This window comes from Cucurbita pepo, chromosome 3, assembly GCF_057944985.1.
Source record: "Cucurbita pepo subsp. pepo isolate OVF chromosome 3, ASM5794498v1, whole genome shotgun sequence".
Classification (NCBI taxonomy): Eukaryota; Viridiplantae; Streptophyta; class Magnoliopsida; order Cucurbitales; family Cucurbitaceae; genus Cucurbita; species Cucurbita pepo.
Window position 1 is genome coordinate 14,398,650 of NC_141800.1, and position 1,089,216 is coordinate 15,487,865.

Genomic DNA, 1,089,216 nt, shown 5'->3' on the forward strand with positions numbered 1-1,089,216 from the left:
AGGGTGCGCTTGGTTTTGCATGCATGCTAGAGCAAATTACCGTAGGTGGCTAGTTCTAATGATCCTCTGTACTTGGGGAATTAAATATATATATGTTGGACTTGCTGTCCCAGTGAGATTTTGTACTCGTTGTTTGTATGCTTGCTGGACTATCTTACTACTGCTTTTATCTGTTCATACTATGTTGGCGGACGGGAGAATTTGTGTATCTGCGCTCCCGGTGTTGATGGATGTTACTGCCACGTTGAGCTTGTATGGTTGTATGCATTGTTAATCATACATAAACTTCTCTTGAATGATTGTGTGAACTTATGATAAGATTGATATGCCTAGGGTGAACTCATGTAGGGATTGAGTTTGGTTAGTTAGGGGACCCCTCTGATATTACGGTCTATGGTGTCGTGAGCTACGCTTAGAGGGAGAGACCCTTTAATCCTGGACTGTTATGGACTTGGGAGTCTTGATTGAGTGAATCTGGAAGCCAGGGCCCCTAACTCAATAGTGTCAACTACCCCTATACTCTAGTGTGGTACCGTTGAGCTAGGCGAGACGCCAGTTAGGGAGATGTTTCCCTCCCCTTCCTACTCCGGTGTGGTACCGTTGAGCTAGGCAAGACACCAGTTAGGGAGATGTTACTCTTCCTTTTCTACTTTGGGGTACCAGTTGAGCTAGGCGAGACACCAATTAGGGAGGTGGTACTCTTCCCTTCCTACTGTGGTGTGGTATTGTTGAGCTTGGCGAGACGCCTGTTAGGGAAGTGTTACTCAGTGGTAGATCGACTACTCTGCATGGAGATCCATTTTATGGTAAGATGTTGATCACGCTAGTGGGGTCAAGGTCGCCTACATGATGGGTCCGTCCTGTGGAAGGACGTTGACCATGCAGTGACTAATTCTAGCTGGGTTGTACGAGTGGTACATGTAGTTATGAGGGAACACCTCATCCTCAAACGTTGAATACCGCTTCAAAGTTTAAGTCCTTCCACCCTGAACTGTGTACTGAAATACTGAGACTCTAGCGTCTAGAATAAAGTTCGTGGTTCTCTCCTAAACTTGGATGCGATTAAAAGCCTACAAGTAGGTTGCTTACTGAATGTATTTTTATACTCACCTTGTTTCCCCTTTTTTTTTTTCAGGTACCGATCGAGGTGGAGAGAGCTGCACTGTCACAAAGGGGTGTCATTCCGGAGCGTCAGTCCCTTGTCGGCCTTTTAGAGTTTTTTATATTTTTCTTTCATAATTATAGTCCCTTGTCGGCCTTTTAGAGTTTTTTATATTTTTCTTTCATAATTATATTTCCCGTTCTTGACTTTAATTTTGTATTTAATTTTGGTGTCGTTGACTCTTTTTAGTCACGATTTAATTTTTTCAAAGCCTCGAAATTCGGGTTGTAATAATATAACACTTTTTGGGTAGTGAGAATTTGACATCTCTCTGTAAGAGATTCTAGACGTAAACATGATTTTGTTGCAACCTCTCTTAAAAAAAAGCAAAAAAGAAAATTATACCAAAACAATAAAGTAGTAAAAGGCAAGGATTTCAACCCGAACAATATGGCTTAGACAAACATAACACTATGCATCATACATGCTTAGACAAACTGTATGATTAGACAAACATGAAACATGACACTACGCATCATATATGTATATACAACCATTACATCATATAATCAAACACAAAACAATAAATCATAGCAAATCATACCTATCCAACCTTAACTCTAACTCTAACTCTAAGGTAGGTTAAAAGAGTCGACTTACTCGTCGTTTTGTGTTCAAATAAGTTCAAAATTGCATAACTAGTCTCTTTGGACTACGGGAAATCTAACTTGGGTCATTCGGGTTATGGGTCACAAACGAAACACCTCAGTCTAGACATAAAAGAGAGCTATCCCGGGCATGCCATTAACTTCACTACAAAAGGCACCAATTCAATCAGAATTGCACGCCTATTGTAGATCTGTCGATTACCAAATAGCACGCTAGCAAAGGGGAGACGTTCGCCACTCCGATACCAACGGAGCTTCCTTACGCAGTCAAGGAGCTTAGCTTTCAATCAATTGTTGTGACTTCTCCAAATTAATAATATAGTTCTAAGGAAAACAATTTCCCCCACAAAACCATACAACCTTAAAAGAAACAAATATAAAAAAAAAAAACACACACACATGAAGAACAAGGGCTATTAGGTTTGGAGTTGAGAGAGAAGTGAATGCCTTACAACTCTAATCATGTCTGATAGGGAGACAACACCAAGAAGCAAACCATGTTCATCAATTACCCAAATTCTATGCACATGTTTTGACACCACCTTCTCCATCACTTCCTCCAACCAACTTTCCGGCCGACATGTAACCAGTTCTCTCCCGACCGCCACACTCCCCTCAAACAACGAGCTGTTTCGAACTGCATCGGTGAAGTCTAGCACCGACCGATGCAGCCACGTCTGCAACGTCGCGAGCTGACACCCCCTCAGATCGGTTGCCGAAAACGTCCCAACTAGCTTCCTTCCTCTTCCCTGAAAGAGACTTAAACTATCAATTTGATCCCAAAAGAAGCAATTGAAATGAAGGGAAAGTGATAGGCATACAATGATAAGCTGTGTGTGGACATGGTCGCCGCCAACAATGGGGACTGCATTGAGGAAGCTAGATTTCATGCACTTAATTGCTTCTATAAGTTTGGTTTTATCTGTAATGGCCATAACATTCTCATTAATCCCTTCCATTTCCTTCACACTTCGTCTCAAAATCTCTTTAATTTCTGGTGCTTTTTCTCTAAGGAATCTCAACACATCCATTTGGGTCACCATCATGTAACTCGTTGCCGACTCGACAAGCTTCACGCCCACGGCCTCCTCGGCCTGCCCATCGAAGGGAACCAATGCCCTGTGGATCCCCTTGCTGAATATCTCCATACAATCTAATATGCTATGAGACCGGACAATGAATCAGCCTTCACTTACTACTACACCTAAAAACTTACATTCAATTTAATCCCTAAATTTCAATATTTATTGCGTAGTAGACTGAGTAGAATAAATTATCGACCAAGTTTTGAGCTTGTCGTGTTTTTAATTTGAGCTAAGTGCTTAAAATTTGAATTGAAAAGCTACGTGCTTAAAGTTTCTCCAGAAGATCTCCCCTTTTAGTTTTTTTCGACATATTTCGATCATAGATCAATTCAACTTAAATGTAAAAAAAAAATGTTGTTCAAATTATCCGAGATAAATTCAAGTTCCAATTAATGTCAATTTAACTAAAATAGATTCAAGCTAGGATTCATTTATTCTTAGATGGTTACACGTTCTAGCACGTGGAGGGTGATATCACTACCTCAGGGCTATTTACGGTCATAAAGTATTGAGGTTATAGCTCTTAAAATGTGTTCGTGATCAAAAGTTTCATTTTAAGGCTAAAAAATTATTGAGAATTACCATTTTCATGTATTATCTATTCACCTACCTGGTGTTAGGATTCAAAGTCCAGAGACTCAACCCTTCAACACTATGTCCAATTATCGACGATACGGGAACCGCCATCTTCTGATCGAGATCGAGCAGATCACCAGTAGTATCATGAGCATCCTCCCTGCCAGCAATATGAGCCAAGATATCAAGCATGGTGACCATCCCAATATAATGCTTTCTTACCACCCCAGTGCTCTTATCAGCCTCCATGATCATGGAACCGCCAGCGCCGATCCAGTGGCCAGGCGGCGCAGCCACGGGAACAGCCACGACGCAGTTGGCTACGAGAACGTTCATTGTGTGAGCTAGAGAGGCGGTGTAAGGCACCTCCACCAGCCGCCTCCAATCCCTCATCAGATCTTTCACCTTCTTGTCCACCACCGCCTGAGTGGTGTCGGGTTTCTTGGCCGTCGGTTGTTGCATTTTTGTTTGGTTGTTTTTGTGATTTTAGGATTTGAGGGATTTATTTATTTGGAGAGGGTTTTGTAGGTGTCGAGCTCTGGAGGGGATTCGTTTGCATGGGGTGGTTTTGTTGACACGTACCAAAGCTTGGCATTAGCATTTGAGATCAAAAGGTCCGGCCATTACATCAGAGCCAGACTCGGGGCGATGTGCCAACAACGAGGCTGAGCCCCAAAGGAGTAGACATGAGGTGGTATGCCAGCAAGAACGCTAGGTCCCAAAAAGGGTGGATTTAGTGGGGTTCCACATCGATTGGAGAAAGGAACGAGTGTCTGTGAGGACACTGGCCCCGAATGGGATGGATTGTGAGATCCCACCTTAGTTGGAGAGGAGAACCAAGCATTCTTTATAAGGGTGTAAAAACCTTTTCTTAGCAAACTCGTTTTAAAAACCTTGAGAAAAATCCCGAAAGAAAAAACCCAAATAGTACAATATCTACCGTAATAATTTAAGTCTCGATGACTATATATTACTAAACCAATTTCATTGTGGAAGGCAATGTGATATGAACTAAGAGACATCAATCATACAATATACTTCAACGAAGATGTGTAGAAAAGATTGTCAAAATTATCAAAAGATGTTTCAATTCATGCTACATTGAAGAAGAATGAAGTTTGATTGTTGTAAATTTTAGGTGGGTTATAATTTAATTTAGAGTTATTGTATTTTAAGACTTTTTATTTAATTTCGGTTACATTTACATAATGGCTAATTATGGCCATAAAGTAGGGATGTTACCACTCTTGTAATACCTTCAGTAGTTTCAGTTTTTAGGTTATATACAGCCTTATATATGTTGTATTTGTGAGCAGACTTGGAAAATATAGAAAGAAGCATTTGTGCTTTTCTTTAGTCAATGGCTAAGTTTCTTTTCAATTCTATGTAGTTTAGATGACATGTAGAATCATTCAAGTGGTATTGACCAAACCTCTTGTGGAGTGATTCGAATCCCGAATTTAGAAACGAGTTTTCTTTACTCTTGATCTTGATCATCAAGGTAATCTGTTTCATACTTTCCCTCTGGTTGATTTCCATATCACTATGATATGGAGAATGAAGCAGAAGCTTATATTATAATTAACTTAGGATTATGCTACTGATATCTCAAGCTCACTGTATAATATTAGTAAAAACCCGTGTAACACCTTTTTACTCAAATTGTAGAAAATGTTACTTGTAGCTTAGGAAAATGTAGCTAAAACTAGCATAGATGCATGGCATAGCATAGGATAGTTTCGATCGATATTAATTATCAAAATAAGATTTAAATATTTCACTAAAGCTAAATAATTATAAATAAAATAAACTTTAAATCAGGAGGCAAATGGCGCCCTACAAAGCCGCCGCGAGAAGAGACAAACGTCAAATGCTATATTTTTAATCTCTTCAAAATTAAACTATTTAAATTAATAATTCAAAATTAAACAAAATAGGATATTAAAAAGCCCTCGTATTTAGGCCCATTAAACTTTGTCACGTGGGCCTGGCCCACTTAGTGGTAAGCTGTGTTGACAGGATTGGAATCACTTGATTGGTGGTATTTGATTTCCAAATATTCCTTTTCTTTTATTTAAAAATATAATCCAAAACGGTTATTCCACATTAAAGTTAAGGTAATACATACGTCCAAATAATACACTCTAATTTATCACCATAAAATTCATACTTGAAATTTACGTCACTATAATACTCATGCGTGAAACTTACGTCATAATAAAGTTCATACTTGAAATTCACTCCAAATTAATAGCACTGGTACTGTAACATCTCATGCCCAAGATTCGGATCAGAATTTAGAATCTAGATTCGACAACTGATTGCCGCACCATTCTCCCTGCGACATGGTTACATTACTTACATCTTGCTTCTTAAGAGTGAAAACTATCCTCACATACTAACACGAGTCCTTCCAACATGTTGATACAGATTCGACACCTAATTGCTCTAACGTCTTTGCTGGTACACTTCAAGAGTATAGAAACTTCTCTCTAGTAGACTTGTTTTAAAACTTTGAAGGGAAGCCTAAAGAAAATAATATTTGCTAGCGGTGGGCTTGAACTTGGGCTATTACAAGTGATATTAGAGTCAGACACCGAGCGATGTGCCAGTGAGAACACTGGCCCCTAAGGAAGTGAATTATAAGATCTTTCGTCATTGGGAAAGGACATTCGCGTGCAATATGGCTGCTTTATTTATTTAATTTTCACCTCATTTGTAATTTCTTAATCAAGTCATGTCATTGGTATTATTAAATATTAAAGCTCACTAATGAGTTAAAAATACATTATGCTAAGTTTAAACTAATCTCATATTTTGATTTAATATAATTAAAAAGTTGTCCACTTCACTTATATAATTATATAATTATACACTTAAATGATTTCACAAAAATTAATATTTGATTGAGCAATTACCTCACTTTCTCTCTCCTAATATCCAATCATTAAACAGAACTTTAAGCTAATTTCATCATTTTAATTATTAATGAGGTAACCCAACACGATGTAATATATCGATCAAACGGATCTCTTACTCTCAAATAAGTGTACAAATTGAAATATAATTTTTTTTTCAAAAAAATTGTTTCCATGGTTCAGTTGAAGCAGCCTTGAGACACCGTCCCAAGACACACTTTTTTTCTCAAAGATGACAGGATATCGTTAAGATGCTACACACAAAAAAGGGCACGAGGGAACGCCTACCACTTTAATTTTCTTAGGGTCGAGAAGCTAAAATGCCCTTCGAACAATATTGATTTGAATGTGGTATTTTGAACGTCGGTGGTTTTTTCAATTTTTTCTCAAATGATGTCTTTTTTATTATAACGTTGATAGCTTGATTTAATATTAAATGCTCAATTCCTATATATATATATATATATATTAAAAAATCATCCTTTAAACAGAGATTTATATATTTTAATAAATAAATATTTTTTAAACATTAAGTTGTAATATTAAATTATATTAAATATTATGTCATATTTTTTTTAGAAAACATTTATAGACTTGTGGCAGTGTTTTTGGGTGGAGGGGCGGCGAATGGAACTTCCATAGTGGCCATGACGGTGTGTCGTCGGAGAGAAGGGGCGGAGAGGAATCCGGTGCGGAGGAGAGGATGAGGGAGAGAGAGGAGAGAGAGAAATTATTTTCATAAATATATTTTTTTGAGTAACCAAACGCACCGAAAACATGGAGATTAAAAATATTATTTTCCCATATTATTTGAAAATAAAAAAATGAAATTGTTCTCGAGTCGAGCTGGAAATTTGAAAATCACAAACCAAAAAAGAAAAGAAAAAAAAAAGAAAAAAAGAGAGAGAAAGTCAGACATGGAGGCGTGAAGAAGACTACAGGAGGCCATCGCTCTCTCTCTCTCTCTCTCTCCTCGTTTCTCTCTCTATAAATCGCTCTGGATCGCCCCTGTCTCAATCTCTCTGTCTCCAAAGCCTTACATTCGGCGAACTTTTTGACACCCAAAATCAAAATCAAAACCCCATTTCTTTTTTCCTCTTTTTTTCAAATGATTGTTTCTTCCTCCTTCGCATCTCTCTCTTCTCTGTTGTTCAGACTGTGAGCAAATTAAGAAAGCGGTAGCTTAGTTTATTTACAGAGTAAGTGGGTTTCATTTGGCTCCGTTTTGATGGCCTTTCGCCTAATGTTCTGCTGTGGAATTGGTTCGGATCGGTACGTTTACTTGATCGATATATTTAGCTTCTGGGTTGAGCTTAGAATCTGTTTTTGTCTCTTTTTTTATTCCTGAAAATCTGATGTGTATTGTATTGGATTCCAATTGTGGGCTCGGGCTGACTTTGAGCTTGTGAGAGATTGTTCAAACTTCATTGGGGAATTTTATCAAACACTTTGTGGGCATGATGTCTTTGGGGGAATGAGTGATGAGTTTCTACATGTTCAACTTGAATTTGGGATAACATAAAAAGTTTAAATGAATTTTACTTCATTTTGTTGATCTGATTCCGAAACTGTATGATTTGCTTTGGTTTTTCTGTTTGTTTCCCTGATCCTGGCTGGTATGATTGAAAGATTTTGTAACTTTCTAGGATGTTTTTGTTTGTTGACTGTTCTTATTCTGCAGGAAAGAAAGAGGGAAGAAACAGCAAACATGGAGGGTGTTTTCATTGAAGGAATTACACTCAGCCACAAATAATTTTAACTACGATAACAAGCTTGGAGAAGGAGGATTTGGTAGCGTTTATTGGGGTCAGCTGTGGGATGGATCACAAGTAAATATGCCTTCATTTTTCTTGTTCTATCCTATCAATTCATATGGCGTAGACTTGTTTTAAATTTGGGATGTTCTTTTTCAATTTGTTTCAAGGAAATTGTGCTACCATTCTTGGTTGTTTCGAACTTACCGAGTCGTTTTAGCTCTGTTTAAATGCTTGTTTCGTTAGTTTTAAATTACTAGTACGCCGATCGATCAAGTTAAGAGTTTGCTTGTGCTGAATAATCTATTGAATGTACTAGAATCTTTTGAACTTCATATATGTTCTTTGTATCATGTTCATCTTCGAAATGTTCATCTTATGATTGTGAAAGGACGGTGACCGAGGCTGTTTGGTACGGTTTCTGTCAATAAGATTCTTCTCTTTTTCTGTTTCGTTACCTTACCATGCCAGTAGAATGTTACCATGGCGGTTTGGGACTTAGAGAGTGAGTTCAAGTTATAATGACCACCTACGAAAGATTTAATATCCTATATTGGGAACCAAATGTAGTAGGGTCATCTAGTTGTCTTGTGAGAATAGTTGACGTGTACGTAAGCTGACTTGGCAATCATCTATGACGGGCTCTAAAGGTTTAGAATTTTGAATTTGTTGAAGCTAGGATTGCAATAAGTTGTTGTGAGCTACGTATACTTTAGCTTGAGACACTCGAGCGTTCGTGATAAGAAGTTAATACCATAAAGTTCAAAGAAGGAATATTGTTTGCATAATTCAAGGATTGAAATACCGTATACCATGTTGACTGTGAGAGCCCACATCCGTTGGAGAGGGGAACGAAGCATTCTTTATAAAGGTGTGGAGAAGACACGCTTTAAAACCTTGAGGGGATAGCAGACACGCTTTAAAACCTTGAGGGGATAGCAGACATGCTTTAAAACCTCGAGGGGAAACCCGAAAGAGAAAGTCTAAAGAGGACAATATCTCATATACCATGTTGACTGTAAGATCCCACAACGGTTGAAGAGAGGAACGAAGCATTCTTTATAGGGGTGTGGAAACCTCTCCCTAACAGACGCATTTTAAAACCTTGAGGGGAAGCTCAGTAGGGAAAGTCCAAAGAGGACAATATCTGCTAGCGGTGGACTTGGGCGGTTACATTGACATTAATTGTATTTTAGAATTTTAGAAACAGCAACCTATTCTGAAATCTGAATGGCATGTCTTCGCAGATTGCAGTTAAGAGGTTGAAGGCTTGGAGCAACAAGGCAGACATGGAATTCTCTGTGGAAGTCGAGATACTGGCTCGAGTTAGGCACAAGAATCTATTGAGTTTACGTGGCTACTGTGCCGAAGGGCAAGAACGTTTGATCGTGTACGACTACATGCCCAATCTAAGTCTACTCTCCCATTTACATGGACATCACGCATCAGAATGCCATCTCGATTGGAAACGTCGCATGAAAATCGCGGTTGGATCTGCCGAGGGAATTGCGTACGTAAAACCATCTCTATTTAATCTCAACATTCTCTTATGCATTTTGATCACTCCTCATTTTGTTTGATTCAGTTATCTTCACCACCAAGCAACTCCCCACATCATTCATCGAGATATCAAAGCTAGTAATGTTTTGTTAGATCCAGATTTCCAAGCTCGTGTCGCCGACTTTGGATTCGCAAAACTCATCCCCGACGGTGCAACACATGTAACTACAAGAGTCAAGGGCACACTCGGATACCTCGCACCTGAATATGCTATGTTAGGTAAGGCATCAGAGAGTTGTGACGTATACAGCTTCGGCATTCTCCTTCTTGAGCTAGCCACTGGCAAGAGACCTCTTGAGAAGTCAAGTGCAACAACAAAACGCACAATCGTAGATTGGGCGTTACCGTTAGTAGTTGAGAAAAAGATTAACGAACTTGCAGACCCAAAGCTAAATGGAGATTACAACGCAGACGAGCTAAAGAGAGTCGTCCTTGTTGCACTCAGATGCTCCCATTCACGGCCAGAGAAACGACCGATCATGGTCGAGGTGGTAGAGCTGCTAAAAGGAGAATCAAAAGAGAAGGTAGCTAAATTAGAAGATGATGAACTGTTCAAGAGCCATGAAGTAGACGCACAATCTACAGAAATAGCAGCTGGTGAAGATAGCTCAGAGTTCATATCAGAAGAAAAGGATTCAACACAGAACCCCACATGAGAATAGTAGGTAAGTCTACTTAGCTTAGCTCTGGCTGTTGTTTACAAAAGCATGGCAAGGTGTGTTCATTTGGGTATTGATTCTCAAGCATTGTTTTATGAGTGCAGCTGAGATTTGTATGATTTGTGGTTACCCTTTTAGACTTTATTTTTGGGGATTCAAATTGATGTTTTGATATATATAAATATATATTGTAAGTGGCATCAATCTGTATCCAACCTGGTGCTTCTCACTTTTTCTTGTTTCCATTTTGTTTGTTTTGTTGCTTTATTAGGAGGGAGAAGATTCTCTACACCACCTAGTTTTTATTTTATTTTATTTTACACGTGCGCACTCGATTAGTGAGTTATTACGCATTCTTTCAAGGTCGAATTACTTGATGAGATTTGGGAGGCTGACCATTTTGCTTTTGATTTTGGGGGAAAGTGAGTCGTTGCTAGTTTCGATGAGAATGGAAAGAATTCAGCCACCTTCGACCTTTCTGTTCCTCCTCCTAAACTTGGAACCTTGGTGGGTGCGATTGCTTACACTAGCATTTTAGAATATTTCATCGCCAGAGATGACTTAGGAACTAATTGTTCATTATCTAATTCAGAAGTTATTAGTATGATTATCAAATTTTATTCCTATCTAAACAAATACTTGTGGAGCAAGTAACAAATATTTGTTGAGATAAGTTGCTTTTTCTTGGGCTACACGCAAGCTTCCGAAGAGGAAAGCTCAAATAAAAGGTAGATTCGTGTAACAAAAGAAAGGTTTTCGATTTCGTAGTTGAGAACAATAAGTATTGTAGTGAAACTAATTGCAAAACAGCGTAGAATGGAGAATGTTAAAAAGTACAAATATATGCAACGTAATTTAAACTATATACAGACATATTCATACAACTCTAAAACCTCAAAGCTTAAGTTCGTCGCCAGCCACATTCGCACAACTCAATTATCATCTAAAAAATAAAAGTAGCAAGAATAAGTTCGTTTGTTCAGTTCAACAATCATTTGAAACATGATTTCTACCAAGTTCATCGTTGTTACTGCCTCAACTAACCCAAAATTACTTCAATTCTTTCAGACATCGATTAAAAATTTTATTAGATATTTTAAAATTTTAAGAACTCAACAAATAAACTTAAAATTTGAAATTTACTAAAAAAAGAAAAAAATTACCGTTGGATATATATTTTTTAAAGTATATATATATATATTGATAATTTAACCTAATTAGTAAAAGAGAGATAACCTCTGAAGCTGCCGTTTGATATTTAATTTTATTTTTTTTCTGTTAATTAATTAATTATATGTAAATAAGCCGTTAAACGCTCCTTTCCGTTAATGCATTAGAAGAGGGGGGAAACGGAGAGTTACAAAAACCTAACCCCCAAACAAATCAAATTCTTTCATTCCCTTTCTTCTTCCTTCCTTCCCTAACCTCTCTGCTTTCCCTTTCTGTTCGTCGTCTCCGATTTCAATTCCTGTGTTGCTCCGGCGACGAAGGTGGTCTTAGTCATTAGTTTCTGCAACCGACTACCCGGAGACGATGTCTGCTGTGGTGTGCGGAACCAAGAGATCCTTCTTTGAAGAACTCCCCCCTTCGCCTCCCATTTCCAAGCGCCTCCGCTGCTCCTCTTCTACTTCTCCCATTACTTTCCCTGCGCCCTCCTCTCTTATTGACCACCTCCACCATTTGTTTCCCCACATGGACCATCAGGTTTCTTCTTACTTCCCTTTTTTCTTTCACTTCGATTTTAATTCCTGTTTTTTACTCCCTGCTTCTGTGTAATCTCATATTTCTTGATGCCATTATAGCCTGAATCTTGATGGCCTTGGGGGACTCTTGTTATTCTCTTCTTGTATGTATTGCTTAAATATGCCTCTGGATTGTGCAATATCAACTAATTCGACTTACTTGCGGCATGGAATTTTAGTCGTTCTATTCAGTTTTATTTTGCAATGCAATGCATCTCTTTCGTTGACTTGTTTCATAATTGCTGCATGTATGCTATAATTAATATTATCCCCCAGGGTTTTCTTGATCGTAATTTGATTTTTCCTTCCAGCTTCTTGTAAGAGCCCTTGAAGAATGTGGCAACGACTTGGATGCTGCCATCAAAAGTTTGAGTGACCTGTGTTTGGGGTCTGCTGTTGAGAATCCTGTTGCTACTGCAGAACCAGAGCCAAATTTGGATCAAGGTATCACAAAATTCTAAGCAATAAAGGACATGCTTCATATGTAGTTTTTTTGTTTCTATGCGCTCAAGATTTTAATTATATTATGATGATGAATTCATCTCATTCAAGATTAATTCCCTGTTCAAGAACTTGATGCATGCTTATTTCATGGAAGTGATCCAATGGGTCCCCCTAACTTGCTGTCCCTAGTTTGGAATCCTAATTATACCCTTGCCATGTGCAGATTAGAGGACGGTTTAGGTTTTGATTTAAGATTTGAAAAACAAGAAACGGAGTTCTCATTCAGAGTACTATGAATCCATTTTCTTAGAATAAGATGTATTCTTTTCTCATGTAAGAGACTCAATGGTTTGCTACCTTAGTTCTGAAATGCTGGAGGTTAAGCTGTATGAGGAACGATAATCTTCCTTAATTCATTTGTGGTTGATGCTTGTGTTGCCCCTGATCGTTTTATAATGTGTTTTTTTTTTTTTCTAGTCTTTGACATTTATTTCCATGCCTCTCAGCACTGTCTATTGTTAAAACGATATTAATGTTGGACTTATCGTACATGTTTCTGCAGAAAGCACTTTAATTAACCTTTTGTAATCCTTGAAATTTTATCTTATTTCTTCTCTATAAAGATCAATATTTCAGTGCATGCCTAAAAAATTCTCAGGTTCATTTGCTAATGATGGAGAGGCTGCTGCTTCTGAGAATTGTTCAGTACCGAGCAGTGTTTCTCTCGATGGTAGAAAATGGATTGACTTGTTTGTTGTGGAAATGGTGAGTGCTATTGACGTAGCTGATGCTAGGAGTCGTGCAGCAAGGGCATTGGAGGCTTTAGAGAACTCAATTAGTGCAAGTGCTGGTGTTGATGCTGCACAAAATTTCCACAAGGTACTAAACTTTTAATGGCCACTACAAATAATTTTCCACATCCTTGGGTTACAATTCTGGGATACTGGTAGGGTTTTTGGAGCATTAGAATGCAGTTAGAATTGGTTTGGGGTTATTTGCTTGTTAAACATGCTATTTGCTTGTTAAACATGCTATTTGCTTGTAAACTTATGTTCTTTTCACTGTCTCCCAGGAAAATATGCAACTGAAGGAACAAATTGAAGTACTTCTACGAGAAAATACGATTCTTAAGCGGGCGGTCGCCATTCAGCATGAACGTCAGAAGGAATTTGAGGGTAAGAATATAGAGTTGCAGCATCTCAAACAGTTGGTATGTCAATATCAGGAGCAGCTCAGAACCCTAGAGGTGAGAATAAATGTACAACTTTTCTAAGTTTCTTCCCAATTATCAACTGTCCTGGTTTAAGTTCTTAAACATGTTTGTGTTGATACAACTTTTTCTGACCAGTTGAAAAAAAAAATCCTGTTGGTTTTGTTATACAGATAAACAATTATGCCTTGACAATGCATTTGAAGCAGACTGAACAAAGCAGCTCGATTCCGGGACGCTTCCATCCCGATGTGTTCTAGCAAAGAGAAATTTAATTGATCTAAATTATTGGTTGCAGAAAGAAACTAGTTGAGCGTGAGTGAGGGGAGGAAAGGAAGAGCAGGGAGGAACGGAGCATATTCATTAGCATCATATCAGTTTCCCATGAATAGAGGTACTGCTAGTCAGTTTGGTTGTTTTTTTAGTTTGAGTCTGGTCATACCATCAACCTGGATTGGTGACTGTCATACCATCAACTATTGTTTCCCCCATAGATTTCAATAAAAGTCCTTGTTTAGCTCGAATCACGATCACGATGAAATTATTGTCATTTTGATTATAACCCATTTTCAGAGCGATTTCATGGTTTTCATCACGATCTGGATAACAAAACAATTCAATTTCCAGTGTTTTTAACAAGCAATTCCTTATAAAAAACGAAAGAAGTAGTTGATTGTTGTTAGCTTTGTCTGTCTTGACGACTTTGGTTGATCAAGAGCCATATGGCTACAACCACAGGAGTTGATACCATAATAAGAGCTTGTACAATATTGGGTTTGGTCATCTCCGGAAAGATTATGCTTCCATACTTTATTCCACCGCCCACTGCTATGGAACCTGCTGCCATTTTCAACACAAACTGCACATCCTCCTGCATTATAGTACACAGTAAGTGAAGAAATTGTTGCTATATATCCTCATATCATCCTCCTTTAGATCTTACCCTATACTTATTGATTATAATCATTCTGAATTTACTGAACTATGATGATAATCGTGAAAGGAAATTGTCTAAAAATGAATTGGATACATATCAGAGTTGAGAATGCATTGGATAAATGTGAGATTTCACATCGGTTGGGAAGGAGAACAAAACACCCTTTATAATAAAGGGTGTGGAAACCTCTCCCTAGCACATGTTTTAAAAACCTTTGAGGGTAGGTCCGAAAGGAAAAGCTAAAGTAGGACACTATTTGTTAGCGGTGGGCTTGGACCGTTACAAATGGTATTAGAGCCAGACACGGAGTGATGTGCCGGTGAGGAGGTTAAGCCTCAAAAGGGGGTGAACACAAGGCGATGTGTTAGCAAGGAGGCTGAGCCTCAAAGACAGTGGACATGAGGCGATGTGCAAGCAATGACACTGGATTTCGAAGGGAGTGGATTTGGGGGTCTCACATCGATTGGAGAAGAGAACGAGTGCCAACGAGGACGCTGAGACTTGAAAGGGGATGGATTGTGAGATCCCACGTCGGCTGGGGAGGAGAACGAAACATCGAGGACAATATCTACTAGCAGTGGGCTTGTACCGTTACAATAAATGATCCCACATCGGTGGGGGAGGAGAACGAAAGATCGAGAATAGTATTTGCTAGCAGTGGGCTTGTACCGTTACAAAAAATCATCGTGAACATGAAATCCATTCTTTTTCCAAGTTTGATTATTGAAAAGACGAGAGGAACGAATACTCAACCTAACAAGAACCTGATGCAGCTGGTTTACTCAATTCCAGATTTCCTCGTCAAATACAGTAGAAGTGGTCAATTATAGAATTCTATCGATTTCTCCCGCATTCAGCCTAGATTCAGCTAATTAGCCCTAGAATTAGCAGGTGGTAACAGAAATATGCAATGCGTATGAGCTAGAAGACAATTAGAAAGAAACACACACATGACTGATGCCGGTGTCGTCGTCGCCGCCGCTCGAATTCCCTTCTTGTCCAAGTGCTCGAATGGCAGGAACTTTCGGCCGCGTATTGAGAAAGCAATTTGGATAGCGAACTGTGAGCCTCGTGAAGTTCGTCGGCGGCTTCTTTTCAGATTTGACCGGAGACAGAACGCCGATCTTCAAAGCTCCGGTTGCTGCCGCCGTCGCTGCCATTTTCTCTCTTATCCTCTTCTCTTTTAACGGCCACCGCAAAATTATCTTTGCTCCTTCACTCTGCGCCCGTAGTTGTTGGCCACGTCCGCAAAGTTCTGTTTGGTTCATTCTTTTTCCATTTAATCAGATATTTAATTTTAATGAAAAAAAAATCATTTTTTATCCATTTTGCAGCCTTATTTCAATTTTTCAAATCATATTGTTTAAATAAATATGACATGAATTAATTAATTAATTAATTAATTATATATATATTGTATTTATCCAACTTGTTGAATTTTGATAGACTTTTACATTATATATTTTTAAAAATTTTATTTTATTTTTATATATAAAAAATGTCAATAGTGAATGTGAGGAATTTAAATAAAGAAAGTAAAAATTAACACAATTTTATAAAATAATTAAAATTTAAAAAATAAAATTGAAGATTTAGAACAAAGAGCAACCTAATTTATCATTAAAATAACAATGAATGTTAATTATTGTTTGTATATTTAACGTAATGTATTTATTCACTCACGTTTTTTCTGAACCAAGGATCAAGTATATGTGAACATTGTCTGTGGAGTCCAAATTTTACACGACTAATTTTTAACTGGTTTGATTTAAAACAAGTGATGCATTGTTGTCTCGTTACTACAAGAGCGTGATTGTGACAAGTAATATCATCAGAAGAAAAAAAAATATAAATATGGGCGAGAATTTCAACTCTTATAACATCATGAAGATCATATTGAGGGTAATTTTTATTTTGGATTTATTTTTATAATATTGGGTTGATCTTAATAATGATCCAATTTTAAAATTAATGGATAATAAGAGGAAAATGAAATCTAATTAAAAGTAAATAAAACAAAAAAACAAAAAAACGGCCCAGAGCTGGGATCTCCTGTGGCAGGCTCATAATAATAAGATAGCCATTTAGTTTTCTAATCGGATTTTTGATATTACCACTCCGCGTTAGCCTCTGAAAGGCGAAGAAGAAGGTTTGTTAAATTTTCAGAAACCCCCAAATCGGAACCCTATTCTAAAACCTCTCTGAATCGACCAACAATTCGAATCCAGATTTCGAAGAGTCAGCGAAGATGGTGTTAGCACAGCTTGGGGGGAGCATTTCTCGTGCTCTCCAGCAGATGAGCAATGCGACGGTGATCGACGAGAAGGTTTTGAATGAATGTCTCAACGAGATCACCCGCGCTCTTCTTCAATCCGATGTTCAATTCAAGCTCGTCCGTGATATGCAGACCAATATTAAGAAAATTGTCAATCTGGATGACCTCGCCGCTGGTCACAATAAGCGCAAGATCATTCAACAGGTATGTTTTGTTTCGTTTCGTTTTGTATTTCATTTTCCTTTTCCGTATTCTCGTCGTGAGCGATGAGTTCTTTTATTGTTTGTTTTTTATGATTTGGTGTTGCCGAGGTAATTTATGAAACTAAAGTTGATTGTGATAGCTGTAGCTGAATGTGGAACTAGTTTCTTGTTTCTCTATCTCAGCGCTCAACGACTTTTTAATTTCCCGTCCATATAGTGGATTACATACTACGAGAATTTAAGTGCAATGCAAAATCTTTCTAAGCGTTATTAATTGTGTGTGTGTGTGTGTATATATATATATACATATATATATATATATATATGTACTTGACGAAGTTTATAAATGTACCATGTTTTGGGATTTGTATACTTCAGGATTATTGTTGCAATTGCTACTTGGCATTCCAATTTTTCGAAATGAAATAAAATGCTGTTGTAGAGATAACCGGCCAGAGTTGGTTGGTACTTCCATTGGCTTCATTGTTCTATGGGACCCGAGTTTTGTTCTATTTTAGAGCTGTTTCACCTTATCCATTCACTTTTCCTGCTTGGTTGACCGGTCTGTTTGGTTTAGTGGTGTTCATGGCCTTGCCACCTACAGGATGAGAGATGCATTTTGGGATGAGTTCTGTTTAGATAAGAAACGCAATAGGATTAAACAAGAGAAATAGAGAACAACCTAAGGGCCAGGGGTAGAGAGAAACCTTGGGATGTGTTGGGCCTTTTTGATTTTCGTGGCCATTTTTTGGATTTGGCTGGGGATTCCAAAGTTATTTGGCTCTGTTTTGTTGGGGGGATAGAACCACTAAGTCCATGAGGTCTCTCAATAGGAATATTGTAGACTGGTTCATCCTCACCTGAATGGGTCTATCACTTTGTCTAGTCTTTCTGCTCAATGTTGACGAGCTGTAGGGTAGACCTGTTCTTGCTTTCTAGATGTTGAATGGATGTTTTTTTAGAACGTTAAACAATCTTAAAATCCTAGATCAACTTCAGATCTTTGGCCCATCTCTTTATGGACTTGTTTTATTAAATGTGGTCCTCCACCCTTTGGATGACTTGGATGAAATAAGCGCTCTTTTAAAAAGCTTACGAAAGAGAGGTTAGCCTCAAGAGTGTGACCTTGTGATAAAAAGGAAGAAACAAGTTGAAGGTAGTAAAAGCAAAACTGAAGTGGATAAACGAAGGTGATTGGAGTACATTCTTCTTTTCACAGAGTGTGTGATATTTATAACCAACCAAGGTTCATTTCCAGCAGTAAGTAATTGAAGATGCTATATCCCTCATCATTTTTAAAACTATTTATGATATTAAAACCATGACGAACAACTTTACTCATTTTATTGGTTACTTTTGCCATTCTATAACTGTACCCTTCTTAGATATTATATTTCTTTTGATGGGAATCTTTAGAACTTGCGCTACATGATCCATCTAATGCAACTCTTTAACTCACCTATTTGTACTATTTATTGGTAATCTAGGTTTTAAGAGGTTTTCTCTTCTCCCTCTGTAGGCTGTATTTAATGAACTGTGCAAAATGCTAGATCCTGGGAAGCCTTCTTTTACACCAAAGAAAGGAAAACCAAGTGTTGTCATGTTTGTTGGTTTGCAAGGTATGTAACAGCTGTAAGATTGTTGCCTTCAGTACTTGTTTAATGATCCACTTAAATGTGGTGTGCTACAATTTAGAACGATAAGGGCTCATTGCTCTTATCATTTTTCGTCACTATTTGAATCTGTCAAGAAGAAATTTAAAGCTACTATCTGGAGTTTTTTAATCATGATTGAGCATCGGAAAGATTTCTAGTTATATTTTGATTAAGGATTTCTCTCATACATAATACATTCCTGTTGAATTATATTGCCCAAGCATGGAATCTATGTTTTCTTTTTACTCTCTCAGTTTTTTCTGCGTGTTATTGATTATTATATACTTTTTTAAATATCTAAAACTCAGGGTCTGGGAAAACCACAACATGTACGAAGTATGCATATTATCATCAGAAGAAAGGCTGGAAGCCTGCTTTGGTCTGTGCAGATACATTCAGAGCTGGTGCTTTTGATCAATTGAAGCAGAATGCAACGAAAGCAAAGATTCCCTTTTATGGAAGGTAGATAGTGCATATGTATTATTGAGTTGACTATGCATTTCTGTGTTCATGGAAGTTACTTTTATTTTAAATAATAGTAACTATATATGACGGGCGGTTTTACCAAATTAGTGATTTATACCTTCCATATCTCACCCTCCCCCAATCCCCAACCACATCACAAATGTGCTGTGCTAAAAGAAAGAAAGCTTAAAACTCCAATACTGTCAAACACAAGGATCGATGCCGGAAAGTAGTTTCCTCTTAGCAAGAAGAGTTCTAAAGAGGACAACACCGTAAAAGAACTGGGACACATGTTTCCTTCCTAGTTTATGATTCCAGGCGTATTTAGACCATAAAAATGTGTGCGCATTTCCTCATTTTTTATTCCTTTGCTTTGTATTTCTTACGTTTATACGTAAAATTTTTCTTTCTGTCTGCAGTGTGCTTGATTTATTCATCAAGGTGTTATTCAGTATTTCAATTATTCTCTATTTCCCCTTTTGTAGTTACATGGAATCAGATCCTGTAAAAATTGCGGAGGAAGGTGTGGAAAGATTCAAGAAAGAAAATTGTGATCTCATAATTGTTGATACCAGTGGGCGTCACAAACAGGAAGCTGCTCTTTTTGAAGAAATGCGTCAAGTTTCTGAAGCTACGGTATTTTTCTTGTACTTATTTTTTTATGGCCATTCGATGATGACTTGTTAAAATTACTTACCGTTCTTTGCCTTGTCCAGAAACCGGATCTTGTTATATTTGTCATGGATAGCAGTATTGGTCAAGCAGCATTTGACCAAGCTCAAGCATTCAAACAAAGTGTTGCAGTTGGCGCTGTGATTGTGACCAAAATGGATGGTCACGCAAAGGGAGGTGGTGCTCTTAGTGCGTAAGTTTTCAAAGCTGTTTTTTCTCCTTTATTATTATTATTTTTTTGGGATGAAAAATCATACTGTGCAGATTGTTTTGCAAAAAACCGTGCTTTGTAGTTTGTGAGCCTTATGAAAATTTTCTGTTGAAATTCTTCAGATTTATTGTTTGATTAAGTTCCTGATCAAATGACTTCATCAATTGATGCGTAGAAAGATATTTTGTCAAATTTTGTTTTGCATTTATGGTTCTCTTTTCCAGGATACACTGTGTGCATATTTGTCTGTGAACAATATATAGATGACCAGAGTATCATTGAGCTAAATCTCTTTCTTCATGTTCTACTTATTGTTGCAGTGTTGCAGCAACAAAGAGTCCAGTCATTTTCATAGGGACAGGAGAACACATGGATGAGTTTGAAGTTTTTGATGTTAAGCCATTTGTCAGCCGTCTCCTAGGTGATTTTTCTATTAAATCTGACGTTGTTCACGTCAGTTGCCGTAATGTTTCCTGTTCATTAAGCAGACTGTGTCATTTATTTAGGCATGGGAGACTGGTCTGGATTCATGGATAAAATTCATGAAGTCGTGCCAATGGATCAGCAACCCGAGCTTTTACAAAAGCTTTCAGAAGGAAATTTTACTTTGAGAATTATGTACGAGCAGTTTCAGAAATTACTTAAGATGGGTCCAATTAGCCAGGTATTATTCATACCCGATACAATGCACTGTAATTTTGAAGAACAAGTAGGTTGACCTTTTGAAATTTCTGAGGGACATTTGTGGGTAGTAGTGTGGCTTAAAGGTTCACAATAGTAAGAGCTTTTTCCTCTGGTTCTAATCTTTACACTACTAAGATGAATGAATTTGAATCTTAGAAATACCTTCTGTTTCTTGCAATACGACACTTTATGGGGGAAGACAAAGGTGTATTGTAATATTGATTAATCACGTTAACAATATGTTTTCCTACACATTTTTATTTACAGAAGCGTTTCTTCTACAACTTTCATAGCAAATAGGTTTTTTAATTGGTAAGATTGAGACATTGGGGTCCAGAGCATTATAAGTGCTAGCTACCCCAGTTCACAGGATAAAAAATGCGTGTTTTTCTGTAATTTGAACATAGGCCTGCTCTAAATACTTGGTATACTGTGATTGCTTATTCTGAAAAGTAGGCGGTTGAGCTTGTTATTCTCTTGTTGCAGTTTTTCTTTATATCAATGTATAAGCATTACTCTAAGAACTGGTCTGTTTAGGTATTTTCAATGCTTCCTGGATTTAGTGATGAATTGATGCCGAAAGGACGTGAAAAGGAAAGCCAGGCGAAACTAAAGCGTTACATGACCATGATGGACTCAATGACAGATGAAGGCAAGTTGAAATTATCCATATATCCTTTCCTTCTTTTCTTGCTATGAATACTCTGGTTCCTTTTGAATTATTTGTTAATGATCCTCATGCATGGATTTCATATTTTAAACAGAATTGGATAGCTCAAACCCAAAGCTCATGAATGAGTCACGAATGATGCGGATAGCACGAGGTTCAGGTCGCCGTGTTCAGGAAGTAATGGAAATGATGGAAGAGTACAAGCGTCTTGCCAAGGTATGGAGCAAGATGAAAGGGCTCAAGATCCCAAAGAAGGGCGAAATGAGCGCGCTATCTCGAAATATGAATGCACAGCACATGAGTAAGGTCCTTCCTCCCCAGATTTTGAAGCAAATTGGCGGGATGGGTGGCCTACAGAGCTTGATGAAGCAAATGGGTTCGAATAAAGATATGATGGGGATGTTTGGAGGTGGAGACAAGTAGAGCTTTGATTGGAAGTTTGGTTTAAATTCTCATGTTGCAACAATTGGATCGTCATGCAGAACGTAGAACGTAGAACGTAGAACGCAGAACGTAGAACGCAGAACGTAGAACGCGTGGCAATACTGATTTTCTAGAGGGAAGAAGACGATGACATTGACGATTTTACTGGATTGATTAAGTCATAGGACAAATATGTATACTTGATTTATTCTCTAGCATGGTTGCAGTCGGGACAGTTGGAGCTAATTGTTTTTACCCCTTTTTGACTCCGGAATTTCGCCCTCCCCACATCCCCCCATTGTTCTTTGTTCAAGATGTTTAAAATATTTAGAAGAGAATATAGATTCTTAATGCTTTCTCTGTCAAATTCTCTGTCAAATCATAAATAGAGTTTAAAAAAAATTATTGATGGACCCTTTGTATTTGTTATTAGTGATTTGATTTAAATCGTTTATGTACGAAACATGTGAATGTGATATAATGTGTCTTTATAAGACCGAACCATGAAATATTTAAAGATTAATATTTCATAGAATGATCGTATATAACTCGATTTTAATAATGAGTTATGAACTTTTACATTTTGATTTACATGAGTGAAAATGATTCTTGTAGTTGATTGGTTATATCAATCATTTTGGGGACGTGACCAAATAAGGAGATAAAATATAATTTGTCGGGATGAAATTCACTCATTCCCGGTACATAGATAAGTAAATGAGTAATTCTCTAAAACTCTAATGAGTAATTCTTATGTCTGATCTCACTACTTGAACTAGAACTCTAACCCTACTCTCTCACTAGTAACTCTACTCCCTCACTAGTTCAAAAGGGACGGACTTAATTTAATTTATGAGTGGATTATAACCAAATTGCTTGATCCACTAGTCCAAATTAGAGAGCTTTTAGAGTTTTATATCTTAGTTTTTGCTATAATTAGCTAGCAAAAGTAAAGTAAGTGTCGAATAGTGTTGGATGAAATTGAAAATTTACGATAAAAATTGATATAAACTCAAAGATATAAATTTTGAACCTTTTACCCCGTGTAATAAATACTATAAATGAGATGAGAGAAAGGAATGGAACACTAAAATAGATTTGGTGGCTAAAATTCTCTCTTTTATTAGAAAGAGAATTTGGTTTTATGAGTTCAACAAGGAACGGATCGAAAGTATGACTACTAAATCAATTGAACTATGTTCAAAGTGGACAGAGATACTTACGACCATAAGAATATGCGAAAGAGAATTTGGTTTTATGAGTTCAACAAGGAACGGATCGAAAGTATGACTACTAAATGAATTGAACTATGTTCAAAGTGGACAGAGATACTTACGACCATAAGAATATGCGAATATGCAGCACTTTCTTTTCAGTTTCAGTATCCATCTCAACGCATTGGCACAGAGACATAATTGGAGAACCCAACCACATCAAAAGCCTAACAGATCATAGATGTTCTAATACAAAATTGAACAACGTAAATAAAGCAGAACCCATTGATAACAGTTTTATTTTTCCTTTTCTGTTTATAAAAACTAAAAAATAAGGTCTATATACAAGCTTAATCTTAAAAACTGAAAAGTCAAAACGAAACTCAATCTAATCTTCAGAGACATGGTTGAACTAATGAGATATAATGTACACAAAAATGTCAGGTTATTTACAGGATTGGTATAGCCATTTTATACATGCCTATCAGGAACGAGACGCACCTTATTCAAGGACTCCTTAAGTGCTTGCCAAGCAACCATATAATGGTCTTGAGATGTCATGCCTTCTTGAACAACTTGCGTTGCTCTTCTGTGTAAGTGATCAAACCACTGAACTGGGTTTGTAATGTCTATGTTATTGCAGCCAAGATCTGGGACATAAACGCGCTTCAAATCCTTCCTCCACCGCGATAGAATATACTGATATGGGATTTCGTCTATGCCATTGTAACTTAGGATGAACAATGCGTGTCGGCATAGATAGCCTTTGAAGTTGAAGCAGTTGCAAATGCAGCGGACTTCTCCTCCTGCTTTATCATACATAACCTCGTAAGCCCTTCCATCTTGGGGAATCTCCTCCCCTCCACGTTCTTTGACCACAAACGTCATGATCGGTCCACCGCTCGTCTCGACTTGAGGAAGGCTAAAACAAGAAGACATCATTACTGTTTCATCTTGGAATTTGCTGAATATCTCCTTTGTATATAGTTTAGCAAGCTGCAATTCGAAGGGGCATCTCGACTTCAGCAGGGGGCTCAATTCACTGGACTCTTGGTCCTGGAGAGTTTCTCTGTCTTGCTTTTTCAGAAGAACTAATTCGTATATGTCAAAGAATTCTTTCAAAGAAGTTTGTTGATGCACATAGCCATGAAAGAAAGGAATTATCCAGTCGCCTTTCTGGCAATTATACATTCCAGCAAAGAATGTCTCCTTTGAGAAAACAGGAGCCCAGCGCTCTTTCTCGTCGTACAAACTTCGGAGCCACTCGTTATTTTTTATCCCAAAATGCTGGATCATATCTTCCCAAGCCATTTCGAAATCTTCCACTCTCACACAATCATATATTGTCCTACTTAGCACTGCATGAAATGTTTCGGACTCCTGCAACTCTCCCACATTCTCAAGAATGCTTTGCATAACATATGATAGACAAAGCCGATGATGAGCCCTCGGAAAAACCTCAGCTATTGCATTTTGCAAAGCCTTGCATCGGTTTGTGATGACAGTGTGTGGGGGACGACCAGACATACATGTAAGCCACACCCTTAATAACCAAATATATGTTTCTAGCGTCTCATCCGCAAGTAATCCACAGCCAAGTAAGATAGATTGGCCATGATGATTTATTCCAACAAACGCAAATAGTGGAATCTCAAAGTTGCTAGACAAGCATGTAGTGTCAAATGCTATCACATCATTGAAATAACTGTATGCAGCTCTACACCTGGAATTGATCCATAAAACATTTCTCAAAAGACCTTCTTCATAAAAATCCATCACATAGAAAAAATTTGGATCAGTAAGCTGAACTCGACGAAAAAAATCATGAATGACTTGGGCATCACCTTTCTTGAGCAGCAGGCACCTAGGCTTGTAGACATGTGCTTTAGATTCTCCATTTGAATTTAAGCCTTCATGGCCCATTGCATCCAATGCAGAACTCCGATATAGCTTGATTGTTCGAACCTCTACATCAATAGTTGGTTCAACCTTTCTTTTAGTCCCAGTAGTATCCATCTTTTTGTGTGACTTGGAGTTCTGAGCTCTTTCAGGATCAAAAGAATGGTTATGCTCAAGTTTTACCTCATCAACTCGCCATCGGTTATATTCTACCAACCTCAACCTAATCATTGCCAAACACCCTGTCCTAGTTTCTTTTCTTCTACTGTTAACTTCTTTAAGGGTTTTGAACCCCTCACAGTTGCAACAGAGAACCGCCCCACGTTTCTCTTTGCTATTACGTTTAGTCCATGAGGACTTCACTCGAATAGCAAAGCCAAGTTCCTTAGCATAGCAATTATAATAATTATAGGCATCATCATATGAGTCGAATTCCATCCCGGCAACTGGAGAGGGATAATTCTTATCTCTAGATAAATCAATTTGGCAATCAAGCAGAGGACTTTCATCTCTGTCATGCTCATGGTCAGCATTTATGCTTATATCACCATCAAAGCTTTCATTACCATCACTTATGCTTAAATCATTTCCATGATTTCGATGACCATCTAACAGGACTTTTTCATCTCTATCATCAAGATCATCATCATCCATCCGAAATAATTGCTCACAATCATTTTCAAGATTATTTCCTTCTTCCTCGAGCAATTCTCCACTGCTTTGACAGCCTTCTTCTATCTATATATTTAAAAAAAAAACAAAAAAAAAACAAAAAAACAGAGACATGAAGAACACTGAAATTCTACACATTGTTAAGAGGAAAAGTTCAAAAAAAAAAAACATATCCAGACAGGTAGAAAATTTCTGAGCATCAACTGACATTGAAGCCTATGAAAGGACTCCATATCCGTACATCCTTCACTTTAATAACAATAGCTTACAGAATCTCCTCGCCGCCACATATAAAGTTGTATTAATTTCAGAAACCAGAGAACAAAATCACCCTTAATTTATCGGATTTTTTTTGAAGTTTCTAAGTAAAAAACCACTCAGTTTCCTTAATGCGCCTTCTAAAGGGATAGGTAACAAATTTCGGAAAATAAATTCAGGCCTTAAAACCCTACCAATGACAGTGACAGAAGGGAGGAACTCTAATCTCACAGGAAAACAAAGAGCTCAAGAACAAAGATGGAGAGCGAAATAACTTACGGAGATATCGACGTTAGGGTTCGCCGCGAAGGCGTCGTCGTTCAGAGAAAACGAGTCATCGGCGGTCATGGTGGGTGCACAGCGTTCAGCTTCGGTGCGTCAAAGTCTGATACATTAGCCTTTCCTTCAAGCCACTCACTGGGCTTGGGCTTGGGCTTGGGCTGATATATATATATATTTTTTAATAAATTTCTCCCGTACCAACGACATGTCGTATCACTGGTTGACCGACAGGCATGAAGGTTGTAAAAGACTAAAAGGAGCAAACCGTGCCTTAAACGACATGTCGTCTAGACGTTCACTGGTTGACCGACCCAATATCTGATCCACGACCCGACCTAGCAACCCGTGCCTTCACCTGATCCAACCCCAATCTAACAAGCGCACAGCTTGGCCCCGTTGTTCTCCTTGCATGTGGCTCAGCCCCGACTCTATCCAACCAACTCCGACTCGACTCGATGACTCCTAACAGTTCTAGTTCAACTTCTTAGTTTATCCGAGACATTTTCATACCATTTCTTATCATTCTAGAGTTGTTTTTTTCTTTTACACTTTCAGAGGCATTTAAGATCAATACAACTTGTGTTTAGCCAATTTATAGTATTTTTAGCCAAAAGTTGAATTTATGGATGTTGTTAGGTTAGTTAGATCATTAATTGTCTTCACCAGCTTGGTCCAACTCCTAAGAACCAAAAGTTAAATCTATGGATGTTGTTAGGTTAATTAGGTTATTACGTATGTCTTAATCCATTGTCATCGAACTCTTAAGGAAAATATGGATTTCAAGGAGCATATTCAAACCTAGTATTACAAAAGTACAGTAACTTCGGCTTAGAACAATCAAGTAAGTGATTTTACTGTTAGATATTCATAAATTTGGTTGGATGACTTGTATGTTGTATAAATGACACGTACCCTTGTGACCCTTGAATATGTCACAAAAGTTAAATTTATGTGACATGTTCAAGGGTCACAAACTTCATGTCATATATTTTATATTATGATATGAATATTAGCATTACATGTCACATAGTCACATATTTATTGTGCAAATTATGTCTAGAGACATTTATATATATATATTATATATAAACATAATTTGTTTTTAAAAGGATATATTTTAATGTTTTTTAATAATTAAATCAAACTAAATTAAAATATTATGAAATTACGTTAATACCCCCGAACTAACTATTTATATTCAGGACTTTTCCGTAATTATAACCAATAACAAGGTTAAAAATTAATGTTATCGATTTTCAATTTTATAGTTTCTTTTCTTAATTCCTTTAAATATGTGGAGGAAAAGCCAGTCGTGCATTTCCACCGACTCCAATGGCGCTTCCACTATCCGGCAGAGTTCCGGCACGTTTTGTCCTGCCGTCAATGGCGCACGTTAGACCACGACAGCCAGTGGCTTTTGTCTCTTTATCTTCTGCAACCAATGACGGAACGATAGATTGGGTCGAAGCAACTTCTGACTTCTTCGAGAAAGATACAAGACCAATAATGCTATTTGACGGTACGATATTCATTTAGTGTATCGATTGCTACTATTTTTGAATTCGTTAACCTCTAATTCTTCTCTATGTCATGAAATTTTTGGTTTATTGATATAATTGAATGAAAGTGAAGTAGTTGTGTAGGGTTTTTATGTGTTTTTCGAATTCGCGGTGAAAGTGAAGTATCGATGATTTTATTAATCTCGCAGGTGTGTGCAATTTGTGCAATGGAGGTGTGAGATTTGTTCGTGCTAATGATCGAAACAGGTGTGTCTTCCTGTTCTTTTCATTTTTGATTTCTAAGGAAATTCTTGGAAAGATAATGAAATTTGAAGCTGATTTAGAGGCCCCGTATAGCTCCCCTGTAATATGGTGAAATTGCCGTTGCATCTTCAAGATCCATGGTTTATATGATTTCATACCTTCATAATATTGTTGCCATGATTGAGTTGCAGCCTAAATAGATTTACGATTGTGTGTTTATGTAAATGGGCGATCATTGTTCTTGAGGAGAGGTTAAAATTATTTATAGCTGTACCTTGAAACACTATGCTCCCTGTCTTTGTGGATTTACCATTGACATTGACAGAAGAATACGACTAGAGGCTCTCCAAAGTGAAGCTGGGAAGAAGCTGTTAAGAAGATCAGGAAGAGCACCGGATGATATTTCGAGTGTTGTTCTTGTTGAAAAGGACAGGTATATGCTTGCATCTCGTCATTTTGAAGGTTATGATTGTTGTAAGTTGTCATGAAAATGTATTATTCTAACTCTCGTTTAGTTCATAACCCTTAATGATCATATTCTCATTTTGATACATGAATCATTTATGCCTATATAAAGGGTTGTCTAGGATGGTTGAGATGTATTGAGTTTAATTGAGTTTGAGTGTCATTTTGTATTTGTTGAGTGACATTTGGGAAGAACTTTGTTGAAGGACTTTGTAGGGTGAGAATATGAGATATACACTTTGTAAACATTTTGATTATCGAGATTGGTTGCTACCCGTGGATGTAGGGGAATTTCTTCTCTCCGAACCACGTAAATCTTTGTGTCTCTTTGTTTAATTTCTGTTTGTGACTGTGTGAGTGCGTTTGATCTTGCTTCTGCTTCCGCTACAACAATGATGAGCTATATTTGCCTATCTTATTCATGATAGGGCGTCTCCAATCTTTCTTGAAGACATAAAAGTCATAATCACATGACAATAGATTTCTCTAATGTATTGATTTCCTGTCTTTTCTGGGAAAAATTCTCTCAACTTGGATGATAAATTCTATGTATTGGACTGCAGATCTTATATCAAGTCTGAAGCTGTTCTAAGAATAATGGAACATTTAGAGTTACCCTTTCCTCAGCTTGCACTTTTTCTCAAGTTTGTGCCACTGTAAGTCCTTCCTTACTATCATGTAAAGTTCTTCAAGTTTTGAGCATTATCTTTCAAATTCTGAATATTGATTGTGTTGCTGCAGGTTTGTTAGAAACATTGCCTACGACAATATTGCTGATAATCGCTATACGCTATTTGGGCGCTCGGAGTCGTGTGAAATATAGAATTTAGTCCTATCATTGTAGAATTTGTATAGAATGATACTTGGGATTTGGGAATTAGAAATTAAGATGATCTTTGTTTGGTGAATAATAATTTCAGGAATTGGAGCTGATAAGCGTCGCCTGTCACGGTTATGCTTGAAAGGCGATTGTGACAACAAGCATAATTGACTTGCGTAATATCTCGGTATAAATATTTCTTCCCTTCATTTACCAAAGCACATGCATGGTCTTGGTTGAAAAATTAGCTCTTTCACCAAACTATTGCTAATATATATATATATATATATATATATATATATATATATATGAGGATTGTACTCTCGGTTGCAAATTAATAATTTATTAGATATAAAATTGAAAGTTGAAAGGGTTACTCGAAAAAAAGAAAAAAAAAAACTGCATGAATTTTTTTAAAGTTTTGAGGTCCGGAGATGTTCAATGAATGAAATTGATAATAATTTATTAGATATAAAATTGAAAGTTGAAAGGATTGTCCGAAAAAAGAAAAAAAAACTGAAAAAAGAAAAAAAAAACTGCTAGAATTTTGTTAAAGTTTTGAGCTCTGGAGATATTAAATGAATGGAATTGAGATATAGATGGAATATACTGAAATAGCCATAAGGTATGGAATGGAGCCACAAGTTCCGGGAGTGTTCCGGGAGTTACGAAGGAAACCTCAAACTCATATTGGTCATGGTTAGCAGCTCAGTGGTAAAGCGATTGACGGTTAACCGATTAGTTGTAGGTTTGAATCCTACTTGGGGCTTTGAAGATCAACTGTTAACCGGTTGTAGGTTTGAATCCTACTTGACCGTTAAGTGTAGGTAGCGGGAAATTTTATTAGGTCTTGCACAAAAATTTTAACTATTAAGAAAGTTTTTTTATTTTATTTTTAACTTTTTGATGCACGTGTAAATGCTTAAGGGTAATTTTTTTCCCTTTTAAATAAAATAAAAAAACGTAAAGAAAATAAAAGAAAAATTACAATTTTAAAACCCTAAGGCAGCATCTAAGCGTTCTCGCAAAGCCCACGCCCGCGCGATTCACTAACGGCCACCACACCGCACGCGATTCCCTTCATCATCTCTCCCCTGTCCTCCTTAATCGTTCGCCGCCGCTGTTCATGGTTTGTTTCTTTTTCTTCTTAAATCTCCTGAAATTTGTTTAGTTTCAAATCTTATTTTGGTGTTAAATTGAAATTAGATTTCATAGTCTGTTCCACTGAATTAGATAGAGAATTCTGTTCAACTAATTTCACATTTTATGGTTTATGATCTCAGAAATACCATAATTTCAGGCAAGGAGCTCTGTAATGGCAATCAGAGCATTCTCCTCCAAATTCCAGGTCTCCATTTCACTTTTATGCCCTTTCTTAAGAATCGGTATTTTCGTTCACCAACGCCCATTCAGTTCTCTCGCTACAGCAACAACCGCAGGATTAGACTCACCACTTCCATTTCTCGTCAGTGAGATATCTCGCATCCTCAGCGATCGCAGAAGCCCTCACCATGACTTGGAGTTCGCTCTCTCCTCTTTCTCCTCCAATGTATCGTCCGATCTCGTCGAGCAGGTTCTCAAAAGGTGCAAGAATATCGGATTCTCTGCTCACAGATTCTTCCTCTGGGCTAAAAGAATTCCGGGTTTCGAACCCAGCGCCGATAGCTATCGCATTCTCGTTGACATCTTGGGAAGCAGTGGGCAATTTGCTATTTTGTGGGATTTTCTTATAGAAATAAGGGAGACTCAATGTGCTGTAATCAATCGGGAACTTTTCTGGCTTGTTTTCAGAGCTTATAGTAGAGCTGACTTGCCTGAAGATGCTGTTCGAGCTTTCAATCGAATGGTAGAGTTTGGGATAAGACCTGGAGTTGATGATCTTGATCAGCTCTTGTATGTTCTATGTAAGAGGAAACACGTTGCTCATGCCCAGCAGTTTTTTGATAAAGTTAAGAGTGAGTTCAATCCGAGTGTGAAAACGTATAGCATTTTGACAAGGGGGTGGGGAGATGTGGGTGACTCAGGCAATGCCCAGAAGGTGTTTGATGAAATGCGGGAACGAGGTTGTTTGATAGATGTGCTTGCTTACAATAGTCTCTTGGAAGCTCTGTGCAAAGCTGGGAAAAGGGATGAAGCGCACAAAATGTTTCAAGAAATGGGTTCAAATGGCGTCACCCCGGATGCAGGTACGTATTCGATTTTCATCCGCTCGAGCTGTCAAGAGAACGATTTGCATACGGCTTATAGGGCCTTAGAAAGAATGAAGAAACACAACCTTTTCCCTAATGTGTTTACTTACAACTGGGTCATCAAGAAGCTTTGTAAAGATCAAAAGGTGGAACAAGCCTACGAACTTTTGGATGAAATGATTGAGAGTGGAGTTACGCCAGATACATGGTCCTACAATGTAATCCTAGCATATCATTGTGATCATAACGAAGTCAATGGTGCTCTTAAGTTGATCAAAAGAATGGATAGACACAATTGTGTTCCTGATAGACACACTTACAATATGGCTTTGAAGTTGCTGATAAGAGTGGGAAGATTTGACAGAGCCAATGAAGTGTGGGAGAGTATGGGAGATAGAGGATTTTACCCTTCTGTTTCAACTTATGCTGTCATGATTCATGGCCTCTGCAAGAAAAAATGGAAGTTAGAAGAAGCGTGCAAGTACTTTGAGATGATGATTGACGAGGGAATACCTCCATATATTGCTACTGTGGAGTTGTTGAAGAATCGGCTTCTGGGGATAGGCTTAAAGGATCAGGTCGAGATACTCGGTGATAAGATGAGACGGAGCACTTCTTGCTCCATACAAGAGCTGGCTAACGCGATGAGTGGCCGCAAATATCATGAGGTTCATACCATGTCGTCTAAGAGTGAAGACACAGAGCTTGAAAGTGACTGAAGAAAGAAGAAATGATTTTGGTGGAGGAAGTAATTGTTTGGTGAGTTGAGTATTGCCGGTACTGTTCTGTTCTTCATCTGAAAAAATGTGTATAACATGCAACAAAATGGTTTTGGGGGCTGCAAGTTTGCAACTGTGCCCAATCTAATTGAACTTTCTGACGATGAAAGTTCCAGAAAGTCCAACATCGACTAATTTAGAGAATGATCATGGGTTTATAATAAAGGAATACTCGAATGAGGCATTTTGAAAAAGTACACAGCAATGCCCTGAGAGCTTGTGCCCAAAGTGGACAATATCATACTATTGTGGAGAGTCCCGTTCGTGTTCGTCTAGCAGAAACTACAATCAAACGGTGGACCAAAATCAGGAAATCACGAGCGCTGTACTTCTGCTGTGAGATCAATATTCTGAGGGCAAAGTTGCTCGACTGTAAAGGAGAGAGGCGAAGGCGAAGCTGCCCGACTGAGGAAAAAAAAAAAAAAAAAAAAACTACCAACTTCTCATGGTAGGGACTGCCAATTGCTTTGCTTGGCAGATGTTTTTTTTTTCCCTTCAAAATCTATCTATGATAACAAGCAATTGTAGGAAATATATATTTTAGTCATTTCAATTCAATTAAGTTTGGAAGTAAATTCATAGCAAATATGTAGTAACGACTAAACCGTTGATATCAAAACTCGAGGTTATAGGAGGTTATAAGCTCTATAGATTTGCTTACGTTGTAAGCCGTAAGTGTCCTAATGACCAAACAATAACCATCTTGTCAGCTATGTCATTGTTTCAAAATGTTTAGTTTAAAAACTCTTACAAAATGTTTGGTTGTCCCGGATAATAAGTGAATTTCATTTCGTAAGACTATGTTCTCAACTCGTTATTTCAAAATATTTGGCATATTGAATCAGAAGTTAACTCACTCAAAACTAAAACTAATTTATAATATCATCTTATGAAATATTAATTTTTTAAATTTATAAATTTATAAATATAAATTAAATATTTTGTAGTTCAGTTCTATACGAACTCATTATATAGGACACTCTAACTCACATGTTTCCACATCAACGATTTGAATCAAATCATAACTACATGAATAATGTTATCATTTATAACAATTACAAGGCTAACTATATGAATAATGTTTTCCGGATAAAACATTATTAACCGAACATAATCTTTCCATATATCAATAACATTTGGTGAAAAATTACAACAATAACCTTAGATTTTTCATAGAATGGATATGGTTAATTGGTACTAAAATAATCAAAATCATTATAAAGATTAAACAATTAAGAATGAGACTTTATGACACAAATTTCAACACATGCAAACACAACAATTTCACCCTACCAACCCGTAAGTATGTCAACGGTGGTTCACTTCCAGTTTCAAATTCAAATTGATGCTATTGAAATCAGCCTAGCCGATCGTTTCTATGTTCAACTCAATCAGATTTCAATTGCATCAATGATATTTCATTCATTCAGAAACAAAGCTTAAAGCCTGTTCATTGAGTCATCAACGATGCTTAATATTATTTATCGTCTAAAAATGGTAGCTATATTGATCTTAAATAGGTCATAAATGATTTCAAGATGGTTTAAGTGGTTGAAACGAGCCAAGTATCACGATCATGCTCGTCCAAGGCGTGTTGCCCATGGCCGCATGCCCATGACATGCCCAACCCTTTATGTCTTTTCATATTCTAGTGTTTTACTTTTGTATTTTTTAGGAAGTATGACGTTTCAGAAATATCATGTCTAGACTTGTCAGACATGAAATGCCTTAGAATGTACTATAGGGGATACGACTAGTTGTCAACTTCTCCCTACCCAAGGTTATATATTGTGAGCCGTTGTTATTTCTCTCTTGCTTGCTTATATAATGTCTCTTTCAAAAATCTCTCTTGCGAAAATCTCTCTCTGCCCTCGTTTTCTAAAACCTTCCCTTAAAATCGAGGCCAGAGGCTCGAGCATATGTCGCTTGGCCGTAGGCGACCCAAGAACGAATTGGCTTAGCTCACTTGTAATTGGAAAGTGAGTGTAGCACAATAGCAAGTTCCTTGCCATCAAAAGTGTGATTGTGACACCAAGTAGACCTATTAGAGATCTATTTTTAAATTATTATTATTTTTATTTTTATTTGACTAATACTATTTTAGTGCAAATTCTCATATACATATGGAGTCTGAGTTTGAATCGAGCTCCATTTCCAGGCCCTAAATCCATCTCTCTCGTTCTCACCCAAAATGCTACCTCGCCTGGCTGCCAATCGTCTAGCCGGAATCCGTCAAAGTTTCCGTCAGGTTTTATCTCACTTTCTCTTTCACTCTCTTCCATTCCCCGATTGCCTTCCCTAATTTGAGTTTTTGTCTGCTGCAGACTTCGCGATGCTTCTCAACTGCCCTTAACTATGTGAGTTCATGACTGTTGTGCTTTGTTTTCTTGATTTCTTCGCTGTGTTGTGTGAATTGAGTGAAATGTACAATTTTTGTGTTGAGATAATGAATTTTAACGTGTTGCAGCATATAGATACGCCGGATAACAATTCCGATCTTCCCTGGGAATTCTCCGAGACGAACAAAAACAAGGTTGGTGTTTTGAATGCTCTCGGAATTTGAGGATTTCTGGCGTTTTTGTTCCAAGACGGGAATGTTTTAACCTTTATTGATCTAGGAAATCTGGATGCCTTCTAGATCGATATTCTTCTGTATTTGGCTTGTCTTTTGACAAATTTTTTTATAAAAAAAGATAGAGGATTATTCTGCTAATTTGATTGAACAACCGGAAAGGATGTAGGAGACTTGCTACGATATGTTGTTTATAGCCATGTTTTGCTTCGAGCCCATCAATTTTATGGCACATCCTCTTATCTAAACAAGAAAGGAAAGAGCAATGCAAGTGTGAGACCAATGTATGTAACTAGGATGATGCAATGGATACCTCCGCATATCTTTTTGGGATCTTTGATGGTTAGAATGTTGCTGTGGAGGATTTAACCAAAATAATAGACAATAGACATGATTCCACAAAAGGATTGATAGATAGTGCTTAAAAGTCTTCTTTCCCCACCCGGACATGAAACCGCAATATCCTATCATCGTGGGTTCTGTATTTGATGATTGATACAATGAAGTAGTGTCTGCATCGTTGTTTTCATCACATGCTGTGCTTTTAGAAACTGATTCTAGAAAACCTTATTATCACAAAAATGTGATGAAGATTTAAAATCATCTTTGACATTGTGTCATGGACAGAAGCTTAACTCTCTTTTTTGTTTGTAAAGAGAGATTTTCTAGTGGGCTTAATATTCATTGGGACGTTTCTATACTGGGTTTTACAACCATTCCTACTGATTTTTGCTTGATTTTTTATTTTTAGTTTTATGGTTTAATATTGTTGTACAGAATAGGGATAGATGTTCGCTTTAACTTCATATCATCAAAGAAATTATATGGTTTAGTTTACCGTATTCATGTGCAGGTTGCAGAGATATTATCCCACTACCCCTCCAACTATAAACAATCTGCTGTCATTCCTTTGTTAGATCTTGCACAACAGCAGCATGGAGGATGGCTTCCTGTTTCTGCAATGAATGCAGTATGTTGGCCTATACTTTGAAGTTTCTCTTTAATTTGACGTCGTGTCAGTAATTTGGAGCATTCCCAAAAATGAATGAATGCTTTAATATTGATAGAGGAAAATGCAGGAGAAAACCTTTTGATATTAAAATTACTATTGCACTCAAACAATACAGAAAAAGTCCAATATATAGACAGGAACTTGGTAGAAAACTCCTGCTGCTACAGAAAACATGAAAACAGAGGAACCTTTTGTCTTGCTGCACACAAATAGTCGTGTTGTGCATAGCATCCAAAAGTTATCTTGAATATAGCTCCCAGTCCCAAGGAACCTTTTGTCTCCCCAGGTTTTGTTCAGCTTCTGTTGAAATAACAACTACCTTTTAGGTCAAGGATATAAAGGCATCCCAGATCTTAATTATAAATTAGAAAAAGATATCCCTGAGCTTGGCTAATTTGAACTACTTTTCCCAACTTCACCCTTTGGAACAAGACAAGCGCATCTCAAAATTGGGAGCGTCTTCAAAAGAAAATAATCTAAAAAACTAAATAAGGCGATTTTTTACTGAGGAAATTCATGCTCTCCAAATTCTTAAATTATACAATTGCTTCTTTTTCTATATTTAAATTTGTCATGTACAGCTATTTACAATTCATTTGCTTTCCATTATTTGGGAGACTCGTAATAAGACGAAGCCTCTTCAAATCTATTTGTTCTTAATCACAAAGGAATGCACTTTCGGTTGGTTGGAAGTTTATTGTATTAATAGGAAACTTATTTAAGTCTTTGGTTATGATGAATGTTATGTTCATATTTCATTGTAAAGGTACTTTTATGATTGACTCAGGTAGCTAAGGTTGTAGAGGTTGCTCCCGTCCGTGTATATGAAGTTGCAACATTTTATTCAATGTTTAATCGAGCAAAGGTGAGAGAATAAAATAAGTCTATATTGTTTCTTCATTTATATTTGGATTTCTAGTATATAAATTTAAAAATTGTGTGGCTACCAACAAACCTGCTGAACTTCATCAATTGATTTTCAGGTAGGCAAGTACCACTTATTAGTTTGTGGCACTACTCCATGTATGATTCGTGGCTCTCGGGAAATAGAAGAGGCTTTACTGAAGCACTTGGGAGTGAAGCGCAACGGTGAGTGTTATGTAGCTGTTTGCTCATGAAAGGCCATGGTAGAATTCATAATTATTGCAAGCGATTAGAAGTCTAGAGTTGAACTTAATCAACTTATTACTGTTCAGCTGGTCCCTATATGTTCAAAATATTTGATCCACATGAACATCAATCCAAATTTTTACAACAAAGCTTTTAGAATAATAATCACGACTATGTTGTTGATACAAAGTTATTTACTTTTTCTTATTTTGCAATTTATACATTAAAACCTCGAAGGTATATAGATCTGAAGATAGCCCATAATATGTTTGTGATGTGCAGAAGTAACAAAGGATGGTCTGTTCTCTGTTGGAGAAATGGAATGCATGGTGCGATTACTCTTTTCTCTTATTCTATTTCCTTGGCATCATCCCCGACCTTCTTATATACTTTTCTAATGAATAACCAAATTTTCATTGAGAAAAAATGAAAGAAAACGAGGTCATACAAAAAGAAAGCCCACAAATGGTGGAGACAAACTACCAAGAGGGCCGATTATTAGTACTTCAGCTTGATTTGTCTTTTGGCCTGTTTGTTTTTGGTATTTATGTCTGGCAATGTGTTGAGTTATCTACGTTAATGATGATCTGCTATCTGCTTATTTTCTGTAGGGATGTTGTGTTAATGCTCCAATGATCACAGTCGCCGATTACTCGAACGGATCTGAAGGATACACATACAATTACTATGTGGGTGCAGCATAATATTTTCATTTATCCAACGCAAAATAGACTCATTGTGCTGAAATCACAAGTATTATCTTGAATTCATGTGTTTTTCTTCATTTTCAGGAAGATGTCACTCCTAAACGGGTCGTTGAGATAGTGGAGATGTTGAGAAGAGGGGAGAAACCACCGGTAAGGAAATTAACTAGCTAGCCTAGCTGATGTCGATGTCGAAATGTCGAGTTCCCTTTCTAGTTATCAGATTTCCTTCATGATGTCTTGCATGATCTAATATGTAACATCCATACCCCATATTCAGCACGGAACACAAAACCCAGGACGCATACGTTGTGGACCAGAAGGAGGAAACACGACTTTGTTAAGCGACCCAAAACCGCCTCCGTGCCGGGATCTTGATGCTTGCTGAAAAGCCTCTATTTATTTCATCCAATAATATGCAAATCTGGGATGTTTTCAATCAATCAAGCTGCCATAGATTGTTGGTTTGATTAATAGCTATTTTGTCAAATCTCATCCACCTTCCAGAAAGGAAAAGTTCATATTTTCTACCACCAGAATGGATTCCGGTGGACTTTTCAATAACACGCAACGGTTTCATGTCCTGTTGTCCAAGCTATGCATGCTTCATTTTTTGGAATATTGTATAAACTACAGACGACTTCAGCTGTTTTTATGCATATCAAATTTAGATAATTCTCTAGAAATATAGGTAAAAATGTTTAACTATGATTCTATAAGTTTAAATTTAAATATTAGTCCAAACATATATATTAACTATGGTTAGGATCACTCTCATTCAGATATGGTTGCATTTACATATGTCCACCAACTTCCACATTGGCCATCTCTAAACCACATCCTATTGAAAGAGATTTCGCTATTTTGTATTCAAATTCGTGAAGGCCTCTTTCAATATTTTGTAACATCGCATGACCCGAATTTGGACCATGATTTAGAATTTAGATTGGGCACCTAGTCCAAATCGGTCATGAGTGTTACAGTGTTACAAATGGTATCTCCAAGGAGGTGTTACAAATGGTATCTTCAAGGAGGTGTAGTGTTGAGATATAATATTTGGAGAATATATTATTTATGGAATATATCTTAGATATTATATCTTAATATTTTTTCTTTTATGATTTGATTTATAGTATATTTTATTTTATTCTCACTATTTAATTAGTTTATATTTTCTTAGTGACAGGTATTAATTGCTAATTTGTATCTTATTTAAAGCTTATGAATATTAATGAGAACACACACCTTCTATCCTATTTCTATTTCTCGTTCTTAACATGTAGTCTCGAGAAGAACAATGTCCGAGTAAAAGAAAGAATACATGAATTAATTGATATTACATTTGGGTTTAGGGGTGATTTTGTGAGTGGTATTTTTGTTTTGTTTATAATTTTTGTTATTGTGTTTTGTTTGTGATTTGAGTTCCCATCTCTTTCTTTGCAAAATAAAATAAAATAAAATAAAATAAATAAACACTTTGAAGACATTTATAACAATTTCAATAAATACTAAACATGTTTTTAAAAAATTAATTATAATACTTTCAGAATAATTTCTGAACATGTCCTGAAATCGAACAAAAGCAGCCGAATTCGGAGTTCTCCGCCCCAGATCGGCCACTACTCGGATCCTTTTACCATTTCTGATCACTTTCTGTTTGGGTTCGTGGAAAATTTTCTGATCAATCAACGAATTACTCCACAGAATTCAATAAGTTCGTTCTCTGAAGTTTGACGAGTTTCTGATCCTCGGTGATTTCCACAGTTGTTTTGATTTCGCCTCTTTCTGTAGCAAATTCTAGGCAATCTTCCTCCGTACAAATTGCCTACATTTTGCTACTTCTTCCTCGAGGTGAGAACGTAGATTTTGATTTGCGTTCATTGAATCTCAGCGACGAACAATGGGAAATTCCTCCTCGATGCTCACTCAATATGATATTGAAGAAGTTCAACAGCACTGCGATAATCTGTGTGAGTGTTTTCGATTTCTGTTCTTTGTTCTTTCTTTGGATACTCTACGCTTCTAATTTTTCTCGGTTCTCGTTCATTTTGGGTCTGCAATTCAGTTACGCAACAAGAAATAGTGTCACTGTATCAGAGATTTTGTCAACTCGATCGAAACTCAAAGGGATACATCTTGTCCGACGAGTTCTTATCAGTCCCAGAATTCGCTATGAATCCTCTTTCTCAGGTTATTTGAACGATGTCTATGATTAATTTCTTGAAATAGTTAGATTCTGAGCCTGAGTTTGCGAAGTTCGTGTACTAAAATTGGTGAATGATAGTTTATCCTTTTCTTTTGGTATTCCCCAGAGGGTGCTGAAGATGGTTGATGGTTTGAACTTCAAAGATTTCGTGGCATTTTTGTCTGCATTTAGTGCTAAAGCTAGCATCCAACGTAAAATTGAATGTACGTATAAAATGCAGTCTTCCAATTGTTTAGATCCTGTCTGATAACACTCGACATTGGCTTGTTTGATAGTGTTCTCTTGTAATTCAAAAGTCATTTTCAAAGTTTGGAGCAGAATTTTGGTTTATATTTCCGACTTTCCATACTTGATTGTACACCCTTTATCACATGATTTAGACATTCTAATATTTAAACAGAATGTTTAAGATCATTTTTTCCCCTTTTGCACTTCTGTCAAAACAATGCTAGTATTCTTATGTTTTCGATTCGATGGTGTTAGGAATTGGGAAATAACTATCCAATTTGATTGTAGTGTTCTTCCAGAAGTATGAAACAGTGAGAAAAAGTTGTCAAATGGGATTCTATTGAGGAGTTTTCAAATTCAACGTATTGTAATTGACTCATTAGGGCCTAGGAAGATAGAGTAACGTAGTGAATTTGGTTTTTTTTCTTAGTTAATGTACGGTTTTTGATCCTAAAAGTTATGTGCATGATTTTGAGTAGCCATTTTGATATTTTCTTGGATAGTGTAAGAGTATTGGGTCAAAGTGTATATCTTCGAACTTTTTGATCAATTAGGTGCGGGAAGGTATTTCACCAAGTTGGACTATAAACTTCTCTCTTAAATAGCATTCTTTCTTTCTAGTGGAGGGGGGCTGCCTTTAGTAGTTATATCTCCTTCAGGGCACTCTTTCATTGTTTTTTTCTTTTCTTGTTCTTTATTACAGCCACTAACATTATACTCTTTTAACGTATTACAAATTTGAGTAGCTAAAATCTTTTCTTTATAATTTGTTCTTGTTTCACTAGTTATGTTCAAAGTGTACGATGTGGACTTTAATGGGAAGGTGTCTTTCAATGACATAATAGAAGTGCTACAGGATTTGTCTGGTCCCTTCATGTCTGATGACCAAAGAAAGGTACTCAAGACGCTGCACTAAATCTTAGGAGGCACTCACTGGGAGATTTGTATATATTTTCCATAGCTCATGATATGGCATGTTCTAAAGTTTTGCCCTTTTATCTCTTCTGCAGCAAGTCTTGAGCCAACTTCTGGAGGAAGCAGGTTACTCAAAGGAATCCCAGTTAACTCAGGAGGATTTCGTTATGGTTTGTTCTTACTAGCATAAATCTCACTGTGTTTCATTTGGACCAACGAGGCATAGTGACATGCTTATCTGACACTATACAAACACAAAAATAATTGATACTTATTTGAAACTTGGATTAATCAAATTGAAAAAATGTGTACATAAATCGCCTAAAATTAACCAAATATCACCACAAAGATAAAGTAGCTGAAATGTCGAGGAAACACATGAATAGTAATTAACATTCACAATCATATTTGAAGTCTTATTATCAATAACAGTAGCTCGTTGCTGAAGTTTAGTCCTTTCAAATCTAAACTTGCTGATTCTTCAGCATCTGAACAAACACGTTCCACCTAATCATGGTCGAGTTGCTTCTTTTCTACACTTTAGAAGAACTACTTCATTGTTCACCACATGGTCTCTAACTCTATGTCAACTATTCCATGAATTTTGAGATCCCGTATAAACTATTATTGTACGGCCTTCTGTCATCTGAACTTGCTGAGAATCATTCATAATTTGCTTGATTCATATATTTCTTGTGCTGCAATATATATGTTATATGTATTTTTGTTCTTTTGCAGATTCTTGGCAATTCTGGCCTGAAAATGGAGGTTGAGGTGCCTGTCGATTAAGATGGTGAAGTTTGGAAACGATAGATTACTAGCTGAAGCATCATATGTCAATGTCTTTCTCAAGCAATGTTCATTGTCGATGGACAACTTCAATTCCTCAAACATGTTCATTTATGCAATTATTTACTCAACTTAAGCCTGTGGCTCGTCTTTTTGTAGACAGATATTGATCTCAAAGATTACGAACTATCTTAATGAAAATCTCCCTAAAACCAATTATTTCTTGTCAAATTTGCATCAACTACCGTCTCTAACTTCGACTGATCTCAGAAGATCGAGCGATTGAGACATGATAAGTAGGAGAAATCTATTATCATAAACTGAGGGAATCTGATTAGCCATTTAGATTGTCTTAGATGTATGTATGTATGTATGAGGATCATCTGAATTGGTTCTGGGTATTCATTATACAATATACTTCCTAAGACCATCATATTTGGCTTATATGGTGAAGATAAGGTTGATGGTTTTAATATGCTGCAGGGTTTTGATGACGCCAAAGCTTCTGTAGAAATGGAGCCAAAACCTGCCAGCGTGTAGCGACAATCCTCCAAAAGCCGCCATTAGAGACGCATGGTATCCACCGACTTACCATCTTCATCCCGATGACAGGTTTTACTCTAAACGCTTCATCTTGAGAAATGTGCAGCAAATTTTGGTATGTTCTCTTGAGTCTATTTCTTGTATCATTGAAGCTTGGTTACTTGCCACTGCAACCCTCTCAGATAAGCAACATTCATTCACATGTCACAATCATGTCTCCTACCCAACCGCTTCATTTTTTTCCTTTTTTCTTTTTTTTCTTTTCCTCCCTTAATCTCTCGTTTGTTGAGAACATGAAAAGTATAAAGCTTTTCGACGTGTTTTATTTTTCCAATACTGTTGAAGCTAAACTTTATTATCATCCACTTCACATTCTCCATAGGCACTGTTTCCCAAGGACAACCTCCTCTCCCTCCCTCTCTCTCTCTCTCTCTCTCTCTCTCTCTCTCTCTCTCCCCGAAGCCCAAGTAAGAAAAAGTCTTCTTGTGTTCCACCTTCACACCACAACCGAGAGAGCTTACGAACTGGCCTCAGAAATTGGTGAAGCTGACTGTTTTCTAAGGCAGCTACAATGGCAGAACACCAAAAACGCCCTGTTGGGCATGGATTGGAAGTAGTAGATGATTCACGCCATGAGAAGGCTTTATTAAGAGCATTTGATCAAAATGGGGTTTCGAGAAACTCATCAAAAGACGGTCCCAGTTGGAGAGTTGAACCTTGTGAAGTTGAGAAGATCAGTAGAAGACTGAGCCTTCTTGAAGAAGATACTAGAGCTATGAAGAAAGCTTTGTTTGAGAGTTTGGAGGAAAGAAGAAATCTGGTGTATGAGATAAACCAGCAATTTCAGAGCATAAGCAAACACCATCAACTCTGTAACGAGGTAGCTGAAGATCATGATGAGACACTCCAACTCCCTGAGGTAAAATGCTTTGAATCTTCTGATATACTTCAAATCTCTTGAATTCATACTTCGAATGGAATATAGAATATAGATTGTCTGAACATTGTTTGCAGAACAAAGAGAGCTTGTTTTTGTTTTGTTTTACATGAATTCCATAGCCTCGCTGTGGATGAAAGAATAGGATTAGGAACTGAAATTCATAGATACACATTAAGGTTTGCATCATTTTGTTTCATTACTTACTTAAAGCCCTCAGCTCCTATATGACTGATCGATCTTATGTGGTATGGTGGAGAAAACAGGAATGGAGAAGTGGTGTTGGCCTATCACAAATCTTTCACCACCAACCAAATATATCTCTCGTCTTCAAACATTTCAAACCAAATTTGTTGGCATTCACTGATTATCTTCCAACAGAAAAATGATCTATTTGGAGAGACTCGAAGAATGTAAGTATTCCGAGTTCGTCTTTTAACCAATTGAGCTATATTTAGGCTGGCTATTACAGTGAAATGAATTCATCTTCATCTTTGATGTAATTTTTCATCTTCATCTTTGATGTAATTTTACGGCACGTGATCTTTAAAAATTCTAATTCTGATTCGAGAACTTTTAGTTTTAGTTTTTTTTTTTTTTTTTTTTTTTGTTTATAACTTAACTTTAATCCTTCGACTTTTAATAACAATTGCTTGATTATAAAGAATTTAAACGAGAAAGGCATGCACACCCGCCTACCTGATGGCCCTAACTAAACTCAAATTTGGGTTCTTTTCGATTAATAAATTGATGTGCCAAGAACATCGAATAAATCTTTGTTACATCCAAACCTATAAGTTACGATATAGCATCTGTTAAGTTCCCAATAATTTTTTTAAAAAAATAACTTGAGGATACTTTTAAAAATATTTAATAGAAATGTTTGTTACTCTCAATATTATTATTTTTTTTTTTTTTAAAAGGGCTATTTAATTTAATTTAATTTTTTTAAAAAAATAATAATAAAATGATTTTTGAGTGGGAAATCCAAAAGAAGAGTTTAGGAAGCAAAGAGGATGATGATATGATCGGAAGTGGTTCAAATTGAAAGCCTAATCCAATTATTTTCTCCGCCCAAAACCTCTTAACAATGAGTCTCCGATTGATTCCGAATTCCGGCCACTCCTTCCATCTCCGCCGCCCCACATTCCTCCGCTTCAACAACCATCGCCTGAGAGTTTTCTCACCGCCCAAACACAATCCCTCTCTTTCACTCCGCGCAGAATCCAGCGCCAGAGAGCGTTTCTCCAACCTAAATGAACCACCAATGGAGGTCGAAGTAAAGCTCCGCCTTCCAGATTCTTCATCTCACCAGAAACTCTCCGATCTTCTCTCTCCTCACCACATCAAGACGCACAATCAACAGAACATCTTCTTCGACGGCGCCAACGCCGAGCTCTCCTCCAGCCTCGCCGTTCTCCGCATCCGATTCTACGATGATGACAGCCACTGCATCCTCTCTCTCAAAGCGAAACCTGTAATCTCCGGCGGAATCAGCCGCATCGAAGAACATGAAGAACCGCTGGAGCCGTCGATCGGCCGCGCCTGCGTGGAGGAACCAAATCGTATGCAGTTGATGGAATGGTCGAAGATTTTGGAGAGAGTGAAAAAGGAGTACGGGATTGGGAGAGAGGGATTCGTGTGCTTGGGAGGATTCAGGAACGTGAGAAGAGTTTATGAATGGAAGGGATTGAAATTGGAATTGGATGAAACTATTTTCGATTTCGGAAGGAATTATGAGATGGAATGCGAGAGTGAGGAACCGGAACGAGTTATGGATTTGTTGGAAGGGTTTTTGAAGGAGAACGGGATCGATTATTCGTATTCGGAGGCTTCCAAGTTCGCAATTTTTCGATCCGGGAAGTTGCCAACCTTCTGAAACTTTTCTGTTTCCATTTGTTTGGTTTCTTTTCCCACATAATCAAGTTGTACTTTTTCAATCAAAACATGATTAACCATCGCCCGACACCGACACGTTCACGATAAGTCTTCAACAAACTCAAACTTCATTTTTATTTTTCGCCCACTTTTGCAACTTGATCAAATGTTCGGCCACATGCCATCCATACATGCAAGTTTGCTCGCTACGTTCTAGCTAATTTACCTCTATTCTATGCCAAATCATGTAGCTCACTCGAGCCAAAGTCCTTCGAATGTAATATCATACTATCATCCCATCATTGTGATTCTCAACAATACTATTACACCTCTCTATTACACCTCTCGATGATCGATCACCTACCTTTTGAATGGATTGATTCGATTCATCAATGTATTTGATAATATTGATAATATTAGTTATTGCTATCATTAAAATGGAGGAGAACAAACAAAAAACTCTATTAATGGTTCAAATGCAATATTTTTTCCAAAATCATGTTATGTTTCCATAAATAATCAGGTTATCACAGTAAACAAGCTTTGAAGCCTTTCTCCAACTCTTCTGCATCCAAGTTTTTTCCTATAAACACAATCTTGTTGATTCTCGGCTCGTCTGGACCCCATAATCGATCGGGCGAACCTTGGAATATATCATGAACACCCTGTCACACCCAACAGAAAGAACACATTACCGAACTCGAACTCGAAAAACATTCTGACGTGAAAACGAAGAGAAAGGAATTAATACCATAAATCTTCTAAAATTGACACCATGAACTAGAAAACTAAAGATGACCTAAGTTATGTTTGATGGTTTAGTGAAGCATAGATTTGTTCACAGTCATGGAACGGGAAAACATCATTAGTCATTAGTTTCATTGATTTTTCTCACTCACCTGAAACACGAATCGCTCATCCATACCCTGAACTGATAGGAGACCTTTCATCCGGTATATGTCATCACTACGGTCTAACAATAACGTACCGAGCCACATGTTTGCCTGATCGATACCAACAAAATGGTGAAAATCTTTCAGTTGAGCAAAACAAGCTAGTATTTATCGATTTTATCGATACCCATCGACATCGTATATGAAGAAACAATAGTTAAAGAAAATACTCATGAAACATTCTTAAGACGGGAAGGCATGAAAATATTATTAATCCAATGAAAAGAATACTAGAGTTCATTTTGATGACAAAAAAAAAAAAAAAAAAAAAAAAAAAAAAAAAAAAAAAAAAAAAAAAACCATCTCGACACCAACCTTCTCAAGATCCAAGATTCCTTCACAGACAATACTGACAGAAGAAACGCCAGGGTCGTGCGTGTGATCGTGCGAATGATGATCTGCAGTGAACAGTTGAAAAAATGACGCTAGATCAGAAAACTAAGGATGTGCAAAGACTTAGTACTACACTTCCATGATCAAGATGCTGAGCAATCTATTCAAGCATTGCATTTTGAGTAATGTGTTATAAAGTCGTAAGCAAGTTTAATTCACCAATAGGGACGTTATAAATGAGAACAAAATACGCAAGTTCTTTGTAAATTCTTGCTGTAAAATGAACTTGATTCGGTAAAACGTCAATAAAAATCTGGATGATGTTCACAGAATAGAAGGCAAAATTCATGAGGCTACCCATGTATGAACGAATCTCCAAAAGACAATTTGATTGAAGACTAGCAGGGCTGAATATAAAATGTATCAGTCAAATAATGCAGAATGGATGTGACATGATTATATGAGCGCATAATTTTACCGTGCTTGTGGTCATGTTCATGATTGTGGTGGTGATGGTCATGATCATGGTCATGGTCGTGCTCGTGCTCGTGCTCGTCATGGTGACTATGACTGGCATGGTCTTCCTTCGATTCAGTATCAATGGCACTATCTATCCTGAAAAGATGAAAAGAGGATGAGGAGAAGATCCAAACTTAACCATTCAAAATTAAGCAGGAATGGTAAGTATGAACAAATTAATTAGTACCAGGACGATAAAAAATGGCAATAAGACAAATGTAACTAACACAATAAATGGAATATAAAGGTGAATAAAAATGAATACTTGTATCCAACAAGATGTTAGCATTCAGAAAGAGTGATGACAAAAGAATCAGAGTTCTTTCAATGACGATGGAAATAATTTTAGATGGGATGAAAGTACCTCTCCAAATCAAAGCCTCCTATCCCAAGAACATAATCCAAGTCAACCTTGCCATACTTTGTCCTCTTCAGTTCAGCCATCCGGTTTATTTTCTACCATCAGAAGAAAAAAAAAACATAAATGACGTATTCGGAAGCTAATGAATCAATATACAAAAAGAAGTGTCGAGTATTACTAACCTTTATCCGTTGGACCAGATCAGCAATTTGTGGCTCGCCAACAAGATCAGTCTAGTGGTATACAGTTCATGAATTAGCCCAGCATTTTGCCCAAAAACTAAAAATTACTTCAATTAAAAATGTTAAGGTTTCTATTCTACTTTCCTTGTTTAATTCATATAGTTAGATCAGTACCATTTTTGTTCGTTCACCAAAATCATGTCCACATCTACCAAGGCTGAAATGACTCAAAATGAAATATAAAGGGATATGACTAGCTGTAAATTCTTCCAACTCGGGTTATATGCTATCTAAGTCGTGGTTGTTACTTAATTGCTTGCTAACCTATAACATGCATTCTAAAATCAATTTCCAAACGTTTTCTAAAACTTTCTGTTTCCCCATTTGCTAAAACCTTTTCTTAAGAACAGGGCTAGAGGCCGGAGACCCAAATTCTAGTTTGTTAACTTACTCGAGGGTGAGAGTAAAGGTAAGTGCTGCACAATGGCGTTGCAAGTCTTGACTGAGAGCGATTGTGACACCTAGTTAAGAGTACCACAACCAAATTTTCTAAATTACATTATCAGTTGGGCAGACATTGACATTAACTTGAATGCACAGTCCTTACAATCAGAATAACAAGCAGACTTTCTATCAAAATTGCCACGGGATTAAAAAAACTTATGGCACTAAATTTAGTGAATAAAATTGTGAGCATGCTTGGGTTTGGGGAAAAACCCAATCGCAATTTAATTTGACTTGTTTGAACATTATATCTCGAGGGGCTAAAACAGTCATCTATCATGAATACCTTGTTTACTATGATTCGATCAGCATAAGCAATTTGTTCTATAGCCTCGTTGACAATTCCTTCCGGCTTAACTTCGTCCAAGTGAAATGCTGCATGTTTGGCATCAACTAACGTGACAACACCATCCAACTTCACATCGTTAAAAACCGAGTCCTCGGCATAAAATGTCTGAATGATTGGTGATGGATTTGCCAATCCTACATATTCCAATGATGTAATAGAATATATAAGAAGACGTCACATGAAATTATCATAAATAAATACGACAGACGTGCGTTCGTTGCTACACAACGAATCCATTCTCGTGATTGAGAGACTCTTCATACCTGTAGTCTCGATCACAATATGGTCAAATTTTCCTTTCTTCTTATTAACCAGCTCTGATATCATCCGGACAAGATCACCCCTCACAGTGCAGCAAAGACATCCGTTATTCAACATAACAATATCCTCAGCACCAGTTGTTTTTGCAGCAACCAAAGAACCATCGATATCTACTTCTCCAAACTGTAGTTTTAAGACATGACACAAAGTTAAATATATAATTCAGAAGACGGAGTCGTGCGATCATGCACAGAAAGTTTTATCTCGTACCTCATTTTCAATAACCGCAATTCGCTTCCCATGCTCTGCTGTTAATATATGGTTAAGTAATGTTGTCTGCAAGATCCAAAATTTTTCTTATATTTTCCAAATAATAACCCAATGCACTGTCCACTGTTAGAAACTTAACGAAATAATCCCTCATTTTGTCCCGAAGTAGTTGACGAATAATTGCAATTCTTCTAAGCCACTTCTTTGCTTCAAAGACTCAAATTCAATCATAATCATAGTTCAACTAGCATAAACATATATCAAAGGGTTAAAGGTTCGACTCCTCTGCCCCTCATATTGTTTAACTCAAAGGGCGACAAGTAAACAAACAGCAGGATTGGAAATTTCATGGAAATGAAAAAAAAAAAAAAAAAACCCAAAACAAGGATCTATAAGATGTAAATGGAAACAAACAAAAGCCCCTAGAATTCAGAGTGAAATTCATTTAATCAATAACCTCTCTATTTTTAGGATTTGAACTATATTTTCGGAACTGATTTAGGGAAACACTCCCTTAATCCCAATCCAAACAGCATAAGACACCAAAACAACACTCCGAAGTCTACTCCGATAGTTCATAGAGAACTAAAACGGTCCAACACACAGAAACGCACGCAACCGTAGAAGAGAGAGAGAGAGAGAGAGAGAGAGAGAGAGAGAGAGTTCATACCTTCCCAGAACCCAAAAATCCAGTGATAATCGTAGCTGGAATCCGGTCATCGGGGGGAATCTTCGTCAATACATCGGATTCATCGCTCTCCGATGTGGGAGTAGCTGTGGAGGCGACCGAGAATCTTCGAGAGGTTCGTTTGGACGCGAGAGAGAAGTGGAGGGGGGCGAGAGGTGGTGATTGAAAAGACGTGAGAGTGAAGGTGAAAGGGCGAAAAGGGAGAAAAGCAGAAGGAAGGCGGGTAGAAATATGGTTGGAGCGGGTAGAAGTGAGGGTCATAAAAGCGGCGGAAGCAATGTCCAGAGAAATGGAAGCCATTGCCGGGGAAGTGAAGAAGATAAGAAAATGGTATCTGTATCAGAATTCAAAAGGAAGAGGAAGAAGATGAAGGATGAAGATTATTTTGAGGATGCTTCCCGATGTCGCATGCGTGCAACCCTTCTTCCTCGCCTCTAGATATTTCATTACATTTTCTTTTTTTTTTATTATTATTATTATTTATTTTTCATTTGATCTCAAAATGCAAAATTTAGCTTTTTTTTTTTTTAGTAAAAAATGCTAAATTATTTTTTTAATATATTTGATATTAAAATATATTATTTTAAATATGGTAAGACTTTATCTCCAACTTCCAGGCATAAGACTTGCTAACGAGAATGAATCGTTCATTTCCTTGAGTAATGCATATCTCAAATTCTTACAAAAATTCATTCTAACATTCTAACAAATTTCTAGTTTAAACATAGTTTTTACCTCGTTTGTACGGGTCCTAGTCACTGCGACCGCCTTTGTGAGAGCTGTCTCGCACCCCTAGGTATTCTCTACCTACCCACCTGTATCGGTTTCGGGTACAAGTACCCTTTTGTTGAAGGTAGTTCCAGCTTTTCTTGAGAGTATGGCATGAGTTACTTCAGCGCCGTATCGCTTAGTACACCTAGTACTCTGATACCTGAAAATAATGCCACAAACCCCATCTATTGGACTTTGGATTTAGAACCAATTGACAATGAGTCATTCCACTGTCAAAATATCACCATTAGCGAAGCAAACGCTCCTCAATCTTAATAGATGCAGAGCTTCCACATCCCCCTCCTCCCCATTTATTCAAGGCGAAATCCTATGCCTTTGTACTCAATGAGGAAGTAGGTACTAAGGTTATTGTCCATGACCACACGACCGAACCGAACCATGATTGTCACCGGGAATCAGCTATATATGACCGAATTTATTGAGCTTGTTGAGGCAATAGCTCATACACCATGGTATCACCAAAGTTGTTGAACCAAGAAATCTTCTCCTCCTCCAAACTGAAATTAAGTCTCCAATCTTTAGAAATCTTTCGACTGATAGAACCTAACTATGCAAATGAACTCCAATTTAAGTTGAGCAAATATGCAATCAACCAGTACACAACTCAAGCAATGAACAGCAAGATCAGAAAGTAAAAATGGAGTCAAGGGGGGCACCATGGGGAGCTAATAACAGTATAGGTTTATGAAAGGAAGAGAAGAAAAATTGACAAAGAATTATGAGTAAGAAGGTCACTTTGACAATTAGTAATACTCCTGCAGAATGTTAACTTACACAGAATCAGAGGAAAGAAGATAAAATCTACATCTTTTTGCTGTTTCCTTGAGTAAAACTACATATCATGAACAACAAACTGGGGGAAATGAAAAATCAACCATAAAAAAAAAAAAAAAAAAAAAAAAAAATTACAAAATACAACCAACATGGCGCTAACAAATGTTCCCAGGAGGAAGAAAAAAAAAAGGTCAACCAGTTAAAATCTGAAGTATACCTAAAGTTGGAGAGCCAGCAACCAAGCATGTAAAAGTACTCGTGCTAGCTGGCTCGATCATCTTGGGGCTTGATCTGAACCTGAAGCTCCAACTGATGGAGTCGTCGGCACACTTGATGCTGATCCATTTTCGATGGGAGGAGGCACACCCCATTTTCCTTCGGACTCGAGGGGTTCGAAGACATGAACCCCGCCATCTGACAGCCCTAAAGCAAATTGGTTTGCTTCTTGGGGATGTGCTGCAATCACTAGTGGTTGTACGGAAGCATTGCTGAAAAGAATGATAGAATGAAAGGTAAGAAAAAATGGACATGGTGAGTTTGAACTTTGAACGAGTAAGAACCGCCGAGCAGAAAATTCTCATCGTGTTTAGCTGAAGCTAACATTGTGTTTTCCATTCGCAGCACACAATTTGTATCCTTTTAACTCATCCTATGCTTTTTAAAATAAAAAAGATGACGAACAGGTGACAGAATAAACCAACAGATCAAGTCAACAAGCCCATTCCAAGAGAGCTCATTACAGCAAAACTTTACCCACTTATGCATACCCTTAAAGCGGGAGCATTACCTAAACTGCAAAGTGGAGTGAGAGAAATACCTCACACTAGCAGGAAGATAAGCTGAAGGACTAATTCGACAACGTAATCTGAGATTAGCAACGGTAAACACGCAGACAGTTGCATCCAAGAAGCTGGCATATATCATTTGACTGTCGCAAGAGAATGTTGCATGAGAGATTGGTGCACCAGATTCCCGTGGCGTCCACTAAAATGTAAATTAACAACAGAGAAGTGGGTAAGGCGTTGTTTCAAAAAACAAAGAACAGATGAACGAACAGGAGAGGGGTAAAAGAAGGACCTGCTTTACACACTCAAGCTTTGTAGTCTCGTATATTGCAATCTGAGTCTCGTGCACGACAAGAAAGTGCGCCTGGTCCTGATGAAACTGTACACGAGTGTCAGACTGGGAGGATAATGGCCTCCCATTTGGAAGTTGTAAGACTCTTGTTCTCTGCTTCTCCCACCCATCAGAGCTCCACACACAGAGCTGGATGAGCAACAAATAAATAAGTGGCTCAAATGTAAGAATTCGCCAAACATCGATAGGCCCAAACACGGGCAAAGTGTGTTCACTAAGAAGTTGAGATAAATGGTGCAGAGCTCAAATTACAAGAATCTTTATACTGGGTCAGTCTTCAGTCAACCCGTGCAATTCGACACATAATTAGATTGCTACATATCTGAATAAGGTGAAACCATACAACAAAAAGAATTCACAGACCCAACGATATGGCATAGTCAAATACCTGTGCATCAGCTCCGGATGAAACTAGCACATTCAGTAAGTGAGAGAAGGCCAAGCCAGTTATTCTTTTAGAGTGGCCTTTAAGCTTGCTCTTTACCTGCAGCATCCAAAGATTTGATTGCATAATGATTGCCACAAGGTTTAATTAGAGAATTAGGTGGGTTCCAGAGGATATTATACCTCATCCACGCGGACATTATAAATTTGAATTGTGGAATCATCCATGCCAATGGCAATTATATTGTTATCTTGTGGGTGAAAGGCAAGGAATGTGGCAGCAGGTGGTGGCGGCATGAAAGTCGTCATTGTCTGCAGTTGCAAGGAAGGTTGACATAGGTATAACTCACCGGAAAATAATTGCAATGACCGATCGAAAGGTAATATAAGTTACCTTAAATGTCATCATATTGAAGAGGGATATCTTTCCACCAGAAGCTGACATGACGTAAGAATCGTTTTTAGATAAAGCGAAGCAGGGCACAGCCTCTTCAGAACTAGTGTCAGCAACATCGTTGGTCATTAGAATGCCACTTGATGGTTGCCATAATTGCGGCAAAACATTTGCAGTTGCCTGCAAGATAGGAAAGTGTTGATTATGCCGAATGAAAGAGGCTCCAGATAGCAAACAGAAAACTGACAACATAATATCTTATGATACCTTGCCAGTTGAATTACGATCGCTTCGCGTCCATTTCCATAGCAGATGAATTGCATTTGATGCTAATGCCAAGATTGCACTTCCAGAATTTGTGTAGATCAACCTAGATATCTGAGTACATCAAGAACAAGGCATAGTCAGAGAAGAGATAACAAAGGATCCCCAGAAAATCTCAAGCTACCGATGCTCAGACTAAACCCAAAAAACACTCTATAACACAATTTAGAGAAGCCATATGAACAGGAATGAAAGCTAAATTTCAACGTATAGCGTGAATGACTTACCTTGTTTACTCGTACGTTCTCAGGCAGCCTCAAGGATCTACATTGAGATGGTTCGTTAATTTCAGTGAGCTTCCAAATCTTTGACTTGTCATTTGAATCTTCAGGAATTCTAGGTTTCACATCCCCCAAACTTCGGGTATCCCCAGCCTGGCAGATTTATAGGCTTGATGTTAAATGAATTGGTAAGAAAAAGTGTGAATTAATGTTATCATGATTTATTCATACATGCATGGAGACATAAAAATAAACAAGCTCCTACTAAAAACATTAATTTTCTAGTAAGCAACACCAACCACTCCAGCCATGGTGACGACAGAGGCGCCTCTATCGGAGGCACTACCAGCTGCGGCTGCTGCTGCCACAGCTGCAGCAGCTGAGATTGGATTTATTGTGGGCTGAAAATTCAAACAAGGTAAATTAGATATTTAGCAGAAGAGTTAACAATATGGTGAAGGGTCACATTAATTAAAACATACAATCAATCTACCTTTGTCCCAGCCTCTGACGTTCTAGATGCATCATATGAAAGATTTTCAAATGTTCTTAGTAGCCGGACTCCATCCACATTAGCCAAGATTTTAATTCCATTCTCATTGCCAGAAACAGCTAAAAGGGTGCCATCCTTGTTAAAGCGGATGCGTGGACTTGCCTATGATATTGAGAGGAATGAAAAGAAAACAGTAAGAAATAAGCAACTGTCAACTATAGTAGTTTTCAATTTTCCAGTTTACTTGCATGAAAACTTACCGGCAGCCCGCCATCAGCATCAACAGTCGTTAGAAGTTGAACATTGTCCATGTCCCAAAATTTAATGGAGAAATCATCACCAGCAGCCAAAAACCGATTTTTCGTCGTATCAAATTGTACAACACCTAGAGACCGCTTGCGGAACCCTTGATAAGTTCTCTTAACAGCTCCTTCACTCTCATTCCATTCAACAATATAGGACTCTCCATCTTTACTTGTCCCACATGAGAAGAGCCTAAAACACCCATGACCAAACGAAAAAGTGAGATAGAAATAACAATTCTTTAAACTTCTATACTATGGACCAAAAAAAAGGCAAGTCCAAGCAACCCCCAATACAACTGAGTAAGTATGACACACCTAGTACCATCTGCACTGTATGCCATTGTTGTGCACCAACGTCCAGGAGCATCATAATCAACTCGTGAGCCCATATTATCATATAGCCACGCCTTTATCTTTCCATCCAGTGCTGTTGAAAAGATGAACTAAGAGAGACAAAAACATACATGTAGCAGATTAGGCAGAATAAGCATCAAGCAGCCTCACAAAAACTTGGGTTGCACATCAAGGGCAAACCTGAATGCTTTCCTTGTAGTGAGGGCAAACAGAGTAAACAGGAGCCTCATGGCCTTCAAATGTAAATTGTCTTGCACCATTTCCAGCATCCCAGACCTAACAACATCCAAAGAGAAGAGAATTGTCAACAAACGGAATCCCTTTTCCCTTCATTTAATGACCCAAATAAGAAATAAGACTTACTTTAATCGTCTTGTCATCCCCGCATGTTATGACGCAAAGTTGTTTATTGGGGTTAGAGAATGCTAGATCATTAACTCCACCGACATGAGCATCAATCTGATTTACAAATTTCAGTGTCATTCTACAAAACGGGAAGAGTAAACAAACGATACGATACACTTAATCATACACACCTCCAGGTGCTGTCGCATGTCATCACCACCATGATAGGAGTATATTTGAACAATGTGCCTCGAATAGGCAACACCTATACCAGATTGGCATTTATTCAACAACCAACGCTCACTTTGATAACATAAAATTTACAAGGAAACATACTATCTTACCAAATAAAGAACCATCGGGGCTCCAAATAACACGGTTCACTGATACATCAGGCTCTTTAAGTAGAGCTGCCTGGAAATCATCAAGATAAACTCAGATTTCACTAATTGTGATAAGATGTAATCTGCAACATTAGTATACACAGAATACCTGTAAAGGCATTGAACATGCATTGAGATCCCAGACTTTAAAACTCTTTGAAATAAGTCGCTCCCTAGATCCAACTTCCCATAAGCCTATTTCACCCACATTTGTGCCAACTGAAAAGAGATTTTTCTTCATATTTGTCAATTTTGATAGGAATGCCCAAATAAAGATATCATCTACAGATACATTATTATATTGATAGTTTAAAAGTTAGATAATACCAAATAAATTTAAATATACCAAGAAGCAGAGTTTGTTGGACAGGATGGAAATCCATGCTCATAGGAGATGACCCTTGATTCAGTGTTCGCACAACGTTCTTCGGCAAATCATCTGGAGCATTAAAAGCTTGTGCATGACCATGACCAGCAAATGATACTGGCAGAACATTAACTGGTAGATTTACCTTCATTATATGGAAAAAAGAGGCAGTATGAACAAAACATAAGTTGTGCACAGGTCTGACATTCCTGGAATTGATCTAGAATCATGAGAACATAAAATGAAGGAAAAACTAAATTACCTCATCAGACATCCCCATAGGTTTTGGCCTTTTAGAAACATGTTCAGAATCAGCAGAAGGGTATTCTACAGAAGGATTAGTTGGAGGAGTCCGTGGATGTTTCAAAGCAGCTACAAATAAATTTTTTATAAAAAAAAAAAACTCTCAATCATACAAGACCCTTACAGTAGCTTACATCAGCATGATAAGTCAATAACTATAAGCACTTAAAAACATAGGAAATCAACTTACCCGGGATAGATGGAGCACCAAGACCAATGGCACCTCCACCAGAAACGGCAGGATGAGTAACAGCTGAGGGATTGGACATCCAACCAGCAAGAGGTGCTGGAACTGGTGCTGCCGTGGGCTGAAAAGGCTGAACAGAAAAACACAGTTTTTTAAGGTGCATGTTAAGTCAATGAGATTAACAGTTACAACAGATAACCCACCCCATGCGCTCCAAGAGGAGGAAAACCTCCTGGTTTGGGTAAGGATCCAAGAAGTGGATTGTTTGCAGGCGAAGGAGCCCGAGCACCATTTGGTTGTCCACAAGAATGATCCACAAAAAGGGTTTTAATATCTGGATTTGGTCTAGGGTTTTTACAAAGTTGATGCTGCCAATTTAAGCTGCAATTAACAATTTGACTTAGTGTTTCATTTATACAATAAATTCGTTAAGTACAAATGAATGCTTCGAGTTTCTAGAACAAGAAAACGTCAGTAAGTAATGACATATGTTAACAATCAACACTTTGAATCACAGGTAAATAAATTTTCATTAAGCAAAAAAACTGTGTTTGTATTGGAATGAGATAATTGTTAGAATGTGAATGATTCGTGGAATAAAAACTAGAAATGCAGGATAAATCACCTTTGATTAATAAGAGTACGCAATCTTGAGTTCTTAAGGTGAGGAAACTGCAATTTATCCCGGAACAAAGGATTTGCTTCAATTAGCTTCTTCAACTCGACCAACATAATTGCTCGTGCAGACTTCGTATCGCCATACTTAGATAGTTGTTCATTTTCCCTATTAATAAGGCAGTGCATTAACAACTAGCTGTTCTAAAAATCATATCCAATGAATGTAATGCCATACCTAAAATTCTCCAGCGTCAATAGCTGAGTAATCTCCTTGAAAAGTTCTTCATTAAACGTGGAAAAAACTTTTAAGTCCTTTACTAAAATATCTACAGCCTTGGAGCGATCATGCCTGATACAATTGCAAAAGAAGTTTTAAAAACAAATTTGCAAACAGAGAACAGCATCAAAATGGAAAATGTGCGCTTACTTGTCCAATGCCTCGAGATACTTCTGCTTCCTAATCTCAAAAAATATTTTCATTGAATAGCGATTGTCATCAACTTTGGTAAAACCAGAGAGGTATTTCTCAACTTCATCCCAGTTCCCATTGTGCACCTCGTCCTCAAAATATTTCATATTGAAGAAAAATCCAGATTCCTGCTCAAGCCTATTATGGAAAACAAAGCAATTAATGCTGCAAATTTAAGCACCAAATTCTGAAAAACAAACTAATCCACAGAAAAAGCACCCAAAATAAAAGACTAAAATATCCCACTTGTGAACTGTCTCCTTAAATTTTTCCTCATCGAGAAACTGTAAGATCAAGAACACCAGCTCCCTACTGAGGGACGACATCACTACCGCCTCCGTTTTTATCAGTATTAGCAGAAAAAACCGCTAGATCTGGAAAATAAGAATCAAACACAGATATGTAAGAGATCGAGCAAAATACCTAAAGAATCAAACAGAAAATTAAAAGGAGCACTGAAATTTTGTTCCTCAGACCGAAAATCAGAACACGATGGAAACAAAATTGGGTTCAGCAACCAACAAAATAGATACAAAATCGAAGGAATAGATAAAATTACGACAAAAAGAAATTAGCAGAGAGGCATATTACTTCGACTAAAATTGGTTGAAAAGTCAAAAATAATTTTAGGGTTTTCTATATACAGAGAGAGAAAGCGGCTTTAAACCCTACGGGAATCGAAGATGCAAAAGAACAAATAATGGAGAGAGAAAGGATGGTTAATAGTTCAACCATATAAATAAATTAAAAAAATTACAAATCCAGAAAAGAAAGATTATCTTAAAGTGATAGATTCGTCGAACAGAGCGAGAAATCGAGAAACTGAGAGAGAGAGAGAGAGAGAGAGAGAGAGGCTCTCCTCATACCTTGAAAGCAAAACGAGAAGGGTTGGTTCAGAGAACAAAAAAACAGAAACTCAGAACAGAGAGAGAGCTAAGAGAAGCTTTCTCTCTCTCACTTTCTCTCTCTCTCTCTCTCTCTCTCTCTCTCTCTAAGAATGAAGACTTTCACTCTCTCTTCTCTCTTCTTTCTTCTTCTTCTTCTTCTTCTTCTTCTCTCTCTCCTAAGCTTATCTCTCTCTCTTTCTCTCTCTTTCTCTCTCTTTCTCTCTCTTTCTCTCTCTAGAGAAAAATTCATGAAGTTGCAGAATGGTGATTTTTATATAGGGACCAGAAGACAGCTAAAGCAGATGATAAGCGAACCTACTTATCAACGGATAAAATAACAAAAAATATTAAAAATATAATAAGCTATCATTATAACTACAGTCCCGATTCGTAATAAGTGCAGTTTCAGTGGGCCCCGCTTAGCCGGCTTCAGTTTGTCGACTTCATCGGCGCGGAATCTGCAAGCTAAGAATAGGAAAGGAAAAAAAAAAATTAAATAAATAAAATATTTTATTTACCTCCGTGGTTAAAATACGGTTCCAAATCTTTTAAATAATTCCCATTTTATTTTTCTTTTATTAATTTATTCTTAAAATGTTGTTTTTCTTTTTCTTTTTCTTTTTTACCGCAATTATCTAATCTAGGCTTTTCCTTTTTAGTAAAATAAGAGAACAAAAATATAGAACTCTCAAACATGATCTATATATTTCCATTTTTTAAATAAAATTTTAAACTTTTTTAGAATAAAATTAAAATTTTAAATTTTAAATTGTAAATTCTCATTTTTTTTTTTAAGAATAAGTCAACGTATTTAAATAAAAACATATTTTTACTAATTACTCACAAAACAAATTATAAAATATTGTGAACATAAAAAATTCAAATAAATATTTAAAATAACAGATAACCTTTTTTGCCATTAATTGGTATTTAATGGGTTAGTTATGCTTTAAAATTTTCTTTTTTTATATATATTCATATATTTTTCTATATATAATTCAACCAATTTTTTTAAATAATGTTTGCTTATTAACGGAAAATTAGTATATTAAACGATTTAATTAAGCTTATTAATAATTTGATTATTAAGATGGATCTGGTCGGATGTGAAACGGATCCACAGCTCTAAGTATCCAAACCGTTGGATTAAAATGTCAACCATGTTAGATCAACTCTCCGCCGCATCAGACGGTGGCGGCGAGTTCCACAATGGCTTCCCGGCTTCCTAAATTCAGAAAATAAATTAATTAATTAATTAATTAATTTAATTAGTCGCTCAGATCCCCCAATAAACGACAAGATTTATCGGGAGAGGGACCCGCAAAATTTGGCCCCCAGATTTGTCAAAATTTACACAGCCGTGGGACCCACTCCAAAGAGATGCGTTACTCATTATATCACGTGATACAGTTTTACGGTTCATCATTTGCGAGACGAGAAGGATAAATACGATATATCACGACTTTTCGTGAGAAACTTGTTTCAAATCAAGATCAATACGTGTGTGGCAAAATCGTAATTAATAAACATGTGTAGGGACTGTTTGGTAAGAGAGGTGAGCGTGGGCCCCTTGTCCCTTTCCAGCAGTACGTATATTTTCATGGCTTTTTGAGTTTAGCGCCCCATCTTTTGAATTCTGATTGGCTAACCATTATTTTTTTTTATTATTTAAATTTTAAATATTAATATTTTCCAAATTTAAGCTTTAAAATATTTTTAAAATATCCACTAAATAACTCGAATGTTAACGATAAAAAAAATACAAACACATACCGACTTTGACCATCACTTCTATTTTCGGTATAATTAAATGTGCATTACTCATCTGATCATTAACACGTGCACATTAGACCTACCATACGAGTATCTCTACAGACACTATGTCTGCATACACTCACACAAGCCTACAGAAGTAACTAACCACTAAATACGAAGCAATAAGTTCATTAGATCGAACCTTGCGTCGAACTTTGGTCAACCTATTGAATACTAACTGCTTTTAATAAGTTTACTTTTGTATAAAATGTTATATATACACGTGCCTATTAAGTTAATTCAATGATAAGTTCACACGGATCGGTCGATATGGTCTAAATAGGCCAACTCATTGACTAAATGAATAAGATCGAGCTATACCAATTGAACTTTAATTCTAGACCGAACGTAGATAGAATTGGACCGTCCTCGGGACCCCGGGCTATTAATGAGAATTAGGTAGCGGGACCATTTTCTTCTCTTTTCTTGTTCTTTTTTTTTCCCCCCATTTTTAGTTGGAGATAAAACAATAACAATGAAAATCCATTTCCATAAATGATGAAATAATAATATTATTTATTTATTTATTATTATTATTAGACATTCCTGCCGAACAGACAACATTAAAAAGAGAGGACGACTTGTACTCATAAAAAAAGCCGACAAAGTCATAACGCGCCTTGGAAGCGCGTGATTGCACGGATTTGACTGACAGGTGAACAAAAATGACCGGAGGACTTTGTGCCAGGTGGGACCCAGACTGTTTTTTGCCCCCCGAAAAAAATTGGTAAAAGTAGAAAAAAAATAATTTAAAATTAAAATAATCCGGTGTGGGCGTAAGCAGATTTGATACCGTCGGGGGTAAGTTAGAACCGTACGATTGTATGTAATACTGATCTCTCTCCGTGTGACTGTTGGATCTTTTTTAGTCAGTCAGTCAGCGCGTGTGATTTTTTTAATCTATCTGGTGGGTCCCACATGTTCTATCTCAACCCTAGTGGTTATAATTGTTATGATTTTTATTATTTATTTATAATAATCTAAAGTAATTTTTTATATTTTGAACAAATCTTAAATGAAAATCTATCATTAATTTATTAAAAAAATTAATTTCAAACCACTAATTTCTGATTAAAAATTAATTGTTATAGTATACGAATAAGCCTACGTCTAATAATTTGAACTTTTTTTATTCAATTTCGTTCTCGGGACTGAAATTCGTGAATTTTAATAGTTCTTACCATTAATAAATATTGAAAAAAATTATTGAATATGAGTATCACATCAACGTACGTTTATGTCGTGCCACGCATTTGATATCACCTATTGATAGGGAGCAATAATTTGTACTATATATGTAGACCGGTAAATGAATTTGTTTATTGGTTTTATGATTGAGACATTATTTGTAAAAAATCAATTTTAAAATTAAAAAAAAAAAAGTACATTTTTCAAACTTGTAAGATGTCAATTAGAGCCCAACTCAATAAATTAAATACCCGTTAATTTTCTTTATAATTGAAATCAAAGGTCGAATCTCACTGTAAAAAAAATATGTATTTAAAAAGATTTACAAAAATCAATCCGACCCAACTAATCTAAATAGTCAAACGTCAACTAAACTACAGTTTCAACTAGTTGATCAAATATTTAAATTTCTGCCCACATGTTACTGATCTCGAAAAAAAATCATGTTCGTTAGATAAGGGAGAGTTCTATGGTATATATAAGTAATGACTCTTATTCAGTGATACGGGCCTTTCAGAATAGATCTAATATCAAAACCACGAGACGTTATGCTCACAATGAATATGCAGAGGCTCGTTGTCGGTATCAACTCGTATCGAAGTTATGAACGTGAGTCTATTAGGTCGGGTTCTCCAAAATTTTCCTTTTTATTGTTTATTAGGTGAATCAATACTTTACAAGAACAAACATTTGCTAAACAAAGAAAAGTCCTTTACAAAAAAGCAAAAAAATAAAGTAAAAAATAAAAATAATAATAATAAAGAAACTAATCGTGTGGATTTTTTTATTGGTTTTATTTTTTATTTTTTTCAGCTCAATTATTATCTCACTATTCTCAACATAATTACAATAAATAAAATAATTTAATGTCGTAATTTTAGAAATTATAATTGACCCACGAATTATTGAATAATACATTATTAGTTATTATTAACAAAGTATTAAATCGCTACAATTCACATAAAATAAATAAAAAGTATATATTAAAAAAAATAAAAAGTAGGTAAATTAATAATTGAATATAAAGTTTGAAAAGATGAATTATTAAATCAAATATTTAAATGAAATTAAAAAAATATATTCTTCTAGAAAAAAGAAAGAATTAGGAAGTAGTAGGGCATGGTGGTCCTATTAAAGAACTAATAATTACCTTCCCTAACAAAGAGATCAAGCAAAAGATATTCCTAGTTTTTTTTTTTTTTTTTTTTTAATCAATTATTTTAGGATTCATAAATTATTAAATGAAAATAAAATTATTTATTTATTTAAGAGTTAAAAATTTCGATAAAATTATTGATAGTTAATTTGTATATGGAAACTTTATTATATAAAAATTACCGAGTAAATGAATAATAAAAAACGAACTAAATAACTATACAATTTAAATTGATACGACCCGATAATTTTAGGGTCAAATTTAATTTTTTTAAAAAATATTTTTATTTAAAATATAAAATAAAGGAGATTATGATAAGTGTAGTTATATAAATGGGATAAAAAATAATCAAATTTTGGAAAATAAACAAATTTGAGAATAAAATCACTCATGAGAATATTTGTTAGCTTCCCTTATTTATCAAATCCAATTTTTTTTTTTAATTAATTAAGATAGTATAATAGAGTGAGTATTAAATTTGAATTGACTTAAATAATGCCAAATAAATCATCGTTCTATACTGTACACGTTCACTTGATTTTTTTAAAGTTCGTGTTTTTTTTTTATAAAATATTATAAACTAAATTTATTCTTTACCCGCTTCGACAAATACGGTATGAATATAATTTAAAACTTAATTTGGGAAATAAAAAATAATAATGAATTAAAATATTAAAAGAAAAAAGAAATTAAGAAAATTTGATTACATGATTAAATTAAGTGTTGGGAGATAAAAGTTGATGCACAAATGGACAAGAGGATTGATGAGATGGGATATCACTTTCGGCAATATCTTTTTTTTTTTTTTTTTTTTAAATTATATATATATTTATTTATTCTTGTAATATAAATTTTATTTTAATTAATGCAGTGAATGTTTCGGGAGGAGATATTGGCGTGTAGTGAGTATATCGCGATATATCGTAAATATCATTTCTCGTTGTGAAGAGATGTCAGTTGTCAGACAGTGGGTCTATTTTTCTTTTATTTGGAAAGCAACCTCTCCCTATCAATGACCCCTTCTACTTTTTTTTTTTTTTTTTTTTTTTTTTAAATTCTAATTTTAATTTTAATTTTCTCTCTCCTCTATGAAAATGAAGTAATTTAAAAAAATTATAATTTTAATTATCATACTACTTTCAGATCTGATATTCTAAAAAAAAAAAAAAAAAAAAAGGTTTTTATATTTATTTTTCAAGTTAAAATACCATTTATTTTGAGTTTATTTTTATTTTAATTTAGGATTGTGTCTTAAAAAAAATTCAATTTACCCGTTTATGTCTAATTTTTTAAATATAATAATAATATTAATTTAAATTTTTTTATTTGTTGATGTAATAAAAATTAATTTAGAAAAATCCAAGGGATTTTTCAACAACAAAACAAAAGGAATTGGACCCACCGGAATTTTCGCAAAATATAATATTTATTCGTTTTTTTTTTTTTTTTTTTTTTTGTTCCGTCTTTTAAAATAATTGGAGTTTGATGTGATTTTTATTTACAAAAAAATAAAAAATAAAAAATTTAATTTTCTTTTCTTTTTAAAGATAAAGATGTGCATTTTAAAACTAAATAAGCTCTTTTGTAGAAAATAAATTTAAATATTAAATATTTAAGAATTAATATCTAAAAATTCAATATTTATTTATCCCAAACTTAAATAATGAAAATTTGTAGTAAAATTATTTAAAAATAAATAAATTTGAAAATGTTTTTATTGTCAATCAACATCAGTGTAATATGGACTCCACATGATGCAAACGTGGTCAAAAGAAGGCCATTGGTTTGCAATAATTTAATTATTTTTTTAATAAATATTTAATTTATGTGTGGCAAAATAAAAGATAATGATGGCTATGAATATACATATACCAAATAAATATTTTTTATTAAATATAATTTGATTTTTTTTTTATTCTTAAAATTTGGACTTTCCATATTGCATTAAATGCTTCAAATTCACATTATTCATAGGACATTTTTTTTGGGTGAATATGATTGATGTATTAAATAAAGGTGGATGAAGCTTTATGTCATTATAGTTTATTATTATGTTGGATTTAATTATTATAATTATAAAAATAATTATGCCAAACACTAATATTTATTAAATATTCTCGTAGCCTTGAGTTGGATTATAAACCTATTTTTTGGGTTGTTCGGATTGACCCAACTAAAAAAATGTCAACTCGTAAATTTGTCTTAACAGAATCTAAATTAAAAAAGACAAAAAAAAAAAAACCAACAGAATCTTTATATTTCAGATTGAATAGTCTGAATTCATAAAATATCAGACGATGTTAACACCATACTTTAAAAGTAATTAGACAAAACATGAATGGGACCACTTAGATACCTTAATTAGTGGAAGTTTAGGACATTTATTTATTTATTTATTATTATTATTATTATTATTATTTAGCTCATTTATTCTGTCTTGTACGTTTTCCTTTCCTTTTATTTTTATTTATTCCATATTAATCTGTATATATCTAATATAATATATTTGCACAAAAATATAATTTGACTTTAAATCAAAATTCTACAACGTTTTTAATTAAAATATTTTTTATTATTTAAATTTTTGCGTTGACTTAGAATTTACATCTTTTATTCACGAGCTAATTTTATAATTTAAATTATATTTTAAAATTTACGAGTTTAAATAGTAAAATATTAATATTAATATTAAATTCTTAAAAAAGGAATTAATAAGCACAAGAATTTAACCGTAATTAGTAAAGTGATTAATGGGTTTGGTGTGGAGAATTTCAAATATTAAAATATAATAAAATTTAATGAATGAAAAATAAAACGTATCTTTCGATTTACTTTCTTTATTTGCCCCTTAAGTTTCATCTATTTACCGGTGGACTACCTACCCCTCCGTCAACGTCTAAAAACCCCCCATTGAGTTAGACCTCACTCACGCGCTCCGTCTTCGAAGTCATGCTCACGCGCGCTCACCCGATTTGGTAAAGCGACACGTCACCTTCTTCTCCCTTTTCCTTTTCAGTTGACATCGATAAACTCTTAAAAAAGGAAAAAAGTTTTTAAAAAATAAAAAGATATTTGTTTTCTATTTTGATTTTGATATTGACAAATCATACTTTTTTTTTTTTTTAATCTTTAAATGTGCTCAAACTTTTATGTTTGTAAACTTATTTCAATGTAATAAAATAATATAATTTAAATATAAAAGTAAAAGGATTATATATATCAACCTAAGTATAATGCAATTGAATATTTTTAATTGGGTTGAAAAAGGTGAGGTTGTATGTATAGAGAATGACGACAGGTGATTTGGGAGGTCAATAGGGTGGAGCTGAAGAGTAATCAATCGGCTCCGCCTGCAGCGTGAAAGCCAGTAGTGGTGGTGGAGAAGAATAGTAGAGCATTCAGAAGCCATTGAAAGAAAGGATCAGTGTTATTAAATCAAAAAGACTCTGATACCATGACAATGTTTGCTTAATCCACCATACCTAAATGGTGCGTGAAAATTCTCTATTTATAATTCAAATAAATTACAATGATATAGATATTTGTCTTATAATAATATATCAAATATGATTTAGATGGTAAACTATAATTTAGTATTAAATATCCTTAACAACTACCAAACATATTATACCCTCGACGAGAGACGTGCACGCCCGCATTCTCAAGGGGTTAAGATCGATGATGAGCTTATTTCTTCACGTGCATCATCATCCTATGCATTTTTATCACTTCCTGAGAATAAATAATATTGACATTAAAACGCGATCGAAAATGCTATATTAATTTTTTATTTTATAAAACTATTTGTAATTTTGTATTCATGTATTTATATATTTGACTATATTTTTATTTTAAAAGAAGTTAGGAGAAATAATAAACAAAACCCTAATGGGCCAATATATATAACAAAATTTAAAAATAAATTAGTTTATAATTAATCTCCTTGCCGTACAATACTCTCATAATAAATTTATACTTTTAATTTGAGAAGAAAAAAAATATATTAAAATGTCCTTTATATGACGTCAGTGTTTCGAATTTATATTTTTCGAAAAATAATAATATTGTTACATAATTCGTTTTGATGCGACTTGTGGCGCGATTGCAAGAGAGCGCGATAAACCATCGTGTCGTGAATATTTTCGCGATAAATTGATATTGGCGAGAAGTTGACTGAGGAAAATATGGGTGGGAAGTTGAGGATTCGACACGGTTTGTGAGTGACTTGAGACCAATAGGAAAGGTTTAGGTAGGGACCACAACTACTACTTTGTTGGGAAAGAAATTATACCAAAAAAAAAAAAAAAAAAACCGCTCAGTTCGGTAAACCGGTTGTCACCGACGAAATAATGCAACAAATCCAAATAAACCTTTTTTTTTTTTTCTTCTGTAAAATAAAACATATTTAATCCATCAAATTTAATTTTATAAATATACGTTTATTATCCATAATAAATTCATAGTCAAAATTTAAGTAGTTTTTTGAATTTTGAAGACTTTAAATTTAATTTTAAAAAGTTAAATATTACTAAATATGATCTTAATCATTATATTTTTAAAATTAAATTTATTTATTTTCTTTATACAATAACCTCGTCACAATCCTACCATCAAAAAATTTCTCGAAACACACTTTATTATTAATTTTAAATTAAAATATTTATGTTCAAACAAATCAAACAATTTAATATTATGAATAAATTTTTTGAACACATAAAGAGAGAGGAATAAAAGGAAGGGTAGGTTTGGATTCATTTAATATTTAGCATTCTTTAATATTCTAAAGTAACTTTTCTTTTTAATTAAACAATTTCTTACCACAAAAATAAAAAAATAAAACAATTTATCGTGAGAAATACAATATATCGCGATATATTGGATATCATTGGGAAATACAAAATGTCACTTTCATTACTTTAATCTCTCCTTATTGTGATTGACAATTCATATTAATTCCCACTTTGACTAAATTTTAACTCTTCTTATATTATTATTATTATTAATCATATTTCATCAATCTTAGTTTCCCATATATTAACCTTCTTATAAATAAATAAATAAATAAAGAGTAATTTCATCAACTTTTAAACTCTACCTCCAGTTAAATTTTAATTGACTATGAAATTAAATTTATATATATAAAAAATAATTTATTATAAAACTATTTCAAGAAAGAGAAGGAATATATATATATATATAAATAAAAAGAATTGATGTATATTTGTCAAAATCTGATTGGACCAAAATTCCACCTCATCTCAACCACTAAAATATTATTAATTCATTTTAGCATCACTAATTTTCGTTTTATATATAAATATTTATAAGTAATTAAAAAGAGAGAAAAAAAAAAGAAATTGAGAATCACGTGAAAATGAAATGAATCGCCTCCAATAACGAGACAGCATGTGGTTGGATTGATAATTTGTCCACTGAGAAAATAATATAAAATAAACATTTTTTAAAAAATTAAAAAAGGAATTAATTTAAAAATTAATAAAAAAAAAAGAATATTCTTGACTTTATGTTCCCATTCAGTTCAGTCCCAATAATTAAGAACTAAAATACCTTTATTCATTTGTTTGTCTCTTTCTTATCCCAGCATTGTTTTAATATAAATTAAAATTAAAAAAATAAAATAAAAGCAATGTGGGCCATCCTGTTACCCACCATACCCCATGCACTTAATTTCAAATTAATTAAATAAATCAATATATTTATTTAACATATTATATTCTTCAGATTTGAATATCCACTTATTTTCTGAAAATTAAAAATAAAACAAAAAAAAGAGAAAAGAATTTATTAGGAGGATCTAGATTTGGAAAAATAATGGAGTGAAAGGAAGGTAATATGGGGAAATTTGTGAGGACAAAAATGGAATTTCCCGCTTTTCTTTTTGTAGTCACTTTTAAAAAGGGAAAGAAAAATAAAATAAAATAAAGGGAGGGGTAGGAAAGTCCGAGAAGAAGATATGAAAACGATATATCGCGATATGATATAAATTTATTTATTTATTTATTTATTGAATTAAAATAAGGGATTGATTTAGATCTCAAAATAATAATAAAAAAAATAAGAGAGTGGGATGGGACTTTGAAGTTGGACGGAGGACGGGATACCCTTTGTGGTGGGACCCACTCATTTAGTATATATTTATAATTATTTTATTTTTTTAAAAACTTTATTTTACCTTTTTGTACCTCGCCATTATCAAAATAAGGTCAAATTAATAAAATTATACACCAACTTTTTTACCTTTTTACTTTTACATTTTAGGTCAATTTCAACCCAAATTTTACTTATGAATGATGTATGTTTTAATCCATTAAATTAAATTGATTATAAAAAAAAACGTTCTAACTAATTTAAAATGAAGTATCATTAGTTTAGTTTGATCTTCTGTTGATTGGACGAACAACTGGACTAACTATGTTAAACATAATTCGTTAAGGACATCGTTGCAAACAAAGGAAACCTATTCATAAATTCAATTATAAGTTAAGTTTTTCCTCCCGACTTACGTAGTCCTACCCTTCCTCATTTCTATAAATTAAGTAATTTAATATTTCCTGTTTCTTGAGCAGGTTAAACGAGACAACATTGGTTCGTTCGTTCGTTCAAGTTTGTTGGATGGGATAAGTAAAGTCAACTTATCTCCCTTCTGCTTTTATTCTCGAGAGTTAATCTTTGTCTGGTTCGTGTTGAATTTTTGATATTACAAAGCGTTCACCTTTTTATTTTATTTTTATTTTTATTTAAAAAGTATCAATTATGTGGACCTTAAATTCAAGAAAATTCAGTTTCTGGTATTTAAATATTTAAATATTTAAATTATGTGGATGGTGACATATATAATTTTAATTGCCTAAATATTATTTTAAAATAAAGTTTCCGGACGAATAAGATAGATGTCATTTTCTACCACAGAATTTTCAAATTTCAAACAACTTGGATCCACTGGGGACACTTTTGTAATTTCACTAGCTTCCAAATAATTGACTTTTTATGATTGATAACGACATAAAATTATATATTTAATTCAATACTTATTATTGCTAAATTAAGCAAAGCTAATAATAAATCAAATTTCTTAAAGGAAAAAAAAAAGGAATATTTTAATTCCCCATGATATTGTACAACACGAGTAAAAAGACCATTTTCTCCTTCATATCCACGACATTTTTCTTTAGTTTTTTAATTAAAAAATATAAAAGTTTATCCTAAATATTACATAAATCCTACGTCCTAAACAAACTATTCATTTGTTTAAAGTCGAACGTTAGTTCCTAAAGGTTCTATGAGGATGATACGTACCATAACGACCATCTCACCCAAACAATGTAAGGTTAGACGGGTTATCCAATAAGATTCGCCGAAGTAAGCGTAAGCTGATTCAGACATCTACGGATGTCAACGAGCATAATAGATACCAGTCAAAGGGACGTAATATAAACAACAACTCTCGAGTTCAACGTCAAGAGAATAACAAACACTTGAAAAGGATATTGCCAGGAAGAATCATGCACCGACGAGCGTTTTCTTGAAAAGCAAGCGCGTAGAGAAAGCGGGTGTGGGGTAAATTTCTAGAAGGAAAGGGAATATAGTAAAAGGTAAAAAAAGTGAAAAAGGGTAGGGAGAATCGAGAAGGGTAAAAGAAAAGAAAGGTTCTTTCAAAAAAGAATCCTCCTTTATTTTCTTTATTTTCTTTATTTTCTTTATTTTCTTTATTTTCTTTATTTTCTTTATTTTCTTTTAGGTACAGAGCCAAATAAATAAATAATATTTGTAAATTTAATTGATATAATTATAAATATCATTTTTTTATAAATAAATCTAATTTATTTTTTTCATTGTGACAAGGCCCAAAAGCCCAAGCCCAGGCCCAGTTCAGATAGGCTCACCCTCCAAACCCATTTCTTTTAAAGGCCAAGCCCATTACATAAATCACATTTAAATTATCATCACAAATATTTATTTAATTTAGTGTGGAAAATTTCTATTTATCTTGGGCTAATGATGGTTCGTGTTTGAACGTGCTCGAACTTGTAGATATGACCTCTACGAGCTATGGGCACTCAAGTTCGATATGATTCAAAATATGCATCGTAGTCGAACATTGTCGTTGCCATTCAAGACGTGTTGTCATAGTTGCTAGTTGGGAAGGGGAACTTGACCCATTTGAGGGCAGTGTGCTTATCATTGCTTATTTTAGTTTGGTACATGGTCTAAGGGAGACATCAACCTGCTCGAAATTGCGTTGTTCAAGTTATTGTCGTGCAAAAAAAAAGTTTCACACGTGGGTCATATAGAAGTCTTGTCAAAGGTGTTGTTATTCGAAGGAGACCCACGAGTCTTGTTAATCTACTCACATTGAAGACTAGAGATTCTATTTAAGGAGACGTAGACATATCTAAAACCACTTAAAAATAATTGTCGCCCAATATGTTATAATTTGATAGTGGGCAAGGGAGTTTGCGAGAGTAAGGAGCATTTGACGGTGGGGGTGGGGGCGTGGGCTAGGGCATCTAAAAGAAGGGTCTTGCAAGCTAGGGTTTGTGTTTTACTGTATCCCATGAACTTGAAATTCGATTAGAGCCAATTTGGTTTCAGAAAATTTACCATACCTAACCCAAACCCAACCTAACTCTTATGATTCAAGTTGAGCTGATCCAATTTGTTATGTTTTCGGGTTCAATGTATATTCCTATTTGCGTCTATAAATTATAAAAAAAAAATATAAAATATTAATTTTAAACTAATTTAAAAGTACAAATAAATAAATAAAACTTATTCACACTAATTGTTGCCAAACAAGTTAAAAATCAAAACTAAGCAATCATGGTTGCTTTTAGTTCAACCAACCCAATTTTTTTTTTCTCTCCTTGATTGATGGGAAAATTTAAAAAAAAAATATATATATATATATATATATATATATATATATATATCACTTTTGACAATTTAATTGATTTAAGAATTTAATTGATTTAAGCGTATATTAAAATATTTATGTTCAATAATCACAATTTATCGATCAAACTGTATTTGGTTCAATTCATATTTTCTCTGTCTGTATTATTTGTGTTTTTTTTTTAAGAAAAAAAAAAAAAGTAAAAACTTCACCTAACCCCATTTTTAACCATTAAAATGGGTCATACTTTATTGTAATGATGACAAATAACAATAATAGAAAATTAAATATTTTTATCTTAATTTCATTTTTGTTTCTTAAAAAAAAATAAAAATAATTTTATGTTAGTTAGTTGGAACAGTTAAATTAACGTAGTGAGAACTCCACCTTTGTTATAATAATAATAAAAAGTTAAAAACTAAATATATTATTCAAATTATGATTTAATAATAACCTAAAATATCAAAACAATGAATAATATTCCATTTGAAAGAAGATATTTACATTTTATTTGAATTAAAATTACAATATATATATAATTTTGATTTTTCAATATTATAAAAAATGGGATAGGGTCGGGGGAGTGAGGATGAAAATATAATTCTCGTCTCCGGGTCCGTTTAGCTAGTTAAAAGAAATTTATCTTAATTTTTGAATTTAAACGATGATTCTTGTTTCGGTTTGGAGAGCGGGTCCAGATAAACAAACATCTAATGAAAATATAGCAACAATATATAAATTATGGTTTTTAAAAATTGAAATTTAGTTTTTTGGTGAGGAAAAAAAGGTTGGTTTATGTATAAATATGGTGATGTCTTCTTCTCCAAGTGTAAATCATTCACCACAGAGAAACAAGAAGAAGAAGAAGAAGAAGAAGAAGAAGAAGACATGGATTGGTTCTTATGGCTTTCAAGAACAGCTTTACATCCTGCTCTGGTCTACGAGTACGGCCTTGCCCTAGCCCATAACCAGCTTGAGCGAGAAGATATCCGCTATTTCAACCACGAATTTCTTCAGAGTATCGGAATCTCCATTGCCAAGCACCGTCTCGAGATCCTCAAGCTCGCTCGCAAGGACACCGCACTTCGTCCCCGTCCGATTACTCGCCTTCTTCTCGCTGTTAAGAGTACCAAGCGCCGTTTTGCTAATCTAATTCGTAGTTTCACTTATCGGGATCAAGACGACTCCAAAGCCCTAGTTCTTGTTCCGAAATCTACTTACGCGGGTAAATTCCTCAAACCGAATAGGAATTTGGCTGTCGCTAAACAGCAGGGGAAGTTTCTTCTCACTAATCGAAGTCCGGATACTTCTGGTCTGTTGCCGCGTGTTCACAGCTTTTCCGGTCCGATTCTGTACGGTCTCCGGCCGGAGGAGAGGAAGAGGAAGAAGAAGCAGAATGGTTACTGGAGGAATGGCGTCCAGGAGATCAGGTGGGATACAATGTTTAAGAATTTGAAACCTACTTGAATTAATTCGTGGATTGATTTTCTGAAGAGATCTAATGTGTTGTAACAATTCCATTACTGGAATCCATTGTGTTTTGTTTTGAATTGAGTTGATTCTGATGGTGAGAGATAGGTTTTTGGGATCTTCCACCAAAAGATGGATAGATTTTAGTACATTACATTACATTACATTATATTACAGTGGATGCTGCTGTGTATGGGAATTGGGAATGCTTCACTGTTTCTTTCTCAGTAGCAGAAGACAAGCTTTAGGAAGAAGAAGGGTGTGATGATTCTCCCTTTACCATGTTTGTTTCTCTGTTTCTGGAGTATGATTCGTTGGTTCATGCCTTTTAGCTCTCTGTTCTAACAGGCTCAATGAATGGGATGTTGATTTGTTGAGTAGATATCATAATCTGTGCCAAACCCAGCTTTTGTGCTTGTGGTTCGAGGCTTGTAATCTCATAATGATTTGTTTGAATCTCACTTATTTATTACAATTTTCACTCTCTTTTGCATTTGATTCCCATCTTTTCTGTTTGTTTCCTCGCATGGTGATGATTTAATTTGTTTCTTATTGAGAAAGCAAGTTTGATGTTCTTTGATTGAAGGCTGCCTTGGGGTTGGGGAAACCATTTATTTGCTTTATATTATAATGTTGACCATGTTGGCTATTTTATTATAAAAAATAAAAGGGTAATAATTTAATGAGATATAACGGAGAAGATTCATCGTTAAACTATATTCAAATTTACGTATATCACAAATATAATAAGTTAAATTATAAGTTTAGTTATTGAGCGTTTTATAGTCTAATATTTTCTTGAAACTTTATGTGAGATCCCATGAGGGAAATGAAGCATTGCTCGTAAGGGTACGGAGACCATTTCTCTAGCAGACGCGTTTTAAAACATTGAGAGGGGAAATCTCATCAGAGAAAGCTTAAAAAGTACAATATTTGTCGGCGGTGAACTTGGGGTGTTAGAAATGGTATTAGAGTCAATTATCAGACAATGGTTGGAGTAGAGCTAGACCGTTTCTATAGTAGACGCGTTTTAAAATCGTGAGGCTGACGACAATATTTAACGGGGCAAAGCAGACAATATCTACTAGCAGTGGGCTTGAGCTGTTACAAATGCTATCAGAGCCAGACATCGGACGATGTGCCAGTGAGGTTGCTGGCCCTTAAGGGAATGGATTGTGCCAGTGAGGATGCTGGCCTTAAGGGAATGGATTGTGAGATCCCACCTCAGTTGGGGAGGGGATTGAAACATTCATTATAAGGGTGTGGAAACCTCTTCCTAACATACACGTTTCAAAGTCGTGAAGCTGAGGGGAATGAAAATCATTACCATGGCGTAGAAACTTTTCCCTAATAGACACGTTTCAAAATCGAGAAGTAGACATCGATTTGTAAGGAGCTAAAGCGGACAATATCTGGAAAAAGCATTCATAAATAAATTATTAAAGGAAAACGAAAAGCATTGATAAATAGTTAAAAGTAATTTATTGAATAAAGCATGATGATGAAGTTCTTAATACCAAAAAAAAAAAAGAGAGGCATATTTCACATGGTGTTCATCAATGCACAACACTAACGAACACATACACAACAAACCCTAATACAACACACACATCCATTTTTAACTCACCCAATACAAGTTTGGCCAAACCCAACCACAAAATCTATCAACTTTTGGTTAGCCACTGCCCCGACCAACCGAACCCAATCTAGCATCAATGACCTGAATTCTGAGGCAACCGGAACGAGCCACCCGCGTACAGCATTTGATACACTGGCCTTAATCTAACAGTCAGAATGATGCACAAGATCGAGCCTAACCCGGCAACGCCTGAGAGGACGAAGAACGTTACCCTGAAGCACTCTTGGCCTATGCAGGTTATCGAACCTTGCTTAGCAGCTTCATTGTCGTATAAAGTACTCGCGAGTAGAACCGAGAAAAGGACTGCTCCTATCGGATTCCCCAGCTGCATGAAGTTGAAGATTACTCCGAAATTCTTTAGGCCGAAAATCTCGGATGCGAGAGGGACCATCATAGCATATAGAACTCCGTAGCTGATTCCCATGAGACCAGTGGCGACATAGAGAGTAACCGTGTGGGCGGACGCATACAGTAGGAATGCTACAGACATAAGCATAAGTGCAAACATCATCCACAACGACCGAGGTATCATTCTCGACCTGCATCGACCAATGAATGTGAGCAACTCATACACAGATTTGGAAGCATAATGATATCCCCGAAATCTGGGAACGAAAGCGAGCTGTTTCTGAGATAACTCATACACAAAAGTTGGAACAAATTATTAATTCGATTCGTAATAGCGTTTACCTGACAAAGTGTTCGGAAATAACGCCAGATCCTAGACGACCAACGAAATTGCAGAAGCTGAAAAGAGCCAACAGCAATGTTGTGTCATCAACACCCAATGAAATCCCAATTTGAGACAAATTGTTGAGAACCGTTATTCCCGGACCGACCCCGAGGAAGTACAAGAACCAAAGCAACCAAAAATCAGCTTTGATCACGGCTTCACGGAGCTTGAAATCTTCCCCTCGTTTCGGTTTTCTTTTCTTCTTATGAATCGCCCCTTCTCCCACAGCAAGAAGTGTTTCTACATCCGATGATTCGTCGTTCTCGTAGAAACTTCCAAGATTTGTAGCAGAGGAAGATGGGGTCAACAAAGGTTCTATTTGGGAAGAATCGCTTTCTCCAGAAGCCAAAGGTTCGGTAGAGTCGACTCGAGGGCCAAGTTTTTTCGTTTTAACAGAACAAATGGTCATTTTTATGGGAACAGCAAGAGGAGACATTAAAAGGACAACCATGATGGCAACTAAGGTGTACGCAACAGCATTGCTAGGGGTCGTCGTTGCATCTAGGATTGTGGTCGAGACTAAAAAAACAGCTAGCAAAACACAAGCAGCTTGCGTGAAAAGAAAATGATTACGCTCAGAAGGGTCCTCCGTTGAAGCCGGAGTACAAGGTCGAACAAAGTACATCAAGGCTAAACACAAAATCGGTATCCCGATCGCAAGAAACAACAGTAAATCCAAAGCAGACTTTCTGAGCACCATACTGTATATCACCGTATATACAGCTGCGCTAAGCCCGACATAACCTTTAAGAATGCCAGCAACGGTACCTCTGCTGAGAGGGAAGTTCCTCATGTTCGTAACGAGCACGGCTGTTCCAAACCATGCATTGCTATTTGTGGCAATACAATGTGTGAGCCATAGCTGCCATGACATTCAGGATGCTTAAACCACATGAACTATAAACGAAAGAATACAAGATCAAGAAGCAAGCTAAGAAAAGTGCTGAAAAGACAAATTATTGGTAGTTTAAGCTTGAGAGACCCCTCTAAAGGGGGTGTGTTCAAGTTCCTCTACTTACACAGGTATTCCTATTCCGTTCTCCGAGTTATCGATACAGCTTTTATTTCAATTCTCCCGTTTCAATAAAAAACGATAATCAAATATCAAGCAATCAACCAAGTGAGATATCAAAAGGGGTGTAGTAGAGTTGGTAGATAATAGAATGGTACAAATGGGAAAATCTGTTCGGTGAGATCCCACAACGATTGGAGAGAGGAACGAGTGCCAACGAAGACACTGTGCCCCCAAAGTGGATGAATTGTGAGATCCCACATCAGTTGGGTAGGAGAACGAAACATTCTTTATAAGGGTGTGGAAACCTCTCCTTAGTAGATGCGATCTAAAAACCTTAAGGGGAAGCTCGAAAGGGAAAGCACAAAGAGGACAATATCAACTAACGGGGCGGATTGTGAGATCCCACATCGGTTGTAGAAGAGAACGAAGCATTCTTTACAAGGGTGTGGAAACCTTTCGTAGCAGACGCGTTCTAAACACCTTGACGAAAAGTTTAAAGAGGACAATATCTACTAGCGGTGAGCTTGGACTCTTACATGTTGGGAATAACAGAGTAGAACGGAAAGTAGATGAAAGGAACTTGAGAATCAACGAAACCGAGAGTTTCGAAATCGCTCGAATGCGAAAGTAGGATTCATCTCGAAATCAACTTCAACCTTATCCATTGAATATCTATGGATTTCATCTAACTGATTGTGCTTGTGAGTTACATAAGATGGATAGTATGAGCATATCAGCATCAATATACTAGCTTAGTATCATTCAGATCATCTGAAGAACACAAAGCTTGCTCAAATTAATGTTTTATTATCTACTTTTTAGGAGTGTTCTAAAAAAACCAAGCAAGTTTTGAAAGCAGCTTTGATTTCAGATCTCCCAGAAACCAATAAATAAGCAAAACCACCTCCATTAACAGAGAAACATCAAGGTTTATAAGAACAAAGCAAACAAAGGAACTAATCTGTACAATTCATCAAGATCAGCAAACAAAAACCAGGAAAAACCCAACAAGTTCTTGAAAAGATGAACATTAGACTCACCAGCCAATAAGGCAGATTGGGGACAGTCCTGCTAACAGCAAGCCAAATAGCTCCATAACCCACAAAGCAACACACAGCACCGACCAAAAGAACAGCCCATGGGGGAAATCTGTTACAAGCAAGGCCAGGGAGCAAACCCACACTCTCCCCAATGTCATTAGCCACTCCAAGAACCGTAAGCTGCTGCTGATTCAAACCCAGAACAGATTTAAGCAAGTGTGAGTAAAGAGAGAAGTTATAAGAAGAACCAGCAGCTATTTGAACCCAAACAGCAGCAGCCAAGCCCACCCATGGTGGCCTACTTCCCCCTTTCAAAACAAGCTTCGACATACCCTTAAGATCAGGCGATTACCCTTAAACGAACAACAAAACCCCAGATGGGAAATGGGTTTGGATCCCTAAATTTGAGGGTTCAAAAGGGTTTAAGAAGAAATAAGAACAAACTCAAATTGGGTTTGATTTTGTTTGCGTAAAGCAGTAGGAGAAGTTGGTGATTTAAGGTATGGAGAGGTTTAGGTGTCGAATTGAATACAAAAAAAGGGGTGTAGCCTGACAGGCGAGCCGGCTCCCAACACACGCAGTAATAAGAAGTTAAGAATCAATTTTTTTTTTTTCTTTTTTCCTTCAAAATTGTGCATCATGTTCATACTTGTCGGTTGATCCTGCTTATGCACCAGATTCAATGGTGGTATTAAAAAAAAAAGTAAAAATGTAACACATGAGGTTAGGGTTTTCAATTTTTAATACCCATGTGATTGTCGAGATGAACCTTCAATGGAATCATTCATGATTTTCATCATTGAATATAAGCTCGTAAAAAAAAAAAAAAAAAAAAAGCATTCCACTAATTATTTTAATTAAAAGTTAGCACTTTTCTAATTGGTTAATACTTTTTTTAAATATTATTTTGGTCATCATATTAAATTATTATTAATTTTCTTTTTTTTTGAAAGAGGAGCTGTTTGAAATGATTAATGGTTAAATATTTTGAAAAATATATAATTTATTTAAAACGGTTATATTTTAGCATTTTGGAAGTTATTTTAAATAACTCTAATTATTAAACTTATTGCAAACGTGTCTAACATGCTTATAAAAAGAAAATTTTTAAATGGTTTAATAATAATTATTTTTTATATATAAATTTGAATTTAATAGGAAGCTATAATTTTTTTAAAAAAATTTTATATGGTTAATTTCTTTTTTAAAAAAACCCTATAAAAAACCAAATTTATAATTGGGAAGTATATAAGCAAGCTATTATTTCATATAATTTTGTTTTAATATTACTTAAATATTTTCAAATATTTAAAAATATATATATATATATTTTTTTTTTTTTAAATAAGCTAAACATCTCAAAATTATTATTATTATTTTTCAAATATGGCAGTAGAAAAATATTCTTTTTAATATATATAGGAGTTATTTTAAATTTACTACGAATTTTAAATTCAAAAATATTCTTCTTTTGCACGGAAACTCATAAAATAAATAAATCAATTAATTACAGATAAATACAAATATTGGGTAACGACTAAAGTTTGGATATTTTGTTCGGCAGATATAGTCTTGTTCGAAAAATTGTTAAATGGATGTGATGTCGAATTCATACAAAGTAAGCATCATTCTCATCCATTTACAACCCATCAAATATACCCAACTACTTTTGTGTTACGTATTTATTATTTTTTTTTCAAAGGTGCGAACTTTATTCCTTACACGAACTTTATATGAAAATGAGGCGTGGGCCATAACCGTCTAATACCTACTTTTTTATAACGGTGACATTTGACCTTTCATTCGCTAATCTTTATCATTTGATCTGTTCTTAACATACGTGTTTGAAAATCTGAAAGGGAAAGTTAAAAAAGTACAGTATCGGCTAGTGTGGTTTGAATTGTTATAGTTGGTCGGTGTGAGAACAAAGATGCTCGCTCCAAAGAGAGTGGATTGAAGGTCTCACATCAATTGAAGGTCTCACATCAATTGGAGAAGGAAACGAGTGCCACCGAGGACACTGACCTCGAAAGGACACCAATTATGAGATCTTAATAAATACAATATGATTTTTTTTTGTTAAATTAGATTACCTAAAACATATTATTATAAATGATGTGATACTATATAAACTTTTTAAATAGAACATACTCCTAAATTAATAAATAATACCACGTTTAAATTAAAATAGAATTTACCAATTAAATTTGTTATCAAATATATATCTTAAAATTTGTTTAATCCAATTTTTTTTTTTCAAATACATTTAATTTAAAATTGTTATTACATCTCTATCTTAAAATTTATTTAATTGATTTTTTTTTTCAAATTATTTACGGGGAGGGACATTTAATTATTTGATGAATTTTTTTAAAGAGAGAGAGAGGTATATTGATCAATAATATATAAAAAAAAATTGACTGGTGAAAAAAATATGATAATCAATTTCTAATTAAATGTTAATTAATTAGATATAATTATTGTATTAATCTTCCTAGAAAGAGTATATATATCTTAATCTTAATCTACATATTTCAATCTTAGTCTTGATCCGAAAGAATATATATGTTTCAATTTTGATAGATATATTTCCACCTAAATAGATTAAGCTATCAAATGAAATCTAAATAGACCGAGTGAAAAGAATATATATATATATATATATACATATATATTTCAATTTAAATTAAGTATTTCAATCTAAATTAAAATTAAGATTTTATGAGCAGTGACCAAGGCCAAACAAAACAAAATTAAATAAACTCTCCAATTAAAGAAGCCAAAATTCATCCCAATTCAAATCGGTTGAAACACGTCCAAAAAAAATTTACAAAGAATTGTTGGTCGAATTAAGGATAAACCGACGTCCAGAAAAAAAAAGAAAAAAAAAAGAGAATGATTAGGGCTGGAAAATGTGTCGCTACTCCTCCTCCTTCTCCTCCTCTGCTTTTGACATGACTGATAGACGGCTAGGCCTAGGTTGAAACGCTGATCGCCGCCGCACCTGATGCGAAGAAGGTCTAACCAAAGCCGCTAAAGCTGTTTTCACGAGATCAGTACCTTCCACGCCTCCAATTCTCACAATCGAATTCGCCATTGCCGATCTACGGAAATTCAACGATCCGTTCGAGAACTCGCTGCGATTCACGACATTAACAGAGTGCCTCGAATTCTTCTTGTGCAGCGAACACCTGAAAGAGCCTGGATGAGTAGACGGAGAACACATGCACCATTTCTTCTTATTCGACGACACCGCATTCGCATTTCTCTCGCGATTCTTCTGAACCGAAATCGAACGGCCGGGAGACGCCGGCCTTCCATCAATCTGAAATCTCACTGACGCCTCTGACGACGAACGCGGATACTTTCCGGACCTTGCCGCGGGCTTCGTAGACAACGGCCGAGACAAGAAAGCCGTAGTCGACGAAGCAAATGGCGACGGAGATGAAATTTGAGGAGATTTGGGTCCGATCAGCGAAGCCATGATGTTGCAGGCAGGGGAGTGAGGGAGAGAGGCGAAGGGTTTGGTATTTCTGGAAGCGCCAAAGTTTTCAGATGAAAATTAAATTGAGTCAGAGATGAAAATTATTTTTCTGTTCAAGTCCAATCGTGTATCAGTATATATCTTAATCACTTTATTTATTTTTTTAATTACGCTTTTGAAAATATCCGATCTCTCCTACATATAGGGGAGTAGTTACGAATTTTGAAGTTTTAAAATGAATAAAATACTCTTTTAAAATAATTTTGTAAGTATTTTTAAAATATAGGAGACTAATTTAAATAAATAGTTGAATAAAATAAAAGTTAAAAATTAGTTTGTATTATGAAATTTAATTTAAGACGTAAAGTTAGCCGTGGAATATTATATATATATGGTTCGATTTTTTTTTATTATTTTTAAGAAATGATTGGTAATATATTTTATATTATTTTAAAAAATGGGTCAGAAATTATTTTCTTTATTATTTATAATAATAAAGATTTAGTTGGTAGTTTACATCTATTTTTTTCTAAAATTCGTGCTTTTCCATTCTTAACGGACTCTCTAATTCCTGTAAACTAAAAGTTTTCTGACACAATTTAAATTAATAAAAAAATTAAATGCAGAAATATTGTATGGGTCAAATAAACTATCATATGGTTAATCAAACGAAATGGAGGGATGGAGGAACTTTAGTGGTTAATTACCCAAACACATACCTAGAGCACATATAATTTTCTCCCTAAAACTATTTTCAGCAATCATTCTTCATAGTGACAGTAGTGCTTGGTTACCCATTCACAAAACCCTTACTACACGAAAATTTGGTTACCCATTCACTCATCCCTTGCACATGAAAATCAACATCCACCCTTACGTCTTAAAATGAATATCAATGGTTGGTTACTCGATTTACACAGCTTGTACAATTAGCCTGTAGAGTGACCATGTTACTCGATTAACACAACGTGTAACCTTACTTTGATAACAATTTTCTACAATTAATCCGTAGAGTGACCATGTTACTCGATCCACACAACGTAACCTTACCTTGATGACCATTTTCTACAATTAGCCCAGAGTGAGCATGAGTGGGAATGGTTACCTATTCTCATGTAATCCTTACCACATGAAAATCAACATCCCTCTTATCCCTTAAAATCTTTTTTACAATAACCCTACAAGTGATCAATAGTGGTTGGTTACTCGATTCACACCCTGTGTGTAATGCTACTAATTTTCTTACCCTAAAGTAGTAATATCTCTACATGCATACTTTAATCGCACATATTTTTGAAATAAGGTCATTGAATATTTGAATAAAAGGAGGACCAAATTTGCAATAAATAGATTTGGGGATTTGAACGAGGGAGGCAGCAGGGGCCCATATTTTTCAAGGGCGCTTGGGAGGCAGCAGGGGCCCATATTTTTCAAGGGCGCTTGGGAGGCAGCAGGGGCCCATATTTTTCAAGGGCGCTTGGGAGGCAGCAGGGGCCCATATTTTTCAAGGGCGCTTGGGAGGCAGCAGGGGCCCATATTTTTCAAGGGCGCTTGGGAGGCAGCAGGGGCCCATATTTTTCAAGGGCGCTTGGGAGGCAGCAGGGGCCCATATTTTTCAAGGGCGCTTGGGAGGAAGGGCGCGAAAGCAACCAAACAGAGAGCAAAAAGCTTGCAGGGCGATCAAGAACAGAACCCAAGCCACCGCCATTAGAGCAAGCAAAGGCCAAGAGCTGTAAATATATGCCTCCACAAATCTTCCCATTTTCACTCTCCACAATCCATCGTAGTACTCATTCACCTCTTCGATCACCTTGTCCAACTCCAAAACTCTGCTCAATCTCATCGATTTGCTCATTCCATTCCACATCGCAGCGCCCTCTTCGTCGCTCTTCAGATGGTTCAGAATCACTCCTCCTTCTCTCAGCAATCTCACGTCTTCGTCGGAATCCACGATTCCGTTCATCAATTCCGTGTATCTTGTTAAAACCAGCGGCCCTAATCCGCTCGACGCTTCGTATGCTACTAAGTTTCTCAGCGTCGCTTGTGTGTTCACGTCTAGCCTCACCGTTGGAAGGTAGAGCGTTCCGGTATTTCTGTCGAAGGTAATCGTTGAGATTCCACCATGGGAGGGTGAGAAGCGGATTCCGGCTTTGAAGAGCTCTGAAACGGAGGGGATTGTTATTTCCTCCGTTAATGGCGGTCTGTTTGCGTTCGGATTTGAATCAGGGTTTTGAGGTTCTGTTTCTTGCTCTCTGAAGAATAGAATCTCAGCAGGTTGTTTTAAGATCGCGAATGGAGGGATCGAGGAGAGGATCGCCCATGGCAGCCGCGCTATCGTTTTCACATGTTGAGATTGCATCGCTCGCTTTGTGAAACGAATTAGGTTTTCGATTGATCTCAAGAGACATTGCTTGGATCTGTGTGCGACTTGTTGTCTGTAACTCAAAATTTGAGGAGATTGTTCGATCTCGTTAGGGTTTTCGGTAATTTCTGATGGTTCTTTCAATTTGGGAGTGATCATTTGGTATAAAAAGTCCAGCAAATGAGCGCAATCTGAAATTTGAATCTCTGGAATTTCATCCGTGGTGTTGAATGGAGAAAGCTCTGCGAACAATCCGATCAACATGGAGAGCAAAGTCTCGTCGGATTGTTCAGTGGATTCGAATTGGAATTCCATCATCTTCCTCAATACGAACAATGGAATCTGATTTTCGAGCATGATTATATCTCTGAGAACGGCGTTGTGCGCTGGCTTCGTCCCAGCGTAATCCATCAAATGCGACATTCTCGAAGAAACTCGCCGGAGAATCTTCAATTGTTGGGCGTAGACATTGAGAAACTCGAGCAAGAAACAGGCGTCAATGGCCATCATCCAGGCTAGAGTTTCGCTATTAAGATCCAAGTAACCGTGGTAATACGCTCGAATCTTATGCTCGAGCTTCGCCAATTGTTCAACGAGATCATGAAATTGGAGATCTCTCGGGCTGAATTTCTTAGCCCTTTTTGCAGCGGAGAGCTTGATTCTCTCCATCTCATGGAGCTCTGGGCGCCAACAATGGTAAGGACCCAACGCAACCAATTGCGGAGTGTAGGAATCTGGATCGGACGCCATTAGAGATTTAGGGACCTTGAAGATCGACACGGGAATCCCATCGTCGTCATCGAGTTCTTCTTCGAGGGTCCGACGAATTTGAATGACCCAGTTGCATTCGTCGAAGGTGGAAGAGAAAGAATTGGAGGCCATTGTGGAGTGCAGAGGAAGCTTTGTTCCATGATGGGTGAAGAAGGTTTGGTTTCAGTGATGGATTTGCGTTCTTTGTCTTTGGGCATTAATGTGGAAAGGGAGTTTGCAGAAGCACAGTTAATTAGAGCAAGATCAGAAACAGATTGAACAGCATAATGAAGGATGAGATTACGTTTATGAGGATGTATGTTTCTTATTTATTAAGCGTGAAGAACCACAAATTATTCCATCTCTTTAGATCCAACATCGGGTGAATGAGCATTATTTACAAGGGTGTGGAAATTTCTCATTAGCATACGCGTTTTAAAAACATTGAAGGGAAGCACCAACGAGAAGGGTGTGGAAACCTGTTCATTGCAGACACGTTTTCAAAACCTTAAGGGGAAGCGCTGACGAGGACATTGAGCTCTGAAGGGAGCTGGACACCGGGTGATGTATCAATGAGGATGCTGAGCCTCGAAGGGAGCTGGACACTGGGTAGTGTATCAACGAGGACACTAATCCCCTAAGGGGCTGGATTGACCACATTGATTGGAGAGAAGAACGAGTGCTTGCGAGGACACTGGGCTTGAAGGGGTAGATTGTGATATCTCTGGAGAGGGGAACGAAGCAGAACGCCGGGCCTCAAAGGAGGTTGGATTGACCACATCGATTGGAGAGAGGAACGAATGCTTGCAAGGACGTTGACCCCGAAGTGGTGGATTATGAGATCTCAGATCAGTTGGAGCGGGAACGAAGCAGGATGCTAGGCCTCGAAGGGAGTTGGATTGACCACATCGATTGGAGAGAGGAATGAGTGACCGCGACGATGTTAGCCCCAAAAGGGTGGATTGTAAGATTTCTTGGAGAGGGGAACGAAGCACGACGCTGGGCCCTGAAGGAGGTGGATTGACCACATCGATGGGAGATAGCAAGGACACTGTGCCCAAAAGGGGTGCACTGAGTGATCCCACCTCAACTGAAAAGGGGAACGAAACATTCTTGTGTGGAAACCTTTCTCACTCGTTTTAAAAATCTTGGAAGAAGTCGGAACACGAAAGCCCAAAGACCACGGTAAACATTCCATCAAAATTTCAGTTTAAAATCGACTCAAGCACGCTCATTAATTAGGCCAGATTACAATTTTAGGTGAAGTTTTGAATGTTTGTAATGGGTCACTTAGGGTAAATGGTGGTTGCAGTAATTGATTGAGAATGAACATGCACGTAAAGAGTTGCGAAAAGTTGTTGAATAGAGTAGTTGTGTTGTTGAGTAGATATCTGAGGTAAGAAGTAGTTGTCCTTCAATCTATGAAAATCCCAGTGGAATCCTAAAGAAAAGTGAACTGAGCTTTCAGTTGGCGTCATCCATGGCGGCGCCTCTGCATCTCAACGCAAAGCCTTTCAAAGGCATGGCCGTTCAATTGGCAGATGAGACTCTTTCAGCAGCAAAGCCATATCAGTGTTATATGTACCATTCCTTACTCCTTCACTTGCTGGTCGTGGTGAAGGGACCAAACGAACGCGTCGGAGTAGATCGTGGTGGCAGTGAAGGAACTTCTCTCGCTCTCGCTCTCTGTGTGCTATTTATTGGTCTTGGTCAAGAGAGAGCTTTGAGTCTTTTATCCCTTTAGTCATCTAATAGTAGACGTCAATCCTAATAAAGAACGCAAGAAATTAGAGATGTTGAACATGAATGACAATTTCTTCTATTTCAATCTGAAAGAAAATTTTCTCATTTTTATATAATTTAAAAGAAAAGATAATTTTCATTCTTCAATACAATTTATATTAAAAAAAAAAATAAAAAATACAGCACTTAATAATTTTGATAATATTTCATAAAAGAATAATATAAAGTTGAAATTAATTTCTAGAAATTTAAATTTAATAGTACAACAAAGTCATACACAGGCATATATATATATATATATATATATATATATATATGAATGACAGGGGCGACCGAAGCCCTGGTGAACGGCGGCCGTAACTATAACGGTCCTAAGGTAGTGAAATTCCTTGTCGGATAAGTACTCGCACGACAGGCGTAATGATCTGGGCACTGTCTTGGAGAGAGGCTCGGTGAAATAGACATGTCTGTGAAGATGCGGAATACCTACATCTGGACAGAAAGACCCTGTGAAGCTTCACTATTCCTTGGGGTTGGCTTTTTGCACCTGGACAAAAAGACCCTATGACAAGACCCTATGACAGAAAGACCCTATGAAGCTTCACTATTCCTTGGGATTGGCTTTTGGCCTGTGCAGCTTAGGCGGAGGGCGAAGAAGGCCCCCTCCCAGAGGGACCTGAGCCATCAGTGAGATACCACTCTGGAAGAGCTAAAATTCTAAAATTGTGTCAGGACCTCAGTCTCAGGTACACAGTTTCTATGGGGCATAGGCCTCAGGTAACGGAGGCGCATATATACATAACTAAACGTTTTTTTATATGAAAAAAATAGAAACAAATGCTCGGAGGAATCCACACATTTATTGATTCCAAAATATGACGTGTGTACTTAATTTATATATACTTTATTATCAACGCATGACATTTCATTAATGAGGACCTTGCTTTAACGTATTGAAACCAACTAACGAATCTATTTCCTAACTTTTAGTTGTAAAGTGACGTGACATCGTCTTACAAGCCATTTGTCAAAGGCGGGGGGTCATGGTCGCTTGATCCCTCTTTTTAAAGCATATTTTTTCATCTTTCGTTGGCACGGTACGTTTCAAAATCTTCTTTTAACCTGAATTTGATGATCCCGACAACTCCAATTAATTTAAATCGGTTACGCTCCTACCAAGTAAGAACTATATTCTAAAATTTAATTATTTTAATTAGAATTTACTCAAATGATATTTATCAGAAGAAAATTGGATGGATAAATGCATTTTAAAAATAATAGTTCCTAATTTTATTAGAAGAGTATCATTCTTAATATAATTTCATATATATTAGTTTTTGTTAATTTAATTAAATAATTAATACATATTATTTAAAGCAAATTCTAAATATAGCAACCAAAACATATTCTTCTACGCATGGCTTACAAATCCGCAGCAGTAGAGTGACTTTAAACCAGAGAGAAGAAGATGATGATGAAGAAGAAGATGATGAACAAGAGTTTATTCTGAAGAGGTCGCTTTCAGAGCACAGATTCTAGACGCCTATGTTGTTTTTCTACTTTTCGAAAGAGAACAGTTCTGATTAATGTTTACTATTATTATGCTTCTGTTGCTTTGAATTCTCTGTTTTCTGATTTTGCTCTGTGAAATTGATGTTTCAGACAGTACACTACAGAGAGATCGTCGGAGAAGAGCGGAAGAATCGAGAAAATCAGATGGAGAACACTCCTTCCTGTCCTCGAAGTGTGAATGTCAATCTCAAAAATCTTCCTCCAATTCATAATCCGTGTACTGGAAATGCAAATCACTCCTCGATTCCGGTAACATGCGGTTGATTGTATTCAATTTTCTTTGAAGTTCGAAGGAATTTGAGTTTTATCTGAATTGTTTTAGGCTAAATTTGAGAAATCGAGGTATATTGGGCGCGTTCCTCAGTTTATGCCACCTAATCACTCGCCGGATATAAGGCCGAACGAATATGATGGCTTGCCGTTGAACACGGCGTGTTTTGATTCTGCTCGTTCTCCTAATGCGAGGACGACTCCGGAGGAAAGGAAAGAGAATTTCGGGGATTCAGCTTCGAGGTCCAGTGGTTGCAGTCATGACTCGACCAAAGAAGGTACCGGTTTAAACCTAATTCCTTGAACTTGATTGCTGCTTAGGATTCGAGATAGATGACTCCTGTTATGTTTCATCATCTTCATGGATCGTTCTTCTCTTTGTGATTTTACTGTGTGAATGTTTGCTGAATCACCACACCTAAATGGGGGTGAGAGTTCTCTTATTTATAATCATTTTCAGGATACAGAAATATGGTAAATTACAAATAATATGGAAATAGTAATAAAAGGAAAGTATAATAAATGAATGCAATATATTTGCCTTTAATAAGAGGGCAAATATGGTAAAGGCAAATATCTAGTGAACGGTCAACTATCCTTAACACCCCCCCGCAAGCTGAGCGTCGGATTTGAACGAACGTAAAGCTTGGATCTAAAAAATTCAAAGAGAGGTCGAGAAATACTCTTTGTGAAGATGTCAGCAACTTGGAGATGAGAGGGTACATATTGTGTGTGAAGTTTGCCAGCGATAACAAGTTCTCGAAGAAAATGATAATCTAGTTCAACATGTTTGGCCCGCTTGTGAGAAACGGGATTAGAGCTCAAAAAAATAGCACTTTTGTTGTCACATAAGAGTAAGGGCTGCTGTGAAATAGGGACCTTGAGGTCATGCAAAAGATGCATAACCCAAAGAAGTTCAGCAGCGGTTGTGGCAAGAGCACGATACTCAGATTCACAGCTGGAGCGTGAGACAGTAGGTTGCTTTTTGGCACTCCAAGAAACCAGATTGTTACCAAGATAAATAGAATAGCCGGATGTAGAACGACGAGTATCGGGACAACCAGCCCAGTCAGCATCCGAATAAGCGACTAGCGTACTAGGAACAGTGGATGGACGAAAGGTAAGACCAAAGTGGAGTGTTCCTTTGACATAGCGAAGAATACGTTTGACAGCAAGAAAGTGATCTGCAGTAGGGGCATGCAAGAATTGACTGACAGAATTGACAGCATAGGCAATATCTGGACGCGTAATAGTCAAGTACTGAAGGGCGCCAACAAGAGATCTGTAGAGAGTAGGATCAGAGAAAGGAGAACCATCAGCAGTCAGGTGTTGAGAAACAACCATGGGAGTGTGAACTGGTTTGCTATCGAGCAACTGAGCACGAGTAAGAATATCTCGAGCATATTTTAACTGACTAATAAAGAGACCATCAGGAGTGGGTGAAGCTTCAAGACCAAGAAAGTAACTGAGAGAACCCAAATCTTTGGTAGCAAACTCAGAATGAAGCTTGCGAGTAAAGCTGTCAATAAGAGATGAGTTGTTGCCGGTAACAATAATGTCATCAACATAAAGAAGCAAATAGATAATGTTAGATTGCTGATGAAAGACAAAAAGGGACGTGTCAGCGCGACTGCAAGAAAACCCAAGTGTGAGAAGAAATGAGCTAAAACGCTGAAACCAAGCACGAGGAGCTTGCTTTAAACCATAGAGGGCTTTCTTTAATAGACAAACATGAGTGGGAAATCGATGATCAATATACCCAGGAGGTTGTTCCATATGAACACGTTCAATAAGAGTTCCATTGAGAAAAGCATTCTTGACATCAAGTTGTCGAAGAGGCCATTTATTTGTGACTGCAATAGAAAGCACAACACGGACAGTGGTAGCTTTGACAACCGGACTAAAAGTGTCAGTGTAGTCAAGACCAGGAACCTGAGTATAACCTTTGGCAACAAGACGAGCCTTGAAACGCTCGACAGATCCATCAGGCAAATATTTAATACGAAACACCCATTTAGAGCCCACGATGTTGGTGTTGGCAGGGCGAGGAACCAAAGTCCAAGTATCATTTTGTTGTAATGCTCGAATTTCTTCATCCATGGCAGCCACCCAAGCAGGATTCTTAGCCGCAGATTTGAATCCTTTTGGCTCAGTGGATGCAAGAAGAGCAGAAAGAAGTCCAGATGAGCCCAAAATACCAAGATTTGCTGGATGACGAGTCTTGAATATACCAGCTTTGGCTCGTGTGATCATAGGATGAGTGCCCAAAGAAGAGAAATCAACAGGAGGTTCAATAGAGGTCGAATTAGAAGTCGAGGGTGGCAAAGTGGAACCTGCAAGAGAAGTATCAACCTGCACAGACTCATCTACAAGGTCAGAACAAATATCACATGGGGATGAACTGGATCGAGGAGTTTGCGGTGATGAAGTGGTAGGGGGGGATGAATCAATATGATGAAAATGTGGTTCTAAGAAATTTGAAATAGGAATAGAGGAAAGAGGTTGGGTCTGGGAGCTAGGGATAGCAGGAAAGTGGGTTTCATCAAATTGAGCATGACAGGTGATATATAGCTTAGTGGTGGCCGGATCAAGACAGCGGAACCCTTTATGAGCAGGACTATAACCCAAAAAAATACAAGGAATGCTGCGGGGAGAAAGCTTGTTAGGCACATAATCACGCAAATAAGGATAAACACGACAACCAAAGGGATGAAAATTGTCATAATGTGGAGTGTAGCCATAAAGGAGTTCAAAGGGTGACTTACCTCCAAGAAGTGGAGTAGGCAACCGGTTGATAATATAAGCTGCAGTGCTGAAGGCGTCAACCCAAAAACGAGAAGAAAGATGAGAGTGAAAGAGAAGGGCCAAGCCAGTCTCAGTCACATGACGATGTTTTCTCTCAGCACGACCATTTTGAGCAGGTGTATATGGACAAGAGAGTTGATGGTGGATGCCAGAATTACGTAAATGAGTTTTGAAACAAGTACTAGTAAATTCGGTACCACCATCGCTTTGAAATACCTTGATACGAGAAGAATATTGATTTTCCACAAATTTTTGAAATTGAAGAAAAATATCAAAAAAATCAGATTTAAATTTTAAAGGGTAAAACCAAGTGAATCGAGAATAATCATCAATAAAAATAACATAATAAAGGAAACCCGAATTTGATTTGACGGGAGAAGGACCCCAAAGATCACAATGAATAAGATCTAACACATGAGACGACCTACGTTCATTGCGGGAATAAGGCAATCGATGACTTTTCGCAAGCTGACAAGTATTACATAATGATGGAGAAGGCAATAAAGACGTAAGAGAAAGATGACCTTTTCTATTTAAAAAAGAAATAACAGAATGATTCACATGACCTAGACGAGCATGCCATAAATCATATGAGGCACGTAAAGATTTGTTTCTAAGGGCTGAAATAAAAGCAGAGTTGCCGCGCTCCAGCACATATAGCCCTCCATCTCTTTTACCGGTTGCCACCACCCTTCCTGTTTGACGATTCTGGATAGTAATAAGATTATTAGTAAATGTAACGGAGAGAGGAAAATCAGACGTTAATTTACTTATGGAAAGAAGATTTTTAGTGAGGTGAGGGACAACCAAGACATCTAACAAGTGAATATTTGGAACAGGAGAAAGAGTACCGGTGTGGGTAATGGGTAGGGATGCACCGTTTCCTACAATCACAGAGTCCTTACCCGTGTAATTTTTAGACTGATCCAAAATAGATGGGTCGGCAGTCATATGGGCCGAAGCTCCAGTGTCCAGAAACCAATCAGCAGTATCGGGTCCAGCAATAGAACATGACGTGTTAAAGGCTTCAGCAAGGTGAGCATGAGAAGAATCAGGTCGAACATACCGTTGGTTGCAGCGGTCAGCATAATGGCCCTCTTTGCGGCATATTTGGCAGTGAGGTGGTCGACGACCTTGACTTGAGTGGGTTCGTCCTCGATTAAAAGAGTTGTTTTTGTGAGAATAAGAACGACCTCGCTGGTTGGTAAAGGAAGCAGGGTGGCTTCCATGGGTGCGACCACGATTAGTGACTGTGAATGCTGTAGGAGTGGAGTTAGAGGACTTAAGGGAGAGCTGAAACAACTCAAAACTTTCAGCTTTAGAGACTAAATCTGCAAAACAGGGGATAGAGGTGAGAGCCATCTGAGCAGTAGAAAAAGCTGAAAATTCGGTGCCGAGTCCACGAAGGAACCAGTGCACTTTATCAATGTCCTCGACCGGTCTGCCGATGGCATGAAGTTGGTCACAAATTTTTTTGAAGGCACGGGCATACTCAGCAACAGGTTTGGTGCCACGTTTCATCAACTGCAAGTCATCCTTGAGTCTCAATTCACGAGCTTTCGACTGATGGCTGAACGTAGTTTCCAACGCAAGCCAAACATCACGTGCAGTAGAGAGACCAACGACAACAGCCATGGCTTCCTCAGTGAGAGAGGAGAGCAGGAGACAGAGAAGTCGTTGATCGGCTGCTCTCCATGCCAAATATTTGGGGTTGAGTGTTGAAGAGGTTTCTGGTTCAAAGCGAGGTGGTGGAACCATAGTTCCATCGACATAGCCCAGCATGTCTTGACTCTCAAGGAGAGGGAGAAGTTGGCTTTTCCAAAGAAGATAATTGGAGGAAGAAAGTTTGATGGTGATCATATGGATTAGAGTATTGAAAGGAAGAAGATGATAAGAAGATTCGGAAGCCATAGAGAAGAAAGGATCAGGTTGTTAAACCGAAAGGGCTCTGATACCATGTGAATGTTTGCTGAATCACCACACCTAAATGGGGGTGAGAGTTCTCTTATTTATAATCATTTTCAGGATACAGAAATATGGTAAATTACAAATAATATGGAAATAGTAATAAAAGGAAAGTATAATAAATGAATGCAATATATTTGCCTTTAATAAGAGGGCAAATATGGTAAAGGCAAATATCTAGTGAACGGTCAACTATCCTTAACATACTGGTTTTCTTCCAACGATTGATTTCCAAATGCGATTTATTGTTCATCTCACAAGCCACAATCACTCTCCGACTTCGTCCCTAGCACGCATCCATTAATTTCAAAGTTCAGTTGTGTTTTTGTTTTTTTTCCTTTTTTTATTAAAGAAAACGTTGTCTACAGTAAGCATCTGGTCTCTAACATTTCCAAAACAGAACTCTGCATGAGGATCATTTTTCGAGTTGTGTTTGAACATTATCATTACTTTCCTATTTTTCATTTCTTGTTTTTTTTTTTTTTTCTCCCCATTCTTCTAAGGATGACTTGTTTTAAAAAATGAATGAAGTTGTGCATTCAATAACGACAACATTAAGATTTTTAAATTACTCGATCACAATCTTTAATGGCTGAAAGTTGTGAGAATAGTTTTCTAATCTGCCCTGCTCGTGAGAGCTGGTATCTCAAAATCCCACTTCTTATATGTAAATAGGAAACCAAATAATTTAAAATTTTTGTTCTTTCAAACTTGACTTTGGAGCTGAGCTCTCTAGAAAAAACTAACTGAGATATCAGTTAGTCAAACATGTTTATACATTTTTTAAACGAAAAATTGAATACAATTTTGCAACTCAAGTAGAAAAATCACAAAGCTCTTGCACTTTGATGGCGTACTTGATCTTTGTTAAAGTTGGATAAGGAAGATAGCCGACTTTCTGCTTTCTCTATTACAGCTTGAGTTTATTGCCTTTCTGATTCCCATAAGAATTACCATGGCGTTTCTGAAAAGCACTGTTAATGCACCATTTTGGGTACTGAAAGTTGGCTTAAATGGTGTTAGCTTCACCTTTTTTCCATTTTAGGTACTTCAGTAAAGAAATCGGCGAAGTCCCTTCTGTATGAGATATGCACTGCAAATCACTGGAAGCCTCCTCTGTTTGAATGCTGCGAGGAAGAAGGTCCAAGCCACGCAAAAAAGTAAGCTCATTGAGACTATCATCAACATGAGTTATGAACTTACAAACACTTTATTCTAGTAACTTGTCAGCTCAAAACTTTCAACGCCCTGATATTTCTAAGAGTACTTAACTAAAGATGTAAGTAATCCTTTTTCTGCTTTTGGGTGTGGATTACGCGTTAAAACTCAAGAAATTGCCCTTGGAACAACTACTTTTGAAACCTCTTTAAAACCCTGAAAGGGAAAGTTCATATGGTCATCTGTGTGCAAACATGAGGAAGAATATTGATGGAAATTTAAGTTGGATGCAGGTACACATTCAAGGTTATTGTAGAGATGAAGGGAGATTGTGGAGAAGATTTGGAATGCTATGGAAAACCTCAAACAAGAAAGAAAGTAGCAGCAGAGGATGCGGCAGAAGGAGCAGTATGGTATTTAAAGCATTTGGGGTATGGTATTTAAGAATAATTAATTAAGGGAATTGTAAAGAGCTAGAAATGGGAAATGAGTGATCATTTTGAACCCAAGACTCTTTTTCAGGGCATAAAATTATTTTCCAATTGCTAGAAAAGAATTCCATATTCTATATCCAATCTCCTCATATCTTTTTGTCACCCCCTAATCAAGTAAGTGGGTTGGTAGCAAGGATCATGACTATGAGCCATGTTCATTTATTATCACGTCTGCCTTAGTTTTCCTTGTGGCTGGATCAGGGGTGACAACCTGTACTATGAGTGCTTGTAGCTCTGCTCGAACCGCTTGTAGCGTCCTCTAAAGTTTTGCTCGAAGCGCTTGTAGCCTCCCCTCAAGTTTTGCGTGGAATCGATTGTTCTCACACCCAGGTTTGCACCTTATGATCACAATTTTTTTTTTTTTTTTTTTTTTTTTTTTTTTTTATAAAATATCATTTAAAATAAATTTATTTATTTCATACTTTTTTTGTATCATAATAAAATTTGATATCTAATTTTATGAGATTTTTTTAATAATAGAGATTAAATGTTACTAAACTATCATGAATGGTATGAAATTTATTTCAAATTTTAGGGTTTTATATCTTAAATTTAAATTAAAAAGTTGAAATATAATTAAATTCAAAATTATTTATTTTATTAATAATAAGACCCTATCCGTTCACACGTGTCGGGTTAATTGACCAGCATAGGATTACAGCAAATCACAATCACACGTGCTGGCGACTTATTGCCATCATCCTACTTTCCTACTACAAAAATCAAACAACAAGACAGCCTCAATAATGAACGAAACCAAAATCTCAATTTTCTGATTTCTTTGTCTGCTTGCTGTCGCCGGCGGCCTCCTTTCCGGCGCCGGTATCTCTCTCTCTGTCTTCTTCTTCAAACAGTGTAGTGTTGTTGGATGGTTTCAATGTCCAGTCCCTTTAGCTTCACCACCGATTCAACATGTCCCTTCAATGTGTGAAGCTCTCTCAACCTTCACAATCAATATCAAAATCATCATTATTCATAACACTAAAGAGAAAAGAAAATATCGGATTGAACACTAAAGAAAGTATTCGTAACAGTTCACGCCTACCACTAGTAGATAATGTCAGTTTTGGCTCACTACGTATAGCAGTAGGCCTCACGGTTTCTACAGTTTTAGAAAGCTTAAGTTGATAGGGGTTATACCTTGCGACCTCAGCACGCTTCTTGGCTTGCTCAGCGATTTCAGACAGCTCCCTGTAATTGTTCTTGTCATGGAAGAGGTCAGATACTTCTGGAGGCTGCAGGCCATGAAGGGTACGTTGAGCTGCAGCCCATTGAGCCTCCCTCTCGCCAATGCCATAATCCTTCTTTGATGTGAAAGCAGTCCTGTTTTGGAGCATATTATCCCAAGCCTTGCCGCTCAATGCATATCGAGTGGCAAACTTGAAAACATCCAGAGGAATGTAGAAGACTATGCTGTAGATCCAGATCACTCCAGCCCATCCCCATCCAATCCCTTTCATGTCAGCAAAGGCCCAGTTCGCATACACAGCAATCAGGGTAGCCACCTTAACAAAATCAGCCATGGAAAATCGTAAGCTTAAACTTTCATGGGCTCATTTCATGTCTTTATATTCCAAGTGTTCTTACCAGCTGTGCTACGAAGAAAGCAAACACTAGGAGAAGACCAGGGCGTTCTACAAAGGACCAGCTTCGAGATCTTGTCACAAAGATGAGTGCCTGACTGACCGTGCTAACTTGAAGATAGACAGCTGCTGTGAGCTCGCCGCTGCTTTCTCTGATGGAACGCACACCAAATTTGTCCTGCACGAAGAAAAATATGAACACAGAAGCAGAATCATTAACTAAAGCAACAACCCAATTGCTTGGAATTTTCCCTACCGAAAAGAAATCGGTAGTGTGAGCGATCCAGAAGAACACAACAGTCATAACGGCTAAGTATGAACCCAAAACAACGCCGGTGGCAAAGATCTCGCGGAGCTTCCATGAATCCGGGAGAGGAGAGGGTTTTACTCTGTCTTTAGAGATGGTCATGATGGTGCCATCATTGAGTATGGCTATGATCAAAACCATGAAAGGGGAGAAGTCAAATTTCCAAATGAGAGCTATAAGCATAAATCCCACAACAATACGGATGGTTATGGAGACTGCGTAGATGGTGTAGTTCTTCATTCTTTGGAAAATGGCTCTGCTTGTTAGAACAGCACTGACGATCACGCTCAGTCCTGGCTCTGTCAGGACAATATCAGAAGCGCTTCTTGCAGCATCAGTTGCATCGGCCACTGCAATTCCTATGTCGGCCTTCTTCAATGCTGGCGCATCATTCACACCATCTCCTGTCATACCACAAATATGCTTCCTCTCTTGAAGCCTCCTTACAATTTCATATTTATGCTCTGCATTTAACAACAACAACGGACATTCAGGCACAAACATAACTAAAAGAAAGCCTAGGATCGATCGATCGGTTTAGTAATTCGACTCACCAGGGAAGACTCCTGCAAATCCATCAGCCTTCTCAATAAGCTCATCAATAGGTAAAGAAGAAATGGACTCGTCCTTGCTTTGTCCAAGAAGTGAGGAAGATGGGTACATGTTCGTGCCCATTCCAAGCCTGCGGCCAGTTTCCTTGCCAATGGCCAGTTGGTCGCCAGTGATCATCTTGACGTTGACACCAAGATGAAGTGCCCTTCGGATTGTCTCTGCACTATCATGCCTTGGAGGATCAAAGAGAGGCAAGAGACCAACAAATTGCCATGGCCCTCCTGCACCTTCTTTGGTCTTTTCTGGAACGGTCTGCAGCAACAAAGAGATTTCATCATCATAAATGTCATTCACTTATAGATTATGGGATTTCGAGGCCAAACCAAACAATTACCTGTCGGCCAACAGCGAGAGAACGAAGGCCACGATCGGCGAATTTGTCAATGATTGAATGAGCCTTCTTCTTGACATCATCACGAAGGTCACAAAGTTCAATGATCTGCTCTGGTGCTCCTTTGCTAACACGGTGCCAATTGCCATCATTGTCAATATAAGTAATAGCTGTGCGCTTCTCAACTGGGTTAAAGGGCAAGAAATGGACCTCCCTTATGCCTTCTCTGGCCTCCTTAGGATCACCAAGCATCCCAACAATGCAAGCATCAATGGCGTCTTGATTCTCAACCCTGGAAGCTCTAGCTCCAAGCAAAATCACAGTATCTTTGTCCACATCTCTAACAAACACCTCAATCATGGATTTGTCAACTGTAAGCTTATTGAGAGTTAGAGTTCCTGTCTTATCACTGCAGAGGACATCCATTCCAGCCATTTCTTCAATGGCTGTCATTCTCTTTGTGATAGCACCCTGCTGGGATAGCCTATGAGAACCAATAGCCATAGTGACTGATAAAACAGTGGGCATGGCAATTGGGATACCCCCAATGAGTAGCACCAAGAGATTGTTAATACCATCTCGATATCTACGATGTTGAATTGGGTACATCACTACTATTTCTATCACCATCCCTACGGCGATGGAGCAAATGCAGAAGTTTCCAATGGCAGTCAACACCTTTTGGAAATGACCCACTTGATTTGTGCTATCAACCAAGTGAGCAGCCTTCCCAAAGAAGGTGTGGACACCAGTGGCAATTACAACAGCCTCGATCTCCCCTTGCTTTACAGTGGAACCAGAAAACACTTCATCACCAGAGCTCCTTGTCACTGGTAAAGACTCACCGGTAAGTGCCGACTGATCAATCTTCAGCGGATCGCCTTCCAACAAACGAGCATCGGCTGGAATGATATCTCCTAACTTAACGCTGATCACATCTCCTGGAACTAAGATTGCAGCCTCTTCCTCACACCATCTTCCATCACGAAGAACCTAACATGAACAACAAAGTCAGAGATGATTTCGATTCCATTAGTAATGGGGATTCGGAATATCACACATGTATCAATCAACTCTTTACCTTGGTTTTTGGTGCAAGTCCTGCCATGAGTGCAGCTGCAGCATTGCCTGCATTGTTTTCCTCTATAAAGCTGATTGTGGAATTGATAATAAGCAATGCAGTAATACCCACAAAATCTTGCCAGTCGGGTGGTTGCCCCTGCAATTTAGCCATTAAAATCATATGACTATCTCAGCAAGAGCTTATCCTTTTCCTTATAGAATACAGAGAGAAAGAGAGACGTTACCCCTCCATTGGCAAGAACAATCGCCATGATAGCAGCAGCTTCCATAACCCACGAAAGTGGATTCCACATAAACCCCAGAAACTTGAGAAATTTACTTTCCTGTTCATGAAGAGTTTAAAAACCATTAGAATTTTCTTTCAATTGATAGCAAAAGTGGAGAAAACTACATCTGATCATTAAGCTATTAAGTGACCTTCTTCTCTTCAAGCTTATTTGGGCCAAAGAGTTGAAGCCTTTGGCGCCCCTCCTCTGAGGACAAACCCTCTCGGGTACATTTCAGTTGTTCAAACACTTCCTCAACGGGTATACGCTCCTGTAAATCACAGATTGCCAAAATTTTAAGTTCCATCAACAAAAGCTTCCTTCGAAAACTGAAACCAAATCTTCCAATACGTTCATCGTTTCTCAAACAGAAACATAAACAAGATGAGAAGAACTTACAAGATCGACGTTCTCATTCTTGATCTCCTCTAAGCTGATGTCGGTCATTTTGAGATATATAAAGAAGGAAACAGAAGAAAATATATATGATTATAGCAACGAAAAAGAAAACGGAGAGAGTTTTTGGTGAAATCAGTGTTTTCGATTTTCCATAAGTATAGATTAATGAAGCGCCATCAGGTTCCTTCAAATCGAGGTTGGGCGGGGGGGGGAAAATGGTTAATGGTTTTATTCTTTTTTTGGTTTTTCTTGTTGTGTTGAAGTGAGGAGGAGTAAGGTGCTTTTATAGGGATGTTTTTGAGAGATCTTGATCGGAATGAGCGGAGGAGCGGAGGAGCGAGATTCTTGGTTCTCCTGCAGGCCCGGTCTTCCGCCATTGCTGCTACTTTCTGTTTCCTTCTCCTTCAGTCTAGCGCCATCTGTTGCAACTGGAACGGAAGTGGCTATTTACGTTTATACCCTCGTTTATTTTCTTTTTAATTCAAATTCAAAACAAAATGATTATAATTATTTATTTACGAAGATTTTAATTTGAAAAACAATATATATCATTTAACCCAAGTTTTTACCAATCCTTCACTTTAATTAAAAAAAATTCAAACCTATTCAAATCCTAAAAATTAATAGAATATATATAATTATTAGATCGAGATCTTAATTTATCTTGAATAATTGTTACAATTTTTATATGTTCAATTTTTGTTACATTTCTTCGATAATTTTATAAGAATAATATACATATTTCTTTTGCACGCTTGAAATATTTACTAAAGATTTTGTTGAAATTTTTAGAAAAGAAAAATATAGAATATTAAAAATGATTTAGTTTGTGGTTTAGATTATCTAAAATGGTTGAATTTATAAAATATTTTTCAACTTTGTATTTTAAAATACTTTCGAATATTAAAAAATTTCAATAATATATTTTAAACTATATATATAAGTTAAAAACTCTTTAAACATTATTATAAATTTTCAAATAAATATTCAAAATGTTTTTATCACTAATATATGAACGGACATTATTTGTACCTCATTTTTAAAATAAGTTTCAACGTTTAAATAGTTGTATTAATATCCTTAATCTTATAAAAAGTTAAAAAATTTGTCATTAATACCCTTCCCTCCGTGGTATAACGATAGCGTGAGTGTAAACTAACTAAAGACTAAGTTTACAGGTACGTAAACAAACTCGTCTGGGGTTTATGTGCGCGTGCGTGAGCTATGTATGTAGAGGAGTATTACACATCCAATACTGCCCCGGACTTGAAGTTGAGATCAAGGTCATGAAATGATGTTTAATGATAGGTCTCAAACAAAATTTAATGTGATTGCATTTCTTGGTCGTGTATGTAGAGGAGTATTATACATCCAATACAGCCCGAACTTGAAGTTGAGACTAAAGCCATGAAATGATGTTTAATGATAGGTCTTATACACGATTGCATGTGATTGCATTTCTTGACCTAGCAATAGAGTCACTGTGAAGTCATTTACTGAGCATTTCTTAAAATACCAAAACCACATTCAACTCTTACTTTTCGAGTAAAAAAGCAAAGTACTTCTACATGGACTGTGATGGTTATGAGACTAAAGTTAGAGTAGAAGCATCCATGTTATTTGTAGCCCTTAGGGTTATGAGCATACAAGTCCATGATATTATTTTGAAATGTTTTAAAAGACTCGCATATTGTATGTTTAAATGCATCGGAATACTTCCCTGTTATGATTAGTACGAGCACGTACACTACGATAATATGATATGATATTATGTACACCATGATGCTATGTGCCCTCCCTTCCCACCATAGTATAACGGTAGCATGAATGTAAGCCAACTAAAGACAAGTTTCAAGGGTACGTAAACAAACTCGCCTGAGGGTTCATGTGTGCGAGCATGGGCCGTGTTTGTAGAGGAGTACTACATATCCAATACCGCCCAGACTTGAAGTTGAGACCAAAGCCATGAAATGATGTTTAATGATAGGTCCCAAACACGATTGCATGTGATTGCATGTGATTGCATGTGATTGCATGTGATTGCATGTGATTGCATTTCTTAACTCCAATAGTGAGACATTTACCCAAGCCGTGTGCTACTCTAATATTTTAGGTGAGAATAACTTTAGACTTTATTTATAGTTTCTACTATTTTTCGGCACGGTACACCTCTCATAGTCTCTAATACTTTCAACTTCATGATTGTATATCATCCAATTGAACAAAGACTTTTAATTGAAATCTATGAGGGAAACAATAGAAGTTCAAAAAAGCTACAGTAGCAGTCACGATTCAAGTTTGAAACTCGAGCTACAAAAAAAAACAAACACACTGATTAGCAGTACCTCTATTCATAGGAGACTGATATGCTAATGAATATGCTCCCCATTCCTCCTCTCACTCACGCTCTCTACTAGTTTCTTTCTGCAACCAATAATTTAGATCAATTAAATTTCTCTTTGCTAGAACACATCGGGATGGAAGCGTCCCGGAATCGAGCTGCTCTGTTCAGTCTGCTTCAAATGCATTGTCAAAGCATAATTGTTTATCTGTATAACAAAACCAACAGGATTTTTTTTTTTCAACTGGTCAGAAAAAGTTGCATCAACACAAACATGTTTAAGAACTTAAATTAAACCAGGACTGTTGATAATTGGGAAGAAACTTAGAAAAGTTGTACATTTATTCCCCTCACCTCTAGGGTTCTGAGCTGCTCCTGATATTGACATACCAACTGTTTAAGATGTTGCAACTCTATATTTTTACCCTCAAATTCCTTCTGACGTTCATGCTGAATCGCAACCGCTCGCTTAAGAATTGTATTTTCTCGTAGAAGTACTTCAATTTGTTCCTTCAGTTGCATATTCTCCTGGGTGACAGTGAAAAGAACATAAGTTTACAAGCCTGGCTCCTTACTTTATGGCAATAGCATGTTTAACAAGCAAGTAACCCAAACCAGAAAGCCTACCAGTATCCCAAAATTGTAACCCAATGATGTGGAAAGTTATTTGTAGTGGCCATTAAAACTGAAGTACCTTGTGGAAATTTTGTGCAGCATCAACACCAGCACGTGCACTAATTGAGTTCTCTAAAGCCTCCAATGCTCTTGCTGCACGACTCCTAGCATCAGCTACGTCGATAGCGCTCGCCATTTCCACAACAAACAAGTCAATCCATTTTCTACCATCAAGAGAAACGCTGCTCGGTACTGAACAATTCTCAGAAGCTGCAGCCTCTCCATTGTTAGCAATCGAACCTGAGAAATTTTTAGGCATGCACTGAATTATTGATCTTTATAGAAAAAGAAAAAAAAAAAGATAAAATTGCAAGGATAACAAAAGGTTAATTAAAGTTCTTTCTGCAGAAACATGCACGATAGAAATAAATGTCAAGACTAGCAAAAAAAAAAAAAAAAAAAACACATTATAAATCGATTAGGGGCAACATAAGCATCAACCACAAATGAATGAAGGAAGATTATCGTTGCTCATACAGCTTAATCTCCAGCAATTCAGAACTAAGGTAGCAAACCATTGAGTCTCTTACATGAGAAAAGAATACATCTTATTCTAAGAAAATGGATTCATAGTACTCTGAATGAGAACTCCGTTTCTTGTTTTTCAAATCTTAATCAAAACCTAAACCCTCCTCTAATCTGCACAAGGCAAGGGTATAATTAGGATTCCAAACTAGGGACAGCAAGTTAGGGGGACCCATTGGATCACTTCCATGAAAAAAGCATGCATCAAATTCTTGAACAGGGGATTTAATCTTGAATGTGATGAATTCATCATAATAATATAATTAAAATCTTGAGCGAATAGAAATAAAGAAACAACATATGAAGCATGTCCTTCATTGCTTAGAATTTTGTGATACCTTGATCCAAATTTGGCTCTGGTTCTGCAGTAGCAACAGGATTCTCAACAGCAGACCCCAAACACAGGTCACTCAGACTTTTGATGGCAGCATCCAAGTCATTGCCACATTCTTCAAGGGCTCTTACAAGAAGCTGGAAGGAAAAATCAAAGCACGATCAAGAAAACCCTGGGGGATAGTATTAATTATAACATACATGCAGCAGTTATGAAACAAGTCACCGAAAGAGATGCATTGCGAAATAAAACTGAATCGAACCACTAAAATTCCATTCCGCAAGTAAGTCGAATTAGTTGATATTGCACAATCCAGAGGCATATTTAAGCAATACATACAAGAAGAGAATAACAAGAGTCCCCCAAGGCCATCAAGATTCAGGCTATAATGGCATCAAGAAATATGAGATTACACAGAAGCAGGGAGTAAAAAACAGGAATTAAAATCGGAGTGAAAGAAGAAAGGGAAGTAAGAAGAAACCTGATGGTCCATGTGGGGAAACAAATGGTGGAGGTGGTCAATAAGAGAGGAGGGCGCAGGGAAAGTAATGGGAGAAGTAGAAGAGGAGCAGCGGAGGCGCTTGGAAATGGGAGGCGAAGGGGGGAGTTCTTCAAAGAAGGATCTCTTGGTTCCGCACACCACAGCAGACATCGTCTCCGGGTAGTCGGTTGCAGAAACTAATGACTAAGACCACCTTCGTCGCCGGAGCAACACAGGAATTGAAATCGGAGACGACGAACAGAAAGGGAAAGCAGAGAGGTTAGGGAAGGAAGGAAGAAGAAAGGGAATGAAAGAATTTGATTTGTTTGGGGGTTAGGTTTTTGTAACTCTCCGTTTCCCCCCTCTTCTAATGCATTAACGGAAAGGAGCGTTTAACGGCTTATTTACATATAATTAATTAATCAACGGAAAAAAAAAAACAAAATTAAATATCAAACGGTAGAGTCAAAGGATAGCTTTCTTATAATAATTAGGTTAAACTAAAAAATATCCGTTTAAAAACTTTCATTTGAACCAGTTTGTTCAAAACAATTCTACTTAAAAAAGGGTTTTAGGTTCATGAACTCCATCCAAAAAGTCTTACCAAATTACTCGTTCCTATTTAATTCTTCAATTTCATAACTCAAAGATCTACAAAATTTTAAAAAATGTTACATAAATCTCTAAACTTCATTTGTATATTTAATATATATCTTAAGCGTTTGAAATATTTATTGGGCGCTATCATGTAAGAGATCATGATTGATATTACGAAAACAAGTTATTTTGTGCATAGGTCGAAAACAAGTTATTTTGTGCATAGGTTGAAAGGATTAAGTTTGATCGAGTAAAAACTTATATAACCAATAGAACTAATCAAAATCGCTAAACTTGGCTTCAGAAATATTATAAAAATCCTATCAATCAACCAATTGGGTCATCAAAATTCGGCAGTGTGCTTCAAATTAAAACTGTTCAACCTCACTAAAAACATCACCACTGGTTATCAACTTGGTAAAAATTACAGTTTCTTAGCCGAAGGAAAACAACGGCAGTAGATCTATTATGTATTTGAAAATTCAGTATTTCCAATCATACAAAAAGCCATACATGACGTTCTAAACTAGAAATATATTCAAGATTTTTGCAAACCTAGTTTTAACCTATTAGTAATTTGACATTAAAGAATAAAGATACATTCGAAGGGGGGAAATGTAATCGATTTTACAGTGACTACTTTCTTCCGCTGCCCCCAACCCGAGGCTTGCCTTTAACCTCGGACTCCTACAACGAAAAGGCAAATTTCTCAGTCAGTTTTCAACGATATTCCAAATAAGAACAGAGAAAAAAAGGTAATAAAAAGATTATGTACACCAAGTACCTGTGGAAGGTGCAAGTAAATGCAAGTCTTTGCTGTTGCTGGGTTGTGATTTTCTGCCCCTTTACTCCAATCATAGCACACCTATAGAAATCCCACATGTCGAGTTCAGCTCACGTCAAATAATATCTTTCTAGCGTTCTTTAAAACTATGAACAGAAGTATTCCCGCTGTTTGCTAGAAAGAGATTTCAGTCTCAAGGAGTACGGGTACCATATCATGTGTATAACGTTAATACAACTTGCACATATTGGGGTCTGAAAGCTTTTCAATTACAACTGGTTGAAACATTATAGTTTAAAGAGAAACATTGTAGGAATAAAGAAAAGGCTTAAAGGATAATAAGAAATTCAAGAGCCCTCCCTTAGGCCCCACTTCCGAGCTATTTCGAATGCTTATCTACTATTTTCTAAACACTCGATCCATCAAGTCTATTTGCAACGAACCTATTATCTAACGATCGCTATATCTCTAATGAAATGCACGTTGCTATAGCTGCTGCTGGAAATAATGGATTATGATGGGTGCTCGTGTAACATTTGAGGGAAAGGTGGTGTAACTTAAAGAAGCAAGCATCAACAATTGATAAAAAGAATTAAAAGATTAATAATTAAGTTGATACGTACTGAGTATGCAAATATTGACCCATCCTGGTTGAAAGTGCTACTACTTATGGGCTGACTGCACCGTAACATAGCCTGGAAGCAAAAAAGATAACCATTCACCATTCGTTCATTAAGAAGAATACTCTAAATATTTTCTAGATGTTAATAAATTGAAGGAAAAGGTAGTGACTTGACACATAAAAGTCATACACTTAAGAGTTCTGTGTTGATTAATAGAACAGAACAGATAATTTGTTATAGAAGGAACTAATTGTAAAACTAGAACAAGTTGTATGCAGACATGTTCTTGCAGTTTTTTTCCCCTTTTCCCTGCTCTCAAGTTATTATAGATCTCTACAACCTGCACTACCTCCCAAAAAAATATTTAGATGTTGGAGGTATTGCACAGGTTCATTTAATTCAAGTACATAGGTGAATATTAAGTTTCACGTTAGTTTTTTACTCAATTTAATCTTCTAAAAAATGAATATACTGATTGTTCTTAAAGCTAACAACTGGAAATGAAGTTAAATTATGAAAATATTAATTGAGCCAAAAACTTGTTAGCAACTTGTTTTTGAGCATTATTCCCACCTAACAAGTTTTCTAAATGTAGTTCCGATGCAACCATAAGCTATTTTATACAGATGGAAGAAGACTGAGAAAAGAGGATTATGTAGCTGTAAGTATAATAAAGATATTGAAGGCACCTTCAGCCTCTGTTTGCTATCCTTGTCCCAGAAATTAAAAGCACCATCTGACCCTGCAGTTGCAAAAGTGTGATGCACCTGAAAGAAAGTTCCGGTCAATAAATAGCAAGATTTAAAGAACCATTAATCAAGATGCTGCAAATTATGGCGAATTGGTAGCAGATAATCACTTATGAGCGCACCAATCAGGAAAAATCCTTGTCATCTTAAAAAATAGCCAACAACAGTACACTATCCTAGGTGAGAATGCCTTCCTTTTTCATATGTCTTTGGGGGTAAATTAAATAAAAATGGAGGTCCAACTTCCTACTATAGAAAAACCACAAGGAAAAGTTGACAGATGAAAAAAAAAATTTGCTCGTCTAGGGTGGAAGGATATTATTACGTAATGCAGTACCTTCTAACCTCCCTGAGTACTACAATTCGATTTTCCAAATGCCAATATGGATTGGGTGTATTTATTTGGAGTGGAAATGAAGAGAAGAGGTCAATTAATTAGTTGGTTGGAACATGATTGCTAAGCTTGTGTGTAGTGACAGTTAAGGAGTCAGGAGCTTAAAAAATAAGAATCCAAACGGTGTAGAGATTTCCAGAGAGCCAAATAAGCAAAGGCACAAAGTGATGGTTAGAAATAATGGAAAAGAAGATTTTGGGAAGTATACTAGAACTAAAAGATCAGGAGGTGCCAGCTATCCATGGTGGATGATCATCACTGGAGTACAAGTTTGAGATGAGGAAGGGAAGTAAGCTTGAAATCTTTTGCAGCTAATTGATGGCACTCGACTTGATTGGAGGAGGTAGAAAATTCCAGAATTTGATCTTGAAGGAGGTAGTAAATGTATTGTGTAAAATGAAAAGCCCCAATTTGGGTTTCTGAAGGGCGAAGACATATACAATAGGCTTCAATACATGTGCCTTCATTTAACGAATTTTACATTCAAATGAGTGCAGTGCTCAAAAGCTGGAGAAGACTTCTCCCCTCTGATTTTCCAAAGTTCTTCTAGAAAGAAAAAAATTGGGAATTTGTGTAGTTTTGAAGTTTCTTGGATTTATTTATGCTTCAAAAAATAAATAATTTAATACAAACTTACGGGATGAAAGTTCAAGGAGTTGACAGAATATATCTCAGATCCATCCCTGTGGCACTTAAAAGTGAAGTTCTTATTCGCCAAAGACTCATCAAGGTGATGAACACCAACCCTTCCCTCAATTGAACCAACCTGGAATTGTTAATGAACTCAAATTAAGCAATTTCACATTAAGATCAACCTGTAAAGAAATAAGAATCTGGAAGTAGATTCTTATTCTGGAAGTAGTAGTAACTAAAATATCATCAAGACAGTCTCTTATCAAAAAAAATATATATATATCATCAAGACATAATATAAGAATTATACTTGAAAGCAAGCAACATCTAAACAAAGGAATATAAGGGATGGAAATATTACCAAAAAACCTTGCTGATCAGGAAAGGCAGCTACACATCTTGTTTGATACTTCAAGGGTGAAACAATTCTCTTAAATTCATTCTGTCACAGAAAGACCCCACAAGCAGATGTCAAAAACTGAAATTTAAAGAATATTATACACAACTTCATATATTACATTGTAGAAGAAATGATAGGAAAAAAGAAAAAAACAATACCTGAGGATTTTGCAAGTTAAACACTATCAGATTTCTGTCTGCAGTACCAACTACCATTAGTGGATATCTCACTGTCATTGAATAACAGCGATCAGGAAGTTGTTGAGTATGCACTGGGTTTGGCTGCCTTGTATCCCAATACCTGAGAATTTATAGAACCCCATCAAATCTTTTCATCATAACTAGAAAACATAGGTAATCTACCACAATCTACAATTACACTTCCACATGGTAGAAAAACAAAAGGCAAAGGGTGAACATGTAGACCAGAAAAGGGCAAATTGTCTACCTTTGCAGGGCGCATTTGCTATTTTTCATCATATTAACTAGGGACTGCAGTGATGCAAGTTCTAGAATATCAAAACAAGAGAAAATGCTAAGAGAGAGAGAGAGACGGAGAGTCAGGTGCTTAGTGGATATGAACCCACTTATTTTCAGCAACATCTTTCATTTTAACCTGACTAATTGAAATGGTTCAACATGTAATTTTATGTTAAAACAAAATACACACTCATATTCATAATTAATCTTAGGAAGAAACATAAAACAGTGAAACCATTTGAGGAAAAAATTAAGGAGCAATACTACATCAACTCATGCCATAGAAAGGCAGAGGCCAGAGCCACATGTCTTGCTTACACGTGCCTTAGTTTGAACAAACAAGATGCCCACATCATAGATGGATGAACCGACATCAAAACAGGCTAGTGAGACAAATTGTTTGAAACTGACTCCTAGAATGTTTTTCATGTTCCACAATAATGAACTGAGCTCTAATAGTGAAACTGTGCTACTCATATTGAAAAGAATATATGGATGTCACAGAACGCATGTTTTAATTACTTAAAGATAATTAAGAATCAACAGATTGGTGCTTACTTCAATGTCTTGTCCCAGCTTCCAGAGACTAATAGGCTCATCTCAGGGATCCACGCAACTTCTTTGACAGGTGCTTCATGCATGGCTACAGTCATGGCTTGGCCACCGGACAACAAGGGCCACATTTTAACTTGTTTGTCGCAGCCTCCAGAAAACACAGTTGTTCCATCGTCCTTCCACGCTGAGCATAAAACCTAAGCCAAAAAGTAATGTGCAAGATAACTTAGCAACGTTTTGGATCTTACAGCAACAAAATTCTAATCAAACCACAAAACCAAAACTAAATTGTTATATACCGGTTGATCGTGAGATATAGAAGCCTTAGGCGTACTGGCAACATTACTTGCATTTTGCATTATTTCCCAACAACGAACCTGCAGAGCCATTACAATTAAATTATAGAATAAACTCGCAAACCTCGAAGACTATACATCAATTGACATTCTCTTAGCTAATTTGGATAGAACACCTCGAAGAAAAGTAAAAATAGCAAGCAAAACTTTCTTATTCGCATAAAAGTAAACCCTAATCTGGATAGAAAATAAACAAAACGGTTAAATAAGCAAGTAAAAGCACAAAAAGAGTTGAAAAGAAGAGGAAAAAGAAAAGGACCTGATTATCCCATGAAGTGGCAACCAAGTGATTGGCCTTTGGACTAAAACTAAGGCTCGACACAGAATCACTCGGAGGCTGAGCAACCTAAAAACAGGCATTAAAAAAGAAACACAACAATTAAGTTTAAACCAGACCAAACTAGGCATCGAACTGATTTACAAATGAAATCGAGTTCCAAAATCTTACGCACGTTGCACACATCGATAATTACTTACCTCGACGGATTTATTAGGGTTAGGATTCGCAAATGCAGACATTAGGAGCTACCTGCAAGTATCACAACGCGAACCATCAAGAGATTTGAAGAAATATACTGACATCATTCTACGTTAACAGAATTAAACAAAAGAGAGAGATTTCGAGAGCGAATTACCTTCACCGTGTTTCCGAGGGGAAAAAAACAGAGATAAGCAACTCTGATTGCTCGGAGAGACAGCGATTTCGTCGGAAGGCTGAGACTGCGGCAGCTGAGAGTGCAGCGTGCGCGGGTGAAGTGGCTGGCAACGAGAGAGAGAGGAATGGCTGAACGTCAAAATAGGGCTTAGAAAACACGATGGCTATTAACACAAAATTTAAAGAGACGGAAAATTAATCTTACAAATATAATTTTTTATTTATTTATATATAAACACATCTGAAAAAATTAATAATTTAAAGTATATTTGTGAATTTTATTTAATGAAAATCAAAATAGATAGTTTCAATTTTAAAACTTTTATCTATTTGAACAAAAACTGAATTATAAAAATAAAAAATAAAAAATAAAAATATAATTTTATAATGCGAAATTTCCAAGATAAATATATTATGATAAATAAAAACATATTTATAATTGATAAAAATATTTTTAAATTGATTCCAATCAAACATATTCATCATTTAAAATAATTTCCAAAAAAAATATAAAATATAATAATTGTTCCTTTCAAAGTGCTTAAATTGGAAGCTATTAAAAACTGACCCTAAAATGCTTAAATTAGAAGCTATTCATAATTGACCTTAATAATATTAAAAATAAATAAATCAAAATTTTAAAACTAAAATAATAGTTTTTAGAATTTGACTTAAAAAATGTGAAAACTATGGTAAAAAAATTAGGAGTAAGTCACGTAAAATTTAAAAGTTAAAAATGTAATTTATATTACACCCAAAATAGGTCTGATAAATGATATCCAAATGGCCGAGTGTATTAAAAACGAGCTTTACCTTGGCGTTAATCCTGATTGATTATGTACAAGAACGGATCAAATAAGTCTAACATAATTTTTTTTTTCAATATAATTTCTGTTATAATATGATGTTCGGTCAACATAATTTTTAAAAATTCAAATTAAGAAATATATATATTATAATCGAGGTTGAAGAGGCAAGTAAGGAGCTGCCTCTTAGAGATTATGTTCGGACAAAGAACAAAAGTTGTTCGAGGGAAATTTTCTATTTTTTTTTTTAGATTTATTGCTTTTAATATTACACTACACATATAAATATATAAATCAAACCCTACACTCGAGTTAGGTACATTAATACATTGTCATATTATTAATTTAAATTAATGATAAAAACATATATTAATACATCGAGACCAATTACAAGTTTACACTTGTCTTCAAATTAAATAAAAATATGTGGAATTTTGATAGATCAATTAATGACATTTAGATCGATCTATTGTGAACTTCAATGATGTCCAATCAAATTATGCTCCACAACATCTGGTCCCGAGACTAAGTTAGCCCAAACTAGCTACAAATTGGTTAACCAAACTTATTAATATCGTTGAGTAGAGTCTAAATGAGCTCAAGCTCAGTCTTAAAGTGAACCAAACCTAAACCAACATTTAGTTATTGATCGGTCCGCTCGAAGCTAGAATTCAAAAGGAAAGTGGAAGACATTTGAAGCACACAACGTATCAAGAAGATCAATGAATCCAAACTAATTAACCCGCCAATGATTAATACAAATAGATCTACAAGTCAGTCAATTAACAGTCCAAAAGTCAATCCAAGACGATCAACAAACTTGGTTGATTATAGATCAACAAGTTAGGGGTTTATTCTAATCGGTCACCAAGCTAAAAGGATTATTCAAGTCGATCAACAAACTAGGAGCTGATACAAACAAATCAACAAGTCGATGTTCATCCAAAACGATCAACTAGCCTACGACACATCCAAGACAATCAACAAGCAAAATGATATGAAAACCATAATTTATTAATATCATTAATATCTCTAATTTTTTTTTAAAAAAAATTATTTATTTTGACTATGAAAAAAAAAAAATCTAAAGATGTTATTAAAGTTCTAAAATTTTTTATTTTTAAAATACTTTTAAAATTAAAAATATATTTTTAAAATTCCCTGTTTAAGCAAAATATTAAAATAATGGTAAATATATTTATTATTATTATTTAAATTTAATGATATTATTAATTATTATTTTTTAAAATTTAAGAATACTTAGAAGTATTATTTATTTATTTATTAATTTAGTGTATTAAATAAATGTATATTTATTTAATTCCACAAAAAATGAAAGAAAAGGAAATTAGATTTGTTGTTAGTCGTTGTTTCTGTGTTCTCCAATTTGGTGCGACAAAAATCAATCTTCTTCTTTGCTTTCTCTTCTTATCTTCTCCTTCCCAATCCAATTGCACTCGAAGAAGAAGAAGATGCGGCGCTCTGCTACAAGGAAGACCGGTCAACCCAATTCAGCTTCCGTTAATTCTTCCGCCGTCGATCTCTTTCGTTCCGGTATTTGATCCTTTGTTTTTTCCACAATTCTAATTCTTCTACTTGTAATTCTCGCCATGGGAATCGATCATCCTGTTGTTATATACTCTGGTTAATTGTGTGTTCTGGTCATGGACATGGTTTTGTCTTTGATTGATTGATTGATTATACTCCTACGATGCCTTTGTCTCGGGAGATTTTTACGTTCTCGATGTTGTGTGTGCATCTTGCTATGTTGATGATTTAGTTTGTGTTTAAATAGAGTGAGGTTTCAGTGGGGTGAATAGCTCTTGTAGTTAGCTAATTGTGTTACGGCTATCAAATTTGGGAATTTCAAGCTTATATTACAGATTGTTTTGTGCATGTACCTGAGCACCTGTAAGAGCTAATCCGAGATGACATGGAGTGAGTTGGTTTCATTAGAAAGTGAGAGTTGTATACTTGGGAATTGAAAGAAAAAGAATCTGAACATGCAAACTACTTTTATTCATTGTCTCGAGATTTTTTTTTTTTTTTTCAAATTTAATTGAGTAATGAACTCTGTATGGTGGTCTGCTGGCTGTTCTTAAGCGAAACTACGTGGTAGGTGGCTTTCTCGGTTATATCGTAATAATTATCATGCCCATGTTGATGTATACTCTTTTGTTCTTATGAGGTGATTTATGTGTGAGTATCTTATTTTTTGGATTTCTTCCACCATGCTAATAGGGGGTTCTTCTTGGCCGGATTTTAGATTCTTATCTTTGCTTTTCTGATCTAATTAAATAAAACATTTCAATGTAAAATTCATTGACCATGGTCAAGGATTTATGTTGTTGTTGACTCCCAACTTATGTACTTTAAATTTGCCTGAATGATTAATCAGTGATCTACGGTATCGAAAAGTATCTTGACAAATAGAATAAGTAGGAACTTGGCTGTAGAAATTCGTTGAAATGGTCCGAGTAGAAATTTGAAGGCGTACGTTTATTAACAAAAAAAGATAATTTCTCAATTCTTATGAACTTAAGATTGTCAATGTATCCAGCTTCAAGTCGAGCAAGCTCAAAAGAGTTGGAACGGATCGATAGCCTATTTTACTCATATGCCAATGGCTCTTCTGGTTTGATCGAGTAAGTCAACTTTGGTCCATTGAAATATCTCGTTTTCAGCATTGCTAGTTAGCTTTGCCTTGTACCTGTATTTTTATTTTATTTTTTGTTTATTCAGTATTGTACTGTTTAAATGCATAGCAATATTCCAATCATAAACTCTTTTTTTGTGGTTGATTTCTTATGCTTGAACAATATTATCTTTCTTCATCAAAACTTCCCATCCATGTTATTTTAATGATCAAGGATGTTCTTCACCTTATCTTTAAGGAGACTTCTGAGTACTTGTATGAATGAGGTCCGTTTGATATGCAATACTGACTATTGTTTTAACAGTCCAGAAGGAATTGAAAGTCTTTGTTCAGACATGGAAGTGAATCCCACTGATGTAAGAATCTTGATGCTTGCGTGGTAAGTTGTACCTCGACTGATATGATAGTTGAACTTTTTTTTGTTTGTGTGACCTTATTGCCTAGAAACTAATGGATTACACATACCAGGAAAATGCAATCTGAAAAACAAGGATACTTTACCCTGGTAAGAATATTTACTCTTTTGTTGGCCTTCAAAATTAGAAATTATACAGCAGATCTTCTTTCTAGTATTGTTGTCCTTTTATTTACTGCAATATGCTTCCACATCATTTAATCCTTTCTCATTCATTTTCTTGATGTATAGTGATCTATGAAGGGTATATTTTATTTTATTCAAGTGGAGAGTTTTTAGTAACTGCTTTGGAGAGGAGTTCTTCCCCTTTCTTTTGTAATTTCATACCCTCAATGAATTTGATTTGATTTTTTTAAAAAAGAATCATCAATTTTATCTGTGTTAAGCACTGGCTTATAAGGAAAACCCTGTCATTTATATTCTCAGCTTCGACTTAAAATTTTTTGCTGTCAAGATCTATAAATTCATTTGATGGAACCTTAACCTATTGTATATCTGTTAGGAAGAATGGCGCACAGGCCTCAAGTCCCTGAGGGCAGACACTGTTAGTAAATTAAAGAAGGCTCTACCAGATCTTGAGAAAGAGGTTCAATACTTGTCTTGTTAAAAGTTTCAAACTAAATTAGTACATATAGTTAGCGCATTGCTTAATTATTGCGCATAAAGTTTTTAATTATCGATTCCTCACATTTTGAAAAGGTAAGGAGGCTGTCAAACTTTGTGGACTTCTATTCTTATGCATTTCGGTATTGTTTAACAGGTTTGTTTTGTATTTTTAATCTTCAAGTTTGGTTCATTTTCTTCTACTCTATATTGCAATTTGATCTTTATGTTATCTTTATTCCATGGACATTTTCTTAGAGGATAAGCAAAAGAGTATTGACATAGAGAGTATATGCGAGTTGCTGGATCTTGTTTTAGGGTCCGAGTTTCATGCCCAAGTCCATGCATTTATCGAATACTTGAAGGTGAGTGCCACATCATGTTTTTTTTTGCTTTTAATTTGCCACCTTTATCCACAGGCATGGTTTATTTGGCACTGCAGTTAACTCCAGCACTGCCTTAGAGGACTTCTAGATATTTAATATAATGCACTTAGTCTTAGAGAGGTACATTCTTGAGTTATAGCCTCTCTCTAGCATACCTAGTGGATGATAAAATGGACTTCACCATATTACTACTGATAGTCAGCTCTAGCCACCTAGTTAATCTGCGTGAGGAGAACCTTCAGAAATGGTTGATGATTCATGAATGGTGGTTCTGTGAAAGACATGTTGTAGAGTAACAAATTTTCTTTCATAGGGGTTTCAACATTTTGGGTTATTGATCGATTAATCACATTTTTACTGTCTTCCCCCTCATCAAGAAGGCAGAATAAAAATTTCTTATTTGCTCGTATTATGTATGCAGATACAAAGTGACTATAAGGTTATTAACATGGATCAATGGATGGGCTTCTTTCGATTCTGCAATGAGGTACTTTCATTCTCTCCCAAAGCACATGAACATGACACATTTCATTATATTTGCTTGCATCTATCGCACTACTGGTGGAATACAGTAAGAAAAATTGAGAGGCAGATAGTTTTTGGAATCTACTATAAATTTGCCCTGAATTTTACTAGAGAGTCACTGCCAATTCAATGATCTTCTCATCCCTTGAATTCAGCAAAACAATGTAGATATTTAAGTTTGTGAATTAACTGAATTCTTTTCTTTTCCAATTGGGTTAACTAATTTCAAGAATTTTTCTTGCTACTTTAACTCGTACAATAATTCCCATTTGTATTGAAAATCAGTCTGAAGGAGAAGTGTAATATTTATGAAAGATTAACTTATCTATCCACCTCCAATTGATTTGTTTGTATCATCACCATATGGTATTGATGTCCTCAATTCAAGCTGTGACACATATTGATCATTATGCAGATAAGTTTTCCAGACCTGAGCAATTACGACTCAGAACTCGCTTGGCCGTTGATCCTCGACAATTTCGTCGAATGGTTACAAGCAAAACAGAGCTAAAAAACCTGATGTCTTCATCATACAATGTATTTGATGTATACGCCATAGTTATTGAAGCAAGTATCCAATTTCTCTTACCGCTTCAGATTCAATCTATTTCATCCTTTCAAAGGGGCTTCGCTTCTAACCATAGCTACCAACATTTCTCTTTCTGCAGGCTCATCTTCGATTACACATTTGCATAGCAGCAGGATTTTCACTCATTATTCCTTTACTCTCTCAACTTCTTTGAAATCAATGGTAATCCCCATTATGTTAAAATTATCATTTCAAACATTCATGGATTATTCTTCTGCTAATTTACTACAGTTTCTTCCCATTCTTCATCATCACGTTAGCCATTCAATTGACTGACTACTTTGCAGACTTTTTGTGTATCCTTTAAAACAATTTAAACCAAACCCTTTGAATGAACGAAAGCAAAAGGCTTTATCACATGGATTATATTTGTATAGCTTGAAAGTGAATGAATGGTATGATAGGCTTCATGAATGTCTAAAAAAATGGTTAATTTTTATAACCTTTTGACCATATCTTATGGCCTAAAGCATTCAAAAAAGGGCCAAAGTATGAAACACCAATGTCACAAAAGTATGGGCGCAACACAACTTTCCACCTTTTTTTAGGCCATTTTGCCCTTTCCTTTCAAAATACTCTTAGCCAAATCCCAAGGCTAATACTAAGCCCTATTTTACTTGATTCAAGGCACTTTTCCAGAAGGGTTTATATATATATAATAATTATTATTATATTATAGTAGTAAATTTGATATTTAATAAAATTTTCTGCCAGTTTGGAGTGATTTTCTTAGTATTCTTAAATTTTAAGAAACACAAGATTGAAAGATTGAAATTTCAATAAATTATTGATACAAATTTAAAAATTCAGATACTAAATATGTATTTTAATCTCCGTAAAATTATAAGATGATCGATACAGAACAAATATCAAAGTAACGATCAAAATGGGAAAAAAATGTCGACTCTATAGAGCATTCCGGAGGTCATATTTGCTACTAAGAAAATGAATATGCCCCATTAAGCAATTTCATCAAAATTTGAATTCCAATCCACATCTCACCTGGAAATTAAACCCAGCCTGTAAGAACTTCAATGGGAGCTCAAGAAAATCCAAGAAAATGGGAATCATTACAGAGAGAGAACAAACAGCCCACTTTGCCTAATAATACACAATTTACATAATCACTGATATACCCCCCCAAGAATGCCTTTTTTTTAGAGAGAGAAATATAATTTAGAGGGGGAATTAGTAAAATAACAATCTTCAAGAACTTTAAGTGGGTATCAATGGTGAAGCTGGAAGACGAGGACGTCTGGTTCTGCTTCTTCCTCTGCGGAGAGTAGTAGTTGAAGAAGATGAAGAAGATGAAGATGAAGAATTAGAAGCTGAAATTTCAGCTGTTTGGATTCTTCTTGCCAATTCCTTCTTCTTCTCTTCTTCTTCTTCTTCTTCTTCTTGTTTTTCTTCACCTCTCTTCTTTTGCGCTCTGTTTTGTCCAAATTTCGTGGAGTTTAAGGTTGCTGGTAAAACACAGTTGCATATCCACCCTGCATCCAAAACCCCTCATCTCAGAAGTTCTTCACAAACACAAACATTCAACACAATCCATGACACATACTTATTAGAAGATTCGAATTTGTAATAGCCCAACCTACCACTAGTAAGTGTTAGTCTTTGTTGAACTTTCACTCAAAGTTTTAAAACGCGTCAGTTAAGGAGAGGTTTTCACACCATTATAAAAAAGGTTTCGTTCCCCTCTCCAACCTATGTGGGTTGACACACAGCCCGGTGTCTGGCTTTGATACCATTTGTAATGGTCCAAGCCCACCGCTAACCGATACGGTCCTCTTTAAACTTCTACTCCTAGGCTTCCCCTCAAGGTTTTAAAATGCATCTGTTAGGGAGAGGTTCTGCACCCTTATAAGAAATGCGTTCCCTTCTTCAACTGACATGACATGGGTTATCACATAATCTATTTACGATCATTTTGGTTTAATTTTCATACCAAAAAATGTAAACTTGTTTTTGAAATTTGGTCGCAGGAAACCATTGAGCAAACCAACAAAATTTTCAAAAAGAAAGAAAAAAAAAAAAAAAAAAAAAAAAAAAAAACTAAATGATATCAAGCCACCTACCACTTAAATTTGTTATGAAACTCTATACCTACCACTTAAATGAGTAGAGAATATTTCAAGCAACTTTTTGTAAACTAGTTCAAGAAAAAAAGGATCAAAATAATTTTCTTTTTACAAAAGTAGTCAAGTTCATCATCAGCATTCAAAGAGAAACAGTAACAGCAAGAACTAGAAAAGGAGAAGTAAATTTAGATCAAAATTTACCAATTCTAGCAAGGCGATTGACCCAATTTGGGATGGGATTTCCAGTGAGTTTGATGCAAACACGGTTGCAAAAATGGTTGCAATTTTTGGTGATGAGATTATAAGCATTTCCTCTGTAATCTTTACCAAGTTCCTCCATTAATGACCTCACTTCTGCTTCACTCATATCTGTTTTCCCAATCAAAATTGATTCTCTGAACTTGAATCCATCACATTGCTTTGGTTCCCCTTCAAATATCCCTGTACTTGGATATTCATGAGCCCCAAATGCAAATTCAATTCCATGAACTGCATCAGAATCCCATAGATTTCTCAGTTTCAGATCAAAAATGGCAGAATAGATTTTCCTAGACCAAACTTCATTCAATTTTCCTTCATTTTCTCAGCAGCCAAACACAACAATGAAGGTCCAGAAAACACCAGGAAAGATTGTCCAAAAGTAAGTTATAGTTCAAGAACAATCAACAAGTGAACTAAAAGTAAAATCCTCCATGTTCATCCAATTTTCCTCCATTTTCTCACCATCCAAACAGATTCCGTCAAAATGGAGGTCACAAACAGATCAAATTATACTTCAAGACAACAAACAAGAGTACTAAATGTAAGAAGTTCGTCTAATTTTCCGTCATTTTCTCACCATCCAAACAGAATCCACCAAAATGGAGGCCACAAACAGATCAAATTATTCTTTAAGACAACAAACAAGAGTACTAAATGTAAGAACCTAGGAGTTCGTCTAATTTTCCATCATAATCTCACCATCCAAACAGAATCCATCAAAATGCAGGTCCAGAAAACATCGGGAAAGTTTTCACAGGAGTAAAATCCGACTTACAAGAACAATAAACAAGTATACAGAAAGCAAAAACCTAGAAGGTTCAATCAATTTCCCCCCATTTTCACACTAACCAAACAGAAACAGAACTCATCAAAAGTGGATTCCAGCAGATTAAGCATCAGAAATGCAGATCTAACAGCCAATTCCAGCAGATAAACCGATGAATTAGACGAAGCAGAATTGAAAAGCTCGAATTAGAACGAACCTTGTACACCAGAATGATAAACTCCGAGGCCGAGCCAATATGCGTAGCCATTAATGTGCGTCAGGTCGTACACATTGAGGTACACTGGCACCGATCCAGAGTCGCCATTGCAGGAGATTCTTCTGCACCACATTTCGATCTCACTCCCAATGGCTTACTGCGATTAATAACAACTCCATTGCTATATATCTTCGAACCAAATAGAAAATTAACATCGGAAACATAAACAAAAAAGGGGCGGAAAAAAGTGTTGAGAGTGAAAAAAGAATTAACGGGTAATCATAACTTTCTTGATTATTAACAAAGTTCATAGTTTTTTAAAGCGGGATTGGGAATCGGGAATCTTTTAAAGCGGGCTTGGGAATCGAGAAACTCATCCTTTTTTAAAAAAATAATAATAATTAAATTATCCAAAATACCCAAATTCTATGGGTAGATTTATAGTGGCTTAAGGAACAATCTATCTTCTTTCATTTTGGTTGTTAGTTCTTATACCAGTTGTTAGGATCGCTCAACAACGCACACAATCAAGATGAGCACACAGAAGAGATAAAATACAAAAGAGAAATATTGGCTATACAAGAACAGGAGAGAGAAAATACACTGAGAGAGAAATATTTGCTATACAAGAACAGGAGAGAGAAAATACACTGAGAGAGAAATATTGGCTGTTCTGAACAGGAGAGAAAATACACTGAGAGAGAAATATTGGCTATACAAGAACAGGAGAGAGAAAATACACTGAGAGAGAAATATTGGCTATACAAGAACAGGAGAGAGAGAAAATACACTGAGGGAGAAATATTGGCTATACAAGAACAGGAGAGAGAAAATACACTGAGGGAGAAATATTGGCTATACAAGAACAGGAGAGAGAAAATACACTGAGGAATATTGATGATGACTTCATATACAACGAGAGAAAGAAGAGAAGTAAAGAACAGAAGAGATAAAATGCAGGGAGAAATATTGGCTCGAATAGGAGAGAAAAAATACACGGATGAATATTAGCTAAACCTTATGTATTGATGACTTCACTGGAACAGGATAGAGAAAATACACTGAGGAATATTGGCTAAACCTTATGTATTGATGACTTCACTGGAACAGGATAGAGAAAATACACTGAGCAATATTGGCTAAACGTTCTGTATTGATGACTTCACTCAAACGAGAAAATAAGGAATATTGGCTTTATAAATGATTTCAATTTATAAAATTAGCTTTCACAGATTTAAACGAATCTAATCTAACAAATATATCTTTATTAAGTCTTTACCAAATATTTGCCATATATATTTCTATCAAATCTCTACAAAATATTTTTCAAATATATATATATATATCTTTACGAAATATCTTCCAAATATAGATTGCATCAGGCTACATATCTCAACAAAAGTATGTTACTGAGAACAAAACATCATAAAATAGTTTATATTTGTAACGTGAGGATACTGTTCACTAGTTAATTTAAATTTTAAATCTTCTTTTAAATTATCAACATCAAATTCTTGTGTTTAACAGGTTATTTAAATAAAAATGAGTTAATTACCAATAATAATAATGAGAAAATAAATGGTTTGTTCTTTATTATTTTTTTAAGAATTAAATATATTTTGATCTTTTTTCTTTCTCAACCTTTTATCATATATTAATTTTTTTAAAATTGAATATAAATTTATTAATCAACATATTTTTTTTAAATTAAAAGTAAATATAATTTTTAATTGTCAATATATAAATATAAATACGTAAAAAGTTATCATAAAGTGGGACATGGATTGTAATTAGAATTGGTGATTGAAATTAGGTATTTAATTAATGGAAAATAAAAAAGTGAGGGAATATAATGATTAGCCTTCTAGGTTGGTCACTGATGGCCTTTAAATAACGTTTTTTTTTTAATTTGAAAAAAAGAAATTAATATTTTTACTTCATAAAATTTAAATTCGACATTTTTAGAATAATCTCGTATTTAAATTGGTAAATAATAGTAAATAATGTTTTTTTTTTGTCTGGTTAATAACTTAAAAAAATACAAAATTAATATATTTAAGTCATGTCAAATTAAATTAATAATAATAATAAATAAATAAATAAATAAGATTAACCCGAATTAGAGCTAAAATATCAAAATTTAAAAATTCGAGGACCCAAATTCAATTTAAGTCAAACTTTATAGACCAAAAATAAAATTTTGTTTTGATGAAGTACATTATATTATCGTTCAACCACGAGCTTAGTCTTGTTGAAAAAACTCTTCGAACACTTGGGGGTGACTGTGACGATGATGACACTAAGGGCCGATAAAAAGTGTTCTTCCTCACAAAATACTCAACTCTCGACCTATAGTTCAAATAACACAGTAGAAGAGAGACGATTTCCTTGCAGATCGAAAAAGGGATACTGATTCTAAAATATTTATTATTATTTTTTTTGTTTGTTTTCGTTTTGTGTGTACATACATATATGTTAAGAATGAGAAATAAAATAGGAATCGAAGGTTTGTTCTCATTAATATTCATAAGCTTTAAATATGATACAAGCTAGCAACTAATACTTACCAATAACGAAAATATAAATTAATTAAATATTGAGAATAAAATAAAATATACTATAAATCAAATTATAAAAAAAAATTAAAATATAATATCTAAAAACGATGGGCTGGAGGCCCAAACATTGACACATTAATGGGCCTGGTAAATGAAGACTCGTCGGCCCATCAGAATTAGTTACCTCTGACCTGTATATTCGTTGTTCTTTCCCTCACAGGCATCGATCGAGGGCAATGTTTCGCGCCAGAGCCAGTTTTAGCCGATTTTCAAAGCGATTGAAGCAATTCCAGACCAGTCCATTTTGCTCCAAATCTCGCATTGGGACCAACAAGAACAGCAACAACGGCGAGATCAATGGGATCAACAAGGTGGAGTCGGATTTCAGCAGCTACAAGGAGGCGTACAAGCAGCTGGATAACTTGGACTTCATGACCGCCTCCAAAATCCTCTTCACTGAACCTCCCAAGAAAAAGGAATTTGGGTATCATTTTCTGTTCTCTATCTTCGTCTTACATGACTGTTTGATCAATTCTAATTTTCGAGTGGCTTTTGGTTCTTCAAGTTCTTTGGGGCATTTTATCGAGCACGTTGTGTTCATGTCTGTAGTATGTGATTGAATCAAGCGGGTTTCGTTGTATGATAGTGTATATTTCAACGGTGTAGTGAAATTTGAATCTTCAATAGTAATGCATCATATTGTTTGTTTTCAAAGCTTAATTATATAAAAATTATATCAAATGACCCATCAGTATAAGATTCGTGTGATTTGTCCTTTTACGATTAAAAGTTTGTTCAAAATCCATGTATGTCTGCCGATTTTATCTTCTTGATACGATGATTACTTAACTTCTTTCTTTCACGCTCAGGATTGATTTCCATCTGGTTCAGCTCTTCTTTGTTTGCATGCCGTCTTTGGGTCGGTACCTTTAACTGTCTCTCTCTCTATTAATTCTATGTTCGGCTAGAGACATTAGTTGTATCTTAATTATTTTCCTAAATGCACTTATTTCCTGAAGCAGCTGTTTATCTGGTGGCCCAGTATGCTCGTTATGAAATGAGGAAGATGGAAGCGGTAACTAAATTTCAGGGCCTTATTTTAAAGTTTCCTAAGTTGTTCTGTGTTTACTGCTTTATGTTTTCTCTAGTCATTATTTTCTGAAGACATTTGTGCTCCTTGATTTCATAATTTAACGTTTTCACATGATACTCTTTTCTTAGTTTGCTCTGTCTTCCATTTTCTGGTTTATTTTCCCTGTATTCTAAGATTATCATGTTTAGAGGACACATTTAGGTAACTACGATAGTTTTCTCAATATGGTTCATCATTGCATTACCAAACTTAAAATTATTTGACATAAAACACTTATGTAGCGCTCTGCACAATATGTAGTTCACAGTTGTTAACTTGGTGCTCACACACACACACACACATAAATATATATTTGTAGTTATGGATGCAAAACATTACATTGAGGATCATAATTATTGTCGTCTCTCTGCACAATATGTAGTTCACAGTTGTTAACTTGGTGTTCACACACACACACACACACACAAATATATGTAGTTATTGATGCAAAACATTACATTGAGGATCATAATTATTGTCGTTGTTATAATAGTTCCAGAGTCTTAATAGTTGGAACCCATTTTCCTACCTGTTGTACAAGTTTTTGTTTAGGTTCGTTTTATTGGGCAGTTGGCTTGCCTTCTTGTAGGCTGTTCACATTCCTTCATTTTCTTCTTCTCAAGGGAAGTTTGGTTTTTATAGAAAAGTAATCAGTCAATTAAACACGTAGCTTAGTCAGCCTCTTTGATCCCCCTCATCCAGCCCTGCAGAAAAAACTGTGTACCTTTATGCAACGTGAAGTTTCAAGAGGTCATTGTGTCAAGTATTAGCGTGTTGTAGAAATATTTGATTTTGTAAAATTTAGATTACCATAGAATTTATCGCTAAATTACCATAATTTCAGTTTAAGAGACTGTTTTAGGTACATTCTTCTGAAATTTGTTCCCAAAACTCATTTTCTAACTTCGCGCCGGAAAAGAAAAAGACTGTCTTTTTTTTTTTTCCCCAGTTGTTTCTGAATTAAGATAAAAAACTGTTGGATCTTTTTTATTATTTATATTTATCTATATGAATGTGAAAATGGAATATATTTATATAAGTTTACACGAGTAGCATGGTAAAGTTCATATATAAATTGTAACTTACAAAAACAGTAAAGAAACACATGAAGTTAGAAAAAAATGGTTCTATGCTCTGTTTTACTTAACTGTTGAAAAGCCATCTTACCGAATAAGTTCTCCTACTCAGAAAATTATTATTTATTTTTAAAGATAGATGATGGTTTTCAAAATATGGCTTTGAAACAATCCTTTAAGTTTTCATGATTAGTAATTCTTTAATTAGATATGAATGTAAGAGTTGAAATGACTGCATCATCATCCTGTCTCTTAAATCAAGATTAGTAGCCTATATTTTCATGTTTGGCATCATATACTTTATTTTAGAAGTTCAACCTTTTGAGATTCGGTGTTAGATTATGAATTATGATAACTAGTAGCCGTCTCAAAATTAAACTTGTGGTTTCCATACTGTTTGGTCAGTAATTGTAACAATTTCAATGGGATCAACATTTGACACACCTGGTGAATAAATTTGAGAATGTGGTAAGCTGGAAAGCCTTATTTGTTGCTTTATATTTTTGTCGATCTTATACACTTGTATTAGTTCATTGCGTATTGTTTTTAACTTCTATTGAAAATACTCGAAAGGTTATTAGAACTAACCTTTAATAATCAAGTATCATCCTCTGGCTTCTAGATACTCTATCGTTTGCAGAAGGGTCATGAGGAACCTCTTTCTGTATAAAATGGCAAGCATAGAACTCTTTCTTTTAACAGAAAAAATATATAATCATCTGTTGAGAAAGGATAGAGTTAAAGCGTGTTCAATAATTAGAGAAGAAGGAAGAAGTTAGAAGATTAAATGAAATATTACTTGAAAATTTTGAACATTCGAACTTATAGATGTTAACCAACCTAGAAATAGGTCATATCATTTTTTTTTTTTTTTGTTTTAAGTAGATATCAATGTAAGAGATGAAATGACTGCATCATCATTTTGTCTCCTAGATCAAGATGAGTAGTCTATATGTTCATGTTTGTCTACATAAACTTTAATTGAGGAGTTTAACCTTTTAAGACTCTGATAAATTATGACTTATGATAACTAGTAATTGTCCAAGAAATTAAAGTTACAGTACCTAGTGTTTTCAAGGATGATTTGGGGTCAGAAAATGTAACAACAACATCTGTGAACAGCATTTGCTAGACCTAGTAAATGAATGGGAGAATATGGAGGTTATCGTCCTGGCTTCTCGTTAAGTAATCTATTGTTTGTAAAGTGGTCATGAGGAATCTGTTTCTGTATAAAACTGCAAGAAAATAACTGTATATATATATATATATATATATCCATATACTTTTTTAAATATTTGGCAAAGAAAGATAACAATGTTATCCATGGGAATTTGGATACTTAAGTTTTCCTTTGGTTCTTTGAGTCGGTCCCTTAACAATGTTTTTCTGTGATTTTCAGTTATTCAATGGTTTTCTTAACCAAAGTCACCATATCAGGACCTGGAGCTGAAAAAGAAGAAAGAAGAAGAGACAGCTAAACAAATAAAGTTAGAAGAACGTGAAGAAATTCATGATAAGAACCAGGAGCTTCAAGAGGTAAAAACAAGACTTTATAAACTTGAGGAGACTATAAAAGAAATTGCTGTTGAATCCAGAAAACAATCAGGGAGTGGTATTGTCACAAAGAACTCTGAAAAGGCTCAAGGCGTTGATAAAACCAAACATGGGGCAAATATTGATCCTAGCAAGTCTATGGATGACCATCTTGGTGGACAAAAGATAGTACCGGCTCCAGTTTTGCCCAAAAGTCGTGCATCTACAACAGGAGAAGATAGTAAGCATCAAAACCAAGGTGGAGCATCTTCTCCAGATTCCAAGAGTTGAGGAAGACGTCTCTTAATATTACTGCAATATCCTGCGCATGGTACTTTTACTTTTTGGTGAAGCTAGAGAAAATAAGTGAACCATGTTGCCAAGAATCCAATGGTTCCAGGTTTTGTTTAATAACTATATTTCTTGATGCGGTGGGTTTGATCATCACCAATGTAAATGGTTAATAGGCAAAGGATTGATGCCCATTTTGTTACGAAAATTAATGACCTGATTAGCAATCAATTTCTGTTTGTGTCATGGAAATGTACTTAGATACAGAGAATTTTTACTCTCTTCGTCTATCGAGGCTGCTACAGTGTGGTTGACAATTTTTCATGGTTGGATATATGAAAAAAACTGTAAAAATATCTCAATTTATCTACTAGTTGTTAAAAAACATGCAAATTCATTCAAAAGATACTATTTTGAAGTAAATACGTTGTAGTGGTTTCATTTGAATAACTTCTTCTTTTTCCCCTTTTCCATCAGAAGTATACAGTAGGCGGTGGAATGGGATTGAACTAGTAGGCAGTGGAATGGGATTGAACTAGATGACAAGTCATTGTCATCAAGTGGGCAGCTTAGTGGTTGTCTTCCTGCTCATCATCATGCAGTATTGCAGACCCAAAGGTCAGAACAAATCTAACCCTACCTTGCCCCAGGTCTCCTTACTTTCAGATGTAGCTTGAATTCAACTCTGTACAATAAATTGATGATATACAAACGATTTGTTGGACCAGAGAAGTGGTTTATTTTTGGATTCGATCCTCTGACACATTAGAGCATTAACTTGATATTTTGAAGGTTGGATATTTAAGAAAGGATGCTTTATCCATGTTATATACCTCCTTTTTCATAAAGTAAAGTAGTCTAATTAAATGTATTGGAGGGGACCTTTAATGATGACTAGTTATCCTGAGAGAAAGACACTGATTGGTTTAAACTTCACCTGATGCTATGTGATCATAGCTCCACAATTTTTTTGGTGCATTCTCTGGCTTCTTTTGCTGTGTATCTGAAGAATTATTGTATGGTGTTTAGTCATGTTTCCTTCGAGCACCCAATCACTGTTTCAATTTGTTTCTCAGTAAATATTTAACATATTACTCGATTTGATGAAACTTGATTCATTACTCAACCTCTGATAAATTACTACTTGTGGCTTTAGTTGAGGTGCATAATCAAAGGCTATGATTCTTCAATGTTGCAGAATGGGCAGTCTAACCCAAATAATGGACATCCCAACTGATGAAGTAACAAAGCAACAGATGGCCAAAACCCAAAGTTTGCTCAGTCCTTTTCAGAAAGGTTGTGTGGTATGTATGATAAAGTAGGAGATTTTTTAGTCATCAAATTGTCTTAATAGCAGGATTTCTGTTACTTTTACATCTTGATACTAGAAGAAATTAGCTCCATTATTATGACTAATGATCATGAGTTAGATATATGATTAAGATGAACATGATTTGTTTGGGATATGAACCCCACCACTGGTTTGGCCTTATTAGGAGATCCTTTAGGTTAGAAATCAAGACAATGAAGATTTACCCACAATTTAATAATGTGGGAAAAATGATGATGGTGATGGAATAGCTGAGGGGGAGGAGGGAGGAGGAAAGGTCATTATGTACCTTCATTACTTTTTCACAAGGTTTTGTATATCTATATCTACCTCTGTATGGTGGTCTCATTAAATGAAAACTACAACCATCCAAATTTGTGCTCATTTCATGGACCACACCATCATACTCTTTAGTCTTTGAATTTAGGACCCTTTTATCCAACAATTTCATATTGGGGCCTTCCTGAATCTTCTCTCTCTCTTTCTCACACACACAATTTGATTGACAAGAAGCCTAAAATATAATGTTGGATCTTGAATCATGACATAGCTCCATGTTTGTCTGTGAAGTTTATTTATTTCAATCTTTTTTTATCATATTTTTTTTAAGGATCTTGTTCTTTTTATTATCTATACTATTTTTCATGATATATATGATGGCAAGGTGTGAGATTCCACATCGGTTGGAGAGGGGAATGAAACATTCCTTATAATTGTGTGGAAACCTCTATCTAGCATACACATTTAAAAACCTTGAGAGGAAGTTTAGAAGGGAAAGCCCAAAGAGACAATATCGGGTAGAAGTGGACTTGCACTATTACAAATGGTATCAAATCCAGTCATCGAGTGGTGTGTTAGTGAGGACGCTGGCCCCCAAGGGGGGTGGATTGTCAGATCTCACTTCGGTTGGAGAGGGGAATGAAACATTCCTTATAAGAGTGTGGAAACCTTTACCTAACCGATGCGTTTAAAATTCTTGAGGAGAAGTTCAGAGAGGAAAGCCCAAAGAGAACAATATTGGCTAGCGGTTGGCTTCGAAGAGGATTTTAACAAAAATCTCATGTCTTTCTTGCTTGAGGTACAACTCCAATTCTCTGTTCGTTTCTAGATTCTTTTTTAATCTTTCGATTAGTTTCATTATTCTCCGAATTAGATCAAAAGTCCAAGTTGGATTGAAACTCTTGTCCAAATTAAATGGTTAATACTTTTATGCTTCCATAGAATTTGGAAATCAATAAATAATATAGGCACAGTATTGATTAGTCGCCCATATTTCTCAGTGTATGCGTGTGGTATCAATCTTAATTATAAAGGGTCATAAAAACATGAATAAGAAATCTTCCTCTACGCCTACACTTGAAAGTTTAGCCACTTTTACTAGTGGAAACTTGCATCTCTATCTATCACTACTTTTTTGTTTTCTAGAGAGAGAATGAAAAAGATTGAGAGAGAAAGTGTATTACTTTCTCAAATTCCAATGTAATTTCAACAGATACATTGGGTTTTTTTTTTCCTTCCATGTAATGAATGGGAATTTTCTTTTAAGGATTACCCTTTCGACAGGTTTACTTTTGTGTTCTTCTTCTGTTGCCAAAATGGATTATTTACAGAGACAATCTTCTCAAGTATTGGAAACAGGAAATGAAAAAAAAAAGAAAAAAACAAGAAGGATCTAAATCAATTCCCATCTTAGAACAAAGCATCAAATTTTAAAAAAATGGAAAAAGAAGTTGATGGAAAAAATTGAAGAAAGTTCCCTTTCTGATTAGAGCTTTAGGGACAAGTCAAGCTTTAAGAGTTCATCTTGTTTAGGCTTCATCTTCAGATGATTAAAACCACCGCCCCCACCGCCACTGCCCCACCAGAACCCTCCGTGCGGCGGCGGAGCCTCTGTGACCGCCGCCGGAGACAATTTCCCCACACCCTCGAACCTTGCAGCTCCGGTGTCTGACGAAATGCCTCTGAAACTTCCGACATGGGAATTTCCCTGCATCAGCCGGCCAATCGCCGGGTGTTGATCGAGCGGCTTCCTTGACCACTCACTATGACCATAGATTCCAGCTGACCCAATTGCCGAAACATGAAGAGAAGGCTTATGAACCATGGAATGAGCTTGAATTCCAAGCGACCTACTTAACGACCCATGAAGAGGAAGCGAAGCTAAACTCGAATACCGATGAGGAAGCCCGAAGTTAGAACCCGTCCCGATCCGTTGAGTCCTCTTTGCCAAAGTTCTCTCTCGCTTGTGGGCATTTTGGTGACCCCCAAGAGCTTGAGAACTGTAAAATTTCCTCTGGCAATAGTTACAAGAGAAAACCCTCGGCTCTGTTTCCCCATCTGTGGGTTCTGTTGCCAAATTCGCATCGAAACTGTGGATTAGATTGAGTTCTGGGTTCGACCCATGATCGGAATCGTTGTTAGAAAGGGTGAGATCCAAACCCAGGTGGGAATTGAGGTTAATTTGGTCAGTTGTTGGATCCCCCTTTGGACATGATGGAGAAGACTCTGAAGCAGAGATGATTGTTGAGGTTTCAGAAGGGGATGGCTCTGATATTGGAAGATTCATTGAAGGAGGAAGAAGAAGAAGAAGAAGAAAAAGCACAGTAGAGAGAGAAAGGGAGGAGGGAGAGAGAGAGAGAGGGGGCTTATTGATATGGTAATAAGTGCAGTGGTTTATTGTCGTATGTATAGCAGAGAAATGACACTGTTTTACAGTTAAAGGGTCTTCATATAGGAAGTCAAACGAATGAGAAGAAGAAGAGTCGTTCTGATGTGTTTTGTTTTGGCGTCTCTGTGTGATCCAGTTTTCTCACATATAGCTTCTCTGTCCCCATTTGTTCTTTTTGCTCTTTTCATAGAACTCGAATGGAATCTATTTGTATTTATTTAGTCTATGAACTTTTACATAGGTGAAAATATAAACTACTACTAAAATTTAACTTATTTCGAGAAATTTTTTGAATGATGAAGACTCTTAAAGTATAATTTCAAAAGTTTGATTTATTTTTGAATGATGAAGACTCTTAAAGTATAATTTCAAAAGTTTAAAAATCAAAGAATAATTTGATCGATGTTGGATCTCACAATTCACCTCCCTTCGAGGTCCAGCGTCTTTGTTAGCATTCATTCTCCTTTTCAATCGATGTGAGATCTCACAATTCACTCCTCTCGTTGACACTCGTTCAATCCACCCCGTTTTGGGATTCAATGTCCTTGCTGGCACACCGTCCGATATCCACTCCCTTTAGGGCTTAGCGTCCTTGCTGGCACACCGCGATGTTTGGCTCTATACCATTTGTAACTGTCTAGTAAATATTGTCCTATTTGGGTTTTCACGGTTAGGCTTCCCCTCAAAGTTATTAAAACGCAAAAGAAAGTTTGTTTCCTCTTTAGGTTTTTACTTTCGTGCTTCCCCTTAAAGTTTTTGAAACGTTTCATTGTAAAGAATATTTCGTTCTCCTCTCTAACGGACGTGGGACCTCACATAATGACTTTTAATTTATTTGAATCTTAATTTTCGTCCCCCGTAAATTTGACATAAAATTCTATTTTAGCCTTTAAAAGAAATGTTATAGAAATACATTTAACTACAAAATATATATTTAACATAAACAAATACTTAAAAATATATAATTATTGTTGAAAGGTAAAACAAGAATTAAAACTTATTTTTCACTTTCCTTTTGTTTTTCTATCAATCTTTTGGTGTCTCCTTAAAGTTATTAGTTTTAGAAAATTAACCAAAAAAACATGATGAAATTTGAGAACCTTTTTGCAAAAATAAGAGATAAAAGAGAGAATATGCTGTGCCGCCCTAGTTTTTACTAAATATGACATAGCTATCAATATCCTCCATCATCAATTTAATGCAAATGTTGTGAAAATCCATATTTCTTTTTTGTTTCTAAATGTGAAATTAAAAAAATAAATAATAATAAATAAATATGAAAATCTATTAAACAATTTCATCAATCCTTAAATTTCCAAGTAAATTGCTGATCGGTAATTTTAGATAAACTCAGTAAAATATCGTTTTTCGATTAAAATAAAATTTGAGTCAAGATAAAAAAAATTCTATATATAATATAAAGACGACAATAATAGTTCAAGAAAGAATAACTGTTTAAATAAATTTTAATGGTTCATGTTGATGGGTTAGTTGGTAAGTATTATCCACTACCAGAATTAAAAAAAAAAAAAAAAAAAAAATTATCTTTCTATTTTCAAACGTATTTTAATGACATTATAACATAGTCCATACAAAAAGTTATTACTTCATTGTCAAACGTATTTAATGACATGATAACACCGTCAATACAAATTATCTAAATGAAACTACAAATGTTGAGTTAAGTTGAATGTTCTTTTTCTCTCTTCAGATTAAGTTAGGTTAAATTTTTTAAAACTCGAAAATTTGAATCGGTTCCCGAGTTGACATCTTTTCATTAGGTTAACTCAACTAATCAAAAAATAGAGTTACAACCGTCTCATATTTTTAATATTATTATGAAAATTAAAAATATTTAATATTTGCCACTGATATCATTGATGTGTTGTGACTTGTAAATGTTTAGTGTTTGAGAGGTTTATCAAATTTTAGTTATTAACGTAATATACATTGTGGATAAATGTAATTTTTTTAAATAATTAAAAAAAAAGATGAATTATGTGTTCGAATCTTGCTCGTAATTTATGATATAATATTAAGGAAAAAAAAGTTAAAATTAAACGAAAAATCTAAGTTAATTACAGATAATTAATTAAGTATTTTTTTTTAAAAATAATAGTAAAAAGACTAAATTATTCTTATACGACAAATTGATTGTAGCTTTTTTTATTTTTTTTTATTTTTATAATTCATTAAAGTCTAACCCACCTCACTCCTAAGTTTTAAAAATTAAAAAAAAAAAAAATACAACATCTTTTTATTATCAATTATAATATATATGAAAAAATGACGTGGCACCTATATAAATAATAATAAATAAAAAATGATGTGCTCAAGTTACTTTTATTTAATTTTTTAAAAATTAATTATTTGATCTTCAATATTGATCCACCAGCTACTTTTATTCCTATGTTGTAGTTGTTGATGATTCAAATTACAGTTCGAAAATTAAATTTGATATCTGATGTCCTCGACATTTTCTTATATTCTATGCAATATGATCATTTAATTGTAATGTCCCGTACTCAAAATTCAAATTATGATTCAAAATCTAAATTCGACACATGATGAGCTCGGTATTCTCCTACTCCTCCTACGATATGGTCACTTTACTTACTCCTTTCTTCTAAGAGTGAATTCCATCCCCACAGACCGACACAAGTTGTTTTAGTATCTCTATAAAATTCCTAAGAGGTAGTAAAGCATCCTGAATCATAAAGTTCTTAAGATTGAGCCACCGAAAATGAGGTACACATTTCTGGTATAGATAGTAACTTTCAATTCTTTCAAGTATTTCTCAGCTATCCTATTGTCAGAATCTCTCTCATTCAGATATGGTCTCGGTTCATTTATGTACAATTATTTTTACTCTGGTGTCACAATAACCTACATGACTAGAACTACTCCCAAGACTGAATAATACCCACAAATCAACATGTCTGACATGTTCTCTAAGGAAATTATTATACGATCACTCAGCATAAAATCAATGTCACCGAAATAAAATATACATCTTGTTAGTATAGACAGTAACTATCTATTATTATTTTGATTAATAATATATAATCGTAAAACAATGATGAGTGAGTGGGAGAAGAAGAATAAGATTGTGAGTTGAAATACATAGTTATAAATATATATATATATATATATATATATATGCTTATCTATGTGTGTCCACTCAAACTACTAACCATCTACATCCAATTTTTTAAAGGGTTAGGTAAGCCTCCACAACTTGAGTTCATCATCCAATCAATTTTATTTCAATTATAATTTTCATTTTTTTTATTATTATTTTTAAACTAAATTTTAAAAATTAAAAGATTCATTTCAAAATGTTTTATTTATTTATTTATTTTTAAATTTCATTGATTTTTAGAAAACTTTTAAAATGGAATTTATTATGAGATTGAGTTCAAATTGTTTCGTAACAATAAATAAATAAATAAATAAATAAATAAATAAATAAATATATATATATATATATAGGCAATTTAAACCTAATTTAATAGGTAAAATACTAATTATCATATAATTCAATTTCACTTTGTGAATTTATAATTTAAATAATTATTTTTTATGAAATAATTTATAAATTCATACGTGCAAATCTCATTTCAAATAAGCCCATAGTTGAGAAGCCAATGGGAGCTCCCCACGTGTGAATACCAACTCTTCTTTGTCTTTTATGCGTTCTTCCCCATATGAGACAAATGGCCGACAATTCGATTCACCAATTGATATCACGTCCCCTTCATCGTGTCGCCATTCCTATTCGTGTTTCTAACATCTTTCTCGTTTCATTACTATTTTGTTTGTTTCGATTTTATTTTAACCGAACATCAATATCGATCATTCGGTCTTTTTTTTATTCTTCCAAAAATTGTAACAAAATATACATTCTTACGTCGCTTTTCGTAATCCTAGTGTATTGAACCGATAAACATCTCGCTTGTGTTTCATCATAGTTTCGTCTCCTTCCGTTTTAAAAGTGCACGGACCTATTAATCAAAGTCATTTTTAAGCTCAAGTTTATATTTTTTTACGATAAAATTAAAAAAAAAATCAATTAGAAAGAAATTTTTTAGAGATCCCACCGAAGAAGAAAACTAAGCAAACCTCTCCCAAGCACACATGTTTTAAAACTGTGAGACTAATGACATGACAAGCCAAAACAGACAATATCTGCTAGTAGTGAACTTCAAATGATATCAGAGCCAGACACCGAGCACAACGATATGCTAGCGAAAACGCTAGGTCTCCAAAGGGGTAGATGACGGAAAATCCCACATCGATCGATTGACAAGAAAGAAGATGCTATTGGGTAAGTGTGCACTTAATAAAAGCCTTTTTTCTTCTTAAATTTCATCCATTTCTTTTGGTTTATTATACCAAATGGATAGAAAGTCCAATGTTCATCATTTCCTTTTTGTTTAGGTTTCTTCAATCTTCTTCCCAAAATCTTTTTCTAGATTTTCTTTACTCCACTTTTTATCGTAACTTGGTTCGATTCATTTCGGTTTATAATAAAGCAAAATATTTGTTAAGATTCTGTTGAATTTGGACAAATTCAGCCTAATAGAACGACAAATCTCTTAAACCAATGAAATAATGTCGTGTTTCTAGTAAATTAATCGAACCTCTAATCTGATCGAGCTAGAACAGTTTGATATTATATTTGATACGATGCTCGTTTTTTAAGATTTGATTTTCGTATCGACCCAGTTAGAAAAATATTTGTTACTATTCAAATTTGGCAACCATCTTTTCCAAACAGTGGTTGCAAGGAAAAGGAACAGGAAAGCTTGGTTTTGTTGACTTGCATGTAGAATAAGTATCGCTTTGTAAAGTTTAATTTGAGGAAGCAAGCAAAGCATAAAGGCCAAATTACAACTAAACTAAAAGTGATATTTCAGAATAATGTGGGTTCGAGATATCGACCCTTCGTATATCTTTACAATTATATGACATTATCTACTTTAGGCTTAAATCCGTCATGATTTTTGGGTTGGTCGGGTTGGTTACCTGAACAATTCGAATAAAGTTTACAACCGAATCTTTTATACTCAATTGGATTGAGTTGGGTTGTCGGGTTATTTTCTTAATTATTTTTAAACATTCTACTTATCTATAATAATTATTACAGTAATCACTGAAGTCTCGTAAAACTCAAATATTCTTAATTTTCATAATAATCTTAAGGTTTGGGTTATGTTATAATCGTATTTTCGAGTTGGTCGAGTTGACCTGACAAAAAAAATGTCATCTTTTAAACTGATGTAGAGTTTCGATTTTCCAAAAATTTAACCCAATCCATATTGAAAAAAATATAATCCGACCCAACGTTAATAATTTGGATTGGGTAATCTGAGATGGTCGGATTTTTGAATCATTTGAACACTCCTAATTTAAAACTTTTAGTCATGAGTTTTTCTTGAAATTATTTTGTTTAGTTTCCTCCACTCTAGAATCTTAAACGTTGTATAACTCACCACTGTAGGTTGTCTTAGCCTTCCTTGACTAGGATTGCTCCCACAGTGGTAGCATTCGTGATTGACCTACTTAACTGTGTATCGATCGTAAAACCAGGGGCACAACTCCCAACCAAGGGAGTGCTTACGTCCAGTATGTCTCTCCTTATTTTCGATATGCTATGGTACCCCGAGATGGGTAGGAGTGGATCGAGTTTGTATCGCCGCGGAGTGCTTCGTTTACGGTTGACGAAGGGTCTACTATTGATTGTTGATCGAGCCGTTGATCGAAGCCAAGTTGTGGACTGAGCCGATGATCCAGTGGCATGCGTCACTAAGCCAAGCCATGCGACTACTGGGCTGAATTTGATCAATTGGGCTGTATGTGGGCTTCACTTGTGCTAGGTTGGGTTGAAAGCTGAAGTTGGGCTTGATGTGGGTTGAAGTTGGGCTTGGTTTGATTGGGCTGAAGTGGTGATGACCCGATCCAACCTGACTCGTTTGATCCGACCCAATGGTAACCTTGGGCTTCGTATACATCTTGATGGCCCAATATAAACTTGTTGGACCAAACACGGCCCAAAGTTTGATTTCTTGAGAATAGTGGGCCTAAACAAAATCCAGACAAAAAGTGAGCCCAGCCCAGATGAGAAAACCCACGCAGGTGACAGCGAACCGGCAACCGTATTTAACGACGTCGTTTCTTAGAGCTTTGACTTCGAGCGATTTTAAGAAACAAAATCAAAACGAAAAATTTCAGCCGTTTACATTAATACAGTGGGACCCACCAAAGCTAATTAATACAGAGGCTTAAAATGAGAACGGCGTAGAGGATTATGACTTTTTTATTTTTATTTTTTATTTTTTGTTAAGAGGATTAAGGCTTACGCAAAAGTGCATTTATTTTCGCTTCGCCTAAACTCTTACGGGTTAGATTTGCAGACGACCTGTCTCGTCTCTGAGCGAACCCATTTCTTCGTCCTCTGAACCGGAAATTTCATCAATTCGTAAAGAAGAGGAGGAGGAGGAATTGGAGAGATTCGAGGACACAGGATTCGATTCATAGAAATTGGCCACTCTTTGTGTTTCTGATCAATAATTGATGTCCATTTCCATGGAGGTTCCTAGCTCGTGGGATGCTCTTCGAAAACAGGTTTCAATCCTCCCATTAATTCTTGGTTTATTTTGCTTGTTGGATTCTATTTGGCTTACTTATCTCATTTTTCTCGATTTGATTGTGTTTTTGGCTCTATTTTTTATTGTCGGTGACCGTGAATCTTGTCGTTTGGAAAACGGTGAATATGAGCCGTTTTCGTTGTGTGTAAGTCGAAGAATTAAGAAAGATCGGCGGTTTTACTTTTAGCTCGTGATCTGAAGCTTTTAGTTTTTGGCTCTATTTTTTAATTGTCGGTTACCTTGAATCTTGTCGCTTGAAAAACTGTGAATATGAGCCGTTTTCGTTGAGTGTAATTCGAAGAATTAAGAAAGATCGACGGTTTGATTTTTAGCTCGTGATCTAAAGCTTTTTGTTTTGGCGATTGGCGAGTTCTTAATTTGGAGGATTGGGATTTTGGTATATGAGATGTAATTGTGGTCCTGTTCTGTTATGATAATATTTTTGAAGCTGTTAATTTCAGGATTGCAATTCTCGGCATAATTCTTTTATGCTTCTTTGTGCTATCTGTTTTTCTGGAAATGATAAGCACAAATTTTACACTTGGATAAGCTTTTCTAAAGAATTGATAGTCCTCTATCGCATAATCTGCCTCTGCCCTTCGAATTTTTTTTCAAATTATGGTGTTTTGTAATAAGATCACAAAATTGATTTATTATTTATACTGAAGAACATTTCTCAAGGATTTTTGTTCGCTGTATCTCCGGGAAGTAGGACACTGTTCTATTTCGATTATTTTGCATGTCTGAGAAAGTATACTTTTTCTTTCAATATTTTCTCATCTCTGCTGTTTGATATGTTGATGTTGTTGTTGTTTTTTCTTTTTGTAATGATAAATGTTTCTTATGCCTCTACAGGCAAGGAAACTTGAAGCTCAGTTGGATGAGCAGATGAATTCTTTTCGAAAACTGGTTTCCACAAAGGGTTCGACAAATGATGATACTGCAGGAAGTGATGTTGAATCCGGGATAGAACGTCTGTTAAATCAGCTACAACAAGTGAATTCACAGATGCAAGCTTGGGTCTCATCAGGTGGTTCTGAAATGGTATCCCATACCTTGACTAGACATCAAGAAATTCTTCAAGATCTTACGCAGGTACTCTGTCTTTAAAATTTGTACAGTAGCGATGTTTGTCTTTTCACATTGGAAGGGAATAAATGCTACTAGATGCTTGGCTTTGTTTGTTTTTTTAGTCTCCTCCCTATTCATTCTATTGACTTCTTTTAGATCACCAGTACATTTTTAAGAATTTCCTTGCGCACAATTACACAACTGTGAACTCATGAATTTAGTTGGCGTTCTTGTAATGGTAGCATTGGAACCTAAGAAGCATGGATACAGATATGATACATAGATATGACATGATAAGAACATGGTGATTCATCATTCTTTTAAAATTAGAATACAGATATGACAAAAACACGTTTATTAAAATATAGACTTTTTAAAATATATATTATATTTATACAAGAAATTCATTATTGTGTGTCTATTTAGTATATTGAATAAGTGTTCAATATGTGCTAAAGAATGTTGGACCTATATTGACTTCGTATGATTAGTGTTTAACACATACCTATTATGCTAACATGTGTCCAATAACTGTCGGAGTGTCCAAATGTTCGACACGTGTTGACATGGACTAGCTAAACAAAAGTGTCCATGCTTCTTAGTCGAACAAAGTTTTAGGGTGTGATTGGTAGGTAATTCAAGAACAAGAATTTAGAGTACTAGGGATTTAATGGAAAATATAGTTAGAATTCTATACCTTCACTGTTATTGAATGTGGCATGGTAGCAAATTTATACTTAAAATAAACACTAAAAATAGATACATGTTTCCAAAATTCAGTTTCTAGGTCACAGGATCGAAATACAGTCCAATTTTGATTTCTGTGAATTTAATAAATTTGAAAACAAGAAATTGAATTCAGATAAGAGACCGAACAAGCTCTTATTTTCCCTTGTTGATAATCTCTTTCCCGTCTAATTAATGATATTTTTGTGAGGATGATTATGAGGGTAACCATTGGAACTCTTGGCCTGGTCTATAATTATTCTTTAGGAAGTACCAAGCTAAGCAGATAGTCATAGTCCAGCTTCCGCAAGTTCCTTCATTTTCTCTTGAATTTTTTGGTCGTCATCGCTTTGCCAGAAGTCTTGTGATTATGTGTCATATGGAATCTAAGACCAAGTTTTGTTGATTTAGTGCAGGAGTTTTATCGTCTTCGCTCTAGCCTCCGAGCCAAGCAAGAACACGCTTCACTTCTAGATGACTTCAGGGAGTTCGATCGATCAAGACTTGAATTGGAAGATGGTCTGGGAACTGCAGAACAAACCCTTATAAAGGAGCACGCATCTATCAGCCGTAACACAGGACAGGTATCTTTTACCTATCACAATTATTTGCATAGACTACATTTCATTAATATTCTACTTGAAGGTTTGTTTTATGGATATCTGTGATGGAGTTTTCTTATGGGTTTATCAACATTATTACCGTATTAGTTACCGTAGGAATGAGAAACTCATGTAGACGTTATCATGTTCTGCAACGAGTCGTTTATTCACTTTGTAACCAGCTACCTACATATTGGAATACAGCATGTGGGTTTTTACTGAACTATTCGTGTCATAGGTGGATAATGTGATTTCACAAGCTCAAGCAACCCTAGGTGCACTTGTCTTCCAGCGGTCAACCTTCGGTGGGATCAACTCGAAGCTTAGTAACGTTAGCAGTCGCCTCCCATCTGTAAGTCATTACAGTTACTCTTTAGTCTTCAACTCAACTAATTTATATGCAATCTTCATGAGCATGATGTGCATATGCATAGATCTTTGTTGTGTTGGGTCCAAATGATGAACGCATTTGGATGGTCTGCAGGTAAATCATATTCTTGGAGCAATAAAGAGGAAAAAGTCAATGGACACAATCATACTCTCCCTTGTTGCGTCCATTTGCACATTTCTGATCTTCATCTACTGGTTGACCAAGTGAGTTGTGATTATGTTCTAGGCAACTGGGTTGATTATGTTGCAGCTCATCCTTTCTTACCTACTCTATTTGTAAACAAAATTTCCCAGTAATTCATTAAATATTTTTCGTAATGTCACTGAACTTCAATCCCTTGTTCGGGGCGGGGTGGCGTGAGAGGGTGCAGCTTAAGTAATCTATCTATACCTGGCTGGGGAATGAAGTTGGTCCTATAACTACAACCACTGTCATTTATATTTAGTCATCTGCAATGTTGCTTCTGAAACACCTCATTCTATTGTAGATTTAAATTTTGTTGTTGAAATTTGGTTCGTAAGTTGTAAGAAATTTTGTCCCATCGAGTCGAGTCGGAATTCATGGGGATAGTTCATCGAAATAGAAATAGTGAATTAGTTTGTGTGTATTGAGACTTCGAGTTTCTCTCTCTCTCTAGAACTTCTTCTTGTGTGTTAAGCTGAGACTAGCTTTGTGCATAAAACACTTGTTCTTTTGCTTGATGTCGAGGTTCGGTCTTCTGTTTTATGTTTGTTTCTTCAACTAAAAGAAAATTACAGCAAATTCAATGAAATTTTAAGAATTTAAAATTGAAATTTGAATGTTGGAAGTTCAAATTTCTGGAAGCGTAATTCTTTGTCAATATTAATTTTTAACTTTGATTTTCGTATCATAAGAGATTCAACTATACCATTTTGATTAACTTGAACACAATGAGTTGATTAACAAGTACGGACTTTTTAATGGTTAAGAATTTCAAATTTATTTACACTTAAGTGATTGAATTCATGAGATTAACTCGATCATAACTACTTAATGGTTAAGAATTTCAAATTTATTTACACTTAAGTGATTGAATTCATGAGATTAACTCGATCATAACTACTTAAGGCATTAACGCATCATATATTTGTTATGAAGGTCAATTGTTTACGTCTTAATTAATAAACTAAAAAATTGATAATTCATTGAATTCGATAACCCATTTCTAGTGTGTATATATATATATCATTGTCCTAACTAGCTTCTTTAAGAAAATAAATAATCTCCCGTTAATTTTTTAATGTGCTATCAATATAATTTCTAAAAATTCAAATGTTAATATTGCACTCAATACTTAAAAAAAAAAAAAAAAATTTAACGCATAAAAAAATATTCAACATACTTACTCTAACGAATGAAAACAAACAATGGTATATGTTCTATATATATGTAAAACGGGTAGAGATGGTGATGAAAATGAGGAATTCCCGTCTTCGTTTAGTTAATGATAAGAAATCTCTCCTCACTCCCTTCCCCATTTTCCGGCTCAATCATTTCCCGCCTCAATCCTGTGGATGAGATGAAAACCTCTATCTACACTTCTCAATACACAAGAAGATTGAACTAGGAAGGTCAAATTATATCAAATTAGATGAAGTATATCATAAAATTTGATACACCTAACATTTTCTTGCTTTTTATACTAACTTACCAAAAAAAAAAAAAAAAAAAAAAGAGGAAAATTATGAGAGCAGTATAAGACAAGTGTTAAACATTGGTTTACATACAGGATTTAAGGCATCATAACATGGAAACACAGTCTAGAGCAAATGAATGTTTCATTTAATATGAAAAAGAAAGATGAAAAGATCCAGTCTCCCTCAAATCCCCACTTTATCAGAAAACTTGCCTTATTTATTTTCCAGAACAAGCAGGTGATGAGTCTTACACTGAAGACCACATAAACCACACTGCTAAGAGTTCAGTGATAAACAAACTGCAAGAACCCAGAAGAAGATCACGTAAATACAACAAAGCACAGCCAAAATCAAAATGACTGCTCACTGCTGTTCCTTCCCTAAAAGAAGCTAACAATTTCTACCTCTCAGTACACATAAAGATGGAACTTCTTGTTGAAATGGTTAAACAAAATCCACCCAAATCTAGACTACTTCCTGCCTTGTAACAGTAACATTATAATTAGGAGCAAGGGAGATCAAAGATGAAAAAATGGCTAAGAAGAGACCTATTATATTAGAGAGATGTCAGCGGATCACGCCGCTCAAGAACTTCTTGTTGTATTGATCTGCAACTTTGGACAATGATTGTATCGTAACGGGGAATCCAGGACCCATCTGCACATTACAACAATACTGAATTACTTCACCATTTAGTAGAAACCCAGCAGTTGCAACCTAAGAGGAGATAAGATCTCATATAGAAGAGATATGTATCACAAAACTCAGCAACCATAACTTCCATTTATGAACGGTGTGATCCCACATCGGTTGGGGAGGAGAACGAAACACCCTTTATATAAGGGTGTATAAACCTCTCCCTAGCAGACGCATTTTAAAAATCTTGAGGGTAAGCCCGAAAGGGAAAGCCCAAAGAGGATAATATTTGCTAGCGGTGGGCTTGAGCGGTTACGTGCAACATGTAGCAATAAATATCTCGACTTTCTAAACATCAAATAAAATACTAACGTTGCATGAATAAAAGGCTGTGATCAAATCAAATCGCAATTTTTGTAACCCAAAGACCCTCCATGATCATCAAGTTGGAAATAGAAACTAATGTATGCTTACTATTGCACAATCCAAGTAGATCCCTGAGGGATATTGACACAATCATTTTAGTTCAACTCAACGGTTTATCACTATGCCTCATGAAATTCGGATATTACAATGAACGGAACAAGATAGATAAGAATTACCGTGCTACATATGTGGAAGGAATTTACGTATCCAGCGTATTTCGAGGCTGCAAGTAATAACATGTAATTTCAGTCAGGGAGACCAAAGAACTATGATGACTGGTAGCAGTAAAATAGCTTGAATAATTATAACATCCCCCCCCCCCCCCCCCCCCCCCCCCCCGTAAAAGTAATAGAAGCACTTAAATTCAATGATGAATGAACTGGCATTGATATTACTTGCCTTTTTTCAAGCCGACAGGCTTTGCAAGCAAAAGAGCATTTACAAATGCACCGATATTTTCTCGTAAGGACTCTTCCGAATGACTCACCTACAAGAAAGAGTTTATGCTGTTTAGAAGGAGGATATGTTCCTGGAAACTTTCATTCAGATTCAGCATGTGCATTCCTTAAAACACCAAGTGATATGCTTTAAACTAAAGTGATTTTACCTTCCCAAGCCCCACATGCACAATGGATGTGGAATCCATTTTAAAGTGCATGTGACCTTCTCTTGCTTTCTTTAAGGCCCCTTTGATATCACTGGTCACAGTACCTAGCTATATAATACATCAAAGTTGATTTTTAATCTATAATCAAATAAACACTATAGAAACAGAGGATTATGCGCTCACCTTAGGATCTGGGAGCAATCCACGCTGCCTCAAAATCTTTGAAATCTAAACAGCAAAAACTAACTTTGAGTAAAAGTTTTTTAAAAAATATTAATGTTGAATAAGCAGCCATCAACATTGAACAACAGTACAATGCACAAAAAGTTAAATCCATTAACCTTGCCAATGCGCCTCATCATTTCAGGGGTTGAGAAACACTTATCAACATTGAATTTCCGACTGGCTGCATAATGAAGTCCCAAACATTGATTAGTTTCTAATTCAAGTTCGTTTAACCAACAGGACTAGCTTGATCTTGAAAAGCTTTTGATAATTTTCCCTGGGCTTGTTTGAACTAGATTATATTATGTTAAGGATCATCCAAGAAGAAGAATCGCTCCGTGTTCCACAAAACTTCTTAAACTTTTATTTTCTCAACGAGTCAAGTACAAGTACATAAATGAAAATGAAATTTTCCCAACTAATAAAAAGGAAAAACAATAGGGTCAATTCTTACTCGCAATTTCCTCGATAAGTTCAACACCACCTACAATATCAGCTCCAGCAGCCCTTGCTTCCTCAGCGTCAGCCCCTTCAGCAAAGAAAGCCACTTTGACAGTCTGAAAAGTAATATATATTTTATCAACACATTAACTATAATATCGAGTTCCAATGCGACATGCTCGTTCAAACAGGGTCAGCTGCATACCTTCCCAATGGAATGGGGCAGAGTCATGTTACCCAGAACTTGCTGCATTTCAGAAAAAGAAAGCCATGAGTGCAAAAAATATTGTAGTGGATAATAATTTTGTAAGAACTACGTAGAATACCAAAGAAGGAAAGGGCACATCATTGTCCACAGAATCAGCAGGAGAACTGAAGGAATCATTTTTATCGCGTGTTCCAAAAAAAAAAAAAACGAAGGATGTGATAGCTTTCCGCAGTTATATAACATGGGTAACGGATAAACAACTGATCATTAAAACTTTTAACAAATTTCAATCATCAATGAAATTGTCTCTTTTCAATATATATATATATATAAAAATAAGGGCCTAAGTCTACGCTAGCAGATATTGTCCTCTTTGGGCTTTCCCTTTCGATCCCTTCAAGGTTTTTAAAACACATCTACTAGGGAGAGGTTTCCACACCCGTATAAAGAATGCTTCGTTCTCCTCCCCAACTCATGTGGGATCTCACAATCCACCCCCCTTCGGGGCTCAGCTCCTTGCTGACACTCGTTCCTTTCTCCAATCGATGTGGGATCCCCCAATCCACCCCTTCAAGACCCAACATCCTTGCTGACACACCACCTCATGTCCACCCCCTTCGGAGCTCAGCCTCCTCGCTGGCACATTGCCCAGTGGGCCGTTACAATATATATGCCCTCTGATAAGCTACTTTGAGAACTCTATTGCGCACACTAGTGCAGCTGCAAGGCCAGGTTATATTGAACCATCAATAGGCACCATACCACATTCCAATCAACCAGTGAGTAAGAAAATTCTCAGTTTTCCTTCCTCCCCTAAAATTTCATTGTTACTAGGCTAATAACAGAACCATTCAAACTTGATTCCCAATCCTACTGAGAAAGAACAATCCACAGAGTACAAAAATAATAGAAACATTACCATTTTCCTAGCATCAACCCCCAATCTTGCATGTGCTTCAACAGTCTCATCAAAAGTTGACTTGGAACTAGCCTGAACTTGAATTAAGAAATCATAATAATAAGATTAAATAACCACAAGAAAGCACATTCATTTTACAACTCCAGAGATCATGTCTCATGAAAAATTCTAAATCCACAACTTTCTACACTGACCTTCACTTGCCGGATGGCGTCCATCAAATCAAGAACAACCTTCGGCTCCTTCTTGTCGACCTTGATCACCATTGGAAATGGAGCAGTAACTTTATCCTCTTCCGCAACCCTAAAAACCCTCCTCCTCCACATTTTCTCCGCCTCAATTTTCTTCCTCTCTTCCTCCATTTGCTCGCTCTCCACACCCTCCTCTCCTCCGCCCGAAGCCGAAACCCTATCTTCCGGGAGCGGAGCAACACGCGATGGATAAGATACCGGAGCTATAGTTGGAGTATCCTTCATATAGCGAATATCTTCACGAGTCCACGTCCTCCGACCTTCGGGGCTTGGCGGCGGCGGCCGCCGCGGAGCTGACGGAGGTTGAGGCGATTCTGGAGAATCGTGGTCCTGATCGGATTGTGGCTTGGGCTTGATGGCGTAGGAGACGGGCTGAATGGGAGCGGGACGAGGGGTCCTAGAGGATTCATTGGGGGGAGAATCGGGATCTGGGTTGGATTCGGATTGAGAGGAGGAGAGTGATCTTCGAAATTGAAGAAACTGGGGAGTTGAAAGAGAAGGGGATTTGGCGAGGCAGTGGCGGCGAGATTGAGTGAGGATGAGCTTGAACATTGCCATTGCTGGACTGGAGCTCGAGAGGGAGAAGAAGGGGCTGTGGTTTTAGAGGTTTAAGTCCGGAGGAGATCGCAGTGTCGCCTCTTAGGAAAAAATGGGTCCGGTCCGGTCCGGTTCGGTGGTAATGACCGTCATCTTTTACAAATAATGTTCTAGGCCCGGTTCAGACATTTTTAGTCCGAACTAAATTATTTGGAGTTGAAATTTCTTCAACTAAAATAGTATTTTATGAATTCAAACTAATTCAATCATAATTTTTTTTTATCATCTATTTATTTATTTTTAAATATTTAATTAAAACAACTTAATTTCAATATATTCTGAGTTATTTTTTAAGAAAGATGGAAGAATAAATGAAATTAATTAAAAACAAAAATAAAAATATGTATATAAAATTGTATCTTATATACAAATGTATATTTAAAAAATAATAATAAATTGAGTCAATTCAACTCATGTTTATGAGCAAAAATGTTAGTCATGTCTAGTGCATTTCACGTTCTACTTTACCTCACTAGGTTGGCTATGGTGTGTTTTAGATCGCAACTCTTCATTATTTCAAGAGGAATGAAAGGTTGGCATTGCACCTCGAAAGCAAACGTTTGAAAGGGTTGTGCTTATTTGCTCTCACATCCAAACTAAAGGTGTCGTGCTGATGATGTTAGGAGTATATAGTAGTAGCTTTCTTTCTTAACATTCCAATAAGCCCCTAAACTTAATAGAACAAGAAATTTGTTCATACTTCAAATGACTTTGTATCTGTCCAAACAAATACAGAAAACAATCATGTAATTCAATACTACGATCCTTATATTAAAAGATCTACTACTAACGACACTCCTACAACCACTTGGTACCTTCTCTACTCATATAGAGTACACTCGATGGATACAAGCATACAGTTCTTCTGCAAAACAAATTTGGCATACAATAGCAAAGATCTAAGAAATGCTTTACCTTTACGCTAAAAAGATGATGAAATAACCTACAACAAACTCGAATCGACATCGTCAATTTAACACCTCAAGAAAGCATAATCAACAAACCCAAACTTCATGTAAATGTTCAAATTTCACGAGTGTCTCGTTTTTTGAATGTCACGCGACAATAACTTAGATTACAATACAACAACAATCTTGTATACTATCTAATCTATTATTTTCCATGGATCCAAAGGGGTAGACGTCATAATATGGATCACTTCTTAGGGAACTTTGGTTTTCTTGTGGCTTTCACTGCTCATAGCAATACAAATTTTCTTCCAACACCGGATAGCGATAAGCGAAGGAATAAGAATCCAGAAGGAATTTAACAATACGTAGTATAAATAGTAATAAATTGGGGATGAAGAAAAATTATCACCATCCAACAGAGCAGTTATGTAGTACATGAAAGTTCCATATAGCTGTCCCAATGATATGGCGAACTGCAGTACGTAACTGTACGACTTGTCTGTAGCTATTGCATACCTGCGAATTATACACAGCCCAACAAATTTGTTGATGAATGGCTAATTATGAACAGAAAGTTCAAATGTAATTCCTTATATGTATAGCATTTCAAAATTCTTTAGTTTAGATTTTATTAGCTAGTTACCTCTTTTGTATTTTCTTTGTATCATAACTTCTTGTATCTTAGTTATTTAGAAATTGATTAACTATTCTCTCCCAAAACCACAGAGATGATAAATTCTTACACTGCTAAGATGCAAGCTGGACCCTCTAAAACAGCAGTCAGTCCTTCAAGACTGACAATCGCAGAGTCCCGAGTTGCGTATCGAGAATCTCCCTTGCTGTATTCTTTCCCTGGTAAGTAGTGCACATGAACATTATTAGAGGAGCATCCATACAGCCCTTCCAGTACCACAGCTAGGGTAACAAAGAAAGTGAATTAAATTAACTTACAAACTTCAGCAAGGTAAGAACTGTCCTTGTAAAATTCTGGAGAGAAAACAAAGTAACCCTCGAGAACAATGTGGGTAAGGCCCGTAAATATCCACCAGCACATGAGCAGCCTCTCAATCTTTGTTTTTTTGGGAAGTCGTCCTGTTATAAGGGGGCAATGAAGATAAAGCAACAAGCATAGAACCTTTTCGAAACAGCTCTAAGAACTACAGTTTTTTCCATTACTAAATTCAGATAAAAAGAAATAGATAAAGATGGAGAGAACAAGTGTACAAACACCACGGAAGGGAACATGAAAAAAACACAGGGTGCAATAGGAAAGCAAAATATGTCATAGCTTGCAACACAAGTGCTTGTACAACACTCTACCTACACTAAGTGTTTGAATATAGTGCCCATTATCAGGTGTTTCATACTTCAATAGGAAAAAAACACAGGGTGTGCAATAGGAAAGCAAAATATGTCATAGCTTGCAACATAAGTGCTTGTACAACACTCTACCTACACTAAGTGTTCGAATATAGTGCCCATTATCAGGTGTTTCATACTTCAATCATGGTGTTAGGATCTAGTGTTTGTACAACACTCTACCTACACTAAGGAAAAAAGTGGAACCATTGGAGAGGGATTGCTCAAGCTACAAAAAAAAAAAAAACACTTCGAAGGACAAGGACCCCAAAATGAGCATCCTTACTATCTGCACTAAAAAGAAAAAGATCCATTTGTGGACAACATCTTCATCAATATTCTTCTAGACTTGAAAAGATTCAATTTTGAGCACAAATGTAGTGGAACTAATTTGATAGGAACCAAAAATTGGACAGGTTAATTGAAATATTATATTGATATTAGACAAATTACAAGGTTCCAAGTTCTACGAGAGGCCTAGGACTCTTTCCAAAACTATACAAATCTGCCTCTCTCTCACTCTCTCACTCTCAACCCACTATATCCATAACCACTCAACACAAACAAACTTACAAGCTAATCACGAATATCCAAATAGTAATCTTAGCATTAACATTTCATCCTCATAGCATTTCTGAAATCTAGATAAATTTATGTTCATCATTAGTAGAAAGTGTATGGATGAATGATTGTTTAGAGAAAGGGGAGTATGCATAACCAAAGGAAATATCAAGAGTTTAAATCTAAAATAGATATTGTATCGTATCAAAATTAACCAATCAAATGAAGTCAAACGCGGATTGACAGAACCATAAATGGCCAAATAGATTTCAGTTTGCTACATGTTTCATTCTTTCACACTCAGGTATAATCAAAGACATCCTCGCTTAGTCCGTCCCATCAGTATTCCCTTTCTAAAGCAATCATCTAAACCAAAAGACAATAGCACAAGTTAAGGAGTAGGAAGGCAAGGCGTCTATCCGTTTAACAGATCTCGATCCTCTCGAAAAGAATAATTGAACGAGACACAGATTTGAATTTTTACATCGGTTTCACCGCCAGCCTTCGGATTCAGCAAAGACATTCAATAGAATTCTTGGAGGACACGAAAAACATAGAATATTTGAAATTGTTTGATTTTGCTTCCAATTACTTCACTCAACAAGTGACCTCTAACAAGTGGACAGAAATCCAATACAACAACAAACTACGGATTATGAAAACCATCGGTCTTCTTCTCCAGCAAGAAATCAAGCAGAATTCGCAGCGCATAAAACATAATCCAAAAAACGACAGTAAATATCAAAGTAAGAGATGAAAGCATACCGGAAAGAGTCCAGAGCAGCAAAGTGATAAAGAGAGAAGAAAGGAGATAAACGCCGAGAATAGTAGTGAGGGGTAGTGAAATAGGAACATATCCGGGGAGTTCCAGATCTGTGGGTGCGTAGGGATGCCGAGCAGCTTCAGATTCCCCCGCCATTGGCGACTTTCTTTTTCCTCTGGTTTCAAGTTTGACCAAATGAACTCCCTGTCCAGTCTGAAACCACTCCCACCATTATATATATATATATACCTGGAACCTGATAGATGATTTTTAAGTAAATAACTTTTTTTTTTTATTATTATTATTATTATTATTTAAGGAAATTATTATTTATTTATTAGCTAAAAAATTTAAAATGAATAAAACTTTGAAAATTTAGGAATTATTTAGTATAATCTCTTAAGCTATATCATTAATTTATTAAAATAAAAATAAAAGTGAAGACCAATTTTTATTTATTTTTAAGTTTGAAGCGTAAAATATAAAATTTTAAAATTTGTGGATAAAATAGAATGAATTGGAGAGTTAATAAAATAAATTCACCAAAAAAAAAAAATAAATTAAACTTTAATATCATTTAATAAAATATTAACATAATTAATTAAACATAGAATAATAGTTTTTTTTTCTTTCTAGAAGTGTCCTATTTTTAGGCATGATTAATTTCATTAAATTACATTTATACTGTATTATTTTTTAATTAAAATTATTGCGTAGTTTTCAAAAGTTTTGTTCATCTCTCTAACTGATGTGGGATCTAACAATCCACCACTCATCGTCCTCGCTGACACATTGCTCAGTATCTGGCTTTGATACCATTTGTAACAAGCCCACCGCTAGTAAATATTGTCCACTTTGGCCTATTGTCTTCAGCCTCACGATATTAAAATGCGTCAACTAGGGAGATGTTTTCACACCCTTATAATAAATGTTTCGTTCTTCTCTCTAATTGATATGGGATCTCATAGAATTGTTATTTAACTTTAGAATAAAACTCGACTTAATTGGTGAAAAAGTAGATCCATTAGTATTCATTTGATGTAGTTAAATTATGATAAATATTATTAATGGAAGTAACCAAATCATTTAGTGTTCATAAATGGGTTCAATTAGTCATTAATGTATTTTTTTTAAAATTAAATATATTATTAAATGAATATAGGTAATTTAGGTATGGGATGTGAAAAGAAGTTGAGCGACTACCATCATGTTTGGTTTATTTATGAACAGGAAGATATGAGCGATCTTGATAATATGATGACTAAAATGCGTATGAACCTTTCTTTTTCAATTGAGCATTTTGGGAATTTTACTGAACATGCATATGAAGCATGTCAAAAGGACTCGTGTTAGTTTATGAGGATAGTTTTCATTCTTAGATGCCTCACATAAGTAATCTAACCATGTTGTAGGGAAATGTCGGGGTCATTAAGTGTCTAAGTGTCGCACTCTTATATGTCTCACGTAAGTAATGTAACCATATCGTGGGAAAATGTCGGGGCCATTAGATGTCTAGGTGTCACACTCTTAGATGCCTCACGTAAGTAATGTAACCATGTCGTAGGAAAATATTAGGGTTATTAGGTGTCGCACTCTTATCCTCACGTAAGTAACATAACCGTGTACCAGGAAAATGTCGGGTCATTAGGTGTCACTCTTTTAGATGCCTCACACACAAATGTCGGGATCATTAGGTATCGAACCCAAATTTTGAATCCTTATTTAAATCTGATATACATGAAACAATTAGTACTACATATATAAATTATCCTTGATGGGTACTCATCGATTCGAGAACTCTTCTCAATTAAAGCAGAAGAAAACCAAGATAGGTACTCATCGTCTCGAGAGTCTGTTTCTTATGAACAACCGACCAACAATCCAACCGTACCATAAAAACTTTTTTCAACACACACAAGTACAACGTAATATACATATATTCCAACAAAAAACCAACTTAAAACCTTAAAACATACGAACAACACACTGTTCTTGTCATATTTCATAAGTCATTCCAACCCTTAGAAGCCTGGTACGAGGAATCTCAAGAATATTCTCCCCTTGCCTAAAGTTCTTCCTCAAGAAACTATAGGCATAATTCACCACTATCTTCTTAAACAGTGAAGATTCTGGCTCAGCCACCACCTCTGCTTCTCCCAACAGATAAACCACGCCTTTCTCCATTGCTTTCTCTACGAACTGCATCTCTTCTTCTACTGCCCCTCCCGCAGCTATGGCGTTCGATGAGTGCCTCGATTTTGAAGCGTTGAACGACTGAATGGACCCCGATGAGCGCTGTGACTGGCTCGCTACTTCCGCTGCAGTTCCTTCGACGTGCACTGTTGCTGCAGATGAAGAAGAGGGTTTTGCTTTTGTTGGTTCTATTTTGCCTGAGTGGCTCTGGTTTGAGGTTGGCTCTAATGGGATCCCTTCCAGCATTATGTGTTCTTGGCGTATGAATTCTTTCAAACTGTCCACCAGCTGCCGCTCGAACTCGGCTGATCCGGTGATCACGTCTTTGTATCCATATCTGCATCGCAATTTAGGAATCAAAACCCGAATGCTACGAACGGATGAATTTAAGTTTAATGATAATTTTGTTGAGGATTGTTGGTGGGAAGTCTCAGGTTGGCTAATTAAGGGGTTGATCATGGGTAAAGAGGACAATATCTGTTAGCGGTGGGCAGTGGGCTTGAGCTGTTACAAATGGTATTAGAGTCAGACACGGGACAGTGTGCCAACGAGAACACTGGCCCCTAAGGGGGTGGATTATGAGATCCCATATCGTTTGGAGAGGGGAACCAAACATTGTTTATAAAGGTGTGAAAACCTCTCCCTGGCTAACGCGTTTTAAAACCTTGAGGATAAGCCCGAAAGAAAAAACTGAAAGAGACACTGTTAGCGGTGGGCCTGAGCTATGAGTCTAAGGAATACATCTCCATTAGTATGAGGTATTTTGGGAAGTCCAAAGCAAAGTCATAAGAGCTTATGATCAAAGTGAACAATATCATACCATTACGGAGAGTCGTGGTTCCTAACACGATATCAGAGCCATATCAATAAAATCCTCAAATGTTGAACAAAGAAGTTGGGACCCTCAAAAGTGTAGTGAAAAGTGACTCAAGTGTCGAACAAAGGGTGTACTTTGTTCGAGGGCTCCAGAGAAAGGAGTCGAACCTCAATTAAGGAGAGACTGTTCGAGGGCTCCATTGGTCTCAGGGGAGGCTCTATGGTGTATTTTGTTCGAGAGGAGGATTATTGAGGATTGATGGTGAGGAGTCCCGTATTTGCTAATTCAGGGGTTGATCATGGGTTTATAAGTAAGCATTAGCATAACATACCTGACCACACACCGAAACATTCGATACTCCCTCGGCTCCACGTGCCGAAACAAAAACCGCTCCTTGGGCTCGACTTTGCTGATCGGAATGGACTTGATGGAGACGAAGACGATGACAGAATGAACCGAGGGAATGCTGGAAATGAAGTGAGGGAAGATAGGAGGAATACCCTGAACCAACTCGGAGTAGAGAAGGCCAATTCCAGGAATTCGGTTGACATTAGGGTTACAAGCCAACTCGGTTATGTAGCCAGAGGAGACCTTGTTTTTGAGCTCGAAAACGTATCTCTCCCTATGAACATAGTGCCAAACGATCATGACAGCCATGAGGAAAAGAGCAAGGACGAGGGGGAGAAACCCTCCTTGAGTGAACTTATAGAGGACGGATGAGAAGTAGAGAAGCTCGATGGAGCCGAAGACGAGAAGGAACAAAGCGATCCACCAAATGCTGGTTTTCCAAATGACGATCATGATGAGAGAAACCATGCCAGTGGTCATGATCATGACGGTGACGACGGCGATGCCGTAAGCGTGGCCGATGTTCTCCGTGGTTTGGAAGGCAGCGCTGACGATGACACAAGCCAACATTAGAAGGTAATTGATCTCCGGGATGTAGACTTGGCCTTCGTACTTGTGTGAAGTATGGACGACTTTAACTCTGGGGAAGCAGCCTAAAGACAAGGACTGTGATATTATTGCAAATGCTCCTGAGATCATTGCTTGGCTTGCTATGATTGATGCCGCCACCGCAACTACGAACGTTGGCCAGTACAAAGGACCTACAGCCATTCAGAGGAATTAGTTGAGAAATTAGTAGGGTTTAGGGTTTACAGGTTTAGGGTTTAGGGTTTCCCTCAAGGTTTTCACACCCTTGTAAACAATATCGGTGTCCACCCCTTTCGGGGTTCAGCGTACTCACTAGCACATCATTCAGTGTCTGGCTCTGGTGCCATTTGAAATAGTACAAGCACACTTCACTCAAGATTTTTAAAATGGGTCGGCTAGGAAAATGTTTTCACACCCTTGTAAAAAATGCTTTTCGTTTCGTTCTCCAACCAATGTAGGATCTCACGTGTTATCTCGTCATTTTATTAACCATTTATGATTACAAAGATTAAAAAAAAAAAAAAAAAAAAAAAAAACTTAAATGAAGTAAGCAGCTGACCTGGAATTGAATCATAGAAAGTATTGCCGACGTGGCCCGGGAATTTTCTTAGATATGCAGCTTGCCCACTGTAGGCAGCTATCAAAGCAGGGAATACGATAGAACCGAAACTAATCTGCAAAATTGTAAATTACAAGTTTAATTTAGATCTGATCTTTCGAATCAATTCGGACTACACAACACAAACCATAAATATTGGGTTGAATTATATATTTTTTCAGTTGGTTGAATTTTCGAAAAACCCAGAATTCGGGTCAATTCACGGGTTGACTTTTTTCTTTTTTGCCAGGTCAACCTAGAAACACAGTTTACAACCCAACCCTATTTTTGACATTTGTCACACTAACGTGTTATGACTTGTAATTTTAGTTATTAATATACAAATAATTAAAAGAAAAAGAACAACCAGACAATCTAACTCAACACAACCCAAAACAGAGAGTTGGGTTGTGAACTCTATTTGGTTTCTTCGGGTCATCAACACAATCAATCCAAAAATTCGAGTTTGTCTAACAGATTTCTCAAACCCAACCCAACCCAACCCAACTCAATCTGTACAGCCCTGATCTAGTCGCTTACCTGAATAGCCCGGACATTAAAGTGACCCAAATCGGCAAACATGGCTTCAGTTCCTATACACCATATGAACATGAATTCAAAACTTAGGAAAATTAGTCAAAGGAGTGACAAAAAAGTCAACAAAAGTAGAGAGAGAGAGAGAGAGAGAGAGAGAGAGAGAGAGAGAGAGAGAGAGAGAGAGAGAGAAGGACCTGTAATGCAAAGAAAAACTCCACCAAGGGAAACCCAAGCTTGGCTGCCATTTCTTTTGAAGTAATCAAAGATATATTTAGGGTTAAAAGCTTTGAGAACGGCAGGGTCATGCTTGAACAAGTTGAAGAGGCCAATGCCACCAATGAATGAAAACCATATAAAGATTATTGGGGCAAACGAGAACCCCACTTTGTCTGTTCCAAATCGTTGAATGCTGAACAGGATCACAAGAATTGCTACTGATATCCCCACAACCGCATCTGTGTACGATTTTAATTCGTCACTTTCCCGAACGATCAAGTTAGCAATATTCATTCGTCGTCGGGTATGTTAAGATACCATCTATTCTTAAAATTAGTTAGCTTTGGACGACTTTTATACTCAAAAGTTTAACGTGATGACATTTTAAATTTATGATTAAATTTGATACTCGACAAACATTAAAAAAAAAAAAAAAAATGGTTTGTACCTGTCCCTAGTGATTTGATTCCACTCACGGCCGAGAGCACTGCACAAATCAAAGAATATTGTTAATTATAGTTAGAATATAGTTAATTATAATTATGTAACGGTTTGCTAATCATTTTGAAATGTCTATGGGACGAGGTGAGATAGAGAATTCTTCCCCGTCAACTTCCTTGTTTCAATCTTTGTTTCTGCAAAATTCTCTATTTATTTTTATAAATAAAATGAAATATTTTTCTCAATTTTTTTCTAATATAAATTTTATTAAAAAAATAAATAAAATATCAGATGTAATAATATTTTGTAATAAAAAATATTATGTATATGTTGTACAGCCCCTGATGGATCCAAATCCAATAAAAAAAAAACATCAATTCATCTCTTTCTTTCCTGTGAGAGAGAACAAATAACATAACTGTTATAAGGGGTGATTTGACAACAAAAGCAACAAAAAATCCGATATAAATATTATTTCCAGTGCTATAGGATACGATTGATTAGTCGATGTTTCAAAATTTAAAGTTGTTCATTAGAACCATATACCGATACCCAAAACTCCCCGAAATGCGTTGAGGCGCAGCAGTTGACTGGACATCCATCTAGGGGTTCGATGCGCGCCGCCACCATAAATTTTAAAATTTTAAAATTTAATATTACAATATAGTCTTAAACCCTAAAATTGAACAAATTTATTCAAATAAACCGAAACTATAAGGACGGGATAAGATGAGATGAGGCAACAAATTGGGTGGAAGATTGGAATATAATCTAATCTCTGGCCTAACTCACGAAAAGAAATCTCTCTCAGATCCAGCTCCTATTCTCTACTCGGAGGCCATGATCAGTAAACATCTCTATTTACAGTTAAAATAAAAAATTTAATTTTTTAATATATACCTCGTTATAACACATATATCTTTAACAAAGAAATGAAAAATTTGAATTCGGGAACAAGAACTAGAACCAGAACAAGAACAAGAACAAAAAGAGTATAACGGATACCTGAGATAGCGGGAGTGAGAACCCCATCTCCAATAACCATGGAAGTCCCAGCAATGGTGAGAAGAAAAAGGGCAACCTTTGCAAACATACTGTTCTCAAGCTTCTCCTTCACTTTCTGAGACCGTCTCAGGTTGGAAGGCACGACCAGCTGGTAATTGGACAGTTCCCTGTCCTCTGGCTGGTCATTTGGAATCAATCCCACTTTCACGTAGCGGCACAGCAGCGAATATAGAGCGAACGTCCCACCGTCGCCGTTGTCATTCGCCCACAACACAATCAAAACGTACTTCAATAATGGAACCAACGCTATGGTGTAGATTATAAGCGACAGAACTCCGATCACGTCCTCCGTGTTGTCGATGCCGTTGCTGAAAGTGCTCGCAAACACGTACAACGGTGATGTTCCGATGTCGCCGTACACTACTCCCATGCTCTGAAATGCCAAGCTCAAAGTCCTTTGCCAATTCACCTAATACCCATAATAATAGATTATCGGGACGATCATGGGTTTATAAACAAGAATTATTATCTTTATTGGTAACGAGACATTTTGACAAAACCAAAAGTAAAGCCATGAAAATTTATACTATTGTTGAGGTTCGTGATTTCTAACATGATATCAAAATCATGCCCTTAACTTAGTCATGTGAATAGAATCTTCAAGTATCGAACAAATGATGTACTTTGTTCGAACGCTCTAGAGAAACGAGTCGAGCCTCAATTGAGGTGAGATTGTTCGTGGGCTCCATAGGCCTCAAAGGAGCTCTATGATACCCTTTGTAGAAGGTTATGCTTAAAATGGACAATATTATACTATTGTGGAGATTCGTGATTCTTAACACTAAATTTAATCTTTTATCTTTAAATTCGTTACCCTATAAGGTTGATGAGCGGTGGCGACCGGAATCCTTCCGGCCTCGAGATTGAGGGAGTCGACACGGCGGAGGGTGGCCCATGAAGGCTTTCGGCTACCCAAGTTGTTGTTGCCTACGCCCACTTTGTCGTCGGCCATTGTCTTTCACTGGCTTGTGTGTGGCTTCTTGTTGTTGGCATTCAAATTTATAATGAACAGAATCAGCTGGAAAAGGCCAAAAAGGCAGTTTTTAGGATTAGTTTAGTAGCAATTATTAGGTTGGATTAGTCATATATTATATGATCATCCAATGAAATTGAAAGTCAACTATATGATTTGATAGATACGTGTTAATTACTCTAATATAAATCTTTGACTTAAAAGGGTTGTGATTCATGGGATGACCTTTGACATACTAGGATTAATAAGTTAAGACATCATTAATTAATCATAAATCATTCTAGGATTCAACGAACTTGCACGAATTTTAAGAAATTATTTGCTTATTTTATTCAAATATATTTTTTTAAAATATTTGTTTTCATGTACCTCCAAAATAAGCGTCCCGAAATGATATTTAACTCCGTTTCTAAAAAATGAAGTTTTCCTAACTCTTTTTAAACTTTTTTTAATATTTTTTTTCTAACTTTTGCTCTTTTCCCTCCCGGGACACTCCATCATGCCTTATTCCTCTTGGTGATGACAATGATGACAAGAACGAGCGAAGTTAGTTCTTGTTCCTTCGAGAAATGTTGTCTGGTGGCAATGTGTGACGTTTTTCCAAACATAGAACGAATTTGGTATAGAGGAAGTGAGACAGTGAGAGAGAACGAGAGTGTGAGGGAATGAGATGAAAAACTCGTGAGAGAGACGTGCATAGAGAGCAAGAGCGAGAAAAGCAAAAATTAACGTGGATCCCCTATATTCTCCATTCCTCCTACCTCATCGTCTCATCCCGTTCCATTTTCCCCATCTACTAGGATTTATCTCCGTGGATTTACAAAGTTGACTTTTTTTTTCTTGCATTCAACAATTATAGGGTGAGAGATCAAATCTTGATACTCTAATCATTGAGCTATGCTCGAGTTAACTCAAAATTGACGATTCTCTACTTGGAAAGATTCTATAATAGCCCAAGCTCACCATTAACAAATATTGTCTGTTTTGGTCCGTTACGTATGGTCGTTAGTCTCGAGGTTTTAAAACGCGTCCACTAGGGAGAGGTTTCTACACCCTTATAAGGAATGTGTTTTCCCCTCTCCAACCTATGTAGGATCTCACAATCCACTCCCTTTGGGAGACCAACGTCTTTTAAAACCGTGAGGTTAACGACGATACGTAACGGACAAAGCGAACAATATCTGCTAGAGGTAGGCTTGAACCGTTACAAATGGTATAAGAGCTAGCTATCAGGCAATGCGAGACACTGATCGGAGTAGCGCTAGACTCTCTCTATAGGAAAAACGTTTTAAAACGGTGAGGTTGACGACGATATATAATAAGTCAAAACAGACAATATGTACATATTTATGTTAAAATTAGAGGAAAAAATATATATTATTTAGTAAAATTTGAAAATGGTATAAAATAAATATAAAAATAGAAAATATAAAAGAAAAACAGACTTGATAAAATAATTTATTTAAAATGTAAAAGTCAAATATGAGAAACATGGAGTCCCCATTTGCTCGCTTTCAAAGCCTCAACGATACGGACAGCAAAAATCATTACCATTAAATTATCATTAAATAATGACAATTATTAACAATAATGCATTTAATTATAACATTTTAATTGGGATTGGAATCTTAAATCCAATTAATATGAAATAAATCAGCCACCTAAACTCACCTAAAATTATACCATTTAATTTTCAAAATATTTTTAAAATATCTTTAAATTTTAAATTCTCATTAATATTTTCAAATTATTTTAATTTTTTTATAAAAAAAATACATTTATCATTAATATACACCGCTTGATCATAATATTTTTTGTGACCATTCAACATGTTAGAAGGACTCGTGTTTGTTTATGGGAATAATTTTCAGTCTTAGAAGCAATGAGTAAGTAATGTCGGACCATCAGATGCCGAATCTAGATTTCAAAAATTAAACCGAACGCAGGAGAATGTCGAAGTCATCGTGTACCGAATTAAACTGAACAAAATATACAAATACATGGATTTAATTAGATATTTTGAAATTAAATTAACTAAATTATACGAAATTAAACAAATTAAACGAATTTAAATTCAAACCTACAAAATAAATATTAAAGTAAAAGTCATGATTGTTGGATGTTGGACATGGACAACAAAATTGATTATCATTTATTTTTTTATTAAATTACGCCAATTATTAACAATAATGCATCAATTTGGTAATTTAAATTGGGATTTGGAATGTAATTGGACAAGGGAGTTGAATAATTTAAATATTTATTTAATTTATTTGGTAATTCTTGTTCAACAAATGATATATTATTTGTTTTTAAACAATAATTGCACATTTGTATGAATAAAATATTTAATATTATTGCATAATTAATGATGTCATAAAAACAATTTGTTTAATAATATATGCGGAGAAAGTTAATAATAAAGGCATGGATTTATATGTTCAATTTAGAATAAGAAATGACAACAATGTTGTAACGAAACATCGATGTAAATTTAAGTACGGGAATGAAAACTCTAAACTACATATAGACTACGAAACAGTGCATACTGCTATTTAAGCTTAGTTTTTATGGCTATTCCAGCATCACCGCCATTCGTGCAGAAGTGCTTTACTTTGAACTGAAATATAAAAGTAGCACGTGGTTTGAGTATTTTAAGAAATATTTAGAAGTAACCCTACTATTGAGGTTAGGCAATGCAATCACACACAAACATGATGGATCATATCCGTTTTAAAATAACATAACATGACCTTAAGCTCTTTCTAGTTCGAGCAGGGTTGAATGTGTGGTACTTCTCTACACAGCCCGTGCATGTGGATCTACCAGGCGGCTCATTTACATACCCGTGAACCTGGCTTGTTATATATATATATATGGGTTGAATTGGGAATTTCACCTTCTAGGAACATGCTTAGCATATGCAACCAATTATTAAGGTTATTATATAGAACTATATATATAGTCAACATAATCTAAGTTATTTATTTTATTTATCTCAAAATATAAACAAATAAATACTAAAAAAAAAAAAAAAAAAAGAGAAAAAGGGGGAAAAAGAGTTTACTTTCTTATATAATTATTTAATAAATGGACAGGTACGGAAGTTGATCCTAGGATGTCCTGTGGTGTGTACCTAAAAACTTGTTGGTTTTATGTATTTTTTATATTTATTTAAGGAATAAATTCCGAATATCAGCAATATAATCTTTAATTGTAAATAAAAAAATAAATTAAAAAAAAAGTCAATATGTTTTTGTTTCTTTTGTAGACATTTACTCAAAAACCCATGGGTATTCATGGGTATTCGGGTTCGGACTCGGATCAGACCCAAAAATCCAGTCTTGAGCCCACCTTGCCTCTTCCAGTGCCTCTGGCCCACAATCTTGTTTTCGGCCCATTGGCTTCCTTGAGCCCAGAATGCGAGCCCACACCACCATTCCTTTGGGTCGCATGCATCTTCAAGTCTACGTACAAGCTCGGCCCAACCTCAGACGCTCAGCGCTCAAGTCACCCGCGCGCTCCATCAGTATACCCGACCTGCGCACACGCTTGCCCCGTAATTGATCCGTCTACCCCCAACGACCCAACGACCCACGACCCTCAGTCTAAGGCTCGATGTGGCTCCAACTCGGCTCCGACGGTTTATTCGGCTCGGGTTACATGTTTTAAGCCCCGTTCGACATTTTTAGACCATTTCCTACTGCCACATTATATAGCGTATACTTCCGTTCTTATATTTTGCTTTTAGTAGATCTAAGCTTAACCCTATTGATTTCTCGTTTGCTCGAGATTTGAACCGCAATTAAATTTATATGGGTAAGAGTGAATCTTATCTTATGAAATTATGTTCTCAACTTATTACTTGGTCGAATCATTCTACTTGGTAAATCGAGTCTTTCAAATTCATTGTATATGATATCAACTCGAATGTCTCCACATGAATCATGTGGATCAAATCATTCGAACTAGGTCATATCAATAGTATAATCCAACAATTCCAGAGTTTGGTGGTAGGATATATATTATATTAATAACTAAAATCTCATAAACTTCAAATATCAAATACTTACCCGTCACAACACATCAAACATCTGTTACAAACGTTAAACATTCTTAATTTTTTTTTAAAAAATAGGGTAGAGTCGGGTTGCAACTCAATTTTCAAGTGGGTCGGATTAACCCCACAAAAAAAAAAAAAAAAAAAAAAAACCCGCAAACCAAATTGAATTTTCGTCTTTCTAAAAATTCAATTCTAACCCAAACCGGAAAAAAAAAATCTAATCTTACTCCATTTTTACAATTTAGGTTGGATAGATTGAATTAGTCGGATTATCAGATCATATGTACACTCCGAACCTCGAATATGAAGTTTATTCGAATATATTATTATTATTATTATTGGGATAAGTCTTAATATAGGAACCAATAAAGTGTATAAATCCAAATATGAAAAAAGAAAAAAAAAAAAATGAGAACGTGTGAGAGATAATTGAAGTAATTGTTTAATCACAATCTTGAACAATTGTTACAAGCACACACACAGAGTGAGCAGTAGCCATAGATTACTATACTGATAACCTCCAAAAATAAATATATTTATATATATATAATATATATATAACACGTCATCAGACAGTTTCTGAGCTTGAGTGCCGCCATTCCATTCAAAAAGGAAAAACAAAAACACACAAACCTCTTGTACCTTAAACAACATTAAACTCACAAATTAGAAAATCATGACATTTATTCAGCTCAGTAGAAGTAATTGGACGATGAACCGAATCCAAACGCGTCGTTATTGGTGTCGGGGAAGGGCGGCAAAGGCGTGTTCGAATCGAAGCCGATAAAAGAGGAAGAAGATGAAGAGGACCAATCAATCATGGTGGCACAATCGTTATAGGAAGAAGAAGCGTCGGGTGGAAGCGGGGGGAGCTCGGCGTTGTGGTGTGGGATACCGGTGTCCATGAAGGCGGTGACGGGTTGATAAGAGTCGGTGTCGGGGAGCCAGTCGTTTCCGGGGAATGAGGTGGCAGTGAACGGGTCGTCGTGAAGGGTGAAGCAAAGGTGGTTGGGTTGGGTTTGGGGGAGGGAGGTTGGGGTTGGGGTTGGGGTTGGAGGGAAGAGTTGGGAGTCATCAGGGGAGATAATGGTGGTGACGGATGAGCCATGAGGCATGTCGGAGTAGACAAAGTTGGTGCGAGCTTTGGAGCCACGCATGGAGCGAGCGGCACGGTCGTAGGCCAAGGCAGCCTCCTCGGCAGTGTCAAAGGTGCCAAGCCAATGCCTTTCTTTGGTAGATGGGTCTCGAATTTCAGCGGCGTATCGGCCCCATGGGCGTCGTCGAACGCCTAGAAACCTTGTGGGCTCTTGTGGGTGTGGGTGCTGTGAGTGTTGGTCATGGTGCTTTCTTCTTGGCTTGGATGGGGAAGGGGAGTTGGTGTTGGAGTTCTTGAAGTCCATGGAAAAAGGTGAGAAAGGGAGAGAGAGAGAAGGGAATGAGTGTTGTAGGGCTTGTTTTAGGGGAGTTGCATGTTGGTGTGGGTATAAATAACCCAAATTTGTGGAATAATATATTATATCATGTTTTATTACCCAAAATGAATGAGGAAAACTCCATAGGAGTAGGGGCCCTACTAACTTTGCATCATAATTGGTTCTCTATAAATCAAACATATGTAAAAAGGGGTTTGCATGTGATACTCTCAAAAGTTCCTTTTTTTTAAATGTGTATACCTTTCTCTTTTTGCATTCTCTATAGGGGAGAGGTAGAACAACATGAAGAGATTGATATATGAACATGAACCCTAAAATATTACACCATAAGGAAGGTATTTGATTTTAAGGTCAATTACCCTTTTAACTCCAACTTCATTATGTGAGATCCCATGTCAATTGGAGAGAGGAACGAGTGTCAACGAGGATGTTGGCCTTGAAGGGAGTGGATTGTGAGATCTCACATCAATTAGAGAAAGGAACGAGATATTGGGCCCCGAAGGGGGGTGGATTTTGAGATCCCACATTGATTGGAGAAGAACGAGTGTCAGTGAGGATGTTGGGTCTCGAAGGGAGTGGATTCTAAGATCCCACATCGATTGGAGAAGAACGAGTGTCAGTGAGGATGTTGGGTCCCGAAAGGGGGTGGATTGTGAGATCCCATATTGATTAGAGAGAGGAATAAGTGTTAGTGAGGACGCTGGGCTGGGCGTCAAATGGAGGTGGATTGTGAGATCGCACATCAATTGGAGAGAGGAACGAGTGTCAACAAGGATCCTAGATCCTGAAGAGAGGTGGATTGTGAGATCCCACATTAATTGGAGAGGGAAACGAATGCCAACAAGTACACTAAGCCCCCTGAAGGAGGGTGGATTGTGAGATCCCACATCGGTTGGAGAGGGGAACGAAACATTCTTTATAAGGGTGTGAAAATCTCTCCCTAACGCATTTTAAAAACCTCAAGGGATAACTCGAAAGGAAAAACTAAAAGAAGACAATATCTGCTAGCGGTGAGCTTGGGCTGTTACATATTCACTCTATCCTACAAGCACAAATTCTCGATGCATTGCTTGTCTTCTAGTTACAAGAAAAAAGAGTTATGGTCACCTCGATGAGTAAAAACAGTTGAAGACCCTAAAAAAATGAAAATCACATATTACCTATCCCATAATGAAATGGTGCAAAGAAGGAAATCACATATTAATAACAAACAGTCACTCGTATAACCAATGTTGCACTCTAGAGAAAAGTGAGTCTTCCACGAATACTCGATTTAAGGAAATTTTAACTCATACCTTCTAAACCGCTATCGTAATAAGTGCTTTGTTTAAAAAAAACCAAATCATTTGATAAACTATCCTAAAAAAAACATGGATGTATATGAGGAAACATGAACCCTAAATCACTTATTTAGCTCAAAATCAATTAAAATTTATTCAACCAACATCTAAACATGATTGATTAACTCAGAATCGCTCAATTAACTTGACTCATGATGAATGTTTGTTGTTAATTTGTTCATAATTTAAAAAGAAGAAGAGAAGTTATAATTAGAAGCAAAGAAAAAGGAAGAACAGAATATAATTTGGAGCAGTCAATGATTTATGTATATAGTCAACCATGAATGAGGAAATGATCTGATCCACTTGATACCCATCATAATTGCATGTTCTCCATCAATCACCTCATTATTAACAAAATATGACATTTATTTTAATTTAAAAATAAAATAAAATAATAATTAAATTGAAATCTCTGAATTAAGGTTAATTAATTAAAAACAAAAAGAGTGTTAATCATGATTTGTGTACTAACCAAATCGTTAAACCTCACAGAACTATACGCATGCAAAGGGTGGAAGGAACTTTAATCAAAATTATATTTAATTAATTTGGTTTAAGAAGAAAAACATGACGCACCTTATGATTGCCTAAGCCTAAGAGAGATGAATCTATTCAAATCTCATCATCATTTCCTTCATCATTCTAAAATCTCCCCACCTTTTACCTTTTTGCATGCTCATCATTTTCATTATTGGGTTCGATTTATTTCCTTTCGCGCTCGGGATTTGATGTCTGAATTCAGCACCTGATAGCTCTAGGGGTTCCCTGTAACATGGTCATTAGAATGAACATTGTCCCCACAAACTAACACGAGCCGTTCTAGTATGTTTTGTCCTCACTCACAACCCGCTTAACATAAAACTGCTCCAAGTAAAACATGTTTAACTATGAAGTTCTTATGATTGAGCTATCGAAAAAGAAAGGTGCACCTTGTTCCATTCATATATTTATGATTACTCTCGGTTCATTCATATACTCCCTCTATATTCAGTTGTCACAACAATAAACCCAGTACAGGAGTTTGTCCACACGACCTTCTACTTTGATGTCATGTTAAATCATCAAGGAAGTCAAAAGTTTAAGATGGTAGGTTACAATAAACCCAATACAAGACTTCGAACACAAAACCCTCTACTTCGATGTCATGTTAGATCACTAACAAACTCAAAAGTTTAAGTTGATAGAAGTTCGAACATAGGACTTTCTGCTCTAATATTGTAACGGCCCAGATCTACCGCTAGAAGATATTATCATCTTTGGGCTTTCCCTTTCAGGCTTTAAAACGCGTCTACTAGGGGAAGGTTTCCACACCCTTATAAATGGCGGTTTGTTCTCCTCTCCAACCAATGTGTGACATCACAATCCCCCCCCCCTTCGGAGAACAGCGAGAAGGTTGGCACATCGTCCGGTGTCTGCCTCTAATACCATTTGTAACAGCCCAGATCCACCGCTAGCAAATATTCTCCTCTTTGGGCTTTCACTTTCGGGCTTCCCCTCAAGGCTTTAAAACGCGTCTACTAGGGGAAGATTTCCACACCCTTATAAATGGTGATTTGTTTTCCTCCCCAACCAACGTGGGACATCACAAATATCATGCTAAATTACTGTTGAATTCAAAACGAACATAATTATATCAATATTTTTAGTCGAAAAGAAACAATTTTTTAGATGAAATAGAAGCGTCTCCAAGAAAAAAGAAGTACTAAATAAAAAAATTGAGTTTTTGACAAGATCATGTTACCCTCTACATGTTACATGAGAGAGAGAGAGAGAATATAATTATCTCAGCCATGTGCTTCCATTTTGTGCTAAATACAATGATACACTCCACAATCATCTCATAAATTTTGAAATTTTGATTGGCTTTTTTGTCCTTTAATTAATTAAATTTATTAAATTGATTGGTTTAATTAATGAATTAATGAGGGGTAGTTTAGAGAAATACCCGATTGCTAATTAAGTTGTATGAACTCCCTTTGTTGCCTTGCATGTGACAACGACAAGACACACATTTGCTCTTTTGTTTCTATTTTTTTCCGAAAAAACATCTCAACCATGGTCGGTTCTTCACCTAATTCACCTCATCCTAACTCAACCACTCATCCATTATCCTTTCTTTTATTTTATTTCTTATAATTTTAGCGTCGATCTTGTGCAAAAACCGAGAATTATCAATATCTACCAGAGAAGAAATGACAGTAGATAAAGATTTGATATGTTAAATCATCGCTAACTTCGAAAGCTCGAGTTGGTCGTTAAGTTAGAGGTATATTTGCTTTTAAGTGATAATATATTCGTAACAGTCTTCGCTTCATCTCGGGATAATATCGTGAATATTTATAAAAGCGAAGTCGTCATTATTTAATGGATTAATAATTATCCAAATCCAAGAGCATATTAGGTTTAAGATTTGTTTAAAGACTTTGGCAGCTTTTGAGTATTGTATTGGTTTGGGATTGCCGGAAGATTTTGACTTTTATATGAGCCCCTTGGTATGTATATGTAGCTGGTGGTAAACCACCACCTTCCTAGAAACTCGTTCGTCAATCGGTCATGGCCCTCAATCTTAATTTAAAGAGCGTCGGTTAGTGAAAGATTTTCATACCCTTATAAGAAATGTTTCGTTCTTCTCTCCGACTGATGGATGTGAGATCTCACAGTCCACCCACTTAGGACCCAGTGCCCTCGTTGGCACACCTCTCAGTGTTTGGCTCTGATACCATTTGTAACAGCCAATACGTGAAAGGTTTTCATACCCTTATAAGGAATGTTTCGTTCTCCTCTCCAACCGATGGATGTGGGATCTCATAGTCCACCCACTTGGGACCCAGAGCCCTCGTTGGCACATCGCTCAGTGTTTGACTCTGATACCATTTGTAACAGCCAAAACGTGAAAGGTTTCGTTCTCCACTCCAATTGATCGATGTGGGATCTCACAGTCCACCCTCCTGGAGCCCCATGTCCTCTTTGGCACACTGCTCAGTGTTGACTCTGATACTATTTGTAACAGCCAAAACCTCTCTCGAGTAGACTACTAGGGGTGAGTTTGGGCTATTACAAAAAAGGTTAGAAGGGTAGTAATTTTTACTCATAAATGATTATTTAAGTCGGGTTTTGAGTATAATGATTCTATTGACCTATAAAAACGGGTCCTAATTCTCGAAGTAAAGGCATGAGGAACGTATAAGGTATTTAAACGAGTCAAAAAGGGAAAGTATATGTTGAAAATATGAAATGAAAGGGAGGGGGCAAGTGGACATAAAATCCAAAGAAAAATATATATGTAGAGGTTGAATTAAGAAGACACATTTATCAATGAGCTAAAAGGAATAATTTAGGGCAATTGGTCTATATGTCACCCTAATGGCATCTAAAACGCCTTTCTTCACCTCATCTCATACTCAATCTTTTGGCTCTTCTTACTCTTCTTCAAAATCCCCTTATTTATGCACATAGAATAGCCTACAAGACCTCTCGGAATTGATGATATTGTGTGTTGTAATGTCTGATATTCAAGATTTGGATCAAGATTTTTTTAGTAAAAGAACGTAATGCATAGGAAATTAAGATAAAACAGTAATATCCATAAATGACATCTCGTAATTGATGATGTTGTGTACTGTAACGTCTCATGCCCATGATTTAAATTAGGGTTTGAAATTCGGATGATGACCCTGATATTCATTTGCATCTCCCGTGACATAGTCATGTTACTTACTCTTTGCTTCTTAGAGTTACGACTATCCCCACAAATGAATACGAGTCATTTCAGCATGTTTTGTTCTCACTTGCTCAGTCAACGTAAAATTGCTCTAAACTTTAAAGTTCTTATGATTGAGCCACTGAACACGAAGATGTCCCTGGTAGTGACTTTCAACTCTTTTAAGCTTTTTTTAGTAATTCTATTCTCAAGATCGCTAGCATTCGGATGTGGGCTCAGTTAATCTATATACCGCTTCATTACTCGAATGTCACATATTCCCACATAAAATTTCATTTTTTTCAACGAATCGGAAAAAACCCTAAAAAGATTAGCCGAGAACAGAGCAGAAGATTTGAGTGATTTAGTATTAAAAAAATTAGGAAAGAAAGAAATAATGGAGGAAGCAAAGCGTCAAAGAAGAGGGGAAAGAGGGACAAGGTGGTTTGAAAATCCCATGAATCTCCGTTCCCAATAAACGAATAAAACAGATTGAACAGTGAAAACGATGGTCAAAAGGAAGCTTTCCCACCCGTAGAACATGGGGGAGCCTAAAAAATACACAAAAAAAGACAAATCTATTAGAAAAGGTTTTGACTGTTCGACACTTTTGAAATTAGGGGAGTTTAAGATTTCGAGGGAAGGAGTAGGTTTCGGGTTTGAATGGAATTCATGCTCGTCCTATTCTAAGATATTGTGTAGACTCTTCAAAGTCTTTATAAGCGTTTAAATCTAATGAATCTATGTATTTGTCTTTGCATCTATTAGTTTTAATCCGTTCACTGAGTTAGAAATGCATGTGGTCGTGCTTAGCACTTTCAACGCAGTCTTCTAGTTAATTACGACCTTGAATGTCTACTATGAAACGAAATTAGGGGAAACGTCGTGGTTATGATGTTGAATGTCTGCATTTCAAAAGTTTAAGGGGAAATGATGTCCTAATCTAACTTAAGGCTACAAAATAAACAAAACCTTGACACTGGTTCCATGGTCTCTATCGCGACGTTGCCGTTATTCGTACAGGAGTGGCTTAACTTTATATGAAATATAAGAGCAGCACATGACTTAAGTATTTCTAATATTTTATAAGTAACTTCACTATTAGAGCATACAACATAGAGGGATCTGTCCTTTTAACATACCATAGCATGGTCTTAGGCAGCTTTCCATTTCGGGCAATGTTGGATATGTAGTACTTCTCTGCATACGTGCATGTAAGCATGAGCTCGCACAACTCCTGAATCTGGCTCGTCGAGTTAACACTCGTTAACAGGCTCTTGTCGAATATCACAAAGGGAAAAGACCTATATAACATCAAGTCAAAAATCATAAGTCGTAACATACGCGTCCGTACTCATCATATTGGGAAGTATCCTAATGCTTTGGGTCAGTCGTAAAATCGTGTCTTCTTCTTGTGAAGACACGGTTTTGAGTTAGGTTCGTGAGTGAAAGTTGGGCCATAGACACATCTAGATCGACTAGGTCGAGCACGGTACGTTGGATCTCCTCCAAATTTGGATCCGCACTCATTTTATTGGGTTGGTAGACAAGTCCACAATTTGAATGAAGCCCAAAATAGGCTTAAAATGGCTTAGGCTCTCAATCATCCATCATCACATACGAACATTAGCGACTAAATCTTGAAAGTACAAGAACAAAAAATAATTATTAATTACGTGCGTGTGCGTGTGGGTGCGCGCGCGTGCACGTGTGGGTCGAGATCGGGTCAAAGTTAATAATTAAACTATTTGGAAAAATAAAAAAAAAAAAAGGAAAAAAAAGGAAGGGGAAAGGGAAAGGAGGGATGGTAGGGAAGGGAAGGAATTAATAGTCCGAAGGTTGTGGAGGCAAAGGATACCCCATTTATGAATGTCCTTTCACTTTCTTTACATGGCGAAAACGAAACCTTATCCTCAACAACCCTCACAAACAAACACCCATATACAATCGGCCCACCTCCACGGCCCACCATCACGGCCCAACACGCTTTTACTTTTCTTTTTTATTTTAACTTAAAATTAATAAATATATTTTCTTTATTTCATTCTTTTTCGATACCAAATTTTTTTTTTTTTAATATTTTAAAAATACGCGTGAATTTTCAAAAATAATGTTAAAAAGTTTAGAATAATCTATCTGTGTTGATAGACAGTTTTTGTCAATATATCGACCCTAAAAGAGTGAATTACCGTAATAAATTTTTTTAAAGTCTAAGGGTATTTTTGAAATACGGTTAAAAGTTCAAAAATATTCTTGAAATAAAGTACTAACCGGTTTTATCCAAAATTAACTGTAAAAGATATTTATATATATATATATATATATATATTTTAAGTTTAATGTTTTTATTGAATCTTTTAAAAGTTTAGGTGTTTTTTTAGACAAAATATAAGGTTTAATAATATAATTCAATTGGGTTGTCAGATTGTTTTTTTTAATTATTTAAAAATACATACTGCTACATTAATAACTAAAATTTCATAAAATTCATATATCAAACATTCACGAGTCACAAGTCAAAATACATTATTAACATTGATGACAGACGTCAAATATTGTTAAAATTCATAATAATCTTAAAAGTAGGCACGTTACATCGAATTGTAACCCTATTTTTTTCAGGTTGACAAAAAAAAAAAAAGCCAACTCACAATGAATTCGAATTTTAGATATTTTTTAAAATTCAACTCAATCAAAATCGAAAAAATAATCTACAAGTCAAAATAAGTTATTAACATTGATTACAGACGTCAAATATTGTTAAAATTCATAATAATCTTAAAAGTAGGCAGGGTTAGATCGACCTGTAACCCTATTTTTTCAGGTTGACCAAAAAAAAAGTCAACTCACAAACGGATTCAAATTTTAAATATTTTTTAAAATTCAACTCAACCCAAATCGAAAAAATAATCTAACCCAACTCAACGGTCCTAGATTGAATTGAGTGACGGGTTGGGTCGAGTTATCGAGTTATATAAAGCCGGAAGAGAGAAGGAAGGGTGAGGTGGGGGCATGTAAGGATTGAAAAGGCAAACAGCTACATTTTTGGCATTGTAGTTTTTAACACAACAAACATTACAGCTACAGAACTTGTCTTTTTCTCCTTAACATCAATCCAACGCACACGTGTGTCCTATTCACTCCTATGCTCCCCATTTTCATTTTTCCTTAATATTATTATGCATTTTCCCCAATTATTTTCTTCTTTGACCTTTCAATCACATTGCACCACGTGTTCTCGAGATTTTGAATTGCTATTCTTCGAAGGGTTGACACGGTTAGCTACAACTAGTTCATTGTATTTATGGGTGTCGAACATATTTTAATCTAGCTCGAACTCTTTACCATTAAAGTCGACAAAACTGCTATGGTTGTCATTGTCTGGATCTTTCTCACACTTGTTGTTGCTCGTTATAGCACTGATAGCAAGGAGGAATAGACAAGTCCGTTTGTTTTCATGTGGGTCCTACTTTCCAGAGCTAAGGTCGTAGTTTTCATAACGGTGACCACCCAATTAAAATGATCTTAAAAATTTCTTTGGCCCATGCTCGTAATTTAGATCAAGATTTGGAATCCTCGTGATGACCTTAGTATCTCAAGATTCAGATCAAGATTTGAACCTTGAATGTAGTACCTGATAGCCCTGATATTCTCTTGTATGCAAATGAATATATAGACCTATGGCTTAACCAACAACCTTCCTCGTCCCACCTTTGTTACGCCCTTGCCTTTTTCTTGAAAAAAAAAAGTTTTTAAATAATAAGTATTTAAAATACTCAGTAAAACATGTGTTCTATAATTTTTTACTATAAATTTAAGAGTAACACTAGTTTTCATAAATATAAATGAAATATAATTTCTTTCCATTTGAAAGTCGTAACCCAAAATTTTTATAAATATAATTGAAATGATTTTATAATTCAAATACTTTTGAAAACTTTTATATAAATGTAATTGAAAACTCCACCCTGTGTTACTCTATCAAATTTATAAATGTCATACTTCGATTGGTCTATAATGTCAATTTTGCCGTTGGTCCATGATGTCAATTTTGTCACCACATCATCGTATCTTGTTTTGAATTTGATTGGTCCATGATGTCAATTTTGCCTCCACATCCTCACGTCGGGTATCTTGTTTTGACTGAAACTTCTTCGTTTTATCTCTAATTTGAGTGAATAAAAAAAAGACGTTGAAATCGTTATTCTCAACCTTGCACTGTGGACAAAATACTGAGAATAGTTAATTAATTTGAGATTAAGGGCCAAAAAGCCAACAAACTTGACCCTAAAGAAACTATATAGACCTTGATCATCTACTATAAGCTTGTGATGAATGCATGCAAAAGGTCTCAGAAAAACGACCACTGAATGTGAATCTATGATTACATCAAGAGAGACAAAGAGCATCAGTGAAAGGCTAGACCAAACCCGAGAAGAGAATCGTACCTCGACGTGAAAGTTGAGCATTGCATCAACGACAAGGCGGTGGAGTAGAGTACGTTAGAGGTGTACGAAACGCGATCCCCTCTCGAACGATTTGAGAAAAAGGGTGTACTTGAAAAAAAACAAAGAGGGGGGGAAATGGGTGGAGGGAGCCACAAGTAATAAAAGGAGGAGGAGGAGGAGGCAGCGATGGGGGGGTGGGTGGGCTAAGCCTAAGCCCACGTGCTCCACATAAATGCCCTTCAGACAGCCCCAATCCCACACTGCCCCTTTGCTTCTATCCCTCCTTCCCCCTATTGTCTTCTCCTCCCAATCTTCTTCCCCTTTCCCTCTACAGTTCTTGCTGTCTCCTTTGGGTTCCTCTCCTTGTCCCCTTCCCCCCCTCCCCCGCCGTGGCCTCTCCTCTGCCTCCATCTTCTCTGTGGGTCTCCTTCCTTTTCCACCACACTGTTCTTGTAGGCCTCCCTCCTTTCATTCATGTCTTAATGACTTCCATTCGTAGCCCGAGCATTTCCGTCGTTCGGTTTCCACAATTCTTTCCCATCATTTCGAGTGTTTTATTACTCCATTTTTGTATCCTTTTTCGTTGACTTTTACAACTGTCTTCATTCTAAATGTATGAAATGACCTCTAAACTACAAACTATACACCGCAGTTACTGTTGTGTTGTCATAATTCTCATTTAGTTCATAACCCATTATCCAGAATGGTTCATATTCTCATCTTGAATCATGTAAAAGCTTGTTTAGTCTTGTTTTGAGACGTGGAATCATTGTCATTTTGTATTTGTCTAGAGGTAATTGAGAGGCTCTTTGTGTGAGATAGGGGAATTTCTTCCCTTCAAACCACGTAAACCTTTATGGCTCTTTGTTTATTTTTTGTTTCTGGGTGCGTGAGTGTAATCGATCTTACTTTCGCTTCCACTACAATAATTGGGTATCAAAACGATTTTAGTTGTGCAATTAAAGTACAACAAGTGGTATCAGAACATTAAAGGTCGTGTCATTACGACAAGATTTCAACATAAATGATGCTAAAAAAAAACTGCTACTTTGTAGTTTGTCCAAATAATTCCCACACATATCAGGAAAAAAAAAAACCACACAGTTTCTAAAAAAAACAGAGGAGGAGAAGAAAACGACATAAATACACTAAAACAATGGTGGTCATTGAGAATACTGAGCTCTAAACGGCTCCCAAAATGGCGTTTTCCGGCTGAAAAATCTCCCCACCGCCCTCGAATCAAGAATCCTAATGGCCTCCTCCGACTTAATACATCTGGGTGTCTTGTATTGATTCACAGAAGAGCCTTGCGACACACAAAAATCCATTAGTGCATCAAAAGCTCCATGTTTCACAACCCTGATCTCCAATGGCCCAATGGATTTATCTTTGCTTCGGCACCTTCTATACACAGAATCCAGTGATTGTTCAACACTTGAACAACATTCTTCCATTAAACTCGATTCCAGCTCTCCCAAACTCTCGCACCCTCCTCTGTTTTTCAGCTCCCAAAACAGAACATAATGTCCTGGAATCGACCCTGTATCGGCATAGCTTGTGTACTCTGTTAACAAAACACCAAGCGGCTCAAGCAGCAATTTCGCCTTTGTGATTGCGTTCAATAAGTCATCTTCGTTTGTCTTGTCGGTGTCTATACTTAACACGACGTTCCGGCGATGAACGAATCGGAATTGAGGGGCGGAGTTGTGGAAGCCAGTTACCATTAGAATGTCACCTACTCTGTATCTGTATAGCCCTGAAACCACCAAGAACAGAACAATGAACTTAACAAAAAAAAAAAAAAAAAAAATGTGGGTCAGATCCAAAAAAGAAGAAGAATTAAAAGATGGGTTTGTTTTTTCACCTGTGAAAGTTGTGACAACCAGCTCGTAATAATGACCGAGCTTCACATCGACAAGATCCACCGTTTCAAATTCATCAGTTGGTGGAACAGAGCCGCCATTACAATGGCTCAATTCACCATTGTTCTTCTCCACTGGTAAGAACTCGAAGAACGCCATATTTGGAAGAAGGGTATAAGAAACATCAGAGGGTTTACTCAAAGGATTGAAATTGATACCAAAATAACACTCAGAGGAAGCATACATAGTGGAAACTAAAGGAAGCCCACCACTGTAAAATTCAAGAGTGGGTATATACTGAGCCATGGACCCTGTTACAATAACTTCAATGTATTTCGTTTTAGGCCAAATCTTCTTGATTATACCTTCCCATAACTTCTCCCCGCACATGGCGTCGATCAAATCAGCCAAAGCAGCGTTGGGTTTGGTGAGGAGTAAAGAAACAGAGGCTCTGCAATTTGGGTCAGTGATCCAATCACTGACATACCCATGTCTTATGTTATCGCTCATCTCTTTCCAGTGATCTTCCAAGAATTTGATAGCACGAAGAAAAGCGGACGCAAAAACTGCACCAACTCGAAGAACATCATCCCTTTGAACTAACCCACAAAGCAATTGACAGTACATGCTCTGCCTACTGTCTGCGCACAGAATCGTTTCATCTGGGCTTGTGTAAACATTGTACCGATTGAACGGGCGGTTTCTGAAGTTCTTGCTTTTGTAATAGCTTGTAAGAACAGGCCTTGCCATTAACCCAGATGGGGTGCTGATTTCTGGCTTGATAAACAAAAGATACATCCCTTTTCCTTGTTCTAAACCATCCACATACCTGAATTCGACAGCCAAGAACAAAAACAGAGGAATTTGAACACAAAAACAATAACAATGATGGTAATGATAATAAAGCAGGCACTGTTTTATTCATCATACTTGTTCATCACAGGAACGAGGAGATTATAAAAGAATGTCTTTCTATCCAAATCTTCAGCAGTTGAAGGCATCATTTTGGGGTGTCCACCAGAAGTTCCAGAGCTGCATGTTCATTATTGATATCAATAACCAGAGCTTCTGCTACCCATTTGAATTGATTCAAAGATGAATTAGTTACCTGGTGAGTAGCTCAGTGATGGGTTGAGCTGAAATTATATTGGAAGGTTCTCCATTAGCAATTCTCTCAATATAAGGCTTGATATCTTCGTAGTTCACCACAGGGACAGTGTTCTTGAAAAGATGAACATCAGGAGAGTGGCAGCCATTGATGAAGCTTTTGAGATATTCAGTATTGGCATTTTGTGTAAGAATCTTCTCAATCACTTGTTCTTGTATTTGCCTTGCATTTTGTGTCAGATCCTCGAGCAACTTCAACCCGCCTTCATCGTCGTTCGGATCAAAACTCGGCAACATCGTATCAATCAACGAACAACAACAACAACAACAAGAACAAGAACGAGAAAAAGGGTACCGAAGAGATCGGGATTTGGACAGAAAGTACTCAAGTTTTGAGTTCAAAACATCGCATCAAAAGGATTCCCAATGAATGTAACAGCCAAAGTTTCCCTTTTTTTTTTCTTTTTTTTTTTTTCTCAATCAGTTCATAACTATAACTATAAACTGACAAATTGACTGTGCAAATCCTTTTCTTTGTGAAGGTATTCTGTTTTCCAGGTATCTGTAATGGCAGGGAGGCAGAAGGGGAAAGGATTAAATAACAGATTCTCAAGGGGATTTTTTCAAATTAAAAAAAAAAAAAAAAAAAAAAACAAAAACAAAAACAAAAAACAAAAAGAAGGAAATGTAAGGGAAGTAGAGGCTATGGAGGTCCTACACATGTGGCCTTGTCTGGTAAACTGTGAATTATTATAATATATATATAAACCTATACATATAGAGAGAGAAAGAGAAACTACACGGTCAAAACAACTCCGCTATATTTGCATATAGCTTCAAGTTTTAGTGATTCACTATAAGAAATAATAGATACGATAGCTTACGAAGAACGCTCGTTACAAGAAATAACCGATACGATTGTTTACGAATAACGCTATTATAGGCTTTTGAATATAGCGGTTTTCGAGCGAGGAACGAGGCCGAGATTGGAAGGCATTGAAGAGGGTTTTGTTGTTGAATTTATATATGTGGAGAGAGAGATGAGGAAAGGAGGAGAAAAGGACATGATTAAGAACTGTCTTTTCAAGCAAAATAATCCAAGAAAATATTGGCAATCATGGACATATCACTTTACAGCTCTCTTATGCTTCAATAAAGATACCACTTTTTAAGTTTCCCTCTTTTTTTTTATATGTTTTTCGATAAAAATATGGCTAATGTTTCTTACGTTTTGTCACGTTTTACGTAAAGTTTCGTAATCAAGATTTAGATTAGGGTTTGGAATCTGGGTTTTGCTCGTAATGACTTTAGAATTTGTAATCTAGATTTAGTAGGTAAGACACCGACATTCTCTTGCAGCTCTTATGATATGACCATGTTACGTACTTGACATGAGCTACTTTTAAGAGTGAAGAGTATCCTAACGAGTCATCTATGATCTGCTATGTTCTCACTCACGTGTTTCTATAATTGAGCTGCCCAGTTTGTTGGTACCATATGACCACATTACTTGCTTGGTTTGAACTACTTGTAAGAAATGTATCGTGACAAACCATCAGGGGCATTATAGTCATTTAAGCATGTTAAGTTCTCACCACGTGTTTCTATAATTGAGCTGCTCAGTTTGTTGGTACGACATGACCACATTACTTGCTTGATTTGAACTACTTGTAAGAAGTGTATCGTGACAAACCATCAGGGGCATTATAGTCATTTAAGCATGTTAAGTTCTCACTCACGTGTTTTTATAATTGAGCTGCCTATTTTATTGGTACGACATGACCACATTACTGGTGACAAACCGTCAAGGGCATTATAGTCACACGAAGATATTATTGAATTGGTTAAAAGTGGTTAATTTGAAGATATATAAATACTAGGTTGGGTTGGGTAGGGGTATGGGTTGTAATCAGTGTAACAGTATGAGTATGTTCCAAATCTATATTTAATTCCAAAACTGAACCAATTATGATTAACTCATAATAATGTTTCCACCAAAATATGCAAACCATCAGACAGACAACCTGTGGTTCTCATTAATACTCTGTTCTTCTTCAACCCAACCCTTTTTTCAACCTCTAATTAGGATATACATTTATGTCCAATAAATTAGGACACACTATGCTCTAATCTTAAGCCTTTTTGACTAATCGATCGAGCCGTTCGGCTCCTAAATTGTACTGCAAGAAAATGAGTTGGGTTATTATAACATCAGGTGGTGTGCCAACGAGAACGTTGAGTCCTTATAGAGGGTAAATTGTGAAATCACACGTCAGTTGAAGAGGGGAACGAAACATTACTTATTATTTTCTGGAAACCTCTGCATAGTAAACACGTTTTAAAATCGTGGGGTTGACGGCGATACCTAACGAGCTAAAACGAACAATATTTTCTAGTGATGGGTTCGAGCGGTTACGTATATCTTGATTATTATTTCTCGAGAAAAGTAGAATTTATAAGGGTTTTTATGGGGATTGTTGTTGTGAAGGGAAATGGAGGCTTGACATGAAAGTAAAGGAAAAGAGGTTAATTTTGAGCATGAAAAGAAGAGAGATAGAATTTGTGTGATTTGGAGTTAGTTTACATTCTAAGAAATGTTATATACTTTTGATAATTACTAGAAAGATTTATTGCGTCATAAATAAACTCAAATACGTAATTTTTTTTTTCTTTTTTCTGGAAAAAATATATAATAAATTGGAATTATCAACTTAAGAGAGAAAGTCCAAAATGTAGTGCAATGTACGGCAAAGGATGATTATTAGAATATGGAAATAGGAAAATTTCCAAATTTCTCACCTTTTTTTTTTTTTTAATTTTTTTAATTTTTTATATATCATTCTATTACGACGATTCAAATGACACGAATATCCGACTGAAAAATCGAAAAATTCAGTTTTTTTGGTTGGGTCAACTCAAAATTAGGGTTACAGCTCAATCCAACTCAACCTTACTTAAATATTTAACGTTTGTAGCCTATGTTAATGATGTTTATACCTTGTAAAAATGTTTTTATTGATATAACACTGTAGATAAATAGAATTTTTTAAAATAATTAAGAAAATAACAGTCCAACAACCCATCCCAACCGATTAGGTTAGATTGAGCTGCGAATTCTATTTGGATTACTCAAGGGACTAACGAAGAGGAGGTAGGATGGGCAGTTAGTTAGATCTAGTATGGATTATATATGGACGGTAGTTGGAGTCAGTGGCTCTCATAGGGTTCCCTCATTTGAGATCCCTGAGGAAGAAGATCATCGTCTGCTCAACGCTCGTATTTCTGGAGCCCAATCTATTCGAAATTTTGAGTTGGTCAAAAATATTTTCCAAACCCAACTCGTGTACATCCTGTTAGATGAACACGACTCTCCACAATGGTATGATATTGTCCACTTTGAGCAATAGCTCTCATGGCTTTGCTTTGGGCTTCCCCAAAATGCCTCAAACCAATGGAGTTAGTATTCTTTGTTTATAAACCAATGATCATTCCCTAAATTAGCAGACGTGGGACTTTCATCATCCAACACATCCCTATCCTCCCATTTCAAAGATTTTGCATTTTTATCAAGAAGTTTTTGTACTTACATTCCAAAAAACATTATAAATTTACCTTAATTTTGAGTTCAGTTTCTACATTAATTTTTACGCCACAGTTAGAATTAATTAAAATATCCAGATCAGAAACAAACATGAGTATAGAAATTAGAAATCTCGAGATCAAATCGAAACTATACCGAAATATAAAAACGAGTTGATATTAAAAAAAAAAAAAGGGGGGGGTGGGGGGTTATGTGCTGTCATGATAGGAAGGCAGAGGGGCATGGTGGTGTTTGGTTGGTTAAAGGTGGGAATGAAAATAGGCGTATGGGAGAGGGGAAATTAAGAAGGTTAAACAACAAATTAAATTGGATATTATAATTAAATTTCATCATTCAAAACGGGATTTGCTAGATTTTGTTGCTTTTTATTTTATTAATCACATAAAAACAAACTTAGAGTCTTCCAAATTTTGGATTAATTACCCCTTCAAATCTGCAGAGAAGAAGGAGCAAAACAAGGGTGTATATATATATATATATGAATATATTAGTGAGCATTAAATAAGATCTCCCATGGAGTTGACCCATAAGAATATAATAGAAAGGAAACAAACAAAAAGAAGTTAATGATAATATACTTCTTTCATCTTCTCTTCCAACCCACCATGCTCTGTGATCTATGTATTTTAAATACTTTTTTCTTTTTTTAATAAAAATACCCGAGTATATGAACGATACATGAATAAACTGATACTGCATTTAGACGAGAGTGATTTTGGAGGTATGATGACTTAAACAGACTTCTTTTGAGTCTGTGTAATTGAGACATTGTGTTTTTTTTAGGAAACATGAGAGTGTGGACAAAACATGTTGAGCTGTATCTTTGTGTTTTCTTAGGAAACATGAGACTGAAGACAAAACATGTTGAAATGACTCGTGTTGGTCTGTGAAAATAGTTTTTTGGTCTTAGAAGCGAAGAGTAGGTGACTTAACCATCTCGAAAGGGATTTAGATGAATGTTTGAGTCATTAGATGTCGAATCTGGAATTCGAATTGTTAAGATGGTTCGTTACATTTTTTTGTGAGATCTCATATTGATTGGGGAGGAGAATCTCTCTCTAGTAGACACGTTTTAAAAATTTTGAGGGACAATATCTAGGATTCTTGCGGTTTTGATATGACTCGTTGCAGATTTTGTAAACATAAGCACCAACAATTTAGGGTTCTTGTAATCTCTATTTATATCACTAATTTTTTCTTTAATTTGGTTTCTTTTCATTTTAATTAAAGTAATAAATGTAATTATATTAGTTAGTGTCTCCTCTCGTAACTATTTTGTTTTTATGAACCAAGTCAAATTTGAAGATGAAAAAAATTGTGTAATAGCTCGAGCCCACCGCTAACAGATGTTATTTGCTTTGTCCGTTATGTATCATCGTCATCCTCACGATTTTAAAACGTATCTGTTAGGTCGAAACCCTTGGGTATAAAGGGTGCTTCATTCATCTCTCCAACCGATGTAAGATCTCACAATCCACTCTCCTTAGGGTCAGCGTTCTCGCTGGCACACCGCCCAATGTCTACCTCTGATACCATTTATAACAACCCAAACCCACCGTTAACATATATTATCTGTTCTGGCCCGTTACGTATCGTCGTTAGCATCATGATTTTAAAACGTGTCTGTTAGAGAGAGGGTTTATAAGAAATCTTTCGTTCCTCTTTTCCAACTCATCTCACAATTTGTATGTTTTTTAAATTTGCTTTAGAATTCAAATGCGTTGTTGATCAATTGGGAAGAAATAAACACAATTTTTAAAATCTGAAAAATTAAAAATAGATGTCTAATAAGTTTTTGAACGTAATTAAAATGATATATTAATTTTAAAAAATGTTAAATAGGTTGAGCACTGGTTTGTGTCAAATAAAACAGTCGAATTTAAAGTTTTTGAATTTGTTAGAAACTTATTTGATACAAAATAGAAACTTGGATCGATCAGATAAATTTAAAAATTTCATAAATGAATTTAGCTACATATGTTTATGAAATATGCCTAAACCCTCGAGCTAAAATCCATAATAAAGTTACGAGAAAAAGGGTAAGAAGACAAATCAAGTTTGGCGTGGCGATATCTAATCCACGACGTTATTTCAACAATCTCTTCATGCTATGCTATGGATAGACAAATAAAAACAGAACCTAAAGTTGGCTTTTCTTGCTATAGAACCAAGCTTTGACCATGACTACTCGTTGCTTATGGTCTCGTTATTTCATGGGAGTCGTTTGGGTAGTATGCCATGAAGTCCCTCTAATAACAACGTCCAGACGCTTCTTCTATGAGTGCAATGGTTGGGTTCTCAATAGCGCCTAAGGGCTGAGACGTGGTACCATCCCCTCAAGCCTTCTTGTATGTTTTGGAGTCCATTATGTTAGCAAGTGTAGAATGAGTACTCGTGATGTATTGCATTATGAGTGGAAGTTGTTACAATTATTGCGTTAGTACCATCGATCTCTTCCAAGTATCTACGATACATCACATCAACCGTTTTGAATATCTATGTACTCGAATCTCCACTATAGCTTCGCACCATCAACTAGATGCATTGTTCCCAACGTAACCTTTTCTTCCTCTTCTACGATACTTGTGACATGAAAACACTGTTCAAGGTCAAAGATAAAGTTTTGTAGAGTCTTGCCATCTCCAACCAACCTCAAGAAAGGCCAAGGCTTCGGGATTCATCTCTAATTAGTCGTTAACAAGTTTACCAATTATCCCGTAAAGTCAAGTAAGACATACAATGAAAGTAAAGTAAAAGGGTTTAGAACAGGCATACAGTCACAGACAACACGTCCTAGATAAACATCACAGTGTCACAATGTACCTAGTCATTACTAGTTAAAACTAAATAGTAACTCAGAGACAACACGTACTAGACAAGCATTACAGTGACACAAAGCCGTTATCATTTAAAAAAATAGGATTATCCATTTAATTTGGATAATTAAATAAGGATTATTAAAGCCTAATCACATGGCGGAAGGCAAGAAAGAGGCCTGAAGTCAATAATACATGACAACATAAATAATTTCTCTTCTTCAAATTTTGTGACAAATGATGAGTGTGGTCCAATTGTATGTATATATATATATATATATATATATATATATATATATATATATATATTTATTTATATATATTAAAACTTGCATCCAAAGTTCAAGACATTGACAAAATTCTCTAGATCCAAGATCCGAATACTTATGGTTTATATATATATATATATTATATAATATGATTTAATGAATTAAAATTACTGCATTTATGGCAACATAGGATAAAAAAAATAACCCTAAGTGGCCATCTATATAATATGTATTTGAGGAATCCATATAAATTTATGTAAGCGCATCCGATCACATGAAACTAAGACTCCTTTAGACTAAAGATAGTCGCTCCTGTTTTCTAATTATTCATCTAATATTAATAAGAATAATATTTGCTTTAACAAAATAAGATTCCACGTCGATTGGAGAGGAGAACGAAACATTTCTTATAAGGGTGTAGAAACTTCTCCCTAGTAGTGCGTTTTAACATTGTGAGGCTAACGGCGATATGTAACAGACCCGTTTTAACAAATGGTATCAGAGCTAGTCATTAAACGGTGTGAGACATGAGTCGGAGTAGACCCTCTCTATAGTAGATCCATTTTAAAATCGTGAAACTGACGTCGATACGTAACAGGTCAATACCATTATAAATGGTGAAATTTATGAACTAAAATACCGTTAAAGTTTGCACCTTATTGCAAAAAAAATATGCTTTAACTTTTTCATAAATTTTAATAAGGTCTATTCTTTAACATTATTAAAAATTTTATGGGTCGACTATTTTTTTAGACCAAATTTAATGGTATTTTTATTAATTTAGCGGAATTTTTTTAAATGGGTGTTTGAGGAGACATGTTATATTATATATTATTAATTAAGTAAAAATAATAATTAAATATAACAAAAATTCTAAATATTTGAGGGGTTATTTAAATAATGAGGTATGATGGGAAGGGAGTCAAAATTGTCTATGGCTGCATGTGATTGATACAATGATAGATCTCTCATGGTTTGTAAGATAAGTCAAAAGGGGTTGTGAAAAATAATTATAATTAGTTTAATTAAAGAAATTATTATTTATTTATTTATTTATTTATTGGTTTAGGTTCGATTAATTATTTAATGTGTTGGGTTGACAATATAAAAATAAATTTAGGTAATCTCATCCATTTGGCATATACGCATGTTCTCTTTCTTTATCAAACCCTAATTCAGCAATCCCATATGTGCGAAAAATCCTCTCTCGAGGAGCCAGCATTTCGGAACCGCCCCAGAACGTGGTTGAAAACACATCGGTGTAACAAATTCAGCTCCCGACCATCGAATTGGAGCATTCCCCACCACAATGCCAAAAAATCCACTCCTGGGAAACTGGCATTTTGGAACCGTCCCACAATGCATACATACATATATATATATATATATAAATATAATATTAAAGAGTTAATTTTAGGAGAGTGAAGGGATAATGGATTCACATGCTTTAATACAAGATTTATTTCAACCTAAATATTAAATTCGGGTTACTCACATGGAATTTATTATAAGATTACTCTTTTTTATGGTCATATAATATGGAGTATTATATATATTTTTTTTTTTTTTGTCAAAAATAAAAAATAAAAAGAAAAGCTAAATTATTTTAGTCATAATTTATTTAAAATAAAATTTATCCTTTTTCAAAATTAATATCCTCGTTATGGATCCTAAAGATGGGCCTAGGCCCATGAGCCCAATACACCTTTTTGGGCTAGATCTATACATTCCATAATGCCCAATTGTAAAAGAAGACTGATATATATATATATATATATATATATATATATATATATATATATATATATAAATGTGTATTAAAATTTTCATCTATTTTATTGAAAATAGAAACTCATATTCACAATTAAAACCATGAGTCTTTAGGACCATAAATGAAAAAAAGTGTTCTTAACGACTTCGTACATTGAAAATTTAGATGCACTGAATTATAGTGCCCATGTCATATGGAAAAATTTTAAGAAACCAAGATCGGTAACATAGGATAGTCTGACATGACTACTGAGTTTCTATCGTGTGTAGAAACAGGTCAAAGGCAGAGGTCGTGATTTCGTAACTGGTTATGAGAGGAGACTAGGAACTATATGGGTAGTTACCTCATGATGAGTGCTTTTATCGTGTGTGGAAATGGTCAGGAGCCCCCTAAATAGGTTTCCTGCACTGTAAACCATACAGGTAAATTGAGTAGATGGTCGGGACGTAAGATCACTCCTCAACATTGACTTTATGGTGGTTTCTACAGAGGGATTGTCGGTTAACCTTTTACATTGATGTTTAGAAAGTGACACCGTATTGTCTTTTGAGATATGACAATGTTGCGCTTCAATTAAGGATGCCAATTATTCACTTTTATGCTTACTAAAAGTATGAAAATAGAAAAGTCAGCTCACTTAGAGACACTTAGAGATGAGATACGTCGTCTGGTAAATTCGTAACACTGAAACTCGATGAACAACTTCTAGACCCTTATTTGGTCAGTGACAAGTAAGATAACCGCTCAGAAATTCAAAGAATTTAGAGAAAAGCACATGAAAATTTACTAGGAATATGGAGGTGATGAGATCTTATAATTAGACTGTTTAATGAGGATGCAAACCGAGCTCCGATGGATGCAAACTTTGTTGATATGAGATTCTACATTGATTAGAGACAGAAATGAGGGTTAGTGAGGATGTTGGGCTCCAAAAGGGGTAGATTGTGAGATCCCACATCAGTTGGAGAGGAGAACGAAACATTCCTTATAAATGTGTGGAAACCACTCCGTAGCACACGCGTTTTCAAAAACCGAAAGTAAAAGTTCAAAGAGGACAATATCTGCCGGTGGTGAGCTTGGGCCTTGGGCTATTACTGTTGGAGTCCCACATTGGCTAATTTTCGAAAAAATCATGATATTAGTAAAGGACACTATCTCGATAAGCCATAAAAGTTTATGTTTAAACTAGACAATTTTATACCATTTTGGAGGGTCGGTTCTTCCTACCATGCTTAAAATAGTTATGACCTGACATAGGTATAGCCAATGTCTATTTCTTAAGGGAGGAACATGAAGCTATATACAAGCTAATGAGATCATGAGCAATTTTGTGGCTAATAACTGGATTCTCTCCTAAATATTCAAGGTTCGAAAAAAATGAAACAGAAATTTAACACGTTGATGCAATTTAACGTTGAACACAAACAAAAACAATTAATTACTGATGAAGTTTAACGTTCATCATTCATTAATTAATTAGTGTTGTGCAAAAAGCCCTACAAAAGGAGCTTGAAGCCATCGAGAAGAACAAGACGTGCCCTACAAAAGGAGCTTGAAGCCATCGAGAAGAACAAGACGTGGGCACTCATTGACTTACCATTTGGTCACAAGTCCATTAGTTTGAAGTGGGTGTTTAAGTAAACAAAGAACAGTGAAGAAAGCGTCATCAAGCACAAAGCAAAACTCGTGGCAAAAGGTTACGTGCAACGACAATAAGTTGATTTTGAGGAGGTATTTACACTAGTGGATACACTCGACACTGTGAGGTTAATTTCCTTCACAGCTCAACAAAGAGGGTAATTCATCACTTGGACATTAAATCAAATTCCTAAATGGCGACTCCAAGAAGAAGTGTACATTATCCAAATTGAAGGTTTGGTCATCAAAACCGAAGAGCACAAAGTGGACAAATTTTTAAAGGCCCTCTACGATTTATGATAAACATTGAGAACGTGGAACATATGCTTGTACAATAGCTTGAAGTGTTGCTCGAAGGAGCAAATAGTGTATACAAGAAGTCATGGAGCTGAAGTACTCATAGTTGGCATGTACGTTGACAACTTGATCATTACTGGTACAAGTGTAGAGCATCAACGAGTTCAAGCAACAAATCGTGACAGAATTTGTGATGACTTACCTCTGGTTACTCATGTACTACTTCGATATTGAGGGGGACAAGAAAAAAGATTGCATCATGTTAAAGCAATCGACCTATGCTGAAAGGTGCTGCAAAAATTTAAGATGGTAGAGTGCAACTCGGCCAAGTAGCACATGGAAACAAAGTTACAGCTCGAGAAAGACGCTGAAAGAAGCTTAGTGAACTCCACCAAGTATAGATACGTCATCAGAAGTTTGAGGTACTTGATTCATACTCGTCCAAATCTTTCATATGTTGTAAGAATGGTGAGTAGATACATAGAGAAATATGCTATGATGCGTTATCAAGTGGTCAAACACATTCTCTGCTATGTGAAGAGAACCACAAGCTACAGACTAAAGTATCAGAGAGGGCGAGGACTTGATGAACTCGTCGGTTTTACCAAAAGTGATTTAGCCGGAGACATCGACAATGGGAAAAACACCAAAGGAATGATGTTGTATCTCGATAAAAACTTGGGACTTGACAATCTAAAAAACAACCAGTTGTGACACTATCTTCCTATGAGACCGAGTTCATGGCAACAATTGTGGCGTTGTGTTAAGCATTGTGGCTGAGAAACATGTTGAGCCAAGTGACCAGAAGTGAACTAAAGTTAGTAATTCACTATGTCAATAACAAATTTGTTATTGCATTGACAAAGAATCCAGTATTTCACGAACGCAACAAACACATAAGAAATGTTTCGTTTTCCTATCTAATTGATGTGAGATTTTACAATCCACCCCCTTGGGGGCCAGCGTTCTCGCTGACACACCGTCTAGTGTCTAACTCTAATACTATTTGTAATAACCAAAACCGAACCTTGAGGGGAAGCCAAAGAAGAACAATATATCGGTAGGCTTAGAGAAGTTAAAATTAGATATGTCTATAATTCAACCGGAAGTGTTATGTTATAGATTGAAGTAGACGAGAAAAAAGAAACGAAAGAGAGAAGTGACGAGACAGAGTTAGGGTATTAATGTAATTTTACGAATATTTAATAATATTAAATTAAACAAGTTACAAATAATTATATCTTATATACCAACCGTAATAATATTTTTTTAATATTTTTCCAAGCTTAAAGGTAATTAGAGGTATTACTTAAAAAAAAAAAAAAAAAAAAAAAAAAAAAAAAAAAATATATATATTTTTAATCCAAAAGACTGAAGTCCACAGGAAACAGGTGGCCCCACTGGAAAAGAGATCGGACGGATGCAATTCGTCCGAACACGTCAGGTTTAGACAGAATTAATCCTCCAACGAAGGCAACGTCCGTCTTCCGTTGGCGCTGACGCGCACTTCGGGGCTCTCTCACAAACTCTCCCGACGCTCCTCCTCCGCCTCCTCCTCCTCCTCCTCCTCCTCCTCCTCCTCCGTCTGTCAAAATGATACCACCGGAGCTTCAGTCCCGCTCGTATCGCCCTTACATCTCCGCCTCTACTAGCGCCCCTTCCTTCTCCTCCATCAGCAATGGCAGCCCCTACGACCAAAACCCTAGTGTTTTCGATCGTCACGCTTCTTCTTCTTCCTCTTCAGCTTCCTCTTCCTCCAGATCTTTCAAGAATTCTCGATTCACCCCTTCTTCCTTCATCTACAACTCTCGAATTGCCATTGCGCTTGTCCCTTCTGCTCTCTTCCTTCTCGACCTTGGCGGCACCCCCGTTATTGCGACATTGACTCTTGGCCTTATGATTTCTTATATCCTTGATTCTCTCAATTTCAAGCCTGGTGCGTTTTTTGGTGTTTGGTTTTCTCTTATTTTTTCCCAGATTGCATTCTTCTTCAGCTCCTCTCTTAATCTCACTTTTAACTCTATTCCTCTCACAATCCTCGCGGCTTTCCTTTGCGCCGAGACCAATTTCTTGATTGGCGCCTGGGCCTCGCTTCAGTTTAAGTGGATTCAGATCGAAAACCCTTCTATCGTTCTTGCTCTCGAACGCCTCTTGTTTGCTTGTGTGCCGTTTGCTGCTTCGGCTCTGTTTACTTGGGCGACCATTTCGGCCGTTGGTATGCTCAATGCTTCTTATTATTATATGATCTTCAATTGTATCTTCTACTGGCTTTATTCCATTCCTCGCCTTTCGTCATTCAAGAACAAGCAAGAAGCGAAGTTTCATGGTGGAGAGATCCCTGATGATAATTTGATACTTGGTCCTTTGGAGAGCTGCGTTCAGACCTTGAATCTTTTGTTTCTCCCTCTGCTTTTCCACATTGCATCTCATCATTCGGTGGTTCTTTCTTCCGCTGCTTCCATTTGTGATTTGCTGCTTCTATTTTTCATTCCATTTGTCTTTCAATTGTATGCGTCGACGAGGGGTGCACTTTGGTGGGTCTCTAAAAATGCCAATCAAATACACAGTATTCGGGTTGTCAATGGCGCGGTTGCTTTAGTTGTTGTAGTTGTCTGTTTGGAAATTAGAGTTGTTTTCCACTCCTTTGGGCGATATATTCAGGTGCCACCGCCGTTTAATTACCTTCTTGTTACTATAACAATGCTCGGAGGGGCAGGTGGAGCAGGTGCTTACGTTATGGGTATGATTTCGGATGCTTTTAGTACGGTGGTGTTCACTGCTTTGGCTGTGATAGTTAGTGCTGCCGGAGCAATTGTAGTGGGATTTCCAGTAATGGTACGTCATTAACTTTCTATGATTTGAATATGTTGCATTTTTGTAAACTGGATACTGGGATGAATTATATTGCACGTTTTGTGGTTTCAGTGCATATATTGCTCCATCTTGTTATGTAAACTCTACTCGGCAGTATGTTTGTTATGTAGATTTTTGGTCGAGATATATCAGTTCGATGGTGGATATAGTTCTTCTTATCCTTTGCCTGATAAGTTGAGCTGTCGTTTCTTGAGGCAGGAAGCAGGAATTGATCTAGTATTGTTATTGTTTTTACTTTTTTGTAAGAATCAAACCGAGCAGGGGGTTCTTCAAATATTTCTCTCAGGGGATACAATGTATCAGTGAATGAGTTGAGCCATTACATTCTCAAATTTGAGAGCTTTTTATAACTATGCGAGGATAAGTCAGTTAGATCCTACCTCGTGTCATGTTGTTTTAGTATAGGGCAATGGATTTATACTGTTGTTTATTGGTTTTTTCAGAGGGCATGTTTCCATTCAAAAATTTATGACAATCGTATGAGTCAAGTTACTGGACAAATTCTATCCCTTTATGAGTAATTGTGGATTACTTATCTATCATGTTTCTTATCCAAAAAAAAAAAAAACCATCATTATTTCATTCATCACCTGGTTTAAGGCTGGTCTCTCCATAATAGTGGTCACATTTTTTGTCAATTCCCTGGTTCCAGCTCTGTCGATTAATCATGCCCCCTTTGACTCCCTTTTGACCCAAATTTGGTTTACATCATTTGGAAAGTTCAGATGCTATCGAAGGTGTGAAAGCTTCTTTTTGGGTGTGCATTCAAGGGAAGTTGAATAACGAACCTGTGCCTCTTCTTTTCTCCTAGCTGGTGTGTTGTGTGTAAAGGAGGTTTGGAAAATAAAGTTCATCTCCTTCTCCATTGTGCCTTCTCTCGAGACATTTGGGCCAGATTATTTTAGCCCTTTGGCATTCATTTGAGTTTTCCGAATAGAAACAACAGGGGTCTTTTCCAGCTAGTCTACGGGAACCCAAGAGCAAGCTTGTGTTTTGTGGTTTAATGTTATGTTTACATTTTGGAGGATTTGGTTCTAGAGAAATTATAGGGTCTTCAAAGAGAGAGTCTGGAAGAGTTTGAGGTTCAATGTATCTGTTTGTCCCCATTTGGTGTTGTCTTTCAATTTTTTTTTTTTTTTTTTTCATATTTATGACGGCATACATATCATGATCAATTGGGCCTCTATTGTAAACCCCTTTGATCTTATGGGGATATCTCATGTTCCTCTTTTTTTGCAAGGCCTCTTTCTTCAATATAGTCTCCATTTCTTATCACAAAAAAAAAAAAAAAAAAAAAAAAAAAAAACATAGGAATATTTCTCTTATTGCTAAGTAGGTTTCCAATTACTAACAATCATGAGAAGGGTATGTTTACAAAAGAATTTCTTCCCAAAGTGGGGGTGGTCTAAGGCATATGAATATTTCTCTTTTTGCTAAGTATGTTTGGAAATTCTTCAATAATTCTTATTCTTTATGGAGAAGGTTGGTAGTTAGTATTCCTGGCCCAAGTGTTTTTGGTTGGCATACTACTGGAAGAAAAAAATTTATCTTAGAATGTCTTGCATCCAATGTGGAATCTCTTGCGTGCTTCAAATTATGGAATGGTAAAAGGATTCGTTTTTAGCATGATCCTTGGTTAAGAGATTCCCCTTTGAAGTCTTGCTTCCCTCGGTTATTTAATTTCTCTTCATTTCCTAATGGCTCAGCTTTGGAGTTTTGTGTTATTCAATATCTTTCCATGGAACATAGTTAATAGAAGGCTAGTAAAGGACGAGGAAATAGATGATTTGGGATCTCTATTGGAAGAACTATGTACACAAATATTGGGAGCATTGAATATACCGACGTTTTTTCAGTTAAATCATTGACAAGACAATTGATTCATCTTTTCCGATGCAAAATCTATTTTCAGCAATATGGAAATCCAAAAGTCCTAAATGCTGCTGAGGTGCTTCAATGGAAACTTCCCTCTACACTGCTTATGCCTTGTTTTCTCCTTGCTATGTGGATGGTAGTTGATTAATCACGTCTTCTTTGGGTGTTGTTAGTCTTTGGAATGCTGGTATAAACTCTTCAATCTGTTCAAATTGTAGTGTGCGTTCTCTAATAACACCAAGAATAATGTTATTCAACTTCTCATTGGGTTATTTCTTGGAACAAAAAAAGAAAAAAGAAAAAAACCTTAAAAGAGAAAGTAAAGTCCAAAAAAGATTATGCTTTTGCGTGACAAGTTTTACTTTGGAGAGTTAATAGCTTGGATCATGTTCAAAGACTCTTTTCCTTCATCTTGCTCCTACAATGGTGCATTTTCTGCAGGAGGATCTGAATCATTTGCTGTGGGATTGCCAGTTTGCGAACTATGTTTGGGTCGTTGGTAAAGGTCATTTGGTGTGAGTGGGGCTCACAAATAGAAATGGGTGGTCTTTGGTGGAGGAGGTGCTTTTGTATCCTCCCTTTAGGGAGACGAGCAAAGTGTTATTCCAAGCTAATTTATTTGCTATGTAGTGGAGTATTTGTCTTGAGTAAAGCAATAGGATGTTCAAAGAGGTTGAGAAATTGGGGGAGGAGGTTTGCTAGGAGAAGTTTAAGGCTTCTCTGTGCGTTAGTCACTAAACTGTTTTGTAATTATGACATTTTTCTCGTTCTTTTGGATTGGATTGTTTTCCATATTTCGTGTTGGACTCTACTATTTTTTAGGGTTTTTTTTTTTGTATGACCTTGTATTCTTTCATTCTTTTTTATGAAAATTCAGTTTCTTGTTTTAAAAAAAAACTGAAAAGTAAAAGATGAATGAAGGAAAATGTGACGTGAGGATTCACCATCCATCCCACAAAAGCATCAAACCTATGGGGATAAGATCGAGTAAGAGAACGTTTTCTGTAGTTTATAGGTAGTATTGAGACTTCTATAGGAAAGCGATCAAATAAACATCTCAACTTCCTTAGGGTTTTTGAGTTTCCAAATAAGGTTCACCAAGGGGGTTCTGAAATGGAGTTTAGACTTAGTGAGGTGCATGAAAGTTGAACTGGAGGAGAATGTATCTTTAGACTCTAAGAACTGAATAATCTTGTCTTGGCCCTCTTTTAGTCTGAGCAAATCATGCTTTTCAATAAACATGACCAACTGGCTAGTTCTCCATCAAAAAATCTTATTCTCACCCCAAATCCTGAACTTGGTGCTCAACATTCCCACTCGATGCTATGAAGGAGCTGTTTAGACGAAGGAGCATAGATATCGAGGAACAGTGAGGAGAAAGGGGCTGAATCAGCCCAGGCATTTTCCATTGAAGTTTGTAATATTGAAGAATTGTGGGTATTGTTGTTATTCGTTCAAAGAATTCTTTTATCTTTTTTGGCATTACCTTGAAACATTGGAACTCATCCTATGAGTTTTCTCCATTCTTTTTCCTTGCATTTGGTGTTTGATTACCAAACTTATGCTTTTTTCCTTCTTATTCTATAGCAGCGCCCCTGGATTTTTTCCCTCCTGCAATGTGTGAAACTTCTATTCTGTTGTCACTCTCATGAGATATTGTGTATTTGACATACATTCCTTGTTTGTTACCCGTTTATCTTGCAGTTCCTCCCACTACCATCTGTGGCTGGCTTTTATCTGGCTCGGTTCTTTACAAGGAAGAGCTTGCCATCTTACTTTGCTTTTGTTGTGCTGGGGAGCTTGATGATCATGTGGTTTGTGATGCATAATTACTGGGATCTAAATATTTGGCTGGCTGGCATGTCCCTCAAGTCTTTCTGTAAACTCATTGTTGCTGATGTGGTCCTCGCCTTGGCTGTTCCTGGTCTAGCTATATTACCGTCAAAACTTCAGTTTTTGACGGAAGCCTGTTTGATTGGACATGCCGTACTACTATGTCATATTGAGAACCGTTTTCTAAGTTACACCAGCATATATTATTATGGTCTTGAGGATGATGTGGTTTATCCAAGCTATATGGTTATTATGACCACATTCGTTGGCTTGGTCCTGGTACGCAGGCTATCTGTTGATAACAGAATTGGGCCAAAGGCAGTTTGGGTTCTCACTTGCCTGTATGCTTCAAAGCTGGCAATGCTGTTTATTGCTTCCAAATCTGTTGTATGGGTGTCAGCTATTCTCTTACTGTCTGTTTCACCCCCATTGCTCCTTTACAAGTAATATAACGAACTTGTTCTTACAGATTTTTTTCTAGATTCCATTAACCTTCATACTATTAAGACTTCAACTTTCAATCGGGATCTTACAGGGATAAATCAAGAACATCCTCCAAAATGAAGGCTTGGCAAGGTTATGCACATGCTGGAGTGGTTGCTTTATCGGTGTGGTTTTTCCGTGAAACAATATTTGAAGTCCTGCAGTGGTTCATCGGTAGGCCCCCATCAGATGGTTTGCTTTTAGGGTGCTGTATTTTTATGGCAGGGTTGGCTTGCATACCAATAGTTGCTCTCCACTTTCCCCATGTCCTGGTATTTATGTCTTATTTATTACCTTCTTTTCTGTTTACTTTGTTGTCAACTTGAACTTTTAAATTTCAAATGTCTAAACAATGACTCAGTTTGATGTTCCTGAAGAACATCAATCAATCAAATAATTATGTTCTTAACTTGCAATCGTAAGACTGTTATTACTGGGTATGAGTTCAACAACCATATTCTCCAAAGTCCCACTAGTTAATTCTATCATAATCATTTTTGTTGTGCTTTGCTATTTGTGTAAACCATTTGTGAGTTTCTTCAAAGCTCTCTGAAGTTTCATAATTGGAAAAGAACCGTTTCCTTTATTAGGGGAAAAAAAAAACTTTTTACTTTCTCTTGAGCTGTTTGCCAATTTATTTTTCTAGGATTTGACATACACTAGTGAACTAATGGCCATTTTCTACTTATCTTTTGCAGTTAGCAAAGAGATGCTTAGTGCTAGTTGTGGCAACTGGTTTGCTATTTATCATGATGCAGCCACCAATTCCCTTGTCTTGGACATACCGTTCTGAACTTATTAAAGCCGCCCGCCAGTCTTCTGATGATATTTCCATCTATGGGTTTGTTGCCTCAAAACCTACCTGGCCATCTTGGCTGCTTATTTTAGCAATTCTGCTCACTCTTTCAGCTATTACATCCATAATACCCATTAAATATATTGCCGAGTTGAGAGTATTTTACTCCATAGCTATGGGTATTGCACTTGGCATTTACATATCTGCCGAGTACTTCCTTCAGGCAGCGGTCCTTCATATCCTTATAGTTGTCACCATGGTTTGTGCTTCGGTGTTTGTGGTGTTCACTCATTTTCCATCTGCTTCAAGCACCAGGGTCTTACCTTGGGTGTTTGCGTTGCTTGTTGCATTATTCCCTGTGACATATCTTTTGGAAGGGCAAGTAAGGTTAAAAAGCCTTTTAGGAGATGACAGCGTTAGTGATATGGGAGAGGAAGAGCAGATGATCACAACACTATTAGCAGTTGAAGGAGCAAGGACATCGCTGCTTGGCCTTTATGCAGCAATCTTTATGCTAATTGCATTGGAGATAAAGTTCGAACTTGCGTCTCTCATGCGAGAGAAAACTTCTGAAAGGGGTGGAATGAGGCACACACGATCTGGTGAAAGTAGCATTGGTAGTCTTAACACAAGAACAAGATTTATGCAACAACGGCGGGCTTCTTCATTGTCAACATTCACCATCAAGCGAATGACGGCTGAAGGAGCATGGATGCCAGCAGTTGGCAATGTTGCTACAGTTATGTGTTTTGCTATATGCTTAATTTTGAATGTTAATCTCACAGGTGGTTCAAACTACGCTATATTTTTTCTCGCTCCGATCCTACTGCTTTTGAACCAGGACTCAGATTTTGTTGCTGGATTTGGGGACAAGCAAAGATATTTCCCTGTTACCATAGTGATATCAGCATACTTGGTCCTCACTGCAATGTACAACATAGGGGAAGATGTTTGGCATGGAAATGCTGGATGGGGTCTGGATATTGGTGGACCAGATTGGATATTTGCTGTTAAAAACTTGGCCCTTCTCGTCCTTACATTCCCAAGTCAGATCCTTTTCAACAGATTTGTATGGAGCTTTTCGAAGCATTCGGACTCGACGCCACTGCTAACATTGCCCCTTAATCTACCATCTGCCATCATGACAGATGTGCTTAAGGTTAGAATATTGGGGATTTTAGGAATTATTTATTCCTTGGCCCAATATATAATCTCCAGACAACAGTATATGTCTGGATTAAAGTATATTTAGCAGACTGTACTCTGTAGATTATGCGGTGCTTTTTTTCAAACAAGCGGTGCAATTAAGGTTTGTTCCTTCAGCCTTTGCTGCTTGTGGTATTTACTATTGCTTTTCCAAGTCCTTAATGATTTTATCTTTTTTCATTCTATAGGAGGCTAGTGATTTAGGAATATTCCCAATTGTCTAACCTCCTTGACGAATCAATGGTATCTGTTACGTTTATCGGCGCAGCGACATGTTTCAATTTTGATTGAGCATGTTGTATGATAACAACGTACTAGAATCTGGCCATGCATATTATGTCGGGGAATTTTGACGTGGAGCTCCACTAGGTTCTCGATTTATCACCTTGACCTCTGGTGATTGATCGATCGATCCTTATCATGGGAAACTGAATTTTGTTTCATGTAGAACACATACGATGCCATCTTACTGCATGTTTATTTGCATTAGAATTGTTCGCTCAGCACACATGGTTCAATTCACCATGTTCTTTCTTCTTGGTTAGTTCTAGGATGATGACCCTACATTTTTCAAGGAATAGTGACCAAACTCTTGCAATTTTCCTTTCAGTTGCCTTGCAAAAGAAAATAATAAATATAGTAATGTAATTTGTATTACTGTAGCCGCTGTTTAAGAAAGGAGGCACCCTTTGTTTTGGTTTGTTTTTCTTATTTCAACTCTTCTTCCAATAGAATGCAAGAGAGCGATGCACGTCGTATGCACGTGTTCGATGCCTTCGTAGTAGTAATGTTCATGTAGTTTAGCCGTAGTGTGAGGCCATTATAACCTGCTTTAAGGATTTGCATCTGGATTATGAGTAATATAAGAAATGACCTGAGGAATAATTCATACGATCTTCTTTGATTTGATAGCTTTATTATGTTTATCCCCCGTTTGATTTGTTTTCATATTATGGACACTTGGTGGGATAAATACTTTACTGATTCTTTGCTGCACCTCTTATATCTAAGTACAACTATAGAAGTATACTTTTAATTATTACTTTGAAACTGTAATCGAATCTAATTTCAATCTCTGCCAGGAAATTTATAATACTTTAATTTTCTGTCTTTGATTAACATTTTCAAGAAGTCATATAATGTATTTTTTAATATAAGAAGGAATGTATGCAAGCGGTTACATATGCATCGTAGTGAAGTTTATGTTTACTATATTTTGATCCATGAGCAATGTTTAGGGTCGATTAAATCATGTGGGTTGACTGGTACTACATAAAAACAATTAGAAAGAGTTAAGCTAGTATAGGGGAATATGAAGTTGCCCACCTAAGAACTTACCTCAACAATTAGAAAGAGTTAAGCTAGTATAGGGGAATATGAAGTTGCCCACCTAAGATTCCTGGTGAAGTAGAGGGTACCACCTAGGGAGCTTTGGATTGCGCTTAGTGGAGAGCCTAACTTGTGAGGCTTATTAGGGAGTCTGTTAGGACCATTGAAGGTGCACCAACCAACGCTCAATAATAAACATTATGAAATCTATTGAGTTGACCGTAGAAAGGCTGCTAATAAGAAGACTTGATTTATATATGTTAGATGACTCTAGAGACTTGGTTTAGATATGTTAGATGACTCTAGAGATCAAGACTTGATGAGAGCACCCCGTTCACCTATGTATAACATGTAAGAACTAAGATGAACTAAGGAGATTAGTAAAGTGGGTAAGTGCATCTAGAACTCTAAATAATCCCAAATTTAGAGTGACGATGTTTGTGTCACCACCCAATTTTAAAATTAAAATGCATGTAGAATAACATTTACGTCATCTTTTACATAAATTAATGTGACAACTAACATCTAAAATTGATTATATAAATAATATTAACAATGTCTTTTATTTGATAAGAATAAGTTAATTTTTTTATATAGTTATAAATAATATCATATACATCATCTAACGTTTACATTCTTTTTAAGTACAACAAAACAAGTAAATTTGAACATTAGACTTATGCCAATTACAATAAGCTCGTGTTGGCAGCAATCATATCAATTTTTATCATATATATTTCCTTAAACAAATAAAGTTGAAAGATACTTTTTAGAACAAATTGCAAAATTTACGTGTAGATGAACGGATAAAAAATATATTAAGATAAGAATCATATCTCAAACGCGAGTTACTTCTTGTAACCCAGCTATATTTTGACCATAATTCGTAAGAACATGAAGATAAGTAATCTTCTAATTCAGTAACATGGGCAGGAGGAGTCTGATTTCTACCACAGAACTTCTCTAAGAGAGTTATTTCCCTGTAAAAGCTTATACCACTAACCTTATTGAATATTGCGTTACCAGCAACTAGAAAACCAGTAAAAGAAAGGTAGAGCGAGAAGAGGAGGGGTACGAGTATTAACCGTGTGATGGATATTTCAGATACATCTCTGAAGAGATTTAGCAGTCTTGGATTGGAACTAACGAAAGTTTGCCCCCATACGCATCAGGGAGCTGGCTCTCATCAATGTCGTCAAGCAGCGTGGATTTCAGCTTTTTGTCCTCCACAAAGCTTATCTACAAACAGGAAGTATAACTCTGTAGTTTTGAGTAATTAGTAAAACTACATTTTAACCACAGTCAAAGTTAGGATGGATGATCAAATTGATAGTAAATGATGTCCCCACTTATGCACACAAGAATCTGTTTCAGTAGAAATGCTATAGAAATTTTACCTTGCTCTTGGTTTTCTTGTCAATAAATGGGTAAACCATCTTCCATGCTGTCATGAATATGTAAGGGACGTGGACAATGTATAGCTTGCCCAGTCTCTCTGGGTAGCAGTCCTGTGATCAAAACAATCAAACTACTGTTACACTATTTGGTATGCAATTCTAATTCTATAATCTTACAGTTACAGTCTAAGTCCGCCGCTAGCCGATATTGTATTTTTTGAGCTTTTCCTTTTGAGCTTCTCCTCAAGGTTTTTAAAATGCGTTTGCTAGGGAGAGGTTTCCACACCCTTATAAAGAATGTTTCATCCCCTCCCCAACTGATGTGAGATCTAACAATCCACCTCCCTTCGAGGCCTAGCGTCCTCGCTGGCACACGTTCTCTTCTCCAGTCGATGTGGGACCACCAATCCACCTACCTTCGGGGCCAGCGTCTTTGCTGGCACACTGCTTCATGTCCACCCCATTCGGGGCTCAACCTCCTCACTGGCACATCACTCGGTGTCTAGCTCTGATATCATTTGTAACAGCTCAAGTTCACTGCTAACAGATATTATCCTGTTTGGGCTTTTCTTTTCGGGCTTCCCCTCAAGGTTTTTAACGCATGTACTAGGGAGAGGTTTCCACACCCTTATCCTCAAGGTTTTTAAAACGCATGTACTAGGGAGAGGTTTCCACACCCTTATAAAGAATGCTTCGTTCTCCTCTCCAACCGATGTGAGATCTCACACTTACTAACAGTGACACTATGTAAAGGATTCCTGAATGTTCAAATGTCAAACCTGCAAGATTGATAGAGCTGCTCGATATCCACGAATATCGCTATTAGAGTATCCCCATCCCTGAAGGTCACCAATACACACAAACTTTTCCTGCCCTCTTGGAATCCTGAAAGATAGAACAAATATGCCATAAATTATTTTCAACCTTTTTTTCTCACAAAATGAAAGAAAAATAACAATAATTCGTCATTGACTCTGGAATCTATGTTGTTAGAAGAAGTTAGGGGATAATCATAGTGAATGAAGACTTAAGCTTCTTCAAGATTTCCCCTTAAGTTACTTCAAGATACTATTTTCCATTGGAACCAACTAAAATGCAGGCAACTGAAGTGATAGAGGAGCATAAATTACCTGGAACATATTTTCTCTAAAGCAAAGATTACGAAACCTGCAAAAGGTTAAGATGATAAACTGAGAACCCTCATCTGTGATTTTAAATTAAATAAACATCATCAAATTTGGATTCACATCACATGAGTTCAGATTCATAACATACGAATAAACTCTTCTAAATTTCCTTGTTTGTGCCTGTTACCAAAGCCAACTACAATTGGACGTCCCTTCTTATCAACACCTTGCATGAACAACTTGTTGTGAGCGAGATTGGTTGATAGCTCAGACACTGATATAAATCCGTCAGGAATAGCTGATCTTCTCCAGCTCAAGTACTTCAGAAACATGGCAGAAGCCTTCTCTATATCCAAATCCCGAGCTCGTAAAAACCTTCGTAGCATGAAATCATCTACATCCTGCAAACATGATGCACAATGTCCAACATCCTTAAATAACAAAATCATCAAGGGTTATTCGCATGCACAAACTGTTCTTAAGTTATAGTAAATGGTAAAAAACAACATTAGCAAATACTCATCCACTGTGCAGCTTGAAACCAGCGACAATTGCAATTCATTCGATTATCCTTACATGTTCTTCAATGCCAAGAACAAATGGCTTGTTATTTTAGGTGGTATGCGTCTGGTAAAATTTACCCTCTCAATTCTCATAACAAATATCCCTACAAATGAATTACACACCACAGTTTCCATTTCACAGGATTTTTTTATTCTAATTGCTCTTGCTTTTCAGTGGGCCGATTCTAGTAAAAACAATGGCCAAATTAGTTGAAGAATAAAAGGAGGATTCAACCTCATGATTTAAAAAATACTTCATACGATGCAATAGCATGAGTTGCAGATTTGACGAATACATGAGCGCAAAAATATTGATCCAGTGGAAAGGTTGGACGGGGACCTGATGAGCAAAATCAATGTAGAATAACAGGAAAACAGACAAGATCGAATCCGACCACTGTATACAAGATGTAGTAAAAAATTTCTCGAGAAAAACAATCCTCCAGATCTTTCCATTAAGAACCAAAATTTTCAAAAGCAGCAAAAGCAACTGATTCTCAATGACAAAGCATCAATCGCAACAAAAGAAACGCAGGAAAGCGAAGTTCTCTCGATCTTATTCATACGAGTAAACTAAAAAGAAGTACGTAACCTTAGCAGAGGAATCTTCTCCTTCAACAAAAGCTCTCATGATCGCAAGCTTCTGTTTCTCAAGCTCATTGCTCTCCAAGCTATCATCAATCACAGGCGTCAGAGAACCAATTGGTTCTTCCACACACTCCTTGAACTCCTTTTCTTCCTCCTCCTCCTCCTCCTCCGTCCATTCCGACTTTTCCTTCGGCGTTGCGTTACGCTCTACAGACCTCGAAAGCCAAGTCGCCATGAAGGAAGGCAGAGTGCTGAGGGAGGAAAGAATGAGACTCTGTACTACAAGATCTCTCTCCTTCTGTCCGTCTCCATTTACAGTGGTTGAAGAAGAAGAAGAGAGCGAAAGGACAACTTTATTAAATGCGTGTTGTTACACGCGCCGCCTCCACCGTTTTAAGTTTTAACCGATTTTGCATCTTACAATCGCAGGGAATCGTCAACATGGTTCACTTTCATCCGACCTCTCCCCCACTCAAATAAAGTGCCCCTCCCTTAATTGAAGCTGACTCCTTTTCTTTTGGAGTCGATTCTATGACATAGCTAAGTTTAGGTGATATGGGAAAATCACTACCAGTGTAGCAAGATTAGGATTACCTTGTTGATCAAATATCTCAAGGCAAAAACATTGTTTGAGATTCAAATCACTCCACAAGTAAGATCGATCATATCTAACTTGAATGATTCTTGTTGTCAAATATCTCAAGGAAGGAACACTTGATTGAGATTCGAATCATTCCACAACCAAGATTGATCATGTCGAGCTTGAATGATTCTACATGTAATCTAAACTCTAGAATTGCAAAGAAACTTAGTCATTGGCGAAAGAGAGCACAAATGTTTCTTTTATTGAAAATATTTTCAAGTCTGCTGACAAATAGAACATACACGTTTTATATAGCCTAAAAAAATGAAACTATTAAAGACATTCAAAGAATTGTAACCTAAAGTAAATAAAAAGCCTTACAAAATAACTCTAAATTGTAATCCACCTAAAATTTATAACAACCAAACTTCGTTCTTCTTCAATGTGACATAAATTGAAACATGTTTTGATAATTTTGACAACCTTTTCTTCACATCTTAATTAAAGTAGATTGTATGATTGATGTCTTTTGGTTCATATCATTAGGGTTTGGCTCTGATACTATGTTAGTTGAACGCAACTACATGGTATTATGATATTGTCCAATTTCAATATAAGCCCTCCTAGTTTTGCTTTAAGCTCCCCAAATATTAGATATTATAATAGTAATATAAAATTAATAAATTTAAATTCCTTTTCTACCGATTTAAAATTCCTAATAGTTATAGATGAATTTTTTTTTAAAGAACTTCTGAATTAAAATATATATTTTTATATTTTTTAAGAAATGTGTAAATGATAGTAAAAAAAAATGAAAAAACCTTTTTTATTTATGTTTTAAACTAATTTTAAATGTGGCAAATAATTTAAAATATTTAATATTTATAATTAATATGCATATTAGGTGAGACTTTTTAAAATAATATAAAAAAAAATTGAAAATAAGTTGAGTTGGGTTGACTCTATTCGAATGGCTCGAGATAATCAATTCAATTAGTTCGACGTTTCGAATTAGACCTGACCAAATTTAACGTGCATACGGCCGTAAACATTAAATATTGATTTTGGATTATATTAAAATTAAAATAACCAGAAAATATTCCGAATTTGGTGGGGGGTTTTGGCCACATGTATGTATGTGGCATCCGTACCCTAAGGTCATCCTTCAAATCTTCAATTTGTGGCACACGTCCACTTCATTCCTTCATATCCCTCACATATTTTAATTATATAATTTTATAATTTTCTCATTAATTTTTACATTTTAATGTAAAAAATTGGACAAAAATAAATAAATGAATGTTTCTAAATTAAAATTTGAAAATAATAAAAAAGAACGGAGATGATGTCATATATGTCTATTATAGTCATTTGATTAAATAAAATGAGTCGGTTCAAAATTAGGTCAATAATAATTGGGCTCGAGATTCAATAATTTTAATTTTTCATTAAATGGCAGTTTGGCTCGTACCCCAAATCCAAATAGTTAGACGTAAAGTTTATTAATCTCAAGCTCATGTAATCTTCATCCAAAACGGTGTAAATAGAAGAATTTAGAAAATAATTTAAATTCAAAACGATTTATGTTAATTTAAAATAAGAAGAAAACTCGTATTTTAAAATAAATAAATAAATAAGAAGAAACCTAATTTATTAAACTACAATAAAATATAAAATTGTGGAAATGATGGGTGTTACATTTTTAGCAATTTTTTGAAGTTAAAATATTAAAAGTGGGAAATTCCTCTTTTAGCCCTATCAGGAATGGATACTGACCTTGGGCTTTTTTAATACCCATTATACAGCCCAACATTGTAAAGCCCATTAAAGCAGCCCATTAGAAAGTGAGAGGGCGTGGCGGGAAGAGGAAGGAAACAAAACGACAAAAAGGCAACAAATGAGGTTATCGAAAGGAGATCGAATAACTAAAAAAAATATTATTACCTTTTTTTAATAAAATAGTTAAATTAATAAAAATATTTATAAATTTTATATTTTATCTTTAAAATATTTTTAAACTTTAAAATCTCAATATTACATTTTACTGGAAATAGATATTATTTTATTTCACAGTATTTTAAAAATTTTAAAATATTACCGTTCTTTTTGTAATATGTCTATAAAAATCTAAAATAGCATTAATATTCAAAAAAAATTATTACTATCAATACGACCAAAATTATCTCTTAACACTTCATAAATTCTAAAAAATAACGAGTATTTTTTTTATTAATTTTATATTTGATTTTTAAAAAAAATACTATTGTACTCTAAAACTATTAAAATAAATAAATAAATAAATATTTATTTATTTATTTATTTTTGGAATGGGATCTCTTAAAAACCCATTTTTCTAAATTTGGCGGGGAGATGATACAGAAAGCAGACCTGCCGAAGGTTGAGGGACCATTTTCTGAGAGCAGGAAAATGGGTTTCGCTCTTAAGCCATCTTCAATGGCTTGCGAGAGATTTGGACTTCGTAGCGACCAACGCGCCTCCAACTTTATTACTTTCTTCAACTCTTTTCCATGGATGATTCTCCATTCTTGCTGTAATTTCACTGTTCTTCACCAAATCAACATATTCCTTCTCTGTTTCTTCAAGCAATTCCCTCTCTCTCTCTCTCTCCCCGTGTGTTTTTAAAGCTTCAAATCTCCCATTCCCTCTCTAAACCTAATTTCTAAGAAACCCTTCTTCTCCAACAACCCCTCTTTCGACGTTTCAACCATTGGGGTCTCCTTGTTCTTCAAATACACTCTGCTTCTCTGCTTATCAATCGGAATACCCGAAACCCATTTCGGTTTTTGCTTGTTTTGTTACTCCAACGCTCTGATTTGGGTTCTTGAAGTCAGCAATGATGGAGCTCTGGTTTTGGGTTTTTGCTGTTTCTTTAGTTTCGAGGATTGCCGCTGTCCCCAATGCTGTCCCCACCGAACGGATTTCAGGTTTTCCATTGTTCTCTATGCTTTTGTTTTAACATTAAGTGATTTTTGTAATGAATGATCCTCTCGGTTTTGTTATTGTTATCTTGATATCCTCATTTCTGATGCGTATTGCTTTCGTTTACTACATAATTATGCTCTAGTTGTGAGCTAGTTGAGTTCTTGTGAGTCAGATTCTGCTCCTGTTCGTTGATTACATTGGACTTTCGAAGTTAAAAGAAAATGAACATTGCAGGATTGTTGGGAGGGAGTCCTATCTCCATTGGTATGAGGTTTTTTAGGGAAACCAAAAGTAAAGTCATGAGAATTTATGCTCAAAGTGGACAATATCATACCATTGTAGAGGTTCGTAGTACCTAACATGGTATAAGAGTCATGCCTTTAACTTGGTCATGTCAATAGAATCCTCCAGTGTCTAACAAAAAAGTTGTGAGCCTCGAAGGTGTAGTCAAAAGTAACTCAAGTGTCGAACAAAAGGTGTACTTTGTTCGAGGGCTCCAGAGAAATGAGTCGAACCTCGATTAAGGAAAGACTGTTCGAGGGCAACATAGGCCTTAGGGGAGGCTCTATGATGTACTTTGTTCGAGAGAAGGATAGTTGGGAGGGAGTCCCACATTGGCTTATTAAGGGGATGTCATGGATTTATAAGTAAGGGAATACTATCTCCATTGGTATGAGGCCTTTTGGGGAACCATGAGAGTTTATGCTCAAAGTCGACAATATTGTACCTTTGTGAAAGTCCGTGGTTCCTAACATTATATGCCTCGAGTAACATAGCTAGAACTGAGTTCATATTCAGCAAGTCTTTATCAACTTTAAGCTCTGAACTTCATTTTGGTTAAATTGATCCAAAGTGTTGGCATATTTGGTAATGTGCTTTGTTTATTGGATGCAGGAAGTGCTGGGGATGTGTTAGAAGATAACCCAGTTGGAAGACTAAAGGTGTATGTTTATGATCTTCCAAGCAAATACAATAAGAAAACTCTTCAAAAGGATCCAAGATGTCTCACTCATATGTTTGCTGCTGAGATATACATGCATAGGTTCTTGTTGAACAGCCCTGTTAGAACACTCAACCCTGATGAAGCTGATTGGTTTTATACTCCAATTTATGTGACCTGTGACCTCACCCCCAATGGCTTGCCATTGCCCTTCAAATCCCCACGAATGATGCGAAGCGCCATTCAGCTTATCTCTTCCAATTGGCCTTATTGGAATAGAACCGAGGGCGCTGATCACTTCTTTGTTGTTCCTCATGACTTTGGTGCCTGCTTTCATTATCAGGTAATCTAACATACTTTCTCCACTAATATGCGAAAATTTAGATCAAGTATGGCATGATCTATCAAACTTCTGGGTTTAGGATATGAGATCCTATGTTGAAATCCATTTCTTCCGCATTTAGTATTGATATCACTTGTTGGGTCTTGTGCTAATTTTCAACTTTGTTGATTTATGGTGATCGAATACTTGCCTTGACTACATTTATAGTGGACATCGAGCATTTTGAGCTATAAAATTTGGTGTGTTAGCGTATCTATGAGATCCCACATCGGTTGGAGAGGAGAACGGAACATCCTTTATAAGGGTGTGGAAACCTCTCCCTAGCGGACGCGTTTTAAAAGCCTTGAGGGGAGGCCCGAGAGGGAAAGTTCAAAGAGGACAATATCTGCTAGCAGTGAGTTTGGGCTATAACAAATGGTACCAGAGCCAGACATTGGGTGATGTGCCAGCGAGGAGGCTAAGCCTCGAAGGGAGGTGGACACAAGGCGGTGTACCAGCAAGGACGCTGGGCTCCGAAATGGGGTGGATTGGGGGGTCCTACACCGATTGGAGAATGGAACGAGTGCCAACGAGGATGCCGGGCCTTGAAGGGGGGTGGATTGTGAGATCCCACATTTGTTCGGGAGGAGAACGAAACATTTTTTATAAGGGTGTGGAAACCTCTCCCAGGGGACGCGTTTTAAAAACTTTGAGGGGAAGCCCGAAAGGGAAAACCCAAAGAGGATAATATCTGTTAGCGGTGGGCTTGGGATATTACAAATGGTATTAGAGCTAGACACCGGGCAATGTGCCAAAGAGGAGGCTAAGCCCCAAAGCGAGGTGGACACAAGGTGGTATGCTTGCAAGGACATTGGGCCCCGAAAGGGGGGTGGATCGAGGGTCCCACATCGATTGGAGAATGGAACGAGTGCCAGCGAGGACGCTAAGCCCTGAAGGGAGTGGATTGTGAGATCCCACATCGGTTAGGGAGGAGAACGAAGCATCTTTTATAATGGTGTGAAAAGTTCTCCCTAGCAGACGCGTTTTAAAAATCTTGAGGAAAAGTCCGAAAGAGAAATCTCAAAGAGGAGAATATCTGCTAACGGTGGGCTTGAACTATTACCGTATCCGTTCATGAGCATGCTTCTTCAAGTACTGAATCATCTGTTGTTGTGGCTGAGAGTCACAAATGCAATAACCTTTGCTCTTGATTGTTGTATGGTGTAGGAAGAGAAGGCCATTGATCGTGGAATTCTTCCCTTACTCCAGCGTGCAACTTTGGTTCAAACTTTTGGACAAAGGCACCATGTTTGCTTGAATGAGGGTTCCATCACTATTCCTCCATATTGTCCTCCCCAGAAAATGAAAACTCACCTGATTCCCCCCGATACTCCTCGTTCGATCTTCGTCTATTTCCGGGGATTGTTTTACGATGTTAACAATGACCCAGAGGGAGGTTATTACGCAAGGTGCGTGTCTGTTCTGTTCTGCCATTCTTAACTTTTACATTCGTCCCTGTGTTTGACACTTTAATATAACCTACAGAGGTGCAAGAGCAGCAGTATGGGAGAACTTCAAAAACAATCCTCTCTTCGACATCTCGACCGACCATCCCACGACATATTACGAAGATATGCAGCGAGCAATATTCTGTTTATGTCCTCTTGGGTGGGCACCGTGGAGTCCGAGGCTGGTGGAAGCAGTGGTGTTTGGTTGCATACCTGTTATCATAGCCGATGACATTGTCTTGCCTTTCGCTGATGCCATTCCATGGGAAGAGATTGGCGTGTTTGTAGATGAAAAGGACGTGTCGAACCTCGACACGATCCTGACATCAATACCGCCTGATGTGATATTAAGGAAGCAACGACTGCTGGCGAACCCATCGATGAAACGAGCAATGATGTTCCCTCAACCAGCGCAATCGGGCGACGCTTTCCATCAGATTCTGAATGGCTTGGCTAGAAAACTGCCACACAGTAAGAGTGTTTACTTGAAGCCTGATGAGAAGGTTTTGAATTGGACTGCAGGACCTGTGGGGGACCTGAAGCCTTGGTAGATAAATGGTTCAACTTTTTGGCTGTTGTGTCTTAGTTCATACCTTCCTCTATACTCCTTGCCTGAAGTTTTGATTGATTTTGAGTACACAGCTTTTAGAGGTGTCTCTTAGCTCTGTGGTATAGCGGACTCATTTGATTGAAAAGGTATAAGAATCCGAGCTAAATATTGAATCAGTGATGAAGAGAATTATTGCAAATTATCCTATGCATGCGTCATGGTCTTCTGAGTTGTAATGTTACCATCAGCCGTACACGGGAGTCTTGTTTTTACCTGAAAAATAAGAGCAGCAAGTGACTTGAATATTTTAAGAAATATCAGTAGTGACGTAAGAAATACTCGGTAAGTAATCATGAGCGAGACCTATCATTTAAATTCGTATTCCCTTAGATACCAATGGTAAATAAAACTCTCATTAGAGCTAAGGATTTTTCTGTTATCCTCCATATTAATTATGCGTCATTTTTTAGCATGAATGACGCACATGACAATTTCTGATCATCTGGGCATTCCATTAATAGAAATATCGTCTCTATTGACGAAACCCAGGTCTGAGCTTCCGTTGGGTCTCCCGCAGTTTCACTGAAAGTGTACCGATCATACCGCTTGAAGTCCGGTAAATATCTCGCTCGTCTTAAATTATTGAATATACAAATATACATTTGGTATGAAAATTAATAAAATTTAAGAGAATATTTTATTAGTTCAACAAGGAGGAATTCAAATTGCAATTTTTCAATTTAGGTAAGAAATTATAATTTTTGCTAAGTCATCAAAATTGATTTTTTTTTCCCTATATATATATACACATATTATGTTGGTGGGCAGCTTAATTTCTCAGTACACATCCACCAAACCTTTTGGTTGTGAGTTGACCTACGCCGACAAAGATTGCCAAATAAATGTTTGTTTTTTTTTTTTTGACTTCAAATGAAAGAATTATCTAATTTTGTTAGTTCATCTTATATATTCAAAAAGTGTAGTCGTGGCCAACAACCATCAGTTGTCGACTCGTTGGTAGGGTAAGAGATTCAAGCCCGATTTTTTGTAGCACACCCCACACATAAGCACTTCTCGATGAAGGGCGAATGAAAGCTACAGACCCAAAACCTTCGAACCTTCTTTTTAAATGGGGGTGTTTGATCGTTTTTTTAGTTCATCAGTGAAACGAAAAATTCAACCTTAGACCTGTTGATTAAATCTATATATTTTGTACCATGTCTGTATTTGTAACTTTTTCAGTCAAATTATCATATATGCTAGCATATTTTTATTTTTATTTTTTTACAAATTTTCCTTGTTTTTTTATATGTTTTCTATTATTATTACTAATTACTAATAAAAATATAAATAATAACTAAGAGAACATTTGTAATTTTATCGGATATTTAAATTTAAAAAAATTAACAAAAATATTTTCTTTATATCCTATAATTTTATTTTTTTAAAATAATATAAGTTATATATAAAATTTCCAAGCATTTGTCACAAATAATAATCTTATCTATTTTATAAGCTTCTTCAAAATATAATATTATGACAATGACACATTTTCATTTTTTCTTAATAATTTTTTAAGATTCAATGCATTTGTCTCTTTCCTACAAAATATATATATATATATATATATATATATATATATATATATATACATTTAATTTATACTATTTAAATTAAAATTTAAAATAATTAACAAAAAAAAGTTTATTTTATTAAAAAAATATGGTTAAAATAATTAGAATAAATAGAAAAAAAAATTTGATGTTAATACCACATTTGAATGAGAGTGATCGTTCATGGTTATTACCTATAACAACAAAGTTTCTCTAACTTTATCGTGCATCTTTAAAATTGGAAGTTAAGATTTCTCTCTTTTTCGTGCATTTCATATATAGTAGGATATGAATACTTTTAATCTTCCTACCTGTAATTATCTCCTTTATCGATGTAGATTATATTAATTTGAAATTTATTTTACTTACTATATATATATATTTATTTATTTAAGTTACTGCACTGTAGATAAAGGTACAAAATACCATTTTAAGAGTCGATAATTTAATATAATAAACAATTTGAAAAAGGAATATTGCTTTTTTTTTGTTTTTTTTTTAAAGTTCAAATAAATTAATTAATAATACTTTATTGAATATTTCTTTTGAGTTACCTACCAAATTATATTTAAAATTAAATATATTTGAAAAACTAAATTTAAATAAAATTGGGGGAGTTGGTTGTCACCTACCGACCGCCACAAAAGAAAAACTCAAAACCGAATATATATATATTTTTTTTTTAATCTTTATCTGTTCCTTTTCTTAAAAAAAATAAATAAATTATTTATTTTCAGAGCTTAAAACCCTGTACCCTTTTCATCGTTTATTACGAGTCTTCCTTCTTTGGGCGAACCCACCTACTCCACCAACCTTCTTCTCCCTCGCCTTGGCGGCTCTTCCTTCGTTCTCTCGCTCGCATGGCTTCCATTTCCAACCTCTCCACTTCCATCTCTGCACCTTCTCTATCCTCTTCTGTTAACCCTCGATCTTCTATCTCCTCCAAGTCCTTCATCGCCTTCCGCCCCTCTTCCGATTTCTTCATCAAGGTCTCTGCGTCTAGATTGTCCGTTCGGAGAGGCTCCGATCTGAGGGGCTCCTTGGTGTACGTTTCTTTTTTTATGCGTTCGTGTGATTTTGATCGGTGGTTTGGTGATTTTTTTTTTTTTTTTTTTTTCATTCTGGGATGATCTGTTTGATGTTTATGTTTTTGTCCGCTTCTGCTTCGGTTTTGTTTTTGTGGCGATGAGTTATTTACTATCTTGTTTCAATTTCGTGTTCTTTCTTTTCTCGGATGATTCATTTCTTGCTGTTTGAAACAGTGGTGCTGTAGAACTGCATTAGTAGGATCTGTAGATATTTGCGGATTCTTAGATCTTAGTGTGTTATCGTTTTGAGTTGTTGGTTTGCTTTTCAAATTGATCAATCTAGCATAGAATAGGATTGTTTGATCCTTTGATATATAAGTTGCCTCTGAGTTACTATTGTATTTTTTCCCAGATTCTAATCAAAGTTGGATTTCTAGTTAGTTTCTTACTGCGGTTCAGTGCTTAATTCTTGGACATGATAATAATTTAAGAGACATAAGCAGTGATGTATTTCATTTTGGAACTCATTCAAGTACTCGGAAGTTTCTGATAACAGGGATTCGGTGTTGACTTTGAAGATGAAAAGAAACCTTTAGTTTTTCTAATTTATAATGATTAGTTCGTTTGCATTAATGCTGTATAAATTGCTCTGGGATTGTTCTAAGCGATCTGTGGACAATCCGTGCTCCCGGTGTCTGTCTGAATGTTCAAGATGCATTGAATAGCCACACACCAACCTTTGTAGGATTATCCATGTTGAACATATGTTTATGCTATGCTTGTTTGGTAACTAATGTGATAGTATGAATTTCATGTTATTATTACAGTGTTAGGTGTTCCCAAGGGGATGGAAATGGAATCCCAATTAAGAGAACGGTGCTTCATGATCTCTATGAAAAGGAAGGCCAGTCTCCATGGTATGATAACCTCTGCCGCCCGGTCACCGACTTGCTTCCCCTTATTTCCAAGGGTGTCAGAGGTGTAACTAGCAACCCAGCAGTAAGTACTCAGATCCTATACTTTTCATGAAAATAAACAATATGATTATGTAATTTTGTGTCCAGCATTCCATTTTCTTGTGGTCTAATGGACAAATAACGTTAACTCTTTGCTTTTATTGTCGAACAGATTTTCCAGAAAGCAATTTCATCTTCAAATGCTTATAATGACCAATTCAGGTATTTTTGTTATAACAAGAGTTGTCTGAATCTTTCTGACTTTAGTACACTACGAATGGATGGTGATCTTGTTCGTGAAATTTTCAGAGAACTTGTTCAGTCGGGAAAAGATATTGAAAGTGCATATTGGGAACTTGTGGTGAAAGATATTCAAGATGCATGCAAACTTTTTGAGCCTATCTATGATCAAACGGATGGTGGTGATGGCTATGTTTCAGTTGAAGTGTCTCCAATGCTTGCTGATGATACTGAAGGAACCGTTGAGGCTGCTAAGTGGCTCCACAAAGTCGTTAGCCGCCCAAATGTGTACATCAAGATCCCTGCTACTGCTGCTTGCATCCCATCAATTAGGGATACTATTGCTAATGGCATAAGTGTCAATGTGACTGTAAGTTCTTTCTCTATGTATCCTTGGTTCTTTTTATGATGACTGTTGCATACTTCGATGCGTTTATCATCACTGCATTGACCATTGGCATTCAAATTAGAATTTTAGTCTTGTTGCAACCTCCGGGAATTGGTAGCCTAACATTCGTTTCATGATTCTCTGTACAGCTCATATTCTCCATTGCTCGATATGAGGCTGTCATTGATGCTTACTTGGATGGACTTGAAGCCTCAGGTCTAAGCGACCTTTCTAGAGTCACAAGTGTTGCTTCCTTCTTTGTAAGTCGGGTTGACACCCTTGTCGACAAATTGCTTGAGAAAATTGGAACGCCAGAGGCCCTCGATCTGCGAGGAAAGGTAACTGCATCATTGTTTCCAGAGCTTAATTTTTTTCACATATGCAAACTTACTGTGAAGGTTATCTGACTGATATATGAAATGATGAATATTTTAGGCTGCAGTCGCTCAAGCCGCCCTTGCTTATCAGCTCTACCAGAAGAAGTTCTCAGGCCCAAGATGGGAGGCTCTCGTGAAGAAGGGAGCAAAGAAGCAAAGGTTGCTCTGGGCATCTACAAGCGTTAAGAACCCGGCATACCCCGACACCTTATACGTTGCCCCACTCATTGGACCCGACACTGTAAGTGACTAACATCACATATCTCATCTATCAAATTGATCAAACACGCATTCTCTTTCATTATCCAAATTGTAACGCTTCGATCTCAGGTTTCAACCATGCCCGACCAAGCTCTCGAAGCATTCGTTGACCATGGAACTGTGTCAAGGACCATCGATTCGAACGTATCGGAGGCGGAAGGAATATACAGTGCACTTGAGAAGCTGGGAATCGACTGGAATGAAGTTGGGAATCAGCTTGAAGTTGAAGGAGTGGATTCATTCAAGAAGAGCTTTGAAAGCCTGCTGAATACTCTGCAAGACAAGGCCAACTCTCTTAAATTGGTGAGCCATTAAATCAAATCAAAGTGCGATGATGGGTGAGAAGAAAGTTAATAAAAACTGGCGGGACCCTTTTTCTTGGTGTAAAATGCCTTTGTTCAGTGTCTTCAAAGACCTTATCTTCTAATGTAATATAGGTTGGTTAGGGCAAGTTCTTAGGGATTGAAAATTTGAGGGTTCCTTCAGTAAAATTGTTGTGTTTTTCTGTTCAGTTCTTCAGAAATATGTCTGTTATCGCCATTTTTCTTTATTCTTTTTCTTTGTAACGTTTTAAATTGTAAAGTTTGGAAAAGGTTTTCATAACTTTAAAGGGGAGTTCTTTTTTTTTTTTTTTTTTTTTTTTTTTTTTTTTTTTTTTTTGAAAGTATGAATTTCAATTATATATTATTAATATAATATGAATAATGTTACTTTTCCCCGCCAATGTTTTTTGTGGAATAAATCCAAAATTTGAAGAAAATAAATTGTAACTTTTTAAATCTAAGTTGGCATAATTTTAGGGTTTTGTTTAATATAATATTTATTGTTTTAAATATTGAAAATTTTGGATATATAATTTGAAAAATTACATTCGTGATAGAGATTAAATAATATAAAAAATATAAAAAATTATAAATTAAATAATATATATATATATATAATTGTATAAAAAAAATTTGGATCGATTTAGCTTTAACTTAAATTAATTAATGAACTTTCCATCGATCTAACCCAAATAAAATTAAAATGGGACGATAACAAAGTTATTTGAATACTACTTTGATCCATGTATTTACAAAATGTTTATCTTTATTTATAATTTGAAAAGAGACCAATATAAGTACATTTCGAAAATAGAATGATCAAAATAATCTACTATAGAGATCAAAATAAACCATTTTATTTATATAAAAAGAGAAGTCTCGAGCATAAACAAGTTTAGTGGTTGCGAAATGCAATTTTAACGAGTCCACTCTTTTTGACCTGATGCTCAAGGTCAATGTCCTTTGGGACACACATTGCATAGCCAAGTAATTTTGACTTTTTTGAAAAGTCAAACATATTAATTAAATTTTAATGTTTCTATTTAAATCTTAATAGCAAGTGTATTTTGAATTTTATTTTTATTTAATTGAAAAGGCGCATAAATTAGAGATAAAAGGTGGAGGGGGCAGTTTGGTACAAACGTGAGGCCGTTATCTTCCCGCGGAGCGCTTTACTGTTGAGACCTTCGTTCAGTGTTCAGCCATGGCGTCCATTTCCGCTACTGGTTCTCTTCTCAGATTCCCCACTCTCAGGAAGTCTCTCAACACGGTACGATTCCCTTTCTCAATTTCTTTCCGGATTTTCCCTCTTTAACACTCCGGTTCCACCGTTTTGCTGTTCTTGATTTAGAGCTGGAGCGGACCTCATTTTGTTCACTTTCCCCACGATTCTCATCTTTCTTCATCTTCCGGTATTTATTTCATTTCGAACTTTATCGGCCGACTGATGTTTCTGGCTTCGGGATTTCAAAGTTTCATTTCTTATATAGGTGACAGTACTGAGGGATGTTTCAAGCTAGTATTTGATCGGAGGGCTGTAGTTTTCTCATCCTTTGGCCTACTCGCTGGAGCCTTTTTGAAGAACGCAGATGATGGACTAGCTGTGGCATCTGAGTTTGCTGATAGTAATTTTCTGCACTCTACCACTCGTTCATTTCTGTTGAGAATTAGAGACAATGGTAGTTTGAGTTATCTGTTGCCTGTTCCTTCACATTTTAGTTGTTGATTTTGATTTTAGATATGGCTGTCCAAGGACCACTGTTCTTGCATGATTGGACACACAAGGCCGCTGCATATCTACCACATTTATCCTTATATATTCAGTCTCACGGCCTAGTTAATATAGTTTTTACCTCGAACTGTGCATCACACCTTTTACTTGCTATGGCGTCCAATATCCATTGTTGTGCATACGATAGTTGCATTATAATTTCAATTAACATCCAACTGCTATACAACAAAGTCTGAACCGAAATAGTCACAATGAATGAAACAAGATAAGCACTTATATGAGGAAGGTGTCTCTCTGCCATACAACCCCTAAAGGGCAACCTTCAAAGTCAAGTGAAAAGAAGTTCTGTAACTATCCTCATTGTGAAGGCTTGGAGCAAGAAAATCAATGCAAATAAGTCTCTGAGCATTGATTGACAGCCTTGTCTATCCACCACTTTTAGGATGATAAGCAGTACTGTGTAGCTGAGTTCCTCGTAGCTTGAATAGATTAATCCAGAGCAATGAGGTAAATTTTTTGGAAATTATTATCTTTATTAGAAACAAAGCTCCATTAAATGTCATGCAACCTCACCACCTCTTTAACTGTAGCAACCTTATCACCATGTAGTTCATCCAGCAGCTCCTCTTCTATCAGATGAGGAAACTTATCAGGGATTGTTTCCTTATTGAGGAGACCAATAATCTATACAGAAATTCCATCTACCATTTTCTTCTTTCCCAACAACACAGACTAGAAAATAGGCTCGTACTTGATCGAGTGATCTCATTTGGAAGCCTATCCCTCAGCCAAATCTATCACATTCTTTTTGAAACTGAGGAAATAATGCACCGCACTACCCTGTGTCGAACAACTGTATACTCCCTCCTTCAGGTTGGTGGAAATCCAGACATTGGCTGGAACATGGGAAAATTGCTGTAGGATAGGTAAAATTTCATCTGGTACTCCCTCATTCCTGTTGCTAGACTTGTCTAGGGACAGGGTTTGCATTAGCAGTGCATGAAGATCCATTATAATACCCTATCCTTCCGTTTCCATCATCTACTATCAATACCTCCTTACATCTTGAAACTTCACGATCAACTTTCCCCAGTCCACACTCATTGATCCCATGACAACTTCTGGACTCTTAGGATAAAAAAAAGTCCTTCAATATTGAAAGTTTGTGCAGCACGGCACCAACATCACCCCTTTGGCACATACCCCTTCCTTTAACCAAAAGTCTCGGGTCCTCGTGATCACTCCATAATGAATGGTCTAAGTTGGTAGTTGAAAATTCTACATTTGCAGATATGAATTTGCGAAGTGTCCCACTCGTTAGTCTAGACAACGCCCTTCAAATTTAGTCTTTATGATGCACACTGAACCCAATCCAGCTAAGCTTAAAGGCCGGTGATTCTTATTTGAGTGAAACCAAAAGTCTGAGTCTACTGACCAGTGTAATAGGTGAGTTGTAAACATGGAAAGCTATCAGAGACTTGCTGGGTAATTTGGTTTTTTTGGTTCATGCAAACTTGATATTACTCTTGCCTTAGGATAGTGATTTAATAGACGCATAGTTCAAAGAAAGGTTTTACGGATGTTTTCTATAGAATGTTCAAGTATATGAAAGGGATAGGAATAGTGGGGACGTGTATTCTTCCTTGTAAAGGTAATAATCTTGATATTTCTATTACTGATTGAGTAAGTCTAATTAGGGGTAGAAGATGAATATCTAGTTACTTGCGTTCTTCCTACAAAATTTAGTGACTTCAAGGAGGAGTTTGTGGCAGCAAGACCAAATCTAGGGACAGAGTTCTAGGTCGTTTGACTTAGGTATTATTGAACTACATTTATCTCAAATATGATGTACAGCAAAGGGAACTCGTTAAAGTCCTACACAACTATAATATTATAACAAAATTACTATTATTGTTAGCTGTTACTTTGTGCAGTATGATAGAACATGTGTGGGAAATTAGACAGCTTGTCAAAGAAAAATCTGATAATGCTATTAGCCTATTATTTAGTGAGAACAAAACCTTCACTTTAAAAAACTAAGACTGAGTTAGGAAAATTTTTGTAGGACAGAAACTGGGCACAAGATTGTAATGAGGAATGTATTTGAGCTTGTTCAGACTTGAGAGTATAGAAATATTTCTTTCTGATATTTTCTCTTTTACTTGTTAAGTTTTGTTATTTACTGTATCTTTTTTCTTTATCTGGTTACTTGTCAGTTAATTTTTATCTTCTATGTATCCTCTAGTTTAGTATGCTCTAAAGTTTGAAGTAGAGGTTAGTTCCTTATCTATTAGATTTGAACAATTTATGTTGCTAAAAAAGTACAGTATTCATCTATGAATAATACGCCATTATGGCTGCACAAAGTCTAAGTGGAGGTTTTTTTGTGATTGTTAAAGTGTAGGCTCTTTTTTTAGTGGACTTTTTTATTCTCTGTTCATTTTCTTTTTTGCAACGGCCATTTATCTTGATGCAGACTTGGTTTTCCATTTTTTTTAAGTTCTTTAGAATACTTGGGATGGCCATCTTTTCATAAGATAGAAATCTGTAGGTACTTTACCCTGGTATCCTTACTGATATTATGCACCTTGATGCATATTTTGGCGTCAAGTCTTCGTCTCATTCCCTTTTGGTATATTTGATAAGATTAAAATTTTGTTAAGGATAAGGTTTGAGGCAGCTGGTTATGTTAACAGTTGGCATTTTTGAACACATACAGTGCCAGCTCTTAGAGGGAAGGACTATGGCAAGACTAAAATGAAATATCCGGACTATACCGAGACAGAATCAGGTCTTCAATATAAGGTCACCCATTACGAAGTTATAGTAAAATACTCATTTATATTTCTGTTCATGCTCTCACTTATCTTATTTGTGTTTATTTTACTTGACAAGGCTGCAGGATCTGAGAATGGGGGAAGGTCCCTCACCAAAAGTGGGAGATACCGTTGTGGTAAGATCGTGCAGTTTATGGATAACAAGATAATATGGGAAGAAATTATTTATCAAATATGCCAAGTTGAACGACTGTCATTACTTGTTCAAAGCCTAATGGAGTTATACTTATCTAGATTCTTAATATTATATTTTTTTTATTTCAAATTAAATATTTCTCATAAACTTAAAATTGATATGTTTATTCTTGATATGTTACATTTTGAGTGGGATTTTCCAATTGAGGATTAAACAAGAAGTGCAGCCAAACTGAAAATTGATGTTGCCTGCACCTTTTCAAGGTTTATATGTTTATTTTAGGTTGATTGGGATGGCTATACAATTGGGTATTACGGCCGCATATTTGAAGCCAGAAATAAGACAAAGGGTGGTTCGTTCGAGGTAGGCAATGCTTTGGCTTCTCAGATTTTGAGTTAAAGGATGTTCTCAAGCATTTAATTGAATCTTAATATATTATTGCACAGGGTGATGACAAAGACTTCTTCAAATTTAGGTTAGGATCTCAAGAGGTGAGGGATTTGTTATAATTTGGAACGATGCATCTTTCTTAATTATGATGAATCGGAAATTTACGCTACTGTTTCCAAGACATATATTCTATTTATTGGTGTGCTAAATTGAACTATAGCTATTGTCTTTTTCGTGAGAAGTCTAATTGTTATTTGTTTGTTCAATATGTTAAAAAAATTGGCTGTTGTTAAAGTACATGGTGCTATCATTGGTCATACTAATTTTTGTGAACAGGTTATGATTTAGCTTCAAATCTTAGTGACTTATTTCTTTGGAAATTTAAGCTCTTCCTCAATATCAGGTGATTCAAGCATTTGAGGAAGCTGTTGCGGGCATGGCTTTGGGTGGCATTAGAAGGTGCTGTATTTTCTTTTCCTAACCTTGGATTTGTCTTTCTAGTGTGGATAGCTTAATTTAATAATGGTTATATTCATAGCTTATCAATTGGTAAAATGCTTGATGTAGTTTTTCTTTACTGAGATAAGATTGCGTGGTCTCTGACATGTTGAATCAGTTATGTACAACTTGATCCAAAGCAAGTTGTTAATAAATTTTAAAGAAACGAACTGTGCATAAATCCCAAATGCATGTGCACTTTTTTTTCTTTGTTTCTTGAACGTATGTGCGATATTTAAACTATTTAGTGTCCGAGCAGGATTGTAGTACCACCAGAATTGGGATATCCTGAGAATGACTTTAATAAAAAGGGTCCAAGACCCACGACGTTCTCGGTAACATTTCATTTTTCCTTACTAAACCTATATACATTTGCATGAATACATACGGAGGATTTTAAATTTTTTATTGCAACACTCTCAGGGCCAACGAGCATTGGATTTTGTTCTGAGGAACCAAGGATTGATAGACAAGACTCTTTTGTTTGACATTGAGCTTCTGAAAGTCATACCAAACTCATCAGTCTAAGGTTGGTTGGCGTGTCCCAAATTCTGCTCAGTATACACGAAGGTTTCTTTTTGGTTTTTGTGGGTATATACTTGTCGTATCACAATTAGCCTTCTCATTTACTGGGTTCCTTACATTTTGCAGGGGTAAAATTGTTAACAGGAAGCTGTGAAATTCTTCGCCTATGGTATTATAGTTTATTGCCCTTAAAAATGTATAGAGGAATCTGGTGTACTTGGTCTGTATTATCACAATTTTCAATGTACTCAGTTTTCTGATATGATCTCGGTCTCACTCTTCTTTTAACAGGAAAAATGAAGAAAGATGGAAAAAAATAGGTACTTCCAATGGAGTATGATCTTGTTCTATCCATCAAATTGGTTCTGAATGGCAATGAAAATTAAAATTTATTGACAGAGTTACTCAGAGTCCTAGAAGTGTGAATTGATTGAATTATGTTCTCTGAGCTGAACAACATGCAACAAACCTGTATTTTTAGCTTAGGGCATGGATAAACGTGGAATTTCTAATCAACTTAGAATGCAGAAACACCCATTTGAACTGGTTCCAACAATAACAAAACTTGATATTACAAACTAACATGAATTAGATTAAACACTGAACGGGACCTGAGGCCAAACTCGATGATAAAAACCTCCTAGAAGCACAAATAGTTGAAGTATTGAAAAAATAAAGTTGGTGCAGGCGGGGGAAAACAAACAGCAATAATTAGATACTGTTAAGCTTAGAAAGACTTGAACGTTCTTCCAATTAATTAACTGAAAGCTTCCTCCTCTTGTACCTGACCATAACTTTCCCCTTGACACCCACAACCATGGCATTCCAATCAATTTCAGGAAAAGGAGATATTAGCTCCAACTCGAAATTTCTTAGCAACTGACTCCATATTGCTTTTATCTGTAGATAAGCGAAGGGTTCACCGAGGCACCCGTGCCTACCGCCTCCGAACGAGATGTAGGAGAATGGCCCGGCCGCCTTGTCTTCATCTCTCCCAGGAGCAAACCTGTCTGGATCATACCTGTCTGGATCCTTATAGACATGAGGAAGTCGATTAGCAAAAGCTGGAGATGTGGCAATTATATGACCCTTTGGTATGTCATATTCTTTCCCCTCTCTAGTTGTCACACTAAAATCAGTATGTGAACTGCGCATCAACATAATCAATGGAGGGTGAAGTCTGAGAGCTTCTTTAATGCACCTATAGAGGTTATCCATTTCAGACAAGATATCATGATCAATCTTATCACCATGCTTTCCCATCAGCCTTTGCTGCTCCTCTAAAACAGCAGACATGTACTCTTTATGGCGTAGGAGATAAGCCCCAGTCCAAGTAGAGGTAATAGAACTAGTATGTTGGCCTGCAAAAAGAGCAGCTATGAGCAAACCAGTGACCTCAGAATCTGTCGTTGGTCGACCATCTTTGTACTTTGAGTCGATAAAACATTGCAACATGTCATTCTCTGAACTGCCACTGCTTTTTCTGGAAGCTATGATTTTGGCGAAGATATCTGCAAGCTTGCTGCGGGCTCTGTCACGGCGACGATGAGCTGGGATAGGAAGGTAGGGGAACATCACACTGATTGGGAGCATCCCATTGTCAAGGTCATGAAACAAAGCGGATACATCCGCGAATAGCTTATCACGAACCTCACTACCCAGTAAGCATCTACTAGCTGTTAAGATGATAAGATGCTCCAATTCATACTTGAGATCCACCTCCCCACTGTCACCCCACTTAGAGAAGAAGTCCTGCCCAAACACCCCACCACATCCCAAGGTTACACAGATTCAGGAACTAGATGTTTCAAGAGATACATAAATGGATGTTTAAGGAGATAAAATTCTCAGAGGCTGCATTAAATGAATATAGTCCTTTATGAATTTAGATGATTGAAGAAGGGGAGTAATAATACTGACCTCTGCTTCTGTAACCATCTGATCCACATAGCCTTTCAATTTGGTGACTCTGAGAGCCTCAGTGAAGAATCTGAACTGTTCTTGGCGGATGGAGTAATCCACATCGAACACAACGCCAGGGCCGAAAGTTGGGACATTAAACTGGTAAACTTCCTGTTGGCTAAGATCAGACTCAGATGCCTTGAAGAAATGTGCAGAAACCTCAGGGCCAATCAGGAAAGTGATTTTCTTATGCAATAAGTTCAAGGTGAAGACAGCTCCAAGCTTAGGGTACTCCTTCCTCAACATCACGATTGGACCCTTGAGGAAACGGACCAACCCCCCAACCAGAGGGAAGCCCTTGACAGTGGGAGGAGCCCGTTTGTTAGATCTGGAATTTAGAACAGCAGAAATGACCTTGGCGAGGAGTAAAGTGGCCACCACGAGAAGACCCACATTGAGGAATTTGTTGTCGGGTTCCATCAAAGATTCAAGAACTGGGATTGAGATTCAACGAGAAACGGAAACGGAGAATTGAACACAGAAATGGCGGATGAAGGAGACAACAAAACAAAAAGAAGAAACTCCGATCGATCGTAAATGGGCTGCTGCTGGGTGTTGGGAGGAAGAACAGGAATCGGAGACGAAAGGGAGTGATAATTGGGGGACTGAGAGGCCCTGAATTGTGAGATTTTGAAGGTGGTGGCGATCAGGAAGGCATTTGAGGACGAAGAAGAAGACAGAAACGGACAGCGGAGAGAGAGAGAGAGAGAGAGAGAGAGAGAGAGAGAGAGAGTGAGTGGAAGAGATTTAATTAAAGAGAGTGAGAATATTAAGACTAAGAGGGGGGGGGGGGGGGAGGGTTAAGGGTTTATCACAATGCCTTTGCTTCACATCTCTAAAAACAGTGGGTCCAGTGGTTTCCTCACCTTTTTTTTAACCTTTTTTCAGATCTTGTTTGATTTTTTTAACTTTAATGGGTCCAAATTTTAAATAATTTGCTTCACAAAATATAGCCATGGGCCCAACTTGGATAAAACATATGAGAAGGATCCCACCTTCGATCTCCCTTTGGAGCCTAGCTTCCTCGTTGACACTCGATTCTGTCTCTAATCGAAATTAGATTTTATAATTCATCCCCCTTCGGAGTTCAACATCTTCGTTGACACTTGTTATTCTTTCCAATCAATGTCGGATCTCACAATTCATCTCTATTAGAGCTCATCATTCTTGCTGACACTCGTTTCTCTCTCCAATCGATGTGAGATTTCAAAATTCATCTGTCTTTGGGGCCAACGTCATCACTGGCATACTACCTAATGTTTGGCTGGCTCTTATACCATTTTAAGAGCTCAACCCCACCGCTAGTGGATATTGTCCTCTTTCGAATTTCCTTTCCAGGCTTTTTCTCAAGGTTTTTAAAACGTATCTGCCACGAAGAGGTTTTCCACGCGGTTAAAGAATGTTTTGTTCTCCTCTGGAACGGAGGAGGAGGTATCTCACACTATTATTAATTTTACTTTTATCTATTTTCAAATTTTTAGTCTAAATTGACTTTTTTTTTTTTTTTTTTTTTTTTGGTTAATAGGGAAAAGTAAGTATTTAAAAATTTATTTTCAAAAAAAAAAAAAAGTAAATGATTATTGGTAATAGTTAAGATATGTAAGGTTTGTAAAGCTTAATTAAATTTAAATGACGTGTTGAATAAACTTGTACTTATTATTATTATTAACATTTAAAGAAAAGTTGGTTATCAGTCATCTTTTTTAATTATGGAGAGGAAAAACAAATTAGGCATAACTTATAAAAAGTAAAATAATTGGATAATATATTAGCATAGTATAGGCATTTGAACTTTTAAAGTAATTAAATCCCAATTAAGAACATTAGGGTATTTATGGTATTTAAGATAAAAGGGGTCCATATATATTTATATCTTAATTAATGAAATAGTTAATTTCTTTTAAAACTAAATCAAATAAAAAATGATTTGTTCTCTCTCTCACCAATGTAGAACCTCATAATCTACTCATCTTCGGAGCCCAACATCCTAAACAACACACCGCCCGTGTCTGGCTCTGATACCATTTATAATAGTTCAAGCCCATTGTTGGTAGATATTGTCCACTTTGCCTCGTAACGTATCGTCGTCAGCCTCACGGTGTTAAAATGTGTCTATTAGGGAGAGGGATTCGTTCACTTCTCCAACCAATGTAGGATCTCACAATAAAAATAAGAATTGGCCTATTAGCTTAGTTGGTTAGAGGGTCGTGTTAATAACCTTCTTGTTTTGATTGTGAGATCTCATATCGGTTGGAGAGAGGTCCCCTCTCTCTAGTAGTATATGTCATGGGCTTGAGCTCATACTGGCCCTAAGAGGAGTGGATTTGAGGTTGACGAGTAATGAGCAAAAGTGGCGAACTTAGGCACCTGTTACAAGCTTGGACGAGGATGTTGGCCTCAATGTTGGTGGATTTGAAGCTGATGGCTTAACGGGCCAAAGCGAACAATATTCGATGGTGGACTTTGGATTGTAAAATCGTGAGGCTAACTGTATAACGAGCTAGACAATATCTACTAACGATGGACTTGAGTTTTAATCTATCTTGGATTGGTGTTGTATTTTGAATTTGGAGCAGACCACCTAACGAGTCGTTTGGGCTTGCAACTTTTGAAGGTCGAGAAAGGGATTGGTGCCCTTGCGCCCATTCTATTAGGCTCAAAAGTGGTAAAGCCATAAGAGGTTGGAGGCATAGAAATTGATGATTTGGGTACTTCAACAGACGTGGTTGGAGCATTTGTTGTTGTGAACGAGGCTTTGGAAGGTACTAAACTAGACCCTTTTAACAAGAAGGGTTGGAGAATGGATGCACTAGAAGTAGGCATTGTGGCTTCTAATGTTGTTGGAGCTTGTACCGAATCGAGCATGGCTCTAGAAGTCGCCACGAGCGAAGAGGAAGAAGAAAGTGAAGAATAAAGTAACTAACTTGACTCTCTCATTAAGCACAACCAAAACTACTTCAATAACGTACCATCTACGACTCCTGTAACTCACTAAGGGTGGCAACTGAGCTATATATACCAAATAGATCTTAACCCGTCTTGGCTAGTTTGCGAATAGGGGTTGCGCTCTAATCGTCCCTACAAGGTACTTGGTCAACCTAAAGGAAACAGTGAGACCTGTAACTAAGTTCTGATACCTTAATAACGTAAAACAATGGTTCATAATCTATAAATAACGCACATAGCAATCATCAAAAGCATAACTGGGCAACATGCATCTAAGAACAATCATAACATACATCATGCTCAACGTACTCAATACACGGAATAAAATCAGCTTAAGCATGTTGGAAAGCTCATAAACATGTTAAGACTATCATAGTTCTCAAACATGCAAGCGGAAACTATAAAGCTATAAAATATGGTAAATCGTAAACTATACACGTTTCTAGGTTTAGCTATCATGATACTAGGTCAATTAGGTTGTTCGATGTGATTCCTAATCACACACCCTTTGTCCTGATTGGCTCCTACAAGTACTAATTGATACTTACTCCATATGGCTATTCACTTGCTCGTGTGTGTTTGAGTTCTTGATTCTCAGCCTTTTAAAAGTCGTTTTCCTTCTAAATTTTACGAGAGTCGGTCTAAACAGGGGTGAACCGGGCCAAACAGTGAGTAAATGTCATCAATTGAGAAAGCCGAGATTATTATTATTATTATAATATTATTGTTATATTTAGATTGTGTGTAATAGATAAAGTTGGGTATAAAATCCATTTTTCATCTTGGAAACAAAACACGATTGAGATTGAGATTTGAGATTCAGATATTTCAGATATTCAGAATTTTGAGTTTTGAGTTTCACCATAGTTGACCCTTTTCATCTTCTTCTGCAGCCCTAATCCGTCTCCCCAGCGTCCTCTCCGCTTTCTTTCTCATTCATTTCCATTCGATCGATTCCTCCATTTTCACTGACGCCAACAATGGTTTTCTCGCTCATCCATGGCGGTTACTTGCCTTTGCTCTTTTAGTATATGCTTCCGCCAATCAGTGAGCAGTGAGCGTCCTTCATTGCCCTCATTTTCTTCAATTTTCGTCATCTCTTCTGCCTCTTAATCTTGTAAGATTCTTTCTCTTTTTCTTTTGTATTTGATCGTTGCTTAGAGTACTTTCTTTGGATCATTATCGGATCTGGATTCTGATTAAGCGGTATCAGTGTGGGTGGACTTAACTTTGGAATGTGTGCATCGCTTTCTTGGGTCTAGTTTTTGTGTCTACGAGTTTATATGCTTACCGAATTGGTTCATGGAATTTAATTTTTCCTTCTCAATCAATTTCGAATTAATGATTTTTGTACTTTCATTTCCAAGATTGGGGATATTAAAGAAGTGCTTTTAAGGTCCTGTTGTTTACGCTAATTAAGATCCTCGATCTAATCACTAATGCACAGTGAGAAGTAATGATCAAGATTCGAAGGTTCTTTCTTGTTGTTATTTTCACTTGATGAGCGCAGTGGAACCTGACTTTTTTCCCTCCGTTTAAATTACGAACACTTTCTTGTTGTTCAGTGGTATAGCTTACTTTCTTGCAACATGTTCTTTAAGAACTCTGGCTTAGAAATTGGATGTCGATCATACAAGGTTTTTAAACATTGGAGCGATAGATGGGCTTGTTGAAAGTGTGGAATAAGTATTGCGCTGATTTGGTTTTGATATGCAATATTTTTTCAATTGCTACCATGGTCTATATTTACTGGCATTCGATTACCCGTATCAATGGTTGTTACCAGATAATGTTTTTACAAACGCTCAGCAGGTGGTCTCCAAGCAGGCAAGTTTATGAGCTGGTTGGATCATCACAGTGAAGCTCCAAGGGAAATTCTTGAATAGGTTTTTCATACCCGGCTTCACTTACTGCGGAAACAAAGTATTCCCTTTTTAAGAATGCAGAATCAGGAAAATCTTGATGCAGATAGCAACGTGGAGTCTGTAATATCTATTCAAACATCAGATTACGATTGTTGGGGCAATTTGGGTGATGATGATATCCTGCAGCAGCAATCTGCAATTTTTGTTGAGGAAGCTGAGAAAGTTCCATTTGTTGGTGACAAGGCATGTTCACACAACTGAGTTTTTAATCTCCTGCATTTTTCTGTCTTCCATCTGTTTGTGTTATCTTGCATATAGGCAATCAAGTTTTATTCTTTATTCTTTCCTTCTTTTCCCATAAAGTACGCTATGAAGTAGATGCACTTATTTTATTAGTTGTAACGTGTATGGAAAATTCTTTAAACTTTGTCTAGCAACACAGTTGATAATGTCTAGAATAGGTCTGAAAATTGTTCTGAACTTAGAAATGTTGGACGTATTCTGCATCGCCATTTGCTTCAAAAGCCACCAATTATGCATGTTTAATGGCATTTTTTGGTGTCTAACCCTAGGGCTTATGTATCTAACCCTTTTGTAATGTTATTTGTTTTTTATTCTTATCTTAACAATTGGGGCTTCATCTTATTAGTTCTTCTTGCCCCTACTTTATTTTGGCTTGGCTTGGCTACTTTTGCATTTTCATTCATCGAAAGTGACTCTCATTGAAAACTGCATTTTTTTTTTTTGTCTTTTGTTTATTTTATGTTTTGAATGCTCTACAATTGTGCTTCATAGCTCTAAGATGCTTTATCAATTGATTTTTCTTTTACTCCGTAATGAACCTTAATTGCAATGGTGTTGCAGGAACCACTCACTTCTTTAGAAGCTGAATATAAATCTGGAAGTCCCATTTTGCTGGAGAAAATTAAGGTTCTATTTGTTTCTTATTGTTATTTTAGCAGAGTTGTTTTTCTTAGAATAATTATTTATGTTACATTTTATGCAGGTGCTCAGTGGCCAATATATTGCCATTCGTCGAACACGTGGTGATGGGAACTGCTTTTTCCGCAGCTTCATGTTTTCGTATCTCGTAAGTCTAATTCTTTTAATTTATCTCCACAGCTTGATTATTGTACATCTTGTGCATCATCGAGCTTGACTGGTATTGACTTGGACTCTCAAATCAGGAACATATTTTAGAGTCGCAAGACAAAACTGAAGTTGATCGCATCAGAACAAATGTGGAAAATTGTAGGAAAACACTTCGAAGTTTGGGATATACAGAATTTACTTTTGAAGATTTTTTTGCGGTAAATTGTTTCCATTCTGTTTTTAAGTTAATTTATCAGACACCATCATCCCCTGCTTTAAGCGTTATGGCTTATTTCTCCCATTTAATTCAAGTTAGTGGAAGTTGAGAAACAACTATTCTTACTAATCTCAAATGCGTTATTGAACATACCAGATAAAATAGCGCTATATCACTTTTATTGTTGCTGAGGTGTTTTCTTTGCAAATTGTGATGCTATGGTTTGCTTCTTTCTGAGTTAGTTTGTGGCTTAAATATGAGCGACTTGTGAAGGAGTTATATTGATGCAGATATGTATAATTTTGCCAATAGGGAGTCCTTTTCTAAGGTTGACCTTATTGGGATACCACATTTTGCCTTCTTTTGAATTGGGTTTCATATTAATATAATTCTCATCTTCCCATGAAATACTAGTATTGTTCACGTTTCTACTTGTACGTGTGAGGTACAAGATTGATGTCTCAAAACAAGCTCTTAGCTAGGTTAAGCACCTTGCCTTAATGACTTTGTTTCAAAAAACCCAATTGGCTTATAATTATTATTATTTTAATTATTCTATGGCCAAATCAAGTAAATAAAGAAAACTCAAACAAAACATTTTTTGTTCTCCTTTATTGAACCTCTTCATCTAATCATGTCCTCTTTCTCTCCAATTGATGGATAGGAATGAGGAAATTAGATCAAACTAAAGAGGAAAATATTGAGGGTTGCAAGTTTAATGATGTAAAAAAAGGTTGTGATGAGAATCTATTTTTGTGACGACAGATTTAACTTTTGTGTCTTTACCGACATTATGTAGTTTTCCTAAATGAATTTGTTTGCTTATGTTCTCTATCTCATAGTTCATGCTAATTTTTAATAAGAACACTTTATATACCGTCTTCACCTCATGGAAGTCCTCAACCTTCTTCGTGACTCCCATAGAAACTTTAAAGAGCTATTCTGCTCCAGTGCGTTGCCCACTTCTTAAAACATTGTCCCAGATTTATACCACCTTAAGGATGTCTAGAGTCTAGACTCATCCTTCTTTATTATTGCCTTTATTTCATTTTGGTATAAACTAGATAGATATCCCTTGTGTTTAATGATGGATGTCTTGAATATTTTTCTTTTTAATTATTAATAGATATGTTTAAAATATCTTCACAGCTATTCCTTGAGCAGCTGGAAAGTGCTCTTCAAGGAAATGAAACTTCTATAAGGTGTCAATGCCCTGCCCTTCTACATTGGAATATCAATTTCCGAAGTTTTATTTTATGATGGAATGTTTTGTTGTCATCAATTATGAAAATGGCCATTCATGACTGCATTTGACTCTTAATTCTTCTTGGATGCAGTCATGATGAACTTGTAATTAGGAGTCGGGACCAGTCTATCTCCGATTATGGTTGGTGATGTTTGTATATTCAATGTCCGATTGCCTGCCTCTTTCTGTTTCTACTGACAAATTTGTTTCGGTAGTTGTTATGTTTTTCAGGTTTGTTACATCAGGTGAGATACAAAAGCGTTCAGAATTTTTTGAGCCTTTTATTATGGGATTGACTAATGGAACGGTTGAACAGGTTTGTTAAATTTAGAACCCAAGTTTAGGATTATGTGTTGACTTTTGTCCTTAGATTTATGCTGCTTATTTAACCATTCAAGATATTTGAAATCTAAGATGATTTGGTTAGGATAACCCTTTTACAAGTGTAGTTTCGTGCAGAAGCAGTTAATAGATAATATGCAATAATGATGATTTTAGACCAGGAACACCTTGGACAAGGATAAGAATGGATCATCCCGATTTCCATTCTTGTTGTTTACTTCGTTCTGGGGAATAGAGTTAGTGCGACCCGCTTAAAAATGGACAACCGTGCTCTTATTTTGGGGCAACATCTTACTTCATAAAGGATGATCATTCTCCTATTGCTGTTCTCTATGGGTTCAGTTTCTTTTTAAAAAAATATCTCTACTTTTTGGTGGGTTTTGCATCTGTTGAACTTTACTCATTCTAAGATTCTAAATATTATCCACAATTTTCTTCTTCCTGATCCAGATTTCATAGTAATTTTAGCAAACCAAGTTTTAGAAATTTTATTTCAATTCCATAATTCTTCTGTCCAATTAGTCATGACAGTTCTCACACGGTTTTATTCCCATCAAATCAACTAGGCCTCGGGCTCGTTATTTTATCCTGGCATTTATGTTCAAATGAAATTGCTTTAGGCTTATTATTTCCCCTTTTTTGAGTTCACACCATGGGGGTAATATGAACCTCTGACCTCTTGGTCCTCTTGGTCGATTGTATATGTCACCGGCTATTATTTCCCTTTTTTGTGAATCAGAATCCCAAACAAATAGTAAGCCTTAGTCTTTGCGTTTGGGCGTTAAATTTTCCAAGGGTGGTCACTTTTTATTTTTTATTTTTTATTTTTTGGTGGGGAAATTAGAGCTGAAGTGGTTATGCTTATATTAGCTTTGTAAGAAGTCAATGAGCATTTAGTTTATTATTTAAGAAGAAAGAGAACCTGTTTATCCTGACTTCCAAACTCATTCTCTTCGGCACAGTTCTGCAAATCGGCAGTTGAACCAATGGGTGAAGAGAGTGATCATGTACACATAATTGCCTTATCTGATGCCTTGGGTGTGCCGATCCGCGTTCTTTACCTTGATCGGAGCTCTTGTGATTCCGGTGGTGTCAGCGTAAATCACCATGATTTTGTTCCTGCTGTTAGTGATGTCTCAAGTGACAGTGCTGGCTCTGAGACTAAGATCCCTTTCATTACTTTGCTCTATCGTCCCGGTCATTATGATATCCTCTATCCAAAGTAATGGTAAGCTGCTTTCATCAACTTATTGGAAAAATTACCACAGAAATGTTTCTTCCTCTCCACCTTTTATATGCAACAGATGAACTTTTTTTTCCAGCTTGAAGTTTATGTCATGTATTTCAGGCCATTGGCAAAACCTGGTCGGGCTCTTAGTTTGAACTGCATCGACATTTGACACGACAGTCGTTGATCCAAGTTTCGACAAGATGAAGGTTGAATCTTCATAACTGATGCTTGCCAAATGTTCTGTACTGATTTTAAATATACTGTTGAGCTGCTTGAGTAAAAAAAACAATTATATTCACCAGTTAACTGAAATTGGAAATATATGTGATCAGTCATTGAGATTTTCAGCCATCGTACACTCGAAACCCGACAAAAATATTTCCTTTTTTTTCATTGAATTAGAATTCTAATACCCTAGTTTAACCTTTACATATATGTTATATTGAATGTAATCACTTCCATTTGTGATGAAAGTGACTATGCATGCATGGAGTCTAGAAAGGAAGAGAGTAGAAGGGTGGTGAGCCTAAAAAAGTAAAAGCTTTGATCCAAATTTGATAGAAAGAGATGCAAATGGTCAAAAAAGTGGAAGGAAATAGGCCATAGTCTTCATCATAAAGTTCCTCTCCCATTCTTCTTTCTCCTCATTTTCTTATAACTTTACATCTAATCCCCACTCTTCTCTCTGCTTTGATCCAAAAAAAAAAAACAGGTAACAACCCGTCATTTCGTATTTGAATATTTGAATAAAGGAGGTAACAACCCGTCATTTCGTATTTGAATATTTGAATAAAGGAGTTATAACTAGTTGATAACCTTCTAAAGTCCCATTAAAGTAGTATCATGACCTATCATAATACGAGGGACATGTGAGCTAACCACAAATGACTACCACTATAAGCGATTGACAAAACGTGTTGTGACATACACATAGTCATAAATATGAGAGAGCGACCTTGTGCATATATTTCAACTAAAATACATATGATGCATTTGATAACTTTCTAGAGTCCCATCATAATCATAAACATAGACATATAAATATGACAATCTCACCGTAATGAACATAAAACAATAGGTTGGTACTATAGACAAATTAAGTTCTAAGTCTTATATATAGTTAGTCTTGTGTCCTGCTTAGTTTTCTTTCATATTCCTTTCATTCATGGAACAAAATGGGTTTGCTTTATGGTTAGCCTAAAGCCATGATTGGTACAGAAATGTTCCTCAATCATGTTGAAGAGTCGATGAAATTAAGGATTCGTCCCCACAATTATTATAAATAAAAATATAATTTATTTGAACGTTATCTCAACTAAAATAAGTTAATAACTTAACCCAAACGGTAGAGGTTGTGTCGAGTTGATATAAATTTTAGGTTCTCACATTTTTCAAATACTCTCTGTGTATCATATATTCAATACATTAAACAAATAACAACATTACGATAGGTGAAGATGGATATGAATATGGACGGAACCTCAAATTTCTCGTCTTTGATGATTGTTTGATTTTCTCTCTCTTACTTTGTGAGTTAAAAGTACGAAACTCTGTCTTCCATCACCATTGAAATTGAAGCTTTTAGGCATTGTTGATGGAATTTTTACAACAAAAGCAAAAACGAATATACTTTTGTGTATATTTTCTTCTTCTTCTTTTGCAACTCCATCAACGGTGGAGATCGTTTTCAATTTTTTTATTTTTATTTTTGTTTTTTTCCCTTTATAATTTGTCCTCTCTCTCTCTCTCTGAATTTTATTTTATTTTATTTAAAATGGACCCCACATTAGGAGTGCATAGAATGTGTGCCACATTAGATCATAATCTCCAAATATTTCCACGCCCTTCCACTTCTATTTCATTTTATTTTATCAAAAACTAAATCGTAAATTTCACCGATGATTGAGAAATGTAATTTGTTCAAGGACTTCAAAGAAGATAAGAGGAGTCGTCGAGGGTGGCTCCATGGTGGTGTGTAATGACCCATGTTAATATTCAGATAAGGATTCAAAATCTAGATTCGACACCCGATGATAATAACATTCTCCTACATCCCTCGCGACTTAGTCACGTTGTTTACTCATCGCTTCTAAGAGTTTATGCTTTGTTCTCATTCACATGCTTCCTATAATTACATATTTAATATTACAACGTGGTATTTCGATATTTACATATTTATATTCATATATACAAAGTAAATGAGATAGAGTTAGAGAAGTAGAATATAATTATGCTCCTTTAACGTATATTTTTCTCTTATTCTCCATTTAAGACCGGAATTCTCCACCTCATTCATCATTTCTATTTACTAAATAATTATTAAAACTTAAAAAAAATTAAAATTTTAGAAATTTATTAATACCAAATTTAAAATTTAGAATTGAAATAAATATAAATCTAAAATAAATAAATAAAGAAAATAAAGAAAAATAAATAAAAAATGGGGTTTTGTTTTTTGTTTTTTTTATGGGTATGTTTCAAAAGACAGCGCCGCGGCTGTAACGCTGTCGTTCGGGTTTGATGGACACGCGCCCCTACAAGGCGGTGGGATACTTTAACTGTCCGTTTATTTTATTTATTTATTTATTTTATTTTTTTCCCACTTCTCGAAACCCTCTAAACCCCTCCTCTCTCACTGTAGGATAGTCTTCTGATCCGTCCATTCTCAAACCCAACGACGTCGTTCCATTTCTGCTTTTTTTTTTTTTTTTTTTTTTTTTTTTTTATAATAAAAAAAATCCTATTTTGGCCCATTATTTTTAATTTCATATATTTTACCCCTAAACTTAAAAAAATATAAATTATTTTAGTTTTCCTTCTATTTATTATTCTTGCATTTTTTTGACGAAAATATTTATTGCTTTAATCTTTTAATCGATAAGATATATATTAAATCATTAACTAATGTTTGTATTAATTATACATATTTTAAAGTTTTAAAGTTTAAATATGAAAATAAATATGTATATATTTTTTTTTTAGAGTTGATGGAAGTAAAAATAAATATAATAATTTTACAAAAGTTGATTTAGAAAAAAAAAAAAAGAAAAAAAAAAAGAAGAGAGAGAAAGAGAGGGAAGAAAAGAGAGGGGCAAAGGCAGAGGAAAAAGCTCTGTTTTTTCGCTTTAATCAATGACTGTGCTCTGTCTCTCAAAACACACATGGTTTCCCCCTTCGACATTTTCAGGTTTAATGTGAAGACACACAAACATATTAGAGATTGTGAATCAAAATTCCATTCCCAATTACAATATTGTTATTATTATTATTAGCATAACCCACTTCCATTAATCTTCTAATCTCCCTCTCCCTCTCCCTCTCCCTCTCCCTCTCCCTCCCCCCCCCCCTTTTTCGTTTTCTTCTCCACTTCCCTCTCAAATCCCCGTTTCCCCGTTTCCCCTTTCCCTTTTCTTCTTCCCATTTCTCAATCCACTTCTAGGGTTTTGAATCCAGATCATCCCTAATCATTCAATTCCCCTTCTCTTAATCTTCTCTCTTTCTGGGAGCTCTTCAAAATCTCCCCCTTCTTCTCTACTTTCCTCTGGATCAATATTTCTTCCCTTTTAATTTCTGGGTTTTCTTTCTTTTTCTTGTTTGCTTGTGTTCTTCTCGTTCTTCTTAGGTTTCTTTTTCTGGGTTTGTTCATAGCCTCCGTCTTCTGTGTTCCTTCATTCTTGCCTTTCCTTTTCTGGGGTTTTCTCGTTGTTGATCATGGACTAAAATGTGGAAGATCTGATTCTGTTTCTCGCCATTCTTGGGGGATTCATGTCTTGGCTTACTCCCCTTTACCCTGATCGTGTTTTGATGGCGCCTTGTTATTGACATTCGTTTTCACCCCCCCTTGGGCTGCAAGTTCATTAGTTTTCTCTCAAAATGCAATTCGCCAAGCTTGATGATTCTCCTATGTTCCGCAAGCAGGTCAGCTCTCTTTTTCCCCTTCACTTCATATTTAATGTATGTGTTTTTAATTTATGTTCTCTATGGAGCTTAATTTTGATGGGTATTAATTGTTATTGGGTTTCTGTGACATTCAAGGAAACTGGTTTAAGAAGTTTTAGTTGGATTTATGGCAAATTGTGGAGGAGACTGCTAGGATAATTGACGTTTATTCTTCTACTTGAGCGCATTCCTTACACTACATTATGTTTATGAATTTATGCATTGCCCGTTCCTATTACGATTTTGAAGTTTCTGTATGTTTATATATGGTGTGTGTGTGTGTGTGCCTGGCTATATATTTATATTTGGAAGAAGAGTTCCTTTGATATAATCGCTCGAGTTCTTATCCCGAGCTATGTTTTTCGTGAGAAAGCTTTCCAGGTTGCAAATTTTGTTTATGCCAGAGCTTCAAAAACTTTAATTATTTTGATCTGTTAGGGAATTGATAAGAGAATATGAACAAATAGGTGTAGAGGATAATGGCCGCCACCATTTCTAAGCCCCATACCTTGGAAGATTACCAAAAAAAAAAAAAAAGAAAAGCCAAGCAGTCGTGTTGAATAAGTAACGACGTCGTTGCTTTATACGTAATAATTGACCAGAGAGATACCATAAACATTACTCTCTCTATTGTGCCTGAAATTGTTAAGATAAAGCCATACCGTACTATTACTGTTTTTTTCCTTAAACTGAGTTATGGACTTCTAGCGAACTGATCTTAAAACATTTCCTGCCAAGAATGAGCTGTTCAAGATAGATAGTGAACACTCAGGAAAAAAAGAAATGAAGCTGGCAGTGATTTTGGCAGGCTTAGCACAAATGAATTGTGCTTGGGCTTTTCCTTGTCAATTATATTGTTTTTTTCAAGAATTTAATGAATTTTCTTTGAGAAAAAGTGAATGAAAACACGGGCATAAAAAAGAGCCCACAAAAGGGAATGAGCATAATCCAAGGGTTTTTTTCGGACAAAGAACACAATTTTGAAGTGTTCTTCGATCTTTACTATGGTATCTCTTGGCGCAAATTGTCTAGCATCCAATCGTGTAAGGAGCAACCCTTCGATGATCCGAAGGTAGTAAGGAGCAAGCCTCCGTGAAAAATTATATATAAAAAAAAATAATAGAACAGATCAACTATGGAAGTACAATGGATACAAGAGGGCTTTGAAGCTTGTTACTGGAAGAAGTTAGAACCAACACCTTTAGATTTTTAAGCATAACCTGATAAACGATTTAATTGCAGCCAAAAGAGGAAATGAGGAGATGCCATTGTAAATTCTGATATCGGCTCTGAAAGCCGCTAAATACATCTTGAGATTGATTTCTCTTCAAATATGCATGTTTTTCTAGGTTTCTCTTACACTAATTCTAAAGATGGGCTTACTCTTGTGGCACCATTGAATGAAAAGATTGCATGCTTGTTGCATGTTCGTACCAGCTGGAGTATTTTTTGTATGAACATTGTTTAATTGTAGGTATTTTTGTTGTTAATGTCCTTTGTGATACAGATACAAGGCTTGGAGGAAAGTGCTGAATTATTGAGGGAGAGGAGTTTGAAGTTTTATAAAGGATGCCGAAAATACACGTACGTTTATTTTGGCATTTTTGATTCTTTATTTTGTTTGTTGTTTAAAAAATACATGTACATGCTTTTATGGTCATTCGATGTTTTATGTGTAGACTTCTTGAGTTTATGATTTGTACGGTACACCTGCGACATTAATTTTCTTCTTTTACACTTATTCATGTAGACTTTCTAAAAATTTCATTGCTTAACCATAGCTACTCCCTCCAGGATTTTCTTGGATATTCAATTCAGTTCTGGTTAGATTGGTTTGGTCAACTTTTACTCTCAAGGTCGAGATTTGGCAAGAATTTTCTAAGTGCCATTTCTTTTTCTTTCTTGCAGTGAAGGACTTGGTGAGGGATATGATGGTGATATTGCCTTTGCAAGTTCCTTGGAAACTTTTGGGGGAGGGCATAATGACCCAATCAGTGTTGCCTTTGGAGGTATGCTTGTTTATTTTGAAATTTATTATACACAAGCTCGAGACATTAGGCCACATGATTTTGTTTAACACTTGCATTGAAAGTTGTGATTGTTTAGTGGCGTTTTGTTGCTTGCTTTGTTGAGTGAAGTCGCATCGATATCTCTTTATTTGCAACAACTCTTGCTTTATCTCCATTATTTTTTCAAATGACGATTGCATGTACGACTTCTAGTCGAGCAGTGGTTCGATTTTTCTCGGTCAATTGACCTGCCGATGATATTTCAGGACCTGTCATGACCAAATTTACAATTGCATTGAGGGAAATTGGGACATACAAGGAAGTTCTTCGCTCCCAGGTATAGTTTGTCTCATGAGTCTTCTGTTATCTTTTCTTTTATCACCGTTCACGAGTGTAGTTTTTATCCATTTTTCTTTTCTGCAAATAGTTTTGTCTTGGGAAAGCTGGATGTAATTTATATTTCGCTTCATTGAGTCACCGATCCATTTCCATGATTAATTTTTTCGTTCATATGATATTCTTCTCTGTAAATTCAAGTTCGTTAAGTAGGGGACACGAAAAATATTATTGGATGTTGAGTATTCTGTTAGAAAACATTTTATATCTTTCTTCGTTTTCTATTCATCAGGTGGAGCATATGCTTAACGACAGATTACTGCAGTTTGTCAATATTGATTTGCTTGAAGTCAAGGTACTACAATTTACACTCAAAACACTTTTGTAATTAGCACTCAAAACGGACAATACGTATAAGGAACAAATATGCACCTCTTTTAAGGGATCTATTGTTAGTGCAGGAAGCAAGGAAGCGCTTTGACAAGGCTAGTCTTCTCTATGATCAGGTGTGTGATTGTTGTAACGTCTGTATGAAATATATATCTACAGTACCGCGATGCTTCGTTTATTTTTATTGGATTTACGTATCCCAAAACTTAGATTCTTTTATTAATATGTAAAAGAATTAACAAAAATTTAAGAATTGGAGATTTCTCGAAAGTGATTATTTAGAGAATATAATAATAATAATAATAATAATAATAATAAAGTGAAGTTGAAAAACACGAAAAAGTGAAACCCACAAAAAAGGAGCCAAGTAAAATGAGATCTAACGAATAATTACATAAAGCACTAGAACGTGGCCGAAAGGAAAATTGAGAATTTAACAAGGGATCAAACATCATAGGAAGAACTTTCTCTCTGTGAAGACCATTATTTTTCTTAGCTCATAGACCCCACAAAATAGCACAAATCCTAGCCTGCCACTAAACAACCCTTTTTCATTATCATTAAATAGAAAATTGGATAGAGTACGTGTCCCCCATAGAACTGTAATAAAGGAGGAGATATATATAACTATATATATATCTGCACATGTTTATTATATTAATAATCTCACGAAATAACCGATGGTGGAGAAGTTCCTCGATCAAGCCCTTGCTACCATGAGAGCTAGCGAGGGTAAAGACGAACACTTCGTGAGCTAGTGAGGGTAAAGACAAACACTTCGAAGAAGCCATGCCAAACGGCCTTAAAAGTTAGACCCCCAGAGGATATGATCCAAGTCCTAAGCCACCTTCTTGCAAAGAATACAACAATGTGGCTCGACTAAAAAGGCCCTTCGGCCGAAATCTGATCCAAGGTGCTAACTTGTCTATGCAAAACTTGCCTTAAAAAAGAACTTGACCTTCAGAATTTTCACCTTCGACACGGAAACAAAAAAAAAAAAAAAAGTATTCACAGGCAAGGAATCCATTGGTGAACACCCCCCTCTCAAGCAAAAACCAAAGAACCAAGGCGTCCGTCATTTTTCTATGGGTCAATGAATGATGGAAACCCAAAATAGGAAAAAGCAGAGACTCTGCTGAGAGAGCATAGCCTCAACGTAATCCTTTTTGGAGGAGAGTAATTGGAAAAAATGATGAAACAAAGAACAAAGGGGTCTGTCCCCCAACCACTTATCCTCTAAAAAACATAAGTATCACTCCCATCTCCTACCTCATCATATGATTAAACTGGGAAAACAAAGGAAACTCAAGTGATTGTAGGACGGAGAGGCTCAATATGATTGTAGGTTCTCTTTTGGATATTCGGGCTCAATATGATTGTAGGACGGAGACGCTATTATTAAATTTATGGTGCTATTGCAGAAGTTACTGAAGAACTGAAACATCTTGGTTTTAGTAGCTTTAGTTGTCTTGAAGTTATTTTAGTATGTTCTAATGTTTAAGTGTCATATCTTCTTTAGTTTTTCATTAGTTAACTGTAGAAAAATATGACATTTCAGGCTCGTGAGAAATTCCTGTCACTTAGAAAAGGGACTAAAAGCGACGTTGCTAGTCTTTTGGAAGAGGTATTATGCTCAACCCAAATTTTAAAATGTTCTCATCCTATTTTTTATAGAATAGATTTTGTGGTATTGAATTCACTCACTAGATCTAATTTGGTCTTACATGCTCCAGGAACTTCATAACGCGAGATCTGCATTTGAGCAGGCGCGCTTTAGTCTAGTAATTTCCGCACTCTCTTTTGATTATTGATACATGATTCAAATTATATTTCATAATAATTCAACTCATCGTATTTTATACTTTTATCCATCTTTGTAGGTGACTGCTCTTTCTAATGTTGAGGCCAAAAAAAGGTTCGAATTTTTAGAGGCAGTGAGTGGGACGATGGATGCACATCTTCGTTACTTCAAACAGGTGAGTTCTTGAATTAACTTCGGCTTATCTGTTAACTGTATCTACGTCTTTGTACTCATCTTTTACATCTGCCCTGCAGGGTTACGAATTGTTGCATCAGATGGAGCCGTATATTAATCAGGTTATCTTCTATTTGTTTTGAGCTAAATCGAACATATTCATTAATGAGACAAGAAAGTTTTGTGATGAATGTTTAATAAATTTAGCTTCAATTCCAGGATACTGAAAAAAAGGGCCGTTTCTGAATTCGGGTTCCTAACAACATTAAATTGTGGGAGACTCGACTTGGCTCTGATCAACTGTGTATTTATATAAAAGTGGTGTTAAAATAACTGATGCGCTTTTGTTTTGCAGGTGTTGACCTATGCCCAGCAATCAAGAGAAAGGTCCAACTATGAGCAGGCTGCTCTTAGTGAACGGATGCAAGAGTACAAGAGGCAGGTCGATCGGGAGAGTAAGTGGGCATCCAATGGTTCTAATGGATCCCCTAATGGAGACGGTATTCAAGCGATCGGTAGAAGTTCACATAAAATGATTGAGGAAGTTATGCAATCTGCTGCAAAAGGAAAGGTTCGGAAACATTGCATATTTTTGCATGTCCAATTGCATTAGATCTCCAAAGGTGCAAGATGCAGTAATTTTATGTTCATCCATAATTTAGGTTCAAACCATTCGACAAGGTTATCTCTCAAAGCGTTCTTCGAACTTGAGAGGCGACTGGAAAAGAAGATTTTTTGTTCTTGATAGTCGGGGATTGCTGTATTATTATCGCAAGCAGTGCAGCAAACCATCTGTGAGTAATTAAATCATGTTTTTCATGAGCGGGACGTCTTTTTCCCCTCTGTTACGCAGTAGATTCTGAATTTGCTTCGTGTGTATATGGCGTTTATTTTAGGCATCTTTAGGACAACTAGCTGGTCAGAGGAATAGTTCAGAGCTTGGTTCTGGCCTTTTGAGCCGCTGGCTTTCTTCCCATTATCAGGGTGGGGTGCATGATGAGAAATCTGTAGCTCATCATACAGTTAACCTGCTCACTTCGACGATCAAAGTCGATGCAGACCAGTCCGATCTTCGGTTTTGCTTTCGCATCATTTCACCAACCAAGAGTTATACTTTGCAGGTTCGATTTAGGGGCTAGTTTGGGCTGTAGATTGATGCTTCACTTCTAGATTTTTTGTATGAAAGAATATTCTATAAATCTATTTCTGCATGTTAGTGCAGGCAGAGAGTGCACTTGATCAAATGGATTGGATTGAAAAAATAACTGGAGTTATTGCTTCATTACTAAGTTCTCAGGCTCCAGAGAGGGTATTTACTCTGCCTTTTTCGTGTTTGACTCGAGTTTTTCAAATATTAATGTTAACAATTATTCGTATAATTTTTGTTCGGCCTATCAGTGTCTTGCGGCGGGTAGTCCCATGGGAAGTTTTCATAACAGATCTACCAGCGAGAGTAGTTCGTTTGAAAGTTCAGACTTCGATCAGATAGCGGTTGAAGAATATGCATCTGAAAGAAGCCTTAATTCTTCTCATATGGAACGCCCTTCAAGAAATTTGCAACAGCAACGATCAGCGATGAGAATTGAGAAGCCAATAGACGTACTTCGTAAAGTATGCGGTAATGATAAGTGTGCGGATTGTGGGGCTCCTGAACCCGACTGGGCATCTTTGAATCTCGGGGTTCTTGTTTGTATTGAATGTTCTGGTGTTCATCGTAATCTTGGTGTTCATATATCAAAGGTATCTCGAACCTGTTTTTCTTGCATTTTATCCTGTTGTAGTGTATTCTTTGGGTGCTCTTCTACTGAAAAGGAAGCATGATGCCATTATAAAGGGTAATTTACGTGAGATCCCACGTCGGTTGGAGAGGGGAACGAAACATTCTTTATAAGGGTGTGGAAACCTCTCCCTAGCAGCCGCGTTTTAAAACCTTGAGGGAAAAACTCGGAAGGGGAAGCCCGAAGAGGACAATAGCTGCTAGTGGTGGGCTTGGGCCGTTACAAATGGCATCAGAGCCAAACACCGGGCAGTGTGCCAGCGAGGAGATTGAGCCCCAAAGGAAGGTGGACACGAGGTGGTGTGCTAGTAAGAACGTTAGGCCTCGAAGGGGGGTGGCTTGTGGGATCCCACATCAATTGGAGAAGGGAACGAGTGCCAGCGAGGACGCTGGGGCCCGTAGGGGGACGGATTGTGAGATCCCACGTTGGTTGGGGAGGAGAACAAAACATTCTTTATAAGGGTGTGGAGACCTCTCCCTAGCAGACGCGTTTTAAAACCTTGAGAGGAAGCCCAAAGAGGATAATATCTGCTAGCGGTGGGCTTGTTAGAGTAATTCACATGTATACCTATAATCCATGTAATCAGGAGCTAATAACTGTGTAGGTGAGATCCCTTACATTGGATGTCAAAGTGTGGGAACCTTCAGTTATCAGTTTGTTTCAATCCCTCGGAAATACCTTTGCGAACTCGGTTTGGGAGGAGATGCTGCAATCCAGAAGTGCCGTTCCGGTCGATCCTGTAACGACAGGGTAAATGAACTACGATATTAAGTCATACGTTTGTCAAGACAACGTTCGATATATATAGTTTTCTTTAATTTGGTTGTGCTAACATTTAGCTGTTCTTTTTGTGATGAAGCTTGTACAAGTCTGATAAACAGCATATGCTTTCTATCAGCAAACCTAATCATTCTGATCCAATATCAGTGAAGGAGAAGTTCATTCATGCAAAGGTGTGATCACTCTTCTAGTTTTTGCTTAGGTCTTCAAATTTACTATTACTTATTTGATACTTTTGATTCGAACCAATCCGTACCCCGAAAATTATAGACTAAAAGAACTAGTTTTTATAAGAATCTGTTTAAGACCTCTAAGTATAGATGTAACGGCCCAAGCCTACCACCAGCCGATATTGTCCTCTTTGGGCTTCCCCTCAAGGGAGAGGTCTCCACACCCTAATAAAGAATGCTTTGTTCTTCTCCCCAACCAATGTGGGATTTCACAATCTGCCCCCCTACTGGGCCAAGCGTCCTCGCTGGCACTTGTTCCCTTCTCCAATCGATGTGGGATCCCACAATCTACTCCCCCTTTGGGGCTCTAGCGTCCTTACTAGCACACTGCCTCGTGTCCATCTCCCTTTGGAGTTCAGTCTCCTCACTAGCACATCGCCCGGTGTCTGGCTCTGATACCATTTGTAACGGTTCAAGCCCACCGCTAGTAGATATTGTTCTCTTTGGGCTTCTCCTTCTGGGCTTCCCCTCAAGGTTTTAAAATGCGTCTGCTAGGGAGAGGTCTCCACACCCTTATAAAGAATGCTTTGTTCTCCTCCCCAACGAATGTGGGGATCTCACAATCCGCCCCCCTATAGGGCCTAGTGTCCTCGCTGGCACTCGTTCTCTTCTCCAATCGATGTGGGATCCCACAATCCACACCCCCTTCGGGGCCCAACGTTCTTGCTGGCATACCGCCTCGTGTCCACCTCCTTTCGGGGCTCAGTTTCCTCGCTGGCACATCGCTTGATGTCTGACTCTAATACCATTTGTAACGGCCCAAGCCTACCGCTAGCAGATATTGTCCTCTTTGGGCTTTCCCTTTCAGGCTTCCCCTCAAAGTTTTTAAAATGCATATGCTAGGGAGAGGTTTCCACGCCCTTATAAAGAATGCTTCATTCTCCTCCCCAACCGACGTGGGATCTCACAAGTTATGAATAATAGGGGCTCTAGTATTTTGGTCGGGAGTTAAAGCAGAAGTTCTTCCTTAGTTTCAGATTTTCAAAACTTTGATTTTAGGCAAGGGCACTTGGCATCTCCTTGTTCTTGATAATAAATGATGTTGCAATGCTTTTATTACATCACATGTATTGATGCTTTTTTGTGTCTTGAAGTTAAATGTACTCATGTTTGTCACTTCTCTTCGGATGGCAGTATGCTGAAAAGGCTTTCGTTCGGAAACCAAAGGAAAATCAATATCCTCATTTAGTCATGCAACAGATATGGGACAGTGTACACTCGAACGACAAGAAAGCCGTTTATCGTCTCATTATAAACTCGGAAGCAGATGTAAATGCAGTGTACACGCAACTGCCTTGTGGCTCTTTGACTCTTGCTAAAGTAATGTTACTGCAGGAGTCGACTGGACTCGAACAACATAATTACAAAGCCAGTGATTTCGTTGAAAGATCTACGAGCTCTTCCAACTTGGGAGGTACAGGTGGTGATGGGCAACCAATGGAGGATCTAGAAGGCTGCACACTCCTGCATCTCGCTTGCAAAACTGGAGACATTGGTATGCTCGAGCTCCTTTTACAATGCGGTGCAAACGTTAATGCCATCGACTCTCGACGTCAATCGGCACTCCATCATTGTATCGTTAAAGGCAAAACTGGGTTTGCGAAATTGCTTCTTTCCAGGTTAGATAGTGATTCCTTACCTTAAATATTTCCACTCCTTTGATTTACTTACTTCCCACCATAATGGTTGAAAACGTTACAGGGGAGCCGATCCACGGGCGGTGAACGGAGACGGTAAAACCCCTCTCGAGTTGGCAGTAGAGCTAAAACTTAATGATGTTGAGGTTCTTGCTATACTGGCTGATGCAAATGGATGACATTGTTGTGGTCAAAGTCCTGAAAAAGGAGGAAGAAGGAATATAAGATCATGGAATTTGTAAGATAGATCTGTATTTATATGCTTTGGAGAGGTGGTGGCTGTTTTTTTTTTTTTTGGTTTTTTTTTTGGTTTTTTTTTTTTTGGTTTTTTTAAGGAATCCAGTGGGAAGTGAAGCAGAGTGTTCTTGAGAAGGTTAAAGAGAGTGGTAGGTTATAAATAGCTTGCCTGCCCCCTTGGGCAATCTTTGCAAGTTAGTCCAACAGAGTTGTATTATTGTAAAATGGCCCAGTTTGGCTGTTGTCTGAGTGAATAGCAGCAGCTTGAACTTGAAGACGAGCCAAGCCGAGCCGAGCCAAGCCAAGGGGCTCTCCCTTTTGTTTCTTCTTTGATTTTATTTTCCTTTTGCTTCCATTTCTTGGTGAAGCTTTTGATAATTATTATTAATCTCTAGGGCATTTGTGTATTTGTACATTTTTTTTAATTATTATTATTATTATTTTTTACTTTTAATATTATTATTATTAATCTCTTCTTATATTATTATTGCTGTTACATAGTTATGGGCTTTTCTGAAAGCATGGGCCCAGATGTCATATGGGCCTGTATGGGCCCAATCCAACAAATTCCATTATTTTTTCGGTGAAATTATTTTTCATTTTGTAGTAAATATTTAAATATTATTGTCCTTGGTTCTATTGGCCACTTGTCGATCTACCATTGGTTCGAGGTAAGAAAAAAAAATTAAAAAGGAAAAAGGAGGATAAGATAAATAAAATAATAAAAAGGAAAAAAGGAATTGTATAATAATTATCTATAATTGCAATAAAAATAGAAAAAAGAAGGAACAATTATTGGAGAGTAAAGAAAAAAAAAATATAAAGAAAAAAGCAATGCGTAATTATATAGTGAGATGAGCAAAGCGCAAACTCCAAAGGGTTGGGAAACGAACGGTCAGGATGTGTTGCAGACAGAAACCAACGGAGGAGATCCAAATGGATATGGGCCCACTGAACATCTCTCAAAAGGCGGGAAGGGGTGCTCTGTTCTGTTCTGTCTCCGAGGACTGCTGCTGATGGGGTCCTTCCCTTCGCCCTAGCAGTTGCACTCTCAACTTTCGCTCTCTGTCTCATACAACCCTTTTGTTTTTGGGCGCTCTCTCTGTTTTTGACTGTTTCCCTTCATTGGGTATGCATATCCAATCCATGTTTCTTTGAATTTCTTTCAAAACATTACAATTTTTTTCTTTTCGATCGTAGGGAACTACTTGTCGGGCTGGTTTTTGTGTTCGTTTGTCTGTGTTAATGGAGCTTTGGACTCCATTTTTCCATATGGGTATCTGAAACCCTTCAATTTTTACCATATTTTCCCTCCTGTTCGTTGTTTTGCTCTCTGTATCTCTCGCTTTTGTAGTTGAAAAAAGCTATGGAAAAGTGTGAGTGTTGTTTATTCAATGGCGAGGAGTAGCGGATTCTCATTTGAATGGTCTCTCATTCCCATTACGAACCAAATTCTTTAGTTAGTTGTTGCTTCCCATTTGTGATTCTTTTGCGTCTTCCCACTGAAGATTTCCTCCCACTGAAACCTCCTCCAATGAATCCATGGCCACGCATCCTTCCACTTGAGGAATTTCTTCAATAGCTTCTTCTTCTTCTAGCTTCGAGATTCGAATATTTCTCAAACGGGGCTGATAAGTTTTAATCGCAAAATTTGTAGGAATTGAATGAAGCCCTGTTTCGAATTTTGTTCTTCGAATGGGGAAGAAAAGACATAGCGTTAAGGTTATGATTATACTGCTATTCATGTTCTCCTTGCACTATTTCTCCAACGCTAAATGTCAGGAAAGAACAAGCCAACACCTCGCCTCTTCGGGACCGCCATTACCAACAAACTCTCCACGGTTAAAACATGGCGTCCGAAGAATCATTTTCAGTGTGCTGTTGGGGTTAGTTACAGGGTTAATGGGTTCGATTCTTTTCGCTTGTTTAATCCGCAGCTTCGTTCGATACCTAAACAAAACCCCAATTCTGAAAGGCCCCGTGATATTTTCCCCCATAATCGACCCCAAAACCCTCCATCATGCCCTCAAAAACGAAAATCAGCTTTTGGGTTCCAACCCACATGGGAAGTACTACAGAACCGTTCTGGACAATGGGTTAACCATCGCCGTGAAGCGGCTAGAAGGGTACGAGAACACGGCAGCTGCGGTGGCGAGGAAGTCGGAGAAGAGGCGGACGCAGCAACAGCTTGAGAGGCTGGCCAAGCTGAGGCATAGGAATCTGATGAGCTTAAGAGCTTATGTTGGGGACGGGGAAGGGATGTGGTTGGTTTATGATTATGTGGGAACAGGGAGCCTTGAGGATGTGATGAACAGAGCGAGGGGGAATGAGGTGAGGTTGGCGTGGGAAGCAAGGCTTGGGATTGCTGTTGGGATTATAAAGGGTCTTCAGTATCTTCATTTTGAGTGTGATCCTCAGATTCTTCACTATAATTTGAAGCCTTCGAATGTCATGTTGGATGCTGAGTTTGAGCCAAGGCTAGCTGATTGTGGCTTGTTTAAGTTGTTCTCTAACTTGGACATGGCTGCTACCTCTGCCTATGCCTCCCCTGAGTGCTTACAGGATTGCAGGTTTGGATTCTATAACCAACCTATACGTTTGATAATGATTTGGTTTCGATGTCGTTTTGTTCATGTCTTTTGATACTTAGATGTTGAAAATGTTGAACTGCTGCTAAATCTTGTGATGATGTCGTAGAAATTTGAGCATTGAACGTCCTGTTTTGATACTAAGTCCAAGTAGTATTGAATCCAAAGGGTTTAAGTTGAGATACTTGATCTGTTCTTAGTAAGAAAATGAGCTTACTAGTTAGGGATATCTTATGGTGCTTGAGCTAAAGCTTACGAAACTAAATGTAACAGCTCAAGCACACCGCTAGTAGATATTGTCCTCTTTGAGCTTTCCTTTTCAGGGCTTTTTCTCAAGGTTTTTAAAACGCATCTCCCCGGGAGAGGTTTCTACACCTTTATAAATAATGTTTCATTTTCTTCTCCAACCGATGTAGGATCTCACAATCTACTCTTCTTGGAGGCCCAACGTCCTTGTTGGCACATTACCCTATGTATGTCTGGCTCTGATACCATTTGTAACAGCACAAGCCTAATGTTAGCGGTGGGTTTGGGATGTTACAAATTGTACTAGAGGCAGACACCGGGTGGTGTACCAGCAAGGATGTTGGGCCCCAAGGAGGTGGATTGTGAGATCCATGTCGGTTGGAGAGGGGAACAAAACATTTCTTATAAGGGTATGGAAACCTCTCTCTAGCAAACATGTTTTAAAAACCTTGAGCGGAAGTCCAAAAGGGAAAGCCCAAAGAGGATAATATCTGCTAGCGGTGGGCTTGGACTGTTACACTAAATGATAAGAGGAGTTCAAACCGGCTAAATGACTTTGAACTCAAAAGCTTATTCTGTATTTAGTTTTGTATATATTTTCTTAAGAAAGAAAACGGTTTAAACCATAATGAACCAATAACATTCCGATGTTGATACATAAGTCGGGATATCGTCGAGCATTTGCCTCGAGAAGTAGTCGTAATCCGATTCGATGTTTGCTGTTTCCAGTTTTAACAGGTATACCGACAAGAGTGACATCTTCAGCTTTGGGATGATTTTGGCTGTTCTACTAACAGGTAGAGATCCAACAGATCCGTTCTTCGGAGAAGCAGCTAGCGGAGGAAGCTTAGGTCAGTGGCTACGACACTTGCAGCTCGCCGGGGAGGCTCGAGAAGCTCTGGATAAGAACATCATAGGGGAAGAAGGGGAAGAAGATGAAATGATAATGGCTGTGAAGATAGCTGTTGTGTGCTTATCAGATCAGCCAGCAGACAGGCCTTCCAGTGATGAGTTGGTACACATGCTAACCCAATTGCACAGTTTCTGAACACTCCAAGTACTTATTACTGTAAAGTGGTGTGATCTGTCTGTTAATGATGTAAAGAAGCTTTTGTGCAAAGGAAATTCCATTTGAGAGTATGATTGTTTGATGAACTATAGATCCTACCTTGTGGCATACAACTGAAATCGAAACGATTCCTACTAGATAGCCTTCCCGTTCTCTCTTTTATAGCCTCGGGGATGGACGAAAGAAAGGAAGTTATAGAACGGGACTGCAAAGGTTCGTGAAGTAGACAACAAATAACTTTTCAACCTTTAACTTGGTATATTATTCTAGCACTAGAGTTTCGTGCTTCTTTCTCTAATAAGGTCAACTTTTAGGCTTTTTTGTCGACAAGTTTGGAATTTGCGATATTCGAAAGATTATTGTAAGTTTATGAACGAGGTGTAGGCCCGGTTGAGACTTATAAGAAATGTGTAACTGTCCAAATCCATCGTTAGCAAATATTATTTGCTTTGGCCCGTTATGTATCGCTGTCACCTTCACGGTTTTAAAACGCGCCTACTAGTGCGATGTTTCATGCCCTTGTAAAGAATGTGTGTCGTTTCCCTCTCCAACCAATGTGGGATCTCACAATTCACTCCCGTTGGGGGCCAGTGTTTGACTTTGATATCATTTGTAACAGCACAAGCCCACCACTAGCAAATATTGTCCGCTTTAGTCTGTTACGTATCGCCATCAGTCTCATAATCTTAAAATGCTTTTTACTAGAGAGAAGTTTTCACACCCTTATAAGAAATATTTCGTTCTCACATTATTGAATCAACTACAAATATCATTCTCACTCGTGTTAAAGGAATAACCCAAACTAGTCTTAGAAGAAAAATGAGAGATCAAAGAGAGAATGGTAGTTACAAAGGTCCTCACATGTGACATATAAAAACAAAAGAATGGGTAATGAGGGAGACGAGTGCATATGACGTTAAAGTATACCTAATAAATGTCGGCCAACGGTACAAGTTGTGAGGCGTATCAAAATAATATCGAGCCTCTTGTTCTAACTTATAAAAATTGTGAAACCAAGTCAAACTTCAACAGAACGAGTCAACTAATCTCTCGTAGTTGAATGAAATTTTGTAAAATTGTAAAAACAAAAAAGCCAGTTGGTTTGAAAGTGAACGGGCATAAGAGTTACAACTTTTCAATTCACCACTAGTCGCTCTAACATTCATGTTGTTGCTTGAGTAAGAACATTCTTTATATGGTTTTGATAAAATTATCTTATGAAATTATTCGAATCACGAGTTTTCTTTACAATTTTTACATTTTTGGAGTTCTTTAAAAAATTTAGATCTAAACTTCTTGTTCTTCAATAAGGTTGTTAGATGAGATCCCAAGAGTTTCATGACAATTATAGTCCGATTTTATCATCTATGACTCGACACGATAACATAAAGAACAAAAACATTAATTAATTAAGATAGCTACAACTAACCAATTTTGTCTCCTTCGTTTCCAAAAATCTATCATGCAAGCTATGTAAGATGGAAAAGTCACGCAACGCACGCACCCACATGAGCCAACTCCTCGCTACTAATATCAATCATTCCAATTAAATGAAATGAGTTGTTTCCAACCCGAGCCTCTATTAGTAGATATTGTCTGTTTTGACTCATTACGTATCACCGTCAAACACACAGTTCTAAAACGTGTCTATTATATAAAGGTTTCCACGTTCTTATAAAAAATATTTCGTTTCTCTTTTCAACCAAGGTGCGATCTCACGTATAAACATAATATTTGATATATCAAAAATTTATTAAACACTTCTTAATTTCATAAACGGAATAGATAAAAATTTAAAAGTCTTAAATTCTGAACTTGTAATTTAAAAGTTTAGATGGGATGTCCCAAAACTATATATATATTAAATATTAACTTGAACTATTTAAATTAAATATATATATTTTATTTACATTAAATACATCAAATATATAGATGGAGGTATTTTAAAATTTTCTTTTAAATAAATTGATTAGGTACTACGAACTAACCCGAGAACACTTTAGATGCAAAATTAATTAATTAAACTTTTTAATTAATCGATTTCATTTATTAAATTTGGAGTTGAATCATGACAAGTTGTGTATTTATATATATTTATGAATTAATTAAAAAATTTAATTAATCAATTTCCATGAGAGTTGAACATGTGTCTATATATATATATTAATTGATTAAACTTTTTAAATAAAAATGTAATATATGACAACTTTGTGTCTATATAAATTAATTAATCAAATTTTATTTATTAAATAATTATATTATATATATATATATTATACCCAACTATGATTAATATACATTTAAACTTTTTTTTTAAGTTGAAAAATATCCTTAAAACGGGTGTATGAACAAAAAATGATTTATTTATATTCAAAATCGACAATTTCTTTAAATTTATCTTCAAAAAGATATATTTTTTTTAATGATATTAATGATAAAAAAAGATTTTAAAGAATGTTCGAAGATATTAATGATAAAAAAGATTTGAAAGAATGTTCGAAGATATTAATATTTTTTTAATAGTTCAGAAGTATTATTTTTAAAATTTAAAAAAAAAATTTAAAAGTATTATTGAAAATAACATTTTTGATGAAACTATAATTTCAAACTTTCTTTAATTTTAAAAGAATATTTAAAAAAAAAAAATTGAAAAGTTCATCGTATTTTATTATTTATTAATTTAACTAAATAAAATCTAATTCCATCAAGATAAAAGGAAAATAAACAAGTTTTGTTTTTAACTATACATGGTAATATGGATCAAATGATGACTTTTAACAATATATAATTATAGAATTGTGTTGAAAAAACTGCTAAAATCTGCCAAAAAGTTGGGGTAGAAAACGAAGGGTGTGCTGAGTTGGACAACCATGTTGCTCAAAATGCTGCCACGTGTATCACTTTTTTCATTGAAATCCGCCATCCATTGCCACCTCGACATCTTATCCTTCAAATTGGATATCCATTCCCCCTCTTCCTCTTCCAACGAACACGCCGAAAACACCTCCATGGAAAATGGAGAGAAGAAACGCTCAACGGGTTACGGCAGGCCGCCATGGACATTCAGAGGAAGGTTATTGAAGAGCTCCGTTTACTTTTTTGTCTTCATTGCTTTCCATTTCTCTGATTTGACAGTCCCCATTGTTCAGGGCTCTGTATCAACTGCATCTTGTTAAGGCTAAAACTGCTCGAAAGTGTATTCCAAAGGAGTTGAGACTCGTTGAAGCATTTGGGTATTGTTTAATCATTGAGATTAGTTTAATCGCTGTGGATTATACTGATTAATGGGTGTTTTTTGGTTCAATGCATATTTAAAAGGGTTGTTGTTGCTCTGTTTCTGCCTCTCCAGTTATACTCTTGGTGGGTTTTTTCTTGCGAACTATGATGATAGTCCAGCAGGAAGTTTTGATGAGGTCTGGATTTTGGCTCCCTTGCTTTTTGTCTTTGAAGCTAAACAATGGAGATTTGGTGATGAACCCATGTTTTGGTTTTGGTTTTTGGTTGATTTTGATATGGCAGCTTGTGGTAATTGCTGGAATTGTTTGGAATCGTCCAACATCCTGCGCGTATGCTTTTCTATTACCCTTTTTGAAAGAGATGGCTAGATTGTTGAGGCTTACCTGGTTTTGTTTTTCTGAAAGCAGATGGGCAGCTAAGGTTCTAGTGAACAGTGATGAAGCTTGTGATCATGGACGAAAGGTATCGCATTTGAAGGATTGTTGTTGATTTCTGAGGCTTGATTTGTATGGTTATTTGTGAACTTGTTTGAAGACTATGAATCTGTGTTGTTGGCCTCTTCTATGACTGAATTTTCTGGTTTTCTTTACTCGTATAAAATGAATGGAGGGCATATATATCAGAGCCCAGTAGAAAGGGTACTTATAATGTATTGCTTCACCAAGACACTCGTTCTTTCACTGTTCCAACATCTTAGGTGTGAGATCTCACATCAGTTGGGGAGGAGAAAGAAATATTTTTTATGAGGGTGTGTAAATCTCTCCCTAGCAGATACGTTTAGAACTTTGAGGGGAAAGCTAAAAGGAAAAGCCTAAAGAGAACAATATTAGCTAGTGGTGGGTTTGGGCTGTTACAAATGGTATGGAGCTTGACACCGAGCGATGTGCCAGCGAGGAGGCTGAGCCCCGAGAGGGGGTGAACATCAGGCGGTGTGTAAGCAAGGATGTTGGGCCCTGAATAGGGGTGGATTGAGGGGTATCACATCAATTGGAGAGGAATCGAGTACCAGTGAGAATGTTGGGCCCTAAAGGAGGGTGGATTGTGAGATCCCACATCAATTGGGGAGGGAGGGAGTGCCAGTGAGGACGTTGGGCCCTAAAGGAGGGTGGATTGTGAGATCTCACGTCAGTTGGGAAGGGAGTGAGTGCCAGTGAGGACGTTGGGCCCTAAAAGCGGGTGAATTGTGAGATCCCACATCAGTTAAGGAGGAGAACGAAACATTCTTTATAAGGGTGTAGAAACGCCTCTCGAGGAAACGCATTTTAAAACCTTAAAAGGAAGCCCATAAGGGGTAGATTGGAGAGTCCCACATCGTTTTAAAACCTTGAAGGGAAAGCCTAAACAGGAGAGTATCTACTAGGATTTGGGCTATTACATTATTTAAGCCATTAGTCATTCCAAATAGGACCTTAATTGTCTTAGGAAAGGTGGGATCTAACTGATAACCCAGCCCCTAGAAGAGGATCTTAATAGCAAAGCGGTGGGCAACTTGGTTAAGCAGTCCAGCACCATCAGCATAGTGTCCTTTCTCTTTCATTTAGAACTTCTTTCAATGAAATTCAATCCATTTCCTGTTGGAGTTTGAGTGTCCTATCAGTTTAGTATCCATTTTGATCTTTGGTAATGGATGATGTTTCAATTGCATTCTCTCTCTCTTGCAGGAAGTGGGGCTTCCAAGTCAGGTTGCAAGGTTTGCAAAAGTAAGCTACAGTTCTGTATCTTATGGTTTTTCAATATGGAATTCATGGATACATGTTTGTTCAATGTTATCATCCGACCTCCAAACGATATTCTTGTGTTAAAAAGCACTGCAACAGCCAATCCAAACGATGTTTTGAGCAATATCGACTCGTAATGTATTGAATGGAAATGGTTTCTATCATGAAAACAGAGGATCGAGGCAGTTCCGAAGAAGCATCGGAGTGAAAGAGGACTTATCAACTCCTTTCGTGGAAGTAGTGATTTCTGCAACCAAAAGAATCAGGAGCATGTTCAAGTGACTGAAGTGAAGGATCCTACTTCAATAGATGTCTGCAATATCAACCTTTCAATTTCTGGTGAGCTGCTAATTATGGAGGCAATATTGCTTTATACTTCTTTTGAAAGAGAAAAATAGTCCTGCTCATCTCATCTACAACCGTATGTTCGTTTTGGAAACACGTCTTCCTATTCCATCTTTTCGCAAATCTCCTACTAGGTCTGGGAATGGCATCAGGCGAGGGCGCCGCTATCCCCCTCTGTTATGACTTGAATTTGATTCCGACCGTTGGCATAGAAGTGACCTTTTGGATTAGAAAAATGACCTATGAGACCCGAACATGCGTTGATCGAAGAGCGGTGGTACGAAGAGGGAATTGGCTCAAAAATTGGATAGGGGTCAAGACGCAGTCGGGTGCCGGAGGCGGACTCAAGTGCCCCCCGAACCGCGCAAAATGGTCGCCTATCACACGTCTCACTAACTCTGCCTAGGATGGGGGTACCTATTGTTGAGGATTCTTGAGAGGAGTTGGCTAATTTAGGGAATGATCATGGGTTTATAAGGAATACATCTCCATTGATATGAGGCCTTTTGGGGAAGTTCAAAGTAAACCCATGAGAGCTTATGCTCAAAGTGGACAATATCATACCATTGTGGAGAATCGTGATTCCTAACTTGGTATCAGAGTCATGCCCTTAACTTAGTCATGTCAATAGAATCCTTAAATGTCAAACAAAGAAGTTGTGAGCCTCAAAGGTGTAGTCAAAAGTGACTCGAGTGTCGAATAAAGGTGTACTTTGTTTGAAGACTCTAGAGAAGGAGTTGAGCCCCGATTAAGGGGAGGCTGTTCGAGGGCTCCATAGGTCTCAGGGGAGGCGCTATAGTGTACTTTGTTCAAGAAGAGGATTGTTGGGAGGGAGTTGGCTAATTTAGGGAATGATCATGGGTTTATATAGATCATGAGTTTATAAGTAAAGAATACATTTCTATTTGTACGAGACATTTTGGGGAAGCCCAACGCAAAGCCATGAGAGCTTATGCTCAAAATGGACAATATCATACCATTGTGGAGATCCGTGATCCCTAACACCTACCTATTATTCATCGACGGTTCAGCGCACCCCTATTGCTTTATACTTCTTTTGAAAGAGAAAAATAGTCCTGCTCATCTCATCCACTGTTCACCAATGCCATCATATCTTTGATGCGTTCCTCACATTTCTTCTGCATTGACTTCATGTTCTTATCATCTGATGGAGACATTCATGGGGTCGGAAACTTTCCACAAAATGATTCTACTAGCTTAACTCTCTTTGTCCCCCAACTACATACTTCTTTCGACCAACTAGTAGCATCGGTCCCACTGCAGACACGTTCATGTGTATGGGTGGACGGTCGAGTCTTTCTCGGTCGTTTATGAACTTTTCTTTTCCTGGTTCCAATATTCAAGGAGCAGTGACTAACTCTTACTTGGATTGTTCTGTTCAAATAGAATGTCCCTTATGTTTCTGATAACAAGCTGATGTTGGCAGTTCCTTCAAGCAAATGGATGGGACCAGCTATCAAAATGTCTCTCCCAAGTTACAGGTAACCGTATCTACAGTTTACAAACGTTTGTGTCTGCCAAATTCACACTTCAAGGCTTACGACAGTTTCATTGTTCTAAAATATCAGTGGGCACACAGAAAATACTCCTGAACTACTCAAATATTCCTGCCAAATTCAATGCCGGTTTGTGTTCCTGTCTTCTGATGTTTAACTATTTGGTTCGTTTGGTGGTGGGTTTATTTGAATTCGAGCACTCGAATATCATTTTCATTTAGGGTGCGAGCAGTAAAGCCAGCAGTGGTCGCAATCGAACGAGCTGGAGAAGATGAACAACATGAACATGAACAAAGCCTCAGCACAACTGTACTGTTGTCTAAGCCCATCCTGGCTTTAGAGTTTAGCTGCATGGAAATGCAAGTCCAAGCTCCCACTGTTGTTTCTCAATATTTTAAACACTCTCTTAGAACAACACCATGAACGAACACATTCCATCCCATTCTATTCACAGTTCAAATATTTTGAAAATTGTTTGGCAGAACTCTCTTCTCCCAAAGTTTCAACAGATTCTCATTTTGTCTGAACTGAGCTTTCACAATAAGATGACTTCTAAGATGTAGAATTTACAAAATTCATGAAAGATGACAAAAAGAGCTCTGTTCCCCCCTCTTTTTCAATATGATTTTCTCCTTTTTACTGGTGACCTTTACAAAAACCTTCCATTCCACAGCTTTGTTGATGACAATGAAGGATAAACATGGGAAAGAAATCTTTACTCTCAGATTATTAGGGTTTAGCAATCAAACTCCGTTCTCTCAATCACAAACTCGGCCTGACTTATCAATCAGAAAGCTTCAGGAAGTGGCTGACTTTGTAAAAATGACTTAAACAACACCAGTGATCTTTCAGGTTGTGAAAATGGTGCTTCATGTGATGCCCCTCTGATTGTGGCAAAGGAAAGAATATTGCCGTAAACTTGAGTCCACCCACCAACCTGAAATGCAAAAGCCATCCAAATTTGTGTCAAACCCAACAAGAGATTTTTGTGAAACAATTTCTGGGGTTGATATGCATCAAGATGTACCTGCTGTCCCTCGAACCAGACACGGTAAGGTACGGTTGTTTCTAGACCCAACTCTTTTGCAAGTTTGTGAACAAGAGTTCTACTTCCTGTGAGTGGAATGACGGAATCTTGATCTCCACTGCAAATTCAAGATTGATGTAATCAGTTTAAACAGCTTTAGGATTGAAGAGTGTTATGATGTGAACTCAATAGGCGTTTCACTTACCTATAGACCAACACTTGAATTCCTGCTTTGACCAGTTTCCCCACGATGTTAATAGTCGGTATCTCTAGGTCCAGCAGTTTGTAATCCAGAACGCTATCAATAGCAAAAGAAAACTGTCAATCTGAAAGAACATCAAGCTTTTCGGTTTTGAATATTGCTAGTAGTATGAAGAAGTTTGTACCTGCTGCAAACAGCCCATTGTCGCACTCCCACGAGGCGCGCACGAAGAGCCTTGTGGACATCTTTCCTATTGAGATAGTTAACTGTTTCGTCCTCCACGCAGACATCAACGGACTCGGTTACTTGCTACACAGGATATAAAGAAATAGGAGTCGAAGAATTGTGAGATTCTGAGATTCTGAGAAAGGGAATGAGAAGTGAATTAACTGGTTCACTACTCACTTGAGGGTTGAGGATTTTGGACTGAGAGAACACAGATGATATGCATACGTCAAGAGTAACGTCATACTTGTCAACAAATCTACTGGTTTCTTTGCTCACTTGGCTCATCACCCTTGAGCAAATGGGTGAAACAGACCCCCTGTAGTACTCACCTACATACCGAGAGTAGTTGCACATCGATGTGAACATTTTAAACGTCGAATCCGATATTAATCCGTGCGACCAAAGAAACTCAGCCCTCGAGTTGAAGTCAGTAGCAAAATCTAGAACGGGATTTCCAATCTGCAAATGAAGTGATTTTAGAACAGATCTCATGTATTTGAGCTCATTTGATATCAATAGTGTTTGAATTCTCTTTTACTCACAGCAATGCCTCTGAGGTTGAATGAGGTTTTGTTAGATTGGAGCATGAGCTCAGCCAGTTGGGGTACATAATGACCTACAAAAAATCAAGAAAGTGATTATGGGTCTGCTTTTTTTCTTTCTTTTATATCCATGGAAGGTGTAATCTTGAGAAATGGTACACCATACCAGCATAGCTTTCTCCTGTAATGAACAAGCTTCTGTTTCTGTAATGTGGGAATCTGACAAACCATCTCTCCAAGAACTCCAGATTGTCCCTTGCTGCAGATATATCAAACATAAACATCACCCCTCAGCCACTTAGAGACAAAAATATATTAAAGAAAGGTAGCTTTTCTCCTTTTTCTTTTAAAGAAACATTACAAATCCCACCTCCCACTAGCCTTAAACTTTCCATTTGGATAAATACACTCCAAAACTTATCAAATCCTTGTCTTTATAGCTCCTTTACAAAGCACTAAGAATGAAAGTCAGTACGGTGATTTTTGTTATTGCCCTTCTCCTACTATGAACAGACACTGAAAATGGCATCACTCAAGACTGCAGCTAAAAAAAAGAAGAAGGAAAAGAAAAGGCAGAAAAGGCAAGGAGGCATTTTCCACTTACTGTCGAACAAAAGAAGAAAGGGACAGAGCAATTAGGAAGAGGAGAAGTTGACCTTAAGCAGTGCTCTTTTCTTAATGGGATAGGAAGTTATTTTCAACAATGTGGAAACCATCATGATCTCACTTTAGAAAAAACAAAATTGCAGAACAAAAGATGAAAACAACTTCATGATTCACATATACCCACCTGTGATTTTGTCTCCCACTGCCTCATACGAAGAAGTATCAGTTGAATACGAAAATCCAACTCCCACTGGCGTCTCCAAATACAACATATTCGCTTCTAAAGATCAAAACAATCAAAGAAACAAACCAAGAAAACAACCCATCAACACCAACACCAACACCCACACCCACAAAATCTTCAAATACAAACCCAACGCATTTCATCAAACACCTAGCAGGCATTATAATCCAAACCTGTATTCCAACTGTGTTCATTCCTGATTAGAACCTGCCCTTTAGGCCGAAACGGTCCATTTTCAGAGAATGCCCCAACCCCCAAAGAAGAACACCCAGGACCTGTAAAGAACACATCAAAACCCAATTCACACAAACGAACAAAAAAGAAACCCAAATCCCCAAAAATTTAAAAGGGAAATACCTCCATTAAGCCAAAGAACAAGCGGCCTAGAAGCAGAGTTGATTTGAGCTTCAGCAAAATAATAAAACAGAGCCTTCTGATTACGGTCACCCACATTGACATACCCAGAGTAATGTCGAAATCCAACGAGGGGTTGACCAGGCAACGAAGAAATCTTGTCTAGAAGATAAGGGGAAGGCTCAGATTTAGGAAGAAAGTGGAAGAAAAGCAGAAAAACAAAGGGAAGGATTGCAGACATGGCGAGGCGAGAGGAAGAAATCAAGAAAATGAGAGAAAGTGGGGGAATGGGGGGGTGGAAGAAGAAGTGGGAAGGGTATTAAAAGAAGAGGGGGAGTTGTTTTTTGTAATGATGATTATTCGAAAGATTGGGACCCCATTTTTGCAAAGAGTGAGAGAACATGAGGACTGTTCAACTCCAGGTCTCTCTCTCTCTCTCTCTCTCCTCTTCCGCCGTGTCTGTGTGGGAATGGTGCGGACTGCTGTGGGTCTGTTCTTGTGAAAATGACAAGAGAGAATGATATTCAAAAGCCCCTTCGTTTGCATTTGTTTGTAAGTTTGTAACCCAATGAAACAACCAAAAGGAGTACTGTTTTGTTCCTTTGTCCTGTTTTCACTCTCTTCTCTCTTCTCTATTCTCTGTAATTTCTAAAAATTTTAAAAAATGTGGCCTTATGCATAGTGATGCTCTTTGTAGGCTTCTTTCATTTGAATTCATCTTTCTTGTCTTATATTCTCTCCCTATATATTCTACCCTTACAACAATTATAGCTTTCTTCTTTTTACTTTCATTTTTTAACACATGTAAACTCCCAACACCCGAAATTAAATTAGGGGCCTTGAGAAAATCTTTTAGATCCACCCAAAATTTCAGATTAATTGGATTGACCCTGTTACTTGAACACAACCCTCCACGATAATATGATATACTATTCTTTGGGTTGGTTCACTGTTTCAATCAACCCAAATAAAGTTCACTGTCCAATTGCTAAAATTTCATAAATTTCAACTCAACCCAGATCAAAAAAAAAATATATTTCAAGTTGGGTTACTCGGATCGGTCGAATTCTCGAGGTATATGGGAGTTGATAGAAAAAAAAAAGGATTTTAAAAGGGAAAAGATGGAATGGTGGAGAGCAATAATGAGACTTTAGAAATGTACACAAAAGTGTGGTATTAAACCGAGGAAAAAGTATGATACATCATGACACCACACCAATTTTGTCAGCAGTCTCACCCCCTTCTCCTCCACATTTTAGCTTTCTTTTTTGTTTTCCCATGTGATTTTTTCCCATCATTCTTTCCCTTTTTATTTTTTTTTTTTAATTTACACTTTAATTTCATAATTACTTTCAAATTGAATTAACATCCATCATTTCAAGGTTGTAATTTTTATATTTTTATGACCATAATTAGCCATTAGACAAGTGCAACTGCTCAGATCCACCGCTAGCAGATATTGTCTTCTTTGTACTTTCCTTTTCAGGCTTCCCCTCAAACTTTAAAACACCCCTGCTAGAGGAAAGTTTCCACACAGTGGTTTGTTCTCCTCCTCAACCAATGTGGGACATCAGAACAAGAATATTTCTTAAAGTTCATATCTGACGATTGAGATTTCTTAGTTTATATCATATGTCAATTGAAGTATGCTCGTATTAACAAATTCATTCAATTTTAATTTATCAATAAATCTTTAATTAGTCTTTTGATAATATGAAAATCACATTATATATATATAAATTGATTTTAAATTATTGAAGATATATTTATGAATTATTTTTTAAAAAAAAAAAATCATAAATATCGATAATGTAAATACGCTATAATATTTTAAATATTTTTTAAAAAAAAGTGACCTGTCCCTATTTCCCCTTTATCCTCCTCAATTTCACCCTCCCTCCCTCACAGTAAATGAGAGAAAAGACAGTTGTTCAACTACATTCATTTGTCAACACAAATAATAATGTATTCTTTGAAATTAAACAACACAATTCAAATATTCCTTTTATTTTATTCTTTTCTTTTTAATTTCTTTAATCAAATTTCATAAATCTCTTAACTACAACATGACTTTCAAATCTTTCCTTTTTTTTCTTTCTCCATTCCCAATTAATTATCCGCTAAGCGTTGTAATAAAGAGGAGAAAACACTATACAAACATATCACCGAGTGTCTAGATATATAAATCCATGCTAGCTCCAAGACCGTGCACGAATTTAGCTAATTACCAATTACATACGGTAATAATAAGTTAGGTTTTCTCGATGGTTCCCTATCACGGAAAAAAAATGTTAAAACTTTTTTTTTTTTTTTTAAAAAAAATAAAAAAGTACAGGTACAGCTTGCAGCCAAGACCCACCCATTTGATTGTACAAAAAAGGAAAATAAATAAATAAATAAAAGAAAAAAGAAAGATCCCATCAGCTCCTCTAACATAAATCTACTTATTTTGTTCCAAATTTGTAAAATACACATAAATAATAAAAACAAAAAATCTTAATTTAATTTTGTTTATTTTAATATTATATTCAAAGAAAATTTTAAAATATATAAAAAATAATAACAAAAAAAATTTCAACCAATTATATATATATATATATATATATATATATATATATAAATTTTTGTTTTAGTATGAACATTATTATTATTATATTATAAATGACAAAATTGATAGATGGATAATAAATGTTAAATTTTTAATTTGAAGATTTATTGAAAAATAGTAATATATAATAATTATTACAGCCCAATCCAATTATTTCTAATATAGAAAATTCAATTTAATTTAATTATAAAAATTAAATTACAAGAATTTATAAGTTTTTAAAAGATTAATTGATAAAGTTAAAAACAGGTGAAAGTTGTTGAGAGAGTAGGAAATGGAAATGATTTGGACATGAGGGAGTTTGACTGTGGAAAACACTGAATTCAAACTGAGCCATAATAATAATAATAATAATAATAAATAAAATAAATAAATAATAATAATAATAATAAATAAAATAAATAAATAATAATAATAATAATAAATAAAATAAATAAATAATAATAATAATAATAATAAAGTAATAATAATAGCTGTGGGGATTGGCCTGCAAACTACAATGCACCAAAATTAATGCATTTATTTATTTATTTATTTTTATATATATTTGGGTTTAAAGTGTGAAGCAAAGGTTATAGTAATATTATAATAATAGAAAGATCTATGATGTCTCTTTTTGCCCTTTTTTTGTGAATATAAGTTGTGGAAAGGCTTTGGTGCTTTGCTTTCCTTACAAGTATTATATATATATAGATTTATATATATATAGTTGCAATTTAATTAAAATAGTTCCTCTTCTTAATAGATGCTTTTTAAAATCATGAGCTTAATGACGATACGTAACGGGTCAAAACGGACAATATTCATTAGTGATGGGCTTGAACTGTTACAAATGGTATCAAAGCTAGACATTGGGTGGTGAGCCAACGAGGACGTTGAGCCCCCAAAGAGGGTGGATTGTGAGATCTCATATTGGTTAGAGAGCGAAGACGACGTTGGGTCCCCAAAGAGGGTGGGTTGTGAGACCCCACGTTGGTTGGAGAGCGAGGAAACTAAGTCCTCAAGGAGAGTGGATTGTGAGATCTCATATTTGTTAGAGAGCCAGGACGCTGGTCCCCAAAGAGGGTGGATTGTGAGACCATGGTTGGAGAGCGAGGACGCTAGGTCACCAAAGAGGGTGGATTGTGAGATCCCATATTGGTTGGAGAAAAGAACAAAATATTTCTTATAATGGGTATCACCGGGATGTGTGTCAACGAGAACGTTGGGCCCTAAAGGAGGTGGATTGTGAGATCTCACATCAGTTGTAGAGTGGAAGGAAGTGCCAACAAGGATGTTGGGCTTCCTAAGCGTCTGAGGGGTATGGATTGTGAGATCCCATATTGGTTTACAAGAATGTGAAAACCTCTCCCTAACAGAAGAGGTTTAAAATCATGAGGTTAACCACTGTACATAACAAACTAAAACAGACAATATCTATAAGCAGTGAGCTTAAGTTCTTACAATAAAACCAAAACATATATGTACAACACACTCTCGAACAGGACTATTGCAATTAGAGTGTTGTGTTACTCACGAGACGAGTCGGGGTGGCAGAAAAGAAAAAAGTAAAATAATGAGATGGACGAAAATGTAGGGACGGCGTGGTGGAAGATGGGGTCGAATGGGTGCATGATTGGCACTCGAGCGTGTTAGAGAAAACCCATTTAAATCCAAGGAGGATAGGACATAGAGATACTCAAACATTGGCCCCATCTCCCCCTCCTCCTTTTCTCATAGTGTGCCCTACCCATCTCATACCAATGCCTTCTACAATGTAATGCGTAAAAGGTGCCCTTTTCTCATCAATTCAGATATATTAGGGGATCCTTGCGACCTTTAAAAGTACAATATCGTCGGTGGACCATATATATCTACTCGATTCCACCACTATAATTAGGTCGGAAACCGTAAATATAAGTGACACTATAAACCAAACGTGCCTTATATGTCTCAACATTATTACACCTAGACTAGGTGGCTTGTATACCAGTCTTGGACGAAACATACTCGATATCAACTTGGGTACTAAACGTCAGACGATTACGTTTACGATTACGATTATTCTCGAGTAGAAGAGACGAAAAAGTAAGCAGATTTTGAACCGTGTTAAAATTTTATCGAAATTTACGCTCAAAACTAATCAGAGCGATTTTGAAAAATTAAAAAAAAGGTAATAATGAAGAGAAACAAAAAGAAAAAGGTGAAGAAGGAGAAGAAGAATGTGTATTTGTGGTTCCATTTCTTAACTTTACAAGGTGAAAGTGACATGAATTTTAGCAAATAATAATAATAAAAAAAAAAAACATAACTTTTTATTTTATTTTTTATTTTTTATTTTTTAAAAAATGATGAATACGAACAAAAGTGTTCTAAGTTTGTCTCTTCAATTATATATATACAAAAAGAAAATTTAAAAAGAAATTATTTTGGTTTTTAAGATGGGAGGAAAGTTGCACATGGTGGGCCAATTCTTGGAGACATTTTTTAAAAGTATTTGTGTTTCTTTTTAAGTAAATACGCCACCAACTACTCGTTGTTGTTTGGGCGTTATTTTGAATATGGAAAAGCGTGATTCTCGCTCGAATGAATGAAAATTTGAACAACTCAACCCGTACCATTTGAGTTGGGTTGGATTAAGTTCAATAAATGAAAATTTTATGTATTGAGTTAGTTCATATTGTTACACGAACACCGACTCTCCACAATAATATGATATTGTCCACTTTGACTTTGCTTTAATGTTATTTTAAAAAAATATATGATTAAATGGTATGAATTACATGTTATATCAAAATTGTTGCTATTATTTTAAAATTTAAATTATTAATTTATCCATATTTATCCCTTTTTCTCTAAAGTAAAAATATTTAATTAAATAGAAATAAAAAGCTGACAATACTTCCATGTGGCAGGTGAAGTGTTTAGTCTATGATAAATTAAAGAAAATTAATTTTATTTATTTATTATTATTATTTTGTATTTAATATGAAAATTTAAACTATACTTCCAATTTTGTAATAAATAAATATAAAGTTAAAAGAATATAAATTTAGCCCGTCAATTTTAAAGTCTATAATGGTATGGTTTCAGAACTTTCAAAACTATAAATTTAGTCCCTAAAATATATATATATATATTTTGAAAATTGACTCGTTTATTAACTCGACGTAAAATTTAAATTTTAAAGGTAATTAATTTTTAAAATTTAGGGATTTAATAAAAAAAAATTAATTAAAAATGTAAACGTGGAGTGGTGATTGAGGAAGATGGGCCAGGCGCATGCTTACACAGTTTCCAGTGGAGAGGACTTTAATTTTATGGTTGTTTGTGTTAATTAATTAATTAATTAATTAATTAATTTAATTGAAATTTGGAACCAACCTGCCATGGCGCGTGCTGTGCGCCATTAACTGCGCAAATCAAACCCATTACTACCAAACTCGATTTTATTTATTTAGTTTATTTTATTTTATTTTTTATATATTTGGTTTAGGCTAAAAAGCTGAGAAAACAACTAACCTAAGACTATGGCTTACAATATTGATGGCTTAAAAAACGCCACCCACCTAAATTCCAATTGTACTAAGGACAAACATATATCAACCAACCGCCACGCGTCAAAAGAAAATCGAAAAGTCGAGTCAACCGAACAAAAATTGAGTCGAATGAACCAACTCGGTCGATTGGTTTGGTGATATGAAGTTTGTTTCGTGCATAGAAAAATTGATTAGTTAGTCGGTTGACAAGTCCAAAGTTACTCAAACCGACCAATACACTAATATATGTTTACAAAAGTTTGGTACATTTGACCAATAGGTCATTCAATAAGTCCAAAGGTCGCTCAAACCGACCGATATACTGATATATGTTTGCATAGAAAAATTAACTAGTCAATCAATCGACAAGTACACGTCGCTCAAACCATGGACTTTTGCAATTATTTTCTCATTTTAAACTTTTTATAAAAAATAAAAATAGAAATATTTATATAAAAGTATTTGAACTAAATTAGAAGCATTAAAATTACTGAAATAAAACTCAAATTTTTTGCTACTGAGTTTCTGCAATGTATTATTGTAATGAATTTACAGAAACTAAAGTGGGAGATGATTCAGATCAAATAAACTCCCAATTCAATCCACTTCCCCTCCGTGCACATTCCCAAACTTCAACGGCCTTTGCATCTGCTGCAGTATTTTTATGCCTAGAAGATCGAAATCGGTCATCCGTATCGACAAGTTATGTGATTACCGATAAACTTAATATCGGTCATCTCTTCGTGTTGCCATATTGCACAAACAAAGATTCAGATATGAGCGTAACCTGTTCACCTCTCGGTTGATTCGACATTATTAATCTGTCTATTTTGGTTTCGAGGGTAAACCGTCTCGAAAACAATCCTAGCAAAAACATGTCGAACCTCCGATAAGTTGCCCAAAGCCAAGGAATCGTGGTTAATTGTTCTACTTCTTTTTGGAATCGGTCGCCTTTCCTTGCCCCTTCTAACACATTCAAAAATTTTACATACCCTCATTGACAAAGCTTGTGGAATAAAAACCTGCAAACAACAAGAGTATTAGAACATTAAAGATGTTAGCAATAATGGAAGGCATTGAGGAAGATAAGCTTATCTCCTACATTACACATTCCCTCGATTCAGGACCATACTCAACAAATAGTAATATAAACAGAAATGGTGTCATAAATTCTGTGCCAATAGAATAAAATGGCTGCGCATGTATCAATTAAAGATCAATATCTTTAAGGATTTCGAACGCAGAAGCTTATCAGAAGATACGACGAAACTGATATCAGTTGACAGAATCCGCATTTCTAGCTCGATATCCAGAAACCCATAAATTTTCAATCTTCTAATTACTAACTTCTAATTACTAACCAGAAGCATGGACTATGGAGTTTCACTGATGCATTAACAAAAGCAGAAACTTCAATTAAGGTGCGTTGGAGAATTATAACAGACAACCTCCGCTACCAGATATTGTCCTATTTGAGCTTTTCCTTCTGGGCTTCCCTTAAGGTTTTAAAATGCGTCTGCTAGGGAGAGATTTCCACATCCTTACGAGGAATGCTTCGTTCTCCTCCGCAACCGATGTGAGATCTCACAATCCAACCCCCATTTGGGGCCCAGCGTCCTCGCTGGCACTTGTTCCCTTCTCCAATTGATGTGGGAACCCCCCAATCCACGCCCTTCGGGGCCTAGCGTCCTTCTCGACACACCACCTCGTGTCCACCCCCTTCGGGCTCAGTTTCCTCACTGGCACATCACTCTATGTCTGGCTCTAATACCATTTGTAACAGCCTAAGCCCACCGCTACCAGATATTGTCCTCTTTGGTCTTTTCCTTCCAGGCTTCCCCTCAAGGTTTTAAAACACGTGTCCACCCCTCTTCGGGACTCAGCCTCCTCACTGGCACATCGCTCGGTGTCTGGCTTTGATACCACTTGTAACAGTCCAAGCCCGCCGCTAGCAGATATTGTCCTCTTTGGGTTTTTCCTTTCGGGCTTCCTCTCAAAGTTTTAAAACGCATATGCTAAGGAGAGGTTTTTACACTCTTATAAAGAATGTTCCATTCTCCTCCCCAACCGATGTGGGATCTCATAAGAATACTCCAAAAATAATTGCTTTTCGCAAAGTAATTTAAATTTAATCATAGGACCTTGGTATAAACGGCCTAATATTAGATTACTTTGATGTTTTGTTTTAGACTCTTTAAAAGTGTTTTCTATGTTACTCCCAAACATAAAAGCACCGCAAGCATAGCCTTGAAAATATAACATTTCTAACTTGAGATCACCAAAAACCGGAATCAAAATATGGATAAAATATTTTGACCCTCACCAGATCTGACCAAGGAGCTTGAGGATAGTTGATCATGGCTTGCGAAACATACTGGTGATCGGTCATCTTCCACAACACGGCATTCACTGAAACAGCAAGATCAACGACCTGGTCCATCAGTGCATAATTTGATTCTTTATGGTTACTTTCTATTATTTCAGGGAATGATGCGTGTGGCTGCGAGATACTTTGGGCTATTTCAATTGCTTCATACAAGGATCCATCACTATGGACAGCAAGGCTAAACGCAGCAACAACCAATGGATCTTGAGGCTGGTCAACCAGAGCTTTGTGAAATGCTAAGAGAGCAATCCTGAAATAAAGCACAAAATCTTGGAGATGATCCAGAAAACCTCATTTGACAAGTACAGGCAAATAATAATCGAACATAAGAGCTTCCATTTTGTATTGTTGAGTAAACTAATCTTGGCTCATAACGCAATAGATTTTGAAGGATTTTTTTTATGCATCAAATCACATCTAGCTCATATCACCTACGAAAAAATTTAAAATTGAAAACTTCATTACCATTAAACAGTGATTTAGAACTTGATTTCCATTTTTTCGACATTATCATTGGGTTCAAAGAGGGGCAGTTACCCGTTAGCCAAAATTTCAAGCATGAGCTAGCTATTTTGGTTTCTCCAGCAAACCCATTTATTGCGTAATTCAACTATAGATTCTACCAAGTATTAAAATGCCAAACTAACTTGTTAGCGAAATTTATAGAATAATAAAAACAACTCTATATTTCAATGACTTAACATTACATTGATAACACATTAAATAAATTTCCAATAATCTAAAAGTAATGACAGCATTCAAAAGATTGATTGTACCATAAGCTGCTATGGCATGGTTGATTGGGTGCCACAAATTTATCAAGGTTGGAAAGTAAAACCTGCATGATTGCAAAGAAAGGGAATTGGTTTCATGTATATATGTTTTTTTTTTTTTTTTTTTTTTTTTTTTTTTTTGCCAGAAAATAAAAATTACTGTGTTTATACTCATTGCCGATAAAGCAGTATCTTTGACAACCAGGTCAGTCGCTAAGCATGTCAGCCAATCTTGGCTAGTAGGGAAACGAAAGCAAGAAAAATGTAATTAAATTTAAGGATTCTGATAGGGTAGAGAAACTGACAAAAACATCCCTAGTAATAAAACCTAGCCGATAATGCTGGAAAACAAATGCCCAAATAGAGGCGTTAAACCTTGCAAGAGACGAAACCTTTTCCCATGGCCCCTCCACATCCTTAAGGACAAGAGAGAAGCCAGCCTACCACAAAATTCAACCCTCGTCATGAAAGGGTGAATGCAAGAGTATCTCCACCATCATAGATCTACACTCCCTGGTACTCACAAGGATAACACTAAACACTTGAAGATAGATATCCTAATGAACCAACAATCCCAAAGAAAATAATTCAGGTCTTCAGACACACTCTAGCAAGGAATGCATCACTCCCCTAGGAAAGGAAGAATGCCTCAAAATCCAATCTATAGTGTTCACCTACCAAGCAAGACTAGCCAACTAAAGAACCTTCTTTAGAATTGTAACTTCCACAACGAGGAGAAAGAGGGCTAAGCTGAGGAAGAGGGATTCCTCAGAATAGGAGAAAAGAGCTACAGGAGACCCCCCAAAACAAATCAAGAGTCCAAAACGACAATCCTTTCCTCTAAAGAAAAACACAAACCCATCAAGCAAAGAAAGAAGCTTCACAAGATTCATTGCTTTTTACCATACTGTCAACGGTAAGTTTCTCGACCTACACAGTGAAGACGTTAAGTCACAGTTTGGCTATCACTAGGGACAGTTATGAGCACATAGCTTAAGTTTCCGTGTATAGAATTAAGTCCAACAAGAGTCTACAAGTAGGTTGCTTACTAAATATTTTATACTGGTCCCATGTTATTCTATTTTTTTTCAAATGGAGTGTAGACCACTATTGATGGTGGGAGCGTGTGGAGTCGTGCAGCTGCAGGGGGTGCCCTTTAGATCGAGTTGTTTTTCTTCTTGTAATTTTATTATTATTTTAAATGCTACTTCTCGAAACTTGTGTATTTTTTAAACCGTTTTGACTTGGCTCCGCGGATATTACCTTTAAACTACTTCTATGTCGATTTTGAATGCATATTTAAATTTTAAATTCCTTGGGTATCTTGTTTTATAAAAGAAAATTTTACTACCCTTTTTACCCTCGAGTGTATGTGGCGACCTATGATTCGAGATACTGAAAATTGGGTCGTTACAAGATGAATAATGGATGCAATTTTTAGAGAACCCAATTGGACTTTAAGAAGAAGAGCCACACCAACTTAGACAAAAGGGCTTCGTTCTGACGCCTAAGTTACCCACTCCTAGTCCCTTGAAATTCAATGGTCTAGAAACCACAATCCCAACTCACAAGGTTAGACTTTTCGCCTTGTCAACCCCTTAGAAAAGATAGTCTCTCATCAACCTCTCCAACTTCTTATTAACTGATACCGAGGTATACAAAAATAGGAAACAAGTCAGAATCCCACTTAAGACTAACTGAATAAGGACCATCCTTCCTCCTTTAGAGAAAAAGACATTTTCAAGAGGAAAACCATTTTCGAATCTTCTTGAAGACAGGGTTCCAAAAATCCACACCTAGGGTTATGCACTAGAAAGCCCCAAATATGACGAGGAGTCCACCTAGATGGCTTACAATTGTTAAACGAACACGACTCTCCACAATGGTATGATATTTTCCCTTTGAGCATAAGCTCTCATGGCTTTGCTTTGGGCTTCCCCAAAAGGCCTCATACCAATGGAGTTAGTATTCCTCACTTATAAACCCATGATCAATTAGCCGATGTGGGACTTCCATCATCCAACAACAATAATTGCAGGTACAAGGGAAACAAGAGCAAGAAAAATGTACTTAAATCTAAGGATTCTGATAGGAAGAAGAAACCCAGATAAACAGCCAGCGCTCTTCACACGTTCTATAAGGAATAAGGAAATATACAAAGTAAGTCGGAAATTTTGTGCGGGGAGAGGATGTGATCTATTGTAAGATTCTACTTGGTCAATAGTCTGTTAGAAAGTTACAGAAATGAATTTTAGTTTTTCCTTCTATAGAGTAGGAAGATAGGCAAGATTTGTGGTAGGAAAAGGAGACTCCCAGACCTCGTGAAAGTCCGTAGAGCTTGGCTGTTTTCTCTCTTTTATCAGTTAATCGACATTTCCCTTGGAGGGTTTATACCAGATTCATTCTGTTCAACATTTTTTTTTTTTTTTTCTAGAAGGAAAAGATTGGGTTATTCTCATAGATAGAACATGGCATAATAAATTGTAATAACGAACAATATGGCAGCCCTAACCAGAAGCATATTTGAGCTTGCATCACGCCTCCTGAATCCTTGGGAAACAAAATATGATGCCTACAAGATACAATAACTAATTAGGTTAAGGGGGAAAAAGAAAAGAAAAGAAAAAATTGCAGCACTAAATTTGCGTTTAACATCAAAAAGAAATTGTAGAACAAGAATTATATACTTGGATGGGAAGAAGTATCTCGAGAAGTCCAAATCTCCACAATAATCTCAAAGAAGCCTCTGCAGACCCAAATGCTAGCATATAATTCATTTCCATAAGTATTCTCCCCTGTAACATTAAAAAAAATAAATTGAAAAGTGGCCTAAGGAGATAACAAACCATAAATCCAGTATTTGGAATGTAAGATACCTTGTCAAGTTTTAACACGGAGCAAGATAACTCTTTTATGGAAAGTGCTATATCTCTGGTAAAACGAAACCCTAATCGAGCTGCAATTCTCACCGCACGTAAAATTCGAGCTGTGGAATTAGATTTCAATACATTAAGATTGCATGCCACCTACGGGTAAATAAGAAAAAAAAGAATGTTTCCCATACTATTTCTTGATACTTAAAAGTACCAAAATCTAAACATTACTGTATCAAACATTTGCTCACCACAGTCCTCAGTGAAAGAAAGATTTGCGGGTTTTATAGTTCGCACCTTCATCCAGAAGCAAGAGGAAACAAAAATTACACATGCTCAACAACTCATTGGAAGAACTCTAGAACTGAATCTGGTTCAATAAACGCACACCTTGGATTTTCTTATATCCTCCATTGCCCCCAAATAATCATATACAACCTTTTTGTATGGATCATACATCAAACTGCAAGGATTAAGAAGACATATACACTAAATCGTTACAGCCTACATTTACACCTGAGAACCATTGGTACAAGGAAGTCAAGAAAAATTTAAATAGCTAAAAAGTATTATATCAATATCAGAGTTCTATTTTCTTATGTATAAAAGAAAATGAAGACAACAAAAAGAGATAAGGAATCTTGTCGCGTAACCTGTTAATGGTAAAGTCCCGCTGAGAGCAATTCTTCCAGCGAATATAATCGGGCTCCTTTAAGTTGGAAGGTTTGTTAATGTAATGATTAAAACCATTCCTTCTTCCAGAGGTGCTAAAGCTCGAAACCTTTCCATAATGCACCAAAAATGAAAAATGAATATGCCATTAATTGTATTGAAGCTAACCATTAGCAAAGAACTACAAAATATAGCCTTTTTAGAGCAACGGATAGAAATAATTAATCAACCAACCTCTATAAGAGTGTCATGCACATATACATGGCAAATTGGAAACCGTTTTCCAACAACTAGGCATCGAGTAAAAATTTTCCGTACCTACATAAGTTAATGAACTTTAGCCAAATAAAAGTTTAGCACAATAGAAAAATGATGTAAAAGATAACCAGAAAGGAAGAATAATAATTTTAAAGACTAATGAGAGAACTACGGTGACTTGCACTATGAAGGTCATAGTACAGAAACTATTTACACACCCCTAATTTTCAAAGGAAGGACAACATTAGTTACTTTATTCATGAGAACAAACTAAGAGAAAATATGAGAAAATAACTTCCAGAAACCGCTTATTCTTTGTTTGTTTGTTTTTTCACTGATTTTTTGTTCTAAAATGTAGGAAATATTTTTTGAAAACAACTTCGAAGAGATCAAGTTATATATATCTTCACTAAGCCTCACAAATTCATTATGAGAAGTACTTTTTCAAAGGAAACTAAGTTCTGCAAGAATCTGTCTGCATACAAAAATTCCTATATGATCATGCCAAATATAACAAAATTCCAAGTAAAAACAACCAAAAAAATATTGATAGAACCTCTTTTAGTTCAGCTGAAGTTATGATATCAAAGTCTTTAGGAATTCTCCTTAGGATAAGATCCCGAACACACCCACCAACAAGATAGACCTCATACCCTACACATCAGAAGTAACATAAAATAAACCGACAAAGATTAGGTAATAAAAGAAAAATGTTAGAACTCATTTACATGTGTTTACATCAGTCACTAGCTGAACATCAAGAGCATCCAGGTACTCAATGCTGAAAATCAAGCTGAAAAGTCTTCCTATCACTAAAACTTTTGATAAAGTTTCAAAATTCTGAAATAAAATTCTCAAGGCTATACTACTATTAACCTGACATGTAATATTTTTTATTTTTAAACATGGAAGAACCGGTCTTGTGAAGGGTTGGACAACAGTAAATATTTCACAAACTCAGATTATGGAATAAGGAGGTTGAATGCAAGGTGGCAGCACTTTAGATTATTCATTCTAGTGTTCAAACGTTAGCCACCAAATTAATGCATCACAAACGCCAAACATCGTTCCATAAAAATAAAGAGTACCTTGTTTCCTCAGTCCATTTAAAACCACTCGCGTGGGCTTTGAAATCATTGATGTATCAATCCCAAGATCCTTAGAACTCAATGTCTTCCATTGAGGTATTGAGCTATCAGCCCGCTCTATTTCTTCTCCAGTCAGAATCAAATACATCAGGTTAGTGTACATTGTAAAGCTTCAAGACTCCGAGCTAATGTATTCAATTACCAGATGAATTGGAAATTCAAAAACACACATGGATAAGAAATGGAATTATTCTGTTTACCTTTTCTACGCAAAGCAAATGAAATACAATCTTTATCTTCCTCCTTGCAGAGAATAGCTGATTCAGTAGTAGACCCAATGACTACAGAGCTTTGAATTCGCGCCTACAGAGTGTGGATTCAGTAGTTTATTAAAAAAAATCTGATCTAAGATACCCAAGAAAGACGCAAGAACTGAACACACCAGCAGCAATCAAAATGTAGACAAAGAAAAGAACAGAGAACTGAGGACACAGGTTGAGTGGTTCAACTAAGGAGTTCAACTTCCATGGTAATTCAGCCAATACAAAGAAGAAAACCCTCACTCTAATCTCCATGAATGACCTCTCCTAACTATAGATATCAGTTTTTGTTCTCTCTCACGTACACGACACAAAATTGCAGGCTCACATATATGAAAGAATCTACCATAGCTAACATATAAGCGAATAATCATTCGTAAAAAAAGGGGATAAGAACCAAAGAGACCTTGCGAATGCAAAAGAGAAGCGGAGAGCGAGTGTAGTGAATCCTCCAAGCAAGCCCTGGGGCAGGAAATGCCATAGCCATGGATGAACAAGCAAAGCCCGGCTAAGTCATTTGAGACGCCTCGAACGGCAAGAAGAAAGCTCTGGCGGGGAGAGTTGAGAGGTTTTAACGGGAGAGGATAGAAACAGGGCTCGATTTTAGCTCAAGCACAAAGCAAAGATATTTATTTATTTATTTATTATTTATTATTCAAATATATATTTATTTGTTGAATTTTCTAATTTCTATTAATTAGTTTCACTTTAAAGAGTGTCAAAATATTAAGAAAAATAGTTCAATTTTAAAATTTGGGAATCAAACAATAATTATGAACCTCTTAAAATAAAAAATAAAATAAATTCGGTTAAATTTGATAGAAATTGTTATTACATTCTTTTTAAAAAATGTTTAAATAATATCATAAAATTTTTAAACCCACTACAAAATATTTTTAAACTTTTAAAAGTTTTATTTATACCATTTAAAAAAAAAATAACTAATATATAAACGAATTTGCTAGTAATATTTTTTATAAAAATTAAGGCATATTTTTAAAGTTTGGTATTACGATCAAATTTCAATAACAATCCTCTACTTAAAAATATTCTTATAATTAAATGGATATATTTTAATTTTTTTTAAAAAAATTAAGAATATTAATTTAATTATAAGAATATTTTTATTTCAGTTGGACGATGAGAGTCCACCTCCGCTAATTTATGGAATGATCATGAGTTTATAATCAAAGAACACTCTCCTCATTAGTCTGACACCTCGCGGGGAAGCCAAAAACAAAGCCATGAGAACTTATACTCAAAGGGGATAATATCATATAAGGGTAGAGAGTTGTGTTCGTCTAACATGTATCAGAATCATGCCCTAAACTTAGTCGTGCCAATAGAGGAGTATTTGTTGAAATTTTATATTATTTGTTATTATTGTTTAACTTTTTTTTTTTTTAAATTCTTTTTTTGGAAATAAAATTGAAAGGAAGAAAAAAAAGGAAAAAGAAGAATGGCAAAAGAAAAGGAAGCGTGGCCCACCCTCCGTCTTTGTAGCTTCAGTCTCCAGTGGATGCATCGTCCCTCAATCAGCCGCGCAGTACCCCATCTTCTTCAACTCCGGCGACGAACCCACGCGACGGTGGTCTTCTTCTTCCTCGATCAAGGGAATTGAAGTTTTCGAACGGCAGCGACGCACTAACCTCCACACCGCAACGTGCACCCTCGAGTGATCTTCTTCTCCGACGTAAGAACGGCGCTCGCTCCTCAGTGGCGACGCGGAACGCCCATAAACAGCGGCGACCTGCTCCACCACGAGCGATGTGTTTCTAGTGTTTCGACGGCAGCACCCAGAATCGCGGCAGCGGTAACTCCCCTAGGCAGCAGCGACGCGTTTCTTGGCTGATTAACGACCTTTGGCTGTGACCAACTTCGACGACTTCAGATCTGATTCCCATAGAGTGTTCAGCATTGTGAGCTTGAGCTTGTTCGAACAGAATCCATCAAGCACCGAAGCCCTTTGCGGTAAGACGTAGTTGGCAAAGCTTGGTTTACTCTTTCGAACTCAATTGAAGTGGTTTAAAGTACCTTCTAACCTTGGAACTCTTCTGTATTTACGGTTGGGTTGTTCAGGATTAATGGGAGGGAGTCTCACGTTGGCTAATTTAGGGAATGATCATAGTAGGGAATGATCATGGGTTTATAAGCAAGGAATACTATCTTCATGGGTAAGAGCCCTTTTGGAAAAACCAAAAGCAAAGCCATGAGAGCTTATGCTCAAAGTGGACAATATCATACCATTGGGGAGATTCATGATTCCTAACATGGTATCAAAGCCATGCACTAAACTTAGTCATGTCAATGGAATCCTCAATTGTCGAACAAAGAATTGTGAGTTTCGAAGGTGTAGTCAAAAAGTGGCTAAAGTGTTGAACAAAGGGTTTACTTTGTTCGAGGGCTCCAAAGAAGGAGTCGAGCCTCGATTAAGGGGAGGCTCTATGTGGTACTTTGTTCGAGGGGAGGATTGTTGAGGATTGTTGAGAGAGAGTCTCACATTGGCTAATTTAGGGAATGATCATGGGTTTATAAGCAAGGAATACATCTCCATTGGTGTGAAGCCTTTTGGGGAAGCCCAAAGCAAAGCCATTAGAGCTTATGCTCAAAGTGGACAATATCATACCATTGTAGAGATTCTTGATTCCTAACATGGGTTAGTTTCGGATAAATCGAATTAGCATTAAGGTCAACTATGGGTAAGTAACCCATTGGTAACCCCTCTTGAACCCTCCATCGGTTTGGACTAAGTATGATGGAACATGTTCTAACTTCCTTTCGAATAGTTTAGGAGCGCTTTAAGATGTTCGTAGTGGCTTGTCATTTGTGGAGGGATGTGTGTTTATGCAGGAGATTGTTGAATAACATGATTATGGCGGTTGATTGCTGAAATACGTGTGTTGGCATGTGTTATGGTGCTGCATATGTTTAGAGACTGATTACTTGTTTGCTTGTATGTATTGTTTGATTATGTTTCTTTTCTACAAATCTTGATTATGTATGAATTGTAAAATACCATGCTGTTATGCTAGAAGAGTGAATGTTGGATGGTTGTTTATCGACTGAAACGCATGCCCATTAATGAAAATGGAGTAATCTGTAGACGATAAACAACCCAAAATTCACCTTCTCCACCTTGGTTCGAAGCCTTTTAGCTCAAGGATCGCATCTAAATATGACCAATCAACCCTATCGTAGGCCTCCTTGAAATCAAGTTTCAACAGAAAACCTTCCCTCTTCGCTTTTGAGTCTCCTATGGTTTTAGATGCCACCAATATGTTGTTAAGGATTTGTCTCCCTTCGTCAAAGGTAGCTTGCGAGTCATCAATGACGTGAGGAAGCATGTTTTTAGTCTCTCAGCCATGGCTTTGGATATGATTTGTTTACAAGGAGGTGACCAAACTAATCAGTCTAAAGTCTTTGGCCTTTGACATTTTTCCGTATTGAGTCGTGTTGTAACGGCTCAGACCCACTGCCAGCAGATATTGTCCTCTTTGGGCTTTCCCTTTCAAGCTTTCCCTCAAGGTTTTTAAAACGCGTCTACTAGGGAGAGGCTTCCACACCCTTATAAAGAGTGTTTCGTTCTCTTTCTCAACCGATGTGAGATCTCACATGTGTGGTTCTGTGCCTTGGGGTTTTCTTTATCAAATTATAAGAAATAAGTAACATAAAAGTCTATATGTTTACAACTCATAAGCTTCCTCAATTCTTTAGTTTGTCAATATCTCATTATCATAATGCTATATATATTTGGTTGTATGTATTCAATTTTATTTTTATTGTTCTTTTGTGCTTCACAAAGAAAAAAAAAAAAAACAAGCGCTTCAGTTCCTTTACAAATATCAATTATTAGTATTAAATTGTTCTTATTTGGATGCATAGGCGTCATATCTAAATGTTAACATGTAGCCTCGTGGTAGTTTTACTTTTGCGATAATGAAAATTGCTGACCAAGTTGAGATAATACTACAGGTTTGGAAACTTCAAGTGGCTTGTTTAAGGAATCCTGTTTAGGTACGATTGTGACTATCAAATATCTTGTTTTCATTTCCCGAGTTCATTAAAATCCAAGTTTTCTTGGTCTTGAGTTCTTTCAGATTGAAGCAGCAATGGCGTTTGGTCCAGTTTTAGATTACTCCAAAACCCACCGAATAGTCCTCCTTGTAGATCTCAACCCACTCCACCATCTCCAAAACCCATCTCCATATCTCACTTCTATAACTTCCACTGCTAAAATTCTCCTCTCTTTTCCACCTTTTTCATCCTCAACTCTCTTCTCCTTCAGATTCTTCTTCTCCTCTCTCTCTCCTCTCCTTTCCTCCTCCAGACTCAGTTTGATTCCCAGTTGCTCTCTTTCCCTCTCCTTCGACCACCCAACTGCAACTTTCAACTCTCTCTCCAATGCCATTGATTCATTGTTGAAACTTCATCAATTTCCATTGTTTGATGCTTCTGAACCGATGCACTCACAGGCTTCGTGCCTTGCAGCGTCGATGCGTCAGCTTTTGCACGATTATGCTTGGGACTCTGTGATGGAAGATTTGGAACATAGTACACCCTCTGAATGTTTTGATTGCATTGGTGTTAAAAAAAATTTGGTTGTTTTGTTTTCACCATTTTCTGAATTGGTTGGATGTTTGTCCAGATTTCTGGGAGTGGCTATGGATGATGAGTGTGTTAGAAATCTGGATTTGTTTAGTGGAAGATTCTGTGGGTTGTTTGAAAGTGTGAATGCTGCATTTTCACAGAAGGATATTCAATTTAGTTGGATTAATGTTAACCATGAGTCTACTGAGAATACGATAAATAATGATGAGCTGAATGTGAAATTTGGGTTTTTAAAGAGTGGGATTAGGAATTTAGGCTGGGGATTTTGCTCGTCGAACTCCATTGTTTTAGGATCTGCTCTTCTCCCGTTTGGGCTGATTTACCCTAAGCTAGGAATGCCGTTGAGAAATCTTGACATTCATAAGTTTAGGAAGAATATTAAAGCTCGATTGTGCCTTGAGATTTTGGATAGAAGCGAGAAGCCACTAGAATGCAAGTTTTGTAATCTTGAATTGATTGATTGGAAGACTTTGCTTGAAAATAGATCTGATGATCCTTTTCTCGTACCAGGAGGATTGAAAATAAGATCAGATGGCTATGAGCAAAGGAAAGTATCTTTGTTTGGTTATGGTGCTGTAAAGCTACATGTTAAGGCTGTGCAGAAGTGTACCGAATTAGTGAGATACATGGGTCATCTATCTTATCCATTTCTTGTGCTTGAATTTTCAGAAGTGCCGGTAAAGAGCATCCAGGGAAATAATGGAAAATTTTTTGCTGATGAGGTTTTGGAAATGATGGCACTTGAACTGGGTGATTGTAGAATGTCGAAACCTATTCCTTTTTTTCAGCTTCTTATGAGTTTTCTTTATGGGGAAGGTTATTGGGCATTGGTGTCTATTTCAAATGCCAATGGTGATTCACAGTTGGGAATCTTAAAGCCTTTCATGGTTTCTTCAGCTCTTCTCTTTGTCATTGACAAAGAATTCTACCCTCTTGTGTTGGAGCCTACTAATGAGGATAAGCGTTTGGAAGAAGTGGGGACTGAAAAAGGTAACAATACTTACAAACGTGGTGGTGATTTGAACAAATCATGTAATGTAGTTGATTCTGAGGCTTCTCCTTCTGTTAAGTGTTCTCAAGATGGAAATAGTAAAATGAAAGCAGAGAAGAAGACTAGACATTCAATCCAAAACTTCACTTGGGCAGATTTTTACAAGGCAGCATTCGAACACGTGAAGATTGAACTTGAAAATGCATACTTCGACAGATATTGTAATAGCTCAAAGAAAATGAAATTTTTCAGAAGCTGGGTAAAACAGATTAAGAAATCCACTTTATGTGAGCTATTGTTACCTGAGAAGTTGCAATTAAAGCGGGACATTCTCGATAAAAAGGATGATATATCAAATCAATTGCACCAAGAAACTAAAGAACCAATGACTTCATCTGGTCAAGAAAATTCCTTGGCTGAGGCCTCTAAAACATTGGCTGAAGCAACCATTGACCATCATTTGGAGACTTCCGAAGACTTTTTCAATAATCTGTCCAGTAAGATCCAGCAAGGACTTGAATCCGAAGTTGTTGACTTGGGTGCGTTGGCAGAGCGACTTGTGAGTTCAGCTATTTACTGGTTAAGTCAAAAGTATGAAGTGCAGGGCACTTCCGATGATCAACCAAATGCCAGAAAGTTTGATTCTAGTATCAGTTGTGCAGTTGCTACAAAACTAAATAAACTCTTGCTGAGAGAGCCCGAAGACTTGGCTACCAAGCCCAAGATCGATGGTCTCCCTTTTGAGGAGTGTAGTCCAAGATCCACTGGACAGACCTCAGACAGCATAGTCAGAGAGTATCCTTGGATCAAATTATTTGTTTTTTCTTACTTATTGTTTTCTTATATTTCTTTTGACATTGATACTTGAATGATCTGAATCCAATTCCTTCATGCACTTTTCTTAACAAGCACTAGACATGAATTGCAGATCTTTTTTCGAATGGAGATTTTACGATCGCTGATTATATTCAACATTAGTGAATCTATGAAGCAAAAGTTTGTCAAAGATATTTGCTTGCATTTAGAATCAATTCAATGCCATTTGGAGGGAGGATTTTTTGGAGAGTGGAGCATAAAACATTATGTTGGAAAAATCATAAAGAGCAGGTACTTGCTTCTGTACAAAAGTATATTTATTTATTTATTTATAAGAAACCTGGAAGTATATATATATACATTAAGTCAAAAAAGACCCCTAAGCAGGGGTTTTGGAGATCCCTTCTTGAAGAGACTAGTTGATAAAGGCTTTCCAATTGTGGTGAATCATAAAATGATAAAATCGCTTCCCACCAACTACCGACCCGCCTCATCCCTTCCATTAATGAGACCTCTCACAGAAACATTCTTCAGAAAAAAATTAATGGAACTAGCCACAAACCCACCTACCCCTAACCACAGGCAGCCCCCTTAGTTCCCCTTAACCACCTTTGACACTGTACAAGCTTGCTTCCGTTGACTTATCGTCCACTATTTATACATAGGAGAAACTTTCAGGACGATTGGTGTCATATCTTGAAAGCATTCCAACAGACTAAAATGCAAAAATGGTTTGATGACAGGACAATATCTTGGAAGGTTAGAAGTTCCTAAAAAATGGGATTTTTTTTTTTTTTTTTTTTTTTTGCTTGAAAAGTTCTACTTGAAAGAGTGGACGCCTAGGATCGTATTCAACGGCACACCACCTTGGTTTTGTGTCTGGAGTGGTGTGTTATTTCTAGATAGCAGGAGTAGGATCTTCGTTTGTCAGACTTTTTGTAATTATCAGGTTAGTGTCAGGGTTGGAGCTTGTTCTTGTAGGTAGTTGTGAGCTTTTTTGTGACTATCATTTTTCTCATGAAAAGCTTGGTTATATATATAAGAAAAAAAAATGGTAGCTATGAAGGCTCTAACTAAACTTGGTCGAGGTGGAAGATCGATGGCTATAAAGGATACACCATTTAATCACACTTCCCAGGATTAGAATGACTCTGATATCATGTTAGAACTGTAGATTATTTTACTCATATTTCTTCTTAATTTTTAGATTGAGAAAGGTACATGTGCTTAACTAAATACAGAACTATGTAACAATATAACAATCTAGATATTAGGAAACAATGCAAAAAAAAAATGCAAAAAATAAATCTAATTAGATCTTTAGATATTAAGTAATAAGGCTAGGACTTATCTCTTTTCCATTTTCCGTCTAAGATCACAAATTTGTGGAGAGAAGTTTTAGAAACTTCCTGCGGCATGACTGCAAGGATAATGGATATCCACCTTCTTTAAGTGTGCAAAAATTTCCTCTTCCCATAGAAGAGGGAGGTTTTGGAATCATTGATATCAATTGCAAAAGTCTGTTGAAACAGTGAATCTGAAGGTTTTAGGTTGAAACAACTACTATTAACTCGCCCAGTGGTGAATGAGGAACATGTAAATAGTGACTTAAAAGAGAATGAGTTCAAGTCATGATGATCACCTATCTTGATTTAACATCATGTCCTTGACAATCGAATGAGGTGGTTGTCCCATGAAAATAGTTGAGGTGCACACAACCTAATCCGGACACTCACGTACATCCAAAAAAAAGGTTGTATGCTGAAAAAACTGCTTTATGGATAAACTATAGCAGCAAAGTTTGGTACCTCTCACTTGTTCATAAATTGGGTTCTAAATCCCTCAACTCCTCACGAACAGGACTATGTATTAATCACAAAAAAGAACAGCCTAGGGGAAGAGAGGCAAGGAGCCCCTCCCACAAAAGAACTAAAGCATCAAGGCTTCCCAATTGTGGAGGATTGGAGCATGACTTCGTTAGATTGTTTCTTATGTTAGGTACCTTATAAAGTTCAGGCTTGTTATTTCTCTCATTGCACCATTTATATGTACCTGCATCAGGATGAGTTCCCGGACGCTTCGGGTCAGATAAAACAATTTGTTTCGGATTCAATTTTGATTTTTGATGGATGGAGGTTTTCATTGAGAAGGACTCACTTTATCTCTTTTGCTTAAAATTTCAGGTATTGCCAAAGTCTAGGAGATGTAGTGAATAAGATCTATGAAAAAATGGATTTGTTGTTGTTTGTTGATGAGAACAAATCCACCAATCACTCTCTCCACAGTGAGGATAGCAATAATTCTTGGAGAGATAACTTAGTTAGCGATGAAGTCGGTGACAACTATAGCTCCAATGATCCAGTTTCAGGAGAAAACAGAGAAAACAAAATGCGTGGAAATGACAATGAAAAACCTCCAGGGATCAACAATGGCTACACTAGCAAACTGATCAAAGCTCAAGAAATGAGAGAAAGGGCCAGAAGATTTTCCTCTTTCACGAGTTGGGTACCAGATTTGCACCGAGTTTGGGCACCGAAGCAAACGAAGACGAGGAAACCTAAGACGAATCATCTTAAAAAGGAGTCGAAAAGGAAGCACCCAAATAGGGAAAGCAATGACATGGTGTGTGAGACCCCAGAAAAAAGACACTCGGTTCAGAGTGCGAACCGAGATGACAATGAAGAAGCTGTTAACAATGGAAATCGTTTATGTCGTTCGGTTTCCAAGGCATTGTTTAATGACATAGATTCATAGCTTTCAACTGTGCCTCGGTAGGTACCTCTGATTGCTTATAAAATAACTAACAGCAGTTCATCTGTAGAATTACTTCTCTCTCCTCTTGTATATTGTAAAGATCAACCAACTTCTGAAGTAGCTGTGTAATTGCTTTTCACTTGGCTCATATACTGCTCATTTCAGCTTCTTTGTGATCATTGTGAATGGCAAGAAACCACTAGAGACTAGAGACAGACGTTCATGGAGTGAGTCAGTCTTCTTCGTTTTGAGTCATCATGTGTCGAATCTGAATTTCAAATTCTTGTATGAATATTCGACATGGAGTATCGCAAACCAGGAGTTCATAAATTGTTGCTAAACTGTTAGAACGGTTAATGACCTCTGTTTTACCTCAAAATATATAATCATACTTATTTTCTTACAATGATTTTAAGTCAATTGAATACATAGTTCCCTATCTCGAAATAACTCCTAAATCACGGCAAAATTTCATAACAATTTCAACTGGTGTATTTAAGAAGAAAACAATATCTAAAAGTAATCAAATACAAAAAATAATTAGGAGCCATTAATTAATCCTTCCTTCCATAGTGAAGGAGCATCAAGTGATTTAAGGTTGAGGAGTGAGGAGAGCAAGTGATGGGTGGGTCTGATGAAGAACTACACCAAATCCTATCTCTCACGTCCGCCAATGTCCAAAATGGAAGCACTTCTTGCCCTCTACATCTTATCTCTACCTGCAACACGTCACCAAATATAATTCAATTGGTTACGACATTCGATATATGTTCTAATAATCATATATTCTAGTATCCATGTTCAATATTTGTTCATAACATTTGATATCTGTTCTAATATCCATATACAATATATGTTCATAACATTCGATATATGTTCTAACAATCGTATGTTCTAATATCCATATGCAATATCTGTTCATAACATTCGATATCTGTTCTAACAATAGTATGTTCTAATATCCATATGCAATATCGGCTCATAACATTCGTTATTTGTTCTAACAATCATGTGTTCTAATGTCCATATGCAATATCTGTTCATAACATTTAATATATGTTCTAACAATCCTATGTTCTAATATTCACATTCAATATCTTTACATAACATTTGATATCTATTCTACCAATCATATGTTGTAATATTCATATTCAATATCTTTACATAATATTTGATATCGATTCTAGCAATCATATGTTGTAATATCTATATTCAATACCTATTCTAAAATCCATACTCTATTGTTCTAGAAATTATATGTTCCAAATAATGAAGTCATGCTTTGTCATTTGCTTACATGTTTTTCCATTCTAAACATCTCTCTAATGAAAGAACCCTAAAAAGCAAAAAGAAAAGGCAAGTGAAGAAACACACAAAAGTCCATTATCTCTCTCTATAAAAATAGTGTGAAAGAGACTATCAAAAACATAATAGGGTCCATAATCTCTCCCCACATACACGGTGGGGGAGAGAACCGTAATTTTCTCTAATTAGAGATGCGAACGAAACATTCCTTATAATGACGTAGAAATCTCTCTCTAATAAACGCGTTTTAAAATCGTGAGGCTGACAATGATACGTAACAGGTCAAAACAGACAATATCTGCTAGTGGTGACCTCTGGTTGTTACAGTACCAACCTCGAGTAATTTTCCAACCCCGAGATTAGGGTAGAATAAAAAAAAAAACTCGAAAAAAGAAACCCTAATTTCTAAGTAGTGGGAAAGGTATAATAGATGGAAAGGATAGGGAGGGCAAAAGAAGAACGAAAAAAGAATCATTTTGGGACCCAAACAAGACTTTGCCCCTTAGACAAAAATTCCAATTAAATTAAGCTAAACCAAACATTAATCAAACCCATAATGTATGAACCAAAATAAAACCTTATTATATAACTAAAAATATATACATTTCTCATGCACTGCTCCCCCATGTTACTATAGGAAGTCCTAATTTATTAAGGTCAACATACATTATTTATTTTTATTATATAGTTTTCATTAGCTTAGCCGCCCTATGTTCTTACTTTCATAATATTTTTATTAAAAAAAAAAAAACATGTTTGTCTCTCTCTCTCTCTCTCCAATCATTGTCAAAGGCTCTTATATGTCCTTTCATGCTTAAATTTTTGTCCCTTTTCAACTACTTGGAATGATTCTCCTCTAGAACACTATCCCCCCCTCATCTTCATGCACAATGTCACCTCTAATTTTCCTTTTTCTACGTCAAATTTTGCCCCAAAAAAAAAAAGAAAAAAGTGGGGTTTTGAAATAAATAAATTTATAAAAACCCATCTCGAAAAAAATCTAAATTTAAAATTTTTGTGAACCGAGCATTACGACATGATTACTATGAGATCACACATCAGTTTGAGAGTGGAACGAATCATTCTTTATAAGGGTGTGAAAACCTCTCCTAACAAACGCGTTTTAAAGAGGGAAAACTAAAAAAAAAAAACAATATCTACTAGTGGTAGACTTGAACTGTTACAAGTAAGTCGTCCCCACAAACCAACGGAACTTTTTAGTATCCAAACAAGCCTATAATTAGGTCACGGGAAAGGAAGGTATACTTCATTGATATAGGTAGTAAATATCTATTCTTTTAAGCTCATCTAAACGATTATTTCATATCCATTGGGTCACTCTCATTCAGTGAGGTCTAAATTCATTCATGTACCTCTTCCTTACTCGAGCATCACAGAGGAACCGGCGACCGAAGCCCCAGTGAACGGCGGCCGTAACTATAACGGTCCTAAGGTAGCGATTCATTCTTAATTTTTTTTCTTTTCAAAAGTCGTTCTAAACGTGTAAACTAAAAAGAACCTTCCAAAATCACAATATTTTAACCCTATATCATAAAGATAATGATCCATACTTAGAGATATAAATAATTAATGATGCTTCATAGGACTAAAAAAAATGTGAAATAAAAATTAAAAGCCTAAACTTCTAAGACTATAATAATAATAATAATAATAATAATAATAATAATAAATTTAATAAAGTCAAAGGAAAATAAAAATGCAATCAATATGGCCCTACTCCCAACATAATGTGATCATGTTTGGAAAAATAAAATAAATAAATAAATATTACTTAGAGAAATTAAAATTAAAAAAAATAAAAAATAAAAAACCCTAAAAAATTCCATGGCTGACTTAAATCACACGAAAGCATGACGAACATAAAGCTCCATATGTTTTTTTAATGCCAAAAGAATTATAATTCTAGGGTCCACGTGTCGCTTTCTCGATTTTACACATCATTTTTGTTATATAGAAAATATATAATTAATTCTTTTTCACTTTTTATGTTAGTGGATCTCCAAAAGAGTGCATGCTAAGCCAATACCATATAAAATATCCAAGTCAATATTCAAACATTAAAAACATACTAAAAAACAAATAATAATAATAATAAATTCATATTTTGTCAATCCCAAAATAATTTAAATATTTTTTTCTTTATTTTCTACTTTATTTATTAAAAAAATTATAAATACCTTCACTAAATATTTTCTAATTATTAATGAAAAACTATTGAAAATAAATAATAAAGTATGAGCTTGAAAAGCATAATTCTAAGCATTATAAATTCTTTTATTCCATATTTATTATTGTTATTATTATTATTATTATTATTGTTATTATGAATAATTTTGCTTATTAATTCATCCATGTTAACCACCACTTTTTATAATACAAGCAATCATAGTTTTATATATATATATATATATATATATGTTAGCAATCATAGTCTATTAAATTATACAAAGTTTTCATTTTTATTTTAAAGAGAAATATTTATTTATTATTAATTTTCATTTTCTAAAACATTTAAAACATTGAAATGCTAAAAAAAGGAGAGGAAACCTTAAAAAACAATAAACATTAAAAGAAACAAAAAAGAAATGTTAATAATTAATAGAAATGCAATTTTTGTCTAATTATTTGATTAATATTCATTAATTATATTTAAGGTTTTTAATGAAATAAAGTTGGTGGGTTGTTTTCTTTATTCATATATGGTATCCTTAATTTCTTTTTTTTTTTTTAACTAATTATTTTATTTGTTATTTATCCAATTTTTTTTAATATGGATTAGTGTTAATTAATTAAGCAGCTAGAAAACCCTAATTTAGTTTTAATGTTTCCATCAGGTCAGTAACACCAAATCTTATATCCAAATTATATCTTTAAATGCAAATATGAATTAAAACAAAATAATACATCTCCATTGGTACGAGACTTTTCGGGTAAGCCCAGAGTAAAGTCACGAGAGCTTATGCTCAAAGTGGACAATATCGTACCATTGTGGAGATCGGTGATTCCTAATACTTAGAACGGTAATTGAATAAATACCTCGGATTCGCTATCGAGATTCAGCTTATTAACCAAATACTTCATAATCAAACGAACTTTGATCTTTTCGTCCCTATTGATTTTTGAAAAAAAATTAAAAAAAAAAACCATAAAAAATGGATTTTGATCCAAAAAAAATTAAGAATTTTTGTGTTAATTTGAGAGAGAAAGGAACTCACTTGATTCTTAAATAGCTTTTTGATATCTGAGGCAAAAATGGTTGCTTTCTTCTGCATTAACAAACCCAAAAATTTTAAGGTTTAGAGAATTATTTGATTATGATATGTAATTAGAACAAAAAGGAGGAGAAATCTTACTGATTTTCCAAGGCCTTTAATGTAAACCAAATACCCGAACCGGGTCGCCGGGGAGGGTTTATGATTCTGATATCGGAGCTTGTCCCGGCCGCCGTGGTGTCGACCCTGATAGATGGTATGCTCGAGTGAAAAGAAGAAGAAGATAACATGGTCGATGTCGACGGGTATGTTTGAGCCACGTTGATATCAGTCAAATTGAAAGAAGAACACAAAGGCATAGGCATCCCTATTCCTGTCTCCGTCTCCGTCTCCGTCTCGGTTTTGGATGTAATTACAGCCTCAAGGCTCGAGATATCCGAAACCCACGTAGGATCGGTTGGAATATCTCGAGGGTGATGGCCACCGGGTAATAGATCTAGCTCGACCAAAGGGGAGGTGGTTCGAGGTATCACATATTGGTCTCCACCGACGACGCCGACACGGCCAATGGTTAATTGAAGCCAAGCATCATGATCAGTATTGGAAGGGGATTGATGATGAAGAGAATTAGGTGAGGACTCATCATCATCCGCCATGGGAGGATTAGATCGTATGCAAGAAGAGGAAGAATATTGATCAGAAATTGGAGGGCCACCATTCATGAGGTGGTCGCCGCCGCCTGGGCCGCCGCAAGGAGGGTGTTTGGAGAGGTGGTTTAGGGCAGCGACCATTGTCATATCCGGTGGAATAGAGGGAGGCATGGAGTGAAGAAGAAATTAGGTGGAGAGGCCATGGAAGAAGAGAAAAAGAGGAAGAGATTGAGATATGAAAATCAAAGTGCATTCCATGAGATTGGAGTATTGGATAATTACTCATCTAAATTCTTGCTTTTCATTATTCTCTCTCTCTCTCTCTCTCTCTCTCTCTCTCTATCTTTGGAACCTTGTGGTGATGATGAAATTGTTGCACAAGAGAGAGAAAAGAGTTTGGTGGGTAATATATATATATATATGTATATTGTATATATATATATAGATGTATATGTATATGTATGCATATATATAGATGTCTATATATGTATATGTATATGTATATATATAGATGTATATGTATATGTATGTATATGTATATGTATGTATATATGTATGTGTATGTATATATAGATGTATATGTATATATGTATGTATATGTGTATATGTATATATGTATATATGTATGTATATGTATGTATATATATGTATATTATGTTTGACTAAATTAATAAAAAAATAAAAATAAATTTAGAGTTAGTACCGTGTTTAAAAAATACTTATAAAATTTCAACAGGCAGAGAAAAATGGAATACTACCACAACTAGTAGACTCGGCCATCTCTCCTATAGAATGATTATGGCCCAGAAACCGAGTTAATAGGGAGTCATTCATATTCAATTTTTCCAATTAAACTGAATTTATTGATCATTACATATAATTCTACTGAGACATTAACGCTCTTTATCTATATGTATGTATTATGTTTGACTAAATTAATAAAAAAATAAAAATACATTTACGGGTTAGTACTGTATTTCAAAAATATTCATGAAATTTTAAAAATAGTATTAACGCTCTTTACCTTTATAAAAAAAAAAGAATTTTAAGAATTTTATTGTCAATATATGGACGAAAATCGTCTAACAACACTTCGTAAATTATCAATGTTACTTTGGAAAGTTGGTGAATAGTTTGAAATGTGTAGTAATAGTAAAAATATTTTTGAATTAACTAAAAAAATTAGCAGTAACAAATATATAATTTTTTTTTCTTTTTAATTTAAGAGTATTTTTAGACTTTGAATTACGTTAAAAAATATATATATTTCTAATGTTATTTTTGAATTATAAATTATAAAAAACTAAAAGAAAGAATTTAAACTCGGTTAATATATATGTTAAGTGTTGAGCTAAACTCAAATAAAATTTGATTGAACGGAATTTCAATTTGAGTTATTGAATTTATTTTGACATAATACTCGATTTAGTTAATAATTTGTTTCAAATCATAAATTTAAATATTTCTCCTAAAAAATAATAGACGTGAAATATAACACTAACTTTGAGACAAAAACCGATTAGGACCGTTACTCACATTTTTATTATTTTTAAAATTGAAAAAGGTATCTAAAAATGAATAAAGCATAACCGTTTTTCAATAAAGTAAAACAAATTTTGTTTATGTATAGAAATTGAAGTATTTCTAAATTTTATTAAAGAACGACCGTAATAAATCAACTTGTTGCACACGTATTAGCATGTGTCGTGACTTCGAAGCTTTGTAACGTAATGTGGCTTGACATGCAGGTAAGATAAATCAAACAAATGTTAAAAAAATTATTTTAAAAAAAATAAAAAAATAAAAAATATGTATAAAAGATTAATGTTAATTGTTTTTTAGGAATTAATTAACGGTTTTTGTAAAATATTTTTTAAAAAAAAATGTAAGGGAGACATGGCAATCCTTGAAAATGACCATAAAGACCTTTCCCCTTTTGCAATATTAACAAATAATGGTCTATTTTATTCCTTAAACTTGATTTGTGATGGTTAAACTATAATTGATTAGTGGATTAATGTTAATTATTAAGAATTTAAGGGGATTGCGATCGTTCAATATATTCCATATATAATGTTAAGAATTGTACGAAGACGAGTTTAAAAATTTGATGATCTGAAAAATTTAATCAACTCAATTCAATTTGAACGATCTGGATTGAGTTATGAACTTATTTGGATTTGGTTAAAATAAATGAAATTTTTTTTTGCGATAAAATTATATATATTTCTTCATGTATTTGACACATAATTTAAAGTTTACTAATTTGGCCCAAAATGGGTGAGCCCAATTATTCAATTAAATCTTTGTTTATTTCTCTGTTTTTGGGCTTTCTTGGAAATACCTAAAAGGTCCCTGTTTTAGTTTAAGCCCTTAGCCATTTCTATGCCCTTCTCTGTACATTTTATATGATTATTCGAATTCATGGAGAATTTTCTATGTTTTTGTGTGCGTTTCATAACTTTTGTGTTAGTCTCCTAATTTGAATCGGACTCGTTGAAGTCAAGCTTCCTATCTAAATCGGTTTCGGGATTCGATCATACTGATGCCCTATTTATTCTCGTTTATGTGTGCTCGTTTAGCTTGTGCAATTTCGTTTTATTGTTTTTTTATGTTGAGACTGATCAAATAGATTCACGTAGAAGTATAAAAAGAGTTTTTTTATCCATTTGACCTTGTGGTAAAACTAAATTCGTAGAAATCGTTTGATCTTACGATAACGTTAAATGATAAGATAAATCTTGTTCTAATGAATTATTGAATTGTTAATATTTTCTTTTAGAGATGTTCATATGATCCGAGAATAGGTTGAGTTGTGTTAGATTTTTTTTTTCTTGGTTTGGATTGGGTTGAATTTTTTAAAACCAAAACTTTGGATCTATTCATTGATTGACATTGACCCGAACAATCTGAAAATAGAGTTACAACCCAACCCGACCCAACCATGTCTTACTTTTAAGATTTAGCCAACTCAATCTGTGTTTTAGGTTGAACCACAATAATTGTTTTGATACGTTTTCAAATAAAAAACACCACAGTTTCAAATATATATTGACTAATAAGAACAAAAATTCGGTGTAAGAATATGATATCATCCACATTTTCAACATTGATGGCATTTATGTGGAGCGATATTCAAAACTTATAGCGAGAGAAACCCAAACTTAGAGAAACGTCCCATTTGATATCTCGACACCATGGCCAATCCTACACTTTTCAACTCAAGTGCCCCTTTTTTTCTCATTTCTTAGAAGTGTATCATCCAAGGAAGTCAACATAATCCATATATTATATCTCCATGAAGAAATCTTCAAAGGAAAGGCTCCAAATAATATCAAAAAAGGTGGATGAGCCTTCACTTTTTGTATTGATGGGAATGAATGTAAGAACATTCAAACATGGAATTTGATCATACTATACTATTCAATTACCTTTGATTTTTAACTGAATTATCTACAAATGCTTTGTGGTAATTGGAAGGGAAATCACTTTCGATTGATAAGATGTTTCCCTACTCTTATCATTTTAACCTTTCCCACACAACACAACAAAGTTTTGGCCACCTAAATACGTGTAATGTAAACCCAAAACTATTGATAAAAAGACCATGACTGTTCATACTCATGAATCAACTAATCCATATGGATTTTTATTTGTTTAAACTCAACCCAATAAATATAACCCAACCTAAATCATAGAAGTTGAGTTGATCACGTTCTTTCGAATCACCGTCCTTTTGAACACCCTAAAGATTACCCACGAACACCCTCGAATTGGATTTCTACGTAATACTAATTCTAACCAAATGAGTTTGATAATCAACCCAAAACATGAAGCTGAAAGAATTTATTATCAAGAAGTTGTTGAACTATCAAATGCATATATAGCCACATGGAGAAGCAGGGAAAACACCACACTTGACTGATTAATGTGGCTTTAAAAGGAGTGATTATAATAATTGCATTTATGTCAAATGAATTTCAAAGGAGGTTTCTGGCTTTTCTGCTATCCTATTGTTGATGATATGTCTAGAAATGGTTGATCTAAAGGTTGAACTAAGTAAAGGATTTGATATAAAGGATCTAGGCCACGCTAGAACGGAAACTTTCAGAGATCGAGCTGCTAGAAGTCTACTAATTTCAACAAAAATGCTAGAGTAAGTCGACAAGACATAGCATACAACCAAGGTAGGAAGGATTTACGATTAATATTTTACTACCAGCAGCTTTTTACCACAGAATCACAGCTATGATATAGTTTTTCTATTCTAGTCTAAACCAAAGGAGTTCTGGATGACAAGTCTGTATCAATGGAAATCCACAACAAGAATGAAGTAAATTTTGCTTACCAGTAGTCAGCACAAGAGCATAACCCATCCTCAAAGTGATGAAAACGATTCATGTCTCGAATAATAATACTGCGTCCAACAATCTTGGATATTAACTTGATTGCAGAATGGCAATCAACGCAAATACGAAGATTTTTAATTATGCGAATCGGGCATCCAGCTGGCATCTTAACCAGACCGAAAGCTAAGGCTAATCTTTCACTGTGTAGCCAAAGGAGACGCTCCTTCTCATCGTCTTCCACGTCAAGTAGGACAGCATTAAGATGAGGAGAATATCCTGTCTTCCTGGCTTTCATGTTTAAGAGTTCAAGCATTCCATTGATTAACTTCAAGTCGGGGTGCGAAGTATCGGCCACGGTGAAACAATGAACGCTACCCTGGTTCTCAATCCAACTTAAGCCAGGCTCTTTCTTTACTCCTTTTCTTTTCATATGCTTTCTAACATGAGCCACATTGTCCCACCTTCTCGCCCTTGCATAGACGTTGGACAATAAAACATGGCTTGCTTCATCTCGAGGTTCCATCTCGAGCACACGCTGTGCAGAGATTCTTCCTAGTTCAACATCATTATGGATTACACAAGCCCCAAGCAGAGCACGCCAAATCATTACACTAGGTTCAAAAGGGATATTTTCAATAAACTTCACAGCCTGATCAAGATTACCTGACCTTCCTATAAGCCACACCATACAGGTATAATGCTCCATACATGGCTCAATGCCATAATCTTGTTTCATAGAATTAAAATACTTTTTTCCTTCATCTAACCGGCCTGTGTTGCTGCATGCTGACAAGAGACCGACAAAAGTCAACTCATCGGGTTTGCACTCTGTTTTTATCATAAGATCGAACATTTTTATTGCCTCCACTCCTAGACCGTGCATAGAATATCCACAGATAATAGCATTCCATGAAACTCTGTCTCGTAGATTCAACATGTCAAACATCGAACGAGCATCTTTAATACTACCACACTTGGCATACATATCTATTAAAGCATTACCAACTGCAATATCTTGGCCATAGATGGTTTTAGCTGTCAAGCAATGAATCTGAAGTCCAAGTTCTAAGGCAGCAAGAGTAGCGCAAGCACGGAGAATGCTAGAGTACGTCACTTCAGTTGCCTGAACTTTGTATCGAAACATATCGGAAAATAGACTCAATGCCTTCTCCCCATCACCCAACTGCACATAGCCTACAATAATTGTGTTCCAAGAAACATCATTTCTGTCCGATAATGCCTCGAAGAGTTCCATTGATTTCTCAATACACCCACATTTAGCATAGCAAGCCATAAGGGCATTGGACACAAACACATCAGCAGATAGACCAGCCTTAAGTGCATGTCCATGGATTGTTTTACCCAAAGCTAAGGCCTCCATGGCTGCAGAAGCTTGGAGCACACTAGAAAATGTAAATTCATTGGGCACAACAAAAGCTCTCCTCATTTGACAAAAAAGTTCCAAAGCCTTTTCAGATTGACCACTCTGAGCAAATCTTGCAATCATGAAACTCCATGGAATCACATCCTTTTTAGGCATATCCCCAAAAGCTCGCCAAGCATCATCATTATCTCCACATCTGGTGTACAATTCAAGTAGTGCAACTCCGACATAAAGATCTCGCTCGTAACTGGTTTTTAAAGCAGAACAATGAACCGTCTTCCCTGCATCGAAGTTCTGCAGGCCAAGACAGGCCTTAAGCACACCGGCAAAAGTAAAATTGTTTGGTCTGAATCCAGCTACACTCATCTGTGAGAAGAGTTCCAATGCTTCAGAGAAACAATCATTTTCGGCGTAAGAAGCGATCATGCCAGTCCAAGCTACCATATCCTTACAACTAATCCCATCAAATACTTCTCTAGCCATATTAACGCAACCACAAACAGAGTAAGCATCGATAAGAGCAGTCCCAATAAAAGTATTAGAACCATATCCAATCTTAAATACACAACCATGGACAACACTCCCCAATTCTGCCCATTCCATACTAACAAGCAACTTCAAAACACTAGTGAAAACAAACGGATTAAGCTCATGACCTTCACCGTGTAGTCTACCAAATAACTCAAACGCCTCAAAGAATTCATTAGACTGCACATACCCGTGAATTAGCGTCACAAACGAAACCGTATTTCTCTCAGGCATTTCATCGAACACATTTCTGGCATCGGTCAACAACCCAAGTTTCACATACGCATTGAGAAGGACGTTGAAAGCAAACAAATCCAAACAACCACCTTCTTTCACAATCTTACAATGAACAAGTTTTCCCAAATTTGCATCACCCCTTTGGATACAGTCTTGGAGCAGAGCAGCATAGGCATGAGAATCCAACTCCGACCGCGGTCGGTCGGCCATACTCCCCGTCCATTGCTGAGGCAGAGCAGCCTGCGCAGAGAAGTAATACCGAAGATTGCTTCTTTGAGCACCATAACTGTAATGCGCTCGGAAAGATGAACATGGTAGCTTTAGGCGGTGACCAAACGACCTGATCATGCGCCTCAAAATACCAAGTTGAAGCTCAGAGTGTATCCAAGAAAAACCATGAGAAACAAAAGTGATAGTTTGGACCGTAAATTGACAACAATTTCACTGTCGCCGCCACTCACTGATACGAGGTTTCCAAGAGCTGGTTTGAAAATGGGATTCAAACAACAAAGCCACCCTTTCCCTAGCCCAAAAACAGAGATTACAAGTTTCCTAAGTTATAATATATATATATATCTTAATAAATAAATATTTTACATTTTTTAAATAAATATTACGACTATTATATTCACATTTTTTTTTATTATTTCATAAGTTTATTATAATATAATAGGAACGTCCATCCACGTCTATTACAAGAGTGATTCTGCTATCAATATTGGAATTTTAATTTCTCGAACATGTAATATTTCAGTCTCCATAGATGTAACTTTGAGCTAAAATAGAAAAATGTACAAATTTTATTTTAGCCCACAAGCCCGGTTTGTGGGTCTTTTTTTTTTTTTTTTTTTTTTTTTTTTTTTAGCTTATTTGACTATTTTCTCTCGTCTATCTATTTATTTAATAATTAAAACAAACCCTAACTTGGATCTTATTTTTTTTTTTTTTAGCTTATTTGACTATTTTCTCTCGTCTATCTATTTATTTAATAATTAAAACAAACCCTAACTTGAATCTCGAGTAAGATCGGAATATGAAATCCCTCTACCCTACTCCGTAGTAAATAGAGGTGGAGTAAGGGCAAGGGAACGAAGCAGCGAAGAATCAAGCTAGGGAACACTCTAGATTGACTAAAGGGGGAAAAGCTCTTTGAGCTCCCCTTCATTCGTTGCTAGCGTGTTCGGAAACTGCATCTCGCATCGCATACTGGATATCTCAAATTCATTCACCCAAAGACTGAAGATCGAACTAATCTCATTCTTTTTTATTCATACTGCAACGCACCAACCGAAGCAGAAAGCGAAGCTCCTCCGTAATGCCTATCTATATATGTGAGTGGAAGAAGGTTAGATCCAATCGAACTCCTATACGGCTCGGGCGTAGTAGATCCGGACGCCTAGCATGAATCAGCCTTCTCTGGTGGTGGCACTATACCGTCAGTTCTTCGGAATCTTCTTCCAATCGGAGTTGCTTTACTTTGACAAATAAATTCCTTGAAAACATAATTTAATAAAAAAAAAGTTATGAACATCAATTTATTTTTCACTAAATAAATATTAGAAAGTCTAAAAAAATTAAAAGATTTATAGACCATTCTTAACATTTTAGTCATTTCCCCTTCTGTCTCGATCTTTCTCTCTCCGTGGAATTTAATACAGAAGTCGTCTCCTGAGCTTGGTCCACGTCATCAATTCAGTCAACTTTCCCGTTGACTACGCTTACCGACGTGTTCTTCTCCTCAAAGGACCAATCACTACTAGCCCCTTCAATTTTAGCCAATCATAACCTGCCATGTAGGACACTAACCCCTTTTCCCCGCTTCGTGGAATCAATAGTGTAGACCAATTTATTATTTCAGTCCCCTTCCACGTGGTATTCAATTTACACATTTGCCCTTAAACTTGTTAAATCAATTTTTATTTTGATTTTTACTATATATTCTATTTTTCGCTTAGACTAAATTAAATTAACAGAAAATATGTTGTAATTATTTTAATTTACATATATTTTCTAAATTAAGAAATTTCTTTCAATGGCAATTTTATACTTGGTTCTAAAGGTTATTTTTTATATTTTATTATACTATATTTGAAATATACACAATTCTTTTGTGATTTATTATTTATTATTTATTTATAAACTAATGGTGTATTTTTTACTGGTGAATCTTATCATTAGATTTTGATTTGAATAATGATGAAAATATAAATAATAAAAAATGTCATAATTTTAATGATTGAAGTTGTTCATAAAATTTGATTCTGGTAAGTTGATTTGTTATAATTGTTTTTTAAATTTATGGGTTATATAGAAATTTTGAAATATAGGTCGAGATCGAGCAAAAATTTGGGTCTCATTTAGTCAAACCCTAAGCGCCTTTAGGTCAAGGGTGTTGGATGATGGCTAATTTAGGGAATGATCATGGGTTTATAAGTGAGGAATACTAACTCCATTGGTATGAGGCCTTTTGGGGAAGCCTAAAGCAAAGCCATGAGTGCTTATGCTCAAAGTGGACAATATCATACCATTGTGGAGAGTCGTGTTCATCTAACTTGGTATCAGAGCCATGCCCTAAACTTAGTCGTGCCAATAGATTGGTAAATCCTCAAATATCGAACAAAGAACTCCTAAAGAGAAGGAGCCAAGCCCCTCCTCGAAGGCAGTAAAAAATGACTAAGACTCCAAAGGAGTCGAGCCTCGATGATTAAGGGGAGGCGCACTTTGTTTGAGGGGAGGTGTTGGATGATGGCTAATTTAGGGAATGATCATGGGTTTATAAGTGAGGAATACTAACTTCATTGGTATGAGGCCTTTTGGGGAAGCCCAAAGCAAAACCATGAGAGCTTATGCTCAAAGTGGACAATATCATACCATTGTGGAGAGTCGTGTTCGTCTAACAAAGGGAATGACAAGTCTCGGGTCAAAGCTTAAAAGGGAGCCTTAGCTTAAGGTCGATGCTAATCCTACCATTTCATACCGAACGAGCACAAGGACAATCCAAACGAGGTTAATCGCATTCATTTTCGTCAAATTAAAGGAAAAAAAAAAGATGGAAACCAATGTATATAATGAAAAAATCAAGCCATTTGTACCAAGCGCACTGCGCTTTCCCTTGCCCAGATGTTCGCCTCAGTCTTGGAAAGGTGACCCGCTGAAGACAAGAGCCCTTTAACATGTTTACGAAAACCTCTTAGAGAGAGGGGGTTCGATCAGTAGAGGGGACTACTTTGCCTCTCCAGAAGAAAAAGAGCCTCGCTGGACAACTGATCCCGTTGATCATATACCTGGGAGGGACCGTGTCACATTATGGTAAGTCCTATTATTAGATTTTTATTTGAATAATCACAAAATAATAATAATAATAAATGATAAAATGTTTAATTTTCAAGATTTATTAATACATTTAATTTAATTTTTTTTATAAATGTACGTTTCAAAAATAATATTTAAAAGTTGGGAGATAATTTATGAAGTATCAATAAACTATTTTTCGTTTGTAAAAAAAAATATAAATTTTTTTTTTCATAAAAGTAAAGTCATTAATGCTATTTTTAAAATTACAGGAGTATTTTTTAAAACACGACAAAATATTTTTAAATAATTTTAAAATATTAATAAAACTTTAAAAGTTTCGAAATATTTTTAAACACAGTTTAATGGTTTCATCACAAATTAATGGTAAATATTTTTATTTTTTTACCTTAAACGACCAAATATAAAATTTAAGTATAATTTTATTAATTTAATTCTTTTTATTAAAAATATTTCCCCAAAAAAAAACCCCTAAAAATTGCATCGTACATTATTAATTAATTTGGTTAAAATTATTATTAGAAAATTGGATTAAAAAAAAAAAACGAAAAAAAGAGTATAATATTCAAAAAGTAGTTTCTAGAAAGGACGAAGCAAAGGCCTTAGAATTTAAGAGCGCCCTTTCTTCTTCCTCCGAACCTCAGATTGTTCATTCTATTGGTATTGACTTGCTTGACTCGCCTCACTAATGGGGGAGCTTACTCCCAGCCCCAATCTCCGCCTTCTTCCTCCTGCAAAGCTTCTCATTCTCTTTCTACTAATCAATTCCATCTTCTCCTTCCACTCTGCTCTCTCTGAAATTTTTTTCGAGGAGAAATTTGAAGGTAAATCCTTCAGTCTCGTGTCCTGTGTACAATGATCAGGCAACTCTGTTTTTGTTTTTTATTTTTTTGCTTTTTGATGTGTTTGCACTTTTGTGATGTGAAAGAATTTCGTTTCGTTTTCGTTTTTTTTCTTTTTTCTTTTGATTTTGATTTCTTCGAAGCGCGTATGGTTAAATGTACTGTCCGATCCGCTTTTTGGAGATGGATGTGGCACTGCCTGATTTAGGTTTTTTTTTTCTTTTGATCTTGTTGTTATGTTAGAGAAATGGAGTTTTTTGGATTTCGATGGTTTTGTTTTAGTGGAAGTGTGAGGTATTATTATGCCTGTTTTTAGAAGGTAATCCGGTTTTGTTTTGCGTTTATTTTTTTGGCTGCTTCTGAATGTCGTTGAAATGCTGTAGTTTACGCAACGTGGGGCAATTTAAGGTTTGCAACCTGGATTTTATTTAGGTAAGCTTCGTTTCTTCCTTACTCTGATACGTAATGTTTCTTTTCTGTGAGGTTAGATGGATGGAAGAGTCGTTGGGTCTTGTCTGATTGGAAAAGAAGCGAAGGGAAAGCTGGAACTTTTAAACACACAGCCGGAAAATGGTCTGGAGATCCAGACGATAAAGGTTATTTATTATTCGTTACTTTGCTAGAAATTGCTGATCGTTTGTTCATAATAAATTTAAGATTCAACACAGTTTATATGTCCAAGAAACGAACAAAATTGATGCATTGATGAGTTCATTTATTATTTTTTTTTTTAAAGTAGGTCGTATATGTAACTTTCTATCTTTGCCCAAAATCTACTAATTTGGTCCTTTCTTTCTCTGGAAACTGATTTTAAAGAACATTTCTTCAAGCTATGAAAGTCTTTTTTTTTTTTTTTTTTTTTTTTTTTTTTTTGAAATACCTTCTGGTCCCTGGACTTGGAACTCATTCCATTTTAGTCTCAAATGTCCAAATTTAGTCAATAAATTTGAAAATTAGTCCTTAATGTTAGTTTGAAGCTAATTTGTATACCATAATGATTACATTTTGATTCGAGGAAAGACACTATTTTAGTATTATTCAAAATTTATAGAGGAAAAACTGATAGCGGTATAGTGTTTTGGACAAGATACCACTCTACGAACAGTAGGAACTAATTTTTAAGATTTATTAAAAGTATAAGGACTAAATTTGGACATTTGATAGTACGAAGACTAAAATAAAACATGTTCCAAAGTACAAAAACCAAAATGGTATTTTAACCTACTTTCTCTGATAGCAGATGCTGATGATGACTGTAAATTTTGCAGGGATTCAAACTTACAATGATGCTAAGCATTTTGCCATATCTGCAAAGGTACCAGAGTTCACCAATGAGAACAGAACTTTAGTTGTTCAGTATTCTATCAAATTTGAACAGGATATTGAATGTGGTGGCGGGTACATCAAGCTTCATTCTGGTTATGTCAATCAGAGGAAATATGGTGGTGATACCCCTTACAGGTCTGTCAACATGTTATGATGTGCTGTTCTTTATCTCTTTGTTTGTCACTAACTTGAATGAGTAATTCATTCCTCTTATGGTATGAGCTCATAAACTTTCTGATACTTGTGAGCCAGTCTCATTAGACAATGTTGTCATATGGTGTTTTCGCATATCTATATGCTATGGTAATCAAGCAATCCTTAAGAAAATGGATTGGACAATCATAGTAAGGAAAATGATTTGGCTTCAGGCTTGTTCAGTTCAGTATATCCCTCTTTTCATATTCTTTAGGGTAAGTCTTATGTTAAAATAATAAATTTATGGGCAGGACTTCTCATTTTGTATCTTTTCCAGTAAATTTATATTCTTTGATTAAAAAATATGATCATCATAATAATAACATCAGCTTTGCTGAGAAAATTTTCCCCACCATTGGACAGTGACCCTACATATAGGCATTTTTCCGCCAAATGGTAAAATACGACAAACTTGTATGGGCGAATTTCATCATGGTGTTGTACATGGTGTACCTATTTTATATTTACCATGTGAATAGTATCTTGCTTGATACTACTAACTATGAAGATAGGAAGCCGCTGCTCCCTGCTTCTACTGATTGAAATTCTCAATTCTTTTTTTTTTTCTCTCAAAAAAGATTTAAAAAGTAGAAGGGAAACTTTATCCTGTTTGGCTGTTGAATTTCATCTGTTTCTATCTTTTATATTTTGTGAACTCTCAATGGTCTTTAAGTTGTCTGTATAAAAATGTATTAATAGCAAATGGAAATGACTATTCTAGATCATCTTTGTTTCTTGCAGTTTGATGTTTGGACCAGATTTATGTGGTACTCAGACGAAAAAACTCCATATGATACTTTCTTACCAGGGACAGAATTATCCCATAAAGAAGGATTTGCAATGTGAAACGGACAAGTTAACTCATTTCTACACATTCATTCTTAGACCTGATGCTAGTTACAGTATCCTTGTTGATAATCGAGAAAGAGATTCTGGAAGCATGTACGGTGATTGGGACATCCTGCCACCAAGGAAAATCAAAGATGTTAAGGCAAAAAAGGTGCTCTTCGGATACTGTAATTTTCAATATCTATACACTTATGTTAGACTTGTGAGTAGTTTTTATATATATGATCCTAAATAAGGTCTTATTCTTGTTCAGTATTATCTGCTTGAACTATTGAAGTCCTCAAATAAGTTGCATCCATATGCAACTCGTATCATATTATACTTACAGCATGCTTCTGTGTTCCATCTGTTGGTGTTAAGGATTCATAGTCTATTATCAAAGATATGCCAAATAGTTGCTTTGCAAGGATGCACTTTAAAGTTTCTAAAATTCCCTTTACCTTACAGCCTGCTGACTGGGATGACAGAGAATACATTGAAGATCCTAATGATGTTAAACCGGAGGTATTTAGCTGTACATTTTACCTGATGGTTGTAGGATGTTATATATCATAGCTTTAAATAGGTTCTTTTCGTTCTTTTATTTAGGGATACGATTCAGTTCCAGCCGAGATTCCTGATCCAAAGGCAAAAGAGGTTTGTTGATACTTTTGCATGCATAATGTGGTCAAATCAAGTTTTACATCCTTCCGAATTGCTGAAGGGTTCTAGTACTAACAAGTTTTGTTGGAAAACTTTCTCCTTGTAAATTAGTTCTGGTGATGTACTTGACCTCTTTGATGTTTCTTAAATAGCCTGATAATTGGGATGAGGATGAGGATGGCTTATGGAGGGCTCCCAAGGTTCCAAATCCAGCATACAAGGGACCGTGGAAGCGTAAGGTGCAATGAGTGTTTTCCTATATATATTCATTGGAATGTGTTCTGTAAGAGTTCTTATTTATCTAATGGCATACTCCACAGAAAATAAAAAACCCCAATTACAAGGGAAAGTGGAAGACTCCATGGATCGATAATCCAGGTATGTTTCTTCTCAGCTGTTCAGATGCAGACAGCAGAAGGCATTTGTGACAAAAGAATTGCCATAACATTAATGTCACGGAAACTGAATGAATTTATTTTATGTCATGGAAGCTGCCTGAAAATGGACTTGTCTATTTCAATATTTTAGATAATTGGTAAAACAGTAAAGCTAATGGTACATAATCATGATCTCATAGGCTCTCCAAGTTGATTCTTAGACTCTTATCATTTATTCAGTTGTTAAAGTTCTGTTTTGAGAAATGGCCAGCCAAATTAGCTAAATTTCTCATTAAATGACGTCATATTAATTTCTTCTTTTTTCATTTTTCTGTTCTATTTATCCAGAGTTTGAGGATGATCCTAATCTTTACGTGCTGAAACCAATAAAGTACGTGGGCATCGAAGTTTGGCAGGTAGATATCATGATTTGTTTTGGTTTCCCTTTCCAAAATGCCGGTTAGTTGCCAGAGTGAAAGTTAAAATTAATTATATTCTCTCATGATTTGGCTAATTGTTGATATTTGATATTTGTCTGTAGTCCCTTTTTGGTTCTGTATTCTAGACCAAGTATAATAGGTCTCAATATCTCCAGTAATTGGTTGTCTAAATTATGTTGTGTAGCATCTGCTTGATGTCTGATGTTGGATTACAGGTAAAAGCTGGATCAGTGTTTGACAACATTTTGATATGCGATGATCCACAGTATGCAAAGGAAGTTGTTGACAATACGTTTGCAAGTAATAGGGAGGTATATATTACATTTCCTGGAAAATTCATATTGGACAGCTCCAAGTAGCAGGAGCTTTTCAAATTTACTTCCTTTCATCCTACCCCCAGCCCAATATTTGAAAAAGAAATCACACAAAAGGAGGAAAAAGGATAAAAAAAAAAAAAAAAAAAGTGAAATTAGAAGCAGCAGTCATTCCCATGATTGAATGTAGAGTTGTCAATTGCAATATGTTTACAATTTCAGGCTGAAAAGGAAGCTTTTGAGGAAGCAGAGAAAGAAAGGAAGGCTAGGGAAGAGAAGGTGAGAAGTCTTCTCGGTTTTATTGCCTGATGACATAACACATCATGAATTCTAAAGTTTTCTATTTAATATAAACTGAGTGTAGGAGGCTGAAAGGGCTCGAGAGGAAGGTGAAAAGAGAAGAAGGGAGCGGGATAATCGTCACAAAGATAGAAGAAGGCATTATCGGAGGGTATATCTCTAACTGAACATATCTCATCTATAATTTATCGTCTATATTGTGCATATCTCTTCTGGTCTTTGCTGCCACAAAAGAGTTGGGCCAAGTTATTTTATCGACTTCCTGAACAGTACTCTTTCCCTTAAAGATCGTCTTTCTTGCAAGGGGCAAGAGTGTGTTGGCTTTATAACTTTTATTGTTCCCAATTTTGCATTTTGGTGGTTATAATTCATTTTAACCCGAATTCAGTGTTCATACAACCCCTAATAAACCCATTAGTCTATTTAGTTCATTTTTAGAGTGTGCTTGCTCAAAGCTACTGCTGTTTCGGTTTGGCTTGCACTCATGCATTCTTAGGCAATCATATCCTATATCATTCCCAAACTCTTCAAGATTGAAGTCGCTCTTTATCTTCCTTCCTCTCCACCTGGAAAGAATGCGAGATGTTCATACTCAAATTTTCTTTGTTCTTATGGGAAGAATCAAGTCTAATCTTAAAATTTTGCTTTGCAGGATCGGCATCACTTTGATGACTACCACGTAAGTTTCCCCTCCCCACTTTTGCTTATATTCTAAATCTATCCCAGTTGTTTAAATATCGAAAAAAAACATCGAGTTTTCTATCTTCATAGCGAAGATGAGGAAACTACTATTAAAATGTTGATGCAGATCAATATTCCTTAAGAATTCATGGAGAGACCAACTTTGATTTAATAAGTTTTTCACGTCTAAAAAGTTATAAACCAAGTATTAGTATTCTTTATGTTTTGTCAATTATTTTATGGTATGTTAGATATATGAAATATAACCTCTCCACTGCCTCGCTTCTATTTATGAACATATAGACATTTTAGCATTCAATTGTATTTGCAGTTATGTTGATGTTGAAGCAAACAAAAACTTCACAGTAAGTCATTGTAATAAACTCATTGGTGGTATTGCAGGATGAGTTATGAGGACGTTTGGAAGTCCACTTCACTTCACTTTGCTGAGAGGAAATATAATTGGTTCAGAAGACGTCCAACCATTTTGTGCTTCTGCTGTGATATTAGAAACTACTGCCTTTTTAATTGTTGTAATGAAACTTGCACATTAAGGGGGGTTTGTAGTTCTCTTTCCACTATGTATTTCTTGTGTTTGAATCTTTGCTTGCAGGTCCTGAAATTCGCTTTCACAAAGCTAATTCCAAATCGCATGGACTGATTTTGATTATTAATAATTGTTTCACCTGCTCAATATTTATTATTATTATTATTATTATTTTTTTTTTTTTTTTTTGTGTGGCTATATTTATACTTTTTTTAAAAGCCCAATCAGAAAGTTGGAAAAAGAAGGAAAAGGAAATTGAGTAGAAGAGTTTTAGGGATTAAGGGGACTTTTGCTTCATTATAAATTTGTCCCGAACCTTCTTTCTTCTCCTACGAGGTTCTGAGAAAGTCACCTGTAGCTGATTTTGCCCGGGGCTGGTTCAGGAGCTTCTTCTTTTTTCTAGGAAATAATAATAAAATCAAAAGAGCTGGGCGAGAACAAGAAAACGAAGAACCGCTCGCTGCCACAAGTGATGTAACGGATTCATGTCTAGAATTTAAATCAAGAGTTAGAATTTGGATTCGGCACTTTATGGTCTATTCATAGTATATCAAAAAAGAAGCTCGCTGCCACAAGTGATGCAACGGATCCATGTCTAGAATTTAGATTATGAGTTAGAATTTAGATCTATGTCTAAAATTTAGATTATGAGTTAGAATTTGGAATTGGCACAGAAGATTGCCTTTATTAAAAAAAGAATGAAAAAAATGTTAAACTAGATTAGTAATATAAAGAAAGAAAAAATGTTAAACTAGATTAGCAATATAAAGTATAGGTAAATGTATACTAACAATAAGGTATTTTTTTTAAATTTTTTTAACCCTCTAAATTTGGGGGGGGGGGGAGTAGTTTATACACTAAAGAGTCAAACAAAAAGAAAAGTGTTATTTTGAATTGAGTTCATCCAAAATCACACTATCACCCCAGAAATTTGCAGTCCTTAAAGCACACCAATACTCCCAGAAAGAAATACCAAAAGAATCTACCTGAAAAAACAGTACGAAATATGTCGATTATTACCAACTATTGCATACTGAAAATTGGATTCGCTTGCAACTGCCATTAATACGATCTGGAGCTCACACTATCACCCCAGAAATTTGAATCAGCCTCATGTGTGAGGATATTTGTGTTGGAGAAGCTCGTTCTAATCTTTTAAGCACCATTCTCGCCTGGAAACTGAGCTGTTCGGCCAAGCGGTAGTATATGATCTTTCAAAGTCTCATATTCGTCGGACCGTATCTGAGCACGATCAAGCACCTATGCAAATGAGAGGCACAGCAGGATGTTAAAGTATATACCAATGTAAGAATCAACGAATTGAATTTCATCAATATTTTCGCTAAACTTAAAATATAAGAATACTCTTCATGGTCAATCACCAAAACAAGAGCACGACATGAAATTCAGAGGTCCACTCAATAAAACTATATAGTGGTACAAAATTCAAATTTTGGATAGAAAGAGGAAAATCCACCATTAGAATATTTCCTTTTCAGTGTTCATGTGTGTGTCTATATATATATAGATACGAAACAATTTTATTGATTAAATGAAATATACTACGGGGCGGTCCCATCTAAAAGGGTTACAAAAAATATTTCAAATTAGATAAAAGAGCATTTAACCTATAATTGCTAAAAAGTAGAACATTTGTACGCCAGTAAAGAGACTAATCAATCCTCTGGGGATCTTACTTCGTTCTGAAAGATTCTTGAACACTTGAGTTCAACTGAAAAATATGAATATACAAGCAGCCACAAAAGAAGCTGAAAAAATAATACAGACGCAAAAGATGGGGAAAAAAAATAGACTACAGAAGTGCTATAATTCAGGCTTTAATTGTTTGAGGATAATCAATCAAGCAACATTTTTGTAGAATATTAATCAAATATGCAACAATTTCAACATCTGATTACGATTTCCTCAAAACGAAAAGTTCCAGTCAAGGAGAGGAATAAGGTCACATGTCAACAACCAATTTTCAAATTAAATAAATGAATATTTTTTAGCACTAGAAAAAGAGCACAAGTAAGTTGATTATATCAAGTGCACCCATACAATTCATTATATCCTAGTATACAGTTCTAGAACTTGGCATTAGCGATAGCTGATAAATAAAGCATGTTTCAGATCATCAAGATTATCATTCCTTTAACTCTTAAACTGCTTCTTTAATACTCCGTGCAAAACAAAGCATTCGTTTCTAAGCAATAGAGAAGATTTATACGGAGACAAACCTTGTGAAACAGACTTCTACTATGTGACACTTGGGAGTCAAGTGACGGAATCCGGCAAACAGATAAAGCTTCTATAAACAGGAGAACAATTACTTGCCACTGCTTCGTTCTGAATGCTGGAAGTGCATCAAGGAAAGTCATAGTGTCTAACAAACACCCCTGCACAAGAATATAAATCAACGTCACTCACATGCCAAAGTTGGACTAGCAGTAGCACAATGATAGAATACTTAATAGGATAATGAAAATTTGTACTAATAATACTACCAGTAATACAAAAGGTCCATCAGGTCAGGAGATAAGAAAATTTGAGGAACGAATCCGATCCTCAGACTACCAAGGTACATTGAAAATAGTATTTGACAAAGCCATAACATCACAAGAGAATGCAATTCAACACCCCCTCCTTCCTCCCATCAGCATTTTCCAAACTAGATCAAGATGTTATAATCTTGACGTATAACTAAGAATTACTATATAATGAATGCGACTCTTTTGGGGAATGGTACTGCAGATACTAAATAATTTTTGCGTGTATATATATATATGTATGCATGTATGTATATATCAACACAAAATAAATAGTAACATAATAAGCTCTGGATCTACGCAAATTAATGTAAGTTCTCAATTATCACCAAGAAAAATTATTGAGAGAAAAATAAGGCGTCATGAATATTTCAACAATACCATCCCGTGCTCCAAACTTGATATTGGGGTTGATAGCTTAAGTTCAGAGGCAAGTCCAGGTATTGACCGTGTTAGACATCCAGCAAGTGTTTGCTTGATTTCAGAAGATCGGCCATCAGCAGAAACAATTTTCCTCGGATACTCCCTCCCATCAATATATTGAAATTCCTCGTGGAACTTTTCATCTTTTCCATAAATGTAGGCAAGGGAAGATGATGTCATCCATGCAAAGATTGCCATCCACATGGTTGCAAAAGAAGATAACTGAAAGTAACAAGATAATGTGGTGGGAAAAAAGAACATTTTTAAGTTAAGAAGAGAAGGTACATCCAAAAAAATAAAAGGAGCTTACAGTTAGGCTGAAACCCTCTGGAGGCGAATCATACCAAGAGTCATCGGGATCAAACAGATCAGAACGTAATATCCCAGGTTTGTTTGACTTCTCTGAGGATAAATGTGGTTCAGATATCTTCTCGCCATTTGTAGATGCTTCTTCATTAGCATCACTTGGACGTGGCAATATAATAATTCCAGCTTCAGACACTGAATATTACAAACAACCAAACACAAAGAAAAACTGTATAAAGTGTCTTTTATTTGTGAGGTATAACAAAGAGCAGAGCACAGAAGGAATAACTATACGAGTAACCATCTAGTTCATATTCATACAGCAATTTTAAACCACTAAGAGCCAGTTTTTGTTTTTTGTTGGCTGAAGTTACAATACTTCAAGGAAAAAGAATGCAGAGAAGGGGAAGATAATATATTTGCTAATATCGATGAAATCACAACAAAAATTAGACCTCTGGTTGGTTTATACATCAAAATAGGGATAACTAGAACTAGTTTCAGCCGTAGAGCACATCTAAGGGCCAAACAAGTAATATTATCTTTATAGCACTTAGTACAATAACTAACCTCAATCATCATGCATAGAGAAGAATACCTGCATCAGAGACCTCATTTTGCCCAGAAGTAATTGCTTCAGCTGCTTGGCTCAGTGCCATTGCACAGGCTTCAGCAGATTCAACGCGTAATATGTCCTCGTTACCATTGTCAGCATTTACCAAATTGCTTGTCATTCTGGAACATTCCTTTGTCTTCCCCATTTCTCTGTCCTCTGGAAGGTTTATAATACTGGTCTCATCAGTTTTTGCATCTGCCCAGGTTACAGAGCGGCGCAGGTTTTTCTTGCCTGGTTGTTTAAGGGAGGACTTGATCTGAGTTTCGTTAAGATCATTGGATCCACCATTTGGTTCTTCAGTCGTTATATTGCAATTAGTACTGCAGTGATTTGAAGTTGAGGGAGCATCAGACAAATTATTATTACTTTCTGCGGTGGCTGATACATTAGTCCTTTCTTTTGATCCTCTTGCCTTCCGTCCAACACTGTTTTTTGTGGAAGCTGGACCGTGCGGGGTTTCCAAAATGGTAAATTGTTCATTTGATTGTTTACCACAGAACTCTCCTGTTTGTTCTTTTGACTTTGTATCAAAAGTCATCTCTTTCAAACCAGATGATATCTTCGAAACACTATACTCTTCATCTGTGATTACAGTAGTTGCGAAAGAGAAGTCACTGAAGAAATCCTTTCCAACACCCAATTGCTTAATTTTAGCTTTAGAACCTAAAATAGTGCACCAAAACTCAATTAAACAAACAGGAGCAAAAAAATACACTGTTCACTCTTTTTTTCTTTTTTTTCTTTCTCCTCTTTTCTCATAAAGACATCCCAACTCCCAAGAATGCATTAGCTTCTATATATTATTTAACAATCAAACACAGTAAGTTGCAGACATGCTATAAAAAGTTCAACTCCTTAATTTTAGCATTAGAACTAATGGGAGAGTACTTAAACTCACTTTTAACCACCTATACAAATAAATCTATAGTTACATTTCTCCATATTAGCATTTTAAGAATGTTTTTCTTTTTCTAGGAACTTCTTTTGAATGCATAAGCGTCTCTAATATGGAATTCAACAACCAAACACAATAAAACTTTGGCATACAGAGGAAAAAAAAAAAAAAAAAAAAAAAAGAATGGTTACCATCCTTGAGTTCTTTTCCATCCTTGCTGGGCAAAGTCATGATGTTATGATTTCTGTGTGGAACATAGCCTTCAATTGCATTTGATGGACCCATCCACTCTTCAATGGGAACTTCTCCTATACTGCTTTCTATCTTCTCCTGAATTTCAAGCCCCAAATCACAACTGTTCCTCGTATTTTCCTTAGAATCCAAACTCAAATTCTCAAACAATCTAAGAATTTCTTTAAGTTTCCCGGGATTCATAACCGAACATCTCTCATCTTGCAATCTCCCAGAAAAGGCACGACTGTTAATGAGACAAGTGGAAGAGCAGTACTTATATGTCTCTTCTAAATCATACACCTTATGCTCTTTTAAGGAAATTCTGTACCGGCCTTTCCTAGTGTTATCAGATGGCAAATTAGATTGGCATAATGGATATCCACAGAGGTTTGCAATAGACCGCTCAGTCACCACATCTTCATAGTCACTGCGAGACATCAGAGATCCAGCTGCAAATAGCTGGTTCTCATTATGAATTCCGTCAAGGAGTGCAAGCTGCAATTTATAGACTGTGTCTTTGATCAAAATAGTCTGATTCTTTGCCATTGGGAAAATTCCTCAATATGACTTCACTTGCCTGTAAGTGAAATGATAATTTAACATACATCGGCGCTGGATAAAGATTAAACGTCTCGACATTGTATAAAACAGTCAAACAACAAGGATAGGTGCCATTAAGACACTTGATAATTTCTATCCATATAGCTGCTAAAGACCGTTCCATGTACACTTTGATTAGTTTTTTGCCCTATATGAACATAACCAATACCTGCAGAATAAAATGCACGGGCACGGACAAGGCCACACACTATTTTACAAAAAAAACTAGTAAAGACAACACACTTAGACTTGCAAGTCAAAATATATCTATACTCTCATACAATTCCATGAAATTATACTTCGTATATTACGACATATATAGAATTTCAAGAGCATATTCAAAATATCTCAGACCAGCACCAATACAAAACCACAAGTTCTTTCTTCACTCGAATCGTCCGACCAGACCGACAATCTAAACCGAGACAAGGAGGAGAGTTACGTAAGTAACAGCAGATGTTGACAATGAAGACTTCGCATAAGGCACCTCAAGAGAAGAACATGCCAGTGACATTCAAGAGATTTCAACAGAACGAGGGAGAGAGAAATACTGCGGGAAGCAAAAACAGTAAATAGGAAGATGAGCTATCAGACCTGCAGGGATTGGACGCTGGCAGTGATTAAACTTTCCTCCGAAGCAACTGCCGCCGAGCCGATCGCCGCCGGAGAGGACGACGAACACGATACCGTGAGGAGAAGCAAAAATTGAAAACGTTTCTAACTTCAGCAGTTCGTTCCGAGGGTTTTAATTTTCTCTCCATAAGAACCCAAATTCAGACCCCACCTACGACTATTTAATTCGAAATTTATGAAATGTTAAATTACTAATTTACCCTCTCACTTTTCAAAGTATTCAATAAATTTTTAATTATATTTTATATTTTATATTTTTATATTAAGTCTAATTAATCCTCTATATATATATTATCGAACTCAATTTTTTTTATTTTTTTATCTGGTATTAATTCATTTAAGAAATATAATTAAAAAAACGAATGACATGTTAAACACAAAACTGAAAGTTCAAGAATCTATTAGACATAATTTATTGAACGTTTGGCCCGTTACGTATTACTATCAGTCTCACGGTTTTAAAACGCGTCTACTAAGAAGAGATTTCCACATTTTTATAAGAAACGTTTTGTACCCCTCTCCAACCGACGTGGGATCTCACAATGACCTTGTGTAAGAACATGGGTGTCATGTTGGACCTCGATGAGGAGTTGACCCATTTCATATTGTCGTGGATAAACTTTATTATCCGACTTCAAAGGTGGGAACCACTAGTCTCTGTTAAAAAATTCAAATCAACTCAATCTAAATCATCCACCACACCTAAATGGTGTGCGAAGATTCTCTATTTATAATTAAATAAATTACACGTATATGAAAATAGTAATAAATGGAAATAACAATATATAGAAAGATAACTAAGATAATAAGGCAAATATCTAAGCATTATAATAAAATAAACTATAATTTAGTATTAAATATCCTCAACGGTAGTCAATCTACTAATCCATGTAGTTTGGGTCGGATTATGAACTTATTTAGGTTTCATTCAGTTCAAATAAATGAAAACTTTATAGATTAAGTCAATCACGAGTTCTCCTAAAACTAAATTGGATTAGACTATTTTTGCTACGAATCTCTTACACCACCATTAGAGCACGTACTCTAATTTTAATCCCTAATTAAGGAACCTAGTGATATCTACTACTTTCTCGAATATAGGAGCACCTAAAGATTGAGATTCCGAGCTAGGTCGAGAAAAATATAGCATTTTTGTGAAAATTCTTTAAAAAAAAAATGTCCACGAGCCAATATCGAATATTTAGAGCGAATAAACTTACGGGTTCTATTCACCACAGTTAAAATTAACCATAGACACATGTGTTATCTGCTTAATCCCCTAAAAGCACTTAAGAAAATAGTTGAATTTGATTCACAGTCTTAATGGTAATTATTTTTAAGTTGAGTTATTTCCAACTCGAGACAATTAAAAAAAAAAAGGAGTTACATATTTTTTATATTTATATTTAAATACACGTACAAATGATAGACCTCTTTTTTATTTAAATTTTCTCCGGGATGTAAATATCATATTTCTGTACATATACCGTTTGAAAATTAAAGAGTATTTTTAAAATATGGTTATTTCAGAACATTATTGATTTTTTAAATTTTTTTTTTTTTTTAAGTTTAAGGATATATTTTTTTATTTTTAAAAAATTGAATAGTATTAAAGAAACTAAGTGGAATATATTAATAGTAAAAATATTATTTAAAATTTAAGGATATTATTTTGTTTGGACGATATATAAATTGAAATGTATTTTTATTATTTAGTTAATATTTAAAAAGTATTTTTAAGTATTTAAAAGCAAAAAGGAAAAAGAAAGACTAAATTTATTGGGAGCGTCAACGCAATCATATCGAAAAAAACATTAAAAAAAATATAATAAATAAATAAAAAAGAAAAAGAAAAAACTTTTATAATATTTACTTTTTAATTATTTACTTAGTTCATAATAATTAATTAGTGAAACTTTACCCAATTTAATATCCATTATGATTAAGGTTTACTTTTCCTATGAGATGTTTGTTAAGTTAGGTCAATTTTAATTAGTCATTTATTATATGACATTAAATATAATAATTATTTAAAAATTTATATGATTAAGTTGATAAATTATTTGGTATAATATTAAAAACTAATATTAGTACCTTTAAATTAGGAGAAGTTTAAGATGAAAAAACAAACAATTTTAATAGTTAATATGGTAATTTTTAAATTTTTACCAAGTTTAAATTGCAACACACAAAGTTTATAAAAATAAAAAATAATTTTAATATTTATTAAAAATAAATAAATTAATTTTAGATATTTAAAAGTATGTGAACTAAAATATAAATAGATCAAAATGTCATTTTCACATTTTTCAAATTTAAGGTAGAGTAGGCAGTGACTTTACAACCACTCAAATTAATTAAAAAATAATTATATTTTTATAATATTAAAAAAATGTTAAAATAAATTTTTGGTGTTGATATTTGGAGACTTATTCAATTTTAGTCTAAAATCTCAAATTTAATCCACATTTCTAAATTTCTTTTATGTATTAATTGTTCAACGATAAATTATGAAAATATATTTATCTAATGTACTAGTTTATATTATTATTTAACTAATTTCAATAGAAAATTAATTTTAAAAGATTAAACTTAAAATTTATGATAAAATAAATAGAGTAAATAAATAAAAAAAATACCTTAAAATTTACATTTTTTTAAAAATACTCATAAATTTTTAAAAGTTTCAATCTTAATATATAAAAAAATTAAAAAAACACAATTAGTCATAATAATTTATTTTAATAAAATTAAAGTATGTTAATGATAATTTTTTAATATAATTTTTTTAAAAATTTAAGAGTGTATTTTTGAAATAAAATATTAATAGAGATTTTTCTTAAAATTAAAAAATTATTATTAAAAATTTTAAAGAGAAAAAAAAATATATATATATATATATATAATATATATATTTATTTATTAATTGAGCGGGTATAAAATCTACCCTACCCGCTTAAAAAGCAAAAACATAAACGCGTCTTACAAAAGCGTAATAATATAGTGGCGCTAAGAGTTGGATTGATTCGCTTCACATAATTGCGACTCGAGTGCCAACTGCCCTCGCCCTGCCCCTCTCCACCGCTCTCTCTCTCTTCTTTCTCTCTCCTCTCTCTCCGATCTCGATCTTCTCTTCTGGTGGAGAAGAAGATGCAGATGATGGTCTCCAAGGCTTCCTCAGCCATGGCCTCCATGCCTTGCACTAGGGTTCGCTTTTACTCTTTTTTTCTCTATATTTTCGTTTCGCAATTGCACTCTCTCATGTTTTCTCTGAATTTTTCTTATTGTTTGTTGGAATGTTTTCGATGTTGTCGGTTTTAAGCTGTGGATACTCTCCAATGTAGCTGAAGCAGTCTCGCGGTTTATTTTGTTTTGAATCTTTGTTGATCGGCCTTGTTATATCTTCTGCTACTTTCTCTTACAGTATGACGATGAATATCTAACGTATTCGATTTTGTTGCTCCTTTTGTTTGAAATTGGTACTGCTAATTTTGTTGCTAAGATCTGTAACATCATGATGTATGATCCTTCCTTCTCGTGTCTTGTATCTTGTCATAGTGGGCAGTAAGTCTGTAATGTTGTCGGGGTTTATTGATAGATTTATTGAACAGAAACATGTGTTTTACCTTTATTGACGAATGGGAGTTTCAGGTTGGAAGCGTATGTGTCTGGCCGAGCATGAAACAGCTTTCTTTTAGAAAAGACCTTTTGTATGGGGTTATGAGACTCTTATCTATACCATTGAAAACATTGCGTGGAGCTAGTCGTTCACTTAAAGTTGCTCAGTTCTGCAGTGTCGTCAATATGTCTTCCACATTGCAAATTGAACTGGTAAGCTGTTAGATCTGGAAATTGCTTTTATGGTGTCAATGGCATCAGTTCTTTTCTCCCATGATGGTTTTGTGGTGGTCATTTTATGATTACTTTCTTTGGTTAACATTTTCTTTCTAAATTCATGCTTTAATTCTAAAAAAATTTCATCTGAGAGAATTTCTAATTGTAGGAAGAGGCCCGAATGGTCTAAATTTCAGTGTGTTATTTCTTTCCAAAGTTAGATTGCTTCAACTATTGGCATACATAATATATAACTTTCACCTGCTCAGCTACACGATATATAATTCTTGATCTGAGTCCATTCAAGTAAGGTGGCTACAAATTATATTTAATAAGACATTAGCCATGCTCTTTTTGTGCTCTCACCCTAAATGAATCTATTTTTAGGATTGCTGGTTGTCCACTATCATTGTACGTTCTGCATCCCATAATAACTGCTTAGTCAGCTGCAGCATAAACATTCATTACGTATCTCTATTTTATTCTACTCATTCTTCGATAGGTACCTTGTCTTCGTGACAACTATGCATACCTCTTACATGATGTTGATACGGGCACAGTTGGGGTTGTTGATCCTTCTGAAGCTGTACCAGTTATAGATGCTTTAAGAAAGAAAAACAGAAATTTGACATATATACTTAATACTCATCATCATCATGATCACACTGGTGGGAATGAAGAATTAAAAGCAAGGTACGGAGCAAAGGTATGAATTTAATTTTTTTTTTTTGCATTGCATCAATATTCTAGTTGGTCTCATCCTATAAATGTTGTATGTTTGAGTCCTAAAGGTTGGTCATAGAGGTAAGAACCTGTGTACCTAACCTAGCACAAGACTTCTTGAGGCCATTATGTCAGAAATTCATTGACTCTCAATTTCTCGATGCCAGAAGAATGTTTATATTTTAGTCTCTATTCTTAATCCTTTTATCTAGTAAACATAGTGGTGAATATTTTTTTAAATATGAACACAGATATCTATTGTCATGAGAACATCATACCTTATCACGTGCAAGAAATGTTACATTCTTCAGTACTGATCAGAAAGTATTTTGTGTATTTTGACTTGTTTTGAATTAAAGACTTCCCTAACTTGTCCTTTAAATTAAGGCTTGGATTGAAATGAATTAAGGAATTGATGCTGACTTATGTTATACAATAGTCCATGAGATATTTCTTATCCTTGAATTGAGGGTTTACTTTTACAATCCATAGAACTTCTGTCAATTTTTTATACCCTTTTTTCTGGCTGTAGGTGATTGGCTCTGGAATAGATAGCGACAGAATTCCTGGAATTGACATAGCTTTAAAAGATGGAGACAAGTGGATGTTTGCTGGGCATGAAGTGCAAGTAATGGAAACTCCTGGTCATACTCGAGGTGTTTGTTACTTGTTACTTTAGATTAGTTTCTTGTATGATAAGATGTTGTAGACCACGGGATTAAAGGAGATCATTCTCCAAGAGATCTAATCCCAATCTTTATTATGATTCAAAATGTGTAGAATATATGATAGAAACCCTTACTTATAGGGAAGTAGAGAGCAAACTAAAGTCCAATCCAAAAATACAGTTAGATAGTTAAAAAAGGATTAGTCAAGGAATTGTAGTAATTATCTAAGATTAATCTAATCCTACAATCCTATTAAATCAAAATAGGTCCGCTAGATTTGTTTCTTGTATGATAACCCTCCCCTTCCTCCGGACGTGCATGAAAAATGAGGAAATAAAAGAAGAGAGTGAGAATAGAAATGGAAACTTCTATTGTTATTCTCTATCATTGCTACATTGTCTCTCATATGGTTTAGCCTTGCTTCTCTCTCCCTATTGGATTTAACTTTGATTATTATTCTTTATTAATTTTCTCATAGCTGATTTTTCCTTGGATACTTCATGTGGGTTTGTTGTGCCTATGGAACTCGGGCTTCTCACCATTCTATACTTTTAGGCCCTGATTTGTTGTTTTTGATTTTGACTGAATTCAGGTCATATTAGCTTCTACTTTCCTGGATCCGCTGCAATATTTACTGGAGATACTTTATTCAGCTTATCTTGTGGCAAGCTTTTTGAAGGAACTCCTGAACAGGTTTGTTTGTCTTATATTTTTCATTTAATTGGATGTTATCTAAATGTGGTACTTCAAGAATGCGGAATGCCAGATAATTTTTTCTTGTTAGATGTACTTATGAATTATGATCTGCTTCTTTGTGCTTTATTTTTCGCTACTTTGGCTCTTGTCCTGTTGTCCCACTGAGTTTAAGAATATTTGACTAAAGGATTACTCAAAATCTTGTATGTTGGATTGGAAGTCATCTATTGTTAACCTTAATGATATTCAGTCTGTTGTTGAAGTCATTTCATGGCTTAAGATTGATGGAGATGAGAGCTCTTTGATTGGTATGGTTTGTCAGGCCTCCAATCTTGAGAGATTAGTGTCTTTAGGGGTGAGGTTTTGAGTGGGATTCCATATTTTTCCTTCATAATTCAAGATTCCTTCCTTTGTTAGTTTACGGAAGAAAAACTTCAGGAAGGACTTCTTCTCGGAAGGGGTCCAGGGTGTCTCGTTTAGTCAGATGGAAGATTGTGTTGTGTTCAATCAAACTAGGTGGATTTGTATAGGGAATTTGAAACTTTGTGATGAAGCCTTGCGAAGTCGTTTCTTTTGATGCTAATGCTATATTAACATAGGGTTATAGTGCGCAAATATGACCCTCATTTAGCTACGTGTGCTTCAATTTGTGGGCGTAAAGATACTTTTAGAATTGTAATAACATCTTATCTCATCTGGTTATCTAACGTTCTCTAAGTTTTTGAAGTTCTCTATTCAAAATTGAACAGCAGGGTGAAGGATAACACCCCATCCTTAGCTATTTAAGCCCTATCTTTGTCACTTCTCTCAGAAATTTGTTTCAGTGGCTTTTATCCTTTTTAAGGTTTCTATTTTCTACAACTTCGGTTTTGGCCTTCCCTGGTCTGATAGGGGGATCTTTTAAGATTTCCTCATTGCTCTCCTTGTTCTCCTGGCCTTGCCTTGGGCTAGGGATGTTCCTCAATGTGCTGCCATTTCTTTGGGGGAGATTTTCTGTTGTTCCATTTATTCTCCCCACGTACCCTGTTTTGTGGTTCTCTCATGAATAAAATGGCACTCAACTTCAATATGCTTTGTTCACTCATGAAGTATCTATATCCATGTTATGGAAAAACTATTGTTATTAAAGAGTGAATTTGCTGCTGAATGTGAATTAAGCTTAGAAACTTGATTGCTTTTAGTTATTCAGATTCTAATCGTTTATATCACAGATGCTATCTTCCCTTAAAAAGATCACTTCTTTGCCAGATGATACCAACATATTTTGCGGTCATGAATATACTCTGGTCAGTAACTTATTGACCTCTATTTATTTATTTTCTACGATACTCCAATTTTTTAAGCTTGAACGCCATTTGCCTAATTGTAAGGTTACCATTTAGCAGAGTAACTCTAAGTTCGCTATGTCCATTGAACCTAAGAACGAGGCTCTCAAATCTTATGCATCCCAGGTTGCCAATCTACGAAGCAAGGGCTTGCCAACGGTAATTGTTTGGCTATTCTTTTATGGATGGTTACTTGATATTTAAATTGGTTACTAGACAAATTTCTTTCAATTTGCGTAAATATGGGTTATTGTTTCTTGCATTTGAAAACCATTGCCTATTTGAGTATTTTGAATTTCCTTTCATTTGAATTGAAGATCAAAAGAACTATCACTTCCTGTTTGTATGGTAGAATTGTTCTAAACTTTACATATAATCGGAGAGGTATCGTGTGTGGATAGAAGCTGCATCGTAGCAGTATGTGGCTAAACCTATTGTCTCTTAAAGAACCTTTTTTGGATAAGGAACTATTTGATTAAAAGCATGAACTTTTTTGTATTCTTCAGTCGTGAGTTTGCTTGTCCTGTATTTTATGGAGAGTTATTTGTGATGCTATGAGCTCCTTGGAAAATTTGACTTTGTTGCTATGAAAACAATAATTTTGATATGCCATGAACATGGCATTCATGATATATCCTTCCATCACCCCAAGTATTTTTGAACTTTGATTTTAATATCTCAGATTCCAGCAACATTAAAGATGGAGAAAATGTGCAATCCATTCCTCCGTACATCAAGTATCGAAATTCGGCAGTCGTTAAACGTTCAAAATACAGCGGATGATGCAGAGGTGTTGGGTATCATTCGCAGAGCCAAGGATAATTTTTAGTCACCCCCTACAAAACCTCAAAAGAAGAAGGGGGTGGGAAAGTTCATTTTGGTGTATAGGATGATGATAGGTTAGCCATATGCATGTGTAAAATAAGTTAACCGAGATCTTTGTATCGATGATTTCCTACAAGTTCCATTATCAGTTCAGTTCTTAATTTTAAAATTTGCACCTCTCCTGCCACGAGAATTCAATCTTTTTTCTTTTCCCTCTTTTGAAATGAAGAGTGCAATCATTTGATCCCTGATGTATATCATTATTACTATTGTTATATAATTATTTGATTTCATTTTAATTGATTATAGAGCTGATGAAATCAACAGGTTTAGAAGGAGATCCTCCGATGATTAGAAGGTATGCATGGGTGGTTGGTTCATGCTTAGAAATGGGGTGCAATGCAAATATTGCATAAAGGTCAGTAAATGCTGTGTTTTGTCAACCTTGGAAAGGTCAGGTCTCATATTTCTTTGTCAAAAGGTTGATGAGGATTCCCCAGATGTCCACGTGGTGCTTTGTCAGTTGATGAAAATTTCCAGATGTCCACTCAGGTAAAAAGCTTTCCTCCCCAACCAATGTGTGATATCACAATCCACCCTCTTTTGGGTCCTAACATCCTCGTTGGCACTCGTTCCTTTCTCCCATTCGATGTGGGACAGCTACCAAATCCGCCCCCCTTTGGGGACAAGCGTCTTTACTGGTACACCGCCTCGTGTCTACCCCTCTCGGAGAATAGTGAGAAAGCTAACACATCGTCCCGTGTCTGGCTCTGATACCATTTGTAACGGCCTAGATTCACTGCTAGCAGATATTGTCCTCAAGACTTTAAAATGCGTCTACTAGGGAAGGTTTCCACTCCCTTATAAATGGTGTAAAACGCGTCTACTAAGGAAAAGTTTCCACTCTTTATAAATGTGTTTTGTTCATTTTAAAAACGCTTCTACTAGGGAAGGTTTCCACTCCCTTATAAATGGTGTTTTGTTCCTTTTAATTAACTTTTTAGTGAAAAATTTCCAACATTGCTTCAATTTTTAGATAATTTTTATGCATTAATAACATTAATATTATATCACTTGATGTACACGAGTTTTTTTAATATGCTTTTTCTAAATTGTTTTTATTAATTTTTACAATAAAAATGTCGATTCACCCTAATGTCAAATCTATTGCTATACGAAAATATCAACATATAAATAGAAATTTAATTTAATATCCGACCACAACATATTCATTCTTAATTCATATATTTTCAAATAAACATGTGTTTATTTCAATTTTAAATAAACAACATAATAAAATAATATTCTATCACAATCGTCGTTAAATAAATGGTAAAATTTTAAAAATTATGGAAACAAAATTTATAAATTTAACCAAAATAAACGGAGTTTTTGTAATTATTTTTTCTGACTGAGTAGTTTTCTTTTTTTTTTTTTTAAATTACCAAAATTACCCTCCACCTGCCGTTGTTATAGTATAATATCTCTGGTCCGGTTCTTGTGCCTTCAAATTGGAGTGTTGAGTCCATAAATAATCCTCGTATTCATCTTTCTCTCTCAGAGTTCGTTCCTCGAAATATGTCCATTGTTGAGTTGGATTTCTTCGCCATGGACAATCGATCCCTCAACTCCGTCTCCGATCCCACTCTCTTCCGTCGCCATAGAAGCTTCAAAGGTTCCACAATTTCTTTATGCATTCTGTTTTTCATCCAATGTTTACAAATTACGCGATTTCTTGCTTTCAGATATTCAGGGCGCCATTTCCAAAATCAATCCTGAGATTCTCAAATCTCTCATCGCCTCTGGCTCTACAGAGCATAGTTCCGATTTCGCCACTCCGATTCCTCAGAAATTTCCGCCGCTGTCACTGCTCCGGACTCCTAATGTTGATCAGAATCTCTCCACGCCACCGCCTGTTTATTCCGCTACTACCTCCAGGCATTCTTCTAATCCTTCATTGTTCGGTTCTGTAATCGTGATTCGTTGTTTGATTTCTGAAACTCTACTTTTCTTTTGGTTGTAAAATCATGATTGTGGTATCTGATTTTCAGGATGAGTCCAGAGATCGCTTCTGAAAAATATCCTCTCACGATTTTCTACAACGAAACCGTCTCCGTTTTCCACGTTTCGCGTGATGAGGTATCATTCGTTTAAACCATTTCCTCTTCCTTTCCATAATCATGTACGGATTTCAACCTAAAATATACGCTGCCTTTTACTGAAGGATGAAAAAAGTTAAAAGGAAAAATAAATTAATTTATATTCATCAGCTTTAGAGTTCATTAATTAAAATTCAACCTCAGACTTTAAGAAATCAATGTAAAATTAAGAACTAAATCGATTTAGATCCATACAAATTATTAATTATCTAACACATATTTTAGACGTTTGAATTTGGTAAATAAAAACATTATATTCATATTTATGTCATTTTTATTTTTACAAAATATTGAGTGCATATTACTTTATTGGTTGTTGGGATAAGCATTCTATTTTATTCCACTAGTCGTTAAATTTATATTATATCGATTAAATTAAAGTTATTTTTCAATTTCATTCATGTTTTAAATCCCTTACTTTACTTGCACCTTTTGCAAAAGAATAATTTACTTGATATTTTATATTTGGCACGTTTTTTTAGTTTTTATATATACATAATTATAATTAGTTGCTATATATGGTCCTCTTTATTTATTCTATCCATCATTAATTATTTATTCTATCCATCATTATTTAGAATAGATAATTTATTGAGATTCTACCTTTTTTTTTTTTTTTTTGTTATTAGTATTAGGTTAGACTTTGTTAATTTGAATATGATTTAATCCGTGATTGAGTTAGTGGTCAAAGAGATAATTTTTTTTTATAGGTTTGAATTTTTGTTCCATTTTTTATAATAAAAATTTATTCATTATATAACATGAAATTGAATTATTCAAGTGTGGTTTTGAATTTTATGTTTATTTTTACTGCAAAAGTTTTTAATAAATATTTATCGAAATTTATAATTTTGTTGAAAAAGAAATTATTCCTTACAATTTATAATCATTTCCCTTCTCCTCCTTTTACTTTTCTTACCCATGTGTTTCACAAATAATAATAATAATTAAAATAAAATAAAATAAAAAAGTAAAACGAAAGGGGATTTGGCCTTTGTTACAGATTTGGGATGAACCCAGAACTGAGGATCGATTTATATCTGTGTGTATATATATATATTGAAAGAGGATTTGCCTTTTGTGCTAGAAGACGCTGATGATCGATTGGGAGAGGCGCCATATGGTGCTGTCCCCGGTACGACGTCCCTTTAATTAAAACGAGGTTGTTGTAGGATGTTGCGTGGGGAAGACAAGCTGAGTTTGCCTCTTTTCCTCCCTGTAGTAGGCCTGAAATGAACCCACATGTTGGTCCTTCCATATCTGAAATGAAGGGAAACACTTTTTGTGCTTTGAAAGACATGGTTAAGAGGGGAAGGAAACAAAAGGAAAAGGCCGCTGACGACTGGTGTCCGGTGTGTTGAGGATTGTCCTACGTTGGCTAATTTAGGGAATGATCATGAGTTGATAAGTGAAGAATGTTATCTCCATTAAAATGAGGTATTTTGGGGAAGAAGTCTAAAGCAATACCATGAGAGCTTATGCTCAAGGTGTAGAATATCATACAATTAGGTGAGACGTGATTCAACATGGAGGCGAGCGGCAGCGAATATCCACGGGCGACCATGCATGGAGAAAGAAGAGGAAGGAAAAAAACGAGGGATTTAAAAAAAATAAAAATTCTTTTAGTAATTAAAATCTCAAATGATCAAAACTGTACTTTTTCCAATATTGTTTGATGAATCTCGTTTCCCTGTCTAACCATATATGCTATACTCGCACTGATAGGCCAAAAACATTATGAGGTTTGCTGAAAAGGCGAGTGGCACTGGCAGTGGCATTGGAAAGGGTGAAGCCGAAAAGGGCCAACCAATGGCTGAAATTACTTCAAATCAGAACCAGCAACCGGTGGCCATTGATCCTGAAGATGATGAGGGTACGTATAGGATAAATAATTTTCTAGCAACGTGAGTTAAAAATGAACAAAATTGGTCATTGATTTTTTAGTTGAAAGTGTATATGTTTTAACTGTATAATACAATTTTGGGAATATATTTATAATTGCTGTAAGCCCTAAACTATAGATAGCCCTTATTTCAATGTCTTCCAATAATTTATCTTAAAGGACTGGTTAATTTGTTCTCAGATCTTCCATTGGCAAGGAAAAGGTCCCTCCAGAGATTTTTGGAGAGGCGGAAGGAGAGGTAACGCCCCCAATGTTTATTTACTTAAGACAGAATTTACTTGGTCTAATAGATATCTCTGTTGATGTTTGATATGAACTAAATCAAATGGAAGTGCAACTAACCTGATGTGCTCGAAAACACTTCATTATTCTTTCAATATTTTGGATAAAACTGAATCCCTTGGGCTTCTTGAGTTAGAAACTATTAGGAATTAAATATTGAACATATATTTAAGTTGATAAATGAGTAGTTATCTTTATGTTGATATCAAATCTATGAAAATGTCAACCTGTCGATGAAATCTTTTAGCATTTGTTGATGAATTGGTAGTTTAAACATTTGATGCATCATCTAAGTTATCTTTATGTTCAGTGGGGTTATGATTTATAGGTTAATTCCAACGGTGCCCTATGGTTGTCGCTTCTAATCAGGGAAGGGAAGGGAAGGGAAGGGAAGGTAAGACTGTCAAAAATAAATAGAGAATTGGGAAGTTAGTGTTTATTCTGAATAAGTACAAAATTGTTTTGTACTGTTTGCTCTCTTTTCTTTATTGTTTTGTGTTAGGGTTAGTAGGTGTTTATTGTTCCTTTTCTTTCTTATCTTTATCCTTAGACTTTAGACTTCATAGAATCAAAATTCTCTATTTATTCCCTTAATTAATTACCTCTCACTTCTGTCTATTTTTTTCCTACATTTTTCCGTCTTTGAATCCGTCATCAATAAACGAGTATATCTAAATTAGTATATCCAGCAAAATTTATTTAGTATGATATTGTTTATTTTGAGCATAATCTCTTATGACTTTACTTTTGGTTTCTTTGAGCTTTCTAATTGTTTTAAATTTTACTTTGTCTACGATCTTTTAAGATTAAACAAACAAATATCAAGGGGTGGACATCGAACGATGTGCTAGCAAGGACTGAGCCCCGAAGGAGAGATGGATTGTGAGATCCCACATTAGTTGGAGGTGAACGAAACATTCTTTTTTAAAGGTGTGAAAACCTCTCCATAGTAAACGTATTTTAAAAACCTTGAGGGAAAGTTAGTCGTGTAGCTACTCCAATGATACTATTGTTCCGTACCATGGAAGAAGATTCAGGTAAAATATGCGCTTCCTCGGAATGAAAAAAAATGGATCCACTTTCATTTGCATTTGGTATTTTGGATCCATGAATAACGACGATTAAGGATTACGATAATTTCTATTTATATAAAGCTAGTAACCAAGTCTACATTGATTTCCTTCATGCTTTCTAGAACCATGGAAGCATGAAGGGTTAGTGGAGCTATGGGGTGGGGAATCCAAGGTCCCCATAGCTCGTAAGTAGGTTGGCCCTTGGCCTATGCCTGTATAGTAAGCTTAAAAGGGCTGGTCGACCTTAGACTTGAGCGTGCCTAAGCTTGCTTTTGTCCAACACCTCCTTCATTCTAATATTTTGATACGTTTCTTTAGGTTTAATTTTACCTACAATATTGTCTGCTCTAGACCTTATCTTGGCTAGTCTCAGCACCCATCCTAGCCAGGCCACAGTGGGATGTCAATGTATTCTGGACCAAGGTTCCAATGTTCAGGGATGGTCGACCTTCACGCCCTACTCCGGCTCGGTCCCTTGGACCTGGACGACCCCACCCAGTCTCGGCCCTAACAATCATACACACCGAAAATGAAAGGCTCGGCTCGCTTCGTTACTAACACATGTGGGCCTGGGCTTGGACCTAAACTTGGGCTGAGTTGAAGCTATTAACTCCACATGTTGGGCCCACCGCTTCCTCTTTTAATCCCTAACAATATCAACTCTTCTTGTTTCTTATAAAACATTATTACATTCTAATAATTGAGAGGTTTTCAACGTAGCTATCATATACATTTGCATTATTACCTATTGACATATGATAACCGTTCTTTTTATTTATTATTTATTCTTCGTGAAATATAATATATGCCCACCAACTTTATTGGAGTATACAAGTGAAAGAATAATGTCTTCATTATTACGAGACCATGAAACTAAAAAATAAAACCAAGAATGCTTATCCACTAGATAATTAGAACATTTATATGTCCATTTAAAGAAGTCTTATATCCGTGCAAAATTTATTTATTATCAAAATTTAAAAAAGTCTTATTCACTTCTGGATTTTCTTTCAAGACTTTAAATGGTGTTTTGTTTTTCTCCCCAACCAATGTGGGACATCACAATCCACCCCCCTTTGGGGCTTTCCTTGTTGGTACTTGTTCCTTTCTCCAATCGATGTGGGACCTCCACCAAATCCGCCCCCTTTGGGGCCCTGCATCCTTGTTGGTACTTGTTACTTTCTCCAATCGATCTGGGACCTCCACCAAATCCACTTCCTTCGAGGCCCAGCATCCTTACAGGCATACTGCCTCGTGTCTACCCCCTTTAGGGAACAACGAGAAGGCTGACACATCGTCCACCTCGTGTCTACCCCCTCTTCGGGGAATAGGGAGAAGGCTGGCACATCGTCCTGGCTTTGATATCATTTGTAACAACCCAGATCCACCGCTAGCAGATATTGTCCTCTTTGGGTCCTTCAAGGCTTTAAAACACGTCTGCGCCCTAGGATTTGACGGCGGACTTAAAAATCCACCTACAGACGCTTTACGCCCAATCATTTCGGATAACGCTTGCATCCTCCTAGCACAGAGTTAGCCGATGCTTATTCCCCAGATACTGTCCTTGCTTCTTCTCCAGGAAAACAAGTTCACGACCTGTAGGCCTTCTACCTCCACACGGGAGGCTTCGAACTTAAATTGATTAACCAGAGTTCTATATGATATCCTTATTGGTTTGGATATTAAGTGATAAAATCCAAAGTTTGGTTCATATTAATTTTCTTCCTAATTTATAATAGTCAACAAAATACGTATACCAACAATAACATGTGTTAGCAGTAGATTTGAATGGTTATATAAAATATTTTTCTAAGGTAAGCTCGTTTAGAAAATCTAAAAAGAAAAAAGAAACATTTATATACATTTTTTTTATTAGTAATAATAAAGTATTATAACACAAAAAAAAAAAAAAAAAAAAATTGAAAATTTGAAAACGGTAACAACCTTAAAGTCTTAGTACTTTTTCCATTTAATATATATATACATATTTAAATCGTATATAAAAAAAAAAGAATAAAAGAATAAAAAGAATAAAAAGAATTGAGAAAGTGTTGGAGAAAGCTGCGGCATTCTTTTCGGGAAACGTTTTTTGTTTTTTTAATTACAATTACTTTTCCTGGAAAAATAAAAATTTTATAAACACGCGCCCCCACCCGCGCTTGGGATAGTAAATTGCGATCTCACATAATGCGTCCACCGATGATGGTCGACAAGACGTCGTGGACCCCAACTGAGTTGTTCCGGTAAGATTCTCACGCGCGTAAACCTCCTCCTTTCTTTCTTTTTTATTTTTTTTTAAATTTAATTTTTAATTTCCCATTTCCTTCATCTTCCTCCTCCGAACACTCATTTTCTGTGTGTGTTTCGCAGAGTAATGAGCAGAGCTCCAACCATGGCGACGGTAACAGCCGCTTTAGAACGCTCTCTCCAGAACTGTTCCTTAAGCCACCGTCAAGCCGCTCCGCCGGTTCCTTCCGATTCACACGGCGGTTCTTCTACTCATCATCTCCACCTCAACTCTCATCTCTCCTTACCTTACCACTGGGAGCAATGTCTCGATTTAAAGGTTTTCTTTCTTTCTTTCTTTCTTTCTTTCTTTTCCGTTTTCCGCTTTAATTTATGCGATTCGTTGTGCTAGGGCTTGATTTTTCCTCTGTTTTTGATGGATTTTGATTTGTTTTCGACAGACAGGGGAGATTTATTACATAAACTGGAGAAATGGAATGAAAGCAAAGGAAGATCCGAGGTTCACAACAGAAGATGATCAATACAGCGATGATTACTACTGCTACTCCGATGACGACGACGACGACGACGACGATAGCTCTTACGACAGCGAAGAATCATCAACGGAGTCCTCAAACAACAAAAACAAAAACAAGAACATGGAAGAACAGCAAGAAGAAGAAGTATTGGTGGTTGCAGGTTGCAAGAGATGCCTAATGTATTTCATGGTGCCGAAACACCTTGAAGAGTGCCCTAAATGCAGCAGTGGTGAGCTTCTCCATTTTGATCGCTCTGAAAATGACATTCCATGAATCGCACAAACTGCATTTCATTTCTTTTCATTTCTTTTCTTTTCTTCATGGGAAAGAAGAAAGAAGAGAGAGAAAGTGGAGAAAATTAAGAGAGAGAAAACTTTGATCTATTTTTTAGGGTTTGAAATTGTTCCCATGTGTATTTGTCAGAAAGGGGAGGCATATGGGGTTTTGGTTTTAGTTTTGGATTTTGTTTTAGCCTTTTCTTTTAATTAGTTTTTTTTTTTTTTTTTTTTTTTGAAATTTTTTATTTTTCTTACCTTTCTTTCCATTTTGAATTCTAATAGGAAATGGAAGATTTAGAATCACGAAGATAAAGATTTTTTTATAAAAAAAGTTAATAATATGTCGTAAAGATCATCTTATATTCAAATTTGGCGTCGTCGTTATGTTTCTCGTTTGAATGTAACATGTATATCGACAATAGTTAAAAGCCATAGATAAAACGTTCAATTTAAAGCATAATTCAGCTGGTTATGCCCTATAATTCTCACTATTATTAATTTAAGCATAATTTTTTTAAAATATAAAATTAATTTAGTGTTTTTGGAATAATTTAAAAAATAAAAAATTAGGTTTAAAATAAAAAAAAATGGAATTAAATAGGTGAGTAAAAGATTGGTTGTTTAATAAATACTTAAAACTAATAAAATAAAATTAAAGGAATTAAATATAAATAAAATAAATAAAATAAAATAATTCCCCACCAAATACCTTCACGAAGCCCACAACATTCCTTCTCCAATTATTATTAATTGTATTATTATTATTATTCTCAATCTTATAATTCTTGTTTTTGTAGCTTTATTAATTAAAACTTTTAATAATATTTTTAACAATAGACAGTATTTTATTTAAAAAATATCTTTGAATTTTAATTTTTTTTTATTAATATCCGACTTTTGAAAAAGGTTCAAAAATATTCTTATCGTTAGTACTGTGACTTGTTGTGATGCAGCCATGCCCTTCGCTTCATGCTCTTATTGCCGTGGCGCTATCCAATAACTTCTATACCATGGTTCGACCCACTAATATATGGGTTGGTTGGATTACCCTCCCTAATCGAATCCAGCCCACTATTTTTGTAGCATCGAGAGAAGTCGTAAATTCTTTGACAAAACTCAAGAAACAAACTATTAAAATAATCATAATCAACCCAATGATCGAACCTTTTGTTGAAGTAAGAACGATTGAATAAAAGAAATTAACACTTCCAAACAACTAAAGAGACAAACTCAAATTAAATCAATGCTTAAGAAAGAATTCTACTTGGTTAACACATAGCTCGGTGTTTAACTTTATAACAAACTCAAGTCCATTACGTATTACTATCAACCTCATGGTTTTAAAACGTATCTGTTAGGAAGAGATTTCTACACCCTTATAAAAATGATTCGTTTATGTCTACGACTGATGATGTGAAATTTCACGGGAGTTATATATTAAAGTTTTTGAAAATGAATTAAAATAATTTATTTTTTAAAAAGAAAAAGAGAGAAATGGTAAAATAATTGGAAAAATCACGAGAAAGGTGGTGGAATAGGGGAGGGAGGAATGCCACATAACATATAACTAAAAAGGAGTTTGCAGAGATGCCTCTTTTCTCTCTCTCTCTTTTCTGCTTTTCGATTTTTTTTTTTTTTTTCTGAAACTATTTTCTCTCTCCTCTCTCTCTCTCTATATATATGTATATATATATCTAATAATATTCCTTCTGCCACCAACATCGAATCTTTCTCTGAAACTATTCTCTGTCCACCATTTCTCTCACTATATAAAAAAAATTGGGTTGAATTTTCAAAAATTTAAAATTTGTGTCGGTTTAGAAGTTGTTCGGGTTCATCTGTCCTCGACACAGAAAATAGAGTAACAATTCAATTCTATTATACTTTGAAGATTATTATAAAAATTGAAAATATTTGACATTTATAACTGTTGTTAGTTAGGTAGGATGACTTTTGAATATTTAATATTTAAAATTTATAAAATTTTAGTTATTAATGCAACTTATAGTTATGGGGGAGATAAATATAATTTTTTTAAATAGTTTTGAAACAAAAAAAAAAAAAAAAATCCGACAATTCTCTACGTTTTTTCTATTTTTATTTGCTCCCCCGCTGTGATCCAATGAGAATGGATAAGAGGCTCGTGGAATTGACGTGAGGGGGTGGGGATGGCTATATTTCTCTGGGAGCGAACTCCAGGCGAATATGAAGTGCATGGATACACGTTATGCCTTGGAATGAAAGACAATTCTGAATTAGTTTTGTCTAAGAACAAGAAAGCTATAAGTAATGTAACTATGAATCTCATAGAGAGTTCGATCCTGGCTTAGGATGAACGCTGGCGGCATGCTTAACACATGCAAGTCAGACGGGAAGTGGTGTTTCCAGTGGTGGACGGGTGAGTAACGCGTAAGAACCTGCCTTTGGGACGGGAAGTTGTGTTGGATTGGATTATCATATTATTTTTTTTAACTATTTAAAAAAAATCATATTCATCAGAGTTATTAGAGAAAATTAATATGAATTCATTTATATAAATTAATATTAGTTTATTTTCTATAGGATTATTATATAAATATATATATATATGAAAAGTACAAAATAAAAGTATTTTTAAAGAAAAAAAATGAAGTTGTTAAGTGATAGAAAAATTAAGATAATAGTTTTGGTCAAAATATGTCGAATATTTTTAATAATTGTTTTTTTTTTCCTACTCAAATAATCCTTTATCCAAAACCCTAATATAATATGACAATTTTGCCCTTCTAACTTGGTCCTTTGACCCACTCTGAACCGACAAATATTGTCTGTAAATTTTCCGTACACGTGTTATTTTTTTTTAACTAATTTATTTCCAAATATATAATTCTGTTTGTCATACCTCAAAATTTTATAATTTAAAATCTCAAGAATTCTTTTTAAGATTTTAACTAAAAAAAATTGAAAATTTTATTTAAATTATTTTAGACTTCTTAGGCCTAAAGAAAAATCAATTCCGGTTGGTTTAATTTTTACAAATGTGAATAAACTGAGACCATATCTTAATGAAAATAATCACACATCGTTTTGAAAGTAATCATGAAGATATGAAGTTACGGTTTAGAAAGACTTAAAAGAATTGATAGTTACTGTCTATTCGAACTACGTGCATGTTTTTTATATTTTTTTGGCTCAACCATAGAAATTATATAGTTCTATCGCATTAGTCTGGAACAATTTATGTTAGGTGATCTCTTGAGAATTTTTTTAGTCTCCATATGAATGAGAACAAAACATTCTAAAAATACCTATGTTGAGCTATGATGATAGTTTTCAATATTATAAGTTATTGAAGATAAGTAGGTAACATAATCATTTTGCATAATGTAGGAGATTATCGAGGCCATAAGATTTCGAATTCAAATTTCAAATCCTTGTTCAAATATGGTTTAGGGACTGACCAATGCGGAAATTGATTGTCATGTGATGCTTTCCTAAAGGACACAAAGAGAAATCCAACGCATGTTAAAAAATATATATAGTTAATTTTGAGACTCTAATTATAATACTTAAACTAAAAAGATACCTAGTAGATTTTTTTGTAATTATTAAAGACTTGTAATATTAAAATTTGAATTTTTAAAATTTATGTGAGTAGAATAGAATATTATATACATGTTTGTTTATGAATATATTGATTTATTAGATTTTTTTTTTTATTTTTTATTTACAAATTTTAATAAAAATTGTATTGAAAAATAAAACTTTAAAGTAACTCTTTTTAAAAGATAATAAACGAGAAAAATTACCCGCGCAATTCTCGCAATTTTGTAGACATAAAGAATGAAATAGGTGGCGAGGACGGCTTCCCCGTTTCCACTCCGCCCCTAAACATCTCTACAGACACATGAATGGTTTCATTAGAATGAGAATCATTTTGTGGATATAAAGTATTATTAAGTTAAAATAATTGAAAGTTAACCGTTGGGATTGATTTAACAATTACAAATAAGGGGGATTAGGCCCAAAGATAAGCCCAAGTCCATATGAAGGGGATTAGGCCCAAAGATAAGCCCAAGTCCGTATGATGGGGATTAAGCCCAAAGATAAGCCCAAGTCCATATGAAGAGGATTAGGCCCAAAGACAAGCCCAAGTCCGTATGAGGGGGATTAGGCCCAAAGATAAGCCCGAGTCCATATGAGGGGGATTAGGCCCAAAGACAAATAAACTCAAGTCTACTGAAGCCTGAAGGCCCATGAGAGCTCATTAAAAACAGAAAAAAACATAGTATCATTGATTAAACCAATTTCTTTCAAAGATTGCAGCCGTGGGAGGACCCATGTGAAATAAATTACAAAGAAATCTATCACACCAACTTCAGCAAAGGGCTGATCAATAACTCAACAGATTTTGTTCTTGAACTTCCAACAAAGTAAAAAAAAAAAAAAAAAAAGTACGTCCACAAAAACATCCAGTAACCAAATAAGATAAAAGCATATGGGATCATAGTTCAGTTTGAAAACTGATATGATCCTTCATAAACACAATGTTTCGAACCTCAATACTCTGCTCACCTATCAGAGCTATCGCCATTGCAGTTCGAATTGCTATCAGAGCAAGGTTTGTTCGGGCAGGCGTGATGATCGGTCAAGATCTCCGAGATGAACTTGATCAAAGAACAGAGCCCACCTAGGAAATTATGATCAATAGCGCCTTTGCTATCTACGACGTGTGCAAAATCAACGAGTTTAATAGCTGCTGCTGCATTAGGTTCTTTATCCCACACCATCAGCACTGAGCAAGAATAGAAATGGTAAAACTTCTGATCTTCAAACCAACTCTTGAGCTCCAATAATTGTGCCAAAATCCCATTTGAACCACCATAAACTGATGGTGCAAAAGCACAATCAAAATCAAGATCACCCGCATCCGAATCTGCAGAAATGTTTGAAGAAACAAATTTCTTCAGAACATTCTTAACTATCTCAGCTGAAGAGTTCTGAAAACATTTCCTGTCTGGCTTCCAGTATCCAGCTTCTTTGCTCACATGGACCTGCAAGCCCGACAGCCTAAACCCCAGAGCCAAGCTGGAGGTTTCTTTATCCTTCTTAAAGCACCTTTGGATGTACTCCTCAGAAGCCTGTGGATACCAAGTTCTGGAACCGATCTTGATATCCATAATGGATGGATTTTTGTAACTGGATACGAGGTCCTGCAAGACAAGATGTGGATGCAAGCCAGAACCGTCTGATGCAGGTATAAGCTGGGTTCCATGGAAGGTAGGGAAGTAGGCACGGATTTTATCTGGAACTTCGATATTTGAAGCCAATGATTGATAGAAGGCCACCTCCTTGGATCCTCTTTCATCCTTTTGTAGAGGCTTGAAGAAGAGCCCAGAATCATCGACAACAGGGCCCATCATTCCATTACTGGCTTGATGCCCAGCAACTTGATGATCTGGAATCTTAAACATGGCCTACAGAACTAAAAACAATTGGCTTCTGTCACATAAAAATAGCAATACCTAAAGAAATATGAAATGGAACAAAAAAAGAAAAAAAAAGTGTTAATCAGACAACATCAGGGATTCACATGAACTCCCTCCCAGAGCAAGTATCCTTTATGAACACAACATCATCTGCTACGAAAAAATCTAATGCAAAAATAACCATGGACAATATAAAAGACACAGTAAATCCCTATAAGTTGAAACTATAGATTCAAAGAAACAAGAAAAACAGAGATCAAACATTATAAAAGAAATTGAAGCCGCGAATTCCTTCTAGCCAAACAGATAGAAAGAAAAAACGAAAAGAGGAACCGGAATCCTGATCTAAAAGCTAATGCGCATGATCAAGAAAGTGAAAGCATCGAGAACGAAAACGCTTGTTCTTCATTTCCAGATTCAAACTAGAGTTGAGGGGCAATCAAACGTCGGTAATGAAACGAAATTAAGGGGGAAATTCACAGAATATTTAGGCGGATCAAACAATAAAAAATTTAGAAAAAGAAGAGAGAAACATGGAGAAACGAAATCTGGAGAGAGAGTGGAGGAAAATTAACCTGGAGAGAAGGGAGAAGGAAATCGAGAAAGAGGAAAAAGTGGCAATGGCGGAGGGAAAGAGGCGTGAGGGGTTGCCTTTTATTTGTTGGGGTTTCCGGCTGCTGCTGGTTGGTATTGTATCTGGATGCGCCTCAGTCGGCGGCGGGTGCTGCCGCAGCACCTGGCGCTTCACTCCAGAAAAGGCCGCTAACTTTTCATAAACAACTTTTCCTTCTTTCACACTCATAAATCATAATATAAAATTACAACTAGTACGCAATGTGTTGCACGAACCAAATATTCTTCATAAGGATAGACGTGTTTTAAACTTATAAGGCTAACGACAATATGTAACGGAACAAAATGGATAATATTTACTAACGGCTGGCTCAGGCTGCTACAATCATGGTCGGAGAAACTCAAGCCCCCATTATTTTTTTCGCTCCTCTTTGTGACTTTGTTGAACCTTAAGCGAGATTCTTCCTCGCCGACCAAATATAACTCATGCAAAAATCAAGTTTCATTCGACTATACATGTCGCATGTACATGTATTTTCATTTGATTGTGACTCTAGTCGACTTGTCTCTACTCTAAGTCAAGTCCTAAGGTTCAACCTGCACTTGTCTTTTTTAATGTGCAGTACTCGCATGTTGCCTTCTGTCTATCTGCATATGTAGTCACAACTTACTGTAAGGTGGTAACTGAAATCTAAATATTTTAATTAAAAGTAAACAAATATTGATATAACGAGAGAGAATCTTACGTTAATTATGAATTATAGACAAATATGTATCTCAGGCCTCTATTCCATATCTTCTTTACATGAACATAGGGTTAGGATATGAAACTTATTTATACATAGTAAAATTATATATGTTAAATGACATAATAGTATAGTAAAAAGTTATATATATATAAACAATAGATATTTATATATAGTAGACGGTTATATTTGGTAAAACTATATATACTAAACCATATATATATATCCCTTGAACAGTGGTTTGAAAACCTATTTTATACATTTTTTGTAAGTGGATTTCTTGTTACAGAACGTCATCAATATAAACATGCATTTTTTCTATCATGTTCTTTGTGTTTATCTAGATCGAGTATATGTATTATTGTACCGCTCAATAATTACTAATGCAATAATATATTTTTTTTATATAGATTTTGTGATTTTTTCTATTTTTTTAATGGTACCATTTAAAAATTATGAAAATAAATGCATAAAATTGGTAATAAATACAATATTAAAATTTTGAGAAAAATATGAACACAAACTTGATTTCACATTGGAATTTGGTGCAATAATGAACAAAGGAATATGATCAAATAAATGCCAACCATCTCGACAGATATTTATGCTCATTAATCAAAATTTGCATTTAATTAAATATTAATACGAATTATTGAATTCTTTTTTTAATTAAATTAAAGTGGAATAATAGACATGACATGTGAGAATAAAATAAATTAAAAACCATAATCTCTCTCCTTTAAAAAAAAAAAAAAATGGAATATTTAATTTAGCTTCAAAAGTGCTCACCTTTCGATTCTCCTTTTGGAAGAAGATTATGGAAAGAAAGGTTAAAAAGTAGCTCAATCTAACTATGCCTAATATAAAAATGCCTCTAATAAAAGCTTTTTATTGTTCTTATTCAAACATATCATAATATATCATATTAAAATAATAAACGTAATTTTGTTAAATTGACTGCACTTTTGTCTGATAGGTCCTTGAACTTTTAATCCTCTATCTACTAAGTCCTTGAAGTTTAAATTTGGCGTCTAATAAGTCCATAGAATTAAAATTAGAAGTTCCACACGTATTATATACTTTTGACAAAACCTATATTCAACGCAAAGAATATGACATAAATAAAACAACTATATATAAAGATATGGAATAAAGTATCGGATTCTCTAAAAAAAAAAAGTTTAAGTGTCTACTTGATACGATAATTCTAGTGAGTTAAATCTAAGAACCCTTATACTAGATATGCGAACTCTTAGTTTACAAATGCTAAAACTCCCATGTCGATTTTGAAATCATTCCAGATGATTGCAACTCTTGAGAATTTGATCTAATAACCTTATTGAAGAATACGATTTTTACAATATATCTAATAATCTCAAAATGATAAGGAATCACCTCAAGAGAAAGAAAGATTCGAGTTACCTTATTGAACGAATATGTCAAGGCAAGAACACTTGTTTGATATTCGAATCACTCTACAAGCAAGATTGATCATGTCAAGCTTGAATGATTATAAACATATAACCTAAACTACGTAGAATTGTAAAGAAACTTAGTCGTTGGCTAAAAGAGAGCACAAATGCTCTTTTTTACTACACTCTCCAGATCTACTTTACAGAGACGACATACATGGCTGAAATAACCCTTTTATCCAGAAATATTATAATAATAAAAATAATAAAGGACAAAGCCAAATTATTTAAGTAGTTGAGATTATTACCCTAGAGTGATTCTTCTGTGCTTGAAAAGCCAAGAAAGCTTTGAATAGCATTGTAGCCTAATCCCTGACCAAACATCAAAATATTTTGTTAGTTTGTAGCATTAATTAAAAAATACGTATTTTTTTTTTTTTTAAAATTATCTTAAATTTTATCTCTTAATTTTGTAAAATTATTTTATTTGGTCTCTGTCGAAACTTTTATTAGTTAACGTAACAAAAAGTTGATGCTAACCTAAGGATCACGATGGAAGGAGTGACGTGACGAAGACGAGAAAGATAAGACGGGGAAGGGAGAGGAGAATATTGTTTTTTAAATATTATGCATTAAATTGACTAATATTATTTATAGCCTCTATATTCGATTGTTGGTCATTAAAAGATGTCTTTTGTGACAAAGAACTATACAGTTGGGTGGCCCTTGTGCAGTGCATTTGAGGGATGGTGCTGACTGAATCCTTTGGTACCTTGAGGGATCCGACAGATACTCTAGCAGGTATGGCTTTCAAACTTTATCAACTAAACCTACCAAGCTAATATGGCTTGAACTAGCCTAACATGGAAGCATAATGGTCCAAAGAAGGCTAAAGTTTTTCTCTGGTGCTTGTGATAGACTTAGAAACTTTAGGGGACCGCTAGCAGATATTGTCCTATTTGGACTTTTCCTTTTGGGTTTTCCTCCCCAAGGTTTTTAAAATGTGTCAACTAGGGAGAGGTTTCCATACCCTTATAAAGAATGTTTCGTTCTTCTCCCCAACCGATGTGGGGTCTCACACTTAGCAACAAAGAAAGTAGGTAAGGAAAAGTAGGGAAGCAATCAAACTCACAGATATAATTCTGGACAAAACAACGGATGGCTGGACAACAGATTTTTTGACATGAATTCCAAGGACACCATTGGACTGTTCTTTCTCTTCAGAATAGAAATTCCTGTATATTTGAACACCTGAAGCAAGTTGCACCTCATAACTCATACAATATTCAGATAGCAGCTGGATCATTTTGCACAATAATGAGAATAAAAAGGGATTATGTATCAGCAAACCAACCAGATATGGCTCTTATGACCTTAGAAGGTAAGAACAAATAATGTTTTCCAAAGCTCATATATTATTATGAGTATAAGATCATGAAAATTTAATGAAATGAAAGTTAACAATATAGGTTTTTACTTGTTTCATCAAAAAAGAAAAAAAAAAAAGAGTATATAGGTTGTTATCTTACCATCTGTTAAGGTTTTTACTCCAGGAAGAACTTTATCAAGACTTTCTGCTTCCAACATTGCAGAAAATGAAGGGTATTGACGAACATCCTGCAGAGTTTAAAAACTTTGTATGGAAACAATGGATGGTGGAGAAATGTCAATGTTTTGATTTTTGCAGAATTAATACCTGAACCTCAAACAACAAACATTTATTGAAAAGTATCAAGGCTCCAGGCTGAATTCTGAACCAAAGAAGATAGTTAAAAATTAGTAGAGAATCAAAGGTCGAGGATTGTTGGGAGGGAGTTCCACCTTGGTTGATCATGAGTTTATAAGTAAGAAATACATCTTCATTGGTATGAGGCTATTTGGGGAAACCAAAAGCAAAGCCAGGAAAGCTTATGCTCAAAGTGGACAATATCATACTATTGTGGAGAGTCATGGTTCCTAACATGGTATCGAGCCATGTCCTTAACTTAGTCATGTCAATAGAATCCTCAAATGTCGAACAAAGAAGTTGGGAGCCTCGAAGATGTAGTCAAAAGTGACTCAAGTGTTGAACAAATGATGTACCTTATTCGAGAGCTCCAAAAAGGAGTCGAGCCTTGACTAAGGGGAGGCTGTTCGAGTGCTCCATAGGCCTCAAAGAGAGATTCTATGGTGTCTTTGTTCGAGGGGAGAATTGTTGGGAGAAGAGTCCCACATCAGCTAATTAAGAGGTTGATCATGAGTTTATAAACAAGGAATAACATCTCCATTGGTATGAGGCCTTTTGGTGAAACCAAAAGTAAAGTCACGAGAGCTTTTGCTCAAAGCGGACATCATACTATTGTGGAGATTCGTGATTCCTAATATTAAATACCACGTCGTTTTGACATTCAGGTTGTTTTGTCAAGTTCAAGACAATCTTGCCAAATTACAAAGAACCAATGTAATATTTCACAACTATAGCAACTCAAAAGTCTCCAATATTGTAACATCTTGTAAATAGTGTTTGCTTTTTTCTACGAAGAAAATCGTTTGTTTATGGCCCAAATAAATGATTAAGAAAGTTATATAAAATAAACAAAGCGAGCAAAGGAAGTAATTTTATTATGGAAAAGTATTTACAATACCGAATGTAATCACCAGCAGCACATCTTCCTTCCACTGTCTTCAGGCCATCTAGAACCAGTAAGACATTGCATCAGACAAATCCATGCTAAATATTACAAGACTGCCCAATAGGTCAACAAGTAAAATCATATCCTCAAAAAGATTCAAAACCTACACTCTTACGGTTCTCGTGTTTTTTTGTATAACGTGTGCCGTGCACTGAGCGCTCTCAAGTGAGAGAGGTTTGATTTTTAACTGTTCTTGTTTACGTATTCAGTATACGTATACCATCTAGCACAAGCTTAAGAATGCACAGATAATCTAATAGAAGTACCTTTTAGCTGAGTAAAGAAAGGCTCCTGAACATGAAGCTCAAAGTTAACTGTCTTTAGAACCTGTTATGTGCAAGGCAAAGGCTAGATTAGACATAAAAGTTGGGTTTTGGAAATCATCATAATTAATAGACTCGATCAATCAATGCTATGTATAAAAGCACTTGCATTTACTGATTCAGCTCCTCCTTGGGTAATCAACTCCTTGCATTTTTCTTTGTCCTCCAAGTCATCTAATGACCGACACGGTGCTTTGGAGACCGACTTCCAAAGAGTCGACGCTAGATCGTTATACAATTTGGAAACGTCTGATAGAGAAGTATTGTTCAATCCCCTTGTTATCCATATCAAAATATAAATCAAAAGCAGGACAGTTCTATTAGAACATAAATATAAGAAACTGCAAATCGACCAACAAACTTAGTTCCTTACACCGACTAATAGATCCCTTTAAACTTAGCCAACATCTAAAACTAAGCTAAAAAAAGGAACCAAAAACAGCCACAGAAACTAAAATTCCCAAATTCAGTCAAAACAAACATTTAAGATAATGAAAGCTAACCCCACAAGATAACTTAGCCCAACCACAAGAATGTCCACTCCTAGCCCGGATTTAAGATCAAATTAACATTGAGGACTAAACTTTGATACAACAAAATAAGAAATCCAAGAGAATAATAGTATTTCAACAGTCATCTAATTGAAAGATAGCACAGGGCTGCAAATACGGATTTCTCAGAGAAATGGGAAGAACCTAATTACAGAGAATAGCTTTCCACTTAAACGCATTATGAACTACAGTCAATTATCTAGTTTAAATCCGTTTTACTAAAAAGAAAACAAACAAACTACATGTTAGGAGTCACGACTCTCCATAGTGGTATGATATTGTCCACTATGAGCTTAAGCTTTCATGGCTTTGTTTTTTGTTTCCCCAAAAGACCTCATACCAATGGAGATGTATTCCTTGTTTATAAACCCATGATCATTCCCTAAATTAGTCAATGTCGGACTCCCTCCCAACAATCCTCCCCTCGAACAAAGTACACTATAGAGTCTCTCCTGAGGCCTATGGTGGAGCCCTCGAACAGCCTACCCTTAATCGAAGCTCGACTCCTTCTCTGGAGTCCTCGAACAAAGTACACCCTTTGTTCGACACTTGAGTCATTTTTTTACTACACCTTTGAGGCTCATAACGTCTTTGTTCGACAGTTGAAGATTCTATTGACATGGCTAAGTTAAGGGCATGACTCCGGTACCATGTTAGAAATCAAGAATCTCCACAATGGTATGATATTGTCCACTTTAAGCATAAGCTCTCGTAAGCCTTGGGGGCTTCCCAAAAGGCCTCATACTAATGGAGATACCCAGGATCATTCCTAAATTAGCCAACAATCCTCAACACTACACTCATAAATTTCCATTATCTAAAACAAAAAAGAACCAGAATCTAATATGCAGCGATACACTTCTCCTTCACCACTAAATCCGCTACCAAAACCATGGATTCCCGAGAAGTGAATTTCAAAATCAACAGAGAGAAACACAAGTTCATAAGGATCAATTTCTTCTACTTCTCCCGAAAATGACAAACTAAGGTTTCATATTTTGAGTACCAGGGCGATCTAAATTGGATCGAGGAAGATCGTCATTCAGGAGGTGGGAGCAGAACTCTGCAGATAATCCTAGATCATGCTCTAGGGCTCCATCGATGTGAGATTGGAGCGTGAACTTGAGCAGCTCTTCCAGGCAGTCTCCGAGCTCAACCGGCGATGATCCTGGTGAAGATGGGCGTCGCTGCATTTTTATCATATTTTATTATTATTAATTTTCCATTCTATTTTTCTGGGAGGAAGCTATCCGTAGAATGTAAGGGCAAAATTGTAATTTTACTGTCATCAGAATGTTTTATTTAATTTTTAATAATAATATTAATTGTTTTATTTATATTTTAATATTATCGAGACATATAAGAAAATCGCGTTCAAACGATATAGATTATCTTATCCAAACGACCCATTTTGAAATTGTTTCAAATAATTTAATCTAAATCGTTTATATGAAAACATGTTGGCGAGAATATTCTACCATTAACACAATTTTTCTCGAGTGGATAAGAATTTAACTATAAATCCATTGATTGATATACAGACATGTATATAACTATGTTATTTTGTATAATTTAGCCGATATACAAACACAAACGCATTTCATCTCTAACTTAAAACATACCCTGAGCTTGCTTGTGCGAGCTTCTCGGGACTCTCGGGATTACCGATTGATTCTATCCTAACCTAACCAACGAGACATGACGGAGTGTCAATGATTAGCCATCTCCAACATGTTTGGAGTTGAACATCTGGCCGGCTGCACCGATCCAACTGAAAGGTGGAGTTTTTGGTCAGCAATGGCTCTAATTGTCCAAACCAAAACCAAACATATCATAACAACCGACACAAAAACCAGCCCTGTCCAAACCATGTACGCATATTTCTCCAAAGGCTTGCAGTGGTGTTCCAAGATCTTGGCGAAGGCATCTTTGAGTGTTTGGCATTCCACCAGGCTCTCCATTCCTGGATACACGTTGAGGAAGTCTTGTATTGAGTTTGTGTATGCCTCTACTGTTTTGTACTCGGAGTTGGACATGAATTGACCATTCTCACACCCTTCCTTGCTTTCATTTGAACATGTGAGTAGCTTTAGCACCTGAAAGAACGATAAGATCGGTGTCGGTGTCGATGGAAATGTCGATATCAAAGAGTATGTCACACGGGTATTGCTAAATACGCATCAAGCTGTTATTGCATGTCACTCGAAAGCTTTTCTCTTGTTCGTTGTATAACATTGCATGGCTATATGTTATACAACTTAGAGATGTCTTTTGAACCCAGGAATGGGGTCCTCGAGGCTCGGTGAGAAATTTCTGTTTAAATGGGGAATGAAATAGTGTGTAGGGAGAGATTTTTTCTCATTAGCTAAATGAAGTTGGCGACGGGGATTATATTCATGGTCTCCATTCTCCATAAATCTCGACACGGATGAAAATTGAAATAAGAGGTGGGGACAAAGACGAGAAAGAGAAAGGCTTCTCTATCCCTGTCCCAGCCCCTGGCTCGTAGACATCTTTGTATATAATGTTAAAAAAATATGTTAAATAGACCAAACGTGTTAACGAGAAATCCAAGGACAATAATTTTATTGTCACGAGACTTCTTGAATGTAGACTAAAAGTAAAACCGTAACAACTCAAGTCCACTACTAGCAGATATTGACTTTTTTAGGCTTTTCCTTTTGGGTTTCCCCTAAGTTTTTAAAACGCGGGAGAGGTTTCCACACCCTTATAAAGAGTGCTTCGTTTCCTTCTCCGACCGATGTGGGATCTCATAATCCACCCCCTCCAGAGCCCAGCATTCTCGCTTGTACTCGTTTTCTTCTCCAACCAACGTGGGATCTCACAAAAACCATACAAATTTAAGCTTAGATTAACGTATTTACCTTGGGGATATCTCCGATACGAATGGTATTCGCTGCGCAGTTTTGAGGTTGGTATTCATAATATGGAGGTTGTGAGAAGGGATTGCAGACCAGAGCAATGTCTGGATATGATACTGAAATTTGTGTGTTGACCTACAAAGCAAAAAGAAGTAAAAAGGTTAAAATTGTAGGTAATTTTATCAGTTAACCCAACTATATATGTTTTGTAAGCTTGTTCATGATGAATGCAGATAAAAAAAAACATCATATAGGGTAAAAAAAAATTACCTGATTAACGAGATCATAAATCTCTGAACTTACATCAGTGAGAACTGATCTTGCAGTTAGCAGTTGCTCACATGGGAGAATAGAACTGAGGCTGTTGTTGTTGGGATTTTCTTGAAACATTTCGAGAGCTGTGCACGTGTCGCTCGAGAAACTGAAATCAAATAATAAAATCAATATTCACTGAGAGCGATCTTAAGAATAGGATGACTAAGAAAAGCTTAAAAGAATTGAATGTTACGACTTATACCAACAAAATGTACTTTCTTTTTCGACGGTTCAATCAGTGTGAGTAAAGATAAAACATGTTGAAATATATTGGGTTTTCCCTTTCGATATTGTCTTTTTTAGGCTTTCCTTTTCTAGATTTCTCTTAAGATTTTTAAAACGCGTTTGCTAGGGAGAGGTTTCTACACCCTTATAAAGAATGCTTCGTTCTCCTCTCCAACCGATGTGGGATCTCACAGGTGATCTCTTGAGAATTTTCTTAAAATGCACGTGCGTAAGAACAAAACATGTTGAAATGATCTGTATTTGTACGTAGAGATAGTTTTCACTCTTAAAACCGAAAAGTAAGTATTGTCACCACATCGCACGAGATGCAAGAGAATGTTAAAACCCGATCAAACAAAGGAGAAAATTTGAAGTTGAAACGGAAAAGAGAGAAAGAGTTACTTGTTCAAGAAAAGGTACAAGCCAAAGGAGATCCAACAGAGAACTGTGAGAAGCCAGCAGAAGACAATGAAACTGCAAGAAAAACAAAGCAAGTTGTTTTTTAAGGATGTTTTGTGTTGTGTTTTGTGAGAAGGAACATTGAGATTTGATGTGTAAATAATTGGATAATAATTCTTACAAGTGAAATGGTCTTCGTAATCTGAGAATCCCAAATACTGCAAACAAAACAAAACAAACAAACAAAGTACATCACAAAATTGAAATTCTTGGACAAAGTTAGCTGTCTTTAAGAAACCACACAAACTCACCAGACACAGCAATTACAGCTCCCAAGTTTAAGGACATTGTAACCATGGTCACTATGTACCTGCAAACCACACAAACATCCTTTTCAATACACTCATCAAGATAATATCGAAGAACTTATCAGCTCGGTCTCGTGCTATGAGATCTCACATTGGTTGGGAGGAGAACGAAGCATTCTTTTTAAGAGTGTGGAAACCTATTTCTACTGAGGGAAAGTCCGAAAGGAAAAGCTCAAAGAAGACAATATCTGCTTACAGTGGGTTTGAGCGGTTACAAATGATATCAGAGTCAAACATCGCATGGTGTGCCAGCGAGGATGTTGGGCGCCGAAGGGGGGTGGATTGTGAGATCCCACATCGGTTGGAGAGGAGAACGAAGTATTTTTATAAGGGTGTGGAAACCTCTCCCTAGCAGACGTGTTTTAAAAACCTTGAGGGGAAGACCAGAAGGGAAAACCTAAAGATGACAATATTTGCTAGCGGTGGGATTGAGCTATTACAAATGGTATCAGAGCAAGACAACGGGCGACATGCCAGCGAGAAGGTTAAGCTCCGAAGGAGGATGAACATGAGACGGGGTGCAAGCAAGGACGCTGGGCCCCGAAGGGGGTGGATTGGGGAGTCTCACATCCGTTGGATAAGGGAATGAGCGCGAGCGAGAACGCTGAACCCCAAAGGAGGGTGGATGATGGGATCCCACGTCGGTTGGGGGAGGAGAACGAAACATTAGAAACCTCTCTCTAGTTGAGGAGTAGTTCGAAAGGAAAAACCTACAAACGACAATATCTGCTAGCGGTGGACTTAGAGTCACACGTGCCTAACAAGTCTATGAACCGAAGTAATTTAACGTACATTATGTTGAGGCCTTTATGGATCAAGAGCCTGTTCTTATTGGCTTGCCACTGAATAGTTGCAGCTTGAGCATCAAGTTGGTGAGAAGTAGAAATCAAAGCTCCAGAAGTTTGCTCACTTCCACTATCAGAAGTAGAAGCTTCTAAGTTAGCAATCATGTCTTTCATGGCTGAGGTTGTGTCTTGAATGGTGTCTGATGCTCCATTGGCTGTCTCTATTACAATCTTCACTATGTTCTTTGCCTCTCTATCAAATTTACTGCTTCCTCCAATCACCACTCCACAGCCCACGCTGTTAAAAACATCAACAACAGTCATTTTCTCACTGTAAATAAGTAAAGTAAAGTTGAGGGGTTCCATATAAAGAGACTTACATTGCTAAAATGGTGAAGAAAGCAGCCAAAATAATGGTCCATAGGTAAAATTTGTGCCCATAATTTATCCTTCCCTTTCCCTTTCCCCTTGCCTTCCCACAGCTCTGAGTTGCAGCCAAAATTGCTCCATAGACCATTCCACACACAAGCCATGCCACTCCAATCCCATACCCTGCAGCTCCTGTGAATATTGTTGACTGAAACCAACAACAACAAGATCAATAAAGTCAACTCTGTGTCGTCCCGCTTCGGTGTTTGAAAACCTCGATAATCCCAAAAACTCGATTAATCCAAATGATTCCGAGTTAGTTGGAAAAGTCAAGGTTCATGAGTTTGTATTATTGTAACAGCCCAAAGCACACCACTAGCACATATTGTCTGCTTTAGCACATTACATATCGCTGTCAGTTTCACGGTTTTAAAACGCGTCTATTAGGGAGAGGTTTCCACAATCAATGAATGTTTCGTTCCCCTCTCCAACCGATATGAGATCTCACAATTCACTCCCTTGAGGGCCCAGCGTCATTGCTGGCACACCAGTTTATTAGGTAGAGGTTTCCACACCCTTATAACGAATGTTTCATTCTCCTCTCCATCCGATGTGAGATCTCTCGCTCACACACTTATTATTAGGAAGAGGTTTCCACACCCTTATAGCGAATGTTTCGTTCCCCTCTCCATCTGATGTGGGATCCCACAATCCACTCCCCTTGAGGGCCCAACGTCCCCGCTCGCACACCAATCTATTAGGGAGAGATTTCCACACTCTTATAACAAATGTTTTATTCCCCTCTCCAACCGATGTAGGATCTCACAATCCACCCCCCTTAAACGTCCAGCGTCCCCACTAGCACACCAGTCTATTAGTGAGAGGTTTCTACACCCTTACGACGAATGTTTCGTTCCCCTCTTCAACCGATATGGGATCTCATAACACTGGCACACAGTCTAGTGTCTGGCTCTGCTACTATTTGTAACAATCCAAACATACCACTAGCATATATTGTTTACTTTAGTCCATTACGTATCACCGTTAAAGAGAGATTGTCACACCCTTACAAGAAATGTTTAGTTCCCCTCTCCAACACGTGTGATCTCACAACTAATTAATGAAATATCTCTAAATAATTCACAACTCAATCGAATCGAACCGAACTGGACTAGTGAACGGGAGAGAAACTTACACTCCAATAGTGTTTGTTGGTGATATTATATCCACCTCTATACTTGTTGAAATGGTTCAAAGGATCATCTCTAACAGTATCATCTTCTTCCATGATTGCTTCAAACCCATCATTTCTGTGCACCAAATCTGTCCCTGCAAAACTCATCCATGAAACCCATCTTTTTCCATAACTAAAAACATCAACTTTCATCCTTACCATCATCATCCTGTAGCAGCAGAGAGGTAGAAGATGAAATTTTCTGTCCCACAGTTTCCGGGAAAATCCATCCCCAACTCACCAACAACAAAAACAGAGCAATTCCCATCACTTCACCTCCATTTCTTGATCCCATTCTGGGTTCGCCCAAATTCACAACAAAGGAGAGACAAACTGGTAAGAAATGAAATCCCTCCAAAATTTTCGCATTAATATGAACATCTTCAACCTTTTAGAACAGAAGAAAAAACAGAGGCCAATCGGAAATTGGTCTGCGAAGCTGAAACAGAGGGATTTGATTGATTGATTTATTTATTTATTCAAAAAAAGTAGGCTTAGGCTTAGAACATTTTGATATCAACTCCATTAAAGTGGTACTCAACGAAACCATTGATGATGATGATGATGATGATTCTAGAGAGAGAAAGTTGGTGTTCTTCAACTTAATCCAAAATGGTTTGTGTTATGTAATGTAATCACTGATGTTTTCAAATGGGTTTTGTCTGAAAATTCATTTGACCAAAACCATTAATCTCTCTCTTTCTCTCTCTAGAAGTTGGAGTCAAAGAAGTCATTCTTCCATTAAAGTAAATGAAGGGGTTGGTGATGCTGTGTCTTCCTTGCATCTTTTCATACGGTGGAAACTTTTTTTTAATTTTTAAAATAATTTTAAAATTTTTAATTGATTAACTTTTAATTTTATTTTATATTTAATAAAAATTTTAAATGTGTTATTACATATAGTATTTAATTTTATGTTTAATTAATTGGTTAATTTTTAAAAAAATGTTAAATAAAATTAAAACTATTATATATAATTTAAAAAATTTATAAATCTATAATTTTTTTTTTAATCAAAGTTGATTAAATAATAATTATTATTATTTAAAATGAAATAAATTTCAAAATAGGACCAAAATGATTTTTTAAATATTTTAAATATTTTTCTTGAATTTTCAACGAAATTAAAGCGGCAAATTTAGAGAAAAAGTCAAAAACTCTGAATTCCTAGACAGCTCTCTTTCTAGGAAGTCTTAAATGGATGGCAACAAAAAAATGCTTCCCCTTTTTACATTACTTAAATTATTGTCAAAATTACGAATAATATAAAAAATTAAATTAAATACTCGAGAAACGAACACGTAAATAATTAGATTGATTACATTTTTACCCCGGATTCAAAATTTGGGTTCGGTACTTGATGATTCCGACATTCAAAACGAACACGAGTTATTTGTTTATTTAAAATTTAAAAAGAAAAAAAATATGAAAGTATGTAACTTCATCATATGGGTCACTTTCGTTTGCGAATAAATGTCACTGTACCTAAAGATGACAATTTTAAAACAGTCATGTGACACCCGAGTAAAGTAAAGGTATATTAATGAACTAATACCACATACACTACCTATACCAACAAGGCCCTTCTTTTTCTTTGCTTCAATTATAGAAACTTCATAGTTAAGTTTCATAGTTAAGCATGTTTTATTTAAAACAATTCTATTTTTCTTTGCTTCAATTATAGAAACTTCATAGTTAAGTTTCATAGTTAAGCATGTTTTATTTAAAACAATTCTATGTTGATGATCTCCTAGGAATTTTTCCAGGATGCATGTGAGTGAGGACAAAACATGTTGAAATGATTCGTGTGGATAGTATTTCCTCTTAAAAAGCAAGAAATAAGTAACATGACCATGTCGAAATGTCAAGAAATCCATTTGAAGTGGGTTCTTCGGGTTTGGTGTGGAAATATGGGTTTGCTTGAACATTCTTCGATGTGTGTGAAAAGGTTGAAATATTTTAGGGTTTAGGGTCGGAGATTGCTTAATAATGTTACCAAGAGAGTGGACCAAAAAATAAAAAATAATAATAATAAAATAAAAATAAAAAGGAAAAATTCAAAAGAAAAAAAAAAATAATAAATGTCATAAATATCTCCATCGTCCTATTCAAATATTCACGACCAAGAAACATTGGATTCTCTTTCGGGTAGGTCCGGAGAATGAAGGCTAGAATGCCAACAGGCGTCTATTATTGAATTCACCAAACCCGATAGTACCCCATTTTTGGAACATCCAGTTGCTAAATCTATTCATTTTCGGTTACCTGATGCTATGAAGGATCCTACCTAATTTTCGACTCATTTGTATCAAATATTTATGCATTAACAATGACAATAATAATAAGAATAATACCAATTATAAAATAAGTAATGAATTTTTACTCAAAATTATTTATTAAGCAATTAATAAGATAATAATGAATCGAAATTCTTTATTAATTTTGAAATTTGAGTAGCATCACATCGTCCACGGAAATCCAAAACAAAATAAAAAATCAAATCGAATTATAGAATCTCCTTCTCTGGCGGGGCTTCAGTTCAATACGTAGGCGACGAAGGAAACAAGCGAGGCACCGATAAGCGATTCAAGGGCGGGAAGAGCGGCGGAGGCGGCGCTGCTCGGCCCAGGAGCGGCAGCGGGAGAGAGAGACTCATCGGAGGCCACAACTGCAGTGACTGCAGCGGCGGCGAAGAGGGCAGCGCAGGCGATGTTCTTCATTTCCATGGCGGATGAGGATGAATTAGGGTTTCTCCGGCGGGAAAATCACTTCTGATTGAGAGGAGAGTGATGAAACCGAAGAAGCCTTAGATTGTTGTTTGCTGATTGCCTGAGGAAGAATGAAGCAGATCGGTGGTATTTATATGTGATTCAACATCCTAATTTCGGATTTTTCTTTTTTTTTTTTTCTTTTTTTGTGGTTAAAAATTAATTCTTCATTCTCATGCTAATAATAGATATACCCTATTAATTCTCATCCAAACAATAAAAAAAAAAAAAAATATATATATATATATATATATATATATATATATATATATATATATATATATATATATATATATTATATAAATAATAAGATTCAAATTTCAGATCATTGATCATATATATCTTAACCATTTAAATTATATTTTATTAGCATCTCGTTTGATTGAAACTTTACGATGATATTTTATGAGCTTTCTTGCAGGCGATTGTCTCGTTTTCGAGTTACGCACGATTTCACTCTAACATTCATGAATAAAGATGTTCATTTACTCTGTGGAGACCCGTTTTGAACAGGATGAAAATCTCTGTTTAAACGGAGACGGGAGAAAGACGTTAAGTGAGATTCTTACTTGTTAGATAAACGAGGCTAAAGCCAGAAATTGTATTCCCTATCCTCGTCTCTAATTTTACACATATAAAAATATATATTTCTATTTCTATTATAAATAAGTTATAATTTTGAGAAATTGAAAGTCAAAACAATAACTTTGGAGTTTATTATAAATATATTATTATTACAACAGATACTAGGATTATAATATTTAAATTAAAATTATATTTAAAAATTTGTATAAAAGCCTGTTATAATATTTAATTAAAAAGATATATCTTCAAATTTGGAAGAATTAATTTTAAAAAAATAATAATAATAAATAAATTAATTCTGTAAAACTAAATGAAAAAATTCACAAGAACGGGGAATGAAAGAGGAAGTGGAGACTGAAATGGAGAAAGCTTCTTGATCCCTGCCCGCCCTGCCTTTCTCTTCCTGATGAAACTGAGTCTCGTGGCTTCGCCCCTGTCGAATGTCGAACCACCAATCTTGGTACCCACTGAATGATCCAAAATCAACCCATTATAGGGATCAATACCGACTTCCAATAGCCCGTCTTTGACTGCCGATTGCCAATTCTTGAGCTCCGGCCTAACCTAAAGACGATAGCCCTCTCAACCCACTCATAGGACTGGTTCACCACTCGAAGGTCCCAATTCACCCCTGACCTTCTGTATAGACATCTTTATTCATGAATAAACACAATGCTTTCATATCGTGATAAAGTATAAGTAAAGTTCGACACGAAGCGGGCAGCGAAAGGAGGGAACACGAAATACAAATAATCAACCATTGTTTATTACTTTCCATTTCTCAGACCATTAGAAAGAAAAAACATTCCTAATTATTACACAGCATCTAAGTTACAATCTACGCTAATGTATGAATCCATATATGCTAAAGCAACAACAACAAAAAATTTGATGATATGCAGAAAATTCTGAATCAGGAAGTGATTTGAAAGGGAGAATCTGTAGCTGCTGAACCAGTTTTTGTTGAACATCTTTCATCATTGCATGGAATGAGCGGTCGGTGGAAGGATCGTGTTCGCTAACTCGTCGTTCACCTTCACCGGAAGAGGCGGCATCTGCTTCATTACTTCCGGCATTTCGTTTAAGCTGCAACCATGAAGATTGAAGGTAAGTTCAAGAGCAATTTTTTCTGGAATACGACGTGTGAGATACCACATTGGTTGGAGGGAAATGAAGGATTCTTTGTAAGGGTGTGGATAGCATATAAGTTTATAAGTTTTAAAAACTTAGAGTAAATGCCGAAAGGGAAAGCTCAAAGAGGATAATATTTGTTAGCGGTGGGCTTGAGCCGTTTGAATGGTATCAGAACTAGATACCGGGTGATGTGCCAGCGAGGAGGCTGAGCTCCGAAGGGGGGTGGACACGAAGAGGTGTGCCAACAAAGACGCTGGTTCTGAAGGGTGGTAGATTGGGGGGTCCCACATTGATTGGAAAAGGGAACGAGTGCCAGCGTGGACGCTGGACCCCGAAGGGGATGGATTGTGAGATCCCACGTCGGTTGGAGAGGGAAACGGAGTATCCTTTATAAGGGTGTGGAAACCTCTCCCTAGTAGACGCGTTTTAAAAACCGTGAGGGGAAGCCCAAAAGAGAAAACTAAAAGAGGAAAATATCTGCTAGCGGTGGACTTGGACCATTCAAATTGTATCAAAGCCAGACACCTAACAATGTGCCAACAAGGAGGCTGAGCCCTGAAGGGGGTGGACATGAGGCGGTGTGCCAGCAAGGACGCTGGCCCCGAAGGGGGGTGGATTGAGGAGTCCCACATCGATTGGAGAAGGGAACGAGTGTCAGCGAGGACACTGGGCCCTGAAGAGGGGTGGATTGTGAGATCCCACATTGGTTGGGGAGGAAAACGAAACATTCTTTATAAGGGTATGAAAACATATCCTTAGCAAACGCATTTTAAAAAACCTTAAAGGGAAGTCCAAAAGAGAAACTTACTCGCTCATTATTTTGAGGATGTTATCCCGCGTTTGGCAGAAGAGACCGATATTATCTTGTATCTACATAAAACAAAACATTATTAGTTCAAACATTATACTACGTTGTCTAATCCTATATAAAAAAAAAAAACATTATGGCGTCTGGCAACAATTCATACAAAAATCAGAACATCAACATTCCCATTATCAAATGATCAAACATTTCCAGCTATAGCCACATTCCATGTTTCAGTTTTAGAAAGAACATGCTGGAATGGACAGCTATATATGTTCATATTACAAATATATGCATAGAAGCAGTCAAATGATAGGCTTGGTAAAGGCCATTAAGTGATTTTTAAAAATAAAAAGGCAAGAACTTCTACAGAAGAAGAGAATCAGTGCTCACAGATTCAAACAAATTTCCACAGCCCACCAAATTTCACCCCAGGGGAATACAGGGGACGGACTTGTAGAAGTTTCATGTAACGACCTTAAATTTCTACTTACCTAGAGTCGTTACAAATGGTATCAGAGTCATACACCGGACGATGTCGTTGAGCTCCGAAGGGGGTAGACACGAGACGGTGTGCCAACAAAGATGCTGGGCCCTAAAGAGGGGTGGATTGGGGAGTCCCACACCAATTGGAGAAGAGAACGAGTGCCAACAAGGACGCTGGACCCGAAGGGGGTGGATTATGAGATCCCACATCGGTTTGGGAGGAAAACGAAGCATTTTTTAAAAAAACTTTGAAGAGAAGCCCAAAAAGGAAAAACCCAAAGAAGACAATATCTGCTAGCGGTATCACAACTATTAGACGACGCGAAAAAAATGAAAAAAGAAGTCTCCATTGCTATCCAGTTCAGAAGTTAATATATCAGAGATAGCTGATAGAAAAAATTGCTGATAATCATCTGGAAATGGTTATAAAATGCTAAAACAACATCCAGACAGCCAAGTTGTTTACCTGAAAAGATGCAAGGTTAGAAGAAATTTGATTCATGGCATGCGCATTCTGTTCAAGAAGATCTCCAGTTGTACCACCAATAGCTGAAACCATCACAATAACCAAATGCAAATGTTATGCACAATATACATCTAAGTGGCCAAGGAACGAAAAAACATGTTCCTCTTTCGAACACGCCTTCAAACAAAAAATATACATATATAACATAAAAAAGTTTTTTCATAGTAGGGCTTTTGCATTCTTGAGAGGGTGGTACGTTAAGGCTATATCCAATAGATTCTTTAATGTGAGATGTCATCTGAATATATTGAGAATCGTTGTCCAAAAATTTTGAACGTATGTGCATTACATGAATGCTTGGCTTTGTGATTCGTATGTGCATTGCATCACCTTTTTAGGCTAATGTCCTTTCCATGTTGTTTTTGGTAACGTGGGATTTATTGCTTCTACGTTTTCCTCCATGTTCATCATCAAGGATTTTGTAGAAAAGACCCCGTCAGTGCTGAGGAGGCAAGTCAGTGAGTCTGATTTGTTTGACAATACCACAGGGGCAAGGTCCAAGCTTAATTCGGCCTATTCTATTGCTTCATTATCCTTTAAATTCCTACCGAACTTGAGGTCCTAGAATTTGTTGACAACATTCCACGTTTCTTTGATCGTGGCATTTTTGTTATGAGAGAGACTGTACAAAAGTGGATACCTCAGGGCTAGCATGGTGTTTTCAAACCATGGGTCGGTCCGGAATTATGTGCTTCCTCCATCACCCACCCTATGGCAGGTTCGATTGGTAATGAGGGTTTGATGTTTCTTTATGTACTTCCAAGGTCCTTTTGTAGAAGATGGAGGGGTTGATTTTTGTTTGATGTAGGAGTATATTTAGCCTTCGTAAGATTTCTCCACAAGCCTTTTCTTCGTGATGATATCTCCATATCCCTTTGGCAAGGAGAGCTTTGTTCTTCTTCTTTATCGAGAGAAGACCAAGGCCTCCCTTTTCTATTGGGAGGTTTATAATATTCCATTGGTCAAGGTGCGGACCATCTTTCCACAAGTAGTTTCTGAATAATCTTTCAGGCATTTCAAATAAAGATATGTAGTAAGTGGGGAGGTTGGATAATGTGGTTTGTATTAGGGTGAGTCATCTGCCTTTTGAAGTATAACATGATGATCATGTCGACAACGGTGTTAAGGCAGCTATTAAGCAAAATCCAAGAAAGAACGTTGATTCTTTTTGGACTTTTTTACTTTCACAAGGAAAAGAACAAATCGTTTGACAATGGAGACAAAATAGCCCGTTTGCTAGAGAGAGATTTGACAGAAAATACACCCCAAGCCTCCGAACATTCCATCTCCTTGAATCTTCAAAATTTCCCACTAGAGCCGGGGTAACACGGCCAGTCGTCGGTTGAAATCATCCGTCTCCTTATCTTTTAAAAGCCTTCTAAAAATAATTTTCCGAGCAAGACAGAGAGGATCCCGAAAACTTAAAATTGAATCATTGGGAAATGAAGAAATACCGAATAATCAAGGGAAACTAGCATCACCACGCCAAGGATCATGCCAATACAGAATACTCGAATCATTCCCCATCTACACCTTTGAAATACTTCTCCGGGGGCTCCGAAGCCTACAGATAGATCTTCCGATCCTAGTAATCTCATTGATATATCTTGTTTTGTTCTTTTTACCATAGATAAACTGAAATTTTGTGGATGAGATACATGTCCTAATCCTACTAATCCTACTTCTCCAATAGGAACCGGAGTCACAGTTCAAGCCCACCACTAGCAGATATTGTCCTCTATGGGTTTTCCCTTTCGGGCTTTCCCTCAAGGTTTTTAAAACACGTTTGCTAGGGAGAGGTTTCCACACCCTTATAAAGGGTGTTTCGTTCTCCTCCACAACCGAGGTGGGATCTCACAGAAAACAATCACGCTTCATGATATCACTTATATCTTCAAAAACCCACAGACATGGGTAAAAAATTTAGAGAAAAAAAAGTGGGAGTTGGTTAAGCTATACAGGATAACGAGCATGGCAGTTGAATAATTATTCTAGGATTTACTAACTACAAGTCTATTCTTTTCTTTTAAGAAAATTACCTAATGTATATTAATAACAGATCATCAAATTAGCTCCCCCGTCTTTCGTGTTATCTCTTTCGTGTTAAGATAACGAAAAGCAGGAGCTGCAACAGTCCAATACACGTAGTAGTGAAGGAAGAGTAAAGAAACAAAACCTTTAAATGAAACACCATCATCATTGTCCATAGGAATCATAGGCATTCCATAAGGAGGCACATTAGGCCTTGCTGCAACCTGTGCTGACTTCATTGAAGGCTCCGATACTCTTTCCTACAACAAAGAAAATATCATTCCCCATCTCTATGAACATGCTGGAAGAAATGGCTAACTTAAGTTGGTGGCAGTCGTTGGATTATATCACGTAAAAATTAAGTATCCTGGCCCTTCGAGGCACAGATATAGCAATGTTTCGTTCACTAAAAACCCAACACCGAAACACGAACACAACGAGGATGCTTTAATGGAAAAATAAGATGTTATGTATGAGCATGGCCAGAAACAAATTGATATATGAAAAGAAAGATAAAGTTCAAGGAAACAAGCTCCCATAGGATGTAAAAATAAGAAACGACCAAACCAGAAAGACGAGGGATTCCCCGAAAATACAAGAAACGAAATGAAGCAATGAAGAACAATTGTAAGGGTAGGAGTAGAATCATTGACCTTCAAGATGGTAATTGGTGTCTTGACAACATCTATTAGGTACTTAACAAGTTTAACTAATGCATATGCTGCATGTAACAAATGAACATAAACCAATAAAAAGAAAACTAAAAAGTGAACCAAAGAGACAGAGAGAGCACAAATAATGCACCAATAATTTACAAGATACCTTTTTATCTTTATTTTTTCTTGATAAATTGTGTTCTTCCTTCCTTCTCTTGCTATTTACCTTTTTCTGACCAAAATAAGTAAAACAGAAACAGTGAGAGCATAAATAAAAATTGAACCTGAAAATGATGATATAGAAGTTTAAAGATGTCCATAGATGATGAGAGAGAGCCTTAATGTAACGGTACAAGCCCACCGCTAGCAGATATTGTCCTCTTTGGGCTTTCCCTCAAGGTTTTTAAAACGCGTCTACTAGGGAGAGGTTTCCACACCCTTGTAAAGGGTGTTTCATTCTGCTCCCCGACCAATGTGGGATCTCACAATCCACCCTCCTTCAGCGCCCAGCGTCTCCCTGGCACTCGTACCTTTCTCCAATCGATGTGGGACCCCCATCGGGGCCCAACGTCCTTACTGGCACATTGCCTCGTGTCTACCCCCCTTCGGGGAATAGCCTCCTCGCTGGCACATCGCCCGGTGTCTGGCTCTAATACCATTTGTAACGGCCCAAGCCCATCGATAGCAGATATTGTCCTCTTTGAACTTTCTCTCAAAGTTTTTAAAACGTGTCTGCTAGGGAGAGGTTTCCACACCCTTATAAAGAGTGTTTCGTTCTCCTCCCCAACCAATGTGGGATCTCACAATCCACCCCCCCTTCAAGGCCCAGCATCCTCGCTAGCACACGTACCTTTCTCCAATCAATGTGGGACCCCCACCAAATCCACCCCCTTCGGGGGCCAACATCCTTACTGGCACACTACCTCGTGTTACCCCCTTTCATGGAACATCCTCCTCACTGGTACATCGCCCCGTGTCTGGCTCTGATACCATTTGTAACGACCCAAGCCCACCGCTAGCAGATATTGTCCTCTATGGACTTTCCCTCAAAGTTTTTAAAACGCGTCTGTTAGGGAGAGGTTTCCACACCCTTATAAAGGGTGTTTCGTTCTCCTCCCCAACCAATGTGGGATCTCACATTAGATGTCATATTCAAATAGACCGACCACAAGGAACCACATAAAAAAAAAGTTGATTAAAAAAAATCTAGCTTCGATTGGTAAACAACTTGCAAGTATCAGGTACAAATTTACTATTTTCTTTTGGGTTAAAAAAAAGAGAGAAACATGATTATAAAATCGTTACTTCCTTTTTCAATCCATAATTGTCATATAAGAATACATATATGTATTTAAACCTACTTTGTTTAGCAAAACCTATTGGAAACAAGAACTTCATGGAGCTTCAAGCAAAGACACATCCAAGGACAATATCGTACCAATTATCGTGCTAATGGTATGCATGATTGCAAGTCAAGTAACAGAAATCTTGTAAATAATTTATATGTTGATAAAGGCAGAACTGAGAAAAAGAACCGACATTCATCCATCTGCAACGCAAAGCAACATCTCGTACGGTCTTATTCGGTAGCTGCATTGCAATCTTTGCATACCTAATAACACTAGACTCTGCAGCATATCTGTGTCATATAAACCAAACCAAGATAATTTACTAAAACAAGTGGAACACCTAGAATACTATTTTAAAAAAATTAGTTAGGTGAAAGGGAATAGGAAAATAATAATAATAAAACTATGCACGGAAGTTCAAGTACGACGTTATGTCCCCTTAAAGAAACGTTAGAACACGAAGAAGAAAGGAAGATGGTAAAACAAAAGAAAAGAAGAAGCCTCCAAGATAGAGTTTTAGCCAAGATGCGGCTTCATCTTCGAAGTCTGGTGTCTAAAACGTTTTCCTGCAGTTACAAGTTCATTTGCTTAGAACGTCTAACCATTCTGACAGTCTAGACAATAACTTGAGAACGGCTTTTAACAATCGAAAAACGTCTGAGGGGTATGATAAAAAAAACATCCTCTAAGTCATACAACAATTCATAAGAAGGGCTTTTAACATTACAAGTTCAAATAGAGCCTTAGACGTAAAATTTCGTATACGTGCATTAGAGCTCATTCGGCCAGTTTTCTCTACAAGTTTTTTTTTTTTCTTAAATATTTGTGTGTTTGATTGAGCCAGGTTACATGCACCATGATTATTGTCGCTGGACAACCATCTAACTCTACTGCATTTGTAAGATACTAAACTCGGTTGGTCGTCACAATAGCTTGAACTCATTCCCTCTAAACCCTTTATTATATTCATGGCCTATCTAAACCACGAGGTCAACCTATGATGGCTTACACGACACGAATAATTGACATAACTTATTTCCTACACATTTAAGCCACCATTTACTTGTCAACCCTAGCTCCAAATATAGACATTGTTCTCAAGTGGTACGTAACTTCCAGCAAGATGCTTACGTAAGGCAACTTCTGATCACCGAAGACGAGCCTTCATCATGGTATATAGTGTAATATAGGAAACTCTGTCTTTTCAAGTATCATTAAAAGTTTGATTCTTGTTAAAAAAAAAACAGAGGTGGTTAAAATGAAATGTTGATACTTAGCATATCATTATAACAACAAAAATGAGGAAGACATAGAAACACGAGAAGGAGATGAGGCATCTCCTTTCGAACTAGAAAAGAGGATTCTATAAAAGGATGTCGATCCATGTTGATAACACTAACAGGAAACAAGAAGTTTTAGGGAGTTTAGCCCCAAAGGAGGCACTGTACGGTTCGGATTTCAAAAAATCTCTACTACTCTCTTTTAAAGTTTTATTGTTCCTTCCTATCCAAAGTATAGCTCCTTAGATTTTCGTTTAAACCACCAACCCGAAAAAGTCTCCACGGGCACTAACGTTCGCTCTTCATGCATACTGTGAGCCAAATCAAAACACTTGTATAACATGTACCAGCTTGTTCCTGTCCTATAAGTTTCTTCTCAAGTCAACATTCTGATCTAAGCACATAGAATCCTACATCAGTGTCACTGATCTTTCTTTAGAGCAATCTACTGCACAAAGACTTGGGTAAATGACACGAAAAAGGAGTGTTTAGCACCCATGAATCTTCCCGAACTTTGAACTTGCTTCCTTTTGCAATAACGAACGCATAGAACATCTTCCATATGCTTGCATTTGGCAGTGAATGAGTAAGTTTGTTTCCTTTTGGATGAGAGAATTAGTAAGGCCTTTGAAATGTTGACATGGTTATCGTTTAACTTTCAAACCAATCACATTGTGACACGTTTAAGAAAATAGAGTAAAAGGTATCGTTTCTGCACTCATCTAACCTTTCGTTGTTCGACTTTTAGCTTTCAAAAACACTTCACAATCGTATGTCAAATAAAGCTCTTTATGTTAAGCATCTAAGCCTTGTCCTACATATATGGATTCCTCATTCCAATTATTTAGAACTTAGTTTTAAATCCTACACCTTTGGCCCTCGCATTAAGAACAAAGACCTTCCCTCAACAAGAACTTGAACATCTTTGTAACGGCCCAAATCCACCGCTAGCAAAGATTGCCTTCTTTGGGTCTTCCCTTTCGGGGTTTCCCTCAAGGTTTTTAAAACGAGCCTGCTAGGGAGAGGTTTGCACTCCCTTATAAAGGGCGTTTCGTTCTCCTCCCCAACCGATGTGCGATCTCACAATCCACCCCTCTTCAGGGCCCAGCGTCCTCACTAACACTCGTTCCTTTCTCCAATCAATGTGGGACCCCACCAAATCCACCCCCCTTCGGGGCCCAGCGTCCTTACTGGCACACCGCCTCGTGTCTACCCCCTTCGGAGAACAGCCTCCTCGTTGGCACATCGCCCGGTGTCTGGCTCTAATACCATTTGTAACGGCTCAAGCACACCGCTGGCAAATATTGTCCTCTTTGGGTTTTCCCTTTCGGGCTTTCCCTCAAGGTTTTTAAAACGCGCCTACTAGGGAGAGGTTTCCACACCCTTATAAAGGGTGTTTCGTTCTCCTCCCCAACCGATGTGGGATCTCACAATCCACCCCTCTTCAGGGCCCAGCATCCTCGCCAGCACTCGTTCCTTTCTCCAATCGATGTGGGACCCCCACCAAATCCACCCCCCTTTGGGGCCAGCGTCCTTACTGGCACACTGCCTCGTGTCTACCCCCTTAAAAGAACAGCCTCCTCATTGGCATATCGCCCGGTGTCTGGCTCTGATACCATTTGTAACGGCTCAAGCACACCGCTAGCAGATATTGTCCTCTTTGGGCTTTCGCTCAAGGTTTTTAAAACGCGCCTGCTAGGGAGAGGTTTCCACACCCTTATAAAGGGCGTTTCGTTCTCCTCCCCAACCGATGTGGAATCTCACAATCTTTGTGTAGTTGAAAATGTTGATAAAAGCAACAGACGGACCTACTATCAGATGCCATGTGGTGAGATCCAGATAACAGGGAGATGCTATTAGTTCAGAGTTCATACTTCAAACGAGCAAATTCCACAGAAATTCACAAATGCTTAACTACCAATAATCCCATTCGAAACAAACTACATTAACATATATATTCCCAAAACTCAATAAAAATGAGTTCAGTCCATAGACGTAGCCAGTATGCCAAGGGAAGAACGAGTACAAATTGTTCCTCAAGTCCGAACCCCAAATGAATAAGAGCCTCATTAAACACAACTCCGAGGAACCAATCTCATAATCTAACCATTTAACAACGAAAAAAAGCTGGAAAACTAATGAAAAAGAGCTTGAACTTAAAGGAAAAGATCAGTAAAAGCAAGAAGCACAAAACAAGGGGGGAAAAGTACTCACTTCTTAAGCCCTTCTTCCAGTGTGACCTGCTCATCAGATGTCCAATCCGTCGAGATACCTGGGTTGTGCTTCATAGCAATAGCCGAGCTCGAATTATCCGCCACCGGCACATGAGTCGAATTACCATTGCTGGGGTTCCCTCCATCAAAGGAAGACGATGGTTGGCTCGCTTCGTGATGGTTCCCAGATGGGTTAGCCATCAAAACACCCAACAATTTCGAAACCTTTTCCAATCCCAAATCCCAAATCCAAATCCAAGCAAAACCCACCTCCTAAAACCACATAATTGAACGTTGGCTCCCGCCAATTCAGATTCCTTCAACCAAAATCAATGAACCCAGAAGAAAGAAGCCCAAAAAAACAAACAAACAGTAACCAAAATTGAAGATAGATGAAGCAATCAATGAAGAAACAAAAAACAAAAAGGAGGGAAACAAATGTGAAAGATTTGTAGGGAATAAGACTGAAGGGAGCTCAAGTAAAGTAAACAAAACTACAGGATGTTGCAGAGAAGAGAGCAATTCGAGAGAGGGTTTGGAGGTTTGACGTCGGAAGGTGTCAACATATTCGTAAGCTAACGTTACATCTTTTTAACTTCCTTTTTCTTCTTTATTTCTTCTTTCTTCCTTTTTTCTGTCTTTTTCTTCTTTTCTTTTTTTTTTTTTTTTTTTTTTTTTTTAATTTCAACTTCTAAAATTAATTTACAACCATTTTTAAATATTTTAAAAAGAAGAAATCCCCTTTTTTTTTTCTTTTTTTTCTTTATTTTCTTTATTTCTTACTTTTATTATTTGTCATTTTATGTTCGTTTTTAATAGTTATTTGAGATATTTACAATTTTTGCATTATGGAATTTTGTCTTCCTTGCTAAAAAACGGATTCTCTCTCCCTTGTGAAATGTCTATTCTACCCCCCAATTTTGCCTCTCTTTTTCTTTACCTTTTCTTTTTTAATTATGCTACAATAATAAAAATAAATAAAAATTGAAAATATTAATAATTTATTTTAAAAATACTCTCAAACTTTTTAAAAAATACCTTTTAATTTTTAAAAATCACCTTATTATTATAAATCAGTTTAAAATATATTCCAAAACTTTTAAAAATAAAATTAATACCCTTAAATTTTTATGAAATAAATAAATAAGTCAAAAAAAATAAGTTTAAGGGTATTATTGAAATTAAAAAAAATCAAAAATCAAAATTTTAATTTAGTTGCCATTTTTTATTTTTTTATTTAAAACTCAATGGATTTTTAATTTTTTTAATAATGATTTTTGTCGTCAATTTTTATTAAAGTAGACTAAATCTTTTTTTATTAATTTCATTGTTTTTTAAACCAATTTGCAGAATTTACTTTTTAAAAGTTTTTTATTATATATTTTTTTAATTAAAAGAACATATCAATTATTGATGTACAATGCATGTATGGTCTATGGATAGAATAATGGGTCACATGACACTAGTATTATATATATATATATATTTGTATATCAAATTATTTTAAAATTTTTATCCAAAATTGATCTATAATGATAGTTTTTAATTTATGTAAATAAATCACGAATCTAAATAATAATTACTCGTTAATTTAATTTCAATAATTGATTTGTTGTAATTTTATTATTAGTTATAATTATAATAGATTTATTTTTAATTTGTTTTTATATGAGTATGATAATAATTTAATTTATCAATTTGCTGGCATTAAATATTTAAAAGAATGTTTTGTAATTAATTAATTGAACGACCTTTTGGCTTTCTCAATATTAATAAAAAAAAGGCAGCTTCTCTCAGCCTGCTGTTTTTCGTCGAGCCGCCGACCGAGCTTTTCTCCTTTTTCGCTGACTAAGTGACTGTCCATGGTTAGGTTAAGAAGTTGTGTTGTTTTTGGGAAATGAATTTGATCGAGACGAATGGACCGTAAATGAGAGTTAACACGAGACGTAATAGAAAGTTGGAGACACGTGGACGATATGGTTAAAATAGATGCAAGCAAACAAACTCAATCTCGACATGCGGGGTAAGCTGTAAGATTCCATGTTTGTTGGAGATAGTAATAAAGCATTGTTTATAAAAGTGTGAAAATTTCTCCCGAAAATACGCGTTTTTAAAAGTTTGAGAGAAGTTCGAAAAGAAAAGTTAACAATATCCACTAGCATGAGCTAAAGTTGTTACAGATGCTTTAGTCGAGACCGAATAGCTTCGAAGCTATTTAGAAGAGAGGAGCCCATTCACTTCTAAGGCCCAATCTCAATGTATACAAAAAAAAAATATATATATTATTATTATTATTATTTTTTAATGGAAAAAAGTAACAAAAAAAAAAATGGAGTTTTTATATAATTCGAGAACCGATTAACCTAAAATATTCAATCCAAACTATAAAGGTTAGATTGATTTAGATTTTTTTTAGTTGGGTTGACATTTTTTTGGTCGGGTCTGTTGGATGATGGAAGTCCCACATCGGCTAATTTAGGGAATGATCATGGGTTTATAAGTGAGGAATACTAACTTCATTGGTTTTAGGACTTTTGGGGAAACCTCCCCAAAGCAAAGCCATGAGAGCTTATGCTCAGAGTGGACAATATCATACCATTGTGTAGAGTCATGTTCGTCTAACAGAGTCAACACAACTAATTCGAAAATAGAGTTACGACCCAATCTTCTCTACCATATTCTTCAGATTCTTATGAAGATTAAGAATATTTGATGTTAGTGATACACTGTGATTTATGAATGTTTGATATTTTAGTTATTAATATAATATGTATTGTGGATAAGTATATTTTTTTAAAATCGAATTGAACCATGATAGAGGTTGTGACACTTAGAGGAGTACATGAATGAACCGATACCACATCCAAATGAGAGCGACCTTGAGGATTGGATGACTAAAAAATGCTTAAAAGAAATTAAAGTTATTATTTATACCAGCAGTACACCTCAATCCTAGAAAACCTCATAGTTGAGTAACTGGAAGCCATTTTATGTTAGGTGACATCCCGTGCATTTTTCTAGAATGCATGTGAGTAAGACATACCGTCTTAAAATGACTCGTGTTAGTCTATGGAAATAGTCTTTACTCTTGAAAAACGAGGAGTAGATAACATGCCCATGTTGCACGGGATACAAGCAAATGTCAAGACCAACGTGTCGAATTCGAATTCGAATTCAAATAATTTATTAACAAAAAAACTAAAATAATTGCGAGAATATTTTTCAAGCCAAACCATGGAATCTTGACGGGGGAATCAAATCTGATATAGGAATCAAGATGGACGGCTGTGATTGTCCCAGTTCCTATTCCAACGATAATGAAACCCATGTTCGAAAACTATACAATAGAAAGCCCAATATCGGTATCGTATTTATTTTTTATTATATAGTTTGATATCTTCATATTTTTTTTTTATTATATAGTTTGATTCCATAGTCCACACGGTTTGCAAGCTTTCCCCACTCCCATAATTCTTGACTGATTATTTTCTAATCTAAATTATACACTAAGATCATATTCTTAGTCAATTTATATTGTATTTTATTTTTAATGGTTTGATTACCGCATTTTAAAATTAAAATGGATCCACACCTAATTCGATTTTTTGAGAGTGGGTTGGGATGATTAATTAATTTTAATTATTTGAGTAACCGAATTGTGTTTGACCGTCAAAAAATATCTTTCATATAATATGATTTTTTGTATTTAATATCATAAAATATTAGATTCCTCTTTTTAAAATATTTGCAAGAATATTGTCACGTCTTTATCATTCATATTATGACATGGTAATGTAATATGATAAAAAAAAAATTATATATTTTTTTAAATTAAAATATTAACGCTATTTTTAGAATTTTATGGGTATTTAAAAAAATTGAAGGATATTAATTAATTTTTTCAAAATTTAATGGTATTATTGAAAGTAGTACAAGAGAGGTTAACTGTAGTGGAAGCCCATCGAAAATATGTGATCGATCTGAAGAACCATTGCCAATCAGCCAAAGAAACTCCTTCAAATTGGTGAGTATCCTGACGGATTGAGAAACCCGGGCAACCACTCCACTATGTGTTAATCGATATCGCTTCCAGGGCTCCGACACCCAACGTGATATGAGAAGTGTTAATTCTCTTCTTCCTCTTAATAAAACATACTAAACGAATTGAATCAGATTCGTTTGCTCTCGTGCCCGTGTCCAGTTTTTAACACTCTCCAACAAAAAATATTCCACTGAAAAATTCCTTATCTTTTAGAAGGGAAAAAAGAAAAAAAAAACTTTGATTGCTTGAATGAACACGCTTGTACGGTTAATACCTAGGTTTAAAATTTTCAAAACTCACGAGACAAATTCGAATAACTTTTATTCCGCTGAAGATCTAAACCCAACTTATGACACAAACACGACGTTTATACCTTTTTTCGCTAAAATAAATTTATATTAATATTCATTAAATGCATCGACAATTATTCAAATCACGATAGTTACGGTTAATTTAGCGACTAAACTATTATAAATTTGAAAAAAAAAAACTAAAATTATAGGTTAGGAACCAATTTCAAATTGAGGAGTAGAAAGGGAAAAAATTGAAGAGAAATAATTTTGGATTTTTTAATTATAAAAAATAAAATAATAATAATAATAATATTAAGTTTTTGGATGACGTCAGATATGGGAATGGGAGTTTCCCGTTTGGGAATTGGAATGAGATCCCTTTCTCACTGAATCTTAATCGAAATCTACTTCCACGTGTCACCACGCTGCTCTCCACATTTCCTCTTCGCTAAATTACTCTTTTACCCCTCTTTTATTTTTTCAATAAACGTTTAGAAAATGACCTAAAAGGTAAATTAATAAATTAATACATTTCAACAACTTTATTTTGTCTAAAAAAATTTAAATTTTTAAAATTTTCAATAATACTAAAAAAATATCTTTAAACTTTGGTTAAAAAAAAAAAAGTGTGAACTTTCAAAATTAATGTTAAAAAAGGATAATTTAGAAGATGGTGAAAGACGATTTTGTCCATAACGATAAATAATGGACTGAAACTATCTATTCACAGTTCATAGATTATAGATTATCTGTATCTAATCCTCCCACTGCAGACATCTTATGTATAGGACTCTTTACTCACGAATGAAGATCAGGGAAAACATAGCATGTCACATGAGCGGAAGGAAGTTTCGAACCCTACTGCACGACGACGCCTTGTGAGGCGGGAAAGCGTGAATGCACTATAAAATTATGATTAAGAAATGGGTCGGTAGAATTAATATAAATAAATATGTACGTTAAAAAATATATTAAAAAAAAAAGAAAAGGAAGTCGAGGACATAGTTGTAATTTCAAGGTGCATTGGACATTCCACAATTTGGATGGATCAAGAAAAGGAGGTGAAAAGAAAGCTGAAAGCAAAAGCTTCCAATATTTACTTTCCCAATTTTTTCTCTCTGATTCTGAGTCTCTCTGCAAATCCTTTGCTTCTATTGCTCAAAAAGGTTCTTTTCTTCACTGTTTCCACCTGAAAGAAGAAAAGCTTGAGAATTTCTCCAAAAGAAGCTTCAATGGCGACAAACCTTTCTATTTCAGGTAACCCAATTCCAACACATTCGCTCTGATCCAAACATTCCACGCCGCAATGTCTCTTTTAGGGTTTTTTTTGGGTTTTCCCTTTTATGGAGGAGAAGTCCTCTCTCTTTCTCAATCCTCATCCATATCTCTAATTCCTGGAATTCTGTGAACTTCTGCTGAGATTGCTAGGGTTTCAGTGATTTCTCAGACGGTAACTGACTCTGCGCTATTTCTTCTTCGATTACTCTTAACTCAGACCTTTGGCTGCTTTCGTCAGTGATTTGCGGTAGCATCCGTCATTTGTTGGGTACTCCGATGTTGAATTTAGCTCCCCTTTTCCTGGGATTTTGTTGACTTAAGATAAGGGTGGTGTTTTGCGGTGGAACCCTGGTCCTTCGATTTAGCTCGATTTTGTTGGTATTTGGGGAATCTTTGGAGAAGTATAGTTTTGTAGTTATGTGCGTGGGGTTAATTTATCAGAACTTGGGGGGGGGGGGGGGGGGGGTATAAATGGATGTTTTTCTCAACTTTGTAATGGCGGAGAAGGATAGTAAGCTTAGGAGTATTTGTTTTGGGCGCTGTCGGTGGATGGAATTATAGCATCGATTGCTATTTGATATCTGAGATTTTTGTTGATTATTCAATATGGAAAACCCCTTTCCATCCAAGGAGGAAGGGATGGGGTATTGGGGGCCTTCCAGAACTCAGGCCAATGCTCTGACTTTTACTGACGCTGGAATGAGGATTCCTAGTCCTGAAGATGTGCTCCACAGCTTCTCAGAGCTGATGAGTTTTGATTCTTATGCAGGATGGGGCAACAACTGTGCAGTAATGGATCCGGTTTTTACCTCTTGTGGAATTTCGTCGATTCCGCCAACGAGTACTTGCCCTTCTATGGAGGGCTCGACTTTCCCAGAAGTGGGGAGCCATGAAATACTTCCTCTGAATGAACTTGGTGGAGCTTCCATTTCCATGGCGAATTCTTTTACCTGTGGAGATGAGGTTACGTTTCAGCAGCCAGATACTGAATTTGGGGTATCTGATGTTTCGGACAAGACAAATGAATCGGGTTCGAATTCAAATAACGTCCAAGACATGGATAGTTGTCTGATTTCTAGGCCGATTGGTTGGTCACTTGATGAGAGAATGCTGAGGGCATTGTCCTTGTTTAAAGAGTCTTCACCTGGAGGTATTTTGGCTCAAGTCTGGGTGCCTATGAAGCATGGAAACCAATTCTACCTGAGCACCACCGATCAGCCATATTTGCTCGATCAAATGCTCACTGGGTACCGTGAAGTGTCGAGATGGTATACATTCTCTGCAGAAGGGAAACTGGGTTCTCTCCTTGGGCTTCCTGGTCGTGTTTTCAATTCCAAAATTCCAGAGTGGACATCAAATGTTAGATATTACAGTGAAAATGAGTATCTGAGAATGGAACATGCAATCAGTCATGAGGTTTATGGATCAATTGCCTTACCAATATTCAGTAATGAACTTGAAAGGTCTTGCTGTGCCGTACTTGAAGTTGTTACTACAAAGGAGAAGCCCAATTTTGATGCAGAGATTGACATTGTTTCCCGAGCGCTGGAGGTTAGTTCTTCACATTCACTCAAATACTATAACTTACCTGATATGCGATAGTCACAAATAATCTTTTCTGATTACTTGAAGCTAACTTCTTGGGGATCAATTCTTATTTAAAAAACCTTCTTGGTGGTGAAGAGTATGAATTACAAGGCACCATCCTTTCTATTAAATTGAAGGGAATTGACAGATTTTTTGGTTTCTGATTATTCGATTTGGGTTTTGACCTCCATCCAGCATGAAACTTAGAACTGTTTTTTGCTATTTTTTTTTGTTTATATTTTTTAAAAAATTATAAATTTATAAACTTCATTAATAAATATCATGTGAACCTTGAGGTAGTGTTTCAAGTTTTTATCACGTGGTTTCCTTTCGTTTCTTCTTGTTCTTTTTTATGACGAAGTTTTCTACCGCTAGGTAATATTTTCCTTTGGCATCTTAAACTTTATACGGATGCATATCATGCCAATATGCATAAGCATTTCGGTAAGGATAGGTACGAGAGCTCGTTGATAAGTACATGACATGGTTCTCCAAAGGTTGTACATGATTATAAGCAGTAACTAATTCATTCAGTTCGAACAACTCATCTTCTATGGAATTTTCTGTTCTCTAGTGATACTTTTCTAGCAGTCCACTTTTCTGAGTTTTTGAATAATTATATCATAGGGATTTATTGTTGCTGATATTTTTTTGGACCATGATTTTTGCAGATTGTTAGCTTGAGAACTATTGCACCGCCTCGACTATATCCTCAGGTAATATTGGCTGCAATATATGTTAGTTTTTTCTGCAGTTTCCTTTTAGTAGTATGCAGATACTCTCAAGTGAAAAGGTTCCCTTATTGTTGGAAAAAGGTGATAACATTGTGGTGGTCATAGAAAAAAAAAAGAAAGATTTCTACTTATATTGTTTTATTTCTTTTCAAATATAGTTTTAACATCTGCACCTTTACATCTTTAGTTATATCAATGGGATATTTGTTACAGTGTTTGAAGCAGAACCAGAGATCTGTATTAGCAGAGATAACAGATGTGCTACGCGCTGTATGTCATGCACATAGGCTACCTCTGGCACTCACCTGGATTCCTTGCTGTTATACCTTGCAAGCTGTTGATGAGGCTGCTAGAGTTCGTGTGAAGGAGAACGACGTCAGCCCAAAGGGGAAATCTGTATTATGCATTGAGGAAACAGCGTGTTATGTGAATGACAAAGCAACTCAAGGATTTGTGCATGCGTGTATGGAACATCATCTTGAAGAAGGACAAGGGATAGTTGGGAAAGCTCTTCAATCTAATCATCCCTTCTTTTATCCTGACGTGAAGGCATATAATATTAATGAGTATCCGCTGGTCCATCATGCACGCAAGTTTGGTTTGAATGCTGCCGTTGCAATCAGGCTGAGAAGCACATACACTGGTGCTGATGATTATATACTCGAATTCTTTCTACCTGTCAATATGAAAGGAGGCTCAGAACAGCAACTTTTATTGAACAATCTCTCTGGTACCATGCAAAGAATGTGCCGGAGCTTGAGAACAGTTTCAAAGGACGAATTATTGGGGGCCAAGGATCCTGATGCTGGATTCCAGAGTGGAATGGCTGGTAAGTCTGCAACTACGTCCAGGAGAAACTCACAGTCTACGGTTACAGACAGTGAAACAAGGGTATCTAACTCGATAAATGATGGAACTAAAGCCGAATGCCCTAAGAACCAGGTTATTTTATTTCTGTGATCCTGTTTGTTGTTCTATCGTTCTATTTATTTCATTTCCTTTTATGTTTTATTTTTTTCATGTTCTATTGTTTCCTTTGTTGTTGCCATTTTGCCTTTTGTTTGTTAATCATCTCATTTTAACATTTCAATCTTTCATTTTTTATGGTACTGATTGCCCTCTAAATAAGGCATAAGGTCATTGTTTGTTTAATTGCACAAAAAATATCTGAAATCGCCCTTTACTTAACAATGAAACAATTTGCAACAGCTAGGGTCTCCCTAGTTCTGTTAAGGCCATTTTAGGGGACTGGATCCAGTTTCGATGATTGATTGTGATTAATGTAGATATATGGTTGGTGTTAAATAGAAAATGTAGATATTTGGGGGGCGTTCAACAGAAAACGTTGCATCAGACAGTCTGATTGTACGTATAATTTGGACCTATCAAGAAACGTCTGTTTAATTATTACACTGATCCTATACAAAAGGATGAAGGTGTTTATCTGTCACAGTAAAATTATCTGCTGTGTACATCCTTGAATGTCTAGACCATCCCTAGCTGTTTGATATTCTCTGTGGTTAGGTGCCTTGGGGGGGGGGGGGGGAAGAGGTGCGGGGTTTTCGGTTGAGGAGGGGAACGAAGCATTCTTTATAAGGGTGTGGAAAACTCTCTCTAGCAGACGTGTTTTAAAGACCTTCAGGGGAAGCCCGAAAGGGAAAGCTCAAAGAGAACAGTATCTGCTAGATGTGGGCTTGGGCCGTTACAAAACTTTGATCACTCATTTTCCTGGTCACCTATCCATGGCCAGTTTGTTCTTTGATTGTTTTTAGTATAACTGTTCCTGTACTTAATTTAGAGTATAGGAACCGATAAGCTGAAGAGGCACACAAGACTGATTTTGAGATGGATAGCATTGTCTAGATAGGAATGTAGTATAAGGCTGCTGCATCCCCCTTTACTTTGAAGTGGCAGATGGGCATTGAATTTCAAATTTGTTGGGTCTCCCACATTGCGTGGTGCATTTTCCATTTCGACTATTGAACAGTATAATTTAGTTTACGGGGGAAATTTTCCGCGCCTTTTTCCTTGGTGCACATTTACAAACGGGTAACGGATTTATCTTTAACAGTTTCTTATGCATCTTATCCAGCAGACGACTAATGGTACACGGAGGCAGGCGGACAAAAAACGTAGCACAGCTGAAAAAAACGTGAGCTTTAGTGTTCTTCAGCAATATTTTTCTGGGAGTCTCAAGGATGCAGCGAAGAGCATTGGTGGTGAGCCTGCAGATTCTTTCTTTCAGTTTTTGTTTCATTAATAACTCAAAGTATAGAAAAAAAGACGAAAAACCAATGACCAATAAACGCTGGACGACCGAACAGAATTAAAAAAAATGATCCCAGCTATTGTGATCGAGGACGATGGGTACTTGCTAACAACATTAGAATTTTGCAGTATGAACTAGAGATGAAAATCTACTAACCTTTAACATCCTCTCATGACTTGCATAGATCAAAATATTTATAAGAAATATTTCAAGTATGTTCGTTCTAAAGTAGATTACACATTTTCAATGGCTTTTACAGTTTGCCCAACAACCCTGAAAAGAATATGCAGACAACATGGGATTCTGAGGTGGCCGTCCCGTAAAATAAACAAGGTAAACCGTTCGTTAGGGAAAATACAGACGGTTCTCGATTCTGTGAAGGGGGTGGAGTGTAGACTGAAGTTTGATCCAACTACAGGGGGTCTTATGGCAGCCGGTTCTCTTATTCCAGAGCTCAATGGGCAGAACAGTCCTCTCTTCTCTGATAACAATCCATCTATAATAAACCTCGAGCCGTTACCTCGGGATGTAAATTCAGTTCCTCCTATCCCTTTCGATAGTCAGAACCCCCCCGTGAAGTTGGAAATGGACGACCAAAGAAACTCTTCGAGGAGTCTTCTTATTCCTGAGAAGGAACCCAGTGTTTGCCAGCTTGATTGTAGTGAAGGTTCAAAGTCCACTGGGTTAGATGCTGCATCATGCCAGCTTTCTGGCCTGGATGTGATGGATTGGGATGTCCCAGGGAATGCCGCAGGTTATATTACTGCTAAAAAAGGCAACGGATTGGATTTTGTTGAGAATAATTTGAGGTCATGCTCTTTTGGGGCTGCCAACGGGGTGGGAACCATGTGGGGAGGCAGCGATGGAATGAATGAACATTACCAGCCAACTACTTCAAGCATGACGGACTCATCAAATGGCTCTGGCTTATTGATCCACGGGAGTTCGTCCAGCGGTCAGAGCGTCGAGGAGAGGAAGCATTTGCAAGAAAAAACTAGCTGTGTTGACAGTGATTCAAAGATCGTTGTAAAAGCTTCATACAAAGAAGACACGGTTCGATTCAAGTTTGATCCATCTTTAGGATATCTCCAGCTCTACGAAGAAGTTGGCAAGAGATTCAAGCTAAACCAGGGGACATTCCAGCTCAAATACCTCGACGACGAAAAAGAATGGGTAATGCTAGTTAGCAATTCAGACATGCAGGAATGTCTTGAGGTGATGGACGAGATCGGCACCAGAAACGTGAAGTTTCTCGTACGCGATATCACATGTGCCGTGGGCAGTTCTGGCAGCAGTAGCTGCTACCTATCTGGAGGTTCATGAAAAGCATTTGATACCTCCACAGTTCGATAAAGACTCGACCATTATTTCTACAGTATTTCCATCAACAAGTTGCTGAGAAAGGAAGGTCAATCATGCCACCGCACTCGAGACCATCACGGTTCTCAATCGGGAGCCGATACATAGAAAGTATCTTCATATACATCCTTTCTCTTCCACACTTTTTGATCTCTTCTCTGTTTTCAGGCCTCTCAAGGTTCTGAAAGTTGAAAGCACTCCAACGTTCGGGTCGGGTCAAGGTGAGCTCACGGACTCATACCGAATTAGAATCACGGTCGTTCACTCGTAAGTCGAACAGCTTTGTAGATGAAAAATTAGGAAGCATCCTGTTTCAAAATGCCTGTATCTTGTAATCATGTTTGCATTACATTAGTGAAGAGGTGATAGAAATTAGTTTATATCCAATGTGATTATTTTTTGGTGTAATGTAAGTTCTAAATAAAGTTTGGAATTGGTAGCTGTGGTATCTGGACAAGGAAAATAATGTAAAATTGTTCATCTTGGTGAGCACATTTGACTGATTCTTACCAATCATTCTTCATTAATTGGTACCCTAATTGTCATGTTCAATTACTAATGAATGAGGGGGACATAAAAGAGACAATCTTCCTAGCTGTTGCCTCCTGGTTTCTTGGAGTTTTCCTTGGTAGTACAGGGGATCCTTCATTCTTTCTACTTTCAAGCAGCTGGTCAAAACAAAACAAAACAAATAGGACAAAAGTGTCATTTCACTTCTTTAATATAAAGTTCTCGTCTTCATAAGGGATTTGCCTTTCTTATTGATTTCGAACTCAGGACGGGCTTTTGGAGTTAGCTTACCCTCATGGAATCACGACTCTTTATCCCGGCTATTGTAGCACAGAGAAAAGAAGTTTATGATCCGTAGACTTTCTATTTCTACATGACATTGCTTCATCGGATTTTCGCGCATTGTGAACAATTTCCCACCGCCTCCCATAGGAGTTTGGGATATGACTCATTATTTAATAATGTTCTCGCTTTAAGATTTTTGTTTGATAAATTTATGCACGTTCCTTTTTAATGTTTTTATTAGAGTTATTTATTTATTTTTAAATAATTCAATTCTTAAATCAATTTTTTTAGTTATCAAAATTTGCTCTTTTTTTCCACTTATTAGATATCTAAAAAATTTAAATTTTCTAATTTATATTTCTAAAAATAAATAATTATTATACAATACTTGATTTTTGTTGTTGCCAAATTATTTTTATATAATTTTAAAAATGCTTTCTAAAAAATGAGAAACAAAAATAAAAATATTTGTTGGAAAATTTTAAAAGAATTGAATCTTCCGAACTTAAAAAAGGGGAAAAAAAATTAGAAAAAGAGGGTGAAGCTGCCGAATTTGGAGGATGAGACCGACTTGGAATCGGATATGGATCTTTCTTAGCAACAAAAATTGCCCATAAGCTGACATTTTTTCCTTTTTTGCTGTTCCAGACCCCTTGAGAGAAGATCTCTCCCCGTTTCTGATGCAATTTCTCACCGATTTCCATGGATTCTAAGCCTCAGCCTGCAGGTTTGCGAGATTCATCCCTATCTCCCACCCTTTTCTTTGTTCCCATCATTTCGATTATTGGAGTCTTTGAGGTCGGCTTGTGGTTATTGTTTTCTCTGCTTGGATTCTTGATTTCTTGTGGATTATATATTGGGTCTTGGAATTTGATGGATTTTCTTTGGCTAATTGGGTTCACGAAGGAGAGTTCAGCGTTTTAATCGCATACCCTTTTGTTCTTGGGTGATAAAACTCTCGTTTAGATTGTGTTTTCGCTGCTTCTCTTAGTTTGTATTAGGTTTGTATTTTCTTGTTGGTGGTGTGATCCCTCTTGTATCCAGTTTAGCGTTCTTGAAGGTGTCTGGTTTTGTGATATGTGGGTGCACTGTTTTGATCTTTGCGCTGCATGGATTTCAATGGATGAATGAATTAGGTTGTGCTAGATTGTGTTCATCTGTGGTAAAAGTACCGTTGTCTCTGTAAACAGATGAGATTGGATGAACTGTTGATGGATTTCTAGTGTTTATGTAGACGATTCCGCCTCGGCTTTAATGTTCAAGATCATGATATGAATCGATCGACACGTTAAGGGATGGGGGGAAATTATCTTGGTCTGTAATGGGAGCTGTTTCGCTTGTCAGTTAATTTTGTTTTATACCGTTCTTTTGATTATTGCAGCTTCTAATCCTCCCCCGAAACCCTGGGAACGAGTAGGGGGATCATCAGGTCCAGCACCTTTTAGACCCCCATCAGCTGGCAATACAAGCGACGTTGTAGAGGCTTCGGGGACTGCAAAACCTGGGGAAATTGTTTCTAGTTCTGATAGTACTGCTGCTATTAATAGGAACTCACTTGGCAGGCCTGTTCCAACACGGCCTTGGGAGCAAAACTATGGGAATACCAGCTATGGAGGAGGAGGAGGTTATGATTTAAATTTTTTCGCCTCGTTGCTACTGATGTTTGCTTTCCCATGTGATATTCTTCCTCGGAAGCTGAGGTTATATCGTGTTTTTGTTAATGCAGCTTATGGTTCAACTATGAATAATTCTCTCTACGGTTCTGGAATGTATGGTTCGTCTTCTTATGGTGGAGGAATGTATGGTGGTGGAATGTATGGAAACAACAGCATGTATAGAGGAGGTTATGGTGGGCTTTATGGATCTTCTGGTATGTACGGAAGTAGCGGTATGTATGGAGGTGGAATGTATAACAGTGGCGGCCTTGGAGGTCCGATGGGTGGCTATGGAATGGGGATGGGTGGTCCTTATGGTGGTCAAGATCCAAATGACCCGTATGGTCCTCCCTCATCTCCTCCAGGATTTTGGATGTCATTTCTGCGAGTGGTGCGTGATTTACTTCTCTCTGTTATCGTCACCATTATTCATCTATTTTTGGTTGTTCTGATGTTTATTACCTTCGTATGTTCGTTTTTGTCAAGTTGACAGAATGCTTAGTTTCAAACGAAGCCTTGGATCGTTTTTGTACACGGCAATACTGTTTTTCCAAATATGATTTTCTTATATTGTGCTTTATTCTTCTGAAAGCGTTTATTTTTTACTAATTATTTCTTAAAACTTTTTTTCGATGACTTGAAATGAAAATTTCTGGATATCCTCGCTTCTTCATGAGGATAATATGTATTCGAAATAAAGACGTTCCCATATTCTATAATCTGCTATAGATAGGGGATAAGAAAACAAAAAAGTACAATGGTCCTTATCTGGATGTATTTCATATTTCTGATTGCAAGTACCCGAGGTTCGTGTTTCGACTCCTGAAGTCTCGCCTTTTTTATTTCTGTGCAGATGCATGGTGTCGTGAACTTCTTTGGTCGAATATCTATTCTTATTGACCAGAACACACAGGCATTCCATATGTTCATGACTGCACTACTTCAGGTGTGTGTGTGCGTTTTGACTTACTACCCCTACTTTATAAATGTTTTTTTGATTGTGCTGACTGCCAACAAGAATGAATCATTTTGTTGTTCCTTGTAGAGAAAGAATGAATCCTTAAACTTTTTGAATCATTTTGTCTCATAGTCACCACTTCAACTTTTTTTTTTTTTTTTTTTTTTTGAAGAAATTGAAATATCAGTTGTTATAGTTTCTTGTTTCTTGTGGTTGTCACACATAAAATGTGAGATCCCGCATCCGTTGGAGAGGAGAACGAAACATTCTTTATAAGGGTGTGGAAACCTCTTCCTAGCAAATGCGTTTTAAAAAGCCCAAAGAGGACAATATCTGCCAGTGGTGGGCTTGGGCTTGGGCTTTTACAAATGGTATCAAAGCCCTGAGCCCCGAAGGGGGGTGGACATGAGGCGGTGTGCCAGCTAGGTACTAGGCCCCGAAGAGGGTGGATTAGGGATCCCACATCGATTGGAGAAGGGAACGAGTGCCCGTGTGAATGTTGGGCCCTGGAGGGGGGTGGATTGTGAGATCCCACATCGATTGGAGAGGAGAACAAAACATTCTTTATAAGGGTGTGGAAACATTTCCCTAGTGGACGCATTTTAAAAACCTTGAGGGGAAGCCCGAAAGGAAAAATCCAAAGAGGACAATATCTGCTAGAGTTGTGTTTGGTCTGTTACATAAAAACTTTCTGGATATTACCATGTTGTAGATTACATGATTTTTCTTTTCTTCTTTTTTTTTTCTTCCCTTCCAAGATCCGAAACAAGGCCCGAACAGAAGAAACACTGTGGTAGCTTAAGCTTTCTGGCTGCCGTCTTTCACGACACCGTCTTTTTTTTTGGTTAAGGAACCTTTTTGCTTTGGATATCAAACTCGACATTTTATGAGATCAGTGGAATATAGCAAAGAGAGGGGGAAGAAAGCCACTCGCAAAAGGAGGCTGCAAGAAACCCCCTCCAATCAGCCAAAATGTCAGCAGTAGTGTAATTACTTGTAATTAGCTAGCTGCTACCTTGAGCTATAGATGGTGTAGATATATGAATTTTTCATAAAGAACTTAACATCTACTCCCTATTTTATGATGCATTATTCCGGTGACAGCTTTTCGACCGCTCTGGTATGTTATATGGAGAGCTTGCTAGATTCGTCTTGAGACTGCTTGGGATTAAAACAAAACCTAGGAAGGTTCAAAATGTGGGTCCTGATGGGCTTCCTCTTCCTGGAGCCCCCCATCCCCATCAAGGCCAGAACTCGATCGAGGGACCGAAGGCCTCTCCTGATGTTCCATGGGATAATGTTTGGGGGAATGGTTCCCAGTAAACGAAGAGTTGCTTGATATTTGAAGGTAACTAAGCTTCATTCTTTTCCTTCCTCGAGGCTTTATAATTAGTAAATATCTTCAAGAAATTGCCATCTCTGCAGCTTTTCGATTATTACAATACATGGAAGATCTTAACAGGACAAAGAACTGAGGTGATCCCTAGCCTGTAATAGCAGGAAGATTCAGCAGAGATCCCTGCCTCTGCCATGGCTTCGGCTTCCGTTACGTTCTTCCTTCGTTCTGGAGTCTGAGAAATACCATAATATGAAATTGTGAACTAAGCTGTCTTTGATCTGGAATACAAGTTGGTTTTACTTGTTCAGTTTAGCATTATTATTTGTGCGTGATGGATGATTGATGATGAATAAAACAGAGGGAAAAAAAAAAAAAAAAAAAAAGACTTATGGAGAGTGAGCATGTTTGAAATCTCTTCTTTCCTCTTTAATTAACGTCTTATGATTAAATGTTTGTGTTTATTTTACACGTTTTGTTCTTCAAATTTTAATAATATGTTCATATACTAACCAATATTATAAATAGTGACTAAAAGATTATAAAAAAGAAAACTTATTTGATGTTCGTAATCGATCTTAATGATATGTTGTGGCTGGTCTTATTGATATAATACATATGTAGAATTTTTTTGATACTTTGTCAAAAACAAACATGAATATATTCATATGTATAATAAGACTAGACCAATTCGATTTTGATTGAACCCAAATCTTGATTTTATGAAGATCTTTCCGTCACTCGGCTCCTCGGTGAACTTCGATTGCAAAGACGCCAATCCGTGACAACCTCCAACAAAGAGTGAAATGCCAAGCCCCTTTGTATCTATTGATTGCTATCCATTTTTCTTGCAAGTTTAGGTATCGCTGTGATTCTTGCTCAGAAAAACAGAATGGAGTTTCTCATTCAAGATCACTTCGAAAGCCATAAGAACAAGTCCAGTGATATATATATATATATAGAGAGAGAGAGTAAAGAAAAAAAAAGAGATACTACTATACAGAGACTGAAAATATACATAAAAAAATCCACTGTGAAATTCCCGAAGATGGCTTACCCCCCAACTCCCACATAAGAAGAACGGAAAAGAACATCATCTCATCTAAGAATCTAACTCAGTACAAAAATGCAGTGACCATAATAAAAAATAAAAAAATGGGCATTGGGAAATCCAATCCTTCCTCTCGCTGGCCTGCAAATCAATATCATTTCACATCAACACAACTCACCCATTGCTTTCAAATGTAAGCCAACAAACAAAACACAAACCATACCACCATTGTTTCTCTTAGTCTCAGATGTTGGTAGAGCAGGCAATGACATCTCTGTGCAAATACAATACAAGGCAAAGACATCGTCAAACCTAACGACCAATCAAAATCTTATGTCGAAATTTGTAAGTCTTTAACTTTTTCGATCAATTACCAGGGGCACAAAGAGACAACGATGAAATTGAGGACGATGAAGGCCACGGTGCTGCAATGTTATCGGTCAAATCACAAGTGAAACTAAAGCCTGTTGATTTGTCAAATATCAGATCTGAAGGCAGGCTCCGAAGAAGACATCCTAAAATTAGGAAAATAATGCAACTCAGAAATTTTCAACACACGTTTCTGTAATACTAATTCTTCGTCGCTGAAAAAGAAATCGAAAATACGATAGCAAGACTCCATTGAAATGCGTTGAACGACAATCTAGATTCTCCGACATTAAATTCTTCTTGTGTCTTTCAATCTCTCAAATGTTAATTGGAAATATCTTCTAAGTACCAACAAGTTGCACTAAACATTACTCATAGGTTCATTGATAGAGAAGAGAGAGCAAGGATCAATCACTTGAATAAGAAGAAAAGAAGAAAAAAGCTTTGAAACGGAGAAGAAGAGCGAACCTTGCTGTCCATAGGCTGCATTTCGATTCCACGCAGATGCACATAAATAAATTGGAATGTTAGACAAGATGAAACGGTTACGACAGAGGAAAATCCGATTAACAATGCAGTAGCATTATTACCTTGAATGCTGAAATCTTTCAAGTCGACATCACACAGCTCATAAACATTCGTCATAACCCCACCTTTTCTCAACATGGATCCGAACATTGTTGCACAGATTATAGCTTGTTTATTGGTAATTAACATCTGCTTTTGGATCCCCGCAATGTAAGAATTCAATGACTTGCAGCACAAAGGACTCGGAGCAGCAACATTGCGGCAATCTTTAATTACTTCTGAAGGCTGCTCAAAATCCAAAGGGCAAGCTGCACAGACAACACTCATTTCAAGTAAGAAAGCATGGAGTAGGAATAAGGAAAGGTAAAAGGTAATAGTTCATAAGTTTGACAAGCACAGTCTGTTAGTAGTAAAGGGGAAGAAGACTGAGAAAAATGGTCAATCAGCTGAACCCAAAGACTCGTACGTCTTGCTTTATGGATGTCCGTTATAATTATTCAGGTTCGTGTTCTAATTAGGCTCTCTTTATTTTTCTTCTTTCCTTCAAGAAGACCTTAAGAACAATAAAAGGAATAATTGTGCAACCAAAATAATGTATCTAAAAGGTAACGAACGCATTAGCCATGTTCCCCAATTTAGTTTAGCCACAAGAAATTCAAATCTTTGCTAAAACGGAATTCGCATACTTAAAAGTTGTATTTTCGTATGAATATTTATGTATAAGCACTCTAGTGAAGATATAAAGATCAAATAGAAACCACTGATAAGCATCAAACCTTTGTTAACTTTGCAGGAAGATAATATTCGAAATGCGGTGTTGGCAGCATCTGAGGACAGTTTCCTGGAAATATATGAATAAACGACCCTTTTACAATCATTTATCGAGTCCATATGATTAGGCTGCGCTGCTACATTACTACTTGTATCAGTAGAAAATTGCCCTCCAGATATCTGAAGTGCAGCCTCCATGATAGCAGGCTGACATATTGGTCTACAACACTCCTTGAGAGGATCAACAGTATCACACGCATCCAATAATTTGCTTACATTAACTAATTTTTCAAATGTCGCAACGTCTGTCACTGGACATGACCCGCCAGTGAGATTTGAAGATTTGACGGAGCAAAGAGAGGGTATTGTCTGATTAGCTCCTCTGCTGGCTAAGATACTAATGATATCTGAAAAACAATCATTAGCAACTGCCTCTTGCAGAACCAACTGTTCGGATGTTAAGCCGTAGAAACCCTGGAAGATATGGAGCAGGCTACTTAGCTGCGGACAGCAAATAGCATTTCCTACAAGTGCTGCCATAGGCTGAGAACAATCTGATGCTGTTTTGTCCATAACATTTGATATAACAGAAAAATTTACAGGGCATCTCCCTGTTAAAACTGGTTCGTATCTGGTAGGAAAAGTTGGATACATTGGAGGTAAAGATTCATTTGGATAAGGGTATTGTGGGATAACTGCAGGTGATATCTCTATGGGATCGAAGACCACACTACTAGGTGACTGAGCCTGCTCTCGCATAGACAAAACTAGACGACGCTGAACCACCGTTGCTAAGGCAACTCCATCATGAAAACTGGATATGCAGATGACAAGCAATAGTAATCTGTGACACATGTTACCTGAAATAAGGTAACAACCAGCATTCAGTATTGCATACGCCACTATCCTGAAGAAAATGCGTAAACATGAGATGGCATCATGAAAAATTTTGATTGCTTTTCGTAGCGCAATATCTTATTACCACAAAATGCATTTATAATCAAATAACAATTGATTGAATGATAACTACTACAAAAAAAAAGGCTTAAGAAACTCCTTCAATCCATTCTCATACTTTTTACTCTTCTTTTTTTTTTTTTTTTTTTTTTGTTTACTCATGCTCGCTTAAAGCTAAGGCCAGCCTTGGCAGGGAAAGCAGACGTACCATTCGGATAGCTATAGCTTACAGTATGAAAGCAGTTCCATAAGCCTCCAGGGGGCATCGACGTAAGCAAAATAATCCCCGATCGTAATCTTCTGAGTTTGTGGAAAATGCTCTATAGCATATTAAATATGCCAATGCCACCTTCAAGCACAGGATTCTAAATTTAAACAATACACCATACAAGATAAAGGCAACCAAGATAACTAAAAGGCAAAGGAATCACTTTATTTTAGCAGGCTTTCAATGAATAACAGCCACTGTAAATTCACCTACTACCTTATTTGCAGGATGATCACAAATATTATCCATATATGCAACTTTATTGTCATCTTTTCCAGCTATATATAGCACCAAAGACCAATAACATGATTGTTTTGTTCTGAACTTTTAGTGTTATGAACACAAAAGCAAAAACATTGTAGATGCCCAACGAATCAGCCCATCAGACAAAAGGGATTGATTTCTTAATTAAACTGCAAAATTTAGTTTGAAAGGTCAAAGTGAAGCTCAAAAGATTATCTTAAAGAAACTTCAAGCTTAACAAGTTAATATTCACAGACTACTTGTCAAGTATAGACTATAGAAAGAAACAAAAGTACACGCACGATTCCCGATCGACATAAACACACAAACATTTAGAGCAGAAAAAACCAAAATTTAGAAACCCTAAACAATCGGAACTCTCATGAATCTAAATGCATAAACCAGTTTTAAGGCGACCTTTTTAAACCTCTCGCGAATCCACAGCCTAAGCATCTTGAAATGGTTAACCCATGATAAACAACGCGCAAAATAATTCCAGAAAACAAAAAGAACAGCTTAACCAAACAGCATCAAAATCGAGCTTCCACTAAAAAGAAAAGAGCAGCCCATCACCGTCTATTTCCTAGCCAAACAAACAGGAAACTACCCACTTCCAAGGAAACAGACCTGAAGAAGAAGAACCCATTGAAGAACTCCTTGTAGCGATTAAACGAGCATGAGCTACGGAATCAACAGGGCAAGAGCCCGGAAATGGTTTCCAGATTCAATCGGCAGGGAAATCGAAGGTGTGGGGTACTAAATCGGAAAAAATGGCGGGGGTGGAGTACCGGAAAGAGGTAGGAGGAAGATTACCGGGTCCCGGCAAGCATAAAGGCGAGAGTGGGTAGTGGAGAGAGTGGGGAGGGGAGAGTGGGGGGGGGAAAAAAGGCAAAACTTTACCTTTGTTTCACCCATTCGGATCTGGGTTAAGGGGAAAAAATGGGTCTTGTCTGGACTTTGTTGGATCCGAATCCAATGAGAATCTTTCCATAGTGGGGAGTGAGTTTGAAAGCTTGACCTTTGCAACATATCCAAATTCATTTGACTTTCTTTCTTTCTTTCCTTATTTGTTTATAGCTCCATTTGCTCTACTTAAATTAGGGTTCTTTGTTTTTTTTTTTTTGTTGGAATAAAAGTAGAAAAATAAAAATTTGACAGGGTGATTTGATTCAATGGTTTAGTTTCACTTTTTCATATAATTTGAACGTTTCAATTTATAGAAAATCGTACCTATATATCAACTTGCAAAAATCTCGAAACTACTCTTGCACCTCATTTTTGTAGCAACGACATCAAGTGGTTCTCTCTCTTATGATAGTACCACTTGTCATTTGCTTGTAAAAATGTTTATCGAGGTGGAGATGAGGATGTCTCAATCCTTGTTATAATCCATGTCCTTGCAAAAATTTTCATTTAATTTTATGGAGTTCAAGGCTCGAGTTTCCTGTAAGAAATTTTTCTTCGTTTGTTGAAGTCTAAATTTAGTACCATTTTTATCCATTAGTTTTTAAACTGGACATTGTAACCCTTCACGTTTGGAAAAAATGTTTTATTTGCTTCCACCCGTCAATTTTTCGTTACGTGATAAGACTTGTTTTTCTTTCCTGCCCTTTTCTTTATTCCTCCTCCCTTTCTTGACTATTGATATAGCCAAGATCAAAATGTGCAAAATGCAAGTTTCACATTGTTTCTCAAATATTATAAAATGGGAATACAGTCTTGTGAAGATAATGAAATATTGAGGATAAAATTAACCATTTTCTATGTATTTTTAAGAGTTTAAGAAATTAAACAACACATATACGGTTACTTAGATAAACAAACTAATATCCAAACTTTGAACTCTTGTTAGTTACTAAGTAGTTGATCGTTGAGTCAATATAAAAATCGCTCAATGCTAGCTAACATGTACTCCTTTGAAGTCAGAGATTCAAATACTCATACCTCATATTACTAGGCATGCCAAGAAGAATTCATTACAAGTACCTCAAATTTCGTACATTGTAGTCGCCAAAGATTTCAACGTTCACCTGCAAAAGAAGACGACATTCTTAGACAGAATTTTTCGATAAAGAACAGAAAGGACTATTAAACTTTTGAATTTCCATTGGAAACTCACCGAGCAAGGGGCAAAAAGGTTATGGTTTTTCAAAACTGCAGGACAAAGAATCAGATTTGACCAACATTTCAAAACATATCAATATTTAAATGCTCATCAAGTTATATCAACAGTCCTTTTAATTTGCAGATGCAATGTATTTAAGAGATTATAAATTATGTTTCTTTGAGGATGTAAGGAATCTCCAGCTAAAAAAATGTTCTTCTCTCCTTCCACTTCAATCCAACTGCAACCAGGTGGCTTTTTGAATTCCCTCTCTTTCATCAGCCTTCTTACCTCAAGGACCCCATCCCATTTAGCATCTGCAGCGTAAAGGTTTGACATAACCACATAGTTTCCTATATCATCAGTTTTAGTTTCAAAAAGGTGCTCTGCCGCAACAAGCCCCAACTCCACTTCATGGTGAGTTTTGCAGGCACCTAAAAGTATCCCCCATATATTAGCATCAGGCTCGATAGGCATCCCGATCACAAAAGAATATGCATCGTTGATTCGGCCACCTCGTGAGAGGAGATCCACCACACAAGCATAATGTTCCTTGGTTGGTTTGATGTGATGAACCTCTTCCATTGAATGGAATATGTCTAAACCTTGATCTACAAGACCAGTATGACTACATGCAGATAAAATGGAAGTCATGACCACATCATCCGGCTTAACCCCTGATTCTAGCATGTTATTGAAAACCTTGAGTGCCTCCTCTCCCCTCCCATGCATTGCATACCCACTCATCATTGATGTGTACATAACTAAATCCTTCTGAGAGCTCGATTTGAATAGCTTACGAGCACAATCTACAACTCCACATTTCGCATATGCATCGAGTAAAGCTCCATCTAAGCATACATCCTCAAAACATGATCTAACTGAATATCCATGACATTCTTTCAACTGGCGAAATGATGCCATTTCATTGCATAGGGGAAGAAGGCTCATGATAGTCACTGCATCCGGTTTCATTCCCTCATTTTGCAACCTATGGAGAAGTTCGAGAGCATCTCGAGGACTATTGTTCTCAGCATAAACCCGTATCATCAGATTCCACGTCGTAAGATCAGTCTCAGACATCCCAGCAAATACTGAAAGCGCATCACTGGGCGACTTACAATTAACATAGCAAGAAATCATCGAATTGCATGTCACTAAGTTTCTTTTTCCTGATGAGCCTGCAAAAATCTTTAACGCATAATCTATATTACCACATTTCGAATATGCATCAAGAAGAGCATTGAGAATAGTAGGACCAGAATCACCCTCAAGGAAACAAGCTTTAACTGAATAACAATGAGTCTCCTTAACCATCCTTCCTCCTAAAACTGTAACGCAAAAACTGATTATACTCAAGATAGTAAAATGATCAGGTTTGAATCCTTCCTGCAGCATCCAGCCAAGGAGATGCAGGAATTGAGTATGGTTCCCAAACTCGGCAAAAGCGTTAAGCATTGAGTTCCAAGATATCAAATCTTTACCAGAAATCATGGAAAATGACTGAAATGCTGATTTGATATCATAACATTTTGTATAGAAGTTAATTAAAGCATTTCCAACTGTTAGATCTTCACTCAAAATAGGATGACGAATAATATAACCATGGATCATTTTCCCCATTCCCCAGTTTTGCGAGTATGCACAAGAAGGTAAAACACTAATTAAAGTTACAGAATCAAACTCAATCCGTAAGCATAGTAACTTGCAGAAATGATCTACAGCTTCCAACCACTTATCATTTAATGAATATCCAGAAATTAAAGTATTCCATGAAACTAAGTCTCTCTGCTTCATGTGCCAGAACAAGATCTCTGCTTCTTCTATCTGTCCAACCCTCAAATAAAGGTTCATCAATGCATTGCAGACGAAAATATCTTCCATCAATTCAGTCCTATGCTGCACATAACCATGGATCTCTTTTCCAAACCTGTAGGAAACATGCTTACCAAAGGAAGCACAAACAGGTGAAATACATGCAATTGTTACATAATTTGGTTCTATGAGTTCTTTCAGCATCAGACTGAACAAGTGTAATGCGTCAAACATTAAATTCTTTTCTGCCAAAGCGGATATTATAGCATTCCATGAAACAACATCTTTGTGAATAATGCTGTTAAATGCAGCATATGCATCGTTTTGTGAGTGCCCAAATTTTGCATACATTGATATGAGAGCATTTCCAACAAGAGTATCCCTTTCCAATCCAGTTTTCATGATATGAGAATGTATGCTCCTCCCAACAACACTTTGCCCCACACGAGAACATACTGGAAGAATGGTAGCAATTGTAATTGCACTCGGCTTCACTTCCCCCTCTGCACGCATCTTAACAAACAATCTCATAGCCCTAGTATCATGTATTTGAGACCGACAATACCCAGATAAGATTATGTTCCAGGTAACAACATCACGGTATTCCAACTGTTCAAATAATTTCCAACAATCATCAAAAGCACCACATTTGGCATACAAGTTCAGCAATCCCTTGTACACAGACTGGCATGCTAATTCCCCCTGTTTCACTGTATAACCTTGAAGTGCCTTTCCTACGTTGATGGCAAAAAGGGCAGCACATGATTTGAAAACAGCAGCAAAAACGTGGTTATCGGGTTTAAAGCCTGATGAGCATTGGAACTTATGGACAAAAAGGGACAAAACTTCTAGGTGTTTTGCATTTAAACAAAGATTTCCAATCATCGAAGTCCATGACATGAAATCCAGTGGAAGCATATCTAGGACGGCTCTTACATGCTTATAACCCAATCACTGGAATCAACAAAATTAGTCGGCTTGCAACCCCAATCAATGCCTTCTTGAATCGAGCCTAGCAACAGGGGCCTGTAAATGTTTATCAGGACACCGGATTCAAGTATTAGATAGGCTAGCAACATCTAGGAAGAAGTTTTTCTTTGTTGAACTTACTTTTGATCTACAACTTTGACTGCTATGACTGGATATTAGTATCTAGTTCTAAAATTTTATTACAACCTGATTCACCATACTAAACGCATAGTTCCAAAAAGAAAAATTCAATAAGAAATCATATGTTGTAAACTTCATGTGCTACTAGACAAAATAAGAGATAAATGAAAATGGACCATTAAGCCTAAGAATTACAGCGATTGTTGGAAACTGCATTCTGAAATAACATTCCTTCTGTACAAAAATGTAAAGAAGGATCAACTAAAAATTTGTCCCCAACATACTAACATAAGACTTGAAAACACAATTGAACGATCAATAAGCTATTTCGAAACTCATAAACTCGGTCAGCTTAAAAGTTAATCGATAACAAAATGGTGAAGAATTCCAAAGAAAGCATTTAGAATGACAAAGAACTCAACTGCCATTTTTACCAAAAACAAGCCAAAGTTATCACATATGTTGTACAAATTCTGCATGCTCAACATTATCACAACCTACAACTCTCAACACTCCAGTCTAGTGAACCATTTTGTAGAAATATTAAACAAAAGAAGAAGCAATGCTAACCCAATCAATACAAAAAGAATCCATAAACCAGTTAAATATTACCGTTCTTCAACATTCGAGACTTAACACAATTCCCGATAGACATAAACACATAACAATTTAGTGCAGAAAAATCACAATTCAGAAACCCTAAACAATTGGAACTCTTCTCTCATAAACCCTAACACATAAATCCATAAACTAGTTATATGGCAATCTTTTTAGAGCTCTTGCGAATCCCCATCCCAAGCATCTTCAACGCGCAAAATGATTCCAGAAATCAAAAGAACAGCTAAACAAAGAAGCCCATATCCATCTTTATCCAAGTGAACAATGAGAAAAACAAACCCAAATTAAAGAAAACACACCTGAAGAACATGAGCATGATCTTCGGAATCAACCGCCAAAAGCATTCCTAACAATCTTATTGAATAAGGCGACGTCTTTTGTAGATTTTTATCGCCGGAAGCTAAAGAAACTACTTAATATCGTAAAATAAAAAAATTATAACCTCAAACATAATCCTAAATTAATTAATTCGGCAAGTTAATAAAAATGCCTTCAAGTTTTTAATTAAATTTTCAAATAAAACTAAAAAAATACTTTAATACTTAATTTTTAAATATATATTTTTTAACAATACGGATGAATTTTTTTTTAATTAATACTCTTTAAGTTTTTCTAAAAAAACATAAAAAATACCTTTAAATTTTTTTAAAAATTTCAAAAGCACATTTAATTTATATAAAAAAAAAAATTAAATACTCTTACCTGATACGTTTAAAAAATATTCACGAACTTTTATAAATAATAATAAAAAGTTTAGAGATAATTTATGAGGTGTCCATTAACTATTTTTTATCCTTATATTCACAGTAAATTCTTTTTGAACTTTTATTTAAAAAAGTAAAATAGTTAACTTTACTTTTAAAATTGAGTAAGATATAGTAAACAACCGCTAATGTAATGATATATATATGTATGCAGGCTAGCCCTTTGAAATATGGTCCGAAAAATATTGATAGTAGTTCCACGGACAATTTTTTTCTTGCGGTATTTGATTTTGTTACAATCTGAGAGTTGGCCACGAAGCAACAGCCTCGGACGCCCCACACCATTGCGGCTGGAGGGATCTTGCCCATCAGCCTACTTTGCCGAGAGGTGGGGCATTAATCGTAAAAATATTTTTTTTAAGAAAAATTGAAGGATATTAATGAAACTTTTTAAAGTTCAAACGTTATCTTTAAACACTATTAAAAATTCAAAAATATTTTTAAAATAAAATAGCATCTAAAATAAATGATAAAAATATTTTTTTTATACGTTTAAGAATATTATTAAAATTTTATGATAAAGTATAAAGTTTAGAAATATTTTCATTAATATAAGGAGTATTATATTTTAAAATTTTAATAATAAATTTTAGTGGGTTAAATTCAATAAAAAACAATTAATTATCAATTTTTTTTGGTCTAATCCTTGGGGTTACCAAACGGCAACGAGACGGAAGGATGCCTCCTCCGTTCATGAAACGTTCTAAAACTTGGGACTGGCGCCACGTTGCTTAGAATGTGAATGAGACCACACGTGCCACGTGGTAAATATATATTATTTAATTTATATATATAAAAAAAGGAACTAATTCGTCATCGATGAAAATTCAATTGTTCCAGATTTTTCCATTTTCGTTTTCACAACTCCGTCCACCGTCGACCGCCGTCATTTTCCATTTGAAAAATCCTTCCAAAACCCCTCGAATTTTCCCTTTTTCTTTCTATCGAAGGAATCATATACAATTCTTCTTCCAGAAACCGCGTCGCCTTTCTCCGATCCCAATCCCGATCCATCCCTATAAAACCCTCCCCCTCCACCATCATCTCTCAATCGAAAATCCACCATGGCCGGAGCATCTGAACATCCTAAACCCACCGAATCTCAGGCTTCCCCTGTTCCGCCGCCCTCCACGGAGGAGGAATCAAAGAAATGGGGGACACACGTTATGGGGCCGCCGGCGGCTCCCTCTGAGCATCCGGATAACCATAAGGCGGCGTTCTGGAACGCCGCGGACCAGCAGAAGATCCACCATCATCCGTACGTGCAATACTCGCCGGTGGATCATCGGCCGAGCACTAACCCGTTCGAGCCTGTGGTACACGCCTTCAATTCGTGGAGCAACAAAGCAGAGACTATGGCGCGTAACATCTGGCACAATCGTAAGTGAATTTGGTGATGGATTGAAATTAGCGCTGAAATTAGGGCTTTCGGTTTGTTTATAAGGATTTTGGAATTTTAATTTTGCAGTGAGGACTGGACCGTCGATGTCCGAGGCGGCTTGGGGTAAATTGAACTTGACGGCGAAGGCTATAACGGAAGGGGGGTTTGAGTCTCTGTTTAAGCATACTTTCGCGACGGAGCCTAATGAGAAGCTGATGAAAAGCTTTGCTTGCTATCTCTCCACTGCGACGGGTCCGGTAGCCGGAACTCTGTATTTGTCGACGGCGCGTCTGGGTTTTTGCAGCGATCGCCCACTTTACTTCACCGCTCCCTCTGGTCAACCGTCTTGGAGCTATTACAAGGTAAACTCACTATTTCACAGTCATATATTGTCCACTTTGAACATAAGTTTCTATGTTAGCCTTTTTCAAAAGGCCTCGGAGATATAGTATTTACTTGTAAACTCATGATCATTCTCTAAATGAGAGAGCAGAGGTCGGACTCACTCTCAACAATCCTCCCCCCAAATAAAGCAGACTATAGAACCCACCACCCTGAGACCTATTAAGTCCTCGAACCGTCTCTCCTTAATCGAGGCTCTGACTTCTTCTCTTGGAATTTTCGAATAAAGTACACTCTTTGTTTAATACTCGAGTAACTTTTTTAGTGCACCTTTGAGATTCACAACTTCAATTAGGGCATGACTACGATACCATGTTAGGGATCACTCATCTTCGTAGTATGATAATTCTCCTGGCTCGGCCTTCTCGAAAGGCCTCATTGCTTATAAACCCATGATCGGAGCCCAAACAAATTCTTCTCTACAAAATTATGAACATAATATTGAATTTAGTTTGAATGAAAATTGATGTGGTTGGGATTGGGCAGGTAATGATACCGCTGTCGCATATACCAGCAGTGAACCCAGTGACGATGCCGGGAAACCCATCGGCGAGGTACCTCCAGATCACCACCGTGGACGGCCATGAGTTTTGGTTTATGGGTTTTGTGAATTTCGAGAAGGCAACGCACCACTTCTTGAACGCCGTCTCCGTCCATAATGCGCCGCCGTTTGCCGCCTGACCGGACATTCTTTTCACCATGCTGAGCATTTCATTATATACATATATTTTTCTTAAATTGTGGCTTTCTTGTTTTATATGTACTTTTTTGTAGCTTGCGAGTCTTTTACACTCCCATTGTACTATTCCTAGTATACAATAAATCATTTATTTTTGTGTATTATGGTTGGTAAGTTTGGTTTAATCGAATTGCATAATGGTTACAGGTTTCCACGTTCTTGTGAGGAACGTGCTTCGTTGTGGAATCTCACAATCCACTCCCATTGGGGGTTAACGTTTGATGTGGGATCTCATGATCCACTTTCGTTGCCCGCCAATGTTCTTGTAATGTCGAATTCTAATACCATTTGTGACTATCCAAATTCACTACTAGTAGATATTGTCTGCTTTTGTTTGATATATATCGTTGTCAGTCTCATAGTTTAAAATCGTGCATGTTAGGGAGAGCTAATGTATCACAATCAACTCCACGTTTTAAACGCACCTATTAAAGAGAGGTTTCTACGCCCTCAAAAGAAATATTTCATTCCTCTTAACCGAAGTAAGATCTCACAATGTCAATTTCATGTTAAACAAACAAAAAAAAATTTACGGTGGTAGAAAATAAAATAATTACAATTTTTTATATTTTATAATTAAATAAAATATTATTTCTATAATTAATTGTAAATTATGGAGGCAAAATCTTATTACATTATTTTAAGTTAGTGATTATATTTTTAATTAAATAGGATTAAGTTCATATATAACAACAAAATATATATTTTTTTTAGAATTTTGTAAGTTTAGTTGATTAATAGGTTTATTATTATTATTATTATATTTAATTTCATCGTTATTTTTTTACCTATTTTCAGCCCTCATTAAAATAAATTTATCATTTCTTTTAAAAAAACATATCGAATTTACGTGTGAGTAAATAAATATTATTTTTAAAAATAAAAATGAATCAAATAATTCGAACGAACTCAACTAAATATTTTATGATTAAGTTCATTATTGAGTTACTGGACATTGGATTAGATTAGGTTAGGGTTGAGTTTAAAAAATGTTACAAACCAACTATGTTCATCGTGAATATCAAGGTCGATTTTTCGATATTCCACTCGACTTATTGTCAATTTCCATTTGAAAAAAAAAAAGAAAAAAAAAAAAAAAGGAAAGGATTATGCTTAAAATTGTAAAACTATTGTAAAATACAAATTAACAATAATTTGCTACCTCCTGTAGGGGGTAGAGAAATATCAGGAGCGCAAACGGAGCATGGTTCGGTTGAGCGAACATGAAGAACAGTGGCAATGACAGTCTTGGCGCTGAAGATCGACAACCAAAAGAGAGCACAATCTCAAATCTCGATTCTAGATTCAATCAGACCCTCAAAAATGTACAAGGGTACTAATCTCAATTCCAAATAACTCTTGTTTCCAAATCTTTGATTTCCCTGCCCTTCTCTTTTTTCCGCCTCTCCTGCTTTAGTTTTCAAGGGATTTGAAATCCTAGTCGGCCGAGTAAGATTTTGATATCTAATTCTAATTATGGCTCGTTTTTTCCGGATGTCATTTTTTTTTTCTTTTAATCGGGTAGCTCCATAAATTCCAGACATTCTTCATGCGCATCGGTTTCAGTTCCTCAACTCTGTAAGCTTTTGATCCTCGGAGCCTCTGCTAGATTGTTGAGGAAATTTTCGTGGGTTCTTTAGATCTTGTTATGTGAGCTGTGGCTTACTTGGATACGATCTGGGTTCGATGCCGTTTTGCATTTGGTTTCTGGGAAATTTCATTGTTAGTTTATTAAGTACACATTGGGGCTGTTAATGTCGACACTTGTGGTTGGTAATTTCAATCGGATACCAATTACATTGAATTTTGATAATTGAGTTACAAAAATTGGATAACTATCTTGTTGTTACTTTGTAAGTGCTTCAATTCATCAAAAGTTACCTGGTGTAGTCTACTTTGTTATTGATTACGTCTATTATCCTAGAGACTGTTGTCTGTTGAAGATCAAAATTTCTTTGCTTATGATATCTCACATGCTATGAGCTTGAGCTTCTGGTTTTGTTCTTATATTTTTCTTATTAAATTCTTAATCACACATCTAGGATCTCTGATGCAGGCTGCTTAAAGGCCGCAGTATTCCTGGTAAAGTATTGCTAACTAGAAGAGCAGATGTGCTCGACTCCTCGAGTGTATCAGATAAACCGTCGAATTATTCAAGGAGCTTATCGGATAATGATACTGGTACAAGCAATCACATTGCCAAATCTGAGGAGGTGAGATTGGTTTGAAAATTTTCATATTAATTTAGTTATAACTTTTTTTTTTGGATGACACGGCGCATTATAGTGAAACTCTCTCTTTCAATATAGGAAGATCTTCAGATTATAAATAATAATTCAATTGTTAATAAGTCAAAATCATCGACATCTAACACTGAGGATCTTACTAAAGAAGTCCAAAAGCCAATAATGGGTGCTAGAGCAACAGATTCTGCAAGGGTGATGAAGTTCACAACGCTGCTCTCGGGGACAACAATCATATTAGGTATGCATATGTATTGTTTTAAACAATCCTCCCCCCATCTGGAAGTTACAGATACCTATGGACATTTGAAAGTAGGTAAAGGAACAAGACACACATTGTGGTACTTACGTTTTATTGTTACAGCTTGACATAGATGCGATAGGCTATTAGCCAACTCTAAAAAGTAGTTTCTTAGTAGTTTTGCTGCTGAAAAATATGTATGTAAATTTGCTCCCTTCTATTTGCTATGCAGACAAGTTGCGGGAGCTAGCGTGGAGTGGCATTCCCCCATATATGCGCCCAAATATATGGAGGCTTCTTTTGGTAAGTTGGATGATATACTGATTTTGGCTTAATTTCTGATTGCTTGATAAAAAGCAGGATTCCTTCTTCCTTTTTTTTTTTTAAATATTTTTGGATGATTAAGGCCGTTTTGGAGCTAATATTGAAGTCAGTTTCACAGAATAATTTTTAAAAACAGGTTTCAAACTGAAAGCGAATAGAGAAAGGAAGCAAAACTAACATTTGTTTCCCATTTCCTTGTTGTTTTCTAAGTTAACTATTTATATCATCAATTTTATGTTTAAGCAGACACCGATTTGATATGTATTATAGTTTTAAATTTATTCCTAGAAGATGTAAATGAATGTGCAAGAATAAAAGACACTTTCAAAATGGTTTCTTAATTGAAAAACAACAAAAAATAATTTCTAAAATTAGCTTGCAGAACAGAGTTTTAAAACAATTTAATGCAGTGAAATAAGAGTTTTCATTATCTTACTGTACTATTTTTGTGAAAAGAGGAAATCAGATGCATATGAACATGATTTGGGATGAAAGAAATGCCTATTGAATGAATTACTTTCGCCAAATAAAATTATGGCGGATGTTTGATATCAGAATTTAGTTAGTATAAGAGTGAATGAACAGGATGTGGGTGGTATATGGGATACGTAGGTTGCATAGGAAGCGTAGTCATCAAAATTAAGTGGTTCTATATAGCGTGGTGTAGGAGATACAAATAGAGGAAAATATTCAGTTCAAAAAGTTGTGGAGAAAGATAGTCCTCTTAAGTTATCAGCCTTTGTGTTTTTCTTTCTATGGTGTTACACAAAGAAGCCTTACTGTTTTCGTACTTCCTACAATTTTTGGCTCCTCACAAATGGGTATTACAACAATAATTCTAACTGTGGAAGACGAGCACTTGAAACATAATTGGATGGATTGGAGGCAAAAATTTAAGCTACTTAAAATTCGTGAAGATAAGAAATGAAAAAGACGAAAGCCTTAACAACATTGATCTGGGAAGAGAAAACTTGACCGTTCTCATAAAGTTGGAGCAACTTCGGAGAAAGATGATAGAAGAGAAGTATCACACAGCACCAATTGGCCAATAGATTACTAAAAGAATTTAAATGAAGGATGAATTTGCCCCCAAATAATGGCTTTTGTTTGCAAGTTACTTCTGAGTGGAAGAAATCTGAAAACGATTTATGATGAAGAGGGCTGGTCAAAATTGAGGTGAAGCAGTCACTTGTAGTCCAAGAACAACTAGAACTGAAAGACGAATAATCAAAGGAGGAAGAGATAATTTTTGGCTGAATATTTTTGTGAAGTTTGGGTGACATGAACATGAAAAGATACAAGATGTGGTATTGGATGCTCCTTCAGAATTTTTAGATATTACTGAGGGCCTTCCTAAGTTTTTGGAGTCTGCAGGTTCCTTGTCCAAGTAAGTGTTTGTTTTATTATTTTTCATTCATTTGGGAGTTGGAGCAGCCTCTGTAGCTGGATTTGTTATGCTTCTCTCTTCTGGCTTTTGTCCATTGGGCAGTGGTTTAGATGCTGATTATGCATTTCCTTAGTTTAGTTTGAGCGATCTTCCGTGTCGTGAATTTGCTTCTCGGATTATTGTATTTGTTCCTCCCCAGGGCGCTCTGTTCTTCATTGTTTTTTTTTAATTTCTTGTATTTTCTTGGAGTTCCTTCCTTCCTTTTTTGGTTTTGTCTGATAGAAAATTACCCAGAGGCTTGCCTACCTTGATCTTGAACTAACTTTGGACTTGTCTGATATAAATCCTTTATTTGCTTGTCCACAATTTAAATATGCACTGACCACAGGGCTATGCACCACCTAATTCAGATAGAAAGGAGGGGGTTCTACGAAGAAAGAGACTCGAGTATCTCGACAGCGTTGCACAGTTCTATGACGTTCCTGATACTGAACGTTCTGATGATGAGATAAACATGCTCCGCCAGGTAATGACTGCCAAGTTAGTGCTGAACTTTATAATATTATTCTCTAGTTCTACCAATCCTTGAAATTTTGTTTTTGTTAGATTGCTGTTGATTGTCCTAGAACTGTACCTGACGTTGCTTTCTTTCAACAAGCACAAGTTCAGAAATCTTTGGAGCGTATTCTCTATACTTGGTAAAGCATTATCCTTGCCTTTATAGCTGTTTTTTGTACCAAGTGACAAATTTCTTTGTTCGTTATTTTATTACTGTTATTTCGTTATATTATTTCATCAATAGAATTTTGAGGGGAGATCTTTCTTAGAGACATGTTATTGTATAGGTAACTACATTCTGAAACTTCAACTAATTTTTTCATTGATGTATTCTGAAGTTGAATACGGAGGATCGAATTATTTATTTATGAATACGTAGTATCGATTTTCCTATTAGGAGCTTATGAAATCGCTTCATTGGGAATCAATTATCGAAGGATATCATTACAAAATATAACTTGGGGTTTTTGATGTGATCAAAAGTTACATGCGAAGTAACGTTTAGTTATTTATTTACATACAAAGTACATTTTCCTTTTTGAAACTCTGGAGCCAATTTTTATTTAATGGCGTAAAATGTTCTTAGTTATTCTATACGTAGACACTGACCGAGCTGTGGAGCATTGCACGACATTGTCATTGATGTATTATATATCATTTACCCAATTATTTCAACCCAGGGCTATTCGGCATCCTGCGAGTGGATACGTTCAGGGAATAAATGATCTTGCTACTCCATTTTTAGTTGTCTTCTTGTCAGAATACTTAGAAGGTGGTGTTGAGAAATGGTCCATCTCTGATCTATCTCCCGACAAGATCACAAACATTGAGGCCGATTGCTACTGGTGTCTTTCTAAATTGCTCGATGGTATGCAAGATCATTACACGTTTGCACAACCCGGAATTCAGAGGCTTGTATTTAAATTGAAGGAGCTGGTTAGGAGGATTGATGGTAACTCTCTTTTGATCTCCCTCACAGCCTACAGAATTGGATATGGTAAGCCGTTCATTAACCAATCTTGTGTGCTCCTTAATTTGGCCAGAACCTGTGTCAAGACACATGGAGGAGCAGGGTCTGGAATTTCTTCAATTCGCTTTTCGGTGGTTCAACTGTCTTCTGATACGCGAGGTATGCCACGACATTTTTATATATACTACTGCATTTTCTTCCAGTCACATTCTGTAGTTAATGAATATGGAAAGGTAAAACTGCCAAGAGCATTTATATACTTCGTGCTCTTACCAGTTATAATGCAATGTTGATGGTTTTGTTTTGTTCCATCAGATTCCTTTCCACCTTGTTACCCGGTTATGGGATACTTATCTTGCGGAAGGGGATTCATTGCCAGATTTCCTTGTCTACATATTTGCCAGTTTTCTTTTGACGGTAAGGACATATAATTGTTGCGATATATAGATAGCACAAGCATTTTCTAGATCACAATGTATTTTGAAGCAAAAGCTACTCGTTCTAACCAATGTTCACGTAGAATTTCCTAGGCTCGACGAATGTATTTTCATTCGACATGTTATACCCAGGAATGACACTTGTTCTGATAATTTGATGCAGTTGTAAATGGTTTGAATGGTTTACATCACCATGAGTGATCCTAGGATTCTGATCTCTCTGAGTTCCTGTTTAAAATAATGAGTGAAGATCTTGTTTGTTATAACATTGGCTTAGAGGTCCTTTCTACCTATACTTTTCAGTGGTCTGAAGAGCTGCAGAAACTTGATTTTCAAGAATTGGTGATGTTTCTCCAGCATGTTCCAACTCAAAACTGGACCCATCAAGAGCTTGAGATGGTGCTTTCAAGAGCATTCATGTGGCACAGTATGTTCAACAATTCTCCAAGACACCTTATTAGCTGAATGGGATTTGTTATACTCACTCACACTAAGGTTGGCCAATTTTTCTCTCCTTTTTCTCTTCTTTCTTGAATGGGATTTCTGCTGCTCTTCTTGTGTGAGGAAACGATTCGAATGTTCTGCCATGTATCATTTGTATTTTCTAGGAAATTGTTTGTAGATTTACATTATTTGACGGAGTAAAGTACATGTTTTTGTTTAGATCTAATGAAGTTATCTATTAAAAGAAAGATGGATGGTTGATCTTCACATACTTGCATATTTTGTTTATTATGTTCGAGAGATTTTGATTGTCGATGTCAAGGAGATGAGTATCCGTTCTACCGTGTTTATGTCATAGCAATTTAAAGGTTAAAACATCATTTTAGTCGTGGAAGTTCATTCCATTTTTATCTTTATACCTTCAATTGTCCAAATTTAGTTCTAGTTACTTGGGTTGAATATAAATTATCACTTTATGAACATGTATGAACAAGGATGAGACTCTTGGACTGTATGAATGGAAAAGAAACATTTTAGTTATCAGAGGCTCAAAACTCCCACACATATGAGATTTCCATAGACGAAATTGAAGAACTCAAAGGCTCAGAAGTCCAAAACAATGATCATCCAAAGAACACACTCATGTTTGCTCTAAAGATGTTCACTCCTAAGCATTAAATTTCATTTAAAGCAGTAAGAAACAGAGATGAGTACCTCAAAAATCAAATACAGATTAAAGAATTTGAAGTTTCATCAGTTTCTGTTCAACGTCCCTGAGGAACTTCTCAGGAGAATCCAAGAACTCAGCACATTCTTTCTTGACCACTGCAGCAAACTCTTCCCTAAATCTCTCAAGATTCTTGATCAAAATCTTGAAAGTCAGTTTATCTGGAATACAACCTGATGCTTTCATTAATTCATATGTCTCAACAGCTCTTTCCACCATGTCTACTTGCAAATATGCTCCCATCATCTCATTAAAAGCTCTTGTGTCTGGTTCTAACCCATCCCTTTTTAACTCATGGAAGACCTCTTCAGCCATTTCAATCATTTTGTTCTTCCCCATCATTTGAATCATCACATGGTACAAGTTTATATCTGGCTCGTACCACTCTTCATTCCTCATAAATTTGAAGACCTAAAGCCTGAATTCAGTTAAGATGAAATAAAATTTGAAGTGGCAGGATTGCTATAGGCTGCAGAAGAGAATTAAATGGAACTGTTCCAGTAAACTTATTGTTAGGAATTACGAGCCTCCACAATAGTATGATATTGTCTACGTTGCATTCCTTACTTATAAACTCATGATCATTCCCTAAATTAGCCAATGTGAGACCTCCCTCCCAACAATCCTCAACAATCCTCAACAATCTTCCCCTCGAACAAAGTACACCATAGAGCCTCTCCTGAGGCCTATGTAGTCCGCGAACAGCCTCCCCTTAATTGAGGTTCAACTCCTTTCTCTGGAGCCCTCGAACAAAGTACACCGTTTGTTCGACACTTGAGTCACTTTTGACTACACCTTCGAGGCTCACAATTTCTTTGTTCGACATTTGAAGATTTTATTGATATGGCTAAGTTAAGGGCATGACTCTGATATCACGTAAGGAACCACGACCTTCCACAATGGTATGATATTGTCCACTTTGAGCATAAACTTTGATGGCTTTACTTTTGGTTTCTCCAAAAGGACTCATACCAATGGAGATGTATTCCTTATAAATTATAAACTCAGAATCATTACCACATGGCATCAGAATGTCAAATAATTGAAGTTCTGGTAAGGGAAAAACCTACAACAGAATAAATGATAGCGAAAAAGATGCAAAAACATGGCTACAATCACACCATTAGGCTTTTCCTCATCGTTGCAATTGAATCTCTGATAGTTGTAGCTTGAAAAAGCGCAGACGATTAAACCCTAAACCTTGAATTCTAAGCAACCACTGCTATTGAGTTGAACTAAAGGCAGCCTCTAAGAGTGTTTAAGGTATAATTCGATCAATCTCATAATCTTAAGGGTAAGATATCTAGTTTTTACAATATTCCGATACGATTAACAGCAGTAAGCAATACCTGAAGCGATAGTTCCAGTTCATTTTGCCTCTGTAATTCAGCCAGAGCATCAAACAAGTCTGCTTTCAGCAATCTGCTAAGCTTGCTATTGATTACGTCCTCCATTTTGGAGGCGGATTTAGCGAGCTTGAGCGATTGAACTGCTTGAATAGACTCAGTGGAGGGCACCCTTGACTTACCTAAGGGCTTCCTCTGACCCTTTCGGAGGCCACAGATGATATTTGGAGGTGGACCTGCCGTACAACAATGGAGGGTTGGATTTGTGAGGTTTTGGCGGAAACCCAATTGAGGGAAATGGAGTTGAAGACGACCCATTAGCGTAGATTTCATCTCGACTGCCCTTTTGCGAGAAACTCAGTTCAGTGAAGGCGGAATGGTGGCCTTACGCTCCAGTAGGAGTCTGATTCCACGAAATTATTATATCCTTTATGTCTTAAAAAAAATAGTTCTAAACCTCTGGAGTACTCTTTTAACTTTTAAAAAGGTCTTAAAATACAAATTTTTGTTAGTTTTATAAGGAAACGGTTAATATTCGAACGATCGAGCTCTAAATTTTTTTTATAATATGTTATTATCATATATGGATGAAAATTGTCTATCGACATCTCATAGATTACTGTCAACATATTCGTTTTGTCAAATTGTTTTTCATTTTAAAATTAAAATGTGACTGAGTTTAAATTATAAATTAAAATTTTTTTAGAGTCCGAAAATATGATTAACAAGGGGAGACAATTCTTTTAAGCAAAAGTTACCCATAAAATAATAGTGAAACAAGTCCCAAATAACATATTTTGGTCCAATAACTCATAACAGAAGTGAAGGTATTTTGGGAACTGAATTTCCATTTTATGAATCCCTATAAATAGTGGTTTATAGGAAGAGAGTTCTAAATCAAGGTGAAGAAAGATACATAATTCAGTAGTTCTTAACTTTTCCTCATCAAATATAATTATATACTCATAACAAGGCAGGGGGGAAAACTGAAGCATAACAGCAAGTGTTTTCTCATCATATACAAATTTCTGGCTTGTTTTTCCTCTGGTAAAGGAATGAGAGATTCAAGAGATTATTGTAATGGCTACTCACTCTTCATCATCTTCAAGGCCTGGTATGTATTCCAGACTGACATCAAATACCACAGGGCTACTTGGAGCTACCCTTGGCCTTCCTGGAGCTGATGTCAGGCCTTTTGGGAATGCCAACTACAGGAACACAAACATTGAAAAAGAATTATAATGTGATGTTACTCTCTTGAAAGATGGTCGGTTGGATATTATAATAGCCCAAGCTCACTGCTAGTAGATATTGTCTGCTTGGCCTCCCCATCAGCCTCACGGTTTTAAAATGAGTCTACTAGGAAGAGGTTTCCACACCCTTATAAGGAATGTTTCGTTCCCCTCTCCAACCGATATGGAATCTCACAATCCACCCCCCTTGGAGGCCTAGCGCCTTCACTGGCACATTGCTTGGTGTCTGGCTTTTGATACCATTTGTAACCAGCTCAAGCCCACCGTTAACAAATATTATCCGTTTTGGCCCGTTACATATTGCCGTCCGCCTCACGGTTTTAAAACGCGTTTACTAAGGAGAGGTTTCCACACCCTTACAAAGAATGTTGGGAATGTTTTGCTATCCTTCCAGTCGACGTGGGATCTCACACCTCCTACTTTCTCCAACGGTCCACTTTCCTTTTCCAGTTGATTATCTCGTTCTACCCCATATTGCAATATATTTCTGCTTCTATTTTTCTTGAATTTCAATCTCTAGGTATCATTCCAAACAGTCAAATTAATTTTACAAGACTGAAATTATTAGCTCCTACGTTCCTAGTAGTTTTAATGGGTTGATTTTAGGAGGGAAATAAGTTGAAAAAACTCCGAGAGGAAATAGAGAAAACACATCTTACAGATCCAGGAATGTACAGTCGACGCTTCCCACCAACTTTCATGCTTAAAATCCCTTCATCAAGTCCTTTGATCACCTGTTTTATTCGATTGTTTCAAAAAACAGTAATAAACTCATGGACCCAAAGGACTAGAAAAGAAAAAGGCACTTAAAGCACTTACTTGACCAGATCCAACGCGAAAAATGTAAAGCTGCTTCTTCTCAAGTGAACTATATAAAATGGAAGGCAGATTAATATTTTAAGGTCAAGTCAATTGATAGCGTCCACATAATGCATTCGGCTTAACCTGTCAAAAATTTGTCCAGATGGAACCATTGCAACATAATTTGCCGCCACCTGTGTGTAAATCATCATAAAGGTTAGACATTGAGGTAAAAGCCAAAATTCTTGAACTTTTTTCACTGTTTACTCACAAATTCATTTCAACCTGGATAAATAATTGTCTACTGTCGGGTTAATACAAGTTATTAAAGAAAACAGAACAAATAACAGACCTGAAATCCAACAGGTGGACTGGGGCCTCCACCAACTTTGATGTCCTTGTACTGCAAACCAGACTCAGTCGTGACCATAGGAACCTTCATGAACAATAAGAATTCCAAAAGTCATTGTCTAGGTGGATCTGCAAATGAGAAAGTTAGTCTTAAATATACAAGTGCAGCCCGAACTTTAAGACATTGAAGTTGTTTGGTGCAATTTTGAATGATATAGAATATATTTGTTCAATATCTATGAGTATCTAAGTCAGCTTGCATGAAGGAAACTCATAGAATATTGAATCCTAGAGAGGTGGTTGTCATATATTAAACCCACTCCTGTAAACCATTTATTGTTACATTTCCCCTTATTGACCACCAGGTCAGCCCATAGTGGTTAGAATAATATAAAATGTTGTTAGACATGAATGTTTAAATGAACTAATAAAAATGTCACAGTTGTCCATCAAGATTTAAATGTCCAACTCTAACAATGTATCCCCCATAAGAATCAGCTTTAAGCATCGAAGAAAAGTTAGAACGAAGAGATGCAGGACAAAGAAAAAAAAAAAGAATTAGGAGTGGTATTGGGTCAAAGAAACTAGAGTATCAAGATAATACAAGAAGTAGGAAGAGAATAGGAGAAAGGTTTAGGAAGAGACGAGAAGATACCGGGCGGAGAACTCGCGAACTTAATTGATATACAATCCAAGTTAATGAAAGGACATGTAACCTCACCATACATTTTCAAGTTCTTTCTCACAGGCATCGTCACATAATCTTGGCTTGTCTTCTGGAGGCAAGCCAGCTGCCTTGGCATTTAGAACATCTATCACGAGGCTGGACATTCCACAAACTAAACCAATCATCTCTCTTCTTCTAGTCAAATTGAGTTCCTTCCCATACTCTTTCATCCGCCATTCTTTTGCATTGATATTGGCATTCAAGCAGCGCACAACAAGAGGTCGTATTTTATCACTGGAAATTCTTTGGTGTATTCCAGAAGCTGAACCTGACTCATGCAACAAGATGAGCATCGAAGAGATGAATCTCAAAGTATAAGGTTAAAATGTTCAAGTACAGATTGAAAATATAACTTATGCATGTGCACTTCATCAAACATTAAATTAGTGTATAGTCTACATTCCGAAACAATGTGCCCTTCCCCTAGTGATAATTAATAAATAAAAAAAGTATTTAACTCTTCTAAGTGTGTCAACATGAATATAGCTCAATTGGCACAAAGCATGCACCATCGACCAAAACGTTAGAAGTTCTAAGAAATCGATCGAGTTGTTTCTCACACAACCTAAAGTCTCACTGGCATAGGAATATGAACAAAAGATAAACATTTCGATAATATACAGACATAAATTTGTCCAAGCTTAGGAAAAATGATTGTCGTAACCACTAGGAATTTTCACAAGTTGAATGGATGGAAGAACCTGAAGACAAGTTGAAAGAGGACAAATATACAAGTTATTAAGATACCATATTATATTGAATTCAAGATTAATCCAGACATTTTGATGCTTGAAATAAAGTTCACTCAATCTCTTATTTTTTTCCCATTTCCCCTTGATTATGTGAATTCAATTTCATCAGCATAATCTAACATGTCAGTTTCATCAAGCTTGCTAAACTCATAAAACATATACATATAATATGTTCCTGCCCACATTGTTTAATCATCTTAGATAACAAACCGTGTTTTTTCCTCCCGAGTCGCCATGTAAAATCGACATTTTCTTCAGCATTTTTCAAACATTAGAAAATTTCGCCATCTTTAAACATTAGGTAGTGTCAACTAACAGTTCAAAGATGATATCAATAAGAATATCAACAAGAAAGCAACACCAAATTCTAAATTCTAAACGAAGATTAAAAGATCCAGAGCCCACATTTATCGATTCATCCCCAGAACAGAACATGAGAAAACGAGACAAAATCAGTGGACTAAAACAGTGAATCAAGAGATGGAACAGAAGTAAAACTGTGATTAAAATGAAAATCGAGATTGTAGAGATGAAGAATCAAAAGGAAAAGGAATTATTACCAAGCGGGAGCAACATTGAGGAGGCGGAAGACGCCATGGAAAATTGAGAGCAAGGTGTTGGCACCGTTGGGAAACGGATAACGAAATCTTGAACCTTCGGTTTAAATAGCTGCCCAGTTGGCATCCCCATGTGGCTCTTTAAATTTCATTTCAATCCCTCTAATTATCTTATTTTTTCCCACTAAAAAAAATAATAAATAAATATAATTATCTTATTTCTATTTATTCTCTCCCCTTTCTAGCTATATGGGTATAGCGTGGGCGAGCGTCTCGAGCGTCTTCCTTTGAAATGGGTCTTTCAAGAATAGTGTCGATCGCCATGGGTATGTAGGCAATGCACTCAACCCCATGTATTGAAGGTTGGTATATGCTCCCGTTATCTGATATGGAGTCTATAAGTGACACAGTATGGACACGGGAGAGTTCATATCCTGATGAGAACCCAAATTGATAAATGTTCGGGATGTCCAAATGAGATAAACAGTGCATGGGTCGGTCCCAATAGACACATCCGAGCAAGCCAACATGGTTAAGCTATCTCAAGATATGGGATGACATCACGATGCATAGTTGTGTTGTTGAGAACCAAGATGATAATTGAGATATGACGTTGTATATGAGAGACCTTGGCCTAGAGTAAAGGTATGATCGAGCCAAGTGACTTGCCTTACTTGGCTTAGTGTAGAGACAAGCTAAGTTGGAGACAATTTTCATTTACCTAGATTTATACGAACAACTTTATTATTTATTATTATTTAAAAAAATGAACATTTAAGAACGAGTGGGACGAACCAGACAATGGCAATTCCGGTTCAGTGAAGAGTCGGTTTTGTTGGACCAAAAAGCCAAAAACCGTGTAGAACGAACGATTACGGAGGAACACGAGTGATTCTGTTATCTTCAATCTATCTCAACTCAACACAATTTCTCAATTCTTTTCTGCAACATTCTTGCTTGGGCTTGGCTTGGATTGATCACTCATGGCTGTCCAAACCCACGTTTTTACCGGATTAGCTTTGGCTTCAACTCCTTCTTCTTCGTTTCAACCCTCTTCTTCCAAGCCCGCTACCCTCTGTGTCGCCACAAAGCTCTTAAGAACGTCCTTCCTTAATGGCGGAGGTATTGTTTGCTTTTCTCGTTGATTACAGCTCTTCGTTTGGTTGGTCGGAAGTAAGTGAGAAATTTGAATTGAATTATACTTGGTGAATAGTTTGTTTTGATTGTGCGTTCTTCGAGTTTAGGAGTGTTTGTGTAATGATTATTGAGCATCTTGGTGCCTGAGAAAAGTGGGTTTTAAGCTTTGCAGGGTATAGCATTGTGTGGTGGTGTGATTATTAATTGGCTGTCCTGCAATTTGGGCATTTTGATTTTGTGTGGATCTGTTGTAATTACGCTTTTGCCTTTTCCCAATCATTTGGACCTGCTTTTGGAGATTGAAGAATTCCTTGTTCTTATTGCCTTCCTAATTTTTTTGTTAGATTTTGGAATTTGTGTTTACTTTGTTGGATTAATATTAAGAATTTTCCCGAAACTTCTTTGGTGCCCACTGATCCTTGGCCCCTTTATGCTCATCAATTTGAATTGGGATTACCACTTGCTTCTACTACTTATTCGTGGTCACATTACTTGTCAGTTATTTAACTTTTAACATCTTAATTACATGATCTCAAAGATATTTGAAAGACGGTCTCAACGTTGACATAAGATATAGAAACTAGTTAATTCAATGTAAGTTAAAGAGAAATCTATTTCTTTTTTCAATAGATCTATTTTTTCTTCCAGTGGGAAACAAATTTTCGATGAGTGAATGAAAAATGTAGAAAGGGGAAGAAGAGGAAACCTCATGCCGATGAAGACTACAACGAGTTTTTCCAATTTGCCAAAATATCATTGAAGCAACAATTAGTAAAAGGAGAGTATATTTACATCAACATAAAGCTATCATGAACACCTATCAAGAATTTTATGTGGGAAAAATTCATGGTTTAAATTGTCAATGCCTAGTCCCCCACTTAATGGGAAGCTGCACTTTCTACCAATTGATTAAATGAGAGCCTCCATCCTTGTCTGTGCCTTTCCAAAGGAAATCTTTGAAAAGTTTTTTTAACAGAACACATAGCCTTGTCGGGCATATCAAAGAGAGAGACATGGAATAAATGGAGAGGTTATGTTGCATGTATGATTGTCAGACCATCACCTTCTATGACTATTAGGTCTAAAAAATCTTCTTCCTAGGTAAAACCTGTAGATCCTTTACCCAAATGCTTACAGAAAATCTACTGTTGATGTTCGATGACCTACAAGAGAGAGAAGATTCTTGAGTGTTCGATTAACATCTTTGTGCCGTTTGTCGAACTGACTTCACTTATCAAGTCAATACGCTATGGTGGAGGGTGGATGGATTGAACAAATTTTAGGAATCAAAGAGAGGGGGAAAAAAAAAATTATGTTAATGACCATGACATGTCATTTAGAGGAGTATAGATCCCAATGTGGAAGGATTAAAGATCACGCCTGGAATCATAATGGTGAAGATGTTGTGCTATGAAAGGTGTGATCCTAGGATCAAACAGGAAGTAAAAGAACGCTGTTGTGTGTATTTGCTTAAAATTAATTATATACATCTAACCATTTCACGATCCATAAATACTTCAACCCTCGAGAAATGCTTGGGAAGGCTATCTAGGACCCTCCACTTCAAGGAAGTGGCCGTGTTCTTTTGGTAGGCTAGTTCTCCTTTTTTTTTTTTTTTTAGCAGTTTTTATAACTTTTGTGGCTAGAAAGGAACAGGAAATTGTTTTTTAGGTGAGATAATATGTGGGAGGATGTTTTAATTTAATGTATTTTAATGTTTTCCTTCGGGCTCTTGATTCATTTTGTAATTTCCTTATTTTCGGTCACCAAAAGGTGGTCATATCTGTAGTTACTGCAAGTAATGCTTTCCCCAACTTGGCCAGGCCATTCTTTTTTGTGGATCTCTTCTTGTATTTTGTTTTGTTTTGTTTTATTATTATTATTATTATTATTACTTTTGTAAGAGGTGTAACCCACTTTTGTGATCCAAAGAGTGCATACGCTTCAAAGGTAAAAATGTGAGCTGATGTAAGCCTTGAAAGCATATTTGATTTCTGATGGTGTAAGCCTTTTAAAACATTAATCTAGGATCAGTGAGCTGATTGGCTAATATGAGGCAAAAATGTGCCATCTTATCATGAGTTTGGGGAACTCGTTGCTGGACATAGTTGATCATAGGTTGCTCCGTCTGATTTGTGTTAAGCCAGAACAGACTGCAATAAGCCGTTGACACTTTAACTACAATTTTTGGAGTTGGTTCCTTTATAAAACTGCCATGCTGAGCTAACTTGGAAACATCCCATGTACTTTGTACTGTAAAAGTAGAATGCTTTTAATTAATTTCGAAACTAATTTCAAACGTCATAGACCAAGTAGAAATCAAAGTCAAACAGTTGGACTGAACATTTCACCATTGAAACCCCAAAGACCAAATAAAGACTAAATTCAAATCTTAAAAACCACCATTGGTTGGCCTAGTGGTCAATAATAAAGGGCTTAAAGGGAACAAATTTAAATCATGGTTGCTACCTACTTAGGATTTAATATTCTACGAGTTATCTTAACAACCAAATATAGTAGGGTCATTAGTTGTCCCATGAGAATAGTCAAGAAGCATGCCTGCACTCAAGGGTATCAAAAAATAAAATAAAATCTTAAGAACCAAAACTGTTTAGTTTGAAAATTGAGTGACCAAATAGAAACTTAGTTCAAATTTTATTGATCAAAATAGATTTGATCCTAAAACTTAATTATTCTAACATGAAATAATAATTTTTCAAACAGGGAACATTTTACAAATTACAGAGATGAAATCTTTGCATCTTGATCGATCCCATGGTTGTAGACGTGGAGGTGCTCTTGGTGCTCGCATGAACCTGTTTGACCGTTTTGCAAGGGTGGTAAAGGTAACTTTGAATTGATTCATCCCTTGGTTTAGTAATCTCTGGAACTTCACGAATTTGTGGATAACCATGACATTTGCTTTCTCATGAGTAGTCATATGCAAATGCACTTGTAAGTTCCTTTGAGGATCCTGAGAAAATCCTGGAGCAGACAGTGCTTGAAATGAATGATGATTTGACAAAGATGCGTCAAGCCACAGCACAAGTAAGTTTCAGAAACACGTATTTACCATTTTTCTCTGCCTGCCCTACCTTGGGTGTTGTCCTTTACTTCTGAGACAGTAGTGTTGTTTCTTCCCTTTCAACTTTCATTTATAATTTATTCATGATTCAGGTCCATAAATTGCAAATTAGAAGTTGCATGCTATTAGGAAATATACATAAGGATGTGAAATAACGAGGCACCTTAACCAATTAAGATCTACAAAATAAATAACTTTTATAGCAAAAGGCAAGCAAATATACTAAATATGTCTTACTTTAACTGCTGCCTCATTATATAGTTTCTTCACCTTTAGTTCCATATAGTCATTTTAAATAGAAAGATGGGGCCTCTTTGCCTTTCATTGGTTTTCCATTTTTCATCTGTAAAACTGATCATTTTTATTGAAGGTACTAGCTTCTCAGAAGCGCTTGGAAAACAAGTACAAATCTGCACAGCAAGCTGCTGATGATTGGTAAAACTCTATAACCATTCTCCATTTTCTTAGTAGAGTGTTTACAGTTGGAGATCTTTCATTGTAATATACACCCTTTGGTGGTTGAGAGTCTATTAACTTCCTTTATTTCATTCATCAATAGATTTTTTCTCCTCCAAAATAAAATTCTTAGAAGATCGATAGCCATTCACCTTTCATTTCAATTTTTTATATAGGTATCGAAAGGCACAATTTGCTCTCCAAAAGGGAGATGATGATCTTGCTCGAGAAGCTTTGAAGAGGCGCAAATCATTTGCTGTAAGTTAGATCAAGTTCTTCTCCAAAATTGATTTGTATATTTCATGATAAACATTCTTTTTGGAACGTTTGCCAAAGTTTCAGTTATTTTCATGTGAAGTGTTCAGTCAGCATGATTTTTACGGTAATTTTTGTTCGTTTTATGACACATCCTTAACATGCATGATCTTTGAATTTATGAATGAATGCTGGTTTCTTCATAGAGTTATATTTGCAAGAAGGTATTTACCAACTTGAAAGAATCTTTTTAACTTTTTGTCCAAAATGCAACTCATGTTATTTTCTCTTCTATAGGTACGCTGTTAGAAACAATTTTGAATTTCAAATTTCAATTTTGTATGGAAAGATTATTGACTTATTGTGACTGATGATCACTTTATTCTACATCAGGATAATGCAAATTCTTTGAAAGCTCAACTTGATCAGCAGAAGAATGTTGTGGAAAATCTTGTTTCTAATACACGGGTATGAAGTTCTACTTTATTTTAAAATTATATTCTATTAAAAAAATTAGAATATAGCCCAAATGTATAACTCTTGTAGGCAATGTGAACGAATAAATCATTTGTGTAAACCAATGAGGAAATCCGTCTTTGTTCTGGAGCTATGAAAGAATATGTAAAGAACATTTTTGTAATTGCTGTAGTCAATAGATATTGGGAAATTTAGTACTCTTCTTTTTGTTTAGATAATGCAGATACCTATTACTCTTTTAGTCTATCTTGATAGGTTGCGTATATGATTAGAATTAGAAACAGGTAGTTGTCATGTAATATATGCTCGAGTATTAGCTGGATTCTGACTTTATGCTTTCTAAACAAGGATAATTAGCCAATGTCGTACTATTTTACCGAAGAAACTTTTCTTTGTAGCTATTAGAGAGCAAGATACAAGAGGCAAGATCGAAGAAAGACACACTGAAAGCACGTGCGCAATCTGCGAAGTTTGTGCTCTAATTGTAGATTGTTAAAAGACTTTTTTCATGAGTTTCTTCACATATTGTTGCTGATACCACCTTTCTGTGGATTTAGGACTGCAACCAAAGTGAGTGAAATGTTGGGCAATGTTAACACAAGCAGTGCTCTTTCTGCTTTCGAGAAGATGGAAGAGAAAGGTAAGGAAATGAAATATTGAAGTCCAACTTAGGCTTGCATGTTACCTCTGAAATCACTCCCGTTTAGATCTTACTTTTAATTCAATTAAATTTTCATGTTGAGAATAACGTCATTGTTTACTACATAGAAATTTAATTAAGTTTTTTTCTTATGGAGATGAAGTTTGTTTTGTGGCAAGCTAAAAGTTATATTCTTTACTGATATTTGGTTTCTTCATTTTCTATCTTTTCCATCAAAATATAAGATTTGACATTATTTATCATTTTCCCTAGCGACCATTCTTCCCTATTAACATGGATCAAATCCTCCAACATCCCTACTACTGGTACCTTAGCCAGTAGCCACTGCTATTGCCTCTCTCTTCCTTCCATGTTAGCCTCCAAATTCCACCTTTTAAACTGTCCCTTTGTTGGAAAACTTGGAAATTATGTCCCTCATTTATTGTAGGACTTGAATGACAAATTTCAAAGTGAAGTTAGCCTTCATTTACTATCTGATATTTTGATTTTTTTTTTCTTTCAAATTTCCCTTATGATCAAATATTTACATCAATAACTCTATCTTCACTTTATTTTGTTCGACATATGAATCCATGCCTGTAACTTCACTATGCAGTTTTGCATAGTGATGTGAGCCCTTTGTTGGCTGGGTGGCCAAGCAGGCCCCCATCCTTTACTTGGATTCAAGTTCCCTTTACATGAACATTTCAATTTATTTCTTTCATGTATATGGATCCCTGACATGGTTATTACAGTTCATTGCTGAATCAAATCTTTGGTTCAGTTTTTTATCATTGCTTGATCTTTCAAACAGAAGATTTTTTAAGCTAATATTACTTTATTTAGACAAGTTTTCGTAATGAGATTCTTGTATATTTTTCATTCCTCAAAATCTTGGTAGTTATGGCAATGGAGTCTCAAGCAGAAGCTCTTGGACAGTTAACTGCTGACGATCTTGAAGGAAAGGTAACAGTTCTGTTTTCCCTCCAAATTTATTTTGTGCTTAATTTTATTGATTGAGCTTAAAAACACAGAGTACAGGTACCATTTATATTAAAGATCTTTAAGAGGGGGCAAATTTCTGATTTTGTTCCTTCCAGAACTTCAGTTACTTCTTTGGTTAGGTATTTTGTAAGGAATAACTCCAAAATAACATCTTTTCTTGGTAAACAAACTAAATGATTTCTCTGTTTTTTTTAATTAAAAAAATGATCTGTTTGTTGGCTAATTTTGAAAATAATTTGTTACTATAAAGTGTGACAAAATATCTTTTTCCTAAGATAAAAATACACCTGGTTCTTTGATAGAACTTAGTCTTCTGTCATGGAAATCAGTTTCTGGATTTTTCTTTGTTATTGAGGCTCCAAGGCATTATAAATAATACTATCTGGCCTAATGTTCAGTGGTTTGCTAGGTTAGTACATTTGTTCTTGCTCTGACCTATTTTCAATATTGTAGTTTGCTCTGTTGGAGGGCTCATCAGTCGATGATGAGCTAGCGAACTTGAAGAAAGAGTTATCTGGAAGCTCAAAGGTAAAATCCTAGGTTAAAGTTATATTATTTTATGATCGTATTCTTTGTAATGCACTTCACACTTTACAGCGGGAACTGCTCTGAATTTGTTGCTTTTTGTTTCCTCGTATTCAACTGTCCTCGATGAGAAACTATTTGGTAGTGATTGTCCTCAACCCATATCCTACCCTTCGTTGGGATTCCAGAGCCTTGTCCAATATGAAAATGCTGGATGTTAGTGATCTTCTACCGTGCTTAGGGAGTTTCATTGTTGCCCAAAGAGAAGGGATGTCCATTTCTTGAACCCTGATTCTTCTGAAGGGTTCTTGTGTCATTCCTGTTTTCTTTATTTAGTTAATCATTTTCCTTTGAGTGATTCAGTTTTTGTGGAAGGTGAAAATTTTCAAGAAGGTTAAGTTTTTTTATCTAGCAGGTGCTCCATTAAAGAGTTAACACCTTAGATAGGGTTTCGAGGAGGTCTCCCAACTTGATCATATTCTTTGGAGTTGTGACTTTGCTTGTGCGGTTTGGAGCCTTTTTTTTATGAGTTTGGTGTTAGTCATAGAGACTGCAAAGAGATGACGATACGTAATGGGCCAAAGTAGACAATATCCGTTAGCGGTGAGCTAGGCAGCTGATAGTGGGGCCCGGGATGGATCTTTCGAGTCGAATATTGTTGTGTTACCTGTTAGTTTTCAATTTTCGAAACATCTCCTAGAACTTGGGGATGAAAAAGATTGAGTAACATTCCTCTAGTGTTTGAACATAAAAATGGGATTCTCTGTGTACAGAAAGGAGAACTTCCACCAGGAAGAACTGTTTCTGGCAGCGCATTTCCGGTTCGTGATGCCGAGATCGAGTCGGAACTGAATGAACTGAGGCAAAAAGCAAGAGAATTGTAGGGGTATGGCAGATCATTAGAATCTCTAATGTCCAAATTTTCATGTCAGTAAGTGACATCTAATGGGCTTCCACATTAGAATTACATTGTACAGTAAGAAAATGATCCAAACAGATCAAACATTGTATAGCTAAACTCCAATTTTTGGACAGAGGATGGATTGCAGAACTTGTTTAGTTCATATATATTGATGAATCTGTGGGATCAAATGTTGTTTGTAAGTTCAAAATACCATCGGCAGCTTGCAGAAAAGCTTGCTAGCTTCTGTTTGCATCATGCAATTGAAATTTGTGTTTAGGACACTTTTCCTCAACAATTTAATCATAATGTTTGAATTTCTAGGGTTTCATTTTAGTTTTATTTAGTCAAAATTTCTATAATTTCAATAAATTTTAATTTTAATCCCTATACTTTCAATAAATTATAACATTCGCCTTTCAAAGTTGATTTTTATTTGAGATGGTTAAATCATAGTGGTAATTTTCATGCAACAAAAGATATTATCTCGATATATATTTTTAAAAATAAATGGTTTCTAATATAAGCTTTTTTTTTTATTAAAAAATAATAATAATAGGCTAAAATCACGGGCTAAACTTAATATTTATCGAAAGTAGAAAGATTAAAATGAAAATATATTTTTCTCAATTTAAGATAAATTTAAAATAATTATTTACTATATAGGTGTTGAAATTTTTTATATTTATATTTGGGAATGTTCGTAAATGAAAAAAAAAATAAAAAATTTATAAACCTAAACCTAATTTATCTAAAATAAAAAATTTATTAACCTAATTTATATAAAAAATAAATAAATTTTATGTATTGGGTTGCTGCAAGCCATCCAATTCCTTAGTCAAACTCTTGCTTTTTAGTTCATTTAAAGTTATTTATTTATTTGAAAATAAAGAAAAATTAAAAGAAAAAAAAAATTAGTCAATTCAAATATTCAAATCTTGGACCCAAATGAGCATGAGACCATTTAATTAATTATTTTAAATGCCTGTATTTTTATTTTATAGCTTTAAAGCTTCAAAATAAATATTTAAAAGGAATATTATTTAATTTCCCAGAATTTTCAAGAAATATATAAAAAAAAAAATGAGGTGATACTATAATACAATTTATTAATTAAGTTGGAAATAGATATATTTAATTATATAAAATGGACTTTTACGCCATGGAATTAAAATTTAATTTAATTTATGCGAATTGACGCATAAAAACTTGACCAAAAATAATTTGATGTTATAAAAAATAGACCAAATCAACAAATTATTATATTAATTTAGGTTGAAAAAAAGACTTGATGCAGATATTAGTCGTTAAATTATATTTTTTATTTTAGAAAAAATAAAATATATTTATGAAGTTTTTCTGTAACCATTAAAATTTCAAAATAAAAAATGGTATAATTTTAATTATAAATTTTAAAATATAAACCAAATTAGATCATTAGTTAGTAATATATATACAAATTATATTAAAAATGTAAAAATTATATTAATAAATGATCTAAATAAATTCACCTATAACAATTTAGAGTTTAAACTACCAATTAATGCTACCTATTAATGGTACAAATTATTATTATTTATTTTGTCGGTATTTTTTTCTTTTAAAGTTAAATATTCAAAAATTTGTCATTTATTTAAAAAAAATGATATTTTTCTTTTATTTATTTATTATTTATTTCACTTTTTGAACGGTCGGTTCAAAAAACAGCCATTGCCCAAAGTCAATTCAAAATTTCAGATCTAAACCCTATTCTCACAAACGAGTATTTATTTGTTTGTTTATTTATTTAAATTCTTTTTTTTTAATGGTTTTAAAGATTTCAATCTAATAATTTGGTCCCATAGTTTTAGAAGTTTTAATTTAATTTAATTTAATTTATATGATTTAACTAAATCTCAAAGTCGGGTTTAAATAGTAATTTTTTTCATTTGAATATTTATTTATTTTGTATGGAACTAACAAATAGAAAAGTTTATATATTTTTTTTTCCATAGGTGTAATCATCAGAATTAAATTAAAAATTTTAAAATTTTAAAAACCAATTTTTTATCCATCAAAATATTGAAAAATTACTAAATCTCAACCTATATATATATATATATTGCAATCCATTTAGTCATCCAACAACAGTTTATCCTATGGTTATAGACTTATGATTAAATCTGACAAAAACGATGAACTAAAGCATCTAACCACTAATTAAGACATAATAACAAATAAAATGTAAAAAATTTGACTTTCTACGGTTTAATTTAAAAAAAATAAAAGGAAAAAAAAAGTTGGTCAACAAGAAAACATAGATTTTCATTGACTAGGCACTAAATTCTGTGATTTTGACCATCCGCCACAACGAAGAGAGCTTAAACAAAACACATGGGAGAAACTTTCAAAATTCCAGATCCAAAACCAAAACGAAATCGCCTTTCGGTTTGAAAAATCTACCAAACTCATCCAACCCAGCAATGATTCACACACACACAACACGAAGATTCAACACTATGGGGGTGTTTCTGTAGCAACGAGGAGAAAGTACCTGGAAATATCCATGAGTGAGCATCAATTGCAGTCCCAAGCGCGGCGCCATTGCAAGAACACGACCAAGTAAATCAAAGTTCCTTCCTCAACACGAAACCTACGCTTTCCACGACTCTACTTCCCACCAACAATCCCCCACCCATTCGATTTGTCTATAAAATAAAGCCTCTGTCTCTCGCGCATTTCATCGAACACATTCGCTTCGTTTCACCCATACCTTCTCTCAACTTCGTTTTCTCTCAGACATTTCATCGAACACCTTCCCTTCATTTCGCTGTTCAGTTCTCTGAACTCCATTTTCTCTCAGACATATCATCAAACACCTTCCCATAACTTCTCTGAACCGCAATTTCTCTCAGACATATCATCGAACACCTTGCCTTCACTCTACACGCCACTGCAAGCCACAGCCTTCGGACATGAATTTCGGGAAATTGAGTGCGGCTTTGATGATTCTCGTCGTCGTGGTGGCGTTTTTGAGCAATAGCGCCGCCGTGGACGCCGCCAGAGTGGTGCCCGGAGACTTCTCGAGCGTCAGTAACTTGGAGATGTACCCGACGGCGTACGAGCAGGCGAAGAATACGGTGTCGTGTTGGCTCGGCCGCTTGTCGTCCGGCCCCAGCCCCAAAGGTCCCGGCCACTGATTTTCTCACCGCACCATGCCTTCGCCGATGAAGCTCTCTCCCTCTGTTTTCTTTAGATTCATCTTCTTTAATTCTTTACTGTATATTTTTCTGAATTGATTTGATCCATAATTCAATGGCCAAATCAAAGACCGTCTTGAACCCAAATGGTCAAGAATTAGTGTCGCCATAGATTTTATTATTTTCTTTTTCCATCTATTTATTTTTAATTTTATTAATTAATGTAAACTAAACTTTTCTTTATAAAATTTAAATTTTAAATTACTCTAAGATTGAGATATTGATTTGACTCATATTATTTATTACTTGAATCTAACATTAACTCCAGAAATTCTTATGAATTATAAAATTATTGTGAAAAAATAATTTTTTTTCAAACTTATTATTGATATTTTTTTTCCTACATATAATTTTCATTAATATCTAAATTTTATGGATATTCCTGCGATGTCCCACCTTGGTTGGGGGAGGTGAAAACCTTCCCTAGCAGACGCGTTTTAAAGCTTGAGGGGAAGCCTGAAAGAGAAAACCCAAAGAGAACAATACTTGTTAACGATGGATTTGGACCGTTACAAATGGTATCAGAGCCAAACATCGAATTATGTTGGGCCCCAAAATGAGTGGATTTGGCGAGGGTCCCACAACGATTGGAGAAAGAAAAGAGTGTTAGTGAGGGGGGGGGGGGGGGGGGGGCGGTGTCCCATATTGGTCCTAGCAAACGCATCTTAAAGCCTTGAGAGGAAGGCCCAAAAAGGACAATATCGCAGTGGTGGACGTGGGCCATTACAATTTCTGATGACATTTTTCATAAAATTAGGACCTTGGTGTTTCAGATGATTAGAAATCTCCATTTAATATCGTGGTCCGAATGAGACAAGAATTTTCGTTTAAATGGAAAATGGAGTAATACGAAGAGATTTCTCACGTTAGCTAAACGGGATCAAGGATAGAGAATAGATAATTATATTTTTTCGTCTCCGAGCCCATCTCCGACCCGCTCACCTTTTACTATATATGTATATATATTGATTTATTTATTATATTTTTGAATATGAATTATTTGATATATATATGAAGAAAAAGTAAGGAACAAGAATATTCTGTAAGGCAAGCAAAAGGCATTTAGTTGGGAAACGGCCAAACGGCCTTTCCTCACAATGGAAGATAAGAGGCGAAAACGGAAACCGCCCAATTTCAGTATGTGAAAGAAACTGTGTTAGAAACTGCTTTGCACACATCTCCCACTACGACTACGTCTCTTCCAATTCCATTTCCAGTGCTTGCGTACTCTACTCCTCTAATCTACCTCTTTCTCCGCAGGTAACTTACGAATTCTTCGTGGGTTTTCGTCATACCCCTTTTCGTTTTTCTTCTCCGTTTCAATTTCTTAGTTTTCTTTCAATAATTCATCCACTCTGTTCGTAGAATTGAAGTGATCGTTGTGTTTTCATTATAATTTAGAATCGTGGTGGCCGGAGAAGTGGATTTATTGCTCTGGGGTATACTGTTTATGTGCTTCTTTGTGTTTTTGGAGTTCGTATTCAAGCCTTACGCTGAGGAACAAGGCAACTCTGTAAGCCTACAAGTGATTTCTGATCGTAATTCTTGGTTTAATTTCATCCACCGAAGTACTGAAATTCTGGGTCTTCGGTGAATGATTAATTTGGTGGAAGGATTGATTGTTGTGTTCTGAGCTAAGATTTAGTTGTAGGGAGTGGGGGTTTTGGGTGAAATGTCACTATGTGGGTCTGTCTCTGCTCTGAACTTGAGGTGGGAAAAGAGTATCTCAAAATCAACCACCAGGTGCTGTTCTCCCTCAAGTTGTGAGAAAAGCAATGGTTTAGCATTTTGGGGTAGTGAGTTTGTGGGTGAGGGCTTGAAAGTTTCTGGCAGATATGTTAATAGGAAACTATCTAAGGGAACTCTACAACTAAAGGTTGGTCCTCGACTATTTCGTTTCTCGTGTTGTTGTTGAATGGAATTAGATATTGTTAGCTTGTTTTTTCGTGAACAGGTCGTTTGTGTGGATTACCCTAGACCACAGATAGATGATACTGCTAATTTCCTTGAAGCAGCGTCGTTATCTGCTAGCTTTCGTGCTTCTGCACGCCCCAGTAAACCGTTGAAAATTGTGATTGCTGGTGCAGGTCAGGAACTCTCCATGCCTAGTTTGATAACAAAATGTGTTCTCTTTTCTTTATATGTAATGGTATAATCGTGTTTTTAAACTCTATAGGATTGGCTGGTTTATCGACAGCAAAATATTTGGCCGATGCCGGCCACAAACCTGTTTTACTAGAAGCTCGAGATGTTTTAGGTGGGAAGGTATGCTTGCTGGAAGTAATATTGTTTGCTTATTAACTCTTTTACAGACTATCTATTTTGCCATAAATTGTCTACTTCCTAACCCCTCCCCTACGTCGTTGTACTTATAAGTTACAACGGTCGTGTGAGGTCATTCCATGCACGAATTACGATTACCCCAATTGTACCTTTTTCTTTTCCTTCTAAGTAGACTTGGAGTTCAGTGTGTCTATCATTTCGAGATGCAAGGACTCATTTTGAGATGCAAAGTGGAGGTCAAGGTGGTTTGTACAGGCCTATGAGCATGCTGTAGTTGGGAACCATCTTTATGTAATTTATTTAATATATATTTTGACAGCCATACTATCTCTTTATCCTATTCCTACCCCCTTTTTCGCTCCTTTTATCAAACCTAAACAAGTTTGTTGTTCTTAAGTTTCAAAAATGAAAAAAAAGGGGTTATATTGTTATATATCATGACAATATTCTATTCAAATTTATCATTGAGGCAGTTCTACAGATTTTATTGTAAGAATGTGAGATCACACATCGGTTGGGGAGGAGAACGAAACACCCTTTAAAAGGGTGTGTAAACCTCTCCCTAGCAGACGCGTTTTAAAAACCTTGAGGGGAAGCCTGAAAGGGAAAGCCCAAAGAAGACAATATCTGCTAGCGGTAGGCTTGAGCTGTTACAAATGGTATCAGAGCCAGACACTGGGTGATGTGTCAGCGAGGACTTTGGGTCTTGAAGGGGGGTGGACACCAAACGGTGTGCCAGCGAGGACACTGGGCCTCGAAGGGGGGTGGATTGTGAAATCTCCCATCGATTGGAAAGAGGAACGAGCGCCAGCGAGGATGCTGGGCCCGAGGAGAGGGGGGGGGGGGGGGAGTGGATTGTGAGGTCCCACATCGGTTGGAGATGGGAACGAAGCATTCTTTATAAGGTTGTAGAAACTTCTCCCTAGCATACGCGTTTTAAAAACTTTGAAGGGAAGCTCGAAAGGGAAAGCCCAAAGAGGACAATATTTGTTAACGGTGGGCTTGGGCCGTTACAAAGAATAACTTTTAAACCATACTTGGTTGTTTTCATAGGTCGTAAGGAATTATGATTTTTCCTATTAAATTTTGTTCACTCTTTCTTTGTAGGTAGCTGCTTGGAAAGATAACGACGGAGACTGGTACGAGACTGGCCTGCACATATTTTGTAAGTATTATCCAGATAATCAATATTTCTAGTGCTATGATCAGTTGATGTTAGAAACTAGTCTTGTTTTCTTTTGATTCCCGAACTATTCTTATAGTTCAGTTTGGTTTTCAAAACCTTTTTTCTACCATCATCAAAACTGTTGCATGACGAAGCTTCCTAGTCCTTTCTTTTTTGAAGAACTCAGATATGAGGTTAGCCTTCGATCATTATGTTTGATAATCTATAGTATTCTCCACATGTATGTAAATGAATATATTACCATAATTGCCATTTCTATTTCTAAAACTGTCTTGTACCTGATAAAAAACTAATGTCAATGATACAACCGGAAATTTTCCTATTCAAAGAAGTTATACATCCAGCTATTTATAGACCTTTAGATATGTTATATCTCGTTTGCATGAGATGCTAATTTCTGACCTTTTCTTTGTTTATTCTTGCTTAAAAGTTGGGGCTTATCCCAATGTGCAGAACTTGTTTGGAGAGCTTGGAATCAATGACCGATTGCAGTGGAAGGAACATTCAATGATATTTGCTATGCCAAACAAGCCGGGGGAGTTCAGTCGATTTGATTTCCCTGATGTACTTCCTGCACCCATAAATGGTAAGACTGCACACATTGTACGAATGTGCTGAAATAAGCTTTATGCCGCTGAGAGGGTGTGAGATCCCACATCGGTTGGAGAGGGGAACAAAACATTCTTTATAAAGGTGTGAAAACCTCTCCCTAGCATACGCATTTTAAAAACCTTGAGGGAAACCCCGAAAGGGAAAATCCAAAGAGGACAATTTCTGCTAGCGGTGGGTTTGGGCTGTTACAAATGGTATCAGAGCCAGACACCGGATGATGTGTCAACGAGGACGTTGAGCCCTGAAGGGGTGGACATCGGGCAGTGTGCCAACAAGGAAGTTAGGCACCGAAGGGGGGTGTATTGTGAGATCTCACATCAATTGGAGAGAGGAACGAGTGTCAGTGAGGACGCTGGGTCTAGGGGGGTGGATTGTGAGATCCCACATCGGTTGGAGAGGGAACGAATCATTCTTTGTAAGGGTGTGGAAACCTCTCCCTAGCAGACGCGTTTTAAAAACCTTGAGGGGAAGCCTGAAAGGGAAAGCCCAAAGAGGACTAATCCTGATTTGCAATGATGAAACTTCTTATAACATGTACTGTAGCGTGGTTCACTCAGCTAGCTAGTTGGTCTGTTGGAACTATTTTTAGATTTGTTTGATAATTTACCTCACAAAGTTCTTGAATAAGTATATGCCTTAGAGCTATAATGGTTACTTGGGGTCGTTTTGCGAAATTCCTTCTCTCTCTTTGACAATGAATGTCATATCATCTTGTGCTGAATTGATGTAACGCCCTGTGCGTTCTGAATGTGAGTCGCACAGTCTACCGATGATGCTGGTTGTATGCATTTCTTTATTTGATAAATCATCATTTTGTTTCCTTTGGTCTCTGGAAATATTTTATGTTACCAGTAATTCAGGTTTCCTAAAACTTTGAGAATTGATGACAGGGATATGGGCCATTTTAAGGAACAACGAGATGCTTACTTGGCCAGAGAAAATTAAATTTGCGATTGGGCTCCTGCCGGCAATGCTTGGTGGGCAATCATATGTTGAGGCTCAAGATAATTTAACTGTGCAAGAGTGGATGAGAAGTCAGGTATGATTAGCATGCCATACTATTTGATTGAATCTCTGAGCAGCACACACTGAAAGAAACTTTCAGATTCTAGGTGATACAATTGCCAATGGGAATCTCCAAAAGCTGAATTTTAGATTATGGTAGCTAGCTTCCCTCGAGGTTTTAAAACGCGTCTGCTAGGGAGAGGTTTCCACACCCTTATAAAGGATGCTTCGTTCTCCTCCCCAACCGATGTGAGATCTCACAATCCACCTCTTTCGGGGCCCAGCGTCCTCGTTCACACTCGTTCCCTTCTCCAATTGATGTGGGACCCCCAATCTACCCCCCTTCGGGGCTCAGCCTTCTTGTTGGCACATCGCCCGGTGTCTGGCTCTGATACCATTTGTAGCAGCCCAAGCCCACCGCCAGTAGATATTGTCATTTTTTAACATTCCCTTCTGGGCTTCCCCTCGAGGTTTTAAAATGCGTTTGCTAGGGAGAGGTTTCCACACTCTTATAAACGATGCTTCATTCTCCTCCCCAACCGATGTGAGATCTTACACTTATGCTTAATGAACAAGTACTCCGGTCTCCATGACCTCATTACACATGATAGATTATGAAGAGAAAATTGCAAACAAGGGTTCTGATAATGTCGATTTTACAGTGGGATAAAGTTCAAAGATAGAATCTAGCTTTAGATCTTTCCATCATCAACAAAAACAGGGCGCCAGAAGTGAATTAGGCTGTTGACCAAAATTTACAAATATAGCCAGAAAAATATTGCGGGAGAAAACTTTTCATTTGTTAGCTATTTGGAGTATTTACTAACTGTGTTGACATTTATTTTTTCTGTTTTCCAGGGAGTACCTGATCGTGTAACAACTGAGGTGTTTATTGCCATGTCAAAGGCTCTAAACTTCATTAACCCCGATGAACTTTCTATGCAATGCATTTTGATTGCTTTGAATCGATTTCTTCAGGTATGATTAGCTCTTTGCGCAATAAGACTATTGAATTGATTTCTTTTGATAGCTTTATGGAATTGGTTCTCTTTAATGCTCTTCATTGGTGTAAATGATCACACCTTTACTGGTATAAATTTTCACTCCCTTATCAAGTTTTTGAACGATGTAATGAAAAGAGACTAATACTCAAAGATATAAACTCGAGAAGTGAGTAAACAAAAGCAAAAAAAAAAAAAGGAAATATAAAGGCACTCCAGTGAAAACCCCATGAACAGCTTGAATAGGAATGCCAAGACGAAGCCTTCAGATGAGCTAATTCGAAACCTTCATATGCTTCTTTGGTGCGAACTTTATCAATTAATCACATGAATTAGATAAATGGATGATCTAAACAGTTCAATTATTTCAGTTTCCGCTCCCTCTACGACGTTTTGTCGTACCGTTATGTATTTTTCCTAACTATTTGGTTTCAAAACAAATTTGATGAATTAGTTAGTATCTTAATACCTCTACATGCTGGCTGTCATTGAAATCGTGGCAACTCGTCGAGAATTGAATTATGAATTTTACTTATGATCTGAGCCTCACTAATTCTCTTACTTGTAACTCCTGCAGGAGAAGCATGGCTCAAAGATGGCTTTCTTAGATGGAAATCCACCTGAGAGACTTTGTGAGCCGATTGTCGAGCATATTCAGTCATTGGGTGGTGAAGTACGGCTTAATTCAAGGATACAAAAAATTGAGTTAAACAATGATGGAACAGTGAAGAGGTTCTTGTTAAACGATGGGAGTGTCATTGAAGGAGATGCTTATGTATTTGCCACTCCTGGTAAGTAACATAATTTTTGGTGAAATCTTATATGCATAATTATATTATATCTTTTCATTTCACTTAAAATGATATGCATCTATCCTGCGCAGTCGATATCCTGAAGCTTCTTCTACCTAATGACTGGAAAGAGATCCCGTACTTCAAAAAGCTGGACAAATTAGTTGGAGTTCCAGTTATCAATGTCCACATATGGTAGGATATGCTAGATCATGACTCGAATGACTACGAAAAATCTAAATGGACTAGCTTTCCAAGATTATTATGACATCTGATCTTGTACAGTAAGCTCTCCCACCGCCACCAGCGGAAGCAAGCTAGTTCCCCATGTTGGTTGCCCATGCTCAAGTTGTGTGGAGCTATGTGGTGGGAACGTTTCCTAAATGTAGACTCTCAAGTCTCGAACAGTTCCAAGTTCGTTAAGGAATTTGAGTTCGTTAAAGATGTTTATAAGATGACGAGAGCTTAACTGGGATACCCTAATCATTCTCCGTGGCGATTAATTTATGAGTGTTAAGATATATAAACATGGGACATGTGCTTTTATATTATCAGTAATTTGGTGATATTGTTTTTCTTTGCAGGTTTGACCGGAAACTGAAGAATACATATGATCACTTACTTTTTAGCAGGTTCTTTGTTTATTAAGATTACATGAAATCAGGTACTTCTATTGGTTTTACACTTGAAACTAAGTATATTCTATTTCATTATCTGAATGCAGGAGTCCGCTTCTTAGTGTTTATGCTGACATGTCGGTTACATGTAAGGTATGATTGCAACTATGTAAATACTTGCAGATTATTTTTGTCATTCAAGCAAGATATATGCTATTCCTTTATTCTATGCATATCAATAATATCGGTTTTCGATAGTTCGGTTCAGGTTAGATATTTCCCTTACTTTCATCTTTTGATAAAGGAATTACAAAAAGTTATCAAATTTGGTTTGTGCTGTAAGAACCTTTTTTTAAAACAAGAAACAGCTTCCCATTGATAAAAAATGGAAAGGAAAAAGCTCTAACTCTAAAGCACACGTAATGTGAGATCCTACGTCAGTTGGAGAGGAGAACGAAAGGAAAGCCTAAAAAGAACAATATCTACTAGCGGGTGTGTTGGACACCGGGCGATGTGCCAACGAGGACACTAAGCTCTGAAGGAGGGTGGACATCGGGCGGTGTGCCATTTAGGATGTTGGGCCCTGAAGCGGGGTGGATTGTGAGATCTCACGCGATTGGAGAGGGGAACGAGTGCCAGCAAGGACGCGTGGCCCTGAAGGGGAGTGGATTGTGAGATCCCACATCGGTTGGAGAGGGGAACGAAGCATTCTTTATAAGGGTGTGAAAACCTCTCCCTAGCAGATGCGTTTTAAAACCTTGAGGGGAAGCCCGGAAGGGAAAGCCCAAAGAGAACAATATCTGCTAGCGATGGGCTTGGACCATTACACTAAAACAACAACCACAACAGTTGATCAACTTGTTTAGATCAACTTGTTGCTGATTCCTTTCTAATTGACCGCATCTTTCGGAGCTTTTTCTATCCTCGTCTCTGGCAGTTTAGTATTCTCAGCGGTAATATTCCCCTTGCTTCTCTGATACAGGAATATTACAACCCAAACCAGTCCATGTTGGAACTAGTCTTTGCACCTGCAGAAGAGTGGATTTCCCGGAGCGACTCGGAAATTATTGATGCCACAATGATGGAACTAGCTAAACTATTTCCTGATGAAATTTCTGCTGATCAGAGCAAAGCTAAGATTATGAAGTACCACGTTGTTAAAACCCCAAGGTAAACATAGAATCAGTAACTTAAGAGTCTGTTTAGTCTTTTCTAGAATAAATTCGATATATTTACGACTCCTTAATTTGATATTGGTTACAGGTCTGTTTATAAGACTGTTCCCGACTGTGAACCCTGTCGCCCCTTACAACGATCTCCTATCGAGGGATTTTATTTAGCTGGTGACTACACGAAACAGAAGTATTTAGCTTCCATGGAAGGTGCTGTTCTTTCGGGAAAGTTTTGCGCACAGGCTATTGTGAAGGTAATTTCCCTGATCACCTTGTTATATAGGGAAAACGTAGGATACGTATACTTGATGTTAGTTTTACCTGCATTGTTGAAGCTTAGGAAGATGAATACGTGTATGGTCGAATTACTACGTAGACAAATGAACTTACCTTCCATTGGGAAAGACGTACCTCCTAAACATCCGAATCGTGTGTCCTTTCCCTAGAGTGTATTTTCTAGCCATTTTAGCTACAAGTGTTCATACTCAAGGTAGAATTCGGAAAAGAAATCCTTCCATTATTTGTGTTGTAAGGATGTGGAAACTCTGAAAGTTTATAGATTTTTGGCTGCAATATCTATCGTCAAAAGGACATTGTGGACTGTTTTGGAAGTGTTTTCAGGTTTGGTGGGTCAAAGACAAAGCGCTTATAACTACGAAAGGACGTTGAACCTTGCCATCACTAGCCTGATAGGGTCAAGTCCAATAATTGTATCCGTCCATTGTATATTTATTTTAGTAAAATGATTTATATATTTTAGGAATAAAGGTATCTAGATATTTTAAGAAAATGATCTTGGTATTTTATACCTAGTTATTGGAAAAAGATATAGATATCTTAGGAACAGATTGACTGACCCCTCCACCTTACTTAGGTTTTCATCTCAAGAAATACAAAGCACATAGTGCAGTAGTTTCTACAGAGTTTCTTGTAATCTCTTCTCAATTGGTGTTAATAAAAAATGTGAGTGTTTCCTACAAAGAGTTATGTTCAACAATCTGGTATCAAAGTCATGCCCTTAACTTAGTTATGTCAATAGAATCCTCAAATGTCGAACAAATAAGTTGCGAGCCTCAAAGGTGTAGTCAAAAGTGACTCAAGTGTGAAACAAAGGGTGTACTTTGTTCGAGGACTCCAAAGAAAAAGTCGAGTCTCGATTGAGGGGAAGTTGTTCGAAGGCTCCATAGGCCTCAAGGGAGGCTCTATAATATACTTTGCTCAAAATGAGGATTGTGGAGGATTGTTGGGAGAGGAGTCCCACGTCGGCTAATTAAGGGGTTGATCATAGGATTATTAAGTAAGGAATACTATCTCTATTGGTATAACCAAAAGCAAAGTCACGAGAGTTTATGCTCAAAGTGGATAAAATATCATACTATTGTGGAGGATCGTAGTTCCAAAGAGTGGTTACATAGGAAACAAATGATGACTACTAGAATTCTGACCATCTCTTGGTGAATGTACTTAGTACCTGGCCTCTAATCAAAGTGCTACTCTGACTTTTGTAACTATGAAAGTTTTTCTATTATAATCTCCTTGTAACTCGTGATTATTTTTCATTAACAACAAGAAAAGGAAGAAAAAAAAATATATTGATCATATGCATTCATATCGATGCCATGTATTGCATATTGCAGGATTATGAAATGCTAGTAGCTCGAGAGAAAAGACGGGTCGCCGAGGCTGGTGTTCATTGACAACAACTTCAAAGTAATTTTGGAAGAAGATAAACAATACCAGTAATGTTTTTGCTTTTAGATATGACATTGATGGGCGAGTTTAACATTATGATGTCTATTATGTCTACAAGTTCAACAAGTAACCGAACACAAATTGTTCCTTATTGACATTTACTTTTCTTTAATGACTGCAAAAAGGACATCGAAAAAACCTTTTCCAACGAGAAAAATAGTTGTGAACAATAGCATAAGTAGATCATCGTTGGGAGAGTTTCTGCTAATATAAGGATGTAGTGTCAGTAAAAGCCATAGCCCCGCATTTGTCCTCGTCCCGTTCATCCGTCGAGAAGGGTTTCTCAAGGAAAATCATTAACAAACAATGTCGCGATGTGAAAACTCGTCGTGGAATAGATAATGAGAGAAGAGTAGAAACCAAATAATGAAGGTTTGAAAGAGGATTCCTTCTTCACTTTTGCAGTCATTAAAGAAAAGTAAAAGTCAATAAAGAAATCTCTTTGCATTCCTTTATTTTCTTTTTTCAACGGGGATTCTCATCTCTATGTGACAATAAATATGATGATTTTATATTTTTCTTGGGATATAGAAATATATTTAAATAAATGACTCGAACAACCTATACAACCTAACACAAAATTTTATGGTTGGATTGAATTGGACTCATGATTTAACGAGAGCTGTTTGAATTGAAAATTTACAACTCGAACAGTTAAGTCAGGTAAAAAAGTTTACAACCCACTAACACCCGGTTTATGGTTATTATGTTATAAGGTAATAATGTCGTAAGACATATTAAATAATTTTCTTTACAAAAAATTGTTTTATTAAGAAAAAGAAAATGAAAGACTGATCATATGAATGAGTTGTTGGAGATTCCAAATGAAATGGCTATTTACTAAATTGCCCTCATAATTCCAATTATTTCCATTAATTTTTTGATTAAGCTAAAAAATTGTGGGTCAAGAGGGGAGGGTGCTTTTGTACAAAAGCCAATGAATGCCTAATTTTTCATCACTAAATTAAATTCATATAATTATTACAGCTAATGGAAGGAATCAATGCACACTTTTTTTTTTCTTCTTTTTCTTCTCTTTATTTTTATTTTTTTAATTTTGATTCCTAATAATCAAAAGCTTTATGTATTTTATGTTATTTATAAATTTATTTTATTTATCAACATTAAAATAATTTCTTTTTATTTATTCTCTCTCTCTCTCTCTTTTTTTTTTTTTATAAATAAACTTTATGTAGGGTCCCTTACAAAAAAAATAAATAGATAATTAAAACTATACTTTAACAATTATATATTAATTAATTGATATTGTCCATTTGACAAGTTGTTTAGAGCGGTTGTTAAAGATATTTAGCCTTAAATTATGGTTTACTGTATGTATCATATTTGACCGTTTATTATAGACAAATATCTAGATATTTAACATATTTTGTATTCATTTATTATTATTTTCGTATCATTTGTAATTTATCATATTTCTCTATTAGGTAAATGATTATAAAGAATATTTTTAAAGATTTTTTAATCATAATTTCCTATTGTTAGACTCAATCTCATCATGATTTTAGTTTATTCTTTTGACCATTAAAAAAAAAAAATTATTGTCTCTTCGGTTTTAATATTTTAAACTTAATCAATTGGACACCAAAAATTAAAAAATTAAAAATTAAAAAGTAGATGCCCTCTCGTTTATAATTAAATAATTTTCTCACATTTGAATATTTTTCTAAAACTAATTAATTTATTTTTTGGTTTTTGACATTTTCTTTAATTTTTAATAAAATTGGCATAGCATTCCTCTGTACAGCCACGTGTCAATGACGTGACATTTTTGACATTCGAGTTATTTTTTTCATTAAAGAAAATGTCATCATTATAATTTTTACTTTATGTTTCGAAATTTCCTTAATTTCATCAAAATGTCGAAATTCTGCCCAATTTGTAAATAAGTAAATATTAAAATTAATTTTTATTTTTATTTTAAAATTTTGGGTAAATAAATTTAAAGATTAAATTATCATAAAATTTTATTAATTTTTTATTTTGAAACCTAGAAATTAGAAAATTAAAAGTTCTTGTCATAATAATTTTAAAAGGGTCTTAAAAACTCCAGTCAAAATTGGTTATTAGTTTTCAATAATTATTTAATTATTAAATTTGACTGTGTTTTAAATTTTTTTTATAAAGTGAAGAAAAGTCAACTTTGTAAAAAAAAACCTTAAATTATATTTAATATTATTTAAGATACTAAAAATTAGGGATGAAATTTTCCATCATATTCTTCCCTCTTCATTTAATCCCACAAAATTTTGTTTTTTTTTTTTCTTTTTAAGATATAATTATTAGGATATTAAATTAAACTCTTTGAATTAATTGGAATTAAAACACTTTTTTCTAAAATAAAGAAATTATCGACTCTCTCCTTAAATGTTATTAATGCATGGTTGTTCTGTTTGGACTTTCCCTATCAGACTTTCCCTTAAGGCTTTAAAACGCGTATGCTAAGGGAAGGTTTCCACACCCTTATAAATGGTGTTTTGTTCTCCTCCCAACCAATGTGGGACATCACAATCCACCCCCTTCGAGGCCCAGCATCCTCGCTGGCACTCTTTCCTTCCTCTAATCAATGTGTGACCGCCACCAAATCCACCCTTCTTCGAGCCCAGTGTCTTTACTGGCACACCGTTACGTGTCTACCCCCTTCAAGAAACAGCGAGAAGGCTGATACATTGTCTGGTGTCTAGCTCTGATACCATTAGAATTGTGATATCCCACATTGGTTGGAGAGGAGAACAAAACACCATTTATAAAGGTGTGGAAACCTTCCCCTAGCAGACTCGTTTTAAAGCCTTGAGGGGAAGCCCGAAAGGAGAAGCCCAAAAAAGACAATATTTACTAGCTCTGGATCTAGACAGTTACATCATAATTACTTATACTTTAATGTCATGCAAATAAAATTTTAAGAAATTCGCCAAATATTTTTAAATTTATTATTATTATTATTATTATTTTAAGAAAACATGTTTTTTAAAGAAGAATTTATGTTATTGACTTAAACATTGCCTCCACGACAATAATCGAATTAGTGTGATTGATGATGACTAATTTTGACTTTTAATAATTTATTAATAAAATATAAATGTAACCCTTCACTTAGACTATAAAATTATTTTTATTTTAGTTAAAAAAATAATATTTACCAATTTTTCTTCTATAATGTATATCCATCATCTATTTATTTAATATTTTATAATATCATCCTATTATTTTAATGATAAATTAAACTAATTAATGTATTTTATATTAAAAAAAACCAAAGACACTGTGTGTCGAAGAACTTGAGGTCGTCATCGTCGAGGTTGGTCCCTCTCCAACGAAGGAGATGAGCCTATGAGTTCTCTCCTCCGTTTCAAATCACGGAAATACACGTTCTAAATCTAAAATAAAAGAAGAGGATCCTCCTCATAGAAGTTAGTGAACGGACGAAATTTACAATAGTGATCAAGGATCGAACCGTTGGGGAAACTAAAAATGTAATTTGGGGTGAAAATAAAAGAAAGGGAAAGATATTTTGTAAAGAAGAAAAGTGATAATGGAAACAAAAAAGAAAGGGAAGAAGAGTCCACAATTCCTTTATAGGATGCCTATCTTCACAATTCAACCGTTGAGCAAGCAAGCCGGCAACAAGCAGGCAGGCAAACGCACGGCAACACGTTTGATGTGCTGTTGAGTTGTTAACCCAGTCTCCCCTTCCCCCGCCCCACACCCACTATAAAGTTAAAGTTGGTTCAACCATTAAGAAATTTGGCACCCATTTTCCCCCCTTTCTCTCCCTTTTCATCATCATCATCATCTTCTTCTTCTTCTTCACATACATATCTTGAGAAAATCAGAGTTCTATGAGAGGAAAACGAGAAAGGGGCTGTCCCCAACAAGGTTTTTCTTCCAACAATTCAGCATATAGCTGAGGAAGAAGCCTCCCAAGTTGAAATAGAGACAACCCTTGTCTCTGTTTTTTCTTTTTTTTTTTTTTTCCCTTTTGGTTGTTGTTTACAGCTTTTTGGAAGGGCGACTTTCGAAGATCTCTCACAGGAATCATTCTGGGTACTGTTTTTTTTGGTTAAGCTTTTTTGGGTTTTTAGTGGTTGGTGTTCTTCGTTGTTGTTCATGCTTAACTTGTTCAGATTAATCCCTTTTCCCCTTTTTCTCTCTTGGAAATTGGGGTTTGGTTAAAATTTGTTTATGTTCTGTGTTGGATGTGGACTTGATGCTGCTAATTCTTGTAACCTATGGCTTTCTTTCGCTGTGAAATGTTATCTGGTTTTGTTTCTTGCTTGTCCTTGTGCTTGTTGTTATCTGATTGAAGGATGTAAGGTACCCCGGAGTAGTGTTCTTAGTAGGTATGATGTCGATCAGGGAGTTTGGGTGGAACCCTTTTGGGGTTTGGTAGGGATTTTTGTTTCTACTTTTCTGGGTTGGTGATCAACTTGATACTGATTTATGCCATATGGTTTATTTTGCTACTCATCACTGAAGAACATCTGTTTTTGGTAGGAGTTTTGGTATACATGCTTTTACTTGTATTTGTTCTTGTTTGATCGATGTTGGGCAAGCAATTAGTAGAAGAATTAGTTTATAACTGGTTATAGATACTGTAAAAATGGCTGTACTGAAGCTGAAGCTTCCATTTCCTTCTCTTTCAGGGTGACAAATTGATGCAGGGAAGATGGGAAAGCAAGGGAGTTGGTTTTCTATTATAAAGAGGTTTTTCACTTGTCATTCAGGAGAGGTAAGTTGTTTCTTGACTTATTATGAGTATGATTGTAACCGTTTAAGCCCACCGCTAGCAGATATTGTCCTCTTTGGGCTTCCCCTCAAGGTTCTTAAAACGCGTTTGCTAGGGAAAGGTCTCCACACCCTTGTAAAGAATGTTTTGTTCTCCTCCCCAACCAATGTGAGATTTCACAATCCGCCCCCCTACGAGGCCAAGTGTCCTCGCTGGCACTTGTTCCCTTCTCCAATCGATGTGGGATCTCACAATCCACCCCTTTCGAGACCCAGCATCCTCACTGGCACACCACCTCGTGTCCACCCCATTTGGGACCAGTGTCCTTTACGGCACACCACCTCGTGTCCACCCCATTTCGGGGCCAATGTCCTTTCTGGCACCCCACCTCGTGTCCACCCCATTCGGGGCCAGTGTCCTTTCTGGCACACCACCTCGTGTCCACCCCCTTTGGGGCCAGTGTCCTTGTTGGCACACTACCTCGTGCCACCCTCTTTGGGGTCAGTGTTCTTGTTGGCACACCACCTCGTGTCCACCCCCTTTGGGGTCAGTGTTCTTGCTGGCACACCACCTCGTGTCCATCCCCTTTGGGGTCAGTGTCCTTGCTGGCACACCACCTCGTGTCCACCCCCTTTGGGGTCAGTGTCCTTGCTGGCACACCACCTCGTGTCCACCCCCTTTGGGGTCAGTGTCCTTGCTGGCACACCACCTCGTGTCCACCCCCTTTGGGGTCAGTGTCCTTGTTGGCACACCACCTCGTGTCCACCCCTTTGAGGCTCAGCCTCCTCACTGGCACATCACTCGTTGTCTGGCTTTGATACCATTTGTAATGGCTCAAGCCCACGAGGCTTTTCCTTTCGGACTTCCCCTCAAGGTTTGTAATACGCGCATGCTAGGGAGAAGTTTCCATACCCTTATAAAGAATGTTTCGTTCTCCTCCCCAACCGATCTTGAGCTGTTACAATGAAAGCTGATCAACTTTGTTATGTTTTGTTTACGTAATTTGTTTTGTGCACGCAACCGTGTTCTTTCTCGACATTGATTTTGATCACAAATAGCAGGATCGTGAGAATAATAGCAGCAATGAAAGGAAGGGAGATGGGAAAGGAGGGTCCAGTTCCTTCATTCCTATCTTTAGAAAGCCAAGCAGTATTGAGAAAATCTTTAGCGAATATGAGAGGGACCAACAAAGAGTAGCATTCCAGCCTCCTATTCCTGAACCACCATCTACTACACCACCCTCTATACCTCCTCCTCAATCAGCTTCCCCTCAGGCTTCTTCTCCATCTCGAGCTTGTTCATCAACCGTCGTCAATCATCACGAGGAAGTCAGCCACATTCCAACAGTCGTCCATCATCACGAGGAAGTCAGCCAAATCCCAACAGCCATCAGTCATCACGAAGCAGTCAGCTCCATTCCAGAACCAACCGGGACGAGCCATCTCTCTTCGGCTATTAAGATCCAAGCAGCCTACAGAGGTTATGTGGTAAGACCAGGGATCTGCATTGATAGAAAATCAGTAAGACCAGTGATATGAACTTCAAAATTTGCAATGAACTGCTGTACTTTTTCAGGCAAGGAAAAGCTTAAGAGCGTTGAAGGGTCAAGAGCGACTTCTAGGCGTTGTACGAGGGAATAACGTGAGGCGCCAGACACTGAATGCAAAGAAACAGATGCAACTATTGGTTCGGGTGCAATCTCAGATACAATCACGACGGATCGAAATGCTTGATAGCCAGAGGCAACCCCAGGATCATCCCAATGATAAAGACGTTCACAGTACCTTCGATGCGGTACGTGTTCTAGTTCCTTTTGAGGTTTCTTGTGTCTAGTATGAATGAATATATTAGAGCTTATTTTAATATTGAACTGTTCTCTCAATCTTTGGTCTGTAATGCTTATGCTTGTGAACTTCTGCATAGTCTGAGGGAGGTAATCATGATGGTTGGGATGAAAGCTCGATAACAAAGGAGGAAAAAGACGCTCGATTGCAGAGGAAGGTCGAAGCGGCCATTAAACGAGAACGAGCGAGGGCATATGCATACTCCCAATCCCACCAGGTATCCCCGCTTCGAGATTTGATCGTAGTCTACATTGTGGTAACTCGTTGTTCGAAATATGTATGTTTTGTGTTCGAAACTTGCAGAGAACCACTCCAAGGTTGGGGCAGGATGCTCAAATGGATACTTGTTCTATGGGAGCTCCAAGGTGGTTGAAATGGTTAGAAGGTCCATTACCTACCGAAGCTTCTCCGAAGCATTCTCTACCGAGATCGTTAACTCCTCAGCCGGAGCAGAAGTCAAGCCCACGGTACAGTTTCGGCTTAGATGGTAGAGATATTCCGACACCAAAGTCAACAAAATCAACAGCATTCTCAAATGCAAAGCCAGCACGGTCACCACGTCGATTGAGAACCCCTCAAACAGCAAGGTCAAACATGTCCAACGATTCGAGATCACGAGGCAACCGAGCTTTGTCTCCTTTCGATATGAGGTTAAAGGATGATGATAGCCTTGTAAGCTGCCCTCCATACATGGCACCACACTACATGACTCCCACAGTTTCGACCAAATCGAAAGTACGAGCTCGTAGTAACCCAAGGGAGAGGTTTCCAGGTACGCCAACAAGCGAATCATCTAGCAGGAGGCAGTCGTTTCCGATGAGTCAAGGTGCTGGATCGTTTAGGAACAGAGGTTTGATGTCGTCGCCAAAGGATCATACAACGTTAGACGACAACCAATCTTTACGATCGGTCGGGAACTTCAGCTTTGCTTCGCTACCAACTGGAGTTAGAAGGAAACCATTTAACAGATTTGTGTGATTTGATTAACCCCTCTTCTTCTTGTTCTTCATGTGTTTCTAATGATAATTGAGTGTATTTATTACTATTAATATATGGTTTTGTGTTGCAGAAATACTGATTTGTAATAAGAAACTCAAGGTTTGGAGCTGTTCTTGGGTTTGGGTTTGGGACATCCCTTCTTTTACCTCAATCTATCATAGAGGATTGTTTGTCGCATTCCATATTTTCCCATCTCGATTTTCATAGCTAAAGAGGGAAACGAAACATTTCTTATAAAAGTGTGGAAACTTCTCCCTAGTAGACACGTTTTAAAACCGTGAGGCTGATAGTGACATGTAACGAGCTAAAGTGGACAATATATGCTAGTAGTAGGCATGAACTGTTACATTTGACGAGACAATTCTAAAGTGCTTTATTAGCGTTTCCAAAAATACTTACTACAATGATAGCTTGAATTGGCACTCGTTGAGGGTTTCCACTGTTTTCCTCGAATAAAATTAAGTATTTGTTGAGGTTGTAAAGTTTCTTCGTTTCTTCGATTAATTCAGCCTTATAAGACCATGAATTTGATGACGGATATTATTTTGTCCAACCATAACACTCAAAAGAGTTATAGTGGTGGTTATAGATTTTCGATTTTAATAGAATGAGTTTCTCGAACACAAAACTCTAGCTATCGTTCCTCCATTATGACCTAATGTATCTTCTGTTCATAAAAACACGAAGAACACGATCATTTGTATTCGCCTGGAATGTCACATTTTGGAGAGGAGAGGTTATGTTAGATCGACATACATCGAGTATCGTAAGTAGTCACCGACGTCGACAGTGATTTGGTTTTAGTTCGAGCATTTTCTAAGTCTTTTCTCCAAAAATAAAAATTATAAAGGAAAAGTAAAAAATTAAATTAAAAAGATTAAAATATAAAATACAATCCTCTTTTTTTTAATTAAACTTTTATAATATTTAAATCTTATTTTACTTTTTTTTTTTTTTCAAATTTAAAATGTTAAATTCAGTTTTGTTGGAAATTTTGGCAAAAACCTCTCCTCCTATCTCCCTCTCCCTCACATGAAGCAGCCGCCCCCATCGGATTCCTTCATCGCTGGTCACTTGCAACAGCTCCGGCCGGCGGCCTTATCATCCGCTCTCTCTTGTGGCGCGCACGAAGATCCAGCGAGCGACTGGTGAACGTCTAGTCTTCCATTCTCTCATTCTCTCTAAGGCCCTGGCTCAACTGGTCAGGGGTCGATGTGACTCGAAGGATTAGTTTTGGAGAGCTTGTGTGGGCTAAATAAATATGAGAGTTTAGAGAGATCAGTATCCGATTCTCTCCAAGGTTTGTCTTCTTGTTGATTCTACTTCGAGGAAATGGTTGGATTTTGATGTGTATTTGATGAAATTGGATTTTTCTTTTATCTTCTTTCTTCTTATGTTTAGCCGAAGATTGGTTGGAATTGTTTTATTTTTCATTCTGTTTCTTATTTCTTTGGTTGCAGTGTAAAGGCGGTATGAAAAAAGATTCCGGGTGCTAAATTATCACTGTATGTTTTTTCAAGCTTGAGGATATGAAATAGTTCTTCTGTTTTCGGGCTTTCATCAATTACTCTATAAGCTATGACATTTCTGCTCCTAAAAGTTGTTCGACATTTATCTCGAAGAATCTTAGCTAGAGATTTAACTGCTCAAGCCCATGTAGGGAAGAAGTTTATCTTGTTTGATGGGAAAGATGCCAATATAAACCGTCTTTGTAATGACAAGAAGTTCAAAGAGGCTATAGACATTCTCTGTGAGAAAAGATGTTTAAGAGAGGCGGTTCAATTGCTCTATCACATAGAGAAACCGTATGCTTCCATATACTCGACTTTATTACAATTTTGTCTTCAACAACGAGCTCTTGAAGAAGGTAAACAAGTCCATGCCCACATCAAAGCCTCTGGGTTCATACCTGGAATTTACATTTCAAATCGTTTGCTTGATATGTATGCTAAATGTGGGAGTTTGGTGGATGCCCAGAAAGTATTTGATGAAATGGTCGCAAGGGATTTGTGTTCCTGGAATACCATGATTTCTGGTTATGTCCAAGGGGGGCATTTTGATAAGGCTAGAAATTTGTTTGACAAAATGCCTGAGAGAGATAGCTTTTCTTGGACCGCAATTATTAATGGTTGTGTTCGACATTACCGTCCTGAAGAGGCGTTAGAGTTGTATAGATTGATGCAAAAGCATGAGAACTCAAAATCCAACAAGTTTACTGTATCTAGTGCAGTGGCTGCCTCAGCAGCTATTCCAAGTTTACAAATGGGAAAGGAGATACATGGTCATATTATGAGAATGGGGTTGGATTCAGATGAGGTAGTTTGGAGCTCCCTATTGGATATGTATGGGAAATGTGGAAGTATAGAGGAAGCTAGATACATTTTTGACAAAATGGTGGAAAAAGATGTTGTTTCATGGACAACGATGATTGGTAGGTACCTCGAAGATGGGAGGAGAGAAGAGGGATTTGCTTTATTTAGACACTTAATGAGTTCGAAAATCAAACCGAATGAGTTCACATTTGCTGGTGTCTTGAATGCTTGTGCTGATCACGCAGCAGAGGATTTGGGTAAGCAAATTCATGCCTTCATGATTCGTGTAGGATTCAATCCATTTTCATTTGCAGCAAGCGCTCTTGTTCATATGTATTCCAAGTGTGGGAACATCGAGAATGCCAAGAGTGTGTTCGAAGGAATGCCCCGACCCGATTTGGTTTCATGGACTTCGTTAATTGTTGGTCATGCACAAAACGGTCGACATGATGAGGCCCTCCATTTCTTTGAATTGCTACTTAAATCAGGCACTAAGCCAGATCATATTACTTTTGTTGGAGTTTTGTCTGCTTGTACTCATGCTGGGTTAGTCGATAAGGGACTTGAGTATTTTCACTCCATCAAGGAAAAACATGGGTTGTCACATACTGCTGATCACTATGCTTGTATAATCGACTTATTGGCCCGTGCTGGCCGGTTTACAGAAGCCGAGAGCTTAATTAACAAAATGCCTATGAAGCCAGATAAGTTTTTATGGGCTTCTTTACTTGGTGGCTGTAGAATACATGGAAACCTTGAACTAGCAGAAAGAGCAGCAAAATCTTTATTTGAAATAGAGCCTGAGAATCCAGCCACTTATATTACCCTAGGCAATATATATGCCACTGCTGGGAAGTGGGCTGAAGAAGCAAAGATCAGAAAGGCCATGGATAACAGGGGAATAGTGAAGAAGCCTGGTTTGAGTTGGATTGAGATCAAGCGAGAGGTTCACGCATTCACTGTTGGGGATAACTCGCATCCGAAGTCGAAGGAAATACTCGAGTATTTGGCCGAGCTCTCAAAGAGAATGAAGGAAGTTGGCTATGTACCTGATACAAACTTTGTTCTACACGATGTGGAATTGGAGCAGAAAGAACAAAACCTTTCTTACCACAGCGAGAAACTTGCAGTTGCATTTGGAATCATTTCAACCCCTACAGGTACGCCAATCAAGATTTTCAAGAATCTAAGAACTTGTGTAGATTGTCATAATGCAATTAAGTTTATTTCGAAGATCACAGAGAGAAAAATAACTGTGAGAGATTCAAATAGATTTCATTGTTTTGAAGCTGGTAGCTGTTCATGCAAGGATTACTGGTGAATTTCTTGTAGACTTAGCTTCCAAGTACATTATTGTTCCTCATAACATAATAGATTGTAGTAATGATTGGTTGCCATTTGTTAACATCTTGTTCGAGTTGCATTTTGTTCAATCCGAACAACTGGGTTCAATCCAATCCAACCATGAAATACTTAAGTTCGGCCGAAAACACTATTAAGTGGGAATGATTGGGGGAGGTTGAAACCACAATTATATTGGCAATATAAGTAGTATTAGTAGAAGTGAGTCCTAGGCTCACCCAAAAGCTAAGCTACATTGACACTGACATAGCTTGCACATGTAGAAGCAAGTAGAGCATTCACACAGATCAGTTTCCACTTTTAGTTACACAAAACTTTTCTTTCACAAAAAAGGATGATCTTAGTACACAAAGTTGCACCAAGCTATGAGCAGTCTGAGTCAGTCCACAAAAGCAAAAGCCAAAGGGTGAGGTTGAAGAAGTAGTTGAATTGGGCAAAGGGAAGTAATGGGAGGTCGACAAGTGCGGATCGCACTATTTGTGTTGATAGCCCACTTTGAAAATGAGTATCAAAACCCTCCTCCATGGCCTCGCAGTTGGGTCTATAAATTGAGGTTGTGTGTGGAGTTTGATGCAGCAGTAGGGGCCAGGAGGTGTGTTTTTTTTTTTTGTTATGGGAAGAGTGGCGGTGCATGGGAATGAAGAGGGTGGTGTTGTAGCCAAGGATGACTTGCCTGCATATATAGAACTACTAATCAAATCAGCTTGGCTAATATTTGGTACTTGCAGGCAGTCTCCTTGGCTAATATCACACCCTCTTATCTCTCATGTTCCACTTTTTTTTCCTTTTCTCTTCCACCAAGCTTCTCATGGGGGCCTCCCTGCCCGTCTATCCATCTTTTTCTCCGCACACAGAGCGAGTTGGGAGTTGCATCGAGATTACTCTCACTAACAATATTGCCAAAGGTATACATAATTTGAATTCGAAGGAGAAAACTCACGATAATTATTTAGTTTCTATGTTTGATAATCATCTTCTCGTTTCTTGAATTGAGATTACTCTTACTCTCACTAACCATATTGCCAAAAGGTATATAATTTGAATTCGAAGGAAAAAACTTATGATAATTATTTAGTTTCCATGTTTGATAATCTTCTCGTTTCTTGAATTTTAAAAATAGTTTTTAATTCAAAGATAGATTTAGATAGATTCAAATGGGATGTCGGGGCTATCACTTTTCCATTCAAATGTATGAATTGATTATTTTTACGATATTTTAAAAAAATGAATTTTAATTTTCTATATAGTTGTAATATATTATGTAATCTAATTTTTGCGTTTTGTATCCGTTTTAATAATTTATTTTAGTTTAAAGATATTTTTTAGCGAGCGTAGAATAAAATTCAAAAATAAGAATTCAAAATTTAAGCATAAGAATAAATTTGTATAACTTATCCTTAAAGAATATATTGTTCATTCAATTTTCTATTATATGATAAATTTTGGTCTAAAAACTTAAAATTCCAACTGTCGTTCATAAACGGTAACGACCCAGATTACCAGATCTACTGCAAGCAGATATTGTCCTCTTTGGGCCCAGATCTACTGCAAGCAGATATTGTCCTCTTTGGGCCCAGATCTACTGCAAGCAGATGTCCAGATCTACTGCAAGCAGATATTGTCCTCTTTGGGCTTTTCCTTTGGGCCCAGATCAACTGCTGGCAGATATTGTCGTTTTTGGACTTTTCCTTTGGACCAAAATTTACTGCTGGCAGATATTGTCTCTTTGGGCCTTTCGGGCTTCCCCTCAAAACTTTAAGAGGGCTTTCCCTTTCGGGCTTCCCCTCAAAGCTTTAAGAGGGCTTTCCCTTTCGGGCTTCCCCTCAAAGCTTTAAGAGGGCTTTCCCTTTCGGGCTTCCCCTCAAAGCTTTAAGAGGGCTTTCCCTTTCGGGCTTCCCCTCAAAGCTTTAAGAGGGCTTTCCCTTTCGGGCTTCCCCTCAAAGCTTTAAAAACCCTTGTAAATAGGAAAACAGTGTTTTGTTCTCCTCCCCAACCAACTAAGACTATCACATAAACTAAATTTAAGTGAAAAATGTGTTTTGTTCTCCTCCCCAACCAACTAAGACTATCACATAAACTAAATTTAAGTGAAAAAACTAAATGTAAGTGAAAAATTGAATCTCAAAAGTGAAGAAGCCATAAAAACCCCATATGCTAAAGATGGGATAAAAATCGAAGCCATATCGATTGAAAATCAAAGAATGAAAACGCCATATGCTCCAAACGTAGAACATTACAAATTTTTCTATTTGATCCCTAAAGTTCAAAATATTACATTTTTACCCTTAGAATTGCAAAATTAAAATTACTTTTCATTACCTTCTAGATTTCAAAATCTTGCCCTTTATATGAAAACTTCAGCAATGATGACATCACATCTAGTCCTTTGTATCACTATTCTATGAATTTTAAAATTAACTTAAAAATTCCACACATACCCTTCCTTCGTATATGGATTCTAAATATAAACAAGTGCTCCAAATAGGGTCACAAAAGGGAAAGTACTTTGGTGTTCGAGTTTCTTCTACCGTAAGTGCTTATAAAAGAAGAAACTTCCACTGAAAAAAGCATCCTTTTTACCAAACCCACATGTAGAAACAAGTGCACCTTAGAGTTGGATATCATCATCATCATCATCAAGACATGAAGGAAGAACAACAATGGACGAATTAGATGTATAGGATGATAGCATAGCACTTGTGTGTGAACGCACTGTTATTTTATTTAGCTTACTTTCTTAATAAGTACTTCACAAGATGACCATAAATGGCCATGCTCTTCTTTACCCTCTACACTACCAAACTTCTCCTACAGGGTAGCACAGACACAGAACAAATAACTCATCAAGTTCTAGCCTAACCTCATGTCCTGCCTCTTCTGCTACCCCACTCAGAACTGAAGATGCTCTCATCATGCCATTCCTCCACCTGTTGCCGTCCGGATTATCTGAAACAGTGCTGCAAGATTCAACAATGGAACAAAACATCAGCCCACAGACGCACAACCAAAAACCACTTCTACTGCAAGAAGGCCTCAACAATATAATCATTCATGATCTTCAATGAAAATTGTGTTCTGGGGCCATCTTTGAACCACAAAAGTAGGAATAGAATTGAATCCTGGACAATTTTGGACTCATTCTAAGCTCAAGATGGACGGATTACTAGCTAAGAAGGCCTCAACATAATCATTCATGAGCTTAAATGAAAATTGTGTTCTCGGGCCATCTTTGAACAACAAAAGTACGAATAGAATTGAATCCTGGACAATTTTGGACTCATTCTAAGCTCAAGATGGACGGATTACTAGCTACCATGATTCTTTCTACACACCTTATAAACAAATATTACAGTTCCATTAAATCTATGGCATATATATAATTACATGTATTCTCAACCTTTCATTTTGGGTCTTCATGAGAATTTGAAGAGAGGACCTCTAGATATCATGTTCTTTTTAGATAGATTAAGGTAAATATATGATGATTGATAAACAACCGCACAGAATCTTGAGCCATATAATAGAAATCCAGAATAGGTCAAAACATAAGCATAAGCAGATGAAACTATCATTCAGAATCTGGAACGCGGACCAAGAAAATACTCACATGATCCAATGACGACAAAGACGAAGAATCCAAGAAGAAGAGGACCAACAGGATAGTCCTTTCCCTTCTTTGTAGTAGTCTCGGGCACGGCCCCTCTCTTCAAAATGTTCTTCTCGAACCTCTCCACCTTCCGATCCGCAAGACGCCGCGATGTCGTCTACAAAACCGATCAAATCAAATCATAAATCGACAATGCCAATTACGTCAGATTCGCAAACAAAACACCAACAAGGAACAGAGCCAAATTCATGAGGAAAAAAAAAACAGAAATCTATAGATCAAATCTCAAAATAGAGAACCCTAGAGGGGAAAGAATCAAGATCAAAGAAGAAGAATGATTCAGAGATTAAAAAAAAAACACAAAGAAAGTACCATTACTGAGTGGGAGATCTGGGAGGCGGAATTGAGCTGGAGTAGAAAAATGGAGACGAGTTCTTCAGATTTATGTCTATATGAACGAACAAATCAGGATTTTTTTTTTTTTTTTTTTTTCCAGGATGTACCCGGCACGTTATATTATATTTAACCGTGTTGCGCCACGTAGTTTGTATACGTGGCGAACGCTTATTGGATTTTTAAGATGCCACGTTGATTTGTTCTTGTATCCACGTCAAATCGTGGGTAGGTCACCCGCCAAGGCTGCTATACATTAAAGCCTAAATTAATAATAAAAAATACTACGTTTTTATTTATATTTAACGTTTGGATATTTAAAAATATAATTTTTTTTTAATTAATTAACCTAACAGTTTTTTTTTTTTTTTAGTTCAAGAGATTTTTATTAATTTATTGTAATTTTTTATAAACTATTTTATTTTTATTTAAGCGTTATTATCAATAATGATATATTTTTGCTCATTTTTAATTAGGGTTATATGATGAATTTAGCAACATATTTACTTAATTATTAGTTACTAATAATAAAATAATAACTTGGATGGTAATTAGTTACTTTCAATTTTCAATATTAGGTTATCCATCTTATTTTTTCCATTTAGAGTGAATTATTATAATAATATATATTATTTTAATTATTATAGATAACTTTTAATACTAAATTAAAATTAAGTCTTCATCCAAAGTTATCCAATTTTGCCAAATTTTAATAGTAATAGTTTATTCGACTTAAAAATAAAATAAAGTGTGTTTTGTCGTCGTCTAATAGTAATGTTCGAGTTAGATAACTTTTATATTACATCTTGCAAGAGTTATAATTTTATTCACTTGATTCCGCTTAAAATCGATTCAAAATCACTTAATAAATTATACGCAAAAATTTGTATGACATAATTCTTCCTAAATAAATCGAGAAAAAAAAATAAAAAAAAATATATAATATGTATACTCATCGATAAAAACTACTAGCGATTCCAACATTTCTCTCGATATTATGTTAATCTATAAATTTAAAAAAGTATTATGTTCGTGTAAAAATTAGGCAATGACAATTTTAGAACAAAATCGTAATAATAGTACCGACCCTAAAGTTTAATAAATTGAATTTTACGAACATGCCTATCTATGCAGACATTCCAGGGTTGAAAAAATGGTAGTTTCTCATGGATTCAAATAATTCTAATGAACTTTGAATTCATGAGTTGAGTAAACCCAGTACACATATCCAACATGATCCATCGCCACCTGTGTCAAAAGCAAATAAGATACAATATTCAAATCAAATCTAAGTGAAGGAACCTCCTGATCACATATGCATATCGAACTTGTGTGTTAGAACGGGGTAGATCCCACATCAATTGGAGAAGGGAACGATCATTCTTTATAAAGGCATAGAAACCTCTCTCTAGGAAATGCATTTTAAAACTTTCGAGGGAAGCCCGGAAGAAGTCCGGAAGGGAAAGCACAAAAAGGACAATATCAGCTAGCGTGGGTAAAGCCAAAAAAAAACCTGATTCTCCTTAGGGCTTCTTCTCTCCTATGTATCGAAATGAAAACGACGCAGTTGAATACGTTAAAAGACAGGAACCGAAGTCGAGAGCAAGCAACGAAAAGGCACTCTAAAGTTGGGAGTAAGATAGCTTGCAGTCAGTGATATAATCTAGATCATAATCAGCTCAACAATATGATTCCAAAGACAAATAAATAAAGCAATCTGGTGAGAGGTGATAAAGAATTGAGAGAGAACTATGCATGTATTCAGCAGAAGAAAAAGAGACTTGGAAAGTAATTACTTATGCTTACTCGTACCTCACAAGCTGACGGCTCTGAAAAACAGCTACGGGAGGGAATATATACAAAGCTTGCAAGAGCTTCCACAAGCGGCTACAGTGACATAAAAGGGTATAAATTAACCTTCTTAAAGATCTTCAAGTTCAAAGGCATAGTAACATCAAAAGGCTATGATTTTCGAGTACGGATCGATCGAACAAATCCTTACAGAGGGAAAAAGAAAGTCAGAATGCTCTAAAGATGTCACCTATTTCTAATCAGCTTCTTCTACAAAGTTTACCATTCACAACGACGAGGAACAAATAATCCATGTTCAAGAAACTTGCATTTCATTAGTTTGCACCGTTTTCCTGACCAGTTTAAGTTCTAGGACATCTTCCGCCACTTCTATTGCTACAGGTTTCACCATATCCTCTTTTCTTGCTTCCCTCAGTTTCTTCTCCGTCTTTCCATCACTAACATCTACGATCTCGGTCGCGGAATTTTGTGGTTTAAAGTCCTCAATCTCTATGATTTCTTCCTTGGGAGTTTCTATGACGTGAAGAAGATCAACTGGAGTGGCTGCAGGGTTCAGTTCCCTGCAACCTCTGGGAGCGTTCGGCCCTTCTTGACCAGTAAGCAAATGTGAAGGTACAAGATGAGAAAACCGGAATATCTCATCTTTAGGGATCCTTCTTACTTGGCTTGGGTCCAAATGACGATGAAATACAGCCCTGAAACCAGCCACCTTGACGAGGGGAGTAACAAAAACACCTAGTTCTTTGTTATAATCCTCAAGAACTTCTACTATGTCATACTTGTGTATTACCTCATCTGATGTCAGTTCATTCCAATCAGGGGACCAATTCCTGTAAAGAGTCCAAACATCTCCCTTTCTGGGATGTATGCAAATATCTCCGTATGTGCCTTTTGACCATCTGACCTTGTGTGAAAAAGAATTAAGGGAACTATAAATCTCACGCCTCCCAGTTCTAAAATCCCCACACGTTTTTTGAAACCCGGAGCTTACCCAGCTCAGTGAACCCAAGTCATCACCAATTATTGAGTTTAGCCAACGAATCTTCAATTTAAACGGGTTCAAAGATACTACACTATGAATCCAGGCATAACGTCGAGGCATGCCATCGTCATCGTCATAAGCCGCCCAGACCTGATTATTTGCGAATGAGCTTTCTGTACAGACTCTATCAAAATTGTGAAATTCCGGATCAGGGACATTTATTGACAGTGTTTCTGCACCACGGGGATATGAATTGCTAGGAAAATCAATCACTGACTGTGGTTCCTTCTTTGAATTCAGAAGTTCAATGGGCATGTCTTTATCATCCTGTTTACCACTCACTGGAGCTGTTTCTGTCTTCCCAGTTACCTTCTCCTTCCCATTTCCCTCTTTGACTGAACCAGTCGTTGAACTCCGTGAATTCAATTCACGTAACATCTTCCTTATTTCCACCTTGGCCTTCTTGATTAATAAGTTCTTAAATTCACTAAAAGAGACATCCTGAGAGCTCTGGAGCGTGGTATTTCCATTTATATTACCCTGAGTACAACCTTTCAGATTTCCCAACCTAGTCCTTTCTAGGCCAGTTTTTGACTGATTGGTCATGTCTCTTGCATGGGAACTAGAAGAAATGTCATCTATACCTCTTCTTCTCTTTACAGCACCAGAGTGCCCTGTAGATGAAGCACCAGGGGTCTTCTTAGATGTCGGGTGCTTTCTTCGTTCCTCTCTTTTCGCAGCTTGTGCCTCCTCACGTTCCCTTTTCACTTTCTCATATGCCTGCTGAACTACAGTTGCAGCTTGAGCAGCCGATGAAGCACCACCCGTTCGTGAGAAAGGACCCCATTGAAAGTTGTTTTGGCTATGTGTGGAATGATTTGATTCACTAGCTCCCATGTATGATGATGAAACTTTTTTACTGCCAGTTTGATAACTTTGCTGTGTAAAATCCCATCCATTAGATTTCACACCGTTCGAAGGGGGTGGGGGCGTTTCAATAGCAAAGAATGGCTCATGACAGTTGGGGCAAACAAGATTATGATGTAGATAGACTCGGAGATACTCATACTGCATCTTGCACCGATGGCACACCGTCCAAAAGGTCAGTCTTGGTTTCTGAGATGGAGCTGAAGCATAATCCGGTCGGGATGCACTTTTCTGTCTCTTCATATTTGAAGTAGTAGCACTTTTTGTAAAATTGTAAAAACCATTTCTCCCGGCTTGTGAAGACGAACTCCCCCGTGAAGTTGAAACAGTTTTGTTGACTCTACCATTCCTCTTCTGGTCATATACTACTCTTCTGGCTTTATCAGACAACAAACTCCAGGCCTGAGAAATAAGCTTAAAAGCCCCATCAGCTCCTACAGACTTGTTTTTGTCAGGGTGAAGAATAAGAGCTAGTTTCCTGTAGTGTTTCCTGACTGTTTCCTCATCAGCTCGTGGATCCAGACCAAGTATCGCATACCAATCGACTTCTCCATTTATTTTTTTTTCCGCAGAAACATAGACATCGAACGTGGCTAACATTTGAGAGATACCGTCGAGTCCTGGAAATAAATTTTGTGCCTTCAAAGCAAATTTTTTAGCCCCCATTAAGTCTCTTGCTGTAAATTTCTCCTCAGCTTTCTCTTTAGCCCTTGCAGCCTCATCTTTATTACACTCCATTATTTCTTTCCCCTACAAACTTGCCTGCTTTGCTTTCTTATTAAAACAGCAGGGCTTTTTGTTTACTATAAAACCTTCAGCAACCACCTATTTGATTCTCTGACTAAGCGTTTCCTCATACTTCAAAAGGAACAATGCTCCTTCACACTGCCATTGAGCACCAATGTAGAAGCAAACTGCCACAGAAGAAACATTACCTTCAATCTTTGATTCGATATATAAACTACTAACTATACACGCCACAGAAGAAACATTACCTTCAGTCTTTGATTCGATATATAAACTACTAACTATACACATCGAATTACGTAACTTAAAACCTAAAAGGAAATAGCAAAATCATTGCGGGTGTGATGGGTTAACATGAATTCCGTGGGAACTTCTAAAGTAAATGGACTATATAGAATTGTGACCAGTCAAATATTGCAAAGTCCCGGTAGCTATTACCGGTCAGAATTGGACCATGACAGAATTTCGGTCTATACCGGCGCCATATATCTGATTGGGGAGGAAGATTAGAACTAGAGATTCATCGAAAAGCAAGAACATGGGCTAGTGTGAGTAGGAAACAGAAAATATCTATTCTAGTTCTATCATCAGCTATGGGTTCGAATCTAAGAGAAATTCTCGAGAATGTTGTTAAAATTGCGTTGTTATCCTTAACACATAATATTACATTTGCATTTTCCTTAAAATCGTTAGTACTCAACAAGAAGGCAACAAAACATAACCTAACCACCAAAACACAATTCAATCCGGAATACCCTTATATAACCAAGTTATTGCATTCTAATACCGATAAAAAGAAGCCCAAATTACCAACCAAATATACACACCCTAAAAATCATAATGCAAAACGAAAACACAAAAAACATTCACATAGCATTAATATTGATGAAAACCAAAATGGAGTTAAAAGGCCAATACCCTCACGGTGGACGCTCGACGGTTGAATTTCAATTCCAGTAGCCATAAACAGATTCAGTCACCGCACATCTCCCCAAACGGAACCGTTCGAGAGAACAATTCGAATCAAATGCTTCTGGAGCAGTTTAAGCCAATCGGAGATCTCTCTTCCTTCCACCGCAGATCAAAGGCAACAAAAATTGCAGCTGGCTTGTTGAACAGAAATCGCTCAAGTCGCCCCACCGGAAACTCGATTGTCGATTCCTTGACAGTGCCGTTTCTTTAATCGAACTTGAAGACGAATTCAATGGAACCGAGAGAAATAGTAGTGCATGGGGAATCGACTCCGCCAGAATGCTGTTCTTCGAAGGCACCTGATGAGGGAACGGGGGGTATACCTGGGGACTGTATGAATCGACTGTATCGTTTTTCCGATATTTTTGAGCGAGGTTAGAGAAGAATTCTTTTTCTTTTTTTCTTTAAATAATATTATATAAATGTAATAAAAAAAACTTATTATTATTTTAAATATATTTACTATTTTTTTTTAGTCTACAGACTAAAATAACCCTACAAGAGAGGCAAGCAACGATCGTAGAAAATGTTTCAAGATGAGTGAGCACGAGAGAGCGCAACAACACTTTTAAAAGTGCTCCAAGAGGAGAGAGCACGAGCGAGGTCAACAATCTCATAGAAGTACTCCAAGAAGAGTGAACGTTTCTACGAGCGTTGCTTACCTCTCTCGTGCAATACGAGCCATTAGGTTTGAGGTCAACAATCTCATAGAAGTGCTTCAAGAAAAGTGAACATTTTTACGAGCGTTGCTTACCTCTCTCGTGCAATAACGAGCCATTAGGTTTGAGGTCAACAATCTCATAGAAGTGCTCCAAGAAAAGTGAACGTTTCTACGAGCGTTGCTTACCTCTCTCGTGCAATACGAGCCATTAGGTTTGAGGTCAACAATCTCATAGAAGTGCTTCAAGAAAAGTGAACATTTTTACGAGCGTTGCTTACCTCTCTCGTGCAATAACGAGCCATTAGGTTTGAGGTCAACAATCTCATAGAAGTGCTCCAAGAAAAGTGAACGTTTCTACGAGCGTTGCTTACCTCTCTCGTGCAATAACGAGCCATTAGGTTTGAGGTCAACAATCTCATAGAAGTGCTTCAAGAAAAGTGAACATTTTTACGAGCGTTGCTTACCTCTCTCGTGCAATAACGAGCCATTAGGTTTGAGGTCAACAATCTCATAGAAGTGCTCCAAGAAAAGTGAACGTTTCTACGAGCGTTGCTTACCTCTCTCGTGCAATAACGAGCCATTAGGTTTGAGGTCAACAATCTCATAGAAGTGCTTCAAGAAAAGTGAACATTTTTACGAGCGTTGCTTACCTCTCTCGTGCAATAACGAGCCATTAGGTTTGAGGTCAACAATCTCATAGAAGTGCTCCAAGAAAAGTGAACGTTTCTACGAGCGTTGCTTACCTCTCTCGTGCAATACGAGCCATTAGGTTTGAGGTCAACAATCTCATAGAAGTGCTTCAAGAAAAGTGAACATTTTTACGAGCGTTGCTTACCTCTCTCGTGCAATAACGAGCCATTAGGTTTGAGGTCAACAATCTCATAGAAGTGCTCCAAGAAAAGTGAACGTTTCTACGAGCGTTGCTTACCTCTCTCGTGCAATAACGAGCCATTAGGTTTGAGGTCAACAATCTCATAGAAGTGCTTCAAGAAAAGTGAACATTTTTACGAGCGTTGCTTACCTCTCTCGTGCAATAACGAGCCATTAGGTTTGAGGTCAACAATCTCATAGAAGTGCTCCAAGAAAAGTGAACGTTTCTACGAGCGTTGCTTACCTCTCTCGTGCAATAACGAGCCATTAGGTTTGAGGTCAACAATCTCATAGAAGTGCTTCAAGAAAAGTGAACATTTTTACGAGCGTTGCTTACCTCTCTCGTGCAATAACGAGCCATTAGGTTTGAGGTCAACAATCTCATAGAAGTGCTCCAAGAAAAGTGAACGTTTCTACGAGCGTTGCTTACCTCTCTCGTGCAATACGAGCCATTAGGTTTGAGGTCAACAATCTCATAGAAGTGCTTCAAGAAAAGTGAACATTTTTACGAGCGTTGCTTACCTCTCTCGTGCAATAACGAGCCATTAGGTTTGAGGTCAACAATCTCATAGAAGTGCTTCAAGAAAAGTGAACATTTTTACGAGCGTTGCTTACCTCTCTCGTGCAATAACGAGCCATTAGGTTTGAGGTCAACAATCTCATAGAAGTGCTCCAAGAAAAGTGAACGTTTCTACGAGCGTTGCTTACCTCTCTCGTGCAATAACGAGCCATTAGGTTTGAGGTCAACAATCTCATAGAAGTGCTTCAAGAAAAGTGAACATTTTTACGAGCGTTGCTTACCTCTCTCGTGCAATAACGAGCCATTAGGTTTGAGGTCAACAATCTCATAGAAGTGCTCCAAGAAAAGTGAACGTTTCTACGAGCGTTGCTTACCTCTCTCGTGCAATAACGAGCCATTAGGTTTGAGGTCAACAATCTCATAGAAGTGCTTCAAGAAAAGTGAACGTTTTTACGAGCGTTGCTTACTTGTCTCGTGCAATAACGAGCCATTAGGTTTGTGTATATAATTTAATAGTAGTGAAAAATTTAAGATCCAGCTTGGACTAGGATTCGATGGCAGAGCCCACGATCATTTGGGCCATAAATATCTAATTGGGTTTTAAACCAGATTTAGATACGAAATTGTCGGCCCAATTTTAATTTAATTTATTTTAATATTTATAATGTTATTGTATCTGTTGTTTTTTCATAAATAGGTTATTTATTAAATATTAATTATTTGAATATTAATTACATATCATTATTTTAATTAATTATAGTAAACTAAAATACTAAATATTTAAATATTAGTTTTTAAATTTTATAGTCGATGGGTTAACTCATGCTTGATAATTGGGCTCCACCTTAACGTGCTATAAATTGAAGTTTGGGAATATATCCTTCGACTGTATAACCATGTCAGTAGCTTGAATTCATCCATGTCGATATATATGGCTCAAAATTTCAATATCTGATCGTACATTTGTAAATCATTCTAAAATCAAATAAAAATTATTATCTGACAAATGTTCAAAGTTAAAGAAAATATCAAGAAAAAAGGGTTTAAGGTGAAAGTGGACATGGCGTGTGAGCTCAGCTAATCGTTGGGTCAACCAGATGAACTAATAGATGCACAGTTTCTCTATATGCTCTCCAATTTATTTTATTTTTATTTTTATTTTTTGAATTACACGTCATCTCTTTGATTTTTAGAAAATTTGAACAATAATATATTATTAAAAAATGCTTTACGTAATGAACTTCTATGATTGTCAACAAATTACATATTTTAATCCATCTTAATTTATTTTTATTTTTAATCATTTCAAATTTTACCCATAATTATATATTATCTTTCTGTATCAATTATTTTGTTTTTCTCCTCCTTTTGTATCTTAAAGAATGTAATTTTAAGATTTTTTTTTAAATTACAAAAACGCCCTTATACGATGTGATAACTTATTTGAATTTTTTTTATCATCAAACTTAAAAAATGTTTGGAAATGATCTATAAAATATAGACTGACTATTTTCATCTATATATTGACGGTGATATCTTATTTGATCTATAAAATATAGATGGATTGTTTTCATCTATATATTGACAGTGATATCTTATTTAAATTTTTTTTTTACAAAAGTTAAGAATGTTAAATTATTTTTAATTGTTACGAGTATCTTTATTATATATATATATATATATATATATATATATATATATATATATATATATATATTAATTGAAGGTATCAATAAACTTTTTAAAATAGAGAAGAAAGCCGTGTTTCCCTAGGGTGAGGTTTTCCTTCTTTCTGCGGTACGGCTATTAGTCTTATTAGAGTAAGTAGCTGGGAATCTCTTCTTCCACCTATTAGCGTTATCTTCTCTTTTTGACTGATTGAGAAGACTGTTTTCCTTTGAAAAAGCTGTGGGCATAGCTAAACTTTCTCAAATGGAGGTTCGGGATTTCCTATCCCTTCCAGGCGATCGAAAAAGAAAGAAATAGTTAATATATTCACGGACTATTCTCGGTAGAATGAAGTCCCTATATATATATATATATTATTATTTATTTTTTTTTAAATTGAAGGTATCAATAAAGCTTTTCAAAATAGAGATTTTTGAAAAAATTTAAATAGGAAGGTACCAAGTTTCCATACTATCACCAATGGTATCTTTTTTAACCCCGCCGAACTCCCGAAACTGACCGCAACACGCCAGATGCGAAGAAGTCGGTAAGCGAGCGCAAGGCAGTCGTTATCCCTTCAAGATAAGCTCCCAACTCCCCCTTTCGTCTCCATTACGTGTAATCCACAGAATCATCCCTTTCATTTCAATTCCCCCTTTTCTGCTTCGGTTTTCTCTCGATCCAAATGGAAAATCGAGGTAAAATGAATAAGAACTTTGTGGGAACCATGAAAATGGGGTTTTAGTTCAATCTTCGATTTGGGTTTTCACCGTTCTGTGTGTTTGTTTGTGTGTGTGTGATTGTATTTAGTTGTGGGTTGAATGATTGTCGCAAGAATCAAATAAAAGTGTTGCTGATCAGACCTATCCACTTGCTGTTCTTGTTGTTGACGGGTTTTAGTCTCGCCAATCCAATCACGGCCCCCCCTGTTCCATAAGGATTTCTTTGATTTTATCCTTTTTGGTTGATTCTTTCAATAAATCGTTGTTGGGTTTTCTTTTGATCGAAGAATTATGATGCGACGGCAGCAGCAAGATGAGCAATCGAGTGTTTTCTACGAGCTTTCTTCTCTTGTTATGAATATCCTCCGATCGCCCCCCTCGGCGATCCCGTCTTCCGATCAGTCGTCGATGGTTTCAGCCGTGTCGTCGCGGCGGCCGATTCCGATGCAGATAACTCCGGCGGGGTTTGCGTCGCTACTTCTAGGGATTTCTTTGGCTCTAATGCTCTGTGGATCGATTACGTTCTTCATCGGCTTTATGATGATGCCTTGGGTTATTGGATTGGTTATGTTTTTCTATGTCGCTGCTGTGGTTTCGTGCCTCTCCATGATCGGACGCTCGATTTTCTGCTACGCTACGGCTCCGCCTAGACAGGATATTCCAGGTACGGTGGTTTGTTTTGATGAGTTTCTTGTGAATCTGGATGTCTAATTGATGCGATTTTGTTGTGTTTGAATGGGATTCGTTGATGCCTTATCATAAATTTTGGAGTATTAGAAGTAAAGTTGTGTTCAATTGGTATGTTGAATCTGTCAAGCCATTGGTTAAGCATTGGAAAAGGTTAGTGGCAACCCATCACTATGCTAGAGCTATGTATGCTTTGCAACTTCAAATGAAGGTTGGTTTATTGGACTAGTTTTAAGTCTAGTTAAAAGAGTGCATATGAGATTCCACGTCGGTCGGAGACGGTTGGAGAGGAAACGAAACATTCTTTACAAGGGTGTGGCAACCTTTCTCTAGCAGACTCGTTTTAAAAACTTTTAGGAAAGCCTAGAGAAGACAATATCTGCTAGCGATGGGTTTGGGTTGTTACAAATGGTGCGGTGTGCCAGCGAGGACGTTGAGTTTCGAATGGGGTGGACACTGAGTGATGTGTCAGTGAGGACGCTGGGCCCTGAAGGGAGGTGGATTGTGAGATCCCATATTGATTGAGATAAAAACGAGTGCTAGTGAGGATGCTGGGCCTTGAAGGGGAGTGGATTGTGAGATCCCACATTGATTGGAGAGGGGAAGGAGCGTAAGTTAGGATGCTGAGCTCCAAAAGGGGTAGATTGTGAGATCCTACATCGATTGGAGAGGGGAATGAAGGAAGGAGTGCCAGCAAGGATGTTGGACCCTGAAGGGGGTGGATTGTGAGATCTCACATCGATTGGAGAGGGGAACGAAGGAAGGAGTGTGAGCGAGGATGCTGGACCCTGAAGGGAGGTGGATTGTGAGATCTCACATCGGTTGGGGAGGGGAACGAAGCATTCGTTTTAAGGGTGTGGAAACCTCTCGTTTTACGTAATGAGCCAAAGCGGACAATATCTACTAGTGGTGGATTTGAACTGTTATACTGGATTGAATATCATACTAATGGATGAAACATGAAACATGAAGATGGTTCCATTGTAAAATCAAACTTTTTGGGATCTGTTAGGGAGAGGAATGCTTCGATAAAATGTGTTTGGGTGTGGAAACCTCTCCCTAACCTACGCGTTTTAAAACCTTGAGGGGAAGTTCATAAAGGAATGCCCAGAGAGGATAATATATGCGAACAGTGGGTTTGGACTATTACAACAAGCGTTCTATTTCAGCATCTGCAGAATCATAGGACTAGGAAGATCTGCTAACCCCTCGATTACTTTTTTCGATCGACACAAAGCTGTTTAATTAGCAAGCTTCTCGTCTTTTGTTCCTGTTTCGTGTTTGCAACAAATTTAGTACTCTTGAACTTAATTTTCCATTTACTTTTGTGGCTGCAGCTTGGAAACTAATGTGAAGAGGTAGATGATGATGGAAACGAGCAACGACTGTTTACGGTGGTGGCGGGTAGCTCTAACTTACTGGATGTTGCATTGTCGGGTGGCTTTCTTTTGTTAATAAGAATATTTGCTGAAACCACCACACCTAAATCGTGGTGAAATTCTCTATTTATAATCATTTATAGAATCAGAAAAATTATAAAGAAAAAATGGAAAGAGCAATAGATGGATATGAGATACACTCTAATATCTCGAGTCTCATCTGTCATGAATTTTATAACAACCTCAGCCCACCGTTAGCAAATATTGTTCCCTTTGAGCTTTTCTTTCCAGGCTTCCCTCAAAAATTTTAAAATGATTTGTTAGGGAGAGATTTTCACACCCTTATAAGAAATGTTTCATTCTCCAATCCACCCCGCTGGCCTCCGTCTTATGTATGGTTTTGATACCATTTGTAATAGCCCAAGCTCACTTCAAGCTGACATTGTCCTTTTTACAGGTTTAAGTCGTTTCATGGTAGTGCGTTCAGGTCCTGGATAGAAAGTTATAGAGAAATTGTCTAGAAATGGTACGGTTTTCTTTTTTGATAGAGAGTTATGAAAGTCTTACTCCATCCTTGGTAGTTGCTAGCCACATTCAGTAACTCGTTAACAAGGACTTCGGGCTTAATTACGAATAGAGTAAAGATTTGGATTTGTTAACATTTTTTAGTTCCCATTAGTTTTTCTATTAATTACGAACAGAAATTTGATGTGAAGGCACTCATAACCCGATCATATGACGATGTTATCGATGATTGACCGACTAAAGACAAAAGCCGATGGGCATGGTGAGATGATGTGATCCAACACCTTCTTGAGCAGGGGTGTACATGAGTCGAGATAGATTGAGGAAATTTTTTGGACTAACCCAAAAGTTAAGGTTGGTTAGATTGGTAGCCCTCCAAAAGTTAAGGTTGGTTAGATTGGTAGTCCCATAAACGGGAGAGTCTTGACCAATTTGAAAGATCATTTGATGTAGTTGAAATAACAGTCTTGACCAATTTGAAAGATCATTTGATGTAGTTGAAATAACTGAAGTTTGGGTTGTTCGATCAAGTAAGGGAAACTCGATGGAACACCTTAACTCGAATATTTCCACACCCATATATATTTATTAATAATAAAAAAATTTAATGGTATTAAACAATCTTAGATATTATTTATATTATATTTATTAATAGTAAATATTAAATTTCTTTTATTAATAAATTATTTTAAGATTTGTAATTATGTTCGACTAAATATTTACCATGAGAAGTTTATATAATTTTATTAAAATTATTTATTTAAGGATAATTATTAAAATTTATTACCAAATAAATTAAAAAAAATTAAATTTAATATAAAATTAAGTAAATAATGTAAAATAGTTCATTATCTCGTTTTCAGATATTATGTTAGGGATATTATAAACAAAATTCTAAACCAGACTAAAAACAAATAATTTTTTTTCGAGTTATTTTAGAGTAGGATTAAGTGCTGTAAGGACGTTATTTACGAGGGTTATGCCTTCACAATTTAGAGTATTTAGGCACAAATACATTGTATCTTCGCCCGTCCCCACTATCTTCCAATGCCTCAAAATCCTTCATGCATTTGTCCATTTTCTTTAAAAGGGACAAAAGTCCCTTATAAAGAACCACTCGAAAAGGAAAGAAAATTGAATGAATGAATGAATTCCAGACCAATATTTAAATAAAAGTCGAGAGAGATGCAACTCTTAAACCAATATATTTTTTATCCGTATAATCTATTAAACACATTTGTTCATACCGATCAGAATCACTTATCAATCATGTGAGAATAATTGGACTGATTAAAATATTGTAAATAAAAAAAAAAGGAAAAAAAAAGTATGAGTGGGTCCTTGTCCAGATGAAAGGTAACTAACTACCAAAAATATTCTCCAGGTATTAATTAAAATTCAATCCTCTCTACCGAAAATACCCTTCACTTTTTACCAAAATTACCAACAATATTCAAAGTACTAGAGTTTGGCTGGAAGGGCAATTTCGTCATGAAATTCATTTAGACGAAGACTAAAGAGAAGAAGAAAGAAAAAGAATAAAAGAAATGGCGGTTACAATTCCCTCCATTGAAAGTTTAGAGGGATTCCTCCACTTCGAGTTCAGGCCTCAAATGGCGATCGCTGTGGCGCTCGATTTCCTCCTCCCGTCCTGCCTGGAGATCAATATCACTCTCGCTACTTCTCTTTTTCTCATTTTTGCTCTCTGGATTTTCTTCTCTACTCGCGTTAAGAACAAGGTTACCTCTGGTTTAAGAGACCTTCAAACTGATTCTGCTTATCTAATTAAGGTATGTTGATTGTTCTTATTCTGTGGATGAAGACTGCATGTTGAAATCGAATCTTTTACTTAGACGATGCATTTGGTTTTTCAGTTGGAATTGTTGGCTGCCAAGAATCTTGTGGCTGCGAAATTAAATGGCACTTCTGATCCATATGTTATCATTACCTGTGGTGCAGAAAAGCGCTTCAGGTTATAATTTTCATGTTGCTTCTGTTCTGGAATTGTTGAATATGATTGTTGGATTTTAAATGAGATTTCTCATCTGGAATTGAATATGATTGATTGTTGCATTTTTATTATGTGAGCAGTTCGATGATTCCTGGTTCAAGGAATCCCAGGTGGGGAGAGGAGTTCGATTTTTTCGTTGATCAGCTTCCTGTCCAGGTATTTATGCTGATATAGAGATGCTATCATTATTGCTACCATCTGACTGCATATACAGATACTTTCTTATTGCTACAATCTTTTGAGAAGTTTGAGAGAAAGTGAGAGAAGTTTGAGAGAAAATCAATCTACATTAACCACTTTGGGTGGGCCTAATTGTGATCACTCAATCCAAGGATTGTCCTCTTTGGCTTTCTCTTTCGGGTTTTCCCTCATCCCCTCTCCAACCGATAAGGGATCTCACAATCTATCCCCTTAGGGGCCAACATCCGCACTAGCAAACTACTCAATGTCTAGCACTGATACCATTTGTAATGGCCCAAACCCACCGCTAGCAGATATTGTCTTATTTGGACTTTCCCTCAAGGTTTTAAAATTCGTCCACTAGGAAGAGGCACCCTATAAGAAATTTTTCGTTCCCCTCTCCCACTGATGTGGGATCTCACGATCCACCCCCTTGGGGGCCAGCATCTTCGCTGGCACACTACTTAGTGTCTGACTCTAATACCATTTGTAATGGTTTAAACTCACCACTAGCAGATATTGTTCTCTTTAGGTTTTCCCTCCTAGGCTTCCCTCAAGGCTTTAAGACGCATTCACTGGGGAGAAGTTTCCACAACCTTATCCTTCCCCTCTCCCATCCATGTGAGATTTCACATTAATGATCATTTAGTTGTAAAAAAAATAAAAGAACTCAGTGAGAATAGTTCAAACTATAGTGACCACCTAATTTCCATACCACTCATATACTTTTTCCCTTTATCTAACAGGTTAATGTAACAATTTATCATCGGGATCTAGTTTGGAAAAGTGATGTTCTTGGTTCAGTTACTGTTACAGTTGAATGTGAAGGCCACACGGGTGCTGTGTGGTACTCATTGGATACTCCTTCTGGGCAGGTGCTCATTCATAACTTCTTGCTTGTTTTTGTTATATTATTTACTTCTTCCTAGTATGCATTCATGCCCCTTTCCCTTATTAAAAAGACTGATTAAATTTGTACATGAACTTCTTAGGTTTGTCTCTACATCAAAACTATAAAATTGCCAGTCAATGCCGGAAGGTACCTTTTGTATTTTCAACTTATCTTTTGGATCTTTCTTCATATCAAAATTATAGATTTTAGTGACTGTTTTTCAGCACAGTTAATGGTTATGCTGGAGGTTTAGACAAACCAGAGCTAACATTGGCTCATCAAAACCCAGGGCCTCTTCAGACAATCTTTGAGCTTCTACCTGATGAGGCTAGTTTCTTTCTTAAAACTACCATTGTTTTGAAACTGATTGATACCTAAGGGACATCATTTTTCCTTCAGGTTGTTGATCGTAGTTTTTCCTGTGCTCTTGAGAGATCATTCTTGTACCATGGTCGTATCTACATCTCTGCTCGGCACATTTGCTTCCACTCTAACATCTTATCAAAGCAAATCAAGGTTAAGAATGGCTTAATTTTGATGTTTGTTGGCAATTTCTTGTCTTAAACCAAGCAGTTTTATGTTCATTTTCTTTGTTCTTGACAGGTGGTTATACCCCTAGGAGATATTGATGAAGTATTTTCTGTCTCCCTCTTTCTTTCTCCATACTATTCTCGCCATTTTCTTATGAGATTTCTTGTGCTTATCTGATGGAATCTGTTTTGATTAAAGATAAGAGGGACTCAACATGCATTCATCAATCCTGCTGTAACAATTGTTCTTCGCATGGGTGCTGATGGGCATGGTGTACCTCTGTTGGGAAGTCCTGATGGTCAGTACAAAATATGAAATGAAACCACATATTGTTGGGATATGGAGCCGGGACTATTTATAGTAAAAATCTGGTAGAGATATATGTGGTAAAGATATATTAGTAGGTAGTTATATTTGTTAAAAGATATATATAGTAATCTAAAACCATATATACCCTCTAGGCAAGTACCTTCTTAGTTGCATTTTCTGTATTCTCTCTGGTGTGATCAATACAATCTTTAGCTAATATTTCTCTTTGTATTTTCTCTCGTTCTTTGTGTGTTCTTTGTGTTCATCTAGATCGAGTGTGTGCATCGTTGTGCAATCCTAACACATATCTCAAGCTTGTCAATTGTCAACTTTCCTTGATGAAACTGTTCTTAGTTTTTAAGCTTCCTGGTGGTGGTTTGACGGTGTAAATATCTTTCCTCACTGTCTCATTCCATTTTCAGGTAGAGTTGGATATAAGTTTACATCATTTTGGAATAGGAACCATGCGGTTGGAGCTTTACAGCATGCACTGAAGAACTTCCATAAAATGCCGGAAGCTGAGAAGAAGGCATGTTTCTTAAGTTTGTGTTTAAACAAACAATCACAATTCTTGTAAGCCTGGATGATTAGTTCTTGAGGCTTGTTGGTTTTAATCTCATTTCAGGAGAAACCAGAGTCAGCAGAAAAGATCAGCGCTGATAATTTGTGCAAAAATAAAAGTACTCAGGCTTTTATTAAAGAGGAAGTTCTTACAAGCATACACAGCGTACGCATCATTCTTTTAGCATCAAGACCTTGTGAACCATTATCCTACAATGAGCTCAATCTTTGTTTCCTTTTTTTTCTTCAGGGTGTTTTCCCCTGCACTCCTGAGCAGATCTTTACTACGCTGTTGAGTGATGGATCAACTTATACAAATACTTTAGCTTCGAGACGAAAAGAGACAAATCTAGTTGTAAGTTAGAAACTCGGTCTTTACTTTGGGAAGATGTAGCTTCCTAAGCCGGAACAGTTATGTTTTGGATTGTGCCACTACTGTAAGTGTAGGTCATCGGTTTCTATAAAAAGAAGTGATAGATTGTGAGATTCCAGCCGGAACAGTTATGTTTTGGATTGTGCCACTACTGTAAGTGTAGGTCATCGGTTTCTATAAAAAGAAGTGATAGATTGTGAGATTCCACGTTAGTTGGAGAGGAGAACGAAACATTCTTTATAAGGGTGTGAAGCCTAGAAGAGAAATCTCAAAGAGAACAATATCTGCTAGCGGTGGGTTTAAGCTGTTACAAATAGTATCAAAGCCAATCACCGGGCAATGTGCTAGCGATGACGCTGGCCCCCAAGGGAGGTGGATTGTCAGATCTCACATCGGTTGGAGAGGAGAACGAAACATTCCTAAGGGTGTGGAAAACTCTCCCTAACAGACGCGTTTTAAAACCTTGAGAGGATGTCTAGAAAGGAAATCTCAAAGAGAACAATATCTACTAGCGGTGGGTTTGGGCTGTTACAAATAGTATCAGAGCCCGTCACCGGGCAATGTGCTAGCGTCATCGCTGGCCCTCAAGGAGGGTGGATTGTGAGATCTCACATAAGTTGGAGAGGAGAACAAAACATTCGATGTGGAAATCTCTCACCTCTCCCTAGCATAACTGTTTTAAAACCTTGAGGGGAAGCCGAAAAAGGACCATATTTGCTAGCTGTGGACTTAGGTTGTTACATAGATCATGTTTTAAACTGGAACTTAATTGTGAAATAATTTTGGGCTTTCATTGATTGCATTTATAATGCCTTATATTTAATTTTTCTGTATTCAGATGGGAGAGTGGCATGCTGCAGATGAATATGAAGGTCAAGTCAGAGAGGTTACATATAGATCTCCTTGTTCTAATCCCATGTGCCCACCCGACACAGCAATGACAGAGTGTCACCATGCAGTTTTATCTGAAGATAAGAAGAAGTTGGTATGGCTAGCCTACTTATTTTCTTTCTTAATAATTATTATTTAGCCTAAAATATTGTATATATGGTGTTTAAGCACTGCATTCAACTTTGATCAAATTCTTACCAGCATTTTAAAGGGTTCGTGAGGCATGCACCTAGGTGCTAAATGTCACGGTCATGCTCGTCCAGGGCATGTTGTCTGTGGCCCACATGCTCATGCAACGCAAAACCCTTTATTTAATTTCATGTTGTATTGACTTACTATTGTATTCTCTGTTTGTACAACTACTCGGTGAAATCATGTCTAGGTCTGTCAGACCTAAATCGCATCAAAATGTACTATAGGGGGATGCGACGAGTTGTCAAATTCTCCCTAGCCAAAAAGTTATATGTTATTTAAGTCGTCGTGGCTGCATTTTGCTTATAGTTAAATAATGTTACTTTTAAAACTTCTCTCATTCTTACTTTCAAACTCATTTCCAAAAATCTCTCACTCGCGTCTCTTTATTCTTCTTTTGTCAATTATGTACCATTTGTGTTTTGGGTAGTTGATATGTTTTACATCCTGTGTTGTAGGTATTTGAGATAATACAAAAGGCGCATGATGTGCCATTTGGGTCTTACTTTGAGGTGATCAATTCTTCAACCATATTATCATCTTCTCATTTGGGTCATACTTTCAGAACATAGTTTTAATTGTGTATCTTCTACTGCTTCAGCTCCATAGTAGGTGGCTGTTGGAGACCAACGCCGAGGATTCTTCTTCTCTTGATTTTAAAGCGGGTAAGTTTTGCATTCTTTTTCTTTTACAAGAACGGAAACTTTTCAATAATTATAAACGTTTATGATTAAAAAGTAACCCATCTGAGCCTAGTAGCTATTAGGACAAAGTAACTAAGCATAGCTCAATTGATGGCACGTAATTTGAGAGAATACTATTAGGACAAAGTAACATATTTGAGCATAACTCAACCGATCAAAGGATATACTCTTAGCTTAGAAGTCAGATGTTTGAATCCTCTCGACTCCAAATATTAAGGTTTCTTTTTCCGGGTCTCGTAATTATAACAAAAGGGGTTGTTTTTTTTTTTTTTTTATGGGACGCAGGTGTATATTTTAAGAAATGGTGTATGTTGCAGTCCACAATAAAAGCTGGCGCAATGCTTGAGGTTTGCATTTTTTCTGATTTCCTTATTCTTTTAGGCGTCGTTTCTTGTAAATAAATGGTAAAGTTGATAACTCATTTTACAGTTCAAGCAAGTTGTGGATCTGAAGTTAGAGATCGCCCATGAATATATGAAGAACTCCAATACTTCTGGAACCCAAACCCACCAAATTGCATCTCAGAGCTCTTGATGATTTAGGAGATTGGTGGTGGTGGTGCGTGCCATGTTTATGAAACTACATAACCTTTTCAGGTAATTCGGAATGAAGTCTCGTTGTTCAAGTCTCAAACTTAAGTTGATTGAATCAGCGACAAAATTCAAACCATACAAGTGAACTCACGAACAAGAGTCCACAACTCATTAGGATTAAGATTACTTTATAACGAGGTTAAATATTTCATAGTTTAATACTATATGAAGTCACTATATTGGATACTCATACTCATAAGTTTCAACATAAATGATTTAGATCAAATTATTTGTAACATTTATAAAGTGAATCATAACAATAAAGTTATTAGGAACTTTATCCATATACGATAAACTCTTTAATTTATTTTTTAAATTAGGCATGGTTAGAACTATTTTAGACACTATTTTGTTCAAAATAATATAAGATTAAATTACTTATAAAAAAATAATAAAATTAAAGGAATAAGCTTACCCTAATGGGAATTATTAATGTAATTAATTAATTAATAATTGTTATAAACTTTTGTAATCCATTTTAATATATTATGAACATGATTATCCGACAAATATAATAAACAGGGCAATAAAGGGAAAAAAAGATTAAAAAAAAGGAAAAGTTTTTCATTAATTCAACCCTTCTATTAATATAATAATTCCCTATTTTTAGATTTAATTTAGATTTTTATGTTTGTTTATTAAAATAATAATAATAATAATTTGGGTCTTTTTGTGTTATTTTTCAGTCATTTCAACTGTTCTTCCATGTGAAATTAATTGAATTTTTTGGATTTCATATCTCTTTCAATTAAAGTTAATTTTAAATTATAAAAAAAATAATAAGATAATGATTTATTTAATATTATTATTTCTTAAAATTAAGTATTTTTTTACAAGAAACTAGAAAATATATATAATATTTTTTAAAAATATCATAAATTTACTTTAGAGTAGGGATGCTTTAACAAAATTTATTAATTATAGCAATTGTCAAAGTGGAGTATATTTAGGGTTGTTGGAGAATAAATAATTATAAAATTAAATAAAAATTTATTATTTAAAAAATTTAACAATTGACTCGTCAATCTGTACAACTTTAATTTAATTAAACTCAATTCAATTAAGTTCATTATTTAATTCAAGTGGTAGATTGAGTTGGAGACCAAAATATAATTATGAACACTTGTAAATAATTAAGCAAAAGAAAATTGTAATTTTATATAAAAAATACAATTAAAATAAAAAGATACACAAAATCTATAGTGATGCCATAAATAATTATTCTACTTTTAATATTTAGATTTAATTCCGACGTGGAATTGTGAGTTTTTTAATATTTTTATTATTATTGCTTTCTTAAGCAACCATTTTATAACTCATTAAAAATTAAGGAAAAGTCCAAATTAGTTTTGAAGTTGACCATTGAATTTATATTTATTATAATTTTTTTTTATCCTACTTCAACTTAGATAAATATGGCCATTTCTATTTTAAATTAACTAGAATTGTAAAAAAAAAAAATAAATAAATAAGAAAATAAAGAGTAGAAAAGGTCTGAAGTTGATTTTCAGATGTTACCCTATGGAGTCCCACTAATCGGAATGGACACGATCTAAAATTCTATTGAAAAAGTGGGTATAGTTATCGGTTGTGTTAAGAGTTTAGTGATTTATTAGACACTTATAAATCTAAAGACCTATTAAACAGTTATTTTGGTTGGGTTGGGTCGAGACATTTTAAGACCCATCACAATTATTCAGTAGTAAATTTGCAACGACCATATATTTCTAGTAATCTAAAGTCGCTGCAGAGGAAAGGGTTTTTCCGTTGGATCTTCCTTCTTTATGTAATATCTTATTCTCAAATGGCAGAAGAGTTCCGTTGATGTGAGCTTTGAGAGAGCGTGGCTTCATAAGTGGTTGAAGATGCGAGATCTCCAAACGGCTCGCTGGAAATCTCGCGTTTTTTTCGACAACGGCGTAATTAATTCAATTTTTTTCAATCCAAACAATTATTATTAAATAATAAATCTTGGGTGGATTTAAATTACTCTTTTGCTTCTAATAATAATACAAAATATTTATTTATTTATTTTCATCCATTTAATATATATTTTTATAAAATCACCTTTTTAATGTATATGTTTTAAAATTAATAATAAATCTTAAAATTTATGCATGAAATTCTATATATATATATATAATAAAGGTTTTAAAAAGAAAAAAAAAAAAAAAATGGAAAGAGATGTGACGTCGTTTTCATCGGTCACAATAGAGAAGATTTGGAAATCCATGTTTCATGCCTCAATTCCCGTTACCACCGTTTGTCGTTTACCTTTCTCCATATTCCAACCAATCCCGTTTTTTCATTACTTTTTCATTATAATCATTATTCTTTTTTTTAATTAACTATTTTCCTCAAATATTTAATTTACTATTTATATTTTTTCTTTTTTAAATTTTAAATTTTGTCTCTACTACTTTAATTAATTAATTAATTCTGATAAAATCATTTTAATTTTAAATCACTATATTTAAAATTTATGAAAACTACCTAATTTACTAATTTAAAATTATGTCATTTTTTTAATTATTAAAAAAATCATATTTATCCCCTAGATTTCATATACATCAGTCTCAAATATATAAACAAAAACGACATTTTAATGGTTAATGAATAGATAGCTTTTCAATCTTTCCTCTTAACGCCGAAATTTTCTTTTTCAGATGAAATTTAGAAATAAAAAATAATGTTAAATTATAATGTGATTTCGAAGAATTTTGATGCACGTGACACATAAAATACACGAGATTTCATAGTTTTAAATCATGACATAGATTTATGATACAAGTCATACCTCTAATTTTTTTACGACATAATGTTCTTATGAGACGTGCATTTGTATACTGAACATATCTTTTATAATTAACATACATGATTTGTCAATATCTTATGGCACAGAGTCATAACATATCATAAAATATGACATATATACGAGCCACCAGGTACTTAATCGAGTCCTTATGTTCACAAAATATGACATAGACACGAGCCATCAAGTACTTAATCAAGTCCTTATGTGTCGAACCGTAGATTTACTTGTTTGGTTAGCCTGAATCGAAGTCAATTTAGTTAGATATATAAATTTGGTATTTTATGTCATAAAATTGTTAAATTAAAGTATTAAAGAAATAATAGCGTAGTTTGAGGGTAAAGTAGAGAGAGAAAGAGTAGGGGTATAAAGGTAAATAGTGAAGAGGTTATCCTAAAAAAATGTACCAAACAAAGGTACTTGTAGTAGTTGAGCGATGGAGACCAAAAGAAAACCGCGTTGGGAGTGGGTCCCACGTGGCTTTTTTGGACTTATGTGGCATCCATGTTGGACCCATGTACACGTGTATCAAAGTATTGTTTAAGAAAGTCGCGTAGGATTCACGGACCACAACACGACGGGACACGTTGGACCCACCCTTTCTCTCTCTCTCTCTCTTTTGACAGCGATTTCCCGCCCAACACACGTAAGAAATCCTATAAAAATTTATTAAATAAACAAGACTTGGTGGAAAATTAAAATTTGTGACCAATAATAAATAATTTATATTTTAATTTTAAATTAAAGAAAAAAATTATATGCATTTGATCCTAAGTTTTAGAAAATAAATAAATAATTAATTAACGTGCGATTCTAGTTAACATGATAGATCAGCTTCACGTGACTCAAGTGACCTACAAAAGAAGAAATTATGCATCGATGTGGCGTATTACCCAACACGCTCCAATGCTTAAATTAGTATCGAACTAAGCATAAATAAACTGCTTATCTTAATTGGAGAGTGTCTATCTAATTCTGTAACAGCCTAAGTCCACCGCTAGCAGATATTGTCCTCTTTAATCATTTCCTTCTCGATTTTCCCTCAAGATTTAAAATGTGTCTGTTAGGGAGAGATTTTCGCACATTTGTAAGGAATGTTTCGTTCTCCTCTACAACCAATGTGAGATTTTACCAATAATGTATAACAAGCTAGTGAAGACAGCAAGCAAAAATGTCGAGATTGGCTTGCTTGGAGTTTCATTACCGGTTTGAATAATCGATCCGAGCCTCGGCTCGGCTTCACGACCCTTGAAGCTCCTCATTTCCTTTTTTTCGCACGTGCGGACTTGTGGCTTAATGGGCTTGGGCCCATGAATCCATCAGGCCAATGAGCCCATAAACAGTATGGTTTAAAAGGTTCTAGAAAATGCAATTTTTTGAAGTGAATTAAAATAAAAAATAATAATTCAAAATATTTTATAAGGAAAAGAAAATAAAATTTGGTCAATTTTACTTAATTTCTTTTGCCTATTTCTTCCACCTCATCTTCCTGGCTGGATATTAGCTGTCATTTTTAAAAAAATATTAAAAAAAAAAAACAATATTATTCAATTTTCAAATATCTCTATTTTGTTTCACATATTTATTAATTTCCTTTTTTTTTTCTTTATTTAAACATTTTCAAATATCATTCACTCCTCTCTTCTCCCCTTTCCCACTACAGTTTGGAACTCTTTTCTTCCCTCTCTGAAAACCTCATTCATGGTGGATTCCTTCTCCTCTGATTGCTCAATTTCAGTCAATTCTTTAACTACAACAGTCTTCTCAACCTTCGAATTCCGGCGATACAGAGAAAAATTTGTTCCTTGAAGTGCAAAAATCGATTTCCTATTCACTCTCTAGAGAGTAACGAGGAAATAAGCGCTTCTGTTCTTCGATTGTTCTACTGAATTTGATTGTAGTCTGTTGAGATTTCCTTTTTGATCGAAAATCTTGCGTGGTTGTTTCCTGTGGACGGATTTTTGCTCCCAACTTCCGTCGGGATGATTGCGAGCTCTCTTTGCAATGCTTCTGCTAAATTTCCGGTGTGTGATTCGTTTGATTTCTCTTTCTCTTTGTTGTTGTTTTTGTTGTTCGTTCTTCTTTTCAGTTTTGCTTCTTCAATTACTTTGTCTTCTTGTTCCCGAGTTGTGAATACGTCCTAACTCTGGTTTTTGTCTTCTTCCTATGCGTGTCTATGCTAAACTGTGAATGATTGTAGTATTGATTTGTGGATTTTTGATAATTGTGCTATTCGTTTAATTATTTATCATAATCTAGTTATACTGTCTGGTTCATTTCATTTATTTATCTTAATCTGGTTATACTTTCTGGTTTCATTCTATTGATTATTATGTTCAAGATATTAAATTAAGGGGGGTAGGAAGATTCTGTACGCAAATTACATATTCTCTTAATTTAATCCATGCGCGGTGTGAATTTGTTTATTTATTTATTTTTTTTTTAAAAAAAAGAGGAAAAAAATTGTTTATCTGCGCCCACTATTTCATTTATACCATCTTCTTGGTTTAAAATACTTATTCTGGATTCCAATTACCCAACACTTTTACTTTTGTCAAAAAGTATATGGAAGAAAAAAAATTACTGGTGTTCTCTCGTTTCTTATTCCAATGTCTCCTTAGCTGTAACTTTGTTTGTGTATTCATGTCTTGGGTTGTCTTTTGTGGTGGAAGATTCACTGTATTGCCTTTTTTAACTGAAAAAGTGCCAAATTCTGATTAAAAGATGCAACTTTTAACTGTATGTTGGCCAAAATGCTCAGTGTGAAAAGCCAAATCTAGATCCTTTCCATTTGGAGATGAATGGCATGGAGATGTTCGTGTTTATTTATTTAGTGCATGTATATTGCCCTCCGACCCTACTCTTTTCGTATTATTATTGTTAATTGTGCTTACTGTTTGAAATATCATATTCGTTGGATTAGAGATCGTCATCAAACTATGGAACTTTTGTCTACTTCCATTCATTTTGTCTTCTAGTATTCAGTATTATTATCGATAATGGTTGTTAATGTAGTAGATCAAATGGATCATATTATACTGTTTTTTTAGGGTGTTGGTTTGACCTTTGACCATGACCATGATAGCGTTTTGTTAATAATTTAACAATCCAATGTGATATACATTATCTGCATGCTGTCTGAAGCTCTGTTTACAAGTAATAATGTTTTGTCCAATCTATGGGAATGCATTTATTTCTAGGTTATGAAGGTCGGAGTTTTATTTCTTGATCGTAGAATTCATTTGTTAACAGAAGTTAGACATTATGTATTTATATGCAAATACACATGAACACAGGCATCCCTGTCTTTCTCCCACTCAATATGTATGTATGTATATATATCCTATCTTAAACCTGTGGGAGTATACCTGCGTTGTTTCAGATTTTCTCAGTTGACTTTCATTGTTTGAGATCTTTTATAGATCAAATTTCTTTTTGGTAGCTTTGTAATATCTTTATTCCCTTTAATAAAATTGCTCTATTTTATATGAAAATAAAGTACTCATTCAGACTTGGATATTTGTTGCCTATGTTCTTTGCATCTTGACTGATTGAATTTGATCTCTGTCCAGGCAGAAGTGATGGAGGTAGAAACGATGATGGAACATAAGAGAAGTCTATGCTCTGTTGATGAGAGCAGTCTCACCTCTCTTACATCCAAGCGACATAAGACTGGTTTTTCTATCTCCTCTAAGGTCACATAACAGAATATTGAAGATTAAGATTCCTCTAATAATGATAAATAATCTATGCTTAGTAATATATGCATGTAGTAAGTTTTGGGCGGTCCATTAGACAACATTCGGTGGTTTTCTGATCACTTTGTGTTTGGGTGGTCCAGTTGTATTTCATTATTTTTTTCAGTTGATTTGTTCCCATATCGTCCTGTTTTGTTCTTTACAATATGCTCTGCCCCTCCATCCCATAGGTTTTCCAATTACTAATATTCTCTTTCTACAGGAGAGGAAAGACAAACTGGGTGAACGAGTTTTGGCCTTGCAACAACTTGTTTCACCATACGGAAAGGTTTGTTGTGAACAGATCAAATATTCAAATATTTTAAAATTTTCAGGATAATGATAATGAGGATTTATATGACCTGGACCAAATATTATTTTGGCTCTTGAAATCCATAAACCTATGTTTTGTGATTTTACTATCATTATTAAAATCATTGCCTTGTTTGAATTTAAATTGAACAATTTCACTGCAGACAGATACGGCATCTGTTCTTCTGGAGGCAATGGAATATATCCAGTTCCTTCATAAGCAAGTCAAGGTATGGTCTTCTTGCTCGAAGTTTGTTCTTTTTGAATTCTGATTTGGGTACTAGATATGAATGGCTATCATGTCATGCATATAGCTTTTCTATGACCTGTATGATACTTTTTCCCTCCTTAAATTCCTTAAAATTGGTCCAGTGAATATATTTCTTTCTCAGGTCCATATTTTTCCTCCGACACTAATTAGTACTTGCATGCAAAACCTTTTGAGCACCAATCAGTGGTTAAAACTTCATTGGATATTTTCGGTGTATTTGATATCAGTTCGGTTTATGTCTCTCCTCTCTCTCTCTCTCTCTCTCCCTCTACTGGACTTTGTTTGCTGAAGTATTCTTATATGCGTATTTTAGTTTTAGGTATTTATTCATTGTGTCCCTTTCTTCCATCATTTTTTTTTATCTTTCATCAGCAATGAAACATAAGCTGCAAGATTGAATCAATTATTTTTTCATCATCATGTTTGTCTGTTTTTAACCGTTGAGGTATTTATTGTCCATTACATGAAACTGGTGTAGTATTGGATAGCGGAGGACTAGAACAGAGAAATTTATCGACATCCACCAGTATTGATCTATGACAATAGACTGAAACTTTGTCTGCCACTTCCAATGAACTTTACTATGTATCTGTACCGGCTAAAACTCTCAGTGTCATTATATATTCCCTTACCTTATTTTGGCGTGCTTTCAGGTGTTGAGTGCTCCATATCTTCAAAGCACACCCACTGCTCAGTTGCAGGTGAGCCTAGGCTGGACCTTTTGTTTCATGATTTGACTAAAGTCTGTTTTTCCTGAAAGAAAAAGAAAGAAGTAACGTTTGTTCCCTCAGGGAAATTTAACTAAGTGTGTTCCTAAAGCCTCCACAGTTGTTTTAAAACTAGAACCTATCTATCTTTCATGTTCAAATGACTGAGGAGAGGAGGATGAAATTTTGTGCCATTGATAGAGTAAACATTTTCACTGCTTTAAGTATTGGATTCAAGTCTGAGTGATGCTCCAACATCCAGAAGTAAAATCTTTTTGGACATTATAATAGCAAGGTTTATATTCATTGTTGTTAGGAGAAGGAGCCATGCAGCCACAGCCTGAGGAGCAGAGGTTTATGTCTCGTTCCAATCTCGTGTATTACCGGAGTTGCAAGCAGCAACGGTGCAGATATTTGGGCTCCTGTGAAGACAATTTCCCCGAAATTCGAGAACGCCATCTCGCCATTCGATTGAGCATAAATCAACGCTCGGCAGCCAAATGGTTCGGAAGTCGCTACATACAGTTCAGTTGGTAACAGGGGTAACTACTTATCTTTATATCTAATTTATAACAATTTTCCCTCTGGAAGTAGATGATTTATATATCAAATACTTTAGCATGGTGCTTGGAAAAAGAATAGTCGAGTCTTCTGATTCCAAGTTCTGAATCACCACACCATTCTTGCTAACCGGTGGGGGGGGGGGGGGGGGGGGGGGTATAGTTTATCGCTGTAGTATTAGTGTATTTGGTGTCTTAAATGGTGGAGATGTGTATAATATTGTAAACGAATTATATGATGATCCCAATTCAGAAATTCATGGTAGAGTAGCATTTGTTACCTACCTAGAAAAAGAGCGGCGGTTTTAATCCCTAAGTTATGTCTATGTTGATGCTACACTAGTTCTATTCCCTCCCATCTTCGACATATGGGTATTTTGTAGCTTGGTTTTGAGCGTTGTTCGTTGACTTTTGAGTGATTTATTCTAAGAGTCTATGTATTTTGAAAAGTTTCTTTTTTATGTTTGAACCCTAAAATTTATTCTAGAAAACACATTTCGACGTCGCATTAATTAGCTCACTTCATAACATATATTGTCAAATCAATTTGTCAGTGATAATGCCTCGATCCATCCCTACAAAAAAAAAATATAATATTCTCCATCTTAGATATTCATAATCTTCACCTTATTTAATCAATGTAAAACTCTGATAATTCTTCCCTCGAACAATTATCTACCAGTGTATGTCTCGTATCACGGTCATGCTCGTCCAAGGCGTGTTACCCATGACCGCATGCCCATGACAAGCCCAACCTTTTATGTCTTTTCATATTCTAGTGTTGTCTTTAAAAATCTCTCTCTGCCCTCGTTTTCTAAAACATTCTCTTAAAACCGAGGCCAGAGGCTCGAGCATACGTCGCTTGGCCGTAGGTGACGCAAGAACGAATTGGTTTAGCTCACTTGTCGTTGAAAAGTGAGTGCCGCACAATCGCAAGTCCGCTGCCATCAAAAGTGTGATTGTGACATCTAGCGCCATCTAAGCCAATCATCATGGAACTCCACTATGAGTTCACATTTGAGACTCATAAGTTCTTTGTTTATCCTCCAAAGATTTGTACCACATGACTAAGATAAAAACATAGCTGTGATACCATTTGTTAGAAATAACAATTCTCCACATCTCTACAATGATATGATATTGTCTACTTTAAGCACAAAAATAAAACGATTAATAAAAGTTTATATTATTTGATTGAATTAACTTTTCAATAATTTTTTTCTAATAAATTTCACCGTAAAAAACATAAATAAATTTTTTCACGCTAAGACGTAGCCAATGTTGTGTGTTAGACGAACACGATTCTCCATAATGATATAATATTGTCCACTATAAGCGTAGGCTCACATGACTTTGCTTTGGACTTCCTCAAAATGCTTCATGACCTTTAGGGGAGGGAGGCAGGCAGGCAGGCAGCCCGAATTTCATCATTCAACAGTATTTAGGATTTTTTTGTTTTTTTTGTTTTTTTGTTTTTTTTTGTTTTTTCGGTTCGGGTGGCGATCATTTCATACATAATACGATAACCTAATAAAAGAGATTTCTTTCCTCGTTCGCCGGTATCGGTAGAAACATCCACTCTGTGAAGTCGTCGGAGCTAATTTCATCATCACCCTCAGCCTTCATCCAATCATTCTTCTTCTTACTTGTACGAATTTCGTTGATCTTCAATAATTTCTTCTCAGATTCTCATGGCCACCTCTCAGCAGCCACCAGCTTTGCAGATTTTGGGTAACTTTTCTTTTTCGTTTTCATACTTTCTTTTAGGTCATTTTTTCCTCTTGCAATTCTCTCATCGTAATCTTCCTCCCAGTTCGAGGATCAGAAGGTTTTTCAATCTGGAATGGCCCCCCATTCATCGACAATCAGCCTACTCCCAACAAACTCGAAAAGGTTGCTTGCACCAGTACAAAATTTAGTGATGATGGATCCAAATTGTTGGTTACGAAGTCTGAAACTCTGAGCATTTACGAATGCCGTGATTTCAGAGAGATTAAGTCTTTTGAAGTACCCAATTTGCTTGCGGCTGCCTTGTCGCCATGTGGTACTTATCTACAGACCTTTCAAAAATCTTCAACGCCTCAGGAAAAGAATGTTGTTCTCCGGAAGACTGCCACTGGTGATATTGTATACTCTCAATTTCAGAAGAATATGACCAAATTGACATGGTGAGCGGTGTCTTGTCTCTATGATGATCTACTTTGGTATATTGATTACATTATAGGCTTGGTCTTTCTCATATTTAGCTTATAATGTTCAAGATAATCATCTTAGAGATGACATCTATACAACGTTTAGATTCCTTAGTGGGTATTGGCTTTCGAATCCTTGTGTTTTTGTAAAGATATTTACAATTTTAGACACTCTTCTTCCTTCTAGGCCTGCAATTCGATTCAGCTCTGATGAAACTGTTGCCTGTCGGATGGCTACTAATGAGATACAGTTTTTTGATGCTAAAGATTTCTCCAAAGGAGTTATTCATCGGCTAAGAGTTCCGGGAGTCACTGCAATTGAACTCTCAAGGACACCTGGAACCCACATTGCAGCCTTTGTTCCTGAGTCCAAGGTTGGGGTTTCTAATGATGTTTTGCCCATGGAGATTCACAAACTCCACCATTGTAGTGGTTTATTGTTTTGTATTTATGCAGGGGGTTCCTGCCAGTGTCCAAATCTTTGGTTGTGGAGATTCACAAACCCAACTGATTGCTCGGCGAAGTTTCTTCCGTTGTTCAACAGTTCAGCTACACTGGAACAATGGTTCTACTGGGGTTCTAATTGTTGTGCAAGCAGATGTAGATAAAACCAACCAGAGTTATTATGGTGAATCAAAGTTAAACTACTTGACGATCGATGGGGCTCACGAAGGACTTGTACCACTTCGTAAGTACTAAGTTCCTTTTCTTCAAATATTATTTGCATTGCATTCTAACAGTCTAACCTACTATTATTGACATTGAAATTTCCAAAGAGAAAGAACTGATTATTAAGGATATTGGCAGGTAAAGACGGGCCAGTTCATGATGTGCAGTGGACACAGAGTGGTTCAGAGTTTGCAGTAGTGTATGGATGTATCCTTCTTATTGTACCTTATTGCAGAAGGGGATATTGATCTTATCTTTCATAATTAGATTGCAGTCTGAAATTGAACACTCCGTTATAATAAAGGATAAGAGTATGGTATCACGATGATGATACACATCATAGTCTAGGAGATCATCTGTCACTAGTTCCCGTCTATTATGGCCAAACTACTTCAACTGTTGAATTCTGAACTCAGTTTCGGTTGGCTTATTTCTATCTCCGTGTGCTTGGCCTTGTGTTGTAGGTGGAATGGTTAAATATAATGAGGCAAACTGGCCCAACGGGTGCTAGATTAGTGAACTTGTTGGATCGTGCATCTTCTGTTATTTAAATATTTTACATGAAGATGTAATGTGTCCAATGTCTTCTCTGCCTGGTCGTTTCTTCAACATGGTTCATATATGTACCACTCGTTTTAAATCCAACAACGGATCCCTAAAGGTCTTCAACATTTCCCCAAGGACAAATGAATATATACAAAGAAAAGTTAATGTTGGTAGAATCTCTTGTTGTACCTTGGGATAATTAAATAATAAATGACATCTAAAGGCATCTATTCTTTCCCTTGAGGCTGGAGGTTTAAATCTCCAACCCAAATTGTTGTACTCAAACAAAAATAATGAATGACATCTAAATTCTTGCATTTTCCTTCTGCTAGCTATGATTTCTCTTTACCCTGCACTTGTTGTTCCTTGACAAAAAATAGTTATGCCTGCAAGAGCAACGGTGTTTGACAAGAAGTGCAAGCCTCTTCTTGAGCTCGGAGAAGGTCCCTACAATACTGTTCGATGGAATCCGAAGGGGAGACGTATCCTATTTTGAATGCTTTCTGCTTTTGTCTTTCGGATATCTATATATGCTTTCTTCATTTGTTTTGGCTGTTTCCCCTGTTTCTTGTTTCTCCTCTCTTCCCTTCTTATTTCATTCTTTCAAGGGAGGAACTACAACGAATTTCATTAATATTCTTTTGATCATACGATCTCATGTCTGCCATAAATTTAATTTAAAGGATTTGTGACCTTAATTCTCTGGCCTGCAGTTCTATGTATAGCAGGATTCGGTAATCTGCCAGGTGACATGGTATGTTAATTTGATTCTTTGCGTTCTCTGTCTCATCTATTTATTATGTGTTGAATGAAATGCACGAGTACTCTTTGTTGTTTGTGGCATGTTTCTCTTCACTTCTTTCAAGATTATTTTTTTAAACTACATTGCTGTTGCATTAAAATCTCCTGTTTTCTAGCTTGTCTTTCAATAGAATTACAAGTTTCAGCAAAAGTAAACATTTTTCAGCTTATCAAACTATGCTTTGTGAATGAAACACTTCTTTCAAGACTATTCAAAGCCAATTGATATTAGAGTATATTCGTGTAGCACCAACTTACATGTATTGTGTATTGCTTTCCATTTTAATGACTACTCTTTTCCCAAACGATTGAAGCGTTTTAAGTTTTTCTTTTTTAATTACTTTAGGTCTGAAATTGTTGAGTGGATCTGAGTGTTTATATTACATGAAAGTGAATAAGTTTCTCTTTGATTATGTGAATCAGTCTTGCGCTCATATTATTTTGTTCTTCTCTTTCCTTTTCTTGTCCTCCCATGTCTCTTTCCTTTTCTTGTCCTCCCATGATTGGAGGAAATGATATTCATATATATACATTCATATTTACAAATCTTCTGTTTGCAATAATCTTTAACAGGCATTTTGGGACGTCAAGGAGAAAAAACAGCTTGGAACAACAAAAGCTGAATGCTCTGTTACCAGCGAATGGTCTCCTGATGGACGCTATTTCATGACTGCCACAACTGCTCCAAGACTTCAAGTTGACAACGGGTACACAAATTTTATTCATTGGCGTGCTGATATGCACAGAGATTGTTAGTGCTTATAAATGAAATAATGCAAAAAGAGAAACTTTAAAAGATGCTTAAGGAAACTTGTGTAACCATTGAAGAGTATATATCACTGTGTGATCTTATTTCGAGGGCGGTTCATTTTTGCTGACATTTAAGCATTCAAATTTCGACCCGTTCAATATTCTTGGTCTCCCAGTCTATGCACACGGGAGACTCTGCTTAGCCATAAATAAGTTGATATCATTGTTGTCCTATAGGATAAAGATTTTCCACTGCAATGGAACTTTATACTTCAAGAAAATGTTTGATAAGTTATTCCAGGTAAGAGCTGTTCATCTTTCATTTATAAAGACATTTAACATGAATACTCCTTGCTGTTTTCCTCATGCATACGCTTCATGCAGGCCGACTGCAAGCCAGAGTCGCCAGATAAGTTCGGTGAAATTGATGAACTAGTCAAGTCAGTAGAATCACTAAATATAGATCAAAAGAAAACACAAGGTTCCATCTCGAAACTGTTATCTTATGTCTACCTGCTTATACATTTATCCAGTCCAATTGAGCAGTTAGATTCTGCCAAATCCAGGGCAAGGGTCAAAACTCTCACAAGCATCGCAAAAAACCGCCCCTTCGAACCCTCCTGTTCAGAAGCCTGCTGCTTATAGGCCTCCACATGCGAAAAATGCTGCTGCTATTCAGGCAGAGGTACTGATTTTTAAGTTCCTCTTGCTTTTCATCCAAGTGAAAGGCAATTATGATTAGATTTAAAGATTTCCAAATCAAGCTCTTATATGATAAACTTTCTGTAATACAGTTGCTTGGAGAAGGCCCTAAAGAGTAAGTCCATCCATTATGTATATTTCATTTATCATATTCTTTAACATGCCAAATTCTGGGATTAAATAAATTTGTGAGTTAATGTAGATTGAGCAAGAACGCACTGCGGAATAAGAAGAAAAGGGAGAAACAAAAGGAGAAGAAGGCGGGTGAAGGTGCCTCAACAGCCAATGATGTGTGAAAAAATGCAGGATACAACGAAGAATTCATTTGCTGTATGCTTCTTCTAGCATTTGCTCCTGGAGAATTTGAGTTGAGGTTAGGTTCTCAGAAATGCCATTCAACATCTGATTCAAATGAAATATTAACTGCCAAGGGAGACATTTGGTACGTTCAATCCTTCAAAAATTTTGAGGAAATTTTTTTTAATGTCATACAAGTCTTAGAGTCTGTTGAGTACTAAGTTTTCTTCATGCCTGTATGGCTTTAACCGTCCTTAGCTGCAGTTATCCGGTTGGAATATACTATCTAATGAATTGAATGAAGGAATAAGCCGTTTGGATTTCTCTCTGATTTTATATATATGTGTTCTAGAGGTGTATTTTGGAAATGCTTTGAGCCAAACTAGGTTAATAGCATGGTTTATTAACGGAAATCATGTTTGGCTCTATATTCTTAGACAGCAATTATGTAGAAGCTTAAATGCGAGGTAGTCCCAACCCGTCCATGGGAACAATTTATTCTTGGGACATTATCGCTTTGATGAATCATGACAAGTTAACAAATCAAATCAGAATCCTGTTCTGTTTCATGTAATTCTTCAAGAGAAGCTCATGGGACATTAACAACCTTGAAAAAGTTACATGGGACTCACTAGAAACTACAAATTCAAGCAAGATAGAGCTTGGCTTAAACATCTAACAATGGATGGAAAAAACAACCTCCAAACGACAATCAAGCTCTTTAGGAATTATGTATGCAGGGCTCAAAATCTTAAATCAGTGTTCCAAGTACCTTGCGCACTAGGATTCTTGGTTACATGTCTTGTCCTCAGTTTTAAGACCTTTCGTCCCAGTGCATTCCTTAGTCTCGTTGCATGTAAATGTATGTCTTCCGGATCCATGTTCTTCACACATATCACCCGATGATTATTGCTTTCTGTGAAAGTTAAGGAATATGGGAAAACCCAATGTTAAAATACTTTGAAAGTTATAACTACCAAAAGTGGAGAGAGATGGAGAATTACTGTAGAAGCCCTTTAAGTGTGGATGCTGGCCACGAATGAGGTCAGTAACTATTTGTAGCTGAGGATTTTTCTCTCTAAACGCTGGCAATTCTGAGTCCATAAATGCCCTGCAAATTCAATGATAAGATCCAAATCTTTCAGGAAAATATGTTTCGCTGTAAAAGCTACATATTGGTAATAATAACAACAACCAACATAACTATATATCATGAAATTTCGAAGAAAAGTAAAGTAGCAGCGTAATGTTACGATATTTTATTGATCTATATGATAGTAGTTGAGGATATGAAGCACTGATGAGTCGACGAGCATGGCTCCAACACCACAGTGATTATGACTGGGCTAAAGAAGGGTATCAACCAGGAAAACACAGGATGATAATTGGAAAAAGTTTGGTTTTATTTCACACAGAAAGGATGAAGAACTTTCTTTTATAAAAAGAAAAAAAGCTAAACTGATAATACAAAATGTTGTATTAACAGACGCTCATAGAGGAATTATATCAGACCACTCCACCCGACGACAAATTCTACTATTCCTCTCGAGCTAGATGCCACACAAAATAGCAAAAAACTAAACTATCATAGGATCCTTCCTATGTAACGAACGGGAAGGTTCAAAAGCACCTCCTCAAACACGAAAAACGCTCTCTATTTCAAGGCAACACAATCCCAAACATCGTAAGAAATCGGTTCCACCGCGAACTAACCAAATGACAATCCTGAAACAAATGGTCAAAATCCTCTTCCTCACTCCTACAAAGAACACACCAATGAAACTGCAATACCAAGAAAGCCTTTGGAGGTAGTCCTGAGTTCACTCTTCCATCCAAAACTTAACAGTAATCCTTTGGACAAAAAGAAAGGGAACAAAAGAAAGCCTGAAGCAATACTTGTTCACAATAATCCTTTGCCACAGAGTACCATACTCCAAGTGGAAATTCCACAATCATTTGGACAAAAAGGTTTCATTACATAATTGCAGACCACCTCTCAATGACCAAATGAACTCCCCCCTCCTCCTAATCCCTACCCACAAGAAATTCCTCATTAACTTCTCAACGTTCCTGACTAATCGACACGGGCGTCCTAAAAAGAGAGAAGCAGTAAATACGAATTACACTCAACACATTGAATCAAGGTTAATCTTCCTCGACAACAACTGTTTTTTGAACTTTCTCCACCACATTGTTCCAAAAACACACAGATCTTGGGTTATCTCCCAAAGAAAGACCGAGGTAAGATCCGAGAAGCTGACTCACTTCACACCCCACCAAAGAGACCCAATAAGTCATTTTAGAAGTGTGAGATCCCACATCGGTTGGGGAGGAGAATGAACCATTCTTTCTAAGGGTGTGGAAACCTTCTCCTAACAGACGTGTTTTAAAAATCTTGAGGGAAAGACGGAAAGGGAAAGCCCAAAGAAGACAATATCTGTTATCGGTAGGCTTGAACCGTTACAAGAAGGCTTGCAGTTCACTCAATGGTTAATTTTTGGGCCTGAAATAGCTTCAAAGAACATAAAACCATCGAGTTTCCTATTGGAATTCTCCTTCTCTAAGCAGAAAAAAAAAAGAGTGTCATCATCTACAAATTGAAGGTGCGACAAATGCACTCTACCAGAACCTATATAGTGATGATTCATGCGTTAGTAGACAAGGTTGCTAGTTAATATAGATATGCATTTGAAATAATCATGCTGGAAAATGAAGATACAAACTACTTCCAGATTAAAACTTAGGTCTCCATCAGTTAAAAGTGAATTCTCAGTAATGAAATAAGAAATCCAACAAACCTGATACCCCTGCTGCTTCCTCCCCAGTCACAATAGCTGACAATCAGCTTCTTAAGCTGCCATACACCTCGCAAAGGCATCTATATTATGCCAAGATAGTTCATACGCATTGATAGTTTCTTCTATATTCAAGAAGACTCAACACCATTAATTCAATTTTTTTTTCTTTTCTAAAATTGAAAGCAATAATTTCAATCTTTTCAAATACGAACAATAAATGATTCGTTCTTGATTTTCCTTCTCCGTAGGTGAACAGAATAAACCAACATACTCCAACGAAACAAATAACAATAAAACCTTGGGAATTTGGAAAACGAGCGGCGGCGGCTCGATCGCACCAACGGCGAACCACTGGGTTTCTAGGGAATAGAGATTAGTAACTCTTGATTTCGTCGGAAGGCTGAGACTGTGGCAGCTGAGAGTGCGGCGGCGGTGGCTGGTAATGGAGTGGAGGGGGTGGCCGAACGTGAGAGAAGGAGGGTTTAGAAGAAGAAAGCTAAGAATTAAAAAAATAATAATAACGAAATTAGAATGATTTTTTTTTTTTGCTAAATTACAGAAAATATATTCGTATTTAAAAATTATTTTTATTGACAAAATTACTCTTAATTTTTCACACATTTAAAAACTACTTAGCAATAGAAAATTTTTACAAAATTGACTAAAACCGGAGACTTAGGATAATAGTGACGTGGAACGAGTATTAAAAACAAATTAGGAGCTGGGATCGCGATCATATTATTTAAAGACATCGTCACACCAGTTCAAATTCTTAATTTCGTTCAAGATTCTAACGAGCTTCTATTTAATAGTAGTTTTGAAATGTCTATGAAAGGTCCAGAGTAATATTACATCCATCAACGACCAAACTATTCTCAGGAGATCTTTAACATATGTGGTGATCAGGAAGGCGTCCGAGTATCGAGACGAGACGAGAAGAAATATGTTGAAGGAGACAACTAAATTGAGGACTGCTATAGAAAGATATCAGCCATGCCCATGTCCACATTTTAATTTATAATGAAACATATTAATTTATAAATCAAAGTGTTATACATTATTTGTTTACACGTTTGTGTAATGAACAACATAAGAATATGAACGCCCAAAAGTTGGCCAAGAACTTAAAAAAAAAAAAAAAAAGGGAAGAAATGAAAGAATAATAAATAAAAAACTTAAAAGGAAAGAAAATGAATTCTCTATCTTCTTTCACCGATCAAGTGTTAGTGTCCCGGGCCACTAGGACTTGGTCCGGAAGATAACTTGCCAAGCCAACATGAGACTTTTTGATAAACTATTGAATATGGGTGGACATAATCAACACCATGATTAGAAGTCTCGGAGAGCACTCGTGCTGCATCTATCATACTAATCTGGCTCAAAATAATACCGAATACAACACAAACGATGAAAAAGGAACCTATCTTTTGGAACTTCATGATGCTAAAAAAGGCAAAGATAGAGCTGTTTGGGATTAGCTTGTGTGATTTGGAAATGGGTTAAGATTTGGAGAGGTTTTTATAGTGAATGAAAGGGGGGGTTTTGGAGAGACTGATTTTGACCAGAGAATAAAAAGGTGGAATTTTTAGGGTATTTCTGGGAAATGGGATACACACACCGGTTTTGATTTAATGTATCAACTTTGAACCTTCAACTTTGAATACTTCACTAACTCTTCAAATGTGTGCAAAACAATTTTGACTCATCTCATTTCCATAACTTTGTTTCTTAATTCTCACATTCCACTTTTTTTTTTTTTTCTCGAGATGTCCGAAATGATTGTACCGAATTAGACCCAAAATCAGTGAAGTGCATCATCTTCTTCGATTATCCTCGATTGTCACTGTTCAATGACTCTCTTATTTATGTGCGAGAAATTTCCTACATTGAATAATAGGAAGCGACAAGTCTTTAAAAATGACAACCAACAAAGTATCAACTAGCTTTTCCCTATGAAATATCGATAAAATGTTGTAAGACCCTAAAAGTCGGGATAATTTCCAAACAAACCCCTAATCGAAAGAGAAAACACAGCCGAGAAAGCAAATGTAATAGCCCAAGCTCACCGCTAACAGATATTGTCCTCTTTAGGCTTTCCCTTTCGAGCTTCCTTTCAAGATTTTAAAACGCATATGCTAAGAAGAGGTTTTCACACCCTTATAAAGAATGTTTCGTTTCCCTCTCCAACCGATATGGGATCTTATAATCCACCCCGGAGACCCACCTACTCTAAAATGTGAAAACTTTAGGCATTTGAAATGCCTCTTAATTGAGTTTACAGAAACACAGTCAAGCTTTCCAAATGAAGAACACCTTATTTCCTCAATTTGGAGAAGCTGCCTTAATCAATTTGAAGCATATTCTTATTAAAACATACAAATCTGTCTCCATCATCATATGCATGAAGTCCTACCCACATATATATCACAACCTCCCATTTACTCAGTTTTCCTGCTCAACCAAGAAGGCTTTCTGTATTAGAATCCCTTCCCCAAGCCCTCTCCTTCCAAATCCTCTCCACCTCCTCAAACGTGAGTCCCTGCGTCTCGGGAACGTACATGACAACGAACAGAACTGCGAGCACGGCTATGCCTGCAAGGATGAGGAAAGTCGGGCCAGTTCCAGCTACTTCAGCGAGCGAAAGAAACGTTTGAGCCACAATCAAATTCGAAACCCAATTGACTGTTGCTGACATGCCACTACAGATCCCTCGATAAGCCTCGGGATATATCTCCGAGTTCACGGTCCATGGCACCGGTCCCATCCCAGGGGCAAAGAAAGCAATGTAGAGAGCTAATCCAATTACTGCAATCCATCCATCTACACCATTTGTTGAACCAGATTGACCAACAAAGAATGCCCCAGAGAGAATGGCAAGTGATACTATAACACCAGATAAGCTTGAAATGGCAAGCTTCTTCCTCCCGACGTGGTCGATAAGGTAGATTCCAAGAACCGTTCCAGCAGCGTTCATGGCAGCGATAATGAGGGATAGAAGGAGTGCTAACTCGTTGGAACAAAAGCCAGCCATCTGGACGATAGTTGGGCTATAGTACATGACTGTGTTGATACCAGTGAACTGCTGAAATGCCTGCATTTGCAATTACATTTACTGAAACAATCCTTACACGGATAAATTCAGAATCTCATTCTAACCAAGTTCTTAATACAAACAATGTCCAGATATGTTTCGAGCGGTCGGAAACGACTCCAAATTTAAAAGCATGAAGAACACTTGGTGCTATTTCAAAAGTGTTGGTAGGTTCGTTCGAGATATTATTCTCACGAGCATTCCAAACATACTTTTAGCCTTTGCAATGCATTCAAAACTACAAATTTGAATCCTACTATTAGTAAGGAATTGTACCTGAAGTCCAGCCCCAGCTAAAAACGCAAGTCTGATCTCTTTTGCTTTGAATACATCCAAGTAGCTTACATTTTTTACTTTACGCCGTTCTTCCTCGAGTTGAGAAGAAAGATAATCAATCTCATCTTCCAAACGAGGAAAATCATAGATTTTAGAGAGTACAGAAATGGCTTTAGATTTGTCACCCTGCAGTTCATGAAATACGATGTTAACTAAATACGTGAAAGAAACGAACCGACACAAATTAACGACAATAATTATATGCACCTTCATAAAGAGCCATCTCGGAGACTCTGGCAGACAAAGCATACAAGCAAACTGAATCACAGCTGGAACACCCGAAACTCCTAGCATCCAACGCCATGTTCCGGGGACCTGACCAAGTGTGTCACCACTTCAGAGAGTCAATGTGACATTTCAAATTCCAAAATAGAGAGTGTTGGACTAATTGTGCCAGAAATTGAGTTTTCCATATCCAGAACAAGGGATTATCAGGCCTTAATATTTACTCTAGATTATAGCAGGCAATAATTCTATGAAATTCATAATTGGTTGATGAGGAGTAACTAAACAAGATAATGTTCTTTAAAGGTATCTTACTGATATAAGAATCGGAACCCATGGTTCCTTAGGACCCTTATTCATCAATAGTTTAGTATCATCAACCAAATAATAAACTTTGTTCCCTCGAATTTATACCCCTGCAGGCAAGTTTATGAGAAAGTTTATGTATTTCACAGGAACAAGAAATCTGGAGGAATTGAATCATTTTATGGTTAAAAGATCTAATTATAACTTTTAGAGAACATCAAAGCAAGCAAATCTTTTGAATGGAAACCAAAACTTCTTCAATTTAAAAGAGAAAATGAAGAACACCTCAACTAAAACACTTTTTATTTTCAAGAAAAGAACCTACGAAGGCAGGGTGATGGACAATTACAACTCAGAGAAAGAAGGAAGCAGCTTAAGTTAGGCATGAAAGAATGGAACAGGTCCCTTTCACATGTTACTCAGTCGAAATCTTAAATTAGCATCTCGAAATTCTATCTTGATGCCGCCTCTTCGAACTGCAAGATGAAAACCTTTCATTCCAGTAAATTATAGAGTAATGAGCATCAATAGCACAATGCTTCGGCAATGCACTACAGACTAAATTACCGTATAACAGTATCTCTCAACAACAGCCTATGCATCAAATAGTGATAATGGACACAGTTAAGTCAAATATAGTTTTACGTACAAGTATTTTCTTAACTGTTCTAGTTTTTAGAAATATTTTGGTGCACTCGGAGTGCTTCGAATCAAACCTTATTTGTTTTTTCTTAATGAACCAATGAAACTTTGCTATGGCAATGAAGAACAATAACTGTAGCAAAGATCCCCTGCATCATAGCCATACCAAGTATGTTGACATTAGGAAACAACATTTTGTTGATACGATGAAATTCCAATGAGCTATGAGGGAGGATAAACTATAACTATACAAGGTCCCTGAGCCTGAACTCGTCCAATGAACTATGACGAGTTCAGAAACAATTAGATTAGTTGCATTAAACTCATCTTGTTTTCCAATTAAGTTTTTTGGAAGTTTCAACAGTTGGTAAGATTCATACAGAACTGTTAGCAGAAAACAGGTCAAAGATTGCTTCATTGTTACACGCGACCAAACAACTGAGGCAGAAAAATACACTACAAATATTTCATCCAGAGTTAGTTTCATGATCAATCTTAGAAAGATTCTGCTAGATACACCCATCAAGCCATGCCTTTTACCAAGTATATAAATTTCTCTATCTGAAAGAGAACAAAGCGAAGTAGTGTCATACAATCACAAAAGAGGTGGCAATGAGATAAGCCTAACCTGGGTAAAAGCAAGGTTTATGAGGTAGGAGAGAAACTGTCCACCAGTTATCATTAGCACATTAGTGCTGACCAGTCCACCTCTTATTTCAGATGGGGATGATTCTGCAATGTATACTGGAGCTGTGACAGATGCCACGCCCACGCCAATTCCAACTAGGAATCGTCCTGCTATAAGAATATATGGATCTGGAGCTGCAGCCATTACAACAGCACCAAGTACAAATACAACATCAGCAAGAAGGGTTGCCTTCTTCCGTCCATAAACATCATTAATCCAACCCCCAGCAGCAGCTCCAGCAATTGCACCAAGCAAAGCCATACTCACAATTGTTTCCTGCCATTTTTCTTAACTCATGATTCCACTATAAAAAGAAGCATGTATGTGGAGGAGGAACTAGAAAAACATGACAGAATATTTGGCTCTCAGTTTTAACAAGGAACTTTGAGTTTGTGTAATCTGCATAAGGATTGTTTTGTACTTAGGTTCGTATAGCTAATGTTCGGTTCGTATTATAATTTATAAAAGATAGAATAAGAGTTACTCTTTTGTAACTACAGTTTATCTTCTCTGATATCCTACTGGGATAGCTTTTTTGTAATCTTGTCGATAGGATTCTCCTTCTCTTGTTATTGCATCCAGTCAATGAAATAGTTAGTTTCATATAAAAAAAATTATAGAAGATGGATTTCACAAGTCTAGGTTAGTTTAACCTATGAAATCGATAAACCTATAGCTTGGGGTGAAGAAACCCACATCCCAAATATAAGTTTGTCTTCTAAATCACAAGTTACCAAACTTAACCCGTGAACAAAACACCAGTAACAGCCCAAGCCCACCGCTAGCATATATTATCCTTTTTAGGCTTTCCATTTCGGGTGTCTCCTTAAGGTTTTTAAAACGCGTCTACTGAGGAGAGTGCTAGGAAGATGTTTCCACGCCTTTATAAAAAATGCTTCGTTCTCCTCCCCAACCGATGTGGGATCTCACAATCCACCCGAGGAGTCCAACGTCCTCGCTGACACTCGTTCCCTTCTCTAATCGATGTGGGACCCCCCAATCCACCCCATGCGGGGCCAGCGTCCTTGCTGGCACGCCGCCTCGTGTCCACCCCCTTCGGGGCTCAACCTCCTCGTTGGCATATCCCCCAATGTCTGGCTCTGATACTATTTGTAACAGCTCAAGCCCACCACTAGCAGATATTGTCCTCTTTTGGGCTTCTCCTCAAGGTTTTTAAAACGCGTATGCTAGGGAGAGGTTTCCACACCCTTATAAATAATGTTTTGTTTTCCTCTCCAACCGATCTAGGATCTCACAACACAGTTCGAGAGGAAGGGGTAGAGAGAGAGAAAATGGAAAAGTGAGGAAAAAAATGGAAAAAGAGAAGGCAGAAAATTAATTCCAGAATTCAGGATGTTTACCTGAAGGAAACTACTGTTTCTGACGGCCTCAAAATCATCTTTAATATAAAGAAGAGCTCCGGATATCACACCTGCAATCAGCAATCATTTCTAGCTCAGACTTGGAACTGAAGGCAGCTAATTAAAAAACCAGTAAAGTAGAGAATAAGGGGGTAAACTGCAGATCTTATTCAACATGCACTTCGGTTTTCACAAATGTGGTTTAGTCCCAATTTTAGTCATGCAGTTCATTGGGTCTTATAATCACAAATGTATAACAACAGCCAGGAAAGGGATGAGGCAAAATTTTGTTTGCATTGCAATAGATAGACCTTGGTTTGGGTGCAGTTTATCAGAAAAGAGCTATTGAGTTTCAGAGCTCGATTACAAATCAAAAGAGAGTTAGGAAGACTATTCTTATAAAATTTAAAAAGGGTGGTGCTGAAACACCCAAAATCTAGTAGAGGATAAAGAACTTCAAATATGCAAGACCAGTCCATTCATCCATCAAAACTCGAAATGAAGTAAGCCAACATAAATGTGCACGATCAGCCTAGCACAAGATACTATCTAATCAAAACAAATTATTGATTCTTCTTGAAGATCATTCTTCTGTATTCCATATGAATGAAAAGAAGGAACTGGATTACAGAAAAGTAAGAGCAGCAAATCTCGCTATTTGGAGATACAAGAACAAGATAACAAAAATTTCTACCATGTTAGACAGAAGAAAAAACTGGAACACAAAGAAACGATAGGTTTAAACAACAGAAACAGTTGATCGATTGAAGATTGTACATCACCTGTATCATAGCCAAAGAGCAATCCACCAATCCCAGCAACCACCGTTAATCCAAGCACGTAAGGATTCTTAAAATAATACATTTTCCTCTCAGGGTAGATATCCAAGTACCCAGAGCTTCCAGGCAGCGATTCAAGCGTGAGAGTCATCGTTTACAAGGGACAAAGCCAGCGCAAGTGACTTAAACTCAGAATCAGCGTCGTAAAACCCAGTAAAATCGAGTATTCAACGACCTACAGAAGCTAAAACTCGAACTCTTGAAGGGGAAATCGACTGCCTCTTGAAACTAGAAATCAAGCTACAGCTTCTGATACAGAGAACTGAAGGAAGCTGCAAGAGAGAAATTGAAAAAAAATAGCCGAATCGAAATTACGGGAGCTGAACGAAAACCCAAGATTAAAAAGGATAGGGGATTCAATCGAACAGCAAACCACAAAGAGTCAGCAAATGCAAGAGGACTACGCTTGAATCAAGATGATCAAATGCTACAGAAATGGGGATTTTGCAGCGGCGGATTTCCCCTTCGAAGCCTCGGATCATTGAAGGTAACAGAATCCCCAAAACAAACAGAAAATTTCCCAAAAAGAAAACACGAACAATTTTGTTTTCTTCCCTCGCTATCTCTCTCCAGCTCGAAGCGAAGCCGAACCAATGGAAATTTGGGAACGTAAAATTCAGTTTACAGGACACTTGTCTCACCAGCCCTCACTACAAACAAAATTGACACGAAGCCGTTCATTTCTTCTCTATCTCCTAGACTTTTTGAAATCTTTTTACAAAGAATTATCAAACTTCGTTGTTTGAATAGCTAAATTTCACAGTCTCTCGAACAGATTTAGCCATTGATCTCTTGATCAATGATTGTGCGATTAGATTAGGGTTCGCAAATCGATCGCTACACTAGATTAATTATATATTTAACATTATCCATATGAAAACAAGAAGAAAAAAGTTCATAAATCCAATAATTGTATGAAAGGATAGAACTGGAACGGGCTCTCTGTAATCATGGAGGAGATCGTGTCTGCAAATAAAGACGGGACAACAGCCAATTTGGATAAGAATCAGAATCCCTTCTTCTCCCATCCTCCTTTGAATTGGAGATTTTGTTCTCTTTTGGTGGGTATACATATTTATATCATAAATTTTGAAGCCCAAAAACTATAGCTTAAAAAAATGTCGATATATATATATATATACACGCTAAATTAATAAAAATATTCATAAATTTATACATAGTAGAATTAACATCTTTTACCGTTATTAAGAAAAACGTTCTAAAATTTTTTTACTGTCAATATATGAACGAAAACTATCTATTGTCACTTCATAGATTATCTTCAAACTTTTTAATGTTACGACAATGAAAGTCTCACATCTGTTGATTTTGGGAATATTCATGAGTTTATAATGAAAGAATACTCCATTCATTGGAATGAGGCTTTTTTTGGGAGACCCAAAGCAAAACTATGAGAGCTTATACTCAAGTGGATAATATCATACCATTGTGGAGAGTCGTGTTCGCTCTACTATAGTATCAGAGCCATGCCCTAAACTTAAAGTACTTAAAGTCGTGTTCGTTCTAACATGGTGTCCGAGCTATGTCCTAAACTTAGTCACCAAAAGAATTCAAAGTGGACAATATCATACCAAAGTTCGAACATAATTTTAATAATTTTATCAATTTTAGTTGAATTACTGTCTTAATTTTGATTCGAATAAGTTGTTGGCATTAATATCATAGGCTTAAATTTTAACTTAATACGTAGATTAAAGTAATAATTAATAACAACAAAAGGTGTGGTAATAAAGGATGAATTAAAATTACACGTTTATTATTATAAACCTTTCACTTCAAAAAATAAAAAATAAATAAATACATGTCAAATTACAACCACACGTTTGGTTTGAGGATAAGCATCCCGAAAATGCCAAATTATGATGACGTGTCAGATAGAAAGAAATCAAATGTCACAATATTAATATATCCAATATTTTAACTCTTACTATTAAATAATCGATAAACTTTATACCTTTACCGAAAAAGGATGTGCAACTTGTTGACATAGGTAATGTGTTCTCGGTTCATTTATATACCTCTCATTTACTCGAGTGTCATATTATACGTCGAAACTGGTAATTTAGATTTGCATTATGCTATGATATTGTAATTTGATCAATTGGAACTACAAATCTCCACAATGGTATGATATTATCTACTTTTAATCATAATTTCTCGTGATTTTACTTTTGGTTTCTTAAAATGTCTCATATTAATTGAGATAATATTACTTACTTATAAACCCTTAATCTTCCCCTTAGCTAACCAACTTCAGTAGACACGTACTAGTGTGAGCATGAGAGACATTGTGTTTAAGTTTACCGTAGCCATACCCAATTACCTCCACAAATTGTCGTCATATCGTTTATAAAATTTTATTTGGTTCGGGTCAACTCGAAATTTTGTCCAATAAACTCAAAACTCAAATCAAATTTATTCATTTTCAAAAAAACTAACTCAACTCAATCCAGTTCGAAATGCTAATTCAACCTAACCCAACTTTTGGGGTCGGATCGATTCAGGTTGTCGGGTTCATGTACACCCCAACTCAACAATGGAGACAATTTAGAAAAAAAAATTAATAAAATTGACGTCATGGATGACGAAAAGTTGAAAGGAAGTGATGGTGAGAGAGGGAGGGAGCAATCTCCAAAATCCTTTGCCCTAATTTTTCTCTCCCCACAAAATCTCCCCTTTCCATTTCTTCTTTCCCCATTCAAACCCTTGACCGTGACATTCACAATTTTTACCTAATACTAATAATAAATTAATAATATTTTATTTTATTTTTTCAACCTTTTTATATATATATATATTTATTTAACTTTTAGTGACATCGATCGATTATTGAATTATAAAAAATTTCGAAGCTTACGATAATTTTAAAATCGACAAAGATTAGAAAGTGTAACAAAAGGAGTTTTAGTTTTAATTGCTGATGTAGTATAATGATAGATCGAGAACAATAACAACACCTAGCAGAAGATCTAACAGTGGTATATCATTTGTGTGCGATGGAATAATAATAAAAAATATTTTTAAAAAATTAAAAAATACAAATATTAATTTTCAATCGGGTTTTAAATTCTCTGATTAGTTTTGTTGTTAACAGAAATTATGTTTATTGCAAATAAAGGGGAACCATGTAGCCTTGATGGGTTATGTGTGTCGGGTCAATCCTTATCCTCGTCAATGGGCATCAGAAAAAAAGGATACACACAGAGTTTGAGGGGACAATGTATGTCACAGATGATCCAACGTCCTTGTTGGCACACTGCCTAATTTCTGACTTTGATATCATTCGTAACAAACAAGAACTTACAAGGGTGTGTAAATTTCTCCCTGACAGACGCGTTTTTAAATTATGAGGCTGACAGTGATACGTAACGAGTTGAAACGAACAATATCTATTATCGATAAGTTTGAGGTGTTAAAACAGATGTAAAGGGCATTTTAGGTATTTTGATATTAAACCAATTAAAATAAAATATCTTTTCACATTCAAAAGGTGACCTTTTTGTCCCCACAGCCCCACCACTACCACGCATGACTCATAACATGGCAGCAAGCAAATCATGCCTCCTCTTTGACCAGATCCCAACTATGATCTGATGATCAAATGCTGACCTCATGACAACTTTCAACGGTCCAGATTACAGATACACGTACTCCCCTGCTGCATGCGATTGTGACCCCAAGATGTACGGATTTAGCATATTAATACGTAGCGGTGAGATATTTATTATTTTAAAGGAGGTTGGGCCCCACCACCAAGTCATGTGCCAACTCAACAATACAACATTCTAGATATTTTCTTTTTATTTGCAAATGTGGGTCCCTCTAATTTTCAGTTATTCGCATTTTGGCCCCCACAGTAATATTTATTTTTATTTTATATTTAAGTTTAGAGAACATTAAAACATTATTTTAGTCGCTCGTCCAATTTAAGTATTTAATTAATCTTGTTCAATATTTTAATTATTAATTTTAAATACTTTAAAATAAACTTTTACATAGTCGCCACGTATTAATTTTGATGTGGTGGGGTCCACCGTTCCAACTAGAAATTTATGAAAAGTTCCAGATTTATGGGTGACTTGGAGGAGAAGAAAAAAAATTAAATATAGTGGGGGCCAAATAATAATTTTTAAATTATAAGAGGCGTATTTGTAATTTTCATTAAACATTTTGAGTAAAATTAAAATAAATAGAAATGAGATAGTTTTCATGGATGCCATGTGAAATGACGAAAGGGGGCATGAGAGATACAGCCGCGGATCTGCAAGCTCATCCTCCATTTTCGATTGATTTTCGATTGGGCTCAGGATATTCTGCTGCTACCGGCCAAAGATTTCGCTCTGTTGCCGCTGATAGTATTTTGGATTAGGGTTTTCCGGGGATCTTCGCCGGCGAGGAGAAATGGTTTGTTCTAAGTCCACGACTGGGGAGAGTGTCCCCTGTGATTTCTGTAACGAGCAGGTTGCGATTCTGTACTGTAGAGCCGACTCTGCGAAGCTTTGCTTGTTCTGTGATAAGCATGTTCACTCTGCGAACTTGCTTTCTCGGAAGCATGTTCGTTCTCAGATCTGTGATAACTGTAGGTCTGAGCCGGTTTCGATTCGCTGTTCGACGGATAATCTCGTGCTCTGTCAGGAGTGCGATTGGGACGCCCATGGGAGCTGTTCGGTCTCTGCTGCTCATGAACGAACTCCGATTGAAGGCTTCACTGGCTGCCCTTCGGCGCTTGAGCTTGTTTCGTTATGGGGCTTCGATCTTGGAGAAAAGAAGATGGAGGAATCCGAGATGTTGGTGCAAAATTGGGTGGGCTCGCAGGACTTGGTTATGCCGATTGATCATTGGGCGTGTAGAGCTAGTGCGACTGCTTTTAACGACCTCGTTGTTCCGAATGATAACCCTTATCTCTTCGCGAATCTCAACTGTACCGATGCTGCGTCGATGTTGAAGAGGCAAAATCCGAGCTGTGGAAAGCATAAGCAAGTGATTTACAAGCAATTGGTTGAGCTGCTTAAGAGGGATTTCGAAGGCGGCGACGATGGTGTTGATGAAACTCGCGATGGCGATGCAGGTGGTGAAGAGGTTGGATTACAGAATCTGGTTCCTGAAACAACGAATGGGGTTTGTTATTGGCAAGAGGATTTGGAAGCTCGTCAAGTTCATAAAGAGGATAATGGGGTTTTTGTTGAAGCTGCAGCTCCTCCTCCTCAGCCATTACTGCAGCAACAAACTTCCTTCACGTCTCTGCTAACGATGCCGCCTCATGTGGGTCTGAAAGAGAGCGAGCGCATTGGTGATGAAACTAATGTTTGTGATGGTAACCCAACTCGTCAAAGCATTCAAGTAATGTTTTCAATTACCTTTCCTTGTTTCTCTCTGTCGGTAACTTTATCGATTTTCAGCTTTTTCTGGCATGCCCATGTATCGTAGTTTGATAGCTTTAATATAGCATTTTCTCCACAATTCTGAATATAGCTTTCCCCAATTCCAAGGAGCTCAGTTCGTACACCCAAGGACGCTGGTTTTAGCTTTTAAGAGTAGACTTATAGTCTTTTTCTGAGGATATGAATGGCCATTATATAGGAACCTGTGTTCTTTCTTCTAGACCCTTTGTTTGATTTCCGCTGTAATTTGAATTGCTTGAATAATTCTTCCATTTATTGCCAATGCTTGCTGTTTATCTGTTCTTAATCTGGGACAGTCCTTGTTTGAAGTTAATTGAACATTCCTAGTTCCTCTGTTTACTGTCAAATGATGTCTTAACACTTCTTCTTTTCCTTCTTTCTGTTTGTACTTTTTCTAGATTTGGGACTTTAATTTAGGACGCTTAAGGGGACACAAAGATTCGAGTTCATTTGAAGACGCCTATGGCACTGGCAACATGGGATTTACCATTAAGAATTTTGATGAGTTTTTTAAAGAAACATCCCCAACAAGCCCCAAGTTGCTAGGAGAAACCTATCAGATCAATTGCTCGAGCACACATGATGATATACCATCATTCAATGTAAGTCCTGCTCTGTTTTTCGCTTTAAGTATGTTCCTAGTTACTCATTATATCCTATTCTTGCGCATCTCTTTGAAGACTCGTAAGTATATTTGGGGAGTTTCAAACATATCAACTGATGAAATAAAATATGCTTATCAAGGCATGCCGAGTATGCGAGAATCATCTAAACTAAACCATTTGTTGCAAACTACATTTCCCATGATAGATTTAGGATCGTAACTGCTGTTCGGAGTTCGGATCGACTCGTCTGTTTAGTGTAGTAATCATTGTTGAAGTGATGCAGTGTCTATTCAGTTAAGGGTGTCTGCTTATTTTCATAGAAGGTTCTCCGAAAGGCCGATATCGGCATAGAGAATCGAACACCCAATTTCCCTATGCTTCTTGTATAACCAATCCTCTGCTTTCCCTTATTGGGAATCAGCTGTTAAAGATAACATTTTTACTGGAAATTGCAGGGTAATATCAACAACACAACGCTAAATCAGGGGGCAGCAACATGCGAGAGCGGCAATCTGTCAAAGAGCAAGCTGAAATGTGGTTATAAAAATGCACAGCCAATCGAAAAACCCATTATTGTAAATGTCGACAGCATATTGTCGACATCGACAACCAAGGCCGATTTAGAGCTTCTTGCACAGAACAGAGGCAACGCAATGCAGCGTTACAAGGAGAAACGAAAAACTCGAAGGTGCATATTTCATTTTGTCTGGTACAGCTAGCTAACTATAATTCTCTTCTCAATGTCAACTCCGGACCCTTACTGTAACTTGGAACAGGTACGATAAATACATTCGTTACGAGTCGAGGAAGGCGAGAGCGGATACGAGGAAGCGAGTGAAGGGTCGGTTTGTGAAGGCTAGTGAAGCCCCTGTTTTTTGATGATCAACTTCCATGGTTGAAAGTAGGTATTTACTTTATTGATGTTGTAGTTCTGTGTGTATATATTTAATTTTGCCATTCCTTCCACTTAATATTTGTTCCAACGTTTTAGCAGGTGCAAATGCACGTGATAATTATCTTGTGTTCTTTAGAGACAGGTAGAGATTAATGTTATGCATTATATTAAATGATGTCATTCTAATAATCAAATCCAATTATGTTTTTGAATTTTGAATTATGGTAATATTGTATGAAAATTAGTGGTCATTTTAATTTGTACAGATGAAGATACGACCAAAATACGATCTTAATACATGCGTGACCATAGTCACATGGTCATGAATTACATTTTCAGGAGCGTAGACAAAAGGTTTGTTAAATTATAAGACTCGTTAAACGAAATTTCAAGACAATTTGATTATATGACACAATTGGAGTATGAATAAATGCACAACTTACTAATGTAAACAAAATATGGCACAGGAAGGATAATAAAGCGCTGTTCATACTTTATTTAATTCATCTGGTTAGTAAACAAAATATGGCACAGGAAGGATAATAAAGCGCTGTTCATACTTTATTTAATTCATCCAACCAGCCAGTGACTTACTTGATTGAACTTCATTTAATTCATCCAACCAAGCGAGTGACTTACTTGATTGAACCGAGACTGAGATACTATTTTAGTGCTAACCATAATCTGCTGGTCAGAAGTAACATGACTTACTTGATTGATCTGAGTCGGAGTTACTATTCGGGGTGCTAACCAGATTTTAACCCCAAACACCTCAAATAATGTCAATCAATCTAAAGTGGAGTCCCAAAGATCAAATCAGGCTGTGGATTGGGTCGTGAGTCGGGTCGCTGGATCGAGTCGATGCGGGTCAAAAAGTTGGGCTGGTGGTGGCCGGTTGGGGCATAGGCATTCTACTGGGCTGGGCTACATATATCGTTGGGCTGGTCTGGTAGTTGCAATATGGGCTGGAGTAAGTCTGAGCCATGAGTGGCTGGTGCAAGCTAGACAATTGAAGGTGGCGCAGGTTTGGAAGACTAGGTTGTGGAAGCTGAGGTTCAAAGCTTGGTTCGGTTCCCAAGGCTATCTCCTTAGCTAAATTGGTGGAAGAATGGTAAAGCAAGGAGAGGAATGAATTAGTACAATAAAAATAGTATTTATTTTATAAGGGAATTCTTAATTTTAAAAAGTTTTATTAATACCTTTTCAATAATAATACCTTATTATTAATATCATATTTTATAATAATTCATAAAATTTTAAAATTAACATTCTTTTTATTAAAAAAAAAAAAATGAATTTCTTGGAAAATTAAAAAAGGGTATTTTTAATTACTTGAATTTATCAAGTTAAAACAAGAAGGCATGATAATGGTTATGGTCAAATATTTTTCTTCAAACCGATCTCAAAATTTAATTAAATCATTTAAATTTAGGAATAATCACATGAATTAAGATAATTAATTTAGAAGCAATTCTTGAATATATATTTAAAAACCAATTTATTAGAATTGGAGTTCAAAATATGTTCGATAATATAATTATCAAACCATAAATACATTCATAGTTCATCATATAACTAAACGTATCTTATATTATAAATTATTTAACAAAATCATTTTTCCGTATAATACTTTTGAAATATAGAGATGATATACTATGCTCGAAATATTCTCACCTCTTTCAAGGAATTCTATAAGTTTGAGCACAGTTCATAGTCAAAATGTTCAAATCCACGCCAGCGTTCATATCACCTATAAAACGAACACAAAAACAAACAAAAAGGGGTAAGATTATCGGTAAACATTAACACGGGTTATTGTAATATGGTATGAAAATCAAATTAAAAAGGGTAACGTGCATGAATGTAAAAAAGGGAATATTTAGCATAAACAAAGAGAGGGCCATGCACGTATATGCGTAAGACTCTACAAATCCATGCACGAGAAACCACTCCAACAGGCGGCCGTTTCAGACGCACGCAGCGTGGCACTACAACCACCACCGGACTACGGCGGAAGGCGGTAGTGGATCGAAGTGCCACGCCGCCGTGCGCCTAAAACCAAGGAACGCCCTGAAATGTAGAGGACGGCGGAGGGCAGTGGGCCGCTTTAAAAGAAAATGAAAAGGGATGGTGAGTGTTTATATAGAGGAAGGGCAGTGGCGGGCGATGCGGCGGAGGGTGACGATGATGGGCGGTGGCTGCGTGTCTGGTTCATACAACTTCCTAATTCCGCCCATTATTCTCCCCTCGACGTGTGGATTATCCTTTTTTTTTTTTTTTTTTTCTTAAATACATACATTTTCATTATTATTATTATTTATTATTATTATTATTATTATTATTGTTATTATTTTGCCTCTTGGCTGTTATTTTTTCTATTAAAAAAAAAAAAAAAAAAAAAAGCTAATTTGTAAGAATTTTTTTAAAGCAATTTTGCATAATAAATAAATAAATAAATGGGTATAAACCAGTATTTTAATTTTAATTTTAATTTTAATTTTAAGAGGTAAAATACGTATGTGGACAAAAAAATATTATGGAATGGATACGAATATTCTTATTTGTTGTTTCATTAAAAAAATGAAAATTTAAAAATAATTTAAGTTCGGTTAGATAATTTACAAAATTGTATTTTCCAGTTATTTTATATATTTATTTAATTTATTTGTTCGAGAAAGACAAATAATAATGTATTTGGTAAACAATTTGTTCAATTCTCTATTATTTGACCGCCAAAAAATAATAATAATCTTAAAATTTCAAAACTTTTTTTTTTAAAAAAAAAATGTTTGGTCCAAATTTTTTTAAGCTCATAATAAATGAATTTTGACGCTAAATTACAAATATTTGTATTCTTATAAATTTAATTATAATATATTTGAGAATATTATATTTTTATATATTTTTTTTCAATAAAAAATATTAAAATTTATTTTTGTCTCTACTTTTAATAATTATTAATTTTAAATATTTTAAAGAATTAAAAAAATGGAAAATGTATTTTAAGAAAATTTGAAGATTGTAAGTTGCATTCAACTTGTCAAGGTGTTTGAGTACGTTAATAGGTTTGGAAAGAACGCCACGTGGAAGTTAAGTTTAATGGACAAGTAGCTATCTCACGTGGCGACCGGAATTTGGGTGTCAGATAAGACGCCACGTGTAATGAACTCCACCTGGACACACTTATGAAATGGAATATTATTATCTGTTTGGCTTTACAATTTTTTTTTTTTTTTTTTTTTTTTTTTTTTTGTGTTTATTTCGAAAATAGTATAATTTATAAGCAAATTTTGATTTGGAAACCTATTATAAGCTTATAATGTTTATTACAAGGTAGCTCGCTTAGGTCATAGGGTCTAGGGGTGGTGGAGAGTTGACACTATGTCATCCGTTTAAGGTACATTTTGGGACATTTTCCATCATTTTCGGGTAGATGTCATTTTGGCGAATGGTCATACGGTATCTAACTGACACCAAATTTGGCAAGCATTTATATTTCATATGGACAGACTTGACTTCAAAGTTGCATGCTCAGTTTCCCTTTGGAACACCGAATTTCGAGGTTAAAGCCCGTGGCCCTTCAACAAGCCTATCCTTGACACTCATGTCTACTCGTGACCTTCATCTTGCTTATGTCTCGTCTTTTCTTCAATACCCACTCTGTGTGGTGTGTGTTAGATGTTGCACTGTCCTTCTCGGTCGTATCATGACACTCGTCTAACCCCTCACGTGGTCGAATGGACACCACTTGAGGATCGCCGATCTTCTTGTCGCGACGTGAAGGTCGCAACCTACTCTCTTCATAATATGGTTGTGACACCGAACACAGGCTTAGAAAGACCATCGACCATCAATCATTCCCTTTAAAATTTATCCATGTGTCATGCAATTTTTAAAAACATTACTATCCACATGGTTTAAAAACATTAATTTAGTTCCAATATTATAATGGCTGATTCATAACCTTCCTCGTATATTTGCACCCAAATCTAGTGTTGTTACTAAAAAAAATTCTAATGTATTATACTATGTCAGCTCATTGCTAATTATGAAAATCAGGAGTTGACCTTGCCAAGAAGAGGATTGGGTGGGTTGGGATCGTCGCCGCCACACTGCGCCTCTAAGTGTGGGAACTACACGCCCTGCACTACAGTTCTTGTGTTGGTGCCGCCGAGACCTTCAGGCGTCGGTGATGATTCCCCGAAAGTCTGGAGATGCAAATGTGAGAACAAGCTCTACATACCCTAATTGAAAAGGGTATGTCCCCCGGGCATGTATGCTCTTATATGTTACTTATCCGCCGATGAGTTGAAGTAGACGGAGTGAGTCTATTTTCATTCATACCCCTATCATAAATCATGCATCAGGTGAATAAGATTATTACCTACACAAAAAACACAATGATTATATACTCATATTTTATCATATATCAGCATCTCGTCGGAGTCGTACGTGTCTTAGTTATGAGACTTCCATTCTTGGTTCCGATGTCATCTAACTATATGCTGCAACCTTAACTTCTAAGAGAGTACACGGATTGAGTTAGAAATTTTTTTTGAACCAACCCCAAATTTCGAGTTTGTTAAGTTAGTAACTCCAACAACCCAAATACAGTTCACAACCGGACCCTATGTTTTTTAGTTGAGATCTTTTGAACCAACCCCAAATTTCGAGTTGGTTAAGTTAGCTAGTAACTGGAACAACCGAGATAGAGTTCACAAGATGTTTTTTTAGTTGAATTGAGCTTACAACCCAACCAAGGAAGTGTTTGGTTGGATTGGGTTGTAACCCTAATTTTGGGTCGGGTTAGACAAAAACCAAATTTTTAGTTAGTTATTCAAAAATTCAACCCAAACCCAAACCGAAAAAATTATAACCCAACCAATTCTTTGTAGTTTAGGGTAGTTTGAATTGTCGAGATATCAAATCATATAAACACCACTGTTAACTTCTATGAAGAAAAGAATATATAAGTTGTTAGAGTCAACAAATAAAGATACTTTACGGATCTCTAGATCAAAACATTATCTACTTTGAGAATGAACACTCGTAACTTAATATGAACATCTCGATCAGGGTTTTCATCTAGCTCACTCAACCATCGAACAACAGCAAAGCAACCCAATTTTACAACCAAACGGATGCAAAACCTACACAACTAGCTAAGTTCATCACACCGAAACGTCGTAGAAAGATGACTTACTAGATATAACAAAAGCAAGGAGGAAAGGCAATCTAATTATGACAAGAAAATAAAAAAGAGTTATGGAAGAGTAAAGAAAGATAAGTGAAGTGTTGGGTTATTTTAAGTAGTTTGGGAGTAGACGAAATTGCTATTAGAATTAAGAAAGAAAACGAAAACAGAGCGATGAAAATGAAGAACACTCCATAAATTGGGTATCACCATCAATGGTGATGGCTACCCATTTTTAGAGTTGATATTAACATCATATATCAAAGAGACGTATTTGAGCTTCCAAGAACTAAGGGTCCCCTCTCTCTCTCTCTCTCTCTCTCTCTCTCTCTCTCTCTCTCTCTCTCCTTTTTCCCACTCTGTTTCCTTTCACCGTATCAAAAATCTCTTGCTTCTTCACAGGGGTTTGCAAATTCCAACCAATTACCCTTTCCCTTTCCTTCCATCCTGTTTGTTTCCCGAGAAAATTCTCTCTCTAAAAACCCCATTGATTTGACACCAAAATCTTACGGAATCCCTTTCCTTTTCTTCTCTCTCTCTCTCTCCTCTGTTTTCTTGCAAGAACAGGGCTTAGTTTATTTCATTCAAAGCTTAGTTTTATACATTGAGATAAATAACAGAGGATTGATATGAGATTTTCTTGGAAGCCATGGATCTTTAATTAAGAAAGAAAACAAGCTACTAAAAGCTAAAGTTGTTTATGATCGTCTATTTCTTAAACTATGGCAGCTGCTGGTTTCTTCTTGTTCTTGTTCTTGTTCTTGATGGTTATTCACTGAAATCTCTGTAACTCCACTTGAACCAGAGGATGAAGAACAAGGAGCTGCTAGATTCAAATCTGTTCTCAGAAATTGATGAAAAACTGGTGTACAAATCTTCTTCTTTTCGTCTCTGTTTTTTGTGCTTTTCTTCAAAAATATCCGACATAAAACCCAGTTATGATTCTGCATCAAACCAAACAATCAGACAAAAATTAGTTTAGTTTTTCAATTCCAGATGGGTTTTTGGGTTCAATTCAATTCCAGACAGGGGAAGCTCACCAAGGTGGGTAGTTCGCCATTAATGGCGGAAGGAGGAGCTTCGGAGTCTCCGACAAGGCGATACTCGTGCATAACCCAATCAGTTCTCAAGCCATTAGGAGGGTTTCCAGTGTAGAACACGAGCGTTTTCTTCAACCCCACCAACCGATTCTCCTTGGAAGAAACAATCCGGCGGTCGATTCCAGTGGCCTTCCAATACCCAGAACCGGTGGCTCTGTTCGTCCTTCTTCCATTAGAGTATTTGGCTTGTCTAGTACTGAAAAAGTACCTCTCCCGCTCCAAATCCCCTGACCCATCAGAAATTTCACAAACCCCATGAGAAAAATCATCGCCAAATCCCCAAATGAAAAAAAAAACGAAATGAAATCGGAACGAACCTGGCAAGTCCCATGGGTCGAAACGGCAGACATCGGCGTCGGGAATGACGGCGGCGGGGAGAGGGGAGGAGAGGGCTTTCTTAATAAGGTATTGGAGGATGAGCTCCTCGTCGGTGGGGTGGAAACGGAAGCCGGGGGGTAATCGGAGGACGCCATTTTTTAGGAAGGTGAGATTCTCCATGGTGGAAATTGGAAGAGATTGGGGAATTTGGGTGAGGGAGGGGAAATGGAGGGGTTGATTTTTATAGTGATTATTATTTATTGTTTTTTTATTTTTTATTTTATTTTATTTTTTTGGCGTAAATTAGACTCAAACTCGCCCACTTTAATTGCCTCAATTTAACACACAACTCTCCATACGACAAGGAAGAAAGACAAACCACCACGCACCACCATTCACTATCATGTCCTTGCTAGCACATCGGGCTCAACTTTCTCGCTGATATATCGCTCGGTATCTGACTTTGATACCATTTGTAACAGTTAAAACCTACTGCTAGCAGATATTATCTTCTTTGGACTTTCTCTTTCGGGTTTCCACGTTTTTAAAACGTGTCTACTAAGAAGAGGTTTTCATGCTCTTATAAGAAATGATTTGTTCTTCTCCCTAACCGTCGTGAGATCTCACATCATGATCAGGATCCATCATTATGGAAATGATTGTTGATCACCAATTCTAGTTGCTAGTCATTGGTTGTCGATGATCGAGCGACTAACAATTCATGGTCAATGACCAAGATAAGGGACTGATGAACAACGACTATTGTCAACTGTCGTTGGTGGCTAAGGTTGGGGACTAGTAACTAGTGACCACTCTAACAATAGTCGGTTGGTGATTGCTAGTCATCAATCTCGCTCGTTAGTCACTAGTCCTCTATCTTAGTCACTAATTACTATCCCTCAATCTTGGTTACTGGCTACTGGTCGTCAATGACGGTAGTGGGGACTAAAATGATTGATGAAAATTCGAATATTAAAAAGGTAATTTTCTAAAATAATTCATCTGAAGCCTTTTAAAAACTTTAAGGATAAGTCCGAAATAAAAGACAAAGTACAATATCTACTAGCCGGAGGTCTGAGCTGTTAAAATAATTTAATATTATATAAAAAGAAATTATCAAAATAAAATAAAAGCTAATACTCAAAAAGAATATACTCAATATTATCACCGTAAAAACATTTATAACATTTTTTTAAAGTCAAAAGTCGGAATATTATCTTTATAAGAAGATTTTTAGAAAAAATAGTGTATACCTCACGTAATAGATCGTAACGATATAAATATATAATATAATAATTCTTAAATATTTATCTATTTCGTGACCTCAACTTACTCAAATTAATTTATCCACAAGAAAATTCAAGCATTCCGAACTTTTTAAATTAATAAATATATATATATATATATATATATATATATATTATTAAATAGCTAATGTGAAAGTACAAAAGTACCCTCGTCATTATTGTTAGCTTTGTTCGTGTGCAGGGGGACAGGGATCGAATTGGCGAACAAGTCCTACCTATTAAAAACTTTGATAAAAGTTTTAAATGGAATTAATTTATATTATTTCGACAACGGTTTAAAATTTTGATAATATAAAATTAATTTTTTCCGTTAATTTCTTTCATTTTCTTCGTTTATAGTATTTAATCTTTGAATTTTCAGCACCGTCCACGTTACAGTTCATTCTCAAACTGGCAATCTCTACGATAAGCAAGTAAATGCAGTATCCCATAACCCATTAACATAAATTTTGTTCCGAAGATATTTACACGTTAACGATTAAAACCAGACTTTTTAAAACAATAAAAATATAATTACATCAAATTTCAAACACATCATACACAGTCACTTTTTTATAATTTAGACACTTAGAGTTAGAATTTAATAATAAAATGTTAAATATTGACTTCATTATATTGTCAATCATAAATTAACATTTCATTTGACATGACATTCGGAGGTCAACCAACATAAAATTAGTCAAAAAAATGTTAAATATTGAATTTATCTTATTAATATAGATAATAACTTCAATTGGGTTCATTGGTTCACTCAACTAAATAATTACGTCATCACAGTGGAAATTTTACCATAAATAGAAAGATTAAAGGGTGTTAAATTAGTTGTAATTATAGTTTAAATTATGTGATTAGTCAAAATCAAATTAATTATAGATACGTGAATGAATTAGTACCAACTTGTTCAAAAAAGGAAACGTGTAAACGCCCCCATACGCCAACTCTTAATTGCTTCATTTAATTCCAATTTTATTGCTTTTTTTTTTTTTTTTTTCTTACATTTATCAAAATTTTCATTCAATCCTTCAACTTTTAAATATTGTTATTTAGTCCCTAAAAAAATGACGATTTTCAACTCTCGTGTCTCTAAAGATTATTACGATTTTAGACATTTCAACGTCGTTCGTGGTTCTTCAAAGGTGTAATTATGGTAGCAATACCTTAGACCCTTGAACATTAATTCGAGTTTTCGTTTTAATTTTTTTTTTTCTTATCAACTTGAATTAGTGGGTAAATTTAAGCGTTCGTGTTGTTGGATGAAAGTCCCACATCGACTAATTTAGGGAATGATAATGAATTCATAATCATAGAATATTATGGGGAATCTCAAAGCAAAGTCACAAGAGCTTATGCTCAAAGTGGACAATATCATACCATTGTGGAGAGTCGTGTTCGTCCAACATAGTATCAGAGTTATGTCAATAATTTTTTTTAATTTAAAAACGGAGTAATTAGAAATTAATATATTTTGAAAATTAGGGTTATGAATTATTATATATTTGAAAAAGGTGAAAAATAAGGAAAGTGGTTAGGGGGGGGTTTAATTAAAACAATGGGCACCGTCACCGACGGTAGGGAATAATAATGCATTGAGGGGTGAGGGAGGGGAAAGGGACAAAATTGTCATAATATCTTTCCCTTCATTTCAAGATTTCCTCTTATCTCATTGTCTCCATATTTTGGATCAACCGGTTGAATTTTGGATATGTACGTCTTTTTGGAATCTTTACCCTCCCAAATTACCATTTTGCCCTTTCCATGTTCGGGAGCCTGTATTTATAGCTCACTCAATGGTTACGGTAAAAACTTGAAGTCATCAATATAAACTTTTAGCTAATATTCTTTCTTGCATTTTCTCTCTTAGGTTCTTTGTATTCATCTGAGTGTGTGCATTGTTATGCAATCCTGACATTCCACCATTTTATACTAAATCGATCTTTCGTATAAAGTATGTTTCGAATGGCCAACTACGAAACAAAGGAGTGTCGAGGAATATACTCTCCAAACCATACCACTGGATGTCGTGGCATCTCATGACTTTAATATGCAAGGAATTTTAAGCATGGACTACAAAAAACACTAAGGAACGATAGGAAATTCTTCCTACCGATATATGATTTTGTAGAGTGTACATAGCCCAACGTATAACAAACATGAAGAATAGTTTGCCAACACTAGGATGAGATAATAAAGTTGGCATTTTCAGTTGTGGCAGGGTTGGATGTGTAGTACTTTCTTACACACGTTTTACGCACCCGCACGCATACGTGGATCCACCTGGCTCTCGTACCCTTTGGGCTTGGCTCGTTGGGCTAGCACTCTCTAACTGGCTACCGAACGCAACTGACGGAAAGGACCCACATAACATCATGGTGAACATAACTGTTAGAAGGTACACATTCGTACTAGAGGAAGTTTAAAGTATTACAACCAACCAATAAATGAATTTATTATTCAAACAAATATATCAAATAACTTGGTAGAACACCCCAAATTTGACATCTAAATGTATTGAAAACATACACATCCAATAGAGACCATTTCCTTAAACTATGCTAAAACTTTGTATTTAATTGGACTAAATACTATTAATCCAAACCCACTTGATGAATTTGGATATGATATTGATGCGTAAAAGAAAAGTTAAAAGGTCACCAAGGAATCCCTCTCTCTTTCATTGTTTCTCTCTCTCTCTAAGAACTTTGACCGTGATTGCGTGTATGTTTTGAAGAGATTATGTGCATACAGGTTTAGAATTGTTCTCGATACTTTTAGCTGCATCGAGAAAAATCACGATAAACCCTTTGTTCTCGTTCTTCTTCTTCTTCTTCTTCTTCTTCTTCGTGTTCGTCTCTATTGGGTTTTTTTTCTTTGTTTTAACAGTAATAGATATGTCTATCGAGATCGTGTCATTCAGTTGAGTGATTTTCTTATGAAGTTTCAGTATCAGTATACTTAGAAAAAGGGAGGAAAAGAGCCGTGTGAGGAACTTAATTTGATATTTAGTTAGCTGAGGAAACAATAAAGAAAAAAGATGCTTAAACCGACCACGTGAATTTGTCTCCAAATAAGAATCATACGTGTGCGTGACAACAACTTATTATAAAATAATTAAATGTGATTAAAAGGAACTTTGGTTTATAAATTAAATATGTTTGCTTAGATTCTTAATTTACTTTCATATCATAACGTATAAAATATGATTATATGGTTCGACAAGCAAACAAAAATAATCAAAGAAAGTGAAGGTCGTCTAGAATAATTGAGGAATATTGACTTTTATTTAAATTATTATTTTTATTTTCCAATTAATTTATTTTTTATTTAGTTTTCAATATAGACGTTTTTTATATAATAAATAATTTCCGACAGGGTGAAATTGTGAAACTTTATAATATTAGTGTCGTGTGAGTATTGAGCACTTATTTTTCATTTGTACCGACCAATATATAATAAATAATAATTAATTAGGTGACGAGGATGGAGTGATTTTTTTTTTCCTCCATCCTTTTATATATATATTTTTAAAAAATTTAATATAATTTTTATTAAAAAATGCTAAAAGATCGTAATAAATTTAATAATATTTGGTAAATAAAAATATAATATAATTTTTAAAAACTCAAATAAATAAATATATCAAGGCGGTCCCATTCTCCGTTTAAAATATTCCTATCACTAATGGTGTGAGATCCCACTCAGGTGTGGAAACTCTCTTTAACAGACATGTTTTAGAAGTTAAAAATAAAAGTCCAAAGAAGACAACATTTGCTAGTGGGCTGCTTGGGCCGTTGCTAATGATATCAAAGCCCGACACTAGGCGATGTGCCAGTGAAGAGGTTGTTCCCTGAATGGGGTAGACACGAGGAGACATGCCAAGGACGCTGGGCCTCGAAAGGGGTGGATTTGGTGGGAGTCCCACGTTGATTGGAGAAATGAATGAGTGGATTTGGTGGGAGAGAAGAGGTTGTTTAGTAAGGATGCTCGGCCTAATGAAGAGGTTGTTCCATAAAGGGGTAGACACGAGGCGGTGTGCCAGTAAGGGCGCTGGCCCTCGAAAGAGGGTGGATTTGGTGGGAGTCCCACATTGATTGGAGAAATGAAGGATTGCCAGCGAAAACAAACCAGGGTGGATTGTGAGGTCCCACATTGAAGAGGAGAACGAAACACCCTTACTTTATAAGAGTGTGGAAACCTCTCCCTAGCATTTTAAAAATCTTGAAGAGAAACCCGAAAGGGAAAGTCCAAAGAGGACAATAATAGACAACTCCGGTAGACTTCCGCTCCCGATTCCCGGCTCCAAACCCACGAGAAAGACTATAAAGAATTTATTCGATTAAAATACAGAATCAATACCATAACTCTTTTTGAGTGGCACGATGCATCATGTTCTAACATTATTTCTTTCCAATGAAACAAATGATATCATAGAAATCCTCAACAAGTTTCAATTCATATGCTATCACTATAAGTATATAACGTTAAGCATAATTCAACTGATTAAGACGTATACCTTCGAGTCCTCAGTCTCACAGCTTAGAAAAGGTAGGGTTACGTTTATGAGCTCGAGCCGAGATGGCTTCTTTGAGATCAGCTGAGAGTAGAGTTCCTGAGTTCCAAGTTGCAACATAATCCAAGCCCTGTTCAACAGTTAGGTCTCTGCTTTTGAGTAGCACTGCCTTTGTTCCCACCACTGCCAATGGTGATTTTGATGCTATTTCTGCATTCACCAAACAATTTACACAGTTCATACTCAAAAGCTTCAATTAATTGGATATGGACAAATACTTCAAATCGAATTTAAATTTTGAAATACCTTCAGCGATTTTGATGACGCCATTGTCGAGCTCCATCTTGGAAGCAAAAGTTGTAGAAACCAGGCCCAATTCCTTAGCCTCCAAGCCCGAAAACTCCCGGCCCGTCAAGGCTAACTCAACCGCCTTCCCAAACCCTACGATTCCTGGCAGCCTCTGCAGAGTCCCGAGATCCGCCGTAATCGCTAAATTAACCTCTTTCACCGAAAACACCGCCTCCGCCGTGCAATACCTCAAATCACACGCCGTCGCTATATCAACTCCTCCGCCGATGCATCCGCCATGGATGCACGCAATCACCGGTTTACGGCACTCCTCAATCGCAGTTATCGAGTCTTGCATCGCCTTGACCTCCCGTCGGAGCCTCTCGCCTGCTCGACCTCGCTCGCTTGAGAGAAGATTCTCGAAGTTGGAGGCCGTCGATTTGAGGTCGATTCCGGCGCAGAAGTGCTTGCCAGATCCGGAGAGGATGATGACGCGGACATCGGGGTTTTGATCGAGAGATGAAAGCGCTCGCCGGAGTTCCGCGAAGAGTTCGGTTGTGAGGGCGTTGTAGTGCGATGGACGGTGGAGGCGGAGATGGAAGACGCCGGAGCTTGGATTTTGACGCTCGATTTTTATGGATTTGTAATCTTCCATTGCTCCGGTCCACTTTGGATTCAGAAGTATTTTCTAATTTTCACCTCAAATTTCTTCATTTATTACTTACATTTTTTAAATATATATATTATAAAATTATATTTTTATTTTTGAAAATTTAGCTTAAAATGAGAAACTTACAAAATAATAATAATAATAATAATAATAATAAGATACAAGCATAATTTTTATTAAAGAAAATAAAATCTCAATTAATAACTTTTATTTTTATATAAAAATTTAAATTAAAAATACAATTCATCCAATATTAAAATTTTAAAAATAATAACAAAGACGTGCCTCGGGAATAGAAACGTCGATAATGTAAAAATTAATAAAAAAATGGAATTGAAAATGAAAAACTTAAAAATGAAAGAAAAAAAAGGTCCTACCGGGAGTCGAACCCAGGTCGCTGGATTCAAAGTCCAGAGTGCTAACTACTACACCATAGAACCGCTGTTTGAAACCAAAATAGTTTAAGTATATCATAATTAATAATAATAAATAACGGCCAACCGCAGTGAAAGGCCGAACCGTTACCTACATGCTTCTAGCCATGCTGTTCCTGTTCTCCCTCCCTTCTTCTGTGCGCCAAATTTCAACCTTCCCCCCTTTCTGCTTTCAAATCGAACATCGATAACTTGTGAATCTGCATCTTGATTGTTTATAGATTCTTCGGTAATCGTTGTTGAGGCGATGGACGTTAATAACTGTGAGACCTCAGATGTTCTTTCGATCGGCATTAATGGTGTCCGTATTACCAATCAACAACACTGATGATTCCAGTTCTATTAATGTCTTCCATTCTTAGAGGAAGTATGCGTAGTGAAACGGTAGTTTGAAAATTAGATTAAAATTTAAGCCGTATTATTGTTTTACTAATATATTATTATAATATTATACCATTTATAAATATTTATCTGATGTATGGGAAAAGTTTATATAATTTTATAAAAAATTATTTATTTGAAGATAATTATTTAAATTTATTACAAAATAAACTCAAAAACTAAAAATGCAAGGAAATTAAAATGGAATCAAAATTATAAATGACTAATAAAAAAGAATTTAAAAGAAAATTGTAACACAAAGAAATCATTAGTATATAAAAAAACATGAACATTAGAAGAAAAAAAATTACTACAAATAATTTATAATGAAATGGACCAAAATTTAATTAACTAAAAAAAAAAAAAAAGACTCCAGTTGAATCTTCTATTCCCACGTGTTATATTGGGGGAAAAAATAAATCACATTAAGAAAAAATATGATTACATAAATTAAATAATTGGAAAGGAAAAAGGAAAAAGAAATTAAGTGGTTGTCTTAACAAATTTTAGGGTTTCTTCTACGATTTCTTTTTCATGGAAGCGGTATTTCCGTCGAACAGGTCTTCGATCAATACTTCAATGTCTTCAGGCTGATACTTTATGTACTTCTCCGATTGTCTTCCCTGATCGAAATGCTGCTTGAATCTCCCCACGAACGAACGGTACGCTGGAATCATCACCGCCGACACCGAAACCCGAAGCTCCGATTGAAGCTGCTCGTCGCTCACCACCCAACTGCTCTGCACTTTGTGTATTTCGTCGAACATGGAGTTGAAGCTTTTGAATCTCTCCTTCAAAATCGGCTTTGATACCTTCCCGTTCACCATCAATCCTTCGTGGTTCAGGCATTGCAGCACCTTACTCCATGTTTCTCTCTGGTAGTTTTTGTGGTACTGTCGCAGATTCGTTGATCGCTTGCGGCACCAACGGTCGCCCATTAACTCCTTGATTCCGGTTGAGCCTTTGATTTTCTGTACTACGTACCTTCCGTTGTTCATCAGGAAGATGTACCGAAGAGATGCGTCGCGGTACAATTTTGATCTCATTACCAGATTCGTATCTAGCAGATCCATCACCATCGCGATCTGAGTTGCGAGGTGAGAATTTCTCAGCGACGCGTCGTCGTTCTCGTCCACTCTTGCTGATTGATCTTCTTCGGTTTTAGGGTCAATATATTGGAAGACCTGTTCTAGGGTTTCTCTGTACTCGCAAGCGTATTTTAGGTAATTCATTATGTAGCGCGTTAATGGATGAACTGCTCCTCCTGGAACTGGAATTTTAGCGTTGTCGCTTCTGATTGAGCTTTCTAGGTCGTAGAAACTTCCGACTATTGCTTCTCCCATACCACTTTTTGCCCCTTCCGCTTCTGAAATTAGCTCCGTTCTGCAATTTTCAGGGAAGCCATTGATTACTGGAATTAATTCGCAGATCCTTTCGTACATGTCCAGTAATTTGAACATCTTCTCAGCGGACCGCTTTGTTAAGACGACGGCGTTTGCGAAGTTGAGAAGCTTTATGATGACTGCTCTTGTTAAATTGCTGAAGATTGTATGAGATATGAAGGGATGATCGGTGAAAACGGAGTCACAGAGCTTCAACTCGCCTGGGAACAGAGATTTTGAGCATTTCTTGACGACGGCGATCCATTTGTCGATTTCCGATTGAAGAGTATCCCAGTGCATTTTCTGAACCTCATCATTGCTAATACTTTCATACCCGAGCTTGTTCAAGATTCCTCTGAACGAGCTCTGCCGGAGGAAGCTGTAACTCATACAACATTCCTTCTCGTAGCCGGCGTAGATCATTGTTCCGGCAATTCTCTTCATGTTTGACACAGTTTCCTGCGAGAAAGAAGGGTATACGTCTTCCTTATCCTTATCGGAGTCGGAACACTCAGGAACGGTTCTGTGATGTTGATCTGGTAATTCGTGGTTTGTTTTGAAGGACGATTGCTTTGACGATTTGGTGTCAGATTTCGATTCAGGTTTCGATTCGAGCTCGAGATGCTTGCATTCTTTCAGAAGGTTGTTGAATTCTTCATCCAACAACGTCATGGCTCGCTGTAGAGCAGCGGTGGTCCGATTGAGCGAAGGAATGGTGGCAGTGCAGAGATTGAATTCACCCAATTTAATGGCAATCTTGGAAATGCGATCCAGAGCTTCGAAAAAGGAAGAATCCCGGTCGGGATCTCTGCCGAGCTTGGTGGGGTTCTTGGTAGAATTGTACCTGGAGGTCATGGAGTCCATCAGATTGGACAAGGAATGAACGGAGGAGGGAATGTCAGGGATGTGATTGAATGCATTGTCAGCAGCAGTGGACAAACTGTGGAGGAATCGATCAACCTCTTGGAAGAGCGAGGCAATTTCAGATTGGGAAAGAAGGTGGTGGTGATGATCGAGGGAGGAGGCATCATCATCATTTGGATGCTTTTCAGAATCTGATTTATTAGCATCATCGGCGGCATCGGGAGTGCGGCCAGGTGAGCTCAAACTGGCAAACTTTCTATTGAAATTTGTTGATAAACTAGAAACCTTTTCTGGGTGCGGGGTTTTCTCCATGGATGTTGTTAATTATATTATAAGAAATGGTGAGAAATGGAGGAGGAGGAGAAGAAGAGGGATTTTGGGGAGGAAGAAAAGGGGAATGGGATTAGTTGGTGCGTGTAGGATAGGAGGAGGAGGAGGAGGGGGGAAGGAGCTGGTGAAGAAGAGGATTAATGGAATTAATGGAGGAGAAGAAAAGGTGGGGGGAGAGTGGCAAAAACAGTGGGATTAATTCTTAATTGGCCTCTAATTTTCAGTTTGTTGGTTATTAAGCGTTGACCCTTTTTTGTTGAAAAAAAAGGTTGTTTGTTTGTGACCCTCACGTATTCCTCTGTTTTCTCTCTCTATTCAATCCATTTTGTCTTTCTTTCTCACTCATATCCATTTATATTTTTTTAAAAAATCAATTTACAAACATCTCTAGGAACCACGCTAGGAACCACGGACCTCCACAATGGGTATGATATTGTCCACTTTCAGCATAAGTTCTCATGGCTTTACTTTACGCTTCCCCAAAATGCCTCCCTCCAAGAGAGATAGTATTCTTCACTTATAAACCCATGATCTTCCACTAAATTAACCAATGTGGGACTCACTCTAAATAATCTTCAACAATCCTCCCCTCAAACAAAGTACACTATAAGTCTCCCCTAAAGCTTATGGAGCTCTCGAATAGCCTCCCCTTAATCGAGGCTCGACTCCTTTCTCTGGAGCTCTCGAACAAAGTACACCCTTTGTTCAATACTTTAGTCACTTTTGACTACACCTTCGAGACTCACAATTCTTTGTTCGATATTATTATCATGGCTAAGTTTAGGCATGGAAAACTGGAAAGATCATATAAATTTGTATATATATATATATACAAATTTATATATACAAATCAAACACGTATTTGATCAAATATTTAAAATTTATGATTAATATAATTATTTAAAGAAATGTATTAGAGGCCGTTCAAATATTAAAATAGAATATCTTTTTTTAAGTTTGAAAAATTTATATTCGAGAAGAAATTTTTTAAATGATTCGTTACATTTGTATTTATCTTTAAAATAATGCTTATGGTGTCTTTTTAATTTGAACCTTAAAATTATAATAACATAATTTTATCACATTTATGAAAATAAAATACTTATAAAAGATATTATTTCATAGTTTAAATTACAAATTTAAATCATAATTTTAAAATTTATGTCTAATATATTTTAATTTTAATTTTGTTTTGTTTTGTGTTTGATATATTTTTGATAAATTTTCTATTTTTTAAAATTAAATTATTCGAACCCTTAATTTGTTTATTTTATATTTTATAGCTTGTGAATTAATTTTTATGAGCTAATTAAGTAATAAGTTTTTTTTTTATTAAAAAAAAAAAATCCTAAAGAAAGAGAAAAATAAAACGAAGCGACAACAAGATATGAAGCTGGTCAAAGTGTGCTGAGTGCGGAAATGGAAGCTGCTTACAGACAACCGAGCGAAGAAGCTATGGAGTCGAAGAGCACCGACTTCAACCATCTCACTGTTCTCCACAACGCTATGATTGTCACAATGGATCCCGACAGCCGTGTCTTCCGGAACGGCGGAATTGCGATCTCCGGCGACAAAATCAAAGCCATCGGTCACTCTTCCGAGATTCTCCTCCAATTCTCTGCTTCTGCCGACCACATTATTGACCTTCATTCTCAAATATTGCTTCCTGGTCTCTCTCTATTTCTCTTTGAATTTTCGAGTTAGTTCAACTCTTTGAATTTTCTTCCCTCTTTGTTGTCTGAGATCTGGGTTGGCCTTGAAAACAGGGTTTATTAACACGCATGTCCACACTTCTCAGCAGCTCGCGAGAAGCATAGCTGACGATGTGGATTTGATGACTTGGTTGCACCATCGTATTTGGCCCTACGAATCCACCATGACTGAGGAAGATTCCTATGTTTCCTCTTTGCTTTGTGGTATAGAACTCATTCACTCGGGTGTGAGTATCTTCATTTCTGCTTTTACTTCTTTGTTCTTCCTCATCATTTTTTGCTGTAATCGAGGAAATTAATGCTCATACACCTTTTAAGAACTTATGGATGAGAGGTGGACCCGGGGCGTGTGCCAGCGAGAACGCTGGGCTTCGGAGAGTGAATTGGGGGTCCCATATCGATTGAAGAAGGGAAGAGTGCTGGCCCCGAAAGGGTGGATCGGGAGGTCTCACATCGATTGGAAAAGAGAACAAGTAGTGCCCTAGGCCCTAAAGGGGGTGGATTGTGAGATCCCACATCGGTTGGGGAGGAGAACGAAACATTCTTTATAAGGGTGTGGAAATCTCTCCCTAGTAAACACGTTTTAAAAACGTTGAGGAGAAACCCGGAAGGGAAAGAGGACATGGGCTGTTATAACTTGTAATTTAACTTGTATATGTTCAGGTAACATGCTTCGCTGAGGCAGGGGGACAACATGTATCCGGAATGGCTAAGGCCGTAGAGTTGTTGGGTTTGCGAGCGTGCTTAACTCAGTCAATAATGGACTGTGGGGAAGGATTGCCAGCTCCTTGGGCTGCTGTAACCACTGATGATTGCATTCAGGTTTATCTTGCTTAGCTTTATATATCTATGGTTCTCTATCTTCCACTCCTTTTCGACAATTGTAGAATTCATTCATATAATTAGTGATGTATAGATGGTATTTAGAGAACTTTTGTGTAGATAATAGATTAAACTGCTACTATGAAATGGTTGAAGATTGTTTCTCCACTTAGGCGATGAAATATACTTAAAACATTACGTCGAGGTTGTCTTGGAACTTGGAAGATCAAAGAAAGGCAAAATTTCTAAGAAGTTTTTGATGGAAGTGATTTACTTTCTTTAATTTCCTAATCCTTATGAATAACTACGTTAATTTTCATTTTCAAGGTCAGTCTCAAAAGGAGCTTTACAAGAAGCACCACAACACAGCAGATGGGCGCATCAGAGTATGGTTTGGTATCAGACAAATTATGAATGCAACAGAACGCCTATTGATCGAAACACGGGACAACGCAATAAAACTAGAAACAGGGATCCACATGGTACTTCTATCTTCGTTACTTACGCTTTTGCAGTCTCGAAATAGTTCAAATTATATCAATGGCTCCAAAGCTTGAGTTGTGGAAATTTGATTTCATTTGTCATGTGCATTTTAGCATGTTGCAGAGATACCCTATGAGAACCTCAAAGTGATGAACGAACGAAATGTTGATCATGGAACCGTTACTTACCTGGATAAAATACGGTTCCTCGGAAACAATTTACTTTCTGCACATACTGTCTGGGTCAATGACAATGAGGTGAGAAGTTGTAGGTTGGTAATTTTTTCTCCTTTTCTTTTTAACCCCTCAAAAGGAATCCAAATCCTAGCTACGTAGGAACATACTCCGACCCAAACGTTCGTTGTTGCATGCTTTTGATCAGATAGTTGACCAAACTGACCAAGTGCATGTCAACAGGGTTGGAGGTGGCTACCTCTACGAAACGAGTACGGTTGAATATTTAAGTTAGTGCAAGTTTTGGGTTTGGCGTAGTTTCAATATGGTAGAGAGCACGTTTTGATTACTGCTAATCGTAGGTTGCATTCCAAGTCGGGTCAAACATGCACACCAAACAGCTTTTGATAGGTGCTACTTGATGGTGTTTAGCCTGCCAAGGTGGTCATCAAGCATAACCTAAGTTGTGGCCTGCTAGGACATCATAGGAAACTTTGCAGGCCTTTGAATGAATGTTATATGCCTCTATGTAACGACCCAAGCCCACTGCTAGCAGATATTGTCCTCTTCGGGCTTTCCCTTTCGGACTTCCCCTCAAGGTTTTTAAAACGCGTCTGCTAGGAAAAGGTTTCCACACCCTTATAAAGGGTGTTTCGTTCTCCTCCCCAATCAATGTGGGATTGTGTCCCCAACCAACGTGGGATTCTCACAAGCTATATCCAGGAAGGATATTATAAGATGCACTTGTCACGTCCAATATGGCTAATGCCACAAAGATGTGACCTTGAGTCAACATGGCGTGGTAGACCTCTTGGGCTAGTTTTAGGTCTCACTTCAGTCATGGTTACCAGTTCGGATAACCTGGCTATGCAGCTTCTTGGTCTCCTTGGCTATGTCGCTTCCTAGTCTCACTTTGGCGCTAGGTGGCTTTTGGCGTCACTCAGTTGGCTAAGATCCACCGAGCTCGGTGGCTTCCTAATCTCATCTAGGTCATGAGCTAAGCTACTAGGCATATGAGCTAAGTTAATATCTTCCTAATTAATGTTCTTGCGCTCTATTCCATTCACGGATGTGTTATTGAATTCTTAAATACTTATACGTCCATGTTTTTCGTAACTACGTTTTATAATGCAAGTATTATTGATATCTTGTTAGATTAGTTTTCTTTCAAGGAATGGGGTCAAAGTATCCCACTGTCCTGCTTCTGCAATGAGAATGCTTGGATTTGCACCTATTAGAGAGATGCTTGATGCTGGTATTTGTGTTTCCATTGGAACAGATGGAGCTCCGTCAAATAATAGAATGAGCATAGGTTTGTTTCTGTCCAGAAATTCTAACAAGTTATACATTATTTCATCTTTTTACCATACGTCTAGTGGGCAATTAGTCACTGTAACGGCCCAAGCCCACTGCTAGTGGATATTGTCCTCTTTAGGCTTTCCCTTTTGGGCTTCCCCTCAAGGTTTTTAAAACGCGTCTGCTAGGGAGAGGTTTTCAAACCCTTATAAAGAATGTTTCGTTCTCCTCCCCAACCGATATGGGATTTCACAATCGACCCCCTGGGGCTCAGTGTCCTCGCTGACACTCATTCTCTTCTCCAATCGATGTGGGACTCCCCAATCCATCCATCTTTGAGGCCCAGCGTCCTTGTTGGCACACCGCCTCGTGTCCACCCCCTTCGAGGCTTAGCCTCCTCTTTGGCATTATCGCCTGGTGTCTGGCTGTAATACCATTTGTAACATATTGTGAGATCGCACATCGATTGGGGAGGAGAACGAAACATTTTTTATAAGAGTATGAAAACCTCTCCCTAGCATACGCGTTTTAAAAACCTTGAGAGAAAGCCCGAAAGAGAAAGCTCAAAGAGGACAATATCGGCTAGAAGTAGGCTTAGACCGTTACAGTCACATTGTGGTGACCACCTAGAATCGTTTTTCATCAAATCGTATCACTTTAGAACTGACACATTCTCTTGAAAACACCTCACCTTTAAGGATTATCTTGGCACACCCTCACATGCAGATCCAACTAAACCTTTTATATTGGATATCATATGGACTTCAATGAGTATATATTCTAGGTCTATTGGCATTATTGTTTTACCCAAGTGGTGATTGTAACATAACAATGTAAAGATGTAGACAATTTTGATCAGAACACAGTAACCTCAAGTTTATACGTTCGTCGTCGTGAAGAAAGTTATCACATGGCACAAGAACAATGGTAGTTGATGAACTAAATGGCTATATATTTTGCAGTTGATGAGATGTACCTTGCATCACTCATTAATAAAGGCCGGGAAGTGTTTGTAAATGGAACAACCAATCCCTCTGTTCTTCCTGCTGAAGTAGTTCTACAAATGGTGACAATAAATGGTGCAAAATCAGTGCTTTGGGAGAATGAAATAGGATCACTTGAAGTTGGGAAGAAGGTAATATTTCTTTGACCTTGTAGCCTCCCGGCTCGACTCCTTTCTCTGCAATCCTCGAACAAAGTACACTCTTTGTTCGATACTTGAGTCATTTTTTTTATTACATCTTCAAGGCTCACGACTTCTTTATTCGAGGATTCTATTGACATGACTAAGTTAAGAGCATGACTATGATACCATGTTAGGAACCACGACCCTCCACAACGGTATAATATTGTCCACTTCGAGTATAAGCTCTCATGGCTTTGCTTTTGGTTTTCCCAAAAGGTCTCGTACCAATAGAGATGTATTCCTTACTTATAAACCCATGATCACCTTCTTAATTAGCCAAAGTAGGACTCCCTCCCAACCATCCTCAACAGTGACACGAACTGTTCTACTAGACCTATAAACTCATTTGTACAAAGAAAAAAGCAATGGTTGAGCAAGTAACGCCACCTGTTACTTTCAAACGCTCGAGGATGATTTGTTTTACTATCTTGATTGTAGGCGGATATGGTTGTGATCAATCCTTCCTCTTGGTCCATGGTTCCTGCCCATGACAGGTATTCATTTCCTTGAGCTTTTATGACATGTTTTGTCACTCTCACTTGAGCTGAGAATTGTAAATGAACTGATGGCATTGCCTAATTGATATTGCAGTATTTCATGCCTTGTCTACAGCATGAGGACTGAAAATGTTGTCTCTGTAATGTGCAATGGCCGGTGGATAATGAAAGACAAGAAGATCATTAATGTAAACGAGGTACTTCATCTCGATTTTTCGTTGTTAAACATGATAAACGTTGCTTTATTTCGGGTATACGTAGCTTTAATTGATTTAACAAGTGCAACCCGAAATTTGGGTGGACAGGAAGATGTAATATTGATGGCGAAAAAAGCTTGCAAGGAACTGGTTGAGAGAGCAGGAATAAGAATTCCGAACAGAATGAACTTCATCTAATCGCCAGCAGGTTATGTTCAGTTTCTTGGTTTTGATTTTCATCAAACTGTTTAAGCTTTGCGTATGGAACTGATGCTTTGTTGTGTTTAAATGTTTGAATGAATTGATATCTTGAGTTATGTATTAGCCACTTTATCATTAAGTTTCTCTATACAAACTCATCCATTTAAGGAGTTTTGAGTACCATATTTGAGTACCATTTTTGTTCTGGGAGGTCCCATATGCATCGAGAATAGGAAGGGGGCGTCTAACAGCTCAAGTCCATAGCCAGCATTGTCCTATTTGGACTTACGTTCCATATACATCGAGAATAGGAAGGAAGTATGTAAGAGTTCAAGCCCACGGTTAGCCGATATTGTCTTTTTTGGGCTTTTCTTTTTGGGTTTAGGTCCCATATAAATCGAGAATAGGAAGGAAGTATGTAAGAGTTCAAGCCCACTTTTAGCCGATATTGTCTTTTTTGGGCTTGTCTTTTTGGGTTTAGGTCCCATATATATCGAGAATAGGAAGAAAGCGTGTAACAGTCCAAACCCAGTTTGTAGATATTATCCTTTTTGGGTTTTTCCTTCTCGAGTTTCTTTCAAGGTTTTAAAACAAGTCTACTAGAGAGAGGTTTTCACACCCGTATAAGGAACGTTTCGTTTCCTTCTCCAACTGATATGGAGGTCTCACAAAGCGAGGAAAGTTTTATCTTCATTGTCTAAACGAAAACTATATTCTCCATATTGCGCTCACTTAGATTATTTATTTATTATTTTTAATATACTTTAATAAATTTTATTAATTGAAGAGATAATATTGAAATTTAAATTATTAAAAACTAAGACGGTTTAGTTTTTAAATAATGTTATAATATTAAAAATTTTAAATTTTATATTTGTTCATTATAATGAAATAAAAGGAAGAAAATTGTTTTTAACTACATAAAGGAAAAAAGAAATCCCACGTGCGGTGAACAGATGTAGAATGCTGACGTGGTGAGATTGTGGGCGATATCAATACGAAAGCGGCCACGTCATCTTAAGGTTCCGCTGAAGAAGATTCCAGAAGTGAGTCCCACGGGCATATTTTGAATCTTCCCGAAACTTCTCAATTTTTCGAACCTTTCTGCAAATCCATTTCCCCCCATATATATAGCAGTCGGCCATGTCCCCTGCTCTTCATCGGAGACATTTTATCTGTATTTGCGCACAAGAAGGTCATCTATTCACTCGAGAAAGTTCTGTCTGTGCTTTTCCTGATCTGTTTTCTTCTAGATTTTTTTTGAATCCTCAATTGTAATGGAGAGTCCCTTCTTCAGGAATCACTGGAACTACCACCCTCAACGCCCTCGGTATGTTCCTAGCATGATGGAAATTCCGGTGCATCGGCGAACTGTGCCGGTGGTTCCGAAGGTGGTTTCGATTCCTGTCCGTTTTGTTGAGTCGAGGAAGAGCAGATCTGACTCGGCCACCAAAATCCAAACGGTTTTCAGAGGTTTTCTGGTGAGGAAGAGCGTGAAGAAGGTTGTGGCGATTGAGAGAGAAGTAAATGAGATACAGAGGAGGCTTGCGAATGAAGAGACTGTGGATTTGATTCGGAAGGATGGTAAGGAGAGAATTAGGTTTGGTGAGATGCTGATGAGTCTGCTGTTTAGGTTGGATTCGGTGAAAGGCGTGGATATTGGAATTAGGAATTTCAGGAAGGCAGTGATCAAGAAGGCTATTGCCCTGCAGGAGAAGGTCGATTCAATTGCTGCTGTGGATGAAGCTACTCATGTCGTCCATGAGACTCTTGAAGCTGCGACGGCCAAATGTGATTCTGAAGCTGTTGATCGGAGCTCAGGAATGGATATTTCTGGTGCAAGGGAAATCGGTGCGGAAGAAACTCCGAATCTCAAGGATAGAATTCCAGAGCTTGAAGATGAGAGTTGTACTGCAAAAATGGCAAACAGCGAACCAGTTGACGGTTGTGATGATGATAGAACAGAAACTGAATCTGTTGAATCTGCCGATGATTGCAATGAGCGTGGAAACGTAGATGAGGTAGCATTAACGCCTCGTTGCACTGAAAAGGAGGGAGCAATTATCGAGGAATCTACAGCTTGTTCTATGGAATCGAGTGCTGATCCGGAAGCTCCTGATGCAGATGATGATATACCGAAACCTCAAGTTTCAGAGCAAGGCAAGAACTCGCCAGGAAAAGATGAGGTGCCTGCAGAAGTTGACAACGACATGATGCATAGAGAGGTCGAGGCGGCAGAAGAGTACGCCGAAATGAGTGACGTTGAAAGTTATTCGGATTCGTCTAATAACCCACCAAATTTAGACAATGGGGTTGCAGAATATGGAGCTGTGGATCAAAGGGAGGGCAGTGGAAATGAAGAGGAGCCAGTAGACGAAGAAGAAGAAGAAGAAGATAGCAGAGTGAAGGGAGGAGAAGAACATGGGGAGAGTAGAGAGCTTCTTGAGAAGATGATGGTGGACAACAAGAGAATGATGGAGATGATGGCGCAGCTGTTTGAAAAGAACGAAATGCAGTCGCGATTGTTAAGCTCACTGTCCCATAGGGTTGAGCAGTTAGAGAAGGCACTTGTTCTTGAGATGCTAAGAAAGAAGAAGAGGAGGAACAGCACAGATTGCTCCCAAAGATGCCCCAAAACAAAGAAAAGTGGTAAATGATGACAGTATTATGATCAGTTTACTGTTGCTAAAATTGAAATGCAATTCTTTTAGTTATTTCATTGCATGCTCACTTGTTGCTGTTTCTGATCTCCTGGCAACTTCTGCAGTATATGCTGTTCCAATTTTACTGGTTCTGTGATTTGAGAGTTGTAGTAGAGTAGACTTTTATTTAACACACCATTAAAGCAGTTCCGTTCATTATACTTTCCAAACCCAAGGGGGGGATGTTCTGGAAAAGAGATCAAATAAATGTACTTTTGGGTTGAATTGAAGGGCGTTTGATCGTATCACATGAAACTGGATCCTCTGTTTCAGATCATTGTTTTCGTAGCCTCAATCTGATTAGTTCAGTTATTTACAAGACATGTGATCCGTAGCTTTATTCCACAACTTTTTGATGTTGTGGTCTCTTCTTTCTCATCATTCTAAGCTTGCTTGGACTTCAAGTGTATCTGTTTCTTTAATTCACAGATTAGATGACAGCTCAAAATGGGCTTCTACAATGGTTCTGTAAATGTCGGTTGTCATGAAGGTTTTTGCAGTGAGAATGGAGATCATGATCTGGGTTGAAAGTGGCTGCTCAGCTCCCACAACGTTGGAGGTATCTTTAGAAATGCCCAATCGTTACTTAGAATTCAACCCCACAAGGGAGGAACTTCTGAAAGCGTTCTATTGCTGTTTTTTTTCTCAACTTCATGCCCCTAATTCTATGTTCCTGCTTATCATATTTTCTACCTTACTTATACTCATGCTTATTCACGATGTACGATTAAATGTTAATGACACGTTGAACTTGTTGAACCCTTTTATTTACTTTCATGTTTATTATTTTTGTTGTTTGATTGTTCGGTGAAATCATGTGTAGGTCTGTTAAACCTAAATTGCTTCAAAATGCTATCAAAGAATTAACTAGTCATCAAACCTCCCTCGACTTTGTAATCTTTTTTTATTTAAATGTTCTCATTGCAATAGAATTTTACAATGTATACTTTTAAATGTTTACAATGATTTTACTTATCCACATTCCTCTAAAATATTTTCTCAGCAAGAGGTAGCTCGAAATAGAATTGTTTGCGAAGTTCGATTTTGACACAACTAGCGTATTCATTGGATTAGATCGAGCATCGTATAATCCCTAATTCACGGTCAAAAAAAAAAAAATTGAAATAAATAAGCCTTCAAACTGGCATAATTGGAACCTTTTTATTTATTAAAATAATCTAAAATTAAAAATAAAAATAAAATTGTAGGAAGTGAGATTAAACCGATATTTTGATGAAATTAGGCGACGAAAAAAAGCCGACGTGAAGAAAACGATGTCACGTGCGGTGAACGGATGGGAGTGCTGACGAATCCATTGGCCGGTTCCCAGTACGAAAGCCGCCACGTCATCTTAAGATTCCATTCATGCCAAATCACCATTCGCAGAAGAAGATTCCAGAAGTGAGTCCCACGCGCCACGGGCATTTTTTGAATCTTCCGGAGACTTCCCGATATTTCGAATTTTCTTCTCGAACCATTCTGCAAATCCATTTTCCCCCCCATATATAGCAATCGGCCATATCCCCTGTTCTTCATCGGAGACATTTTATCTTTATCTTCATCTATTCACTTGAGAAAGTTCTGTCTGTACTTTTCCTCATCTGCTTTCTTCTAGAAATTTTTTGAGTCCTCAATTGTGATGGAGAGTCCCTTCTTCAGAAATCACTGGAACTACCACCCTCAACGCCCTCGATATGTTCCTAGTATGATGGAAACTCCGGTGCATCGGCGAGCTGTGCCGGTGGTTCCGAAGGTGGTTTCGATTCCTGTCCGTTTTGTTGAGTCGGAGAAGAGTAGATCTGACTCGGCCACCACAATCCAGAAGGTTTTCAGAGGTTTTCTGGTGAGGAAGAGCGTGAAGAAGGTTGTGGCGATTGAGAGAGAAGTAGATGAGATACAGAGGAGGCTCGCGAATGAGGAGACTGTGGATTTGATTCGGAGGGATGGTAAGGAGAGAATTAAGTTTGGTGAGATGCTGATGAGTTTGCTGTTACGGTTGGATTCGGTGAAGGGCGTGGATTTTGGAATTAGGAATTTCAGGAAGGCAGTGATCAAGAAGGCTATTGCCTTGCAGGAGAAGGTCGATTCAATTGCTGCTGTGGATGAAGCTACAGATATCGTCCATGAAACTCTCCAAGCTGCGACTGCCAAATGTGATTCTGAAGCTGTTGATCGGAGCTCGGGAATGGATATTTCTGGTGCAAGGGAGATTGGTGTGGAAGAAACTCCGGATCTCAAGGATAGAATTCCAGAGCTTGAAGATGAAAGTTGTACTGCAAAAATGGCAAACAGTGAACCTGCTGACGGTTGTGATGATGATAGAACAGAAATTGAATCTGTTGAATCTGCCGATGATTGCAATGAGGATGGAAACGTAGATGAGGTAGCATTAACGCCTCGTTACACTGAAAAGGAGGGAGCAATTATCGAGGAATCTACGGCCTGTTCTAGGGAATCGAATGCTGATCTGGAAGCTCCTGATGCAGATGATGATACACCGAAACCTCAAGGTTCAGAGCAAGGCAAGAACTCGCCAGGAAAAGACGAGGTACCTGCAGAAGTTGACGGCGACATGATGCATAGAGAGGTTGAGGCAGCAGAGGAGTACGCCGAAATGAGTGAAGCTGAAAGTCAGACGGATTCGTGTAATAATCCGCCGAATTTCGACAATGGGGTTTCAGAATATGGAGCTGTAGATCAAAGGGAGGGCAGCGGAAATGAAGAGGAACCAGTAGAAAAAGAAGAAGAAGATAGCAGAATGAAGGGAAGAGAAGAGCATGGGGAGAGCAGAGAGCTTCTTGAAAAGATGATGGTGGACAATAAGAGAATGATGGAGATGATGACGCAGCTGTTTGAGAAGAACGAAATGCAGTCACGATTGTTAAGCTCACTGTCCCATAGGGTTGACCAGTTAGAAAAGGCACTTGTATATGAGATGCTAAGAAAGAAGAAGAGGAGGAATAGCTTAGATTGCTCTGAAAAATGCCCCAAAACAAAGAAAAGTGGTAAATGATGACAACATTGTGATCAGTTTACTGTTGCTAAAGTTTCGAAATGCAATTCTTAGTAATTTTGTCGAATCCTTGCTTGTTGCTTTCATCACATGAAGGCAATTCTGTTCATACCCTTGCACAATTACTTGTGTCAATCTGCGTTGAGGAATGTTCTTGATAGGTCATCAAATGAAATTATCTTTTGCACTAATCGGAAGAATCTGCAAAAACAAGCACAAATGGAAGGACAAGTAACACTGTTCTATTCAGAATCCCCCAGCTAATTGAAAGAGCTGGAACGTGTGTTTTTTGGGGCCTTATACACCATTGAGACTGTTAGATTAAGATATCCATCGATTTTGAAACAGATGCGCTACAGTTTTGCCTTTAATCCATTCCAACTCAGTAGAAGAAAGAGAAATTTCATTGGCTATCACTGATACTGCATCAAGTGCTCCTTTATATCCGCATTCAAGAACGACGAATGGGAAGTCACTGTAACAAACACGACATATTCAAATCATCATACTTGTAAAGCATGCCTTCATGTCTAAACCTGCAAATTTTTTTATCTTTAACAGGGGAACTGAAATCAATACCTCCCCCACATGATGCGGTTAGCTCCAAAGCTGGATACAATTTGAGAGAGGAGGTGGGACAAATCTTGGTATGGAAATGGCCTTCTTGACACCCTAAATAGTGCACTGAATTTCACATATATCTATCACAAACAGAAACATAGATATCACGATTTAGGATGATTTCAAGAGTACAATAGTATTATGATTGCATGGACTCGAAGAAGGGGAGCATGGGAGTCGGTGGTGAATGGATTTTGGGGAGGAGAACAAATGATGGAAAGATTTCGGTATGTTACAAGGTTCAGAATTGCATTGACTCCATGTTTTTGTTCAGGTTCAGGATTTCGTTCATTTACTCACTCGATTCTTGTTATCAGAATTAACTTTGTGACCTTAAAATCGACTCCCAGGTTTACAGGAGAAGAAACCAAGCCAGATGATCAGAATATCTTTAAGGTCACTTTTACCTGGGGAAAACTTGCAAGCTCCAAAAGCTGGGAAATTGCAAGACTGTCTTCTTCATTTCTGCATAAGGTTAGTAAATTGTAGGATGAGCTTTAACGAAACAAGTATTAGAATAAATAAAACCCCCATTTTGTTGGCTTACTCGGGTGGTTTGCAGAAACCCAAGTGATCAAGCAGAACATTGGTTGAAGGGAACTCTGTGCAGAGCTCTTTTATCTCTTCAACGTGAAGGCTTAGACCCTGAAAGGATTTACCTCTTATCATATCTTTGCTGATAGGAAGCCCATTAGGGTACATTTGAAACTACCTTCATGCACATAAAACCCACAGGAATCCCAAGTTTTCCTGCTGTAGAGAACAATGCTTTCCCCACCTCATTTGTCATCTGCATATATCATTGAACATGTCTAAGTAGGAAGTAGGAAGTAGATCAGAGCAATCAGGGTGAAACCTTTTGACCTGATGGCCATAAGTATGGATTAAAGCGAACAGCGGAGTATCCATCCTATAAGGAAAAGAGAACACATCAAAATCATTTCGCTGAGTTAGAACAGGAGTAGATGTTGTTTGATAGGAGAAGTAGCCGAAAACCTTCGTTACAAGATGTTCCAGCAGCTGAATTCCACTTCCATCTTCTGCTGGATTTGCTAGGCAACAACCAACGAATTTGTTGGGATACTTATTAATTACGCTGTTCATAGAAGATTTGGGATGAAGAAGTACTTTGGGATGTCACAGTTAATTGAACATCTAACATCCTTCTTTGACAGCACTCAAAACTGACCTGGTCACATAAGAGTGATCAAATTTATGGTTGATCGGCTGGACGATAAGCGCACCATCTACTCCTGCTTCTTCCATGGACTGATATTTGTTTCGGACAGATTGAAGAAAATGCTGTCAAAATTTATAGCCTCCTAGAAAACCCATATGGTAAATATGGTTTGCAGTGAATGATGATTATGTATCTTTGTCACAGGTATCAATCCAGAGATTCAAATATGAAGAGTTGAATTCTGTGAGATGTCATTGAAACAGCCTTCTCCGTAATTCCACAATAGGTATAATGTTGTCCATTGAGTCTAAAGCTTTATGAAATTATTCTTAGTCGAACCCAGGAGGACCTCATATGAAATACTATCATTTGGTTATACAACATGAATTTTCCTTGCACCCGTGACTATGTTTGCATTCTCGTTTGCATTCGAGAAGAACGATATAACAGCTCAAGCTCATCGCTAGTAAATATTGTCTTATTTAGACTTTTCATTAAGGTTTTAAAAAGCAAGATAAAAGGTTTCCTCTCCAATCCATGTAGGATCGGGTGAATGCGTATATCAGTGAATCAAGATGAAGATAAGTAGGAGGATTACCTGGAGCAAGAAATCGAGGTGCCCTGTTAGGGTGGGTTCCTGGCCTGGAAAGTAAGGGTATTTTGCAGCAGCCTAGAGAGTGAATCGAGTAAAATGGGAGTCAGCATAGGTTATCATGCTTATACAACAGAGATTGAGGAATGAATGATTCGATTTTACCTCTTGTGGAGATGCCCAGACATGGAGATGCGAATCGATAACTTTGCCATCAGTAGCAGAAGAAGAAGGTGATGATGAAGAAGAAAATGCCATGTTGAGTTTGAAATTAGGGTTGCTGGTGGTGGTGAATTGAGATGCGGATATTGTGGGAGCGGCAGAGGAATTCCTGGAAGAAGATGGCGATAGCGAGGAACGAAGAGAGCGGAGAGAAGATGGCAGTGAAACAAGTTTCAGCCTCGCTGCCATTGCCACTCCCACCACCACCATTTTAGATAAGGAAGTAACGATTCCCCCACGCAAGTTTGTTTTAAAAATCAAATAAATTAAAAAAAAAAAAAAAAATCTCCAAAATCTCCAAAATAACCTTTTTCATTAATTTAGTATCACTTATTATTTGTAAAAATTAGTAACAAAAATAGGATTTAATTAATCTAAAATTAAAGAAATAATATATATATATATTTTTTTTTAAGAAAAGGAAAATGGGGAAAAAGTTGAAAGTGACGGGTTGTTGGGGGGAAGGGGAAAAGGGAAGAGAAAGGCGGGGTGTGTTATTAATTATTGGAAAGTGGTAAAGCCGACAGGATGAAGACACGTGTATTGGGAAATTGCGTTGCAGCCCATAAACCAACCAATATTTCTGAAAGCGACCCAACATCCTCTCCTTCTAACTTCACCTTTTCCCAATTTCCCTCTTTTCTTCATACTTTGAACATTCTTGAATCAAATTCCTTTCTTTATACCTCAATTTGATAACGTTATCTACATATTCTCGACAAAGAAATTAGTTCAACTTAATTAGCTAAGGTATATATGCATTCTCGATACAAAAGTTAGAAATCTGATATCTCTCAACCTTTCATGTTGAGGAAGATGCTTTCATGTTGTACATGTTCTCAACAAAGAAATTAGAAATTTGATATCTCTCGACCATAAGGGTCAATTCACCTTAGCCAGTTAGGATACATGTCCTCGGTAGATAGGCTTCGAAACTATGTAATAAAAATAAATGAAGAGAGAAAAATGAAGAGTTGAGTTGATTATGTACATTCATTATTATGATTGTACAAGTTAGAATCTAAATGAAGCCATGTATTTGATTGATGAAGCCATGTCTCAATATCAACAACCATTGATTTGAAACCTCTGCTGTTTTACTGAAGGATTATGATGATGATGATGATTCTACTATTTACATCAATATTACTTCTTCCTACTTCCTACTACTCCTCATGAACATGACTTTATCAAACCCAAATTGTAAAGTACCTTCTCCGATCTCGACCGAAACAGGTTTCCCAATGAGAATCCCGACCCCTCCTGCGTTGGATACTTCGACTGTCGTTCCTCGTCCTTCACATGGAGTATTGTTAGTCCAATGGCTTCTCGTACTGCCTTGATCGTGTCGCTCCTTACTGAGTTTCCTGATGCATCAGTCACGTAGAAAACATTCACTGCCTGACTTCCTCTCGTGGTAACCTCAGCTCGAGTGACAGAAAGACCGTTCTCTCTAAATATTCTCGTTACGTCGCTTAAAAGCCCGACTCTGTCTTCACTACAAAGCTCGAGTTTTATACCCTATAGTACGAATAACAAAGTTGTATAAAACCAGTCAAAAGTAATGTGATAAGAGTTAACTAACTAGTTCACTCCGATTCGTGTAAATACCTCGGTCGTTCGTCGCTTAATTGCTGCCTCCAAGCAATGGATAACCCTCTGCCTCTCTGCTTCTGAACTAATAGGACTTCCATCTACATGCCTGATAAAGTACTCCTGCCAGAAAGTTAGAGAGATTGAAATTTTCATATATTTCTATCAAATGGGATTGCCAAGAAAAAGTTGGAAAGTTCGATAAACACAACAACTTCGAACCGACCTGATAAGCCTCGGGCTCTTCAGCAATGATGGTTGCATGGTACACGACATATTGCATATCAGTCAGGGTGCAAACGGTATCGAAAAGTAGCTTGGGTCGGTCGGGGCATCTAAGGTTGACAATGGTATATCCCTTCTCAACACAGTTCTCTACTGTCACAAGCGGCCTGCTCTGATAGCTTTCGCCGCAACTCGCATAATTCAAGTCGAAATCACGGTCTGCATACATCATTTGATGCAGCCTCCTCTCTTTATGAGTAGAGTTCATTGAAACAGCAGTATTGGCACTATGCTTATCTCTATCTCCTTTAAGAACATAGAGGAGAAGCTGTTTAATCTTAGACAACCGATCGGGGTCATCTATCGACATTCCACTCGTGTCATCAGTGATGTAAACGACCGAAGCCATTCTTGAATTGTGGGTCCATACCTCTGCAGCTACTACATTACATTTGAGATCTGTAAGAACAGCAAAAACCTCAGACAGCAAGCCTGGCCTGTCTCGTCCAGACAATTCGATCGTCGTATGTTCTGCAGCAGCTTGGACACCTACCGACCTCCTTAATGATCTGAAACTACGCGCCCTCGGCCCTAGTGACTGAGACAAGAAACCTTTTACTTTCCATCCAATAAGTGAACTCAAACATAAAGCATAACCAGCCTTTCACATGACTCCACACAAAATTATGCTAAAGCAATTCGACATAAATCAGACACAGACAACTATCATAACCTTTACTGTCTGTTCTTCCTCATTCAAAACAGTTCAGCAACTAAATCCAAACGTTAAGTTCAATTTGAGTGTAATTTGACCAAAACCCTCCTTGATTTCTCTCTTATCTACTTCTTCCCTTCAATGGGTCATCTCAATCACAATCACAAGAACTTCAGTTCCCATTGGTTCTTAATTCTAGAGAAACTATTGTAGATTAACCAGCATGATATTGCATCAAATTCAATGAGATTCAATGGAAGTTTCAGTACTAAAATCTGAGTTTTCAAATGTACCTGTTGGATTCTCTCGCCCACACTATCATCACAGAGCTTTTTCCCATGCTGATCAGTGACATGAAAAACTAGAAAAAAGAAGCGAAGCAAGAAACATTACAGAAATTGAAATGAAAGAGAGAAAAACAGGCATAGAAAAAAGCTTATTACCATCCATGAACCATTCACCATCAGAAGAAATGTAAGCTCGACGAATTATGAGATTCAAATCAGTGAGAACCTGAACCACCTCCAGCAAACTGCCATGCCTATTAGAACTATCAACCTACAAAATTCCCCAAATCAGAAACAGCAAAAAACTCGAATCCTGTTCTATCCCATCCCAATTGCAAACAAATCGTACAAAAATCAATCGATTCCTCAAATACCTTAATCAAAGTGGCCTTCCTGCTCGAGGTATTATCAATAGACACCCTGAGAATCGACGATTAAAAAAGAAACAAACAGATTCAGAAGCCGCGAAGAACTAAAAACGAGAGAAATCGAAGACCCAATTCGTGGTGAGAAAATCCGAAGAGAAAGAAAAGGAAAGGCATAAAAAAAAAAAAAAGAATCGAAGAAGTGGAGCATTATACCTTGGGGGGTTCATTCTAATGACGAGCTTTTGGTACTCATCGTGAACAGGGATGGAAGCCCAGGAATCCATTGGGGGAATTGGAGAAGGAGGAAGAAGAAGAAGAGATGGGTGTTTGTGGAGTGTGGAATGGATTGTTGTTGTTGTAATCGTGATATTGGCGATGCGATGAGATTTGAGGGAATTTTGTGCGAGGAGATGAGAGCTGGAGCGATGGAGTTTCTGTTTTGGGGAATGAGATTTGTTGAATATCCGCGTAGCAAGTTGGTTGGGTGGAGGCGGCTTTTCAGCTGGCGGAAGAGTTATGGACGGATCCAAACACTTCCATAACACTATTCTTTTTTTTTTTTTTTTTTTTTTTTTTAATTAATTTTAAAAACCTTATGGAAAGCGAAAAATCCAACTAGGACAATAGGCTTGGAAAAACCCGAACATTCAGAGATGTGTCATCGAGGAGGTTCAGCCTCGAAAGGAGTAGACACGAGGCGGTGTGTCAACAAGGACGTTGGGCCCCAAAATGGTGGATTGAGAGGTCCCACATCGATTGGACAAAGAAACGAGTGTCAATAAGGACGCTAAGCCCTAAAAGAGGTGGATTGTGAGAACCCACATCTGTTGGGGGAGTAGAACGAATGCCAGCAAGGACGTTGGGCTCCAAAAGGGTGGATTGGGAGGTCCCACATTGATTGGACAAGGGAACGAGTGTCAATAACGACGATGAGCCCTGAAGGGGTGGATTCTGAGATCCCACATCCGTGAGGAGGAGAACGAAAATGATTTGAATTTGTTATCTCTAACTTCTTTATATCATTTTAATTTTTATTATCGGTATTTAATAATTATGTTTATTATTTTTTTTTCATAATATATTGAAATTCTTAGTCAAAATTAAAAAAAACAAAAAGGAAATATATTTTTAATTAGGAAAATAAGCATATATTAAAAAAAAAAAAACTAAAACTTAATTTACAAACTAATTTGTTATTATAATTATTTTAGTTGTTATAGTTAATAGTTAGAAATATAAAAGGTTAATTAGTTAATTAATTAATTAACTATATTTTTTAAAAAGGACGAAAAAGAAAATAATAATAATAATAATAATAATAATAATAATAGGAGGAGGGAGTAGAAGCATAAGAAAATGAATAAAAAGGGAGGAGGCAGTGGAAATGATGCTTCAATCACTGCCACATATCATGTGCCGTGCATCACAGGCACGTGTAGAGAGAGAAAATTATCATTTATTTATATTTATATAATTTATATATATATATATATAAATATAAAAGTTTGTCTAGGAATTTTTGGGACCCTCACGTGCCTCGCTGCAGGCCTTCTCTTTCACAAAATTTTCAATTTCACTGTTTTAATTAATTTCCAATTTATTCCCACAACTTTTATTTCTTTAACATATTCTAAAACTTTATAAATAAATACACCATTTAACATTAATTATTAAACTTGTAACTTATGTCATCAAATTTAATCCAAAACTTTGCTATAATTTTAATAACTTTATAAATTTAGTCCCAAAATTTCAAATTTTTTATATCATCATGGTATTTTATAACTCATTGAACTTTCACCACGTCTCTCCTTGTGCGCGACAGAGCTATCAGGGCTACTAGTAGGTCTCCTTGTGCACGACATAGCTATCAAGGCTACCAGCAGGTTTTGAGTTGCTCGTACGAATAACTCTTTCTTCGAGCGAGTCCACTTGAAACACTAGTTCTTTGATTGACAACCCATCCAGGTGGTTGCCTATTGCGTTGATTTCTTCGGCTTTTTCGTTCAATTTCGTCACTCATGCTTCTAGGAAGCGGACGGTGTCGGGAACTTCTTTGAGGAACAACATTTCCTCCTCTATTAAAGTAAGTCGATTAGCTTGTGATCTGGGTGTTGACAACATACACATATATATATAACTCAATAACTCGTTTAAAAAATAGACGGTTGGGTTGTGAATTCAATTTTGGGTTGTTCGGGTCTGCCAACCGAACTAACCTTAAATAATTCTAGGTTGTGTATAAAATAAATTTTCGACTCAATTCAATGTACATACAAGTAAGAAAAATCCTTTCTTACAGCTAGTATAAGATGAATGTCTGATAGACAGAACTCTTGGAACTGCATCATTTTTTTTTTTTCTCGATTTCTATCAATCATTTTATTCGAAATTTCATCGTTCGTATCGAAACGCTTGATTTTGTCTTCGAAATGGAATGAAAAAAAAGGAAAGGGACATGAAATTTTGAGAGTTAGATTAGATGTGAAAACAGCAGCTTTTTTTTCAGAATTTAAAAAGCAAACAGTACATAGTCACTGAATCTGACTCCTCTAATTTACCCTTTTTTACCCATCCAATCTATTGCTTCCCTTTTCACTGTCATTTTCACTCATTTACTTTTTTACTTTATCCACATTAATTTAAATATTTTTCTATATATCCACATATTTTTAAATCCTTAATCATACCAAATTTAAAATTAGGAAAAATAAAAAATAAATAAAAATATTAATGGGAAATATTAATTTCACCTCCTATAAAACTAAACATTTTTCCACTAAATTAATTTTAGATACTTAATTTGACTTTATAAATCATAATTAATGCCTAATTAAAATCAATATAAAAATCTTAAAAGGAAAAAAGTCAACAAAATCAGCTATCAATTAAAGCTTGCAAAAACCAAATTACCCACGAAAATGCCTAATTTAAATAAATAAATATATAAAAAAAAAACCATTATTTATATATAATTTTTGCTTTTATATAATTCCGAAATTTGAAGTTTAAATTATAAATATATGTTTCTCTAAAATTTTGGAAAAATTAATTTTAAAAATTGTGAGTTTTAGAATAGTTAAGGTTATTAAACATTTTATTAAATATATAATCCAATTTAATGAAATTGAAATATTAAAATGAAAATTTATATATTTACCAATTAAAAAAAATATTATTATTCCCTAATTTAACTCGAAAAGAATGAGATTTTGTTTTTATGAAAAAGAAAAGAATAAAACGTGGAAAAGACAGACTGCTGACAATGCCACGTGGAGGCATGATTTTGAAAGTATGCAGTGTCGCATCCAGACAGTTATCAGATCTGCCATGTCAGCCCTTATCATTGTCCTCTTCTTTATTTCATTATTCCATCAATTTTACCAAAATATTGTCAAATTTTATAATTTTTACCTTAAATTTATAATTTCTTATTTTATTGTGATTTTTTTTCCTTATATAAATTATTAAAATAAACGAGAAATTAATGAGGTGTATTAATTATTACTTTAAACGCTATTATTTTTATTTATTTTTTGCTAAATTTACTAATTAATTTTAATAGAAATACAAATGTTAATAAAAACAAACTTTAATTTTTTTTTCCATTAAAATTCCTTTTGTTCTGTGTTAAATATATGTTTTAAAATTTAATATTTTAAAACAAAATGTAAAAAAAAAAAAAAAAAGTCGATGAGAAGGTAAAGATTAAAATAGTCGAATTTTACTGAGTTAAAAGTTTATAATAAAAAATAATATACTTAAAAAATTATTTTCTCCAAATAAAAAGAGAGAAAATATATTTTAATAATTTTTGTTATAAAATACTAGCCCAATGGGCCTGGGCCCATCACACCATCTTGTTAAGGAAAGTATTGGGTTAACGGATTGGCTTGAGCCGAGCTGGAGGCAGCTAATCGGCTTTGCGCCATTTAAAAATGTTTCAAAGTCAGCTCCAGCTGAGTGGGGCTGCTGTACATTTGTCATGCCAGGCTGGCACCTACCACCCTTTTTTCCATATAATATATATTTTCTTTTTTATAAAATATATTTTCTTATTTTTTCAAAAAAGGAAAATTATTTATTGTTGTCTCGTTAGAGTATTTTTAATTTTAATTACCGAAAGAAATAAAAAAATAAAAAAAAAGCGAAGATGCGATGAATAAATAAATAAATATATTAATGGTAGATATGAAGGGCGTATAATAGCAAATAAATCCGTTGGGGTATGGGGGGAAAGAATCCTTGCTTAAATGCGCCTTTAAAAGAGAGTGTGGATTGGTCCACGTGTCTTCTTTCGTTTGCTTCGCATATCCATCCGTTAACCCTAACCTACCCTTTCTCTCTCTTCTCTCTCTCTCTCTCCCCTCTGCAACTTCGACGCCATTGGAAGGAAGAAGAGAGGTACACCACAACAAAAAAAAAAAAAAAAAAAAAAAAAAAAAAAAAAAAAAAAAAACCTCCGAAACGGTTCTACATCGTTGCTTTTACAGTCATTTCCGCTCCGAAAATGGGGAAGCTACTTTGTGATTCCACCACGGCTGTAGCCGAATCGTTTCCGACCACCTCACCGGCCGTTAATTGGCGGGACCAGAACTCTTCCCCTGGTATAGATACTAATGGAGCTCTAGATCTTCTGGACCAGTCGACGGCCGTTGTGGCCACTGCCTGGGATGATGTTCTTGGCCTTGAAGACCAGCAGAGGCGGCAGCTTCAGAAACTTCATGCTAAGGGCGTTCTCTGGAAGCATCCGAAGGAGGATAGTGCTGATTCCTCCTCTGTGCCGTTGAGATCTGCGGTGTTTCGCCTCTCGCATGGTGGTGAGGTGTCTTCTGATGGAAACTGCTTGTTTACGGCTTCTCATAAAGCTATGAGTATGGCGCGTGAGGTCGACGCTCGGGAGCTCCGGCGGCGGACGGTGAGGCGATTCTCGGAGGATTTTGGATCTGCGAGATTGGAGGAGAGAGAGGTGATTAATGACGCGATTCGGCACCTCTACTCTCCCGATCTGAAAAATGGATGGGGAATCCATGTGGTTCAAGAGGTCAAATTCTTGGCCAAGAAAGAGGATCGGCCGGCATTGGACGGAGCTATCGATGAGCTCGTTCAACTCGGCATGCAGAGGTATCGTTAATTCTTGGTTACATTGGATCTGAAATCTGTCTTCTATAACAAATTTTCACATCTAGACTGCGATAATCCTGAGATCTAGTTTGTTTTTCGCAAAATTTCTTTACGGCAATAGCGCCTATCTCCATGTATTCGTATCTCATTTTGTTTGCTCCGATTGAAGAGAAACGGCGGCGGAGTCGATTTACAAAGAAAGATGTATTCCGATTAACGACGGTGCGAGTTGGGCGAAATACATGTCAATTTCCGGGTCCAATGATGACGAATACGATATTGTTACTCTGCAATACACAGAGGACGGATTGTTATCTGTGGACGAGAACAGAGAGGGCCACGCCGCAGCCTTTGGGGATGACATAGCGATTGAATGTCTCGCAACAGAGTTCAAGCGTGAGATATACGTTGTAAGATTTCTTGTCTTTACTGTTAAAGAACCAACCAAACCCTTTCTTCTTGTCTTCCATTGTGACTACATTTGATTTTTCACGAGTTTGTTTGATAATATTAGGTCATTGACTTTTTTAGTCTTTAACTTTTTGATAATCCTGTTTCTCTTGGAACTTCCATGGCATGTGATGTTTGACAAATTGTTCAAGATGGTTGCTTATAGTACATATAAATAGGTGAATCTGAAACTGCTTTGTCCCAGAAAAGTTCTTAGCCTAAATATGGACAGAAAATTGTACAGGTTTATGAGATGATTCCTATTTGGAATTGAGTTGAGATATTCAAATTTCTTGAAGAAATTTCATTCATGATTTTAGAGATGTGAATTGTTTCCAAGTTTTTTGTTGTTGGTTTACAATTTCATGCTGATGGGTAACTAACTAAACTGCTTTGTGAATCGAAGCTTTCTTCCATAAAGGGTTCTAGATCTTGAAAGGACCTTATTTTTACAGCATCGAACTTATATTACATTAAAATTTGTTTTGAAAGTTTCTGACCCACAGCCTTGAATTATGTATGAACTTGAAGGTGCAAGCACATGGATCCGACGCGATGGTTGATGAAGAAAATTGTGTATTCTTTCTTCCACACCGTCCCAGGAGTGAAATTTGCGAAGTTCCTTTCTTTCTTTTCATGAAAGGAACAGGTAATGAAAGAACCTTCATTCTTCATTGAACAACATGGCCAATCTCTCCAAAGTTGCAGCTAACATTTTCTTTATCATCATCACCTATTGCTAACATCGTATACACAAACAATTACCGTATACAGGTTGGTGTGGCGCGGGAGCTGACCATTACGAACCTCTCATCGCCAACTGCTCTTCGTTTGTTTCACAGGAGAAAGTGGCAATGGTACTTTGAGGTTTCAGTTCTGCAATTTTGTGGCTTAGATTTCGAGTAGAGAATTAATTTAGCATGTTTAATTTATTTTTGAGGGTATTATTTGGCTTGCAATCAAGATGGGAGAAATCAAAATCTGGGTTGCATTGCTTTCCATTTTTCTTTGGGGGGTAGAGAAAGATTTTTTTTTTGTCTGACTAACATTTTGCAGGTTTTGCGCCTGCAGTTGAGCAGCTATTTGTGAGTTTTTCGGCCTTTTTTTTCTCCAAATTTTTGGATGTTAATGTTAATGTTGTTGTTGTTTAAGTTACCATTTCTTAATCGAAGAGAGAGTGCCTGTATAGACACTGTAGTGTAGTAGGGTTGGTCATATTTGAGTCCAAATTCCAGGAAATACTGCATCATCTTTCTGCTGTTGTATCCTTATCCTTTTGTTTTTTAATGCTAAAAGGCAAGCTTTATTCTTTTTCTCATGCCACTTATATCCACTTTATTGCATTCTTTTGTTTGGTGAGAACAAAGGGATTGGATTTGGGTAGGGGATAGGCACTACCCCCTAGGCTCTATCGGTAGAAGCTATAGTCTATGGTCAATGAGGGAATTGGGATAAGACATTATATTATTCTGCCCATTGGTGAACCATATTGTAAATGGATTGATATGATAAAATGGACCTTTTTCTCTTTTGACTATTAAGATTATTCTCTTTTCTGATAACCTTTATCTGAATGTGTGAAAACTGTTATGGTATGGGTCAATTTCTATCTAACTTTTTAAAACCATTCCATTTGGTATGTACATGTACATGTGTGATATCTCACATTGGTTGGAGAGGAGAATGAAACATTTTTTTATAAGAGTGTGGAAACCTCTCCCTAATAAATGTCTTTTAAAATCGTGAGGTTGACAGCGATATATAGCAGGTCAAAACGGATAATATTTGTTAGCGGTAGGCTTGGGAGGTTAGACATTGAGCAGTGTGTCAGTGAAGACGCTGGCTCTTAAGGGGTGAATTGTGAAATTCCACATTGGTTGTCGAACGGAATGGAGCATTCCTCATAACGAGTAATGCATTTTATAATTGTGAAGCTGATGATGGTACGTAATATTTTATTTGTCAATAGTCGGTGGGCTTAGGATATTATAGTATATGACAATAACCCATCAAATTAAGTCAGTTTGGCTGGTTTCCTTGAATTGGTTTGATCATCAACCCTTATCTAAAGGATTGTTGAGTTCTTATGTTGTGCTAGAACAAATTTTTCATTATGTTGTTAACAAATGAAACAATTCTAAAATTTTAAAAATCCTTCTATTATAGATTCATTTCAATTATAATAGTGATTGTTGTAACAGTGCAGGGCTCAGCTCACTGCTAGTAAATATTGTTCATTTTGGCCTGTTACATATCACCGTCAGTCTCACAATTTTAAGACGTGTTGATTAAGGAGAAGTTTCCACATCTTTATAAAGAATACTTCGTTCCCCTCTCAAACCAATATGGGATCTCACACTCCATCCCGCTAACATTGGTACATCATTTGGTGATTGGTTCAGATACCATTTGTAACAGCTCAAGCCTACTGTTACCAAATCTTGTCCGTTTTGTTACGTTATGTATCATTGTCAGCCTCAGTTTTAAAACACATCTATTAGGGAGAGATTTTCACAATCTTATAAGGAATGCTTCGTTCTCCTTAGTGGATTGTGAGATCTCACATCGGTTAAAAAGAGAAACAAAGTATTTCTCATAAGGGTGTAGAAACTTCTCTCTACTAGAGATTCTAATTACACAAGAGATCAATATAAAAGAAGATCTCTTACATGACATGGGTTTAATGATAGATTTTGTACACTTAGAATGCCACTTTACCGAAAAAAGCTACATTGTCAACAATTAAGGCAAAGTATATGGTTAATGTTGGTCATCATGGAACTTGTTTAACTGTTTGGACATACTCTGACACTACCCAACTCGAGAATTGCAAAGAAAACTACGATCGAGGTATGGAATTAGAACGAATAGGGCAATTTTAAATGATGAGAAGGCCAATAATTGGTAGGGAGTTTGGGCAAAGAGAATGTGTTGTATTCATCTCCATAATGTAAATTTGAGGCATAGTTATGAAGAGAGGGAGAAAGAGAGGAGGGCTGACAACAATTTATTGACAACAAAACAACACACATTTACCACATACCTAAAACAAATCAAATGCCCACCAACCAAAAGAATCCTATGCTTCTATCTAACATTCCCATTTAGTTACATACTTCCTTAAAAAATAAAAAATAAAATGTTTACTTGGAATGGGTAACAATCCATAATATTAAAAAGGAATAATAATAAACAAAATAAATACCGATAATTTTTCATTTATACGACTGTTTTGAATTGCCAAGTTGTTAATAGACGACAATATCATCTTTTAGATTTATAAATACTTTGATTCAGTGTATGAGTATTAGTGTTTTTATGCATATATAAGTGTTTATTTAATATAGTCTAGAGGTTGAGTGAGTGTCATTTTCGTTCGTCTAGAGGCACTCTAGAGAGAGATACACATGTAAATATTTTGGTTATTGACAAGACAACCTTAATCATCAACCCAACTATTCAAGTTTTTGTTGAGTTTGAAAAGAAATTAATTATACAAAATTTGGATTGATTTTGTTGAGTTTGAAAAGAAATTAATTATACAAAATTTGGATGAATCAAGAGATAAGACTAGAATTAGATTTGGAACCTTGTTCTAAATTGAGTCCGTCCATAATCGAACTTGATCAAGGCTTGATTGAGTGATTGGAATGCAATCTACACAAGAATTGCTTAAACTATTACCATAATCAAACTTGATCAAGACTTGATTGGATGGTTGGAATGCAATCTAGCACAAGAATAAAAATGATGCTCGGATTTATAAGGGAACGTCTCAATTTGAGAGATCAATTTCATTCGTCACAAATTTGATTTTGAGTATTTATAGTCTCCCCACAAAAGGAGTAGTGGCAGTGATTTAATCCCGATCCCCTTAAATCTCCATAAAAGATAAGTCAATTGGACCTTTACAAACTCTATGAAATTAAAAATTTTGTTAATTTCTTGGCCTTGATGAATCGTGTAATAGGTCAATTTTGTTGAATCTTCTTGGCCTTGGATCGTATAATAGTCAGTTTGAACATTTGGAACACAGTGATTCTTATCAGTTATAAACGTGGAAAAATTTATTTCCTCCAAATACGTAAATCTTCATATCTTTTTGTTTATTTCAATTTGTGAGTGTGTGAGTACGATCGATCTTACTTTTACTTGCGCTGTTAGCTTAAGATTATTAATATAAAAGGATCATCCGCTCGAATAAAGCTGGTTTGCTTTTTTTATTTTAGAAAAAATAAAAACCGAAATAAACCAAATAAACTCGGTTTTAAAAATTTGGAAATAAAACCGCCAACCGAACCGGTTCGAATAGCGGTTTAGGTGTCTTGGAGAAAGGGTTGGAAAATGGAATAATAATAAAGGAAAGGGGGGGCAGAAAAACCGGTGTGACCGTACGAAACTCTCGAGCGCTCTGTCCGAGAAAAGCGGAAAGAGCAGTGTATGCCAGCTCACTGTCTGGTGTAGCAGTCAGCACATAACCCCATCATCACACACACACTCTCATCACCGCCGCGTCTTCACACGCGCCTCCTTTTTCTTTCAAACCATATCCTTAATCAAATTTAATAACTTATAATAATCATTCTATGAGGTTTAATCCATTTTATTACTTTTATGGGTAATAATTTAATTTCTCGAGATGAAATTATGATAAACCCTCTTTCCAATCTCGAGAGATTTAACAAGAAATTTCAGTAACAACTCAAGGAGCTCATCACTAGCCGATATTGTCCTCTTTTGATTTTTCCTGTTAGAACTTTCCCTCAAGGTTTTAAAACGTATTTCCTAGGTAGAAGTTTCTACACCCTTATAAGTAATGTTTCGTTCTCATCTCTAACTGATGTGGGACCTCACAATTGCACTATGCAAAAAAAATAAAATGGTTCGTGCAGACAAGAGCAAGAGAGCCACTTTCCCTACCCTACTTCGAGAACGTCCCTATAGCTTAAAATTGGTAACACTAGAGTTATTAACGTGAAATTTTTTTTGAAGCGTGTTGTGGATGATTTCTTATAATATATATTGATATATAATAAATTGCTAATATTCCTATTCTTTTAATTTTAAAAAAAAAAAGTAAATAAAGATACGCGCACACGCGCCACGGCTGGATCCTCGAAGAACAAACCAGTCAGGCACCGTAGCCAATCAAAACTCTTAGTTCCAATTCATTTTTTGTAATAACCTAATTTTATTTTATTACCATCCTTTATTTATTGTAAATCATTTTTAAATTACTTATTTATACCAAATTAAATTTTGTCAATACAAAAATTAATTTATTTAATAATTTTATTACATCAAATTTCTAATATTTTATATATATCTTAACAAATTTAGGTGCACTTAAATTAGAAAACCTTATTTATTTTATTCCATGCATATATTTTCTAATTAACTATTATTCAACAAAAGTATAAGTTATATTTAATTAATTTGATGGGGAAACTATTTATTTTATTTTAAAATTTTAAATGCCACATCAGTCATTTTCCTACATAAACCTGCCACATCAGCCCTATTTAAAGTCCTTGAACTAAAATACTTAAAAGTTTAATTTAAAAAAATAATTAATATATATATTTACTATTTTACTTTCAACTTTTTTTAAAAAAAATTATATTAGATCACGTAATTTAAAAAAAAGGGGAAAAAAGAAAAAGAAAAAGAAAATATGTTTTAATTAAAAAATAAAAAAATAAAAGTTCTTTTGAAATTCAATTATTTGTCCAATACATTTTGGTTAATATTTCGCTCCTTTTAGGGTTTAGGGTTTAGTTCCTTTTTTTTTTTTAAAAATAAATTTTTTCCTTAATTACTAATAAATATGAGCTGATATTTGTTTTTATTTAATTTGTAAAAATAAAAATTTAGAAACATTATTCTTTCGCTTCCTTTCCTCCCATCCTCCGTCAACGGCAACGCCCACGACCACGCGATTCCGACGAGATCTCCACAACGCCACCACGAGCTGCGACGGCGCTCGAACGGAAAGCGACACAGAGTTCCGAAATCTCAGACGTCCGCGGCGGCGAAGACCGCATAAACAGCCGTGGGGTGGCGGAAAATATCCACTCTCCGTTGGGCCTACATATATCCACATTTATATAATTTAGCAAAAAAAATTAAAAAAATTAAATGTCATTAAAAATAAATAATAATAATAATAATAAGTTCAGCAAAATATTGTAACTAAAAATAAAAAATAAAGAAATTATAAAACAGAAGGTTCTTTTTAAGAAGCGAAGAAGATTACGTAATTCCTCCCCGTTTCTTCTCATTCTTCCGTGAAAGCTCCCATGGAGATTAAGCACAAAGGTAAAGTGCACCCATCGCCGTCGTCCTCGCCGCCCTCATCTTCCTCCTCTGTCTTCAAGCTTCTTCCGGCCGCCATTTTAGCGCTAGTTTCAGTTCTTTCTCTCGATGAGCGCGAAGTCTTGGCCTACATGATCGCTAGGTCTATTCAATCCTCTGCAGTCACCTCCACTCACGATTCCAGGAAGAAATCGGCTAAAAAAGCTTCGATCAATGGCGGAAACAGTAATGTTAGTACTGGTTATCATAAAACTCCTATGTTTAGTTGCGATTGCTTCTACTGCTACACTGCCTACTGGTGCCGCTGGGACTCCTCTCCTAATCGCGAACTAATCCACCAGGCGATCGAGGCGTTTGAAGATCATTTAACCAGCGGCGAGAAGCCGAAGAAGAACACTGGAAAAGGAAAGAGGAGAGATAGAATCGGCCGTCAAGCTACTGACAAATCTCTGCCTGTTGTTCAACGTCCACCGCCGGTGGCCGATGAGTGCGTCGTCGTTCCGCTATCGCCGGAACGTCAATCAGCGGCGGCGTCTGTGTTGGAGGAGACAAAAGGAAGTCCGGTGAAGGAAGTTGGAGAGAGCGGTCCGGGAAAGGAAGTGGACGGCGATCACCAGAAGGGTTTGGCGACGAAGGTACTTCCGGACGTGTTAGGGTTTTTCAATTCTCGTTTGTGGAGTCTGTGGAGTCTGTGGAGTCCGAATCTTTAAATTAATCATATTGAATTTCAAAATTTTCCGCGTCCCAAAAATTATTATAATTAAAATAAATATATATTTATTTTATTTTTCTTTCCCTTCCTCCAATGGCATTAATTAAATTCAGGGTCTCCTTCTCTCTCTTTTACCAATGCAATTATTTCAAAATTCCAATGGTTTATTCATTCTCTTTTTGGCAAAATCCTGAATGGTATCATTATAGTTCATGAATTATATACCGATGGTTCTTTACCCTTCATTTAGTACTCATATTCCTTTAATTATGATATCAAATTTATTGTTTATATCTAGTTCATCAGTTCATTAATTCCAAAACTTTGGGTTCCATTTGATACTCAAATTGGGAGACAATATGTGGCTCAAATTATTATTGTGGTAGAGAACGAGTTAAGAAGTTTTGTGACGATGGAATCTAATGATTAAATCATCTCACTACTCTGTTCTGATTTAAGGAAAGTTTTCTTCTATTAATGCTTAGTCACTTTTGGCATAGGAAGTATTTAATATTTTTGGTGATTTAAATTGCCATGAGCTTCTTGCCAAATTTGAAATACAAATGTGATGTCCCACGTTGACTGGGTAGGAGAACAAAACGCCATTTATAAGGGTGTGTAAACCTTTCCCTAGCAGATGCGTTTTAAATCTTTGAGGGGAAGCCCGAAAGGGAAAACTCAAAGAGGACAATATCGTGGATTTGTGTGGTTTTATTTGACTTTGAGTTGTTGGGTTAGATATGAAACCTAGTGGTAAGTTGCATTTGCTTTAGTAAAGTGAGATTAGTGTTTGAACCTATAATTAAGGTAGGAGCTAAGTTAATTCTTTTTTGGGCAAAGGTTGTATAAGATTAAAAGAAACTGAAGGGAGACTCATGACTCGAGGTCAAGAGACACAAAGCAACAAACACGAGAAGATTAAGACAAAGTCGAGACCTAGCCTATAAGAAAACACGACCACCAAATAGTGATTGGAGTGTATAATAGTCTCTCGTGATCCGTAAACCTTGGAGAGAGGAACGAAACATTTTTTATAAGGGTACGGAAACCTTTTCTTAATAGACATGTTTGAAAACTGTGAGGCTGACGGTGATATGTAACGGGCTAAAGCAGACTTTACTAGTAGTGAGTTTGGGCTGTTACACCTGATGAGGAGTCTCCATAGAACATCGAACAAACCCTACCACAAGGGCAACCAAATGGTTAGGTAGCAAACTAGAGGAAGTAGTCAAAGAAGACAATGAACGCAATGCAAAAGCACCAAGTGAAAGAGATGAGGATTAATAAGTCTTAGAGGACGCCCTTGTGCACTACCCTTAACTATCCCTACAGGCAGTCCAAGAATGTCAGTCCCACGTGATTCACAAGAGGACGATCCACCAGGCTAGCTAGCTACCCTTGCATCTCTCCCTTAAACTCACCAAGGCCGCCGCCGCCGCCGCCGCCGCCGCCGCCACCACCACCACCACATTCATGCCAGGATCAACGGAATGTTTAGCCTCACCCATCGACCGATCAGCTACGTTTTGCTGAATTATCATAATGGTGGTTGTTGGCAAATGTATAGATTAAAAGTTTGTCACAATGAGGACTATTCCAGTAATAATTTATGTATTGAGGCAAGATTTAAATATACTTCATTTATTCCACTTTAGGAAATACTCACCAAATTTACGCTTTCAAGGCTTATACTAAACATGATTGATACTAATAACTCATCATCGATAATCAATGTGTTCTTTTGAGATCGAGGTTCAAATTCTTCCTACTCCTTTGATGCTATTATTAAGAAAATTCATCCAAATCACCTCTAATGAATTGATGGGATTCAAATATTAACCAACTGTAAATTGATGAATTCAACATCAAATTTGATGATAACTTTAAATCAAAGATTAAAACAGCAAAATTTTCTGGAGCCTGGTGCACCATAAATAATACAAACCAGGAGACGCCAACCCGATCAGAGTTATGAATAAGATTACAAAGGCCTTCTCATTGATGAGCTATTGAGGTTAGGATTTGAAGTTTGTTTCAATAACCAAAACAAAAAATGAGAAATTAAGAAAAAATGGCCCTAAATAGAGAGAAACCTTGATTGGTAGGTAGGTAGATTAACCTTCTAAGAAGGAAAATGCTGAATAATGGGGTGTTTCCTTGGGGCCTAATGCATTTCCCAGAGACAGCAAAATTGAATATGTCACAATCTATGGATGCTGGAGACTCCAATTAACAAAATTCTTACTTGTCTTCACCATGGCTCTGTAGTCTGAAGGAGAACAAAACATATCCAAAACCCTTTCTCCTTGGAACCTCCTTAGCCTCCTCTACAATAGCAGCTAATGAACATCTAGTGGACTGCTGTTTGGCGCTCATCGGCATCTTCATGCTCAACCTAACAAGTTAGCACAAGGAATGTTATTAACCACAAAATAACGTCATAGTTTCAATTTCAGAAAACGTGCCTAAACATATGCAGAATGGCAAGATCCAGTTCATATTTAAATAAAATAACAGTTCATGGCTATTGTTACACTTCCGTGGTGTCAAAATTGTAATGGTGTGGCAAGTAATCGGCTATTCGAGTAAATGGTGGGTCGACCACGTGTACTATACAATTTCATTAAAGATACATTCAAAGAATGAGAATTCATAAATAATAGAGAGAACGTGTAGATGGCTTTTTATGTAATCTTCATGTATGATGTCCGTGATAGAACCCATCAAACAAAACCAGAATGATATTGAAATATACAAGATAAAGGTACATGGACCCTCATCTTTCTCTTAGATCATGCAAGCTTTTAACCAACTGAATCAATGCCTACCTTCACCTTTTTCAATTCACTGTGTTAATAACAAATCACCATAACTTTCTTGACTAATTACTAATAATGGCAGTCCTAATTCTATCATAATAGCCCCCCTATCAGCCAGTTGTACCTATAACAACTACTAAACATGTGTTGAAATGAATGCCAGATAACTATTGAAGTGAGGTAGGAAATCAACTATTACCTCAACTATAACCCTCGCTTTCTTCTTCAGTTTGGCACGAGCATCTTTCTCGAGCTTCCTCAAAGAAGTAGAGTCCTTTCTTCCTCTCTTGTGAGGAACGTCTATATCTTCAAGGTCTTCATCTATTCCATCTGAATCATCGGAACATTTACATTCAGTTTTCACAATATCAAACAAAATCCTTTTTTCTATACACCTGTTAACCAGGACAAAAAAGAACCTCGTTTTTGGTGTTGCGTGATCTACGTATATATTACCCAAGTGAACAGAGATAATACATCTCTTAAAAAAAATTTAAAAAAAGACTGCAAAGATTTTTTGAAAACTCAAAATCAGTTTTTCTTCTGAAATCTAAACGCTCCATTACCACTATCTTCATCTGCTTCTGAATTATGAATTGCAAGACCGCCAAAATCCTCCATATCTTCTTCTTCTAATTCTTCATACCCTTCAACATATTCTATTTCCGGTTCCTGCTTATTCCAAGAAAAAAATGCAAGTAATCATATGATGGAATGTAGAACTACTCATCAAGTCCCAGACTCTTCCTATATGGAATGAGAAGGGCAAGTGAAGTACTAAAATTTTGCAGCACTACCTCCTCCTCTTCACTGGCAGCCTGTAATTCTTCCATTTCAAGAACTTCATTATATGCTTCGACAGGATAGTTGTATATATCACCATATACTCCTTTCTTAAGGCGTTCCAGTAGTTCCTTTTCAATGCTCTGCAAAAAAAATAGATATCAGATACGGTTACCCCACATTAACTACTCCATTAAGGAATCTTTCTAGTAGAACCAAAGAAAGACTCCATTTGTTTCAATATCAAGAGTATCCCAGATTTCAACACAAATACTCAACCTTATCCAACAATGCTGCTTTCTCAGCCTTCTGCTCCCTCCTGGCTTCTCTTTTAATCTCTTTTCTGGGCGTAGTCATTATTTTCTCCCTGTTCGAAAGTTAAAGTGATGCATAGCAAAAAATCAATGAAATATAACCTTATAAACAATTATATTAGACTACTTTTCATCAACGCATCTGATTAGATGAATAAAACATAACTAACATCGAGTTTCAACAAGCTCGAAACTTTACAATTATAGAAAGTGGTCTTTCCATTTTTCTGCTTCTTCAACCAGAATCAGGAAAGCAAAAAACATTTACATAATGAAGCTTATTGAATACCCATGAATAAATGTAGGTAGAACAACATCCACCATTTCCAAAACAAAGAAGAGTGCAGAAAATAGGAACCTTGTTTTCAAAGCAAGCTTCCTCATTCGTATCCGCATTTGGGTCATTTTAGTCAATCGTTGCTTTGTTTTGTGTACAAGTATCTTAGGCCAATACATCTGTTAGAGGGCGTAAAATATAGATTAAAGACTTTATAAATTAGAATCAAACAGATAAGTAAGAAATGAGTAAGATGCATACTTACCAGATGTTTATCTATAATTTCCAGTGCCTTTTCATAATTTCTTGGCAACTTAACTCTTTCCCACAACTCATTTGGCTTATGAGCTCTTTCAATTGTTTTCATATAAAGATAGAAAACCCCTACATGAACAAGAGAATAACATTTTCTTATTTGAATGAAAACTTTTTGTTAGTTGTTTCTCAACTATAGACAATACATGATATTGACAAATGATTTGTTATAATAAGGTATCAAACTAATAGTAGCTTTCCAGAAGGTATTAAAGAACAAGAACAAGCCCGTATATTTATTATAAACAACTTTTTCTTAACATATTTGTTCTTATAATCTAAAATCCCATAAAGAAATTGTTGAACAATACAAGTAGCACACACTAAACTACCGCGAACGAAACCTGAGTTCTAAATGCAAATAATGAGGAGCAGGAAATACCATCATGGTCACGAATAGTAGCATAGCGACTGTTAGCCAGAGGACATGAACTCCGATTACATATCCCAGTAACATTATAAGGGTTTCTACAGAAGTTCCCAGTTGAAATCCTACGGAAGCATCAAAACCAGTTATAATTTTGAAGGAGAAAAGCATAAAAAAACTATGAAATAAGAATTGTATAAAACTCTATAAAAAAGTAAAACTCACTTGGCCATGAAGCTGCAGTGATTGTGGCGGATGACCTGCCATATTACTTCGTCGTGCTGCATTCTTGACTAAAAAACATAGGAAACAATAACGAATGAAGGTTTTGGTCAGTTGAATATTTATCCCTGTTTGAACACTTGAATTTGAAAGGATTTCAAATCCTACATGTTTGGACGATAGGTCGGATTTGCCAGGATTATAAACTTAAAAAATCATTTTCAACTTTACCCTATAAGAGATCATTGTTTTTAAATTTACGCCAACACCACTCAAAGCGAGTTCCTATGCTTTAATTGTTTCTTCTATAATCAAGCAAACTGAAATTTTAACTAATAACAGCAATTTCAATCTCTTCAAACACAGCTTTTCTATTCTTTTATAAAACCAACCAAACTACATGTGAGTTTTCTTCTGCTTCGTTCATCTTCTTTAACAAAACTTATCTCTATTCGTTCATTTAAATAGACTGGTTGAACATTAGTTGAAGAAATCAACATAAAAGAAATGTTTCTAGATTTTCTTTACAGTAGATGAACAGAACAAACCAATAGAAACTAACGAAATAAAATAAAAAAAAATCAAACCCTTGGAGATCTTAAAGATGAGTGGCAGCAGCGCGATCTTACCTACGGCGCGGGTTAGGGGCTGAACCACTGTGTTTCTGCGAAAAGTGGCCGAGATAAGTAAATCCGATTGCTCGGAAAGGCGAGACAGCGTGAGAGGGAGGACGGCGAAGATTTAGTCCGAACGCTGAGATTGCACCAGCTGAGAGTACAGCGTACGGCAGTAGCCGCTGAGACGGCGTCGGGCGGGAACGGCGTGCGGCGGGGCGTGGTGCAGTGGCTGAAACTGGGAGAGCGCGGTGAAACGACAGAACGCGAAAATAGGTTTAGGAAAAGAGAAAGATTGAATAGTTAAAATATAAAAAATAGCGGACCGGTTTTTAAATGACAAAACATGTTATTTTAATTTTTGTGTATAAATAATTTTTTAAACAAATTTTTAATTTTGTTATATAAATTTAAAACTCTAAACCTTTCATTTTGTCTTTAACCTCAAATTATTAATTTTAAAAATTAAGAAATTAAATAGACATAAATATTTTTAGATTAAATTTGTAATTTAACTTATAATTTAAAAAAATAAATAAGTATTTAATATTGTATTGGTAAAAAATGTGTATTATATTATATTAATAAATAACAACTAAGGGGCAACATCGTAATATTACTTTATTTTTTATATGCCACAAAATTTATCCTTATTGCAGCTTAGTCTTTATATTTTGATTAAATTGCATTTTGAGTCTTATCTTTGATCAAATATAATATTAATTTTTTATTAATGTATTGTTTTTTTTTTTTTTTCCCTTCAAACTTCTCTGGTATAAAAAATCTATAAAAATAAATTTGTATTTTTTCCCGCTAAATTAATAAAAATACCCAAAATATCTTTATAGTTAATTTTGGATTATCGTTAGTATTTTATTTCAAACATAACCTTTCGAGAGATATCGTTAAACTTTAAAAAAATTTATTAAAAGGAAACTCTGTTGAAATAAATAGTAACTATTAATTCTTTTAAGCATGGTTAACCATCGTTTAAAATATTATTTTCATTAAAAAATTTAATAGAGCAAATGCTATTTTAGGTGCAAGTACGAGTGGAATTTCTTTCATGTTCCACTAATAATAATTATGGAAACATTAATTAAGTGATAGGAATGGTAAACGTGATTAATAGTTTTTTTCTTTTTCTTTTTTTTTTTTTAATTTCCCTTTCCAAAATGTTAATTATTGTAAAGAAAAAAATCTTGATGGGACCATCTTTTAAATATAATTTTAATTTTTTAATTTTTTAATTTTTTAATTAGATTTTTAAACCAAAAAAAAAATTAGAATTTGACACATTTATTAGATAGCATTTAATTTAAAATAAAATAAAATAAATTTTTATTCCCAAATAAAATATTATAGTTTAATTAATGAATAGTATTAGGAAAAAAGGAGGCAATTTCCCATAGGAGTGTTTGAATATTGTTAAAATATTTAATATGAAATGATGATTTTTAAAAATATAAATAAAATAATAATTAGTAGGTAGGAGGAAGGATGGTCAAAGAGAATGGACTATAAATAGTGACATTAAAATTACTTTTATTCACACCCAAATTCATTTAATCTTTTTTTTTATTTGACCAATTTGCCCATGTTTTTATTTTTCTTTTCATTTTTTTCGAATAACATTTTCGTCCATTCACACACATCTTTATTTTCCACCCAATAATCATTTCACACCATTATTGAAAATTATAAAGTAATAATAAATGTCTAAGTCCTTCATAAAAAAATGTTTTATTAATGTGGGTTTTCACAATCCGTCCCCCTTGAGACCCAACATCTAGCAAACGGTCTGGTGTCTAGGTTTGATACCATCTGTAACACCCCTAGTTTCTCACAATCCGTCCCCCCTTGAGACCCAGCATCTAGCAAACGGTCTGGTGTCTAGGTTTGATACCATCTGTAACGCCCCTAGTCTCTGATGACAATATCTAAGGGTTGTGGGTTTGAGCGGTTACATAAACTATAACTTTTTAAAATTATCTTATACATAAGTTTATCTTCTTAGACGAATACGACTCTCCACAATGATATGATATTATCTAATTTGAACATAAGTTCTCATGGCTTTCCCAAAATGCTCTATGCCAATAGAGTTAGTATTCCTCATTTATAAACCCATGATTATTCCCTAAATTAGCCGAGGTGGGACTTCCATCCTCCAACATATCTCATTTAAAATAAATATATATGATTTTTGAATGATTTAGTTATTTTATTAATTAAAATCATTTATTTAAGAATAATTATTAGGATAGATTATTAAATAAATGGAAATTTAATTAGTTAAAATTATGATAATAATTTAATTTAATTAAAAAATACGTAATACCAATTTTTTTATAGTAATTATTTAATTTTTAGTCAAAACCAACCCATTATAAAATTATAATATTGATTTATTTTCAAACCGCTTCAATTATAATATTGAATCCTTTCAAAAATTTTAACATTACAAAATTTATATTTGCCTTATATTTAATTAATGCTTAAATAAAATAATTGTGACAGATAGACAATGTATCTAATATTTTTATTATTAATTTTTTTTTTAATAAAATGAAATAAATATTTAAAAGATTTGTAGAAAAATTCAAAACTTGTCTAATACTTTTTTTCTAGAACAATTGAAATAAACAAAAATAAGTTTCTTGATTTTAAGGATAAAACAAAATTATTAAATTTTTTTTCTTCCAATTTGACTAAGATTTTATTATTAACAAACCTTATTAAAATTATTATTATGACCGAGTTATTTTTCGCTTTTAATAATTAAAAAATATATATTTTTGATTTGATTTAAAGTTTTTAAAATTAGGGTAAAGTGCTAAACTTTGAAAATATGCATCTTTATAAAAGTCTTTGGCCTCAAAGAAAATATGATAGATTTGGAACTAATAAATCATGCTTTCAATATTTAAAAAGTATTTAAAAATAAATAATATTACAAATTAAATTATCCATTTTCTTTTTAAAGTGGCTCACTGACTTAAGACATGTTGTGAACTAGGGTCATCTAGCTCGACCTTAACCGACTCGTAGAGACCTTGGTCAATCAAGTCGTATGATTATGATAATAACCGTGAGAGTATTTTTTTTTTTTTTAATTTTTAAAAAGTATTTTTGAAATTTTTAAAAGTGTTTAAAGGTATTATTTTTAAAAACTTAATATTTTTTAAATATTTTTTAAAATTTAGGGTAATTTTAAAATATGTTTAAGGATATTACTGAATTTTTAAAATTAAGAATATTTTTAAGATAAAGTTGTAAAGCTCAAACTTATTCTTAATAAAAAATATTTCACATTTTTCACTAAAAAGATGTCATTGGCTACGTAAATATTGCGTAATTCATAATAAATAAATAAATAAATAAATAATATATAATAAAATTTAAAAAAATGAAAAACAAAAATAATGGGGTTGTCTTTATAAATGATATGATGTTCTTACCCGCCGTTCACCAACATTGAAACTTCAAAGTGTTGTTGAAAATGATGGAAAATTTCCCAAATTTTCTGACGACTCCATCTTCTTCAACCTCCCTCTCTCTGCAGCAAATGCTGATTTCTCGAGCTTCCGAGCTCGCCGGAATCCATGGAGGAGTCTCCGGCGGGGTTCCTCTGTTGTCGGATAGAGTAGATTTGTCGGAGAAGAAGGTGGGTGTGCCGGCGGCCGGACGGGGAGGTTATGAACAGAAAAAGAAGACGTTGAGCCGGAGATTCTCTTTTCAAACAAGAAGTCAAGTTGATATTCTTGATGATGGTTATAAATGGAGAAAGTATGGACAGAAGGCTGTGAAGAACAACAAATTCCCAAGGTATTTATTATTATTATTTTTTTAATTTTAGAACTCAACATCGAACCCGATTAAGAGTGAGAGTGGGTGCGACGTAAAAACTAAGTGTATACACGAGTTGAGTTGGGCTAACTTAAAATTTTGAATTAGTTAGGTTAGTAATCCTCTGTGATTGGGTTGGGTCGAGTCGGGTCGAACTATCAAGTTAAAAAAACAAAGTTTAGACTAGTTATTCTAATGGGTTGGTTGGGCATGCGACTAAGAGTGAGAGTGGGTGCGAAAATCCACGCCCACCACCGACAGATATTGCCCTTTTTGAACTTTTCCTTTCAAACTTTCCTAAAACATGTATGCTAGGGAGAAATTTCCACACTTTTATAAAGAATGTTTCATTATCCTCTCTCACCAATGCGGGATCTCAAGCGGTGTGTTGACGCTGAGCGACGAGCAGCGTGCGAATGAACAAGATCGAGAACAGGTTAAATTTTTTTTGAATTAGTTAGGTTAGTAATCCTCTGTGTTTGGATTGGATTGGGTTGAATTGGGTCGAGCTATCAGGTTAAAAAAAAGGTTTAGACTAGTTATTCTAACGAGTTAGTTAGGCATGCGACAAGAGTGAGAGTGGGTGCGTGGTGTGCGTTTGAGTGTGACACACGTAATGGTAGTGCAGTGGTGCAGGCTTGACAACATTGGAGTGGCGGCACTGAGAAAAAAAAACCCTAAAGTGGAAGGTTAAAGTTAGTCGTCTAGGTTGGGTTCATCGGTTTTTTTTTGAGTTTTTGGATCGAGTATACACCCATCGGTCGACTAAACTCTGAATAAAATTGCAGAAGCTACTACAGATGTACACACCAAGGGTGCAAAGTGAAGAAGCAAGTGCAAAGGCTAACTAGAGATGAAGGGGTGGTGGTCACAACTTATGAAGGCATCCACTCTCATCCCATTCTCAAATCCGCTGATAACTTCGAGTATATTTTGAGTCGCATGCAAATTTACGCTTCTTATTGATCATTTTTCAACCGTGTAAATTTTATTATAATTTTTTTTTCGTAAACATAATAAATTTTTCTTTATGTTCATTCGAACGTTTATGTTTGTAGGGTTAATATGTATGAAATTGATATACGATAGGTCAATGAATATGACGGAATTGGCCACTGAAGATTATAATTGTAAATAGATGACGAAAATCAATGAAACGTGTCCTAAATGTAGCTATCCATATATGTAAACAAGGTGGGAACAAAGACGATGATCATATTCTCAGTCCCGTCCTCGTTCAGTTCATAGGAAAAAACTCTCTTGTTCAGTCCATTCCCTTCAAAGTCTCGTTCTCGTGAGAAAAGTAATATATTCCCGGTCAATATTTCCTTTAGAAATACAACCCGATAGATAGTTTTCGATAGATCGAGGTCGAGCATTATTAATTAGATTCTCAAATACATTGTAACGTTTGAAAAGTGAAGAAAGTTCAAATATTTATAATATTCCAAAGGGCTTTGTCCTTCAAAAGTGGTGGCGTTAGATTTACGCGAATTATATAAATAAAAATAAATCCTTTAAAAAAATCCCCAAATCGGACGATTTTACCCCTCTATATTTGTCGATACTATAAATACCCAATTAACCCTTCCCCTTTTGCGAACCCTCGGCTAACGCTGTCGTCTCCATTTCCTTCTCTGCGAAACTCGGCGTCGTTCCCAAGCGGGGCGGAAGAAAGTGGGTTTTTGTTATCTCTTTCCCAGCGGCGGATTTCAACTTTATCGGAATGGATCCCGACGCGGTGGCTAAGGCATTCGTCGATCATTATTACTCTACCTTTGACGCCAATCGAGCTGGTCTTGCTAATCTCTACCAGGACACTTCTATGTTGACGTTTGAAGGTCAGAAGATCCAAGGCTCGCCGAATATTGTCGCCAAGCTTACTAGCCTCCCCTTCCAGCAGTGTCAGCACTCCGTTAGCACTGTCGATTGCCAGCCTTCCGGCCCCACTGGTGGCATGCTCGTCTTCGTCAGCGGCAATCTTCAACTCGCTGGTGAACAACATGCTCTCAAATTCAGTCAGGTATTGCGTTTTTTTTTAATGAAGATGTTGCTTGATTTGTTTCAGTTTGTTAGCCTGATGTTGGATTTATGGATTGATCTTGGTTGGATCTAGTGTTCTCTTGGAGTTAGCCGATCGATCAGTGTTATTTAGTTGGACTGCTTTGACTGAAATGGTGTTTTGATTCTCTAATTTATGCGTTCGAGCACTTGAATTATCGTTAGGCCTTGTTTAATTTGCGTTGCCTTTGTACGTGTAGATCTAGGGGTTTTCATCGGAATTCTATTTGGTATAGAGGGATAGTGAGAATGTAGATCAAGCTTGAGATACTGATATGCTTGTTTTCTTCTTTTCAATGTATTTGGTATTTGGCGGCTTCAGCATGTCTGAGATTATTTATATTTTTCCATTGGGTTCTTATTTCTGAAAAGAAATATCACGGAACAAGTTCAATTGGCCAGCTTTCTGGTTTACAAGCATGAGCTAAATAGGAAAAAGATGCTTGATTATTTAACTCTAAAATAGTGCTAAACTGCTAACTTGTTTTAAGTTCATGGTTGCTGTTTTATTTACGGGGTCTTCTGAGGTGCTAAGAAAGTTCATCCTGCTGTTATGTTTGAACCCAAATGTATATGCTTGTTACAATTTCCTTGGCTTATTGTGATGATATCTGTGAAGTAATAATCTGTGATCGTTATCTGTAATCTCATTGAGAATTTTGTACATTTAGATATATCATATATCATTTTTGTGGGAATGCAAGAATAATGTTTTTGTATGTTCTTCATTTACTTTTTCTAACTCGAATCCATTTTCAAATTCCACATGGAATGGAATTTATTTTAGAATGATGAATCACAACTGTATTGTTAAAACAAAATATGGAATGATGGTACATATGATGTTATATTTTATATTCTTGGAATAACCATATTAGTGAAAATGTATTGTGTGTAGTGAAATACAAAATAGTTTTCTAATGTTAATAGCCATTGAAAATGTGATGCATAGGCATTTCGATTTTCTTGTTTGTATTATTATGAATCAAATTCAATTATGTTAAAACGTTCTTGGAAGAATTGAGTGAACTCATTGCTAAATTTGAAGATTGAATTACTTTGTGGACAATTTCCTTTCTTGTTGTGGATCAAATTACTTTTAGTTACTTGAGAATTTGTTCTATAGGCTGTACAGTTGTGAGTTCTAAAGTACTTTACTCCGTGCTTTCAGATGTTCCATTTGATGCCAACTCCACAGGGAAGCTTCTATGTGCTGAACGACATATTCCGATTGAACTATGCCTGAAGTTGAGAGTAAACTGTGGTATTGGGAGGCCTGAGATGTCAGGTCATTCAACCAGTTTGTTTATCACCTTTCAGTTTTTTGGACATTTCAAATTGGAACTTGGATTATATTTTATTGTGCTTATGCTTCAATGTGTGCCTATGCAAAGTCGAATTTCTTGATTGTCATTGAGTATTGATGAAATAGATGCTTTCTTCAAATTCAAGTGATTTGCTCATACTACTATATGCTATTATACCCGTCGTAAAAATCGCAACTTTGAACTTCTACAGCATAAAAATTGAAATATGAATGACCAAAAATTACAGACATTGTTATAATGCCTGAAAAATTTCAAACAACTTGGGATCTTGATGATGCTACTACTGGATTTTGTGGTCATTCAAGTGAAAATCTGGTAGGTTCACATGAGGTAAGGCAGGCAATTCAGTAGCTTCAATCTTATGTTGTATTGCTGAAGTTGTGTTTCTTTTCAGAATTCTAGCCAGGGACTTGAATGGGTTACTCAGCCCATCTCTGAGCTTCATAATAAAGGACACCTCAGAAACTTGCCAAGCAACGGTGAGGACAACCATGGCGGAAACAAGGCAGTGAGTTATGAAATTCTGCCTCTTCACTTCTTTTATCTCTTTCATTATCTCCTTCTCTGTTACGTTTTTCTGAATTATTTTATCATCCTGTTGGGAGTGCTTGCGCCGCCCCGGTTCTCTGGTTGATTCCACCTGTTCATGGTAGTGAAGAAGGCCGATTAAAATATTTTGTTATATATGTCGGTTTCTGTGTTCTTCTGAAACAAACTGATCTAATCACAGAGACCAGAGAGAGAGAGAGAGAGAGAGAGTAGAATTGATGAACTGTTAACCTGAGAGAGTAATCGGGAAAGGAATTGCAGATCGTCGCCGCCGTAGCTCCGGTGAGAGGCGGTTCTGTTAGTGTTCTCTTCCATCAACCTTCGAATCGCAAAGCTGATGAGCTCCATCTCCTCCGCCGCGGCTTCCGCCATCCTCTGGTTTTCTTTACCAATTTTATTTTCTGCTTTCCTCCCTCTCTTCTCCATTTCCTCCGGCAACAGAGTCGTATCGTTTTCCTAGTGGAACGTCCTCCAATTGCTCTTTGACACGTGGTGACTCTCGAATGGTTTGTTGTCACTCATTCCTTCTTTGTTTTTTTTATTCATATTTAATATAATTCCTTACTAATTTAGCGTAAAATAATTCATAAACTCTTTTATTTCAATAAATTAAAATTTTACATGAAAATTTAAAATTGCGAACGGTTTTTAAAATTTAAGATTATGATTATAATATTTATTTAAATTTAAATGTAATTTAATGAAATTGGAAGTTTATAATTAAAATGAATAGAAGTTGGTTCATTTATTTTATACTTTTATGTAATTTGTTCATTTATTTTTAATATTTTATGTTGAGTAATAATTACAAATTAAAGAGCTCAATAATCAAAAGAATTCGATATTAGTTGGTCTGTCAATGGGAATGTTGACTACGACACATAAGAAATCAAAAAGTCATAAACTAAAAAGTCAAAAAAGTGAATTTAGACAAGGATTTAAAATTCAAATTTGGCACCTCCTTTGACATATCTACGTCCCTCGCGACACGGTCACGTTACTCATTTATTGTTGACATACCTATATCTCTTGTGACATGGTTACGGTACTCATTCCTCGATGACATACCTACATCTTTTGCAACATGGTCACGCTACTCATTCTTCGCTTTTAAAAGTAAAAACTATCAGTCCCTTTATCTTCATTCACATGGATTCTAGGGAATTTTCCATGAGAACACCCAACATAGAATTATTCCAAACAAATAAATGAAGGTGGATAACGACTTTCAATTCTTTTGACCCTTTCTTAATCATTCGAATGTGGTCTCGGTTTATTCATGTACCCGTCTACTATCCTTGTACATTAGTCATTTTTAAGATAATAGTAACACATTTTCTTTATAAAATTTGTAGGTAATAGTAATTTTTGGTTAGGGAAGTAATTGCTAAAACTCCATTCATTTTGGAACGACCCTTTTTAGCCATTAGACGAGTCGAATAACACTAAATTCAATTAAGACCGAATACAAAATTGTGTTGATTATGGTTTTAAAATTTTAATTTGAAAGTTTTGTTTATGGTTAAATTAATAAAAATAACTCTAAACTTGAAGAAGTTTTAATAATACTCATAAATTTCTAAAAAATTCTTATACTGTTGTTGGATGAAACATCTTGTTTCAAAAATACCTTTGAACTTTTAATAGTATTTCAAAAATACCTAGAATATTTTTAAAGAATTCAACATTTCCTAGTCAAAAGTAACATTAACACAATTTACCCGTCAGGCTGTCAATATATCAATATATTGTGAAAATTTATAAAATTACGTTGACCATAAAAACATAATGGGTTAAATTAAATCCCCCACTTTATAATTAAAATAAATAATGACAAATTGCATTACATCATTTATGTACTTTAAAAATTAAATATCTAAAATTTTAATATAATTAAATTAAATGAATGAGACATTAGCAAAAATAATAATTTTTTGGTTTTTAGAATATAATAAGTTTTAGGTTTACATTATTTATTTTAATATTAAAATTATCAAATTTCATTTTCACATTTATTTATTGAAAGAAAAAACAATTAATTTCATTAAATTATTGCTAGAAATACCAATTAAATAGCATAAAAATCTACCCACCTGCAATACTTTAAATAATTAATTTGATAAATGAATAACTTGGTCTATGTCTATCCTTTGACCTAATTTTATTATCTTTCACTCAATTATTGAACAATTAAATTAAAATAAATTTAAAAAAATTGGAATGAAAGAAACTGCCCACGAGAGAGGACCAAAGTAGAAGCGTTCATATGACCTAATAACGTGACCAATCCAGACTACCTAACTCAAACCATAAACGTTTGGTTGTGTTAGATCTTTTTCGAGTTGGGTTAGGTTGAATTTTTGAAAAATTGAAAAATTCGGGTCGCGGGTTAACCTTTTTTTGGTCGGGTCAACCCGAAAATAGAGTTACAATCCTATACTACTTTTAAAATTATTATGAATATTAAGAATGTTTGACATGTTAGTGATGCGTTGTGACCCATAAATATTTGATATTTGAATTTTATGAGATTTTAGTTATTAATATAAGTATAACTAGATAGAATTTTTTAAAATAAAATAATAATAATAATAAAAAATAGTATGATAACCCAACCCAATCACGAAGGGTTGGAGTCTGAACTCTATTCGAGTGGTTCAGGTCACCAACCCAACCCAACCAACCCAGCCAACCCAACTCAATACGGGTTGCTCGGGTCAAGTACCCAACCAACTGAAATAGATTTCTCCATCTCAATCCAACCCATATACACCCCTAAAACGAAGTATCGAGAGGATCGAGAACGTTGAAAAGACAGTATCATAACGCAAACAAACATAATCCCACCACGAGCAACAGTGAGAAAAACCAACGATACATACATTAAAACGACAACATCTTCATCAACACAGTCATTTTAAAATGAAACGAAAAGAGAATCCACACGAACTTAGATCGAAAAGACGGGTAACGACAGAAAATGAGAATCAAAACCTGAAAAGAGGGTGAAAAGGAAGCCCTATCAGATGTAGATATGGAGGTGGAGGACGAGGGTGAAGAGGCAGAAGAGGGCGAAGAAGATGAGGGAGTGAAGGAAAATGGAGGTGGCGCTGGTTTCAAAATTTCCGAACTCAATGAACTTTTCAGCGCCATGGACCTGAACCACCAGCCCTGGAGATAGCAGAATGAACAGAACCACGGCTACAACCACCGGACCCCAATCCGCCATTTTTGCTTCTTTTCCTCTGCTTTCCCTACCCCCCTTCTTTTTATTTGGCCCCATCTACAAAACATGACAAAATCTTCCATTTTTTTAAAAATTATTTTTATTGTTTAAAAGACCGATCACAACTTGAAATGAATTTACTTTTTGGGTCGGTTTTTTAATTACGATTCGAGTCAACTAGCTGGTCTTGTTTGGGGACCGAGTGACGGGTAAGTAGCGATATTTAGAGTGGAAGATAAGGAAACACTTGAAAACGAAAGATTTGTAAAAGTATTTAGAGAATTGTATTATTGGAGTAAGAAATATGCGTATGATTTGGTTTATTAGACGTGTTTATACGGCTAAACACGTAATACTAATGAGTTTAACGACCCGACTAAAAGTTTCTTTATAATTAGTACATTTGGAATGAAAACTTTTTAGCTACTAAACGAGCCGTATAATAAGCTTCATTATATAGTCAGAATGTTGGATCTCGAAGTCGGTGGCTATGAAGTCACAAAGAAAAAAACATTCTTTATAAAAATATGGAAACTTATCCGTAGGAGACAAGTTTTAAAAATCTGGAGGGAAAGACAATATTTGGTACAAGTGGGCTTATGCCCGTTACAACTACATTAGTACACTGTTTCAAAAATACCCATAAATTTTTAAAAATAATGTTAAAAGGATATTTTTAAAATAAATTATTAATTATTGGGAATTTTTGAAAATTAAAAAAAAAAAAATATATATATATATATATATATATGAAACATAAGAGTATTTTTTATGATTTAATGTGTCATTAAATTAAGATTAATAATTAAAAAAAAGGCATGAATGTAATTATATGCATATAATAAATGTTTTAACTTATTTAAAAAATATGAATATTTATTTTTTTAGTTTAAATATATATTTTGTAATTTTATTTCTTTTTATAATATTTCCCTAAAATTAGAAGCTTCTTATTTGGGTCGGCTTTGATATTTTAAATTTGATGGCCGGCAGGAAAAGGCAAAACGCGACTGCACCATCGAAGCATCAACCACCAACCCCCACTGCTATAAGTGTGGCTCAAACTCAGCCATTTATGTTCTGCTCCCTCACCTCCGACCACTTCTCTTCCCTCCGGCGACCTCATTCATCCGCACAAAAATGGCTTCTCAAGTTCCTAGAATCAAGCTCGGATCTCAAGGCCTCGAAGTGTCCGCACAGGGCCTCGGCTGCATGGGCATGTCCGCCTTCTACGGCCCCCCCAAGCCTGATTCCGACATGATTGCTTTAATCCACCATGCCGTCGAACGCGGCATCACTCACCTCGATACTTCCGACGTCTATGGCCCATTCACCAACGAAATCCTCGTTGGAAAGGCTCTCAAGGGCGGCGTCAGAGATAAGGTTGAATTGGCCACCAAATTCGGTATTAGTTTTGCTGATGGCAAGAGGGAGATACGCGGAGATCCGGCCTATGTAAGAGCCGCTTGCGAGGCCAGTTTGAAGCGCCTCGATGTCGATTGCATCGATCTCTATTACCAGCATCGGATTGACACGAGGGTTCCCATTGAAGTCACGGTTTGTTGCTTCTTCCTTCTACTCTGTTGCTGCTATGTTGTTTGGATTTGTATGATGAATCGTGTTGGTGTGAGTGGAGTATAACTAGTTCCTCTGGATTTGAATTGATTTTGCTCGCTTTCTATTATATACTGCGTTTTGGCATATTTTTCAGTAGGGGACTGGGACCTAATGTTAGGTGAAAGTACTTTGACTTCTATATCTTGATTTGGAAATGAAACCCCACATTTGCCCTACATTTCTATCTCGAATTTGAAGGAGATCAAACACTCCTTCCCATCTCCAGAGGTAATATTAATTGATAATGGATAAAACCTCTGATCTTTCGAAGGCCTTCTCTTTCTTCCCAACCAATGTCAACCCAACTGCAAAGAGATCTTAGGGTTTTCCTTTCCAACGTTTTCAATTTAATTTCTTGAATCATTACAATATCCGGACATTGCTTCTTGATAACACGTCCAAATTGATTTTCATTTATTTACGAGCAAACTGTGAGGAAGGATGTTCTTTTCACATTCATCTCTACTGCACATCAAGCAGCTGATACACCGAACAGCGCAATGTGGAACTGAATTTCTTATATCAATGTCCTAACTCACGTCATCATCTGGTTATTCATTTGAGGGGATGTACTCTAACTAAGCTGTTCTAGTTAGTTCTGGTTAGTTAAGTTTTAAACAACTTAAGTGTAAGATCCCACATCGGTTGGAGAGGGGAACGAAACATTCCTTAGAAGGGTGTGGAAACCTCTCCCTAGCAGACACATTTTAAAATCTTGAGAGGAACCTCGGAGGGGGAAAGCCCAAAAAGGATAATATCGACTAGCGGTGGGCTTGAGCTGTTACATTAAGTGAGCTGTTAATTGCACTGATGAGCATAAATTTGTGTACAATTTATGTTTGAATGTGTAACAATTTTTACAAGTTGAGGAAGTTTTTCAGTCTTTCAACTTCTCATGATGACGTTTTCCCCCTTTTGTCTATGGAAAGATTGGAGAACTTAAGAAATTGGTGGAAGAAGGTAAACTGAAATATATAGGTCTATCTGAGGCTTCAGCTTCCACAATCAGAAGGGCACATGCTGTTCATCCAATAACAGCTGTGCAGCTTGAGTGGTCTTTGTGGTCAAGAGATGTTGAAGAAGAGATCATTCCTACTTGCAGGTGAGGATTTATTAATGCCAGTATCCACCTTTGTTAGATTGATTGTTGACTTCAATATTATTCTTTCAATTGTCAAAGGGAACTTGGCATTGGAATTGTGGCATACAGCCCTCTTGGACGAGGTTTCTTCTCATCTGGGCCCAAGCTTGTTGAAGGTCTCCAAAATAATGATTTCCGGAAGGTTTGCATCTAAATAGTAAATTGACTTTCATTTTATTTGAACGAATTTTAGGATCGTTTATGCAATATAAGTTAAGATCATATAATTTTAAAGATTATCAAACTATTACATCAAGTTTTAATGGTTTGTCACTTGAATTCTCGGTAGATATTGATTTCTAAAGTCTTTCTATTTTGTTTGTTCCCTTTTCACCTTACATCGAACGCTGAAGCTTAAATGTCAGGAACATGCTCTTCGGGTTAACTTCCAAGCTCAAGTTACTGAGATTCTGTTTCAATTGTCATTATTATTGTTTCTTTTTGCTGTATAGCATTTGCCACGGTTCCAAGGCGAAAATCTCGAGCACAATAGAACTGTATTTGAGAAGGTTAGCGCAATAGCAGAAAGAAAAGGGTGCACCTCATCGCAGCTGGCTCTGGCCTGGGTTCACCACCAAGGGAACGATGTGTGTCCAATTCCCGGAACAACTAAGATTGAAAATCTCAACCAGAACATTGGAGCTTTATCCGTTAAACTCACACCTGAAGAACTGGCCGAGCTCGAAGGCCTTGCTTCAGCTGATGCAGTCAAAGGCGATCGATATTCAAGCTCCCTGGCGACATGGAAGGACTCTGAGACACCACCCTTCTCTTCATGGAAAGCCTCTATCTAAGCTGCTTGGCATGGTATGGGCTTGTCATTGTGTTTTCAGAGTCTGCTGTCTGTGTGTTCTGTTATCGTTTTTCAATAAAAAGAATGTTTACCACCATCTTTTATTCAGCTGAAAGTTGACCAAAACGCCATGATTTGTCAACTGTCACTGGGACGATGGTCTTGTGTGTACTGTACTCGAACATGAGAAATGTTTATGACAATTGAGTTTTAGCTTGGGATTAGTAGAAAGTTTGGTACATTCTTGGGAATCAATCAGAAAATGGTGTGACCTAGTAGGGATGCAAGTCGAACCCACATATTCATCGAAGAACGGTTAAAATACTTTTAGATTAAGTTCATACAAGAATCAAAGACAAATTGAGAAAGATACCACCAAGAATCTCTCACAAACAAGCAATAGAACACCAGAAAAGTTGAACCAAAGGCATCATAATATCAAAACATCAGGAACTGATATCATAATTGCCATGTCTGTTTCATGTAAACCCAACCATTTCAAACTTTTTCAAGTTGATATCAGAAAAACCAACGCTAGGATCTTTACCTTCCTCAATCACCTTCCTTACCCTCTTCACTCTCTCAAGAATCCTTTTAACTGCAACATCAAAACCATCCTCAAAACGCTCTAATCTCGATCTGGGGTCTGCATAAATCACCCTAGGAATCATTTTAACCACCTCTTCTCTCATCTCCAAGATTTTCTTGCTTGAAATTCTCTCCAAAACCTCACTAACATTCACCTCTTTTGCTTTGATCTTGTTTGAAGGAATGAAAACAGAGTATCTCTGGTGATCCTTTGGAAAGTACCAATTGTACTGTCCATAAGCAGTCCCTGGGTGAAATAAAACAGGTATACACCCTGCTAAAATGGCATCAAACATTGATCTTCTTGTAAAGGAATCCCCTGGTGGCTGCAAGCAGAAAACAGAGCTCATAAACGTGTTCATTACTGTAGCAGGGTCACTACATTTATTCTCTCCAGAGATACAGGCTAAAAAGAAGCAGTTCTTTGAAGCTTTGCACTGGTTTATGAGCTCCCCTCTAATGGAGGTTTCTTGTTTTGGCCTTGTTCCTCCGACAAAGGAGAAAAGGAATGGTCTTTTCTGTGTTGTAACCTTCCTCTGCCAGTCTATGATTTGGGAGTCCCTTGAAGGGTGGAAATCAGTGGGATATGGGATTGCTATATCATTGTTCCAATACGCTGTTTCTATTGTCAGCATCGTCGTGTTGTTGAGTTCTGGTAAGAACATGAGTTTTGAGCCCCAATCCGAGTCATTTTCGTCGTGTCTTCTGTAATCCCAAGCGATTCTTCCACCAATCAAGAAATGGTCTCTGCCCCACATGGCTTTCCACTCTGGTCTTTGTGATAGCCATTTAGCCAATTCAATTGGCCCTTTGTCCCTTACAGAGATATTGAATCCCCATAGATAAGGTCCAACATCAAGGCCTGCATAGAATGGCACAAAAATTGCTGCTGCTTTAGAGGAATCCTTTGTTAAGCACTTATATTGCTTCATTCTGTGATGAAAAATGACTTCCAAGGAGAATTGGCTGGTGTAAAACCAGCCTTTGTTAGTCAAATCTTGCAGGGAATTGTTCTGAACTTCTGGGCCTAATCCCACGTTATGCCACACAAATTTGCAAACTTCAGACCATTTCATATGAGGTAATTTGCAGTTCTGTACCAAATCTTCATTGAATTTCTTGGGAAGATTATGAATGTAAATGAATTTCCCTTGGCATGATGAGTCCTCTGCTTTGGCTTTTCTGGTTCTTCCTCTGCCATGAACAGCTCTTTTTCTTGATCTTTTGGCTGGATGAGTAAAGGAAGAGGAGCTGTTATGAGTTTTTATTGGTTTTTGGTCAATGGAGGAGCTCGAAATCAGAGCTTTAATGGCTTCTTCTGTTGGTTTTTGATCAATGCAGGGGTTGGGTGATGAAGAAATGAATGAGGAATTAGGGAAGTCATTGGTTAAGAAGGTGGCTTCCTTTGTTCTTGATTCATACAAGGCAGAGTAATCAAAGAAGACAAATAAAGAGCATAAAATGAAGGAGATTAGTGCAACAGAAGAGATTGGATTAGTGCATTTTGGAACTATGATCTTCATTGTTCATCTGTTCTCAACGGAATCGTAACATACGTACTTACGAGCACTTACGAGCACAAGACAACTCTTGAACAAAATCACAACTTCGAGAGAGGGACGCCTCCTTCGAACGAGTTCAGTAAAATAGCTTCAAGCTTCAGGAGAAATGGCAGATTTCTACAGAGTCGTAATACGGTATAGGAAGACAGACGTCAAGCAACGATAACTATAGCGATCCTATGATAACGAACGTCGAAGAGGGATCTCTTTTATAGTAAGGAAGAAGAGAATCTGCTAGAAAAGACTGCAACAAGAAGGAATGAAAAGGGTTATTTTTATTTTATTTGTTGTTCAAAGGGAGGAAGTGAATAAAGCCATACAAGGCAAAATATTTAGGTCCTAAAATGAACATTCTAAACATATCCGTCCAATTATTTCTTCTTTCCTTTTTAATTCGATTGCTCGACAAACTTCCTTAAAATCGAATCATTATAGATTTAGTATCAATCGTAATATCTGAAAAGTTTCGGGTTTGTTTCGTTTCGATTTTATCATATCTTAAAATATATGTTAGTGTTATGCTTTTCGATTCTCATTATTAATTTATTTAATGTTTAGTTCAATAACATCTGCGACCACGGTGGTCGAAAATATATGTCTTAATTGTCTGGGTCAAGTTTGAATTAACACCGTTAATTATTTTTAATAAATGATTTATGAGGTTTTCAGCTTTATAATATTTCAATATTGTAGCTCGAGATTAACTAGTTAAATTTTGTTCAAATTGATACTGAAAACGAGTAATTTAGAAATAAAATGAGATATACCATTAAAAAATAAAATATTTTAAATGTTAGACTCGGAAAAGATTATATTTTATTTGGAAATAAATAACTAAAATATTTTAAGAATGGTAAAAAATTTTGTTTTTTTCTTTTTTAAATGTTAAAAATGCAAAGAAAATTAGGATGCTCGTTAAATAGAGGAATCCTTTTAATTTCGTAATGGTTTATTTTAAAGTCCGTCCATCACTCGTTTATCATAACAAAAAAAAGTGGGATCGTTGACTTTAGAGAAGTAAGCGAACGATCATCAGTAAGCTGCTTCAATATCGGCACCATTCTTTATCTATCGTAGAAGAAGATGAAAGTGAACTCTTTTCGTGAGTAATATGTATATTTACTTATTTTCTTAGGATTAGAGGTTCAAATCTTCTTACCCGACTTGTTGTACTCGTAAGTATATTATTTATTATCATCAATTAGGGAAACTAAATCTCACCGTCCAACACTCATCCAAGAACCTATCACAACTTACTACTGAACTCGGGAAAATGTAGCTCTATCTACCCAATTAAACTTCTAGGGTCGAAGAACGATCCTAACTCGTTTACTCGTATACTAAGCAAGTCAATTATCTTAACAAAGTCTCAATAAAACACGATAGAATAGTCAAATGTCAACTTATTTTACTAGCTCATTCATGTTTATCCAAGTCAACCATACAAGCATGTTTACATAAGGAATCCGAAATGGATACTTACAATGTTCGAGAAGTTTTAGGTCTCAGATCTCCTCCTTCCTCCCGCTCAATTTCCTCCGATTTTCTCAATTAGTTCCTAAACAGCCCATCGTGCAGGCCTCCTGCTGAGCCCGCTATGCCAAAAGAGAGAGAAATCCCATTACTCTCTTTCCTTTTTTTCGCCTTCATGCTGCCACAAGGGAGGGACATGGAGACGGAAAAAAGGGGATCCTATCAACTTGTTCCGACCTACGATAATAAGCTCATAAGCTTAGTCTTACTTCATTGTCGAGAAACAAAAGAAGACTTTCATCTCCAAGTTTAGTTCAGATGTAGCTCGATTCTTTTTGGGTGTGATGCAGTGTTGTCAACCGAAAAAAAAAAAAAAAAAATAAAAAAGGTCCAAAAGTCGTTTTTTTCCCCTTTTCTAAATCAGTATATCGTGTCAAAAATTTCTGGAAGGCTGCGGATTGATTTTGCGGTTCATAGCTCTTTCATCATCCGCTCCAGAAGGAAAAACAACGTCTAAGCACATGCGTCGCCTCAGACAAAGAGTGGACGGATTGGGATTTTGGGAAGCGTCTTTTCGCCTTTGGCTTCTAGCTCTGTCTTCTGTATGCTTATTGCCTTGTCTTTTATATGAAAAAAATTGTATAATTATCATCAGTTTCGTAATTCTTGTTAAATTCAGTGGCTAAGGTGCGATTCATTGCCACATTCAATCTGGAGATTGATTGATTGATTGCCTCATAATTATAAAATATCTTCCATCCATTGCGAACTCGGAAGTACAATCTCGAGTTAACTCACTTTCTCTATCTCTGTTTCTGTTCTTTCTCGCTTGAAGCAATTAACTATGTTGAGTTGGGAATGCCTGCAGTGATACCAGTGGCACTTCGCTCCTTGGAGGAATAATGGGTTCTATTCGCGCTCCGCATTGTTCTATAACTTCTTCGCATATTCATTTGTGTAATAGGTTCCCACTCCCACGTACTTTGAATTGCCACCACCATCACCAGCTGCAGTGCCGTAAAAACCCTTTTCATTTGACTATTTTTTCCGAACCTGGGTGTCTTTCTTCTTTTTGTAATCATAGCAGGCAGGTCGTCTGTGGGGCTTCCTCTGCTTCTCAAGGAACTATCAGGTTAAGTGGACTATCTTTTGAGGTGTTCTTTTATTGCTTCACCCGATTAATGCGATGATCACGAAATGGTGTTGGTTTTTAACAGGGAAGATGTAGAGCAAAAGATGACTGGGGAACTGGGAAGTGGCGGGAAGGTTCTTCTGAAGGTGAGGTTGGCTCACCAAGTTGAATTTGGGGAGTCTGTAGCAATTCTAGGGTCATCTGAAGAATTGGGCTCTTGGAAGAATTGTGTTCTTCTGAATTGGAGTGAGGATGGGTGGGTTTGCGATCTAGAGCTTAGAGGGGATGAGCAAGTCCAGTTCAAGTTCGTCATTGTGGGAAAGGATGGGAGTGTGTTGTGGGAATCTGGAGATAACCGGGTTCTCCATCTGCCTAAGATAGGGAAATTTAGCTCAGTTTATCAATGGAATCAAACTGGTGAGGCTGTTGAAATGTTGCCTTTGGATGTTGAAGAGGTTAGTGAAGAAGATGAAATATTGCCTTTGGACGTAGAGGAGGTTAGTGAAGGAGATAAAATGTTGGCTTTGGATGTAGAGGAGGTTAGTGAAGAAGATGAAATGTTGCCTTTGGATGTAGAGGAGGTTAGTGAAGAAGATGAAATGTTGCCTTTGGACGTAGAGGAGGTTAGTGGAGGAGATGAGATGTTGGCTTTGAATGTAGAAGAGGTTAGTGAAGGAGATAAAATGTTGGCTTTGGGTGTCGAGGAGGTTAGTGAAGGAGATAAAATGTTGCCTTTGGGTGTCGAGGAGGTTAGTGGAGGAGATAAAAGGTTGGCTTTGGGTGTCGAGGAGGTTAGTGAAGGAGATAAAATGTTGGCTTTGGATGTACAGGAGGTTAGTGAAGGAGATAAAAGGTTGGCTTTGGATGTACAGGAGGTTAGTGAAGGAGATAAAATGTTGGCTTTGGATGTACAGGAGGTTAGTGAAGGAGATAAAATGTTGGCTTTGGATGTACAGGAGGTTAGTGAAGGAGATCAAATGTTGGCTTTGGATGTAGAGGAGGTTAGTGAAGGAGATAAAATGTTGGCTTTGGATGTACAGGAGGTTAGCGAAGGAGATAAAACGTTGGCTTTGGATGTAGAGGAGGTTAGTGAAGGAGATCAAATGTTGGCTTTGGATGTACAGGAGGTTAGCGAAGGAGATAAAATGTTGGCTTTGGGTGTCGAGGAGGTTAGTGAAGGAGATAAAATGTTGGCTTTGGGTGTCGAGGAGGTTAGTGAAGGAGATAAAATGTTGGCTTTGGGTGTCGAGGAGGTTAGTGGAGGAGATAAAATGTTGCCTTTGGGTGTCGAGGAGGTTAGCGAAGGAGATAAAAGGTTGCCTTTGGATGTAGAGGAGGTTAGTGAAGGAGATAAAATGTTGCCTTTGGATGTAGAGAAGGTTAGTGAAGGAGATGAAATGTTGCCCCTGAAAGCAGAAGAGATTAATGGGGATGGAACGTCTCCTTTGGATGCAAAGGATTTCACTGAAGGAAATGAAACATCGCCTTCGGATGCAAAGGAGATTGCTGAAGGAGATACAACCTTGCCTTCAGATACAATGGAGATCGCTGAAGGAGAAACAACCTTGCCTTCGGATGCAAAGGATATTAATGAAGGAGAAGAAACTTTGTCTTTTGATTCAAAGGGAATCGAAGAAGGAAATGAAACGTTGCCACTGGATGCAAAAGAGGTCAACAAAGGAGATGAAATGTTCCCTTTTAATGTGAAGGGGATCAACGAAGGAGATGAAAAGGACAGGGATGTTGAAGCTGGCAATGGGCCTTTGGTAGAAGATGAGGCCAGTCCTTTTGTTGGGCAGTGGAAAGGGAATCTGGTAAACCCCAACCGGGAACCTGAGGGGATTTGGGACACTTCTGGTCTTGAGGGGTTAGCTCTACAGTTGGTAGAAGGAGATAAAAATGCCAGGAATTGGTGGAGAAAGGTATTTTAACAGACCCGTCTTTTTTTCTTCTTTTTATTTCGAGTTCGGCTGATAGATGTGTATGTCTGATGATCTTTATGCCTTTCTTTAGTCTATCTTGTTTTATTTCTTTGAAACCAACCTGGCTTCTAATGTAGTGTTGGATATGTGTCTGTTTACGTGTGTTTAATCAATTACAAAGAATGAGATTCTTACTTGTTAGAGTGCTTATCCTTTAGGCTCTGTAAATACATTAGTTGCTGGTCCTATGTAGGAGCAAAGCCAAGTACAACATCCTTATGAACAACTTGTCAGCCTTGGGTACATTTTTAATGCCTTTATAAGTCATTTGATCTTGTAAGTCATTAGTTTAACTTTTGGGAAGTGTCGTCCGAGTGGTGACTAGATTATTAGGTTTAACTAGTAGGGAGAGTAGTGTGATGGAGATAAGGATGAGCAAGAGCTCACACCGAGTCTAAAGCTCACCCACCGTTGAGTGGCTAAGGTACATATCTGTGCTTAAGAAGAGTGAGCCTTGTTATGTGATTGAAAATGAGATAAGACTATTTAATGCATTTGATAGCTATACTTCCCTTTGTGATTAACACTAATTAGGATGGCTTCTAGTAATTTCAATCGATTTATAGGTAAGTGTCTCTTTCAAAAGAAAAAAGAAGAGAAAAGGTTCGTTTAAGCCGCTGACAGACCAGCTAATTCAGTATACCCAACGAAGAAAATACCACTTTTTACAAGAATAAAACAAAGGATCTTATTAACGAACTTTTAGTTCGTAGTCCGACCCTAATGAAGAGAAAAGAAAGTCATTTGATGTACTTTTGGCCTTTAAAATTTTAGCATGGATCAGAATTCACTATGTACTTCATTTTGACAAAATTATCAAAACCTATCCTCCTGATATATTCTCCAACTTTTACTTGTGCAGCTTGAACTTGTGCGTGAATTATTAGTCGAAAATGTGCACGCTGAGGAGTGCCTGGAGTCATTGATATATTCTGCTATCTACCTTAAGGTTCTCTTCAATATCTTGTTTTAGTAATCATTTTTCTTATTCCGTACTCCTATATTCTCAAGATCGTTCTTGTTTAGTGGATAAATACAGGTCAAATCCCTTGTCTTGAAGATGGGGGTCATCACTGGCCAGATAGGCATGCTGAAACTTCTAGGATTATATTTCGCGAACTAGAACGATCGTTGTCCAGGAAAGATATTTCTCCCCAGGTGGTCTACTTCTACTACTAGCTTCTTTGTTTTGATCTCTTTTTTCATCTAAAACTTGTTTTCTTTTCTTTTCACATTCAGGCATCTCTCATAGTCCGAAAAATTCATCCATGTTTGCCGTCTATTAAATCAGAATTTACTGCATCTGTTCCTTTAACACGTATACGAGATATTGCTCATCAGATCGATATCCCTCATGATCTCAAGGTAATGCTTTGAAGACCTCTCAATGTCAGAGTAAGATAGATTTTTCTTTCGCTAGTGATTCCTATTGGATCATTGGAGAGTACAATTTATATGTTTTTTTACTGAAGTTTCATTTTTCAGGAAGAAATCAAACATACAATACAAAACAAGCTTCATCGCAATGCTGGCCCAGAGGACTTACTTGCCACAGAAGCAATGCTTACAAGGATAACCAAAAACCCTGGAGAATATAGTGAAGTCTTTATAGAGCAGTTCAAAATATTCTACCAAGAATTGAAAGATTTCTTCAATGCTGGGAGGTCAGATAAGGAATCCCATTACTTGCCTTTCTTCATCGCGTTTTTCTTAGATATTTATGTTTGATGTGCTGCATGTACTGTAATATATATATGAAATGTACTAGTTGGCATATTTCTTTTCACTACATGCATTCAAGCTGCTTATATTTCTGTCATCTATGGCTAAAATCGATGCAACCACACCAATTTGATAGGAGTTGGAAAATTTAAATGAAAATAGTATTAAATACTTGAAGAAAATATAGTAAAATATCTAAATAAATTCAAGGAACTTGGAGATCTCCCTCTTTGAGTATAACTCAAGCTTTAACAATTAAACTGTGAGATCCCACGTTGGTTGGGGAGGAGAACGGAGCATTCTTTATAAGGGTGTGGAAACCTCTCCCTAGCAGACGTGTTTTAAAAACCTTGAGAGGAAGCCAAAGGGGAAAGCCCAAAGAAAACAATATCTGCTAGTGGTGGGCTTGGGCCGTTACAAATGGTATCAAAGCTAGACATTCGGGCGATGTGCCAGCAAGGAGGCTGAGCCCCGAAGGGGGGTGAACACGAGGCAGTGTGTCAGCAAGGACGCTGGGCCCCGAAGGGGTGTGGATTGGGGGGTAGTCCCACATCGATTGCAGAAGGGAATGAGCGTTAGAGAGGATGATGGCCCCGAAAGGGGGTGGATTCTGAGATTCCACATCGATTGGGGAGGATAACAATGCATTCTTTATAAGAGTGTGGAAACCTCTCCCTAGCAAATGCATTTTAAAAACCTTAAGGGGAAGCCCATAAGGGAAAGTCCAAAGAGGACAATATCTGCTAGCGGTGGACTTGGGCCATTATATAAATTATTTTTGAAAAACTTTCCCACTTATTGTGGCTTGCATATCTTCCATATCTTCTCCTTATCTCATGGATGTAATAGAGGACAACAATGTATTAGGAAGTTATGTCCAGTAACAATAAAATGAAGCATGTACAGAAATCAGACGATTTTTATTACAGAAAAGCTCAAGAGTGATCCATGCCAAATCTTTGAGATCATATCTTTTATCATCAAGGCGGACTTTCACATTGACAGCCTAAGTAGTAATAAGAACTGTTGTGCCTTTATAAGAATTCACATTATTTTTAGAATGGGGATGGGTATTCACCCCCCTTCTCTATCTCTCTCTTATGCGTTATTGTGATCTTGTATTGATATCAAATGCATGTACACCGTTTTTGGACTGATAGGCTACATCTTCAATGCTCAATTTGTCAAATTAAAACTTGATTAGAAATTATTACAATCCTTGAGAATAGTTCTGTAACGGTCCAAGCACACCGCTAGCAGATATTGTCCTCTTTGGGATTTCCCTTTCGGGCTTCCCCTCAAGGCTTTAAAACACGTATGCTAGGGAAACGTTTCCACACTCTTATAAAGGGTGTTTCGTTCTCCTCCCCAACTAATGTGGGATATCACAATCCACCCCCCTTCAGGGCCCAGTGTCCTCGCTGGCACTCGTTCCTTCTCCAATCGATGTGGGACCCCCACCAAATCCATTCCCTTCGGGGCCCAGCATCCTTACTGGCACACCACCTCGCCTACCCCCCTTCGGGGAACAGCCTCCTCGCTGGCACATCGCCCGGTACCTGGCTCTGATATCATTTGTAACGGCCCAAAGCACACCGCTAGCAAATATTGTCTTCTTTGGGCTTTCCCTTTCGGGCTTCCCCTCAGGCTTTAAAACGTGTCTGCTAGGGAAAGGTTTCCACACCCTTATAAAGGGTATTTCGTTCTCCTCCCTAACCAATGTGGGATATCACAAGTTCAATGTAAAAGTTTTTTCATCTTGGGGTTAAGATGTCTTTTCACTTCTTTAAACAAGTTCGTTGAAATCCTGTAACATGTCTATGCTGAGTCAGTTTATAGTGCAAATCCAATACCAATACTCTTTCTGCAAATGAGAATTTTGTGCTATTTTCAGCCTTGCAGAACAACTTGAATCAATCAAGGAGTCTGTTGATGGACATGGCTTGTCGGCTCTTGCCTACTTCTTGGAGTGCAAAAAGGTGATATTTTGTCTTGTTAAATTTGTTTTTTAATAGGAAACCTAAACATTTAATTCATGGTTAAATTTGTTGATATTAGATGCAATTATTAACTCTTGTTGAAGATACTATCAGTTGGAACATTATCTTCTCATATGCATATGAGCTTTCGTTTCGGCAATTTGCAATTTGGTTCTTGCGGTTCAAGTTTGGTTGCATTTGAGTCCCTGAGTTTTCATACTCGACATTTTAATCCATGAGGCTTAGAAAAACGGTTGAAAAACGGTTGTGGTCCTTGCTTTTAGTTTTACATTATTGTAGCTAATAGAAAGGTGATTAGATTTTTTTTAAAAAATTCTTAAGCCAACGTGACAATTTTAAATTAAAACTTTTCTTCTTTGTATTTTCTCTCTTCCTTTCTATTTCCTTTCTCATCCTCCCCCACAGCCACCAACCTCGTTGTTGCTGTCACCAGTCGTTGCCACCACTCTTTGGTCTGAAATGAGGGAGAGATCCCTCATTTTGGATCAAAGGGAAGCCACCAACCTCGTCGTCACTGTCACCAATCATTGTCACCACTCTTTGATCTGAAATGAGGGAGAGATCCCTCGTTTTGGATCAAAGGGAGGTGGCAATGATGGGTGACATCGACAAGGTTGGTTGAAGTGGAGAGGATGGGAAAGGAAAGAGGAGGACGGGTACGGGAGAGAGAGAAGAGAGAGAAGAGAGAGAAGAGAGAGAAGGAAATTAAAAAAATGGTATCAAAATATTTATTTTTATTTGAGTTTAAAAAATTAAAAGATAATATTTAATAAAGAAAAGTCATGTCAACTTAAGAAAATATAATAAAAGAATATCCAATCAACTTTCTATAGTAATGGGAAGTTGATGGCAGGGACCAAAAAAAAACTAATTTCCCTAACCTTAGGGATCAAAACGTTGGGTTTGAAAACTCAGAAAAATTGTATTTTTTCCATACTTTTCTATTGACATTGTTTCTTGTAATTCAAGGATATTGATGAAAAGGTTCAGATTGGTTAATAGGCCTTGGTCGTATGGTATTTTATTTCCAGAACTTGGATGCTGCAGATGAGTTGGGCAGTTCTTTCCAAAACCAAGGCACTGCCCTGGTTTTCAAAACCATTCAATCATTAAATGCTTTGAGAGAAATACTCATAAGAGGTCTTGAAAGTGGCTTGAGAAATGATGCTTCTGATACACCAATAGCCATGCGACAAAAAGTAAGCTAATTGAAAGTATTTATTTATAAAATCAATCAAGTTAGGATTCAAACAGCTCTTATTTTCCACCCTTTTGTGCAAGTGCAGTGGCGTCTTTGTGAGATCGGGCTTGAGGACTATTTGTTTGTTCTTCTTAGCAGGTACATATTTTTCAGGCTTCCTAGATCCTTTTTTCTTGTCTTTTGTAGTGGCCTATAGTACATGGTGAATTGAATTGCTTGTAAAGAATTTATGTTATAGAGTTCCCTAGGAAATATGTGAAGTGGCGAGCCTGTTTACTACATAACTTATACTCGCTCGACCAGACTTGGAGATAAGGTTGGCCGTAGTTGGAAGAGGCCGTAGAGTCCTACAAATGAAAACTTTTTGTTGATTTAGTCCGATGTTCTCTAACCATCACTATAATTACTTTCGTTCAGTATCACTGGTATATTCTAGATAGAAGGCTAAAAGCTTAAATTTGAGTTATTCAGATGGTCTCAAATTATCACTGATGTTATTAGATTTATAAATGTGATGGAGGCAACAAGGGGTGGTGATATGCTGGTAGAAAATGTGAAGTCAAAGAATGTAAGCTCTTGGAATGAACCACTGGATGCCCTTATTTTTGGTACTCATCAGCTGGGCTTATCTGGTTGGAAGCCAGAAGAGTGCATGGCTATCGTAAATGAGATTCGTGCTTGGAAGGAGAGAGGTCTCGCTGAAAGGGAAGGTAATTGTTGTCTTTAGCATAGCATAAAAAAAGAATGGGTTTCTTCTTTCTGTTTAAAATTAACAAGATCAGAAATGGAGTTATTGTTTCTTGTTGTAAATTGGGAAGGTCTTTTGTATGCACCATGGAAATTACATCCCTTTTGTAAATTTCAATCATGAATGAAATTGTCTCTTATAATATATATATATATATATATATATATATATATATATATATATATATATATATATATATATATATATATATTCGACAAATAAGTACAAAAAAAAAAAAAAAAAAAAAAGTTTTGAACACTTTAGTTTAAGCGTTCCAACAACTGTTGATCATATATCTACACGTGTCTGACGTCATTACTGTGCTTAGCAAATGTGCAATTGTAACAGCCCAAGTCCACTGCTAGCAGATATTGTCCTCTTTGGGCTTTTCCTTTCGGGCTTTACCCTCAAAGTTTTTAAAACGCGTCTGCTAGGGAGAGGTTTCCACACCCTTATAAAGGGTGTTTTGTTCTCCTCCCCAACCGATGTGGGATATCACAATCCACTACCATACAGGGCCTAGCGTCCTCGTTGGCACTTGTTCCTTTCTCCAATCGATGTGGGACCCCCACCAAATGCAACCCTCTTTGGGTCCAGCGTCCTTGTTGGCACACCACCTCGTGTCTACCCCACTTCGAGGAACAACTTCCTGGCTTGCACATCGCTCGGTGTCTAGCTCTGATACCATTTGTAACGGCCCAAGCCCACCGCTATTAGATATTGTCCTCTTTGGGCTTTCACTTTCGGGCTTACCCTCAAGGTTTTTAAAACGCGTCTGCTAGGGAGAGGTTTCCACGCCCTTATAAAGGGTGTTTCATTCTCCTCCCCAACCGATGAGGGATATCACAAGAATGCATATCCAACTAGATTTGTTCAATAAATGTTGGATATGTATTTGTTGTGCTTAACCAAGGTCTAACACACGTCTAACAAATATGGGTCTCCTATTTATATTATGTAGGACTCTTTACCCATATTAAGGTGTTCAAGCTTAGTAGCTCTAAATCAATTGCATTTCTATGACTGACTTGATTTATATGATCAGCTAACCACCTTATGAATTTGTTATTTTTCTTATCAAGGAAGTGAAGATGGCCCAACTATTTGGGGATTGAGGCTTAAGGCTACTCTTGATAGAACTAGGAGGCTGACTGAGGAATATTCTGAAGCGCTTCTTCAAATATTCCCTGAGAAAGTTAAGGTACAAATACATCTGTTTATCATAAACACGACAAGAACTACTTAATGAGATGGTAATGTGCTGAACCATGAACTCAACCAATCTATTTCTGTGTGGTTTTGCGGGCAAAAGTAAATTTATAAATAGCTATAGTTTCTGTGGAATATCCATCCGTTTAAATACAACCTTGGTCTTAGACTGCTGTAGAGGATTATATGGTTCTTCTTGTCTTGTGCATGACGTAACGCAGAATCTGTGATTGGCGTTCATTTCAGATGCTTGGAAAAGCGTTCGGGATCCCTGAAAACAGCGTGAGAACATATACTGAAGCTGAAATTCGTGCTAGGTATAACGGTTTGGGTAATTTTATTCTGTTCTTCTTTATTACCGTTCGTCGACCATGAGTTGATGCTGAAGTCTGTTGGGAAACTCTAGCGTAATTTTTCAGGTATCGAAGCTATGCACGATTCTTTTGAAAGCAATCAGAACCGCACTTGGATCGCAGGGTTGGGATGTTCTTGTGCCAGGATCTGTTGAAGGAACATTTGTTCAGGTGCTCATGTGTTTATTTGTTTCACAAGAATTAAGTATTTGAACTGAAAGGAAGTTTGTAATGAAGTTGAGCGAGGCTCATCACAAACATTACAATCTATCTATCATATTAACACGTTAAAACACACATCTATGCTGGAAATTGCACGTAACTTGTCTAAAGTCGATTTTTTTTTTTACCATTGTGCATCTGTAATTGTGAGTATTTCTTCAGGTTGAGAGGATTGTCCCAGGGTCTCTTCCAACATCCATAGAAGGGCCTGTTATTCTTTTGGTTAACAACGCTGATGGCGATGAAGAGGTTCAAAGCTTATATCCCTTTCGCTCACCCTATTTATGGCGTCGTTATCGTTTTGCACCTCTTTCTTATGATATTGATGGTATTAGAATGCTCCTCCATGAAGGAAAATAAAATAAAATGTTGTTAAAGTTGATGATTTGCAGATAACAGCTGCTGGGAGCAACATAACAGGAGTTGTGCTACTACAGGAACTACCTCATTTATCTCATCTTGGTGTAAGGGCTCGACAAGTAAGTGCAGCCTCTCTAAAATAGTGCCTTTTTCAAACGCTGTTGTACAGTATCAACGACAATGCGTGTCGGCTTTGTAGGAAAAAGTTGTATTTGTTACATATGAGGACGACGAAAGAATTTCTGTTCTGCAGAAACTTCTCGGGAATTTCATGAGGTTGTAAGGTTTTTGGTTCATGTTCTTATTCATGGTGATTGTAGGGTGATGCTTAACGAAGTGTTATGTTTTTTGTTGAGATGTATAGGATGGAAGCATCGGCAACTTCTGTTCATATATATCCTCCATCAGATACAAGCACTGATAACTTTCCTGCCAGAACTGCTCCGGATGAGTATGTGTTTAGTTTTGAAAAGTCCAGTATGCAAGACCCCTTATTACCCGCCTCTGGAGCTCCCTACCCGACTCAGGTGTCGTATAATGTAGACAAATCGGTTCCTCGATGGCATTTGGACGTTGGACACGTCTTCCTTTTTTTCTTGTCTCTGTATATCGATTTTTCTCTAAAGTAGTGATGGTTGAACTTTGTCTAGGGAATTTCTTCTGGAGTGGTACAGCTTGCTGATGCAGATGCTCGAATTGCAGGAGCAAAAGCTGCCGTTTGTGGTCGTTTGGCTTCTTTGGCTGCCATCTCTGATAAAGGTAAATTTTGGATCTAATTTTTTTCCCTTAAATTTGTCTTTGAAGAAACTAGGTTTGAGTTGTAATATTCCACCTCTAATGAACCGGTATGAAGTCCTAACAGAGGCAGCCATGCATATGGAAATTTTCTGTTAATTACATCATGAAAGTATATGAATTTCTTAGAAAAATCCGCACCTGTCCCATTGTAAGATCCTACAACAGTCGGAGGAGGGAATGAAACGTTCCTTAACCTTTCCCTAGCAGACACGTTTTAAAACTTTGAGGGGAAGTTTGGAAGGGAAAGCCCAAAAAGGACAATATCTACTAGCGGAAGGCTTGAGCTATTACAAATGGTATTAGAGTCAGGCACTAGGCGGTGTGCCAACGAGGACACAAGGCCCCCAAGGGGGTGGATTGTGAGATCCCACGTTGGTTGGAGAGAAGAACAAAGCATTTCTTATTAAGGTGTGGAAACCTCCCCCTAGTAGACCTGTTTTAAAACCTCGAGGGAAAGCCTGAAAGGGAAAGTCCAAAAAGGACAATATCTGCTGTGGGCTTGGGCTGTTACAAATGGTACAAAGCCAGACACTTGCGCTTCCAAGGGGTGGATTGTGAGATCCCACATAGGTTGAAGAGGAGAACGAAGCATTCCTTATAAGGGTATGAAAACCTCTCTCTAGTAGACGAATTTTAGAACTTTGAAGGGAAGCCCAAAAAGGAAACCCAAAGAGGGGGAAGCCCAAAAAGGAAAACCCAAAGAGGACAATATCTGCTAGCAATGGGCTTGGGCTTGTACACCCGTAGGCTTAGAGCTTAAAGACTCTCAGAGACATCAAAGGTTTTCCTTATTTGCTCCCCCAAAGATGAAGCGAATGGATTTCTATTCCATTAATTGTCATTTTCGACGCGCTGGGCTAAATTTCATTCCAAACTTATTATTATTTCAATTCCAGCACTTTATTATATTACACATAACCAGACGTTGGTTGGCAGGTTTTACAAGTCTACAAATTCCAGCTGCGTTTCGAGTTCCTGCAGGTGCAGTGATTCCATTTGGTTCTATGGAATTAGCACTCACTCAAACTAATTCCATGGAAAAGTTCATATCTATTTTGGAACAAATCGAAACAGCAAAAGTAGGAGTGGAACTAGATGAACTTTGCAAACAACTCCATGACTTGGTGTCTTCTCTGCAATTGACACAAGACATAATTGATAGTTTAGGGACAATATTTCCTGAAGATGCACGCTTAATCGTCCGTTCGAGTGCGAATCTCGAGGATTTGGCTGGCATGTCAGCTGCTGGACTTTACGAGTCAATTCCAAATGTAAGTTTGAGAGATCCAACTGTTTTTAGAAACGCTGTAAGCGAAGTATGGTCGTCGTTGTACACTCGAAGAGCAGTTCTAAGCAGACGAGCTGCTGGAGTACCTCAGAAGGATGCTTTAATGGCAGTACTGGTACAAGAACTGCTTTCTCCTGAATTATCATTTGTTCTGCACACATACAGCCCAACCATCCAAAATGGCAAGTATGTTGAGGCTGAAATTGCCTGTGGACTTGGCGAAACTCTAGTGTCTGGCGCCCGTGGCACGCCGTGGCGACTTTCGTCCGGGAAGTTTGATGGTTTAGTACAAACACTGGCCTTTGCAAACTTCAGTGAAGAACTAAGAGTTCTTGCTGATGGTCAAATGGCACGTTTTACTGTAGATTACAGCAAAAAGCTATTGTCTATCGACCCGAAATTTCGTAAGCAGCTAGGTCGACGTCTTTGCTCTGTTGGGTATTTCTTGGAATGCAAGTTTGCCTGCCCACAGGACGTCGAAGGCTGCGTCGTCGGGGATGACATTTATATTGTCCAAGCACGCCCGCAACCATTGTAGAACGTTCGATGTTTTTAATGGCCAAGTTCTTGGAGCCAGAGAGATGAAATGGTGAAGTTAGAAAATATGATTCTGTCTAGGCCTAAATGCATATAGTTAATCTTAGTATGGTTTGAGCCGAAGAAGTAATGTCACTCGATCATTATCAAATCGATTACATTATTTCTTTTGTTTGTAAAGATCTCACCAGAGCGCCTTATACAACCAAATAGGCCATAAAGTAGATCGGAATTATTTTCTGCAAGTCCATAAGAAGTGATCTTATTTTTTTCATCGTCTGAGTAGAGACCAAAAGTCTTGAACGACCGATCCAGTAAAATTATGTTCGAGTCAATTATTAATATGATACAAATTTTCATCGTTTGGGTAAATTTCTTAATAGGCCATAAATTATGTTCGAGTCAATTATTAATATGATACAAATAGGACCATTGGTGAAGCCTCTTTTAAAATTTGCATTCAATGCTAAGACAAGCTAGACCCCATAATAGAGAAATTCATTAACTATTTAGGCATAAATACACGAGTCTATTTTATCATTTGAACAATGAACCCTAGTTCTGTAACCTCACGTTTAATCAATAAAAAACTCTGCATAATTTGCGAGAGAACATCTTTCAGCACTCGGGACAAGATTGGTAAGCACACATACCCAACTCGACCATCAAAATTATAGAGCTTGTCGTTTGTTTCTATTATAGTCACGAACTTGTTGCAATCGGTCACAAATTTCTTCATTAAATATCATATGAATTTGGTTGATTCCTATAGACTAAACTATGTTATATCTAATACAAATATTTTATTTTAAAAGAATAATTAATAGTTAAATATTTAGGGAATTAAACAAACAAATATTTTTATAAAATGCAAAAACTAAATAAAAGAATAATTAAATATTAAGAAATTTATATACGGGTGTTTATGGGTTAAGGTGAATCGAGCTGAAATATTAATCCAAAGTAGTCCAATCATAAAGTCGAAAAACATATAATTGAGATTTTTACTATATCGTCCGCTTTGATTCGTTAGGTATCGCCGTCCAAGCCCACGTCAGTACATATTGTCTATTTTGGCCGTTACGTATTGTCACCTTCACAGTTTTAAAATACGTATGCTAAGATATCATTATACGGAATATTTCATTCCCTTCTCCAACAGATCTCAACTTTATCATTCAATTTCAATATATATTTTAAAAAATTTCGTTCCAAGTAGTTTTTTTTAAATTATTGAAAAATAAATAATAAAAAACACATAATTATATATATATATATATATATATATATATATATATATATATATATATATAACTTTGCCATAAATAAAAATTTATTTTTAATTTAAACAGTTGGATTGGATTGGATTGGATTGATCGAATTTTTCGAATTTTTTGAACATTTATAATTTTATGTAGAAGATCCGGTTGAGATTTTAGAATTAGTACGGAGTCCCGATTAATATTATTATTGCATTTTAATAAATATTATAATAAATGAAAATAAAAATAAAAATATTATAGGGAAATATAAAATTAGCATCCCCTAGATGATGGACCTTGAGTAAAGTCAGCTACATTACACTGTACGAGATTTACTAAATAATTCCTATGGTCCAATATTATTATTGTCTCCAAATATTTATTTTTAAAATTACAATTATTCTTTTTGCAGATTAATCCCCAAATATTTATTTTTTTACTTTTCAAGCCAAACAGGTGGCCCCTGAAAATCCCGAAATTACAAAACAAGAGGGCCACAGTAGCAAGCCCACAAATATAAGAGAAACCGACAGCTGACTGTCCCGTAGCCATGAAAATCGCGTCAGACCAACCGGCATTTCCCTGTACCCGGTCATTACTTCTCCCTCCCTCCCGTGATCGCAGTAATAAGGCACCAGGAGAATAAGAACCAACGATTTACTTTTAGTTAATGCTTCTCTGCAATTTCATGTCCGCTGCGTAAACGGCGGCCGTTTTTTCTTCTGCTGCTGCGGAGTACGGTGTTCCGGTTAGGAAAAAGTGAGCGTGGTCGGCTGTCAGTGGCTGGCGATGGCGGAGGTTGTTGAGAGGGAGGTGACTCTCAAGGAGTTGAAGACTATGATGGCGGAGTTTGCTAGAGAGAGGGACTGGGATCAGTTTCATAGCCCTAGAAATCTCCTTCTCGCTATGGTATTGTATTCATGTTCTTTCGATAACTGTACTTTCTTACTGCAATGCGGATTGGAAAACGAATATCACCTTCTTCTTCTGCCTGTGTAAACTACTCGGAAACGATTTGATGAAAACTTTGCGGTTCGTTTTCCCGATGTGAAATGGGAGGGTTGAACAGTCTGCCGACGATTGACGTTCTTTTCTTACTCTTGTTCGTATTGTTTTTGTGCTAATAATGTCTATTAGGGATTCCTCGATCGTCGATGAATGCTTCAATACTTCCTCGTTCCTTTAGGGTTTTACTGAAGTTTTAATGGCGGAAGAACTACTAAAACTGAAGTTAGGTTGCGATTTGGAAAAACTTCAGGACAATAATTTCTGTTAGGCTTGAAATTTTATGCGGAGTAGGACTGTTCTGAGTAGATTATTCACTTGACTGGCCAGATTTTATCTCATTTTACTTGGCAATCATTCTGTCATTCATGAAGTACAAATTTTAGGAACAGTGAAAGCTGTTTTGTTTGCTGTTTGGAACTGTGTGAACTGTTCCAAGTGAATTAGGACGTAGGCGGAGAATGATGATACCCATTCTATTTAGTGGATTGCTCATAAATGATTTTTTTTTTTTTTTTTTTTAAGAAGTTTTGTATGCTTTATCTTGTGATTGAATAGCCCAGCAGCTTTGATGACTGCCAAGGGGGAGAGATCTATCTAGCAGTGTTTTCTTCTTCTCATGGCTTTTATTTTCTGTCTGGAATACTTCAGGTGGGTGAAGTGGGAGAGTTGTCTGAGATCTTCCAGTGGAAAGGGGAGGTTCCACGAGGCCTTCCTGGCTGGAAAGATGAAGAGAAACAACATCTTGGGGAAGAACTCTCAGACGTTTTGCTGTACCTTGTTAGGCTCGCTGACATATGTGGGATTGATCTTGGTAAAGCAGCTCTACGGAAGCTGGAGCTGAATGCCAAGAAATATCCAGTCAAGCTTTGCAAAGGGTCGTCAAGAAAACACACACAAATCAGCAGCAGCGAAGCCGATTGCAATGAAAGCGATGGAAAAGAAGACCCCAGTAAACAGTGACAGCAGCAGCGGCATCAGAGAAGCAGTGATGGTGTCTCTTCTGAACTTTGGTGGTATGATTTTATATATTATGTCTTTATGACTTAACTTGGATAGCTTCTAAACGTTGTTGTCATGTGTCATGGGCTCTTCTTTTGTGAGTATATTTAATGATATACTTCCACACATTTTGTCTTTTGCTAACCCCTTTCCGTTGCAGTATAAACCCTTTAGGTGTCCCCATATACGCCCCCACTGATTCCTGGCTTTGTTGATTTGTGTGGTTTCTTGCCTGAGTTCATGTCATTTCAAAAATGCTTCTTTTCTTTTGGGTGTCCCCCAATCTTTTTTGGGGTGGTTTTAAAATATGATTTCAGTGCATCATAAAGCCATTTATTAAAATATGGCTTTTGGTGTGTCTTCTTCTTCTTCTTCTTCTTCTTTTATCTCTATTTTCAGTGCATTATCCAAGTAAAGATAGCTTGCATAGAACTCAACCAAGAAAATTCCTGGAATTTTAATGTCAAGATAGGCCGTCACTGTCTCGAATCCATTTTTTCGAATACCTTTTTTTTTTTTCACCAACCCCAATGACCACTAGGTCCCATCATGGTCTGACTTTTGGTCATTTTTAATTTTTTTTTTTTATAAAAAAAAAATATTATTCTGATTTTGAGTTATTAAGGAATAACCAATATCACTTTCCTCAAATTGCCATCTTTAAAATCATTCTGGAACAGGTTTATATATAATGTAGCTTGATTTTTTCTTTTTATGTAATTAATTTTTATTGATTTCCTTTATATGTCACCCTAAAAAATCAAATATATCTGCTACTATATAATATCTATAGATACTTTGTGAATGGATTTTTAAATTATTTTAGATTAAATGGATAAATGAAGAATTTTTATATTATTATTTATTTTTTTTTTCGGTTGAAAATTAAAACCATACTATATTTTGTTATTTTGAGAGAAATCTCTTGGTATGCAAACATGATAAAATAAAACTAAATTATTTTTAAAATTTCTAAAATTAAATTTGAAAACTTCCTTATTTTTATAAAATTAATAGGTAGGAAATAAATGGGAAATATAATGTGTGCAGAGCTATGAGTTTGATAATGCATGGGCTTTTACTCCATTTATTTTCATTTTTATTTCTTGAATTCCAAATACCCAAAAATACCGACAATTTCAGCTAAATTATAAATTAAAATTTATATTTTTATTAATTTTTTCTAAATAATTTTTAAACCAATGGGATTTTTAAAATATTTATTAAAAAAAAAAAAAAAAAAATCAATTGGCAGAGGGATACCCCCAAACCCTATCTGCCTTCTCTACGCCTTTCTTTCTGCCACTCCAACCAAACCAAATACCAACCCATGCTTCTACCATTCCTACCCTAACCCTAACCCTAACCCGAACCCCCTCGACTCTCCGTATGTTTAATAACCCGTGTCAACTAAGTTCTTTTTATTTTCATTAGATGTCAAGTTTAAAACTTCTCTTTTTTTTTTCCTTCCTTCCATTAAAATTTTATTAGATATAAAATTAAAACATTAAAATTTATATTTGAGGTTGTTGAAGCTCTCAAACTTAGAGATTTGTTAATGCGGGTCATTATCAAATTATTTTCATTATTAACTCTCAATTAAACAATTTTATTATCTATTATATAATCTTATTTCAACAAACATATTTGTGGATGATGAATTATTTACATGGAAAAGTTTTATATTATATTTGATAATTTAATACTCGTTTAAGGAGGGGTATAAAATAAATAATAGATTTGTGAGGGGCTAATATTTAAATAGAAGAAAGAGGAGGGGCAAAAGTTAGAGAATAAAAAAGAAATAGAAGAGGATGTTGGGTTTGCGCGTGCAGAAGGATGAGTGATTACTTATGGTTCATACCCAACATTAACATGGGAATTTTAAGCCTCTCCTCTAACCAATTATTACATTAATAATTTATTATGCATTTCTTTATTCCTTTAATCATCGTCTTCTTTTACCCAACCACGTTTAAATGAGACTGACCATAAAAATAAAACGGTCATGTCGTATTGGTCTTTTGGAATAGCTTTCGCTCTTAGAAGCAGTTCAAGATAAGTAGGTATTATGGTCATGTCATAAGGGAATGGCGGGTCTTCAGGTGTCAAATTCATATTTCAAATTCTAGGCATTGAGCTTTATAGGTTACATTTTATTTTATTTTAATATGACGTGATTGTTTTTTATTTGTAAGTGTGAAAATCTCTCCCTAATAGACTGCATTTTAAAACCGTGCGACTAACAGCGATATGTAACGGGCCAAAGTAGACAATATCTACTAACGGTAGGCTTGGGCTGTTATAACGTCTATTTAATCTTTAAGTATTAAGGGATTTTCTAAATGTGATTTTTTATTTATAAACTATACTTAAAAAAAGATCATTAATATATATATATATACATAGATAGATATATAGACACACATAACATAAATGAAATTGTGGTCCTGTTGAAAGGACCTAAAACCTTTTACTCTGTAAAGCATACATATAGGAGTTGACTCTAAATATGTCATGTGCCTCAAACGTACAGGGCCCTTGCTAACAAGGAGTCACTACAATTTTCGAATGTACTAAGGTTTAGGGTTTAATTTCTATACTTTGAAAGTTTCATGATCAACACTATCTTTGAGATCTCACATCAGTTGGGGAGGAGAACGAAACATTTTTTATAACAAGGTGAGGAAATCTCTCCCTAGTAGACGCGTTTTAAAACCCTTGATGAAAAATCCGAAAGGAAAAGCTCAGACAGGATAATATCTGTTAGTAGTGGGTTTTGGTCGTATAAATGGTATCATAGTCAAACACTGGGTGATGTGCCCACAAGGAGACTGGAGCCCTGAAAGGGGTGGACATAAGACAGTGTGCCAACAAAGACGCTAGGACCCGAACGAGGGTGGATTGTGAGATCTCACATCGGTATAAGTTTGTGGAAACATCTCATTAACATACGCATTTTAAAAAGTTTGAGAAAACTCAAATAAGACAATATGTACTAGGTGCTGAATTTACAATATGTCGTTCCAAGCCCCGAAGAATATTTTTTAGAGTTCGTGCATTTTACTGGTAATTCTTTTGTGGATTCCATATCGGTAGGTTATAAACTTTTTCTAAGTCGTCATTGAGGAAGATATTGTATTTATCTTATTGGTGAAGTGATCAAACACTATTCAGCGCTAACGAGAAGAGAACATGGCATTGAATTGTACTAGAATAACAAAAGTTTCATGATAACTAATATCACACGATTAAGTTTAGAGATGTCCATTTAACACTAAACTGAGATGGAGAAAACTTGATCTATAAGGTCATGGGTCAAATCAAGTTAGACGAGCCTTATATCTATCCGCAGAAATGATTATGAAATAAGAAAAAAGGAAATATACGTATACAATATATATATATATATTGGCTATGAGAAGCAAAGACTACAAATCCTCCAAGATGAAGGCTGTCAGACAATGATCGAGCATTCATGCTTACAAGAACCTTTTACCATTAGAATAGACGTAGAGACCAGACAAGATATACAACTTACTTGAAACAATTGAATTGATATCATCTTCTTTACAGACAGCTTCATTCAAAATCGAATTGTTCAACTCTGTTCACAAATCATGGGACACGTTCCAACACTCGCTGCAATGCCCTTTTAATACCTTCCTGATCGAGTGATGTTGTCAGTTGTATTTCTTGAACCTAAATTCACAAACCATTGATGTTAGTGTGAGATCCTATATTGATTGGGGAGGAGAACAAAGTATTCATTATAAGGGTGTGGAAATCTCCCCTTAATAGACGCGTTTTAAAGTTGTTTAGAAGAAGCCCGAAAGAGAAAGCCCAAAGAAGACAATATCTGCTAGCAGTAGGTTTTGACTGTTACAAATGGTATCAGAACCAGACACTGAGCGGTGTGCCAGCAAGGACGCTGGGTCTTAAGGGGAGTAAATTGTGAGATCCCACATCGGTTTAAGAGGGAAATACAGCTTTCTTTATAAGGGCGTGGAAACCTCCCCCTAACAGACGCGTTTTAAAAACCTTAAGGAGAAACCCGAAATGGGAAGCTCAAAGAGAACAATATCTGCTAGCGGTGGGTTTGGGCCGTTACAGTTGGTATCTGTGTGCATGTGCTCATGCTTGTGCATGTGTGAGAAGGAGAAACAACTACCTGCCTCCCGGCACGAGCAAGGAGAGTGAACTTCTTTTCAACAGGAGGTGCCTACAGTAACAGTAAGATGACAATTGAGAAATTGAAGCAAATGACTAAACCCCACATAATATTCTTAGTAACAAACCATCTTACATTTGATAGCCAAAGCTGTAGGTCTTGTGAAACCACCCGTTTCTCAAATCCTTGTCGGTTGATATGAACATCTTCTATACTGATATTCAAACTAATCATATTAAGATCATACTGCTAACTCAAGGTTAATATAACTTGAGAACTCACATGCTGATAATATGATCCCTACCAATGACTAAAAATCTAACAAAGTTTATCAATGAAGTGAAAAAAATGCACGAAGTCCCAGACAAGCCCTCTTTAGTTTGTTCAGTGTCAGCCAATTCATCTCATATTTGAACCCTATACGTATGTGTATGAATGTATATAAATATTTGTATTACATCACATTGTCTGTCTAACACAAAAGTTAAACTCAAAAAATCAGAACAAGCCAATGCATATTTATTGGTACTGTTGATGTCCATACATTGTTGTTATAAGTAATCTTTTTAGACAGTGCTCTCCATAGCTTTGAAGATTAGAGAAACATACCCTTCTTCTTGCAGTAGCTCTTCAAATATTGTATCAAGTCCAGGAAGGGGTATGATTTCGCTGTCACTTTTAGGTCCGAACGAATCAGGTTCAGCAGAATCATCCTGTTATAATAAATTATGATGTTCATGTAGTTAAAGCTCAGTTATGAGATGAAAGTAGTTGAAAAGGCTGACTAAATGCGTACATCAATGCTTCACTAACCTGCGGTATTACTTTGTCCAATGTTTCCAAAAGTGGATCTTCCTCGAGTTGTTTAATCGATAATGTGATCCTCGACTTGTCCCTGCATAAAACCAATAAGACAGCTGACAATGCATGGCAATAGGCAATGGCCTAAAAGCATGAGATGATATAAATTTAGCTAGTCTTATCACATTTTCCTCGTTTTCCATTTCTTAACCTTCTGCGAAAATAACAAAATCATCTATCGCCTATGGCTAATCTGGGTTTTAACCAGAATCAGAACAATTACAAAGATTAAGAGGGAAAGAAACAGCAGAGGAACTCACAAGATTTTTAAGTGGTTCGACCCAATAATTGGTCTACATCCACCAAAGAACGAGTCTATATTTCATGTTTCATCGATAATGTAACAATTCAAGCCCACCACTTGCAGATATTGTCCTCTTTGGGCTTTCCCTTTCGGGCTTCCCTCAAGGTTTTTAATATGCGTCTACTAGGGAGAAGTTTCCACACCCTTATACATAATGTTTCGTTCCCCTCTCCAACCGATGTGGGATCTCACAATCCACCCCCTTCTAGGCTCAACGTCCTCGCTGGCACACCCTCCGGTGTCTGACTCTAATATCATTTGTAACAGCCTAAGCCCACTGCTAGCAGATATTGTACTCTTTGGGCTTTTCCTTTCGGGCTTCCCCTCAAGGTTTTTAATACGTGTCTGCTTAAGGAGAGGTTTCCACGCCCTTATAAAGAATGTTTCGTTCCCCTCTCCAACCGATGTGCGATCTCACAAGTAAGTTTGGTACAATATCTATACCCGTCTCTAGTTACAGCACTAATTACAAACAATAACGGCTGTAGCTAGCTAGCTAACAAACTTGCGCTGAATATGATCGAGCTCATAATTTGCACTTCATTATAACACTATATAACAATTATTTGTAACCAAGAGAAAGCCTTGTATATGTTTTATAGTGGATAAAAATACTTCAAATAACAGAATTTCCTAGAAGGTGCACATTAGCTGGTGACAGAAGGAAATCTGACAAGACTTGCCTATCAACATCAATGACTTTCACCCTCACTTCGTCACCCTCGCTTAAGATGTCTCTTACATCCTGAACTAGATCCCATGAAACTTCTGATATATGTACTAGCCCAGTAAGATGATAGAGACCTGTCGAATTTTGGAAAATAAGTGGTAATTGATTTCTTAATATATCAGTACATAAGCTTAATAGAACACAAAATATCACCATCAGAGAAACGTAAATGTACAAAGGCACCATAATCCTCCACAGAGCCAACTCTAGCTTCATAGACATCTCCCACACCAACTTGCTCAGAAAACTTTGACCATGCAGCTTCCTTCTCTGAAAATATCAAATTCTTGTTTTTCTCATCTGCTTGGATAACCTAGAAAATAAGAAAAGACAGGGTTTAATGTATCCTCACCTAAGTATTTCAAAAGCAGGGATGGTCAACTGTGAATATGAATGATGAAAGAACTATCTCGCCCAAATGGAATAGACCCCTAATTTTTTTCCTTCATTTCCCTCATAAACAATTACATTACAACTTTCTCTGTTTCACTTTATGAATATGTGTAATATGGTGTAGCCACATGATCCAAGTGTTTTACTTTCTTCATTGACCAATTATGATTCAAATAAAAAATTTGGACCTAAATTGGATCAGTTGAGTTTTAATTCATTAGATTTAGAACAGAGGAAGCAAGGGTACCATCCCATAGTTCAATTTCAAAAGAGATGTTGGTGCATAGTTTGGGAAATGATTTGAGGAACTTCAGGAAAATATTTGACAGAGGAAAGGAAGAATATAAGAGGGAGCAAAGTGGAGACAGTGAGAAAGAAATTTCAAACGGAGGGGAGAGTGATCATTTTCTCTAGTAGTTACAGGAGCCAAAGAAGCATCTGTCCCAGCTAAAGCTGAAGAACACGGAGAAAGAAAATAGAAAGAAAGATTCAATACAAGGAAGTCTTTGGTGCCCCACTCCGTACAAAAATGAAAATTCTGTTATGGACAATCGACCCTCCACATATTTCCACAATGGTACGATATTATCGACTTTTGGTTTAAGACCTCGTAGTTTTGCTTTTGATTCACCTAAAAAGCCTCATACCAATAGAAATAATTGTTCTCACTTATAAAGCATGGATCTCTCGCTTGCCTAGTCGATGTGAGACATTGTTTGCACCTTGAACAAAGTACCACTTACACCTACACTCATCCATCCACTCTCAATCGTCTCAATTGACTACGAGAGTTTGTTCTTGACATCCCCAAGGCAACAACCTAGACAAAGCACGAGCCTAAATTACATTGTGGGGTACATGGTGTCAGGACTATCGCGCCCTTAGTCTCCTCCCCTTGAACAAAGATATACCCCTCATATCCGTCTCAGATTCTTTGAACATATGGCTAACTGAAAGTACTAAATGTCTGAGTTTCAAAAGAAAACTTAAAAGAAACATAATATAAAAAATGAGTTTTATTTTGGTGTGTTGGACACACGTTTGATACATGACCTAGTTTGTGCTCATGTTGGACACTAGGGAGTGGCGAAGCAAATAGAAATACACCAGTCTTCAGCCAACTAGAGGAGATGCTTTCAAAACTATAAACGATTAAAATTAAGGACAACTTTAGTAGTTAACTACCTTCACTGGTATAAGTGAACCAATTAAGCTTTTTGCAATATCTTGGATACTCTTGTATGGTTCTGCAAGAAATTCATGTTAAAAAAAACTTGAAACAAATATACCTCAAGCAATTCAAGTCATTATTGGGTAAACTACTGACTTCGTCTAATAGCATATAGCACAAAGGATTAAGAGAACTTGTACCTTTACAAGAATGAGCAGGGCTCAATAGAGGGAATGGAAGAAACCCCACAAGAGAATAAAATCGGACGAGTAAACCTCCAGCATTCGAACCTTCAATCCTACCTTTGAAGATAAATCCACTATCAAGGTATTCCCTCGCTGTCTTCCAATCAGCAGATCTCTACTTCTTTGCAGAAACCAAGTATTAGAATATAAGAGTTTAACAATACTCATACAAATTCAGGCTAAGCATAAACTTTTTGCTCCCAACAACAACCATCCAATCATGATGGCTAAATGATGATCCTTTTGAACCCATGGCATCATCTTTAGCCCTTGATATTGCATGGTTGAACAACAAAACTAGAAGGCTGCAATTCAATGCCCTAAGTGAAATAATTGAGTGGAAACAGAATATCTGGCGGTGAAAATCAAAACCTAATCTCAAAATCTTGACGGAATTGAGTGCCAAAAGCTTCACACATACACTTCTAATGAATTATTCAAAACCTTCAGCGCTTGGAACCAGAATTCGAATTCGAATACAGCAAACTTGTTACTTCCAGAGTGATTCATTTAAAGAGAAAATCGGATATAAAAGAAAACCCCAGTCGTTCGATTAAAAGAAAGAAGGGATGAACAATGTACTCACCCGAGCACGTCGAACTGACTCCGGCGATGACGGCGAACTTTCCAGAACTCCGGCAATGGGGTCCGGTTTTCCGGAAAGGGAAACTCTGGCGGCGAAATTGGAAGGGCGTTTAGAGGGGGATTTATGGGTTAAAAAGAAGGAGGTTGAAAGGGAGTTGGAAGCATCAGTGGAGGCGGAGAGTGCAAGAAATGAATGAGCGGAGAGAGATCCGAGCGTTGTAGCAGCAAAGATTGGCATGTTGGGAGGTGAGTGGGAAGGAAATGGCGGGGAGGAGCGCGGTGGCAAAGCATTCGGATTGAGCTCGAAATGGAAAGCCACGAACTGCCGCAAATCCGATTGGAAGGAATCCGTTATTTGGGTGACTCAAAAGCATACACGTCTCACCCATTTCATTTCTTTCTTATGTTTGGTTCCTAATTTATAGATACTTCAAAAAAAATTCATTAATTATTGTGTCAGCCTGGTCTCGAGACAAGTTTCTGCATGTAACAGTCCACCGCGCCAGCCTCACAATTTAAAAGCGTTTCTGATAGAGAGAAGTTTCCAAACATTCTCCTCTCCAATTGACGTGGGATCTCAAAATCCACCTCACTTAGGGGCCAACATTCTCACTGACACAACTCATTGTCTCTAGTTCTTATATCATTTCTAACAGCCTAACCACATCACTAGTAGATATTATTCGCTTTGACCCATTACGCATCGTCGTCTGCGTCATGGTTTTAAAACACGTTTGATAGAGAAAAGTATTGTTTGCTTTTTAAGGAATGTTTTGTTCCCTTCTACAAAATATATCTGAAAAAGGCTCCGTCAACTCGTTAAAAAGGACCCTTTTAACACATTCTTCAATTACTGGTGTGGTGGTCGGGTGACTTGTTTAAGAATAACCAATTTATGGGAGGTTGGAATATCACACCAAAAATTAAATTTATATTAAAATGTTATATTTAATTGTAACATACGGTGTCGAATGATATTTTTATTAATTTAGAGTATTATAGAAAGATTAGTTAGGAATGTTTTAAATTGATGAAGAGAGAGAAATACAAAATTTAAGATTGAAAGAAGTCAAAATTGAAAAAGAAATATATTTATTTAGTACAACATAGGATTAGAATTGAGACATGAAATCACAAACAACCTTATTATTCTCGAACTCAAAACATAACAATCTTAGTACAAGCTAAGCTAAGCAGGCCACCTTCTCCAATGGCTGCCAAAGTTTTTAAGGTAACACTGTCTGGTTTTAGGTCAAAAAGTAAAGGTTGTTAGATTGAATGGCACGATAACCTATATGGGTCACGACCTCATGTATTTATAGATGTGTATAATGAAGATTACATTCCAAATCTATGTTTGATAACAAACCATGAAATCATAGATTTGGTAACAAACCCTTCAAATCATAGATTTGGTAACAACTAGTAAATTTTAGATTATTTTAGTATATACAGTTATGATCTATTTTAGGTTTAACAAAGGTCTGCTCCTTTCTCCTTCATTTCCACATAATGAAACCAAATTGGTCAAAAAAACACTGGAGGAGAAAGCAAGGAGAGACTCTTTAACCTAACCCCGCCTCAAACTAAACCACAAAAACTAACCCTTAAAACTTCGAGCCGAGGAAATCTCGCTTGCTCGAGCTGTTATTACTTTTCTTAAAGTTGAAGGTTTTAATTAGACGAGTATTAGGAGAGAAAAAAGAGAGGATGACTGCGATGCGTAAAGAACCAAAATGAACAATATTTATTAGTGGTGGACTTGGATTGTTATTGGTTTAGTCATGATCTCCGTGAATATACCAACACAGCAACATGGTGGCGCAACGGCAGAGGAGGTAAATTCTGCCTCTTTGCTGCTTTATCAAAGCAGCACACTTGGACGTAAGGCTAAGGCTATGGCTATGGCTATGGCTATGGCTGTTCATGATCTTCTGCTCAGCCATGGTGGGGATGAAACCCAGAAAGGGTTTTGAGGGTTGAAAATGGTGGAGAAGTTTGAATTTATACATTGGAAAAGTGAGATTTAAAAGTATTTCTTGGGAAACACAAAAAAGATTGCTTGCTTCTTGTTGAAGTGAGAGAGTGAACATGGTCATGTTCATTCAGTAAACTTTCATGCCTTACATATTAATTTTGTTCTCGATCACGACTAGTCTCTCTAAATTATGTTATCTACGATCGGGCAACATATGTTTCGGTCTTTTGTAACAACTTAACTTCACCGTTAGTAAATATTGTTTGCTTTAGTCTGTTACTCTTGTCATCAGCCTCACGATTTTAAAACGCATCTACTATTAAGAGATTTCCACGTTCCCCTCTCCAACCGATGTGGGATCTCACGATCCACTCCTCTTGGAGATGAGTGTCCTCGCTGGCATACCGTCCGATGTCGGGCTCTGATACCATCTGTAATAGCTCAAACCCACTAGCATACATAAAAGAGAGAGAGAGTTTGAAAGTAGAGATAGCATAGAACTCATTACAAGATTTGACAAGGGAAAGTTTTCTCCAGCATGATTTGGAGGTTTATAAATGATATCAGAGTCAAACGTCGGACGATGTCTCAGGGAGAGAGTGTATTCATGGAGGTGGATTGTGAAATTCCATATCTGTTGAGGAGGGGAGAGGGGGAACCTCCCTCTATCGTACGGACAATATATATATATACTCGATTGTTCTTTTTAAATTATTTTTTTAAAAAAAAATCGTACTTATCAACAATAAATGTTACATCAATAACTAAAATCTCATAAATCAAACATTCACAAGTCACAACGCATCACTAACATTAGATACAAACGTCAAATATTCTTAATCTTCATAATAATCTTAAAAGTAAGACAAGTTAAAGTTGGGTTATAACTCTATCTTCGGGTTGGTCTGGTTGACCCGAATAAAAAAACGTCAACCCACAAACCAACCCAAACATTCGATTTTCTAAAATTTCAACCCAACTCAAACCCAAGTAAGTGAAATACTAAACCATGGTTTAGGCTACACACTCCAATAGTATTGCCTATTCAATTGGGCCTAAAGCTTGCTTGGCCCATTTTTAATAAATCTAACATGTTTTATTCAACGTTAATCACAAATTTGTTATTATTATTATTATTTTAATAAAAAGGATGAAATTATGATAATATTATAAAATTAATTTACAATCAATAAAAGTCAAAACCCATATCTACAGCTGGCGTCTTCTAATTCAATCCAATTCTTAGATAACATTAAATAAATAATTAAGAATATATACTTTTTAAAATAATTCAAAATTTTCAGACTTAACTAAAAAAAATAATAATAATAAAATATAAAAATAGTTGGTCCCACAAGTGGTGGGACCCACATATTTTTTTATTTTTCTTCGGAAGAGGAAATTTATTGACCGATAATGACAGGCCACGTGGGTTGTTGGCCTGTAATTGTCGTACTCCATTCCAGCGTGCCAGTGATTACGTGGATGATGTTAGTAGCGGTGCACTTCATCCATCCATCCATACATACATACATACATACATACATACATGGCTGCAAAAGTATTCGGCTTAGGGACCCATTTATAATTAGTTAAACTCTTAAGATAAATGTAAATTATCAAAAAGTTTTGTATTTAATGCAATTTTTTAATTTAATAAATATAATTAATAATCAAACATAAATAGATGTTCGTTTGGATAATCTTAAAAAAATGGGTTTGGGATTTTAAAATTGCATAAATGAACCATAAATTTTAAAATAATTTTGAATTCTGATATTTTTTTATTAACAAAAAAAAAAAAATTATTAAGCCGATATAATTATTTTTATTTCATTGTGAGTTGTTAGCCACAAAAAAGATATTATCGTCAATATATGAACGAAAATCATTTATTAACACTTCATAAATAATTTACAAATATGAAAATGTGAGAGTCTCACATTGGTTGAGGAGGATAACGAAACACCATACTCGTTTTAAAGCCTTCAGAGGAAACTCGAAAGGGAAAGCCTAAAGAGAATAATATCTGCTGGCGGTGGACTTGGGTCGTTAGAAATGGTACCAGAACCAGACACCGGACAATGTGTTAGCTTTCTCACTCTTCCTCGAAGGAAGGTAGACACGAGACGATTCCAAAGAGGGGTAGATCTGGCGAGGGTCCCACATCAACTAGAGGAAGGAAAGTTCTTACTCTTCCCCGAACGGGGTAGACACAAGACGGTGTGCTAGTAAAGACACTGAGCCCCAAAGAGGGGTGGATTTGGCGGGGTCCCATATCGATTGGAGGAAGGAAAGTTATCGCTCTTCTCCGAAGGGGGGTAGACACGAGACAATGTGCCAGTAAAGACGCTAAGCCCTAGAGAGGAGTATATTTCGCAGGAGTCCCACATCGATTGGAGAAAGGAAAATAGACACGAGACGATGTGTCAATAAAGACACTGAGCCCTAAAGAGCAGTGGATGTGGTGGGTCCCACATCGATTCCGAAAGATTAAACAATAATCAACAACTCAAATAATTTCTTAGATTTGAAATAAAGTAGCATAATTATGCAGGATTAAATTTTATATTAAGCTAAACAATTGGAGCGTTGAACTTTATATATATTTTTTTAATATTCGAAGATGTTAAAAGCCATCAAATTGACAGTTTTTTCAGATTTTCTTATTCAAAAAATTGACTAAATTTCCAGTCAACTTACTTCTACAATAAGTAAAGTAAAATAATAATAATAATAATAAAAGTGTCACGGTGTCATTATCTTTTTTACATTTAAATTAAAAACAAATAATAAACTCTACAGCAAAGTTGCCATTTATTTATAAAACTATACAATATAATATTATATCATATATTAACCAGATTTGGACACGATATTTTAATATCGTCATGTGCATATAATATAAATTCATATTATTGAATATGAAAATATATTATTATTCAGTATATCTCGGACATTATTAATTATTCAAAAATTCGACCATTTCATAATTCTATCAAGGTCATTAAAAATTTTATTTTAAATTTTATTTTTTATTTTTTTACTTTTAAAAATTGAAGTTATTAAGTTAGGGATAATATTTATGAATTTAAATTTCAAAAAAGAAAAAGAAAAAAAATTCAAGGAAGATATTTTATTTTTCTTAGAAATACAGGAAGATTTAAAAAAATGTAATTATATATATATATATATATATAATTTAATAATGGCATCTGAGAAACGTGGAGTGGGCACATCAGAAAATCAGGTGGTGGCAGATTTTGTGGGCAAATGGGACATTTACTTGTAAGAAAAAAAAAACATTAAAATCAGATAATGATTGATTTTAATAAATAAAAAATAAAGATTCTTTTAATATTTTTTTATTTTAATAATAATAAATATATATATATATATATATAATTGGAGTATCAGATACACAAAGCTTGACAGAGAGCCACAGCAAAATTATGGTGTCTATGAACCTTGCTAAACTCTTTCAACAAATCATAATTCCCAAAATGCCCTTTCTCTTATTTATTTATTTATTTATTTTTAATTTAACTTCCTTTTTCATTTTTAATTAGTCCATTTTATTTTATTATTGTTTTTTTTTTTTTTTTGTTTTTACCAAGATCAATCTTTTAAAATTACTTTCTTTCTAATTTAATAAATGAATTAATTAAAATATTAGATTTAAATTTTTACGTGAGTTAATACTAAACATAGTCGATTGGATCGAACCGAACTAGTCGAAGCCCTTACCAGCAACGTGCAACTCCTACGTTTTCCTTTCTAGCAATGTAATAACATTTGACAACACGAGTGGTAACAAGAAAACTAACAATTAAGACGAAAATTGATCAAATCTTGAGTGAGTGGAGAACGAGAACAGTTAAAAAGAAGTTTGATAGCTGCAAGTTTCTTGAATCGATGGCGGTCAAGTGTTCAGTCATAGACGATGAAGAAATCTCCCATTTTATAACCTTTGAACCGCTCATAATTAGTTAATATATATAACCTACCAATTATATACATGTCACACATGATTAATTATTAGTCCTTTTTTATCTGATAAAAAAAAACAACAAAAAAAGTGGTAATTTGTGGGATCAATTATTGATTGCTTTTCCCTAAGTTGTTGGATGGGTAATAATTAACTATTTAGTTACGGCGCTGTAGTTTGTCGTTTTATTGCGCTCATGATATGGATGCATACATACATGCATGCATGCATCCTCTTAATCTATATTAATTAGTTTTTTTATTTAAAAAATTAATAAAATACATTAAAAAAACTCGTATTAATTTATGAGAATAATTTAAATTATAAAAATAATTGTAAATAACGTGATCATATAATAGATAGGAAAATAGAGATATCATTCGATTTTTTTTTAATTACTTGTTTTATTATTTATAATATTTTCTCCCCTCCCATGTATCTTGTTTTATATTCCAAGTTCATGGACTTCAAACATTTGTCTATGATATATATATATATAGTTTTATAATTTTTATAAAATTATTTATTTTAGCTATTTCTAAGTCACATTATTTAGCTAGAGTTTTTATTATATGCTTTTATAAAGCAATACTATATCATAAAAGTTATGTCTTTTTTTCTCATTATTATAATATTATTTTTGTGTTATAATTATTCAAAGTAATTATGTTATTAAAATGTATGTTAAGAAGACAAAATATGCTGAAATAACTCGTATATTAGTATGTACAGACAACAATATATTTATATATATATAATATATTTATTGGGATGAGATAACATCCCTATCTTTTTCAAGCTTGATTATTTATATATATATATATTAGAGATTGGATAACGTCGATATCTTTTTCAAGATATCGGTTAATTTGTATGATATGCTTTTTTATTATTATTATTATTATCTAAGACATATTCTACGTTCATTTTAAAATAATTAAAATTATTTTTCAAGTTTAAATTATTTCAAAATTATAAAATGAGTCGGATATAAAATTTAAAAAATATGAAATTTTGTGATAATTCTTAAAAATAAAAAAGAAAATGGATTGAAAGGATAGCAATCCATTTGGCGTTTTCCAAGTATACATGAACCCAAATCCTAAGTTTGATTAGATTTGATTCCCACGTGTCAGATCAGCACGTGCCGACATGAATGGTCAAGATTTATCCCATGTTCTTCCAAATTTAGCAAAAGTTTGTGAATAAAACCTAAAATTCCTATTTATCCATATCTCTTACAATTTTGTTTCAATTTGTGGTTGGTTTTAACTTTTTAAATATTTATTTTGTAAATATTTTCAAATGAATTATGGTTCGGTCAAAGATTCTCGATGACTCAGTGACCTAAAAAACACTCATCAATTCAACTCAATGACTTAATTTGGATTGAATTATCAACTTATTTGGGTCGAGTTTCATTCAAGTAAATGAAAATTTTATGGCTCAAATTTATTTATTTTTATCCTATTTATTTTATTTTATAATTATATTTTTCATTATTTACTATTTAATTACCTTTTAAAAATAGCATTTAATTTTTTTAAAATATTTGTCAAAATAAATATATATTGAAATTGAATGATAAACTTCCATGCTTGAAAATAAATAAATAAATAAATATTTTATGGTTTAATAATTTATTTTTATTTAAATTAGAGATTTATAATCTAAGAATAATGACGTGGAGGGTTTTAAAATTGGGCAATGCCAATAAATATCATTTAATGAGTTTATTAAGTATTTATTTCTTTGAGATCACTCAAAATTAAATAAAAAAAAATTATTTTTACAACATTTAATTAAATATTATCCCTCGTGTTTTATTTTTGGTTTGTCTAAAAAATTATATATCAATTAACTTCTTAAATAAAAATATCTTAATTAATAAAACCCAATAAATATAGGGAAAATTATATGAAGAAAAGAAAAAAGAAAAATAATTGTGGATATGGATATACTAAGAAAAGGATCAACACCAAATACCACCTGTCGGAGGAGAGGGCCCCACATCCCACGTTGTCGTTCTCCGATTGATGGACTGTTCTGTCCCACATGGCAACCACGTGTTCTCACCCCTCCATTCATGTCCCCACAACTGTACACGTCATCATGTCATGAAGGAGTCATCATACATACATACATACATAATCCAAATAAATAAAAAAAACAAAAAATAAAATTTAAAAAGAAAAAAGACAGTTGCTTTTCCTATTTCACTCGGCTTTATAAACCCGAGGCGCTCTCACCAGCTCCGTTGCGGACACGTTTTACAAAAAGAGGAGCGAATTTTAAAAAGGAGGAGAAAAATGGGGAGTGATTTGTTTAGCGAATCTGAAGCGTGGGTTTCTTCTGTGAACGGAATTCGAGAGGAACCAGATGATGAAATCTCCATTGAAGTAGAGGAAGGAGTTGTGTCGGATTCGGAGTTGGATGAGTCGGATCAAATGGGAGTGAAGAAGAAGATGAAGAAGATGAAGAAGAGGAATCAGGTTTTGCTTGAGGGATTTGTGGAGGATGAGGATGATTTGATGAGGACGAAGAGCTTAACGGATGAGGATCTTGATGAGCTTAAGGGATGTGTGGATCTAGGGTTTGGCTTTAGCTACGATGAGATTCCGGAGCTCTGCAACACTCTGCCGGCGTTGGAGCTCTGTTATTCTATGAGTCAAAAGTACATGGACGATCACCAGAAATCGCCGGTGAGCTCACCGGCCTCGGCGGCACCGGTGGATTCGTGTTCTTCTGTGTCGAGTCCGATTGCGAATTGGAAGATCTCCAGTCCTGGTGAGTGGCCTTTTTCTGTGCGATCTCGATTTTGGAATTGGATTTGTGCAGTTTGAATTGTGCATGAGCTGAACTTGTCTCTTAGTTGATTGAACTTTGATTCTAATCCCTAGACTGTAATCGCTTCTAGTTTTGTTTCCGACTTGTATGAATAATTGCTTCAAGGCTAAAACAGAGTAAAAAATATTTGAAAATTTAGAGATCTAGGACGAAGACCTTCATTATTTTCCTGCTTCTATCATAAAAATGTGTGTAGTTTATCAAGAATATACTGAAGATAATAGTTAATTTACTCTGATTTATGACTAAACATCTGAGTTTAGTACTCGATATGTTCTTTGATTCCACGAGTATTAAGAACACATTGAAAAGAAAGATTACATATTCTATAATCTAGAGCTTAGGATTGTAATATATAAGATATCCTTCTTTTGCTAAACTTTGTTTGCTCGAACAGGTGATCATCCTGAAGATGTTAAGGCAAGGCTCAAATTTTGGGCTCAAGCAGTGGCATGTACTGTTAGATTATGCAACTAAGAACACCATGGAATGGAAGTTTTGATTTGTTAGAGAGAAATGAATACGTATTTTTGCAGTAGTAGCCTTTAGCCTTATGGTCGACGACGCTGCGCGCGTCTGAGAAAGATGGAATGAACGAACGAACGAACGAACGGATCAGTTGACGAGTCTGACTTACGAAGAAGGAGAAGAAAAAGAAGAAGAATGTGTCAGGTTTGAGATTAACCATACACCAAAATGAGTCTGACTAAGATAGAGTTTGTAAAATATGTAGTTCTTTTTGTACATTTGAGAATAAAGTAGCATGAGTTCATCAATTCTATATCTCCTGTTTGTTTTGGTTTAAACATTAGCTGGTGGTCTTGACTTTGAGAGCCTAGATAGTAGCTTCCATAACACCCAATACCCAAGTCTCTATCATTGACCTTTTTGCATATGCTGAGGTAACTAACTGTGCTAACCTAACCCATCAAACTGGTTCTTCTTTTCTCTGTTTTGATCCCAATCTGAAGGTAGCTGACCTGACTTCACTAACTATCAGGTTGTAACAGCCCAAGTCCATAGCGAGTAGATATTGTCCTCTCTGAACTTTTCCTTTCGGGCTTTCCCTGCTAGATAGAGGTTTCCACACCCTTAATAATAACTGTTTTGTTCTCTTTCCCAACGGATGTGGGATCTTACAATCCCACCCACCTTCGAGGCCCAGTGTCTTTGCTGGCACTCGTTCCCCTCTCCAATCCACCTCTTTGGGGTCCAACGTCCTCGTTTGCACACCGTTGGGCATCCACCCCCTTCAGAGTTCAGCCTCCTCATTGGCACATCGCCCGACGTCTGTCTCTAATACCTTTGTAACAGTTCAAGCTCACTGTTAGTAGATATTGTCCTCTTTGGACTTTCCCATTTAAGCTTCCCTTGAGGTTTTTAAAATGCATCTGCTAAGGGCGGCTAGAGAGAGGTTTTCACACTTTTATAAACAATGTTTCGTTCTCCTCCTCAACAAATGTGAGATCTCACATACCCCTTCTAGTTTATGCTATTCAATAACTCGAAATTAGATGCCGGGAGCGTTGTGTGTTCTTGATCTCGTCTCTACTTACTGATTTCTGATTCCCGTGATGGCTTGGACGCTTGGATTGATATTGTAAAAATTGAAAAAGGTTTGTAGCATAGTTCATGAGTTGATCAGTTCAAGTATTGAAAAAGTGATATTACAAAAGGATTATCCAATTCTATATGAGGTTGGTCATATGGTTGGATGGTGACTTCAGATAATGTTAAAAAAGGTTACAGTATTTCACTTTGATACTTCAACCATATTTGACCTTTTCCAAGTTCTGAGGCTTTGGCGTTTTATTCGTGATATGATACTTAATTTTGGTTTGGTTTCGTGCATAAGTTAACCAAATCTCGAGTATATAGTTTGGGATAAGGTTAGATGTTCCATATTTGACATTTTTCAGGTTTCTGAGGCTTTGGTGTATGATACTTAATTTTGGTTTGATTTCGTGCACAAGTTGACCTATTCTCGAGTGTATAATTCTGTAGATAAGAGTTTATAATCATCTTAACGATTGATGGTTCGATATTCTACTTGCAATACACACAAAACAAAAATATACAGTAAATCGAGAAACCTAAAACTGTTTAAAAAGAGGCTTCTAACTTATGCCTCTATCCAAATCGAGAAATACTTATCAATCATCTTGTGATCAGGCTCAAAATACTCAAAATATCACCAACGAGTCTGTGGTTCATAAAGTCGAAATCTTGGTCAACCAGCCTATGACTAGGAATCGATAATTGCCACAACTTCATTTAATGATGTCATGTCGATCAAAGCATATGAGATGTCACATACATATAATAATATTTGTATGATGCACATCAAACAAAGAAGTCACATAGCAATCACATGCACACATATCTAATATCCGGCCTATAAAAAAGTAGATGAATTAGACCACCACTGGACCAAATACGCTAAATCAATTTGTACACTCATCCGCAATCTCAGGGCATGGTGCAAATCACGACGTTCACTCTTTTCAATCTCAGTATTAGGCAGAAGTAGCAACTACTACCCTTCCTCAGATATCTACACGAAGCACGATATAAACTACAACAACATCGATTAAATTTCTAGATCGAAAGTCTAAAACATTAGCATAGTCAAAAACTCGCCCCAATGAATGAATCAATTTTTTTTTTTTTTTTTTTTTTTTTTTAATTTCCAGAAATATTAAACGGGTCGAAATTTAAAGCCAAAACAGTAGGAATTTTCCGGGTTGAACCTATTGGTTTCTCATCGATGTTGAGCACGAGCACCATTAGGAATGCTTCGGCGTACCTCAAATTCGTTGCTTATGGCTTCTCTTCATACTCTTTCAGCACTTCATCGACCACCAAGCGCACTGCCATAGCTCCAAGAGCTCTTGCAAGAAGACCCACTTCGCGAACTGCCCCAATCCCTCGGGCTTTGGATACAGATGCCGTCAGTTCAGTATGTTCTTTACTTTCAAACAAAAATCACCAAACAGCTAATCTCGAACTTGATCATTTATTGAAAAGATTCAAAGAAACCTTGAGCTCGGATTTCGTTCTTCAAATTCTGATGAATTATAGGCTGTTCGGTAGGGCTAAAACGCTAGAATTCTTCTCCTGGTCTGGATTGCAAATGGGGTATCGATTTGATGAGTCCGTGGTTGAGTACATGGCTGATTTCTTAGGTAGAAGGAAACTGTTCGATGATATGAAATGTCTTTTGGTGACGGTGTCGTCTTATAAAGGTCGGATTTCTTGTCGAACATTTTCAATTTGTATCAGATTTTTGGGTAGGCAAGGGAGGGTTAGAGAAGCACTTTGCTTATTTGAAGAAATGGAGCCAAAATTTGGGTGTAAACCTGATAATCTGGTCTTTAATAACATGCTTTATGCACTTTGTAAGAAGGAACCAACAGGGGAATTGATTGATACTGCTCTAACAATTTTCAGAAGAATTGAATTGCCTGATAAATATTCATACAGTAACATAATTATTGGATTATGTAAATTTGGTAGGTTTGGTACTGCTGTTGAAGTGTTTGATGAAATGCATAGGGCAGGTTTGGTACCTACTCGATCTGCTGTGAACATTCTCATTGGGGATTTGTGTTCATTGAGTGCCAAAGAAGGGGCTGTAGAACAAGTTAGGGTCAGAAGTACTCGTAGGCCTTTTACCGTGCTAGTTCCGAATGTGAATCCGAAGAGCGGAGCCATTGAACCTGCAGTTGGAGTATTTTGGGCAGCTAATAGGCTGGCTTTAGTTCCCAGTGCTTTTGTAATCGTTCGGCTCATCTCGGAGCTTTGTCGATTAGGCCAAATGCAAGAAGCAATTAGAGTATTGAAGGTTGTCGAGGTTAACAAGCTAAGGTGTACTGAAGAGTGTTATTCCATTGTGATGCAAGCATTGTGTGAACATCGTCGAGTAGACGAAGCTAGTGATCTGTTTGGGAGGATGCTTTCTCAGGATATGAAGCCAAAGTTGGCTATTTATAATTCTGTTATTTGTATGCTATGCAAATTAGGAAATTTGGATGATGCTGAAAGGGTCTTCAAGATTATGAACAGGAAAAGATGTGTCCCGGATCATGTTACTTACTCGGCGCTAATCCATGCCTACGGTGAAGCTAGGAATTGGTCAGCGGGCTACAGTTTATTGAAGGAAATGTTGAGTTTAGGCATATCCCCGCATTTTCATGTGTATAGTATAGTGGATAAACTAATGAGGGAAGATGGGCAAACTGATCTGTGCTTGAAGCTGGAAATGAAGTGGGAATCCCAAATTTTGCAGAAACTTTGTAAACAAGGACAACTGGGGGATGCGTATGAAAAGCTAAAGTCAATGCTTGAAAAGGGTTTTTATCCTCCTATCTATGTAAGAGATGCTTTCGAGAGCGCGTTTCAAAAGAAGGGTAAGTTTAAGATTGCTCGGGAGTTGCTGCAGACGATGGACGGAGTCCACGAACATGAGTCGGGTTCCAGAAAGGCATCATGAGTTATCAAATGGAAAGCCTCACCTTTCAATATCAAAGAAATTGTGAGTAGTAGATTTTTCATGCTTGATATGCTAATTGGCTGCATTGGTTACGTTATTGCACGCTTCATTGTGTTTAAAAGCTAGTTGATTGACTGAAAACTCCTAGATGCACATTTAGTTTACTTAGTTTACTTTCACGGTGTAACGACCTAAGCTCACTGCTAGTAGATATTGTCCTCTTTGGATTTTCCCTTTCGGGCTTCCTCTCAAAGTTTTTAAAACGCGTCTGCTAGGAGGAGGTTTCCACACGCTTATAAAAAATGCTTCGTTCTTCTCCCTAACCGATGTGGGATCTCACAATCCACCCCCCTTCGGGGCTCAGTGTCCTCACTGGCAGTCGTTCCCTTCTTCAGTCGATGTGGGACTCCCCAATCCACCCCCTTCGGAGCCCAGCATCCTTGCTGGCACACCGCCTCGTATCCACCCCCTTTCGAGGCTTAGCCTCCTTGCTAGCACATCGCTCAGTATGTGGCTTTGATACCATTTATAACGACCCAATCCCACTGCTAGCAGATATTGTCCTCTTTGAGCTTTCCCTTTCAGACTTCCCCTCCAGGTTTTTAAAATGAGTTTACTAGGGAGAGGTTTTCACACTCATATAAAGAATGCTTCGTTCTCTTCCCCAATCGACGTAGGATCTCATACTTATTTTCAGCCTTGACAAATATTTGGAAGCTTGAGCTTCTCTTGAAGGCCCTTCCAGTGAAAGCTCACCCACCCAACGAAGATCTGCATTCTGGGAGACCTCACCTCCTGGGTCGACATGTGCAGTTTGCTAGGGTGTCTGCTTGTGCGATTGTGACACTAGGCACTTGAACTAGCTTTTTCGAGGTTGGTATCGATTAGAATTACCTGCTTTTGCATTAGAAGATCATATATTGTTCTCTCTTTCAGTTGAATCCAAATAACCTTTGTTTCTTCTTCCTACAGAATACACCCCACCCCAGAACAATAACAACGATGACAAAGACGGCAAGAAGGCAAAGACTTCCAACTAGTTCCACATGTTATAACAATGGAGTAGGACGGCTAGTCATATACGGGAGGGAAAGTAGAGATGACGTCAAGTCCCGAGTCCTTACAACTCGCACCAGGTTGGTCTAGAAATTAGGGTGGCTACATTGGCCGAGATATAAGTAGAGAGACTTGACAAGAAATGCCTCCCTCTATTTTGCAAAACAAAAGCTATTTTCGCCGTTCGAGCTGCGTCAATTAATTTCACGAGATAAGTGCCTAATTCTACAATATTTGATGTAAACAAAAAATATTTAATATTCAAATTAGATGTGCAATATTTTATAAACCCAATACCTCAACAACATCTCGGATCGTACATTCTAGGTTCACATCCAATTTCTTGAGACGAGTCGAGCTTCGACTTGATGCCTAAGACTAGGCCTGCAATCTGATGAGAGACGATCTCATCTTAACTGTTATGGCCAAGTAGGTCAACGTCTCGAATTTACAATTTAATTTTATTCTTGAATATTAGACGGATCAATCCCGACCATTCTCCGATAACCATTATTTTTTATTACACTTTATTATATATATTCATTCTCATCACAAAAAATGAATCTGATTCACTAGATGTCTTCGTCAACGAGAGAGATGAAAAAGGAAGAAAATAAAATAAAAATAAGATTATTATTATTACTCTTTATTTATTTATAAGGAATAAAAACCTAATTTCCCTATTCAAATGGTAAAAAAAAAAAAAAAAAAAAAAAAAAAAAAAAAAAAAAAAAAAAAAAAAATATATATATATATATATATATATATATATATATATATATAAAAGATTTTGGGTTTTTGGGTTTTTGGATTAACTACAGCCATTTTCGTAGGTACCGCATCCCTCCCATTACCTCACGCTCGCGCCACGCCGCCGCTATTCCTGCCCGACGCCGTCTCAGCAGCTGCTGCAGCACTCTCATCTGCCTCAGTTCTGTCATACGACAAAATCGCCGCCGTCCCCTCCCTATCTTCCAGCAAGCGGAGTTACTAAAGCGGCTATTTTTTGAGTACCCACAGAATCGAACTGAAACGGGTATTTAATTATCTCAAAACTGAGCTGACCAGACCAGACCAGACCAACGCACTACCAAATTAGGAACGCTGGTCAATCGTTCCAATCGGTTTCTTCAAATCAGCCGCTGAAGGGAACTATTAGGGTAACTTTACTCTGCGCTAGGTGCCCCCCTCTTCGCCGGCCTCGGGTATTTCTCTAAAATCTCTCATTTATTCTCTTTTTGGAGTTGCTCGAAGATTGTCACTTGGGATTTCAAGCTCTGTCTCATATACTTCTTTTTCTTATGATTTGTTTTGTTTTGATTTTTCATTTCTTTGTTTTTCTTGCTGCAAAGCTTTGAATGTTATTCCTTAGAAGTCGGTATCTTTCTCATTAGTCACTGAAAAATTACAGATTGAATTGCGGGAATTCTTGTTAGTGCCGCCATGGATGAGGTTTGCGAGGGTAAGGACTTTTCGTTCCCTAAGCACGAGGAGGTGGTGCTTGAGTATTGGTCTGATATCAGGGCATTTGAGACCCAGCTTGAGCGCACAAAGGACCTTCCTGAGTATATTTTTTATGATGGCCCTCCGTTCGCCACTGGTCTTCCACATTATGGTCACATCTTGGCGGGAACCATCAAGGACATTGTCACCCGGTATCAGGTTATGACCGGTCATCACGTGACTCGTCGCTTTGGATGGGACTGCCATGGATTGCCTGTTGAGAATGAGATTGATCAGAAGCTAGGGATCAAGAGGAGAGACGATGTGTTGAAGATGGGGATTGACAAGTACAATGAAGAATGCAGAAGTATAGTCACGAGATATGTGGGGGAGTGGGAAAAAATCATCACGCGTACTGGTCGATGGATTGACTTTAAAAATGACTATAAGACTATGGACTTGAAATTCATGGAGAGTGTTTGGTGGGTTTTTTCTCAGCTCTTCGAGAAAGGTCTTGTCTATAAAGGTTTCAAGGTTAGTTGGTTTATTATATTTTATCTCCATTTTCACAGTTCGCTAACATTCATTGTGAGTGCTTGATGGACTTTGTTTATTTAGTGAAGGTAATATAATTTTCATATCTAGCCTAGCCATGGTTATTATGGTTGTCTTTGTCATAATATGTGGTAGGCGTGAGGCATCCGTAATGGAAGCATTTCATATTACCAAATCTTTTAACTTATTGTTGGTTTGTTACCTTTCTTATACCTAACCTATCTTGATTGGAGTGAGGTTCAATCTTTATTCCAAGATATTTTACCAATGTCGTGGATACTACATTCTTGCAACTCCTATTGTCTATGATGAAAATGGATTGCTACATCAGGCTCTTTTGCGTACAATTAGGAGATCGTTTTGGCGTTAGCAATAGTCCTTGTAAAATACAATCAACTTGTTCTGTGTTCCTCAAATCTTCTTCAACCCCTAGAGGGAAGATTTTTGCTTCAAGGGAACATAAGTAAGGGGGCCCCTTTTGCCCTTCCTCTTCATCCTGGTGGTGGATGTATTAAGTTGGCTAGTGTGTGTGGTGTGGTGAAAGGGGGTGGTTGAGGGGTTTCAGATGGGTAAGGAGTTCTTTCACTGATCTCATCTTATGGCCCTTTATCCTTGCTCTCCTGCCACTATAATTGTCGTCGAAGGCTATAAAAAAGGTTTCTGATCTATGATAACTACCCGCTTAGAGTTGTTTGATGCGGGCAAGGTATGGGGTCTATGGTCTGCCACTCGAGAGGAGCTTAGAGGTCATGTAAGGAAGGTGAAAGGTGGGGAGAGTGGTAAGAGGAGGGAGAGTGTAGAGAGAGTTCATCTATTCAGTTTTTGCTAGTTTTATTGGTTCCTAAAACCATGTAATTATAATTAACTGCAATTAATTTGATTCAATTATTAGTTATGAGTTCAAATATAAATTTGTTTGCGTTGTTGCTTACTTAGGTCATGCCATATAGTACTGGTTGCAAGACGCCACTTTCAAACTTCGAAGCTGGTCAAAGCTATAAGGTTTGGGTCTCTTTCTTCAATTGGAAATTTGTCTTTACATTAAATATCAGTTGGATCTTCTGTTTTGTATATAGATGCTCTGGACATGTATGATAGGAAACAAAATTTCGATGTTTGTTATTATCAAATTTTCAATGAAATGACTTCTCTTTCGTAAGAATTTTAATATATTTTTTAGAACTAAATTTTATGATGACTAGTGTTCATTTAAAAAGTCTTGCATTCTTTTGATGATTATAATTATTACAATAATTATTTGTTTGTTTAAACACTCCCATCACATAAAACTTGGGAAACACCTCTTAATATGGAAAAGTTTATCAATTTTTCCCATAAACTTTGAATTTTATCAAAATGTTTCTTAGCTTTGGTAAGTGTTGCAATCTCAATCTTAAAATTGATCAAATTTTACAATTTTCACCTTGAAATAGGCTTGCTTTTGAAAATTCATTTAAAAAATTATTCTTACATATTTTGGGAGAATTGTTAAATGACTGATTTTGTGCATTAACTGAGCTTAATTTTGTGTTTGGTTTGATTCTTGTTGAAATTAGTGAGTCTTGGGCGAATTTTTCCTTTACTTTTTTTTTTTAGTTAAAACCAGTAAGTAAATTTAGTAGAAATTGCTATATTTGTTTAAGTTTAGGGTGCAATGGTATGAAATTAGAATTTTAGGGTAAAATTGATACACCATTCTAAGTTCAGATAAAAATTGATTTTTTTTTCCTCAAAGATATGATGCTTTGTTTCATTTTTTATGATATAAGAAAATTATTTAGTGAACTTTTAATTTGCCATTGTTGTTAGAAAATAATAGTTTAAATATACAAAACGGTTTTTGATATAATTTTTTTTAATACTTTATTTGGCTTAATAAATAGTATTTAAGCACGTTATATATTTTTTAATTGGCAAATATTAGAATCAGTAATTAAAGCAATGATATTTTTACTTTAAACAGGATCAGGTTGGGTTTAAAGGAAAACCCAAATTTCGTTCCTTGGGTTCATTTGGTGTATGTAGCATAGATTTTCAAATCAAATTTCAGTCTTATGCTTTAGTGGTTGAGTGAATAAAATATCATGCCCTGCAATTGCATTATCAGTTTACTAAAATCACTTTTCTAGATGCCAGTTAATGTATGAATTGTTGATTTGCATGAGATTTACTTATGGTCCATCTTCTGATATCCAAACCTTGCACAGGATGTCCCTGATCCTGAAATCATGGTAACTTTTCCAGTACTCGGGGACCCTCACAATGCAGCTTTTGTGGCTTGGACAACTACTCCATGGACCCTTCCGAGTAATCTTGCCCTTTGTGTTAATGCAAATTTCGTCTATGTGAAGGTCTGATGACATGAATTTATTTTTGTTATATTACTTTTCGTCTATGTGAAGCTTTTATTCCTTTTATTTATAATTGATAATCTAATATAGTAGGAAAAAAAAAAATACCAGGTTCGCAACAAGGCATCTGGAAAAGTTTATGTGGTTGCGAAATCCCGATTGTCAGCTCTACCTGTTGAGAAACAAAAAGTGAATGCCCCAAATGGTTCTACCGATGTTGTTAACAAGTCAAATCCTAAGAAAAAAGGTTCCTCAAATTCAAAAACAGAGAGCTCAGTGGAGGACTCATATGAGGTATTGGAGGAAGTATTGGGAGCTTCTCTTGTGGGTAAAAAGTAAGCAATTTCGTTAATTTCAATATGTGTTTTAATGATTTTAGCAAGGATGCTATTTTTTTTGTTTTGTTTCCTGAATGTTTATGAAATTGTATCTACTATCATGTTGAAGGATATTAAATTTACTATTTATTTTGCAGGTACGAGCCACTGTTTGATTACTTTAAAGAGTTCTCTGATGTGGCATTTAGAGTTGTTGCAGATAATTATGTAACTGATGATAGTGGTACGGGTATAGTCCATTGTGCTCCTGCATTCGGTGAAGACGACTATCGTGTTTGCATTGAGAACCAAGTGATCAATAAGGTCTGTGTTGAAGATTCTTTAATTTTTTTATTTATTATGACTTCACGCTTGTAAGAATGTTTTCAAATTTCAAATCGAGTTTTGAAAAGTAAAAAAAAAAAAAAAAAAAGAGATCAAATGGTTATCATATCAAATGAGACTTAAAGGATTCAATGAAAAAGGAAGTTGTATTTTATGTTTTTAGTATTTATAAATGTATGTTTGATAGGATCTCCATTTAAAAAGTTGTTCAAATTTTGTTTAGTTATATATTTATAAATAGTAAAAATAGTGGTAGGTACCAACTAAATAATTAGTTAAAGCTTAAATATTGTTAATTAATTTATTGGCACATTTAGTGTTATTATAACTTTGATATGATTATTATTTTTGAATATTATATAATCTGTGATATATTATTTTCTACATGTTTTGATTTTAGCAAGAGCGAAAAGTGTTTATTGAATGGAATAATATTTTTATTAGAGATTTGGTTGAAAGAAAAAGGATTTCTCAGGACAAGTCTAAAGCTTGGAGGTTAAGATTTAACATTGCTATTTTCAAGGCATCTGATTCGTATTCTCTCTCTTATTTGTTTGCTAATTATTGCTGTAATGATATTTGATCGAATATGGAGGCCTTTTTTTTTCCTTGCAAGATATTTACGTTGAAGTTTACTTATGTTGTATATTTTCATTTACTGCCTTTTTGTGGTTTCCTTTGAACAACATCTTTTCATTGTTGCAATAAGAAGTTTATATTTTATTTAGAAATAAAAGAATGTGAAAGTGCACTCCAATTGGTTCCCAGGATAAGTTGCAATATATTTCCTGTCTTATTTTTTCTTGTGTTTTTTCCATTTGCTTGTAGGGCGAGAATCTGATTGTTGCAGTCGATGACGATGGTTGCTTTACAACAAAGATTACTCAATTTTCTGGGCGTTATGTCAAGGATGCAGACAAGGATATAATTGAGGCCGTGAAGGTATGTTCTTAAACGTAAAATAGTATGTCCAAGTTGAATTATTATTTCATGGCATATATATTGACCATTGCATGTAGAGATAGAATCCCACTATATTCCTATGTGAAATGAAATTATTTGTAAATTTGCAAGTCTTTGACGCAATCTTGATAAGCTTGGAGCATTCAAAAGGGAGCTTGAGTTCACAATTTGGCCTCGGTTCTTGTTTGCATCCTTAACTATTTTTTGATCGATAAACAAACTTTTCCAACTTGTAACTTGAACCATGGATGAATATTCAGATCTTGGAGTTTTGGTTAATTCCTTGGTTCGTATTACTAGTCAAAAAGAGATTCTAATTGTATTGTATAACTTTATCCTTGACGATTATGATTCCATTTTGTAATTCTATATTTATGCTGATCTTCTTGTTGCTTTTGGACGAGGGAAGTGTAAGCGAGAGGGGAAAAAACTATTTGAAACAAAAATATGTTGGAATCTAGTAAAATAGTTTACCATTTCATTTTGAACGTGTATTATTGGTCAGATATCTTTCTGTTTCAGGCACAAGGGAGGCTTGTTAAATCGGGAAGCTTTACCCATTCTTATCCTTTCTGCTGGAGATCTGATACTCCCCTTATCTACAGGGCTGTCCCAAGCTGGCAAGTCCATTTATTATCTTTTTTGAATTCTGTTATACGCTTTTGTGTTAGGATCCTTGTCTGAATTTCTTTGATGTTTTCATTTTTGTGCACGTGTACATTTTTTTGACTTGCAAATCTTTGCCTCTTGCCCTCTGAAGAAATGAAGAGTGCAGTTCGGTTGGTTCACACTTTGGGCTCAGTTGTTGGGAAGAGTATTTTTACCGTGGCAAACAAATTATGCAATATCCGTTTTACAACTTGTTCTTTAAAAGGGTTACTACCGTTGATTTTTAATTTCACACTTGATTTTAGTGCTTATATTGCTATTTTTGTCTTTCTATATACATTTCACCTTTGTCTTATCTGATATTCATTCATGATTGCTGACATATGTTATAATTTCTTATGGCTTCTTTTTCATTTTCCTCCTACTGTTAGCATCATAACCGACTAGACTTCCTCTCTCTAGGTTTGTCCGAGTTGAGAAATTAAAGGAGAAATTACTGGAAAACAACGAGAAGACTTACTGGGTGCCTGATTTTGTGAAGGTTTTATACGTTATGCCAAACTCTTCTCTTAAATATTTATATTTCATTTTCTCTGGACAAGTGGATGTTGGTAAGGTTGGATGGGGTAGAGTTTTATGCAGGGTGTAAAAGGTGGTTGTATGATATGAATCAAGATATTTTGCAGATTTCATATTAATATATTCTATGCTTCGTTAAATCTTATTTTGCTTAATTGAAGACCTTTTTTAACGTCTTCTTTTTTGTGCGCACTTTTTGTAATGCTCTTGTATTACTTTATTTTTTTGTCAGTGAAAATTTGGTTATTCATTGATTTACCAATGCTTGTGAGAATGAAACTATCATGACAATTTTTCATGTTTAATATATCCTCTCAAGAGATGACTTTTTTTATTTTTTAAAACTTTTCTTAGCTTGAAAATACAAACATTTTAGAACTCTGAAACTGAGTCCTGAAATATAATTGGGTTAGAAAAACATAGTGCTGATGTGAGAAAGAACTGTTTCATGGATCATGTGATCTATTTTTGCCTCAGCTTTATTTATCAGTGTCAAATTGCAGGAGAAAAGGTTCCATAATTGGCTAGAGAATGCGAGAGATTGGGCTGTCAGCCGTAGTAGATTTTGGGGAACTCCTCTCCCTGTCTGGGTTAGCGAGGATGGAGAGGAAATACTGGTCATGGATTCAATTGAGAAACTTGAACAGCTTTCTGGTGTCAAGGTCTCACTCTTTATTTACCAGCTTTTGTTATCTGAGAATATAGTTGCTGTAGGTTGAGTCAATCATTTGCTGTGAGTTTTACTTCTCTTTATCAAACTGTTTGCTTGTATGGAGTATTTTTTTCTCCTCATAAGAACTTAATCATTTTGAATGATGGTTGGTTCAGAGCCTCGGCTACCTTCTTAATGAGAAGTTGAATCTTCAAGGTTATTTGGTATATTTTGAGAAGTTGAATCTTCTACCGTAAAAATATTATCATATGGCTTGGCCACCCTCATGTATTCTTTAAGCTGTTTCTTCTATATGCTCTGGTGGGTACTGCTTGCAAACTACTTATGAATTATTTGCGGGCATCCTCTGTTTTTTTTACCTTTCAGGTGTTTGATCTGCATCGGCACAAGATTGATCACATTACTATTCCATCTAGAAGAGGTCCTGAATATGGTGTGCTTCGGAGGGTAGATGACGTAAGACTACTTAATCTTGTTTTTCTCTTAAATATTACTTTTCTTGTCGAGAAATCAATCAATACCGGCGTATTTTACTTTTTTTTTTTTTTTTTGAAACTATGAAAGTTACCGGAATTACTTTGTTGCATTTTTGTGCTATGCGTCAATGTGGCTTCCTTTGATATTACTGTTTTGTAATGTTTAGGCCTTATAGCAAGATGATTAGAAGCCACCACAGATGTTTATTTATTCTAGAAGGAAAGAGAAGAGGGGTTTGAGGGTATAAATGGAATCTATATGGAAGAGAATGAGGAACTAATGTAACTTATTGACTTAGGTGAATATCCTTTGGCAGGCCTGTGTTTTTGCTATTATTTGGGGTATTGGGCTTGAGAGGAATGACAAATTTTGTAGATGGTTAGAGATTCGTGGGTGAGTTGTGGCAGGTGATTAGACTTAATGCCTCGATTTTGGCCTGTGCGACTAACGATTTCTGTAATTATCCTTTTGGTTGGGAGTCATTTTTTGTAGTTTGACGGACTCCATTTGCTGCGCGTTTTTTTGTATACCCTTGTACATTCTTTTATTTTTCCTCAATCCTCAATGAAAGCAAAATATTAAGAAGTATGCATTCTTTTATTTTTACTATTAGTTGAAGGACTTCACAAAAGCTTGGGAAAAATGCAATTCATGGGAAACTAGCCCTAAACCAACTCAATCCAAATATTCAGCAAGAACAAAGAAATTTTAAACAAATGGCCAAGTCACAAACCGGGCTGCAGAATCTTTCTAGGGGCCTTGTTGTGCCTATATGTTTTTGGGATAACGTGGTTTGGTTACCTTGGAAATTTAAAAAATCCCTCCCTCTCCTTCTAACTCCTCATTTTATTTACTTTTTTAATTTTTTGGAAGTTGAAATGTGGATAGGCATAGTTTTTATTTATTTATTATTACTATTTGAAATTAAAGTATTTATTTGAGTTCGATGCTGTAGATTTCCTCTCTTAACCTCGTTTTATATCTTTATATTTTTACTGTAAGTTTTATTTTCATTTAGTGTTTATACTTATAGTATCTTTTGCTCCCTCATCATTACTGCAGGTGTTTGATTGCTGGTTCGAGAGTGGGTCTATGCCATATGCATATATTCATTATCCATTTGAAAACGTTGAGCTTTTTGAGAAGAACTTTCCTGGGCACTTTGTGGCAGAAGGGCTTGATCAAACTCGTGGATGGTAAGTTTCTTGAATGTGTCAAGTTGCATAGTTGTTTTCCTTTTATTTTGAGTTGTAAATCATTTGTTGGATTCTATTTAGTAGCGTAAATTTCAAATATCTGCGTAAGAGTGGAATATTGATATATTTCCTTCTGAAGTTGATTGCTTCTTTTGCTTTTTTGGTTGAAAAATTGATGACTTCTTTTATTAATATAGGGAAACAGTCACAACACGAGCATTGTGTGGAACAATGACTTTTGATGTTTAAAGATCTAGGATATTAATAGATTACAACATGTTTGTCCCTCTTACCATTCATATTTCAAAAATATGGATGTGTGAACTCCAAAGGATATGATCAAAGTCCTCTCTTATAAAAAAAAGTAATTTTAATATTAATATATGACTAAATTCTTGGGAAAGAGGATTAGGAAATTTAAAATCTATAGTCAAAGTAAAATAAACTTATTTTTTCTGGAAAAAAAAAAAGAGAGAAATATGAGAGGGGGAGGTAGGGAGGAAAAAGGAGAGAATATGGTGGTGTCTGGTATGCTGTGTCCGTGTAGGGAAGGGATACTCGAGAAAGTTTTAGTATGTCGTTGTTTGTCTCACATGGATGAGTTCATGAGAAAAGAAGGGGTAATGGATCTCCTATAAATAAACTTTTCTTTCTCTTATCAACCAGATTCTTACTGGGTTTTCTGTTCACATGAGGCTATGAAAGTAAGAATTTGTTTTCAATGAAATGTGGAAGTCTTTTGATCTTGCACTTAAATGTCGCGAAGTATCGGGATATTGATGTCATTAAAGAAGATGGATGACACGTCGGAAATGTAGAAGTGAAAAATGTTTTTTCTACTAGTCTAAATGTCGAGCTAGGTGATGTAGTGTTGACATGTCGCTCAGAATTAAATCACAGATCCAAATAGGAAAGGAGGAAGCAGAAGTTGTGAAGGACTCTGCTTCGTAGTTTTTTCTCGAAGCCACCTTGTAGAAGGGCAATAGATAAAATGCTGTTTATAAAATCTCTCCTTCCTTTTTACTGAAGGCACATTTGTGAAGGTCCAGAATACATATCTGGGTGCTTAATCTGAGTATCTGAGATATGCTATTGGTGGTTTTTTTTTTTTTTTTTTTTTTTTTTTTTGTTTACTTAACATGGAAGTTAAAGATTCCAATGAAAATTGAAACTGTTCTTTGGAGATTATTGCTGTTAAGAATTAGGAGAAGCATCAAGCTAATTTGATTAGAAAGGGGTTGGTGCATTTTCTAAAAAGTTCGTTTCCTAATACGTTCAGGATTTTCGTTGTCCACATTGAGTTATGAAACAAGCTCCCTCTCTCTCATGCACCAAAATTTTGTTTTTTATTCGTGGATTCTTGGGCTTCTCTTTTTCCAATGTCTTCTCTTTACTTTTGCAGGTTCTATACTCTCATGGTTCTATCTACTGCTTTATTTGGGAAGCCCGCATTTAGGAACCTTATTTGTAATGGTCTTGTCCTTGCTGAGGATGGAAAGAAGATGAGCAAAAGGTTGAAAAATTATCCTTCACCAATGGAAATCATCAATGATTATGGAGCTGTAAGTTCTGCATTATATCTGTGTTTCTTACTTATGTTTCTCAGACTTCACTTTTCGTTATTCTGAAGACATTGAAAGCATCTAGAGTGGTGTAAATGTACCAACGTTCTTAAAGACTAGAGTCTCACAAACCTCATTGCTAGGTGGGGAAGTCTTTGTATTCCACTTTAGGGAGGTTGGAAGGCTCTTCCTTCCTTCTTGTACCCAAAAAAGGAAAAAAAGAAAAAAAGAAAAAAAGAAAAAAAAACAGAAAAGCAAGCATCAAGAGAGTCATTGAACTTTCCTCTTAATTAGTTGTACTATTTCATGAAAGTTGGTGTCTGTTTTTGTCATGCAGGATGCTCTGAGATTATATCTTATAAATTCTCCAGTTGTACGTGCAGAGACTTTACGCTTCAAGAAGGAGGGCGTTTTTGGTGTTGTGAGTCTTTACTGATATCTTACGTTGTATCAAGTTTTCTTGGTGCATCACTCGAGCACCCATGTTTTCACTAACTTTGATGATACTTCATGGAATGCATTACAGAGATCCAGCTTTCTACTGTTTTTTTCTTCCCGATATGTTTTAACCTTCTGCTTTATGGGTTGTTCACAGGTCAGGGATGTTTTCCTGCCATGGTATAATGCCTATAGATTTCTTGTTCAGAATGCTAAGAGGCTCGAAATTGAGGGATTTGCACCATTTTCTCCCGTAGATCAAGCTACCCTTCAAAAGTCGTTCAATGTGCTTGACCAATGGATAAACTCTGCCACCCAGAGTTTAGTATATTTTGTCAGAAAAGAAATGGATGGGTACCGACTCTACACGGTTAGGCCCTTTCGGCTACTGACTTATTTTCGATATGACTGTTCTGTAATCTGATTATATATCTTCATGATTCGTATAAGTTTAGATTAAAGTTAAGGGCTATGTGAAACGACACCTCAAGGCCTGTTTTAGATTTCTGTTAATAGTTGTGTAAATTTTGTTCCTTTTCTTTTCAATTAAAGTTTTAAATTTTGGTCTTTTCTTTGTGGTTGTTTAGCATTTTTCATCATTAATTGTGTTCACGATATTACAGGTAGTTCCATATCTTCTAAAGTTTCTTGACAACCTTACAAATATTTATGTGAGGTTCAACCGCAAGAGACTAAAGGGCCGTACTGGGGAAGAAGACTGCAGGATAGCACTCTCTACTCTGTACCATGTATGATACATCTTTTTCCTCTATTAAGATAAATGATTTTTTAAACTATCTACTTTTTGGTAGCGTACAAAGCTGCATATTTGGTTTATGAAGTGTTCTGTTTTTTTTTATTGCTATTGGTATCTCTGTAAATTAAGTTGAGATCTGAACATGACATGTTGAAAACAAACATGCCATTTTCATTACTGCTTATGTGCTCTATGTTAGATAAGATGTGGTAGGGTGAGCGACTCATCTTATTAAGGACTTATGCCGACGAAAGCTGCTCACCTTGTGAGAAATCCAATAGATATAAGATGAATCTTGGTCATTTTTCAGTAGACAAATTCGTCAAAGACTAAAAGCATTAATGATGCAGTTCCATTTATTTGAGGAGACAGTTTGGGTGCCGTTAATTTACAATCTAAATTATAGAGTTCATTCTTTCTTGTATACAGACATATATTATGGTTATAAAATGCTTGGTTGACATGCTTTGCTTCTTTATTTTGTGCAAATTTAATTACTATGTTGTATATTTTTATTTTTTTGAACGACTTAGTTCCTTAGATTTTATGTGAACTGTCATTATCTTTTAAATAAATATCTTGTTTGCTTCAATTTTTTTTGGGTTAATGCAAATCATTTTTGTTTGATGCGAGTTAATGTTGAAGCATACATTTTTTAAAAAAAGAATATTATATTCTGCTTTTTTCCTTAACTTTCAATCTGTTATTTCCTTGTTCATTTTAGTTTCTATTTCATTCTGAACACGCATTATATTGTGCCTTCAGGTCCTTTTAACATCTTGTATGGTCATGGCTCCATTTACACCATTTTTCACCGAAGCTTTATATCAAAACTTACGGAAGGTTTCTGATGGGTCAGAGGAAAGCATTCATTACTGTTCTTATCCTCAGGAAGGAGGAAAGGTACTTATTATCAATAAATTTATATGCAATATTATTAGTAATTTCATTTTTGGAAATTATTTTCTGGGTGACAAGTTGTGGCACAAAGTTGTCGGAGTAGGTATGGTCGTCACTCATTTGAGTGGGTTGCTAGCAGGGGCACCATTTGCCTGGTAATGACCTCTGGACAGCGAATCCCTTTGGTTTCCCTTTCTTTTCTCAAATTTTAAATCGTTCTGTTGGGTTTGTGATATGCCCTTTCAGAAGGTTTTCTTGCAATTATATCGCATTTCAAGTAAAAAGTTGCTTATGGCTTCTGATCTTTAATTCTTCCTCTTTGTTGCTTTGAGATTTTGTTGCCCCCTTTCTAACAGAGAAGCGTTTGAGGTGGTGGACCTTCTTTCTCTTCTCTATGATCATCACATGCTTTGAGAGACTTTTCCTATATTGTTTTTTCCATCATCCATCTGCTCCTTCCCTTGCCTCATTCTTCCTCACTTTATGACATTTGATATTCTTTATTGAATGCCTAACTTAGAGAGGTGAAAGAATTGAAGAAAGTGTTACAAGGATGATGACAATTATTGATCTTGCTCGCAACATTCGGGAGCGTCATAACAAACCTCTTAAAACACCTTTGAGGTTTGTCGATGCATACTTTCTGCTTCTTGCTGATTTTGTTCTATTTGTCCCCCCTTTTTTTAAATATCTAATTCTATAATCTCATCAGAGAAATGATAGTGGTTCATCCTGACAAAGATTTTCTTGATGACATAGCCGGAAAGCTAAGAGAGGTATATATCTTGTAAGCTAATATCATATTTACTTTCATGATGAACTTGGAATGTCTATAGTCTCATTATAACATAAATATTTGTGCTATTCACTTGTACCTTTTGTTTCAGGTTTCATTATTAATTTTTATGCTTAACATTATCCTGTTGTCCTTCGTTTAATTTCTGATGGTTTATTTGCGCCTATGTGTGCTGCAGTACGTTCTCGAGGAATTAAATATAAGATCTCTTATCCCATGCAATGATACGTTGAAGTATGCATCTCTTCGTGCTGAGCCAGATTTCAGGTATGAAAAACTCCCGTTCGAAACAATTTTCATCTCTTCGTCCAGATGTTTGAATATGATTATTCTCTTCTAGTGTGTTGGGAAAGCGTCTTGGAAAAGCTATGGGAGTCGTGGCAAAGGAAGTCAAAGCAATGTCACAGGAAGATATCTTGGCTTTTGAGAAAGTGGGAGAAGTTACTATTGCTACTCATTGTTTAAGGTTATCTGACATAAAGGTATCTACTTTCACTTTCAAGGCAGTAATTCTTGCTGTCCATTCTTGTTAAAATATACTATGATCTTGGATTGAGTAATTCATCTGTTCATGAGGTCGATTTGTAGATGGACTTGTATGTATGTGCATTTGGAGGTACATATCTTTTGTGAGTTTTTTTGTAAACTCTGTACCCTTTAGGGGAAGAAAGGCTTCTCTGTGCATTTTTGGGGGAATTGAGGCATTGATGTTGTCGGTATCACGTTGGTCTGTGCTAATTGATTATGTTAATTTGTATCGTACCCTGAAATTCATTGTTGTCTTAAGGTTGTTCGTGATTTCAAACGACCTGATGGTATGACAGACAAGGAAATGGACGCTGCTGGGGATGGTGAGAAACTATAACAAATCAATGTTATTTAACTGTCTAAGGGTCTTTGATCTCACTAAATTTTGTTCTTCATTTTAGGTGATGTACTAGTGATTTTGGATTTACGTCCCGATGAATCTCTATTTGAGGCTGGTGTTGCTCGTGAGGTATGTGGCGTGTTCCATGCTTGATCTCTATATGTGATATATTATGATCACGAATTTTTAAACGCTTTGTTGAGTAATTTTGCATTTGGGTTAGTTTTAGTATGAAGATGCATAACATTTAGGCTAAATTACATAAAATACCTCCAACTTGGGCCTTTTGATTCAATATTTGGAGTGCAAACAAAGTTCCACATTGAATTTTTATTTCCTAATTAGAGAAAAAGATAGATGTTATAGTCGCATCCTTTTATCATATTGTCAGCCAAATGTTGATAAACTTTGTTATTACATTATCGAGTTCTTTTATATCCTAATTCACTAACTAGATTATCCATTTCAGATTGTTAATAGAATCCAGAAGTTGAGAAAGAAAGCTGCCCTTGAACCTACCGACTCCGTAGAGGTGTATTTTCGATCACAAGATGAGGATGCATCAGTTGCGCAAAGAGTTTTAAATGCACAGGTTGGTAGTTAGCTGCCTATTTTTGAAATTACCATCTCGGATGTAAATTTACATCGTAGATGGCCTCGGTCCATGACTAACTGGAATGTATGCATCGGACAGGAACTATACATAAGCGAGGCAATCGGTTCACCCCTGCTTCCGGCTGCGTTGTTGCCTTCACATGCAGTAAGTTGCTTCCTTAATGTATATCATGTCGACTCATTTAGTGAATCGTAAAACTGTTGGCGTTATTCCGGCTAGCTCGTGGATTCATTAAGTCGCCTTCCGTTTGATTAGATTTCTGTTCTCTATATTGGAGTGCTTAGCCTAAGCATGAAGGGGCTGGTGCTGTCTTTCATCATTTTGTTATATTCCTTCTACCCGTGGTTGTTCTATGATACAACATTGTTTATAAGAGTGTTGAAACCTCTCCCTAGCAGATGCGTTTTAAAAACCTTCAGGGAAAGCCCAAAGAGGACAATATCGGCAAGCGGTGGGTTTGGGTTGTATCCATCATGTTGATGATATGAGCTTGTGAAATTCGCAGGTCACGCTTGCTGAAGAGAGTTTCCAAAATGTAGCCGGGATTTCATTCTCGATTATCTTGGCCAGACCGGTACCCGTATTCAATTCGGACGCTGTGACTGCTCTATATAAAGGTATTTGCAGCATCTTTTGCTCTCTCTCTCTCTCTCTCTTTCTATCTCCGTCTCTCTCACTCACATAAGCATGAGAACAACTATAGGTAACGAGAAATTCGCCCGAGCACTCGAGGTCTACCTGCTCTCGAGAGACCTCTCCAACTTGAAGACCGAGTTCTCTGGAAATGGCAAGGTTTGTATTCTTCTCCCAACTCGATGAAGTTCGCTGCTTTTACATCATACTATTTATGTTTAGATGAAAAACCTTTTGATGTTGCTTTGGGTGAAACAGATGAGGGTTGATTACATTGATGGCCAGCCGGGTGTGGAAGTGGCACTGGGAGAGCATGTTTTCTTGACTGCCGGCGACAAGTTTCTGAAGGCCAAGTCTTCATGAACTCTGTTCTGTATACCTCCAAAGTATTATCCATTTTTAACACTTTTTTACTTTTAATTTTATATGGGATACAATTGAATCCCCTTGACATCACTTGCCTTCCAAAGTTTTGGGCGCACAATTTTGTATGAGAAGTGTATGCGAATGTGTTTTAATTGTTTAATTTATAATAGTTCTTGAAAAAATTGGGGAATGTTGAACTTAAAGTTGCTTAAAGAAGATTCATATTTGTTGATGTAATTTATATGGTCTGATTTAGTCCGTTACGTATTGTCGTCCGCCTTAGTTTTAAAACGTTTTTAGTGGTTTTGCTATCTTTATAAAGAATGTTTCGTTTTTCTTTGATGTGAGATCTCATAATTTACTCTCCTTGTTGGCCAGCGTCTTCATTGGTACACTGCTAGGTGTTTGGTTCACAATTCACTCTCCTTGTTGCCTAGCGTCCTTCCTGGTATACTGCTAGGTGTTTGGTTCACAATTCACTCTCCTTGTAGGCCAGCGTCCTGACGGGTACATTGCTAGGTGTTGGCGTCCTCACGGGTACATTACGAGGTGTTGGCCAGCGTCCTCACTAGTACACTGCAAGGTGTTGGCCAGCGTCCTCACTCGTACACTATTAGGTGTTGGCCAGCGTCCTCACTGGTACACTGCTAGGTGTCTGATTCTGATATCAATCGTAACAGTCAAGACTATTGTTAGTAGATAATGTCTTTTTAGTCCATTACATATCACACCGTCAGCCTCAGTTTTAAAACGCGTCTAAAACACGTCTAGAGGTTTCCATATCTTTCTAAAAAATGTTTTGTTCTCCTTTCAAATTTTTTTTAATGATATATAAACCATATTTAAAAGTTTCGTGATACGAAAAAATATTGTTTCCTAATTCTCTGATACGAAAAAAGTTATTTTTCTTCCAACAACTTTAATAAATGATCTTATCAATCCCATTGTTGTAGTGCTTCAAATAAGCTATCTTCCTTGCAACATCAAGCTTGGTGATGAGCATAGCACGCTCTTCAAAAGGCTCAAATTTCAATAGAAACAACACTTAAATTTCTCATCATCTTCAACACGTTGTTTAAGAAAAGCTTTAAAGAACGTGCAAAACAAAGCTTCAATCTGTTTCCAACTCAAAGGTGGAATTTAATACTGAGAAGAGGATAATATCAATCCTTTTGAAGCTCCCCATCCAGTTCAATTCTCGGTCAAATAAGAATTTACCAAATGGGTGAACCAAATTCAGCTGCTGCTTATAAATAACCCATTCTTTCAGTTCATCGAATCACTCAAACTAATGCATCAAGCTTTCTTGATTACTTAACAATGGCGGCTTCTTTCTTACCTCTTCTTCTTCTTCTGCTTGTATTTCCATTTGGTTCTGATTGTTTTGGTCTAAAAGGCTGCAAGTTCGATGCCATATTTCAGTTTGGGGACTCCTTGGCAGACACTGGGAATCTCATACGTGAGAACCCTGCAACTCCTTTCTCTCATCTTCCTTATGGCAAGACCTTCTTCAAGAAGGCCACTGGAAGGTGTTCTAATGGCTTACTCATGGTTGATTATTTTGGTAACTTTTCTTTACTCTATGTTTTTGTTTGCTATCTCTTTGTTTAGCCTCTGTTCTCATCACATTGAAGATAAAAAAGAGAGATTTTGAACCATATTACTTACTGAGTAACTTAAGCTAACTAAAATTTATCTCACCTTCAGGTAAGTCAGCTAACTAAAACTTGAATCGTTATTCGCACGAGTGACCCAGTCTCTAACCCTTTTTAGAGAAAAGGTTTTATATTACGGAGTTAGAGAAAGTTTTAGAAAATATTTAGGAAGTTAGCCAACTAAAACCTGAGTCGTTATTGGCACGAGTAACATATGCTCAAGTCTCTAACCTCGTTCTTGAGAAAATGTTTTAAATTACGGGTTAAAGAAAGTAGAAAACGTTTAGTAAGTCAGCCAGCTAAAACCTGAGTTGTCATTGGCACGAGCTAGGTATGTTCAAATCTCTAACCCCGTTTTTGAGAAAATGTTATAGATTAAAGGGTTAGAGAAAGTTTTAGAAAACGTTTAGTAAGTCAGCCAACTAAAGCTTGAGTCTTGACACGGGCGATGGATGCTCAAGACTCTAACCTCGTTCTTGAGAAAAGGTTTTAGATTACAGGGTCGGAGAAAGTTTTAGAAAACGTTTAGTAAGTCAGCCAACAAAAACCTGAGTCGTCATTGGCACGGGCAACAATACTCAAGCCTCTAACTTCATTGTTGAGAAAACGTCTAGAAACTGATAGAAGAAAGACTAACCATTCTTTTTCAAATACAGCTTTGTCAGCTGGACTTCCATTAGTGAATCCCTACTTGAAAAAGAAGGCATCATTCACTCATGGAGTGAACTTTGCAGTGGCTGGCTCTACAGCTTTGCCTTTAAACGTTCTAGCTCAAAACAACATCTCATCTCCTGTTACCAACACATCTCTAAGTAAACAGCTTGATTGGATGCGTTCCCATCTCAACACTATCTGTTCTAACAAAACAGGTCAGTTTTTGCTCAAATCTACACTGTTTTCCTCCAAAATCCCATCATCTTATACTAACTTTCATATATTTCTGTGCAGATTGTACTAAGAAGCTAAAACATGCATTATTCTTCATGGGGGAGATTGGAGGAAATGATTATAATTATGCTCTTTTTGAAGGCAAGACTGTTACCCAAGTAAAAGATATGGTACCTCGAGTTGTACAAACAATAATGGATGCTACTAAAGTATGATCTCCAAACTTAGCTTGATTTGAGCAACTCTCTCTGTTTTCGTTAATTACAATTCGTGTTCGTGTTTCGTGTTATGTAGAGGGTCATCAGTTATGGTGCTACTCGAGTTATTATTCCAGGGCACTTTTCAATGGGTTGCCTACCGATCTATCTTACCGGTTTCCAAACCAATGATTCAACTGCGTACGACGAGTTTCACTGTTTAAAGGATTTCAACGATTTAGCAAGTTATCATAATAGCAAGCTAAAACAAGCTATCAAGTTGTTGAAGAAAGAGAATCGAAATGTGATCATTACTTACTGTGATTACTATAATGCATTGTTCTGGGTTTTTCGACACGCTTCTTTGCTCGGTACGTTTCGTTTTACCTAAGAAATCTTTTGAATGTTATTATATGTTGTATCTGATTTGTGTTGTTTATAGGATTTGATAGAACATTGTTGCATAAGTCTTGTTGTGGAATGGGAGGTGATTACAGCTTTAATGTGATGCAAATATGTGGATTTCCAAGAGTGCCAGTTTGTTCTGATCCTGATAAGCATATTAGTTGGGATGGGATTCATTTGACACAAAAGACATATCAAATCATGGCTCATCGGCTCATCCATGATATAGCGCCAGAGTTTCATTGTGGAAATTAGATCAGTGGATAAAGTTTAGTATTCAGAGTCTCTTAATCATGAAGTTGTTGCTATGTTAATTAGCTGAAGTTGTTGTTTTTGAGCATTTGAGTCCTTGAGTATTTTGAGTTGTGATTGAATGAAGTTGTAGGCTTTTCCAAGTCTTTGCTTTCTCTTAAATAGTAGCGATACCAGGGTACGAGAGAAACGGGGTGATACACTTGTGAGAATTGAGTGAGATGGAGTCGAGATTTTATAACAGCTCAAGCTCATTGCTAGTAGATATTGTCTACTTTAGCCCATTATGTATCAATATCAGCCTCACAATTTTAAAACGTGTCTACTAGGGAGAGGTTTCTACACACCTTATAAGGAATGATTCGTTTCTCCCTCTCCGACTAATTTGTGGGTGATGGACGCGTTTTAGAATCGTGAGGCTGACGACGATATGTAATAGGTAAAAGTAGACAATATCTACTAGCAGTGGGATTGAGCTGTTATAAATGATATCAAAGTAAATACCGAGCAGTGTGCCAACGAGGGCGCTGGGCCCTTAAGGGAGTGGATTGTGAGATCCTACAGGAGAGGGAAATGAAGCATTCTATATAAGGTGTGAAATCCTCTCCTTAGTAAACACGTTTTAAAATCGTGAGACTAACAGCGATACATAAAGAGTCAAAGCAGACAATAGCTACTAAACAGTAAGATTGAGCTATTACAAGATCAAATAGTCTATCTTTTCTTCGTGTATTTGATGGTAAAAACTGCCAAACATGTGCTATCATAACGCAAGCTTACATGGAGGGTTGACCAAACAATGAAATCTACAAGGATAGTGATAGGAACACGAGACTTTCACATTGGTATGATATTGTTCACTTTGAATATAAACTTTCATGGCTTCGTCTTTGATTTCCGTAAGAAACTTGATATCAATCCGATTTTCATATTGGCCACTTTGAATATAAACTCTCATGGCTTTGTCTTTAATTAATTAAAATCTTGATACCAATAAAGATAATATTAAATTCATATACTTCCACAAAAGCTTAGCTGATAGTGGTATAATTATTAGTTAAGGAAGTGATGAAGGGGAAAGATTCAATGAACACCATCTAATTAAAAAATTCTATCACCTAATATCGAAAATGGAATCTTAAAAAGATGATTTGAACAAATAGAATTCAATTGAAAAACAGCACACAAAAACGCAAGAGGTGACGCACCTCCTCCAACCACTACCAGCCTCATAGGAAGCTTCCCCTTCCCCTTCACTGCACCCATCACTCTCCTCTCCTATAAATCAGAGCCCCCAACTCCTCAAATCCCACCAAGAATTGAAATTATGGTTCAAACAATCAAGCTGGGGTCTCAAGGCCTTGAAGTGTCCGCGCAGGGGCTCGGCTGCATGGGCATGTCCTCATACTATGGCCCTGCTAAGCCCGAAGAAGACATGATCGCCCTCATCCACCATGCCGTCGCAAGTGGCGTTTCCTTCTTGGATACCTCTGACATTTATGGGCCTTTCACCAATGAGATCCTCGTTGGAAAGGCTCTTAAGGCTACTGGGGTTAGGGAGAAGGTTCAGTTGGCTACCAAATTTGGACTCCATCTGGTTGATGGTAACTTTGAGGTGCATGGCGAACCAGAGTATGTTAGGGCGGCGTGTGAGGCCAGCTTGGAGCGGCTTGGGGTGGATTATATTGATCTCTATTATCAGCATCGGATTGACACTAAAGTTCCCATTGAAGTCACAGTAAGTTAACTTTTTTGTCTCTTTGGTTGTTCTTTTTAGACTTATTCTTTCTAGCTACCCCTCAAGATTTTTAAAAAGCGTCTACTAGAGAAAAGTTTCCACATCCTTATAAACAAGATCTCACAATCCACCCTCTTCGAGACTTAGTGTCCTCACTGGCACTCGTCCCCTTCTCTGATCGATGTGAGACTCCCCAATCCATCCCTTCGAGGTCTAGCGTCCTTGCTGGCACACCGCCTCGTGTCCACCCCTTCGAGGCTCAGCCTCCTCGCTGACACATAGTGTCTGGCTCTGATACTATTTGTAACAGCCCAAGCCTACCACTAGCACATATCGTCCTCTTTAAACTTGTCTTTTCAAGCTTTTCCTAGAAGATTTTAAAGTGCATTTGTTAGAGAGAGGTTTCCATACTATTGTTTCATTCATTCTCGTAACTGAGGTGAGAAAAAGTTTTCTATTCTCCTAACTGATGTGTGATCACTAATGGTTTTCTTTTTAGATTGGGGAGTTGAAGAAACTGGTTGAAGAAGGGAAAATAAGGTACATTGGTTTGTCTGAAGCCTCGGCGTCTACCATTAGAAGAGCTCATGCAGTTCATCCCATTTCAGCGGTTCAACTCGAGTGGTCTTTGTGGGCACGAGATGTCGAACAAGACATCATTCCTACGTGCAGGTATTGGAAAAATCTTTGTCAATGACATGGATGATCATAAACTGACTTTTGGTATGGTATGTTGATAGGGAATTAGGCATTGGAATTGTGGCATACAGCCCTCTAGGAAGGGGTTTTCTATCATCTGGGGCCAACTTCGTTCAAAACTTAACAGATGATGACTACAGAAAGGTGAAGACATAGCTTCCTTATTGAGTGTTCGAATAGTTAACTCAGCATCATAATTTTGAATCATTTGGTAATTTCAGAAACTCCCACGTTTCCAAGCACAAAACTTGGAGCACAACAACAACATATTCGAGAAAGTGAGGGAATTGGCAGGAAGAAAAGGATGCAGCCCATCCCAGTTGGCTCTGGCATGGGTTCACCACCAAGGACACGATGTGGCTCCCATTCCTGGAACCACGAAGATTTCAAATCTTGATTCGAACATTGGAGCTTTATCGCTCAAACTTAGCCCACAAGAGATGGCTGAACTTGAAGCTTATGCTTTAGCTGATGGAGTTCAAGGAGGCAGATATGGCGATGACATTTCCACTTGGAACCAATCCGAAACTCCACCCCTTTCTTCATGGAAATATTGAGCTCAGGACTGATCATCTAGCCCGCTACAATATGTCTATCTTTTAATTTTAATAAGGGTTCGATATGGACGTGGAAACCTACAATCTCTTTACAAATCACAAGATATATAAACTCGAACACTACTACCTCCAACAATGTCAAAAATTTCATTTCATTGTAGCGGTCTATCCTAAATAATTTCTCATATCATATGAGAGAGTGTCACAGTCTGGTGTGTTTTGAAAAACTATATTACTTATAAAATGATTATGTCTCCCCTTTATTTCTTTTTTTTTTTTAATTAGTTGACCAAACCACTAATCCAAGGCTGCTTTAATGGTAAAATCATGAGGGTGTGGAAATCAATTTTGATGCCTTCTAGAATATTTAAGGAAGTTTTGCTTTTTTATTATTTTTATTTTTTAGATTTATTTAATTAAGTATTATAATTATATATAAATTTATAGAATTTTTGTCTCTAAATTTTTTTATTTTGGGTTATAACAAAATTTTGACCTATTAAATATTTTTAAATTTTTATTGACTTATTAAATATAAAATTAAAAGTTTTTAAAAATTTTAAATTAAACTTAATTATTCTATTAAATACAAATTATTATTATTTTTGGACAGATAGAATTAAAATTATTGTAGCTTTTATTATTTTTTTTAATATAATAATAATATGAAAATTTAAGCCAATTTTCCCCAACGCAAAATAGATTAGCAGAAATCACAAGAGCTTCCAAGATGAACAGAGAAGAATATTACCTTCAATATCTCATCAGAATCTGCTTTCCTTGCCGTCTAAACTCGCCGTGCCGATTACATGGAAATCTCTTCCATTACCGCCGATCAGAGTGATGGCTCCAATAGTTCCTTTGAACAAGTTGCAGAGGAGACCACCTCTGATGGAGGTGAATCAATGCGGCTATCTTTAGATTCCCCGTCGTCTTCTCCGCTTCCGTTTTCCGAGAGCCGCTGGAGTCTTGTGAACTCATTTCCTGCCTTCTTGTTGTCTTTGCTGAATCTTGAGAACGAAGATTCAAAGCTGATTCCGGATGGAGAGTTCGATTTCGATTGGTTTCGGTTTTGTTTTCCGAGTCCGTCATTTCGGAGCGGTTTCGATTTCGGAGTGAAATTAGCAGGATTTGTAGCAATCGAAGATGTTGACGGTGAAGAACCGTTGTTCTGGCCGCTCGTACATAAAATCGATGAAGGATTGGGACTGGTTTTCGATTTCACCACGGAAAAAGGATTTTAAATCTTCTGCTACGTCTCTGAACTCCGCTGGATTCCGGTATCACGGACGGCAAATAACTATGAATCAAGCGCCGGAGAGGAGACTCGTCTTCAACTCGAGATCGGCGTTGTCGGAGATGATAGAATTGAAGCAGAAGAAGTTCCGATCGAATCGTTGTTAGGGCTTCGTGAGTTGGATGGACGCGAGGGATTCGGTTCAGAGTTTGATGATGTTCTGTTATCTCTGGATGAAGATGAAACGAGTAAGCTAAGCATGAACTTGCCATTGTATCAATATTTTTATTTTAATAAAAAGAAACAAAAAATTTTAATTAAATTAAATAGGAAATATAAATTCAAAATATTTCAATAACATCTAAGTGAGAAAATAAAAAAAATATATATTTTTTTTAAATGTATTAAATATACTATTGAATGATATGAGATTATCGAGGAGGGCAACCAAACATTCTTTAGTGGGGAAACTTCTCCATAGCAGACGCGTTTTAAAACAATAGGTTTATGGTGATACGTAATGAACTAAAACGGATAATATCTACTGGGGTGGGCTTGAGCGGTTACAAATGGTATCAGAGCCAGACACCAGACGATGTGTCAGCGAGGACACTAGGCCCCCAAGGGGGTGGATTGTGAGTCTCACATCGGTTGACAGACACCAGACGGTGTGTCAGCGAGAACACTAGGCCCCCAAGGGGGTGGATTGTGAGTCTCACATCGGTTGACAGACACCAGACGGTGTGTCAGCGAGAACACTAGGCCCCCAAGGGGGTGGATTGTGAGTCTCACATCGGTTGACAGACACCAGACGGTGTGTCAGCGAGAACACTAGGCCCCCAAGGGGGTGGATTGTGAGTCTCACATCGGTTGACAGACACCAGACGGTGTGTCAGCGAGGACACTAGGCCCCCAAGGGGGTGGATTGTGAGTCTCACATCGGTTGAAGAGGGGAATGAAACATTCTTTATAAGGCTCCCAAGGGGGTGGATTGTGAGTCTCACATCGGTTGAAGAGGGGAATAAAACATTCTTTATAAGAGTGTGAAAACCTCTCCCTAGTAGATGGTTTTAAAATCGTGAGGCTGACAGTGAAACGTAACGGGTCAACCCAAACTTTGATCAATCCACGGTGGGCTTGTTTAAAACCTAACGGGCCAACCCAAATCGTGAGGCTGACAATGAGGTTTAAGATGGTAGTAGATGGTTTTATCTGCTAGCGGTAGGCTTGGACTTTTACGAATGATCTATCCACGGAGTCAACCCAAACTTTGATCCAATAGGCCAAACTTATCTATTAAGAGTTGGATGTGCATGATTGAGGTTCAATTAGTACTTTAAACGACATACTAAACTTTGGCTTTGATGGAGCTTGAGCATGTTTTAAGATCGGACCAGTCCAATAAAGAAGGTGATCTTTACCTACCTTTACAATTGGAGCAGAAATACAAACTTCTCGTACCCACAAAGCAACACTCAAGGTGTAGCAATTTAGGATTATCGTTAGTGGTCAAGTATCTAGATGAAAAAGACTTCAAACCCGAAGTCAAATCAACTTACAAATTTGATAATCGACCAAGTTAAATGATTCCAAGAGTTTCGTGCAAGATACAATAACCTAAACGTCATGAATTCTTGGGACTCAAACAAGCAGAAAATTCGTCAACCCAACATTTTCATTCACACCGGTTACAAAAGAACATAAATTCATGGTCAACCAGACAAATCAACAAAGTACAGTTAATAGTCAAAAGAAGGCCAACAATTTAAAGTCCATGAGAACCCGAAAAATCAACAAAATTAGTTAAACCTAATCTGGCTTGTTCCGATTCATACATAACTTCAAACATTATCAATCAATCGTTCATGACTTTCAACTAAAGTTCTGAGGCCGAAGATAATGATCCGATTAAATTTTCTCCATACCAAATTAACCGTTAAAAGATAAAAAAAAATTAATTAGACCTAAAACACCTCCTAAACTTAAACCTTCTACCAAAAGATCACTAATCATTGCACACGTGGCAACCAAAGAGCAAAGGTCAGAGAATCTCCGTACACCTGCTGGTGAAGATGCCGATGAAACGACCGACCGAATCGCCACTTTAACGTCCACCGTTGACTTTCTAATCCCAATTACACGCTTCTACCGAGAATACCCTCGTCCTTTCCCTGTAATTACTGCAGTGTCAACCATGACTCTCAACTCAACCAATCCGGGTAAATTCGAAAATAGTAAGAAGTTAGAGGGGTAATGTGGACATTTTGCAATTTGGAGTGAAGGTCTTAATCGAAGCTTCTCTGTTCAGGTGTGAAAGTTTCTTTCTCGGCGTTGTATTCTTTTTGACTTTGATTGGAAACCGAACCGATATTTTCTTCTCTGAAATCGCGGAGTTTCCTAATGCCTAATCGTATCTCTGACTATAATACGTTTCTGGGTCTTCGATCGTCTCATAGTTTACCTGGATTTTCCCTTCGCTATTGCAATTAGCTCCGTGGGTGAGCAGCTTTCTTTGCTTTCATGGGGTTTTTATTTCTCTATTGGATTTTGCTGATTGCGTTCTTTACGTATTTGGAGATTTGGGTTTTCTTGTTTTCTTGTTCTTCTTACATCGGGGAGCTGTAATTTTGTGTTCTGGGTCCCGGGTTCTTGGAGTTTTGGTCGAGTAATCGAACTGTTTAGATCAATGTTCTTGGCTCTTAATTGTTGTCATGTTTTGTTACTCTTCATCAGCTAAGGTTTCAGGGCGGATTTTGTAGATACAGATGTTGAATTTCTAGTTTGAGCAGATATTGTCCTCTTTGGGATTTCCCTTTCCCCTTTCGCTCTCCCCATCCTTATAAAAAATGCTTCGTTCTCCTCTCCAATCGATGTGGCATCTCACAATCCACCCCCTTTAGGGCCCAGTGTCCTCGTAGGCACACCACTCGGTGTTTGGCTTTGATACTATTTGTAACAACCGAAGCCACCGTTGGTAGATATTGTCCTCTTTGAGTTTCCCTTTCGGCCTTCCCCTCATGGTTTTTAAAACGTGTCTGCTAGTGAGAGGTTTCCACACCCTTTGTTCTCCTCTCCAATCGATGTGGGATCTCACAAACCACCCCCTTCGGGACCCAGTGTCCTTGCTGGCACACCATCCGGTATCTAGCTTTGATACTATTTGTAACAACCCAAGCCCACTGCTAGCAGATATTGTCCTCTTTAGGTTTCCCTTTCGAGCTTCCCCTCAAGGTTTTTAAAACGTGTCTGCTAGTAGGAGGTTTCCACTATAAATGTTTATTCTCCTCTCCAATCGATGTGGGATCTCACATTTGGTGTCTACCCGAAGATGGTTTTCAATTAATTTTCCATTTTAGGCTTGAAAACGCTTTACTTTCATATCATCATTTTAATTTGAACTCTTTGCATCAAAGATTTGATGTGGTACTTACTGTAAAATTTCAAATCATAGTACAATTTCTACAAAGAATATGATTACAAAGTCTGTTTGGTGAATTGTATGTTGTTTGTATGTGTATTATAATTTGTTTTCAATACAATAGAACACACAAAAAAGCTAGTAAAAGTTAGAGTTATGGATGAAAATAATCTGGATCACTAGCATAAGTTTTTCTTGATTTAAAGTAAGGAATACATCTTCATTGGTATGAGGCCTTCTAGGGAAACAATATCATACCATTGTGGAGAGTCGTGATTCTTAACCGTGCCAACTTCAAGCTTCTTAGACTTCTCTAATTGGATCTTAGGTGTCTATGGTCCTCCCTCCTACCATGGGAGGAACCTTTTTCTGGATGAGCTTACCCTATAGGAAATAAAGTTCTTTTTTCCTTTATAAAAACAGGATCTACATTTGCGTGTTTGTATCACGGTCTCGGGTCGGGGTGAGAATATTATGCTTGGTGAGTATTTAAACCACTGCTTGTTTATAAATTGACCTTACAATGCTGCAGGTATCTTCTAAGTTCTCAAGATATAATGAGAGCACCATCATTGCTAGCCCAGTGCTTGCCTGGCTTGGTGCCCCAAGATAAAGGAAGCCACAGCAGTCCTTCCATTTCAGAGAGAGATGTCCATCTCCCCTCACCGGCTGTGGAGATTCTCCCTTCAAAGGCAATTCATTTATACTTCTCTTCCTGTTATTGCAAAGTACCTCTCATAACTACGAAAAACAATTCAAGTAACGATTCCATTTGTTTTTTCGTTTTAACGCCTACGTTTGGAATACCATTAACACTTCCTTAACCTTTATCAGACAGCTCTTCCATACAAATATGCAGGGGAGAACGTAGATTTGCAAGGTCTCAATGTCTTTAAGGTACTTCTTTCATTTGTTAGCGGCTATGCCAATTATTCTATATCGTGTTCATCGGATGGTTCGAGTACGATTCTTGCTTTTCCTGGATACGATAACATGAACAAACTATTAACGGAACTTTATCAGCAATTTGTAAGGGGTAGTAAAACCCCACAGCTCTTCATTTATGCTAATTGGTGTCGTTCTCTCCAGGGTAGATTTAGCGTTGCTGATATAATGGGCTTGAATAGCTCGGAGTCTACATCTTCAAAACCTGAAGGTACTTTTATACTTTCTACAGTCATAGCTACCTGAAATCTAATTTTTTTTTTTAAAAAAATCTGTTTTAGAATCAAGATTTACCATAACTTTTACGGTTATACGTGTGTCGTTAAGGTTGAAATATATCTTTATTATGCAGGTCATTTGAAATCTTGGGACAGTTCCATGTATCTGGTTAATGTTCTTAAATATGAGATTTGTGATGGACAGCTGAGCTTTAGAGGCAAAAAAGTACTTGAGGTTATAATCCATTATAGTAACTTTAAATCGGGCGACCTTATTGTGCATGATTAATTAGATTCCAAAACATTTTGTCTTGTGTAAATGATTGTTTGGGTTAATTAGATTTCAAAACATTTTGTCTTGTGTAAATGATTGTTTGGGTGTGTTTCTGTAACCGCCCAAGCCCACTACTAGTAGATATTGTTCTCTTTGTGCTTTCCCTCAAGATTTTAAAACGTGTTTGCTAGGGAGAGGTTTTCACACCCTTATGAAGAATGTTTCGTTCTTCTCCCCGACTGTTGTGGGATCTCACAGTCCACTCTCCTTTGGGGTCTAGCGTCCTCGCTGACACTCGTTCCCCTCTCCTATCGATGTGGGATATCACAATCCACCCTTCTTCAGGGTTCAGCGTCTTCGCTGACACTCGTTCCTCTCTCCGATCGACGTGGGATTTCACAATCCACCCACTTTCGGTGCCCAGCGTCCTCGCTGGCATAGAGCCCCGTGTTTGGCTTTGATGCCAACTGTAACGCCCCTAATTTTTTTAGCCTATGGTGGGCTTGGGCTGTTAGTGGATTCCTCATTTCCTTCCCTAAACTTTATGAGATAGAATCTTTTCAAGCTTATCAAAGTGAGGGCCCAAAGGGACGAGGCAGGCACCATTAGTACATTTCGTATTAGTTCTAACGCTGACTTAAGTCATCGTGTTTTGTATCTTGTCGTCTCATTCAAGGAAGGACGACCAAGGCAATCTCTCCGTTAAATGTAGGATGCCTTCCTCTCTGTGCATATGTGTTTTTCCCCAACTCTGCTGGCCCAATGAATTATTACTTTATGTTAGATTGAGCATGGTTGCCCTTTCTATTATGCTATGTCAACATGTGGAGCCTTGGAGTGCTCTAATCCACTGAAACAACTAATAACACATCAGTCTGGGGTGTTGCTGATTTCTAAGCTAACCTCTTTAGTTGGTATTTGCAGCTGGGTTGTAGCTATGGACTTCCTGGGGTGTTTGCTTGCCTCAAGGTACCTTTAAACCATCTTTAATCCGTCTCTATACGTATATTCTTCGATAGTAAGCACCATGTCTGATAGTTGTTAAATATGTTTTTCTTACTTCGGTCGCTTATTTTCTTCCTATTATGAGCGTTCTAACTGCGAATTCAATCAAGTAAAGTTGTGTGAAAAAATTTCATTTGAAATGTGCTTGTGGTGTGTAGTTCCTTCGTACAAATTACTCTAAATGTGGAGTTTGAATGGTTTGACAGTATTCAAATCATCATTGTTATTTATTCACCATTGTTTAATATGTTACAAAAAGATATAATGTAGACAAGGACTCTGAAGCAGCATATGAATACTTTCTTAGATGTTATCAATCCTTACTAAGATTTTGATAAAGATACATTGACATGATTTGTTATAGGGTTTCAACTATTTGTTTTGTTTACGAGCGTTCAACAAGTCTTTGTAGTGTGCTTTCTCTGTGCGTAATTGTGAGATCTCACGTCGGTTGGGGAGGAGAACGAAACATTCCTTATAAGGGTGTGGAAACCTCTCCTTAGTAGACGCGTTTTAAAACCGTGAGGTTGACGACGATACGTAATGGGCCAAAATGGACAATATTTGCTAGCAGTGGGTTTGGGCTCTTACAAATGGTATCAGAGTTAGACACGGGGCGGTGTGCTAGCGAGGACACTGGGCTTCCAAGGGGGGTGGATTGTGAGATCCCACATCGGTTGGGGAGGGGAACGAAGCATTCCTTATAAGGGTGTGGAAACCTCTTCCTAGTAGACGCGTTTTAAAACTGTGAGGTTGACGGCGATACGTAACAGACCAAAGCAGACATATTTGCTAGCAGTGGGCTTGGACTGTTATAAATGGTCTCAGAGCTAGACACTGGGCAGTGTGCTAGCGAGGATGCTGGCCACCAAGGGGGTGGATTGTGAGATCCCACATCGGTTGGGGAGGGGAACGAAGCATATTCCTTATAAAGGGTGTGTAAACCTCATCCTAGTAGACACGTTTTAAAACCGTGAGGCCGACGACAATATGTAATGGGCTAAAACGGACAATATCTGCTAGCGGTAGGCATAGACTGTTACAAATGGTATTAGAGCCAGACACTGGGTGGTGTGCCAGCGAGGACGCTGGTCCTCAAGGGGGGTGGATTGTGAGATCCCACATCGGTCGGGGAGGGGAATGAAGCATTACTTATAAGGGTGTGAAAACCTTTTCCTAGTAGACACCTTTTAAAATCATGAGGCTGACGACGATACGTAACGAGCCAAAGCAGACAATATCTGCTAGTGGTGGGCTTAGAAGAATGCAAGCACAGGAGTAGAGGAGTAGAAGGTTAATGTTGAAATAGGGAATGGATTTTTGTTGGTTTAGAAGGAAATGAAAGTTGAAGTCTTGTTTATTGTAGAATTATATAGAAGAGGTGTCATGGCTGTGCCTTTTATTTTTTAAGGAACTGTTCTTATACCTCAGCTTTCAATCTTCTTACAGGGAGCAAGCATAGTGCACTTTCAAGACATGAGTGCAGAAACTATTAGATGCACAACCATACCGAATGTCCTTGCAAATCTCGAACAAGCTCGGGACAGGCAGAGTCGACAGCCAGAGAGCCCCTTAACTCCGTCCCGACATGCTTTGACCCCATCAGTACATTTTTATGCTGGTGACTGGGAAGAGCTCCCAACAGTCTTATCTGTAGTTCGGGGTGATGGATTCGAAGCACCCACCGGAATGAGCTTGAGCTTCTCAGAAGAAGATTTTATGGATGGTTGCAGCAGTCAAGACGGTAGCATCATCGGCCACGAGTCTTCTTCAAGAAGATCGAGGAAACTATCAGCAAGTCGAGCATGGGAGAGGGCTAACGAGATCGGTCAAGAAGAAGGCGGATACGATATCGTTTTAATGGCAGAAATCCCGTATTCACTCAACTCTTTGAAGAAGCTATATGCACTGATAAAAAAGGTAATTCTCTATACGTCGAAGACTAAAACGAATGTCTAATACCTTTGAATTAATCATCTCTTTGGTTGAAAATTAGTGTGTGAGGCCTCCTTATGGAGTGTTGTACTTGGCCACAAAGAAGAACTACGTCGGTTTCAATAACGGAGCGAGGCATTTGAGGAGTTTGGTCGATGAGGAAGGCGTTTTTGGAGCTCACTTGGTCGAGGAGATGACGGACCGAGAGATTTGGAAGTTCTTTCTCAAGTGAAAGAATGGAAAAACAGGACAAACTGTTGAAGAAGTCCATGTTCATCACAAAGTATATGTTTTTTAAGGAAGTTGTCTTAGTTAGAATGGGAGTTGTTTAGTTAGTGGAGCATTTGTTTTGCTTCTTTGATTGTATAATCTATATTGTTCTTTCTTTCTTTCTTAATTTCTTGTCAATTTTGTGAGGATTCTCCTTGCTATTGCTAGTAAATCAATAATTGAATGCCCTTATTGCCTTTTTTTTTTTTTTTTTTTTGCATTTTTCTTATCATTTTGTTCGGATTAGCTTCAACACTCATTTTGTAACCGTCCAAGTTCACTGCTAACAGATATTAACCGATTTGGCCCGTTACGTATCGCTGTCAGCCTCACGATTTTAAAACGCATATGTGAGGGAGAGATTTACACACTCTTATAAGGAATGTTTCGTTTCCCTCTCTAACTGATGTGGGATCTCATAATCTACCCCTTTGGGGCCCAGCGTCCTCGTTGGCACACCGCCCGGTGTTTGGCTCTGATACCATTTCCCCTCTCTAACTGATGTAGGATCTCATAATCTACCCCCTTGGGGCCCAGCGTCCTCGTTGGCACACTGCCCCGTGTCTGGCTCTAATACCATTTGTAAATAACTCAAGTTCACCGCCAACAGTTATTACCTGTTTTGGCCCATTAAGTATTGTCATTAGCCTTACGATTTTAAAAGGGCCAACATTCTCGTTGGCACACACTCCGGTGTCGGGTTGTGATACCATTTGTAACCGCTCAAGTCCACCGCTAACAGTTATTATTTGCTTTGGCCTGTCAAGTATTGTTATTAGTCTCACGATTTCAAAATGCGTTAGGGAGAGATTTTTATGCTTTTATAAGGTATGTTTCGTTCCACTCTCCAACCGATGTGGGATCTCAGACATTTAATCAATAATTTGTATATGACACAATATCTAACACTTAAAAAGTATGAATAAATCTGAAATTATTATTACTCAAAACAGACTAAAACTGAAAAATGAAGTGTTGTACCGTAATAAACTGAATAACTCCTGCAAAGACTAACTGATTTGTATAGAACTATTCTGCAATTAATCCGTAAGTTGTATTAAATTCTGACAATTAAAATCTCAGTAGAATTACATTTTTTTTTTTTTTACAAATTTTAAAAATTATAACTCATCATAATTAAATTTAAAAGAAAAAAAAAGGATGCACAAAGAATTTTGGTCTAAACAGGGGAATTTACAAACCTTCATCATTAATAACATCTTGCAATTTGGAGCTTTATTCAATGGATAAGGTAACCATAATTTGATATCTCAATCCAGTTGAAGAAAATATCAATCGTTTCAATCATGATAGATCTGGTGTTAGCCCAAATACCCATTTTGATCAGCCAATCTGCGCCTTCCACAAACCAAATTTTGGAATTTGTAGCCAGGAAGGAGGCTGGACCCTTTTTAAATTGGATTCTTCTACTTCTACCCATTACAATGTTTCTTGCTTGTCCTATTCGGAACTCGGCGCTTTCGATTACATTTGCGCGAAGAATTACATGCACTGGCATGTCGAAACGAAGTTCATCTTCCATGCCAATAGCCTCAAACGAACCCCCTCCAGGTCCAGCTCCCTAAGAACTTCTACTCAACCATGTTTTCGACGTTAATCTTTGTGTATTTCTTTACGGGGTCTTCACTACTTTTAGGAATTTCAGGTGTTCAATCTTCCAATGGCGTTTCTAAGTCTGAAACTCGTGTATTCGTGAGGAGAACAGTGAAAAAGAAGGCAGAAGGTCAAGATAGCGGGCTTGACCTAGAACTTAAAGACGACATTAAAGTAAGTTCTTCATCAAATGGGTTATTTTAGCTTCAGATGATCGTTCTTCTGGCGAACTTGATTATGTTTATGCAGTCATATTACTCTCTCTTCAGTCCATACACCCTGTTTCACTCACAATTTAATTGATGCATTCAGTTAATGCAAAGTAAGCTCATAAACATTCATAGCTAATTTCATATGTTTCACTCAGAAACTTGTTATTTGATCCTTTGGAGATACAGGTATTACATGGTGAAAGTTAATAATTTAAACTTCTAATCTTTTCCCTCTACAGCGATGTTGTCCTCCTGATATTGAAGGTTTTGCATTCAAAAGAACAAAGGATTCCCCCGGATCAAGTAATTTCTTACCTTAGTAATACTTCAAGATGCAATATAGACTGATTTTTATCCAAAGAATATAAAGTTCTTATGGCCTCTTTACCTTTTTGACTAATTGTAAGGGGAAATATGCTTTTACACATGTAATATGAAACTATTGTCTCCCCTGCAGGGAAGTCTAAGCCTCCTCTAGATACCCTTCTCACCAGAATTGAAGATTCTAATCCAACCAGACAAAAAGGCGTTGCAGAAGGAGGTGAGTGATAATGTATTTAGCAGCGAACGTTTGATCTCCAAGAACGAATGAGATAAACAATGCTAGTCACTAATCTTTGACCATTAAGGGGTTTCCTTTGTGTATTTATTTTTGTTTTTGTTTCCTAAGAAAAAGCTGAATTATGATATAGGTAAAACCCCTGTGGATTGGGAAAAGGTCCTTGAAGGAATTCGGGAAATGAGATCGTCTGAAGTAGCTCCAGTAGACACCATGGGATGCGGGCGAGCTGGTAGTACTCTTCCTCCAAAGGTACATTCCCAATTTCAAATGGACACCCCAGCTCGAGTTTTCATAGTTGTATACTGTTGAGGATTATTAGGAATGAGTCCTATATTGGTTAATTTATTGGAAGATCATGGGTTTTATAAGTGAGGAATACTATCTCCATTGGTATGAGGCCTTTTGGGAAAGCCCAAAGCAAAGTCATGAGAGCTTATGCTCAAAGTGGACAATATCATATCATTGTGGAGAGTCGTGTTCGTCTAATATATACTTCTTTTCAAGATCTATTGTCATCTCATGTTTGTACTTAAATTTTTAGAGGCATGGTGGATGTTAACTTGTTAACCTTTTGTCTTATATCTTTCTTCCCTTGGTGCCAAATTAAAGCTTTCAAGTATTCTTAAATGCTATCTCTGGCACAAACGCTAATTTCGTTGATGCACTGTGAAATCTATAAATTTATCAATAATCAGATGTGAAGATGACATAGTAACCTTCTTATTACCGACTAAATTACCTGTTGATCTTTAGAAGTAACACCCTTGTGAATGATAGTGATGATGGTGGATCCGGTCACCACAAAATTTTCACAGAGTTAACAGGGGCACCAAGTAGCCAGCTAAGGTGCTTCAGTAACACACTACACGTTCTATTGTATTTTCCCTCAATGGCCTTGCAGGGACTATATACTGATGACATAAAACCCACTGTTCTTTATATTTTGTATTTGATATCTGCAGCATTATATGAACCAATAACTACTAATTTTACTCTATTTTTAATAGGAAAGAAGATTTGCTGTCTTGGCATCTTCTCTTCTCTCAAGCCAAACCAAAGACCACGTAACTCATGGCAAGCTCTTGTACTCTGAAATTATTAGTTTATAGAGATTTTCTTCTGTTTTTTTCGTAAGAACGGTTGTATCTTAACCTGCAGCTATCAAATTCTCCTCTTTTTCCGAACTTTCCTTTACACGTTTTCGTGATTCTAGGTTTCCTTTACACCTTTTGTCCGCTTTGGCTAATTACGTATCACCGTCACTCTCATGGTTTTAAAACACACACCTACTAGGGGGAGGTTTCCACACTCTTAGAAGGAATGTTTCTTTCCCTTCTCCAACCGATGTGAGATCTCACAATCCACCCTCTTGGACGCGTTTTAAAACCTTCAGGGGAAGCCCAAAGAGGACAATATCTTCTAGCGGTGGGTTTGGGCTGTTACATTGACAAACTACCTATGCACTACCATCACTGACAGTACAAATCGATTTCTCAAGCTGTCTAATCCTGCTATGTGCAAGTCTGTTTGGGTGCAGGAAAGTTTATCAAGAAGCAACAACAGACTCAGAATGATAATGAAATTAGAATGTCAAAATTTTATATTTTGAAAGTAAACTTTTACGTCCCAGGGGCAGTACGTTATTTGTCGTTGCTGCCCAGAGATAGTAATCTCTCTCTCTTCTAATATTTTCTTTAATTGACAAAAGATCTTTCAGGAGTGCAGGAGCAGCATTGCGTCTCCAAGAAAGCGGTCTTCTTACAGCTGATGCCATGGACAAAGCAGATGAATCAACCATTAAAAGCTTGATTTACCCTGTACGTTTTCTTGGAAATTATTGAACAATGGCACATAAATTTTCCCATTGCATTTGAATCACTTGAATAGAGAAATCTGAAAAATAGCAGTTGTATACTGTGGCTGTTCTGTTCTTGTTGGGGCAGTTTCATTTTCTGTCTATAATTTAGAGTTCTTTTGTATCCATCTTGTAGGTTGGATTTTATTCTACAAAGGCTAAAAATTTGAAGAAGATTGCAAAAATATGTCTTATGAAGTATGGTGGGGACATACCTAGATCATTGGAGGAGCTACTTCTACTGCCTGGGATAGGCCCTAAGATTGCACATTTGGTATGACAGATTGTTTATTATTATTAGAAAAGAAGGAACTTATCTGGGTAATGGGTCTGCTTCTCATGGCTCCTCGTCATGTTTCATATGTGGCATTTAGATCATGATTATGGCGTGGAACGATGTTCAGGGGATATGCGTCGATACTCATGTTCATCGCATTTGCAATCGGCTTGGATGGGTGTCTGGGAAAGGCTCGAAACAGGTAACTGTGGAATTTGTACTGGACTCTACTTGTTTTCTAACATGGATGGATTCACTTTAGATTCGTCCTTAATGGACTTGCCTCCATCAAATGAATCAAATTCTTCCTATTGATTTGAAGTATGCCACGCCTGAGTATCAACATCAATTCCATTAGTACTAGTAGAAGGATACCTTACATCAAAATCTGTCCCATCTAAGTGAAGATGCTCTCAAGAATAAAGTAAATTAAGAGATTTTGATTCTGAGTAGTTTGGATAAGGTTAAGGTTGCCATCACCCATACAGGTGGTGTGTGATAATCGAGCTATAATGAGTATCACTAAGAATCTTGTTCATCGTGATAGGACAAAATATGTTGTAACAACTCAAGCTCACTGCTAGCAGATATTGTCTGCTTTGGCTCGTTACGTATCGCCGTCAACCTCACGATTTTAAAACGTGTCTTTTAGGGAGAAGTTTCCACACCCTTATAAGGAATGCTTCGTTCCCCTCTCCAACTGATGTGGGATCTCACAATCCACCCCATTGGGGTCCAGCGTCCTCGCTGGCACACCGCCCAGTGTCCAACTCTGATACCATTTTGTAACCGCTCAAGCCCACCGCTAGTAGATATTGTCCGCTTTGGCCCGTTACGTATCGCCGTCAACCTCACGATTTTAAAACGTGTCTTTCAGGGAGAAGTTTCCACACCCTTATAAAGAATGGCTTCGTTCCCCTCTCCAACTGATGTGGGATCTCACAATCCACCCCATTGGGGTCCAGCGTCCTCGCTGGCACTCCGCCCGGTGTCTGACTCTGATACCATTTTGTAACAGCTCAAGCCCACCGCTAGTAGATATTGTCCGCTTTGGCTTGTTATGTACCGCTGTCAACCTCACGGTTTTAAAGCGTGTCTACTAGGGAGAGGTTTCCACACCCTTATAAGGAATGCTTCGTTCCCCTCACCAACTGATGTAGGATCTAGCTCAAAATATGTTGAATTCTATTGGCACTTCATCTTAGAAAATATCAATTATGAAGTGATTCAACTCCATTATGTTTCTACTAAGCAACAGATAGTAAGTATTCTCATGAAGTCATTACCTAAACCTAACTTGCTATAATTTGTATAGTCCTTTTCATGGCATTGCTATAATTTGTTATCTTCTTTCCTTTGCTAGAAAACTTCCTCCCCTGAAGAAACTCGAGTGGCATTAGAACTATGGCTGCCAAAGGAAGAATGGGTTCCAATTAATCCTCTTCTGGTATGTAATGTTTGTTTACAAATAGTTGCTACCCTGAGAACCATGATACAATGAATTTGATGCCATTATTTCCTTATAAGCGTACTTGGTTAAACGCAGGATCGAATATTTTCCCTCGAATGCTAATATTCTTAAGACGGTTAAACGTGTCGTAATTGTACGTTCGCATATCCCTCTTTGTATTCATACACGGTGTATAGGATGTTTACCCCTTGGGAAAACATTCTATTGCATCTACAAATGGGTATCTAGGTAGCTTCTTATTGATTGCCATTTGCAATAATTTATGCTCCTTTTAGTCCAATTTACTCGTAGAAAATGTGAGATCCCACATCGGTTGGAGAGGAAAACGAAGCATTCTTTATAAGGGTGTAGAAACCTCTCTTTAGCAAACGCGTTTTAAAAAACTTTGAGGGAAAGCCCAACAAGGAAAGTCCAAAAAAAATAATATCTACTAGCAGTAGGCTTGTGCTGTTACAGAAATGAAAATGAAATGTAGTTATATAGTTTGTTATTACAATTATGTTTATTTTTTTATTGTTGCCATGATATATAGGTTGGATTTGGACAGACTATTTGTACTCCCCTTAGACCCAAGTGTGGAAATTGCAGTGTTAGCCACTTGTGTCCATCTGCATTCAAGGAGACTTCTAGCCCATCTCCCAAATTAAAGCGTTCAAGTTCCACCAAGTAGCTTTGATCATCTTTTTGTATGAATTGAAAGACTTAGCAGCCGCACATTTCCTTGTTGGGGGATTTCATTGGCCATTTTTGTGTAGAACTAACCTTGTTATTGATATATCAATGTTCTTGGAACATATATTTTGACAAAACTTTCACTACACTGTTTGGCCATTCATTTTAATTTTATGACAAAACTCTTAATATCCAAGATATCATACCTAATATATTATTTCACATATATGATATCATGTACGATATATGATATACGTTAGTACAAATCACGAGGAATTAATGATATTGAATGTACAAAACTTGGTTCGACATTACGTATTTTCAGCATACGAGCGAAACAGAAAGTAGCTCACCATTTAGCAACTAACAAGTTCGTATTTTTTATTTTTATGTTTTTTTGGCAACATCACGTTGAATTAGAGTTATCTTTACTGGCCTGAGTATAATCCTCAATATTTGGTCACTAAGAACCGTGTATCTTTAATCCAACTCTCAACAGAGGACATTAAAAGGAACCTCATGATGGCTGAAAGAAGCTGATGGATTGGCCTTGCTGTTACTGAGGAAGCTTGCTCTTCTTCCAGAGCCAATAGTTAACACGGATTGGATCGACACGTTCCAAGATTAAGCACACAGTGTTGGCTAGGTCGGGATCTGTTGGACTGTCGTCTGGTGTCCTCAAAGCATCAACAGCATCTCTTAACTCTTGGCTTGGTTGGAAACCATGACAGAGAAGATTCATCAGGGTGCTCAAAGCAAATACGAAGTTTCTTTTACCGCTCAAAACTTTCAAGCAGACGGAAGAAACTTGTGGGGCAGTAATCCATGAGTGTGTGTCACCGGAATATAGTCCGCGCAGATATCTCCAAGAACTCTCATTTTCAGGATGAGCAAGAATGGCTTCAACAGTATAACTCACTTCAGACTCTCTCATGGCTTTTAAGCCACCCAGTAATGGAGATCTGGTTATGACAAAGTATCTCTACCACAAACAACATAAAAATGCAAGAAGAATTAAACTAATAAGTTGAGAATGGTTAAATTATAGTAGATCATTATCCAATATTTTATATGAAAGACAATTATGTGTCTAAAATAGAAATTTATAACAAAACCTTGAAATATATGGCATTCGTGACAGGAAAAATTCAAGAAACTTGACCAAACTAAAGGATGAAAAGAATAAAGTAATTTCATGCCCCACGGAAAAGTTTTAATTATATATAAAAAAAAAATTATTAGAAAACAAGGCAATGAGTCCACTAACACCAGGGTTTCTCTGTCTGTTGCTCCATACAAATTTGTTCCCTGAAAGATGCTTTTGTACTTCTTGTTTGGCATGCGCAAAGAACTAGTAAATAAGAATCTAAAAAGAAACAAATGTTCAATCCTTGGGAGCATGGCAGTATAATATCCATGCCGAGAAGCTTCAATTTGTACTAATTTTTCTAACCTCAGAATTGCATGTTAGGAAGGAACAAAGGATTAGCTTGTCATGAATTTATTTTCTTAATCTAGATGAAGCCTTTCGAAACAGACAATAGGCATGCCACCAAAAATGTGACACAGATCAAACAGAATCCCCAATCTAATTGGTAAAATTAATCTTTTTGATAAAATGGTAAAATAGAATCCCCACCAAGACTTTCGAAGGGGCATTGGCATTTGGTTAACTACAAGAGGGTTATCCATCGACTCATGACCCATTTCTATAGTTTTTTTTAAGGTTAAATTACAAATTTAATATCGTTTGTGTCTATTTGGTCCCAAAACGTTAAAAAGTATCTTAACAGATTTTTTTAACTTTCAATTTTGTATCTAATAAGTCGTTGAACTATTTGACACTTTCAAGGATACAAATTGAAAGAAACAAGACAAGTTCAAGGATACAATTTTCCTTAAGGAGCTTCCCTGTTTTGTTTTCTGATCTTTCATCATAGTTGCTAGGCTGTTTCTTCTTATGTTGTTTGTTGCTACCATTCATCTTCAGGATCTGATTATTCCAACTTATATCTAGAATACTTTTGAATCTATTTATACATCTTTGTTGTCGTAGGTTATCAATTCCATAATATTCTTAGTTTCAAGCAGCAATTTTTACATTTTTACCCATAATTGATCGATGGCCACAGTCACTAATCTAATACCAATTTGATGGTTTAAATTAATAGAAATATTATTGATATAAGAAAATACAATTATAAAGCTCCAAGCACTATTCAGAGGCCCGGTGCCCTCCAAGCACTATTGATATAAGAAAATGCTGTCCATTATGTATACAGAATATGGAAATGTGCTTTTGCAAATGACTTTTGGAGCTACACATTATCTACTTTTGGCTGGAATTTTGTTGGCCTATGCAGGCATATTCTCCCTTTTCTCTTATGTGTTACTTGGTCATCCCTTCAAAGATGAGAAAAAGACTCTTAGCTGAATTTCATGAGAGCTTTCCTATGGCGCCTATGGTTTGAAGAAAACAGTCCCTCTTCAACAATGCGAAGCATGAATTCTCATCTTTTATCAACTCTATATTTTCTTAGCATTATCTTGGAGCAAGCTAAATCCTCCTTTTTGTAATTACAGTTTATCTACTCATTACACATTGAACTAGCTTCTTGTAATTATTCATGATAGGACCGTCCGTGGATTCCTCCTCCTCATTGTCCTTAAGTTTCAAACGTCATCATCTTTCTGACAGAGAACGTTAGATGTCGCAGGCTTACTTTCTATTCTCCATGATCAACGCTTGTGCGAGGGAGTCGGGACTTCAGGTTTTTTACCCCAGATTATTTTGGAGGCTTCTCTTGCGTTCTTTCTTTCATTTGTTATCTGTCCCTTTTCCGCCTCAGTTCACATTTGCTTTCTCCTCACTCTAGGAGGTTAAAATCCTAGGAAGAAGTTTTGCGTAACAGGTTTTACATGGGAGAGTCAATGCCATGAACTGAGTTCAAAAGTATTCTTACTTGCGTTGCTCTCATAGTAGTGGATCCTTGGTAGGCATTGGTCAAACGAATTGCATCATCTGTTGGGGGGCTATCAGTTTGTTCAAACTCTCTGGTCTTGGCGCTGAACTTGTTCGATTTATGTTTTGTGTGGAATTGGAACAGTTATGCTAAGATTCCATACGTGCTCTTGAGTTCTCCTTTTCAAGAAAAGGGGAAAGTTTTTTGGCATTCTAGTCTTTTTTTCTTTTCTTTTCTTTCTTTTTATTTTTTTTTTTTTCATTTTGTGGGGTGTTTGGAAAAAGAGGAATAATAGAGTCTTAAGAGGGGTGGAGAGATCGTGTGACGAGGTTTGGAAGGTGGTGAGGTTTGATGCCTCCTTGTGGGCGTCCGTCACTCGGCCATTTTATAATTATGATCTTAGTTTGATTTGAATGGACTAGAGTCCCTCTAGTAGGTAGTGTTTTTGGTCTCCTTTTGTCGGGCTTGTTTTTTTGTATGTCCTTGTATACTTTTTCATTTTTCTCAATAAATGCTTAACTTCTTACCTACAAAAAAAAAATATATATACATTTCACCATATTACTGATATGGTTTTGTTTCCTAAAAAAATTATAATAGATTATAATAAATAAATAAAAGCCTGCCTAAATTCCCAGCTCCCAAAGCCATTATATTTTTAACCACCAAACTCAAACAAACCTATCCGTAAAGTCCTAATATCTTATGCCAAAAATACTATATTTTTTACCACCCAGCTCTACATATATTCCTAATGAAGTGCCTCTACATCTATAAATGCTTCCTTTTCCAGTTATTTGGGTTTAGTTCAAAGATAAAGAAGTAGATATAAAACATGTCGCTAACCTGATTCCATGCAGAATTATTAAAAACATCTTCCTCTAGGAGCTCGTGACAATAGTCAAGTTCATCTTCCCATCCACCCAGTGCCTGAAGAACCCACTGCATTAGAATTAACAAAACCATGTCAATAAAATCTGGATGGAAAAATAAAGCCAAAGTTGCATTGCTTAGATTAGAATAACAATAAACTGTAGTAGATTGGAGATCAAACCTGTCTATGAGACCAGGCATGATAATTTTTGGAATCAAGAGAGAGAATATTTTTGGTGAATTCAATCTCTTTTCTTGAAGCATCAGTTCCCAGTTTCTGAGCAACCCATCGCCTATGGTGCCTGCAAAGATATTTCACAAAAATTCATGCAGGCCTATACTGATAGAAGAGAGGATAAAAAGAACAAGTAGGTCAAAAATTTAATGTTGGACGACATTCACAATCTCAATCACTCTATGTAAAGTTTCGAGTTTATTTTTTTAAGTTCAAAGGTATTTTTGAAAAAAAATACTGATGGTTTCCCTCCAAAAACTAACAGTAAAGTATTTTTTAGTTTATTTTTTTAAGTTTAAGGATATACTTAAAACTTTTGAAAGTAAAAGGGTATGTTATATAATTTAGCTTTTTTTCTATGAGAAAAACGAACTTTCATGGAGAAAGAAATGAAAGAATATAGGGGCATATAGAAAAATAAGTGCACAAAAAGGAAGCCAACTACAAGAAGGAACTTCAGTCGAATAAAATGACACCTAGAGAATAATTACAAAAAAGCATAAACAATGACGACAAAGGACCTAACATAACTTGATGAAATCTCTCTCTATCTCAAGATTCTATTGTTTCTCTCGCTCCACCGATGAAATCTCTCTCTCCTCTTGAAAATTCTATTGTTTCTCTCGCTGCACCGATAAAATCTCTCTCCCCTTTTGAAGATTCTATTGTTTCTCTCTCTCCACATCCCCCACGAAATAGTACAAACTCTAGCCTACCACCGAAAAAAACATTTCTCGAGAAAACCTGTTTGAACTAAAAAAAAAAATTATTTACTGCAATTACCTCCACCTCTGAAAAACAAAAACACATTTTGCTAGGAGGCTTTATTACCAGGCAGGCCAATGCCATTTCCAGCTCTTGAAAGAAAGATGAAATATTACATATAATTTGATTGTGATAACTTAACGTAAGAAAAAAGCTACAATGCTTTCATATTTTAAGTTCGATTAAGTAAACCATAGTCTGTTCTATATCTTAAATGCAGCCTAATATCAAGCAACAGATTAAAAAATTGAATAAAAAGGAAAAACTTCAAGCTCATTAATTCAAACATTAGACTGACCATATCTGATAGTTTTTGGTGTTAGACTCAGCAATGTCATCAAGGAAATTTAGTTCATCATGTAAATTAACATTAAGAGCCTCGAGTATCAAGCGCCTGAAATGCCAGACCTGCAAAGAAGAAAAAACTTCATTAACCTTCTTATAAAGGTAAAATTAAATGAACCACCTTATACATAAGCTCATTACAACAAGTGTAGGTTTTAGAATGATCTGTATTTAGGTTGAATTAAAAAGTCTACAAGCTTTTAATGAAATTAATTGAAGTTTGAATTTAGTTCGTAAGGCTGAATTGACACGTGCTGCACTACTAATACGTAATAATTCTTTCATAGGATTTTCCAAGACAAAGAAAGAAGCCTGGAGGAATTATTAGATCTATCCATCTTTATGGATTTTTAATTGGTGTAAAAGCTTTTCACCTTTTTGCAACCATAGCTTTAGTGTTCTCATATTCAACAAAGAAAACAGCTCTACCATGCATTTGAGCTTCATCAACGAAAATGACCATTGTTCTACATTCTTAAACATTTCGACGTGATGGGATGGAGTTTCTCAAGTTACAGCTTGTTGGAGCTTTTATAGTCCCTATGAACGGAAGGAACAACCAGATATCCAACAACAAATCCCCCTCTTTTGAGAGGTTCTATGAGTTGGTTTTTTCCAAAATTTAACTAGATGAAAATGTTTATTCTCTCCCTTTAAAATTCTAGCTTAAATGATCTTTCGGCTGATTGGAAGGTGGAAGGTTTTATTTAAGCTTCCTTCAGCTTGACCTTTCTGCTTCCTTATGAATCCCTCGGGTTTGATCTATATGTCCATCTGACTTTCAAATTCCACACTAATGATGGTTGATTGACACAAATGCTGGTTAATCAAAATGTATTTTCCCTCCAAAAGATCATTCATTGGCCTTCCATATAACCCAATTGATGTTTTGCTATCAGCGAAAAACGTCCAGTATTCTCGTAGTACCTACTCCCTAGGTTCATGCTAGGATATTTTCTTTTTTAAAGAATCATTCAATATTGTTGGACCTACATCATTCTTAAAAGATGTTGGCATGGAAATCAATTAATGTGGAGTAATACTCATACTACCATAATATAGGAAAATTTCCCTTGTTATTAGATAACCATTTTTCAACATTCGTGGTTACTAAAGAAGGTTGCATGGATCCATTTCATGTCCTAACACCATTTGTAAATAAATCTCGGGCATTCAAATAGTCACTTAAGACTAACTTATAATACTTTGGGGCTGATGGGGAACAGAAGGCGAAACATCCCCATGATTTTGATTGTTGTTGGAAGAAAACCACTAACATTCTTTTCCACCTTGATACAAGGTTGAAGTATCCAACCTGTTGAAGGTTTTAGAAGAAATCCTAATTAGAATGTCAAAATGTTTGTGAATTGGAAAGTGCAAGAATTCCTATAAGTTAAAGGTAATTATCTAATGGAAATCCATCCTCCTTATTCTTTGTTAAATTCTGGTTTGTTATGCTTTTCATCAGAGCATTTCTCCAGGTAGTTCAAACGATTGTGGATAACCTGCCTGACAAAGAACTTAACCTTTTTTAGAATCTTGATCTTCCAGAGGGCCAAAAAACAGTATCTAATGGGAGAAGGGTCCAATAAACAGCGAAAGAGTGAAGTACAGAAGAAGCCCCTCCAAGGATTAGAACTCCAAATCCACACATCCCTCCTCTCATCCCTAAAATCTGAAAATTTCAACTCAAAAGTTTAGTGGCCTGCATGTACAAAGCTCTTTCCAAAGTTAAAAGTTAAGAGGCCAGAGGTTACTCTTTAAAGAATTTCACTGTGATAAAGTGCCTTCAATAAAGGCAGACAAATTACATATCCTATTCTAATTCGAAATGAAAGTAGTGGAAGATTATAGAATATGAAACAAGTAAGGGAGATCTTTAAACTGGATATAAAGAAAGCACGTGATAGAGTCAATTGGGAATTTAGAGAGGAAAGGGTTTCAAAATCAATGGATTTATTGCATTAAAGGGTGTATATGTTGAAGAAAATATTTTCACTCTTAAATAGAAGACCTATAAGAAGAATGCGTGGCCACAAAAGGTTTAAGAGAAGGAGTCCGTTTTTTTTGTTGGAACAAGAAATGAAACTAATTAGAACTTTTGAAGAAGCATCAGGGTTGAGGAAAAACTGAAGGAAATCATGAGATTATAGGAAATGGCAAGAAAGTTGGGATGCCTGTTTGAATCTCTCTTTCTATATTATTTTTAGGCATATCCTTTTGAGCTAAACTAGCCAAAAACTATAAAAAAAATAAAAAAAAAAAAAAAAAAAAAAAAAAAAAAAAGCATTCAATGAAACAAGTGGCACAAAACCTTCGATTATCCTAGGAAATTCTCCCTGGGACACAGAAGGCAAAGATAAATGACATGAGAGCAACACACATTTTTTGCAGCATCCAAGATCAATATTGAATAACTAAACACATTCCTCTTTCCGTATAAATATTGCAATAACTAGTTCAAGCCAAAGTACCTAGGCTAGCAAAGCAGTTTCAAAATAATTGCGTAAATGTATTCATCGATTCTAAAATAGATAGCTCTGCTCGACAAAATCAAACCCTAAAACAAATGAAGCCCATCATCAATCACTCATCCACCCCAGTCCAAGTACAAATCTAAATCTAAATCTAAACGGCCATCGAGTCCTTGAACAACAGATATACAAAGATGCTGCAAGTTCCAGAATTCCACTCCACCAAACTTCCAAGAAAAATTAGAAAACAGAAAAAAGAGAGGGAGAAAGAAATTACAGTGTAATTGCCAGGATTCATGGCAATGGCTTCGGCAGTGAGGTCGAGAGAGCGAGGAGAACGCTCATCTGCTCGATATACAGCTCGGAAGTAATTCATGACCTCAGCGAAGTCTTCTTTGTAGGCGATCGCCACAATCGGATTCGGACCATCGTCCTGCGGAAGCGGAGTAACGTCCGACCACTCCGGACGCTCACTCAGCGGGATCCTATCGTCGGAATCCATCTCTGTTGCTGGCTAAACACGCAACAGCAACCGCAAAATTGAGAAAAGAAAGGATCAAAACTCAGAAGACTGTGAGTGGAAGTGGGAGTTAACTAAGGATCATGAACAGCTCTTCCACTTTGAACTGTATTCCGACGGCGACCTTCTTCTCAATTCTCACTCACATTGGTGCAGATAAGCTCCGTGACATTTAGGAACTTCGTACTAGTCTATATATTTTAAAATCTTAAATATTAAATTTTTAATTTCATTTCCTCCTCGCTGGCACTCATTCCTTTATCGAATTGATGTGGGACCGCCCCCAAATCCACCCCCTTTTGGGCTCAGCGTCCTTACTGGCACACCGCCTCGTGTCTACCTCCATTTGGGGCGAGAAGGCTGGCATTTGTAACGACCCAGATCCACCGCTAGCAGACAGTGTTCTCTTTCAGCTTTCCCTCTCGGGCTTCCCCTCAAGGATTTAAAATGCATCTGTTAAGAGAAGGTTTCCACACTCTTATAAATGGTGACTTGTTCTCTTTACCAACCAATGTGGGACATCACACTTTGAAATTACGATAAGGTCGACTGTCACTATTTTATTGTATTAATGGATATTTGCTATGTCCATTATTGTTTTTTCTATTCTCGACCACATTTTAGTCAGGTCAAACTCCTTACCACAAATCTGATGAAACCGCTATCTTTTCAAAGGTTAAAGGAATGTAAGAGACACTTTATTTGGTCCGATTATGACTTTCAAGAATCGAATTCGTGATTTTCATGACAATGGTCACCAATAAAGAATGATTGAGTTATTTTCTTGCTTAAAATATTATAAATAAGATGGGTGTCAAAAAAAAATTTCTAAAATTTTATAAACTTAATCAGTGATTTATCCATCTAAGTTCAAACTTCTTGCCACTCTATTTTAGTCGGGTTGAGTTATTTTCTCGATTAAAAAATTATAAATAAATACATATTATGAAGCAATCTGTAGCTCTTTGGCCTGTGTAAGAATTTTTTTTTAAAGTGATTGTAGTGAAAACTTAATCATTTATAATAATTTATATATGGCAAATAATACATTTAATTTGCAGTCCAATACAACCCTAAAATACAAACAATGCCTGATCACATCTGTGGCGATTGTATTGGTGGTAGTCCTAGCCTCGCACGTACTTGCATTAATAATATCGGATCGACAGTATTGATATCATACTCCGCCTCTTTCTATTTTCTTTATCCTGGTGATTAAAGTATTTCTGAGCATGACTAGCCGCCCGATGGTGTGATTTGGTAAGCACGACTCCATTTGCTATATTTTTCCAATCACCTTTTCCAAATATGTTCAACCCCACCAAAAATAAACTGCAACCAATCAAAACAACATAAATAATATTGGCACACGACTAAGTTTAGGGCATGACTCTGATACCATGTTAGACGAATACTGCTCTCCACATTGGTATGATATTGTCCACTTTGAGCATAAGCTCTCATGGCTTTGCTTTGGGCTTCCCCAAAAAGCCTGGTATCAATGAAGTTAGTATTCCTCCCTTATAAACCCATGATCATTCCCGCCGACGCCGACGTGGACTTCCATCATCCAACAATTTACTTGTGCTCATGTATACACCAATTCCCGTTCTTGGTCTTCGATGTCCTGCCTCGGTTTCTAATGGCATTGGACGGCGGCGGAGGCAACGGTAGCGATTCTTTTGGTGGCAAACTCTTCACACGAGTTTACAATGTCAGACAAATTATTACAGACCGGTGCCGAAGACGGAGTAGATAAGTTCTGCAATTGAATCTCAATATCTTCGATATTTAAGTGATTGAACTGTGAAAAATTTGTCATCGAAGCCGGATTGTAATTCGAGAGATCGAACTCCGCCTTAGAGCTCGAATTAGCGACAGGTTCGATGGACGACGGATCGGCATAATTAGATTTAAAATCATAACCTTCACGATATGATAAAGGATCATCGACCGCTGAATATATCTTAAGATAATTATCAAGAGCAATTTCGGCTTCTGTTTTGGATTCGCCAGGGAGGCTAAAACATTGATTATTCTCAATTGACTGATCTTGCTGAATATTCATCTCCGACGGCATTGTGATCGCCGCCGCCTCAAAAGCCACAGAGATCCACGGTTCATCAAACTGTGTCATCTGATTTGAAGGCATCGCCAGGTCCGGATTCTGATCGAGATGTGGAGGCGACGGAGGAGCAGAGGAAGAAGAAAAATTGCAATCACTAGATAAGCTAAAACAATGATTATTCTCAATCAACTGATTCTGCTGAATATTTATTTCCGGCCGCATTGTGATCTCCGCCGCCTCAAACGCCGTAGAGATCCACGATTCACCAAACTGCTGCATCTGATCGAGATGTGGAGCAGAGGAAGAAGACAAATAGCGATTGTACTCCATAATCGAAGGATTTTAGAATGGATTTGGGATTTTCTTGAACTCAAATTCTTCGAAACGAAGACGCTTGACGCTCCTGTGCACGAAGAAAGATTTATGGATTAGTTCTGGAATTCTAAAAGGAATAGGAATTCAATTCCAATTGGCGAGAACTTCGAAATTATAACTGAATCCATTTAAATAATAAACTCAACTCAATCTAACTAATTTTTTTTTTTTTTTTTTTTTTTTTTTTTTTTTACAGGTTGGTTCAAATTTTATTTTCAAACATCTAAATAACATATGCAATTCAATTTAAACGTGTATTTTGAAAAACCATCCTATAAAGAGGGTTGAAGAGTAAATAATAAAATAATTATAATATTAATTAAATATACTGATACATGATGGTATCATAAGTAAAAATGTATATTTTAAAATTAATAAGAATTTCGAGTTGATACGATTTAATTTAATTGAATCGAGTCGATGCATAAACTTTTCATTTATTTAAACCCAACTCAAACTACTGGGTTGTGTTACACAGGTTGATACGATTTAATAGACCACCTGCTATTTTTAGGGCAAACTTGTCTCATTCCTCTTAAAAATCATGGATCTTATTCTTGACAGTAAATAATGTCAAAGGAATAACAGTCTGACTCTGATTAATTCTAATTTTAATTTTGTCTCCTAATGATTTTAAGAGCTGCAATGCAATGAAAATCAAGGTTTCGTCCATAAAATTGCCATAGAAATTAAATGACAAATATATATATATATATATATATATATATATATATATATATATTAAGTCTATGTATGCGACATTTGCAAAGACTTGTGACTATCTCAAAACGAGCGCTCAAATGTGTGTTTTCATTATTTTAAAATTATTGTTATTTAGTTTTCGCTAATATTTTAAAATAAATTTCACACATATTAGATATGCAGTGACAATTTATTTTAGTAATAAAAGTTAGGGACGTTACACAAACATGAAGAACTAAAATGTACCTATCCCGAACCAAAGGTGTGATTTTATTTTTATTGTATTTATTATTTTCCATTGTAATTTTTCTTGTCAACATTAATAATAATAAAATGTTATTGTAGTAATGGAAAAAAATTAGAGAAGGGGCTAAAATGGTAATTTTTATCCGTGGTTTCTTTTATTTTTAATTATTTTTAGAAAAGTATTCGGTCGGGTCGGGGTTCTAGGTACAAAACCGGCCTGACCCGAAACCGATCGACTGAAGTCGGTTCGGTCGGTTTGCTCACCCCAATTCCTCCCCTCTTTCACGATTATCCCTATTTGTAGAAGGGGCTAGGGTTTTCTCTCTTTCTCTCTCCCTCATTTCCACCGTCTCTCTAGCTCGATTCTTGGCTTGGCAGGTTCCTGATCGCCTCGGTATGTAATTTTCTTGTGCTTTTTTTTGATGTTTTTTTGTCGCTTTGAAGATCTTTTTCTTTCCTCCGACTGAATCTCTTGTATCAGGACTGCGTTCTTTTTGTGATTTTGATTGGAATGATCTGCCTTTTGTTCAGCACGATTCAAATCTTCCTAATATGGAGATTAGAGGGATGCCTTCTAATTTCTAGGTTCTGATCGTTTTTAGTACCGTGTTGACCTCTCAATTTGAGCATCTTTTCTCTTATGTGATGTAAATTATGGGAATTAATGATTTTGGAGAAGGAAAAGAAAAAATAACGCTTATGATTCTCTCTTATTTCAAAGTACGAAGCAAAAGACTAGAAATAAGAAGTGAAAATATTGTTGGACGGGCCTAGGATTCATCTTAGTAATCATGATCATGAGAGATGATGCCCCAGTTTGAAAATATTTATTGAACATTCAAATTGTTAGATGACTCTTTGCAGCCTATGTTAGAAAACGTACCTCTCTGCTTTTTTAGCCTATGTTAGAAAACGTACCTCTCTGCTTTTTTAGCGGCTGGAATGAATCCTTTGTTCAAGAGCACTTTTATCTTAATTATGTACTTTATATATGGCGAATCTTGATGATCATGTATTTATGATATCGACATATGTGATGTGTGGAATATTATGAGTATTGCTCTGGTCTGCGCCTCTGAGTTGTGGTAGCTAGGCATTGAGGGTACCAATCCTTTTACAGCTGTTAATTTGATCAATTTTAGGGGAAAAAAAAAAATCTCGTCGTAGCAACTAATTAACCTTTCTTCGAATTACTTGAATCTTGATTATCAAATGTCCAAGCTAGTAATGGACTAATGTTTGTGGGAATTGTTAGTCCATTACAGAGACATCACACGGGACTTAGTAATGGACTAATGTTTGTGGGAATTGTTAGTTCATTACAGAGACATCACACGGGACTTAGAAAAGGGGAAAAGTGATAATCTTGGCTGTTTCCCCAAGAAAAATCTCGTCAAAGTGCCTAACCTGTTTTTCCTTCTTCAAATCGCTCTAATCATGAATATCAATTATCCAAACTAGCAACAGACTAATATTTGTTGGAATCATCAATTAATTAGAGCAACACCACATGAGACTTAGAAAAAAGGAAAAGTGATACCTTGGTAGTTACCCCAAGGTTTAGAAAATAATAGGTGCTAGAATGGTTGGATGAACAGATCAACAAAAGAAAGGAAGATACTGTGGGTTGCTTTTGGTGGTTGAGGTAAAATATTTGAATTGCTTGATTAGAAAGATGCAGGGAAGAGAGATGATTTTGTTTAATTCAAGAATAGATTTGTTGAATCTCTAGTTCATGCTTTTGGACCAACCATACCTTCTCAGTATACAAAAGAAAGGGTAACATAGGGTTTGAATCCGGTTCTTTTATGTTGATTCTAACTGGCTTTGGCTTCACCTTCTGTTTAGTAAATGCGAGGAAACACTGTTTCTGAAGCACTCGTTTATTCATTTCTGATATTTGGTTAGGTTAATATCATATTTACTGAGTCTGTCAAGTAGATTCATTGTGATTATTTTTATCTTTTTGTCGGTTTATCTTCCACCACAGACAAGCTGAAAATATCATGTTTAGCAGATAATATTGGATTGTTTGGTGAAAGATAATATCATGTTTAGCAGATAATATAAGCATACAGGGAAAAAATGGCTTGCTTCTAACATTACCAACTTGAAATGATAAGTACGTGGCTGTTCTGTTCTTGTATGCGCTGTTTAAACATTTGGGGCAATTGTTTTGTAATTTATTTTCTTTATTTGTGTTTTGTTTAACTAGACAGAAGTTGTGTAGTTAAGACTAATCTAAATTCTAACTATATCAAGAGTGCAAAGTTGGAGTTCTACATTATATGTACTTATGACTTGAAATATGAGTCTACGAGGTTGTGATGACTGTGTGTTGGTGGTATTGCAACTACTCATTGCATTTCAAATGTAACACAGAACAGTAAACATGCCGAAGAACAAGGGAAAGGGAGGAAAGAACAGGAAGAGAGGAAAGAACGAAGCAGATGATGAGAAGCGTGAGCTTGTTTTCAAGGAAGATGGTCAGGAGTATGCTCAGGTTCTCAGAATGTTAGGGAATGGTCGGTGTGAGGCGATGTGCATCGATGGAACAAAGCGTCTTTGCCATATCCGAGGGAAGATGCACAAAAAGGTTTGGATCGCAGCTGGTGATATAATACTTGTGGGTCTTCGCGACTATCAGGATGACAAAGCTGATGTCATCCTCAAGTATATGCCCGACGAAGCAAGGCTTTTGAAGGCATATGGTGAACTTCCTGAGAGCACACGTCTCAACGAGGGTATTGCTGGTGGTATCGATGATGAGGATGATGGTGGTGCCGATGACTATCTCGAGTTCGAGGACGAAGATATCGATAAGATATAGATTTGTTAGTAACCTCTTTACATTTGGAGTTTAGAATGGTGTGGATGGTTCGTTATATGGATTTGCTCCACTGTTGTTGTGCACTCTTCTGTTGTTCTGCTGGTGAATTGGTATTTATTGCCTTAAAAATCTAATATTGATATATACACACATAAATGCCTAATTAAACTTACCTTCCATTTTCCTTTCCTTTCCTTTGCTTGCTTGCTTGAGTTTTATCAAAGAATTCAGATGCTCATGTTTGTAAACTGCAAGGAAAATAACGTCGTCTAATTTGAATATAACTCAATTGATTAAGAACGTAGTACAATATAATTATTAGATTATATTATTGTTTAATTTGAGCATAACTTAATTGATTAAGATAGTAGTATAAGTATTAGATTATATTATCGTCTAATTGATTAAGATGGTAGTACTATATACTTTAGTACAATATAATTATTAGATTAATTATCGTCTAATTTGAGTATAATTTAATATAATTATTATATTATATTATCATCTATTTGAGTATAACTCGATTGATTAAGATCACAATAAAATATAATTATTAGATTATATTATCATCTAATTTTAATACTAACACAATTGATTAATATTGTAATACAATATAAATTTAATGTCCAAGTAAAATAATTAAAATATATGTGAAACGAGTCATTATTAGGTAATTTACTATAATTTAGTGTCTTTTACTAAATACTATAATATGCTTTATTTATTTATTTAAAAATGAAATTTACAGAGTACTATTTTTGCCCCTCTATAATAATTTAAATCAAAACTTAATAAAAATATTGTAAACAATTTTTAAATTGTAAATTTAAGGATGGAAGAGTTAATTTTCTTTTAACATTTTAAAATTTATTTAGAATTTTGTCAAAAATGCGTAAAGAATTAGGGGCGATTGAGCGGGAAGCTGTGAGAGGTATCAGATAAAAGCTTCCATGGCGGGAATCGACCTAAAAGGAACACACAATCGAAAACGCTCAAGAGGGGAAGTGAGATTTGGTAGTAAACTGACGTAGTGAGAAGAACTCAGCAATGTCTTCGCAAGATCCACTCCCGAAATGGGCATCGAAGCCTTGTGTTATGGGCATCGACGAAGCTGGTCGAGGCCCTGTTTTAGGTTTTCTATTTTCCTATTCGTTTTCTTCCATTTCTGCATCTTTAACACCTCTCCGATGATCTTATTTTCGGATATGATTTAGTTTACCAATTTGTTTCTGAAATGTTACTGCATTTGATCTCAGGGCCAATGGTGTATGGATGCTTGTACTGCACTCGTTCCTATTTGAAAGAACTTTCGTCTTTGAATTTTGCAGGTTTAGCTTTTCTAAACAATTGATGCTTCTACCGATTTTATTTTAAGTTTTTTTCATCATTTTTCAGTTTCGTTTACTTTTCTTCCAATTTTTGATGTTTTGTTTTGCATCTAGACTCAAAAACATTGAAAGAAGAGAAGAGGGAGGAATTATTTGAAGGTTTGAAGGCTAATGAGTCAATTGGATGGGCTGTTGATGTCATAGATCCTCGGGAACTTTCATCCAAAATGCTAAATAAGTCAGTATTTGGTGGTTTATAAATTCTTTCATTTGCACAAACACTCTAAGCTAACGGATAATGATTCTTTAACAACGGAAGGCAAAATGTTAAGTCCAACATAATGTATCATATGAGAACTTTCACGCCTGGGTTTTTTTCTGAAGTTTTTGTTTTTATTGTTCAACAGAGTAAAGATAAACCTAAATGAAATATCACATGACTCTGCAATGGGTCTGGTTACCAAGGTTCTAGGCATGGGAGTTCTTTTAACTGAGGTAACTCTCTCCCTGGTTTCTTGCATTCATGAGTCAGTTATGCGATTTTAATATAGTATTTCTTTCAACAAGAAATGAAATTGCCATTGATTGATGAAAAGAAATAGAAATTGTTAAGAACACACTCTCTCAACAGAGAAAGCAGAGGCAACAACTTGAGAAGATTGGATAGCCTTTGGTAACTTCCAATTATTTTTTGTATGCCTTTGTATATTCGTTCATGAGAGTTAGCAGGATGCGACACGTTCTTTATGAGGAAGATCTGTAAAAATTAAATTTTGGAAAGTTATATTCAGGATTTATTCAGGTCCATAAGATAGAGGGAAAGAAAATCCCCATTCAGCATATCTCATCTTCCATTGCCTTCAAACTTTTTTGTTATCAATTGATGATTTGAAGTCATTTGCAGATTTGTTCTGCCCCAAGAACAATGTTAGATCAATCACTTCTATTTATTTTCAGGTTTATGTGGATACTGTTGGAGATCCTGAGAAGTACAGAATCAAGTTATCTGAAAAATTTCCCAATGTAAAATTTGTAGTTGCAAAGAAGGCTGATAGTTTATATCCTGTTGTCAGTGGGGCAAGCATAGTTGCAAAGGTAATGCTGATGCGTTCTTTTAAGATCTGGCATTCCAACCGTTTCCCACTCAAATTCATCACTTTGACTTGTAGGTCACAAGAGATCGTGTGTTGCGGGATTGGGCGTTGGAGGAAACAGCTGAAAACATGCATAGAAACTTTGGTTCTGGATACCCTGGAGGTTAATTTCATCCTCTAAATATTTTTTGCAGCATACTATAATCACGTTTTCACTTCACTGGGTGAAATCACTAGTGCTCTTATGATTTAATCTATGTAGATCCAACAACTAAATGTTGGTTAGAAGATCACAAGCACTCGGTATTTGGGTTCCCCACATTGGTCCGCTTCAGTTGGGGTACCTGCACTTCATATTTCAAAGACATTGTTGAAGTATCATGGTTAGTTTTTACTCTGCCTTGCAAGTATTATATTTCTTTGCAGAATTAGCTCATTATGCCCTTTTATGTTCTCCACGGTATAAAAAGGACAGGCTTTGTTGTTTAAAATGCTATATATTTTCTTTTAGCTCGTTATCCCCTATAGGACTAGGTATGTTGTTTGAAGTGCGTTTGTTAGTGATGGTGGGATTGATTTAATGAAAGCAGTCTTAAAACAAGTTTGAATATCATATGGAGTTTAGTAATTAATGATGTACAATTGTTTATTGATGTAATGCACTTCGCATTCTTGCTGGATCATCATCCTGCTCTGATGTACTGAGATGTTCGGTTCTTTCCCATTCTAAATTAGAACTTGATTTGTTCACTGAAAATGAATGATTCTTCCTTTATTCTAGAATATAGTTTTGTTTGGTGCATCCCACTTTTATTGTACAATAGTTAGATATCCAAATAGTTTTGGTTCATTCTTCGGGTCTACTTCGTGATACACCCACGTTCAGTGTTTTTTTAAACATTAGTGAGTGTTTAGACTCTAATCTCACAGGGCAAAACCCTGACATTTAGTTGTCAAGAAACTCACAAGATTGTAATATTCTAGGTAAGTGACCATGACCTCCATACAATTTGAACCCATTCTTCAAAATCCTTTGCGGCTTGGCCAACCTAGGATGGCTATGCCTAGTTTCTGTTCATCAATTTAGCTTCTCATAAATCATCAAACAAGCATAATATGATCCATTTGTTTACATATGAGCTGAAAATTTGTAACGGCCCAAGCCCACCGCTTTATCTTTTTTGGGCTTTACCTTTCGGGCTTTCCCTTAAGGTATATAAAACGCGTCTATTAGGGAGAGGTTTCCACACCCTTATAAAGAGTGTTTCGTTCTCCTCTCCAACCGATGTGAGATCTCACAATCTACCCCCTTTGGGGCCTAGCGTCCTTGCTAGCACTCGTTCCTTTCTCCAATCAATGTTGGACCCCCACCAAATCCACCCCCCTTTAGGGCCCAGCATCCTTGCTGGCACATCGCCTCATGTCCACCCCCCTTTGGAACTCAGCCTCCTCACTGACACATCGCCCGATGTTCGGCTCTGATACCATTTGTAACGGCCCAAGTCCACTGCTAGCAGATATTGTCCTCTTTGGACTTTACTTTTCGGACTTCCCCACAAGGTTTTTAAAACGCGTCTGCTAGGGAGAAGTTTCCACACCCTTATAAAAGGCGTTTCATTCTCCTTCCCAACTGATGTGGGATTTCAAAGAATTAGACGCCGAAACTTCTCATACTTCCTTGACACTGACTCAAACTTCAAAGTTGTTATGGAAGTTGTTTTGATTATGGAATCACTATGATGTAAGTTTTCTTTTTTCTATGTGCTTGATGTCCAGGGAGTCAGACAAAGTGGATGAAGATGGGGCAACGGGTGGAAGTGGTAAGAAACAATTAAGACTAAGCAATGTTGGTATCACCACATCGAAGAGAAAGAGTGAAGAAATTGAATCAAATGCGAAAGGACGGTGCAAATTTTTCCAGGCTAGAAAACTCGAACAACTCACTCACTTCTGAGAGTTCAATTTCATTCTATTGTTTCGACCATCCTTCTCTTTTTGATAATCAACTCAATAGCTGATAAGTGCTATATCTGGTTTGGCTGTGTACTAACGTAGTTATAGATAACTAGCTATGTAACTGGCATCAATGTACATGACTTCCTCCATACCCATTTCAATGTCTAATAATTGTTTTGGAATTCTTGAAACGTTCTTGTTTATATACATTTTGAGAAGTGTTCTTAGTTCTCTCACCCTTTCAAAAGTTGGTCAAGTTCCTTTTGAAGTTTTTATGGTCTTTTCATTGTTACAATATGATTTCAATCCATTTTATTTATTTATGTGATTATGAATGGATTCTAATCGATGAGATTATGAATCGTATTTGTAGAATGAAGTAAAAATAATTTTAAATTATTAATAGAAACACTAAATTAATTCACTTCTTTAGAGTTTAAATGATATAATTATCAGAACTTTCGAAAATAAATTATTTTTCATGTGAATAAAAATATATTTTACAATATGTTTCTTTAATAAATATGTAAAAATAACAAAATTATTCGTGTATTAATTCAATATAACATTTTTCAAAATTTAAGATTATTAAAATTACACAGTTGACATACATAAATTGCAATGTTTAATTAGGTTTTAAATTTTTGATATATTATTATTATTATTAATTATTATTTTTTTTAAAAAAAAAGACTTTAATTTAATCATTAAAAAAATTCGTTCGATTATATATTTCAATCAGCAGCAATTTCCATGGAGAACAGAACGGAGGGAGAGCTCAGACAGGCGGGAAGCCGTCGAATCTGCGCTTAAACGCCGACTTCCCACACAATTCTCATCTCTTGGTTTAATTATTCACCACGTTCATAACGCAATGTCCACACAGCGTATCAGTTTATCTCTCTTGTTCTTCCAATTTTTCCTCCTCTTTCCTTCAATAATTTCAGCTATCAGGTCAGTTTTTTTCACTTTCAGTTTCTAATTCATCCCATCTGCGTTGTTCTTTCTAGGATTTTGGCCTTTCGTACTGTTCTGTTCCCGATTACAGAGAAACCAAACGGAAGAATGCTGCTGTTTAGATTCTTGAATTTTGGAATCCATTTATAAATGGATTTTCAGTCTCTTTAGTTTTCTTAATGCTCTTTACGAGTGGATTTTCTCGTGATCTTTTATGACTTCCAATTTTTTCTTGCCTTCGTTCTTGATGGGTTAAATACTGTATGTTCTATATTCATATCATTTTGTTTCTATGCCATCATAGCTGGGTTATATTTCAGTTTGTTTACTAAACTATTGTTCTTTTTATTTTATTTTATTATTATTGAAGGAATAATATTGGGTTAGCAGTAAATAGATCATGTAGGAGCACTGTTCAGGGAAGATATTTACTGGCTGATGATGGTGGTAAGCATTTCTTTCGTTAACTCGTAGTGCTACTTCGTTTCTTCATTTTTTGCAGTTACATTGAAATTCCCTGAATATGTGCCTTTCTTTTACTTATTTTCAATTTTTTTTTATTAGGGGTGTTTGAAAAATTTGGTGAACAAGTTCGTTTTAAATTCTTTGTTCTTTTTTGTGCGAGTTCACTTGGATTTGTTTGATTCACAGTTCTTTGGTTGGGCCATAGTGATAAATCTCTGATCTTGAAGATGTCTGCCACTTAATCTAACTTTTAGAAGGAAAATCATTAGAGCTATTATATGGAATTGCATATTGCCTAAAATAGCCATGAGAATTACAAAAAGCAAGACCAGCGGGCTATAAGAGATTTAAGGCTGTAATTAAAAAAAGTATGGGGAGAATTTACACCAAGATAGGGAAGTATAAATAAGGTGCTCCTTTTCCTTCTTGAAAGGGTGACCCATAAGAAGCATCTGGAATGTGAGTGGAACACTGGGGAAGACCAAATGGCAGCGTTGACGCGTCCATGGCTGATTTCCTAAAGAAGGAAAGGTTTTGACAAAGGGCACACCAGGGGGCCTTTCCATATATTCGTGTATAGGTTCTTATGATGTAGACTACCACTGGATGATAATTTGTAAGAAAGATATCTAGTTTTGTAGGAACCTTTAGTATCTAGGGTTCATTTCCATTGGTCTTCCACCGTAGGTCTAGAAGGGGGTTGTAAAAGAGTGGATCAGAGGGACAACTCAATGATCTTTTCTTTTGTAAGGTGTCTTCTTAAGCCAAGATCCCAAGAGGCATTATTTCTGTTCCAACATGCCGCAGTGGTTGATTTCTTGCGGCTTGAGAGAGTGTGAAGTCTGGAAGGCAGCTTTGAGAGGAGATGAACCCCAATTGTCAGTCCAAAAGGATATGGACTCACATTGTTGTCAAGGATCAAATCTTCTTGCTGTTGAATATATTTCCTTGGCCTCTTGAATGTTTGAGCGTGGATTGACTAGAGTGGTTGTTAGTCTCATCCCTCTTGTATACAAAATCATTATCAGAGTTCTCTTCAAAAACTGGAAACAGTCCTTCCATATGTTTAAGCTCCATTTTCAGCAGAGAGCGAGAGAGAGAGAGAATTGGGAGACTGTAGATTGACTATCTTAGACCCCTTAAATTGGCCTCAAAACCTGCTGTTAGATGTTCTGTGTTGGTGCTGCCCTGCCTACTGCTTTTTGTTATGCTCTTCTTAGTCAATGTTTACAGTGATACCTTCATCTTGTTCATTATTAATTTCTACCACTTCTATTTAGATATTCATCTGAGTTTAATTATCAATTATTACCTCTGCCTTTCTTGGCTATGACAATACTCATGTATTCTGCTTATAATCTTATCTAGATCTTTATAGTATTCTAGAGAATACTAAATATTCTGGAAAGTCCTGAAACTTTTTACGTACATGTTTTGTCAGAACTTGTAACTTCTGGAAAGTCCTAAATGTATACTTCTTCCATTCAGCATAATTATTGTGCCCTCATGCAGGCTATGTATGTGATGCTTCGTCTTTTGATCCACTATCTCGTTGCTGCCTAGGGAAAGGGGAAAAATTTCCTTGTCAGTGAGTTTTTTTCCAGATAAATCTTTGATGGCTCATGATGAGTGTAAGAGCTCGAGCTCTGTCGAGCATAGTATTTATTTTTCTGCTTACAATTTGCAGTGGATGCAATCTTGTTTCACAATGTTGTAATTCCTACGAATATTGTGTTTCATGCTGCCAGGATCCTTCAAGGGTATGATGGAATTCTTCTTGATTCTTATAATGCCTCATTCTGTTTTTATTTAGTCTTCTTTTTCCTTATGAATTTGAGCTGGAATCTAAAAATTGGCGCCTTTCTGGATGCTGCTTGCAGACAAAAAGGGAGCAAATACTAAAAATAAAAATTGCTAAGCCTTCCACTGCAGGTAATGATGTACTTATAGAAAAATTAATTTTGTTATTCCAAAGACATTAATTAAATATTTCAAACTACGCTAAATCTTGCAGGGACATATGCCGGTGTGTTTGATTTCTGTGTTGGGAGGTGTCGTCATAATTCGGAGAGTGTTGTAAGTGTCCTGCATTGATATTTTATTCTAAATGTTTAAAATAAAATTTGAGGTGTTGTCATAATTCGGAGGTGTCGTCATAATCTGACATCATATCTTTTCTTTTAACAGTTGAGTTATTTGATAGAATTTACAATTTTCAGGTGCACGAAAATGCTTATCGCAGCGATTACCATCATTGCTTTTCTCTGCCGTCATATTCTTCAGGTTAGCTGATAAAGCTGAATTAGATTGGAGTTCTTCTTTGGCGGTTGTAAATTGCAGTGGAATGTTCAGCTACTTTAGTAAATGAATTCAAACCACGTAAGGATTATGATTTTTAAAATAATTGCACAGAGGTTAAGTTCCATGTGTAACCTTTTTTTAAAAACCATTTTCAGGCGCGTTTCATATTTTAGCAGTCCCTGATTTTCTACATTTTCCATTTGTTGCCATATTTGTGCTGATCTTCCATTTTCAGGTGTCTTTCTCACTTTTTCTTTTAGATTCAGTGTAATTGCATTCATGTAATAGCCTTCTTGGAAACCTCTCCTTAGCATACGCATTTTAAAAACCTTGAGGGGAAATCCAAAAGGGAAAGCCCGAAGAGGATAATATCTGCTAGCGGTGGGCTTAGGCCGTTACAAATGGTATCAGAGCCAGATACCATGCGATATGCCAGCGAGAAGGCTGAGTCCCGAAGGGGGTGGACACAAGGTGGTGTGCCAGCAAGGATGTTGGGCCTTGCAAGGGGGTGGATTAGGGGATCCCACATTGATTGGAGGAGGGAACAAATGCCAGCGAGGATGCTGGGCCCGAAGGTGGTGGATTGTGAGATCCCACATTGGTTGGGGAGGAGAACGAAACATTCTTTATAAAGGTGTGGAAACCTTTTCCTAGCAGACGCGTCTTAAAAACCTCGAGGAGAAGCCCGAAAGGGATAACCAAACAAGGACAATATCTACTAGCGGTGGGCTTCAGCCATCTCACAAAATTTGTACCCAGGTTGTCTTCACCTATTTTGTAAGCAAACAAATATTTCGTTAAATTAGTTATATAAATTCAGCTCGGTGCGGTTCAACATAAACCAATGAATGAATCCAACCAACCCAAACAAATTTGTAACCCAAACCCACCCATGAACCACAGCCGAATGACCGCCTCAGAGAACTTGGAACTCCATTTTCTTCCGTCCTTCTGTCATGTTTGTGATTTGTTTACAAAATCAGGATTGTATTTTTTATAAGGTTTTCTAAGCATGTCATTTTCATGTTTTTTTTTTCTTTTCTAATTTCTTATCTAAAACATTTATTCTACTTAATGGTCTTCGTAGGAGTCAATGGCACGGAACTAGAATTCAAACTCAACGGTGTCAACGTCATTATTGGAAGGTATCGTTCAGGGTAGTTATCTATAGGTCTGCTTCCTTTTACATTGTTTGACATCTTTCTTATACTCTTCTGAACTGAATGTATGATAGACAAGGAGAGTCATGTGATTCAGTTTGCAAGACAAATGGACAATCATGCATCCCAAACAAGCTTATGGTCCTAAATCACTGTGACATGTGAGTAAGCTTCTGTTTTCTTTTCCATTTCTTATGAAGCCATTAGAATTTTTCTTGATTTAAGTGTTTTTGAATAAAAAAAAAAGTGGATCTAGTTACTGTGAGATCCCACATCGGTTGGGGAGGTGAACGAAGCATTCTTTATAAGGGTGTGGAAACCTCTCCCTAGCGGACGCATTTTAAAAACCTTGAGGGGAAGTCTGAAAGGGAAAGCCCAAAGAGAACAATATCCGTTAACGGGTGGGCTTAGACCGTTACAATTACTCTGTGCACGGTAGATGACTTATGAATTATGAATTGTATACTTTCTTATATTCATATTCATGTTGTTTTCTTTATTTTGGGATAGTATGCAAAAATACTTGAGCTGCAAAGGAGGTTGCTTACCAAGTGTTGGGCCTGATCAACCTGCTGAAGTTGCTTATAATTCTCCTAAAGAACTGGTATGTTGTCCTCTTCTTTTTGTATTGATAATCAGACGTGATTCTCAGTATTATTTGTTGGCATAATGGGATTGGATGATTATGGTTCGAATAATCAATAAGAACGTAAGGCGTGGGAAGAACGAAAATGTCATACTGTTACACTGATATTTTGGGATTTATACACCGAATTACTTGATGTTCAAATAGATTGAAAGGGTTTATGGTACCCAACCAAACTTAGTTCATCATCATGTTCACCCAGTTCAAATAGATTGTGTTCTTCCTTTATTGATATTAAAACCGAACTTTCCCCAGATATGTAAGTTTTACTGAGAGTTTCTTTTGAATGTATTATAAAGGAAATGATGCATGAAAGCAGCTGTGTTTTTTTATGCTATAGAGTTCTTATATTTAGTGTATACAAATACCAGAATCCAGGAGCATGCTTATACAGCAGCGCACAGCCAATGCTTTCTTGCGATGGCTCACACCCGCAAACCAGAAGGCTTTGTCCTTGCGCCTAGCACATCTTCTAGATATGTTCTTAGTTCAAATCAAAATCAAAGATGGGTCTGAAAATTTGAAGAATTATGCATCCTCCGACAGTTTACTTTAAGGAATTCCATCAGTTTCATGCAGCAGATAGAAGGAAGTATGTTTTCAGCTTAACAGTTTACTTTATTTGTTTATGTACAAATCTTCAGTTATTTTCTGGAGAATAATGGTAACTACAAAGTGTTCTTGTAAGATTAATGTAACAGGTTGAAGGAGATCGAAAAACGGCGAATTGTAGAACTAGTTAAAGACATATTTCTGTTCATATGTGTTGAACTCGAATAGTTTTTGTTCTTACTCATCCACGAGTGGATCTCGTATTCTTTTTCATTTTTAAGTTTAATTTAGTGGATAAACACCAATTAAGTAACTCTAAATGAAAGCTTGCTTATCCAAACCAAACAGCAACCTCTAACCTGCTTTGGTCCTTCGGGCTGAGGCTCAAGGCATTCATCCTTGTCCTTCATTCAATGGGTTGGAATAGTAGGTCTCTCAAGTCTTGTTCTCCATGGTCATTCTCGGTGTTTATGCACGCTACTCGTTACTACCAAACGACAAAGCCTTGAGTGGAATGAGGAACTTGAATAATTTACCTACTAGAGAGAGTTAATAGATTATATGCAACAACCCAAACTTATTGATAGTAATTATTGTTCTTTTTGGGCTTTCCCTTCTAAGTTTTTCTCATCCTCTTTGGACTTTTCCTTCCAACTTTTTCCTCTCAATGTTTTAGAAAAGATTTTCACACTCTTATAAAGAATGTTTGTTTTGTTACCATCGTCACTCGATTTGAGATCTCACATTATAATTTGTTAGTTATTCACGTTTGAGAAGAAACGATCAAGGCAGCTAATGTTCAAAGAAATGGGTATTCACAAACTGGAACATACAACAACAAAAAAGTAAGTTGTTAGAGAAAATAAAACTCAAAAGCTTTGGAATTTTGATTGTTTTTTGTTTTGAAGAGTCTCTCAACTTTAGAAATTGTGCTCCAAAAACAGCTTTTCCTGAGGGGAAGCAGGCCCAATCTCTTCCTCTAAACTCTTCAATCCATCCCCAACACCTCCACAATTCCCTACATTTCTTCCTTCCAAATTCTTTCCATCAACATCTGCTTCTGACACTGAGGATTTCCTCCTCTGGGACGACGTCACGCTCGGGAATGTAATCCACGACGGAGCTCTGAACTCGAACCTTTGATCCTCAGCTTCTGCTATATCCGTTTCGGACACTGAACGGTTCGATGATCTTTGAGATGACTTTTTGTGTAGTCTGCTGCTTCCCAAAACCACCTCCGTTGGTAAGATCGGTTGTTCGTTACACGGACTTCCCATCAGTTGGGCGAGAGCACGCTCTAATGCAGTTGTCACTTTGTCCATTGATGGCCTCTCCTTAGCTCTCATTCTCACACATTTGCAAGCTACATTTGCAATCCTCTTCAAGGCTTCGATATCGGAGGGCGGTTTTAATATCGGATCTAAAATTGCAGAGATATCTCCAGATCTTATCAAAGGCACTGCCCATTCTACTATGTTACCTTCTTCATATTGCATATCAATGGCTTTTCGACCACTGAGAATTTCTAGTAGCAAAACACCGAAGCTATACACATCGGACTTTGTGGTAAGGTAATGAAGTCTATAGTATTCAGGATCGAGATAGCCAAGTGTCCCAGCTGGTAGCTCAGCTAATGGAGAGCTACTATCTGTTGGTCCCAACAACGACAAGCCAAAATCAGCGACTCGAGCATTGTGCTCTTCGTCGATGAGAATGTTTGACGACTTAATGTCTCGATGAATGACGGGAGGACAAGCATAGCCATGCAAGTATTCGATTCCCCTGGCTGCTTGGACTGCAATTGTAACCCTTCTTATCCAATCTAATTGCTCTTTTAAGGTCTCGTTCTTGCCATGAAGGTGCTGATACAAGGAGCCATGAGCCATGAACTCATAAACCAGAAGCCTCTCTCCACCTTCTTCACAATAACCAAGCAGATTAAGCAAATGGGCATGGTTTAATCTTGATAGCAAGTCAAGTTCAGTGTGGAACTCTTTTGAATTCTTCTGCATATTAGGAGACATTATAGCTCGTTTGACTGCTACGACCGTCCCGTCCTTCAAAACACCTCGAAAAACACAAGAGAAACTCCCCTTTCCCACAATAGACTCTTCCTTAAACCCACACGTTGCTCTCTCGAGTTCTTCATAGGTGAACATCTGAGCCCGCCTTATCTTCAGCTCATCTAAGTCCGGACGTATTTTATAGCTTTCCTTCTGGAAGGCAGAGACTGTCACTTTGTTCTTCTTTGACTTCAACTCCTTTCCCGAGCAATGGCAGTTCCGTAGCTTGTATCGAACGTAAAAGATCGCAGTTATCGACACAATAGCTATCAAAAACACAGCAAAAGCAATCTCAGCTACAAGAACTGGCAGCTGCATAGACCAGAGCTTACCATTTTTCTTCACCAACAAACCATTTGATATCATAGATGAACAGTTTGATATGCATTCACCAGAAAAGCAACTTGAACAATTATACTCGCACTGCCTATCAGATTTTAAGGAACACTCAAATTTTTGGTACATCCCAGGAGGGCAAGCAGTACTGCAGGGCATACAAACATGAAAACTCGGCGACTTACACCGAGCTTTGTCTTGGCTTATTTCGTAGAAACCCGGAGCACAAGGAGTTGCTTTACAGATTCCAGGAGAGACAGCTAAAGGTAGAGAAGTAGGAAATCCAAGCCCCCAGCAGACAGGCAGGAGAGATTTTTCAGCTAGAATTCCACAGGTGAAGTAATCTCCAGCTGCAATGTCGTAAACTTGAATCCCATCTGGTGCTGGAGTACTCGGTTTGACCGTAAAGCCCCAACAAATCACACCACGGTCCGAGCTTTTGATCCCACAGGCATGGAACTTGCCCCCAACAACAGAAGCTAATGGATCAACAGGAACCAAGTCAACATTTCCTTCACCCGAATATGCTACCGAAATCTCCTCTTCAATGTCTAAGCTCCTTCCCCAACAGAACGCTCTCGACCTCACGCCCTCTAGAATCCCGCAAACATGATATCCACCAGAGGCAATCTTTTGAAACCTCATATCTTTAGGTATCAAACTGATCACCCGGCTGCTTGTCTCATCACCCCAACAGAAAACAGTTCTATTAAGAGAAAACAGTCCACAATTGAACTCAGACCCCGCCGAGATCGACTCGATAGGGCCATCAAACTCAAAGGTTCTAGTCATGTTATATCCCCAACAATCCACAAAAGACATGTTCCTACGCCTTCCAGTCAAAGGCATTCGAAGTCCACAGAGATGATAATCACCAGCACTGATTTCTTGATATTGAGCTCCTTTGCTCATAGGCTGAGGAACACCCATTTGAACATAGCCACTACTTCCCCAACAATAAGGTTGGTTTGAATCCAAAAGAAGCCCACAAACAAACCCATCACCAGCAGTAAGACCAATGAAAGGGAAATGAGAAGGGGTTCCATAAGTTATGGCTGAATTTGAACCAAAACAGCTCACAAGACTAGACCCATCTGACTTTAAACCACAGAAAACAGGCCCTTTCTCGCCATAAGACACAGCAACAGGAGACATTGAACCTAAACCAGACACTAAAAAACACATATCTGCAAAAACAACCAGTTCTACAAACAATCCACCTCTCCAGCCAAACATCTTGTTCAAGAACAAAAGAATCAATCACTCAAAGAATGAAGAACAATCTCCAGTTCAAATGTCCCATGAACAAACAGAAAAACATTACAATTTAAGAAAACAAGAAGCAAGCAATGTAAAATCCACTCCCATTCTGTTCCAAATCCCAATACATTCATAAAGCAAATATTCCTCAGATTCAACCAGATTCAGATAAGGCAAAAACGAAGCAACAAAATTACCCATTAAACCTCCATGGCTGCTTCCACGAAATCGCCTTCCGATCTAGAAAAAAGAAGAGAATCATGAGAATTGCTGTAGGGAAAAAGGAAGAACAGAGCAAGAAAAGAAGAAGGGAAAAGGTTGCGATGAAATGAGAAAGAAAAGAAACTTAAATGCCGAAACTACAACTTCTGACATTGGGAAAAGCGTAGGTGAAGACATTAAATGAGAAGTTAATGCGATTTTGATCTTTTCATGCCTGGATTACTGCACTCCACCACTCAATCCCCCAAAAACAGTGCTACTTTTCCCCCTTTTTCCCCTTTTTCTTTAAACGATTTCGATCAATCTTTGACCTCACCAACGAATAATCGAAGCGGCATTGTCTTCTTGCCCCGCCGATTCAAATTTCTTCAAAAACTGGAATGGGCGTCTTCTGGTTTCGAAGCTATCCGTCACTGCATATCACAGAAACGGGAGAATTAATGGAACAAACAAGGCGCTGCTCTGCCTCTCTCTCGATCGAAATTAATTCTTGTACTTTTTGTCCAAATCAAAAACGGCAGTTGAGATTATCAGAAAAAAGCATTTTCCACCATTTTTGTTCATGTGTCTGTGGTTTTTCGCTGCTGAGTTCTTAATTTCATCATTTCAGTTTCTTTTATCCATTGCTTCATTTGTGCCGTTACAATTTTTCTATTACAATAAAATATCCATAATTTTCTTCTTAATATATATACTTTTTCAAATATTTTATATATATATCTTGAGGTTTGACTTCATCCGTCATCATAATTCAACCAGTCAAAACGTTAATGGCCACGAGCTGTATCGTGGGTGTATCCTATGCCCATCGCTAATAAATAATGTCCGTTTTGGCACGTTACGTACCGTCGTCAGCCTCACGATTTTTTCACATCCTGATAAGGAATATTTCGTTCCCCTCTCCAATCGACTGGGATCTCACAATGGATATCGAGGATTCGATCTCTAACTATACAATCGTAAAATTCCAAAAAAAAAAAAAAAAGTTATAATCTACGCGCTCACATTTTTTAGTACAAAAAATACGTGAATTTGACCCTCCGACCTCAAACGAATGAGTAGTTTTACAGTTGGACTATGTTTCTGTTGACATTTATATATTTTGAAACTACTTCCGTTCATTTCAGTTGCCCAGTACTTTCAAAACTGTTTATTCATATAGTCCTTGTATTAAAAAAAAACGTGCGTTTTGGTTCCTGTAATTTCAGCAAGCGTAAATTTTGATAATTGTTTGGAAAATTCTGACACGTTCTATAAACGTTTCAAACTGAAAAAAAAAAAATTAAAACTAAAATGTTCGCCTTTAAGAATACATGAATCGAAATGAGTATCTAAACTAAACGAAAAATAAAAGAATCTTAATGGAATTTAAATCAAAAAGATTTTTTTAAAAGTTATTAAAAAAAATTATTTTTTTTTAAGTATGAATTATCTCTCATGTTTAAAAAAATAAAATAAAAATTTGAGGTTAATTTTTTATGAGTACATTTAAAGTTATTTTTTTCTTCTTTTAAATTTAAAACATTTAAATGGTATATCAAAAATAATTATATTATTTCTATTATTTAAAAAAAAAAAATCCTTACTTTATTTTTATTTTTTATTTTATTTTATTTTTTCAAGACCATTTAATTCTAAATGCATTATGAATTAAACCGAGAAGTAACATTATTGAATGTTGGTCAAAAAGTAAGGTTCCTTCTAAGTCAAAAAGTTCGGGTGCAAAACTTCATTTATCTTTGAAATCTTTTAACCTAATTCATTTCTATTTTTAATTTTGTTGCATAATTTTTCGATAAATTGTCACCTCTGATCTATATTTTGATCTATGAAGCGTCGGTGAGGTGTTCGTAATTACATTTGTATATGATATTCACTCTTAAAATAAAATCCGTGATAATAACACTGTATTTTTTATTTTGTTCTGATTTTCAGACATTACTGCATAATCTACGTTTTCATCTATGAAGCACCGGTTAGATGCTCGTAACTACATTTGATTTGATTTCTCAATCTTAAAGCAAAACCCGTGATATATAACTGGTTTTTTTAGTGTTATTCTGTATAAAGATTAACTTTTACGATAAATAATTAAATTTATTTTATATTCACAGTAATTTTTTTTAAAAAAAAAAAAAAATCTTCTTTTTATGGAACTCTTTTTCAAAAAAAAAAAAAAAAAAAGTTAAATTTTAAAGAAAGAAATTGAATAAACTTAAAATATAATTTTAAAGTGAAATAAATAGTCGTTTTTATACCGTTCCAAATTTGAAGTAAATTTCTACTTTTTCGATGTCAGAAAATTTTAGGGTTTAGGGTTTAGGGTTTTATTAATAAATAAACTTAAAATACTTCAACATTTCGTGAAATATCGATGCGAATGTCGACATGTCCACGAAAATTTAATACCTTGATCATAACATTATGACTTGAATATTTATTTATTAGGACTAATGAGCGATAATTTTCTCGTCAAATTTGGCTCGATTTATTTAGTAGACTCTATTTTCTTATGCTATATTGTGTCGAAATCATGATCATTAATTACGAGTATAATTGATGTACCTATAAACGTTTAAACAATGGTGTCGACCTCGTAAATTTATTCAAACTAAAATTAAAATTGTAATTTCTCATATAATGCTGTAAAAAAAACTTATTATATGGTAATTATATCTGCTATGCATGACCACGTTATCTACTTGTCTTGAAATGTTTCAAAGAGATAAAACACACGTCCTTTTAGCACGTATAGATACTAACTTCCAATTTTTTTAAATATTTTTTAATCATTTCATAAAATTATTATCGTTTTGTGCATTACATTTAAAAATATTTTGTGAATACGTTAACAGTAACGCATCATGTCTAAAATTCACGTTATGCGGTCGTTTGAATACCCTCTAAGCATAGCTCAGTAGTAATTAACGCGTACTTCTTTTCTTAAAGTCAAACGTTCAAATTCTTATGATCTACTCGTATTATTAATAATATATATATTATATATTATTTAATGAGTTTTTTTTTAGTATGTTTGAAGTGCAATTGCCTTATAGATTTGTGTGATGGGGTGTGCCTATTTTTAAATTATTTATTTCAACATTGACTTTTGGTAACACATTTATGATATATATATATATATATATATATATATATATATATATATTATTGATTTAATAATATATTATATTTTTATATTCAATTCAATTTTATAATATTTTTATGCAATTTTTTTTTCCTCGAGTCCAACAATTATGTCAGCAATTTATTCTGGGTGTTTATGGGTTGGATTGAGTTGAGTTTGAACATTTTTTTAGATTCAATCTAATTGTTCGAGTCGTAAATTTAACATTTTTTAAATCCAACCTTATTTTTATTTTAAAATTAGATAAAAACAGGTATATATATATATATACACTTATATACTTGATTCAACTCAATAAGTTCATAACTCGACCTAAACAGTATCGATTAAGTTGAGTTGATTGAGTTTTTACGTCATTGAATTTTTTTTTACGTTCACATTTTATTACTGTCGGTTGGTGACAAAAATGTCGTAAACGCTGGCATAGGATAAAAAAGAAGTATGAATATAATATATGAAAGGATTTAAGAGCATTGAAGGAGAAGCATTGATGCCCTTTTTAAGACTTGTGTTTGTATTATTGAGGATAGGGCTTTGGTTGGCCTTATCTTTACCTCAACTTTATTTATTTATTTATTTATTTATTTATTTATTTATTTATTTATTTATTTATTTATTTATTTATTTATTTATTTATTTATTTATTTATTTATTTATTTATTTATTTATTTATTTATTTATTTATTTATTTATTTATTTATTTATTTATTTATTTATTTATTTATTTATTTATTATTCTAATTTAATGAAACCACAAAAATATGAAGCTGTCCATTCATAATTTGGACCAAGAAAATGACAAGTTGCTTCAACAACCACATTGTGAATTTTGATTTATTATATATTCAAATTCAATTTTTTAGGTATTTAAAACCTATTTTATTTCACCTTCAAAAATAACGTTTTCAAATATTAAATAACATATAATTTTGATGTCGCACGTTGGTTGGAGAGGAGAACAAATCACCACCTTTCCCTAGCATAAGCGTTTTGAAGCCTTGAGAGGAAGTTCGAAAGGGAAAGCCCAAAGAGAACAATATCTGCTAGCGGTAGATTTGGGTCGTTACAAATACACGAATTTCAACCATTGATTTCCTAATAAGCTCCTATTAATTTCTTTTTTAAAATTTTTTTTATAATCGATAAAAGTCGATATCATTAATCAAATAAATGATTAAACTCCGAGAATATTTTGTTGTAACCACCTATCATAGAAGATTTTAAAGATTATATTCCCAAATTAAAAACATTAAATTATAACACGGTTCATAATTGGAATTTTTATCTGAAAACATATAATTGTAGTTGTTGCTTATGTTAGGATTATATTGGTAAGTTGGAAAGGAGTTAGGTACGTCAAAAACATTCAATTTCTTAGACCCGCTCCAAGTTATATCTATTTGATTCGTTGGTGTATTATATTTAAAAAAATTAATAGATGGTTGATATTTTAATTTTTTATCTATTTGGTTAGTTTAATATTTAGGTAGCACCGACTATATTATTTCAATAAGTGGAGACATAAGAACCTATGAAACGCGGGTAGAATCTATTTAAAGTCTAGCCCATACAACATAAAAGCTCAAGGAAACTTATGATTCAATACTCCTTCAATTTCATTTATTCAAAACTACATTAATGAATCATGTGTCTCACCGTAAATCAGCGATATTATAAAACTCATTAGAAAAAGTAGTGTGGCTGATTTAGAGATGTACACGAGGCAAGGACGGGAAAGGCGTCACTACTCTGTCAATGCCCATTCCTACGAAATGCTTCATATATTTTTACGATGATCGAGGAAAAGATTCTCCGAGGCTCGAGGTAGGAGAGATTTGTAGAGAGTGTTCTAGGACCAATTTCAACCAGGCCTAAGAAGACAAGAAACATTCTAAAACTCATTTTTATTAAAGTGAGTATCATCATATAATGAACTCAGAAATGTGTCACTAAAGAATCTTGTTTATACGAATTCCTTCACATAAGAAACTCACCAGCATTACACACATGATTTCTTCCATAACATCATAAAGAGTTGTTACCATTCAACTAAAGAAGAAACCTGCAATACAAGCTTGTTCTTTCCCAGGAAAAAGATGTTTGATTCAACGCAACCTGCAACAAGTTACAATCTTAGGGACACAAAATGTCAATCTTGTTAGGGGCAGTTGGAAGTATCATCAAAGATCAAAAAGCTAGATTTGTATTTAATGGGGTGAGGGAAAAACAAGACACGTCTCCTAGGGGGGCGATAGGGATCTATCTATTTAGGTTAAAACAAGATACGTCTCCTGAGGGAAAAACCATATCTCACGGAATGTTATCGAGAGTCACATATCTATTTCTAGTGAAACACTTATAACAAGTGGAGTATGGAGACTTTAACCTCCGATCTTAAGATTGGAGAAGTAGTACATGTCAATTACCATCGTACTATGTTCATTTTGAAAAGATCATTTTTTAACTACTTGAAAAAGCATTCCAAACAGGCCCTAAAATTGACCGATTCGATTTTGAAAATGCATAAACACGAAAGTTAACCTTTGAAATCTGGGCGATCTTCGATCATTGACGCTTGAAAGCATTTTCTTCAGATGGAAACAATCCCATGACAACAGCAACGACAATCCACAATTATAAGAATTCTGAATCTGGACGCCTACATCTATTACCATCTATGCGATATGATGTATTACTAAGCCAATTCAAGTTCCAAAAATTATTGTTGGAGTAATACATTTCTAAAATAAGCTGATCGATTTTAAAATTCTCAAAATGAACAGCCTTTCCAGGAGAAAACACATAATAAAGATATTCATACGTACTATTAATGTGATTCTTCCTTAGACCACTGTAGATGTGAAGAAACCGATCCTTCCATGTTCCATCATGTCCCAATGCACTTTACGAACTCACAGTCTAATAAAATGAACTATACGCATAAGTATTTTCATCAAATGATAAGAATTTAATCATACAAAGGGGTAAAAGGTCATAATGAATTGAGTATTGGACCTTTAAAATGAGCCGCCTGGATCTTCTAAGCAGCCCCCGTTTTTTAGTTACACTTCTTAAAACTCTTCTATCTGGTTCACTATAACAACGTCTTGTTTCATTTTTAGTGAGTTTCTTCCTCTTATGTGCTCCATTAGATTCGAGAATATGAGATACAGGCAACGGCTTCTCCAAAGATTCAGGAAATTGAGAGTATCTGGAAAAAAAAAATGGAATGATGGCATCAAACCACAAGTTAAGATAGTTAAAAGGCCTCGCATTAGAAAAATGTTTACTCTGAAATCTCCATTGTTGCACTTAAGTTGTTCCTCTCCTGCAAGCAAAGATATCATATCACAATCCATAGAGTGATTGAAGCGAGAAAAACAACTGTAATTTCTTCGTTTTTTTACGGTAGGAAAAAAATCGGTATCAAGATTTTCATTGCAAAAATGCTCATTATCCATATACGTGAAACATCCATCAAACAAGAATAATTTACAAAAAGGAAGATAGGAAGTAATAAGAATCATCCCAAATAAAAAGGTCAAAGGAGTTCATAGAATGCCTATCCAACTGGCTATCAAGGAATTAGTAGTAAAAGAATTGTAACCAAAAACTCCATCTAGAAGCTAAAAGCAAACCAACTCCCATGCTTCATCCATATCTATAATCATACACAATTTTATTGTTTTTTAATTAAAAACAGTGTATTAGAGACCCCGGTTAGGAATCACGGATCTCCACAATGGTATGATATTGTCCACTTTGAGCATAAGCTCTCGTGGCTTTGCTTTTGCTTTTTGTTAATTAGCCAAGGTGGGACTCCTCTCCCAACAACCCACTAAAAAAAAAGGAAGAAGAAGGCGGGGGATAAGAGCCTAGGGGGACGATCATCAGACTGACAATCGTACGCAATTTGAAGATTTTTGAAAATTAGAAATATAGCGACCATGATATACTCATAGATGCAGAACACAAGCAAATTGGCAACGAAACAACACCTTACCAACTTCTCTGCACTTGTTTGCAAGCTGTAATCAGAAACGTCTGTAGGACATTGTTCAATATCTGATGATTCCACGTCCATAAAACCAGCGGCTAAGCTTCCTGGATTATCCACAGAGAGATTTAAAATACGGCAGCTATTCTGTAGTGTTGAAGTTTCGCAAATATCACTTTCAAGTATAAGATTTTGATGGTCTGATGTGGAAAGACTAGATGGACCACCAGAAACTGGATCAGAAATATCTGTTTTTCGTAAAGCATTGTTCATATCATTATCAAGATTCATTTCACGATTATCCTCTTCAGTACAAATTCCAGACCCAGCAAGTTTCTGGTTCTGCACATCAAAATCAGTTTCAGAAGAAATGATTGTCTGAGCTTCATCTAAATGCTCAAATGCATCTGCATTAATGGCATGAGACGTAATTGCAGAGAATATTACAGATCCATTAGCTTCATCTAGTTGGTCAGTCACCATGCATTTATCTGTCATCAGGTTCGAACTGGATGGAGCCTCTTTCTGTAAATAGTCATCCTTCAATAGGCCAGGATGATTGTTCCACTGAAAAGACTTGGCAAATTCTTTATGACCTTTAAACCAACAGAGATTCTGTTGCAGACATTTGTCTCTGTAGATGCTCTCACAGATGTAAACCTCATTTTTTAATCTTTCGGTCCAGTCCAAAGGGCTAGAATTTAAATCCACGAACAGATTAATCCCCTCATCAGACCAGACATAGAATTCAATAGCAGATGGGAAGACTTCTGGAGAAGTTTTAGGAGAACCAGCAGACGCATTTGCATTGTCAGCGAGACATGTATCGTTCTCTACACATCTACTTTGGATCTCAGGTATGTTTCCCGTCATATCACCTGAAACCAATAGTTCTAGTCAGGGCTTACTCTTTGAATCACTTTTTGACTAGCACTGTATTAGTCATGTCAAAGATTATGTTAATGATTTCCCATAATGTCAGGGCTTACTCTTTGAATCACTTTTTGACTAGCACTGTATTAGTCATGTCAAAGATTATGTTAATGATTTCCCATAATGTATTACACTGCCAAAGCCATTCTAGTACGGACATTTTTCAGAAAGGACATTTGCTCGAATATTACGTTGCAAAATAAATGTTAAATGTTTAAATACTTCTTCACAAATGCAGGAAATAATTCATTGACAAACAATTTACACATCTATAAACTGATTTGACCACCCGTTCTGTTTTTCAATTGGCGTCCTGAAGAGGAAGAGTTTGAACAAGAAAAGGATCTTCATCCATTACTTTATTTGACAGCAAGAAGAACTATCAGGATACAAAACATGCAAAAGAATAGATGACAAGGCCGAAAGACCAATACACCAGAGACGAATTTACGCTTAAGCTACTCACTTTGTGGTTTACTTTTTAGTATTTTATAAATATATTATGAATCCAGTACCTATAAATCCGAAGATGTATAGGCATTGTTACACAGACATTAAACTTTTGATTTCGTCAATTGAGCCGAGCCACAAAAAATTTAGAATTACCACAGTATTGACCCTTTATATAATGCAGTTAGTTTTTGCATAGAAAACAAATTGAATTAATGCACATGAAAATATTCTTTTGTACCACTGGATGTCCTCTTTAAATAAAATTACAAGTAATGATTCATAATTAATCCCCCCCCCCCCCCCCCGACACGATTAGATTTCTTCTTTATTCTAAAATTTCAAATTCTTGAAAAAGTGTTAGGATGTCATTGTAGTCTATATCCTTAGGATGTTCTATAATTTCTTTAGAGGTGCAGAATGCTTCCTGAAATCTTTACATGTCTTCCGAAGAAAGAAACAGCAAACAGCTGCAGGATAGATTTCCACTTAATTAGTTTGGTTATCAATGCTTGTAAATTCCTTTCCAAATGCAAATCTAGATTCTCAGTTCTCATGACGGTAAACCAAGAGGTAAAATTGAAGTAAAAGAATGTCTTGGACATGGAACTTTTCTTTTCCTATTCCTCGTCGTGATTATTGCAGATTTTCTAAGAAGGTTGTTTCAGAAAAAGCTCTCAACGGCTCTGTAATGAAACAAAGCTGAGGGAGAATTCAATTCAGCACAACCATCACTAGTGGCTAATGATAATTTTTTTCTTTTTTCTTTTTTCTTCTTCTTATTTTTATGAAAACCCCAACTTTCATTTAAGAGACAATGGAAGAATATAAGAGCATACACAAAGTAAACTCCACAAAAGGAGCTACTTTACAGAAAGGGACTCTCAAGCAAAATAAGACTTAATAATTATATAAAGATTTCTTCACCAATACCCAAAGAGAAACATGGAATCTCACAAGGGACCAAACATCAAACGACTCCCTATCAGACCCTGAAAATTTTATTATTTCTCTCTCCCAAAGACCTCGTAACAAACCACACATCCCAGCTTGCCATAAAATCTTCCCTTCTCCCAAAACGACAGATGGAAGATAAACTTCACGATCATATTATTAAAAACTCTATCGGGCAAATTGAAGGCAGAACACACTTAAGTAATTTCAGATCAACTACGCATATCACAACTACAAAATAAAGGATCAAAAATCTTCTTATTATTAAAGAAAAGAAGAGTAACAAAAGCCTTCAAAATCCTGGAAATTCTGTAAAAGGTCGCTTGTATGAGAATATCAACAGGATAACCTATGAGTTGTGAGCGTCAATACTGATAAACCGGAAGTTCTTCCAGGATGATCATTTTGGGGCTGTAGTCTGAGAAGGGATCTTTATCCTACGTGGTATATACACTTCACCCTTCAAATTTCACTTTTTTACATCCAATAGTGGAAAGAATCAAGAACAGATTAGAGAAATGTATGCATAGAAAATTTCCCAAAGGATGTAGAATAATCTTAAAACAATCTTAACTTGCTAGCTTGCTAGCTTGCCAAGTGTCACAGTCGTATTTTTCAAACCGTGCAGCGTGCTCCTGTCAGCAACGTGGGACTTACAACCTACACTCTTCTTAATGTGCTCCTCTATGCCTTTTTTCAAAAAACCAAGCAATGCAAGTTGCACAGAGGTTTCAATTAGGCAGGGGACTTAAGGATAGAGAACCTAGAATAAGACATGTTGCCATGGCTTCCAAGTCGGTTTGGAGGTTCGCACAGAAAGAAGATTTCATGGGCAATCATTTCTATCCAACAAACTTGGAAAGGATAAGGAGGCTCGTTCACAGGAGACAACGAAAACCTTGAAAGAACACAGCTCTAGGAACTTTCTGAAACACTATAAAGCCAAAGCAGCTCCTCCCCTTTTATTTAACTTATGCAATGGTAACATAATCAGTTCCTTAGGAAACAGGGAACGGCTCAAGTTCTAACTTCTAAGTAAGCTCACCACACAAAGTTCTAAACTGCAGGTTACTGAATTCTTTATCATTCAACAAGCCAAAACGAACAAAATCTTAGGTAAATTCCTACAAGTAAAACCAACCTCAGTTCTAATCTCATCAAACAACACATGAATATGCATCTGCAGGGAAGCTCATCAAACCAACCTCATTCTTTATCATTCACGAAGTTAAGGACCTGAGGTATGAATTCAGGGAAGTTAGGGATAGTCAGTACCTTCAGCCAATCAAATAGACAGACAAATGAACAATCTAAACTCCGGTCAGCTCAGAACATTAAACGTAACACGACAACTTCCCCAAATCGAAAGTCAACCCACTTCCACTTCTAGTCACCGAGCCATGGTGAACAAAACCAATTCCGTAAACCCAATTAAACTCATTATGTCTCCAACGCCAAAACGTCGGAAGTTCCCATTGCGTTTCACAATCACGAATCTGTTTGGCTACCGAGAAAATCGAGATAATGACAAAATTTTGAAATATAATGAACAGATTGGGTTCTGAGTCAAAACAAAATCTAGATTCCATTGACACAAGTAGTACAAATCTCTGGTAATTACACGCATTAAGTAAAGAAACTCAGAAATTACAAAGAAAATTTACGGTACCTGAATAGAAATTGTCCAAGAAAGCAAGCAGATAGTAACGATTTGTTCGAACTTTTACTTTGCGATGAGTCGATTAAGGAAACTGCTTTCCAGAATAAGATCTTAATTCTCAAACAGTCACGGCTTCGATTTCTATTTTTATTTTTTATTTTTTTATTTTGTAATTCAATAAAGTTCTAAATTTTTTCAATTTCGTACTTAATAAATTTTTGACTAAGTTTAACTTAAATTCAAACATGCTAAATAAAAAAAAAAAAAAATTAAAAAATTAAAAAGCTATAAAGTTCATTGAAATGTAAACTTCAATTTTCTATTAATTTTAAAAAATTAATATATTAGGTGTTATAGGTCGAGGTAAGCCCATCTCCTCACGTGACATACTTTTTGCAAGCCCGTGCCTCCTCCACTTGACTTACTTCCATTTTTTCTGAACGGTCACAGGTTCCTCCATCTCGAATCCCATCATTCTAGGTCACCTCATTTCGGTCGTCTGATCACCTTATTCTAATCACTTCGTTCTGGGTCGCCCCATCTTTTGAATAAACAAATTCATCATTGAAATACGAGCAAACCAAATGAAACTTTCTTCCCTCAGATTTTGCATCAACATTGGAGACGTATTGCTCACGTAGATGTCATTAGTATAGTCGTTTTATTGAAGTTTTTGTCTGAGTGACATGTGAATTTGACTGAGAATTTGTCACCTTGAGCATGACTTTATGGATAAGACATCAGCTACTATCTCAAACGATTATGAAGAATTTAACGATTGACTTTATAATTGTACGTTATGTTTTATAGATCAAGCTAGTATAGTTAAAACAAGTTTATTATGATTAAATTACAAGAACCAAATAAGTCACCTAAAATAAACTCGTACCAACAAAGAAACAATTGTTGGAATCGACGAAACTAAAATCAAGCTGAGTTGACTCAAAACGAAGACTCTTTGACCTAAAAAATCGCTAATTTGTGTTTTATCCATGCATGTCTAATTCTACGTGCATATTATAGATTCGTAAATCTAATTTTGAAAATAAGTGATTTATAAGACGAAAAAAACAGTTGAATTCGAGGTCACAAAAAGAAGATGTCGAATTTAGGATTTAAAAGAGTGAGGCTCTCCGAGACTTAGTTCGGCTGACTTGAAAATTAAAAAGTAGGGCTCGTTTTTATAGCCATTTGACTTTTGATTTTTGTTTTTGAAAAATTAAGGTTGTAAATTATGTTTGGTTATCCACTTTCTATTAATATTTAAAAAATTAATGTTATTTTTTAAATTTGACCAAAAATTCATTTCTTTATTTAAGAATAGTGGAAATGAAACGATAGAATAAATTTAAAAAATAAAAAATAAAAAATGAAAATAGTTATCATAATTTTAGTTTTTAGTTTTTTATTTTTTAAAAAATAAGCTTATAGATATTAGAATAAATTATAAATGAATTAATTTAAACATTTTTTAAAAATAAAAATAAAAATCATAGTAATAAAAAATAAAATAATTATGAAGGACACGTCCATTTTTATAATATTTATTATATAGTGAAAATAATGACATGTGGATCTTTAATATTTGGAGGCGAAATGTGGGCTGTGATTGAGGAATCAAATGAGTCAGCAAAAACCTCCAGCTCATCACCTTCTGGATTATCAACTTTTTTAAAAAAAAAAAAAAAAAAAAAAGAAATCTAGCGGTCACCTAGCTGTCACTTTAGAATCTGACAGCAGTTGTTATTCTCTCTATTTCCCTCTTCTTTGGAATACATTATCGGTCACCCAATTATTGTGCATAAAACTAAGCCTACATATCTGACTTTCATGTTCCCTTCCATTTGCTTTTTCGGAGACACATTGAACGAGCCCGAGCGACTTTTGACTGGTTATAACGATAATCTTTCTTTTCAGCGTTTTTGTGTTTATTATATGTCTGGTTTCTACAATTTTAGATGTAGTTTGGTCAGTTTATAAACACGATAACTGTAAACACGGTTTTTAAAGATGAAATAATTATTCAGCTGTATCGGTGTGAATGTTTGATTAATCCACCACACTTAAATGGTGTGAAAGTTATCTTATTTATAATCAAATAAATTACAAGGATATGGAAATATTAATAAATGAAAAGATAGCTATGGTAATAAGGCAAATATCTAATATTTGCCTTATAATAAAATATAAAATATAATATATATGGTAAACTATAATTTATTACTAAATATCCTTAACAGTCGGTTTATAAATCTTAAATTTAGTCATTTTAAATTAATTTTTATATAACTAATTTTATGATTTTTAAAAAAATATATTAAAGTAAAATTGGGACACTTTTATAAAGTATTGACTATTTCTTTAAACACTCGGCCAATAAGACTGAAAAATTTAAATTTTACATTCCGTCCTCAAACTTTCCTTTATTTAATTTTTAGTCCTTCGCTTTTAAATATTTTAAACTTTCCTTTATTTAATTTTCAGTTTAAAAATTATATTTTTAGTCCCTCAAATTTGGATTAGGTTACATTCTGAGTCCTAAATTTTCATTTATTACTACTGAGATATTTGTAGAATAATAAAAAAAATATTATTTTTTATTTTAATTTAAAATTATTATTTTTCTTTTTATGTTATTCTTCGTCAAACACGTTGTCAAATTCACCATCACAAAATACTCTCTATTGAAGCTTCTCGAAGTCACTTTGTTTTAATGTCAACCCACTGCTCGATTAAAACTTCGACTATTGATTTGGCATCAACTCTACATGTTAAAGTTTTGAAAAGTATAGAGTAGATAGCGAACCAAAGAATCGTCATTTTAATTGATGATTTCATAGTAGAAACAGTGGTCGTAGAGTGGAATTTTTCAAATATTCTCGCTATCTTACCAATCGTCATTCATCTTTCTTCATTATGTTGAAGCAACTACTACGGTTGATTGATAACCAAGTGTTGAGCAATAAAAAAATTTTGAACCCAAAAAAAAAAAAAAAAAAAATCATATATTTAAAAGTTTATTTTTTATTATTAAGTAATTTAATAAATATTTTATTACCATATAAAAATAAATAAATAATGCCTTTTTTGGATGGTGACTTCTTCTTCGTGAGTTGCATGTTTTTTCCTAAGAAAAATAGTGTGTTGCATGTTGTTAATTTATATATATATAAATTTAAAATAATACGTTAAGATAGTAACACCGATAAATTTTAATTTAAAAGACATATTTTTAATTCAATAATTATAAAATAAAAGATCGGACCCTTAAAATAAAGTATTTTTATTCACTAAATTATGTTCGGGTTTGATAATTATTATTTTCAATATTTTTAGTTATAATTATATAAAATAAAATTTATGTGGAAAAAGAAAGCAACGGCAATTTGGAAGATAGCCGTTAACTGATATAGTTGAAATGAGGACACGTGTCAGAACCCCATTAATCTAAGTCCTCTGGCCGTCGACGGCATAAAAAATCTCCTCATACGCGGGTCCCCAATTTTTTGTCCCTCCAACGGTCTTCTTCTCTTTACACCCATTCCCCTTAACGGTACGATTTTTTTTCCGTCAACGTCAAATTAAATAATTTAAAATGTACACTAATGTAATTAATGTTTTAATTTATTTTAAATGGTAAATTATTTATTTATTAGTTTAAATAATTTATCATTTAAAAGCCGAAAGAAAATTCTTAAAATTTAGAAAATAATTAAAACTTACTAGAGTATTTTGTAGTGGCGTTCCCGTTGTTCCTGTCATTTATTTAAATTTAATATTTTTAATAAGTATTTTCAACCTTTATTAAGATTTATCATTCAATTTTAATATAAATATTAAAAATTTACATTCGTAAAATATATATTTTCAACCTAATATTCCTTTAAAATAATAATATATAATATTAAACCAATAGGTAGTATACGTTGACTTAGTAAATATAAAAAAGAATAGCGTACGACAAAAATTAAATATGTTTTTATTATATTTAAATATTGCTACAACTATGAAATAAAAATTATTGTTATTATAAAAGAATATTAAAAAAAAACCCTATTTATTAACGTTTGAAGCAAAGAATATTCTCCAAGTTAAAAAGATTAAATAACGTGTAGAAGAATTAAAAAAAAAAAGTGCTTGGAATATGAGACAAAGTGTTTCCATGAGAAAAATAAAATATTATTAATGAAAATTGTTTTATATAATGAATTTAGTTATAAATATATATAAATAAATTATACTCTAAAAACATTTAAACAAATAAAATAAATAGTAGGGTGTTACATAAAGCTCAAGAACCCGATCAACTCAGTCAATTTAACCTTTATGGATTAGTTTTTTCGGTTTGGGTTGGGTTGAATTTCTGAAAAATTGAAAAATTCAAGTCGGTTTATAGATTGTCACTTTTTTTTTTTGTTGGGTTAACTCGACTAATTAAAAAATAAAGTTACAATTCAATTTTACTATACTTTTAAGATTATTACGAAGATTAAGGATATTTGAGGTTTGTAATCAATGTTAACGATGTGTTGTAACTTGTTGAGTTTTATGAGATTTTAGTAATAAGTATGATAGATAAATATGGTTTTAAAAAAATAAAAAATAAAAAACAACCCAACAACTCAACCAAATTCGAAAATAGAGGGTTGAGTTATGAATTTTATTTCGGCTGCTCGAGTCACTAAACTAATCAATCTGAAATTTCTGGTTCATCCAAAAGATTTCTCAAACCCTCACAACCCGACCCGTGTACTAGTTGTATATAAAGTTCAAATTTAATTATGAAAAATTGGAACAAACAATTAAAAATACTAAACAAAATTTAGTTTTTAAATCCATTAAATAATTTATGAAATTTCTTTCGATAAAGTAGAATTATATTATATTTAGAAGGAAAAAATGAATTAAAAATTTAATTAGTAGGCAAAATCCACCCACCAAACCACAATAATGGATGGTTACGCGTTTTTATTTTATGTTATTTTATTTTATTTACAAAAAAAAAAAAAAAAAAAAAAAAAAAAAAAGCGAAAAAGAAATAAATAAATAAAAAATCGTTATTTATTTATTTATTTAAATTTAAAAAAGGAAGAGAATAAAAAAGTGCCCCAAAAAACGCGTGAACCATTTGCGAGCCCTTCAAAAAGGGGTCGGCCATGGAAACCGTTGGTTCATCTTCTTCATTTGTCTCTCTGTGTTTAGAAGTTTGTTTGAAACCCTAATTTCTCTCCCAAATTTTGTGGGGAACCAAACAATCTTCCACCACAGCCACCCATTCTTCGCTCACGATTTCTCCCTTTTTTACAATCTCCATTTCCACATCGATTCCTCCTCTCTCTCTCTGTTTGCCTTCCCTCCATTCCCCTCTACACCACTCATTTTTTCTTCCTCTTCTCCTCTGTTACGGTTTAATCTCCTCTTGCCGTCGCCCGCCGACCGAGATCTCATCCACACACGTTCATTAACTAATGGATCCGACGGAACTAAAGCGAGTGTTCCAGATGTTCGATCGCAACGGCGACGGACGGATCACTCAGAAGGAATTAAGCGATTCGTTGGAGAATTTGGGGATTTTCATCCCTAATAAAGATCTGACTCACATGATCGAGAAAATCGACGTCAATGGCGACGGATGCGTAGATATCGACGAGTTCGGTGAACTGTACCAGTCGATTATGGACGAGAAAGACGAGGAAGAGGACATGAGAGAAGCCTTCAACGTCTTCGACCAGAACGGCGACGGATTCATCACCGTCGACGAATTGAGGTCAGTTCTTGCTTCCTTGGGGCTTAAGCAAGGGAGAACTGTAGAGGATTGCAAGAAAATGATCATGAAGGTGGATGTGGACGGAGATGGAATGGTGAATTACAAGGAGTTTAAGCAAATGATGAAGGGAGGTGGATTTAGTGCCTTAGGTTCATGATATCTTTCTCACTTGATCACACACGTTCAATGAAAAAATTAACCCTTAAAAAAAAAAAAAAAAAAAACCAGAGGATGAGAGAGAGAGAGAGAGAGAGAGGGTGTTTTTCCATTAAGAGTCTGTATATAAAAACCTTGAAGATGACGATGAAGAAGAAGAAGAAGATGGAGGAAGAAGAAGGATGTGATCATTACACAAAGTTGCATGGAATATGTGTGCTCTCTATCCACGCATCCACATTGCATTGGTTGCTGTTTTAGCCAATTGCCGTTTGACACGTATTGAGAATATATTAAATACGTGAATGTGTTTTCAGTTTTTTTTTTTATTCCATGTAATTTAAAAATTAATTGTCGGGTCGGGTCGGGTCGGCGCATCAACAGAATATTACTATGTTTTTTTGCCCTCTTTAATTAATTTGCAACTGAGTAAGAATGTTTTTGTGCTCTCTTTTTTCTCTTGATTTTTTCTTTTAATAATTTCCTCCATGTATTATTTTTATTGTTTCATAATTTCATACCAATTCAACCATGTGTCAGACGAACATACTCTTCAAAATTGTATGATATGCTCAACTTTGAGCATAAGCTCTCATCACTTTGTTTTGCACTTTCTCAAAATGCCTCAGCATGGCTCTGATATCATGTTAGATTAGATGAACACGACTCTCCACAATAGTATGATATTCTTCATTTTGAGCATAAGGTTTCATGACTTTGCTTTGAATTTCGAACCAATAATGGATATGATTACAAACCTATGATCATTCTCTAAATTAGCGTGGAACTTTCATCCAACACCTCCCCTGAAAGAACGGATGCCCAATCTAGCTTTACCCTATTTCTCATGTCCCACGCTCTATGCTTTTTTTTAATTATTGGTTTATTATTATTATCGGTTCTCTTTCCAAACTAAAAGAAAATAGGAGGTTGAAAAGAAAAAGTGATTCAAAATATTATAAATGAAAATTTTATAAATTAGATGGTTTCTTATCAAAATTTTAAAATATTTTTTTACTATATATACATATATTTATTATAATTTTATAATCATTTTTATTATTCATTTTTCAACCATAAAAAAAAAAAAATTTAATATTTAATTAAAAAAAAGAAATAAATGATAGCTGAACATTGAATTCATTTCTTTATTACCTTCCAAACAATTGGATTGAATTTAAAAAAATATCTCAACTCGACCTAATATGATATAAACCTGAGGTGACTCTCAAATAACGGTATCCAACTAACACGAGCTGGATGGGTTCGGTTCGGTTTTTATCAGGAACAAAATCGGTTTTTTCATCGGCCAGCATCATTAGGGGGGGAGAAAATCGAGTGGCAAGAACGGCGGGGAAGTCAGGCCCAGCCCAACGCCGAGGGGATGCAGTCAATGCCATTTTTTTTCTTCTCTTAAAAACGTTATTTTCGAAAGATCAATCCATCCCTGTCCTGCCGTGTGCTCAACCCTCAAAGCTTCTCGCATTTCATCACTGTCCGCAGCCGGGTGTTCATCCAATCGCAGAAACCGATCCGTTGTAAGTTTATTGCAGCTCTTTTATCACACTCACGTGCTCTTATTCAGTGGGTTTGAAGTATGTTGAACATCTTGGTTATCTATTCAATGTTCATTGTTCTGTTCATTTCAATTTTCTTAATTTGAAAACCACTACAAATTCATATTATGTCTGTGTTTCGTTTGAAATTCCTATTGTTTTCTTTGTGTTGCTGGGAAAGTTATCAAGTCTGAATGCTAATTTTCTTTTTTCGATAGAAATCCTGGATGGGGTGGGTTTGTATGGCTTGATGATTCGTGTTTCCTTGTTTATTTTGTTGCATTTGTGGGAAAATTTGGCAACAGAACTCAGCCCAATTCAAATTTCATAGGGTTGACTTTGGATTCCTTCTCGTGTTTTGCTTTGTGAGATCCCACAATGGTTTGAGAGGAAAATAAAGCATTGTTATAAGGGTGTGACAACCTCTCCCTACCAGACACGTTTTCAAACCTTGAGGGAAAGCTAAAAGAGGACAATATATGTTAGCGGTGGGTTTGGACTGTTACAAATAGTATCAGTGCCAGATAATGGGCGGTGTGCCATCGAGGACGCTGGCCCCCAAGGGATGGATGTGAGATCCCACATCGGTTGGAGAGGAAAACGAATCATTGCTTATAAGGGTGTGGAAGCCTTCGGACACCGAGCAGTGTGCCAGCGAGGACGCTGGGCCCCCACAAGGTGGATTGTGAGATCCCACATCGGTTGGAGAGGAGAACGAAGCATTGCTTATAAGGGTGTGGAAACCTCTCCCTACTAGACGCGTTTTAGAACCTTGAGTGAAAGCCTAAGGAGGACGATATCTGTTAGTGAGGATGCTGGCCCCCAGGGGGTGGATTGTGAGATCCCACATCGGTTGAAGAGAAGAATGAAACATTGCTTATAAGGGTGCGGAAACCTCTCCCCCTATCAAACACGTTTTGAAACCTTGAGAGAACACTCGGAAGGGAAAGTCCAAAAAGGATAATATCTACCAGTGGTGGGCTTGGGTTGTTACACGCTCATCATAGATTGTTAGAACTTCTCCCTATGCCTCTTAATCACTAGTTTGTTTATTGTATTTCTTTGTCTATAATGAACCTTTTACCACGATTTCTTGTAGAAGTTGAAAACCCGAAAACATGGCTGGTCCTAAGCCTGGTAGCTCTGCCACTAAACCAAAAGCTGGTAAATGATGTTCCTTTAATACAACAGTTATTTGTGCAATTGTGTCCTATTCCCTTGTTTGGCTTGTGTTTACTTGTTCTTTGTTGTTCACTGGGCAGGCGGGAAAAAGGAGGTGAAGAAAGAGACTGGGTTGGGTCTCACTAATAAGAAGGACGACAACTTCGGAGAATGGTATTCCGAGGTGCTGTTTCATGCACGGTTTTTGTTTTCTTCATTGCAAAATGACTCTTTATGTTCGGTAAAAACTATACGTATGAGTTTGAGAATGTTGTTTGACAGTCGTCGTAGTGAAGGTAGATCGTGTAATTTCACTCGAAGGCTGTCAACGTACATGTCTCAACCCATGTGTAAAATTATTCGTATGAGTCGACCTTTTCTTTTCGAGGGATCCCCCCTGTAATATTATGAAAACGTTCTTTTCGATGACTTGAATAATTCTTTTTCTAGTTTGTCTAGGTGGTTGTCAGTGGGGAAATGATCGAGTATTACGATATCTCGGGCTGCTATATACTGAGGCCATGGGCAATGTCTATCTGGGAGACTATGCAAGTAAGGATGCTAGTCGTTCTATCGTCGATTTTACGATCTGTTCTTGTTTCGAAGTTCGAAGATTTAATTGTCATGTGTGCAGGTATTTTTTGATGCAGAAATTAAGAAAATGAAAATCAAGAATTGCTATTTTCCACTTTTTGTATCGCCCGGCGTCTTACAAAGAGAGAAAGATCATATAGAAGGTTTTGCTCCTGAGGTGATGTTTTATTATTCATTTATGCATCAACCATCTGAATTTGAACTTCTTATTCGCAATAACTCGGGATTTAATCCCATAGCGATGATAAACGTTTCGCTTGTAAATTTAATGGGCTGCATTGTATCTCGGTACTTTCAACTTCATGATTGTATTCCAGGCCGAGCACAACATCCTTATGCACCCATTCCACATGTTAGGTGTAGCTGGTGTATTCGGCCCTCTCTATTCAGTGCTATGCATGGTTCCTTGGTAACCTGTAGTTTGATTAGGGAAACCATAGAAAATGAATCTGCTAATGAAGGTTATAAATTTGGTCAAGAGGAAGAAACGTATAACATCGTTGCTGCTCATGGTTATTTTTGCCGATTGATCTTCCAATATGCTAGTTTCAACAACTCTCGTTCTTTACATTTCTTCCCGTTCATCTTTTTAAATTGATGAGAAATGGGTATTTCATTTTTATGATGAAGTTTTAAATGCATACTATCTTTGGTATGGATGTAATACCAGGTAAGTGACGGTACGGTTGTCATGTTCATTGGGTTATAATTTATGAATACCATCTCGATCTTCGTGATGTTTCGATTATGTCGAGTGCCTCTCAGTTTGTTCATCTTGATCTTCGTGCGTAGCTTTGGCTCAAGTGATGAACTTTTATTGCCTCCTAGTAAACAACATTCTTGAAAAGATTTTAGACACCCACCCTCCTCCCCTTTTGTAATAGCCCAAGCCTACTGTTAGCTCAGTAAGAATTTATTCAATGATGAGTAATCTTTGTTGGAATTTTATGTTTGTTTCTAAGAAGTCGTTCCATTCGTTATGTTCGGTTCATTCATTTTTAATTCTTAAGTTTATAAAGATGCAATTGTGGTTTAGTGCTGACAATTTGGTACTTGGCATCCATTTGAAGGTTGCTTGGGTGACAAAATCTGGGGAGTCTGACTTGGAAGTGCCGATTGCGATTCGTCCTACAAGCGAGACGGTTATGTACCCGTACTATTCGAAGTGGATCAGGGGTCACCGTGACTTGCCTTTGAAACTTAACCAGTGGTGCAATGTTGTGAGATGGGAGTTCAGCCATCCCACACCATTTATTAGGCAATTACTTGTGCTTGTGCTTAATTTTAAATTACTGTATTGTTTTGAAAGAAAAGACTAATTTTCTTTAACTATCGACTGCAGGAGTCGAGAGTTCCTTTGGCAGGAAGGTCATACTGCGTTTGCTACTAAGGATGAAGCGGATACCGAGGTATAAAACTCTAGAGTTTTAAATTATGATTTAGAAACGTTTTTATCTCGAGCAAATTTGGAGATTCAATGTGAGATCCCACATTGGTTGGAGAGGGGAACGAAACATTCTTTATAAGGGTGTGGAAACCTCTCCCTAGCAGACACGTTTTAAAAATCTTGAGGGACAACTCGGAAGAGAAAGGCTAAAGAGGACAATATCTGCTAGCGGTGGGCTTGGACTGTCATAAATGGTATAAGAGTCTGACACAGGGTGGTGTGCCAGCAAGGACACTAAGCCCCGAAGGGGGGTGGACACCGGGCGGTGTGCCAGCGGGGATGCTGGAACCTGAAGGGGGTGGATTGTGAGGTCCCACATCGATTGGAGAGAGGAACGAGTGCCAGCGAGGACGCTGGGCCTTGAAGGGGGTGGATTGTGGGATCCCATATCGGTTGGAGAGGGAAACGAAGCATTCTTTATAAGGGCGTGGAAACCTCTCCTTAGCATACGCATTTTAAAAACCTTGAGGGCAATCCTAGAAGGAAAAACCTAAAGAGGACAACATTTGCTAGCGGTGGGCTTGGACTATTACATGCAAATATGCGAACTCACTTTGATTGGAACCAAAAAGAATGAGTGGGGTCTAAATTGGGAGCACCAAGTTCTTCAAGTGATCATTCTTTTGAGATTCCACATCGGTTGAGGAGGAGAATGAAACACTCTTTATAAGGGTGCGGAAACCTCTCCCTAGCATATGCATTTTAAAAACCTTGAGGGTAAACCCAAACGGGAAAGCCCAAAGAGGACAATATCTGCTAGCGGTGGGCTCGGGTCGTTACAAATGGGGTATTGTGAGATCCCACATCGGTTGGGGAGGAGAACAAAACACCCTTTGTAAGGGTGTGGAAACCTCTCCCTAGTAGACACGTTTTAAAAACCTTGAGGGTAAGCCCTAAAGGGAAAACCCAAAAGGACAATATCTGCTAGCGGTAGGCTTGAGCCGTTACCAATGGTATAAGAGCCAGACACTAGACGATGTGCTGGTGAAGAGGTTGAGCCCCAAAGGGGGTGGACATGAGACGATGTGCTAGCAAGGTCACTAGGCCCTGAAGGGGGTGGACATGAGACGATGTGCTAGCAAGGTCACTAGGCCCTGAAGGGGGTGGATTTGGTGGAGGTCCCACATCGATTGGAGAAAGGAACGAGTGCCAGCGCGGACCCTAGGCACCGAAGGGGGGTGGATTGTGAGATCCCACATCGGTTGGGGAGGATAACGAAACACCCTTTATAAGGGTGTGAAAACCTCTCCCTAGTAGACGCGTTTTAAAAACCTTGAGGATAAGCCCGAAAGGGAAAGCCCAAAGAGGACAATATCTGTTAGTGGTAGGCTTGGCCGTTACAATCCGCGCTTCGAACCAAGGATGAGTTTAAAGGGAGAATTCCGAAACATCCTTCAATCAAACCCTGAAATATACAGTTCTTTTATGAATCTGTGGTCACTTTTATTTCAGGTTCTTGAAATATTGGAATTGTATAGGCGAATATACGAAGAATACCTGGCTATTCCTGTCATCAAGGGCAAGAAGAGCGAGATGGAGAAGTTTGCCGGTGGTCTATACACCACGAGCGTGGAGGTATAAGTTGATTAAATGTTATAGACCTGTTTTCAGCACGGTGAATCGATACCCGGTTCTCGTTTATACTGTATGAAACTGTTTCTTCTATGCAGGCATTTATCCCGAACACTGGTCGTGGAATTCAGGGTGCAACTTCACATTGCTTGGGTCAAAACTTCGCCAAAATGTTCGAAATCAACTTTGAAAACGAAAAGGGGGAGAAAGCTATGGTCTGGCAAAATTCGTGGGCGTATAGTACTAGAACGGTAATATTTTGATACTTGCATTTGTCCGAGCTTTTACGTAACGTGTCGTAGTGAATATCTGCGTCTGTTAATCTTGTCTTTCCGAATCGTTTGCAGATTGGTGTGATGGTTATGGTTCATGGGGATGACAAGGGATTGGTGCTGCCTCCAAAAGTTGCGTCGGTTCAAGTTATTATCGTTCCCGTACCTTACAAAGATGCAGACACTCAAGGAATTTTTGATGCTTGTTCTACCACTTTGGATACATTGTCCGAAGCAGGAATTCGTGCCGAGGTCGATTCTAGGGATAATTATTCTCCTGGATGGAAGTATTCTCACTGGGAAATGAAAGGTGTTCCGCTTAGGATCGAAATAGGGCCGAAGGACTTGGCAAACAATCAGGTTGTTTATTCTGTCTACTGATGTTATTTTTCGTCACCATCGAAATACTCCGTCCCCTTGCTAGCATATTTATTACTTTATTTCTAGGTACGTGCCGTTCGTCGTGATAACTCGGGGAAAAAGGACATACCTAGAGCTGCATTGGTTGAACAAGTGAAAGAATTGCTCGAAAGTATTCAACAAAGCCTGTTCGATGCGGCGAAAGAAAAACGAGATGTATGCATTCAAGTTATTAATACATGGGAAGAGTTTACTGAAGCACTCAGTCAGAAGAAAATGATATTGGCTCCATGGTGTGATGAAGAGGTATTAAGATTTTGTTGCTTGTGTTGGCTGCTTCAGCTTTAACGTAATAATCCATTGTTTTGAACATCAGTGATCACTGGCTTGAGTAAATTGAGAGAGGTTTTCGGATATAAGAAGTTTGTAACATGTTTGCTTTGTGCTAACCTTTTAGTGTCTACCGGTTTCGTTTTTATGTTCCTTTAGGAGGTCGAGAAGGACGTGAAAACACGGACCAAGGGTGAGATGGGAGCAGCTAAAACCTTATGTTCCCCCTTCGAGCAGCCCGCACTCCCCGAAGGTACTAAATTTTTGTCCAGATCTGTATTTGGTTTTGTAACAACCTAAGTCCACTGCTAGCAGATATTGTTCTCTTAAAACGCGTCTATTAGGAAGAGGTTTCTACACCCTTATAAAAAATCCTTCGTTCTCCTCCCCAACTGAGTGCCAGAGTGCCAGCTAGTACGTTGAGCTCCGAAGGGGAGTAGATTGTGAGATCCCACATTGGTTGGAGAGGAGAGCGAAGCATTCTTTGTAAAGTACGTTGAGCTCCGAAGGGGAGTAGATTGTGAGATCCCACATTGGTTGGAGAGGAGAGCAAAACATTCTTTGTAAAGTACGTTGAGCTCCGAAGGGGAGTAGATTGTAAGATCCCACATTGGTTGGAGAGGAGAGCAAAGCATTCTTTGTAAAGTACGTTGAGCTCTGAAGGGGAGTAGATTGTGAGATCCCACATTGGTTGGAGAGGAGAGCAAAGTATTCTTTGCAAGGGTGTGAAAACCTGAGCTCCGAAGGGGAGTAGATTGTAAGATCCCACATTGGTTGGAGAGGAGAGCAAAGCATTCTTTGTAAAGTACGTTGAGCTCCGAAGGGGAGTAGATTGTGAGATCCCACATTGGTTGGAGAGGAGAGCAAAGTATTCTTTGCAAGGGTGTGAAAACCTCTTCCTAGTAGATACGTTTTAAAAACCGTGATGCTGACCACGACACTTAACGGGCTAAAGCTGACAATAGATACGTTTTAAAAACCGTGATGCTGACCACGACACTTAACGGGCTAAAGCTGACAATAGATACGTTTTAAAAACCGTGATGCTGACCACGATACTTAACGGGCTAAAGCTGACAATATCTGCTAGTGGTGGACTTGGGCTGTTACAAATTTGAATGAGACTTGTTCGAGAAAATTATTAGAAAGTCTCTTTGGTTTCCCTGAATTTACTGTGATGTTTGTGGACAGGTACCAAATGTTTTGCATCTGGGAAGCCTGCAAAGAAATGGAGCTATTGGGGTCGAAGCTACTAAGTTATCAGCTCGTTTGTGTCTGCTACGGCGTGCCTGGATATAGCGTGTCGAGAAATCGAGGGCGTTCGATTCCATTAATTGTGAGTTCATCAGAATTCCCAATAGGGACAGTTAACACGATGAAGAACAAAGCATTCACTTGGCAAGTTAACTATAGAATACTTTTTATTCTGTTGGCATAAATGGGTTTGTTCTGAGATTTTTGTTATACATATTTTGATTCTTGGTTTAAATCAACAACAAATGTCGGTCGAGTTTGTTGGAAGATTAGGCAGTAGTTGAAAGAGCCACAAATTTTCCGTACATCTCGAGGCACTTATCAAAAAGATACTGTAAAATTAATTTTATAAATTTCAAAAACAGAAAATAAAAAACTCAAAAAATCAAATCATAATGTTTTAATTGAGATTGGATTATAGATTTGTATGATTGGTTTTATGAACAAGATTGTTTCATATAAAAACAAAAATGATCGTAACAAATTAATTTTTATTGAAAATTAGTAAAGGTATCAATTTTATCATTCAATAAATCTCTAAAAATTTATATATTTCAAAATAAAATGCAATTTTAGTACCGTTTTGCAATGAAATTAATTTGTAACAAATATTAACATATCCTACCTAAAAAGCGATTAATATATTTTGATAAACTTGAAAATTTCGATTTGAAGAAAATGACATTGTATCCGTATCAGAAGGAAGACAAAATGAAGAATCAAATGCTCAGCTAAAGAAAAGATGAAAGATCGAGAATCAAATCCAATTACAAACGCACACAAATTAAGTCAAAAATCCGAAAAGAAAAAAAATCGCAGTCAGAATCCAAATACTCTCCAGGCAAAACAGTGTATAACACATTCCAATTCCGTAAACACCAGTTCAAAAGGCAAGAAATAGAAGATTCGAAAGCAGAAAGGAGGATCGAGTTCAGTAGAAATGAAAAGAAAGTGTAGGCATCATAGCGAGCCAAGAACCTATGGGAGAAATCAGGAACTGGCTTTCTGAGATGCCTGTGTTCGATGTCAGATTCTCTTAATCTGCAAGGAATAGCAAATCGGAGATCGAAAGAATTTCGATCTCCGAAGCTCCATAGCAGGCTGCGTTTTTTTCTTCAGAGAACCTTGTTAGGGTTTACGACCTCTATGAATCCCTTATATAAGGATTCGTCTCTTGTTCTTTAAACTTGGACAAAATTACGAAAATGCCCCTGATTTACCAAATTGTTGCAAAATGCATAAATTTAATAAAATTCTTCACCCATTCATTTTTTTTCTTAATATTTTTAATGGAAGCCCGACATCGTCGATCTTAAGCTAAATTACAAACGAGTTCTCGACTTTTATACTTATTTGATATCTAAACTTTTAAAATTATAAATTTAGTCTCTCAACTTTTAAAATTATAAATTTAGTTTCTCAATATTTATTTTTTTTAAAATTTTATTAAACATATTGCGCCTAAAAAAAATATTAAAAATTCATGGGTAGAAACTATATATTTTTTTTAATAAGTTTTTTTTTAAAAATTATTAAAATAGATTTTTTTTTTTCAATGACAATTTTTGTTTTTGTTTGGGCCGATTTGAACAAATACTCGGCCCATTATTGGAGTCGTTGCTCCACCTGCCCATCGCCGGACTGTGCCGCCGCTGGTAGGGTTTATTCACAAACTCTCCCGCGTTTGCACCTCTGAAAGACGCACGTAGCTGCTTCTGCGATTCGATCCAGGCCTCTGTTCTTTCTTCCTTCTTTCTCGAGCTTTTGCGAATCCCTAATTATGGCTAATAGTACGTACAATCTCTCTCTTTCTTCTCTTGCTCATCGTTCTTGCATTTGAATTTTGATTTTTAAGTGTGGTTGTGGGTTTCGTTTCGCTGTTTATGAATGCGTTTGTGGTGCTGCAGCGATGGCTAGGTCTTTTCTGCAGGTTGCTGCTACGGAAGAGGTTGCTACCCCTCTCCGAGTGGTCCAGATTGAAGGATTGGTAATTTCCTCCTTTCCTTTTTCTTATTTTGCGTCTGATTTGATTTTGAAGTGTAGGGAGTAATTAGTTCTTCCCAGGCATGAACAAAGCGGAGGTTTTTATTTAATTCGGGATTTCCTTTTGTTGTTCGTTCAAACGTTGTTTTTCTCTTTGGCACGTTATATAGGGCAAGCAATTAGTGGGGACAAACGTTTCTATAAATTTGAACTCTTGTTCTTCTATCCCTAAATTAAGGTTAAAATCCTATTTTATCATCTCTGCAGGTTATATTGAAGATAATCAAGCATTGCAAGGAGTTTTCACCATCCCTTGTGACTGGGCAACTTCTTGGGTTAGATGTTGGTAGTGTTCTTGAAGTCACTAATTGCTTTCCTTTTCCGGTATGATGAGGCAGTTATTTTCACGTTGTTTAATGGTTCAGGATTTTTTTTTTTCTACCATTGCAATTATTTTAATATATGAACATGAATCTGTTAGACTCGGGAGGAGGATGAGGAGATTGAAGCTGATGGTGCTAATTACCAGCTTGAAATGATGAGATGTCTGAGAGAAGTCAATGTTGACAATAACACTGTCGGATGGTAAGCATAGTTTTATTATAGTACATATTTATGGAGAACATGACATTATTAGTAGGGAATAATGTGTATATGCATGTATGTTCTTTGTGTTCATATTCTTCACTTGTTTCTGATCAGTTTCTTTTTTACCTCCACATGTTAAAAACATGTGGATTATTTTTCCATTTTGTTTTTGGATTTAAACAAACTATTATGTAATTGGTACTATTTTACTTGTGTCCAACTATTGGAGATTACGAGCCGTGCCTGAAATCTGATTTTCAACTTTGTTGTATTAGGGATAAAAAAAAAATCTTTAGTGTCTTGGTTAATTTGGTTAGATCAGACATGCTTTTGCAAATCCGAGGCATTTAAATGTAAGGTTGCTACTTCATTTGGGCGTTCTTTTGCTTTGGCTTCATGAACACCAAAACAAGTGTTCTGTCCCTTGTGCTTGATGATATATGCTAATTATTAACTCACCGTGTCATGTTGGTGGAGCTCTTATGCTGACTTGATTGACATTATTGAAAGATAGATTTCAACTAATTCCTCTTTGATGTTTATGTGAAGTGGATGACATTTTACTTAATCATATTCAGGTATCAGTCGACCTTCTTAGGTTCATATCAGACAGTAGAGCTGATTGAGACCTTTATGAATTATCAGGTATTAGTTTACTCATTCTCTGTCTATAGTATGTGTGTTTATTTAGTATCAAAACTTTTTAACGCGTTGTATGTGCTTATATCTTCATCATTCGAAGCTTTTCTGATTAACTATCAGAGTTTTTGAGATCTCTTTTCTTTCTGTGTCTGTTCATTTTAGTAACTTCTGTGAACAACTTGTGGAAATTCTTGTCAAGATCATTGTCAATGTTCTGTATTTGGATAAGATTCAAAGAGGAAGGTAAAGATAGTAGAAGTAAATGACAAGTAGAAGAGAGATGGAATGACAATTTGTATCCATCTTCTTTTTTTTTTTTTTTTTTTTTTTTTTTTTTTTTTTTTTTTTTTTTCTGAGAGGGAGAGAGAGGTGGCATGTTCTTGAAAAGTTTATTAGTAATAGGAGATATTTTTGTAGAAGAAAAGGAGTTTGATATAAAATTTCTATCTAGGGAATCTTGAGAAATCTTATCTTTGTAAAGAGCTTTGACCCAGACCAATTACCCAAATTTTAGATATAAACTATCGATTTAAATAAAAAAATTATTGAATATGAACACTTTTGGAAGATGACCATTTTTTCCAATTGTAATTGGGTTAGTTTCTTGCCATCCTTTTGGTTTCAGGATCTCCTGGTTTTTGCTATTAAGGGACTACCAAAATTTAAAGCCCTTTTTTTAATTCTTTTGAGGCACTTTGGTTCAGTTTGCTTATGTTTTCCGTGGTCTTCTCTTTTATACTTTCAGCATTCTCAAAAGAATTATAATTTCATAGGACTTGCGCCAGATAATTTCTGAGGTTGAATATTTATAGATGGTTAAAAACTCATCAATAGCATACAAGTTCTAGGTTGCCTGTTAAGTGCCTGTCGCTTGAATAGAGCTTCCTGATTAACTGAGTTCAACACCATCAATCGTGTTACTTTTTTTACCTTGGCCTATATTTTAAATTCTTGATTTACATTTCTATTTTAGGTCATCTTATTAAAACATGAACTTGCAGGAAAATATTAGGCGGTGTGTCTGCATAATTTATGACCCATCAAGGTCTAATCAAGGTGTCTTAGCTCTCAAAGCATTAAAGCTTTCAGATTCTTTTATGGAGCTTTACCGCAGTAACAACTTTACAGGAGAGAAGTATGTGATTTAATTTCTTTTATTCTTTTAAGTCAATTTATTTATTGGAAATTTATCTGTCTTGGTGAAATAGGTTGAGAGAGAAGAACTTATCATGGGTGGATATTTTTGAGGAAATACCTGTATGTCACTTGGACCCTATTTCCTTGTCCGGATCTTACTCTGATAATTGGTCAAAAGTCATTTTGGGTCTACAGACTTTTTACGTTGACAATATAACATAATCATTGTGATATTTCTTCTATCTTTCAGATCAAAGTTTCAAATTCAGCCCTCATTAGTGCTTTTATGACGGAGCTTGAAGCTGATTCGCCAGTCACCCAGGTAAAACATAACTTGTGGGTACTGCTCACATTGTTGTTGATCTAAATTTTATCATCGCTTTCTTTTCTTATTGATTAGATCATTGCTGTTTCAGTGTGATTATGACCGCCTGCAACTTCCAGCGAATCCATTTATGGAGAGGAATGTGGAATTTCTGATTGAATGTATGGATGATTTGTCGGTCGAGCAGCAGAAGGTTTGTGTCTCTAGTTTGCCATGGGCACAGTAAAGTTCAACGTTTCTCTAGTCTCTGTTTTATGATTGGTTGTAGCACAATATAAATCAATATTCTTGTTTCAGTTCCAATTCTATTATCGAAGCCTGACACGTCAGCAAGCTCAGCAGCAAGCATGGCTTCAGAAGAGGAGGTAATTCTTGTTAGCTAGCACATTTAAGACGTATAGTTTTCCTTATTCATGTGCATTTCTGTTACATCAATGAACCTGGTTAGGAAAGCTTTCTTGGGTTTTAACACAACCGTTTTTGTTACACTTCGCTGGCATCGTAATTCATCACGATTGCAAGGATAAAACTGTTTGCAAGTAGAAACATTTGCATATGAATGTAAAATAGGCGTGTTCATATGTTTCTGGAATCTGTTTCGTAGGGTGGAGAATGCGATGAGGAAAGCAGCAGGAGAAGAACCTCTCCCTGAGGAGGATCCTACAAACCCCATCTTTAAACCACTCCCTGAGCCATCACGTTTGGATAGCTATCTCATAACGAATCAAATAGCAAACTACTGCAATCAAATTAATGGGTATGATGCTGCCCGCCTACCTACCATACCAATCTTAGAGACGCTAACATTTTGTTCAATCAAATGTCTTGAGAGTCTAATAAATAATTTTGTGTAATGAAATATTTCAGGGTTGCTGGACAGAGTTTCAACAAGCTTCATTTGATGAAGGCTTTGCACGACAGTTAATCTTGAGGATTTTGAAGGTCCATTCTCTTCTTTTTGTAATGCCATATGATTAAGCCTTGTGAAATTGGGTAGAAATAAACTGGAGATTTTATTTTAAAGCATGATTCAATCGTTGAGTTGGCTGTAATCTATTCTCAATTTTATTAATACTTTTATTTTTTTTTTTAAAAAAGAAACTTCAAAAACACCTTTAAACTTTTTATAAAAAAAACTAAAAAATACCTTTATCCTACCACGTCTTCCGTCTTCCTGCCCGTGACCTGCCCGTGACGTGAGTGATCATTGACCCTGCCCCTGATTTTCTTATTTCTATTTGAATATTGATCGAGAGAGTAATCACATGAAATTTCACTTTATGCTTCAAGCTTTTCATCTCCAATAAGGCAAAATTACAAAATCACAAGGTTAATTCACATTATCCTCTAAATTGTGAAAACAAAGAATTAAAGGAAAAAAGTTCAAGCAATCCATTAAAAACATAGAACAGGTCCAACCAAAGGTAAACAATATCGCATTTGAAATTGAGGTACTCAAAATCCTTGTGGTATTGTTTGTGGAAGTGGAGCCTTGATTACTTGCAGAATCTGCACCACTTCAGCCATGGATGGCCTGCTTGAAGGAATTTGAGAAATGCAGACCAAAGCCAGCTTGAGTATGGGCACCACTTCATCTTCTGAATACTCACTCATGCTTGGATCCACACAATCCAACACATTCCCTCTCTCTAACAAATACCTCACATGGTCAGTTAATATTACCACATTGTCTTCTCCGTACTCGACTGGCCTTCTTCCTGTTACGATCTCCAGAACCATCACCCCGAACCCGTGTACGTCGCATTTCTCGTTCACCCTTATGCTCTGGCATGCTAGTTCTGGTGCGATGTACCCCAATGCACTTTGGAATCTGTTGTTTACGACATGCTTGTCAAGCTTTGTTAGCAGTCTTGCAAGCCCGTAATCGGAGATCTTCGGGTTGAAGTTTTCGTCGAGAAGGATGTTGGTTGGCTTGAGATCGTAGTGAACAATTGGCGGGCGGAATGAGTGGTGTAAATGTGCTAGTCCTTTGGCTGTCCCAAGCACAATCTTGAACCGGTTATCCCAAGAGAGAGGTGGAGATGAAGGAAGCCTTCCATGGAGTTGAGTTTGAAGACTTCCATTGGTAGCATACTCCATGACCAAGAGCTGAGTTTGTGCAGTCCAGTAGTAACCCTTTAAGCTGATCAAATTGGGGTGCTTGACCTTGCCCAAGATTTGGATTTCCCGGTCGAAATCTTCCACATTCTGAATCATGTTCGACTTCACAAGCTTCTTGATAGCTACGTCTCTTCCTCCTTGATCTCCCAACGAAACCTTATAAACCGTTCCAAAAACTCCAGCACCAATCTCAGAGGCCTTGTTCAGCAAGGCTTCATGGTTACTAACCCAGTTCGGTGAACCCCTCGAGTTCGAATCAAACAAAACAAGCTTACCAGCAGTCGCAGTCCCCGATTTCGAAGAGCTCGAGCACATGCTTTCCAACGCATTGTCGACAAACGCAAGTGATCTCCTCCGAGCCGAGACATTGAGCAAGGTAACCACAAGCACCCCAAGGGCAATGAAAGTGGCAGCAGAAATGGCAACAATGGCAGAGACACTGAAGAACACATGATGGGGAGAAGAATTAGAGTACTGTGAGGGCTTGTCCCTGCTGGTTTGGCCACCCATTTGGCTGGGATAGGCGTTGGGGTCTAGAACAAGGGGCTTAGGGACATTCATTTTGCAAGGTCCTTTAAGCAAAGGGGAGCAAAGGCCCAAGTTCCCTTGCAGAGCACTTTGATCCAAGCTTGGAAAGATGCCACCAACAGGAAGCCTGCCTGTCAGCATATTGTATGAAATGTTAACAGCAAGCAGGTTTTGAAGAATTCCAAGCTCTTGGGGTATTTCTCCACTCAATTCATTTGATTCAAGCCTTAGAATCTCTAGCTTGCTTAGCTTCGAGATTGACTTCGGGATTTCTCCGCTTAGATTGTTGTGGGATAAACTCCTGCATATACCCGAACACAAATTTAAAAGTTTAGAAACTAAACTTATAATTTAACCAAAATAAATTATATAACTAACTTGATATTAAAATTAACCTTTTAATGGGAAGAAGTGAAATTAATATTTAACTTTAAAATGAAACTAAAACAAACCGTCCAAAAATAGACAAGGTACACAAAGTTCATGAATTACAAATTTAGTCCTTATGATTAGGAGAAAGTTAGTATTAAGTCCCTATAATTTAAAAGTTTGAACTCTCCCTATAGTTTGATAACACTCTCGTTAATAATTCCCGATCATAAGGACATCTTATAAAATTTTATCAAACTAACAAGGATGAAATTGCAAATTTGAGTTAAAAAACAAAAGTACATCTTGAAAAAGAAGGGACCGCAGTGGTAGAATACTTACAGCAAGTATAGTGAGACACAATTTCCGATCTCGTCGGGAATTGGACCAATCAAAGAGTTGCCATCGAGCTGAAGAATCCCCAAACTGCCAGAATCACACAGTTCTCCGGGGATTGAGCCATGCAGATCACTGCTTCTGAGGTCCAACACATTCAAGTTCTGAAACAAACCCATTTCCGGTGGAATCTTTGCTTTAAAGTTGTTCCACGAGAGATTCAAGTACTTCAAATTTTTGTACAATCCCATTTCGGCTGGGAAGTTGCCTTCTAATCTGTTCCTTGACAAGTCCATTCTTGTGAGCTTCTCATACAGCTTGCTTGATCCTACTGGAACTGAACCAATCAGCTCGTTCTGAGACAAATCGATCTCCTCCAAACCCAGTTCAAACAGCCCCTCTGGCACCCTTCCATTCAAGCTGTTTCCTTCTAGCTTGATCACAGATAGCTCAGAACACTTCATTAAGGTCTCCGGGATGTTCCCAGATAGCTTGTTGTTTGAAAAACTCATGTATTTGACAGATCTCAATCCTCCCATTGCCAAGGGAAGGCTGCCAGTGAAGCCATTGCTTGAAAATTCCACGTAGTTCAAGCTTGTCATGTTCCCAATCCACTGCGGGAGCTCCCCTGAAAACGTGTTGAACCCAATGTTCAAGAAGGTCAAGGAGGTTAAGAGCCTCATCGACTCCGGTAACGGCCCGGTGAGGCGGTTCCTGCTGACATCCAATGTAGACAAGTGGAGACATAATCCCAAGTCTGCAGGCAATGGCCCTGAGAACTGATTGCTCTGTAACCTGAGCTCTTTCAAGTTATGGAGGGCTGAAATCCCTTGCGGTAAATACCCAAAGAAAGCATTTTTGGAAAGATCCAATGTCCTGAGCCTTGTCAAAGACCATAAATCCAAGCTACCAGAGAACTGATTGGCCGAAAGATTCAGAGTGTTTAAATACAAACACCTTGTGTGCAATGTGTTGGGGACAGGGCCTTGAAGCATATTAGACGCAAGAGAAAGATAATGAAGCAAAGAACAGTTAGCAAACATTTCATCAGGAATCGGCCCAGAGAACAGATTATCAGAAAAATCAAGAAATCTAATGGAGGACATAGCGATTAAAGAAGTAGGTATCCGTCCAGATAATCGATTACGACTGAAATTAACTCTCTGAAGACTGGGAGGAAGAACAAGCTCAGGACTAAGATTGCCAGTGAAATTATTGCCAGAAAGCGAGAGTACCTTGAGATGCTGCAATTTCTCAAACCCTCGTCCGATCCTCCCTGATAACCCGAATCCATCAATGGAAAGCTCAGAAACTCTGCCATTGATGGGGTTGCATTTAACGAACTCCCAAGAACAAGGAGAATCATCGTCTTCATTCCAGGAGGCGAGAAGGGAAGAGGGGTCGTGGAGGGCAGATTTGAAGACAATCAAGCCGAGAATATCGTCGTTGAGTTGAGGGGAAACGGCATCAAGAGCAATGCAGCTGTGAAGAAGAATGGCGATGGATCCCAACAGGGAAAGGGCCAAAAAACGGAGGAAATCCATGGAGAAATCAGTCAATCAATGGAGTGAAGAAGGGAAAGAAGCATAGAAACAGAGAGAAAACAGAGAAGAAATGGAAACGGAAACGGAAATGAAGAAGAAAGACATGGATTGATATGAAGAAGGGCAAGACCATGTTGGCTCATTGTCGCCTACTTCCTCCTCTCGTGTTGCTTCGCTTTCTGCGCCTTTCTGTTTTTTAAGCTCACCTTCTTCTCTAAATTATCTCTTTTATTTTATTTATTTTTTTTTTTTTTGTTGAATTTAAAATTTTATGAAATTTGATAAAATAATAATAGTTTAAATTCAAGAAAATAAAAATATTTCAAGAATATTCTATTTTGATCCTTAAAACTTTTAAAATATTCATTTTTGGTCTCTCAATTTTCAAATATGACCTATTTTAATATCTAAACTTTCAAAATATTTATTTTAATATGTAAATTTAAAACATATATATTCTTACGGGTTACTTTTTAAATATAAAAGAAATATATCAAAAGACTAAAATAAATATTATGAAAGTAGGGCTAAAATAGTTATTTTTTAAAAAAATTTAGCGACTAAAATGAAACGAACCTATCTAAAATAAGAAAGTGAACTCGTGGACTACTTTTGAGTCTCCTTTTACTTTCGTTTCCATACACTTTTTTTTTTTTTTTTCGTTTTTCTTTTTTGTCATTAAAATCGAAGTTATTTTACTTTATACATTAAAAAAAATAGATTTATTCCTCACCACTACTTTTCTTTAGGTGTGTCGGGTCAATATTGGAAGGACGAGATCGATCATGACAAGTTGAATTATGATGGTTTTCGACGACCGTTATTTAATAGAGGAAGACACTATGAAATTATAAAACTAACGGTATAGTGATGTGTGAATGAATCAAGGTCACATCTGAATGAGAGTAATATTAAATATATGAAATTATGACAACAAAAAAAACGACTTAAAATTGATAATTATTATCAATACCAACACTGCACTTTATATATATATATAATTCAATCGTTAGTGTACGAGTTGAGCTATATTCATATTGATTTAAAATAAAATTTTAAAAAATAAAATTTAAATTTAAATTTAAATTATAGACATGTATAATATTTTTAATTAATTAACTTCTGAAATTATTCGTACATTATATTATTTTAGTTATTCATATGATTATTAATGCATAAAAAAGTGTGTATCTGACTAAAACTCCCAATATTTATTAATTAAAAAATAGAGGGACAAAATTATATTTTATTACCCATAATTAGATACCATTTAATTTATTTTAAATTCATTAATTATTATTCTTAGGATTCCATACTTATAAACAAAAATTAAAAAAGACAAACTGCACTTTTTTCATTCTTTTTTTTTTTTCATAATTTCAATAAAAATTTAATAATAATAAATGAAAATTTACCAATTTATTAATTACCTTAATTACAATTATGTTGTCAAAACTTCTTATTGACATTTTTGTCCATTTGGTCGCTATGTAACAACAAATCCATGTGACATATAAACAGTAAATTTGTATACGAAATGTGACATTTTATTTTAATAATGTCAGACGGAAAGAATACGAATATAGATTGAGTTTTAAGACATTATGTTATAATTAAAAAGTAAATATTAATTGAATCTCCAAAGACAATAATATTACTAAAAACAACGTTTTTGTCAAATAAAACACAAAAAAAAAAAAAAACAAAAAAAAGTTTTGAAACATGTTCGAGATGCTCATAAAGACATTGCAAGGGCATGTTTGTTAACACAAACCCATTTAAACGGAAGCATTGAAAGTAAGTAAGAAGATACGCTAAACAGTCATTCTCAACTCTACTGATTATTCCCGAGTCATAACCTTATCTTCACTTGAAAAGAACGAATATTAAAAATATTTAGTAGTGTGCTCGTCGTTAATTTTTTTTTTTAAGAGAAGGAGACGACTCACTCGTGAGCTGTCTCGAATCGTTTTTGTCTAGCTCGATCCTAAGATTGCCAAGATTTTTGGAATGTTTGTGTTTTGAATTCAATTTTTTTTTAAGATAATTTAAAAAGTTATTAAAAATGATGTAATTTAAAGAAAAATAAAATAAAAAAGGGAAAAAAAAAAAGTAGAGGGGAAAATAAGAAGAAGAACGTGGGAGGGACACGGGGGCAGATTGGGAAAAAATCCAAACAAAGTTCACGGGAATGAGTAAATGACGCTTTTGTCCTTTTCTTTATGTCCTTTTTTCTTCTTCTTCTTCTTCTTCTTGTAGAGTGGTAGTTATTATGTGTGGTGAGGGACCACCTTATTCCCCATACACCGCTGTCTTTGTCTTTGCTTTCCATTTCCAATTGCTAACACACTCACAATGGGGTAAACTTGTTTTCTTCTTCTTCTCTCTCTCTCTTTTTTTTCTTTTTATTCTTCAATAATTTTAAATTCTATTTTTGTACCGGAATTTCCCCACTTACTATGCTCGGGTTCTGCACGAATCAGAGATATCTACCCAGTGAGGATAGGAAAGTCTTCCCGCCTTCATCTCTGCTTCCTATTTCTATCTTTTATCTTCCCAAAATTCTTCATTTATTTTTTGTAGGAATCGAGTTCTTTGTAAAAAAAATTCCGTTATTTTAATAAATCTATAAAATATAATAGTAATAGTATGATATTATCCACTTTGAAAGTAAGTTCTCGTGACTTTGCTTTGAGATTCCCAAAAGGCCCTATACACCTCACTCACACTCACAGCCAATAATTCTCACATTCTACACTTAAAAATATATATATTTATTTACTCAATAAATAAATAAATAAATAATTTTGTTACCCGTCCTCCACCTTATTTAGTTAATAGAGATAAATGTATCTGCACTCTATTTTTTTTAATTTTATTTTAAACCGGAATTGTTTTGTGGGTCCTGACCTCAAAACATTTGAAAACATTTGAAAATATATTAACACGAACATAATTAAACATTCTAATTTGTGGAAATATTTAAAGAGAAAAGAAAAAGGGTCATTTTTTAAAAGACAAAAAGAAATAATTGAACGTGTTCAATAATTTTAGCAAATGGGTTATTTTTTGGAATTATTTGAAATGTGTATGTACGAATTATTTACAAATAAATAATAGAGATTGTTTTTTTTTAAAATAATATTTAAATAAATTTTGAGAATCTTTTTGAATTATTTATTTATTTTATGTAGAGTACAATGTTTATGTAATATAATTATATTGTAAGAGGGGGAATTTTGCCTACTTGCAATTAAAATAAAAAAATTAAAAAAATCTATTTATTTATTTATTTTACAAATATAAGACTACTTTATTATTTATTATTATTAATTTTATTCTTTAAAAAATAATAATAGTCCCTAAACTTTAGTTTATAATAATTAAGTTTTTTATATTACAGTTCTGGTGTATATAGTCTTATGAAAATACATTAATATTTAATAAGATTTAAAAAATTACACTATTTTTCACACTATATATCTTTTTTAAAATGAAAAAGTATTTTCTTAAAATAAGAAAGTGATTTTTTATTTATTTAAAAAATGAGTATTTTTAAGCCGATACCCAGAAACCTATCTAGACTCAACTTAGGCCCGATCCAATTTCAGCTCAAAGTCAAAGTTTGACCAGGCTAAACTTGTTTATGATCACTGTTTTAAAGATTGGACTAACCCATTTGGACCATATTCAAATCGACCCATGTCCAATGGGCTTAAACCGACGTAGGATCGATCCAATCTTAGCTCAAAGTCAAAGTTTGACTAGCTAAACCTGTTTATTCCAATTGTATATGGATCATTATTTTAAAGATCGGACTAACCCATTTGGACCATGTTCAAATCGACCCATTAGCCTTGTCCAATAGGCTTAAACCGACCTAGGCTCGATCCAATCTTGGCTCAAAGTCAAAGTTTGACCAACTAAACCTATTTATTCAAATCATACCTGTATCACTAATTTTAAAGATCAAATTGACCCATTTGGGCCATATTTTTAAAGATCAAATTGACCCATTTGGGCCATATTCTTGTAAAGATCAAATTGACCCATTTGGGCCATATTTTTAAAGATCAAATTGACCCATTTGGGCCATATTCTTGTAAAGATCAAATTGACCCATTTGGGCCATATTTTTAAAGATCAAATTGACCCATTTGGGCCATATTCTTGGACTTAAACCAACCTAGACTCACCTTAGATTCAATCCAATCAACTCAAAGTTTGACAACGAGCTAACCTAGACTCAACTTAGGTTCAAAGTTTGATAAGCTAAACCTATTTTAACAGCTAACCTAAGCTAGTTTGACAAGTTAAACCTATTTTAACGAGCTAACCTAAACTCAGCTTAGGCTCCAATCCAATCAGCAAAGCTCAGTTTATCAAGCTAAGCTAACCTAAACTCAGCTAGTTTGACAAGCTAAACCTATTTTAACGAGCTAACCTAAATTCAACTTAGGCTCAATCCAATCAGCTCAGCTCAAAGTTTAACAAGCTAAACCTATTTATTCAAATCGTATATTTATTGAAACCCATATTCAAATCGATCCGCTAGTCTAGTCCAATGGACTTATCATCGACGTGTGTGTGTCTATAATATATATATATATATAGTTATTCATATACTATATGTTTTTGGTGTTATTAGAAGGCTATTTGGAAGGTTACCCTCCTAAGCTATTTGATAAGACACAAAGTCCCCATTGGAGAGCTAAGGAGAGAGAAACTGATTGGACAATAATTTAAGAGAGAGAAAGAGACATTGTCTGTTTGAGGTAATGAGACATGTCCACTTGCTTCACTTTCATTTCCAAGTAAAACATGAACAACACATACAAAAAAGAACAAGAACAAGACCAACACCAAGAACACTACATCTCTCTGTACACCTTCAAGAAACAAAACCCACACACTTCCAACCAACCAACCAACAATCACTTACTGCTTCAATCATGTCTTCTGTGGACATCTTTTTGATATCTCCACCTAAAAAACATTCAAATCCCTTTCCTCACTACAAGAATGAATCAATATATCCATAGCTATGCCTCCTGTTGTATTGTAGTAAGCTCGCGTACGTCCTATCCCATATTCCTATGAACAACGACTCATCGTCTGGGCTCAACGACACCCCCGATATCTCTCCGAAGAAATCGATTTCTTGTCTCTTTTTGTAATCTGCACTCGTGCTATACACATGTACGAAGTCTGCTGGTTCTGCAACTACCATGAATTGACCGTCTGATGAATAACGAATTGAGCGAGCAGCACCGATGTGTCCCTTTAGAACTGCAACTGGTGATGAGAACTTCCTTATGTCCCATACTCGGCATGTCTTGTCTTGATTTCCTGTAGCAAACATGCGACCATCGGGGTGCCAAGCGGAAGCAAAGGAGTAATCTCGATGACCAACAACCGTGCCTATAGCCTGAAACATGTTCCAAAATGTCATGTCAATGTCACTGATCCATGAGTTTCCATCGATACCGTCTTGTATAGAATCCGATACATTCATACAGAGAGAATATGTGCGGTGAAATCGACCAGCTTGAACAGGAAAAGAGCATTGCTATATGAAACATTATGTATAACTTGATAATGCAAATCTGCACAGCACATAACTTACCGTTCCGTTTCGGGAATCGACAATCAATCCATCCGTGTGATCCCCAACGACAACCATAAGCCTGCGGTCTGGGCTCACCGACGTGTGCTGCAGCAACAGAATGATAAACAAAGAATCATTAAAATATTTTCCTTTTAACATTCACACAACTATTCCAAACAAAAAATCCTATTATTTCGTAGACTACGTATAGTTGCAATCAATACTTTTAGATTATTGTATGTAACAACTCAAAGCTCAAGTCCACCCTAGTAGATATTGTCCGTTTTAGCCCATTACGTATCACCGTCAGCCTCACGATTTTAAAACGCATTACTAAGGTGAAGTTTCTACACCCTTATAAGAAATACTTCGTTTTCCTCCCCAACCGATGTGGGATCTCACAATCCACTCCCCTTAAGGGTCCAGCGTCCTCACTGGCACGGTGTGCCAGGCCAGATACCATTTGTAACAATCCAAGCCCACCACTAGCAGATATTGTCCACTTTGGCCTATTACGTATCGCCGTTGGCCTCATGGTTTTTAAACGCGTCTACTATGGAGAGGTTTCTACACCCTTACAAGGAATGCTTCATTCCCCTCTCAACTAATGTGGGATCTCACAATCCACCCCTCTTAGGAGTCCAGCATTCTTGCTGGCACACCACCCAGTGTTTGGCTGTGATACCATTTGTAACAACCCAAGCTCACCACTGGCAGATATTGTCCACTTTAGCCCATTACATATCGCCGTCGGCCTCACGGTTTTTATACGCATCTACTATAGAGAGGTTTCCACACCCTTATAAGGAATACTTAGCGAAGAAAATGAAATGGAACAGCCAATCGTTCATGTAAAAATCTGAAGCAGACATACATTTACTGGCCAAGGAAAATGGAAGTGATTCAAAAGCTGAAACCTCTCCATCTCATACTCTCTCATGCTGCAATCATTATTTGCTGCCATGAAATGTAATTCACCGCTGCAAAAACAAATAAACCAGTTTGAATTCATGTAAATAATCCAACCAAACCAAACAAAACACAGCCTAAGTTCTAAAAATACCTCATGCTTTCATATATTTCAACAGCATTTGTAATGGCGTTATCGTCGTGTGTAGTACGAGTACAGAAGCTTACTCCTTGTTTATCCAAACGCTGCACGAACGAACAAAAGTACTAATATACTAAAAGAAAATTCACTATGATCATATCACAAAATGTCAAATAGATATCATTCCTCTCAACATTGCACCAATTAACCAAACCATCGAACCCGATAAATATTATCAATCAACGATCTTATTTCATGGACCAAGAGAATACCGAAACCCAGCATGAGAAAATGAGCTTAAAATCAGTAAGTACGCGCTGACCTTACAAGTAAGCTCTCCTTGGAATCCACCCGCGACCAGAAAATTATCCTTGACGGCAAGCGTGCTAATCTGAGTTTGTGTAAAACCCTCTAATAAACTTCCAGCATGTTTCTGCATGACCAGGCATAGAAAGCCAGTTACAGAGGGCATAGGGAATTAAGAGACAACTACCGCACCAAACCGTAACTCCTAATCTTGGCTAGTATTCTTTGAAACGGGGAAGTGTTATTTTCGATGAACATAACAAGAACATTAATCGTTTTATATCAGAACTCCCATGACATAAACTTAATGTGTAAGGTAATCTCATGCTTCTGTTAATAACTGAGCAGATTTGTGCACAAAGATAAGAGTAAGTGTGATACCGACCTCTGTAGGAGCGACATGCCCGGAAAAATTGAGGATTTCAGATAAGTTGCCAGATAAAGATGACCAATGCATGACAGAATAGTTCGACATCAAATAGACATCGTGTTTTGAAGTTGCCCAGACCAAGTTCCTTAGCTACAAGACAAAAGTAAATAATCATTTCTTTTCCTCAAAGGCGCTCGGGAAGATGGTATAAGCACAGAAACCAACAACAGAAACTCAATAACGATTTCGCCTCAGACATGGACACGATTGATATCAAATCTAACAAATAAACAGACCATTTAACACGTAAAGTTGCCCATATATCATTTGAGAACAATCATGAGCTACCCTTTACCAAAAAAAAGTCAAAAATAACTAGAGAACGAAACTACCAACCAATAGCATAACCTATGTATAGAACGTGTCAAATAGTGTATCAACCAATCTTCATTATAGTTAAGAGTCGAAAACGGAGAATCGAACATTATCCGTGGTAATACCTGAAAGTGCAAGATAGTCGGCTTAACCAGTCTTGTATTATGAAAGAACTCATAGTAGTTCCCTCCTTTCTCTACAGCTTTGCATTCCTAAAAAGACAAATACAATTACTACAATACTTGTGTAAGAACTTCCAGTATCGATAAGGCCGTGACAGCCTCCATTCAACCTACGAACCTCAAAAACAATCACGAAGCAAACATCAATGATTCTATGAAAATCCATACCTTATCAACAGCAGCTCCAGATGAAGGAATATTTTCATAATTTTTATACTGTTCAAGCCTTGTTAATCGATACTTTTCACGGGTAATGTTCAATCGATCCCATGGAATACCTTGAATGTCCAATCCCTTCCTCGCAAGGGCGGACGACGTATCTATCGACTTCGTAAGCTGCAAAGTTTTTGTAGATCTTAATGTCAAAAGATCACACATGATATATATATATATATAACAAATGGAAATCAAAGAAACAAACCATGTCGAATTCATCGTCACCCAATTCTCCATCACCCCCATCATCAATTTCATCAGCCATTTCATGCCCACCCGCCATGTAATCAAATTCATCCATATTTTGCTGTTGGTAAGACATGATTATTCACTCCTTGACTATCTATTTCTTTGGAATCAAATGCAGAAATCTTGCTGGTAAAAAAAGCTGAAGAGATAATGCATTTGGATCAACACAGAATCAAGGAAACTTGTTTAAGAAAAAAACAGCAAACCCATAAACAGATGAACATTCCATTAAAAAAACCCAATAAATATCAAGAACACAAGATGAACATTCGAGCAAGCATGAAAGTTCCACACAAACCCAGTTCTTATTTTTCATATCAAGTCTAAGCACGAACGGAAAAAAAACATAAAACCTATGATTCAATGAACAATGAAATAACAAGAATCATACCCACAAAATAAAAACACTCTAAAATAGAACAATGAACAATCGCTATATGCAATCGAGAACAAAGGAAGCATGAAATCAGACAGAAACAGAAACAGAAATCAACAAAATTCCGCGAATGATCCGAAGAAGAAGAGGAGGAAAAAGGGAAAGAATCCGAAAGGAAACCTCGTGAAGGGAAAAGGGGATTCACAGAAAAAAGAAAAACACAATGAAATCGAAGAACAAATTAAAGGGATTTTGAGAAGGAAAGGATGAGGTAAACACACGGTTTTCACTTCCTATGGATTCGTTTCGTTTCGTTGCGCCTCTCTTCCTAAAAAATTCTCAGAAGTGACAACGAACAACGATGGTGGGGGGTTTTAAGCGAGTCGGCAAACCGACCTCTCTCGAATTATAAATTAAATGCACTTAATAATTTATCAAATAAAAAAATGAAGAACATGATAAAATAAGTATGAAACATATCTATTCAATTTGTTCATAAAAGTTTTAGATTAAAAGAATATGCTTTCTATAATGTTTTGGGTCTTATCCATTTTGTTGTAAAATATCTTAGATCTCATTTTCAAATTATATGGTAGTTGAGATTCATAACTTCTACATAAATTATAGATTGGATACTGACATGATTAGTGATTATATATTAGATGGATATTAGATCTATAAATTTTGAACTTATGTTAAATGATAGATAAGGACAGATCAATGGTCACGTTACATACGTTTTTTAAGAGTGTTTGAACGTATGAATATAATAGTTTACGAACCTATCTTTGCTATAAACTAAAAAATTGATGTTTTTTTAAAACTAGTTGGAGAGGTTTCTACAATCCACCCCCTTGGAGGGCCAGCGTCCTCATTGGCACATCGCTTAATGACTGGCTCTCATACAATTTATAACAACTCAAACCCACTGCTCACAGATATTGTCCGCTTTGACTCATTACGTATCGTCGTCAACCTCACGAGATTTAAATCACCCAATTCTTAATAATAATAATAATAATAATAATACCCTTAACATTAGTGTATGGACAAAATCGTTAGTACCACATTTTTTATATTATTTATTTAGCGAGATTAATGTGTGTACAACTGTCCTTGAAGTTTTAGGCAACAAGTTGACCATGTCCCAAGGTTTGTAAATCATGCAATCTTGTCCAAAGTTTGAAAAATCATTCAATTTGGGTTCTTGAATTGACACCTCGCTTAAATAGCTTAGAGAGGTGTCAAATCTTGTCTCGTCCTTTTTTCGAAGAGAAGAATATGAGGAGGGAAAAAAAATAGTAGCAACCGAGACGGTGATTGTCATAGATGGAGGAAAGAAAAGGTTAGAGACCACGGTGGTTGATAACGAGAAAGATGTTAATAAAATGGAGTGTCACGTTAGATTTATATTATTAACTAACGAAAATTCTACTAAAATTCACCCAAAATGCAATTCTTTTTTGCCATAAACCGAGCTTCTTGAGACAACTTAATTTGACCGATACTTTTCATTTGAAATAATTGCTCAATCAAAAAGTCGTAGATTTAAAATATTTGCAAAAATATAGCTACTTTTTAATAAATCGAAATTGGGAAATCGCGAGAATATGAAAAAGATAAAAAGAGAATCAAATAAAGATGAAAGCAAAAGAAATAGGTTGAAGAGAGTAAGAGATACAACAAAGATCATATCAATTGAAACGAGCGAACCATTCAGGTCACAAATGAAGTACTATTTCTTCCCAACGCAGGTCAAGAGTGGCTCTACCCGAGGTGCTTGTAAAGAAACGACATAGACGAACCAAACAATATTTAACTCTAATTTTATTCAATTCAATGTTTTCAAACCTTCAATGAATCTAAATTAAATAGGTGTAATCTATAAACACATCATGTTCATATCCAATAATATTTTTAAAGAAAAGGTGAGAATATTTTATTCCTATCTTCTAAATTATCTCTAAAAAAATATAAAAAAGAAAAAGAAAAAAAGAATTTTGACGTCACTACCATTTTGCCATAAGAGTATGAGACTCTCTAATAGTAACCATGTCGGTGGTGCCAACTGGGTGACGTGGATGCTGCTATTATCTTTCAATATTCTACAAATTATTTGACTATATATTTTTTAATTTGTAATTATTTAGTCTCAATTATATAAAAAAAATATATATATATATTAATTAAATTTCACGAAGATAGTTAGGGAGTCAGGAAGATATGAGTTGTTTGGGGGAAGGGAAGTAATTAGGTTAAGGGAACAGACATGATTAGAGTAATAAAAAGCATGCACAAGGAAGGGGAAAACTAAAGCTTTTGCAATGGGAAGAAGGCATGCTCTTTGTATAGAGTGCCATTTCTACCTACTTCTCTTCCCAATATATTCATTCTCTCTCTCTCTCTCTCTCTCTCTCTCTCTCTCTCTCTCTCTACTCATCATATTCTCCCACTTATCATGCAACTCTCAACACTTTTTGTCCCTCTTTCTCTACTATTAATCAATATACTACCTACTACTACTTCAACAACACGTAAAACAAGAAATTTAAACATCTCACCTCTTCGAGTGGATACCCGTCTAAATGGTATATGACCCGTTCGAGTGGATACCTCTCTAAATGGTATATGACCTGTTCAAGTGCAGACAATAGTATATGACCTCTTCAAGTAGATACCTCCGGTCTAAATGGTATATGACATGTTCGAGTGGATACCTGTCTAAATGGTATATGACCTCTTCAAGTAGATACCTCTTGTCTAAATGGTATATGACTTCTTTGAGTGGATACTTGTCTAAATGGTATATGACTTCTTTGAGTGGGTACCTGTCTAAATGGTATATTGACACAAAAGTTTATCATATTAGAAAGTGTATCGAAGAAAAGTTAGATGCATCAAGCAAAATGTAGCATAAACTTCTTTATTTCAAGTCTAAGTTGAGTTTCAAAATATTTATATTGAAGTTAGTCTAAAGTCTTAGAAAGAACGAAGAAAACACAATGTGAAAAGGGTTCTAAGTTCTAAATGGATGAATCCATCCTAATATTGCTAAACAAATGAAGCAATTATAAGGAAAAATATTCTTGCGAGAATCTATCTGTTGGGGCCTTTTTTCTGGACCATTGAAGTTTGCAATGCCTTAAAAGCCAACAAAATGAAAGCAAATGGTTGGTTGGTTTAACTTAGCTGCTTCTTTGATGGTTCTGTTGGCTATTAAGAAGGCAAAGCATGGACCCCTGAAAAGCCTGAAACAGTATCCCAATACTTCAAAAAAATTGCAAGCCTTTCTTTTTCATCTTTATCTGTCAGAGATGGCTCATTACAACTTACAAATCCTACAGATAATAAACAATGAATACTTTGAATTGCATGACTGATAAGTTAGAGAAGCTTTTTATGCATTTATTTACTATAAATTTGATGCATATGATTATGCTATGTACCACTTTTTATTGGAAGATTCACCAAAAGGTTATCATTTCCAACAAAAAGTTCATTTTGATTTAGGAAACTTCCTTTGCTTCCTCCAACTAAGGCTCTAAACATACATGCATTAAAAAAGGTTGCAGGAGATGTTTTCTGAGAATTGCAAGTCTAATACATGCTAGGAGAAAAGGTTTAAAGCAATAATTGATAAGAGCATTTGAAAACTCAAACTGATACCATCATCATTATGCTTTGTTTTCGATGTTCATCGATTCCTTTGTTTTCATCTACATTGCAGGAAGTCGCATCGTGGTGACTAGACACATGCTTTGTTGGCCTTTTCAGAACACTAGTAGGGACCAAATCAGATTGCTAGTGACAGAATATGTTCCCTCCACACAAGCTTATAAAATTTAGCCTCTGTGAGTTTCTAAGAACATCAACTCTTCCTAAACCCTTTGCAAGATAAACATTCAGCAGAAATAATGAACAAAAATGCATGCATATCAATTACACGGAGCACAAAGCACATGATTGCAAATTTCTAATGTAAGTAATGTTTTTACAATGAACACACCTTGAGGTAACTTTTAAGAGCAAGTATTTTTTAAAAGAACACTCATTAAGTGCTTCCTTTCATCGACTTTAAAGTATTTGTACATGCTCAATAATCACTTTTGACTAAGTAATTAATCAACATTAAAATTTTGATGAGTAATTTTGAATGACTAAAACACTGTTTAACCCTCTTAAGAGTTATCACGAACTCACCTAAAGTAAACATTCAACACAAATGATTAGCACAAATGCATGCATATCAATTGCACAAAGCATGACGCACATTTCAAGTATGCTTTCTGCTGAAAGATGGCGTGGGTGTGTCTTTTAACAAACCTTTTGATTTGTAATAATTGGTATGTGTGTTCATCAAACAACTAGAGTCCAACAAACATCAAGAAGAAACAAAGTCTCGTCAGTGAAGATGTCTGGCATCACCTATCTATTTCTGAATCAAAATTAGAAAATATATTAAAAATCATAAATAATGATTCTGTGTATAAAAAGCTAGACAAACCTCAGAAAACAGCAGTAAAATAGGCATACGATTAATATACCTGCAGAGAACTGAAATGAAGGATATATGGCAAAACGTGTAACACATCATAGTATGGATAAAAATGTTTGACCCGTATCTGTCCACACAGAATATCTGTTACTGTGCAGTCATCAGAAGCCAATTCATCAATTTAGGAGCATATACTAGGGATACAACCAAAGCTAGAAGGATCCATCCATAATGCTCCGCAAATACACAAGACGTGATACATACATTATTCACATGTTTAACAGAAGAATTTAGGGCTTATTTGGTGAGGATCCTGTTTCGTATTCCATGTTTTCTGTTTTATATGAAAGAGAAAAATTGATACATAATTGTTTCTTGTTTCTTAAAAATGAGAAACGAGAAGCAACAATAGTTCCTAAACACATGCTACTTAGAAACTAAAAATAAGAAACAGTAAATGAGTAATTAGTAAACGAAAAATGAAAATACCCTCTTATTTAACACCGTCCCAAAGAGGAGAAAATTAATCTGAATACATTCACTGCCTGCGACCAAGGAGTAGAGACGAGGTACCGAACTATATCTGAATATTTACATTATTCATTAACTGGAATATGTTGTCTTCGTGTATCAAATGGTACACATAAACAGGAGTTAGGACTTATCTTTCATACATCCCTCTTGATTAGGGAGAAGTTTTGTTCACACTCCATAAGGGATTCCAATCATTCTACATTTTGAGGAGATAAAAGAACATGACAAGCAGGTTCAATATACAGCTGGAGAAGGTATAGTGTTATATCAGCAGAGGATACATTCATGGGGACCTTGCTCAAGCACAAATACATGAGCCAAGAGGCAGTGGCTTCAGCCCTTCCTAAAGATCACCAGGCTACATTTAAACATCCTTTGAGCTTCCAAGCCTGACCTTTATGTTCACAAAGTGCTTTTTCTGAATTTAATAAACAAACTGAAGAGGCACTTTGTTTACGTTAACTGTAGAAATATTTTGATGAATCTTCCAAATATATCAAACAAGTTATATTAACCATCACCACGGTTCTATATGTCCTCCATTTTCACCATTTATAATATCTTCTGCATTATTTGTAGTCCAAAAGTCTCCATTTGACCTATTGCTTGGCAGATCACTCTCCTCATCCTCAAAATCTAAATCCTCATACTGAAATAAACTCTCAAAACCATCTTCGTAATCATCATCATAGTCAGTTTCCATCTCATGGTCATGACTATAATTTTCATGATCATTTCCATATCTACTGTCATATATTTGAGCCTTCCTCTTCTCCCGTCTCATCCTTTTCCCTTCCATCAAAAGCTTCATCCATTGATTTTTGATAGCCAAAGTCTCATCCTTCTCTATTAGATGACCCTTATCGTTGAACCCCTCTACAAGGAATACAGAGTCTCTCTGACCCTTCAGACTCACATAAAATAACTCTGGATGCCTCACAATCATTCCTCTAAGTTTATTGGGTAGCCCAAAATCTTTTCTAAAATGTGTCAAGTGATCTATTAAAGTCCTCTTCTCAATCATCATCCCCAATACCTCTCGCACTACAGCACAAGCTCGTTTCTCTGACTCGAGAGACTCCTTAGCCAACTCACTCGCAGGAGTTTTGTAAGGGCAAACATCTGGCAAATCCCTGAACTTAATTAGAAATTCCTGGTGGGCTCTTTTCAAGTTCAGTCCCTTTCTTAGTTTCAACAAGTTGAATTTTAAAGGTCTATCCACTATTAGCTCACGTGAAGAAACTTGAAGGCAAGGTAAAGGCTTTGCCAACTCTGGGTCCCAGAAGACAAGCTCCAGTGCACGGCCATATGAAGTATCAACAGTCCTGAATTTTTCTGGATAATCATTACAGAGACGGGACCTAAAATTTGGGGGCATGCTCAGGTCGGGAGCAAGGTGAACCAGCTTGGATAAGAGAATCCTGTGGTGTGAAGAAAGCATAAGTAACTTCTGGAGCTTCTCAGCCAGGGTGTTAGAGATCACCAATTTGAGATTGGAGTCCTGCTTAGCAAGAGATGCTGCTGCTGGGGTTAGACGAACACAAAGTTGGGGGTATAGCTTAGTTGCATTGAGTGGTGTGGGTGGATAAGGGATTGAAAAAAGTTCAAAAATGGAAGGATAACGATGAATCATTGAAAGAAGAGAGCGGGGTTTGGGAAGGGAAAGATAGCCACGACACTTGGAAAGAATGTGGATTGGTATATAATGCTTTGGTTTAGACAGCAGCAGGATTATCAGCTTTTGTACAAATCGAGTTTTGTTATGTTTTACAGCATGCCGATCTAATGGACGACTACGGACAATCTTAACAGAGGCACGAGGTGTTAAAGTATAACAAGTCTTGAAATTTTCTTTTCTTTGGTACTTGCAACCGACATTGGAGTGCAACCACAATGGCGTACCACGAAGGAGGTTTGAACTAAGGGGTGTTACATACCAGTCCCTAGGGGTCAAGAACTGAGAAGATAAAGCCATTTGTCAGTTTTGCATAGGTGGAAGGGCTTTTAGCCTACAAGAGGTAGAAAAGTACATCAAATTAATCTAAAGAAGATGACACATCCTTCTTCCAACTCTGATTCTAGAGCATCGGATGGGGGATGCTATTACTTTCAGTTTGTTTTACCACCTGCAGTCCATTAATTACGTTTAAACAGTTAAACATTTCAGTACAGCTTATGGTCCCATGGCATTGTAAACAACACTTTACTTTCTCAACTTGTACAAAGTGAAAATTATGAATAGAAAAAATAGCAATGTGCAACAGAGTCCAGAAAATCAATTTGTTAGTGAAATGTAAAAAAAAAAAAAAAAAGCAGAATATTCATAATAGAATGCCAACATCTTCGTGAGTTCATAACGAACTATATGCCACATGTTTGATTCTGAGAATAAAATGAATAAGTAAAACCCATAATCTGTGGAAGAAAATTGTTTGGCGTCGGGAGAGAGAGTAAACTAGAAAATAGTAAAAACCAAGACTTTTAGATTTCAGACATCCTTCTCTTAAAGAAAAAAAAAAAAAAAAAAAAAAAAAAAACTCGTCAAGTGTGTGGCTGGCTCTATGTAGATGGTAATGCTTTTCCTGCAGCCAGAAAACTTTTCAATTGCCACAGCTACATGGAGAATTAGAGTAAAAAGTAAAAAGTGTTATCTTGGAAAAGTTCATAATCAAATCGTAACTCTATTCTATCTCGTTTTTGTTATGAAAAACTTGGAATTGGATCTGAAAACCTTGTTAAAGAACGAGATCTCTATATTTAAATTATCCAAGAACCCCAAAAAACGATAAGGAATCAACCCAAGGAAAAGTTTTGGAACAAATTACCTTAATGATCAAGATCAAGAGTAAGGAAACTTGTTTCTAAACTCGTGATTCAAATAACTCCACAAGATAGCTTGATCAAGACTACTTGAATGACTCTAGCATGCAAATCTAAACCAAGAAATGCAAAAGAACAAGCTCGTGGCCATAATATGCAACTATCATTGTAATATCCAAAATCTTCATACTAAAGCAATAACATAAATAACTATTATTAGCCTTGAAAATAAACCTTATAATAACCGGGTTGTAACTCTCATGTTGTAACTTTCATGGCCATCAATACCATAATGGTCACCAACTAACTCTAACTTATAATTTGAAGACAATTCTCTAAAACTTAAAAAGTACAATAAAACCTTCTTAAATCTAAATCATCCATGGCATGATTAAGACACAATTAAGACACCTTATTTCGTACTAGATAGAATAAAACCCCACAGGAAATTAGCAAATCTCAACCACTCTAATCAATGTCCTTCACCATAAACGAAGATATAGTGAAAACCCACTTCCTATTCCACACTTTTCACAAAACCAAACGCCAATTTCCTCAAGCAGTAACACCCTTATTTTCGGTCCAAACATCAAACACCTCTCAGGCAAGCACTGCAAGGTTCCTATCTCATCCACTATTTCTTCTCGTAATTTATTTTTTTTAAAAAAAAAATAAATGATGAGACAAACCCATCTAGGATCCATCTCCTAACTCAAATCTATTCCAGTAAATGAGTTAGATACAGCTAGAGGAAGAATTGATCCAATTCAGCGGCAAGCCATGCATGTAGTCTCACGAATCCACAATTTGTACATAAAATTTAAGTCATTCACAAGCATGTAAAAGTAGCATAGCAGAAGACCGTAGTGGAACGTAAAGATGAGGGCACGAGAGTGTTAAAATGCTATCTGGATTGAATCGAAATGAGAAGATAAAGAACATAGACGAACCTGTGGAAAGCTGCTGCGAAGAACTGGAGAGGCGTATCCCGTAAGGGTTTATAAGCAAACAGCCGAGATCGACTGGATGGCTATAGAGGTGCGCGTCTAAGTTCCAAGGCGATAGAATTTTTTTTTTTTTTTTTTTAAATTCTTTTTTTAATAATAATATATATATATATATATATATATTTTTTTTTTTTTTTAAATCTAAAAAATACCAATAAAATTCTTTTTTAAAAATACTTTAGTGTTAATATATGGACCGATATCTTATAATTTATCTGCAAACGTTTAGTTATTTGGAAAGTTCATGAGTATTTTTGTAACGTTGTACTAACGATAAATGTATTTTTTAAATTTTTTAAAAAAATTAAAAGTTTTTTTTTGTAAAATTTAAATGAATCGATACCTCATAATTTATCTGCAAACGTCTAATGATGTCGTGTGGTAGCATCAATAGAAGGCCTCTCAACCGTTGCCATCTATATGGAGTTCACGAAAGTTTACTTCCCAAATACAAATGAATTTATTGTTAGGATAAATTGTAATGTGGATAGATAAACATATTTTCTTGTAGACGTGGCGGTGCTTCCAATGAGTTAAGTGGCGATGGTGGTCTAATTAAGATCTATTAACACAACACGATCACTAGTGAGTCTTAGGTTTGATATTCCTTCGAAGAAAAAACTGAATTATCCTCGTGATAAAACCCTTTTATCAAGATAAAAAATATCGTACATGGATAAGGAACTACAACAGTTGCAAGATACAACTTAGCCTCGGGTTTCACGGGTTTCATTATTTTAAAAACTAAGTGATTTATTTTATTTTTATTTCAAACGAACGAGATAAGAAATTCATACAAAAAAAAAAAAAAAATCATAAATAACTCTCTATTAACATACAATTGTATAAGCATGGAAAATTTGAAAATTTGCTGTTTTTTTTTTTCTTTTGTCAAGAAGAACTTACCAGTAAAAAGGGATATGGATTTCTTGTACAAACTTGATGCTCCCATTGGAGGTTTTCACCTGTTCAAAACAACCTTTCCCGAGTTCAAGCTGCGAACATCCATAAACTCGTAGACTACTTAACCTGACGAGATTCGATAACGCTTTCTGGGAAGGCAAGTTTTTCAAATTTCTGCAGTTATAAAGCTTCAATATCTCCAAAGACGTAAAGTTTCCGAACCATTCTGGTAAAGCTTCAACGTCGTCAAAATGCGAAATATGCAGTGATCTCAAAGCAGTGAGGTGCTCGAGTTCTCGAGGAAGTTGTGCTGCATCGCTTCCCGAGTGAGCCAACACAAGATTCTCAAGTGATCTGAGATGGATGAGAGGACTCCAATCATAAACATTCAAGTCCCCATGAATACTCAAGTCTTTCAAGTTAAGTAGGCTGGCAATCCCACAAGGCAGCTTCTGAAAATCTCTTATACTCAAACAACACAAGCTTTGCATATTCTGCAAATTCAGATCTGAAAAATTGCTTAACCACAAGTTTTCAACAGAGCTGCAGAATTCTAACCCATCCCGTAGTTTTGACAAGTTTTCGCATCCCAAAATCTTTAGAGATCTAAGCTTTCCACAACCTCGAAAGCTCGGAAACGTCCTCGAAGTAACGTCATCACCTTCCAACCTCTTGCAATAAGATACAACAAAATTTGGAATGTTCATTAATTTCCCACAACAAATAATGCTCAAGCTTTCAAGATGAGGAAACATGGTATAGTTTGATATACATGATATCTCTCCCCAATGCTCTAGATTTTTCATTTCAAAGATATGAAATGACTTCAAGTTCAAGAACAAAGTCCTCTCTCTGAAATAATTCCCATAGAATTCATCCCCTATTCTTCTTACACTAGGTAAGTTCCGAACTTCGAGTACCTCGAGTTTCGGTAACTGCCCAAGCATTGGTAACGTTTCACATCGCTCACAGTCATGTAGATATATCTCGACCAAGTTTTCAACAAAAATTCTACTCGGTAGAAGTTCACCTGCAAAGTTTCGAATTCTTAAGGCTTGAAGATTTTTGTGTGGTTGAAGCCCTTCCAAAACATCCAAATCATTGTAATTATCACCTTCTCTTTCATGTTTCCAACCCCATTGGAATTCTAGATGAAAAATTTTCTCCTTCTCCACCAATTTTGCAGCCATGGCCTCCTTTTTATTCTTTACTCTTTCCAGACAATAGAGGCTTAAATTACCTTTAAGGTTCTTCAGAGATCCAAGTTCATCTATCTTATATCCCTCATGTAACCCAACTATAAAACAAGACAGTGTTTGAAGTTGAATCAATTGACCCAAATGTTGAGGCATTTGCTTAAACTGATTTGAAGGATCAGTGTAAAATTCTAAATGTCTTAAGCAGATCAAGTTTCTCAGATTACTTGGAAGATCTTGAATAAATCTTCCAAGCTTCAACGTTTGCAAATTATAAAGCAGACCAAGAGATTCAGGAAGCTTACTTATTGAAGAATTTGAAATGTCAATGTACCTCAAATGCTTCAACGAACCAATTGAATTTGGTAATTCAAGTATAAAATAAGATGAATGTGTAATTAAAACACGCAAGTAGGTAAAGTTTGCAATCTCAGAGTGAAACACATGACGACCAAATGTTAACATGTGCAACTTTCTAGGATGTTCGTTACTAGAATCAAGTGTTCTTTTTCTTCCATCCTTCGAAATAGCACACGCTACGTCGTGTATAAAATCATGCATCTTAAAGTATACAGCTCTTCCTCTCTTATCCTTGACAACATCTTGAAACAGGGAGCGAGATAACAAAATGTTGAAATAATTGTCTCCAATATCCTCCATTGTTACATTCACTTCCTCAGGTGGTTGAATGAATCCTTGTGCAATCCACATTTGAATAAGTGAATCCTTTCTAAACTCGAAGTCATGAGGAAAATTTGAACAATAGGCAAAACATTGTTTTAACGAAGGCGATGGTAGGCGATCCACACTTAGTTTTATTGTGGATAAAACACGGTTTTCATCTTGCAACGGAATTCTCGTTAAATATTTCAATGGAGATTGTAATCTCTCATAATTCTTATATAATTTCATTGTTCCTCCTAACACTTTCACAACCAACGGTATGCCACAAAAATTTTCGACAAGCTCTTTTCGGATCATACCTAACTTTGGAATTGTTGGTGAATCACTTCCAAATGCACATTTCTCAAACAAAGACCAACAATGATCATTCGATAGCTTTTTCAAACGATGCCACGAATGTGTTTCCATGATCTTTGCAACTTCTTCACTCCTAGAAGTCACAACAACAACATTACCGAATTTTCGAGTAATCTTTAACAGACAAGCTTTTAACTCATTCCAGAGGCTAAGATTCTCATTCCAAACATCATCCAATACAAGGAAATAGTTTTTGTCCTGCAACCATTTTTGGATCTCTTGGAGTAAAGCTTCCTTACTTTCCAATCCACCAGAATTGGGATTAAGAGTTTCTAAAATTGCTCTTAAGATCTTGTTGATAACAAAAGGATCAGATACACACACCCATATAGTTCTATCAAAATTCCCCCTAATCACTTCATGATTGAAGATTAGCTTGGCCACAGCTGTCTTCCCTAATCCGCCCATACCAACTATAGGTAGAACAGACAGTGTTTCACTATTTCTAAGTTCAATCAATTTGTTCACAATCTCCGAAACTTCTTCATCTCTTCCAATTACTCCAAACTCATCAAGAAACGAATCCGTCTCATGAATCTGACTAAGATCAGGTTCAATTTCTTTGGATGTTATAGCAACAAGTCCAACAACACTCGCCGCAGAATAATGCTCTTTCAACATTCTAGAAATCGCCTTAATTCTATTTGCCATTTTGAGACGAAAAACGAGAGGATTTTTGGAGAGTGAAACGAAATTACGTACCATCGCATCTTTTCCGGTTTCAACCTTACGTCGAAGACGTTCATAAGCAAGATCGTCGAGTAAAACATCGGCTTCGAATACAATATCTTGAAGCTTCTCCACCCATGGCTTCACTTCAGGATACTCTGACTTTATTCTGTCCACATCGCGAAGGATGGCATGAAGCATGAGTAAAGAGTCTCTCATCTTCAAGAGGTCCTTCTTGAAACCCCATGCCAAACCTATTTGCTGTGCTGCAAGGCTCACCGTCTTCTTCAACAGTTCCTGCACGGCAAAAGTCCACAGGAATTCCGCCATTGTTGTCTTCTTTGACCCTCCAGATTTGCAGTGATCGGAGGAAAGAAGGTCCACTTTGTTGAACACCCAAAGGATATTTCTGCAGGAGACTAGTCAATGATTTCATCTTGTCCTGTCCACACACACACAATCCAAAAATATATATATATTTTTTAATATGTATAATAAAAGTGGAAACTAATTTCGTTTATTAAACAAAATAAAAATAATTTCATTTTCGTTCAAATGGTCGGTCAAAAAGCTAAATTAATAAATAAAATAAAATAAAAAAGTCTCATTTTCAAAATTCCAATAATACCCTTCAACTCGGAACCGTTCGAGCTTTTTAAACTTTTAAAAAAATTTAAAGGTATTATTGAAAATTTTTAAATTCAAGATTTTAAATGTAAAACGAGCAACAAAACAACGAGTACAATTCAAAATGCACACAAGGATTGCTCCAAGCAAATCCTTCCCACACGATAGTTAATAGCTTGACCTACTTGACGTAACGGTTTGAGTATTACTTTCATACGTTTTTTTTTTTTTTATCTAAAGGCGTAGATTCTGAAGTGGGCAAACACTCGAAGAGTGATCTCTTCGTTGTCTAATAATTCAACTGAAATCATCCATTAGGATTTATATAGCAAAAATTAATTCTATTGAATAATTCTAGAGTAATTGAGGAAGTTAAAAGCAAGCATTTAATAATTATTTCTATTATATCTAACCTAACTATGAAAACATAATAGTAATGTAACCGTTTAAGCCCACTATTAGTAAACATTGTCATGCTTTAGTCTATTATGTATCGTTGTCGGTCTCACAGTTTTAAAACGCGTTTTAAAATCGTGAGACTGACGACAATACGTAACGGATTAAAATAGATAATATCTACTAATATAAGCGGTTACGAATAATTTTATTAAAAAGGCATACAATATTGTCCATCCACATTAGTTTAAACACTAGATATTTTTCTTGTTTTGATGCAATCAAACATTAAATGAAAACTTTCAGCACCAACATTCATAATCTTGATATTCGTGATTCATAATACACATTAATTAGTTATTGGATGGATGAACCAATTAATGAAAATGCCAAACTTGATAGCAATAATTTCTAACAAGTTATGATTTGTAAGATATGGCTCTTGGAAATGGACTTCTCCAGGTGCAAACGCTTTGATTATACATCAATTGCCAACGTTTGGAGGAAGTACCTTCAGGAAAAAAGAAGGGAAAAAGGTTATTGTCGATGAATAACATATGCCAGCCATCAAACATATAGACAATAATTTTTTTGAATATGGGTATATGAACTTCGGACTTTCTGGTAGAAAGAGTACACATCTGATATCGTTAAGTCATGCTTATGGTAAATATAAACAATGACTAGTATCAATAACCAATCTTTTACTTTGTTTAGTCGAATAATATTAACATTAATGCACCTCTATCACATAAAGAATGGAAAACCGATCAGAGTTTCACAGTTAAGGCATTAATAACTTCATTTATAAACTTAGTGAGTAAGACCCTTATTCCTCAGTTTCAAAATTGTTGGAACTAGAGAAAATATACATTCTTACATATAGCAACGTGCGACGTGCGACGTGCAACGTGCAACGTGCAATGTGCAATGTTAGAATTTTCACCTGACACTTGTAATGTTATATTAAAGAAATGATGGGAAACAAAATATAAAAAAAATCAGAGAGTAAAATGATAGGATCACCCAAATTGCAACAAATAAAACACGAAGGAAAAGAGAACCTAATTCCAACTACAAAATTCACAAAATTGGCACAGATAGAGCAGCAACGTGCTCGAACTTGACCAAAAGAAATGCTCAAAACAACCGAAAAAACGACACCCACAAACTGTAAATAAATAAAGAATACGAGAAACTTGGAAGTTCTATAATTTTTTTCAAGTCACTTTGGATGAAAGCTCTATTTATTTGAAGCTAAAAAAAGAACTTCATGTTGTTTCATGCTGAAGATGGTGGCTAGGATTCATGCTGTTTCAAAGAACAAAATGTTCGTTGAAGGAAGTTAGACATAGTAGCTGTTGGTCTATTGTTCCGGAGTCGTTCTTACAAATAAAGCACCACCTCGGTGTAAAAGAGCCTACCTAGATTCACTCAACCAAGTACAAATGTCAAAAAGAAACTCTAAAAGGTTAATCTACAATCAGCATGGAAACTACTCGTACGGTCATAGAAATTGTGAAACTTTTGGATTAATTTTTCCGCATAGACTTTTGGGAACTACAATCAGCATAGACTTGAATCTTATGTTGAATATTTTGGATTAATTTTTCAGAATTATGAAAAGGAGTCTCCTTCTAAATTAGATGTTCCTTATTTAATTCTGAACCTCTTCCTTCTATTCCACATTCTGTACCTACCAAATTTTCATCTCTCATTCTGAATCCATACATGTTGAACTAAAAAAAAAAAGAGGAAGAAATTTTTAAGAGGTTTAGCCCCAGTCAATTCAATTGAAGAAATGATGGATTAATTCTCCTCTAAGCAGAATTTACATGAAGAAAATAAAACCCGTCCAGAAACCATGAGATCAAAATGGAAGACGAAACAAATTGTCATGAGAAAGTGAGGATGGAAGAAATGACGGACTAAGTTCTCCCCAAATTCAAAATTTCATGAAAGATCGTGTTTATACTTGCATGAGAATCAATAAATGTTTTAAAATGAATAATTTGCACCCAAAGAAATTAATGAGCCATTTGTATACCCATGCGCATGCATCAAAAGACCAAGGTAGAGATCTTCCTCTAACAAAGTTTTTTGAAGTGGGTATGAAAGACACCTCTACAAGCAACAATAGACCTTTAAATTAGAGAGAGAAAAGGGGATTTAGAACATACCAAACCAAGAGCTTCCGCAGCAGTCTTATGACTATCTTTACCACAAACACCAATAAACATATTCATTAACGTTTCTCTCTGTTCTACCTTCAAGTGTTTCTTCAAGCCTAGAGTCAACATCTCCATCTCAGGCTGGAGAACCAACGAAGATAACATCAGAAAATTTGAGTAACTACAGTTTATTACGACGGTTCAGAATACGTACCGAGGATTCCTCAGGAGGAAATATCTGGATGATGTAACAGATCTTCAACAACTCTGCATTTGCTTCAGATTGTCTGTCTTGCATCACTAGAGCCTGTGATGTGATAAAATTGACTTAGCAGATCCTCTTCATTGAATAAGAAACCATACATATTACAGGGAAGAAACATCAAAGAGAAAAACAGAAAGTTCCCCCATGAACAGGCTAAGTGATGCTTTACACAGTTCCGTTCATTTTTTAAATTCCAAATACAAAATATGGAAAAGATTTGAAACTTCGTATTTGAACATAATTGAAATTTCTTCACACTAGTAGAAATAAAACTTGAACAATCTTGTGCTAAAGAGAGAAAAAAAAAAAAAAAAAAAAAAAAAAGAAGAAACCAACATAATTTTAAATTCTTGCACATAATTCCATCTTTGTAAGTTTTCTCATGACAAGGTTCTTGCAAAAATAATGTGAGAGTTACCATACACATAAAAAGATACAAGCATTTGATATAAGAAATCATCGGATATTATAAAATATTTACCCAGGCCTGTAAAAAGCATGAACGCATTCTTGCAGCAACAGCAGCAGAAACTATCCTGGCAGCACGAATATTCTCAATGCCAATATCTTCAGCAAGCCCAGCAACAAAATTTGGACCATCCTCGCCATTAATGAGAACTGAGTTAGGGGAAACTGGAGTCCTGTAAATAAGTTACAATCACAAGAACATTAAAGATCTCAGTATGATCACATGAATAAAATCCAGAACTAGAATTTGAAAATTAGCATGATTCATCTTTGTATAGAATACATATTAAAAGGAGCAACAGTATAAAATTACCTGCTATAGATATTTAAAACAAAGTCCACTGATGCTCGATAGAATGAATCACGCATATTTTCGGTGTTGAAGGAAACTTTTACTCCAGATGTCCTACATATTTGACGCAACTGCTCATACATTCAGGCAAAGAGAAGTGCAGGCAATAATAAAAAGATCAGCTATGGCAATAAGGAAAGTCCAGCGCTATAAATTATGGAAATTTCAGCCCAAATTGACAATGTAATTCATAGTGAAAGTTTCCCATCAAACCCAATGGAAGAAAAAATAAAATGATGGTTTGGAGAATTGAATACTAGTCTAAAATATTGATTTGCTCATCACTTTTAAATTGTCAATAGATATGCCTATTAAGGCAATATTTACAGATGCTTCTCATTACAGCAGACAAGATATGCCTAGAATGACTGAGAGTAGTGAGGTCTTAACTATTACTATCATAGACTAGAAAAGCATATTTCAATCAATACCATAATCTAGCCAAATCTTCTTCGAGCTATAACTGACGTAGTTGACCCGTCTCATTTTTAGATTCCAAACTCATCATGTCCTATAAGTTGATTGCTTAAGGATACGAAAGCAATTAGGAAGTTATAAGGATATTAAGGGTATGTTACTAATTCGTTAAGGAGTTTGTTGAGAGGGACTTGTTATAATCGAGTAAAGATCAAGGTAGGCCATTGTTTGGTGGCTTTAGACCTATCTTTTATCTTTCAATATATATCGGCTATTTGGTTTCGGTCAAAGTGATATCAATAAGAATTCCTTTTTTTTTTTTGACAAAAAACCACTTCTCATTGATATAATAAAATGGAGTGAAGGTTTAAGGATACAAACATCCAAAGGGCATGAAAAAGAGAAAAAGACAAATACAATAAATACGACCATAAAAAAATTAGCAACGAAAATTATATATATAAGAACGAAACGAATGAAAGTTTAACCTCATTATTAAAGAACTGATCATAATGATTCTAAATTTGACCTTCACATTGTGAAAACTGGAATCAGCTAGGTTCTGTTCATGTTTAGTAAGAACATTACAGCACATCTCAAACCTAATGCCAAGAGGTACTAAGCACTAAAATCACTGAATGCATAGTATGTATTATCATGTAAGGAATGTCACATAATAATTCCGGACATAATCTCTCAGAAAATGACACACAAAATAGAAGTAATTAGCTTTGTCATACATCTGCATAGCCAGAACTCATACAGATTGCGTGGATATTGAACAAATGCAACCAAAGATGCCTGTAGTATCATGATATGGATGAAATTACGCACTATTAATGACAAAATACATTAGCGAAAAAGTAGAAAAAGATTAACCAAGTGGGCAAACAAATCAAAAGGTAAAATGTTAATTTTCTTCATTTATAGGTACGTTCTTGAAAGTCCTCAATGCTCTCATTCCAGTAATTCCATCCGGTTTCCTATAACTTATTTTTGTGTTTGACTAAAAATTCATGAATGTTCAATATTTGCACAGTAGGAGGCATGATGAACAATAGAAGAAAAGGATGATATTAGTATACCATAAAATTAGTTTACAAAAGATTCATCAATTGTAGTTAAAGAACAGCACTCACTTGAACAATATCATCCTCCATGAAATCCCGCCCACTCATTCTATTATCCACGAGGGCTGGAAATCAAGTGGGTAAGTTCAGCTTCAGTTTATGGCAATGCGAAAAGTTAACACAGATTTTTGCCAGCAGATACAGAAACAACTAGTTACTACAGGGATCATGCTTAATGGAGTCGGAAAATTACATGATCCTTTCAAATTCAAAAGGTAATTAACATATAAGAAATCTTTGTGCACTAACCTCGGACTAATCTGTTGGCTTCATCCTGATATTCCTGCCTATTCGCCGTGGTAATCTGTCTGGGAACTGCTGGAGGCCACCATTTTGGCAACCTTTCTCCAACCCGAACCCCATTCTTCGATACTTCATCTGAAACATCCGTCAGATTCAATGAAGCCGCAGCTTTATCTCGCGCTAGAACACTACTCCCAGTACCAACAGCCACCTCTTTTCCACCGAGGCTCCGGTCCCTTCTCACCAAAGGAGAAGTATGTCCAGAACTAAATTTGGTGAAAAAACTAGATCCGATCCCAATCAAGCCCTTAACTACAAAGTGCACAACGATGCTCAATAGCACCAACTGACCAACGAATTTCGCAGTGGAATGCCGACACGAGATGGTCAGTATGCGATTCTGATGATCGAAGGCAACCAATGTCCGCAAGTCGTCAAAAGCGTCCGATCCCGACGATATAAACCGGCGAACTTTGGAACGGGAAAAGTAGTAGATGTAGTAGAAGAAAGAGGAGACTTCGGCGGTGAGTTTGTCGATGTCAATCACGATTTGGAAGTTCCGTTCTGAGGAGAAGGAGGAGGAGGGAACTCTAGGAGTGCGGGTGATGCTGATCGTTTGGAGCTTATTTTTCCAGCGAGTTCGACGGCGGCCATTGAAGCAGGAGAGCGTAGTGAAGAGTCGTTGGGGCTTCGGCGAGGAGAGGCGGTAGAGGAGGAGGCGGCGGTTATGGCGATCGGGAGTGAGAGGATGTGGAAGAAAGTGGCTGACTGTTGCGGTGTCCATTAGCCCGTAGAGTCAATGAACTGGAAGCTCTGTCTCTCTGCCTGGACTTCGTATGAGACGGCAAAGAGGGCGGCTCCGTCGTTGCACAGCTAAAATGGCGCCGAACGCTGTTGACATTGTAGATAAGTAACCAACTCAAACTCCGATCGTCGATAGTACGTAAGGTATATCTCATAGTATATAGCTCGCTCCATCGTATCGTCTTATTTTACCTTACGAGTCAAATATTTACGTTAGTTTTACCCATAAAAAATAACGAAGAACGTTCACGAAACTAAACCGAACATACGAAAGTAGACATACAGTGACAATACAAGTAGATGGGTTATCGCGGGCATGCGACTACCGACAACGACACTCTCCCTTAATGAATAGGTCAAATATCCTTATTCACCCTCGTTATTGATTGCAACTGACTTCATATATCCAACTCGCTCCTAGCTGTGATTTTACTAATTAAGCTACACCTACGTTGCGAGAAGTCCACTGAAACTTATCATTTGTACGAAAGAGAAGTCGTAATAGGATTTTTTGTAGGTAAATCTGTGGAAGGATTATTGTCGATACCTAAACATCAAACGACCTGTGAATAGTGAACACGTTTACAAGCTTTTCGTGTCGGGGGAGCACTTATGCCCTTTTGGTGCTTAAACCAAACCCGGTGCAAAATTGTGCTAAGGAGCTCAATCGAATTCGCTTGTCCCGCCGAAGTAAAAAGACACACAGAAGGATTATTGTCGATGCTTAAACATCAAACGACTCGCGAACACGTTTACAAGCTTTTTCGTGTCGGGAGAGCACTTGTGCCCTTTGGTGCCTAAACCAAACCCGGTGCAAAATTGTGCTAAGGAGCTCAATCGAATTCGCTTGTCCCGCCGAAGTAAAAAGACACACAGAAGAATTATTGTCGATGCATGAACATCAAACGACTTGTGAACATGTTTATAAGCTTTTTCGTGTCGGGAGAGCACTTGTGCCCTTTTGTGGCTAAACCAAACCCGACGCAAAATCATACTGAGGAGCTCAATCGAATTCGCTTGTCCGGCCGGTCGAGGTCTTCCTAATGAAGTTAATGGAATATTCAAAGGGTAGCAATAGCAATTAAATTTCTAAGCACCATTCCTCGCTTTTTCATTGGTTACAAACCATCATTCCTTCCACTCCAAGTTTACAATTTTTTATTTATTTTTATTTAATTTTATAATTTTATTTAATATATATATATAAAAGGATCGCATCGAATTGTGGCAGTAGCACGTGCCTGCATTTCTCTCCTCGTCGTGTTAGAGTTCAGCCATTTCTGTCTGCACTTCAGGTTCTTCTCTCTTTCTCCTTTCAACTACTCGAACATCATTCCCCAAACTTGTCATCAAAGATCCATACGCCTTCAATTCTTCGTTTCTACTTCTTTTGATCCCGTTCTTCTTGTTCAAGCATCACCGCCCTGCAATTTGGCGCTCTCTCTTTTGCTCTAACTGATTTCATACATGTAAATCTCCTTATCTCTCTCTCACTTTCTATTTATCTCTTATGTTCTAGGTTTTCCTAGATTTGTTGTCGAAACCTAGTTCTTTGCTACCCTGGCCGATTGATTGATTGAGCTTCTTCTAGATCTTGTTCGATTTTTCTCAATTTGCTACGCTAACCCTAGGATTTTGTCGATTGGAGCTGTTTTGCTTGTTAGCTTGATTGATCAACTAGTTTTTTTTTTTTTTTTTTTTTTTTTTTTTTTTTTTTTTTTCGTTTGAAATTTTTGCAGTGAAGGCAGGGAGGTGAATTTATATTGTTCAGCAGATATGGTTTCCTTCGAAATGAATGACCGCAAGAGTGAGTTTAATGTTTAATTTCTCTTATGCATATTTTTTTTTGCTGGAATATATTATATCCTGTTTAGTGGATCGGTTTCTCCTTTGAGGTAATTAGCTGCTGGTTTTGGATTAAGCTACTTGACGATTACAATCTTATTGTTTTATTCTGTTTGTTAATTGATATTTGAATATTGGAACAGAATGTTCGGTTGGTTTTATGGGGTTGAATATGGTGCATCGTGCTGTGGTAATTAATGGCGATGCAATGACGTTAATCTAGTATTTTTGTTTCTCGTCTTTGCTTTAATTCTTGGAACTGGAATGTGCTGAAATTGCATTATGGTCATGCTCATTATCTAAGATTCGTGCGCATTTGTTAGTCCTAGGTTGTTTAGAGTCTCAGGCACATATTCTGTGCTGCATATTTTGTTGGATTTTGTGCGTCTACTTTGGTAATGTTCATGTATAAAGGAGGGCATCTATGTGATTTTTTTCTAATTGTTCTGTTTCTTATATGAATTGTTCATTCGTACTGGCATTAATGATGAATTTGCAAATAAGCAGAGATTGGGCTAGGACTTACAGGATTTGGGATATTTTTCTCAATCTTGGGAATTATCTTCTTCTTTGACAAGGGATTACTTGCTATGGGAAATGTAAGTGTAGAATTTATATTTTTCTCATGTTAAGATCTGTAATTCTTGTTTCATTCCAATGTAAACTCTTAACACCACCTCTCTTTTTTGATTCACTGAACCAGATCCTGTTCGTCTCAGGAGTAACTCTCACCATTGGACTCAAGTCAACCATGCAGTTCTTTATGAAACGTCAAAATTTTAAGGTTAGACATGCTTACGAGACTTTTCCCTCATGCCTGTTCTTTGAATTTTGATGTGCATGCATTTTTTATTGACGATGTATGTATCATTATTTGTTCAGGGAACAATTTCTTTTGGTTTGGGGTTCTTCTTTGTTATCATAGGATGGCCAATTTTTGGCATGATATTGGAAACATATGGTTTCATTGTCCTTTTCAGGTTTGTTGGACATATATGGTCATTTTCCATAATTTGATCTGTGTGTATGTCTTTTTAATGTTTGGTCGCGCTAAATGCTGATAAATTATGCTGTGCAGTGGCTTCTGGCCAACATTGGCAGTCTTTATTCAGAAAATTCCTATTCTTGGATGGTTATTCCAGCAACCATTTGTCAGATCGGTTAGTTTGTACTTCTTTAGTAATGTTAATCAGTTGTTTGAATCAGTTGTACACATAGTGAAAATGTTTCCCCTTTATGATCATATGGAGTCCCATTATTTCCAATGGAGTTGCATTACAATATATTTTAAGAAAAGCACAGAAAGAAATTTGCTCCAATTGTCTTTCCTTCCATGTTTTTGTTTATTTTTTTGAAAAAACAAAATTTATGGGAAAGATGAAGTGGAAATGATTACAAAAGCAACCTCTTATATACAAGGCAATGATAAACCCCCCAATACAACTGGAATATCAAAGAGGGAAAGTTGAACAAGGGTAAGAAGGGGAGGAATGTCAATTGAAGGTGTGCTTGGTTTCTTGCAACAAGCAGTTTTAGCTAATGGGTGGAGGATGATTGATGAAGGGCAAAAGAATAAAAGTGGTTAAAAGAGAAAATTTTTGGGGACGGCGAATTTTTAGGTGATAATGTAAGGTGGGGGCATTGGGGTCTCACAAAATACCTTAATTTGTAATATTTGGGCTATCATTATGGCGACTAGAAGCTTTGATTCCAGAAAATAGCTGTAAGGATACCAGAGGTCTCTATTAGAAGTGCTATGTTCAAGTGTGAACGATTAGATGGGTGGTAGTAGCGGATGATTTAATGGAGTCCATTTGATACACAAGTTTTATAAACATAGTGTGTGTGTGTGTGTGCGCGCTCCTCACGGGGAGTATAGGTATAGGTGATGATGTAAGGTTAAGGTTATCTTCTTCCCATTCCACAATGGAGTTATAGCCAAGTTTCTAGCAGTCTCATCATGGCCAATACTTCTTCCCTGGTGTATGCAATGATTCCAAATGGTATACTAATAGTGAACATATTAGTTGCATCAAGCCGTACTAAGTTCTTAGTTTGCATTTGTATTTACTTTCATGGACTAGTTAAATCTCCAGTGGTCCAAATCAGTCAGCATCATTCAAGTTTTTGTTTGAATTCCGATTACACATCATGAACTTTTCTGGACTGCGGATTTATGTGTTTTTTTTTTATATATTGCAGTTCGTCGACAAATATCGGGGTAGACGTGTTCCCGTTTGAGCAGGGAGGTTATAAATCCGTTGGCAGGTGAACTTGTAAGTTGTAAACCACTCTTGCTTGGAGGCCCAATTTTTTGTTCAGATGGCAAGAGTAGATAACACTCTCGCAGTTGATAATGATGAGGACTCTGTTATCCCAAAAAAAGAAAAAAAGAAAAAAAAAATGAAGGAAAGATAAAGAACTAAGAAACAAACATAAACTCTTTTTTGCATTTTTCTTTTTGGGTTTTGATATTTCATTTGTGTAAAGAGTAATTGTGAGTTGTAGTTGAACATTCTATAGTTGCTAATTTTCAAAATTCTTGGTGTCATTCTTTGTATTTACATTAATGATAAAAGGATATGGTCAGATTTTTTTTGGGTTACTATTTTGCATTTCTTCCCCCAATTTGTTGGGAGGCAGAGATTGATATATATATATATACATATATAGTGGAAGGTCTCCATTTAAAATAACAAGGTTAGGAATGTAATATTTATTATCATCGCCATCTTTCACCTACACAATGACTGCAAGAGGGTTTCGATGCTACAAAATTTGTGTTCAGTTGCCAAGGAACCGAGAAGAAAGTACCAGCAACAACAGGTTTTATTACTGTTCATATCGATCTATTATGCGCCTCTGCATCTAACATTGGGTAGACCTCATACAATAACTGTCTTAGCTCTCTATGGGTAGACCTCATACAATAATTGTCTTAGCTCTCTATGGGTAGACCTCATTTCTTTTGGAACAATCACAAACACTTTTTTTTATTATAGATCTACTACCTGAAACTCAATGCGTAATCTTAGCATTCAAGGTGTATTGTTAATAATCTCATTTTTCAATTATTCAACCATTTCATTTTACCAAGTTCAACTTTAGTGAACTCATGAACTTGTGAACTTAAGAAACCAAAACGAATAAGAGATAAGAAAATCACTATACACAAACGAGTCAAAAAGAATCGATTTCTTTCATATTATTGAGCACCATATTATTGAGCTTGCAGCATGTACAAAAGAATGCGATTGTAACCATTTCTATACAAAAAAAGGAACAGAAATTCATGTTGATTTTGATGCACAAAATGTCTTTAGTTGCATTGATTTAGTCCCTTCTTCAATGCACAAAAATATTCATATGATTCCATCTTCCCCTTGCAGCAACAACACCTGTGCACAAGACAAATTCAAACCATCAAAATGACACAATCAAAACCATAAACCCATGACAACAAATTATCAAGAGCATTCGTTTTCAAGCAACAAATATGAACAAGTTGGTGCTCAGAATCTTCAACTCAAAATCTAAAGAACCCTAAGCAACCATTCATAGACAAACTTCATATTTATCAGAGAGGCAATTCAATACCAAACTTCATAAGCAACTGAGTTATAGACCCATCATTCATTCATAAACAGAAATACTTACTCATAATCGAAGGGGCTTCTTCTCTCTTCACCAAATGCTGCCTAGGATCAGAGGTGGAGCCTATCTTCATAGGGTAATTCGAGCTTGTTAAGCTACTGTATTCCCTTGCCACGATGGGCAGAAGTTCCTTACATATAGCTTTCCACAGTCTCCTCTGTTCTGCAACATTCACAAACCTCAGTGCTTCCATGTCCTTTATGGAATACACTATCTTGTTTCCTTCCACATTCTTTTGATGTTCATTCACATTCCCCAGGCTCCAATGCATCTCACAAACCTTGGCTTCCCTTGCCCTCCTCCTCGATCTTTTAGCCTTTTTCCCTCCTCTGTCAGGTTCGTGGGATTTGTCCAGTTTGATCTGCATTGGCCTTGTTGGACAAACAATACCAATCCCTTCTCCGTTTCCAATCTTGGAAACATGAACTGGTTCAACTAATGCAGTCTCGTCTATTACTTCAATCTTCAATGAATTTCTGAGAGATAAATGACTTCGTCTCAGGAAATTCATGTGTTTAGAATCATTTTGCTGATCGGCAATCTTCTGATCCACGATCCCTCTTAAGCTAGAGGGATTCTTTCCCTTCTCTACATGAATTTCATCTTCTTCCGATTGTAATTTCTTTTTCTTTTCCAAGATGCTCCGAGAATCGATTTCTTTATCCAGCAACTTCTCGATCGATCGAACTTCTTGAACAAGTTCTTCCTTCGTACAATCTTGATTTTCATCGATACTCACTACACTTCTTGCAAAATCTTTCTCCTCTACTCTATCAATCGCAACTTCTTGATTAACATTTTCCACGGCGTCGAACGTTTCAAAATCATGTGCAGCGTCAACCTTGAGAGATTCTTTTCTGAGTTCCACATCAAGATTCCGAATCTTGCACACCTGATTTCTCACGATTCCTCCGTTTTCAGAAGACGCACAAGCAGCCGAATCGCACATGACCATCTTCTCGACAAAAGATTCTGAAATTTCTGGATTCTCTTCGGCAGAAGCGGAACTCCAACTGTTCATCATTTCACACTCCTGGTTTTGATTCAAGACGATCAAAGGGAGCTTCCTGTCATCGGCAGAGATCTTGAAGGCAGAACTCGTTTGATTCAAGACGATCAAAGGAGACTGGGGGTGCCGATTAAAGGCATCGCTATAGTCAGAACTTATCTCGTCCGCCATTGCTTGAAGAAAGGCAAGGGGTTTAGCAGCGCCACCGACTGAGGAATGAACCAACGGGGTTTAACATATATGTAGCCTTTACTTGGATCCGCAATACAGTTGGAGATGTTAATATATACATATATTTGAAAAATAATTTAGTAGGTTTGAAAATTACAATATTATCCTTTACCGGTCTATTTGAAAAATAGTCCCGTTTGTTTTAAATTACTATATTACCCTTGACCTATCTATTTAAAAAATACTCTCGTTTGTCTACAAATTACAATAGTTTGAAAATATTCTCGTTCGTTTTAAAATTACAATATTACCCTTGGCCTATCTACTTAAAAAAAATACTCTCGTTTGTCTCCAAATTACAATAGTTTGAATATATTCTCATTCGTTTGAAAATTACAATATTACCCTTGGCCTATCTATTTAAAAACTACTCTCGTTGGTCTACAAATTACAATAGTTTGAAAATATTCTCATTCGTTTAAAAATTACAATATTACCCTTAACCTAATCATAGAAATTTACTAAAATTTTGAATGAAAACTAGGACGTGTAACAAGTATCGATATTATAAAACAACGTGGGGTCATGTTATACTATTCATATCGCTATTTATTACATAGATTTCTGTCGAGGGTCGGTATTTTGCCGTTGTCGGTATTTCTGTTGGGGTCATTGCTATACTGTTCAATTATTTATGTTTCTTTTATAATTTTCAATTTTGTTCTTTAGACGGCTTTAGTCACGTAAGTGTAAATTTTTTTTACCGTTTTGAGTCTAAAAAATGTCTTTAACCTGACCTAACTTAACCTACGAATACTCCTAATATGATCGAGAATATGTTGATATAAGTACGGTTTTTTTACCAAAAACTACCTGTAATATTTAATTATTTTACCTCCATTTTAAAAAAAATTAATATTTTGCTCTCATTTTATAATAATTAGAGTTAAAAAGAGAGGGTAAAATAATTTTAAAATTAAAGTCAACGAAGTCAATGAAATAAATAGCAATTAAAAGCATTAGAACAAAAGTAAATATCCACCACAAATTTTCTGGCTATTTTGCTTTACAATTCCCAATAATTACTTATTTTAAAATTAGAAATTCATTAAAATAAAAAATTAAATTAAATTAAAAAAAAAAAAAAAAAAAAAAAAAAAACCACAAAGGGGGGAAGGAGAAGAAAAGTTCTCCGCCATTGCTCCGCGTTTGCTTCTCTGTCATCCGTTCATTGCGTTTGCTCCGAATAACTACCGAAAACCCAAAATCGAAGAACACCCAACAAAGCCTAACCCAAACCCACCCCCTAAATTCCACTCGTCTTTTCCTTTATTCTTCCATTCCCCTTCGCGAAGCCCAGGAGAGGCACTCACCAGCAGGTAATCCCTTTCTCTTTCTCTTCCTCTTCCATTTCCTCCTTCTAATTTCGCTTCTCGATCTGTTCTTCGTTGATTTCCTTTTGTTTCCCTTTTCCCCATTGTCTCAATTTTGAATTTCTGGAACAGGGTTGAATCTTAGGCGGTTTCTTGTGGTTTTTTAATTGTTGGGTTGTGATTGATTTGTTTTTTTTTTTTTTGTTTCGTTCTGTTTCTGGTGTTTGATCTGGTTTGTAAGGATGAATCTGTATCTGATTCTGTTGGCATTTTGAATTTTGAATCTCTGGTTTGATAATGGACGGCTTAGATCATCGTCGTTTTGGTTTAGTGGTAATGATCGTTGGAATCCTTCGTTCATTTGATTGGCTTTGTCAATACATGCAATGTTTTCCCTCCCCCCATTTGAATCAGTGTTTCGAATTTCCATTTATATGCTTATCTTCTTTACCTTTTCGTAATATTGGTTTGGGGGTATTGAAGTTATTTTAAAATATTTGGAATTGGCTGTTCTTCCGCTATGGCTGGAAGTTGGATTGTTCAAGAAGGATGTGATCACATTTAAGGGTGGGGGTTGGGGTTGTGTCACAATGAAATAATCTCGTAGTTATTGAGAAAGCTGTGAAAAACAAATAGAATTTGCAGTGAGTCGAGTCAATTCAATCCTCTCGTGAACCTTCTTTCACCAATTCATTTGGGATCCTTGAGATCCACTCTTTTTCCTATTCAAAGATCACATTTAAGGGTGGGCGTGGGAGGACATTGCAAATGTCCAGGATGGACACGACTTCTTCGTCCAATCCTTTGTAGGAACTACCTGTAATAACGAACTTGCAAATAGTTATAGATGGAATGGAACGTTATGAGGCATTTTTCAGCATTTTTCATCAAAGAATCTGAACGTTTCCCCCTTTTTTGCTCTTTTATCGCTTTTCTTTTCCCCACCATGAACAAAAAAAAATTAATTGTCTCCTTATTTCTCATCTATAAAGAAAGCAAACAATTTTTTTGTTTTTGTTTTTGTTCTTGTTTTTTGCTGTTGACACAATGCCAAAAGATCTTTCATAGATCATTGCCGTTTGACAAGATGCCAAGAGAATTGTTTTTTATTGGGTTTTTGGTTACTTGCAGGCGCATGCCCCTCCTCCTGGTTTCGTAGATTTGAAGAATACAGGTTTTAAAGACAATATATATCTAAGTAAAAGGGATAGAATGCGCAGGTGGCTTTGTTGTACTTGTCAAGTTGAGGAAGCCTACCCATTAGCAGAAAGTGAGCACCTGAAAAGCCCACGAAGTTATGGAGATGGTAATACTCTAATCTATCATTTGATGCTTATGCCATTTTATGTGATTCGTAATGAAGGTTATCTATTTAGTCTGAAGTGTTTGAGATATCAATATTTTGTAAAATATATATAGTTTTAGGAAGTTGAGGTATCAAGAAGGAAGTCGAGTGTTCACCATTGAGATAGCGTTTGGTTAATGTGAGGCGTTTACCTTCTCAATTCATGTCGTTTTGGGCAAGGAGTTGCTTGGCCACGAAAAATGAAGAAATCCATGAAGAGAGGAGAAGTGATCTTTATGCAATTGCGTAGCCTTGCTATTTCATGCAGATAAATGGAAGGGTGAATCTCAATGCTTATGGGTTGGGTACTCAATTTAGATTAGAATGAGTGCTCCTATTAGCTATGACTTTTCGTTTGACATTTTAGCTGAGCATTCGGGGCATAATGGCCTACGGAGATTATTAACGTGCTTTCCCAGCCCATATCTTCCCACCTACAACATATGAGCTTTCAAGAGCCCAGTTAGGATCTAAACGATTTTTGATGTGTGTCTTCTGTCTTTTAGATCAACGGGATCCAAAGAAAGATAGACATACCTATCAGTTCTAAGTGGCAAGATCCATGAAAGAAAACAGGCTCAATTTTAAAACCTTATTTTCTAATAAGTAGGATTTCTAGTGTTGTGGAAGTTGTTCTTTGCAGGAGCTCGAGTCGATTTCTATTGGAGCATTTCCACATGCATCTTCCTAGATGTTCCCGAACTGCTATTCTGGATCATCTTGTGTAACTCTGTCTTGTCTATGATTTATGTTGTATCATGTTCTTCTTGGATTTAATAACTATTGCCTTGTTTATGGCTCGTCTTCGTGTGATTTAAATTCGTGTTATATACTTTCGAAGGAATCTCTTGCAACATATATTTTATGCCTTTTAGGTTATTATCGACGGGACTCGAAAGAGCCGGCTCCTGCCCCATATGAAGCACCAAAATCTCCACCTCCCATAGAAGTGCCAGCATTGTCTCTGGAAGAACTGAAAGAAAAGACAGACAACTTTGGGTCCAAGGCACTGATTGGCGAAGGATCTTATGGTCGAGTTTATTTTGCTAACTTAAACAATGGGAAATCTGTGGCGGTAAAGAAGCTGGATGTTTCCTCTGAATCTGATTCGAGTATTGACTTCTTGACTCAGGTTTGTCTACAAATATAGATATAGCAGATTTCAACTCGAACGTATCTTATCCTAATTCCTTATTGTTTATGGTATTGCTTTAGGTTTCTACAGTCTCAAGGTTGAAACATGAAAATTTTGTTGAATTGCATGGATATTGTGTTGAAGGAAACCTCCGTGTACTTGCATATGAATTTGCAACTATGGGTTCTCTACACGACATATTGCATGGTACGCTGTCATATTAAGTTCAGTTTTCATATAGACCAGTTAGTCTCACAAGTCGTTGTCCTACACAGGTAGAAAGGGTGTGCAAGGGGCACAGCCAGGTCCCGTGCTTGATTGGATACAGCGTGTGAGAATTGCGGTTGATGCAGCTCGAGGATTGGAATACTTGCACGAGAAAGTTCAACCTTCTATCATTCATAGAGATGTTAGATCCAGCAATGTGCTTCTCTTTGAAGAATTCAAAGCAAAGATTGCAGACTTTAACCTTTCAAACCAGGCTCCTGACATGGCTGCTCGACTTCATTCTACTCGAGTTTTAGGAACTTTTGGCTATCATGCTCCAGAGTAATGCTTTTTGTTCATTAGAAATTGGGTAAGTAGCCATGAATGAAGTGTTGTATTATTGATGCTCAAGTCCTCTCTTCTCTAGGTATGCAATGACTGGACAGTTGACACAGAAGAGTGACGTCTACAGCTTTGGAGTCGTTCTACTCGAGCTTTTGACCGGGAGGAAACCTGTCGATCACACCATGCCTCGTGGGCAGCAGAGTCTTGTTACTTGGGTAAGCACTCACTCATTTGCCTGCTTTCTTATTGCTTTTCGAGTATCGAACTTTTAGAAGTCAGTCTAAAACGACGGTTTTCGGTTTGTTTTAAGGCTACCCCAAGACTAAGTGAAGACAAAGTTAAACAATGTGTTGATCCAAGGCTGAAGGGTGAATATCCTCCCAAAGGAGTTGCCAAGGTAACTTGTGTTTGAACAGCATTGCAGCAAAATGGTGAAATATTACTGTGACATTGACTTGGTTTTACTGTTATTGCAGCTGGCTGCTGTGGCAGCTCTGTGTGTCCAGTACGAAGCGGAGTTCAGGCCGAACATGAGCATCGTCGTTAAGGCTCTCCAGCCGCTTCTAAGGCCTCCTGCCCCGGCTCATGCTCCGGAACCGTGAAGTAAATTGATCTGAATTTATGTTCTTCTTCCTTCTTCCTCACTGTTGATATATATTATGTCAACGCCTTCATTGCAACATAAACTTGGGTTCATAGTGACCATATAGAATTCATAATATTCATTATTTATTCCAACTATTATTGTTTTTTTCTTGAAGATCCTGGAGTCATGTTTGGTTGGTTGGTTGGTTGGTTGGTTGGTTGGTTGGTTGGACTGAGTATTGTAAGGTTGCTTTCTTTTCTTGTAAGCAATTCTTCTTGTGTAGCTGCTGCCTGTTTGTGTAGCCCTCGGTTCTCTAAACTAATGTCTTTGGGGCCGAGACATGACTTTGCTTTGCTTTCCCTCACTTTTTTGATATTAATGGATATGGGTTCGTTTTTTTTTTTTTCCTATCATCAACTTTGGTCGGGTTCCGGTTTGGATAAACAAATTTATTCATTGCTATCGGTTGTTGTAGTGACTTAGATTATGATTGAGCTACTCGCTTTCTCGTTCCACTAACAACTTGATCTGTCTCATCCTCTTGATCAATCGTGTTCAAATCATGATCATCAATAACTTTGGTCAGGTTCGGATAAACAAATTTATTCGTTGCTCTTGGTTGTCGTGGTGGCTTAGTTTATGATTGAGCTGCTCGCTTTCTTGATGTTCCAAATCTTGATCCACTAGCTAACTTGATTTATCTCATCCTCTTTATCAATCGTGTTCATCTTAGCTCCCTCTATCCTTCGATTCATCTTTTACACTGATCGGATACTTCAAATATGTCGATTTTCATCGATTAAATGTTGTGTGGCTCGATAAATACCCCATTGCAAGTGTTGACCAAGATGTCTTTGTTTCTTCTCAACTACTCCCATCCTATTATAATTTTAAAATCATAGCAAAAACAAAAAAGTTACCTCATATTTGTTTTAAAATAATTGTGTTGATATCTAAATAACAAATTAATTAGTATTTTAAAGGGTATTTGGACCACAAAATATATAATTATAAAATAAACAAATATTATCTTCTTAATCAACTAATAATAATAATAATTATTATTATTATTAGACTTTAACTATTTTAATTTTTTTACTTTTAAATTATTTATTTTGATTTCTAATATTTTAAATTAATTATTTATTTTGATTTCTAGTATTTTAAATGAAAAAACCCAAATTTAAAATTAATGCCACCAAATATCGTAAATGAACCACATTAACAATAAATTATAAGCTTAACAACAAATCTCATAACCTAAACCTATCGTGCTTATTCAATACAGACTAAACTTATAACTTAACCGATCGATTATATATATATATATATATATATAGAAAATGGGTGTATTGTTAGATCTAAAAGGAAGGCATGGAAGTGGAGATAATATCAAGTGAAACCATCAAGCCATCTTCCTTCTCACCATCTCTAAGATCCTTAAAGCTCTCAGTTCTTGATCAGCTCTCTCCCTTTACTTACACCTCCCTCGTCTTCTTCTACTCTCTCAAACACTCCCATGACCCTCTCCATCTCTCCCACCCTCTCAAAGCCTCCCTCTCCCATGCCCTCTCCGACTTCTACCTTCTCGCCGGCGCCATCAAACACAACACACATATCCTCGACAACGGCGTCGGGGCCCTCTTTCAGGTTGCTACAGTTCATCGCACCATGCCCGAGTTCTTGAACCAACCGAGCTTTGAGTCGTTGAGTCAACTCATCCCTTTTCGATACGTGCAAACCAAACCGTCGTCCTCCATGGAAGCATGTAAGATAATTCTAATTTTTAATTATACATGTTAGGAATGTACATTTAACCCGATAACCCTTACCAAAACCCAAATTATAGGGGTTGAGTTGGGCTCGTATTTCGAATTGGGTTGGGTTCATTTTTTTGAACCGAATTGATTCGGTTCGATTTTGGATTGGTTCATTAACCGTACAAGTAAGTCTATCTGAGTAAATTATATATTTTTTTTTATTTTGTAGGTATAATTTCTTTAAACTAATCATTTTTATTATTTTTTTAATTTTATAATATACCATTTTTTTATTATTTTTTTAATTTTATAATATACCATTATATTTTCATTTAAAATAATTAACTGTTTTGATTAGCTTTTATTAATAAATTTATTTTTTATAAATAAATTTATTTTTTATTAATAAATTTATTTTTTATTAATAAATTTATTTTTTTAGTGTTTATCCATAGATTTGTATTTAATTTTAATATCTTTTATCTAAAATTGTATCGAATAATTAAGAATAGTAGATAAATAATTTTTTTTTAAGAACCCGACCATCCAATTCAAACCCAACCGGTAAATAAAGGGTTAGGTTGAGTTACCAATCCAATTAACGTAAAAAAAAAAAAATCCTTCCGTCCCAATAGAAACTTACACCCTAATATATATATATATATATATATATATATATATATATATATTAATTTTTAATTTTTGGATCTACGAAGCATATCCTCAAGTCGCCGTCCAGCTCAACGGCTTCTGCGGCGGCGGGGTGGCAGTGGGGGTCTGTTTTTTACACAAGATCATCGACGGGACAACACTAAGCGGCTTTCTGAGGAGGTGGGCGTCCATGGCCGGCGGGTCAACAGAAGAGAAGGGAGGAGGGGAACAGCCGGAATACGGCGCGGCGGCGACGTTCCCGGGGAGAGAATTGTTGGTGGGAAATTCATGGCTTTCAAAAGGGTATTCGCCATTTGTAGGGGAAGGAAGGATTTGCAGAAAAAGGTTTGTTTTTGACGGCGCCGCCATTTCCGAGCTGAAAGAGGAAGTGAAAAGGAAGAGTGACAAGGTTCCCACAAGTGTGGAAGTGGTCACTGGTTTCATATGGAAGTATATGATGATAGCTGCAAGACAAAGCTCGGGTTCCCAACGATCATCGGTAATGATTTAAAATTTCACTCCCGTTTCTCATTCTTAACATGGTACCAGAGCATCGATCTTTGTGTTCTTAGATATCAAAATTTCATTTTTTGACTATATCAGCCAAATCCAGCTTCAAAATTTAGGAGGTTGATTTAACACATCCTTATTACATTCACCGTCATGATATCATGTTAAGAATGAGAAACAGAAGTGATACTCTCAATTCCACTGATGTATCTCGTTCTTAACATAAATTAATAAAAATAATCTTGAACTTCTGGTAGGTACTGACGCATGCAGTCAACCTCCGGCGAAGAATGGTACCGCCATTACCAGCGACCTCGATTGGAAACATTTTCTGGAGTGCGGTTGCTCATTACGACACACCGAAGGCCGAGATAGAATTGAGCGAGCTAGTTGATCTAGTTCAGCGATCGGTTGCGGAGATCGACGAGGGGTTCGTACGAGAAATGGCGGGAGAAGAAGGGTTTAAGGGAATATCAAGATGGTTGATGAGGATGAAGGAGGTTTATTGTTCAAAGCCATATGCATATGGGTTCACGAGCTGGCGAAATATGGGGCTAAACGAGGTTGATTTTGGGTGGGGAAAGGCTTCATGGGTGAGCGTTGCAGGACCTGAAAATTCAGTGCTGAAGAACGTTGTCGTTTTGAAGGAAGGGATTTTGGGAGATGGGATTGAAGCATGGATAATGTTGGATGAGGATGAAATGAACATTTTGGAAAATGATCAACAATTTCTTGCTTTTGCTTCCTTTAATCCAACCATCATTTTACCTTAATTTAAGTGTAATTAGGCTTAATTTGAGACGTTGTAATTGTCTTTTGTAATAAAAATTCTCCGTTTGAACCTCGAACACAGTTATTTAAGGTATTCTATTCCGAGACATTCTTTTTCCCGACGTTATAAACAAAACTTTCAACTAAACGCTCCCTAAAAGCTTTTAAGTAGATAGTAGGTAAGCGTCTCGGCGTCCTAAGAATCCTAAGGTGCCTTGGGGAATAGAATTTTACGGTTTGGAGGTAATATTCTAGACGTTCTGTTAGTCACGCCTAGTTATATAAGATGGTTGCATAAGTGGGACCATATTAGTTCGTGGTATAATATTATCCCTACGGTTTAGGGTTTAGGGTTTAGGGTTTAGGGTTTAGGGTTGGATTGGTTTGGTTAAACCCAATTAGTTTTTGGAAAACCAATTAACTAATCCAATTTATAAAGTTTTTCATTTTTTTTTTGAACTCACTCCGCTCAAATAAGTTCATAACTGAACCCAAATTGACGGGTTAGGTTGAGTTGATCGAGTTTTTTTTCTTTTCGAGTTATCAAGCTTTTTTGAACACTCCTACTTTGATTACCCGTTTAATGCTTGCAATTGGGGTGAAGTACTCGTATGGGATGACTTCTCTTTTTGTGGTGGGAGCGTACACTAGGTAAATATGATGTTACTTTTACGAGCCTCCAAGTGTGCTTTTGAGGACGTAAAGTCTTATGTGTTCCTATATTGTTCAACTTAGCTCGAGACATCTAACGAGGGTAGTGGCTTTGGATTCTTTCCCTTGGATTGTTTTCGTGTTAGTTTGGTGAGTCTCTTTCGTTTGGTTGGATAGAACTTTTGTGGTTTGTGTCATGATCTCAAAATGTGAAGTCTTTCTTTCGTTCTAAGAATTACACCTTTTCAAAAAAAGGAAAAATAAGATAATAATAATAGTAATATAATAATAATAATAATAATAATAAAACAATAATAATAATAATAATGGGCCTCTCTTTTTGCCACGTTTTTAAAAATCATGTCCACAAGAATATTGGGGACAAAATTTAATATCCCAACTCTACTAGTCACCCCCACACCCACAAGCTAGATTGAACCTAGAGCCATAAAAGTAAAACCCAATAGTGACCTTGTTTTTTGTCTCAATATCTACACGACCCATATCACGAGTGACACGTTTTTTCAAATTTCGATCCGATCTTATTTGTAACCGTCCAACCCCACCGCTAGCTGATATTGTCTGCTTTAGCTCGTTATGTATAACCGTCAGTCTCACAGTTTTAAAACGTATGTCGGCTAGGAAGAGGTTTCCACACTCTTAAAATGTTTTGTTTGCCTCTCTAACTGAAGTGAGACTTAACAATCCACCCCTATGGAGCCATCCAAGATTTCCACACATTTATAATGAATGTTTCGTTCTTCTCTCCAACCAATGCGGGACTTAACAATCCACCCCTAGGAGACCAGTGTCCTCATTGGCACACTATCCAAAACCTAGCTCTTATACCATGTGTAACATCTCAAATCCACCACTAATAGATATTTTTCATTTTAGTTCGTTATGTATCGTCGTCAACCTCACAATTTTAAAACCCGTTTATTAAAAAGAGATTTTCACACCGTTATAAGGAATATTTCGTTTCTCTTTTCAACTGATGTGGAATTTCACAAGACGAATCTTATATTTTAGTATATAAGAGTCATCCTCTAGTGATTGAAATTTCATCGAGCGAATCTTACCTGAAAGCTTTCCGGAAAACAAAAATGGAGGTTAAAGTTTTGTCGAGAGAAACAATCATCCCTTCATCCCCAACACCTCCACACCTTAAAAGCTTCAAACTTTCACTTCTAGATCAGCTATCTCCCATGCTTTATACACCACTTTTGTTCTTCTATCCCATCACTAAGACCTATGATCCAAAGCCCACCATGGCTACACTAAAGGATTCATTATCACAAACACTTACTCGTTTCTACTTATTGGCTGGAAGAATCGTGGGCAAATCCATCCATTGTACCGACCAAGGAGCTGTCTTTATTGAAGCCAGTGTCAGCTGCAACATGTCTGACATCCTCAAACAACCAAACAACGAGGTTTTAAGGAAGCTCCTCCCATGCTCTTTGTTGTGTTGTAACCCAGCTGAAGAGTCACCTCAAGTTGTGGTTCAAGCCAACATCTTCAGCTGCGGTGGCATTGCCATCTCTCTTTGTCTCTTGCACAAGCTCATGGATGGAGCCACTTTCACCTCTTTCCTAACATCTTGGGCTTCCACCAATAAAGGGTCTTTGGATTCATCTTCAAACATGATATGTTATGATTACAAAGCATTCTCTTCTCTATTCCCACAAACAAATTTATTGCCTTTTCATCAAAAACTCCCTAAACCCGCCAATCGAAAGCGTTGTTTACGAAGATTCGTGTTCGGATCGAAATCATTACTAAACCTAAAAGCTAAAGCGGAATCGAGGGGTGTCCCGAATCCGAGCTGTGTCGAAGCGTTGACCGGGTTTATTTGGAAACATGCCATGATGGCTGCTGATTGTCAAGGCACATCGACTTTGTCTCATGTTGTGAACTTGAGAGGGAGAATGAAGCCGGCATTGCCTGAAGTGTCTGTGGGGAACATTATGTGGGGCGCTGTGGCTCATTCTTCAGCGATGGAGCGCTTGGAGCTGAGGGCGTTGGTGGGTTTGGTGAGAGAATCATTTCAAGAAATCAATAAGGATTATATTGAACGGATGTTGATTGGATCAGATAAAGGATTTGAAGCTGTTTTGAAGTTTGTTGGTGAGATGAACAAGTGGGGGATGTCCAATTATTACTTTTGCACGAGCTGGCGGAACATGAAGTTGAATGAGGTTGATTTTGGGTGGGGGCGACCGGCGTGGATAGCCATTGCTGGGGACACTAATGAGCTGATGGCTAATGTTATTGTCTTGGTGGATGGTGTCATGGGTGATGGAATTGAGGCTTGGATTCTTTTGGATGAACAAGAAATGGAAATCTTAGAACAAAATCCTCAATTTCTTGAGTTTGCGTTCTTGAATCCGAGTATACATTTATCGGACAATATTTGTTAGTGGTGAACTTACGCCGTTACAAATGGTATCAGAGCTAATAGATATTATCCACTTTGGTCCGTTACGCATCGTCATCAGCCTCACAATTTTAAAACACATCTACTAGAGAGGTTTCCACTCTCCAACCAAAGAAGCTCTCATGTTTTTACTTTCGGTTTCTTAAAATGCTTTAAACCAATGAAGAGAGTATTCTTTAATTACAAACTCATGATCATTCTCTAAATTAGTCGATGAGAACTTTCATCATCCAACAGTAATCAGCTTAATTTTCAAAAATTAAATAGTTATCTAAAATTTGGAAAAACGTGCAGCTCACCGACACAAAAAATTGGCATACTTTTACGTTTATGTCTCTAGGTTCAATCCAGCTTGCAAGTGTGGGGTGGTTTAGTAGGGTCAGGATATGTAATTTTGGCCCGACAATTCTTGTGGACATGATCTTTAAACACGTGGCAAAAAGAGAGGCCCCATAATAATAATAATAATATTATTATTATTATTATTATTATTAATTTTAATTTTTAATTTTAATATTTAAGTTTATAAATACTACGTTCACTCTCGAGTTTCTTCTAGAAAAGAAATTGTGTGGAATTAAATACAAATTTCGAAAATAGAATAAAATAGGTACGTTTTCCTATTTACTCTAACTTATTGAGTAAATGTATTATGTTTAACGTTGACTTTTGTGAGATCTTGTATCGGTTGGAGAGGAAGATGTAGAAACTTCTCTCTAACCGACGCGTTTTAAAATTGTGAGACTGACGACGATACGTAACAGGTTAAAAAGGATAATATCTGTTAGCAGTGGGCTTGAACGGTTAGAAATGATATAAAAGTTAAACATTGGGTAGACGTTGGACCGAATTGTGAGATTCCAGTTGGAGAGAGGAATTAGAGCGTGGAAACCTCTCCTTAACCTACTTTCTCAATGGTTACGCTGGGTCGGATTGTGAGATTCCATATCCGTCCTTTGCTCAAAACAATTATATGTTAAATAACCTCTTAAAAATTTTGCTAGCCTAAATTTTGTCGGTATGGTCAGAGTTACTTTTCCAAATAAGCTTAAATTTCCACGTGTTTATTAAGTTTTTTTTTTTTTTTTGGTAATTAATGTGAATTTTTAAAAAAATTAAAAAGAAAAAAAAAATGGAAGGATAGATATATTTTTTATAATTTTTGGTAGCATTGACTTTTATTTTATTTTATTTTATTTATTATCGATAGCATTGACAAAGTTATTTTGTAATTAATGTAAATTCAAAATGTGAAATTCCCTAGTAAAAAATAAAAAGGATTAAAATTGTGTAATTTAAATTTTAAAATTAAAAGTTTATTAAATTTTGTTATTTTAAATCATATTTTGTTTTTTTTTTTTTTAAACAGAAGTAAATAAAATAAAAGAAGATAAGAATGTCCGTACTTGTAAGACTTAAATCAATATTTAAATTAATATATTAAAAGTCAGCTTATAATTTCATTTAATATTTAATTAAATATAATTAATCATGATAAGCCCTAAACTATTAATAATATTTATATGTCATTTGCACAATGCTATACGCCTCACACTCTCCAAAATATCAATTGTTTAAAATTTTAAATTAATATTTAAATTTATTTTTGCATACATTATGGTGTTACCGGGAAATGAGCTTATTTTTCTTTTGAAATCCTATTTTCTCGAGCATTTAGAATGTTAGCGGTGGTTGAAATGACGATATCTTGATTGTTCTTATCGATGTCGTATATGTTGGAGGAAGCTACCCATGATGATCACTTTTGTGGTGCTGGAACACGTTCTTCTCACCTGGGTAGAACCATACAAATATAAAAGTCCTAAACTAACTCAAACCTAATTGAAATTGTTTACGTAAACCTGTATTTGTCCCTTTTTAGATACGTTAATAAGAGTTAGGAGACGAAAAAACTACCACTTGAAAGGGTGAGACCAAAGATGTTGATTCTAGGGCAGAGGATGTCGAGACTCAAGAAATGCATATTAAACCTTCGGTGGACAATATGGATGCTCCCAACACGAATCTTGACGTCAATGCGGCTAACCGATAACTATTTAGGGTTCAATTTTCTCTGTTTAAAACGAAAAGAGTAACATGAGAAAAGAAAAATAATTCAACTTAAAATCTAGGTGAATTTTTAGTCGTATCGCTCGTTTTTCGATCGAGATCCAGTGGACTCAACTAGATTGAGAAAATTAATCAAAAATTTTATAACCCAACTAAGATCTATGCATTTGGATCGAGAAAATGACCGGAGAATTATACAAATCAATCCAAAAATATGAATTTTGTTGATAAAAAATTAAAATTTTGTTAGTATTGAATGAATTAAGAATATAAAAATAATAATCCGTACAGGAAACTAATTTTTTTTAATATAAAAAAGGAAATTTTCAAAAATGGAAATCCAATTATTTATTAATTTCCCCAGTTGCAATGGCTTCATGGTGCCAGTTGACAATGCCGTATGATCCGGCCGCTACAGATATCTTTGACTTGTATAATTTACGATACTTTCAATTTTCAGTGTTCTCTATGCTTAGATCATTTTCCGAAAGCGAAAGAAACTTCACAACGATGCGGCTGGCGATCCATTTCGACAATAAATTCCACCATTCCCTAAGTTTTCTTGTCGATTTCAAACCCGGTTCTGCAGAATTGATTTCAGCGATCTTCTGTAAGTTTCTGCGATTTTCTTTTCAATTTCGTTGTGTGGCTGATTGTGGAAGATAGAAGATGAGAGGTTTTAGGACGCTTTGGACGAAGAAGACATGGATAGGTCTTGGATTGGGACAGATTCTGTCTCTACTCATCACTTCCACGGGGTTTTCTTCCTCTGAGCTTGCCAAACAGGGTTCGTTTCTCTTGCATTTACTCCTACTTTTTCACTGTTCTAAGCAATCGCATGTTTGTAGCTAATTTTGTGATAGCCCGTAGATATGGTCTGTTTTTGCCGCATAGCTGTTAGTCTTACGATTTTAAAATGTGTCTACTAGGGAGAGGTTTCGACGGAATGCTTTGTTTCCTTTTCCAACCAATGTGAGATCTCACAATCTACCCCCCTTGGGGGCATTCGTCCTCGCTTGCACATCGCCCGATGTCCGGCTTTGATACTATTTGTAATAGCCCAAGCCCACCGCTAATAGATATTGTCCGCTTTGACCCGTTACGTATAGCCGTCAGCCTCCCAATTTTAAAACGCATCTACTAGGGAGAGGTTTCCACACCCTTATAAGGAATGCTTCGTTCCCCTCTCCAACCAATATGGGATCTCACAATCCACCCCCTTGGGGGTCCGCGTCCTTGCTGCCACACGCCCGGTGTCTGGCTCTGATACCATTTGTAATAGCCCAAACCCACCGCTAATAGATATGGTTCGTTTTTGCCCATTATATATAGTTGTCAGTCTCAGGGTTTTAAAACGCATCTACTAAGGAGAGGTTTCCACACCTTTATAAGGAATGCTTTGTTCCCTTCTCCAACCAATGTAGGATCTCACAACTTGTCCATCGGAATAACGCTATTTTGATTGCACTTTGAATTTGATGCTTTATATTGTGATTTGTTTTAGGAATCAATGCACCCACCTCGCAGTCTTTTGTAAATTATGTGCTCTTGGCGATTGTCTATGGGATCATCATGTTTTCCAGAAGGAAAGCCTTGAAGGTTACTATTTCTATCATTGACTTTTTGTTTAGTTCATTGAAATTGTAGTGATCTTATTTATTTATTATGTGATTGTTCAACGTTGAAAAGAGATGAGTAATAATAATTTGAGCGTCGACTTTTAAGTACATTCTTTTGTCCCCAATACTTAAATGCTTGTTAGGTAACCAAAAGTTGACTTATTTATTTATTCATAATTTCTTCGCTTTATTGTATACTTTTTGTAAAGATTTACCAAATTGAACCGAAAGTGTTTTGAAGAAAGGTGTAGAATAAAACAAAGTCATTGTCTATGGGGTTAAATAAATAACATGCTTTCTTTCAATGCAGGCAAAATGGTATTACTACATACTGCTTGGATTAGTAGATGTAGAGGCCAATTTCCTTGGTAAAACTATTATGTTATTTTTAGTTTATGCTGTGGATTTTGTTCTGTTGTCTGTGTGCGCTTGAAGAAATCTGTTACTGCAAGCATAATTTTTTATTTTTATCATGTTTTTTTTTTTGGATAACCGCTAGCAGATATTGTCCTCTTTGGGCTTTTCCTTTCGAGCTTCCCGTCAAGGTTTTTAAAACGCGTCTGTCAAGGAAATGTTTTCACACTCTTATAAAGAATGTTTCATTCTCCTCCCCAACCGATGTGGGATCTCACAATCCACCCACCTTTGGGACCCAGCGTCCTAGCGTCCTCATTGGCACTCGTTCCCTCCTCCAATCGATGTGGGACCCCCCAAATCCACCCCCTTCGAGGCTCAGCCTCCTCGCTGGCATATTGCCCGGTGTCTAGCTCTAATATCATTTGTAACAGTTCAAGCTCACTGCTAGCAGATATTGTCTTCTTTGTGCTTTCCTTTTCGGGCTTCCTCTCAAGGTTTTTAAAACTCGTCTACTAAGAAAAGGTTTCCACACCTTTATAAGGAATGTTTCATTCCCCTCTTCAACCAATGTGGAATCTCACATAAGCTCACTCGAAGTTTTGAATTTGGACCTCTAAAGAGGTATGATCGAGAAACTCCAATCACTTGCCAATGGGGCTGCCCCTTGGGGCACATAAGCTCTCTGTTGATGCTGCTATTTTTCAATTTCTTTAATCCTAACAAAATGAAATCAACCATCTTTATTAAATATGACAAGTTGAGCGAGACTGAAGATGATAAACTACTTTTAAGGTGATAATAATAGGACTCTGCACTGAATTGAAGAACTATAACATAAATTCAGCTGATGTAAGAAAATAATGTGGCCAAGAATGGATGATGAACTGGTGGCCAATGTAGATTGGAATAAGGGGTTCAATATCAGTGTTGAAATTGAACTTGAACTTGAGTTGAACTTTGACCACTTTAGTTATGTCTTCTTGAATCAATAAGGGTAGTAAAGTTTTTCTTAAGCATATTCAATTTGCAATTATCTTATTCCATTTTCATTGTCATTGAATTCCTTTCACTTGACATCATACCATTATGGATCTCATATTCTAATGACTTCAGAACAAAAACTGATTCAGTTCATTGCAGTGGTGAAGGCCTATCAATACACATCCATAACAAGTGTAATGCTGCTTGATTGTTGGGCAATCCCTTGTGTGTTGCTGTTCACTTGGCTATTTTTGAAAACAAAATATAGACCGAGGAAGATAGTTGGTGTCGTATTCTGTGTGGCTGGCGCCATCGCAGTTGTTTTTTCTGATGTTCATGCCGGTGAACGGGCAGGTAGCATTATGATCTCTAACCAATCTCTCTTTTCCTCTGTACTCTTTGCTATCACACTTCATTGATCAGAATCATTTTTTAAATTAAGTTTCATGTATTTGATATTGCTGGAGCCTTACTCAGAAATTTGTTTCCAGGAGGAAGCAACCCCATTAAAGGGGATGCACTGGTCATTGCTGGTGCTACACTTTATGCTGTCAGTAATGTCAGTGAGGTAATGTTTGTGTGTCTTGGTGGCACACTTCTTGCTCCCATTTCTTTTAAGTAGGCAGTGAAGTGAATATTTTCAAACTCCATATTTGCTCATCTTTTGCTATGACGTTTTCTTTACATGCTAGCATATCATATTCTGCTGAGGAATTCAATTCTTTCTTAAATCATTGTTCTTTTTTTTTTTTTTCATTTTATAAATCCTTGGTCCTTCGCCCTTCAGTTTTCAGCTCTCTTTTCTTTTCAGGAATTCCTTGTGAAGAATTCTGGTAGAGTCGAATTAATGGCAATGCTTGGTCTCTTTGGCTCAATCATCAGTGGAATCCAAATGTATCCATTGCCTGATGTTCAATTGGTTCTATTTACTCTCATCAGCTTTAGAACTTGTTTTTGAACTCTCATTCTTGAGCCTACAACTATTATGTCACTAAAGTTATTCTCTAGTTTTGAGCCTTGACGATGTTAATAGAAGCATTATAGAGCGCAATGAGTTGAAATCAATTAATTGGACTGCAGGGGCAGTAAGTCTCTCGTTCTCTCTTTCTCTTATCATCAACTCAAATAAATGTATACTTCTCAGAGGTGTTTAAATTCTTCTGCAAATTTATTGTTGGAGAATATATACATAAATGCTTTAGTAGCTTTGTAGTAAGAGTTGAAGGTTTGAATTTCTAAACCTTGATTATGAACGCCCTTTCTCACACGAGTTTATGCCTTTTGATGTTCCAGACTCTTCCATTTGTGGGATTTTCAGTGGCTATGTTTCTCTTCTATTCCTTGGTTCCTATATTGCTTCAGGTATGAGAGATGTGACAATGAATTTTTTGATCTTTTGAAGTTTTAACTATGTGTGTCATCAAGCAAGAATATTTCCTGGAAAAAAGGTAGAATCCTGGACCATCTAATATAGACCCTTCTTATATGAATTCAGGAATGCTTACCTCTTTTCAATCACCATGAACTGATCCATGGTGATCAAATCGCATGTTGTACAAGGCTGATATAAGTATCCAAACGAAATAGATTCGAACTTCTCCCGAGTAAATTCATAGGATATAGTTTAAAGATTTGACGGGATTGGATTCGTTTTAATAGTAAACTAAACAAGTAGGAGTGTCCCATTGAACTTGCCTCTCTTTTGAATCTATTCTATACATCTTTTGAGGTTATGGGTTAAGAAATTATCTTTAGGGATTTTGTTTTTTTTTTATTCTGTCATAGAAAAACCTGTTTTGGGGTGATGCAAATCTGCAACTATACCAGATAATTGCATGAAGCCTTTCTGTTTCTTCCATCCTAGATCAATGGAGCGGCAATGTTGAACCTGTCTTTGATGACCTCAGACATGTGGGCTGTTGTAATACGCATTTTTGCTTATCATGAGAAGGTCTGGTAACCTGCAATGCCGTATCTCATGTTGATAAATTTGCTATGACTGCTGTTTTATGGAACTATTTGCTGCAGGTCGACTGGATATACTTCGTGGCGTTTGTTGCTGTCGTTGTTGGGCTTGTTCTTTATTCAGTGTACGTATCGACTTCTCTGATTGCAGCTAGAGATAAACTTAAAAGCTTGCGCCGTTTGATAGCTATTTGGTTTTTTGTTCTTGAAAAATAAGCTTATAAAACGTTACTTCCACTTGTTGAGCTCAAGGACCATCTCCAACTATTTTCCAAATCTGGGGAAGTAACAACAGTGTCTTTTTTGAAACCTCATAGAACGAACTTAAAAGCTTTGTACGTTGTCTTGTGTCTGAATACTATTTTGAAAATGCAGGGCCGACAAAGAAGAAAATCACAGCCGTGTCGATGTTGCTATTGAAATCGTCGATGAGGAAAGGGGTTCAGGTAGTACACCCGATGTTCATGTTGATGGCAGTGAAGGGAGGGATCACATTGACAAAAAGGATGAGAATGCTTTGGTAGAACCAGAACCAGAATCAGAACCATCGATATTGGGTTCAAGAGGAACATAGTTTTGAGTTCCAGTAACTACAGAAGTTGGGATATTGAAACAGCAACAGGGTAAGAATAACTGAAATGTAAAGCTGTTTTAAGAGAATCGTTGGAATATTCAATTTCGAAGTGACATTATAGTTCTTTTTCACAAAATGTACATATGTTTGTCTGACCTCTTGAGGTCGAAAGTTTAAATATACGTGCTCATAATTATTTTGAGCTACAACAACCATCATTGTGATCTAAAGCGATCAACATTCTTCGCCTAAGGGTCCCTTTCGTCGAGGTGAGAGGTTTGGGGTCAACAGCAATTATCTCGAGTAACATCCTTCCCCAACGGTCCCTTCGGGTTTGCCACTAATGTTCGTGAGTCAGATTGTTTTCTTTTTAAATCTCCCAAAGTTTATTTTGAAATTCAAAATAAATTCTTCACTTACAAATTAAAGGAAAATTTCATGTATTTATAGGATTATTATCCCAAAAATAGAGCACTTACAAATTACCTTAAAACAAATGTTTATTTACAAAAATTAATCAGTTATTTATTTCTGAAATTTTGAATATCTAAAAAAGAGAACTTGGAAATCTATTTAAAAAAATCCGTCAAAAAGAATAAAATAATATGTTTTTTTTTTAAAATTAAAATTTTAAAATTTTAAAATTTAAAACATGGGGGGGCCCACCTTTCCCTAACCTTTCTTCTTCCTCCACCACTGTCTGGATGCCTGAGAATCGGCCGTCGCCGGAGTCTGCTGCGGTCTTGAGTCATCGTCAATAGGAAGAATCTGCAGCAGGTGTAGGAGCTCGCAGGAGTTGCAGAGGGGTTCTCCGGTTGCTTCTGCATAGTCGTGGGTCATCCACCGCCGCCTGGAGTCGTTCGCCGGTTTCAGATTTCTCGACAATTCCGGAACCATGGACCCGCGTTCCCTCGCATGGAGTCCTCCATCCGCTGCCGCCTGGAACTGCAGGAACGCCGCCGTCGTGAACTCGGGTTATCTCCCAATTCACATTATGCATTCCACCATTTCCCTTCAGACCCTCCCAAAGAAAATCCCTAAAAATGAAGTTAAGGATCTTTTCAATCGGCTTGGCCAATGAATCGACATGTTAGAAAGAGTGGACGAATAAGAGTTTGTCCATCTCTTCTTATAGAGTTTTTGATATCTGGGCATTCATTAATCCCGTGCCTACCATTGAACAAGGAAATTCAGATATGACAGTCAAGAGGGTAACACCAAGAACAAAAACAAGAGCAGGCAAAGGGAATCCATAAGAAAGAGGATAAATTATCAAACTGTACAATTCCGAAACTAAGACTAATTCTATGACAGATTTGAGTAAAGAAGTCCCCTTAGCTTTGTAATTTATTTCTGGGTGTTCTAAAAACTGACAGTATCTCCCATTCCGTCCCCATGGCTTCGTAATCGTTTACGACGAGATCGTGGGAACAAGAGTTGCTGAATCTGTTTTTCTGCTGCAACTTCTGATGTTGCCTACAACAACATAGAAAAAGGATGATGTAGTTTTAACAGGGCAGCAGCTATGTCTAAAAGGTAAAATGTTCATCCCTGATGGAAGGTGGCGTTGGTAAAGCTTTATATAAACCAGACCATGAAGGTGTAGGTGGCTTACCCGGAGTTTGAAGGGAAATCGATAAGTCCGTACTTCTACCCCGAAACATACCCTCACATCCATGCCAAGACTATCGACTCCGATCAAAGTAGCATCCTGATAAACATACATCGCAAACTATCAATCTGCATAAGTTATTGAATTCAGCTAAAGAAATTCAACCAAACGCATCAAGATTTTAAAACGCATCTACTACCGCAGGTAACATGGTTAGAACTAAATGAATGAGTGAGAGAGTAAATAATAAAATCTGATTACTCATAGTTGGCTGAGGAACACAAATTAACTGTGTTAATGTATCGACATAGATAGGAAGGTTTTTGTAACAGCCTAAGCCCACCGCCAGTAAATATTGTCTTTTTTAGGCTTTCCCTCAAGGTTTTAAAACGTGTCTACTAGGGAGAGATTTCCACACCCTTATAAGGAATGTTTTGTTCTCCTCTCCAACCAATGCGGGATCTCACAATCCACTCCCCTTGGGGCCCCTCACTGGCACACTGTCCGGTGTCTAGCTCTGATACCATTTGTAACCGTCCAAATCCACCACTAGCAAATATTGTCATCTTTGGGTTTTCTCTTTTGGGCTTCTCCTTAAGGTTTTAAAACGCGTCTACTAGGGAGGTTTTTCACGCTGTTATAAAGAATGTTCGTTCTCCTCTCCAACTAATGCGGGATCTCACAGTTTTCGTGTAAATCCGTTTGGGTTGGGGAGAGGACACCTTGTCCCTTTGCCCTTCAGTTTGTAAAGCTGGTCGTTTCTTATTAGAAAAAGCAAAATGAATAAAATAAAAACACTTTTAAGTGTATCATATCCAAGATACAACCATCATGGTTGGCTGAGGAACACAAATTTAAACTTTGTGTTAATGTATCAACTTAGATAGGAAGGTTTTTGTAACCATGAGATTATAAGAAAAAAAGAGTTGTAAAACATCACAATGAAGAAGAACTACCTGAACATGAAGACCCTTCTTTTTGCAAAGAGCCTTAAGGGCAACATTACACCTAATACCCTTCTCACGAAAACGCTCAACAATTTCCGCGGTAGAGTGCAGAAGAATATCAGGTTCAGCATCTTCAAAATCTTGCAAACTAACTTCAGACTGCAAAACCCCATTCAAAACTAGCATGCCTGAGTTACCAATGCCAAACCTTTACCTTTCTGAATTATTTTTGTTCTTTTGCTTCATGCTAAATTGATTCGTGTCGTCTTCTCTTTACTAAAATTTTCCTCAATATTCCATTATTGGATATGATAAATAGCTCTTACATTCATTCTTGTCATTCTAATCTTACTGGCCCTACTACAGATCAAATAAATACTGATATAAGCAAGCAAAGCAGGAAAAAAAGGGTAATCAAGAACACACCTGAACTCCATACACAGAGAAGAGCTCAATTCTCATTGTCTCCAATCTGTAGAGAGTGGATCGTTGGCTGCTTCGATCACTTTTGGACTCGAATCTCAAGTTTTCGCCATCTAAATCTGAGGTTAAAGATGAAATGACTAGGAAGAACTCGATCAACAATGAGCCTATAGTGCTTAGAAGAAGGTAGAAATATATACACTTAACTACAAGTAATGAATCAGTGACTTTTTTTTATACCGAAGGAGAAAATAAAAACCGTGCAAATGTAGAACCTTCTAGTACTTCTCATAAATCAAATCCTGATTCAAAACCACAAGTAGAGATTCCAGGTATGTTATTATAAAACGAGGTTCATGAATGGAGCCTACATCTAGAACTAATAATTGTTGGAGTATCATTCAAAAAGGCAACGAGCCCAAGCAAACCGACCTAAGGAACAAGGACCTTTACTTTTACCATCACTAACATTGAATTCCTAACACTATTCACGAGGCGTTTAAGGACCCCGAATGGAGAGATGCTATCATTCAAGATATTTAAGCCTTAGATAAAAATAACATCAGGGAAACTACGATCTTCCCCAGAAAACAACCTGTAAGTTGTAAGTGGATCTTCATCATTATACCTCAAATGGTAGAATAATGTGGAAGAACAAAGAAAGTCAACCAACTTTGATGTCAACAAACCTTGAAAACCTTTACTTAAGGATGGAAGTTGCTCGATCAAAGTCAACGAATGAACATCTTTCAAAGTCAAAGGACTTGTAATCTCGGAATTATCTCACAAAACATTTTATGTATCTTTATATATCACCCAATTACGAAGAAATATCGACCAGCCCATAATATATCTCACCATTTCCCCCTATCATCTTCTTATCTCACTCGTTAAAGTGTTCTCTAAACAATCCATGAAAGTATAATCTTGAACCATTTAACCGAATGGTTCGGAAACAGAACCAGATTTGCTACTCTAGTACCGCGTATTCATCATATGAGGAAGTTACCTTTCCATTCTGTGTTGAAGCCTTCACTTTCTTCAAAGTAGAATAATCTTCTTATATAAGATTCTTCATCAGCATATGCAGGTCTGAGACATCCCAAAATGGAAACTCCATTTGAAGGATGCTTCATCTTTCTGTCATATTCCATATTGATAACCTATTAGGTAACAAACATTTAATAACGAGTTTATTGAACTTTCCTCGTTCTAATCGAACGTATTACAAGCCTAGTTCCTAGGAGCAGGATGTGATGTCAAAATAGTCTAATAACTAAGCTATTTGCAACAATATGTTATATAATGTAAGGCATGTGGTAATAACGAAAACGAAGTACTGGTGGCAATCACCTTGTTCAAACACTTGGCGAAGTATATAGGATGAACCAAGCTCGAAACATCTGAAACTCCCCAGTCAACCGGATTATCGGCTAAATCGGTTTCCACTGCCTATAAGACCAATTGAAATGTGGCTACATTAACTCTAGAATAAAGAATATAGGAAAATCAAACCAGATAACTAAGTACTTACCTCAATATAATCAAAACCAAAAGGAAGAACATCACCATAGACACTATCTGCCCCAATATAATCTCCAACTGTCCTACTCTCATACATTTGAATGTCCATTCCAATCAAAGCAGTCTGTGGGTGAAGAAGTCTCATAAATACCATAAACTCTCTACCATATTGGGGTACGAGAAAGAAAGTAGAGAAACTTTAGGACATTTTAAAGAGTTATAATCTATAACATGTAGATCCTTACCACTGGATTGTGAGCTCCACGATCTTCTAACATGTTCGCACTGTCAAAAATTTCAAAATACAAATCTGAACAGAACAAAATATTACCAAGTTTGATTCAGTCACTAAGATCGATACGAGCGTATACATACACGTGACAAACCATTAACAAGAGCAAATAAAAAATATAGTGAAAAGAAAATAAAACCTCCATAATCGTCGATAACATATTGAAACTCATCCCACGATACCCGTTCATGTGGTTCACTGTGCACAGTTCCAGGAAATAACAGCAAAGCATTGCTATTGACCTAATACGAAGACAGAGTCAAGAGGTGAAACCATACTTGCTTCTACCTTAATGTTATCACCACATTGTACAACAATTTTCATTAACCACATGTCAGCTAACTTCTATTTTATCGAAAAAACATAAAAAACGATCAAGAGAAAACACACAGAGCAATCCAAACCTCCACAGCTGTCCGTGCTACTTCTGCAGCAGTGAGTTCAGTATTCCGTGCTCTTTTGCGAACTTTTAGATCTTCAAGAGGATGATAACCTTTGTTAGTTAAATAACTTGATGAATCTGGAACTGAGTCTGGGTAATCAGCAGCAACTGAAACTTTTGACAAGCAAAGGTCACGTCCCTTGGACAACCAATGAAATTCTGAGGATCCAAATATTGGATTTCTGCCACTAAAATTTACCACAGAAACAAGAAACAAATATTCAATTCATGAAGTCAAAAGGCCTCTTGGCTGAAACCAAAAAACAAAAGGTAAAAAAGGAAATACATTCTGTTATCTTTTCTTTTTTTCATTTTCCATCGAGAAACCCAACTTTCATTGTGATCAAAATGAAAGCCTAACATAAAAAGGGGCCAAAAAACGAATAAGACCTTACGACTAATTACAGAAGTTTTTGGCAACAAACGCCCACGATCAAGGCAATTAAACTTGACCAGGGACCAAACGTCCTCCCAAGACATCTCTACCCTCTAAAAAAGGCCCTCCAGAATGAGTAGGCTTGAGAAACTATTGGATATATCACACTTTAAAAGCATATGCATCTGCACCTTCCCTATGGTGCACAAAACATAACCTCAAAGCATATAAAACTCGAAACATTACAACCAGGAACAAACTAGGAGAGTAAAGATTATAGATTCATTCTCAAGTTGGTTCTCAGTTAAGTGGTGGGAAGTATTTGAGTTGGTTCTCAGTTGTCATATCTCTTCTCACCTTTTTCAAAAGTTGACTTTCGATCTAGTGTGCAGTATCGGATCTCTTTTTTCTTCCGTTAGTCTCTTTTGCTCGGGGCCTAACGTTCTTGACCTTTATTTCAAAGATTTGATTGAATAATTGTTTTAGGCTATTTGTTGAAGAGGATTTAGTATTATTTTGATTCTTATTTATATCCTTCTTTATAATCCTTAGCTGTTTTTCAATGAAAATTTTAAACAAACAAATTAAGAACGAGCTACAACAATGGATCATAACCCACCAAAATTATGAACTCACCGGACATCAAAAGAAGATCTACTCCACCTGCTTGTGAATGCATGAGATGTCGAGCAACAAGCCCCTTCTGTATGACATTGGGAAAGTGGAGATTAAGAACAAAACCCAAAACAAATGCTACAAAACGAAGGATTTTATCAAAATGCCTTGAAATTGAAATCAGGGCAAAATGAATAAATTGTCATGAACTAGAGATCCTAATTCACATTAATTTCTTCCCATTGCATGACTTTTATATATGCCCCAACGACAAGTTCACATGGCGGAGGACAAAATGGAAATCCCCAGAGCTTCTAAAGCTCAGAAAACATAAACCCTAAACAATTATATGGAAAAACCAGACTCCCCGGACGAACACATACTATAAATTCATCAGTTGTTCGTCTTTCTCGATCCAAACAGACGAAACCCCAATTCAAACAGAATAACCTGGGTATTCAAAAACGCCATGAAAATCGATGATCGATGGTCCTCCATTTAAAAAAAAATGTCCAGACAATCAATTCGTCTAGGAAAACAAATCAGTTCAACACAATCGATGATCCCAAATGCGAAGAATGAACTCGATACATAAAAAGAAGCGAATTATACGATTACCGAAGGTAAGTGAAGAAGCTACAGCGATCGCCATGAGAGATCAAAGTCGAACTGAACTGTGATGGGCCGTCTCCACGAACACTTCGCAATAAGAATTGGTCATCAAGATTCAAGCGTCAGCGAAAAGGGAAGATGTCCAAGTCCCAACGTGTTCAGAAATCTCAGTTTAATAAATGTAGAAAATAACAAATGGGTTCATCAATTCTGTTTTTATATACAAAGAAAAAATTGAGGGGCTGCAAAAAATTTAAACAATGATATTGAGATTGTGAAGCACAGGACTCAAAAGGACATAAGACAGACACCACATATTTCGGATTTCGGTGTTGTCCACAAGGTCAGGCCTGGTTCATGTGAAATCTGAATGTTGACCACGTCCAAAAGACCTCGGTTGCATGCATTGTCAGTACTCTTACGAAAAATGTTTGGATTGAATATTTAAAAGTACCCAATAAGTGAACTCATTGTTTAGTCGGAGAAATGCAAACATGTGCAACATATCTATCACTATCATAACATGTGAGACCTAGACTCATCATTCTTGGTGTGTCTTACTTTGCTACAGATGACTCGTGACACATGCACATGGATCCACTAGACGAGTATTAATCCTCCATAGACTGAGACTGTGGACACGTGTAACTAGAATGTAAAATAGTATCATAATCATTCATTTAGGCCCAATTCCATTAGAGTCAAAATTCACATCCCCATAATCATGACAAATAAAAGCAACTTTCCTATATAATTCAGGTTACTTGAAAAGCTTAGGCTAAAATAAGACAAGAACCAATATTGATTGAAGTGAACAGTGGAATGTAATGTGCTAAAACTAGATTGTAATGCATTAGAATTGGACTATGCTACACTAAACGATATAGAAACTCGCTGGATCAGACTTGGACCAATTCGAAAAGTGTTGCACAGATCAAAAAATGTGTTGAACTAGTCTAAACCATCTTCTTGCCTCACACTCCAAACGGAAGACATGGGTCTACTAGAGGTGCACGCGTACCTTCTCTACACACTGAATTTGGTGGAGAGGCGTTGTAAACGACAGGAAGAGGGTTGTTGGTTGATTATTGAAACGAGATAGCACCGGTCTTGTCTCGTTTGAGGTGAGTGAAAGTGAATGACTTCAATATGCTTTGAGTAGACGACTGATGATGTCATTGTGATGATGATAATTCGTACAAAAGGAGCGAACGAGACAAGATGAAAGTTGATTGCGGCTCGTCTATGGTGAGTGAAGGTGAGGAACAACGACCGGCAACGTCAATGTGGTGTCAATGATTCGAGCGTTCACGAGGGAGAAAAAGGAAAGGATGGATTGTGTTGAAATTACAATGACTAACATAGAAACTAAGTCCCAAATATAAAGACCAAAATGCTCTTTTAACCAAAGTGGCTTAGCACATAATAAAAAGGTTATTAGTGAGTGAATTGATCATTTATACTTTTGTGTTCTTCCATCGCTTTAAGCCAATTTCAACCGTAAACTTGCGATGGAGCTCCGGGTGGCGAGTAAAGATGCTTGTCTCTCACTTCCACTCTCTCACAGATCGCCTCTCCGCTTCCAGTTGCCTTCCCCACCGCCGCATTCACTTCATCTGTCTCCCTCATGGCGGCCTTCGATCAAACGGACCATTTCTCTCTCCCGCAATCCGCACCAGAAGCGGGTCTCACAAATCATGGCGATGTCAGCTAGAAACAACGACGAATTTATTGCTGAATCTCCAGCAAAGGCGCTCCGGAGGATTCTGGAGATGCCTGGCGTTCACCAAGGCCCCGCTTGTTTCGATGCTCTCAGTGCTAAGCTAGTCGAGAGAGCTGGTTTTCTTTACTGCTTTACCAGTGGTATGTGCCTCTCTCTTTCTCTCTTCAACGTTTTGATTTTATTCAATTGAATTAATTTTCGGAGAGGTGAGAAATTATTGAACTGATGAGAATCTGACCATAAGTGTTAATTCTGAGTTGAATATGTTAGTTGCCGCTAGCGTGCTGGAAGAAATTCCTTTATCTGCATTTTTAGTATGGATTGCCACTGAAAGTTTTTGCTATAGTCATGCAAGCTAGTGTGATTTTGAATTGGCCTTTCGTGCAGGTTTTTCTATATCGGCTGCTAGATTGGCGTTGCCAGACACAGGTTTCATATCATATGGTGAAATGTTGGATCAAGGGCAACTAATCACTCAATCGGTGTCCATTCCTGTCATTGGGGATGGTGATAATGGATATGGAAATGCAATGAATGTGAAGAGGACTGTTAAAGGATATATTAGAGCAGGCTTTGCGGGGATCATACTAGAAGATCAGGTTCTTTTATAACAATTTTAAATGTTCTGCTCTGCCTGAACACTAGAAGTAACTATATTTTATTTATCTACATAAAATCCGGTTTCTGACAATCAAAAGTTATAGAAAAGTTGTTCTCTTCGAGCTGCTGTCTTCATCATGTGAATTTGTGGTTTATCCTATTAACTTCATTTCTCCTTTCTCTTTGTGTTTGTCCTTTTGATGATGAACTTTTAACTAAAGAGAGAACAAGAAAATAAAGGTATAGAGGAGAAGAATGAAAGTATAAAATCACTGAACCAATCAATATGTTATGAATACTAGTAGGGATTAATTAGAAATATTAGTCCTATTGGCATATTTGTAGTTACTTAATAAATTCGTTAGAGTGGAAGTGAGTTAGTTGTCAGAATTAAGCGAACCGTCTCGAATTGATTGAACTTGTATTTATTTATTTATTTTTGACAAGAAATGAAACTTTTCATTGAAGAAATGGAAAGAAACTAAAGCTCAAAAGATACACTCCACAAGAGAGTCAAAATAAAAATGATAAAAAGAAAGGTAAAAATAAGTATGAATTATAAAAGATGAAAGATGAAATAAAAATGATAAAAATAAAATTTGATCTCTATATGAAGCAAGCATTTTTTTTCATGGATCAAAGATGAAAATATATCATGCTTATTTATTTGTCTGTTTCTTCTTTTATTTGTTCTAGTTGTCCTAAATAGCTTATTTGGCATTGTACAATTTCTATTCTCTCGTTCTAAGAGAAAATTTGGACAGCCTTTGGTTTTTGGTTTGAAAGGAATAATTGAATGATTAGGGATGGAGAGGACTTGAGACGAGGTTCGGTCTCTTGTGAGGTTTAGCTCCTCCGTTTGAGCGTCAGTTTCCAAGGATTTATGTAATTACCTGTTAGGTCAGATTATTTGGCATTTGAGCCCTTTTTTGTATAGTTTGTTGCTTGGCTCCTCTCGAGTGTTTTTTTTTTTTTTTTTTTTTTGTATGCCGGGACCTTTTGTGTTGTATTCTTTAATTTCTTCTTAATGTAAGCATGGTTTCTCATAAACAAACAATTTGAGAAGGGAAATTTGAATCTAGCAGTCAATTTTTTTTTGAAAAAATGCTCTCGGCAAGAAAACCTACTATCTCTGCTTATTTTTCTTTTCATCCCTTAAACCCAGAAGTACTTTTTGTAACTAGCATTTTCATTCCATGAAGTATTTATTTTTTCATCATAGAATTTGCTCAGTTATCTGGGGCAATTTTTTTTGCTTACAAGATTATCATGGCAAGGTATCTCCAAAAGCTTGTGGCCATACGCAAGGTAGGAAAGTGGTATCTAGAGAGGAGGCTGTGTTGCGGATAAAAGCAGCCGTTGATGCTAGAAAAGAAAGTGGTTCTGACATTGTCATTGTAGCACGAACTGATTCTCGTCAAGCAGTGTCTCTTAGTGAATCACTGTGGAGAGCTAGGGCCTTTGCAGATGCTGGAGCTGATGTTCTTTTCATTGATGCACTAGCTTCAAAAGACGAGATGGAGGCCTTTTGTAAAATCTCACCCAAAATACCTAAAATGGTATCTTCTGATTACCTTACCAGAAAATACAAATCGAACAATATGCATTCAACTTTTTGATGCATGAATGATTGACATAAAAGTTTTTCTTTTTAAATGTTGCTAACACAGAGTCTTCAAGTGACAATTTCACAATTTAAAACAATATTACTGTTTATGTTCTCCACGATATTATGATGAAATATTAATATGTGTGCAAGTAAAAGACAGGAATTACTAATAGACTATGGACCATTTTACCGATGAAGCTGTAATTTTGAAACAAGGGAAAATTAAGTCATCATGTTCATGGCAATGCCATTGATATACTTTTTATGCATTTTCATGATATTAGCACAATTGTCAAATGATCTGGGTTTGAACTCTTCTTGACATCATTTCTTATTTGTAACTTTTGGTGCATGTGTGTAAAGAGTTGGTAGCCTAGTCTGATTAGATTACGTGTTTTGGAAACAAGTTGTACACTTTGTCTTATATGTTGTTCTCTGTTAAACTTTCATACGTTTAGGACACATAATTTTCATGATATTCCAGTCAGTGAGTGATTAATAATTGACTGGTATGTGTTTTCTACTTTTGTGTAGGCCAATATGCTTGAAGGAGGAGGAAAGACGCCCATTTTTAATCCTCTAGAACTGGAGGAAATTGGATATAAACTTGTTGCTTATCCTCTTTCCTTGGTTGGCGTATCAATTCGGGCAATGCAGGTATGGCATGTCTTCACCTATAGTATGCATTAAAGCTTTGATCATAGTATTCAGAAAATTTTATAGCAAACTTTTCATTCAAGTTAGGAGAAGTTACAAGGTGTTCTGGCACAGCACAATATTAAATGATTAATACAAATAATGGGTTGAAACTCATTCAATTTGGAATTCATGCAATATTAATGGTAGGAACTAATATTATATTTTGGTCAAATTGGTAAGAAAGAAACCCAGAATTTTTTAGGACTAGATAAATTGGGAACACATTTAGATTATAGTTCATTTAATGCTTCTACCTGGTGATGCTATCTACTCTATTTTATAATTACGATTCCTTTGTCATCAACGCCATTTTGAGTGCCTTTCAGTAATATCCTGGTTTCTTTTGAGTTCTCAAATATTAAATGAAAAAACTGTTTCTTATTAGAGGAAGGAAATTCCTCTAGGGAGGATATGTGTAGGTTTCGATATGCAATTTCCTAATCTATGGACTTAGGAGAAGGTACTTGTTTCTAAAAAGGAGGGTGTTTCTTTCAAGCAGTCCGAAAAATTCTTGTGGAATCACATGGCTACAGTCATCGTTTGGTTGATTTGGAATGAAAGAAACACCAGAGTCATTCAAGGGAAAGCTAGATTCCTGGAGGAATAATGGAATCAGCGCTTTTTATGGCTTTTTTAAATTTATTTATGAAGTGTTTCTCCCTTAAACAATAACAACACAAATTCCCTTTTCATTAAGATATTTTTTATTGCAAAATTTAAAAATTGTCTGGTAAATAATCCTGGAATGTTATTGTTTGGAAAATTACATTTAGCCTTTTTAAGTGTAAAATATCTAGATAACGTTAGAGGAAAAATCCGGATGTTATAGTTTTTCCCTACATTTGGTTACTTGCAGGATGCACTGCTTGCAATTAAAGGAGGCCGATTGCCTTCTCCTGGAACCTTGCCAACTTTTGGAGAGATGAAGGAAATATTGGGTTTCAACTCTTACTATGAAGAAGAGAGGAAATATGCTTCTGCTGTTAGCCAGCCTTCAATAAAAGGTATGTAGATCTTTCACTCTCTCCTAGTGATGTGAATCTATTCACTTTATGGGCCAGGCTTAAGCTTTTACTAGTAGCAAAATTACATCCAATTTTTTATATCATTCAATTTTGAAAATTTAGAAGATAAGTTACTACTCCCCCGCGTCCCCTCCTTTCAACCTCAGCTCTAGTTTCTGTTGTAATTATGATTCTGGTTCAGTTTTGTTGGATTGGAGCCCTTTTCTGTAGTTTGTTCTTGGGCTCCCTTTTTTTGTTGGACTTATTTTTCTCAAAGAAAGCTTGGTTTGTTTATTAAAAAAATACAATCAATTTTACACATCAACTATTTCATAAATTTACATGATTATGCTGTAAATGATATCATACATGCATTGTAATTTTTACACATTAGTTGTTGTGCAAATTTTACTTCATTGTTTTAATGAAAAAGTCTTTGAGGACGCATTTTGAAGCATTAAAAATCTAAGAAGATAATTGAAACATTTTCCAAAGTTCGTAGATGTTCTATAATTTAACCAAAATAAAAAGTCATTGTGTAAATGCAACGGATCTTTATTAAGCTAATACAAGCATTCGAATCCAAACAATTTTTTTAATTGATAGATGAAACAATATAATGTTCCAAGAAACAGCCCTCCAAAAGGAGAAAAGAAAAAGAAATAACTGTCAAATAAAAATAGGCCAAGACGGCCGTCGCCAGAAAAGGGAAATGCAATTAAAAACCGTAAGCAAACAAACAAAAAAAATCCAGCAACAAAGAACCATAAATCAAAGGAAGACAATTGGACCAAAAAAAAAAAAAAAGGAAAGAAAAAAGAACCCACACAAAGTATATCTTAATCTGCTTGCTTTTTAGTTCGCCTGAGAGAGAGTATTATGATAAATCTTTAATTTGTTGGAAAATACTAAGGCACATAATCTTTTAATAATGTGATTATACTTGGCAAAGGTTTTCTGTTCCCTTGTAGCCAAATCAGATTTGCGCCTGACAGTAATTTTTTGTAGTAATTTATTAGTTCTACTGTCACTACATATAAATTAAGGTTGTTTTATCAGTGGAGAGTAACATAAGCAGTCTTCAACGGAGGGTCGAAGATGATTCAGAGAAGAAAGACCAAAATCCTCAAGGTCCAGTTGTCGAAGTGATTACTCCTGAGATATACAGAAGCTACGATGCAGATGAATCAAAAGGTCCCTTCTCTGGTATCTGGTCCCGGAGATTGAGAGTCAAAATAACTGGAAGAGATGGATTTGAGAGACTTGATGTCAGGATTCCTGTAAGTATTATGTATAAAATGTTCTTTTAGTGTCTTTTTAGATGTGTTTGTAGAACAAATGTGTCGGTATCATATTCAAAAACAGTAACAACGATAGATATATAAAAGCACCAGCAGGCTGCATCTTTTTTAGGTAAACGAGCTGTAAAATTCAGGATCACGAACGCAAGTATGAGCATGATCTTCACGTTGTCATACTAGCATGTTATGTGAATTTGTATTCTTATATGCTGCTGAATATTGTCGATATCAGCTGGTAATTTGGTTAAATGAATCAATTTTCACTGGCTGAGAGTTCAAAATGGTGAAGTTATATTTTCTTTGTAATACGGGGTGTCAGAACTAGGTCCTTGTTCTACTGTAGGTTTGTTTCTTCCACTATTACTAGTTCATTGTTTTGAGGAGTTATTGATATATCTCTCTATTTCAGGCGGGATTCTTGGAAGGACTAACAAATATAGTTCCAGGTAGTTTTTACTTACCCTCAAATTGACCAAAAATTCAACTTCGTTTGACTATCACTTTATGGCCAATGAAATTGACATGTTTGTGGAGCACAGCTTTGGGAGGTGTGAATATCAAAGAACTGATGGACGATGCAGCTGGTGAAGTGGGAGGGAAACTTTTACTGGATTTTGTTGATGGCATGGGTGACCGAATTGAAGTCTTTCTGGAGTAACTTCATTTTGTTCGTTGCGACTGTCATAAAAATCCCGGAGCGAATGAAGGTACTCAAATTTGAAACCAGCACTAATAACATTTGTACTTACTTCGAATTACACTGCAAATGCTTCTGGTATGCAAAATTATCTGAGTTCCTTTACACGAATCTCCACGATGGTATGATGATATTGTCCACTTTTAAGTATAAACTCTCGTGACTTTGTTTTTTCCAAAAGGCCTCATACCAATGAAGATAGTATTTCTTACTTATAAACCCATGATTAGCCGATATGGGACTCCCTACCAACAATCCTCAACATTATCCACTGGTAAAAAAAACAGTTTCGTTTACTTATTCTTAGTTGATATCTTCTTTCAAGTCACAGAAACTGGCATTTCTTTCCTGAATTCATCTAGATTTTGTGCTTTGGTGCAAAAAACTGTTGTTTAGAGTTGAAGTATTTGTATAATTAAATTAACTGTAATCCATTAGCTGAACTTTTTGGATTAATGGGTGACATTTTGGACATTTTGGACATTTTTGGGAGTAGCTATGCCGTAAGTTTAGAGTGCTAGAGTCCAAGAACCAAGTGTACTGTATATATAACATGTTCTTTTGTCTTTCTATCTTGTGCATTTTCTTCTTTGGTTCTTATCCAAAATAAATAAATAATAACCTTGTGCTTCTTGAACAGCAGCTCCGGTGATTGGATGTGGCTTGAACTATCGAAGCACAACTGCGTGCCCAACTGCATCAAGGTAGCTGTTATGGCTATCTATTTATATGCAAGCAAATTTCACATCTTAATATAGATGTTTGGATTATGATTTTTTAGTGTATACTTTGTTGGTTTAGATCTTGTGAAATATGTTTCCCTAGAAGGCTACAGCCCTATGTTTCATTCATCGATCAAAAGCAATTAGTGTTAAGTTCACCACCATGTTGCCTCCTCCAAATCACCTCCAAGGCACCTATTCAATACATAGTCACTACCTTGGTCGTCGCCTCCTTCAAGTCGACACCATGCCACCTCCTCCTAGTCACCTCCAAGTGTCCTCCTCCAAGTCAACACCATGTTGCCTCCTCCACCAAGTCACCTCCAAGGTCCTCTTCCACGTCACCTCCTCCGAGTCACCTCCAAGTGTCCTCCACATTGCCTCCTTCAAGTTGACACCATGTCACCTCCTCCAAGTCACCTCCAAGTGTTCTCCTCCACATTGCCTCCTTCAAGTCGACGCCATGTCACCTCCTCCAAGTCGCCTCCTTCAAGTCAACACCATGTCACCTCCTCCAAGTCACCTCCAAGTGTTCTCCTCCACGTCGCCTCCTTCAAGTCAACACCATGTCACCTCCTCCAAGTCACCTCCAAGTGTTCTCCTCCACGTCGCCTCCTTCAAGTCAACACCATGTCACCTCCTCCAAGTCACCTCCAAGTGTTCTCCTCCACGTCGCCTCCTTCAAGTCAACACCATGTCACCTCCCTCCAAGTGTCCTCCATGTCACCTCCTTCAAGTCTCCAAGTCACCTCCTTCAAGTCGACACTATTTCACCATTTCACCTCCTCCAAGTCACTTTCAAGTGTCCTCCAAATCACCTATCGAACTTTACAAAAAAAAAAAAAAAAAAAAAAAAAACATCTTATAAATAGACAACTTAAATAAACAATATTTTCAACTACCACCTACGTTAAAACTAATAAAACTAATATTTTGATTTTTTTTTAATCAAATCTCTATTCAATGGTATGTTTGAAAACCCAAAATAAGTATTAAAAAACTTGTTTTTTTATTTTTTATTTTTTATTTTTTATTTATTTTATAAATTTGAGTGCGAATCGAAAACTATGAATATTAATTTGAAACACGTGAATATTGGATAAAGAAGCATGTAAAGAAAATCCCCACAATCTCTGAAGCATGTAAAGAAAATTCCCACAATCTCTTCCATCACTTTCTTCTCCTAGAAAAAACTTCCAGAACTCATTTGAAATCCAAGGTTACATAAAGTTTTAAACAATATGATAGCATATTATCCTGAGAAAGGCAGACATATTATCATTTTTATTATTGAAGGCCCTGCATTTGTGGATAGAGTTAAGTTGAAACAATTTTTTGATATGTTGGGTTATCCATTCAACAAACTCGACTTTTTGGGTTACTCCAAAAAAATTACCCTGCATTTGTGGATAGAGTTAAGTTGAAACAATTTTTTGATATGTTGGGTTATCCATTCAACAAACTCGACTTTTTGGGTTACTCCAAAAAAATTACTTCAACCTTATCAACCGACCCGAAATTTTGGGTTGGTCCAGAAAATAATTTGGGGAAATTTTAAATAACTACAACTATATATATATATATATATAAATAAAAGCTGTTGTTATTTGTTTAAAAAATATTATTTTAATAAAAAAATAAAAATTGACCTGAGGTATACGTTGACCCGCTTACTCAAAACTGGTCAATCTAAAGATAAAAGGACCCCTATTCCGATATTGCTTGAGGTCCCAAATTCCTACAGTTTCACGATTGCAGAAGCAGAACAAGGACGAGCCATCCTTCTTCCTGTTGGTAGCGACCCAGCATTTTCCCGTCTTCACCTTCAGCATCTTCACTGCTCCATCTCCATTCTCCAATCGCGGCTCACTTCTGCAGCTAACACTCTCTCCAACAGTTCACTCATCAAGTGTTGCCCGCTCGAATCATCGGTACGTTTCTCTGCACTACTCGGTTAATCGCCATTTTACTTCATCTAGGGTTTCTTAATTTTATAGTATGAACAATTTTTATTTGTGGATGATCCGGCCACTTGTAACCGTGTAGATTGCTTTACTTCTTCAGCACAAACTAAATTGTGGTATTATGGGGGAAACTCCTGCGAAGGCGCTTCGGAAGATCCTGGATTCGCCTGGTGTTCATCTTGGTCCTGCTTGCTTTGATGCTCTCAGTGCTAAGCTTATCCAGAGAGCTGGATTTTCATATTGCTTTACTAGTGGTTTGTATTTCTATCGTACGATTTTTTTTTTATTTTTTTCTTAATCGATTAGCACATCCGTTGTTTGTCCTTCTTTTTTGGCTCCATACAAGTCGGTTTGAGATTGATATTGGTGCCCTCTGTGGCTTTCACTGCTCTTGGTTTCCGTCGATAACATATGTTTGATCAACTTTTCTAAGTTGTATTGCCTTGAAAATATACCTTTGGTTTCATCATAACTTCTAGACAAGCATCCTTCTTACGAACTGATTCTATCTAGTTAAAGAATTAGGAAGTTCTCCAGAAGAAGTATGCAAAATTGAGTCAATCTAGATTCAAAGTCTTGTAGGAACCAATCATTTTCCAGGTTTCCAGAAATCCATCGTGGATTCAGGAGAGTATCATTTTATCTCTTTAGCACTTTTACTTCCTGGGCTTTTACTTGTTACATATACCTTTAAAAATTAGAAGATGGTAAAATACCTTTAAAAACGTTGATCCGGGTAAACACCTGGTGTTTACAATGTACTATGGATAATTCGTTTCCTTTGGTCTTAATTCATGATTGTTCCCCTGTTTTCTACAAGAATCTAATAGCTTAAACAAAGATTCTTCAATTACATCATCATTAAGTGTGGATGAAGCAGGGACTATAGAAATCAAAGAGGCAGAGGGATTTTTCCTTGTATAATATTTTGAATAAGTTACAATTAAACAATCCTCTACTTTACTTCCATGATGCTTGGATTTTCTAAATGTAGCTTTAAAATAGTTACTAAATTTACTAACATTACTTTGGTCTTCCTATAGGATTTTCAATATCAGCTTCTAGATTGGGACTGCCAGATACAGGTTTTATGTCATATGGTGAAATGCTGGATCAAGGGCTACAAATTACTCAAGCTGTGTCAATTCCAGTCATTGGAGATGGTGATAATGGATATGGAAATGCAATGAATTTAAAGAGAACTGTTAAAGGATATATTCGAGCAGGCTTTGCAGGGATCATTCTCGAAGATCAGGTTCTTTTATAATGTAGTGATATTGGTGTTGCTTTATTTTTATTTATTTATTATTATTATTATTTTTTTTCCAAAAGCTGCATGTATTTATACGATTCTTTGATTCTCTGGAAAGAAGGGGTTCTGAATGGGCTGCTTTCTTTGTCTTGGAAACTTTTCGGTTAGTCATAGTTTTCACTTTTCTCTTTGTTTCAGTCTTTTTGATGCTTGGCAAATGAGAAATAGAGAGAATGGGAAGAATTGAGGAAGATCAGGGAGAACCAGATTACTGGTCTAGTCATTCCTCAAATACTTAGTTTGTCTAAGGTTGAACTGGACGTAAAATAACTTGAACGGAACATTTCTAAATGACTGAAGTCTCTAAAATCCTAAATCAGTATAATTACATGCATAACTTATTAATCCCAATAAATAAAATTCCGATTGACAAATGTGAATATTTCTTTAGTGTATCTTCTGCATCATAAGATCCAATATCTCTTACCGACTTAAGTCATATCCACTTTTTTCAGCTCATGGTGAGAGGATAATAATTGGTATTGGATCTTCATCTCAGACCTGTGCACCTGTTCCATGGGTCAAAGATTACAAGTCATACTCATGTATTATTTAGTTTTTTTTATAATAATATTTCAGTTCTTCTACCGGACCTTATGTCAGTGAAAGAATTTTATTTTAGTAACATTCTTTGCATTTGAAAAGAAGTAAATATCTTGGAACAAAGTCACATAAATCAGCTTCAAAATTTTATGTCCATCTGTTAGTTCTTTTTCAATGTATCCTTTAATCAAAAAGTAACTGATCATTGGATGTATTGTCCTGTCCATTCTTTTTATTATTATTATCATTATTTATTTAAAAAGAAATCTTATTTTTCTGTTGAAGAATTTGCTTAGTTATCTAAGCCCATTGATTGACAAGAAGGTTATCATGGCAGGTATCACCAAAGGCTTGTGGACATACACGAGGTAGAAAAGTAGTGTCTAGAGAGGAAGCGGTGTCATGTATAAGAGCAGCTGTTGATGCTCGAAAAGAAAGTGGCTCCGACATAGTTATTGTGGCTCGTACTGATGCTCGACAAGCTGTGTCCCTTGATGAAGCACTATGGAGGACAAAGGCCTTTGCTGATGCTGGGGCGGACATTCTTTTTATTGATGCACTAGCTTCAGTAGAAGAGATGAAGGCTTTCTGCAAAGTCTCTCCTGAAGTACCTAAAATGGTATGACCGAAATTTCCTTACCATAGGATGCAAGTGAAGTAATTTGAATAACATTCCCATGTTGAAATGTTCATTACATAAATAGTTTGATATACAATTTTCGTTTAAGCTGCAATTTCTGTTCTTCGTCAACATCAGCTTCCCATAAAGCCCTTGGGAATCTGGCTTCAAAGAAGCGAGGTACCTTTGGTGAATGGTACTTGAGATACTCGCGAAAGTGCCTGTAGCCCATTTTTTTTTTAAATTTTTATTTTATTTTATTTTTAAATTAAGGAAGAAACCGAGAAATATTCTTAAAATATGTATTTTCCCTCTAATAAAAGATCTAACATCTTAAACTTTTCGTTATCCCATTGTTTGTAATATTATTTTTCTTCACGTGTCAAATTTTATTTACATTTTTATATTGGGTTCTTCACAAGAAAAAAAAACCCATGGTTTTCTGTGTTTTGCGCTTAAGCACTTCATGCTTTACAAAACACTGGCAAATGTTGCAATAGATTATTGACTGACACTAATTTCTCATAGACAATGCAATATTCCACCCATCAAGCATAAGTATTGCATTATTAGAAATCTATAATTAGTTTCTTCAATTTCTTTAATTATGGCATCAATAAATAAAAATAATTGACAGATACTTCTCTTCTATTTTTGTAGGCCAATATGCTTGAAGGAGGAGGTAAAACACCAATTCTCAGTCCTCTTGAACTTGCAGAAATTGGATATAAGGTTGTTGTTTATCCTCTTTCCTTGATGGGCGTATCCATGCGAGCGATGCAGGTAGCATGTCTGTCTGCACTTATAAACAAGAGAATTGATCACTATGAAGTCATACAAGTTGGATATAGTTGGAAATTTGATTATCTTAATTCATTTGTTCAATAATGCTATTATTTTTGTAGGCTGAATGAAAATTTACGGTGGTTACTCATTTTTACAATGGATAAAGAAATAACAAACTTCCTTTGTTTCCTGCATCAATTTCCCAGTCTAACTTATTGTCAAAAAGATTACCGCATAGAATATGCTCAAGGTTTTGGTCTGTCGAGGGATAACAATAATGGAAGGCAGAAATGGTTCTTAGACTACAACAGTAATCTTTTTAAGGTTTGGATCAATCCATCATTGTAGATTTCAGATTTGTCACAATTACGAATTTGGGAGTCAATGAAGTAGACCGGAAGGATTGTTTTGAAATGTTCGTAGCACCTAGATGAAGTTTCTTTCATTGAATATAAGAGCATGAGAGCAAGGGAGAGAGAAAGAATGATCAATGGATTTTTGAGGTAGGTAATAACATGATGTCTAATTTGTGAGATTTTCTCACAAAGTAAGTTGAGAAGTCATGTCTAGACCATTGGACCATAGAGTTTTGGGTATTGGTAACTTTAGCTTGCATAATGAGGCACTATTGGCTAAATGACTGACATTCTTTCTTGAGGCTGACTCTCTTTGGCGTAGGATATTGTGAGTAAGTATGGTCCTTGTCCTTTTGAGTGAGATTTGGGTTGGAGTCGAAAGGCATTTATGGAGAAACATGGTATTATACCTTCTTCTCTCTTGTTGGTCCCAACTAAACTCATGAGATGCCTGAAAAGAAAGCTTAATAATATTGTAGAGAAGATCAATTGGATCCTCTGCTCCTGCAATGAAATGTATTTTAATTTTTATATCATCCAAATCCTACGTGAGACAGGGGCCTTCAGTTAAAATAGTAGTTTGAGCTTGGAGGGTGAAAACCGTTGCTCTTTATTTTAGTTTTAATTTTAGTATTGTTTTTCACATTACATTTCATCTGAATCTTGAGTGCTTGTTAAATGCAATTGTCACCTGTTCTTTTTTTACAGGATGCGCTACTTGCAATTAAAGGAGGTCAAATTCCTTCTGAACGCATGCCATCTTTTGAAGAAATGAAGGAAATATTAGGTTTCAACAGTTATTATGAAGAAGAGGAGAAGTATGCTGCTGCTGCTAGTCTTCCTTCGCCAGGAGGTATGGAGTTCTTTCACCCTTAACTGAATCTATTGTGCTTTACAAGGATTGAAGGATATAATACTTGGTTTTGACGATGAATTCAAAGGCTTGACCTTGAGCAGATAATTAATAATAGTTAACTCTTCATAGCTCTTTTTCAAATTGATGTTTATTAATTATCTATCCATGAAGGTATCTTATTGCGTATCTAAGATTCATCCAACTTCTTAAGGTAAAATTACATTTCCTTATCGAAAACGAAAAAGCCAGATTGCAACAACATGCCTTACCAGCTTTGTTTGACAGATTGTAAATGCGGGCTCATAGATTGTTTTTCCGGCTTTGTTAGTCCATTTGAGGGCCAATGTTAGTATGAATATCCAGTTCTGAGAAAGAAAAATTGCTTATGTTTTGTTACATAGTCATGTACTAAAGTAAAGATTTTCTGGTTCGAAATCCAATTTCTGTACTGACCTAAAATTTCATAGCAATTTAATAGTTCTACCCTATTTGATACAAAAATAAGGTTCTTTTCCAGTGAGCAGCAGGATAACATACGGTTGAAATGATTGAGAGTAGAAAGGCCAAGGTCGTCAAGGTAAAATTGTCAAAGTAACTATATCTGATTTATACTGTAACTTTGATGCAGATGGATCAAAACATCCCCCTTCTGACATCTCACCCCGGAGATTGAGAGTCAAAATAACTGGAACAGATGGACTTGAGAGACTTGATGCTAGGATTCCTGTAAGTGTTCACGAATATCACATTTTTGTCCTTTTGATTGTTTTTGGAATCAAAATGAGTTCACGTAGTATTTTAATCAAATGGTTCGATGCCTCACACACTTTCTGCCCAAGGTTAGTGATGCAGCCAATTGTGATCTTTGTGTTCCATAACCCTTGCATCTGTCATTGTTGTTATTTCAAGCTGCTGATTGGTATGGTAACCCTACTTGGCAGATAGAATTTTAATAGTTGAGTTTGTATAATGATATAAAGGTTTTTAAAAGTTTTAAACCCCACTTTTGTTTCTTTCATTAAGAATTTGCAGAATTATATGTTCTTAAGAAATGTAGTTAGGTTTGAATTATCTTAATGTCTTAGAAGTTGTAACTCTACCTCAGCCTTTCATTTTGTTTTCCAAACCCTTTCATTATACAATTTTATTTTAATGTCAAATATAAAGAATAAGACCATTTTGGTATTTTAATGTCGGAAACGATGCTTACATTTCCTCAATCTTCAAATCTGGTTGCATTATTCAATTTCAGTTCTCTTGAAAGTTGTATTGTTATGCCAGATTTTCTTTTAAGAAGTTCTGGTTTTCCCCCTTTTTCAGGCTGGATCCCTGGATACCCTAACCAACATAGTTCCAGGTACTTTAATAATTTTTTTTTAACGGTTAAAGTAGCTTAGATTATTAACATTAACACGTTCTTGGGTTGTAATAAAAAAAAAAATGCGATGTTTGGAGTACAGCGTTAGGAGGCATAAACATCAAAAAACTGATAGATGATGCTGCTGAGGAAGTAGGAGGAAAAGTGCTGCTGGATTTTACTGATACAACGGGTGACAGGATTCAGGTCTTCTTGGAGTAATTTCATTCAGTTTTTTGCAACTGCCATGAAAATCTAGGGATGAAGGTATTTCACTCCTTATATTTGCTCTAATTTGTATTTTCTTTAGCTGTCTTTGTTTGTTAATAAGCGACTAGTAAGCGCAAAGCGTATGAATCTCTTTCATATTCACGCATGTACATAGTTTTTATGATTATGATTGTAGTGAGCCTTTGAAATGCCCTTTTAGCCGCTAGCATATAATAGGTTACGACCAAAATATATGATATACTTGTTTTCATTGAGAAAGCTTGAACTTGTTCTTATTGAAATATGATATACTTGGACAATTCTATTGCAAGATCACGAACCATTTTCGTGCTATAACTCTGTTTGTCTTCTAGGATGCACCACAAATCCACACTTAAGGCAAGATGATAGAAATGACGACATCCTTTTAGAGCGAAAATTCCATCCTTTTAGGGCGAAAATTCCATCCTTTTAGGGCGAAAATTCCATCCTCTTAGAGCGAAAATTCCATGTTCATATCTAAAGTTTGAAATACTTGGAACAATGTTTGGACGGAGTCATTGAGCTATGATTTTGAGATTAAATATCCACCCTAACCTGAAAAATCATACATACAAGAGTATAACTCAATTCATTAAAACATTATATTTTAGACTATTAAGTTAGAAGCTCTATTCTTTTTATTTTATAACTTATAAAAAGAAAAAAAGAGTGACGCAAACTACAATTTAGAACCTATTTCTAAAAATTAAGAGATTAAAAACGTGATTTAACAAAAAAAAAAGAAAAAATAAAACATTTACAAAACATATAATATCCTTTCATCAGTATCCTACAAGATATGAAATAAGAATGAGGCGAACTTACACCATCGTATTTTATTAGTTAATTTATGTTCAATCAAATTTACAATCACAAGAAAGTGGAAGGAAATTGACAAGGAGGAGATTTGAACTCGTTGATACACAAAATTCAAACCAGGACTGAACCCACAAAGAATGAGTAACAGGAGATTTGGTAGAAAACAATGAAGACAGAGGGCCTTCATTCTGGGGAAAAGTACAGCTTCAGATGATAAAATCTTGGGTTGGATGCAGACGTTTGAATATTTATTGCTGTGTCCTACCTAATCTCTTATAACCTGATAAACAAGCAGAGGCTCTTCCACAACTCTAACAAGATGTCTGATGTCATTGGTAACCGCCGTACCGTGGCTGTTGTGGGGCATAACCTCCAGCGCCCATCATTGGGTTGTATACACCGGGCATGTTCGCTCGAGGTTGCTGCATTTGAATTCCTTGTTGCCCCATACCCATATTCATCCCCATGCCACCCATGGGTTGATTCATACCTCCATAGCCTCTCATTCCCATGCCCATACCTGTACCCGACATCGCATTTGGAGGAGGCCTTAGTACACCTTCACCGGCTCGGCCTATCCCAGAACCAGATCCCATAGCTTTACCCATGTTAATGGTAGATACCATTGGAGCTATACTAGGCTTCTCCATCCTCTTTTCCCTCCTACCGAGGGATTCAAAATCAACACCAATGTCCACCAATGGGTTTGCTTTAGCTGCACAAGGAGAACTAGTTCTTCAAAAAATGAGGAATCAAGATCTATTATGTTTTTCTAAACGTATGAAACAGCCCAGGACGTCCAAAAGAAAAAATCAACACAATCAAGTTAAGCTCATCGGTGTGTGCAAGTGATGTAATGAAATCAAGAGGGAAAACTCACGTCCAGATATGTTTAAATTGACAAGTCCTCTGCTTAATGTGTCAGACCATACTGTGGACTTGGTCTCAAACTTATTCTTCGAAGCTTGAGATGCCGTCGAAAGTGATCCGACTGGAGGAATTTGCTGGTAAGCCATGGCAGTATAGTTTCCTGCTTGAGGATTATAACTACCCATAACCTGTGGGTTAGATTTTACAACAGGAAATGAAGAAGCCACTGGAGCTACAGAACTGGAAGCTTGAAGTGCGACGTGAGAACTCGTGGGAACTGCAGAACCGTCCTGAGAGGATCCAAAATTGTTGGGCTGTATATTAGGTCCAGCATGAGGAGGAGCCATATATGAATTGACATGAGCTGGTGTTCCTCCCTGTGTTATGAACATCCCATTGCCAAACTCTCTCCCTGGTTCTGTTTGATTTTGAAAATTCATAGGAGCAATACTTCCATATTGCTGATAGTTCCCCAAGTTAGAATTTGGCTGTGCAGGCAAGCCAGAGACAGCTGAAAAATTTGGTTGTGCTGGTTGGTTTGATATTGTAAATGTGGGTTGTGAAACAACAGCTGGTGAAGTTTCAGGAGGAGGAAGGAGATCAGCCAGTACACCAATATCTTGATGTAGCAGCGACTCTTCACGAGGATGGTGCGAGTTCTGTTGAGGTTGAACAGGGATGTCCGGTGTAGAGTAAGATGCTGCAGAAACCGATTGCCCATGATGAAAATCTGCTTGATCTTGGACACCAGAGGAAGGAACGGCTTTAAAAGACGAATCACCAAATGGGTCTTTAAAAGTCTGCATGGCATAAGAAGGAATCCAATTTTACGAAGTAGCAAAACCACGGTACAACATGCTCTCGGCAATGCTGGGAATAAGATCGATCAGAAAGCATCAAGTCATGAGTATATGAAAGCGAGAAAATTGCCTGATTTTGAGTATAGGAACCCTCTGCAGAGCTTTTCCGAACACAACTCTTGGAGTCTGTAGTTGATGTTACTGGCTCAACAGGCACTAAGGCCAAGGAGTCGAATAAATTCGTCTCTGAACTGCTCGAGGCCGTCGGAGCAGCTGAAATAGGAAAAAAAAAAAAAAAAAAGAGAGAGGAGATGAGATAATAAGTGCAAGTCTTCTTATGCCCACTTACACAAAGCACACATTACTAGAGGAACCAAAACCATACAGTCCTACCATGAGAAAAACATACAAACCAAAGACTAGCATAATTTTCATTCCAAAAATCCCCAAGATAAACAAGTATCTCCTTTTGGTATTTTACTGCTAACGACACGGAAATGTCGAAGGAACTATCCTACTACAGGAAGTACCGAACGTTTCATTAGAATCGATTAAAAAAAAACGGAACAGATAGAATGGGAGGTAGGACCCGACCATCATTCCCTACCCAGACAGCTAAGAAGCTTACACATGGACTTTCAGCACTGATAAAAAGGAACATAAATTCTGTCTTTTGTCACACACTTGACCCGACCGTCATTCCCTCTCGAATTGTCTGGGAGAGTTTGTATTGCTTAGGGTTTGTTCTTTCTCAATATATCAGTACAAAGTAGGTGCAACATAGAAAACCTAGTGCTTCCCATACCTCGAACGGAACCCCGGGGGTCAAATTCATCAGGACGATCAAATCCCTGGGTAGGCGGGGATGTAGAGGTTCCATGACTAGTTGGCTGGCTCGGAGTACTGGATGTCGGTGGAGGAAAAGCTCTTGGAGCTGTAGTTGATGGAGCTTCTACATCTCTGTTTACAGATACAATATATCAATTGAATGAATGGTGAAGAAGATGATAAGAAAAAGTGACATCAAATCTTCCGTACAAAATTGGCACCTTTGACTATGCACAGAACTTCCAGATTCATTCATAGCTTCTTCATAACTAGGCGGGAAACTAAGATTCTGTTCCGAAAATTTACGTTCAAGCTTCCTATGAAAAATTCAAGTTTTGTAATGCAACATATTGCTCCTTTTAGGATAAAAGAGATACCCCAAACAATAACACTAAACTGCTTCCTCATCAGAGAAATATAAAATAAACAACAAAATTAAATGATCGAAAACTAACCTTCCAACCGGAGATGGCTCGTGTGCTCTGGCACGATTGTTGCTGCAAGCAACAGGAGAAGCAAGGAAATGGAAAAACTATAATGGAATTCACTAATGTAATAGTTATCTAGCATCAACATTTACTATCTAGGTGCCTACCGAGAAGAAACGTGACTATCGTCATCATATGTACGTTCTCCATCTCTGTCAAAGCTCCTGCTCCTTGAACCATACTGATGATCATCAATGCTTCGACTTCTTCCACGATAATCATCGTCCTTATAACCAGCTCTGTTATAGCGTCCTTCATAACCACGACTATATGAATCCTCATTTCTGCCAGAACGATCATCTCTGAAACCATAGTCCCTTTCCCTCCCAAAAGAATCAACATTTTTGTCTCCATCGTAGCTTCCATATTGTCCTTCATAGCGCTCGTCATATCCTCCTGTTCTTGATCTATACATACGGCTCATAGATGACGGGGTGCGAAACCTGTGTGATATCGTGATATTCATAAATACCGTAAAAGCTGAAAGAATTGACAAAAATAACCAAACATGGAGAGCAGACTCACTTGTACCTATTGGCAGCAGCTTTCTGTCTGACCTCAACGATCCTTTCTTTATCATTTACAAGGGCAACAAGATTTAGAGATTTCTTTCTAACATTGTTACCCTGATCCCTCGCACTCGAATCGATGTATTGAAATTCCGATAAGGTCTGTCATCCAAAAGATGGTCGATTTTTTCAAGAAAATCATAGAGCTAGAATAGAAATAGCAGTCCTAGTGAATCGAGTACGAATAATGTACCGATATCTGATATGCATGTTCTCTGATGTCGTCTATGACTCGCTCTGACCCATGACCCACCAAGTACTCCAAAACAGTCAACCCCTGAGAAAGATACAAGTTCGGGTAGGAATAAAACGAAAAAACGAAAAAACGAAAATGGAAAGGTTGAAAGAAAACGGGAAAAACAACTAAGATCTTCTCCGTTGAAAGACCCCTACATGGATAATACACATTCCAGTTCAACGAGCCAAATTCTAATTGTTTTGTTCTATAGCAAACTACGGAGTAATTTTTTCATCTCCAAATTGTTTGAGGCCTACGCCTTCTTGAATCCATATTTCGGACCTTAGCTCGATGTTACAATAAGAAAAAGGGAAAAACTACTAACCTTGTAGACATGCCTCCAATTCTTGCCCGTATCATTAATCCGCTTCCAGATTATTCCCATGATCAATTGATATTCATGACTGCATGAACATTTGGAATAAGTTCTCCCCTGGTGTAGAATATTCAATCTAAAACCATCCACAAAAGCAAGCCTATGCTTACTGATTTCTAGTTGCCTCTGCTATATCTGCAAGAAGGGATCCATGAGGCCCCCAAGGCTCATTGCTAGTGGCATCCAAAACCTGGAAAAGAGACCTAAGGGCTATCATTGTGGCCATGAGTTTCAAATGAACTTAAACACTTTTCTTTTTTTCATACCTTCTGCTCTATTTTAGGAATTTTGAGCACGGTCTTATTGACCTCTCGCTTTCTGCAATAAAATAAGAGGTACCCTATTACGAAAACGTAACGCATAACGTTATGTTTACGAGATCAATGGATAAAAATGAATTTTGATGTGACGAGACAACTAAGAATATAGCTTACATGTCTCTAACAGTTTGATCAAAGACCTTCTTCATCCTAGCAAATTACAGCAACAACCAGATGCACCCCTAGGATATTACACACATACAAAAGGATCTCAATATTAAATATACAAAATGTAAAAGTTCAAACTTCAGAAGATATATAGCAATAAGAACACGATGATCGTTGGTCTACGTATCGGGTGGAAGTGGCTACGTAGTTAAGTTTGTTTTTCTTTTTTCGAAGAAAACTCATCTTATATGGTAGCTCTAGCCAGTTGAATCTAAGAAACGCCAAACTCCAAGTTCACAAATGCTAAAACTCCCGAATCAAGTTGATTTCATTCTAAATGATGGCAACTCTTGGGAATTTGATCTAACAACCTTATTGCAGAATAAGATCTTTAGATCTAGATATATCCAGGAACCTCAAAACAATAAGGAATCACCCCGAGCGAAAGTAAGATTCAGATTACCTTGTTGATCAAATATCTCAAGGCAAGAACACTTGTTTTAGATTCAAATTACTCCACAAGCAAGACTGATCAAGTTAAGCTTGAATGATTCTAAGCGTACAACCAAAACTACATAGAATTGTAAAGAAACTTAGCCCTTCGCTAAAAGAAAGCACAATTGTGAGAGTCCCACATTGGTTGGGGAGGAGAACGAAACACCCTTATAAAGGGTGTGGAAACCTTCCCCTAGCAGACGCGTTTTAAAGCCTTGAGGGGAAGCCCGAAGAGAAAGCCTAAAGAGGACAATGTCTGCTACAGTAGGCCTGGGTCGTTACACAAATCCTCTTTTTACTACATTTTCTAAGTCTACTTTCCAAAGACAACATACATGACTTTATCCCGCCTCGAAATCAAACCATTCACCTTCCATGGGCATTTCAAGAGACTTTATGACCATAGTTAGCCACTATGTAAATGTAACATTAAAGTAAATAAAACGTCTTAAAATACATTAATATAACACTATAACCCCATATTATCATCCGCCCAAAATTTGTAATCATCTCAGAATAAGTGAAGCTTCATTCTTCCTTAATGTGGCAAGAATTGTAACTTGAGTTTATCTCGTGACAACTTGAATAACATTTTCTTTAGAAGTTCATATGGCACGATTTAGATGTCTACAGCCCGTCTAACTAGATAAGACTCTCCACCTTCTTAAACGACAAACAGTTCCTCACGATTCGAAAAAATTAGGATATTGTTCCGTTAAATCCAATTTTTAACATGTTATGGACCTAAGTTACTCCATCCTGCATTTGCCAATGCCCTGATATTAACAAATAATGTCATAATCAGCAATGTAAAGGATTTATACAGCAACAGGATCAATGAAAAACTCAAAACCGATCAAAATAAAATTCTCCTCTTGAGAAAATCCTATTGCAAAACTCTACAATATCAAAGGAAAACATAAGGGGGTGATCGATATTTTTCGGCATTGTTGCGTGGAACGTACAAATTCCATGATTTCAACCCAAATTTCGAACAAATATAGCCTATTGAATCAAATTTGGAAGGAATCTTAGGAGACTAAGAACACGAAAGAGGTAGCAGAATCAAGTGTTCTAGCAGCTACCCAGAAATGGGAGCACAAAAATCAGGCATAACAAGGGTATATAAACCGAAGAACAAACGAAAGAAAATGGTAGCCATTGAGAATCAAACAAGAGCGCACCTGATTGAATGAACTCCGATTAGCGGGGTTGAAAGCAGTAGCCCGATCTGACGATCACGATTAGACGAAGAACATGATTCTGGAGTTTGTTTGATGCCGGGAAGAATTGAATGATGTCGCCGGTAATCGAAGAGGAAGAAGGAGAGGGGCTTCTCTCTCTTCCTCTCTTGAAATTTGAGAACTCGGCGGAAATGGGAGAGATTACGAGAACGATAGCGCAGGTAGCCCAGCTGCGCGCAGGCAGGTAATAAGCAAAACCCAAATGGGTTCCAAAATTTAAGCATACTTATTTCATTGTAATCATGTATTAAATTTCTTAATTTTGCATGTTACGTTCATAATCATCTCATTTTTCTTTCTCCAAAATCATCTCCTTCACATCTTTAAATTTGATTGTGTTCGATAAAGTGTTCGTAATTTTATTTATGATCGATATCTGTTTGTCATTCAAGCTGCATTAATATGGTCGGGTCAGTGATAAGTAGTCATATTTCCTTTTCTTTAGTGGAGGATCCTTCTTAAAGATAATATAAGGAGAAATAACATTTTTTTCGTTTTTGATGTACGATTGTACAACACTTGTTCTAACTTTGTGAATAAATCAATCATGTGAAAATCGAATTTTGCGAACAATTTAACGTATGATCGAGGCTCAATGTTTGTCATAAAATGTTTTATAAAACGTGAGTGAGAAAATGAGTTGAAAACAATTTGAAAGAAAGAAATGCTATAGGCTAAAAGCGAATAAGCTGCATCCATAGATTTTATAACATATAACTCGGGTAGGAAGAATTGACAATTAGTCACGTCCTTGTTAATGTATTTTAGGACCATTTTTAGTGCTGACGGATGTAGACATGATTTTGGTGAATGACAAGGATAGTAAAGATCTAACTACGTATAAAAGCAAGAAAAATGAGTTTAGTATATTTATTTCTTGTCGAAATAAAGGTTAAACAAAAAATAACGATCATATTTAGTTCTAAACACATCAAAGTCAAACATTTAATTAAAATTTGCTAACTTAATTTCTATATACATTTTATAAATTATCTTATAGATAGATAAAATATATTTTAAGAATGGTTGAATAAAAAAAAGTATGAAATTAAAAAAAATGATATATATAATTATATCCTAAAAAAATGTATATTTTAAAATTAACAATAAATTCGATGAGTTTGATTTGTTAAAGGGAACTAATAAGTCAACTAACTCTTAAATTAAAAAAAAAAAATCATTTATTTAAACTATACTTAACCTAAACGGTACGAGTTGAATTGGGTTGATCGAGTTTTACAGGTTTGAACACTCGTAAAAGTCCAAACATAGAAGTCTTTGATGAAGGCCCAGCAAGCTTCATAGGCCCAATATGCACAAAAACCATATGGTTCTAGTTATCTCACATGTTAATCTAGTTATCGTTAATGGTTCGATCTTCGATTTACAGCTGATTAATAACTTGTGAGTTAGACCCAATATGCACAAAAACCATATGGTTCTAGTTATCTCACATGTTAATCTAGTTATCGTTAATGGTTCGATCTTCGATTTCCAGCTGATTAATAACTTGTGAGTTAGAGTTAAATTTCATGTATGATTTTTTTTTTTTTTTTTTTTATTTGTTACTTTAAAAAAATTAAATTTAAAATGAAAAAGTATAAATAAAATATATAATGTTTTTTTATTGACAATGAGAAAAAAGGGCTCACCTGCTACAAAAGAAATTGGGCATGGAAAAAAAGTCATCAAAGTTACTTAGGTAGGAAATGTCCAAAATGCCCTATTATTATTTTGGCTGAATTTGTCAAAAGGAATATTAACTTTTTTTTTTTTTTAATTATTTAAATAATTGTAAGAATAAATATTGAGAAGAAAAAGACAGAAAAAATAAATAAAAAAAAAAGAAGAGTACAAGTTAAGTTTTTTTTTTTTTTTTAATATTCAAAATTAAATTTGATAATTTTGATTTCTCAAATCCTTTTAATAGCTATTTTATTTTTCAAAAAGATTGAATTGATTAATAATAATTGATATGGTTATTCAAAAAATTTCATCAAACACATGTGAACCAAGGGTAGTTGAGTAATTATCATATTTAGGTATTTTGAAATATATTATTGTAAGATTTACTGAACAACCAAAAAATCATTATAATTCAATTCATAATTCAAACTCTTTCCATTATTGTAGAATACCCCATCCAAACCATAAAGATTGGATGAGTTATTTTTTTAGATTTAATTGAATTTTTGGAAAATCGAGAATTCAGGTCCGTTCGGGTTGACATTATTTTGATTGGGTCAACTCAACCAACCAAAAAATTACCCAATACAACACTACCCTATTAAGATTATTATAAAAATTAAGAATATTTGATGCTGATATGTTAGATGTTAGTAATGGGCTGGTGACTTGGTGACTTGTAAATGTTTGATATTTGATATTTATAGTATTTTAGTTATTTACCTAACCTATATTAGGGATAAGTAGGGCTTTTAAATAATTACTAAAGTCAATAAAAAAAATAGAGAAAAAATAGAGGGTTGAGTTGAGAACTATATTCGAGTTGTTGGAGCCACCAACCCAACCAACCCAACCAACAAGAAAATTTTGGTTGGTCCAAAAGATTTCTCAAACTCAACCCAACCCGTGTATACCCCTAAATAAAAAAGGGGGAAAATTAAGATTAAAAATAATTAAAGACTAACGGTATAATCTTAAAACTCTAATATCATTAAACCAATCTAAATATAATCACAGATACTATACACTAAAAAACAACAAAACCTAAAGAGACAGTTACAAATACCGTCTTGTTTAAATTCTACAAAATATATAGATATAGATATATATATATTCGAAATTTAGATGAGTTATATTTAGATTGATGAAGTTATCTTTGATTGAACTACTTAATCAATAAATAGCGAAGATTGATTTTTCAAAGCGAATAATTGAAGTATTACGATACACGAGTTGATCCAGCTGTTAGTGTTACCTACCCCATCAAACATGTGTTCTTATCAAAATGAATTTGTCCAATGTTAAATGTCTTAGTACATTTTTGTGCTTTTATTATTTAATGCATTTCATTCTTTTTCAATGGAAAATTTTTATTTCACTTTTTCTTCTTTGCTTCTTATCTCTTCCTTGCTTATATTTATATAAAATTTTGCTCATTTTTCTTCGATTCACATGTTTAGGTCGAATCATTTACGGTATGGTAAGTTTTAAGTCTTAATATCATTTAATTTTAGTCGTTGAAAGTTGGTGACTAAAATAAAGGTAGAATTGTTTTTTGAACCTTCAACTCAATTATATCGAGATGGTATTTAATGAGTATGATTATGGTTATTCAATGAATTTTTTTAGCTAATACGTGCAATAAAGTTGACTTCTGGAATTGATACATTTATTAGATAAAAGTTTGATGCGGGCTATGTCCATTGCTCTAATGATTCATGATAACTCAGTGGATTCAACGACCATTATGTCGGTGGCAATTTCTGACCTTTCAACTTTCGATGGTAGAATAGTGGCCTACTATGATAGTGACGGGTCATGGAGAATTAGGGTTCAATTATGGAGAGGGAGACTGAGAAATGGGCATTACATCCAAGAAAGGCAACAGATGCGCAAATTACCCAATCCTGACACGCAAAGGTAGTGACAATAAATAACAATATCGAGCTCTTCGAGTCTGGTAATTAGAATGAGTACAATCTAAATCCCTTAACGAGAATCAATTGGAGGGTAAGTTTGGTGCCAGCACCCGCAATAGAGTATTTTTAAATTGCTGCAATTAAAAAGTTCGTAGTTGAACCTTGAGTTGGGTCGATCGATCTGTCTATGGTGAGCACTGGTTGTTTTGTCTCTTCTGCCAACGATGTGCTCCTGGCCTTAACTAGACGGGTCATACCTCCGACACTGTTACTTTGAAGAAAGTAAATATTCATAAATTTAATCGATTTAAACATATTTCTTCTCGTAAGAAGTTAGAGGTTATCAAATCAACTCATATATCCACAAACGGAACTAAACTTGAGAAACACTCCTACCATGTGGTATAAAACATAAATCTAACATTTTTTTCAAAATATTTTAAAAAAAATTATCTTATCAAACAAGTTTGCTAGAAAAGAAACCCTTTGTTTATTTTCCAAAAAAAAAAAAAAAAAAAAAACATGAAATTATTACTAGAGATGACTTTGAATACACTCCATCTCTATGCTCATTCATTAAGATTAGACATGAAAAGAATAATAGAAAAAGGGGAAAATACATTAAAGCTTCAAAATATCAATTATTAAGTACGACTAAAAACATCTATTTTATCCGCTGGAGAAGTCGAAGTCTCATAAATGGGATTGAGGATATAATTATATTCCTGTCCCGTCTCTGCCTCGTTTAATATAAATATATTTTCAACACATACATATTAAAGAATTTAAATAAAAAAAATAAATTATTTAATTTTGATACTCTGATCATAATATTTAATTTAAAATTTATGTTATAAATTTATTTTAATAGTTAAAATATTAAAATTTAAACTTTTAAAAACTACACAACATTATATATATTTGCTTATTGATTTATTAAAAAATTAATAAAAATTATATTGAAAAATAAAAACTTTAAAATATCTATTTTTTTATTTAAAAATAATAAAAAAAAAAAAAATTACTCCCTATCCCTCACAAAAATAAATGGAAAGTGAGATGGAAATGAAATAGGTGGCAGAGATGAAGACGGAAAAAACTGGGTTCCGCCTGTTGCACATCTCTAGACACTAAAGGGAGCGAGTGTCGAAAAAGAGTAGAAGGAAATTGATCCACATTCCACTCAATCTCTCACACACACCTTACTTGCTTCACATCCCACTCCAATTCCAAGCAACAAACCAACCAAACATTTTTAAGACAACTCATATGCTTCCAACCATAAACATGTCTCCCACCTATGTCTCCACTTCACTCAATAAATAAATAAAAATAAAATAAAAAAAATTATTCAACATGTTCGATCAATTTTAAATTTCTCTCTTATACATTCAACGGTAGAAACTCATCTGACATATTAGTTCGTGTGAACGAGAAAATTATTTGAAGTTTTGTATTGGGTTGAAATAAATGCCAGTACTGTATGATCGTTGAAATCGTTATCTAGCACGATTTAAGAAGATTCGTGAATAAGAATTAGAGACTTAAAAGAAGCGAGAAGTTATTACCAAAGTGAACAAAATCACAAATCTTAGCCAATGCATACTTGATCTATTCACAAATAGATATGAATTAAAACAAATAACAAAAGGCTTCACTACTCAAATCACAAAACAATAATCATCTTCTGCAACATCCAAGCCCTGCCATTGATGCAAGCTCAACCCTTGAGGCCACTTTCCCAGAAGTACACAGTAATAAGATGATATGGAAGATGGCAACAAGAGAAGAAGATGCAATCTGGTCCAAAATGTTTGGATAATGCTCTGTTTTTGCAAAAGGACCCTTATTATTCAATGGGCTGAATTCACCACCACTAACTGTTTCACTAATGAAGCCTTCATTTATTCCACTTTTGAAAATAAAACCTGCGGATATGTGAAGAACTCATTAGAAATTTGATGGGGGGAATGAAAATTAATGAGTAGGGAAGCTTGATTTACTTACAAGATTGGTGTCGAACTTTTTTAGAACTTAATAGTGGGTAGGTGGGGGCGGAGATGCGTAAATGTAAACCGGGGGAAGGGCTTTCTCGGGTGGTGGGGGAGATTTGTAGTAGTATGGGGGAGGAGGAGAAGGTGAAGGAGGGGGAGGAGATTGGTAGTAGTATGGTGGAGGAGGTGATGGAGACGGTGGTGGTGGGGACTTGTAGTAGTATGGTGGAGGAGGGGATGGGGATGGTGGTGGTGGGGACTTGTAGTAGTATGGAGGAGGAGGCGATGGGGATGGTGGTGGTGGTGACTTGTAGTAGTATGGTGGAGGAGGTGATGGGGATGGTGGTGGTGGAGACTTGTAGTAGTATGGTGGAGGAGGTGACGGTGATGGTGGGGGAGGAGACTTGTAGTAGTATGGTGGTGGGGGAGATGGAGAAGGTGGTGGTGGAGACTTGTAGTAGTATGGTGGAGGAGGAGAGTAGACTGGAGGTGGAGGAGATTTGTAGTAGTATGGCGGGGGAGGAGAGTATACTGGAGGTGGAGGTGACTTGTAGTAATACGGTGGGGGAGGAGAGTATACTGGAGGTGGAGGTGACTTGTAGTAGTACGGTGGGGGAGGAGAGTAGACTGGAGGTGGAGGAGACTTGTAGTAGTATGGTGGAGGAGGAGAGTACACCGGAGGAGGAGGTGACTTGTAGTAGTATGGTGGGGGAGGAGAGTAGACTGGAGGTGGAGGTGACTTGTAGTAGTACGGTGGGGGAGGAGAGTATACTGGAGGTGGAGGTGACTTGTAGTAGTACGGTGGGGGAGGAGAGTAGACTGGAGGTGGAGGAGACTTGTAGTAGTATGGTGGAGGAGGAGAGTACACCGGAGGAGGAGGTGACTTGTAGTAGTATGGTGGGGGAGGAGAGTACACCGGTGGAGGAGGTGACTTGTAGTAGTACGGTGATGGAGGAGAGTACACTGGTGGTGGAGGTGACTTGTAGTAGTACGGCGGGGGAGGAGAATAGACTGGAGGAGGAGGTGACTTGTAGTAGTACGGTGGGGGAGGAGAGTATACTGGAGGTGGAGGTGACTTGTAGTAGTACGGTGGGGGAGGAGAGTAGACTGGAGGTGGAGGAGACTTGTAGTAGTATGGTGGAGGAGGAGAGTACACCGGAGGAGGAGGTGACTTGTAGTAGTATGGTGGGGGAGGAGAGTACACCGGTGGAGGAGGTGACTTGTAGTAGTACGGTGGTGGAGGAGAGTACACTGGTGGTGGAGGTGACTTGTAGTAGTACGGCGGGGGAGGAGAATAGACTGGAGGAGGAGGTGACTTGTAGTAGTACGGTGGGGGAGGAGAGTATACTGGAGGTGGAGGTGACTTGTAGTAGTACGGTGGGGGAGGAGAGTAGACTGGAGGTGGAGGAGACTTGTAGTAGTATGGCGGGGGAGGTGAGTACACCGGTGGTGGAGGTGACTTGTAGTAGTATGGTGGTGGAGGAGAGTACACCGGTGGTGGGGGAGACTTGTAGTAGTATGGTGGGGGAGGTGAGTACACCGGAGGTGGAGGTGACTTGTAGTAGTATGGTGGGGGAGGAGAGTACACCGGTGGAGGAGGTGACTTGTAGTAGTACGGTGGAGGAGGAGAGTATACTGGAGGTGGTGGTGACTTGTAATAGTACACCGGTGAAGGTGGAGGAGGAGATTTGTAGTAGTAGGTAGGTGATGGAGGAGGTGGGGACTTGTAGTAGTAAGTCGGGGACGGAGGAGGTGGGGACTTGTAGTAGTAAGTTGGAGACGGAGGAGGTGGAGACTTATAGTAGTAAACAGGGGTAGGAGGAGGTGGAGACTTGTAGACGTAAGGTGGGTGGTAAGGCTTAGGCTTAGAACACTCCTTGTAAGGCTTCTTTGGAGCATAAGCAAAAGGCTTAGCGTACAACACAACCTCGTTCTTAGTCTTGGACTTGACTCTCAACTTAGCTCCGACCTTGCCCCAGTGAAGGTTGGTCGGGATGTTGCACGATGAGCCCTTGGGCGGTGCGTAGAGCTTAGCCGTGCAAGCCTTGCCACGGTATTTAGCATAGTGAAAGCCCTTGACTTTAATGCTATATTTGCCATTGCTCTTGGTCTTTCCATAGGCCACAACCTCTTTGTTTCCTGCCTTGCAGCTCACTTCAACAATAGCTCCTAGAAAAAAAAAAAAAAAAAAAAAAAAAAGTTATAAATTAGAAAACGACATCGTTTTAGCTTTTTACTGCAGGGCACAATTATTCTAGTCTAGAAACTCCTGACCTATTGAGTTAATTTGTTTGGATACCCAAAATTTAAAAATATTATTAAAAATTACTATTTTGGGTTCTTGATGTATAATAATTGAGGCAATGATAGCACCCACATGGACAACGGTGGTACTACTTTATTCTATGATGGTGGAAGGGCAAATTAGTAAATGTGTCGTTTAAATAATTTAAAAAATAATGCATTATCCAATTAATGTTTGGAAAAACATCATATGAAAAATGTTTTTTTTTTTTTTTTGGGTATTGCAATTTGACTATGACATTCTGACTTGTATTTTAGGTAACCAAATTAAGAATTAAGAATCACAGTCGTAGTCATGAGGCTGACATTAAAGACAAAAGATGGAAAATAGAAATTAAAGATTGGGTTTAAAGAAAATAATCAGAATTTTAAAGAGGGAAATTTTAATTTGAAAAATTACCTTTAAGGTGCTTCTTGTTGTGTGATTTTTCGGGGTATGCCCAGTCGTAGCATCGGATGCAGTAGACTTTTCCGACCACCTTGAAAATTAGGTGGCGGTGGTGGTGGTGGGGTGGGTAGTATGGAGGAGTGTAGGGCTTTGGTGGAGGAGAGTAGTAGACTGGTGGAGGTGGAGATTTGTAGTAATAGACGGGTGGTGGTGAGTAAGTTGGTGGTGGTGGGGATTTGTAGTAGTACGGTGGTGGAGGAGAGTAGACTGGAGGAGGAGGTGACTTGTAGTAGTACGGTGGGGGAGGAGAGTACACAGGTGGAGGAGGTGATTTGTAGTAGTATGGTGGGGGAGGAGAGTACACCGGAGGAGGTGGTGACTTGTAGTAGTATGGTGGGGGAGGAGAGTACACAGGTGGAGGAGGTGACTTGTAGTAGTACGGTGGTGGAGGAGAGTACACAGGTGGAGGAGGTGACTTATAGTAGTATGGGGGAGGAGGAGACGGTGATGGTGGTGGGGGAGATTTGTAGTAGTATGGAGGAGGAGGAGAAGGTGATGGTGGTGGTGGGGACTTGTAGTAGTATGGTGGAGGAGGAGATGGTGATGGTGGTGGAGGGGACTTGTAGTAGTACGGTGGTGGAGGGGATGGAGATGGTGGTGGAGGAGACTTGTAGTAGTACGGGGGAGGAGGTGATGGTGATGGTGGTGGTGGGGATTTGTAGTAATATGGTGGAGGAGGCGATGGTGATGGTGGTGGCGGTGATTTATAGTAGTATGGTGGAGGTGGTGAAGGCGATGGTGGTGGTGGGGATTTGTAGTAGTACGGGGGAGGAGGGGACGGAGATGGTGGTGGGGGAGATTTGTAGTAGTACGGGGGAGGAGGGGACGGAGATGGTGGTGGGGGAGATTTGTAGTAGTACGGTGGAGGAGGTGATGGCGATGGTGGTGGAGGAGACTTATAGTAGTACGGTGGTGGAGGAGAAGGAGATGGTGGAGGTGGAGACTTGTAATAGTACGGAGGTGGTGGAGATGGAGAAGGTGGTGGAGGAGACTTGTACTCATACACCGGAGACGGTGGTGGAGGAGACTTATACTCGGGAGTAGGCGAGTAAGGAGGAGGAGGAGAGTCATAGACAGGAGGAGGGGGAGAATAAGTCGTAGGCGGCGGCGGCGACTTGTACTCATAAGGAGGCGGTGGGGGAGAAGCGTAGACGTAAGCATTTCCGGCAACCAATCCTACATTGCCAGAAAGAAGAAGGACAGCCAATGCCATGGCAAATTGTGGCCAGAGACGACCCCAAGAGGGGTCGCCACGGTGGGTCTTCATCGGCGGCTAAAAGAAACAGCCCTCTCTCCGCCCAAATTTCTCAGAAAAGTGAAGATGAGAGAGAGAAAGAGAGAGAGAAACCCGGTGGTTTCCGTCGTGATTGTGTTAGAATTGCATGAAACTGTAATATATTTATAATCACATCTAAGCCCCCAATTCCAAGCAGTTTCCCATTTGATTAATTCTCCAAATTAATTTTTAATTTCTGCAAGCTGGCGTTCTTCATTTAAAAAAAAAAAAAAAAAATTAATTCCCTTATCTTATTTAAATTAATTATCATTTTAATTTTAATCTATCTCTTCCCCAATAGCTTGCTTAGTTGGGCCATTTGGAGCCAGTCTCCAGCAACTACTTCAATTAAATAATTTAAATTCCCAATCATTTCCTCTCCTAATTTCTTTCCTTTTTTTTTTTTTTTTTCATAAATTAAAAATTCTTTTAATTTCGGTAATTATATATTATTTATTTAATTAATGGGTGTGTGTAGTGAGTAAAAAAGTGGGTGAAAATAAAAGGCATCACGAGGCGATTAGTTAAGAGATTTGAACAAGACTTTTCCAAAGGGAAAAGCGGAAAAAGAGGGGTTGTATTGATGAGCGGCGGCGATTCCACGGTGGGACAATACGTGGCATAATCCAACACGTTGGATCAAATCTCTTTATTTATATATATACCGCAAATGCATTATTTTTTTGTTGAATATAATTCTTTTTAATTTTAACACAAAAAATAAAAAGGAAAAAGGAAAAAAGAAAAAAGAAATTGGAATTTTGCAGGCAGCCATTATCTAGGCTTGTATACACCCTCCAAATAATAATAATAATTAAAATCAATTATATTAATTAATAATAAGTTAATAAATAAATAATAAAAGGGGTTGTATTAATTTTAATGCAATGGTTAAAAAAATAGAAAAAGTAAAATAAATAATGTGGTAACTTTGAAGTAAATTCCAATTCATGAAAAGAATAACTTAGACCAACACTTTTGCCCCCACAATTTTTATGGACCACTCCCTAAACTTTAACCAAATTTAGTACTTGTTCAATTTTTAGTGTTTTAATTTCTTCATTTTAGAATTTATATTATTTTTTTTTATAAATAATTAATTATTTTCAAATTTTTGTTTGCGTGTTTATCTACTTTTAAAATGTTCATTTTAGTCTATATTATTATTTTTGGATCCATATTTAAGAACTATCCTTTATTTATTTACTGGGTTTCTATTATATAATTTTTTTATTTTTTTTTTTATTTTTTTACAAATAGAGCTGAATAATAATACAGAGACACAAAAAAGAACAAAAATTGGAAGTATATGAATTAAAATAAATATTTTAAGAAAATTAAAACCGAACCCGAAAGAACAATGATCGAAGGGGTATTTAAACGGAATTTTAAAATTAATTATTTGAATTATTTTTAATTTTGGATGGGGCGGAAGTGGTTCACAAATAATAGAGATTAATCAAGAGGGCAAGTACCTTTATATATATATATATATATATATATATATATATATATATATATATATATATATATATATATATATTGACTAACAAATTGAGGCACATGGTGTGGTGGGGTTTACATTGCAATTTTTATTTTTATTTTTAAAGAAATCCAATTCTTTTTATTATTATTATTTATAATATATAATATCAACAAAATATATATATATATATATTAAATAAAGTAGAAATTCAATAATATTAGTCAATTAATTACTCCAATAATTGTCGAGAAAAAAAATACTTTTTTTAATAAACAAATATCCACTCTATCATTTATTTGATACAAAATTAAAATTTATATTAAATTCTAATATTTTAATTTTGTATTTGGTAAAATTAAAAAATATAAAAAAAAATTAAGAATTTATTAGATATGAAATTGGAAGTAATTGAAAAATCCAAAAATATATATTTTTTCAAAAATTAAAATTTTAAGGACTAAATGGTAATTTCCTACAAAATTGTTGTACAGAAGCTGTATCCAAACAGAACCTTCTCCTGTCAAGGAATGGCGTGTAATAAAGCAAGTGTATAAAGGGCAATATTGTAATTTCACGAAGAGAGAGAAAAGGAGTTATTGGATGAGAGAGAATATATAAGGGAAGGGAGTGGGAAAAGAAGACAAGATACATATGCTTTGTTAATAGTTTAATTTTATTTTTCTTTTAAATTATTATTATTATTATTATTATTATTATTAAATTAAAATTGTCGCTGTCAACGAGAGCGGCAAAGCGGAGGCGGCTTTGTGCCTGCGGCGGCTTGGCTGGTTGGCTGGCCAATTGGTACTATGAGTTGGAATATTGACAAATCGTAACCTCATCGCTTCCGTGTACCGAACCACTTACTCGTTATCGACTCAATTTTAAACCTAAACTTATAAATTAATTTAGCTTAAAAAGTTGTGATGAACAATTAACCGAGACTACATTCAAATAAAAATGATTTTTTTTTTCAGTGGCTCAAATATAAAAACTTCGTAATTGAATATTCTTAGCTTGAAATTGATGACATCATTTTTATTCCATTAATTAGGGAGAAATATTGTAACGACTCATGTCCAAGATTCGGATCCGTATTCAGAATTTGAGTGGTCCCGACATTGCCCTCAATCCCCTACGACATGGTCACAAACTATCCTCACAGATCCACACGAGTGCTTTCAGCTTGGTTTGTCTTTACTCAAACAGTGATTTTTAATTTTTTTAAAAATTTTCTTAGTTATCGTATTCTCATGATCGGTATCATTCAGATATGATTTCAGTTCATTCATATACCTATATAATATATTTTGATTTATATAATAAAAAAGAAAGAAGAAAAATGAATTCCCATATATTTTCAATGCCTAAATAATGAAACCAAAAACTATATCGTACTCATTTTAACGTTTAATAAAATAAAATAGAGGGGGAGAAAATTATTGAATTTATTTTTTAAATTTTAGGAAAAAATTAAAAAGAAAAAAAAAAAAAGCAAAATTTTGAGATTGGTTAGTTTCTTGGTTAACCACTTTTATTTTCTTGTCATTTTGTAAAGTATGTTTATTTTTTATAAATAATAAATGATATATAAAATACAAATTGTCATAAATTAAATTTCGACCCACATTTTTATGTCAACTCTATCGCCAGTAGATATTGTCTGCTTTTACCCGTTACGTATCGTCGTCAGCTTAACGCTTCTCCTACGAGAGATTTTCACACCTTTATAAAGAATATTTGGTTCTCATCTCCAACCGATGTGAGATCTCACAATCCACCCTTTTGGGGGCCAATGTCTTCGCTGGTACAATGTTTGGTGTTTGACTCTGATACCATTCTAACAATCTAACGCTAGTAGATATTATCTGTTGTAGCCCGTTATGTATCACCATCTTTAATCGAGATGGGATCTCACAATATAAATATATATATATATATAATTAGGTGTAATAATCCATATAATATGACAATTTTCATAGTCGAAAACAAATTAATCCGAATCATGTGATTAATTTTATAAAAATAAATTAATGAAAAGACATTAGTAATTAAAAAGAAAATCAAAATTAGTTTGCATCAAGTTGGCAAATTCTTCAATGTCCTTTGCCTTCACCTAACATTACAATTATTTGCTTGTATTTTCTTAGCTTTTTTTTTTTTTTTTTTTTTTTCGTGTTAAGTTCATACCCATATATATATATATATAGAAAGTGATTGAAGAGTTCGTATATTTATTTTTCTATATACATACACGCGAATATGTCATTTTCACTATATAGAAAGAGACAAGATTAAGCTCATGTTTAAAAATCGTTCTCATAGAATATATATATATATATATATATATATATATATATATATATATATATATATATATATATATTAGATAAAGACGTATTTGTCTGTTTTTTTTTATTTTGCTCGTGAACCTTGATAATATCTTAAATAAAAATAGAAAATTAATTCTTAAATAACTTTTCAATTAACCATTCTAAGTTTTCACGTTTTTTTAATATATTTTCTTTATTCTTGTGAATTTTTTTTAGGAGTGTTTACATGTCCCGATAACCCGATCAACCTAAATTATCCAACTCAAACTATAAAAATTGAGTTAACCTGGATTTTTCTTTTCACCATTTGGGTCTGTTTGTGGGTTGAATTTTTTTAACACACACCAACCCAAACTAACTCTAATTTTAAGATAACTATGAAAATTAAGAATATTTAACGCTCTGACGTTAATAACTTGTGAATGTTTAATATTTGAATTTTATGAGATTTTAGTTATTAATATAACATATACTGTGAATGAGTATAAAATTTTTAAATAATTAAAAAATAACCCGATAACAGAGGTTTGAGTTGAATTGTGAATTCTATTGTGTTACTCGGGGCCACCAATTTAACTTATTCAAAAATTTAGAATTGTTCTAAAAGATTTTCCTAACACAACCCGATCATTATATACTGGAAGTTCTTAATAACTAAATGATATTATAAATTTGTGCCAACGTGGCATAAAAAAATATAATTAAATTATATTAAAAATGATAAAAAAAAAATGTTACCGACAAAGGAGAGAGAAAGATTGTAAAAATCTAATTTTGAAAATTGATTAATGAAATAATGATAATATAAAAAATAGAAGTCAAATCCAAGCTCATAAATGATTGGAAAAAAAATATATATTTTTAAACTAAATTTCCGACCGTTGGATGGAGGATCCAAGTGCATGCAACGCTGCGTAATTATAGCTGATCCAATAATTTAAAATTTTCATTCTATACATTAAAATAGTAATTATTTTTTACCATGGTTGAATTAAAGAAATATTATCGTTTTTCACCCTTATTGAACTAAAATTAAATAAATTTTACATTTTTCTGTGCAATAAATAACGGGTACGAGAATTGAAACCTCTAATATCGAAGAAAAGTTAGGGTTCGTTTCATATGGATCGTAGTGATTTAATCGCATCTTACATAATTAATGCTAATAATAATTTTAAAAAATTAATCTCCCGACACAAATATTATTATATTTGTATAAAAAATAATTTAGATGATTTTTTTTTTAATTTCTCAATCACTCATTTTTTATAATTACTTTTCAGAAATAATAATAATAATAATGTTCAAATATTGAAAATAAAGAATTAATATTTATTTTGTCATTTTAATTAATATTTGCTTGTAAGTATAATAGAAAAATTAGGTAAATTGATAATTTAATTCAATTGCAAAAAAAATAATTAAATTATATTTTACATATTAAAAATAGAATTTGTATTTTTACAAGAGGATATTTGGATATTTTTATCCTAATTTAATATTTGTGATTTAATTAGTTTAATTAATACAAGTGGTCATAAATAAATATTGAGAATTAATAATCATTTTACAAGATCTGAAAAAAGTCTTTTTTTTTTTTTTTTTTTTTTTTTTTTTGAGAAATTAATAAATTTAAGGGTCGGTGGTAAATGTGATTAAATAAAATAATAAATCAGTTCCTTGTCACATGTTCATTTCCCATTCACTATTTAAATTATAGAAAATATTAAAATCAGTTTCAAATATTTCAAATTAATTTTTATAATAAAGTATCAAATGATATCATAATTGCATTTAATGTATCACGTTGGTTAGTTTAAAAAAAATATATATATATATTTCACAATATTTATAAAAAATAATAATAATAATAATAATAAACTCTCTATTTCACATAATATTTTGTTTTAATTTTTTGGTCAAAAGTTCTTACATAAAATAATGGACATGGAAAAAAATTAAAAAAAATTGGAGGTTCGGACACCTGGTTTTCTAGAGCAAGATTAAACGAACATTAATTTAGAAAATTTAGTGCTTCGGCTTAGGCCAACAAAGTAAGTGGGCATACTGTTGGAATACTTTCGGGTTACGTTGGATGAATTGAGTGTTGTATGAATGATACGTACCATATGACCTATTTACATGTCATTTTTCTAATGTTATGATATGATATGATATGTTATGATTATATTATCTGTAACTGCTTAAAAGCCAACATGGTGTTCCTTGGTTAGATGACCATGATATTGACGAATACCACATATGATCAAGAAAATAGCCTAATATAGAAAAAGAAAATCTTCGATCAGTTGATGCATGTACCTCTACTATGTCAGCCCGTATATGTTGTTCACGAATAGGCTTACGAGACATTTATGAGTTATGTATGATAATAATGAAAGATAGGTTATGTATATTTACGCATATTTCATAGGAAAATTGTGTCATGAAAAGAATGGAAGTTTGACGTGCATCATAATTATGTAACATGATTTGAAGGATCTTGTGCATGTTGTATGTCACGAGCACGAGATACTTTTTCAGTATGTTTTGTATGAACGCGTACACCATTGTATGATACGTGCTCCTTTCTTTCTATCGGTTTTCGGCAGCGTGAGCATGTGTTAGTCCATAGACAGGCCTAGGGAGTACGTATACAAACCCACCTAGTGGGTTTATGCATGCATGTGTAAACTTTGCATAGATAAGTAATGTACATCCAATTCTACTCAGAAAAGAAAGTAGAACCCGAGGAATAGTCATGAAAAGTAGATCTCACCATGAACCATGATAGCATGTGATCGCGTTTTCTGATCCCAACATGGGGCTACTTATCGAGTATTTTCAAATACTCTAACTACGTTCACTATTTTTTCCAGGTAAAAGTAAGACTTCATGTACGAATGATGACGTCAGTTGAGGAGAACGTTTCTTTACTAGGTTTATTCCTAATTTTGCTTTGACCTAGTCAAACTCCCAAATTCGAAGTAAATTTTTCGATCAATGAACTTCAAAATCTTCACCGACATCAATTCAACGAGCCCGACTAACTTAAATCAACTTAACCTGTATCCAACGAGGACTTAATTTAAAAAATAAAAACGTAATCGAATATATTTTAATCATTAAAATATTAAAATTTTACAAATGATGCAACCTCCTTACAATTGGCACTAAATTGTCAATGGCGAAGGGTAAGAGATTTGAAATTTGTTGGAGCCATTGGTGACCATTTCAATGACTTGTAATTATTGTCGTTGAATCAATACATTTTTACTAATTGGTTGCCTTTTTTTTAATCTTTAAATGCTTTGACCTTAACAACGACTTAAAAATAATTAAAAGTTAGTGAGATCTCACACGTCGATTTGAGAGAGATAAGGGTGTGAAAACATCTCCCTAGTAGACGCATTTTAAAACCACGAGAACCCCGAAAGGTTAAGCCTAAAGAGGACAATATTTACCAGGCAATGAGTCAACAAGGACACTGTCCCGTGGATTGATTCTTTATAAGGAGAAGTCTGGAAGGAAAAAGTCAAAGAGGACAATATCGACCATGTCGTAAAGGAATGTTCGGGACACGACATTTGTATGAACATAAAATGTGAACAAAAAAAAATGCTTATGTAAGGTTTTTGTTAAATAATTTAATAAAAGAGCAATGTTCAAGACTAAATCAAAAGGGTTTAAAAAATTTTAAGAATGTAAGCAAATAATTAAGTAATAGGGTTGAATTTGTTGGGTTTGTCAAATTTATGTCTATAATTTCCTCCCAAAACATTTATCATATAATATTTTAATTTTCATTCTTCTTTAATTTCATACTATTAGAATTGTTCTTGTCAACACGCTCGAGGTTGGTCGTGAAAAATATTCAACTTCTTATAAAAAAAAAATGTTCAGTGATCGTTATCGATGGTTGACAAAGAATATATTTGTTTAAGGAAATAAAAAGCGATATGAAAATCTCTCTCTAGTAGACGTACGTGAGGTTGACGGCGATACAAAATGGGTCAAAGTGGATAATATCTACTAGCAGTGGGCTTGGGCTGTTACAAATAGTATCAGAGCCAGACATCGAGCAGTATGCCAGCAAGGATACCAGAATATAAGTGTGTGAAAACCTCTCTCTAGTAGATACATTTTAAAAATCGTGAGACTGACGCCGGAGCTCTCTAGTAGACACATTTTAAAAATCGTGAGACCACATTATAACATGTTGTCAATAGTTGTAGAATACGTGATCATGTCGCAAGAAATACAGGAGAATGTCGGGGCTACCAGGTACCAAATCTAGATTTTGAATCCTAAACACAGACCGTGACACTTATAGTCAACTTATGGTGATGGATAAGATATCACGAACAAATTATCATCCCGAAAATTGATTATTCGATCCCGTGATTACGGAAAAAAAATCCTAAAAGGTATGATTTTTAGCGTCACAAATCATTCTTCTAAAACATAAAATAATGAACAATCAACATGTATTTTCTTCAAATTCCCAATTTGAGTACGCAATAAATTGACATTTTCTCCACAAAAAAATAAAGTTTATATTATTTCACAAGATTACATAATCTCACAGCTAAGATATTATAAATTCAATTCAAATGTATAGCAAACGTATGTAATTATTGTTTTCTATGTACATTTGATCGTTTCAAAATAATGCTCAAACGTTTATGACTAAGTTATTCATGTTTTTAACCAATATAACTTCACCTCTTTGAAGCTTGTTGAAAAATTATGTGGTGGGCGACATCGAATTCAAAATATATCAACATTACGAGACCAACGACGAAGTATGGAGCTCAATCTTGACCTTGTCTTACCAACTCGACCTGATGAAACTAAACTGGTTATGGTCTCAGTTCAGCTCGATAACATGTGTTTCGAAAACCCTACGTGCAACATATAAAAGGGGAATAGAGGCATAACTCTAAGGTGTTGTCACAGTACCTTAATTCTTACTACAATTCTAAAAAGTTGGCTTAAGTCAGCGGAGTATGTGTTGCATGCACTACACTTGTGATACTCGGGTAAAAGAAGGGCACATGAATGAACTGAAAATTACATTTGAATGAGAACGATTTTGAGGATAGGATGTCTAAGAAATGTTAAAAAAAGTTGAAAGTACAACTAATACAAACAATGTTTTTTCAGTGGCTCGGTTATAAGAATTCTAAAGTTAAGCATGATTGCGCGATTCCACTTTGGTGGGGTGGGGAACGAAACATTCGGGTGTAGAAACTTCTCCCTAGTAGACGCGTTTTAAATAACAATATCTGTTAGCGGTGGGTTTGAGTTGTTATAGCCCCTATCTAAAACGTTAAACACATGTCATGATATGATATCGGAACCATTTTCTATAATTTAGTCAATATAATATATTATATATACATGGAGATAGGGGTATTACATTATCCCGTTAAGACATATACCTTCGATCAAGAGATCTAAAGGCTACAATCTTTTCGTCTACGATATGTTGCTCGACTAGAAAAAGATATCGTATCGCACATTTGTCGGTAGGACAAAAATGTTCGCTATGGTGTAGGGTACCCTACGAGTCAGATCTAATCTTTTAAAATACATAGCAATTGGAATATCTTGCATCATTGGCCAAAGTTGACTCAACAACTCTTTTTAAAATTAATAAATCTTCGATTCATATCAAATAGGAAGTGATATCTCATCCCATTTTTTACATTAAATATGTAACTCTATATGCTTTGTAGGTTTAGAAAATAAAAATATTCCTTCACTTTTTATTTTAATAGACATTTATTAAAATAATTAATCGTGATTGAAAATAGTTGGCCCAATGAGATTTTAAAACGGGATTTCAGTAATTTTATATCCGGTGACCTTCTGAGAAATTTTTTAAAATCATGCTGACAGAACTCACGTGACCATGTTACAGGAGGATGTCAGTGCCATCAGGTGCCAAATCCGAATCCTGTACATGGATCGTTACATATTATCTTATCATATCGTTAACGGTATTCACTGTGAGGTCTCGGTTGGAGAGAAGAATGAAGCATCCATTATAAGAGTATGGAAACTTCTCCCTAATAGATGCGTTTTAAAATCGTGAGGCTGACTACGATACGTAACGGGCCAAAACAAACAATATCTGTTAGCGGTGGGCTTGTGATGTTACAAATGGTATTAGAGCCAAATACCAATCGGTGTGTCAGAGAGGACACGGAGCCTCTAATGGAGGTGGATTGTGAGGTCCCACATCAATTCGAGAGAAGAACGAAACATCAATTATAAGGGTGTGAAAACTTCTCCCTAATAGACGCGTTTTAAAATCGTGAGGCTGACTACGATACGTAACGGGCCAAAACAAACAATATCTGTTAGCGGTGGGCTTGTGATGTTACAAATGGTATTAGAGCCAAATACCAATCGGTGTGTCAGAGAGGACACGGAGCCTCTAATGGAGGTGGATTGTGAGGTCCCACATCAATTCGAGAGAAGAACGAAACATCAATTATAAGGGTGTGAAAACTTCTCCCTAATAGACGCGTTTTAAAATCGTGAGGCTGACTACGATACGTAACGGGCCAAAACAAACAATATCTGTTAGCGGTGGGCTTGTGATGTTACAAATGATATTAGAGCAAACACCAATCGGTGTGTCAGAGAGGACACGGAGCCTCTAATGGAGGTGGATTGTGAGGTCCCACATCAATTCGAGAGAAGAACGAAGATTCAATTATAAGGGTGTGAAAACTTCTCCCTAATAGACGCGTTTTAAAATCGTGAGACTAACAGCGATACGTAACAGGTCAAAACGAAATTTTTGACAAAAACCGAGGTGGAATTGGAATTTGATTTGAATTATAGGTTGAAAAAATGGTTTAATTGGATAAGTATATAAAAATAAATAGGGCAATCGTGTGGATCATATTTTTGTTTAGTCAAATAAGGAACCAATTAAAAGTATCCAACAAATTCCTTATAATCCGTTTCATTATTTTGACTTTCATAATAATCAATTTAGGTGATGTGATGTCAAATAATCGAAGTGTATAACAGCAAAGCAATCATGTATTTCAATACAACATTAATTAATTAATTAATTAATCCGTACAAAATTAATTAAAACATGGAATTTGTTGGAAAAAAATAATAATTTGGAATAAAGAAATGAGAGGTTTAGTCAATCATTCGTACTAATTGTAATGATCAAACTTTCGGTATACGCGTTTTACAATGTAACTGTTGAAGTCCACTGCTATCAGGTTGGAGAGTAGAACGAATCATTCCTTGTAAAGGTGTGGAAACCTCTCTCTAATATATGCGTTTTAAAATCGGAGGCTGACAGCGATACGTAATGGGTCATGATTGTAAGGTCCTACATTGGTGTTCTAGTGAAGACGCTGGCCCCTAAGAGGTGGATTGTGAAATCTCGCAGCAGTTGGAGAGGGGAACGAAACATTCTTTATAAGGGTGTGGAAACCTCTCCTTAACAGACACATTTTAAAATGGTGAGGTTTTGACAGCGATATGTAACAGGCCAAAGTGGACAATAAATGCTAGCGGTGGACTTGGGTCGTTACACAAAAACTCCCTAACATAAGCGTATTAAAATTTGTTACTATTAACTAAACGTTTATACGACACATGTATTTGTAAATATCAGCCAAACTTTGTAACACACAAGTAAATGAGAGATATATGAATGAACCAAGACTACATTCGAATGAGAGAGATCTCGAGAATATAATACGTAAGAAAAACTTTAAAAAAAAATTAAAAGTCACCACCTATATCGATAAAGTGCACTTTTCTTTGCAGTGGCTCAATCATTCAAACTCCAAAATTAACCGTGCTTTACTTTGAGCAATTTTATATTTAGTGACAACAAAACATGTTGGAATGATTCGTGTTGGTTTGTGGGAATAGTCTTCACTCTTAGAAGCGTACCGAATCTGTATTTCGAAACCTAGATCGTGGTCATGATCAACTGACACGTAATTGTTTGTCGGAACCACCAAATCAATCTCCCATTTATTTATTTTCTCAAAAATGATTCTAAATTCATCCAAAACCTATAATTTAAGTGAAACAATATCATAGAAAAAAATAGAAACTTTAAATGCCAATAATTACATTCAATTTGAAATCCTAGTCATCATTATAAAACTTTATTTGCAATGTGGGGCTCGCACTTCTTTGTAATTAAATTCTCTCAACTGCATTTCTGGATTTTTGTCAAAAATAAATAATATTTTATTTTATTTATTTAATTATTTATTTCTTTATTGGTGACATGACATCTTTGGGGTGGAAACCCTAAAGTCATTAAAGGAGATATCTCCATAATTAGAACCCTAAGCTCATTTATGACTAAATTATAAATAGAACTTTTATCAGAGATTTATTACTAATTAATATAATATTATAATAGCCAAGAACACTATTTATATCACCATTATATCATGTGATAATCTACTTAAAGCATGTTACTCTCAACAGCAAGAACTTCATTAATTAATATAAACATAAACTAATAGATATCGTTTTGAAGGGTCGAGATTGGATCTTTACCATCGTAATTGTTGAACTAAAAAAAATTATGCAATGGTTCGTAGCTTACGACCTCTCTAACTGAACGAGAGTGATGCTGAAAATAGCTTGATCGTGTGCATGTTCCTTTATGGTAGCTTGATCATAGAAACTGTAATACTCACATGGTTCCTACGAAAATTTTCAAGAGATTACTTAACATAGGATTGCTTCGAGCAAAACATGCTTGACTTTGAAGTTTTTATAATTGAGCTGCCGAACACCATGGAGGGAAAATGCCCACATAGTATCATGACGGACATAAACACTGTAAGGTACGGCATACCAATGTTGTGAAATCTCACGTCTGTTGGAGAGGGGAATAAAACATTTTTTTATAAGGGTGTGGAAATGTCTCCCTAACAGACGTGTTTTAAAAACTTTGAAGGGAAGCTCAAAGAGGACAATATCGGCTAGCGGTGAGTTTGGGCTGTTACAGATGTTAAGTGTGTTACGCTTGGAGCAATCACTCATCATAAGGCTGCTCCATGCAAAACACGCTTAATTTTGAAGTTTTTATGATCGAGTCACCGAACAAGAAGGTGCACCTTGTTGGTAAACAAAAAGCTTCGATTTCATTCCAAAGTCCATGTGTGCGCGCTCTAGACAAACAAACAAGGTATCAAACTCATTCATTTTATATAGTTTTTGTTCTATCTTTTCAAATATGGGAAGAAAAGCAAGAGAAGCTTCTTTTATTTCTTGCAAACATTATGTTATTGATTTAATACAATAATATATGATGCATGCATGCCTTTTCCTATCAAATCAAATCATATAATAAAAATCATATAATATAAATGATATAAGATAGAGAGATTCCTTTTTATATCATATATTATTATTATGGGGACAACAGGTTGGGCTGCTAACCCTCTCATGGGGACGACACAACATAAAACAACACATTCTTTGACCTTTCCCAACCTTTTATTTTTTTCATCTTTTTGTGTCCTTAACTTAAAGATCTGATGTAGTAATAATAATAAATAACGACATGTCGATCCGAGAGCCTCGCCTTTGTCTTAGGTCGTTTCTCTTGGTGTTATGTTAGTTTTTTTTGCCATTTTATTGGAGGTCGTGATGTTTAATTTAAGTTATTTTTAATTAGTTTTTACTTTGTTTAATCAATCTCCTGGTTGGTTGTGTTTAAGTAGTGATCAAGTTATGCTATTTTATTTAATTACGAATAAATATGAACTACGAGAATGAAAGTTCGAATCTAAGCAAGCTATGAAGGATAGTATGAGGGGCGAGAGACAAGCAGAGATAGTCTCGTATTGTTCATGCGATTATCGTAGCTTAGTTTTTCACGATAATATGATATTGTTTACTTTGAGCATAACCTCTACCACTAAACCCTAAACCCTAAGCCCTAAACCCAACTTAAACGGATTAAAAAATATATAAGAATGGTTTATCAAAGGTAGTAAAAGGGGCAAAATTATCATTTTGCCCATCAACATTGACCAACATTTTTTTTTAAAGACTCTGAAGCTATACCGAGCATTTTTTTCCTTCTATAACTGTTTGAAATTCGGCCTCTGAGACCCTTCGATAAAATCTCAAAAATTCGATAACTAAAGAGAAAATCAATTTTGGTTGGAGCTCGAGTGTTCCAATTGAATTACTCTTCTGAATATGATTGATCGAGTTGACCGAATTTTTGAAGTTGATCTAAAAAATTCTCTTAATGCAACTCGTGTACACGGGCAGGATGGATTAAATTATTGATTTAAAGAGTGAAATATTTGAGTAATATTTTAATTTTAAGAAAAAGAAAAGGGTAAAAAAGGTAAAATGGATAAAACGACAAAATTGAGGCGGCTGAGGAAAAGTGTGCCCCTTCAATTATAGGATCATATGGAGACAGCACCAACACTAACTTCAACATCAGTCGATACGTACAAATATTTATATGATTATGATCATAATAATAATATAATTATTTTTTTCTTCAATTTAGACCCATTTTTTTAATTAATTGGACTTTGTTTTATAGTCCTTTAATATTCTTTTTTAAATTAAACTTATAAATATTATTTTTAACAGATTTTTTTACAATATCATTAAAAAAATCAATATTTGAAACTAAAGAAATTAACAATAAAAAAGAAAATCAAATACTTGTCGAACTTGTTTAAGCCCGGAGCTAGTCGATATTGTCTTAGTTGAGCTTCCCCTCAATCATTCTCCTCTCAAATCGATGTGGGATCTCACAATCGGGCTTCCCCTTAATCATTCTCCTCTCGAGCTGATGTGGGATCTCACAATCGGGCTTCCCCTCAATCATTCACCTCTCGAGCTGATGTGGGATCTCACAATCGGGCTTCCCCTCAATCATTCTCCTCTCGAGCTGATGTGGGATCTCACAATCGGGCTTCCCCTCAATCATTCACCTCTCGAGCTGATGTGGGATCTCACAATCGGGCTTCCCCTCAATCATTCTCCTCTCGAGCTGATGTGGGATCTCACAATCGGGCTTCCCCTCAATCATTCTCCTCTCGAGCTGATGTGGGATCTCACAATCGGGCTTCCCCTCAATCATTCACCTCTCGAGCTGATGTGGGATCTCACAATCGGGCTTCCCCTCAATCATTCTCCTCTCGAGCTGATGTGGGATCTCACAATCGGGCTTCCCCTCAATCATTCTCCTCTCGAGCTGATGTGGGATCTCACAATCGGGCTTCCCCTCAATCATTCACCTCTCGAGCTGATGTGGGATCTCACAATCGGGCTTCCCCTCAATCATTCTCCTCTCGAGCTGATGTGGGATCTCACAATCGGGCTTCCCCTCAATCATTCACCTCTCGAGCTGATGTGGGATCTCACAATCGGGCTTCCCCTCAATCATTCTCCTCTCGAGCTGATGTGGGATCTCACAATCGGGCTTCCCCTCAATCATTCACCTCTCGAGCTGATGTGGGATCTCACAATCGGGCTTCCCCTCAATCATTCACCTCTCGAGCTGATGTGGGATCTCACAATCGGGCTTCCCCTCAATCATTCTCCTCTCGAGCTGATGTGGGATCTCACAATCGGGCTTCCCCTCAATCATTCTCCTCTCGAGCTGATGTGGGATCTCACAATCGGGCTTCTCCTCAATCATTCTCCTATCGAACTAATGTGAGATCTCACAATCTACCCCACTGACACACCGCCCGGTGTCTGGCTTTTATACCATTTTTAACTGCCCAACTAGAAGATATTGTCTTCTTTGGGTTTTTCCTTTCAGACTTCCTCTCAAAGTTTTTAAAACATGTCTATTAGGGAGAGGTTTTCACACCCTCGTAAAGAATGTTTAATTCCCTTGTGGATCTCACAATACTTTTGAAATTGTTCAAAAGGTTTTTTTTTTTTTTTTTTGACAAAATATAAAAAAAAAAAATAATTAACATAATAGCTAGCGAGTAAAAATATGAAGGCATATGTAATATTATAACGAAGATCGTTATAATCATTTACGTAATCAGTTTAATTTGCAAATTAATTACTGCGTCAATTTATGACAGGAATGATATTGTACCTGATTCACATCGTTACACCTTCAATTATCGAGTCAGTATCAAATCAACCAAATAAAAAATAATCAAAACGCTCCATAATAAACCAAAGTCGAACCTCATAATTAAAATATACTCCAAATGTCAATATTTGGTGGGGCATTTTGAGCACCACAAGAATAGTATGTAAACTTTGATTATGATTTTGGGGATTTTTTTTTGTTGAGGGCCACCTCTCCACACTAAATGAAGTGAGCTAATCTAACTTAGTACGTTTGTTTGGCATGGACGTTGAAAATTTAATACAACCAATCCAAAGAGATTATGTGTGCCCATCACCTTAACAATTAATATGTAACTCTAGCCACCTTTTGTATGGGATATCAAAGCTCGTTAGTGTTTTTCGAACATTTTTTATGGTCTAAGAAGCATATGAGTGAGTACAAAACGTGTAAAAGAATGTGTATTTATTTGTGAGGATTTCTGTAACATTCAAAACCCACTGTTAGTAGATATTGTCTGCTTTTTCCCGTTATGTATCGTCATTAGCCTCACGATTTTAAAACGTGTCTATTAGAGAGAGATTTCCACATTTAAGGAATGTTTTGTTCCCCTTTCACTCCCCTTGAGGGTTTAGCGTCCTCGTTGGCACACCACCTAGTATATGTCTCTGATATAATTTTGTAACAATTCAATCCCACTGTTAACAGATATCGTCTGTTTTTGCCCATTACGTATCGCTGTTAGACTCACGATTTTAAAATGAGTCTACTAGGGAGAGGTTTCCACACCCTTATAAGAAATGTTTCGTTACTCTCTTCAACTAATGTTGGATCTCACAGTTTGCCCCTTTGGGGATCTAGCGTCCTTGCTGACACACCGCCCAGTGTCTATCTCTTATACCATTTTGTAACAACTCAATCTCACCGCTAACAGATATTGTTCGCTTTGGTCTGTTACGTATCGTCGTCAACCTCACAATTTTCAAATGCATGTACTAGGGAGAAGTTTTCACACATCTACTAGGGATATGTTTCCACACCCTTATAAGAAATGTTTCGTTACTCGCTTCAATTGATGTGGGATCTCACAGTTCACTCCCTTGGGGGTCTAACATCCTCGTTGACACCCCCCCCCAGTGCCTGTCTCTGATATCATTTTGTAACAGTTCAATCCCACCGCTAACAGATATTGTCCATTTTAGCTCGTTACGTATCGTCGTCGACCTCACGATTTCAAAACACGACTACTAGGGAGAGGTTTCCACACCCTTATAAAAAATGTTACTAATGTTGGATCTTACAATCCACCCCTTGGGGGTCTAACGTTCTGGCTGATACACCGTCTAGTGTCTATGTCTAATACCATTTTGTAACAGTCCAATCCCACGCTAACAAATATTATCCGTTTTGGCCCATTACGTATCGTCGTCAGCCTCCCAGTTCTAAAACACGTCTACTAGAGAGAGATTTTCACACTCTTATAAGAAATGTTTCGTTCTCCTCTCCAACCGACGTGAGATCTCGCAACATTAAACAACAAAAGAAAAATCACATTCTTCACATCTAAAAACACAATTTTTTATGGGCCATTTGAAGCCATCATTCATCCAATCTCTTAACAAATTTTACTTGAAAGAATATCTAATCTAAACTTTTGTGCCCCAATTCCCCAACATAAACAAACCCCAAAAAGCATTGGAAATTAGGGTTCCAACTCTCTTTTTTTTTTTTTTTTTTTTTGCCCTAAAGAAATTAAAAATATTCCTTCATTTTTTCTATTTAAAAAGTGGAAACAATTATTTAATTTAATTATTCCAACTTTATGTCAAAATAATACAACGTTGGACCCTAGCGTAAGGCTGCTGCCTAACCCTTTAGAACCTCTTTATTATAAATAAATAAATAAATAAATCTTATTTATCACATTTTAATTTTATTTAAAATGGGAAAAGAAAAGATGGCTTCTGATTTTTATTTAGAATCAGATCCCATCAAAGTAGATCACTTGGAAAAGTTAAAAAATAAAATATTATATATGATAATAATTTTAATTTATTTTTATACTTTTTTTAAATTTTTATTATCATTTAATCTAATCAAAGTCGGTTCGATATTTGTGTATAATTGATGTTGAAGAATTAAAATTTGAATTTTCGATCTCTAAAAAATATTATACATCAATTATTCATGATTTATGAAGCATGTATTATACTAGGAATATTAACGAATCTGATAGTTGAAATTGCTCGAGACTCCAATTTTCCCTCGACAGAAATTGTGCTTCTAATGACGATTTTTTTTTGTTACATTACAATACAATATTCTACGTGAATCCACGTTGGAAGATTCCATTATTTATTGGGAGGCTCGTATCAAGTTTGACCCTTCTTTAAGTGAAATCTCACGTTCATCCGAATTGTCTATACACGTAAAGATGTAGTGTTAGGGTTCTTTGTAGCATTAGGTTTAAAATATATTTTTCATTGAAAAAGATTTTTAGTTGATTTTTAGCTAAGCAGTTGGAAAAAATAAAGGGCCACAAAGTACAACTTGCGTGGGAAAGTTAAAGCCACATGATTAACAAAACAATTAATTGTAGCAACTTTAATCATTGTGCTTTAATTTAGTTTAATCTACCTTTTATAATTTAAAACATTTTATTATCATCTTTATTCTTTGATTAATGTTTATGATATTTGTTATCATGAGGTTAACTTTTATAATTTTAAACATTTTATTATCATCTTTATTCTTTGATTAATGTTTATGATATTTGTTATCATGAGGTTAAGAATGAACAATGATTTATGATGACTAATTATAAGTAGTTGTTCGAAAAAGGAGAGTCATAAAAAGCTAATAAATTTATTTGGTCATCATTGTTCTCATGTTTGTTCATACACGTCTTTATATATCAGTACAAAAGAAAAGTTATTCTCTTTTGATGATATTTTTCTCGATAAGCGAAATATCGTCGAAATAGCAAACTTCTTCAATAGATTATATAGGAGTGGCTCAACACGTAGAAATGACAAAAATAAGATGCCCATGCAAAAAAAAATGTATAAGTGCAATGTGGGAATCATTAGACGAGGTAGAACGACATCGAAATATCTACTTTTTATAGCTAAGAAGCATATCATGGAGATCTAGTCAACTTATTTAAGGGATTTGAGCACACGATGATAGATTATGTAACAGAGTTCGATAAAATTAATGAAAACAACAAGACACTGAATATTTTAAACGATCTAGAAATCTAAATTGTCTGTGCATATGTAGATGATGAAAAGAAAAAAAAAAAAAACATTGAGAATGAGATGCCCACTAATGTCCAAGAAATGGATAACTCGAATGAGATGCCCACTAATGTCCAAGAAATGGATAACTCGAACGTATTTAAGGATTTAATGACTAAAACACGTAATCAGTTATATAGTGTTGTTGTACTAAGGATATTAACGGTTCAAGTAACAAGTCATTTGATATGTCACAACGAGCACATGGATACCTAGTTGATTTTATGAAGCTAAGGGGATGTTAATATCAAAGCACCCAGCAAGAAGCCATGACACTTGTTTATCATCAGCACATAATTCTTCAGGGGTAGAAACAATAATGAAACTCTAATGAACAGCAGAAGAAACCAATACCAAAAAAGAAAATTTACAATGGTAAAGACTAGAAGACTGGAGCAGTTCTTTCTTTGTCAATCGTTTCTCACAAGGTTTGCTTACATCTAAGAATTGCTAAGGACATGTTTCTAATATTAAAAAAAAAAAAAAAAATACAGAAACATTGCACTTATATAAGCCAATTGACACTAACATTGCCAAGCCAAGTGAAGAGTGGGAACTGAGCCAAAGCAATGAAGAGCAAGAGATAGTGATGCCTGCTTGAATCATAGCTCCTTACCTCTGCAAATAGCACTCTCTTCATAGTTTTCACCAAGAATATTCCCATGCATAAGGCCGTCCATGGCATCAGAAAATAGTAAGAGTATTTCAACGATATTCTTCCGATGGCAGCCAGACACAATCCGGTAAACGCATATCCAGCATATGCGACAATATCGAGTAATGGTGCCTCCCCACTTCCCAGTGACAAGAGTGTTACTTTAAGCAGCATGACTTGCATAAACCAACCGAGCAATCCTTTGATGAACAACCAACTCAAAGCTTCTGGAGTAAACCTACAATCATTTTAGGAAAATGATAAGAGTTAATAATCACCTTGATTCTTGGTGAATACGTAGTTGAAGTTGAGATATGATGTAGAAGGATTTCTGGCAAAGATGTTCAGATCAAAGTTCGAAAGTGTGAAAAAAAGTCACAAGCCTACCAGAAAAGTATTCACACTACTTGACCAGCTCAAGTTAGTAACTGCCAAAGAGGAGAGAAAACCTAATCTACTGTTCATGCAAGAATAAAAATGATGTTTCATCAAAGATGTCATATCTCAAAGTATCAAACATCAAGAAATAATGAGAATTGTTTGTCAAAATTCAAATATAAAAGTTGAAATATTTCAATATTTGGTTTGGTTACTCAACAAACAATGCTATTCTTATATATACAGATAAAACATCTCAAATGAGGGAAAACGTTAGGACCAGACGTGGCACATCACCAATATAATCAGCCACAATTAGTACCGAATTCGTAAATAATCGCTGATGTGAAAGTGGAAACTACAGGATAAGTTACCCAAGGCAATCCCCCTCACCAACCAACCCTGCCCAATAAGCAACTTATTCGAATCGAAGAAGGTTGTTCTAAATATAGCATCTGTTCCTTGAAAGAAAGATTGTGAGTCCATTAACTTTATTGCATATTTGGCCTCCTATTCTAGGACTTTTAGATATTGCTCCAGCTTAGGCAAAAAGGGAAAGGAAGGTATCATTGGAATGAACAAAACTTGGCATTCCATACTTCGTGCTTAGAATTAGCAAACATTGGCAAATGCACTTACTTTGCAGTAGTTCGTTTAGATTGAAAACAAATACGCATGCCTAATGGAAAATTGACTGTCAAGAAAAATTAACTACTTTTGACTACCTTTTTCTGAAGAAGCATTTCTTCTCCAAGAAAATGAATTGTCGAGTATAATGGTCCAACCTTTCTGTGGTTCTGGAGAAAGTAACTCTTTCGCAAAGGGAGGATTTCTTATTCTGGAAACTGGAAAGCTCAGGTTTGTTCTCAGTTAAATCTGCTTTGGAAGCTCTCCAAGGAAAAGAAGTGCGCTGGAGGAAGGCCTGTGTAACCAGATTTGGGACGGTAAAATTCCAAAATGAGTTGATTTCTTGTGAACTACTTCTCTTAGCAGTATCAACACCTTGGATATGGTTCAGAGAAGGTTTCCTAGATTATGCATCTCCCCCAAGGTTCGTTCTATGTTTTTCAGAAGTAAGGAAACTCTGCATCAAGTGTGGGATTTCTTTGAAGATCTCTTTGGTTGGTAGGGGTGTAAACCAAAGTTGGTGGATGTGTCTGCCTGAAGTCTTTCTGGGAAGCTTTTTAAAGACAAAGCAAGAGTTCGATGGATGAATACAGCCAGAAATATCCTTCGACTTCTTTGGCAGGAAAGGAATTCTGGAGTTTTCTACAATAAGAAGCCTTATTCTTCTTCTTCTGTGAATTTCTACAGCATACTGCCTCTGAGTAGAGTGCTCAGCATAGCATAGGTTTTTTTTTATTTTTATAATTACTCATTTACTCCATCGTCTTAGATTGGAAGGTCCTTTTGTAATCCTTCCTTCGGGAAAAGGGATGCCTAATCCCCCTTTGGTTCCCCTAGGTTGTTTTGTTGTCCTTTTGACCGAGTTCTCTTTGTTTCTTATAAAATATTGCATGTATTATAAAAGGTTAAGAAAACATTATATCTATCCATGCCCAAAGATCACAAAGATTCACAAGACAGAATCCCAATAGCTTGGCCTGGAATCCTATTGCGGAAAAGATCCAAAACAGCTTTCCCATTGAAATAGGGTGTTTTCCGTTAAGGGAGGTACGTTAACCTCCTCCAATTCATTTCGAGTGAGATTCCAATTTACTTCATTTCCCTGTTTAGGATCCCTCTTTTTGTTAAGAGTTTTGATCACACTTCCAAAGGCGAAGCTTCTAATGTTTCTTCCCTGATCTCTTTATTATTGGGATCTTAGTTTTATAGTGCATCTAGGGATGTTTGTCTACGGAATCCTAATCCCTCAAGCTCTTTTGGTTTCTCTTTTTCCTTCTTGGCTAGTTTCTCCCTTCCAAATAGTTTTCTTCATTGCAGAAGATTTCAGTCCCAAGAAAGTTTCAAAAAATTGAGTAAGAAATCAAACTTTCATTGAAAGAAATAAAAGAAGATACAAGGGCATACGAGAGAGAGGAAATAAAATAAAATAAAAAGTCTGAACCCTAACTACAAAATATGGCTCCAATTCAACGAAAATGTCGTGAATGCCCATAAGGGGCCATTAAACCTAGCAACCTCCCAAACCTCTTCAAATGATCACTCCATCTCACTAAATATTTTATTGTTCTTTTCAGACCAAATCTCCCACAGAACAGCAAAGAAACTATCATGCTACAGCATTTTACTCTTTTTCTGAAATGGATAATTCAAGCACCTCCTCCACCATAGAGACACAATCTTTATTCGGGTCCAACATAAACCCAACAAGGTCATCCACCCAAAAGGATGCAGGTCATACCTACTCACAATTACCTTGTACCACAGTGCATTAGGCTCTATGAAGACCCACCACAACCACTTAGCCAAAAAGACCTGTTTGCATAATCTCAAGTTCCAATCCCAAGAAAGCTAAATTGTTTATCTAGCTGTTTGGAATGAGAGAATTAACACTATCAATTTCATTTAGAGGTCTTCCTTGATGCTACTGGACCAGCCATGGTGTATTTTGCGTGAATGTACTTTTGAGAGATGGAACCATGTGTTGAGGAGTAATAATGTCACTGTCTCAATTTGGGAGTGGTATTTTGTGTTTGGCTCAAACACATGAGAGGTTTGGACTAACCTTTATAACAAGGGAGACTAATGGGGGAGGCTATTTTGTGGAACATCTGGCTAAAGATAAACCACTTTTATAGTTTGACACTTCCCTTTGGGTGCTTATGACAAAAGGATTTTGTACTTTTATCATTTTCCAATATCCTTAACAGTGAATTTTTTTTTCCATCTTTTGTTTTATGTTTCTTTTTTGTCCATTGTAAATATTTTCATTTGCAATATGAACTTATGGTTCTCATTTTTTAAAAAAGAAAAAATTATAATAACAGTACAACTAAAAAGTTATTTGCACTCACTTTCCTTGAAGACCAAGTGAGAAGCCTGCAAGAACAACATAAGTTCCGAAAGCCATGAGTGGAATGTACAAGTCTGGTGCATTGATATCATAAATTGGTGGCTTATACGATAGTCTGCCTCCAATTGGATCAGTTATTCTTGTCCAATGGCCCTGAAACAAAAGCAATACGATAATTAAGGAGTAAGAAGGAGAAAGTAGGGACTACAAAAATTAACAAGGGAGAAATTAAAAGATCAGTACATACCCTGTGTAGAAATGGAAATAGGACAACCTTCAATTTATTCCTAACATACTGGTCGTTCACTTGGAAGTAGTATTGGGGATCAGAAAAGTACCTACTTATCTATCCATAGCAAAAATAATAATTAAAAATGGAAAAAATAATTAAGAAAAGGCTAAATGCCTTAAATCATCTGATCTGAGACAAAAAGTGAAATAAAATGCCTAGGCACGTGCTTAAGAATTTCAAAGCGCCCTATCATTAGAAGAAGGAAGAGAGAGTCAATTGCATCATCCTGAAAAGAGATAAGGATAACAGTTTCATCTTTCTTCTTCTTCTTTTCTTTTGTAAAAAAAAATATTCAATGATTGGGGGAAAAGTTAATGATCTTTTCCATCCTCTTCCTATTGGTATTGCTGAAAACAACCTCAATTTGAGTTAATTAAAAAAGGAAGTATGATAGCAAGAGTTGAAAAAAGCACACCAACTAGGCATGAAATTTAACTATATCTAGAACCTCTTACCAACTCAAACACTTTGAACATCCTTTTGTCTTTTAAAAACCAAACTCCCTACATGAAAGCTTTCAGCACATTAAGCCACAATGTCTTAGCTTTTCTTTTTCCCTTTCTCAATCCAAGTCCAGAAAACAACTTTGAAAGAAGAGAAGAGATAATTATAATGCTTCAACCTAGCTTCGATTTTTCAAAGAGATGCAATGGATAACCTGGCTAGATGCTTGCTACGAGGCCATAATTTCAAGAACAGAAGAGTTGTATGGTGGAATTTAGTTGAAGCAACTCTTTTGGGTTCATGGAGAAAAAGGAGTGAAAGAGTGGGTGCTTGATGATAAAAGCAAATGTTAGAAGAGGCGGTAAAAAGTTTCTTGTGAAAGGATAAAATTGTCATGAAAATTTTCTGAATACAAAAACAAAGAAAGAACACTAACCACTTACATCAAGTTGTGATTTTGTATATTCATGGAAATCTATAATATTTTCTGAACTATAAATCTTGGATGGTGATAAATTAACGGAGGAAATAGTACTCACATTGCTTTGAACATACTCTGAGCTTGACCCAAATATTTTCTCTCCATATGCACCCAATCCACCTCGGATTAGTCCAGATCCGGCACCATAAAATGCATTTCCGAATGGATTTGGCTGAGAGCTTGATGGAGGTTTTGGAGCTACAGATTGGGCTTCCACATTATTATACATTTCTGCATATGGAAAAGAATGAAAAGGTAAACGAACAAAAAAACTCCTCACGAGGAATTGCACATCCTTTTTCAACTACAGAGTATGATACTTGAATCACATAAGATGTTTCATTTTAACTTTCCTTACAATTCAATGTCATTTCAGCATTGAGAAAATGAGGGATGAAGCCCACATGCCAAAATATTTTCACCGACAGGCTACAGGCTATAGGTTATAGCAATTTGCAAGAAATCAAACAACATTCTTAATAGAAATGGCAAGATATCAATCGTTGTAAATTAAAGATGATGAAATCAAACGTGGCAAGTATAGACCAGCAATTAGAAAAACGGAAAAGCACAATAACATGATAAAAATTCTGAAAAAATACTGGCGAACGTGTGATACTTTTTTAGCATATTGGTGTTGTATAGAATATAAAACTGCAAGCACCGTCATAGCAAAGCCTCAACTTGATCACGAAGTTAGAAATCGGTGCTCAAAGGGGATGATTTGCTTATAACATTTGCAAGGAAAATCCCCCACGTGAAACTTTCCTTCAACTTTTTCAAATCCCAAAGAGTTCCCATGACTAATTTAAGCTCTTCTAAATGCTAAAACTAAAATAAAAAATTAAAAAAACGCCAACATTAACCATTTCCAGAACCGAATCTGATCCCAAATCACGCCACAAAACTCAATTTCAACACAAAAACTTCGAATTCACGAGGAACGAATTTTATTGATCCTAGAGTAATAAGAAGCTGACGCAGCACTAGAATAAGATCTCAATTTCAATAAGAATATAAACCAAGGCAAAAGAAATGGTTCATATCACAAGAAGCAAGTAACAATTCCCGTAATTCAGCGAAACGAAACATCCCGTACATTCCAGATTCAGAAAAAATGATCATAATAATAACCAATCTGATAAAGCAAATAAAGAAAAAACAAAAGGCGAACTTCTGAAGAAACACGACCGACCGGAAGATCTACTGGGTGAAAATGCAACAAAGGAAGGTGTGAGACAGGGCGGCGAGGGCTTCGCTGTGGAGACGGAGGAAGGGGTCGGAAAGGTTCCGGCGAAAGCTTCGCTTGAGGGAGAAGAAAGCGAGCGAAACGACGGTGAAAGAGCGAAGAAATTTTAGAGTCTGAATCTGAAGGTGAAGTTGGATCGGGTATCTGGTAAGAGTGAGACTTGGGCTTGGGCTCTCTACTTTGGGGAACTTTCTAATAATTATTCAATTTTAACTCTAAAATATATTAATTATATTAAAGTTTCCATTTTTTTTATTATAATAAATTACCATTATTAATATTATTTCTTTCAAATTATATCAGAATCAGACACTAGATGGTGTGTCAATGAGGACGCCAGGTCCCCAAAGAAGTAGATTGCAAGATCTCACATTGGCTGGAAAGGAGAATGAAGCCTTCCTTCTAAGCATATGAAAACTTTTCCCTACAAGACAGGTTCTAAAAATTATGAGACTAACGATGATATATAACAAGCCAAACCAAACAATATCTGCTAGCGGTGGGTTTGTACTGTTACAAAATGGTATCCGAGCTGGGCACCGAATGGTGTGCCAACGAGGCTCTAGGTCTCTAAGAGGGTGGACTCGGTGTGCCAACGAGGCTCTAGGTCTCTAAGAGGGTGGATTATGAGATCTCAAATCAGTTAGAGAGAGAAACAAAACATTCACTACAAGAGTGTGGAAAAGTTTCCCTGTGCTTTAAAAATTGTGAGGCTCGCATCAATACATAACGGGTCAAAGCAGACAATATCTACTAGCGGTGTGAATTAACCTAGTGGTCATTAAGATCAATGGAAGAGTAAATAATTTTAACTTTTATGGTAGGAAGGCAGAGAACTCCCACCCCGATCTTCACAAAAATAAATGAGAAATTTCGCGAGGATATGGAATGAAATAGGAGGTAGGGAAGGCTTCCCCGTCCCCTCTCTGCCTCGCTCGCGAACGTCTCATATTAATTAAATAAATACAAAAATCCCTATATAATAATAAATAATAATAAATTTTAAAAAATATAATTATATATGGAAAGGGAGTTGGTTAGGTGTATAGAAGAAAGGTGCTTCGAGCAAGATGACAATGGACCGAACCGCGGCCCAAACGAAACTAGACCAGTTGAAACCCAAACAGTACCTCAACGTAAGAGGTCTACCAAAGCGAATTACGTGTCACTATTTGATAGGTTCAATATTGAACGTTGACTTTTTGATTTGAAATAAACCCAATCCCTTTACGACACGTCGTTCAAACCCGAACCCCCATCTTTACATCCTGAACCCGACCACCGCCACCACCGTCTCTCCCCCCCTCTCTCCCCGTTTCGAATCCCTCTCTGCCTCTCTCTCTCTCTCTCCCTCTCCCTCTCTGCCACTTCGATCAAATACCCTCCTGAATTTTTCAGTAAGTTTCTGTTCTCAAATCTTTAGCGATTAATTGATTTGGAATTTCAGGTTCTAAACTCCACGGAGTTCATGTATTTGCACTTGATATTATCCTCGCGGCTTTGATTTTGGGTCCTTTTTCTTCGATGGTTTATGGGTTGTGGGAGTGAGTGTTTTTGGTGGGTAATCGTGAAATTTGATGCCCTTTTATGCTTCTTTTTTTGGGAGATTGGTAAGAAAAAAGTTAGGGATGAATATGTCTGTAGTTTTGTCTTTCTGCTGAAAAACGTGGATTAGAATTGAATGAGATGAACATTTGTTTTATGGATGTCTGAGAATTTTAATTGTATGAATAGCTTTTGAGTATGGTGACTTTGGGTTCTGTTGCTTTCCCTTCTTGAGTTACTTTTGTTTATGAAGATCGTATTGAAGTTTTAAAGTATTTACAGTTTGGTGGCGTTTTTTGAAGGGGTAAGCTCATTAATCAACTAAGTAGAGCGTTTTCTTGATTTAAATGTTTGCATAGGCCCCATACTGTCTCAGTTACAGCATTAACTTGTGGCATGCCTACCTATGTTTGTATATTGTTGAGGATTGTTGTGAGGGAGTCCACGGTTGGCTAATTAAGGGAATGATAATGGGTTTATAAGTAAGGAATACATCTCTATTGGTACGAGAGCTTTTGGGGAAAGTAAAAGCGAAGTCATGAGTGTTTATGCTCAAAGTGGACAATATCATACCATTGTGGAGAGTTGTGATTTCTAACATGGTGTTAGAGTTATGCTTTTAACTTAGTTATGTCAATAGAATCCTTAAATGCGAACAATGTAGTTGGGACCCTTGAAAGTGTAGTCAAAATGACTCAAGTATCGTACTTTGTTCGAGGGCTCCAGAGGAAGGAGTCGAGCTTTAAGTAAAGGGAGGCTGTTTGAGGGCTCCATAGGCCTCAGGGGAGGCTCTATGGTGTACTTTGTTCGAGAGGAGGATTGTTGAGGATTGTTGGGAGGGAGCCCTACATTGGCTAATTAAGGAAATGATCATGGGTTTATAAGTAAGGAATACATCTCCATTGGTACGAGGCCTTAAGGGGAAACCAAAAGTAAAGCCATGAGAGTTTATGCTCAAAGGGGACAATATCATACCATTGTGGAGAGTTGTGATTCCTAACATGGTATTAGAGCTATGCTCTTAACTTGGTCATGTCAATAGAATCCTCAAATGTTGAACAAAGAAATTGGGACCTTCGAAAGTGTAGTCAAAAGTGACTCAAGTATCGAACAAAGGGTGTACTTTGTTCGAGAACTCCAGTGAAAGGAGTCGAGCCTCAATTAAAGGGAGGTTGTTTGAGGGCTCCATAGGCCTCAGGGGAGGCTCTATGGTGTACTTTGCTCGAGGGTAGGATTGTTGGGAGAGAGTCTCACATTGACTAATTAAGGAAATGATCATGGGTTTATAAGTTGGTATGAGACCTTTCGGGGAAACCAAAAGCAAGGCTCTAAGAGCTTATGCTCAAAGTAGACTATATCATACCATTGTGGAGAGCTGCGATTCCTAACATGGTATTAAAGCTATGCTCTTAACTTAGTCATGTCAATAGAATCCTCAAATGTCGAACAAAGAAGTTGGGCCCCTTGAAAGTGTAGTCAAAAGTGACTCAAATATCGAACAAAGGGTGTACTTTGTTCGAGAACTCTAGAGAAAGGAGTCGAGCCTCAATTAAAGGGAGGCTATTTGAGGGCTCCATAAGTCTCAGGAGAGGCTCTATGGTGTACTTTGTTCGAAGGGAGGATTGTTGGGAAGGAGTCCCACATTGACTAATTAAGGAAATGATCATGAATTTATAAGTAAGAAATACCAAATACAAAACCATGAGAGCTTATGCTCAAAGTGGACAATATCATATCATTGTGGAGAGCTGTGATTTCTAACGTATACATCTTCTTTTGCTAATTTTTCTTTTCTGCATGATTGATCTTCATTTATTCTTTTATTTTCATCTCGGTTATGGCGTTTTTTCTGAAAACGGTTTGGTTGTTGATTGCAGTGGAATTTGGGGTTGATGGTGATAGTGAAGTGGTGGGAAATTCGACTCTGGTGGATAGTAAACCTCTCGATGAAAACGAAACAGGTGTAAGTTCTATAGAAAGGATATTCGATGAGGACCGAGACGAGAAAATAATACAAGATTCATCTGGAAGGAATGCCATTTTGGATTCAGTTCCTGGATTGCCAGTAGTTCAAGCAGATGAGCCCTATGTTGGTCAGGAATTTGAAAATGAGGCAGCAGCTCATGCATTTTACAATGCTTATGCTACACGTGTGGGGTTCGTAATTCGTGTTAGCAAGCTTTCACGATCGAGACGTGATGGGACGGCTATTGGTCGAGCACTAGTCTGCAACAAAGAGGGGTTCAGGATGCCTGACAAGCGGGAAAAGATCGTGAGGCAGAGGGCCGAGACGAGGGTAGGTTGCAGGGCAATGATTTTGGTGAGAAAAGTGAACTCTGGCAAATGGGTTGTCACTAAATTTGTGAAGGAGCATACTCATCCTTTGTCACCTGGGAAAGGTCGAAGAGATTGCATATATGATCAATATCCTGTAAGTTCTTCTTCCATACACCAATGTTCAAATCCTGATGCACTAACACATGTTCTGACAAAATGAGATTCTCTTTGAAACCAGAATTTTGTTTATCTTTGTTGCTTTATTTGGGGTCTGGTTCAATTGTTAATCATCTGTTTGTATATATTACTCTGGGGAAATGGTGGGAGATGAAGGGAAATCGAGGAACGGTTGTCGGTGTCTTGTTCGTAGACGATTTAGTAAGCTAGTGCTCACGATCCATGTCTCAAGGAGACACCGAGAATCTTTGTTAATCCTTCGAGATTTGAAGGGCGGTGCTTCAGTAGTTTTCTTTGGGAGGCGGCCCTCACTCCCTCCCTCCATCCCAAGCCCACTGTTAGTAGATATTATCTGTTTTGGCCCGTTACGTATCGTCGTCAGTCTCACAGTTTTAAAACGAGTCTGCTAGGGAGAGGTTTCCATACTCTTATAAGGAATGCTTCGTTCCTCTCTTCAGCTTTTAACTTGTAAGTATGTTACATCTTATGTGAGGTGGAGGCATTCGGAACTGCTGAGCTAAGCTCGTGATGGCACTTTTGGCTTCTTTTATAAGTACTGTGAGATTCCATATTGATTGGAGAGGAGAACGAAGCATTCTTTGTAAGAGTGTAGAAACATGTCTCTAAAAGACGCGTTTTGAACCGTGAGGCTGATGGTGATACGTAATGGGCCAAATCAAACAATATTTACTAACAGTGAGCTTGGACTGTTACAAATGGTATTAGAGCCAGACACCGAGCGGTGTGCCAGTGAGAACATTGGGCCCTCAAGGGGGGTGGATTATGAGATCACACATCGGTTGGAGAGGGAACGAAATATTCCTTATAAGAGTGTGGAAACCTCTCACTAATAGACGCGTTTTAAAACCGTGAGGCTGATGGCGATATGTAACAAGTCAAATCGGACAATGGTTGCTAGCAGTGGGCTTTAGCTGTTACAAATGGCATCAGAGCCAGACATCGGGCGGTGTTGCCAGCGAGGACGCTGGCCTCCAAGGGGGGTGGATTGTGAGATTCCTCATCAGTTGGAGAGGGAAACGAAGCATTTCTTATAAGAGTGTGGAACCTCTCCCTAATAGACGCGTTTTAAAACCGTGAGACTGACACGATACGTAATGGGCCAAATCGGACAATATCTGCTAGCGGTGGATTTTGGCTGTTACAAAGACACTAGGCGGTGTGCCAGCGAGGAGCCCCTAAGGGGGGTAAATTGTGAGATCCCACATCGGTTGGAGAGGGGAATGAAGCATTCCTTATAAAAGTGTGAAAACCTCTCCCTAACAAACGCATTTTAAAACCGTGAGACTAACAGCATATCGTAACGGGCCAAGTCAGACAATATCTACTAGCGGTAGGCTTGGACCGTAACAAATACCATCTTTCAAACATTAGAGGTTTTAAATCATAAAACAATTCATTCTTTCCTTGACTGACACGAAGCACTATGTTGATGGTGCTATTAGAGAGCTCAATTATATGACTCTGGTTCTCATAGTCTCTTGAAGTTTTACACTTCTTAGTGTTATATACTAATGGTAAATGGCTTATAACAGTGCATTCATTGTATTACTCACTCAACTTTTGCCATCCTTGCATTGCAGAACGAACACGATAAGATACGCGAACTGTCTCAGCAGCTTGCAATTGAGAAAAAGCGATCGGCGACATATAAAAGGCATCTAGAAGTAATATTCGAATACATCGACGAGCATAACGATAACCTGTCGAGAAAGATCCAACATATAGTAGACAATGTGAAGGAGATGGAAAGCATAGAACAGCAGAATCATAGATAGTATTTGGGTAAACTTTTATACTCAATGATGATGGTATAGTTGCTGGATGGATGAAGAACTTGTTAGTTTAGAATTCATTGTGATATGTTCTTCAGCATTTAGACGTCAGTTCAGTGTCACAAAAAATGGAGTATATTGCCCATGGTGTTCATTGCTTGTAAATCTCAATGTATGTCATGTTTTGTACAGCATTCAAACGATTTGTATCTTATTTTCATTAGTCTTAGTTTTGTTTTCTTCCTCATTTACTCATTTTCTTCGAGGGATGATCTTTGTGTAACGACCCGAGGCCACCGTTAGCAAATATTGTTCGCTTTGGCTTGTTACGTATTATCGTTAGCTTTATGATTTTAAAATGCGCTCCAGAGAATACTGGATTCTCAAGGGATGGATGGGATAGGGGAACAAAACATTCCTTATAAGGGTGTGGAAACTTCTCTCCAGCAGGCGTGTTTTAAAATCGTAAAGCTAACAACGATACGTAGTAGGCCAAAGTAGATAATATCTATCAGTGGTAGACTTATGGACTTAGACGATTAGATTTTGTCTTTTATGGACATCATAGGAAGAAGAATGGTTTTTGGCATTCACATTGTTCAATCCATTCACCTCCAAAAAGAAACGAGAAACGAAAAAAAAACTTGTCGGGTTTTAAATTTTATTTGTTCTTGAAGTAGATCTTTTGGAACTTTTGCCCTAGAACTCAGGGACTAAAGGACATTGTCATACTAAGATGTCCCATCTATGAACGTTACGATTTATGGAAGATAATACGTAAGATAGGGTGATTATATGAGCCTTTGATGTGTCACTAAGTTGGTCGTTTTCAACTTGATCTCAATACTAAATGTATCGTGAACTTTCATTAGGGCAAGTGCGTTTTATTTTTAATTCAACAATATATACGGTGGAAGATTTAAATATAACTTTTTGATTGAAGTGATTATATCTTAACCAATTAAACAATTTATAGGTTGTTCGTCGATGTATATGCTTAATTAACGAACCTATTTGAGCTATAGCGCCCGAAAATTTTAAAATAATCATTTTACTACTATTTTTTTCCCATTTATTAAATCTTTAAGAAGATTATGAAATCACTAAATTATGTATTTAATATTTAATAAAAGTGTATGAATTCATATAAAAGTAAAATCACAATTAAAGATCATGATCGATAAACAAGACTATCAACAAGAAGGCTTTCGAGAGTACTTTCACCCGTCAAGAAAAAAGTATTCGTAATGAGGTTCAGGTTTCCTCGGCTAACTCACAAATATGATTCAACGCAATATAGTAGTAACACAATTGATATGAAGCTGGAAATTCCAACTATAATGAATGCACCGCTAATTATGGATATAATGCTAGAAATAGACTCATCATAATCTTAATAAGAAATAGAAAACACTTCAATGCTGACATCCTTGAGAGCGGTTTAAGTTCAAACTTAAAAAACATTATTTCGCTCTTTCTTACTACTTTGAACATCACTTATAAACCATTGTCAAACATAGTTAAAATCACTTTCAAACATGTTTCACCTCCGGTCTCCGTCCGTTCGGAATTAAAATTTCAAGTTGCATGTTAGGTAGAACTCTAATGTCATTGGCATTATGTTTTCAGTACTCCTTTCTAAACCAAGTTGACTAAAATTTTAACTCATGCCGGCTGCCGACAGCGGGCTTGAGCCAAACCCCACAACAACCAAACAGCATAAAACAGTATGAATTGAAAATTGAAAGGACAAGACAGATCAAACAAAGAGGAGACAGTGTCGGCAACGCACATTTCGACCAAGAAACCAAATTGTTTCACAGCAATATAGATATATTACATACCAACAAATTCATTGACATCTCAGAAACACAGGAATTCTAGGAGTATAAATATGACAAAAAGAGAGAAAACAATACGAATTATTCAATCCAAACATACTGGTTGTTCATCTAATTTACTGCACACTTTAAATAATTGTATAAGGATGTCTTGGTTCTTACTTGGGCTAATGGTGATTCTGAATGCTTACAAACCATTGAGATGGATGAATCTCAAGACGATGTAGCTGGGGCGACGTAAGTTGGATTAAACGCAGCCTGCTCGGCACATGTAAGTGAATCGTGAACTCCGGACTCATCACGACTAAGACCCATCAGATCAAGGTAGTATTGGTAATGAGAAATAATGTTGTTCATCGAGTCAATATCGCCCTGCCCACAGACGGAATCGCCATAGAGAATATTCATAGTTGCACCAAAACCAGGAACCCTTTTGGACAAGGTGTCGTTCTTGGTGGGCTTCCAATTGCCAACAAAGACATCATGGGGTGAAGGCTGTGACTTCTTCACTGGGTTCATCCACATCCACATTGCAGTTTGGAATGCAATGGTTGCATTCTGCTCAACATATTCAGGATGGTTCAACAGATCGAGCTTCAACGCGTCGCCAATCTTGCCATAATTGTAATTCCTAGGACGACAAACAACAATGAGAACTCTGATAAACGTTCGTCGAACACTCTACATCGATGATACATCAAATTCCAGATAAAGATGCCAGCAAGCAAAGATTCTAAACAAGAATTTATCAGATTAGCTCTTAATCTAAGAACTTATCCAAGAACTTAATCTAAATCAATGTTAATCTAAACGTGCATACTTCTTTATCCAAGAACTTATCAGATTAGCTTTTAATCTAAGAACTTATCCAAGAACTTAATCTAAATCAATGTTAATCTAAACGTGCATACTTCTTTATCCAAGAACTTATCAGATTAGCTCTTAATCTAAACGTACAATACAAGAAGGCATTAAGCATTTTTTCAGCATGATCTGTTAGATTAGAGACCTGCAAGTGTCAATTTATGGAACAAGGAACACAGCTGTAAATCAATGTTAAAACCCATTTTACTCGACAAAAGAAATGGGGATAGAAAGCTTCAAACCAGAAAATGGGGATAGCACCACGGCCATAATATTGAGCACCAGGAGCACAAGGATAAGTGAGCTTGAAGTAGTCATTGCAATAGTCCTGGCTTGGACTCATCTCCCTGTTGAAACAGAGTCCCCAAGCAAGCGGCCCTCCTGTGACCACTCCATCACCACCTACAACCACCAGCATTTCACTCACAATCCACAGTCAATCAGTAAAGAAACTTCTCAAGAAAAGTGTTTTTCACTTACAAGAGGTCCTTGAGCCGACATGGCCCAAGAAAGCAGCAATCTCTCTCATCTGCATCTTCTTATCTCCAGTGGTTCCAAATCCGAGCGGCTCGAACTGGGCGGCGGCGAGAATGAAGGAATGGAAGTCCCAGAAACCGACGGCATGGGCCACCGGCGAATTACGCTTAGCGAAGAGATTCTCGAATTGATAGGTCTCAAAGTAGTCGGTAATGGTCAAATTGCAACAATAAGTGGACCAAGTGCACTCCCAGCCTCTATCACAAAGCCTCTTCCCCCTCACAGTCTTAACCTTCGGCTTAATCGGGGGCTCATCCCCACTCACAACCGACGCCATTACAATCAGCGCCAGTATCACCAGAAGCGAGCGATTCCAAGCCATTATCACCTCTCCCACTGCAAAACCAGAGAGAATAAACATGAATTTCAAGCAGATTTCCATGAGAAGAGAATGAGCTTTCTTCTTACCTCAAATGGCGGCGATTGGGCAGATCTGAGGAGGATGTTGCCTTAAACTTGCGTGTGCTGATGTAAAAGAAGAAGAAGAAGAAGAAGGAAGGGGAGGAGAATGAGAAGAAAAATGAAGAATCGTTAAAAGGAGGGGTTAGATCGGGCGTCTCTTTCAGCTCGTAGACGCCATTGATTGAAGCCATTTGAGCTCTGGAAGAAGTTACAGAGAGAGTGGAGAATGTGGACCGTCCGATTGAAAATTGATCGTAAGAATTTCCAGGCTGGAGAGGGGACCCATTGAAATGCCGCACCGACACTTAAAATCATTCAATAAAATTTAATTAAAGAATTAACATTGAATTTCTGTTTAAATATATATTTTATTAATATCTGTAAACTTATTTTTTTAAAAAAATTGTTTGTTTTTTTTTTTTTTTTTTACAAAAATAGTTTTAATTCTTTATTTCAAACATATGCGTAAATTTATTAAAATTTAATTGATATTCTTAAAACAAATAAAATTAAAAAAATCATCATTTTCGAGTTGCGAGACATCTAAATCATACAAGTAAAAAGAAATATATTTGATGATAAATTTGATGATAAAATAGAATCCCGAGTGATTCGATTGATGATAAAGATCATTTATCAAAGAATGACTCTGGCTATCAAATGATCTTCCCCGAGTGATTCGATTGATGATAAAGATCATTTATCAAAGAATGACTCTGGCTATCAAATGATCTTCCCTACCCAAATGATCTTCCCTACCCAAAGTTATATAATATGAGCCGTTGTTATTTCTCTCTTGCTTGCTTATATAACGTCTCTTTCAAAAATCTCGCTCTGCCCTCGTTTTCTAAAACATTCTCTTAAAACCGAGGCCAGAGGCTCGAGCATACGTCGCTTGGCCGTAGGCGCAAGAACGAATTGGCTTAGCTTACTTGTCGTTGGAAAGTGAGTGCCGCACAATCGCAAGTCTGCTGCCATCAAAAATGCGATGGTGCCAAATGGTATCAATGACTCTAGCTATCAAATGATCCGTGTAACCAAGATTATTATACAGTCCTAATATTTTTTTCATTTCTCTTTTTCTCCTCGATTCATCGATGTTTTCTTAATCTCCTTATTTTATAAGAAATTGACATATAAACAATTGAAAACTCATAAAATACCCTTTTTTTTTCGTATCAATACTCTATTTTTTTTCTCAACAACGAAATAACATAAAAAAAAACTTCAAATTAAAAAGAATGGACAAAGAAATATCATAATCAAATCGTGTAGAACCTTATGAACAGACAATAATAAATATATTAATTTGAGCGTAAGAAAAAAAAAAACGATCGACAAAATGATACAACAAATATACTAATTATAACCATTACATTTGATTTGTAATGATAAAACTCTTCAAAAGTTCATAATAAATAAAAATATCAAAAGATGAGTAAATTTTCAAAATTGGCATTAAATTGCTCATCTCTTAGTCTCAGTCCACAGGTGGGAAATAAAATTAATTGATGAAGAAAATTTAGGAATGGGGGACACAGATTGTGCTAAAAATAATGTGCTGAATAATTAATTAACTAAGGAAACTGAGAATTCAACGCAAGGAAAGAACTCCACTATGTTTCTTCTTCTACCACAACCACCCTACTACTCCCCCCCTTCCCAATCTACTCTCCTACTGTCAAACCAAATCCAAATTTGTAGTCTTTCTTCCTGTGATCAATCTGCATTACACAACATTCAGATTCAGATTCAGCCAAGTGAACGAGAAGAGTTTAAAACGTGCCCGATTTTTCCAAAATAAACTTGTTTTCTCGAGGATCTTTTCTTTTTTTTCTACTTCTAAAGAACGTTTTCGAAGTTCAAGTCAAATTGGAAGTTGGTAAATCCTTTTGCTAACTACTCTCTTTGAGTGTTTGAGTCAGCTTGCACGCACCTCAATTATACTCACAAGACGATTGTCCGACTCTTAACACAATAACAAAGAAACTCATAGGATATTAAATCATAAATTCTAGATAGGTGGCAAATATGGCTAGAAACGTATTTACATGACTCTAATTACCATGGCTGGAACTCCTTCCTTCTAAATCCTTTGTTATTTATACGACCCTTATAACCATGGCTCGAACTCATTCAGTCTAAGCCTTATTATTATTGACCATTAGACCAAGCTAAGGTGGTTGAGACAAGAACCATTTTTATGAATAGAAAGCCCCAAAAACAAGCACAACTTTTAGCTACTTGAAGAAACTCCTGCAGTCTTGTTAAAGTAATGGAAAGAAAACTATATAACTTAGTACCTCTGCTGAAAGGATGAAATTAACCCCCATATTTAGCCGCTCTTCAAGGAAAGCAGCTACACAACCATTGGAATCAATCTTCCCTCTAAGACGGCACTGCCACAGCCATAATAATACACATCTTCAGTGATATGAATGTCTATCAAACAAGAACTATTCGATGTTCTGTTAGCCAGATCAGAAGTTATCAATATAATTGTTTGGTGGAATTAACCAAATGCTTATTACTAATCACCAGTTGAAACTAAAAATTGACACATTGATTATATAACACTATGGCATAGAGAGTAAATAAAACGCAGCAAAAGGGAACAATTCAGTATTCAACATAAACCCTCCAGACTAGTCTATAGGAATGAGGCCAGAGATTTCAGCTAAAGATCCACCTTACATTTGATTGGAGAATTTGAATGAAAAGAAAAGGACCAATCTTCAACGGGAAGGTAAGGGATTGTGGAGAAGTCTTCAAGTTGGCTAAGTTTCATTCACTTCATGGTGTTCTCTTACTAAAAAAATTTCTTATTAGACTCTTATTGTTATCATTCTATTCACAAGTTGGTTCGGTTTGATTAGTGACGGTCTTGTTTGTATCTGTGGTTTGAGATTTCCGAGGCTTTTTTGTTCCGCTACTCAATGCTAACCTTCAAGTATATAATAACAAGTGTGTTTCCTTTCTTAAGAAAAAATTGAAATACACCACCAAGGACGTCTGCACGACCTACACTTCAAACATTTTGTGTATATTACCCTCATTTATCCCATAATTGCTTACCATTACCTTATGCTACGTCTCGTTTACCTCTCTTGGAAGTATGTACACCCATTTTGATTGAAAGAGCTTTATTCTTTTTCCTTCGGGTTCTGATTCCCAGCCGTCACCCCAGTTCAAAGTTTCGGAAACAGTATGCCAACCAATCAAATGCAAAAAAATTCCGTCTTCCTTTCATTTCCTTCCCAAAAGAAAGTTCTCATATTTTCTCTGAACAGTTGATAGAACTGCATTACTTAGTGTAAAATGACCCCTATCGATTAGACAAAGGTTCCTCCATTTTCCGAGCCTACTCAAAATCATATTCTTGAGCAGCAAGGGTCAGCAGCAAGATTGGTGAATGATATTACGGTTTTTTGCCAAAAATCAGTTCTTCTAGCAAGTAGCATCACCAAATAACTCAGAAAGATTTTTAATTTCACTGCAAATTTTTTACCACATTCACTATTTTAATTCTCTTCTGGATTAGCTTTACATATCTTCAACCATTTTATCATTCTCACAATAATACTTTATCATCATGCAAAGTGTAAATAAGCCTAATGATTACCAACACAAAATACTTCAATCCCCTCCAATCATTTTCTCCTTCATGAATTAAACAGTAGTATAGGAAATGAATTGTGGATAACATATATTCCATATTATAAAGCATTCATAAAACAAAAGCTACCTGTCGAAGAATGTAGTCGTAGCCAAGACTGGATATTACATCTCTTGACATGTAGTTATACGTGAAATCAGTTGCCAAAGAAACCTAAAATAAGAATAACAATATATAAGCTATTATGAAAAATAAATTATAATGTTTGACGGTTCTAACTCTTTTTACATCCTAATCTTTTCTGGCTTTCTAGGAGGTTACTTTGCCCATTTCTATGGGTTAATAATATCCTGTTACTTATGAATGTTTGTTGTTTCTAGTCAGCAGAAATGTCCTGACACAATTTACTTACCTTCTCAGACACTTTTTGAACGTAACTTAGAGCTACCATACCCGTGCTGGCAACTTGTCCAGTGGCAACCTGCAGATTGGAAAAGTGAACCAGACTAAGGGTCATCCAAGTCAAATATGTATCCTTCTTAGAATCAGCAGTTACATTTACATTTAAAAAAAAAAAATCCAAAAAGCTAGTCGAAAATCAAGAAATACAAAATTTTTTGAAGAAAAAACTAGATTAAATGTCTGGATACTATTACAGTGGCACAAAGTAATCCAAGATCTTCAATAATATTTAACGAGAGAATAGTGGAGGATGATTTTTGGATATCTTGCACTCTTATTAAAAAGGATCAGTTACATTTCATTCTTTATTTGCTAATTTACTATTAATTGTAAGCTAAATTATCATTTTATGGTTAAAAGCTTTAAGGCATATTTTTAGTTCTTACAAAATTATTTTTTAGTAGTGTCGTTCTAATTCAAATGTTGTTTGTTGTTAAGCAATTGAAATTGCACTTCCATTGTATTTCAAAAATACTAGTCCTTATGTTTACTCTTTCCTTCTATTTTTATTTTTTTATAGTTCAATGACATGTGAGGGAGGACATTAGATCCTCTCTAGCCTTTGGACCAAGGATACAGGTCTCAATCAATTTAGCTATGCTCAGGTTGGCGCTCTTCCTTTTTTTTTAACAAAATAATAGAGGTATTGAAAGAGGCATCACACCTTGCAACATGTGCATTGCCTACCCTTGCTAATCTCTTTAGATAACAAGACATTTTAAATTCTAAGTTCTCCAACCAGAGCTTTGCACTCAAAACCTAGGAGAAAATATCCAACGGACCGAACTCTCATCTCCGGCACCATCCCTTTGGATGGGGGTTGATTTTTATAAGTAAATTTTAGTTAGTTGATTATAAGTAAATATTCATTTATTTTTATCTAAGTTATTCTAATGTTTTTTTAATGAAATTATAATCAACTAAGTAATTCTAATGTTATCTTATGAATCAGACCTATGACATATAAAGTGGGATCAAAATGTTGTACTATTTACGCCAGTCTCATATTAAGAAGTTCTTTCCAGACAAGTTCAGGAATTCAAGTGCATGGAGTGTATATCATAAAAAAACTTAACATAAATATATATTTGACATTTATATTCATTAAGAACTTTTATTAAATTAACGTTAACTAATTAAAACAAGAAATTCATTAAACCTCAACAAATACATTAAAATATCATGAACTTAAAAGGCTCAGTTAACTTCTAAATAATTTAGCTATTTGAAGCCAAGCTAAAAACTTTGCTTGCATTGTACGTGGTAATGAAATATAGAAAATTGAAGAAAAAGTCGACGAATGATAAAAGTTACTATACCATCTTATCTGTGTTGTATCTAGCAGCATAACCAATACCAGATTTTCTATGCTGACCAGCCCAAAATACTTCACCACCCAATGATAGATGGGGTGATACACTCTGCAAAACAGAATTATGATCAGCAAAGTCTCTTTGTGTCCCACAGTTGGGAAGAGTCAAAATATGAACAAAGCTACTGATAGTTGTTCAAATTGTCAAAGCCATCCTATATGCAAGAATGTCTAGACTATCACTCTATCTCCACCTCTATTCCTATCGAGGACAGTAGAACATGAAAATCTGGGGGTTGGGGACGCAGTCCACAACGACAAGGCATTTTGTGCAAAATGATACCTGCTTTCTCTCTTTTGAATAGAAAAGAAATGTATAGTTACGATGAAATAGAAACAAAGTAAACAAGAGGATCATGAATTTTAGCAGCAGAGTGCAAGAAGAACAGTAGTGGGATGTGTTGGCTCTTAAGAAGAGAGGTGAATTGTCAATAAAACAAAATCAAATCATAAATACAGAGGACTCCAACACCTATATGTGTATTATGGTGAGCAAGTGTGAAATTGTAATTGTATAAAATAGGATTTGCACCAGGTGGAAAAGGATATGATTCCTTATCGAGTACATTCCCTGACAAAAAGGGAGGAAAAAAGTATGACAAGGAAAAGGTAATCTAGATGTCAAAATAAATGCATACCGAGTAACAAAACTCCAAAAGAGAAACTATAAAATGAGTTAAATCTCCAATTTAACAAAATTTTACGCAAGTGTTTCAAAAATTCTCCCAACGCAAACCAAACTCCAAAACTTGTCAATGCAATCAAGAATATTTGAGCAACCATAAAAGGACAGGATAACATAATAATATAAACCATTCTGTTTTGTACCTGAATGTAACTTGCTCCAAATAAGGCACCATTGCCTAATTGAAACTGGGATCTGAAGTCTCTGCCCTGATTCAAATATATAACAAAAACAAATGTATTAATATTTTTTATTAAAAAAAACAACTATTTATCAGTAAAAGGAAAAAATTATTATGAGAACATTCACTCATAATGGAAGTCAAATGATTACAATATAAATATCTAACTTGAACGTAAGAGAAATCGTAGCATTTTCAAAACCATAAAACCATAGTCCCCACCCCCACCCCTAAAAAAACCAATTTTGATGTTAGAACTCCTACGTAGTTCTCCCGCACTTGGGAGCTAGAAAACGTAGGGGATTTAATATTAAGGTAGACAGTCTCAAGGAGTCATGAACCAGAGACCACTAGTTCAATTCCAAAAGATTCAGTACAGCCATTGAGAGTTGAGGAACCTGGCTCTCACACTGATAGATTCTATTTCATGTTAAACGTTCTTTAGCAAAAGAGCCTGAACTAAATTGGCTTTGGTTAAGGTTTAAGAACATATATCCAAGTCTCGATGGAGACCTTAACAACAGAATTAAACATCATAAAATAATAGCTGATATTATCAAAATATTAGGGTGTAAATATATTTGTAGAATTTTTGGAAGAAAAGAAGGCCTTCAAACGGAAGAAGCCCAACTAGGACACAAAGTAAGGGCAATAGGTTATTTTCAAAGATATTGTTCTTAGCTCAGTGTTCAGCCATAAACATACTTGATGAGGAAAAATGAGACACTTTGATGGGCATAACTCAAGAGTAGTAACTATAGCATATAAATCATATTCATATCAAAATATCACAACATGATGTAATAAAATTGTGCAAGATTGTAGATCTTCCCACACTTGATAACCTTATAATCGAAGTTGACCATGCCATGCGACATATGTGGCTCATTTGTCAGCTGAAAAAAAATATATATATATGATATCAGCAAATGAAATTGAAGGAAAATGAAGTATGACAGCACACGATAACTACATGATAGAAGAAACCATATCACCTGTGCATTGCCTTTTAAAGTGAGATTGTCAGATAAATCGCACTTCACTCTCGCATTCAGCCTTCCATCAGTGAGTATCCTCCCAAAAAGCATCAACTACATATCAGTTGCCAGTGCCATCACATTGTAGTTCAATATGACAACGAAACAACGCACATTCAGTAAATCGGGTACCTTCGGGTCTATATAGTTGGCACCAAACTCGTAAGTGGCAGTAGGGATTTTGATGGTTTCCGTAGATTGGGAAGGAATCTCAATTGGTCCCATGGACACACTGATCAGTCATCAATGGTTGATAACGCATAGTGATAAACTAAGCAATTCACTATATGACCCAGAAGAAAAGACAAAAGGAAAAAAGACAGAAGAAACTCATCACCAAAGAACTACCTGTGGCTGAGGGAAAACTTTTGATTGAGTCCTTTGGTGAAATCAAATCGCATCCCTTCAAATAGTTCCGGCTTTAACGACACTACCAAGGCAAATCAAATATATAAAATAACTCAGCCCCACAATGCAACAGTTTAAAAACCAAAACTCCTGTTTGCAATTTCCTTGTTTCCACTAAAAAACTACGAAGCCCATATACGTGGAATGCTATAATTTCTAAATCCCACCATCGGTACGAGCATTACACAACTCAAGAAATCTACATTTTTCAAGAAAATCAAGTGAACTCATATATCCCCGATCGAGTAACTAGAGCAATCAACTTATCGTCGAAGTATAGCTAAAGGGGGATAAGAAAAAGAGAATTACTGAAAGCTTCACGGTGAATCTCCTCGTAGGGGATAGGACAAGGGAGATCCAAGTAATCAACTTTCTCATCCTCTGTCTTCTTGGGAGGAACGGGTAAGGCCGTAGCCGCAGCCGCAGCAGTTGCAGTGGTCGGAGGAGCAAGGCCCGCCATTGTATATGATCACCTAAATGAAATGGGAAAGAACCAAGCAACAAGCTAGTGAAGGAATGGCGATGGAACGATCGGAAAAGGCACTGCAAATGGAGATTTGTTGAAGGGATGAAGTGTCGGAACGTGGATTTGTGAGAATCGTGTAGCGGTCAGAGACAGAGAGAGTAGTTTTTTCTCTCTCTAAACCCCGGAGAGAATGCAAACGCTCTAAAACCCTAGGACCAGGTTCTGCTGTTAGAATGGTCCATCTGGCGCCCGAACCCGGCCCGGTTAGTTCGATGGAAATGGCGATGGTTTAATTATTTAATTTATTAATTTATTAAAATATTTATTTCATTCATTTCTTATGATTAATTATTTACAAAAATTACTGATTAATTACATTATTATTATATAATATATAGTTAATTAACTAAGTTAGTAAAAAATAAATAAATCATTTTTAATAATCGTAACCATTTTAGTAACCATTTTACTTACCGGTGATTTCTAATGGATACCAATGGTTCCCTTTTATAGCAGATTTGATTCCCCTTAATAGCAGATTCGAGAGTGCTCGAAGATTTGATATCACAACCTAATGGGTTGGGCCTTTCACAAGGCACACAAAATTTAAGAATTGTTACTGTTGTATTATAAAATGCACGGAATTGCTATATTATGTTTGTGATACTAGGTACCCTAAATTTGAGGGATTCTCGATGCCAAATAAAGAAGAACGGTATTAACTATACGAACGGCAGAGCAGGGAATGCACTAATGAATCGAATAGAACTTTTCAATACGAAATGTTAATTAGCAAGTAATGTGATAGAGTAGACGTTTGATGCGCTAAAATGGAGATGGACCATTGTTCAAATAAAAACCTTATACTCAGCTCGAGTAACGTGTTGCCTTATCACTAGAGAGATGGATCCAAACACACTCTTCGACCAACTGAAGGATGAGTTGGGCAATGAAATGTTCGATGCACGGGAACAATTGGATAGCTACCTTATATATATATACACACATGATGCGGGCTAAAAAAATATTTAAAAATTGCTACAATGATACGAGTTCGTGAATTAAGTAGAAGCTTATTAAGGTTAGTTGACTTATTAACTCCACAAATTTACTAACTTTCAATTTCGTAACTTAACTACCACTCAAAGAACCCAAAATGTTGATCAATGTGAAAACATTGAAGAAACACTCAACATTAGCACAATAAATGTAGCAAAAAGGAAATCTTCCTCGTATTTCATATTGTTGCATCCCAGACGACGCAAATTTAGAAGGAAATCAGCGGGATCTCGAATCACAGCCAGTTTTCTCTGGATCGTTGCGGAAGAGATCCAAGGAAACGGGAAAGAAGCACAAGAGAATCCATCTGCAGTGGGTCATCACATCAGAGAGAGAGAGAGAGGATCAAAACGGTTTATCATTGGGTCCCTGAGCTGATTTATACCTTACCTATTTCCTAGGCTAACGGTTTCTCCGTTTTTTCCTGATTTTTTGGTACTTATCGTTCCAAGGAGTCAAAATTTCGTTTAGGTAGCCATGGCCTCCGCTCCGATGAGGATTGCCTTCGGTCTCCTAACCTTCGTCACCGTCGGCATGATCATCGGTACGCATTTTTGTTTCATTCTGTTGTTTTCTGTTGATTTTATGCATCGGCGTTTGCGTTTTGTGCGGCTTTCTATTTACTCATTCGATGTCAAAATGGAGATTAATGATGTGTAATTGGACTCCATTTTTTTTTTTACGTTGCTGTGTTTGGACGAACTGGAATGATAAGAGGCTTGGCGATTTGTTGAGGTATCTGTCAATGTATGTTAAATCCGAGTTATGTTGTAATCCTGTTGTAGGAGGAGCTCTTGCGAGAGCTGGCTTCCTTAGAGGAGCGAGGGATTGCCGCGAACATTTGCGACTTACGTTGTATATATATATATTTTTCAAATTTCTCGCTTCCTAATTGTATATTTGCGCGCTCTATTGGAGATTGGTAGCTACACCTGTGGTCGACGCCTTGTAAATGTCCTTTTGTTTTCATTTTCTGCAATTCTGCTGTTCCATGGCTTTGATAAATGGATAGAAGAACACTTTCCTCCCTTTATTTTTAATTAGACGTTGCAGCTCTTTTGTATGCAATGATTGATCCGTTTTAAGATGAATCCTTGTACCATTTGGCTGGATTCTTTGTTCGTGTTTGATAAAATTTGGTGACTTGATTGTGATTCTGTACTTCTAGAGAACTATGCAAAGTTCTGACTGTAAGTTGCTTTCTTGAATGGTAATTGCAGGTGCTTTGTTTCAACTAGCATTTATAAGGAGGCTAGAGGACTCCACGGGTACTCTTCTTGGTTTATTTGTCATCTAGGATATAAAAACTTGAAATTATTAATGAAAGTATCTTATATTTGGAAAGAGGTTTGGGGTTGGGTTTGGATCATTTCAAATCATGAATTTTATTTTCATTCATGTTTCTGGAGAAGCGTATATATATGTTTATTAATAAAAAAAGCTATAAAATGTTGAGGAAATAACACAAGATTACCGTCAATATGCAGTATGAGTTAACTTATTTTGCTTCAAACTAATAGAAAAAGAAAGAACATTATGAACATATGTCCAATTGAAAGCCCTAAGAAACTCAATTCTGTAGCATGTACCATAGGCATAATAAGGCCGGGTTCCATGAAAAAGAGGAAAGGTATTGTAAATACTTGCCTTTTAGTGTTACAGTCAATGTGCAGTATGAGTCAACTTATTTCGGTTCAAACTATTAGAAAAAGAAAGTACATTATGAACATATTTCCAATTGAAAGCCCTAAGAAGCTCAATTCTATAGCATGCTCCATTGGCATAATAAGGCTGAGTTCTGTGAAAACGAGGAAAGGTCCTATAAGTACTTGCCTGCTGGTGTTATAGTCAACGTGTAGTATGAGTTAGCTTATTTTGGTACAAACTAATAGAAAATGAAAGTACATTATGAACATATTTCCAATTGAAAACCCTTAGAAACTCAATTCTATAGCATGCACCATAGGCATAATAAGGCCGAGTTCTGTGAAAAAGTGGAAATGTACTGTAAATACTTGCCTGTTAGTGTTACAATCGATGTGCAGTATGAGTTAACTTATTTGGTTCAAACTAATAGAAAAGAATAGTACATTATGAACGTATTTCCAATTGAAAGCCCTAAGAAACTCAATTCTGTATCATGCACCGTAGGCATAATAAGGCCGAGTTTCGTGAAAAAGAGAAAAGTTTCTGTAAATACTTGCTTGCTAATGTCGTTGTAACATTTCTTTTGTTCAACTTGACTAAAAAATTGGTAATGGTAAGTATCTGGAATGGACCCAATACTTGGACTTTGGAGCACATAGAAGATAGTTTATTTAAGTGGCTGCACTCATAATGGTTCAATGTGAAATTCGTTGAAGAGAAGTCTTGTTTCTTACATAGATCATTTTAAATTCTCTGAAGTAGATGTATGGATCTCACTAGGATTTGAAATTTTGTTTGCATGCCATAAAACTTACGGCTTCCAGGTTTTATTTGGAAGAATGACTGAACGATGTGGACATTTTCATTTAGCCAAGAGCTCTTGATGTATTTATGCAAAAGAATATCATCCATCTTTGCTGACTGCACGGCACTTGCTGGCTGCATCCTATATGTTATGAGGCATGGTTTGTTTTGGTATAACTAAAATGATTGACTTTTGTACGATCCATGTCTTTGCAGGCAACGAGTTTCTACCTGCTGGAAGGTTACATAAAACTCAGTATGATAGCCAACATCAATTACCTCGAGGTTGAAAAGATTACAATAGGATCATCTTTAACACAAAAGTTTACCCTTATTAAGTAACATCAATTATCTCTCTTTTGTCAAATTTATGTGTCATATATCTTCTATGATTTAGCATGTCTGCAAGTTGTTCATCTCTGTTTTTGCTTCAAAAGTGGTGTTCAACGTCAGTTTATTTCATATGATGAACACGGCAAATTATGTTTTCAGCCAAGATGCATAAATTTTTGTATGTAATTGCCCTGTTTTTTGTCCAGACGGGACCAATTGGAGAACATTATTTATTATTATTATTTCCTTATCTTCTTTCTTTCTAAAGTTTATTTTCTAATTTGTAACAATTGTTTCTCTCCAGTAAAAATAAATACATCAATTCTTGTTGGGCTGTTGAATAATCAGTCTGTTTGTTTTTGTTTTTGAAAATATTAAATGTTGGTATCAAGGTTCTAATCGAAGTAACTTCAAATAGAGTTTTCTAAAAAATAAATCTAAAAAAAGAAAAAGATTAAACAAAATATATGAAAATGTCTAATAGTCACCTTGTTCTTGCAACTGTTTTTATTTATTTCTGATTTTGTCTTGTTCATTCTCTTTTTGCTAATTTTCAGGTCTTCCTAATTGGATTAATGACAAAGAAGCAGAAATTCTTCGTCTTGGCTATGTATGCTTATCACTATTTTTTTATTTATGATTTTCTAACCTTATTTTTTTGGTTTTGGGATATTTAGATGCCTTGTTATTCAAATACGATAGGATACTGAATATGCAAAATGTTTCTTTATCCTTTGTAAACAAAATAAAAGTTAAGAACCGAGTACGTTGGGGGAAAGCATATAATATGATTGTGTTTAAGTAGAAATGAGTAAGAAGGCTAAAGAATACTATAATTCAACACTGTCCCGCACACACAAAAAAGAAAAGAAAAAGAGGAAAGGGATACCCTCAATTCTAGAAGGGGAAAGAGATTACTAAGACTCTCTGTAATTAGCTTGAACCAAGACGAGAGTAATTACCAAGCCCTGGAAGGATAATTCAATCTAGAAGCATAAGAGGAGAAACATTCTCACATATTATATGTGGAAAAAAGCGGTCAATTCATTCAAATACGAATGTAAATAATTGAAACATTGTTTCATATCTCATGAAATGTAGATATCAATGTACAAAAATATTAGAAATATTATTTGAAAGCGAAAATGATAGTCGATGGATGATATGCTAGTAATGAAGAAATTTTGGAGTACTAGTATCATGTCATTTCTACTAACAGGCCTGCTCTTTTACATTGATGGGACATTTTTTCTAACATTTAAGTGAATTTTTTTGATTCTAAGTATGTGTTTCTTCAGGGAATAATTTGTAGGCAAGTTTACCATATTATCATTTGAAGTTTCCTGTCCTTAATGGAAGTTTCCATTTTATTTTGTGGTTTAGGTTAAACCAGAAGTAGTAAGCTGGTCACCACGAATCATTGTATTGCATAATTTCTTGAGCCCAGAGGTGAGCATAATCCCATCAGTATGGTAATTCTTTTGCTGAATGTTATGATTTACTGCAGATTCTTTCCTTACAGAATCTTTATTAAAGATAGACATACTTTCAACTAGGTGTCTTATTATAAAATATATTGTTTTCTGTCGGAAACAATCTCATTGATGAATAGAATTTACAAAAAGGATGAAAATCTACGGGATTTCAAAGGGCTTTCCCAATTAGCTAAAAGAGAAGCATATATATAGGAAGTGAAGGGGTAGACAGTTTACGCCAAGAAATACCATATAATATAACAAGATTGTAAAACATGCTGAAAGAGCTCCTTCTCCAAATAGACTTTTTGATTTTGTTCCATCCATGTTGAACACATGGATTATTATCAGCCCATAATTCATGGCCCAGCAATACACAGATTTACTTATTATATAAGTATTTAATGGGCTTGTGTATTTATATAGTCAAACCCATTATACATTACTACTAGGGTTTCAAAAACTTGTATGTGTACTCCTTGAGATATTCTGATTCAATTTAGTGAGACAACACAAATTATCAGAAGGCATCATTTAAACTTGGTATTAGAGCTACCCAAGCCATAGCCTCCTCCACCCAGGGATTTAGGAAAGGAAACAACGATCTCAACTCCCACATCGTCTACCACATCATGTTCAACAAAGGCTCCTTCACTCTTAGGAAGCAACATTGTTAAGACTTCATCATGTGATGGGCTAAACTCAGGACTCTACGTACAGTTAAATGAAAACACTGCGCACTTTGAAAGTCAATGATTCTACCTGTTATAAGAGGACAAAGGTTGGACAGTTTCATATTGGGAACCAGAGCCCCATCGGCAGAGCTCATAGCTGTTACCAACAAAGACATGCCCTCAACCAGAACTATTCCGAATGCAGAGTACAATGAATGGATAATAGTGGATCAAGCCCTCTTAGGGTGGCTGTATGGTTCAATGGAACAATCCATTGCCTCAAGATGTTATAAACCATAAAATCTGAAGGATAGGATGGAATGATTTTCTCGAAGATTTTTCATAATTGATTGCATCCTTGAGTTCTAAGGATATGGGACTTTATGACTCTCTGACTTATTTATTTTGTTTCTTGGATGCGTTTGTCATCTTGTTTGTAGAAGGGATAGGCATATTACACATGGTACTTCTAAAGCCATGGGGCAATGATACGCATGACTGTTGAGGGAAAAAGGGGCTCCTAGGTCTATAAGGCTTCAACTTTGTCTTCCTCAACAAAGTTCTCAAGGAAGATGTAAGGATTCAAAAAAAATAAAATAATAATAATAATAAAAAAAAAAAAATAAAAAAAAAAGAAAGTGAAGGTTTTCAACAATTTGATTGTAAAGACAACACCAGTTAGCCAAGATGATTAGACTGGAATTCTCCTTAGAACTTTGTCATTCGTGTTGATGCCAGCCAAAGTCACACACACCATGAAAAACAATTCAATTTGTTGAAGATATTGTATATTTAATTCACATTTGATCATTTCTTTCTAGAGAAGTTGGTAATCTCCAGACATTTCGCTAAAGAGAGACTTGCCTGTAAACTTTCTCAACTTGCTCGTAAACTTTCTCAACTTATCATCCAGCCATCAATACTGGGTATCATGCCGAGGGATAGGCTTTTACCTTAAAAGTTCAGAATGAGATATCCATTCAGAAATTTTCCTCTAGAATACTTTTGTCTCATTACCTTCTAGTTTTTTTTTTTACTATTCATTATAAATCTCACTTCTAATGCAATTTTATCAGTTCTACTTTGGTTCAAGAAGCCTATATTTTGGGTACTGGTACAAGACAGTTTCTGTTTTGACTAATTGATTATTTGTACAGGAGTGTGACTACCTTAAGGCAATAGCACTTCCTCACCTTGAAATTTCCACTGTTGTGGATACAAAAACCGGGAAGGTATATATTATTATCACATGTCTGTTAGTTTCAAGCATGATAGCTAGCTACAATAGGTAGTTGTTTTCTCTTGCTGGATTTATTTTGATGTTAGTGTGTAGGCTGTTTCTTTAAATTTTGGGAATAAAATAATTTGTTTCTCTATGGTTTTCTCCTGAAACCCCGAGGAAAATCCTCCCATGATTCTCCTTCCTTTGAGACATTCTCCTCTTCCTTCCTAACCAAATATGCCGCGTTTTAAATATGCTGCGTTTTACCTCTTTCTCAGAAAAGAAAAAGAAAAAGAAAAAGATATAATTAGATCTCAAGAATTGTATCACAACAAAATCTCTTAGGAGCCTACGACTTCAAACACCTCAGAAGACCTAACACAAACAAATGGGTAAAAGGGCATAACTAGAGGACTTGATCATGCCTTAGATCCTCTTTACAAATAACACACTATTGAGGACAGAGGGTTAACAAGAAGGACCCCGTATTAAAACCCATGATTCAGTCATCATAGTGGTCACTGCCAGTTGTCTACGTCGTTGCCATCAACCACAGTTGTCATTGTTGTCTTTCTTCCTTGTGGTTTGCTGTTTCGTTTAGTTTCACTCATTCACATGGGTTTATCCACGTCTGTGACTTTTCTTTTCTCCTCTCTGGGCACACACAACCCATGACTGTCAACAGTCAGCAATTCCACCGCCAATTGTGTTGTCGTTTTGCTCTGGTCGTCTTCATTTAGTGCTTTTGCCAGTTTTCAGTCATCTATTTTTCAACCTTTTTTTCCCATTTTTTTCTTTGTGTCTGTGATCCTTTGGGGCTCAAGTTTCCATTTTAGGGTTGGGGACCTTCCAGATCATCTTTAGCCAATTTTTAGAATGATTCCCTGCAAGCACTTTGGCAATGATTTTATAAAGGGAAGTAATCAAGCTAATTGGTCTAAAACCCTTGACCTTGGTCACATTGTTTCTCTTTGGTATGAGGCAAATGTACAGCTCATTGGTACACCTAATGATAAAATTTTCAAAAAAATTGTGGAACACTACTACTAAATCACACTTCACGATGTTCCACATTCTTTAAAAAAATTTGCTTGTCAACCCATCTGGATCTGGAGATTTTTGATTTCCCTTCTCAGAAACTGCTTTGAAAATTTCTGCCTCAGTGAATGGAACCTCCAGGTTCTCTTTCATAACCAAATCTGATGGAGCCCAATTCAGATTAATGGTGAATCTCTGTTCTTGTCTGCTCGATTGTAAAGGTTAGAAAAATATCCAACCACTTCTTCAATTCCAAGCTGAAAGGTAATCAGCTCACCTTTATCATTTTCGAGAGAAGCATTGTCAGTCCTACCCTTTCTTGATGAAGCCCATTTGTGGAAAAAGTGGAGTTTTCATCCCCTTCCTTCAGCCATTTGAGCTTGCATTTTCTAAGCCACATTCTATGTTCTCTAACTATCATTTGAGTCAGCTCCTCTTTAAGCAGATTTTGAATGTCTAATACTTCTTCAACTGGTCAGTGCCCTCCAAAGCGTCAATTTGCTTTGATAGAATCAAATAGCTTCCTCTTGGACTCTTGAACGTTGCCAAAAACATCTTTATTCCACCTTTTGGAACCGGTTCAAATCCATGAGCTTTTTCGTGAAGGCATAACCTGCCCAACCTTCTTCTATCGTTTCATTCCACCATTTCTCAAAGCTGGGAAGAACGCTGGAAAATAAAAAGATTGAACAAGGAACAGATGAGATGATCTCAAAGTTGCATCCTTCAGGCAATTTTTTGATTAAAACCTTGTTTCCTTGGGAAAGGGTCTCGTGGAGTAGGTACTAAAAGGAAATTGTCTCAAAGAGGTCAAAAGATTTGGGCTATCGCTAAAGAAGAGATTTTTTACAAAAAAGGATGATCAAGTCGCAAAGTTTTAAAACTGAAAGGGAAGGGCCCCATCTAGGTATATCTAAGGCATATAAATAAGCTGATGATCCAAAGTACTAGGTGCGACTTAGATACTTTTTATTTTTTATTTTTTATGAATATATGTATTTATTTATTTTAATTATTTAATTCCTTTTCTTTGCCTAACTGTGTATTTATAGAATGCTGCTAATTTGTGCTGATAATTATATGATAAGATAAATTATCGTTATTTATGTGTAGATGTTATATTAATATTGAAGTGCTAATACTGTTCTCCTTTTTTAGGTTAACTTTATTTTTCCTTGCGTGGATATATTTTTCTCTTGATAGATTCTATAGTTCAGGATTGTCATTGATAGTTTTGCTTCGTTCTGTTGTTAACGATATTGTTAGTTGTATTGGAGGATCCACATAGTATTGTTCTTTGGGTTGAATGATATATATATATATTTTCCTATAAAAAGGATTTTTCTTCTAGTTGACAATGATATGTTAAATATATATGGTCTCTCCCTTGTGGATTTATTTTCAGGGAGTTAAGAGTGATTTCAGAACGAGCTCGGGAATGTTTTTAGGCCATCGAGATAAAAAAATTCCGATGGTCCAGGTATTAATTACAAAGAAATTGTTGGTATATTTTGATGTTTCTAGTAATGGATATGGATGTGCTCAAAAGCTAACTTTATGGAAAAGTTTTCAATTTAGTTAAAAGTTATTCTTTCATTTAAATTTTCAAATCTATTCCACTTGTTTTAGACAAGATTTTTTATTTAAAGAAACCATAAATGATCATGTACGCATCATTTACCGTAGAGCATTTAGGCATGCCAAGTGTCATGGTCATGCCCGTCCAGGGTGTGTTGGTTGTGGCTGCATGTCTATTCCAAACCTTTTACCCTATGTCTTTTATTCTAGTATAGTTATATTCATTGCTGCTTTTAATGTCTACACCTGTCAAAGACAATTTTGTCTTTTAATGTACTATAGGGTTGGGATACAACTGGTTGGTAATATGCTATCAATGCATTGTTGTCTCTTATTGCTTGCTAGCATATAACATTTACCTCTAAAAAAATACTTTCATAAGCGTTTTCCAAAACTTTCTTTGACCCCGTTTTCTAAAGTGGTTTTTAATAATAGAGGCTGAGGCTACGAGATAGGTCATTTGTGCCCCTGGTAATCTAAGTAAGGGCGAGAGTAAATGTTGTACAATCGCTTTATGGGTCTTGAAGAATTGCGATTGTGACAATTACAATCCATAATATAGTTTTATAAACTATAGACTATTCCACATGGTTCTTGGTGCAAGCCAAATGTAGAAAAACTTCAAATTCTCATTAACTTCAAATAGGCAACCTCAGTCCTTTTAAGAGTGACAAAACAAAAAGTAACAGACTAAGGTAACTAGTAGTCAATTAACAGTAAATAAGTGGCTGACCAAAAACAAAAAAGTGCATCATCAGTTACCCAACATCTACACCACGGCCAAACAAGAAACTAAAGATTCTTTAAAAGATCCTGCAAGAACTGTAAAGAAACAGATCAAGAACTTCTAAAGAACCAGATTACGTCAATTCTTCCTCCAAAGAAAAACTTGTCCTCGAGTTTTAGACCACCAAAGAAAAGATGTGAGGAGGATGATATTCAAAAGATCAGCAATATTGAAGGTGGGTTGATTTTGAGATCTTGAGGTAGATCCACTCTACATGCACTGTCACCAAATCTTTTAAGAATTTGAAAGAAGTCCAGTCTTCTTTGGATGAAGCTTTGAGTAGGAACTCAAAGTAAATCTTGTTGTTCACAAATTATCGAACCCCCAAACTTAAACTATTGTTTGTCCTCAAGCAATGTTGCGAAAATTATTCTTGTGCTCAACCTCAATGCACTTAGCCACACTGCATTTTCTTGGCACGTTGTTAATGCCCTAGCCCAATTTTCACTCGGCTCTCTTCCTACAGTGCTTCCTAAAAGTTAGATTACGTCTATTACCTAGCTTGGCTGGTGCACTAACAATTCTCAGTAGATTTTTAAAAAACAATGCTTGAATACCCATATGTCAGCCCATTTTTGTAGTTCGTAGTTTGGTTCCCCTTTTGTGAACTTTTTTTGTCCGCGTATTCTTTCATTTATTTTCTTAAAGGGAGTTTGATTTATTGTAGAAAAAAATATTTGGAAATTTCTTAGGAACCCAAAAAGAAGATTAGTCATGGTACTTAAATATTCGACCATATACCAAACAGGCTCGAAGCAAAAGACTAAACTGCAAAGTGGTAACTAGATACATTACTGAAGAGCGATTGTCAATCCTTAACCCTGGAGTGGATTTGAAAATTGTGGATCTTAAAGGTTCGGTACATTTTTTGAAAATCCTTGAATGCGAGGTGTGCTCAAGTTAGGTAAGGCATCGATCTCTCCCTTCAGAAGTTCCTTGGTCCTAAGCCTCCCAGAAGGAACAAGTTACAGTGAATGTGGAAATTCGGAGTTTTGTTCTGAATTTGAGTTACTCTTTCAAATTAGGTGGCAACATTATAAAGCATGCTAAACATCGCCAGCATCTTTCATTTTTACTGCCCCGTTTTCTTATCTTTGTGTTCTCTCTCGCTTGGTGATAGACTTCCTGTGTTTTGCAACATGTGAAAGCAGGCAATCGAAAAAAGAATTTCTGTCTATTCTCAAATACCAATAGAAAATGGAGAGTTCATTCAAGTGTTAAGGTATGGATATAATTTTGTTTCTGTGAAGATGCTCGCTGAAATGGTTTGTGCTTCAGTTTTAAGGCTAACATTTCAAGCAGTACAGGTACGAGAAGAATCAATTTTACAAGCCTCATCATGACTACTTTTCTGATACTGTAAGATTCTTGTTATTTCTTCAGCCATGAATCTTAGTATTCTAAAATCAGTATTTATTTATTTGTTTAGATTTGTTATTATAAGTATGCCGAACTTGTGCTCTTGCTGATGGCATGCAACGTTTCCTCCATGTTTTCTTTATACAGTATAACTTGATGCATGGTGGTCAGCGAATTGCAACCATGCTTATGTATCTAAGTGAAAACGTTGAAGGTGGAGAAACCTACTTTCCGAAGGTATTTACCATTTTACTTGCTGAATTAAATTTCATTGCTATAATGTATTAGTTTTCTTATTTTATAAAAACAACCAATTGATTAAAGAACAAGACTATTACGAAGCAAGAAGAGAACAGAGACATCCTCTTAGACGGAAGCCCAATTTGATGCATATGTAAAAAGGAAATTCAATTTTGCCGACCATTTCATAGCTATCCACTTGTTATATCCATTTAGTCATGGAACTGGGAGTTGATAATTAGTCCAATATGAATACGGGATAGAACAGTATTCTTATTTCCATTCAAGTTTCTGATGTATGACATCGGAAGCAAGACAAGAGATGAATAGGACGAGAACTACGGGCCTAAAAGCATGCTTGGATGGACACCACATTGGCATTTAAATGCAAAATCTTCTAAAAAATTAGGAATTGCGTATGGAAGGGACACATTGAAAAAAATGTTTATTATTTTTTTTATTTTTTTATTTTTTATAAATAACTTTTTTATTTTGTCTTCGTTTCTTAAGAAAAACTTTTGTATACTTTACCACTCATCAATGAACTATATTATATAAATAATTAAGATATTACAAAAAAAAAGTTCAACCATTGAATTTTAAGCCAATTGAAACTTTGTAAAGTTAATTATATTTCTTTGTGGACAAATATTTTCCACATTGAAGTGAAGTCTAGTGTTCTATAAACGACACGGCTTTAAAGGAGGTAAAATGATGTTATCTTAAACGTCATTTTTGTTTCTTCTCATACCAGTACAATAAAGTTCAGTAGGAGCGAAATCTACCTATTTTCTTCCCTTAGTTTTTAGTTTATTTTCCTTAGGGTTTCACATTTTCATCACTATATCCTAGTTCCTTGACATTATGAATACTGATTAAATAAATATCTTTTTGTTTAATACTATTTTCTTTATTCCCTCTGCAAACCGTATCTTCCTTGCGTCTTGAGCTTGTATTAATGTCTCTCTTTAGTTGGACACCTCAAACCATGTATTCGACCCGTTTTCTCCTTGGATGTTTAAATGTTCTCATCAGGCATGGACAAGGGCACATTTCAACAGTAGTTCATGCCACATAGGAGAGAGGGAAACAAAAGAAAAAGAGGACAACAGAAATTCTAGCATGCCCATTACCGTAGGCAACTTATATTATGTTAATTGACATCAAATGAATGTGGTAAATGAGGAGAATTTCAGATTTGGGCACCTGCTTGATTATTGTGGCGTTCTTTATTTGGAAAACAACTGCATTATTTTGACAATTAGCCTGCCTTCCAATCTTAGTTATCTCAGGGATAGAAAGCGGCATGGTGCTATGGCAATGGCATCTTGCAGCTGCAGGTTATACAATTAAAGTTGTCTATTTACAGTTTCATTGTTTGAAAGTGATTTTTGAAAAAAAAAAAAAAAGATTTTTTTACTCGACTTTAGAAACCAAAATGTTTTATATTTTTAGAATTTTGGTGAAAATTTCAAAATTGTTTGTAGAAATAAAAAAAAAATGAATAACAAAACTAGTAGTAAACAAGTTTAACCTTTTTAAAAACTGAAGTAAACTCAGATTGTTATCGAATTTGGTCGAAGTAGCAACTGGTTGTGTTATAGTTACAGTTGGTATGGAAGTTGCTTATGTTGAAGGTAATGAAAGGAAGAAACCAAAATTTAGAATGAAGAGGAAATAGAGAGAGAAGCCTTTTTGATGGAGTGCTATGACACTCTATACTGGTGAACCCCGCTATTTATAGGTGTTTTGGAAAGGCACTAGAGATTTATGAAGTTAATGTCCCAAGTAATAGACATCTAAAAAAAAACATCATCCTTTCTTATTTCAAAAAAACTCCTTGGAAGTTGCAAATTACATTTAACAGCTTCCATTTCTGGCATGAATGACAGGCATGTTCCCCTTCTAAATTTTGTTTCTTGCAAGTGTCGTGTTCAGAACTTTCCTTTTGTACATTTTCTTCAGGCTGGTTCTGGTGAGTGTAGTTGTGGCGGGAAGACCGTTCCAGGACTGTCAGTTAAACCAGTCAGAGGAGATGCAGTGCTTTTCTGGAGTATGGTATGTATCTTTTTGCCACTTAAAATGAAATGAAGAATGTGAATACAAAACAGATTTTGATTTTGATTACTAAATCAATTATTCGATCCCGAAGAGATGTCCAATTAAGGGCTTAAGATTTGTTTTGGAGTTGCCCACAAAAGTCGTGGGATTCAATCTCAACTCAAAAACTTAAATAACTATGGATCGTTTGATATGTTCTTGTTTCTTGTTTCTCATTTTTCAGAAATGTCTAAATTTGTATAAAATTTTTGAAAACAACAAAATCGAGTTTCTTCTTCTTTTTGTTCATGTCTCTCGTTTTTTCTATCATATAAATCTTTACTTTTTAGTCTGAAAATTTCCAAGAACAGGAAACAAGGAATCATTAAATAAAGTAGGAAACACTTAACACAGTTCTGTTTTCTAAATCAAAATCTGTTTTGTTTTCACATTCTTCATTTCATTAAAAAAGTAGACATGAGGAACAAAAAACAGTAAATAGGAAATGAGAAACAGGAACGTCACCAAACGTGACCCTAAATTCTATAATTTTCTAGAACGTCATTCCAAACAAACCCTTAGTTCAACTCCGTATCGATAAAATACTCCAAATAGACGACTGTTGTTTTAATGGTTCCCTTTACATGTGATTGCTTCAGGGGTTGGATGGACAGTCGGATCCAAATAGCATCCATGGAGGTTGTGAAGTGCTGGCAGGCGAAAAATGGTCTGCAACAAAATGGATGAGGCAAAAGAGTACTCTGGTACGAAGGTACCAACTCAAAACTTTTTAGTTCCATTGTGTTGTTTATCGGCGTTGAATATTGGCATTGAATATTATGTTACATATCAAGTAATAAATCTATAGAAAGAAAGAGAAAGAAAGATAGAAAAAAAGGGAGAGAGCCTAATTTAGATAGGGTCATAACATCATGAATAACACTCACAGTGAATCAATTTATTTAATGAATAATACAACAGCATCTAATGTTACTGAAGCTACTGTTTTTTTTTTTTTTTTGTGTTAAATGTGGGAATTCTCTAAATACCCTTCTAATTTGTATTATATCTATTTTTGTGCATGAATATGACATTTCTTGAACAACTATTAAGGCATGATTTAGAAGTTTTTATTGTGTTCATTGAAATTTTATATACTATGGTCATATTATGTGGGAGTCTTTTACAAACCTCAGTAGGTTTATTTGGTAATAGAATACTGGATTATGGATATTTGATTGTCATCCCATCTCCAATTTCATTTTGTTTTCTCATTAGTTCATATTGTTAGAAAAATATAATAGTTTTCAGTGGTAATCTCAAGAGATTGTGAATTAGGTTTGGTACGCATTTAACAATGATACATAATTAGTTTGCATTAGACCTTGTTCATGGTCTATTATAGACCATGAATGACGTGTTTTGTCTGCATGTATACCGCTATTAACATTAGTCGTGGCCTTTAATATAGATCAAGATTTTGGGTTGATTGATTGTGGTCCTTACAACTAGGGGGTGTTTGTGGGTTGGATTGGGTAGACTCAACAAAATGGTTCGGATTGTTAATTTTTTCAACCCAAACAACCCTTGTTAAATAATGAATCCAATCCAACCCAACCATAAATCTTTTGGGTTTGATTGGTTCAGGTTGTTCGGCTCGTTTATTCAAAATTATAAAAGTAAAAATATTCATTTGCAAACTATCTATTTATTTTTATCCCACGAACACCCATAGTTGTATATATAATTGTTTCGTAAGCAAAAATATAATTTTTTAAAATTAGCAATAAATTTGTGTGGTTTGATTCAACTCAATATAGTTTTGGGAGTATGAAATAACTAAATTCATAAAATTTTTATTTATTTGAACCTGATCTAACCCAAATAAGTTCATAACTCAATTCACTACCTGGGTGGGTTGTGTTGTGTTGATCAAACTTTTTAGATTATTGAATTAATAACTCTACCTACCACATTTGTGACATGACCATTGTCTAAATCAAGACCTGTAGTTTATTTGTATATTTCATATTTGTTGATGTATAGAGGGTGTTATGGTGTAAAAGTGATATTTTTATAAGAGTTAAAAAATAGTGCAATGACATAACACGTAGAATTGAGCCAGTCGTGCTTGTTCAACGCAAGAGTGCGAGCCAATATTCTATGACCCATCCACTGGAAAAATAATAGAATAAAAATGATTAAAAATGATTGTGATTTAATGCATTACAAAATTAAATTTGTTAGTATATTACTTGTGTATCAAAATTCATTTAACATAAATCAAATGTATCACGATTGATAATGTATTTAAGGTATAATGGTATTTTTTGTTAGTTTATCTCATGCCTTAACAATCCTACAACTTTTTACATCATAAAACAAAGAAGATTACTAAAAAACGAAAGAGGTGAGACTTGGGATCTCGATATTAAATCCTTATTCAAAGTCTCCAAAGTCTTTTGTTTTGAATTTTTTTATTCTTTCAGATGAAGGAAAACTCTTGTATTTATAGAGCTTTCTATGATATATTATAAGTTTGGGCTTAAAACTTTGTGAATTCGAGTTTGAACCCAACCATTTAGACTTTGTGCCTAATCGTTTGGAGATGAACTTTGAGTCGAATTAAAAATGGGTTATTAGACGTTGGACCCTATGACAAAGAAACGTGACAAAATTTGAGAAAAATTTCTCATTCAACAGGACCTCGACTTCTAAAAACCAGAAAAAGTCTAAATCATAATGAAACATATAATTATTTCGACCGAACATTTACTCTTACATAGAGCATCAAACCCAGTAAATATAGAAGATAAACAACAAACATACACTACTAATCCAACAGTAAATATGGTTCAAACTTCGAAGAAACAAACCCCTTTTTCGTAAATGTGAGCTATAATGCTAAATTAACCATATAACATAAACAACACTTCCTCTTAACAATTTGGAGAGTTAGGAAGGTTGCACTTCTTAGGTAGCTGCATGGCAAGATTAGGGTCAACGCCGAGAGAAGGAAGAGCTCCCGAGTTCCGGTAGGAGCAGAAGCAGTGCAAGTTAGCTTGCGAGAGTGCCATGCAGCATTGGGCATTCGGCGGTGTTGGGTTCGGAGGCGTCACCGCCGGTCGACATGCATACAAACCAGCAACCGGCATGTTGCAAATGGTTTGAGCTTCACCCAAACCCATCACAGCCATCAAAACCAAAGCCAAAGCCACAGCCCTCATAGCTCTATCCATAGCTTTGTGTGGTGCTTTGTTGAGTTCTTTTGAGAACTCAAGAGGGCTCTTTATAGAGAATTGAAGGAAAATTATAGAGCATGTCCGTGAATGAATAATGGAAAGAACAGGTTAAAGTAAGAGACTGTGGTTTCACATGGCTTTGTATCCAAGTTGGGGTAAAGGACAAATCTTTTACGTACTATGGATAGAGATTGGTCGTTCCTTTCATTATGGGCCGTTCATGTTTTTGTATGAAAAATTATATGAATTTCAATATTGGGGAAGTTTTTTCTTTTAATATTATACGCTTCACAATAATTGTAACACTCAGAGCCGTATAAAGTGAAAATTTCACATACGGTTCTGTCGAGTGACAATAAGGGTGACTTATCTGTCAACTTTTCATAAACTAAGCTCGCACTATTACGAAATTGGATTCAATTATCAACTGCTCCTATCTTAAATAGGATTGACTACGGATTCGAGCCGTAGCACACAGTTTCATAAAACCGTACGATTTTCCCGATCTAAATAAAGCAGATTTTACATGAAGAAGATTTGGCTCAGCATGTTCTATTCGATATAGGTAGGAAAAGAACCCAACTCGGTATTATTAGAAAAATAGATAAATCAGAACCCAGTCAAGATGATACGTAAAGTTGCCAGAGTACGCTTAACCTTAGGATTTGAAATCACTGCTTATATACTTGGTATTGGCCATAATTTACAAGAACATTTTGTAGTCTTAGTAAGAGAGTCTCGCTGATCTTTGAATAGGAAAAAGAGTGGATCTGCAAGATCCCAAATGAATTGGCTTATTCGAAAAAAGTCTTGTTCGTTGGAAGATCTATCTCGTGTCTGGTACTGCACGGTTCCACTCTGCAAGAACTCCGAATCATTCTCTTCATCCGAAATGATCCGCTTGCCCCGAAATGACCTAGCCCAATAGGGAAATCCCAATTCATTGGGCGATACAATCAAATAGAAAGCCCCAAGGGCGCCATATTCTAGGAGCCCAAACTGTGTGATTGAATAAATCCTCCTCTATCTATTGCGGGTCGAGGACTCCTTCTCCTTCCCCTTCTTCAAACTCCGAAGCATTGTTCGAGAAAGATTAATTTCTCAATTTTTCTCTTCTATCTCATCTTGAAATGCGGCCTCTAAGGCTGTCAATAAGATCTCGAAAGTTCAAGTTTAAATGGAAAAATCGGGAAATTAATCCTAGAAAAATTAACTCTCTTCGAGACTCGAGTGTTGCAATAACTCAATCGATTATAGGATATAATCTTAATCGAGAGGTTAGATGTACTTAAAATTCCTACTCCATAAGTTTAAAGAAACTTGACTATTTTATGGTAATTTTTAGATATTAATGTTATTTTTTAAATTTTGTGGGTATATTTGAAACGTGGTACTAACGATTTTATCAACGGTAAGTTTTTTATAAAGTTAAAATGTAATTTTCATTTTTGAAAGTTCAAAAGTATATTCAAACAAAATAGTGATAGTTTACTTCCAAAATCAACGGTAATAATATTTTTTAAATTTTTTTGAAAGTTTAAGGTTACTATCGAAACTTTTGAAAGTTTAGGAGTATTTTTAAGACAAAATATAAAATTTATGAGTATTTCTATTAATTTAACGTTTAAAATATAACGAATAAAAAGTCTTGGAGGAAGAGTCGAAAAGCCGACATTGGATACTATTTCGTAACTATTTTGCTCACAAATTTTCTTTTTTGAAAATTAGAAGCTTACATGAACCCGCCTAAAAATTATTTTCAAATTTTTTAAACTAAAAAAAATTGTTTTCAAAAACTTAATTTTGTTTTAAAAAAGTTCATAATAATTCGAAGGTGTTACTATTAATCGTTAAATATAGGTCGAGCATTTAAAAATCCTCGTTAATGGCCTCATGGTTAGAAAATGCAATACATTTATGGTTCGACTGAATTTTGTTACTATTAAATAAACATTTATAATTCTTATGACATGAATAAAAGAAGACGACATGGGCGTAGGCCAACGCTACGAAAGTCAAACTTACGAGCATAGTAGAGCTTCAAAGTATGGAAAACATGCATGTTCAGAAATTTCTCACAAAAACTCGATCCTTGCAAAAAAAAAAAAAAAAAGTGAAATCCCCCACAGAGAGTTTCTGACTCGATCTCGACAAAAATAAATGAAAATTTTTACAGGAATATTCATTAAAATAGGTATCAGAGATGGAGATAAAGAAGGCTTCTCTGTCTCTGTCCTGCTTTATAGACATCTCTACGAGCATCCAGACCAATAAATATAGAAGATAAGCAATAAATATGGTTCAAACTTTATTATTCTCGTGCTAAATGGACCATATATAACATCGTTCGTCTAACAAGTTGGTGGGTTAGGAATGTTGCACTTGTTAGGGAGCTGCAAGGCAAGATTAGGGTCAATGCCAAGATAAGAAAAAGCTCCAGCTTTTAGGTAGTCGCATAAGCATTTCAAGTCGGCGTGCGAGAGAGCCGTGCAGCACTGGGCGGTAGGCGGTGTCGGGTTCGGAGGCATCATCGACGAACTACATGAAAATATATCAGGAAATGACATGTTGCATATGGTTTGAGCTTCACCCAAACCAATCATAGCTATCAAAACCAATGCCAAAGCCACAGCCACAGCCTTCATAGCTGGATCAATATCTCAATTTGGTGCTTTGTTGAGTTGTTTTTGTTGAATTTGAGAGGGTTTTTATGGAGAATTTAAGGGGAAATCATAGAGATCTGTGTGGATGAACAATGGAAACAAATCTTTGTTTGGTATATGGATAGTGATTGGTCAATCCTTTCATTATGATCCATTCATGTTCTTATATGGAAAATGATAGTATGGAAATAAATCATCTTGATTTTAATACCATATTGAAAAGATTCGTGCTGATTGAGATGACTCGTGCTGGTTGAGATGTAACAGCCCAAGTCCACTGTTAAGCGAGAGGTTTTCTTCAATGATGTGGGACCCTCAACACCGCCTCGTGTCTTGCTCTTATACCATTTATAACCGTCTAAGCCACGGCTAGCAAATATTGTCATTTTTGGGCTTTTCTTTTTCGAGTTTTCCCTCAGGTTTTTAAAACGCGTTTGCTAGGGAGATGTTTCTATACCTTTATAAATGATGTTTTGTTCTCCTCTTCAACTGACGTGGAATCTCACATGAGAAATGTTTCTATTAGCAGTCTTTTGCAAAGTCTTATAGGATCCGATAATATTTGAAGAGTCCATCTGTAATAGTCTATGTTTAAGATTCGAATTAGAATTCAAAATTTGAATTTGATATCTGACGGTTCTGGCATTTTCTTGCATGTCTTGCGATATGGTCACGTTACTTACTCCTTACTTTTTAAAAGTGAAGATTTTTTCGACGGACCGACACGAGTCATTTCAGCATATTTTGTTCTCACTCACATGCATTGTAGAAAAATTCATAGGAGGTCACCTAACAATGAATTACTTTAAGTAAAACACGTTTAACTATAGAGTTCATATGATTGAGTTAGCAAGGTACACCTTCCTTTTCGATGACTCAATCATAGGAATTTCATGGTTAGGCTGCAATATGTTGGGTGACCTCTTAAGAATTTTTCTGAGATGCATGTGAATGAGGACAAAACATGATGAAATAACTCGTGCTTGGTCTGTGGGAATAGTTTTCATTCTTAAGAAGCGAGAACGTAGTTAACGTGACCACCTCACAGAGGATGCAGGGGAATACCGACGCACACATGTGTTGAATCGAGATTCTGAATCCTGATCCAAATTCTGGATATGGGGTCGTTAGATACATAAACGAATATAAGAATGATAGGACGACTTTTATGCAAAGCCAACTCGACTCGACCCAATTTGTTTCCATAGAGAACAAAACCGACCTAACTCGATTCGCTTTATTTGCCTACCGTTCCTTTCTCCCTCTCTCCAAACTCTTAGGTTTAGAAGCCAAAAAAAACCAATTAGGCACTGAACCAGATGTGGTCGGACATTCAATAACTAAGATTTGTTCACAAATCTTAATTGGATTTGGTCGGATTACCAAATATTTGTCTTTTTTAATTAATTTTCTATACCACTTGCCTATAAACTGGCGTTTGAGCTTCAATCGCCGGCCACCTAGCCACATCATTAATTCTTCCAAAATTCCGGCCACCGACCGTTGCCGTCAGCCACCCCACCGCCGGCAGCTGATCCATAAACAACGGCGTCCACTTCAACTGAGAAGTAGACCCACCAAAAAAAACCTTCTCTCGTTTGTGGGTATTCTCAAAATAGTGCCAATATAGAAAGAGCCCAAAACAAAAGGCTTGTGTCAAGTGTCAGCAACCGCCGAGCGCGTCGACGGTGACGGCGGATGAAACAAATGAACCGAACCGACCCAAACCAATTTTCGGTCTACTATCCCTCGTTTAGTTTTAGGAACAAAAGGATCAAAATGGTTCATAAGATTAGTAGCCAAATAAACGAGAGCGGAACCAAATTTGGTAAGATATTCAATAACTAATATTGATAAGTGCTAAAACCCGAATGGATTGGGTCGTTCTGTGCCAGAGATTTGGAGATAAAAATAAAAGAGTTTGGTGGAGAACGTAGGGACAAGTCTTAAAGGGGAACTCTAACCCAATTCATATTTTTCGCCCGACTTTGTGTTGAGTTTCCCCTTAAGGCTTGTCATGAGCGTAACAAGATCACGACGCCGCACACTTGAAGAAGTACGATCGTGACACGTAACACCTCGTGTAATAATTCAGATTTCCAACTTTTAAATTATTTCTTAACGTACATCGTTGCTTCATTATTGAAACTTGTATTATCAACAATAATTGAAGAAACTTAATAATGTAATTCATAGTTGTAGTTAGCTATTTGAAAAGGTTCTTCCATGAAAATTTTATAAATAAATAATAAAATAATTAAAACCCTATATCTTAATACATGTAACTCTACATGTTTATTTACTAAATTCACAATCCTAAGTTTCAACATTGATACAATATTACTTATGGCCGTCGGTCTAGACTGGGCCAACTGTTGCGGATAGTTTTAGATCTGGGTCTCTGGGTCAAGACGAACTACTATACGAGATTTATTGAAACTATTGAATTCGGAATATGATGAAGTGACTCTTGGGTGGGGGAACTGAGCCTTAGATGGGTATCGTGATGGGTCTATTTGCGGTATTCCTATCTATTATTTTGGATATCTATAATTCTACTGTTTTAATGGACGGATTTTCAAGCAAATATATTTGATTCACAAGAACCACTAAACAATCTTTCAACAGAGTAGTAGTCGGTCATCTTGATCTAGATGATTTTATCTCTTTGTATATTCACTCAACTCGCAGATATTGTTCACTTTAACCTATTACGTAGGACCGTCAGCCTCACAATTTTAAAACGCGTTTGTTAAGAAAAGGTTTTTACACTTTTATAAGAAATATTTCGTTCTCCTTTTCGACCGAAGTGGAATCTCCCATCAAATACATACATAAAGTCATCGGCTATAAACATTAAACATAGTATGGTTCAAAACAATCCCGAGTATAGGATATACCATAAATGTTAAATATGCATACACACAACCCTAACAACTAGCAAACTCAAAAATGTTCAACTTTGGTCGTGAACATTTTTTTTTTTGGCTTCGACCACGGCAACTCCGGTGGTGGACGATGACTATTTAGCTTCAATTTGATGATCAGGATTGGCTTCAGTGGTGGATGACGATTGACTGGTTTGACTTGTGTTGGTGAACGTTGAGCAAGAGAAGAAAAGTAGACACTAATAGGGATGATCATATGATCCAGTAACACGAGCAATTGACAACTCAATCATGACTTGTGTTGGTGAACGTTGAGCAAGAGAAGAAAAGTAGACACTAATAGGGATGATCATATGATCCAGTAACACGAGCAATTGACAACTCAATCAAATTGGATTGGATTAAATTTTTTTTGGTTTGGACTGAGTTTGAACTTTTTGAATGATCGAAAATTCAATTCAGTTTACGGGTTTGATAATATTTTTTTAGTCTGATAACTCGAAAATAGGGTTACAATCAACCCTATCCAACTTTAGAAAAAATATTATCCCACAACCGAACTTAAAAATAGAAGGTTGGATTGAGGTGTGAACTCTGTTTCAGTTGCTCGGGTCGGTTACAGCTATAAATATTATGCCCTTCCTTTATAAACTTCACATCTCTGTTTTTCTTCCTTCCAAAACAGAGTCCCGCCGGCCGGAAAAGATGGGCTCTGAAGCAAACTCCGGCGACAGCCACATCCTTATGCTCCCTTTCATGGCTCACGGCCATCTCATCCCCTCCCTCGAACTCGCCAAATTAATCCTTCGTAGATCCTCTGTTTTCACCGTCACCATCGCGTGCACCCCTTCTAACATCCAATACATCCGCTCCACTGTCTCCGCCGCCGTTAAAATCCAACTGGCGGAGCTCCACTACTCGAGCTCCGGCCAAAACCTCCCAGCCAACACCGAGAACACCGAGAATCTCTCTCCAGAACAAATCGTCACTCTGTTTCACTCCTCCATCGCCCTCGAACTCCCCCTCCGGCAACTAATCACCGACATCATCAAAAAAGAAGGCAAGCCGCCGGTGTGTATAATCTCTGACTTGTTCTTTGGTTGGTCGGTTGCCGTCGCGAGAAGCTTTAACGTCCCGATTTTCAATTTCACTACCTGCGGTGCTTATGGTACTCTGGCCTACATCTCTCTCTGGTTGAATCTCCCCCACCGCTCCACCGCCGCGGATGATTTCTCTGTCCCAGGATTCCCAGAAGGCTGCCGTTTCCATCGCTCTCAACTGAACCAGTTTGTACTCGCCGCCGACGGCACCGATTCCTGGTCCAAATTTTTCCAGCCGCAACTCTCCTCTGCTTTGAGCTCCGATGGATGGCTCTGTAACACCGTTGAAGAAGTTGAATCTTTCGGATTGAGGCACTTGAGGGATTACATAAAAATCCCCGTCTGGGGAATTGGACCGCTTCTTCCTGAAAGCACCAGCCGCCGGTGGGGGAAAGAGAAAGATTCCGGCGTACATTTGGAAAATTGCATCAATTGGCTGAATTCCCATTCAAAAAATTCGGTTCTGTACATCTCGTTCGGATCTCAGAACACAATCAGCGAGACCCAGATGCTAGAATTGGCGCACGGATTGGAGGAAAGTGGGAAGGCGTTCATATGGATGGTGAGGCCGCCATTGGGGCACGACATGAAAGCAGAGTTCAGAGCTGATGAATGGCTGCCGGAGCGATTCGAGGAACGAATGAAGGAGAGGAATGGAGGATTGTTGATCAGAAATTGGGCACCCCAGTTGGATATTTTGTCGCATGAAGCGGTGGGGGCGTTTTTGAGCCACTGTGGATGGAATTCAATGGTGGAGAGCCTGAGCCAGGGGGTGCCGATGATAGGGTGGCCAATGGCAGCAGAACAGGCGTACAACTCGAAGATGATGGTGGAGGAGATGGGGGTTGGAGTGGAGCTGACAAGGGGAAGAGAGAGAGAGATTCAGAGAGGGAAGGTGAAGAAGATGATAGAAATGGTGATGGGGGAAGGTGGGAAAGGGGAAGAGATGAGGAAGAAGGCCGCCATTGTTAAGGACAAGATGACGGCTGCGGTCGAGGATTACAACGAAAAGGGTTCGTCTGTGAGAAGTTTGGAGGAGTTTCTTGCAGTCATTCCAACCATTACGAGCCAAGAAATGAACTTAAAAACGCAACTTTAAGATCAACATCAATGAATCACGACGTAACTAGCTTCAAACCATATTTAGCTTTCAGAGCATTGCCATCCAAATGCATTATATTCGCATCATCTAGTTTGATATCGTTTCATCTAGTTTTGATAATGAGGTGTATGTAGCAGAGAGCAAATCTAATAGATTGAAGCATGAACTTCTTTCTCTGCATTTTTAACTCTCTTTTGTCTCACTATGTGTCGCACACACACCAGAGATTATCTTGAAGGAATAGTGTCATCACATCAGGACATTAGGTGCAAGAGCTTTCACTGCAGCAGCCGAGGAAAGCTTTACTTACACTTAGTGAAGGAATAGTCATCACATCAAGACATAAATATATATCTATTTGTGCACATGTCAATTGTACGACCGTATTGTGATCGTTAGAGAAAACATAAAAATATCAAATAGTCGTCATATACGACAAGAACTAGCAATGCAAGTAAGTCCCAAGTAAAGAAATAATGACCCAACCTCATAAGATCAGATCCTAAAGGGACCCGAAAACCCGCTTCAAAAGATACTCAAACCATGTGCCCTAAAGAACAATTTAAGGAGGCCACAGACAAGTCATAAACTCAACCGTTACACTCTTAGTCATAACTACCTTCTTCCGTACCTAATAATACATCCAACATTTAGGTGAGACATGTGGAACCAAATTTTTGGCCTCAAAAGAAAATTGATGGAAAGGTGCCAAGCGAGCATCTCTCCCTAGATAGGCCTACTAAAAAGGTATTCAAAATACAAGTGATTGCAATAATCATATGCTCTATTACAAAGCCTACAAACTTCGGGACTAGGCTATTGCAACAATAGAGATAACATATCCCGAACAGCTAGCCACATCATAAAGGATTGTTCGGTGATGTTGGGTCCTAGGACACAACGAATCGTAAGCACTAGTCACAAAAAACACAAACCTAGACAATTTTAACAGAACCAACGATCGACACGTGCATCACAAGAATATATTTGACCGAAGGAACTCGAACACCATTCCATTATGTTGTCAATCTAGATATTAACGTGGCTTGCCAAGTGGGAAAAAGATATCCTTTCCCCTCCATTTCACACATGAGCCACCAAAAAAGTCAATCTGCTTCCTTCAACAAGGAAGGTCACGTCGCAAATGAAATCGTCCATACCATGGCACCCCTAACGCTGCACAACAGCAGGTATGGACCCCTATTGCTGCACAATAGCACTACTTCTTCCACCCCTAATGCTGCACAACAGTGCTACTTCTTCCATCTATGACAATATATATCTAACGATGGCTGGACACCTCATGTGGTTGTAGGTGCACGTGTGAGAAAGACAGAAAGTTCACTTGGACAATTTTTTTTCTCACTCAGCAAGCCACATACGCAGTTAAAAAGTCCAGTCAGCTTTCTGTTTGTTTCTAATAGTTCCTATTGGTGGTGAATCTTCAAGGACTAACACACTTAATGTTCATAACTAATGGACTAAAAATTGAACTTTTCAAATACTTCTGGTAAGAGAATATTATTTATTCAATCGACAGACATCTACTCCCAGCCCTAAGACAATTATATGAATGATGTAATAATAGTCCACAATCCTGAAGATTAAAGAATGTATAGAACAGCTTCCATCTAATATTTCACATAGCTGAGTTCAAGAAAAGCAAGACCATTTTCCATTTATATTTTGGAACTAGAAGCAAAACTATAACAATAGGACTCTACGCTGATGTTGCAAAATTTGGTACAACCCAACCAAAATGGCCATATTGCAATGGAGAGGGGAAAAATGATGATGAGAAATTAATTTGTTGGAATTCGTTAACTCAAGGGATACATTAACAACAGGGATGGTCCAACCAAGTCTAACTCTAAAAAGAACTCGGACTTGGTACCTTATTTGCCTGGACTGGTAACTTCTTTTTTCCGTCGTTTACGAGATGGTTGTAAAGGTCCGAAGAGGCAAATTCGCAGCCCACCCTCAACAACTCGCTGGTGTAAATAGCTCTTGTACAAATCCCAGAATTCATCTCTGCAATATGAATTCTTTTAGTAAGAGATGTCGAGAGATAGATTATGGGATTCTCAGAGTTTCACAACTTGAATTTTCTTTACACAATCCAAGAGCATGGAACAAAAGATTTGAATGAATATTAGGTGAGGTTGAGACAAATAAATGATGTTCAAACCTGACTTGTGGAAGCGAAAATAAAGAATAGCCCTTAACATCCGGTTGAACGTCGAGCACAATAACTGCTAATCTTGAAAGCCCCAAGGCCTCGATATCAATCAATTTTTTAATCCTAAATTGAACAGAAGAAAATGTGAAAAAGAATGAATCAGTTAAACACTTGACCAATTTTAGAATGAATGGAAAGAAAATAATGAACTTCGAATATCAATGCAAGCCGTGGTAAATCCAGGAAGAAGGTTGGAGACTTTCAACATTTACTACTCTGACAATACAACGGCACTCTTTTAACAGAAATGAGATCCTAGAACTGGAACTCTTGAACCAATGGTGATATATCCAAGAAAGCTAACCTGCTTGGTGTACCACTCGCTATGTTAACACGGTTCTTCAACAGCTCTACCTGCACCCATCATAAAGGGAAAAAAATAACAGTACAGCAAAAATGAGGATTTGAGAGTGGACCAAATCATGACATAACATAAGTACAAAAACTGGAATCCCCCCCCCCCCCCCCCCCAAAAAAAAAAAAACTTGTATAAGTTCATGGATTACACCCAATAAAAAATTAGGGATCAGACTGACGTGCAATAGGGTTCAGCACAGTATCTACCTCTGTTGAACATTTCGGTTTGTCTTCATTTCCCAAACTTAAAAATTAAGAAATAAAATTGTAGCCAACACAGCCAGCTGATGTTATTTTGAGAGTTGAGCTGAGCATTTCATATAATTAACATAACTGTGCATAAATTGGACAAGTGTTTTGAAAGTCACACCCAGGTGCGCACCTAGATCAAAGGCTCAACTGTGGCACCTCACTTCAAAGAAGCAAGGCCCAGCCTGAAACACAGAGGCCCACGCTAAACATGCTCACTTTAGGAAAAAAAAAAACTGTTCACCAGACTTCAAAAGAGCACTAATTTGGACGTAGTAAACCAATAGAATAGAAAAATAAAGTGAAACTTTGAAAGCAGTAAAAGATGTAAAAGTTTGTGCTAAGAGTTTGGAAGGGAATGGTAATATACCATTGAGAAAACGGGATCAGACTGACGTGCAAATAACAAGCTCAACATAGCAACAGCCTCAGAAATATTTTTCTTGTTTGTTATCATTTCCCAAACCCAATAAAGTAAATACACTTAAAAGGAGTTTTTCCCACTTGTTCCAGCTAGCAATATGTTTACAATTATAATCCCCACTTTGTTTAGTGACAAGCATGAATTAGATAAAGGGGATCATACAACTTGAAACATTATGACAAAATGAAATAAATAGCAAGCATGTGTTACTCTTATATCTGAATCACCTAAAAGAAAAATAAAAAAGAGCATAGAAAGAATCTTATAACTACCTGTTCCTCAATTTTCATGTGCTTCGAGAAAAGCTTAACAGCATGGCATTCTTGAGTTAGCGACCGAAAACCCCTGATGAATGTAAATCAACGAGTTATACAAAATCAGACACTTAATTCCATATATTTCAATACCAGCAGAAAAGCAGTCTCCATCTTACTTTAAAAGTTCAATCGCCCTAATTGCAGATGTGCTGATTATAAGGACAGCAGGACTGCCCGGAGCAGTCTCTCCCTCCAAGAGTTTCCCTTTACAAAGAACTTCTTTCCACGATGATCCAAAAGCTTCCTTAATATGTTTAACCAAGGTTTTGTCATCCTGAATTGAACTTTGGGGAGGACCCAGAATGCATCTACCTAAAAAATTCTCCAATCATTATAAAGAATAGACAAAATCTCACGCAATACAGAAAAAAGGCAAACACTTCCTCTTTTTCAACCGTACTTACAAGACCATATAACAAAGAACGTCATATTAGAACACCAACAGCAATTCAACACTCCAAAATATCTTATATTCTTTTCCACTCAACTAATTGTGTAAACCCATAAAACTATAATCCTTTTAACAATAATCACCATCAGCACACCAAATTGGCAACTCCAAAACTCGTCTGGCAAATACAGATAAGACCAAGAAAGACTTCTACCACAAACACGCGCGCGCGCGCGCGCGAAAAAAGGAGAAATTCTCCAAATTAGTAAAGTACCTTTCATGGAGTCAAGCTCCAGCGAAGATACTTGCACGTCATTAGCCGTCTGGAACTCATCCAAAAAAAAGCTGAAGGGCTCCAATGGAAGCGCCTCCAATGCACTGCTTTCACTACCATTTGTGGCATTTTGCGCATCGGTATTAAGGGTGGGATCGGACTTCCTCTTCTTGGCGCTCTTAGGCTTGGTGCGTAGCTTGTTTGGAGGCCGCTGTTTGCGCTTATTTCTAGGGTTTCGAAGAGAAGCTTCAGAAGCCTTGTCTGAATTTCCCAAACCCCCCATGGTTTCTAGGGTTTTAGAGGTGGAATGGAATGCCCTAATTATAGGCGGGGACGACAGCTGAAGAACAAATTGAGAAGCTTTTTTTTATGGGCTTTTATGAACCGAATGGATAATAGTCAGGCCCACTTAAATAGCCCAAACCCTGGCCCAAACCCGACTTACTAGGAATTGCATTTAATGTTTTTAATTATTTCCACCAACATATTTAAAAAAATAATAATAACAATTACAAAAATTTATTATTCTAAACTAACTAATTTATTTTTAATATATATATATATATATATATATTTATCTATTTATTTATATTAAATGAATTATTGGACAGACAAAGATAATGTCTCCAAGATAGAGAATATAATCTTGTCTTTTACCCTATTTATATTAAAAATATTTAAATTTAGTCTAAAAACAAATTTTGAGAAATAATTTTGAAAATAAAAGGAAAAAAAGGAACCAAATTGAAATAAAAATGATTAAATAGAACAAAATTTGAAATATAAGGATTAAAATGATATTTTTAATAAAATAATTATAAAAAATGTTAGAGAAAAGCTCTTCGTCATGATGATTCATCGATGACGTCATATTCAACTAAATAAATAAAAAAGTCAAAAAAAGAGAAATCCAACTCTGAATTTTCCAACGATTTCAAACCCAAATCCCCAAATTACCCTTTTCATTTCAGTATATATATAAATTTCAATTCTCTTATCATAATCCCAATTCAGTTCATCAGTTTCTTTTTTCAGTTCCTTCCATTGACTCCCGCCATTATTTCTCTCGGATTCTTCTTCCCCGCCGCCGCATTCTCCGCCATTAGTTCATCCACTATGTCCAGTTCCAGTCATTCTCCGTCCGCCTTCGACAGGCCTCGCTCCGTCATCAAGAAGATTCTTGCTAAACTCCAGAACGAAGGCGACGGCGCCGTCGTTCGTCGAGGCATCGGAAGGTCTCTTTCTTCTTCTTCGTTTTCTTTTTCTTCGTGTTTTCTGCTCTTCTTCTCCGCCGCCTCCGCCGCCGCTGATTTTATCTTCTGATCTTTGATTTAGGAATGATTTGAAGAATCTGGATCCATTTCTCATGCTCGATGATTTCTCTGGTAACCGAATCGCAATCCGATTGTTGTTTTGCTTCTTTTGATTTCGTTTTCTCAGTTTCTTCTTATTTCTCTATCTACGAATTGAATTTTTTCCAATTGTTTCATTCATTGCAGTCACTCCACCGGCTGGATTCCCCGATCATCCTCACAGAGGTTCGTTCCTTAAAATTGAATTTTCGTTCTTCAACAACGGAACTGTTCTACGGATTCAACTTTTCTAATTTGCTGGATACTTCGTTTTAATTTGTGTTCCTGTTTAATTAAATTAATATATTAATAGAGGTTAGAAGAAGCAGTACTCGTAAATTGTAAAATTATTCAGAGTTTATATTTCAGATTTTTGTGAGTGTTGCTGTTATAATGTTTTTTTTCTTCAAATTCTGATGTCAAATTTCTTTTTCTTTCAGGTTTTGAGACAGTGACGTATATGTTACAAGTAAATTCTCTAATTTCTGTGATGAAAGGAATAAACTGTAGACTGGGGGACAAATTTTCAATTATTTTTATGTATTTATTTATTTGTGGATTATTTTAGGGAGGGATTACCCATCAAGATTTTGCTGGCCACAAGGGTACAATTAGAACAGGGGATGTCCAGGTAATTAAACAATTTCAAAAAGAAGTTCAATGACGCAATAAATAAATTAAATAACATATTGAGATTTGGTTTTGGGGCACAGTGGATGACAGCGGGACGAGGTATAGTCCATTCTGAAATGCCTGCTGGTGCAGGTTCTCAAAAGGGCTTGCAGCTTTGGATCAATCTTGCATCCCGTGACAAAATGTAACTCTTTTTCCTTCATTGTATTGGTAGAATGTAGATTCGAAAATGTATTCAATGTCTGTTAAATTAATGAATGTCATTAGGATGAAGCCAAGGTATCAGGAGATCCCAAGCGACAACATTCTGAGAGCAGAGAAAGACGGTGTGGAAGTTCGTGTCATAGCAGGCGAGTCCATGGGAGTCCGTTCTCCAATCTACACTCAAACGCCAACCATGTACCTCGACTTCATTTTGAAACCAAGAGCTCAAGTGCATCAAAGCATCCCAGACACATGGACCTCTTTCGTGTACATAATCGACGGTGAAGGAGTGTTCGGGTCCCCGAGTTCGTCCCCGGTGGCTGCTCACCATGTCCTAGTATTGGGAGGTGGAAATGGGGTAAGTGTGTGGAACAAATCTTCAAAGCCATTGAGGTTTGTTCTGATTGCAGGGAAGCCTCTGAATGAACCAATTGTTCAATATGGACCGTTTGTGATGAACTCGCAATCTGAAATTGCACAAGCATTTGAGGACTACCGCTATGCCAAAAATGGATTTGAAACGGCTAAGTATTGGAGATCTCAGTGATTGGAAAACCAAAACCCAAAAACAAGAAACAAAGGAAGGAACAAAATATCAAAGTGGTAGCTGAAAAGGAAGATAATTACATTTTAAGAAAAGGAAAAGCTTCTAGAAAACCAAGAATGGTTATCATTCAAGTCAAAGTTTATGTTTTTATTCTGTTCAATTTTTTAATTTCGTCTTTTTCTTCGGTTTTTTTTTTGTGCCATCGTTCGAAATTTACTATGTAAAAAACGCTCAAATTAGTGACTTGAAATAGTTTTTGTTTATTATTTGGGAGTCAAAATGGTTCATCGATTATATAATCGACAAAATACATCATCATACTAAATTGACAATTGGATTACATCATATAGAATAAAAATGCATCCTCTAGAGTAAATATAGTTTCAATAAAGCCTCAAATCATCCCTTTCAATTCCTCTCGATCTAAATTAGTACAAGAGCCTGAAATAAAACCAAAAAAAAAAAAAAAAAAAAACTCTGGGAAATACATATTATTCAAAAATATCTTTTAAATTAATCTAATCAACTTTTGATCATTTAAAATTATTCAATCAATCATACTACATAAACCTACATAATTTTATGTAAAAGAACATTATCATTAGTTCAATTTTTAAGAGGTCACCTAGAATTGTTACAAAAAAAATACCTTCCATCATAAAATTCCTATGATTGAACTACCCAAAAAGAAGGTATACATTGTTAACGTAGATAATAACTTTCAATTATTTTAAGATTTTTAATTAGTCATCTTATTGTCAATATTACTCTCATTCGAATATAGTTTTAATTCATTTATGCACTCGATATTGTTTTAATTCATTTATGCACTCCTCTACTCGAGTGCTACTGAACCATCAACTAATAAGAAAACAACGATTTTGCAGCACTGAAAAATCTGGAGAAAAATGTGCAGAGAGGTCCACAGAATGAGAAAAAAAAAGAAGCAATAATTAGAACATCTGAACATGGAAGATCCTATTGATCATGATTCACTTTACAAACTTAATAAATCTGTTCATATTTGCTTCAAATAATAATATAATTAATACAAAAATGTTTCTTCTTGTCTTTAATTAAATTCAAATAAATAATTTCATTTCTATATATGGAAATGGTCGGTCTAGGAGGAGCTTTTGGAGAAGCTATAATAATGGAAACAAACATAGAAAAACAACCAATTTGAATGCACCACACCAGCAAACAAGACAGAAGAAACTAAGCAGAACCCAACATGAAGAGATGAAGATCACCTGGAACAGCAAGACAAATAGCTTTCTGATTGCTTCGATCCACCGTCCTTGACGAGGCTCACCCGGTTGACCGATAATTCTGCTTTGTAGGTATCTGAGTTCAGGACCTTCCTGCTCACATTGTTGTATATTTCTCGGATCACGATCTCGAAAGCCTTTTTAACATTCGTTGAGTCTAAAGCAGACGTTTCCATGAAGAAGAACCCTTCGGCTTCTGCAAGACTCGTGCCTTCCTCGACAGTCACGTCCCTAATGTTCTCCAAGTCGCATTTGTTTCCAACTAGCATCCTGGCCACTGTGGTATCGGAATGAGCTGCATAATGATTCGAATCAAAACTCTGATCATTTAAGCAACTTGATAGCATAAATTCATCATTAAAAATGGGAAAGAACAACAACTCTAAGAAATATACAGTGGAACAGACATAGATAACTTTGTGCCCACTATATCACAGTCGGGTCATCTACCGGAATTAAGATACCAATTACCATCCTAAAAGTTGATGGTTCGACCCATCTCTCTTATCACGAGATGTTATTTTCATGATACTACAAACTCGCTTCACCACAATGGGAAACAGCAAATTTGATTCTCGGATGAAAATTTGCATCAAATTCATATCTACCCAAGGTCTGCATCAACAACTATCCACCCATACCATAAACCAAGATTTATGTTAAATACAATAGAAAGTGTCAAGAGTTTAGGGAGGAAACCAAATATTTCAAAAGTACAAGGACCCAAGAGAGCAAGTGTCAAGAGTTTAGGGTTCAAAATAGGATTTAAACCAGCATGTTCTCAACTACAAGGTGAGGCCATGAGGGGATAGCATCATTAGCATCATTAGCAGCATTGAGTAATTTCATTTCCATGAAAGGAACTGAACTTTCGATCAAAATGGCATACTCAAAGCAACTGAAAATTTTAATATAATCAGTCATATAGGAATGGATACATCTAAATTATGAACAATTGCTCAAAGGACGTCTAAACCAGAAGTTTTATAAGATCTCAAGTGACACAGTACAGATTCATTGATCAATCTGAAAAGCCAAATAGGTGAAATATGAGTTGGTAAGTTCTACATATTGATTTTAATCAGCTATGCTAAGAAGTAGTTTTTTGGCATTGAATTGTGAGTTTCCGACACCAACATTTGAAACTCGAGAGAATCAAAGCTTGAAAATGTGAGAGTAATTTGAAATCTGAGAACGAAAGATAGATATTTCCGATTACAGTTTTGAAAGCAATATCGAATTGGATGCTAATAAGTGTAATTTTCAGGGGGAATGAACAAGCTAAATCCGACTAATAGAAATTCATTACAAATTCGGCAGTAATTCTGCAGAGAAAATACGATACAGGACTAGATCTGGATAATTTCGAAGTTCAAGAATCAAGACCTGCAATCTCTTTCATATGATGGAGTTAGTTCAAGTAATTGAACAAAATCTTTTAGAGGATGTTGCGAGCCTAGGTCAATTTAGAATAAAATACCGCAGCGAACAGGAAATGAAATCACTCCCAACAAAATTCGAAAAAGAGAAGAGTTCAGATCTATATATCTCAACTAAAATGGCAGAGCAAGAACAACATCAAAAGAAAAAGGTAAGTCTGAGTCAGGCACTCACTCTTGAGCTCGTCGAGCCATCGGCCGACACTATCGAAAGTGGAACGGCGGCTAATATCGTAAACGATGAGAGCACCGACGGCGCCACGGTAATAGGCAGAGGTGACGGCGCGAAACCGTTCCTGGCCGGCAGTATCCCAAATCTGAGCCTTAACCTCTTTGCCATCAATATCCATAACCTGAGTCTGGAATTCAACGCCGATGGTGGCCTTGGAATGGAGATTGAACTCGTTTCTAGCATAACGAGACAACAAATTGGATTTACCAACCGCCGAGTCTCCGATGATGACGATCTTGAAGAGATACTCCTCACCTCCTTCATCGTCCGACGACGACATTGCCTAGGTTCCGATTGTGCGCGTTTGTCCCTCTCTGTTTCTTCTGATTCCTTCTAGGGATTCGGGGGTTCGATTATCGAGATTGTGGAAGGAAGGAAGGAAGGAAGAGGATGGAGTTGGGAAGATGTGACAACAAGCTTTTAGAGAGAGAAAAAGAAGAGCAATAATGAATGGAATGGCGGAGGTTGAAGAAGCAGAGCTGGCAGAGAGACAAACTGCGCATGTAGCGCTAGTGGTAGTGCCTTCCCTCCACCATCTCTTTCAGATTATATATATATGTATGTGTATGTATATATATATATGTATATATATGTATATATATGTATATATATGTATATATGCATGTCTATATGTATGTATATGTATATATGTATGTATGTGTATGTATATATATGTATGTATATGTATATATGCATGTCTATATGTATGTATATGTATATATATGTATGTATGTGTATGTATATATATGTATGTATATATATATGTATATATGCATGTCTATATGTATGTATATGTATATATATGTATGTGTATGTATATGTATATATGTATGTATATGTATATATGTATGTATATATGTATGTATATGTATATATATGTATGTATGTGTATGTATATATATGTATATATGCATGCTATATGTATGTATATGTATATATGCATGTCTATATGTATGTATGTATATGTATATATATGTATGTGTATGTATATATATGTATGTATATACATGTATATATGCATGTCTATATGTATGTGTATGTATATATATGTATGTATGTGTATGTATATATATGTATGTATATATGTATGTATGTATGTGTATGTATATATGTATGTATATGTATATATGTATATATATGTATGTATGTATGTATGTGTATATGTATGTATATATGTATGTGTATATATATGTGTATGTATATGTATATATGTATGTGTATATATATGTATGTATACATATATGTATGTATGTATATGTATGTATAAAATATTGGACAATTTTCAATTATTTAGTAATTTTTTTTTTCTCTAAATTTTAAATTTTATTTTAAAATGTGGAGAATAATAAAATAGAAATTGACCAACCGAACAAAAAAACATAAGTGATGTCATTTTCAATGTTGCTCACGAGAATTAACAATCTTAATTTTTTTTATATATTGATAAATAATATTAAATATGCATTTTAATAATATTAAAAAAAATTAAGAAAGTATTAAAATGTATTTAAAAAAATAAAAACTTTTATCATTAAACAATCACGTTCTAGATAAACTTAAATTTACATTTTTTTTTTTACCGAAACATCGGTTGTAAAAAAAGATTAAGAAGAAGAATAAAATTAAAACAACAACGAGCGTGTATAAGAAAGACAAAAATAAGTTTGTCTACCATCAGAATGAGAAAGCAACGAAAGTAAAGAGCTAAACATAAGAATAAGTATGTCGTTAACATTCCAACACGGATTTTACAAGCTCGAGTTTTCAAACTTCATCGAACACCTTCATAAACTAAACTTATGAGTTGAACATTCTCGAAAAGACGATCAATAATTGAATGAAAATAACGAGAGTCAAAATTATTTTACATTAAAAAAAAAATTAAGCTTATGATTCCCATTAAAATTTGAGACTTACTTCCTTTATGTACAAACAAATAAAAAGGGCAAAATTTGAGGTACCATTCATTCCAACTCTCATTAATTCCAAATGTTATAAGCATTCTTTGTTTCCACAGGTGCAACTCTCAGCTTCTTTGTTAAGCATCTGAAAAAACAACAAAATTAAAAACTCGAATATTAAATATTATATGTATTTTATCGAACGAACCGATTATAGTTCGGTTGATTAAAGGATTATAAACAAATTTGAAGTATTAGAAACTGTCTAAGGATTTAGAGTTCTAACTCAATTCAACCCACTTCTCGTTTTAACGAAAAAATGGTAGGATATTGTAATGACCCGTGCCTCAGATGTGAGGCTTGATAACCATGATATTTCTGTGCAACGTGGGCACGCTACTTACTACTTGCTTCTAAGAGCACTTGATGATCCCAACATTTTATGTAACATGAGCACGTTACTTACTCCTTACTTCTAAGAGTGAAGACTATTCCCACAAATCAACACGAGTAATTCCAATATGTTTTGTCATCACTCACATCATACTAGGAAAATTCGATGTTGGTATAAGATTAACGTTTAGAACAGACCTGAATTTGATGTTGAAGACCTTTGATGTGTTGCACTGCTAAGTCTAACATGTCTGAGTAGCTTGTTTGCTGCAATAATACGACAAAACAATCATATACAATAGAGAAAATTTTGTTTTCATTCACAAGTTTTCTTACTAAACTCAAACAAGTTCATCCAACATAAAATTGTTTCAAGCTAAACACGTTAATTTTGAAATTCTTATAATTGAGTCACCGAATACGAAATACATCTTCAACCCATGTCCAGGATTTAGATGAGGATTTGAAATCAAGATTCCGCACCTATATGTCCCGACATTCCCTAGAATCCCTTACGATATAGTCACGTTACTTATTCCCCACTTCTAAGCATTTCTTAGCTATCCTATCTCATAGATCTTTTTCATTCAAATGTGGTCTCGGTTCATTCATGTACTCCTCTTTTATTCCGGTGTCATAAGTAACCTTTCATTTTTTTTTTAACGAACACCTTATTCGTATAAGTAGTAACTTTCAATTTTCTTAAATATTTCTCAACTATCATATTCTCAGGATCATTCCCATTCTTAAAACGTTCTCATTCAGACGTGGTCTCGATTCTAAAATACCTAAGAATTTTTTTATTAGGTGGAGGGTAAAAGAAAAGAACGCTAAAATTTCGAGGTCTTGAAGTTTACCTTATCCATGTTGGGAACAAGGTCTTGAAGTTTCTTCAATTTTCCACTGATTCTCGTTCTCCTCTCCTGTAGAAGCACTATAATTAAGTCGAGGAATTTCATGCAAAGTTCATAACACATGCAATGCACGTAAAATTTAGACTAACCCGTTCGGCGATACTACGAGGATGAGTGGCACAACCACGCTTAGCTCGAATCTTACAAGGAGCAGAGTGTTCAGGGATATGAAGCAGCCTCTCCACAGTTGCCATTTCTAGAGTTGTCTGCGGCATACTAAACTGAAAATTACGCAAATAAGGCCAACCATCAACAAGTTCATAATCACTCAACACTACAAAGACGAGCTAACTTAAATGAATAGATAAACGATAATCGAATTTAAGTCTACCTGGGACTCGAGGGTGGTGAAGAACTCCGCATCGGGATGGTGCCGGGAAGTTTTAGCATGAGGGGCACCAAAGACAATGGAGTTATTGGAAGTGTCCCAAGAAGAGTCCATGCCAAAGGTAGAGGGGGTAAGGCCATTGGCAGAGGAATTGGCTGCCTCCATAAAGCTTTCACTCATTTCAGAGATTTGAGAAAGTGAATCTTGGCCGTTCATTCTCACTTGGGACTTCAGTCTTCCTATGCCATTCCCACCACCTCCCATTGTCAATGAAAACCCTCCTCCTGTTTTTTCCACGTTCTTATAAACAATACTTTATCGACTTACTTTAATAAGAAGAGTATGTTAAAAAGTTGAATAATAGTATGTTTAATTAGAGAATAGTTGTACTAGCTTAAGTCCACGAGAGCCCAACACTAGAAGGTGTGCCAGCAAGGATGCTAGGTGTTACAATCGCACTTTGATGGCAGCGAACTTGCAATTCTGCGACACTTACTTCCTAGTAACAAGTGAGTTAATCTTGCGTCGCCTATGGCCAAGCGACGTATGCTCGAGCCTTTGGCCTCGGTTCAAGAAAAAAGTTTTAGAAAACGGAGGCAGAGAGATTTCGAAAAAGAGTTTTGAAAGCAAGATTTGAGAAATTGGAAATTGTGTTATATGGGAATGTAAGCAAAAAGGCAACAACAACGGCTTAGTGCATATAACTATTGGATAGGAAGAAGTTGACAACTAGTCATATCTCCCTACAGTACATTTTGGGACATTTTAGCGTGTAGACACGATTTTGGTGAACAGTCATGCACCCTCATACTGACCCAATATAGAATCGTAAAAACGTATCTAGGATGAAAAGCATGTAAAAGGGGTTTGGGACGGGCATGCAACCATGGACAAGCAAGATCGGGATATCTGTCATGCAGATGCAGCCATTGACAACACGTCTTGGACATGCATGACCGTGACACAAGGCTCCTAAGGAAGGTGGATTGTGAGATCTCACATGGATTGGAGAGAGAAATGAGTGCCAACGAAGACACTAGGTTTTGAAGGTGGGTGGATTGTGAGATCTCACGTCGGACGAAACATTCTTTGTAAAGGTATGAAAACCTCTATTTTTTAGAAAAAGTCCGAAAAACAAAGACACTAAAGAAGACAATATTTGATAGCCGTGGGTCGTAATTTTATAAACAAATTAAAAGAATCACAAAATATATATATATATATATAAATATACAAAGGCCCACTGGAATCTAATCCAGTCAAGCATGTCGTATAAAATATCTAGTTCCTCAATTTGTGGACCATACTATTTCTAGTACTACAATAACATCAAAATATTTTATAATAATTCATATATATATATATATATATATATCAATCAAGTGAGGATAATTTGATTTTTACCCAAATAATTATAACGTTAATTCTTAATAAATAAAAATAATAATAATATCAATACCTTTTAAGTCAATAAAAATTTATTAATTCTTTATTTTTCAACAAAATTCAATACAAAAGATAATTAAATGATATCGACGATTAAAGACCGAACATCGAAAACTACTTTTTAAAATCTTCAATCAAATGAAAATGAAAAATCGACGAATTGAATCAAACAAAACCTACCGACCCAATCTAACCCGACGGGACTAGACCAAGGTTTTGTACCATAGTTTTAAAAGCTTTTCCTAGAATCATCCGTAGTGAATCATTTCCCAATTAAATCAATAATGGATTACATTTCCACTATTATTAAAATAATGCTCGAAAACAACGGCACTACTTAAAACTACAATGGGCACCGAAACTACATGTCGGCTTTCAGCCATCTAAGGATCGGAAAATAAAAAAATAAATAATAAATTAAACGCAAATTGACATCATCATGCAATTGCGATGCTCACAGCATCTTGCACGTGACTTATGACCTGGATTTAAAGAAAAATAATTCACTTTTTTAATTAAAAATATATACAAAAAATAATTATTAATAAATAGCAATAAATTTGAAATATAGTGGACCTAAAAAATAGTTAATTAAACTCAATTTAAAAGTCCGTGTGGGATACGGTTTAAGAGCAGGGAGGCTAATTTGGTCATTTTGAAAGGTTGAGGGGTATATTTTCGTGAACTAGGGGAGGAATATAGTCAACGGTTGAGAAGAAACGCGGTGAAAACCACGCGCCGGTGAAGACGGGAACAAAATTAGAGAGAGAGTGAGAGTGTACCGTTTCGTTCGGCGACGGAGAGATGGCTGAGGAATCCAGCCGGCGAGCTTTTCTGGCGAACTAACGGCGAAGAGGAAGAGGATTGACCACCATTGCTATTGAAATTTCTAGCCGTCGAGAAATCGCCTAGGGCTAAATCATGGATTCCGTACGACCTCGCGGCAGCGGCAGTGGACGACGACGATTTCAGGGAGGAGTCGGCGGAGGAGAAGTAGTGGCCACTGAACGACGGCGGCGTATGGAGCGAGGAAACAGAGTCCGGATGCCGACTTCCAATCACGGAATCCACTGCCGAAGTCAGAAGAGATCCAGGCGCGGAACCGTACCGAGTGAGACCACCACCACTACCACCACCGCCACCGCCACCACCACCGACGCCGGCGTTGGCGGAGGCCATGAATTTCTGAGAGGAAGAGGAGGAGGAATTTGATTGGTACATATGGCGGATTCGGATTCGGATTCGGATTCGGATTTGGATCTGTTTTTGATTTGATCGAAGAAAATGAAATCGGGAGAGAAAACGAGAGAGAGAGAGAGAGAGAGAGAGAGATTGGGGGAAAAAAGCAAATCGAAAAACCGCAATAACAGAGCAATTTATAGGCATAAAATCAATTAAATTAAATAAATATTAAATATTAAGGGCTATGATAACATTACTTAACCTTCACATCACCTTACCACTCTAACCCGTTCACCGATATTTAGGTCAGTCTTTCTTTTTCATTTACTTACTTAGTTGTCGTATTTGCAATTTATTCTATTCGTCCCGACGTCAGCTTATAATTAATTTAGGTGAAAATAGATCCGAACTCGAAGCAGTAAAAATAAAAACCCTACTCGGTGCCACCTTTACGCTTCAAAAAGCTTAGTTTCTACTCTACTGAAAGCCCCGAGGGGTAAAAAGAGGATGAATATCCCATTTTATTAAAAATAATAATAATAATAAATTAAAAAATAGGGTTAATTTTGATTCGTTTTTTATTTTAATTTTTTTAATTCCCACTTGTCAAAAAAGAAAATAAAATATTAATTTATGCAAATTTTTTTTAAAAAATAATTAATTATTTATTTACCTTGGTCCCTGCTATTTTCTCTAAAAACGATAAAATTAAAATGGATAATAAAGTAAAAATGTTGACTTATTAATGAGGTCAATTTAAAAAAAGAGCCATAATTCTGGCAATTTAATTTATTTATTTGTTTACTTGCATTATGATTATTATTATTTATTTTTTCAATAATTAAAATGAAATTAAATATTAATTAAGAGAAGATAGGTGGCTAATATTTTTTCATTTGGATCACATGAATAATAATGTGTTGGAGCGAAAAATATCAACTTTTATGCAACTTACCAAAGTTTATCGATTTTTACATTATGGTTGTCAGCGTTCACTCGTTAACATTTTGAATCACTTATAAATTTGAGTTTTGCTTATCTCAACACAAAAATCCAATTTTCTCGAGACGTTCGAGTAAAACAATAATAAATGAATGAACTTCATAGTTAAACGTACTTTACTTGGAGTAATTATCTGTCGGTGACCTTCTAGAAGCTCTTCTAGGTATATGTGAATGAGAACAAAACATGTTGGAAGGAATTGTGTTTGGTCTGTGAAGACAATTTTCTTCCTTAAAAAGTGGTGAATAGATAACGTGACTATATCACAGGGAAAATATCTGAGCTATATGAATTGGGAATCTTAGCAACACATACGTTACAAGCAAGAACTTACCCGACACATTCTAAATGTCTTAGTCCTCTAAATTTTCTTATTAAATTCATTCCATGTATCTGTCATTTACTCGGGTGTCACAACTGACATTTTTTAAAATATTTAACGGTTTAATTGATTAAACAAAATTCTTTAAGGCTTAATTGTAACAAATAATTTGAATAAATGGATAAATAAATACATATTTAAAAAAAAAAATTGATAAAAGGAATAAACTAAGAGGGGTATTTTGGGAAATGGGATAAAATTATGAAACTGTACGGACAATGTCCTTTGGATTTATATATGGATATGGATTAATTATATAAAATCTAACAAACAAGTTGGCTGCTTTGGTCGAACGCACGCCATTTAAGACAACTATTAAAAAAAAAAAAAAAAAAAACAATTATTATTTTATTACATTATTATAATTCTCTTTTTTATTTTTTTATTTTTAAAATTATGTTTTTTAAATTTCTTTTTGCACACGTTAGCTACTGTGACATAGACACGTTAAATTTTCATTACATCCCTTATAACATGACACGTTACCTATTACTCGTTTATTAAGATTGAAGACTAACCCGAAGCCTTTCAGCATGCTTTGTTTCAATTCTTTTAAGTTTTTCTTAGTCATACTATCTTTAGGATTGCTCTCGTTTGCACGTGGTCTCGGTTCATTCATGTACCCATTATTTACTTCATGGTTAAGCGTACATTACGTAGAGCAATTTTGTGATGCATGTGAGTGAGGACAAAACATGCTGGAATGACTTGTTGTTGGTATGTGAAGATAGTTTTCACTCTTAATAGTAAGGAGTAGGTAACGTAACCATATGGCACGGAAATGTTGGGGCTTGAGTCATTACATAAAGGATCTTTTACTTTATGAATAGTTACAACGACCTACTTTTCTTTTAAAATAGAGTCGTTATAAGACATAATCATATTATTCTATCAGAAAAAACGAAAACTGTGTATAAAAAAACAAATTAGTTAATTTGGAGACTTTAATGATAATATTTGTAATTTTTTTTTAATTGTTAAAGATTATATTGTAATATTAAATTTTAAATTTTTAGAAATTATGTTAGTACAACCTTATATATATATTTGCTACTGAAATAAATTGATTATTAAGATTTTTTTTTCCAATTTTTTAATAAAGATTATATTAAAAATAAAAACTTTTAAAGGAATAATTAACGGTAAATTTTTACCTGGAGAATCCTATTCTTGCCCCGGTTCCGACAAAAATAAATGGAGAATTTTGCGAACACGGAAAATGAAATAATTGGCAGAAATGGAAGAGGAGAGGACTTCTCCGTCCTACTCTATAGACATCTCTAGTGACAATCTAGTCTCGAACAATGGTCGGGTTACTTGATACAAAATTCTAAAAACTTAGGACAAAATGACAGTCCAAATTGGAGCCATTAGCCCATTATTATTTGGGCTTGGACTCTTCAATTCATCTCAACGTTGTTACAATACGTACATGAATGAACCGATACCATATCTCAATAAAAGTGTTAATAGGATGTTTAAAATAAATTTGAAAAAATTGAAAGGAGTTGACGTTTTTGGTCGGGTTGAGTTGCAACCCAACCGTATACTGCCCTACTTTTAAGATTATTATGAAAATTAAGAATATTTAATGCTCGTAATCAATGTTAGTAATACGTTATGACTTGTGAATATTTAATATTTGAATTTGATGAGATTTTAATTATTAATGTTATATGTACGGTGGATAAATAGATTTTTTTAAAATAATTAATATTCGATGGTAATTATATTATTTCTACATAGACAAAAATATTTTTTAGTACGAAATTTGGAAAATAAAATAAATGTTAAAATATAATCAAAATGAAATAAAGAGGAAATTGTTTAGATTAATATGGAATGACAGGTGTACATGGTCCGGATTGGGTTGGGTTAAGCGATTTTTTTGATCCAACCCAAAAGTTCGGGTTGATTGGATTAGTAACCCAACCCAACTCAGCCCACTATTTTCGGGTTGGATTCGGGTTGGGTTGTCCATTTTTTTTAATTTTATTTATCCACAGTTTATAATTACTCGAATATAATCTTAGATAAAATATATTAAAAGTTCACGCATAAACACAAATCAATCTATAATTATTATTAAAATATATATATATAAAAGAAACTAAACATAAAAATAACAAAATAATATAAATAAACATGTATTTTCTTTCGCGTGAGTCTATTTAGACGGGCTAAAGTACTACTCTACTAAACCCATTAAAAAAAATTCTTAATATTTTTTATATATTTTTATTTGGCTCGGGTCAATTGGAAGGTTTTGTCCAAGAAACCTGAAATCGAACCGATTTAGTTCGGGTTCAGAATAATGAATCAAACCCTATCTAAAATGCTAATCTAACCCAATCAAATCTTTATAGTTCGGGTGGGGTTGGTCCGAGTTATTTAGTTGAATGTACACCCCTACAAGTGAGTGCCGACTCTAAATTTATTGGATTATTTCTATAAAAAAAGAGATATCATTTTATTTGGGAAACATTTATTAATTTCACATGGTTACGTGGCAAATGACGTGTGAGTGCCAGCTGTGAATTTGTGGGATCCAACTAAATCAAAGTCAAAGCCACGTGGTGATAGCTTCATTTCAACATGCCACTTGGCGCTTCAGAATTATATAAGATTTTTTTTAATATTTTCTATAATAAAGTATTTATAAAATATTAAAATTTAAATTTAGTGGTTGAATTTTAATATTTATAATTAATTATAAGAATAAAATGAAATTAAAATTAAAAATAGAAAAAGAAATTGAGTGTTAGAATATCATCATATCTTAAATATTTTAGTAATAAAAATTTAGATATTTAAATATTGTAGAATAAATATTTTAAAAATAATTTAAATACGATAAGAATGAATATATTTAAATATTTTAAAAATAATTTAAATATAGTAACAATTGAGATTTAAATATATAAATATTTTAAAATAAAAGATTACAATATTTTAAAATAAAATTTGAAATTCTAACCATTTAACTATAAAAGGAGGACGATATGCATTGTAATGGTATAAGCTTTAGTCATCTACTTCAAACTTAGACGAGTGCTAAACCTGAGCCCTCTCGAGTCTGCCAAACAATGTCTCAACAAGTAAACAAAGCCATAGATAGCCTGAGATTTCTCGAAGACGTTGGCGAAACCGATCTAAATTTTCTTGAACATATTTTGCCGCATTGCACCGTCGAGCAACTGATGCGTATAGAGAACTGTTCGAAAGGAAGAGACCTCACTCCAGTAACAAACAAATTGTGGAAAACATTCTACGAAAGAAAGTTTGGTAAAGATGCTGTCAACAGTGTTATTGAGATGATGAAGCATAAGGAATCGTTCAAATGGAAGCAAATGTATGAGCTGAAGACGAAGGAATTAGAAGAGAAGGCAGTAGAAATTGAGAAACGATATATACAAAATTGCCACAACGAAAAAGCTCGAAAACAGAGTCGTCAAGTAAAGATATGTGAGATATCGCCGTCGAGTAAGGTTTTGAAGAAGCCAAAAGTACAGACAAAAGTTTGTCAAGTTTCGTCCGTAACCAATAATAAACGAAGCTACGTTGGAGGAACAAGCAAGATACTGAAAAAAGCCAGAAAAGAAACGTTACAGAGTATAGAGACGAAGAACGCAATAGCTTTTCGTAGAAATGCAGTTCAAAAGTAGTAATTTTCTTGAATAAAGATCCAAGTTTTGTTCCAACGTTTATTTAAAATTTTGCTTTTATCGAAAAAATGCAAATATCTATTTTTTATTTAAATGTTTAAATATTTGAAAAATTATATTTTAAAGATTTAGAATGAATAAATAATTATATAATTAAATTATATATATATATATCGAACGAAAAAAAGATACTTTTTAAAATTAATAATATATTCAGGTTGATTTGGTTCGATTATAATATCTATATATATTAGTTGTTATAATCAAAATTTTCAGATTTTAATCTAAAATTAATATTTAATTTTATATCTAAATAAATTTATAATTTTTTAAAATAATATCAATAAATAACGGATGAAATATAAGATAAGATTTAACTTAAATAAAAATAAAAATAATTTAACTAAAATAAAATAAAATTTAAAATATAAGAATATTTAAATTGAATAAGTAAAATAGAATAATAAAAATAAAAATAGTTTTTTAATGCAAAATTTTAAAGAATAAAGGATAAGATTTGAAATAAATTCCATCCAATAATAATGATAATAATAATAATAATAAAAGTAATAATCATAAAAAGGCATGGGAAGTAGAGTGTTGAATACCTAACCCTAGTAGGCCTTCCACTACTTTGTTATATATTTTTAAATTTAATTTAGTTTCTCAAATCCGACATCATGACCCCAACACAAGTGTTTGTCGTTTCCAACGTTATATTAAAATAATCTAATGTTTCGAGGACTCATTTGTAACAGTCCAAACCCACCGTTAACAAATATTATGAATTTTAGTTCATTACGTATCACCTTCAGTCTTACAGTTTTAAAACGTGTCTTCGTTCCCCTCTTCACATCATCCAACATAGAATTACTCTAAGCTAAACACGCTTAACTTTGACGTTCCTGTAAATGAGCTACTAAAAAAGAAGGTGCACCTTGTTAGTATAGATAGTAACCATCGATTCCTACTCGGAATTACTCGGGATTATCCGCGTGGCTTGGTTTGGTGAGCCATGCAAAATTAAAGCCATTAAAATAGAAGAATGTTGTCTGTTGGTGAAAGAAATTAGGGAATATTTTATAAACACTAAGTGGGTATAAATGGAGACATTTAAAAAGGCATATTGAAAAGGTAAATATAAAGGAAGAAAAAGGAACGACATGTCGCATTCATATCATAATCCCACTTAGCTTACCCTCTTAATTAAATCATTCAAACCCTAACACAAGTCATTCTACTATATGTTTCCCACGTGACCTAAACCATTTCTTTATCATTACTTGAATGTGTCAAAACTTGTTGTACTTCTAAATAGTAATTCTTGACGGGCTCTTTTTGATGGATCGACCCGAACGTAACCTAACTAGTTTAGACATATACCCTCAACGAGAGGCAAGATATTGTCTACTTTGCCCGTTACGTATCGTTGTCAGCCTTACGGTTTTAAAACACGTCTACTAGGAAGAGACTTCCACACCCTTATAAGCAATGTTTCGTTTCCGTCTCCAATCGATGTGAGATCTCACAATTCACCCCATTGGGAGCCCAACGTCCTCACTGGCACACCGCCTGATGTTTGGCTCTGATACCATTTGTAATAACCCAATCCAACCTAGCAAATATTGTCCGTTTTAGCCCATTACGTATTGCTGTCAATCTCACGGTTTTAAAACTTGTCTAGTAGGGAGAGGTTTCCACACCCTTATAAGGAATGTTTCGTTCCCCTCTCCAATCGATGTGAGATCTCACAATTCATCCCCATTGGGAGCCCAACGTCCTCGCTGGCACACTTCTCAGTGTTTGGTTCTGATACCATTTGTAATAACCTAAGCTCACTGTTAGCAGACATTATCCACTTTAGCCCATTACGTATCGCTATCAGCCTCACGGTTTAAAACACGTCTGCTAGGGAGAGGTTTCCATATCTTTATAAGGAATAGTCCGTTCCCCTCTCCAACCGATGTGAGATCTCACACTCAGACAATAAAAACGTTTCGAGAAAGACATGCTTAATTTTAAAGTTTGTATAACCTATTCATCGAGAAAAAAGATGCACCTCATTCACATTTGGTTTCGGTTCATTCATATATCTCTTCTTTCACCATATTAAAATCAATAAATCATACGTAAAAAACTTCTAGAATGACGAGCCGAAGTCCATTATTCATAGAAATTAAACCCAAACACAAGTCATTAAAGACTTGATTAGAGAGTTCATAACATGATTATGTCTTACTACTAAATTAATGTGTGCCCAACGTGATGTAAAACATTTTCTATAAAGTTAATAATTTAAATGTGTCACACTTAAAATAACATTATTGAAGGTGGAAGGTACGGTTGTTGGATCAAAAGATAAAGCGTTTTTTTATTTTTTCAAAGTCACCCGATACATGAAACAACCCACGTCGTAGAACGTTTGTTCGATTCACATTTTAAATTACATCGTATTGGTTCTTTAACCTTCGTTTTCGTTTCTAAACTTTTGAATATGCTTAATTTTTTTTATTAATTTACATTTTGGTGCCTAAAATAATAAAAACTCTAATTTTAACAGAATTAAAAGTCAATTTCAAATTTGACATTTAGCTCAATAAACGAATAGTTTTTAGGTAAAATTCTTCCGTTCAGACAAAAACATTTGAAATTCTCGAGAGCAAAATTGAATAACGATAAGCTAAAAGAGTAACACCTAATTTGTTTTCTTTAAAATAATATAATAATTAAAAAAAAAAATGATATTTAATTTAAAATATTTATATTAGTTAGGCTTATGTCCTAATTAATATCTCCTTTAGCAAACTAATGATGAGTCAACCATGTTTATTAATTTATTAATTAATCCACTAGAAAAGTATTTAAAATAATTAATGAAAATAATAATAATAATAATAATAAAAAAACATTTACTCATTATTTTCACTTACATGATTATTATGTATGATTGTTTTGTAGTTTAACAGCACTTTGCTGTTAGGGTGCTTCTTTTATATTATTTTGTGTTTTTGGCCCAAAATTTAGTGATAGTAATAAGTAGAATATGTACTTTGAATTTTTCAAACATTAGTGGAAATTATCCTTAAATTATTGTTCCTAGGGTTACACTTGTTCCACTTTGATATGTCCTTGTGTGTTGAGACATGTTTTAAACGTCAATTGTCGGTAGTATATACTTGCACTTTAGAGTTGACTCCCGTCTTCTCGTTTAAAGGGGTCGTAGATATAACAACCATCATGCATCTAGTAAATTCAGATGCTTCAAGGGTTCAGCAAATGTGGGACTTACGGATATTAAGATGAGGTTGAATCGATTGATATGTTGATTCGAACGATGGTGGAGACATAGACAATAGAAGAAGGCCATTTTGAGGGTATCTGTTCTTACTAGGAACTGGTTAGCTGGAAGATCTTTCCATTGTCGATATAGCACTGTTAACATGAGTTTCCATATCGATTGGAGGGAGGAACGAAACATTCTTTGTAAGTGTGTGGAAGCCTCTCCCTAATAGACGTGTTTTAAAACCTTGAAACTGATGGCGATATATAATGAATCAAAACAAACAATATTTGCTTGTGGTGGATTTAGGCTGTTACCGTTAATCACTGGACAAAATTTATTGCCTTAACTGAAGCATTGAAAGAGGCATTGTGGCTCAAAGGTCTTCTAAAAGGCTATGAATTTGATCAAAAAGTGGTTTAAAATCACTCCTAAGTTACTTGCTGGGTGTATGTAATGGTTATACATGGGAAGGGGAGAGTGGCCGAGAGGTCAAAAGCGACTTTTTCTCTTTTCGAATTCTTTCACAAAGAAGCCGCTCAACCAATAAGCAAGAGTTTCAGTTCGAATAAGTCCCCAGGACTCGACCCTTTTCCTTTCATAGTAATTCTCATACCCCGTCTTGAGGAAGTAGTTTAGAGGTCTTATAGTAGCACGAACCGATTTTTATTTCTAGGTCACGCGAAGGAAGCCCGTCCAAGATCCTACTCTTACTCTACAAAGACAACAGACGCTCTCAACACCTATACACAATTGTTTTCTGAAACCGTGAAAGATGTAGAGAACGAAATAACGAATTTTGTGAGAATAGAAAACAAGATAGGAGACAAAGACGACATCTCTATACCGACTCTATCGTGCTCCATACGTACACATCTCATTTAAAATATAATGAAAATGTCAATCAAGTAAAAAGGTGAAGTAATTATTATCAATATTGATTCTTCATTTTGTGGGCCCTTTGGATGATATATATATATATACACATATATATAGAGAGAGAGAGAGAAGCAAAGGCATGCAATTATTCAAGTGTTTCATTAAATTATATGACTTCACAAAATCTAGTCAGACATAACTTGCTACTGCTCCGCCGCAAGAACACAGACCAGACCAAACCAAACCAAACCATTACAACATGTTTCTTTCATTATGTATGGTCGGTTTTGGCATGTTCAAAATGTTCCAAATTATATCACATGTTTTCGTTATTAATTTCGATTTGTATTTACACAATTATTACTGTCCTCGATCTCATTACATCTCAATCACCCGTTTTGATCAAACTTCTTTATCGTTCAAAATGTAGTTGCCCCCCTCTTACCCGTTCCGATCAAACTTCTTTGTCGTTGAAAATATAGTTGCCCTCTCTTATAACTGTCACTATATATGATCTGATCATAATAAAAACGACAACGATATGTTTGTTTCGGTCAGGCGCCAATTATTGGCTTCGATTTGACTTTAAAATAATACTTTGACGTTTTTAATAATGTAAAGTTATATAAAGCGTGACTCATGGAATATTCTAGAATTAGCGTAATTAATATTGCATTATATGAATTTTGTTATAGATAGGATAATTGTGGCAGAATTTATGGTCATATTCATAAATGTGTTGCATAGGTAAATATTTATAGCTATTAAAAATTTTGAATTTATTAACTATAGGAGACTACACTGATACACCATTTTCATGGTCGGTTGGTTAAATTTTTTTATCAGTTTTTATTATTTCTGTGAGATTTTATATCGATCAGAGAGGGGAACGAAATACGTCTTATAAGAGGTGGAAACCTCTTTAGTACACGTGTTTTAAAACCGTATAAATGGAAAATAAAAATTAAATATCATTAATATTATTTTAAATTTCTTTTATGGAAGTGATGAAATTTAAAAATTAAAAAAAAAAAAAAAATTGAAAAATGAATTCACTATGGCCACACACTTGTCGCTATTTTGCATAGCCACAAAAGAGCAAATGCTTTTGTGTTCTTCAAACCTTTTCAACGTTCCAATTTCATAAAATCCATTTTTCTTTTCTTTTCTTTTAATGTTTTTTTTCGTTTATGTTAAATTACAAAAATACCCTTAAAGTTTACGGGTTTGATTTTAAAAATACTTCAAAAGTTGCAATATTACTCTTATCGTTTATTAAACGTTTCAAAACTATTGTTAGAGTAGAAATACATTACAGTATGAAACAACCCAACCCTATCGTTAACAAACAATTTCCGTTTTGACTCGTTATATATCATCGTGAGCCTCACAATTTTAAAACGTGTAACAGCCCAATCCCACTGAGATCAAAGAATTTTCGTTTTGACCCATTACGTATCGCCGTTAGTCTCACAGTTTTCAAATACATCTTCTAGGGAGAAGTTTCTACACTGTTATAAGGAATACTTCGTTCCCTCTCTAATCAATGTGGGATCTCACAATCCACCTCTAGTGTCTGGCTCTAATACTATTTGTAACAGCTTAAGCCCACCGTCATTAGCCTGTTACGTATCGCCGTCGGCTTTACAACAACACATATGTTAGTAGTTAAACATCAAAAGACAAAATAAAAAACCTTGGAATAGTAATTATAAGATGAAAAGGGAACAAAGTATTATTATTAAAACAAGAAGAGTTAAAAGAACATAAACAAAAATCCACCAAACATTTGGAGAAACAACTCCCACACACGTTTTGGAATATCTATTATCCGTATGGTTCGGTTTTTTTTGTTCAAGTTTTGAAGTCAAAAGAATGTCTAAATTAGACACAAAAATGGGTGTCAAAATAGAGCATGTCCTCGTTTATCGCAATGGAAAATGGCATGTTTGTGGGGGCAAGAAACATGCCCACACGACATCACACTATGAATCATACCCACCTTTTTTTTTCTTCTTGTTTTCTTGACGTTGTAAGTTGGGAAAAGGATTGAACGATGCTTATTCAAACTATCTTTTGTATGTGCCTTTTGACAATGGGATCCTTTGACTTTCACGATCACAAGAGCTTTCGTGTTAAACTCGTAACGAAAACAAACTTACTTGTCTGTGTAAAAGATAGGATGAACGTGACTGTACTTGTAACGATCTGGCCTTTTTACATTTATGTTTTTAGAAGTTCGATTTTGTCTCGTATAGTGTTCATGTAACAACTCAAACCCACCGCCAACAGATATTGTCCTTTTTTGGGTTTATCCTTAAGGTTTTTAAAACGTGTCTATTAAGGAGAAGTTTTCACACCCTTATAAAAAATGCTTCGTACCCATCTCCAACCGATGTGGGATTTCACAATTCATCCCTCTTCTCGGCCCAACGTCCTCGTTGGTACTCGTTCCCCTCTCTAATCAATGTGGGATCTCACAGTTGCTATCTATGCTCACCATTAATAACACTATAAAATCGGATTAGCCATAACCCTAAATGTGCTCGACAATCAATATATCTCGTCATAAATAACATGCAATATTACAACTCAATACCCACATCATAGAACACTTATTCATAATCATATTCACGTAAATCTAAGTACACATGTCATCAAATCGAATCTCCACGGTCACATGCAGACCCACATACGACAATACTAAAAGAAAAACACATGGATGAGACGTTATTAAACCGAGCATAGAGGGGTTGTTATTAGGTCATATATACTTAAAAAAAAGGTTTGACATTTGGAAAGATTTGATGAAAGGGGTACGTAGAAAGCAAAGTAGAGACGTAATTGCTTAGGTAAGAAGAGAGAAGAAAAGGAGTTCTTGGAATTTTCTTGGCTTCACATCTGAGAATATTCAAACAACAGCGTACCCACAAGACCAAAACACACACCTTCAGATTGGGAATATTTTGTTTTTTGTTTTGTTTTTTTTATTTTATTTTAATGTTGTTTGGAATTTAAGGAATAAATTATTAATTAAATAATTTAATGAATTAAGCAACAACATGTGAATTACGAGTCCATGATTTTCTTACAATAATGTTCCAAAAATCATCCACATTACGGTCCTCATGTCTCTCCACAAATTTAATGTTAATCATGTTTTATTATTATTATTATTATAATTTAAAAAAAAACGTAATTATGTCGGGATCGACACCTTATGGCCTTTACGACATGATCATGTTACCTACTATCCCCACAGACCAACGCTAATCCTTTCAGTATGTTTTGTCGTCACTCACATGCATCGTAGGAAAATTCATAAGAAACCACCCAACATAAAATTGTTGTAAGTAAAACACGCTTGACTATGAAGTTTTTATAGCTAGTAACTTTCATTTTCTTTAACTCTATCTTTGTCATCCTATTCTCAACATTACTCTTATTCGGATGTGGTCTCGATTCATTCATATACCCATCTTTATTCGGGTGTCACATGTCCCCGAACCACATCTTACTGGGAGAGGTTTCACTCTAATACCATTTATGTGACTATGTTACAGGAGATGTAAGGGATGCCGGAGCCATCAAGTGCTTAACCCAGATTTCGAATCCTGGACGTGAGACGTTACATGATTAAAAAAAAAAAAAAGTCAAGTATTTTATTTTATTTTAAAAAATTGACTTGTTTCCGACCACTTTATTCTTCCTACTTTGTGATGTACATGTAAAGATGTTCTTAAAAGTCTAGTCAAAATTAATTAAAAAAAAAAAAAAGAATGTAGCTTTCTCAAATTTTTATTTCCATAAAATAAATTTAAAATTATTATTAATTTTTGGTTTGACATTTTGATATTTATACATATACATACATACATACATATATATATATATATAGATTCTTTTTTGAATCATTTTTCTTCTAAAGCTTATAATGAAGAATTTATTAAATTTATTAATTTTTTATAAGGACAAATTTTCAATATGAACAAAAGTGAAATGTTCCAAAATTACAGCTAGTCAATTATAAATTAATTTTTACATTTTTCAAGTAAAATATGATTTATTTTGACATATATTTGAAATTATTAATTTCATTTCTATCCTAATCAATAACCTAATACCAACCTAAAATTATAAAGAAAATAAAAAATGTGAGAGTCTTAAATTTTGACTAGAATTTTGAAACCATTGTTTTTAAATATAAATTAATTATTAAATTATTATTAAAACAAATAAAATATTTAAGAAATTAAAAATAGGAGAAAAAGTGACATTATATAATAAATAAATAAATAAATAAATAAAATTATGTTACTTGCCGCGAAAGAAATTAAAAAAAAAAACGATCGAAAAATCTTCATAACCCTTAAAAAAAAATCAAACCGGAGAATTCTCTACTTAATTTGAATGATTCCAGAATGTTCGGATGAAGAATGGGAGCTGCACGTTAGCACTTGGCTTTCTTTTCCAACATAAGAGATCTTGTCTCTTTACTGATTTAGCTACATCCAAATTAGTTAGAGTGGTGGAACGTCCCGAGTCAAAGAGAGAGATTTTGCAACTCTCTCCAAGAGATACGATTCGGTATCATAATTGGCTAAAGGTTTGTTTGGATTGATTTTCTAAACGTTTTAAAAACAAACCCTAATTCAAGCAATTTGAGATAGTTAGCTCACCGAACAACAAATCATATGTATAAAGATCGAAACGAAACGAACCCGAAGAACAACCCGAACTTTGTTTTTTCCTCTTGAAAATGAAGTAATAAAGCTCAAGGCTGCGACTTCAATGGCACGTCCAAACCCTAAATGGTTCTTGAACTAATTATGACCATATCAAAAGATTGTCATGATTAAAACCTTCACATTGCCCCATTTACTCATATACATGCATGTCACCTAATAAACACTTTGGCTAAGTCTTTAGGTTGGCTAATCAAATCCCTCCTTTACGGTCAATAAATAAGACTAAGTGGTAATTGACGTGTACTCATTTCTGAGGTCAGACGTTCAAATTTTCATACCTTATTTATTATACTAACTTTTTTTTTTGTTCTTATAACATAAACGGGTTAAATGGATAACATCAATTTATACATGACAAGTTGTTAAAGTAAATTCACGACAATAAATAACATGAACGTGGAAGTTATGTTGACTTTCACTTCATACCACGTTCAACAACAACTACCACCACTCGTCTTGTTTTGAAAAATGTTGAGTAGTAACCCCTTTTAACGGGGTGAGCCGTACATACAGATATAAGATCGACGACCTGCAATAAAAACACGTGAGATCAGAATCATTTTAGTCAAAAAGATATCGTTTTTCTATAGTCAACGTGTGGATTACGTATGAATTAGAACAATAAATTCATTTGTTTCCTTTGTTTGGTATTGTTTTTGCTATACATCATATGAAACAAATGATCCAAAAAAAAAATGTACAAGTTTTGGTTATGATATATCTATGAATCTCACCTCTACCTAAGAGGGAAAAAATAGTCAAAGGCTGAGGAGTTCATCGTGTTTTTGTTGGGTTGACTTTCTTAAACCCTAATTTTGTGATTGACTCAAATAATTCATTGGATTCCGCCATGGAAACATGTTGAAGCTCAAAAACTCCATAGCTTTGTTGATGAAATCACCACCATTAATAGCTTTTCTTCTTCCATTATGATGATGATGATGATCATCATCATCATGTTCTTGATGTTCTTCTTTTGGGTATCTTAGCAAGCTTATGTAAGTCTCCAAATCATGAACACATGAAGGGTTTTGCATGTTGAAGAAATCAAGAACCAATTCAACACCAACATGTTCATAGCCTCCAAAAACGCCTGGCATTTTTGTGATGGGATCGTTCACATTCACAACTCTCAATACTTTGACTCCTAATTCTTCACATCTTTGTTTGAATCTTGAGTTACCAACTCTTGGACCTCCAAAGGAGAACACTGAAACGGGTACCACTTCCTTGTTTGTTCTTTTGTTTAACCCTAGCTCGGCTATGTCATATGCTAAGAGAAGAGCTAATGCACTCCCCATGCTATGCCCTGCCATGGTTATGCTTACTTCTTCACTTTTGTACTTGTTTAGTAGCCTCGAGATCTCCGAGAGGAGCTGCTCTCGGCAGCTCTCTAGGCCGAACTTCGTGCTCGTTTCTTCGCATGTGTAGAGTGTTAAAAACCCTGATTCGACCTGAAAAAAGGTAAGAGTTTACCGTAAGATATTAGGTTTTGAGCGGTTGATTATGAACTTTTCGTTTCATGTTAAGAGCAAATTTTTTGTTTTTGGGTCTTGGGTTGATCTTTAAATTGTGGTAAAAGAGGGTACGTGTAACCGTTCAAACCCACGATTAACAGATATTGTCCTTTTTTGGGTTTTCCCTCAAGGTTTTTAAAACGTGTTTGCTAGGGAGAAATTTTCACACCCTTATAAGGAATGCTTCGTTTCCCTCTCGTGAGCCCAGAGTCTTCGTTGGCACACTGCCCGGTAACTGGCTCTGATACCATTTGTAACAGCCCAAACCCACCGCTAGCAGATATTGTCCTTTTTAGGTTTTTCCTTCCGAGCTTCCCTTCCAGGTTTTTAAAATGTGTTTGCTAGAGAGAAGTTTTCACACCTTTAAAAGGAATGTTTCGTTCCCCTCTCTAACTAATGTGGGATAAGAGTAAGAAATTAAAACTTTTGGATGGAATGATTAGATTAACAAACCTTGACATCAGGCCGATGATTATGGGGATCGAGGCGGGCAGGCGTAAGCGAGCTCATGAGATTAGCAATCCACTCAGAATTCGTGACGGTACCACGAAAAGTGATGACGACATCTCGTCGCCCTAGTCTCTTGCTAGTTTCATCGGAGGAGACAGCGACATACCCGATCCACCGGCCACAAGACGGAGGCGAGTTTTGAATAGGAGGAATGTTGATATCCGGTGGGGTAGCATATATATATTTAGTCACCTCATACCCTGAACTCTCCAACCCCACTTCCTTCAACAAACTCTTCTTCCCAAATTTGCAAGTCAAGTACCGTTTGGAGTTGGGATCAAGATCAAAAGCTTTATAACAAGCCGTCACAAACTCACCATACCGAATAACTTCACATCGAAGAAGCGGATGAAGTGTCGGTTCGACGAGATGTTCCCAATCATTGCAGCCATGAATTTGTCGCCACAAGCGCGCCAAACCAGCCACCTTATGAACCATGGCAACAGCGGCCGAGGTAGAAGAAGAAGAAGAAGAAAACATATCAATCAACGGTACTAAAACCGAAGAGGAAGAAGAAGAAGAAACCGAACGTCGAGACGTGGACGAAACATGATCGGATTTTCTAGGAAGCGAAACTTGTCCAAAAGAATGAGACACGGGTCGAGTCGTGTCGGAAAATGTGACATGGTTGATATTAAGATTGAGCTTCAAAGTTGTTGTAGCCATTAGAGAGAGAAGAAGAAGAGGAGGAGAGAGAAGGATATGAGTTTCTCAAAGGAAGAAGGAGACTCCAAAAGGGAGAGAGAGATATTTATAGAAAAAAATAAAATTGAAAAGAAAAGTGAAAAGGCATATGTTTGGCAAGCGTTTTGACTAAGAAATTAAAATATAAAAAATAAAAAATAATTATTTATTTTTCTGAGAAATTAATAATATTTTATTTGGTCGGTTCCTTACAAAACCATGAGGTTTGGGATCTCTGTTGCGGCTAAAGAACTGACCCAAAATGAATAAACATTTTATTATTTAAAAAAAAAAAACAAATATTTAATTAGGCTTGGTCCATTATGGTTGACTCAAAATAATTAACATAATAATTTCTTTAATTCTATCAAAACAAATATTTTTAATTTAATTCAAAGTATATGTTAAAGGGGTAGTTTCGTAATTTTACCACACGAACATTCTAAACTAACACGAGACTGATTTCAGCTCGGGTTATAATTATTAAATTTTATTTATTTAATAAAAGTATAGAAAGGGAGAGTGATATGATTGGTGGGGGAGAAAATGATGAGTGGATTTTAATAAAAATTGAATTTATTGGTAAAGAGAAAAACAAAAATAAAAATAAAATAAAAATAAAAATAAAAATAAAAATAAAAAGGGCACGTGGAGATATAGGGTAAAAGAGAGCGCGTGGGTGTGGGTGCGAAGAGAAATAAAATGTGGGGGGTGGGTGTAGTGAGTGGTAGGGTGTGAGTTAAAGAGAGGCGAGGAATTGAAATTGTTTAAAATCCAACTCGCCGCGGAGCACGTGACTTTTCAACGCGGCTTCGTGGTTTCCATTTCACAGTCCATTTTATTAATAATACTAAGACTGCACATAACAACTTCAATTCATTCTTATTTTGGACGGTTCTTCTTCTATTATTTTCATTTCATTTTCTCTTATTTTTATAACCCATCAACAATAACATCTTTTACTTTTAGCTTCAAAGTCAACCCTATTTGGATCGGGTTTAGTGTGTGCTTTTCTTTCTTTTCACTCGAAAAAACGATTACATCGGTCAAAACATATTGATATGGTAGGACTGAGAGTTCGTAGATCATGATTGAGCTACAAAAATATTCGGGTCATTCACTGTTTGCTCAAATATAGAATTTTGGTACTGGGTCTTTTGGTAAATTAAGTGCGAGCTCGTGGGTGTGTACAACGTAGGAGTTGATGAGGGTAGAAACTGATCGAAGCAATATAATACAGGAAGGCACTAATACGCATAATGACTTGTAGTGAATCTCAATGAACTTCAGAACCAGAGTTAGAAATCAATGAAAAACATGTTTTTTTTTTTCTCCACTGCTCATAGTTAACTCCAAAGTCTTCTCTTTTGCCTCTCAATAAATAAGACACTCGAGATGTTGTGTATGACATATTGTGGTAAGGTGCGATACGCAACGATATGGTTGAGCCATCAGCTTTCGAGTTCTTGTCTTGAATCAACCATTAAAGATATTGTTTACTTTAAGGAAACTTGTTTTTGTTTTTGAGACTTGGTTCAAAGAAAGTAAAAACTATAATAAACAAAAAAATTTAAAAAAAAAAAACCATAATAAAGAAATGAAACCCAAAGTCCAAACCCACCACTAATAAATAGTCCGTTTTAGCTTATTACGTAACGCTATCAGCCTCATGATTTAAAAACGTGTTTACTAAGAAGAGGTTACCACACTTTTACAAAGAACGTTTCGTTCTCTTCTTCAACTGATATGGGATCTCACAAGATGAAACCGACCTAGTTTTCAGAAATCGAAAAAACCTTTAACGTTTAATTAATCTCATAATTTTAAAAAAATGTGCTAATAAATAAAAGTTTAAATGGATTCCTTAATTTTCACATGTAATTCACTTGATGAGTGAGTAGCATTTGCCAAACGCGGTGGAGCTTGAGATTTAGTGATATCTTCTAAAGTTTCTTTCTTTTTAGTCAAATTTCACAACTTCGATGTATCCATATCCCTCCCATTCTTTCTTTCCCTTTTATTTTATGTTATTTTTTAACACTAAGATTGTGCTTTAAAAGTGCTTTTCTTATTTATAATCATAAATTTTGCACTTTTAGTACAAACTTTAAACGGATTCCTCCCGTGATCAAATCAAAAGTGTCGAAAATGCAAACATTATGAAATACTGACCACATTGAGGGACAGGCCCCATGAAGCGAAGGATGAAAACGAGTGTAATCAATGTGTTTAAATTTCTAGTCTTTAGTATAAATTGACAGATCCGCTTAAAAGAAGAATACAATGAATTGAATATCTCTCATATTTGACCGGAGGCCTCTACTTTTAGAAGACGACCACTATGTTAGGTAAAAAATAAATTGAATATTGAAATAAAATACGAAAGAGAGAAACGAGTTAACGAGTAAGAACGTAGAACGGCTAAGGAGATGGGAGCTTGGCTTCAAAGATTTGGAGGTTTGCCATAGTATGCTAGCTAAACAGTGCTGGCAGCTGACTTGTAAAGGTGGGGAATGGTCTGTCATAGTACTATGTTGTCTTCTAAATATGTAGGGTCGTTTGGGATGTGGATAAAGTGAGATGAGGTTTTTTATCGAACAAAGTAAAAATGATTCGGATGAAGTATATTGGCGACACTCACTCCCAATATCGAGTGAGTCAAGCCAATTTGGTTTCGCGTCGTCTACGGCTAAGCAACTTATGCTCAAGCCTCTGACCCCGGTTTAAGAAAAAAGTTTTAGAAAATGGGGTAGAGAGATTTTTGAAAAGAGTTTGAAAGAAACAAAGTCGTTGTATGGCTATAAGCAAAGAAAGAAACATCGTAGCTTAAATATTATATAATTCAGGCGGGAAAAATTGACAACTAGTCGTATCTCCCTACAGTACATTTTGAGGCAATTTAGGTTTGGCAGACATAGACATGATTTCGTCGAATGGTCATACAAAATCTAGGTGGAAGGAGTTGACGATTGGTCGCATCCCCTTATAATATATTTTGGGGCGATTTAGGTTTGGCAGACCTAGACATGATTTCGTTGAATAGTTATACCAACAGAAAATACAATAATAAGACAAATACAAATCAAATAAAGGGTTTGGCGTAGTATGGGCATGCAGCCACGGACAACACACCCTGGACGAGCATGACTGGGACACTAGCCACCCAAAACACTTCCCCAATGGACGATGAGAGGTGACTTGTTATTTAGAAGGGCAGTATTAGTAAATAACTTATGGGTTAAATAGGGAAAGTCGTGTGACAAATTCTTGATAAATTATATCGATTCAAAGACAACGAACTTCTTTGTTAAGCACGTTGATGTTTATTAGTAGTTGATGAGTCGAGGTATGAAATACTAATAGAAGCTCATAATGCACCATGAAGAAAGATATAGCAAAGTTCATGAGTAAATGTTCGGTTTGTCGATAGGTTAAGGAACCGAGACAAAGGACGTGGGAGTTGTTGCAACCTCTGAGCATTCCACGATATTATACACACTCTAATTTGTTACCATAGACACGTCCACCACGATATTATACACACTCTTTTCTTTTTCGTTGGTTTTCAACAGCACGAGCCTATGTTATCCATAATCAGACCTAAAAAATACGTATACAAACCCGCGAAGTGAGTTCATACGCTCTTTCGTGGACGGTACGTTCCTCCATCAATCCGAAGTCTTGTGTGAATATATGGCAAAGTTTTGCTTTTACATAGAGAAAAAGGGTTTATGGATGAAGCCTTTTGGCATTATTATTATAAGAGTTTATTACCTAATATGATGATGCATGTGGGTCATCTCCATCTTTTAGAACAATTTACACTATTCATTTTCACACACAATCTCACCCATTTAATTCCTCTTGGTTGCTGTTCTTTGACCTTCATTCATTTGCTTTTCGTACCCACCATCAAATACACACACAAACTTTCATATTTTATTTTCTTATTTAACGGATAATTTTATATCTGACTTCCCGTGACTTGTCCATGTCGTATGAGAATGTCGGGCCTATCAGATGTTGATACGTGATGACCCTTATAATAGTTCAAGCTCACCGTTAGTAGATATTGTTTACTTTGTCCCGTTATATATTTTGGTCAACCTCACAGTTTTAAAACGCATCTGCTCGAGAAAGATTTCTACACTCTTATAAAGAATGTTTCGTTCTTGTCTCCAACCAATGTGAGATCTCACAACCTTGACATTTTCCTCCAACATGACCAAACTTACAACTTTGGAAAAACTAAGGATTTTGTTGGGAACATTGCAAACAACCCTCCATTTTGGTTGTGTGTTCATTTGACCATTTTGATTAGGTGAGAGATGAACATTTGCTTATCATAATTCAAAAGTTTGAACTTTTCTAAAATAAAAAAGAAATTTGTAATTTAAAACCAATGTGGGTTTTTTTTTTTTTATATATTTATTTTTTTTGTGTGTGCCAGCAATTTGAAATTTTAAAAAATTATTCTTTCAAGCTCCCGAGCTAACTTCAAGGTCGGAAATTTTATTTAAAATATCTAAGAATAAGCTCCCGAGTTATGTTTATTCTCATCCAACTAAACTCCTCCTTGATGGATACCTAAACCGTTTCTTTTATCCTTCGTTTTTTAAAATCTACTTTAAACTCATCAGTTCTCATATCGATTTTCTAATAACGGTTCCATTCAGCACCTTACCAATCTCTTCGAGTTAGGGTTTGATGGGCGACTACAAAGACAGACAAGAGAGAACAGATCGAGATTGAGAACGAGAGGAAAAGTAGGGAATCAAAGTGAGAGCAAGAACAAAAAAAGCAAACTTTTAGGTCAAATTGAAGAAAGATTATTGGCTTAGAATTTGATGCTATAGTTTTGTTCACATAATATAACCAAAAGTCTCCATTTTTGAACCCTTTGGCACCTTAATTGAACTCATTTTGGTCTACTTTTTCATTGAACCTAGACCCCTCCAAGTCTTTGCCTCTTATATTTTATATTCCCTAAACCCCAATAACTTAGCCTTTCAACTTGTCAATTGTTTAAATAGCCTTATTACCTCAACTTTGAAGAGGGTTCTCTTTGTTTTCGTGTGCTTTTTAGTGTTCTTAGTGCCAAAGTTAGGTTAAGAACCAAGGCAGCCCTTCTATTGTTAGGTTCTTCTTCTTCTTCTTATAGTCATAAGTGATGATAATTTCAAATAATTATATGTTTTTGAATGCTTAAGATGACGTCTTTATCTCGAGTCTAACTTTAATGATCTTCAACGAGCATATCATATATATTTGTGAGGATTTCGGTGGTCTCGAGAGATGCAACGTCTATCAACTTCTTGTATAGATCAAAACTATTATTGCACAAGAAACCCTTTAATATTTTGAATAGAAATTGAGATTAGATCAGTGTGGTGGTGATTTAAACCTGAAATTTAGATCATCATCCGTTCTTGGTCATTATCACACTGTTCTCCAATCTTATCTCAAATTTTAAACGTTTACTTAAAAGGGTCATTTTGAAATGTTTTTTTTTTTAATTAAGGATATTTTTTTTAATTTAGCTATATTGCGATATTAATTAAACGTGGAAAATTATTTGTGTGTATAATATATAATAGATAAATTGGTAATGTCTTTGACTAGTCAAACTTCACACAAATTTTAAAAGTTGAATTTAATGCAAGCTAAAAGAAAATAACACAAAACAATCGAATTTCAATTCTTCGAATTTGAATTCAATATTTAAATGTCGTGTTTCACATCTTTTAATGAGAAGTTGGTACAATGAAAGAATGTCATTTGGAACAACAAAATCTAGTAAATTTCTTGCGTCCTCGAACAATAATCGTTAGCTGTTTTTAGCAGTTATTGTCTATTTTAGTTCAAAATTGTGAGGTTGACAGCTATACATAACAAGCTAAAACGAACAATATCTACTGACGGTAGGCTTAAGCTGTTATAATTTAAATACAGTTCGGTGGATAAAATATTAAAATTATTATCTCAAAGATCGAACTAGTAAATAAGATGTCTGCTATGGTGTAAAAACGATGATTATGGTTGAATTTTTTTTAACACCTATGGTAATGTTTATTAAGTTGTGAAATATTAATCCTTAGAAAAATTAAGGAATTAAAGAGACAAGATTTTTTAAAAATTAAATCTTTTAGTTGACTTTTTTTAAAAGTTTGACTTTTAAAAATAGTTGTTCACGACACATTTAATCTGTTGTCAAATTCTCTTAAAAGACCAAAGAAAATTAAAACAACCATAGCCATACATTTTCGAAATAATTAAATAAAAAGTTAAATTATAAAATTGATGTTTATGAGATTATTACACTCTGAACTTTCAATTTTATGTTCGGTGGATTTGTAAATGTGATATCTGAGTAAAAGAGGTGTATATGAATGAACCGAGACCACATTTGAATGAGAGGGATCTCGAGGATAGAATAACTAAGAAACTTCATAGCTAAGTGTGCTTTGTTTTGAGCAATTCTATGTTGGGTTCCGGGAATTTTCCCAGAATGCATATGAGTGAAGACAAATCATGCTAGAAGGCTCCGTGTTAGTTTGTAAAGATAGTCTTCAATCTTAAAAGTAAAAAGTAAGTAACGTGACCATGTCATATAGGAATGTTGCAGTTATCAGGTGTTAAATCTAAATTTCAAATTCTGGACATGAGCTAGACGTTGAGTTCCCAATGATATGAATTGTGAGATCTCACATTGATTTGAGAGGAGAACGAAACATTCCTTATAAGGGTATGGAAACATTACCCTAGTAGACGCATTTTAAAACTGTGAGATTGATAGCAATACGTAACAAACCAAAACAGACAATATCTACTAGCAGTGAGCTTGAACCGTTAGAATTCTTACTCTTCACCATGTACAGCTCATGGGGGCGACTAAAAATGGTTTTTTTTATGTTCAACAACAGAAGTGCTGATGAAATTTTTTAAAATTCACGAGGCCAACAACGAGGTTAGAGACAGCAACGAGAAATCTATTTAGCTTTATCACCACCTCCTCATTAACTCTCGGTTTAAACAAGAATTCTTCCATCACTCGTACCAAAAAAAAAAAAGAGATCGAGTGGAAATATTAACGGAGTGACATGTGGGATTAGGGTTTTGGATTAGGGTTTGAAAGCCAACACGGTTTGAGATTGGAGTGAGTGTGCGTGTGTGTGTATCCAAAAAAGGCAAAAAGATGATCTTTTTATCCAACTAAATAAAATAAATTGGAAATAAAACAACCAAACCAGACAGCTTCCTGGAACATTCGAACATCCTCGACCGTCCATTATCCTCAGCCATCAGCCGTCCAATGTTGTTTCCTTTTTCCAGTTTTAGAGTACTTTCCACATAAAGCCTCACACAATTCCAGGCCAAAAAAATGTGACATTTCATCCTACATACCCTTGTCCATTTTGCTGCTTTTTTTAATATCACATGCATAATTTTATTTTTTTTTATTATTATTATTTTTATTACTCGTAACGTTCCAAATTTATGTCTGTTTGATCCATGACTCGTAAATTTTTAAAATGTCTTTTTAATAAATTTCAAATTTTATAAATAAAAAAAATTAATTGATACTCGAAACTATTTCATTAATATCTTTTAACTTTTTAAAACAACTCAAAATAATACATGGTGAGTATTTTATTTACAAATACCCATGAAATTATAACAGTTTGTGTCAATATATGAACGGAAATCATGACGAGAGTATATATATATAAAATGTTTATTTTTAATAAATTTAATGATTTTTTTATCGAATATTTTTGAATTTTTCTTAAAATTATTTTTTATTTTTGAAAATGTAAAATTTGGAAGTATTTTTATTAATTTAATAAAAGAAATATGGATGAATATAATATAATTTATTTGAATAAAATTAAGAAAATATTAAAATTATGATATAAAATAAAATAAAGATAAAGGTTGAGATAAAATCAAAATAAATAAAATAAATGTTGTCTACCAACCACGATTACGCAACCAGGTTCAATGTCCGGTTAAGTTTTTTATTTTAAAAAAGGTTTAAAATCCAAATATCTTTATTTTTAGATTTTTTATATTAAAAAAAGAAAAAAAAAACGTTTTTCATTTTTAAAAACATAAATATGGATGGGTTACCAAACGTAGTTGTTTATTTATAAACCAAAAATTAAAAATTAAAAATAAATTTCTTTTCATTAATTTTTATTTTTGCCCAATTCTAGAAAAAAAAATTAATAAAAATATATATTTTTATTAATTTTGAAAATATTAAGAGACTCGAAAAAAAATTCAGGAATATTAAATATTTATAAGCTTTATTTTCGATAATCATTTAGATTTTTATTTTTTAAAATTAAATTTAAAATGTAAGTGGTTCGATATCTGTTTTTTGTTCTTTTATCGCCTATCTTTAAAAACACGTGTTAAATAAAATAAGTCAAAGTTTCGATCAATAAATATATATATAAAATTTTTGAAAACTTAAATATTATTTTTAAAATTGTGGTTAAAATTCAAATGTGTTTTTTAACCATGGGTAGTTAATATATATTTAACTTTTAAACGAAACTTACGTCAAAGGGTTATCGAATGAGATCCAAATGGGTTTCGAGATATTTTATTTTAAATTTCTCGTTTTTCATGTGTAAATAGATGAAAGAACCCTAAAGAACCCTAGAAACAGAGTGAGACGTGGCGGCCCCACGCGAATTCTTGTTACAAGACAATAAAATGTTGTTGTCACAATGTTATGAGGCAAATTTAGTAAGGAAAAATAATTACATATTTGTTTGCTAACAATGAAGATAACAAGATGTGATGGGGTTTGTCGAAATGCAAAAGGACCACGACATGCTACTAAGAGATCAACACGAAAACAATGAAGTGTTGTTAAGTTGTCTTGTTTCTTTTTCCCAACATGATTGGTCTTTATTACACAAAACGTGTGTGTGTGTGTGTGTGGTGTGGTGTGTGTGTTCAAAGCTTTTGACTAAGTGATGATTTCCTTCTTCTACTTGACTTTCAAATTATCAAAATAGTCTTACAATTAAGTTTGACTTTTGATTGTTGTCACCTTTTACGTATCAGTATTTAATTGTTAGGTTTGTAAGATCTCACATAGGTTAGAGAGAGGAACGAAACATTACTTATTTGAGTGTGAAAACCACTTCTAGTAGACATGTTTTAAAATCGTAAGGCTGATGGTAATAAATAACGAGCCAAAGTTGCAGTGGGTTTGCACTATTACAAATGGTATCGGAGTCAGACACCAAGGATGCTGGCCCTAAGGGGATAGATTGTGAGATCTCACATCTGTTGGAGAGAAGAACGAAGCATTCCTTATAAGGGTGTAGAAACCTCTCCCTAGTAGATGCGTTTTAAAACCGTGAGGCTGATGGCGTTACGTAACAGGCCAAAACGGACAATATCTGCAGTGGGTTTGCGCTGTTACAAATGATATCGAAGTTAGACACCAAAGATGCTGACCCCAAGGGGATAGATTGTGAGATCCCACATCTGTTGGAGAGAAGAACGAAGCATTCCTTATAAGGGTGTAGAAACCTCTCCCTAGTAGACACATTTTAAGACCATGAGGCTGACGGCGATACGTAACAGACAAAAACGGACAATATCTGCAATGGGTTTGGACTGTTATGAATGGTATCAGAGCCAGACAATGGGCGGTAACCCAGCGAAGACGCTAAGTGTCATGGTCATGCTTGGGCCCTAAGGGGGTGGATTGTGAGATCCCATGTCGGTTGAAGAGAGGAACAAAACATTCCTTATAAGGGTGTGGAAACTTCTCCCTAGTAAACGCATTTTAAAACCATGAGATTGACGACGATACGTAACGTGCTAAAGCGAACAATATCTACTAGCAGTATGTTTATGCTATTACAGGATTATAAATTTGTCTATAATTAAAAAACGTAAAAACTTAAAGAAATTACTTTTTTACGTTCACCAATATGAAGATGTAGAGTATTGTCGGACGACTTACGGTTAGAATAGATGTATAATATCTTAACCCGATCTATCCTTCGATTGATAGTTTGATAGTTCATTTATTTCATTTTAGTCTTTATTTTTTATGTTGTTTATGTTTTCACCCTACGTAAGTAGGAGAGTGGACGGTAGATTGAAAATTACAAAATTAAAACGTGAGAAGGGATTTTATTTAAAAGTTGCAAAGGAGCCCAAAAGTTTCACATTAATTACAGGAGGACCCCATATTTTTATAGAATTTATGAGCCGGGGACGTAACTTTTCCCCCCCTTTTTAACATTTGTGAAATGATTTACCACGTGGACTTTTTTTTTTTCATTAATTTAAAAGGTTCTTATGTGTCGAAGTCTGACCAAATAAAATGGACAGAATTCGGACCAACAACATTACGTACTAATATGTAGCAGTACACGTGTCTATGACGTGGCATTTTCATTTATGGGATATTTATTCAATTTAAATTTTTTTAATCTAATCCTTTATATTTTAATTATTGATATTTAAAATTATATGAATTAATATTTAAAGATGACTAAAGTCTCGTTCAAATGTCTTTGCCACTGAATATCAAAATCTTTAAACCGTGGTTGTCTAACGGTAGAAGATCTTTAAGGAATGAATAGATAGATGAAACGATAGTCTTCACACCTCTACGACTGCCTCTCTAACCGTTGCAAAGACTTTTTCCTTAGACAAATGTCTTAGTGTAAGATCTCACATCGGTTGGAGAGGAGAACGAAGCATTCTTTATAAGAGTGTGAAAAAATCTCCTTAACAGACGCATTTTATAACCGTAAGACTTAAAATCAGACAATATATGTTAGCAGTGAACTTGAGCTGTTACAAATGGTATCAGAGCTAAACACCAAGTGGTGTGTCAACGAGGACGCTAAGCCTCCAAGAGGGGTGGATTGTGAGATCTCACAGATTGGAGAGAAGAATCAAACATTTCTTATAAGAGTAGTGTGGAAATCTCTTCCTAGTAGATACGTTTTAAAACGGTGAGACAGACGACGATACGTATCCAGCTAAAATAGACTATATTTGTTAACAACCATACTTTTAAATAGAATCAAATCGAGCAATTTATGATACATTAAGAAAAGAAAAAACATGTTGTTATAAAACATTATCTACAATCGCCCATTTTATGAAGTCCGTTTTCCATTAGCAAGCTTGACGAAGAACAATAACTTATAATCTAAGAAGTCTTACTTGTTTTTTTGTTTGAAAATTTTTGACATTTTTAATGATGTTTTGTGGGTAACAAATACTATTGTTGTTTATGTTCCATGGGAGAGTTTGATGTTTTTGTCAGTTTGACTTTATAAAAACACTGTTACACTGGAGGCTTCACTCTTTCTTCTCTCCATTTTTCATACCCTTTCACACCAATTTTCTCTCTCCTCACCATTCCGCTGCCTATGGGTTCAGATTGTTCGGATCATTTTTTAGATTTTTATTTTAATAAAAATAAAAGGTTAGTTCGTAAAATATTTGTGTCATTATTTTTAAACATTTAATTAAAATTTGCAACTCAATTTTAATATATATTTTAAATTTTATTTTAAATTAAATAAGTTAGTTTTACGACAATCCCAAAATTAATTTAATTTACAGAACTTTTATTAATTTAAATACAATTCAATCTAAATAAATTTATAATTTAAATTAAGTTGTACGTATTGAATTGAATTGAATTGATCAGATTTTTTGGATCGTTGGGTTTTTTTTTAATAATTCTAACATATCGAGCAATTTGAAAATCTCATTCTCGTCTCTGTAGTTAGTCAATTTCATTTATGTTATTTATTTATTTATTTATTTTTGACTTGTTACTTTTTTTTACAAATTTCTTCATAGTTTTACTCTCTTATTTACATTTATGTTTTGTAAAATTGATATTAATATTTAATTTATTTAGTAATTATTTATTTTTTGGTTTTTTGAAATAAAATATCTTTATTACATAACATGTACCAATAAAATTAAAGAGTATTTTTATTAATTTAGTAATATATATATATATATATATATATATATATATATATATATATATATATATATATATCATGGCCTTATAACTTTAGCCAAGCCCAAATGTAGCCCAATAGCTCGACCCAATTCGAAAAAAAAAAAAATCCATTATTTTTAAATTTGGATCCTAAATTTGGTCATATTTTACGTTTTGGTTTCGGGATATACATTCCTAAACCGAACTTGAAATCATCGCCAACGTGTATTCTCTCAAGTTCATCTCTATTCTATTGGTTAAAACTAAACAGAACCCGAATATTCGTGTAAGGAATTATCTTCAACATGCATTACTATAAGTTAGTTCATCTCTTAATTTTGGAAGGAAACCGATAATACTTTGTTTAAAAAATACTTTTAATTTTGAAAAGTTTAATTAATATCATTCTTTTTTAATGTCACGTTTAGAAAATACCGATGAAATTTTAAAACAGTATTAACCACTTTTACCTTTATAAAAAAATTTAAAAAATTTATATCGTTAATATATATAGACAAAAACCGTCTATCAACACCTCATAGATTATCTCTTCTTAACGTTATTTTGGAAAGTTCACGAGTATTTTTGAAATATGGTATTTTTTAAAAATTTTAAAAAAGTTTAAATGTATTTTTGAAGTTTTTGAATAATTTCTGTTAAAAGAGTATTAAACAAAAATTTTAAAAATTTAAAATATTTTAAAATATTTTTTTAAGAGTTAAAAAAGGTAATTTTAAATTATTTTAAAAGTTTAATAATATTTTTAGAGTTCACATAAAAACTATTTATATTTTTTTTTAATTAATTTTTTTTTTTAACTTTTTAAAACACATTTTATCTAAAAATTGGTGATATTGATTGTTCTTTTAAATTTTAAATTACAAATATAAACATTTTATGTGAAAATAGTTTTTAAAAGTGAATATCTTAAATTACATATATTATTACGTATGTTACCAATCATAAAATAATACTTTTATTTATATTAAATTTTGTTGAATAATTATTTATTTTCTCGCAATTTTTTTTAAATATCTTTAATTAAAAAAACTCCATTTATATCGATATATTAATTAACATCGTCCTGAAATTAATATTTGGAATTATTTCTCAACTAGACACGTGGAAATGTCGAGACTTCAACATGACAAAGCAATCGGTGAGCTTTCAAACTCTAATTTATTAGTCGGTGATGTTGGATGATGAAAGTCTCACGTCTTCTAATTTAGGGAATGATCATGGGTTTATAATCCAGGAATATTCTCTCTATTGGTTTGAAGGCCTCTTTGGTGAGCCCAAAGCAAAGTCACGAGAGCTTATACTCAAAGTGGACAATATCATAGCATTGTAGAGAATCGTATTTATCTAACATGGTATCAGAGCCATATCCTAAACTTAGTCGTGCTATAGATTGGTAAATCGTCAAATATCGAACAAAGGACTTCAAACGAAAAGGAGTGTATTTATCGAACATGGCATCAGAGTCATACCCTAAACTTAGTCTTGCTATAGATTGGTAAATTCTCAAATATTGAACAAATGACTCCAAACAAAAAGGAGTATATTTATCGAACATGGTATCAGAGCCATATCCTAAACTTAGTCATGCTGGTAAATTCTCAAATATAGAACAAAGGACTCCAAAAGAAAAGGAGTCGAGCCTCGATTAAGGGGAGGTGTTGGATGATGAAAGTTCCCTAATTTAGGGAATGATTATGGGTTTACAAGGGGAAGCCCAAAAGGTGTCGAGCCTCGATTTAGTGGAGGGGTTGGATGATGAAAGTACTCTAATTTAGGGAATGATCATGAGTTTATAAGGGGAAGCCCAAAGCAAAACTATGAGAGCTTATGCTGCTCAAAGTGGACAATATCATAACATTGTGGAGAGTCGTATTTATTTAACAGTTGATATATGTCTTTACCATTTATTATACTCGAGTTGACAAACAGGTGAGAGAGCTAGCCGTCCTAAACTAGAATAGCTCAAACCTTCAAACTTTAAACGTTCTTTACCATTTATTATACTCGAGTTGACGAACAGGTGAGAGAGCTAACCATCCTAAATTAGTATAGCTCAAACCTTCAAAACTTTAAACGTGGACGATATATATGTTAACCAATTGAATTATGATACGTCAGTAGACATTCAATTCATCAACCGCCATTAGTAAACCAACTGCTATCCATAAAAGTTATGTCATTAATGCTTGTGGCCGTTTGAGTTTTTCATCTTCAGCAGAGCCTTCAATGGCCGCAACAGTTCTTGAGATGCGTTCTTTATTGTGCAGCGGCTAACTTCCACCAAAATCCTAAGCACGAATCTACCCAACGCTCTGAAAGTGAAGAAACAACACTATTCTCAGATTCGGCCATTTCTTCTTCAATCTTCCAGCATTTCAATGAAAACAACGTGTGGAGATTTCGAGAAGATTGAACTTATAAAGAAAGAAGGTAGAAATTCAATTCTCTTCCAAGATTAGGGTTTCCAGAGCATCGATCCATTGCTGGAATTTCTGCTCTGCGGCTCGCGATTGAGGTTTTTTTCTCCTGTTTCTTCGATTGCGTGTTCTTAGGTATGAGTTTGCTTCGATTTGTTTGAGATTGTGGAAGGTTTTACTTGCATTTCTTACTATGAAACTGAGTGGATATTGATTGATTTGATTGTTTTGTAGTGATTGAGTTTTCGACTGATCGAACTTTGGATTCATTGTGTAGATTATGAACTGAATTGAGTTAGAAGTAAGAATGACCATTAACTGCCTGAATGCATGAACAGAAATTGCTGATTCTTGGTCTACTTATAACTCTGTTCTTGTTCATGTTGGGTCAAATTTTCTACTGAATGTAAAGCTTTTGGTGAAAATTGCTGATTCTTGGTCTACTTATAACTCTGTTCTTGTTCATGTTGGGTCAAATTTTCTACTGAATGTAAAGCTTTTGGTGATTCGATAGGTCATTTGAGGCATGATTGAGTTTTCTGTTTGTGAAATTAGCAAAGATGTTAAGACATCATGAGCCATCAGATCAATTGGGGATTTTAGTTTTCCAGTATCATTCGCTTGTTCATGGCAATTCTGTGTTATTTTTCACTCCACTACTGAGATCAATTGACAAAGAAATCTGGCAGTGTTAAGATACAAATCTTCCTCGTATTGATTATTCAAGTCTCCGCTTACTCTACATGCATAATTATGTCGTTCTGCAGATCAGACTAGAAACATAGGGTGGGTGGGAGTTAAAGGTTTTACTAGAGACCAGGTTGAGGCTCTTGCGTTCTTGTAAATTAGGTGGGAGCTGAGGGATTAATGCCGTCTAGAACTCTTCCATTGCGCATATATATTGGATGGAACTGTTAGCTACTGTCCTAAGTTGTACCATTCTTTCATCACAGTGAATTCTCCTCCTTTGTCTTCTCAACAAAAGTACTATTTGCATACATTCTTGGCTAAGTTGCAGAAAACAACTTTGAGCCTTGTCTTTGATTTAAAAAATAAACATGTTCTTTCAAAAGTTACAATGGTATCATTGTCTTTTCATAAACATGTCGAACTATTTTTAGACTAGAAAATCTGCGAGTGTTAGGTTGAAGGTGAGACTAGGAAAGGTGTGGGGTAGCCTAGAAACTGTAAGATTCCACAACGCGGTTGGGGAGGAGACCGAAGCATTGTTTATAAGGGTGCGAAAACCCCTCTCTAACAGACGCGTTTTAAAACTTTGAGGGTAAGTCCAAAAGGGAAAGTCCAAAGAAGACAATATCTTGCTAGCGGTGGGCTTGGACTGTTCTAAATTTTATGAGAGCTAGATATCGGGAGATGTGCCAGTAAGGATGTTGGGCCTCGAAAGGGGTGGATTGGGGAGTCCTACTTCGATTGGAGAAGGGAACGAGTGCCAGCGAGGACGCTAGGCCCCGAAAGGGGGTGGATTGTGAGATCTCACATCGGTTGGGAGGAGAACGAAACATTCTTTATAAGGCTGTGGAAACCTCTCCCTATTAGAGGCGTTTTAAAACCTTGAGGGAGAAACCAAAAGAGAAAGCCCAAAGAGGACAATATCTGGTAGCGTGGAATGTTACATAAACGAAATTGAGACCCAAGCGCCTTCATACTATTTTTTTTTATCCCAATTTTCATCGGATATTTTTGACATGGTTACAAGAAGTCGATGCTAGTTTTGTAATTCAGCCTAAATTGTTTGCTCTTTTTTAGATCCTTTTGTACTTCTCTGATTTTGACAGTTAAAATATACATATATGTTATTGTTTACAGGATGACTTATGGCTCCTTCTGGTGAAAATGAGCTTGAGTGGATTGAGAAAGTGAGATCAGGAGGGAATGTTCCACTTTATGGTGCAAATGGTAACTATTCAAATTGTTGGGATTCTCCTCATGGAGACAAGTTCCTGGTGCGAGGACCCGAGTATTTCTCAACGAAGGCAAAAGTTCCTGCTGGCGAATCGATTCTAAAACCGCTCGGTTTCGACTGGATAAGAAGCTCTGCAAAGATCGGAGAGATCTTGAACCATCCAAACAACCGTATTCAGAAGGCGATTAACGATTCATTTCCTACAGGTCCTAGACCTTTCATCTGGGCATTTAATCTCCAACTTCCAAACAAACAGAACTACAATCTTGTTTCTTATTTCGTATCGACAGAGCCGATTGTCAAAGGCTCATTAATCGACCAGTTCCTGAAAGGCGACGACCACTTCAGAAACTCGAGGCTTAAACTGATTGCTGATATTGTCAAAGGCCCTTGGATTGTCAAAAAGGCTATTGGGAACCAAGCAGTCTGCGTGGTTGGGCGAGTTCTTTCATGTAAATACATCGTAAGGGACAACTTTTTCGAAGTCGACATTGACGTGGGATCGAATATCATGGCAAGGGCCATGTTTCATCTGGCGTTTGATTACTTCACAGCCTTGACAGCTGATATAGCCTTTTTCATTGAAGGGAAAACAAAATGTGAGCTTCCTGAAAGGCTTTTGGGGTGTTTTAGGTTCTCTGATCTGAACCCAGCTTCAGCCATGCCAATGGAGAGTGATGCTGGCTGAGGAAATCAATTCGCTAAGGTATTTCTAACACTCCCTCCATTATTAAAGCAATTGAATGTACAATAAACATTGCCCTGCAACCTGCAAGATTGAAAGGAAAATGGGGCTTAAATGTATCATTTAATACTTAATGTTCTGCTTCTTAAATGTACTTAATGTTCTTAAACGTAAAATAGATCATATCAGTCATTATCTTATTATGTATAGATATGATCTATTCTACGTTTAACACTGCTCATGTTTCGTTCTCTTGTTTCTGACTGGAAGCCAGTAAAAGAAAATGAATTGAAGAATTGACATTAAAATGGTAGAAATTAGTAAAAGCTAGCCAAATTTTTAAAGGCTAAAAGTGTAACTAGTTTGATTTCATTTCAACCCGATTATCCAAAACGTAGGAGATTTTAGAGTTGGATTTTTTAAAAACTTGGGCAGTTTCAAAATTTTGGTTCGACCTTACTTCTTGGATGGTTACGAAGATTAAGATCATCCAACATTTGTAGCTTATATTAATGATATGTTGCGATTTTGGATGTTTAATGTATGATGGTTGTGAGATTTTAGAGTTTTTTTTTTTATTTTATTTAAACCATCAACGACCTAACCTAACCCAACCCGAAAATACCTGGTTGGTCGAGTCAAGTTGTGAACTCTATTTGATTCATTTAGGCAGCTAATCCGACCAATACAAAATTTTGGGTTGATTAGAAAAAATATCACATCCTTGCATTCAAAAGGCCAAATCTTAAAACGGGAAAGAAATATTTGTTAAGATTTGCCCGACAAAGAAATTGGTACTAAACGAAATCATATTCAATGTAAACAATCGAGCTACTGAAAACAGTTAAGACATATGTGGTCGATTAAGAAGTTAGAAATGAAAGTCTCTTTTCCCATTTGTTGTTGAACGTAAAAGAATGGAAACACGAGTAGCATGAAAATCTAAGAAACAATGGAATGGAATGCTACCACCCAACCATAAGAAATAAGAAATTGAAACACATAAAACATACACATTTCAACCAAAAGTAACCTAATTTCAACCCTAAAAACCCTCCCACACAATTAGGGCCCTCCTCCAACCCTTCATAAATCACCAACTATTTCAACTCCTCCATTTGAGACTCCCAAACCCCTCTCTCTCTCTCTCTCTCTCTCTCCTCTTTCTCTCTCTACAATTAGTTTCAGATGGAGAAGAAAAGAGCAGTCAAGGAAGAGTCTTTCCTTCAGCACCCTGTCCTTTTTCTCCTTGTTCTGGGCTTGGGCTTTATACTAGTCGACCCTTTTAAAATGGGCCCAGTTGGAGGCCACGATTTCAGGCCCGTCAAGCATGACATTGCACCTTACAGCCAGGTAATGGGCCGTTGGCCCAAGGACAATCAAAGCCGTTTGGGCCTTGGAAATTTGGAATTTGAAGATCAGGTTTTTGGGCCTGAATCCTTGGAGTTTGATGCTTTGGGCCGTGGGCCTTACACTGGGCTTGCTGATGGCCGCATTGTTAGATGGATGGGTGAGGAAGTTGGATGGGAGACTTTTGCAATTGTCACAACAAAATGGTAATTATTCTTTTTTTTTTTTTTTTTAATCATGTCCCTCGTGCGCGTTGCACCTATGATGCTACTTTGTGGGTCTGGTTGGTTCGTGGAACTCATCGAAGAGTCCACTAATCATTTTGATTCTAGTCTTAGATCGTCGATTAAAATATTTCAAAACTCGAAAAATGCTATTAGGACAAGGTTTTTGGTTAAATTTTGTTTGAATGGAATTGAAATTAGGTCAGAGAAGGAATGTGCACAAGGGGTTGATTCAACCACAGCCAAACAATGGAAGAATGAGAAGAAATGTGGAAGGCCACTTGGCCTAAGATTTGAGAAACAAACAGGCAATTTGTACATTGCTGATGCATATTATGGGCTTCTTATGGTTGGCCCTCAAGGTGGCATTGCCACTCCCTTGGCTACCCATGTTGATGGCACTCCCATTCTCTTTGCTAATGATCTTGATATCCATAACAATGGATCCATCTTCTTCACTGACACTAGCAAGAGATATAATCGAGTGTGAGTACTCGATACCCATCGTTAAAAGTATTGATATAATCAAATTTATCGCTACCCATTAGCTTAAACGTCGTTTTTTCTTTTTTGTGGGCAGTGATCATTTCTTCATCTTGTTGGAAGGAGAAGCTTCGGGTAGGCTTTTGAGATATGATCCTCCTACTAAAACAACTCATGTCGTGTTGAATGGCTTGGCCTTTCCGAATGGTGTGCAATTGTCTAAAGATCATAGCTTTCTTCTTTATACTGAAACTACTAATTGCAGGTATTTTGAATTATGTTTTCGTTCTTCTACTTCTAATCGTACCTCATTGTTTAGTCTCTATAATTTCAAAAAACCCACTTTGGTCATCCCTTTACTTTCAACGATCGTTCGTTTTAGTTTTCAAGCAATATTCTAACACGAATTCTATATACAATAGAGACCCTTTAGAGCAAATCTATGAATGCATTTCAAAAACAAGTTATCAAGTATAGATTTGTCAAAAAAACGATCCTTTTCAAAAGCATAGAGACCAAAACAGAAGTACAATGACTAATACAGAGACCAAATGTCATGAACCCTAGACTCTAAACAAAAACTGAGAGTACGAAACTACGATACAGTGTTTAGCTAAGAGTACAGGACTAGACATAGTATTTAGCTAAGAGTACGGGACTACAATATAGTGTTTAGTTAAGAGTATGGTTCTAGATAAAGTGTTTACCTGAGAGTACGGAACTATGACATAATGTTTAGCTGAGAGTACGAGACTATGATATAGTGTTTAGCTGAGAGTACGAGACTACAATATAGTGTTTAAACGAAACGAAACGAAACGTTACGGTAATATATTTTGATACGAACGTTATTGTGGATGCAGATTAATGAAGGTGTGGCTAGGGGGATCAAGAAATGGAAAAGTAGAGGTAGTAGCAAATCTTCCAGGGTTTCCAGACAATGTAAGAAGAAACGAAAGGAACGAGTATTGGGTAGCCATAGATTGCTGTAGAACAAAAGCACAAGAGATACTGACACACAATCCATGGATAAGGAGTATCTATTTCAGGCTGCCATTGAGAATGAGCTTGCTGGCCAGGCTTATGGGCATGAAAATGTACACTGTCATCTCTCTTTTTAGTGAAAATGGAGAGCTTTTAGAAGTTCTTGAGGATCAAAAGGGTGAAGTTATGAAGCTGATGAGTGAAGTTAGAGAAGTTCATGGGAAGCTTTGGATTGGAACTGTGGCTCATAACCATATTGCTACCTTGACTTACCCTTTACAAATTAACAACAACAACAATGCTTAATTTTATTTCTTCGTTTCGTTTGGTCTTGTGAAACGTTCACGAACGTATAAGATCGTTGTTTAATTATATATACGTGAGTGAAATGACTGACCTGTCTTCATGTGAAGATTTTAGATCGGAAATTGAAATCATGAATTGACACGGTTTGATCTTAGTATTATTCTCTTCTATGGTCATATTACTTGTTTGTCTTGAATTGTTTTTAAGAACGTAAGCTATACCTGCGTACCAATGTGCCACACGATTTAGTGTTGTTTTGCTCTTACTTACGTGCTTCGTGAGAAAATTATTAGGTCTCCGCGTTCGTTGACACTGTTTGGTCTTAGTGTTCTCTTGTATGGTCATGTTACCTGTTTGTCTTGAATTGTTTTTAAGAATGTTAGCTATCCCCACGTACCTACGTGCATCGATTTAGTGTTGTTTTGCTCTTACTTACATGCTTCCTAAGAAAATTATTAGAAGGTCTCCTCTGTTATACATTCTAAGACATATTTGATCTTACATGATTCATATGTCAACATGTAGCGTTCGTTTGGAGTCCGATTTCCACTAAATTTAGCGAGCTTACATCCTTCGCTCATATGAACTTGGCTCTAGACTCATTGGTTAATATTTTTTTATAGAATCCCAATATTTCTAGTCATGGCTCGAGGGTCATCTGACCATCATCAAGCTTACCTTTTAACACCAATACTGGCATTGTCACTTATGTTCTTACTTACTCCTTAGCTCGATAACCACTCTTCTAGGTGTGTTAAATAGTGTCTCGTCCTCGTTAGTTTCATCGAGATATTCTCTCTCGGCCCTTGATATGACCCGACAAGTGACACTTGTATGTCGCCACTACTCTTGTCCACAACGCACACATACCCTTCAAATTTTATTCTCATAAAAAAAATATTATATTGATTTAAGTTCATTCCACCGAGATAGATCCATTTTCGAGTGTTTGACGCTTATCCCAAATTCTTATCGGAGAGGATGATTTGGTGGGAGGTTATTTTGGATTAATAAGGGCAAAAAAAAAAAAGTTTAAACCAATCAAGAACATTAAAAATGAGGTTTTAATTGAAAAAACTCGTTTTCAAGTAGATAAAGTTTCTATCCCCATCAACTTTTTTGGGTAAAAATTAGCAATTTCGTTGGGTTCCCATCATTTTAATAATAAGCGAAATTCGTCAGTACCCAAAGCCAAGGGAATGTGTCGAAGCTGACACACGGATTCTCCATATCTACACCGATTAGAGGCGGCACCGCTTCCACTGAGTTCGTCGGAATCAGCAATGGATGTCGAGGCGTTGGGCGATCTTGCGCTTCACTTGATTTTCGCGAAATTAAGCCCTAAAGACTCTGCCATCGCCGCTTGTGTTAGCCGCAAATTCAGGTCCTCAGCCTCCGAAGATTCTCTGTGGGAGAAATTCTGCCATCGGGACCTCGGCCTCACCGACCCAATCGATCATTTGGGAAACCCTGTTCCTTCATTCAAGGTTACACCCCTCACCAAATTGGGTATCCATTATTTTGTATTGATTTGATGAATAATCTATAGTAGTTGTGAAAATAAGGTGCAGATGATTAGATTTATTGGTTAGGATATTGATTGTGCTCTTGGTATCATTTTGAATCAATGTTACCTGTATTTGCTTGATCTATGAATTATGGTCCTGTTCTTGTTGTGCTTGATACTGTTTGTGAGATGGGTATGTTTAAGTTTGATATCATAAGCTATATGAATGGATATACAGCGAGTGATGCGGTAGGTATTCATCTAGGGCGCCGTGCTGGTTCATTTGATTCATTGTGCATAACTCATTACTGATCTCTCTCTTTTTAGGAGAGTTATCAAGAATGGCGGAGAGCTTTTGGGATGTATCCATGGCCTCTGGTCGAGCGAGTTAAGCGATGTTGGGATAGAATCGAAAACTGGTTGCGTCATAATTATCCCGAGGCTCTGGTGACACTTAGGGAAGGTGCATCAGAAGCTGACATTGAAGAATTGGAAAATGCTTTGAAAGTGAAGCTACCTCTTCCAACGAGGATTCTTTATCGTTTTCATAATGGTCAAGATTTGAAAGGCAGATATGTTGATAGTGTTCGAGGCTTCCCGTTCGGTTTAATTGGGGGATATACATTCTATGAACAGACGGTAAATGTTTATTTGTTGCCTTTGAGACAAGTGATCACTGAAACGAAATCAATCATTCAAGAACTTGGTTTCTCGAGGAGATCTAAATTCATTGTTGTAGCTTCGTCTTCTACGCTCGTTCATAAGGTTTTTTTCCTTAATTGTGCTTCGGGTCAACTCTTTGTGGGTACTGCAAATCTTCGAGAAGATGGAGAAATGATTCCTTGTGTACCTAGTGCATTGATAAACTCGGTGCATGAGTATAACACAGACCAACAACAAGATGCTATGTTATTATGGCTAGAAGAGCATGTTCGACGCTTAGAAAATGGTATTATCAAGCTTCGTGAAACTAATAACATTAGGAGCATCTCTCTTTTTCCGGAAGAACCTCCCTTTTGCTCTGTTGCAACAACCAATGGTGTTCGTGTAAGTTTTACTTTTAGATATTATAGTTTCTCGATCAATTACATGTATCATCTATGCCCGGGTCCATCTTGTTTTTAGCAAACTTGGTAAGATATTCTTTCATTACAATCCGTTCTTTTTTATTTTATGGTCTAACTAAGTTTTATTTTGTTCGTTCAGGTTCGTGCTTCTGCTATCTTTATCCCGGAGTTCACGGATCTTCTAGATAGTGGTGGAAACTATCAATTTTCATATTCAATTCGCATGTCATTGCAGCCTGAAGGTTGCATCATGAATGGGATGACATTCAGCTCATGTCAATTGCATCTTAGACACTGGATAATTCGAGCTAATGACTATGTGGTTTCTAGAGTTAATGGAGAGGCTGTTATTGGAAAGGTAATTATATTATATGTAACTACATACACGTAATTATATTATATGTAACTACATACACGTAATTATATTATATGTAACTACATACACGTAATTATATTATATGTAACTACATACACGTAATTATATTATATATGTAACTGCATACACGTAATCATATTATATGTAGCTGCATACACGTAATCATATTATATGTAGCTGCATACACGTAATCATATTATATGTAGCTGCATACACGTAATCATATTATATGTAGCTGCATACACGTAATCATATTATATGTAGCTGCATACACGTAATCATATTATATGTAGCTGCATACACGTAATCATATTATATGTAGCTGCATACACGTAATCATATTATATGTAGCTGCATACACGTAATCATATTATATGTAGCTGCATACACGTAATCATATTATATGTAGCTGCATACACGTAATCATATTATATGTAGCTGCATACACATATGTATTATATATATATATTATTATTATTATTATTATTTTTGGGATAATAAATCTGAGAGCAATTATATCTATTCTTATTCAAAAGGAATGATAACATCCAATTTGACTTCTCTCTCTTCTTATCTACCATAGGAAACTTATTTATTCTTAATGTTATGTCTTTGATGATTGAATTTGTATTATCTACCATGTGAAACTTTGGTGACTAATATATGTTTTCATTGTAGTATCCCCTCTTGCAACCGGGAGAAAAAGAATTTGTTTACGAGAGTTGCTCATCTCTCCATTCATCCATGGGCTCCATTGAAGGGTCTTTTACATTTGTCCCCGGCAGGTAATCTATTTTCTGATTTTTTTTTTCTGATTTTGGGATCATTAACGACTTGTCCATAACCCTAGCGTGAATATGAATTTCTCCTAATAGGCCACGACTTGTCCATAACCCTCGGAATATGAATGTCTTCTAATAGCCATAGGAAATAGTAGGAAATGTACCTTTTAGAAAATGAGTACGGGGTGTCATAGATTTAAGTCATAAAAGTTTTCATTTACTTCATCTCGATCCAAATCAACTTATGATTTAATAAATTAAAAGTTAAGTCAGTTCGCGGTTGGTTGAGCTTCTACTAGAAATGATGTCTCTCTGGAATACTCAGTGTCCATAGTCTTAGGTCATTCCCTCCTCTAAACAATGTAGGTATATCTGCATTTTCTTTTTGTTCGTGTACATTTAGTCCCTATCTATTCTATATAGCTAAGTTGTATTCTATATAGCTAAGTTGTGTTGAAATAATTTTTCAGTTTGACATATCAGAAAGGCAGCCCATTTGAAGTTCTAGTGGCAAGGTTCCCTCTACAGGTTCCAACCTACATCTTCTAATGTACAAAGAATCTTTCGAGTACAAAGAATCTTTTGTGTACTCACATCGGTTTGTTTGTGCATACAAATAATTATACTGAGATACTGTGAGATGAAACTTGGAACTTTGGGTCTGTTTGTGATGTTTTCATTTGTCTCACTTTTATAACTCGAAACAGTACAAGTCCCGTTTAGTAATTTCCATTTTGGTTTTTGATCTCATTTTGGTTTATGATCCTGTTTAAACTCTATTTTTCAAATCTGTTATCACCCGTTTTTATTAGGGTCATGGATATGCCTCACAATACGACGGTGTTATCACCCGTTTTTATTAGGGTCATGGATATGCCTCACAATACGACGGTGTTATCACCCGTTTTTATTAGGGTCATGGATATGCCTCACAATACGACGGTGTTATCACCCGTTTTTATTAGGGTCATGGACATGCCTCACAATACGACGGTGAAAACAAGAAAATATTAAGCATTGACATAATGAAGAATTTAATAAGTGATAGATGAAAGGTACTTTTGATTCAAAAGAGTGTTGATGGATCGATACTAATTTTTGTTAATGAATTTGAAAATGTTTTAAGGTACTTGGTAGGGTTCTTTTATCATTCAAAAAATATTCAATAGTCGTATCCTAATTTTCGTTAATGAATGGAATTTTTTTCAAAGTCTTTTGATCACGAGAAAACCAGTATCAAGAACAATCAGAACAATTAAAAAAGAAGAAGAACCGTGACCAGAATTAAATGAGAGCAAAATCAGAAAGACATATACAAGTGTGTTTTAGAAGCAATTATATATCAATACCTCTACTCGACAATGGACATCGACGTAACCAAAACCCACCTAAAATTAAAATTTAAGGCATATTTGAGATTTGACACATGTACTCCTACTCGATACTCTTTTTTCTTTTTATGGTTTAAAAAAAAGAAAATTATACTAACAATGTACCTTTCATTTTCAGCGACTTAACTATAAGAACTCTTTTTTCTTTTTATGGTTTAAAAAAAAGAAAATTATACTAACAATGTACCTTTCATTTTCAGCGACTTAACTATAAGAACTCCTAAATTAAACGTGCTTTGTTTGAAACAATTTTCTTATAATTTTTTAAAAATACATGTGAGTGAGAACAAAACATGTTAGAATCGGTCTATAGATATAATAAGTAAGGTGACTATGTTAAATTTAGATTTTCGTCACACATAAACATATAATATGAACTAATTTTAAGGTTTACGTGACAGATGAGTATAGAAAAATGAAGATCATATCGGAATATAATGTTCAATATAAATTTGTTTCAAACCTACCCGAAATTTCAGTGAAATTGTCGGAGGGATGCTCTTCCAAGGAGGAAAGGAATGAAGAGCAGGGCAATGGTAATAATATTTTATTTCATTACGAAAAAATAGAAATCATTCACATTTATTTGGGTCGATGGCGTGAATTCGGGTTCGATTCCCTCTCTACAGCTTCTCTCGAACTCATCTCTCTCAATTTTCAGTGTTTTTTTCGACCCATTTTGAACGCATTGACGATTTCGATTTCGGGTTGTTGTTTTGTTTCTTGTCCTCTACGCATTGGCTGTTGTGTTCTTCGATTTACACCACTTGATTCGTAATGTGTGTTTGTTTTGAGGGCTTTTGATTCGATTCCTTCATCACTCATTTCGGAACGTCGTGGAGTTTTGCTTGTTTCATGAAAATTTTCTGTCTAGTTTAATTTGATTGCATTCTGTAAGTCTTTTTCTGTGTTGTGTTATAAATCCTTTTATCGTTAGCTTCTTCACTGTTCTTCTGGTTGATTTTAGTTTTCTTGACCCATTTTGAATACATTGATGATTCAGATCTCTGGTTTTGGTTTGGTTTTTTGCAATCTACTCTCCTGCTCTTTTTAATTTGCTCTTTTTCTTCGTTCTGTTCATTTCAGTCACTTGATCCGTAATGTGCTTGAGTTTCTTCGAGGTTTGATTCAATCTGCTTGTTGCTTCGAAGGGAAGAAGAATCTGCCGCTTTGAGTTTCCTTCTTATTTAGTTGCTTTATAAGCGTGTTCTGAGCTGATGGACAACGAGAAGCCCCAATGCCGTGGGGGAGGATTTCTGCACGAATCAACTCGTTACTCGGGGTTTTCATCGGCTGAAAGTAGTTTCAATGGAAAATCTGAGGCAGCCTCGTCTTCAATGTCATTGCCTCCATTGGCTCCGAGTGGTAATTCCGACTGGGGTCAATCTGGCCGTGGAATGTCCACCGATTCCAATCGGTTTAGCCATGATATTAGTCGAATGCCTGAAAATCCGCGGCGAAATGTTGGTCACAGACGTGCTCATTCAGAGATTCTGACCCTCCCAGATGATATCTGTTTCGATAGTGACCTTGGTATCATTGGCGGTGGTGATGGGCCTTCTCTTTCCGATGATACTGAGGAAGATTTGTTGTCCATGTACCTTGACATGGATAAATTCAATTCCTCCACTGGTACTTCTGCTACTCAAGTGGGTGATTCATCTTCCTCTGTTGTAGAAGCAGCGGCTACTTCTACAGATGATATTGCTGTTGGTTTGAAGGAGAGGCCGAGAGTTAGACATCAGCATAGCCAGTCCATGGACGGCTTGACAAATATCAAACCTGAGATGCTTGTCACGGGGTCTGAAGAAGCCTCTGCAGCTGACTCCAAGAAAGCCGTGTCAGCTGCTAAGCTTGCTGAGCTTGCGTTGATTGACCCCAAACGTGCAAAAAGGTATATTTCCTTCACAACTCCTTTCCATTTTGTTTGACGTGAAAAGAAAGTGACAGTCTACTTTTCTTGGCGTAGTCTTTTATGATGTATTCAAAACAGATTCTACATGCTCTGCTATGTTTGCCCATTTTCTAGTCAGCATCATCTTTGCTTTTCATTTTATGCATGTAATGCAACGGACTTTCATATTTTAATGTAATTTGAGAGACCTGTATGATGGTATTCAAATAATATATATATATATATATTTGTAACGACCCAAGGCCACCACTAGCAGATATTGTCTTCTTTGGGCTTTCCCACGAGGTTTTTAAAACACGTTTGCTAGGGAGAAATTTCCACACTCTTATGAAGAATGCTTTGTTCTCCTCCCCAACCGATGTGGAATCCCACAATATATTTTTGTCGATGTTTGACAACAGGTTAGGTTGGCTTAACAACTACTATTTTTTAGTTTCATGATTTCTTCCTTGTGGTTATTACTTTGCCATTTTTTGTGTGTGTGTGTGAGATTACGCCCTTTTACCAAAACAAGTGATAGACCTTGGGGCCTCCCCTTATTTGTGCAGTATTACTTTGTATTAAACCAAAGTTTGCTCATATCTGCTGTCGTGTGCTTCTCCTTGTTCCTTCAATTCCTACCACTTGTTTCGTTATGTGTTTGGTTTGAGGACTTTTGATTTGATTTCTTAAACACCCATTTCAGAGCATCCTAAAGTTTTGCGTGTATGATGAAAAATGTACGGGATTATGCATTTCCATATAATTTCACTTTTAATGGAATTAACTTTGTCGGTTATCGTGCTTCAGAAGATATCAAGACCTTGATGATTTTCTGCTTGAAAAAAAAGGAACCACAATCTTTTGTATCATGCAGTGGTTCAGCTTTAGAAAATCTATCTACATTGGTTATGGATTATGTTTCATTCATCTCTTATCTTAAGGACCTAGAGTTTGTTTTTCAATATGCTTCCTCTCCATTCTAAAACATGTTTCCTCCAATCTTTTCATGTTTGAGACTGGAAAGAGGTTCATATCTGTTTTTTCATGTCTTTTAGTTATTGTGTTCGTAATTTTCTCTGTTATCCAATGCATAGGATATGGGCGAACAGACAGTCAGCTGCACGGTCAAAGGAACGAAAGATGCGGTACATTGCTGAGCTTGAAAGGAAAGTTCAAACATTGCAAACAGAGGCAACTTCCTTGTCTACTCAGTTGACTCTCTTACAGGTTGATTGTGTTATTATTGTTATGCTTATTCTATATTGACATCATTTAGAGTCCCACGTTCTATTTTATCTGCATTTCACTTGTGGAATGATATCATTTTTTTAAATTGTCTTTCAACCAGAGAGATGCAAATGGTATCACTGCCGAGAACAGTGAATTAAAGCTGCGATTGCAGACAATGGAACAGCAGGTTCACCTGCAAGATGGTAAGAGCCTCCTTCTCTGTTATTACATTTTTTAGGTGTCTGCCGCATTTATATTTGCCTACTCTTCCCTTCATACAACACCATAGGAGCTTTTGCAGTGTAAGGTCCATCAGGGCTTGGTACTGGAATGATACAATTGGCCATGCATTAGAGTTGAATACAAAGAAAAGTTGATCAAATGATGCATTAGTACATAGCTCTTTAACAATTGCAGGATGTGTCTTGTTGAGAGAGAGAGAAAATAAATGAGTTGGTCTGAAGCCATACTTGGGTTGCATGTATCACCTTAAGAATGTGGATAGCAGTCAGGTACTTAATGCAGTTAGAATGGATATAGTTGTAGGAAATTGATTGACAGACTTTGTAACAGTCCAAGCACACCGTAGATATTATTATCTTTAGGCTTTTCCTTTCGGACTTTCCCTCAAGGTTTTTAAACACGTCTGCTAGGGAGAGATTTCCACACCCTTATAATGAATGATTCATTCCCCTCTCGAACCGACGTGGGATCTCACAAACTTCCAGGAAAGGAAGGCATCTTGAAGTTGGAAGGTGCCAACTTCTTTTTTGGGTGAAAGGCATGGTGCGAGGATGAGATTCTATTGACGTTAGCATTTTTCTTGGGGTTTCATTTGGGAGTTCATTAGATGGGAGTGGTACACTAGTGCTTCTAACTCTATATTTAAGTAGTTAATGAACTGGAGTCCTCCCATGTTTGGCTTTTCGTTAGCTTCACATAGATTTTAGTGACAATTGAGTTCCTTCGCCATTTTCCGTTTTAGGTTCTTGTAGCAAACCGGGGTATGTTATTTGATGTGGGGTCTTTGGGGGGGGGGGGGGGGGGGGGGGGGGGGGGGAATGAACAATAGAGTCTTTAACATGTGCGTGTTCAGTACGTGCCATACACTTATTGGACATGTATCAGACACTTGTTAGTGCAATAGATCACTAGTTGTACAAAGTCAAAGTAGATCCAACATTGATTAGGCATGCATCGAGCACTTATTAAGTGTGTCCTTGTTGTATCTGTGTCATAGATTGAAAAAAACGAGATGTCACCGTGTCCATGCCTTGTATCTGTATATGTGCTTCTTAGTTGGTGCAAAGTCTCTTTACATTTTACTTGATTGGATCCCCTTCCTTTAGGTAGAGTTTCGCTTCGAGGGCTTGTCTTTTTAGATGTCCTTGTATTTTTTTCGATTTGTATCAATGAAACGTTGACTTATCATTAAAAGAAAAATCGAAATCGAGTTCTCCTTGACTTAGCTCTGAGAGGAAGTTAGATATGGGAGGCAGATTTCTCACAAATTGATAAAAGTTTCTCTTTTGACAGCTTTAAATGAAGCACTGAAAGAAGAAATTCAGCATTTGAAAGTTTTGACTGGCCAAGCAATGCCAAACGGTAGATCAATCACAAACTTCGCTTCCTTTGGAGGCGGCCAACAATTCTATCCTCCAAACAATCAAGCAGTTCATACTTTGTTAACTGCGCAGCAGTTTCAGCAACTTCAAATACAATCCCAACAGCAACAGCAACAGCAACAGCATTTTCAGTACCAGCAGCTGCATCAGCTTCAGCAGCAGCAGGCTGGAGACATCAGAATGAAACGATCCATATCTCCTCAAAGCTCAAAAGACGCTGCATCGGACACGAAGCCTCCTCCTACCTCTTGTTGAAACAAGGTGATTTTCATGACCAACTACGTCGAGAATAGTTTGTTTGTAAAGAAAAGATATGGCTCACTGTCTGAGAACGTTACTGTTAGAAGTCAATTTAGTTGCATTCATTACTTAGGTAGCACATTCCATACATTTGCTTTCTGAACTCACGGTTCCCATCCCCTCAAGCATCATATGCTCATTTGCTTTTTTGAAGTTCTTTATCTGTAGACAACAAAGTGGTAGATGATTTGTTATTAATTTGTGGATATTACAGTTGCTGATGTTGTTCCTATCGTGTCATTACTTGTCTATGTCAAACAAGTGCTGGATATGTGTCAAACGATAGCCTATATCGATATGAGATCCCACATTGGTTGAAGAGGAGAACTAAGCATTCCTTACAAGGGTGTGAAAACCTCTTCCTAACGTACGCGTTTTAAAACTGTGAGGCTAATGACGATAAGTAAAAGGAAGCAGACAATATCTGCTAGCAGTGTACTTGAGCTATTACAATCTGGACCAGGGTAACTATTTGCTTACCGGTTCGATTGAGTAACCATTTCAATTTTCTGTTAAGTTTTTTTTAATAATTTGAGTAAAAAAAAATTGCTTTTTTTTTTTTTATACCTATTTTATGAAAATATAGTTAAAATGTGGATGTTGGTCAATATTTGTGAAAAGTTACCATATATATACATTTTTTTTAATAAAATTTATAATTTCTATTACTTTTATGATATAATTCACTGAAAATGTCATTGTATGTCGATATCAAACCTGGAGATATGAAAATATCGACATGTCGAAATAATTTTTTTTTGTGTAATATTATTTAAATACGTTTTTAAAAAATTAATTTTTTACTTATTGAAATAAATTACATGGAACATATCTCAATAATAGGCTTCAATAGTTTTCCATTTTTCCCCAATCATTTGAATAAATCTTATCTCAATTAAGACATTTGTTACAAACATTTATTAAAATTTGTTACACAAAGTCAATGTATTATTAAATTTATTAACAGATTTAAACATATAGGGGAGTTTTTCGTAATAACCTAAAAGATTTTTTTTAGTTTTCAAATATTATAAAAAAAATACTATACTTTTACCGTTATCCGAACTTAGCTTGTATTTTGAAATCATTCGTCAAAAAGATCGTATAGATAGAAGTAGAGTTCAAAAGTGAGGGAAACATTTGGTTTATTAGCAAAGATGAAAGTTCTTCGATTTGAGCAAAAGTTTTGGAACAGAAGCTCATTTATTCTCGAACAATTCCCACACCATTCTATACATTTTACATGACGGAGTAGCCAGGACCGCCACCGCCCTCCGGGACGCTCCACTCGATGTTCTGTTTCGGGTCCTTAATATCACAAGCCTGAAACAAAAAGTATCATTGATTCAACAAAGACGCAACAACCATACAACATTCTTCCTGCCAGCATGAGCCAAAGGGAAAATGCAGGCAGGAACTCAACACCAGAAACTGTAACAAGTAGTTCAAATGAAAGGTCAAATGCAGTGGACATTACCTTGCAATGAAGACAGTTTTGAGCATTAATCTGCAACTTCATCTGGTTGTTTTCATCAGGTATGTACCTATGATACCACTCAAAGCATACACACAATTAGCAATGATCAGATGAAAGTTTTCAAGTATACGATACGAGCGTTGGTGTTTATATGTATTACTCGTATACACGTGCGGGACAATATCTTGACTCGGGTGCAGCGTATTCTTTCAAATTTACTTCCTCGGGAATCTTAGGGTCCCTTAAGCGAAGGTGGGCTGGCTGATCATGTTCATGGTTTGTGTTGCTCCTATATGATTCATATACACATTTTCAATCATTCATCAATGGCTGGAAGACCGCATAAATATCAGAAAAAGAGAAAAATGCCACGCTTTCTCACCATGAAAAAAGTGATCAGGTCATCAATTAACAAGTATCATTGCAAAGGAAACTTAGTGCCTCTAGTAGACAAACTGATAGCAACAATATTAACATTCAACTTTACCTCATGTCAGTTCTTTTTCTTTACTTTTCTTTTTTAAAGAAACATCAAATAGGGAATTGTATTCCACAAAAACCAGAGACAGCTTAGGGGTCGGGGGTGGAGGGTCCCCTTTCCCAATAATTAAACCATAAGAGCCTACCAGTTCCTAATAATCATCAGCAGGGTGTAGGCTCCTCCTTCCAAACAATTAAAGTTTGAGATCTCACATTGGTTGGAGAGGAAAACAAATCATTCTTTGTAAGGGTGTGGCAACCTCTCCCTAGCATACGCGTTTTAAAAATCTTAAGGGGAAGCCCAAAGAGGACAATATCTACTAGCGGTGGGCTTGGGTTGTTACAAATGGTATCAGAGCTAGACACCAAGCAGTGTGCCAACGAGGACACTGAGCCCTTGAAGGGGGGTGCACACCGGGCGGTGTGCTAGCGAGGACGCTGGGGCCTTAAGGGGGGTGGATTATGAGATCTCACATCGATTGGAGAGAGGAATGAGTGTCAGCGAGGATGTTGGGCCTCAAATAAAGGCCTAACAATCCACCGAATGCGGTCAGTTCTTCAGAACTTATAAATAACTAAAGCTAACATTTACCTTAGCATAGTGATGTGTCCTCCCTACTAAGTATAGTTTCCAGTTCTTACTTTTCCTCCTCTTGTGTTTTTCTTATTTTATTTTAGTTTTTGGAGGAAGAGAATGCATCCCAGGAGTAGCGCACTGAACTCTTGTAAATCCATACAAATAAAAGAAAGAACTTATCAAGCACCACTTCATTTTATTCAGACCAGTTTAGGGATTATACCACACACAAGATACAATCAGTGAGAAGCGGGTAATTGCCTGTTCAACTACAGAAAGGAAGTTACCTGTGTAGCGAGGTCGGCACATCGAATGACAGAAGACTATCATGCTTTGGATATTCGATCGGAGTATGTAAACTTGCAACCTTCATAAATGACAACAAAGATCAGAGATTCAAAATAAAATAGAATTTTGATCTTTATTATTACTTGGAAACTGTAGCTTTATTATTATGTTTCTTAATCCGACAAATAAGATGCAAGATTTTGAAATAAGAAATACTCACATCTGTAGCTTGGTGGTCAGGTTTCCCATGCTTTAGTGTGAGAGGGGACCTTCCTTTAAGCACATAGCTGCAGGCAGAAAAAAAAATTGTGTTAAAATTGTCACTGAACTGAAAGAACATGAGAGATCTGAATAGTCTTCACACACATAAATAACAATATTAAGTGCTAGTAAACAGCTGAAGGTGAGGACGAATACGTACTGCTCCAGGGCACTTAGGGTCAAGCCCGGGATAAGACCATGCTCGAATGCCTGCAACAACAAAATTACAGCACATTTTAGCAAAAACTTTTTACTCTCCATCTATAAAAAAATGGGAAGAGAAGAACAGCTGCCTACAGGTCGATAGTTCCGAGCCCGATATAGTTCTTCCCATATCCAGGAACCTCGCAAACTATCCCAGTACACATCCATTTTCAAGCCTCCATGAAGAGTGTCAAATGCAGCCTCAGCTGCCAGCATTCCTGTTAGAAAGTAGGCATTTGAACATTATATCCATGAAGAGTGACAAAAGCAAGTATTTCGGAAGACATTGAATTATGTAGTATTGTACAGATATTACTGTATTCATTGAAAACAATTCATCAAGGGGGTGGGGGCAAATGGATAAGAAAAGAAGAGTACACAGCAACTTCTATGGGAAGTTTGCCACAGGAATCTTGGTCTAATTATGGTAAACATGAAAAAAAAAAAAAAAAAAAAAAAAAAAAAAAAAAACGATCAACAGAGAATCCGAATGTCTAAAATACTTCTTCCGAAGAAGTTCTGCTATACTATCAGCAATCATGAAAAGAAAATATGAACAGATACTTTTAATATAAATTTTTTTGCCCTCAAGACATCAGTATTATCTACCACCTGACTTTACAATGGCAAAACCAGAACAAAGAGAGTGATATTACTTTTGAAAGAACTAAACTGAAACATTTATCAACACGTTCTCACAAACAAAGCCTCAGTTTATTTAGTAGAAAATGTTATATTAGTCAAAGTAATGTTGCCGGGAACTCGGACCAGAAAACATAAAAGTTTGCTTGTCTTAATTACAATCCAGAAGGCGTAAGGCAAGCGACCAGTTTGAGCTACACTTGAGAACACTAGAAGGCGTAAGATATCAGTCTTTGATTGTTTATTTTACTTAATTAGGATGTTTTTAAGACTGTGAAACTGAAGAAGTAAAGAGAGGAGCCAATATTAAGAAGGAAACAAGAGTTGCGGTCATGGAGACGTCTTGAACTTGGCTAAAGAAAGAAATGAGTTCAATAAAAACAGAAAAGATAGCTTCCTCAGAAGTGATATAGAATGAACTGCTACTCTTAAAGCGTTAGATGAATTACAAATCAGAGAATTTTGAGAAGTACCTGACTTCATTGCAGTGTGTGTTCCCTTAATCTTTGGTACATTTAAAAAGCCAGCTGAACATCCAATAATTGCTCCACCCGGGAAAACTGGATATGGAATAGACTGAAATTCAACTTGTATCATATTCCTATTTGATAGTAAATGATAGTTACAGAAAATGAAATTCATAAATCCTTCTCAGGCAGTTCACAACTGAATCTGCGGCAATTACTTACAATTTAAGTTTAATGATAACAAATAACAACCAGTTTATGGATATCCATTCTTCTTTTCATTAACCTTAACTAGCCAATAAGATATCAAAGATGCAAACAGTAAAAATGAATAACTTTAGATTGCATGTTGATTTTAATTTTAAATTTGCCTAATTCCAAAGACCCTTCAATGTAGAGCGATGACATTTTCTTGAAAACTCAAAGAAGTATAACGCAATTGAGTGAAACTTTACAGAAAAGAAAGGTTTGCACACCTGAAGACCGCCTTCATTTAACGTTCGAGCCCCATATTGCACAACTGTCCCACCTTCTAGAAGTGCTTTGATGACAGGATGATGTTTTAATTTCTAACAGACACAAAAATCATGTCAGGCTAAATAAATATTTTTAATGGGCTCAATAGGGATTCTTGAGAGGTGAATGCCAATGCAAATAATACAAAAAGAATATTTTACCTGAAATTCTTCATAAGGATTCAAGAAAGGATTCTGATAATTTAGAGCAACTACAAGGCCAATAGAAATCTGTAAATTTAAGGGAAGCTTGAGTTAGAGAAAAAAGACACAAATAGCATATTGCTCGTGAAGTCGTGCATAAAAACGGCTTTGAAACCAAAGGAACTATCAGGGAACTACGTGCCAATAAACAAGGTTGCAGTATGCTCAGTAGAAATTGAAGTGAAAGATACGGGCAAAAATGACCAGGACTTTGATGACACAATAAATAGTTGTCTAGCAGAATATACAATGAAAATCCTTCTGCAAAAGGTTTAAAGTATGTACATGAACGGAGATGGTTGGGGATGAAACTTAAGTTCAATTAACTGCAAGAATTTGGCTTCAAATAAGTGTACAAGTTTTAATCCCACATGTGAGGAAGAGTGTTAAAACCCATCAACTTAAACTTTTGGGTTGATTGAAGATTTACTACGTAAAATATATCTTATTATGGAGAATGAAACATTAAACTAGACCACTCAGAAATAAATTACAATAACCCCCTCATTTGGGTCATATAGACAATATACTACACATATAAAATAATGTATTACCTGTCTATCCTTCATGTGGTACAAAAACGAGCCTCCATACGTCTTATGATTCAAGGGCCAACCCAAAGTATGAAGCACAGCTCCTGGATCATGTTTGTCCTCGTCTATTTCCCACACCTGAGTATGTACAATTACTCATTCAATTGTAAATATTTCCTATTTTTCCTTGGTGAAACAAGAAACAAAAATTTTCTTTTCTATGTGGAACGTAACAAAGTAATTATTTTTAATTCATCTTTTGGGTCGCCTATCAAGAGCAGCTAAAGTTCAAGAAGAAAAAATGAGTTCATTTTTCCTCTTTTCCATTCCCAGAAATCTATCTCGGAAACAGTACCGAGCTAGAGAATAACCAACTAAAGCCCGGGCCAGAGAGTTATATATCAACAGTAAACTAACTGATGAGCCAAGCCCCAAACTTGTTACCCCTTGGTTGCAATGCAAAGTTTATCATAGTGGTCAATAACAAAAATATTATATCAAGCCAGGTAACAAAAATCTTATATAGCTTTCATAAGAATGTTCCGTATTTCCACTCTGTACCAAATCTGACTTTTAACACTGCTCAAATATAAATATGGAAAAATAGTTGTCCTCATGAATTTAAAAATTAGAAACATCCACAGATGAACTCTCAAATGGAAGAGAGTGATGTTCAAGGGTACCTCTTTAATTCCCAAAGCATACGTCTGATGCTGAGCGTTTACTTTCTCCCTCAAACTGTATTTTTTAATTAATTTCTGTTTCATTGCACAGACAAAACAAAAAAGGAAGATTCCATTACATGGTGAAGAATGAAAGTCTGATCATATCCAACTCAAGCAGATGCATATTATTCATGAAACCTCTGATATTGATCCTCGGCATCCCTCAGCCAGAAGCGTTATGCGCCCTACATAGAAGATAAAGGACATTACACATTAGTTTAAAGTTAGCATTAAAACAGAGAGATTAAAAAGAGAGAGAGATATAACCTCTCAAATCTACACCAAGTTGAAAATTATCCTTCTTTGAGCCATCTTTTGCTACTCCCATGTCATTAGTTCTAATGCCAACAACTGTATCTGTTGTATCATATAATACCTGTAAAATCCACCATGTAATTTGAGAATATCATCTAAGGGCTGATAAGCATTGAGAAGAAAGGACTTGAATGAATACCTCTTTAGCAGCAAATCCTGGATATATTTCTACTCCCAACTCTTCAGCTTTCATTCCCATCCAACGAACTAACTGACTTAAACTACAAAACAAGGAAGCATGCACTTAAAGCAGTCCAATAAAAAGAATTAGAAAAACAAAGTAATAATCTATAATGGATTTTGGCAAATGGGGTATTTCTCTACAATTTAGTGCACATCTCTTAGTTTTTTCAATAAAAAAGAAAGCCATGCAAAAATTTTAACAATACAAAGAAGAAGTGTAATACAAGCAAAAACTCCCTCCCCCACATCCAAATAAGAATACAAAAGGTTATATTCCATGGGGAGATTTCAATTTCTGATCATTTAGGAATTATAAAATGAAATGTAGTAAGCAAAATGCAACAATAAAATTTTAACAATGCTAACCATACAATACCAACATCTTTGATTAATGAAAAAATAACGAGTGAAAAAGAAGAGATAGTACCCCATAAATACTTTCCTGTCTCTTCAGCTAAATTGGTGTAGCCAACTTATGGGAAACCGCATAAATACGTATGCAGTGTGAATGAAGAATCTTTATATTTCATTGAAAAATCCATAAAGATGTATACAATGTGAATGAAGAATCTTTATTTTACTTTATTTTATTTTATAAGAGAGAGCGAAGAGTCTTTAGATTTCATTGATGTACCTTAGGCTACTAACTACATGAAAATTATTCTTTTAGTTAACCATAATGGTGCAACTAATCTGCATGCAGTTTAACTAATCCCCAGGAATTATTGTATGACACTACTGTATAAGGTGTGAGAGATTTGTAGCGTATAAATTCGTACATGGTCACTAATGCTTGATTCAAAACATGATTAGTAAGTACCTTATCACAAAGTTTCCTTCATTATTAAACGGGGAAGGAAGTGAAAAGGCACGATTTTTTGTTAGAAACTGAAACTTATCAGAAGTTACAGGGACACTGATAGGTGCCTGCAAATAATTGGCAGCAAACATTAAATCTTGAATAAAAAAGAAATGATCGCTAGAAGTTATTCTAGTTATGCTATGGTCAATAGGGATCATCTGTAATTCCCGGTACAAATTAGAAAATTAAGTAAAAGCAAGTTTTTAACATTCACTTATTGGAAATTCCTGAAGCAAAAAGTTCCTTCTATCTCAGAGATGCAAGAGTAATTATTTTATTCGTATGGAAACATAATTTCAAAGAAAAAAAATCGATCTGTCATTAGGAGGACTGAATTTCTATAAAAGAGAAAGAAAAGCTAATAAATAAATAAATAAAATAAAATAAACCTCATCTTCTTTCCATGTGGGGATTAGTTCATCCAATGCTCGGGGTTCAAAAACATTTCCAGAGAGGATATGAGCGCCTGTTGAGAGACAATAGAAGAGTTAGAAGGATCTATACAGGAAAAAGAATTCATAAAAATTGGGGAACATAAATCTCCATGACTACAAAGGATCTAGACACTTAAAATGGGCCCATGAAAATGCAATGCTGCTTCCCATGAGAATAAAAGAAAAATAAATCAGAGCTAATAACATTCAAATGAACTTTTCATTTCAATGATCATCAGGTGCATCAAGTTCATGATATGTATCCCCTTGACGTATTTCACCGTTGCATCAACAACTCCATGCAAATTCATCCCTAGGCTGTGAGACTGTCCTTCAGATGTTCCTCAATCATATCCTACTCAACTGGTTAAAATGGCTACAAAAAGAACAGCCCACAAAAAAAAAGTGGAAGGAGCCCCAACCAGCAATAAAAAGGATCCAATCCAACAAAATCATATCAAGATCATACTTGTCCCTTCGTCAAGTCTTTTAATAGTTGGGGGAAGCATTTCCTTATCTGAACTTGGTGGGCATTCTTTACAAGCCTAATTCAAACGAATAGGGGTGCAATATAGGCTCAAAGATGATTTTTAGGTCCTAGCTACGCCAAGCATTCAATACAAAATCTGGAAAGCTGTAGGGATGACAAAAGGAGGGCGTTTTCATGTGCTCCCTTCTTTCACTCTGTCTTCGCCTTCTCTCCTTCTTTGTTAGAATTCTAAATCTAAAGAATAGATGAAAGATGAATTAATTCGAGTGAACGAACTGAACTCCAGTTCCTTCACCTGAACCTCCTTTTCCTTTATAAGAGAGAAAAGAAGAAGAAACCTTGGTAGAAATCCCCTTGATTGAACTGACCTAACTATTTTTGAAGACCAAGCCTTGTTTACCGTGTTTGAAGGTGAAGGAGAAAGAACCAAACACTGACCTTCCTCTTTTTCTTAAAGCGATTGAGAATGACAAAAGCCGCTTTTATAAAGCCTTCCTCTCCCTCGGATTACACAAAGAAGCTTGAATGAGCCCCTGTCATACCTTCATCCCTAGCCATGACGCTTGCCACGACGTTTGGCATTGCTCATAGAGGGCGAACCCAAGAACACTTCCTCAACACTTGACCCTACTCAACTAGCTATGTTTTCAAGTCCAAGAAGTTACAGCTCAAACAAATTGGTATATTCTAAAATGCAAAGCTCAAAATGAACCCAGATTCTGTAGCAATGTATGATCCAGAAATAGAGACAAAAAGAACAAATCAACAGTACACAAGCCAATTATCCAAGAAACCGCAAATCAAAACACAATTGCACACATTTCATATCAATATCCATCCGAGTATGATCAAGCGGCTTACCAACTTCAGCGCCCTTCTCTACTACACAAACAGATAAATCAACACCCTTCTCTTGACACATTTGCTTCAACCGAATCGCCGCAGATAGCCCAGCAGGTCCGGCTCCAATGATAACAACATCATATTCTATAGACTCTCGTTCCGCCTCACTACTGAATCTTCTAACCAAATCCACGCAACTCCGAACCGTGCCTCTGCTGTAACCTCTTAAACCAAAGTATTTCAGCCAATTCCCAGATGGAAATTTTGAGAAATTTGCGTTATTTGGTTGTTTTTGAACGAAATCGGAGATCAAAGAAGAGAAATGAGATCCAGAAGTTGAGGCATTGGCGCGCAGGTAATGAAGGGAAGAAGACGATGTAAAAGCAGAAAGGAATTTGTTAGGAGACTTAAATTTGGAGAAGATTGAGCGAAAGTGAGGCATGATTATTGAGGGATTGTAAGGATCAATGAAGAATTCTGAGAATTGAAATGGAAAGTGTAATTAGACATCAGAGAACGAAGAACAGAATGCCGAATGGCAAGGCTTTTGTGCAGTAGAGACGTGTAGGGAATTTCTTGTTTCTAATTCGGGATAAGCTTCAATTATCTCAAGAGCTATGAATCATGATGTTCGTAACTATCCAATCCAATCCTTTAGAATTAAAAAAATAAATGATATTGTTCTGAATCATCATGTTCATAACTGTCATCTTAATCACCATGTTCATAAGCTATAATTTTTTCTTTCTAATTCCCGATCAAATTTCGATCAAATTTACGAATATGAGATTGAGATTCGTTGTTATTTTAAAAAAAAAAAAAGAAAATAAATTATGAACGTAGATGAGATTAATAAATTTAGAGTGACTGTAAGTTTCATTCTCGTTCATGAGAATTCACGTATATTTTATTCTCATTTCCTAATTTACATGTGGCCTTAGTGACTCCTATGGAGGCTAATTACTACGGCCTTACCATAAGAGTAATAAGTAAGAGGAATAAGCGAGTCACAGGCAAACAACCTATAATTTCCGAATCCGAATGCCTAAAAGACTTATTGGTCGGCCACTGCTGCCTACGATCCTGTGTGCGGGGTACTCGCTGATCGGAAACCTTTCCCAAGAAAGAAGGGCTTCTCACTTAAGGGCTCTTCAAGCTGATCGGAAACCTTTCCCAAGAAAGAAGTGCTTCTCACTTAAGGGCTCTTCAAGGTAAGCAAAGCTTTACTAACCAAATACCAAATAGAAGCAAACAAATTCCCCCAGTAAAGGCACTTTGGTTCGAAAGGGGAAAGGGGCCGCTCTAACGCTAGGATCTTATTTGCTATGTCCTTGTTCCTCTCGTGGAGAATATTTTGCCTAGATCACTCGTCGGTTAATCTAATTATGATGAGTTAACTGAGTGAAACCTTTCGTCCGAAAAATTATATTGAAAAAGAATACATTTTTCTTTCTTTCATTCATCTTAGCCTCCCCTGCAGCTAAAATGATCAAGGATTACCTTTCAACATCTGACTTTTTTGGTTGGAGGATTGGAGGAGGCGACTTCATTAACGTTTACCGTCCAATTAAAGTATCATTAAAACGAAGAAAAAGTATTCGTAGAAGTGGAGATCACATTAGAAAAAATGTAAACTTTATCAAAGAATCTAAATCATCCATAAAATACACATTAAAAACACATTGATAGCCTCTCAAAAAAATTGACAATTCCAAAGCTAACAAATGAACACTCGCAGTCAAACTGGAAACACAAAAATACGGCAACTTAGCTAGCTTTGTTCGCTCTATCTTTACACAACATGTGCCATTCCTGAAGGACTGCAGCTTGAAGAGCAAGATGCTCAACCTCTTCTGCAGTTAACTTCGATAAAGTTGACGGTCCCTTACCATTTTTTTCCTCACCATCTTTCTTCTTTTTCTCTCCTTCATCGTCTTCCTCGTCTTCATCTTCGTCTTTGTCTTCTTCGTCGTCTGATTTTGGGGTCTTTGGTGGAGGTTGGGCTGCCTTGAGCAAAGCTATCCGTTCCATTGATATCTTCAGCCTCTCTGCAGCAGCCACTTTAACTTCCTCTTCAGGCATGTACTCAACGCCTCCATCAGTTATATCGTCCAACCAACCTTGAGGATCGGCTTCGATTTCCTTCGTAATTGATGCATCAGATGCTCGAACGACGAATTTGCATATCATGGTTGTTGTCTCATCCCCGAGATCTACGTTTCTGCTTACTTCACTAGCTCCGAATATCATCATCCCGACGAACCCCCCATACCATGTTTTTGCAGCCAAACAAAGCTACAAGCATTCAAATGGGAACATGTTAGTAATGGATGCACAGAACACTATTTATTAATGAAAACTGCTGACGAACTAGCTTCAGGTTCCAAGGAGTACAACATTAATATTCATCTTATTTCTTGATACCAGTTCAAAAAGACCTTAAGAAGCAAGGCCACCAAGAGTAGAAATGGCAACTGGGCATGTCTAGAGCAGGGATAATAGAAAATTCCAACCCCTATGTATCTTTCTTATTCCCTGAATTCCTCGTTCTAATCAATTCCTTGATTTATCCCTCACAACTTCCATTAGGCCACGGGTTACCACAGACGTCGTCGTTGTCTGTTAACTGTGCTAGCCATAACTGATGTTCCAATCTCTAAGTATTTACCACAGACACACTCCCACAATTCTAACATGAGAATTCTTTAAGTATTTTTACTTTGAAGTTTGCATCCAATCGACTGCAATGGTTTTATAATAGCTGATACCTTCTTGAACCACATGTTTGTACTTATGGATGCAAATACAAATAGTTTTGAATTGTAATATTTTCCAGACAATTTTAGTATATTATCATGAGCATGGTCATAGATTTTTTTGGTCCGTTTTTCACGGAGGTTAGGGAGTCAAACATAGAAAAAAGAGCATAGAACAGACCTGAAACCCAGCCAAAGTTCGAATAATATATGAGCAAACACTGTGGAAAGGCTTGGTGGACAGCGATTTCAATCCACTCAAAAACGGAGATGCTCCATATTGCTGCGCAGCAGTAGCCTTGAAGCCAGTCCCCTCATAAATATAAGTGCCAGTATACTCTACAATTGCAGGTAAGCTGGGCCATAGGCGGAAAAACTCAACAGGAGATATTTTATGTGGCGAGAGAAGCTCGGTCAGCGGGATTTTGTAAGGAAGACACCTCAAAATCACAGGTTCTCCTAGCTCTGGCCTTAAGCTTCTCTTTTGTCTGATAATATGAGAATCTTCTTCAGTGTAATCACCTTCGTAATCTCCAGCCCCACCACTTCCATAGAAGGGGTAGTACAGGACTTGAACCCAAAGGGCACATCTCTCGAAATGTGAGACACCGACTGTTACACTGCACAGTACTGGGTCCTGGAAAAGTGGGAAGTAGAGTTGTGAGATAGCCTTTTCTTGTGCAGGGCAAGTGAAAAAGGATCTTCTAATATCAAGTGAGAAGTTAATTATAAATATTTTCTAATATCATGACAAATAAAGTATTATAAATATTTCCTATCTTTCTCCTAGCACGTGTTGAAGTTTTGTTTTAACAAAAAGGCCTAACATTTGAACTAGTAAGTATGGAGATTAATAGGCGGTAATGCAACGTATGAGAGCTTACTCTCTTGCTCGAATGCCACATCTATTAATATGTCGAGACAAACTTTTCACTGATGAGCCACATTCATTGATTTCAAAAGCTTAATGCTAGGCTGCGGCTGACTCAAACATTCTCACTCTCGATCAAAATTTCATAGGTAATGTTAATAGTTTCGCTCAAATTAAACTGATAACTCCACTCAAGCTTTATATTGTTGTCTACATGTAAAGAGGCTCCTAAACAATCACAGTTAAAAGTAATTTAAAATGAAATCTGACCATCAATAGTTCACATACTTTTTCTGTCACCTAATTGAAAGTTCATATCAACCACTCAAAACGAAGAAAAAGAACAAAAGAAAAAAAAAATGATACATTACAAATGGGTACCTGTGACACAAGATTACGCAGCTGTCTCACAGCTTGAGGAGATCCATCCATGAAATACAATGATCCAGACAACCCGACTCGAATGTCCACCCGATTCAGTTCAAGCTCAGTTAAATTTAGAACCTGCAATATGTCAATAGACTCAATAAACTTACACCCAGAAAACCAAATAAATATCCAACAGAAAGTGAAAAGAGGTGACGAATGAAAACATTTTTCACATACTCCTTTATTCTTGATTGTAGAAATTGGAGATATTTTAATTGAGTTACGTCAGCTAAGCCAGTCTTTATATATAGCTCTTTCTTGGCTTTCATGGGTTTTCAGTCTCTCAGCTAAGCCAGTCTTTATATAGCCATTTCTTGGCTTTCATGGGTCTTGAGTTTCTTCAGTTAAGCAAGTCTTTATATATTCTCCACCGCCCCCGCCCTCGCCCCCCGCAACTAATGAAAGTATTTACTAATATACAAGTTTGAAGGTAAATAATTGGTCACTTGTAATTGGGCTTCTTCTGTCTAGTTGAATTTTTTTAATTGTATAATTTCATTTTCTTTTTGCCTCTTCTGGACGCCATCCTTGAACCAAGTTTTCAATCTGATTTTTGAGTGCGCTATGGCCATGCAAACTCCTGTCTCAAGGAGAAATTCACATTTTTGATAGAAAGAAGAAAGTATTTATTGGGAAGGATTGCTAGCAATTAGTCTCATTACCAAGTATATAAAGTCCTAGCCAAAGTACTCACAAAAATACCAAAGGTGATATTTGCATCATAAGGTTTTGAGTGTGACTCCGCTTCTATAGCTCTATGCAGTTATGTTCATCATGTTCTACTGCTTTTTCATTTTTATTACCGACAATTAGGGCCGTCTCTTGTAACTTTTGTGCGGTGTTTGTAGGCAGCTTGATGGTTGGTCCAACCCAATGATCCTATGTTTTCCGATATATATTATGGTTTATTAACATAATATTTCCTTTAGAAAAGCCCAGTGACCTCAAACTAATGATTTCTATTCAGTAAACAGTAATAACAAGAAGAGAAGCATCTTTAACCTTCAAATGTAGAGTAATCCTTCCATCGCTCGAGTTTGCCAAATGATATGCTTCCACATAGCAAGGATCGCTACTGCCAGTCAAAGTAGTCGCAGTTGGAGGAACCTTGAGAAGAGTAGAATCAATTCCTTTTGTCAGCAAAAGAGTTAATTCACTAGGTTCTGGCCTCCATAGCTCTAAAATAGCCTTGTGAACTAAACCTTCCAATTTTCTGTCCTGAGCTGCTGCTGCTTCATAGAACTGCACGGTTAGTTTATGATGGCTAAATGGGTAATCTCCTCTGGCTTCACTGACCCCAGCCCATCTGTAAATAAGCATAATCGATTTCACGAAATTAACATTAAACTCAATTATTTTTTAAATAGAAAGAGAAAAAAAGTATATCTGAAGAGAAAATCAAAGGGAGATCTGAATCATTGACCAGCATTTTGGAGGAAACAAATAATAAATTTTACACAAAACGAAAACAAGGTAAAAAGATGCTTCTGGCTACTGTGAGCAGCGAGGACTTCTAAGAGATTGGGATGTTAGCTATCAACTACAAGAAAAGTAAAATCCTTCTCTAGAAACAATTTTGGCCACGCATGCCCAGAAAAAACTTCGAAGTATGCATGTCTTATTCTTATGAAAGCTGATTAACCAAGAACACGAAACAGTGGACTACTTTCGATTACATAACTGCTAAAAGGTGCTAACGCCTAGCAAGAACTAACATTAGGAGTAAAAACATTTTCCCTGAAAACCCGAGGACCATTATACGATGAGCACTGAAAACCACCCAAAAACTTGATTTAGTAATGCAATGTATACTGACCTGCTTTCTGAATTGTTTGAAGCATACTTAATTCTCTGTAGTATTAAACGGCATTGGTGTTTGTTGACAGAATCAGCCAAGCCGTTACTTCGAAATTCTTCAAGTTCTTTAGTCAATAGCTGGCCAGCCCTAGGGTGTCGTGATCCTAATCGCTGAGCACACAAAAGCACTGCCTGAACATCTTGAAGTCTATTTGTTGTCTCTGCTGCTGAATCTACGTTGAATAAGACCTTGTGGATGTTTGTAATGATGATATTTAATGGGTCGTCCGGGTCGTCAGCTAGAAGGGGATCCAAACCTTCAAGATTAATATGCTCTGAAATCGCCCAAAGAAGACGGGCACTTATTCTTGGGGTATTTACCTGTCGCATCGTTAAATTGATGATAAGGAACCATTAAAAGCAGGTCAATATATTTTACAAAGTAGGAAAGAGGTAAATATAACGAACTGAAATACCTCACGTAAATCTTTCACAAGTTCTCGTTGCAAGTTTTGCAGCCTTGTCTCATTCAAAATTTGATCTTGAGATGCCCCATCCTTGACTCTTTTTACTCCTCCTCTAGTATCGTATATATGGCATAGCCTAACTAGCAACTTCAAGTAACAATCAATAGCATATGTGCGGCCATCACAATCCCACTTGACACAGGGCCTACAGACCTCAACCACCTCCAATGCAGGCTCTGTCCAGTTTAGTGCTCCATAACCAGTTCCATAGGCCAAGGCTCCAATAACTCTGCTCTCCATCCCAGAGTTCTTCTGTTCAGGCAAGGGTAAAGATAACTGAAAGCAACTTTCCACCAATGAAGCAACTAATTCCTCCCTGAACAAGCCTTTACTAGTAACGGTATTAAGATCATCTCTAACTCTAGCATCTTCAAATAGAGAAGCAATATCAGTTCCTGCAAGAGGCTTTTGACCTCTACGAACACTTTCCTTGGCAAAAAGATCGACACAGAGAGCCGTACGACAAATACATGCTAAGGCATGCATACGATCTGACTCTGCTCTCAAGTTTCTCACCATCAGAAGTAGTCTCTTAAACAACGAAACCTACTAACAACAAGACATCATATTGTCAGGGTACAATCATACTTCGAAGGTCGACGCAGATATATGAGATCTTGTAAAGAAATTATCGTCTTAGTACACCACAAAATGCAGATAAACAATATGTTGCCTAACCAAAATGAATCAATGAATATGAATACACATACCTGCATATGTAGATCAAGGAGGTGAAGATTGGTAACAACAGCCCGAACAATACTTTCTCTAGCAGAAGAGAATTCTTGTCTATCCCAGAGTGTGAGAATCGCTATGATCGACTGTGAAGCCCATTCAGGCTTCCCTCCAGGCACATCAGCCAAGTACAACATATTAATCCCTACCTCAAAAATCAATGCCGGTTCCAACGACGAAGCTAAAAATGGCGCTAAATGGGTAGCTACATCTGAGACTCCCACTAGCCTCTCTGCACTTGAGTCCGTAATGGTGCCATTTCCAGTAGAAGACTTCGAGAGCTTACTGATGACTTCAGCTGCTCCAGAAGCTACAGCCTTCACTGCATACACTATTGGAAACACAGTGGCCCTAAAGCTCTCCACAGGCAAAATTAGGGACCTCGCCATTAAGGCATTTCGCTTCTTCCAAACGAAGTCTGCCATTGAAGAAATCCAGTTGGACCTAATAGCAAGAGAATTTTCACTATCCACTAACTTATCGCCTGCCAACCTACTCATTCTCTTCGAATCAAATTCCTGGAACAGCCTTCCGACTGACTCGAAGGCAACCTTCGAAACAGCATCCGACTTATCCAGCATGTTTTTCCCAATCCGCAACCACCAATTCGAAACCTTATCGAGTAGACTAACATTATTCTCACAAAGCGTGACAAGGTCATCCCTAGCAAGAATACACCCCAAAGTTTCGGTGATCGAGAATCTCAAATTATCACTAGGGGAATCAAAACAAGCAGAAATTTCTTTATGGGAGTCAGTAATCAGCTTGGCGAGGCGGTAAGATGGAATCGCAGCGAGAATGGAGACCCCAGCAGCGGTGACATCGGGGTCAGGAAAGTCGAAATCAGTGCGAATACCGGTGCACACAATGTCCCAAAGATCCGCAGTAAGACGCGTAGAGCGAATAAGGTCAAAGGCAAGTTTCTTACAAACAGCAGAAGCAGGGGATGCTACGATCTCCTCAACGGCGGACTTGGCGATGACGGAAATGTCCCGGCCGGCGGCGGATTGCTGCAGGGCCTGAAGGAGAGCGCCGGATTGGCGAAGGGCATCGTTGGAGCGAAGGTCAGCTTGGATCTGAGCAAAGAGAATGTCCATGGAGAAAGGCTCGCGATCCAAAGAGTATGAAACGAGAACCTGGATGAATTACTGACAGAAATAGACGACAGAGAAACCAGCATGAATTGAATTTCGAGATTGCTGTGTTCTTGATGGAGCAGAGAAAGAAGAAATGGGAACGAACCTTAAGCCATGACTGAGCTTCTGGTCTCCGACGGGAATTCAGGCTACCGTGGGTTCTTTCAAATTGTGAGCTAAGATTATATAGAAAGGTGACATTTTTAGCCTGAATTACAGAGCTTATTTACATACCTTTGCCAATGTTGAAATGATTAAAAAATAAAATGTTTGTAGATATTTTTACATAAAAAAAATTATATATATATAATTCAAAATTAATATTTTAATTCATAAATAATTTTTTTTTTTTTTTAAATAAGTTTAAATTTGTAATTTTTATATTAGATCCCGATTTATATATTGTGAGATTTCATATCGATTGGAGAGAGTAACGATTGTCAATAGGGATGCTGACCCCGAAAAAGGGTGGATTGTGAGATCCCACCTTGGTGAACGGAATATTCTTTATAATGGGGTGGAAATCTCTCCCCAAGAGACACATTTTAAAACTTGGAGAGGTTGTGATGAACAGGTTGTTATGTTCATCCCGTATCTATCTCTTAACCAATCCAAAGGATGACGCTCGTTCCTATAAAACCTCTTCTTAACTATCTGTTGATTACCAATCGTACGTGGAATGTAAGAAAAATTGAGAAACTTTTCGTAACTCTAAAATCATTCAACACATCTATCGATCACATAAATTGAACTAAACTAAAAAGTCACGAAAACCAAGCTCGTCAAATCATAGCACACGGAGATGTAAAAGAAACTACAGGTCCTAAACATTCTAACGAAGATCGAAATTTTCATGCGGCCTGCTTGCTTGGATATCCTTCCTATTCAAGGTAACTTTTTCAAAAGATAGATCAGTGAAATCCTACGTCAAACGAAACCATGCTTGATAAAAACATCTTCTTGATAGACGTGTTTTGAAATCGTGAGACTGATAACGATACGTAACGGACAAAAACGAGCAATTACATTCATATTATTTAAAATGACGAGTACAAAAAAAAGAAAGAATGGGTCATAAAATGAATCATAGTACATACAAAAACATCACAAATCATCGAATACTTAGAATCTCCAAGCACATGTAATCTCAGTTTGCTGCAGTAATAATATCAGAGATGATGCTTACACCTCCAAATCGCCTAATCACCACACAAAGAATGCATTAAGCATTTGGAATTGAATATGTTGCATGAACCAACCAACCAACCTTACTGTGTTAGCAAACGAAGCCCTGCTGCTAAATCATCCATTGTAATAGTACGCAGTTCCTCTGTGTCTATACAGTCGAAACTGAGCCTACCGTCCAAATTCTCTCTCGCGTTTACTACCATCGGATCGATTAGACCACCGTTCATCTCCTTACGCTGCTTTTCTTGCGTTTCTCTCTCGATCAGGTCCGAAATGGCTTCTATGGTGCAAGTAGGATGCAACTTAAAGCCATATAACAAGCTATCCTCTGTTTGATTCTCCATCTTGATATGGAGAATCTTTGCTAATTCCTCTGAGCTGAAGTCATTAAAGTAGAAAAATTTGGTTACCCGTCGATGAAATCCTTCGTTTGAAGCTATAACGCGCTGCATCGGTTCGCAGTAACCAGCAAATATGACTACAACTTTCCCACTGTCCATGACAGACATGATCTCTTCCAGTGCTTCCAAACCGTAATCCTTATCGTCGGATTTCTGCATCGGTATTAGTCGATAGGCTTCGTCGACAAAAAGAATTCCACCCTCTGCTTCTTTGATCTGGAAGTCGAGGAGATAGCATTCATAAATACAGCAATGTTCCAAATAAATTAATAGAGAGGCTATAAGGCATGCGCGACGACGTACTTTTCTCCTGGTTTTTGGACCAGTATGACCGACAAATTCGCCAACCAAATCTGTTCTCTGTACCTCTGTTACCTTATCTGTCGGTAGGATCCCGACCATGTGAAGCAATTTCCCGAGTATTCGAGCTACCATAGTCTTACCTTTCAAAAATAATGACAACAATAAGTGAAACATAATGGTATACACAAGAGCTGTTAGCTAATGCAAACAAGCTAAGCAACCATATATAACTGAAAAGAACGGATGCGAGTATCTCCCACGCGTTTTAATATGACGTCTTGTGGGGATGCCGGGGCGCATATAGAAGATAGGGAACAAACAGCTATACAAAATTGTTGCCTCCTATAAGTACTTACCTGTTCCAGGATTGCCAAGAAATGCCATATGAGGGGGCCTCCTGGTGCCAACTTTGAGGCCAAGGGCCCTGCGTCTCTCGTCTAAAAGCATTCCCTTAGCCCATTTCTGAAGCTGTATCTTGAGCTCGTGCAAACCCACGATATGCGAGAGCTCGTTTTCAAGTTCTTTCATCTTTGCTTTAGTTTCACTGCACGCTTCAATCGCTTTTCGCTTTCTCTGCTCTTCTAAATGCTTGTTCAACAATTCCCTCAACTTCTTACTACACGAGCCTTGTGACAGATGGTTTAGGGGAGTCATACCCTCCTGCATTTAAACGACATGTCAACGTAGTACCGCTTTCAAAGTAAGTAATACATTGGAGAACGAACAATACTGCAAGCAAAAGTTTAAAGGATATTACATCGTCCGTTGCACTACAATCGGCATTATATTCAAGCAATGTCTTTACAGTAGCGCAGTCTTCGGATTGGAGCGAGTACCAGACAGCAAGGTGTAATGGTGTCATCCCATTCTGCATAAAGAATACACAAAAGCAGAGACTTCAACCAACGACTCGTGTAACTTGTTACAAAATCAATCAAATAGAGAGAACTAAAAGGTAATATACAGCACATTTGCTTTGGCTTCAACAAAAGCGCCATGAGCTAGTAGCACCGATGCTGCATCATTGCAACCGTTCTTTGCTGCCATATGCAATGGGGTCTCTCCATACTGCAGAGAGTTGAGACGGTTTAGCTCTAAACAATAATTGAGCACCACGGTTCAATTTCGTTAAAAACACAACCGCCAACAAAGAATGATATACACCTACCATGTTTTTGGCTTCCAACTCAACCTTTTCTGGACCTTGCCAGGCAAGAAGAAATTTAACAATCTCAGCCTTGTTATAGCCTGCAGAAACATGAAGTGGTGTCTGTCCCATCTGAAGTAGGCATCGAAAGCCATGAGTTTCGCTCCAAAGGTAATAAAAAACGGATAAATTGGTTCTATATCTTGAATTATACAAAGTTAATGAGCAAGAAACAGCACTGAAATTATCTACAAAAAGATACGCCACAATTTTCTTCACCGTGTTACCGAGAGAAGTATGAAACGGAGACAATGTATTCAAAACGAGAACTGATAATCTAGTCTTACACCAGCGAGTATTCTTAGAATTCATATTTAAAAAGGAGAAGGGATATAACTGGATGGTTAACATGGGATCAACCGAATAATAACACGCCCGAAGAGAGTAAAAGAGGCTCCAAACACACCCGAAGAGATCCTGGGTGGAAATATTGGAAGATAAAAGTTATATTTAGTGCTAAAGTAATATACTCCAGAAATTCATTGTAACGGCCCAGATCCACCGCTAACAGATATTGTCCTCTTTGGGCTTTCCCTTTCGGGCTTCCCCTCAAGGCTTTAAAACGCGTCTACTAGGGGAAGGTTTCCACACCCTTATAAATGGTGGTTTGTTCTCCTCCCCAACCAATATGGGATATCACAATCCACCCCCCTTCGGGGCCCAGCATCCTCGCTGCCACTCTTTCCTTCCTCCAATCAATGTGGGACCGCTCCCAAATCCACCCCCTTTGGGGCCCAGCGTCCTTACAGGCACACCGCCTCGTGTCTACCCCCTTCGGGGAACAACGAGAAGGCTAGCACATCGTCCGGTGTCTGGCTCTGATACCATTTGTAACGGCCCAGATCCACCGCCAGTAGATATTGTCCTCCTTGGGCTTTCCCTTTTAGACTTCCCCTCAAGGCTTTAAAACGCGTTTGCTAAGGGAAGGTTTTCACACCCTTATAAATGGTGGTTTGTTCTCCTCCCCAACTAATGTGGGATATCACATTCATGCCCAGCATTAAAACTAAATCAAGCACCAAAATTTTCATCCAGAACCAATGCAAGATCCTACATCGGTTGGAGAGGAGAACGAAACATTCTTTACAAGGGTGTGGAAACCTCTCCCTAGCAGACACGTTTTAAAAACCTTGAAGGGAAGCCCGAGAGGGAAAACCCAAAGAGGACAATATCTACCAGCGTGGGATTGGGTCGTTATAAGAAGTCCTTGTCTAATACATGTCACCAAAGCAATTCATGTTCACATAAGAAAGCCACATCCCAATGAACAAATACACAAACTTAAAAATGAGAATGTTAACAAAAACTTCACAGAAATACCAAAAAGCTCAACAAGAAAGAGATCATACAAATGGATTTCTGTCATTCAGAAGACCCGGGTTCTCTCGAAGCAGCTTTTGAAGGCTAAGAACGTCCCCAGATTGAGCATAGCTATGAATAGTAGTGGGTTTGGTAGACCTTGACCGTTGATCTTGAGGCTTCCGCATATCTTCAAATTGGATAGCTAGGCCAAGAACACCTTCAAGGAATAAGATAGAGGAAAATGGTAAAGGGAGAAAAGGAGATCTCAAGGATAAGAGAAGAGGAGATAATATCTCCTTTCCACCACAAAATCGAATGGAAACAGCTCCTTCTTCCAAACAAATCAGATTGGAATCTACCCTCCCTCCTGTTCTTAATCAAGCTTTTGAAACCCTCACCCTGCTTACAAGAGATACAAAAGAAACCAGAAGAAATAAAATAATCAGCCCCATCAAATTACAGAACACTTTGTATAGAAGAAAATGGCGATCTGAACTAGCATAACAACGGCGATACTCTAAATCCCAAGCAAAAATGTGGTTGATATCAATTCGAGGAATTACATTTTCTTCGGAATATCATGGAAATAACGTCAATTAAGCATCTAAATCTCAATGTAAGAAGCACAGTTCACAAAATTACAATAATAAACCCTTACCCATGGAAGATCTGGAAATTACGCATGCAACAAATCATGTGATGGGATGCCCCATCAAAATCAACGGATCTATATAAAGAACAAGCAATAGACAAACTCACCGATGAGTGAGGATTCTAAATTCGATATCACAGCGATCGGGCCTGAAACAGAGATCTGTTGGAATGTGAATGCTGGGAAGAGGGAAGACAGTGGAGAGAAACGTGTAAAGAGGCAAAAAAGCGAGAGAAACGGAGCGGAAACAGAGAAGAAATGGCGCAAGGAGGCGATAATGGCGGGGGAATGAATAAATAGTAAAAGGGATTTGTCGGTTTCGAAGAACCCAGGTAGCGATAATGGTGGCCAGGTGCACACCCACGTTGCTCGGGGCGCCGGATTTCGCCTACGCATTGGTTCAATCCGTAAAGTTCCAAAAATGGGTGTGGGCTGTTCGTTCATACACGTACACTTCCTCACATTTCAACACAAAACATAAAATGTCTATACTTTGTGGTTAATTTTGATTATCAATTCCGACCCTTAATCTAAATCATAAAAGGTTAATGTGGGTTATTATTATTTTTTGTTTACGTTTCCTTGAATTTTTTAAAAATTGAAAATTCTTTTTTAAAAATTGAAAATTCAAGTTCGTTCATGAGTTGACTTTTTTCTTTTTGTCAACCCATTAATAACAAAAGTGTTACAACTCAATTCTACTTTTTGAATTATTATAAAGATTGTTACATTTGTAACTTAGGTTAGTGATGTTTGTTTAATATTTGAGTTATTTTAATGTAATATGTACGGTAGATAAATATATTTGTTTTAATAACTAAAAAAGACAACAATTTAACAGCCGACTTGAAAATGGATTCACTATCCCCGTGGACGCTATGTTATCCGAACTCCTAGCATCAATGATCATCTTTGCACTGGTCAATTCCGACATAGATTCGGAATACTGCCTTCCGTCTCCTCCTCCTTTCTGCTGACGTTGGCTCGCGTTGCCACACAATCTAACGACAAGGTTAGGTTGATCTTTTGGAGTGATCTTCAATCAGGGTCTTTGCTCCCTTCATACGCCTTGCAGCTTCACCTAAGTGGGTTTGGGCTAGGTCGTTGCACTCTTGCCCCACCTCTTGGCAAAGTAGGCTGATGGGCAAGACCCCTCCAGCCACAATGGTTTGGGGCGTCAGAGGCTGTTGCCTCGTGCCAGACCCAAAAGTCACACTTTCAGCTAAAAGATTGATTTTTTCATAAAGTCGGTTCATAGATCAAGAAAGAATGAAGCTGCTTACAGAGACGGTTACGCGATACGTCTTTTCATACTCGCCTTTTCTTTATAGAGAGTTAGGTTGAGTTGTGAACTTTATTTAGATTGTTTGGGTTACGGATCCAATCAACTTGAATTTCGAGTTGGTCGAAACGTTTCATCAACCCAACTCGTATATTCATATGTAAGTTAAAAAAAAAAAAATAATAATAAAATAAAAAAAACATTTAATTTCTTAAAATATTGTAAAGGTAAAATAAAGATTTAATTTTTAAAAAAATTTAAATATTTAAAACCAAATTCAAACAAAACCCCAGAAATGAAAACAAAACCCCATGGGAACTTCTTCAGCTCTCTCGCGACTCGCGAGTCTGCAAGAGGGTTTTAGTCTGTAATTTGTGAACCCCAAACGCTCGCCGGAGAAGATGACGACGAAGATAGCGCCGGGAGTCGGAGCTAATCTTCTGGGCCAGCACGCCCCCGAGAGGAACCAAGACGCCACTGCCTATGTCGGCAATCTAGATCCCCAGGTCCTTTTGTTTTTTTTGCTCTTTCTCCCTGCTTCATCAACCAATTCATGTTCAAATCGCCCCGCGCTTAGGGTTTCCCCGTTCTTCTAATTTCATTTATATCATACCATTTTCCTGTTTTTTGTGTGTGTTTCCTGCAGGTTTCTGAGGAGTCGTTTTGGGAGCTGTTTGTTCAAGCCGGCCCTGTTGGTGCGTTCGTTCATTTCTTCACTTAATGGACTCTTGGAAAGTTCTGAATACTCTGTTTTAGCTGTTTTTTCCCCTTATTGATTGGAATAGTTCCTTAAATTGTACCCCATTTCTTATTTTGCAGTCAATGTGTATGTGCCAAAGGATAGAGTCACTAACTTGCATCAAGGATATGGGTTCATTGAGTTTCGCAGTGAGGAAGATGCAGATTATGTAAGTTATGCTATGGGCTCTTTTGCCTTTTGATCCTCCTAGTTATGTGGTTTGGGATTTTATCTTGATTTTCCATTGTCAATTAATTCTTTGCAGGCTATTAAAGTGCTAAATATGATTAAGCTCTATGGGAAGCCAATTCGTGTAAACAAAGTAAGTAGGAAATTTGTTCTTTCAATTATTGTAACAGCTTAATTGAACAGCCTAAGCTCACACAGCTAGTAGATATTGTCCTCTTTGGGCTTTCCCTTCTAAGTTTCCCTTCAAGGTTTTAAAATGCGTATGCTAGGAAGAGGTTTCCACACCCTTATAAGAAATGCTTCGTTCCCCTCTCCAAGGTGGATATTGTCATCTTTGGGCTTTTCCTTCCGGACTTCCTCTCAAGGTTTTAAAATGCGTCTGCTAGGGAGTGGTTTGCACACCTTTATAGGAAATGCTTCGTTCCCCTCTCTAACCAATGTAGCATCTCACAATCCACCCTCCTTGGGGGTCAGCGTCCTCGTTGGCACACCATTTGGTGACTGGCTCTGATACCATTTGTAACTGTCCAAACCCACCACTAGTAGATATTGTCCTCTTTGGGCTTTCCCTTCCGAGCTTCTCTCAAGGTTTTAAAACGCGTCTGTTAGGGAGAGGTTTCCACACCCTTATAAGAAATGCTTCGTTGCCCTCTCCAACCAATGTGGGGATCTCACAATCCACCCCCTTGGGGGCCAGCGTCCTCGCTGGCACACCATCCAGTGCCTAATACCATTTGTAACAGCCCAAGCCCACCGCTAGCAGATATTGTCCTCTTTGGGCTTTCCCTTTCGATCTTCCGCTCAAGGTGTTAAAACGCGTCTGCTAAGGAGAGGTTTCCTCACCCTTGTAAGAAATGCGTTGTTTCCCTCTCCAACCAATGTGGGATCTCACACGTATAATGTGCTATAGTGTGTTTTTGATATTGATATGGTATTTTATCTTCTCATAAAAATGGATATTTAACTTTTATTACGTGTGCATTGCATATTCCAGGCATCTCAAGACAAGAAGAGTTTGGACGTCGGTGCGAATCTCTTCATAGGAAACCTTGACCCGGTAAGTCGTTATATTATTCTGATTATAACTGGTAAATTTGCAAGGCTAATGTTTTAAATATTCGTACTAAGCCATGGTGTTTCTTTTAGGATGTCGATGAGAAGCTTCTCTACGATACGTTCAGTGCATTTGGGGTCATTGTGACGAATCCTAAGGTTATAACTTTTCCGATAAACCGCATCACTCGTTTATGTTTTGTTTATCCTAGGAGATTAGAGATCATTTTCTAGCAAGCTAGTTACTAGGAGATTAGGGTTCATTTTCAAGAGAACTAGTTACTCTCTAAGGTAGTGATCTTATTACAATTTAATGAAGTGAAGACCTTTAGCCAAAATAATGAGGGAGGGTGGCCAAGATATTAAAAACCTTTAGCCAATATGAACAATGCATTTATACATGTTTAAACGTTACGTTTCTAGGATTTATTTCACGTCTACTCGAGATGCAAGCTACCATTGGAATGCTTCATTTTTTTTAGTATGGAATATCTAGTTAAAGTGACTCGGTTTTACTTTTTGTTGTTCTCTTCTTATGGACATAGTTCACTATTTATCTTTGCTACTCAGCTCTTTTTTCGGGACGTATTAGAGTTGTTTAACTTGAAAGATCTGAGTCTTATCTTATGCACATTTGTCTTTTGACACGTGAAACGTCTTTTTTAAACCAGATTATGAGGGATCCCGATACAGGAAACTCACGTGGGTTCGGTTTTATTAGCTATGACTCCTTTGAAGCATCTGATGCAGCAATTGAGGTAAGTCATGTTTTTTGCTTATTGGCAATCACTGCAATGCAGCCAAATACATACAGCATTCTGTTTTGATATGTTAAGGCATCCCTAAAAAAGAATGAAGATTGAGACAATTTTTGTTACTTTCGTAACAGGCGATGAACGGCCAGTATCTTTGCAATCGTCAAATTACGGTTTCGTATGCTTATAAGAAAGATACGAAGGGAGAGCGGCACGGCACGCCTGCAGGTAAGAATTGTTTGCCATTCTGTGAACTTTATTGAATTTTCAAACTATTGTGACCTGAAAAGAAGGCTATCATTGTTGCTTAATTTACCTCTGGTGTGGCTTTTTCTGTTGTTAGAGAGAGTATTGGCTGCTAGCAATCCCCAGAAGAGTAGGCCTCACACTTTGTTTGCCAGTGGCCCTCCGACACTTCCCAAGGTTGCACAGCCTAATGGTTCGTTTGGAGCTCCAGTGCCACCGCGCCCCTTCGCAAATGGCGCAATGGCTCCCATTCCGATTCCTGCAATACGTCCTCCACCACCGCAAGGGGTGGCTTTCCCCCCTATGCAGATGGTTGGACAACCACAAGCCTGGCAGGGTCAACCGCAGCAACAGGCTCAACCGCAGCAACAGGCTCAAATGATGCCTGGTTCCTTCATGCTGCCACCAGTTCAGCAGTTCCGGCCACCTCCACCAAACATGCCTCCTCCACCTCCTCAAGCTCCAACACATTCCATGTCCATCCCTCCACCAATGGGAATGGGAGCACAGCCACAGCTTAGGCGACCACCGCCACCACCGATGCAGCAGCAGCAGCTCGGAAGGCCACCTATGCAAACGTCGTCAATGCCCCTCCTGCCACCTCCTAATCACATTCCGCCGCCTCTTCCATCTTCAGGCTGAGACATTATTATGGTGCTAGCAATGAAAATGAGTTTTTTTGCTGCGTGATGATCATGTTTATTTCTTTTTGTGATGATGTTCGGTAGGCTATCACATTGTCATACAAATTGTTAACACGTCAATCAGAGAAATCAGCAGGAGGAAGTTCTGCTACAAAATGCAAAATGTTCTCATCATAATAGTCTGGGATGCTTGTTTATATGTGAAAATAATACATGATTTTGAAGAAGGAAATTATATACAAATAGTAGCTAATAAATAAGCATAATTTTTACAATAGTACATGGAAAATAAAGTCATTACAAAAGGGTTCTAAATTGTCCTGATTTGCAAGTTTAGATCCTCTTTAACCAAGTCTTTTTAGCATTAATCTCAATGAAAATTTTCAAACTTCGCTATAAAAAAGAAAAAAAAAAAAAAACTATGGATCCAGCCAAAACTACTTACTCAGACAACATAATAGATTGAATGCAAGCATTATTCCACATTAATGTGTTCAAAATCTTGACCATAAAAGGAAACAGGAGGAAAAGAAGGATGTACAGCAGCAGCTTCCCAACCTATGAAACAGGCACCATACGAGTTAAAGGTAAATAATGTATAAGAAAAGGTTTAGGTGGTTCATCTTGGTGTTCTCTACCTAAATTTTGCGTGCTCTTCCTCTACAATTCCTGAAAGATGGTCTGCCTTTCTTCAGAAATCTCGGAAACTCATTTTCGGGTCCATCAGTTTCCCAGAACTACGTCCTCTTCCCCTTCCCCGTCCCCGTCCCCGTCCCCTTCCTCTTCCTCTTGAACCTCTCCCTCTGAAAAATGATTTTCCATGCTTCATCTCCAGAAGTGAATGGAGAAATTCATCGCAAAGAATGCACCCAACAAACAATGTAGCTCCACCCTCCAATGGAGTAGTTTTCTTGTTGAAGTCCACTTCTATAATTGTAGAGTCACATTCAGCACACTTCTCGTTTGTGGTGGCAATCCTATGAGCACCCTGAGGAAGGAAGACAAGACAATTGCATTTGTTGCAGTTGAGTTTCCAGTTGGGTGCACCCACTGGATCTAGCACAAGTGTCCCGCTACATTCCGGGCAAGCGCAAACTCCTTGGGTTATTAAAGAATGTCGACATGTTGGGTGCGGGCACAGGAAGCATGGCATGCCCATTCCCTTGCTCGATGCTCCGGAACTCGGGTTGGTTTTAGCAGCACCATATAATGTGTCGATACCCTCGAATGGAGGACTATTGTAGCAGTATGGGCAAAGAGGAAATGACTTGCCTTCTGGACCAGGTAAGGAAAAAATCAAGAGCTCAAAGTTATCCAAAGGGCATGTAAGTTCCTTGTACAGCTGAAAAGAAAGAGTAAATTTTAGGATGATAATCAGAAAGCTCTTTTAATCAACCAAGAATTCTTAAAAGCATTCATGTCATAAGGCATCAACCTCAGTTGAACAGGATGTTTAAGAGCACTTCAGCCATCAACGATAACAGTGATACATGCAATGAATTTTCAGCAGCAATTAAGACGTATGATTAGTAATGATTACTAAGTAATGAAAGCGAATCCTTCATAAATAGTACTATCAGTAACAAAAAAATGGAACAAAATGAAGTTGAAGGCATGCAACAACGGTCGCAAATGCTTATATTCCAAATACTGCATGAAAAAGAAATAATATATATGAAATGGTACCATTAATCGTCAAGGTAATTCAGCTGCAGTTACCATAACTTTGGAAAAAATGAAGGTACATTAAGAAAATATCTTAAAAAACTGTATATAGAGCGTGAAACAAGAAAGTTGAAGAGTGTGTACAATCAACGGAAAGAAGTGGCAAGACTTAGTGGGATATTTACCTTTATTGCTCCCCTTTGAGGAAGATAATAAACCTCCTCACATGTACCACAGTACAGGCGCTGTGGTTGGGAAGAAATAAACTTCATATAACGTAGGCATTTGCCACATTTGCTCAAAGCACGTCCCGACTCCGCAAGAGGAGAAAATTGTGCTTCAAACAGAGCATCCATATGATCAATCTGAACAAGATAAGAAGCAATTTTACAGGTTTGATTGCACCAATTGAGAAGTTAAAAAGCCTGGTTCCAGATGCCATGCTTTAGAATAATGGAAGAGGAAAGCTTTATTCTCCACATCCTCTAAAATTGAAAAAAATAAAAATAATAAAAATAAATAAATTCTAATGTCACTCTATCACCAACAAAAATTTTATTGGCAAAGAAAATAGGCACATAATGTTAGGTTTACTCGATACATTCTTCACAGTAAAAAAATATAAATGGAGATAAAGGATCTGTTTTTGTCAGTTCCCTAGAAGAAGTAGAAACCCTCTCGGTCTTCATTCAAGGAATACTGAAAATTTAGTCCATAAGAAGCACTGCCTTTCATCCGTTTTGCCAAATTTCCCCAAAACTTTTCTTTTTCAACACCTCACAATTAAAGATTTCCAACCGGTTCTATCCTTAATTCTTTGCAATCTAACACAAGTAATCTTCTACCCACTGTTTGAATTGCAACAAACATGAAATCGAGGATTTGTCTTAGTGAAATCAATGAGTGGAAGAAAATAGAGGAAAGCAATATCGGAATTAGCCTTTTTCAGATGTCTCATATCTGCAATCACCTAAATAACTAAAAAGAAAACTTAAGAACATGTATAGGTACAAGTATTTTAAAAAAAAAGGAAACCTTGAGAATGAGATTTAAGTAATAAACAAATTTATTCAAAAGAAAAAAGAAGAGAAGAACGATAAGCCTTTAATGCTTCATTGATAACGTATGATGTATCCACTAGTAGAGTAAGCATGCATAGTGGAAAATAACCTTCTTAACGAAGTAGCTATACTTTTGCTTGAACTGTTGCAGTACATTCTGCACAACACTAAAATGATCTGCTTGACCTTTGGCAACAAAAGTGATCTGTTGCTCGATGAAACTTCTAATATCTGGTAAACAGAGATCTGGATCAATACACTGATAACCTCTGATTAAGGTGATGCCCAAGTTAGTTGGAACCAACCTCCTCCCAGCTTGAACCTGCAAAAATAACAATGCAACTAAATAGCCAAGGAAAGACTGCCAATATTTCATGCCAAACTATCATATCAGCAGCAGGATACTAACCTGCACATAGTTGCGCTCGCCTATGTTGTTAATGTGTACAGGTATTGATGCATCCGTGCCTATTCCATGCTTCTCCATGAGAGAAATCAACTCACTCTCACTTAAATAATCAGGAGGCGAGGTGTTCCCCTGCAAATTTTAAAGAGTATGAAGATGAAAAATGTAGCATCGGTCTATGACACTGACATAAATGCATGTGGAGCATCCAAGATAAAAATTAAAAAAATGTATACCACACATAAATACTTCGGGCATAATTAATTTCTAAATAACTCAACAGGAAAGAACAGTAACTGAAAATTAATGTTTAACAGGTATGATGTACAAACCATTCGTAGTTACTGAAAATTGATGCTCAATACTAGGAGTGTAATTGGTTAGTTCAGCTCAACTCTGTTCGAATGCTAATGCAACCCAAACCACCACAAATGCATCAGAAAATCTCCCTGAATCGAATCGATGGTTCAGTTGATTTAGTACGGGGTTTGCTATTTGGTTAATCCCAGGCATGCAAGGGTGTTAGGCATAAGCGCCTTAAGTTAGAAATGGGCAGCTGGCGTTGGTGCTGACTTGGGTCGTTGAGTTGACTGGACGGAAGGGATCATTCATCGTAAAAATAAAAGGCATTCATGTGGCTCAAACTCATAACCTTGAAGTTACAAGATTTATTTTAAAGCCAACTGAATTGCTAATGTTATTTGATAGATTTTTCGATTTTTAACATAAATATTATGGTCGACTTGGGTATATTCGATCTAGACTTGCCAAACCCAAAGCAACCGAATATCGGTTTTCTTTATATGCAAATCAGAACCACAAAAGCCAACCGATTCCAATCCATAACAACCAAGGGTTTTGGTGGGTTTAAGTAGTTTTTTCGGTTTTTTCATGCACTCCTACGTAATCGGAATAACAAATACTCATCTTCGATGGCTGATGAGGACCAAATTCGCATGTTCTTGCATTGCCTCTATTCAATGGATTATCGGCATCTCTTATTCAGAATTTTCCATGTACGGTGGGTTTTTAACTATAACTCTAGAGATAACATCACTCAGCTGCTATATGGTTCTTTACTGTATCTAAAGCTCAATTGATTTGGTTTATAATGTTGTCAGGCTATTATTTTTTAGGTTTGGTTTGAACAAAAACAGAGGATTTTTTAAGATAAGCATCTAGATTGGCAAGAACACTTTGATTTAGCCAAGATTAAATCTTCTCATCGGTATTTGCTTCCTCTTTTCTTGCAAATTACTCTTTCATTGGTATTAGTATGAATTGAGAGATTTTGTTATTTCCTCCTTTGTTTTGTTAATTTCAGTCCAAACTTTGTTTCTTGTTTAAAAATAAGAAGGAAAAGTACGAAACATTTTTCAGTAAATACATTCAGTATTTTCATTAAGAATGGTGGCTAACAGGTGGTTGCTCATCCATCTCTAATTGCACTTCTTGTTATAGAACCAAGAGCATAATCTCATGTCCCATTTTTTGAGAAATTGTTTATTAAATCCTTAAATTAATAATAATAGATTTGAATAACAGAGATAAGCAGAATTTCAAGATCATATACAGAAATAACACGAAATGCACAGAAATTAATAGCAATTAAGTAATGTTTTCAGAAGCCACTTGCCCTACCTGATAAAGATCCACTTTTGCAACTTCTATTTTCTGACCCTTCAGAAACTGAGGTAACTTTTTTTCATTTACTGCCAACCATGGCATAATGGAAGTGAATCCTTTTACCATAACACTGGACCCAGTACAATTGAATATTTCTCCAGCGATTGAAAACTGTATCTTCGTCCTTCAAGAGCAGTTCGAAATGTGAATAATTACCAAAAAAACATAGACAAAAAAAGGAAACAAGTTGCGCAAAATTTTCAGCAATCTAATTTAGCTTTTTATTTTTATATTTTCAAGGAGCTTTAGTTTACAGCCGATCATAGTCTAGATCTATTACATCCTACCACAATAACTCTATTTTGAGTTTTGACTTCAATTACTGAGAAGTACGAAGTAAAATCTATAACAGCAGATTTGGAAGACCATCTCCAATTTTTTTCTAAATTTCTCAAAATCGTTACAAGAGTCAATAATAGTCATTTTTTATAAAGGTGTGTTTTGTTAGGTCTATGTTTTTGTTCATGGTTGTTCTCTATAGGGTCATCTTTGTTGGTTTTAATTTTTCCTTTTCACTCTCTTTGGTAGTTTGAATCCCTTAAAACTTTTAATCTCCTTCATTATAAATGGAAGGTTGTTTCTTGTTATTAAAAAATAAAAAATAAAAATAAAAAAAGTGCACATGATGAAACTTCAAGGACTAAACGAACCTATTATTAAAAAAACTTAGGGACCAAAAAAAAATTTAACAACCACACAATTTTCCTTAATTTCAAAACTCAGTTAACAGTTCTAACAACTCCAAAGCCATTTCGGTAAAATTCTACAAATTTTCCTTCTATTTCCTCTTATTGTCGCACTGTTTCCTACTTCCAGAATTAGGTAATGTATATATTCAGATTCTAATAGCCAAAAAAACTATGAGAACCCTCAAAACCCTCGAATCAAACCATAAATTAGTCCCATCAAAACTTTCCACCATTGTTGTACATCAATAATTGACATCCAATAAATCTAAATAAAGAAACAAATAAAACAAAGTTCGTTACCTAATATACTTGCAGTCAGATGATAGAGACCCAATGAAGTGTTGACACACGTATTGGTACAATCTCCAAGCATCTCTCCCCACCATGTCTTCAGTTGCTAAAGACATTGGAGTAATAGGAGGATGATCACCTACATCAGTTCCTGATCGTGGCTTACTGTATCCATCGGATAGAAGCATCCTTACATAATCACCCCATTCTGGATTTTTCACTAGGGAATGTAGAGTGCCTTTGAAGTCAAATGAAGAAGGATAAGCCGTACTTTCTGTACGTGGATAGCTACAATAAGAAGGGAAAAGAAACAAAAATAAACATAGAGAGAGATCTTCAGATTACATGAAAAAAAAAAAAAAAATAGGACAAAAAAATTAAAATGTTGAACGAGTTGAAGGGAAAGATACAAAATGTCGTCAGATTATTCAAACATGATAAGAGAAGAATTGACAAAGATTCAACAAGTATAAGCATATTGTCCGTCTCTAGAAATTAATTTTTATTTTCCTCTGATCATATTGAGATTCACTTCCCAAACCTTGAAACGTATAGGGGTGCATTTGCCTACTATTTTCTCTGTTCTTGCCACTCACCAACCATATGACAATAAGTGTTTCTTTTCTTTTCTTTTTGTAATATAAAAAATCAAGCAATTATCGAGAAAAATGAAAAAAAAAATATTAAAGAAGTAATGAAAAACAAAAACAAAAACAAAAAGGAGCCAACAAAGCGGGATCAACATTAAATGGTAGCACAAGAACAAGGAACCCAAACCAAACAAAATTACAGGAAGGGGCTCCAATCCTAGCATCATCAAGTTGTGTAGAAGAATCTGATACAATAATGAAGAAAACTTTCCCCATTTGTTTTCTAAAGCAAATCATATGACATTAGGAGAACGAAATATTTTCCTTTTTCTAAAGGGACATAAAATAAGATTGAAAGAACAAAATATACAGAAAGGAAAAAGAACCCCCAAAAGAACAAGACAAAACGAGCTAGAAAAATTATTTCCAAGAGGGCTGTCAACACACTATCTTGCTGGTTTTTGCTGCTTGAGAACTGACACTTCAGAGAGCCTTTTCCTTTTTATCCCCTTTCCACTTTATTTAAACGTGAAAATGTTTTCACCAACATGAAAAGAAAGCAAGAAATGGCCAGCTAAGAGCTGGAAAGGGTAGGGTGTGAAGATAAAATTTCATAGAATCCCTTTTTCTGTTTTTGTCCGTAGCGGCAAAACAGGGATTAACGAATGATAATTGTGGGTATAACTTCTGTCTGTAATCATATAAGAAATATTCCCCAAACCAGAAAATAAAACATACAGGCACAAGACAGTGAAATGCCTTCAACAATCCAAATGAAAACAAAAATAAAGGCTTCCAACTGGAGAATTTTCAGGAAAAAGAAAACCTGATGAACCCTTGGGTATACAATCGTTCAGCTAGTTGCATTGCCATTTGAGGTCCGTATCCTAGTGCGCTTGAAGCAACCTGCATAAAATATAATGTTGTCTTAAATCAAATATTAGATCATAACACAACATTTTCTACTGAAGATTTGTTAAGGTTCTTTACAACCAAAATTTCACAATAAAACTATCTCTCTTTTCTTGTCAATTTATTTTTTAATAAAAAAATTAAGGTTTTATTAAGATAAATAAAAGAAAAAAAAAAAACTATAACTGAGGTTCTTAAAATGAGCTCCATTCTTTTTTTCTTTTTTTTTCTTTTTTTCTGATAGGAAACGAGAATTGAAATATAAAAAAGACAAGAGAGGCCATAAAAGAACCACCTAAGGGCCAAGGGTTACAATTGTTAAAAATAAAAGATGAAAGCCAGTTAAAAAAATTTCTTAAGAAACAAAGATCACATCTCCCCAAAGGCTCTTAACATCTCTAAAAATTCTTACCTTCCTCTTGGACCCAATATTCCACAGAACAATAGAAGGGCTTGCTCACCGAAGGACCACTCCTTTGTTCCAAAACGGTGAGTGAAGGTCCTCCTCCAGCATCAAGTAACTCCTTATTGCAAGCTAGAACATACGGGGGAAGTCTAGAAAACTATCCCAAATTGAATATTCAATTTGGTATCCTATAAAACATGATCCAGATCCTTAGAAGCATTCTTATAACGATGACACAATGATCAAATCAACAGAGAAGAATGCCTCTAGATGCAGTCATTGTCTTTCCAAAGCAAATTCAACTCTTAATCTTTCGTTAGTCCAACAACAAAACAAGTACAACACTTTTTTTTTGTAAAAAAAAAGTCTTCTAATTCATGGAGGTTAAATCTGACAATGTTCTATAATACAATTTGTTGTATATTATCATAGCATTTAGGGAGGATGGACGCAAGCTTTAGCTTAACCAATAGTACTCATGGTTAGGAATTCTACACAAAGGGTTACGAGCATAATGGGTTGAAAGTTTTTGTAAAAAACACCCGTATTCCTTCAAATCAGGATAAGATCAACACCTTTTATGACCTCAGCAGAATCGAAAACGATGAATACATCCAGTACTTAGAAAGCATTAACTATCAGGCAGTCATTGATTACTTGTATAGACCTTACATAGAGTGAAAAATACTAAACACACGAAACAATTTCTTTCCCAAGCCATCACACATTGCGGGGACCAAGGTTATAATTTATTTAGTAGGAACCAAGCTGAATCCCATAACCCACGTCAATGATGAGGATTTTCATCTTAGTTTTTGCTTTCGTCTCCAGAAAAGTAGTAGATGTAGGACTTTTTAGATTAACGGTTTATTCTTTTTGCAGCCTACCCATCTATTAGTGGACTGAAATTCCCCTCCCTTAATACAACAAGACCAGCAGAAAAACGGACCAACAGAAGATGTGCCTAAGAAAATGTCAGCCTAAAAAGAGGCCAAATAGAAACTAGCCTAACAGAACAAGAAAGAACTTCAATCCAAAAAAAAAAAAAAAGAAGTCCTTGCAAATAATTACAAAAGTAAAAAAAAAAATTCCTAAAGCGAGGCAATCGATCTAGCAAGGAATCAAAACTTCTTCCAAGGACTCTCCACACCCCTAAAATTCTGTTATAGCTGTAGCCATGATCCATCATGAAACCAAATAACAACCATCTAAAGAGCACATCCATCTCCCACAAGGGAGGATGAATCAAAACCTCCTTCGTCATAAGACAAAAGTCTATTCACGGGCCAAACAAACCCCAAAAAAAAGCAATTCCCAACTGAATAAGCTAACCAAAGCTCCAAAAGATATGACTCAAATCCTCATATGCCTTATATGAAAACCTTCTTTCAGAACTTTGAAGGTTGGGAGGAGGAGTTGTAGTCACAAGGGTAGCTCATCTAGGAAACCACGCTCCACCCCAAGGCCTAGTCCTTCCGAACTTTATTCTATTTTCTAACTTTTATAAGGAGCAACTCCCGTACTCATTTATTTACCTTCAGAAGGTTAACTGTATTTAGTCCAGAAGGTCGAACTTTGCTTTCTTGCTTCTCTGATATTTGTGTTACTTCTGCAATTCCATCTTCCATTACTCGCTTTTGAAACATTGTAGCAACCTGAAACATGGAAAAAGTTACAAGACAGTAAACATTGCAAAGAATAGAATAAGAGTGTTTATCAAGGCCGAAACATCTCACATCACAGTCAAATAGCCTGCCACGCTCCCAGTCTAGATTAAGTTCATAGCCATTTTGCATAATATAAGGGCACACAGACCAAAATTTTTCTGGCTTAAACGTAGTTATTTGCAAATGACGCTGTACACAAAACCCAAGCGTGGGAGTTTGGCATGGCCCATAGCTGAAACAAGTGAATAACACAATGATTAGCCAGTACAGATAGTACAAGAAGTTAAATACAATAATATTTCCTTTCAACTAAGCCCTAAACGTCAAGAATGACAAGTATAATCACATTACTTTTACCCTCCACAACATAATTACAGCGATAAAAGGTAGAGGTCAATAGTCAAGATGATAACATTTGTGAATCAAAGTAATGGCTTCAGAAGTTGGGATGCTTTGGTATATTATAGTCTAAGAAAATCAAGAAAGAATGACAGGAAACTACTGAGACCGTTACAAGAAAGTGGAGCCAACTATTATGACTTGACATCTAAAACTGTAATATTAATAAAAAGAATAAGAATGTATCTCAAAAAAAAAAAAAAAAAAAAAAAAAAAAAAAATTGCCTAGCACGCTACAAGAAGAGATTCTTAAATAAATTAAACGCTCTTTTATAGGAAACAGACCATACTGTAAAAGAGAAACATGTTCAAAATGCGAAATCCTACACATCTCAATAACAATCACCAATACTTCACCACCTTTATTTGCTTTGGCGTATATATGTTTGTATGTATATATATATATATATGTATGTATGTAATATAAATGCCGTGAGGAGGTGAGCAAGAAGAGAACTGACGAGATGAGTCTGGAATCAAGGTTCCCATATTTTCCCTGAAAAAATGTAGTCTGAAATCGTGTAAAAGATACTCCAACTTTCAAATCTATCTCTTGTCGAGCATCTACAGCCAGTGCCTCATTTCTATTAGGTTCAACAAGGTTATCCAAAGCCTTCAGAATATCTTTTTCAGTAACGGAAGAAAACCTTGCCCGATACACTTTTTTCCTATAATCATTGCCACCAAATCCAGTGCATTCAATAACTGCAAACAGAACCAATGTTAATACTTCCCAGATAAGAAACAGATAATATCATTTAACAGAATTAGCATATCTTATGACAATGAATCAAAACGAAACTAGATAAAAAATTCCACCAATTTTCTTGTTATCAAATAAATACATGATTGCACTTCATGACGAGTATAGTATGATATCCTTCTTGTTGTTCCTCGTTATGCTATTCTTTTGTGTAGGTGACTACAAACAAATAGTGTTTAAAGCAAAAAGATTTGTCGAGAAGCACAAGTCCAAGCACTACTACCATGGACAAAAATACACGGTGTACAAAAGTACAAATACCAAACACCAAGCGGATTGTATGGATATAGAGGCACTGTTGTTGGAAGGGACGGAAAAACGTCCAAAACAAGACCTAGAATAGTACTAAACTCTCAAGGCTTCAAAGTGGTTCTACAAGATGAGAATGATGTGACATATACCACAAATTTATTAATTAAGGTTTATTTTGATGCAAGTGGTTATCTTCAATCAAGGACGAATCTTTTTCAAGAAAGAGATGATATGGTCATGATGTCATCATGACCACATCTTCCAAGAACCAACAAGGAAGAGGTTGAGAAATTCTCCAAGGAATCTACAAGATAGCAGTCGTCTGCCCACTAGGCACACTGAGCACGCATACACCAGAAGTTTGCAAATGACCCTCTTAAGAGATTATTTCGTGTGCACCATCAAACTACCCATGAACCCCATACATGTTTGATGACCTGTATGTGTTGTGCATACAACCACGCCAGTTTGGCTAGCATGTCTGTGTTGGACACTTGGACACTCTAATACTTCTTGGACACGTATCAGATACTTGTAAACACAATATAAAAATTTAATATAGGTCCGACATTTGTTATACATAAATTAACTTGTTAAGTATACTAAACCGATGGATAATAATAAATTTTGAGAGAGATATATTAAGATCATTTTTTAGCATATAAATGCATAATCTTATTGATTTTGAATATCAATTTTATATAAAAATGATATATATTTCAAATCTTCTCCATGTTGTCATTGAAATAAATGAAATGATATACAAAAAACGTACAAAAAAATAGGTCAAAGAACAAAACTCCATGTGCAATTATGGAAAGAGGTCTCAATGCAAAAGAATAAGGCTAAGCTGAAATTACAAAAAATCGTATTTACAAACACCTAAAAAGAGGAACTAAATCTAACCATATCCCAAAGTTCCTCCCCAAACCTCTCCACCCAACGAAAAAAATTCTATTGTTTCTCCCAAGATAAATGCCCCACAACATAGAAAAAAAAAACAAAACAAAACTGCCAAAGAACCCTTCCTTTGTCACGAAAAGCAGGATTCAAGAGCACCTTCTCAAACATCAAACAACACCCTCAATTACGAGTTGATGCAACTCCAGAAGTCTTAAAAGAATCGGTTCCACAAAGATCTAACAAAATCATAATCCCATAATAAATGGTCAAGATCCCCTTACAGTCTCCTACAAAGAATACCTCATTGAGGTCACAACACCATGGAGGAGAGCCTCTGGATACGGTCTTGAGTATTCACTCTCCCAAGCAAAACTTGGTAGGCAAAGAATTCACGTTTTTTAGGAGTTATGTGCCAATAAACCAAAGACAACAAAATCTTCCTGAGAAGAGAAGATTTTATTTGCTTTATTATTACTATTACTACTTTAACCTTTTTTTTAGAAGTTATGTTAGATTTTATAGATCATATTTCATCAGGAGATTTTATTTATGTTTACTGTTTTATTAGCATAGGAGAAGACTTTTATCCCTCAATTATTTTAGGGATTTCATTTTCTCAAGATTTTATCCTAGAGTTGGAATTTTCTTTTATATCGAAACCCTTGGTCTATATAAACCCAAGGAAGTCTTGAAGTTCCATAACCTGTAATGAATAAAATTTGAGTGGGTTTTTTAAACCTTTGCCTAGGTTCTTTCATCTCTTTGACCATAAGGTCTTTATCTAACTCCCACCTTGAACGGATTATAATTTCTAATTTGTACTAGACGTCTGTGAGGACTTTCTCACGGTTGCTAATGTCAATTCCATTGGATTCATATCTCACTTATTCTTTCCTTAATCAATGGAAGTCACTTCCCGAGGATGGGAAAACAGAACTAGAAACTAAGCCTTTCTAGGCACGAAAATTTTAAAACCAGATGAGATGAAGGCAAAACCAAAATAAAGATAAATAGATAAAATATGACCTCAAAGGGGAAAAAACTTCAGGAATTTATAGATTAGATCATCTTTACGAATAAAAGAGAAAATTGGAATCATGATTTCAGTGGGGGAAAGTACCTTCAAAACAAATATTTTCTCCTTCACGATCACAATCCAACCATAAAACCAAACAATCACAACCACGAGCTTCTCGACTTAAATGTTGACGTATGTGAGCCTAAAACCAAGAAAAAATTAGTAATATTTTCTTAACAAGAAAAGTTGGAAAACAAACACATTGTATCCTGTATATTTAACATCATTTAAGGATAATCAAAACAGTGCATGAAACAGTGTCTCAAAGTACAATTTTGATCCTTGAGTGCCTATTTATACAAGATAGACTGCCAAGAAAAGATGGAGAAGAGAACCTTCAATAGTAACGAGAGTGTTAATGCTCTCTTGTCCAATAAACCACATAAAAAGAAGAATTGACCTTTTACAAAATATATCAGTCAGCAAGTCTGGAAAAGTGAATTGGTCGTTTGATAAAAGAACTTATGGAAGATAAAAGTCCTGGATATTTGCCAAATTTTATCATCACAAATTCTATTACCGCGAGTAAATTTCAAATTGTCCTTGAGACATTGAAGTTACCACGGGCACCAGAAACTAGCAAGATAAAGAGCAAACAGGTGGCAGGAATTTTTTCCCAAGGTGACTAGGAGTCTATGACATGCGACCGCACAACACAAACGCACATTATCATCACACCTTGCTTCATTTTTTTCTTAATTACCTAGGTTTTATTTATTTTCTGTGTTTTTCAGTTAGGGTACAATAATTCAAAATCGCATCGGACTGTTAGAATAAATACAAATTAAACATAAATGAAATGATAACTATAAAAACATCTTGCAAACAACTTTTGAAAACACAAATAGTGTAAGCTGTTGATTTTGTTTTGCCAATAAAGGCTCAGAGATTATTTCAAGAAATAATTAACACAAACACACGCACATAAATTCTTAATTTTCCGCATCTCATCATCTCATACTATAATAGATGGAGTTATTTAGGTAATTGGGTCCTTTGATATTCTTCTATTACAAATACAATAATCCATTATCCATTATCCATCATTTTCTCTTTTTTCCTCTTTTTTTCTTTACATTCCTTTTTTTATTTAATATTACATCACATGTAGGATGGGAGTTTAAACCTACAACTTTTTTCGCCTCTTGTTTTATAAGACAGAGAAGTACGGCTTCCATAGATGAGAAAGGGGTACAAGAAAACAGTGACGAACAATCAACCCAAAGCTAAGATACCACAAAAGATTCCTCCAAATGGCTTTCATTATGAAAGGATATATGTATGGAAATCCATAGGGAGGCTTTGGAGTGAACTGTCTTCCAAACCTCTCCTACCTCATGGAGTAATTCTAAATGAGTCTTCGATTTCTTTTCCCCTTTTTTTTGTAAGAAACCGAACTTTCATTGAGAAAGAATGAAAGGAAAACAAGGACAAACAAAGGAGCCCGACAAAAACAAAGGGCAAGTCCTGAATGAGTCTTTGATTTCTGTCCACCCAAATTTTCCAAAAATGACTTTCAACAGCACATATCCAAAATAAATATTTTCTTTTTTTAACAAAAAACAAACTTTTCACTGATTTATGAAAGAAAAAAGCTCAAAGATGCAAGAAGCCCAAATAAAAAACAAGAATTACAATAGATCAAAATATAAGCACTGAAGAACAAAACGTCAAAGATCTTGGCGAGACAAAGAACCAAAGCAGCTGAAACCAGCCCAAGCGAATGGAAAAAACTGCACCACATCCACAAAAACCGAAAAGGCAAGGACTCGCAACTCCCAAACCTTGAACTCCAAAAATAGGCGGAAGCTTTAAACTCGAGGATCCCTCTTTGAAACAAACAGCAGCAGAAATAATAAGTATTGGTTCTGGACAATGGGGACCAAGGCCGAGAGAGGAGCAAACCAAGCATAGATGAAAGTATCCAACAAATACTACTACAACCATCATTTTTTTTTTTATTATTATTATTATTTGACAAGAAACAAACTTTTCATCAATAGATGAAAAGATTGAAAATTATTCGAGGATACAAACAAAGAGTGAAAAAAAAAAGACAAACAACCAAACAAATAAAGAAATAAAGAAAATATCTCCTAATAATTAATATTACAAGAGTCAAAGAAAGATCTAGCACTTCTGAGAAGATTAACTTGAAAACAAACGAGCCAAGCAGCCAAAACCATAATAGCAAAGCTATGAGGCCAAATCTGAGAAGAAGATCTTTATAAGAGGCCAAATCTCGAAAAAGACGTCCAGCTACGAAAAACAAGAACTTTCTTCCATAAAAGGAAGCTGCCAAAACCAGAAAGAACCCTCCATTGCCGCAAAACACCAATTAATAACCGAAGTTGGAAACTTGTTAAAAAAATTCAACCAAGCAAACGTCCTAAAATGATGGCTCAAGCATAAGCACTCCAATCTTATGACGACAACCAGTGCAAACTAGTAAAAACAAACTTAAGGCTTAGGATTAATTTGGAATAATTCCTCTTCAAAATAACTCATTAGATACTCTAGTCGAAAAACCATCATGAGATTCTTCAAAGGTAATGAAGAATTGCTACCAACTTCAAAAAGAGCTCTAACGTATCCTTCATAAGATTCTTCAATAAAAAACCTTCAGCTATCAAAACTTAATTTATCAAACCAAATACCTCCTTGTCTAAACTGCAAATACTGATATAGGTATCGTCATTATCTTTCATTTTCCAAAGTGCAACTACTTATATTTTTCCTGGTTAACCAAAACCAAACCAAGTATTATGCACATTTAGGCTTCACCTTTAGCTTATCTTCGAAATCTGAGAAGAACTTCCATTTGAGTTCCCAATCATCCTCACCGGCACTAATCAAATTTCTTCCTTAAATGCTGTTAGATAGAGGGTCATGGGAAAAACTTTGCATAATCTTCTACTGTAAACAACGGAAAGGCCTCACTATAAAAATTTTATGCATTGCACTTCGGTAAAACAATACAGCCTCCTGGCATTGAACAAAAAGGTGATCTTAAGGTTTCAATGCTTGATGAGATGAAGGCACTAATGAGGCATATCGGTCAATGGAATTTCCTCTGATCCATCATTTTCTTAATTGTTATGATTTATGAAAAAACTCACAAGCTCCTCATCATGTCTCACACAAACCTAGAAGAAAGGAAGACATTAAGCAAATGAAAATATACGAAAACAAAACAAAGGAGATCAAAAGAGAGATGGATAAATGAGTGGCACATATAAATGAAAAGCACATGAATTTTATGGACCGTTAAAGTAGAAAGGAAACCAAAACTACAGCAGACAAACAAAATCAAAGGGGTCTATGTTTAAAACGAAGTTTCATAAATGAAAGCAGTAGAAATAGTTTGCTTTAGTTAAGAAAAAGTTTATTTAGATAATTAACTAAGAAACTATTTCTCCTAGTTAATTTGTTGACCATCCCAATTTCCAACAATGTGAGAGAGTAGACATATAACTACATAAAAGAAATGTAAGAACGACTCATACCTTTGGGTTTGATTCTGCCTTAATTACTGAAGCTTGAAAAAGATCCAAAGGATCAGTTGCCTTCCAATCTTGAAATCTAGCTGGGAAATCTATACTAAACCCACGAAAAGACAAAGGAAAAATGCACTAAAAAAATGGGCCAGAGAGTAAAGGACTAGTGCATCATCATGAAATAACCAAAAACAACCATGCAAGTAAGCTTTGACAGACAGTATCCGAGAAACTAAACAACCATTTCAGCAAAGACTATTCTTGAAAATTTATAGGCACAAAACCCTTGTTTTCCAATTTATGCTATAACCATATTAGTACGACAGCCTTGGAATGAGAATTAGATAATTTTGTTCCGCAATTAGATAATTTGAGAAATGATAATAATTGAGCCTTTATCATTAATTAAGTAAATAAAGACTTAAAAGGGAATGTGTTATGCAAAATTATACAGATAGATAGATAGATATGAAAGGCATGAAAAGGGAATATACAAATTCAAGGAAACACATGCTTGAAAGATCATGCCCAGACTTGGGTTCAAGGACACCATATATTACAACTACTTTCTTTCAGCCTCTATTTCTTGCTTGTTATCGTTAATTATGTAAATAAATAAATAAATTTTTCTTGGTATCGTTAATTATGTAAATAAATAAATTTTGCTTGTTATCAACTGATTTCCATAAAATCCCCATGTTATCAGTGAAAAACACCATGCCCAGTCCCTTGCACATACATAATATTTAAGGTAACATAATCACATTCACATACACTCTAGATGTAACTAAATGAAAAGGCACCTGAAAACATGTCCGATAACCGATGTCACTTTGTAATGAGCATGATGCCCAAGAAATCTCCCATCGAATTCATGTACCTCTGTGCTACCCTTTCTTGTAGACATCTGTAACATTAATATGTTGAGATTATATGTCAGTAATCAGTATTACTTCTTAATATTGTTTTTTCCTCGACAAGGAAACAATACTTTTCATCAATAAAATGAAAAAGTACAAAACTCCTACTTGGAGACGTGAAACAGCCCAAAAAACCAAAAAAAAAAAAACAAATAATTCTCTATAGCCCAAAAATATCAACAAAAAAAAAGGTAAAAAAACACTCGATCTAAAAGAAGCCAATATCAACATGCAAACCCAAAATTTTCCAAATTTTAAAAAAGAAGCAAAGTGATACAAGCATGCTATGCTAGGCTTTCTACCTTACATGCTAGAATCATACATTAGGTAATGTTCAAATTACATATCCTGAAATAAGCAAAGTGATACAAGCATGCTAATATACATCGAATTACAAATTTTAAGGGTGGCTTTTGCAAGCTATCCTATAAAAGCTAATCAACTTTTCCTAGTGAGAACCGTTTTTCGTGTTCTAAAACCTGTATAATCTACTATCTAAGCCTTTCAGGATAATGAAAACGGCACAAGGTACTTAGAAATGAGTTCAAAATTCCACAGTAATCACCCACCTCAAATCTTAAAATCCTACAAGTATCAAAAAGTGCCTCTACAACTTACTTGGCCATGAGAGAGTGCAGAAGCAATCGAGAGCGCAATGCTAGGCTTCTCAGCCACCTGAAACAGTGACAAAAAGCAATTAAAAACAACCCAAACGGGAAAAAAGTTGGCAAAATCAATAGGGCGAAGTTCAGAAAACAAGTAATAGGCTTATACACACCATAAGAACCGAGGAAGCGACCATGATGAGGATCGTCGCCGGAGCCTAAAAGGCTGAATCCGACGATTTTCTGATTGAAATGGCAATTCTGCTGAAGCGCTGCTCGGCAGCAAGAACTCTGAAACTCTTCACAGTCGTTGGGCAAAAGCTTCGACTACAACGGGAAATAATAAAAGAAAGGGAAGCAGTAGAGAAGGAAAGGAAAATAAGAAAAATATGGGCTCCATTGTTTGGGCCTTTATATAGGCAACCGGCCCACGTGGGCTTTGGAAGACTAATGGGCCCATTGTTTGGGCCTTTCTATAGGCAACCGTCCAACGTGGGCTTTGGAAAACTAGTGGGCCCATTGTTTGGGCCTTTTCATAGGCAACCAACCAACGTGGGCTTTGAAAGACAAATTGGCCCATTTAAATTTACAACCATTTAATTCTATTTAAAACAAAATTATATATCAATTTTAATTAAATTAAATTAAATTAAATCTTTTGTGATTTATAAAAATATATTTAATCCTGAATTAATTTATCTCAGTAAAAAAAAATTATTAATTTTCAACAAAATTGTTAAAAATTCAAATTTTAAAGAATTAATAGTTATTTTAATTTCGACCTTAAATTTTTTTAAGATTAATATAATTAACAACCGTGTATAATTGGATATACTAGAGAAAATATACACAAAAAAAAAAAAAAAAAAAAAAAAAAAAAAAAAAAAATCAAATTTATATGTAATGATTATCTTTTCTCGGAGTGCCGGGAACATTACTTCCACTAGTTCCTTTTCTTATCTGATGATGATCAGTCTAATTCCAATATCCTACCTTCCAAACAGTCAATCAAGCAGCACTGGCCGTCCATAGATGGCATAGAGCTCTTACACAGCCAGCCCCTAATACGTAGACTGAACTCTCACAGGGTTGTGTTCCCGGTACAGTACTTTCATCTTTCACTTATGCTCTGTCTTATTAATTTATGTCTGATCTCATAGAACTTCAATTGAGGCTTTCTGATCCGTGCTTTATCTTACAATCACCGACTCGAAATGCGATGAACAGTCCAACAATTACAAAAAGTAAGGTAAGACTCGAATCAAGATTTGGAATCCATATTTGGCACTTGTCAGCATCCTTCGACATAATCACGTTATTTATTTGACTTATTTTAAAATATTTTTTTGGCATATTTTGTTACAGTTCGCATAGTTTCTTTAAAAATTTACCGATAGCATTATTGGTATATACAGTAACTTTCCATTATTCAATTTTATTCTCGTCACCTAATTCTTTTAATAATAAATAATAATAATAATAATAATAAGACGGTGATTTTGAAAAATGTCTTACCCAATTTATTTTTATTTATTTATTTATTTATTTTTACGAAAAAAAAAAAAAAAAAAAGACAAAATGGATGAACAAATGATTATAATCCACCTGCCACTCTGCCATAATGATTCTCCTTTATCAACCAAATTATAATTATAATTATAATTCTCCAAATTATTTCCAATAAATACAAATAAAACTCTGCAATTTTGTCAGATTATAATAATTAATAATTAAATCCCTGACAAATAATAGTTAATTATTTTTAAACCATCTTGTAAACCGTGTCCATCACCCAATGAAATACCGACACGTAACCAACGAAGGTCACCGGTTTTGCCAGGGGCAAAATGGTAATAAGTGGACGCTTTTCAATGATTGAAGCGCACGTTAAGATCCACTGGGGAAGCTTCTCTCTCTCGTTACAATTATTATTATTTGTTTAATTTATATTCAATTTAAAACTTGTTATTTATCTTTGGTTAAATTACTATACTACCCCTGCCAATTTTTAGTCTCATTTAATTTCATTCCATTAATTTAATTTCTATATTTTAATCTCATTTTTAGTTTCAAGGTAATTCTTAAAAATATTATTTATTTTATTTTTTATTGATTAATTTAATTATGGGTTGCCGACAGATACTCTTTGAGATCTCAAGATAAGTTTAAAATTGCAATAATAATAATAATAATAATAATAAATAAATAAATAAATAAATAAATAAAAGAGGTGGAGTTGGTCGGATTTTGACATAAATGCAATATCCGCTGCAAATGCACATTCAAATGGAATGCATCCAAATGCGTTTACTTTTTTAATATTTTGACGGAAGGGTTTATTCGTTCGCGTTTGGTCCATTATATATGACTTGATTATCTGACTATCATAAGTTGGGTTAGGTTTTTTTTTTTTCGGTTCGGGTTGGATTGAACTTTTAAGCAAATTGAAAGTTCAGTTCGATTCGAGTACTGACATGTTTTTGTTTGAATAAACTCGACCAACTCCAACTTTACCCTATTTTTAAGATTAATACGAATATTAAAAAATATTTTACGTTTATAAACCAGTGATGCATTGTAGCTCGTGAATATTTGATTTAACAAATATTTTAATTTTATAATATTTTAATTATTAACTTAATAGGTATGGTATATAATTATATATATATTTTTTTAAATAATTAAAAATAGAACCATCAGACACTTGACCCAAAAAATAGGGTATTGGTTGGGTGACTGTAGCAACCCTACCTAAAATGCTAATCCTATTGGACACTTGACTGTCGCAACCACCAGACACTTGAACCGATTCAATTCGGGTTCAGAAAAATGAACCCAACCCTACCCGAAATGCTAATCTAATCCAACCCAACCGTTATAATTCGAGTTGGGTTGGTCCGGGTTATCGAGTTGTCGGGTTGAATGTACACCCCTAATAAATGCTCTAAGTAAATAATACTTTAACCTTGAGCCACTGAAAAAGAATATATTGATAGTACAGATATTGACATGATGCAATTAGACGTGTCAAAATTTTTAAATAATAATTTAGAATTTTATTAGTTTAACGGGTACAGAAATATGCTCAATCAGAATACCATCGACTTTTAATACGATGACTGATGTCTTATCCATTAAGTTATGCTCGAACGATGACAGGGAGAGTAAAGATTTAAAGCTAAAATTTCAGGGAGGTTCGAAGTGTACTCGTATTTGTGAATAAGTAACATTAAATTATTATTTAATATTTTTATAATATATTTATTTATTTTAAAAAAGAAAAAAAGTCAAACAGACATTTCCTTGCCTTTATCTATGTTGCTTCTCCTCCACTTCCCCACATTTCTCACTCAAACTCTCTCTCTCTCTCTCTCTCTCTCTCTCTCTCTCCTCTGTGTTCTCTGTTTTTTTGTTGTTTTTAATGTTCTTCATTTTGAGCCCACAAACTAACAAAGAAATTATTTCATCATTGTTGCTTCTTCACCTCTGCGATTGCTTGTTTTTCTCTTTTTCTTGCGGAGAAAGTTTGTGGCTAGGGTTTTTGTTTGTTTGTTTGTTTTTGTTGATTCTTTGAATTTGGAACGATTTTTCATCTGGGGTTTTGAGTTTTTCTCTGAATTTTGTGTTATTGATCGAAATGGAGAACGAGTTCTTTATGAACGATGGATGCGGTTTTTCTGGGATGGAAATTCAACCTAATGAGTTGAATTCGAGTGGGTTGTTTACTTCCAATTGGGAGAATTCGATGGATCAGAGCGATCTCTTTGAGTCTACTTTGAGTTCAATTGTGTCTTCTCCGGTGAATTCTCACGCTGGAAATGTTATCGGTGGTGGTGGTGGCGGTGGCGGTGGCGGTGGCGGTGGAGGTGGAGACAACTTGATGATGCGAGAATTGATCGGAAGGCTTGGGAGTATTTGCAATTCTGGTGAGATTTCGCCTCATTCTTACATTGGTGGAACGAACAATAAGAGTACGAACACTTCTTGTTACAATACGCCTTTGAATTCTCCTCCCAAGCTTAATTTGTCTTCGATCGGAGGGAATTTGATTCCCCTTCATCAAAATCTGGCTCCATTTTCGGCTGATCCTGGGTTTACTGAGAGGGCTGCGAGATTTTCTTGCTTTGGGAACAGGAATCTTGCGGGCTTGAATGGCCACTTGAGTTCTAATGAAACCCTAGAATTGGGAGCTGGGATGGAATCTGGAAAGCTATCCAGAGTTTCAAGTAACAAATCCTTCAACATTGGTGGAAGTGGATCTCAAATGGGGGTTCAAGAAGGCGAGCAAAGCCCAATCCAGAAGGGGAATTCCATGAGAATCCCTAACAAGAAGGTACTGAACAGGTTTTCGAGGTCTTCGACCCCTGAAAACACCGGCGATTCACCGGAGGGATCGTCGGTTTCCGAGCAGATTACAGGTGGGGAATTGGGTTTCAAAGGTAAACCAGAAATCAACACTAGGAAAAGGAAATCAATTCTCACTGGACAAGCAAAAGATTTGAAGGTATATTTGCAAATTTTGAGTCAAATTTTGCATCTGTTGATGAACTTAGTGTAAACAAATGGGAATGCATATTCTTGTTTCAGGTTGCAGGAGAGAAACATGAATTAAATGGAAAGAAAATCAAACCAGATGAAGCTTCTAAGAAGGAGATTGATGCTGCAAAAGGGAAGGCAGAGGCCAAAGATGGCTCAAAAGCTTTAGGAGTAGCAAATCCTAAGCAAAAGAATGACAATTCAAAGCCTCCAGAGCCTCCGAAGGATTATATCCATGTCAGAGCTAGAAGGGGTCAAGCAACAGATAGCCACAGTTTGGCTGAAAGAGTATGAGCTAAACCACAAATTCTCTGTATATCAATCCTTCTGTACTCCCATATGATTCAAGTACTCACAATTGCGTTCTTCGTGTTCTTGCTCGTGCAGGTCCGACGAGAGAAAATCAGCAAACGGATGAAGTTTCTTCAAGATCTCGTCCCTAGTTGCAATAAGGTGCTTGAAATTTACAATTCTGCTGCCTGAGTTTGAAATTTTTAAGCCTGAACATTGTTCTAAAGTTAAGAGTTGCATTTTTTATATCATAGGTAACTGGGAAGGCTGTCATGCTTGATGAAATCATAAACTATGTTCAGTCTTTGCAGCGCCAAGTTGAGGTAATCACCAAACATTCAAAAGATCTGCCACATTACTGTATACATGTATATAGTCTTCTAAATTGTGTTGGATTTGATGCAGTTTCTTTCAATGAAATTGACCACTGTCAATCCAAGGATGGATTTGAACATGGAGACCCTTTTGCCAAAGGATGTAAGTGAAGCACAGAGCATCATTTTTACTGCATATTTTATTTTAGTGAAACACTCTCTGGGATTATGCCTTATCTTGTGTGATTTGCTGCATATTTCAGATCTTCAAAGGTCCCGGTTCGTCGTCGCTAACGGTTTACCCTATGGATTCATCCATGCCCGCTTTTGCATATGACTATCAATCTATGCACATGCCTCCTCTTCATAGTAGCATTTCTATTGGGACAGAGAAGCAATTCTCAGTTGCCTCATCAAGTGATCAGCAAAGAAATCTAAGCGCGCAAATACCGAGTGGATACAACGAAGTTGGGAACGGAATCCAAGTAAATAGCTAATCTGTGTCGTAAAAGTGTTGAAACTGATATCTCTTTGCAGTATATTCTAAAGGGTTCTCTCTAAATTGATATACAGATTTCAAAGTTCTGGGAGGATGAACTCCACACCGTAGTTCAAATGGGTTATGGACAAAACCAGCTGCAGAGTTCTAATGGTAAGATAAACACAGAACACCACAGAATTTGTAGCTATTTGGGTTTGATTAGATCACTAAACTGAATTTGAAGGTGTTTTGGTTAAATCTCTGAACTGAATCCAAAAATTTATGTTCTGGAATAGGCTCTATGGCTGCAGATGAGATGAAAAGTGAACGGTAAAAGAGTCAAGAACAGAAACTGCTGAATTCCATGGCGGCCTCCCCAAGGTGAGAGAGGCTTTTTCTGTACATAGAGAGGGATTCCAGTTCCATTCTTTTTTCTTTTTGGTTCTTTCTGGAAATTATGTGTCAGCCACTCATTCTTTTGGAGCGTTCTTTCAAGAAATCCTCTCTGTATAATGCTAGAACTAATTGGCAGCGAAAACTGGTGGTGGCCTCATTTTTTATCAGACCACATTTATGCTTTTAATAGCCATTGTAAAAGTAGTGTTGGAAAAAGATTGAAAAGTTCTGACATTCAATCCTACCATTTGTATTATTACTACTCATAAATCATAAATGTTATCATTGTTCCTCTTAGACAAATCTCTCTCTTATCTGATCTGCCTCTCTCTCTCTCTCTCCTGTTCTTGTTTTAGACTGTCGTAATGTGGTTGATAGCTTTTACTGTTGAGTGTAGAGAAAGAATGTGAGATTTCATATCGGTTGGAGAGAGGAAGGAAGCATTCTTTATAAGAGTGTAGAAACCTTTTCCTAGTACACAAGTTTTAAAAACCTTGAAGGGAAAGCTTGTAAGAGAAATCCCAAAGAGGACAAATGGTATCAGAGCTAGATACCAGACGATATGTCAGCGAAGACGTTGAGCCCTGAAGGGGTGTTCTAGGGAGGACCTTGGGCCCCGAAAGAGATAGATTGTAAGATCTCACATCGGTTGGAGAGGGGAACGAAACATTCTTTACAAGGGTGTGGAAACCTCTCCCTACCAGAAGTCGTAAGGGAAAACCCAAGGAGGACAATATCTGCTAGCGATGTTCAAGTTACTGAATTCACATCCAACGGTTGGACTCGCTTGTAGGATTAGGAAGACGTTAGAACCGAAGATGCTGACATACTTGTTTGCTTCCTGCATTTTCTCATCAACCAAACCGAAAACCAGGAACAGTTTTGAACGAGTTGCTTTCAAGTATAGCTGGAAAAGCTTTTGAATGAATGAACGAAAGGGACCCATTTAGGATGATATTATGATAAGCTAAATCGCGTAACTTGTGGGGAAGATAGATTGTTACTTGAAACCAGCTGTTGTGTGGGGACATATCGACTCTTAAGTCCAATATAATCAAATCACAAGACAATACATATTGAAAAAAGGTTGTCTTAACTGGAATCCAAAGCCACTTTCAATATTGTTATCTACCAAATCACAGCTAAACACACCTTTTTTTCCCTCCTTTTCAATGGACCTTTCATTGCGCAGGTTGGCAGCAGTTTAAACCTCTTAACTACTTCTTCACAAACCAAAACCCCATCATTTATTTACTTATATAAAATGGATAAGTTGAACAAGAAAGCAACATAGTGGGGACTATGATCATGATGGATACCCTTTCTTTTCTTTCTAGATATTTTACCTTTTTCTCTTCGTGTTCTACTTGCTTAAAACACTATCTTTTGTCTCTCTTAATGCACGAGAGGGTCGAGTTGTATACTCGCTCTGTAGATTGATACCGTTTTGTCAACTTGAGTATAGCTCATTTGGTTGTTCAAGATGATAGAGGTACAAATTTGTCTATCCCATGTGTCGTTGAACTCAAAATATAACCCTGTATGATATCAAGCGTCCTTGCACTCAAAATATAGTCAAATACGCCGATGACTTGAACTTTTTTTAAAGACGTATTAAAAAACCAATGTTGTTGTAATATCAAGCATACCTGTTCTAAAAAACATATCAAATTACAAGTATAGTCTCAGAACTTTCAAGTTTGTACAAATGAAATTTTAAATCGAACGACTTCTTAGACGGAAAATCAATGAGTGATCGGACACAGTATTATAAGTTGTATTAGACACTTTTTAAAGTTCTAGTTGACGAGACAAAGAACCAACCATTCCATTTACCTTTTTTCCTTTTAATTAAGAGCCACAAAAGGCATATTATTATAGGAGTTATAGAAATGATTCCAGCTAAAGGCAACAAACAAACATAAACAATCTCAAAGATCATTACAATTAGGATCATAATTGGGATTAGAAGTCAATAGGGGAAGATTTAGCAAATTAACCAAAAAAAATAAAGGGACTAAAGTCAATAAGAAAATCATTTTGATCCCTTCTAATTACTTCATCCAAGATCTTGTTAGGTTCATAGTAGATTTTGAGTATCATACAGACAATGACATGAAATCAAAAAGGCTAATAAATATATTTTTGAGTAATCAAATTGTGGTGATGAAACTATTTTGATACATTAGTTTAACATTATTGGATGTTTTAATACGGCCAAAAAGTGTATTCGAGACAAAAAGAAAAGACCCTGAATCTCAATCTTCGTCTCTTAAAATCGTTCGTAATAATTTCGCTTCAATCTCAATACTTCAAATGTTGTGGTTTGGTTAATTTTCAAATAACCCGTTTTAGTCAGCTTACCTGTAACTTCAGATGTTTAAATAATTTAAAATAGAAAGTTAATGACAGAGACGGAGATAGTTTTCATATAAAGTTCATTAGCTAAAATAGAACGTTCGAGCCGTTCAACAGAGAAAAACTCATACCCAAATAGATATTCTCGAATATAAACGAAAAGATGGGGTAAAAGGTTTGATAATTAGAAAGAGGAATTTGATGGGATCATTATTGTTGTTATTTGTGTGGAATGAATGCTTCACCTAACCATGATTGGAATAAAGACCTTCACTTTTTCACCTTTCTATTATATGTTTGTTTCTTTCATTTAAAGAATCCATTTTACTCTTATTTGGAATCAAAATTTACCTCTTTTTTCTTGGAGTTATTGCTTCAACTCCAAGCAGTGTTCCCTTCAGATGTTATCCACAACAACTCAACTCAACACACACCAACAATGAGAACGTTTAGTGGTCAAGACTAGATAAATATACTGTAATGAGTACGTTGAAGAATATTTACTTACTACAGTCAAATACTACCTAAAAAAAAGTTAAGTTTGATATAGATTTGCTCGAACAATTTAATTGGAGATTTTACACTGTTGAATACATAAAAAAGTTCAAAACTTTTAGTTCGATCATGCATCGGATGGAAACGAAGCGTGGCGTGTGGCGGCTACATTCAATAATTTTTATAACTCAATAACCAACTGGCCTCTCCCTCAGACCCCAACACCCCCACCCCCCCCTCCTCCTCCCCCAAGTTCCATCTCTTTCTCTCACCATCACATGGCTGGTATTGTCCCCCAATGGTCACTTTCAAATCCATTTCCATTTTTTAAATTATGATGGGTCAGTTGTTCCTACTCTCACACACACACACAGAGAGAGAGAGAGAGAGAGAGAGAGAGAGAGAGAGAGAGAGAGAGAGAGAGAGAGAGAGAGAGAGAGAGAGAGAGAGAATGGGCATTAAATATATGGATTTGTGAGTTCCAACTGGGAGATGAAAGGATGGATGGATGGCTAGGGTTGAGAGGCCTACTTGTTTTTGTTATGTCTAGAATTGGACCACCATTGTAGAGAGAGAAATGGAAATGGTCCTCTGTAGAGAGAGAGAGAGAGAAAGAAAGAGGGACAAAGGCACAATCATCTTGTTTTATGGTCTCTATGGCATTAAATTAAATGGTCTGCTCTTATATGGTTAAGAGAATTGCCAATGAACTAACTCTCTCTCTCTCTCTCAGCACTCTGTTTGGTTTCACAGACATATTTCTCTGATCCTTCTGAACATTGCCTCCCATCCATTTGACAACAAAACCAAACAAATAAATGAAAACACCTCCAATTTCTAGACTCCATTTTCCCTTTCTTTTCTATTCTCATTCCAAAAGTAAATGAACTTATGATGATTGGCTCCCATTTTTGTACCCAAACTCTAAACATTATCTAAAAATACTTTATTTCCAAAACTATGTTACCTCTGCTCCTTTGCTTTGGGGTCCCTCCCTCCCATCATTATCCATTTTGCTTCAACACCACAAGTTTTGGGATTCAGTCATAGTGATCCAATGGCAGCCACACGCCTTGGGAAGAATATATCTGTAACCTCTAATGGAGAGAGCAAAAATTTGCATGGTGAGTAATGTAAGTAAGCCCTATGTATTTTTGTCAACAAGCAGACAACATGTCAGAATGACAATGAGTTTTGCAAGTTTAAATACAAAAATGAGAATTTTCTCAAGATTTCTCTCCTAGACAGATAAAATATAGTGCAATATTTAATAAGCTAATAGAAAAAAAGAACAAAACCCAACAATATCTTATTGTAAATGCATAGAACTAACTCGAAGAACTTTATGTTTCTACAGTCTGGTAGGTTTGACTTCATTCCTAATAAATGAGACATGAGAAATAAGAAATATTGTCACGCACATATTTCTCAAAATCAATAAGCAAGCATTTGGGGGGGGGGGGGGGGGGGGGGGTTGTGAGAGAGACGAATGAAAGAATTCTACAACCATTTCATTCTTATGAAACTTCCAGAATTTGTATTTGAATACAAACAATAAAGGGGAACTAGCATGCATGTAGTTCTCCTCATAATCAGTAGTAATATAGCTACTGCGAACACCAACTGAGTGAGTGTTAGGTTGGACAACTATACATAATGGAGAATTTACGGGTGACATGTAAATGGTTCCACTACCATAATATTTGCATCCTATATGTTGCATCTATCATATCCAGAGAACCAGGAGGGTTCTGAGAGTTTAGGTAGTAGCTCACCATCTTCGCCATTGTAGAATGGCTCAAATTCCTCTCTCCAGCGCTGATCATGGGATTCGTCCATGTCATATTTAGCTTTGCTAGTTTCATCTTCGTAAGCAGGTCCTATTATAGCTTCCTTTGGTAAACGAGAATCTGCCATGAGAGCATTGAGTGTGGCTATCTCCTTTTCATGTTTTTTCTTCAATTTATCAATCTGTTTGTAGGCCTTCTCGGCTTCTTGCTCGGCTTCAATTGTTCGTCTCTGCGGATATTATCAAAAGCAGTTAGACCAACACTTACTTAACAAAATTTAGTTGATGCCTACTTATTATAAGGAACTATAAAATCAGGCATAAAATCATCCCCATTTGCGTTTAATGCAGGCTCTCTAAATGATGCAGAAAAAATGGAGAAGATATACCAGAAACATATCTTTTCTACAATCAACTATAAAAGAGATGTTCAACATTTGTTTCTAAAGTTCCAGTTGCATGAGAAAAGCAGGATTACAATATGTGGCCATCCATAAATTAATGGTACTCACAACAATCTACTAGAATAATGCAATATCAGCTAAACAGGATACATACATATATTTATGTGTGTGTGTGTGTGTGTGTCTTGCAAACAAATAAACTTCTGATTCGAGACTATCAAGAGATTTTGGATCAAGTGATGCGTAGGTCAAAAGATTAATGGTATAAGTACTCGCAGCAATCTACTAAAATATTTAAGGAAAAGGTTTCTTTTTTCTGCTAGCAACCTATAAGTATCAAATGTGAACTTGATGATATATGTCTTATAACCAGTTGAACGATGCTTAAGAAACCTTTTCCTTAAAAGTTTCATTTTTGCACCAACAACTTCAAAAAGAGGCCTGGAACACTTAAGAATATATACAAAAATCATTATGTAAGTTTTTGTTCAACGCTAAGTTGAGCGACCTTAGTGTTACTAAAAAGAAAATAGTATCAACTTTTCCACTAAATTTTTCTTTTATAACATCAATTGACTTGAGAACGAGGCCTGGCACACCTGAGTTTACATAATATGGAATTAAAGAATGCAAACTGATAAGTGATAACAATCATGAGATGCAAAACAATCTATATCACTTTTTAACTGACCTGAGCAGCAGCAACTCCCTCTTCTGCTTCTTTGAGTCGCACAAGCAATTCACCTGCAGCCTGCACAGCTTCAGCAGTGTCTCTCAATTGAGCTTGAAGTCCCTTGTTCTCATCTCGTAGATAGCGCTTCTCTCGCTCTCTTTCAACTTTAAGTACTGAAATTTCGGCAGCAAGAGCATTTATGAACTTGGACTCTGATCCCTTCACTCCTGCTCTAGCAGCTGCCTTTTTTACATCCCCAATTCCATCCTGTATCTTTCTGTGTCTTAAAAGCAGTTGCATGTGCTTTTCTTCCAAATCTGCATACTGTTCTAGCAACCGTGCATGCCCTGCCATGGCCATTCGCATAGCTTCCTCCAGCTCTTCAGCACATTTCTTTTCAGCTTCAAACTCTCGTTTTCTTTTTTCTGCTAGCAACCTGCTCGCTTCAAGTTCACTTCTGAGTTCTTCCGAAAGAGAGATCCATCTGCTCTCTGCCTCAGTCCAACGAGCTCTCTCCTGTTCAAGTTTCTCCTCGGCACTCTCTTCCGTTGATTCCGGAATTGCACCAAGAAGTGGAGCACTGCTTGGCTCAGAATAAGTCAATTGTAAAAGAGAGTTTTGCTTTCGTGAAGACGCGGAGGGTGAATCAATGTAATATTGCAGCTGACTTCTTAAATCCTGAATCTCCTCCATTAGCACTTCTCTCTCGCCCAAATCATAGAAATTCCTATAACTTTGCAATTCATCTTGAACTTTTTTCAACTCCATTCGTGTCTGTAGGACTTCAGGATGATTCTCATATTTATCCTTCAAAACCTGTACATACTAAAGTTAGAGATGAAGTAATCTCAGGGGAAATATCTCTAGATAGAAAAACTCGGACCTTATGCTCATGTGTGAGGGACAACAGCTCCTCCTCCATGAACTCCTCAGTTGGTAAAACACCATCCATGAGGCTCTCAAGGCGAAGAATTTTGTCCTCTCTGGCTTGCCCAAGCACAGCATTGCATTCTCTCTCATGCTTGTACTGTTGTAACTGTGAACAGTGGCCAAGCAAAGTCAAGCTAAATCAAAGAGACTGGTAAGCAGGTACAGGGGGATTTAAATACAGGCAAATCCTGAAGGAGCATACCAAACGGTTGAGTTGACTAATATCAAATGCTTGCTTGTTGCAGTACTCTTCAAGTGCCATTTCTCTTCTGATAGCCCCCGCAAGAACTTTCTCAACTGCCTGCAGAAGAACAAGAAGTATTTAGCTTACATAAACACTAAACAGCAGGGAAAAAATAGAATTTCAACTTGACATACTTTAGGAACTCGCATCCTGGATTTCTCGGCAGAGTCTGTACCATCCACAGGTACTAATTGTAGCTCTGAACTGCCATTCTCCTCTCTATCCTCCTCTCTATCCTCCTCCAGCTGCTTTCTAATTTTGCAACTAGTGCACATAACAAGACTTTCACCAGTAGCCTCATCATCGCGAGATGTTTGCACGCCAACATCAATTTTGTTTATTGGCACATTAACCTTTTCTGCAGGTTTATATGAAAATCTGAATGAAGACCTTCTCAATGCTGAACTCTGACGACAACTATCAATAATTTCAAGCCCGTTGCGAATGCTTGCAGCCAATTGTTCTGTTGTTACAGCAGTATTCTTACTCTGAGTAGACAACAGAGATAATGCATTAGCGGAGCTCCTTTTTAAGGACTTTTCAAATGATTTTTGCAGATGATCTAAGCCCAGCTTAGTCTCTACCTGAAGATCTTTCTGCGAAGCAGACAACATCGTTGAAGTCCTCAAGCTTTTTCTGCTTTCGCTAATTCTAGGTGAAACGCTTGGAGTAGGGGATTTGAGAATTGGGGACACATTACAAGGAACTATGCTGAGGCCTGGAGGAGAAACACAACTAAGAATCCCATTTGATGAATTGTTGAGTGTATCTAATTTGCACTCAGTAGCCTGAAATCCACTGAGAGGTTCAGAGGATGGAAGCAAGGGGACATCTTCTGAAGTTTTTAGTTCTCCATTTTTCACTCTCTCCATTGAAGAGCTCATAACACTATTGTCCGAGGGCTCACCTATGAGGATTTGGTCAGGTGAGTCTGCTGCCATTTGACTTTGTGCTTCAAGGCTGTGATGGTTCCGCAAGTCGATAGAACATACTGGGGTATCATAAACAGGTTCTTCTATTGAACCAACAGTCATAACCTCATCTTGTGCGGATGTTTCCTCTTCCATATTTACATCAATTTCATCAGAAATTTCCTTTTGACATTCACTTCCAGATGCACACGGCTCAAACTTAGTTAACTCATTTCCTTTTAAGGCAATTGAGGAAACTGATTTAACAGTTTCAGCTTCCTTTCCTTCACTAGCCTGTGAAGCTGCATTTTGTTTGTCTAGTTGATCACAGAGCTTCTCAACAGCTTCCTCGTCAATTTCCATGTCTTCATCACCATCATCATCCACATGAGGTAAGCTGATAGGATGATTTATACTAGACTTAAGTAGATTTAAACTTCTGCGGATCCATGCTGCAGAGTGACCTCCATTTGTGTCAGTTGAACTACTTCCATTTGACTTTAGTCGGTGTAATTCATCCTGATGAACATCTCAGTTTAGTCATATTCACGACTTAAAATGTACAATCCTTACATGAAAAATTGCTAAATATTGAAAAAAAATAATAAAATAAAATAAAAAATAAAACTGACCCTGAGCTGCCGTATCACTTCACGCAAGTGATTCACATCATCTTGCATAACTTCATTAACAATTGCTTTGTTTTTTATAGCTTTGGCACGCTGGGCAAACCTCAAGGTGCTAAGACTTTCACTCTTGCAGCTGCAAAACAACCCACGTAAATTTTTTATTTCAAGAAGAAAAAAGCACCTTCAATGTAAGAGGAGCCCTGAAATATTATATTAACCTCTGTGATGGAGAAATGGCACAAACCATCGCTAATTTTGCATTTCCCCCGAGAGATTCTTGCAATAAAAAAGTGAGCCTGGAGTCTCTATACGGGATGTGCCTTTGTTTTCCAGTTTGAGAAATCTCGGCAAGAATATTAATAAGATTCCTGTACCACAATCACTTTCTCAATAAGATAGGTAGAGAAAACCGTCCTTAGTGACATGTAGAGGAAACTTGTATGCAAAAATACTTCCCTTCATCTGGCTAAAACTAGAATGCACTGCCCCCACCCAAAAAAAAAGCTATGGCACATCTATTTAACTGTTAATTTTTAAACATCTTTAACATTGCATCTAAATGTTTTGCATGCAGCGATTACAAGTAACAGTCATCTATCATATAAGTTTAGAACTCCAATATGATGAGAAAAACTATTTCGGAAAATTTAAAGATAGTGAAGTTTGAATTCAATTATTCACTGAACAGATTGTTTCCCCTTTAAAGAATGAACACTACATCCAGGATTACGTCATCACTCAGCAAACCATCAGGGAGGCAGGGGATTCCCCATTCTCATGAAACTAAAATATTTTCAGATCTGTAAGCTCACTGAAGATGAAAACAATAAAAAGCAGCTGTATCAACGAGCATTCTGATGAATAATTAGACAATTAATTAACATTAAAAAATAAATGAAAAAGAACATCCTTCAAAAGATACTGCTTAAAAGAGATCTGAAATATGTCCCACTACAATTCATTAGTTACCCAAGCTGTGAGAGTGATCTGTTGATATTTCCTGCTTCCTTCAGGCGTTCCCCCGCTGCACCTGTTAGCTTCTGCCTCTCAGAACCAGCTAAATCAACAAGATTTATTCGACTTGTTTTAAAGCTGCTTAAACCATCTGCCATCCTCTGCACCAGAAAATAATTGTGAGCCTAAATTTTACAAGTACCAGTCCATGAATGTAGAAAACATGACACACATTTCCATCCTGCACAAACTGGACTACCAATTATCCAGTCTACAAATTAAAAGCCTAAATTTTTTTATTTAAATCCAATGATACCATATTAAAGGATACGAGCAACTTCTTTTAGCATTACCTTGGATCGGGATTCAACAACACACGTAAAAACAGTATGTGACCGCGAACTCTCAGAATTAACACTTGTTGCACCAGTCCTCCTGTTTGATAAACCCTGCATAATTATTCTGATATTATAGAGATGATGTTTAAAACTGTATCCAAGTCATTCTAAAAAGGTTGACCATGAAAAGGAAGAACAGTGGTGACCATGTTCTAGGGCAAAATTTTTACAATATCATGATAACAAGTCTTTTTTAAAGTTACGTCTTCATGCTATATGAAGTAGATGACGGTCTCTAAAAGTATAGGTCACAGGATCTCCACAACAATTCACCAAAGAATTAAACCAAAAACTGAAATGCCATTTATTGGATTGTATGACACTCCAAAGGTTAGTTTTCTCTCTCTCCAAAATCAAGAATGCAAAAGTTCACCAAAGAATTAAACCAAAAAAATGAAATGCCAGTTATTGTATTGTACACTCCAAAGGTTAGTTTTATCTCTCTCCAAAATCAAACTTTTTTACCTTTATTAAGGTTTCCATTTTTCATGCTTAAGTAAGTAATAGGAAATAATGTCAATTAAAAAGGTCCAGAACCTGATGATTAATTCTGAATTTATGATTTCTACTGCATATTGAATCAAATCCCACCAACCTAGAAAATTACGGTATTCAAAATACGAAGGGTAGAATACAAATTATATCCGGATATCTTGGACAATTACAACCACCTGACTCCTAATACTTAAAAAGTGAAATACAGTTCTCGTACGGTAGATCTCTGCATTTGGTAATCTCTTTAACATGCTCTCTCTACTTAAGCTGTTAATATACATCCAATATTAGTTACCATGTGGATGTCACGTAGAAAGAGGAAAAAATCAAACCAATTCCAAATCCAAGGTACAGGAGGCCAAGTTATAATGATCCACAGCAACTAGAATAATTAGCAATTCATCTGAATAATTGCTAATACAAGTTGTGTAAAGCCTATAAATACAGTCACGTAAAGTGCTCATGGATGGAACAATTCTAATAACAATAGTTCAATTAAAACAATACAGACAAGGTTATCTTTAGCCATGACAAAAAATAATATAATAATATCCTTAACATTTCTATTTCAACTATCCCAGACACACACACACACATTACATAGGTGCACAGACTAGCAGGAAAAGGAAGTAAAAACCTTCATTAATATCCGAATAACGTCAGCCATTGTAGATACACACTCCTCTGTTAGATTTTCCACATAAACACCAGATTTTACATCTTCTCTAATCTGTGAGATGAATTCAACAGAAGACCGAATAAGTTTCTCATAATACAGGAATAGAATAACATTTTGTTTTTTATTGTTTTATTGTTTTATTTATTATTTAGAGTGAGAGAGAGAGAGGCATTAGGCGTTATCAATAACCTGGAGGTTTCTCTGATTTGGATCCAATAGATCAGTGATTTGCTCATTGTAAATCTGCAACACAGCTTTTCCAGTGAATTGAAATGAATTCGTACATAAAACGTGTAGATCATACTGTGGAAGACAATTGTTGTCCAACCTCGAGAAAAGAACAGTAGCACTGATACTTGAGTAACTTGTCAGCATGCTTCACTTGTTCCTACAATTTCCACCAAAGACTAAATAATGTGAGGTTCTGCACAATTACCTTCAAGAGTCTAAGAACTAAAAAGTTTAAACCCACCTCGTTTATACGAGCAAAGAGTCGTTCAAAAACACGGGGAGTTAAGCCTTTTTGTTCGGTTAATAAATTGTCATCTGACAAAGCATTGGCTGGACCCCACATGGTATATGTCTTTCCACTTCCCGTCTGGTTCAATTAGTACATAGGCATTTAGGATGTAAAATAAACATCATAAAATGCAGGAAACAGAAAGGTGGACGAACAGATGCAGACATACTTGTCCATACGCAAATACAGAACTGTTGAAACCTGCCATGCAGTTTTCAACAAGAGGCTCTCCAACAAGTTGAAAGATATCAAGCTGCAAACAGAATAAACAAAATTTAATCTTTCACCCCATATTGTCTAATGTCAATCAAACGAGCTGCAAGCAAGAGTTCACAATAGATCATGCCTGTGTTGCCTCTGTGTCAGCAACAGCATCAAAAGTAAACGTTTGTCCGTTAATTGACAAAGAATCCTCAGAAGCTTTCTGTACTACATTATCCCCTTCATCTCTGTCCTTGCACGGCGGCCTCATGCGCACTACCACCTGAAAATCGCAGACATAACTTATGCAGGGAAGAAAGTTCCAATGCCAATCTCAAAGTTGAGCTTGGGAGCTAGAGCAACAAATTCTCCTACATTCAGAGTACACTCTCTCTCCTTATACAGACACTCACACCCCCTCATCTGAACAAACATAATGTAGAATCTTTTCTCACGACAAACCATTAATAAACCATAGCACTAAGAACCAGAGTTCAACATTCAGGTTTTAAGTAACACAACGCATGTCTGACATCCAAAAGACGAGCGAACTGAACAAGAAACGGAGTCGTTCCCTTCTAATAGCTTACTAAAGCTGCAAAGAACAGCAGCATATCTACTTAACTAAATTGGGCAGAAATGCAGTAGATCCACTAACATAACTTTACCGCATCTGAAACTTAAACTGTCACTTCTCCACCCAAATTTGGACAAAAATGAAACCAAAACACACAGAATCGCAACAGGTAGTGTACCTTCACACCAGAATCAAACAATCCGGGGATTGAATTCTCGGGGACGGTCTCCATACTGAGCTTCCGCTTGAGTGGGTTGGAAGACGGAGGTCTGGGTGGGAGAGGGCTCTTCAACTTGGCCGGCGAGGGTTTGGGATCCAGAACCATGGAGTTAGGATCTGAAGGCGGAGCATTCTCCTTAGAGGATTTGGGCTTCCGAGGGGGTCTACCCTTGATTCCACCGCTAGGGCTTGGGGAAGAAGAAGGCGGGTCGACGGCATGGGTATCTCGCAAGATAGCGTTTCTTGGCTGCATAAAGTGCTTCATCGGAAAGAAACGGGAAAATGGAAGAGGAAAAACGGATTTCACAGAGAGAAAGAAAGAAGAGTGAAGATTTTGAGGAAGACGAAGACAAGAGAGCGAGAGAGAAGGAAGAAGAGAGAGAATTAGCCGTTAAAGAATAGAGAGAGAAAGAGAGAGGGAAGAAATTTGAAATGACAAAGAACATATATTATAGCTACAGTGAGAGAGAGAGAGAGAAGAAACCCTTTTTGAATTTTGCGGGTTTGGATCTGGAGCTTTTTCGTGGATCCGGGTCGACCCGACACATCGGAGTTTCAACTACCTTATTTTCTCCATTTAGTTTTTTATGATTTTTTTCCGCTAATTATTCCATTTTCACGAAGCTAATTAATATAAAAATAAAATTACGAGAGATCATGCTCAAAGTAGACAATATCATATAATTATAATTACCAGAGATCATGCTCAAAGTAGACAATATCATATAATTATAATTACCAGAGATCATGCTCAAAGTAGACAATATCATGTCATATAATTACAAAGTCTATAATCCCTAACATGCCGCTATATCGGTAGGATTCTTAAATGTCGGACAAAAATACCTCAGAAAAAAAATCGAGGATTAAAGAAGTTGTATGGAAGTTTTTGAAAGCTTCAAAAAAAAAAAAAAAAAAAAAAAAAAAAAAAAAACCACACACATATCTTGTTAAAAAGCTAAAAGAAAAAGACAAATCGAGACTAATTCAAAAATTCCGAAGAAATGAACTAAAAAGAAAGGCTCTATAATATTCTTTATTCTAAGAAACACAAACATAGTTAAACTTGGTATCTTATTGAACAAAAATGATGATACTGTTCCTCCACTGATCAAGAATTTCGATTTTTGAATCATCCAATAAGAAATGAACGATCTGAAGACTTATTGATGCTAATAGAGAGTTGCTCGACCGACAACAAGAGAAGAAACTTTAAAAAAAAAAAAAAAAAAAAACAAAAAACAAAAACAAAAACAAAACAAAACAAAGAATATCCGTTTAATATGTATGCTTAGATGGATGAATTTGAAACCCTTGTCCATTCTTATACTCAAAATCAAATGTTTTTGTTCCTGAACTAGAAACTCATTTACTTCAAAAGTTGCAACAAGTGGGATATCAAATCCTGAGACTCAGAATCATGGTCAAAAGCAAGGAGACTAAAGTATACTGATCATGAATGGATTATTTATGAACTCCCCGTCTCTGAGAGGAGAATGAACAAACATCCTTCAACACACTAACATATTACACACCAGAACTGTAAACAACACAACTACTACAACGCTGTATTCTCCATAGACGACGCAACATTCATCATGCATAGTGATATGAAGTTTTGAGTAGCTGAGTATCAACCATGGCCACTAAGCTTTGCTATCAATGGTCATTGGCACTGCCTCCTGCTTCACTGCTGAACTCTGCAAAGCCATGCACAACACCCTTCGTCAAAAAACCAAAAGAATTCATCACAAAACAGGAGAGGAACAGAGACATGAGCTGTTCAGTCTACTTACGGCAGCCTTCCCCGACTCCAACTTGCTCATTTTTGCAAAGATGTTGCCGTAAAATTGTGCATCTCTCTTGTTGTATTCCCTTACTTTCTCTTTCAAATGTCGATATTCAATCTTCACTTGTCTGTATAAACATTATAATGACACCCACATGAGCGCTTGCATCTATCTTCACTTTCATTGTATAAAAGCTACTTATAAACAGCAATATCATCATGGATTAGCTACCTGTTTTCAGGGTCAATCTCAAGGGCTTTCTTGAGATCCTGCTCAGCAAGATCAAGATCAACGAGCTGAATATATGCTTGAGCCCTTCTGTATAGAGCTTTCACATTTCTACTGTCAAGTTCCAACACCTGTAGATCGAGAAATTAAGGTATTAAACCAGTAGATCCTATTGTCACGTCAAATCTTTAAGATATAACTGTCACTATGCGCACCTTTGAACAGAGCTTCTCTGCTTGTCTGTAGTCCTTGACTTTCAATTTGCAAGCAGCATTGTTTAGATTGCACAAAATCTTTAGTGCCTTGCACTGTTGCTTCTCCTCATCGTTGAAGGAGGTATCATATTCAATGTAACGCACAGCCTTTTCATATCTGCTTGATGCTCTGGCGTATTTACCAGCTTTGAACAATACGTTCCCTTCTTCCTTCTTTCTCCCTGCTGCTTCTATTTTCTCTTCCGCTGTTTTCAGATCCCAAGATTCTTTTTCCTAGAACAACAAAAAGTTAGTATAAGATTGATTGATGGAGCATTTTCTCGTGAGAAGGAACTTCTAGACATACTTTGACAAATGAGACAAGCTCAACTTCGTAATGAACAGTTGAGTTTGCAGGAACCACAGCAAGATCTTGAGATGAATCGGAAGACCCAAAAGCATATTGTGGATGGATAGTCACCATGGCAATTTCTCCCTTCTTCATTTTTTTCACAGCCAAATCGAGTCCTTCAATGACTTGTTCTGTTCATATTCCAGGTTACAGCTTAGTTAGTAGAACAATAATGATCCAAATCATCCCATGTTCCTACCAAGATCAAATACCTTCATCAGTTTTGAACTCAAAAGGCTTCTCGTCATCGCCCTTCTTAGCAAAGATCGTCCCATCAGCTAGTTTACCAATGAGTTTCACTGGCAAGAACAGAAGCTCAGTATAGTTAGCTACTTAGACTACAATTGATATCATTTCCATTTGACAAACAACTGAGGCATCAGTAAAATAATATCACCTTGGACCTCTGCTCCATCATTTGGTTGTTCATATCCTTCTCCCTCCCTTAAAGTCTTCTTCAGGACTTTCTTATCCTTGGTAATGTCTATAACAGTTTTCCAAGAAACCAATTCAAGGGTTATCTGAAGTGTGGCATTAGGAGGCACCACGCCTTCTTCTCCCACCGCAGGTCTACCGGACTCCCCAAACCCATCTGTTCAATGATGAAAGAGTAGGAAGGAATCAGCACAGCCCCAAGGAACAAGACCCAGAAAGAATTCCGGATGTAAATTTACTCACATTGAGGCCTCACAGTTAACAACGCTTTCTCTCCCTTCTTCATCGTTTTCACAGCTGTTGCCAAAGCAGGGCAGAAGTAGCCTGCAAGAACAAGCAGAGCAAACAAATTCAGATACCTTTCAAATTCAGGACAACAGGATTTTAGGGCAATGAATAATACCCACCATTTTCAACGATGAATTCAACCCCATCAGACTTCGAGATTAGCGTACCATCTTCACGGCGAGCCTCGTAATGAACTGGAAAGGTCACAGGATTAGTTCAACAATACTTGAAAGTTCAGAAAAAAGAAAAAAAGTGGACCGAAATGGATAACACACCCAGGACTTCGTCTAGATCCTTCGGTTTATCCCACCCATCTCCTTTGACGAGGATCTTTTTGAGGATTCCTCCATCTTGACAGATATCTTTGACGCTGTGCCATGAAAGCAGCTCAACATCAAATTGAAGAGTAGCATTCGGTGGAATAGTTGGAGGAGAACCGGACTCTCCATAAGCTAATCCAGGGGGTATCGTGAATACTGCATTTTCACCCTTCCTCATAGTTCTGATACCTTCATCCCATCCTTTAATCACTTGCCCTGATGAAAACAGCCAACGTGATATAAGATAAACGACCGCTGAATCAGAAGCAAAACGGAAGAACAGCTACAAACAACAACGGATTCAAAGAGGGCAACAAAATCCCAATAAATATCCCAGTGGATCAACCTACGGACCATCTAATCAGGAATTGTAACGAAAAATTTCGTGCAGTCACAATTATCGGCAAACTTCAAAGTACAATCCGTAAACCTAAATTAGAAATTACCTTCCCCGAGCTTGAATTTGAAAGGCGTTCCTCGGTCACGGCTGGAATCGAATTTAGTCCCATCAAGAAGGGTTCCCGTATAATGCACTGCATAACAACGAACACAAACCCCGAATTGATAACATTCAACGCGAAAATTCACATAACTTCAAGCATCAGCAACAGATAGTTAGACCAATCGTAGTTTACCTTCGACTTCATCACCAGTGTCGGGAGTTTCCCATCCTTCACCTTCTTTAACAAGTTTCTTCTTCAGCCCATTCTTTCCAATCTCCTTCTCCTCGCCAACCTTCATAACCGGGCTCTCCGCTTCATCCTCAGGCATGTCCATTTCCTCGTCCACATTGCTTGCAGATGGAAACTCAAAATCGTCCTCCATGGCGGGAAAAATGAGTAGAAATCAACGAGGGTGAGAAATAGACGAAAAGGGTATGCGATTCGAGCAGGAAAACTAACAATGAGAAATGCCAATAGCGATCGATTCTTGAGTACGCACTTCTAGGCACTGAATTTTATAGTGGGGGATAGCGATGAGAGTCTAGAGAGTTCTACGATCTGGCGAGTTCACGATGGTTCCAGAACCAAAATTTTCTCGTCGTTTCGTTTCCATGAGACGGACTTCAAAAATGCTACGTGTCACAGCGCAGAAGGAACTATAAGCATGACCGCAGCACCCTAGCTTTCCAATGCATCCTTTCCTTTAAACCATAGGTTAAGAATGGTTGAGATTCCGAAGCAATGACGTCGGTTTGGAAGCCGTTGAAAGCAGGAAGTTATGGTTGTTGTGATACTCGATGATAACCGCCAACAATGCTGGATTTTGCAAACCTAGAAGTCCTTCTAGAATTCTTGCAAAACATTCACAGAGAAAGCTAACTTAACGGATGATTCCAACTATGAGCTGGTTAGAAGATGAATGACTCTTGGATCGAACTTGGAATCAATGATGATCACTCTTAAATACCAAGACGACTCACTCCAAAATTAGCATGATCATGACTAATCCAATGAATCGATTATTTAACATCAAACCCAAAGCAAGGTTTGGAAAAAACGCCTTTAAATATGTCTCTGTTAAATACAAATAGAAGAAAATAAGACATTCATAAATTGTCTTAATTGTTAGTTCAACTACGAAAGGCAAGTCTTCTAATCATTTTACAATGTCTGCCACTCCATTATTTTCTTGATTTGATACTTGAATCTTCTTTGTTAGTTCGGGTACTTGCAAGTGATCGGTTGTTGGATTCATATCACTCGATTGGACTTATCACGATGGATGATCGGCGGCGGTAAAGGCTTTATTGATTGAGTTAGGGTTTGGTTTTGGCTCTGATACCAACCCGAGGAAATTTTGATATTTAAGAATAACAAGATGGGTTATGGCCAGAAATAGAATTGGGATGAACGGTGCTGTAAAGATAGGTGGGACTTTAGATCCCACTTGGACTTTCGATCCTACCCATGTTTATAGCACCTTCGATTCCAATTCTATTTCTCATTCTTAACACTATACTCGGGTTTGAAATATGGTTTTATTTTTTGAACTGTTTTGTGTTTAACATGTCTCTAAATTTTAAATTTTATATCTCACTTCATTTGAAAGAGGAACCAAACATTTTTTATAAAAGTATGAAAACTCTTTTCTAATAGATGTGGTTTGAAATTGTGAGGTTGACGACGATCCATAACAGGCCAAAACGGACAATATCTGTTAGTGGTGGGTTTGGGGTGTTACAGTTGGTGTCAAAGCTAGGCACCGAGCGGTGTGCTAGTGAAGACGCTTGCCTCGAAGGGGGTAGATTGTGAGATCCCACATCAATTGAAGAGGGGAATAAGCACCGAACGGTGTGTCAACAAGACGTTGGGGCTTGAAGGGAATGAATTGTAAGATCCCATATCGGTTGAAGAGGGGAACAAATGGCCCTGAAGGAAGGTAGATTGTGAGATCCTGCGTTGATGGGAGAGAATATATTATTCCGAAGGGTGTGAAAACCTCTCTTTAGTAGATGAGTTTTAAAATTGTAAGGCTGAAGGCGATACGTAAGAGGCCAAAACAGACCATATGTGCCAGCGAAAGGCTCTGAAGGGGAGTGAATTGTGAGATCTCACTTCAGTTGGAAAGGATAATGAAACATTCTTTACCTTCGAGAGCGAAGGGAGAGGGAGATCAATTGTGAGATTTCAGTTGGAGAGGGAAATGAAACATTCTTTTATCTCCTAGTAGATGACTACAAAGGAATAGATTGTGAGATCTCACATCGATTGGAGAGGAAAATGAAACACTCTTATCTAGAAGCGAAGCATAGAAGGGGTGAATTGTAAGATTTCACAAGGAGAACAAAACATTCTGAACAAAGTTGAAATTGAGACCTAATTTAGAAATACACTGTTAAAGCATAAAATAATATTTTTTTTATCGAATCCGTTAACAAATAATTTTGCAACTATAATTTAAAATTAAGACATAATTATATTATTAAATTACTAAATATATATTAAAATTGAGTTGCAAATTTTAATTAAATATTTGAGTATATTAATATTTTATTCTTATTAAAAAAATTTAAATAAATAATCTGAACAACTGAGCCAATCAAAACATAAAAAAATAAATTATAATGTCTTAATCCAACTCAACCCACTGTGAAAATACAACCAGCTCAAACACTATAGGTAGACAAATATGTTAACAACCTAAACAATTGGATCAGTCTAAAAACATGTCTCAATCTAACCCAACCCATAATTTAGAATACAATCGACTCAGACAAACAATGTACACAAATATGCTAACAGCTCGAACAATTTAATCAATCTAAAAAAAATGTCTCAACTCGACCCAATCCACGATTGAGAATACAACCGACTGAAACACCATAGGTACACAAATATGTTTGTTTAAGATAATAAATTATAACATGAACGATCGAACCATTGACCTTTAAAACGATGGATGAATATCTTATAGTATGAAGTAAAAGGAAGTTTGTAATAAATGGTTTGCGTATTAACGTAATTAAAAGAGCGAAGGGGGAAGGAGAGCTCGACATTCCCACCAAATCTGTCTCAACCTCAACCCCTCTTCCCAATTCCAATTCTTTCTTCTTCCTGCGGTGACCCCTTCTCTGCAATTTCTCAGGGGGTCGCCTCAATTTGCTTGTTTCTCTCCTTTTCTCTTCTCTTTTCCCTCTTTCCAATCCCATTTTCCAACACCCAATTTCTCCAATCGCGGGAAAATCCAATCCCCATTCCGAAAACGAAAAAATTCCCAATTCAATTCTCTCATCACAATGTCAGAAATGGCGAACGCCGATCCCGAAGGAATTGATGGAGTTCGTATGTCTTGGAACGTTTGGCCGCGTACCAAGGTTGAGGCCAGCAAGTGTGTTGTGCCACTCGCTGCTTCGATCGCTCCGATCCGTCCTCACCCTGAGATCCCAACTCTTCCTTATGCGCCGCTTCGTTGCAAGTCTTGTTCTGCCGTTCTCAATCCGTTTTCCCGTGTCGACTTCACCGCTAAGATTTGGATCTGCCCTTTTTGCTTTCAGCGATGCCATTTTCCTCCTCATTATGCCATGATCTCTGAGACCCATCTTCCTGGCGAGCTTTATCCTCAGTATACCACTGTTCAATATGCTCTTCCTCAACCCACTCACCCCAATCCTGCTCTAGATTCGGCTCAGCAGGCGAATCCCTCCCCGGTTTTCCTTTTTTTGCTCGATACCTGTATGATCGAGGAGGAATTGGATTTTGTGAAATCCGCGCTCAAAAGGGCGATCGGGTTGTTGCCTGATAATGCGCTTGTTGGATTTGTTTCGTTTGGGACTCAGGTTCAGGTTCATGAATTGGGATTCTCTGATATGTCTAAGGTGTATGTGTTTCGGGGTACGAAGGAGGTTTCTAAGGATCAGGTTTTGGAGCAATTGGGTCTTGGGGTTGGAGTGCGGAGAGTCGCTGGAGCGTATCAAAAGGGGGTCCAAAGTGGATTCCCTAATTCGGGTGTTGCACGTTTTTTGTTGCCTGCTTCTGAATGCGAATATACCCTCAATTCGGTAGGTCTCATTTGGTTCTCTGTTTCTGTTCATTTTTTTCTGGTCAAATCCCACATGGAGTTGGGAAATTCTTGAACTCGGTTATATTTTTTGTGAATTCTAGTTGTTGGATGAACTTCAAACGGATCAATGGCCTGTGTCTCCTGGTAATCGGGTATCTCGGTGCACCGGAGTTGCGTTAAGCGTTGCAGCAAGTTTGCTTGGAGCTTGTTTGCCTGGAACCGGTGCTCGCATTATTGCTTTGGTTGGTGGACCATGCACAGAAGGACCTGGCACGGTAACTATGGGGGAAAAAAAAAAAAAAAAAAAAGAGAAAGAAAAGAAGAGAATTTTGTTCCTCGATTTTGTTGTCCTGAATTATATATTATGATTTGAGCCACATCCTGCCCTATACTTAGAATAATTTTTGTAGGTTGATTTTTGGTCGTTAGAAGCTACGCCAGAGGTTTGGAATTGCATTTTGGTTATTTGTTTTGCTTTGTTGCTAACTTTTTATTGTACTTGATTTTGAACTTGCCGTTTATTTTGGTAGCAGACATTCCCTGTATCATTTTGGACATCGTATGCCGTTAACTTGTGTCATCGTCCTGCACTGGTTCAAATTAATTTATTACTACAGAAAAATATGGACCTTTTTGGCCAATTTTTTTTATGGCCAAATTGGATCCTTATTTTCCACCTTTTTCTCCCGCTGATGTCTAGCATCATGTGAGACTAATGTTCGTGCAATTACTTGCTTGATAATTTATCCAAGTCCATGAGATAGTTAGTGGTTATTTTCTCTTGCTTCATATTGCTTGTGACAAAATTATTTGCAAGGAAGTTGGTAGTTGGATCCATATGTTGCGTACTTTACTTCAAACTTTCATGCTCATTGACTCCAACAATGCAATTAGAAGCTTCTTTTGCTTTAACTCAACTAAGATGGCTTACAAAAGGTGTGGATTTAGGTATAAGAGCTTATAGAATCTGCATCAAGAAGTAGCAGATATTATCATTTTGGCTATTTTATCTTTTATTTTATTTCCTCCTTTTAGATTTATTCACACTTATTCTTAAGGCATAGCATCAGCTAATTTGACTTTGATACAGTAATTTTTTTTGATGTTGGAAAATACTTGGTTACTTTCACTTGGACTTTATCATATTCTTAGAGAACTGCAGTATTGAGGTTTTTAATTTTGAAACAATTATTTGACGAATGTTGCAGTAGCACATGTAATTACTTGCGTTGTCATCCTTTATTATATTGCCGTAATATGATTGTTTCGATAATCAATTGTGCTGTACATGCAACCCAAGTAATGAAAGATATGATTACATGTTATTTTGTAAGTTATGAAGGGAACTACTATCTTTTGCGTGGACTTTGTTCTAGATGCAACTTTCACTGGCACAATTGAATTGTAGAACTGAAAATTGAAATATGATCAACCTTGTTCTCATTCCTTTCATACTTATAATTGCTGATGTTTGGCTAGATATACTGATTGGATTCAACATTTACAGATTGTGTCAAAAGATTTATCGGATCCAGTGCGTTCACATAAAGACCTTGATAAGGATGCAGCTCCTTATTTTAAAAAAGCAGTCAAATTCTATGAAAGTCTTGCAAAACAGCTGGTTGGCCAAGGCCATGTCTTGGATCTTTTTGCATCAGCACTTGATCAGGTTGCTATATAATTTACCTGCCTCAAATGGGATCTATCTCCTTTTAAAAATATAAGTTCAGCAATTTGCAACACAAAGTAACATTAGGTTGGTCGCTCATATTCTATAAAAGAAATCTTAGTATAAAACAACATGGGAATTAGACTCCTAACTTGTTTCTTACCTGGAGCTGTAAACTTAGATTGAATTGATTCTGGTAATTTTATATCCTCTTTTGGGTTCTCTTATGTTGAATTTCATGCTTGTTTTTGTTTTTGTTTTTTATTTAGGGTGTTTTATCTTGAGCATTTCTGCATTCTGCAGATGCACTTGCTGAATTTGTTGTGAGCAAGTTTTCCTATTCATCATGCAGTCCAAATAATAATGTTGAATGTTCCCTCCCCTGAAGAAAGAAAATGTATAAAAAGCATAAAGTATATCAAGAGAAATGAGATGCAGCAATAAGAAATCATACTAGCTTTAAATGTTGAAGATCATCTCTTGAATTGTATAGGTGGTGTTACAGCTAACAAATTTTCATATTAGTCATGATTTTCATGCTAAATTAGCATATTAAAATTACATTGATCCATGCAAGGAGGCTAAGTGGTTATTTGGTCCGTTGGGGGGCAAGTTTTGTAGATATGGGACTTCGGATTTCGGTGACAAATGACCCAAAAATTAGTCCTTTTCTTCTCTATCTCACTGCATGATGTTATGTTTATTTATTGTTATTCAGTTAATGGTCTACATTTGTGAGAATTGTTATTTAAACTTAGGTTATATTTTTTAGCGAACCTTTTATAGATATATAATTTTTGACATATTTCTTTCTGCATGGTATACTGTAGAAAAAATTTGAAATCTAGATTATAATTTATTGACTTTGATGTTATTTTGGATTTAATGGATCAAGAACTCGGATATATTTTCTTAAAAGATATTTATGCATATAGCACCTTATCAAAAGCATTCTCGACCTCTAAGCTCCAGAAGGAATTTTGATATACTGTTTATTTGCTAAATACTTCCAACATAAGGATATCCTGATGTATGGACTTTCTAATGATAAAATCTAACATACTTAATTGTTGATGAGGTAATTTTTTATGATCTTATTTTGTTTGCCCAAGTTTATCTTACAAAGTATTTGTGCCTAGTAACTGAAGCTAAATAGAATCAATCCATATTAGGTTTGAACATCAGGATTCAACTACTTCTTAACGATATGAAATAAAACTGGTATAACATAACAATTATTTGCTTTGAACTGACGTCGATTTGAACATCAAGATTCTATTATACTTGGCTAGGTTTATATAATAATGGCAATGCAATCACTTTGTTGTAATAACGTTACATTTATATGCAGTTTTTTTGTAGCTGTCAATAATCATGCTTCATTCATTGGAATTTTTAAACATATAGGTTGGTGTTGCGGAAATGAAAGTTGCAGTAGAAAAAACTGGTGGCCTTGTTGTTCTAGCTGAAAGTTTTGGACATTCTGTATTTAAGGACTCTTTCAAGCGGGTGTTTGAGGAAGGGGAGCACTCTCTTGGTCTTTGCTTTAAGTGAGTGCATTATTATAAATATATTGTGGGCTCTCTTCTATTTCACTTAGCCCATGTTTTAGTTTTTGCATGTTATCTTAAGTTATAAATATTAGTCTGTGTTATTGCCAACTACCTTGGCTTGACTTGTTGGTAAAAGCTAGAAGAGGCAAGCCATTAGTCTTAATATTTTTCATCGAGCCAAAAGAGAAGTCTTAAAAAAAGGCGAGTTCCTTTCTGACTTTTGATGCCATATGTTGTAGGGCATGCAGTCGTTGCATGGGTTTAGTAAAAAAAATTTGTGTGTTGTCTTTAAATTTCATATTTCAACATTCATAATGTGTCATTGTACTTGTTTTATTCTAACATTGGATGAAGCTTTACAATCATCATGTTTATTTTCAATTAATCTACCTTTCATACCTAGCTCTTGCTTTCTTTGACTGTAAGTTGGATCTTTGGATATAATTTTTGAATCTTCTGAAAAGTATGGATGGGCGAAGGAAAAAGGGACAATAAGTTAACAGTAACCTAGTAGAAAAGTGTATGAAGTCCACGATTTCTTGAGTTTGCATGGATTTTTCTTGTGAATGAGTGCAAGGATTGGCAACAACGTTCTCATGGAGAAACCTTTTGGTCTTGGTTCAAAGCGAGAGAGTTCTTCGTGCGATGTTTGGTTCCTTTGTTAGATTCTCTGTGTTTCTTTTGGCCTTGGTTTCCAGGGCTTTTGTAATTATTTGCTAGGTCTCAAAAAAAAGAAAAAAAAAAAAGAACTCATGTAAGAGTTGTGAAGAATAATGGATATTGTTAAGATGAAGGAATGTGAAAAATAAATTTAGTTGCATGAATTGTTTGTTTGGCTGTTGCTTCTGACTTCTATACATCTTCTGCATCTATCTTGGACAAGTATAATTCACGTTTGGAAACATGCATCAAATTCTTGTATTTTTTTTTCTGCCTCCATTAGCCTAGAGGATATCATTTCATGTCACTTGATACATAACTTTACATTTCAGTGGCACCCTTGAGATCAATTGTTCAAAGGACATCAAAATTCAGGGGATAATTGGACCTTGCACATCTTTGGAGAAGGTTGTATGCTTTATGCACTGTTGTTGGCTTTTGCTTATGTATATTAAGTTCTCTATTTACATGATTGCGGCATGGAACTGATTGCTTGTGCATATATTCAGAAAGGTCCTTCTGTTGCTGATACTGTTATTGGGGAGGGAAATACTACTTCGTGGAAAATGTGTGGCATTGACAAAAGTACTTGTTTGACAGTGTACTTTGATCTTTCATCAAGTGATAGGTCAAGTAATCCAGGAATCGCAAATCCACAGTTGTATTTGCAGTTTCTTACCAGGTAGGTTATCAATTGTGATGATTTACTATCATCTTGTAACGCAGCACGTCATAGCAATGTTTAACATCGTTGCTGCTATTTATTATTATGATTACAGTTATCAAGATCCTGAAGGTCAGTCAATGCTTCGGGTTACAACTGTCACTAGAAGATGGATAGACTCTGCTGTTGCCGCGGAGGTTTCTTATTTTACATTGTCCTAAACTTTTCTGCGCATAAATATTACTCTGTTTTTACTATTCTGAGACCTAGCATTTCCAATGGGGATAAACAACTCAAATTTCATTGGAGAAAAGTTTAACAAAAAAAACATTTAGGAATATGCATGTTACTATATTTTATTTTGGAAGTTTTTTTTTACAAGAAACAGAGAACGCTTCCCATTTTTATATTTGAACTTGGATCTGAGTTCTTGCTTTCCTGCTAGTCATGCTAAACTTCATAAGGGAGTTCCATTGTGTACATGTCTGAAGAAACATCAACCCAAGTTACTAGGAAAAATTGGTTTATGGGAATTACCTGTGTGAACAGGATTATTTATTTGATCTCAATTTTGGCTTTGTATGCATTCAAGTATATGAAAGTGACATGCATTGGGAAAAAATGGATTGGAGGGGATTTGACCCTGAAAATTAGCAATGAAGTTTTTTATTTATGCGTAGTCAGATGATGTGATTAGGTAATTGGTGGGCTTCCTAGTTATTATATATTTTAAATGTACTAATACAATTAGTTCATAGATAAACACTGGTGGAAATGATTTTTCTTATCATCATTTTTAGGAGTAGAGGTGTCATGATTGGTGTGGTTCTACTTATAACATTCAATGGGTGCCCTTAATTGGTCCATGTGGGTTCTACTATTTCAATTAATGAAAAATGCTTATCGGTCCATGTGGGCTCAAAAATAATATTTTTAGGTTGTATCGTGGTTCATAAGCTTTGTTTTGTTTCTAATATGTCATTGTAACCTCACTTCTGATTTACACACTCACACACTCACACACTTAAGCTCTCTGTAGTTGTTCTCTTTCTCTAACTTGATTAACCATGAAAAGCCAATACACACACACGTGAATTCTCTTTTGGTTCTCTTTCTCTATCTTGATGATTGGTGAAAAGTTAAATCTTTGAGGCATTGATTCCAGGAATTGGTGCAAGGGTTTGACCAAGAGGCTGCTGCAGTTGTGGTGGCAAGACTAACTTCCTTGAAAATGGAGATGGAGGTATTTTAGAATTTATGTTTCATTATTTAGTTGTACATTTCATCAGACAATTTTTTGTCCTTCCTTCGAAAAGCCACCCCAATCTGCTTAATTTGTTTAATCTTTGGAAAGTCTGTCCCAAAGAAAATGATTGTGAATTTAACTGTGTTGAGAGAGTATGAGAGCTATTGAACTCGAGGTCGCATTTTTCATTTCAGAACTTGTGATGCTTGGATGTATTCAGGTGCTAGTTATGAATGCAATGAACTGAAATTTTGTCTTGGCCCATGAAATTACTTTCTGTTTGAATTTGCATGTATATAAGATCTAAGGTTAACTAGGTTCTTATGCCGGATTTTTATAAGAGTTATTTCATTTTGATGAAAAAGATTATAAGGATAAACTTAGCCCCATGGGCTTTAACTTGCTAATACATTTTGAGAAAGTTGCTACTGCTCATCCTCTACCCAAAGAGATGTCCAAGAATTCTTTTTTGGAAGGGTAAATATCCAAAGAAGGTGAAAATCTTCCTAGGGACTACTTTACTTTGATGTTTGACTGCAATTTTTTTTTTTTTGGGGAAGAGAAACCGAAGTTTCATTGAGATAAAATGGAAGAATTACAAGGGCATACAAACATGCGACAGGAAGAGAGAGCCCAAAAACAAACTACAAAAAAGGGCTCCAATCTAGCAAAATCAAACAAAGAATCAATTTTTTTTCTTGGAAGTCCATCCTGAGGGATGTTTGAGTGCAATGTTCAGGGAAGATTCTCCTCGTAACACCCTTTTCCCTAGTTGCCGTGTTCGAGTCTAATTGGACTTCAAATTTATTCTTTTCTTGTTCCTTTCTGAGATGTTTTTCTTAGCTTTTAGACTTTACCATTTGTAGGATTATGCTATGTTCCTTAGTTATAGCAAACACCTTACTTTGTTGGCCCATTTTTTTGACAAGGAAGATCGAGTGTCCTAACATAATGCTACAGTTTTCTTTGCTGTTTTGTGGAGAATTTTCCTTGAGAGGAACAATAAGATTTTTAGGAAGGTTGAGAAGTTCAATGAGGAGTTTTGGGAGGCAGCATGGTTTTTTGTAGTTTGGGTCGGACACCTTTTTTTGGGTTTGTTTTTTGTATGTCTTTGTATTTTTTCATTTTTTCAATGAAGCTCGGTTTCTTACCAAAAAAGTAATAACAATAATAGAAGCCACTAGTGATATTTTGTGGGACTTGAGAGGTTTGGTCGGAGAAGAGCAAAAAATTTTTTTTAAGAAGAATCCAAGGAGCTGTATAACCTTTGGGAAAATATTTCTTATGTAGTCCGGCATCTTTGGGGCTTGCTCGAAACACCTATTAGTTAATGTTGACTTTAGTTGGAATAATATTTTTTGTAAACTTATGTCTGATTATTGTAAATGAAATTTCTGTCTTATAGATAGAGACTAAAGATAAAATATTACTAGAGAAGTGGACCGACCATAGTTAGGAATTACAGTCCTTCGCGAAACCACACTGCAAGTTTTGTTGAATCTGCCTGGGACTTAAAATCTTCTTTTCTTGATTGCTTTTTGTTTGTTTATTATCATCATCATTATTATTATTATCATTATTTTGATATAAGCAGGAACTTTATAATATCAATAAGCTAAGTGTTTGGTTGAGAGGATGAGGTCTGGCCATAAACAAGAAACTGAAAGAAATTCAAAGACGAGTCTTACTAGATAACATATCATAGCATGATAGTCAAATTTAAATAATTTCATATTTTATAGCCTAAACAACTGCCAATTTGAATATCTTCTAAATTTCCAAGTGTTAAATGCCTCTTCTGATTGCACTCCCTCCGTGAGTTCTTAAAGAAGGATGAAATTGCATTCTGCTAACTAGGTTTTGTTGCTTGCTGGTTCAATGGGTCATTTGTTCTACTGGTATCTCCAAAGTTGTAAGTTACTTAATGTTAAATTTTACTCTTGTCAGGAGGGGTTCGATGCTATTCGGTGGTTGGATCGATCCTTGATTCGTCTCTGTTCTAAGTTTGGTGATTATCGGAAAGACGATCCATCTTCCTTTACTTTGAATCCTTGCTTTTCTTTGTATCCTCAGTTCATGTTTAATTTGCGGCGTTCACAATTTGTACAGGTATTTACATCTATTAGAATCTCGTGCTTGAAGTTATTCAAGTCAATATGGTCCAATGAAAAGATGATTTACATTCTTTTGGCTGGATCCTTGCGATCCTATGTGCAGGTTTTTAACAACAGTCCAGATGAAACTGCATATTTTAGGATGTTGTTAAATAGGGAGAACATTACAAATGCTGCAGTGATGATTCAGCCATCACTAATATCATACTCATTCAATTCACTGCCTGCACCAGCATTGTTAGATGTTGCTTCCATTGCAGCTGATCGTATTCTCCTGCTAGATTCTTATTTCAGTGTTGTCATATTTCATGGAATGACAATAGCTCAGTGGCGTAATATGGGATACCAAAATCAACCAGAACACCAAGTTTGTGCTATATCTACCTAGTTTTTTTTATTTCTTTTTGGAGAATAAATTTGCAAATGAAAATTATGTTCTTAAACTTTTGTCATTTGATAGTATATAATGGGTATATCAACCATATCATCCATTTAATCAATCTAACAATCTTTCTACAGGCATTTGCACAGTTATTGCATGCTCCTCATGATGATGCGCAAAGTATTATTAATGAGCGTTTTCCAGTACCTCGTTTGGTGGTCTGTGATCAGCATGGTTCCCAGGTTATTTTCTTAATCTGTAGCTTTGGTTTGCATTCACAGCAAAGATTATTACGCAAAAATACTCAAATGCTATAGAAGTTATTTTGTGCTTCTGCTGTCATTATTTTAGGCCCCTTGTTTAGTTACCACCTCCGTTTTTATGCTTTTACATTTATTTATTGAAATCTAGAAATTCATGGGTACAAACACTTATAACTAATGTCTGCAATGGTGGTATATTGACTTCGTTATTTTATTATCTTGATTTTCCGAGCAGGCTAGATTCTTATTGGCGAAGTTGAATCCATCAGCGACATATAACAATGCTCAAGAAATAGCAGCCGGGTCAGATATCATATTTACCGATGATGTTAGTCTTCAAGTATTCTTTGAGCATCTTCAGAGGTTGGCTGTGCAATCTTGAGAATAGATGGCTTTCTTGAGGATTACGAAAAATCTGATAGTTCTTGCTGTGGGAAAAATCACTGATGGTTATGTATATCTGGTGTCTCGTTGACTTCTTTTCTGGTGTTTCCATTGTTTCCAAGTTGAGAAGCCAATATTCCCACATTGTCTCATTTGAAGGATATATGGGAACACTGATAAAAATTCTTTTTTTGGGGGCGGGGGGACATTCTCGGTCGGCATTGCTGCTTAATAAATGGTCACAAAGGTCATTTGAGCTTCAAGTTAGTTGTATGAGGGAGGGGCAAAAAGAGAGGCTTGTTGGGAATGTAATTTAGAGGAATCAATGGACAGCTTAGACATTTGTGAAAGTCATTCTGTTAGGAGTTTTGGTTCTTCAATTTGTTATTTTGTATGAGGTTAGACCACAAGTAAGTATTTTTGGATGATTCTCCAAGTAAATTATAAGGAAGGTAGCTTACTGTCATTGTGTTTGTGTTGTTTTCAAACAGGTCTGAAATTTCAATTTTATTTAAATGACTCATTCTGTTGAGTATTCAATTCAATCAATAGCTTTATGACTTGTTCTTATTGCTAATATTTTGTTTCACTTTCATTCTGTTCATTGGTTCTCTGCACTTTTATTCTCTCACAATTTTCTCCATTTTTGAAAGATTTTCAATGTAACCCTATAAGGAACGTATTTCTTAGACCGACCCAATTCCCTAGGTTTCGAATCCAAGAGTCTTAACGTTTCTATATGAGCATTCGGTGCAAATACCAGTGTAGAAGAGTGAGTTATTTGTCTCAGAATCTCTCCCTAATCTTCGATAGGTTATCTAAGGGTTTGTCTCGATTCATCGTTATACTCAACTAGCCATAGAATCTCTCCCTAATCTTTGATAGGTTATCTAAGGGTTTGTCTCGATTCATCGTTATACTCAACTAGCCATGCACAGATGTGATGGGTGGGCAAAAAAGTAGGCTACTGACAGAACCATTTATTATAAGATCACTCAGGAATGTCCATTTATAAACCAAACATAAGAGAATAAAATATGACTCTAGAAAGAAAAAAAAAAAAGCCAACATTTGCCACAGAAGAAAGCAGAGGATCCTAAAATTTAGCGGACAAAAAGGGACATGGAGAAATCTATAGCAGTAGAAGATCATCCAGCTAAATAACAATCTACTCTACTAATGCACTGAAGAACAGCATACAAATTGAGCCCAATATGGCCTCCCTTTTCTCCTTTCTCTCCTAATGTCTGATGGATATCTTGCAGGAGAGTTCCACTCATTTGCAATCTCCCTGCTTCTCAACTCTGAGGCAGGTGATTTCGCCTGCGTAACGGCGTTCACCGTTTTCTCATCTGGTTTTTCATCTTTATGAATCATGGAACCCAGATTCTCTACTCGGGTTGGCGATTTCTGTTTGTTTTCAAGTGCAGCATCATCCAATAGGTTCTTGAGAGCAGTGTGTGGCTTTCCAGCACTCCAGTTCGTTACCTTGGCGATAATCGCCTCGTTCTTCTTCTTCCCCGGTGAGTCGTTTGCAACATGAGTATAAGATGGAAACCAGCCAGCTTGCAGCGATGCAGAATTCGGCTGCTCTCGCGTGGCCGAGTTTTGTTGGATTCCTCCACCATTAGGTTCAACCAACGTCATAAAAGATGGTGCCTCAAACATATCAGATCTGTTAGAATGTTGTCCTCCTTCGGTTGCAGCATTGGCCTTCTTCAAGATGGTTTCCTCTGCTTCGGTTCGTGCTTGCTGCATTACTTCGCCATCCACAACAGCGGGTAAATCCGACAGAGTTGAGAGCACTGTTCCTCATAGTTAAGAACATATATTAATTATCAAGAAACTTTGGATCTAAAGAAAGAATATCAGTTATTGTTAGCTCACCATGAAGCACAGTTCATAGTTCATACAAAGCATAATAATACCTGAGACGGACCCCCAGTTGCCTTCAAGACTGTCTGTTTGACTAATCGCATCGACTGAAGCATCAAGAACGGCCGATGTAAGCCGTGGTTCTACATCAACTTTCACGCCATCATCTTTCCCAGTTTCAGAAGCAATTCGATCTCCGACTCCAGCAAGCTGAACCACACTACCATCCTGAAAAGAGTCTGATCTTCCAGTGACAGATTCATTACTATGATCATCTTCTTTTACACTTTCCTGAGTCTCTCGAGCTAAACTAGCGTTAAATTTTTTCGAGTCCGTGCTTTCAGTCAGAGATATCGTTCTAGCGGATCCATCTGCTATCTCTTCTGCAACAGCAATGCATTTATTCTCCCTGCTGTTAGTGGTAGATTCAGGTGTGGAATCAATCCCTAGGACTGCTGAAGGAATACTATCTATCCCAAAATTTGTAGTGTCACTGATGGTTAGATTCTTATCATACTTTTCATTTTCACCGAGCATACCTTTAATCTGAGCTGCATTCACGTCTTGAATGGGAACTTCTTTGGCTTTCATATCAACCGACACATTCTCGACTCCACTTTCCTGTTTTTGCCTATTTTCCACAGTTTTCGTGTCAAAAGAAGCTACTTCGGAAGTTTGATCAAATGGCTCGGCCTGCAATGTAATACAACTCTCATGAGGGTCATGTACAAAACAATTGGTTGATTCAACCTCCTTATGATCATGATCCTTTGAATCTTCAACCGAAGCCTCAGGATGGTCGACAATGTTCAAGTCACTCGACACAGAAGGCAGATGCACATCATCGTTTTCTTCTTTTATTTTATTGGTCTCTAGTAAGTTGTTAGAACTGCAAGATTCGAGTTCTTTTCGAGCATCAGACGACACTTGAGTCAAGCCAATGGGTTTAACATCTGAAACAACACTTTGGGGCATTTCAGAATGGATGGACATGTCATTGTCAGCCACTGATTGAAGAGGCTCTCTAGGTATCTCGATGGTTTCTTCCAGCTCCGATAACGGCTCCGATTTATCATTATCAGTTTTTCCCGTTGATGCTGCGGTTTCTGTAAAATTCTTACACAAGTCGAAGTCCTCGTTTTTCTTTTCATCATATCTTCTATCAGGAGATGACAAGAAACATTGAGGCATGTTTTCAACACTATCAATGTTCCACTCTTGTTGCAGAGCAGGTACTATCGTTTCGGGTTCATTAAGGTACGAGTCACCTGTAGTAGTAGTATTCATATGATCAATGGGTGGAATCACTGAATTCCCAGCTCTAAAGTTGGTCTCAAGATTCCCATAGTCTTGATTAATTTTGGTGTCCTGCTCTGTTCCTGACTGCTTGACAGTAGTTTCTGCAACAGCTGAACTTTCCACTTGCTGGTTTTCAGTTGAAGAGCTCGATGATGGAGTTCCGAAATCAGTCTCGAGATCCACAAGTTCTTGATTAATTTTGCCTTCCTGCTCATTTCCCGACTGATCGATAGCAGTTTGTGCAACAGTTGAAGAACTCGACGATGCAGTTCCACAGTCGGTCTCAAGATTTACAAATTCTTGATCACTTTTGTTTTCTTGATCACTTCCAGACTGATTGATAGCAGCTTCTGCAACAACTGAATTTTCCACTATTCGGTTGTCAGCTAAAGAGGTTGACCATAGAACAACAACTAAGTATTATACAATCATAAGTTGTAAAAAATTCAAAGAACATGAAGTAGGACTGAAAAATGACATCACATTTCATGTCGAAGAAACGAGACAGATTTTGTAACAGTTCAAGCCCACTACTAGCAAATATTGTCTGTTTTGCCCCATTACGTATCATTGTCAGCCTCACGGTTTTGAAACATGTCTATTAGGAAAAGGTTTCCACACCCTTATAAGGAGTGCTTTGTTCCCCTCTCCAACTGATGTGAGACCTCACAACCCACCCCTCTTGGGGGGCCAGTGTCCTCGTTGACACACTGCTCGGTGTCTAGCTCTGATACCATTTGTAACAGCCCAAGCCCACCGCTAGCAGATATTGTCCGCTTTGGCCCGTTATGTATCACCGTCATCCTCACAGTTTTAAAACACATCTACTAGGGAGAGGTTTCCACACCCTTATAAGGAATGCTTCGTTCTCCTCTCCAATCGATGTAGGATCCCACATATTTCATCCGCTCGGATCACACTTTAAGAAACTACCACAGCAATGCAGCATGAAGGATGAGCTTATCTACTTATTAGTTGTTAAAGATCATGTATTTGTTTAGATTGCTGTCAGTTAGTATCTAATTAAATCTCAGTTAGGAGTTAGATGTAGTTTTTTATTTGATTTAGTTTTGATTTGATTAGATTTTATTTTGATTTGTTTACTGGTTTGTTACCGGATTTTCTCCAGATTTTTAGGTAGATTTTCTGAATATCTTTGGTATTCTCTGTATAAATATGGAGCATTCTTGCTCTTCATAATTCAATCTTCTCATCAATTATTCAATAAATCCCTCTTTCACTAACAATTGGTATCAGAGCTCTCTTCTTAAGGGATCTGTGAGATCAATATGGGAGGAGAATCCAGTTTTTCCGCTGTTGCACCACCAGTTTTCGATGGAGACAATTATCAAATGTGGGCAGTTCGTATGGAGACTTATTTGGAGGCCTTGGATCTTTGGGAAGCAATAGAAGAGGATTACGAGGTCCCTCCGCTTCCAGCAAATCCTACTGTAGCACAAATCAAAGTACAGAAGAAAAAGAAGACAAGGAAATCAAAGGCGAAAGCTTGCCTATTTGCCGCTGTATCTCAAATGATCTTCATGCGAATAATGTCCCTCAAAACAGCAAAGGAAATCTGGGATTATCTTAAGGCCGAATATGAAGGAGATGAGAGGATTCGTGGAATGAAAGCCCTAAATTTGATTAGGGACTTCGAGTTGCAGAAGATGAAGGAGTCAGAGTCGGTGAAAGAGTACTCTGACAGACTTCTCAGCATTGCCAACAAGGTGAGATTGCTTGGTTCTGTTTTAAATGATTCAAGGATCGTTGAAAAGCTGCTAGTCACTGTTCCAGAGAAGTTTGAAGCCACCATTACTACTCTGGAGAACACCAAAGACTTGTCAAAGATTTCTCTTACAGAGCTCTTGAATGCTTTACAAGCACAAGAGCAAAGGAGGTCTATGAGGCAAGAAGGGGTGATTGAAGGTGCCTTACGTGTTAAGCATCAAGACAGCAGCAGGTATAAAAACAATAAAAATTTCAAAAATCAATTGACGTATGGAGATTCATCTGCCAATTATCAGAAGACAAAAGGAGGAGGTTTCAAAAAATCCTATCCACCTTGCCGCCATTGTGAGAAGAAAGGTCATCCACCATACAAGTGTTGGAGAAGACCTGACGCCTTCTGCTCCAAATGCAATCAACTTGGACATGAAGCTGTGATCTGCGAAGCCAAAGATCTGGTGAAAGAATTAGATGCACAGGTAGTTGATCAAGAAGAAGAAGAAGAAGAAGAAGATCAATTGTGTATGGTCACTTCTTCCTCAAGCAAAGAATCAAGCGAGAGCTGGTTGATTGACAGTGGGTGCACAAATCACATGACATATGACAAGGAGTCTTTTGAGGAATTAAGAGACACCGAAGAAGATAAGAGAGTGAGGATTGGCAATGGTGAACACTTGGAAGTCAAGGGTAAAGGCACAGTAGCTATAACAAGTTATGAAGGTACAAAATTTATTCCAGATGTTTTATTTGTGCCTAAAATTGATCAAAATATCTTAAGTGTTGGTCAGTTACTTGATAAAGGCTATAGAGTGTTGTTTGAGAATAAGCAGTGCTTGATCAAAGATGCTAGTGACAAAGACTTGTTCAATGTCAAAATGGAAGGAAAAAGCTTTGCTCTAAATCCGACGGCCTTTATATCCAGAGTTAGTGCCACTGAGATTTGGCACAAAAGACTTAGACACTTTCATCATCGAGGTTTGCTTCAGATTCAATCAAAGAAGCTGGTAGAAGAACTCACTGACATTGATGAGGACATGTCTCCTTGCCGTACTTGTAATTTTGGGAAGCAACATAGGCAACCCTTTCCTAAACAGGCATGGAGAGGCTCGAAAAAGCTGCAACTGGTTCATACTAAGCTTTGTAGTCCTCAGCGAACACCATCATTAAATGGTAATCTTTATTACATTGCTTTTATTAATGATCTAACAAGAATGTGTTGGATATTCTTGCTGAAGCAAAAGTCAGAAGTTGCGAGTGTATTTTGGAAATTCAAAGCCAAAGTTGAGAATGAAGATGCATGCTTGATTCAGACTATAAGATCAGATAATAGCAAGGAGTACACTTCAGAAACTTTTAACCGGTTTTGTGAAGAGGCTGAAATTGAACATCAATTGACAACACCATACACTCCTCAACAGAATAACGTCACTGAAAGGAGGAATAAATTCATAATGGAGATGATGAGATGCATGGTTCATGAGAAGGATCTTCCAAAACGTTTTTGGGGAAAAGCAGCAAACACTGTTGTATGCTTGCAAAATCGAATTTCAACAAAAGCTGTGAAGGATCTGACACCATTTGAAGTTTGGTATGGTTACAAACGTTCTTTAAAGTTCCTTAGAGTATTTAGGTGTCTTTGCTTCACTCACATTCCACAGGTCAAGCGTGATAAGCTTGACAAAAAGTCAGAAGTTGGCATCTTTGTTGGGTATAGCACTATATCCAAAACTTATAAAGTTTTTCAACCACACACTAGTCATGTTATTGTGAGCCAAGATGTTCATTTTGCTGGAAATGAGCAATGGAATTGGGAAGAACTTACGAAGGTGAATCAGATTTCTAATGCACCAAACAATTTCTTTGGTAGCATGTTAGAAGAGTCTGAAGATAAACGACTAGAAGAGTCTGAAGATGAACGACAAGATGCTTCGGTTGATGATGCACCTGTCAGAGGAGGAGCTTTCAGTGATCAAGAAAAACAAAACTTGGGAGTTGGTTGATCGACCTCTAAACAGAAAGATAATTAGAGTAAGATGAGTGTTCAGAAAAAAGCTTGGAGTTCACAGCATCTAAACAAGGAGGAGTGTTAAAGATCATGTATTTGTTTAGATTGCTGTCAGTTAGTATCTAATTAAATCTCAGTTAGGAGTTAGATGTAGTTTTTTATTTGATTTAGTTTTGATTTGATTAGATTTTATTTTGATTTGTTTACTCGTTTGTTACCAGATTTTCTCCAGATTTTTAGGTAGATTTTCTGAATATCTTTGGTATTCTCTGTATAAATATGGAGCATTCTTGCTCTTCATAATTCAATCTTCTCATCAATTATTCAATAAATCCCTCTTTCACTAACATTAGTTCTTTCCTTCAGCAGCTAAAAACTTTACTTCTCAATTATTCCTTATAGTTAATGTTATTGAGGGTCCAAGAATTCACCATATTTGGAAGAAAACCCTTGTTTAGGAGATAACACATATCTAAAAGGTTACCAAGAAATCAAAATCATGATCGAAACTAACCGAGTATAAATAGCTAACAATACGTCCCCAACACAAAACATACCAAGAACTTCTCTGTCTTTCAAAGTTGGGGAGCTACTCATTTCATCTTCCACCGCCATCTTCGACGTGCTTAATGAATCCAAAGCATCTCCCATGGACTTGTTTGGTCGTACCTCCTCTGAAAACTCTGCAACAGCATCTGAAAACATTTCATCTTCGGATGCCTTTGATTTTGTTTTCGTTCCATCGACACCCTTGTCACTGTAACATCCTCCCAAGACTTTGGAACCTATGCAGCATTTACTGACATGATTAAAAACACCTTAAGGTACAGAAGTTTTTCATCATCATAGGTCCCTCCTTTCCAACAGAAAAAGAAAGAAGAGATAAAAGCAAGACACAAAAGACAGAGAAAGAGAGATATATGTAACTTTAAAGAGAACCCACAGAATAACTTTTTAGCTTTAAATCCTAATTTGGTCCATGAACTTATCCTACTTTAATCCCTTAACTTTCAACTACTCTGTTTCATTCCCTCAACTTGTAATTATTCTTTTCTTAACCCTAAACATTCCAAGTTATGTTAGTATGTGATATCCCGCATCCGTTGGAGAGAAGAACGAAGCATTTCCTATAAGGGTGTGGATACCTCTCCCTAGTAGACACATTTCAAAACCTTGAAGGGATGCCCGAAAAGGGAAAATCCAACGAGGACAATATCTCCTAGTGGCGGACTTGGGCTGTTACAAATGGTATAGAGTCAAGCACCGGGCAATGTGCCAACAAGGACGCTGGCCCCCAAGTGGGGTGGATTGTGATATCTCACATCGGTTAGAGAGGGGAATGAAGCATTCCTTATAAGGGTGTGAAAACCTCTTCCTACACGTTTTAAAACTTTGAGATGATCTACTAGTGGTGGGCTTAGACTATTACATAGTCTCTCATTAAGACTCCGCTAATCATTTAACAAGAACATAGATTCATTTGAAAATCAAACACCAAACCTAAAAGTACTAATTATCCAAAGTTGACACATAATGATAAATTAAAGTAAACAAACAAACGCTATGATGATGCCAGGTCCCTATCAAATAATTCATAACAAAGTTAATACTAAGGACTAGAATTGCTTTCTATCAAAAGTTCAAGACCACCAAAGAAGAAAGTTCAGAGAAGAACATTTAAACCCAAATTTAGAACACAGTGTAAGGAAAAGACATCTCACTAGAGGTTTTATGATCGTCATCATCATCTGTAACAGTCACAAGAGTGTTAGCCTCAGACTCAACCAACTTAAACCCTTCAATCGTTCCACACACCCTCTTGTGAGCACGCCTACGTTTGGCGCTCGGATGAGGGTTAGGAAAGTGCCATCCACATTTGTTGCAAACATGAACACCATGGCTCTTCTGCCCTACAAAACTCACCAAAACCCTTCATCAAAAACAAACCCATCAACTAATTTCCAAAACCCACAAAAACCCAAGTGCCCAAATCCTCAATAAACCCCAAAAGAACACACACAAAGAACAAGAACCAACACAAAGAAACAGAACAAAACCCAACAGTCTAGAGGGTTTTCTTACTCTGATCTCGATGCTCCATTGCTGAAAGAGGGAAAGAAAAGCCAAGAAGAACCAAAATGGAAGTGGTTAAAGGAGGGAGTTAGTTAAGTAAAGAAAAGGAGGAGATGGGAATCATTCTTTTGTAAAAGGGGAAAATGGGGAATACCGTACTGACCCTAGGCTGTTGGAGGAGGGGAATTCTGTGCGGCCGAGCCTAGAGAAGGACGCGTGGAATCGTCTTCTCCAAGGGGACAAATTTGTCTGAACAGTGTAGCGGTAGCTACTACCTAAAATTCTAAATTTATAAAAAAAACAAAAGAAGATAAATTTTTTAAATAATAATTTTAATTATAATTCTAATAAAAAACAAATCTCACCAAACAAGACACCTGCTGACAGGGATGTCTTAGGATTGTGAAAGCCACTTTAAAGTTTGGAACTTTTTTGTGTTTTGTACAAAAAAGTCCAATCAATGGAATTTTTAAAGAAAAAAGTCTTTTTTTTTTTCTTCCCTTTTTTAAAAGCAAAGCAATGTTCTTTTAAAGCATAGAGATGCCTAAGCTATTTTATTTATCTATTTATTTTAGTATTAATATAAAAGAAATCTTGTTGAGATCTTTAATGGATTCAAATGGGTGTTATCAAGATTTTTCTTATCTTGAATTATAAGAGTAATTAGAATTTATTGGTAATGATAGGGATTAATTACTTCAAAGTCAAAAGTTTGTGCGGAGATATTTAGAATTTTTTACTTTTTTTTTTAAATCTATGTCTTTATTGATTGAGTTGTGTTAGATCGACAAGTGACCAGATGAGCTATGCTTAAATTGATTGATTGAGTTGTGTTAAATCGACAAGTGAGTAGACGAGCTATGCTTAAATTGATTGATTGATTGAGTTGTGTTGGATCGTCAAGTGACTAGATGAGCTATGCTTAAATTGATTGATTGATTGAGTTGTGTTAGATCGACAAGTGAGTAGATGAGCTATGCTTAAATTGATTGATTGAGTTGTGTTAGATCGACAAGTGAGTAGATGAGCTATGCTTAAATTGATTGATTGAGTTTTGTTAAATCGACAAGTGAGTAGACGAGCTATGCTTAAATTGATTGATTGATTGAGTTGTGTTGGATCGTCAAGTGACTAGATGAGCTATGCTTAAATTGATTGATTGATTGAGTTGTGTTAGATCGACAAGTGAGTAGATGAGCTATGCTTAAATTGATTGATTGAGTTGTGTTAGATCGACAAGTGAGTAGATGAGCTATGCTTAAATTGATTGATTGAGTTTTGTTAGATCGACAAGTGACTAGATGAGCTATGCTTAAATTGATTGATTGAGTTGTGTTAGATCGACAAGTGAGTAGATGAGCTATGCTTAAATTGATTGATTGAGTTGTGTTAGATCGACAAGTGAGTAGACGAGCTATGCTTAAATTGATTGATTGATTGTGTTGTGTTGGATCGTCAAGTGAGTAGATGAGCTATGCTTAAATTGATTGATTGAGTTGTGTTAGATGACAGATGAGCTATACTTAAATTGAAAAATATGCATTGATTGATGTCATATTGGTTGGAATATGATAGCACACCGACTAATTGTTCTAGGTTTCTTGGTTTAAACTATGCAGTAGAACAATTACCTTCATCTCTAACAATCTTTTCGATTTGAACTACTATACTTTTCATCTAGGTGGTCAAAAAAGTTCATAATGTTAGGATCGTTTAACAATGCACACACTCGAGCTAGATGAACACAAATAATAAGAGATAGAAAATTCAAAGAGGAATATTGAAAATTTTATTGATGACTTCAGGTATACATCAAAAGAATACGAAAAGTACATTTTGAAAGCACTATCTAATGGGATATATATATATATATATATATGATTTCGGTTTACTAGGCATCAGGCTCCATATCCCAACACCTAATATAAGTGAAGGCAACCACCTCACTCTCCGTGATGCCTAGTGGTCTCAACATTCTTCTACATCCCCTACGACGTAGCGATGTTACTTAATTGGAGTACACATCTTATCATAAGACAGAACGTCTCCAAATTTATACTAGTCATGTCATAAAATTGACCTAAAAACTAAAGGTAAGTAATTACAATGTCTATGTCAAACCTTCCCACCTCCCCACCTTCGTAGTCTTTATCACTCATTTCATACACCATCAAAACATGACACGTGAGACATTATCCATAACAAATAAGAAGTAAGTACAAGCAACAAAATAGAATCATTCTACTAAAAATCTTGGTGGATTTCTAATCGTTCCAATCAAATTAGGTTTCTAGTCCACGATCTACGTAAAGCTAGTTGGGATTTTGAGGACTCGATCGAATATCAAATAATTATAAGAACAAACCAAGATCTATGCATTTCCTATCAAGAACCAGACGAGAATTATGAAATTTGACCCAAATCTATGAACACCCATCGAAAAGTCGACCAAGTACTATGCAATCTAATTGAGAAATATGATTTACTCGGTCGATTTTCATGAACTTAAGTCAATGGTCGGATCAATGAAATAAAAGATGGTGTAAAAAAACTTGGTTTATCAAGCAATTAATTTGTTAGGTGAAAAGTGGGTGAATAATTGAAGTTTTTTTCTACGTTATTGAATTATGGGCATAGAAATAATCTTATCCTATGCTTATATCATAATCATTGGCAAGGGTTAAAAAAATTTCCACTCTTCTACGCTCTAACACCAATCTCTCACACATTCCCGTCATCCTGACAACTTGTGACTTTGTGTGGTTGATGAGGGGAACAAAACATTTCTTATAAGGGTTAAAACCTCTCCCTAGCCAACGCATTTCAAAATTATGAGACTGACGACGATACGTAACAGGCCAAAATGGACAATATCTATTAGTAGTCGGTTTGAACGGTTACAAATATTTGCCCACAACGACCATGCCACCACTGACACTTCAGCCGCCACACTCTTCATCGTCAAGTTCCATCTGGGGTAGCTCAAGACCTTTACTTGGGAGTACCATGAGACTATCTTACATTAAGCTTATAGTTTGTAGTTCATCGTCAAAACATCTTTGGCCTCGTTATAAAACAGGCTAGGGTTAGTCCTACCTAAGGTATATATTGGATAATGACTTACATAACAGATCCCGAGATGGATAATATCATTCAAAACGTCCATTTTGCATAAGAAAAAAAAAAAAAAAAACACTCCTCTCACCTTCACTTCTTTTCAATTCATAATCTTTGTCTCTTTCTTTAACAAATCATCATTTCTTTTGGCACTTTGATCCAGACTCTTTTTCATTCATTCATAATCTTTACTCTCCCAAACTAACCCCTAATTCGTAAACTCTGAACCCTTTTTAAACGCTCCTAACTCACTCATAATCCCACGTTTTTGAAGTTCTTAAAGCTATGACAACTTTTTCTCTCAATCTCGTCCTTTTCTTCTCTTTCCCGTTCATTTCTTGTAAGCATTTCTTAGCGGACGCAGAAGTTTCCAACAAAATTGGAATCAACTATGGCCAACTTGGGAGCAACCTTCCACCTCCAAAGGTTGCCATTGAAATGATCAAATCCATGAAAGCCGGCAAAGTGAAGCTCTATGATGCTAACCATGAAATCTTGAGCCTTTTGTCAGGGACAAAGATTCAAGTTTCAATTATGATACCCAATAATGAAATTTCAGACATTGCCAACAACCAGACAAGAGCTGACCAATGGGTTCTAAACAACGTTGTCCCTTTTTATCCTGGTACCATGATTCGCTTTATTCTTGTCGGTAATGAAGTTTTGAGCTATGATTCTTATGGGGATCGTCTAGTTTGGAATGACCTTGTGCCGGCCATGAGAAGGGTTTGGCGATCCCTTGTAGCTTTTAACTTGCAGATCATTAGAGTTGGAACTCCGGTGGCTATGGACGTTTTGGAGACCACGTTTCCGCCGTCTAGAGGGATGTTTCGTTCGGATATTCGGTGGACCGTGGTGGCTCCGATGTTGGAGTTCTTGGATGAGTCCAGGTTAGTTATGTTGGTAGGTTACGGTAGATTTAATTTTAAAACACGATCTTTTAATGCTTAAGATTCTACTTGAAAAATTAAAATTTAAAAAATATCTTAATGAAATAGTACATAAGATTTTGTGCTATAATACCATGTCGAGAAATGTACATTTAAGTCATGAAGATTTTCTTTATTAGCTAATCAGGAATCACGGCTAGAGACAGAGATTATATTCATCCTCATCCCGACCCCCGTATGTAAAACTATGTTATAATATTGAAAATTTTCTATCCCAACCTGTATCAACCGAGTCTACAGCTAGCAGATATTGTCTTTTTGGGCTTTGCTTTTTGAACTTCCCCTCAAGGTTTTTAAAATACGTATGTTAGGGGAGGTATCCACACCCTTACAAAGAATGCTTTGTTCCCCTCTCGAACTGATGTGAGATCTCACAATCCACCCCTTTCGGGGCCCTGAGTCCTCGATGACACTCGTTCCCCTCTCCAATCAATATCATTCCCCTCTCCTATCGATGTGAGATCTCACAATCCACCCTCCTTTAGGGCCCAACGTCCTTACTGGCACACCATCCGATATCCACCCCCTTCGAGGCCCATCGTCTTCGTTGGCATACCGTCTTCGTTGGCACACCGTCTGTGTCTACTCCCTTTGAGACTCGATGTCCTCGTTGACACTCATTCTCCTCTCCAATCAATATGAGATCTCACACATTTAAGTTTTTAAAAATGATGTTCTAACATTATATTATAATTTTATATTTGTAACAGGTCTTCCTTGTTCATCAATGCGTATCCATATTTTCCATGGTCAGCAAACCCCATGGATATCAACTTAGATTTTGCCCTTTTCAATGGAAACCTTGAACAGATCGACAGGGGAAGTGGGCTTGTTTATACTAATCTTTTGGACGAAATGCTTGATTCTTTCATCTTTGCAATGGCCAAACTTGGCTACACAAATATTCGCCTCGTCATATCGGAGACCGGGTGGCCGACCGCCGGAGATATCGAACAACCCGGTACTAAAACTACCACTAAACTCAAAAGCTTAAAATTATTAATTTCAACATATTCAATCATTTATTCGTATTGTTTACCCTAGGCGCCAATCTCCTCAACGCGGCGACCTATAATCGAAATCTAGTAAAGAGGGTAATGACGAAGCCGACGATAGGAACACCGGCGAGACCGGGGGTGGTGATACCAACGTTCATATTTTCTTTGTTCGACGAGAACCAAAAGCCAGGGCCGGGGACGGAGCGACATTGGGGGCTGTTGAGGTTCGACGGGAGTCCAAATTACCAAATCGACTTGACGGGAAAGAAACCATCGGTTGATTATGATCCTCTACCGGTGGTGGAGAACAATGTGCCGTTTCGGGGGAGGCTGTGGTGCGTGGTGGCGAGAGGGGTGGATCCGATGGAGCTGCAGGCAGCGATAACGGAGGTGTGCGGCGGAGGAGACGGGAGTTGTGAGGCGCTGTGGCCGGGGAGGGAGTGCTATGAGCCGGTATCGGTTTATTGGCATGCAAGCTATGCTTTTAGTTCATATTGGTCGAAGTTTAGGAGCCAAGGAGCAAGCTGCCATTTCAATGGACTTGCTCAAGAGACAACAATGGATCCGAGTGAGCTCAATTCTCTTCGATGAAAATCGTTAATATTTTGAATATAAAATATTAAATATGTTTAAAAAACAATTTTTTAACTTTCGAAATTTTATTAACGTCCTTAAACTTACCATTTTTTTTCTTGGTAATATGATTAAATTGGACTAATTTCATAATTTTCTTGGCAGGTAATGGTTCGTGTAGGTTCCCGAGTGTGACTTTCTAAAGGGGACTATTTTTCCTTTTTCTTTTCGTTGTTGCTCGAACTCATCCTACTTATATATGGATTCGTTTCTCCACTCTCTTAATATTGATATGACTTGTTTGAAGGTTTAAGAACGGTTCACGTATGCATGCCCACCTAGAGCGACCGACGTTTCTAAAAAAAAAAAAAGTTTAAAAAGAAGTTTCCACCGTTCTTTTTCATGGTGCGATTAGATATTAGAATGAGATAAACAGAGTTAGGAACAGATACCACATTCGAATGAGAGCATAAAAACTCTATAGTAAAGCAGAAAGGATTTGTGTTAGTTTGTAAAGATAGTTTTAACTCTTAGAAGGAAAGAATAAGTAACGTGATCATATAACCATGAATGATTCGAATCGTGGCACTCATAATCATCCATTCATAACACTAAATCCACTTATTGTCCTTAAAAAAAGATCCACTTTGAAGGTGCAACCTCAATAAAGTTAGGGTTTATGAGTGGTGATTGGGTAGTGTCATTGGACTTGACTTTCATGATGAATATCACTAATTTCTTTTTTAGCAAGTCATCATTCATTTGAGCAATACCATCCTCATGATATCAAACCTTTGGTGCTCGTGTAAATGTGATATGTAAAGGTCCGTTTTAGTCTATTACGTATTGCCATCAGTTTCATGATTTTAAAACGCGTTTATTAGAGAGAGGTTTCTACACCCTTAAAATGAATGTTTTGTTCCTCTCTCCAACTGATGTGGGATCTGGTATTTGAATATAATATCATTTGTAATAGCCTAAACCCATCACATGTAGATATTGTTTGCTTTACCCATTATGTATCGTCGTCAGTCTCATGGTTTTAAAACACGTTTACTAGGGAGAAATTTTCACACTCTCATAAGGAATGCTTCATTCCCCTTTCCAATCGATGTGGGACCTCACAACCCAATTCCCATGATTCGAACTAGAATTTAGAATCTAAATTTGACACTGGATGACTTCAACATTCTCTCGTATCCTCTGTGATATGACCACATTATCTTCTTGTCTTGAACAAAGTGTCTTTAGGAGTAAAGATTATCCTCATAGACCAACACAGGTTCTTTCAGTATGTTTTGTCTTCACTCATATGTCTCATAAAAAATTCTTTAGGAAGTCACCCGACGTACAATGTCGAAAATGCAATGGAGCGAGTTGACGTCAAAGTTTAATAGTTCATACGTCATATATATATATAGCATGTAATAAATGGTAAATTATCTTTAATTATTAAAATATAATTTGAACATCATTACTTCAACGTGGATTATTAATTAGAAAAGAATATGGCCGACATGTCGAGATGGAAGATGATGGTTTAGTCACTCTAAGATAGTGCTTTTTCACCCATTTTTAAGTTTTTATTTTTATTTTGTATCACAAATTTTATATTTTTTAATTCCTAAAAAATGTAATGGTCCAAGCTTACCGCTAGTAGCAGTTGTCCTCTTTAGGCTTTTCCTCAACCTTTTAAAATGCGTCTGTTCGGGGAAGGTTTCCACACCCTATAAAGGGTGTTTTGTTCTCCTCCCCAACGAATGAAACAACGAAACTCTAATCTCTTAATTAAAAATATATATCTTAAACAGTCGAGTCAAACTCGACGCTGAAAGAAAGCCAAAAGATACCTGCTCAAACAACAAAACTTTGATCCCTTGACTGAGTATATACCTTAAACAATTGAGGTAAGCTTCACGCTCGTAGAAAATAGAGAGTTTTTCTCGGCATGCTCGTTGACTTGTCTACCTCCAAAATTCTCATCAATAATGTCATTTTCTTGATCCAATTAAAAGCATCCATAATGATAGTTTCCACTACTTAAAGTTGGCTTTTCCTCTTCCTTTCTACAATTCATATAAATTTAGTGTAGAAAACACAAGAAGTAACTAAGAACACCAAAGACATGGAAGGAAGCTCAAGCCATTCAAGCCTCAACCTCGTCCTCGGCCTTCTATATCTATTGATTTTTACTAACGTCGTCGTTGTCGTCGCAGTCGATAGCTTGATAAGCCCGTGCAATGGTTCGATAGCGGAGTGCTATAAAAAAGTTGAGACGTTGATGGAGTCAGAGATAAGTCGGAGGTTTCTCGGACGACATAAGGATTTAACCTATGAATTTTTGGATAAAAACAAAGCACCTTGTGCTAATGGTAGAGGTAAACCTTACCGTGGAAAGTGTCAGCCTCGTGAAGCTAATCCTTATGACAGAGAATGCAGCGGAACGTATAATCGATGTAAATAGTCTTAAGTCTTAGCCTTAGCTCACAAACTCACTTATTTTTCATGTTTCATTGATTTGAATCATGAACTTAGGTCATGGGTTTGATGAAAGATAGTTTTCTTTTTCTTCATTTAAAATATTGTATTGAAAATAAAAACAAAGAATTGAATCTATGATTTTCTAGAGGAAGTAGTAATGATTTGGATTACTTATTTATGTTCGGGTTGAACTTTACAAATAATCTTCGTTTTTATTTTTATTTTTATTTTCCTGTGTTTGGATATTTTAGTTTGAGTCGAGTTGAGGTGTTTTTGCACCTTCTTGGTTTTCTATCGAGCTTTGATATTACGTGTTTTTGTTGGTTGAATTTTTGAAGGTTTTCATTTCTTGTTTGGTGAAGAATTTTCTAATTTGGTTAGAAAAATGTATGGAAAACTTAACGTTTAATATGATAAAATTAAACGTGTAGGCTTTCGAGTAACATCAATTTTACTCAATTTTTATACACCATAGGTTTAGCCTATGAGTTTCTCGAATATCGTAACCTAAATTCTCTCTCAGTCATCAATCATAATCATATTGAAGTTAGGACTGACATCGATTCTAAACTTATTGAAGCTAAAAGAGTTTTACAGTTTAGTTAACCCATCGGTGTTCATAATAAGGTTTTCATTATCGAGTAACATATCACCAAACCTCTTTAAGCCTATCATAATCATTGACAAATGACTTGATTGTCCTCCGTTTATTAACTTTATCTAAGTCATTGAACAATAAAACTTTAAATTCCTAAATTATATGTATTGAATCACAATATCAATAAAAAAGAAGTAAATGTGGCCGCGACAAAGAAGTGGACAACGACAGAGGATATATTCTCTATCTCTATCTTCACTAACGAGAATTCTCCCCCACTCCCCCTTTTTTTTTTCCTATCTAAATGGTCTTCTTATTATTTGTAATGGCCCAAGTGGCCCATTACGTATTATACACCGGCTGATGTCTAGCCCAAGTGGCACGTTGCTATATTTACTAGCACTCCGTATCTGGCTCTGATACCATTTGTAACAACTCAAGCCTACCACTAACAGATATTGTCCTCTTTGAACTTTCATTTTCGGGCTTCCCTTCAAGGTTTTAAAATGCATCTACTATCGTGTCTGACTCTGATATCATTTGTAACCGCCCAAGCCTACCGCTATAAGATATTGTTCTGTTTGGGCTTTCATTTTCGAGCTTCCCTTCAAGGATTTAAAACGCATCTACTAAGGAGAGGTTTCCACACCCTTATAACAATTACTTGGTTCCCCTCTCCAACCGAGGTGAGATCTCACAATATTATATTCCACCTTGAAAGTATGAAACTTGGATAAATTACTTCTTTCTCTTTTCTCCCTTTATTTTCACATCTCGTAGTATTTAAGATTTAGTTTTCACCTAAACTTTTTCCCTTTTTTAAAACGTATCTCAAAACATTCGAATTTTTATAAACATTTCAAAACTATATCTCTGAAGTAGAAATCGGTTAGAACTTTAACTAGATCGATAAAATTTACGGACTGTTAAGGATATTTAGTAATAAATTATAGTTTACCATATATATTATATTTGATATTTTATTATAAGGCAAATATCTAATATTTGCCTTATTACCATTGATATCTTTCCATTTATTGTTATTTCCATTTATTATTATTTCCATATGCTTGTAATTTATTTGATTATAAATAAGATAACTTTCACACCATTTAGGTATGGTGGATTAATCAAACATTCACACGGACAATATCAATAATAATCATATTTTATTTAAGCATAAGAGTAGATTTTCATCCCTTCTCCCAACTCATGATACCATTGGACAAGTTCACGAGTATTATTTAAACATAAAACGCCATTTGATACCTCATAGCAACCCCCTAAAGGTCACAAAGCCTAAACAGCCACAGAACTCAAAAGTGCTTCTTGATTACTTTCCATTTTCACAAGGTGAGCTCCAAGATCTTTTGCGACATCAACACAAAGTTGCATGACGCTGCGTTCATATGAATTTGGAATTAATTTGTCATGTTTTCTCTCATATTCTAAAGTCCAATGAACCACACTTTTCTCCTTTCCCTTTGGAATGCCTTGCATGGTAATTTTGAAGCTCTTATGATCCTTCAAAATATCTCCCTCTAACACTTTGAAAGTCACCAAATTATTCTCCTCGTCAATCGCTTCGATCAACTCCTTTGAAACGCATGTTTTCCCATCTACAAATTTGATTCAAATCAATTAAACGACATGTTTGGAAGAAATTTTGAAAGGATTAAAATCACTTTGAATCGAAATTGAAAGTAAACCATGAACAAAGTTCCATAGAAGAACAGATCCGACTTTGCCCCATTCGCCTTCGAGTAGTTTGCAGCTTTGTAACTTGTTTGGACTGGCATTGCACATGTGGTAAGGTCTTGCATGAAACGTTTGGTGAAGCTTTGAAGCTGGAGAGTTGATTTCTACCTCAGCCTCTAACTTTTCAAGGCAACCCATAATTGATGTTGTACAAAGTTTCTATCTTGAATGAATTGCAAAGCATGTCTCTTCTTTCCCTATTTAAAGAAAGAGTTTGCTCTCACGTGTCGTATTATTATTGGGTGTGGGTTTTAGATTTTTGTTGGCTCGTTGGATTAATTTTTTTAAAAATTATGAACATGTTAACTTCAAGAATCTATTAGACTTTTTTTTAAGAATTTATGATGTGACCTAAAGTTTAGTAGAAAGTAGCTAGTGAATTCGGAGTGAGCTAACATAGAAGAAGAAGAAGGAATTAAACTTATGACAATCGAGTGAAGGAGAAGTATATGAATGAGCTAAGACTAGATTTGAATCAGAGCGATTTTAAAGATAAAATGACTAAGAAAAGCTTAAAAGAATTGAAAGTCAATATCTATACTAACCAGATACACATTAAACATACTGAAAAGAAGTGAAACATACTTAAAACTCTAAAGTTAAACATACTAAAAAGACCCATGTTGATTTGTGGGAATAATTCACTCTTAGGAGCAAAAGTAAGGAACGTGACCATGTCACAGAGAATGCAGAAAAAATGTAAGAGCCGCCAGGTATCAAATCTGAATTCTGAATATTTGTTTCTAAAAGAAGTGAAGGAACAAAGGAAGATTAACGTACAATTTTCTTTTATTTTACTTCATTTTTTCTGTATCAAAATAAAGAAAGTGTGACATCCCATATCGGTTGGTGAGGAGAACAAAACATTCGTTATAAGGGCGTGAAGCACCTTCCTAGCAGACGCGTTTTAAAAATATTGAAGAAAGTCTGAAATAAAAAGCTCAAATAAGAAAATATTTACTAGCGGTGAATTTGTACTCTTACGAATCTTGTTATGTCGTGGGAAAAGTTGGAAGGATAGAAAAGAAAAAGTATAGAATAGTTTGAGTGGGTATGGTTGAGAGGATAATGCAATGCATCCAGCTAAATCTCCATTGAGTTTCAACATCAATCTTCATCATCTTCCTACACATACTTTCTATTCTCTTTTCTTGCCCTTATCTTCTTTTTTTAACCCTTTTCACGTTCTTATCTCATGTTCTTATGATGTATTTACTATGTCATTGAGCCTTCGGTTGGACGGAGGATATTAAAATTGAACCGGAGACAAGAATGATGATAGTTCTCATCCCTGTCTCGTAGACATCTATAAATGCATCATGTATTAAAATTGATGTTATGTGATTTTTCTTCTTTTTATGAAACTTTTGCCGTCCTTATGACGTTAAAAGTCTTTAGCGTGGAGTTAGTGCATATGAAAATGTATGATTAATATACAGTGAGATCCCACATCGGTTGGGGAGGAGAACGAAGCATTATTTATAAGGGTGTGGAAATTTCTCTCTACGAGAGGCGTTTTAAAAACTTTGAGGAGAAGCTCAAAAGGGAAAGTACAAAGAGGACAATATCTACTAGTAATGAGCTTGGACTGTTACAAATGTCATCGAGGAGGTTGAACCCCAAAGAGGGTGGATACGAGGCGGTGTGCAAGCATGGACACTGGTTCCCGAAGGGGGTAGATTGAGGGGTCTCACATCGATTGGAGAAGGGAACGAGTGCTAGCGAAGACACTGGGCCCTTACGTTGGAGGGTGAATTGTTTAAACATTATTTACAAGAGTGTGAAAACCTCTCCCTAACGTATGCATTTTAAAAACCTTGATAAGAACTTGGTGGGTTCGATGTGTACAAAAATGGTGAATACAGAACTATACGTACGAACATTTTAAGCATATGAAAAGAACTAAAATCCAAAGCCTAATATACATTTTAAGCATATGAAAAGAACTCTTTAGATCTCATTAGGAATGAATTTTAGATCTTACCAGTAATGAACATTTGTTGAGCAATGAGGCATATAGATCCGATCAAGCTTAAATTATTTTACACAAGATTATTTTATAGGACACAAGCATTTAGAAACTTTGGAATATATTTCTTCCACTTATTACAACACATAGAACAGGACCCAAACATAACACACATACATATGCCTTATTTAAATGAAATTATACATAGATAACTGGCAAATTATTTATACGTATAGTACCATAGAACTTAGTGCAGCAATGGCTAGGGTTCTTCACTGCCTTCCATAAGGTGAGCATCAATGTCTTTAGACACATCAACACAAAACTGAAGCATAGAATGTGAATCAGGGATCTCATCATGCAGCTTTTCATATTCTAAAACCCAATGAATCACACTTCCCTTCTCCTTTGGAATGCATTGGATATTAAACTTGAAGCTCTTGTATTTCTCCGTAAGGTCTCCCTCGATCACGGTGAAAGTGATCGAGTTGTTCTCTTCGTCGACTGCTTCGATTCTCTCCTTTGTCACTCTAGCCTTCCCATCTGCAAGTTTTCGTCTAAAAATATTATCTTTTTAAGCATTTGATAAGTCATTCTAAATAAATCCTTAAAATAAAATGGTTGAAAAAATTAAAAAAGATGATAAACCATGAAAATATCTCCAGCAGATGATTGAGCCAACTTTGCCCCATTCGCCTTCAAGCAGGTCGATACCGTGCACTTTGTCGGTAGAGACATTGGAGATATGGTGAGTTCTTTTGTGAAATATTTCATGGAACTTTGAAGCTGAAGCTCTTATATGTACATCAGTTTCAAGCTTTCCAAAGCGACCCATGGTGTTTTGATTTAAGTCAAGAAAGATAAGGCAATGCCTAACATGTCTCTTCTTGGACTCATTTATAGAGAGGGCTTTACTCTCACATGTGGGATTTCACAATTGTGTCTACTTATGTCATCTTGAATTAAATCAAATAATGTTTTTAATTATTTCAACCTCCAATAACTCTATAAATTTGGTAAGTTTTGACCATTGATCGATTGAAATACTCTCAAAATACACTTTATACTAAAATACACAAGAAAAAATTATATATCATTGGTCAACAACGTACTTATAATATGACACATAACTATTTCTAACAGTTTATTAACCTTTCAATACATGACTGTCACATTCTATGGTTTCACTATGAGGCCGACGATAATACGTAACGAGCCAAAGTGGATAATATCTGTTAGCAGTAAACTTGAGCTATAATAAATGGTATAAGAGCCAAACACCGGGCGGTGTGCCAGCGAGGACGTTGGGCTCCCAGCGGGGTGGATTGTGAAATCCCACATCGGTTGTGTAACGGCCCAAGTAAAGGTTTCCACACCCTTATAAAAGACGTTTTGTTCTCCTCCCCAACCAACGTGGGATATCATAAGTTGGAGAGGGGAACGAAGCATTTCTTGCAAGGGTGTAAAAGCCTCTCTCTAACAAACGTGTATTAAAATTATGAGGCTGACACTGATAAATAATGAACTTAAGCGGACAACGTCTGCTAGCGGTGGACTTAGGCTGTTACAGATACCATTTAAGTTGTATTGATTGAATTTTTTTGAGTCATCAAAATACCATTATTTAAAAATACATCCTTCATAATTCATCATTTACAAATACGGTAACGACTATTTAGAAATAATTTAAAATATTATCGATCACATAATTCACAATGACACAATTAAATAGTATTATATGATAACAATTATTTTTCCTCTACTTTAATTAGAATTGTAAAATTCAAAGGGGGATAGAAATGTAAGTTCACACTCATTTTGATTTTTTTTTTGTTTTCAATTTCATATGATTCATTATATGAAAAATCCAAGATTATTAGCTTAACTAGATTGAACCATACGTGGTTGATATACAAGAAATCCATGTTCAAATAATAATCTAAGTCATATAGTATATGAATAAGATTGGATGTCTCTTGATAACAATATTAATATGAATAAGATTGGATGTCTCTTGATAACAATATTAATATGACATATTTTGTAATTATTATAAATGATTTGATCTAAATAGTTCAGTTTGATATCTTATACAATGAGTTTGAGGTTGAACTACAATATTTTTAATCTCCCTTAATAAATGTGTTGATTGAAAAAATTAATAGCTACAAACTCTTGGTTGTGAGTGTTTTTCATGAATGAGAATAATTTTTGGTCGAGGAGTGATTTAATTTATGTTGATCATAAATAAATTGTTCATTAGACACAGATCCAACCTACAAAATCAACATGTCTAAAGAACAAGATCATATGTAACGACCTGCTTTTCGTGGACTCGAATCACGGATCGTTACTCAAGGATGTAGAAATAAGAAAAAGTGCCTAAAATTTAAAACCTTTGAATATGTGCATGCAATTTGAAATTTAATTAAAATAGTAATGAAAATTTTGTTTTTACAAAGAGAAGAGAAAAGACTACTAAGATACAACACCGTTCCGTCAAACTATTTAAAAGACATGAAAGATCGGATTTAAAGGTAAGTACAAAGAAACTCCAGACTCAAATGTGATGGGATTCTCTATAGCCAACAGCCCTGTGTGCCTCCGCCTCAACCACTACATAAATCTCCACTTGAAATGAAAGTTGGAGCAGTAGGGATAGTATATAAAATATACTCAGTAAGCAGCTTGCTGGTAGTTCATATTTCGTTATCAAGTTTTATTAATCTTGTTCATAGGTTCGGTATCTTATTCTCCTATTGGGATTCGTTCTCCCGTATAGGCTTCTTCCTAGGCTACACCCTAAGACTTTTCATTCTACTTTCTCTTGGTTCATGGTCCTATCTGGACCTCCAACCCTCGAAATATTCTTAGGTTATCTAGGTCTCCTGGTTAGTCGTTTCTGCTAGTCTCTCATCATCGTCATCATATCTTAAAGACCTTGAGGTGCAACCTCGGTATAGATCTCATAGGGTTCATGCATGTTAAGGCTCGACCAACTCTAAGGTGCAACTTTGGACCCCTACCGCTCGTGATAGGTTCACCAAAAGGAAGCTAACTAGCAAACTTCCTAATAATCCCCACAGGGCACAAATCATAAAACATCTAGTGCCAGTTCTATGGTTATCCGGACCTTGACAATCGAGTCAGGCTTTCAATAAGGGGCTAGTTGGCGAACCCCTACCATTCCTGTATAACCGCATAAATCACATGCATGAACAATAATCGTGACCAACTCTAAAGGTACAACTGTGGACCTCTGCTGCTCGTGACAGACTCACTACAGGAAGCTAACTAGCAAATTTCACAGTACTCACCACAGGGTACAATCATAAATCATAAATCATAAGCCACTTATATGGTTATCCGAACCCTTGACAGTCGAGTTAGGTTTACGATGAGGGGCTAGTTGGCGAACCCCTACCATCCCCGTATAACTGCATAAATCATGAACATGTGACATAGAGACATAGCATAGCGATCTAAACATAGATACCTAGTCATGAATCTCAATTTATAAGATACTTCGTACGCATTTCGGTAACATACATAATTCCATTCAACATATGTCATCTCAACTCATTTTATGCTCAAACATGTATAATCAGGTTCCCATAACATGCTTACATTATATTAAAGGCATACCATCAATCATAGTCATATCATAACTCAAGAGTTCATTTCTTGATAAATGTGCATCAAAACGTTTAGCATGCCCATGCATATCCCACACCAATTCATTTCGGGCTCAAATTTCTAAGACATGCTTCTCATATCCTACTTTCCTGCATACTATGAGCATAGCTAAAATCGAAGGTTCCGAGGTGTCACTTACTTAGAAAGCGTGACACTTTTTGTTTGAGTTTACATCCTCAAACAAATTCCAAAATTGCTAAACTCTTCAATTGGGTCCTACATTCGTAAAAATGATGGAAGTAGATGAAAACGACGCCAAAATCAGAGTTAAAAGGGAGAATTTACGCAAAAGGAGCAAAAACCCCTCAGCCCAGTTAGACCGAATCGCCGCAGACCGGGTTGGCCGCCACGAGTCAGGCGCGCTCGGGTTGGACCGCAGAGAGCACGCACGATGGGCCTCGCAAGCTGCGCGCAATGCGCCGCGTAGGCCGCGCAGGTTTTTCTCCCCCAATTTCGTTTTGGACGCCTACAACCATCCTTAAACCTCGTAGATCTACTCAAGATGAAGTCATAGATGGTCATCTTCTACACATTTGAGAGTTCTTGAAAAGAAACGCATACAAAACCCTTACCCAAAGTGATGCCTCGATTCTCAGCCTCCTTCCGCCCCTTTCGACCCCTTTTGTCTCCATTGACCTTGAACTTCAAGCCTTAGCATTAAGAATCCTCTTAACTTTTCTCCTAATTGATCAGTGGACGCTTGTGGGTCTCAAACGTGAAGTCTCTAACCGATGTGGGCTTGCAACGAGTTCTTCTACCCTTGAATGGCCTCGAAAATGGGCAACTCGAGCTGTCTTTCGTGCGGTCGTCAGCGGTGGCAGGGTACGGTCGCACTTGCCACACGCTTCCTCCTTTATTTTAGTTTATTTATTTGTTTTATTGCTATTACCGAGCGGGTATTACATCATCATACCAGACCGTTATGTATCACCGTTAGTCTCAAAGTTTTTAAAAAACATCTGTTATAGAGAGGTTTCCACACTCTTATAAGGAATGCTTCGTTCCCCTCTCCAACCGATGTGAGATCTCACAATCCACCCCTTTAAAATCCCAACATTTTCGCTGACGCACCTCCCGGTATCTAACTATGATACCATTTATAACATTTCAACCCTACAGCTAAGAGATATTGTCCGCTTTGGTCCGTTACGTATCGCCGTTACCCTCACGATTTTTAAAATGCGTCTATTAGAGAGAGGTTTCTATGCCCTTATAAGAAGCGTTTCATTTTCCTCTCCAACCGATGTAGGATCTCACAAGACATCTCTAGATGTATCACGTATTAAAATTGATATTTGTGATATTTAATATTTTTGTATGATCATATATGTGATTTTTCCTTTTTTTCTTTTTTTTTTTTTGACACTTTTGCTGTCCTTACGACATTAAAGTCTTTAGTATGGAGTTAGTGTGTATCCAAATATACAACTAATGCACAAAAGTATTTAGAAACTTGGAGTATATTTCTCCCACTTATTACAACACATAGAACCAAACATAGCACACATACATATGCCTTATTTAAATGAAATCATGCATAGATAATTGGCAAATTATTATACGTATAGTACCATAGAACTTAGTGCAGCAATATGGCTAGGGTTCTTCACTGCCTTCAATAAGGTGAGCATCAATATCTTTAGACATATCAACACAAAACTGAAGCATAGAATGTGAATCAGGGATCTCATCATGCAGCTTTTCATATTCTAAAACCCAATGAATCACACTTCCCTTCTCCTTTGGAATGCATTGGATACTTAACTTGAAACTCTTGTATTTCTCCCTAAGGTCTCCCTCGATCACGGCGAAAGCGATCGCATTGTTCTCTTCGTCGACTGCTTCGATTCTCTCCTTTGCTACTCTAGCTTTCCCTTCTGCAAGTTTCCGTGTAAAAATGTTGTTATTACGAGCATTTGAAAAAGTCATTCTAAACAAACCCTTAAAAAGAAAAGGTTGAAAAAAGTTTAAAAAATGATAAACCGTGAAAATATCTCCAGCAGATGATGGAGCCAACTTCGCCCCATTCGCCTTCGAGTAGGTCGACGCCGTGCACTTTGTCGGTAGAGACATTGGAGATATGGTGGGTTCTTTTGTGAAATATTTCATGGAACTTTGAAGTTGAAGTTCTGATATGTACATCAGTTTCAAGCTTTCCAAAGCGACCCATGATGTTTTGATTTAAGCTAAGAAAGATCAGGCAATGCCAAACATGTCTCTTCTTGGACTCATTTATAGAGAGGGCTTTACTCTCACACGTGGGATTTCACAATTCTGTCCACTTATGTCATCTTGAATTAAATCAAATAATGTTTTTAATTATTTCAACCTCCAATAACTCTATCAATTTCGTAAGTTTTGACCATTGATTGATTGAAATACTCTCAAAATACACTTTATACTAAAATACTTCAATCACAAGAAAAAATTATATATCATACGTCAACAACTTACTTATAATATGACACAACTATTTCTAACAGTTTATTAACCTTTCAATACATGACTGTCACATTCTATGATTTCATTACGAGGCGGACAATAATACGTAACGAGCTAAAGTGGATAATATCTGTTAGCAGTAGACTTGAGCTATAATAAATGGTATAAGAGCCAGACACCGAGCGGTGTGCCAGTGAGGACGCTGGACTCCTAGTGGGGTGGATTGTGAAATCCCACATCGGCTGTGTAACGACCCAGGTAAAGGTTTCCACACCCTTATAAAAGACGTTTTGTTTTCCTCCCCAACCAACGTGGGATATCACAGGTTGGAGAGGGGAACGAAGCATTTCTTGCAAGGGTGTAAAAGCCTCTCCCTAACAAATGTATATTAAAATTATGAGGTTGACACCGATAAATAATAAACTTAAGCTGACTATATCTGCTAGCGGTGGACTTAGGCTATTACAGGTACCATTTAAGTTGTATTGATTGAATTTTTTTGAGTCATCAAAATACCATTATTTAAAAATAGTTTGAATCACATCATTCATAATTCATCATTTACAAATATGGTAACGATTATTTAGAAATAATTTAAAATATTATCGATCACATAATTCACAATGACACAATTAATATAAATAGTATTATATGATAACAATTATTTTTCCTCCACTTTAATTACAATTGGAAAATTCAAAAAATTCAAGATTATTAGCGTAATCAGCTTGAACAAGATGGGGTTGATATATAGAAAATTCATGTTCAAATAATGATCTAAGTCATATAGTATATGAATAAGATTGGATGTCTTATCTTGATATGATCTATTTTGTAATTGTTATAAATGATTTGATCTAAATCGTTTATGTGAAGTATCTTTTAAAAGCTGAACTACAAAATATTTAATCTCACTTATAAATTTGTTAATGGAAAAGATTAATGGTTACAAACTCTTGCTTGGGAGGGTTTGTCATTTGAATTTGATTTGCATGAATGAGAAGAATTTTTGCAGTCTAACTCATATATTTGCAATTTTGAAACCTTGACCATCGAGTGAGATAAGAACATATTCCACGACATAGAATTCACATGAATAATGGACTCTTTTTTTCATTTAAAATATTGTATTACAGGTAATGTAACGACTCTAGATTTCTACCTAACCTAAAGTCGTTATTGTATACATAAAGTTTTAAATGATTAAAAATATTGTCATGGACTTACCTGTTGAAAAATATTTTTAAAATGACATAACCAAATATTAAATAAAATAAATAAATATTAAAAAGTAAAAACACCCTATTCTAACCTCGTGATTTTTCTTCTTTTTATAACTCTGGTGAGTTTCTTACCACTCATGTGTACAAAAATATATTACTAACTTACAAAAGTAGTATTTACCCAATGAGATCAAGGAATTACGAAATTGGTATGAACTTAGTGAGTTCGATTGGTACAAAAGTGGAGAATATAGAACTATACGTACACGCTGATATACATTTTAAGCATATGGAAAGACTTGAAATCTAAATCCAAAACTATGATTTTAGATCTCACTAGGAATAAACCCTTGATTCATATTTGAATGTGTTTGTTATTTGGGTCACTTACCCGGTATTTGTAGTATTGAATCTTAATGGTTGATGATAGTTGTTGTGGTGCCTTAAGTCATATAGATTGGGTCTAGCAATAAATTTAGAGACCTAAAAATGGCATTTACCCAAGATAATTTTATAGAACACACAAGTATTTAGAAACTTGGAAGATATGTCTCCCACTTAGTACAACACATAGAACAGGACCCAAACATAACACACATACATATGCCTTATGTAAATGAAATCATGCATAGATAATTGGCAAATTAGCATAGTAAAAGCCAAATTATTTATACGTAAAGTACCCCATAACTGAGTGCAGCAATATGGCTAGGCTTCTTCACTGCCTTCCATAAGGTGAGCATCAATGTCTTTAGCGATATCAACACAAAAGTGAAGCATAGTATGTGAATCAGGAATGTCATCATGCAGCTTTTCATATTCTAAAACCCAATGAATCACACTTCCCTTCTCCTTTGGAATGAATTGCATCTTAAACTTGAAACTCTTGTATTTCTCCATAAGGTCTCCCTCGATCACAGTGAAAGTGATTGAATGGTTCTCTTTGTCGACTGCTTCGATTCTCTCCTTTGCTATCCTAGCCTTCCCATCTGCAAGTTTCCATGTAAAAATGTTGTCATTACGAGAATTTGAAAAGTCATTCTAGACAAACCCTTCAAAAAAAAAGGTCAAAAAAGTTTAAAAATTGATAAACCCTGAAAATATAAAAATTGATAAACCCTGAAAATATCTCCAGCAGATGATGGAGCCAACTTCACCCCATTCGCCTTCGAGTAGGTCGACGCCGTGCACTTTGTTGGTAGAGACATTGGAGATATGATGAGTTCTTTCGAGATATATTTCATGGAACTTTGAAGCTGAAGCTCTGAGATGTACATCAATTTCAAGCTTTCCAAAGCGACCCATGGTGTTTTGATTTAAGCCAAGAAAGATAAGGCAATGCCAAACATGTCTTTTCTTGGACTCATTTATAGAGAGGGCTTTAGGTTTCTGCACCTATGTCATTATGACTTAAATCAAATAATGTTTTGAATGATTTCAACCTACTAAATAGGTTAGATTGTCACTTAGAATATCTCTATAAATTTTGGTAAATTTTGACCTTCTATTGAAGCATACTAAAACGAACAATGCAAACAATCGAAATAGAATGAAATATTCTTAAAATACATTTTGTACTAAAATACTTTAATTACCATGTTAGTCCACTTTTGAATAAAACTTACAAATGATAGTTATTTAAAGGGAAAAAAAAAAACACTAACCGTTCTTCTCTCAGAAATTCTTCACCATTAATAAGTTGTGCAAAAAAACAATATCATATGTCAACAATGCACTTATAATATGACACGTAATTATCTCTAACAGTTTATTAACCTTTCAATGCATGGCTGTCACATCCCATGATTGCATTGTAAGGTCGATAGCGGTATGTAGCGGGTCAAAATGGATAATATCTGTTAGCGGTAGACTTGAGTTGTTATAAATAGTATTAGAGCTAGACATTAGGCGGTATGCCGGTGAGGATGTTAGGTTCCCAACGGGGTGGATGGTTAGATCTCACATAAGTTAGAGAGGGGAACAAAACATTTCTTGTAAGAGGGTAAAAATCTCTCATAATAGATGCGTATTAAAATCATGAGGCTAACGACTATACATAATTTATTTAAGTAGACAACATCTGTTAGCGGTAGACTTGAACTATTACAGGTACAATTTAAATTGTATTGATTAAATTTTTTGAGTGATCAAAATACCCTTATTTAAAAATAGTTTGAATCACATAATTCATAATTCATAATTTACAAATATGCCAACAATTATTTAAAAATAATTTAAAATATTATCGATCAAATAATTCACAATGACACAATTAGGTAGTATTATATGAACAATTATTTTGCCTCTACTTTAATTAGAATTGGAAAATTCAAAGGAGATAGAAATGTAAGGTCACACTCATTTGGATTATTATTATTTTTCTTTCAATTTAATATGATCCATTCTACGAAAAATTCAAGATTATTAACGTAATTAGCTGGAACAATATATAGTTTAGTAATAATCTAAGTCATATGGTATATGAATAAGATTGGATGTGATATCTTGATAACTATGATCTATTTAGTGATGGTTACAAATGATTTGATCTAAATCGTTCATGTGGGGTATCTTATACAATGAATTTGAAAAAAAAAGGCTGAACTACAAAATATTTAATCTCTCTTTATAAATTTGTTGATCGAAAAAATTAATAGTTCCAAAGGTTTTTCATGAATGAGAATAATTTTTGGAGTCCATTCCTATATCTACAATTTTGGAAACTTAACCAACTAGGGAGGTGAGAATATATTTCACGACATAGAATTCACCTGAACAATGGGGAACCCTTTCATTGGTCCGAACAAGATCATCATACCAAAAATCTATCTGCCTTGTATACATGTAACATCCCAAGCCCACAACTAACAATGTTGTCTGCTTTGGACCGTTACGTATCACCGTTAGTCTCACGGTTTTTAAAAAAATGTTTGTTATAGAGAGGTTTCCACACTCTTATAAGGAACGCTTCGTTCCCCCCTTCAATTGATGTGAGATCTTAGAATCCACCCCTCTTAGGGTCCCAACGTCCTCGTTGCTACACTGCTCGGTATCTAGCTCTAATATCATTTGTAACATTCCAAGCCCACAACTAACAAATATTGTCCGTTTTGGCCCATGACGTATAGCCTTTAGACTCACAATTTTTAAAATACGTGTATTAGGGAGAGATTTTCATTCTTATAAAGAACATTTCGTTTTCCTATCCAACCGATGTGGAATTTCACCATACACCTCTAGATGTATCATGTATTAAAATTGATATTTTCTACTTGTGCTATCATCATACACGTGTTTTTTTTTTTTTTTTTACACTTTTGCTGTCCTTACGACATTAAAGTCTTTAGTATGGAGTTAGTGTGTATGAAAATATACAACTAATGTACTAAAGTATTTAGAAACTTTGGAATATATTTCTCCCACTTATTACAACACATAGAACAGGACCTAAACATAACACATACATATGCCTTATTTAAATGAAATCATGCATAGATAATTGGCAAATTATTTATACATATAGTACCATAGAACAGTACCCAATGAATCACACTTCCCTTCTCCTTTGGAATGCATTGGATATTAAACTTGAAACTCTTGTATTTCTCTGTAAGGTCTCCTTCGATCACAGTGAAAGTGATCGAATTGTTCTCTTTGTCGACTGCTTCGATTCTCTCCTTTGTTATTCTAGCCTTCTCATCTGCAAATTTCTGTGTAAAAATGTTGTTATTACGAGTATTTGAAAAATCTAAATAAACCCTTAAAAGAAAACGGTCGAAAAAGTTCAAAAAATGATGAACCGTGAAAATATCTCCAGCAGATGATGGAGCCAACTTCGCCCCATTCGCCTTCGAGTAGGTCGACTCCATGCACTTTGTCGGTAGAGACATTGGAGATGTGGTGGGTTCTTTTGTGAAATATTTCATGGAACTCTGAAGCTGAAGCTCTGATATGTACATCAGTTTCAAGCTTTCCAAAGCGACCCACCGTGTTTTGATTTAAGCCAAGAAAGATAAGGCAATGCCAAACATGTCTCTTCTTGGACTCATTTATAGAGAGGGCTTTACACTTATTTCATTACGTCATTGGGAATAAAATCAAATAATGTTTTTAATTATTTCAACCTACAATAACTTTTTTTGAATAATTGTCCTTAAAATAACCCAATATAGTTAGTTTTGACCTTCAATCCAAACCCATAGAAACATTTTCTTAGAAATGCTTCACGATTAATAAGTCTGCAAAAACTATATCATATGTCAACAATATACTTATAATATGACACATAATTATATCTAACCATGCATGACTGTCACATTCTATGATTTCATGATATGAGGTTAACAACGATATGTAACGGGTCAAAGCAGATAATATTTGTTAGCGGTAGGCTTGAGTTGTTATAAATAATGTAAGAGGTAGACACTAAGCGGTGTGCCAGCGAAGATGCTAGGCTCCAAAGGAGGTGGATTGTGAGATCCCACCTCAATTGTAGAGGAGAACGAACGATTTCTGGTAAAAGTGTAAAAACCTCTCCCCTAACATTTGCGCATTAAAATCGTGAGACTGGCGGCCATACATAATGGATTTAAGCGGACAATATGGCTTAGCGATGGACTTAAGCGGTAATACGCACCATTTAAATTGTATTGATCCCATTTTTGGGTCATCAAAATACCCTATCTAAAAATAGTTTGAATCACATAATTCATAATTAGTTTTGAAAATCAAATATGCTAACGATTATTTAGAAATAATTTAAAATATTATTGATCACATAATTCAAAATGACATAATTAAATAGTATTATATGATAACAATTATTGAATTGGAAAATTCAAAGTGGATAGAAACGTAAGATCACACTCTTAATGGAATCCATAACTATAAATGAGGCTAGGACAAGACCCTAAACAAAGAACCCTAAAATATCTTATACCTAAAAACCATAACATTCATATGGGTCTCTTTGAAAAGGTGGAAACCGATGTAGAAATTCGAGCTTCATCTTTAAAGTGTAAGGAAATAATTCACGAGAGGCCTCATCATATCTCTAATGTCTCCACCGACATAATACACGGGGTCGACCTACATGAAGGCAAATGGGGCAAAGTTGACTCGATTCTCTACTGGAAATATCTTCACGATTTATCATTTATTTAGGTTAAACGTTAAATATTATTCTCAAAGTACTCTTAACTTTTTTTATAATCGTTTTAAAACTCGAACCACGTGCAAATGGGAAGACTAAAGCATTAAAGGAGACAGTGGAAGAAGTTGATGAAGAGAACAATTGCATCACTTTCACTATAACGACCCAAGCTCACTGCTAGCAGATATTGTCCTCTTTGGACTTTCCCTTTTAGACTTCCCTTCAAGACTTTAAAACACATTTGCTACGGGATGATTTCCACACCCTTATAAATGATGGTTTGTTCTCTCCCAACTAATATAGGACATACAGACCAGACCTTTTGGAGCAGTACAAGAGTTTCAAGTTTAAATTCAATTTATTCCAAAGGAAAAGGAAGCGTGGTTCACTCGGGTGTTATTATATGAATATTTTGGCTTTTACTGTATGCTTTGCATATTCTCTATTTAGCGCGCCATAAGCGAGGTGGCCCATAATCTACTGGTCTCAAAATTGGAATCTGGCTATGATATTATGTTATAATCAGGAAACTTCGACAATGGTATGATATTGTCGATAATTTTTCATAGCTTTAGTTTTGGTTTCTCAAAAACGGCTCATACCAGTGGAGATAATATTATTTACTTATAAAATATAATGTATATCATACTCTACGTCGAACAGTATTAAAAAATTCAACCATGTAAATGTTTAAATATGAATGTTTTGATTTACGTTGTAAAGCGTTGTAATTAATTATTTAATTTTTAATAATAATTTTGATTATTTTATTTTTAATTTAATATTATGAATGGTACGAAATATACAAATTTATTAGTCTAATTTTGAACGATATGTAGTTGATATACATGAAAATCATGTTCAAGTAATAACAATATGTCAGATAATATATGAATAATATTGGATGTCTTATCTTGATATGACATACTTTGTAATTCTTATAAATGATTTGATCTAAATCGTTCATGTGAGTCATCTTATATAATAAGTTTGTAAGAAGATTGAACTACAAAATATTTAATTTCACTCCATAAATTTGTTAATCGAAAAGATTAATGGTGGCAAATTCTTGCTTGTGAGGGTTTGTCATTTGATTGGCATGAATGAGAATAATTTTTGCAATTGATTCATATATGCAATTTTGAAAACTTGACCACCGAGAGAGCTGAGAACATATTTCACGACATAGAATTCATACGAATAATAGCCTCTCTCTCTCTCTTTTCATTTAGAATATTGTATTACAGGAAACGATTTCTACTTAACCTAAAGTCGTTACTGTATACATAACATAATCATTTTGTGTGGAAATAATCATTTGAAACTTTATCATAAAATATTGCCATGAATTTACGTGTTCCAAAGCATTTTTAAAATGACAACCAAATATTAAATAAAATAAATAAACATTAAAAAGTAAAAACACCCCATTCAAACCTACGCGATTTTTCTTCTTTTTATGACTCTTATGAGTTTCTTACCTTTGAAAATATATTACTAACATACAAAAGTAGTATTTACCCAACGAAATCAAGGAATTACGAAAGTGTTAGAACTTAGTGGGTTCAATGGATACAAAAATGAATAGAACTATACATACAAAGTGATATACATTTTAAGCATATGAAAATTACTTAAATCCAAATCCAAAACCATGATTTTAGATCTCACTATAAATATAGTGAATGCTTAATTCATATTTGAATGTGTTTGCAGTTCTCAACTCTGCTGTTTGGGTCACAGGATATTTATAATATTGAATCTTAATGGTTAATGATATTAATGGTTAATGGTAGTTGTTGTGGTGCCATGAGGCATATAAATAGGGTCTAGCTATAATGTAATGCCTAAAAATGGCATTTTCCCAAGATAATTTTATAGAACACACAAGTAGAAACTTGGAAGATATCTCTCCCACTTATTACAACACATAGAACAAGACCCAAACATAACACACATGCATATGCCTTATTTAAATGAAATTATACACACATAATTGGCAAATTATTTATACGTATAGTACCATAGAACTTAGTGCAGCAACATGGCTAGGGTTCTTCACTGCCTTCCATAAGGTGAGCATCAATGTCTTTAGCGATATCAACACAAAGTTGAAGCATAGTATGTGAATCAGGAATGTCATCATGTAGCTTTTCATATTCTAATACCCAATGAACCACACTTCCCTTCTTCTTTGGAATGCATTGCATCTTAAACTTGAAACTCTTGTATTTCTCGGAAAGGTCTCCCTCGATCATGGTGAAAGTGATCGAATTGTTCTCTTTGTCGACTGCTTCGATTATCTCCTTTGTCGCTCTAGCCTTCCCATCTGCAAGTTTTCGTGTAAAAATATTATCGTTTTAAGCACTTGAAAAGTCATTTTAAATAAACCTTTAAAATAAAATGATCGAAAAAGTTTAAAAAATGATGAATCGTGAAAATATCTCCAGCAGACGATGGAGCCGACTTTGCCCCATTCGCCTTCGAGTAGGTCGACTCCGTGCACTTTGTCGGTAGAGACATTGGAGATATGGTGGGTTCTTTTGTGAAATATTTCATGGAACTTTTAAAACTGAAGCTGAAGCTCTTATATGTACCTCAGTTTCAAGCTTTCCAAAGCGACCCATGGTGCTTTGATTTTGGATTATGAGTGATTAGAAGGAGATCTAAGCCGAGGAAGCTAAGGCACTGCCCAAACATGACTCTTCTTGGACTCATTTACAGGGAGGGTTTACTCTTGTTTCATTATGTCATTGTGAATTAAATCAAAGAATGTTTTTAATTATTTCAACCTACAATAATTTTTTTGAATAGGTTAGATTTTCCATATAGAGAATAAATCAATAACAAATGGGGTAGATTAAAAAAAATTTCATGCCCAACCACAATGAAACACTCCCAAAATACACTTTGGACTAAAATAATTCAATCACGATTCTTGTCACTTTTTGAATAAGATGTACAATTAATAGTTATTTAAATGGAAAAAAATACTAACAGTTCTTAGTTGGACTAGTTACCTATTGCTCTGAGTCTCAATTTTAAAATGTGTTTGATAAGAAAAGGTTTCCATGGTTTTCATTCCCTTACAATCCATTCCCCTAGGGTTCCACACCCTTACAATCCACTCCCGGTGTCTAGCTTTGATACTGTGATATTCCACATCGGGGAGGAGAACAAAACACCGGTGTGGAAACCTCTCCCTAGCATATGCGTTCTAAAGTCTTGAGGGAAAACCCAAAGAGGACAATAACGGCCTAAGTCCACTGCTAGTAGATATTGTTTACTTTGGCTCGTTACATATCGCCATTAATCACAGTTTTAAAACGCGCTTGCTATAGAGAGGTTTCCACGCCCATATAAGAAATGTTTCGATTCTCTCTCCAACCGATGTGAGGTTTCATACTGTCACATCCCATGATTCCATTGTAACGCTTAATGTTCGATTTTAAACAAATCGAACTTATTGTCTTACAAATCAAGGTTCTTTTACATTTTGTCTTATATATTCAAATGTGCAAAAGTTTACGGTCAGATTACTACAACTCCATGAGAAGTAAATGAGCACATGGTTGTTCCTTTTTTTCATTTGTTTATCGACTTTTGTTATTAAACCGGGTTCAAAAAACGAACCGTCTTGTTGGGGAGAACCAAAAGGCATTTCAGCTTCAACAAGTACGAAACTCGAGATTTAACATAAAAAACAAAATTTTAAATATCATAATATGAGATATGATTAGGGATCTTATTGTTTATAATTGTGAATTATTCACACATAATTATATAGATTATACTGAAAAAAAGTTATTTAAAAATAATAATAAAAGAATGTTTTGAAAATGATGATGGGTATGTTTAATTATTCATCCATCCAACATAATAATTTACATCTATTTCCAAAATTATTATATCATATTAGGTTTATTATAAGTACGTGAAATAAAAATTAGAGTTGAAAATAAATTGTTCTTGCTGGCACACTGCTCGGTATCTAGCTCTGATATCATTTATAACAACTCAAGTCCACCGCTAGTAGATATTGTCCTCTTTGGACTTTCCCTTTCGAGTTTTCCCTCAAGATTTTTAAAATGCATCTGCCAGTGATAGGTTTCCGCATCCTTATAAAGAATGTTTCGTTCTCCATCTCCAACCGATGTGAGATCAGACAAGTAACTTATTTAAAAAATACGTAAAAGCGGTCAAGATTTTCATTAATACCCAATTCTAAATTATTAGGTTTGAAGCTAAGAATCGATCGACGTACAAGACCAACAAGTCGAAGACAGATCCAACATATAAGAACAACGTATCAAGAATGAGGGCCTTTGTTTATCTTTGTTATCTTTCTTATGCACTACAACCATTTAAGATGTGACCAAATTGATTAGGACACATTATTGATGAGGTGGGATTTGTTACATTATTAGAACAATGGTAGGTTTATTTATTTGAAAATAAATAAAAAGACATGCATTATTATGAAAAAATAAAGTCATTTTGAAAATAATGGTCCATTCATAAATAAAACTAATTTATATTTATATTTGAAGACGTTGACGTAGTAAATGTAAATTTAAATAAGATAATGCAAAAGTCTGGATTAAATCTGATAGCTACTACACTAAATATAAATGCAACTATCCTAGCTTTGCTTCTATAGTCTTCGTAGCGATATTGTCATCGTACATGGGCGTCTTACCTTTACCTAAAAAAAGTAACACGTAGCTTAAATATTTAAAAATATTGAGTAAATAGCTCTAAAAATACTGAGTAAATAGCTCTACTATTGAGGTTGAAAAATGCAAACACAAGCAATGATGATGAGATTATCTTTTTATAAGAACATCCTGGACTTGAGCTCTGCTTTCTAGTCTTAACAAGGTTGGATGTATAATACTTTTCTACACATGATCCACGCATGCATGCATGAACCCACTAGGCAGACTCGTATACGTATGCCATGAGCTTGGCTGGTCAGACTAGTGCATACTCACGTTGTCAGATGCCACGGAGGGAAAGGGTCCACATAATTCATGGCAACATAAATATCGTAATGTACATATCCGTACTAATTATAACGAGAAAATATCTCGATGCTCATGACATAAAACACAAGCAATGATGGTGAGATGTATCTTTTTATAAGAACATCCTGGACTTGAGCTCTGCTTTCTAGTCTGAACAAGGTTGGATGTATAATACTTCTCTACACATGGTCCACGCATTGCATGCATGAACCCACTAGGCAGACTCATATACGTATGCCATGAGCTTGGCTGGTCAGACTAGTGCATACTCACGTTGTCAGATGCCACGGAGGGAAAGGGTCCACATAGTTCATAGCAACATAAATATCGTAATGTACATATCCGTACTAATTATAACGAGAAAATATCTCGATATTCATGACATATAAAATGCATAAAATCACATATCACCAAAACATGACATGTAATACGACATAATGTATATCATAGCATAAACATAACATATCACATGTTAAACCATGAATGTCATCCATTGTTATATAATGTATGAGAGTAAGCCTTACCTTTAAATGAAGGGTAAGAGAGGAGGGAAGTTTGGTAGCATTATAGAAATTAAGGCTTGAATTGAAAAGTTTCATAACATAATTCATCAAAAGCTTCGCCATATATGCAATATCTCTTCAGATAAATTACAAAGTTGCGAGTTACATGAAGGCGAATGGAGCAAAAAGTTGGTCCCATCATTTATTTCAACTACGTTCATGGTTTGTTTATTTATATTTGATCAGTTCGAACTTATAAACACTATCTTTGCTCTTCTATTCTTTTAATTTAACTCTTACCTATATTTAAAAAACTTGCCTTTCAAAATCTCTATTTTGTTAGACATTTGGTCTAAAAGCATATTTGTATTTTTAAAACATATGAGAAGGTCACCCGAAAATGGTGAGAAACGAAGTATAATTTTTAAAAATGGAAAAAGATTATTAAACCGGGTTTAATCGATTTTTGAATTTTCAATTTTGTGCTTGTAGCTAAACCGTGAATTTTATATATAAAAAAAAAAGAAAAAAAAAGGTTAAGAGCATTCAAATATGGATGGAATATATTAGATAATTGTAAAAGTTGAAGAACTAAATAGACAAAAACCTACAAGTTTAAAGTAACGACCCATGCCAGGATTCAGATCAGGATTTGAAATTTGTATTCGGCACCTGATGATCCCGATATTCTCCTGCGACATTGTTATGTTACTTACTTCTCTCTTCTAAGAGTAAAAATTATCCTCACAAATCAATACGAGTCATTTCAACATATTTTGTCCTCATTTACATGCATCTCACAAAAATTTCTAAAGGGTCACTCAGTATAAAATTACTCTAAATAAAACACACTTAACTATGGAGTTCCTATGATCGAGGCATCGAAAAGGAACGTGCACCTTATTGTTATAAGTAATAACTTTCATTTCATTTAAGTCTAATTTCTTAGTCATCCTATTTTCAGAATCCCTTTCATTTTGATGTAGATTTGGTTCATTCATGTGCCCATTTTTTTTTAATCAATATTGCATTTATGTTATATTTAACAATGTTTTGTGGTTTAAACCGGTATAGATGGGAAGGCTTGTTTGGCAAAGAACCTAATTGAAGATGTTAATGAGGAGAACAATTCATTCACTTGGAAAGAGTTAGAGGGAGACCATTTATTGATATCAACAAAGACATTGTTGATATCGCCAAAGACATTGATGCTTACCTCATGGGAGACAATAATGAAGGTTCATTTGTAAGTGCTTACGCATGAGCAACAAGTCTTTCTCTCAACCCATTGCTAGGGTGGTGCTGTTACTACTATTTAAAAAAGAAATTCACTTTCAAATCTCAACGTCTAAGCTCAAGTTTGAAATAATAATGTATAACCCTAGCCTTAATTAAGTTTTATAGTGGTTGTTTAATTGTATCATATTATTATTCATACCCACGTAACCAAAGTAGTATTAAAGCATAAGAAAAACGAGAAAAAGTGAAATCCAAATTCGACACCTGATGGATCCGACATTCTCCTGCATTCTTTGCAACATGGTTACGCTACTTACTCCTTGCTTCTAAGAGTAAAGACAATCCCCACAGACAAACACGAGTCATTTTATCATATTTTGTCTTCACTCACATGCATGTTAGGAAAATGAAAAATTCCCATAAAGTAATCCAACACAAAATTACTCAAAACAAAATATGTTTAATTTTGAAGTTCCTAAAATTGAGCAACGGAGAAGTAAGGTGCAAATTGTTGGTATAAGTAATAACTTTTAATTCTTTTAAGTCTTTATTAATTATCCTACTTTCAAAATCGCTCTCATTCAGGTGTGGTTTGAATTCATTTATGTACCTCGCCTTTTTAACTTCCTCTAAATTCATACAAAAAAGAGAAAGAATTATAAGATGGGGAATAAAAATGTAAAATCCAATACTCAATGGGATCCACTATTACATGATGTGTGAGAGTAAGCCTTGCCTTTAAATAAAGTGCAATGGAGGAGAGATTGGTAGCCATATCTATCTTTTATCTTTGTAAGGTTCTTCCAAGTAACTCAAGTGAATGGCTCTCCATGGAAAGTTGGAGACTCATGTAGAAATGAAGGCTTCAGCGGAAAAGTTTCATGAAATAATTCATAAAACGCCTCACCATCTTTCCAATATCTGTCCAGATAAAGTAAAAAGTTGCGAGTTATATGAAGGCGAATGGGGCAAAGTTGGCAGTATCCTCTATTAGCACTACTTTTTTGGTTTGTTCATCTATATTTGATACGTGGGAAGTTCTCACTTTTTATCTTTTACGAGTAATTTTAATCCTCATAATTTTAAAATATTTGAAGTTCTTTTGATCATTGATTTGTTTTTAGTTCAATGTTTTTTACTTAATATAAGCTTATAAAACATTACTTCTACTCTTAGTTTTTTTTTTTTTTTTTTTTTTTTTTGAAATTTAGTCGGAAAGTACATTTATGTCTTTAAAGAATGTGTGGTGAGATCCCACATTAGTTAGGAGGGAAACTAAACATTCTTTAGAAGGTGTGGAAACCTCCCTATAGTAGATACGTTTTAAAATCGTGAGACTGACGGCGATACATAACGTGCCAAAGCAGACACTATCTGCTAGTGGTGAGCTTGGGCTATTACCGTTGATATCAGAGCCAGACACCAGACAGTGTGCTAGTGAGGACGTTGTGTGTCACAATCACCTTTTACAAGCATGACCGTGACACTAGGTCTCAAAAGAGAGTGAATTGTGAGATCCCACATCGGTTGGAGTAGGGAAACTAAGCATTCTTTATAAGAATGTGGAAATCTCTCTCTAGTAGATGCATTTTAAAATGGTAGGCTTGGGCTATTATCGTTTGTATCAGAGCTAGTCACAGTGAGGATGTTGGTCCTCCAAAAAGAGTGAATTGTAAGATCCCACATCGGTGTGAAAACCTCTCCGCAGTGGAGACATTTTAAAATCTTGAAATCCTCTAAAAGAACAATATTTATGTAATTTTAAAGAATAAAAACAAGTTTATTAAAAAACTAGGTCTAATTGATTCTCGAACTCTAAATTTTGTATCATGAACATATCATAAACACAAACGTAAAAGCTAGCAAGCCTAACTCATAATTTAACCATTTTTATTTGAATAATAGAAGGGAAGGCTTGTGTGTCAAAGAGGGTAATAGAAGCTGTGGATGAGGAGAACAATTCATTAACGTGGAAAGAGATAGAGGGGGACATTTTAAAGCACTTCAAGAGCTTGAGATATATAATCCAATGTACCCCGAAGGATAAGGGAAGTGTTGCTCACATTACTTTGGATTATGAGAAGCTGCATGAAGGAATTCCAGATGCTCATAGTTTTCTGCAGCTTTGTGCTGATACCGCCAAAGACATTGATGCTTACCTTATGGGATACAATAATGGTTCGCGTGTAAGTGCTAAGGCATGAGCAACAAGTCTCTATCAACACCCATAGCTCTTGGGTGGTGCTATTACTATGCTATGGAATTGTTGGGTTTTATGTCCTAAAACTCATAGTTTGTAAACAAAGATATATTCTATTTTCAATAAAGTTATTATTGATGTTTATTCAGTAATAAATTGTTATTGAATAAAGTGAACTTTACGATCATTAATCTAAATCCAATAAACTAAGAACACTCTGGCTATAGTATGATTACTTGAACTATATGTAGAGACATAAGAGTGGATCAAGTTCAAGTATATAGTCAAAATGATCTATAGTATAAGGATAAGGCTGAGTACCTTATTCTGGGGACACTATGGATGCGGCCCACTTTTGTATATGATATAAACAATGTGATCACTAAATTGTGCATGTGGAGACATGTGAGTGGGGGCGTCCTATGCAATGAGTATTGCATAAGATCGGACCATGAAGAAAACCACTCTCACTTTATAAAGTCGTTTACTGTTGAGACTGATTTTCTTTTCATTCGATAACCTAGGTAACTCGGTTTTAATCCTGAGCTAACCATGAACTCCTGTTTATTCGGAATTATCCTTAGATTTGCATGGGTGAGAGTGGCTCTAGTTCGCCGACTCAACAGGCCTCCCATTTCAGGGGTAAGACTGGGTGAATGGCTGGGGACATGGGGTGCAAGACGGAATTCACTCCTACCCACTTTTAGGGATAGAAGAAAGGTAGTTCCCTTAAGCACTGACTCCATGTCTTGAACAAGGGGCCCCACCCTCTCATTGGCCTGAGAGGGATTCGGTTTACTGGTTGGACCACAAACCAATTGTTCATTAGAGGATCAGTGAGACATAAGGAACAAGAAATAACTTCAGGGGTAAAACGGTAAATTGACCCAGCTCTAGTTACGAACAACCTGTGAAGGATCGACTTACTAATCATGGTTATATCAGATGGACAGAAATATATCTATAGTGAGGGGAGTGCAACTACTAGGCTATAGTGGAGTGTCCTAGTAGTTAACGAATGTTGGTTAACCAGGTTAATGAGTTTAATCGGTTAATCTTGGATCGTTGGAGCCCATGATCTATAGGTCCATTAGGTCCCTCTGCTAGCTCATATCGGACTAAACCATAGAACAGTGTGACGAGTGAGTTCGAAGTGTTCGAATTCAAATTAGGGAATATGCGTTACATATATACGATATATTTAACCGCAATTTTGTTTTATTTACGAATTAAACGAAAAGAGAGAATCTGAGATATTTAAATAAGATTTAAATATCTTAAATCAATTATGTGTCGGAATTGATTGGGATTGACATTTGAATTAATATTAAATATTAATTAAATAGTTTAATTAATCATTTAATGTTACTTTAATTTGAAATTCATTATTCAAATTAATTGTTGAATTAAAATGAAGAAAGTCAAAATGTTGACTTTCATCTAATGGAAAAATCCATGTTAGTGGAATTTTGAGGTGTCAAAATTTGGTTTAACCAAACTTGCATGTTTGCCAAATAAACCCCACAAGTTTGAGTGGAATTTTGAGTGTCAAAATTTGGTTAACTCAAACATGCATGCTTGCCACATAATCCCAAACATTTGAGTGGAATTTTAAGTGTCAAAATTTGGTGATCTCAAGTTTGCATGAACATGCAAACTTGACTCTTTAAATAGAGTGATCATGATACTTGGAAGGGATTCTTCTTCATCTTGATGAAAAAACCTTGAAACAAACACTCTCTTTCACATATACAAAATCCCTCCCAAGTTTAGTCACTCACCGGATTCCACAATCCCGTTCTAAGGCCGGAGGATAGTGGAGAAGACACTAGTGGTGGTTCGAAACCGGTTCGTGAGGCAAAAGGAGTTTGAACTACAAAAGGTTAGTATTTAAACCCATTAAGTTTTAATACTTATGAACATGCTAGTTATTTACAATAATTGATGTTCTAAAAGTGCCTAAGATCCAAATTGCTTCCGCATGTGTTATATTAACACCAACAATTGGTATCAGAGCAAGTTTTAGGCACTTTATTTACATTAATTTGATCATGGTGGGTACCATTTCATGCATGAAATTTGTGGTTGCTAAAGTGGATGGTTTTGGTTTTGGCATTTTTTTTATGCTTCCATTTGATACAATTATTGTAATAAGCCTAAGGTGTATGGGCTTTAATGAATGAAGAAAGGTCTGTAATTTTTATGGAGTCATTAGAGTCCATTTTAGGTTGTAATTGATCGAAAATGGAAGAGATAAGCAAGCTGAACCGAAGAAGATGGAAGAGGCGGTTCGGGTGTTTTTTCTGTCGTTGGGGACCGATTGAACATTTTTAAGGGTTGGTTTGTCCAGTTCGTGATCCTCGGGAGCGGCTCAAGTTATTTTTAATTATTAATGTAATAATTTAGTTAATTGCTTGCTTTAAAATGCCAAAACCAACCCACTTTAGTGTGTTTAATTAATTATGCATTATGAATGTATGTTTTAATTAAATAGAAAATGTATATGCATAAAGTATGTCATATAGATTTAAAATCCCACCATAGGCTAAGCATGTTTCATGCATTCCAAGTATGTTATAAGTGTTATAATGTATAGTATGCATGTCTTAGGGTTCCATGAGTGATAGATATAAATTGTTATATTATTGCATGGAATGGATGATTATATAAATTGTTATATAAATCATGTTATAGGTTATTTTCAACGTCATAAAATGAGGTAGACGTTAAAATCTATAATAAAGATAAGTGCATGCTCACTAAGGGTTAAGAACCGAGCACGATCAATTTTAACAGTTAAAAAGGGTCGATGTCTTATAAAATTGCGGTTACGAGAAAGCTCAACTGGCACGATCTTGTCTAAGGCTGAAGGTACTTAAGTTGACGGTTTACGGAACACCTACTACCTGGAGATCGGACCAGTACTTGAGCTTAGTTAGCCCAGTTTTATGAGCATGCTTAAGTGATGTAAGATTTAGAAAAATCGAATAGACTTAAGTTATATTTAATTAGCCGGAATATACTTAAGTAATGAGTATACCCAACCATCTAAAATACTTAGTGGGAGGAAAAAGGTGTATAAGATACATCGTTTTCTCTTCACGCTCTCCGTAAAATTCACACAGTGAGATTCATGCTCGGCCTCGTGTCGCCCTGGGAGCGTCCTCCATTCGGAAGGTATTTGCATGAATAACAAGGTGAATTGAGAAAGTATTTATAGTAAGTGGGAGAAGGAAGTCAACACGTCCTATGGTCTCCACCACTAGGTTGCACTGTGAGATTCCCATGTTCCGCCTGCATGTTGCCCTAGAGCAACTACCCATTCGGAAGGTCGTAACATGGGAGTCGGAACAACGCAAACTCCAGAAATGGATAGGATTTCTTAGGTCCATTCCTAACTTTGGCTTTTTCATTCGATAGCGTTGTTGGGACCGATTTCTGAGGTCTGAAATTGGTGGGTCACACTTGCGAAGAATTACTAAGAGTTAGTATATTCTTGACCAAAATAGCGATAACTAAAACACTATAGGAACAAGAGTTATTTTGGAATTAGTGTTTAAGTCAAGAATGTCTTGGTTTAGTGAATGAGTGATTGACTGCCCCTCGGTAGCAGTTGCTCTAACTCACTAAAGTATCGTTGCAAATTAATAATGATTTGGGTACATTATTACATTTGCTAAAACTGATTGGATTAAACAGGATTAAGTCAAATCACTAATAGAATTTTCTTTATATCACAGCATGACAAACTCAATAGTACAATTACTCGCTTCTGAGAAATTAAACGGCGACAACTACTCAACTTGGAAATCAAACCTAAACACAATACTGGTCATTGATGATTTAAAGTTTGTTTTAACTGAGGAGTGTCCTCCAAACCCAAACTCAAATGCAAATCGAATAGCTCGGGATGCATATGACAGATGGATAAAGGCAAATGATAAAGCCCGAGTGTACATTCTAGCCAGCATATCTGATGTTTTGGCTAAGAAACACGATGTTATGGGTACTGCTAAAGAGATTATGGAATCTCTAAAAGGGATGTTTGGACAACCGTCCTTCTCCCTTAGACATGAAGCCATAAAATACATTTACAACTGCCGTATGAAAGAAGGGACCTCAGTAAGAGAACATGTCCTGGACATGATGGTCCATTTCAATGTGGCAGAAGAAAATGAAGCTGTCATTGATGAGAAGAGTCAAGTCAGTTTTATCATGATGTCTCTTCCGAAGAGCTTCTTCCAGTTCCGCACCAATGTGGTTATGAACAAAATAGAATATAACTTGACTGCTCTTCTCAATGAGCTACAGACTTATCAGTCCCTCTTAACAAACAAGGGACAAACAGGAGAAGCAAATGTTGCTATCTCCAAGAAATTACAACGAGGATCGTCCTCCAAAAATAAGTCTGGACCTTCAACTTCTAAAAGTGTTTTGATGAAAAAGAAGGGAAAAGGGAAAAATAAGATTCCTACTAACCGCAAGAACAAGGTTCAAAAAGCAGATAAAGGAAAATGTTTCCATTGCAACGAAAACGGGCACTGGAAGAGAAACTGCCCAAAATACCTTGCAGAGAAGAAAGCCGAAAAGACACAACAAGGTAAATATGATTTACTCGTTGTAGAAATGTGTTTAGTAGAGTATGACAACTCAACTTGGATACTAGATTCAGGGGCGACTAATCATATTTGTTCTTTTTACCAGGAAACTAGCTCCTGGAGAAAGCTTGCGGATGGCGAGATAACACTCAGGGTTGGAACAGGAGAGGTTGTCTCAGCAAGATCAGTAGGAAATTTAAAGTTGTTTTTTGGAGATAGATTCATTATATTAGATAATGTACTTTTTGTTCCTGGAATGAAAAGAAATCTAATATCCATCTCTTGTTTATTAGAACAGTTGTATAAAGTATCTTTTGAAATCAATGAAGTGTTCATTTGCAAAAGAGGTATTCATATTTGTTCTGCAAAACTAGAAAACAACTTATATATGTTAAAACCGAGCAAAACAAAAGCTATTTTAAATACTGAGATGTTTAAAACAGCTGAAACTCAAAATAAACGACAAAAGATTTCTCCTAATACCTATCTTTGGCACTTAAGACTAGGCCACATTAATCTCAATAGGATTGAGAGATTGGTTAAAAGAGGACTTCTAAATAAGTTAGAAGACAATTCTTTACCTCCATGTGAGTCTTGTCTTGAGGGTAAAATGACTAAACGATCATTTTGCGAAAAAGGTTATAGAGCCAAAGAAACCTTAGAACTCGTGCATACAGATCTCTGTGGTCCAATGAATGTCAAAGCACGAGGAGGGTATGAATATTTCATCAGTTTTATTGATGATTATTCAAGGTATGGCTATCTTTACCTAATGCATCACAAGTCCGAAGCTCTTGAAAAATTCAGAGACTATAAGATTGAGGTTGAGAATCTATTAGGTAAAACTATTAAAACACTTCGATCAGATCGAGGAGGAGAGTACATGGATTTAAGATTTCAGGACTATATGATAGAACATGGAATAAGGTCTCAACTCTCAGCCCCTGGTATGCCTCAACAAAATGGTGTATCAGAAAGGAGAAATAGAACTCTATTAGACATGGTTCGGTCTATGATGAGTTTCGCTCAATTACCTGATTCGTTTTGGGGATATGCAGTGGAGACTGCTACATACATTTTGAACATGGTTCCTACTAAGAGTGTTTCAGAAACACCTTATGAGTTATGGAAAGGGCGTAAAGGTAGTTTACGTCACTTCAGAATTTGGGGATGTCCAGCACATGTGTTGTTGCAAAATCCCAAGAAATTAGAACGTCGTTCAAAATTATGTCTATTTGTAGGATACCCCAAAGAGACGAAAGGTGGTTTGTTTTATGATCCTCAAGAAAATAGAGTGTTTGTATCAACGAACGCTACATTCTTAGAGGAAGACCACGTAAGAAATCATCAACCTCGTAGCAAACTAGTATTAAGTGAGATTTCTAAAGAAGCTACTCATAAAACAACAAGAGTTGTTGATCAAGCTGGTCCTTCAACCAGAGTTGTTGATGGAGCTGACACTTCTGGTCAATCACATCCTTCTCAAAAGTTGAGAATGCCTCGACGTAGTGGGAGGGTTATAACTCAACCCGATCGTTACTTGGGTTTGATAGAAACTCAAGTCATCATACCTGATGATGGCGTTGAGGATCCATTGTCCTATAAACAGGCAATGAATGATGTAGATAGAGATCAGTGGATTAAAGCCATGAATCTTGAAATGGAGTCAATGTACTTCAATTCAGTCTGGGAACTTGTAGATCAACCAGATGGGGTAAAACCTATTGGTTGCAAATGGATCTATAAGAGGAAACGAGACCAAACCGGTAAGGTACAGACCTTTAAAGCACGACTAGTAGCAAAGGGTTATACCCAAAGAGAGGGGGTGGACTATGAAGAAACCTTCTCACCTGTTGCTATGCTTAAATCAATTAGAATACTCTTGTCTATTGCCACATTTTATGATTATGAAATTTGGCAAATGGATGTTAAGACAGCTTTTCTAAACGGCGATCTTGAAGAGAGTATCTATATGGCTCAACCAGAGGGGTTCATTGAACAGGATCACGAGCAAAGGGTTTGCAAGCTTAAAAGATCCATTTATGGGTTGAAGCAAGCATCTCGATCCTGGAACATAAAGTTTGATACTGCGATCAAATCTTATGGCTTTAAACAGAATGTTGACGAACCTTGTGTTTATAAAAGGATAGTCAACTCTACAGTAGCTTTCCTGGTGTTGTACGTTGACGATATCCTACTCATTGGAAATGATGTGGGAATTCTGACTGACATTAAGCATTGGCTGGCGACACAATTCCAAATGAAAGATTTGGGAGAGGCTCAGTTTGTTCTTGGAATCCAAATTGTTCGGAATCGCAAGAACAAAACACTAGCATTGTCTCAAGCATCGTACATCGACAAAATGTTGATTCGATATAAGATGCAGGACTCCAACAAAGGATTATTACCTTTCAGGCATGGAGTTCATTTGTCGAAGGAACAAAGTCCTAAGACACCTCAAGAAGTTGAGGATATGAAACACATTCCCTATGCATCAGCAGTCGGTAGTCTGATGTATGCCATGCTATGTACCCGACCCGACATATGCTATGCTGTGGGAATTGTCAGCAGATATCAGTCCAATCCGGGACGTGCTCATTGGACTGCTGTTAAGAATATCCTCAAGTATCTTAGGAGAACGAGGGACTATATGCTAATGTACGGTGCTAAGGATCTGATCCTTACAGGGTACACTGACTCAGATTTTCAGACCGATGTAGATTCGAGGAAATCGACATCAGGATCTGTCTTCACTCTGAACGGAGGAGCAATAATATGGAGAAGCATAAAGCAAGGTTGCATTGCTGATTCCACCATGGAAGCTGAGTATGTTGCTGCTTGTGAAGCAGCGAAAGAATCTGTATGGCTTAGGAAGTTCTTAACTGATTTGGAAGTCGTTCCAAATATGCATCTTCCCGTCACTCTTTATTGTGATAACAGTGGAGCAGTTGCAAATTCAAAAGAACCAAGAAGCCATAAGCGAGGAAAACATATTGAGCGCAAATATCATCTCATAAGGGAGATTGTGCAACGAGGAGATGTGATCGTCACACAGATAGCTTCAGAACACAACATTGCTGATCCATTTACAAAGCCCCTCACGGCTAAAGTGTTTGAAGGGCACCTAGTGAGTCTAGGACTACGAGTTATGTAATCTAGGGCAAGTGGGAGAAAAGGCATGAAGTATGTGATGCCCAAGTTTATTGTATTTCTCTCTACTCAACGTTATAAAACCCCACTAGAGTTTTAGTCCAAGTGGGAGTTTGTTGGGTTTTATGTCCTAAAACTCATAGTTTGTAAACAAAGATATATTCTATTTTCAATAAAGTTATTATTGATGTTTATTCAGTAATAAATTGTTATTGAATAAAGTGAACTTTACGATCATTAATCTAAATCCAATAAACTAAGAACACTCTGGCTATAGTATGATTACTTGAACTATATGTAGAGACATAAGAGTGGATCAAGTTCAAGTATATAGTCAAAATGATCTATAGTATAAGGATAAGGCTGAGTACCTTATTCTGGGGACACTATGGATGCGGCCCACTTTTGTATATGATATAAACAATGTGATCACTAAATTGTGCATGTGGAGACATGTGAGTGGGGGCGTCCTATGCAATGAGTATTGCATAAGATCGGACCATGAAGAAAACCACTCTCACTTTATAAAGTCGTTTACTGTTGAGACTGATTTTCTTTTCATTCGATAACCTAGGTAACTCGGTTTTAATCCTGAGCTAACCATGAACTCCTGTTTATTCGGAATTATCCTTAGATTTGCATGGGTGAGAGTGGCTCTAGTTCGCCGACTCAACAGGCCTCCCATTTCAGGGGTAAGACTGGGTGAATGGCTGGGGACATGGGGTGCAAGACGGAATTCACTCCTACCCACTTTTAGGGATAGAAGAAAGGTAGTTCCCTTAAGCACTGACTCCATGTCTTGAACAAGGGGCCCCACCCTCTCATTGGCCTGAGAGGGATTCGGTTTACTGGTTGGACCACAAACCAATTGTTCATTAGAGGATCAGTGAGACATAAGGAACAAGAAATAACTTCAGGGGTAAAACGGTAAATTGACCCAGCTCTAGTTACGAACAACCTGTGAAGGATCGACTTACTAATCATGGTTATATCAGATGGACAGAAATATATCTATAGTGAGGGGAGTGCAACTACTAGGCTATAGTGGAGTGTCCTAGTAGTTAACGAATGTTGGTTAACCAGGTTAATGAGTTTAATCGGTTAATCTTGGATCGTTGGAGCCCATGATCTATAGGTCCATTAGGTCCCTCTGCTAGCTCATATCGGACTAAACCATAGAACAGTGTGACGAGTGAGTTCGAAGTGTTCGAATTCAAATTAGGGAATATGCGTTACATATATACGATATATTTAACCGCAATTTTGTTTTATTTACGAATTAAACGAAAAGAGAGAATCTGAGATATTTAAATAAGATTTAAATATCTTAAATCAATTATGTGTCGGAATTGATTGGGATTGACATTTGAATTAATATTAAATATTAATTAAATAGTTTAATTAATCATTTAATGTTACTTTAATTTGAAATTCATTATTCAAATTAATTGTTGAATTAAAATGAAGAAAGTCAAAATGTTGACTTTCATCTAATGGAAAAATCCATGTTAGTGGAATTTTGAGGTGTCAAAATTTGGTTTAACCAAACTTGCATGTTTGCCAAATAAACCCCACAAGTTTGAGTGGAATTTTGAGTGTCAAAATTTGGTTAACTCAAACATGCATGCTTGCCACATAATCCCAAACATTTGAGTGGAATTTTAAGTGTCAAAATTTGGTGATCTCAAGTTTGCATGAACATGCAAACTTGACTCTTTAAATAGAGTGATCATGATACTTGGAAGGGATTCTTCTTCATCTTGATGAAAAAACCTTGAAACAAACACTCTCTTTCACATATACAAAATCCCTCCCAAGTTTAGTCACTCACCGGATTCCACAATCCCGTTCTAAGGCCGGAGGATAGTGGAGAAGACACTAGTGGTGGTTCGAAACCGGTTCGTGAGGCAAAAGGAGTTTGAACTACAAAAGGTTAGTATTTAAACCCATTAAGTTTTAATACTTATGAACATGCTAGTTATTTACAATAATTGATGTTCTAAAAGTGCCTAAGATCCAAATTGCTTCCGCATGTGTTATATTAACACCAACAATTGGTATCAGAGCAAGTTTTAGGCACTTTATTTACATTAATTTGATCATGGTGGGTACCATTTCATGCATGAAATTTGTGGTTGCTAAAGTGGATGGTTTTGGTTTTGGCATTTTTTTTATGCTTCCATTTGATACAATTATTGTAATAAGCCTAAGGTGTATGGGCTTTAATGAATGAAGAAAGGTGTGTAATTTTTATGGAGTCATTAGAGTCCATTTTAGGTTGTAATTGATCGAAAATGGAAGAGATAAGCAAGCTGAACCGAAGAAGATGGAAGAGGCGGTTCGGGTGTTTTTTCTGTCGTTGGGGACCGATTGAACATTTTTAAGGGTTGGTTTGTCCAGTTCGTGATCCTCGGGAGCGGCTCAAGTTATTTTTAATTATTAATGTAATAATTTAGTTAATTGCTTGCTTTAAAATGCCAAAACCAACCCACTTTAGTGTGTTTAATTAATTATGCATTATGAATGTATGTTTTAATTAAATAGAAAATGTATATGCATAAAGTATGTCATATAGATTTAAAATCCCACCATAGGCTAAGCATGTTTCATGCATTCCAAGTATGTTATAAGTGTTATAATGTATAGTATGCATGTCTTAGGGTTCCATGAGTGATAGATATAAATTGTTATATTATTGCATGGAATGGATGATTATATAAATTGTTATATAAATCATGTTATAGGTTATTTTCAACGTCATAAAATGAGGTAGACGTTAAAATCTATAATAAAGATAAGTGCATGCTCACTAAGGGTTAAGAACCGAGCACGATCAATTTTAACAGTTAAAAAGGGTCGATGTCTTATAAAATTGCGGTTACGAGAAAGCTCAACTGGCACGATCTTGTCTAAGGCTGAAGGTACTTAAGTTGACGGTTTACGGAACACCTACTACCTGGAGATCGGACCAGTACTTGAGCTTAGTTAGCCCAGTTTTATGAGCATGCTTAAGTGATGTAAGATTTAGAAAAATCGAATAGACTTAAGTTATATTTAATTAGCCGGAATATACTTAAGTAATGAGTATACCCAACCATCTAAAATACTTAGTGGGAGGAAAAAGGTGTATAAGATACATCGTTTTCTCTTCACGCTCTCCGTAAAATTCACACAGTGAGATTCATGCTCGGCCTCGTGTCGCCCTGGGAGCGTCCTCCATTCGGAAGGTATTTGCATGAATAACAAGGTGAATTGAGAAAGTATTTATAGTAAGTGGGAGAAGGAAGTCAACACGTCCTATGGTCTCCACCACTAGGTTGCACTGTGAGATTCCCATGTTCCGCCTGCATGTTGCCCTAGAGCAACTACCCATTCGGAAGGTCGTAACATGGGAGTCGGAACAACGCAAACTCCAGAAATGGATAGGATTTCTTAGGTCCATTCCTAACTTTGGCTTTTTCATTCGATAGCGTTGTTGGGACCGATTTCTGAGGTCTGAAATTGGTGGGTCACACTTGCGAAGAATTACTAAGAGTTAGTATATTCTTGACCAAAATAGCGATAACTAAAACACTATAGGAACAAGAGTTATTTTGGAATTAGTGTTTAAGTCAAGAATGTCTTGGTTTAGTGAATGAGTGATTGACTGCCCCTCGGTAGCAGTTGCTCTAACTCACTAAAGTATCGTTGCAAATTAATAATGATTTGGGTACATTATTACATTTGCTAAAACTGATTGGATTAAACAGGATTAAGTCAAATCACTAATAGAATTTTCTTTATATCACAGCATGACAAACTCAATAGTACAATTACTCGCTTCTGAGAAATTAAACGGCGACAACTACTCAACTTGGAAATCAAACCTAAACACAATACTGGTCATTGATGATTTAAAGTTTGTTTTAACTGAGGAGTGTCCTCCAAACCCAAACTCAAATGCAAATCGAATAGCTCGGGATGCATATGACAGATGGATAAAGGCAAATGATAAAGCCCGAGTGTACATTCTAGCCAGCATATCTGATGTTTTGGCTAAGAAACACGATGTTATGGGTACTGCTAAAGAGATTATGGAATCTCTAAAAGGGATGTTTGGACAACCGTCCTTCTCCCTTAGACATGAAGCCATAAAATACATTTACAACTGCCGTATGAAAGAAGGGACCTCAGTAAGAGAACATGTCCTGGACATGATGGTCCATTTCAATGTGGCAGAAGAAAATGAAGCTGTCATTGATGAGAAGAGTCAAGTCAGTTTTATCATGATGTCTCTTCCGAAGAGCTTCTTCCAGTTCCGCACCAATGTGGTTATGAACAAAATAGAATATAACTTGACTGCTCTTCTCAATGAGCTACAGACTTATCAGTCCCTCTTAACAAACAAGGGACAAACAGGAGAAGCAAATGTTGCTATCTCCAAGAAATTACAACGAGGATCGTCCTCCAAAAATAAGTCTGGACCTTCAACTTCTAAAAGTGTTTTGATGAAAAAGAAGGGAAAAGGGAAAAATAAGATTCCTACTAACCGCAAGAACAAGGTTCAAAAAGCAGATAAAGGAAAATGTTTCCATTGCAACGAAAACGGGCACTGGAAGAGAAACTGCCCAAAATACCTTGCAGAGAAGAAAGCCGAAAAGACACAACAAGGTAAATATGATTTACTCGTTGTAGAAATGTGTTTAGTAGAGTATGACAACTCAACTTGGATACTAGATTCAGGGGCGACTAATCATATTTGTTCTTTTTACCAGGAAACTAGCTCCTGGAGAAAGCTTGCGGATGGCGAGATAACACTCAGGGTTGGAACAGGAGAGGTTGTCTCAGCAAGATCAGTAGGAAATTTAAAGTTGTTTTTTGGAGATAGATTCATTATATTAGATAATGTACTTTTTGTTCCTGGAATGAAAAGAAATCTAATATCCATCTCTTGTTTATTAGAACAGTTGTATAAAGTATCTTTTGAAATCAATGAAGTGTTCATTTGCAAAAGAGGTATTCATATTTGTTCTGCAAAACTAGAAAACAACTTATATATGTTAAAACCGAGCAAAACAAAAGCTATTTTAAATACTGAGATGTTTAAAACAGCTGAAACTCAAAATAAACGACAAAAGATTTCTCCTAATACCTATCTTTGGCACTTAAGACTAGGCCACATTAATCTCAATAGGATTGAGAGATTGGTTAAAAGAGGACTTCTAAATAAGTTAGAAGACAATTCTTTACCTCCATGTGAGTCTTGTCTTGAGGGTAAAATGACTAAACGATCATTTTGCGAAAAAGGTTATAGAGCCAAAGAAACCTTAGAACTCGTGCATACAGATCTCTGTGGTCCAATGAATGTCAAAGCACGAGGAGGGTATGAATATTTCATCAGTTTTATTGATGATTATTCAAGGTATGGCTATCTTTACCTAATGCATCACAAGTCCGAAGCTCTTGAAAAATTCAGAGACTATAAGATTGAGGTTGAGAATCTATTAGGTAAAACTATTAAAACACTTCGATCAGATCGAGGAGGAGAGTACATGGATTTAAGATTTCAGGACTATATGATAGAACATGGAATAAGGTCTCAACTCTCAGCCCCTGGTATGCCTCAACAAAATGGTGTATCAGAAAGGAGAAATAGAACTCTATTAGACATGGTTCGGTCTATGATGAGTTTCGCTCAATTACCTGATTCGTTTTGGGGATATGCAGTGGAGACTGCTACATACATTTTGAACATGGTTCCTACTAAGAGTGTTTCAGAAACACCTTATGAGTTATGGAAAGGGCGTAAAGGTAGTTTACGTCACTTCAGAATTTGGGGATGTCCAGCACATGTGTTGTTGCAAAATCCCAAGAAATTAGAACGTCGTTCAAAATTATGTCTATTTGTAGGATACCCCAAAGAGACGAAAGGTGGTTTGTTTTATGATCCTCAAGAAAATAGAGTGTTTGTATCAACGAACGCTACATTCTTAGAGGAAGACCACGTAAGAAATCATCAACCTCGTAGCAAACTAGTATTAAGTGAGATTTCTAAAGAAGCTACTCATAAAACAACAAGAGTTGTTGATCAAGCTGGTCCTTCAACCAGAGTTGTTGATGGAGCTGACACTTCTGGTCAATCACATCCTTCTCAAAAGTTGAGAATGCCTCGACGTAGTGGGAGGGTTATAACTCAACCCGATCGTTACTTGGGTTTGATAGAAACTCAAGTCATCATACCTGATGATGGCGTTGAGGATCCATTGTCCTATAAACAGGCAATGAATGATGTAGATAGAGATCAGTGGATTAAAGCCATGAATCTTGAAATGGAGTCAATGTACTTCAATTCAGTCTGGGAACTTGTAGATCAACCAGATGGGGTAAAACCTATTGGTTGCAAATGGATCTATAAGAGGAAACGAGACCAAACCGGTAAGGTACAGACCTTTAAAGCACGACTAGTAGCAAAGGGTTATACCCAAAGAGAGGGGGTGGACTATGAAGAAACCTTCTCACCTGTTGCTATGCTTAAATCAATTAGAATACTCTTGTCTATTGCCACATTTTATGATTATGAAATTTGGCAAATGGATGTTAAGACAGCTTTTCTAAACGGCGATCTTGAAGAGAGTATCTATATGGCTCAACCAGAGGGGTTCATTGAACAGGATCACGAGCAAAGGGTTTGCAAGCTTAAAAGATCCATTTATGGGTTGAAGCAAGCATCTCGATCCTGGAACATAAAGTTTGATACTGCGATCAAATCTTATGGCTTTAAACAGAATGTTGACGAACCTTGTGTTTATAAAAGGATAGTCAACTCTACAGTAGCTTTCCTGGTGTTGTACGTTGACGATATCCTACTCATTGGAAATGATGTGGGAATTCTGACTGACATTAAGCATTGGCTGGCGACACAATTCCAAATGAAAGATTTGGGAGAGGCTCAGTTTGTTCTTGGAATCCAAATTGTTCGGAATCGCAAGAACAAAACACTAGCATTGTCTCAAGCATCGTACATCGACAAAATGTTGATTCGATATAAGATGCAGGACTCCAACAAAGGATTATTACCTTTCAGGCATGGAGTTCATTTGTCGAAGGAACAAAGTCCTAAGACACCTCAAGAAGTTGAGGATATGAAACACATTCCCTATGCATCAGCAGTCGGTAGTCTGATGTATGCCATGCTATGTACCCGACCCGACATATGCTATGCTGTGGGAATTGTCAGCAGATATCAGTCCAATCCGGGACGTGCTCATTGGACTGCTGTTAAGAATATCCTCAAGTATCTTAGGAGAACGAGGGACTATATGCTAATGTACGGTGCTAAGGATCTGATCCTTACAGGGTACACTGACTCAGATTTTCAGACCGATGTAGATTCGAGGAAATCGACATCAGGATCTGTCTTCACTCTGAACGGAGGAGCAATAATATGGAGAAGCATAAAGCAAGGTTGCATTGCTGATTCCACCATGGAAGCTGAGTATGTTGCTGCTTGTGAAGCAGCGAAAGAATCTGTATGGCTTAGGAAGTTCTTAACTGATTTGGAAGTCGTTCCAAATATGCATCTTCCCGTCACTCTTTATTGTGATAACAGTGGAGCAGTTGCAAATTCAAAAGAACCAAGAAGCCATAAGCGAGGAAAACATATTGAGCGCAAATATCATCTCATAAGGGAGATTGTGCAACGAGGAGATGTGATCGTCACACAGATAGCTTCAGAACACAACATTGCTGATCCATTTACAAAGCCCCTCACGGCTAAAGTGTTTGAAGGGCACCTAGTGAGTCTAGGACTACGAGTTATGTAATCTAGGGCAAGTGGGAGAAAAGGCATGAAGTATGTGATGCCCAAGTTTATTGTATTTCTCTCTACTCAACGTTATAAAACCCCACTAGAGTTTTAGTCCAAGTGGGAGTTTGTTGGGTTTTATGTCCTAAAACTCATAGTTTGTAAACAAAGATATATTCTATTTTCAATAAAGTTATTATTGATGTTTATTCAGTAATAAATTGTTATTGAATAAAGTGAACTTTACGATCATTAATCTAAATCCAATAAACTAAGAACACTCTGGCTATAGTATGATTACTTGAACTATATGTAGAGACATAAGAGTGGATCAAGTTCAAGTATATAGTCAAAATGATCTATAGTATAAGGATAAGGCTGAGTACCTTATTCTGGGGACACTATGGATGCGGCCCACTTTTGTATATGATATAAACAATGTGATCACTAAATTGTGCATGTGGAGACATGTGAGTGGGGGCGTCCTATGCAATGAGTATTGCATAAGATCGGACCATGAAGAAAACCACTCTCACTTTATAAAGTCGTTTACTGTTGAGACTGATTTTCTTTTCATTCGATAACCTAGGTAACTCGGTTTTAATCCTGAGCTAACCATGAACTCCTGTTTATTCGGAATTATCCTTAGATTTGCATGGGTGAGAGTGGCTCTAGTTCGCCGACTCAACAGGCCTCCCATTTCAGGGGTAAGACTGGGTGAATGGCTGGGGACATGGGGTGCAAGACGGAATTCACTCCTACCCACTTTTAGGGATAGAAGAAAGGTAGTTCCCTTAAGCACTGACTCCATGTCTTGAACAAGGGGCCCCACCCTCTCATTGGCCTGAGAGGGATTCGGTTTACTGGTTGGACCACAAACCAATTGTTCATTAGAGGATCAGTGAGACATAAGGAACAAGAAATAACTTCAGGGGTAAAACGGTAAATTGACCCAGCTCTAGTTACGAACAACCTGTGAAGGATCGACTTACTAATCATGGTTATATCAGATGGACAGAAATATATCTATAGTGAGGGGAGTGCAACTACTAGGCTATAGTGGAGTGTCCTAGTAGTTAACGAATGTTGGTTAACCAGGTTAATGAGTTTAATCGGTTAATCTTGGATCGTTGGAGCCCATGATCTATAGGTCCATTAGGTCCCTCTGCTAGCTCATATCGGACTAAACCATAGAACAGTGTGACGAGTGAGTTCGAAGTGTTCGAATTCAAATTAGGGAATATGCGTTACATATATACGATATATTTAACCGCAATTTTGTTTTATTTACGAATTAAACGAAAAGAGAGAATCTGAGATATTTAAATAAGATTTAAATATCTTAAATCAATTATGTGTCGGAATTGATTGGGATTGACATTTGAATTAATATTAAATATTAATTAAATAGTTTAATTAATCATTTAATGTTACTTTAATTTGAAATTCATTATTCAAATTAATTGTTGAATTAAAATGAAGAAAGTCAAAATGTTGACTTTCATCTAATGGAAAAATCCATGTTAGTGGAATTTTGAGGTGTCAAAATTTGGTTTAACCAAACTTGCATGTTTGCCAAATAAACCCCACAAGTTTGAGTGGAATTTTGAGTGTCAAAATTTGGTTAACTCAAACATGCATGCTTGCCACATAATCCCAAACATTTGAGTGGAATTTTAAGTGTCAAAATTTGGTGATCTCAAGTTTGCATGAACATGCAAACTTGACTCTTTAAATAGAGTGATCATGATACTTGGAAGGGATTCTTCTTCATCTTGATGAAAAAACCTTGAAACAAACACTCTCTTTCACATATACAAAATCCCTCCCAAGTTTAGTCACTCACCGGATTCCACAATCCCGTTCTAAGGCCGGAGGATAGTGGAGAAGACACTAGTGGTGGTTCGAAACCGGTTCGTGAGGCAAAAGGAGTTTGAACTACAAAAGGTTAGTATTTAAACCCATTAAGTTTTAATACTTATGAACATGCTAGTTATTTACAATAATTGATGTTCTAAAAGTGCCTAAGATCCAAATTGCTTCCGCATGTGTTATATTAACACCAACAGGAATAATAATTGGCAATTATACTATGTTGCTAATTAGTATTTTATACTTAAATAATGCTCGTTAATACATATAGTATGCTGTGATTTAGCATGTTTTATAGCATCTTTAGTGGGAGATGTTTGCTAAATCTTTGTATGCTTCTAATAATATGTGAATAAAGTTTTCAAAAGATGTGTGTTGTTGTAATAATTGTTAACATTGCGTACTATTTTTTTAGTATGCGTTTTTGTTGGACGAGTAGCTGTAACTAAAAGTTTTTCAAGATCTTCGTTCATTGATTGTTACTATTGACGTAGAAAAATATTAACTTATTACTTTCAATAGTTTTAAATTATTGTGAGATCTTACGTCTGTTGGAGAGGAGAATGAAACATTTCTTATAAGACTGAGGAAACCTCTCCCTAACAAATGCGTTTTGAAATCGTGAGGTTGACAGTGATACGTAACGAGCAAAAACAGACAATATTTACTAGTGGTGGACTTGGACGGTTACAATCATGCATTTCATTAAACTTGAGTTGAAACATTTCAATAAAAATTCACATACATGATGCTTTGAAAATTAATTAGTATATATCAAAGTATGAAGAGGTATAAATCGTGCTCGTGTATGCATTCATTTCAACCATACAGCTCATGCATGAATGAGTAGCTTACTTATAGGCTCTTAATTCATTATTAAGTCTCATGTGTATTCATGTATCTTATATTGTTATTACGTTTTATTTTGTAATTAAATACCATTTATCGAAATCATAGGCTTCTCAAAACTAGTATCTAGGTTCTATTAATTTATTCACTCTCATCTTAGGGTTCTAGCTTTTCAAGCGAATACTTCCTCGTAATCGAGCTCCTCTCCGTTCATTCATCCTAATTTAGTCATTTCTCTCATAGCATAATGTACTTCCTCTTAAAATGTATCATAACTTCTTTGTTTGTGAGATACCCGAGTAAAGGAAGCGCACCTTTTAAACTAATTATCTATTTCTTTCGGTTTTTTTTTTTATTAATTTCCTATTTCGTTTCGAGATAGAGTAAAAAATATGTTGTAACAATCCAAAAAAAAAAAAAGTTCCATTCGAGATTGGACTAAAAAAGGGAAGGAAGAAGGCGAGTCAGTATGCTAATGCCTCATCTTCAAATCAATCCTTCCCATAGGTTATTGTCCAAACGAATAAGTAATTGTAGGAGTGAAAGCTTCATATAACTCGAGCATGTAATTCGAAAAAGCAAGAGCAACAAGTCCAAGTAAATAAAATACGAAAAAAATACGTAATTTTTTTAGGATTAAACAAAAGGATTCGCAAATAAAAGTGCTTATGCTACAACTAATCCATAAATTGGGTGAACTCGAGTGAAGACAAAGCATGCTGAATGGACCTGTGTTGGTCTATAGGGATAGCCTTCACTCGACATGGTCATGCAGAAAAATAAGCAGCAGATTAAAAGGACTGTGCTTGTTTCATTAGTCAGAGAGTAGTAAAAAACACTTTTTAAAAAGTTCCTATATAATTGTCGTCTTTGGGCTTTCCCTTACCAGCTTCTTCTCAAGGCTTAAAATGCGTCTGCTAGGGAAAGGTTTCTGCACTCTTATCGTTTTCCTTCACAATCAATATGGGAATCTCACGTATATAAATTGGTAATAAGAAATCAAATGAACTCAAAATATATTCTGACTCAAAATTCAAATTTAAAGGGCATAGGGTAACTAAATTCAAATACTTAAAGCATAAAGTGCTTAGACCTAAAAGCCATCTAACACTCTTAATTAGATGAGAATCGAAAAAAATTGAGATCTCGAAAAATTCTCTGAAACTCTTCGAGATCAAAGATTCTCTACAAATCTTGAAAATTGAAGACCGATGAAATATTTTGAGACTTTAAACTAAGAATCGATCGAACATAGAACATCAAACTAAAAGTCTATGAAAATCATGTATGAACACTAGAAGTAATTAAGAGAAAGAACGAGTACCTTTATTTTTCTTTAATATCGTTCTTATGCTCTACAACCCTTTTAAGATGTAACCAAATTGATTAGGATACATTATTGATGGGATTTGTTACATTATAGAACAACCGGTAGCTTTATTTATTTGAAAATAAATAAAGGACATGCGTAATTATGTCAAATAATGATCCATTCATAATAGAACTAATTTATATTTTTTATTACAAGATTGGACCATTTTTCAAAATGAGATTTTTTTGTTTGTGCTCGGTATAAGTTAGAGATTCTTGAAAGAGAGTTTGAAAACAAGGTTTAAACAAGGTTTGAAAGTCCGACTATAAGCAAAGCAAAGAAAAAAAAAAAAAAAAAACACAATTTAAATATCATATAACTTGAGTAGGAAAATTTGACAACTAGTCACATCTACCTATAATACATTTTGGGGCGATTCAAGTCTGGCAGGCTTATATGTGACTTAATCGAACGGTCATACAAAATCTAGGTGGGAGGAGTTAACGACTGATTGCATCCCCCTATAATACATTTTGGGACGATTTAGGTCTAGAAGACAAGTATTACAAACAAAAAAAATATTTACACAAACAAAAAAATACAATACTAATCTAATACAACATGAAAACATATAAAGATTTTGGCGTGACATGGGCATGTGTCTACGGACAATATGCACTGGACGAGCATGAGTATGACACTCAGCATCTCAAATACTCTAATAATTTAATTTATGGGTTTGTCGATCTTCAAAGTCAAACAAGCTAACATTCTATCACTAAAAATAATGGTTTAACTTCATAATGCAAAATTAAGAGGGAATTATGTATGAACATTAGAAAATAGAAAGTTTGAATTAAAATGTATAACCTAACCCTTGCTTTAATTAAGTCTAGTGGTTGTTTTATTACATCATAAAATCATACCCACCTAATCAAATAAGTATTATTGTAGAATAATAATGATAAGATTAAATTATACCAATATCCATGAGACTAGCCTTATGGCATCCATTATTGCATCATGTGTGTGAGACTAAGCCCTCTCTTTAAATTGAGCTTAATAGAGGAGGGAACCTTCTATCTTTTATCTTAGTTGGGTTACAATTTGAGCAACTTGTTCTTCCAAGTAACTCAACTCAATGGCTCTCTATGGAAAGTTGGAGACTGATGTAGAAATTAAGGCTTCAGCCGAAAAGTTTCATGAACTAATTCATCAAAAACCTCACCATATATCCAAAGCCTCTTCGGATAAAGTACAAAGCGTCGAGTTACATGAAGGCGAATGGGGAAAAGTCGGCAGTATCCTCTACTGGCACTACGTTCATGGTTTGTTTTTTTTTTTTTTTTAAGTTCTCATTTTTTTATCTTATAATTTTAATCTTTCACCTTTTAAGTATAAACTTTTAAAATATTTAAAGTTTTTTTTATCCTCGTTTTAGGTTTAGTTATCTTTTAATATAAGCTTATAAAACATTATTTCTACCCTACGTTATTCTTTTTTTGTAAAATTTGGTCGGAAAGTATACTTTTGTCTTTAAAGAATGCGCTCTTAGATCCCATGTCAGCCAGTTGGAGAGTGGAACGAAACATTCCTTATAAGGGTGTGAAAACCTCTCCCAATAGACGCATTTTAAAACAGTGTGGCTGACGACAATACGTAACGAGCTAAAACGGACAATATCTACTAGCGTTGTGCTTAGACTATTAGAGTTGGAATTAGAGCTATACATCAATTAGTGTGCCAGCGAGAATACTAACCCTGAAAAGAGTGGATTGTGAGATTGAGAAACCAATAGTTAAAAAATAAGTTTATTAAACCAAGTCCAATCGCTAGTTATCTAACTCTAAATTTTGTTATCTACTCGAGACAAATCTATTTAATACTTTTTAAAGGTTAGCATGAACCTAATTTATAATTTAACCTTTTTTTATTTGAGTAATAGAAGGGAAGGCTTGTGTGTCAAAGAGGGTAATAGAAGCTGTGGATGAGGAGAACAATTCATTAACGTGGAAAGAGATAGAAGGAGACCTTTCAAAGCACTACAAGAATTTCAGAATTAAAGTCCAATGTATCCCAAAGGATAAGGGAAGTGTGATTCACATTACTTTGGAATATGAGAAGCTGCATGAACAAATTCCAGATTCACATACTTTTCTTCAGCTTTGTGTTGATACCGCCAAAGACATTGATGCTCACCTCATGGGATATGATAACGAGGGTTCGTGTATAGCTGCTAAAGCATGAGCAACGTCTCTATCTCCACTCATAGCTCTTGGGTGGTGGTGCTATTACTATGTTATGGAATAATAATTGGCTATTACTATGTTGCTAATCTTAATTTTATACTTAAATAAACATATTATGTCGTGATGTAGCCTGTTCTATGTATGCATTTATCTCAAATCATGTAGCTCATGTTCTATGTGAAAAGGAAAAATAGTATGAATGAGATCCCACATCGGTTGGAGAGGAGAACGAAACATTTTATGTAAGAGGGTAAAAATCTCTCCCTAACAGACGTGTATTAAAATTGTGAGGCTGACGACGATATATAATGGGCTTAAACGGACAATATTTATTACCAATAGTTTTGGGCTATTTCACGTACAATTTAAGTTGTATTGATCGAATTTTTTGGGTCCATCAAAATATTCTTATTTAAAAATAGTTTGAATCACATATTCATAATTAGTTTTGAAAAACAAATATGCTAATGTTTATTTAGAAATAATTTAAAATATTATTGATCACATCATTCACAATGACCTAATTAATGGGATCTATTACTATAAAAACCATAACATTCATATGTGTCTCTTTGAATGGGATCTATTACTATAAAAACCATAACATTCATATGTGTCTCTTTGAAAGGGTGGAAACGGATGTAGAAATCCGAGCTTTAGCTTTAAAGTTTAAGAAAATATTTCATGAGAGGCCTCATCATATCTCCGATGTCTCCACCGACATAATACACGAGGTTGACCTACATGAGGGCAAATGGGGCAAAATTGGCTCGATCCTTGAAAATAACCTCACGATTTATAATTTATTTAGGTTACGTCATTACATAATCTTGAACTCTTGACTTTTTATAAACATTTCAAAACTCGAACAACGTTTCGATGGAAACTAAAGCAGTTAAGGAGAAAGTGGAAAAAGTTGACGAAGAGAACAATTGCATCACTTTCACCGTCATTGAGGGAGACCTTTTGGAGCAATACAAGAGTTTCAAGTTTAAGATGCAATTTATTCCAAAGGTAAGGGAAGCGTGGTTCACTACTGTTTAGAATATGAAAAGCTTTATAACGAGATAGTGATAGGTCCCTGCAACATTTGTTTCATGTGCTTGCATTATGCATGACTCTCCATAATGACTCTCCATAATGACTCTACTATTAGGGTCAGGAATGCAATTACATACAGTATGGGGACCTATCATTTAAAACATCATTTCATGTCATTGTCTTAGGCGGCTTTCCAGTTCGAGCTAAATCAGATGTGTAGTACTTCTCTACGCATGATTCACACGTGTGAGCGTGGACTCACCAGGTGGGTTCGCACACCCCCTTGGCTTGCTGGTTGGGCTAGCACTCGTTGACGGACTATTGTCGAACACCCATAGGGAATAGCGACTGTCGTAGCATCATGATAAACATGATGGTCATTTCAGTTTCATGGTGTACGCGTCCGTACTCATCATAAAGGGGAAGTATCCCAATACACGTGAACATACAATTATGCATGTGGTCCTCATACTTTTCATCAAAGCATAATAAATAATGCAAGACAATCTCTATTCTTTCATCACATATTAAACTCGGTAATTATGCGTACATAATCTTATACATCATTTCATACATAACATAAGTTTCAAGTCATGGCATAGGGAGGTTGTGCATCATAGATTTCCTTATTTCAAAACATATCATGGCCTAACATAATAATCATAGTATATCATGACATCTTGTAAGATAATATATCTTATCGTAACATAACTTAATATTTCATTTATACCATAATAGTATTTAGCATATCATATAGCATAACATAACCTAACATAGCATATCACACCTGGAACCATCCCAAATACCCAAAATCGTATTTTGATAATTTAACGTATGGATTTGTCGGTCTTAAAAATAAAAAAATAAAAAATAAAATAAAATAAATAAATAAAAACTTAACTTTATACATTAGTATTTAAAATCTCAACGTTTAAGCTCTCCATAATGCATCATTAAAAGACAATTATAGAAAATAGAAGGTTGGAATTAATAATGTATAACCTACTACATTATAACCCTAGCCTTAATTAAGTCTTATAGTAGTTGTTTAATTATATCATATTGTTCATACCCACGTAACCAAATTAGTGTTACAGCATAATAACAATAAGAATAAATTGGAATTCATATTTTAATTATTCCTTAGTTCAAAGATGAAAACTATGCCCATAGACTAACACGAGTTATTTCAGTATATTTTGTCTTTACTCACATGCATCTTAAAAAAAATGAAAATTTTCGAGGAGCTCATCCAACATAAAATTGTTCAAATCAAAACATGTTTAACTATAAAATTTCTATAATTGAGCAACGGAAAGAAAAAAAAGAAAAAAAAAACTGCACCTTGCTCATATAAGCAGTAACTTTGAATTCTTTGATTTTCTTAGTTATCATATTTTCTCTCGTTCCAGTGTGGTTTCAATTCGTTTTTGTACTTCGCCTTTACTTGGTCACATTTTTTAAGTTTAAGAATATAATTGAAACTTATTTTACCTCTAAAAAAGAGAAAATAATTATAAAATAGAGGATAAAAATGTAAAATTCTAACTCCCAATAGATCCCATCATGTGTGAGAGTAAGCCTTGTCTTTAAATAGCAATATCCTTATCGTTGTTGGGTTACAATTTGAGCAACTTTGTTCTTCCAAGTAACTCAATGTCATGGCTCTCTATGGGAAGTTGGAGACGGATGTAGAAGTGAATGCTTCCGTTGAAAAGTTTCATGAAATATTTCATCGAAAGCTTCACCATATGTCCAACATCTCTCCCGATAAAATACAAAGCATCGAGTTACATGAAGGCGAATGGAGCAAAGTTGGCACTATCCTCTATTGACACTACTTCCATGGTTTGTTCATTTTTTTAATTTCTTTTTTTTTTTTTTTTTTTTGAAATCTAGTGGGAAAGTATACTTGTATTTTAAAGAATATGTTGTGAGATCTCACGTTGGTTAGAGATAAAAGAACGAAAGATTCTTATAAGAGTGTGGAAATCTCTAATTAGTAGAAGCGTTTTAAAATTATGAGACTCATGACGATAGGTAATAGTTCTCAAACTCTACCTCTAAATTTTGTGTAAGTAGCTAACCCAAAATTTTAAAAAACATAGAGTAGGTTGAGAGTTGAGTTATGACATGGGAAAGTTTAAAAATCTATTTAATATTTTGTACAGGTTATTAAATTAAAAATTCTTGAACACAAGAACTCAACTTATGAGCGAGCAAATACTGTCATTTTTAGGTTTTTCGAGCTTCCCCTGAATAATTTTTAGACCCTTACAAAAAATGTTTCGTTCTCCTCTACAACTGATATGCGATCTCACAATCCACCCCATTTGAGTCTCAGCGTTCTTGCTGACATTTGTTCTCTTTTATATAATTAGACATTTTCAAGAGATAAAACGACAAAATAAACACAAACTTAAATGCTACTTATAATTTATCTATTTTATTTTTGTTGGAGTAATAGAAGGGAAGGCTTGTGTGTCAAAGAGGGTAATAAAAGCTGTGGATGAGGAGAACAATTCAGTAACGTGGAAAGAGTTAGAGGGAGACATTTCAAAGCACTACAAGAACTTCAGAGTTAAAGTCCAATGTATCCCAAAGGAGAAGGGAAGTGTGGTTCACATTACTTTGGAATATGAGAAGCTGCATGAACAAATTCAAGATCCACACACTTTTCTTCAGCTTTGTGCTGATGCCGCCAAAGACATTGATGCTCACCTCATGGGATATGATAATGAAGGTTCGTGTATAACTGCTAAAGCATGAGCAACAAGTCTCTATCTCCACCCATAGCTCTTAGGTGGTGGTGCTATTACTATGTTATGGAATAATAATTGCTAAGGCATGAACAACAATAATCTAAATCTTTGTATGCTTCTAATAAAAGACAGATTTATGCTTCTAATAAAATATGTCTTGGTGCAATAATTGTTAAGATTGTGTACTAATATGCGTTCTGGTTGGATGAGTAGCTGTAACTATAAGTTTTTCAAGATTTTCGATCATCGATTGCTACTACTGACGTAGAAAAATATTAATTCATCAGAATAGCATGAATGAATAGCTTATTTATGCTATGTTAAATAGCGAGAGAATGAAGTAAAATCAATGAAGTGAACAACCTAACTTCTTTGTTTGTGTAACACTCGAGTAAAGGAAAGGTACATGAATGAATTGAGACTACATCTGGATGAGAACGATTTTGAAGATAGGATGACTAAGAAATTTTTTTTAAAAATTGAAACTTAATACTTATACCAATAAGGTGCACTTTTCTTTTAGTTGACTCAATTATAAGAACTCTAAAATTAAGTGTATTTTGTTTGGAGTACTTTTAAGTTGGGTGTATTCTTAAGAATTTTCCTAAAAAGTTTGTGAGTGAAGACAAAATATGTCAAAAGATCTGTGTTGGTCTGTAGAGATAATCTTCACTCTTAAAAATTGGTTTGTGGGATAACAAAATGGGAGTACATGACCATGTTGCATGGGATGTAGGGGAATATCGTGTCGTGACCATCAAATATCGAGTTTGAATTTCAAATCTTGATACGAATCCTATGCACGTATTAAAAAGATTACTTTTACAAAGATAATGGTGCTCGTTTAATAAATGAGACGTGTAATTAAGTTCATTTCAAAAGTTCATATATAATACATACTTTACTTAAAAAAAAAAAATCAAATAGCATTCAAAATATAAATTAAATGTCTGAGCTTCAACCATTGTAGTACCTGGGCTTTTTGTTCTTGGCATAAAACGTCCATCTTTTTTCATAATCTTCCATTCGTCCCCAGATGAGATTTCTTTCATTTTGGAGGATCGAAAAAAGTTAGAGATCTCGAAAAATTCTCTATAACTCTTAAAGATCAAAGATTCTCTATAAACCTTGAAATTTGAAGGCCGATCGAAGATTTCGAGACTTTAAGCTAAGAATGGATCTAACGTACAACATCAAATTACAAGTCGATGAAGATCATATATGAACCGGAAAAGTAATAAGAGATTTATGTATTATCATTCTTATGCACTACAATAATTTAAGAAGTGACCAAATTGATTAGGACACATTCTTGATGAGGTGGGATTTGTTACATTATAGAACAATGGGTAGCTTTATTTATTTGCAAATAAATAAGACATTCATAATTATGTAAAAAAAAAAGGTCATTTTGAAAATAATGAACCATTCATAAATAGAATTAATTTATATTTATATTGGAAGACATTTTTTCATATATATATTAAGGACCATTTTTTGTGGGAATGACTTAATCAAGAGATTCTTGAAAGAGAGTTTGAAAGCAAGATTGAAAGACGGTTTGAAAGTGAATATAAACAGAGAAAGAAACACCACAGCTTAAATATCATATAACATAATTTGGAGAGGAGAATTTGACAACTAGTCACATATCCCTATAGTACATTTTGGAGCGATTCAGGTCTGGCAAACCTAGATGTGTTTTCGTCGAACGGTCATACAAAATCTAGGTAGAAGGAGTTGACAATTGATCGCATCTCTCTATAGTACATTTTTTGGAGATTCAGGTTTCGCAAGCCTAGACATGATTTCGTTGAATAACCATACAAATAGAAAATACAATAGTAACGCAGTACAGCATAAAAACAAATAAAGAGTTTGACATGTTATGGACATGCAGCCATGGACCTAAACGAACATGATCGTAATACTCAGCATCTCAAATACCCTGAAAATTTAATTTATTTCATGAGTTTACCGGTCTTCAACGTCAAAGAAGCTAACAATTATATCAATAAAGTGTTTAACTTGCAAGATTAAAAGAGAATTTAGTATGAAGAAAAGAAAATAGGAAGTTTGAGTTAAAAACCTAACCCTTGCCTTAATTAAAGCTCGTAGTGGTTGTTTTATTACATCATATCATTCAAACCCACTTAATCAAATAAGTATTATTATAGAATAATAATGATAAGATTAAACTATACCAATATCTTTTAGAGTAACCCTTATGGCATCCATTATTGCATCATGTGTGTGTGAGACTAAGCTCTCTCTTTAAATTGAGCTACTATGTTTGGTAGCAATATCTATCTTTTATCTTTGTAACTTGTTCTTTCAAGTAACTCAATTCAATGGCTCTCTATGGAAAGTTGGAGACCGATGTTGAAATTAGGGCTTCAGCGGAAAAGTTTCACGAAATAATTCATCAAAGACCTCACCATATGTCCAATATCTGTTCAGATAAAATACAAGGAGTCGAGTTACATGCAGGCGAATGGGGCAAGGTTGGCACTATCCTCTATTGGCGCTACGTTCATGGTTTGTTCATTAATATTACATATCTTCTAAGTTTTCATTTTTTATCTTTTATCAGTTCAATTATAATTAACCAACGTTTTGTGGATTAAACTCCATATAGATGGAAAGAATTGTGTGGTGAAGAGCGTAATAGAAGAGGTCGATGAGAAGAACAATTCATTCACTTGGAAAGTGTTAGAGGGAGACCTTTTGAAGGGCTATAAGAGCTTCAGAATTAAAATCCAATCTATCCCAAAGGAGAAGGGAAGTGTGATTCATTGTGGTTTGGAATATGAGAAGCTTCATAAAGGAATTCCAGATTCTCATACTTTTCTTCAGCTTTGTGTTGATGTCGCCAAAGACATTGATGCTTACCTTATGGGAGACAATAATGAAGGCTCATTTATAACCAAGGCATGACCAACAAACCACTCATAGCTCTTGGGTGGTGCTATTACTATGTTATGTTATGGAATAAATAATTGGCAAATTACTATATTTGCTAATCATAGTTTTATGCTTGAATAAATATATTATGTCGTGATCTAGCTTGTTCTATGTCACTATTCATGTGAAATACTATATTATATGCTTCTAACAAAATAGAAATAAAGTTTGTAATAAATGTCTTCGTGCAATAATTATTATCGTTGTGCATTGTGTTTGAGATCACCAAGTGTAATGAACTCATTTTTTTGAAATTTTTATGCTACAAATGGCATGAAATAAAATGAATCAAATCATTACATGGATTATCTTGAGTCACATTGTTATCGTATCGTATCTTGAGTCACATGAAATTTTGAGCACTCATGGCTTTGTTTTGGGCTTCCCCAAAACGCCTCATACCCATGGAGATAGTATTCTTCACTATAAATCCATGATCTTCCACTAAATTAATGTGAGATTCACTCCCAATAATCCTTAACAGTTGTCTAATTTTTTTTAACTACAAATTCTTTCTTCTTAAAACCTTTTGTCCTCGAAAGTACTTAATTCTAAAGCAACTGAGGTAACTTATCTTTATCTCATTTTCAGGCAACTTTCTATGTTCTGTGATTTCCTTATAATACTTTTACCAAGGTGATTTTCTTATCTTCCCTCAAGGGCGTGGTTCATAATCAATAGCATACGAAAGATATGGTGTAATGAATCTATTTTTCTATTAAAAATAAGGTATCTAGTACATGCATGCATGACATGTCTACTACAAGTGAAAATTTTTATTTAAATATTTCACAAACGACGGCATAGACTTATACTTTCATAATAAATTCACTAAAATAATACGGTGGAAAATTAATAGCGTGAATTTAAATAAAATAAAGAAAAATAAAGTAATGCTCTAATCTAACCCAAGGGCCACAAAAGCAACATGAATGCATTAACCATAACTTCGGTCTCATGGTTGTCATCACGACGTCATCATCTGTACAAGAGTGCTTTAAAGGTAAGAATAGCACGTGACTTGAGGCTTTAAAAAATACCTAGTAAGCAACCCCACTGTTGGGGATGGAAAATGTGATCACTTGCAATATGGTAAATGTGATCACTTGCAATATGGTGAGACCTATCATTTCATAAAAACATCATGACATGGCCTTGGACTCCGCTTTCCAGTCCAAAAAAGGTTGGATGTGACACTCGAGTAAAGGAGGGGTACATAAATGAACTGAGATAACCTCTAAATGAGAATGATTCTGAGAATAGGACGACTAAGAAAGATTTAAAAGAAATAAAAACTATACTCATACCAACAAGGTGCACTTTTCTTTTAGATGACTCAATCATAAGAACTTTATGGTTAAGCGTTCTATGTTGGGTGACCTCCTAGGCACTCCTATAAATTTTCATAAGATGCATGTGAGTGAAGACAAAACATGCTAGAAGGGCTCGTGTTGGTCTATGGAGATAGTCTCCAATCTTAAGAAGTGAGATATAGCGTGGCTCATTGGGCTAGCGCACGCTCACGCTACCAGACACTATGGAAAGAATAAAGAACCTGCATAACATCTTGGCGTGTTCTATATTCTTTATTATCATTCATTCTTATGAGCTACAATAATTTAAGAAAGTGACCAAATTGATTAATGAGGTGGGATTTGTTACATTCTAGAACAATGGGTAGCTTTATTTATTTGAAAATAAATAAAAGACATTCATAATTTATGTCCCAAAAAAAAAAGTCATTTTGAAAATAAGAACTAATTTATATGTACAAGAGAATTGTCTATGAAGAAGAGAAAATAGAAACTTTGAATTAATTACATATAACCTAACCTTTGCTTTAATTAAGGCTTGTAGTGGTTGTTTTATTACATCATATCATTCATACCCACGTATTCAAATGAGTATTATTATAAAATAATAATGATAAGATTAAACTATACCAATATCCTTTAGGTAAGCCTCATGGCATCCATTATTGCATCATGTGTGTGAGACTAAGTCTTCTCTTTAAATTGAGCTTCGAAGCTTGGTAGCAATATCCATCTTTTTGTTGGGTTACAATTTGAGCACTAACTCAACGCCATGGCTCTCAATGGAAAGTTGGAGACAAATGTAAAAATTAAGGCTCCAGCTCAAAAGTTTCATGAAATACTTCACCAAAGACCTCACCATATATCCAATATCTGTTCAGATAAAATACAAGGTGTCGAATTACATGAAGGTGAATGGGGCAAAGCTGGCACTATTCTCGATTGGCGCTACGTTCTTGGTTTGTTCATTTATATTTATGAATCTCCTCTCTTTTTTTTTTTTTTTATCTTTATTGATTAAAAGTATATATAATTCTCGAACTTCTAATTTTATGCCGTTTATTCAACATTTTTTTGAAATCAATATTACATCGATATCATATTTAATGAACGTTTTGTGATTAAACCTTTTAGATGGAAAGGTTCATAAGGCAAAGAAGGTAATTGAAGATATTGATGAGGAGAAGAATTCATTCACATGGAAACTGGTAGAGGGAGACCTTTTAGAGCTCTACAAGAACCTCAAAATTAAAGTCCAATGTATCCCAAAGGATGAGGGAAGTGTAATTCACTATGCTTTGGAATATGAAAAGCTGCATGAAGGAATTCCAGATTCACATAGTTTGCTTCAGCTTTGTGCTGAGGTCACCAAAGACATTGAGGCTCACCTTATGGGAAACAATAATGATGTTTGAGCCATTGCTTGAGGCATGGTGGTATTACTATATTATGGAATAATAATTGGCTATTACTATGTTCTATGTCATCATGAGTGGGAAAATATTGTGGAGAAATATTATAATTTGAATGTTTATATGCTTCTAATAAAATGGGAATAAAGTTTGTGTTAATATTGTGTACTGAGCGATGACTTACTCGTCTACGTAAGCGTTTCTTATCTTGTTCTGATATCATAACTTAAAAAGGTTAGTTTATTTTGATGGTTCTAACTTCTGAATTTTTAACTTATGTTTTTGTTTGGGTTCTAACCAATATATCACAAATGCTTAAATTCCCTAGATCATAATTATTTTATTCTAAATGATTAAAATTCTTACGAGTCGACCCACTGAGTCGTCATGCCAAATTGTTGAGCCGTTAAACCGAGCTGAGAGTACAGTACCAAGTTGATAACTGAGCTGAGCCACTAAGTCGCCATGCATGCTAGAATAATTACCTTAGGAGGATAGTTTTACCATGAAATGAACCTAGGTGATTAGAGAATTAGGAATATGGAAGCGTCATTATTGTGAAATTTGATTTAAGATAAAAGGTTAGTTATGCAATATATTTTATATAGATGTAATCCTTTATGATTCTTTAGATTTGGTTGGTGGTATATTTTATCTTATTGTCACTATTTGGTTAGTATTGTATTTTCTTTAGTTGGTAGATTGTATCCTATTTAAAGACGGTGAACATTAATAAATACGAACTTTCAATCTCACTTATGTTTCTTATTCTTAACAATGATGTATCGAATGCTTGTATGTTTTATGGTTCTGTTGTATATATGTGTTTAATTCATGCTAAAAGAAGGATGAGAATCTGTGATCTACGCTTTGGGTGCTTGATGGATGTTATTGCCCCGTTGAGCATATATGTTTATTTTGCATGGATTATGTATCATTGATAGTTATTGTGTGCATACTGAGTTAATTCTAATGAACTAGTATCATGTAAGAGTTGACTATTTACCTAATTTAGACTTGATCTTTCTCTTAGGAGCCTAAAAGACGACCATGGCTTACGAACTACCTTTAGAGTTGTCCTTAGGCTGCAAGATGTGTGACGGTGTCAACAACTTTGTGGGGGAACAGGGGTTTCTAATCAAAATCGTACTGAACCTTGTTGTTTCGTATGAGAAACGATAGACCGAATTCGTACATCCATTAGCTACCGGGAATAAGGGAGGGGTTGTACCCCAATGAGGGTGACTTTGTGAACCAAGGAGGTTTCAGCTCACTTCCTAGGTAAGACTCCATATAGTCTCAAAAAACTATGCACGAGGTAGTGCCTCGTAGAGGAACACCCGTCATTCATAGTTCAGCATAAGGAACTCTCAGGGTTTAAAATAAAAAGACTAAGACCAGAATAGCCCCAAGGGAATAAGACCAGAATCGGACTCCTATAGCCTCTACGGTTTCATCAACTAATAAGGTTATCAAATGAATTGTAATGAGAAGCCGGTAGGAATCTGTTGTCGCCTTGGAATGCGATGAGAGCCCAAAAGTAGGTGGCTTACTAAGTATAACTTTTATACTCATCCCTGTTTTTCTTTCCTTTTCAAGTGTTTGTAGGTTGCCAGTCGAGGTGGAGGAGCGTTCGAGAGCTTTACGCCATTTTTATATTTTTAGAGACTTTTGATTTTTCTTTTATATTTGTGTATTCCCTTTATAATATTTGAAATAATAGAATTCTCTTCTTTTTCTTTTTATTTTATTTTTATTGGATTGTTATCTTTTATTCTATTTTTCTTTTATTTTATTTTTATTTGCTTTCACTTTCGTTTTTTAGTCATGGTCCAATTTTTTGAAGCCTATAACATTGGATCGTAACATTGAGTATACAAAATCGACAGGACACCAGGAATCTCGCGATTTTGAACGAGATTCGATTTTATTTTTTGTAAATCATTATTGTTGAATAGCTACGACTCTACCAAAATAATTAAATATATTATTGATCCATAATTCACAATGATAAAAAAAAAATTAAAATTAAAAAAAAATTCTTCCAACATTTTTTTTTATCATCATTCACGTTCAAAAACTTATAAGAAGTCATCCAACATAAAATTATTCCAGGTAGAACACTCTTAACTATAGAGTTTTTATAATTCAGCCACCGAAAGGAAGTTAATACTTTTTTATTATGGATAGTGACTTTCAGTACGTTTAAGCATTTCTTAGCTATCCTATCCAAAAGAACGCTCTCATTGAGATGTAATCTCGATTCATTTATATACCCCTCATTTATTTGGGTTTCCAAGTAAAAATGTATTAAGTCATGCATGAGTAGAATCGTTACATTATACATTCATGAAATCTTTGAAATAAGAACAAAAATATATTTTTTAAAAAATCAATAATGCATCGTTAAGAGAATTATGTACCAAATAGTTTGAACTAATAATGTATAACCTACTACATTATAACCTTAGCCTTAATGAAGTCTTAAAGTAATTGTTTAATTATATCATATCCTTCATACCCACATAATTAAATTAGTATTACACCATAATAATAATAATAAAATTAAATTATACAAAATACCTCATTGGATACGTTTAAACTATATGCATTCATGTACGTTGAAATTTTCATTTTAACTCGAAGATTTTGAAATTGTTCAAAAAATACAATCACCGATCTTTCTATTAACACACAATGAATAAAAATTGACACGAGAATTGATGTATAAATATTAAAACATATATATTTCATCATTTACAATATCATTCATGTAAATTAAAGCAGATGATCTTTATCTTTTCTAAATTACATCACGTGGGAGACTAAGCCCTCTCTTAAAATTGAGTTGAGGAGAGAAGCTTGGTAGCAATATCTATCTTCTTGTACTAGCTAAAGCGTTACGTTTGTCTGGTGGAAACCATATTCACGCTGGTTGGTTACAATTCGAGCAGCTTGTTCTTCCAAGTAACTCAACGTCATGGCTCTCTATGGAAAGTTGGAGACTGATGTAGAAATTAAGGCTTCGGCGGAAAAAATTCATGAAATAAATCATAAAAAACCTCACCATATATCCAAAGCCTCTTCAGATAAAGTAAAAGGGTGTGAATTACACGAAGGCGAATGGGGCAAAGTTGGCAGTATCCTCTATTGGCACAACGTTTATGGTTAGTTCATGATTTTTTTTTATTATTATTATTGGTTAAATTATCTCAATTTTGTATATTTGATGATGAAGTTTCAAAATTCTTTTGTTTTTAAGTCTAGATTCACGAAGTTTTAAAACCATTTGATTTGTTGTGTTTTTAAAAAAAAATATGAAAAGCTTACCAAAAATTTGTGAGAAACGAGGTATAAATTATAATCTATAGTTTTTAATTTTGTGTGGATTAACATATTCTAAATTTAACTATTGTTAGAGACAACGACTTTCCATCGTCCAATTTTGAAAATAAGCCTTGTTGATTTAGGTAAAATTAAATTCTATGTTTAATGGAACATAAATTAAAAATTTATGTTTTGTAGCTAAATGGTAAACTTGAAAAATATTGAATAGGTCAAGAACCTATTAAACTGTAACCGTTCAATCCCACCGCTAATAGATATTGTCTATTTTGACCTTTTATGTATCGTTGTCAATCTTACGGTTTTAAAACGTGTCTATTAGGGAGAGGTAACACCCTTCTAAAAAATGTTTAGTTCCCCTCTCTAACCGATGTGTGTTCTCACAATCCACCCCCTTGGGGGCCAGCGTCCTTGCTGGTATATTGACTGATGTATGGCTTTGATACCATTTGTAACAACTTAAGTCTACTCCTATAAAATAATGTTCGCTTTGGCTTGTTACGAATGGTATCAAAGTCGATCCTCGGCGGTGCAAGGCATTGGTCGGAGTAGGACTAGACTCTCTCCATAATAGACGCATTTTAAAACCATGAGGCTAACAATGATACTTAACGAGCCAAAGCGAACAATATGTTCCAGCGGTGGGTTTGGACTTTACATAAACACACAAAATTAAACATTCAGATATCTATCATAGCCACATAATTAAAAGTTCAAGAATTTATTAAACATTTTTTAAAGTTGAAGATTTATTAGATACAAAATTGAAATTTTTTTAACATATTAAACACTCATTAAACTCAAATGAATATCGCATAGATGGGAAGGATTATGTGACAAAGAGCGTAACCGAAGATGTCGATGAGGAGAACAATTCATTCACTTGGACAATGTTGGAGGGAGACCTTGAGAAGTCCTACAAGAGCTTCAAGATGAAAATCCAATGTATCCCAAAGGATAAGGGAAGTGTAATTCGCTATACTTTGGAATATGAAAAGCTGCATGAAGGAATTCCAGATCCACACACTCTTCTTCAGCTTTGTGTTGATGTCGCCAAAGACATTGATGCTTACCTTATGGGAGACAATAATGAAGGTTCATTTATAGCCAAGGCATCAGCAACAAACCATCCATAGCTCTTGGGTGGTGCTATTACTATGCAATGGAATAATAATTGGCTATTACTATGTTGCTAATTAGTGTTTTATACTTAAATAAACATATCATGCCGTGATTTAGCCTGTTCTATGTCACTGTCACGATCACTGTAATATAGATCTTTATATGGTTCTTATGGGTCTCGACCATGCAACTCATGTTTTATCTAAAAATGAAGAATATCATGAATGAATATAAAAAAACTTAGTACATCGTCTACTTGTAAGTTCTTAATTCGTTTTTAAGTCTCATGTCAATCATGACCAACCACTCACTATAGATTCTCACGACTTAATGGAATAGAAACTCGAGCGAGTACATATATTAACTCTTGGCTTTCCATAAAACTTTTATCCTTCAACACTCGTTTTTGCTTTAAATTGACCTCAAAACTTGGTTTAAACCCTCGAAATCTTATGTTTTACTAACATTTAGAAAGGAAATAGTTGGGATTCATTGTAGGCTCTTATCCACTTACTATTGATATCGTACTTTCATACGACTAATAACCAATAAAAAAAAATTTGTTCTCGAAAGTTTTTAGTTCTGAAACAATTTGAGGTAACTGATCTTTATCTCAATTTTAGGCAACAGTTCGGTGATTTCTCTATAATACTTTGACCGAGGTGATTTTCTTGTTACATAATGTCTTCACTAGCAAAATTTCGGTCGTTTCACAAAACTCTTATGTTCCCTTAAGGGCAGTGGTTCATAATCAATAACATATGAGAGATCTCTTGTTGTGACTCTATTTTTCTATTAAAAATAAGGTATTTATTGCATGCATGACATGTGTACTACATGCGAAAAAATTCATTTAAAATATTTCATAAACGATGCTATGGACTTATACATTCATAATAAATTCATTAAAACAATTAGGCGAAAAAAAAATAACGTGAATTTAAATAAAATAAAGAAAAATAAAGTAATGCCTTGATCTAACCCGAGGGCCACAAAAGCAACATGAGTGTATTTACCCTAGCTTCAGTCTCATGATTGTCATCACGACGTCATCAACTATACAAGAGTGCTTTAAAAAATACTAAGTAATCCTATTGTTGGGGTCAGAAAATGTGATCATATGTAATATGGTGAGACCTATCATTTCATAAAAACATCATGGTATGGCCTTGGACTTCGCTTTCCAGTCCAAAAAAGGTTGGATGTGACACTCGAATAAAGGAGGGCTACATAAATGAACCGAGATCGCATCTGAATGAGAACGATCATGATGATAGGATGACCAAGTAAGGCTTAAAGGAAATGAAAGTCCTACTCATACCAACAAGGTGCACCTTTATTGTCTCTGACTCAATCATAAGAACTTCATGTTAATCGTGCTTTACTTGGTAGCAATTTTATATTCGGTGATCTCCTATGAATTTTCTTAGAATACATATGAGTAAAGACAAAGCATGCTTGAAGGACTCGTGTTGGCTTGTAGGGATAGTTCACTCTTAAAAGCGGTTACCAGAATTTTCGCGTCCTTCAACGACTAACGCGATTATTTTTTTTTAATAATGGAACGTTACCCAAACAATGGCTATACTCACCTCAATTGCATGTGATAACTTAAAAAATAGTTCTAGAATGATCCAAAAGGGTTAGATAGAGTCATATGGTTCGGATTAGGTCATGGATTGGGTCGTGGGTTAGGTCACTAGATTGGGTTGGTGCAGGTCTATAAGTTGGGTCATTGGCAACCGATTGGGCTATGGGAATGGAAGTCATTAAGAGCAAGAATGAATACTTCAATAATTTATTGGGAAACATTATTGATGAGGTGGGATTTGTTACATGAACAATGGGTAGCTTTATTTATTAGAAAATAAATAAAATACATTCATAATTATGTAAAAAAAAAAAAATCATTTTGAAAGAGAGTTGAAAAGCAAAATTAAGCGATAAGACTATAAGAAGAGAAAAAAACACCACAACTTAAAATATCATATAACTCGAGTAGGAGAATTTGACAACTAGTCGCATCTCCTTATAGTACATTTTGGGGTGATTTAGGTCTGATAAGCCTAGACGTGATTTTGTTGAACGGTTATACAAAATTTAGGTGGGGGGAGTTTACGACTGTCGCATCCTCTATAATACATTTTGGGGCGATTCAGGTCTGGCAGACCTAGACATGATTTCGTTAAATAGTCATACAAACAGAAAATACAATAGTAATGTAATACAATATGAAAACAAATAAAGAGTTTGGCGTGACATGGATATACAGCCACGGACAACAAGTCCTAGACGAGCATGACCGTGACACTCAACAATCTCAAATATTTTGATAATTTAATTTATAAATTTATCGAGTCTTCAAAGTCAAAGAAACTTAAAAGTTTGAGTTAATAACGTTTAACCTAACTCTTGCCTTAATTAAGGTTTGTAGTGGTTGTTTTATTACATAATATCATTCAAACCCACGTAATCAAATAAGTATTATTATAGAATAATAATGATAAGATTAAACTATACCAATATCCTTGAGACTAATCCTTATGGCATCCATTATTGCATCATGTGTGACACTAAGCCTTCTCTTTAAATTGAGCTTAGTAGTGGAGAGATGCTCAATTGGTAGCAATATCAATCTTTTATCTTTGTAATTTGCGTGATGGCTCTCTATGGAAAATTGGAGATTGATGTTAAAATTAGGGCTTCAGCGGAAAAGTTTCACGAAATAATTCATCAAAAACCTCACCATATATCTAAAGTCTCTTCAGATAAAATACAAGGCTGCGAATTACATGAAGATGAATGGGGCAAACTTGGCACTATACTCTATTGGCATTACGTGCATGGTTAGTTTATTTATATTTTTTCTCTCGATGAATCTCAACTTTTTATTGGTTAAATTATCTCAATTTTATATATTTGATTCATGAACTAAAATTATTTTGAATTATTTTGTTTTAATTTTGTGTGGATTAAGATATTCTAAATTTTTTAAGAAAACTAAATGATAGAGACAATAATTATTGAGGTATATCTATAACATTATCCACTTTTAGAACTAAGTTTTGTTGATTTAGTTTTTAGTTTCATAAAAATAATGTCTCATTTGTAAAATTTTGTTTACGTTCTCAATATATATATAAAATTAAATTTTATATCTAATCGAACCATAAACTTTCAATTTTATGTTTTATAGTAAAATCGTGAATTTTAACAAACATCAAATAGATCAAGAACCTATTAAACGCAATAGTCTAAGCCTATCGCTAGCAGATATTGTCTGCTTTGGCACGTTACGTATCGCCGTCAGTCTCACAATTTTAAAACGCGTATGTTAATGAGAGTTTTTCACACCCTTGTAAGGAATATTTCTTTTCCCTCTTCAACCGATGTGTGACCTCACAATCCACCCCCTTGGTGGCCTAACATCCTCACGACACATTGTCTGGTGTCTAGCTCTGATATCAATTATAATAGCTCAAGCCCAATGCTAGCAAATATTGTCCACTTTGACACGTTATAAATGGCATCAGAGCCGGCCACCAAACAGTGCAAGACGCTGGTCGAAGTAGGGTTAGACCCTCTCCATATTTTAATATCATGAGATTGACAGCAACACGTAACGGGCCAAAACGGACAATATTTACTAACAATGATCTTGGCTATTACATAAACACACAAAGCTAATCATTTAGATATCTATTAAAGAGGAAAGTTT

General features: G+C 36.1%; 162 protein-coding genes, 3 long non-coding RNA genes, 3 other non-coding genes and 8 pseudogenes across 276 annotated transcripts; 90 read left to right on the plus strand and 86 right to left on the minus strand.

The window, feature by feature from the left end:
* Nucleotides 1-1,721: 1,721 nt before the first annotated feature.
* Nucleotides 1,722-3,924, minus strand: LOC111790061 (SNF1-related protein kinase regulatory subunit gamma-like PV42a). 3 transcript variants are annotated; one of them, XM_087122335.1, is made up of 3 exons: nucleotides 3,466-3,923; nucleotides 2,592-2,889; nucleotides 1,727-2,519 (listed from the first exon to the last, which is right to left on the minus strand). In XM_087122335.1, exons 1-3 carry the CDS (start codon nucleotides 3,891-3,893, stop codon nucleotides 2,187-2,189), a joined length of 1,059 nt encoding a protein of 352 aa, XP_086978461.1. In that variant the 5' UTR covers nucleotides 3,894-3,923; the 3' UTR covers nucleotides 1,727-2,186. The 3 variants fall into 3 exon arrangements, with proteins under 3 accessions (XP_086978460.1, XP_086978461.1, XP_023526618.2); XM_023670850.2 differs by having other exon boundaries at nucleotides 1,745-2,519; nucleotides 2,592-2,931; XM_087122334.1 differs by having other exon boundaries at nucleotides 1,722-2,931; nucleotides 3,466-3,924.
* Nucleotides 3,925-7,258: 3,334 nt separating this feature from the next.
* On the plus strand, nucleotides 7,259-10,567 carry LOC111791627 (PTI1-like tyrosine-protein kinase At3g15890). The gene is made up of 4 exons (XM_023673032.2): nucleotides 7,259-7,621; nucleotides 8,031-8,178; nucleotides 9,351-9,613; nucleotides 9,689-10,567. The coding sequence occupies exons 1-4, from the start codon at nucleotides 7,578-7,580 to the stop codon at nucleotides 10,317-10,319; spliced, it is 1,086 nt and encodes a 361-aa protein (XP_023528800.1). The 5' UTR covers nucleotides 7,259-7,577; the 3' UTR covers nucleotides 10,320-10,567.
* A 1,101-nt stretch (nucleotides 10,568-11,668) lies between these two features.
* On the plus strand, nucleotides 11,669-14,242 carry LOC111791720 (uncharacterized). Its single transcript, XM_023673190.2, has 5 exons — nucleotides 11,669-12,026; nucleotides 12,376-12,508; nucleotides 13,167-13,387; nucleotides 13,581-13,754; nucleotides 13,892-14,242. Exons 1-5 carry the CDS (start codon nucleotides 11,856-11,858, stop codon nucleotides 13,976-13,978), a joined length of 786 nt encoding a protein of 261 aa, XP_023528958.1. The 5' UTR covers nucleotides 11,669-11,855; the 3' UTR covers nucleotides 13,979-14,242.
* Nucleotides 14,243-14,248: 6 nt separating this feature from the next.
* Nucleotides 14,249-15,917, minus strand: LOC111791721 (homoserine O-acetyltransferase). 2 transcript variants are annotated; one of them, XM_087122787.1, is made up of 2 exons: nucleotides 15,606-15,917; nucleotides 14,249-14,586 (listed from the first exon to the last, which is right to left on the minus strand). In XM_087122787.1, the coding sequence occupies exons 1-2, from the start codon at nucleotides 15,813-15,815 to the stop codon at nucleotides 14,398-14,400; spliced, it is 399 nt and encodes a 132-aa protein (XP_086978913.1). In that variant the 5' UTR covers nucleotides 15,816-15,917; the 3' UTR covers nucleotides 14,249-14,397. The 2 variants fall into 2 exon arrangements, with proteins under 2 accessions (XP_086978913.1, XP_023528959.1); XM_023673191.2 differs by having other exon boundaries at nucleotides 14,319-14,589; nucleotides 15,606-15,916.
* Nucleotides 15,918-16,766: 849 nt separating this feature from the next.
* LOC111791755 (signal recognition particle subunit SRP54 2) lies at nucleotides 16,767-22,323 on the plus strand. The gene is made up of 9 exons (XM_023673226.2): nucleotides 16,767-17,134; nucleotides 18,653-18,752; nucleotides 19,097-19,250; nucleotides 19,739-19,889; nucleotides 19,970-20,118; nucleotides 20,457-20,557; nucleotides 20,643-20,800; nucleotides 21,358-21,472; nucleotides 21,585-22,323. The coding sequence occupies exons 1-9, from the start codon at nucleotides 16,904-16,906 to the stop codon at nucleotides 21,911-21,913; spliced, it is 1,488 nt and encodes a 495-aa protein (XP_023528994.2). The 5' UTR covers nucleotides 16,767-16,903; the 3' UTR covers nucleotides 21,914-22,323.
* A 1,075-nt stretch (nucleotides 22,324-23,398) lies between these two features.
* Nucleotides 23,399-26,392, minus strand: LOC111790744 (protein FAR1-RELATED SEQUENCE 8). Its single transcript, XM_023671775.2, has 2 exons — nucleotides 26,236-26,392; nucleotides 23,399-25,764 (listed from the first exon to the last, which is right to left on the minus strand). The coding sequence occupies exons 1-2, from the start codon at nucleotides 26,302-26,304 to the stop codon at nucleotides 23,599-23,601; spliced, it is 2,235 nt and encodes a 744-aa protein (XP_023527543.2). The 5' UTR covers nucleotides 26,305-26,392; the 3' UTR covers nucleotides 23,399-23,598.
* Nucleotides 26,393-27,522: 1,130 nt separating this feature from the next.
* LOC111790746 (Putative thiol-disulfide oxidoreductase DCC) lies at nucleotides 27,523-29,507 on the plus strand. The gene is made up of 5 exons (XM_023671778.2): nucleotides 27,523-27,757; nucleotides 27,947-28,004; nucleotides 28,327-28,434; nucleotides 29,030-29,122; nucleotides 29,208-29,507. The coding sequence occupies exons 1-5, from the start codon at nucleotides 27,571-27,573 to the stop codon at nucleotides 29,287-29,289; spliced, it is 528 nt and encodes a 175-aa protein (XP_023527546.2). The 5' UTR covers nucleotides 27,523-27,570; the 3' UTR covers nucleotides 29,290-29,507.
* A 748-nt stretch (nucleotides 29,508-30,255) lies between these two features.
* On the plus strand, nucleotides 30,256-32,812 carry LOC111790745 (Pentatricopeptide repeat (PPR) superfamily protein). 2 transcript variants are annotated; one of them, XM_023671777.2, is made up of 2 exons: nucleotides 30,256-30,415; nucleotides 30,570-32,812. In XM_023671777.2, exon 2 carries the CDS (start codon nucleotides 30,602-30,604, stop codon nucleotides 32,192-32,194), a length of 1,593 nt encoding a protein of 530 aa, XP_023527545.1. In that variant the 5' UTR covers nucleotides 30,256-30,415; nucleotides 30,570-30,601; the 3' UTR covers nucleotides 32,195-32,812. The 2 variants fall into 2 exon arrangements, with proteins under 2 accessions (XP_023527545.1, XP_023527544.1); XM_023671776.2 differs by having other exon boundaries at nucleotides 30,277-30,415; nucleotides 30,587-32,812.
* Nucleotides 32,813-34,353: 1,541 nt separating this feature from the next.
* LOC111789722 (NADH dehydrogenase [ubiquinone] flavoprotein 2, mitochondrial) lies at nucleotides 34,354-38,327 on the plus strand. Its single transcript, XM_023670394.2, has 10 exons — nucleotides 34,354-34,502; nucleotides 34,579-34,611; nucleotides 34,722-34,787; nucleotides 35,680-35,796; nucleotides 36,626-36,703; nucleotides 36,822-36,927; nucleotides 37,231-37,277; nucleotides 37,560-37,637; nucleotides 37,740-37,805; nucleotides 37,933-38,327. The coding sequence occupies exons 1-10, from the start codon at nucleotides 34,446-34,448 to the stop codon at nucleotides 38,038-38,040; spliced, it is 756 nt and encodes a 251-aa protein (XP_023526162.1). The 5' UTR covers nucleotides 34,354-34,445; the 3' UTR covers nucleotides 38,041-38,327.
* An 858-nt stretch (nucleotides 38,328-39,185) lies between these two features.
* Nucleotides 39,186-42,006, plus strand: LOC111789605 (uncharacterized). The gene is made up of 6 exons (XM_023670226.2): nucleotides 39,186-39,622; nucleotides 39,718-39,842; nucleotides 39,965-40,061; nucleotides 40,872-40,981; nucleotides 41,097-41,171; nucleotides 41,740-42,006. The coding sequence occupies exons 1-6, from the start codon at nucleotides 39,553-39,555 to the stop codon at nucleotides 41,788-41,790; spliced, it is 528 nt and encodes a 175-aa protein (XP_023525994.1). The 5' UTR covers nucleotides 39,186-39,552; the 3' UTR covers nucleotides 41,791-42,006.
* A 2,315-nt stretch (nucleotides 42,007-44,321) lies between these two features.
* On the plus strand, nucleotides 44,322-45,238 carry LOC111790978 (triphosphate tunnel metalloenzyme 3 pseudogene; annotated as a pseudogene).
* Nucleotides 45,239-45,586: 348 nt separating this feature from the next.
* PTAC17 (plastid transcriptionally active 17) lies at nucleotides 45,587-49,996 on the minus strand. Its single transcript, XM_023672126.2, has 10 exons — nucleotides 49,551-49,996; nucleotides 48,881-48,946; nucleotides 48,613-48,793; nucleotides 48,287-48,483; nucleotides 47,497-47,547; nucleotides 47,318-47,409; nucleotides 46,913-47,049; nucleotides 46,417-46,499; nucleotides 46,048-46,152; nucleotides 45,587-45,813 (listed from the first exon to the last, which is right to left on the minus strand). The coding sequence occupies exons 1-10, from the start codon at nucleotides 49,866-49,868 to the stop codon at nucleotides 45,676-45,678; spliced, it is 1,368 nt and encodes a 455-aa protein (XP_023527894.1). The 5' UTR covers nucleotides 49,869-49,996; the 3' UTR covers nucleotides 45,587-45,675.
* Nucleotides 49,997-51,076: 1,080 nt separating this feature from the next.
* On the minus strand, nucleotides 51,077-58,536 carry LOC111790273 (protein TOPLESS). Its single transcript, XM_087122550.1, has 26 exons — nucleotides 58,285-58,536; nucleotides 57,665-57,792; nucleotides 57,377-57,556; nucleotides 57,185-57,298; nucleotides 56,957-57,115; nucleotides 56,535-56,712; nucleotides 56,335-56,461; nucleotides 56,104-56,213; nucleotides 55,821-55,986; nucleotides 55,584-55,693; nucleotides 55,436-55,505; nucleotides 55,283-55,356; nucleotides 55,110-55,205; nucleotides 54,927-55,022; nucleotides 54,708-54,835; nucleotides 54,348-54,582; nucleotides 54,088-54,249; nucleotides 53,894-53,995; nucleotides 53,601-53,747; nucleotides 53,317-53,427; nucleotides 53,050-53,229; nucleotides 52,839-52,967; nucleotides 52,660-52,755; nucleotides 52,212-52,400; nucleotides 51,952-52,118; nucleotides 51,077-51,622 (listed from the first exon to the last, which is right to left on the minus strand). The coding sequence occupies exons 2-26, from the start codon at nucleotides 57,742-57,744 to the stop codon at nucleotides 51,409-51,411; spliced, it is 3,420 nt and encodes a 1,139-aa protein (XP_086978676.1). The 5' UTR covers nucleotides 57,745-57,792; nucleotides 58,285-58,536; the 3' UTR covers nucleotides 51,077-51,408.
* Nucleotides 58,537-72,161: 13,625 nt separating this feature from the next.
* On the plus strand, nucleotides 72,162-73,341 carry LOC111791171 (uncharacterized). 2 transcript variants are annotated; one of them, XM_023672413.2, is made up of 3 exons: nucleotides 72,162-72,603; nucleotides 72,713-72,808; nucleotides 73,026-73,341. In XM_023672413.2, exons 1-3 carry the CDS (start codon nucleotides 72,174-72,176, stop codon nucleotides 73,094-73,096), a joined length of 597 nt encoding a protein of 198 aa, XP_023528181.2. In that variant the 5' UTR covers nucleotides 72,162-72,173; the 3' UTR covers nucleotides 73,097-73,341. The 2 variants fall into 2 exon arrangements, with proteins under 2 accessions (XP_023528181.2, XP_023528180.2); XM_023672412.2 differs by having other exon boundaries at nucleotides 72,162-72,808.
* A 966-nt stretch (nucleotides 73,342-74,307) lies between these two features.
* Nucleotides 74,308-77,842, minus strand: LOC111791201 (Major facilitator superfamily protein). Of its 2 annotated transcripts, none has more exons than XM_023672452.2 (3): nucleotides 77,276-77,842; nucleotides 75,178-76,082; nucleotides 74,308-75,026 (listed from the first exon to the last, which is right to left on the minus strand). In XM_023672452.2, the coding sequence occupies exons 1-3, from the start codon at nucleotides 77,603-77,605 to the stop codon at nucleotides 74,561-74,563; spliced, it is 1,701 nt and encodes a 566-aa protein (XP_023528220.1). In that variant the 5' UTR covers nucleotides 77,606-77,842; the 3' UTR covers nucleotides 74,308-74,560. The 2 variants fall into 2 exon arrangements, with proteins under 2 accessions (XP_023528220.1, XP_086977970.1); XM_087121844.1 differs by having other exon boundaries at nucleotides 75,178-76,117; nucleotides 77,276-77,416.
* A 2,203-nt stretch (nucleotides 77,843-80,045) lies between these two features.
* Nucleotides 80,046-80,891, minus strand: LOC111791584 (uncharacterized). Its single transcript, XM_023672975.2, has one exon. It carries the CDS (start codon nucleotides 80,757-80,759, stop codon nucleotides 80,196-80,198), a length of 564 nt encoding a protein of 187 aa, XP_023528743.1. The 5' UTR covers nucleotides 80,760-80,891; the 3' UTR covers nucleotides 80,046-80,195.
* A 1,014-nt stretch (nucleotides 80,892-81,905) lies between these two features.
* On the minus strand, nucleotides 81,906-84,015 carry LOC111791653 (transmembrane protein, putative (DUF247)). The gene has a single exon (XM_023673078.2). The coding sequence runs from the start codon at nucleotides 84,001-84,003 to the stop codon at nucleotides 82,375-82,377; it is 1,629 nt and encodes a 542-aa protein (XP_023528846.1). The 5' UTR covers nucleotides 84,004-84,015; the 3' UTR covers nucleotides 81,906-82,374.
* A 2,975-nt stretch (nucleotides 84,016-86,990) lies between these two features.
* On the plus strand, nucleotides 86,991-93,954 carry LOC111791659 (uncharacterized). 6 transcript variants are annotated; one of them, XM_087122117.1, is made up of 5 exons: nucleotides 86,991-87,128; nucleotides 87,277-87,435; nucleotides 87,509-87,734; nucleotides 93,272-93,386; nucleotides 93,668-93,954. In XM_087122117.1, the coding sequence occupies exons 2-5, from the start codon at nucleotides 87,331-87,333 to the stop codon at nucleotides 93,840-93,842; spliced, it is 621 nt and encodes a 206-aa protein (XP_086978243.1). In that variant the 5' UTR covers nucleotides 86,991-87,128; nucleotides 87,277-87,330; the 3' UTR covers nucleotides 93,843-93,954. The 6 variants fall into 6 exon arrangements, with proteins under 6 accessions (XP_086978243.1, XP_086978244.1, XP_086978241.1 ...); XM_087122118.1 differs by having other exon boundaries at nucleotides 87,015-87,161; XM_087122115.1 differs by lacking the exon at nucleotides 86,991-87,128 and having other exon boundaries at nucleotides 87,179-87,435; nucleotides 93,281-93,386.
* A 500-nt stretch (nucleotides 93,955-94,454) lies between these two features.
* Nucleotides 94,455-98,838, minus strand: LOC111791652 (ATPase 9, plasma membrane-type). Of its 2 annotated transcripts, XM_023673077.2 has the most exons (10): nucleotides 98,460-98,836; nucleotides 98,212-98,331; nucleotides 98,019-98,117; nucleotides 97,793-97,930; nucleotides 96,715-97,704; nucleotides 96,323-96,632; nucleotides 95,718-96,232; nucleotides 95,466-95,639; nucleotides 95,019-95,383; nucleotides 94,455-94,821 (listed from the first exon to the last, which is right to left on the minus strand). In XM_023673077.2, the coding sequence occupies exons 1-10, from the start codon at nucleotides 98,505-98,507 to the stop codon at nucleotides 94,725-94,727; spliced, it is 2,856 nt and encodes a 951-aa protein (XP_023528845.1). In that variant the 5' UTR covers nucleotides 98,508-98,836; the 3' UTR covers nucleotides 94,455-94,724. The 2 variants fall into 2 exon arrangements, with proteins under 2 accessions (XP_023528845.1, XP_086978238.1); XM_087122112.1 differs by having other exon boundaries at nucleotides 95,466-96,232; nucleotides 98,460-98,838.
* Nucleotides 98,839-100,676: 1,838 nt separating this feature from the next.
* LOC111791655 (uncharacterized) lies at nucleotides 100,677-103,165 on the minus strand. The gene is made up of 5 exons (XM_023673082.2): nucleotides 102,816-103,165; nucleotides 102,339-102,471; nucleotides 101,495-101,715; nucleotides 101,155-101,328; nucleotides 100,677-101,008 (listed from the first exon to the last, which is right to left on the minus strand). Exons 1-5 carry the CDS (start codon nucleotides 102,984-102,986, stop codon nucleotides 100,922-100,924), a joined length of 786 nt encoding a protein of 261 aa, XP_023528850.1. The 5' UTR covers nucleotides 102,987-103,165; the 3' UTR covers nucleotides 100,677-100,921.
* A 671-nt stretch (nucleotides 103,166-103,836) lies between these two features.
* RAE1 (Transducin/WD40 repeat-like superfamily protein) lies at nucleotides 103,837-109,203 on the minus strand. The gene is made up of 12 exons (XM_023673080.2): nucleotides 109,021-109,203; nucleotides 108,863-108,914; nucleotides 108,645-108,731; nucleotides 108,329-108,406; nucleotides 108,033-108,226; nucleotides 107,154-107,295; nucleotides 106,957-107,037; nucleotides 106,600-106,728; nucleotides 105,509-105,586; nucleotides 104,820-104,891; nucleotides 104,197-104,277; nucleotides 103,837-104,099 (listed from the first exon to the last, which is right to left on the minus strand). The coding sequence occupies exons 2-12, from the start codon at nucleotides 108,902-108,904 to the stop codon at nucleotides 104,049-104,051; spliced, it is 1,035 nt and encodes a 344-aa protein (XP_023528848.1). The 5' UTR covers nucleotides 108,905-108,914; nucleotides 109,021-109,203; the 3' UTR covers nucleotides 103,837-104,048.
* A 1,991-nt stretch (nucleotides 109,204-111,194) lies between these two features.
* Nucleotides 111,195-115,271, plus strand: LOC111791656 (uncharacterized). The gene is made up of 10 exons (XM_087122113.1): nucleotides 111,195-111,400; nucleotides 112,407-112,491; nucleotides 112,807-112,881; nucleotides 112,971-113,007; nucleotides 113,420-113,503; nucleotides 113,617-113,677; nucleotides 113,779-113,885; nucleotides 114,328-114,393; nucleotides 114,847-114,998; nucleotides 115,100-115,271. The coding sequence occupies exons 1-9, from the start codon at nucleotides 111,319-111,321 to the stop codon at nucleotides 114,940-114,942; spliced, it is 693 nt and encodes a 230-aa protein (XP_086978239.1). The 5' UTR covers nucleotides 111,195-111,318; the 3' UTR covers nucleotides 114,943-114,998; nucleotides 115,100-115,271.
* Nucleotides 115,272-115,950: 679 nt separating this feature from the next.
* LOC111791657 (deSI-like protein At4g17486) lies at nucleotides 115,951-118,691 on the minus strand. The gene is made up of 3 exons (XM_023673086.2): nucleotides 118,346-118,691; nucleotides 117,303-117,590; nucleotides 115,951-116,510 (listed from the first exon to the last, which is right to left on the minus strand). Exons 1-3 carry the CDS (start codon nucleotides 118,476-118,478, stop codon nucleotides 116,236-116,238), a joined length of 696 nt encoding a protein of 231 aa, XP_023528854.2. The 5' UTR covers nucleotides 118,479-118,691; the 3' UTR covers nucleotides 115,951-116,235.
* A 2,429-nt stretch (nucleotides 118,692-121,120) lies between these two features.
* Nucleotides 121,121-126,649, plus strand: LOC111791465 (uncharacterized). 4 transcript variants are annotated; one of them, XR_015420396.1, is made up of 6 exons: nucleotides 121,121-121,387; nucleotides 121,773-121,822; nucleotides 121,926-121,978; nucleotides 124,549-124,975; nucleotides 125,413-125,553; nucleotides 126,092-126,649. XR_015420396.1 is itself a non-coding variant. In XM_087122565.1 (4 exons), exons 1-4 carry the CDS (start codon nucleotides 121,140-121,142, stop codon nucleotides 124,933-124,935), a joined length of 738 nt encoding a protein of 245 aa, XP_086978691.1. In that variant the 5' UTR covers nucleotides 121,121-121,139; the 3' UTR covers nucleotides 124,936-125,223. The 4 variants fall into 4 exon arrangements, 1 of the variants encoding a protein (XP_086978691.1); XR_015420395.1 differs by having other exon boundaries at nucleotides 126,134-126,649; XR_015420397.1 differs by having other exon boundaries at nucleotides 125,416-125,553; nucleotides 126,134-126,649.
* Nucleotides 126,650-127,938: 1,289 nt separating this feature from the next.
* Nucleotides 127,939-129,095, minus strand: LOC111791067 (zinc finger protein 1). Its single transcript, XM_023672256.2, has one exon. The coding sequence runs from the start codon at nucleotides 128,829-128,831 to the stop codon at nucleotides 128,031-128,033; it is 801 nt and encodes a 266-aa protein (XP_023528024.1). The 5' UTR covers nucleotides 128,832-129,095; the 3' UTR covers nucleotides 127,939-128,030.
* Nucleotides 129,096-135,303: 6,208 nt separating this feature from the next.
* Nucleotides 135,304-138,980, plus strand: LOC111791809 (Golgi SNAP receptor complex member 1-1). The gene is made up of 5 exons (XM_023673291.2): nucleotides 135,304-135,560; nucleotides 136,439-136,678; nucleotides 137,797-137,964; nucleotides 138,221-138,334; nucleotides 138,467-138,980. The coding sequence occupies exons 1-5, from the start codon at nucleotides 135,510-135,512 to the stop codon at nucleotides 138,578-138,580; spliced, it is 687 nt and encodes a 228-aa protein (XP_023529059.1). The 5' UTR covers nucleotides 135,304-135,509; the 3' UTR covers nucleotides 138,581-138,980.
* Nucleotides 138,981-140,155: 1,175 nt separating this feature from the next.
* Nucleotides 140,156-144,369, minus strand: LOC111791701 (uncharacterized). The gene is made up of 10 exons (XM_023673160.2): nucleotides 143,688-144,369; nucleotides 143,494-143,565; nucleotides 142,572-142,613; nucleotides 142,380-142,482; nucleotides 142,042-142,106; nucleotides 141,884-141,928; nucleotides 141,701-141,808; nucleotides 141,493-141,580; nucleotides 141,270-141,316; nucleotides 140,156-140,688 (listed from the first exon to the last, which is right to left on the minus strand). The coding sequence occupies exons 1-10, from the start codon at nucleotides 144,300-144,302 to the stop codon at nucleotides 140,599-140,601; spliced, it is 1,275 nt and encodes a 424-aa protein (XP_023528928.1). The 5' UTR covers nucleotides 144,303-144,369; the 3' UTR covers nucleotides 140,156-140,598.
* A 964-nt stretch (nucleotides 144,370-145,333) lies between these two features.
* On the minus strand, nucleotides 145,334-148,158 carry HYD1 (C-8,7 sterol isomerase). The gene is made up of 4 exons (XM_023670553.2): nucleotides 147,938-148,158; nucleotides 146,204-146,344; nucleotides 145,996-146,104; nucleotides 145,334-145,768 (listed from the first exon to the last, which is right to left on the minus strand). Exons 1-4 carry the CDS (start codon nucleotides 148,089-148,091, stop codon nucleotides 145,504-145,506), a joined length of 669 nt encoding a protein of 222 aa, XP_023526321.2. The 5' UTR covers nucleotides 148,092-148,158; the 3' UTR covers nucleotides 145,334-145,503.
* Nucleotides 148,159-149,669: 1,511 nt separating this feature from the next.
* HAK5 (high affinity K+ transporter 5) lies at nucleotides 149,670-155,690 on the minus strand. Its single transcript, XM_023673202.2, has 8 exons — nucleotides 155,553-155,690; nucleotides 154,679-155,147; nucleotides 153,681-153,719; nucleotides 153,211-153,471; nucleotides 153,020-153,072; nucleotides 152,441-152,555; nucleotides 151,277-152,054; nucleotides 149,670-150,465 (listed from the first exon to the last, which is right to left on the minus strand). Exons 1-8 carry the CDS (start codon nucleotides 155,688-155,690, stop codon nucleotides 149,931-149,933), a joined length of 2,388 nt encoding a protein of 795 aa, XP_023528970.1. The 3' UTR covers nucleotides 149,670-149,930.
* A 4,581-nt stretch (nucleotides 155,691-160,271) lies between these two features.
* LOC111791732 (ethylene-responsive transcription factor ERF087-like) lies at nucleotides 160,272-161,222 on the minus strand. Its single transcript, XM_023673203.2, has one exon. It carries the CDS (start codon nucleotides 161,172-161,174, stop codon nucleotides 160,467-160,469), a length of 708 nt encoding a protein of 235 aa, XP_023528971.1. The 5' UTR covers nucleotides 161,175-161,222; the 3' UTR covers nucleotides 160,272-160,466.
* A 10,592-nt stretch (nucleotides 161,223-171,814) lies between these two features.
* GH3.17 (Auxin-responsive GH3 family protein) lies at nucleotides 171,815-174,243 on the minus strand. Its single transcript, XM_023672620.2, has 4 exons — nucleotides 173,669-174,243; nucleotides 173,491-173,592; nucleotides 172,563-173,389; nucleotides 171,815-172,454 (listed from the first exon to the last, which is right to left on the minus strand). Exons 1-4 carry the CDS (start codon nucleotides 173,962-173,964, stop codon nucleotides 171,862-171,864), a joined length of 1,818 nt encoding a protein of 605 aa, XP_023528388.2. The 5' UTR covers nucleotides 173,965-174,243; the 3' UTR covers nucleotides 171,815-171,861.
* An 11,290-nt stretch (nucleotides 174,244-185,533) lies between these two features.
* Nucleotides 185,534-193,830, plus strand: LOC111790452 (uncharacterized). Its single transcript, XM_023671347.2, has 5 exons — nucleotides 185,534-186,894; nucleotides 190,513-191,084; nucleotides 191,177-191,396; nucleotides 191,823-193,229; nucleotides 193,315-193,830. The coding sequence occupies exons 1-4, from the start codon at nucleotides 185,653-185,655 to the stop codon at nucleotides 193,170-193,172; spliced, it is 3,384 nt and encodes a 1,127-aa protein (XP_023527115.2). The 5' UTR covers nucleotides 185,534-185,652; the 3' UTR covers nucleotides 193,173-193,229; nucleotides 193,315-193,830.
* Nucleotides 193,831-195,248: 1,418 nt separating this feature from the next.
* Nucleotides 195,249-198,572, minus strand: LOC111789974 (uncharacterized). 2 transcript variants are annotated; one of them, XM_023670717.2, is made up of 6 exons: nucleotides 198,135-198,571; nucleotides 197,128-197,380; nucleotides 196,983-197,019; nucleotides 196,632-196,737; nucleotides 195,853-195,963; nucleotides 195,249-195,694 (listed from the first exon to the last, which is right to left on the minus strand). In XM_023670717.2, exons 1-6 carry the CDS (start codon nucleotides 198,363-198,365, stop codon nucleotides 195,578-195,580), a joined length of 855 nt encoding a protein of 284 aa, XP_023526485.2. In that variant the 5' UTR covers nucleotides 198,366-198,571; the 3' UTR covers nucleotides 195,249-195,577. The 2 variants fall into 2 exon arrangements, with proteins under 2 accessions (XP_023526485.2, XP_023526487.2); XM_023670719.2 differs by having other exon boundaries at nucleotides 195,627-195,715; nucleotides 198,135-198,572.
* Nucleotides 198,573-201,078: 2,506 nt separating this feature from the next.
* LOC111789728 (putative beta-1,4-xylosyltransferase IRX10) lies at nucleotides 201,079-205,520 on the plus strand. The gene is made up of 4 exons (XM_023670400.2): nucleotides 201,079-201,658; nucleotides 202,551-202,939; nucleotides 204,146-204,387; nucleotides 204,464-205,520. The coding sequence occupies exons 1-4, from the start codon at nucleotides 201,568-201,570 to the stop codon at nucleotides 204,975-204,977; spliced, it is 1,236 nt and encodes a 411-aa protein (XP_023526168.1). The 5' UTR covers nucleotides 201,079-201,567; the 3' UTR covers nucleotides 204,978-205,520.
* A 1,826-nt stretch (nucleotides 205,521-207,346) lies between these two features.
* LOC111791070 (uncharacterized) lies at nucleotides 207,347-210,350 on the plus strand. The gene is made up of 7 exons (XM_023672259.2): nucleotides 207,347-207,634; nucleotides 208,445-208,616; nucleotides 208,746-208,795; nucleotides 208,883-209,183; nucleotides 209,351-209,539; nucleotides 209,637-209,819; nucleotides 209,909-210,350. Exons 1-7 carry the CDS (start codon nucleotides 207,450-207,452, stop codon nucleotides 210,152-210,154), a joined length of 1,326 nt encoding a protein of 441 aa, XP_023528027.1. The 5' UTR covers nucleotides 207,347-207,449; the 3' UTR covers nucleotides 210,155-210,350.
* A 921-nt stretch (nucleotides 210,351-211,271) lies between these two features.
* On the plus strand, nucleotides 211,272-216,542 carry LOC111790761 (peptidyl-prolyl cis-trans isomerase FKBP19, chloroplastic). 2 transcript variants are annotated; one of them, XM_023671803.2, is made up of 11 exons: nucleotides 211,272-211,432; nucleotides 211,514-211,574; nucleotides 211,653-211,787; nucleotides 214,614-214,699; nucleotides 214,797-214,847; nucleotides 215,150-215,230; nucleotides 215,314-215,358; nucleotides 215,661-215,716; nucleotides 216,015-216,090; nucleotides 216,179-216,325; nucleotides 216,407-216,542. In XM_023671803.2, the coding sequence occupies exons 1-10, from the start codon at nucleotides 211,367-211,369 to the stop codon at nucleotides 216,281-216,283; spliced, it is 762 nt and encodes a 253-aa protein (XP_023527571.1). In that variant the 5' UTR covers nucleotides 211,272-211,366; the 3' UTR covers nucleotides 216,284-216,325; nucleotides 216,407-216,542. The 2 variants fall into 2 exon arrangements, with proteins under 2 accessions (XP_023527571.1, XP_023527570.1); XM_023671802.2 differs by having other exon boundaries at nucleotides 216,179-216,284.
* A 282-nt stretch (nucleotides 216,543-216,824) lies between these two features.
* On the minus strand, nucleotides 216,825-218,959 carry LOC111790760 (sterol 14-demethylase-like). The gene is made up of 2 exons (XM_023671801.2): nucleotides 218,201-218,959; nucleotides 216,825-218,032 (listed from the first exon to the last, which is right to left on the minus strand). The coding sequence occupies exons 1-2, from the start codon at nucleotides 218,660-218,662 to the stop codon at nucleotides 217,034-217,036; spliced, it is 1,461 nt and encodes a 486-aa protein (XP_023527569.1). The 5' UTR covers nucleotides 218,663-218,959; the 3' UTR covers nucleotides 216,825-217,033.
* Nucleotides 218,960-221,970: 3,011 nt separating this feature from the next.
* Nucleotides 221,971-227,528, plus strand: LOC111791041 (ubiquitin thioesterase otubain-like protein). Of its 3 annotated transcripts, none has more exons than XM_087122726.1 (10): nucleotides 221,971-222,305; nucleotides 223,001-223,296; nucleotides 223,918-223,983; nucleotides 224,060-224,143; nucleotides 224,241-224,363; nucleotides 225,512-225,564; nucleotides 225,700-225,749; nucleotides 225,824-225,924; nucleotides 226,913-227,178; nucleotides 227,273-227,528. In XM_087122726.1, the coding sequence occupies exons 2-9, from the start codon at nucleotides 223,129-223,131 to the stop codon at nucleotides 227,174-227,176; spliced, it is 909 nt and encodes a 302-aa protein (XP_086978852.1). In that variant the 5' UTR covers nucleotides 221,971-222,305; nucleotides 223,001-223,128; the 3' UTR covers nucleotides 227,177-227,178; nucleotides 227,273-227,528. The 3 variants fall into 3 exon arrangements, with proteins under 3 accessions (XP_086978852.1, XP_023527989.1, XP_023527990.1); XM_023672221.2 differs by having other exon boundaries at nucleotides 221,972-222,305; nucleotides 222,998-223,296; nucleotides 227,299-227,528; XM_023672222.2 differs by having other exon boundaries at nucleotides 221,972-222,305; nucleotides 227,299-227,528.
* A 2,976-nt stretch (nucleotides 227,529-230,504) lies between these two features.
* LOC111790410 (ADP-ribosylation factor GTPase-activating protein AGD3) lies at nucleotides 230,505-240,946 on the plus strand. Its single transcript, XM_023671293.2, has 19 exons — nucleotides 230,505-231,099; nucleotides 232,628-232,704; nucleotides 233,029-233,129; nucleotides 233,396-233,466; nucleotides 233,758-233,820; nucleotides 233,927-233,971; nucleotides 235,414-235,479; nucleotides 235,589-235,636; nucleotides 235,736-235,831; nucleotides 235,911-235,952; nucleotides 236,186-236,401; nucleotides 236,493-236,624; nucleotides 236,727-236,951; nucleotides 237,053-237,139; nucleotides 237,229-237,570; nucleotides 238,213-238,358; nucleotides 238,468-238,561; nucleotides 239,753-240,237; nucleotides 240,320-240,946. Exons 1-19 carry the CDS (start codon nucleotides 231,055-231,057, stop codon nucleotides 240,432-240,434), a joined length of 2,496 nt encoding a protein of 831 aa, XP_023527061.1. The 5' UTR covers nucleotides 230,505-231,054; the 3' UTR covers nucleotides 240,435-240,946.
* A 570-nt stretch (nucleotides 240,947-241,516) lies between these two features.
* On the plus strand, nucleotides 241,517-244,532 carry LOC111790411 (inactive leucine-rich repeat receptor-like protein kinase CORYNE). 2 transcript variants are annotated; one of them, XM_023671295.2, is made up of 2 exons: nucleotides 241,517-243,062; nucleotides 244,056-244,532. In XM_023671295.2, the coding sequence occupies exons 1-2, from the start codon at nucleotides 242,188-242,190 to the stop codon at nucleotides 244,372-244,374; spliced, it is 1,194 nt and encodes a 397-aa protein (XP_023527063.2). In that variant the 5' UTR covers nucleotides 241,517-242,187; the 3' UTR covers nucleotides 244,375-244,532. The 2 variants fall into 2 exon arrangements, with proteins under 2 accessions (XP_023527063.2, XP_023527064.2); XM_023671296.2 differs by having other exon boundaries at nucleotides 244,065-244,532.
* Nucleotides 244,533-247,348: 2,816 nt separating this feature from the next.
* LOC111791274 (protein NEOXANTHIN-DEFICIENT 1) lies at nucleotides 247,349-251,683 on the plus strand. Its single transcript, XM_023672550.2, has 10 exons — nucleotides 247,349-247,468; nucleotides 247,545-247,628; nucleotides 247,745-247,808; nucleotides 247,915-247,961; nucleotides 248,040-248,094; nucleotides 249,294-249,332; nucleotides 249,524-249,689; nucleotides 251,143-251,197; nucleotides 251,285-251,341; nucleotides 251,434-251,683. Exons 1-10 carry the CDS (start codon nucleotides 247,404-247,406, stop codon nucleotides 251,633-251,635), a joined length of 834 nt encoding a protein of 277 aa, XP_023528318.1. The 5' UTR covers nucleotides 247,349-247,403; the 3' UTR covers nucleotides 251,636-251,683.
* A 114-nt stretch (nucleotides 251,684-251,797) lies between these two features.
* Nucleotides 251,798-254,913, minus strand: SCPL45 (serine carboxypeptidase-like 45). Its single transcript, XM_023672549.2, has 10 exons — nucleotides 254,419-254,913; nucleotides 254,235-254,336; nucleotides 254,002-254,097; nucleotides 253,378-253,470; nucleotides 253,212-253,285; nucleotides 252,847-253,128; nucleotides 252,626-252,750; nucleotides 252,445-252,537; nucleotides 252,240-252,357; nucleotides 251,798-252,149 (listed from the first exon to the last, which is right to left on the minus strand). The coding sequence occupies exons 1-10, from the start codon at nucleotides 254,654-254,656 to the stop codon at nucleotides 252,000-252,002; spliced, it is 1,371 nt and encodes a 456-aa protein (XP_023528317.2). The 5' UTR covers nucleotides 254,657-254,913; the 3' UTR covers nucleotides 251,798-251,999.
* A 6,115-nt stretch (nucleotides 254,914-261,028) lies between these two features.
* On the minus strand, nucleotides 261,029-269,519 carry LOC111790975 (Polynucleotide adenylyltransferase family protein). Of its 3 annotated transcripts, none has more exons than XM_023672124.2 (14): nucleotides 269,318-269,519; nucleotides 268,852-268,954; nucleotides 268,592-268,714; nucleotides 268,060-268,157; nucleotides 267,480-267,563; nucleotides 267,227-267,354; nucleotides 266,964-267,036; nucleotides 266,825-266,870; nucleotides 266,577-266,686; nucleotides 266,388-266,495; nucleotides 266,213-266,272; nucleotides 263,704-263,765; nucleotides 262,865-263,177; nucleotides 261,029-261,563 (listed from the first exon to the last, which is right to left on the minus strand). In XM_023672124.2, the coding sequence occupies exons 1-14, from the start codon at nucleotides 269,396-269,398 to the stop codon at nucleotides 261,333-261,335; spliced, it is 1,620 nt and encodes a 539-aa protein (XP_023527892.1). In that variant the 5' UTR covers nucleotides 269,399-269,519; the 3' UTR covers nucleotides 261,029-261,332. The 3 variants fall into 3 exon arrangements, with proteins under 3 accessions (XP_023527892.1, XP_086978713.1, XP_086978714.1); XM_087122588.1 differs by having other exon boundaries at nucleotides 261,417-261,563; nucleotides 262,811-263,177; XM_087122587.1 differs by having other exon boundaries at nucleotides 266,388-266,686.
* Nucleotides 269,520-270,358: 839 nt separating this feature from the next.
* LOC111790725 (LIM domain protein) lies at nucleotides 270,359-278,197 on the plus strand. Of its 2 annotated transcripts, none has more exons than XM_087122511.1 (5): nucleotides 270,359-270,882; nucleotides 272,884-272,925; nucleotides 273,009-275,305; nucleotides 275,426-275,617; nucleotides 277,187-277,482. In XM_087122511.1, exons 3-5 carry the CDS (start codon nucleotides 273,021-273,023, stop codon nucleotides 277,197-277,199), a joined length of 2,490 nt encoding a protein of 829 aa, XP_086978637.1. In that variant the 5' UTR covers nucleotides 270,359-270,882; nucleotides 272,884-272,925; nucleotides 273,009-273,020; the 3' UTR covers nucleotides 277,200-277,482. The 2 variants fall into 2 exon arrangements, with proteins under 2 accessions (XP_086978637.1, XP_023527519.2); XM_023671751.2 differs by lacking the exon at nucleotides 277,187-277,482 and adding an exon at nucleotides 277,510-278,197 and having other exon boundaries at nucleotides 270,362-270,882.
* Nucleotides 278,198-278,325: 128 nt separating this feature from the next.
* On the minus strand, nucleotides 278,326-283,634 carry LOC111790726 (uncharacterized). Its single transcript, XM_023671752.2, has 4 exons — nucleotides 282,760-283,634; nucleotides 282,622-282,672; nucleotides 282,443-282,515; nucleotides 278,326-278,799 (listed from the first exon to the last, which is right to left on the minus strand). The coding sequence occupies exons 1-4, from the start codon at nucleotides 283,437-283,439 to the stop codon at nucleotides 278,635-278,637; spliced, it is 969 nt and encodes a 322-aa protein (XP_023527520.2). The 5' UTR covers nucleotides 283,440-283,634; the 3' UTR covers nucleotides 278,326-278,634.
* A 3,806-nt stretch (nucleotides 283,635-287,440) lies between these two features.
* Nucleotides 287,441-290,307, minus strand: LOC111790040 (Tetratricopeptide repeat (TPR)-like superfamily protein). Its single transcript, XM_023670816.2, has one exon. It carries the CDS (start codon nucleotides 290,112-290,114, stop codon nucleotides 287,613-287,615), a length of 2,502 nt encoding a protein of 833 aa, XP_023526584.2. The 5' UTR covers nucleotides 290,115-290,307; the 3' UTR covers nucleotides 287,441-287,612.
* Nucleotides 290,308-293,678: 3,371 nt separating this feature from the next.
* On the plus strand, nucleotides 293,679-299,721 carry CRT3 (calreticulin 3). The gene is made up of 14 exons (XM_023672806.2): nucleotides 293,679-293,902; nucleotides 294,409-294,516; nucleotides 295,189-295,381; nucleotides 296,183-296,441; nucleotides 296,738-296,794; nucleotides 296,879-296,926; nucleotides 297,085-297,171; nucleotides 297,253-297,310; nucleotides 297,658-297,725; nucleotides 297,965-298,060; nucleotides 298,286-298,342; nucleotides 298,428-298,514; nucleotides 299,016-299,042; nucleotides 299,447-299,721. Exons 1-14 carry the CDS (start codon nucleotides 293,767-293,769, stop codon nucleotides 299,456-299,458), a joined length of 1,293 nt encoding a protein of 430 aa, XP_023528574.2. The 5' UTR covers nucleotides 293,679-293,766; the 3' UTR covers nucleotides 299,459-299,721.
* A 735-nt stretch (nucleotides 299,722-300,456) lies between these two features.
* Nucleotides 300,457-305,966, minus strand: LOC111791071 (RNA polymerase II subunit B1 CTD phosphatase RPAP2-like protein). Of its 2 annotated transcripts, none has more exons than XM_023672261.2 (7): nucleotides 305,809-305,966; nucleotides 304,572-305,191; nucleotides 303,468-304,067; nucleotides 302,874-303,064; nucleotides 302,522-302,785; nucleotides 301,832-301,990; nucleotides 300,457-300,851 (listed from the first exon to the last, which is right to left on the minus strand). In XM_023672261.2, the coding sequence occupies exons 2-7, from the start codon at nucleotides 305,158-305,160 to the stop codon at nucleotides 300,747-300,749; spliced, it is 1,908 nt and encodes a 635-aa protein (XP_023528029.2). In that variant the 5' UTR covers nucleotides 305,161-305,191; nucleotides 305,809-305,966; the 3' UTR covers nucleotides 300,457-300,746. The 2 variants fall into 2 exon arrangements, with proteins under 2 accessions (XP_023528029.2, XP_023528028.2); XM_023672260.2 differs by having other exon boundaries at nucleotides 303,468-304,148.
* A 2,868-nt stretch (nucleotides 305,967-308,834) lies between these two features.
* LOC111791235 (putative hydroxyacylglutathione hydrolase 2, chloroplastic) lies at nucleotides 308,835-314,169 on the plus strand. Its single transcript, XM_023672496.2, has 8 exons — nucleotides 308,835-309,054; nucleotides 309,499-309,678; nucleotides 310,184-310,387; nucleotides 310,937-311,060; nucleotides 311,665-311,765; nucleotides 312,980-313,054; nucleotides 313,154-313,252; nucleotides 313,776-314,169. Exons 1-8 carry the CDS (start codon nucleotides 308,998-309,000, stop codon nucleotides 313,920-313,922), a joined length of 987 nt encoding a protein of 328 aa, XP_023528264.1. The 5' UTR covers nucleotides 308,835-308,997; the 3' UTR covers nucleotides 313,923-314,169.
* Nucleotides 314,170-315,423: 1,254 nt separating this feature from the next.
* LOC111791428 (protein TIFY 9) lies at nucleotides 315,424-318,878 on the plus strand. 2 transcript variants are annotated; one of them, XM_023672761.2, is made up of 6 exons: nucleotides 315,424-315,593; nucleotides 315,664-315,856; nucleotides 315,970-316,057; nucleotides 317,803-317,950; nucleotides 318,161-318,218; nucleotides 318,591-318,878. In XM_023672761.2, exons 1-6 carry the CDS (start codon nucleotides 315,497-315,499, stop codon nucleotides 318,625-318,627), a joined length of 621 nt encoding a protein of 206 aa, XP_023528529.2. In that variant the 5' UTR covers nucleotides 315,424-315,496; the 3' UTR covers nucleotides 318,628-318,878. The 2 variants fall into 2 exon arrangements, with proteins under 2 accessions (XP_023528529.2, XP_086978822.1); XM_087122696.1 differs by lacking the exon at nucleotides 318,591-318,878 and having other exon boundaries at nucleotides 318,161-318,222.
* A 2,745-nt stretch (nucleotides 318,879-321,623) lies between these two features.
* Nucleotides 321,624-322,553, plus strand: LOC111791167 (protein CURLY FLAG LEAF 1). The gene is made up of 2 exons (XM_023672408.2): nucleotides 321,624-321,901; nucleotides 322,023-322,553. Exons 1-2 carry the CDS (start codon nucleotides 321,710-321,712, stop codon nucleotides 322,371-322,373), a joined length of 543 nt encoding a protein of 180 aa, XP_023528176.2. The 5' UTR covers nucleotides 321,624-321,709; the 3' UTR covers nucleotides 322,374-322,553.
* Nucleotides 322,554-326,624: 4,071 nt separating this feature from the next.
* IPK2BETA (inositol polyphosphate kinase 2 beta) lies at nucleotides 326,625-328,615 on the minus strand. 2 transcript variants are annotated; one of them, XM_023672164.2, is made up of 2 exons: nucleotides 328,422-328,615; nucleotides 326,625-327,834 (listed from the first exon to the last, which is right to left on the minus strand). In XM_023672164.2, the coding sequence occupies exon 2, from the start codon at nucleotides 327,829-327,831 to the stop codon at nucleotides 326,929-326,931; it is 903 nt and encodes a 300-aa protein (XP_023527932.2). In that variant the 5' UTR covers nucleotides 327,832-327,834; nucleotides 328,422-328,615; the 3' UTR covers nucleotides 326,625-326,928. The 2 variants fall into 2 exon arrangements, with proteins under 2 accessions (XP_023527932.2, XP_023527931.2); XM_023672163.2 differs by having other exon boundaries at nucleotides 326,625-327,842; nucleotides 328,422-328,613.
* Nucleotides 328,616-329,002: 387 nt separating this feature from the next.
* Nucleotides 329,003-335,346, minus strand: LOC111791000 (RNA-binding ASCH domain protein). Of its 3 annotated transcripts, none has more exons than XR_015420387.1 (10): nucleotides 335,130-335,346; nucleotides 333,682-333,821; nucleotides 333,516-333,576; nucleotides 333,202-333,250; nucleotides 332,274-332,328; nucleotides 332,107-332,194; nucleotides 331,710-331,828; nucleotides 330,886-330,949; nucleotides 330,588-330,640; nucleotides 329,003-329,067 (listed from the first exon to the last, which is right to left on the minus strand). XR_015420387.1 is itself a non-coding variant. In XM_023672165.2 (9 exons), the coding sequence occupies exons 1-8, from the start codon at nucleotides 335,323-335,325 to the stop codon at nucleotides 330,887-330,889; spliced, it is 771 nt and encodes a 256-aa protein (XP_023527933.2). In that variant the 5' UTR covers nucleotides 335,326-335,346; the 3' UTR covers nucleotides 330,279-330,640; nucleotide 330,886. The 3 variants fall into 3 exon arrangements, 1 of the variants encoding a protein (XP_023527933.2); XR_002814604.2 differs by lacking the exon at nucleotides 329,003-329,067 and adding an exon at nucleotides 330,279-330,500; XM_023672165.2 differs by lacking the exon at nucleotides 329,003-329,067 and having other exon boundaries at nucleotides 330,279-330,640.
* Nucleotides 335,347-335,627: 281 nt separating this feature from the next.
* On the minus strand, nucleotides 335,628-341,307 carry LOC111791638 (uncharacterized). The gene is made up of 10 exons (XM_023673045.2): nucleotides 340,860-341,307; nucleotides 340,662-340,795; nucleotides 339,478-339,674; nucleotides 339,105-339,395; nucleotides 338,256-338,314; nucleotides 338,126-338,162; nucleotides 337,948-338,019; nucleotides 337,276-337,426; nucleotides 337,009-337,140; nucleotides 335,628-336,219 (listed from the first exon to the last, which is right to left on the minus strand). Exons 1-10 carry the CDS (start codon nucleotides 340,993-340,995, stop codon nucleotides 335,833-335,835), a joined length of 1,596 nt encoding a protein of 531 aa, XP_023528813.2. The 5' UTR covers nucleotides 340,996-341,307; the 3' UTR covers nucleotides 335,628-335,832.
* A 1,801-nt stretch (nucleotides 341,308-343,108) lies between these two features.
* LOC111791495 (arabinogalactan protein 23) lies at nucleotides 343,109-343,517 on the minus strand. The gene has a single exon (XM_023672866.2). The coding sequence runs from the start codon at nucleotides 343,424-343,426 to the stop codon at nucleotides 343,235-343,237; it is 192 nt and encodes a 63-aa protein (XP_023528634.2). The 5' UTR covers nucleotides 343,427-343,517; the 3' UTR covers nucleotides 343,109-343,234.
* Nucleotides 343,518-344,797: 1,280 nt separating this feature from the next.
* On the minus strand, nucleotides 344,798-355,127 carry LOC111791185 (uncharacterized). Its single transcript, XM_023672432.2, has 7 exons — nucleotides 354,535-355,127; nucleotides 351,231-351,330; nucleotides 349,858-349,923; nucleotides 349,181-349,295; nucleotides 346,945-347,027; nucleotides 345,996-346,057; nucleotides 344,798-345,139 (listed from the first exon to the last, which is right to left on the minus strand). The coding sequence occupies exons 1-7, from the start codon at nucleotides 354,732-354,734 to the stop codon at nucleotides 345,031-345,033; spliced, it is 735 nt and encodes a 244-aa protein (XP_023528200.2). The 5' UTR covers nucleotides 354,735-355,127; the 3' UTR covers nucleotides 344,798-345,030.
* A 5,469-nt stretch (nucleotides 355,128-360,596) lies between these two features.
* On the plus strand, nucleotides 360,597-366,608 carry LOC111790197 (protein NLP8). Of its 2 annotated transcripts, none has more exons than XM_023671040.2 (5): nucleotides 360,597-361,697; nucleotides 362,405-362,449; nucleotides 362,681-363,409; nucleotides 364,560-364,686; nucleotides 364,996-366,608. In XM_023671040.2, the coding sequence occupies exons 1-5, from the start codon at nucleotides 360,753-360,755 to the stop codon at nucleotides 366,057-366,059; spliced, it is 2,910 nt and encodes a 969-aa protein (XP_023526808.2). In that variant the 5' UTR covers nucleotides 360,597-360,752; the 3' UTR covers nucleotides 366,060-366,608. The 2 variants fall into 2 exon arrangements, with proteins under 2 accessions (XP_023526808.2, XP_023526809.2); XM_023671041.2 differs by having other exon boundaries at nucleotides 364,563-364,686.
* An 823-nt stretch (nucleotides 366,609-367,431) lies between these two features.
* On the plus strand, nucleotides 367,432-371,308 carry LOC111791210 (peroxisomal membrane protein 13). 2 transcript variants are annotated; one of them, XM_023672470.2, is made up of 6 exons: nucleotides 367,432-367,617; nucleotides 368,272-368,514; nucleotides 368,617-368,936; nucleotides 369,399-369,491; nucleotides 370,608-370,851; nucleotides 370,966-371,308. In XM_023672470.2, the coding sequence occupies exons 1-5, from the start codon at nucleotides 367,593-367,595 to the stop codon at nucleotides 370,824-370,826; spliced, it is 900 nt and encodes a 299-aa protein (XP_023528238.1). In that variant the 5' UTR covers nucleotides 367,432-367,592; the 3' UTR covers nucleotides 370,827-370,851; nucleotides 370,966-371,308. The 2 variants fall into 2 exon arrangements, with proteins under 2 accessions (XP_023528238.1, XP_023528237.1); XM_023672469.2 differs by having other exon boundaries at nucleotides 367,433-367,617; nucleotides 370,929-371,308.
* Nucleotides 371,309-371,811: 503 nt separating this feature from the next.
* Nucleotides 371,812-375,939, minus strand: LOC111790665 (putative GPI-anchored protein At1g61900). Of its 4 annotated transcripts, none has more exons than XM_023671662.2 (8): nucleotides 375,654-375,939; nucleotides 374,724-374,864; nucleotides 373,564-374,418; nucleotides 372,850-373,095; nucleotides 372,728-372,742; nucleotides 372,265-372,405; nucleotides 372,114-372,164; nucleotides 371,812-372,031 (listed from the first exon to the last, which is right to left on the minus strand). In XM_023671662.2, the coding sequence occupies exons 2-8, from the start codon at nucleotides 374,779-374,781 to the stop codon at nucleotides 371,955-371,957; spliced, it is 1,443 nt and encodes a 480-aa protein (XP_023527430.2). In that variant the 5' UTR covers nucleotides 374,782-374,864; nucleotides 375,654-375,939; the 3' UTR covers nucleotides 371,812-371,954. The 4 variants fall into 4 exon arrangements, with proteins under 4 accessions (XP_023527430.2, XP_086978582.1, XP_086978583.1 ...); XM_087122456.1 differs by lacking the exon at nucleotides 375,654-375,939 and adding an exon at nucleotides 375,000-375,138; XM_087122457.1 differs by lacking the exon at nucleotides 375,654-375,939 and adding an exon at nucleotides 374,997-375,136.
* SLG1 (Tetratricopeptide repeat (TPR)-like superfamily protein) lies at nucleotides 375,058-381,115 on the minus strand. Its single transcript, XM_023671659.2, has 4 exons — nucleotides 380,973-381,115; nucleotides 377,146-379,971; nucleotides 377,013-377,056; nucleotides 375,058-375,196 (listed from the first exon to the last, which is right to left on the minus strand). Exon 2 carries the CDS (start codon nucleotides 379,861-379,863, stop codon nucleotides 377,242-377,244), a length of 2,622 nt encoding a protein of 873 aa, XP_023527427.2. The 5' UTR covers nucleotides 379,864-379,971; nucleotides 380,973-381,115; the 3' UTR covers nucleotides 375,058-375,196; nucleotides 377,013-377,056; nucleotides 377,146-377,241.
* Nucleotides 381,116-382,294: 1,179 nt separating this feature from the next.
* LOC111790453 (GRAM domain family protein) lies at nucleotides 382,295-384,060 on the plus strand. Its single transcript, XM_023671348.2, has 3 exons — nucleotides 382,295-382,817; nucleotides 382,906-383,180; nucleotides 383,707-384,060. Exons 1-3 carry the CDS (start codon nucleotides 382,502-382,504, stop codon nucleotides 383,899-383,901), a joined length of 786 nt encoding a protein of 261 aa, XP_023527116.2. The 5' UTR covers nucleotides 382,295-382,501; the 3' UTR covers nucleotides 383,902-384,060.
* Nucleotides 384,061-385,113: 1,053 nt separating this feature from the next.
* Nucleotides 385,114-390,830, plus strand: LOC111790454 (uncharacterized). The gene is made up of 10 exons (XM_023671349.2): nucleotides 385,114-385,292; nucleotides 386,016-386,172; nucleotides 386,269-386,443; nucleotides 386,676-386,746; nucleotides 388,543-388,680; nucleotides 388,761-388,852; nucleotides 389,393-389,664; nucleotides 389,756-389,841; nucleotides 389,998-390,099; nucleotides 390,423-390,830. The coding sequence occupies exons 1-10, from the start codon at nucleotides 385,183-385,185 to the stop codon at nucleotides 390,582-390,584; spliced, it is 1,365 nt and encodes a 454-aa protein (XP_023527117.2). The 5' UTR covers nucleotides 385,114-385,182; the 3' UTR covers nucleotides 390,585-390,830.
* Nucleotides 390,831-391,094: 264 nt separating this feature from the next.
* On the minus strand, nucleotides 391,095-393,078 carry LOC111790455 (protein THYLAKOID ASSEMBLY 8-like, chloroplastic). Its single transcript, XM_023671350.2, has 2 exons — nucleotides 392,640-393,078; nucleotides 391,095-391,701 (listed from the first exon to the last, which is right to left on the minus strand). The coding sequence occupies exons 1-2, from the start codon at nucleotides 392,967-392,969 to the stop codon at nucleotides 391,297-391,299; spliced, it is 735 nt and encodes a 244-aa protein (XP_023527118.2). The 5' UTR covers nucleotides 392,970-393,078; the 3' UTR covers nucleotides 391,095-391,296.
* A 388-nt stretch (nucleotides 393,079-393,466) lies between these two features.
* On the minus strand, nucleotides 393,467-397,227 carry LOC111790456 (FKBP-like peptidyl-prolyl cis-trans isomerase family protein). The gene is made up of 7 exons (XM_023671352.2): nucleotides 397,081-397,227; nucleotides 395,768-396,036; nucleotides 395,043-395,126; nucleotides 394,835-394,884; nucleotides 394,709-394,757; nucleotides 394,549-394,623; nucleotides 393,467-393,844 (listed from the first exon to the last, which is right to left on the minus strand). Exons 1-7 carry the CDS (start codon nucleotides 397,208-397,210, stop codon nucleotides 393,725-393,727), a joined length of 777 nt encoding a protein of 258 aa, XP_023527120.2. The 5' UTR covers nucleotides 397,211-397,227; the 3' UTR covers nucleotides 393,467-393,724.
* Nucleotides 397,228-397,949: 722 nt separating this feature from the next.
* Nucleotides 397,950-405,792, plus strand: LOC111791534 (membrane-associated protein VIPP1, chloroplastic). Its single transcript, XM_023672918.2, has 12 exons — nucleotides 397,950-398,199; nucleotides 400,939-401,060; nucleotides 401,152-401,262; nucleotides 401,670-401,734; nucleotides 401,932-402,013; nucleotides 402,404-402,478; nucleotides 402,886-402,956; nucleotides 403,045-403,127; nucleotides 404,029-404,093; nucleotides 404,586-404,660; nucleotides 405,431-405,554; nucleotides 405,614-405,792. The coding sequence occupies exons 1-11, from the start codon at nucleotides 398,061-398,063 to the stop codon at nucleotides 405,539-405,541; spliced, it is 999 nt and encodes a 332-aa protein (XP_023528686.2). The 5' UTR covers nucleotides 397,950-398,060; the 3' UTR covers nucleotides 405,542-405,554; nucleotides 405,614-405,792.
* Nucleotides 405,793-410,063: 4,271 nt separating this feature from the next.
* LOC111790786 (15-cis-phytoene desaturase, chloroplastic/chromoplastic) lies at nucleotides 410,064-419,733 on the plus strand. The gene is made up of 14 exons (XM_023671843.2): nucleotides 410,064-410,673; nucleotides 410,752-410,884; nucleotides 410,974-411,062; nucleotides 412,188-412,245; nucleotides 412,697-412,852; nucleotides 413,769-413,917; nucleotides 414,742-414,861; nucleotides 415,462-415,675; nucleotides 415,768-415,870; nucleotides 416,260-416,307; nucleotides 416,400-416,445; nucleotides 417,275-417,462; nucleotides 417,556-417,718; nucleotides 419,102-419,733. Exons 1-14 carry the CDS (start codon nucleotides 410,470-410,472, stop codon nucleotides 419,159-419,161), a joined length of 1,731 nt encoding a protein of 576 aa, XP_023527611.2. The 5' UTR covers nucleotides 410,064-410,469; the 3' UTR covers nucleotides 419,162-419,733.
* Nucleotides 419,734-422,807: 3,074 nt separating this feature from the next.
* On the plus strand, nucleotides 422,808-426,913 carry LOC111791299 (protein IQ-DOMAIN 13). Of its 2 annotated transcripts, none has more exons than XM_023672585.2 (6): nucleotides 422,808-423,278; nucleotides 423,878-423,963; nucleotides 425,019-425,447; nucleotides 425,536-425,754; nucleotides 425,884-426,021; nucleotides 426,108-426,913. In XM_023672585.2, the coding sequence occupies exons 2-6, from the start codon at nucleotides 423,901-423,903 to the stop codon at nucleotides 426,780-426,782; spliced, it is 1,524 nt and encodes a 507-aa protein (XP_023528353.2). In that variant the 5' UTR covers nucleotides 422,808-423,278; nucleotides 423,878-423,900; the 3' UTR covers nucleotides 426,783-426,913. The 2 variants fall into 2 exon arrangements, with proteins under 2 accessions (XP_023528353.2, XP_023528354.2); XM_023672586.2 differs by having other exon boundaries at nucleotides 422,810-423,278; nucleotides 425,022-425,447.
* An 890-nt stretch (nucleotides 426,914-427,803) lies between these two features.
* Nucleotides 427,804-430,522, plus strand: LOC111789801 (pentatricopeptide repeat-containing protein At4g37170). Its single transcript, XM_023670496.2, has 2 exons — nucleotides 427,804-428,103; nucleotides 428,264-430,522. Exon 2 carries the CDS (start codon nucleotides 428,382-428,384, stop codon nucleotides 430,434-430,436), a length of 2,055 nt encoding a protein of 684 aa, XP_023526264.2. The 5' UTR covers nucleotides 427,804-428,103; nucleotides 428,264-428,381; the 3' UTR covers nucleotides 430,437-430,522.
* Nucleotides 430,523-433,174: 2,652 nt separating this feature from the next.
* LOC111789822 (uncharacterized) lies at nucleotides 433,175-434,595 on the minus strand. Its single transcript, XM_023670523.2, has 3 exons — nucleotides 434,457-434,595; nucleotides 434,085-434,241; nucleotides 433,175-433,434 (listed from the first exon to the last, which is right to left on the minus strand). The coding sequence occupies exons 1-3, from the start codon at nucleotides 434,457-434,459 to the stop codon at nucleotides 433,388-433,390; spliced, it is 207 nt and encodes a 68-aa protein (XP_023526291.1). The 5' UTR covers nucleotides 434,460-434,595; the 3' UTR covers nucleotides 433,175-433,387.
* A 1,027-nt stretch (nucleotides 434,596-435,622) lies between these two features.
* LOC111791254 (uncharacterized) lies at nucleotides 435,623-440,302 on the minus strand. Of its 6 annotated transcripts, XR_015420487.1 has the most exons (5): nucleotides 439,864-440,302; nucleotides 436,519-439,112; nucleotides 436,290-436,364; nucleotides 435,991-436,099; nucleotides 435,623-435,725 (listed from the first exon to the last, which is right to left on the minus strand). XR_015420487.1 is itself a non-coding variant. In XM_087122802.1 (3 exons), exon 2 carries the CDS (start codon nucleotides 438,934-438,936, stop codon nucleotides 436,585-436,587), a length of 2,352 nt encoding a protein of 783 aa, XP_086978928.1. In that variant the 5' UTR covers nucleotides 438,937-439,112; nucleotides 439,864-440,302; the 3' UTR covers nucleotides 436,154-436,364; nucleotides 436,552-436,584. The 6 variants fall into 6 exon arrangements, 2 of the variants coding, with proteins under 2 accessions (XP_086978928.1, XP_023528291.2); XR_015420488.1 differs by lacking the exon at nucleotides 435,991-436,099 and having other exon boundaries at nucleotides 436,552-439,112; XR_015420486.1 differs by lacking the exon at nucleotides 435,991-436,099.
* A 3,821-nt stretch (nucleotides 440,303-444,123) lies between these two features.
* On the plus strand, nucleotides 444,124-446,560 carry LOC111789701 (uncharacterized). Its single transcript, XM_023670361.2, has 2 exons — nucleotides 444,124-445,022; nucleotides 446,383-446,560. Exons 1-2 carry the CDS (start codon nucleotides 444,650-444,652, stop codon nucleotides 446,397-446,399), a joined length of 390 nt encoding a protein of 129 aa, XP_023526129.2. The 5' UTR covers nucleotides 444,124-444,649; the 3' UTR covers nucleotides 446,400-446,560.
* A 1,705-nt stretch (nucleotides 446,561-448,265) lies between these two features.
* Nucleotides 448,266-454,218, plus strand: LOC111790274 (BAG-associated GRAM protein 1). Its single transcript, XM_023671138.2, has 17 exons — nucleotides 448,266-448,739; nucleotides 448,824-448,921; nucleotides 449,041-449,116; nucleotides 449,887-450,015; nucleotides 450,133-450,179; nucleotides 450,257-450,359; nucleotides 450,432-450,548; nucleotides 450,636-450,665; nucleotides 450,762-450,861; nucleotides 451,295-451,401; nucleotides 451,498-451,599; nucleotides 451,684-451,788; nucleotides 452,645-452,791; nucleotides 453,348-453,401; nucleotides 453,491-453,554; nucleotides 453,879-453,940; nucleotides 454,023-454,218. Exons 1-17 carry the CDS (start codon nucleotides 448,497-448,499, stop codon nucleotides 454,125-454,127), a joined length of 1,689 nt encoding a protein of 562 aa, XP_023526906.2. The 5' UTR covers nucleotides 448,266-448,496; the 3' UTR covers nucleotides 454,128-454,218.
* A 4,379-nt stretch (nucleotides 454,219-458,597) lies between these two features.
* On the plus strand, nucleotides 458,598-462,901 carry LOC111791791 (transcription factor bHLH153). Of its 3 annotated transcripts, none has more exons than XM_023673272.2 (6): nucleotides 458,598-459,022; nucleotides 460,575-460,693; nucleotides 460,959-461,024; nucleotides 461,212-461,277; nucleotides 461,972-462,019; nucleotides 462,342-462,901. In XM_023673272.2, the coding sequence occupies exons 2-6, from the start codon at nucleotides 460,580-460,582 to the stop codon at nucleotides 462,498-462,500; spliced, it is 453 nt and encodes a 150-aa protein (XP_023529040.2). In that variant the 5' UTR covers nucleotides 458,598-459,022; nucleotides 460,575-460,579; the 3' UTR covers nucleotides 462,501-462,901. The 3 variants fall into 3 exon arrangements, with proteins under 3 accessions (XP_023529040.2, XP_023529038.2, XP_023529039.2); XM_023673270.2 differs by having other exon boundaries at nucleotides 458,599-459,022; nucleotides 460,571-460,693; XM_023673271.2 differs by lacking the exon at nucleotides 458,598-459,022 and adding an exon at nucleotides 459,697-459,837 and having other exon boundaries at nucleotides 460,571-460,693.
* A 1,195-nt stretch (nucleotides 462,902-464,096) lies between these two features.
* Nucleotides 464,097-471,726, plus strand: LOC111791257 (Eukaryotic translation initiation factor eIF2A family protein). 2 transcript variants are annotated; one of them, XR_015420404.1, is made up of 14 exons: nucleotides 464,097-464,316; nucleotides 464,399-464,753; nucleotides 464,965-465,151; nucleotides 465,234-465,465; nucleotides 465,585-465,653; nucleotides 466,373-466,474; nucleotides 466,706-466,746; nucleotides 467,367-467,500; nucleotides 467,781-467,844; nucleotides 467,928-468,024; nucleotides 468,110-468,228; nucleotides 468,338-468,360; nucleotides 468,448-468,687; nucleotides 471,589-471,726. XR_015420404.1 is itself a non-coding variant. In XM_023672525.2 (13 exons), the coding sequence occupies exons 1-13, from the start codon at nucleotides 464,277-464,279 to the stop codon at nucleotides 468,539-468,541; spliced, it is 1,557 nt and encodes a 518-aa protein (XP_023528293.2). In that variant the 5' UTR covers nucleotides 464,097-464,276; the 3' UTR covers nucleotides 468,542-468,866. The 2 variants fall into 2 exon arrangements, 1 of the variants encoding a protein (XP_023528293.2); XM_023672525.2 differs by lacking the exon at nucleotides 471,589-471,726 and having other exon boundaries at nucleotides 468,448-468,866.
* Nucleotides 467,394-471,595, minus strand: LOC111791259 (large ribosomal subunit protein mL43). 2 transcript variants are annotated; one of them, XM_023672531.2, is made up of 4 exons: nucleotides 471,341-471,595; nucleotides 469,547-469,653; nucleotides 469,315-469,458; nucleotides 467,394-467,526 (listed from the first exon to the last, which is right to left on the minus strand). In XM_023672531.2, exons 1-4 carry the CDS (start codon nucleotides 471,418-471,420, stop codon nucleotides 467,516-467,518), a joined length of 342 nt encoding a protein of 113 aa, XP_023528299.2. In that variant the 5' UTR covers nucleotides 471,421-471,595; the 3' UTR covers nucleotides 467,394-467,515. The 2 variants fall into 2 exon arrangements, with proteins under 2 accessions (XP_023528299.2, XP_023528298.2); XM_023672530.2 differs by lacking the exon at nucleotides 467,394-467,526 and having other exon boundaries at nucleotides 469,078-469,458.
* Nucleotides 471,727-473,577: 1,851 nt separating the features above from the next.
* INT1 (inositol transporter 1) lies at nucleotides 473,578-479,875 on the minus strand. Of its 3 annotated transcripts, none has more exons than XM_023672527.2 (7): nucleotides 479,202-479,875; nucleotides 478,772-479,100; nucleotides 477,990-478,060; nucleotides 476,569-476,904; nucleotides 474,975-475,082; nucleotides 474,708-474,893; nucleotides 473,578-474,431 (listed from the first exon to the last, which is right to left on the minus strand). In XM_023672527.2, the coding sequence occupies exons 2-7, from the start codon at nucleotides 478,917-478,919 to the stop codon at nucleotides 473,796-473,798; spliced, it is 1,485 nt and encodes a 494-aa protein (XP_023528295.2). In that variant the 5' UTR covers nucleotides 478,920-479,100; nucleotides 479,202-479,875; the 3' UTR covers nucleotides 473,578-473,795. The 3 variants fall into 3 exon arrangements, with proteins under 3 accessions (XP_023528295.2, XP_023528297.2, XP_023528294.2); XM_023672529.2 differs by having other exon boundaries at nucleotides 479,195-479,875; XM_023672526.2 differs by having other exon boundaries at nucleotides 478,772-479,875.
* A 3,151-nt stretch (nucleotides 479,876-483,026) lies between these two features.
* Nucleotides 483,027-485,963, plus strand: LOC111790182 (zinc finger protein CONSTANS-LIKE 14). Its single transcript, XM_023671022.2, has 4 exons — nucleotides 483,027-484,189; nucleotides 484,650-484,853; nucleotides 485,312-485,544; nucleotides 485,633-485,963. Exons 1-4 carry the CDS (start codon nucleotides 483,251-483,253, stop codon nucleotides 485,733-485,735), a joined length of 1,479 nt encoding a protein of 492 aa, XP_023526790.2. The 5' UTR covers nucleotides 483,027-483,250; the 3' UTR covers nucleotides 485,736-485,963.
* Nucleotides 485,964-486,299: 336 nt separating this feature from the next.
* On the minus strand, nucleotides 486,300-487,879 carry LOC147793288 (uncharacterized). The gene is made up of 3 exons (XR_015420280.1): nucleotides 487,660-487,879; nucleotides 487,426-487,501; nucleotides 486,300-486,843 (listed from the first exon to the last, which is right to left on the minus strand). It is a non-coding gene; the product is annotated as an uncharacterized LOC147793288 (long non-coding RNA).
* Nucleotides 487,880-491,495: 3,616 nt separating this feature from the next.
* On the minus strand, nucleotides 491,496-492,589 carry LOC111790184 (NAC domain-containing protein 83). The gene is made up of 3 exons (XM_023671023.2): nucleotides 492,363-492,589; nucleotides 491,986-492,272; nucleotides 491,496-491,889 (listed from the first exon to the last, which is right to left on the minus strand). The coding sequence occupies exons 1-3, from the start codon at nucleotides 492,541-492,543 to the stop codon at nucleotides 491,644-491,646; spliced, it is 714 nt and encodes a 237-aa protein (XP_023526791.2). The 5' UTR covers nucleotides 492,544-492,589; the 3' UTR covers nucleotides 491,496-491,643.
* Nucleotides 492,590-497,987: 5,398 nt separating this feature from the next.
* Nucleotides 497,988-499,135, minus strand: DCI1 (delta(3,5),delta(2,4)-dienoyl-CoA isomerase 1). The gene is made up of 2 exons (XM_023671024.2): nucleotides 498,484-499,135; nucleotides 497,988-498,387 (listed from the first exon to the last, which is right to left on the minus strand). Exons 1-2 carry the CDS (start codon nucleotides 499,118-499,120, stop codon nucleotides 498,197-498,199), a joined length of 828 nt encoding a protein of 275 aa, XP_023526792.1. The 5' UTR covers nucleotides 499,121-499,135; the 3' UTR covers nucleotides 497,988-498,196.
* A 368-nt stretch (nucleotides 499,136-499,503) lies between these two features.
* On the minus strand, nucleotides 499,504-499,575 carry TRNAQ-UUG (transfer RNA glutamine (anticodon UUG)). Its single transcript has one exon. It is a non-coding gene; the product is annotated as a tRNA-Gln (tRNA).
* Nucleotides 499,576-500,341: 766 nt separating this feature from the next.
* LOC111790186 (exocyst complex component EXO70C1 pseudogene) lies at nucleotides 500,342-502,915 on the minus strand (annotated as a pseudogene).
* LOC111790187 (uncharacterized) lies at nucleotides 502,297-510,522 on the plus strand. Of its 5 annotated transcripts, none has more exons than XM_087122141.1 (12): nucleotides 502,297-502,429; nucleotides 503,881-504,195; nucleotides 504,293-504,465; nucleotides 504,902-505,060; nucleotides 505,393-505,542; nucleotides 505,657-505,814; nucleotides 506,877-507,028; nucleotides 507,975-508,147; nucleotides 508,637-508,692; nucleotides 508,790-508,892; nucleotides 509,001-509,100; nucleotides 510,391-510,522. In XM_087122141.1, the coding sequence occupies exons 2-11, from the start codon at nucleotides 503,946-503,948 to the stop codon at nucleotides 509,088-509,090; spliced, it is 1,464 nt and encodes a 487-aa protein (XP_086978267.1). In that variant the 5' UTR covers nucleotides 502,297-502,429; nucleotides 503,881-503,945; the 3' UTR covers nucleotides 509,091-509,100; nucleotides 510,391-510,522. The 5 variants fall into 5 exon arrangements, with proteins under 5 accessions (XP_086978267.1, XP_086978266.1, XP_086978265.1 ...); XM_087122140.1 differs by lacking the exon at nucleotides 510,391-510,522 and adding an exon at nucleotides 509,992-510,139; XM_087122139.1 differs by lacking the exon at nucleotides 510,391-510,522 and having other exon boundaries at nucleotides 509,001-509,273.
* LOC111790188 (uncharacterized) lies at nucleotides 510,153-512,554 on the plus strand. The gene is made up of 2 exons (XM_023671029.2): nucleotides 510,153-511,742; nucleotides 512,225-512,554. Exons 1-2 carry the CDS (start codon nucleotides 510,371-510,373, stop codon nucleotides 512,227-512,229), a joined length of 1,377 nt encoding a protein of 458 aa, XP_023526797.2. The 5' UTR covers nucleotides 510,153-510,370; the 3' UTR covers nucleotides 512,230-512,554.
* A 468-nt stretch (nucleotides 512,555-513,022) lies between these two features.
* On the plus strand, nucleotides 513,023-514,875 carry LOC111790190 (uncharacterized). Its single transcript, XM_023671032.2, has one exon. It carries the CDS (start codon nucleotides 513,435-513,437, stop codon nucleotides 514,806-514,808), a length of 1,374 nt encoding a protein of 457 aa, XP_023526800.2. The 5' UTR covers nucleotides 513,023-513,434; the 3' UTR covers nucleotides 514,809-514,875.
* Nucleotides 514,876-515,028: 153 nt separating this feature from the next.
* LOC111790189 (catalytic/ hydrolase) lies at nucleotides 515,029-517,648 on the minus strand. Its single transcript, XM_023671031.2, has 10 exons — nucleotides 517,367-517,648; nucleotides 517,208-517,279; nucleotides 516,619-516,698; nucleotides 516,426-516,525; nucleotides 516,286-516,339; nucleotides 516,142-516,219; nucleotides 515,977-516,074; nucleotides 515,837-515,894; nucleotides 515,388-515,509; nucleotides 515,029-515,283 (listed from the first exon to the last, which is right to left on the minus strand). The coding sequence occupies exons 1-10, from the start codon at nucleotides 517,631-517,633 to the stop codon at nucleotides 515,130-515,132; spliced, it is 1,083 nt and encodes a 360-aa protein (XP_023526799.2). The 5' UTR covers nucleotides 517,634-517,648; the 3' UTR covers nucleotides 515,029-515,129.
* On the plus strand, nucleotides 516,630-517,708 carry LOC111790191 (uncharacterized). The gene is made up of 2 exons (XR_015420294.1): nucleotides 516,630-516,767; nucleotides 516,814-517,708. It is a non-coding gene; the product is annotated as an uncharacterized LOC111790191 (long non-coding RNA).
* Nucleotides 517,709-518,445: 737 nt separating this feature from the next.
* LOC111791536 (ACT domain-containing protein ACR4) lies at nucleotides 518,446-521,097 on the minus strand. Its single transcript, XM_023672920.2, has 7 exons — nucleotides 520,825-521,097; nucleotides 520,618-520,663; nucleotides 520,400-520,514; nucleotides 520,250-520,317; nucleotides 519,243-519,839; nucleotides 519,035-519,139; nucleotides 518,446-518,944 (listed from the first exon to the last, which is right to left on the minus strand). The coding sequence occupies exons 1-7, from the start codon at nucleotides 520,893-520,895 to the stop codon at nucleotides 518,597-518,599; spliced, it is 1,350 nt and encodes a 449-aa protein (XP_023528688.2). The 5' UTR covers nucleotides 520,896-521,097; the 3' UTR covers nucleotides 518,446-518,596.
* Nucleotides 521,098-525,009: 3,912 nt separating this feature from the next.
* Nucleotides 525,010-527,503, plus strand: LOC111791523 (uncharacterized). Of its 2 annotated transcripts, XM_023672904.2 has the most exons (5): nucleotides 525,010-525,735; nucleotides 525,905-526,145; nucleotides 526,717-526,834; nucleotides 526,960-527,042; nucleotides 527,126-527,503. In XM_023672904.2, exons 1-5 carry the CDS (start codon nucleotides 525,122-525,124, stop codon nucleotides 527,225-527,227), a joined length of 1,158 nt encoding a protein of 385 aa, XP_023528672.2. In that variant the 5' UTR covers nucleotides 525,010-525,121; the 3' UTR covers nucleotides 527,228-527,503. The 2 variants fall into 2 exon arrangements, with proteins under 2 accessions (XP_023528672.2, XP_023528673.2); XM_023672905.2 differs by having other exon boundaries at nucleotides 525,011-525,735; nucleotides 526,960-527,503.
* Nucleotides 527,504-532,441: 4,938 nt separating this feature from the next.
* Nucleotides 532,442-533,296, plus strand: LOC111791162 (uncharacterized). Its single transcript, XM_023672403.2, has one exon. It carries the CDS (start codon nucleotides 532,485-532,487, stop codon nucleotides 533,208-533,210), a length of 726 nt encoding a protein of 241 aa, XP_023528171.2. The 5' UTR covers nucleotides 532,442-532,484; the 3' UTR covers nucleotides 533,211-533,296.
* Nucleotides 533,297-534,357: 1,061 nt separating this feature from the next.
* LOC111789615 (uncharacterized) lies at nucleotides 534,358-539,226 on the minus strand. 2 transcript variants are annotated; one of them, XR_002814365.2, is made up of 11 exons: nucleotides 538,939-539,226; nucleotides 538,313-538,380; nucleotides 538,103-538,212; nucleotides 537,671-537,789; nucleotides 537,487-537,584; nucleotides 537,094-537,181; nucleotides 536,829-536,957; nucleotides 536,598-536,703; nucleotides 536,231-536,361; nucleotides 535,458-535,607; nucleotides 534,358-534,741 (listed from the first exon to the last, which is right to left on the minus strand). XR_002814365.2 is itself a non-coding variant. In XM_023670242.2 (10 exons), the coding sequence occupies exons 2-10, from the start codon at nucleotides 538,372-538,374 to the stop codon at nucleotides 535,563-535,565; spliced, it is 888 nt and encodes a 295-aa protein (XP_023526010.2). In that variant the 5' UTR covers nucleotides 538,375-538,380; nucleotides 538,939-539,226; the 3' UTR covers nucleotides 535,037-535,562. The 2 variants fall into 2 exon arrangements, 1 of the variants encoding a protein (XP_023526010.2); XM_023670242.2 differs by lacking the exon at nucleotides 534,358-534,741 and having other exon boundaries at nucleotides 535,037-535,607.
* A 3,183-nt stretch (nucleotides 539,227-542,409) lies between these two features.
* Nucleotides 542,410-543,741, plus strand: LOC147793289 (putative WRKY transcription factor 75). Its single transcript, XM_087122679.1, has 2 exons — nucleotides 542,410-542,751; nucleotides 543,561-543,741. Exons 1-2 carry the CDS (start codon nucleotides 542,426-542,428, stop codon nucleotides 543,736-543,738), a joined length of 504 nt encoding a protein of 167 aa, XP_086978805.1. The 5' UTR covers nucleotides 542,410-542,425; the 3' UTR covers nucleotides 543,739-543,741.
* A 613-nt stretch (nucleotides 543,742-544,354) lies between these two features.
* LOC111789629 (nuclear transport factor 2B) lies at nucleotides 544,355-546,284 on the plus strand. The gene is made up of 2 exons (XM_023670261.2): nucleotides 544,355-544,795; nucleotides 546,005-546,284. The coding sequence occupies exons 1-2, from the start codon at nucleotides 544,499-544,501 to the stop codon at nucleotides 546,077-546,079; spliced, it is 372 nt and encodes a 123-aa protein (XP_023526029.1). The 5' UTR covers nucleotides 544,355-544,498; the 3' UTR covers nucleotides 546,080-546,284.
* A 39-nt stretch (nucleotides 546,285-546,323) lies between these two features.
* On the minus strand, nucleotides 546,324-547,082 carry LOC111789626 (uncharacterized). Its single transcript, XM_023670259.2, has 2 exons — nucleotides 546,942-547,082; nucleotides 546,324-546,801 (listed from the first exon to the last, which is right to left on the minus strand). Exons 1-2 carry the CDS (start codon nucleotides 547,080-547,082, stop codon nucleotides 546,442-546,444), a joined length of 501 nt encoding a protein of 166 aa, XP_023526027.2. The 3' UTR covers nucleotides 546,324-546,441.
* A 2,558-nt stretch (nucleotides 547,083-549,640) lies between these two features.
* LOC147793290 (uncharacterized) lies at nucleotides 549,641-550,006 on the minus strand. Its single transcript, XM_087122268.1, has one exon. The coding sequence runs from the start codon at nucleotides 549,991-549,993 to the stop codon at nucleotides 549,733-549,735; it is 261 nt and encodes an 86-aa protein (XP_086978394.1). The 5' UTR covers nucleotides 549,994-550,006; the 3' UTR covers nucleotides 549,641-549,732.
* Nucleotides 550,007-550,926: 920 nt separating this feature from the next.
* Nucleotides 550,927-553,718, plus strand: LOC111789624 (putative aldo-keto reductase 2). Its single transcript, XM_023670257.2, has 4 exons — nucleotides 550,927-551,493; nucleotides 552,483-552,655; nucleotides 552,734-552,836; nucleotides 553,147-553,718. Exons 1-4 carry the CDS (start codon nucleotides 551,077-551,079, stop codon nucleotides 553,486-553,488), a joined length of 1,035 nt encoding a protein of 344 aa, XP_023526025.2. The 5' UTR covers nucleotides 550,927-551,076; the 3' UTR covers nucleotides 553,489-553,718.
* Nucleotides 553,719-553,925: 207 nt separating this feature from the next.
* LOC111789620 (putative xyloglucan galactosyltransferase GT12 pseudogene) lies at nucleotides 553,926-555,884 on the minus strand (annotated as a pseudogene).
* Nucleotides 555,885-557,551: 1,667 nt separating this feature from the next.
* LOC111789616 (phosphoglucan, water dikinase, chloroplastic) lies at nucleotides 557,552-570,936 on the plus strand. Of its 9 annotated transcripts, none has more exons than XM_087122228.1 (21): nucleotides 557,556-557,712; nucleotides 557,790-557,898; nucleotides 557,979-558,242; nucleotides 558,328-560,164; nucleotides 561,087-561,173; nucleotides 561,251-561,382; nucleotides 561,464-561,589; nucleotides 561,710-561,888; nucleotides 563,841-563,925; nucleotides 564,978-565,145; nucleotides 565,233-565,285; nucleotides 565,649-565,857; nucleotides 566,978-567,096; nucleotides 567,351-567,421; nucleotides 567,511-567,628; nucleotides 567,842-567,928; nucleotides 568,072-568,158; nucleotides 568,239-568,315; nucleotides 568,404-568,578; nucleotides 568,690-568,798; nucleotides 569,774-570,936. In XM_087122228.1, the coding sequence occupies exons 3-21, from the start codon at nucleotides 558,013-558,015 to the stop codon at nucleotides 570,661-570,663; spliced, it is 4,839 nt and encodes a 1,612-aa protein (XP_086978354.1). In that variant the 5' UTR covers nucleotides 557,556-557,712; nucleotides 557,790-557,898; nucleotides 557,979-558,012; the 3' UTR covers nucleotides 570,664-570,936. The 9 variants fall into 9 exon arrangements, with proteins under 9 accessions (XP_086978357.1, XP_086978360.1, XP_086978358.1 ...); XM_087122229.1 differs by having other exon boundaries at nucleotides 557,790-557,886; XM_087122231.1 differs by having other exon boundaries at nucleotides 557,552-558,242; nucleotides 558,328-558,823; nucleotides 558,908-560,164.
* Nucleotides 570,937-572,540: 1,604 nt separating this feature from the next.
* LOC111789627 (uncharacterized) lies at nucleotides 572,541-574,110 on the plus strand. The gene is made up of 2 exons (XM_023670260.2): nucleotides 572,541-572,833; nucleotides 573,581-574,110. Exons 1-2 carry the CDS (start codon nucleotides 572,714-572,716, stop codon nucleotides 573,890-573,892), a joined length of 432 nt encoding a protein of 143 aa, XP_023526028.2. The 5' UTR covers nucleotides 572,541-572,713; the 3' UTR covers nucleotides 573,893-574,110.
* Nucleotides 574,111-577,321: 3,211 nt separating this feature from the next.
* On the minus strand, nucleotides 577,322-582,780 carry LOC111789621 (Nucleic acid-binding proteins superfamily). 2 transcript variants are annotated; one of them, XM_023670254.2, is made up of 10 exons: nucleotides 582,393-582,780; nucleotides 581,762-581,921; nucleotides 581,576-581,637; nucleotides 580,151-580,310; nucleotides 579,951-580,071; nucleotides 578,916-578,997; nucleotides 578,712-578,815; nucleotides 578,238-578,316; nucleotides 578,103-578,153; nucleotides 577,322-577,633 (listed from the first exon to the last, which is right to left on the minus strand). In XM_023670254.2, exons 1-10 carry the CDS (start codon nucleotides 582,627-582,629, stop codon nucleotides 577,550-577,552), a joined length of 1,140 nt encoding a protein of 379 aa, XP_023526022.2. In that variant the 5' UTR covers nucleotides 582,630-582,780; the 3' UTR covers nucleotides 577,322-577,549. The 2 variants fall into 2 exon arrangements, with proteins under 2 accessions (XP_023526022.2, XP_086978907.1); XM_087122781.1 differs by lacking the exon at nucleotides 577,322-577,633 and adding an exon at nucleotides 577,641-577,950 and having other exon boundaries at nucleotides 582,393-582,659.
* A 7,805-nt stretch (nucleotides 582,781-590,585) lies between these two features.
* Nucleotides 590,586-591,980, plus strand: LOC111789625 (uncharacterized). Its single transcript, XM_023670258.2, has 2 exons — nucleotides 590,586-591,144; nucleotides 591,602-591,980. The coding sequence occupies exons 1-2, from the start codon at nucleotides 590,667-590,669 to the stop codon at nucleotides 591,679-591,681; spliced, it is 558 nt and encodes a 185-aa protein (XP_023526026.2). The 5' UTR covers nucleotides 590,586-590,666; the 3' UTR covers nucleotides 591,682-591,980.
* A 1,915-nt stretch (nucleotides 591,981-593,895) lies between these two features.
* Nucleotides 593,896-597,041, plus strand: LOC111789619 (small ribosomal subunit protein mL104 (rPPR9)). Of its 3 annotated transcripts, XR_015420296.1 has the most exons (4): nucleotides 594,012-594,163; nucleotides 594,298-595,738; nucleotides 596,394-596,569; nucleotides 596,669-597,041. XR_015420296.1 is itself a non-coding variant. In XM_023670250.2 (2 exons), exon 1 carries the CDS (start codon nucleotides 593,972-593,974, stop codon nucleotides 595,694-595,696), a length of 1,725 nt encoding a protein of 574 aa, XP_023526018.2. In that variant the 5' UTR covers nucleotides 593,896-593,971; the 3' UTR covers nucleotides 595,697-595,738; nucleotides 596,669-597,041. The 3 variants fall into 3 exon arrangements, 1 of the variants encoding a protein (XP_023526018.2); XR_015420295.1 differs by having other exon boundaries at nucleotides 593,897-595,738; XM_023670250.2 differs by lacking the exon at nucleotides 596,394-596,569 and having other exon boundaries at nucleotides 593,896-595,738.
* Nucleotides 597,042-597,585: 544 nt separating this feature from the next.
* Nucleotides 597,586-613,433, plus strand: LOC111789618 (isoleucine--tRNA ligase, cytoplasmic). Its single transcript, XM_023670249.2, has 28 exons — nucleotides 597,586-597,957; nucleotides 598,164-598,729; nucleotides 599,687-599,752; nucleotides 600,958-601,101; nucleotides 601,213-601,436; nucleotides 601,577-601,742; nucleotides 602,592-602,705; nucleotides 603,249-603,346; nucleotides 603,798-603,876; nucleotides 604,418-604,576; nucleotides 604,954-605,043; nucleotides 606,127-606,260; nucleotides 607,663-607,822; nucleotides 608,160-608,243; nucleotides 608,418-608,630; nucleotides 608,884-609,009; nucleotides 609,783-609,920; nucleotides 610,438-610,541; nucleotides 610,630-610,693; nucleotides 610,892-610,980; nucleotides 611,054-611,195; nucleotides 611,501-611,564; nucleotides 611,643-611,710; nucleotides 612,051-612,173; nucleotides 612,276-612,341; nucleotides 612,703-612,814; nucleotides 612,901-612,989; nucleotides 613,089-613,433. Exons 2-28 carry the CDS (start codon nucleotides 598,196-598,198, stop codon nucleotides 613,191-613,193), a joined length of 3,555 nt encoding a protein of 1,184 aa, XP_023526017.2. The 5' UTR covers nucleotides 597,586-597,957; nucleotides 598,164-598,195; the 3' UTR covers nucleotides 613,194-613,433.
* A 1,031-nt stretch (nucleotides 613,434-614,464) lies between these two features.
* Nucleotides 614,465-616,739, plus strand: LOC111789622 (acetylajmalan esterase 1). 2 transcript variants are annotated; one of them, XM_087122106.1, is made up of 5 exons: nucleotides 614,465-614,760; nucleotides 615,508-615,720; nucleotides 615,800-615,948; nucleotides 616,034-616,307; nucleotides 616,389-616,590. In XM_087122106.1, the coding sequence occupies exons 1-5, from the start codon at nucleotides 614,517-614,519 to the stop codon at nucleotides 616,442-616,444; spliced, it is 936 nt and encodes a 311-aa protein (XP_086978232.1). In that variant the 5' UTR covers nucleotides 614,465-614,516; the 3' UTR covers nucleotides 616,445-616,590. The 2 variants fall into 2 exon arrangements, with proteins under 2 accessions (XP_086978232.1, XP_023526023.2); XM_023670255.2 differs by having other exon boundaries at nucleotides 614,466-614,760; nucleotides 616,379-616,739.
* A 1,178-nt stretch (nucleotides 616,740-617,917) lies between these two features.
* LOC111789623 (putative aldo-keto reductase 2) lies at nucleotides 617,918-619,830 on the plus strand. Its single transcript, XM_023670256.2, has 4 exons — nucleotides 617,918-618,331; nucleotides 618,831-619,003; nucleotides 619,072-619,174; nucleotides 619,252-619,830. The coding sequence occupies exons 1-4, from the start codon at nucleotides 617,921-617,923 to the stop codon at nucleotides 619,585-619,587; spliced, it is 1,023 nt and encodes a 340-aa protein (XP_023526024.2). The 5' UTR covers nucleotides 617,918-617,920; the 3' UTR covers nucleotides 619,588-619,830.
* Nucleotides 619,831-620,368: 538 nt separating this feature from the next.
* Nucleotides 620,369-621,182, plus strand: LOC147793291 (uncharacterized; annotated as a pseudogene).
* Nucleotides 621,183-623,133: 1,951 nt separating this feature from the next.
* Nucleotides 623,134-629,086, plus strand: LOC111791793 (uncharacterized). 2 transcript variants are annotated; one of them, XM_087122791.1, is made up of 8 exons: nucleotides 623,134-623,322; nucleotides 624,666-624,934; nucleotides 625,077-625,139; nucleotides 625,332-625,398; nucleotides 625,540-625,640; nucleotides 626,604-626,648; nucleotides 628,134-628,604; nucleotides 628,681-629,086. In XM_087122791.1, the coding sequence occupies exons 2-8, from the start codon at nucleotides 624,800-624,802 to the stop codon at nucleotides 628,849-628,851; spliced, it is 1,053 nt and encodes a 350-aa protein (XP_086978917.1). In that variant the 5' UTR covers nucleotides 623,134-623,322; nucleotides 624,666-624,799; the 3' UTR covers nucleotides 628,852-629,086. The 2 variants fall into 2 exon arrangements, with proteins under 2 accessions (XP_086978917.1, XP_086978916.1); XM_087122790.1 differs by having other exon boundaries at nucleotides 624,775-624,934.
* Nucleotides 629,087-630,141: 1,055 nt separating this feature from the next.
* On the plus strand, nucleotides 630,142-635,700 carry LOC111790651 (endonuclease III homolog 1, chloroplastic). Of its 2 annotated transcripts, none has more exons than XM_023671646.2 (11): nucleotides 630,142-630,461; nucleotides 630,547-630,677; nucleotides 630,955-631,018; nucleotides 631,173-631,256; nucleotides 631,408-631,526; nucleotides 632,285-632,351; nucleotides 633,003-633,094; nucleotides 633,269-633,406; nucleotides 633,507-633,611; nucleotides 634,773-634,856; nucleotides 635,413-635,700. In XM_023671646.2, exons 1-11 carry the CDS (start codon nucleotides 630,197-630,199, stop codon nucleotides 635,548-635,550), a joined length of 1,287 nt encoding a protein of 428 aa, XP_023527414.2. In that variant the 5' UTR covers nucleotides 630,142-630,196; the 3' UTR covers nucleotides 635,551-635,700. The 2 variants fall into 2 exon arrangements, with proteins under 2 accessions (XP_023527414.2, XP_023527415.2); XM_023671647.2 differs by having other exon boundaries at nucleotides 630,556-630,677.
* Nucleotides 635,701-635,808: 108 nt separating this feature from the next.
* On the minus strand, nucleotides 635,809-643,905 carry FTA (farnesyltransferase A). Its single transcript, XM_023671648.2, has 5 exons — nucleotides 643,485-643,905; nucleotides 640,687-640,796; nucleotides 639,570-639,690; nucleotides 639,362-639,457; nucleotides 635,809-636,534 (listed from the first exon to the last, which is right to left on the minus strand). The coding sequence occupies exons 1-5, from the start codon at nucleotides 643,707-643,709 to the stop codon at nucleotides 636,109-636,111; spliced, it is 978 nt and encodes a 325-aa protein (XP_023527416.2). The 5' UTR covers nucleotides 643,710-643,905; the 3' UTR covers nucleotides 635,809-636,108.
* Nucleotides 643,906-647,353: 3,448 nt separating this feature from the next.
* On the plus strand, nucleotides 647,354-650,120 carry LOC111790653 (eukaryotic translation initiation factor 1A). Of its 2 annotated transcripts, none has more exons than XM_023671649.2 (2): nucleotides 647,354-647,512; nucleotides 649,501-650,120. In XM_023671649.2, exon 2 carries the CDS (start codon nucleotides 649,511-649,513, stop codon nucleotides 649,946-649,948), a length of 438 nt encoding a protein of 145 aa, XP_023527417.1. In that variant the 5' UTR covers nucleotides 647,354-647,512; nucleotides 649,501-649,510; the 3' UTR covers nucleotides 649,949-650,120. The 2 variants fall into 2 exon arrangements, with proteins under 2 accessions (XP_023527417.1, XP_023527418.1); XM_023671650.2 differs by having other exon boundaries at nucleotides 647,358-647,512; nucleotides 649,506-650,120.
* Nucleotides 650,121-650,842: 722 nt separating this feature from the next.
* LOC111790654 (Polynucleotidyl transferase, ribonuclease H-like superfamily protein) lies at nucleotides 650,843-654,562 on the plus strand. The gene is made up of 8 exons (XM_023671651.2): nucleotides 650,843-651,080; nucleotides 651,205-651,276; nucleotides 651,391-651,514; nucleotides 651,684-651,771; nucleotides 652,234-652,371; nucleotides 652,446-652,533; nucleotides 652,633-652,753; nucleotides 654,147-654,562. The coding sequence occupies exons 1-8, from the start codon at nucleotides 650,996-650,998 to the stop codon at nucleotides 654,322-654,324; spliced, it is 894 nt and encodes a 297-aa protein (XP_023527419.1). The 5' UTR covers nucleotides 650,843-650,995; the 3' UTR covers nucleotides 654,325-654,562.
* A 502-nt stretch (nucleotides 654,563-655,064) lies between these two features.
* Nucleotides 655,065-660,680, plus strand: LOC111790656 (glycosyltransferase family protein). The gene is made up of 11 exons (XM_023671653.2): nucleotides 655,065-655,280; nucleotides 655,654-655,730; nucleotides 657,261-657,336; nucleotides 657,436-657,508; nucleotides 657,629-657,680; nucleotides 657,763-657,824; nucleotides 657,968-658,031; nucleotides 659,137-659,194; nucleotides 659,284-659,370; nucleotides 659,720-659,813; nucleotides 660,227-660,680. The coding sequence occupies exons 1-11, from the start codon at nucleotides 655,201-655,203 to the stop codon at nucleotides 660,317-660,319; spliced, it is 816 nt and encodes a 271-aa protein (XP_023527421.2). The 5' UTR covers nucleotides 655,065-655,200; the 3' UTR covers nucleotides 660,320-660,680.
* Nucleotides 660,681-661,203: 523 nt separating this feature from the next.
* Nucleotides 661,204-664,893, minus strand: CR4 (crinkly4). Of its 2 annotated transcripts, none has more exons than XM_023671652.2 (2): nucleotides 664,605-664,893; nucleotides 661,204-664,306 (listed from the first exon to the last, which is right to left on the minus strand). In XM_023671652.2, the coding sequence occupies exon 2, from the start codon at nucleotides 664,040-664,042 to the stop codon at nucleotides 661,328-661,330; it is 2,715 nt and encodes a 904-aa protein (XP_023527420.2). In that variant the 5' UTR covers nucleotides 664,043-664,306; nucleotides 664,605-664,893; the 3' UTR covers nucleotides 661,204-661,327. The 2 variants fall into 2 exon arrangements, with proteins under 2 accessions (XP_023527420.2, XP_086978508.1); XM_087122382.1 differs by having other exon boundaries at nucleotides 664,503-664,893.
* A 4,132-nt stretch (nucleotides 664,894-669,025) lies between these two features.
* On the minus strand, nucleotides 669,026-675,563 carry LOC111790659 (uncharacterized). 7 transcript variants are annotated; one of them, XM_087122389.1, is made up of 8 exons: nucleotides 675,437-675,563; nucleotides 671,878-672,308; nucleotides 671,437-671,772; nucleotides 670,724-670,761; nucleotides 670,449-670,644; nucleotides 670,259-670,352; nucleotides 669,428-669,548; nucleotides 669,026-669,304 (listed from the first exon to the last, which is right to left on the minus strand). In XM_087122389.1, the coding sequence occupies exons 2-6, from the start codon at nucleotides 672,301-672,303 to the stop codon at nucleotides 670,338-670,340; spliced, it is 1,011 nt and encodes a 336-aa protein (XP_086978515.1). In that variant the 5' UTR covers nucleotides 672,304-672,308; nucleotides 675,437-675,563; the 3' UTR covers nucleotides 669,026-669,304; nucleotides 669,428-669,548; nucleotides 670,259-670,337. The 7 variants fall into 7 exon arrangements, with proteins under 7 accessions (XP_086978515.1, XP_086978509.1, XP_086978513.1 ...); XM_087122383.1 differs by having other exon boundaries at nucleotides 671,437-672,308; XM_087122387.1 differs by having other exon boundaries at nucleotides 669,428-669,565; nucleotides 671,437-672,308.
* Nucleotides 675,564-680,573: 5,010 nt separating this feature from the next.
* Nucleotides 680,574-681,798, plus strand: LOC111789943 (Calcium-binding EF-hand family protein). Its single transcript, XM_023670677.2, has one exon. It carries the CDS (start codon nucleotides 680,896-680,898, stop codon nucleotides 681,349-681,351), a length of 456 nt encoding a protein of 151 aa, XP_023526445.2. The 5' UTR covers nucleotides 680,574-680,895; the 3' UTR covers nucleotides 681,352-681,798.
* Nucleotides 681,799-682,736: 938 nt separating this feature from the next.
* LOC111791515 (proline--tRNA ligase, cytoplasmic) lies at nucleotides 682,737-690,163 on the plus strand. Its single transcript, XM_023672896.2, has 13 exons — nucleotides 682,737-682,888; nucleotides 684,006-684,070; nucleotides 684,169-684,251; nucleotides 684,527-684,619; nucleotides 684,702-684,818; nucleotides 685,732-685,919; nucleotides 686,004-686,070; nucleotides 687,561-687,683; nucleotides 687,779-687,931; nucleotides 688,028-688,312; nucleotides 688,400-688,618; nucleotides 688,802-688,895; nucleotides 689,834-690,163. Exons 2-13 carry the CDS (start codon nucleotides 684,025-684,027, stop codon nucleotides 689,896-689,898), a joined length of 1,533 nt encoding a protein of 510 aa, XP_023528664.2. The 5' UTR covers nucleotides 682,737-682,888; nucleotides 684,006-684,024; the 3' UTR covers nucleotides 689,899-690,163.
* A 1,356-nt stretch (nucleotides 690,164-691,519) lies between these two features.
* Nucleotides 691,520-695,623, plus strand: LOC111789631 (eukaryotic translation initiation factor 3 subunit H). The gene is made up of 12 exons (XM_023670263.2): nucleotides 691,520-691,686; nucleotides 691,804-691,883; nucleotides 692,147-692,263; nucleotides 692,361-692,464; nucleotides 693,046-693,112; nucleotides 694,111-694,244; nucleotides 694,318-694,366; nucleotides 694,497-694,568; nucleotides 694,663-694,764; nucleotides 694,869-694,936; nucleotides 695,176-695,328; nucleotides 695,439-695,623. Exons 1-12 carry the CDS (start codon nucleotides 691,677-691,679, stop codon nucleotides 695,494-695,496), a joined length of 1,014 nt encoding a protein of 337 aa, XP_023526031.2. The 5' UTR covers nucleotides 691,520-691,676; the 3' UTR covers nucleotides 695,497-695,623.
* A 209-nt stretch (nucleotides 695,624-695,832) lies between these two features.
* On the minus strand, nucleotides 695,833-699,673 carry LOC111790811 (Leucine-rich receptor-like protein kinase family protein). Its single transcript, XM_023671876.2, has 2 exons — nucleotides 697,932-699,673; nucleotides 695,833-697,521 (listed from the first exon to the last, which is right to left on the minus strand). Exons 1-2 carry the CDS (start codon nucleotides 699,467-699,469, stop codon nucleotides 696,027-696,029), a joined length of 3,033 nt encoding a protein of 1,010 aa, XP_023527644.2. The 5' UTR covers nucleotides 699,470-699,673; the 3' UTR covers nucleotides 695,833-696,026.
* A 4,512-nt stretch (nucleotides 699,674-704,185) lies between these two features.
* On the minus strand, nucleotides 704,186-708,693 carry LOC111790847 (putative WD repeat-containing protein C2A9.03). Of its 5 annotated transcripts, none has more exons than XM_087122165.1 (10): nucleotides 708,484-708,693; nucleotides 707,783-707,884; nucleotides 707,530-707,697; nucleotides 707,305-707,391; nucleotides 706,820-706,954; nucleotides 706,451-706,561; nucleotides 706,141-706,253; nucleotides 705,952-706,057; nucleotides 705,096-705,182; nucleotides 704,186-704,897 (listed from the first exon to the last, which is right to left on the minus strand). In XM_087122165.1, exons 2-10 carry the CDS (start codon nucleotides 707,876-707,878, stop codon nucleotides 704,484-704,486), a joined length of 1,317 nt encoding a protein of 438 aa, XP_086978291.1. In that variant the 5' UTR covers nucleotides 707,879-707,884; nucleotides 708,484-708,693; the 3' UTR covers nucleotides 704,186-704,483. The 5 variants fall into 5 exon arrangements, with proteins under 5 accessions (XP_086978291.1, XP_086978290.1, XP_086978288.1 ...); XM_087122164.1 differs by having other exon boundaries at nucleotides 707,783-707,965; nucleotides 708,383-708,693; XM_087122162.1 differs by having other exon boundaries at nucleotides 707,783-707,965; nucleotides 708,484-708,692.
* A 2,402-nt stretch (nucleotides 708,694-711,095) lies between these two features.
* On the minus strand, nucleotides 711,096-717,152 carry EMB1692 (Ubiquitin carboxyl-terminal hydrolase family protein). Its single transcript, XM_023671947.2, has 2 exons — nucleotides 717,002-717,152; nucleotides 711,096-715,357 (listed from the first exon to the last, which is right to left on the minus strand). Exon 2 carries the CDS (start codon nucleotides 715,204-715,206, stop codon nucleotides 713,749-713,751), a length of 1,458 nt encoding a protein of 485 aa, XP_023527715.2. The 5' UTR covers nucleotides 715,207-715,357; nucleotides 717,002-717,152; the 3' UTR covers nucleotides 711,096-713,748.
* A 342-nt stretch (nucleotides 717,153-717,494) lies between these two features.
* Nucleotides 717,495-721,330, minus strand: LOC111790850 (disease resistance protein RGA2). Of its 2 annotated transcripts, XM_023671948.2 has the most exons (2): nucleotides 717,965-721,330; nucleotides 717,495-717,620 (listed from the first exon to the last, which is right to left on the minus strand). In XM_023671948.2, coding segments are annotated over exons 1-2 (3,234 nt in total). In that variant the 5' UTR covers nucleotides 721,198-721,330; the 3' UTR covers nucleotides 717,495-717,619. The 2 variants fall into 2 exon arrangements, with proteins under 2 accessions (XP_023527716.2, XP_086978900.1); XM_087122774.1 differs by lacking the exon at nucleotides 717,495-717,620 and having other exon boundaries at nucleotides 717,861-721,330.
* Nucleotides 721,331-722,190: 860 nt separating this feature from the next.
* Nucleotides 722,191-727,875, minus strand: LOC111790851 (uncharacterized). Its single transcript, XM_023671949.2, has 7 exons — nucleotides 726,943-727,875; nucleotides 726,703-726,758; nucleotides 725,108-725,217; nucleotides 724,808-724,967; nucleotides 724,276-724,368; nucleotides 724,071-724,202; nucleotides 722,191-722,401 (listed from the first exon to the last, which is right to left on the minus strand). The coding sequence occupies exons 1-7, from the start codon at nucleotides 727,718-727,720 to the stop codon at nucleotides 722,375-722,377; spliced, it is 1,356 nt and encodes a 451-aa protein (XP_023527717.2). The 5' UTR covers nucleotides 727,721-727,875; the 3' UTR covers nucleotides 722,191-722,374.
* Nucleotides 727,876-728,947: 1,072 nt separating this feature from the next.
* On the plus strand, nucleotides 728,948-732,136 carry LOC111790853 (vesicle transport protein GOT1). 3 transcript variants are annotated; one of them, XM_023671954.2, is made up of 8 exons: nucleotides 728,961-729,035; nucleotides 729,155-729,209; nucleotides 729,480-729,547; nucleotides 730,093-730,184; nucleotides 730,289-730,369; nucleotides 730,468-730,565; nucleotides 730,664-730,745; nucleotides 731,788-732,136. In XM_023671954.2, exons 3-8 carry the CDS (start codon nucleotides 729,517-729,519, stop codon nucleotides 731,824-731,826), a joined length of 423 nt encoding a protein of 140 aa, XP_023527722.2. In that variant the 5' UTR covers nucleotides 728,961-729,035; nucleotides 729,155-729,209; nucleotides 729,480-729,516; the 3' UTR covers nucleotides 731,827-732,136. The 3 variants fall into 3 exon arrangements, with proteins under 3 accessions (XP_023527723.2, XP_023527721.2, XP_023527722.2); XM_023671955.2 differs by lacking the exon at nucleotides 729,155-729,209 and having other exon boundaries at nucleotides 728,948-729,035; XM_023671953.2 differs by having other exon boundaries at nucleotides 728,959-729,209.
* Nucleotides 731,961-732,644, minus strand: LOC147793292 (uncharacterized). The gene is made up of 2 exons (XR_015420386.1): nucleotides 732,325-732,644; nucleotides 731,961-732,266 (listed from the first exon to the last, which is right to left on the minus strand). It is a non-coding gene; the product is annotated as an uncharacterized LOC147793292 (long non-coding RNA).
* A 121-nt stretch (nucleotides 732,645-732,765) lies between these two features.
* Nucleotides 732,766-734,517, minus strand: LOC111790852 (uncharacterized). The gene is made up of 2 exons (XM_023671951.2): nucleotides 733,243-734,517; nucleotides 732,766-732,983 (listed from the first exon to the last, which is right to left on the minus strand). Exons 1-2 carry the CDS (start codon nucleotides 734,417-734,419, stop codon nucleotides 732,931-732,933), a joined length of 1,230 nt encoding a protein of 409 aa, XP_023527719.2. The 5' UTR covers nucleotides 734,420-734,517; the 3' UTR covers nucleotides 732,766-732,930.
* A 1,082-nt stretch (nucleotides 734,518-735,599) lies between these two features.
* LOC111791614 (protein CYTOSOLIC ABA RECEPTOR KINASE 6) lies at nucleotides 735,600-739,813 on the plus strand. Of its 2 annotated transcripts, XM_023673015.2 has the most exons (8): nucleotides 735,600-735,798; nucleotides 736,924-737,098; nucleotides 738,013-738,269; nucleotides 738,353-738,479; nucleotides 738,548-738,821; nucleotides 738,907-739,039; nucleotides 739,135-739,221; nucleotides 739,301-739,813. In XM_023673015.2, exons 2-8 carry the CDS (start codon nucleotides 737,005-737,007, stop codon nucleotides 739,424-739,426), a joined length of 1,098 nt encoding a protein of 365 aa, XP_023528783.1. In that variant the 5' UTR covers nucleotides 735,600-735,798; nucleotides 736,924-737,004; the 3' UTR covers nucleotides 739,427-739,813. The 2 variants fall into 2 exon arrangements, with proteins under 2 accessions (XP_023528783.1, XP_086978648.1); XM_087122522.1 differs by lacking the exons at nucleotides 735,600-735,798; nucleotides 738,907-739,039; nucleotides 739,135-739,221; nucleotides 739,301-739,813 and having other exon boundaries at nucleotides 738,548-738,825.
* Nucleotides 739,814-740,778: 965 nt separating this feature from the next.
* On the plus strand, nucleotides 740,779-743,178 carry LOC111790275 (limonoid 21-O-acetyltransferse-like). The gene is made up of 3 exons (XM_023671139.2): nucleotides 740,779-741,178; nucleotides 741,887-742,320; nucleotides 742,589-743,178. The coding sequence occupies exons 1-3, from the start codon at nucleotides 740,785-740,787 to the stop codon at nucleotides 743,102-743,104; spliced, it is 1,344 nt and encodes a 447-aa protein (XP_023526907.2). The 5' UTR covers nucleotides 740,779-740,784; the 3' UTR covers nucleotides 743,105-743,178.
* Nucleotides 743,179-744,839: 1,661 nt separating this feature from the next.
* Nucleotides 744,840-746,176, plus strand: LOC111791500 (akuammiline synthase 2). The gene has a single exon (XM_023672873.2). The coding sequence runs from the start codon at nucleotides 744,860-744,862 to the stop codon at nucleotides 746,174-746,176; it is 1,317 nt and encodes a 438-aa protein (XP_023528641.2). The 5' UTR covers nucleotides 744,840-744,859.
* Nucleotides 746,177-748,626: 2,450 nt separating this feature from the next.
* Nucleotides 748,627-753,961, plus strand: LOC111790607 (uncharacterized). Its single transcript, XM_087122275.1, has 12 exons — nucleotides 748,627-748,873; nucleotides 748,930-749,050; nucleotides 749,768-749,862; nucleotides 750,193-750,250; nucleotides 751,380-751,574; nucleotides 751,712-751,788; nucleotides 752,032-752,114; nucleotides 752,254-752,305; nucleotides 752,514-752,582; nucleotides 753,085-753,171; nucleotides 753,249-753,310; nucleotides 753,561-753,961. The coding sequence occupies exons 2-12, from the start codon at nucleotides 748,933-748,935 to the stop codon at nucleotides 753,757-753,759; spliced, it is 1,095 nt and encodes a 364-aa protein (XP_086978401.1). The 5' UTR covers nucleotides 748,627-748,873; nucleotides 748,930-748,932; the 3' UTR covers nucleotides 753,760-753,961.
* Nucleotides 753,962-754,913: 952 nt separating this feature from the next.
* LOC111790604 (uncharacterized protein At3g49140) lies at nucleotides 754,914-760,881 on the minus strand. Of its 3 annotated transcripts, none has more exons than XM_023671574.2 (12): nucleotides 760,609-760,881; nucleotides 760,012-760,078; nucleotides 758,962-759,107; nucleotides 758,697-758,799; nucleotides 758,511-758,575; nucleotides 758,276-758,389; nucleotides 758,095-758,193; nucleotides 757,751-757,904; nucleotides 756,745-756,881; nucleotides 756,328-756,477; nucleotides 755,375-755,470; nucleotides 754,914-755,235 (listed from the first exon to the last, which is right to left on the minus strand). In XM_023671574.2, the coding sequence occupies exons 2-12, from the start codon at nucleotides 760,052-760,054 to the stop codon at nucleotides 755,122-755,124; spliced, it is 1,221 nt and encodes a 406-aa protein (XP_023527342.2). In that variant the 5' UTR covers nucleotides 760,055-760,078; nucleotides 760,609-760,881; the 3' UTR covers nucleotides 754,914-755,121. The 3 variants fall into 3 exon arrangements, with proteins under 3 accessions (XP_023527342.2, XP_023527340.2, XP_086978400.1); XM_023671572.2 differs by having other exon boundaries at nucleotides 758,962-759,187; XM_087122274.1 differs by having other exon boundaries at nucleotides 756,745-756,860; nucleotides 758,962-759,193.
* A 1,169-nt stretch (nucleotides 760,882-762,050) lies between these two features.
* On the plus strand, nucleotides 762,051-769,035 carry LOC111791303 (uncharacterized). Of its 2 annotated transcripts, none has more exons than XM_023672594.2 (9): nucleotides 762,051-762,465; nucleotides 762,713-762,924; nucleotides 764,203-764,484; nucleotides 765,069-765,191; nucleotides 766,090-766,237; nucleotides 767,297-767,517; nucleotides 767,948-767,984; nucleotides 768,078-768,245; nucleotides 768,876-769,035. In XM_023672594.2, exons 1-8 carry the CDS (start codon nucleotides 762,114-762,116, stop codon nucleotides 768,194-768,196), a joined length of 1,494 nt encoding a protein of 497 aa, XP_023528362.2. In that variant the 5' UTR covers nucleotides 762,051-762,113; the 3' UTR covers nucleotides 768,197-768,245; nucleotides 768,876-769,035. The 2 variants fall into 2 exon arrangements, with proteins under 2 accessions (XP_023528362.2, XP_023528361.2); XM_023672593.2 differs by having other exon boundaries at nucleotides 768,879-769,035.
* A 1,629-nt stretch (nucleotides 769,036-770,664) lies between these two features.
* Nucleotides 770,665-777,280, plus strand: LOC111790200 (uncharacterized). Of its 2 annotated transcripts, none has more exons than XM_023671048.2 (9): nucleotides 770,665-770,888; nucleotides 771,004-771,175; nucleotides 771,965-772,176; nucleotides 773,114-773,395; nucleotides 774,056-774,178; nucleotides 775,246-775,390; nucleotides 776,022-776,119; nucleotides 776,714-776,750; nucleotides 776,854-777,280. In XM_023671048.2, the coding sequence occupies exons 2-9, from the start codon at nucleotides 771,043-771,045 to the stop codon at nucleotides 776,970-776,972; spliced, it is 1,149 nt and encodes a 382-aa protein (XP_023526816.2). In that variant the 5' UTR covers nucleotides 770,665-770,888; nucleotides 771,004-771,042; the 3' UTR covers nucleotides 776,973-777,280. The 2 variants fall into 2 exon arrangements, with proteins under 2 accessions (XP_023526816.2, XP_023526814.2); XM_023671046.2 differs by having other exon boundaries at nucleotides 770,666-770,888; nucleotides 771,022-771,175.
* A 522-nt stretch (nucleotides 777,281-777,802) lies between these two features.
* LOC111790199 (clathrin interactor EPSIN 3) lies at nucleotides 777,803-784,271 on the minus strand. Of its 3 annotated transcripts, none has more exons than XM_023671045.2 (14): nucleotides 784,098-784,271; nucleotides 782,425-782,492; nucleotides 782,257-782,308; nucleotides 782,101-782,180; nucleotides 781,940-782,018; nucleotides 781,570-781,653; nucleotides 781,339-781,478; nucleotides 780,915-781,250; nucleotides 780,775-780,816; nucleotides 780,541-780,636; nucleotides 780,297-780,451; nucleotides 779,622-779,764; nucleotides 778,702-779,491; nucleotides 777,803-778,536 (listed from the first exon to the last, which is right to left on the minus strand). In XM_023671045.2, exons 2-14 carry the CDS (start codon nucleotides 782,457-782,459, stop codon nucleotides 778,151-778,153), a joined length of 2,418 nt encoding a protein of 805 aa, XP_023526813.2. In that variant the 5' UTR covers nucleotides 782,460-782,492; nucleotides 784,098-784,271; the 3' UTR covers nucleotides 777,803-778,150. The 3 variants fall into 3 exon arrangements, with proteins under 3 accessions (XP_023526813.2, XP_023526812.2, XP_086978341.1); XM_023671044.2 differs by having other exon boundaries at nucleotides 781,333-781,478; XM_087122215.1 differs by lacking the exon at nucleotides 784,098-784,271 and having other exon boundaries at nucleotides 781,333-781,478; nucleotides 782,257-782,330.
* A 5,285-nt stretch (nucleotides 784,272-789,556) lies between these two features.
* LOC111790277 (uncharacterized) lies at nucleotides 789,557-793,890 on the minus strand. Its single transcript, XM_023671140.2, has 3 exons — nucleotides 792,461-793,890; nucleotides 789,770-791,925; nucleotides 789,557-789,690 (listed from the first exon to the last, which is right to left on the minus strand). Exons 1-2 carry the CDS (start codon nucleotides 793,773-793,775, stop codon nucleotides 789,797-789,799), a joined length of 3,444 nt encoding a protein of 1,147 aa, XP_023526908.2. The 5' UTR covers nucleotides 793,776-793,890; the 3' UTR covers nucleotides 789,557-789,690; nucleotides 789,770-789,796.
* Nucleotides 793,891-813,321: 19,431 nt separating this feature from the next.
* LOC111791745 (uncharacterized) lies at nucleotides 813,322-819,625 on the minus strand. The gene is made up of 5 exons (XM_023673214.2): nucleotides 819,413-819,625; nucleotides 818,276-818,448; nucleotides 817,248-817,346; nucleotides 817,002-817,153; nucleotides 813,322-813,883 (listed from the first exon to the last, which is right to left on the minus strand). The coding sequence occupies exons 2-5, from the start codon at nucleotides 818,444-818,446 to the stop codon at nucleotides 813,496-813,498; spliced, it is 810 nt and encodes a 269-aa protein (XP_023528982.1). The 5' UTR covers nucleotides 818,447-818,448; nucleotides 819,413-819,625; the 3' UTR covers nucleotides 813,322-813,495.
* Nucleotides 819,626-820,719: 1,094 nt separating this feature from the next.
* Nucleotides 820,720-825,505, plus strand: LOC111790278 (uncharacterized). The gene is made up of 3 exons (XM_087121906.1): nucleotides 820,720-820,863; nucleotides 822,889-823,442; nucleotides 825,067-825,505. Coding segments are annotated over exons 1-3 (750 nt in total). The 5' UTR covers nucleotides 820,720-820,862; the 3' UTR covers nucleotides 825,262-825,505.
* Nucleotides 825,506-827,051: 1,546 nt separating this feature from the next.
* On the minus strand, nucleotides 827,052-829,076 carry LOC111790038 (chitinase-like protein 1). Its single transcript, XM_023670814.2, has 4 exons — nucleotides 828,909-829,076; nucleotides 828,444-828,836; nucleotides 828,206-828,365; nucleotides 827,052-827,730 (listed from the first exon to the last, which is right to left on the minus strand). The coding sequence occupies exons 2-4, from the start codon at nucleotides 828,820-828,822 to the stop codon at nucleotides 827,313-827,315; spliced, it is 957 nt and encodes a 318-aa protein (XP_023526582.1). The 5' UTR covers nucleotides 828,823-828,836; nucleotides 828,909-829,076; the 3' UTR covers nucleotides 827,052-827,312.
* Nucleotides 829,077-830,337: 1,261 nt separating this feature from the next.
* Nucleotides 830,338-837,345, minus strand: LOC111790039 (mitochondrial import receptor subunit TOM40-1). Its single transcript, XM_023670815.2, has 11 exons — nucleotides 836,973-837,345; nucleotides 836,604-836,685; nucleotides 836,388-836,487; nucleotides 836,214-836,309; nucleotides 836,064-836,114; nucleotides 835,181-835,246; nucleotides 834,300-834,401; nucleotides 832,931-832,999; nucleotides 832,648-832,731; nucleotides 831,206-831,301; nucleotides 830,338-830,626 (listed from the first exon to the last, which is right to left on the minus strand). The coding sequence occupies exons 1-11, from the start codon at nucleotides 837,121-837,123 to the stop codon at nucleotides 830,570-830,572; spliced, it is 954 nt and encodes a 317-aa protein (XP_023526583.1). The 5' UTR covers nucleotides 837,124-837,345; the 3' UTR covers nucleotides 830,338-830,569.
* Nucleotides 837,346-838,289: 944 nt separating this feature from the next.
* LOC111791038 (prolyl 4-hydroxylase 1) lies at nucleotides 838,290-852,383 on the plus strand. 3 transcript variants are annotated; one of them, XM_023672218.2, is made up of 13 exons: nucleotides 838,292-838,541; nucleotides 838,641-838,732; nucleotides 839,409-839,456; nucleotides 840,856-840,924; nucleotides 841,530-841,582; nucleotides 842,356-842,421; nucleotides 844,279-844,353; nucleotides 846,787-846,861; nucleotides 848,898-848,968; nucleotides 849,054-849,105; nucleotides 849,253-849,342; nucleotides 851,311-851,403; nucleotides 852,045-852,383. In XM_023672218.2, the coding sequence occupies exons 2-13, from the start codon at nucleotides 838,666-838,668 to the stop codon at nucleotides 852,177-852,179; spliced, it is 894 nt and encodes a 297-aa protein (XP_023527986.2). In that variant the 5' UTR covers nucleotides 838,292-838,541; nucleotides 838,641-838,665; the 3' UTR covers nucleotides 852,180-852,383. The 3 variants fall into 3 exon arrangements, with proteins under 3 accessions (XP_086978433.1, XP_023527986.2, XP_086978432.1); XM_087122306.1 differs by having other exon boundaries at nucleotides 838,292-838,732; XM_087122307.1 differs by lacking the exon at nucleotides 846,787-846,861 and having other exon boundaries at nucleotides 838,290-838,732.
* A 1,735-nt stretch (nucleotides 852,384-854,118) lies between these two features.
* On the minus strand, nucleotides 854,119-854,664 carry LOC111789963 (putative lipid-transfer protein DIR1). The gene has a single exon (XM_023670704.2). The coding sequence runs from the start codon at nucleotides 854,622-854,624 to the stop codon at nucleotides 854,325-854,327; it is 300 nt and encodes a 99-aa protein (XP_023526472.1). The 5' UTR covers nucleotides 854,625-854,664; the 3' UTR covers nucleotides 854,119-854,324.
* A 2,247-nt stretch (nucleotides 854,665-856,911) lies between these two features.
* Nucleotides 856,912-857,282, minus strand: LOC147793293 (putative lipid-transfer protein DIR1 pseudogene; annotated as a pseudogene).
* A 3,495-nt stretch (nucleotides 857,283-860,777) lies between these two features.
* LOC111790576 (UDP-glycosyltransferase 92A1) lies at nucleotides 860,778-862,567 on the plus strand. Its single transcript, XM_023671534.2, has one exon. It carries the CDS (start codon nucleotides 860,812-860,814, stop codon nucleotides 862,375-862,377), a length of 1,566 nt encoding a protein of 521 aa, XP_023527302.2. The 5' UTR covers nucleotides 860,778-860,811; the 3' UTR covers nucleotides 862,378-862,567.
* A 1,465-nt stretch (nucleotides 862,568-864,032) lies between these two features.
* On the minus strand, nucleotides 864,033-866,957 carry LOC111790578 (U3 containing 90S pre-ribosomal complex subunit). Its single transcript, XM_023671536.2, has 6 exons — nucleotides 866,632-866,957; nucleotides 866,083-866,278; nucleotides 865,922-865,994; nucleotides 864,924-864,973; nucleotides 864,569-864,682; nucleotides 864,033-864,411 (listed from the first exon to the last, which is right to left on the minus strand). Exons 1-6 carry the CDS (start codon nucleotides 866,912-866,914, stop codon nucleotides 864,276-864,278), a joined length of 852 nt encoding a protein of 283 aa, XP_023527304.2. The 5' UTR covers nucleotides 866,915-866,957; the 3' UTR covers nucleotides 864,033-864,275.
* Nucleotides 865,139-865,220, minus strand: LOC111791932 (small nucleolar RNA Z122). Its single transcript, XR_002814721.1, has one exon. It is a non-coding gene; the product is annotated as a small nucleolar RNA Z122 (small nucleolar RNA).
* Nucleotides 865,605-865,690, minus strand: LOC111791931 (small nucleolar RNA Z122). Its single transcript, XR_002814719.2, has one exon. It is a non-coding gene; the product is annotated as a small nucleolar RNA Z122 (small nucleolar RNA).
* Nucleotides 866,958-867,653: 696 nt separating the features above from the next.
* On the plus strand, nucleotides 867,654-869,781 carry LOC111790577 (RmlC-like cupins superfamily protein). Its single transcript, XM_023671535.2, has 7 exons — nucleotides 867,654-867,866; nucleotides 867,967-868,016; nucleotides 868,131-868,169; nucleotides 868,424-868,452; nucleotides 868,552-868,614; nucleotides 868,697-868,800; nucleotides 868,884-869,781. The coding sequence occupies exons 1-7, from the start codon at nucleotides 867,748-867,750 to the stop codon at nucleotides 869,365-869,367; spliced, it is 888 nt and encodes a 295-aa protein (XP_023527303.2). The 5' UTR covers nucleotides 867,654-867,747; the 3' UTR covers nucleotides 869,368-869,781.
* A 539-nt stretch (nucleotides 869,782-870,320) lies between these two features.
* Nucleotides 870,321-872,840, minus strand: LOC111790579 (ras-related protein RABA5d). Its single transcript, XM_023671538.2, has 2 exons — nucleotides 872,253-872,840; nucleotides 870,321-870,933 (listed from the first exon to the last, which is right to left on the minus strand). Exons 1-2 carry the CDS (start codon nucleotides 872,587-872,589, stop codon nucleotides 870,617-870,619), a joined length of 654 nt encoding a protein of 217 aa, XP_023527306.1. The 5' UTR covers nucleotides 872,590-872,840; the 3' UTR covers nucleotides 870,321-870,616.
* A 1,180-nt stretch (nucleotides 872,841-874,020) lies between these two features.
* LOC111789937 (basic helix-loop-helix (bHLH) DNA-binding superfamily protein) lies at nucleotides 874,021-878,645 on the minus strand. 2 transcript variants are annotated; one of them, XM_023670672.2, is made up of 6 exons: nucleotides 878,074-878,645; nucleotides 875,849-876,126; nucleotides 875,607-875,738; nucleotides 875,461-875,526; nucleotides 874,802-874,870; nucleotides 874,021-874,355 (listed from the first exon to the last, which is right to left on the minus strand). In XM_023670672.2, the coding sequence occupies exons 1-6, from the start codon at nucleotides 878,510-878,512 to the stop codon at nucleotides 874,302-874,304; spliced, it is 1,038 nt and encodes a 345-aa protein (XP_023526440.2). In that variant the 5' UTR covers nucleotides 878,513-878,645; the 3' UTR covers nucleotides 874,021-874,301. The 2 variants fall into 2 exon arrangements, with proteins under 2 accessions (XP_023526440.2, XP_086978419.1); XM_087122293.1 differs by having other exon boundaries at nucleotides 875,849-876,129.
* Nucleotides 878,646-882,943: 4,298 nt separating this feature from the next.
* On the plus strand, nucleotides 882,944-883,522 carry LOC111790279 (uncharacterized). Its single transcript, XM_023671142.2, has one exon. The coding sequence runs from the start codon at nucleotides 882,944-882,946 to the stop codon at nucleotides 883,520-883,522; it is 579 nt and encodes a 192-aa protein (XP_023526910.2).
* Nucleotides 883,523-893,133: 9,611 nt separating this feature from the next.
* LOC111790280 (phospholipase A1-Ialpha2, chloroplastic-like) lies at nucleotides 893,134-895,153 on the minus strand. The gene is made up of 2 exons (XM_023671144.2): nucleotides 894,400-895,153; nucleotides 893,134-893,883 (listed from the first exon to the last, which is right to left on the minus strand). The coding sequence occupies exons 1-2, from the start codon at nucleotides 895,120-895,122 to the stop codon at nucleotides 893,239-893,241; spliced, it is 1,368 nt and encodes a 455-aa protein (XP_023526912.2). The 5' UTR covers nucleotides 895,123-895,153; the 3' UTR covers nucleotides 893,134-893,238.
* A 14,173-nt stretch (nucleotides 895,154-909,326) lies between these two features.
* Nucleotides 909,327-912,350, plus strand: LOC111789838 (protein ENHANCED DISEASE RESISTANCE 2-like). Of its 4 annotated transcripts, XM_087122016.1 has the most exons (3): nucleotides 909,327-909,726; nucleotides 911,419-911,721; nucleotides 911,806-912,350. In XM_087122016.1, the coding sequence occupies exons 2-3, from the start codon at nucleotides 911,427-911,429 to the stop codon at nucleotides 912,201-912,203; spliced, it is 693 nt and encodes a 230-aa protein (XP_086978142.1). In that variant the 5' UTR covers nucleotides 909,327-909,726; nucleotides 911,419-911,426; the 3' UTR covers nucleotides 912,204-912,350. The 4 variants fall into 4 exon arrangements, with proteins under 4 accessions (XP_086978142.1, XP_023526314.2, XP_023526311.2 ...); XM_023670546.2 differs by having other exon boundaries at nucleotides 909,337-909,604; nucleotides 911,419-912,350; XM_023670543.2 differs by having other exon boundaries at nucleotides 909,340-909,689; nucleotides 911,419-912,350.
* Nucleotides 912,351-913,033: 683 nt separating this feature from the next.
* LAP3 (Calcium-dependent phosphotriesterase superfamily protein) lies at nucleotides 913,034-915,701 on the plus strand. The gene is made up of 4 exons (XM_023670541.2): nucleotides 913,034-913,756; nucleotides 913,976-914,260; nucleotides 914,355-914,522; nucleotides 915,121-915,701. The coding sequence occupies exons 1-4, from the start codon at nucleotides 913,389-913,391 to the stop codon at nucleotides 915,545-915,547; spliced, it is 1,248 nt and encodes a 415-aa protein (XP_023526309.2). The 5' UTR covers nucleotides 913,034-913,388; the 3' UTR covers nucleotides 915,548-915,701.
* Nucleotides 915,702-916,684: 983 nt separating this feature from the next.
* Nucleotides 916,685-920,039, plus strand: SKIP16 (SKP1/ASK-interacting protein 16). Its single transcript, XM_023672725.2, has 5 exons — nucleotides 916,685-917,034; nucleotides 917,382-918,101; nucleotides 918,261-918,479; nucleotides 919,176-919,282; nucleotides 919,750-920,039. Exons 1-5 carry the CDS (start codon nucleotides 916,831-916,833, stop codon nucleotides 919,826-919,828), a joined length of 1,329 nt encoding a protein of 442 aa, XP_023528493.2. The 5' UTR covers nucleotides 916,685-916,830; the 3' UTR covers nucleotides 919,829-920,039.
* A 1,012-nt stretch (nucleotides 920,040-921,051) lies between these two features.
* Nucleotides 921,052-925,938, plus strand: LOC111789684 (putative transcription factor PosF21). 4 transcript variants are annotated; one of them, XM_023670332.2, is made up of 5 exons: nucleotides 921,052-921,206; nucleotides 921,757-922,564; nucleotides 923,662-923,794; nucleotides 923,916-924,000; nucleotides 925,334-925,938. In XM_023670332.2, the coding sequence occupies exons 2-5, from the start codon at nucleotides 921,888-921,890 to the stop codon at nucleotides 925,675-925,677; spliced, it is 1,239 nt and encodes a 412-aa protein (XP_023526100.1). In that variant the 5' UTR covers nucleotides 921,052-921,206; nucleotides 921,757-921,887; the 3' UTR covers nucleotides 925,678-925,938. The 4 variants fall into 4 exon arrangements, with proteins under 4 accessions (XP_023526100.1, XP_023526104.1, XP_023526103.1 ...); XM_023670336.2 differs by having other exon boundaries at nucleotides 921,161-921,279; XM_023670335.2 differs by lacking the exon at nucleotides 921,052-921,206 and adding an exon at nucleotides 921,241-921,377.
* A 912-nt stretch (nucleotides 925,939-926,850) lies between these two features.
* On the minus strand, nucleotides 926,851-935,825 carry ETFQO (electron-transfer flavoprotein:ubiquinone oxidoreductase). Its single transcript, XM_023672562.2, has 18 exons — nucleotides 935,241-935,825; nucleotides 933,845-933,921; nucleotides 933,414-933,520; nucleotides 932,550-932,631; nucleotides 932,363-932,471; nucleotides 932,234-932,280; nucleotides 932,054-932,128; nucleotides 931,392-931,508; nucleotides 930,796-930,864; nucleotides 930,595-930,687; nucleotides 930,125-930,227; nucleotides 929,103-929,227; nucleotides 928,966-929,015; nucleotides 928,765-928,831; nucleotides 928,544-928,623; nucleotides 927,360-927,488; nucleotides 927,200-927,266; nucleotides 926,851-927,045 (listed from the first exon to the last, which is right to left on the minus strand). The coding sequence occupies exons 1-18, from the start codon at nucleotides 935,662-935,664 to the stop codon at nucleotides 926,962-926,964; spliced, it is 1,905 nt and encodes a 634-aa protein (XP_023528330.2). The 5' UTR covers nucleotides 935,665-935,825; the 3' UTR covers nucleotides 926,851-926,961.
* Nucleotides 935,826-936,840: 1,015 nt separating this feature from the next.
* Nucleotides 936,841-943,736, minus strand: LOC111790446 (protein TPLATE). Of its 2 annotated transcripts, XM_023671337.2 has the most exons (8): nucleotides 943,580-943,736; nucleotides 942,313-943,485; nucleotides 941,552-942,148; nucleotides 941,095-941,456; nucleotides 940,281-940,584; nucleotides 939,231-939,353; nucleotides 938,160-938,615; nucleotides 936,841-937,517 (listed from the first exon to the last, which is right to left on the minus strand). In XM_023671337.2, the coding sequence occupies exons 2-8, from the start codon at nucleotides 943,432-943,434 to the stop codon at nucleotides 936,990-936,992; spliced, it is 3,492 nt and encodes a 1,163-aa protein (XP_023527105.2). In that variant the 5' UTR covers nucleotides 943,435-943,485; nucleotides 943,580-943,736; the 3' UTR covers nucleotides 936,841-936,989. The 2 variants fall into 2 exon arrangements, with proteins under 2 accessions (XP_023527105.2, XP_023527106.2); XM_023671338.2 differs by having other exon boundaries at nucleotides 942,313-943,667.
* A 739-nt stretch (nucleotides 943,737-944,475) lies between these two features.
* On the minus strand, nucleotides 944,476-948,953 carry LOC111791430 (ribulose bisphosphate carboxylase/oxygenase activase, chloroplastic). Its single transcript, XM_023672765.2, has 8 exons — nucleotides 948,634-948,953; nucleotides 947,922-948,273; nucleotides 946,534-946,644; nucleotides 946,335-946,433; nucleotides 946,123-946,233; nucleotides 945,722-946,025; nucleotides 945,366-945,505; nucleotides 944,476-945,278 (listed from the first exon to the last, which is right to left on the minus strand). Exons 2-8 carry the CDS (start codon nucleotides 948,057-948,059, stop codon nucleotides 944,742-944,744), a joined length of 1,440 nt encoding a protein of 479 aa, XP_023528533.1. The 5' UTR covers nucleotides 948,060-948,273; nucleotides 948,634-948,953; the 3' UTR covers nucleotides 944,476-944,741.
* A 1,130-nt stretch (nucleotides 948,954-950,083) lies between these two features.
* LOC147793294 (uncharacterized) lies at nucleotides 950,084-953,597 on the plus strand. The gene is made up of 9 exons (XM_087122156.1): nucleotides 950,084-950,314; nucleotides 950,455-950,503; nucleotides 950,628-950,716; nucleotides 950,813-950,869; nucleotides 951,731-951,793; nucleotides 951,883-951,948; nucleotides 952,461-952,547; nucleotides 952,679-952,772; nucleotides 952,888-953,597. Exons 1-9 carry the CDS (start codon nucleotides 950,210-950,212, stop codon nucleotides 953,430-953,432), a joined length of 1,155 nt encoding a protein of 384 aa, XP_086978282.1. The 5' UTR covers nucleotides 950,084-950,209; the 3' UTR covers nucleotides 953,433-953,597.
* A 263-nt stretch (nucleotides 953,598-953,860) lies between these two features.
* On the minus strand, nucleotides 953,861-971,573 carry LOC111791429 (DNA topoisomerase, type IA, core). 3 transcript variants are annotated; one of them, XR_002814643.2, is made up of 16 exons: nucleotides 971,398-971,573; nucleotides 971,238-971,294; nucleotides 970,503-970,606; nucleotides 969,709-969,802; nucleotides 966,245-966,344; nucleotides 963,668-963,911; nucleotides 962,877-963,039; nucleotides 962,676-962,795; nucleotides 960,649-960,728; nucleotides 959,242-959,520; nucleotides 958,208-958,376; nucleotides 956,570-956,698; nucleotides 956,270-956,482; nucleotides 955,285-955,464; nucleotides 954,073-954,776; nucleotides 953,861-953,992 (listed from the first exon to the last, which is right to left on the minus strand). XR_002814643.2 is itself a non-coding variant. In XM_023672762.2 (15 exons), the coding sequence occupies exons 1-15, from the start codon at nucleotides 971,419-971,421 to the stop codon at nucleotides 954,126-954,128; spliced, it is 2,607 nt and encodes an 868-aa protein (XP_023528530.1). In that variant the 5' UTR covers nucleotides 971,422-971,573; the 3' UTR covers nucleotides 953,861-954,125. The 3 variants fall into 3 exon arrangements, 2 of the variants coding, with proteins under 2 accessions (XP_023528530.1, XP_023528531.1); XM_023672762.2 differs by having other exon boundaries at nucleotides 953,861-954,776; XM_023672763.2 differs by lacking the exon at nucleotides 971,398-971,573 and having other exon boundaries at nucleotides 953,861-954,776; nucleotides 969,709-969,797; nucleotides 971,238-971,278.
* A 2,998-nt stretch (nucleotides 971,574-974,571) lies between these two features.
* LOC111791431 (transcription factor bHLH62) lies at nucleotides 974,572-977,545 on the plus strand. Of its 2 annotated transcripts, none has more exons than XM_087121891.1 (8): nucleotides 974,572-975,728; nucleotides 975,812-976,048; nucleotides 976,148-976,213; nucleotides 976,306-976,374; nucleotides 976,457-976,528; nucleotides 976,629-976,850; nucleotides 976,939-977,076; nucleotides 977,111-977,545. In XM_087121891.1, the coding sequence occupies exons 1-8, from the start codon at nucleotides 974,862-974,864 to the stop codon at nucleotides 977,114-977,116; spliced, it is 1,677 nt and encodes a 558-aa protein (XP_086978017.1). In that variant the 5' UTR covers nucleotides 974,572-974,861; the 3' UTR covers nucleotides 977,117-977,545. The 2 variants fall into 2 exon arrangements, with proteins under 2 accessions (XP_086978017.1, XP_023528535.2); XM_023672767.2 differs by having other exon boundaries at nucleotides 974,573-975,728; nucleotides 976,939-977,017; nucleotides 977,143-977,545.
* Nucleotides 977,546-981,585: 4,040 nt separating this feature from the next.
* Nucleotides 981,586-990,148, minus strand: LOC111791432 (kinesin-like protein KIN-12B). The gene is made up of 16 exons (XM_023672768.2): nucleotides 989,678-990,148; nucleotides 989,068-989,205; nucleotides 988,891-988,974; nucleotides 988,674-988,799; nucleotides 988,530-988,589; nucleotides 988,391-988,444; nucleotides 988,160-988,252; nucleotides 986,983-987,078; nucleotides 986,645-986,790; nucleotides 985,894-986,043; nucleotides 985,679-985,808; nucleotides 984,270-985,565; nucleotides 984,094-984,192; nucleotides 983,845-983,997; nucleotides 982,980-983,777; nucleotides 981,586-982,114 (listed from the first exon to the last, which is right to left on the minus strand). The coding sequence occupies exons 1-16, from the start codon at nucleotides 989,981-989,983 to the stop codon at nucleotides 981,806-981,808; spliced, it is 4,038 nt and encodes a 1,345-aa protein (XP_023528536.2). The 5' UTR covers nucleotides 989,984-990,148; the 3' UTR covers nucleotides 981,586-981,805.
* Nucleotides 990,149-991,139: 991 nt separating this feature from the next.
* LOC111791433 (peptidyl-prolyl cis-trans isomerase FKBP62) lies at nucleotides 991,140-994,438 on the minus strand. Of its 2 annotated transcripts, none has more exons than XM_023672770.2 (12): nucleotides 994,021-994,438; nucleotides 993,832-993,918; nucleotides 993,341-993,601; nucleotides 993,185-993,259; nucleotides 993,021-993,101; nucleotides 992,740-992,934; nucleotides 992,555-992,641; nucleotides 992,298-992,473; nucleotides 991,952-992,224; nucleotides 991,740-991,867; nucleotides 991,515-991,635; nucleotides 991,140-991,440 (listed from the first exon to the last, which is right to left on the minus strand). In XM_023672770.2, the coding sequence occupies exons 1-12, from the start codon at nucleotides 994,208-994,210 to the stop codon at nucleotides 991,378-991,380; spliced, it is 1,737 nt and encodes a 578-aa protein (XP_023528538.2). In that variant the 5' UTR covers nucleotides 994,211-994,438; the 3' UTR covers nucleotides 991,140-991,377. The 2 variants fall into 2 exon arrangements, with proteins under 2 accessions (XP_023528538.2, XP_023528539.2); XM_023672771.2 differs by having other exon boundaries at nucleotides 991,140-991,418; nucleotides 994,021-994,436.
* A 2,402-nt stretch (nucleotides 994,439-996,840) lies between these two features.
* LOC111791435 (protein transport protein SEC23 E) lies at nucleotides 996,841-1,007,368 on the plus strand. The gene is made up of 12 exons (XM_023672778.2): nucleotides 996,841-997,886; nucleotides 997,990-998,163; nucleotides 999,396-999,557; nucleotides 1,000,965-1,001,107; nucleotides 1,002,103-1,002,178; nucleotides 1,002,280-1,002,452; nucleotides 1,002,550-1,002,631; nucleotides 1,003,600-1,003,677; nucleotides 1,005,628-1,005,789; nucleotides 1,005,898-1,006,161; nucleotides 1,006,314-1,006,418; nucleotides 1,006,675-1,007,368. The coding sequence occupies exons 1-12, from the start codon at nucleotides 997,125-997,127 to the stop codon at nucleotides 1,006,819-1,006,821; spliced, it is 2,328 nt and encodes a 775-aa protein (XP_023528546.2). The 5' UTR covers nucleotides 996,841-997,124; the 3' UTR covers nucleotides 1,006,822-1,007,368.
* A 415-nt stretch (nucleotides 1,007,369-1,007,783) lies between these two features.
* LOC111791434 (uncharacterized) lies at nucleotides 1,007,784-1,016,047 on the minus strand. 5 transcript variants are annotated; one of them, XM_087122546.1, is made up of 6 exons: nucleotides 1,015,964-1,016,047; nucleotides 1,015,810-1,015,830; nucleotides 1,015,449-1,015,637; nucleotides 1,014,285-1,014,512; nucleotides 1,008,752-1,010,383; nucleotides 1,007,784-1,008,628 (listed from the first exon to the last, which is right to left on the minus strand). In XM_087122546.1, the coding sequence occupies exons 2-6, from the start codon at nucleotides 1,015,826-1,015,828 to the stop codon at nucleotides 1,008,000-1,008,002; spliced, it is 2,697 nt and encodes an 898-aa protein (XP_086978672.1). In that variant the 5' UTR covers nucleotides 1,015,829-1,015,830; nucleotides 1,015,964-1,016,047; the 3' UTR covers nucleotides 1,007,784-1,007,999. The 5 variants fall into 5 exon arrangements, with proteins under 5 accessions (XP_086978672.1, XP_086978673.1, XP_023528543.2 ...); XM_087122547.1 differs by having other exon boundaries at nucleotides 1,015,955-1,015,972; XM_023672775.2 differs by lacking the exon at nucleotides 1,015,964-1,016,047 and having other exon boundaries at nucleotides 1,008,752-1,010,356; nucleotides 1,015,810-1,015,947.
* Nucleotides 1,016,048-1,019,117: 3,070 nt separating this feature from the next.
* On the plus strand, nucleotides 1,019,118-1,021,744 carry LOC111791410 (putative glucan endo-1,3-beta-glucosidase A6). Its single transcript, XM_023672734.2, has 4 exons — nucleotides 1,019,118-1,019,807; nucleotides 1,020,578-1,020,828; nucleotides 1,020,912-1,021,433; nucleotides 1,021,604-1,021,744. Exons 1-4 carry the CDS (start codon nucleotides 1,019,203-1,019,205, stop codon nucleotides 1,021,639-1,021,641), a joined length of 1,416 nt encoding a protein of 471 aa, XP_023528502.2. The 5' UTR covers nucleotides 1,019,118-1,019,202; the 3' UTR covers nucleotides 1,021,642-1,021,744.
* A 3,921-nt stretch (nucleotides 1,021,745-1,025,665) lies between these two features.
* Nucleotides 1,025,666-1,026,461, minus strand: LOC111790080 (MLP-like protein 43). The gene is made up of 2 exons (XM_087122691.1): nucleotides 1,026,227-1,026,461; nucleotides 1,025,666-1,026,136 (listed from the first exon to the last, which is right to left on the minus strand). The coding sequence occupies exons 1-2, from the start codon at nucleotides 1,026,411-1,026,413 to the stop codon at nucleotides 1,025,817-1,025,819; spliced, it is 507 nt and encodes a 168-aa protein (XP_086978817.1). The 5' UTR covers nucleotides 1,026,414-1,026,461; the 3' UTR covers nucleotides 1,025,666-1,025,816.
* A 1,829-nt stretch (nucleotides 1,026,462-1,028,290) lies between these two features.
* On the minus strand, nucleotides 1,028,291-1,029,116 carry LOC111789735 (MLP-like protein 43). The gene is made up of 2 exons (XM_023670407.2): nucleotides 1,028,893-1,029,116; nucleotides 1,028,291-1,028,787 (listed from the first exon to the last, which is right to left on the minus strand). The coding sequence occupies exons 1-2, from the start codon at nucleotides 1,029,077-1,029,079 to the stop codon at nucleotides 1,028,507-1,028,509; spliced, it is 468 nt and encodes a 155-aa protein (XP_023526175.2). The 5' UTR covers nucleotides 1,029,080-1,029,116; the 3' UTR covers nucleotides 1,028,291-1,028,506.
* Nucleotides 1,029,117-1,033,382: 4,266 nt separating this feature from the next.
* On the minus strand, nucleotides 1,033,383-1,034,155 carry LOC111789736 (MLP-like protein 43). Its single transcript, XM_023670408.2, has 2 exons — nucleotides 1,033,924-1,034,155; nucleotides 1,033,383-1,033,817 (listed from the first exon to the last, which is right to left on the minus strand). Exons 1-2 carry the CDS (start codon nucleotides 1,034,108-1,034,110, stop codon nucleotides 1,033,537-1,033,539), a joined length of 468 nt encoding a protein of 155 aa, XP_023526176.2. The 5' UTR covers nucleotides 1,034,111-1,034,155; the 3' UTR covers nucleotides 1,033,383-1,033,536.
* A 1,934-nt stretch (nucleotides 1,034,156-1,036,089) lies between these two features.
* Nucleotides 1,036,090-1,036,934, minus strand: LOC111790281 (MLP-like protein 43). Its single transcript, XM_087122736.1, has 2 exons — nucleotides 1,036,724-1,036,934; nucleotides 1,036,090-1,036,594 (listed from the first exon to the last, which is right to left on the minus strand). Exons 1-2 carry the CDS (start codon nucleotides 1,036,908-1,036,910, stop codon nucleotides 1,036,314-1,036,316), a joined length of 468 nt encoding a protein of 155 aa, XP_086978862.1. The 5' UTR covers nucleotides 1,036,911-1,036,934; the 3' UTR covers nucleotides 1,036,090-1,036,313.
* Nucleotides 1,036,935-1,039,007: 2,073 nt separating this feature from the next.
* On the minus strand, nucleotides 1,039,008-1,043,399 carry LOC147793295 (MLP-like protein 34; annotated as a pseudogene). The gene is made up of 5 exons (XR_015420291.1): nucleotides 1,043,192-1,043,399; nucleotides 1,042,807-1,043,087; nucleotides 1,039,789-1,039,852; nucleotides 1,039,406-1,039,673; nucleotides 1,039,008-1,039,305 (listed from the first exon to the last, which is right to left on the minus strand). The product of XR_015420291.1 is annotated as an MLP-like protein 34 (transcript).
* Nucleotides 1,043,400-1,048,225: 4,826 nt separating this feature from the next.
* On the plus strand, nucleotides 1,048,226-1,049,784 carry LOC147793296 (MLP-like protein 43; annotated as a pseudogene). The gene is made up of 2 exons (XR_015420230.1): nucleotides 1,048,226-1,048,533; nucleotides 1,049,432-1,049,784. The product of XR_015420230.1 is annotated as an MLP-like protein 43 (transcript).
* A 20,647-nt stretch (nucleotides 1,049,785-1,070,431) lies between these two features.
* On the plus strand, nucleotides 1,070,432-1,071,749 carry LOC111785902 (MLP-like protein 43). The gene is made up of 2 exons (XM_087122711.1): nucleotides 1,070,432-1,070,618; nucleotides 1,071,236-1,071,749. Exons 1-2 carry the CDS (start codon nucleotides 1,070,432-1,070,434, stop codon nucleotides 1,071,535-1,071,537), a joined length of 489 nt encoding a protein of 162 aa, XP_086978837.1. The 3' UTR covers nucleotides 1,071,538-1,071,749.
* Nucleotides 1,071,750-1,074,222: 2,473 nt separating this feature from the next.
* Nucleotides 1,074,223-1,075,493, plus strand: LOC147793297 (MLP-like protein 43; annotated as a pseudogene). The gene is made up of 2 exons (XR_015420449.1): nucleotides 1,074,223-1,074,428; nucleotides 1,075,048-1,075,493. The product of XR_015420449.1 is annotated as an MLP-like protein 43 (transcript).
* A 2,147-nt stretch (nucleotides 1,075,494-1,077,640) lies between these two features.
* LOC111791461 (MLP-like protein 43) lies at nucleotides 1,077,641-1,078,403 on the plus strand. Its single transcript, XM_023672812.2, has 2 exons — nucleotides 1,077,641-1,077,880; nucleotides 1,077,981-1,078,403. The coding sequence occupies exons 1-2, from the start codon at nucleotides 1,077,694-1,077,696 to the stop codon at nucleotides 1,078,277-1,078,279; spliced, it is 486 nt and encodes a 161-aa protein (XP_023528580.2). The 5' UTR covers nucleotides 1,077,641-1,077,693; the 3' UTR covers nucleotides 1,078,280-1,078,403.
* A 1,936-nt stretch (nucleotides 1,078,404-1,080,339) lies between these two features.
* Nucleotides 1,080,340-1,081,199, plus strand: LOC111789732 (MLP-like protein 43). Its single transcript, XM_087122716.1, has 2 exons — nucleotides 1,080,340-1,080,578; nucleotides 1,080,754-1,081,199. The coding sequence occupies exons 1-2, from the start codon at nucleotides 1,080,392-1,080,394 to the stop codon at nucleotides 1,081,032-1,081,034; spliced, it is 468 nt and encodes a 155-aa protein (XP_086978842.1). The 5' UTR covers nucleotides 1,080,340-1,080,391; the 3' UTR covers nucleotides 1,081,035-1,081,199.
* Nucleotides 1,081,200-1,083,809: 2,610 nt separating this feature from the next.
* On the plus strand, nucleotides 1,083,810-1,085,744 carry LOC111791564 (MLP-like protein 43). The gene is made up of 2 exons (XM_023672952.2): nucleotides 1,083,810-1,084,198; nucleotides 1,085,196-1,085,744. The coding sequence occupies exons 1-2, from the start codon at nucleotides 1,084,012-1,084,014 to the stop codon at nucleotides 1,085,510-1,085,512; spliced, it is 504 nt and encodes a 167-aa protein (XP_023528720.2). The 5' UTR covers nucleotides 1,083,810-1,084,011; the 3' UTR covers nucleotides 1,085,513-1,085,744.
* The last annotated feature ends 3,472 nt before the right edge of the window (nucleotides 1,085,745-1,089,216 follow it).

What these genes read in the sequence shown, in the direction of transcription:
- LOC111789616 (XM_087122227.1), top strand. Translation starts at nt 558,013, where the DNA reads ATGGGTTCTATTCGCGCTCCGCATTGTTCTATAACTTCTTCGCATATT. An exon ending in GCTTCTCAAGGAACTATCAG is followed by an intron (nt 558,243 to 558,327) that starts GTTAAGTGGACT and finishes GGTTTTTAACAG; the next exon opens with GGAAGATGTAGAGCAAAAGA. An exon ending in TTGAAGGAACATTTGTTCAG is followed by an intron (nt 567,629 to 567,841) that starts GTGCTCATGTGT and finishes GTATTTCTTCAG; the next exon opens with GTTGAGAGGATTGTCCCAGG.
- LOC111791655 (XM_023673082.2), bottom strand. Translation starts at nt 102,986, where the DNA reads ATGTCTGCTGTGGTGTGCGGAACCAAGAGATCCTTCTTTGAAGAACTC. An exon ending in TTCCCCACATGGACCATCAG is followed by an intron (nt 102,472 to 102,815) that starts GTTTCTTCTTAC and finishes TTTTCCTTCCAG; the next exon opens with CTTCTTGTAAGAGCCCTTGA. An exon ending in CTGCACAAAATTTCCACAAG is followed by an intron (nt 101,329 to 101,494) that starts GTACTTCAGTTT and finishes ACTGTCACCCAG; the next exon opens with GAGAATATGCAACTGAAGGA.
- LOC111791465 (XM_087122565.1), top strand. Translation starts at nt 121,140, where the DNA reads ATGTTTCGCGCCAGAGCCAGTTTTAGCCGATTTTCAAAGCGATTGAAG. An exon ending in TGTTTGCATGCCGTCTTTGG is followed by an intron (nt 121,823 to 121,925) that starts GTCGGTACCTTT and finishes TTCCTGAAGCAG; the next exon opens with CTGTTTATCTGGTGGCCCAG. An exon ending in AAATGAGGAAGATGGAAGCG is followed by an intron (nt 121,979 to 124,548) that starts GTAACTAAATTT and finishes TCACCATATCAG; the next exon opens with GACCTGGAGCTGAAAAAGAA.
- RAE1 (XM_023673080.2), bottom strand. Translation starts at nt 108,904, where the DNA reads ATGTCTGCATTTGCGAATCCTAACCCTAATAAATCCGTCGAG. An exon ending in CTATATCTCACGATCAACCG is followed by an intron (nt 108,227 to 108,328) that starts GTATATAACAAT and finishes TTTTTGGCTTAG; the next exon opens with GTTTTATGCTCAGCGTGGAA. An exon ending in CTGATCAGCAAGGTTTTTTG is followed by an intron (nt 106,729 to 106,956) that starts GTAATATTTCCA and finishes TAACAATTCCAG; the next exon opens with GTTGGTTCAATTGAGGGAAG.
- LOC111790189 (XM_023671031.2), bottom strand. Translation starts at nt 517,633, where the DNA reads ATGGTGGTGGTGGGAGTGGCAATGGCAGCGAGGCTGAAACTTGTTTCA. An exon ending in ACCTCGATTTCTTGCTCCAG is followed by an intron (nt 516,699 to 517,207) that starts GTAATCCTCCTA and finishes AACAAATATCAG; the next exon opens with TCCATGGAAGAAGCAGGAGT. An exon ending in AACCGCATCATGTGGGGGAG is followed by an intron (nt 515,284 to 515,387) that starts GTATTGATTTCA and finishes TGTTTGTTACAG; the next exon opens with TGACTTCCCATTCGTCGTTC.
- LOC111789732 (XM_087122716.1), top strand. Translation starts at nt 1,080,392, where the DNA reads ATGGCTCTCAATGGAAAGTTGGAGACAAATGTAAAAATTAAGGCTCCA. An exon ending in CGATTGGCGCTACGTTCTTG is followed by an intron (nt 1,080,579 to 1,080,753) that starts GTTTGTTCATTT and finishes TAAACCTTTTAG; the next exon opens with ATGGAAAGGTTCATAAGGCA.
- LOC111785902 (XM_087122711.1), top strand. Translation starts at nt 1,070,432, where the DNA reads ATGGCTCTCTATGGAAAGTTGGAGACTGATGTAGAAATTAAGGCTTCA. An exon ending in CTACTGGCACTACGTTCATG is followed by an intron (nt 1,070,619 to 1,071,235) that starts GTTTGTTTTTTT and finishes TTTGAGTAATAG; the next exon opens with AAGGGAAGGCTTGTGTGTCA.
- CR4 (XM_023671652.2), bottom strand. Translation starts at nt 664,042, where the DNA reads ATGTTTGGCTGGAGAGGTGGATTGTTTGTAGAACTGGTTGTTTTTGCA.
- LOC111790579 (XM_023671538.2), bottom strand. Translation starts at nt 872,589, where the DNA reads ATGTCGTCGTCGGACGATGAAGGAGGTGAGGAGTATCTCTTCAAGATC. An exon ending in ATGGCTCGACGAGCTCAAGA is followed by an intron (nt 870,934 to 872,252) that starts GTGAGTGCCTGA and finishes ATCATTATGCAG; the next exon opens with CTCATTCCGATACCACAGTG.
- LOC111789627 (XM_023670260.2), top strand. Translation starts at nt 572,714, where the DNA reads ATGGCGGAGGTTGTTGAGAGGGAGGTGACTCTCAAGGAGTTGAAGACT. An exon ending in GAAATCTCCTTCTCGCTATG is followed by an intron (nt 572,834 to 573,580) that starts GTATTGTATTCA and finishes GGAATACTTCAG; the next exon opens with GTGGGTGAAGTGGGAGAGTT.
- LOC111791809 (XM_023673291.2), top strand. Translation starts at nt 135,510, where the DNA reads ATGTCCATTTCCATGGAGGTTCCTAGCTCGTGGGATGCTCTTCGAAAA. An exon ending in TCAGCCGTAACACAGGACAG is followed by an intron (nt 137,965 to 138,220) that starts GTATCTTTTACC and finishes TTCGTGTCATAG; the next exon opens with GTGGATAATGTGATTTCACA. An exon ending in TTAGCAGTCGCCTCCCATCT is followed by an intron (nt 138,335 to 138,466) that starts GTAAGTCATTAC and finishes GATGGTCTGCAG; the next exon opens with GTAAATCATATTCTTGGAGC.
- LOC111791720 (XM_023673190.2), top strand. Translation starts at nt 11,856, where the DNA reads ATGTCTGCTGTGGTGTGCGGAACCAAGAGATCCTTCTTTGAAGAACTC. An exon ending in TTCCCCACATGGACCATCAG is followed by an intron (nt 12,027 to 12,375) that starts GTTTCTTCTTAC and finishes TTTTCCTTCCAG; the next exon opens with CTTCTTGTAAGAGCCCTTGA. An exon ending in AGAGCCAAATTTGGATCAAG is followed by an intron (nt 12,509 to 13,166) that starts GTATCACAAAAT and finishes AAAAATTCTCAG; the next exon opens with GTTCATTTGCTAATGATGGA.
- LOC111791659 (XM_087122114.1), top strand. Translation starts at nt 87,268, where the DNA reads ATGTTTCAGACAGTACACTACAGAGAGATCGTCGGAGAAGAGCGGAAG. An exon ending in CAAATCACTCCTCGATTCCG is followed by an intron (nt 87,436 to 87,508) that starts GTAACATGCGGT and finishes GAATTGTTTTAG; the next exon opens with GCTAAATTTGAGAAATCGAG. An exon ending in TCATGACTCGACCAAAGAAG is followed by an intron (nt 87,735 to 93,271) that starts GTACCGGTTTAA and finishes TTTCCATTTTAG; the next exon opens with GTACTTCAGTAAAGAAATCG.
- LOC111790040 (XM_023670816.2), bottom strand. Translation starts at nt 290,114, where the DNA reads ATGATCAGGTCGTTTGGTCACCGCCTAAAGCTACCATGTTCATCTTTC.
- LOC111791303 (XM_023672594.2), top strand. Translation starts at nt 762,114, where the DNA reads ATGGAGCTCCGGGTGGCGAGTAAAGATGCTTGTCTCTCACTTCCACTC. An exon ending in CACCCAAAATACCTAAAATG is followed by an intron (nt 764,485 to 765,068) that starts GTATCTTCTGAT and finishes ACTTTTGTGTAG; the next exon opens with GCCAATATGCTTGAAGGAGG. An exon ending in TAGCCAGCCTTCAATAAAAG is followed by an intron (nt 766,238 to 767,296) that starts GTATGTAGATCT and finishes TTGTTTTATCAG; the next exon opens with TGGAGAGTAACATAAGCAGT.
- LOC111790277 (XM_023671140.2), bottom strand. Translation starts at nt 793,775, where the DNA reads ATGAAGACCCACCGTGGCGACCCCTCTTGGGGTCGTCTCTGGCCACAA. An exon ending in CAACAAGAAGCACCTTAAAG is followed by an intron (nt 791,926 to 792,460) that starts GTAATTTTTCAA and finishes TTTTTTTTCTAG; the next exon opens with GAGCTATTGTTGAAGTGAGC.
- LOC111790039 (XM_023670815.2), bottom strand. Translation starts at nt 837,123, where the DNA reads ATGGCGGGCCTTGCTCCTCCGACCACTGCAACTGCTGCGGCTGCGGCT. An exon ending in CTTTAAAAGGCAATGCACAG is followed by an intron (nt 836,115 to 836,213) that starts GTGATATGGTTT and finishes ATTTTTTTTCAG; the next exon opens with CTGACAAATGAGCCACATAT. An exon ending in GATACAACACAGATAAGATG is followed by an intron (nt 833,000 to 834,299) that starts GTATAGTAACTT and finishes TCCAATCTGCAG; the next exon opens with GTTGCCACTGGACAAGTTGC.
- LOC111791638 (XM_023673045.2), bottom strand. Translation starts at nt 340,995, where the DNA reads ATGGGATCAAGAAATGGAGGTGAAGTGATGGGAATTGCTCTGTTTTTG. An exon ending in TTACGAAGACCATTTCACTT is followed by an intron (nt 338,020 to 338,125) that starts GTAAGAATTATT and finishes TTTTTCTTGCAG; the next exon opens with TTTCATTGTCTTCTGCTGGC. An exon ending in TTTATGATCTCGTTAATCAG is followed by an intron (nt 337,141 to 337,275) that starts GTAATTTTTTTT and finishes TTTGCTTTGTAG; the next exon opens with GTCAACACACAAATTTCAGT.
- LOC111790656 (XM_023671653.2), top strand. Translation starts at nt 655,201, where the DNA reads ATGTCCACACAGCGTATCAGTTTATCTCTCTTGTTCTTCCAATTTTTC. An exon ending in GGGGAAAAATTTCCTTGTCA is followed by an intron (nt 657,337 to 657,435) that starts GTGAGTTTTTTT and finishes TACAATTTGCAG; the next exon opens with TGGATGCAATCTTGTTTCAC. An exon ending in GTCATAATTCGGAGAGTGTT is followed by an intron (nt 657,825 to 657,967) that starts GTAAGTGTCCTG and finishes TACAATTTTCAG; the next exon opens with GTGCACGAAAATGCTTATCG.
- SLG1 (XM_023671659.2), bottom strand. Translation starts at nt 379,863, where the DNA reads ATGCTTCCACTGGATTTCATGTCATGGACTTCGATGATTGGAAATCTT.
- LOC111791793 (XM_087122791.1), top strand. Translation starts at nt 624,800, where the DNA reads ATGAGAGCACCATCATTGCTAGCCCAGTGCTTGCCTGGCTTGGTGCCC. An exon ending in TGGAGATTCTCCCTTCAAAG is followed by an intron (nt 624,935 to 625,076) that starts GCAATTCATTTA and finishes AACCTTTATCAG; the next exon opens with ACAGCTCTTCCATACAAATA. An exon ending in TATATGCACTGATAAAAAAG is followed by an intron (nt 628,605 to 628,680) that starts GTAATTCTCTAT and finishes GTTGAAAATTAG; the next exon opens with TGTGTGAGGCCTCCTTATGG.
- LOC111789974 (XM_023670717.2), bottom strand. Translation starts at nt 198,365, where the DNA reads ATGGCGACTTGGCTTTCGAGGTCTGTAGAGCGTAACGCAACGCCGAAG. An exon ending in TTAGAGAAAATATGTTCCAG is followed by an intron (nt 196,738 to 196,982) that starts GTAATTTATGCT and finishes TCTATCTTTCAG; the next exon opens with GATTCCAAGAGGGCAGGAAA. An exon ending in CAGCTCTATCAATCTTGCAG is followed by an intron (nt 195,964 to 196,631) that starts GTTTGACATTTG and finishes TTTTGATCACAG; the next exon opens with GACTGCTACCCAGAGAGACT.
- LOC111791721 (XM_023673191.2), bottom strand. Translation starts at nt 15,815, where the DNA reads ATGGCAGCGACGGCGGCAGCAACCGGAGCTTTGAAGATCGGCGTTCTG. An exon ending in ACGACACCGGCATCAGTCAT is followed by an intron (nt 14,590 to 15,605) that starts GTGTGTGTTTCT and finishes ACTATAATGCAG; the next exon opens with GAGGATGTGCAGTTTGTGTT.
- LOC111790454 (XM_023671349.2), top strand. Translation starts at nt 385,183, where the DNA reads ATGAAGAACAGTGGCAATGACAGTCTTGGCGCTGAAGATCGACAACCA. An exon ending in ACCCTCAAAAATGTACAAGG is followed by an intron (nt 385,293 to 386,015) that starts GTACTAATCTCA and finishes TCTCTGATGCAG; the next exon opens with GCTGCTTAAAGGCCGCAGTA. An exon ending in AGATAAACATGCTCCGCCAG is followed by an intron (nt 388,681 to 388,760) that starts GTAATGACTGCC and finishes TGTTTTTGTTAG; the next exon opens with ATTGCTGTTGATTGTCCTAG.
- LOC147793294 (XM_087122156.1), top strand. Translation starts at nt 950,210, where the DNA reads ATGACGACGAAGATAGCGCCGGGAGTCGGAGCTAATCTTCTGGGCCAG. An exon ending in TCGGCAATCTAGATCCCCAG is followed by an intron (nt 950,315 to 950,454) that starts GTCCTTTTGTTT and finishes TGTTTCCTGCAG; the next exon opens with GTTTCTGAGGAGTCGTTTTG. An exon ending in GTGAGGAAGATGCAGATTAT is followed by an intron (nt 950,717 to 950,812) that starts GTAAGTTATGCT and finishes AATTCTTTGCAG; the next exon opens with GCTATTAAAGTGCTAAATAT.
- SKIP16 (XM_023672725.2), top strand. Translation starts at nt 916,831, where the DNA reads ATGGATGTCGAGGCGTTGGGCGATCTTGCGCTTCACTTGATTTTCGCG. An exon ending in CAACAACCAATGGTGTTCGT is followed by an intron (nt 918,102 to 918,260) that starts GTAAGTTTTACT and finishes TTGTTCGTTCAG; the next exon opens with GTTCGTGCTTCTGCTATCTT. An exon ending in TTTACATTTGTCCCCGGCAG is followed by an intron (nt 919,283 to 919,749) that starts GTAATCTATTTT and finishes ATAATTTTTCAG; the next exon opens with TTTGACATATCAGAAAGGCA.
- LOC111791067 (XM_023672256.2), bottom strand. Translation starts at nt 128,831, where the DNA reads ATGAATCTTCCAATATCAGAGCCATCCCCTTCTGAAACCTCAACAATC.
- LOC111791235 (XM_023672496.2), top strand. Translation starts at nt 308,998, where the DNA reads ATGCAGATGATGGTCTCCAAGGCTTCCTCAGCCATGGCCTCCATGCCT. An exon ending in AACTCCTGGTCATACTCGAG is followed by an intron (nt 311,061 to 311,664) that starts GTGTTTGTTACT and finishes GACTGAATTCAG; the next exon opens with GTCATATTAGCTTCTACTTT. An exon ending in TTGAAGGAACTCCTGAACAG is followed by an intron (nt 311,766 to 312,979) that starts GTTTGTTTGTCT and finishes TTTATATCACAG; the next exon opens with ATGCTATCTTCCCTTAAAAA.
- FTA (XM_023671648.2), bottom strand. Translation starts at nt 643,709, where the DNA reads ATGGATTCCGACGATAGGATCCCGCTGAGTGAGCGTCCGGAGTGGTCG. An exon ending in ACCAAAAACTATCAGATATG is followed by an intron (nt 639,691 to 640,686) that starts GTCAGTCTAATG and finishes ATATCTTTGCAG; the next exon opens with GCACCATAGGCGATGGGTTG. An exon ending in ATAATTCTGCATGGAATCAG is followed by an intron (nt 636,535 to 639,361) that starts GTTAGCGACATG and finishes TGTTTGTGGTAG; the next exon opens with AGATACTTTGTCATAACCAG.
- LOC111791614 (XM_023673015.2), top strand. Translation starts at nt 737,005, where the DNA reads ATGCGCAGGTGGCTTTGTTGTACTTGTCAAGTTGAGGAAGCCTACCCA. An exon ending in GTATTGACTTCTTGACTCAG is followed by an intron (nt 738,270 to 738,352) that starts GTTTGTCTACAA and finishes GTATTGCTTTAG; the next exon opens with GTTTCTACAGTCTCAAGGTT. An exon ending in TCTACACGACATATTGCATG is followed by an intron (nt 738,480 to 738,547) that starts GTACGCTGTCAT and finishes TGTCCTACACAG; the next exon opens with GTAGAAAGGGTGTGCAAGGG.
- LOC111790061 (XM_087122334.1), bottom strand. Translation starts at nt 3,893, where the DNA reads ATGCAACAACCGACGGCCAAGAAACCCGACACCACTCAGGCGGTGGTG. An exon ending in ACTTTGAATCCTAACACCAG is followed by an intron (nt 2,932 to 3,465) that starts GTAGGTGAATAG and finishes CCGGTCTCATAG; the next exon opens with CATATTAGATTGTATGGAGA.
- LOC111789838 (XM_023670546.2), top strand. Translation starts at nt 911,427, where the DNA reads ATGGCTCCTTCTGGTGAAAATGAGCTTGAGTGGATTGAGAAAGTGAGA.
- LOC111790273 (XM_087122550.1), bottom strand. Translation starts at nt 57,744, where the DNA reads ATGTCGTCCCTCAGTAGGGAGCTGGTGTTCTTGATCTTACAGTTTCTC. An exon ending in GGGATGACAAGACGATTAAA is followed by an intron (nt 55,023 to 55,109) that starts GTAAGTCTTATT and finishes GGATGTTGTTAG; the next exon opens with GTCTGGGATGCTGGAAATGG. An exon ending in ATAATGTCCGCGTGGATGAG is followed by an intron (nt 52,756 to 52,838) that starts GTATAATATCCT and finishes TGGATGCTGCAG; the next exon opens with GTAAAGAGCAAGCTTAAAGG.
- GH3.17 (XM_023672620.2), bottom strand. Translation starts at nt 173,964, where the DNA reads ATGTTGCCGAGTTTTGATCCGAACGACGATGAAGGCGGGTTGAAGTTG. An exon ending in ATCACTGAGCTACTCACCAG is followed by an intron (nt 173,593 to 173,668) that starts GTAACTAATTCA and finishes ATGAACATGCAG; the next exon opens with CTCTGGAACTTCTGGTGGAC. An exon ending in GGTTGTCACAACTTTCACAG is followed by an intron (nt 172,455 to 172,562) that starts GTGAAAAAACAA and finishes TGGTGGTTTCAG; the next exon opens with GGCTATACAGATACAGAGTA.
- LOC111790653 (XM_023671649.2), top strand. Translation starts at nt 649,511, where the DNA reads ATGCCGAAGAACAAGGGAAAGGGAGGAAAGAACAGGAAGAGAGGAAAG.
- LOC111789937 (XM_087122293.1), bottom strand. Translation starts at nt 878,512, where the DNA reads ATGTACCAATCAAATTCCTCCTCCTCTTCCTCTCAGAAATTCATGGCC. An exon ending in TCACCACCCTCGAGTCCCAG is followed by an intron (nt 875,739 to 875,848) that starts GTAGACTTAAAT and finishes CGTAATTTTCAG; the next exon opens with TTTAGTATGCCGCAGACAAC. An exon ending in GTCTTCAACATCAAATTCAG is followed by an intron (nt 874,356 to 874,801) that starts GTCTGTTCTAAA and finishes TTGTTTTTTCAG; the next exon opens with ATGCTTAACAAAGAAGCTGA.
- LOC111790665 (XM_023671662.2), bottom strand. Translation starts at nt 374,781, where the DNA reads ATGCCCCCTGGAGGCTTATGGAACTGCTTTCATACTGTAAGCTATAGC. An exon ending in AAGCTATAGCTATCCGAATG is followed by an intron (nt 374,419 to 374,723) that starts GTACGTCTGCTT and finishes ACCTTATTTCAG; the next exon opens with GTAACATGTGTCACAGATTA. An exon ending in GACTAAGAGAAACAATGGTG is followed by an intron (nt 372,032 to 372,113) that starts GTATGGTTTGTG and finishes ATTGATTTGCAG; the next exon opens with GCCAGCGAGAGGAAGGATTG.
- LOC147793290 (XM_087122268.1), bottom strand. Translation starts at nt 549,993, where the DNA reads ATGGGGCCAAATAAAAAGAAGGGGGGTAGGGAAAGCAGAGGAAAAGAA.
- LOC111791515 (XM_023672896.2), top strand. Translation starts at nt 684,025, where the DNA reads ATGGCTGGTCCTAAGCCTGGTAGCTCTGCCACTAAACCAAAAGCTG. An exon ending in TGCCACTAAACCAAAAGCTG is followed by an intron (nt 684,071 to 684,168) that starts GTAAATGATGTT and finishes TTCACTGGGCAG; the next exon opens with GCGGGAAAAAGGAGGTGAAG. An exon ending in CATCCCACACCATTTATTAG is followed by an intron (nt 685,920 to 686,003) that starts GCAATTACTTGT and finishes TATCGACTGCAG; the next exon opens with GAGTCGAGAGTTCCTTTGGC.
- LOC111789801 (XM_023670496.2), top strand. Translation starts at nt 428,382, where the DNA reads ATGACATTTCTGCTCCTAAAAGTTGTTCGACATTTATCTCGAAGAATC.
- LOC111790975 (XM_087122587.1), bottom strand. Translation starts at nt 269,398, where the DNA reads ATGGCTATGGCATTTCCTGCCCCAGGGCTTGCTTGGAGGATTCACTAC. An exon ending in AGGATATAAGAAAATCCAAG is followed by an intron (nt 266,871 to 266,963) that starts GTGTGCGTTTAT and finishes TTCTGGATGAAG; the next exon opens with GTGCGAACTATAAAACCCGC. An exon ending in CAAGCTCAAATATGCTTCTG is followed by an intron (nt 263,766 to 266,212) that starts GTTAGGGCTGCC and finishes GCAATCATGCAG; the next exon opens with GTTTTACTTTCCAACCTTGA.
- LOC111791495 (XM_023672866.2), bottom strand. Translation starts at nt 343,426, where the DNA reads ATGGAAATGAAGAACATCGCCTGCGCTGCCCTCTTCGCCGCCGCTGCA.
- LOC111790038 (XM_023670814.2), bottom strand. Translation starts at nt 828,822, where the DNA reads ATGGCTTGGAATCGCTCGCTTCTGGTGATACTGGCGCTGATTGTAATG. An exon ending in TGTCGGCTCAAGGACCTCTT is followed by an intron (nt 828,366 to 828,443) that starts GTAAGTGAAAAA and finishes TGGTGGTTGTAG; the next exon opens with GTGGTGATGGAGTGGTCACA. An exon ending in GGTGCTATCCCCATTTTCTG is followed by an intron (nt 827,731 to 828,205) that starts GTTTGAAGCTTT and finishes TTGTCGTCCTAG; the next exon opens with GAATTACAATTATGGCAAGA.
- LOC111790199 (XM_023671044.2), bottom strand. Translation starts at nt 782,459, where the DNA reads ATGAAGAAGGTCTTTGATCAAACTGTTAGAGACAT. An exon ending in ATTGGAGGCATGTCTACAAG is followed by an intron (nt 781,654 to 781,939) that starts GTTAGTAGTTTT and finishes TATCTTTCTCAG; the next exon opens with GGGTTGACTGTTTTGGAGTA. An exon ending in CCCCCGGGGTTCCGTTCGAG is followed by an intron (nt 779,765 to 780,296) that starts GTATGGGAAGCA and finishes TTCCTATTTCAG; the next exon opens with CTGCTCCGACGGCCTCGAGC.
- LOC111789622 (XM_023670255.2), top strand. Translation starts at nt 614,517, where the DNA reads ATGGCGGCTTCTTTCTTACCTCTTCTTCTTCTTCTGCTTGTATTTCCA. An exon ending in ACTCATGGTTGATTATTTTG is followed by an intron (nt 614,761 to 615,507) that starts GTAACTTTTCTT and finishes TTTCAAATACAG; the next exon opens with CTTTGTCAGCTGGACTTCCA. An exon ending in TCGACACGCTTCTTTGCTCG is followed by an intron (nt 616,308 to 616,378) that starts GTACGTTTCGTT and finishes TGTTGTTTATAG; the next exon opens with GATTTGATAGAACATTGTTG.
- LOC111789736 (XM_023670408.2), bottom strand. Translation starts at nt 1,034,110, where the DNA reads ATGGGTCGCTTTGGAAAGCTTGAAACTGATGTACATATCAGAACTTCA. An exon ending in CTGCTGGAGATATTTTCACG is followed by an intron (nt 1,033,818 to 1,033,923) that starts GTTTATCATTTT and finishes GGAAACTTGCAG; the next exon opens with AAGGGAAAGCTAGAGTAGCA.
- LOC111790607 (XM_087122275.1), top strand. Translation starts at nt 748,933, where the DNA reads ATGAGAGGTTTTAGGACGCTTTGGACGAAGAAGACATGGATAGGTCTT. An exon ending in CCAGAAGGAAAGCCTTGAAG is followed by an intron (nt 749,863 to 750,192) that starts GTTACTATTTCT and finishes CTTTCAATGCAG; the next exon opens with GCAAAATGGTATTACTACAT. An exon ending in TGTAGAGGCCAATTTCCTTG is followed by an intron (nt 750,251 to 751,379) that starts GTAAAACTATTA and finishes AGTTCATTGCAG; the next exon opens with TGGTGAAGGCCTATCAATAC.
- LOC111791755 (XM_023673226.2), top strand. Translation starts at nt 16,904, where the DNA reads ATGGTGTTAGCACAGCTTGGGGGGAGCATTTCTCGTGCTCTCCAGCAG. An exon ending in AAGATTCCCTTTTATGGAAG is followed by an intron (nt 19,251 to 19,738) that starts GTAGATAGTGCA and finishes CCCCTTTTGTAG; the next exon opens with TTACATGGAATCAGATCCTG. An exon ending in GTCAAGTTTCTGAAGCTACG is followed by an intron (nt 19,890 to 19,969) that starts GTATTTTTCTTG and finishes TGCCTTGTCCAG; the next exon opens with AAACCGGATCTTGTTATATT.
- LOC111790080 (XM_087122691.1), bottom strand. Translation starts at nt 1,026,413, where the DNA reads ATGGGTTGCCTTGAAAAGTTAGAGGCTGAGGTAGAAATCAACTCTCCA. An exon ending in TCTATGGAACTTTGTTCATG is followed by an intron (nt 1,026,137 to 1,026,226) that starts GTTTACTTTCAA and finishes TCAAATTTGTAG; the next exon opens with ATGGGAAAACATGCGTTTCA.
- LOC111790446 (XM_023671337.2), bottom strand. Translation starts at nt 943,434, where the DNA reads ATGGACATTCTCTTTGCTCAGATCCAAGCTGACCTTCGCTCCAACGAT. An exon ending in TCAAACAATTCAGAAAGCAG is followed by an intron (nt 940,585 to 941,094) that starts GTCAGTATACAT and finishes GCTTATTTACAG; the next exon opens with ATGGGCTGGGGTCAGTGAAG. An exon ending in GGATTACTCTACATTTGAAG is followed by an intron (nt 939,354 to 940,280) that starts GTTAAAGATGCT and finishes GACATATTGCAG; the next exon opens with GTTCTAAATTTAACTGAGCT.
- LOC111790651 (XM_023671646.2), top strand. Translation starts at nt 630,197, where the DNA reads ATGATAGATCTGGTGTTAGCCCAAATACCCATTTTGATCAGCCAATCT. An exon ending in AAAAGGCGTTGCAGAAGGAG is followed by an intron (nt 631,257 to 631,407) that starts GTGAGTGATAAT and finishes ATTATGATATAG; the next exon opens with GTAAAACCCCTGTGGATTGG. An exon ending in GCCCTAAGATTGCACATTTG is followed by an intron (nt 633,407 to 633,506) that starts GTATGACAGATT and finishes TGTGGCATTTAG; the next exon opens with ATCATGATTATGGCGTGGAA.
- LOC111790654 (XM_023671651.2), top strand. Translation starts at nt 650,996, where the DNA reads ATGTCTTCGCAAGATCCACTCCCGAAATGGGCATCGAAGCCTTGTGTT. An exon ending in TGGTCGAGGCCCTGTTTTAG is followed by an intron (nt 651,081 to 651,204) that starts GTTTTCTATTTT and finishes ATTTGATCTCAG; the next exon opens with GGCCAATGGTGTATGGATGC. An exon ending in GACATTGTTGAAGTATCATG is followed by an intron (nt 652,754 to 654,146) that starts GTTAGTTTTTAC and finishes CTTGATGTCCAG; the next exon opens with GGAGTCAGACAAAGTGGATG.
- LOC111791041 (XM_087122726.1), top strand. Translation starts at nt 223,129, where the DNA reads ATGCAGAATCAGGAAAATCTTGATGCAGATAGCAACGTGGAGTCTGTA. An exon ending in CCAGTCTATCTCCGATTATG is followed by an intron (nt 225,750 to 225,823) that starts GTTGGTGATGTT and finishes TTGTTTCGGTAG; the next exon opens with TTGTTATGTTTTTCAGGTTT. An exon ending in CTAATGGAACGGTTGAACAG is followed by an intron (nt 225,925 to 226,912) that starts GTTTGTTAAATT and finishes TCTTCGGCACAG; the next exon opens with TTCTGCAAATCGGCAGTTGA.
- LOC111790659 (XM_087122383.1), bottom strand. Translation starts at nt 672,303, where the DNA reads ATGACGGGAAACATACCTGAGATCCAAAGTAGATGTGTAGAGAACGAT. An exon ending in AAACAAGTGCAGAGAAGTTG is followed by an intron (nt 670,762 to 671,436) that starts GTAAGGTGTTGT and finishes CTTTGCTTGCAG; the next exon opens with GAGAGGAACAACTTAAGTGC. An exon ending in GCAACAATGGAGATTTCAGA is followed by an intron (nt 670,645 to 670,723) that starts GTAAACATTTTT and finishes TTTTTTTTCCAG; the next exon opens with ATACTCTCAATTTCCTGAAT.
- LOC111791171 (XM_023672412.2), top strand. Translation starts at nt 72,174, where the DNA reads ATGTATAAATATGGTGATGTCTTCTTCTCCAAGTGTAAATCATTCACC. An exon ending in AATGGCGTCCAGGAGATCAG is followed by an intron (nt 72,809 to 73,025) that starts GTGGGATACAAT and finishes ATTATATTACAG; the next exon opens with TGGATGCTGCTGTGTATGGG.
- LAP3 (XM_023670541.2), top strand. Translation starts at nt 913,389, where the DNA reads ATGGAGAAGAAAAGAGCAGTCAAGGAAGAGTCTTTCCTTCAGCACCCT. An exon ending in GCAATTGTCACAACAAAATG is followed by an intron (nt 913,757 to 913,975) that starts GTAATTATTCTT and finishes AATTGAAATTAG; the next exon opens with GTCAGAGAAGGAATGTGCAC. An exon ending in ACTGAAACTACTAATTGCAG is followed by an intron (nt 914,523 to 915,120) that starts GTATTTTGAATT and finishes TTGTGGATGCAG; the next exon opens with ATTAATGAAGGTGTGGCTAG.
- LOC111790456 (XM_023671352.2), bottom strand. Translation starts at nt 397,210, where the DNA reads ATGGGGATGCCAACTGGGCAGCTATTTAAACCGAAGGTTCAAGATTTC. An exon ending in GTGAGAAAGAACTTGAAAAT is followed by an intron (nt 395,127 to 395,767) that starts GTATGGTGAGGT and finishes TTGTTCATGAAG; the next exon opens with GTTCCTATGGTCACGACTGA. An exon ending in TTCGCGTTGGATCTGGTCAA is followed by an intron (nt 394,624 to 394,708) that starts GTAAGTGCTTTA and finishes CGAATAAAACAG; the next exon opens with GTGATCAAAGGACTTGATGA.
- LOC111791536 (XM_023672920.2), bottom strand. Translation starts at nt 520,895, where the DNA reads ATGGATTCCTGGGCTTCCATCCCTGTTCACGATGAGTACCAAAAGCTC. An exon ending in TGGTGAATGGTTCATGGATG is followed by an intron (nt 520,318 to 520,399) that starts GTAATAAGCTTT and finishes TCTTTTTTCTAG; the next exon opens with TTTTTCATGTCACTGATCAG. An exon ending in TTAAGCGACGAACGACCGAG is followed by an intron (nt 518,945 to 519,034) that starts GTATTTACACGA and finishes TTCGTACTATAG; the next exon opens with GGTATAAAACTCGAGCTTTG.
- LOC111790187 (XM_087122141.1), top strand. Translation starts at nt 503,946, where the DNA reads ATGGAAGCTGCTTACAGACAACCGAGCGAAGAAGCTATGGAGTCGAAG. An exon ending in AATGAGGTGAGAAGTTGTAG is followed by an intron (nt 505,815 to 506,876) that starts GTTGGTAATTTT and finishes TTGTTAGATTAG; the next exon opens with TTTTCTTTCAAGGAATGGGG. An exon ending in CACTTGAAGTTGGGAAGAAG is followed by an intron (nt 508,148 to 508,636) that starts GTAATATTTCTT and finishes TCTTGATTGTAG; the next exon opens with GCGGATATGGTTGTGATCAA.
- LOC111789943 (XM_023670677.2), top strand. Translation starts at nt 680,896, where the DNA reads ATGGATCCGACGGAACTAAAGCGAGTGTTCCAGATGTTCGATCGCAAC.
- CRT3 (XM_023672806.2), top strand. Translation starts at nt 293,767, where the DNA reads ATGGGGGAGCTTACTCCCAGCCCCAATCTCCGCCTTCTTCCTCCTGCA. An exon ending in CGTTTGCAAGTAATAGGGAG is followed by an intron (nt 298,061 to 298,285) that starts GTATATATTACA and finishes TTACAATTTCAG; the next exon opens with GCTGAAAAGGAAGCTTTTGA. An exon ending in GGAAGGCTAGGGAAGAGAAG is followed by an intron (nt 298,343 to 298,427) that starts GTGAGAAGTCTT and finishes AACTGAGTGTAG; the next exon opens with GAGGCTGAAAGGGCTCGAGA.
- LOC111790278 (XM_087121906.1), top strand. An exon ending in GCATATATGATCAATATCCT is followed by an intron (nt 823,443 to 825,066) that starts GTAAGTTCTTCT and finishes CTTGCATTGCAG; the next exon opens with AACGAACACGATAAGATACG.
- LOC111790188 (XM_023671029.2), top strand. Translation starts at nt 510,371, where the DNA reads ATGGAGAGTCCCTTCTTCAGGAATCACTGGAACTACCACCCTCAACGC.
- LOC111791732 (XM_023673203.2), bottom strand. Translation starts at nt 161,174, where the DNA reads ATGGACTTCAAGAACTCCAACACCAACTCCCCTTCCCCATCCAAGCCA.
- LOC111791500 (XM_023672873.2), top strand. Translation starts at nt 744,860, where the DNA reads ATGGAGGTTAAAGTTTTGTCGAGAGAAACAATCATCCCTTCATCCCCA.
- LOC111789605 (XM_023670226.2), top strand. Translation starts at nt 39,553, where the DNA reads ATGGGAAATTCCTCCTCGATGCTCACTCAATATGATATTGAAGAAGTT. An exon ending in ACAGCACTGCGATAATCTGT is followed by an intron (nt 39,623 to 39,717) that starts GTGAGTGTTTTC and finishes TCTGCAATTCAG; the next exon opens with TTACGCAACAAGAAATAGTG. An exon ending in CTCAGGAGGATTTCGTTATG is followed by an intron (nt 41,172 to 41,739) that starts GTTTGTTCTTAC and finishes GTTCTTTTGCAG; the next exon opens with ATTCTTGGCAATTCTGGCCT.
- LOC111791410 (XM_023672734.2), top strand. Translation starts at nt 1,019,203, where the DNA reads ATGACAACTTTTTCTCTCAATCTCGTCCTTTTCTTCTCTTTCCCGTTC. An exon ending in GAGTTCTTGGATGAGTCCAG is followed by an intron (nt 1,019,808 to 1,020,577) that starts GTTAGTTATGTT and finishes TATTTGTAACAG; the next exon opens with GTCTTCCTTGTTCATCAATG. An exon ending in AGAGACAACAATGGATCCGA is followed by an intron (nt 1,021,434 to 1,021,603) that starts GTGAGCTCAATT and finishes TTTTCTTGGCAG; the next exon opens with GTAATGGTTCGTGTAGGTTC.
- LOC111791523 (XM_023672904.2), top strand. Translation starts at nt 525,122, where the DNA reads ATGGGGAAGCTACTTTGTGATTCCACCACGGCTGTAGCCGAATCGTTT. An exon ending in GTTCAACTCGGCATGCAGAG is followed by an intron (nt 525,736 to 525,904) that starts GTATCGTTAATT and finishes CTCCGATTGAAG; the next exon opens with AGAAACGGCGGCGGAGTCGA. An exon ending in TCTTTTCATGAAAGGAACAG is followed by an intron (nt 526,835 to 526,959) that starts GTAATGAAAGAA and finishes TACCGTATACAG; the next exon opens with GTTGGTGTGGCGCGGGAGCT.
- LOC111791428 (XM_023672761.2), top strand. Translation starts at nt 315,497, where the DNA reads ATGTCCATTGTTGAGTTGGATTTCTTCGCCATGGACAATCGATCCCTC. An exon ending in TGATCCTGAAGATGATGAGG is followed by an intron (nt 317,951 to 318,160) that starts GTACGTATAGGA and finishes ATTTGTTCTCAG; the next exon opens with ATCTTCCATTGGCAAGGAAA. An exon ending in TTGGAGAGGCGGAAGGAGAG is followed by an intron (nt 318,219 to 318,590) that starts GTAACGCCCCCA and finishes TATGATTTATAG; the next exon opens with GTTAATTCCAACGGTGCCCT.
- LOC111791434 (XM_087122546.1), bottom strand. An exon ending in GAAAGACAGAGAAGTTCTTG is followed by an intron (nt 1,010,384 to 1,014,284) that starts GTATGTTTTGTG and finishes CAACCTCTTTAG; the next exon opens with CTGACAACCGAATAGTGGAA. An exon ending in CAACTGGGGGTCCGTCTCAG is followed by an intron (nt 1,008,629 to 1,008,751) that starts GTATTATTATGC and finishes TATGAGGAACAG; the next exon opens with TGCTCTCAACTCTGTCGGAT.
- PTAC17 (XM_023672126.2), bottom strand. Translation starts at nt 49,868, where the DNA reads ATGGCTTCCATTTCTCTGGACATTGCTTCCGCCGCTTTTATGACCCTC. An exon ending in TTGCGGTTATTGAAAATGAG is followed by an intron (nt 48,794 to 48,880) that starts GTACGAGATAAA and finishes TTAAAACTACAG; the next exon opens with TTTGGAGAAGTAGATATCGA. An exon ending in GGAGGCTTTGATTTGGAGAG is followed by an intron (nt 47,050 to 47,317) that starts GTACTTTCATCC and finishes TCATCTTTTCAG; the next exon opens with GATAGATAGTGCCATTGATA.
- LOC111790578 (XM_023671536.2), bottom strand. Translation starts at nt 866,914, where the DNA reads ATGGGGGGTTTGGGAAATTCAGACAAGGCTTCTGAAGCTTCTCTTCGA. An exon ending in GGAGCTTGACTCCATGAAAG is followed by an intron (nt 866,279 to 866,631) that starts GTACTTTACTAA and finishes AGAATTTTTTAG; the next exon opens with GTAGATGCATTCTGGGTCCT. An exon ending in TTTTCGCTTCCACAAGTCAG is followed by an intron (nt 864,412 to 864,568) that starts GTTTGAACATCA and finishes TTCATATTGCAG; the next exon opens with AGATGAATTCTGGGATTTGT.
- LOC111791656 (XM_087122113.1), top strand. Translation starts at nt 111,319, where the DNA reads ATGCGGCGCTCTGCTACAAGGAAGACCGGTCAACCCAATTCAGCTTCC. An exon ending in GGCTCTTCTGGTTTGATCGA is followed by an intron (nt 112,492 to 112,806) that starts GTAAGTCAACTT and finishes TTGTTTTAACAG; the next exon opens with TCCAGAAGGAATTGAAAGTC. An exon ending in AACAAGGATACTTTACCCTG is followed by an intron (nt 113,008 to 113,419) that starts GTAAGAATATTT and finishes TATATCTGTTAG; the next exon opens with GAAGAATGGCGCACAGGCCT.
- LOC111790453 (XM_023671348.2), top strand. Translation starts at nt 382,502, where the DNA reads ATGGCCGGAGCATCTGAACATCCTAAACCCACCGAATCTCAGGCTTCC. An exon ending in GCGTAACATCTGGCACAATC is followed by an intron (nt 382,818 to 382,905) that starts GTAAGTGAATTT and finishes TTAATTTTGCAG; the next exon opens with TGAGGACTGGACCGTCGATG. An exon ending in CGTCTTGGAGCTATTACAAG is followed by an intron (nt 383,181 to 383,706) that starts GTAAACTCACTA and finishes GGGATTGGGCAG; the next exon opens with GTAATGATACCGCTGTCGCA.
- LOC111790200 (XM_023671048.2), top strand. Translation starts at nt 771,043, where the DNA reads ATGGGGGAAACTCCTGCGAAGGCGCTTCGGAAGATCCTGGATTCGCCT. An exon ending in GGATCATTCTCGAAGATCAG is followed by an intron (nt 772,177 to 773,113) that starts GTTCTTTTATAA and finishes TTATCATGGCAG; the next exon opens with GTATCACCAAAGGCTTGTGG. An exon ending in TAGTCTTCCTTCGCCAGGAG is followed by an intron (nt 775,391 to 776,021) that starts GTATGGAGTTCT and finishes ACTTTGATGCAG; the next exon opens with ATGGATCAAAACATCCCCCT.
- ETFQO (XM_023672562.2), bottom strand. Translation starts at nt 935,664, where the DNA reads ATGCCTCACTTTCGCTCAATCTTCTCCAAATTTAAGTCTCCTAACAAA. An exon ending in CCACATGGAAAGAAGATGAG is followed by an intron (nt 933,521 to 933,844) that starts GTTTATTTTATT and finishes AATTATTTGCAG; the next exon opens with GCACCTATCAGTGTCCCTGT. An exon ending in ATCCTTATGAAGAATTTCAG is followed by an intron (nt 930,688 to 930,795) that starts GTAAAATATTCT and finishes TGTGTCTGTTAG; the next exon opens with AAATTAAAACATCATCCTGT.
- LOC111790279 (XM_023671142.2), top strand. Translation starts at nt 882,944, where the DNA reads ATGTCTCAACAAGTAAACAAAGCCATAGATAGCCTGAGATTTCTCGAA.
- LOC111790455 (XM_023671350.2), bottom strand. Translation starts at nt 392,969, where the DNA reads ATGAAATCTACGCTAATGGGTCGTCTTCAACTCCATTTCCCTCAATTG. An exon ending in AACTGGAACTATCGCTTCAG is followed by an intron (nt 391,702 to 392,639) that starts GTATTGCTTACT and finishes TTCAGGCTTTAG; the next exon opens with GTCTTCAAATTTATGAGGAA.
- LOC111791432 (XM_023672768.2), bottom strand. Translation starts at nt 989,983, where the DNA reads ATGAAGCACTTTATGCAGCCAAGAAACGCTATCTTGCGAGATACCCAT. An exon ending in TTATTCGGATATTAATGAAG is followed by an intron (nt 987,079 to 988,159) that starts GTTTTTACTTCC and finishes ATAATTATGCAG; the next exon opens with GGTTTATCAAACAGGAGGAC. An exon ending in AGATCACTCTCACAGCTTGG is followed by an intron (nt 986,044 to 986,644) that starts GTAACTAATGAA and finishes ATTGTGGTACAG; the next exon opens with GAATCTTATTAATATTCTTG.
- LOC111789822 (XM_023670523.2), bottom strand. An exon ending in CTTTGTCGTCATTGGATCAT is followed by an intron (nt 433,435 to 434,084) that starts GTGAGTATTTTC and finishes TGAATCTTGCAG; the next exon opens with CACTGTTTCAGATAATCCGG.
- LOC111791299 (XM_023672585.2), top strand. Translation starts at nt 423,901, where the DNA reads ATGGGAAAGCAAGGGAGTTGGTTTTCTATTATAAAGAGGTTTTTCACT. An exon ending in TCACTTGTCATTCAGGAGAG is followed by an intron (nt 423,964 to 425,018) that starts GTAAGTTGTTTC and finishes GATCACAAATAG; the next exon opens with CAGGATCGTGAGAATAATAG. An exon ending in CATACTCCCAATCCCACCAG is followed by an intron (nt 426,022 to 426,107) that starts GTATCCCCGCTT and finishes CGAAACTTGCAG; the next exon opens with AGAACCACTCCAAGGTTGGG.
- LOC111789735 (XM_023670407.2), bottom strand. Translation starts at nt 1,029,079, where the DNA reads ATGGGTCGCTTTGGAAAGCTTGAAACTGATGTACATATAAGAGCTTCA. An exon ending in CTGCTGGAGATATTTTCATG is followed by an intron (nt 1,028,788 to 1,028,892) that starts GTTTATCATCTT and finishes GAAAACTTGCAG; the next exon opens with ATGGGAAGGCTAGAGTGACA.
- LOC111791038 (XM_087122306.1), top strand. Translation starts at nt 838,666, where the DNA reads ATGGCCTCCGCTCCGATGAGGATTGCCTTCGGTCTCCTAACCTTCGTC. An exon ending in ATGACTACTTTTCTGATACT is followed by an intron (nt 849,106 to 849,252) that starts GTAAGATTCTTG and finishes TTCTTTATACAG; the next exon opens with TATAACTTGATGCATGGTGG. An exon ending in GAGAAACCTACTTTCCGAAG is followed by an intron (nt 849,343 to 851,310) that starts GTATTTACCATT and finishes CATTTTCTTCAG; the next exon opens with GCTGGTTCTGGTGAGTGTAG.
- LOC111789701 (XM_023670361.2), top strand. Translation starts at nt 444,650, where the DNA reads ATGATGCGACGGCAGCAGCAAGATGAGCAATCGAGTGTTTTCTACGAG.
- LOC111789631 (XM_023670263.2), top strand. An exon ending in GACAATAACACTGTCGGATG is followed by an intron (nt 692,465 to 693,045) that starts GTAAGCATAGTT and finishes AATCATATTCAG; the next exon opens with GTATCAGTCGACCTTCTTAG. An exon ending in ATATTTTTGAGGAAATACCT is followed by an intron (nt 694,367 to 694,496) that starts GTATGTCACTTG and finishes TCTATCTTTCAG; the next exon opens with ATCAAAGTTTCAAATTCAGC.
- INT1 (XM_023672527.2), bottom strand. Translation starts at nt 478,919, where the DNA reads ATGACTCTCACGCTTGAATCGCTGCCTGGAAGCTCTGGGTACTTGGAT. An exon ending in GAAACAGTAGTTTCCTTCAG is followed by an intron (nt 476,905 to 477,989) that starts GTAAACATCCTG and finishes GAAAAATGGCAG; the next exon opens with GAAACAATTGTGAGTATGGC. An exon ending in TAGCTGGGGCTGGACTTCAG is followed by an intron (nt 474,432 to 474,707) that starts GTACAATTCCTT and finishes TTGCAAATGCAG; the next exon opens with GCATTTCAGCAGTTCACTGG.
- LOC111791701 (XM_023673160.2), bottom strand. Translation starts at nt 144,302, where the DNA reads ATGGCAATGTTCAAGCTCATCCTCACTCAATCTCGCCGCCACTGCCTC. An exon ending in TGCCCCATTCCATTGGGAAG is followed by an intron (nt 142,483 to 142,571) that starts GTATGCAGCTGA and finishes ATTACTTTTCAG; the next exon opens with ACTGTCAAAGTGGCTTTCTT. An exon ending in TGCATGTGGGGCTTGGGAAG is followed by an intron (nt 141,581 to 141,700) that starts GTAAAATCACTT and finishes TCTTTCTTGTAG; the next exon opens with GTGAGTCATTCGGAAGAGTC.
- LOC111791431 (XM_087121891.1), top strand. Translation starts at nt 974,862, where the DNA reads ATGGAGAACGAGTTCTTTATGAACGATGGATGCGGTTTTTCTGGGATG. An exon ending in GCCACAGTTTGGCTGAAAGA is followed by an intron (nt 976,049 to 976,147) that starts GTATGAGCTAAA and finishes TTGCTCGTGCAG; the next exon opens with GTCCGACGAGAGAAAATCAG. An exon ending in TCGTCCCTAGTTGCAATAAG is followed by an intron (nt 976,214 to 976,305) that starts GTGCTTGAAATT and finishes TTTATATCATAG; the next exon opens with GTAACTGGGAAGGCTGTCAT.
- LOC111790761 (XM_023671803.2), top strand. Translation starts at nt 211,367, where the DNA reads ATGGCGTCCATTTCCGCTACTGGTTCTCTTCTCAGATTCCCCACTCTC. An exon ending in GGCATCTGAGTTTGCTGATA is followed by an intron (nt 211,788 to 214,613) that starts GTAATTTTCTGC and finishes GAACACATACAG; the next exon opens with TGCCAGCTCTTAGAGGGAAG. An exon ending in CAAGACCCACGACGTTCTCG is followed by an intron (nt 216,091 to 216,178) that starts GTAACATTTCAT and finishes CAACACTCTCAG; the next exon opens with GGCCAACGAGCATTGGATTT.
- LOC111790280 (XM_023671144.2), bottom strand. Translation starts at nt 895,122, where the DNA reads ATGGCTACAACAACTTTGAAGCTCAATCTTAATATCAACCATGTCACA. An exon ending in ATCATCGGCCTGATGTCAAG is followed by an intron (nt 893,884 to 894,399) that starts GTTTGTTAATCT and finishes ACCTTTTTTCAG; the next exon opens with GTCGAATCAGGGTTTTTAAC.
- LOC111791627 (XM_023673032.2), top strand. Translation starts at nt 7,578, where the DNA reads ATGGCCTTTCGCCTAATGTTCTGCTGTGGAATTGGTTCGGATCG. An exon ending in AGCTGTGGGATGGATCACAA is followed by an intron (nt 8,179 to 9,350) that starts GTAAATATGCCT and finishes ATGTCTTCGCAG; the next exon opens with ATTGCAGTTAAGAGGTTGAA. An exon ending in GGATCTGCCGAGGGAATTGC is followed by an intron (nt 9,614 to 9,688) that starts GTACGTAAAACC and finishes TGTTTGATTCAG; the next exon opens with TTATCTTCACCACCAAGCAA.
- LOC111791185 (XM_023672432.2), bottom strand. Translation starts at nt 354,734, where the DNA reads ATGGCTAACCCATCTGGGAACCATCACGAAGCGAGCCAACCATCGTCT. An exon ending in GAAAAAATAAAGATAAAAAG is followed by an intron (nt 349,296 to 349,857) that starts GTATCTTGTAAA and finishes TCTTTGTTGTAG; the next exon opens with GAAAGAGTATCGGAGCCTTC. An exon ending in CTAACCTTGCATCTTTTCAG is followed by an intron (nt 346,058 to 346,944) that starts GTAAACAACTTG and finishes TGTTTTATGTAG; the next exon opens with ATACAAGATAATATCGGTCT.
- LOC111790182 (XM_023671022.2), top strand. Translation starts at nt 483,251, where the DNA reads ATGGTTTGTTCTAAGTCCACGACTGGGGAGAGTGTCCCCTGTGATTTC. An exon ending in ATGATATACCATCATTCAAT is followed by an intron (nt 484,854 to 485,311) that starts GTAAGTCCTGCT and finishes TGGAAATTGCAG; the next exon opens with GGTAATATCAACAACACAAC. An exon ending in GAGAAACGAAAAACTCGAAG is followed by an intron (nt 485,545 to 485,632) that starts GTGCATATTTCA and finishes AACTTGGAACAG; the next exon opens with GTACGATAAATACATTCGTT.
- LOC111791435 (XM_023672778.2), top strand. Translation starts at nt 997,125, where the DNA reads ATGTCAGAAATGGCGAACGCCGATCCCGAAGGAATTGATGGAGTTCGT. An exon ending in TCTCTTGGTCTTTGCTTTAA is followed by an intron (nt 1,001,108 to 1,002,102) that starts GTGAGTGCATTA and finishes TTTACATTTCAG; the next exon opens with TGGCACCCTTGAGATCAATT. An exon ending in GTGATCAGCATGGTTCCCAG is followed by an intron (nt 1,006,419 to 1,006,674) that starts GTTATTTTCTTA and finishes TTTTCCGAGCAG; the next exon opens with GCTAGATTCTTATTGGCGAA.
- LOC111790853 (XM_023671955.2), top strand. Translation starts at nt 729,517, where the DNA reads ATGGTTTCCTTCGAAATGAATGACCGCAAGA. An exon ending in CGAAATGAATGACCGCAAGA is followed by an intron (nt 729,548 to 730,092) that starts GTGAGTTTAATG and finishes GCAAATAAGCAG; the next exon opens with AGATTGGGCTAGGACTTACA. An exon ending in AGCAACCATTTGTCAGATCG is followed by an intron (nt 730,746 to 731,787) that starts GTTAGTTTGTAC and finishes TATATATTGCAG; the next exon opens with TTCGTCGACAAATATCGGGG.
- LOC111791657 (XM_023673086.2), bottom strand. Translation starts at nt 118,478, where the DNA reads ATGTGGTGCAGAAGAATCTCCTGCAATGGCGACTCTGGATCGGTGCCA. An exon ending in TTATCATTCTGGTGTACAAG is followed by an intron (nt 117,591 to 118,345) that starts GTTCGTTCTAAT and finishes ATTCTGATGCAG; the next exon opens with TTCATGGAATTGAATTTGCA. An exon ending in CAATCGCCTTGCTAGAATTG is followed by an intron (nt 116,511 to 117,302) that starts GTAAATTTTGAT and finishes TTTTGGATGCAG; the next exon opens with GGTGGATATGCAACTGTGTT.
- LOC111790847 (XM_087122164.1), bottom strand. Translation starts at nt 707,899, where the DNA reads ATGTCTTACCAACAGCAAAATATGGATGAATTTGATTACATGGCGGGT. An exon ending in CTGGAGCTGCTGTTGATAAG is followed by an intron (nt 707,392 to 707,529) that starts GTATGGATTTTC and finishes TTGTCTTTTTAG; the next exon opens with GAATGCAAAGCTGTAGAGAA. An exon ending in AAGGAGAGCTTACTTGTAAG is followed by an intron (nt 706,254 to 706,450) that starts GTCAGCGCGTAC and finishes TTAGTATATTAG; the next exon opens with TACTTTTGTTCGTTCGTGCA.
- LOC111789621 (XM_023670254.2), bottom strand. Translation starts at nt 582,629, where the DNA reads ATGCCAATCTTTGCTGCTACAACGCTCGGATCTCTCTCCGCTCATTCA. An exon ending in AAAGTCATTGATGTTGATAG is followed by an intron (nt 578,998 to 579,950) that starts GCAAGTCTTGTC and finishes GGTTTTATGCAG; the next exon opens with GGACAAGTCGAGGATCACAT. An exon ending in TACAGCTTTGGCTATCAAAT is followed by an intron (nt 578,154 to 578,237) that starts GTAAGATGGTTT and finishes CTGTTACTGTAG; the next exon opens with GCACCTCCTGTTGAAAAGAA.
- LOC111790281 (XM_087122736.1), bottom strand. Translation starts at nt 1,036,910, where the DNA reads ATGGGTCGCTTTGGAAAGCTTGAAATTGATGTACATCTCAGAGCTTCA. An exon ending in CTGCTGGAGATATTTTCAGG is followed by an intron (nt 1,036,595 to 1,036,723) that starts GTTTATCAATTT and finishes GGAAACTTGCAG; the next exon opens with ATGGGAAGGCTAGGATAGCA.
- LOC111790760 (XM_023671801.2), bottom strand. Translation starts at nt 218,662, where the DNA reads ATGGAACCCGACAACAAATTCCTCAATGTGGGTCTTCTCGTGGTGGCC. An exon ending in AGATGGTTACAGAAGCAGAG is followed by an intron (nt 218,033 to 218,200) that starts GTCAGTATTATT and finishes GTGTTTGGGCAG; the next exon opens with GACTTCTTCTCTAAGTGGGG.
- LOC111790850 (XM_087122774.1), bottom strand. Translation starts at nt 721,197, where the DNA reads ATGGCGGAATTCCTGTGGACTTTTGCCGTGCAGGAACTGTTGAAGAAG.
- LOC111791791 (XM_023673270.2), top strand. Translation starts at nt 458,981, where the DNA reads ATGATTGCGAGCTCTCTTTGCAATGCTTCTGCTAAATTTCCG. An exon ending in GTTTTTCTATCTCCTCTAAG is followed by an intron (nt 460,694 to 460,958) that starts GTCACATAACAG and finishes CTCTTTCTACAG; the next exon opens with GAGAGGAAAGACAAACTGGG. An exon ending in CACCCACTGCTCAGTTGCAG is followed by an intron (nt 462,020 to 462,341) that starts GTGAGCCTAGGC and finishes CATTGTTGTTAG; the next exon opens with GAGAAGGAGCCATGCAGCCA.
- LOC111790274 (XM_023671138.2), top strand. Translation starts at nt 448,497, where the DNA reads ATGGCGGTTACAATTCCCTCCATTGAAAGTTTAGAGGGATTCCTCCAC. An exon ending in GGTGCAGAAAAGCGCTTCAG is followed by an intron (nt 448,922 to 449,040) that starts GTTATAATTTTC and finishes TTATGTGAGCAG; the next exon opens with TTCGATGATTCCTGGTTCAA. An exon ending in CCCTAGGAGATATTGATGAA is followed by an intron (nt 450,666 to 450,761) that starts GTATTTTCTGTC and finishes TTTTGATTAAAG; the next exon opens with ATAAGAGGGACTCAACATGC.
- LOC111791000 (XM_023672165.2), bottom strand. Translation starts at nt 335,325, where the DNA reads ATGATAAAAATGCAGCGACGCCCATCTTCACCAGGATCATCGCCGGTT. An exon ending in GTTTGTTGTTTGAGGTTCAG is followed by an intron (nt 332,195 to 332,273) that starts GTATTAATTCTG and finishes TAAACTCTGCAG; the next exon opens with GATGTTCGTCAATACCCTTC. An exon ending in TTTTGTCCAGAATTATATCT is followed by an intron (nt 330,950 to 331,709) that starts GTGAGTTTGATT and finishes ATGTTTGGTCAG; the next exon opens with GGATTAGGCTACAATGCTAT.
- LOC111789615 (XM_023670242.2), bottom strand. Translation starts at nt 538,374, where the DNA reads ATGCAGCACGACGAAGTAATATGGCAGGTCATCCGCCACAATCACTGC. An exon ending in AAGCTTGCTTTGAAAACAAG is followed by an intron (nt 537,182 to 537,486) that starts GTTCCTATTTTC and finishes ACTTTCGAACAG; the next exon opens with GGAGAAAATAATGACTACGC. An exon ending in AAGCAGCATTGTTGGATAAG is followed by an intron (nt 536,958 to 537,093) that starts GTTGAGTATTTG and finishes TTTTTTTTGCAG; the next exon opens with AGCATTGAAAAGGAACTACT.
- LOC111791652 (XM_087122112.1), bottom strand. Translation starts at nt 98,507, where the DNA reads ATGACCGACATCAGCTTAGAGGAGATCAAGAATGAGAACGTCGATCTT. An exon ending in ATAAGCTTGAAGAGAAGAAG is followed by an intron (nt 98,118 to 98,211) that starts GTCACTTAATAG and finishes CTTCATGAACAG; the next exon opens with GAAAGTAAATTTCTCAAGTT. An exon ending in ATTTGCAGGAGTCTTCCCTG is followed by an intron (nt 96,233 to 96,322) that starts GTGAGTCGAATT and finishes TGTTAAATGCAG; the next exon opens with AGCATAAATATGAAATTGTA.
- EMB1692 (XM_023671947.2), bottom strand. Translation starts at nt 715,206, where the DNA reads ATGGCTTTATCTTCTCAGTTCTTGACCCCTAGGGACTGGTATGTAACA.
- HAK5 (XM_023673202.2), bottom strand. Translation starts at nt 155,690, where the DNA reads ATGGCCGACGACAAAGTGGGCGTAGGCAACAACAACTTGGGTAGCCGA. An exon ending in TCTCACTCCCGCTATCTCAG is followed by an intron (nt 153,720 to 154,678) that starts GTATCCGTTATA and finishes TGATTTGTGCAG; the next exon opens with TGCTCTCGGCCGTGAGTGGA. An exon ending in ATGTTTCGGTGTGTGGTCAG is followed by an intron (nt 150,466 to 151,276) that starts GTATGTTATGCT and finishes ATTGCGATGCAG; the next exon opens with ATATGGATACAAAGACGTGA.
- LOC147793289 (XM_087122679.1), top strand. Translation starts at nt 542,426, where the DNA reads ATGATGGAAAATTTCCCAAATTTTCTGACGACTCCATCTTCTTCAACC. An exon ending in AAGAACAACAAATTCCCAAG is followed by an intron (nt 542,752 to 543,560) that starts GTATTTATTATT and finishes ATAAAATTGCAG; the next exon opens with AAGCTACTACAGATGTACAC.
- LOC111791534 (XM_023672918.2), top strand. Translation starts at nt 398,061, where the DNA reads ATGGCTGTCCAAACCCACGTTTTTACCGGATTAGCTTTGGCTTCAACT. An exon ending in CAGCAAGCTGCTGATGATTG is followed by an intron (nt 401,735 to 401,931) that starts GTAAAACTCTAT and finishes TTTTTTATATAG; the next exon opens with GTATCGAAAGGCACAATTTG. An exon ending in AGTTATCTGGAAGCTCAAAG is followed by an intron (nt 404,661 to 405,430) that starts GTAAAATCCTAG and finishes CTCTGTGTACAG; the next exon opens with AAAGGAGAACTTCCACCAGG.
- LOC111790604 (XM_023671572.2), bottom strand. Translation starts at nt 760,642, where the DNA reads ATGGCGATCGCTGTAGCTTCTTCACTTACCTTCG. An exon ending in TAGCACGGACAGCTGTGGAG is followed by an intron (nt 758,800 to 758,961) that starts GTTTGGATTGCT and finishes TCTTCGTATTAG; the next exon opens with GTCAATAGCAATGCTTTGCT. An exon ending in GTGGAGCTCACAATCCAGTG is followed by an intron (nt 758,390 to 758,510) that starts GTAAGGATCTAC and finishes CTTCACCCACAG; the next exon opens with ACTGCTTTGATTGGAATGGA.
- LOC111789626 (XM_023670259.2), bottom strand. Translation starts at nt 547,082, where the DNA reads ATGGCGGAAGCCGCGGCGGAGGAGATGGAGCTCATCAGCTTTGCGATT. An exon ending in TTTCCCGATTACTCTCTCAG is followed by an intron (nt 546,802 to 546,941) that starts GTTAACAGTTCA and finishes TACCATGAACAG; the next exon opens with GTGGAATCAACCAGAGAACC.
- DCI1 (XM_023671024.2), bottom strand. Translation starts at nt 499,120, where the DNA reads ATGGAAGATTACAAATCCATAAAAATCGAGCGTCAAAATCCAAGCTCC. An exon ending in CGTCATCAAAATCGCTGAAG is followed by an intron (nt 498,388 to 498,483) that starts GTATTTCAAAAT and finishes TGGTGAATGCAG; the next exon opens with AAATAGCATCAAAATCACCA.
- LOC111790576 (XM_023671534.2), top strand. Translation starts at nt 860,812, where the DNA reads ATGCCCTTCCTTTATAAACTTCACATCTCTGTTTTTCTTCCTTCCAAA.
- LOC111790452 (XM_023671347.2), top strand. Translation starts at nt 185,653, where the DNA reads ATGATACCACCGGAGCTTCAGTCCCGCTCGTATCGCCCTTACATCTCC. An exon ending in TAGTGGGATTTCCAGTAATG is followed by an intron (nt 186,895 to 190,512) that starts GTACGTCATTAA and finishes TTTATCTTGCAG; the next exon opens with TTCCTCCCACTACCATCTGT. An exon ending in TCCACTTTCCCCATGTCCTG is followed by an intron (nt 191,397 to 191,822) that starts GTATTTATGTCT and finishes TATCTTTTGCAG; the next exon opens with TTAGCAAAGAGATGCTTAGT.
- LOC111790411 (XM_023671295.2), top strand. Translation starts at nt 242,188, where the DNA reads ATGGGGAAGAAAAGACATAGCGTTAAGGTTATGATTATACTGCTATTC. An exon ending in GAGTGCTTACAGGATTGCAG is followed by an intron (nt 243,063 to 244,055) that starts GTTTGGATTCTA and finishes TGCTGTTTCCAG; the next exon opens with TTTTAACAGGTATACCGACA.
- LOC111789722 (XM_023670394.2), top strand. Translation starts at nt 34,446, where the DNA reads ATGCTACCTCGCCTGGCTGCCAATCGTCTAGCCGGAATCCGTCAAAGT. An exon ending in CAATGTTTAATCGAGCAAAG is followed by an intron (nt 36,704 to 36,821) that starts GTGAGAGAATAA and finishes ATTGATTTTCAG; the next exon opens with GTAGGCAAGTACCACTTATT. An exon ending in CTTGGGAGTGAAGCGCAACG is followed by an intron (nt 36,928 to 37,230) that starts GTGAGTGTTATG and finishes TGTGATGTGCAG; the next exon opens with AAGTAACAAAGGATGGTCTG.
- LOC111791274 (XM_023672550.2), top strand. Translation starts at nt 247,404, where the DNA reads ATGGAAAATGGAGAGAAGAAACGCTCAACGGGTTACGGCAGGCCGCCA. An exon ending in TATCAACCTTTCAATTTCTG is followed by an intron (nt 249,690 to 251,142) that starts GTGAGCTGCTAA and finishes TGATGTTGGCAG; the next exon opens with TTCCTTCAAGCAAATGGATG. An exon ending in ATGTCTCTCCCAAGTTACAG is followed by an intron (nt 251,198 to 251,284) that starts GTAACCGTATCT and finishes CTAAAATATCAG; the next exon opens with TGGGCACACAGAAAATACTC.
- LOC111791071 (XM_023672260.2), bottom strand. Translation starts at nt 305,160, where the DNA reads ATGGCAAAGAATCAGACTATTTTGATCAAAGACACAGTCTATAAATTG. An exon ending in TGGAAAAGAACTCAAGGATG is followed by an intron (nt 304,149 to 304,571) that starts GTAACCATTCTT and finishes GCACTATTTTAG; the next exon opens with GTTCTAAAGCTAAAATTAAG. An exon ending in CAGAGGGTTTCAGCCTAACT is followed by an intron (nt 302,786 to 302,873) that starts GTAAGCTCCTTT and finishes TGTTACTTTCAG; the next exon opens with TTATCTTCTTTTGCAACCAT.
- LOC111791257 (XM_023672525.2), top strand. Translation starts at nt 464,277, where the DNA reads ATGGCCACCTCTCAGCAGCCACCAGCTTTGCAGATTTTGG. An exon ending in ACCAGCTTTGCAGATTTTGG is followed by an intron (nt 464,317 to 464,398) that starts GTAACTTTTCTT and finishes TCTTCCTCCCAG; the next exon opens with TTCGAGGATCAGAAGGTTTT. An exon ending in CTGCTGCTATTCAGGCAGAG is followed by an intron (nt 468,229 to 468,337) that starts GTACTGATTTTT and finishes TCTGTAATACAG; the next exon opens with TTGCTTGGAGAAGGCCCTAA.
- LOC111791564 (XM_023672952.2), top strand. Translation starts at nt 1,084,012, where the DNA reads ATGGCTCTCTATGGAAAGTTGGAGACTGATGTAGAAATTAAGGCTTCG. An exon ending in CTATTGGCACAACGTTTATG is followed by an intron (nt 1,084,199 to 1,085,195) that starts GTTAGTTCATGA and finishes AATATCGCATAG; the next exon opens with ATGGGAAGGATTATGTGACA.
- LOC111789619 (XM_023670250.2), top strand. Translation starts at nt 593,972, where the DNA reads ATGTTGAGCACGAGCACCATTAGGAATGCTTCGGCGTACCTCAAATTC.
- LOC111790577 (XM_023671535.2), top strand. Translation starts at nt 867,748, where the DNA reads ATGTCCAGTTCCAGTCATTCTCCGTCCGCCTTCGACAGGCCTCGCTCC. An exon ending in GTTCGTCGAGGCATCGGAAG is followed by an intron (nt 867,867 to 867,966) that starts GTCTCTTTCTTC and finishes TCTTTGATTTAG; the next exon opens with GAATGATTTGAAGAATCTGG. An exon ending in CCCCGATCATCCTCACAGAG is followed by an intron (nt 868,170 to 868,423) that starts GTTCGTTCCTTA and finishes TTTTTCTTTCAG; the next exon opens with GTTTTGAGACAGTGACGTAT.
- LOC111791210 (XM_023672470.2), top strand. Translation starts at nt 367,593, where the DNA reads ATGGATTCTAAGCCTCAGCCTGCAG. An exon ending in TTCTAAGCCTCAGCCTGCAG is followed by an intron (nt 367,618 to 368,271) that starts GTTTGCGAGATT and finishes TGATTATTGCAG; the next exon opens with CTTCTAATCCTCCCCCGAAA. An exon ending in CAGCTATGGAGGAGGAGGAG is followed by an intron (nt 368,515 to 368,616) that starts GTTATGATTTAA and finishes TTGTTAATGCAG; the next exon opens with CTTATGGTTCAACTATGAAT.
- LOC111790184 (XM_023671023.2), bottom strand. Translation starts at nt 492,543, where the DNA reads ATGGAGAATCTCACCTTCCTAAAAAATGGCGTCCTCCGATTACCCCCC. An exon ending in CGACCCATGGGACTTGCCAG is followed by an intron (nt 492,273 to 492,362) that starts GTTCGTTCCGAT and finishes CTGATGGGTCAG; the next exon opens with GGGATTTGGAGCGGGAGAGG. An exon ending in ATGGCGAACTACCCACCTTG is followed by an intron (nt 491,890 to 491,985) that starts GTGAGCTTCCCC and finishes GGTTTGATGCAG; the next exon opens with AATCATAACTGGGTTTTATG.
- LOC111789625 (XM_023670258.2), top strand. Translation starts at nt 590,667, where the DNA reads ATGGGGAGTGATTTGTTTAGCGAATCTGAAGCGTGGGTTTCTTCTGTG. An exon ending in TTGGAAGATCTCCAGTCCTG is followed by an intron (nt 591,145 to 591,601) that starts GTGAGTGGCCTT and finishes TTGCTCGAACAG; the next exon opens with GTGATCATCCTGAAGATGTT.
- SCPL45 (XM_023672549.2), bottom strand. Translation starts at nt 254,656, where the DNA reads ATGTCTGCAATCCTTCCCTTTGTTTTTCTGCTTTTCTTCCACTTTCTT. An exon ending in TGAACACAGTTGGAATACAG is followed by an intron (nt 254,098 to 254,234) that starts GTTTGGATTATA and finishes TTTGATCTTTAG; the next exon opens with AAGCGAATATGTTGTATTTG. An exon ending in TACAGGAGAAAGCTATGCTG is followed by an intron (nt 253,286 to 253,377) that starts GTATGGTGTACC and finishes GATTTTTTGTAG; the next exon opens with GTCATTATGTACCCCAACTG.
- LOC111790190 (XM_023671032.2), top strand. Translation starts at nt 513,435, where the DNA reads ATGGAGAGTCCCTTCTTCAGAAATCACTGGAACTACCACCCTCAACGC.
- LOC111790275 (XM_023671139.2), top strand. Translation starts at nt 740,785, where the DNA reads ATGGAAGTGGAGATAATATCAAGTGAAACCATCAAGCCATCTTCCTTC. An exon ending in GTCGTCCTCCATGGAAGCAT is followed by an intron (nt 741,179 to 741,886) that starts GTAAGATAATTC and finishes GGATCTACGAAG; the next exon opens with CATATCCTCAAGTCGCCGTC. An exon ending in CGGGTTCCCAACGATCATCG is followed by an intron (nt 742,321 to 742,588) that starts GTAATGATTTAA and finishes AACTTCTGGTAG; the next exon opens with GTACTGACGCATGCAGTCAA.
- LOC111791070 (XM_023672259.2), top strand. Translation starts at nt 207,450, where the DNA reads ATGGCTTCCATTTCCAACCTCTCCACTTCCATCTCTGCACCTTCTCTA. An exon ending in GATCTGAGGGGCTCCTTGGT is followed by an intron (nt 207,635 to 208,444) that starts GTACGTTTCTTT and finishes TTATTATTACAG; the next exon opens with TGTTAGGTGTTCCCAAGGGG. An exon ending in GTGTAACTAGCAACCCAGCA is followed by an intron (nt 208,617 to 208,745) that starts GTAAGTACTCAG and finishes ATTGTCGAACAG; the next exon opens with ATTTTCCAGAAAGCAATTTC.
- LOC111791653 (XM_023673078.2), bottom strand. Translation starts at nt 84,003, where the DNA reads ATGGCCTCCAATTCTTTCTCTTCCACCTTCGACGAATGCAACTGGGTC.
- LOC111790197 (XM_023671040.2), top strand. Translation starts at nt 360,753, where the DNA reads ATGGAAAACCCCTTTCCATCCAAGGAGGAAGGGATGGGGTATTGGGGG. An exon ending in CGCCTCGACTATATCCTCAG is followed by an intron (nt 362,450 to 362,680) that starts GTAATATTGGCT and finishes TATTTGTTACAG; the next exon opens with TGTTTGAAGCAGAACCAGAG. An exon ending in CCGAATGCCCTAAGAACCAG is followed by an intron (nt 363,410 to 364,559) that starts GTTATTTTATTT and finishes CATCTTATCCAG; the next exon opens with CAGACGACTAATGGTACACG.
- LOC111790786 (XM_023671843.2), top strand. Translation starts at nt 410,470, where the DNA reads ATGTCACTATGTGGGTCTGTCTCTGCTCTGAACTTGAGGTGGGAAAAG. An exon ending in GAGATGTTTTAGGTGGGAAG is followed by an intron (nt 411,063 to 412,187) that starts GTATGCTTGCTG and finishes CTTTCTTTGTAG; the next exon opens with GTAGCTGCTTGGAAAGATAA. An exon ending in TTATGTATTTGCCACTCCTG is followed by an intron (nt 415,676 to 415,767) that starts GTAAGTAACATA and finishes TATCCTGCGCAG; the next exon opens with TCGATATCCTGAAGCTTCTT.
- LOC111791433 (XM_023672770.2), bottom strand. Translation starts at nt 994,210, where the DNA reads ATGGAGGACGATTTTGAGTTTCCATCTGCAAGCAATGTGGACGAGGAA. An exon ending in TGAATTCATCGTTGAAAATG is followed by an intron (nt 993,102 to 993,184) that starts GTGGGTATTATT and finishes TTGTTCTTGCAG; the next exon opens with GCTACTTCTGCCCTGCTTTG. An exon ending in TGAGTTCAAAACTGATGAAG is followed by an intron (nt 992,474 to 992,554) that starts GTATTTGATCTT and finishes GAATATGAACAG; the next exon opens with AACAAGTCATTGAAGGACTC.
- LOC111790744 (XM_023671775.2), bottom strand. Translation starts at nt 26,304, where the DNA reads ATGACCGCCGATGACTCGTTTTCTCTGAACGACGACGCCTTCGCGGCG. An exon ending in ACCCTAACGTCGATATCTCC is followed by an intron (nt 25,765 to 26,235) that starts GTAAGTTATTTC and finishes TTAAATATATAG; the next exon opens with ATAGAAGAAGGCTGTCAAAG.
- LOC111791259 (XM_023672530.2), bottom strand. Translation starts at nt 471,420, where the DNA reads ATGCCTTTGCGAGGTGTATGGCAGCTTAAGAAGCTGATTGTCAGCTAT. An exon ending in GGAAGCAGCAGGGGTATCAG is followed by an intron (nt 469,654 to 471,340) that starts GTTTGTTGGATT and finishes TTGAATTTGCAG; the next exon opens with GGCATTTATGGACTCAGAAT. An exon ending in ACACTTAAAGGGCTTCTACA is followed by an intron (nt 469,459 to 469,546) that starts GTAATTCTCCAT and finishes TAACTTTCACAG; the next exon opens with AAAGCAATAATCATCGGGTG.
- LOC111791254 (XM_087122802.1), bottom strand. Translation starts at nt 438,936, where the DNA reads ATGGAGTGTAATAAAGATGAGGCTGCAAGGGCTAAAGAGAAAGCTGAG.
- LOC111791201 (XM_023672452.2), bottom strand. Translation starts at nt 77,605, where the DNA reads ATGTCGAAGCTTGTTTTGAAAGGGGGAAGTAGGCCACCATGGGTGGGC. An exon ending in CCAATCTGCCTTATTGGCTG is followed by an intron (nt 76,083 to 77,275) that starts GTGAGTCTAATG and finishes ATGTCATGGCAG; the next exon opens with CTATGGCTCACACATTGTAT. An exon ending in ATTTCCGAACACTTTGTCAG is followed by an intron (nt 75,027 to 75,177) that starts GTAAACGCTATT and finishes TGGTCGATGCAG; the next exon opens with GTCGAGAATGATACCTCGGT.
- LOC111789629 (XM_023670261.2), top strand. Translation starts at nt 544,499, where the DNA reads ATGGATCCCGACGCGGTGGCTAAGGCATTCGTCGATCATTATTACTCT. An exon ending in ATGCTCTCAAATTCAGTCAG is followed by an intron (nt 544,796 to 546,004) that starts GTATTGCGTTTT and finishes CCGTGCTTTCAG; the next exon opens with ATGTTCCATTTGATGCCAAC.
- LOC111790410 (XM_023671293.2), top strand. Translation starts at nt 231,055, where the DNA reads ATGCAATTCGCCAAGCTTGATGATTCTCCTATGTTCCGCAAGCAG. An exon ending in AATCTGCTGCAAAAGGAAAG is followed by an intron (nt 236,402 to 236,492) that starts GTTCGGAAACAT and finishes TCCATAATTTAG; the next exon opens with GTTCAAACCATTCGACAAGG. An exon ending in CCAAGAGTTATACTTTGCAG is followed by an intron (nt 236,952 to 237,052) that starts GTTCGATTTAGG and finishes ATGTTAGTGCAG; the next exon opens with GCAGAGAGTGCACTTGATCA.
- LOC111790725 (XM_023671751.2), top strand. Translation starts at nt 273,021, where the DNA reads ATGGCGTTTGGTCCAGTTTTAGATTACTCCAAAACCCACCGAATAGTC. An exon ending in TCAGACAGCATAGTCAGAGA is followed by an intron (nt 275,306 to 275,425) that starts GTATCCTTGGAT and finishes AACAAGCACTAG; the next exon opens with ACATGAATTGCAGATCTTTT. An exon ending in GGAAAAATCATAAAGAGCAG is followed by an intron (nt 275,618 to 277,509) that starts GTACTTGCTTCT and finishes TTAAAATTTCAG; the next exon opens with GTATTGCCAAAGTCTAGGAG.
- LOC111791429 (XM_023672762.2), bottom strand. Translation starts at nt 971,421, where the DNA reads ATGGTCGCTTCCTCGGTTCTTATG. An exon ending in AGAAAATATTTGTTTTGAAG is followed by an intron (nt 963,912 to 966,244) that starts GTACTTTCCCCC and finishes TTCTGTTTGCAG; the next exon opens with TTATTGAATGCACTGGATTT. An exon ending in ATACAGTTAACCTTCTGAAG is followed by an intron (nt 960,729 to 962,675) that starts GTAAATAAATGA and finishes TATTTTATGCAG; the next exon opens with GTTGCTTCAAGCGCACTAGG.
- IPK2BETA (XM_023672164.2), bottom strand. Translation starts at nt 327,831, where the DNA reads ATGTTTAAGATTCCAGATCATCAAGTTGCTGGGCATCAAGCCAGTAAT.
- LOC111789618 (XM_023670249.2), top strand. Translation starts at nt 598,196, where the DNA reads ATGGATGAGGTTTGCGAGGGTAAGGACTTTTCGTTCCCTAAGCACGAG. An exon ending in CCTCTTAAAACACCTTTGAG is followed by an intron (nt 610,542 to 610,629) that starts GTTTGTCGATGC and finishes TAATCTCATCAG; the next exon opens with AGAAATGATAGTGGTTCATC. An exon ending in AAAGAGTTTTAAATGCACAG is followed by an intron (nt 612,174 to 612,275) that starts GTTGGTAGTTAG and finishes TGCATCGGACAG; the next exon opens with GAACTATACATAAGCGAGGC.
- LOC111790811 (XM_023671876.2), bottom strand. Translation starts at nt 699,469, where the DNA reads ATGGATTTCCTCCGTTTTTTGGCCCTTTCCCTGTTGGGATCCATCGCC. An exon ending in TGTGTCTCACTATACTTGCT is followed by an intron (nt 697,522 to 697,931) that starts GTAAGTATTCTA and finishes GGGTATATGCAG; the next exon opens with GAGTTTATCCCACAACAATC.
- LOC111791461 (XM_023672812.2), top strand. Translation starts at nt 1,077,694, where the DNA reads ATGGCTCTCTATGGAAAGTTGGAGACCGATGTTGAAATTAGGGCTTCA. An exon ending in CTATTGGCGCTACGTTCATG is followed by an intron (nt 1,077,881 to 1,077,980) that starts GTTTGTTCATTA and finishes AACTCCATATAG; the next exon opens with ATGGAAAGAATTGTGTGGTG.
- LOC111791430 (XM_023672765.2), bottom strand. Translation starts at nt 948,059, where the DNA reads ATGCGGAAGCCTCAAGATCAACGGTCAAGGTCTACCAAACCCACTACT. An exon ending in ATTGTAGTGCAACGGACGAT is followed by an intron (nt 946,026 to 946,122) that starts GTAATATCCTTT and finishes GTTTAAATGCAG; the next exon opens with GAGGGTATGACTCCCCTAAA. An exon ending in TCTTGGCAATCCTGGAACAG is followed by an intron (nt 945,506 to 945,721) that starts GTAAGTACTTAT and finishes TATTTTTGAAAG; the next exon opens with GTAAGACTATGGTAGCTCGA.
- LOC111790746 (XM_023671778.2), top strand. Translation starts at nt 27,571, where the DNA reads ATGGCGCTTCCACTATCCGGCAGAGTTCCGGCACGTTTTGTCCTGCCG. An exon ending in ACCAATAATGCTATTTGACG is followed by an intron (nt 27,758 to 27,946) that starts GTACGATATTCA and finishes TTAATCTCGCAG; the next exon opens with GTGTGTGCAATTTGTGCAAT. An exon ending in GTTCTTGTTGAAAAGGACAG is followed by an intron (nt 28,435 to 29,029) that starts GTATATGCTTGC and finishes ATTGGACTGCAG; the next exon opens with ATCTTATATCAAGTCTGAAG.
- LOC111789623 (XM_023670256.2), top strand. Translation starts at nt 617,921, where the DNA reads ATGGTTCAAACAATCAAGCTGGGGTCTCAAGGCCTTGAAGTGTCCGCG. An exon ending in GACATCATTCCTACGTGCAG is followed by an intron (nt 619,004 to 619,071) that starts GTATTGGAAAAA and finishes GTATGTTGATAG; the next exon opens with GGAATTAGGCATTGGAATTG. An exon ending in CAGATGATGACTACAGAAAG is followed by an intron (nt 619,175 to 619,251) that starts GTGAAGACATAG and finishes TGGTAATTTCAG; the next exon opens with AAACTCCCACGTTTCCAAGC.
- LOC111790852 (XM_023671951.2), bottom strand. Translation starts at nt 734,419, where the DNA reads ATGGCGGACGAGATAAGTTCTGACTATAGCGATGCCTTTAATCGGCAC. An exon ending in AGAAGCCCCTTCGATTATGA is followed by an intron (nt 732,984 to 733,242) that starts GTAAGTATTTCT and finishes TCTTGTGCACAG; the next exon opens with GTGTTGTTGCTGCAAGGGGA.
- LOC111789963 (XM_023670704.2), bottom strand. Translation starts at nt 854,624, where the DNA reads ATGGATAGAGCTATGAGGGCTGTGGCTTTGGCTTTGGTTTTGATGGCT.
- HYD1 (XM_023670553.2), bottom strand. Translation starts at nt 148,091, where the DNA reads ATGGCGGGGGAATCTGAAGCTGCTCGGCATCCCTACGCACCCACAGAT. An exon ending in TTCTTACCTTGCTGAAGTTT is followed by an intron (nt 146,105 to 146,203) that starts GTAAGTTAATTT and finishes ACTACTTACCAG; the next exon opens with GGAAAGAATACAGCAAGGGA. An exon ending in CCAGCTTGCATCTTAGCAGT is followed by an intron (nt 145,769 to 145,995) that starts GTAAGAATTTAT and finishes TATAATTCGCAG; the next exon opens with GTATGCAATAGCTACAGACA.
- LOC111791167 (XM_023672408.2), top strand. Translation starts at nt 321,710, where the DNA reads ATGAGCAGAGCTCCAACCATGGCGACGGTAACAGCCGCTTTAGAACGC. An exon ending in AGCAATGTCTCGATTTAAAG is followed by an intron (nt 321,902 to 322,022) that starts GTTTTCTTTCTT and finishes TGTTTTCGACAG; the next exon opens with ACAGGGGAGATTTATTACAT.
- LOC111789684 (XM_023670332.2), top strand. Translation starts at nt 921,888, where the DNA reads ATGGACAACGAGAAGCCCCAATGCCGTGGGGGAGGATTTCTGCACGAA. An exon ending in GACCCCAAACGTGCAAAAAG is followed by an intron (nt 922,565 to 923,661) that starts GTATATTTCCTT and finishes TCCAATGCATAG; the next exon opens with GATATGGGCGAACAGACAGT. An exon ending in GCAGGTTCACCTGCAAGATG is followed by an intron (nt 924,001 to 925,333) that starts GTAAGAGCCTCC and finishes CTCTTTTGACAG; the next exon opens with CTTTAAATGAAGCACTGAAA.
- LOC111789728 (XM_023670400.2), top strand. Translation starts at nt 201,568, where the DNA reads ATGATGGAGCTCTGGTTTTGGGTTTTTGCTGTTTCTTTAGTTTCGAGG. An exon ending in CCCCACCGAACGGATTTCAG is followed by an intron (nt 201,659 to 202,550) that starts GTTTTCCATTGT and finishes TATTGGATGCAG; the next exon opens with GAAGTGCTGGGGATGTGTTA. An exon ending in GTGCCTGCTTTCATTATCAG is followed by an intron (nt 202,940 to 204,145) that starts GTAATCTAACAT and finishes TGTATGGTGTAG; the next exon opens with GAAGAGAAGGCCATTGATCG.
- LOC111789624 (XM_023670257.2), top strand. Translation starts at nt 551,077, where the DNA reads ATGGCTTCTCAAGTTCCTAGAATCAAGCTCGGATCTCAAGGCCTCGAA. An exon ending in GAGATCATTCCTACTTGCAG is followed by an intron (nt 552,656 to 552,733) that starts GTGAGGATTTAT and finishes CAATTGTCAAAG; the next exon opens with GGAACTTGGCATTGGAATTG. An exon ending in AAAATAATGATTTCCGGAAG is followed by an intron (nt 552,837 to 553,146) that starts GTTTGCATCTAA and finishes TTTGCTGTATAG; the next exon opens with CATTTGCCACGGTTCCAAGG.
- LOC111790851 (XM_023671949.2), bottom strand. Translation starts at nt 727,720, where the DNA reads ATGGACACCGCAACAGTCAGCCACTTTCTTCCACATCCTCTCACTCCC. An exon ending in AGCCAACAGATTAGTCCGAG is followed by an intron (nt 726,759 to 726,942) that starts GTTAGTGCACAA and finishes CTTGATTTCCAG; the next exon opens with CCCTCGTGGATAATAGAATG. An exon ending in TGGAGGATGATATTGTTCAA is followed by an intron (nt 725,218 to 726,702) that starts GTGAGTGCTGTT and finishes ATGTATGAGCAG; the next exon opens with TTGCGTCAAATATGTAGGAC.
- LOC111791584 (XM_023672975.2), bottom strand. Translation starts at nt 80,759, where the DNA reads ATGGCTTCGCTGATCGGACCCAAATCTCCTCAAATTTCATCTCCGTCG.
- LOC111791745 (XM_023673214.2), bottom strand. Translation starts at nt 818,446, where the DNA reads ATGTATAATAATGTGGAAGCCCAATCTGTAGCTCCAAAACCTCCATCA. An exon ending in TATTTCCATTTCTACACAGG is followed by an intron (nt 817,154 to 817,247) that starts GTATGTACTGAT and finishes CTTTTGTTTCAG; the next exon opens with GGCCATTGGACAAGAATAAC. An exon ending in TCACTTGGTCTTCAAGGAAA is followed by an intron (nt 813,884 to 817,001) that starts GTGAGTGCAAAT and finishes AAATGATTGTAG; the next exon opens with GTTTACTCCAGAAGCTTTGA.
- LOC111790726 (XM_023671752.2), bottom strand. Translation starts at nt 283,439, where the DNA reads ATGCCTCCCTCTATTCCACCGGATATGACAATGGTCGCTGCCCTAAAC. An exon ending in TTAAAGGCCTTGGAAAATCA is followed by an intron (nt 282,673 to 282,759) that starts GTAAGATTTCTC and finishes TTGTTAATGCAG; the next exon opens with AAGAAAGCAACCATTTTTGC. An exon ending in AAAAGCTATTTAAGAATCAA is followed by an intron (nt 282,516 to 282,621) that starts GTGAGTTCCTTT and finishes AAAAATCAATAG; the next exon opens with GGACGAAAAGATCAAAGTTC.
- LOC111791162 (XM_023672403.2), top strand. Translation starts at nt 532,485, where the DNA reads ATGGAGATTAAGCACAAAGGTAAAGTGCACCCATCGCCGTCGTCCTCG.